General features: G+C 44.3%; 1 protein-coding gene and 1 pseudogene across 1 annotated transcript; one reads left to right on the top strand and one right to left on the bottom strand.

Moving 5' to 3' along the window:
* Positions 1–14,235: 14,235 nt before the first annotated feature.
* Positions 14,236–787,443, top strand: MOXD1 (monooxygenase DBH like 1). The gene is made up of 12 exons (XM_086925392.1): positions 14,236–14,672; positions 410,037–410,183; positions 445,834–446,001; positions 446,267–446,350; positions 627,543–627,722; positions 664,860–664,962; positions 668,162–668,328; positions 676,368–676,559; positions 680,500–680,559; positions 690,106–690,248; positions 718,113–718,281; positions 787,158–787,443. The coding sequence occupies exons 1-12, from the start codon at positions 14,382–14,384 to the stop codon at positions 787,335–787,337; spliced, it is 1,884 nt and encodes a 627-aa protein (XP_086781518.1). The 5' UTR covers positions 14,236–14,381; the 3' UTR covers positions 787,338–787,443.
* On the bottom strand, positions 332,700–334,414 carry LOC147708804 (18S ribosomal RNA; annotated as a pseudogene).
* Positions 787,444–942,436: the final 154,993 nt, after the last annotated feature.

The following is a 942,436-nucleotide window of genomic DNA, read 5'->3' as shown; positions in this document are numbered from 1 at the left end:
GTGCGATTTAAGCGGAAATCTAAGGGCAATGGGCAGCCCTAGTAAGGTGTATGCCAGAAAGCAAGGGAGCGGAATGTCAAAGTGGTCGTCAATATCATCTAATACTTGTGCCCAGTATCCAGAAATTTGAAGGCACTCCCATAAAAGATGAACAAGTGTGCCTAGTGAGCTACAGGCTCTCCAGCACGGGGGGCTTCAGGTAAGGTTGCCGGTAAGGAGTCTTTGCGGGGTCAGATACCAATAGGTAGCGATTTTTATGGCTGTGTGTGGTGAGGACTGGTAATATACGCCTTCCAACTCTTTGGCCTATAACACTCTTCCAAGTTCCTTTTCCCAATTCCTTTGGCCTGGAGATTTATCTGTCCTAGGGGGACACATGAGCAAGCAGTAAAGCTCCGAAATTAAGCGAGAGTCTGAGTGTTTGATTTGGTGGGTGCAAAAGTGCTCTGTCTCAGGGAGATTCTGTTGTGTGCGTGAATCTTCAAACGTCAAAGGGAAATTTTTGTCGAAGCAGTGGCCAATGGACCTGCACCCCTCACGTGCCCATTGGTTTTAAATCTCCGTCGCCATCCCTGGTGTAAATTCTAGATCGTTGACTATGGGCGTTAGCGGCGATGAGAATGTCGTTATTGCTCTAGTCGTAGCCCACCTATTACAAGTTCTCAGTGGGGTTTGTGTGATCATCAAAAGATAAAGATTGGAGGGGCTCATTCCCTTGCGGAGGAAAGGGATTCCCCACAAGGGTTGGCTAGCTATGGTTCTGTCCATGAAAAGCTAGTGCTTTTCGGATATTGGTTGTGACCATTAAACCAAGGCTCTCAACTGCGCTGCCCAGTAGTAGTGCTGCATACTTGGGACTGCCAAGCTTCCCTCTCTCTGCGTCCTATAGCATAGTTCCCTGTGTAGTCTGAACCTCTTATCTCGCCATATGAAATGCTTGAGATCCCACTACATGGACGGATCCCTCCTGGGGGCGGTTCCAACGGGAGAGTCATTGGTAGGATTGTCATGTTAAGCGGCCTAGCCATGATACTGTGTTATTATTATTATTATTATTATCGATTTATTAAGCGCGGTTGCTGCCCAGGGGCGTCCAAGCGCTGAGTTTAGACAGAGACGAGACGGAACACAGGAGGAACTAAAAGGGCTTCCATCGTCACAATCATTCTCGGATTTGCTGAAGTAATGCCATGTAGTTCAGTGAGGTAGTGCGTTGTATGCTTGCTGTGATTTGGATACCTAAGTAGGGTATGGCTTCTTGGGACCACAGTAATTGGTAGTCTTGCTGCAGTGCTGCTACCGTGGCTTTAGGGAGAGACCGGTTAAGGGCCTGAGATTTGTGAACGTTGATTTTGAATCCTGCCGCATGCGAAAAGTGCTCCAGCTCTACCATAAAGGTAGATATAGACACCCAGGGGTTTTCCAGGGTTACCACTACGATGTCTGCGTATAAGCTAATCTTGTGCTCCTCCACTCCAACAGTCACCCCAGTTATCAGGGGGTTGCTATGGACCTTGTTGGCCATAGGTTTCATGTAAAAGGCAAAGATAAGCGTCCTGCCCTGCTGTATAAGAAAAGGGGTAGATGTATAGCCATTCACTCGGACTGTCGCTGTTGGTTTACTGTAGCTGCTGAGCACCCAGCCCAGGAACCTCTCTGGGACACCGAAGTCTCTCAACGTTGCCTGTAAATAGGGCCAATGTACTCTATCAAACGTTTTGTCAGCATCGATGGAGAGAATCATGCGCTCTGTGCTGAAACGCCGTGCTTTGTCAACGATGTGGAGGAGGCGCTTTGTGTTATCTGTGCACTGTTGATTGGGTACGAGCCCGCTTCGTCAGGGTCGATCATTTCTGATAGGATGGGAGAGAGGCAGTGTGCAAGGACCCCTGTGAACAGTTTGAGATTAACATTAAGGAGGATATTGGTCTGTAAGACACATGCTGCCATTTGTCCTTGCCAAGCTTGTGTATCACATCTACCGACGCCTCTAGCATCGTTGAAGGGAGGGGGGAATATGTCTCAATTTCATTGTATAACCTTGTGAGTATCAGAGCTAGTGTGGAGCAGAAGGTTTCATAAAAGAGAGACAGGAAGCCACCTGGGCCTTGGGGACTTAAGCGTTTTCTGTCTAGAGATAGCGGAAATCACTTCCTCCAGCCTGATTGGGGATTTGAGAGACTCAGCCTGTTCAGACATAATTTGCAGGTATTGAGCTGAGGTGTTAGGGGGTAGGCGTTGTGCTCCATATAATTCCGCATAATATTGACAGAATGTCTCAGCCATGCCCCTATCTGTGTTCTGCTCCTGCCCTTGTGGGTTAACCACCGATGGGAATCTGGAGGTCTGCCTCTGTGCCCTAAGCCTTTCGGCCAGCAATCTCCCACATCTGTCCCTCCTGAGTAGAAGGTATGCCTCAGACGTAGCATGGCATACTCCACCCTAAATAGATCTAGTCCTGCCAACTGAGCCAGAGCCACCTCGAGATGTCTCCAGATCCTAGGGGTGCCCGTTCTCTGGTGTATTTGCTCCACCTCCTGTACTTCCTGTGTGAGTTGGTCTCTTTTTTCTCTACAGTGTTTGTTGTCCGATGTAGCAATAGCAATCAGCCCCCCCCCCCCCGATAACTGCCTTCTGGCCATCCCAAAGGATTACTATTGCATTGGGTTCACTTCTAGATAGTTTATTGCTCTTGTGATTTGCTACACCACTTCTGGGTGATAGAGCATTGTTTCTCTCAGGTGCCAGGTATGGAGCGGGGATGAGTATCAGTAAGGGCCAGCGTCAGGCTAATTGCTGAGTAATCTGATAGTGAGTGAGCTAATATGTCCAGAATCATAACTGTTGCAGATTCAAGAAAGTAATCTATCCTGGCGTAGGTTTTGTGGCAGTGTGAGTAAAATGTGTATTCTCTGTCTGTATGGTGAAAGGTTCTCCAGACATCTGTTAATCCTGTCAGTGTCCGCTTTCCCTCTGTTGTGAGAACCCCTGATTGTCCCTGTTGTTGAGCTGATCTATCCGCGTCATTGTCAAAGGTGAGATTAAGGCTCCCCCCAGCCCCCCCACCCCCATAAGCAGCATCCTGTCTGTTGATTTAGACATCTTGGATATCGCCTTATTTAACACCTTGGCTGCTAGAGGTTTTCCCCTCCTGTGCTGCAAACCAAGATTTACCATTGCTCTTGACGAGCTCAGCTCGTCATAAGCACAGCTCCACTGTGCCTCATGACGAGCTGAGCTCGTCATGAGCCGGGAAGGGGTTAAAAACCCCTCATACCCCTAATTTGGCAGATACACTGAGCCTATGTTTAAAGCATTGGAACCTAGCTGGAAAGTGTAGGCCAGTAATATTCCCTTAATTTCTGCTTGTTTGGGTCCCATCCATCCTGTGAATTTTAGGAAATAAGAATGGCTACCCCGCTGTTTTCGTGGTATCAGACGAGAAAAGCTGGTGAGAAAATGCCTTTGAATGCTGCTTATGTGTGTCTCATGGCAGGAGATGTGTCTCCTGAAGGAGGCATACATGTGCTGCTGTGTTTCAAGATAGGACAGAATGGCGCGTCTTTTAACTGGATCATTCAGGCCTTTTTCAGTGAGTCTACTCTCAAATGCAGGATCATATGGTCAGTTTACCCAGATAGCAGTGTAGGCCTGGGACGTGGAGTGAAACCAACAGAGGAGTTTGTTGTTTAATTGGGAGGCTGCCTAAACCTAGTATTACTTCTACAGGGCTGCGTGCCGGATGTATCATATATGTCTGAGTTGGGAGTAGGATTGTGTAACCCCATAACTATACAACTAACAGATAACAATAACTGGAGATGTCTCTAAAGGTCCTGGGTGTCTAGACCCATGAGCAGGGACGGGAGATGTCAGCAGGACCCATCCTCTGCCTGTCCCGCCCGGGCCCCGATTGCTAGCAGGGCAGGTGGTAGCAGACAAGCAGATCCCGGTTGTCATTCGAGTCCCCCATGAAGTGCTTTAAAAGTGGTGCCCTCTCTATTCTAGGAGGCTGGTATCTTCTTCCAGTGTGGCTAGTACTTCTCTTCTTTCTTTGGCTATTGTCTGGGTGAAGGCGAGTTGGTAAGCGACCTGCTTTTTGCCATTTCTGGCTCCTTAGAGATCTATCTTTTTGTCGGACGATATGTTAGCTTCCTGATTCTCCTCTGTGATATTCAGTCGCTGTCGAGTCTCCTCTTAGGGCACGAATCTGGTTAATTTCTCTTTTCCCAGTGGAATATCAACTGGAAAGGATGACCCCAGGACTATGGGACTACGATGAACCGCAAGTGGGCTGTTATTGGTTGTAACTCTCTCCTTTTTTGCAAAGCGAATGCCGCTAGATCTTGATATAAGGTAGGGTGGTATCCTCGGAATTCGATGGGGTGGTTGTCTCTCGCCTGGAGGAGAAGCCTTTCTTTCAGCTGAAAGTTGTAGATGTCTGCTGGTGGGAACCGAGGAGAAGGTCTCTTCAGGCCCCTTTGGTGCGTGCAGTCTAGCTTTATTTTTTGGGTCCGGCGGGCCCCTAGGATTGAGCAAAAGAATTCTTGCACGAATGAAGACATTTCTAGTCCCTCCGCTCCCTGTGGAATAGCTTGGATTCGAATGTTCTGTCTAAGGTCAATATGCTGATCTTGTAATTGGATGATCTCTTGTCGAAGTAGCTTTATCTCCTCATCCTGGAGCAGTCCTGTGCCACCAATGTGTCACCTATTGCGTCCAGATCCTTGCGGACTTTTCTAATTTCTTGTGCGATCTCTTTTTTCATAGTTTGCAGGTCCTCTTTTAAGGAGACAAATAGTCTCTAGGAAAGAACGTGTGATGGGGGCCTCCACGTCCCAGGGCCCGTGTCTGGTAAGGTCTCCAGAGGAGGAGGCGGAGTCTCTGTGCTAGAGGAGGCGTCTTGAGGAGGAGATCCTTGACTGAGCGCTCTTTTTTCCCCTGTGCCGGATGCCATCTTATAAAGCGTAGAATTTGTCCCATATGCTGAGGAGTTTTGTCCTCTTAGCTAATGCTGTGTGCGGAGAGATTTTCTCTCAGCTCGTTCATTGGGTCATTCTTGACCTGCCACTCGCTGGGAGCCCCTGTACTTGATTCCGTTTGTAGAGACCAGCAGGAAGGAGCCACTACCGAAGGTTAAGTGTTTTAGGCTAGTCTCTGCTCTGGCCTCTCATGTTTGCAGTTCAGTTGGGGACGTCCACGCAAGATTTTGCATTTTTCAACCCAATAGAGGGTAAGGAGTGTGTCTCCTGGCAGCTTCGAAGGGGTCTGGGCCATGGGCGTAGGAAGTGTGGGGAATGCGGGGGATATGTCCCCCCCCAGATTTTGGAGTGGGGGGACAAGGGTTTGGGGGACGAGAGGGACAAAAGAATTTTCCCTCTCCCTTCTGTTATTCAGCAGGGCCATTAGCACGCGAAAACGCTACCAAATGGCCCTGCACTTGACCTGCCTGGAGTCAGAGGCCACCCGCCCTCTGCCCTTTGTTATGCTGCAGGAAGGTTCGGAGGCCTGGGAAGAGCAGAGAAGGGGAAAAAAACTCTCTTTTCCTTTATGCCCATTTCTGTGTTTGTCTCGCTCCTCCTCAAGTTATGATTTCAAAAGCTCTTATTACTCTCTCTTACATCTCCTTTTCTTCATTTGTTTCTCTGTGAAATGGATCCAAAATAGGCGGACACTGGCTGGATATTTCCTCATTTACTGACCGTTTTATAATTCCAAAGAAAAACCTCGGGACGGAGAGAAAAAAAAATGAAATACCTAAATTAAGCAATACAGAGTGGTCAGCAGACAGGCCAGATTGTTATTTACACCCACACACATTAGAACCACTTTACAGAGTTTGCCAGTGAAAGCGCTACTTTCTTTTTTTCTTCTTTCTTTGAACAACATTGTTTTCCCACGGGAAATGCACAATTTCTAAAGGGACTGTAATACCTGGTTGATGAGTGGAGTGAAAATGTTTAATATGATCGTTTTCAACTGTCTAATTATTTTAGCTTATAAAATGTGTACTGCAGCTCTGTGTTCGGGGATGTAATTTTTTTTTTTTACCGAACTGCTTACATTTTGAAAGGATATAAGAGATGGACATTGAAACGGGTCCCTTCCTGGTCCTGTAGCCATGTCCTGAATTTTCAGGCAAAATCACTTACTGATTTCTGAATAATGAGTTTAAAACTGTTACGGTAACCATGTTGTTCCTGAATACATTTTCCATGATTTGCTTATTCTTGCATTCCTTATGAGTGGTTTTTTTTTTCAGGGTGTTATTCATTTTTTTCAGGCAGCATTTTACTGTTGTCTAATGCATAATTCGAATTTAGTTGCAGCACAATTGACTTGTAGCTGAAGGCAGTGCAAGTTTCTCTCAGTGGGGCACTATGGTGTTAAGTGTGGGAGAGGATGTGGCACTCTGACGAGAGCTGCTGAATTCGGAACTGGAGCACCATTTTCAGCCTTCATGACCAGTCCACCAGACCGCATTCCTGACAGAGCTCATTCCGATGCTACACCTTAGAAGGCCTGATAGACCTTAGAAGCCCTGGTGTCTTAGCACCCGCAGGTGGACCCCAACGGTGGCAAGTGTGAGTTAACCTGGAAGGCCTGTCCACCACAATCCATACTGCAGTTCACCTCCAGTCTTGCGAGCAGGCATACAAAGAAGCACACCCTAAATCGACAGTGACCGTCACTGAAGTCACAAGATCCTTGAGGCCAGTCCACCACACCCATTGGTACCTCCATTGGCCTTTTTCAGCAGTAGTGGTGCAACTTACCAGGAGTTGGCAATGTAGGATTTGCATGCACATCAAACTTAGGGGGTGATTATAATGAAGGTGGAACCGCCACGTCACCCCGTCAATGGCGGTCCCACTGCCATCGGTGACTGCATCAACGCCAACCATATCACAATGGCGGGTGCTTTCCTGGCGGTCGGAAAGACCAACCGCCATGCACCCTACTGGCTCCTTGAGCCCGCCAGTGCGGTGGAGGGGCTCTTGGTTCCTACAATGCTGGTCGTGCCTACCAGGCACCACAGTAGGGCTTACGATACCCCTTACCCGCCAACTATCAATGGCAGTTCACCCGCCATGGAAAAGTTGACGGAAAGGGACATTGGAGGCCCATAGCTGGCCCCTTTCCCCTCAGCCCCCAGACATGGGACCTGACAGAGCGTCTGCCTCCCCCCTTCTGCTCCAAAACCACAGAGATAATCTGCGGCGTACCCCAAGGCTCATTCCTTAGCCCAACGCTGTTCAACGTCTACATGGCACCACTCGCCCACGTCGCCTGACAGCACGACTTAAACATCATCTCATACGCCGACGACACCCAACTGATACTCTCGCTCACCAAGGACCTCCACACTGCCAAAACCAACCTCCATAAAGGAATGAAGGCTGTCGCCGACTGGATGAGGGACAGCTGACTGAAGCTGAACTCGGACAAGACAGAGATCCACATCTTCGGCTCAACCCTATCTACCTAGGACGACTCCTGGTGGCCAACAGCACTAGGAGCACCCACCAACCATTCACGAAACCTAGAGATCATCCTCAACCCCACACTCTCCATGACAAAGCAGGTCAACTCCGTCTCCTCCACCTGCTTCAACACCCTCCCCATGCTTCGCAGGATCTTCAAGTGGATCCCCACCGAAACTAGGAGGACGGTCACCCAAGCCCTCGTCAGCAGTAGACTGGGCTATGGCAACGCACTCTACGAAGGAGCCCCGGCCAAACTCCTGTCACAACTGCAACACATCCAGAATGCCTCCGCACGACTAATCGTCAACGTACCCCGCCGCAGCCACATCACACCCCACCTGAAAGACCTGCACTGGCTCCCCATCAACAAGAGGAGAACCTTCAAGCTCGTCACCCATGCACACAAGGCACTGCACGACACCGGACCGGCGTACCTCAACAGATGACTCGGCTTCTACACCCCCGCCCGCCAGCTCCGCTCTGCAGACCACGCCCTCGCCATCGTCCCCCGCACCCGAAGAGAGACCAGATCATTCTCCCACCTCGTCACCAAGACATGGAACACCCTCCCCATCGGCCTACGACAAACCGAAGATCTTCTAACCTTCAAGAGACTCCTCAAGACCTGGCTCTTCGAACAGTAGCACCCTCCCCCCCCCCCCCACCCCCACCCCCAAGCGCCTTGAGACCCTCACAGGTATGTAGTGCGCTTTACAAATGCTATGACTGATTGATTGACATATCAGTTTTTACATTGCGGCAGATGATGCAGCCAGCAGCACCTGCTACAACGTAAAAGATAGGCACTGAGAACGCCATAGTGGCGGTTGCATTGTAATGCCTATCGTCGGGCCGCCATCTTGAAGGCCAGCGGTCCCATTCCCCGATTCGATGGCAGACGGACTGGAGTCCGCCTGCCTTCGTAATCCGCCCCCAAGTTTGCAAACTTCATGGTCTCTGCTTCATGCACAAACACTTTTAACATGTGGAGCCTTCTTTCGGGCCATTGGAGTTATGCAGCAATGGAGGCCAAAATTATGTTGCAGTGTTGACTAAATGATGCAACAATAAAAATGCTGCAGCGTAATGTGGTGCATTTTATGATACTTTATTATTTTAACATATTTATACATACTAACAACCTCTGCAAAGCTTTTGCCTCATTAGTACCTGTGTAACATACAAATGCAGCACAGGGAAAGGTGACCAGTCAACCTTTGCAAAAGGCCCTACACTTCACAGCCACATAAGTCCCATTTCTTTTAGTAATTTTTTGACTGTTTGAGCTACAAAATTGTTTTGGGTCAAATCGTTAGATTATGCAGCAGATGATGTATTATGCGGCAAATATGTTACAGCCATAGTTAAGTGGAATTTTTTTTTCCACTTAACTTAATTTTGCCCCAGTATTGTAGTTGATCAATTTAGAAGTTCCCCAAACCCAAAAGTCGAGTTTGGGCACAATTTGCATTTTAAAAGCAGTCCTACAACACAGGGCTACTTTTAAACTGACCTCAGGCTTCAGCAGTGCACACAAACATCAGAAGTTATAACTGCCTTTGATCATGAGCTCGAATCTCTCCCAAATCATCTGTTCCTTATTGTTGGGGGCGATGTTAACACCACCTTTGAACCTCTCGGCCTAGAAGACCAAATCTTAACTGAAGAAGAGATAGTAAGTGGGGTATCCCGCAGCTAGAGCGTCCGGCAATTACCAGATGGACAGAGGTGGCTATCCAAATGAAGGCCCTATGTTTAGCTAGAGGACTTAGAGCAACAAATGGACGAACCCCCTCGGATCGACAGGGAAGCAAAACGTTTGATAACGGTAGATCCTGTAGCCGAATAGATTACATCCTAGTGGATGTTAGATTATGGCATAGGTTGACTGACATGGAAGTTAAAACCCAACTGGAGAGGGACCATAATCCTCTTTGTATGGGCCTTAAAGCAATTGGAGGATCAAGAAAAACAAGTCAAGGGGGAGCCATAACCACCCTAGATATTGTAACTTCGAATAATCACCGTCACATCAAATGGGGTAGATTAATAGAGAACGTAGAGAGACTAGAGGAGCTTAAAAAAGTTGTGTTAGAAGAAATAGCTGAGATTAATCGACACATTAACAAGCGAAATTTCTCTGAAATTATGCTTGAAGCCCATACGACTTTTTTTATCAAGCTCCAGGAGTTCTTTAAGAAGGAGAAGAAACCAGGAAACCCCCAAAATATAAAGCCCAAATCAGGATGGTATGATAAGTCTTGTAGAGAAGGCCGCCAGAATCTTAGCATAGAACTTAAAAATAAGAATATCCTAGGGGTGAGAAAAGCGAGGGACACCTATAGGAAAGCTCAAAGAGAGGCTAAGAAAAATTGGGATGAGGCCCTCTGGCGGGACATGAAATCCGCATGTGATGCAAAGAACCAGAGCCAATTTTGGGCTCTGGTCAAATGGGATAGAGGAGGGGTGGCCCAACCCCCACAAAACAATGTGGCCCAAAATCAATGGGTTGAATTTTTTAGGCCCCAATATGCATGTGCGCCAACTGAAGGGGAATATTCTTTACCCCCTACAGTTTTCTATCAAAGCCAGCTTTTTACTACAAAAGATGTTAGCTTAGTGCTGGACTGCGTGATAAGGGGTCGTGCTCCAGGAATGGACGCCATACCAGCAGATGTGTTCCTAAGTGACCGTCCAACATGGTGCCAGTACTTTGAGTGGTTAGCAAACTCAGTGGCCAGAGGTGCTCCCATACCGACCTCCTGGAAGGGAGCAGAAATCCTCCCAGTTTATATAAAAGGGAAATAAATCATTACCCAGTAACTACAGACCAATTAGTCTTATAGACTCTGCACAAAAAAATAATAGGTCGTATGATTCAAAATAAACTATAAACCTGGATCGATGAAAATGACATTCTATCCCCTTACCAAGCCGGGTTTCACCCTTGTACAAGTTCAGTAGACCAGGTCTTTTTTTTCATAGCCCTTTATTGGAGGAACGTGATGCTTACTAAAGGAACCCTCTACGTGTATTCGTAGATCTAAAATCAGCTTTCGATCTAGTTTCCCGTTCCAAGCTCTGGGGGGTACTTGCTGAAGCCGGGATGGCCCCGGAACTATTGACGCTACTCGTCCGTTTGCATGAGAACAATTACGCTAGAATCAGGTGGGGTGCTCAGGGCGAGGTGACCGACACAATCCCAGTAGAACGAGGGGTTCGGCAGGGGTTTGTCTTGGCACCGACACTGTTTTCCATCTATATTAACGGTATTGTAAAACATCTAAGCTGTACGCCCACTGATGCACCGATTCTGGCTGGAGAGCGTGTGCCTGTTCTCATGTTTGCGGACGACACGCTCATAGTTTCCCGTACACCTAGTGGGCTACAGAAAGCAGTAAATGCCTTCGGAGAGTTCTGCAAAGCACATGGACTAAAATAAATACATCCAAAACCAAGTTCATGTGCTTAAATCTGCGGAACACCTACAGGGGCTCAATAAACTTTAATGGTATCCCCCTAGAACAAGTTGAGGCATTCACATACCTAGGAATAAACCTCCAATGTAACCTGACCTGGAAAAACCATATTGATATGGCTGTCCTAAAGTTCCATCAACTGGCAGGAGTAGTGGCTCTCAAATATAAAGCCTCACAGACAAAGCCCATTACCTCTGCCCTTGAAATATACAACATGAAAGACATCAGTGCCTCTCTATATGGTTAGGAACTTTGAGGTTTCTCCAATCTAAATAAATTAACATTGGCAGAAAATAGTTTTTTTCGAAGGCTGATTGGGGTCCCCCAAAGTACCCCTACTGTGGCATTGGCGTATGACTTAGGTAGGAAACATATCAAGGACCTGGCACAATTACGTCCGCTACTTTACTGGAGACGTCTTATGACCACTCCTGAACTTGTGCACTTTGCAACTGCCCTAAAGGATATTATTAGGGCAGGTCGATTTCACTTGATTGTGTGGCTAAAAGAAATAAAAGGGCTGCTTACTAAGCTGGAACTAGATCATTTGTGGAATTCATCCAATGTTGAAAGTTTCCCTTCAAAGGTCACATTAAAGAACATGTACTGGGAAATGGTATGGATGTCCACCCAATGTAAAGGCTCGAACACAAACTTAACAGGACGCTATTTAAACATTAAATCTGTACCATCCTGTGAGCCCTACTGGGACATTATCGAAAAACCATTCGATAGAAAACTGTATTTTCAGTTTAGAATCGGGACGCTACCTACAAAGGCGTTCACTCGAAAATGGTCGATAAACCAGGATGATAAATGTCCCCACTGTAAAGATCTGCTAGAGACCACGGCCCATATACTGTTTGTCTGTCCCTTGTACGTTAATCCTCGACGTAAATGGATAAAACCAGCTTGCCAAAATTTAGGAACACGCAGGTGCATAGAGGTGTTAAGAATATTAGAATCTGATTGTACCCCCTTTCTGGCGATTGCTGTGGCAACATTTCTAGGTTGGTCATGGACCCTACGCACCCGCACTTTACAACAGCTAGCTATTGTTCAATGAAATTATTGATATGGCTGATTGTATGATTCTATGTAGTCAATCTTTTAAATGACAGCATTATGTTTAATGAGTTTTTTTTTAAATAAGTGAAATGTTCTTAATTCTTCTGTAGTATTTATTGTATAGGGAATATTGTAAGATTGCTTTTATGACTGCTGTTGAATAAAGTTTTGAAATTGATACAGCCATAGTTAAGTGGATTTTTTTTTCCACTTAACTTAATTTTGCCCCAGTATTGTAGTTGATCAATTTATAAGTTCCCCAAACCCAAAAGTCGAGTTTGGGCACAATTTGCATTTTAAAAGCAGTCCTACAACACAGGGCTGCTTTTAAACTGACCTCAGGCTTCAGCAGTGCACACATGCAAACGCAGAAAGGGCTGCTGGCCTCTTATCTGCCATGCCCAGGCCCGGACTGGCCGTTGCGGGCACCGGGCAATCCCCCGGTCGGCCGCATGGGTGGGGGCCGGTTTTGGGCCCCAGGGGGCCGTTTTTGCTACAGGGCCGTTTTTTGCAGCATAGCTGCAAAAACGGCCCTGTAACAAAATCGGCCGAAACCGGCCCTGGAAAAGAGCACGGTCGCACCCCAATCCCCCCCCCTGGGAGGAGGTGGAGGCCGGCCGAGCACTTTGCCAGGGCCGGTTTCGGTTCCCAGTCCGGCCCTGGCCATGCCCTAATATATTCCAGGGACTTAAAGGTCGTTTTTAATCGCCCTGCCCTATTATGAACTAGGGCCTTATAGGAGAGGTCATGCCAATCCTAGTAGTACCCTAACCCATAGTGCACCCTAGTGTATGTAGGTGTTTTCACAGTATCTTTAAGTGTCTCTTTCAGAATAGCACTGGCCCTGCGCCTGTTCAGGCCGAGGCCAGGGTCAGTCAGAGTCAGGTACCACCAGTACCAGTCAGCAACATGTTGGGGAGTGCCCAGGGCACAGGATGGCTTTGCAACACTAAAGAAGCACACACTCAGAATTTAAAACATAACACCATGGTTGGGGGTTCTCTTTAATAATAAGAATTGATTTCTATCCTAATGAACCCATTTCCAACATTAGGATAAGGAAATACTGGGGAAAAATCCTAATGTTCTAATCTATACCTTGAAGTTTTCATGCAGCTCTTTGATGACGGTTAATAGCTCACTGTTCAATGTTAGGATTTTAACTTATAAACTGCAAATACCAACAGAATCTCTCAGACAAAGGCAGTAACTCACTTACCAATTTACATGATATGCATTTTGTGATCTGCGTGGTACACATTCTTTGCAACATGCATATTAACCCACTGTGACTACCTTACCAAGAGTCCAAACTTCCACTAGACAAACCTTCGATCTCTCTCAATAAAGAACATTAATCACCAAAGTTATCTTCACATTTTTATTGTTTCCTGAAAATTGCTGGAGACCAGGAATGCAGCAGCAGGTACTTTTCAAATCATAATGCACTTGCAAACACGACGCCCCCACCATAAGTCAGCCACCTATGTTTGCTTGGTGCATCAAGATGATTCATATACATTTTTTTTAACATTTGGTCTGATTACTATATGAATGTAAATAACAATAAAGCATAAATGAAAATTGTTAAACATGCCTGCTTTTCTTAATATTTCACTTCGAAAGTATGCGATTGTATTTGTTTAACGGGCGGTGATTTGTATAGGGTCACTGGAAAGTCCACAAGGTTGTCCCTGTCCCCCCCAGAATTTTAGTGTCTCCTACGCCCCTGGTCTGGGCCTCGAGGAATGTGAGTGAAAGCACACTTGTTCTCTGCTCTGGCTGCTGAGTATGTGGCCAGAATCCTCCTTCTTAGGGATAAATTTCAGCTCCTCTTTCACAAAACGCGTTCTTATTTAAAGAGGGGAAAAGTCACTTGTCAGTAGGAGAGCAACACTTCAATGGGAAAGCACTAGCAGTGGCACTTCTCTCTGACAAAGAGGCAGAGTGAGAGCCGCACTTCCCTATTTCCGTGTAAGTCACTGGGCCGGATCCACCAAACGAGGCTAATGGGCTATGTGGTGGCACGGATGGAGCGTGGCACTCCACAGAGCCGCGTGGGAGGAGGCTGCTGGCACTCGGATGCACGGGGAGGCTAACTCGAGGTGAGAATGTAATGCTGTCATCCCGTTCGTGCTCCGGCACGTTCCTTGAGTTGAGCCTTGTGCGCGAGGAGAGATGACACCATCATCAATCTATCTATGTCCCAGAGCCTTGGGCAGGGCTGCCGCCTGGCACACGCCCCTCGCCCAGCCCCGCGCGCCCGCCGTGCTCCTGCCAGAGGGGTGGAGAGAGCTGTCCTCTCCTCACAGTGAGCGTGCGGACTCAGGAGGCTGCAGAGCGCGGGATGTCGGCTTCGGGCTCGGCGCTGCGGCCGCGACATGCGCTGTCTCTTCTTCACCTGGCCGCGCTGTTCTGGCCGGCTGCCCAGGGGCTGGCGCCTCTCGGGCACGGCGCAGTGCTGGACCCCCAGGGACGCTTCCAGATGCGCTGGGGCCGGCACGGGGACCGTATCTCCTTCCTGCTGGAGGTGCAGACCCTGGGCTATGTGGGCTTTGGGCTGTCTACCACGGGGGCCATGGCTTCCTCGGACTTGGTGATCGGAGGTGTGCGGCAGGACGGCAAGCCCTACCTGCAGGTAAGAGCACAGTGCGGACTCCGCGCCTTGCAAAGCGCTGGGATCCATGGGACGCCCTCTGGAGAAGCAAGATTGAGACCTGCCGGTTTCACGTGTCCCCTGGAGCTTTCAATCGTGCACTGGGACAAATGCACCTTGTTTTACCCTGTCTTTTAGTACAGGGGGAGGGGGCGCATTTCCATGCTTGCATTAGTTCCACCACCCTCGCCACTGTATGATTCAAAGCATAGCTTGCTGAAACGTCCGAAACCTCTAGACCTAACTTTCCTTCTGCAGCCAGTTATATATTTAGGATAAAGACTCCCTTCTTTTACGCCATAACGTACGCTTTCTTTTACTCTCCACCGTTGACGTGTTTATTGCTGCAATCCAGGGCATCTAGAAATAAACTTTTGTTACCTACTTCTGCTGAACAGTTCTGTTTCTTTGGTACTACCGGGCGCATGAACCCTAAATCCAGGAAAGATATGACTGTTCATTGATGTTTTAAAGCGGTTGAAATTTTTGAGAGTGACGTGAAACGGACAGGGTCGTTTAGGGGCAACAATGAGTATCGCACTCTGAAAATGAGACTTACATGACTATTGTGAAATGTTGCTGATGCTGCACTTTCACATATGGAGTCGCCTGATTGGATAGTGACATGATGCCTTCTGATGTAGCTACGTTGCGCCTTCTCACTTTTGTACCTATGTTCTGTTAATCGGAAACAGTTTAATTTACACTAGATTGCCTCCCAAGCATAACGGAGTCCCGTCCATCCAATAGCAACCTAACGCAGTATGTATGTACCATAGAATGGGCCTTCCATTGATGATGTGTGAATGGAGCTTCTTCAAGATAGATATGATGTGATTTTGCCACACGTCGTATACTCCCCTGTCCCCCAAAACACGTTCGCGTGCACACGGTTTGTCCTTCAGTCATACATAGGTGTTTTTTTGTTATAGTACGTACCTAGCCCGAGAGCGCCAGCAGTGACCTCCTGTTCAATTAATGTTTTAAAGGGTCACAAAAGACGTAATAATTTTGAGAAGTCCTGTCGTTTCGTTCCTCGATTACGTTTTGAATTCGCGCCTTTGCCGTTGGACTCCTCTTTCTGTCGGGGTCGCTCTGTTACAGATGCCAATGCACCAGGCGTGCTTGGCGAATCTTTTAAGAACTATAGAACAGATATTTCTGGAGCAATGTATTGTAATTAATCGCGCCTCGCAGCACTGACTCTCCCTAGAAGCGCCAACCAGTCCCCGTCGGCAACGGCCAGCAGCTGCCCTCCATGAGGAGTTGGATGCTTTCAGTGCAATTACGCACTTTGAAATTAAAGGGAATTTAAAAAACGCCAAGTTATAACGCTGCTAAAGAAGTGCTGCAGATGCAAGAAAAAAGCGCCTGCAGAGCGAGTTTCATTAAGGACAAAAAACACACGGGTGAAGCCGGACGAGAACCCGCCCCATAATCTCCGGATTCTCAAAATGTATTTGTCTAAGCGTGGGCACTGAAGGCGAGAGTGGGACGCCGGGCGCTCCTACGCCTGTTTTGTGAAACTGCGTGGTACACGGAAATTCCCAAAAGGCGCTTTTTGGTCGCAACGTTAGCTTAGTCTCTAAATGCAATAACATCTCCATGTGATGGGTCTCTGAGCTTTTCAGAGGGAATCTCGAAGCAGTAACGTAACGTAAAATGATGGTGCCCCCTGTAGAAGATGATGAGGGGCCCCGAGTCTCCCATGTCTCACAGACAATAATTGGCCTCGGGGTGACGGGTTGGGGGCCCCTTGGAGGGCCCCAGGCTCTCTGCCCCCTAGGGGCTCCAGGGGCCGTAACCGTTACACTCCTCTCTGGAACTGTATCCTATAAGGAATGAAATACTCTGGAGCCCAGCCTCAGCAGCATTTTAAGTACCATTTTAATTACTCTTAGATGCCTTCTTACAATTGCCCCAAAAACATCAAAAAGATTAGGGAAATGAGAGTTCATTGACAATAAGTACAAATAAGAAGGACTGCGGCCGCTTTGTATTTTTACCAGTGCTTAGTGGGCTCAAAAAGGAGGGACGTGCCCCTCTAAAAGGGGGACGTGGCATTTGAGTGTAACTTAGAGGCTTTTTGTAGAAACTTAGCCAATGTAACCAAAGCCGTGACTTAAAACATGTAAACAAAAATTCTGTGAGTCACACAAAAGGCCACCTGATCAGAATTCGAATGTCACTCTTTGGGTTTTCTATTATTGCATCCAGAGAGAACACAATAATGAACATGCACCTAAAACAAGTCAGACCTATTGCCTATGCCAATGCTTATTAGTAGTAACAACAAGGACCTTCCTGTGAATAATTTAGATTGAAAATGTTTCATTTCTGAAAAGGACAGTGACCGTCAAGAGTGTCTTTATCACTTCTTTGCTCCCTTCCACACCACTTTCATCTGCAGTCTTTCCGTCTTTTAGACCCACCCTTTTTTAGTCCCATAATTCTGAATTCGTCCTCCTCCATGCCTCTTTCATCTTCAGCACTGTCGTTTCACTCTCTCTTCTTTTGCACATACTCCCTTTAATCTCACCCTCCTAATCAGACACCCGCACACTCATGACCCACTCACTCACCTGTAGGCATTGCATTTTCTTTTCCTTTGATGCATTCAATATTTTGACAGCTGTGTACTTCTTTCACATACTTTACCGTTGATTCACAGTTTCAGTTGGCACATATGTGGCCTGCACAGTTTGCACGCTGCAGAGAAGCCAAGGAATGGATGTGCTTATTATTATTATTTTTTTTTGGGATGTGCTTTTTTTGTCTGAACATTTTTAAGGCCCACTAACCAGCACTGTGAGAAACTCACACTGGCTTTAGCTCCAGAGCTCTCATTAATGCCCAGTCATACATCCCAACTCAAACTCACCCAGACACTCTCAGGTAGCTTCTAAATACGTCGATCACCAAGAGATTTGCGGACATTTCACAGTGGGGCAAACACCAACACACTCTTGACTCCGGTTTGGCCCTCGGTGACTGCTGTATTTGTTTTACGGAGGTTGTACCCACTCCCCTCTTCCTATGGACATTTCTCCACCTCTAACTGCAGCACTGTTTAATTATGCTCTTCACTGCAGGTAACAAAATGTCAAGACGAAGTGACGCCCAGTGCAGGTAAGAGCAGTGGGCGGGGGAGGGAGTCAGCAGATGACAACAAGGGAAAATAAAAAAAGAAAACCACTTACCTTGCCCTCGTCGTCGTCTGTCGACTCCCCTCGCCCCACTGCTCATTCCTGTGCCGGCTGTCGCTGGTCAGATGCCAAGAAAATGCAGCACAAAGCCCTCATACCTTCACCATCCATCCCCAGCATCAGGGATAACAGAACCACTTGCACCCATGATCTCTTCTTCATTTCCTATATAGTGATTCACAATGGGTGAGGACGGTATGTAACTGTTACCACGCATCTTTTACCACGCATACCATTACCACGCATACCTTTACAACGCAGGATCGTTTACAACGCATACCTTTACAAGACAAGACATTACAACGCAGATACTATTACAACGCATGCCATTACAACGTAAGTATAAGTATAGGTAAGTATATCATTTAATTTAACCTTTTAGGGTTCAGGACTGGGTTGGGTTTTGGGGTACAGGGGTATTTTTAGGGTTCAGGGCTGGGTTTGGCTTTTGGGGTACAGGGGTATTTTTAGGGTTCAGGGCTGGGTTTGGGTTTAGGGGTACAGGGATATTTTTAGGGTTCCGGGCTGGGTTTGGGTTTTGGGGTATAGGGGTATTTTTAGGGTTCAGGGCTGGGTTTGGGTTTTGGGGTACAGGGGTATTTTTAGGGTTCAGGGCTGGGTTTGAGTTTTGGGGTACGGGGGTATTTTTAGGGTTCAGGGCTGGGTTTGCGTTTTGGGGTACAGGGGTATTTTTAGGGTTCAGGGCTGGGTTTGGGTTTTGGGGTATAGGGGTATTTTTAGGGTTCAGGGGTACAGGGGTATTTTTAGGGTTCAGGGCTGGGTTTGGGTTTAGGGGTACAGGGGTATTTTTAGGGTTCAGGGCTGGGTTTGGGTTTTGGGGTACAGTGGTATTTTTAGGGTTTAGGGCTGGGTTTGGGTTTTGGGGTACAGGGGTATTTTTAGGGTTCAGAGCTGGGTTTGGGTTTAGGGGTACAGGGGTATTTTTAACATATATATTTACAAATTATTAAATAAAAATTAATATAATCAATTACAATATTTAATAATAAAATATTTAATAATTAATTAAAATATTTCAATAATTATTATTTACATTATTTATTAATATTATATACTTACCTATACTTACGTTGTAATGGTATGCGTTGTAATAGTACCTGCGTTGTAGTGTAATGTGTTGTAAAGGTATTCGTTGTAAAAGGTCCTGCGTTGTAAAAAATGCGTGGTAATGGTATGCGTGCTAAAAGTATGCGTGGTAACATCATATATCCGGTGAGGCCACTCATCAGTGTAATGCGTAAATTGAAATTGCAGTATGGATGTGGTATTGCTCTTCATTTGATGTGAAGCAGCGCGGTCATGGCATAGACAGGCTGGGGTAGGTAAGATGGTTTGTGATCAGTTTTGTCCCAGTATTTTACTGTTTTTGGCACTGTAATTTTTTGACTCAAAATTTGTAGGCTAATTTGCTGTAATATTGTTGTTTGCAAAAGAGAATTTAGCCATAAATGAAACCTGGGGTAGCAACTAGTAATGTCAGTTTTAGATGTGCAAACTATACATTTCTGCACAGAAGTTACCTCACGTACTCAAAAATGTACCCCAATCATTCAGATAGTTTGGCTAGGAGTAGTGATTTTCTTCATATGATTTTGACGTGCCCTGTGGTGAGTGTCCTGAGACATGGTTGTGATGTAGTGGGAAGGATAGTTCAGAGAACATGGAAACATTGCATAGTGGCACTCCACCCCGAGCCAAAAAGGGGAAATATGGAGTACAAATTTGTGTCTTTATCAATATTATTAACAAATTGAGCGATTGGCACAATTTAACTGCAGAACTGCACTCCCTCTTTGAAGCATTTGTTTTTTAATTTAGCAGTTTTATATTTCACAAACATTGCCCAAGGGCATCGGAGCACATTATATGAGCATCAGTTGCATTACAGAAGGTAAGATTACATTTTTAGGTACTGACAGATTAAGTGTTTTGCCCAGAATCACAGGATGTTGAGCAATGCTGGGACTCAAACTTGGTCCACAGTTCTAAAGTCAGCAGTTGTAACGCCACTTCCTGTTGGCAGAAGAATTACGAACTGGCAATTGATGTAGCTATCATTAGAGCAGCAGGTATAATGCACCAGACCCCAAAGGGGTGTTGGCCCGCCTGTCCCCAATTAATTGCTGTTCTTGGCTTAAAAATGTGGGGACGAGGGTCAATTCTTCACTGGCATTAGGACCAATGGCACCCTTTCTACTTCACTGAATGGTATGCGTGAGAACAGATGAAAAGTGAATAAGGCTTTGAAAGTTTGGTTAGAGATTGGTATGACCTTTTATTCCTCGCGCGCATTGCTGTGCTGGGCACTTTTAAAACTTGTGTTGTGTATTGGGTGTATTTAGGACACTTTTTAACGCGCTGCACGCGAGTGCTCAGTTTTGTCTCTTGCTATCATTTGGGCGCTCGCCACTGCTGCTACCTGGGAATTAGGTAGGCTTACCCGCATTTTAATCGGTTTTCACCCGCATTTGACGGGACTCAGTTAGAGGGGATCCGGGCTGTTGTGGTCCCGACCGCCATCTTGGGTGGGTGCTTGTGCTTGGGCCACCTTCAGGCGCCATATTGCTCGGTCTAGTGGCTCTAATCGCCGGAAGACCGCGCAGCGTTATTGTATAAATTAGCATGAATGAACAGGCGCGCAGCGGATGCGCGCAGCGGAAGCGCCGTAGATGCGCCGGAGGTGCGCCAGAGGTAAGCCCGTTTGCGCCCGTTCGCGTCCCGGGCGCTCCCGGTGCGTACACCTCGGCTATCCCTCGTGTGGCAGATCTTTTAGTGGATCCCCAGGTTCCGCTCATGCCTAACAATGCCGGTAAACATAGTACCTTGCCCCTTCCTCCTTCCACAGTTCTTTCGTGTGGACTACTGAATGTCCGATCGCTTGTAAAGCATCACGCTGAAATTGCTCTTCTGATAGACTCCTTACATTTAGATATACTTTTTGTTACTGAGACCTGGACTAAGGTAGATTGTGGGGTCGAACTTGGGTGGGCCTGTCCTCCGTGTTACCTTATAAAACATGCTCCTCGAACATCTGGCAGAGGGGGGTGGAATAGGCTATATTCACAAAGACACAATTTCTCTCACGCAGCTGAGGAATAAAGAGGTTTTGGGGCTCGAGCTAATGGGATTTTCCATCACGGCCCAGGGAGGCACTCTGGTAACGGGTCTTTTATGTTACAGACCGCCCGCTTCAACCACCACGGCCCTTCAACCATTGATTGATCTGATTTACGATCTGTCGAATTCCCACACTAGATTCATAGTGTTAGGTGATTTTAACCTTTGGCCGTCTGGACCCCAAGATCTGGCGTATAGAGAACTTTGCCAAGCATGTAGTAATATACAACTATCACAGTTGGTTATGTCATCTACTCATCTTAAAGGAAATACTTTAGATCTTGTATTTGCCAATGAGGATCTAGTCACAATTGGAGAGATCGTGGATCAATGTTGGACTGATCATGCACTAGTGCCAATATCTATCTCACTGCCTGACTCCCCAAGGACAGGCGACCCCGGCGTCGCTAAGATCAGTAGGCAATGGTCTCGCCTTTTGAAACATCCAAATAGACCTTCACTGTTGCCTATACCTTTTACGGTGAAGGATAGTGTGGATGAGAGCTACTCGGCCCTTTGCCAGCAGATCTCGACATCTCTGGATGAGCTGGCTCCACTAAGGAAAATGAGGGATAGACCCAGAGGAACCAACGCCTGGTTCACTGAAGACCTTGGACAGCATAAACTTCACTGTAAACAGGCGGAGCGACTTTGGAGGAGAGAATATAAAGAATCAGATAAAGTAGCATACAAAGTAGCCTTGCCCTTGTTGGCTACAGCTTGCAGCTTCGTCCCATTGGAGATTTTTGACTTACAAAAAAGAGGTGAAGTCCCAATGTAGAAATCTTCACAGTGATTTTGTCCAGTGGCTCCCCGACTACTATCCCTCCTCCTCAGGCAAAGACTGCAGCCTTGCCCCGATTAACTTTACCTTCTCTGACATTCTTTCATAACATTTCTTCTAAGTTCAAAGGAAATGTCGACTGGGCCCAATCCACCTCTTGTATCCGACTTGTGTTTCACTACAGTATGCCATATTTTTCAACTTTGGCCCAGTCTAACAAGACTATGGATATCATGAGTGATATTATCAGTGATATCATAAATGATGTCATAGAATATGTCATGAGGGATGTAAAATGTGAGGTCATGAGCAGTGCTTGGTGGGGCGGTGAATTTGTGTTATTTTAGTTCAGAACGTGAGTATTGTCATGGACATATTCACTTAACTATATAGTTGCTTTATAGTTTTTATTTTCAGTTAATATATATATGTATAGATACATAGATATGGGTATGTGTGTATTTGTGTTTGTGTATATATGCATATACATATATGTGTACGTATATATTCACTGAAAAATAAAGGTTAAAGTGTAGTTATACATAAATAAAATAGGGAGATTTTTTACTTGTATTAAAAAAAAACCTTGGAAATTACTGTGGGACTGGTGAGTCCCCCCCCAAAAAAGGTGCCCACAAAGGCAGGGTAGTTTGGGTACCCTTACCATTCCCCCTTATAAGTTATTTTAAAAATTGCTTTAGGATACAAGGGCTGAGTCCCCTTGTCCTGTAATGGTATGCTGCAACATTTTCTAATCATGTGCCACCAGTCAATCAGAGTCCTTGGGACCACATGAACACTGGATTCCACTGAACCAGGATGACTTTCAGGGGAAAAAAGTCCTTGTAACCAATCAGATTGCTTTATATTTGAATATGTGGTCCAGCAGGTCTACTTCAGAAACAACTGTCCAGTTATTTCTAATTTTGAACCATAATTTCTCAAAAACGATTGAAAAGATTTCCACCAAATCACAAAAAGTATGCTCTGAGGGTAAAAGTCTAGCTATTTCCAATATTTGGCGTAAGTCTGTTCAGCCGTTTTTACTGTATCATTGTCTAGAATTCCCTATAGAAATTGCATGGGGATAAAAGTGTTTTCGGACCCCTCCTTTTCCTAGTCCCTGCTTGTCAGATTATCTCACAACGTCCTAGTAAGGAGCTGTCAGGATTTTTTTTTAACTTTCTTGAAAATTCATCAAAGTGCACCAAAGGTATTAGCAAAACAAAAAAACGCCCTTCCTATGAACTCTCTGACCTACTTCTAACTACTTAGTGACAAATAGCAAAATCACTTGCGGGACAAAGGGCCTGATACTTTAAGGCATTTGTGCCTGTAAACAAACACACTTATGGGGTTTCCCCACTGCACAATTTCTTCGTGTGTTCAGTTCCATATTGGTAAAAAGACAGTGTCTAATAGTTGACAAGACTTTTTCAGGAGTACACCTTTAAAGGTTTGTGAAATCCAAAAGGAGTAGGTTAAGTGGAGAAAAAAATTTCTGCACCTACTTTTACATTTGTTTTTTTTAAATGGGCCCTCCAAAAATTCTAGAGATTAGATGAGTGCAAATTGAGATTCCAGGCTGTTTATCTGGCAGGAGAGATCCTATGAATGGTTCTTTTTTTACTCAAAAGGCATTGGCAAAACTAAACTTGTTGTTTTTATGCTAATGTCATGGTGCATAAAACTGCTATGTGGTGCTTAAAAGAGAACTTGCGAGAGTTTTATGCTTGATTCTATTGTGCACATTATGTAGGAGATTTCTACACCTTAATGTACATGTGATTTCCTTTTCTACATTGTTGAGCATTAGAAAATGCCATAGTCTCACAATTTTCATAACACTTCAGCCATCCCACAACAATACTTCCAAGGCAAGACACATTCTGTTTATCTGATTATGGAACTTGGATACCCATCACAGTATAGTCCGCTGGCCGGTAGCCATAAACACAGCAATTACAGCCAAAGGGTAAACACAGCCAACTACAGAAGATAAAATACCAGTCAGTGAAAAAAATGTACTAGTCTGGGCATCCGGCCATTTCTCTGTGGCGTAGGAAAGTCGCATCATCTTGTCAATCGTTGTAGCAAATATTGCCCGTCATCCCTGGGACGACAGGAGTCAGATTAATGTAAGATCACTGAATGCCAAAAACCTCCTTTAAGATTTTGAATCACAGTGGGTAACAATGGGAAGCAGTCAAGGTGAAATCTTGAAAGCTGATGTCATTGAGGTGCAGAGAACGCTTGAATAAAGCACAGCAAATTTGTTGGCCGGTCAGTGCTATGGCTTTTGAAAAGGTGGAAAACATTTTGGCAATAAAGGTACATCTGCACAGTAAAATAATGCCGCACAGTAAGGTTCAACAGTAAAAATGTGGACAGTTTGGATTCCCATGGTAAGAAGGTTGGCAGGGGGGGCCTTAGGCATGTGCAAGCTGTGCATCTGCACAGGGCCCAAAAACCCCAGGGACCACCACGCCAATATATATCCTTAATATAATAATCCTCTGAGGATGGATACATATTTGCATGGCGGCCCCTGGCAGGGATTTGTTCCACTTCCAAACACCCTGACCCCCCCCCCTCTTCTCTGGCCTACGCGCTGTGCCCCACTCGGACCCCCTCTTCCGGGGCCCCCTACCTACACTTCCTGCCCAGGGCCGCCATGAGCTTAGAGCGGCCCCTGAGGTTGGGCACTGCATGCATTAACGTTAAGAGATCAGAGCTACGAAATATAGGGGAGTCGTGCAATGCGATTTGTAGTCTGCTGGGCAAAATAAGAGAATTCTTGTGAACATTTCTGATAGTTCTTTATAGGTAGATGTGATTCTCTGCAATTTTTTTCTTGCATGTTGGTTTGTGCTTCAAATGCATGTAAATATCTCCCACAGCAATGGCAGGCAGATGGCAGGCAGAAAGGTCACGGCTGTCAGAGTGTAAGATCACAATTTTTTTGGTATTCACAAACTGCTTATTTAATTTTACTAGCAGTAAATACTCTGTAATAGGGGTGGTGAACTCACACATAAAAGCAGAAGACAGGCCCACCTTTTTATGTGTGGTGTCTCTGCAGTCATATCATTACTATTAGTAAAATAAACGTGTAGTTTGTGAATACCCCAAAAATTGTGAACTTACACAAAAGTGTAGGTTTACCTTTGTGAATCAGGCCCTTAGAAAGGAGGAAACCGAGAGTAGAGGTCTTCGGAGTTGCAATGTTACCCTAGGGCTGGCAAAGAATGTCTCCAAAGAGTCCCACATTGCATTTAGCACATATTTCATGCTGGTCCCAGGTGGACAATGAGCACCTCAGCAAAGCTGAGTCACAAAGTGGAAAGCTCCATTAATGTCTTGAACTCTTCTCTCTCTCTCTCTACGTATGGTAGATGTTGATGATAGCTAACACTTTCTGAAACAGTTGTCTTTGGTTGAACCGGGCAGCAGATTAAGCTGCTGATCTCTGAAATGCTACACTTTTCAGGCAGTGGTACTTGCATAAGTATACTACTAGCTAGACTTTGGTTCCTCTGAGTAAATAAGACAGGAGTTAGCACACAGGGAAGGTTACATCTTTCTCCACACAAGTTTTCAGCAAACATTCCCCTCCCATTGCTATGAGACTGGTCCCGACCCATGTAGGGAAAAGCAATTCTGCCTATCACTGGTGCAATCCTTCTCTAGGAGGGTGTAGAGCAGGTATCTCAAACAAGTAGCTCGTGAGCAACTAGTAGCTCTCCAGCTACCTGTAAGAAGCTCTCCTGTATGCAGCCAAACCTCCTACATTATAACATTTTGCTTGGTTGAAAAACAAAATGTGCATCTCAAAATTCAAAAGTGTGTGTATCTTTTAAGAATGATGTTTGGATAAAAATGGTTGTATTTCCAATATATATATATACATTATGTTTAAAGCTGATATGTGAGTGTTAAATCATGAGGCATTGGGGAGACTTATTATAAATATTATTACCTTGGTGTCATGGGCATTACAGCTACAGCTGATATGTATTAATCATGCAGAAGCAGTTCAAATTGATAAACTCTTTTTTAGATTACTGATTGCAACCCTGCCTCATGCACAGAAGTGATCACTGCTGGTAATCTTGCATGGAGCGGCCATTAATGCAATCTTGTTTGTTGGGATCAGTATTATCAAACTAAAAGTATTAGTAGCTCCGGGCTTGATAAACAATGCCGGTCGGACCTACCGCCTGACTGCCGTTGCCGTGTTCTGATTACAACTGCCAAGTCCATGAAAGTTTCCCCTGCCATATTACGAAGCAACCGCTGCTACCATGGAGTTCTCATCTATGGCAGCGCACATACCCTCAAATATGTTGCTGCAGATACATGCAAACTTATAGGAAATGTGAATTGTACACACATGCATGACATATGTGGGGATATGCTTTGTGCACCAAGTACCCCTTTGCTGGAGTGTGGCGACCCGTGCACAGTACAGTCAATGGGAATTCATGCCACCTACATACTTATCTGTATTATTGTGCCCACAGGGTGTACTCTATGGGGTTCAGCTGCTGTGTTTCAGAGGGGGCCTGGACAAAGGGATCCATGCCAGAGATTGTCAAGGAGAAGCTGATTTGGGTGAATATGAACCCTAAATCCATCGTTCCCAACGACTCGAGGCAGGCGGTCGGACCGCAATGGTCGGGTCATCGGAAACCCACATTGTAATCCAGATGGTGGTCCGAGATCCCTGTACTGCCCTATAAATGTTGTTCTTCTCCGACCATCATCTCGGCGGTCAGAGAAAGGTTGTCGGATTCATCGATCTTTCAGCAGTCGGTCGAAGTACAGGAGGAATGCATCGTAATCCACTGGTTAGACAGACTGCTTCTGATGAGACAGTGGTGGTTGGACCGCCTCCGACAAGACCGCAGAACCCAGTCCGACCGGCATCGTAATCAGGCCCTCTGTATGATTTTCTTTGAACTTAAGAGTTCTCATTACTCATTGGTGTAGAGCTTCCACTGGAAGTCTAGCCGAACATATTACTCTAACTCACTTTGCTAGAATATATACCCAAGTCAGTTGCTGGTGAAGGGATCCAACCTGGCCCTCAGGATGGGAACCGTGTATTTTTTGGAAGAGATCCAGTAAGGTTCATGCAAATCTTAGTCTGACTGCAGTTTAGATTCTTGGAATGGAGTTTTTCCACAACTTTTTAAATTACTTGATTTCTTTGACATTGGCCATCTCAACATATTTCTGTGGCCAGTGGGTCTACACAGACAGTTCTTCTGCTAACCAGATAATTGTTGCTTAGCCTAAGTTCTTTACCGGCAAAACATTAAAGGAGTTAGCGCTCAAACCCTAACAAAGGAACATGGCATCAAAGCAAATTAAAAGTGAATTTCCCATAATAAGTAAAATACACTACTGAGATGTTTGAAAGACGTCTGTTTATGACAATAAAATTAACTGATAAAAGCATACAAATAACAAAATATTAGCAGAAAAAATATATAAACATAATGTATTCAGCTAATAAAATAAAGTTAAAAAAAATTGGTTATTTATTTATTTTCAAGACAACAAAAAAGTTTAAACCAACAGACAAAAACTGGTAGAGTTGCAAATGTAAAAGTTACATATACATGTTTTCCATTAAAAGAAAGAGCAGAGTCATTAACAGGTGGAGGACACACAATATGTCTCAACCATGCTTGATCATATCAGCGGGGTCGACAGGGGTTCAGAATCTTCCTCTGAAACTTTATCCAGTCTCTCAAATCCTTATTCACTTTTTCAACTATTCTCACTCTTACCGTTCATAATTCTTTTGCTGACAACCGTTTTTTAAAGTTATGACACAATTTTTTAAAGGCTGGCTGCCTTCCTGCAGCTAATGCAAGGTAGTCTGTCTTTTTGTTCATAATATTGACAATGCCATAGTTTTGTTCCCAATTTTCCACTTTTTGGCTTCGGGTGGACCCTCAATATGCAATGTTTCACTGCTATCTAAACTATCGTTCCAACTACACACAGCTGGGACACAATCTTGTCCCAGCACACCCTCTTTACAGGACACACCCACATCATATGAAAAAAATAATTGCTCCCAGCAATGGACACAGAAAAATGAACAACTGGAGTAAGTGATGTTCAACATGGAAATTTGCAGTGTCCGTACCTAATATTGGCATTCATAGTAGCTATTTTAATTTAGCCTAATGTACCACCACTATGAGTTTAACAACTGAGCCCCATGACAAATTCAATTTACAATTCTTGTATTGCACTCCATTTCACCAAGTGACACAATTTAACAATGTGCTTTAATGTAATGTTTGTTTGAAACAGACCCATTTAATTCTTCCTCTTTAAGGCAATTGTAAGATTCAATTACAATAAATCTCATCATGAATAAGCCAATATGGGCTGTCCCTTTCACATCAAGACTTAGTCAGGGCATCCATACCTATCTGCATATCAACTTTATTTTTTCCATGAACATTTTTTTTAAATTTAGTATCAATTTAAAAATAAATGTTTTGTTTAACTGCCATACTTATCAACCAAATTTTATACAACTATTGTTCAAATTCTATTTACAAATTATATTCTCATACTGTCATTAGCCATTAACATACTTCTCTTCTCATTTCTGCTCATTCAGGAAGATGACTGCTGGTTAGTTCAAAATATCATCACAACTTGGGACTCTTCCTTTGTATAAACAGTATACACCGCATAAACTATTATTGTATATGTACATTGCGAGCTGTATTTCTTATATAACACTGTGACAGTCAGTCTATGCAGTGTGGTGAATCATATTTTTCAATAATAATCATCACATTTACATTTCCTAAAATACTAACTCTCCACAGGCAATTACACTGCATTCTCTTGGGCATGAACCGCTACCACAAAACTCAGTGTTTGCTCACATTCTTATTTAAAAAAAAAAAATATATATATATATATATAAGTCAAACTGCAATCTTATGGCCTGGGCTCTGATATGTCTATAAATTAATAAAGGACCAGCAAACATGTAATTATTGTCAATGACTTCAAAAGAACATGATCCAACCTAAAAGGTAATTTAAATATTGCTTACGAGTCTCACTTGAAGAAAGTCGCTTCTTACTAGATAGGTGATAGGAGAAAGCCCAAAAAGGCTTGTCATAAATTACCATTTTGCTATTAAAGTTGTACTGATCCTTTATCATCATATGAAAAGCTACCCTTACACACATTATCACAAATTCACCCTTACATTTATATTTAAAAATGTAAAAACATTTTCTGTAATTTAAGGTCAAAATCAAGTTCATTTGGCCCATTTGTAAGGAGGGTTTAAAACACTTGAAAAAGGCAGCTGCCATTTTGTGCCTAAGAGAAGCCCTTTAAGCCTGGGAGTGAGACTCGGCTTTTCTGATCGTCATATTTGCCTGCTTTCTTTGATACCTCTCGCGGCCCCCGCTTCGCGGGAGCCGCTCGTAGAGGCGAACTCAGCCCGTCTTATTGCTGCTTTCAGGGGAGGTGAGTTGACACCTGGGAGGCGAACAGTAACATCGGAGGCGCCCCACGGGACTGCGAGGACCAGCCTGCATTGCGGCGCTTCATCAGCCGCAGCTGATCCTCTTCCTGACAACGCCCGACTGCCTGGATAAACCCCCCTGCATCGCCCTTACTGACTGGTGCCCTTTAAGCCTGGGAGTGAGACTCGGCTTTTCTGATCGTCATATTTGCCTGCTTTCTTTGCTACCTCTCGCGGCCCCCGCTTCGCGGGAGCCGCTTGTAGAGGCGAACTCAGCCTGTCTTATTGCTGCTTTCAGGGGAGGTGAGTTGACACCTGGGAGGCGAACAGTAACATCGGAGGTGCCCCACGGGACTGCGAGGACCAGCCTGCATTGCGGCGCTTCATCAGCCGCAGCTGGTCCTCTTCCCGACAACGCCCGACTGCCTGGATAAACCCCCCTTCATCGCCCTTACTGACTGGTGCCCTTTAAGCCTGGGAGTGGGACTCGGCTTTTCTGATCGTCATATTTGCCTGCTTTCTTTGCTACCTCCGCGGCCCCCGCTTCGCGGGAGCCGCTTGTAGAGGCGAACTCAGCCCGTCTTATTGCTGCTTTCAGGGGAGGTGAGTTGACACCTGGGAGGCGAACAGTAACATCGGAGGTGCCCCACGGGACTGGTCCTCTTCCCGACAACGCCCGACTGCTACTTAAGTCACTTCCTCTCCGCGCACGGGGAACGCGCACGGGCTAAGCCCGGGCAAAGGGCGGGCCGTTTGAGGCCGTTAGAGGTCGGTTGTGACCGGACCGGGCCACCTCCCTTTCAACCTTTTTCCAGGAATTTACTGCTTCTTATCGTGCCCAAGGATGACTACGATGGAAACAAGGAGCAAAAGTACACAAGCGGCTACTGGAGCCAATAAAGGTACTTTGGACAATTATTTTGTTAAAGCGGGGTCACTATTGATCGACGAAATTACAATACTTGAAAGGCGCATTTCCCAAGAAATTGACTGGGTGAGAAGGTCTTCTATGGGCACCCTTGCACAAGCCAAGACCCCAACCAACATACCCAATTGTACTGAGCCAATTGGCACTAGCAATGGGGCAACTAGGAACAGCGAGCACACTATGGATTTAGACTTGAGCATCTCTAGCTCACACACTAGTCTAAAGGAAGTAAGTGACTTTGATGACCTGAGCCTGTTAAACCTCCCACTAGTCCAACCCCAGCAAGCCCAAATTTCCAACTCCGACCACGACTTAGTAGACACAAATTATAGACTTACGCTGCAGGGGCTAAGGGAGGGAGCAGTACCTAAAGTGAAAAATAGGGAACAGAAAAGTGGTGGGAGGAAGAAAAAAACAACAAAGAAAAACCCCAACCCGAAGATAAATAGTCATGAACCAAGCATAGCGGGGACTACGCCTAGTGAGGGAGCCGAGGCAATCCTACCAGAGCCTCAGACTGCTGTGTCTTTAGAACATACCACTATTAATCCCCATGACACCTCGGGCGAAGATATTACTTTGGCCGACATAGGATCACTTTTGAGAACCTTATTGTGCCCTCTAGAAGCATGGCTTATTAAAATGGAAGCCAGGCTAGTGAACATTGAGAAATTTACGGCCCTATTAGCTGATAATCCCAAAACTGACAGTAAAATAGAGGACAAGGGCGGCAGACCAGGGATAGTTACTAAGACTAATACTAAGAGCGGTGCCCCAGCCAACAGCAAGACGGGGAAAAGAACAGGTCCTTTAATACAGCAGGACAAACCAACTGCCCCCTCAAATAAGACCATGCAATCTAGTACTAGCATACCAACTCCCAACCACCCACAGGTCCCCCCTCCCAAAACCACTTCTAATCAGCCTAAGGCTAACATTCCTGCCTCTAGCCTACCTAAAAAAACAGTCACACTGACAGATAAGGCTCTAGTGAACAAAAAAAAGCCAAGAGTAGTGAACTTGCCGCTGGAGGCCAGCCAGTACACAGTAATCTTAGCGGGGGTGCCAGAGTTAAAAACAACGCTGATAGGATCCACTGCCTCTCTCAAGAACAAGGCGTTGGACTGGCTATCCAAGTATAGACCTCTACCGCAGGGTATAACTAGTGATGTCCTTATGGTAAGAAGGGTCCCATGAGTGGGCACTACTAGAAAAACTATCAAAGGAGATTGTGTCCTGGTTAGCTTCAGAGACCCAATGACTGTTTCTCATATCTGTGGCTGGCATTATGAGGATCAGGGAACCAACATTCAGTCCCTACCTCTATCCTTTTTCTATCCCCGGCTGCCGTATACCTATGAGGAAGAGGGATGGGGGAGCCCCCCTGAGGCAGGTGGGAGAGGAGATTTTTACTATCCAAGTCGCCACCAACAGGTGTATTATCCCCCAAACACCGAAGAAGAGGGATGGGAAATTTGTCAAAGAGGGGGAGGCGGTTGGAGGAGAAGAAAGAGAGTTGATTTTCGCCACCCCAGATTCCAACACCATACATATCCCCCTCTGTCCAATAGGTACAGTTACTTGGACATGATAGATTGACAGTCCAGGCAGAATGTCACCGGGGATAACTTGTATCTTAGGGAGGGTGCGGAGACAGATTTTATTCTCCCTGGACATACATCTGCCCCAATGTTAGATTTGGGCCAGTCTGTCGAGAAAAATCGAACTAATGCAGAAACCCCCCCTACAAACTCTGAGACAAGGGTACCTAGGGATACTAGGCCCCCTAGTGGTGATCGGACTCCCGTGGTAACATGTGTGGCCAATTCAAGCAACAACGTTATGCCCCCAAAACTGGTCCCGATCTCAAAACCAATTTTGGAAAAGGTGATGGACAGAGTTTCTGAATGATGCAGAATACTCCTACCCAGTCAAGAGATCAGGGATTGATCCATCACCGTTATTTAGCTCACTGCACCATCCCAGCTCAGAACCTGGCTATATGCAAATTAGTCTGTTCCTGTCCCAGTGCATGATGGGAACAGGGCAAACCAAACTACCAAGCCAATTCTTATACTGGGAAGGAGACAAGGTTCCGGGGACCGGTTTCTGGCATTTCTGCCGTCGTCGGCCCGGCTTGCTTGAATACTGATGGTGCAATGAGCTAGGGACTCACGTCTGAGTATACCCTCCCACACTTAGTGTGGATAAAATCAATTTTGGAAAAGGTGATGGACAGAGTTTCTGAATGATGCAGAATACTCCTACCCAGTCAAGAGATCAGGGCTTGATCCATCACCGTTTTTTAGCTCACTGCACCATCCCAGCTCAGAACCTGGCTATATGCAAATTAGTCTGTTCCTGTCCCAGTGCATGATGGGAACAGGGCAAACCAAACTACCAAGCCAATTCTTATACTGGGAAGGAGACAAGCTTCCGGGGACCGGTTTCTGGCATTTCAGCCGTCGTCGGCCCGGCTTGCTTGAATCCTGATGGTGCAATGAGCTAGGGACTCACGTCTGAGTATACCCTCCCACACTTAGTGTGGATAAAATCAATTTTGGAAAAGGTAATGGACAGAGTTTCTGAATGATGCAGAATACTCCTACCCAGTCAAGAGATCAGGGCTTGATCCATCACCGTTTTTTAGCTCACTGCACCATCCCAGTTCAGAACCTGGCTATATGCAAATTAGTCTGTTCCTGTCCCAGTGCATGATGGGAACAGGGCAAACCAAACTACCAAGCCAATTCTTATACTGGGAAGGAGACAAGCTTCCGGGGACCGGTTTCTGGCATTTCAGCCGTCGTCGGCCCGGCTTGCTTGAATCATGATGGTGCAATGAGCTAGGGACTCATGTCTGAGTATACCCTCCCACACTTAGGGGCCGATTATGATCGCGGACGGACTTGCGTCCGTCCGCGATCACTGAGGAGGAGGGGACGTCCGCATGGGCTGGGGAGTCCCCTCCTGTGCGATTAGGATGTGACCGCCACCCTGGCGGTCACATCCTCTATTTTTAACATTGCGGCGGGTGAGGCTTCAAGCTGCACCCGCGGCAATGTTAAAAATGCAGTCATTGGATTTGCATGCAGAAAGAGGCAGGCACCTTGCGGTGCCTGCCGCTTTCTGCATACAAATGCAGGGGGGTACCATAGGTACCCCCCATGTGCACCCCCCAGCCCCCTTCACCTAGGGGGCCCGCAACGGGCCCCCGCAGTGAAGTTACACATGCTTTTCCACAGCGGAAAAGCCGCTGTGGAAAAGCATGTTTTACATCCCATCCTAATCTGCCTGACGGTGTCTGAGAGACCCCGTCACCAGATTAGAGCTTTTCCGTCGCGGTTGTAAGCCAACCGCGGCAGAAAAGTTGCGGACGGAAACCAGGACCCACCAGCCATCCTAATGTGGCGGTGGGTCTTTGGTCAGTCCGCTGCGGTTTTTCCGCATCCTCTGGGCCGCCGGTGGCTTCCGCCGGCCCCGAGGATGAGGAAAAACCGCAATCCTAATGAGCCCCTTAGTGTGGATAAAATCAATTTTGGAAAAGGTGATGGACAGAGTTTCTGAATGATGCAGAATACTCCTACCCAGTCAAGAGATCAGGGCTTGATCCATCACCGTTTTTTAGCTCACTGCACCATCCCAGCTCAGAACCTGGCTATATGCAAATTAGTCTGTTCCTGTCCCAGTGCATGATGGGAACAGGGCAAACCAAACTACCAAGCCAATTCTTATACTGGGAAGGAGACAAGCTTCCGGGGACCGGTTTCTGGCATTGCAGCCGTCGTCGGCCCGGCTTGCTTGAATCCTGATGGTGCAATGAGCTAGGGACTCACGTCCGATCTCAAAACCACCACTCCTGAAGCTAATTTCGTGGAATGTGGCTGGCCTAGGCAATAAGCTAGATCTACAGGAATGGACTGCTTTTGTGGATACCGGGGATGTATGTATGTTCCAGGAGACCTGGGCGAGGGAAGAATATTCCCGACGGGGTTACCTGGCATTTTCCATTCCCGCAAAGTGGGTGGGAAGGGGCCGCCCTTCTGGCGAACTCACAACGTGGGTGGCGACCCACTTGGGCTGTCAGGCAGTACGTCTTCCCCTGGCATCTGAGGACATACTAGGGGTTTTGTTGAAATGGCCTAACTCAGCCAGACTTGCTGTGATAAATGTCTTTTCAAGGACGGTCAACATTACACGTGAATCACCCACCATTGAGGAATTATCGGCTTACCTCAGTGAAATTCCGAGGGGCACCCCATTTTTGGTTGGTGGGGATTTGAATTCACATTTTGAGCCCCTAGCAGGCCTCTTGGATGGTTTTTCCATGGAAGAGGATGGAAGGTGGGCGGTTCCCCCCGCAGTGGCACCTCCTCCCAGAGCTTGGACACCTCTAGCCTTACAGATTACTGCCCTAACCCTTAAACATGTAGTTAGAGCCTGCAATGGGCGTATCAAATCTGATATACCGAGCAGACACACTTACAATAGAGTGGGAAGGGAGTCCCGCTTCGACTACGTCCTTGTACAACTTTCTGAATGGTCGCATATCATTCATTTTAGGGTAGTAGAAAGAGCTGACAGCGACCACAATGCTCTAGAACTAGATTTTGCCCACCCTGGTATGGAGGTCAGTGATCAAAGTATGGCGGCGACCAAACCTGAGCTTCTCCTTGAAAACAACAGAAGGAGAATTAGGTGGGAAAAACTAGTTGCTAGCCGAGAGAAGCTCCCAAAGCTCTATGCTGGAATAATTCCAATCTTGGAAAAAGTGGGTGCCTTAACCGATGAAATCTGCAATGAGGACACTCACAAATTAATATATTTGGCTCACGAGGATCTTATTAGGACCGTGGCGGATGATCTCTTTACCAAAGTCCAATGTAAAAGGGGGGGACCACATTGCAAGTCCTCATGGTACAATGCCGCATGCCGTAAGGCAAAGGGAGAACTCCTCTTATGTATTAAGGAGGGCAAAGGCAGATGGGAGATACAGGCGAGTAGACGGGCATATAAGAAACTGGTTGCCCAGGCCAAGATTGAATGGGAGGAGGGCCAGTGGGAGGAACTCTCTAGCTCCCTAGCTACCAGGGATTATCGCAAGTTTTGGCAAATTGTCAATGGGGGCTCTGGCCACTTACTTTCAGCAATTGAACCAAATATTGCAGCAGGGGTGTGGCAGGCGCACTTTCAGTCGCTCTACACCTCTGATGTTAGGGACACTTATAATCCACTCCCAAGTGCGCCCATCCATTGTAGGGGCGACTTGTTTACACTAAAGGAGGTGCGAGCAGCCATTGCGGGACTGGCATCTGGTAAGGCCCCTGGATTGGACGGTCTCCCAGGTGACCTGTTTAAACAGGAGCCTGATGTTTGGGCCCCCTATCTTGTCACAATATTTAATGCTGTCTTGTTGGGCATGGAGATTCCTAGTACTTGGCTGGGGGCAGAGGTGGTTCCTATATTTAAGAAGGGCTCGCCTCTGCTCCCAGCCAACTACAGGCCCATCAGCTTAATAGAGGTGCCCCAGAAGCTTTTTGGCAGGCTTGTGTTGGATCGCCTTCAGGCCTGGTTGGAAGAAACTGACACTTTTAGTCCTTACCAGGCAGGATTTAGAAAGTGGGTGTCCACAATAGATCAGATTTTCCGCTTAAACCTCATCTATTGGAGGACGGCGCTATTCGAGGGGGCAGCTTGTACACGGTTTTCGTGGACGTGTGAGCCGCCTTCGACTTGGTGCCTAGAATGAAACTGTGGAGTGTGCTTGCTGAGATGGGGGTTCCACCTGATATCCTTGAAATTCTACAGAGACTGCATAGGAACAACTTTGCGCGTGTCAGGTGTGGAAGAAAAGGCGAATTAACAGATAGATTCCCCGTTGGCAGAGGGGTGAGACAGGGCTGTGTGCTTGCACCGACCCTGTTCTGCCTCTTTGTCAACGGGGTAATCGCCCACCTGAATGGGATTGAACACACCGATGCCCCCAAATTGAATGGCAGCAGGGTGCCCGCAATCATGTTTGCGGACGACACCCTGCTGCTGTCCAAAACCCCAATGGGGATTCAGCGAATTCTTGACTCTTTCTTGGTATTCTGTACGGAGAGGGGCTTAGAGATCAATGCTCTAAAAACTAAATTTATGATACTAAATCCCACCCCAAAGACACGTTCAAATCCATTGCTTGGTCCATCACGACTAGAGAGGGTTTCTACATTTGAATATCTAGGTGTAACCTTAAATGAGAACATGACATGGGGGGCACATCAGACCAAGGACAACTTGAAATTGGTGCAGATCGCCGGAGGTATAACAAGGATGATGACTAAATCAACACATCGTCCACTGGGCCCAGTCATCCAGATTTACAAAGCCCAGGCCCGGGGTGCTGTAACCTACGGGGATGAACTCTGGGGTCACACTTCAGCCCTAAACTTGATGACAACCGAAAATAAATTCATTAGACAATTGGTTGCACTTCCATCAAGCACGCCGCTGCTCCCCTTGAGGCTAGATATAGGACTTAGACCAATTATAGAGGAACTAGGTCTTAAACCTTTAACATTTTTGCGAAAGCTATGGAGTAGCGAGGAACTTATCAAGTACAGGTCTGAGCTCAAGGTGTTTCTAAACCAACCAAAGGCCATGCAGATTCCTTGGCTAAAATACACAAAATCATCGTGTGAGAGTCTAGGGTTCCCAGAACTATGGACTGACCCAGCTAACGCATCTGCCAGGATACCACGCAAAGTTCTGTCGAAGGCTTATTATGACCTAAAACTTACCATTGCTCTAGACAGCAAGCGTGAGGGTTCACTGACAACTCTATTCATCCAAAGTAAAGACTCCTACTGCCTGGAGAAGGTTCTGGATGGGATGACCCCTGTGTTGACCAGGAAGCTATTTCTCCAGTGGAGATACAGTACATTGCCCCTTAGGTCTTTCACCAGCTCCTGGACAACGCCACCAACTACAAAGCAACGCCCGGCATGTGCTCTCGCTGTGGAAAATGACTTACATGTGGTTCTATTTTGTAAGGCCTACCAAGTCATCAGAAAATACTGGCTTGTCCCCCTTATCAGAAACTTTGGTTGCAGACAGTTCTCCCCATGTACAGAATTCTAAAAACTGATGTTTCACCTCCAACTGTCTTTGCAATGGCGAAATACCTCACAGCCATGTGGTTTATCCGCACCCGCATCTTGAAAGCGGAGCTGGGACCTTAACAATTTCATTACATTTTATTTTATTTTATTTCATTCATCTTGCTCAACTTATTGCTGATGGACTATTTTTATATTGCCATGCCCAATTTTTAAACCAATGTTTTAAATGAATGTGATTATTTGTATATCTTTGATGGTCTAACTGATCGAAATAAAGATTGAAACTTGAAAAGCTACCCTTACACACATTATCACACATTCACCCTTACATTTATATTTAAAAATGTAGAAACATTTTCTGTAATTTAAGGTCAAAATCAAGTTCACTTGGCCCATTTGTAAGGAGGGTTTAAAACACTTGATAAAGGCAGCTGCCATTTTGTGCCTAAGAGAAGTCCGCATAACAATGTGAATCCTGTGTCTTAAATTAATTTGTCAAAGAATACTGCACACGTTGAAATACCACTTTCATAGTACATGTGAGCCTGATTGATGTAATAGTAATCGTCATCAAAAGTGTTAATCACTTGTTCATTGATGTTTATAAGTCGTCAATCATGTATTCATTGATCTTTATATGTCCTCCTGCTGTGAATTACTCTTTATCAATCAATCACAAAATGTATAGAGCGCTCTACTCACCCGTGAGGGTCTCAAGGCGCTGGGAGGGGGGTTGCCGCTACTGCTCGAAGAGCCAGATCTTGAGGTGCTTCCTGAAGGCGAGATGGTCCTGGGTCAGTCGTAGGTGCGTGGGTATAAAAGACCTAAACCCATCACCCATGTTGCCATATTGGTATACGTGGTTTATTCCTTTGCAGGGTAAAAATCAAGATCATGGAAGAGTGGGCAGTGATTCTTCTTAGATATGTAACTTCTTGACATTCGTCACATATTTTATCAGATAATAAAAAATTGTCTATTCTACTGTACGAGCCGTGTGGTGCTGAAAAACATGAATACACCTTTCCCTATCTGTAATATTCTCTCCAGGCATCTACATTGTTCAGCTTATTGAACAAGGAAGATAATTATAGCAAGACTTTATCTTAGGGTCCTACCTGCGAGATAGCTCTATCTAACATACCAGACAACACACAATTAAAATTCCCTGCCTATATCAAGAAGGTATCCAGTTAAATTGACCACCATCAACCAACACAAACTAATGTCATGTAGAAGGATATAGTCTTCATATTTGCTGCATCTATTTTAAGAAAACACACATACCCTCCTTCTAAAACACTACAGACTATGATCTATCTTGCATCCTGTGCTGAGACCCCTTCAATACTCTACATGGTAACCACTATTAATCCAGATGACCACCTCTCTAGGAAGGTAAGCATGCGAGTAAGAACAAGAAATAAGCAATTTTTGCCATATGAGCACATTCTAGAAAACTAAATGGGTTTCTGCAGAAAATATATTCCACCAACCTGTGATCTACGGAATGAGAGGGCTCTGTTTCTTGACATAAACATTTATACCTCACATGTCACAGTTAAAAACGTAAGGTATGCATTAATTAATAACATACACAATAAACCTGCAAGTGGGTGGCCACTGCTGTGGTCCAAATTTCCCGTTCCTTCCAATAATCAAATCTCCCACCATTGCATCTTAGCGGATCACTGACATAATATCGAGGGACAGAATATCGACCATCAAGAATATCGTTGAAAAAATATCGACAGACAAAATATCGAGTTCCTATCTACAAACAGGTAAGTACAAAAATATCGAGTTAAAAATATCGTTTACTAAAATATAGTTTTTAAAAATATCGACTTTACTAAAAACAATGTTAAATTAAATTAATATTAAAAATTAATTACTAAAATATACTTAAATTAACTTATAATAATTAAATAATTAATGAAAGTTAAATTATTTTTTTAATTCATATTTGTTAAAACATATATATATAGTAACAAAATATAATTAAATAATAGCCAATATTATTGACGTACAATAACAAAAGTGTAAAAATGACTATTCCCACTCCAAAGAGTGCAAGCGTAGGGAAAGCGTTGGATAGCGTAGGGGTTAAAATTACTATTCCCACTCCAGTGGGTGCAACAGTAGGCAAAGCGTTGGATAGCGTAGGGGTAAAAATTAATATTCCCACTCCAGTGGGTGCAACAGTAGGGAAAGCGTTGGATAGCGTAAGGGTAAAAATTACTATTCCCACTCCAAAGAGTGCAACAGTAGGGAAAGCGTTGGATAGCGTGAGGGTAAAAATTACTATTCCCACTCCAAAGAGTGCAACAATAGGGAAATCGTTGGATAGCGTAGGTGTTAAAATTACTATTCCCACTCCAGTGAGTGCAACAGTAGGGAAAGCGTTGGATAGCGTAGGGGTTAAAATTACTATTCCCACTCCAGTGGGTGCAACAGTATGGAAAACGTTGGATAGCGTAGAGGTAAAATTTACTATTCCCACTCCAGTGGGTGCAACAGTAGGGAAAGCGTTGGATAGCGTAGGGGTAAAAATTACTACTCCCACTCCAGTGGGTGCAACAGTAGGGAAAGCGTTGGATAGCGTAGGGGTTAAAATTACTATTCCCACTCCAGTGTGTTCAACAGTAGGGAAAGCGTTGGATAGCGTAGGGGTTAAAATTACTATTCCCACACCAGTGGGTACAACAGTAGGGAAAGCGTTGCATAGCATAGGGGTTAAAATTACTATTCCCACTCCAAAGAATGCAACAGTAGGGAAAGCATTGGATACCGTAGGGGTAAAAATTACTATTCCCACCCCGTGGGTGCAACAGTAGGGAAAGCGTTGGATAGCGTAGGGGTTAAAATTATTATTCCCACTCCAAAGAGTGCAACAGTAGGGAAAGCGTTGGATAGCGTAGGGGTTAAAATTACTATTCCCACTCCAGTGTGTTCAACAGTAGGGAAAGCGTTGGATAGCGTAGGGGTTAAAATTACTATTCCCACTCCAGTGGGTACAACAGTAGGGAAAGCGTTGCATAGCATAGGGGTTAAAATTACTATTCCCACTCCAAAGAATGCAACAGTAGGGAAAGCGTTGGATAGCGTAGGGGTAAAAATTACTATTCCCACTCCAGTGGGTGCAACAGTAGGGAAAGAGTTGGATAGCGTAGGGGTTAAAATTACTATTCCCACTTCAAAGAGTGCAACAGTAGGGAAAGCGTTAGATAGCGTAGGGGTTAAAATTACTATTCCCACTCCAAAGAGTGCAACAGTTTGGAAAGCGTTGGATAGCGTAGGGGTTAAAATTACTATTCCCACTCCAGAGAATACAACATTAAGGAAAGTAAATACTTCATATATTATTTAAAAATTTAAAAATGAATATCTATTAATAATTAATTTAAAATATTTAAAATTGTTATATAATATAATTATGAATATATTAAAATTACTAATTAACAATAATTATTTCAATTGATCACCTATTAATACAAATTAATTAAAAACTAACAATTAATTATTTAATAATTAAAAATTATTTAACAATTATTTCCAATTAAATAAATTTGAATACATTTAATTATTTAAATAATTATTAATAAATTACTTCCCACCCTATTCCCCTATAAACCCACAACCCGCTACAGAAAATAAATTATAAAAATTAACATAATTAACAATGAATCAATTAAATGACATTAATTGGCAAATACATTTTTTATAATTACCCATAAATACTTAATTAATAATTACTTCTAAATAAATACCAATAAATAATTTTACATATTTAATTAATTATAATTTTATTACTTCCACCCAATTCCCCTATAAACCCACAACCCGCTACAGAAAATAAATTAGTAAAATTTACATAATTACTAATTAATCAATTAATTAAAATTAATTACCAATTAAAATTCAATTAATTAAGAAATATAAACTAATTAACAATTAATTAAAAATTACTATCAATAAATAAATTTACATATTTAATTAATTATAAATAAATTACTTCCCACCCTATTCCCCTATAAACCCACAACCCACTACAGAATTAAATTACGCAATAATTATAAAAACAAAATTAATTAATTAAAATTAATTATAACATAAAAACACACTTTTCACACATATTATAACATAAAAATACACTATAAAAAATTAGATATTATTAAAAAATCGATATTTTTAACTATCTATATTATATAGTTCGATATTTTAACTTTCTATATTTTTAACAGTCGATATTACATCACTTACCTTAAAAACGATATTTTGGTTATCTATATTCTGTCCTGTCGATATTTTGTCCAGTCTATATTTACAACTCGATATTATGTCCAATCGATATTTTGGACTCAATATTATGTCTGTGCACCCATCTTAGCACATATTTTTCTGCAAAGCCTTAAAAGTAATTTTAAAAATCATTCTCGCCCTGCATACAGATCATAGAAGCAACCCTCCGAAAAGATTGGGCCTCTTCTCACAAGCATGAAATAGACTAAAGCTAAAAAAGACAAGCAAGAGATTGGTTCACTGGCCCAATAGCTAACTAATATCCCCACTCAAGACAAACCAATCCAGTTAAAATACATAAATAACAGCAGAGTGCAGATTTCATGTTCCATAGAGGTGCTACTGTTCTCTCATAAAGTGCACCCCTTGGACCAAGGAGGTGCACACAGCAGACGTTTATTTTCACCCCGCCCACATCCTTAGGAGGCCAGAAGGCACCGCCGCTTCACCATACCATGCTGTAGATTGTGAATCTTCAAACTCAACCTCCTGGAGCGACCCAATTTCGGGGCCTCCCAAGCTTATCCCTTTTTTGGAGCTGTAGTGCTCTCTCCTGTTTCTTCACAGATTGCTCTACCCAGGCTAGCCATTGTCTCCTACACCTCCTCCACATCTTCAGGATACTGCTGCCCTAGGGAACAACTACAGACCTTGGGCCACATTACTTTGGTGCCTCAGTTCCTTACACTACCATTGTGGGCTGCTGTCAGTCAATACACTCAAACATCTATCTCCGGTGCCAAAACCAGTCCACACTGTTACTGTATGTTACACTGAGTGAAGTGCTTAATTTGTAAAAGAATAAGTGCTAGTTCTTAAAGTTTGTCCAGGATAATGCTATTTAAGATTTGGGAGCTTAATACCAAGACTGCATAGTCCTGATTACTCCGCATGCCTCTTTAATCCATCACTAGTCACTCCCTGCCTTTTTATTTTACCTTTGTAGACTCTTTTTCATCCTTGTTGTTCTTCATCACTGTTTTTCTGACTGTCTCTCCCTTCTTCTTTCCCATTTTGTATTTCTCTCTCTTGCTCTTGAACAAAGGTTGTTGAGCAAAATTAAGTATTGGTCTCCAGAAATGAGTGCCAATGGGGCCCACCTGCAAACACCAGCTCAAATTTAGCACTAGTTACATGCCAGATCTTGGCACATCGCCATTATTTTGCCTGGCCAAACGTGCACAAAGGTACTGGGGAGTCCTCTCTGACACACCAATTTTTCACTTCAGTCGCCAATAGTAGAAGTGCAACCAACAATGGCAGAAAGATAAATGCTCCTCCTTGCTGAAGATGAAAACAGAGTGACTTGATGGCAACTCAGTACTAGGCTACAACAAGGATATAGAGGGGTTTCACACAGATTTGACTTTTCCCTGACCATCAGCCGTTCCCCCCAGAATTGCCTTTCTTAATAAAACTTATAAAAAAAGTAATAAACATTTATCAAGATGACATCGTCTCTATACATATTTACACAATGTACAAATACATTAATTGCATTCATTTAGCCACTTTCTTACAACAGCCACCGTCGCCTGTAATCTATATTCTTTCCCCTTAGCTATTATCTTGTGAAAAGTCTTCGAATTATTAATTTTGTCAAATTATTTTGGTGGTCACATCTAAATCACTGTCACCTTAGTAATAAAATAATCTATTCTAAACTATAGAAATCAAATAGATCAGATACTAGGCAAGGAAATGCTACCATTCTTCATAGAATTAAAACAGAAACTGAAAATAAAATGTATTAACCATCTCGTACTTCATCATAACATGTCAATCAGCCAACATAAAAAAATAACTCCATTTGCACAAGCAATAATTCTTACCAATATGTGTATATTGTTATACCTGGCACCTTGGCGTGAGTCTCCCTTCCACTTTTTGCTGATGTGCCTCCGATGTTTTGCTGGTTTTCCGATACTCAGGGCACTGCGCCACGGCTGACCCGTGCCGCAGTGCAAGTGCTCCCTACTGTAAATTATACATGCGATTGGTATCCATGATTGGTTCATTGGATTTACTGTTAGTCCCTAGTAAAGTGCACTAGGAGTGCCGGGGCTTGTAGATGCCAATACTGCTGGTGGGCCTGCAGCGCTGGTTGCGCCACCCACCGAAGCAGCCGTAAAGATGTGTCTGGGAACTGCGACCGCAGAACCTGCGTGCAGTCTCGTACTGTCACGCTAGCTGGGCAAGTGCCCCCACTTGCCAGCCCCCAAACCTTCCCTTGACTACATATTAGTCACCCCTATGGTAGGCCTGCGGGCAGGGTGCGTTGTAGGTGTAAGGTAGGACAAGCCCTGATGTGTGTGGCATGTCCTAGTAGTGACTTACAACCAAAACCGTATTTCACTATTGAAGGCTACCTGCTCCATTAGGCCAGACTGAGCTGCTGGAGTTATTACACCCTATAAGCCCAGCAGGCTCAAGGAGCATAGTAGCGCGTCGTGTTTAGTATGCCTGAACTCAGGATGATAAAATATTTCTTTTAGTAAAGTTTATTTTAGTATCCTGGGTTTGCAAATGCTACTTTTAGAAAGTTAGCCTTTGCTTGCCTAACCATTTCAGCCCGCCTCTGCTGGTATGTGTATCTGACTGTCTGGGACGTGTGAGTGACAGGGCTGGGAGGATGACAGGTGGTGAATGCGCAGATTACACCTTAGTGGGAGGTAGGAGTGGCTCTTGACTCTGGATCTTGCTGTGCTCTGCCACCACAATGCTGGCTCCACCCTCCTGGGGAGCGTCGGATGATTCAGCCGACACCTGGCCCAGGAAGGGCGAAGCCCCCATCAACAAGGTACTCTGGCTGCCCCTGTCCGCACAATGCTGGCTCCACCTCCTGTGGGGCGTCTGATGCGCCTGCCCCTCACACTGAAAGCAGAAGCCGGAGTACACCCGCCAGGGTACTCGAGGACTGAGAGTGGCTATGCAAAGGCCCCCCTGGCCTGCGAGAACAAAAGAAATGCCATATAAAATAAGGAGCCCTGCTCCTTGAAAATTAGATCCTGTTTGGGCTACAGAAGGAACTCTGCCCGACGAGAAGGACCGGGAAGGAGAAGGAAGAGTGCTGTCTCTTGCCTGTGTCTGGTGCCTTGCTGCCGAAGGAGAGGAAAAAGGAAAGACTACGAAAAGACTTTTGCTTTACAAGACTTTGTGCCGAACTCTGCTAAAAGATCTCCAAGGGCTTGAAACTGAACTTGCCCCCTGACCAGCGCCCCAGGACCAGTGGGCGCTACACCCTGAAGAAAGCAACTGCGTGTACTGCTCCTCGTGGCAGTACCGACGGAGGAATCTCCTCCAAGGCAACGACATCCACCTGACCACCGTGACCGGGGCCCAGAGCAACAGCGAGAGCAAAGTGAGGACCAGCCGCCGCTGGCCCGAACACCGTGACCGCAACTGCACCGGGAGCCCGAGAGCAAAGCGAAGGAGGACCCGTCTGGTCCGAGCTCTCGAGTTGACTGCGCAACGAGCAGCCAATCCACTTGCAAAGACGGACAGCCGCCCTGTGAGAGTCCCCTAGGTCGGTACCTTGCCCGACAGCTCAGCTGTGAGCGCACAGCTGCACCGGCACTTGGCTGGGTACGTCCTGCACTTGAGGACCGTACTGCCACTTGCCGCCACCACGCAACCGCCGCCTCCAGGGTCGGAGCGGACGACGAGGAAAGGACCCTGCCGCCACAGAACACCGCTGCCCCGGATGACCCGTGAACTGCTCGGCTGAGAGCCGCAACGAACAGCGACCCCGGGAAGGCAACGCGACGTGGGACAGATCCCCTGGGAGCCGCCTGCTCCACAAGAACTTTGTTGAACTGGGCACAAGGCCCTAAAGAACTCTTATTGCTAGAACGAACTGTGGCAACTTGAACTAAGTAACTTGGAACCGCTATTTGAAAGTCTGATAACTGTATTCATAAGCCTGCTTGAAGTCTATATAAAGATATATATATATTTTTACAGAATACAGACTGGTCTCATTGTGGTGGGTTGGTTGTGACGGTGTAATATGGCAAGTGTTTAACCCTATGTGCCCCAAAGATTAGCCTACGACTGCTTAAGCCACACTACCTAGAGGGTAAGCAGAGGTTGTCTGGAAGGTAACCCTCAGCCCTGACGAGGAAGAGAGAGTCCCTGCTTGTGGCTAGTGTTGCACTGCGCCAACTAGAGCCTCCCCCTTCCTACATTGGACGCAGCGGTGAGGATTTTTCGAATTTACACTTGCGGTATCTATACCTTAGCTTCCGACCATTGCACAGTGATTTCAGTCCAGTTACTTAGCCACAGACTTTGCTTTTCGCTGAAAGAAGATTCCGAGTGTGAGAACCATGCCGGGCACGAAGAGCCTGGATGGAGCGGAGTCCACGACCTCTGAGGTGTTGGAGGTGGAGTGGGACGCCGCAAAGCTGGACAAATACTCAAAGACGGAGCTGAAGTTTTTCTGTAAGAAACTCAAAGTTCCGCACGCTGGTTGCAAGAATAAGCCAGAATTCTACAAGGCCCTGAAAGCCTGGATAGAGTCCAGAAAGGCCCCGGAGGATCAAGATGCCCTCGCGGAGCAAGATGCGACTGAAGAGCAGAATGCACCTATGGATCTGGTGGATCTCGAAAGGCAAGACAGCGTGCACAGCTTTGGTAAAGGCCCGTCGCCAGAGGAGCTGGCAGACAGGAAGGAAACAAGGAATCATGAAAGAAAGCTGGCAGAATTGAAAATCCAACTGGAGTTGGAAACCAAAAGAATGGCACTGGAAGAGCGAAAGCACCAAATGGATTATGAAGTGAAAATGAGGGAGATAAGTCTCAAGGAGAGAGACTTGGATCGTCCTCCCTCTGGTGGCAGCACATCGCCAGTGCAGGTAGAGTCAAGAGTGCACATCCCGAAGGACGTAGTTAAGGAGTTCTTTAAGGGGGATGACATAGGACAGTGGTTTAGGGCATACGAGGTAGCCATGTCCTCCCAACGGGTCCCTGACAAGGATTGGGGAGCGGGGTTGTGGGGAAGGTTCCTTAGCGAAGGGCGAGATACCTTGCTAGAGTTGCCCGTTGAGAAACAGAGATCCTATTCCCACATGAAAGAAGCTTTAATGCGCAGGTACGGGCTTACCCCTGAAATGTATAGACAGAAGTTTAGGGGATGTACTAAGCGGCCTGGGAATACGTATGTGGAGTATGTGACTTATTTTTGCAGAGCACTGGATGGTTGGGTGAAGGGTAGCAAAGTGAATGATTTTCAAGGTCTCTTTGATTTAATTGCATGGGAGCACTTGTCTGATCACTGTTTTCCTGAGTTACGCCAACACCTGATCGATAGCAAGCTGTCCAACCCGAGGAAGCTTGCTGAGGAGGCGGACCGCTGGCTCAGCACCAGGGTCCACAAGGGTCCCGTGGGAGACTCCGCCAAGAGTGGGCAGGGTCCCCAGCAGAAGAGTGGGGGGGACAAGGGGGGAAAACAGAAAGGGTTCCAAAAAGGCCCCCAAAGTAGTTCCCAGGGGAACCAGCAGCAAGGTTCTCAGCCTCCCCCACCCCCAAAGCAGAATGGGGCCCCGACAGGTAAACCTGTTCCAAAGGGGCCCTTCAATTGTTACAAATGTGGCGAGCCTGGGCACATATCCAGTGACCCCAAGTGTCGCCTGTTTGGAAAACCCGCACCCACTGGTGCTCCGCCCCGTCAAGTGACTAGTGTTCACTTAGGAGAAGAAGTGATGGTCCCGGGGGGTGGAGATCCCGTTCAGATGACCCTAGTCTCGCTAGGAGACAGTGAGATGATCCCTACGAACTACCTGCCCTCTAACACTAAGAAATATGTGCAGATGGTGATCATCAATGGCAAGGAAGCTGAGGCTCTTCGAGACACAGGAGCCAGTGTGACTGCAGGGGGGTCTCTGGTACTCTGCAGGTTTGTGTGAGAAAAACCATGCCTGTTGACTGTTTGCTAGGGAATGACTTGGAGCACTCCCCTTGGGAAAAGGTGGAGAAAACGACTCACCTGCGGATGGTGGGTCTGCCTGACTGGGCGTGCGTGACCACCCGGTCAATGACAGCCAGTAGGGGTGATCAAGAGGTCCTGGGGCCTGAAGGAGAGGCCCAGGAACCGGCCTTAGGGAGAGGGCGCAGGGGGCGCGGGAAACCGGCCCCTGAGGTTCCCATGGTCCAGGAGGAAGCAGACCTTGAGGGGGATGCCCTGGAGCCTACAGGGGAACAGATCGCCGACCTGGGGGACCTGCCTGAGCTGACCCATTGGCAGCAAGAAGGAGGACCCTCCAGGGAGGAATTCTGCAAGGAGCAGAAGGAATGCCCCTCTCTCATGGATATGCGGCAGCAGGCTGCAGACCAGGCCAATGGTGTTCAGGCCAAAACACATTACGTGTACTGGGAGAACGACCTCCTGTATTCAGAGCCTAAGGCTGCTGAACCTGGGTCAGCCCGTGTGCTGGTGGTACCCCAGAAGTTCAGAGCCTTCCTACTGGGTCTGGCTCATGATGTGCCTTTAGCAGGACATTTGGGGATGGACAAGACCTATGACAGGCTTGTCACCCACTTTTACTGGCCCCAAATGCATAAGAGTTCAGACGCTCATTGCAGAACCTGTCCGACTTGCCAGGCAAGTGGGAAGACCGGAGGGAAGAAGAAGGCTCCCCTCCAACCCTTCCCTGTGGTCGGTACGCCATTCCAGCGAGTGGGTATTGACATTGTTGGGCCTCTGGACCCCAAGACAGCCATGGGCAACAGGTTCATCCTGGTCTTGGTGGACCATGCCACCCGGTACCCTGAAGCCATCCCTCTGAGGACAGTGACGGCCCCCGTGGTGGGACGTGCACTGATGGGAATTTTCTCACGAGTGGGATTCCCTCTAGAGGTGGTGAGCGACAGGGGGACCAACTTCATATCCAAGTATATGAAGTCCCTTTGGCAAGAGTGTGGCGTAACGTATAAGTTCACCACGCCTTACCATCCCCAAGGTAACGGGTTGGTTGAGAGATTCAACCGAACCCTGAAGGGCATGATCATGGGCCTAGAAGGTCCGATGAGGCGTATGTGGGACGTCCTCTTACCATGCCTACTCTTTGCATATCGCGAGGTACCCCAGAAGTCCCTAGGGTTCAGCCCCTTTGAGCTAGTGTACGGTCACCCCGTGAGAGGACCACTGAGTTTGGTAAAGGAAGGCTGGGAGCAATCTCCCAGGAAACCTCCCCAGAATGTATATAGCTACATGCTGGCCTTCAGAAACCAGACCAGGCGCTTCAGACAACTTGCCGAGGCAAATCTGGAAGCCAGCCAGGAAGAGATGAAGCGGTGGTACGACCAGAATGCCACTCTGGTCGAGCTTCAGCCTGGACAAGAGGTGTATGTCCTGGCCCCAGTGGAGCCCTGTGCCCTTCAGGATAAGTGGACAGGCCCATTCGAGGTTGTGGAGCGCAAGAGCCCCGTGACATACTTGGTGGACATGAAGACGCCCAGGAACCCTTTGCGGGTCCTACAAGTCAACCGCCTCAAGCCACACTTGCGAAGGTCCGAAGTGGGCATGTTGTTGGCAACTGATGACGGAATGGAGGAGGAGTCGGAGCCTCTCCCTGACCTCTTAGTGGCCTGTGAGAAAGACAGGTCAGTGGATGGAGTTAACCTCTCACCCACCCTGACCCCCGAACGACGGGAAGACTGCCGCCAGTTGCTGGGGCAGTTTCCAGATCTGTTCTCCCTGGTTCTGAGTGTCACAGATTGGTGCGTCCATGATGTGGACACTGGAGACAGCTTACCTGTGAAGCATAAGGCTTACAGGGTGACTGACAGGGTCCGGGCCTGCATCAAGGAGGAGGTCTCCAAGATGCTTGCCCTGGGGGTGATTGAGTCTTCCAGCAGTCCTTGGTCCAGCCCCGTGGTTTTGGTTCCGAAGGCTGCTGCGCCGGGAGCCACACCAGAACTCCGGTTCTGTGTGGACTACAGAGGACTCAATTCAGTCACGAAGACTGACGCGCACCCCATCCCCAGAGCGGATGAGCTCATTGATCGGCTAGGGGCTGCTCGGTTCCTCAGTACGTTTGATTTGACGTCTGGGTACTGGCAGATCGCCTTGACCGATGGGGCAAAGGAGAGGTCGGCATTCTCTACACCAGATGGGCATTTCCAGTTCCGGGTTATGCCATTTGGAATGAAGAATGCCCCTGTCACCTTTCAGAGATTGGTCAACCAGGTGTTGGCTGGGCTGGACGAGTTCAGTGCCGCGGTGTTCAGTGGCACCTGGCCAGAACACCTGCGACACCTCTGGGAAGTGTTGATGGCTCTGCGCAGAGCAGGCCTCACAATCATGGCAAGCAAGTGCCAGATTGGGCAGGGTTCAGTGGTGTACTTGGGACACCAAGTTGGGAGTGGCAAGGTAGCACCCTTGCAGCCCAAAATTGAGACCATCCTGGCTTGGGAACCCCCCAAGACCCAGACTGCAGTGAGAGCCTTCCTGGGGCTCACTGGGTATTACAGGAGGTTTGTCAAGGGCTATGGCACGATCGTGACCCCCTTGACAGAGCTGACTTCGAAGAAGCAGCCCTGTCAGAAGGCTTTTGACACCCTGAAGACTGCCATGTGCACGGCGCCCGTGCTCCTGGCTCCTGATTTCTTCAAGGAATTCATAGTGCAAACAGACGCTTCAGAGCATGGTGTAGGGGCCGTTCTTTCACAGATGACTGAGGAGGGCTTTGACCAACCCGTAGCCTTCATAAGTAGGAGGTTACTTCCACGGGAAAGTAGGTGGAGTGCAATAGAGCGTGAAGCATTTGCTGTGGTCTGGGCGCTGAAGAAGCTAAGACCCTACTTGTTTGGGTCTCACTTCCGAGTTCAGACGGACCACAGGCCCCTCAGATGGTTGATGCAAATGAGGGGTGAGAACCCGAAACTGTTGAGGTGGTCCATTTCTCTACAGAGTATGGAGTTTACGGTGGAACACCGCCCTGGCACCGATCACGCCAACGCTGACGGTCTGTCCAGATTTTTCCGCCTTAGTGATGTGGAACTCCCTGGGGAAGGGTAGTTCCCCCCACATTTCAGCTGGAGGGGACACATGTTAGACCTGGCACCTTGGCGTGAGTCTCCCTTCCACTTTTTGCTGATGTGCCTCCGATGTTTTGCTGGTTTTCTGATACTCAGGGCACTGCGCCACGGCTGACCCGTGCCGCAGTGCAAGTGCTCCCTACTGTAAATTATGCATGCAATTGGTATCCATGATTGGTTCATTGGATTTACTGTTAGTCCCTAGTAAAGTGCACTAGGAGTGCCGGGGCTTGTAGATGCCAATACTGCTGGTGGGCCTGCAGCGCTGGTTGCGCCACCCACCGAAGCAGCCGTAAAGATGTGTCTGGGAACTGCGACCGCAGAACCCGCGTGCGGTCTCGTACTGTCACGCTAGCTGGGCAAGTGCCCCCACTTGCCAGCCCCCGAACCTTCCCTTGACTACATATTAGTCACCCCTATGGTAGGCCTGCGGGCAGGGTGCGTTGTAGGTGTAAGGTAGGACAAGCCCTGATGTGTGTGGCATGTCCTAGTAGTGACTTACAACCAAAACCGTATTTCACTATTGAAGGCTACCTGCTCCATTAGGCCAGACTGAGCTGCTGGAGTTATTACACCCTATAAGCCCAGCAGGCTCAAGGAGCATAGTAGCGCGTCGTGTTTAGTATGCCTGAACTCAGGATGATAAAATATTTCTTTTAGTAAAGTTTATTTTAGTATCCTGGGTTTGCAAATGCTACTTTTAGAAAGTTAGCCTTTGCTTGCCTAACCATTTCAGCCCGCCTCTGCTGGTATGTGTATCTGACTGTCTGGGACGTGTGAGTGACAGGGCTGGGAGGATGACAGGTGGTGAATGCGCCGATTACACCTTAGTGGGAGGTAGGAGTGGCTCTTGACTCTGGATCTTGCTGTGCTCTGCCACCACAATGCTGGCTCCACCCTCCTGGGGAGCGTCGGATGATTCAGCCGACACCTGGCCCAGGAAGGGCGAAGCCCCCATCAACAAGGTACTCTGGCTGCCCCTGTCCGCACAATGCTGGCTCCACCTCCTGTGGGGCGTCTGATGCGCCTGCCCCTCACACTGAAAGCAGAAGCCGGAGTACACCCGCCAGGGTACTCGAGGACTGAGAGTGGCTATGCAAAGGACCCCCTGGCCTGCGAGAACAAAAGAAATGCCATATAAAATAAGGAGCCCTGCTCCTTGAAAATTAGATCCTGTTTGGGCTACAGAAGGAACTCTGCCCGACGAGAAGGACCGGGAAGGACAAGGAAGAGTGCTGTCTCTTGCCTGTGTCTGGTGCCTTGCTGCCGAAGGAGAGGAAAAAGGAAAGACTACGAAAAGACTTTTGCTTTACAAGACTTTGTGCCGAACTCTGCTAAAAGATCTCCAAGGGCTTGAAACTGAACTTGCCCCCTGACCAGCGCCCCAGGACCAGTGGGCGCTACACCCTGAAGAAAGCAACTGCGTGTACTGCTCCTCGTGGCAGTACCGATGGAGGAATCTCCTCCAAGGCAACGACATCCACCTGACCACCGTGACCGGGGCCCAGAGCAACAGCGAGAGCAAAGAGAGGACCAGCCGCCGCTGGCCCAAACACCGTGACCGCAACTGCACCGGGAGCCCGAGAGCAAAGCGAAGGAGGACCCGTCCGGTCCGAGCTCTCGAGTTGACTGCGCAACGAGCAGCCAATCCACTTGCAAAGACGGACAGCCGCCCTGTGAGAGTCCCCTAGGTCGGTACCTTGCCCGACAGCTCAGCTGTGAGCGCACAGCTGCACCGGCACTTGGCTGGGTACGTCCTGCACTTGAGGACCGTACTGCCACTTGCCGCCACCACGCAACCGCCGCCTCCAGGGTCGGAGTGGACGACGAGGAAAGGACCCTGCCGCCACAGAACACCGCTGCCCCGGATGACCCGTGAACTGCTCGGCTGAGAGCCGCAACGAACAGCGACCCCGGGAAGGCAACGCGACGTGGGACAGATCCCCTGGGAGCCGCCTGCTCCACAAGAACTTTGTTGAACTGGGCAGAAGGCCCTAAAGAACTCTTATTGCTAGAACGAACTGTGGCAACTTGAACTAAGTAACTTGGAACCGCTATTTGAAAGTCTGATAACTGTACTCAGAAGCCTGCTTGAAGTCTATATAAAGATATATATATATTTTTACAGAATACAGTCTGGTCTCATTGTGTGGTGGGTTGGTTGTGACGGTGTAATATGGCAAGTGTTTAACCCTATGTGCCCCAAAGATTAGCCTACGACTGCTTAAGCCACACTACCTAGAGGGTAAGCAGAGGTTGTCTGGAAGGTAACCCTCAGCCCTGACGAGGAAGAGAGAGTCCCTGCTTGTCGCTAGTGTTGCACTGCGCCAACTAGAGCCTCCCCCTTCCTACATATATCATATTCATATATGGCCCCCGTTTGGGTGGTGTATAATGCTCTCCAACTACATAAACCTGGACTTGCATTAACCATAATTGAAATAGTCCTTTCACTTACTCTATTGAAATGTATATGACGAGGAGCCCTTCAATTAAAAAATATTGAGTCTGTAGAGCATATATGATTATAGTAATAGATCCTTGTGATATGCCCGTCAGGTAAATGTTTCCATTCTATTATTGTGCATTGTGTTTTAGGTTATAAGCATTGCCTCCAAAGCATATCTTTGCTACATTGCACAAGCAAGACAACAGCACAGAGCTCTGTCTACTCAGATTAGCCTGTTGCTGCGGTCATCCCTTGCACCGGCACACAAACAGCTGCTCCTGTCATGTGCATCCAGGCATCATGGGGCAGAGATGAGTGTGCACTATCTAGCATTGCATTTGTACTGTAGGCATACCCAATTAATACACATTTCCATGAGTACACACTCTCAGCAGGATCCCATGCACAGGTTACGTGCTGCACACTGCATAATCAAAAAGGCAATGCATCTTCTCTTGAGAAATGAACACATTTGCCTTGTTCATACCGGCTTCCAGATAGAGTAAGGGGCATATTTACAAGCCATTAATGCTCCATGTGTCACTTTTTGTGAAGCACTGGTGGCGCAGTGTGGTGCTCCATATTTACAAGGACATGTAAAGTCATCCTGCATTGCTTTTTGTGTCCTTGTAAATACGACCCCTTTTCACGCAGCACTTATCATGAAAGGGGCGTTCATGGGTGTTATTGTGGATGTTCCCCACCACAACCATTGAGTCTTCCACATTCCCAGATTTACAACATTTTGTGAACCTGAGAATGCGTCAGTATCCTACGCGTAGGTAGGCACAACAACAAGAAGTACTTTTATTTCTTCTCGTCTTTTCCTCTTTTTAATAGGGCTGCATTCTGAAGCACACATAGAAAGACGAAAACACCTCTGGTGATTGTTTTTGTGCAGGAAAGTGTTCCTTCCCACACAACAACAATCATCCCCGCAACGCAGCCCCCGTTGCACCATGTGCAAGGGGGCCTGCCTTGGCACAATTGTTTGCCAGCGCAGGGGAGATCTGAGGGATACGTCATATTGTTGTAAATATGACCCATCTCTTTTCTTTGAAAGTATCAGCAAGGCGGAGCCAAATGGCTTGTGGCACCATGCTGCATTACTTCATTGTAAATATGGCCCTTCGTTTTTTGACGCAACGCCTAGTCTGGCTAGCTTAGTAGAGTGAACTTGCTTCAAAACCCAAGAGTGTTTGCGCAAATCCACCAGACTAAATCCTCCTTGTTGCAAAATTATACTAGAAGCGTTTTTTTGCTGTAAGAGTAGGCCACCTTTCCAATTCAAAGCACCTTTTTTGAACTGGATAGAAAATATCATACAGCATGTTGTGTCACTTTGTGCTGGCACAAAGTCTTACTAAATCTGAACCTTAGTGTCTTCCCAGAAAACCAACATTAAATAAGGATCTGAATAAAATCCTTGCCAGTCTCAATTTTAATATGGTAACAATGTCATGGGGTTACACATAGGTGAATGGCAACAACAATTCCTCATGTTCCTAAAATAAAATTAGCTCACACATTCCATTAGATGTGTGTTGTGTGTTCGTGATGTGGATTTTTATTGTGTTATGGTTGTATTTTTGTTATGGGTTGTTGTGATTGGATGATATAATATTCTGTTGTGTTACCCTGATGTTGCATCGTATTGGTATCTTATTGGCCTCCAAGATGGGTATATCCTGTCTTCATCTATTGATGCACTCACAGATTCGCCTCATCCACCCATGCAGTCGCTCATGCAACCATTTGTTCACACAGTTCTCATTCAGCAATACCTCTATGCACTGAAAACTATTAATTAACCAAATATTCAATCAATTATTCATCCAGCTATACACTCTCACATTCATTCAGGTGTTTACACATTCTCAGCTTGATCCACTGAAACATACACAAACTTGCCAATGTTAAAAAAAATAACGAATTAAATAGAGATAGTTATTAATAATAATAATAATAATAATAATAATAATAAGAATAATACTAATTACATTTGTAAAGCGCCTGGTTACACCGAGGCCAGTGTGTCCCCGCGCTGCGGAGCAAAGACAACAACAATCAACAGACAGCTCAGCAGAACAGATTAGAGGGCAGGGAACAAGTGCGTTTTAAGACCCTTCAGAAAGGTGGATTCCGAACACTCCAGCCGGAGTGTCTGAGGAAGCGAGTTCCCCAGGTGAGCTGCCAGATAGCAGAACAAGCGGCCACCCATTTTAGCTCTTCGGATTTTAGGAACAAGCACCTTCCCTTTCCCAGTAGACCTTAAGAGTCAAGACGGAAGATAGGGGATTAAGAAGTCATGCAGGTACCTTGGCCCCTTTTTCTGTAGAAACTGGTGGCTCACGCACAAGGCCTTGAACTTTACTCTTCCCCTAATAGGGAGCCAATGTAAAGATGCCAACGCACCAGAGGCAGAGGCCTTTTTCGGGAGCATAGCAACTAGCCTTGCTGCTGCATTTTGAATGGACTGCAAACGTTGCAAACATTTAACATTAGCGCCCAGATACAGCAGATTACCGTAATCAAGTAGTGAGGTTACCAAAGCGTGCACAAGGATTTTCCTAGATGACGTAGGTAGGGTGTCCAAGGTTTTCCGTAGTCCCCTCAAGATACCAAAACAGGCGCCTGCCACCCACCTGGTGTGGTAGTCGAAGGACAACTCATTGTCCACCCAAATCCCGAGATTCTTAGCTTGCACGCACGGGGTCGGAGTGGCGGCCCAATGACTGTGGCTACCATGCCGAGGACCATACTGATGGAACCTTCCCTATTACTAATACCTCGGTCTTGCTGCCGTTCAATTTTAGGCAATTATTTGCCATCCAGACAGCCAGTTCTTGAAGGCAGGATACAAAAGTGGAGGCAGCATCCGACCGGGCTTGGGTCAGAGAGACCACCAGATGGGTATCGTCGGCATAGGACAAGACATTAATCCCAAAAGTGATAGCGATCTTAGCCAGAGGGGCAACGTAAAGGTTAAACAAAGTAGGGCTCAAAATGGACCCCTGAGGCACCCCCTGGGCCAACTTAATACTCTTAGAGTAATGGCTACCTTGCATGACTTGAAAGCTCCGCCCAGATAGAAAAGTTTCCAGCCACTTTAATGCTCTGCCACCTACACCTCCGCTCTCTAGATCGTGCAGTAAGGTATGATGGGCGACAGTGTCAAAAGCGACACTTAAATCTAAAATAATTAAGGCTGCTGTTTACCTCTCGTCCACAAGCTTCCGGATAATCTCAGTGGAGTAGAGCAGAGCTGATTCAGTAGAATGGAGAGCTCGGAAGCCAGATTGCGAGGGATGGAGAAGGTTGTTAGCAATATGAGCTGTCAATTGGGAGTTTACAATCTTTTCTGCTATGTTGCCAAAATACGGAAGTAGAGAAATGGGGCGCAGGTTATCCAGCTGGTCGATGCCAATGTTCGGCTTCTTCTGTAAAGGAAGAACCACAGCCTCCTTCCAGCTTTTCGGGACCATTCCTGAGATAAATGACAACTCCACCAGATGTCTGATGTGAGGCTCCATTACGTCAATACTACCTCTAAGCAGCCTAAGGGTTGCTGGGTCCCTGGGGGAGTCTGATCTAATGCTAATGGCAATATTTTTAAGAGTATCCTGTGGAGGCACAGTTAGTTCAAACAGGCCCTGTGCTTCAGGAGCACCCATGGATTGCTTTCCCCCACTTATTCCAGCCCGAGCGGAGGCATGGAAAGAGGAGGAGATCTTCTCGACCTTCTCTGCAAAATATTCAGCCACTCAATTGCATGTCTCAACAGAGCTAATAATAGGCTCTGCAATGGATGCCAGGGAGGCGATTTCCTTAAAGATCTTAAACAGCTCTTTAGTAGAATTTTCCGCTATTTGAATCCTACCGTTAAAGTAAGCAGACTTTGTCTTCCTAATGAGCCGATGGTAGCTCTTTAGGCAGATTTTATATTCTGCTTCCAGGTTCGCTGAGAAATTTTTCCTCCAGCACCTCTCTAGATGATTGCAGGACGATTTAGCGGTCCGTAATTCCTCACTAAACCAGGGTGCGGTTTCCAATCTGTTAATAGAAGGTTTAATAGACCAAGATGCGGTACAATCCAGAGCCTCAATTCTTCGGCTCCCAAGATCTTTACATACTTCGTGGCCAGAGGGGGGCCCCTTTTTTGAAAGGCCAGGTCAAAAGCTCCTTGTGAGAAGCTCGCCCACCTTCTTCTTTTCAGACCGGGTTTGGCTTTCTCCTGTAGTTTGGAACGGGGCAATTTTACTCTAAATGTAATCAGAAAATGGTCTGACCACAACACCGGGAGCGGAGGCTCTAATTCCAGCGCATCTCAGTTAGCAAAGATAGGGTCAAGTAAATGACCCAACTTATGGGTAGGGAGTACAGATTTTAGAAATAGTTGCAGAACTTCCAATTCCTGGCACAACTCTTGTGCCCCTGGGCTAGTAGCATCGTCAAAGTGCAGATTGAAATCGCCTAGCTGCAGTAGTTTTTCATACTGCAGAGCAGGCTGGACAAGATAATCAGTGAGGCTTGGTGTAAACCTCGAGTGAGGTCCCGGGGGTTTGTACACCAAAGCCCCTTCACAACATGGTTAGTGGCAGTGCAGATTGTAAAAAAAACCTGCCTCGCTATCGACTATGTCAGCAGGGGTGAGAGAGCATCGAATGTCATGCTTGTAAATAATTGCAATGCCCCCTCCCCGCCCCAACTGTCTATCGATTCTCGATATCCCATAACCATTTGGGAGGGCCTCCAAAATTTCAGGTGCAGAGTCACCGTCCAGCCATGTCTCCGTAAGGGATATGGCGTCGATTTTACTTTCCGATAAAAGATCGTATAGCTCCAGTCTGTGCTTCCTCAAGGATCTACAATTAATTAGGGATAGCCTAAGTGAAAGACCTCCCTCCCCCATACCTGTTCGTGCGGTCAGCCAGAACGAATAGTGGCTACATTGCCAACTCCCACCATCCAGCCTAATACTATGTTTGCACTTATCCATCAGGCTGGGGCAGAGGGCCCGAAGCCTTCGGGGACTATAGTGGTGCCTCGATTTTGGACCGGCAGGGGTTCTGGCCCCTAACCCTGGACGGGCGCAGATGGGCTTGCCTTTGGCGCGCCTTCGGCACGCCGCCGGTGCGCCCGCTGTGCCCGTCTGCTGCGCGGCCGCCGAGGCATGTTGAATATAAGGAGGTGCCCTCCCGGCAACTAGACTGGCTTTGTCTATGTTTGTTTTCTTTGGCACTGCTGAGAAGCTGAAAAGCATTTACAAAATGTTTACATTTTTTTCTGCCCGGCATGATTTTTTAATAATCCCCCAATGTGAATTTGAAAAAGGAAGATATTTGAGAGGCTAATGCCTAGGGAAAAAGGCATTCATTATAAATAATCAAAACATTTTAAGCTTGAAGTTACAGATACCTTACTGATCATTAATTTTAATTAACACTTTTCTTTCTGCCCTGGATTCCTCTGTGTGTCTGCATGTAGTTGCTGTTCTCTTTAAAGCTATTCATTAACATGTGACGTGGCGCCTGAGCTGAAGATTGATGACTACGCCTGTAGGAGTTATTGTATAAATACAAAATATACCAGTGAAATGTATGCTTGTCATGGAGGAAGAACATTGGTGGGAAATCTTATGTGAATTTTTGACAGTACAGGTGCATATTTAATAGATTTAATTAAGACACACTACAAGTCTAAAATGTTGTTAACTTTGTTGTTGATCTCTTAAACGTGCCACCTGCAACTGCCAGTGCAAAAAGGACAGCTTGCCCGTTGCTACTCGATTTCCACAATTAGGAGGAAAGGAGCATTCTTTCTTGCTTCCTATGAACTCTGTAACTAAAGCAATTAAGATTATTTTTTTTGTGACCATCCGTGACATTCTGTACATGAATTGTATTAGCAGCACTTTTCTTATATTATTTTTACACTAAAACCATTACAAATACATCTACCATTAAAGAGTTTAAGGGTCTCCTACCTTTGTTTATTACTGAGCTACAGTCCAACAAAGGTGTTCCATTTCATTGTGTGCTTGTGTAGCAAAGGGGTGTACGTGGTTGCAGTTCCTACAGAAGTAATATGCCTTGTATTAGCTGAGAGTGGGGAACATCTGTTGCTGCATATCTAGAATGACCAACGCGCTGTAGGTATAGGGCCTCATTATGAGTTGGGTGATCACGTCCAAAGTGATAACTCGGGGTGAAATAATTCAAGTCCCCATTACAAGTGTGTCAAGGTCAGTGTCATCTTAAGAATTTTAGTGGCACCGGACAAAACATAATTTTGGGGCCACTGTTTGGGAAAACTTGGAATCTTATTACCAAGTTTCCTGCTAATTTAAGCCAAATTCTAATAAATTACATTTTAGTCTTTGTTGAAAAACGTCTTTCCTTGTACCTCAAAATCTTTAAGATGGCACAGATAGAGAGAGAGTCAGACGTAAAGTCAAGCAGACAAGATTAGATAACGAACTACAATAAAAGAGGTGAACAAGACAGAAAGTTCACTTTCCCAGAAGGGCCATTGTAAGGTGAGGCCTTGGGCAATTGGGCACTTGACCCATGCCTTAAAAATCTCTGGTCCAGGCCAATAATCATTCGGTTTGTAAACCCAGACCTGATAATCCCAGTTGTAGAGACAATGGGTCTGTAAAACTTGCTATAAAGCAGAAGCTCCTGGCAGCAACATTGCACAGTACACACCATCATCCAGCAGCAGTCGGGGGAGCATATATCTCTCCTCCACCCTCTATAGAGGATTCATCAAAAACACCAAAGTTATTGGCAAAACAAAAGACACTCTCCCTATAACTAGACCCTAACTATAACTACCTACTGGCTACTTGATTTTTTCCAGTAAAAAAAAATATATATATATATATATATTTTTCCGTTGGTTCCTGCACTTGCTTGTTATACACCAGAATGAAGGGCGCGTTGTCACAGGGATTTTGCAGGAAAATCCAATCAATTGCAACAATCCTTAGACAAGAAAAACAACGCCATGTGTGATTTAAACTATGTTTTATTGGTCAAACCGCCATCGGACGCGTTTCAACTGATCCCAGCCTTGCTCACCAATGCCGAGGTAGCCTTTCCGGCAATCTTTTAACCGGCACCAATTTCAAATGTGAAACTACAAGTGAGTGAACATAGACAACAGACCCGTAGTCCGCCACCCCGGGGCTTTTCTTAAATATTTGCGGGGGACACAGCCCCTGCAGATCCGGGGACTGACACCCCCGGGGTGTGTTTTTTTAATGTGTGGGGGGCCTGCAAGGCCCTCCAAGCCCCGGGGACCGGCCACCCCGGGGCTTTTCTTAAATATTTGCAGGAGCACATGGCCCCCCATATGCCCCAGGGGCCACCACCTCCCCGGGGCACTAAGTATGTTAATTGGGGGGTCTGTAACAGACCCCCAAGCCCCCGGGACCCCGACCCCCGGCTGTGTACACGTATGGAGGTGGGCCGCATGGCCTCCCTCCTGTAGCCCTTGATGGCCCTTGGGACCACCACTTCCCAGCACCGGCTCCTGCAGTGTCCAGGGGTGCCCACGCCGGGACATTGCTGTTTGCAATGACAGGGCAGGAGCCACGTGGCTCCCGCCCTGTCATTGCAAACTGCTTTGCTTCATTGAAGCGAGAACAGGGAAACCTGCTCTCGCTTCAATAAACCAAAACAGGATTGCTTTTCCATAAGGGGAGCTGCATGCCATCAGCTCCCCTTATGGAAAAGCAATGTTGTCTTCCGCAGGAGGAGGAGAGCCGGTGGGACCGTGGGGGAATTGGGGTCCCCCCATGGTCCCCAACGGATAGGGCTGGTCCCAGGGGATGGGGTCCCCAGGGCCAGAAGTGGCCCGGAAGGGGGGTCACGCAGCCCCCCTCCCCTACAAATATATATTTTTTTAAAAGGTAGGCCGGCCCAGGGGATGGGATCCCCAGGGCCTTAATTGGCCTGAGGAGGGGGGCCACGCGGTCCCCGATGAAAAATAAATTAAAAAGCAATGTCCAGGCCCCGGGGGATGGGGTCCCCGGGGCCAGATAAATAAATAAAAATAAAAAAGGCCGGCCCGGGGGATTTGGTCCCTGGGGCCAATAGAGGCCTCAGGAGGGGGGTCACACAGCCCCCCTCCATTAAAAAAATAAGTAAATGTGGCCATGCCCCGTGGGATGCAGTCCCCTGGGCTGGATTGGCCACAGGGGGGGCCCACACGGCCCCTGCCCGTTGCGATTTTTCTATTTTTTTAAAAGGGGTCCGGCCCTGGGGGATGGGGGCCCCAGGGCCCAAAAAAAGCAAAAAAAAGGGGACCACACAGCCCCCCTTCTAAAAAAAAAGAAATTAAAAAAAACCGTCATGGTGCCGGAGGCACCCTGTGGCAAGTTTTAAGTTAAGGAATTAATTCCCCATCACCCCTGAGAGTCCCTGGGGACCAACTAGCCCGCCAGGTACCTCCAGTAAGCACCACAGACCTGCGCTGCAGAGAGGTGGTCCAGGCCATTCCCCTTTTTACACCTCTCTGCAATGCAGCTCTTTGGAGCTTACTGGAGGTACCTGGTGGGCTAGTTGGACCCCAGGGACCCTCAGGATTTAAGGGGACTTTATCCCCCATCTTAAAATGAGACATGGGCGTGTTTCCACAGTGGTGAAGGGCAGGGGTGGGCCTGAGGTGATATGTGTGCAAACACTCCCTGTGGTGCATTTGAAGTTGGGGAATTAATGTGCCTTCAATCCTGAGGGTCCCTGGGGACCAACTAGCTCACTAGGTACCTCTAGTAAGTGCCACAGACCTGCATTGCAGAGAGGTGGTCCAGGCCACGCCCCTTTTAACACCTCTCTGCAACGCAGCTCTGTGGCACTTACTGGAGGTACCTGATGGGCTATTTGAACCCTAGGGACCTTCAGGATTCAAGGGGACTTTATTCCCCAACTAGAAACGCGCCACGGGCGGGTTTTCACAGTGGTGAAGGGAGGGGGCGGGACCTGGGGTGATACGTGATCAAAGACACACCTTGTGGCGCATTTTTAGTTGAGGAATTCATTCCCCTTCAATCTTGAGGGCCACTGGGGGCCAAGTAGCCATCAGGTACCTCCAGTAAGCACCACAGCCCTGCGTTGCAGAGTGGTGGTCCAGGCTATGCCCCTTTTTACACCGCTCTGCAACGCTGCTCTGTGGCACTTACTGGAGGTACCTTGCGGGCTAATTGGACCCCAGGGACCCTCAGGATTCAAGGGGACTTTAGCTCCCAACTTAAAATGCTCGACGGTCAGGTTTGCACAGTGGTGAAAGGAGGGGGTGGGACCTGAGGTGACATATGTGCAAACACGCCCTCTGGTGTGTTTTAAGTTGGGGAATTATTTCCCCTTCAATCCTGAGGGTCCCTGGGGGAAAACTAGCCCACCAGGTACCTCCAATAAGCACCACAGGGCTGCTTTGCAGAGTGGTGGTCCAGGCCATGCCCCTTTTTACACCTCTCTGCAACACAGCTCTGTGGCACTTACTGGAGGTACCTGGTGGGCTAGTTGGACCCCAGGGACCCTCAGGATTCAAGGGGACTTTATCCCAGAACTTTAAACATGCCAAGGGGCGTGTTCGCACAGCGGTGAAAGGAGGGGGCGGGACCTGTGGTGACATGTGTACAAACACGCCCTCTGGTGTGTTTTAAGTTAGGAAATGATTTCCCCTTCAATCCTGAGGGTCTCTAGGGGCCAACTAGCCCACAAGTTACCTCCAGTAAGCAGCGCAGGGCTGCGTTGTAGAGAGGTGGTCCAGGCCATGCCCCTTTTTACATCTCTCTGCAATGTAGCTCTGTGGCGCTTACTGGAGGTACCTGGTGGGCTAGTTGGACCCCAGGGACCCCCAGGATTCAAGGGAACTTTATCCTGCAACTTTAAACGTGCCACGGGGCGTGTTCGCACAGTGGTGAAGGGAGGGGGTGGGGCATGATTTGAAATTTGTGCAATCACACCATGTGGCGCCTTTTAAGTTGAGGCACTAATTCCCTTTCAATTATGAGCCAAGGAGCGCGTTTGTAGAGTGGTGGGGGAAGTGGGCGTGGCCTGGTACGAGTACTTACCAGTGCTGCTATGTGGGACTGACTGGAGGCAATACTTTGGGAAATTGACCCCAAGGATGTCCTTGGGGGCCAACTACCCCTCTTGTTACATCCAGTAAGTCCCACACAGTGGGGTTGATAAGACGTCTTTGGAGGCCATGGCCCCCTTTCGCTACCACTTTGTAAACATGCCTCATGGCAGAGTACGGGATGGGGATGAAATCCAAATTAGTCCTGAGGGAGTTTTGGGGCCAAGAATCCCTCCTGGTACCTCCTGTAAGTCCTACGCAGCGGAATTCCTGAGCATTGGGTGGTTGCCCTTTACCATTTCTCCACCACTCTGCAAATGCGACTACTAGTTAAAATAGCATATTTCTGCACCTCTGACTTAGAGGTAGTTTTAATCCCCCTGCCCTATTATGTACTAGAGCTTTACAGAGGAAGTCATGCTAATCACAGGGGTACCCCAACACATAGTGTTCTCTAGTGTATGTAGGTGTTTTCACTATATTCTAAGTGTCTTTTAGCATAGCACTGGCTCTAGGCCTGGTTAGTCAGAGTCAGTTACCACCAGTACCCGTCTGAAAAAGTTTTGGGCACAGGATGATTTTGCAACAAGGCCTCTTTCTGCTCCTCTGTTGGTTATTTCTGCACATGTCTTGCTGCTTCCTGCACTTTCCTTCGTCTTTGTGGAGTTCTCTTGCTTCTTTCTGAATTTCTTTGGCTTCTTTCTGTGCGATTTTTCTTCTTTCTTCAAATGTCCTATCTCTGTAGGCAGAGTTAGAAACTAGCATTTAAAAAACCTTTGAGATTAACTTAAAAAACCATAGGTTTCAGGCATGTTATAGTTAGAAATTAGCACTTAAAAACCTTTGAAATTCACAGAAAAAAACATAGGTTTTAGGCATGTTATGGTACGAAATTAGCATTTAAAAAAACATAGAAATTCACTAAAAAAAACCATAGGTTTTAGGGAAAGATATAGTTAGTTGGACATTACACTCGTACAAAACCAGAAAACTTCCCCCGTTATAGTTAGTTCAGTTAACTATATCTCGTGCTCCCGCAATGGACTGCTGATGACGTCAAATATTACATCACTCATGACATGGTCAGTGACATCACTGATGACATCACTGATGACATCATCCATGTGATAATTTGATGCATCTTCTCATACCCTAATATAACCTTTGATACACCCACTCTAAATTACAGACTGCCATTCTAAAAACCATAGATACTCTAACACCAATAACTGCATACCCACTCACTGATTCTTAGATTTACACACACATCTACTCACTCATCTGTACAGTCACTCATACTTATGGTCAGGAATATCATGTGCACTCATACACCTATATAGAAACTCACACATAGAGGTACTCACACACCTATTCAGTCATGAAAATAACTCGCACATCTATGCCTAGAGTCACACACACCCCACCCACACAAACACTCATAAAGATACTCAGACAACCAATCAATAACCCATGTAGATACAAATGTAGCTATTCACAAACCCATGCAGCCGCTTACACACCAACAGACAAACGGATACAGACATTCACACAGTTTAGTCACTAACCCATGCATCCAGTAAGATACGTTTAATCACTCACTTATAGAGTCAGTCACGCACCTGCTAAATCATCCATTCAGACACTTCTATACCCACTCATTCTTCAATACGCCTTTCCCTCTATATATTAAACATATTTAAACTTTTCAGAAACACATAGTCACTGGATGATATCATCAGTGAAGTCATTTGAGATGTCATCAGTGATGTCATGAGTGATGGCACTGACCATGTCATGAGTGATGTAAGACGTGACGTTATCAGCAGTGCATTGCAGGGGCGCAAGTTATAGTTAGCTGAACAAACTATAAGGGGGGAATTTCTCTGGTTTTGTACAAGTTAAATGTCCAACTAACTATAACTTTCCCTAAAACCTATGTTTTTTTCAGTGAATATATATTTCCAGGCGAGCTCTAACCCGTTCCAGGCGAGCTCTTACCCGTCCAAACTGGTTTTCAAAGTCTTGAAGGAGCTCACAGTGAACAGACTTCCTATTACGGAGATCTGTTCCCTCGCCCACTGTGAGTTGTTAGCCAGCTTCTTTGTGGAAAAAGTAAATGCCATCTACCGCTCTTTTCCCAAAGCTGACCCTGACAGTACGACCTTGACATTGCGTACTTCTCAGTGCTTGGCCTCTTTCTCTATACCATCGGAGCAGGAGTTTAATCTCCTAGCAGCCAAGGTCAAGTCTGGCTCACCGGATGACCCTTTGAGACCTGCCCAGTTTATGGACTCGGCGTCCGTTTGCCTTCCTCCTATCCGCCATCTGGTGGAACAATCCCTTACCATCGGTTCAGTTCCACCTAGTTGGAAGGCTGCCTGCGTCATGCCCATCATAAAGAAGCCTGGATTGGATCCGTTGAAGCCGGAGAGTTATCGACCCATCTCTCTCCTTCCCTGGGTGGCAAAGATTACAGAGGCCCATGTTAATAACATCTTAACAAACCATCTGGAATCTGCACATCTACTAGATCCTACACAGAATGGTTTTAGATCTGGACATAGTACAGAGACGGCACTTCTATTCATGGTCGAACATCTCCGCTCTGTACTAGATGCAGGTCAAACGGCGGCACTGGTCCTCCTGGACCTCAGTGCCGCCTTTGACACTGTATCTCACACCATTCTTATTCGAAGGCTTGGTGAGGCTGGTATTTCAGGCAGGGCGTTGGATTGGTTTCAATCGTCCCTTTCGGAACGATCCTTTCAGGTTGTAGTGCCACCGTTCAGATCCAAGTCCCATGCCATCGCTCAAGGAGTCCCGCAGGGCTCGGCGTTGAGCCCCACTCTCTTCAACCTCTACGTTCAACCTTTGGCGGAGGTTGCGAAGAGCTGGGGTCTCACTATGGTATGGTAACAGTTGTGCCTGTTATAGACCAATCTCCCTTCTTGACTCATCAGTAAAAATTTTAGGACGTGTTGTGCTGGCAAGACTTCAAAGCTGGGCAGAGGAAAACGACATTATTAGTGATTTGCAATTTGGTTTTCAAAAAGGGATTGGCACAATTGAGCAAGGTTTAAACCTAATGCTTTTGCAGCATAAATATATAAGGATTAAATCTGAACGCTTATATTTTACTTTTGTCGACCTTTCATCAGCGTTCGACTGTGTATCACACTCTAAACTGTGGGGCATAATGAAAAGTTTGGGAGTGGATAATAACATCATCTGTTTCTTGAGGGAACTCTACAGTGGAGCCACAGCTTCTGTTCGTTATGGCAGGGGAGGAGAATGCTCCAGACAATTTAGTGTAGGTCGCGGAGTGCGGCAAGGTTGCGTATTGGCACCTTTTTTATTTCTTCTTTATATAAATGGGCTCGAGCGTCACCTGCTGCAAGAGTGTAGGGATATGCCCAGGGTGGGGAGGAGGGAAATCCCTGCGCTCATGTATGCGGATGACGCAGTACTCATGGCACGCACTCCTTGCGCTCTGCAAAAACTAGTAGTCAGTTTCGAGAAATTTATGCTGAACCTGGACCTACTAGTAAACTGCAGTAAGATCCTTACAATGAATTGTGGCCTTAAGCCAGGTAAACTGATGAAGCGTATGTTTTTAAACAATGTGCCACTAGATAACACCTCAACCTTTTCTTATTTGGGCATTTTATTCCATGAGTCAGGTTCCTGGACAAGTGCAATTAAGGCTAGAACTCTTTTATTTATGAAAACGATCATGGCCTTACAGAACTTCGTTAGAAAACTGGGCAGGAAACCGATAAAAGAAATGTTAACCATCTATAAAGCTACATGCTTGTCTGTGGCTATGTATGGCTCAGGTTTGTGGGGATATGCAAATGTTGATCAAATCCAGCTGGTAGAGAACAAATTCTTGAGGGGAGTTCTAGCAGTTCCACAGTGTGCAGCCACATTCAATTGTCACGCTGAACTTGGCCAACCTTACATAACGGACATTATCAGAATTCAACCTATCCTACTGTGGCATAGGGTATGGACTACTAATGAATGCGTTATGAACCGGGCCCTGATACGTGACACCCTCAGCTTGGACCACGTGGACAGAATGGAATGGCTGGGTTATGTAAAGCACTTTCTAACCGAGATTGGATTACATTCATATTTTTCGGACCCAACCTCAATGGATACCATTTCCAGGAAGACACTAAAAACCATCTGTCTGGACCACCTGGTGGATAAGAGGAAGAGAGTGGAAATTTTGAAACCCTCAGTACACTCTCATCTTCCTACTCTCTGTGAGACTAACACTGTACAGCCATATTTATCCCTGTCCATGACTAACTATGATCGTTTTCTTTTAATTCGTTTTAGATTTTGTATATTTTTTAGATTAGTGTCTTTTCCATGCATGAACTCATGGAACCACATTTTGCCCACCTGTTTGTGTGATGGTACGTCACAACAATCTGATATTCACATCCTTTTTTTCTGCAAATTTTATAGTGCCATACGTAGGAAAATCATTGTCCCTTTTTTAAAAAACATGAATTTAACCAGATGTCGCCCAGCTTTTCTAGAAGTACAGAAAATGGACACGATTTTAACTGTTACTGTGATTTTAAATTATTTAAAAAGTGTTTTTAAATTTAGGAAACAAATGCTAATTGAAATAGCTTAGACCTCCTACTGATCTACCTCACTGCACCAATAATCATGAGATGTAATTATTGTAACTATTGTAATCAATGTTTTTGCTTTATGTCTGTAACTTTTATGGTTACTTGTTTTTAACCGAATAAAGTTTATTGAACTGAACTGAACACTATGGTATCATACGCCGATGATACCCAGTTGGCGGTGGCTCTTAACGGGGACTCTAACCAACTAGCGTCGAACTTTGCGGATGGTTTGAGGGCCGTTGCTAGTTGGCTTACGTCCAATTGTTTACGACTCAACGCCCTCAAAACTGAGGTGATGGTGCTGGGGAAACATCCTGATCGGTGGGGTGCTAGCTGGTGGCCTAAGGAGCTGGGACCTCCCCCAAAACCTGTCTCCGAACTCAAAAATCTTGGCGTCTGGTTGGATTCCAAACTAACTTTCTCGTTCCACACTAAGAAGGTGGCATCCATGTGCTTCGGCATTTTGCGTGGCTTGAGGCCTATCCTCAAATTTTTTGATGCCCCCATCCGCCAGATGGTGATCCAAGCCAGTGTAATATCGAGGCTCGATTACGCAAGCTCACTGCTCTTGGGCGCCAACCAGGCGGAAGTCTTGCGACTTCAACGGGTGCAGAACGCGACAGCTAGAGCCCTGGTGGGCCTGCCACGCTTCTGCTCAGCCTGTAGCACAATCTTCAATCTGCACTGGCTGCCAGTAATCAGGCGCATAGAGTTCAAGGCCCTCTGCTTTGCGTTCAAAATTCTTAAATCTGACACCCCTATCATCCTTCAGCACCTTTTGTCTTTGTACACCCCTTCGCGCAGTCTTCGTTCTGCTGGCCAAAATCTGGCACTTGTCCCCCGATTTCAAAAATGTAGATTGGGTGGCCGATCGTTTACGGTCTTGGCCTCTAAACTATGGAACGCACTTCCTGCCTACATTCGCTGTTTGGATGACCTTCTTGCTTTTAGGAAAGCTGTCAAAACCCATCTCTTTCCTCTGTCTTATTAATCACTCCCTACTTTTTCTGTGTCATTAGTTATGTTACCTTTTCCAGTTACAGCGCCGGGACGCCCCTTAGCTGGGGCAGCTGTGCGCTCAAAAATCCAAATAACATAACAGCGCCGGGACGCCCCTTAGCTGGGGCAGCTGTGCGCTCAAAAATCCAAATAACATAACATATATATATATATATATATATTTATACAGCAACAGCAGTATTTCAGGGCTCCGCATTCCATCGACCCAGAGAGACCACACGAATCCAAAACGTAAATGAAGGCACAGGGTTTATTAAAGTCTAGTCCAACAAAATCTGACGCGTTTCAGGCATCCGCCCTTGCTCACAGACAGTCAGTTAGTGCGGCATTCACATTTAAGTACCCAGAGCTTCACAGTTTTTTTCAATGTGTCAATTAACATTTTTTTCATTGGCATTTTTTTCTTTTTTTCAAACACTACACCATGTGATCATGGGAAGGAAGGACATACTCCATTGTAAGTACTACAAAGTCTGTTTTCCAAACATACATGTTAACAGTTAATCTCCACTACACATTAGATGGTTAAAATCCATAATATATAAAAAATGAATTAGTTAAAATCCATTATTCATAACAATATATTCAATGGCCAATAAATGCGACAAAGTAAATACATTTCGACGCAAATAAAATGATTGCTTATAATGCAAGCAGACCCAAGCGAAGAGAGCCTTGTTGACATACATTCAAAGAGAAACTGAATAATTCATTTAAATAAAACCCACACACTGTGCAAACTGCGCAATCATGTGCAAATATGCAAGTAAACATCCTGATAAAGTGCAAGTGCGACGTGCAATTTGTATTATCAGCATTATAAAGTGTCAAAGTGCCATTCTGTGCAAAAATTGCATAAATGTAAATAATTGGATAAAATCCAATATGAATGGGTTACATATATATATATATATGCAAAAAAGAGATTCTCCAAGTCTGGAATCCCCGACCCTTCAAGGCGGCCTCACAGAGAATGGGCTCGGAGTAACCCATCAAAGACACCAACAAGTGTAACACAAAGAGTGAGGCCCACTGCTGGAGAAAGAGGTTTTTAATCAGGCAGTTAGCAGCGCAGCATTCTTCCAAATACTAACTTTTTGGCCGGAGCCTTGATCACAGCTGGAAGTCTTGACACATAATTAGCAAGTCCGTGTGTGCCTGCTTTTAAAGAAATATCCATCGCCTGACAGTGCATAAAAAATATAAGTCCCGCAATGCACTGCAACCACATAGTAAGCCATTATTTTGAAAGTTAGTAATCTTTCTTTCACCATCATTACGGAATTAATGTTCTTACGTGCAATGCCATTGTCTTGGTGTGGGATTATTCATCAAAGTTGTCAGGCAATTTTTAGCAGTTAAAACAATGTATATATATATCCATACTAATATAATAAAGAGAGAGCCCAAACCTTTGAGGCGGGTAATCTCAGGAACCACAGCACCAATCACAACACCCAATACAGCGTTGGAAAGGGCAGTTGCAGCAGAAGAACATAGGATATGCAGACGCCCACCATATACATTTAAAAGGTTAAAGAACCGTGCCAGCAAAGTAGTCCCTTGTGGGCGTGTCTGCATTGTGCTGTGGGCGTGTGGTGGGGGCGTGACAAACGCTGGGGGCGTGTGGTACGTTCCGCCCTTCATGCCATGTCTCAAATTGTGTGCTAATCCCACCCTGCTCCCTTTAAATATCCCTGTACCCCATAATCACAACCCACCCTTACTCCTTAAAATACCCCAACACCCTTAAACACTAACCCATCTTAACCCTATAAATATACCCTGTACCCCAAAACCCAAACCTATCCCTAAACCCTAAAAATACCCCTGTACCCCAAAACTCAAACCTAGCCCTGAACACTATAAATACCCCTGTACCTCAAAACCCAAACCTACCCCTTAACCCTAAAAATACCCCTGTACCCCAAAACCCAAACCTAGCCCTGAACCCTAAAAATACCACTGTACCCCCAAACCTACCCCTGAACCCTAAAATACCACTGTACCCCAAAACCCAAACCTAGCCCTGAACCCTTAAAATACCCCTGTACCCCAAAACCCAAACCTCCCCCTGAACCCTAAAAATACCCCTGTACCCCAAAACTCAAACCTAGCCCTGAACCCTAAATATAGCCCTGTACCCCAAAACCAAAACCTACCCTGAACCCTAAAATACCTCTGTACCCCAAAACCCAAACCTAGTTCTGAACCCTAAAAAGACCCCCATACCCCAAAACCCAAACCTAGCCCTGAACCCTTAAAATACCCCTGAACCCCAAAACCCATACCTATCCCTAAACCCTAAAACTACCACTGTACCCCATAACCCAAAACTATATCTGAACCCTTAAAATACCCAAACACCCCAAAACATATACCTCAGTACTCCAAAACATATACCCTTATACCCATACCTACCATATCCAAACATTTTTAAAAAAACATGCTTTTACCATTCATGCATTTACAACGAATTTTGTTGTAAATGTATGCGTGGTAAAAGCATATAAAATGTAATGCCATGCGTTATAATGGCATTGCGGAGTCATGGTACTTTCGTAATGAAAGTATGCGGAGGGATAGTATGCGGAAAGAAAGTTGCGGAATAATGGGTGTTTACATTGGTGGCACAGTGGCCCACATCTCCAGCAACATACTCATATTTTTCACCACCCATTTCAAAAATGCACAGGTCTCTCTCATTGATGGCCAGCACCGACATACACTTTTAGACACACCTCCTGCCACAAGTTCTAGAATTGCGAACTTTAGAGCTGGGGAGCTACGTTCGAATCTCGGCATCAGCTCAACATCCTGTGATTCCAGGCAAATTGCTTTGTCTCCCGTGCCTACCACAAATGATTGTGTTCTTCTGTGATGTAAATTGTGCTCCTGCCATTTTGTCGAGTTTGCGCTGTATAATATTGCATGGAAAAATAAAGTAGGGAAGCTCAAGCTCACACACTACTGAACGCGCACTCTTAAGTGCATCAGCAGTGCACTGTGAATCGAAGCGTTTCACATTCCTGTCACAGATAAGAAATGCTATCTAAACGAAATCCTACAAAACAATATACTACTGGCTGGCAGCAAGTCATACCCGGACAACGTCGGGACGGGCTGCTAATATATATATATATATATATATATTCACTGAAAAAACCATAGGTTATAGACCATATATAGTTAGAAATTTGCATTTAAAAAACCATTGAAATTCAATGAAAAAACCATAGGTTATAGACCATATATAGTTAGGAATTCGCATTTACAAAACCTTATTTTACTCGCACAAAACCATTGAAATTCCATATATAGTTAGTTGCACTAACTATATATCGCGCACCCGCAATCCACTGCTGATGATGTCACATATTACATCATTCATGACATGGTCAGTGACATCACTGATGACATCACTGATGACATCTCAAATGACATGACTGATGACATCACTGATGACAACATCCAGTGACTGTATGTTTCTGTAAAGTTAAAATATCTCTTACATATTGAAGAATGAGTGGATGTATAAGTGTCTGGATGAAGGATTTAGTAGGTGCATGACTGACTGTATGAGTGAGTGATTAAATGTGTCTCACTGAGTGCATGGGTTAGTGACTAAACTGTCTTAATTTGTGCATCATTATGTCTGTTGTTCTGTAAACTGTTGCATGTGTTGATAAGTAGCTATATGAGTAACTATATGGGTTATTGATTGGTTGCCAAGTATTTGTATGGGAGACTGTGTGTGTTTGTGGGTGGCTGGGAGGTGTATGACTCTGTGCATAGATGTGTGAGCAGTTGATTCACTAGATGTATGGTTTCAAAAGTGCATGTGGAAACAGCTGTATGGGCGGTTGACTGTGTGCATGAGTGTATTGGTGAGTGAATGGATATCTCAGTGCTACATGTCAAAGTAAGTACATATGTAAAGCACAGTACATGTGAGAGTTGACATATATAAATAACTGTGCATAAGAGCCAGTGAATGTGTGAGTGGCTGTATGGATCATTGTGAACTTGTATCAGGGATTGTATAAGAGAGTAAATATGTGTTAGTATATGTTTGAATAAGTAAAGTTTGTCTAACTGTATAGTTGAGGAAATGGAGGTGTGATTGATTCTTTGCATGACTGACTAGGTGTGTGAGTAACTCCATGGATGAGTGACAGTCTGTGAGTGTCTGTTTACACTGATTGTATCTAAGGTTATATTAGAGTCTGAAGAGGTTCATCGTATTATCACATGAATGATATCATCAGTGATATGATCAGTAATGTCAAATGAGATGTCATCAGTGATGTCATCAGTCATGTCATTTGAGATGTCATCAGTGATGTCATCAGTGATGTCACTGACCATGTCATGAATGATGTAATATGTGACATCATCAGCAGTGGATTGCGGGTGCGCGATATATAGTTAGTGCAACTAACTATATATGGAATTTCAATGGTTTTGTGCGAGTAAAATAAGGTTTTGTAAATGCGAATTCCTAACTATATATGGTCTATAACCTATGGTTTTTTCATTGAATTTCAATGGTTTTTTAAATGCAAATTTCTAACTATATATGGTCTATAACCTATGGTTTTTTCAGTGAATTTCATTGGTTTTTTAAAAGCTAACATCTGTAGCTGTAAAATGTATTATTCTTTAAATCCCAAAATATATATAGATATTTATTGATAATTTTTTTTAAATATTTTTTTCTTCGCTTCTAGTTCGCGAACCGGGAAGCTTTCCGTTAGCTCATCTTGATGCCGCGATCTAGTCCGCGAACCGGTCAACGTTACGTTAGCGGAACAGTGACGCGTCGCGGAAGCGCGACATATCACGTTATCGCGTAATGCGTCTAATGACGCGTCGCGTTAGCGCTCCCGGAAGTGCTCCGGACCGCGAACCGGAAGCGATCTGGGACGCGGCGCGCGCCGCGTAACGTAAGCGGAACAGGTCATGTGACTTGTTTATCAAACTTCTCATTGGTTCATTTCACTTTTGGTTTCCAAATGATGTATGACTAGGTCATGTGACCTAAAAATAACACTTTTCATTGGCTCAGAACTTTTGTTTTCCCCAAATCATGTAAACCCCTCCTTATTTCCTCACTCTGACTTTCATCTTGGTGAGAGAAAGACCATTTATCTGAAGATCCACAATGGCTTCCATTCTTGCTGCAGCTGGTGCACCCCCACCACCACCTCCACCTCCTCATAAGAAGAGAGGACCACCTAGTCAAATTATGACTAACAGAGAGGAGGAAGATGAGGAAGAAGAAGAAGAGGAGAGAGAGGAACAACAATTTGTTGATGAGTTGCCCCGGGTTTCTAAACGAAAATCCAGTTTCATCTGGCAGTTTTTCACCATCCCTCCTGGAACAAAGAAAGTGAATGCAAAATATGTCACCTGCCTCATCTGTGACCACAGATTGTCGAGAGGCACAGAAAAGAAGTACAGTATGGGGAACTATACAATGCATCGTCACATGAGCAGGTGGCATCCCTTGAACTACAGCCGGGCTGAGTTAAGGGATCTTGTAGACAATCCGACGGCAACTCCTGTGGCAAGATCTACATCTACATTGTCTTTGACGGGAAGAGAGGCACAAGAGACTGTGCCAAACATCCAACCTAACTTCCAGCACATAAAGTTATCTTGTGTTTACTGTGGTGATATGCTGTCATATGGCAACATGAGTATCAACCTCATGAACATTGCATATGAAAATCATAAATGCCCTAATGCACCCAAAAAGTAATTTTCTTTTTTTTGCTCCAGTTGAGCCGTTTTGAAAGCCTGTTTTTTGTTGTCTCCCCTCCATAAAAAAAACAAAAAAAACATAAAACAGTTTTAAAAATACAAAAAAATCAAAAAATGTTCAAAAAATAAAAAAAAAATATAAAACAACAAAAACAAAAAAAAACAGTTCTTTTCAGAACTACCTCCCCTTTCAAACAAAATTGCTAGAATGTTTATCACTCTGGCAAGCTCTATTTCTTTTGGTTCGCTTCAAGTTCGCTGACCGGTTCGCGAACTTTAAGCGAACTAAAAAAATATTTTTTTTAAAAAAAGAAGAGTTAGTATAAGGGAAGTAATCAGAGAATAATGTAAAAAGAAAGACAGCTAGAGAGAGTAAATGAGAGATAGTGTCAATGACATCATCAGCAGTGCATTGTGGGTAAAAAGAGTGGAAAACATTTACCTTATAATTCTTGTTACCTTTTTTAAATATTTTTTCATACTTTCAATCTGTAAAACAAAGAACAAACATTTCAAAAAATATTAAAACATGTATTTAAAAATTAGAAAAGACAAGGGAAAAGGTTCAAAAACAAACAGTTTTTCAACAACTTTGACATTTACAGAAGTCTCTGCTTCTCTACGTCCCCTACACAATCCTAAAGATATATATTCGAAAGAAACTGTATCTTGATGATGCTGAACTGAGGCCTATTTTGGAACATGATGTTTTTCTTGCACTGCTAATGTCTCACAATAGTGATGCAATAGCAGCGCAAAAAAGATGTAAAGCCATAATAAAATTGTGTCTAACATTGTAAATGATTGTTTTAGGATGCAAATAAGATGTGTGCTTTCAAGAGCTTTCTTTGAGGTGAGGCCTCTTTTTTTTATAAAAAAAAAAACACTACCCAGAAGTACAGCACTCTAAGCATTAAAATTGATATTTACAGAACTCAGCTTACCCATATGTACCACACATTTCTAAATGTATATCATAAGGACAAAAAGCATAACATTAATTATACATGTTAAATGGTTTATTTTTGCTGTTCTCAGAATGTATCAAATTTCACTTAAATCAGTGACTTGAAGGTATTCATCATGTAACAGCAGGGAAAAAAAAACACAATCAAAATGACTGTGTTTAAAAAACCCATACAACCTAAGAAATCTGATTTCAAAACTTCTTAAAATTAACTTACTTTCAATGACGTCAAACGATCTCCTATAAACAGCATCCACTCTGTTGTGCTTTAAATATTTTCAGCCCGCCACTTTCTGAAAGAAAACCTCCATCGATACGTGAAATATGTTACATAGAAAAAAAACTTCTCTCATTATATCACATGTTTCCACTAGGCCAAATCATGTTGCCGCGATTCGCAAGTCTTGTAATTCTTCCAATCAAATCCCGACATTTTCTATTTTCGCAACTTTCAAAAATAAAATATTTGAGATTATTTTCACAATCCTGGACTACTAATATCTTACTCTTCTTTGTCACTCATGTTCTCCTTTTCCTATGACACTGATACTGCTTACTATGAAGCAGACTTACTTGCATCAGGTTTATATAGTTGGATTTTTAATCGAGACAGCATTGCAGACTTACATTCCCTCTACTTAAAATTTTGGTTTTAAAAACACCAGGTAAGAATTTTTAAGGTCAAACGGCAATTTTTTTTTGAAAGTTACAACAGAATCATTACAGAATGACCAGCCGTTTCCAGACTTTAAGTAAGCTGTATAATGTCCTGATGTTGTTGATGGACCATCGTGATAGATAATTGCTACAGTAACAAAAGTCCTCCCTGATATTGACAGCTGAGAAGCCACAAAATGTTTTATTAAAGTTGACAATTTTGATCCATCAGGCCTACATCGTTGCATCATTAAAATGACATACTGGCCATATCTACGTATAAATAATGTTGACATCATATCACATTTACATTGCCTACACTCCATGTTGTGATCCGCTGCATTTACTAGCTTATTAAAGGACACTGATTTACTGTCTGGCAAAGTTAAATATATAAATCTTTCTGAGTCTACACTAGTAGTACTTGATACCATACAGTTCTCGCAGTCATGCTGCCATTGATAAGAAAGCCCAAACAGTTGATCTACATCTACACCCTCAACTTGCAATATATCAAGCATATACATTAAAAACTCCTGACAATCTTGCTGATTATTTTCAGAGAAGTCTGTTTGACCTGAACATTCATCTAAAAGATAACGAACTTCAGACACACTTTCTACTTTTGTTCGATCACTGCTACATTTCTCGAAAACAGAATTCAACAAACAGCATAAAATTTGTTCTGAATTCAACAGAATCTGTTCTTTTAAACTCTCTAGTGAAAAGAGAACATTAACCACTACATTTGCATAGCAGTTGACACCAGAACTGTTTTCAAATTGAAAACCAACAACATCTTCAACAGAATCCACTTTCTTTCTGCTAACAATTTTCGGTTCATTGACTTTTGGTCTTTTTGCAACAACCTCCCTACTATTAATGCTATTTCTACGTTTCCGGCATACCACACGTTTCTCAAACAAAGGATATTGAGGCAAATGTGGCGCATACTCTCTTCTTAACCTATTGTATTCCTTAACACAATCTAGATCCGCACAAATGTTTGTGACATCACAGTCAATCAAGTACAATCCCGATAAAGTTCTAACTCGTGACAATGCCACATATGCCATACCCTCCTTGAACACTGAACTGCCAATATTCACCAATGCACAGTCTACACTTAAACCTTGCGATTTATGGATTGTCACCGCATATGCCAAGCAAACAGGAAACTGTTTACGGCGAACATATAAATCTTTAACAAGCAAAAACCTAGCAGAACAACGACCAATTTGCTGTACTTCCTCAATGCCATCAAATTTAATTCTTAAAAATTCTATTCCATCTCTATTTCTGTATTTCTCAAAATCAACAACATTACCCATTGATCCATTTACCAGACCTCTTTCTACATGTAAATTCCGTCTCAAAATGATTCGGCAATTTAAACACACATTCAGAGTCTTTTCAAAACCCGCTGTCTTAGATATAGTCTTCTCTAATGAATCCAATTTTGATTTCAAATTATCTGACAAAATAATTGTTGATCCCATATGCTCTAATTTGTCGATAGCTTCCAGTTTCACAATGTCTTGCTTTTCTAAATTCAACATTTTGTTGTTGAAGATGGCACATTCTGCAAGAGTTGGCATGAGACATATCCCGGATTTCTTCTCAGTAATTTTCTGAAAAATATTCTCAGGCACAATCTCTTGTTTGGGATACAAATTTGACAGTAACCGTGCATTTAAAGCTTCTTTCCCATGCTCGGTCACTTTTCCAATTCTAATATCTTGTAGAATATTCTTGTAATCTTCATCCTTTGCCTGACGCATATTTTGATGCAGTTCTGCATAATTGAAGTTTAACCATATATTGACGTTGCCAATGCTCCCTAGGCACTTCCTGGTATCTTCATGCGTGAGTATTTTGAACACAGGTTGACCTTTTACTGGTGTCAGCTGTAGAAGATCTCCGAAAACAATAATGTGTTTCCCACCAAATAAGACATCATATTCAGTTTTAAGTACTTCTTGCATTCTCAAATGCACAAAGGCAAGCATGACATTGGAAACCATGCTTACTTCGTCAATGATAAGTAGTTTCATTTTCCTCAAAACTCTTGAAACTTCACAGCAAGCATCTCCAGATAACTTGTTGTATTGTAATTTGTTGTCATGCTCCACCGGCAGCATCAATAGACGATGCAAAGTAATACCTTTAATATTATGTGCTGCCAGTCCAGTAGGAGCGGTGACAACACAAGACAGCGATGACTCAGTCCTTTCCTGCAAATAACAAGAGATTGCTTTAATGAGGAAACTTTTTCCAGTTCCCGCTTCTCCACTCACGTACAGTCGGACAGGCTTCAACGACGTACACGAGCACTCTTTCTTCTCATGACTTAATCCGTGCTCAATTTCCTTGGTAACTTCATCATATATTTTCCTCTGCTCAACGTTGAGTTGTTTTTCCAAGTCTTGTAAGTTAACTGAATCCTCCTGAGCATGTGCCATGGCTCTTTCTACTTCATTCATAGCAGTGGCAGCTTCATTTTCGATAATAGGTCCTCCAAGTGGATCTTGACTCAATGAAACAGAACTCTGACTGTCCTGAGAACTGTCTCTGGCAATCTCGGCTGCAATCGTTGCTTCCTGCTCAATTTCCAAAGTTAGCATTTCTTGATATTTAGAAAAAGCAGGACATTCTATGGACTCCTTGGCTGCATTGAAAGAGTCTTCGTAACAGAGGAAATCTCCAAGCAGTTCCTCTTCTGCACGCCAAGGCTTGAAAAGTTGCAAAAGTGCTAAATAGAAAAACTCCTTTTTTTCTGGAGATTCGCCACTTAATTTTCGATGGTTTACTAATTGGCATTTTCTTTGCTTGACCAGGCATCCCTCACTTCCAATTACAGCATACACTCCTTTCTCAATATCTTCTTTGATGTTCCTCTTGAATATATAATTTTGGAGAACCTCATATAGACAAACATTCTCAAGGTGACTGCTTCGATTTGGATAATATGTATCCAACATGTTGGTCTTCAAAATGTCGGTACTGTTTGGTTCCTTTTCTGCCAAATACTCAATTTCCCGAACAGGTTTTAGAACTCGATTTCGCGTTGCAGCAAGACCAAGACTCGCCCAAACGAGACTCCTGGATTTGGCATAGAGACTTGCTGAAGACAATCGATCAGAACATTCGTAAGCTCCGATTTCTCGATGCGACAACATCTTCAGACTGAAACTGTACAACTTCTTGCTGAGGCTCTTTTCATGGGAAATGTCCTCCCACATATCCTTCAGTTCGGTCTTTTCTTTTTTGGTGATGTAAGATGTCACATACCGAGCCACAGCCATACAGTTGTCAGCCACAAACTGTATATCCATGTTGGCATTCCACATGGACAAAATCACTGGGTTGTAGTCATTGATGTACTTGGACTCTTCGTTCCTTTTCAAATTGTATGTATTCTTGGGTGATTTCCTCGTCACATTATGTCGCAGCGAAGACATCAAACTGTTCACTCTTCCTTTAGAAATCACCGGTCGTGGAAAGTTGAAACGACATTTGGTGTAGAACTTGTCCTTGTTTCTGAATTTACGACGACAGTACTTTCCACAACGATGGCTTTGGAAACGTAGAACTTGTTCTCTTAGACTTTTCTTCTCCGTTGCGTTTGGAACAGCACACGTAGAATACTGTTCGATGAAATTCATCACTAAGTCATCCGGATCTGTTCCAAATTTAGGTGCATCCTTGATCCACAGCAACATATGTATATGAGGGGCACCTCTTGCTTGATACTCCTTTCTCCAGAAGAAATCCAACACCTCTCCAAGAGGTGGATTCTTTTTATTTGTAATGAAAGACATCATAGCTTCAAATCTATGATTGAAGTACCTGCATACATTCACAGGATCCAAAGAACACAGTTCTCCAGGTGTCTTGAATTCAATGTTTTCAATATTTCCATTTGCCTCTCGTAGAAATTCAAGTAAGTCATCCCAGCCATACTCGGCACAGCTCAGAGTGAGGAACCATGTCGGAGTTCCTAAGTTCCTCAGCATACATTTTAAATCACCATGACGACGGTACCAGTACTCATTAGTACCACGCTGACACGCCATGAGATTAATTAAGTGAGAATCCAAAATACTGTCTTGGACATTGACTTTATGCATAAAGTCACTTGCCGAGATGTTTCGCATCTGTATACCACTTTTTAAGATGTGGTTCACTGCATATGAAAGTCCAGACAGATCGCTTTCAAACAGGAGATGAAACAAATAGGGAATGCATTGCCGAAACCTAGGATCTTCTGCATACAATCGTAAAGTCCGGTATTCAGACGCAGGAATTTCACGAGGTCGCTCATCATATCTTCCTCCTTGACCTGTGGGAAATAGCTGTGGGAAACACCGAGCTTCCAAACTTTCCTCCCAAACACTAATGGGACTCCCTTTGGCTTGTTTCATTTGAAACAACTCAATAGCATTCCCCATGACTTCCTTGGAATGCAAAGGATGAACACTATAATGTTCATATATTTCTTCACTTTTAGAGGCCTCTACTTTCTCAATTTGGCCAGCACACAAATCGCTATCCTCTTCATCACTTACTTCCTCTTCTGCAACATATACATTCTTATAGTACTTATTATTTTTCTTCAAATACACTGTTGCCTTTTTGACTTTCCTAACATCCACTAAATCTTGCCATATTTTCTTATTCTTTGTCGGAACCCCATTAACCAAGATAACCAGAGGTTCCTCTTCCACTTTTTCTATTCCAATTGTGTTAATGTTTTTGTTTAAATCTAGAGGCAAATAAACAACTCTTCCCTTTAATCCTCTCTGTAAATCTGCTGGAGGCAACTTCCCTGTCTTTGGCTCCATTCTTACAATAGCCTGAAAGGGATGGATACTTTGAATCAAAATAGATTCATAAGTATTTAAATCCTTCAATTCAGAAGGAATCTCAACCAATTCCAGATTATTATGAACTGCCCTAGCAGGCATCTGGTTTTGGTTTAATTTATTACAACAATAAGTACACACACGTTGATCCGATCCCAAATCAAAATAATTTTCTACCATCAAGTATGTGGCTAAATCCTTCCATTCACTATTATTTTCCCTTTCACTTTTTGCATATAAATCCACTACCTTAGTCTGATTCTTATAATAAGTGCGTCGACAACATACACAAGTGAAATTAGGCCTCCCACTTGATTTCATCTGAAACGTGGCAATTTCCTTCTGAAAATTATCTGTACTGGAAACCTGTACATTATCTACCACATTACCCTCTACTTCAGGGTCAATTTGAACATTCTCATCTTTACTACCAAAGTAACAAAATTCAATTTCTTCACAAAGATTCTTCACATCTATTTCAGAACCATGCAAAAGAGCAGCGCATAACTGTTTAAGCATAATTGCTGGACTCTTAGCATAATACAACATTCTCACTAATTTTCTCACTTTATTATGATGCACTGCTAGCATCCTGAAATGATGAAAAACACTCTGGCATACTCTCCTGGAAAGACAAGCCAGTGAATGACCACGCAAACCTGTCATTTGTCTCACTCTGCAAGGATCTAAATCTTGCAACAACTTCATTTTCTGCTTCAAACTTTTCTTATTAAATGTCCGTATAAAATCACAAAGCAAATTGATGGAAACCTGTCGCACACTGCAAATAGAACTACACTTCCAAATGTACACAGGACCCTTAGGACGTCTTCCTAAAACCTCATCACTTAGCGCCTCTTCTGTCTCTGTTGTCACAAGTTGTTCTTTTACAACTGGACAACCATCCTTCACTTCATAAGCTCGACCACTGATGTCAACTGCATGCACCAAATCATTATCCTGAAAATAAGTCTCCTCATTAAAAAATGCCTCAGAACTTGAACTATGCATCCATTCTCCAGAAAAAACTTCACAAAAGTTAGTACGATTTACTACTCTCTTCCATCTACTTTTTGTTTTGAAATCAGAAATTACCTTGCTTAGTTTCCTAATTCTATTGATTACCAAAATAAACAACTTTCGCTTGATTTCAAAAGCATGATCAATAATTTTCTCTACATTTTTCTTCTTCCTATAAAATGCCGCTTTCTGTTGGCCTTTCTTTTTAATATTTTTCAATAAATTAACTAATATCCTATTACGGAACATTCGTTGTCGAATGTCCCTAAACTGTTGTTTCCTTCTACTATCATGCACAGAGTTATCTCTTCCTCTACCAGTAACATTTGTGATGTGTCTCTCCTTTCCATTTAAATTACTTTTCTTTTTGTGAACAGACACATTTTTTTGAGCAAAATTTTTTTTACTACAAATATTTCTTAAGAATGATTTCGTGCTCTTACCCGGACCTTTCTTGGTGTTTTGACAAGTATTTGGGGAAGAGGACTGCTGCAATAAAACATCATCCTGCTGTCTTTGACGTTTTCTAGCCTTTCGTATTCGACTTCTGGAAGGCATTTTCCAAACTATGAAAGAATCTGCAGTTGAATCTGTGAAAAAATATAATATAAAATGTTATTAACCACTATTACCAAACAGTAAATAAATAACAGTCATCTAAAACTTAATGCCGTACTAATTATTTAACATAGCAAATATTTTCCACCAGCACTGCATCACAAAAATGACACTCAATGGTACAAAACAGGCATACAACACTCATAAATCACTCCCTAATATTTTAAATCATTAATTCAGGATGACGATAAGATGTAGCCTATCTAAAGGTTTGTTTAGGCCCAGATCTTTGGACTGGGGTGAATGTGTGTCATTGATCCACATTCAGTCCATCACCTGTTTTGTTTATTTGAGGTGAAGCCAACACATGGTTGCAGATAAGATTTTCACTGAAAAAAAACCAAGGTAAAAAAACATGTGAAGGCCTACCAATGAAGTAAATCATTAAATGAAAACCAATACATTTCTGGAAATATGCACTACTAGTGCTTCATAAGATGTTTTGGGTCATATTTATAAGTTATTTGAGTATCTAGTATGCTATTTTACATTCTTCATGGTGCAAATTTATTGTAAATACGCTCCCACCTGCGGTTGGCAAATTTAGATTTTGATTATGGGAGTTAGATAGGCATGTTAATAATTTCCCAAAAATGGTATATAACCCCAAACAACCTTTGAAGCAAATGCTCTTAGCCATGTTATCCACCTCCCATTGGATAACATGGCTAAGAAGTGCTTGCAAATGTGATAATAAAAGGCCTGCAATGCATGAATATCGCAGAAAAATCAGCGATATTCATGCATTTTCCAGCAAATGCTCTTAGCCATGTTATCCACTTCCTATTAAATAACATGGCTAAGAACTGCTCAGGGCCCCATGAGGAACGCTTTCCATTTAAAAAGGGAAAAATAACATCAAAGACACTAAAATGCCTTCTAAATATGAACCCAAACAACCTATGAAGCAATGTGAAAAAAACGGCCGCAATGCATGAATATAGCAGAAAAATCAGCGATATTCATGCATTTTCCAGCAAATGCTCTTAGCCATGTTATCCACTTCCTATTAAATAACATGGCTAAGAACTGCTCAGGGCCCCATGAGGAACGCTTTCCATTTAAAAAGGGAAAAATAACATCAAAGACACTAAAATGCCTTCTAAATATGAACCCAAACAACCTATGAAGCAATGTGAAAAAAACGGCCGCAATGCATGAATATAGCAGAAAAAATCAGCGATATTCATGCATTTTCCAGCAAATGCTCTTAGCCATGTTATCCACTTCCTATTAAATAACATGGCTAAGAACTGCTCAGGGCCCCATGAGGAACGCTTTCCATTTAAAAAGGGAAAAATAACATCAAAGACACTAAAATGCCTTCTAAATATGAACCCAAACAACCTATGAAGCAATGTGAAAAAAAACGGCCACAATGCATGAATATAGCAGAAAAATCAGCGATATTCATGCATTTTCCAGCAAATGCTCTTAGCCATGTTATCCACTTCCTATTAAATAACATGGCTAAGAACTGCTCAGGGCCCCATGAGGAACGCTTTCCATTTAAAAAGGGAAAAATAACTTCAAAGACACTAAAATGCCTTCTAAATATGACCCCAAACAACCTATGAAGCTCTAACAGTACATATCCTGAAATTTAATTCATTTCAAAATTCGTTTTTAAACACAGCATATAAATCAATTGTATACCTGCATTCATGAAGAAATAACTAAAAATGTCCTTGAGACACATGAAAGTGTTTTCTGGAATGCCCTAGCACCATTTTTGGGACACTATTAACATGGCTAGGTAACTCCCATAATCAAAATCTAAATTTGCCAAGCACAAGTGGGACTGTATTTACAAGACACTTGCCCCATGAGGAACACTTTACATTTTAAAAGGCGAACACAACATCTTAGACACTCAAATACCTTATAAATATGGCCCAAAACAACCTATGAAGCTCTAGCAGTACATATCCAGAAATGTAATTGATTTCTTAAATCGTTTTTAAAAGCAACATATCTGTTTCAGCTTACATAACAGACCATGAAATGGCCTCCATGTATTACAATATCTTGTGTTACTGCATGCCAGAATGTTACACCAAATATGCAATTATAATTTCTCTATGAAACTAATTCTATTAGTATATCACTAGAGACAAAACCACATTTTAAAAACACAGCTTTCTTCATCATTTTCTCCTTAAATCATACTATTCTCTATCTAAATTAAATAAATCTTTTCTCACCTTAGCAAATATTTTTTGAGTTTTGAAAACAGTCTCAGAAATACACCAAATTGTCTTCAGCAGAAGAAAAAGGATGCACTCCAAAGGCTGCAGCTATTGAAAGCACAGAAATACAGATATTCTTTTCACATATCTCTCATATTAGCCAATCATACCTCTTCCCTCACTTTTTTCAAATCAAAACCCTTCCCCCCTCTGCCCTGTCTGCCTTGTTTCCATAGCAACCACCTCCTGGAAGACCTCTCATGTTTGCAAATTCACACAACAATGTTTCAATTGAACTCTGAACTCTCAGTGCTCCTGCGTATCCAGTGCAATCTTTCATTAATTGTTTCTTCCTTGACCATTCAAATTACATCTTTCAAAGAACACATCCATGCACCCTAACTTTCTGTTTTCAGAAATGGAAATGCACCAATCACTGCTAATGAATCATTAGCATAGTAAAACCACAGTTTTTTTTCTTTAGAAACTCCTACTGTTTCAACTGCCCTTTCATTACCACACTTCATCTGACTGCAGAACAACCTTCTTCCACCATGTTTAACGTCTGGATTGTTGGACATAGTTACATCCACTGGGCTCAAAGGTATGCTGAGAGCAGAAATTTACACAACCTCAATTTACAAGATGTGGAAATTAACTGGTTGGGCCAAAGAGGATTAAAATGTCACCAATTGATTCCATTGGTGAAAACCTTTATGCATTTGCCAAAACCTGACCTGTTAATAGTGCACTGTGGAGGTAATGATTTGGGCACTTTGACAGGGGTAGGTCTGGAAATGCTTTTAAAGGACACCTTGGAGCAATTAATGGCACTTTTTCCTCAAACTGCCTTGGTATATTCCAATATATGCCAAAGACAGAAATGGAGGTGGTCCAACCAATTTTGTCCACAAATTGAGAAAGCGAGGAAGCATGTAAACAAATCTGTTTCAGCTTACATGAGAGACCATGGAATGGGCTCTCTGTACAACAATAACTTGCGTTACTACATGCAAGATATCTACAGAGGAGATGGAGTTCACTTCTCAGATGAGGGCAACAGAATTTTCATTCTGAATTTAAGACTGTGCATTGGTACCTACTTATAAGTACCTAAATGTACCATAAACCCAAAAGCTCTTCTCAGAGCTACCCTACATCTGATCACTCACAATTATTATTTTTCTCTAACTTTTTTCACTAATTTTCCACAAAATTCGCTCCCCGGAGCGCTACCCGGTTCGCTAACCGAAAGCTAACCTCGCGGAATTTTTTAAAAAAAAGTTTTTTTTTTCCGCACATATAAGCCTCCTCAGCCACGCTCAGAAAACCTAGGGGGTCAAGATAAGTCTACCATGACCCCTTCTACCCATTCTAAACATTATTTGCCCTCCATCTTGTATCTTAATGCGAACGAAACACAAAATGGTGGACTCCCGTGACGCTTAAGGTTCGCTAACCGGGCAGCTTCCCGGAAAGCGGTCCTAAAAAAAGGCGGGAAAGTAATTTACAGAAAAACGACTAGAGACACTCTCACCAAATATAGATTAGCTCATACTACATAACAATCCCTTCCATTCTCACAAATTTCATTGAAATTCCATTTAGCCATTTAGCCTGTAGACCTCTCCAAGTACCGTGAGGTAAATTACTTCACAAAACACATCTGAATTGTTGGAATTGACAACCAATGAAAATGTTACTTTCATTTTCTACTTTTATTACCTGACATTTGATTGGTTATATACCTGTATATATATAAAGGGAGAGAAGGAAACACAGCCATTTTGACTACTACTTCTTGTTGTACCTCCTATTTAAAAAGCTTCAAAAAACTTCAACTTCTTTGTGAAGGTAAGTTATAATTTAATATATTGTGCACTATGACTTAATATAGTAGACTTTTTCTGCTAGATATACACTATCCCTCTGTAGTAGTAATGTATTTAGATAGACTTCTCTGTTATAGTTATCAATGGAGTAAGGCTTGTCTTGGTTAAATCACATACACTTTTTTATAGTCCTATTTCCACTCTCATACTATACACTGCCAAAAGATAAATTCACTGATAAAAACTGCCTATCTAAAATTAATCCCAACAGTGCCCTATCTCTACTAATATATATTTTCTTATTCAAAATTTCAGGCAAAATGGAAGGCGAACAACAAGTTTCATTTTCGATTGAACTGAAAGAGAGCAGCCAAGACAAACTTGATGACTTTATGGATGACAGTAGAGACCACGAACTTCTACAATGTGTTGAAGCAGTAGACAACTTGCTTCAAAATGAAAAACAATTACACCCTATAATAAATTATGACATTTCTGACAATGAAATGTTAGAAAATTTAATAAAGTATGAAACACAATCATAATAAAAAAAATAAATAAACAAAGAAAACAAAAAAAAACAAGAAAAACAACAAACAATTAACATACAGTATTAGAAAAGTCTTTCATTCTTTTATCCATAAAGTTCGCTGCCCAGAAAGCTATCCGGTTCGCGAACTTGGCGCTTACCACGCAAAAAAAAATTTTTTTTTTTGGACCCTCCTAGGCCCTTTTAAAACCTCCACATAAAACCTAGGGGGTCAACGAGGATCTACTATGCCCCCTTATGGTAATTTCCCCCTTTGTTTTGGCCTCCTCTTGTCTCTCGATCCTACCGAGAGACAAGATGGCGGCCGCTCCGGACTGTTTAGAATGTTGACAGACACCGGAGGGCCAATCAGCTTCTCATCGCAAAGTTCCGTTACGCGAAAGGTTCGCTAACCGGATAGCTACCCGGAGCGCTGTTACAGATATATATCTTGATTTAAACGTTAATTTCTCAAAATCCACTGAAGCACATATATTGAGACCTAGCAAAGGCACATCGGGCTAACAGTCCCTACAATTTTGCCAAGTTTCGTGAAAATCCATTCAGCCGTTCGGGCTAAAAGTGAGTCCAACCGCCCTATGGAAAATAACATGGGAAAAACGCGCCTTTTTGACTTTCCTAACATCCACTAAATCTTGCCATATTTTCTTATTCTTTGTCGGAACCCCATTAACCAAGATAACCAGAGGTTCCTCTTCCACTTTTTCTATTCCAATTGTGTTAATGTTTTTGTTTAAATCTAGAGGCAAATAAACAACTCTTCCCTTTAATCCTCTCTGTAAATCTGCTGGAGGCAACTTCCCTGTCTTTGGCTCCATTCTTACAATAGCCTGAAAGGGATGGATACTTTGAATCAAAATAGATTCATAAGTATTTAAATCCTTCAATTCAGAAGGAATCTCAACCAATTCCAGATTATTATGAACTGCCCTAGCATGCATCTGGTTTTGGTTTAATTTATTACAACAATAAGTACACACACGTTGATCCGATCCCAAATCAAAATAATTTTCTACCATCAAGTATGTGGCTAAATCCTTCCATTCACTATTATTTTCCCTTTCACTTTTTGCATATAAATCCACTACCTTAGTCTGATTCTTATAATAAGTGCGTCGACAACATACACAAGTGAAATTAGGCCTCTCACTTGATTTCATCTGAAACGTGGCAATTTCCTTCTGAAAATTATCTGTACTGGAAACCTGTACATTATCTACCACATTACCCTCTACTTCAGGGTCAATTTGAACATTCTCATCTTTACTACCAAAGTAACAAAATTCAATTTCTTCACAAAGATTCTTCACATCTATTTCAGAACCATGCAAAAGAGCAGCACATAACTGTTTAAGCATAATTGCTGGACTCTTAGCATAATACAACATTCTCACTAATTTTCTCACTTTATTATGATGCACTGCTAGCATCCTGAAATGATGAAAAACACTCTGGCATACTCTCCTGGAAAGACAAGCCAATGAATGACCACGCAAACCTGTCATTTGTCTCACTCTGCAAGGATCTAAATCTTGCAACAACTTCATTTTCTGCTTCAAACTTTTCTTATTAAATGTCCGTATAAAATCACAAAGCAAATTGATGGAAACCTGTCGCACACTGCAAATAGAACTACACTTCCAAATGTACACAGGACCCTTAGGACGTCTTCCTAAAACCTCATCACTTAGCGCCTCTTCTGTCTCTGTTGTCACAAGTTGTTCTTTTACAACTGGACAACCATCCTTCACTTCATAAGCTCGACCACTGATGTCAACTGCATGCACCAAATCATTATCCTGAAAATAAGTCTCCTCATTAAAAAATGCCTCAGAACTTGAACTATGCATCCATTCTCCAGAAAAAACTTCACAAAAGTTAGTACGATTTACTACTCTCTTCCATCTACTTTTTGTTTTGAAATCAGAAATTACCTTGCTTAGTTTCCTAATTCTATTGATTACCAAAATAAACAACTTTCGCTTGATTTCAAAAGCATGATCAATAATTTTCTCTACATTTTTCTTCTTCCTATAAAATGCCGCTTTCTGTTGGCCTTTCTTTTTAATATTTTTCAATAAATTAACTAATATCCTATTACGGAACATTCGTTGTCGAATGTCCCTAAACTGTTGTTTCCTTCTACTATCATGCACAGAGTTATCTCTTCCTCTACCAGTAACATTTGTGATGTGTCTCTCCTTTCCATTTAAATTACTTTTCTTTTTGTGAACAGACACATTTTTTTGAGCAAAATTTTTTTTACTACAAATATTTCTTAAGAATGATTTCGTGCTCTTACCCGGACCTTTCTTGGTGTTTTGACAAGTATTTGGGGAAGAGGACTGCTGCAATAAAACATCATCCTGCTGTCTTTGACGTTTTCTAGCCTTTCGTATTCGACTTCTGGAAGGCATTTTCCAAACTATGAAAGAATCTGCAGTTGAATCTGTGAAAAAATATAATATAAAATGTTATTAACCACTATTACCAAACAGTAAATAAATAACAGTCATCTAAAACTTAATGCCGTACTAATTATTTAACATAGCAAATATTTTCCACCAGCACTGCATCACAAAAATGACACTCAATGGTACAAAACAGGCATACAACACTCATAAATCACTCCCTAATATTTTAAATCATTAATTCAGGATGACGATAAGATGTAGCCTATCTAAAGGTTTGTTTAGGCCCAGATCTTTGGACTGGGGTGAATGTGTGTCATTGATCCACATTCAGTCCATCACCTGTTTTGTTTATTTGAGGTGAAGCCAACACATGGTTGCAGATAAGATTTTCACTGAAAAAAAACCAAGGTAAAAAAACATGTGAAGGCCTACCAATGAAGTAAATCATTAAATGAAAACCAATACATTTCTGGAAATATGCACTACTAGTGCTTCATAAGATGTTTTGGGTCATATTTATAAGTTATTTGAGTATCTAGTATGCTATTTTACATTCTTCATGGTGCAAATTTATTGTAAATACGCTCCCACCTGCGGTTGGCAAATTTAGATTTTGATTATGGGAGTTAGATAGGCATGTTAATAATTTCCCAAAAATGGTATATAACCCCAAACAACCTTTGAAGCAAATGCTCTTAGCCATGTTATCCACCTCCCATTGGATAACATGGCTAAGAAGTGCTTGCAAATGTGATAATAAAAGGCCTGCAATGCATGAATATCGTAGAAAAATCAGCGATATTCATGCATTTTCCAGCAAATGCTCTTAGCCATGTTATCCACTTCCTATTAAATAACATGGCTAAGAACTGCTCAGGGCCCCATGAGGAACGCTTTCCATTTAAAAAGGGAAAAATAACATCAAAGACACTAAAATGCCTTCTAAATATGAACCCAAACAACCTATGAAGCAATGTGAAAAAAACGGCCGCAATGCATGAATATAGCAGAAAAATCAGCGATATTCATGCATTTTCCAGCAAATGCTCTTAGCCATGTTATCCACTTCCTATTAAATAACATGGCTAAGAACTGCTCAGGGCCCCATGAGGAACGCTTTCCATTTAAAAAGGGAAAAATAACATCAAAGACACTAAAATGCCTTCTAAATATGAACCCAAACAACCTATGAAGCAATGTGAAAAAAACGGCCGCAATGCATGAATATAGCAGAAAAAATCAGCGATATTCATGCATTTTCCAGCAAATGCTCTTAGCCATGTTATCCACTTCCTATTAAATAACATGGCTAAGAACTGCTCAGGGCCCCATGAGGAACGCTTTCCATTTAAAAAGGGAAAAATAACATCAAAGACACTAAAATGCCTTCTAAATATGAACCCAAACAACCTATGAAGCAATGTGAAAAAAAACGGCCACAATGCATGAATATAGCAGAAAAATCAGCGATATTCATGCATTTTCCAGCAAATGCTCTTAGCCATGTTATCCACTTCCTATTAAATAACATGGCTAAGAACTGCTCAGGGCCCCATGAGGAACGCTTTCCATTTAAAAAGGGAAAAATAACTTCAAAGACACTAAAATGCCTTCTAAATATGACCCCAAACAACCTATGAAGCTCTAACAGTACATATCCTGAAATTTAATTCATTTCAAAATTCGTTTTTAAACACAGCATATAAATCAATTGTATACCTGCATTCATGAAGAAATAACTAAAAATGTCCTTGAGACACATGAAAGTGTTTTCTGGAATGCCCTAGCACCATTTTTGGGACACTATTAACATGGCTAGGTAACTCCCATAATCAAAATCTAAATTTGCCAAGCACAAGTGGGACTGTATTTACAAGACACTTGCCCCATGAGGAACACTTTACATTTTAAAAGGCGAACACAACATCTTAGACACTCAAATACCTTATAAATATGGCCCAAAACAACCTATGAAGCTCTAGCAGTACATATCCAGAAATGTAATTGATTTCTTAAATCGTTTTTAAAAGCAACATATCTGTTTCAGCTTACATAACAGACCATGAAATGGCCTCCATGTATTACAATATCTTGTGTTACTGCATGCCAGAATGTTACACCAAATATGCAATTATAATTTCTCTATGAAACTAATTCTATTAGTATATCACTAGAGACAAAACCACATTTTAAAAACACAGCTTTCTTCATCATTTTCTCCTTAAATCATACTATTCTCTATCTAAATTAAATAAATCTTTTCTCACCTTAGCAAATATTTTTTGAGTTTTGAAAACAGTCTCAGAAATACACCAAATTGTCTTCAGCAGAAGAAAAAGGATGCACTCCAAAGGCTGCAGCTATTGAAAGCACAGAAATACAGATATTCTTTTCACATATCTCTCATATTAGCCAATCATACCTCTTCCCTCACTTTTTTCAAATCAAAACCCTTCCCCCCTCTGCCCTGTCTGCCTTGTTTCCATAGCAACCACCTCCTGGAAGACCTCTCATGTTTGCAAATTCACACAACAATGTTTCAATTGAACTCTGAACTCTCAGTGCTCCTGCGTATCCAGTGCAATCTTTCATTAATTGTTTCTTCCTTGACCATTCAAATTACATCTTTCAAAGAACACATCCATGCACCCTAACTTTCTGTTTTCAGAAATGGAAATGCACCAATCACTGCTAATGAATCATTAGCATAGTAAAACCACAGTTTTTTTTCTTTAGAAACTCCTACTGTTTCAACTGCCCTTTCATTACCACACTTCATCTGACTGCAGAACAACCTTCTTCCACCATGTTTAACGTCTGGATTGTTGGACATAGTTACATCCACTGGGCTCAAAGGTATGCTGAGAGCAGAAATTTACACAACCTCAATTTACAAGATGTGGAAATTAACTGGTTGGGCCAAAGAGGATTAAAATGTCACCAATTGATTCCATTGGTGAAAACCTTTATGCATTTGCCAAAACCTGACCTGTTAATAGTGCACTGTGGAGGTAATGATTTGGGCACTTTGACAGGGGTAGGTCTGGAAATGCTTTTAAAGGACACCTTGGAGCAATTAATGGCACTTTTTCCTCAAACTGCCTTGGTATATTCCAATATATGCCAAAGACAGAAATGGAGGTGGTCCAACCAATTTTGTCCACAAATTGAGAAAGCGAGGAAGCATGTAAACAAATCTGTTTCAGCTTACATGAGAGACCATGGAATGGGCTCTCTGTACAACAATAACTTGCGTTACTACATGCAAGATATCTACAGAGGAGATGGAGTTCACTTCTCAGATGAGGGCAACAGAATTTTCATTCTGAATTTAAGACTGTGCATTGGTACCTACTTATAAGTACCTAAATGTACCATAAACCCAAAAGCTCTTCTCAGAGCTACCCTACATCTGATCACTCACAATTATTATTTTTCTCTAACTTTTTTCACTAATTTTCCACAAAATTCGCTCCCCGGAGCGCTACCCGGTTCGCTAACCGAAAGCTAACCTCGCGGAATTTTTTAAAAAAAAGTTTTTTTTTTCCGCACATATAAGCCTCCTCAGCCACGCTCAGAAAACCTAGGGGGTCAAGATAAGTCTACCATGACCCCTTCTACCCATTCTAAACATTATTTGCCCTCCATCTTGTATCTTAATGCGAACGAAACACAAAATGGTGGACTCCCGTGACGCTTAAGGTTCGCTAACCGGGCAGCTTCCCGGAAAGCGGTCCTAAAAAAAGGCGGGAAAGTAATTTACAGAAAAACGACTAGAGACACTCTCACCAAATATAGATTAGCTCATACTACATAACAATCCCTTCCATTCTCACAAATTTCATTGAAATTCCATTTAGCCATTTAGCCTGTAGACCTCTCCAAGTACCGTGAGGTAAATTACTTCACAAAACACATCTGAATTGTTGGAATTGACAACCAATGAAAATGTTACTTTCATTTTCTACTTTTATTACCTGACATTTGATTGGTTATATACCTGTATATATATAAAGGGAGAGAAGGAAACACAGCCATTTTGACTACTACTTCTTGTTGTACCTCCTATTTAAAAAGCTTCAAAAAACTTCAACTTCTTTGTGAAGGTAAGTTATAATTTAATATATTGTGCACTATGACTTAATATAGTAGACTTTTTCTGCTAGATATACACTATCCCTCTGTAGTAGTAATGTATTTAGATAGACTTCTCTGTTATAGTTATCAATGGAGTAAGGCTTGTCTTGGTTAAATCACATACACTTTTTTATAGTCCTATTTCCACTCTCATACTATACACTGCCAAAAGATAAATTCACTGATAAAAACTGCCTATCTAAAATTAATCCCAACAGTGCCCTATCTCTACTAATATATATTTTCTTATTCAAAATTTCAGGCAAAATGGAAGGCGAACAACAAGTTTCATTTTCGATTGAACTGAAAGAGAGCAGCCAAGACAAACTTGATGACTTTATGGATGACAGTAGAGACCACGAACTTCTACAATGTGTTGAAGCAGTAGACAACTTGCTTCAAAATGAAAAACAATTACACCCTATAATAAATTATGACATTTCTGACAATGAAATGTTAGAAAATTTAATAAAGTATGAAACACAATCATAATAAAAAAAATAAATAAACAAAGAAAACAAAAAAAAACAAGAAAAACAACAAACAATTAACATACAGTATTAGAAAAGTCTTTCATTCTTTTATCCATAAAGTTCGCTGCCCAGAAAGCTATCCGGTTCGCGAACTTGGCGCTTACCACGCAAAAAAAAATTTTTTTTTTTGGACCCTCCTAGGCCCTTTTAAAACCTCCACATAAAACCTAGGGGGTCAACGAGGATCTACTATGCCCCCTTATGGTAATTTCCCCCTTTGTTTTGGCCTCCTCTTGTCTCTCGATCCTACCGAGAGACAAGATGGCGGCCGCTCCGGACTGTTTAGAATGTTGACAGACACCGGAGGGCCAATCAGCTTCTCATCGCAAAGTTCCGTTACGCGAAAGGTTCGCTAACCGGATAGCTACCCGGAGCGCTGTTACAGATATATATCTTGATTTAAACGTTAATTTCTCAAAATCCACTGAAGCACATATATTGAGACCTAGCAAAGGCACATCGGGCTAACAGTCCCTACAATTTTGCCAAGTTTCGTGAAAATCCATTCAGCCGTTCGGGCTAAAAGTGAGTCCAACCGCCCTATGGAAAATAACATGGGAAAAACGCGTTTTGGGACCCCCCTTTTTTCTCGGCCCCCCCTTGACGAACCCCCCCCAAATTTCCAGGATCTGCTCAGAAACAAAATGTGCCATTTTCCTGAAAATTTCAGCCAATTCCGTCCACAAACGCCAAAGTTATTAGGCATAGAATTTTCAAAAGTCCCATAGAGAAAAAATCCTAACTATATATACCTACTGGCTATCGCCAGTAGGTAATATATATATATATATATATATATATATATATATATATATATATATATATATATATATATTTATATATATATATATATATATATATATATATATATATATATATATATATATATATATATATATATATATATATATATATATATATATATATATATATATATATATATATATATATATATATATCCACCATCAAAGTAAAATACTCTGCACTCTCCCAGATTGGATTTATAGATAAAGGTTTATTTCGAGGCTATTACCAGTTCCCACCTACGTGTTTCAACCGACAGGTCTTAGTCACTGTGTTCAACAATAGTGCTACTTCAATGTCTCACTTAAATACCGCAATCCCTATTAGCACATTATGATGCATCATGAGTATGGTAGTTTGAGACACTATATACATATTGTTACTCATAACAATTAATATGTGTTATCAGGCAAACAAACTTTAAGTAAAAATGTAATATAATGAAAATATACCATTGCATTCATGTATGTGTGCCATCATAAGTATCATGAATTTTTACTTGAATTTTTACATATTGCATTGTCATAGATTATACATTTAAAAGTTTAATCTGGATTAGATGTCACTAACAGGATAGTCCGGTCGAATGGTCATTTTTAAGAGACTCTATTGTGACATTGGGCAAATCATTCATTTGCTGGCTTAGTGTCCATTTTTGAACGTTCATAGGTATTTGACCCTTTGAGGTCTCCTAATTTAGGGAATTAGTGCCCTTATAAAGTTAAGTATTACTTTCTGATGGTCTTCATTTAATATGTATGTTCATGGCGATCATTCCCCCATACGTCTTATATTACTTATTTCCTCTTCATTGTTGTCTCTCATACACATCACGGATTGTTGTGCACTCATTTCATTATTAGATCTCACTCTGTCATCCAAACGTGCGCCTTTTGTTCTTTTCTGACCCTGATTTGTTATAGATGTATCTACAGTTCCTCATCCCCGTTCAACCCCATCGGGATTTTGGTCCTGAATCTGATGATTAGCCTTGATTCCAGGCGTCTCAACGTGAGGGTTCTATTCCCACCTCTTTCTTTGATTGGTATAGTCGCCAAGCCACTATAGTTTATATCCAGCCATGTTTTGTTTTCATGCGTGATCATATGCTTTACTACGGCATAAGTCTTATCTTTGTTTTGTATGGCCTGTATGTGTTCAAGGATATGTTTACTTAATGGACAGATCGCGCTTCCAATGTATTGTTTCCCGCAATGGCTCTCTAGCAGGTAATATAAGCCTGAAGGGAAATCCCTGGAAGCAGACCATATGATTCCTTACACCACTCTTTCAGTCTTTCATCACACAGTCATGTCACAGCAGTTTTTGTACTAAGTATTATGTCAAACTTAATTGTAGCGCTTGCAAAGTTTTTATTTATATAAAAAGGTTATCTTAGCAATTAAAATTTCGGTAACATTTCCGAAAGGACATACATAAAAATATATTGACATTAAAAATGATTTACATACATTTACAATATTACATATCCGTTCATATCATTGGAAAGAAATACATTGAAAAGAAATACATCACACATATTCTTGTACCAGCAAAAATATTGTTCCCAAGACAAAGAGAAAAAGAGAAAATACTCCCCACTCCTAATAGTGACCACTATTCTCTCCCCTGTTCTTTAAGCAATGCTAATGCTCTATTTCATAATTCTTACGATCCAATAGTCCTCAATATCTTGTACAGGAAACCTAGTACAGGAGTTACCTTGTATCAATGGTTTCCCAGGCTTTATTTGGATTCTTTCTGTGACAAAAGGCATCAAAGCGTTTTGGTGGCTTGGGCCAATAGATATGGTGCCACCATCTTCAGGACACTGTTTCATACGGGGATACTTCTTACAATCGGCTCAAATATTTCTTGCCAAGAGGTGACCGTGCTCAAGTGTAGCATGCCACGTGCACTTGCACTTTGGAACAGTAGGATGATTTTCCGGCTAAAAATGGTTCTATATCTTATAGTAGGATTTCTGTATAGATGAAATAAGAATTTTTCCTCCTTCCCTCTAATTGGAAGCCACACTGGTTGGTTGTATCCTCTTTATGGTTATTTATAGTTGCCCCATGGGTCTCCTTTAGTGATAGTCGGAGTGTTCATAGGACTTATTAAGGGAGCTCTGACGGTTGGCAGGTTTTTTCGTAGCGTATAGTTTGCCTCGTTACTGGTGGTTCAGGTGCAAATTCTCGTCAGCGTTCAAAGCCTGCTCCTCGGTCACTCCTCATTCTTCGATTGCAGGTAAACCACATAGGTGGTTTTACATGTTATAATGTTATTAATACTGAATATTGTGCCTTCGGGTCCTTGATAGATTTCATAGTTCTTCCACAGGCTTTACATTGGCTGCATTTCTTAAATCCTTTTTGTATTTCTTGCAGCCATGTGTTAGGTTGTTTTATTTAAAAGTGGCTTCTGACCAATTTGTCAGACAGTGATGGCGCTTTCCTGTAGGTTAGTTGTGGATGGTTTCCTAATTCTTTTCCAATATCTGGGTCTTTAGTTAGGATGTTCCAATACTTTTTTTTAAGGTTTTACGATTTTTATAGCTCTCTTTGCTGTAAGTTAGTACCATTCTTATAGGTTCTTTAGGTTGTTCTTCCACATTCTGATCTTTTTTATTTATCAGTGTTTCAGCTCTGGTCTGACTTCTTGCTTTTAACTAACCTTGTTTTACGTCATTAAACTGTTAGCCTCTTTTTAGGATATGTTTTGTGGTGTCTTTAAATTGTTTATTCATCTCTTTGGTGTTTGAACAGTTACGTTTCATTCGGATGAATTCCTCATTCGGGATGTTTCTCTTTAATGTTTCTGGCTGGAAGCTTTTTCCATTCAACACGCTGTTTGTTGCTGTGCTTTTCCTATGCACTGTCATTTCAATTTGGTCGTCTTTGACATATACTATTGTATCCAAAAATACAATTTCACTGGCACTGATCATATGAGTAAATTTGAGACCAACCTCATTGTTATTGAGCACATCAAAAAACTCTTGGAAGTCCTAATCCGTACCATTCAAAATTAGAAAGAGGTCATCTATGAAACGTAGCCAAAGTACCACCTCGGCTATGTGATGGTCACTCTCCTATCTCCAAGCTACGATCTTTTTCCACCCACCCATTACCAGGTTGGCGTAGCTTGGAGAGAACGAAACTCTCATGGCAATGCCACAGCATTGGGAGTAGTAGGTCTTATTGAAGAGGAAGATATTGATCCTTAAACATAGTTCTATCATTTCTATGACCATCTCAAAGTGTTGCAGCAGTTCTATAGGCTTTTGTTTAAAAAAATATTTGATTCCTTTAAAGCCTACATCATGATTGATAGACGTATAAAGTGACACTACGTCAATGGTTACCAGCCGGTAACCCTTGTTCCATCCAGTGTTCATGAGTATTCTCAAGAAGTCCTGGTGTCCTTGATATACGATGTCAGTGTTGGTACTAATGCAGCTAAAAAGTAATCTACATATGTGGAGATATTCTCATATAGCGATCCACAGCTCGAGATGATTGGTCTTCCTGGTGGCTTACTTAGGGTTTTATGTACCTTCGGAAGGAAATAAATAGTTGGTATGATCGAGTCATTATTAGTAAGAAATTGTACTTCCTGATCGTTTAGTAAACCTTGATCATGCCAGTTTTTTAGAATCTTATTTAGATCCATGACCAGGTCATTTATTGTATTTTTTCTGAGCCTCTCATAGTTGTTGGTATCATTAAGTTGTCGCATGGCTTCCATTACATACTCTTCTTTTTCCATTATCAATATGTTCCCACCTTTGTCGGCGGGTTTCATCTCTATTGAGCTGTTGTACTTAAGTTATTCTAAAGAAATGCGTTCTTTCTTGTTCACATTTTCTTTCTTTACTCCATGCTTAGCATTACTCATTTTTTCCAAATCCATAATTACTAAATCATAAAAGGAATCTATACTGTTCCCCAGATGCAATGTGGGACAGAATTTAGATTTATTTTTGAATTTGGTAATCTGTTGTTTATCTGTCCTGTGGCCCTTGTCATGTAGAATTTGTGTGTCTGTAATATTCTCATCATCAATTTCATTCACTAAGCTATATGCTGTCCGTAAACCAGAAATTTCTGCAATCATCAGTTGTTGTGTCTGACCTTCAGTAGCTGTTTCTGATGTTTCAATTGACATTCCACTTTGTCTTTCTTGCTTGTTACAAAATTCGGCCAGTTTAAGTTTACGAACATATTTGTAGAGGTCTATTTTTGTTTCTACCATATCAAAATGCTTCTCTGGACAAAATGTTAGTCCTTTCTTCAGTCGACTCTCCTCGGCTCGTGTCAGTACATGTTTTTAAAGATTGTTGTTGAGATACAGATCTGTCAGTTCTGTTTTTTCTAGGTTTTTGTTACCAGATTGCGAAGATGGTATACTTTTTTTTTTCTTGAGCTTCTTCTTGTTTTCCATCGCTTGTTTTTGTTACTTGCTGCCCTTTCCCTCTTGCTCTTCGACTGGGGGTTCCTCGGCCTCTCCCTCTTCCTCTGCCTCTTGGTAGGTGGTGAAAAATGTTTCACCGTCGTTGCACCACACACCTTGGGTGCCTCCTGTACACGGTGGTGAGCTGCGTTACACGACCGGAATACAGTCAGCAATAAATCCGTGTCAGCCGAGACAAGCAGGAGCACACTCAAAACAAGTCCGTGAAAAAAATTATTTATTTCATTACTAGACCACCATTTTAAAGTGAAAAGTGCAAGTGAAAGAAGAAATGGAAAACATAGAAGACGGCATAATATATGCTCTATGCTATAGTTTCATGGCGGCCATCTTAACATATAATGCTGTATAATTAAAAGAATGAGTCCATGGTGTTGTCTTACTCGTTACGTTATACATAGAGCAAAACACATAATGTCCCAATTTTAACAATAAATAAATACATCAGAATAGTGTTTTTAGAAAAAGAGAAGCATGAGTTTACTACTCTTCTCATTTGTATGGATTTGTACTCCCTTTTCTATATTATTTAATAGCGACAGTATTGTGTGTGCAAATATTTTTCTTTTTAAATGTGTATTTGCACCACAGTTTCTGAAGAAATGGGACTATTATACCAAACCATTGAGTGGGCTTGATTAAATGTGGAACGGAGGAGGCAAAGTTCATCTTCATATTAATATTGCTATACATTGCTATACATTGTCAGAATGGAGCACCCAGTAGTTTTTCTATCTTGATTCCTATCTCTAAAATCTATCTGGCAAGTGAATGAATGTTACCCCTAATTTCAACCCTAAGAGGAATACACAATATAAAATATAAATGATAAAATAAGCAGCCAAGTTTCATTAGATTCACATATACAGTGTAGATACTTAAAATAACAGAAACACAGCATTCTCCATTATTTCACCTCGATAATCCATACAGGATGTACCATTATAGAGCTTCCCTAGTTGGAAAAATAAATAATTACAAAGGATTATTAAAAAGGAGAAACTACATATAGACCCTGTAGTCATAAATGATACTGATGTGCATAGCCATGTATACCAGTGCTTAGGATTTATTCCAAATGGCCCATAACTACTCATCGCTATTCAGGCCCTGAGGGGACATTGTGCCCATTTCGATGATATACCAACCTTGACTTCACAGCTACATACTCTTCAAGCAGGGACACACCCACCACCCCTGACCTCCCATCCCCTACCCACAACCCCACTATCCCAATTCAGCACTCAATCACAGACACAGATCGCTCCCCCTCATACACCGCTCTTTCCCCCGCCACTTCTACCAACTTGCGGACCTCCACACATACCTTCAACACTCCTATCACAACTACAGCGGGCAGTAACACCCCGCTCGCCGCTGACAACACAGCTCCCACCCATAACACACCTGATTTAAACCATAACGCCGCTGACAGCACAGCTCCCACCCATAACACACCTCACTTAGCCCAGCAACAGAATAACACGCACTCCAACAATTTCCCTCCTTTATCCCCCCCCTTCCTCAGTCCTCATTACCCTCTAACCAACGTCGCAGAACATACCCCCTCTCTTAATTTAACTCCACCTCCCTTCAACAGGACCATCTCCAATCTCACTTCCCCTCCTACTCTCAGCCCCCATTACCCTCCCTACACACCCACCATGGCTACCAGTCTCCCAGCCTACACCTTGACCCACCCACCCACCACCAATGCCATCAACCATAACGCCAACTTCCTCCCTACCTCATCCACACCCCTCCCGCCCAAAACTCATCACCTCCCTAACTCCATCCCGCACACCAACACAACGCAGACCTGCTCGAACACCAGCCCTCCCTCCCACCTGCACACAAAATCCCTGGTCAAACATTCACCCCTGACTGCCACTCCCACCACCTACCCTACGATGGAATACATCACGGCCACCCTCACTCAGATCAAAGAAGACATTCACGCCATCAAAGAACTACTCTCCACACACCCCACACACCCCCCACCCACCCCCCACCCACCTCCTCCCCCCCTACCAACCTGTCCCCTACTCCGCCGGCGGACTCCCACCCTCATCACGCCCCACACCTGGCGTCAATCCCTGCTCATAGGCGCTACTGCCCCCGTCCCCCGCATCGCCCCTGCAAACCCTCACACACCTACACCCCCGCCAAACTTGTCTCCCACCCATCCGACCAACTCTCGCACTCAGCTATCCCCCAATCTGACCTCAATCCCAGCTCGTAATCGCAACAACCGCCCTCACCGCACCCACAACTCTTCTTCTGACCTCGACACACTCACCCTTCTCCGCTCCTATGACCCAGCCCCCCAAATTGACACAAGCACCCCACACTGCAACATTCCCACGATACACCCAAATCCCCTTAGACCACCCACACTAAACAGCAGATTCTCCATCCCCCATAATCTTAGAAAAGTCCCTCTCTCGATAGAACCAGCTACCACCCTCTACACACCCCGTCTCAAATGCATTCTTCTCAACTGCAGATCGGCCACGAAACATTCCGCAGCCATTGCTGAACTCCTCCTATCGCGGGACCTTGACCTAATCATCCTGACTGAAACGTGGCTAACTGAATCTTTGACACCCATAATGGACATTCTGGTTCCTCCCAACTACCACATTATCAGGCTCAACAGAACAGGCCAAATAGGTGGTGGAATCGCATGCATATACAGGGACAACCTCTCTGCTCAGAAAGTCAATTCCACATCCCTACCATCCCCAACATCCTGGGAATACATCTGCCTTGACATTATTAGTGAGGGCAAACCGATATGCTTTCATCACAGCATCTATCACCCACCCAGGGACAACCTCACCTTTTCCCAACAAATCATGGATATGATCTCAACGAATTCCGGACGGCAGCTCACCCAAATATACCTTGGTGACTTCAACCTCCACTGGAATGACCGCAACGAAGCGGTGGTAAATAGTCTTAAAAGTTTCCTCGATGCCCTTAACCTCACCCAAATTTGCAACAGCCCGACACACGAGAAAGGTTCTACCCTAGACCTGATCATCTCCAAAGAGGACTCTATCCAACTCGAATCCATCTAACCCTGTGACTGCTCAGATCATCATATCATCACATTCTTTATCAATGAAAAAGTCAAAGTCAACCCGGCTCAACTCCCCAAGCCTAAAGTCTGGAAAAGAGACGCGAAAAAGCTCAACCCAGGCTCTTTGCCCCCTAACAGTTGCAATCTCCTACTCCCACCTTCAGGCGCCACGGACGTCCAAACTCTGACTGACCACTATCTCAATGCTATGACCTCCATAATTAATGAGGCTGCACCTATGCAGCTAAAAAGAGTCTCTACTAAAACCTCCAAACCATGGTACGACGGGAGTCTCAACGAGGATAGAAGAGACATGCGAATGGCAGAACGGACCTGGAGATCAGCTCCCTCCGCAATGCACCTAAAAGATCTGAAGAAAAAGAGAAACGCCTACTTCAGGAAAATAAAACGCTCAAAATTGGACTTCTTCAGCCTCCAACTCGACCAAGCAAAAAAACGCCTGAGAAAACTGTTTGAGCTAATCAAGTCACAATCCAAGGAGCAACCACAACCACTCAACACTGGGCGTGAGGCACCCTCCTGTGAAGACTTCGCTGCTTTCTTTACCCAAAAAACTGACAAAATAAAAAGCGATCTCCTCACTGACGCAAGCCTCTACTCCAAACCCCAATGCCTAGCACCCACTGAACCAAAAAACAATGCTACATGGTCAACCTTTGGCACATACTCGGAAGAAGAAATTGGCAAATTACTCAGCACCCTGAAACCATCCAATCACCTCACGGACCCCCTCCCTGCCTGCGCAGTAAAAGACTTTACCCCTTTGCTTCTCCCTCTCTGGACTAAAATCATCATCAGCTCTCTCCAACAAGGAAGCATACCTGACTCCCTCAAAATTGGTCAGGTCACACCTCTACTAAAGAAACCAACAGCCGACCCCTCTGATCTCAATAATTACCGTCCCATCACCAATATCCCCACTCTCGCCAAACTGCTGGAAAAATGCGCACAACTACAATTGACTAAACACATTGAGCAATTCGATCTCCTCAACCCTCACCAGTCAGGCTTCCATGCCGGACACAGCACAGAAACTGCTATGACTCACATAATTGATGATGCACTTCAAATACTAGACCAAAACGACACCTGCCTCCTCATTCTTCTTGACCTCTGCTCAGCATTCGACACCGTTAAACATGAGAATCTACTAGAACTACTAAACACAAGAATGGGCCTATCTGGAACTGTCCTCAAGTGGTTCACTTCCTTTCTTCACAACAGGTCGCAGCAATTCAAGAGCAACAACCGGATGTCCTCGCCAATACCTGTAACGCTAGGCATCCCCCAAGGATCCTCTCTATCCCCAACTTTGTTCAACCTAGTCATGGAACCTCTCACCACCTTGCTACAAGCATCCAATGTACACTTCCACATGTACGCCGATGACACTCAACTTTACCTCAAATTACAATCACCCAATGACATCCTGCTCCTGAACTCAACAATCAGATACACCCAATCCTGGCTTGCCGACAATCACCTCAAACTCAATGCCCTGAAAACAGAGTTCCTTCTGATCTCACCCCCAGCGAAGATATCCACCACTCAACATTGGCTTAAAAACCTAACCGCACTCAATGTCCAACCCACCATCGTGGACTCAGCAAAATCTTTAGGCATAACACTCGACACCAATCTCAGCATGCAGCAACATATCAGCAAGGCAACAAAGGGAGCGAACTTCCAGATCAATACTCTGAGGAAACTTAAACCCTACCTTCCAGCCAAAGACTTCCAAACTGCAGTACAAGCACTAGTCATCCCACGAATTGAATACGGCAGCACCGCCCTCTGCGGACTCCCCCTAACTACAACCGCACCACTAAAAGCGTCTCTAAATGCTGCAGCGAGACTCATCACTGGGTCAAAAAAGCACTCCCACATTACCCCTGACTTGAAATCCCTGAATTGGCTGCCTTTTGAAGCCAGAATACATCTGAAAATCGCCTGCATGACACACAAGGCGGTACACCTAAACTCACCCGGCTACCTTGCTCAGAAACTGACAATCTCTGGGGGAATTAGAAACACAAGAGGCCCAAACAATCTTCTGCTGAAACCTCGAAGATTCCGGAAGGAAAAAACATACAAGCGCTCCTTCTCGGGAATGGCGCCTAGAATTTGGAACTCACTCCCTCCCGAAACCAGGCTTATATCCTCCACTACACTCTTTAAAAAATAAGTAAAAGCTATCCTCATGGCTAAATACACTTGAACTACTTTCTCGAATCATATTAACACCCTGCACCGATCTGAACTACATGTTTGACCCCTTTACTTATCTGTTTGAGTTGTCTTATTATTGTCTTATTATTCATACTCTCTTATTATTCATATTATTGTCTTATTATTCATATTGTCTTATTATTCATATGATTGGCTTTGCACTCATTTATTTGTACTATTTGTACTGGGTGATATATTGATGTACTTGTCTGACTATGTTCCCTCATGTACCCTTCTATGTAAAGCGCTCTGATATCTGCAAAGATCTTGTTCGCGCTATATAAAACTTTAAAATAAATAAATAAATAAATATATCTGGACTCTAGAGCACGTAGTCTTCTAACCCTGTCCTCCCTCTCTCACTTTTAGGTGTTTGGTCCAAGCAGTAAAATTTTAGAAGATCACGTTTACTTGAATTACATTCTTCAAAGTGACGAGCCACTGAATAGGCTTTATCCCTTTTAGTTATCGCCCGCATATGTTCATGTACTCACTTCTTTGCTGCATTTATAGTGCTACCAATATATTTTTTCATGCAAGGACACTCTAAACAGTACACAGTAAATTCTGATTTGCAATTCAGTAGTGTGTTAATGCTTCTCATGGTTTTTGCACTTTTACCAGGTATCTCATAAGATGTATTTTTGCGATTATATTTACATGCCTTGCATTTCATGCAGGGAAAGAACCCATTTACTGGTTCTTTATATCTAGCTGTAGATTCATAGTGGCTAGAAAACAATAAGTCCTTGATGGATTTCAACCTTCTGTATGTTATTAATGGCTGTGTTGAAATTTGATTTCTGAGGATGTTGTCAGTTTTAAGAATATGCCAATTCTTACGGAACATTTGTACTATTTTTGCAGACTGCATATTAAAGCATGTAATCATACGTGTTGATTTAGATTGTTTCGTGACAGTACCCTTTCTGATAGTTTTAACAGCCAGAAGATCTCTTCTGGTCGTTTTCTCTACTTTCTTGATTGCAATATCTAGAGAACCATCTGTATAGCCTCTTGCCTTAAAACGTACGCATGCCTCCCTTTTTGCTATGAACAGTTTTGCTTCATGCGCAGAAGTTCTCCATAAGGAATATTATGAATCATGCTTTTTGGGTGGAAACCTTTGACATGAAGCTAAGCGTTCCAGGCAGTCGGTTTTCTGTAAAGTCGTGTTAAAATCCCCAAGTTCTTAAGATGAACTTCTAGATCTAAATAGAAGACCTGAGTGCTGCTTATATGGCCGCTGAATACTAAATTGAGGTAATTGGTGTTGAGAAATGTTATAAATTCCTCAGCCGAGAAGTATGAGCTCTTCCATACAATGAAAAGGTCATCGATGTAACGGGTCCAAAATACCCCTTTGTCCATCCACCTCTCTGGTACCTCTCTCCAGGCCACGTGCTCCTCCCACTAGCCAACGAAAAGATTTGCATAGCTGGGAGCGAAGCACATGCCCATCGCTGTACCACACTGTTGTTTATATAGCGGACCTCCAAAAATAAATATATTATTTTCTAAGCACAAGGCTAACATTTTCAGAAGCATTTCATTATGGTTTTGGTACTAGGTGGCGCCTATTTAGGAACCACTTGACAGATGTTATACCTTGACTATGATTAATACAAGTGTACAAGCTAGTAATGTCGAGTGTGATAAGCAACATATCTGGTTCCCATTTTACGCCCTCAAGCGTTCTCAAGAAATCCTGAGTGTCCCCAATATATAAACTCAGGTTCTTAACCCAAGCCGTAAGAAATAAGTCCAGATAAATAGAACAGTTCTCAAGAAGACTATTTATGGATGCAACTATTGGTCTTTCAGGGGGCCACAGTAGGTCTTTATGAACCTTGTGGAGGTGATAAAACATGGGTAATGTAGGGTATTCACATATCAAATTCTTAAATGTCCGGCATTCCATCATCTCTCCATTCTCACAGGTTCTGATGGAAGGTTTCAACACAGTTCGAGTACTCTCTCCAAGTGGTTGGTAGATAACACTCGCAGTATTCCAATTGATTGAGAGCCTCCCTAATGTATTGTTCCTTCGAAAAGAACAAAATGTTACCTCCTTTGTCAGACAGTTGTACTACTATTGAGTTATCATGTTTCAGACTTTGAATGGCTTGCCCTTGTTTTGCAGTGATGTTAAAATGCCTATCTGTATCAGCTTTTTCAAGTCCTGTATTATAGCATCATTAAAGACATCAATGGCATCAAATGGCGTCTGTGGGCACATTCTAGATTTGTGTTTCAGCCCTTTTCGTTTCAGTCCACTGTTGCCACTGACCTGCTCCGTTCCTGCATAGGGTGAGTTAGATTCTATTCCCCTCCATCATAAGGGTCATGTACATGTTTCGATGTTTCTAAGCCTTGGAGCAGTCTTAATGATTCTGAATCATTGCCAGTAAGAATGTCAATTTGAGACATAGTTGATGTTTCAGTCTCTCCTGTTTTTTTGGGATGTAGTAGATTTATTTTTTGAAGCTTTAGTTTACGAATAGACTTAAACAGGTCTATCCTAGTTTCAACATAATTAAAGTCGGATGTTGGGCAGAATGTAAGTCCCAATTAGAGTACTTTAAGTTCTTCTTCATTTAAAATCCGATCCGATCCGATAAGTTGATGACAGTTTTTTATATTATCTCTTGCCCCTGTTGCCTTTGCTGCGGGTCAACCTGGATGTTGAAACCTCTTCGTCCTCTCTTGCCATGTCTTGTCAATACTGAGGGGGTCTAGTAATGATATAAATACATTTTTTCACGGACCTGTTTTGCGTGTGCTCCTGCTTGTGTCGGCTGACACCGATTTATTGCTGACTGTGTTCCGGATATATATATATATATATATATATATATATATATATAAATTCGAAAAGTTTCGCCAACTTTGGAAAAGCCCACAAACAGGTAAACTTTGCCGCTTTTGTTTATTAAAGGTTGCCGTGTACAGGAAACAAGAGTTACAGCCTGCATAAACAATTGTCCAAAGGTCAGTCCGACGCGTTTCATGCTCTGCCGCATTTCATCAGGGACTTTGGTTTCTGAACATGCTGAAAGCATTGCGTGTTTTAAGCACTTTCATTACATCACAAGTCCCCGCCTCAGTGGGCGTGTCCACGTAGTGAATCCTGGTACTTGCAGTGCCTTATTTCCACAGTGGGCTGCTTGCTTTCACTCGTCCATTTATCCGATGTGTTACCCCAGTGGGTTGAGGCATGTGCTCATTCCTCGTACCGGCATCTCGCAACCTTTAATTTGGCTCCTGTTCCTCACGCCGCCTCACCATCTGGCGCTGCAGCAGGTCCGTTTTTCCAAACAGCGGGGCTCCTCCGCGACCCGGGCGTGGCCGCCAACATAAATTCGAAAAGTTTCGCCAACTTTGGAAAAGCCCACAAACAGGTAAACTTTGCCGCTTTTGTTTATTAAAGGTTGCCGTGTACAGGAAACAAGAGTTACAGCCTGCATAAACAATTGTCCAAAGGTCAGTCCGACGCGTTTCATGCTCTGCCGCATTTCATCAGGGACTTTGGTTTCTGAACATGCTGAAAGCATTGCGTGTTTTAAGCACTTTCATTACATCACAAGTCCCCGCCTCAGTGGGCGTGTCCACGTAGTGAATCCTGGTACTTGCAGTGCCTTATTTCCACAGTGGGCTGCTTGCTTTCACTCGTCCATTTATCCGATGTGTTACCCCAGTGGGTTGAGGCATGTGCTCATTCCTCGTACCGGCATCTCGCAACCTTTAATTTGGCTCCTGTTCCTCACGCCGCCTCACCATCTGGCGCTGCAGCAGGTCCGTTTTTCCAAACAGCGGGGCTCCTCCGCGACCCGGGCGTGGCCGCCAACATAAATTCGAAAAGTTTCGCCAACTTTGGAAAAGCCCACAAACAGGTAAACTTTGCCGCTTTTGTTTATTAAAGGTTGCCGTGTACAGGAAACAAGAGTTACAGCCTGCATAAACAATTGTCCAAAGGTCAGTCCGACGCGTTTCATGCTCTGCCGCATTTCATCAGGGACTTTGGTTTCTGAACATGCTGAAAGCATTGCGTGTTTTAAGCACTTTCATTACATCACAAGTCCCCGCCTCAGTGGGCGTGTCCACGTAGTGAATCCTGGTACTTGCAGTGCCTTATTTCCACAGTGGGCTGCTTGCTTTCACTCGTCCATTTATCCGATGTGTTACCCCAGTGGGTTGAGGCATGTGCTCATTCCTCGTACCGGCATCTCGCAACCTTTAATTTGGCTCCTGTTCCTCACGCCGCCTCACCATCTGGCGCTGCAGCAGGTCCGTTTTTCCAAACAGCGGGGCTCCTCCGCGACCCGGGCGTGGCCGCCAACATAAATTCGAAAAGTTTCGCCAGTTTATGCGGCGTGAGGAACAGGAGCCAAATTAAAGGTTGCGAGATGCCGGTACGAGGAATGAGCACATGCCTCAACCCACTGGGGTAACACATCGGATAAATGGACGAGTGAAAGCAAGCAGCCCACTGTGGAAATAAGGCACTGCAAGTACCAGGATTCACTACGTGGACACGCCCACTGAGGCGGGGACTTGTGATGTAATGAAAGTGCTTAAAACACGCAATGCTTTCAGCATGTTCAGAAACCAAAGTCCCTGATGAAATGCGGCAGAGCATGAAACTCGTCAGACTGACCTTTGGACAATTGTTTATGCAGGCTGTAACTCTTGTTTCCTGTACACAGCAACCTTTAATAAACAAAAGCGGCAAAGTTTACCTGTTTGTGGGCTTTTCCAAAGTTGGCGAAACTTTTCGAATTTATGTTGGCGGCCACGCCCGGGTCGCGGAGGAGCCCTGCTGTTTGGAAAAACGGACCTGCTGCAGCGCCAGATGGTGAGGCAGCGTGAGGAACAGGAGCCAAATTAAAGGTTGCGAGATGCCGGTACGAGGAATGAGCACATGCCTCAACCCACTGGGGTAACACATCGGATAAATGGACGAGTGAAAGCAAGCAGCCCACTGTGGAAATAAGGCACTGCAAGTACCAGGATTCACTACGTGGACACGCCCACTGAGGCGGGGACTTGTGATGTAATGAAAGTGCTTAAAACACGCAATGCTTTCAGCATGTTCAGAAACCAAAGTCCCTGATGAAATGCGGCAGAGCATGAAACGCGTCGGACTGACCTTTGGACAATTGTTTATGCAGGCTGTAACTCTTGTTTCCTGTACACGGCAACCTTTAATAAACAAAAGCGGCAAAGTTTACCTGTTTGTGGGCTTTTCCAAAGTTGGCGAAACTTTTCGAATTTATGTTGGCGGCCACGCCCGGGTCGCGGAGGAGCCCCGCTGTTTGGAAAAACGGACCTGCTGCAGCGCCAGATGGTGAGGCGGCGTGAGGAACAGGAGCCAAATTAAAGGTTGCGAGATGCCGGTACGAGGAATGAGCACATGCCTCAACCCACTGGGGTAACACATCGGATAAATGGACGAGTGAAAGCAAGCAGCCCACTGTGGAAATAAGGCACTGCAAGTACCAGGATTCACTACGTGGACACGCCCACTGAGGCGGGGACTTGTGATGTAATGAAAGTGCTTAAAACACGCAATGCTTTCAGCATGTTCAGAAACCAAAGTCCCTGATGAAATGCGGCAGAGCATGAAACACGTCGGACTGACCTTTGGACAATTGTTTATGCAGGCTGTAACTCTTGTTTCCTGTACACGGCAACCTTTAATAAACAAAAGCGGCAAAGTTTACCTGTTTGTGGGCTTTTCCAAAGTTGGCGAAACTTTTCGAATTTATATTGGCGGCCACGCCCGGGTCGCGGAGGAGCCCCGCTGTTTGGAAAAACGGACCTGCTGCAGCGCCAGATGGTGAGGCGGCGTGAGGAACAGGAGCCAAATTAAAGGTTGCGAGATGCCGGTACGAGGAATGAGCACATGCCTCAACCCACTGGGGTAACACATCGGATAAATGGACGAGTGAAAGCAAGCAGCCCACTGTGGAAATAAGGCACTGCAAGTACCAGGATTCACTACGTGGACACGCCCACTGAGGCGGGGACTTGTGATGTAATGAAAGTGCTTAAAACACGCAATGCTTTCAGCATGTTCAGAAACCAAAGTCCCTGATGAAATGCGGCAGAGCATGAAACTCGTCAGACTGACCTTTGGACAATTGTTTATGCAGGCTGTAACTCTTGTTTCCTGTACACAGCAACCTTTAATAAACAAAAGCGGCAAAGTTTACCTGTTTGTGGGCTTTTCCAAAGTTGGCGAAACTTTTCGAATTTATGTTGGCGGCCACGCCCGGGTCGCGGAGGAGCCCCGCTGTTTGGAAAAACGGACCTGCTGCAGCGCCAGATGGTGAGGCAGCGTGAGGAACAGGAGCCAAATTAAAGGTTGCGAGATGCCGGTACGAGGAATGAGCACATGCCTCAACCCACTGGGGTAACACATCGGATAAATGGACGAGTGAAAGCAAGCAGCCCACTGTGGAAATAAGGCACTGCAAGTACCAGGATTCACTACGTGGACACGCCCACTGAGGCGGGGACTTGTGATGTAATGAAAGTGCTTAAAACACGCAATGCTTTCAGCATGTTCAGAAACCAAAGTCCCTGATGAAATGCGGCAGAGCATGAAACGCGTCGGACTGACCTTTGGACAATTGTTTATGCAGGCTGTAACTCTTGTTTCCTGTACACGGCAACCTTTAATAAACAAAAGCGGCAAAGTTTACCTGTTTGTGGGCTTTTCCAAAGTTGGCGAAACTTTTCGAATTTATGTTGGCGGCCACGCCCGGGTCGCGGAGGAGCCCCGCTGTTTGGAAAAACGGACCTGCTGCAGCGCCAGATGGTGAGGCGGCGTGAGGAACAGGAGCCAAATTAAAGGTTGCGAGATGCCGGTACGAGGAATGAGCACATGCCTCAACCCACTGGGGTAACACATCGGATAAATGGACGAGTGAAAGCAAGCAGCCCACTGTGGAAATAAGGCACTGCAAGTACCAGGATTCACTACGTGGACACGCCCACTGAGGCGGGGACTTGTGATGTAATGAAAGTGCTTAAAACACGCAATGCTTTCAGCATGTTCAGAAACCAAAGTCCCTGATGAAATGCGGCAGAGCATGAAACGCGTCGGACTGACCTTTGGACAATTGTTTATGCAGGCTGTAACTCTTGTTTCCTGTACACGGCAACCTTTAATGAACAAAAGCGGCAAAGTTTACCTGTTTGTGGGCTTTTCCAAAGTTGGCGAAACTTTTCGAATTTATGTTGGCGGCCACGCCCGGGTCGCGGAGGAGCCCCGCTGTTTGGAAAAACGGACCTGCTGCAGCGCCAGATGGTGAGGCGGCGTGAGGAACAGGAGCCAAATTAAAGGTTGCGAGATGCCGGTACGAGGAATGAGCACATGCCTCAACCCACTGGGGTAACACATCGGATAAATGGACGAGTGAAAGCAAGCAGCCCACTGTGGAAATAAGGCACTGCAAGTACCAGGATTCACTACGTGGACACGCCCACTGAGGCGGGGACTTGTGATGTAATGAAAGTGCTTAAAACACGCAATGCTTTCAGCATGTTCAGAAACCAAAGTCCCTGATGAAATGCGGCAGAGCATGAAACACGTCGGACTGACCTTTGGACAATTGTTTATGCAGGCTGTAACTCTTGTTTCCTGTACACGGCAACCTTTAATAAACAAAAGCGGCAAAGTTTACCTGTTTGTGGGCTTTTCCAAAGTTGGCGAAACTTTTCGAATTTATGTTGGCGGCCACGCCCGGGTCGCGGAGGAGCCCCGCTGTTTGGAAAAACGGACCTGCTGCAGCGCCAGATGGTGAGGCGGCGTGAGGAACAGGAGCCAAATTAAAGGTTGCGAGATGCCGGTACGAGGAATGAGCACATGCCTCAACCCACTGGGGTAACACATCGGATAAATGGACGAGTGAAAGCAAGCAGCCCACTGTGGAAATAAGGCACTGCAAGTACCAGGATTCACTACGTGGACACGCCCACTGAGGCGGGGACTTGTGATGTAATGAAAGTGCTTAAAACACGCAATGCTTTCAGCATGTTCAGAAACCAAAGTCCCTGATGAAATGCGGCAGAGCATGAAACGCGTCGGACTGACCTTTGGACAATTGTTTATGCAGGCTGTAACTCTTGTTTCCTGTACACGGCAACCTTTAATAAACAAAAGCGGCAAAGTTTACCTGTTTGTGGGCTTTTCCAAAGTTGGCGAAACTTTTCGAATTTATGTTGGCGGCCACGCCCGGGTCGCGGAGGAGCCCCGCTGTTTGGAAAAACGGACCTGCTGCAGCGCCAGATGGTGAGGCGGCGTGAGGAACAGGAGCCAAATTAAAGGTTGCGAGATGCCGGTACGAGGAATGAGCACATGCCTCAACCCACTGGGGTAACACATCGGATAAATGGACGAGTGAAAGCAAGCAGCCCACTGTGGAAATAAGGCACTGCAAGTACCAGGATTCACTACGTGGACACGCCCACTGAGGCGGGGACTTGTGATGTAATGAAAGTGCTTAAAACACGCAATGCTTTCAGCATGTTCAGAAACCAAAGTCCCTGATGAAATGCGGCAGAGCATGAAACGCGTCGGACTGACCTTTGGACAATTGTTTATGCAGGCTGTAACTCTTGTTTCCTGTACACGGCAACCTTTAATAAACAAAAGCGGCAAAGTTTACCTGTTTGTGGGCTTTTCCAAAGTTGGCGAAACTTTTCGAATTTATATATATATATATATATATATATATGCTTTCTTTTATCAGCATTTACATTTTTCCTTGCCGTTGTGCGTACATTATCATCTTCTCATTGCTTTCTTTATTGGGATCTTCTATTTCAAGCAATGCAACTTAATGTTTACTGGTGCTGTACTCAGATCTCTTGCACCCGAATATCTGACAATCATTTGATTGTGATCTTCATTTTTTGCTCTTGCTTTTGTGTAACTTGCTAACAAACCCTAGATTGTCACATCATTACTTACCCCCTTCTTTCCACTCTTCATTTCCTTGACAGTTCTGAACTCTACCCTTCTGTCTGCTCTAAAAATAATTCAAAAGACCTTTGTTTCCCTTTACACTCTGTGGTATTCTTTTCACATCCAGCTCTGAGGGAAAGAAGGCGCACAAACATCATACTTGGGATGGAGATTACTTTCATTTAGTTATACATTGAAATATTTAATTACAATAAAAAATAAGGCCAGCCTTCCATTTTTATTGCCCTTGAATTCACAATGTGACTGAATCGAGCATACATCCTCCCAGTGCATTATGTGATTTGTTCTTTATTTTGAACACTCGCAATTAAAAAAAGTGTTACTTTTTGATTAATTTAGGATTTATTTTTAACATTGAGACATGAAAATGGAAAGCACATTTTATTGAAAAGAAAGTAAAGCGCGCTTATTTACTGGCATAAACATGTGATGATAACCATTGTATTAAGTGTGTGAGTTATGGTTTGCATAACAGGTGTGGCAACAATGTTTGGCGGTGTGTTTTTTCAGGTTTGTTTCTTAAAGATAACTGCACTTTTTTTATGACTCTTGCAGTGAAGTTCAGAGGTCCTTTAACCCGTTCCGTGCTCCTGTCGGCCAACTACCTACCCAATGCTGCTGTCGGCCAACGGCCGACGGAGCCCCGCCCACCCTTTATAACGCCCGCACCGCAGCGGAAGAAACGCTGCGGTTAAGGCGTTAAATACATATTAAGCCATTATGACTAAAGTTATCCACTGTGAATTTCTTTTTCGTTTTTTTAATGTTATATGACATCCAAATTCTAAAGGGTGGAGCCATGGGAATAATATATGGATATTAACACCTGGAAGCTCACAACAGTGCATACTTCAGTAATTCGTGTTTGTGGGAACAGAGGGCTTGATTGGGCTGCTTCAGAAAGCAGGACAGGTTCCACTCAGAGAAGAAAACAACATGAATCAGCAACGGAGGAGCGTGGTGCACCTCCATTGAAGGGAGAAGTGACGGAAGTCCCAATAAAGAGCAACTCTTGACTATGCTAATTATTCATTTCTATCCTGCGAGCTGAATGAATGCACTTAGAGAGTGTGTCTTAGGAGGTGAGTTGAGCACCTTGCAGTGGTCGAAGTGCATTAAGAAAAGCAGTGGCCGCTGAAACAGATAAATACAGCGGGGGAGGAGATGGGAAGAACGCGGGGGAGCGCACGAAGGGGGTTTAATAATATTTTTCTTTAAAAAACACTTATCTGGTGCTGCTGGCCACCCCACTCTCCTTTGCTGCCAGTTCCTTGTCCCAGCAGTTCCTGGGACAGCATCACAACTCCCCATCCGATCCCCGCACTGCTCTCAAGCATGGGAGCAGTGTGGGGATTGGCCCGAAAGGACTAGAACAACGCTTGCTCAGGCACATGGAGCCCCGCCCACCCTTTAGAACGCCCACACAGCGGCGGAAAGACCGCCGCGGTTAAGGCGTTAAATACATATTAAGCCATTATGACCAAAGCTATCCACTGTGAATTTCTTTTTCGTTTTTTTAACGTTATACGACATCCACATTCTAAAGGGTGGAGCCATGGGAATAATATATGGATATTAACGCCTGGAAGCTCCCAACAGTGCATACTTCAGTAATTCGTGCTTGTGGGAACAGAGGGCTCGATTGGGCTGCTAAAGAAAGCAGGACAGGTTCCACTCAGAGACGAAAAAACATGAATCAGCAACGGAGGAGCGTGGTGCACCTCCATTGAAGGGAGAAGTGATGGAAGTCCCAATAAAGAGCAACTCTTGCCTATGCTCATTATTCATTTGTATCCTGCGAGCTGAATGGATGCACTTAGAGAGTGTGTCTTAGGAGGTGAGTTGAGCACCTTGCAGTGGTCGAAGTGCATTAAGAAAAGCAGTGGCCGCTGAAACAGATAAATACCGCGGGGGAGAAGATGGGAAGAACGCGGGGGAGCGCACGATGGGGGTTTAATAATTTATTTCTTTAAAAAAATACTTATCTGGTGCTGCTGGCCACCCCACTCTCCTCTGCTGCCAGTTCCTTGTCCCAGCAGTTCCTGAGACAGCATCACAACTCCCCATCCGATCGCCGCACTGCACTCAAGCATGAGAGCAGTGTGGGGATTGGCCCGAGAGGACTAGAATAACGCTTGCTCAGGCACACTGAGTCTGTGCTGTTTCTCCAACCTGGCTGTGAAAACTTAGAAAACCTAAGTGAGCATGTCAGTTTGGTCGGCGTGAGATAGCTGGTCAAACTGGCATGTGCACTTAGCTTTTCTGCCCCATTGCCCGGACCACCCCTCTCTGCACACGTTGGCTCAACCAGCAGCTGAAAAATAAAACAACAGTAAAATATTGTTTTATTTGTCAGCTGCTGGCTCTGAGCAAGTGAGGCGATGATCCTTTGCCATTGTGGAGAAGCTGCACCTGAAAAAAAAGTATGGGTACTTTGATGCTACATGCAAGGTCAGTGAGTGTAGGGGCAGGGTCAAAGGTGTGGCTGAAAAAAAACAAATAGTTTTTCAGAGGTCTGTGTGTAACCAGAGAGGCAAATAATGAAATCTTGGTTGGTGCAGTGGACAATTGTGACGTTTATTTTCAGTGCTACAGGGCCATGCCTGTGACATCAAGCACTGTGAATGAGTGTCATTATTTTAAACTTGCATTGCACAGACGATATGGTATACTGCTACAAAATGCACAAAAAGGTTTAAGTTAAGTTGGTGCTTACAAAATATAGATTTTAGCATTACCCAGACTATACGTAATGTAATCTTTTTCACATAACTGTCCCTTCACCACCTCGTCAGGGGTAGTAATCACTATATAATTGCAATTAAAAGTACGCACTTAACAGGTAAGTTGTTAACTCTTTGCACTACCTCTCAAAAAGAATAAATCATATTCATCACAAAGCTTCAAGTGATGCAATCACTTAAAGTCAGTACTGGCTCCCAAGCATTGTTTACACCAGCAGATTACCCTTGGCATTTTCAGATGAACTCGATGTACACATTTGCATTTCTTTCAGGCAAGTAGGTACCCTGACAGGATGGCTCCTTCAGATGTCTTCAGCTGTGTGCCTGGCTTTGGGTTCACAGCACAGGAGACTCACTGAATGACATCCCAGCTGAAGCATTTAAACTATCTGATTTAACCTTCCTGGGACGGTTGTCTTTTTACAAAAAGTAGGGGAACTGTTTTTCATTAATCTAAACGTATTGACACATCGTGCCCCATCTATCCCTCCCACTTTGACATCTGACGCTAGGACAACTTAGCAAAAGGCTCAACTTATCTCAGTGTGTGGTGGCTCAGTCGGGGCACTTGGAGAGCAAAGTGGCTGCCCAAGGCCAAGAGCAGGACATGCGTAGCGAATCGACTTTTAAATGGTGTGTGTGGTGGCAAGCAAAAGACCACACTTGGGGTCCAATTGCTGAACTTCTGCCACCTGCTGTTCACCACAGGGGGAGACTGGGTACATAATCAGGGCATGGGCAGTATTTACCCAGCAGCAAAACTGAAATGATCTGTGACATGTAGAACAAGAGGTCCTCATAGCAGGTAATCACATGGTACTGAAGTGTAATATCCAAATGTGTGAGAGGTCCTAAAATGCACAATCTGTTTTGGTAAACTACACATGCGTTTAACACCTTCAATGCTAAAGGTATTCTCCCCCGGTGCTGCATTCCCTGATTTACCATTGTTCATGACGAGCTCAGCTCGTCATGAGCACAGCTCAACCGTGCCTCATGACGAGCTGAGCTCGTCATGAGCATCGAAGGGGTTAATGGACAGCACTGGTTACCTGGTGGGTGCTGCTGGGTCCTCCAAATCAACTGTCCAGTACTAAGAGTAGGTAACCTTAGTGCATAGTTGTAGGCAACAGCTGTTTCACTGAACTCCTACGCAGGTAACGATGGGCAAAAGCCAAAGATGCAAGGAAGACTCCACAGGTTAAATCCCAACTAAGGTGGGAAAAACAGTTGCAGAGATGGGTCACATAGCTTACCAGAAACTGCTGCTCAGGAGATAAGCTGAATTCTTTACAATTGGCCATTGGAGCCACAAGAGACCTTTTGGAATGAAAAATAGACTGACCATTGAATTGCGCCTTCCATGGGGTAATCACAAACGAATGTCAGAGCGGGAGGTAAAAATGTAAAAAGTTTTATCACACCAAACTTCAACCACTGGGGACCTAAAAATACACCAATGCCAGCTACTGAATACAAGCACTAGTTCCTAGAGCAATGGACCAAGAGGGTCACAGAAGAAGAAATAACATTAAGGTAATTGGCCTTTTGGAGAATATTGAAGGCACCTCCATGATTGCTTACCTTGAGGACTGGATACAAGATGTGTTCGCATCGGAGGGCCTCTCCGAGTTCTGTGCTCTTGAACGGGCACACGTGATTCTATCATGCCCTCCTTGGCAGGGTGGACCATCCTAATCCAGTAGTGGCTTCTCTATTGCCTTTTAGGGATCAAGACTTCATTCTCCATGAGGCACACACAAAGGGCTCCATCATTGTAGAGAACATGAAGATTTCAGTATTACCAGATTTTATGACAAATGTGCAGAAGAAACAGGACTCATATACAGCTCTAAAGAGGTGGCATGAGTTGGGCTTTCAATATGCAGTAATCTACCTAGCCAAACACGGATACTATTTCTCAACAGGAAGTATTGGCTGAGTTGCTGAAGTGCAGGTCAGGTGCCCCAGCCCCCCCCAAAATATGGAAGGAAGTAGCTCACTCTGCTGTTCATGTTGCTACACATATGGAACTCCTCTCTTGGTTTGGGCACCTTCCCTGATTTTAAGATACGACCTAACATTTCCGAGAAATGTACAGGGCAATTTGTAGTTAATAGGGTGTGTATCTCTGCAGACGTCCTTGAGACTTGCAGATCATAGGTCTCTTTGGCCGAGGTCAGTGGCACAGTATTTTGCAAAAGAATGTCTTTCATTCTGTTTAAAGTATGAATTCGTATAGAAGAGATGTTCAGTGAAGGCCATAACCGCGACTTCCGGTCTGTCTTGGTTTTTTGGAAACAATACTTGCATACAGCAAGTGACCCTGGCAGACACAGTTACGAGATAGGCTAAACCTGGCAACATGCCACAGCAGCTGTGATCATTCAACATAATGTAACTTCCATTAGAAAGTTGCCTAAAAATCAGATCAATCACTGCAGCTGGTGAACCTTGCAGGTGGCAGGATAAATTGCTAGAGGAACCATCACAGGCCCGTGAAAATTAATACCCTGACAAAGAAGAGAACCGCTTAGTGCGTTTTCACAATTTTTACCACTAAGAAACACTTCTTTCCCTCAACTCCAACATTTGTGTGTGTATGGTAATTCCCAGGATGTCTTGATGTATTATTCACCCAACCTTTCATATATGCCTGCCGGTATATGTTTTAAGCAATACTGAAAATGGAAAATTGTAACAGGCAGAGTGATTGTTCCGTGTATTATCCATTCATTGGCTGGCCTTTCAGCTATAGTAAATGGCAATCTTTCCAGTTTTTCATTGCTCAGCACCGTATAGCCTGCTCCCCTCTGTGCCAGTTTGATCTGTTTATCAGTGAGATTGAATTCTGAAAACAGTGACGTGGTATTGATTAAACGCCAAGGCACATAGCCTGATCAAAGGTTTTGTAACGTCCAGCCTAATAGCATTATAGAAAGTAATTGCGACTGACCATGTTGCAACATGACCAAGTCCTGTTCCATTATGTCTATGGCAGAGGATACTATGTTGTCCAAAGAATATATCCTGGATGACAGGGTTGTTAACCCATTGTCAACTACAGAGAGAGATTTCTCTAAATTAATACGATCAATTTCTCGTATTCGTTCTGAAGTCTCTGCTTGTGTAATCTTCCATGATTCATTATACAGAGCATAGATACCGGCGTATATAAAATGTTTATGACTAGGTTTAGTAGGTCCTTGTAAGAAGTCCCTCAGATCAGCGCCATCTTTGAGTAACGAAAATTGTTGTTTTACTTCCTTTAGTGTAGACTTGTGTAGCCATTCAAGGCACAGTTTCACTACACTGTATGTTGTTACTATTCCTGGATGCTGTCTCTGAACATATCTTGGATCTGGCCTGGTGAATGTGAACCCTTGTTCACATAGGAATCTATCTTGACAGTTGTTTGTGTCTGTGGCCCAGATTAACCATTTTTTCCAATCTGGATCTATTCTGTTGTGAAGCAAAATAGTATATACGTCGACCTCCCCCTCTGGAGTGTTACTGCTATCAGGTGTAGGTGTAGGTATTGACAGATTGTTTAAATCTTTTATCGTGGCTAACCCAAGACAAGATATCTGTTGGACACTGTCATTCAAAAACATTATTTGCTATGAAATGATGCAGGCTCTAAATAAGGCTTCCAATCCCTGCACCTGCCAGTCTGTTGTGCCCCAGATAGTTTTTATCTCATTGTTGTCTTTCCAAAAGTCGAAACCTAATGAAGACAGCTGAGCATAAAAGGCCGCAGAATACATTTGCTTGGTATTTGTCAACATACTTTTCGTTCCTGTCCTATGAACATTTTTAAAGTTAAATGATTCTGGATTTGAAACATTAAAACCTGAAAAGTATGGAAATTTGCCATAAAATGTTTTTGAGCTACCCTTTGTGGCGTTGGACAATATTCCCATTGGTTATATTTCAATACACTACTAGGATTTGCAGATTTGGGCAAGAAATGATGACCATAATGATTATAACAATACATTTGTTCATAATCTGATGAAATTTCTAAGTGTTCATGATTTGTAAATACAGCAGACATTTCTAAGTCTGACATCATATTATTAACAGTCTCGAAGTCTCAATCATCAGAAAAGGTACAAGATGAAACAAAGTCATTTAAGGAAATCTTGAACTGGTGTGGAATCTTCAACAGCTCTGCCGGACCGAAAATGTCATAATCAGTTCTGTCCCTAGCTATACCACCAGGTATAGGAACGGCTGTGATGTTCACTGATAACAAGTCTCTTTGTTCATGATGAGATGATTTGTGTGGCTTGAGGAGTGAGTTGATGTTCTTACTTGCTGTGTCCTTTTTAACATATCTTCCATGTATCAGCATTCCCAAAGTTATTACAAGAGTTAACCAGAGTAGAAGAAATTGTATATCCAACACAATCCAAAGATCAATCCATGGTGGGACCACATAAGTCTTTTCCAGACGATGAAAAAGTTTTGTTGCTTATTCTTTAAAAGTTCTTTTTACTGGCGTTGTTTCAGGTTCGCTGGGATCCGCGGAAAACGTATCAAAGTTAATGAAATAGCCAGAGGCCATTCTGTCAATTGTAGGGATTGCATCAGGATTCGTTGAAATCGCCGGAACCACTTGATCACTTGTTACATTTGTATAGTCAGATGTTATTTCATTGTGGACAGGCGTTTCTTGACAAACTGTTATTTGGGTCTCAAGAGGTACTAGTTCCATTGTTTTGTTGCATAGTCCTTCTTATCACACTGCAGATTCTTCAAAGGTGATCAGTCTCTCAGTTTGAACCTCTTGGACAGTAACCAGATTAGGGCATCTGCTACATCTTTGGAGTCCACTTGGCCTACTGCTTACGATCGTCCACATGATGTGGTTTTACCAGGTCGATGGACACGAACCTGTTCTCCCTTTTAACAGCAAGGGGCAGCAGTAATATTGTTCTTGATCTGTTGATTGCTAGGACAGGTACTGGTTGTTTGTAAGAAGGCCCAAATTCCTTCTTGTCCGCGATCTTTTCTCTGACTAGATTCCCTATCTTTAGAATCCAGACAGGTCTTGCTGGGATGGTCGGTTTCTCTTCAGTGGTTGTTGGCTTCAGGAACACATTACTTTGGGTTTTTCTTATTTAATTTAAGTCCTGCTAAACAGCCAACCAATCTTTGATATCAAAGGGTTTTTGTTCTACCACTGAAGTCTAACAATCGAGATCCAAAATAACCATTCTTGTTCCAGAAAGGATTTCATATAGAGTAATTCCCCCTAGAGACCTTCTTGGAAGATTATTAAGACTACGTTGGACACTTATTAGATGTTTGACCCACCCATCACCCGAACCTAATACCCTAGCTGTTATAGATTGCTTTATTTCCTGTTTTTTTCTCTCCACTACCAAATTTCCCTCAGGATGGAATGTACTAGAGTACTGCAATGCAACGCCCAATTCGGCAATGGCCTCCTTGTAAGCTCGAGAGCTAAACGCAGGACACTGGTCAGAATGTAGCGTGCAGTGTGCGTATGTGTCGATAAAGACTCGCAAATCTTTTATAACAGTTTGAGCGTCAGCCGAGCGCTGAGGCCACATCCAAATAAATCTATCCTAATATTTGTGGGACTGCATCTGTCCATAGCGACGTCTGCGTGTACATAGTCTAATGTTGTCTAACAATGGTGTCTGTATTGGGCTGGCTACACTGTATTCAGGTATCTGGCGGCGTTCCCTGCTGCAATCTCTGTTGTAGTTATGGCAATTAATTGCAAATGTGTGAATGTGGGCATTAATCCCCGGCCACTAGTACGTCTCTTTCAATTCTAGTATAGACTTAGAGATTCCTTGCTGTATCAGACCCTCTCCCAAATGTGCTTCGTGTATCAAAGCTACTCTATGTTTCCTGTTTGGAATCACTCTATCCCCCACTCCAGTAATTCGAGCAAAAGGAACGGAGTTTGCGTCAATTATGTATGAGCATTTGAGTGGATAGTTTTGAGGTAACTCTGCACCGCTGCCTTTGCTTGTCGTATTGACAGCTAGCAATATTTTGCCGTCTATTTTCGTTTTTGAACGAGTGATTGCAGCTACAGAAGCCATTTGCACAGCTGCCTTTGCGGCTTCATCAGCCAATGAATTCCCTGCAACGTGAACGCCATCACGCTGATGACTCAGTATCACGTGAGCCTTTTTTAGTTCTTGTTGTAACTGAACTACTTGTTCCCAAAGCAATTTATGCTTAATTGTGCCACCTTTTGCATCTTTGTAACCGATTTGAATCCAGTTCTACAAGTATTCATTGTAAGATTGAACACAATAATACGAATCGCACACTATGAGTGTGGGGAATTCGCGATCTCTATTTTCAAGCACCATCTTGAATGCTTGTAGTTCTGCTCGCTGAGCTGTACAATCTCCTAGAGAATGCGTTTTAGTGACCATTGGTCGGAATTTACCATCGCACCAGCGACCTTTAACAATGGCGCACGCAGCACTATAACCTTGTCTACCCCCTTAGCGGGTTGGGCTGATCCGTCAGTATAAATTATACATTCATACTGCTCTAGAGGCAGAATCCCAGTAGGCAGAGGACATTCTTGTTCATACTGTAGGAATGCTTGTGTTTTCAAATAAGGGTCAAAAAACGTATTCAACGTCTGTTGCAGCAAGAGAATTAACCCATTGTATCTATCCCTGCTCTCTCTTTTGCTACTGCAGTTTGAACCACTGTCAGAATTTTTTCTGTTGAAGTGAATTTAATTTCTGCTTGTGTATAAAAATGTGATTTGTAAACTATTGGTACTTTTTCTCTGTAATTAAAGGTTAAGTATGTGAATCTGCATTGTCCTGGAATGATTCGGAAGTTGAGTATATTTACTTACCTGTGTTTGTAAATGTTTTGTCGCTAACATGTCTGTTTGCAATGAACGCAAAATTTCAGTGTGTTTTTGAGTCCAATTAACTGTTTTGAAATCAGGTTTGATTAATTCGTAGAGAGGTTTAACCCTTTCTGCGTAGTTTAGAATGTAAATTCTTCCAAAATTCAGGAAACCTAGAATCAACTGAAAGTTTTGCAACGTTTTTGGAGGTTGGAGCAGCGCACATTTCTCTAGAAAGTTTGCTGCCAGGCTTTTGCCTTCACTTGAAAGTTCATATCCTAGGAAAAGGACGTTTAAATGGGCAATTCTCGATTTCTTGAAATAGAATTGGTACCCTTTAAAGGCGAAGCCCAATATTATGGTGTTCACCCTGTTCGAGTGTCTATCCAAGTCATCGTCTGTTAGATAGATGTCATCGACATATGATAATGCATTATCATCATAGGTTTGTAGTAACTCTGTTACTCTGGCTGAAAATAACCCTGGACTATAATTGAGAAAGCGGTCAAGTGCCTACTTTCTGATGCAATGTTTTGACAGAAGAAACCGTTAGAAATATCTAATGTGGTTTTGTATTTTCTACGCACAATGTTATTCATTAGTGCTGTACTGTGTGTATTTTGTACAGCAAAGGTTTTGAAATAAGAGTTTAGATTTCTGTAATCCAAAACTAGATGATATGTATTGTCTGGTTTGAAGACAGGAAACAAAGAATTGTTCATTGACGAGGTACATGTTTCAATCACCCCTTGGTATTCAAGTTGATCTAAGATCTCCCAGACTTGTTTTTTAGCTTCTTGCTTAACTGGATACTGCCTTTGTGCAGTCGGTTGATTTTTTAATTCGATTTTATAGTGAGGAGAATCCTCATCCCATCCTACGTGATTTTTATATAATGCCGGAGCCTGGGCTACTTCCCATTTCCTGGCATAGGTATATTTTAAATGAATTGGAATGTGGTTGGAGAAAGCTTGCATAATGATTTCTCCACCATGTGGGCACTCCCTGACAATTTCAGGTGGCCAGTCTTGTTCAGCTAGAAGAATGTCATAATCCTGAGAGAGTCACTCCCAAAAGAGTGCTCTTATTTTTCTAGTCATGTCCCCCTCCATCCAGAGTGTTACTTCGTATAACTTATGTGGGTGACTAACCCTGGTATCTGCAGTTTCAAATTGGATGTGCTCATTCAAGTCCACTGTCTCCAGATGATCCTTCAAGTTCTTGCGAGCTATGGTGACTTCTGCTGCGCTGTCCAACATTGTTTGAGCCCGTTCTTGAGTTGTGCCCTCAAGATCCTCGGCATGTTTGATTTTTAGAACTGCTACATTCTTTTTGGTGAATTGAGTTTTCTTATTTTTCTGAACGTGTTGATCGTCTTTGGACTTCACGCGTTCTTCCTTGTGTTCTGAACGTCCTCTTCTTTCAAATTTCTGTGACGAAGTCTGAAAGGTTTTCTCAAATTATCCCTTTTCTTGAGTTATACCTCCTTTCAGAGGGCTCCTTTTGAGGAGACCTACCTCGGGTTTGGGAACGCTTCTCTTTAGAAGTTTGTTTAGTGTTCTCCCACTTTTTTTAGGAGGAGTAGGAGTGTTTTTAAGAAAGACCTTTTCAGGACTTTCTGACAGTTGAGGTTTAACTGGTTTCCCACCCAAGCTGTCTCTGCCTAATTCTTCCTTGGATTTTTCAATTATTCTGGCCAGTTCACGTGGTTGCTCAGTTACATCAAATGTTCTTAGCTTTTGGCGGATCGCCACGGATGCTGCTTCACCTTTAATATTAGCATATATTATTGTTGAGAACTGTTTGAAATCTTTCAGCAGTTTCATACCTAGATTTAGTGCAGGCTCTGCCCCGTATTCATTTTGAATCTGTTTCAGGATGTCTGGTATTACCACCATAGATTGAACACCATGTGTTTCAATGTAGATGGCAGCAAAGACTGTACCTCTAGTGTCGCAGTCCTCCAGGTGTGGTGCGCTCCCCATTGGTAAACAGATTGTCAGGAAATACTGCCTCGATTTGAGTAATTTTTTGAGCTATCCAGAATGGAATTTGTTCCCGTTTTGTGGGTAATTTACCAACGGATGAATGTAGAGTCGGTGGTGTAATTTGTTTTCCCTTTAGTAAGGGGTGTGTTGTGGAATCCTTATTGCCGTTTGGACCGTGAAGTCCGCATGACATATTGAACCAATATTCTGTAGATTTTGATTAGCTCTTTGAGTTGAACAAAGAATTCCTCATCTGACATTTCTTCAATGGCAGGATGTGGTGTATAGCTTACTAATACCGGCGATGTTGCTCCTGGTCTACCTAGTGGACCGAGCCTGGTAATGTGATGTATATGTTTTAGGGCGCCTTTAAACCAGAGCGCATGCTCTTGGTATGTTATTGGAATTTCAATGTCCTTGAAAGGAATGTATTCTTCTGGTGGTTCATCTTCTTTGTAGAAGTAAAATACTTTTGTTACTGATTTTGCTTCAGGGAAGACTATCCATGAATAGAATACCTCTGTCTGATGATATTCATGTGCCTCTATCAAAAACTACCCTACCACCTCTTGCGGATAGGCCATTTTCTATACATTTTATAGTGGGGGTTTTCCTTAAAGTTTTTGGAATGCATATAGCATCCTTGTTGTTTTCTGTAAAGTTTAAAGCTTGTACGGCGTCATCGCCTGCAGCTCCACAGGCCTTGGTATTATTATCGAGGGACATTTTGTTGACTGAAAGTTTGCAAAGCAACTTTCAAGGAAACAAAGATAAGGTGCACAATATTTTGGAAGAAACCAAAAACTAATATATAGGATTTTCGTCCTACTCAGTTATGGCGGATATTATCCCTTTACCCACTCCAGACGTCTATTGGAGTATTACAGAAAAAAGGGGTCTCTGAGAAAAGCACGACTGAGTAACTTTAGTATCTAGCGTTAAATTAGTGCCTTACCAAATGTTGGGCACAATGTAGTGTAGTTCCTATATTCCCAATAGGCTCTGCACGTTGGAAAAATGTATCCTATAGATTTGACGTAGGAATGAGTTCAACTAGGTCTCTATCGAATATACTAAACTTAATTGTGTGTGCCAGCTAACTCAGAGGTCACAAGAAACTTTCTTGAATACACAAGAAAGGATTAGGTTCTGACAACCGCATTAACATGACAACTTTGTTTCCCAAGAATAAGAATATATCTCTCGGAGTCGCGGAAACAATAGATGAGTATTTCACTCAGTCAATCGGGCATGCTTAATTTCTACAGAGTTGCAGAGAAATAGTGAGACAGGCGTTTTCAATAAAAAGGGTTTACTGAACAGTCTTCTTTCTCATGCAAGAGAGGTGAACTGCTACAATCGTTATGCAGACTGCAAAGTATAATGCGTACAGCGTAAATAGTAAAATAAAATAATACTGTAAGAGCATTGTTTGGTTTCTAGGCCATACAAAAATACATACATTAATACCATTGACTAAAATACTCAACTGGTGCTTCTAAAATACACCTACCACAATGTACTTAACCTAAGTCTAGTACGAGGGAAGAAGTAAGTATTGTGTAGCATAGGTTTTGTTTTTGCCGAGAATCTACCAAAGTTTCTCTCGGTTCTAATCAGCTCCATGCCTTGTTAGAATGAAGGAGGTCTGGTATCTCTGTCTCGGCACTCGATTTCCCAACACCCTGCAAGAGGAGCCGGAAACACTGGAGCTGGATACTCTGCAGGAGAAGGGCAGCTTCCTGATCAGTGCGTCAGCTGGAGAGTCGGCTTCCTTCTGCACCTGCTGTAGCGAGCTGCGTCCGGCAAGTAGGTCTTCAAACTGCTCCGAACCACCGTATCTTGCTAGAGCAAGTGAAGCTATATTTATACCTTGAAGGTGTTTAGGAATGCCATAGTTTGACGTAAAGTTGGGCATATGAACGTCAGGAAAGAACCCCTAGGAAATAGTTGTTCTTTGTAAAGTAACTGAGTTCTTGGACAAATCAATATTCAAGCAAGGGGAAGTCCCTGACTGCATAAGCTGGTTTTCCAAGAAGTCGTTGTGACGTTTGGTACGGGTGGAAGTAGCCATGCCTGTATTTGGGTAGCATGGGCTATGCCTAAATAAGGGCTTGTTTTCTATGCCTATATAAGGGCATTGTGAATTGTACCTGTATAAGGGCATGAATCAGGAAAATTCACTCGGAGCTTAAAACGCCACACAACAATATAGAGGAAAACAGGCATAACATTTATGACATTCCTGGTATAGGTTCTATGCTAAATAGTCACTAAATTGTCACTAACATAGAATATGTTTTTGATTCATCTTGTTTATCAGACATATGTATTATACATTTACAAAATGAAAGCACATGCCAGAAATGTGCATTTGATAAAATATCAATTGATACCTTGTTTCATGTTCAATAACACATGTCTTTAACCTGAAGTGAAAAAGGGATCTCTGTGCTGGAAGACATATTCCTTAAAACACAACAATGTTTATTTTTATGTTTATGACATTTTTATTGCGCACAACTACCGTGGGGTGTCTCGGCTCATGTAGGACTTCCTGGGACAGAAAACAACCAGATGATCATTGATTAAATAACCAGGTTTTCAGAAGTTTGCGGAAGATGATGAGAGTGGGGCTGGTTTTGATAAACAGAGGGAGAGAATTCCATAGCCTGGGGGTAGCTACTAGGAACCGTCTGTCTCCCCAGGTAGCGGTTCTGGTACTTGGGACGGGGAGAAGATGGGTGCAGGATGAGCGAAGTGATCTTTTTGGAGCGTAGATCCGAAAAGCTTCCTTAAGAAACCTGGGTCCTGAGTCATGGATTGCCTTATAGGCGATACAGAGTGCCTTAAATTTTATGTGACTCTTGACCCTTAGCCAATGCAAGTGATGTATGGCCGAAGAGGTGGGGCGGTGACCAGGGATGCCGAGCAAAATTCTGGCTGCAGCGTTTTGGACTGATTGCAGTTTGGTTAAAACCTGTTCTTGTGTATTGAGGAAGAGAGCGTTGCCATAATCCATCTTGGAAAAAACAAGGGTGGTGATCAGTGTTTTTCTTGCAGCTGGAGGGAGATATGGCAAGAGCTTTTTGATCTTCCTCAGCGTGTAGAAGGAGGATGCGACCACTGCATTCACATGGTGCTTGAAAACCAGCTTGTCATCGAACATGACACCGAGGTTTCTGACCTTGGCAACAGGAGTGGGAGGAGAACCCATTTCAGTGGGCCACCAAATGGAGGACCATACAGGTGAAAGGTTGCCAAAGGTCATCACCTCGGTCTTGTCCGAATTTAATTTCAAGCAGTTACTTGACATCCATGAGCTAATGGCCGACATCCCCTCCTGCAATCTTGCAGCAACGGCTGGTCCATCCTTATGTACCGCCAACACCAGTTGGGTGTCAACAGCATAGGTGGTTAAGCGCAGCCCGTGTGCTTTGATAACCCTTGCTAAATCCGCCACATATATATTGAAAAATGTGGGGCTTAGCGAGGAGCCCTGTGGCACCCCACACGGAAGGGTGAAGGAAGGCAAGTAGAAAGTGCCCAGTTTCACCGCCTGCGTACGGTTAGCCAGAAATGAAGCGATAAGGTGATCAATGATGGTGGCCTTGATTGTAACATTACTTAAAAAAGACAAGGATGAGGAATAGGTGGCTTTTATAGACCACAATCTATACTTAATGTGGATTACAAGGTACTTAGCAAGATTCTGGTAAATAAATTGCACCCTAAACTTCGTGAGTTGATCCACTCTGACCAATTGCAGTTTGTTTTTCCACTTATGTGACCCACATAAGAAGACTAGTGAAGCCTTTCATTTCCCTCTGATAGATTATCCTAAGGCCTTAGCCCTCTTAACGGATTTTGAAAAGTTCTTTGTTCTTTGGAGATTCTTTATATGAAAGGGAAAAACTGGGGGTTCGCTAGCATGGGGAGCTAGTCCAGAGAAGAGAGGTTACCCAATAAAAAAGATTCAATATACAACTTTAAGGGTCTACTTGCCACAAGGGATGCTTACGATATTCAGACTTAAATGGCTGTGTAATGGCTGCTATGACACACAGACTACATACTGGTTGAGGAAGGGCGAGGTGCAATAAACAATAAGCTATGGATAAGATGCCTTGGTCGGACGACCTACCCATAGAATTTTATGTAGCCTATGTAGACAACTTGTCTCCCAAACAAAGCTGTATAATGAAGCTAGGACCTTGGTCTCCTTCTCATCAACGATGTTAGAAGCATTGAATGTTATATAACTTAAAAAGGACAAGGTGAGAAAGAGGCGGCTTCTTATAGGCCATTGTCTATACTTAATGTGGATTACAAGGTACTCAGCAAAATTATGGTAAATACTTGCACCCTAAAATTTGTGGTTTGATCCATCCTGATCAATCACAGTTTGTTCTTACATGTAGTACGGGGCCACATAAGAAGACTAGTGAAGCTATAACATTTTCACTTGATGGATCATCTGATGCCTTAGCAACCTCCAAAGATATTGAAAAGGCCTTAGACTCTCTTCATCTCCCAGTTTCTCTATATGGTCATGGGAAGCATGGGGCCAGGCAGTGATTGCCTAAATTAGACTCAATTGTCTTACACTAGCTCAACGGCCCGCATTATGGCTTTGAGGGTCATTTTGTACATACACTCGATTGACGGGGCACAAGTCAGTGTTGCCCACTCTTGCTAGTGTTGTTTGCTATAGCAGTTGAACCGCTGACTTTGATGATCACAGTCTTCTAATTCATAAATCACCTTTGTATATGTCTTTATATATGATAGACATGTTGTTATATTTACTTTAAAAGCACTCTGATGTAGCAGGCTCCTTTTAGGCTCTTGAGTACTTTTACTAAGGGTAACTGGAAGAGTTTACATGGATGGGGGAGAGGCGACTGACCACTGTGGTGTGGTTACTGTTTGAGAGTGGTAGAACAGTGGAGTTCAAGGAAATATCAGCAAATATGGGATCCCATCACAGCATTTCTTGTTGCATGGAGCACTAGCAGTTAAAATACATAGTTGGTGGAAAGGAGTCACTTCTTAAACGACATATGCTCGATTGATGGTAAACACAAAGCAATAGCCTTTTTTTTTAAATAAAGCACAGAATGTGCAATCCAAGTGTGAGTTGACAACAGGGATGATCACTAGGCCGAGGACAGGGGGATACCATTTAATGATGGTGATTGGGTTACCATTTTAAAATATAACCCTCGTACTTCCAGGAATTCCAGATTTTAATTAATTCAGTACTATTACCTACACAGCGTGTCACCTCTAAAAGGCTCAACATCATGTTCCCTTATGAGCACACAGCATGCCCAAGATTTGACATAGAGGGAGCTGACTTTTATCACATAGTGTCGGGTTCAATCTTGTAGTTGGTAATGCACCTTACACGGGACTATCACCAAAACCCCAGTGACCTGTCTCCTTGGTCTCTTTCTGAGGATTAAGGCGAACACTGTCACATACAGATTTGTAAACTTGGCATTAATATTAGCTTGCCGATAATAATGAATGAGCTGGGAAGCCCCAGATGAACCTACTCTGTGAGACTGGGTTAAAAAAATTACTGAATGGAGTGTAACGAAAGGGGAAGTGACACTGAGTTTGAGGAAACCGGAGTATGGGAGTTGGTATCACAGGCATGCCCATCTATGGATAGTAAAGGGCAGATTCTTTCCTCTCCCCACAGCAATAATATTGGGTAACAATGAAAACAAAAAGTAGGCAATAAACACTTTTTTAGTATAATTGAATTGAGAAAGGCTCTTACAAAACGTAAATTACCACTGTTACAAGGTTACATCATCCCAACTAATATGTAATCCTTCTTCAGGAATGCTATAGTGCAGTGGTTCTGAACCTGTGGTCTGGGGACCGCTGGGGGGTCCACAAAGCCTACTCAAGGGCTCAGCGACTGCTTGGAAAATGCAATCATATTAATATATTAATAGTGTATAAAAAAAAGAAGCAAAATGTAAAGTTTAAGCATTCTGTAAATGAGAAGAAATTAGAAATTGCAGGTTAAAAATTAGGGGCTTAATTTTGATGGCGGTTGGACAAGCGTCCAACCGCCATCACAGCGGGTTGAAAACCAACGAACATGAAGTAGGCGGTTCCACCTGCCCCATAAAGATGCAACCGCCAAGTAGGCAGACGGAAACATCCCCTTTTCCATTGCCTTTTGTACTGCCGCCTTTTTGCAGTGGCAAAGCACATGTGTGCCAGGCACCATGTTGCGCTTGATACATGGGGCATAGATGTTTGGGGGTGCACCACAGGTGCCCGCCGGGCCTCATAGCGGAGGCCCAGAGTGGACGGGGGTCCTGCTAGGAGCCCTTAAAGTCCTTTTCTGGAAGCCTTTTGGATCGCCATGGAAAAGCAGTTGAAAAGGTACATTGTTATCCCTATGGCGGTCTATGTGCAGGCACAGCTGCCATTGTAAGGAATACGATTCAACCGACGTTCTCCCGGGGGGCTCCTAGGGCCCTTCGTAAGTGTCGGTCGGTCCCTCAGACCGATGCTGTCTGACCAATCGCATCCTAATTCCGCGGTCAGACCGATGTGATGATTGTCTGTCGGACCGGCCAAGACGTCCTGTCGTGGTGGTCCGACCGCCATCCTAATCAGGCCCTAAATTAGAATCCTCATATTGAATTGGGGGAACAGAGCATGTGCATTAAACAGATTATAGTATAGATCATTTAGTGGCCTAAATTTAATTTAGAAAAGTTCCAATCCTTATTAAAGCAAATTTTTCTTTGTTAACTGAATAAAATATTTTAGCATTTGTGTATTTGTTTGATAAATGCTTGTTTCTGTATTTTTTGTGTTTGTTTTCGCGATTCAAATCATCGGAAATGTTCAGTCTGGGGTCCCCGCTTCCATGAATGACTCGGGGGGAAGGGTTCCCAGATTCCAATAATAATTCAGTCGAGGTCCCCGGATTCCAGCCCACAGAAGTGGTTTTGTCTTCTGGAGCTATTAAGGCAAATATTTTAAGCAATACAGCTGTATTTTTGATGACACAATACCTGAGGAATCTGAAAACTCCGGATCTTTTACAGTATTTCTCGATTGATAATTTCCCATTTTTTGATTGCTACTGCATAGCTATAAGTTGTAACAGACCAATGTTGCAATAAATGTATTATTGGTGGTATATGTTGGAGTAATGAAAACTAAATACAGTATATAAAAAAATTACTACATCCATATTCTATAAAAACATATCCATCCATAGGCTGCGACCCGCTATTGTGAATGGCCGCCAGCTGAGCACAGAAGGGTTTTCTCTCAGGACCTGACAGGTCTCTGGCCAGACCTGGTACCTAGCCCTCTGTGGTCAGCCAATCCCACTCTATGCAGACTTTGTCTGATTGCTAGAGGCAGCCAACCTCCCGTGGGGCCAAACTCCCCCTGCACATGCAGTTTACAAGTTAAACCCAATTCCAGTATTTCGATATTCGTGCATATCTGTCAAATTATGCAAACGGTATTAGCAAATTATCATCACAAGTAAGGCCAATGCCCTCCATGTGTTTTTTTTAGTTCAGCTGCTTAACTGTGGTGCACTAGTATGAACCCAATCCTGCAAGTTATGCAGGCAAAGCTACTCTGACTCTATCTCACGGTACTGAAATCATGCTGGGTTCCGATACTAAGATGGTTGACGCCTTGATGATAAAACTCTATAATTGTATTTTCCGGTTACTGATTTACGACTCGCCAGCTCAAATGTGCCTACAGTGCGGTCTCTTTAAACAATTTATGGCCAAGAAATCTGCATATATTAAGTTGTGCCACAAGTTCGGAGCTACAAATTCCAACCTATTGAATGGAGTATTATGGGATGAGCTAAAAGAATCTGGAGGTAAGTATGCCCGTGCCTGGTCCATGGAGATTTTTCTGGATGACCTGCACATCTGAGAGGCATGGTCTTTGGGAATCAGCCAAACTGAATTTTTACAAAGTGGTCAGCACCTACACCGTCTTGTTAGTAGACTTCTTGACAAGGAAACGTTGGGCCACCGGTCTCACGCCTGGAGGGTGCAAGCATCTTACTACTTATTAGGACGGCAAATGTATTTGGAATTGAACTAGTCAAGGCATATTAAGAGCTGTTTAATGGCCTTTCATATGGGGGCCTTCCCAACATTGGATTATTACCTTAAGTGGCAATTGCGACCTCCAAACCCTCTCTGTAGGTTATGGTGGAAGGCCGAAAAAACTGTAATTTATGTAATTAGCCTGTGTCCCGTGTTACTAGAAGAGTGCAGGCGGCTTCTACTGGCAGAGGTTAACAATTTGAAAGTTCAAACATGTAGGCAAGTCATAATTGCTACCTTGAATCCGAAAAACAGCACATTAGAAAAATTCATGCTATACTCATGTCCATGCTCAAGTCCCAAGATATAAAAGCTAAATGTTGGGCTTCCCTTTCATCTGTTTCCCTTCTCAGATATATCTTTGTGGTTTTTAAGATTGGTCTAGATCATGGGTACTCTCAAACATTTGCCCAGGGGCCACAAAGTACAGTCTGTGGTGTGACCGAGGGCTGCACTGATGCCAGCAGGGTGGCGGTAGGGGGCCTGGGTGGGTCAGGGATTGTGTAAGGAGATCTAAAAAAAATTTAAATAAATGGGGAAGCATTAATTTGCAGGTTAATAAATGCTTGCCTGTTTATTAAAAAAATATTCTGAATGTTAGTGCTCAGTAACTAAACAGCAGCTTATAAAGGGGGCCGCATATAAAGGTCAAGAGGTCCACAAGTGGCCCTGGGCCGTACTTTGAGTATCACTGCTCTAGATGTTATTTTTGTTGGAAATGCTTACATCTCAGTACTTGTATATTTAGGATCCAACAGAAAGTGTCTTCCCCCTCTTGTAATTTGTTTGGGATGATATTTAATATGTGGTTATCTTCTTTTGTGATAAGTAACGCCTATTGGCATTTCCTGTATGGTATACTTTATGGACACTTGCCTGTATTACCTTCATTTCATGTCCTGAGTAGAAATCGTAAGTCGAATGAACGTTAATGCTTAATGCACTTCTGTTAACATATATCACTGAATGTTGTAGAATGTATTTTAAGATCGATTTTATAACAAAAGTTGTCATGTTTTAGTAAACTTTTGTAAAGATTTTAATTAATCACGCAATACATTTTGAAAAGAATTCTTTTTATCAAATTAAGTTTTTTTTATCCCTCTTTAATTTTAACTCTCTTCTTTGTCAGAGTTGTCAGATCTGCACAGAATTGTCAAAGGCCCTCTAAATTATTGAGAAATTAACATTTATTTCCCCTCTTTTTACCCCGCCTCTTGAGGAGCTGCATGCAACTCAAAGTATCAGAAATATGTTTAAAAATATCAAGAGTGCGACAAATTTCAGGAAGATCCATAATATGGCACTACATTAAGTAACAAATTAAAGATTCTATGAGCCTTCCTTCCTAGACCTTTGCCTCAAGCTGAGTGGATCCCATTGAAACCTGAAATCCATGCAATGGTGTTAATCTGCTATCAGCATGCAAAAATTCATTCAGTTTCATTAAAGCATGCCAAAGGTACAAGCGAGTTATGAAGGTTAAGCTAAACATGCTAAGTGTCTGCCAAGCATTATGATTATTGTCAACCTGTGCCAAAGTTATTAGCAACTCATTGATTTATGGAATCCCCCCCTTGTTTAATCTGTATCAAACCTGAGATGTCTCCATTATGCTTAACCTGCTATTATTAGTCATATTTCATGCAGATTCATTAAACTGCCCCAAAGCAATTAGTAGATGAAATGTTTAAGCATGAACCATTACTTCACACAACGGGTTATACTTGTACACATTTTAGAAGCAATATTTAAGTTACAGTTCTTGAAAATTCATATATAACTGCATTTCTCACCCAATTATAGTTTTGAACTGGGTTATGGTATCTCTAGCTTTTTAAGTAGTTTCTCCTTTTCAGTGGTACTTTTCAGCACTTGGATGATGAGCTGATGTTTTGTCAGCATTAAGGCTCTTTAAGATTCTTTATTTTTCATAGTTTCAACTTTTACCTCTATGGTGGACTTTTGGATAAGGTTTCCAATTATGTCATGCGCTGTTTGAACAACAATCACCATATATTTGGCCTCTTAACTTGGTTCTGAGTCTCAATTGCATTTTTCGTAAGTGGTGGGTTTGCCTATTGGAGAAAAGTCCATCAATATTTTTTGGCATTTGTGTGGGTGAGTTCATTCAGTTATTTTATTGTGGGTATTCCTAGTTAAGGTGGTGATAAACGTTGGAAAGCTTTGACTTGTATATTAATGATGTCATTAAAGATTGCCAATCATCAGTAGACATCCTCTTATCTAACACACCATAAGGTCCATGTTTTTGCAATTTCTTTTAATTACCTTAAAATTGTTTATTTGGTTTATCAAAGAACATTTAAAAACGCTAAAAATATTTGTAACTTTTTGAAAGTTTAGAAAATGCCACACATACAAATCTAGACACTTTGGCCCTGATTACGATGTCGGTCAGAGTTGCCTCGACCCACATCGCTGTGGATGGGGAATCGACAGACCTAAGGCCTTCGGTTCCGTAACCGCAATTAGGATGCTACTGCACATGGTTCAGTTGCAAACTTCCATTTTTCAATGGGAGCTTTTGCAGCAGGATGAAAACGCCCACATACAAGCTCCCATTGAAAAATGTAAGTTTTTAAACATCCCTGTACCATGTGGCAGACACCTTATGGTGCTGGGATCTGAAGTGGAGGGCCGGGAGGAAGTGGGGCCCAAATGGGGGGCCCCAAAAGACACTTCACAACAGCAGTTCTATGTCGAAAAGGCCGACATGGAACTGCTTTGGAAAGTGCCATCATAATCCCGATGCGGAAATGCTGTCCTTAAGTGATTATAGGGTATATTAGCAAGAACCTCGTTAAAATTATCACAGTTTTAGCGGCAGGAAACTGCCGCTAAAACTGCGATAATGGGCTTGCTAATATGCGTTATAGAATTCCTGCAAAAATGCGCATATTAGCAAGACAATGCTCAATTAATTTGAGAAATACCATAGCCATTCTGAGCATAAACCCCTAAAAAGTATCAACTTAGAATGGGTATGATTCAGCCTAGATGGACTAGATAAGGAATTATTTTGGGACTGTAAGCTATAAGTAAGGGTTTAGGAGATCTCGCTTTAGCAGACAATCCTAACTAATTTTCACTATTTTGTTCTTTGCCTTCTTTAGTTATCTCCAAATTCAGATTTAAATCACTCTTAAATAAGTCTATTGTATTCATCCACAATCTATGTGCAGATTCTTCATTGCTTCCCTCAGAATATCTTGTGACTGTCACTAACAGATGATTTTACTTTTGTTGCAAGTTACCTTCAACCAGTATGAGTTTTTGTGACTGTTTGGGCAGATTTGTTTAAAACACTTTTTGATACACTAGTTATGTTATGTTGTGCTATGTTATGTTATATTAAGTTATGCTATGCTATATGTAAGGCGAGGTCAAGTTAAACGTTTGTAATGGGCGAACATTCACCAGGAGGGGTCTTGGCGATTGTTGGAAATTGGGTTTCTGGTTGGCAAATGTATGCCCCCTGTCCAAGCAGGCACCACAATACTAGTCAGGGTAAGTCAGATGCACGCCATAAATTAACCTGTCCTCACCCTCTGGTCGCTTTGCTCAGAGCAGTCAAGCTTAACTTAGGAGGCAATGTGTAAAGTATTTGTGCATCACTTCGAACAGTAACACAGTAAAAACACCACAAGAAAACAACTCCACATCAGGTTAGACAAATAGATATGCTTTTTATAAATAAAACAAGTTAAAAACAAAAAAAATCCAATAAGTAGAAGTTAAGATATTATTTGTTAAAGATTAAATGTAAAAATAGCACGCTGAACAAAGTACCTTGATCCTGGTCGCAACAGTGAGATGCGGGTGCAGCCGAGCGATGCATCGGTTCTCTTCACGCAGTGGTAGTAATGCGCCAGTTCTAAAGACGAAGCGCCGAGCCGAGAGGCTTTGGTTCTGTAAAGAATGTGCCAGTTTTCTCCACGCAGATGAGAGAATACATTGATCTACCCACACTGGAGCGGCAGCGATGTGTTGGTTTCCGATGTGTTGGTTCTTTAAGGCGATGCACTGGTTCTGAGAGCAATGCACCAATTCTGCTCCTGCAACAGCGATGATGCGTCAATTCTGCTATAGGCAGATAGGAGATGCATCTTTTCAACTGGATCAAGCACCTGGTTTCACTTCCAATAGCTCAGGCACAGAAGAAGGCGGTGAGACTTTGATATCTCAGAATCTCAAAAACAGTAGGTTAGCCAACTAGCACTTGGAGATCACTCTGGGTTCAAGCAGACTCTAGTTCTTTCTCAGCAGGGTCAGAGGGAAGCCGGCAGCACTGCAGAAAAGCAGTTCTTCCAGAGCATACGTTCCTTCACAGGTCCATCAGTGCCTGATTTGGTGGAGTCAAAGACCCAGTACTTATAGTCAGTTATGCTTTTGGCATGGGGGTGACTTCAAAAAGGCTCTTTGAAGTGTACAGAGGTCCTTTCTTCCTATCCATGGCTCCAGACTCACTACAAGGATGTAATCAGCCATTTGTATGAGGATAGGACACTGCCTATTCAGGTGTAAGTATCAACTCCTCCCTCCTATCTTGTCCAAGATGCAGATGGGCACTCAGTCACATCTACCCTTCCATTGTGTGGCTTTCTGAAGGGAATGCACAACGTACATCTGTCACCCACACCAGGCGTGTATTAGAGACAGACTGCAGGCACACAGAGCTTTAAGAGAAGAGCAATGCCAACTTTTTAAAATTCCTGTGCTCTCCATGCAACTGGAGTCAAGCTATCCTGACTGATGAGGGCTGAAAGCCCAAAACTGGTCCTAGGATGCTTGTTTCCAGTCCAGGGAGGACCTGGCCTGAAAGTTGAGGCTGGACTGTTTCCATTGGGAGCAGGGTCAAGACTGATTTCCATATGGCTGGGTCCACACGGGAATGGCATGGTGAGCAAAAAAACAATGGGTTTAGGCCCAGATCTCTGTACTGGGGTGAATGTATGACATTGTTCTGCATTCTGTCCATCAATTGTTGTTTTTGCATTGCTGGCTTAGCGGTGTATGAACACAAAGGCTTCTCCCTTAGAACATATTGCAGCATTGTGGCACTATTAAAATACGGCCAATTCAGCCAACAAAGCCAACTCTGTACTCCAACCAGGAAGAAACCCTACATACAAAGGGTGTAGAAGACTGTTATACTCAACATGATTTGCCAGCATGATAAACATTGCCTTTTTCCAGGACTTGGCCAGGCAAAGGAGTTGGAAAACAGGCATTAGTTAGTTAGATCTTCATGGGTCCAGCAAGTGTTTTTCATTAAAAGGGTAACACAAACCAGTTTACAACCGTTAGGAAATCATTATGATGCAAATGAAGCACTGAGAAGAAACCTAGGCTTGGTATGTTGCAAGAACAGGAGGTTTCGGTGCAGTTTAGCAGGAAGGATATCTGCTCAGGATCTGGAGGATCTGCTATTGTTGATGAGTAAGGAGAAATCTTCTGTAAATGTAGGAGAAAAACAGCACAAAAGCCTAGTTGGATTAAAAAGAGGCATAACCAAAGAGGTCAAATGATCTGATTGGCTCTATTTAGTGTCACAGTACAAGAAATGGTGGCCATCCAGTCTTACAGTTCATTTAAGATGATACCCTCTCTCACTCTTTTTGAAAATGAACAATAATCTTACATTCACAGGGTTTCATCATATATCCATGTCTGGTCACAGCATGACTAGCCTACTCAGACAAGTGCTCACCATTTGAAAATCCTTAAAATTTAGTTATGGTCCAACCATCAGGGCCAACTTCCTTTGATGGATCCCTTACCTCGAGCCTTTATTGAGTTGATTGATTGTTGACCCAGTTTATAAAGAGCGTGATGCTTCTTTCCCATGTTAGTAGCTTAATAATTTGTGCTTAGCATCCATGATGAGTTGTTCAGTGCACTCCTTTAACAGTGCTAAAATCTACGGGGCAGATTTATGTTAACTGGCGCATCCCCAGGGATGCGCCAGTTAACATGCACCACAGTGCGCCACAGCTCCGCCAGCCATGGTGCGCCGCATTGAAGAACTGTGTTTATTAAGTAAACCTGGAAGACCTCTGTCCGGCTGGACATGTCCTTCTGAAAATATAGAAGCGATTTCGTCTATATTTATTTGTTTTGTTGTATCACATAAGCATGGGACCACTGTTGTTTCCATAAAACTGTTCCCCGAGGTCCCTGTTTGACTTGATTGGGGTCCCTTGTTGTTTAAGAATTGCATTTATAATGCGGCGCACCATGGTGCAAAAACGGCACAGATGCGTGACGCATCTGTGCCGGAAATGTGGCGCATTGATGGAATTGCGTCGCAAGCGCGACGCAGCTCCAGCAAGGCTCGAGGGTGCCCCATTTTAACAATGCTGCGTCAAGACCTACGCCTGCTTCAAGCAGGCGCAGGCTTTTGATGCAGCATTGGCTTAAAAGTAACTGAGTGAAATCTCATAGATTTCACTCAGCCACTTTTGCGAGGCGCACCTGCCCCGGAACGCCCACCCTGCGCCGGAACGCCCACAAGCGGCGCAGGGCTTTACAACGTGACGCATCTGCCTAGATGCGTCACGCTGTAAATCGTTCGTAGGGATGCGCCACGTTTACGCCGCCTTGCGTGACGCAACAGCGGCGTAAACGTGGCGCAAGGGCCTCATAAATCTGCCCCTACGTATGCCCAAGTTGTAAATGGTTGAAAAAAATTCCTGTGCCATCCTTTATCATTCTCATATTGAAATAAAACTGGTAGTTAAGAATTAACTTTCCATGCTAGTCAAGCCTAGATGTTGTGAAACTCAGTGTTTGTACCGAATATTATTGCATTGTCACTGACAGCTTGCAGTCCATCATCTTGACATTGTAGTCATCACTCATTATTAGTATACAATTGTGGAATTCAGTCATTCCCAAACTCATTCTACCTTCCAATTTTCAAGAATAACTTTGTTATCCACAGATGGAGGGATATAAATATTCGCTACAAATAAACAGATATGTACTTTAAAGCTGGCAAAGGTATCGATTTCTAGCACTGAGCAATATTTTTCTTCCACTTCAAGTCTGGTAGCAGAGGTAAACAGCCCAAGCAAGACTGCTACTGGTAGGTTACCATATGCTCGACTTTGGTCTACTTTTGAAGTACACTGCATGTGTTCAGCTATAGAGAGGACAGGAGTAAAGGTTCTTGCAGCATTGCAATTTCTTTTTATTTATATCAGAATGTCAAATCTACATGAGTTATGCACTATGAAGGACAAATTCCAAGATAAAATCATGTCATGATGAAGCCCATCCTATGAGCTAGAATTTTGACATTCAGAACTGCTCTCAGCGATAAATGTTCTTGGTCATGGACATGATTCTGAGTTTAGGCAGTGGGGTTTCTCCTATTTCTGAGACTTCAGTTGTCATCACATTCAACTTGTCTCTTCAAGCCAGCTTAATTGTTTAACAGAGGATAGCGTATAAAGTGGAGTATGCAAGCAGGAATGGTTCAGCCCTCAATGTAAGATCTAAGACAATTATGCATATCTGTCTCCTGAAGGCAATGTGACTATTCCCCTGGTGGTAGTTTTTACAGAGATATACATAAATCGGTATTTGTATAATGTATATGGGATAAAGCACCACCTGGCGTACATCATAAGAATATTGCAAGTCATTGAGAAGTTCCATAACCATATAAAGGAATTGGGCCAAAGGCCAAGTTTCTTTATCAAATTGTGGTACTCCAAGGTAAAATGTAAATGTAAATTGATACTTGTATAGCGCACTACTCACCCGCAAGGGTCTGAAGGCGCTTGTACGAATAACGCTGTGGAACCCATCCTGACTTTCCCTGTGAGGCGTCCACTCCTGGGCACCCCCAAGGTGGAGGCCAGGCATCCTTAGTGTTGTGGGGATTAAGCAAGCTATTGCCCAGAGTTGCAGAGTGGGACTCTATGATTGGAATAGGCACAGAGGCGAGAATTATCAGGTCCATGGAATTTTGAGCCCAAGACCCACCAAGGCGGGGAATTGAACCGTGGTCCCGGGCTAGACCTCTGCATCAGGGTCTGCCGCTCTAATCATTGAGCCACACTTCTCCACAGGTGACTTGTAATATCCTTATCATGTATGCCACTGGGTACTTTATCCCATATAATAAATGGTCACCTTTCCCACAAACCACTTAAAACCTTGGTGCATACCTCTTTAATGTGAAGGAGCAAGCATGTTTGCAAACATGAATAAAAATCAAACCTCTAGTACAAAGATAAAGACATCAAAAACCTGTTAGATATTTGTTGCAACAGATATTAGAAACAGTCCAATACAATTTCATTTAAAAACAGAACGTGTAGAAACATGAAGAACAATTTTAGCTTTCTATCTAAGGAGTGCAAAAAATAAATATTCTCTTTCTGCTAGTCATTGTAAGCTATCAAAATAGAGCAGAGTAAAGAAAAGCAATGTCTGTTTGTACTTGAAACATCTGCTTTATTTATGCTACGTGACTGTGCAGGCCCACTATGTGTGTATTTGCTCATCTGTGTTTATACTAAAATGACTAAAGTGTTGCTATCAAAAAAAGAAATTATGGTCTATGACCTAACCTGCCTTTCACCTTGGCTGCTGGCTCTGGCAGCAGACATTGTGACGTCTGAACTCAACTGTAATAACCTTATAATAGTTGGCTTCTGACTTCTTTATAATCAGTGACTTGGTGCATCACAAGTCGCTGAATATAAAGAAATTTGTGACTGTCATTTATACAAAGATTACAGAATCCCATGTATTATAACATCATAACCGTGGCTATCTATCAAACTGAGACTCAGGGACCTTAACGCCTTCCATGCTCATGACGGAATGGTTCCTTCATGAGCACAATTGCAAGTGTGCTCATGATGGAACCATTCCGTCCTGAGCACACTTGCAAAAAAACCCTCTGCTGTAAGCAGTCGAGGGATTTCCAATTGTTTTTGCCTTGTGAGGTGGGGAAGAACTTCCCCAACCTCCCAAAGCACGGTTTTTGTTCTCCTTGTGATGACGATTGCGCACATGGTGCGCTGTTGTCATTACAACGAAAACAAAACTGAAACTTAGTTTGAGTTTCAAAGTTTCGGTGCTTGTGGGGCTATCTTAGCCCCCCCAAGCACCGAAACACATGGGAGAGGTATCGTGGGAAAGGGGAGAATCTCCCCTTTCCAATGGCTCCCTTTCCTAGTGGATCCCTGGTTAGGGATCGCCCCAGGAGGGCGATTTCCAAGCAGGGATCCACCCATTGACACCAGGGAGGGAGCAGCAGCCCCTTGGGCAAGAGCCTTTGCTCCCCCACTAAACGTTTGCCACAGACAGTCTTTCTGCCCCACCTGTGGTGCAAAGGGGGGTCATAGCAAGCCACTGCCCCCACCCCAACCCCCCAAAAAACGCTACAATCTTTCTGCCCCCACTGGGAGACAGACTGGACAATAGCCCCTTATCTGCCCCTCGGAGGGCAGAAAGGCCACTAAACACCAGGAATTTTTCCCCCCAAAGTTCGGAGTGGGGCTGCCCAGAATGGGCATGCCAATGCTCCCACCTCCCAAAAAAATTTCCACAGTCCACTAGGCACCATGGATTACGTTTTTTATACATAGGGGTGGGGGCTGCCCAGAATGGGCATGCCAATACCCCCTCCCCACAAAAATTGCTCCAGTATTTCTGACCCCGTGGAGGCATATGAGGACAATAGCCCCTTACCTGCCCCCTTGGAGGCAGAAAGCCCACTAGGCACCAGGGGTAAATTCTTTTCAAAATTCAAGGGTGGGGGTTGCCCAGAATGGGTATATCAATGCCCCCACCCCCCAAAAAAGATTCCAAAGCCTTTCTCCCCCCCACCAGGAGGCATATGGGGGCAGTAGTCCCTAATCTTCCTCCAATGGGGGCAGAAAACCCACTATGCACCAGGGATTTTTTTCCCCCAGAGTTTGGGGTGAGGGCTGCCTAGAATAGGCATGCCAATGCCCTTACCCCCCAAACCTTTGCCACAGTCTAGCTGCCCCCCCCCAGGAGGCAGAGGGTGGTGGTAGCCCCTCATCTGCCCCACCGGGGGTGGGGCGCAAAAAGCCCCCTAGGCACCAGGGATCATTTTTTTAAAACAGAGGGGGGTTCCCAGAATGGGCATGCCAATGTCCCCACCCCCAAAAAGCACCTTATATCCTCCCTCGGGGGGGGGGGGGCAGAAAGCCCACTAGGCCCCAGTGTTTTATTTTTTTTAACAATTCAGGATTGAGGGCTGCCCAGAATGGGTATGCCAATGCCCCCACCCCTAACAAAGATGCCACAGTCTTTCTGACCTCCCAGGAGGTAGATTAGGGCAATAGTCCCTGATCTGACCCCTGGGAGGGGCAGAGAACCCACTAGGTGCCAGCAAATATGAGGGATTTCTTATGTAGTGGGGGGGCTGCCCAGAATGGGCATCCCAATGTCCGCCCCCCCCCCCCAAAAAACACAGTCTTTCTGCATCTGCGTTTTTAGTCCCGCGCTCGGTAGCCATCAGGGAAACCTACCAAACCCAGACTTTTCTGAAAACTAGACACCTGGGGGAGTTCAGGAAGATATGGCTTGCATGGATCACCAAGTACTTTCCTACCCAGAATCCCCGGCAAACCTTAAATTTAGCTAAACAAATCACATTTTCCTCACATTTCTGGCTGGAATCACTTCGCCAGCACAAATGTCCCACCACTCAGTGCTTCCATCAGTCTCCTGAGTAAAATTATACCTCAATTGTGTTGTGTGGGTGGGCCAAGTTCCTGCGACTGGGAAAGGCCAAAAACATTGGGATTGAGGATATAGCACCGCAAACTCTAAGCGCTATATATTTTGTTTAGAATACGTTTTTATGCGATTCTGCATTGGACACTCACACAAGTGAGGTATCATTTTTATCAGGAGACCAAGGGAAAAGCTGTGTGGTAGGACATTTTTGCCAGTGCGGGGATCCCACATAAAAATATAAGGAAAATGTGATTTTTCTAGTTACATTTGCGGTTTGCAGGGATTCTGGGTAGGAAAACATTTGGGAATCCATGCAAGCCATACCTCCCTGTAATCCCCCGGGTGGCTAGTTTTCAGAAATGTGTGGGTTTGGTAGGTTTCCTCCAATGGCCACCTAGCACGGGATCCACACATAAATATGTAGAAAATGTGATTTTGTTCAGCTAAAGTTGAGGTTTGCAGGGGATTCTGTGTAGTAAAACATTGGGGGTCCACGCAAGCCATAACTTCCTGGAATTCCCTGGGTGTCTAGTTTTCAGAAATGTGCTGGTTTGGTAGGTTTCCCTAGATGGATGCCGAGCCTGGGGACAAAAACCCAGGTGACCCTCTTTGCAAAACCAGGTTGTTTTGTGGTAGGTAATTGTGATGTCTCCACAATACGTTTTGGGCCCTTCCCTGCTGCAGACACTTGGTCCTCCTACATGAGTGAGCTACCATTTTTATCAGAACACTTTGGGGAATGCAAGGTGGGTGGAATTTTGTGAATCCATGCAGATTCCAGAGCTTTCATCACAGAAATGTGAGGAAAATGTGTTTTTTTCTCAAAGTTTGATGTTTGCAAGGGATTCTGGGTAATAGAACCTGGGGAGAGCCAGACAAGTCACCCCATCCTGGATTCCTCTGGGTGTCTAGTTTTAAAGCATGTATAAGTTTGCTAGGTTTCCCTAGGTGCCTGTAGAGCTAGCGTTCAACATCCACTTCTAGGCGCTTTGCACAAAAAGGGTCAGTTTTCACTGTAAAAATGTGGTGTGTCCATGTTTTGTTTTGGGCTGTTTCCTGTCCTGGGCACTAGGCCTACTTGCACAAGTGTGGTACCATTTTTATTGAAAGACTTTGGGGAATGCAGGGTGAGTGGAATCTTTTGGATCCACGCGGATTCCAGAACTTCCCATCACAGAAATGTGAGGAAAATTAGCTTTTTTTACAATGTTTGAGGTTTGCAAGGGATTCTGGGTAACAGAACTTGTTGGGAGCCAGACAAGTTACCCCATCCTGGATTCCCCTGGGTGTATAGTTTTTAAAAATGTATAAGTTTGGTAGTTTTCCCTAAGTGCCGGGAGAGCTAGAGTCAAAAATCTACTGCAAGGCACTTTGCAAAAAGGGTCAGTTTTCACTGTAAAAATGTGGTGTATCAACGTTGTGTTTTGGGCCGTTTCTTGTCACAGGCTCTAGACTTACCTACACAAGTGAGGATCCACTTTTATTGGAAGGCTATGGGGAATGCTGGGTGGGTGGAATTTTGGGGACCCACGCCGATTCCAGAACTTTCCATCACAGAAATCTTAGGATGTGTTTTTTTTACAAAATGTTTGAGGTTTGCAAGGGATTCTGGGTAACAGAATCTGGGGAGAGCCAGACAAGCCACCCCATCCTGCTTTCCACTGGGTGTCTTGTTTTATAAAATGTATAGGGCTGCTAGGTTTTTGTAGGTGCCGGCAGAGCTAGGCTTCAAAATCTACAGCTAGGCACTTTGCAAAGAAGGGTCAGTTCTCACTGTAAAAATGTGGTATGTCCATTTTGGCCTGTTTCCTGTTGCGGGCACTAGGTCTACCCACACAAGTGAGGTAACATTTTTGTTGGAAGACTTAGGAAAACACAGAATTGTAGAAGATTGACTTTTGATGCATTTCTGCCTTCCGAATGTAAGACAATGAACAAAAAAGAAGTCACTTTGAAATATGTCCTTTAATTCACATGCCAGTATGGCTACCCACAATTTTGGAGATGTGCAAATAGCTACTGTTTCTAAACTCTATATTTTGTTTTCATTTCAGAAATACATAGGTGTCTTTCATACTGATGCTTCACTATTTATATTTTGCCAAATGAATTGCTATATACCCAGTACACAATAAAAAATCATTGCAAGAAGCTGCTCAGTTATTGGCTCTGATGTCCTCGGGTTCTTGGTGAAGGTACAAGTCTTATATATCCCCACAACCATAAGGGACCAGCAAATGTAACTGTACATTGCTTTAAAAAATCTGTCATACTTAGAAGAAGTTATAGGTGAAAACGTTGGCACAAATGGCTGCTTTTTCAACTCATTTTCAATTTTTCCTATTTTCAACTGTTAGTTTCTATAAGAAAACTTTCAAAGATCTACACAAATGACCCCTTGCGGAATTAAGAATTTTGTCTCACTTGTAGAAATGTATAGCTTTCCAGGATCCATTATTGCTTTCATACCCGTTTTTATCATTAACTGGAAGGAGGTTGAAAGCACAAAAATAGGCTATGTCCCAGTAAAATGCCAAATCTGTGTAAAACTTTTTGGTTTTCTGACAAAAGTCTGTCAGTCCCTGAAAGCTGGGAAGATGGTGATTTCAGTACCACATATCCTTTGTTGATACCCTTTGTTGGGAAAAAAACAGACGCATTCATCTGCAGCACTTCTTTCCCATTTTTACCCCCAAAAACAAAATTTAGCTGTATTTTGGCTAATTTCTAGGTCTACTCCAATGGAATCAACAAACCCTGAGTACCTTTAAAATTCCAATGATGTTGGAAGAAAATACGCAATTTTGGCGTGGATACCTTATGGGGTCAAAAAGTTACCAGGGTCTAAACACAACCTACTCCAAATAGCCAAAAAAGTCCTAGCACAGGGGGGAATATGCCTAGCAGGGAAGGGGTTTATGTCGTTCACATAGGGACGTAATACTCATCACCATGCCTAACTGATTGAATGACAGCATCCACCACCTGACTGAGAGACCAATTTATAAGTCGGTCAACGGCCCGTTGTTCCACCACGCAGGCAGAGAGAGCATGACAAAAATGTTGTGCACTTGCCTGCAGGAGCAGGATACGAGCAGTGCATAATCCGAGTTGCACAAGACCAGTCCCTGCCGGGTGCGGAAAGTGGTTTTTGCATGCAGGAATCAGGAGGTGGAACACTAGCCTAGAAATCGTTAGTCTGCCACCTGAATAGGAAGTATTGACATGATTGCTCCATCGAAAAGGCTGAGGAACTACGCACTGATCCCTTTGTGAGCTTGGAAGAGAGAGCAGTCACACTTCTCTGCCTGTGCCCTATCTATTCCCTTGTAGCTGTGCACTTTAGAAATGGCCTGGTGAGCCTAGAGAACTTAACATGACATCCCATTGCAGAACCAGGAGCAATAGTACTCTATTGAGAACAGAAGTGCTCCTTTAACTCATATTTGCGCTATCCTAGTACAGCTGCCTTTTCTTTCTGATGTGATTGCACAGCATTTAGAACTGACTCATTTTTTGATTCAGTATATTAGCCTTTTTTTAATTTCACATTAGTTAATGGAATTAGGGTACTAAATACTTCTGTTAAAATGTAAAAAATTGTCATTTGTCTTCCCCATTTAAATTTAGGCACAGTGTCTCCAAAATTAGATGCGTAATGTGAAAAATTTAGGGGCCATATTTTGCAAAGTGCTGCAGCTGCATGAAAAGAAAGTGACTTTCCCATACTTTGCATAGTGGACCTTGCCCTTGCAAAAGAGCTAATCCTTTGTCTGTGTTCCTGCTCTATATTACAGATGCAGGTGCAGAGGCAAAGAGGCCATCAGAAAGAGCAAAGACTATGCGCCATATAAAGTTGGCACACAGTCAGTGCACCCTGTAAGTACCCATATTTAAAGGGTGTTTGGGGGTTCCCAGGAACGCTCCATTTTTACCTGTGCTGCAGTCGCTCAGTGGTATAATAATGTGCTTTAGTTTATCAACTAACCCCTTTATAAAAGGATGAATCAGGATGATAAGTGAAAACATAACAAATAATTTCGATTGCATGAACAAGCAAAAGGCCTCTGTAGAGATATGGGGATTAGAGGAACAGATCGAATGCATTACAGTTTTGACAAAAAGATTTTTGTATGAAGGAAAAACCATTTAATTTAAGGCAAAGTGAGTCTCTTGTGGGTTTCCGTATGCAAATTCCCCAACCTGATATGACTCTAAAGATCACCTGCCCATTTTGTGCTGTTACTTGAGCCGAAGCAACACCTGGGGCTGGGTTGCAGTGCGGGAGGCAAGGATGAGAATGAGGGGAACTCTAAAAGAGCACATGACATCATTTTAGTATCTGGGGGTACAATTCTGCTGATCAAATGGAATCAATCAAGGTTCACCTCAGGGGTGGAACATATGGGGATCAGAGTGTGAAAGAGGGTCCAGGATCTACAAGTATCAGGAGTCAAGACAGAACCTCTAGAACAGTGGTGCCTGGCAACTCTGAGAGTGGTGGGGTGGGCAAAGGGTGGGTGGGTGCATTCATGCACTACATGCAAGGTGCTATGAAATAAAATAAAATAAAAAGCCACTTACCCTGAATGCTGCATGATGACAAGTCTTCCTTGCTCCAGTCCTCTTCTTCTCTTGACCAGGCTCCAGCACAGGCCCCAGGCAAACTCCCTTAACCGATCCTGCACTGCTCCCATACTGTTAACCAAGAAAACACAAGACGATGATGGGCGGAGCGCTGAAACTTTTCAGACACTCACACCCAGTCCCAGATCTGGGTTGCATCCATCATCATTCTTTAGCTCACTTTGCCACCCTAGTTAAGACACAGCTATATGCATATCAGTGTTGACCCTCTACCTCATGGGAATAGTCCAGCTGGAGCTGTCAAGCCATGTCTTCCCTGGATCGGAAACAGGCATCCTGGGACCAGTTTCGGGCTAACAGCCCTCATCAGCCAGGCTAACTTTAATCCAGTGGCAAACTGTTAAACAGCACAAGAGAAGCACCAGGATTGGTCGGGGTGGCCTTTTTTTTTGGCACTCCCGAGGAGACTGAAGGCCTGTGCTTGCTCTTAACCCAGCTGTCAAAGACAGCTGAGTTGAGAGGTTTAAAGTATTCATGTCGGGCTGGCCATCGCAAAACAGCCAGACAAAGAGACATGGATGGCAGTCCACCACAATTATTAATGCCGCTATTATTGTTAGTTCAGGAAAAAGTTTTAACCTGAGCTCAACTCCTGGTAGCTATGGTACAGATCAGGAATGCCTAAACTAAGAAAATGTATAACGTTTTTAAAAGTAGAAAAAAATGTTAAAAAGTAGAAAACACAGCACAATAAAAACTCCACTCCAATATATAAAAACTAGCAGCCCGTCCCGACCTTGTCCGGGAACATTCAGGCTTCCCCTACCCCCGCCTGCCCTGACTCCCGGCTGCCCCAGTGTTCGTTGCGTTCACCTGTCTTTGTCGTGGGGTCTACTACCAAGTAGATTCTGACAGTGAATGGGAAGACAGATGAGGTGGTGATTGTTATGCCCCCGAGACTCTGACTTTCGCCTCTGTGCTCCATAAAGACACACATGCATCTATTCATTATTAAAGCGTGTTGCAGTAACCCAAATGGTAGCAGGAGTATCTGTGCATCCCAACATCTCGTCCCCCTCCTGGCCCTACATACTACAGCGTGTTGCAGTACCCCCAAATGGTAGCAGGAGTATCTGTGCATCTTGTGAACTTTCCTCAGCCGATCCCCGTCCCCCACCTGGCCCGACACCCGCCTGCCCCGACATTGTGCCCGGAGGCTTACCTGATCCGCCGCTCCTCAGTTTACCGCTCCTCGCCTCTCTGCTCCTCTCCGTGGCCCGACACCCGCCTGCCCCGACATTGTCCCCGGAGGCTTACCTGATCCGCCGCTCCTCAGTTTACCGCTCCTCGCCTCCCTGCTCTTCACCGCCTGTCCGCCGCCGCTCCTCCCCCGCGCCATGTCCGCCTCTCTGCTGCTCACACCGCCGCTGGCCTGTCCGCTGCTCGTCAGGTCACGGCTCCTCCCCCGCGCCATGTCCGTCGCTCCTCGGACGCCGCTCCTCCCAGTGCTCCTGACGTGGGCACGCACGTCACGGCAGGCGCTACTTTGGAGGGACTACTTTTTTTTAATATAAATTTTCTAAATAACGTTTTTTTTTTAAATTTATATAGCCAATGTCCTTCTACTTGCCCTGACGTTTTCAAACATGTATTGGGTGTTTGGATTGGTGGTGTACTTTTCGAGTTTACCTGGCTCAAAGGACACTGTTCTCTCTTTATAATAGTAGTGTAGATATAAAATATAAAACAACAAAAATCCAATCAGGTGAACTGAAGATATGATTCTTGGAGTGTTGTAGAGTGGAGTAGTATGGAGTGCAGTATCGTAGTGTGGAGTGTTGTGAGGTGCAATGAAATGGTGTAGAAAGGAGTAGTGTCATAGAGTGGAGTGGTGTAGGGTGGAGTAGAGAGGAGTGGTGTAGAGTCGAGTAAAGTGGTATGGAATATCGTTAAGTAGAGTGGTGTAAAATGGAGTAGAGTGAAGTGTCATAGAGTTGAGTGCCATAGTGTGGTGTGGAGTGGCATTGAGTAGAGTAAAGTGTTGTATACTGGAGTGGAGTGGAGAAATGTGTTGTAGAGTGGAGTGATGTAGAGTGTAGTGGCATAGAATGGAGGGACATTGAGTGGAGGGTCATAGAGTGGAGGGTTGTCGAGTGACAGAGTGGAGCGGAGAAGAGTGGCGTGAAGTGGAGTATAGTGTTGAGCGGAGTGGGATAGAGTGGCAGTGGCATAGAGAGGAGTGGCATAGAGTGGAATTGCATAGAATAGAGTACAGTGATATAGAGTGAATGTCACCGAGTGGTGTGGAATAGAGTGGGGGGTCATAGAGTGGAGGGTAGTAGAGTACCATAGACTGGAGTGGAGAAAAGTGACGTAGAGCGTAGTAAAGTTGCATAGAGGGGGGTGCTGTAGAGTGGCATAGTGTGCAATAGGTGGAGTGGCATAGAGTGAAATGTTGTAGAGTGGAGTGGCGTAGAGTGTATTAGTGTGTCATGGAGTGGAGGGGAGTAGAGTGGCATAGAGTAGAGTAAAGCATTGTACAATGGTGTGGAGCAAAGTGTCCTAGAGTAAAGTGGCATAGACTGGAGTATGCCCGGTGTAATAGTGCACTGCCATTACAGGCAACACATTTTCAATTGAAATTACCATTACATTTGCACAGACATGCAGTTTTAATGAGAAAACTATATAGAGCACAAACGATAATGTGTAGAATTCGGGATCACCTAGAGTATTGAATTGTTTTGATCATATTAAAATGTTTGTTTCCACCACACTTTAAAATTACGAAAAAGGTGGTTCATTTTTCCTTTCCTAATTCTGATATATTCTGAAATATTTGTACAGTTTATTTACTGGTGTTGAAATGTTGTTTTGTGCTAGAAAAAAACACTACATCCCACAGCCTTTCACATTGCAAGTTTAAAACAACATTTAAAGGCCTGTTTATTGCTCATTTACTTCTGAACTCCAGCATGGTAATTTTAGGTATGCTTCAGCACACCCACTCACCTACTTCCAGTGCTTATGGCACGTTTGTGAAATTGAGGAAGAGTATTCTTCATGTTATGCTATTAGTAAGAAAAATCAACAAGCTTGTAGATAGAACAGAAATCCAAGATTGATGATAAAAGTGGCAAAGACAAGTAGAATCATCAGTCAAGCAGAAAGACAGAGAGGGAGGAACCTCTTCCAAGAAATACAGCACATTTACTTCTCCCTGAACTAGCTTTCAGTGGCGACAGTTGAAAACATGCACTTTCGTGGAGTGCCTCATGAAAAAACAGAAACATTGTTCAATGAAAGCAAGCACTCGTTGAAGAATGCACGCAGCCAGTCAGACAGCTTTTAGCATGTCCCTACTATGTCTGTGTAACCAGACAGCTGTGCTGTCTGAAAGGCTTCGACCTAATCATGTAGCTACTCAACTTCAATTTCTTTCTACAGTTGTGTTGGCACAATGCCCCCACATTAGAATTCATTACGATGAAGAATTCATTTCTCTTCATGTTACTACTGATTCGAGCTGAAGACTTTAAAAATCTGATTTACATAAAACTGATTCTAACATTTGCAACAAATTACTACTTTTTGGGTTGGCTTTGTTTTGCACCATGGATTCCACTTTTAGGTTTCATGTCTGCAACCATACTACCTCTTTCATATGAAGCAGCAATGCACCAAAGATTTAAGCAGTTTATTGTATGGTGATAACATGAACATGTATTAGAAGGAATAAAACGCCCTCTGTTGTGCATTAAAGGAGTTCTGTGATCATATAAAGGAACTGAGTATTTGGCCTTTTTCTTCTATGTCCCCACAGAACTCCTTGGAGAATTTCAATATTCTTACCATGTATGGCAGAGTAATTTATTCCATATATAATTTAAATAAAATTAAATCGATATCACTAACACATCCCCAGCCATCCATTCGAAGCCAACTCATATTAAAGGGCCTTCAGAGCAAGCAGCGTTGGATTTATTTTAATATTTTTCTCAATTTGGACTATGGCTTCAGATGTGTACTATGAAGAATGCTGCAACATATCTGTGGTACAAAAGGGGGTGGTGATGGATGGAGCATCTGAATCAATCAAAAACTCACACCCAGTAAAAAGATCTGGGTTTAATCCATCACCGTTCTTTAGCCCACTCTGCCACCCCAGTTCAGACATGAGTATATGCAAATCAGTCTGACCCTGTGCCTCATGGGAACAGTCCAGCCCGAACTGCCAAGCCATGTCTTCCCTGGACCGGAAACAAGCTTCCGAGGACCGGTTTCTGGAATTCAAGCCGTCTTCAGCCCAGCTTGCTTGAATCCAGTGGCAAAGTGAGCAAGGGACTCACGTCTAAGCATACCCTGCCACACTTATGGCGGCCAAAAGCGGTACAAAAGGGGTGGTGATGGACGGAGCATCTGAATCAATCAAACACTCACACCCAGTCAAAAGATCTGGGTTTAATCCATCACCGTTCTTTAGCCCACTCTGCCACCCCAGTTCAGACATGGCTATATGCAAATCAGTCTGACCCTGTGCCTCATGGGAACAGTCCAGCCCGAACTGCCAAGCCATGTCTTCCCTGGACCGGAAACCGCAATCCTAATGAGGCCCTAAGTTAGGAGGTTTTATTCCTTCCGGCCTTTGTGGCAAAGCTTTGCAATGTTCTCTGCGGCTTCATTGTTTCCAATGATTCTTGTACTTGTGCAGTGAGGCTTCTCAGTGCCTCGCGCTGTTTGTCATTGGTTCCAATAAAGCTTGCAGCTGTGTGGTGCTTTGCATCGCTCAGCATCAGTTCTGATGAGTCTTGTAGTTGTGCTGTGCTTTGCGTTACTCTGTGTTGGTTCCAAGGAACCTGTGCTGCTCTGTAGCGAGGTTTTGTGGGTATTCGCATTGCTTCGTGCCAGATTTGATTGCACCTTCAGTTAGGCCCAGAGGAGTTCTCCCTGATGAAAGTCAAGGTCTCAGCACCTGGAAAGACACCTCTAGAGGATCAGGAACTCACTCCAGCAGGGCGCAGGCAACCACAGGTGAAGGTCCAGTGCAATAGGTCAGTAGGGCAGTTGCAGGGAGGCCTTAGGAGCTTGTTGTGTCCCTGTGCTTCAGAACAGAACATCCTGCCAACACCTGTTCACCTTTTGTGGCAGTATCTGGGAGAAATACACAAGGGCCAACTGCCAACTACACCCAGTCATGTGACTCAGGACATAGGGTGCAGGTACCAAATGGTTAGGACAATAAAATAACAATTTTCTAAAAGTGGCATATTTAAAATTGTGAATTAAATCTGACCTTAGCATAAAGAGGTGTTTTAAATTACAATTTCTTAAACACGAAACATGAGATTTTTACCTGCCCCCCAAAAAAATCCTTCACTTATTAAATGTAAAAAGATATACCAATTTTATCCGATTGGCCTTACAGTAAGTTTTTCACTGCCAGGACATGGGAAATTTAGATGTATGTGTTCAACCTTCAAAGTACACTGCACCCTGCCCTGAGAAAGGGTAATTCTACGTTTCCTTTCGGGTGTGGTCACCTCAAATGTGGACACAGGCCACCGACGCAACACTTCACTGAGCGACAAGGAACAATGATATGAGAAAAAAAAGATCACATTTGAAGGGGCATTTTATTTGTTAACTCTTAAGTACATCAGAAAATGCATTAATTAATTAGCATGACCAAGGAAACGTTGAAAGTCTGACTTCAATCCGTCAGGATTAAAAACACAAGTTCACATTTGTTATGTGCAAGAGCCTAAAAACAGGCTTGAATTAGGACCTGTAAAACGGTATAATTGAAATCAGTAAGACATTCAAAAGGCACAGAATACATTCTATGAAAACATAGTGCCTAAAAATGTGCTTTTCTGAAGAGAATTATCCATGCAAGTTTAACATTCCAAAGAGACCCAAGGAGCGAAAGGACTGGGGTCTTTTAAAAGGCACAATTGAAATTAGTTTAGAGAATGCAGAACACAATCTATAAAAATCAAGTGTCTTGAGCCGACCTAACCAGGGAAGCTAGCCACACAAGGCCTCATCACTCAAAGAAACCTGAAATGCAAGGAATTGGGTGTGAATGGAAAATTTGAGTATAGTCCGAGATCAAAAAAAGCAGAAATGTTATCTAGCTTGGGAGTTTTACCACCTGAGAGAGAGGCATTGATGTCCCAAGTCAGATATACGGCTAGCCGGAGAACCCAACGCCTGTGAAAGTCACCGCAGTAGAGTTCTGACTTCAAATTTGATGGTTGGGTCTGATATACCTAAAAATGCGAAACCAGGCTCCTATGATGACGCCCTTGCTTAAGCACTTTTGGTGCAAGTGGTTTAACCGCATGTGTCCCAGGACATCGGAAAGATGGCCTAACCACATGCGTCCTAGGACATCGGAAAGGGTTAGGTGTCCCCATGGTTGGTTGGCCATGCTTGACAGCAGAACATAAACAAAGAACATTTTGTCCTGTACATATCTCTAAAAATATATGTGAGAGCGGAACTTACGACAGGTACTGCTATTGCGAGAGGTTGCGGCTTTTACTTCGTGCAAGCTATGTTTCAAAATAATATTTCAGCAATAATTCAAGATGTACCAACTTGTACCAGATGGTCTGGCCTACGTATGTGTGTGGGTTGGTCTGATAGCTGTGGACAGTTACTGTACTTTGTGATGGCTCAATCTACCTCGTTCTTTTCAGTGCAACAGAAACGCATGCTTTAAAATCAGCTGTTTCAGGCCTTCCGTAGGAGTGACTTATATGTAGTACAAATTAAGGTTTAGGTCTGGCACATGGGTTATTTTACCAGGTTGAAATGGAAGTTTAAAACTGCACACAGGCTGCGATGGCAGGTCTGAGATGTATTTTAAAAAGTTATTTTAGAGTGTGGCACATTGATTGCTGCAGGCCTACTAGTAGCATTTAATTTACAGTCCCTGGGTGCATGTATCAATACTTTACTAGGGGCTTACAAGTAAATTAAATGTGCCAACTGTATGTAAGCCAATTTTAGCATGTTATGAGGAGTGAGCAGGAGCTCTTAAGCATTGATTAGCAGTGGTAAAATGTGAAGAGTCCTTAAAACCACCAAATCAGAGGAGGGAGGGCAAAAGGTTTTGGGGAAAAAACGTGCCACAGATGTCAGGTCTAACACTGAGTCTTTGCAAGTCTACTGTAGTGGTAATCATCTTTACAAAAATGCTGTGCATGAATCTGAGAGCAATTTTAATTGTATGGATTATTGCAACTGTAACTTTAATATTTTGGAGAAAGGTTTTAGGGAGATGTGGATGAGACATACAATGACAAAATATTTTAAATAAAGGGACCTTATTGTTTATTACGACCATGGCAGCAATATGAGAACAGATGGATTGCCTTGCAGTTGGAGAAGCTGGTTATTGATTGCAGCCTTGCTGTTTGGTGTTTAAGTAGATCAGCACTTGAGGAAAGTAACTAACCCCTAAGGTGGCACATGGGATGTGTTAATTGGGTCCATTCTGCATTCCTGAGACAAGTGGATAGCTCAGGGTTATTGAGGGAAGAGTTATGTGAGTTCAGATTCAAGATCATGCAAAAGCACACCCACTTAGGTAAGGTTTATCTGCACACTAAAGTTAGAAATGGAAGATACAGGTGTAACTGTTACCGAAAGTGTGGGAATAAGCAGGATTCACTTAAAAGTGGAGGATGAAAAGAAGGCTACAATAAATATATTTACCGACAATTTTGTGAAACAAACAACTTTCTATCTGAATGAAGACTATTATCTGAATCAAAGGAGCTATGGAAGTTGAACAGAGAGGGAAGAGAATAGTATGGGACACCGATGATAAGGTTTTTTCAGTACTACAGCTGCGATCCTGAGAATTTGAGCACTGAGAAGATCTTAGTTGACAGCAAGGTATGGTAGGGAAGGATCTTGCAGATGCTGAAGAAATGACTAGAGATGAGGAAGCAATCGAGGAGACTAAGCTGAAACAGTGCATGGAGCTGTAAAATGGAATTCTCACATTCCTTGATGAGATGTACGTGATAGAAGACTTAGGGCATGATTTCAATCTTGGCAGACGGGTTACTCTGTCACAACAGTGACCGATATCACGTCTTCCAAAATATAACTCCAATAGGATATAATGGAATTTATATTTCGACGGACAGGATATCTGACACCATTGTGACAGAGTAACCCATCCGCCAAGATCTAAATTAGGCTTTTAGGAAGGGTAGGATAAGAGGTTTGAGGCTTTGAAGTACTGTGGATTATATCTGTGGATTATATGCATTCAATCATTTAAGATTGTTACGTCCAATGCTTAAGCCGCAGGCTGCTGTGCAACGTCAAAATGTGATAGTACAGTCAGGAATTATATCATGGTGATGAGGGAGAAGGAACAAGAGAGGCAGAGGATTTAGCTATCAGTGATAAAATAGTGTTAGGGAGTGGTTCCAGGGAGATTAAGGCCTGAGGCACATCAAAAGGCGGGGCCTGAAATTATAATTACACCAGGATGAAGAGTAGATATTTCGGATAGACCCTTCGATCAGGAGATTGGAAAATCACTGGACTAAAGAGTGAATTGAGTGAATCATATGTGCATTTAAGGAGAAACAGAGAGATCGATGAGTCAGAAATAGTTGGCAGTGAAGTCTTTGTAGATCGAACAAAAGAGAAATTTGCAAATAGGAGCACTTTTTGAGAGGAGCTTTCTATAGCACGAACTCGACCCGAAGGTATCAGAGCACTTTACATGAGCACCAGTTGCTTTACAGATGGACACATTCACTTTGTTACACGGGTAGATGGGTAATTTGCCCAGGATCACCGAATGTTGAGTGTCCCTGTCGAGACTCGCACCCTGTTCCCGTGCTTCAAAGTCAATTGCTCTAGCCCTTCGGCCACTTATGGAGGAGATGTGGCCTAACAGATAAAGCTACTGTCTTTGGAACGTTGGGAATCAGACTAGAATGTTGGCCTTGGCTAAGCATCCTGGGATTATGGTCAAATCACGAAATCTCCCTCTGCCAAAAGTGTAACATAGTTTTGTTTTGCTATAAAGCGCTCTAATGCCTCTAGGCCAAGTTGCCACTATTAAAAAAAAAACTGGACAACAGGCCCGGACTGGCTACCGGGCATTTTGGCATTCTGCAGAGCTGGGGGCTGATTTTGTTGATGGGGACCTGCGTGTGCAAAACAAAATTTGTTTTGCATTGTTGATTTCGAAGCACACGTAGGTCTCCATCTACGAAATTAGCCCCCACCGCAGTGACATCAGCCCCCAGCTCGGCAGATTGCCAAAATGCCCTGTAGCCAGGCCGGTCCTGCTGGACAATAAATGCTTGTCATTGCAAAGAGTGCATATTACTGCTAATTACAGAAATGCATGAAAAAGCAGTTCCAAGGGCAACCCTAGTAGGATAATGCATGGCAGGTTCAAGATATGAAAATGTAGAGGAAGGCTTTCTTGAGCAAGACATAATCATTTCTCCCTCTTTCAAATCCAATGTAAATGTTTCAGGGTGAAGGAAATATGTTGTTTTCCTCTCATTTCAGTCCTTGGCTGGACTAAACAATTCAGTTTTAAAGTTGATCTTATGCTGGAGACTCTTTTATACTCCTCGATGGAACTCGGCAGCAAACAAAGGAGACATTCACGGCATCTCTTTTCTATCCCTGTGTTCTGACAAGAGCTTCTCAGAACATCCAAGCTCTGCTAATGGAAATCAAATAATTGTAACAGAATGTTACGAGGCTAAAAATAACCATTTATAGTCATCACCTTACATGTTCTCTGTATTGTAAAAAAGAAGCAGAATGAACTCAATCATCTGGAATAAAAGGCACTTTACTAGACCATTCTCTGTGACTTCACAGTGAAATCTACCAGCGTCGTAAAGTGCTTGATCAAGCGAGGAATGGGAACTTCATGGTTAATACACTATGCATATTACACTATGCAGACCCTCCAGAATTTCGCGATTTTGCGATTTCGCGGTTTGCCGCAAAATCAGCACTGGTCTATAGGCCAGATGTAGGTGGCCAAATACCGGTCGGTAATGGACGATTTCGGCCGTTACCGACCGGTATTTGGAGTTTGAGATGTAGGGGGTCTAAATATTACGATTCAGTAAATTTACCGAATCCTAAAATACTGATTCGGTAAATTTACCAAATCGGTAAATCTAGATGTAGGTGGCACTGAAAACAGTGCCACAGGCCCTTAAGAATTCGTTATTTACCACAAAATAATATTTTGTGGTAAATAACGAATTCCAGTGTACATGCACATCTGTGCATGTACACCTGTGCCATGTGGCACACATACATGCCCTACGGGCATGTATGTGTGTCATATGGCACACAAGACAGAATCAGGGGTGCAACAGGGTGTCAAAGTGACACCATGTCCCTATTGACAATTCGGTAATTTTACCAAATCGGTATTTACCGATTCGGTAATTGCCACTGATTCCTATGGGCCTCAGTAATTACCGAATGTTAACGATTCGGTAAATGTTACCGAATATTTACATACATGGCATTTACAGATTTGTAAATACCGAATCGGTAAAATTCTGTATTTACAAATCGGTAAATGCCATTTACCTACATCTGGCCCTATATGCGATACTAATATTTTGACTTTAACAATTGAACTTTAAACTGTACATTCTCCAGGTGTATTAGTACATGTCTTGCACCCATTCATGTAATCTTTCACACCCATTCATATAATTGGAGGGGGTAGTGGTGTACCTTCTCTCCTGAAAACTTTGACGCATATTTACTAAGAAGTAACGGAGTGCGGAGTTAGCTTTCCTGACTTAATGCCGCATTTTGCCACTTCCGATACACAGGACTGCACCACATTAACAACAATATGGCACAGCCCAGCGTTTCTCCATGCGCTGGCTCTAAATTTAGCAGCCTAGTGCCAACGCAGACGTCCACCTTTGCACCATAGTGCAAGGGTGTCTGCATTGGGTGGAATATTGTTTATGTGCAGAAATGTCTCCCTTCCTGTACATAAACAATCTTTAACTGGCGTTTTGTAACTTCTATGTGTGCTGCTTAATGCAGCACACATAGGAATTGCAAAGCGTCCTTTTAAAAAAAAGAAAAAATGATTGTTGATGTGCAGGAAGTTGTCCCAATCAATGGCGTTTTGCTGATTCTAAGTGTGCTGCACATGGAAACAGTAAAAACAATGCCTCTTTTGGCCAGGTTAAGACCAGGTTTTCCCTGGTCTTAATTTTGGCGCTGCCTCGTATTTATGCCACCCTTGTAAATAGGGGGCAGCATCAAAATCAATGGGTGTTGCAGTGGGACACCCACTGCAACACCCATTGCCCACCCCTTTCATGCTTAGTGTAGCGTGAAAGGGGGACTTATTTACAAGGCAGAATTAAGCTGTGTTTAGTGGCTTAATGCTGCCTTGTAAATAAGGCGAAGCCACTACGACGTCCTGAAAAGTGACGTTGTGGTGACGATAGGGACTTGTAAATATGCCCCTTTGTTCTTCCATTGGCCAACCAGGCAATGCTTTGTTTTATTCTTTTATTGGCTATTAGTGTATGGATTATCTGCTAAAGTGTGGTTTGAAAGTCAGAAGAGGCAAAAAGGGGTTCACTTTACTCTTGCTTTTAAATGCGAAACAAAAAAAAAGTTTGCAGTGACTTACTCATGACTTAATCCTGAATTCCCAGAGTAACACAAATGCACTGAAGTTCATTAGTACTAGTATAGTAATTATTGCCTAAGCCTACACCAAAGTAAGTAAATCAGGCCCCTAGTTTATGTTATTATTTTTAGTTGTTAAAGGATTTTATGTTGGGGTTTTTGTATTTTTCCACGTTAAATATATTTTAAGGACTTCATTTTTGGTATTTTACTTTTTGACATGCATGTATTTCTGTATTATAGCTTTGATATTATGGCCAAAAATCATGAAGTTAATCGTGGTAAGTACCTGTAATATCGGTTTAATAAAGTATAAGTAAAATAATCACCACATTAAATCTAAAACCAGTTCAGTTCTTTCTTCCTAAAGTTAATAGAGCTTTTTTTTGGTACTTTTTTTTACTGTCTCTTCAGTAACCCTGGGCGTAGTTCGCGTAGTAGCGCTACGCATAGCTATGCTAAGTGCACTTCGCACAACGCGAGCTACGCGTAGCTACATGAACTGCTTAGTGCACTGTGCAAAATGCTGTTCGCACTGATTGCACAGTGCCGGATGCTTGTCCGCACTGTGCAATCAGTGCAAACCGCATCTTGCACAAATCGAGTAGATTTCTACTTGAGTGGCAGCTTTCTCAACGCGGACTGGTAGTTTCTCATTGCGAGCGGTTGCGAGCATACATGACCATTCGCAATGAGAAACCTGACCTCCCAGCGTTGAGAATCTCGCTGGGAGGTTTACTTTCCACGCTCGCAATCGGCAATTTGATGTTGCTGATCGCAAACGAGGAAAAATTCTCGCCGGGATGTCATTTTGCTTGCTCACAGTCTCCAACTTGACGTTGAGGACCGCGAGCAAGCAAAAAATGACTGCTGCACTACGCTACATGTGTTTGCACTGTGCTACTTGCAATTCGCGTATTGCGAAGTAGCACAAACTTTGCAAAGTACGCAAGCTTAGCATAGTACTTCGCCCAGGGTTACTCTACAGTCATTGCAGAGTCCATCAATTCTGGATAAAGAACAACACTGTAATGGGACTAATTTGCCCCCTTTTATGCACCAACCATCACTGTTTATTTTATAGTATACACCTTACATTTCAGAAATTAGGGTTTAATGTATGTTCACATAGTCCCTGACAGAGTGTATGGCAATAGGATTTCATAACTCGGGCAGCAATACTTATTTTTCTGCTGAATTCTCTTTTATCTCCCGTTTTTCTCCAGATGAGAATTTACCAAGAATTGGCCCAATACACAATCAAAATAATATCCTCCTTTAAGAAGTTGATATTTATTCCAAATGAATTCTTAAATACAGCCAATAGTATCTATCAAGCATGCATCAGGGGCATACATCTTTTATCTCTTTAAATATAGACTTTCAATAGTGGAATTTTTGGAAAACGTAGCACATATTGCTACATTTTCACATTTTATATCAGATGAATCTTGGCTCAGTTGTCCATTTTGAGTACCTTACAATTGTTTTCGACAAAGTCATGTTTAGGCAAGTACAAAATAAGGGCCATTAACGTGATTATACTGATTGTACTATAGCGACACCACAATATCATGGTAGGAGAAAATTGAGGACATAATATAGAGGGACAAAATATCAAAGGGTAAGTGCATACACCGAAGTATAGATCTACTATGCATAACTCCACATCTACATAGCTTTAAGATATATGAACAGCATAGGTGCATATATGTGATGGAGTTAGGAATAGAAAATCTAGACATATGTACTTGTCAATGTTTTATTTCTCAATATTGAGTTTAATCAATAATGTGGATTTGATATTCAGGGTACACAACCACAAAACTAGCGATTGACATGCAGGCTGATATACATTCTAAACTCTACACATTTCTTTATAACCTGTTTTATTGGGTGTAGACAGCACATGTATTTCATAAGGGAATGTGGTTTACAATATAACAAAGGGTTTGTCTTTCCAAAATCCTGCACTTTGAATTCAAACCGAGCTGCTGTGGTCACATTTGAAAGGTATGCCATGATAGCTTTTCTTATGGTGTTAACTCAAACTTGTGAAAAAAGCATGACTAAGCTCTACTTTTTTGCGTCCTCAATAATAAACTTTTCTTTGTTGAAGTTGCCTTTTTGTGTGAAGCATTAAATGAAATGTTTAAATAATAAAACCACTTTACCATTGCTGTAATCTTAACCTTATTGAATGCATTTGAAACCATTCCGACGAAAGTACAATACAACTGCTTTATACTAGATGCTCAATAAAAGGTCTGGAAGTGCTACATTTCACATTATCTTTTTTTAAATAGAAATATAGAACAAGCCCTTTGTAGACTTGGCACACTCATGCAAAATTAAAAATGGATTAGATTGCATCGAGAAAGCGTCATGCAGCAGCGATTCTGAGGAGACTGCAGGCTGCGATGCGACTTCTGATATGGGGGATGAATAGCACTCCATCAGTTCTGCCCACTGGACCATAACTGGGCTGGAAGTGGCACCTTCAGGCTCACTTCCAAAGGTCCAGGACAGGGGGGACACAACTTGGGAGGGGGGCAAGACTCACAATGGGTAGAGTCCATGTGCTGGGTTCAAGGTGGTTGGAGCCTTTTCGATCCCTGAGGCTCTGAACAGGAGACCAGCTAACTAGCCCTTGGAGGCACTCTGGTTGTCCTGCATTCAACTTGCAGGCCCAGTTGTTCACATTCAGGCAGCAGGATAGCAGAGTACCAGTACTTCTTGCAGAGCAGCACAGCGGTCCTGCAGAGTCCTTCCCATGTCCAGATGTAGAATGAAGAGTTGGGTTTGAGAGTCCATATTAACTATTGGTGCCCGCTTTGCAGTAGAGGAAGGTTCTGGAGGTTTCCACCCCCTCGGGTGGTTGGAATTGCCTGCCTCCTTGCCCTGGCTCCAGCTTTGTGACTGTGTGACTGCTGGGCAGAGTGTTTGTGATGTGCAAGTGTGGTACTTGACAGCTCCTCCCCCTCATCACATCAGGGATGGCCCATCCTGCTAACACCTATTGACCTTTGTCTCACTGTCTGGGAGAAATACACACATACCAACTGCCAGCTACTCATAGTCATGTGACCTAGGATTTAGTCACCAAATGGTTAGACAAGAAAATGCCAACTTTCTAAAAATGGCATTTTCAGAATTGTGACTTAAAATCCAACTTCACCATTAAAGAGGTTTTTAAATGACAATTCTTTACACGCAAACTTCTTACGAGCTCCCAATTTAAAGTTACCACTTACTTAAGCCAATGGTCTCCCAAGGGAGAGGTAGGCCTTGCAATAGTGAAAAACAAATTTAAGAGTTTTTAACTACCAGGACATGTAAAAGTTAAAAGTACATGTTGAACTTTTTATATACACTGCACCTTGCCCTCTGGCTATATAGAGCCTACCGTAGGGGTGACATATGTATTAAAAAAGAAGGTTTAGGCCTGGCAGAGATTGTATTTTGCCAGGCCGTAAAGGGCAGTTAAAACTTGTACACACAGGCTGTAATGGCAGGCCTGAGACGAGTTTAAAGGGATACTTAAGTGGATAGCACAATAAGTGCTGCAGGACCCCTAGTGGCATTTAATTTACAGGCCTTAGGTATATATGGTGCCACTTTTTAGAGAAAATTGTATTTTATTGATTTTACACTGAAACAGGAACAAAAACAGACAGTGCAAGGGATCTGCTCCACATACATCTTTTCCTCAAAGAATTGAAAGAGGTTATGTCAATCATTATCATGAAGCAATACAAGCAATCTTGGAGTGAGGTCCTGGCCAACATGGCAGATAATGCAATGAAACTGAGCCAAAAAGTAAATTTTGAACTGAGGAATCTCAGATTGACATCTTCTACAATAGCGCCAACCCTATTCAACCTCTTCATGGCCGACCTTTCTACAAAACTTAACGCCAACAACTCGCACGCTCCAAAACTAGGGGGCAAAAAGCTTTCCTGCCTATTCTACGCCGACGACCCGGTGCTGATCAGTCGGACCCAGATTGGGCTACAGCAGCTCCTCAGCAGCTCCTCAACATCACTGCGGAACACTCCAAAGATAATAAACTCTGTATCAACTACAGTAAAACAAAAATCATGTCCCTTATTTATCGCAAGCAAAAATCACCATTCAGATGGTACTTGGACTCGAACAAATTGGAAACCAAAACCAAATATTGTTACCTGGGAGTGATAATAGACGAAAGGGGTAGCTTCAAACCACAACTGGAGGAGATCAAGAGGAGAGGCCTAATGATAGCAGCATCACTTAGGAACCTCAAAAACAAAATCGTTGGCCCAAACCTTGCTCCGCTCCTACAAGTGATCCAAGCCAAGCTGACTCCATCTATCACATATGGAAGTGAAGCAATGAGAGGAAGGGATTCGGGAACCCTGAATATAGTAGTCTCAAAAGCAATGCGGATCATGTTCGGTCTTCCGAAATACACCTCACTGGCGCAGATCCGCCTAGAATTTGGGTTGGCCAAAGAAGAACTGGCACACAAGGGAACTTACCTTAAGACCTGGCACAAGATAAGCAGAGGAGAAGAAAATACCCTTAACGCACTCCTCTGGAAAGATCTACAAAGTAAAAATGACTGTCCAGCAAGACAGTTCCTGGAGGATGCCATCAATCATCTTGGGGCAAGGCAGCTGTGGGATCTCCAAGGGAGCCCGTCAGGTTTAAAAAAAGTTATTAACAAAATCATCAAGAAAGAATCCCTCCTGCAAGACAAAGCCTCATTAGCCAGGAGAGCACACGGCTGGCTGACTGTGCAAACATACAACAAACTTACTCCTCAGGCGTACCTGGTGAACAGTTTCTCCAAAACAACAAAAGAATCTTTTTTAAAACTACGACTAGGAGTGATACCAGCAGCGGGCCACATGGCCCCGTGGCTGCGACCATCAAAACCAGCAAAATGCCGCCAGTGCGGAATGCACAAGGAAAATATCACACACCTCATATCCATCTGCAAAGAGCTGCAGCAAGACCGGAAGAACCTACTGAGACCCTTATTTTTAAACAAAGGAACAAGGTCCTGCAGAGAAGCAGATTTGAGCTGCTTTAGAGGAGACGATGTGCAAATGGCCTGCCGACTGGTAAAATATCTAGGATTGGCAGAAACCAGGCTCAAAACGACGAGAGCCTAAGCGGACACTGGCATCACCTATACAACATCATCCGCCTCCAGTAGTTTCCCCAAGAAGCACGAACACTCTGGGAGAAGCCGGTCCGAAGGGGAGCGGAGGATATAGAACAACCCACTTGCCGAAAGCAAGCGCTCGGACATATGCACAATTTTTTATCTAAAACAGAAATTTACCTGTACTTAATGCTGGATGATCATTGTCCCATTTTTAATGGTATTAGACCGACCTTTTTAACCGTTTTCCTTTAACTGATCATTTTCTTTTACTACTAATAGCTATTTGTAATGGTTTTTATTAACTGTACAATAAAGCATTTACCTTACAATAGTGGTCTACATACATTCAGTACAATGCTTCCGAGCCACGCTGGAAGCTCAAGTCAGCACTTTCTTGAAACTTAACTACCTCTCCCACAGGATAACATTGGGTTACCTTATTACATGATATAAGTGTTAATGTTTGTGTAGGATAAGGGAGGAATGTCATTTTTAGTGTCTGATGAATTATAATTTGAAACTCTCTTCAATCGTAATTCTGAATTTAGGTCACAATTCTGAAAATACCACTTTTAGACAGTTGGAATTTTCTTGTCCTAACCAGCCTGTTTCCTGGGACATGACTAGGAGTAGTTGGCAGTTGGCCTGTGTTTATTCCTACCAGACAGCCACCCAGTGGAGGGCTTGGGTGGTGGCAAGATGGCCATCCTGACTTAACGAGAGGTGTGAAACTGACACCTGTTACACTTGCACTACAAAAACACTACCTCACTAACACACAAGAACTTCACACCAGACTGTTGTGACTGGAGGAAATTCTTGGCACCCCTGTTGGGGGACAATTCTAGAATCTTCTCCCACTTCAAAGGTAGCACCAGGTATAAGAAATGAACCATCAGACCCACTCTTCTGATAACTTCTAGACCTCAGGAAGAAGGACTGCCTTGCTGCCCTGCTGCTCTAAGGACTACCCTGCTGCAAGAAGGACTGCCCTGCTTCCCCGTTTCCTGAAGGCGAAAGATTGGACCTGCTCCTTGAAGCCAGAACCACCAGAATGACTCCAAGGTCTAGCTGACTGGCCTCCTGCTCCGAGTTGTAGGAACAAAACAAACACCAGAGATCTGTCCTTCATCTCCTCAAACTCAACTGGAACTGCCTATGCCCTGCTGCTGGCCTCTATTGTAGTGGGTCCTGATTCCCGAGTGGTGCAACCCTCCCAGTCCTGGCCTCCTGGCTGGCATCAGAGAGTTCTCCTCCTGGCCCACCTATGGATTCCGTCAGCTCCAACACAGCATGACTCATCTCTAAGCAGTAAAGATACCGGACCTTGCATCGCAGCACCTCACATCCCCTCATTGGCATCCTCATTGGAACCGATGCAGCACGATGCAACTCATTGCAGGGCCTTGCATAGCAGCTTTTGCAGCTCCTCATTGAGAGTAACGCAGGGCGACACAACGCTCCTCAAGGACATAAGATACAATTCTCAGTGGGACTAACCTGGTCCCTGTATACAGCCCGCACTCCATCGTGGTTCACTTGAACTTCTGACTTTGTCCCAGTCAAGCCTGAGCAGATAACTGCATCAGGCGATTTGTGCTTTAAGTTCCATACTTACCGTAGCACTTTCAAATGGCATTATATTGATTGGATTTTCATCGCTTTGATTTCAAATAATTTATTAGATTTTAATCTATTTTTCTAAATTGTTGTGGAATTTTTCTTGTGCTATGTTTTCACTGTATTACTGTTTAAGCCCTGCATACTACTTTACTCATTACCTTTAGGTTAAGCCTGACTTCTTTTATGTCAAGCTACCAGAGGGGTAAGCAGAAGTTAATTTTGTGACTTTTGTGGTTCACCCTGACACTGATTGTGGCTGTTGCCTGAGAAGAGCTCACTCCTCCTAAACCAGCAACTCAATTTCTCACAGTGCGGTTATAGTTAGGTATTGTAATAACATTTTCCTTTATGTCAAAAAAAAATCCTAGAAATTAACTGAAAAGTACAATGGTTAAGGTGACATTATACTGAGGTATAATACGATTTTACCTTATGTTAAAAAGAAAATCTGAAATTCACTGACTAATTAAACTGTAAATAGATGTTATTGTTAGGTATGGTAATAAGGTTTTAGCTTACGTAACTAAAACCAACAAATTCACTGAAAAATGTAAGGTTCAAATAATGGTATAAGTAGGTGTTGAAATGAGGTCACACCTAATGTTTAAAAAAACAAAAACACAGAAATGACACCAGTTATAGTTTACTGAGCTAACTACAGGTGGTAACCCCGCCTTGCCCTGCTTATGACCTCACATATTAATCACTCAATACCGAGGCGACCTGAGTTTTACTGTGAGGTAGACCACTGTGTTTTTGCATGGTCAGGAACAGGTTAGAAATCTGGAAGATGGACATTCAACACCTGTAGGAGACAAGCAATGTAGACATTTTTTCAATCTGCATTAATAGTACACTGCCTGGGTATTTCCAAATAGTGTGCATGTGTGGTAAAATAGTGGGCATGTATGTTGAAAGAGTGTGATCTGTTAAGGACCCTTGTCAATTTGTAGACCAGCTAACTTACTCTTAGTAAGGCAACACCAGCTTGTCTCAGAGCTCTGTATTGTTGGTGCTTAGAAAGTCTTAACTTTAAAGCAGGTACAGTTTGACATAGAACTAGTGTTTTGGATTTGCCAGGAACAGGTTAGAAATTTGAAAGATAGACATTCTGGGCGTCATTACGATGTCGGTCGGAACCTTAACTGCCTGACTCCTTGACTGATTCAGTTCCGACCCAATCACGGTTGGCGGTTTTGCCCGACCAATTATGATGCTTCTGAACACTGTTGGGGAAAATGGGTGTCTGCGGAAAACCTTGCACCTTGTGGTGGGCACCGCATGGTGCCTGCCACACTATGCATGGTTCTACAGAGGGGTCCCTTTGGTACCCCTTGGACCCCAACCCAGAGGTCTCAGGATGAAAGGGGGGCCTGCTAGGGGCCCCCAAATTCAGTTCTGACAGCCTTTTCTGTGTTGGACCGAATGATTTGGAAAGGCTGTTTGAATCCGACATTGTAATCGGTCGGTCAGAAATGCTGGCCTTTGAGCTGTACGAATCGTCTCTGACCGACTCTGATTCTCCTAATGCTGGTCAGAACTGAATCAGAATTCTCCTTTCAACTGCGAGCATTAAAAGAGGTTGGCCAGAATTGTTTCCGACCGAGTCAGGCGGATGGGTTCCAGCATTGGTTTTGGACCGACTGATTTGGAAAGACTGTTGGAATCTGACATCGTAATCGGTCGGTCAGAAATGCTGGCCTTTGAGCTGTACGAATCGTCTCTGACCGACTCTGATTCTCCTAATGCTGGTCAGAACTGAATCAGAATTCTCCTTTCAACTGCGAGCATTAAAAGAGGTTGGCCGGAATTGCTTCCGACCGAGTCAGGCGGACGGGTTCCAGCATTGGTTTTGGACCGACTGATTTGGAAAGGCTGTTGGAATCCGACATCGTAATCGGTCGGTCAGAAATGCTGGCCTTTGAGCTGTACGAATCGTCTCTGGCCGACTCTGATTCTCCTAATGCTGGTCAGAACTGAATCAGAATTCTCCTTTCAACTGCGAGCATTAAAAGAGGTTGGCCGCAATTGTTTCCGACCGAGTCAGGCGGATGGGTTCCAGCATTGGTTTATGGGAATCTGACTGTCGCTCTGAGGCTTTCCGACAGACATCTTAATGAGGCTTTCTGTATCCATAAGAGACATGCAATGTAGAAATGTTCTAATTTGCATTAATAGTTCATTGACAGGGACTTTACAAATAATGTACATGTATGGTGAAAGAGGGTGGTCAGTTATGGACCCTTGTCAATTTTTTGGATTAGTTAAATCACTGTTAGTAAGGTAACATCAGCTTGTTTCATAGCTCTGTATAGTTGGTGCTTAGGAAGTATTAACTGTAAAACAGGTACAGTTTGTCATAGAACTAGTTGGACTGAGAGCACAAGGGGGAACATCCTTTACAACGCAGATTTTACTCCGCAGTACCCTTTCAACGAGTCTTTTACAACGCAAGTCGTAACCACGACTTGCGCTGGTGGGCGCTACAGGACAAGGAATAATTTAATTTACTATCCAACACCTTCCCTACTGTACGCAGGCTGGTGTTGGAATAGTACAATAATAAATTCCTAAGTCCGCACCCCTACAATGCAAGTCGTGGTAACAACTTGCGTTGTAAAAAACGTGTTGTAACGGTACGCATGGTAAAAACATGCATCGTAACGTCGTACATCCCTTGTCAAGGCCCTGGTGAAATTTTTTGCATTCAGATTTACTAATTTTGCATCATTCCCAATTTGGTTTACACTTATTTGGTTTTCTTCTTGTCTGGTGACACTTTTTTGTTGAATTTTCACAGGAGACTTCCTCGAGCACAAAACATTTTACTGAAATTCAACTTATGTGTGCAACTGCAAAAAGATATTTTTTTTGCTCAAACCAGTCTGCTGCTAGTATCCCATGTGACTTTGTATGTAACATTTTCGCATAAAGGACCAATAAAATACATGCTATATAATATTTTGTGACAAAAAAAATCCACAATTTCACCATGCACGTTTATTGAATGCCTCAAGGCGATTGTACTTCAATGTGGGTGCTTTAAGGTGTTGTTTACTCTATTTGAATCAATCAATCAGGTGACTTGTTAAGCGTGACTACTCACTCATAAGGGTCTCAAGGTGCTTGGGTGGGGGCGGTGGGCGGAGGGGGGACTGCTGATCTGTCGATGTGGTTCAGTCGAAGAGCCAGGTCATGAGGTCCTTCCTGAATTGAGGCAGTGACGGTGATTGCCTGAGGTGGAGAGGCAGGGTGTTCCAAGTCCTTGCTGTGAGGTAGGAGAAAAATCTTCCTCCTGCCATGGTCTTGCGGATATGTGGGGCGGCGGCCAAGGCAAGTTGGGTGGAGCACAGGTCTCTGGTAGGTGCGTGGAATATGTGGCAGTCGTTGAGGTACGCAGGTCCCGCATTGTGTAGGGCTTTGTTTGCATGAGGTTGATTATTTTGCTGACTGGAAGCCAGTGGAGGTCTCTCAAGTGGCCAGTAATGTGGCTGCGGAGGGGGATATTTAGCAATAATTCTAGCGGAGGCCTTCTGAATGTTCTGTAGTTTCTTGAGGAGTTTCTGGCTGATGCCAGTTTAGAGTGCGTTGTCGCAGTTGAGTCTAGTGCTGATGAGTGCGTGGGTGAGGATCTACTTGAAGATCTTTCACCCTGCGCCGCTCATCGCTGTGTCACTTCTTACTTGCACGGTCTACCTTGTGTGTCACGATCACTAATGTAAGCAAAGTGTTTTCAGGTTACACTTAAAGTCAGTGTAAACAGTGCTGATAAAACTGTTTTACAACACTTGCTTTAAATATATAGTGCCTCTGGCACATCCTTTAACCATGGAGTCTCCCTTGTCGGTCCTTTTAGCAACTATATGTGCATGCTTATCTAATAGCCTAATTGAATATCACCTGTTGAGACATTGTTCTTGTTACATACGTTCATCACCCAGGTCTCAACTGGCTATACGGGTACACTCCTGTCATTTGGTCTCTGCAGTGACATTGAAGCAACACAGCAGGATATAAAGAGGGCACATCAGAATCTGAAAAGACCCTTAGTCGACACGCAAGCTTTTGAGCTGTCTCCTTAAGTTGATCACAACATCTGGGAATAAAGGAGAGGGTCTATTTAATGAAAATACTGTTTATACCATTTTTTATTTTGATTGTGGGGTGTGGGCACAACTTTAATGCTGTCTCACCTTCAAAAAGAAAACCAAGCCAGTGTGGTCCTTCCATGGCAATTAGTGAAGTCATTATAGTTAGCTGTGTACTGGTGTCCTGGATTTGCTGAGGTAGGCCTGTTTTCTCACGAAATTTCTCTGCATGGTTCAGGCATGTCCCCAGAATGTAGATGGTACAAAGGAAGGAAAGGTTTCATTTAATTTGGCGCAGGATTAATTATTAGCCCTTATCAGAAAGAAATGTAGGTAGTGAGAGAGCGCAATTTGAATGCAAAGTATATCGTAGCCATATCTAGACGTATATGTCATAAACGTAGGAATGAAACGCACATTGTAATGTTAAGTTGGCGATTATAGCATAAAAGCCAACGAATGTGATAACATGGTATAGGAAATGTAAATGTATTTACATGTTAAAATGCAGTAGATTTAGAAGGCCCGTATACATGATGGGTAATGTAGAAATGCTTAGGAAATATAGAACGTGCACAGTAGAATTCATATACGTGTGTAACTTTAAACGGAGAAACGTGGATGAATGTATAAGGAACTTACATGACGATGTAACCAAGGAGAGTGCATAAGTTATACTCTACGCAATCGTATTCTATGTAGTATATATCCGATGTGAAATGTATTCAAGTATAACTAAGTCAATTTGCTAAAGTACGAATATATAAATGTATGCCAAAGGTTATACTGTGTAGAGGGTTTCTGTAGGAATGTTGGAAGAGTTTAGGTCATTTGTGTTTGTAACCTAACTGGTCAAGAGTTCGCAGGAGCATAGTCAAATGTATGTAATTTAGAGGGCTTGTAAAAGTCGTAAATAGCTTGATGTGGACGTGAGAGCCGAGAAGTCTAGCACTTGTTAGATTTAAGGTGACAATGCCGGACGGAGCTTATTGCTTGAACGTGAGGAGAGACACTTTGAATGTGGACTATGTTTTGACAAGACCATTCACAGGACCTAGCAGGGTCAAGCTAAGAGACATAGAGTTAAAGCCTTGTCTAAATTCGTATGATACTCGATCTGAAAGAATCAATAAAAGTCGACGATGAGATGATGAAGATGACATCTAAGAAAAAGGTCAACTTAACGAACGACGCAAGGAGTGGACCAATGGAAGAAGCAGGAAGTTGACATCATCGGGGAAAGTCCGTGGTGGGCGTCAAGGGGCGTTCCACCCACACGGTGATTGTGTATTTTAGGGACAGCACCCCGGGGAGGAGAGCAGAGCAATTAGCATTAGGCTAAGGCGAGAGCGAAGACAAGGGTAGATGCCTTGAGCAGATGTGCTGAGACATCAGAGCGCAAGGGAGCAGTAGGCCGAGGACCCTTAGAGAGCGGATGGGTAGGCAGATAGGGTACTGTTTCTGAAACTTAAGATTTCCTTTAGAGGCTAAAGAGAGTTTGAACTTCTTTGGGAGTCAAACTGCTGACACCTTTTTAGGGAAGAAACTTGCGAAGTAGGGTTGTCACATAGCATAGAGTAGGGACAGATTAACTTGATGATTTTTATCTTACTGCAGATGACGCAGAAGGAACCACTTCACACCGAAGCATGAGATTCTGATATTGTAACTGATTTTGTATTTTGTATACTTTGAGATTTTATCCTGAGTGGATTGTATTGCATTCAAAATTACTTCATATAAAACTCTTAAAACTTTATCAGTTGTAAGTGGTTCTTCAGAGTGGCGTCAGTTAATGGGGTTTGTCTAACCAATGCGGGGGTGGTCCTTTCCTCAATGACAGATACGAGCGGTCCAAAACAGATGAATGGGATTCTTTATTAAATTTATCATAATCATAAATTGATATCAAAATCTCATTCCCCGCAGTTGGTAGCAGAGTAATGATGGTTATCTTCTTGAGGAAGACGACCTAGGCCAGGTTAGTTTACCCCAAGGTCCCTAGTCATCGTCGACCAGAAGAAGAATTGCAGCCGAAGACGGTGCTGATGGTGCGTCGAGAGAAAAGCAGCAGAGTCGGTCGAGAGTGAGTATAAGGGTCATGCGTTGTAAGATTGCGGTGTTTTATGTTGTTCCTGTGTTGTAATGTCAAGCGGAGTTGAATGCCTGTAGTGTGATTGGGGGAAGGTTGTGAGCGCGCGCAACCGGATGAAATCTTATGTCCAGAGGACTTAAGTGGTTCGGGTGTATCGAACACCCAGAGTAATTTGTCTACCATTGAAAGGGGGTCATGAGGTACCATTGATTTCCCGACAGACCGATGATAGGGGGAGCGTATGTGTGAGTGAATGAGTAGCGGACGCTGGTCGTACGTTTACTGTGTGTAAGTAACCTATCAGTTGAGGCAAGTGTCCGACCGTAAGAGGGAAGACGCTGTGCCAGTTGAGGTAGCAATTACAGTTAGACTGTGGCCGTACAGTCAGAGAAAAGTGATCGCTTGGACGGAAGTAGTCATTTTTCAATGTATGAATGAAAACGCATGTGAAATCGTGAGACGAGTTGAGGTACGAGAGAAGCTGCTGAAGAGAGAAGTGACGTCAGCGTAGAGCCGTGCTGAGATTGGTCAGTTAGCATAGAACTGTGCTGGGATAGGCTGATTAGCGAGAGTCGTACAGGGATTGGTGGTTGTTATCAAGACGCAAATAAGTAAGAAATATCATACGTGATCAAAATGAAGTGTTTCAAGGGTTTAGGAAAAATCTTTAAAAGAAAAAGGAGAAATTTATATGTCGGAGAAGAAGCTCCACCAGAAGGCACACCAGCATATCATATGGCAGTAAATGTAGGCTTACACTCGATATTATGGATTTCCGAGTGGCACAGGCTAACTGAAGGGCAAAAAGAACTGGCGTTTCCAAGATTTGGAACGTTTAAATTAGAAGTGTTGAACCAACTGAAGGCGACGATGCTTTCAATGAGACCTTTACCGAGGCCAACACAATTTGAAGCTCTTGGTGTGTGGTTTAGAACAGCACACGAAAGGGGCGTAAAGAGGCGACAAGAAAGAGTGAGAAGATCGGTAAAAGCAGTGCAGGATGCTAAATGGGACGACGAAGCTAAGAAATGGAGGGTACAAAAGATAGAAGCGGACAAACTGTTCACCATGATAGAGGCTACGGGAGAAAGGAAACCTCTAGAACAAGAAGATGAGGAAAGCGAGTCGGAGGAGGATCTGATAGAGAGGCTATTGACAGACAGACCACCTCCATACAGCGGGGAACTTGCGAGTCCCATATTACCGCAAACGGACGGAGCTAGGTGGGGGGAGTATAAGTCGATCCCGGTAACAGAGTGGGACGCTAATAAGACTGAGGAAATACCCCAAACTAGTTCTGAACAGAGAGTAGTGGGAAGATTTGTGGTCCAGAAGGTGCCGGAGACGCAATGCGCTAGGTCATACCAAATGCCGGACGCTTTGCAGGTCCCGGTCACCATAGGCCCTATTGTGTCAATCTATAACCCAGAAGGGGTCCAGCAGGAGGAACAGGCACGATGGGACAATGAAAGAGCAGAAGAGGAGAATAGGAATGCCACAATGAATCCCCACAGGCAAATACGAGCACCAATAAGTCGGAGTACCCCATTAGATTCCGCAACGGGTCCCAGGGTAGAACAGGGAGGTCGAAGAGGACCAATGGATTTGAGGGGTCCTAAACCGAAAACCCATAAGGAATTAAGGGAATACCTGAGAGAATGGGACGCTGCCGAAGAGGCTCGGAATAAAAGTTTGGAAACGGGATCCGAGTGGAGAGAGCAGGATAACAGGATTCTCTCTCATTGTGGAGCTGGCGAAAGCAGCCCCGAGTGGGAGAGAGGAAGCCAAGAGAGCAGAAGAGATACTTATCCTGCTGATAACAGCAATAGGCTAATGTGCGAAGACAGAAGTGCAGGGTGTGGCGAAGTGCCTCGCGTCACCTTCAGTGAAGGGGAACGTAGGACACAGGAGTACCAGAATACCTTTAGGTGCACACACCATGCCCCAGGTGAGAATGTGAGACATTGGAGTCACGGAAACATGGAGAGTCGCGAAGCGTCTCGACATGCATCCGGTGATAGTGGACGGAGTCAGGAGAACATAGGAAGTCGCGAAACGTCTCGCCATCCATCCGGTGATCGCGAAAGAGATCACGGGAACATGGAGGGTCGTGACGGACCCTATCGTTTATTAAGCGACACCAGACAGCAAGAGAGTTATAGGGGGTTAGAGCAGAACGGTGGATCCTATCTCACATCTGGAGAAACCAAGCCTAAAAATCGGAACGTAGGGTTGGGGGACGGAGCCTTATTCCACCATACCCCACGTGGAGATGGAAAGGCTTGGGATCTAGAAGGGTGGGAACGAAGAGATGGAAGGAAGACTCCTCATAACTCACCTGTGCTCAGGCGTAGGGCGCATAGTGGAGGTGAGAGGGATATGAGAGAAGAACATAGAACTGAAATGCTGAAAGCGGAAATAAAAGCAAAACGGCTTGACGTAATGAGTTTGAAGGCAGATCTGGATGAATTGATTGATGGTACAGTGCCATTAGAGAGATTAGCCTCGTATACACCAGATGAGATACTGTTCCTATCCAAAGATATTACTCGGAGGGCGAGGTCAGCTCATGAGAACCTATCTAATTTAGCAAACAGGTACATGGTAGACCTGTCACGAACTAAGGCTTTACAGAGTAACCATAGGCTAACTTGCACGGATCAGGATTTGGATGATCGCAGAACGATCGCGCTGAAAGTACACATAAGGGAATTGATCGTAAGTATCAGAATATGGAGAGATCTAGATAGATGGGAGGAAAGATGGTCCAGAAAGGGCTCTGTCAGACGGAGTGTGCTTGAGGAGTCCCAGGACGCAGGCTTGATGCGAATGGAAGCCTTCCCTTTGCGAGAAATCGCGAATGGAAGCTACGTTCATGTGCCTTGGAGTAGGGGGGATTTGGCGGCATTCACCAATTCCTTCCCAAAGCTTAGGGATAATCCCGTCGAGTGGTATAAGCAGGTAGAAAGATTCGTGAAGATCTCGAAGGTACTGTGGATCGATTTGAACACACTGTTCGATATCGTAGTACCCGGAGATTTGTGGACGGCGTGCAAGCTCAGTGTTGAATGGCCTACTTGCGAGCCTCCGAGAGATACCCGGACGAATGGTCCATCAGTCAGAGTCATGGAAAAATACGAGAGAGTAATAACATGGCTAAAAGAGAAAGTGCCGGTGCAAGACATAGACTGGGTAAAGATAGATCGAACTACTCAGGAGCCGAACGAGACAGTTCATGAGTTCTATGAGAGATTACTGAAAGCATTCAAGCAGTACAGCGGGTTAGATGTGATGGATCCCAAGGACATAGGACAGTTTGTTTCGAAGTTTGTCCTCGGATTAAGACCAGAAATATGTCTAATGATCCAGCAGCATCTGATCTGTTGGCAGAACAAGCCTTTGGATGAAATTCTGAGGTATGTAAGGTACTGTAGTGACGAGATAGACTCTAAGGCAAAGAAACTTAAAGAAAAGTTAATGCTAGTGCAAATGCAAGCTGCTGGAAAGGATAAACCGCGGCAGCAGGGAACAGGAACGCAGGCAAAGAAACAGAATAATCAGAGCAGAGACGAGGAAGAAAGACAGAGACCGAGAATGGATATCGCGACACTGAAAAAGACAACAAGATGCCATCAGTGTAATGAGGTGGGACACTGGCGACGCGAGTGTCCTTACAATGTTGAGTCAGGGGATCTTGAGCAGGAGGAGGAAGAGGTTCAGAACAACGTGGTTAAGGGAGCCACAGTCCCGAAGGGCAAGTTTGTCAAAGGGGGGACTCAGACTCCTCGAGCCCCGTTTCCTCAACCACCTCGCATCTCAAACGGAGGGAAAACCTACAGACAGATGCCATTGTTTGTAGGAGGAGAGGAATGCTACTACGTTGATCCTCTTACAGGGCAGCGGGCGAATAGGGAGGAAGACTGTACTCTAGGAGCCGCTTTGGAAGTAGATCAGAGAGGACCATACGTAGAGGCGGAAATAGCGTGATGTCCTACAACCTTTTTGGTGGATACAGGGGCCACTCGATCCACGTTAAGATCTGCGGTGGTCCCGGGTCTGCCAATATCAGGAGAAACGGTTCAGGTGGTAGGAGTCGCGAACAAAAGGATGACAAATCCCTTGACCGAACCAGTGTCAGTAAGGATAGGGAATTACAGTGACGAACATCAGTTTGTGATCTGCGATTCTAGTCCTGTGTGCTTACTAGGGAGAGATTTGCTGTGTAAACTGAATTGCACGATACATTGCACACCTGAGGGAGTAGAAGTGCAGACCAATGATGAGGACGCTGATTTTAAAGTTGTAAACTCAAAAGAGTGTGTGGAACTTTATCCTACCTTAACAGTGGAGGAGCTTCCACAAGACTTGAGAGAGAAAGTCTCAGCGGAGGTATGGGATTTTACTGGGGAAGAAATAGGATTGATCAAAGGAGTGGAACCGGTAAAAATCTTGGTAAGACCCCATGCTGAGTATCCAAGAACACCACAGTATAAGCTAACGCCAGAGACAATTGCAGGGATCAAGCCTGTGATCGAATCCATGATTAAGCAGGGAATACTGAAAGAGATCGTGGGTAGTCCATGTAACTCCCCGATCATGGGTTTGCAGAAACCTAGTGGAAAATACAGAATAGTGCAGGATCTTCGAAAGATTAATAACATTGTTGTCTCATGTTGTCCAGTGGTACCGAATCCATCAGTCATATTGTTTCAGATACCGTTCCAAGCTGAATGGTTTACCGTGATAGATTTGTGCCAGGCTTTCTTTTCGATACCGTTAGACGAAGAGAGCCAGTATCTTTTCGCTTTCAAGCTGGAAGATCGCGTTTTAACATGGTGTCGTATCCCTCAGGGGTACACAGAAAGCCCGTCGATCTTTAACCAGTTATTGAAACGAAATCTTGAGAGTCTAGTACTGCCCAAGAAGTCAGTTCTGGTCCAGTACATAGACGACCTCCTCGTTGCGTCAGAAACTGAGGAAGCTTGCAGAGAAGACACCATCACCTTGTTAAATCACTTGGCCGAGAACGGACACAAGGTGTCTCCAAGCAAATTGCAATATTGTAAGACTGAGGTGCAATACTTGGGCCACAGGATTGAAAAGGGAAAGCGGAAGGTGTCTCCAGACAGAATAGAGGCGATTATGAAAATGAACGCGCCTACGACACAAAGAGAAGTCAGGATGTTTCTAGGCATGGTCGGTTATTGTCGACAGTGGATAGCAAACTTTTCACTGAAGGCTAAACCATTATTACAACTGACGCACAAAGGAGTAAGTGATCCGGTACCATGGGACAAAGATTGTTTGATGGCGTTTTTGCAGCTGAGGGAGGACTTATGTCGTGCCCCGGCTTTAGGAATGCCAGATTACACTAAACCTTTTTTGCTTTACTGCTGCGAGAGAGAGGGATGCGCTTTAGCGGTATTAGCACAGGTCCATGGAGATGCGCGCAGGCCAGTGGCGTACTTTTCGGCTACATTAGATCCAGTAGCCGCAGCGTTGCCCGGATGTCTCAAATCCGTAGCTGCAACGGGTGTCAGCATTGAACGATCTGAAAGCGTAGTTATGGGACATCAGTTAGAAGTGTATGTACCACATTCTGTAGAACTGTTAATGACCAGGACTAAGACTCAGCATCTGACGAATAGCAGGCTCACACGCTACGAGCAGGTCATACTGGCTGCCGAGAATGTGACCCTAAAGAGATGCTCTGTCTTGAATCCTGCAACCTTGATGCCACTTCCGAATGAAGTGGACGATGAAAATTGTACAGAGCATGACTGCCTCGATGTGACTGAACTATGTACCAAACCGAGACCTGATATCGTAGATGAGCCATTGACAGACCCAGACGAAATTTTCTTCGTTGATGGTTCATGCGTAAGAAACGATGTCGGTCAGCTGAGAGCAGCTTATGCAGTATGCACGATTACCAGAGTTATAGAAGCCGCTTGCCTGGAAGGAGTACACTCCGCACAGGTAGCTGAAATTGTGGCTTTGACTCGTGCTTGTCTAGCAGGCGACAGACTTCGAGTCACTATATACACCGATAGCCAGTATGGTTTCGGCGTAGTTCATGATTACGGGCAGTTATGGTCTCAAAGAGGTTATATGACCTCCTCGGGTTCTCCTATTAGGAATGGAGAATTCGTGAAACTACTGTTAGAGGCTTTGCAAAAACCTATGGCCATAGCTGTGGTCAAATGTGTAGCACATACAAAAAATATGGACTTTGTATCACTAGGAAACAAATACGCAGATGAAGTAGCGCGTTACTGCGCAGAGCAGGGATATTCTCACACTGATGCCAGAGTGGGGGGAATCCAGGAGAGAACTGAATTGACCATGTTGTTAGACACTGTGGATACGTGGGATGAATTGAGAGCTGTACAGGAAAATGCACCAAATGATGAGAAAAAGAGCTGGGAAACAGCAGGGTGTGAAAAAAGTGAGATGAATTTCTGGGTTTCTGCCGATGGAAGGGCAGTATTACCAAATGAGCTTGTTAGTCCAATGGCAAGGAAATTGCATGGATCAGCACACATATGGAGAGATGCTATGGTGAGAGTATTCAGACAAACGTGGTTCAATCCTAAGTTTAGAGTAGCGGCAGAAGCAGTGTGTCAGCGATGTACGATCTGTCAGCAACTAAATGTGGGAAAGAGAACACCAGTTACCTTGAGTCACATAGGAAGGTCGGGGGGGCCTTTCAATCGGATGCAGATTGACTTCATAGAAATGCCTCCATGCAACAGACTCAGATACGTGTTAGTGATTGTCTGCATATTTTCTAGATGGGTTGAGGCTTACCCTACACGTAGGTGCGATACACTTACAGTAGCAAAATTGTTACTTAGAGAGTTGATACCGAGGTTTGGGGTGCCATCCTCTTTGGAATCGGACAGAGGAACTCATTTCAATAGCGAAGTGGTGAAGATGCTGTGTTCAGCTTTGAATATCGATCAGAAGTTACACTGCAGCTATCGACCAGAAGCTTCAGGGATCGTAGAGCAAATTAACAGTACTATCAAGTCCAGACTGGCTAAAGTTTGTTCATCGACATCCCTGAGTTGGCCAGACGCACTTCCAGTAGTTCTTATGAGCATACGTAGCACACCTGATAGAAGAACAGGCCTCTCTCCACATGAAGTGCTAATGGGGAGAGCTATGAGATTGCCATCGGTTCCGACTGCAGCGCTAGTGAACATCACAGACGATTTGATCTTGGACTACTGCAAGGGACTATCTGATGCCGTTAATTCTGTGTCCCTCCAGGTCCAGGCTGCAGAGGTTCCATCAGTACAAGATTTGTGCCACGACCTGAGTCCAGGAGACTGGGTCCTGGTGAAGAAGCATGTCAGGAAGAACTGCTTAGACGTGCGTTGGCGAGGACCGTTTCAAGTCATACTTGTAACGAATACCGCAGTGAAGTGTGGAGGTCTGCCAAACTGGATACATGCCTCACACACCCGGAGAGTGCCAACACCTCCAGAAGACACAGCTCCTCTCTCGGATGAGAATCCGGCGGGAAGCGGAGAAGCCATAGAGGGGGAAAGCCAAGCTGTGGAGGTGATCGAAGAAGCTGAAACTGTGTTGGATCAGGGCGACGAAGGTCAGGACACTAGTGGGACCGAAGTCGCCTCAGGAGAAGAAAGTAATTGGGAGTCCGACACAGATATCGAGCAAACTGAGAGTGACCAAGAGACGGGTCCTGGAACAAGGAGCGGAAAGACGGAAAGCAACGAAGCCAGTTGGCCGGAGAGAAGGAAAAGGCCAAGTTCGGAAAGGAAAAAGGAAAGAACTCTTGCCCCGATCGCTGAAGAATCGGATCAGGAGGAAGAGACGACAGATTCAGGAACTGAGAGTCCACGAAGATCGAGAAGGGTACGTGTGCCCTGCAGAAGGTACGCCACCCCAGAGTGGACTTATCTAGCAGATGTATTGGGGACAGAAATCTGGGAGAGTGAAGAGCGTGAAAGTAATCGATCTCGATCCATTTGTGGCAGTGGAGATATGGATGTTGGCGCCTGGACTCGAGACTGAGGGGTTACTGACTTTCACACTTCCCATACCCCCACGTCTGAGTAAAATCCAAGATTTAGTGCTAAAAAGATTACAATTTCCAACAGTTGGTCAGCAAATGTCAGAGGAAGAAGAAAAAGTTATTCGCTTTGAACTGTTAATAATTGTTGTGAAAGCTGCAGGTCCGAAAATAATTGTTGATGCATAAAAGACTTTGTACGTATGTTATAAAGAAGAAGATAACCTAGCGCCGAGTGGAAAGAAGAATAAACTTAGGGATTACATTTAGAGGACGGAGAAGGGCTAGGGTTGTCTGCTGCTAAGAAGAGAAAAAGACATTGTGGTGAAAAAGATACCTGTTGATAAAAAGCACTTTAAAGACTGTGAAAGCAAACAAGCAACCAAAGACTGGAAAGAGAATTTTCGCTAGAGAACGAGGTACGCTGTTTTGATAACATGGAGAACGGCAACCCAAACAGAAAAGCTAGATGTATAGTAGGTACACTTATAGCAATAGTGATATTTCTCATAATCATAGTAGTAACGATATCTTACATGACAGGACATGAGAATGATAAAAGAATAGCAAATGTAAAAACTGTAACGACTTTGAAACCTGCTCTCGTGGGAAAGAAGGAGGAGAGCAATGTTATACGTGAAAAGGCTTTACTTACAGATGAAGCTCGTAGATTACACATAGATGAGTCACAGGGAAACTTTAGGTCAAATGCATATGCTAAATTATTGTACGAATATATCGATGCCATGGAGGCCAAAGATTGCTACGTTTGTATGCAATTGCCGGCTTCTGTAGACGAAGGCATTAGATATCACCATCTCCCATTGACTTATGGGATAACCTGTAGTTTACTGCTTAGTATATTTTATGGTAGAGAAGGATTTGAGTACTACTTTTCAAATTATGATTCGGTACTGCCCGAAGTTCCGAATTATAAGCAAATGAATAAGTGGGACTACTACAAAAAGGAAGATAGACTGGCTAAATTCTTTCTTCCTTGGGATACATTAGATACCTCGTATGCACGTAGAAATAATCTGACTTGTAAAGTTTCAGAGGTAGAGAAAAGGTTTATAGCAGAAGTAGATGATCGATGCAGACGGCAGAAGATTCTAAAAATGTCAGGACAATGGAAAACAGATTGGACCGAAGAAGAGAAGGCACATAAAAAGAAAGGTAGCAATGGTCCAATAGCATTGGATAGAACGCAGAAAGGAAAGTTATGTTTAGCTCGAAGCAAAACGTATTATGAGAGTGAATTTGTAGGTGAAGTTAGTTGCGAGCACTCTTTTAAACTAGAGTACTACACGAAAGATTTTATGAAAGGAATGCAAGCTATTCCGAATGTGTATTTTGTATGTGGGAGAAATGCCTATGTAAAACTGCCTGACAATTGGTATGGTTCGTGTTACTTGGCAATTGTCTTCCCCAAAATATATCATGCAAAGGATTTAGCGATCATAGAAGGAAAGGCTTCGAGGAGAACGAAAAGGGAAGTAGGAGATGCAGAAGTAGTAGGAGATGTATTTGGAGCGATGTTTCCATTGTTAGGTTTGATTCTTAACGATGTTAAGATTAGAAGGTTAGCAACAGTCGTGGATAGGTTGTCTGCCAGTACTGCAAGATCATTGATGTTAGTAGAAGGTGAGATGCAGTCGATTAGAGCAATGGTTTTACAGAACAGGCTTGCTTTAGATGTGATATTAGCAAAAGAAGGCGGAGTTTGTAAAGCTTTGAAGGTTCAGGAATGTTGTACATATATTCCTGATAATTCAAAACCACTTGAGAAAGTCATACAGAACATTACACAGATTCATCAAGAAATTGAAGATTTATCAAAAGTAAATGTTTGGGAAAAAGTAGGAAATGGAGTGGGAAAGGTTGGAAGTTGGTTTGCTAATCTAGGCAAAGGTATAGTTTGGTATATTTTAAAGCCTGTATTAATAGTATTAATTTGTATAATTACATTATTGGGATTAGTAAAATTGTATAAATGGTATAGGTCGAACCAGTTACAAAGATCGATGAGAGACCAAGAAAGGAGACTAGCTGTTTTACAAGATCAACAGTATAAAAGTCTGAGAACACTTGAATCGATAAAAAGAGGAACTGATGTAACTAGTTCGGTATAAGAGATGTATTCAAATTGCTTTTAGTGATGACTCCTAAAAGTCATCAAAGGGGGGAACTGAGAGAGCGCAATTTGAATGCAAAGTATATCGTAGCCATATCTAGACGTATATGTCATAAACGTAGGAATGAAACGCACATTGTAATGTTAAGTTGGCGATTATAGCATAAAAGCCAACGAATGTGATAACATGGTATAGGAAATGTAAATGTATTTACATGTTAAAATGCAGTAGATTTAGAAGGCCCGTATACATGATGGGTAATGTAGAAATGCTTAGGAAATATAGAACGTGCACAGTAGAATTCATATACGTGTGTAACTTTAAACGGAGAAACGTGGATGAATGTATAAGGAACTTACATGACGATGTAACCAAGGAGAGTGCATAAGTTATACTCTACGCAATCGTATTCTATGTAGTATATATCCGATGTGAAATGTATTCAAGTATAACTAAGTCAATTTGCTAAAGTACGAATATATAAATGTATGCCAAAGGTTATACTGTGTAGAGGGTTTCTGTAGGAATGTTGGAAGAGTTTAGGTCATTTGTGTTTGTAACCTAACTGGTCAAGAGTTCGCAGGAGCATAGTCAAATGTATGTAATTTAGAGGGCTTGTAAAAGTCGTAAATAGCTTGATGTGGACGTGAGAGCCGAGAAGTCTAGTACTTGTTAGATTTAAGGTGACAATGCCGGACGGAGCTTATTGCTTGAACGTGAGGAGAGACACTTTGAATGTGGACTATGTTTTGACAAGACCATTCACAGGACCTAGCAGGGTCAAGCTAAGAGACATAGAGTTAAAGCCTTGTCTAAATTCGTATGATACTCGATCTGAAAGAATCAATAAAAGTCGACGATGAGATGATGAAGATGACATCTAAGAAAAAGGTCAACTTAACGAACGACGCAAGGAGTGGACCAATGGAAGAAGCAGGAAGTTGACATCATCGGGGAAAGTCCGTGGTGGGCGTCAAGGGGCGTTCCACCCACACGGTGATTGTGTATTTTAGGGACAGCACCCCGGGGAGGAGAGCAGAGCAATTAGCATTAGGCTAAGGCGAGAGCGAAGACAAGGGTAGATGCCTTGAGCAGATGTGCTGAGACATCAGAGCGCAAGGGAGCAGTAGGCCGAGGACCCTTAGAGAGCGGATGGGTAGGCAGATAGGGTTCTGCTTCTGAAACTTTAGAGGCTAAAGAGAGTTTGAACTTCTTTGGGAGTCAAACTGCTGACACCTTTTTAGGGAAGAAACTTGCGAAGTAGGGTTGTCACATAGCATAGAGTAGGGACAGATTAACTTGATGATTTTTATCTTACTGCAGATGACGCAGAAGGAACCACTTCACACCGAAGCATGAGATTCTGATATTGTAACTGATTTTGTATTTTGTATACTTTGAGATTTTATCCTGAGTGGATTGTATTGCATTCAAAATTACTTCATATAAAACTCTTAAAACTTTATCAGTTGTAAGTGGTTCTTCAGAGTGGCGTCAGTTAATGGGGTTTGTCTAACCAATGCGGGGGTGGTCCTTTCCTCAATGACAGATACGAGCGGTCCAAAACAGATGAATGGGATTCTTTATTAAATTTATCATAATCATAAATTGATATCAAAATCTCATTCCCCGCAGTAGCACAGATAATACTGTGTTAACGTTGCTTTTAATTCCCTTTAGTACCTACTGTCTGTCTTTCCTACGATTGTATGTACTGTTAATTAAGTCTTTCTACGCTCCTTAAGTCGATGAAAAATTATAGTCCTACTTTTATGTTTGTGGACTGTCCTGGTTTTTGCTTTAGTAAATTCGCACACCCTACGCATGCTGTTAGGGGCCAGTACCGTTCTTGCATGGATTCACATTTCCATGATTCCGGCGGTGCCTGGCTTGTATCATTAGGCTGCCACATCTTGAGGCAAGATGTATATTAATTTTTAAAGCTTAGAAAAAGAAGTTATGATTCAGAAGATCCCCCCAGAGCAAACAAAATTGCATATGTAATTACTACTCAGGAAAACAGCACTAGACGCGCTTATTTGGATCTCTCTGGTACGCGCCAATTAGGTCATGTACAGTTTTGAAAAAGTCCAATTTCTCGGTATTAAATGTACTTTGCATTGCCTAAGAATATGCCATTGTCCTCATCTCGTCGTCACATTTTAAACCATGCCCATCCTCGATCTGGACTGTAGAATCAATCTGCCACTGGCTGGGTGCATGAGCAAACTAGCAGTGAATGCATTCACCGAGTTCATGCAGCTTTCAGGGCTGCAAAATCTTCAAAACCTTCAGGAAATGAATGGTGTGCCACTGATGTGCACTGAACCAAGACACATTTTTAGATGCCACGCGAACGATGATAAATATGTATTTACATAAACAATGCCAATAAGAAAAAAAAAAGCAAGCCCGGTATGGTGGAAGCGAATGCACTTTGTAGTGGGGTCCCTGGAATAATTGAAAGTGCGAAAGTCTGAGCCGGCAGTAAAGGCCAAAAGTGTTTTTGTGCCTGACAGTGCAGCAACATTATCATTTCTTCGACCTCGCGCGTGCAGTCTCGAGGGAGGGAGGGAATGGAAAGCAGCAGTGCGGAAGCAGATCAGATGGGAAAAGGTGGGCTGATCTGCTGCACATTTGCGGGAGGTCTGGATGGCGGCCATCATAAGAAAATGGCATACACCAAATAGATGCTGGTAGACTTGGTTCTCGTTTTTTCCCTTTGGAGAAGAGAAAAGTGCCCTTGTTGTTTTTCGTACATTTTCATCTATGTCTGTCTCCTAATAGAACGTCGATGCTTTCCTGTCATAATTCTAAAAGTAGTCTCGATAAAGGCTGACATCTATGCCTTTTCATGTGTTTGGCATGGCTTAGCTAAAAAAAAAAAAATAACTGCTGACCTAGCTGAAAAGTAGTCTAGTTTTGTATTAGGGATTTTCCCCCAGATGCATCAAGCATCCATTTTGCAATTCCTTATTAGCGAATAATAAGGAATCGCTAATAAGGAATAGCAAAATGCTCTGCAAGAAGAAATCACTTTAAAAATAGTGATTTCTTAAAATTCCTTAATTGCGACTCGCAAATTGCGAGTCGCAATTAAGGAATACCTCCCCATTCATTCCTGTTGGCCCAGAGGCCCATAGGAATGAATGGGAAGACATTCTCAATTTGCGAATTGCAATTAGCGAATCGCAAAATGAGAATGTGATTTCAAGGGTTCAGGGGTGTCCAAAGGACACCCTGTTGCACCCCTGAAATTGATCTGTGCACATATGTTGCACACAGGGCATGTGTGTGCGCAACATGAAACTTTGAAAAATGCACTTTAGTGCATTTTTCAAAGTATTTGCGAATTACCATGAAGTTGAACTTCATGGTAATTTGCAAGCCCTATTAGCGAAATCGCTATTTTTTAAACTTTAATGCATTGCATGTAAGGAATCTGGATTTGAGATTCCTTAATTGCAAGTAATCGCAATTTAGCGAATTCTTAATTTGCGATTTTTGCATTTGGGATGATGCATCCCAAATGCAAAAATACTGGTCGCAAAGGGGCAGATTCTGAGAATCTGCCCCTTTGCGAGCGGTTTTTAGCTTCATGCATCTGGGCCTTTATGTCTTCTTAGGAAACTCGACACAAATAATATTCAATATCCATACCCTTCTCATGTTAAATTCTTCCAATTTAATGTTAGATTTTTATATTAACGGCCGTACTCATTCTCATTCACTTCAGCAGGGTTTAATTTGTAAATAAATAAATGCAGGGGCTAACATTAGTTTTGGTTCCTACTGTTGACTCTACTGAATGCCAGGTTTGCCAAATACCAAACCTGCCTACCATTAATTTGAGCTCATACCTTTCTTCCACCATACATAATTTCCTGTCTCTTTATCTTTCTCCTACAAATTCTTTTTATTCTCTGCTTTATCTATTCTTTTGTACAAGCTGTCCTAACTTTCTCTTGCACCTTTATGTTAAAATCCGTTTTCAACCCTTTACTTGTCATCATCATAATAACTTTATTGCGACACTTTACAGTCATAAAAGCACAGAAGTTAAAAAGAACAGTGCAGGTTTATACAAAAGTAACCTCAATTCAGGCGGTTTGCATTGGAAACTACAGTACATCAAAAATATTCCGAAACTTTTCTTAAATTTAAAACGGCATTTATTTTTAAAATTGAGATAAATTAATATAAAATACATTAAAAAAGTTATTTAAACATTTTATAGGAATTAAGTAATAAACACTCCAGAATTAATAATGCTAAATAGCACAGTCCTGGATCTAAATATCAATTTCTAATAGAAACCTTTGTTTCAGCCACATAGCCTGGAGGAATTTACAGCCAGATTCATCATTGTCCCGTTTTGCAAGTCCTTAATAGCGATTATTAAGGAACCGCTATTAAGGACTTGCAAAATGGGATACATGTAGGAATCGCAAAATAAATTGCGATTCCTACAGCTTCCTTATTTGCGATTAGCAAATTGCTAATCGCAAATAAGGAATAACTCCCCATTCATTCCTAATCGCAAATAAGGATGCGATTTCAAGGGTGCCAGGGGTGTCCAAAGGACACCCTGTAGCACCCCTGAAATGAAAATGTAGACTGATGTTGCGCACACACATGTCCAAAGGACATGTGTGTGTGTAACGTGCAACTTAGAAAAAAGCATTTAAATGCATTTTTCTAAGTTTTCGCTATTTACCACGAGGTTTGACTTCGTGGTAATAGCGGTCCTAAATTGCGAATTCGCAATTTTTAAATGTTTCATGAATAGCATTTAAGGAATCTCTAATAGAGATTCCTTAAATGCTAATCCTCGCAAATTTGCGAATTCTTTATTAGCGATTTTTGCATTTGGGATTATGAATCCCAAATGCAAAAATTGCACTCGCAAAGGGACAGATTTTCAGAATCTGGCCCTTTTGCGAGCGCTTTTCGCTTGATGAATCTGGCTGTTATGGATTACAATGACAAATAATGGATTCATATCAGATTTTAAAATTCTGAGTAGTGCAAAACAATCCCTTATGCCCAAATTCCTGCACAGCTGTACAATCCATTTGCTCCTGGCCTGTTTATAAGCCGGGCAGAAGCAAACTACAGGGATTTCGGTTTCCTCTTCCATGTGGCACCCAGGGCATAAATATGGTGGTTGAATGACGATCCATCGTCCACAATATCATTGCGGCAATTACATCGCAAAGGCAGTCACACCAGCAATTTTCTCATCGCATGTTGTTGCGACGCAAATGCGGCCATGTAATTGGATCGCGTGTCACATTGGCAACTTTACATCGCGCGACATGACAACGCGATGTTTGAGCCTATCCCCTGATTAATTTCCAAATTATGCACCCTTTTCGCCAAGCGGAGCTGAAAATGATGGTGAAATGTTAGCTGCTTTGTTTAACCACCGCGCCGAGCGAAGTTACAGAAACCCAGCCCCGTGCAGATCGTTTCTGCAATGTGCTTTTTATGTTAGTTTCTGTAGCGATACCTTATGATTAGCCTTCTTTCTTTCCAAGGAGCGCGTCTTTGTATTAGAAAAATCCTCAGGCAAATATAATTAAACAGCATGGCCATTAATCTCTTGGACAGATATGTGTCAACATCCATGATAATGTGCATAGGCCAACTGGAGCAAAGGCAGATACAGCTCGCAGAGAACATCCTTTCTGGAACTGCTCGATCTTAATGTTTTTACTGTGTCAGCAGAACAATGGGAGATTGAGTTTCTCTCTAACTCTAATAAAAAATGGGAGCACTAAACATGGTTTTCAAATTCAAATCGAGAATAACAATATTGCTCTGACATAGAAGCCATTTTTTAAGCAGTAATAAATACATTGGATTTATTCTGCATTCCTAGCTTTCTGGTCCTCTGTACTGTTTAGGGTGGGGTGGGGTACAGGGCGCGGCGGCAGAGGGGCGGGGGCCTCTGTTTCACTCGTTTTTTGTGGCCTTCTGCCCTCTGTTTCCCTCGTTTTTTGTGGCCTTCTGCCCTGTTTCACTCGTTTTCTCCTTGTTTTTGGTGGCCTTCTGCCCTGTTTCACTCGTTTTCCCTTGTTTTTCGTGCCCTTCTGCCCTCTGTTTCTCTTGTTTATCGTGCCCTTCTGCCCTCTGTTTCCCTCTTTTTTCGTGCCCTTCTGCCCTCTGTTTTCCTCGTTTTTCGGTGAACAACCTTTACAACGAAACTTTTACAACGCACTACCATTACAACGCGGTCATTACAACGCAAACCATTACAACGCATTGCGCTTCGGGGCGCTCTAGAATTGGGAATAATTTAAATTTTCTATCCAACACCTTCCCTAGTGTCCACGGGGACTAGAGTTGGAATAGAAAATTAAACTTTTCACTATCCAGCACCTCTAAGCGCTATGCGTTGTAAAGGTATGCAATGTAAAAACCGCGTTGTAAAGGCAGGCGTTGTAATAGCCTGCGTTGTAACGTCATACATCCTCGTTTTTCGTGCCCTTCTGCCCTTTGTTTCCCTCATTTTTTGTGGCCTTCTGCCCTCTGTTTCATTTGTTTTCCCCTTGTTTTTCGTGCCATTCTGCCCTCTGTTTCCTTCGTTTTTCATGTTTCCCTCGTTTTTCGTGCCCTTCTGCCCTCAGTTTCCCTCGATTTCTGTGGCCTTCTGCCCTCTGTTTGGGTGTCCAGGTCCTGAGTATATGTGTAAGCGGGTCACCGCAGGTGCACATGGGAAACTGTAACCTTCAAAAAAACTTCTCTGTTTTCAAGCTTATAACAAGCAAATTTGACCAATATTGTCATGTGTTCTAGCTGGGTCTTGGTACTAACTAAGCTTTTACCACTCGAATTATAGCACACAATCGAGATGAAGCCACATACAAGTACATAATAAAAGCTGGAGTCTTCAGCCATCGATTAGAGTATGGCGGCTTGTCCGTAGGTCCACTAGAAGAACAGAGGGATACTTGGAGGTCTCCTTCAGGCAGGTGGCGATGTCTGTGCCATCAGCAGAGCAGCCACTGTAGCTGCACCCAGCACGTTTGAAGTCACTTAAACGTTCCTAGGAGGCCACCATGTTTAATGTGCCTCACAGAGCGTTAGAGAAGCATCCAGGCGCTAACCACCCAGCTGCTCAGATTGGAGACTCCTCTCAGACCCGCCAGGTGTCGACCCTCGGATGCTATGTGACAACGTATTAGCTGCACTTTGTGGCACTAGACTTTACTGGGATTTCCTGTTCTCGGTTGCTGAAGGACAAATATAGACATGTAAACATGGTGTCCTGTTATCTGGAAGGCACTGCCAACACAGGCAAACTCAAAGGTGAAAATATTTAGCAAATCAGATCCTTCCCCAGAGGTGAATTCATTTATAAATATTTATAAAGAGGGAAATGTACATTTGAGGCATCTGTCAACTTGATGACAATCTTAGGTGTGCATACATAGGTGTATCTGAGAGACAGGCTCCTTTAGGGCATTTGCTAGTATAGCTTCTAAGAATGTGAAAGCCAGATCCTGGATAATAATGTAGTACATGGACAGAATGTCTGGGCACATCCCTCACTGTACCCCTGATAGTTACTGTATTCAAAAGGGCCTGAAACTTCTGACTGGGTGGGTCTTGGATCCCAGTGAACACTCACATAAGCATCACTAGGCGTTTCGGTTGTTTCATTGCATGCGTCGCATCTCAGACCGTTTCTGTTCTGCATTTTTTTTAAAGTTGTCTAAGCCCGTCTCAGCCTGGTAATTGCATGCATTGTAATGGCATAATTTTTTTTAATTGCCTTGTTGATGCGTCGCATCTCAGACCGTTTCTGTTCTGCATTTTTATAGAGTTGGGCATGTAAGTGACATTGTAATGGCATCAGTTTTTAAAGTTGTCTCAGCCCGTCTCATCCCGTTAATTGCATGCATTGTAATGGCATCATTTTTTAAAGTTGTCTCAGCCCGTTAATGGCATGCACTGTTTCTGTTCTGACAAGGAAATGCCCATTTTCTATTGCGTTGTAATGGCATCTTAACATCGCATGCGTTGCAATTGCATGCGATGTTAATGCCATCGCGCAGTTGTAGCATGCGGACTAAAAGGCTGCGATGTCAACGACCCTGCAATGTAAAAGTTGCGGTGCGATAGCACCCGATTTATGTACATCGATGTAATGGGTGTTTCTCATAAATGACAAGTCTTAGGCAGCCAGTTATTTGTTGTTGCAAACAGTGGAAGGGTCCCATATCTGACTTGGAGGAAAAGCCTCCGGGTAAACGAGGGGTATATTGTGTCCAGGACCTGTTCAAATGAGTAATGTAATTTAAAATCGAAAAACCCATAGGTCAAGCTTGAAGAGCTAACCATATGGTACAAAGTTGACAATTTATAGACTTTCAGCTCTTTAAATAACATTTTTTTGTAATAGCTAAGCACGCCTCCTCCGGTGAAGCCCATAGCTCCTCCCTACCAATGGCAGTGAAGGAGTCTCTCACAAAAGCAAGCCATTTTTTTTCCACAACTCCTGGTGACATTAGGAGTGCCCTGAGTTCATCCCTGTAATGGCTCAATTCTACTGTACGCCATAGCCAAAGCCAATATAGCAATGGTCGGCTAGGTGGAGTACACCTAGCTGGCTTTCAAACCCAGGATAATATGTTTTGGAAACTATTTTACTTGTTATCTCCAATACGGGGATAACACTGGCATATATTTTATTAAGTGATTCCTCAGATTGTTTTAACTTGGTCCATCTAATCCGTCTCCCTCCCTCTACAATCTCGAGACTCTCTTGTGGTGCCTCGTCGCTGGGTCCTCTAGAAGCCCTCCACTGGAAGTCCCAGACCATGACTATAGGATTGTGGTCGCTCTCGCATCTTTCTTCTACAGCAAAGTCAACCACCTTATGCCATAATTCTACACTAATTAAGATATAGTCAATGACCGTGGTCTGGCCTGGCCGTTTAAAGGTTGGATGCCAAGGATTGTCACCAAGGAAACGGCCATTACAGGCCCTCAATGGAAAAACTCAAAGTGAGAGAGATTAACTGGAGGACTAACGGAGTCCATCGTTTGGTTGGATACATATTGGGGGGGGGATTGACCAAGTAGAATCTTCTTCAGCAGTGATTGGGTGTATAACACCGCTTAATGGTTCAAAATGACAGTTAAAATTACCACATATTATGAGATTTGGGTTTCCCACCAACCTATGTAAGACGTTTAACAAGCTCTCAATCGTTGGGTATGCCCCACCATACTGGACCTGGCGGGAATAGACACTAACAATAGCAAATTTCTGGTCATTCTTATTAGAGAGAAGGATGCAGGTTATATCTGGGGAGTGTGTCTCAACTTGTTTAATTTTACATCCCATGTGTGAGGCCACCCATATACAAAGGCCCCCGGACGGTCTCCCGAGGGGACCCTTGACAGCCCCCTCACAGTAGGCCTCATAGCCTGCCCAAAACTGTGGACCTACCACCCAGGTTTCCTGGAACACACATACTTCGTGGGAGTCGATATATTCCCCCCAATCTGCTTGGTCAAGTTTAGAGACAAGCCCCGCGATATTCCAAGATAATATTCTTGAGCCACCAGTGGTTAGTTGTACAGGTGCCCCCCACCCCGTTCCCTCGCTTAACAGATTACCTACAACAGTGCGTACTGTGTTTCTATAAATATTCTTTGTAGTACACGGTTCAGAGGTAATCCCTCGATTATTATGTTCAGCCGTAATTAGTGGGGTTTCAACACCCTGGGGGAAAGCTATTTCATTGTTGGTACTTATTGTCTGTAGAGACATAATTTCACATAAATCGACCCCATTTTGACCCAGTTTTGATGGTATTACTTTGCCACCACCCATTAATGACACCAGTCTAGATGGCTCATCTGTATTTTGACATGTTTGTGCATTGATAGTTTCCTTTTTTTCCATAGTTAACGATTGGTCAGTGCCGGCCGTAATCAGTCAGTCCACTGAGTCTAAGGCACTAAATCTATTATAAAGGGGGATAGCTGGTGATCAAGTGTCATTTTCCATAGTTGGCCCAATAAACCTCCCATCCAAATGTGCCCTTCTATTATCCCCATACTCTAGGTTCCCATGGTTCAGCTGAATTGCTGATGGTGTATAAAAGTAACCCAGGTCCCTTGCCTGTATGTGAGTTTGTGAATTTACAGATACACCCCCACAGACATGCGAAGCAGCCCTTGGATCGTTGAAATTGATAACAATACAATCCCCTTGGATGTTTTTCTGCTTGGTTCCTACTCAGGTCATCATTCTTACAAATAAGATTCTAGCCTGTGCCTGGGGGGGGGAGTGGTCTTTTTGTATTTAACCAGTGTATGGCTTTATTTTTTAACTGGTCATGAGTTTCGGAGCACCCTTGCCTTAGTTCTGGGACGCCAGTCAGAACGGTAACATAGGGGTTACACTCAGGGGGAAGATGTAGATGATGGCGAACATTTTCAACATCGTGGGCTTTCCTCAATCCCCCACCCCTTGGCTCTACAGCCATCAATTTTCCTTTATCGGTTGTTTCTGGCCTCTTAGCATTATTCGGGACTTGTTGAGGGCACACCTGCAGTTGCTAGTGAGTTGATGCCTGTGTGACCCGGAACCACCCTACCTCCTCCCTCCCTCAAAAGATCGGTGCCCTGTACATCAACCACTAAATTGCTCTTAACGGTATTATCGAGAGTACTAAGTGAAGATTCAAGCTGCGAGAGCCTGTTCTCAATTATCGACAGTCTTGTTAACAGTGGTTTTAAAGATGCATCTATTAGAGCATCCATTTTTTACCAATATTGCTCATCAATGTTCAAGAGTTCGGTGGTCCTCTCTTCTATGTTCTCAACATTTACCACTGGGGGTGCTGGAGATGAAGCCTCCACTTCAGTGACCACATCTAGGCTTTTATCTGGTTTACTCCGCTTAGATGCCTTAGAATTCTTAACGCTCTTCCCCTTCTGTTGGGCTCCTCTTCTCTCCCTTTTGGAGGTTACCCCCTGTGCATCCTGCTTGGAATTAACAGGTTGGTTGTGGACCAAAGCAGTGCATAAAACAATGTTTTTAGGAACATTTGCCAGTAACTCACCACGGTCCAATGAGGGATTTAGAACCTCTCTCTCAGTAATATTATGCAAGGTATCATTTCGGTTTGGACTTGAAGTCAACAGCTGCGAAGCTGGAAAAAGGGGGGGGGATGGAACATTCAGCGGTGAGCGAGCATTGGATATCCCCCCAATGACAACCTCTTTGATAATGTAGGATGAAAGGAGAGTCTATGTTCAGTGATCGCTATCTCGTGGGCTAAAACGGATGATGCCCTTGTAATGAACTGGTCCAATGTTCCTGCCACATAGCCCAGTCCAGGGTTTTTCTTTGTCCGTCCCTCGCATGTTGCCATTACCCAACGCGATAGTGTACTAGTTACAAGAGCAATCAAGAAGTGTAACCAAAAATCACTTACTGGCAGTCCATGGTGGCGATTCTGTTGAAGAACTTAGGGAGAGGGCCCTGCCCAGCCTCTTGCAGTCTCGAACGGGCGAAGCGGGAGCGGCGAGATGTGATAAAGTGTGTGGCAGCCTCAGGTGTGTCCAATCTCCAACAGCGGCCCCCTGGGACTTTGAGTCCTTTGCACCAACTTAGCAGCCTCCTTGCAGCGCGACGCGGCTCCCGCGAAGCGGAAGCGGCGAGCTGTAATAAAGAGTGTGGTAGCCTCAGGAGTGTCCAAACTCCAACAGCTGCCCATTGGGACTTTGAGTCCTTTGCACCAACTTAGCAGCCTCCTTGCAGCGCGACGCAGCTCCCCTTTACTTGTTGTGGACAAAAGTCTGATGATTACAAATAGGGGCCTGATTTAGAGTTTGACGGACGGGTTACTCCATCACAAACTTGACGGATATCCCACCCTCTGTATTACAAATTCAAATGGATATAATGCACTTATAATATGGCGGACTGGATATCCGTCAAATGTGTCACTCAGTAATCCATCCGCCCAACTCTAAACTAGGCTCTAAGTCCTGGTACTCAAAAATGAATGTAATAAATTAATAAGTGCATATAATCTCAAAACTGCATTGCATGCCATTTTCAGAAGGTCTCCAGGCGAGCAATGGTTAATGGGCCCAACCGAGGAAGGTTGAGGCTCGACTTATTATATATTCTGAGCAATGGGACCAAGTACCTCATCTGTAATAACATAGTCGAGCATTTCAAGTCTTCCTGGGAGGGCAGGTGTGGATACACAATAGTGAAAAAGGGCTCACAGCTTAAAATGTAAGCAGCAGCAGTAATGAATCATAATGAAAGCAGGATATGAAATTGACAACATTTTGTAATATCAGCAGTTGAAACAACAGAGACTGCCAAGTAAGTGACCACTGCAGAAATGATATGTTGGAGAAAGTCAACATTACTCATTCCAACTCTAAGTCTGTAGTCTGCATAGGTAGAACTGGTACAGCTACCATATGCTATTTCTAGTTTCATTATTCTGAAACGAAAAAAATAGGGAAAGAGTAGAAGGGAAGGACAGGGAACCCGGCTATAAAGTTCAGGGCCGGACTGGCCATAGCGGGCATCGGGCAATTCCCCGGTGCACCGCATAGGTGGTTGCTGGTTTCTGGTGGCAGTTTTTGTTACAGGGCCGTTTTGTAGCATAGCTGCAACATTGGCCCTCTAACAAAATCGTCTAGGAACCTGCCCCGGAAAAGAGCTAGGCGGCACCTCCAATCCCCCCGAGTGGGGAGGGGGGCCGGCCGAGCACTTTGCCAGGGCTGGGTGTGGTTCCCAGTCCGGCCCTGATCAAGTTGGTACAAATCATTCGCCAATAATACATACTTTGGATATGACTCAGTGCAGAACTGCAATATGCAAAGTTTCGTAGTGCAAACTATTAACTGAAGAGAGGCAAGATTGTATCCATCTGATCTGTGAGTGCCCTTTTTAAAATGTATTCGGACTCTGTTACTGAAGAAATCCTTCAATGACAGGGGCATTTGAACTTGCAGATCACCCAATATTAATGGCTGCTAAGGCAATTCCCCTCCTGTGCTGGGAATTGCCATTTTGCTGGTGTCATGACGAGCTCAGCTCGTCATGAGCACAGCTCCAGGCTACCTCATGACGAGCTGAGCTCGTCATGAGCATGGAAGGAGTTAAAGGTTTAGACTCAACAGATTCTCAATTGAACTGTAAGATGACATTCTTGATACTATATACAAAGACAACACGCCCCAAAGAATCCCTGGACTACACTTAAAACTTTAAGCTAACTGTACAAATGCACTTTATATTGAGTACTGATGTGATGGCAATATTGCTAACAACTTTTATGATACTTTCTATTTTAGTTTGTTTTATGTGATATGAAATTGTCTTTTAAATAATTTAAATGCTGGTTAATTAACTTAATCTCTTTTTTAGGATATTGTTATGGTTTCTATTAACTTAAACAATAACGCATACATTTGAATTTATTGACTGAAGATAATCATATAGTCAACCAAAACATCAACAGAGGTACATTCTTTTATACAAAGAATGACAACGGTTTGTTTGAAAGGTATCTTTAAGTTCAGAGGGGTTTGGATTTTTTGGCGGAATGATACAAAACTATCAGCTTCACCACTACCTACCGGAGCTGGAAGAAGCATGGAACCTAGGGCCAGATTCATCAAACAAAAATCCACTCGCGAAGGGCCAGATTCTTAGAATCTGGCCCTTTGCGAGCGGTATTTTTGCATTTGGGATGCATCATCCCAAATGCAAAAATCGCAATTTTAGAAATCGCTAAATTGCGATTATTTGCATTTAAGGAATCTCAATTTGAGATTCCTTAAATGCAATGCATGAAAGTGTTTAAATAGCAAATTCGCTAATAGGGCACGCAAATTACCATGAAGTACAACTTCGTGGTAATTTGCAAAAACTTTGAAAAATGCACTAGAGTGCATTTTTCAAAGTTATATGTCCTACACATGTGTGCGCACACACATGCCCTAAGAGCATGTGTGTGCGCAACATATGTGCACATATCAATTTCAGGGGTGCAACAGGGTGTCCTTTGGACACCCCTGCACCCTTGAAATCGCAATCTCAATTTGCGAATCGTAACTTGAGATTGTCTTCCCATTCATTCCTACGGGCCTCTAGACCCATATGAATGAATGGGGAGGTGTTCCTTAATTGCGAGTCGCAATTAAGGAATTCTAAGAAATCGCAATTTTTTAAGTGATTTCTTGATGCAGTCCATTTTGCAATTCCATAATAGCGATTTGGTATTTTTCGCTATTAAGGGGTATCAAATTGGTTTGTTGATGCATCTGAGGGTTAGCATATAGTATATCACCATTGCTCCTAGAAGTACAAAGTAGAACCCACCATTTCTTGAAGGAGACAAATGATCAATTTCCATTCTTTACTCCCAAGGTTAGTAACAAATCAATTAGGGATTAAACCTTTTTTATATGGTAAGGGAAAAATGGATAAGCATAGATACCCAAAGCAAAAGTCAAGAAGTCAAGCACAAAAGTAATTCCTGTGAGAGTGTGGAACAGAAACTGAATAATATACAATAAAGGTCCAATTTTAGTAGACCTGTATAACATATGATCTATGGTACTTTGATCTGTACCGCATATCTAACATATGTTTGAGTTAGTATGTCCCCGTTTCTGTAGACGTGAGGGTATCCAGTATGTATTGTGTAGTATCCATAAACGAGATTGAAGCAAGGTTATGGTGATATTAGCATTGAAAAAAGCATTCCAGATTGCCTTCCAGATTGGGTCTGTAAAATGACTAATATGTGTGGTACGAATATATGGTTCCCATTTGGTTTGTAATTGCTGAATAGGTGACAATTTAGGTGGTTCCAAAAACGTATATATTCTTGAGGCCTGATTACCACTCTTGCTAAAGTTGCCAGTAGAGAAGGGAGGTCAAGTAGATACGGTTTGGTCAGTTTCCTGAGTACCCCTTAAAGTTTGGGGAAATAATAAAACTCCAAGTCCCTTAAAGAGAATTTCTCTCTCAAGGTGTAGTAGAGTATGGGATCTTCCCATGAGCCTAAAACACTGATAAAGTGAATCCAAGCCCTTGCCCAGTTCTCCCAAAATAGAGATTTGTTTCAAATTGGTATCTTTTTATTGTGCCATAATGATGTCAAGGTTGATGCATACTTTCAGTTTTTCAGTGTTTTATCTAAGTATTTTAGCATGTTTGTCAAGAATTATTGTTTGCGAATGTTGTAGGTTAAGGCGTGAAGTTTGGTGTATGAGGGTTAAACTATGAGTAATATGGTCAAGTGATTGAGATTCTGCCTGTAGCCACAGTGGATAAATTTGGCAATAGTTTGAGAACCACCAAGAGCCATGGCAAGATATAAAAGACTCATGATATCAACAGAAGCCTGGTAAGTTAAGGCCGCCTTTGTGGTTATTAATTATAAGTGCATTATAGTCTATTCCAGCTCTCTTGCCCTTCCAAAGGAATTCAGTGATATATTTGTCAGCGGTCTTAAAGACGTTTGATGAGAGAAATACTGTCAACATACTAGATAAAAAGTAAATCAAAGGAGCAATCATCATCTTGATTACTTCATCTCTGCTCCACCACATAATGAATTTGGGTGACCAGAAGAGCAAAAGAGTTCTCTTCTCAGATAGTAGCCTATTTTCGTTGAGTGAACTAATGTCCCAAGTATTTAATCTAAGTGGATTGCCATTTTATCCCTGACGTTCCTACGATTTTGAGGGAGCAGTAACAGTTCAAGGGAAAGACTTCTGTCTTATCCTTGTTGACGGTGCGGCCTAATACTAATAATCATTGTTCAATTTCCGGTAGGATGAGCGGAATGGCCTGTCAGCTTCTTCAGTAAATATTAAAACATCATCTGCATAAACTGCAACTAGGTGTCTACCTTTGTGAAAGCAAATGCATATAATGTTGACATTAGATAAAAGGCTTATGAGTAGAGGTTCTGTCATCAGTAAAAATGGGTGAGAGAGGTGGTCATTGACTCTCACTTTTGCTTCCAAGTTTGTTTACAGTGCCATAATCATCCGAATATAGTCAACATCCAGACAATATTTCTCTAGAACAACACATAAGAAGGTCCATGATACCTCAATACCTCCAAATCGAGAGCCCTAGCCGCTACTGGGGAGGGTATTGTTTTACCTTTGTCTAATATGTGGCAGAATATGCTGATGTTATCAGTGGCCAGTCTCCCTTTTGAGAACGTCAGTTCCAGCTGCATGACTAAGATTCTACATGACTTTCTCAAGGCGGGAGGTGAAGATTTTTTTATATATTTTGCAGTCGACATTGAGAACGGATATGGGCCTGAAATTTTTAATGTCTAAGTGGTTATTCCTTTCCCTACAAATAACTATGATGGTGGCAGCAGTAGGTCTCGAGTCGTATTATCAATTTGTCCATAAAGACTTTGTAAAATTTCCCTGAGTATCCATCTGGACCAAGGGCCTTTCCCACTTTAAGACTGTGGATGACACCATATAGACCTGGTTCTCCCAAAATGAAATGTAGGGCCCTTCATGCATTGCATAATTCACAGGCACACACACACACACACACCCGCACACACGCACACACACACACACACACACACCAGTGCATGTATACAGTCAACCAAATGCTGCGCAATCCTTTATCCGCCATGTCCTCTACTGCTCCTAGGCACATATGCATCCAGCACGTGCATTCACCATGCACGCATTGCACAGTACTGTATCCTTCATGTACTGTGCACTCATAGACACACATATATCCAGCACATGCATTCACCATGCATGTACTGTACAGTATTACATCTTTCATGTGTAGTACCACTCATACACATGCATACATTCAGCACATGGATTCACCATGCACACAGTGCACAGCAATGCATTATCTCTGTATTTTACCAGGAAAAAATATACCCAGCACAGATACACTACTTCTGCGCTGCACAGCACATCAGAACCAACTGATGTAGTCCAATGGTGAGTTAAGCATAACACAGCAAAATTTTGAAAATGCGAGACCCTATATGTTTCACTCGAGTGACAGGTTAAAAAGGACCTATTCACTTCTATGGATCACAACATGGTGTGCTGCCACCATCGTGCTGCTTACCTTCTGGTGAAGGCAGTAGCCTTCGATCACTATAAGGGTGGAGTTTTGGGTGCTCTCCTGGTCCAACAAGACCTCAATCTAAGAGAATGGCCAATGTCCTGGCACACACACACAATCTGTGCTTGCCTATGACAGTAAAAATCAGCAATAGGTACCAAGAAATCAGTACAGTAGTGCACTCAGGGCAGGGCTGCACAATTATTCCCATTGTTAGACCCGGCATACTTTCTGTGGTTCGCCCCTAACTTTTTGCCTTCAGACCTCCAATTTTTGCTGAATTCGTTTTTGCTGGCCTTAGGACTCTGCACACTTTACCACTGCTAACCATTGCTAAGGTGCTTGTGCTCTCTTCTTAAAACATGGTAACTTTGGCTAATCAATTTTTGGCATATTTAATTCACTTACAAGTTCCTAGTAAAGTGTTCTACATATGTCCATGGCCTGTAAATCAAATGTTACTAGTGGGCCTGCAGCACTGATTGTGCCACCCACTTAAGTAGCCCTTTAACCATGCCTCAGGCCTGCCATTGCAGAGGCTGTGTGTACAGTTTTAACCTGCTTTGTTGACCTGGCAAAATAAGCCTTTTGCCAGGCCCAACCCTTCCTTTTTAATACATATACGTCACCTCTAAGTTAGGTCCTGGACAGCCCGAAGGGCAGGGTGCAGTGTATTTTAAAAGTTGGTCATGTACTTTTAAGTTTTACAAGTTCTGGTAGGGAAAAACTCTTAAAGTAATTTTCACTACTGTAAGGGCTTTCTCTCCCGTAGGATTACATTGGAGTTGCCTCATTACATTTTATAAGTGTAATTTACAAATGGGAAGAGGTATCTGGTTCATGTTTGATGTCTTTGGATCCTAATATAAAATCCTAACTTATGGTAAAGGTTCGGAAAATGCCACTTTTAGAAAGTTTTACAAAAAGGGGGTGGTGATGAACAGAGTGTCTGAGTTAAACAGACCACTCTTACCCAGTCCAAAGATCAGGGCTTGATCCATCACCGTTATTTATCTCACTGCCCCATCCCAGCTCAGAACCTGGCTATATGCAAATCAGTCTGTCCCTGGCCCAGTGCATCATGGGAACAGGGCAGACTAAACTACCAAGCCAATTCTTCACCAGAAAGGAGACAAGCTACCGGGGACCGGTTTCTGGCATTTCAGCCTTCTTCGGCCCGGCTTGCTTGAATCCTGATGGAGCAGTGAGAAAGGGACTCATGTCTGAGTATACCCTGCCACACCTATAGTGGCCAAAAACGATTTACAAAAAGGGGGTGGTGATGAACAGAGTGTCTGAGTTAAACAGACCACTCTTACCCAGTCCAAAGATCAGGGCTTGATCCATCACCGTTATTTATCTCACTGCCCCATCCCAGCTCAGAACCTGGCTATATGCAAATCAGTCTGTCCCTGGCCCAGTGCATCATGGGAACAGGGCAGACTAAACTACCAAGCCAATTCTTCACCAGAAAGGAGACAAGCTACCGGGGACCGGTTTCTGGCATTTCAGCCTTCTTCGGCCCGGCTTGCTTGAATCCTGATGGAGCAGTGAGAAAGGGACTCATGTCTGAGTATACCCTGCCACACCTATAGTGGCCAAAAACGATTTACAAAAAGGGGGTGGTGATGAACAGAGTGTCTGAGTTAAACAGACCACTCTTACCCAGTCCAAAGATCAGGGCTTGATCCATCACCGTTATTTATCTCACTGCCCCATCCCAGCTCAGAACCTGGCTATATGCAAATCAGTCTGTCCCTGGCCCAGTGCATCATGGGAACAGGGCAGACTAAACTACCAAGCCAATTCTTCACCAGAAAGGAGACAAGCTACCGGGGACCGGTTTCTGGCATTTCAGCCTTCTTCGGCCCGGCTTGCTTGAATCCTGATGGAGCAGTGAGAAAGGGACTCATGTCTGAGTATACCCTGCCACACCTATAGTGGCCAAAAATGATTTACAAAAAGGGGGTGGTGATGAACAGAGTGTCTGAGTTAAACAGACCACTCTTACCCAGTCCAAAGATCAGGGCTTGATCCATCACCGTTATTTATCTCACTGCCCCATCCCAGCTCAGAACCTGGCTATATGCAAATCAGTCTGTCCCTGGCCCAGTGCATCATGGGAACAGGGCAGACTAAACTACCAAGCCAATTCTTCACCAGAAAGGAGACAAGCTACCGGGGACCGGTTTCTGGCATTTCAGCCTTCTTCGGCCCGGCTTGCTTGAATCCTGATGGAGCAGTGAGAAAGGGACTCATGTCTGAGTATACCCTGCCACACCTATAGTGGCCAAAAACGATTTACAAAAAGGGGGTGGTGATGAACAGAGTGTCTGAGTTAAACAGACCACTCTTACCCAGTCCAAAGATCAGGGCTTGATCCATCACCATTATTTATCTCACTGCCCCATCCCAGCTCAGAACCTGGCTATATGCAAATCAGTCTGTCCCTGGCCCAGTGCATCATGGGAACAGGGCAGACTAAACTACCAAGCCAATTCTTCACCAGAAAGGAGACAAGCTACCGGGGACCGGTTTCTGGCATTTCAGCCTTCTTCGGCCCGGCTTGCTTGAATCCTGATGGAGCAGTGAGAAAGGGACTCATGTCTGAGTATACCCTGCCACACCTATAGTGGCCAAAAACGATTTACAAAAAGGGGGTGGTGATGAACAGAGTGTCTGAGTTAAACAGACCACTCTTACCCAGTCCAAAGATCAGGGCTTGATCCATCACCGTTATTTATCTCACTGCCCCATCCCAGCTCAGAACCTGGCTATATGCAAATCAGTCTGTCCCTGGCCCAGTGCATCATGGGAACAGGGCAGACTAAACTACCAAGCCAATTCTTCACCAGAAAGGAGACAAGCTACCGGGGACCGGTTTCTGGCATTTCAGCCTTCTTCGGCCCGGCTTGCTTGAATCCTGATGGAGCAGTGAGAAAGGGACTCATGTCTGAGTATACCCTGCCACACCTATAGTGGCCAAAAACGATTTACAAAAAGGGGGTGGTGATGAACAGAGTGTCTGAGTTAAACAGACCACTCTTACCCAGTCCAAAGATCAGGGCTTGATCCATCACCATTATTTATCTCACTGCCCCATCCCAGCTCAGAACCTGGCTATATGCAAATCAGTCTGTCCCTGGCCCAGTGCATCATGGGAACAGGGCAGACTAAACTACCAAGCCAATTCTTCACCAGAAAGGAGACAAGCTACCGGGGACCGGTTTCTGGCATTTCAGCCTTCTTCGGCCCGGCTTGCTTGAATCCTGATGGAGCAGTGAGAAAGGGACTCATGTCTGAGTATACCCTGCCACACCTACAGTGGCCAAAAATGATTTACAAAAAGGGGGTGGTGATGAACAGAGTGTCTGAGTTAAACAAACCACTCTTACCCAGTCCAAAGATCAGGGCTTGATCCATCACCGTTATTTATCTCACTGCCCCATCCCAGCTCAGAACCTGGCTATATGCAAATCAGTCTGTCCCTGGCCCAGTGCATCATGGGAACAGGGCAGACTAAACTACCAAGCCAATTCTTCACCAGAAAGGAGACAAGCTACCGGGGACCGGTTTCTGGCATTTCAGCCTTCTTCGGCCCGGCTTGCTTGAATTCAAGCAAACCGGGCCGAAGACGGCTGTAATGCCAGAAACCGGTCCCCGGGAGCTTGTTTCCTTCCCAGTGTAAGAATTGGCTTCTGTAGTTTGGTTTGTCCTGTTCCCATCATGCACTGGGACAGGAACAGACCAATTTGCATACAGCCAGGTTCTGAAACTGGGATGGTGCAGTGAGCTAAAAAACGGTGTTGGATCTAGCCCTGATCTTTTGACTGGGTGAGAGCTTTCTGCTTAATTCAGAGACTCTGTCCCTCACCACCCCCTTTTTGTAAATATTTTTGTCCACCCTAAGCGTGGAAGGGTATTCTCAGATGTGAGACCCTTGCTCATTGCACCATCAGGATTCAAGCAAACCGGGCCGAAGACGGCTGTAATGCCAGAAACCGGTCCCCGGGAGCTTGTTTCCTTCCCAGTGTAAGAATTGGCTTCTGTAGTTTGGTTTGTCCTGTTCCCATCATGCACTGGGACAGGAACAGACCAATTTGCATACAGCCAGGTTCTGAAACTGGGATGGTGCAGTGAGCTAAAAAACGGTGTTGGATCTAGCCCTGATCTTTTGACTGGGTGAGAGCTTTCTGCTTAATTCAGGGACTCTGTCCCTCACCACCCCCTTTTTGTAAATACTTTTAGAAAGTTGGCATTTTCTTGCATATTCATTTGGTGCCTGCAGCTTGTCTCTGGTCACATGACTGGGTGTAGTTGGCAGTTGAGCTTTATGTATTCCTCCTAGACAGCCAAACACAATAGGAGCTTAGGTTTGACGAGATGGCCTATCACTGGCAGCCTAGAGCCAGGGCAGGGAAAGCAAGGCATTGGCCCACTTCAAGGGCATGCCTCTAGAAGTATCTCCCCACTTCAAATGGACAACTGTGCATAAACAAAATGGACATCAGACACTTCCATTTCAGTAAATGTCTGAACCTGTGGATTTTCTGCCAGGAAGAAGGACTGCTATGCGGCTGAAAAGACTGCCACTCTCCTGTGCTGCTCCAAAGGAACTGTTGCCCTGCTGACCTGCTGTCTTCTACCCTCTTGCCTGGGTTAGAAGGTTTGGGCTGCATCTCTTGAACCCAGATCCCTGAGTTGCCCTATGGGCTAGTTGGCGGCCTCCTGATCTGAAGCCCTACTCCTGGACTCTGCTATCTGTGAGTCTACCCTGCGAAGTGGTGCCACCCAGTCCTGGGCCATTGGAAGTGGGCTTAAGGTGCTTTGCCAGCCTCTGTGGACCTAGCAGAACTGACATATCTCTTCTACTTTGCTGTGCAGTCCCGAGCATAACTGATATATCTCTGCTGCTTCATGGATTGGACCATGACTCATCCTCAGCGCAGGTCCTCACATCTCTCATCAACGACAACCTCGACGATGATGACAGACTCAGCATCGCTGCCTTGCAGCTCTTCGGAACTGACACATTGCGCCAACTGCGTGCCGCATCCTTGACGCTGGACTTCACATTGTAACTCACCATTGACAGGATCCTCAATGTCGATGCAACAGGACTTCACACCGTGAAGCCCCGCCACATCTAGGAACAGACGGATCACCTCGGCTGTGCAATGCATCTTTGACGTGAATCCACGCTTCACTCCTCAACCCCGATTTTAGGGGACTTTGTTCATCAGGCCTAACTGGGTCCCTGTAGCCGGCCTGCGCTCCATCACAGTCTGCCACAACATATGACTTTTTTCCAGTCCTTTGCAGCCAGATATCCACAGTTGGCAATCTGTACTGTTTGGGCCTTATTTTGAACTAAAACTTTAAAATTGAAAGTCTTTGGTTCTACTGATTTGTTTCTTTCCGGTTTGGTCTTGTTTTATTTTTTAAAGAAAGCCCTATTTTTCTAACTTGGTGTGGGATCCTTCTTGTCGTGGTGTTTTCATTCTTTTACTGTTTGAAGTGTTGTACAAATACTTTACACATTGCCCCTAAGTTAAGACTGACTGCTCTGTGCAAGGTTACCAGGGGGTTGAGCAAAGATTAATTCCGAGATCATACGTGCCTTACCGTGAGTAGGGTTGTGGGTGCTTCTTCACCAGGACTGACGCCACCAATCAACCAGTAACCCAATTTCTAACAGCCATGCAGAGGACTTGTGCATCCCAACACCCATTATGTCCTGATCAATGGTTCTCCAACTGTGCAAGAGCCACTATCCCTATGTGAATGGTTGGAAATTGTACATGTGCTGAATTAGCCACAAAATAAATATTTTTCTTATTTTCCCAGGAGAAATACTAAGGCCCTGGTTCATGAGTTAGGTGCAGTGGAAATTAGCACATGCCACTGTAAACAGTGCATGACTTTGACGAATCGTCTGATCACAAGCCAAATACTGCATGTGATATTTTGCACAAGTGAAATGTTATGCATGTGGTAAATGCCACCCAATTTCAAGTAGGAGAGGTGTTAGAACTGGGGGTCTCTAGTTGGCTGAGGTAGGTACCTTAGTCCAAATAGGGACCCTTGATTATAAGTCAGGGAAAGGAAGGACACCTTCTCAGATAGCCCCTGCTCACCCCCTCGGTAGCTTGGCATGAGTAGCCAGGCTTATCTCCAAGGCAAATGTGTAAAGTATTTGCAACCACGCTCTCAGCAACCCACTGATGACACCAAAAAGGGACTCCGAATGAGTTTCATAAAAACATTATATGTTTTTAAAAATAAAGATATATGATGAGATCACACGATAAAAATCTAACCTATGCGTATTGCTAATATTTCACCTTGCTGGTTATTAGGCCAGCAAGCCCTTGCAGGTTCTTGCAGTATTAATGAGCAATTCTCGATGATCCAATGCAGTCCTAATGCAATGCTATGTAGTTCGTAATGCAAGAATCCGGCACTTCATAATGTAAAAATAATGCAGTTCATAATGCAACAATCAGGCAGTTCGTAATGCCAAAATAATGCAATTCGTCATGCAACAATCAGGTAGTTCGGAATGCATTAATAATGCAATTCATAATGTAACATCAGGCAGTCCATAATGCAAAACAAAGTGCAATTCGTAATGCAATAATCAGGCAGTTCGTATTGCCAAAATAATGCAATTCGTAATGCAAAAATAATGTACTCCGGCATCGATCGCGGTACTATGGTCGGTCTCTATGTCACTTTTACGGACTCGCGGTTAGCTACAGTCAAATATGCCCCTAACACGGTTATGATGGAAAACAAAGGGCAGCTCCACACGCCGGCCTTGGTATTGCCACTACTCTGCAAGTACGGGTGCGTAACGGACTGAGCGGAGGCTTGCACTGCAAAGAGGGGAAAGGCTGAGAGCGTTTCTCTCGTAGCCCGCACCCCAAACTAGGTGGTGAGACACGCACCCTCACTGAGCGTTACCTGGGGGTACGATCTCACTCTCCTCACAGCTTGGGCCTCTGATGTGACTTTGTTGATCTTGGGCAGTGGAACTCAGAGCCCCGATGGTGATGGTTCGAGGTCTCTCTTTGGCAAAGGCAGGCTCGGGTCGGCGGCGGTGAATTCTCACAGCTCCTCTGGGGATGCCGGTCCGGGCCGATGGCAATGACGATCGCAGCACTGCTGGACACGTTGTCGATTGAAGCAGAGGAGTGCTCCGGGTCACAGAGTCACAGGGCAATTTCTCACGAAGGTCTCAGGCTGCAACACGGGACACGTACACAGTGTCGCTGAGACTCCCTTGAGCTCCAGGTGCACACGATCACAGGGCAATCCTCACATAGGTCTCAGGCTGCACGAAACACAAACACACAGCGTCGCTGAGACTCACTTGGACTCCGGGTGCACACAATCACAGGGCAATACTCATGAAGATCTCAGGCTGCACGAAGCACACGCACACAGCGTCGCTGAGACTCACTTGGACTCCGGGTGCGCACGATCACAGGGCAATCCTCACAAAGGTCTCAGGCTGCACGACGCACACGCACACAGCGTCACTGAGATTTACTTGGACTCCTGGTGTACACAGTCATGCGGTGTGTCTCAGGCTGCAAAAAGCACATGCACACAGCGTCGCTGAGACACACTTGAGCTCCAGGTGTACACAATAACAGGTCAATCCTCATGAAGGTCTCTGGCTGTACGAGGCACACGAACACAGCGTCGCTGAGATTCACTTGGACTCCAGGTGTACACGATCACGGGGCAGTCTCAGGCTGTAAAACGCACACAGTGTCACTGAGACTCACTTGGAAACTTTTATGTTCCTGAATTTCCACAACAGGGAAACAGCTCACATGGATACATGTTACTTCGGGACACAGCACACATCAAAGTCCTTTCAAGCAGGGGAAAACAGCACACAGCAAAGTCCCTTAGCCTCTCCTTAGTCAGATCAGCAAACTGCAGGCCAGCCAAGAACACACAGTAAGGGTCAGTCCTTCTCCTCAGCTGTTCTTCCATTGGAAGAGTTTCCTCTTGACCACAAAGTAGTTGTCAATACTTTTCAGTCTTGATCAATCCAACGTTTAGGGGTTTCAGCTCTCATAGTTATACCACTAAATGTCTTTGAAGTCTTTTTGTTCAGGGGGGCACTGACCCCTGTACAAACCAGTTCTGGGTGCCTCCCTGCCAGTGACACATTATTCCTTTGATATTGGTGGCCTGGATCCTCAATCACTCAGCAGGAGATGGGGCCATTGTTTTATGACAGCAGCCCAGGCCTCTTCACCTCCAGGGGCTAATCATCCCCCCTACACTCCAGATGCAAGTCAGCCCGTTGCTGTCTCACCTCCTCCCCTGAGTCAAGACATTCCCCGTATCCTATCACATTTAAACCCAGACAGTCAATCCTCAACCAGACAGAGACACAGAGAATTGTTAAAACAAAGAAACCAGACCCTTCTAAAAGCGTGGTTTCTAAACGCACAATTCAAAAACCACCTTCACAAAAATATGTGTTATTAAATTGTGAGTTCAGGCACAGTAAACTGCACCTCTCCATCGTAAATCTATGGTAATATAGGCTGGAAGCATATTACACAGCCTCCCCCATTCTGTCCTATGGGCAAGATCGCCTTGCAACAGTTAAAAATAAATTTGGCAGTATTTCACTGTCAGGACATGATACACACCTTAGTACATGTCCTACCTTTCACATACACTGCACCCTGCCCAGGGGGGTACCTTGAGCCTAGTATAGGGGTGTCTGATGTGCATAAAAAAGGGAAGGGTAAGGCCTGGCAAGTGGGTGCACTTGTCAGGACAACAAGGCAGTTTAACAAACTGCTCGCAGGCACTGCAGTGGCAGGCCTGAGTTCTATCTTTAGGGCTACTTGTGTGCATGGCACAATGTCAAGTCAAGTCAAAAGATTTATATAGCGTGCTACATACCCATAGGGTCTCAAGGCGCTTGAGGAGGGGTGGGGAATTACTTGTCGAATATCCAAGTTTTAAGTTGCTTTCTGTATGCTAGGTTGTTCTGAGTAAGGCGAAGGTGAGTAGGAAGAGAGTTCCAAGTTTTAGCTGCCAGGTAGGAGAAGGATCTGCCTCCCATGGTGGTTTTGTTGATGCGAGGTACAGTTGCAAGAGCTTGGTTGGAGGATCGTAGCTGACGGGAGGGGGTGTAGAAGGACAGTCGTGTGTTGAGGCATTCAGGTCCAAGTTCGTAAAGTGCTATGTGTGCGTGGGTTAGGAGGCGGAAAGTAATCCTCTTATTTACGGGGAGCCAGTGGAGGGTTTTCAGATGACCAGAGATGTGTTCTTTACGTGGGATGTCTAGTATGAGCCTGGCAGATGCGTTCTGTATGCGTTGGAGTTTTTTCTGGAGTTTTGCGGTAGTACCGGCGTAGAGGGTGTTTCCGTAGTCCAGGCGGCTAGTGACCAGTGCATGGGTGACCGTTTTACGAGTTTCGGTGGGGATCCAGCGAAATGTTTTTTTGAGCATGCGAAGAATGTTGAAACAGGATGATGAAACGGCGTTGACTTGTCTGGTCATCGAGAGTGAGGAGTCCAGGATGACGCCCAGGTTCCGTGCGTGGTCTGTCGGGATGGGTGCCTTTCCAAGGGCCTCTGGCCACCAAGAGTCATCCCAGGCGGAGGGGGAGGTGCCTAAGATGAGGACTTCTGTTTTGTCGGAGTTCAGTTTCAGACGGCTGTGCTTCATCCACTCGGCTACTTCTTTCATTCCTTCGTGTAAGTTGGTTTTGGCGGTGTTAGGGTCTTTGGTGAGTGAGAGGATCAGTTGAGTGTCGTCAGCATAGGAGATGATGTTGAGGTTGTGTTGGCGAGCGATGGTCGCAAGGGGGCTCATGCATACGTTGAAGAGGGTGGGGCTGAGAGAAGATGGCCTCTGACTTGAATGGTGGGAGGCGGACTCTCTGGGTTCTTCCGGTGAGGAACGAAGTGATCCATTCCAGTGCTTTTCCTTGGATTCCGACGTTTCTGAGGCGCTGTAGAAGGGTGTTATGACAGACTGTGTCGAAGGCAGCAGAGAGGTCGAGGAGGATGAGGGCGACTGTGTCTCCGTTGTCCAGTAGAGATCGAATGTCGTCAGTTGCAGCGATGAGTGCGGTCTCAGTGCTGTGTTTGGCTCGGAAGCCGGACTGTGAGGAGTCGAGGGATTTGTTGGTTTCGAGGAAGGCGGCGAGTTGATTGTTGACAGCTTTCTCGATGACTTTGGCAGGGAATGGAAGAAGCGAGATGGGGCGGTAGTTTTTGAGTTCGGTGGGGTCCGCTGTGGGTTTTTTCAGAAGGGCGCTGAGTTCTGCGTGTTTCCAGCTTTCCGGGAAGGTGGCGGAGTTGAAGGAGCAGTTGATGACATCTCGGAGGTGTGGTGCTATGATGGAGTCTGCTTTGTTGAAGATGTGATGGGGGCATGGGTCAGTTGGGGATCCTGAGTGGATGGAGTTCATCAGGCGGATGGTGTCCTCAGTGGAGATTGGGTTCCAGTCGTTGAGGGTGTTCAGGGGGGGTGAAGGTCCTGCAGAAGGTTGGGTGGGTTGGTCTCCGGGTCGGTTGTCGAAGCTGTTGTGGATGTCTGCGATTTTGTTGTAGAAGAAGGAAGCTAGGGAGTCGCATAGGGCTTGTGAAGGGGTGATGTCGTTGGAGTTGGTTGATGGGTTGGTGAATTCTTTGACGATGTTGAATAGTTCCTTACTGTTGTGGGCGTTGTTGTCTAGTCGGTCTTTGAATGTGGCTTTCTTGGCAGACCGGATAAGTAGGTGGTGTATGCGGGTGGCGTTTTTGGAGGCGTCCCTGGTGCTGGTGTTTGGGTCTTTTTTCCAGGCCTTCTCGAGGGAGCGACAGAGTTTCTTCGATTTCTTAAGATCATCGTTGATCTTAATCAATAAGATCAATAAGTGCTGCAGGCCCACTAGTAGCATTTGCATTAGCAGCCCTGGCACACATAGTGCACTTTACTAGGGACTTTACTAGTAAGGCAAACATACCAATCATGGACAACCAATTACTGTTACACTTTACACAGGGAGCACTTGCACTTTGACACTGATCAGCAGTGGCAAAGTGCCCAAAGCATCTAAGTTGCCACCACCATGTCAGAGAAAAGGTCTGGGGAAGAAAAAAAGTTTAGGGAACTGTAGCTAAAAAGGGCAAAGCCCAACAAGAGGTCATTAAAAATCAGTGGAAAATACCAACTTAAAATACCTTCAGTCAAAGCAGGTTTTAAAAAATCCGGCCAACGTAAGGAATGAAATAAAAGCACTAAAACATGTTTTTAAACCAAGACCAACACAGTAATTAAAAAAGACACATGAGTTGTTTGATTTGAAAAAAGTAAAATTTCACACACATCTGCTCATAGGGTCAGACCTACAAAAACAGCCATGGACAGGTGAATCTTTCACAGGTTGGCTGCAGAAGCTCGCACTTTCATTTTGCAGCCCACCACCATGACTGCAACACGGCTGGACCACTATATCATGCTATGCCAGATCCATGTTCTGCTACAACAAACTCTGTAGAATGAGGATGGAAATCATGCACCAATCATTGATTGCAAATGGAGGAGCTAAACTGAATATGAGCCATCATTGACAGAGTAAGACTGGAACCCATAAACAAGAGTCAGCTTGAGATCTAGTGGATACACGGGCTCAATATGGGCACCATACAAAACACATTTTCATCACTATGGATATCCTGGAGCTAAAACATAGTTATCCACTGGCTTTCCCCTTTTCTGAATGTTCTAATAGTAGAATTGGTGAGCGTCATTTCTCCGTTCTTTAGCAAAGTACTGTGCTAAGCGATGGATGCTTTACAGAGAGTGAGCAAGCAGCATATACAGTTCCCCTGGACGCCCATGCTGATTTCTTTTTTTTTTAATACATATTTTATTAGGCATCATGGTTTGCAAGCAAGAATTACAGCACATTATTACTTTTAACATTGTGCATACATCGGAAGACTATTCTTGCCTGTAGACATATACATCATGAAATAACTCAACATTATGTACGTATTTTAATAGGCAATGACAATTCTTGAACTTACAAACAAACTTCTGTTCAATTAAATGGCATCATTACATTTTTAAAGGAGCTTTGATCCCTTCCCTTAAACTCCCTGCCACAGTATTCCCTCCCAAAAACATACCCTTAACTTTGGCCGCATTAAAATAATCTGTCCTGTCCCACAATGTTGTCAAACGGGGCGAGAGTCCCGGCATGGGGAGGGTGCGAGGGGGGGAGGGGAAGGGGGGGACAAAAAAGGGGGGAGGAAGGGGAGGGGAATAGGCACATATTTGCGCTCTGTGATATAGTTATGAATCAAGCACTACATACTACATGTAGGGTCATGTGGTGCGTCCTGAAAATCTTCAGCCCCCTCACCCGCCTCTGATCTAAACTGTTCTATCAGTTGGGCCCAGTCCAAGGAGATTGGCTTTTTTCTCAGTTCTCTATATTCTTCACTCTGTAGCGCCTCCCTTTCACAGCGGTGGCCCATTTAAGTACCTCCTCCCTCCATCTACCCTCACGCGGAGCTGTGCAGGATTTCCAGCGTTGTGTAACTAGCCTTTTAGCAAGCATCACGGCCAGTCCCACAAAATGGTGCAACAAAGTTGCTTTTCTTGGAATAAGGAAGAGGCCCTAAAGACAGGCTTCAAAGTGGCCTAAGGGGAACATTTGGTAAACCGGTCGAGACCCTGGGTGACCTCGGACCAAGACACTCTCGAAGAGGGGCAAGCCCATAACATATGAATGAAGTCCGCATCCGGGCGTGAACGTTTTAGGACAGTCTGAGGAAGCGGTAGGGCACATTTTCTGTATTGCCAATTGCATGAAGTAGGCCCTATGTAATATCCACAGCTGTATTGTCTTTAGTCAGAAATTACGGGAGACCGGCTTGGGATGTTCTAGTACCAGTGCCCCTTCTCTGTCGTTCAGTTCCCTGGCTAATGCCACTTCCCACTTTTGAGGAAGGGCCAGTGGGGGGGTGCACAGATGTTCTATTAAACCCCAATATAAACACCTGACCAGGTGGCTCCCGTGACCCATGATGTGGACAGCCCGCAGCAATTGAAAGGTAGGGGGTTCCCTTTGGTCCACCAACCAATACTTTCGAATAAACTGCATAACAGCCACATGTGTCAGAAATAAGGTGTCCGGGACTGCATTAGTGCGTACAAACTCAACATTGGGCACCAGACTACCATCCAAAAATAAATCCCCTACCTTCTCTGTACTGGCCTGTGTCCAGCTCCGAATTCTGGCAGTTGACAACACTCCACGCCTGGTGGGCAGGCCACATAGTGGAATATTCGGAACATAAGAAATATGGATTTTGGTATATTTTAATGCCTGCTTCTAGTTATGTAGGGCAGTATATAGGAGAAAAGGAGGATCTCTCACCCTATCAGCTTCGGGGCATAACAGTGCCTGTAGTGTTCCCAACTGCAGACATTCAGGAGAATAACCTATTTCGAATAGATTGAGGTCTGCCAACCAATACGCCAGCCATTGCAGCTGGCCAACGATGCAATACGCCCTAAAATCAGGGGCCGCCACACCTCCCACAGAACTTGGCCACTGCATTCTGGCCAAATCGACTCTATGGCGGCCTGTTCCCCAAAGCAATGATGTCAATAATATGTCAAGCGTTCTAAAAATCCATGCCGGGAGGATACCCGGGAGATTCCCAAAATGATATAAGAGTCTGGGCAACATGACCATTCTAGACCCTGCCAGATGGCCAACTATTGTTAACGGCAAGGTAGTCCAGAACGCCACCTGAGAGCGGAGCGAGGTAATAGTCCTGGTCACATTTCCATCTATAGTGTCAGTGCTTGTCCTATAGATGTGTATTCCAGGATTCTTGAATGTAGTGGGCTCTAATCTAAACTGTAATTGGCCAAACTGCAGACTGGGCCTGTTAAAAGTGTCATAAAAGGAGTATGCCACAGACTTTGAGGCGTTAAGACATAAGCCAGACACCTCACTGAACTTTGAGAATAATGTGGTCATGGGAGGCATGTCCACTCTTTGACTATTGGGATGCCATATGGGGCCATAGTGAGATAAAGAAGTTGCGCCAGAGGATCCAACGCACAAACAACAGGGGCACCCTGATGTGTCCCGCGGAATATTTGATATGCTGAGGAGATGGTGGCACCCATCTTAGAACGAGCCATGGGATCTGTATAAAACAGTTTCAGCCATTGGTAGAATTCCGGGTGTAATCCAAACTTGGTCAGTACGGCCAACATATACGGCCAACTCAGGGTATCAAATGGTTAACGTATGTCTAAATATAAACATCTTGCTTGCCTAATTAGTGTTGATGTTGCATATATCAGGTCGTGTAGACAGTGTATGTTTAAGGAGGTACTGCATTTGAGGATAAACCCACACTGATCTGTATGTATCAGTTTGGGGAGCAGGGGAAGTAGTCTCAATGCTAAAAGCTTGCTGAGTATTTTATATTCAGTATTGAGAATTGATAGTGGTCTATAGGATGTAAGGTCAGTCGGGGGCTTGTCGGGTTTCAATAAGGAAGTCACTATTGCCTCCCTGGTCGTGGGAGGCAGTATGCCCTCTGTAAGGGAAGTGGTATAAAGTTGCAATAACTTCGGGATTAATGTCGCCGCATAAGTGGAAAAGAATTCATTGGGGAGCCCATCTGAACCAGGGGTCTTATTACGGGCCAATACCCTTATAGCACTACGGATCTCTGCTGAAGTGCTCGGGGCTGCCAATTCCTCCGCTGTTGAATCTGAAATGGTGGGAAGGCCTATAGTTCCAAGAAAAAGTGCAGTTGCATCCATTGTGTCAAGGGGAGGAGCCATGTAAAGACTTGTGTAAAATTCTTGAAATGTTCTATTTATGTCATCTTGAAAAGTAATCAAATGACAGTGGGTAGCGTTAAGTGCCAGAATTGGTGTAGGAGATGTTTGTGGTTTAATCAATAATGTAATGGCCCAATCCACTTCCGCATGTGTGCGTAGTGTATAAGCATTCAAGTCAATTGTTCTTAATTGTTGTAAGAGTTCAGCATGTTTTATCCTAGCCTCCCGTAGGTCTCCGGCTCCCTCTGTGTCAGTCTGACCAGCCAGTTCTAATACCTGCAAATTATCTTCTATTTCCGTTATGTTTCTGGTTACCTTCTGTCTTGCTCCTACCAAGGACCCATAGAGACTTTCAGCACCATCACTCTAAAAGCCTCCCCTTTCAGTGATCTAGTCGTGGCAGTGCCCTCATTCTCATCAAAGTATGTGGTGATGGTATTGTGCTAATGTAGAGCAAAACAGTTGATCTTCCAAGTACAGGGGCTGTAACCACCACGTCGGAATAGGTGTGGGAATACGATCCCAGCCTAGTGTCAATTCTATGGGATTATGGTCAGATATGGTCTTACCCAGATCTATTTGATCACTAGGAATAAGACCTGTGTACAAACGAAATGGTCCAAATGAGTGTGCAAGTTGTGTGGGTGGGAATAAAAGGAAAATTCCCGCATAATAACATGTTGTGATCTCCAAACGTCAAATATACCCCACCGCTGCGCCCATCGAGTCAGATTGGCGACCTGTGTGGTAGCGTTAGTGCCCGGTAGGGGAGGGTGAGACCGGTCGAGGCATACATCAAACACTGCATTCAAATCTCCACCCAAGGGTATGATGTCCAATCTGAGAGAGCATGCAACACTGGATAGGAAAGCATCTTGGTCTACATCTGGAGCATAGATCGATCCTAACACAACTTGTTTGCCATCTAGGGCTCCACGGAGAAGCACATATCTACCTTGCTCATCAATTCTGCTCTCGGCGAGGGAGAAGGGAACCCCGGCCCGTAACCAAATTGCAGCGCCCTTGAGAAGGTGGAATACGCCATTGCATTAAGCTGGCCTCTCCAGCGTCTCTGTAATTTACACATTTTGGATGGTATTAAGTGTGTCTCATGGAGGTAAACTATTTGGGCTTTACGTCGGTGTAACTGCGCTACCATTCTATGACATTTGTGAATTGCCCCCATCCCCCGAACGTTCCAGGAAATAACAATATACGTTTTGGCAACCAACATCATTTAAAAGATATAGGGCCAGATGTAGGTATCCAAATACCGGTCAGAAACGGCCAAAAATACGGTTTTCGTCCGTTTCCGATCGGTATTTGGATATTGAGATGAAGGGGCATGTTAAATTACAGAATCGGTAATTTTACGAATTTGTAATTTTTCCGATTTGGTAAAATACCGAATTGGTAAAATTACTGATTCTGTAATTCAACATGTAGGTAGCACTGTAATCAGTGCTACAAGGGTTTAAGAATTCGTTATTTACCACCAACTAGAAGTTGGTGGTAAATAATGAAAACCCTTAAAAAAAAAATTTTTTTGCTTTGAAAAACGTGCCATGCTGCAGACATACATGCCCTAAGGGTATGTATGTCAGCAACATGTGCACCCATGCACAATTGAGGGGTGCAACAGGATGTCAAAGTGACACCCTGTCCCCCTTGCAAATTCAGTAATTTTACTGAATCGGTATTTACCGATTCGGTTTTGGCATTGATTCCTATGGGCCTCAAGGCCCATAGGAATCAATGGCAATTACCGAATCAGTAAATACCGATTCAGTAATTACCGATTCATTCCGATTCGGTAATTTCAAAAGTGAAATTACCTACATCCCATTTACCTACTCTTAAATACCGAATCGGTATGATTCGGTATTTAAGAGTAGGTAAATCGAGATTACCTACATCTGGCCCATAGTAACAAAAGCTCTGCCAACCCATCCCCTGCCCCCGGACCACCACCCCACAAATTGTAAACGGACACTGTGGCAACATTCTAATCAATACAACCTTATCCCAATACTGAGTCCAACTATTCAACTTCGCTCGACCAAACTGTGCAATGAAACTTAACATAGTTCACTGTAAACAACTGCTTTAGCTTGTGGGGGTAAGCTGTGTACATTTGTGATAAGTGGATCTCATCCATCAATCACCCTCTCTACACCCTTCTAATGCTCTATCCATACCATAGTGTAACATGTGCTGGCTAGAGACTAATTAACATTATGTACAGACAGGATGTAGGGGATACATACAACATCAGAGTTACATGAGGAGGAACCTCCCCAACATGTAAATTATTGGGTCAGCCCAATGGATCATTACTTAGCTGCATAGTTTTTGATGGGAACAATGCCACACTCCCTTCTGAGTCTGAGTCAGAGTACACCTCTTCAGAAGGACTGGTGCAGATAGGTGGACGGACAGTCTGCAAGGCAGTGACGGACCGGAGGGCCTCTTTTCTACCCTCCATAACCAGTTGGCGAGGTGGGGGAGGCCTCAGGGCACCCAGACGGCACTGAGTCTGGGAAGTTCCTGTCCAACCAGTCCCATGCACTATCCGGCGTGTCGAAGAACAAGGAACAATGGTTGTGAATGATTTTCAGTTTGCTGGGAAAAGCAACGCGAATGCGAGGCCCGCTTTGCAGACCCACGCCTATACCTCCATAAACGAGAAGCACTTACATTGTACCACTAGCATATCATTCAGAACAATGCAAATTCAAGCATTGTCGACCTGCTGTGAACCATTTTCCCTCGCCGCTTGTAACACATGGTCTCGATCCCTATAATTCAAAATCCTTGCCAATATCAGTCTGGGATTTGTTGCTGTAATAGGTCGACGTGTGGGAACCCGGTGGGTACGCTCCACAGTGAAATGCGTGGGCAGGCCTATAGGAGCCACACTGGATTTCAGCCACTCTTCCTTGTAGATTATTGGATTAGGGCCCTCTGGAAGACCCACAATTCGGAGGTTGTTACACCAGGCCCGGCCTTCTGCATGATCCGAGGGGGCTTGCAAGGCTTTGATTTGGTGGCGCATGTGTTTCAACTGCTCATCATGTTCTTTCAACTGGGGCACTACTGTGTCTAGGGTTTGCACCGTGGTCTTGACTTAATCAGTAAATTTCCTGTGGTCGTCATTGAGCAGATTAAGCTCAACCAAAATCCTTCCCAACTGGTTTTCGATTGCAGATCCGGGGTCTCAAATTTCTTGCAGGATCATGTTCAGCTTATCAACTGGGGAAGTGGATGTGGCCCCCTCTTCCACCCGCTAAGAGCACCCAGACTAGGTCTCTGAAGGGGGGAGGAGTGGGATCCAGCCCTGCCAGACCTCAAAGCCGTTTTGGTCTTCCCTCTGCCCATGTTTATAGGCACCTGAGCCGGGTATGTGTTACGTATCCAAACTGAGGTATCCAATGCCACTCAAATCAGTGTGCACATCAAGTATTGGGCATAGGTACAAATGAAATCAAGACCCAGAAAAGCAGCTGAGTGGCGACCGCAATGGCGCCCAGTACCCCTCCAAGGTCGCAACCTGCGACAGCGCTAAGGGCGACGCCATTCTCAGAGCAGTGCAGGCCCTTATGTATTTGGGATACGGGTGCCAAGGAGTGCTGCACCCGGTGGTGGGTGGCTGGGTATCTGTGTGGCTGTACCAAAGTGTTCAGCTGTATTGAAGCACCCCAGAGATATATAGCAGGTCACAAACAAGACCGCCAGTAAAGCAATCTCGGCAAGAACACAGGGCCCAAGGAGATCGTTTCCAGGATGAACCAGTGCAGGGCTACATTCAATAAAAGACCCGGGAGGCCGTCTCCCATGCAAGCTGGTCCTGCATTAGTAGGGAGGCTGGAGGAGAGTGAGAGACTATTCTCCGATCACTCTGCAGCTCCACCCCAACCACAAAAATAGGGTTGCCTTATGCACTCCAGTGTTACAGGTGCCTTCCAACATTCGGCAGGTCTCACAACTCACAGCTGCCCAATACAATGCCTCCCGAACTGCCGGATCTGCACCGGCACGCCAAGGCCAAAATTTGGGGTCGTGTGTGCAGATGCATGCTTTCCACAGCCACCGAAGCCCGCTCAGGCTACAGGAGAGCATGCAGTGTTCAAGGCCACTCCCACTGCACAGGCACCGCCTCGCAGTCAAGATCCTTTGCAGGCCGTATTACAGACAGCAGTCCAAAACGGTACCCAGCAGTACCCTCTCCACAGTCTCCAGGCCTGTCCGAGTTCGCGATGCCACAGGCAGCCGGTAACAAAGGGCGAGGTAACAGATGAATGAACGGATTGAGTGCCCTGGAGCTCGTCACTTAAGCGACCACCATCTTGGGCTGCAAGACACGCCCCCCTGGATACCAACACCGATAATGCCAGCAAAGCAAACATCTATGCTACGGCAGACGATCAGTTAACTGCACTCATTTATACCTCAGTGCCTCATGTAGGCAGTGACCACTGTGCTGAAACAATAAAATGAATCACACTATTTATGTGTACTTGTTGTGTGATGTGCATCTGTATATACTTAGCCTCTGTGTTAGGTGCTGTTGAGAAAACTACAATGTAATGATCCTGAAGCAACATTAGTCATACTTGGCAGAGGAATCAGCCCTTCATCAAGATTACAATACATTATGATTGTGAATCTCAGTTAACCCTGGGCGTAATTCGCTGAGTTGCACTACGCAAAGCTATGCGAGGTGAAAAAAAAACTCTGACGCACTACGCAGAGATCCACGAGCGGTGGAGTACAGTAGAAAAATGCCGTTCGCGGTGATTGCACAGTGCCGGATCCTTGTCGCCCCTGTGCATTCATTGCGAACAGCACCGTGCACAGTGCAAGCTTACCTTTTCTGCCGCTCGAGTAGGTTTTTACTTGAGCTCCAGCTTTCTCAACGCGAACTGGCAGTTTCTCAACGCGAGCAGTCGCGAGCATACGTGACCATTCGCAATGGGAAATCTGACCCCACCACGTTGAGAAGTCTCGCCGCGAGGTCTATTTTTCACTCTCGCGCTCACCAACTTGATGTTGGCAATCGCGAACAAGAAAAAAACTCACCGGGAGATGGATTTTCCTTGCTCGCGCTCGCCAACTTGACGTTGGTGAACGTAAGCAAGGAAAAAAACTATGCTCCGCTAAGCGAAGCAGAGTTTTTCAGAACTCCGCAAGCTCAACGTAACGTGGAGTGCGGGAAACTCCGCGAGTGGAGCAGAGTTCACCGCCCAGGGTTAATCTCAATACATGTCATCAGTACTATTAGAGTGTTGTTAGCCCCTGTGACATCACATACATGGATCACAGTTAATATTTATAACAAATTAAATTGATCACTCCCCAATCATGATGATTCTCAGCCAAGTCAACTTTTTAACAAATATATGTACTTCGGTTAGAACGCTCGTCTCTCACCATGGATTCCTCCCACCTCGAGACATTCTTTAATGTTTTTCACTCCAGACATGTGGATGGTCATAATTGTTTACTCCAACTGTTTGAGGTAGATCTGAGGTGGAGAACTACCTCCAGTTGCCATGCTTTAGTACATGTGTTTGGCAACTCACACATGTAACATTTCAAAATTTGGAATCTGAGCTGAGGGTTCAACCCTCTGGTAGCTTGGCACAAAGCAGTCAGGCTTAACCTAGAGGCAATGTGTAAAGCATTTGTGCAGCATTTCAAATAGTAATAAAGTGATAACACAACACAAGAAAATCCCACATCAATTTAGAAAACATAGAGTGAAAATGAATACATTATTTGATACCAAAACAACAAAAATCCAATCAGAATAGCTAAAGATGTGCAATGTTAAAGATTTAAGTAGAAAAAGTGCATAAAATCACAAAGCTCCAGCTGTGATTATCTGGTCCAGATAGACAGAGACAATTTCACCAGTTCAGGGTTGACTGCAATGGAGGGCGGGCGGGTTGCAGGGCCCAAGTTTGGCTCGCTAGACAAAGTAGTATAAATACTTGTGTGGGGTATGCATGGAATTGCTTTGTGAGGCTTCATGTCATCAGGTGTCAGTTCTGAGGGGCTGCGACAGCCATGATGTGAGGTACTGCATTGGGTCTTTCCAAGCTACATTGGTTTTGATGAAGCTGTGTGGTGAGGCTTTGCAAGGCTTTGCGTCAAGTTGTGACAGTTTCAATGAAGCTGGCAGCTGAGCTGTGAGGCTTGGCAAGGCTTTGCATTGCTTGGCTTTGATTCTGTTAAGGCTGGCAGCTGTGCGACGAGGTTCTGAAGGACTCTGCATTGCTCGGCGTCCCTTCCAATGAAGCATGTACTGTGAGGCGAGCCATTTTTGGGGATTTGCATCACTTCGGATTTGGTGAAGACCACAGCTGGGATGGCAAAGCTCTTCTATCACCACTTCCAAGTGTTCAGGAATGGAGGGCCACCACTTGGGGGTTAGGACTCACAACAGGCAGAGTCCAGGTGCAGGCTTGAAGAGAGTTGGAGCCTTTTCTGTCCTTGAGGCTCTAATTAGGGGCCAGCCAACTAGTCCTTGGAGTCCCTCTGGTGGTCCTGGGTTCAAGAAGCAGGCCCATTCCTTATCACACAGGCAGCAGGCAGCAGAGTAGCCGGTCGGCAGAGTAGCAATCCTTTTTGCAGCAGAGCAGTACTGCACTCCTTCTGAGCCACAGGTTCAGAGGTGTACTGTAGAGTTGGGTTTGAGGGTTCGTTATTTAGCATTGGTGCCAGCTTAGAAGTAAGGAATATTTCTAGAAGGTCCCACCACTAGAGTGCTTTAAATTTCCTTCCTCCCTGCCCTGACCCCAGCTTGTCTAAGAATTGCAAGCACATTCTCCAGTCGATACTGTTTGTAAGTGTGCTGGGGAGTCTTTGTGATGCGCAAGTGTGGTAGGTGAAATCTCCGCCACCCTATGAAGTCAGAGAAAGCCCATTGTGTTGAACCCTATTCCTCTTTTGTCTCTCTTTCTGGCAGAAATACACAAAAAACAACTGCCAGCTACACCTAATCATGGGACCCAGGATACAGGCTGCAGGCACCAAATAGTTCGGACATGAAAAGGACAACTTTCTTAAAGTGGCTTTTTCAAAATTGTGACTTAAAATCAGACTTTACCATTAAAGAGGGCTTTAGATTACAATTCTTTAGCCACTAAACTCGAAATTCATACTTGCTCCCAATTGAAAGTTATTAATTATTGAATGTAACAAGGTAACACAATGTTATCCAATTGGAGAGTTAGGTCTTGTATCCGTGAAGAATGAGTTTTAGAGTTTTTCACAACCAGGACATGTAAAAGATAAACTGCATGTCCAATGTTTTTAAATACACTGCACCCTGCCCTATGGGCTGTTTAGAGGCTACCCTAGGGGGACTTATATGTATTAAAAAAGAAAGTTTAGCCCTGGCTAAAGGTTTATTTTGTCAGATCGAAATGACAGTTTAAAACTACACACACAGACTGCAATGGCAGACCTGAGGCATGTTTAGAAGGCTATCTAAAATTAGTGCTGCAGGTCCAGTGGTAGCGGTTAATTTATGGTCCCTCAGTACGGGTAGGGGCTTACAAGTAAATTAAATACGTAAATCAGTCTGTGCGAATTCTACCATGTTTAAGGAAGATAGCAAACACACTTTAGCACTGTTTACCTGTGGTTAGCAGTGGTAAAGTGTGCAGCGTCCTACGGCCAGAAAGATTCTTGTTGAAGAAATAGGGGTGATTTATAACATCCCAAGAGGCTTTGAGATCCCTGAATTTTGCAGCAGCAAGTAAACCCTCCCATGCTTTTGTGCTAATTTCCCGCCTCCTTGCTTCAAGGGCCAACTTATAGGACTTCCTGGCTTGCCTATTATCCTCAATGTTTCTGGGAGTGGTCTTGATTGACAGTCTTAGGTTCTTAGAGGTGACAGAGCAGGCATGATTAAACCATCGAGGTTCAATGGGGGTTTTCTTGGAGTGATCATGCTAGCCATTGATTTATACAATCATTAAAACAATCCAGAATTGACTGTGGCTCAGTTACCTTAGAAAGATAGCACATCACATCTTCTCTCCTGTCATTTACAAGGTCACTCAAAACGTTTCCTGGTACAAATGTTTCCATTTAATGCAAATTCCCTTATTTTTGCTGTTTTGTAAAATGGCAGGACAGACAAAATAATCCAGTTGTGTTACTTTTAGCCCAAAGTGCCTGTAGATGCGTCAAAAGGTCCAAGTGGCAACTGGACCTTAGAAAAACAAGCGATGCGTCATTCCTGTGACCCTGGGGAGGCGATGCGACAATATCGCTGAATGCTGTGTAAGGGGAGCATTGCGATACCTTGTGTGGATTCCGGCGCGCAGCTTCTCCGGTAGGATGTGTCTGGCACAGGCATGATGCTACAATCTTCGGGCTGCAACGAGCTTCGGTGCTGCGGCAATGCGCTGTGCATCATTGATCCTCTTCTGCCGTGGGTCCTCGATTCGATGGCGCTGGACTCTGCAACGATGTTCGCAGCGATGGGATGTTATCCGCAAGCAAGCGGTGCAATGGTTCTCACAGCGACGGCAGGCTCTGCGACGATATTCGCAGTGACAGGAATCTTCCCGCACAGTGGCGATGCACTCCGCAAGCGAACAATGCGTCGGTTCTTGCAGCGGCAATAGGTGCTGCGACGATCTTTGCGGCGACGGGAATTTTGTCGCACTGTCGACAATGCGCTCCACAAGCGAGCGATGCGTGCAAATTGTAGATCTTCTTCTTTTCTTCTTTTCCAGCTCCCCAAACAGAAGGAAACAACCTCCAGAGGCCCCACAAATGAATCAAGCTCTCCAGGCAGGTCAGAACTCACAAAGCAGAGTTCAGGGGGAAGCTGGGGGTGAAGTCCTTTTGTTCCTGGGACTTCTTAACAGGAGGTCAGCTCTCCTCAGGCCCTTGGAGATGTCTTCAAGCAAGGGGACACAGCAACAGCAAAGTCCTTCCCCTGTCCTTGGCAGAAAAGCAACTGCAGGTCAGCCTTACAGCAGGTCAGTCCTTCTTCTTCAGTCTTCCAGCTTTCTCCTTGGCAGAGGTTCCTTCTTGATTCCAGGATGATCTAACATTCTGGGGTCTGGGTATAGTGATAGTGATAGTGATAGGGAATTTCTATAGCGCACTATCACTCCGAGGAGCATCTTGGCGCTTTTATGGCTTGTGTATTCCCGGTGGTGGGAGATGTAATGACCCACAGAGGCGTTTGAATCCTAAACCAGGGCTTTGCAGGTTGAGCCTGTGAAGTTGTAGATCCAGGTTTTGATGGCTTTCCTGAATTTACTCTCACAGGAGATTTCACAAATTTGGTGAGGGAGTTTATTCCATGCTTTAGAACCTCTTACCGCTAGAGATTTCCCTCCTCTCGTAGCGAGCCGGAACTTTGGGATGACCATCAGGTTGGCCGTTGCAGATCTCAGTTGACGGCCAGGGTAATAACGATTGAAATTTTTGGACAAGTATGTTGGGCCTCGTTTATGGAATGCTCTGAAGGTAATTATCAATACTTTAAACAGGATCCGCTTTTGTATGGGGAGCCAGTGAAGAGTATCAAGTGCTGCGGATGCCGAGGTCTTTCTTGGCATTTTAAGCACTAATCTTGTTGCGGCATGTTGTACCATTTGCAACTTATGTAGGGCTGCTTTGTTAACCCCAACATAAAGACTGTTACAATAATCCAACCTGGATATAATTAATGCAACCGCTACCGTTTTCCTGGATGATAGGGGGAGAAAATCAAAAAAAATTCTAAGACCCTTTATTACATTAAAGCAATAGCCTGCCACTTCACTTGTCTGTTGCTTAAAGGACAATGCCTCGTCGAATTTAATTCCTAAATTTCGGGCACTCTTTATAATGCTCGGCGGGGCTTCCGCATTAGATGGCCAGCAGGTCTGGGGCGAAAACAGATTGTTTTTCCCAAAGGGTAGAATTTCGGTCTTTGCGGTGTTACATCTCAAATGGTTGGTATTCATCCACTCAAAAGTGGCTTTCAAACAGTCTCTAAGGGAACGTTCAGCAATTGCCGCATCCTCATCTAGAATTCGGACTAGTTGAGTGTCATCGGCATATGCTATTGAACTTATAGCAAAAGAGGAGATGAGCTTCATTAATGGGACCATGTAGAGATTAAATAGGATGGGGCTTAGACTGGAGCCCTGAGGTACCCCAGACTGGACTTCCCTTTCCTCCGAACAGTATTGCCCTAACATGGTGATCTGCTTTCTTTGTCTCAGAAAGTTAGTAAACCATTTCAACACGGTGCCCACTATGCCTACACTTCTTAGGCGATGAATCAGAATGTCGTGGGACACCGTGTCGAAGGCTGCAGATAGGTCTAATAGGATCCGGACTGCTCTTTTGCCCTGATCCAAAGCAGCTCTGATTGTTTCCGTAGAAAAGAGGAGGGCAGATTCTGTTGAATGATGGGAACGGAAGCCAGCTTGGTTTGGATGGAGAAGATTATTGTCCTCTAGATATGCTGTGAGTTGTTTGTTGATGCATGTCTCTGCAAGTTTGCATAGTGCTGGAAGAAGTGATATGGGCCGGAGATTTGACAATACTGTTGGGTCTTGAATGGCTTTTTTTGGAGAGGTCTAACCGCTGCCACCTTCCAGCATGTGGGAATATCTCCTGTTTGTAATGAGGAATTTAATATGGAATTGATCATTGGATTAACCTCATCTTTTATAGCTTTAAGTAGCAGTGGAGGACAGGGATCAAGTGGGGAACCTGAATTAAGTCTTAAGATGGCTTGGAAGGACTCAGATGGGCTGATCATGGCAAAGCTTTCCCATGTTATGATTCCCAGTGTTTCCTTTGGAGCTATAGGGCAAGCTGTATCTAATTCTTTCTGATTGATCTGTGGGAACTCTTTTGTGAAATTTATGATTTTCTGTTCAAAATATTCAGCGATTGTATCACAGAGAGATTGGGATGGTGGGTGTAGGAGAGTAGGGTCTGCAATCCTATGATCACCCAGATTTTTTGCTTTTGTTTCACTGGTTTACGACTTTCTCGGGCTGTCGGCCTGCCAATCAGACCCACAGCCTAGCTGTTCTTTCGCTAAATTGATGTGTACCGCAGGTGCATTACCCAATTGGAACTGGGCCACCTTGTCAGACCCTGTAACTCAGGGCATCGGTGTACCCAGGGCCTACCAGGGGCTGAAGCATGTATTATGCCACCCCTGGATGGCCATCTAAATCTGACACAACTGGCTGCGCGACAGCTGGGGCAACGTGGCGTACTCGCCCGTTGCTTTAGGTATAGTATCCCTATATCTAACCCTAAAATGGACACCCGAGTTCCTATCAGTCACTCCTATGGCAGGCCTTGACAATCCTGAAGGCAGAGTGCGTGGAATCGTGTGAATTGGGCTCTGGCACGAGCTGAGCCCGGTTGCAGCTTGCGGAACCAAGACCCAATGGCTGTTCCATGATAATGCGTACCATATAGGTAACTTCGGTATCGCGTTATCAAGACATGTCGAGTAAGGTGTCATAGGAATCGGGATGCTGACCCCTCACCAATGCTGGCGACGAGGTTAGCATTCCGCCCTTCTAGAGGGACGCGACATGTACGTAACTGGGAACCCCGGTTAAAGTTAACTGAAGCCTCAGCTCCACAAAATGGATGCTGCCACCACAGACACGAGTCTGACCTCCTGCTGCTGGGAGTCCTTCCAGCGAGGAGAGCTTGGACAAAGGGTTTCCTGTCCGGGGCGGTGTTCACACCATCCCAGACAGGGTTTTGTGTATCCCGGGTAGGCAGGGCTTTACAAGAAGGTGACTGCGGAGTGGCACCCCGGTGCTCACTACGCATCTGCCGGCTAGAACCAGTTCCAGGGGCACCAGCCCCTGACCTGGGGAAAGTCCGGCAGGGGAGAGGGGTGTAACTACCCCCCTTCCTGGTCCCACCCCTAGGGCAGGACCTAGTCACGTACCCACCCCTTTCTTTAGGATAAAGGCAGGAGCGGGGACCCTTCCGAATTAGATAATCTTTGAATCAAGAATACTTTCTACGAAAGGACCTCTCGACTCTTCTCAAGATTTCTCCCTTGTGGCTAAGGAGTAGTCACCCTGCATCCGCAGGCACCATCTAAGAACTCTGCGATTTGCTGCAAGTCCTTCCTCAGGAATCCGACTGCCCAGCTCGACTCGAACCGGCTTCCCTGGCACCTCTGACCTCTACCCACATCGTCAGCTCAGTTGAGATCCGTGGGTGCGACGAGACCTCGAGGGACCGGCCATCATCAAAACCTGCACGATTTCTTAAACCAGCACGACCGCCGAGGGATCCTCTGGTGAGTGCTTTGGGGTCCGAGAAGCCCCGACCCTGAGCAGCTCCAGCACCGAAGTGCAGCCTCCCAGCATCTCCACGATCTGCGTGGGGCCCTTCTGCTCTTTTTTGTTCAGCACGTTGTCTGGTCACTAGCCGCTGGCTTGCGACCTTCTTGACGACACCCGACAACCAACGCTGCTGGTCTGGTTGCTCCAGACTGGCCTTTGCTCCCTTCTGAGAGAGGAGCACCCCGGACCCTCCTGGTCCACTCAAGACGCCATTTTAGGTCCACCACGTGGCCCTGAATTTGCCAAGGCTTGTTGCCCCAATCCTGGGCCCAGCGACGCCGACAGCATCAATCTTCGTGGGACAGCTCGCACCTCCATCCTGGTCGCCGACAACGCCTCCTGGTCCGTGAGACTGCAGAGCCTAGCGCCGCCCACTCACCTAGTCGAGGTGACGATCATCCGGTGCCCTCCTGGTACCCTCTGACTACTGGCTAGTAGTACGAACTTGGTCCCCTCTGCTTTCAGGTGTCATCCATCTCTGATCCAGGCTTGGATCTCTACGAACTATTTCCACTGGTCGCCGGCCAGCAACTCCTTCCTTCCGGCTCCTGGCTCGTCAGCGAAGACTCTCGACGTCTGTAAAGACTTGTGCAGCCGCAGCCCTTGGGCTAGGTAACTTCGGCATTTCGGTGCCCGCATAGCCTCCTTAGTTAAGGGTCCTGAGTCCCTATCGCTTCCGACTTGCCTTATCGGGTCCGCCCGAGACCACTAAACTTTCCGTGCCCTCGGGCACTTGTATTGATTGTGCACTTGAAGTATTTTCCTAAGAGTTTCGTTGTGTGCTTAGTACCCTGTCCTCATAAAGAGTACAGGGCTGTTATGATTCTAATAAATACACTGTTTATTTTCATAACACTTATGTGGTGTCCTTTCACTTGGTGTTCAAGGGGTATGTGATGGTATAACAGCTAGCTTAACACGCCCTCTAGAGTTTAGCCCGAAGACTGCTCGTATCCACGCTACTAGGATAGCTGGTCTAAGGTTGACTTACAACCAATTACCATAAGGGTCGTTTGGACTGATGCATAGTGATCACTAGAATAGTGAGCACTGCATATCAGGCCAACTTCTCACAGTGGGATTTCCTGAGATAATATTTTGGGTTTTCTAAAACCGTTGACAATTTGGAATATCTCTTTTTGATTACTATTAGTCGACTCAATCAGATTTGTATAATAATTTGTTTTAGAAAGCTTGATAGAGATATGGTAGTTCCTCCTAGCCTTTTTATAGTTTTCCAGATCATCACTCTTATAATGGCGTCGCCATTTACGTTCTAAGAGTCTCACTTCTCCTAGTGTTACTTTTAGAGAGTTGGTATACCAAGGAGCAGATTTTTACCTTTGTATACCAATTTTTCCTTGTTTCTCTGAAGGCAGAGAGGCCTTTGCCTTGTCCAAACCAGTTCTGGTCAGTCCTGGAGCACTTTATTTACCTGACTTCTTCCTTCCTTTGAGAGAGAGGGGCAGAGTCGTCAGCCGCCCAGGAGGGGGTGGAGCCAGCATTGTAGAAGGCAGGCACAGCCCTATTCAGGCCCAGGTGCTATCCCCTCCCACCACTCAAGGTGCAGATGGAGCTATTCAGCCCTGGGCTGACCCAGTCAGCCTCATGGAGCCACCCCAGCCCCTGTCGCACACAAACCAGGCAGTCAATTCACAAACAGGCAACGGCACACAAAAAGGTCAGACAAGAAAACAGCCACTTTCTAAAAGTGCTGTTTTCAAACACGGGATTTAAAAAACATCCTTCCTAAAAGATGGGTTATTAAATTCTGAGTTCAGGGATACCAGATTTTAATTTTCTATCTTGCTCCTATAATAAGATATGTGGGTAAACATCATACACAGCGTTCCATATTCTACCTTATGGGCAAGATAGCCTTTCAATAGTGAAAAACGAAAATGGCTGTAATTCACTATCAGAGCATGTCACCCACACCAGTACATGCTCTACCATTCACATACACTGTACCCTGCCCAGGGGGGTACCTTGGGCCTTCCATAGGGGTGTCCAATATGTACAGAAAGGGAAGGGTTAGGCCTGGCCAGTGTGGACACTGGTCAAATCAGCATGGCAGTTAGCAACTGCACACAGGCACTGTGGTGGCAGGCCTGAGACACAATTTTAGGGCTACTTATGTGGGTGGCACAATCAGTGCTGCAGGCCCACTAGTAACATTTGAATCACCAGCCCTGGCACACTCAGTACACTTTACTAGGTACCTACTGGTAAAACAAATACGACAATCTGGGATAACCAATCACAATAACAATTTACCTAGGGAGCACTTGCACTTTGACACTGATCAGCAGTGGCAGAGTGCCAAAAGCATCTAAACCAGCAAAAACTAAATCCAGCACAGCGTCAAAAATACAGGAGGTAGAGGCAAAAAGTCAGGGGAACCACGCCAAAGATGCAAGGTCTAACAGACAGCATTTAGATAGATTAAAATCACCCCATCAGATAATAGTCACCCTATCAGGGCTGTTCCCTAAAAATCAGAGCTAAAGCTATCTAGTTCCCAAATCAATAAGACTGGATAGTTAGCAAAGAAGGTAAAATAGAAATTTATCAGCCGGAAGGTGGGGTATCAAGGAAAGCTTATTAACAAAATTTGATAGCAGGGTGTAGACTGCAGCTCAACAGTTGTAACTTTAGACAAATTAAGAGACATAAGCTCACCCAGCCCACCCTTTGGTTTCCCAGAGAAAGAAGGTGCAGCTGGAACACAGAAGGACTGGAAGCCACTTACATAATAGTTCTTTAGAGACAATGTATCTTGGCAGCACACCACAATGGCCTGATTAACAATTTCTAGACAGTCTTTATTGCCCAGTTTCTTGTTGATCCCAGCTACATTCCGTGAAAGAAACTATAAGCCGCCTGGCCTGACTAACTTGGAATGTATAATGGTGTCAGATTACGAGGCCCCAGTAGAGTAAAGTTCACCCAAGGCCACAGGGGTGTGGGTGGAAACTAATAGTGGAGCAAGTTAGTCATTGTCTGAGAGGCCAGAAAGTGGTGCAAAACAATTCTCGTGCACATATGAATCTGATGGTAACTGGACACAACAACCTCCTGCCTGGACACCCCACTAGTTTGCCTTGATGGAAATACAGGGTGATAGAAGAAACCAAGGGGGAGTGCACAAATCTAAGCATGGCCAGTAGCTAAATAAGAAAAGCAATGAAGTAGGGAGTTAACCAGCCAGGGTCTTCTAAACTTTATGACAACACAACCTCCAAGGATAGACTTGGGGGCATGCCCTTCTGATCCAACCCTTTGAGCCACGCAAATGTTGTCCACCAAGTCCTTTCTCCAGCCTGATTTATATACGAGCCACTGGGCGACTCTCTGGTTTAGCACTTGACAGTCTTTAGGGGGGCCTTTGCTCGAGGGGAAAAGCCTCTGAGGTTTATAACCTATGGTTTACAGGTGAAACCGATTGGTGACCGTGCGCGGTAGAAGTGATTTTAACATAACATAATATAACAGGTGGGGGTAGTTGCAGGTGGGCGGTGAAAGTAAATCCAAAAGCTTCATGTCCCCAAGATATCACTTTTATGCTGTTGTACGCTAAGGTTTTAGCCTTGAACGGTGTTGCCATGAATAAAATGTGTGAATGGTTGGCTTGGACATCTGGGCATTGGATGGCTAGTAGCACAGGGGACCGATGTGGTACTTGATGCATTGAGTATAAGTGCAGGGTGGGCATTGGGTTGCGTGGGCGGATTGGAGTGAGTCTGTTGAGAGTTGAGAGGATTGTGGTTGTTGCTTCAGTAAAATTTTCACCCCCTCAATTTATAATCCAATTCCTTATAATAATAACAACTTTTTACTCAGTATTAACCTCTCCCATGGATATATTCTGACAACTTTCTTATAATATGTGCAGGAGATATTGACACAGTAGTGAATTTTGGTACTTGGCTTAGTAACCACGACTCATATCTGAAATGTACTCGCACCATTGGAGTAACAACAAAAGCAGTTCCTGATTTACAAATCACACCAACTGAAGAGGGGATACAAACACAAGTGTATCAAAAACCAACAAGCAGGAATAGTCTCCTCAGACTTGATAGTTTCAACCCACATACTTATAGTGAACACTTACCCTATGTCAACACCTTGGCATACATCAGAACTGTTCTACCACATCAAAAAATAAATGAACAAGCACTTGAACTATCTGACATATTACATGCCAAATAATATCCTGAGCGAATGATTAGGCAGTCCTTGAAATAGCATGCAGCAGCAACAGGGATGCATTTTTAGAATCATATGCCAAACCAGAAGCAGGAAGGATAGCTTGTGTTCCACTTTCTCACTTTTATCGAATAATGTACAACAAGTGAGCTCCAGACAATAAAGAGTATTCAAGGCCACTGGCATCTCTTGGGATTCGAACCTGTTCTCTTACAAGAGTCAGAACATCAAGGATATGGTGGTACATACATGACTCACTTGGAAGAAACCACCAGAACACCCTGATATCCCCCTATGTGGTCTACCTCCAGTAATGGGACACTACTCCTGTAGAAGATGCTCTATATGCCCATATATACAGGCACCCATAGATGTAGATCGAGGGACAACGGGACAGCGGTAGATAAAAAAAAAGCACAGTAATTGTATTACTGCTGACGTCATCTACATGGTGTCATGTCCTTGTAATCTCTGGTGAATAGGAATGACCACAAGGAAAGTTAGGACTGATATACTCGAACACCGGAGTAATAGGTGTAGACGCAGCACTACAATGTATGGTTGGACGGTGGATTCCCCATTTTGTTTATTGACATTTAGTATTATGCTTCAGTAGTCTCATGGTAATTTAACAGTAGAGATGCGCCATGGCTCTCTCCATAATTTATATTTCTGGCACGCACAGTGTATACAAGGATTCCTTTCCACTGTGTTTACCAGAGGCGCATGTCAGCTATTTCCAGTGTCAGATGCTTGACGTGCATGACACACATGACATTGCACACATAATGATGTCACATGCTGCGCTCCTCGGAGGAAGTAGTGTGTTTTCTCCCCTTTAAGCCAATCTCCCGGTCTGCCAGCAAGATTCCGATGTGACGAACACTCAGTAGAGTTCACCCCGAGTCTACACTTGATGAAGTAAATAATTCTATCCTGTTTCATATAAAGATAGTTCGAAGTGTCTCTATTTCAGGAGACATGGGCTTGCGATCCCATCTTCCTCCCAGGCTACTTAAATTTTTCCATTCCAGCGATTAGAGGTGCCAGGGGTCGACCTATGGGAGGTTTAACAGTTTGGGTCAAACGAGGTTTACAAATTAAAGTGAAAGTGCTGGACTTGGGTTGCAAGGATATCCAATTGCTAAGAATGGCATCGGATAAGTGGGGTGCGATAGACATATACAACATTTATGCTAGGGGTACTAATAACAGGAGCTCCCTCACCCTAGGGGCCCTGTCCACTTCGAATCACAGTCCCTGGGAAACAGAGTGGTAGTGGCTAGTGATCTTAATAGGACCTTCGAACCGTTGGATAACACGGAAAATCCATTAGGGCAAGAGGAAGATGTCCAATGGGGTGTCCCGACTCTAAACCTAACTCCGGTCAAACGGTGGACGAAGGATATATTGCTATTAAATGCAATGTGCCTGGAATACGGGTTGAGGGCTCTTAATGGAAGGACAAAGAGTGACCAGGGAGATGTTTGTACATTCGACAATGGCCACAACAAAAGTAGAATAGACTATGTCATTTGTAGCCTCAATTTATGGCAGGGGATATGCGATACGGAAATAAAGGGAAGATTGGAAAGCGATCACAATCCCCTTTGTGTCACCCACACTTGGTGGACGGCCATGCCAGGCAGTTCACAACCTCGTGGTGGAGTATTACCTGTTATGGCCAATGACATGCGTAGAGTCAAATGGCCAAATGTGCTGGCGAATGTAGCATCTATGGACTATATAAGTTCCGAGGTGGATGCTGCAATCGCCGCCATGGAGATAGCAAGCTCCGTAATTCCTGGGTCTAGCGTAATCACAGCCATACATGACAAGTTTTTCTCCCTTTTAAAACCACACTTCATGAGATCGTCCAAGGCAAATAGGAAAGTCCCACCCAAACCGGCTAGGTGGTTCAATAAACAGTGTAGGGCAGCTAGATTAAAACTGGGTAGAGCAATTAGAAGCAGGGATAGGGCTATGATTGGTGTAGCCAGGAAACACTATAAAGTTAGTGTTCGCCTTGCTAAGAAAAAATGGGATGAAGAGTATTGGGATGAATTGCTGGAGGCCTCAGGGGCAAGGGATTCCAGGCTTTTCTGGAAAGTTGTGAAGTGGGGTAGAGGTGGCACCCCAAATAAACCAGATAACAACGTTGACGAGGCATCCTGGGTGGAGTATTTTAAACCCCAGTACGCTGAGATTAGGGAGGCCGTGGCTCTAGAAGCAATTCCAGTAGTATTCTGTACGGAAAGTTTGTTTTCCCCTAAAGAAGTAGAATTGGTAATTTGCTCCTTACAAGGGGGAAGGGCACCGGGTTTAGATGGGATACCCTCTAACATATTCAAAAACGATAAAGTACGGTGGGCCAGGTATGTGACCCTACTGGGAAATGCAATAGCAAAAGGGGCTGTAATCCCAGAAATATGGAAGGGAGCAATAATTATACCCATCTACAAGAAAGGTGATCGGTCACTCCCGGCCAATTATAGGCCAATAAGTTTGATTGCCACTGTCCCAAAAGTGGTAGGGAAGATGGTGGCAAACAAACAGATGTACTGGGTAGAGGAGAACAATGCTCTTTCCCCTTACCAGGCAGGTTTCAGGCGAGTAACCAGTACGGTAGACCAAATATTCCGTTTCACTATGTTGAGGTGGGGGACGGTGCTCCTTGGCGAAGGCAGCCTATACGTCACTTTTGTCGACTTGCGGGCTGCCTTCGACCTGGTCCCAAGTAGCAAGCTCTGGACAGTTTTGAATGGAATGGGGGTACCGCCTGAGTTGCTCACTCTGATAATGAGGCTTCACGAGTGCAACTTTGCCAAAGTCCAATGGGGGCTGAATGGGGAATCCACTGTCGACTTCCCGGTTGAACGGGGGGTACGACAGGGATGTGCAATGGCACCCTTGCTCTTCTCACTATTTATTGATGGAATTGTGGGTAGAATGTTGGACGCAAGCGTGGATGCACCTTCGCTAGCGGGCATCAGGGTCCCGATCCTGATGTTCGCTGACGATACCCTAATTGCGTTCAAAACCCCGGCTGGACTGCAGCGTGCTCTAAATATATTTGATGTTTTTTGTGGGGAGCATGGCCTTGAAGTTAATGTTGGCAAGACCAAGCTGATGGCCTTCTCTCAAAGGCGTAGACCCCGACCAAGGATATCTCTGAACAACATTGAGCTCGAGGTAGTAAGTGTCTTTACCTATCTTGGGGTTGAGATATCTAGTAAGCCAGGTTGGTCCCACCATATAGAAAAGGCGGTACTGAGGCACCAGCAGATTGCAGGGGCACTTCGGGTGGAGCAAGCAAAATCAAAAACCAAGCCTATAAAACCGGTTCTTCTAGTCTATGATGCCAAAGATATAGGGTCAGCCCTATATGGGGCAGAAGTGTGGGGTTTCGAGAGGTTCCCTACTCTACAAACATCAGAGAATAGGTTTCTTAGGGGAATTACGGGTCTCCCGCAGAGTGCGCCATTAATCCCGCTCGGTCTTGATCTAGGGAGGAGATCTGTTAGTGACCGAGCTCGATTAAGGCCTATTCTCTATTGGAGACGGCTATGGACAACCCCAGAGATTCAACACTATGCCGACGGGTTTCTAGCACTGATTAAAGCAGATACCTTCCATAAAATATCATGGTTGAAGAAACTCAGGGTCGTTCTGGGTGAGCTTGGCCTCCATAATCTTTGGGATAATCCATCTGGGGAAGTATTCCCAAGTAAAAACACCATTAAGAGCCTTTATTGGGATTACATAGAAGAAAGACTTTGGAGGAGTACAAAATCTGAAACAATGGGGGGAAGATTTTTGGAAATTAAAATGAGACCTGTATTAGAACAATATTGGGACAGTATTACTGTCCCAATGGACAGGAAGTTATTTTTTCAGTTAAGGTCGGGTTCCCTTCCCCTGAGATCCTTGACGGGTAGGTGGCGGAGCTCGAGTACCTCATGCTGTCCGGTGTGTGGAGTAACTAATGAAAGCGTAGGCCACTTTTTATTTTTGTGCGAGGCCTATGCTATCCCAAGGAGAGTATGGTTGGCCTAAGTTTGTAGAAACCTTGGGGCATCTAGTGGTGTTGAGGGGCTAAGAATCATCTGTACCTCCACTGACCATTGTGCTGGGAACAGCAAAGTACTTGGGGTGGGCATGGTCCATTAGGCAGAGGGGTTTATCTGCTAATATGAATTGATATTGTTATATAAATTTTAAATTACATTTTTCTTTTCCTTTTTCTGTTAAAGCTTGCACAATTGTTTTAAATGTATTTATATGTATGAAATATGGATTTTAATTTACATGTATTTTTAATTGTATGTTTGTGCTTTTATGAGTATATATCTCGAATAAAGATTTACAACAACAACAATATAAAGATATTTTCTACCGAACAACCGGTTCATACTAACCCACCTACCTTTATGGATTATATGTTGGGTCACATTGTGTGACTACAGGACATGTCAGGGCCTCCATGAGGGGCTATATATCTAAAATATGGTAACACTGTAAAATTATGTGTGATTCATATTTATTTAAGAAATTGAAAGAGATGCACATGTATGTGCAATTTCAATTTTTAACTTGCATTGTTCTACACACGTTTGTTATCTTTTGCATTGTTTCACAATAACCACAAGTGCTGCATGGAATTGCTGTGCTGAGCCTCTTCCTTATGTGGCATCAAACAACTTATACCTGTCAATTGACGCTGTAGCCCAGGAACCATGACAGAATCCTGGCAGTTTTTTCATGTGTTAGATATGTCTTTCTCCCTTTATCTTTCAGGGTCTATGCTACTGACAACTGTGGCACCTCTCCAGGGAGTACCAGGCTCTTCATAAACTTAGAGTTCTTGATTGTGAATGATTGTGGTTGAGAGTTGCTATACTGAGGGATCTCAGTCCTAAATAAGGCTGCAAAAACTCTACAGGACCATAAGAAAGGCAAAAATATGTCTATTCCAGGGACTTGGAAGCAGTGACATCCCCTATAGTCCCTGGTATTCTGTCTTTAATACCACACAGGAAAATATCACTGACTAAATCATAGAGGATGGGTTTCATTGCAAGGGATTTTTAGTTTTGCAACCAGATCCCTGCCCTAATCAAGAGGTGGGCAGATAATGACCACCTACCCATCCGCCCCATAACAAACTGCCGACTGAGATGACACTATGATGAAGCATGACACATAGGTTGGCGGATGAGGATCTGTTTTAAATTTTTATAATTATTCTAGACGTTCACACTCCTGTTGGTAGGTTCCTTCATATAGGCAATTGTTTGAGAACCTTCCAATAGACTATTCCTCTGTCCCAATTTTACAATCATGAACATTTTCAAATACAGAAAAATATCCATAATTTATATTTAGCTTTGCTTCACAAATGAAGGCTTACCTACCCCCAGTTTACCAGTTTCTTCAATAATTTCTCTTTTTGCTGATAACAGAAACTGAGCCACACTCTACTAATGAAAAATAAGCTCTCTTTTGTTAAGAAATTGTGCAGATGTTTTTGGTTGTGAACAATTGAAAAGGAGTTAAACTTTTACAATTATTTCATTGTGAGTGCTGTTCTGATGATTTCTGCCCAAAATCGTAAGTTTTATCAGCTCTTCATTTTCCGGTGGGTCAACAAGACATGCTGCACCAATAGAGAATAAATAATTAAAAAGTCATGGAAGGAGTCCGTGCTCTCTCCTCAAAGCAATTCCCACAGTGTGGAGGAGGCGGGAAGTAAAGCCATGTCTCTCTCTCACTGCGAGCATACCTCTGATGTTTATCACTGCCCGTCCTCAGGGGCAGGTTGTGGCCAAGTGATGCAGCTACAGGAGAAAGCGCGCGCTCATGCCTCCATGAAGGTTTGACTGAAGACACGCAGAGGCACGCTATGATTTGCAGCTTATTAGAGCCAATAGCAAGGTGTAATTTTTCATAATAAAGTAGCAAGGGTACAACAAAACCAACACGACAGGCGAATGTGCTTGCGTTTCAGTTTTTCACAGCAACTCTGAGGCATTTTCACAATAATTGGAAAAGCTTGTCATTAAGCCAAGAAGACTAACGGCACACTTCGTCACTTTAGAAACGCAGGGATGCACCATATTTACTAGAATACCGGGCAGCCCTGCGTTTCTCCCTAAGTTGCCGCCAAATTTAGCTGCCTAGCGCCAATGCAGGCCCCCTTGCACCATAGTGCAAGAGTGCCTGTGTTGAGGGGAAGATAGTTTATGGGCAGGAATGTCCCCCTTCCTGCACATAAACAATCTTTAAATGCCGTTTTGTAACCTCTAGTGTGCTACTTCATGCAGCAAACATAGAAGCTGCAAAAAAGCATTTTTTTAAATGATTGTTTATGTGCAGGAAGGGAGACCTTCCTGCACATAAACAATTATTGGCTTTTTGCTCTTTCTAGTGCGCTGCACAATGCAGCACACATGCAAACAGCAAAAACAAGGAGAAATAAAGCATTTCTCCTGTTTAAGACTAGGTTTTCCCTGTTCTTAATTTTGGCGCTGTCTCCTATTGACACTGCGCCTGTAAATAGGAGGTAGCGTCAAAATCAATGGGTGTTGCAGTGAAACATCCACCACAACACCCATTGCCCACCCCTTTCACGCTAAATGTAGCTTGAAAGGGGATCTTATTTACAAGGCGGTGTTAAGCCACGTTAAGTCGCTTAACGCTGACTTGTACATAAGGCGAAGCTCCTATCGCCACCACACGTCACTAAAAGTGACATTGTGGTGGCAATAGGGGCTGGTAAATATGCCCCTCAATATAAGTACGGGGCTTCGCAGGACTTTACAAATATTTTGGAAAATTTGTGAATCATGAAATCATTATATATGTTTATAAATATTGAATAAACACATAGGGTCTGAGTTACAAGAAACTGACGCATCTGCATAGATGCATCAGTTTTCTTGCGCCAGTGCCAAATGTCCTTGCACCAACATGGATGCGCTGTATTTACAATATAGTGCTCCATGGGGTGCAAGGATTAACAGATGTGTCAGAAATGTGGATGCACCTTTTGGCCCAAAAGTGACGTATTGCTGGAGTTGCTCGTGAAAGTCACGCAACTCCAGCAATGCGCCACAACAGATATGTGAGTCCCATTCAAAAAGCCCTGCATCAATCCTTATGCCTGGTCTGAGGAGGCGAGGAGGCGTACGGATTTTGACGCAGGGACAGCGTAGAGTGATGCACTGAAATGTTGTAAATTTCATTGTGTCAGTTCTACATGGCTTTTTGTGTGGGAACGCCCACCCTGCATACATTATACCTGATGCAGGTATAATGTGACACAGGGCTTTACAACATGATGCATCTCCCTAGATGCGTCACGTTGTAAATTAGCCCCATTGTTTACGCAACCGATGGGTCACAAGAGTGACACAACGGTGGTGCAAAAGTGTAAAAGTGTTGCAAAAGGCATGTAAATCTGCCCCAGACGACCTAATTATAGGCCTGGGTCAAATTATCTTTACGCTGGCACAATCTGACGTAAATTCTGACATTTCCTGTCCCCCTTGCTAGGCTAAATGGAAATTGCACCATTATACGATATGCAATTTTCCTTGAGTTCGTGGAAAAATCAAATTGCAGGAGCGTCATGACTATTCACGACCAGAATAACATTTTCAAATTGGAATAATTCAATTATTGTGTGAATCAAATAAGTTTGACGAGAACGTTTTTTCTGTGGTAATTCCTTGATTTTTGTTGCAGGTAATTTCTGCCTTATTTCTAGGACATATTTTGAGCCTTTGATTGATGTGTGATTCTTATGGTCTTTTTCATTATTACAAAATGGCACTAAAAATAACTTGCTTGATTTGGTATTGCATAATTTTGCTTAATTACTCCGCTAATAATGAAATAATACATTCCTTGATTCTTAATACCGATCCGAATGTCGCAAACCCAGCCTGACACTTTCTCAATTGCTAATGTAATGAGCAGAAAAGTAAAAAAAGTTCCGTAGAAGGTGGTAATCAAGGTAAGGAAATATTTCAAAATCGCAGGCCGCACTGCACATTAAAAGGACAAGTTACAGACTAACATTCTGAGAAAAGCCAAGCTTTTCATTTTTCATGCTTTCCAATAGGCAGCAGAAATATGCACTCAAAATAAAAAGTACACCATATATATTAGCAACATTTAAATGTAAATAGGATAAACCTAGTACCACAAAGAAGTGTGCAACAGACTGAAGGTTAGTTGGGAGGGGGGAGCACGGAATAGGTGGAACTATACGTAGCCTTCTTTCTTTGCAGGCTGTGAGGCTGAAAGCCGGTTTGGAAGTAGGGAGTAATCTTTGACCAAGATCTTTTGCAAAATACTGCCATAATGAGATTGCCACATCACTGGAGATCAAGCAGAATTGTATAGTATACTAGACATAAAATAGTTCATCAGATCATTTAGTGTAGTTCAGAAATTTCACATCAAGGCAGTTTGAATATAGGACTGAAGTAATAACTACTGTTGGACTGGCCTTTGGGGCAGTCAGGCAGTAATGAATGGTTAGCTGTTGCTTATGCTAAGCAAAGTTGGCAGTAAGATAGAGTGCTAGTCTTGCTTGTTATAAGCATGCTGATTTAAACAAGATTACACATTGATGCAGAGCCACAAAGAGGCGTCGGCTAGAGAACATCAACATTTGGCCCTGGGACATGATCTGCAATGTAGATCCAATTATTATGCACTCTATAATGAGCATGCTTCCCAAGAAACAAATCGTATCGTTCTCCCCCGCAGGGCCACGCTCGGCCATGTCTATGCTACTTTTCCCATCACAAGGTGGACGGGCATTTGCCTTAGACAGCATCACACAGAACTACCGGGAGCCGGGGGATCCGGCTGATACCTGGTAGGGCTAGTTGAAATGTGTCTAGAACTGCCATGTACCCGCAGATTACGCTTTGTTGGAAGGGCGATGCCTTGTAGTTTGGTCTATGTGGGAAACACTTAAAGGGGCAGTGAAATAGAAGAGGACCCAGGGATAGAATGATTCAGCGTTATATTCTTGGCCCTTGCATTGTTTTGGGATGTGAGTTTGACCTGTGTGGGAATCAACCATAGTTTATCGTGTTAATGGAAGGAAGATGTATTCTTGTCCTAGACCAGAGTAGACCTAAGTGTGTGTAACTTACAAGTCTAAAAGAAATGGATACGTTGTGGTGGTTAAATCACAAAAGGATATTTAGAAAGTGGGGCTTTATGTTTTCTCCGTGGTGTTGCCTTGCTTTCCACTTTAAAAAATATATATTATTCATTAACTTGGAGGATTGTTTGATAAGGGCCTTACTTTCCATGTCAGCCTCAGTCTGTGCGGCTTCCAGTGATAGCCCTGCCTGCTGGAGCTAGTTTGCGCCCCTGGCAGAGCCTCACACACTGTTGCACGGTCGGCGGGGCTCTCTGCAGCAGCTGGCTGCTCTGCCCTTCGCAGTCTATTCCGTTTCACACGCCTGCCTTTCAGCCCGCTTCCCGTTTCTGACGTACCCCTTTCCTAGGAGACTAGGAGATATGCCATATCTGGGCTGCCAGGACCGAGCAGGGAGTGTTTCGAAGCATTTCTTATTATTACATCACGGTTTGTGTGGGAGAATGTCAGATTTCTCAATTGTTTCTCTCTAATGCGTCTGTAATTGGACAGAGGAACAACACTTTTTATTTATTAAATAGAAACACTTTTTTTTCATTTAAATGCCTGATAGTGGGACACTTTTCTCTATTGTTTTTATCTAGTTTTAAGAATCACCACAGTTAGTGCTGGTTGCCGCCGCCGTCGTATGTTCAATCAAACGGAAATGCCAGTGTTTATGCGCTGAAGTGACATAACTGAACTAGGTTAACATGGATAATTGTTTGACTTGTTTTTCACAACATGTAAATTACTTTGTGCAAGTTAACTGCAAATGGTGATCTCGAGACTGCACTTCAAGAAATAGTTGGCACCATCAGAAGGTAAACAAGGAGGCAGTGTCCTGAGCCCTCGCTGTGCAGCAGCACTGCACTCCCAGGTGCTTCCTGGGGCATGGAGCATGCTCATCAGGGGGCTGGCACGACACAGGCTGGCAGGCAGTGCACCAAGTCTGCACTGTGTACCATGCTCCACCCGTGCACTGGCCCCCCGCCGGCCACAAGGAGGCAGTGTACGGTGTCACCACCGTTCCCCGGCAGGGATACGAGCTGGCAGGGTGCGATCTGTCTTTTATTTTATTTTATTTCATTTATGCGTTTTTATATAGCGCAGACTTTACCCAAAGGCGTCAGAGCGCTTCACAGTAGGGTGGGCTCCGACTCCTCTGTGCACGTCAACAGGGTGGTCGCTACCTCGTGGGGACGTGCTGGTATCCAGGACTCTGTCTCCCCCCTGCGCTTAGCAATGACTCCGCAGGCGCCGGCTCCTCTCCACCGGCCACACGCACGAGTAACGAGTAACGAGTAAAAACGAAACTGAAACATACAAGCCACGCGACGTGAGCTGTCTACGATAGAAGCTCACACGTGCGACCAAATCCCAAGGCGCGCGTCGACGCGCGCGACCCAATCCCAAGGCACGCGTAGGAATCCGACTCTGCCATGCTTCTCAATGCTGAGCGTGGCCATCTCTTGTCTCCACTCGTTGTTGGCTGAGCCGACGGCTATAGTCTCGGGGCGAGAGCGCGCTTTGCGCTTTCGCCAGGGCGAGACCTAATGAATGTGTCTGCCCTCCAATACCTTTGGGTCAAGTGCTCTATAAGCACCTGTGTTCATAATTAAGTGCCAACCGAATTGCTTTATAAATCATACATTCACGCCCAGTCAAGAGATTTGGGTTAAATCCATTGTTCTTTTACTCACCATGCCACCCTCGTTTAGACCCAGCCATATGCAAATCGGCCTTGACCCTGCTCCTCAGTTCAGCCCGAACTGCCATACCAGGTCTTCCCCTAGACGGAAAACAAGCACCCTGGGACAGGTTTTGGGGTATTACCCCCTCATCAGCCAGGCTAGCCTGAATCCAGTAGCACAGAGAGCAAGGGACCCACGTCTGGGCATACCCATCCCATTTAGGGTGTAAAGTTAACCGGAAAACACTAGCTCAAATTAATACCTGGATTTCCCCTAAATAATCACTTTTAGCAATCTGCTTCACTAAGGAGGGCCACTTTTATTTTAGTGCCCGGCCTATTTGATGTCCCAGTCCGACCCTGGTAATCTAAGTATTTTGAGTTCCTACAGTAATTAATGATGTCTGTTGCAAAGTCATTCTGTGCCCCGGGCACCCCCCAACGTTTTTCTGACTGGTACAGTGGTAACTGACTCTGACTAACCCTATACTCTGACTAACTAGGCACAGGGCCAGTGCTATGCTGAAATAGACACTTAGAATTCAGTGAAAATACCTACATACTCTAGGGTACACTAAGGGTTGGGGTATCCCTGTGATTGGTATGACCTACCTGTAGAGCCCTAGTACATATTAGGGCAGGGGGGTGAAACTACCTATCAGTCCCTAGTGTAATAATAGGGCATGTCAGTTTAGAGGCCAGCAGCCCTTTCTGCACTTGCTAGTGTGCACAGCTGAAGCCTGAGATCTTTTTTTAAAGTGGCTGTGTGCTACAGGACGCTGTTAAAAAGTACATTGTGCCCAAACTCGACTTTTGTGTTTGGGGCACTTAAAAATGGTTAACCTACAATGTTTGGGCATATTAGGTACCCCCAGTGTCTCCCCTAGGTGTCCCAGTGGTGGGGTGGTCAGGTATCTATAAGGTGGACCCTCATAAAATGAGTTTTATATGCCCTGAGTAAAGTGAAATTGCACATTTCACTCACCACATTGTGATAAAGTGCTGCCCAAAATCGACTTTGGTGGTAGGAGCACTGTGGAGGGAGGATCTGCAATACTTTTACATATTCAGAACCCCTAAAGTCTCCCCTAGGTGTCCTGTGGTGGAGGTCCTATATATATGTAGAGTACTTATAAAATATGTTTTTGTAATCCCTGGTGCTGAAAAATTGGCTCAAGTCACTTCTCCCATTGCAAATCCCATGCCATAGGTTAACATTGGAAAAGGTTATTAGTTAATAACTGGACAAAGAAAAGTCGTACAACTAGGATTAACACCTTGGCTGCTCGAGACATTCTTCCCCTGTGCTGGTCCACAATAGAAACGGGTGTGGTCAAGAAGCACCCGAGAACTGTGCCTCATGACGAGCTGAGCTCGTCATGAGCACCGAAGGGGTTAAAGGACTCAGTAGAACGGTAATGATAACAAAGTTATAAGATTCCTTTTGTCTGTAAGTCAAAATTCAACCCTGCACTGCTCTGCCCTGATTGGTCAGAGTTAAATGGGTGAGCCTGGCTGCTTTGAAGAGGTGATTAATGACCCCTGGGGATAGAAACCCTCCAGGGGAGGAGAGGCTGCTGGACATAAGAATGCCAGAGCCAGGAGGAGGGTCAGTAAATAATGCTCTTCAAGGGAAGGGGAAGAAAAGCAAAATACATCAGTTTCATTTCCTCAAGGCAGATGCTAGGCTTAAGAAAGGAATGAGCAGATGCAAGGGGGAGAGACTATGGAGATTAGCCATCCTAGGGGTGGGTTTAGCCGGCTCTTCTCTCACTGCTGAAAATTCTGACATATTGAATTTTGAAAGAATAGTGGTGTCTGGGTTAGCACTTTGCCACACTCTGCTGGAAGTGGTTGGACCTTTGAGGCGAACCCTACAGCTCATTGTACAGGAGTGCCATCCTGCTTGACCCCAGAAAACACTGAATAAGTATCTTAGAGGGGCGGTGCCTCTCAGATCTGCTGCTTAAAACTTAAGAAAGCAAGACGGGCCATGCTGGAAGTCTTATGTGCATTTCCTAAGGCCTGCACTCTGCACACAACTTTTTGACCACTTGAAACTACAGCCCTGTGGATCAAACCTGCTTCATAGGAACTAAAGAGTGTTCGGAGTCAAGATGGCGCTTTGTCAGAAACCGTAGTGCACATGCAAGATCAGAGCTCCCAATGGCTGATACAGAGTGTACCGACAACCCCAGTGAAATGGTGCTGAGGCTCAAAGCATACTGAGACAAAATAGAGGAGAGGAGATGCTAGAAGAGAAAGTGGTAAAGCCGGTTTATAATCACATTTTTACCCTTGGTTCGGTGATTGGCTTGGACGTTCTCCGTTATATGCTGAAGACGATCCCCAAGGCACAAAAGTGAATTGATGCTAGAGCCTACCTTGCGGGGCGCACCAAGACCGGGTGCGATGCAGATATGGCTCAGAAGATCGCTGTGTTGTCGGCAACCGCTGCGGCTCGAGCGAGAGCTGCAAGATTGGCACAGCGGGAGATTGCTGAGCGGACTGTTGGGAGCAGCAGAGGAAATGTGGGGAAGGCTGCTTCGGTTGCAGGGACGCCGAAGCGTGGAGGGGCTACGGCCCGGAAGGGAAGCGCGACCGGCCCATCAGTGGCGGATCTGCTGCGAGGGCTCCGGGACTGCTTCCGGATCAGGAAGGGAAGCGCCAGGCAGAAACCCCCGACGAGCAGAGGACCACGGAGCTAACTGCCACTTTAGCTGGGCTGGTGCGGAACGAAGCTCCCGGAGTGGGGGAAACGCAACCAGATGGAGTCGCTGCCTCTGGCAACCTCGAGGCACTGACTTCAACGACATCCAAAAAGCACAATGGAGTGCTATCAACCCCTGCTTCCTGCACAAGTGCTCCTCACGAAGCAGACATTAGTATAAACAAAGGGTTGTATTCTCCTCCTTCTCTAACGATTGCAGAGAGTGATACTGGCATAGGAGATGATGGGGGTGTGACTAAATTGGCTGATAGTAACGATCAGGTGCAGATTTTACAAAAGCCGGCGTCTGCTCCTCAAATACCTCAATCTGTGGTGGCGGACCTTAATACAGTAATAAGTACTAGCAGTACTAAAGTGGCTGATTTGAAAAAAACGAAAATGGAGAACATTGATGTTAATGCAGACTTTGAGAAAGACCCTGGTGTTTTTTTCTCTTTTTCTGATGAGGCAGAGTGGTCTGATGATACCACGTCATGTCTGACAGATGAGATTGTTAGCGTTGAGAAAGCAGAAGCTCTTAGTGTCAGACCCAAAACGGCTTTGAAGAGGAAAAAGAAACATCACCGGGGGGACAGATCTTGCCTGGGACTATACCCCGACCAATCAACTCACTAGTCCCTCTTGCCTGGCAAATCTGACACAACAATCTGCTCACCCGGCCCTCGTAGATCCACCGGCTCCAACCCTTGACACTGTTCTTCAAGCTATTGCATCACATCTTGAAGAGACCTCGCAGGATGGGCGTTAGGCACAGGCAGCCCTACGTAAGGTAGAAGGTGTGGTGCGAAAGCTAACTAAAACTTGCAGTACTTTTGGGGCCCGACTGACTGAGCTGGAATCTAGGATGTTATCTAATGAATCAGAGCTCACAATGAATCAAGAAAGAGTAGAATCCCATGAATCTGAGCTGGCGGACGTCAGATGGAAACTGGAGGAGTTTGAAAACCATCAGCGTAGAAATAACCTACGCATCTTGGGGGTCCCTGAGACAGTGGAGGGGGGAGATATACGCTTATTTGTGGTTAATCTCCTTCATGACTCTCTGACCGAGCTTTTGGGCTGGAATTGGGATGTGGAGGTTCAGCAAGCCCACCGTATGACATTTAATTTGAAATTGCTGACGAAACCAGGGGCCTACCCCCGAGCTATCCTTGTATTTTTTGGCAATTTCCTGCTCCGACAGATGATTTTTGAGAAGGCCAGGCCTGAGGCTTAGCGCATTAGCAATGGGGTCTCCTATTTTGTGCGCCCCGACTTTTGCCATTCTACCGTCGAAAGACGGTGGAGGCTACGCCAGTTAATTAAGCCGCTTCAAGACGAAAAGGCACAGGCCTATCTTTACAATCCTGCACGGCTTAAGGTAATTTACGGGGGCTAAACAAAATTTTTCCTTTCTGAAATAAAAGCTAAAGAATACATCGATGGGCTAAATTAAGCTATTTTTGCAGAAATATGTGCAATGTGAAGGGATTAAGAATGAAATGAATAAGTACCTAAAATACTAAGTGGTTGTTCTCATACAGAAAAATATTACAGCCCGGCATTAGAATATATGATATGAATAATTCTGTATTTGTATGTATATAAGGGAAATTTTTAGATCGGGCTCTGATCATGTGTTTCATGTTCATCACAACCAGACTCTCATACTGTCTGTACGCCTCACAATGGGTGTGGGGGTGGGAGGAGGGAAGGGTGGGGGAATGGTGGTGGGAGGGCAGGGGGTAAAAGCACACAAAAAAAACAACTTCAATTTGAAAACGGAAATAATTACTGATATATTTAATTGTGCAATATTAATAAAAAACTAGCAAAAGGATCAAGATGTTCGCAAAAAACTGTCACAATGCTGGGAATACAGGCGCTCAAGAAATTAAATAACAAAATATAATGGGGAAAATAACGATATGTTCGTGGAATGTGGCAGGGCCTAATGATAGAAATAAATCGCCCGTCTGAGCGAAATAACTAAACAAAATTCTGCTGATATAATCTGTCTCCAAGAGACTCACTTGCCCTGGGATAAGAAAGATCTACTAAAAATTAGTGGTTATAATCTGTTGGCCTGCACCACCCAAACATCGAGTATCCGTGGCATAGCTATCTTAGCCAAAAATCTCCTTAGGTTAAGCAACACGTAAGGCAGCGGACACTCAAGGGAGGTGGGTTATTATAGAGTTGGCTCTGGGTATAACTGTTTGCTCAGTTTATGGCTCAAACAAGGATGACCCTCTTATTTTTGCAAATCCAGAGCTGGAACTTTCCTCCTGGTCAGGATCGCTTGTATTTTGCGGCAACCTTAATATTTCGTTGGGGTCTGCATTTAGAAAACAGAGCCAACAAAGGTATTCAGGCTGCAAACCAAGAGTATTTAGTGCTATCAGTCAGCTTAGAGATAGCTATGACCTTGTGGACATCCGACCTGGGGTACACATATTTTTCACATTCCCACAATAAATACGTTAGAATTGATGAAATATTAGTAACAAGGGACCTGTCTAATCAAGCAAAAGTCTTTAACTGTCAGAAAATAATTTCTGATCACAATGCCTTAATTCTCACAATTGATTTAATTAGTTTTACCAGACAACAATCGAACTGGACATTCAATAGGAAACTCTTGGTTAATAGAGATTATATAAACTTCATAACTACTTGGGCTCAAGGATATTTCGACACAAATCAATTCAGTGTTTCTAGGGGGGTGGTATGGGACTGCTTTAAAGCTACCCTTAGGGGGGAGACAATTAGTTATGTGGCTAGAATAAAAAAGCCACATGACAATGAAAACCGCCTACGGATGCTAGAACTAGCCAGAGCAGAGGAAGAACATGTCGCATTAATAACTTGTGGGGAGGACGGGAAACATACAATGCGCCGAATGCTACTATTAAAAACAGATCTAAACAGTGGGCTGACCCAGAAAGCTGCAGAAACCTATCGAGTACACCAAAGTAATATTTATGAGAATGGGGAGAGGGTTGGAAAACAACTTGCTCTGCGTACTCAACAGAACATTTCTTACAATGTGATTACATCTATTAAGACAGATGGCCACGAACATACAAAACCAGGGGATATAGTTGAAGTGTTTCAACAATTTTATCAAAAACTTTATCAAAAGGATAGTATAGCTGACGTGGATGAAATAAAAAAGATTTTAAGGGAATTTACAACTAATACAGGATGGAGTAGGGCCATAGATACTATAACGAGAGAAGACCTGGAGAAAGAAATTACTATTACAGAGCTACAAATTGCTCTATCCAGCCTTGCTTCAGGGAAAGCAGCAGGCCCCGATAAAATCCCTTTAGAGAACTGATACTGCCTTTCCTATTGGATTTATTTGTTGGGGTACAATGGAGTGGCATTCCGCCTGAGTCGTGGAAAGAAACAAATATAATTATCTTTCCTAAAAAGGGTAAACCCGCTGATCTTCCATTATCATACCGCCCAATCTCATTGATTAATTCTGATTCAAAGCTAAATGCTAAGATCTGGGCTAATCGACTGGGGAGGGTTATCGAACATCTGGTCTCCCCTCACAGCATGGCTTTATTCCCGGCAAGGGCACTACGGACCATACTCGAACAGTTATCTCACTCTTCAACATCATGTCTGGGACGGGGGGCCATATGTCGATGATCCTTTTAGATGCTGAGAAAGCCTTTGACCGCGTGTTGTGGGAGTTTCCGTGGGGCGTATTGGAGTTTAACAACCTTGGGCCTAGCCTTGTTAAGTCAATTAGAGCAATGTACCAAGAACCAACAGCTAAGCTTCAAGCAATGGGTATTGAATCCAGCGCAATTAGGATATCGAAAGGAACAAGGCAAGGCTGCCCCTGCTCCCCGATATTGTTCGCTTTGTACATAAATCCCTTGATTTTGAAACTTCTATAGAGCCAAGTAATAAAACCTGTTACTGTTGGTATATATGAAAGAAAAATATTAGCTTACGCTGACGTGGCAGTATTAACACCAAAACCGTCTGAAGCAATTACAGAAATAGAGGTTATCACACAGACATATGGTCACTACTCTGGATACTCCCTTAATAAGGACAAAACAATCATATTATGCACCGATAATATTGACTATGTTGATTCCAAAAAAAGCAGAAACAGCTGTATATCAGGGGTATGTATAAGTCCAAAGGTCCAAAATATGTGTAAACTTAATTATGAAAATCTAATGAACACCATAATAAAGATCTAGCACGAGTTAATAGCTTACACTTGTCAATCATCGGTAGGGGGAACTTTTAAAAAATTTGGATTTGGTCTTTCAATGTCAATAGCATTTCCTCATACGTTAAACCTAAAATGGTGCAGACCTGTTTTACCTCACACAAGCCAGACATCATCCTTTTGCAGGATACCCACCTTTCTACTCTGGAACCCAAAAGGTTGAAAATGGAGCGAGTGGTAAATGTTTTTTTCTCAGCATATGACCATCCAAACAAACGTCATCCTCTATTGAACCTTTTACTGAATATTGGAAAAGAGGAGTAGCAAAACACCTTCACAAACACTAGAAGATCATGACATTAGGTACTTGGTCTGATGCTGAAAAACAAAACTCCCCATTCAGAACCGGATACTGGCAGTAGGCTCAGCCTCTGTCCCTAATATAAATAAATGCACCTTTCTTTCCAGGATCAGTAGAATGTGCATGGACATGGGCCATGCACAACTTCTTACTGGATAGTAGAATGTGCATGGACATGGGCCATGCACAACTCCTTACTGGATAATATTGTAATATATCCACTGATCTAAACCTGGATATAGTAGGGACACCTGATTTGAGCAACAATTAGGATAGGCACATGATTAAATCTCTGATCATAAACTCTTGGACTCATGGCATTTACAACATTCCACAGCCAGGCAATACACATACTTTTCATTCCCACAGAGAATTGAAACACAGATTGACTTATTTCTTGTGACTACTGCTTTGATACCAAAGACAATGGGCTGCAGCATCGAGGTGGCCAGACAGCCTGACCATGCTCCAATTACAATTGCTTCTGGACCTCCAGGTCCTCACCCCACGGCACACACTCGGAAGATGAATACTTTTCATTACTGACAACAGTTTGCGAAGAAACAACTTTGCTCCCAAGTACAAGATCTTCTGGCCTTGAGCGCTGATTCAATGCCTCTTCACAGAGTTTATGGACCATTGAGAAACCTTGTATTAGGAGCTTAATGATACAAAGGCTCAGCTATCCAAAAACTGCAGGCACAAACCCAGAGAGAAACACTGGAAAAAGAAATCCTGGACCGGAATGTGTTTTATAAATCATTACCCATTGATGAAAAACTATGCAAACTCACCAAGAAAAAGTATGAAGTGAACACTATGTTTTTCTAGTCAGCAGATGGCTTTTTTGGATATGTGTAACGGTAAGCTTTTTAACTAATTTATGTTTTTAATGTAAGATGAAGGGGTTGTAGGAGCTTAATGATACAAAGGCTCAGCTATCCAAAAACTGCAGGCACAAACCCAGAGAGAAACACTGGAAAAAGAAATCCTGGACCGGAATGTGTTTTATAAATCATTACCCATTGATGAAAAACTATGCAAACTCACCAAGAAAAAGTATGAAGTGAACACTATGTTTTTCTAGTCAGCAGATGGCTTTTTTGGATATGTGTAACGGTAAGCTTTTTAACTAATTTATGTTTTTAATGTAAGATGAAGGGGTTGTAGGAGAACTGGGTAGGAAGAGTTTTATCTTTTATTTTATGATATTTGGTTGGATTGAATTTTAAATTTAATTATTTCAAAAATAATATTTTAGAAGAACTTTAATGATTTTTTTATATTTTTATGATTTATTGTGTACTTTGATGATTTTCATCTTTAAAATGTAAGTATTAGCATATTTATATTTCCTTTACAAACACCACTTGCTAGTAAATACAAATCATGTCTAATACAACATTAAGCGCAAGTGGTCTAATCATAGCTACTAGATTACAGGGAACTGAAATGGCTTGTGCATAGGCCTCACAATCACAAACTAGGCAAAAGAGAGAGGTTTAAGGTGGGAGTGGGGTGGGGGAGTGGGAAGGGAAGAGGGGGAGGGAATAAAGTAACACCCAAAAAGAATAAAATGTGAAAGAAATCAAATCTAATCTTGCTGATCTGCGACACTGCGTCTGACACATATTCATTATCTCAAAATCCCTCCTTACTGAAAACATACAAGTGTATATAAAATAATCACATTTTAAACCACAGGGATATAAACTTTACAAATATACATCTGAAACCAAGAGTAAAGGTGTCACCAAGACATGGTGTAAACCAGAAAGCCTAAAACTACATGTACATATTATCCATAACTTTAATAAGGATCTGTCGCTCACTTGTATATCCAATTCCTCTTCCTAGTTTAAACCTTTTGAGAAATTCATTTCCAGATTGATAATGTACCTTGACTCCATTCCTCATCTGGCTATAAGTAAAAACCTTAACTTACGTGCCACTGTATGTTTCTCATGGAAGTTGCATGCTACTGGGAACAAACAGTTCCTGTTTGGTACAGCTCTAAGGTGTCCAATACTTCTGTCCTAAACTGATGGATAGTACTCCGTATATAACTCAATTTACATGGACACACTAGCACATAGAGCACGTAATCTAATTTACATGTGTAAAAATTTTAAATATTCACTATTTTATTTGAATATGAAACACTATAAAAGACCACATTGCTGCTATGTTTGCAGGTTTTGCAATTACTACAACATTGGAAACCTTTGATTTTGGTTCCCATGATCTTCACTGTTGGTCACATTTTATTTCACTAGTTTGTCCATCAAAGAAGTTCTTCTTCTATAAGTAATACTCAGTTTAGGTACCAATACATTTCTAAATAAAGTTATCAGATAACCGTATGTGCCAATAATTTCTCTTCATAATTTGTTGTATTTCTTTAGATTGACTATCAAAAGTAGTGATAAACCTTGGTGTTTCCTCTGTCTTGCCATAGCTGTTGGAAAGATATATTAATTCCTTCCAATCCTTAGGAGCGAGCCTAGTCTTAGCCTTACTAAGAAACACAAATGATTACATTCTAGCTTAGAATCTATGGCTCATCTTCAGTTGTTCATGCTCAAAATCCTTGGTAATTCTGCAATTTCGGTTAATGTGCAATAGTTTTCTCTATTGTCTTCCGTTTCCTTACAGAACAGACTTGTATTTAAAGTATTTCCTGTGACACTGTTTTTCAAATCCAGGAAGTAAAAAAATTCACTTCTGATATTGCATGTGAACCTTAAGTTATAAGTATTGATATTCATAACCCTGACAAACTCAGTTTGCAAAGCTCTAGAGTCTGTCATCTCCCAGATGAAAAAAGATCAAGATTGTATCTTATCCAGGTCACATTGTGCGAATTGTATTCTCCACGTTGGTCTCCAAGACCACCTGCTCCTCCCACTAGATCATCACCAAACCGGTATAGCTGTGGGTGAAGCAGATGCCCATAGCAGTCCCATTACTCCAGATACAAATTATCATGAAACAGAAATTGTTTTTGTGGAGGCAGAATGAAATCATAAACAACAGTATCTCCATGTGTAATTCACATGCTAAAGACCTAGAATGTAAAACATGTTTACCTGCTTGTTCACAAATGAAGTGATCACTGCTTGTATAAAGTGTACATACATCTATAGTTGATGTATAAAAAATCTCTAATATCTTTAGCATATGAAGGTAATTCCTCCACAAAAGGGTATAGGAAAAAGTCCACATACGTTGATGTATTCTCTCAGTTAGTCAGTCAAAATTATTTATTCAGCTGTATGCCAGCCATAAAAGAGAACATCTTAAAAACATTTCACGTGATAAAAATGCAAATAAATCAATAGCAATAACAGTTAGAGGTAGCCCGGTGTCAGTCTCTTGTGGCGAGCTGGTCACTGATAAGTGTAAAGCTAAAACATATCAGCATTTTAGTCTGATTAATACCGGGCACAGGGTTTAACATCCATGAACAAAAACCATATAAGTGTTGAAATCAATTTACCAAGATAAGTAATATCATATTATATTTCCACATAAATAGTCTTAAGTCTGTAGGCATGCAACTATAAACAAAGGTGCACAGTGATCATTTTCCAACAATATTCTGATGCCTGACAGCTGAGGAAATATACTTATACACCATGATACAAATGAATTAATCATTTAAAAGTTGTAAATGATGTAGCGCAGCCAGAGACTTTCGAATATTTAAAAATAGTAAAAGTGATTTAAAAAAGGCACGTCTTATTTTCACATAAAGTTTGCAAAAAAACATAAAATGCAAGGTGCTCTAAACTAACTTTGAGTCACAAGGACACACATCCAAGTTAGCATCACAGTACGCATTACATGGATATGACACTAATAAGTGGGAGGTGCCCATCCCAAATCCTATCAGGTAAAACATTTTAGCATGACTAAAGTAGAAAGGGAGATAGGGCGCAATACCTGAAGTATAGACTAACAGAGAATGATCAACAACCCTTATTTTTTCTCTCTCTGGGTTATCTCTAGCCTGATATAAATGGGTTGAACATCTTTTTTCATCCTTATTTTAGATATTTTGACTATATTTCCAGGGCTTTTAAGACAGTCTGAAAATCCCAGGTTCTCAAGCTGGTCACTAATGTAAGTAATCCAAGGGATTTTTAAAAAATGATACAATTTCAAACAATCTAAGATAAGTGCACAATTTAAGGCTGCTTCCCCTTTTGCCAAGATGTCAATCCAAAGCAATAACGGAGTTAGTTGTATGCGAAATGACAGCAGAGTCACAACAAGTTCTTTATGGCAAATTGTCGCAGCTGCACTTTTGGATACCGTCAAGAGTCACTTCATGAAAGTGTTTTCTGCCCTCTGCAGGCCCTTAATATTACTTGAGCTCCAGACTCCGGCCCCATACAGAGTAACAGCACACATACAGGCTTTATAAATGTAGATAATGGCTTTGATGGGCCTAGAGTCTAACCTTTTGGTAAATCTAAAGATGGCCTCCACATTTTGATTAAAGCCCCTAATCTTAGCCACAACTAAGTGGCACCAAGAACTTTTTTGAGTGAACAAAATCCCTAAGTAGAAAAATGTCGGCACATACAACAATTTTTCATTTTTATATAGCAGGTCTTTAAAGTCTTCGGTGATTTGCCCACCACCATAATATGTGATTTTGCTACATTAGTTTTTAGGCCAAGATTGTTCATTAAATAATTAAAACTAGTCAAAAGCCTCTGAAGCCCCACTCCGGTTCTGGACATCAATACACAGTTGCCGCATATAAGAGCGCTGGTAAAGACCTATACCTACCAGTGGGGCATCCACATTCCCTTTTTTGATTTGGATTTCTATGTCAATTATATCTAAACAAAATAAAAATGAAGCATGTATTCTCTAAGGAACTACATTTGGATTAAATTATAGGTCTCCCAGGTGGATTGATGCTATCCTTATGAACGTTGGGCAACAGGTAAAGGATAGGAGGAGTAGGGTGATCACCCTTCAGAAATCAATACTCCTCATGTTCAATAAGGCATTGATTACACCGTTCTCCTATTAGTTGAGTGTATCCCTTGCATGCAGCTAAATACTGTTGCCTTGTGCTAACCACGTACCAATCTTTGTCAGAAAGTTGGTGATAGACCTCTCTCGAATACATATTCTTAGGTGACACCAAAACATTGCTACCTTTGTCAGAAGGACTTGTCACAGTACAGTGGTCATTTTTCAATGCTCTCAGTTTCTGCCATTGGGTCCAGCTCATGTTACCATTCACTCTACATTGTTTCCTGCATCATTTTGTCCCCCCCATCTGGAAGACATCAATTGCATCTGTGGAGGAAGGAAGGACAAAGGTAGTTTTCATTTGAAAGCCACTTGGGCTGCATCTATATAAAACCACATCACAATCATTACAAATAGTGAGATCTCTAGTGTCAAAGTCAGACTCCATGGACAGTTCAATCAATGTGGTTGAAGAGTCAGCATCTCCTACTGCAAGTGTAGTGTAGGGTTCCGTGCCACATCTGGGTACATCTTCTGTCTTTCTGGATCTTTCCTGCATGAAATCAAAATACTTTCTTAATTTCAATTTGCAAATATATGTAATTAAATCAATGCTTACATCTGTATTATCATTCCATTTACTTGGGTAAAAAGATAGACCTAAACCCAGAACCTCCAACTCATGCCCTGCTGAACATCTATTGGAGAGATTCATTACCATTAGAATATTTATCATTTTCTGACCTTGCAGCCCGTTATTTGCACTCCAACTGGGCCTTTGTTTCCTTCTTTGTCCACCTCTCATGGTTTTCCTTGTCCTCTTTCAACTTCACCTCTTGTGTGACCTCTCTTATGTTTCACTTTAGAGCTCTCCTATATATTTGTTTTCATGTTTTATATTTGGCATACATTATATCATTTGAATATCATTTTAAATCATATAACATTTGGTTTGATATTATAAATTAATATTTTGACATAATTATCACAATTTTTATGCTGTTTAAGATTTGTTAAAAATGGAAGTTATTGTTTCTAGTTCCATTTCTCAATTTTGGTATAGATTGGAGTGGAAATTGTAAATCTACTCCTCTAGAGGCCCAGCACTTTCCCCAGCATTTCTTAGTTTTTAGTGGGAATAGTAAACCTACCCCTCTCAAAGTCCAGCACTTTCCAAAACATAGCTTAAATTGCGGTGGGAATAGTAAACCTCAAAGTCCATCCCTTTGCCCAATCTGGCTTACGTTGGAGAGAGAACAGTAAATATACCCCACTCAAAGTCAACACTTTCCCCAATATAGCTTCTGTTAAAGTGAGAATGGTAAATATAACCCTTATGAAGTCCAACTCTTTTCCCGATGGGGTTAGTTTCATATGGAAATAGTAAATGTGTAATTGAATTTCATTTCAAATCATGACATATTGCTTGGTAACATAAGGTTTGTTATTACAGTAGAAGCTATTTTTTTAATACAGTATTATATTTTTTATACATTTTAGCATGGTTTATTTAGTATTTTTTAAACACATTTTATTAAATATTTACAAAACTATTCATTGTTACGAACATTTTGTTTTACATTTTTTCACATATTATACTATTCTGTGTACAATCTTTTCATATAGAGAAGACATTTGTAACAAAAAATCTTTTTAGTTTGGCTATTTACACTTATATGTTTGATTTTATGTTTTACTAACATTTAACTTTTTTAAATGGATACATTTTTATGAACATAAGATGCACTTTTATGAATTTTACAACATTTTTAGGTGACACTAAGGTAAATATAAGCTACACATTTTTTTATTTTTTTTCTAACGAGTTTTAGTTTATATATATTCATTTAGTGCCCATTTTATACTCTGCTGTCTTTCTACTTCATTTTGAGTTGTTCAATCTTCTGTATAGACATGGTTGACTGTTACGGGTCTCCAGATGATGTAAGATTATTTCTAAGTCCTTTTTGAGGCTTAAGTAAGGGGGGAATATGTGTAGGATTTGTATAGTTAATATTAGTTAGTGTTTTGTGGTTGTTGATTAGCAAGCATTGAACCATAAAAGTGCAGAATACAAATATTAAAAACATTGAAAAATGCAAATGTGCCTGTTTAAATAAAAATCAGAGCAAATCAATTGAATAAAATGTGTTTACGAAATATTACATCCATTGCTACCTAGACATATTCTCGCTGAGACAAAGCTAACATGTTAGGTTGTTGTTTTAGTTATGGTAGTCTAGTGTGGTAGCTCTTATCTTATTTTGTATGTTTTCATATATTTTTAAAATGTATTATATGTACACATTTTTAGAGTTAAATATATTGTTAGAGTTGTTATTATTTATTTTACCATGGTTATGCAGTAGTTTGATTTGTGTGGGTGGGTTTCATTTGGGTCCTAGATTTTCCCCTTTTTAATACACAATTTTTTATTTAAAGGAAATAGGTTTGGATGTACAATAACCAATATTTCTAATTTCCTCTATTTTTCATAATTTGTGGGGATTAAGTTTCTCTGTTTTTGTGGATTATTTTTTTAGGGTAAGTTTACCTTTATGGACTTTAGCTAAAACAAATTAAGTTACATTTTATTTTTTATACATGTAAAATGTTTATGTGTTTTAAAGTTCTTTCTTTGATTATATTATACCATATTGTTAGACAAAAGATCTGGACATTCATATATAGCTCTGGGCTGAAACTCCCACCAACATCAATACCCCTTGATTTTACTCATATAACAACGCTCTACTGTTTGAGGAAGCGTACTCATATAATATGATACAACTTCAAATACAAAGCTTCCACAAATCCAGTTCACAATAAAATATGCAAAAATCCATGTTAGAAATTCTGCTAATCCAAATGTTGTGTATCTTCTTCACTCTATTATCCAAGAATTCTTTCTAATATTTTTTCTATCATTCCATTAGTTTGAAATTAACACAAACATCAACCAGAATGTGTTTTGCAGAAACCAGTTTTACTAGGGCAATATGCAGACTTCCATTGTTAACTAAATGTGTGTATCTTGTGGTACAGCGGAAATTAGGTAATTCTTTACTTTGAATCATATTTCCTGAATTTCTCTATTCTATTTTAGCAGGAAATACATATCTAGTGGAATTGTAGAGGTCGCTTTTAAGTTCCAACATTAGCTTTCATTTACAGCACAAATTTGAATCTCCTGAATTTAGTAGGTAGCTTGTAAGACACTAAAGCATGGGACTTTTGTGAGCTACCTAATGAATTCTGGGATACCATTTGTGGAATCTCTTATTCAAACTTGCATCATATTATATTATCACTAAGTTATAGAAGGTTATATTAGAATGTTTTGGTCATTGTATTTATTTTTGGCTCTTTGCATTCTGGGTTGTTATTTTAAAAGTTGCAATTTGTGTGGTGTACTGGTTATTTAATTATTTGTCTATTTTTTATTTATAAATATTTATTTCAGCAATTTCTTTAGTCTAACTGAATTTTGTAAGTTAAGTATATATTTTTGACTCATTAGTAATATTGCTTTATTACTATTTAGGCCTACATATATTTTTAAATTGTTGTTGTTGCAAGTTATATTATGTTTAGTTTGGTATTTCAGATTTTTTTTAGAATAATGCTCTTGCTATGGAATCTAGGTAAGGTATGCCTTGATTGTTAGCAAATATTTGGACTTTGCATTGCAATATTTTGTGCATTTCATTAGTTTGCTTTGATATTTTAGGTTTTATTTTGGTTAGAGATGTTCTAGTATGAGCTTTTGTTAGGTTTGTTCTAGTAGTTCAGTGTAGGGTGGTTTTGTCCTTATGTCCCTCATAAGGAATTGTGCTACGCTTTCCACTGAGGTCCTGAGCAAAACAACTACTCCAAGTATGCTCTCTCTCTTTATGACTCTTTGATGGTCACTCACTATTTGAAGCAGCCCTGGCCTCTTGAATGAATATTAGCTCTGCTGAGATATCGCATGGGGCTTCTTCACTTAAGAGTCTTTTGGTACAGTGGACTCGGATAGGGCTCGGAACTTTTGTGCCGTTTGTGCTGGACGGCTTCCGAGTCACTAGTTCATGTTATTTGTATATGTCTTTAATTTGCAGCTGCTTGGAAATACCTGCCGAAACCAATGTTCAGCTGTCTGTCTAGCAGAGCATGTGTAAATGTAGTGGATGTTTGCCTAAAAGGCGATTCCGGGCAACTGACATTCTACTTTCTCAAGTACATGAAAATTTGCCACTAAAGAAATGAACAGGTGTATGTAAATATTTCTCTGAACGTTGAAGATTGACTTCTTATTCCCTGCCCAATGTGATGAATCCTTTATCCCAACTTGGAATTGTTTGCACTGTAGCACTTTATCATTTGTGAATGCCTTTCCATTAGCCTGCACAATGAATTCCACTAATATGTCACTAACAATATGGACCTTTGTGTAACAGCTACTTCGAACGATGAAAATTGGCTTGTTCTTCCATGTTTAACGTCATGAATAGCATAGTCCAGCAGCGTTCATTTTTGGCGCTAAACCCTGTCTGCCAATGTTCCTAGATAAGGTTTAGCATAAAAAACCATGGGTGGTTGCATGGGAACGCTCATGTACCACCCATATAACACCCCTGTGATGCACAGCAATGCAAAGCAGCTTTTTGAGGTGCTTTGTATTACTTTTCCGTGCAAATACCAATTTGCGTTGGTTTGATAATCCCAAAACAGGTTTAGATTCGGGTTTGCACTAAAAAAGTAATGCTAACATGATGCTAAACCTTTGAGAATCTTGGCTGAAGTGTGTATAACTTCAGTGGTGTTCTTGTCAACGTTGCAGCAGGTGCAGTGGTCCCGTGGCCCTAAGCTTGTAGGAGTCTAAGGCACATCCAGCCCCATCCCTTGGCCCGCCTCAAGGCTATTCCCCCGGGCGGGCACTCTCGTGCCCCTCACTGCCTGTGAGCACTGTACTCCGAACGTTTCAAACTCAAAAGGAACTGCTTTATGAAAAGCTTCCTAAAGGACTTGAAATTCACGAGCACCTCTGAACACAAAAATGCAATAAAAAGCTGAGAAAAAGAATACGAGAAAGACTAGGAGGAGACAGAGCAAGAAATGGGAAAAGGAGAGATCAAAAAAAAAGAAGAGGAGAGGTGAATAAGAAACTGCGGGAACAAATATCAAATAAAGGGTAACAGAAAGGGCAAGAAATGGCAAGTAACGTGAAGATCAAGAAAACAGTTGAAACACTTGTAAAGGATGGGAGATAACAGGAGCTAGAGAATGCACAACCGAAAGAACAAAGCTTGAAAAGTGGAACAGGAATTAATAAACTCAAATAAAAGAAAGATAATTCAACCAAAATGTATAGAAGGATGAAAGTTGGAAGGAGAGTCGTCATCTGAAAAGGATACAGATCTTCAAAGCTATATGGAGTAGCAAGCCAAAGGTCTAAGAAAGAGAAAAAAAAAAACAGCAGAAACATAGAAAGGTTTTGTATGTTGTAAGGGGGTGTATGCGGAAACTATGGGGCATATCATCAAGGGCATTATCACTGCTTTAGCGGCACTTTTTGCCATTAAAGCGGCGATAATCTTAGTGCCCTATCAGCAAGGTCATGCTATCGCGTGAATCCTTGCCTTAGCGCCCTTACCCTCAACGCCGAGCTTTGCATCTCTAATGAGATGCAAAGTGGGCGTTCCTTGCCAAAATAACTGGAGAAATGTTGCTAACCAACATTTCTCCAATTATCAAGCTGCACGCTAACATGCATAGCGATAAGAAAAGTAGTGCTAACCGCGGTTATCGCTACTTTCCTTACGCCTGCTTGCAGTCTGACTTAGCTATGATATCCAATGGAAGGTGGATATCATGGCTGAGTCTGCACCAGCCCTATAATCAAGCTATCGCCATAATTTGTGCGATTATAGCTGGATTTCCAGCTATAATCGCACATATGGCAGCTTGCGCCTGGAATTTTATCGCTGCTGAGATAAGCGTTGCTGATAGCACGCTATCTCAGTGATAAAATGCAGCGTTAGCCGGCAAAAATTATCCTCGCGCTGAGCAATAATTATCGCCGGACCTTGCTGATATGCCCCTTTATCTATTGCAGGTCTATGATGAATCTGCATGCCACTCCTTTTAATTCTGATCATGTAGTTAACTGATGAATATGCCAGCAGCCAGGATCTCTGCGTAGAGAGATGGTCTCCGGTTCTAATTCTACGGAAATCATACAGCATCAGTGCACTCACAGAGCAAGCCATCCATCGGTAAAAAAAACAACAAAAACACGTGCTTGTCAAAATTTGCATTCCTGTAGCACTGAAAATTGCGAAAAAGTGTGGATTAAGAAAATTTGGCAACAATGTATATTACTTTACTAAAGCACTGCAAATATTGGACACAAATGTGCACCGCTGCCTACTTGTTGAGAACAGGTAAAATGCATTACTGTACCATTGTGAAGGCTCTGCAGCATTGGCATGCTTTAGTGCCCTAGTGGGGTCCTGAAAGAGGTAATTCCTCTCTCTAGCAAAAATTACATCATCGTCTGTGGGCAGTTATCTGTGGGCACATAGAAATGCCTTTAAAATTCATGCTAAAAGAAGAGTCAAACTTTAATGTATGGTTTATAAAACACCTATACACATAAATACATAAATATGTGTAGTTCAAGGCAATATAAAAAGTGACACACACTTTTAAAAGTAGTAGGTCAAAAACATAATTCTTCTCAGGCTGTGTGAACTATAAAATATGCAGTAATGTCAAGTAGGTAAGCGGTTTGCATAGCCATATCTGTGACATTTTTTATACCTATTTTTTCTAGCGTGTCCAAAACAAGATTAAACATTTTATGAAACTGCTAGCCCTGTTTCATGTCCTTAAAGTTAAAACATTCCTTCAGTGCCAATGAGCAAGATCTGATGCTAAAACTTATAAAGGATGGATGTATAAATATGGATTGGTCAATTACAAAGCCATGACAGCAGCAAAATACATGGGCAGTGATTCCTTCTAATAATACAACAAACACTGGCAAAGCCAATAGGTCTGGCGATAGCCGCCAGCCTTTTGACAATTCCTATTTTGATCTCTAAAAGTTTTTGCAAAACATATTGTTAGGGGAGCTGACGGGCCCGAATCAATCTGAAAAAAAAAGAAATTGGCCAAAGGCAAAAACATTTCTTTGATCTCAAAAATTCACAAATTACCATAGAAGTCCCTGGCACTGAAAGGAACTACATTGTGTGTGGATGTGCTTTTTGTGAAAGGCAACATGCCGTAACTCACAGTGAACTTAGTCATTGACTGAAGAGGGCTGACCCATTGCCCCATGATGTACGCTGGGTAAAAAAAATTTTTTTTTCGACACAACAAGAGACAAATGGAGGAATTCTGTCTGAAAATTCATATAACTATGTTATACACATAATTCAAGTAAAATCAAAACGTCTTGGCTAACACCAGACCTAAAAAAGCCAATTGTTCTGAAATTGGCTGTCAGCATTTTGCCTTTGCAAATTGTTTTCATAATGTTCTTGTGACTTGTAAAGACCAAGGGCCCTTATTTACCCTACCCTACATCAAAACAAAAGGGCAGGAATGTGCAGAATCTATGTGATTCCTGTCCTTTTCCCCTGCGCTGGCCCACCATGGGCTGCCATGTGCCAATGCAGGCACCCTTGCACCATGGCGCAAGGGTGCCTGCATTGTGGGTTCCTGCACAAAAACAATCATAAGAGGTTTTTTCCTCTCTCTATGTGTGCGAAATAGGGAAAACGGGAAGAAATACAGGTATTTCTCCTTGTTGTGCCTCCCTAACGCCTCCCCTGGGGAGGCATACATTTTGGCACTGCCTCAGAGTTACGATTTCTCATAAGCCTGGGGCAGTGTCAAAAAGCCATGGATGTTGCTGGGAATATCCACAGCAACACCCATGGAACACCCCTTTCAAGCAGTGTCTGCATGAAAGGGGCACATATTTACCAGGCCATGAAAAGCCGTGCAAAATGGCTTTACGCGGACTTGTAAATATGCCGGGCACATTGTGCCTCTGGAACGCCAAGAAAGTGGCATTCTGGTGCTGCCAGGGGCCTCATAAATGAGGCTCCAAGAGAGAGCTTGCAACAAAAGGTAGATAGAGGTACGTGCAAAGACAGACACATAGTGAGCTAGATAGCTTTGCAAAAACAGATATAGGGCCTGAATACGATCTTCGCAAATGAGATACTCCGTCACAAAGGTGAAAGATATCCCATCCACCAAATTACAATCCCATTATATCCTCTGAAACTTGTAAGTTGGTGGATGAGATATCTGTCACGTTTGTGACAGAGTATCCCATCCACCAAGATCGTAATCAGTCCTTGAAATAGATTTGCAAAACAGTATATAGGGCTGAAAAGATATATTAGAGATAGGTAGAGCCGAACAGATCAATTAGAGGTAGATAGAATTGGTAAAATACATATAGATAGGGTGGCTAAGATAAACAGATATATAGATAAACTGACAGATAGGTATGGTTGCTAAGACAAGCAAATAGATAGATAGATAGATAGATAGATAGATAGATAGATAGATAGATAGATAGATAGATAGATAGATAGATAGATAGATAGATAGATAGATAGTTGATAGAGCAGCGAAGATAGATAGATAAATGGGTAGACAGATATTTAGATAGATAGCTAGGTAGGCAGACAGCCTTGCGTTGGACTGGCCCTAAGTACATCTCATCAAAAATCCATAAGTACATCCCCCACCGTATTTTAAGACCTATGCACATGAACTACTTCAAGTCCCAGATTTTAGACGCAAAAGAACAGGAGTCTCACGCTTCTCAATATTAGGACCCAAATTCTGAGATGCTCTTCCACCCCCATTGAGACTCGAGTCAGATCTCTTTCGCTTTAGGAAGATGTTGAAGACCTGGCTCTTTACTCAAGCCTTCAGATAGACCTGGACCATCCTTACCGGTAACTCCTTTTGGAAAGTAAGTCCTCCAGCGCCAAGAAACCTGCTGGTGAATGAGCGCTATAAGAGTTCTTATTAATATAACATAACATATCATATAAGCATAACAAGCTGGCTAAATTAGTTTACAAGTATAATTGTAGACTTCAATTAAAATACATACCTGCATGACACACGTGTACAATTATAAATGCACTTAATTGCGTGCATATTCAAAAGAGGACTACTTTATGATCATGAAGAACATTTTCAAACGGAGACAGTCTGGTATCCTGAGGATTATCAGAAGTCAGATAAAGAAAGGCCACTAGAAAGGAATTTACAATAGCATTATCAGTAGAAAGGAACTGATTCGGCTGAAATGTGCACTTATGTTCACATCTGGCAGTATCCTTTGCTCACATCACATTGTAAAAGCAAAAGCAACACTGAACAATAAAGTGAAAACGAAACACTGGCACTTATTATGAAAGAGCAAAACGCAGTCACTTAGTGGCTGAAGCTGGCTAGCCCGCTGCCCTATTCTGTAGTGGATGGAAGCAAAATATGAAGGACACAATAAGAGACCAATGGATGAAGAGAGCAGGCTGAACGCCCCTCTAGATAAGTATATTATACATATTATTTGAGTAAAATCAAAAGTTCTTAGCTAAGAGCTAAACAAGCATTTGCAAAGCCAATAAGTCTGGCGTTGTCCACCATTCTGTTGTCAATTCTTGTTTTTTCTTGTATGGCTTTTGCAAAACTCTATTGTTTGGGAAACTACTGGGCATTTGCCAATTTAAAAAAAAAACATTGACCAAAGGCTAAATAAAAATGTTGTCCCGGCCACTGAAGGGAACTACTTTGTGTGTGGAGGTGCTCTTTTTACTAAGAGCAACATGCCTTAACTAGCAGTGACATAAGGCAATGGCTGAAGGGTGTGACAAGTCGCCCCTTGATGCTTAGTAAGTGGATTGGAGAAAAATGTGAATTGCACAACCACAGACAAATTGATGAAGGGTGGCTGAAAATTACAATAAGTAAGCTATGTCATACACATCAAAAGGTCATTTTGGCTACCACATACCTAAAAAAGAGCCAAACTTTATGCCATCAGCTGCCAGCCTCTTGCATTTGGGGAAAGAAAGAAAGAAAGAAAGAAAGAAAGAAAGAAAGAAAGAAAGAAAGAAAGAAAGAAAGAAAGAAAATATGACAGAAAGAAAGAAAGAAAGAAAGAAAATATGACAGAAAGAAAGAAAGAAAGAAAGAAAGAAAGAAAGAAAGAAAGAAAGAAAATATGACAGAAAGAAAAAAGGACAGAAGGAATAGAAGCCAGAAAGAAAGACAAAGGGAGAAAATGAAAGAAAACAAAAGAGAGAAAAAGAAAGCTTGAAAGAGGGAAAGAAAGACAAAAGGCAAGAAAAAAGGGAAGAACACATATAAGAAGAAAAAAAGGATTGACATTAAGAGAGAAGAAATGAAAGAAAGCAGGAATGAGAGAAACAAAGAAGGCAAGAGAGAAATAAAGCAAGTATCAAGGAAAGCAGAAATGAATGAAAAAAAACAAGAAAGAAGGACAGAAGTAATGGAAGAATTTAAAAATGAAGCACGAAAGAAGGAAAGAATTAATGAAAGAATGAAAGACAAACCAGAAACCAAGAAAGAAGAAAAGAAGAAATTAAATAAAAAAACAAAAATGAAAGTAGGAAGAGGGAAAATAAGCAATAAACAAGGAAATAATGAATGAGAGAAAGAATGAAAAATGAAAAAAAGGAATCAAGGAATGGAAAGAAGGAACGAAAGAGTAAAAAAAGGAAAGTGTGAATGATATGCCAACAGACCAATTGATAGATAGATAGATAGATAGATAGATAGATAGATAGATAGAAAGATAGATAGATAGTTGGTAGAGCAGTGAAGATAGATAGATAAATGGGTAGACATATAATTAGATAGATAGCTAGGTAGGTAGACAGACCAACATGTTCATAGACAGGTAGATAGACAAACAAACAGTTAAATAGATAAACATGTAGGTAGACAGATACACAGCTTTAATATGTAATATAATAGTTAAATGTCTATACAAGCGAGGCATATGAGAGCACTGAATGCAAACTAGAAGGACATATAAGCATAACAAGCTGGCTAAATTAGCTTACAAGTATAATTGTAGCCTTCAATTAAAATACATACCTGCATGACACACGTGTGTAGTGATAAATGAACTTCATTGTGTGCATAATTAAAAAGACAACAACTTTATAAAGAACATTTTCAAATGGACACAGTCTGGTATCCTGGGAACATCAGAAGTCAAATCAAGAAAGGCCACTCAAAAGGAATTTACAACAGCATTATCAGGAGACAGGAACTGATTAGGCTGAAATGTGTACTTATGCTTACATCTGGTAGCATCCCTTGCTCACGACACATTGTAAACACAAAAGCAACACTGAACAATAAAGTGAAAACAAAACACTGGCACTGAAAGGAATTAAGTTGTGGATGTGCTCCTTATGAAAGAGCAAAACACAGTCACTAAGTGGCTGAAGTAGGCTGACCCGCTGACCTATTCTGTAGTGGATGGAAGTAAAATGTGAAGGACACAACAAAAGACAAAAGGATGAAGAGAGCAGGGTGAAAGCCCCTTTAAGTGAGTACATAATACATATTATTTGAGTAAAAGCAAACGTTCTTAGCTTAGAGCTAAACCTGCATTTGCAAAGCCAATAGCTATGGTGTCGTCAACCAATTCTTTTGTCAATTCTTGTTTTGTCTTGTATGGCTTCTGCAAAACTCTATTGTTTGGGAAACTGCTGGACATTTGTCAAATAAAAAAAATAAAAACATTGACCAAAGGCAACAATGTTTTTGGGTCTCAAAAAGCACATAATCTCATAGTGATCCCTGGCACTGATGGAAACTACTTTGTGTGTGGAGGTGCTCTTTGTGTAAGAGCAACATGCCTTAACTTGCAGTGACATAAGGCAATTAGTGAAGTGAGTGACCAGTTTCCCCTTGATGCTTGGTAAAGTGGATTGGAGAAAAATGTGAATGGCATATCCACAGACAAATCGATGAAGGGTGGGTGAAAATTACAATAAGTAAGCTATGTCATACACATTGTTTTAGTAAAATCAAAAGGTCATTTTGGCTAACACATACCTAAAAAAGCCAAACTTTATGCTGTCAGCTGCCAGCCTCTTGCGTCTGGGGAAAGAAAAAAAGAAAGAAAGAAAGAAAGAAAGAAGGAATGGAAGTCAGAAAGAAAAACAAATAAAGGAAATTAAGGAAAACAAAATGAAGAAAAAGAAAGTGTGAAAAAGGGAAAGAAAGACAGAAGGTAAGAGAAAAAGGAAGAAGAAATATAAGAAGGAATGACATTAAGAAAGAAGAAATAAAAGAAAGAAAGAAGGATAGAGATAGAGAAAGAAAGAAGGCATGAGAGAAAGAAAGCAAGAATGAAGGAAAACAGAAATGGATAAAAAAACAAGAAAGAATGAAAGAAGTAATGGAAGAATTAAAAAAATGAAGCACAAAATAAGGAAAGAATTAATGAAAGAATGAAAGAAAAACCAGAAACCAAGAAAGAAGAAATGAAATAAAAAAATGTAAAAAGAAAGAAGGAAACAGGAAAAATAACCAAGAAACCGGGAAAGAACGAATGAGAAAGAATGAAAAATGAAAAAAAGAAAAAGCATTGAATGAAAGAATGAAAGAAAAAAGGAAACCAGGAATGGAAAGAAGTAACGAAAGAGTAAAAAAAGGAAAAATGGATTGACATGCCAACAGTCCAATTGATGAAGTAAGCTAGTTGAAAGCCCATTGAAAGAAGTAAATTGTACATATATAAAAAAATGTTTTTAAATCAAAAGGTATTGGCTAATACCGGACCTAAAATAGCTATTAGTTGAATGGCACACATATTGTAAATGTAAATGTAAATGTATGTATACTTGTAAAGCGCACTATCACCTGACAGGCATCCTGGCACTGTATACTGCTGTGGAACCCATCCTGGCTTTCCCTGTGAGATGCTCCCTACTGGGCACCCCCAAGGTGAAACCAGGCATCCCAGCGCTTAAGGGCCATTGTGGAGATTAAGCAAGCTATTGCCCAGAGTTGCAGAGTGGGGACCCATGATTAGAGTAGGCACCGAGGCAAGAATTATCGAGTCCGTGGACATTGAGCCCAAGACCCTGACGCGTCGGGAATTGAACCCTGTTCCCGGCCAGTCCTCTGCATCAGGGTCTGCCGCTCTAACCATTGAGCCAAACTTCTCCACTTCTCAACTATTTCCATTGTTGTCTTATCTAACCCACAACAAATAGGCCAAATCTGAGTATTGTGAAGTTTCATATCATTCCAGTTGCTAGTGCTGCCAGCACATAAGGTTGGGTTTCATTTTGGTCATAAGGGTTCAGTAAAGTGACAATTTGCTTTATTCTAGAACATGTTGAGTAGTCTAGAGTGAAACAGCAAAGAAACTAATGTTTACTCACAGTGGTCATAAAGTGAGTACTACAAATTGCAAGGTGCAGATGGTTAGACATTTTCAAGAGTTCAAGTGATTTAGTTATGGCCAGCGGCAGCCGACGCAATGAAGAGGTAGTGGGCGGGTTAAGGGGGCAAAGGAGAACGCGGGAGGGGAGCGTGCAAGGGGGTTTAATAATAAACACATTTTAAAAAACTCTTACCTGGAGCTGCAGCTGCCCCCCTCATCATGCCTTGATGATCTCTTCCTGGTCCCAGGCTATCAGCATACATTGGGACAGACTTCTTGTGCAATTCCCTCGCTGCTCTCATGTTAGGAGGGCACCATGAGGATTGGTCTGAGCGAGCTGAAATGAAGCTCCGTTCAGACCAGAGAGTCTATGGATGTTCTCCAGCCAGCTGTTCAATGCAGCCAGGCTGGAGAAACCTAAGTGCATGTGTGTTTGGCCGGCCTGAGACAGCCGGCCAAGCACCCATGCCCACCCAGAGAGTGTACATAGCACTCCTCCTCCCCCTGCCATGCCTCAGCCCCGTCCCTCACTGAATGCACTGGCTCAGAGCCGGCAGATGAAAAATAACATGATTTAGGTAATTATTTTATTTTCCACCTACTGGCTCAGAACCAGTGGGGTGACACTCCTCTGCCACTGCGGAGGAGCAACCCCTGGTCATGGCTATAAATTTGGTTTGTTTTAATTGTTTACCACACCAGACTTCATCCTATTAAAATGACCTAAGTGAGCTCTGCTGTGCCATCTTTTAATTATGCTAGAAACTAAAGATGCAACCTACTTGCTATGCAGTCTGATTTATTAGGTTGAATTCCAAGCGGATTTAAGTTTAGGATGAGGATGAGGGGAGAGTAAAATGCCATTGGAACAGGCTACAAGTGCTGTTTTTAACATCCTAATCAGTGGTGCTGGGAAGACTAAGCAGCCATATCGTAACACCAGGATACATTTTGCTGTAATGATGGGCCTGTTAGGTTGTTAGTTTCAACAGAGTGCATGTCAGCTTACGTGCACATTTTCTTCATTTTATCTTTTTGCTTTGAAAAAGATCTGTTGTTATTAACCCAGAGGCCCACATATTTATAGGAATCAGCAATCTTTATTATTTGGCTGTTTATGTACCATCCAATCTTTTAATTTTTTGGCTTCCAAAGTACTGGACCTTCAATTTCTCATACTTTACCGTCAGATGATTTTTGGAACAATATGATTCAAATTACTTAAGAGCATGTGAAGTCCAATGCCAGACTGATGGAAAATCATGGTGTCATCCTCACACATTATTATCTGAATTGATCTCCCTCCAGTTTTTTGCAGGGCTTGCTCTTTTTTGAGCAGATTCTTTCTGATTGTAGCGTCTTCCCCAGCCCGGGAGTATGCAAATCAAGATGCAGCAGACGGATCTCTGCAACAGACGTTTTTATTCTTCAACATACAATTACACTCTGTATGCACTGCATCATAACTTTCAGAACCACATTTTAACACCTCCCAGCAGACTACGTAATTCCTTTTTAAAGTCCATGCATAGTATTAAATACAATACATCTCCCCCTTTGCTAAATAATAAGTGCAGCCAAAATTAGCATCATATTTCCTCAATGAGACCCTGAAGGTGGTATGAGGTAGTTGAGGTGCACCTTGATTCGTGATCTCAAGTGCTGCTGAACATTGAGATAGGTGTTTAAAGTGTGACGAGTCCTGTAAGATGGATGAGGTACAGTCACCATGTGTCCTTTGCATGTTACAACTCTCAAAGGGTTGCTAGCAAATGATATATCCTTTTTCCACTTCCGTTTCTGTTTGACCAGTAAGCAGTCCCCTTTATTGAAGACTATTTCCTTGGTGTGTCGGTGATGATGAGCCTATGTTTTCATTTTGCACATTTGAGAAGTGTCCTTGACACAAACCTTATCGCCATTCATCAATTGGTACGCTGTCCATTGTGGTAGCTTGGTTCCAAAGGCTCTCCCAAATAACATGGTGGCAGGACTCTCAGCAGTTGTGGCGTGAGAAGTTGATGAATAAGCATGAAGGGCTTAGCAAATGGATTGGTTTAAAATCAATCTCCTTCATCAATGCTTATTGAAAGGTCTCCCTCCGTTTCAATGGAGTGTGCATGCCATTCTGACAGCTGCTCATATGTATGCGGACCTAAGCGCCCCACTAGGCCCTGAAGGGGAATTATGGGGAAGTATGGGGTGATTTTACCCATGAACTAGAAAACCCTAATTAGATATTTAAAGGCTCCCATGATAAGGACTCAAAGGCCTTCTCAAGATCTAAAATGAGGGCAATGCAGCAAGGATTGATACATTACATGGAAGGGTAGTCTAATATTATTAGACGTGTTGCATTCTGGTACAAATATATTTTGGTCAGGGTGAATAAGGGCACAAAGTACACTCAAGTATTAATGAACAAAGATTTTGTCAAGTATTTTATAATCGGTGCCCGATGAGGCCACTGAGCAATTGGAGTAGAGGCAGGTTGCTGTATCAGGCTTTGGCATAGATACTAGAAGAGACTAGTAGAGGGAGGCTGCCTGAGAACCGATCATGGTATTCAGTTGGAAACCCATCTTCTAGCTCGGAGGTCTTATTAGGAGCTAGGTCTTGTATTGCTACCTTTACCTTAGCCACAGTAATGAGTTTCTCTAACTCCTCTTGTAGCAAAGCATTAATGGTGGGCAGCGGTAGGGGTGATGGGAAACGTCTTATTGTGCCAGGGAGTGGCATGGAAAGTGCCCTGTATATCTCATTATAGTCTGAACTAAATTCCTTGAAATGTAGCTAATTTGGATCTCAAAGTTGGGTCTGCGGCAGGGGCAATTTATGTGATGGAGGAAATTTCTTTTCTGTCAGGTCAACCATGCGAGTATTCAACATTTTGTTTGTCCCCCTTAGCGTGAATGCGGGCTGTGTGTTCTGTGGAATTGTAAAAGTGGAAGCGTTGTACTAAGGCAGGTTGTTGTTTCTTGGCATCAATCAGGGTGTGGTGCATCCTCTCATCAAGAAGGGGTGGTTATTCAATGCGGACACTGCCTCATTCACATCTCAGAGGGCCCTGGTCAATTCCCTGTGATCCCCAGCTGTGTTTTGAATTCAGAAGCCCCTAGAAACCACTTTAAAGGAATCCCATTCAACAGCACAGCTAATGGCTGTGCCATGATTTTCCTGAAAGTACTTTTCTATGTGGGTTAAATGGGTATCACAAAATACCGGGTCATCTAGTGTATCTTTGGGTAACCTCCAGGTAGAAAGTGGTGTGTGAGCTCCCACTCGATGTCCACTACATATGCAGCATGGTCTGATATCACACGGCCCAGGTAGTCTGAGTGGAGAAGACGTGGGACTAAGTCCTATAAATATTATGTGAGGCTGAATAATATGAATAAAGGCATAGGTGTGGGTTACAGGCTCTACACACACCGAGAAGGGACCCCTTGTGGGCCCCTTCAGAGAACTGCATGGAGTGTTGATGAGCTGGGCCATGAAGAAGTTGGGGGTGCAAATGGTCAAGGGAAGTATCGAGTAGATTGTTATAATCGCTACCTAGTATCAATGGGGTACCTAACCATTGAGTTCCGACTCTTGATAGAGTTGTCCAGAAGGTAATTTGCTCTGAATTCGGTGCATAGATAAATCTTTCTAGGATGGGCTCACCATCCAACTGGCCCTCCAAAAAACATATCTACCTTGCTTATCAATGACTATGTTTTGGGTTTGAAAAAGCATACCTGGGTGTATCCAGAGCAGTGCACACTGGGCTTATGGGGAATGTGTTGTATCATGAACTGTACCTCCCCATCGCTTACTCAGGTGCTGGAGTTCATCGCTAGTGGGATGTGTTTCCTGCAGGAAATTAATCTATGTGTCTTTTAATGTAAGCATATACTAAGTAACGGCGGTGTGCTGAATGTATCCCCTGTACATTTAGTGTGAGAAATCATTTGGTGCATTTAGTGGCAAAGCGAATTATCAGATATGTTTGGAAAGGAAGGGGGATGGTGGTACACTTACCATTTGTTCGGGCTCACAAGAAGGGGGATCATGTGTCGCTTGTGCAATCGACATAAAAACCACAGGTAACAAAAAACAAATCCCTAAATAAAACCAGAGCCTAATCAGCAGTGAGCCAGTACATGAAACAGGGATGTTGGTGCAGTGCCGCTAAAGTTCGAGAAGTAGCAGAAAAGAGGCTTCAGTCGTGCAATCCAAGTCATGGTAGAGGTGGGAAGTAAGGGGGTCCACAGGTGCGTCGACTTGTGGAGATCTATTCTGTGCTTATGCTTACTTTACACGATCACTGTTGTTTCCTTATGCGCTGTCCTGCTACCAAACCAGCAGTTTACTGTTTGGTGATTCTTCTGACCTTGCAGCCTTCAGCATTTTCTCTAAACTGAGTGTCTGTCTCAACATATGTCTCCTAAAGGAATTTGACAGACAGCCATCAATGACTCTGAGGCACATGGCTTCTTCATCATTAAAGTTACAGATCTTACAGTGTTTGATAAGTGCATCAAGTCTCTCAAAACCTCATCCACAGTTTCACCAATGTGTTGTCATGCTTGGTTATAGATATACAATTCACAGTTGACATTCAGCATCGGATTGAACTTGGCTTCCAACGCTTCTTTTATCTTTTGGTACAATATTGAATCAGATTTTGCTTAGCACTTCTTTCGCTCTATAATCAGAATTTTTTAAGAAATATTTAATTAATTTCTCATCGTCCTCTTCTGATAGACCATCTATAAAGTAATCGAATGTTTCAATCCAAGCAGTCCACCTGGCACTGATGTTCTGTTTCTTCACTGTGTCAAATGGTGATGATGGCTTCAGAAATGTAACTACATCTCACTCCTGTCACCATTGGGATCATGCACAGCAGGAGCAGCAAACTCTCCATGCAACATCCCCACAGCTTGGGTCGGGTCATTTTGTCTGATTTTAAGATCGTATAGCTTTTAACTCGCATGTGCCGGGAAGTATGTTTCTTCTTTCGTGCCTGGTTGTCACTTCCTTTAGCATTTATTTCATATTGATGATGGCTCTGTGTTATGGCGCAATGCAGTATCTCTTCTTTCAGCCTCACCAGTGGGTTCTGGTGGACTTTTTAAATGCGCTCCTCTGCAGGGCCTTCAACTTCTTCGATGACTGTGTATGAGCTGGAGCAGGGCTTTGACTCCACATATGCAAACCGCAGACAGCTTTGCATAATGTGGGGCACACATGACACACACCAGCAGTTTGTTGTACCTTTACAAATTCTCAGGGAGAGCAGCCTTGTTTATTTGTGGCACATATCCTACTCATCACCAGTTGTTGGGTGTTCCCCAGAACGGGAGCATGCATATGAATGCAACACACATGGAGCTCTGTAACACACGTCTTTTTTCATCAATATATGATCACACTGTGTACGCATTGCCTCATAACTTTGATAACCACACCTTAACACCTCACAGCAGACTACACAATTACTGCTTTGAGTCCTCCCAGATTCGCGAGGGTCCTAGCATGCATTATATCAAAGACACTACACTGATATTGGTAACATAGAAGTTAAAAAGTAGTGGTGGTAAGACTGCCATATTTAAGGCCTCTTGTTAATGGAGTCATTTTTGTCAGTGACTTGGCGTTGCCCAGTTTTACTTTGACTTATATAACTGTGTATAATGCTTGGGTGGTGTTTAATAATTCATATGAAATTCCCCATCTTGTAAGTTTAAGCCAGAGTACATTTTGGTCTATTTCACAAAAGCAGTTTGGAAGTCAATAAACCAGGCATATAGAATTGCTACAGAAAGTAATTGTTGCTTGCTAGCATTGATAGAATCGTGATATTCTCAGAAGTGCCATAATTGTCTCTGAAGCCTGTTTGGTTCAGTGAGATCAGCTCCTGTTCATCTGCCTAGGTTTTAAGATCATTTAGGAGTAGGCTGGCATACTGTTTTGCATTTATACCCAATAAGGCAATCATACTGCAATTGGCTGGGCCAATAAATTAACCTTTTTTAGCAGTAGACTCAGGATTGAGCCATGCCAGAATGGCAGATTCAGCCCGGTGGAGAAACAGGCATTATAAAATTGATTAAGCCACTATGTCCCTTAGTCGACTTCTAATTTAAATAATTTAGCTGATATGCCATTTGGGCTGGATGCCCTGTCGGCGCTAGTATTCCTGATACTATTAGCAACCGCTTGTCTTGTGCACCAAGGTGCTGGTATTGTTGCCTCTTTCATGATGCTGTTACTATTAGTTGACAGGTCTTTTCTTTTAGGTCATATAGAGATGAGACATGCACTTTGCTTTCAATTGCTGATATGCTGTTTCCCAGAGGTCTTATGTGTGCATTCAAATGAATATTTATGTGTTCAGAATTTCCTGCAGTCTCTAGATTGTCAGATGGCCAATAGTGATACCCATTCTTGGTCTTTTTGCGCTCGCTTTGCCTCCTATATCTCTTTTTCTATGTAATCCTCATTAATGCTATAGACTTCTAAAGTCTTGGGATTGTTGTTGTTTTGCTTTGTGTTACCCCTTAGTTTGCTTGGTTCTCTCTTTATACACTTGAAGTGCTGCGGTAAACCAGATTTTATCACTTTTTTGTTTGCCTTTCCCGATTATGTCAGGAACTTTGTTGATATTTTACTCAAGTATATATGATGTTACCGCAATCTATATTAAGAAATGTTTGCAGTGAGTGCCTACCTGAAATACAGGCGGTGTTTTTGCACTAGTGTATAAAAGTGTTGAATTCAATCAAAGTTTCCATCTGTTCGTCGATGCATCATTTCTCCACACCTCTAGGTTCTCAGTGCTTATTTCCCATTTTACCCTTTCTATTCTATGCATACCTGCAAATTCATCTAAATCTATTTTTTTGCCATTATCAGGTATGTTGATAGGTATTTCAATGCTCTGAATGGAGTGATTGTGTAGTGTCAATGAATGGTCACAGACACAGGAAGCTTGTGAATAGGTTTATTCGGCTCAAGAGCAGCACAGCGACAGGAACATAGTGCAGCATCCAACTGACAAACTGTCAGCATTCCACTCCCAGCCTCAGAACTCCCAACACTCAGGGTTCCAACTACCATTGCCATAAGGGCACAAACACAGAATACTACATAATCCTCATTTCTGCAAACAAAAGAAAGAAAAGAAAAGGATAAAGAAACACACAGAGAAGACTGAGAAACAAAGGAGAAACGAAAGAAGGAAAGAAAACTAGACAAAACACAAAACAAGGTAAACGCTAAACATAGCATAGCAGGAAAGAAAAGTTGAACTATCTGAACCTGGCAGGAATCCTGGGTACTCTCAAACTCCTGCGAAGTGTGGGCGACAAATTATCTTTACAACAACTGTTGCCAGAGTTGGTGGTTTCAGAGGAGGCATTTTTAACTTTGACAACCTTACAGACATTCCACCAATGGTTGTTGTTAACTCGCACAGCATTGCCACACACCTTGTTGACAACAACCGGTTCAGAGATTTTACTCCTGCCTTTGGTGACATGATCAGGATTCTTAATGCGAACAACATCACCAGCACAGAAACTATGAGACACCACCCTTTTCCTCTCATCAAATTGACTTTTCTGCCTAGCCTGTGCTCGGATAACATTTTCCCTCACAAAACCATCAATGCCATCTATGACATTCATCTTGACCCACTTGGACATCCAACCTGGACAAATCTTAGTCGACGGTTTCCTCCCTCTTAAAAGCTCGAATGGGGAGAAACCAGTGGAAGAATGTGCGGTCGTACGGTAAAACCATAACATGGAGCGAACAGCATTTTCGAGCACACATTTACTGGCAATGGCCCACTGCACACAGTTATTCAACACACAGTTCATTCTCTCGACAAGACCATTGGCCTGGGGATGGTACAAAGAACTCTTCTTGTGAGAGACGCCACATTGACTGAGAAAACACTCGAAATCAGAACTAACAAATTGTACCCCATTGTCGGTCATGACACATGAAGGAAAACCCTCTCTGAGAAAAATATCTTTCAGGAAAAGAATGACATTTGCCGAGGAAGGCTCATTGATGAAACGAACCTCAGGCCATTTAGAATAATAATCAATGGCCACGATTGCATATCGTGAGGTGGGTGGTAAGAGGTTAAAAGGACCGACCAGGTCAATTCCAATTTTTTCCCAAGCTCTTTCTGGAAGTTGAACCGGTTCCAGGGGGGGCGTCCTCACTTTAAGACTTTTGTCGGAATAGTTGCATATAACACAACCATCAATCATTGAATCTACACACGCATCCATTTGTGGCCACCAAAACACATCACGCAACCTGCGTTTGGTGAAAGTTTTCCCTAAGTGACCTTCATGCGCACCATCCATAAGCCGTTCCCTCAAACTCTCCGGAGGAATCAGCCTACCACATCGCAAAAGAATACCATCCTCTACAGTGAGCTCATCGGCAACCTTAACATACGTCTGAAACGGTCCAGAGACATACTTCTCCCTCGGCCAACCAGACTTCAAAAATTCAATGACACGAGTAAGAACAACATCCTTTGCCAATTCTCCTCTCCATTCAGTTTCATTCACAGCACACATGCCCTCTAAGTCTAGCGCCGCTACAAAACAATCCTCCTGATCGTCTTCCCTCTCAACCTCAGAGTCGTTACCAGAGATGGGAAAACGTGAGAAGTAGTCTGCCCTGACATTTTTTGCTCCTGGCAAATAGGCAATGTCAAAATTATACTGAAGTAGCTTTGTCGACAATCTTGCAATCCTAGGGGTGTGTTCCTTTTCACCAGACAAAATTGAGACCAAAGGACTATGATCCGTGCGTATGGTGAAATGACTGCCCCAGAGAAAAGAATTGAACTTTCTGACTGCCCACCAGCAGGCCAACAACTCTTTCTCGATGACCGAGAAATTAATTTCTGCCCCACGCAAAACTCTTGACGCATAAGCTATGGTGTTGTCAACCTGACCATTCTTCTGGGTGAGCACAGCCCCTAGACCAAACCCGCTAGCATCAACAGTCACCACACATTCCTTATTGGGGTCAAAAGCTCTAAGAACACTGTCACTCACAAGTTGAGACTTGATCCATCGAAAAATTTCATCACAGTTCTCATTCCACACAAAAGGTACATTTTTCTTGAGCATGTTGGTTAAAGGTTGAATCTTAGACGCGTAGTCTTTGATGAATCTAGAGTAAAATTCACTCAAACCTATAAAGGATTTTAAACCAAATTTATCCAGGGGAGGAGAGGCATCAACAATGGCCTTTACTAACCCTGGACGTGGTTCAACCCCATTGTATGAGACTACATGACCAAGGAATTCCATTTTCTCTTTGAGGAAAACGCATTTCTCTCTCTTAAGGTCAACACCTTTACTTTGCATAATGCCTAACACTCGACTTAAAGAAACATCATGTTCCCCTTTGCTTTGCCCAAAAATTAAGACATCGTCTTGGAAAACGATCACTCCGGGAGTGTCCTTGAACATTTGACTCATTAACCTCTGAAAAACTGCTGCCGCAGAGGCAAGACCAAATGGCATTCTACAGTATTGAAAGCTGCCAAAAGGCGAAACGAAAGCAGTTAAATGCCTAGAGGACTCGCTCAACACCACCTGGTGATATGCAGATGCTAGATCCAACTTGGTGAACCATCTAGCACCCCTGGTAAGAGACAATAAATCGGTGATCTTAGGTAAAGGGTGCGAGTCAACCCAGATGTTTCTGTTAAGGCTGCGTAAGTCGACACAGACACGCAAATCTCCATTCCTTTTCCTAGCAACAACAAGGGGAGACAACCACAACGATGACTCGATAGGTTCGATAATTCCCTTTTTGCACAAATCCATAAGTTCCTTTTCAAGACTCTCTCTGACACTAAAAGGGACACCCCTTACCTTATGCTTGACAGGAATGGCTCCCTCTTTTACTCTGATTTCGAGTTTGAAATCCTTAATCGTTCCAAGCCCTTTACTGAAGACAGAAGGAAACTTATTGGCCAAACCTACAACATAGTCATCAGTTTCTACAACTGCTAAACTCTATAAAATAAAACCATCCTCTTCCATCCCAACCTGTTCTTTTGCACCTGGTCTTAATACTAACCGAAACAATCCGCCATGGAACCAACCCAAAATGTTAAGACCCTTGATAGCCACATAAATTTTCCCCAAAATTTTCCTCCCCCTGAACTGAATAACATCTTCAAAATACCCATCCAATGCTATTCTGCGCCCCTCAAAGGATACAGGAGCTCTGTCGGGAGGTTCTAGTTTCCTTCCTGGCCAAGTCTCATTAAAAAGCTCTTGGGTGATCATAGTGACCCTTGTACCTGAATCTACTAATAAAGAAATGATTTTATCACCTACACCAAAATTTTCATAAGGATCAACACAATCCGAAGGATCTCCAACAATGACACCATCATCACGCACAGCTATGACCATGTCTTTGTCGACTTTGGTAGGCACATCAACGGGATTCTCCCCCTCACGAACCGCAACAACCATATCCCTAAGGTCATCTTGGATGGTACTAATGTGATCTTGCCCCCTGCTGGTGTTTTCATAGCATTCTGCAACACTTCCTACCCCAGTAGCGTTAACTTGACTCTGAGACCTATTGACAAAACACATATTTCCCTGCCTTGAATTTTGGCAAATTTTTGCAAAATGACCATACTTCCCACAGGTGCGACAAGTAGCACTCCTAGCCGGACAGAACTTATTATCCTTATTATGGGAAGGATTCCCACATCTATAACAAATGTCAAGTCTAGAAAACAAATTTCTTTTGTTGCGTTGTGGATTGGGAGGAAAGTTCTGCTCAAAAGGTTGTTGACCAGGACTAGTTCTGGTTTCTCTGTTCTCCTCGGACCTCACAATGGAGACTGACTCTTCGTTCTTTCTTTCAAGTTCTTTAACCTCTTTCTTCGATAATTCAATACTTTTGGCTGTGCGGATCATTTCTTCCAGAGTAGGATTCCCTAACGTAAGCAACTTCTGTTGGATCGACTTGTCAGTGCACTTGCAGATGTACTGATCCCTAATCAATTGTTCTCTGAATCCTTCAAACTCGCACTCTGCGCTCAATTGTCTCAGAATGGAAACATAGGTTTCCACATCGCCTGGGAGTTGGTCCCTTTTGAAAAACTTATGTCTGATCACAACGAGACTTGGTTTTACGTCAAACCTCAATTCCAATTTCATCCTTGTCTCAACATACTCATCGATATCATCTTCGTTGTTTCTCGCAATAGGAGGTAAGTGTTTAAAGATTTCCCTCCCTTCGAAACCCAAAGAATGCAAAAGAAGACACTTCTTCCTTTCTGCGCGATATCTAGAAGCGCCTATGGCACCTAGATAGGTCCCGAAGGCGTCAAACCACTTCCTCCAAATTATCGGTGGATTCCCTGGTGTCTCCAGGAAAGGAGGTGGAGGCGAAACTGACTGCATTGCGAGAAAACGAAATTGAGTGAAAAAGAAAAAAAAAACAAGTTTGTGATGTCGCTGTGCCAATTGAAAAACAATGTTTTTCTATGAACGTTCTGAGAACCAGATGGCTTGGGAAGATACACTGGTTGCAGGCTAGTAATGTAGCAAAACTGAAAGCAGCAGTAAATGCTCGTTTTACTTTTATTGATTTCCTTTTGATTCTACTCGCTGTTCGTTTAACAGTAGAGCGTTATGGAGGAGAACGTTTTTTTTTAATAGATCCTTGCCCCACAGCGTGTAGCACACAACAGTATTTGTAGTTTAATCGTGAATTGGTTTGCCAACCAGTCTTATTTGTTTAGTCAAAATGGCCGCTGCGTGCGTGGTCCCGCGTTGCCAACCACAGACGTCACTGTCGAAATGGCCGACAGGTCGTAAGCAACGTGCCTAACGCTGCCAACCACACGCTCCACTCAGCGCCAACCACGACCGTTGCGCAGCAGCTCTCCGCCCCCAGATGGATGCGCAGAGCGAGAAACCAAAACGGAACACTTATCTGGCAATGTCCGTCGTCCTGCGCTCCGCTCAGGACAGATTCCTTCCGTGGGGTTCAGCTCTTCTCCCAAAACGCGATTCCTCCTCCTCGCCGGCGCTGAGACACTCCGACCTTCTCTCTCGATTCAGCAAAATTTACGAGGTGAGACTGCAGGTCCGTTTCATGCTCTTGAGCATCGTCGCTATCATTTCTGTAGTGTCAATGAATGGTCACAGACACAGGAAGCTTGTGAATAGGTTTATTCGTCTCAAGAGCAGCACAGCGACAGGAACATAGTGCAGCATCCAACTGACAAACTGTCAGCATTCCATTCCCAGCCTCAGAACTCCCAACACTCAGGGTTCCAACTACCAGTGCCATAAGGGCACAAACACAGAATACTACAGATTGCTGTCAAAGTTTTCCAGTACTTCAAAGTCCTTTATATTTTTTAATAGAAGGAGACCTGCAGGGGGATAGTCATCATGTTTGCACTAAGAATAGAGATTCTGGTGAAATTGTCTGGTTTATCTGAGGGATGCCTGCCATTAGTGCAGTGTACTCCTGGATTGTATTGGAAAGTTCTGAAATCATTTGCTTTGACTTATTTTTTTGATTTGAGGTTAAGCAAGCTGGAATGCGTTGACGGAATCTTGAACTTTAATGTCATCATTGCATGGGCTTCCAGTAAATAGGTGCTGTTCGACCTGTCATCCTTGGTGTTGTATCCCCAGCCTTTTTACCTCTATCTCTTGTATTTTTTACTGAATTCTGGACGTTGTTTTTGCTGGTTTGTGTACCCTGGGCACTTTACCTCTGCTAATCAGTGCTACATTGCAAGTGCTCCCTGTATAAATTGGGATTCGAATTGGTTATCCATGATTGGCATATTTGATTTACTGGTAAGTCCCTAGTAAAGGGCACTAGATGTGCCCATGGCCTGTAAATCAAAAGCTACGAGTGGGCCTGCAGCACTGATTGTGCCACCCACAGGAGTAGTCCTGCAAACAAGTCTCATGCCTGCCACTGCAGTGTCTATGAGTGCAGTTTTAAACTGCCTTACTAATTGGGCAAGCGCACCCACTTATCAGGCCCAACCTTCAATTTTTCTACATGTGAGGCACCCCTAAAGAAGACCCATGGTAGCCCCTTGGGCATGGCGCAGTGTATGTGAAAGGTGCGACATATACTGGTGTGTTTTGCATGTCCTGATAGTACTATATGTCCAATGTTGTGTTTCACTATTGTAAGGGCTCTCTCTCCCATAGATTATGATTGGAGCAGCCTTGTAACATTTTACAAGTATAACTTTTAATTGGGAAAAGATAGCTATTTGGAGTTTGGGTTTCCTGAACTCATAATGTAAAAATACATCTTTTAGTGAAGCTGTTTTTTAAATTGTGTGTTTAAAAATACCACTTTTAAAAAGTGTTATACAACAACATAGGGCAACGCAATCTTCCCTACGAAACTTGGTAAACTAGTTAAATCACATAAATGTTCCCTAAGGATTTATTTATCAATGTATCGGTCTCCAATGGCCAACAGGGTCCGGGAGACCATCCTCAAGACTCAGGGTACAATGTGCAATTAATTGTGTATTTACTGACATGAACATAACTGTCAGTTAATGATAATGGAACCAAAATATCTAGTCAGCCTATCTACAGAAAAAAACCCTAAATGTGAAAAAAATCACTACCAAGTGCATAACTCTGTAACTAAAAACACTAGAGAGTGCCAATAAATAAATAAATAAATAAATAAAATGCATTCTGTGTCAAAACAAGCACTACCAATATCACAATACCTGGCTTTTAACAACACAATGACTCCATACAAAATGCGGCTCTACTGTATGTAACGTGCTACAAAATAAAATAAAAACCAGAGCTACAGTCACTTATAGGACAACAATCACGAAGTACGTGCACCCTCAGCTGGGCAAGTGCTCATAAGTCTTACCTAATTCCAATTGGTCATAGGGGCCTAACTATTCCACAATGTGCCAAAGTCGAAATAAGCACCCTGAGAATATCTTTGTCAGATTAGTATCCGAAAAATATTAATATGATGAAGTACTTACTAGAACTCCATTTCAAGGTATCCGGGTAAACACTCCGATCCTTCCCAACGGTTTCACAACAAAGTAGCAGAAACAACACACATTTGAAAAACACACCCATAGCAGATCACGTGAGTATTACAGATCACGTGAATATTCATAAATCATGTTGCCCATATTAGACGGTCTCGCCACCATATAGGTGCAACAGAAGACCAAAGTAAAAGAATATCACATGTCACATGTGGGCATGCAGACAATTTTTACTATAATTGAATTGTATGGATACATACGCATGGTCCATATATACACACAAAGATTAGTGAAATATATGTGTGTGTGGCCTGAATCTACACATCGACTTGTTGTATATACCGAATACAAAATCAGAATGCCCTACTCCGCGCAGGTAACGTTCGCCATGTATTGATGCTATAAAATTCAATATATGGTACAAAATCTACAAAACATTTACAATCTATCAACCCAGCCGGGTGATATCATTTTCAACAAAGGGGTAAAGAATCTCACTAAAGCCGAAATCCATTCTTAATCACAAAATGGCCCAATATAAAGAGCCAAAATACAGAACTTACACTGTATCACACATTATGAGAATCCTATTACCTCAAGACAATCCAGCAATCAGTATTCCCTCAAAGTATGGCAGTGTTTGCCACTCAATATATTGATTTAAACCTTTCTCCATTGTTCTAGCAATCCAGATCCATTTCATTTCCTTGATTGTAGATAGACCATTCACATACTGCCTGCGCCTTGATCCCCTTACCATCCCCAAAACAAACCATTTTATTTCATTAGGGGCATGAGCCAAGTTTACATAATAATCCACAAGAGGTGCATTTGCCACTTTACATCGTATACGTGACTGATGTTGAATTATACGTTTTTTAACTTCTTGTTAAAGAGGATTGGATGCTTTCTGTCTTGAAACCATGAGCCTTTCTTACATTTTTCTACAGTTTATAGTAGTTGTCCATATCTTTGATACAGTCTTAGTTTTATAGCTCCTCTGTTGCATGATGAACTGTGATTTGCATAGTTTCTGAATAATCATCTCAGGGGACAGCGTGTCTTGAGTTTTCTTAGTCACAGCGGTATTTGTGAATGCGTGGCATGTGGCTTAACCCTGCTAGTGGATTATCTACCATTCGGTGGAGCAATTAATGCTACACCCTTTTTTGCACCCTCTTATTTTTTAGAGGGACAGAATAAAACCTTTGCATGTGAGTTTTAGGGCTGGTAGTCTCATTGCTATGGATCTGCAAATTCAGGGCTTGAATTGGATCTTGGTGGAACTGGTCCCACCGTCTCTTTCTTGATGGTCTTCCCAAATGCCAACTTGGAGGTCAGGCTGCTTCTTTTTACATGTTGGCTGGGAACTGGTGGGAAGACTGTAGCAGTCCTGCAGCATCTGCCAGGATCTTTTGCCTGTGTTGTTGGCATCAGAGGCAGAAACAGCTTTCAGAGGTAGCCCTGCCAAGACTCCAACTGTCCAAATTACGATGTGCCTTTCTGTCAAGGCAACTCTGTCAGGGAAACCTGCAAGCTCGAGTAGGCAGAATCGAAGAAAAAGCGTGAAAATTCAAAATCTTTCAGGTTACCACCACCGATTCTGTCTTAAAGCTATTGTTCAGGTCCTTCTTCTGCGGGTGCTACTTGACCACAATGCTCAGCCATGCCGTCATCGCTGCAATCTGAGGTAGGCCTTTGTGGTGGGTGCGGTTGTACATTTAATGGTTTGTGTATGTTGTTGGTGTGCAATGCTATGCGCTGAAAATATGGGCAGTATATGTTACCTACATATACATCTTGACAGATATACAACATATATGTGTATTGTGATTAAAATAAGTGATACTAACCTGTCTCCACACCACCATGGCCTCACTTCATCAGGACTCCACCGCCATTGCATCGCCAACATGGCGCAAACCGACTGGTGGATGTCAAAGCCACAGCTCTTTCCACATTATTACACTGGTATGACGTCGATGGAGTACTGTTAGCCAGCAGAAAAGAACACCACTGTGGCGGTCTCACTTTGATTGCCACAACATCTATATACAGTGGGCAGACTGCCGTCAATTTGATGGAGTAGTCCCGTAAAGATCAAAATAAGGTCCTAAATCTTTGTGTCTCAGATTTAAAACCAAGGTTGGGGACAGAACTCCTGCCTTCCTTGTTACTTATTAATTGCTTTTGCCATTGCGGGTCAGATAGAAGGTCAGGAGATGTACTTAAAGTTGCTGGAATGGTTGTGAGTGAAGAATCAGGGGTAGCAATTTTTAAACTTTGTGCACTGGACTTAGGAGTTGATTTCTTATACTGCACCCATCAGTTTTGTGTAGTTTTATTTGATGCTCTCTTGCACAAATAGTTTGTGTTTTTTTCTTATTTTTTTTAATTTTTTAAGCTCTTTGCATTTATTTCAAAGCACAAGTTCAAAACCAAAGGGACTTTTATGACTTGTACACCTTAGCATTGCCTTTAGATCATTGCATTTTTGACCTTGTATCTTGGTCATTGCCTGAGAGTCAGTGATTTGAGATACAGTTGTTATTATTTCATCAACTATGGTTGCGCAGTTCGTAGGTTTGGGATGCTTTTGTTGAAGCCTTTCCCAATTGTTTGGCGATTGCTTGAATAGTAAGATGGAGGATTTGACCCCATGTTGTCATGGTCATCCCTGTGTTCTTTGTTGTTTTAAATTTGTTATTTGTACATACATTTTCATTGATGTGTAATTGAGGAGGCAATTTGATGTTTGGGCAGTTGGCAAAGCTCCCTGTTTTAGATCTTCTTTCAGTGTTTGCTGTAAGAATGGTGGAGTTTGGAGTTTATCCAGGAAATTTATTTATTTATTTTGAAAGATTTATACAGAGCGAACAAGACTCTTACGGGTATCAGAGGGCTTTACAAGGTAAGTGTCTTATTTTACATAGTACAGTTAAATGACATAGGGTTCAATGCAGGTTGATGATAGAATACAAGTCATATTGAGGCTACATAGTTAGAAGGTACAAAACAAAACATTCCCATTATATCCAGCATAATATAGATATAATAGCTAAGATATCTGGATGGCCAGTAGGTATTACAAGGTTTCATATAAGAGATACGTTGGGTCGTCTAATATCAATAATCCATGCTCAGGTGAATTTAACCATGAGAAGCGATTTCAATTCTTTTTTGAAGGATGCAGTAGATGGGTTAAGTCTGATTTCTGGGGGTAGAGCATTCCAGATACTGGACGCTATCCCTGAAATGGTTTGGTTATATGTTGTCTTCTTATTGAATCTTTGAGGTTTCATTAGCAGGTTTTTAGCACTTCTTGAAGATCTGACCCCACAGGAGGGCACCAGTTTCTGTGCCAGATAGCTGGATGTATTGTGATGAATGGCTTTATGTGTCATGCGTTCTATTTTCAAATGAATTCTGGCTTCATAAGGTAGCCAATTAAGGGATTTTAGGTCAGGAGATTTGTGGGAGCTTCTTTTTGCGCCAATGATGAGTCTTGCTGCGGCATTTATTGATGCTCTTAGAGGGGCCATTGCAGCTTTGGGCAGGCGGCATAGAGAGACACTCTCGTAATCCACTCTTGGGATGACTAGAGCGTGTACTGCCAGCTTGAAGTCCTTCTCCGTCAGGAAAGGTTTCAGCTTTCTCAACGTATTTATCTGAAAGTTTGCCCCTTTTGTTGCGTGGCTGATGTGTTTTTGCATATTAAGGTTCCTGTCAAGTGTTATTCCCAGCGATTTTCCTGAGTCCACGATGATAGGTTGGAAGTTGAGTGCAGTAATGTGTTTGATCCAGTCTTGCATTATGGGCACTTGGGCGGGAAGAGCGATTAGGAGGAATTCGGTTTTGAGGGGATTTAATTTTAGAAGGTTTTCTTCAAGCCAAGTCTGAGTTTTTCCAAGAGTTGTGTTGAGCGATTTGAGGTCTTCGATGGTATGGATCTTAAGGTATAGTTGTGTGTCATCAGCGTACAAGTGATATTGCACGTTAGAAGCATCAATAATTTCGGTGAGTGGTTCCATAAAAAGATTGAACAGTGTCGGAGATAGTGAAGACCTTTGTGGGACTCCTAAGGTGACTGGGACGGGATTGGACAGGGAGTGGTTGACCTTGAATCGTTGTGATCTGTTTTGGAGGAACGTGGTAAACCAATTTAGTACCGATCTGGATAACCCCATTCTATGTTTCAGAAGATCTATTACGTTGTCGTGTTTGACTGTATCAAATGCTGAGGAAAGATCAAGCAAGATGAGTGAGCAGGCTCCATTCTGGTCTAGGATTTGTAGAGCATCATCAATTATATGGGTCATGGCTGATTCTGTGCTGTGACCAGTACGGAAACCTGATTGGTATTTGTTCAGTAGGTCAAAATTATCAATATGACTTATCAGTTGGAGGTGTACACATTTTTCTAAGAGCTTGGCCAAGGTAGGGATGTTGGATATAGGGCGGTAATTGTTTAAGTCTGCAGGATCAGCCATGGGTTTCTTTAGAATGGGGGATACCTGCCCGGCTTTGAGGGAGTCCGGGATGCAACCTTGTCTTAACACCTTGGCTGCTAGAGGTTTTCCCCCCGGTGCTGTACTCACAGAGTTACCATTGTTCATGACGAGCTCAGCTCATCATCAGCACAGCTCAACCGTGCCTCATGACGAGCTGAGCTCGTCATTAGCATCGGAGGGGTTAAAGAGTTATTTATGATCTTGGTCCAGAGCGGTAGTAGCAGCGGGGTGAAGTCTTTTACTGCATTTGCTCGGTGAGGGTCGGTGAAGTGATTGGCAGGGTTCCGGGCAGTAAGCACTTTGCAAACAGATTCTTCATTGTGGGTATTAAAAGATGACCAAGAGGCATTATTGTTTAGGATGAACTTTGACGAGATTTGATGTGGTGCAATTGGAAGGGATGGTGATAGGTTTGTATGTAAGAAAGAGTGTGCGATTAGATCATTGAGAAGGTCCTTCTTAATGTTGTCAGTCTTCTGAGTGAAGAAGGAAGCTGTATCTTCACAGTTGGGTTGTGGATGTAAATTATCTTGGGGGCGGAGAGGTGCATCCTTAGATTGAGTTTTGATTAACCCGGAAAGATTTTGGGGACTATTTTTTGCCAGGTCCAATTGATGGCTAAAGATGTCTGCTTTAGTGCGCTTAATCTTTCTTTAGTATGTGTTTCTCTTCTTTCTAAGTGTCTTGAGATGATTGGCGGATGGGGCTGATCTCCATGTGCCTTCAGCTGTTCTTAGGGATTGTGTGCCGTCGCTGAGTATTCCATTAATGCAAGGCTTTGAATCTTTTGTGGAGACTCTCTTTAGTTGAAGGGGAGCTACCTCATTTAGTATCAAGTTAATTGACTTGAATTAGTGATTGGTGAGATCATGAACTTCAGATATCCCTTCAGGGTGAAGAAGTAGGTTATAGCTGGAAGTTTTGATTAGGTTAGGGTCAATGTTTTTCAAATTCACCTTTCATGCTTTATGTCTTGTGGGTTGAACTAAGTTAAGTTTCACTGTTTCATTGACGAAGAAGGTGTTAATATGATGATCGCACCAGTCACAAGGATGTATTGTATATAACTGAATGGAGTCAACTTTAGAAATTACTAAATCCAGGATTGATCCTTTATCTTGTGTAGCACTGTTACAAATTTGGGTGAGGTCAAGGTCATAAAGGAAGTTTTTGAGACTATTGACCACTGCATCATTAGGGTCATTCCATTGGAGATTAAGGTCTCCGAAAAATATTTAGGGATTTAGATGTCCGGTATTAGAGGAGACAATATCGATGAAATGTTCGGTAAAGGTGAGGTTATCACCTGGTGGATGATAGAGGGTATGTAACGAGCATACTGGTTTGTCATTACTAGTGATATCGAGGCATAAGTATTCACAAGAAGGGAATACAGGGTTTAAGGATCTGTTTACTGCAATATTATTACTGTGTGTGCAGGCGATACCACCCCCTGTCTTATCAATTCTATCCAGTCTGATGATGTCATAGTTTGGGGGTACTAGTATGCCAATGATGGGTGTGGAGGATACCTTTAGCCAAGTTTCTGTTAAAATTAGCAAGTCCGGCTCTTGTGTGAGAATGAGTTCAGCTATGTCAGCTGCGTGTCTTGAGGCCGATCTACAGTTTAGGAGTGTACACTTCAGATGGGGCGTGCTGTGTGATGTATTGGGTTCCTGAATGAGGGGAACTTGTCTAAGGTTATTTTTGATGATGCCTCTAGGGTTGTGTTTAGTGGTCCTGTGAGTGTTAGAGGTAATAGTTGGGATTGGTGCCATATTGGGCGGGTGTTCTGGAAACAGAGTGTTGTGATTCCGGTGAGAGTGTTCATAGGATTGGAGTAGAGAGAGTAACTCTTTCTCCGAAAGCGGATTAGTACTCCGGATTGGGCGGGTTGATTTATTGTGAGAAGGAATTGATTTCCACCTGGGGGCTAAAAATTTTGAAGTGACTACTGAATGGGTCCAGTGCCGGTAAGATTTAGTCTGACGTGTAGATCTGGAGTTCCAAGGTTGACTCAGAAGAAGCTCAGATAAAACTTGTAATTCTTCTTTGACTTGCCGTAACAAGAGTATGATCTTGTCAAATCTAGAGTTGGGTGAGGGTGCAAGCAAAAATGGAAGATGTATTTTGGGTGTGGGAGGTGTGTTTAAGTCATGTGGGTTGGAGGAGGGAGGCGCGTCTTCTAAGTTGTTGTGAGGCGTCATATCTGGTTCCCTCTCCAGATCGGTGAGGGGTGAACTGGAATAGGGATGGACATGTGAGGCATAGAGGGGTGCGGTGGGGATGTGGTCATGGGAGTGTTGGTTTTGCAGGGGATAGTGTTGACAAGCAGGGAAACATCTACATTCCCAGGGAGGATGCTGAGTCTGATAAGGGTGTATAAGGTGGTGCAGTAGTGAGGGGGGAGTGTCTCATGGGGGACTGTAATAGGGTGGGTAGCTGAATTGTAGCTAATGGTCGTGATATCAATATGGTGGTGTGTGAGTCTGTGATGGGTGTACATACTGGTGCAGTAGGAAGGGGGAGTGTCCTATGAGTGAGTCGAGTGGGAAGGAGGGGAGCGTAGATTTTGGATGTAGATAAAGGTCTGGAAAGGTTGTGTGATGGTGGAAGGAGTTGCCTGTGAAGGGTTTGGGGTTTTGTCACTTGTCCTTTGGTAATGGGAAAGAGGTTATCTAGCAGGTTTAGGCTGCGGTCTGTGGATTGCACGAGAAGGGTTCCTTTATTATAGATGGTGATGGTTGCCTTCGCTTTAAAAATTTGGGAGTGGGAGATCGAGATAATGAGACCATGAGCGGTTTTCCTAGTGGAGAATATCATAAATATAGCTAGGAATGCTTTCCTCCATTGTGCTCTTCGTTTAGTGTAAAAGATGATATCCGTAGCTATATGCCCTTTGTTTGTTGAGAAGTAGGGATCAGAGATAGGTGTTTCAGGGTGTAGTTTAATCAAATTGTGTTTAAAGCGTTTGGATGCTTTTCTTGAGAGTTTGGGGGTAGATGATGGTGTAGGTATGTGTGCCTGTGAGCTCCATAATGGGACAAGTACTGTTAATACGTGATATGGCGTTATGGGGCGATGTGTGTATGTGGTTCGTAAGGGGGGTCAGTGCTATGCGATGGTGGTGGGCTAGGGCAGAGAGGAGGATGTGAAGGAGGTTGGTGGTGGAACTGTGGTGGGGCTAGGGTTTGGGCCGGGTGAGAGAAGGGGTTAGTATTAGTAGCATAGTAGGTGCATCATGGTAGGCGACTGAAGGGTTGAGGGATGGGAGGCAGAAAAAAAACCATTAAGACCTGAATAGGTAGAAAAGAAAAGGCAATCAGTAAGGGTTGACTGATTCCTAACATCACAGGGCTAGTTGTGCATGACAAAACTACAATTCTATGGTCTAATTCAATGATTTCCAAAGCCATTGTTTGCAGAAGATCAATTTGAACTTCCATTTTATATGAGTGTTGAGGCAGGGTGGCTATGATTAGCTCAAATGTTTTGTTTATTTTGTGCCATTGCAGGTAATGATTCTGATAGACGGGTAAGACTGGTGACTTACATGCATGCAGTGGTTTGTAATTTATTTTTGCAGTGCTGTAAAATTTGGCCTTTGGTAGAAATTTGAATGCCTCTCCAGCCAGATCATGAGAAAAGAGAGAATGTTTTTGGGATGGATGAATGTAGCGTTGGTATGTGAAACAACCTCTTTCCTGTGATTGGGATTTTCCCTCAATATGCCTAGATGGCCCTGTACATGTGTTTGAACTCAGATTTACAAGCAATGTCCAGTTCAGGAGTTGGACAAATATGTTTGTCCTGTCAACACAGCAATCATTCCAGAGACTTTTTTTTAGTTCATCTGCTAGTTGTTTTCTATTTACATTGTGCTTTCCCACCAATTCCTTGGGTGTTTTCACTATTAATGCTTACATCTCAGCGGTAGGCCATTTTCAAACTGGTCTGGGTGAATGGGCTAGTTATTGTGTCTGCTGTTCAGTGACATGTTGTTACTCACTGATAGCAACTGTGACAGGACTTCTCCTGATGGCGTTCTGATTCCACCTTTTAAACCTTGTCCAGAGCTACCCATAACCTAAATATGAGTTCCACATTTCATTCTCTTGATGGTAGAATTATAGTTTCTCAGTTTACTCATCATTTATTTTGTGACCAGCCAATCTCCCTCGTAGTGCTATAATCTTCATTGTGCTAATGCGCATATTGTCTATGGAGCAGTGGTAGCAGCAGAGGGTATTGGATGGACTGAGGAGACTCAGGGCTTAGTTATTGATGGCATTTCACTTAATTTCTGTTTAATGAGGCGTCTAATGAACATTGGGATGTAGAATCAACAGGACCTGTAGGAGTGTAAGGCCGAGAGCATTGTAAGGAGGATGGGTCTCAAGCTCACACCCAGGGTATGCAGTATTCATTGCTGTATTTAGCAGGACTCGTAAACTGTGGCTGTAGGCTGTGGAAGTAAGCAGTGGACTATAACTCAGGGCTCTAGGATCAGTGCTCTGGATGGCACAGGTCTTTCTTGTTGCAATGCAATGCTATTGTGATTGATGCATACCTGCCAATTCACACAGTGCCACAGTGTGACACACAATATCGGCTCCCGTCACGCGATCACCCAGTGAGGAGCCAATATTCCACGGTGGCAGAGAAAACCAGCTGAAAATCACTGTAAATAGTGGTTTTCCAGCTTATTACCCGAGGCTTTGAACTACTGACGTCCATTTAAGGGGGTGTTTTCACCAGCTATGGCTGCTGCAGGTAATAGTGGTGGGGCCGACTGGGGTGGGATTTCGAGAGACGATCACAAGGGAAAAGTAAATAAATAATACATTTTCCCTTGTGGTCAAATCTCGAAATCCCTCGCAGCCAGCCCAACCGCTCTTACCTGCAGAGGCTGCAGCTGATGAAAACACCCCAGCCACCAGCCTCCGCAAGCTTTTTTGTTTGTGGGAGGAGGGGGTTAGGGACAGAGTGGGGTTCAAAAGTGCCTCTTAGATACATCTAGGCATCAGCCCCCCCCTCCAAGGCTTCACCCCCCTACTCACAAAGTGAGATTTTTGTTCAAGTTGGCAGGTGTGTTGATTTGTTTGTCAAAAAAGAATTGAAGGAGTACCCCCTGGAGGCACCTCAATGCCTCCACCAGAGAGATGGAGGTGCACAAAGGAAAGAAAAGGACAGATTCATCATTTGTTAGAAGACCTCTCAATCACCAACCTAGTTGGTGACATGCTTCATCATTGGGGTCCCACCCGGATAGCAGAGTGCCATCCGAGTGTGCTGTGACACCTGCCTACAGTGGAGCGGGTTAATTTTTGGATTTTTTTTGTAGGTGAAAAAAAGAGGTGATTAAAAGTTGTCCAGTTTTATACTCACTACAAAAATCTCTTTATTCCGGAGTAAATGGGCAACATTAAAAATATTAGTGGGACACCATGCCAAGTTAGGTTGGCCTGTAGTGTCACAAGTTAAGTTTTGAGATAAAATTGGTCTACATGTTTCAACCTCTTCAGTAACTGTAAGGTTTTCGTCAGGACCAGTAATGGTAGCCCGGGCGCTATACACTCGCTAAGGTGTACCCTACCCTTGACTACGTGAAAACCCCACTTAATACTCACAGTGGTGGTAAATGGTTCTTTTCCGGGTTCCTAGAATAGAAAAACCTGAAAAGGCAAAAAAAAATTGCAAAGTGTAATACATTAAATACAGAGCGTGTTGAAAGTGCTCCTCTTGGTCGACATCCAAAGCTGTGTTGTGTTAAGATACCGGTGGATGTGATTGCATGGCTCACAGTTGGTCATGCCGGGGTGCCATTCATGTAGTAGAGGCACCATAGGGCTTCCAAAAATGCCCGTGATTTTATATGACAACCCGCCCAATGCTGTGTGTCTGTGCACTCATACCACACTCACAGATTCCTTCATAGAACTTGTTAGTCAGTTATAAAAAGTGCTGTTTAAAGGGCAGTGAAAGTCGCCCCCCAATTACTCCTGAGCACACATTCGAGATTAGTCTTCAAATTGTGGGTGTCTAAGCTTGAACTATCGTAATGAGAGCGTGACTAAAACATTGCAGATCAGCATACTTTTTCAGAAGGGCATATATTCCAGCACAACGCATTCGGGCAAACAACCAAAAGTGTATTTATAGGGATAGCGGTGAGGGCGTGACGCTTACTTGAAGCGCTAAAATAGCATGCTTCATGGGCGTCGGGGTTGCAAATACAAGATCCTGCAACAATCTAAGTCGGAAAATAAAAGAAATGATTAGATCAAAAAGGGTTGGTCTAAGCGGTGCCCACCCGCTACGGAATGTTAACTTACTTGTGGTGAATCAGTGTTGGCTGTTTCGCCTATCAATCAGACCTCCTCGGTGCACTGTGTGATAATACCGGAGGCTCCGATGTGTAGTTAAGTAGCTGGCATTTCCGTGTTTTGGGGGGGGCGTTCCCGCATGTGGTGCCTCAATGGGCGTGCTAAACGGCGTAACGCAACGTGAATGGGCGTTGCGGGGCGTAGTTGTCCACCGTTGATTTGTTTGTCTACATGTGCCTCAAAAGATGCAGTTTTGCCTATACTTTCCAATTTACAACTATGTTTATCATATCCATTTAATACCAATATGATAGACTTAGTGTATAATGTAAACATTTGCCACAACCTTCACTAAACACTCTCTATCTTACACTGCCAGAAAACCTTCAAAAATCTACATCTGGTTAAGAACGTCACTGGTTGGGGGTGTGACCAAGCGACCGACCAAGATGGCCACGCGATATTAAAGCTCCACCAGCCAACACAGCAAAGCTGCTATATCCCCCACATTCTTTGCAGTAGTCACCCCGACGCGATACTGTTGCATGGCTGATGTCCTGCAGCACACAGAGACCTGCGAAGGACACGGTGCAGTGCCTCTGTCATGCCGATCTGATAACCAGCAAAAGAAGGGTTGAGCAAATGGCGGCTGCTGCCAGATCCTTCGACCGTGGGTTTGAGGAGGAGTGGTGTAGCACAGCGGGTGAGGCCTGCATGGTGAGGGGACTCTTGGCGGCAGTGAGTACACAGGGTGCGGGTTTGAGTCTACTTCCTCACTCTCCCCCCTTTGCGCTATTACTGCTTGAGCGGGGCATGGCCTCCTCTGGCTGCCCCCGGAGCACAGCTCGCGCTCCTGCCTCTTCCCTAAGGGCCCGCGGGAAAGCCTGAAAGGTGGCCATCTGGTCATCATGGGGCGTGGAGCAGGGTAGAAGCTAGGGGCGGCTTGTCGCTTCCTGTGCCCTGCGGTCTCCCGCCATACCTCCGCCACCTCATCACCTCTATTAACACGGCCTGTGCCCGCCCAGCGCTTCATCTAGCAGCTTCCCGCTGCAGGAACTCCCCCCCCAGTTCAGCAGCGTGGTTTGCCATCATAGCGTGGACCGCCTGTGCAGCAAGACCGGGGCTGCACTCCACCGACAGCGCCCCTCAACTAGCTTGCTTCTGACTCCTGCCTGCCCCCCTGGAGTGCCTTAAATTCCCTGCACGTGAATTCTGAATCCCAACATTGCACCTCCTCTGAGCGGAGGGCCCGGTGCTCCCGCCTTCAAAGTTCATGCAGTTGCGCCCCAAAAGTGGAGCCTGACCGGCCCCCGGCACACCTCTGCAGAGGACCCATCACCCCTTTGTGCCATCTCCAGGACCTGATCTCTGTGCTGACTCTACAAGGTGTGATTAACGTGCTCACTCCCTGTGGTGCTCCGAGGGGGTGACTAGCGCCTGCCGCGCTGTAACTTGCCATCCTATGCACAGGTGACATCGCCCCTCACATTTCCATTCCCTGGCCTGGAACTTTCCCCACTCCACATCCCTTATTTGGGTCGCTTCTCTGCGGCCCGTCTCATCTCACTGTGCTACAGCATGGGCAGCAGGGATCCCAAACAGAAGACCCTTCCCTTTGAGAAACTACTGAAGAAGGTTGCCAAAGACAGTTCCACCATGGCGGAGAGTGGGCAGGGCTCAGACCGTGCTGACGATCCTTCCACTCCATCAACTTTATTACTCGAAGAGATGAGAGCGGGTTTTCAGGCACTAGATGGGTGGTTTGACGCTTTCGACAAGAATCTTGAGACCTTAGGGGCCAAACTCCAAGTCCATGACAGATGCCTGGACTTTGCAGAGGCACATATCTCTGATATCAAAGATGGCACTGCACAATCCGTTAAAAGGCTGGAATGGGTGGTGTGTATCCTTAAAAAGGTAGCTATTAAAAACGAAGACCTCTAAGCGCAAAGTCAGCGCAATAACCTCCGCATCCTGGGAGTGCCGTAATCCACCGCCACTGGCCGCCTTGACCTATTTGTCGAGACTCTATTGTCGGACATGTTTGGGAAAGAGTCCTTTACCCCCGGATTCATGGTGGAGTGCACATTTCACAATTACTAAATGGCTCAGTTGGGAACTGTTGAGGGCCCCTCCAGTTTGTCCTTGATGTCCTGGAACGTCCGGGGTCTCAAAGATAATCGTACAAGGTGACAGGTCATTCATTATTTACTTCAGCACAATGTGGACATTGCTTTTCAGCAAGAGATGCATTTGCCTAAATCTGACCCTGCGCACTTTGCTTCAGGCTGGGGCGCACACAGATATTTAGCCAAATGTACTAATTACGCCAGAGGCATGGCTATTCTCATACAATAGAGGGTTCCCTTCAGTCCCTGATTGGTCATCAGTGATGGTGAGGGTAGATACACCATCGTAGTAGGGTCACTATTGGGTCATAGTGTGGCTTTGATGGGCATCTACGCCCCGAACACCGACTCCCCGGAATTTTTTAATTGCCTACACCACCAGCTCTCCAACCTAGATCTGATCTTGCAACTGGTGGATGGGGACTTTAATCTACTCCTTAACCCCAAATTGAATAGCACTGCCAACTCCCCTGACACCAAACCTCGTGCGCGCCGTGCTCTCCTTGACCTTTGCGACCAATTTTCTCTCCTCGATATTTGGCACAGGCGTAACCCTTTTCTCACTGGCTTCACACATTATACGGGCCAACATAACACATGGATTAGACATAACACTTGATCATTGGCTACTCTCCCCTGTTGTCTCCTCCTGGTACCATTCACTGACGACACTCCCTAGAACATACTCTGACCACTCCCCTGTCCAACTCCTTTTTCGGGTTCCGCAACCTGACGGGTTTTTTTAGGCAATGGCGCTTCCCTAATTGCGCCCTCCTCTATGATCTTTCCCAGAATTAAGTGCACAAAGCCATTGAAGACTATTTTACCATCAACACCAGCTCGGTTGACACTTGGGCAGCTTTGTGGGAGGGATTTAAGGCATACATTAGGGGAGTATGCGTTGCCAAGCTTGCGGGAGTGCACAGGGCTCTCCGAACGACACTTGCACGATTAGAGCAAGATCTCACAGACTTCAACAATGAGATGCAACATGCTCCCTGCCAGGGCTCAGTAGGTCGGCATTTGGCTCTCCTCACTGAGTATAGAGATGAATCTGATTGTGAGATACTCTTTTGGGCAAATATCAACCCGCTCAGCGATGTGGCGAGGGTCAACGTCCAGGACAAGTCCTGGCTCAGATACTTCGGCCTCCATACAGTAAAGCCTACGTCACTGAGCTACCTTCTTCCACTAACCTAGTACTCACCACCACCACAGATATTTGTGATGAATTCTTGGCTTATTTTACTTCTCTCTACACCTCTAAACTTGGGCGGGATCCTACGGCACTGGATCACCCTAGTTTATCTAGAAAAAGGCATGCAGGATTTTCTGGCGGAACTAATCTCCGAGGCTGATGTGCTCAAAGCCATCTATTCTCTCCGAGGTTAGTCTGTACCTGGGCTGGATGGCTTTACTGGAGAATTCTACAAGGCCTATAAAGACTTGTTAGAACCGCAACTGATCGAAGTAAACGCTGAAGCCCTGGAGAAACAGATTCTACCCCCCACACTCCGCAAAGCGGTTGTCATATTTCTCCCCAAGCCTGGCAAGGACCTGTCCCTCTGTGGATCCTATAGACCTCTGTCCCTACTCAATTTGTATGACAAAGTTCTCGCTAAAATTATCGCCAATCGCTTATCCCAATTGATGGAATTCATTATTTCCCCAGCTCAATCCGGCTTCGTCCCCCCACTGTACGACCTCTTTGAATCTTAGGACACTGTTTTCGGTCCTCCTCAGAACTAGCCCAGGGGTTACCGCCACTGCAATCCTTCTCGACACTGAGAAGGCCTTTGATACTTTGGAGTGGCCTTTTTTCGTGTCTATCATGCGCCGCATGGGTATGCCGGTCAGATTCATAGTTACTACGGCACTGCTCTACAGCTGCCCCACGGCGAGACTTCACCTGAATGGCACGCTATCCCGACCTTTCCTTCTCTCCCGCGGCACATGCCAGGGATGTCCTCTGTCGCCTCTATTATTTATTCTTGCCATGGACCCTTTAATCCGTCACTTTCAGGAGAGGCACCTGCAGATAGGTCTCCAATTTAACACTGGTCCCCTTCTGGTCTTACTATATGCGGATGACACATTCCTGTACGTTCGAGTACCACAAGCGAGAAATTGCTATCAACTGGGGTCGCAAGGCAGTCCACACCTTGCAAAGTTGGTTGAATAGTCTTTCCTACTGTAACAACAATAGTGAAGCATATTCCAATACATTGCCCTGCTCCTCACGTCCCAAGGATATTTGGGGACCATAAAGGTCCTATGTGTAATCCCTTTGAAATGCCTCTGACTCACTGTTGGAGTTGGGCATTGTCCCTGCTGGGGTTGGTTAGGCAGTTTCATGAACCGCTAATGATTAGTGCCCACTGCAATTCCCTGTCCTGTAGAGGTGGGTTCCCTTACACTGTGTGGTCTCTCCTGTGGTAGAGGAGCCTGGATAGGGTTGTGAAACCCGCTACTGGATGGTGAATTGATATATGCAGGGGGACACTGGGGAGGCCATAGAGATTGTGTCTTCCTTCTAATCTTAAACTACCTAACTGTTACTATTCTCCTTATCGATACAAGCAGTGACAGAATATGTATTGCTATTTTTTGTCCCACTGTATCTTTTTTGATTATAATGTCAAAACAGTGAACACCTATGATCACATTGCTGTGATATGTTAAAATGATAAATAAAGTTTGAAAACAAAAAGAACGTCACTGCTCAACCAGTGACAGGATCCATTACCGTTCAACTTCAGAACACTCTATTCACTCCTAATAAAGATCTGAGTGCACATGAAAGCACAAATTACAGTGTCTAAAATTATCCCAATGGTTCACCTCATTTCCTGCTTCACAAATGTAAACTCTATTCACATAGTTTAATTCTCTGCTCCATCGGTCAGTTCCTTCTGGAAATTCCCAAAAACAAATGATCTGCTTTCAGGGATAGAGCATTTCTGATAGCTTTAGAGAGGGGAGATGGAACAAACTTCCCACTGGACTGCATGCAAAATCCTCTCCAACTGCATTTAGGAGCACATTAAAATCATTTATTTTGATTAAATAAATTAGGTTCTTTTATCTTTGTCTTGTTCGTGCCTCTCTGGTTTTGTTATTATTCTACGGGACTGAGAATCCTTGTTGGTTGTGCGGGATACAATCATAAATAATATAACATAAAACCTAAAGAGAAATGTTAAGAGTAATGATTCCCTTATAGCGTGCTTTTTTCCCAGTGTCTTAGTATGATTTTACTCAACTGTTTCAAGATAGGGTGTTGTGTTTCATTTTAAGTGTCATAGGTTTTGTAGTATGTTGTATTTAGTCAGGCATCATGTATCATGAAAAATAAAACTTTTATTGATATTATCGGTAATCCTGGCAATTATATTGCAGGAGAATTCACCCAAAAAGGCATTTGTTGCACCTTTTCTTGGCTTTGCATAATGTTTTACATATCATTTTACAGTTTACTAACTTCATGAAAATGGCAGTTTTAAAACATTACTTTAAAAAGTTGGACAATTTCACTTCACAATTTTTGAAAATAGGTTGTATTATGTTTCAGACCGAAATTAGATTACGTTGATCCATCGCATGTGACTGCAGGGAAGAAGTATTACAATTAATTTAGATACCCTGTTTATTAACTTTAGAAGAAAAGATGATCGAGCTTTCTTCATATTTATACACTTCAGGATATCCATGTCAGTCATTGCGAATCTCAGAACACGTTTCAGAATGATTTATACATACCAATGGAATATTGTCTTTTGCCTTGTTTGGCTTAATTACACATGTTGAAAACCCCACAGAGTGAGCTACTCTGCAAAATGGCGATCTTACCCATTTAAAAGATGATATTCAGCAGGCATCCAGAATGCTAATCATTATCACTGGTCCAGCTTTCTCATAATTAGACAGTGGATGCGCTCTGGGGCAGTAGTGGTGGGCATGGAGATGGGGGTGTTTAAAAAGAAAAGGAAAGCAAACATCACTCACTCGCAGGCCGTCCGCGGCCTCTATTCTGTCCTCTTCTGTCACACAAGCTCCCAGACTCACCTAACCAATCACAACACTGCTGTCACCCTCATGACAGCAGCGTTGTGATTGGTCCGAGTGGCCTGGTTAGGCGCTCAGTCAAGAAGTGGGAGCCTGTTCAAAACAGCCGGGTTGGAGAACATGCCTAGTACGCATGACCGTTATGCCGTCCCAAGACGGCCAGCCAAAGTGCCATTGGCAAATAGTTGCACCAACCACTTCTTCCCCTGCTGGCTGTGACGACATCCAAGCCCCACTCAGCCCCACAACTGGCTTCAACATGTAAAAATAAAATTATAATAACATTGTGATATCATTTTTTCCCCCTTTTTTGCACTGCTGAAAAGCAGTGGGGTGACGCTCCTCCACCTTAGCGGAGGAGCTGCCTAGAGAGCATATTGTTATTGTCCCTGAACACTTTTCCAGAAGAAGTTAATTTTGAAAGAGATCAAAATGCGAGATACCCACATTCTCTAAAATTTCCAAGGATCAATGTCTGTTCAATGGGAATGTCTGGTGATCCTCTGTTGTAGAAATGTTGTAGTGCTTTCCTATTCATTCTTTTTATACCCAAAAGGTCCCAGAAGCTAACTATCAGTCACAGCCGGCAAGACTCAAGGGTGGGGGGGGGGGGCGTGGGATCGGGGTCGGGCATGGGTGATTAATTTAAAATAACATTTAAAAAAAGTTAACTTACCTTCGTCTGTCTGGTGCTGCATTTTCGTGGCTCCTGCTTCTGGTCGCCTGCCTCCGGTAGGAACAGGAAGCAGGCCGCCTCCCTCCCATAGGCCAATCACAACGCTACAATGGCAGCGTTGTGATTGGTCGGGATTCCGACATGCCAGGCGCCTATGGGGAGACCATTTTCTCCATGTAGGCTGCATGCAGCCTGCATAGAGAAAAGGCATAGTGCGCACACCTGGTGTGGTCGGCCCCAGAAGGCCGACCATGCAGCCAGCACCAGGGCCAGACTGAGAACTGAAACGGGCCTTAAAAACTGCTCAGCCGGAGGGGTGCGGCCGAGCTGTTTGAAAGGGCCGGTTTCAGCCAATTTTGTTACAGGGGCTGATATTGCAGGTCCCAGCTAACAAAACCGGCCCCCAGGGGGCCAAAACTGGCCCCCATCCTAGCGACCCACCAGGGAAAAGCCCGGTGCCCGCTACGGCCAGTCCGGCCCTGGTCAGCGCCCTCAGCAGTGGGCAAGCCACTCCTCCCCTGCCCTAGCGCAGGAACGCCCACCCCAACCAAACCCTTCTGCTTTCTCATAGTGTGAGAAGCAGAAACATAAAATGGTAGTTTTACCATCTTTAGTTTCTGCTACTCGTACTGCGGGAAAGCAGTCGGGGGATGCTCCTCTGCCCTAGTGGAGGAGCCGCCCCTGCTAACCATACAAATGATCCTTTATGCTACGGTCAGAACTATGACATCTGAGTATGTTGCATGCATACCGTCGCTTATGTTCCAATGCTAAATATTCAGTGGCGCTAGGCTGGCTATATTTTCCAGGGCTGGACTGGCCTATGGGGCAATCAGGAAGTATTCACTTTGGCTGTTCTGACAGGTCATTGTGTGGGCCAGCTTTTGCTGTTTGTTGGCCTATGTTATGGTTTGTTGGGCAGATTATTACTGTTGATTTCCCTGATAGTAAAACAAACATTGCCTGTATCAAACTCAAATCCATCCAGTCCTTCATACCTTGCAAGATACTTGCACAGCATGTCTTCCCAAGTTCAAAACTGCACCAATTGCAAACATGGGCCACATTTTTAGCCATCTTTTTCAGTAAAGGGGACCACTGGTATTTTGGTGCCCGGACCTATTATCTGTTCCAGTCCGACCGTGGTAATCTCTAAACATGGCGGGAAGTGCTTAGCCACCGCTGACCTGGTGAGAAGTCAGGCCACCATGCAAGCTCTAAATGTGAATGCTAACCTTTTTACAATCCCTTAGTTTACAGCATTATGCAAACCAAACATACACAAACTTAAGATACTGACAAAAATGCATCTTTAAAGCAAAAGTTAAATAGATTTTGAAATCATAAAAGAACCCAGGGAAATGAGTTAAAATAATATTAAAACACAACAAGATGAATCGCCCGTGCTCACAGAATGTGGGGAGAATAAAAGTAATACTAAACAGCAAATACAACAAATTCATGCAAATTGATTGTGCTACGTCAACCAATCAGTGTAAAAGGCCTGTCATCATGTAATAAACTGAAGAACATTAAATCACGATGACTGAAACCGGTCCTCAGTGCATTAATGAATGCAGGCGCGCTCTCATTAGATTGGCTGCAACTCTACAAGCCAATTTCAGTCAATCGCAGCACGGTTTAGAATTTCAGCAAACCCATTTGCCCACTTGTAAACTTTGAAAATAACCGTCAATAACCGGTGTTTTACAAATGTTGCATTAATTTCTTCACCTTCCATTCATTTTGCTTCATATTCCCCCTGCAGGGTGTGAAAGTCTTTGGCAGACTGCCCTAGACAGTGAAAAATGTTACAAATCCTTCAAATTCTGACATAGATGGCAAGTGTCTCCATACATATAGCGTGTGACGCATTCGAAGTGGTCTAGCATTATAAAAAAACAGCACTTTGCTCTCTGGGACTTATTACTGTTTAGAAGTGTGGAATGAATTATCTGCTCTTAGAAAGTGCTGTTGGGTAAAAATCATTGGCAGGCTGAAAATGCTCAGAAGGAATTGAGGTACTTTGCTTGACAGTGAGCCTGGCTCTCAAAGGCATTTGTGGTCATAAATCTATGTAACATGGGAAAATGAGTATAGACTGTTCACAAATATTACCTTGAACTTGTAAGTTGCTTTACTCCCGTGCAATACTACCCAAAATAAATCGACTTCCAGATGGGAGAAGAAATAGAATGCCATCAAACATTATGAGGGTGTGGTTGAAGGAAGTTTGGAGGAAATCATGAATAGAAAAGATGCAGCTATTCAACATTAAGTAAAACGCTTTGAGGGAGATTGACAACCGACCGAAGCCGACCCCCCCCCCCCCCCCTCCCAGAGGCTGTGCTGCGCGACACAATGGGAGCAGGAGAGCGCCATATCTTCAGAGATATGGGTCTCTCCTCCCCTTTCTCTTGCATTGGTGCTGATTACAGCTGCTGTGCGCCAAGCACACACCTTAGCGCTATTGCGCTAGGGTGTGTGCATTAGACTAGCTGATGCCCAGACACAATGCAAAGTATTTCCTACTTTGTATGGGTGCTGCACAGTGCAGTTTGCATGCGAAGTCGGAAAAGGAAGGAGAAATTAAAGCATTTCTCCTTCCTTGCGCCTACTTGAAAAGGGCGCAGTTTTCTCACGTTAAACCTAATCTACTTTATTTAGTAAATTGTGTTAAGCGTGGGAAACCTTTGGTGGTTGCATGACACCGCCCATGCTCCACCCTTTGCATGCCCTTATGGGGCAAAGTAATGCGATGCAGCGCTATGCGCTACTTGGTATTAGTTTTCCTTTATTTCCAGCGCTGAGCAAGTTTAGCACTGGAGAGTAAATAGGGAAAGATTTTGCTCTAATCTGCGTCACTTTTGTGACGCAAACACAAAACTAAATCTTAGTAAATCTCCCCCTTTGAAACCTGAAACTGGTGCAGCTTCCCACTCGATCCTGAAGAAATATTTGTGACTATGCAGGCGATAAATCCACACCTATGCATAGAAGTACTTTTATCCACTAATGCAGTTTTACAGATATTTTGTGATTTAGTCCAACTGACTCTTACATAAACACTACAATCCTTTTTACATCTTATGCTTTTTTTATTATCTGGTTATAAGGCTAAATAGTACCCTGACTTGAAAGCGTATAAATAATATGTATGTTTTTAAGTCATTTACCATAATCAATTTAAAAAGGAAGATAACTTGTTTAAGTGACAAAAATACGATGGCGTAAGACAGAGATAACTGTTTATTGACAATTCAGTACATACAAATAGCAAAACAACCACATTAAGGTAAGGCCATGATTAAGGCAGCTAGTCAGAATGCTGCACCAGCACATTGCAACAGAAACTACTCATTACAAAATTACAGCTATTGAAAGACTCTGTGTTGATCTATCAGCACTCGCCATTAGACGAATGAATGATGGAAGCTCAACTGCATCAGCAAGTTGTCTTTTTCAAATTATTGTTTTGCCAATTCCATGTGACAGCCTTTGAGGCAAAGGTTAGAAGGATGGGAATCTAGTAGGAGCTGTACATATCCATTTGATTCCACTAGAGCTGTAGGTGTTTTTGTGTTGTATGCTGCAGAAAGGCCTTGAGTAATGTTGCTATCTTGCCTCTCACACAAACTCTTAAAATGAACTGATGCTGGAACTTTGAATCAAGAATCATCTTTATTTCGACTAAATAATGACTATAAAAGCACATACAAAGGAATAATCAACAAAGACTATACAATATAAAATATTAAAACTTCTGTTCACAGATAAACCACCTAATTCGTATCAGGGCGATAAGATGCTAAAAAGGTTAAATAAAAACGCAGGTTAAAACAGCAGGGAATTACGTAATTTTGCAGCATTCATTAAAAATAATCCCAATCTAAAACAAACGTCCTGAGATAACAGTCACTGTAAATAAAAAAGTGCAGGTTCACACTTTTTGATCTTTGCTTTCCGAAGTGCTGGGATTAGCAAGTCCCTAGACAAGCCTCTGTAATACCTACAGAAGTGCAGTAGGGTTTTATCAGATTGTTGCAGGGATTCTTCCCAAGAACAGAACTATGCGTAGGATTACGGGACCTTAGTGTGCAGGAACTGAGTCATCCTACCTACCACCTTAATATCCATCAGCCCAGGACCAACTAGCTTTAGTGTCTCACTAGCCCTCCTACTCACTCATAGAGAAACAAGAGATTAGACATGCCAGAAAACAACACTCCTGAATCTCTTAGGATATGCAGTTGCAAGACACACCCTTTTGCTCGCACTCTTGTACCTGTCCACAATAAGATCTGACAGAGATATGAAACAGTTTAAAATATTTATTTCAACTATCGTGCTCTAAAATGCAGTATGCGTGCTACAATGAGGAGAAAAACGCATAACACAAATACATTCAACATAGCAGCTAGTCCATATATCATAAAGGAGATGTCAAAATGAAGAGACAATAGAGCCTAAACTCCCTCCCTGTACTAAGAAGCAATATTATTATATATCAGAAGATCTCTGGGTTTTGTGTGCAGACCCCATACCTCAGACTATAGATGAAAGTTCTAGGTCATTTGTGCTGTCTCGCTCTTCTCCCTGGATAGGTCCCTTTCCAAGTGCCTGCTCCTCATGCATGTTTCTCCATAATATCAAAGTACGAGTTCCAAACAATAGCTACATTGGTATGTTTTGTCTAGTTGCTAGGGTCTGATCAGAACAGAATAACAAGGGGTATTGTTGTTCGACCTTGCACATCATGTTCAGACTAATCCCAGGAACAGGGAGAAAGCGAACGCAACAGACATTTCTCATGTGAAAAGACCCAAGAAAGTCTTTGGAAAAATAGTCATGTAGTAACATGCGCAAAGCTGCGCACTGTCTACAGAGCTCATGCTAACTTAGAGAAAAAGGCAATGACCTATGGGTCATGATTATTAATCGTTGAGTCAACAACAGATGGTGGAGACATCATACTGACCCGGGTAAAAAGCACAGTTTCCACCTAACAGAATCCAATGAAATCTGGTAAGGAGAGACCGCCCGAGGGTACTTAACCTACTCTAAGTATGGTTCAATCCCAGGACACGTTTGAATCAGCACATATTTATTATAGTAGTCAGAGGTGGATAAGGCTATTTCCCTTACCCTAGATCGTTTCGACTGGAAGATTTCCTTAACTAACCTCTTATCCTCCTTTCTAATGGATGTAGGGTTGGCAAAGAGTCTGCGTCTTGCAAGACTGGAAATGTTATTCTGTATAGAGTGTATCCAGGGCAGCGAAGGGCCCAAGGCACACACCAGACAAACCTCCATTACATCTCTGCTAAGGGTGGCCTGTGCATTACACCAGATAGAACACCAAAGCAACAGAGGAGATAATTTAATATAGTGGTCAGAATAATCTAAACCAAGATCAGTCATGTACCTTAAAATTACGACTACTGGGGGGAACATCTAAAAGCTTACACAGCACACTGTTTTCTTATGACTGCAGGTCATAGGGAAACAGGTCCATATTTGAACAGCCCCAAATACAGCACCATATGTCAAAACAGGCACACATCTACATTTGTAGATCTTAATAAGCAGATGGATAGGCGTGTTTACAATACACGCTGAAACTTTAAAAATCGACCCAGTACCAGCCACGCACAAGGTCCAACTCCAATTTTCTTCAAAGGTGATGCCTAAATATGGAAAGGATCACACTCTCTTCATTCACTTTGCTTTAATGCGGATTGTACAAGTCTTCAAATTCCTGGTGCCACAAACCATTATAAAGACCCTCCATATCATCAACAAAGCCATCAAGAAGGGTCTTAAGTCCAATGGAGGTTCTAGCCAATACAACTGTATATATATATATATATATATATATATATATATTACCTACTGGCGAGTCGCCAGTAGGTATATATAGTTAGGATTTTTTGTCTATGGAACTTTTGAAAATTCTATGTCTAATAACTTTGGCGTTTGTGGACGGAATCGGCTGAAATTTTCAGGAAAATGGCATATTTTGTTTCTGAGCAGCCCCTAAAAATTTGGGGGGGTTTCGTCAAGGGGGGGCCGAGAAAAAAGGGGGGTCCCAAAACGCGTTTTTCCCATGTTAATTTCCATAGGGCCTTTGGCCTCACTTTTAGCTCGAACGGCTGAATGGATTTGCACGAAACTTGGCAAAATTGTAGGGACTGTTAGCCCGATGTGCCTTTGCTAGGTCTCAATATATGTGCTCCAGTGGATTTGAGAAATTAACGTTCAAAACAAGATATATATCTGTAACAGCGCTCCGGGCTGCGCTCCGGTCCGCTTACTTTTCGCGAAACGGAACTTTGCGATGCGAAGCTGATTGGCTCCCCGGTGTCTGTCAACATTCTAAACAGTCCGGAGCGGCCGCCATCTTATCTCTCGGTAGGATCGAGAGAGAAGAAGAGGTGAAAAACGAAGGGGGAATTTAATGAAAGGGGGCAAGGTATACCCCTCTTGACCCCCTAGGAATGTTGTTGGGGTTATTAAAGGGCCCCGTGGGGAAAATAAAAAAATATATATTTTTCACGGTAGAAGCGCTTCCCGGGCCGCGAACTGGGCTGCAAACTGGGCCGCAAACTGGTAGCGAAACGTGAATTCGCCATTTTGTGCTTCGTTTTAATTAAATTACTAGGTATAAGGGGGTGCGGGAGACGTATCCTAATCCCTTATGTTTTCTGAGGGTGGCTGAGGAGGCTCATACATGTTGATATATGTCTTCCAGCGGCTGTGCGTGCGCCATCTTGTCTCTCGGTAGGATCGAGAGAGAAGAAGAGGTGAAAAACGAAGGGGGAATTTAATGAAAGGGGGCAAGGTATTCCCCTCTTGACCCCCTAGGAATGATGTTGGGGTTATTAAAGGGTCCCGTGGGGAAAAAAAATGATTTTTCACGGTAGAAGCGCTTCCCGGGCCGCAAACTGGTAGCGAAACGGGAATTCGCCATTTTGTGTTTCGTATTAATTAAATTACTAGGTATAAGGGGGTGCGGGAGACGTATCCTGATCCCTTATGTTTTCTGAGGGTGGCTGAGGAGGCTCATATATGTTGATACATGTCTTCCAGCGGCTGTGCGTGAGCTTTTTTTTTTTTTTGCTGCGTGACGTCTGTTAACGTTCGAATCGATGGAAATCAGGAAGTGTTGACCGCCAATTTGTCAGTGCGATAAAATATTTTGTTATAAATGAATCCTTATTGATAAACATTGTCTGCGCCATCTTGCCTTTTTTCCAATGCCGAAATTTTGTCGTGCACGGCAGCCATTTTAGATGCCGGGCCGGTCCCAGGCTATCACCTAGCCCTGCGGATGTAGTTTATGGCCCCAGCTGTAGAGAATCCAGACATGCCAACCCTCCCGATTCAGGTGTGAGACTACTGATTTCAGTGCTAGTCTCCCGCCTCCCGATTTCTGCAAGCAAAAACCCGGGGGCATATTACCAACAACTAGCGATAATTTTTGTCTCTAACTTGTTTAGAGACAAAAATTATCGCCGCACATCGGCGATTTTTATCGCAGATAAACCTTGCTATTAGCAAGGTTTATCGCAAATGCGATAAAAAATGGCCGCAATGCATGAATATCGCTGAAAAGTCAGCGATATTCATGCATTATCGAGCAAATGCTCTTAGCCATGTTATCCACCTCCCATTGGATAACATGGCTAAGAACTGCTCAGGGCAGGTGTTAGCTTTTGGAGATATTCGCGCTTAGCGCGAATATCTCCAAAAGTTGGTAATAGGAGATAGCGATGTTAGGGACTGTTTCCAGTCGCTAACATCTTGGCACGCCCACTTTGCATGTCATTAGTGATAAATATCACTGACATGCAAAGCGGGGCCCAAGATGGTCGCTATCTCCTTTTAGCTGTCTCTAACTGGTGTTAGCGACAGCTTGGTAATAGGGAGATAATTTTATCTCCGCTTTCTTGGCTTTTAAAGCCAAAAAAGCGGAGATAAACCCCCCTTGATAATATGCCCCACGATTCCTCGGGGGTTTCAGCTGACAGGGCTTGGTATTGTGTTACGTGGTAATTCTTCCAGGAAACGTCAGAGGGTCGATGCAGGGGTTCTAGAAGGGGTGATAAACCTTAAGCCTCATGAACAAGCGCATGGTCTTTTAAAGATCTGTGAAGTACTTGGGGCGGCGGTGTGTGTGTGCCCTCTTTCAGGAGCGGGCGGGGGGGGGGGGGGGGGCACTGCCAGCAACTTGCCAGGCCAGGCAGTGTTTAACACTTGCATCAATTAATTATTAATTAATTATTATTAATGCATCACCCTTTCTCTGCCTGCTATTGCGGTCCATGCTTCGGAAAGGTAAGAAAAAGAACGTGCATTTGAGTTTGAAATGTCCGATCCTGAAGCAGTACACTTGCAAAGCCCACACATGACAATAACCCGATTCAAGGCCCCTTTCACCCGATTTTTTAAAAATATATAGCACTCCAACAAAGTAGGATTATAAAACTTTATTAACTTTTAAATATAACGAACGCAACAAAAACTGTAAATACATTTAAACATTTTTTAACAAAAAAAAGCAACAATGGTCAGAAGCTGTCTTTTGTGCGAATAGTCCCAAGGCAGCACAACGTGCTGAGTTCTGGACGGCACCCAGGTGATGTCACCTGGGTGCCGCACTGGTTTTTGGTTTCCTACAATGCAGCTCAGAAAAACAGCGTGGGGCGTCCCGGGTGGTGTGGGGGGAGGCCTCGTCAGTAGCGGTCTGTTGTGCGAATAGTCCCAAGGCAGCAGAACGCGCTGAGATGTGGATGGCACCCAGGTGATGTCCAGTAAACTGCCGCACTGGTTTTGGTATCCTACAATGCTGCTCCGAAAATTGGCGTGGGGCGGCCCGGGGGGGGCGTGAGGGAGGCGGCGTGAACGGGCCTCCCCAGGTGGCGGCCATCCAGCTGAGTTGCGCCCGCTCTTGCGGCTACAGTGTCTCGCTCACCATGTAGTTGACTTCCGCCCACTCTTGCAGTGCAGCGATAGGCGGCTGCCACAGGACTCTTAAAATGGCGGACGGCTCTTCGGTTTTGGGCCTGGTCCACTAAAATGGCCCTGGGACACCTTGGAACTCGGACGCTTGCCTGCTAGGGCTTGGGCTCCATTCTCGAAAGCGTCCCCTCAGCCGTGAAGATTCTACAAAAGTCTTGGGGGCCCTCGACTCCTGCAGGCTTCTGGTGGGGAGCGGCTGCCATGATTGCTCGCAGAATGACCACGACGGAGCCACGAGATGGTGGTGCTCTCATGCTGACGCCAGCTTCAGTCTGAATCATCCAGAAACAAGGTGGGGCTTTCATGGTTTGGGGAAAAAAAATGTTCTAAACCAATGAAAAGTGTTATTTTTAGGTCATATGACCAAGCCATCCATCTTTAGGAAACCAAAAGTAAAATGAACCAATGAAAAGTTTTATAAACAAGTCACATGATCTGTTATGCGGCATAGGGCTACAAAAAGCGTAGAAAATCCGTTGGCACGTGAGGCGTCGTCAGTAGCGGACCGATGTGCGAATAGGCCGAAGGCAGCACAACGCGCCAAGATCCGGATGGCACCGAGTTAGTGTCCAGCAAGTTGCTGCACTGGTGTGGCCATCCTACAATGCTGCGCCGAAAATCGGCGTGGGGTGCCCCGTTGGCTTATGAGGTGATGTCAGTAGTGGACCGATGTGTGAATAGGTCGGAACCAGCACAAGGCGCCAAGATCCGAATGGCAAGTCCTGGATGTTGAGTGCCATAGTTGAGAGTTCTGAGCAGTGCTTGTAAGACTGTCTGAAGCTTATTTGCACCTGCTGCAGCTTCACTATTGCCCTGGTGTGGCCAAAGGTCGCACATGACATAGGCGGCCGGCTCCCGAGGTCCGGCGGAACTTTTTTCCTTTTCCTTTTTGCTTCTTGTCCCACAATCCGTTTCATCTGAAGACACAACCAGGTCCCTGAATGTGTGCAGGGGGACGCTATTGATTGAATGAAAATGGCGGCTTGACACAAAGCTGACTCAAGCGTTGCTGTTGATGCTATACAGACAAAAATTGGTTTTCAGTTTGTACATTCTTCAGGATTTTTTTTTCCATCCAAGGCTGATTGAGAGTTTGTAGAAAAATGGCTTCAGATTTTCCACATATTACTCTTCAACATTCTTCCTAAATGTAACAATGTGAGACTCACTAGGAGAACGGCTGTTTATCTTTCCTTTCAAAATGCTGCCAACAATATTTTCTGAATGGAAGACACCATCTTGTAGCATAAAGGGCCGAAAGGGGTTCTGGTCTGGCCGATGGTTGGTGGAGACATTTTGACTATATCTTGGACCTGCCCGGCCTCGCCCAAAATGGCGCCGGTATAAATGGGACTCGTAACTCCTTGTTGTGTACTGGTTGAACAACCTTGATATCACGAGATATGAATGCAGTTTTGATGCTCATTGCGGGCGGGGACGAGAATTGATTGAATATTTCGACATCCCTATTGATATTAAGTTCTGATGTGTTATTGATTACTGTACTATTGAAAGTTCGAATTAACGTCATCCATGGTACTTGCACGCAAATGTATATCTAGATAACTTTTTTGTAAGTGGCCCTGTCGTATTTTAATTACAAAATGTACGTCCACCGATTCCGCAACTGTTAGACACCTTAGTTCTTGCAACCTAATGGCTCGCTCGTTACGTTCCTCTATAATGTAAATGTCTCCTCATCATATACGATTTCAGTTTGCTCCGTGGCCGGCCCACGTGGTTATAGGCCCGTATTTGTATACTGACATTTTCACAATAAAGGTTTTTAAAACAAAACATGGTAGTAGTATTTACATTGGTAAAGTTTTTACTTTTAGTCACTGTTTTCGAATCAGTAAAAGGCAAGTGAAATAAAGCAGTCCAATTACATGACGGATAAAAGGTATAATATGTAGGAACGCAGTAAAGATAAATGGTCAAGGGCAGTTGTGTTTTCCACTCCTGCAACATAAAGTGATCGATAAGAATCTGATAATCAGGCGTATCGGCGACTAAGACAGCAGGCCGAGTCTCTTTTACTCAACGGCTCCGTCATGGAACGAAGAAACGCCCTTTTTCTCGAAAAAGGAATATATTTTACTTGCAGGACAGTTGTAAATTTTCCGGGAAAGTACATTAGCCTGGAATATTATAACATATATGTTTTTTAAAAAAAAGTTCGAAATCAATAAAAAGCGTATTTTTTAGGTCATATGACCAAGCTTTTCATTATTAAAATAACAAAAGTAAAATGAACCAATAACAAGTTTTATTAACAAGTCACATGACCTGTTATGCTTACGTTACGCGCTGCGCGCCGCGCCCCGGATCACTTCCGGGTGCGCTAACGCGGCGTGTCATATAACCCATTACGCGACAACGTAGGTCAAGAATATAGTCAAAATGTCTCCACCAACCAGCGTTCGGAACACAACCCCTTTCAGCAGTCCAAAAAGTTCTGTAAAATGACAACAGAGGGGACAGGCAACAAGAACCATCAGTCAAAGAGGGGAGGGCAAGTTCTTCTCTACCGGGTCATGTTGGGGTGCTACCGGAACTGATCGAATTGGTAGTCTACAGTGTTTCTGGATGTTTCAGACTAAAGCTGGCGTCAGCATGAGAGCACTACCATCTCGTAGGTCCGTCGTGGCCATTCCACGAGTAAACATGGCAGCCGCTCCCCACCAGAAGCCTGCGGGAGTCGGGGGCCCCCAAGACTTTTGTAGAATCTTCACGGCTGAGGGGACGCTTTCGAGAATGGGACCCAAGCCCTATCAGGGAAGCGTCCGAGTTCCAAGGTGTCCCAGGGCCATTTTAGTGGACCACGCCCAAATCTGAAGAGCCGGCCGCCATTTTGAGAGTCCTGTGGCAGTCGCTTATCGTTGCATCGCAAGAGCGGGAGCAACTCAACTACATGGTGAGCGAGACGCTGTAGTCGCAAGAGCGGGCGGTAAACAGCTGAATGGCGGAAGAGGCACAGTGTAGCAAAAGCGGCCGGAATGGCAACTAAAACGGTAAAGGGGCGCCCCACTACAGCGTGTCTTCAGGTCAAACGGATTGTGGGACAAGGTCCAGAATAGAAGAGTCATCAAAAGGCAAAAAGTTCCGCCGGACCCCGGGAGCCGGCCGCCTATGTCGGGGGCGATCTCAGGCTAAACCGGTGCTATAAGACTTGGGGAGGGGGTCGGAGCCAAGCGTCTTCTCCGAGTCCGTGCCATCACACCGCCCCTCGGGGGCCTCCGTCAAGCGGTTTAGGGAGGTACCATATCACATTGTTTTCAAATGCAGTCAGGTCCACAAATGACACTCACTTACTTTGAGAATAGTGAAGCTGCAGTAGGTGGAAATAAGCTTCAGACAGTGTTACAAGCGCTGCTCAGAACTCTGAACTATGGCACCCAACATCCAGAACTTATGCCATTTGAGAATGGCAGTGACATTGAAGCAACTCAGGGACCAAAACCATTAACGTACTTTCACGTATGAAAATCTTACTTGGGGAGGGGGCAGGAGCGAAGCGCCCCCTCCCAGTCCGCGCCACCACACCGTATGTTGAAAATCTGAAGCCATCATTCTACAAACTCAACCAACCTTGGATGGAAAAATATAGAAAAATGTACAAACTGAAAACCAGTTTTGGTCTGCATAGCATCAGTAGCAACGCTTGCTATCAGAGTGCATGAGTTTCATGCTCGATCGATTGAGCTAGCCGGATCGGGCAATAAAAAGTATAAAATAGTTATGTAAATAGTTATTTAATAAAATGTTTTACCCTGTTTCTTTGCTGGTGTGTTGTATATATTTTTAATATTTGCATAGGGTTTGTCGTTTTTTTGGGCGGGGTGGGTGACGGAGCCAAGCTGTCTTGCAGCCCTCATGGTGTGGAGCTCAGTTCATCTCACTATTTTCGTATTTCTCATGAAGGGTTGTTCCTAATATTTCTATTTTAGCGAGGTCAAAAAGAGATCCAATTAGTGGCCTACTGATTTTGCTCGATTAATTTTATTTTTTTACACGATTTTTCACGCTTTTTCACTATCTGCAAAGACTAAACAGAGTATTGCGACTTTGTGCTTGTTTGTAAATAGAGAATGAACCAAAGAGAATCAATTGTAAAACAGTAAATGCTTGGATAACAATCAATCAAATGGAGAGACAAGCAGGCACGACGGATTACAACGGGGGTAAAGGCCTGCGTTAACTACTCTTCACTATCTGCAAAGAGAGAGTACTACTAAGAGAAAAGAGGGGAGGGGGGCAGCGTTCAAAGCACATCAGCGTGCATAAACACGAAAAAGTTTTTACCTATCACGTACTTGACATTTTACAGCTTTTGATATTTGCTATTAAAAAACCAATGAAATTCACTGAAAAAACCATAGGTTATAGGCCATATATAGTTAGGAATTTGCATTTACAAAACCTTGAAAATTCACTGAAAAAACCATTGGTTATAGACCATATATAGTTAGGGATTAGCCTTTTCAAAACCTTATTTTACTCACACAAAACCATTGAAATTTCATATATAGTTAGTTCCACTATCTATATATCGCGCACCCGCAATCCACTGCTGATGATGTCACATATTACATCATTCATGACATGGTTAGTGACATCACTGATGACATCACTGATGACATCTCAAATGACATCACTGATGACATCACTGATGACATCTCAAATGACATCACTGATAAAATCACTGATAACATCTCATTTGACATGACTGATCACATCACTGATGATATCATTCATGTGATAATACCATGAACCTCTTCAGACTCTAATATAACCTTAGATACAATCAGTGTAAACAGACAGTCACAGACTGTCACTCATCCATGGAGTTACTCACACACCTAGTCAGTTATGCAAAAAATCAATCACACCTCCATTTTCTCAACTATACAGTTATACACACCTTACTTATTCAAACATATACTAACACATATTTACTTTACTCTCTTATACAATCCCTGATACATGTTCACAATGATCCATACAGCCACTCACACATTCACTGGCTCTTATGCACAGCTATTTATATATGTCAACTCTCACATGTACTGTGTTTTACATATGTACTTACTTTGACATGTAGCACTGAGATATCCATTCACTCACTAATACACTCATGCACAGTCAACCGCCCATACAGCTGTTTCCACATGCACTTTTGAACCCATACATATAGTGAATCAACTGCTCACACATCTATGCACAGAGTCACACACCTCCCAGCCACCCATACACACACACTCAGTTTCCCATACAAATACTTGGACAACCAATGAATAACCCATACAGTTACTCATATAGCTACTGATCAACATATGCAGCAGTTTGTAGAACAACAGATATAATGATGCACAAATTAAAACAGTTTAGTCACTAACCCATGCACTCAGTGAGACCCATTTAATCACTCACTCATACAGTCAGTCATGCACCTACTAAATCCTTCATCCAGACACTTATACATCCACTCATTCTTCAATATGTAAGACATATTTTAACTTTACAGAAACATACAGTCACTGGATGTTGTCATCAGTGATGTCATCAGTGATGTCATTTGAGATGTCATCAGTGATGTCATCAGTGATGTCACTAAACATGTCATGAATGATGTAATATGTGACATCATCAGCAGTGGATTGCGGGTGCACGATATATAGTTAGTGGAACTAACTATATATGAAATTTCAATGGTTTTGTGTGAGTAAAATAAGGTTTTGAAAAGGCTAATCCCTAACTATATATGGTCTATAACCAATGGTTTTTTCAGTGAATTTTCAAGGTTTTGTAAATGCAAATTCCTAACTATATATGGCCTATAACCTATGGTTTTTTCAGTGAATATATATATATATATATATATATATATATATATATATATATATATATATATATATATATATATATATATATATATATATATATATATATATATATATATATATATATATTGTGCATTCCGCCGTCTCACCTAGCTCCGAAGTAACACCCAGCCAGGGTAAGCACCACTCGGACACGGACCAGTAAAGTTACTTTTCTTATTTATTCAGTGCAGAAAAAAGTCCATGATGTTTCGGCTTCCACGAGCCTTGTTCACATATATATATGTGTGTGTGTGTGCATATATATATATATGTGTGTGTATATATATATATATATTCACTGAAAAAACCCTAGGTTTTACACACGTTATAGTTAGGAAGTAGCATTTAAAAAACCTATGAAATTCACTGAAAAAACCATAGGTTTGACACCAGTTATAGTTAGCTGGAAATTTTACTGACATAAAACCAATGAAATTCCACGTTATAGTTAGTTGGACTCACTATAACTTGCGCTTGTAATGCACTGCTGATGACATTACATATTACATCACTCATGACATGGTCAGTGACATCACTCATGACATCACTGATGACAGACCTCCTTTAAGTGTAATCTAACCCTTAAAACACATATTGGAAAATAGAAATTAACATTTTCAAAAAAATGGAGATACCCATACCAGTTACAACAACCAATTCAGTAATTCCACCATCTATATACACATTCTCTCATTCACCAACAGTTCTATATAGTCACTCATACATGTACTCACTCATCATATGTAGTGATACACCTATACATCCTGTTACACACCGACAATCATCCAAAAGTTACTCACACACATACTCACACATGCAAATAAACTATTGAACATCCATTTATTTGCATATAAAACTATACACACACTACCACGTTACTTCTAAAGAAACTTATACATACTTACTCTCTTAAACAATCACTTATAGAAACACATACTTATTTAAACAGGAACTCTTTCTATCTCTTAGTCTCACATATACTGACTTATATATATCAATACTCACATATACTAAATTAAAACATATCTCGTTACTGATAAAGACACTAGTGAGGCAGGCATTCACTCACTAACACACACATATACACACTCATCCACCCATACAGTCCTGCACATATGCTGTCTTCAAAAAACATAGAAACAGTGAGTCAGTCATTGATGGATGTATATGATAAGTAACACCCCCACCAAACCATAGAGACACTCATACTGATACTAAAAAAACATCTAATAACCCATATACACACACATGTAGGTACTCATCAACCCATGCAGCCACTTATTCACAAAGTGAAACACTGATACATATATTTAAATATTTAAACATTACTCGCTAATATATGTATTCACTAAGATACACTTAATAAGCCAGTTATCCAATCATTTCTTTTTGAAAAAAACATTCATTAAGACAATAATGTAAACATTTATTCTTCCCTCGACCTTTACATATACATATATAAAACATATTTATTTTTTAGTAAGACACACATTCACTGGATGGTGTCATAAGTGATGTCACTGACCATGTCATGAGTGATGTAATATGTAATGTCATCAGCAGTGCATTACACGCGCAAGTTATAGTGAGTCCAACTAACTATGACGTGGAATTTCATTGGTTTTATGTCAGTAAAATTTCCAGCTAACTATAACTGGTGTCAAACCTATGGTTTTTTCAGTGAATTTCATAGGTTTTTTAAATGCTACTTCCTAACTATAACGTGTGTAAAACCTATGGTTTTTTCAGTGAATTTCATAGGTTTTTTGAATGCTAGTTCCTAAGTATGAAATCACGTTCGTAACTACATAGTGTCACCGCCTACACGTCCTAAGAAGTGCATGTAAAGTCATGTGACTTGAAAACAACACTTACAATTGGTTCTTAGTAGATCCTGTTCTGGAATTTACACGAAGCACTCCACCCACTTTCCTCACAATCTTTTCTACTCTCAAGAGACAACAACGTCGAGCATCTTCCAGAAAACTTTGCTGAAATGGCTGCCCTTTCGCATTCATCTTCCGAATCTGAAGGAAATGAGCGACCACCGTTAAGAAGAAAAAAGGAATCTTTCATTTGGCAATTTTTTACTTATCCTGAAGATCAAAAGAAAGTGAATGCGCCAAAAGTAACCTGCACGATATGCAATTCGGAGCTCTCAAGGGGAAATCCAAATAGAAAATATTCCTTTTCTATACACACCATGCTGCGGCATGTTAAACAAAGGCACCCTGAGCATTATGCAAAAGCATCGACAAGAGCCCTGGCCACGCTATTACCATCAGAGGTGGCCAGCACATCTTCTGGTGGACGACCTGTATCTCCATCGAGTGCTGAGATGGACTTGAGACCATATCTTGCGAAGGTGCACATGAAATGCAACGAGTGTGGAGAAATTCTTTTGTATGGAGAGCAGAGCCTCGTTCTTATTAAACTCAAAATTGAATGCCCCAAGAAAAGATAAATTTCTTCACTTCATTTTCATAGTATTACATACTGAAAAATGTAGTAGCAACTTTAAGAAATCGAAAGCATCATAACACTTGTTTCCAAAAAAAAAAAAAAAAAAGTTCTTTTCAGAACTAACTCTTTCCACCAAAACATGCTCCAAGAGCATATTATGAAATGTGTTTTCGCCGCTTTATTTTAGTGCGAGACCGGGTGCGCGCACCCTCCTATCGCGTACAGGACCTGACACTTGCATGTGAAGTCATGTGACTTCAAAACAACACTTCTAATTGGTTCTTGGTAGTTTCTATTCTGGAATTTACACGCAGCACTCCACCCACTTCCATCACTTTCTTTTCTACTCTCAAGAGAGAACAACGTCGAACATCTTCCCGAAGACTTCGCTACAATGGCTACCGTTCCGCATTCATCTTCCGAATCTGAAGGAAATGAGCGACCACCTTTGACAAGAAAAACGGAGGCCACGCTATTACCATCAGAAATAATCAGCACATCTTCCGGTGGATCACCTGTATCTCCATCGAGTGCTGAAGTGGACTTGAAACCATATCTGGCGAACGTGCACATAAAATGCAAGAACTGTGGAAAACTTCTTGTATACGGAGAGCAAAGCTTTATTCTAATTAAACACAAAATTGAGAGTCATAAATGCTCCATGAAAAGTTACATTTCTTCACTTTATTTGGATAGTATGACATACTGAAAAATGTCGTAGCAACTTTAAGAAATCAAAAGCATCATAACACTTGTTTCCCAAAAAAAAAAAAAAAAAAAAATTCTTTTCAGAACTAACTCTTTGTACCAAAACAAGCTTCAAGAGCATATTACCTGATATTTTCTCGCCGCTTTCTTTTAGTGCGCGACCGGGTGCGTGCACCCACCTATCGCGTACAGGCGTCGAGACACGCATGTGCAGTCATGTGACTTTAAAACAACACTTCCAATTGGTTCTTACTAGTTTCTATTCTGCAATTTACACGGAACACTCCACACACTTCCCTGGAAAACCAGTTTATCGAAAAACTTTTAAAGCCTCCCCTTATGAAACATTCGACATAGTTCACATAGCAGTGTAGTAAATAGCACTAGATACACTCCGTCCCTTAATTACAAGAGACTTATTGCTATGTGAGAACAACTTTTGTTTTCACGCGATAATGTGAAATGCTGAGCCTGTTACAGAATTTTCTTTCACATATATGTTACTATTCTCCTTCGAGCACTAACACCGTAGAAAATACCACCAATAGCGGTGATATTTTTTACACCGAGAACGGGCGATTTGTATCGCTTAGAGCCCTACAATTATAAAGTTTTATTTCCTAAGTCTCTGATCTCCAACTGTGCAACGTGGCTCCCCTGTGTGTCGTAATAAGGTCCATAAACAAAAACTACAGGGCCAGCATTATAAACATGCACAGAACCACAAAACGACAAGAGCCACCATGTTGATATATATCCTTAATATAATAAACCTCTGAGAATAAATACATATTTCCGTGGCACCCCATAACAGAAATGTGGCGTCCTCTGACTCTGCTCCATTACCAAACACCCTAACCCCCCGCCCCCCTCACTCTTCACTAAACTCCGCACTCCATCCCACCCGGACCCCCTATTACAAACCCCCAACCTACCCTCCCTGCCCAAACCCACCATGAACCTCAAACCGCCCCTGGAAAACTTATAAGACACAGGATTACTAAAACTCAAAGAATAGGCAACAGGCAGATAATGTAAATAGTACATAAAGACACATATTTTTTCCATAATACTATTGAAAAACATGTTCTATTTTTTATAAATCTATCATGCATCTGACCCTCTAGAACTGCTTTCAAAACGTGAACTATAAACCTCTACTTTTCATTTTCAAACCATACACTTTCAATTACATTATTTTTTTTTCACAATTCATGTAATGTTACACACCTTTTCTAAAATACACCAGTCCCTGTTATTTATAAGGATTTATTTTCAGTCTTCATCAGTGACACTTTCTTAACATATAATGGAAATAACTGTAACTTTTTAAACGACAATGCTAACGCGGTAAAAATAACCCTTCATTTGCTTTCCTTTAAGAATGCAGACTATCTACCCCACGCATGCGTTTCTTGATCTTTGTATTTGGCAGCGAATACCGACCTTGAATCGGAAGACATGAACAAGAGCGCCATTGTCACATTTAAAACTGAACGTTGCATCTGCTCACACACATATCTTTCACTTAGCTAACATTCACAGAAAACAGCATTGATGTAAAAAAAAATTGACCTTGCTTTACAACTTCCTCAAATTACTCCCTTATTTTTTAACGCATCCTCCAGTTCAAGAAAAGCTACTTTTTTGATAACTACTAAGCAATATATAAGTGACTAGACTCCTAGAAATTTATCAAGTCATTCTGCTCCTCTCCACTGCATAGCCGGCGACCTAATTCTGTGGAGTTGCTATACAACCGGCAGTGCTGCGCCGTTTCCTTTACCATCTTGGGAAATTCAAAATGGATGTCCCTCCTGCCTTCGCAAACGAGCCGGACCACTTAGAACTATTTCGACAGAGAATGCTTCTGTACTACGGCACCTTACCACTCTCAACTTTGAATACTTCATATCGATTATCATTTCGATATTCGTATATCACCTGTGTGCAGCCTGTATTTCATTGCCTGAGCTGTGATTTCACGTGGGCCCTGGATTTATGTCTCTGCAATTTGGTACCTCCTGAAGCGAATTACAATCACCTCATGAATCCGTTAATTGATCATGAACAGCTTTGTTACAACAGAGGGTTTATGGCCTTTGCAGCAATACAAGGAGTTCTGGGTCATTGGAATATATTCGCAGCGGCGCAAGATTTCCTAACAGAGAGCTACATCAAAAACCCACCGAGCTGCCCTATGATGGTAAAAGACGCTCTAATAATGACAGATCATGAATGCTGCTTTCCTCTTCTCAATTGGATGGCTGACATGTTTTCAGATGATAACAGTGATTTCCTGTTAGAAGCACTTGCTGCATACTTTGCCTACACAATGGACGGTTAACTCTTTCCTAATAGAGAACTACATCGAAAACCCACCGAGCTGCCCTCTGATGGTAAAAGAGGCTCCGATTTTAACAGATCATGAGTACTGCTTTACTCTTTTCCATTGGATGGCTGACATACTTTCAAATGATAAAAGTGATTTCCTGTTACAAGCAGAAGCTACCTATTTTGCCTAAACAATGCTTCAATAACTCTTATACAAACCATTGACGTCCTCATTTCCTTTTGCTTCCCTATATTCTTCACGTTCTTTTCCATATTTTCTTTTGAAGAACAGACCTATTGGCTTTACTAACAGTGGACATTATGATTTCGTGTTGTTTAAATTTTGATCTTTTATGTGGACTACATTTGTTTCTTCAGCTACTCGATTTTCAACTTTATTTTTTTACAGTCTAATCTCAACAATTCTATTGCATATCTTATGTAAGGTTATTTCAAACGTACTCGATGCAAAACTCGCTAATATATGCTACATGTACCCTAATTAATGTGTAAATTTTAAACGAGTTTTTTATAACTGTAAACGCCATTTCGCATCTCAACTGCTTATTTCCGCCTCACACGCCTCTGCTCCTTTAATTTTCTATAAAATTATTAATTTAAAATACTTTACAGAAAAATATGTTCTTTCAACAATATTTCCATTGTTACTTGTGCTGTATTTCAAATGCAATACTGCAACCTTCAAAAGATATATCAATACAGTAGTTCTCCTCAATACTGATTTGCGCACCATCCAACAGATTACATACATGCACCTCTCGCCATTTTGTCGCTTTTGGCGCCTTTTTTTCCCCGTACACAGTAACATAACACAAACTTGATAGTGCTTCGCATGTAGACAGCTGATTGATAAAGTAATGATGTATAACCACTTGCATTTTCATATATCGTTCCCTAACTGAAAGGCCAGAGACCTTCTTCCATTTATTAAAATATGATATACTTCCTTATAAGAGTGTACAATGTTTTTTCCAACTATATTCATTTTTCTTCAACTATAGCGTTTGTATTCCATGTACTACTGACAATACCAATTACTGTGTTTTTTGCAATTTCTGTACTCATATTACGTAATGATTTGCCTTTAAAACAGTACATTTCTAAATAAACATTTCAAATATTCACGGTTTCTCTTTTAATCCATAATCTCAACTGAAATGATTTCATATTGAAAAACTATTCATGGGTTCCACATAACCTTAACTGTAGACACTGAGGACCTTATTTATGAAGACCTTCCGCCGCCGGTGCCTCATTTTTTAAAATGGGAAAAAGTGACGCACCGGTGGCGCAAGGCCTTCATAAATAAAGTCCTGAATGTTTTCTTTTCTCGACCTCACTTACTGATACTAGAACCTGCAAGCCAATTACGGCCCGTGAACTCTTTCTTAGTAGGTCGCGCACCGTACAGACAGTTATACCACTGTTAAAAATCTTTTTTTACTGTTACCAAGCACCGCCACAGTTCCGCTTCACTCAGACTTAATCACTGCTCCCACGCTTCTACAGGCCAAACGCTATGTTGTATTTCTCTCCTTATCACACTTTCATCTCCACAATAACAAACAGTTCTCCGCCTGCCACCACAGAACAGAGTGCAGATGCAGAGGCACCAAAGAGTGAACCCATCACCAACTGCCATCTCCGGCTGTTTCCATGGTTACACCTCATTCTGCACCTTGCTGAAAGCACAGGTCAAAAGTTCATGTCTCAACGTTCTACAACAAACTAAGAAGACTATTTTCCCTCCAGAAACAACTGCCAATCCACAGCTCTGTTACATGTCTTGTTTTTTCACACCCAATAGTACTTTTCGTTTAACATAAACATTAACATGCAACATACTGTTCAATCTCCACTTATTACAATCAACCAATCATTTTTATTTTTTTAACCACACCCAGCCTCTTCCTTTTTCTTTATTTAGAATTTCAACTTCTAACTCCCATTCCACTTCCAGAACCGATCGGAGGACGACTACAAATCCCTTGAAAATGAAGGTCTGGCTAATAGGACACAGTTATATTCACTGGAGTGAAAAATATGCAGTAAGCAGACGAATTTGCAACCTCGGCTTACCAAATGTACACATAACATGGATTGGCAAAAGAGGATTGAAATGTCACCAATTGATTCCATTGGTGAAAACTTTTATGCATCTCCCAGAACCAGACCTTATAATTGTGCACTGTGGTGGGAACGATCTAGGCACAATCACTGGGGTAGGTCTGGAAATGCTTCTAAAAGACACCTTTCGACAATTGATGACACTTTTTCCTTGATCTGCCTTGGTATATTCCAATATATGCCAAAGACAGAAATGGAATTGGTCCAATCAACATTGTGCACAATTTGAGAAAGCAAGGAGACATGTAAATAAATCTGTTTCTGCGTTCCTCAGAGATTATAGCATGGGTTCTATTTACCACAACAACTTGCGATACCACATGCAAGACGTCTATAGGAGAGACGGTGTTCATTTCACGAATGAGGGAAACAGAATCTTCCTCTGCAACATCAGGCTCTGCATCGGTACTTACTTATAAATGCAGAAAACACTAATTTAACACAAGGGCTCTTTTCAGAGCCACCTTATATCTAACCACTCAAACTTCTGATTTATCTCCATTTTCACACTCTTGTAAATAGGTGTGCGCGACCGGGTGCGCGCACCCCGTATTTTTTTTCGGGAAAAAATTATATCTTTTTGCGTTTAACGCTCTTACTGCACACCCCGAGAAAAGCTACGCAGCAAAACAATCTCTACCTTCTCCCCTTTCCATGTTTCAACGCTTTGAAATGAACAATATATTTACTCGCAGTGACAAAATGGCGAACAAAACTTCCTGATTTCCTTCGAATCGAACGTTAACAGACGTCACGCAGCAAAAAAAAATTCCGCGTGCGCGCCTATAGATATATAATTGACTTTAACTTTAATTTTCTCAACAACTACTGAACAGATTTACACCATTCCGAAAAAAGCGTAATCTGCGAACCGGACTCTACAGTTTTGCCAAATTTCTTATAAATCCATTCAGCCGTTCGACCTGTAGCCAAGTCTAAAGGTCCTATGGAAAATAACATGTAGAAAACACGTTTTGGGACCCCCCTTATATCTCAGCCCCCACTTGACCAATCCCCCCAAACTTTCAGGGAAGGAGCGCAGCGGACCGAGCCATCTTCTATGAGAAATTCGCTAAGATTCTTCAACCAGGGCCAAAGTTATTCCAAATAGAATGTTGAGGATTTCCTATGGAAAACAATCTTAACTATAACTACCTACTGGCGACCGCCAGTAGGTAATATATATATATATATTACCTACTGGCGGTCGCCAGTAGGTAGTTATAGTTAATATATATATATATATTACCTACTGGCGGTCGCCAGTAGGTAGTTATAGTTAAGATTGTTTTCCATAGGAAATCCTCAACATTCTATTTGGAATAACTTTGGCCCTGGTTGAAGAATCTTAGCGAATTTCTCATAGAAGATGGCTCGGTCCGCTGCGCTCCTTCCCTGAAAGTTTGGGGGGATTGGTCAAGTGGGGGCTGAGATATAAGGGGGGTCCCAAAACGTGTTTTCTACATGTTATTTTCCATAGGACCTTTAGACTTGGCTACAGGTCGAACGGCTGAATGGATTTATAAGAAATTTGGCAAAACTGAATATATATATATATTCACTGAAAAAAGGTTACAGAAACGTTATAGTTAGGCTAACATTTCCCTTGTACAAAACCTGCGAAATTCCGCTGTTATAGTAAGCAAGCTAACTATAACTTGCGCCTCTGCAATGCACTGCTTATGAACTCACAAATTACATCATTCATGACATGGACAGTGACATCACTCATGACATTGCTAAGGACATCTCAAAGAAGACACTGATGGCATCATCTGGTGACTGTGAGTGTTTTAAAAAACTTTGAGTGCTAAATTATATACCAAGGTTTATTGGTGAATCAGTAGGTGTATGAGTGATTCATTGGTTGCATGACTGACTGTATAAGTAAGTGATTAGGTGTCTCAGTGAATGTATGGGTTAGTGACTAGGTTGTGTAAATGTCTGTATCAGACTGTCAGTTGGTGTCTAATTGGCTCTATACTTTTGTGAGTGGGTATGTGATTGGCTGTATGGGTAATTGATCGGTTGTCTGAGTACCTGTATGGGTGTCTGAGAGTCTGTGTGGGTGGGTGAGGGGGGGGGGTGACTACCTGTATAGATGAGGGAGTTGGCGGGTTAGTCGTTGTGTGGGTTACTGAGTGTGTGTGTGAGGGGTTATGTGGGTGAATGAGTGTGTGTATGGCAGTGGCTGTGAGTGAGTACATGTGTCAGTGGTATATGGGTGAGTAACTGGGTATGTGAAAAGCAGTATAGGCGAGTGATAGGCTATGTGAGTGACTGTATGGGTGAGGGAGTGAGTGATTGTGAGCAGGTTTGTGTTTGTGTAACTGTATGGATGAGTAAGGATTTGTGTGATCGACTGTATGATTGAGTGAGTAAGTATTTGAGTAGCTCTTTGGGTGACTGAGTATGAGTGGCTGTATGAGTATATGAGTCGATATGTCTGAGGTTGTATTAGTGAGTTGGTGTGTGAGTGGCTGCATGGGTGAGTGAGTGGATGTGTATGTTTATCTATGAATCAGTGAGTGGCTGTGCAAATACGAGTATATGTGTGTGATTGGGTTTGAGAATGGAAATGTGGTAGTTGAAGTAGTTGTATGAATTATTATATGGAGGTGTGATTGTCTGCATGAGATATTCTGTGGATGATGTCATCAGTGATGTCATTTGAGATATCATCAGCGATGTCATGAGTGATGTAATATGTTAGGTCATAAGCCGGGCATTGCAGGGGCATGAGTTATAGTTAGCTCACTGACTATAACGGCTGAATTTCTCTGGTTTCGTACAAGTGAAATGTTACAACAGAGCTAACTATACCTTGCGCCCCCCCCAGTATGAACTGCTTATGACCTCACATATTACATCACTCATGATGTGTTCAATGACATAATGTATGACATCACTGATGACATCTCAAATGACATAATTGATGACATCACTGATTACATTATCAAGTGAGTATGTTAGTTTGTTTTATAGTTTACATAGTGGTGGGTAGCTACCATATCACTTTTCTACCTAACTTTGTGCAGACTGTGTCCAGCTAATGGGGGTGTTTACAAAACCCATATGTCCTAATGCATCATAGGTGTGTGGAGGTATTGAACATGAAAATAATTCTTTGTATTGAACAGTAACTCTGTGTGCTGGTGACAGTGGAGGACTTCTTTTGGGCATGTTCCACACAGGTTTTTTGGTTCTGCAGATAAAGCTTCCCACAGGGCAAAGATTCTGCGTACTAGATACTTAGGGGTTAAATACGATCTCGGTCGGAAAGCATTACGACCGAATCAGTCTTTAAATGATTTCCAACTGAATCAGATCCGGGTAGTCCAAGCAACCAATTACGCTGCATCAGTAATATTCCGGATGCGATTAGGTTGGAATCCTATTGAATTCAATGAGGGCCTGTGTTCCAAACTAATACACAGAATCCCATTGAAGAATGGGGTGGCTGGGAAAAATAGTGTACCCTGTGGTGGGAAGCCTTTGGTGCCTGCCACACTGTGCATGGTTGCAGAAGGGGGTTCCTTGGGTACCCCACGGGCTCGATTCGGAAGGCCCCGGGTGAAAGGGGGCCCGCTACAAGCCCCCAAAGCCAGATTCTTACAGCCAATCTGTTTGGGAACAACCGATTTGGAAGGGCTGTCAGAATTTGTCATTGTAATCGCTCATTCGGAAAGCTTCTTTCCGTTCAGAAACACGACCTGTAGAAACACATGTTTTGGCTCTGAACGATTCGGACTTTCTAAATGACATTTGGTTCGGATTCAGAACCGATTCGGAAGTCGGAACATCCTAATTGGTAATTCTGAATGGTTTCCGAATCAGTCAGAAACAAGCCTTCCAAATCCGATTCGGAAAACCCAAATCCGATTCGGAGGCCTTCCGAACGGCATCGTAATCAATCCCTTAGTATTGTAAGCATCCTTGAGTTATTAGACACGTCTCAACATGACAATTTCCATATAACATAGAAGACTGTGTGCACCAGGTACTAACCTATGTAGATATGCTTCTTTTCCTTCAGAAGATTGGATATCTGTTAAGTTTGCACTACAGTATGAAGGCTGAAGTTAGTATAATCTCTAACACCTTGAGAACGCAGCTATTTTAAGCAAATAGGGTCTTTTTTCGCAAGCGCTGCATACAGTGCACACTGTTTTTAATAGATACTTTTTAATACTCTATGGTGTGTTTCTCACAAGAGTTTCACTGTTGCAAACAGTGTTGTATAGTGTAAGCTCTGCCCATAGAATAAACGCTGTTTACAGTGCCCACTTTTCAACTCATATCAACTTCATTTCTCAATGTAGGTTCAGTGACTGTGAGTGGTTTAACTCTTTGTTGTTAATGTTGCAAGCTATTCATTTTGGAACAGACGGTGACTACCTGGGGAAGGGGCTTTGCCTGAACAGTTGTCTACATATTGAATAGTGTGTGAAATGAGGATTTCACATATATCTGTGGTTAATTGTCAATGTCAAGTAGTCTAAGAGTTAAGTGTATGGTATATGGTCCATGTTGCACATAACACCTGCCTGCTACAGTTAAGAGAGTTGTATCTGTGATGGCATATTATTCTGAACTATTTTGTACTTACTTTCAGGCCTCTAATACCATATTAGTTTATGGAGAAACGTGTAAATAAGAAGCTTGGATGATGTCATCAGTGATGCCATCAATGATTTCATTTGAGATGTCATCAGTGATGTCATAAATGATATCATAGAATGTGTCATGAGTGATGTAATGTGAGAGGTCAAAGCAGTGGATCGTGGGGATGAAAGTCATAGTTAGCTCTGCTAACTATAACTGGTGAATTGATGTGTTTTGTTCAGTTCAAAATGTTAATGTTTTCTCTGACGTATTCACCTTATTATAATGTTACTTTAACGTTTGTTTATTTCAGTGAATTTGTAATACTTGTTTAAAAACAAAACCTACCAATAATGTTACTTTGAACTTTGTTTTTTTCAGTGAATTTTCAGGTTATATTTAACATAAAGTAATATTTTATTACCGTATGTAAAGCAAACCCCCTACTGCGCATGGAAATTGTGCATATTCAGCGGGGGCTGTCCATAGGCAAACTCCAACAGGCAGCCAACCCTGCAATGTGCACGCCTTTGGCTGTGCACAGCAGGGGGTTGGCTACAGGCCTGGCCTGTGGCCATTCCCCCTGAAGGCAGCGTACCCCACACTGCACACAGCTTTGTGTCACGTGCAGTATGGTATGGGCAAGTTTGCCTGTGTTGCAGAAAGGACCTGCTTCCAACACCCCGCTCACAGACTTTGGCTGTGTGCAGCTGGGGATAGTCACAGGGTTTTCCCTACCTTCAGGCCCTGCATTCAAACCCCCAGCAGGCAGCCAACCCAACCCCGCGCACACATTTTGGCAGCCGCAGCATAGGACTGGCCTTTGAGTCCCAGGGAACCTATACCCTGTGGCCAACAACTATATATTAAGGGCAGGTGGGCGTGAAGCCACTCCCAACCCTTAAATGGCACTGGGTATCCCATCCCATTGGGTCAAATACAATTAACAGGGAAGGAGGGTGTACATCTCCCCTTGCCTAGCCCTAATAGGCTCAGGGGACCACAACTCCCAGGGCCAAATACTATAAAAATTGGGAGGGGAGTCATGCGGTCACCCACCCCAAGACTGCATCCCAAATGACAAATTCTAAGGGAAGGGGGCATTCAGCACCGCTCCTCCAGCTTTATTAGGTCCCGGGGACTCCCTCCCCTGGGACAAACCAATGAAAAAGGGGGCAGGACAGTGTGGCCACTCTCCCCAAGCCTTCATATGCCCTGAGGACCCATTACCTGGGACTATTTATTGTTGGATGACGGAGGGGGGTTTCATGGCTCCTTCTCCAAGCTTATCAGGGCCCTGAAGGTCCCTGAACTGTATTGGTTTTTTTTAAAAGGGGATAGGGCAGGGTGGCCTTTCTCCCTGAGCCTCAATCGGCCCTGGAGACCCCAGCACTGTATTAAAGAGGACAGCAGGCCCATGGCAGAGTCTTGGCGTCAGCGCACAAAGGGCCCAGGATTTTAACTTACTTCACAGGAAGAGCTCAACGGATGTCAGCCAAGGGTCCGGGATCTTGAGTGAACCTCTTGGGGATCAGGAACTCACTCCATCAGAGGCCAGAAAAGCTCAGCAGGTCCAGTTACAGGTCCAGGCAGGTTCAGTGCAGCAAGTCAGCTGGACAGTTGCAAGGAGGCCTCTGAAACTTGCTGTGTCCCTCTAGATCACACAGAAGATCAGCCAACTGACTCTTGACGTCTCTCAGGCTAGCCTGGGAGGAAGGAACCAGGTTGAATCAATCCTCAAGCAGCAGGGCAGTCCTCTGTTAGCAGAAAAGTGCTCCGCAAACAAATGATGGACGGAATGCTGAATAAATCATACATTCACCCTCAGTCAAGCGATCTGGGTTAAATCTGTTATTCTTTTGCTCACCATGCCACCCCATTTTAGACCCAGCTATATGCAAATCACTCTTGACCCTGTGCCTCTTGACCCTGTGCCTCATGGGAACAGTTCAGACCGAACTGCCAAGCCAGGTCCTCCCTGGACCGGAAATAAGCATCCTGGGACCGGTTTTTGGGTGTTACCCTTCATCAGCCAGGATAGCTTGAAATCAGTGGCACAGTGAGCAAGGGACCCACGTCTGGGCATACCCATCCCACTTAGAGTGAAAAGTGCTACGCAAACAAATGATGGACAGAATGCTGACTAAATAATACATTCACCCCCAGTAAAGATATCTGGGTGAAATCCATTGTTCTTTTGCTCACCATGCTACCCCAGTTTAGACCCAGCCATATGCATATCAGTCTTGATCCTGTGCCTCATGGGGACCGTCCAGACCGATTTGCCAAGCCAGATCCTCCCTGGACCGGAAACAAGCATCCCGAGACCGATTTCTGGGTAATGTCTACAGTTCCAGGAGTGTACTGATTAGTGGCTATGTAGTCAAGTATTTATACCTCGTTCCAGCCTTTGAAGTTGGCGAAATTCCATTACTACTCGCACATCTGGTTCTTCCCTTGCCCAGTCAAGGTTCCAAGAAGTCTGGGATGACAAAAGACAGGGGAAGCCTGATGTCAGATTCCTTGGTGTGTGCTGGATGCAAGCCCTTTGGCACTGCTCCACCCCAGCTATCCTAGCATGATGGCCCATCCTTCCAACACATAGTCCCTTTTGTGTCACTGTCTGGTAAGAATACACAACCTCAACAACAGAGCAATACACAATCATGTGACCCAGAATACTGGCAGAAGGCACACATGATTAGAACAAGAAATTGGCAACTTTATAAAAGTGGCATTTCCAGAACTGTGACTCAAAATCTGACTTTACCCTTAATGAGGATTTTAAATTCAGAAGCATTTGAGTCTAAACAGCATATCTCTATTTTCTCCCAATCCAAAGTTAGCACTTAGTAAATGTAATCAGTTGAGCCAGTGGTAATCAATGGGAGAGATAGGTCATACAGTGAAAAATTAATGTAAGTGTTTTTCACTCCCAGGACATGTAAAATATGAACCCACATGTCCTACTTTTAAATGACAATGCTCCCTGCCCTATGAACATTTAGGGACTTCCTTAGGGTTGACGTATATATATTAAAAAAGAATGTTTAGGCCAGGGAAAAGGTTTATTTTATGAGTTATAAATGGCAGTTAAGAACTGCATTGTAGGCTGCAGTGGCAGGCCTAACACATGTTTTAAAAGGCTGCATTAGTTGGTGGCACAATGAGTGCTGTAGACCCACTTGCAGCATACTGTTTACAGGCCCTGGGTGCATGTAATATCACTTTACTAGGGACCTACAAGTAAATTACATGTGCCAATTGAGTATAAGCCACTTCTTCCATGTTTAAAGGAGAGCGGACAAGCACTTTACCACTGGTTAGCAGCGAAAGGTGCACAGACTTCTAATGCCAGCAAAACTAAATGAGCAAAAATGGAGAAGGAAGGCAAACAGTTTGGGGAAGACCACCTTAAGGCTGACATGTCTAATAGAGACACATTTGTTTATGGCCAATAACTTTGGCAAATGTAAACACCACCAAGACAAAATTGTTCACATGAAGACCCAAGGTGTTCAGGTTGTGTTTCCTGAGGCTCAAGTGTTAGGGCCATTCTATGCTTGACTTATAGTCCAATGAGATCTTACAAAATCCACAAAGTACTAGAAACTATAAAATCGATATATGGAGCCCATCCCATCTGGGGTGATACACAGCAAGGGCCCTGCATGCAACCAGTGTCTCTTCCGTCCCAGAGATGGATGCCTCATCAGGATGAAACATGCAACCAGCCCTGCTTCGTGCCTCCACCCGACTGATTCACCCTGCCCTACTTTATGCCCCCTGACCGACAGACCTAGCCCTTAGATCCAATTGTTATCTCATAGTTAGTGATCTGACTTTCTGACTGCCCTTACGTACATTATTCCAAATTGCAAGAGGCTATTCACCTTGGAGGCCTGCTGCAGAAATTAGCACAGCTCAGCACGAGATATAAACAACCCCCCTGGGTTTTCAAGGAACCAGGATTCCCTTGTGGCTCTGTCTTCTTCGCATTCAGGCTGTGACGGGCCACTCTTTGGTCACTCTAAATCTTGCTGAATGGGTTCGGTTGTGGGAAGGCCAGGAGGCAGGACCTTTGAGTGGTACCAGTCCAGGGAGGTCTGTGAATCAGTCATGCGTCGTGAACATGGGTTCCATCTCTGGAGGGCTGACTGCCACATTGCCCCCCTCCTGGATGGTCCAGGGTAACTCGCACCACAAAAAGATAAGGGACGAAATGCTGAATATTGTCAAACATTCACTCCAGTCACTGATTTGGGCCTAAATCCATCACTTTGTTTGCTCGCTATGCCATTCCAATTTGGACCTAGCCACATGCAAATCAGGCTTGACCCTGATCCCCATGGGAACTGTCAATCCCGAACAGCCAGACCTGGTCCTCCCTGGACCTGGAAACAAGCCTCATCAGCCAGGCTAGCTTGAAACCGGTGGCGTCAGTCGCCCCAGTCCTTCAAGTGCCGATCGGGTTCTTCCAGATGGAGGAGCCTGCTCAATGGCTGGTCCTTGCTCAAGTGTACTCGGCAATTATTCTGGACAGGGTACGCAAGAGAATGGCCAGTCACTGTGCCCTGGGTTCCACTTGGATGGCAGTTGAAGGTTCAGACTCAAACCAGCAGTCACTCGGGCTGCTCTGCCGTTAATGGTCCTTCTGTATGTTCACTTACGGAAAACTTGTTACGACTTTTACTTCCTTTAGATAGTCAAGGTTGATCGTCTTCTCAGTGCCATGCTAGGGGCATTGCCAACCCTGGTAGAGCTGATCCAACAACCTCACTTAACTGTCCATTTAGTAGTAGTGACGGGCGGTATGTATGAAGGGCAGTGACCCGCACTTGCTGGTAATTCCTCGTTCATGGAAAATAATTCCAATTCCCAATCTCTATCATGAACAGGTAGATACATACTGCTGTTTTGAACATATGGTGCAAATGGAGCCCTAGAGATCAAAAGATATCACAGACTTGTTATTGCTCGATATCATGCGGCTGAAAGTCACTTGTCCCTTTAAGAAGTTTAACACTGACCAAAGGGGTTCACTTAACTAGTTATCATAGAAGAATGTTGTTCATTGTCACCATTAATTAAATCACTTCACCAAATAAGAATGTCCATGCACCACCACTCACAGAATTGAGAAAGAATTATAAATCAGTCAGTCCTTTATGTGTTCTGGCAGGTGAGGTTTGCTGTGTCAAGTCAACTTAAGCTGCAAGTTCCACACCTGATGTCGCCCTTCTGTCAATTCCTTTAATGTTCAGCTTTGCAGCCATACTTCCCCTGGACCCAAAGAATTTGTTTACCCAAAATCTGCTTGGCGGTTCATGGGAATAACGCCCTGGATTGCTAGCCATCATAGTTTATGGTCGGACCTACTACAGTAGCTGATCATCTTAGAACCTCTGATTTTTGTTCTTGATTAACGAAAACATTCTTGGCAAATGCTTGCACTTTGCTTCATCTTTTGCCAGTCCAAGAATTTCATCTCCAGCAGCACAATATGAACGCCCATGTTTGTCCCTCTTAATTGATTTGAAATTCAGAAAACCAACAAAATAAAACTGTATGCCTATTTCATTAATTCTAGCTGAAGTATTCAGGTAACTGTCCTGCTTTGAATACTCTAATGATTTCAAAGTAAATGCTCTGTCATGAGCATCAAGGTTGTAGCCAAGAGGCAAGGGCGGAGACAGGCAGTAATTTGTCTCTCATTAGACTGATAGCTCAATCCCAAGCTCCAACTACTAATTTCTTAACTGCAACAACTTTAATATAACCTATTGGAGCTGTAATTATTGTAGCTACTGGCACCAGATGTTACCCACCAAAGGATACTCATTAATGGATTTCAAGTATTCTTACAGAACCTCAAAAGAGTCCTATTGTTTTTGTTGTCTCTACCGCCCCAAGTTGGGAGTGCGTAAATAGTATACCTGCTTCCTTCCTTGGATGTGGTAGCCATTTCTCTGGCTCCCTCCTGAATCAAACTTGACTCCCTTTTCCCATGGTCACAATGGTAGGCAAAGAAAGTACCATGCAAAGTTGATAGGGTCCGACTGTATTCTCTCTGTCACAGGAATGTGTGATTGGCTTGAGGTTATCTAGAGCCACCAAAGCAGTGGGGCAAGCCCAGATTGTCTTGCTGTGATAAATTAATGATTCTCTGGAGGTCTGCGTTTGTTGGCGGCTATTAGCTCTAGACTTACCACAGTTATCCAAGTAACAGAAAACGCAACCAAAAGAACCTTAACTGATTTAATGAGCCATTTGCAGTTTCACTGTACCATCCATATGTATTTAGACGTTTGTGGCATAATCTTTGAAACAGCATGTTGCCTGCAGGATCAACCAGGTAGCGGCACCTGTTGGACAGGAGGAGGATCCACATGCCTGGCCCCGACATAAGGGAAAGGCAGGCTGTGGTGCAGCCCGAGCAAGATGTAGTGCTTCCGGCATGGGTGGTGGGATGCCACACAAAACAGGCACTCCTAGCTGTTGTGGAATATGTGTTGGGTGGAGAAGGGTAATGATATGGCATGCAGAGATCACACTACCACGCACCATCCGGTACCAGAGCTACCTGATCCCATGTCCTCCCAATGGTCCGATACTGGTAGGGAGTGAAGCTGCTGACGGCTTAGCCTTCACCCGGCAGGGCATGGAGGGCCTCTGTGAAAGTCAGACCTTTGAGTCAGACAGATCCAGGCGGGGCGGAAGCTCTCTACTTGACACCACAGCTGAGGTTGAATACATAGTCCATCCCTAAATGGACCATCAGAGTATGTTGCTGGCAGGACCCCCCCTCAAGCAGTCCACCCTGCATGGCAATGTCAGGTTTATACCCCTGGCTGTTCTCTAGGAAGGCAGGCTTGGAGGAAAAGTCTATCAGACAGGGCTGGAAAGCAGATGTGGAACCAGGCCCCTGGGACAGAACAGCCTGGGTACTTGCAGCACTCAGGGAGAAAAACCAGATGGCAAGGGGGCCCTAGTACTTTGAGCCTAGTAACCCAGAAAATGATTACATGCTCCAGATTACACAGTAGGCCAGGGAATGGAGGCCAGGTCCTTCCATCCGCAGGCCAGCAGGAGCTCTGACCCAGATCCTGGTCGGAGCTTCTTAACCCATACAAGTAGGGGAGAAATCCCCAGGAGTGCATGGCCCCTTCGAGAGCACTGTGTGACCTGGAGCGCTGGAGAATGAGCCCAGAATTTCCACCCCAGGGACATCTAGGGCTCTGACCTAGGGCTCAGTCAGAGCTTATTAACCAAAATAGGAAGGGGAGGCATTACCAGCCCTGTCCGAGGCACTTTGAGGGACATCAAGCCAGAGAAAGGAGCCTAGGGCTGGGGTCATCTAACTCTGGGCCAGCCAGAGATGTGATCCAGGACCCAATCACAGTTATTTAACCCATGCAGGCAGAGGAGGCCTTCTTGGGCCTGCATGAGCCAGTCAGGGCTCTTTGAGGCACATCAGTCCGGAGAACCGAGCCCAGGTCCAGGAGCTTCCGCCATTTTATCCAGGACCCAGTTAGAGCTTTTAACCTGGATATGAAGAAGACAACCCTGTTCCATCTTCATGTGACACAATGGGACAGAAAAGGGAAGCTCCCAGCCCTGGGCCAGCCAGAGCTCCTACTGAGGACATGGTCAACGCTTCTTAACCTGGGCAGACAGGGGAGACCTCCCTGGGCCTGCAGGCCCTTGTCCTGGGCACTTTTCAATGTATGGGACCTAGATAATTGAGCCGGGGATGTGTCCTTTCATCACAGGGGGGTCTGGTCAGAGGTTCTCCATTGCGCCAAAGCAGGACCCTATCCTGGACACTTTGTGACACAGTGTTCCAGAGAATGGAGCCCAGGGATGGAGGCTTCCAGCCCCGGGACAGTTGAAGCTCTGTCCTAAGGCCTGGTCAGAGCTTGTTCACCTGGCTAAGTAGGGGATCCCCCCGGGCCTATTGGATGCCTTCCCAGGCACGTTGCAACACAGCTGACTGGCGCATGAACACCAGGTCTGGGGGTCCTTCCCTTTGGCCCGCAAGAGCGCTACTCATTCATGTAATCTATGCACACTGAGTGATAGAGGGAGGAAAGTTATAAGAATGAATCTGGCCTCCCAGAGGCCTAATTGGGCTTGAAGCTTTAAATGAACCCGCATTGAGACTCAGGTGAAGCAAATTACATGTTTTGTTTATTTATTTTAAATCCAAAATGTCACCAGTGACATTGGTATTACACATTTTGCAACACCCATATATTCGTAGTAATTAAGCTCTAATTATAATTTTGCACAGCTCTAGTAACAGGCTAAAAGTTGGTACACAATGATATATGCCAGTATCTTTTAGTGTAAACAGAGCAAAGGGCACGTTGTGTGTCACTTAGTGCCACCTGCTCTACACTAATTGCTATATGACAAATGTGCCAGTTTAATGCAAAATATCTTTAATAGGATAAAAATTACTATGCACAGACTTGTACTCTTATTACCCTTTGGTTGTTAAAGAACACATTCCTTTCATTGTGTGAGCTGCTGTAATAGAGCATGATTACAAACTATCATAACACACAAAAGTAATTTATCAGAAAGTGAATTACAGAGGAGACAGCTGTTTAATAAAATGCCAGTGTGAAAATGAATGACCAATCTATGCAGCCAAGTAAAAATAAAAAATAAACGCTAGATACTTGTTTGATGAACTTAAATTCTGGGACAATAAAAACATAATAAGTTAAATGTATTTTTCAGAAACCCATGAATAAAGAACTGATAGGTGCTTTGTCAATAATTTTAATAGTAGCATTACAAATCCATACAGATTTTAAGATTAACACTGCATATTTCACAGGTGATTTACAGGAGAAGAGCATCAATGCAGTGATGGAGCCTATTGCTCAAACAGTTTGAAAAACGTCAGGGTGTTCTTCCCAGTGGCAGCTGGCACAGATCGGGTGGTGAGGCAGCAGGGGCGAGGGTGGAATGTAAAAAAAAAAGAATCAATAACATACCTCATCGCCTCCCCCACTCTCGTCTGTGTCAGGACTCTGCCGAACAGGACCAGGAAGCACCCATGCTCCCCAGATCAATCACAGCGCTGCAATGCATCGTTGTGATTGGTAAGCACCCAGGCTCTCCTGACCAATCACAATGCAGCATTGTGATTGGTCTGAGTGCTGTGGTTCAGCGCTCAGATGGAGCCCGGGGGCCTGGGCATGTTCTCCACGCATACTGTAATGCAGCCTGCAGGGAGAACATGCTAAGTGCGCATGACTGTTTGGCTGGCCCCAAAGGGCTGGCCAAACAGACATTTCGCACTTTGAGTTGGCAAACCACTCCTTCCCTGCCCTGCTCTGAGAGTAGAGCAGCCCTGCCCGCCCGAAAAGCAGCACGGAAACAGAACAATTTAATAACTTTGAGTGATTATCATTTACTGTTTCCATTATTTACACTGCTTAAAAACAGTGGGGCAACGCTATGGTTCTTCGACAATTTTGAGGTTTTTTTTATTTCAATTTTACAACAAGGACTGTGGAACTACCTGGTGAACACATTGACGTACAATGATCTGGTAGTCGAAGGAAAAGCATAACTTCTTATTATAATCAGCATTTGACACATTTAAACGCAAAATTGATCACCGAATAGGTAACCTATTTTCAATTTCTTTCAGAAGACTTAGTTAAGCCAAGATTTGGCATGGACTTAAAAACAATTCCATAGAAAAACTGATGAACTACTCTTCGTATTAATTTAAAACAGACCGGAGTAAATGCATGGAATGGCCTCTTTGGGAGCACAAAGCTAACCCAATAACCACAAATCACTGGATTAACTACTAACATTATGTTATGGAGAAACATGCTACTCACTGAAAAACACTTTAGGGCCTCATCAAGGGTAAGATCCATATAAATGCAGTTATGTTTAAATTCTGTAGGTTGCTATATTGTCTGTTTTCCTGTCTCCAAAGATTGATGCCAATGTTACATTTATTATTGATGTTGAGAAGTTCTATGGAGAAGCAAACTCATTAACTGGTACTGTCACAACTGGTCCTTGGCCGAGATGAATAACCATCTGTGCTCATGGTGGGATATTTACCACCAGTAAAGTATGTTAAACAAATAAGCTGACATACACCTTGACCTTATCCTGTGGACTTTGTGATAGCATGGGTGCTGTTACAAATCACACCCATTAGAGGCATGGCAAGGGATTGTCATATTTGGTAATACATTCCTTTGACAAGACATCATCAAAATCTGACCTCACCCTTTGCATTAATATTCTTCTTACTGAAAGCTTCAAGATAATAGTATATTGAGTGAAACTGGTGTTTGTTTGTAAGATATTTTAGAGTGATATATTGATCACTTTTGATCATCTAATGACACAGGAAGTGACATCACTGGTTTTCTGCACAAACCCATATTTAAAAGAAGATGCCATGCAAGAAGACTTCATTTCCTATCATCCACCTGCACACAAAGTGACATGACGGTGTTTCCCACGGTCCATCCACAAAGGAAGTGACATCACAGGTTTCCCACAAAGCCATATTTAAATTAAGCCAAGCAATAGGACTTTAATTATTCCCCATTCTCCAAATACATAGGATGTGACATCACTGAATTTCCCACCACCCAGCTGCAAGTGAATTGAAATAACTTCCTGCCTTATCTCTACCTTAGTACATTTTTCAGAGCGTCCCATCCCCTAGCCGTCCCCAGTAAACGGTGAACACAGGCAAGGGTATTGACTGTTTGGGCTTGTTAGTTGACAGAAGGCACCTTGGCTAGAACCCATGTTCCACTGAAGCTTACAAGGTAAGATCATGTCATATGCCTCCCCCAGCACCCATACTGCCAATCCTCACAACCATATCCAGATCTAGATCACACAGGCACTCACCTAGCATATGCACCACACATAAATCCAACCTTGTACACATCCCACTAACTACCACACACACTCAAACTACAGAACTCACATTCCAACTCATTAACACTCTCTAGTACTCCCTCCATGTACCAGGCATCAAAGTTCTCATCACATATCACAAGTATGGCACCTTCTTTATCACAGAAACATGGTTAACCACAACATCCTCACATATTGTAGGCATTCTTCTTCCCACAATCTACAGCATCCATCATGTGGGAAGGGAGGGTACATTGCTGTATCCATAAGTTCCCCTGGTCCTGCACCCTACGCAAGCAAGTTGCACTCAACACCACAGAGCTGTGACATGCCATTTCCCACTCACATTATCCAGACCTGGATACCCAGTGTCCACCTTAAAATAGATATAAAATGATGTGTGGGAAAAGATCAAACTATTTTCTTGTAGCAAAAACAATAAATTAGTCCTTTCTTCCAAGAGAGTATGCTAGAAGGGGCTTTGTAACAATAGCAAAACTTTCCTGTGCAAGCAATCCCTTAAGTGTAGTGGAACGTACTTCCCAGAGGACACACTTAAAAAGGTTTTGTAACAATAGCCTCACTTCATGTACCAGCAATCACTTATGTTTAGTGGAATGTGGCGAAAACACGGCGGCTCTGTCTGGGAGATGTGCACTCAATGCTGCAGCATGTCCTCTGGTAAGTGCCTTCCTCTACATTTAAGTGTTTGCTTGAACAGGAATGTTTGGCTATCGTTATAAAGCCCCCTCTAGCGTGCTCTCTTTGAAGGAATGACTTTAGCCATTTTAGGCTCTTTTGGTGACACGTAGTGCAGAGCATTATTAGGAGGTTTTACCCCGCCCGGCTGGGTGGTTTCCCCAGTTTGTGGCCTCACACAACATTGCGGTCTACCTTATGCCCATGTCCTGATGATGCCCGACTCTGTGGGCCCAAATGCTTCGACCTCATGAATTGGAGAAGTCGGAATGATTGAAAATCTCACGGATACCACTTTTGGGACTGTGTGGAGGTTGGACGTATCCCTCCTCTGTTTGTACTGGACTATCTCCCATATGTATTGCACATTTTTTGTTTTTTTGCAACCGTCATTACATTGTATGGGTAGGATGTTATTAGAAATTATTGATGATTGCTGTGTTTTTGTTATATGTTTTGATTATATTTCTTATGCATTTTCAATCCATACTAATATTATAAAGAGAGAGCCCAAACCTTTGAGGCGGGTAATCTCAGGAACCACAGCACCAATCACAACACCCAATACCGCGTTGGAAAGGGCAGTTGAAGCAGAAGGACATAGGCTATGCAGACGCCCACCATATACATTTAAAATGTAAAAGAACCGTGCCAGCAAAGTAGTCCCATGTGGGTGTGTCTTATTTGTGCTGTGGGCGTGTGCTGGGGCGTGACAAATGCTGGGGGCGTGTGGTACGTTCCGCCCTTCATGCCATGTCTCATATCGTGTGCTAATCCCACCCTGTTCCCTTTAAATACCCCTGCACCCCATAATCATAACCCACCCTTACTCCTTAAAATACCCCAACACCCTTAAACACTAACCCATCTTAACGCTATAAATATACCCTGTGTGAGAAGTTGGCCCGATATGCAGTGCTCACTATTCTAGTGATCACTATGCATCAGTCCAAACGACCCTTATGGTGATTGGTCGTAAGTCCACCTTAGACCAGCTATCCTAGTAGCGTGGATACGAGCAGTCTTCGGGCTAAACTCTAGAGGGCGTGTTAAGACAGCTGTTATACCATCACATACCCCTTGAACACCAAGTGAAAGGACACCACACAAGTGTTATGAAAATAAACAGTGTATTTATTAGAATCACAACAGCCCTGTACTCTTTATGAGGACAGGGTACTAAGCACACAACGAAACTCTTGGGAAAATACTTCAAGTGCACAAACAATACAAGTGCCCGAGGGCACGGAAAGTTTAGTGGTCTCGGGCGGACCCGATAAGGCAAGTCGGAGGCGGTGGGGACTCGGGACCCTTAAATAAGGAGGTTATGCAGGCACCGAAATGCCGAAGTTACCTAGCCCAAGGGCTGCGGCTGCACAAGTCTTTACAGACGTCGGGAGTCCTCGCTGACGAACCAGGAGCCGGAAGGAAGGAGTTGCTGGCCGGCGACCAGTGGAGATAGTTCGTAGAGATCCAAGCCTGGATCAGAGATGGATGACACCTGAAAGCAGAGGGGACCAAGTTCGTACTACTAGCCAGTAGTCAGAGGGTACCAGGAGGGCACCGGATGGCTGTCACCTCGACTAGGTGAGTGGGCGACGCTAGGCTCTGCAGTCTCACGGACCAGGAGGCGTTGTCGGCGACCAGGATGGAGGTGCGAGCTGTCCCACGAAGGTTGATGCTGTCGGCGTCGCTAAGCCCAGGATTGGGGCAACAAGCCTTGGCAAATTTCAGGGCCACGTGGTGGGCCTAAAATGGCGTCTGGAGTGGACCAGGAGGGTCCGGGGTGCTCCTCTCGCAGAAGGGAGCAAAGGCCGGTCTGGAGCAACCAGACCAGCAGCGTTGGTTGTCGGATGTCGTCAAGGAGGTCACAAGCCAGCGGCTAGTAACCAGACAACGTGCTGAGCGGCAAAAGCAGAAGGGCCCCACGCAGATCGTGGAGATACTGGGAGGCTACACTTCGGTGCTGGAGCTGCTCAGGGTCGGGGCTTCTCGGACCCCAGAGCACTCACCAGAAGATCCCTCGGCGGTCGTGCTGGTTTAAGAATCGCGCAGGTTTTGATGATGGCCGGTCCCTCGAGGTCTCGTCGCACCCACGGATCTCAGCTGAGCTGACGATGTGGGTAGAGGTCGGAGGTGCCAGGGAAGCCGGTTCTCGTCGAGCTGGGCAGTCGGATTCCTGAGGAAGGACTTGCAGCAAACCGCAGAGTTCTTAGATGGTGCCTGCGGATGCAGGGTGACTACTCCTGAGCCACAAGGGAGAAATCTTGAGAAGAGTCTTGAATGTCCTTTCGTAGAAAGTAGTTCTTGATTCAAAGATGATCTGATTTGGAAAGGTCCCCGCTCCTGCCTTTATCCTAAAGAAAGGGGTGGGTATGTGACTAGGTCCTGCCCTAGGGGTGGGACCAGGAAGGGGGGTAGTTACACCCTTCTCCCATGCCGGGCTTTCCCCAGGTCAGGGGCTGGTGTGCCCCTGGAACTGGTTCTAGCCGGCAGATGCGTAGTGAGCACCGGGGTGCCACTCCGCAGTCACCTTCCTGTAAAGCCCTGCCTACCCAGGATACACAAAACCCTGTCTGGGATGGTGCGAACACCGCCCCGGACAGGAAACCCTTTGTCCAAGCTCTCCTCGCTGGAAGGACTCCCAGCAGCAGGAGGTCAGACTCGTGTCTGGGGTGGCAGCATCCATTTTGTGGAGCTGAGGCTTCGTTTAACTTTAACCGGGGTTCACAGTTACATACATGTCATTCCCCTCTAGAAGGGTGGAATGCTAACCCCGTCGCCAGCATTGGTGAGGGGTCAGCATCCCGATTCGTATGACACCTTACTCGACATGTCTTGATAATTCGATACCGAAGTTACCAATATGGTACGCGTTATCATGGAACAGCCATTGGGTCTTGGTTCCGCAAGCTGCAACCGGGCCCGGCTCGTGCCAGAGCCCAATTCACACGATTCCATGCACTCTGCCTTCAGGATTGTCAAGGCCTGCTATAGGAGTGACTGATAGGAACTCGGGTGTCCATTTTAAGGTTAGATATAGGGATGCTATACCTAAAGCAACGGGCGAGTACGCCATGTTGCCCCAGCTGTCGCGCAGCCAGTTGTGTCAGATTTAGATAGCCATCCAGGGGTGGCATAATACATGCTTCAGCCCCTGGTAGGCCCTGGGTACACCTAGGCCCTGAGTTACAGGGTCTGATAAGGTGGCCCAGTACCAATCGGAAATGTACCTAAGGTACATGGAATCCATTTTAGAGAGAGAGCAGTAGGCCTGGGGTCCTGAATGGCAGGGCCCCAGGTCAACTAAGTCGGAAAACCAGCAAAACACCAGGAAAAAAGTTGGGGGTAACCATAGTCAGGTATCTACCTTCCTACACAACCCCCCCCCCCCCCCCCCCCAAACGAAAGGAGATAAGGCTATCCTTGACCAGGTAAGCCTATATTGCCTGAGTGGCCATATGAGGTGGTACATGCACTGGCATGGTTACCCCCTGTATCATGGTCCACTAAGCAACCCCTCACCCTAAGGGTATTTGAGGGTCTCCACCATAGGGAATCACTACCTGTGGTGTGCTTTGGCAAAGTAAAAGGCTGGTGTGGGAATGGAGTACTGAAGTGAGACTCCACTACTGTTGGGCTCAACTTCCTCCAATCACTATCCACCATATGTGCCTTTCTTTCCAGTACTGAGTTGCTATGAGCTCTCAGGGTCAACCTCTGGCTACCTAAAGCTGGAGGCTGAGTACCTCTGTTTGGCTTACTGGAGGGACAGGTCAGGTTTGGGGGTTTTAGGCCCCAGGTTTGGCTGTGCCCAGCAGTGTCCAGCTGTGGGAGTTCCCTGACTAAGTTTAAGGGGGATCCCTCAGGAGTTTGTTTTATTTTCACTTGGCTAGGGCTACTAGCTTCAGTGATCCTAATCTGCTGATTGGAGATTTTTGGACAGGGGGCCCTTTGGGGTCCACCACTGGCCTCCCTGACCTCTACAGCCCTGGGCTGACTGAGGCAGGGTAGAGAGGGGCAGGTTACCTGCTCCAGACTGGGTCCCACCTTGGAAGGGTCCACTGACATCAGGGGCTCTGCCAGGCTAGGCCTGACTACCTCTGGGGCAGTTCCTTCACAAGGGGTCAGATCAGTTCCCTGAGGAGGCTGATCCTTTCCTAGAGTCTGGTGGGAGGGAGATTTCTCTTCCTCCTCAATGCTCTCTGTCTGAGTGGAGTGATCCATTGTTTCAGGCTTCACAACCTCACTATCTGTTTGAGTAGAGGCTGAGACCATTACAGCCTTGCCAACCTTTTCAGGAGGGCACTCAGTTTGTGTTTGGGTTGTGACTGTCACAGCCCTCCTATCCTGTCCAGGAAAGTCTGTCTGAGCCTGGGCAGTGGCTACCACTGCTCTTCCAACCTTTTCAGGGAGGACTGGTGCTTGGACTGGGGCTGTAGCTATTACTGCCCCACTAACCTTTCTGGGTAGGCCTATCATCCTGGAGTGAGTTTCTTGCTCCACCTCAGCCCATGCTGAGAGTTCCAGGTCATTCCCCAGTAAGCAATCTACAGGTAGGTTATCTGTCACTGCCACTCTCATGGGCCCTGTGACATTACCCCAACTGAGCTTGACTACTGCCATGGGATGCCTTCTTCTCACTCCATGAACATCTGTCACCTGATAAAGAAAACCAGGGGTGAGTTGAGCAGAGGGGACCAGATGGTCAATCACCATGGTGATACTGGCCCCTGTGTCTCTGTATGCCTCAACTTTCTGACCATTGATAAAGGGCTCTTGTCTATACTTTCCCAAAATGTGGGAACCAGTAGTGAAGTTGGCAAACCCCATGCCAGTCTCACAGACAAGAGTGTTGTTAGGGGACCTGGCTAGGCCATAGTCCTCCTGGTTTCCCAAAGTAATGCCCACTACATTCTTGGGGGCACTCCCACCACCTGGGGGATTACCACTAGTGGTAACAGGAGGTCTGGGAGTATTACCTGGGGGTTTGGTCTCCTTATTGTTGTTGGCCTTGGGACAACTGTTGTCACTTTTGTAATGGCCTACCTTGTTGCAGGTATGACAATAAGGTTTCTTTTGGGTTTTGGGAGAAGTTGGGGACCCACCCTTTTCAGAGGAATTTTGGGGCCCTGTGGTTTGATCAGAAGATTTATTCCCACCCTTCTCTTGAGGCTTGGTTGATTCCTTCTTTTGGTCACCACCCTGGTTCTTAGGCCTGACCCTGGTTCTGACCCATTTGTCTGCCCTCTTACCCAATTCTTGTGGAGAGGTCAGATCAGAGTCTACCAGTTCAAGTCAAGTCAAAACAAACTTTATTTGGTTTGTTACAACCATAAAAGTACAATTTACCTCTTATCTTACTAAAACAGGGAAAATAAAAACAACAGTAAATACATAGCACAACGGTATCAATAAACATATTACATCTTAAAATACATATACTTTGACTATCGTTTTTAAAACCGGAATGTTATCACAATTAATTTAAATGAGACGCTCAAATCATATCTATACATCATCTTCTTAATCATACAGCACTATTTTAATCACTAATTGTTTCACGTTTATTTGATGTCAAGGGCTTATATTATTAGATCTTACTCTGTGCAGCTGAGGAATACCTTAACTTTTTTCATATATTTCCCCAAGGCACAGGCTATATCTAAGTTCTCCATTTCCATCAACAATTTAGCAGCTTGCATCCTATTTACAATATTATAATTTTTAAAAATCGGACGTAAAATCTCCTTTCGTAAATCTAAAAACCACATACAATCTAATAAAATGTGTATAATATTACAGGCAGTACCTAAAGTGCAAGTGCAGATCCCATTACAACTTATCATTTGATTTCGGGCTCCATTATTCGCGTAGCATGGGTTTATTCCGATTCTCATTTTTAGGACTTCCCGCCTTAAGTTATGACTTGGTAACCGGTCCACATACGGAAAGTGTTGGTCAAGCTCCCAGGCAGATGTCATGTGGGCTACTGAGCTTTTTTGTGAGAGGTACTCCCGGTCATAAGTGCGGGACATATCCGTGCCTTGGAGCCTTAGCTCTCTTTTTCCTGTTATTATATGATCTTGTAGTGGGCAGACCTTCAGAACGAGCACCCTGTATGCATTCCTTATTGATGCTCTAGCCTCCTTTGCCCAGGGTAGGTCGCTCTTTGTAATTTCCTCTTTGGCCCACTGGGAGATTTTGAGGAGCTCATCTGTTCCCAATCGCTGCCAGAATCGTACAAGGGCCATACAGGCGGTTATCGCCCACGAGGTAATTCCCAACTCAAGTCTAACCGCCTGTACCATAGAAGATTTAGGCAGTACAAATAGGCTTTTTAATATATTACCCTCCTCTCTATCCCAGGGGGTCTTACTGCTTAAATAAATGACTTCAGCTCCGTACAAGAATTGAGGGGGCACCATTGCTTGATAGGCTTTCAGGACCGGTCTGTCCGACATTTCTCCGTATATATTGTTGAATCTTTTTAGACCTTTCACGGAAGCCAATGCCCTCATTTTTAGTGCTTGTAAATGAGTATGCCATTTCAGGGTACCAGAAAACCACATTCCCAGGTATCTATATTCAGATGCCCTCTCGAGTAATACTGTGCCCAGGTACCAAGAGAACTTTGTTTTTCTCCTACCAAAACAAACAATTTTTGTTTTCTCCATATTTACTACTAGTTTTTTGGTAGTACAGTATTCTTTGAATCGATTTAATTTTCTTTGGAGCCCAATCTCCGTCTGGTCCATGATTACCAGATCGTCAGCATATAGGAGGCATGATATCTGGTTTCCTCCCAGTTTTGGGTTTGCCCCTCTAACCTCTCTCAGCTTTTGAGGCAGGTCTGCTAAGAACAGGGAGAATAGTAGGGGGGCAAGTACACAACCCTGCCTTAAACCGTTCCCAATTGGGATTCTCTTTGTCAATCCTCCCTCCTTATCCAGGATTATCTGTGCCCAGTTTCCTGTATGCAGTTCTTGGATTATGGCTAGCAGATCACCCAGTATTTCATAGCCAACCAGTGATGTCCACAGCTGCACCCGGTCCACCAGATCGAAAGCTGCACGGAAGTCCACGAAACAGGCGAATAATTTTCCCCCCTGATCGATCGACTTCCGTGCAATGGACCAAAGAGCGAAACAGTGGTCAACAGTTGAGTGGCCTTCTTTGAACCCTCCCTGTTCTGGTGGTATTATCTGTTTGTTATCCACCCAGTCCTTTAGTATACCCAAAATTACTTTTGAAAAGACCTTTTCTCCTATATCCAATAGGTTTATTAGGCGATAGTTTTTTGGGGAGTTTACGTCTCCTTTCTTATGTATTGGCCTGACGATTGCCCCTTTCCAATTATCTGGGAACTTGCCTGTATTTAGGATCTCTTGAAACATATTAGAAAAAAACTCCGCCCACCAATCTACATTCGTTTTTATTATAATTGCTGGTAAATTATCAGGTCCTGCAGCCCGTGTTAGATTTAGCCTTTTTATTATACTTCTAATGGCATCTGGGGAGAAGTGTGCTTTAATTTCTTCCCTTATTCTAGGCCAATCATTGGCCGTTCTCCCCTCCCTCTCTGGCCATATGCCATAAATTTCTTTCAGGTATGTCACCCACTTGTCCTCTGGGACCGAGCAGTGTGGGGTTCCTGAGGCTTTCCCCGTACATTCCTGAATTAACTTCCAAAAACCTCTCACATTCTTTTCTTCAATTGTCTCAAGTAAATTCCCCCAACATTTGTCCTTAAATGTCCTTTTTTTATCTCTAATGGTGGCCTTATATTTTATTTTTAGTTTCTTAAGTTCTATTACCGCTTCATCACTATAATAAGCTCTTAGATATCTCTCCTGTTTTCTAATAGTGGCCTTGACCTTACGACATTCATCATCGAACCAATGGGAGGTACTATCGGGGTATGGTTTCATATTATTTACTACTTTACGATTACCGTGTTTTAATTTTAACCTGAGGCATTCCACCATATCCCTTATTGTATTCTCATACCATATTATGCCCTCCACTGGTGCTAGATTATCTAAATTCACCGTTAGCTGGTGTGCACTCAGTTTTTTTTATATATTCATCGGTAATTCTCGTAGTAAGTCGTTTGGGGTATTCCACCTCTACTTGAAGCACTTTTTGTCTATGTGGGGAACTGCGTACCTGGAGTTCTACCTGTAGAGGGTAATGATCACTACCCTCAAGCCTAAGAATTGCAAATTGTTTGATTAAATAAAAGTTCCAGGCCTGAATGAATGCATAATCTATTGGGCACATTTGTTGTCCTATCTTAAAAGTACGATTTGCTGGCCGGTCTGCTTCCTTCCTTCCATTTACGCAGACCATACCTATGGCCCCCAGCAGTTGCCCAAGCTCATCGTCTTGAGTGGAGATCTCACAATGGGGAAAATGTGCGAGCTCTATTTTATATACTCCCAACATATCCCTCAACCAGGAGTCCGTTTTGATGGGATTTAGTCTATGATTAAAGTCCCCCAATAATATTAGTACATCTCTTGGATAGCAATCACATAGGTACTCCAGGTCTGATTTTAAACAATCTAGATCAGTCTTATATTCGTTTGATTTCTCTTTCTGTATGTACACATTTATAATACATAGGTTTTCACCCCCCAGCATGTTGTTTACGGTACACACTCTACTACCCAACGCCCATTTGCACTTAAGTTCGAGGGGTTCCATATCTTTAACTATCCTTGTTGAGATCAGCGTCATTTGGCCACCTGACGGTCTACCTGATTGGTTCTTTTTTGCTGGCTTTACATGGTGAGTGAAGCCTTCCGTAACAGGGGTTTCGTCGCACAGCCATGTTTCCTGGAGGCATACAATATCATTTTTCTTCAAGATGTTTTTGAAATCTTTCTGTGCTTTTATTCTATTGTATCCATTTACATTCCAGGACAGAATGGCAAGGCTGTGCAACGACCCTTCTTCCTAATCAATGTTACTCATATAGCTGTCTTCCTCACCATTCATATAGGCCAATTCTCTATATCTATTCCCCGCAAGGACATCTTCCACGTTCCACCTCTGATCTTTTGGTTTTATCGTAATTTCAAGGGCATCTTTCTTGCCTCTCCCCAGGCTAATCATCTTTATTTGTCTTTCATCTAGTGTTGCGTGGTTCCTAAGGAAAGAGTTCCCTGTCTTATTCAGTAACACCTCTTCCCTTTTTACTATTCGAATTCCTTCCCAACGCATCTCAGACTCTGCCTTTTCTATTGCATCTTTTATTAGGGCTGAGTGGAGTAGAACCTTTGTTATTTCCTTCCCCTTGCTATTCACCATGAACCCAACTTCTTTTAAATCTGCGGTGCTGACATATCTTAGGCTGGGACACATTGCAAAAGATGATAGGAGCTGTGAACGATTTAAAGGGTTTAATTTCCTTGTTCTTTTCCCCCCCTTTTCCTGTCCTAATGGCTCTACAAACACCCAGTTATCTGTAGGGAGTTCTAGCTGTCGGTGTTGTAGTAATCCCTCTGACCTCTCTTCCCTGTTATGCCTACTTACTTCTTCTCTGTCTCTAGCTCTGTCCCCCATCACCTGGTTTAGGTTTGTGGGCCCCCCATCTACAGGTATGTCCATCCCCCAACCTACTACTGAGTTCTCCTTTACCCCTGGTTGGGTCCTCCTGGTAGCCTTTTCACCATTTCCCAATCTCTTCCTACTTATCCTCCTGCTTGGATCGGCTGAATTATTGCTACTTGCTCCTGTTTCTGCAAAATTTAGTTTCTTAACTCCTTGCCTTAGTTCCTTATCCTTTAACTTATAGACTGGCGTGGCCCCCTTCTCTTGCTCCTGGTGCTTTTCGGGGTTGCTGTTAACTGGGGCCTTTTTCCCCCTCCTTTGCTTTGTTGTTATTTGCTTTCTATAGCTCCTTTCCCCATACCTTTTTATTATCATTGGGCGATAGGATATGTATTCTGTGGGTGCATCCTCTGAATGGCTACTCTCCCTTCTCGCTACATCCCCACTATCCACTATAATCTCTTCCTGATCTTCTACTGGTCTTACTAAGGCGGGCATCAAATTTTTAATCTGTACCAATTCTCCAAGAATATCCTTATATTGGTCACCTTGTCTTTTTATAATGTCGTTATTTAGGACTGAGACTTCTAAAATGCCCTGCAAGGTCTTTTGGAGCATCAACATAACTTCAAGCATGGATAGGCTAGTAGATCCAGTCACCTCTAAATTGCATAGGGGCCCGTCTGTAGCATTTAATCCGCTAACAATTGGGCTCTTTAGTCTTTGTTGTCCATTGACACTGATTTCCCGCTCAGCAGAATTCTCTTCACCCAAGTGGTTGCTACTGTCTCTTTTATCCTCGTTCACCACCTCTGCTCCTGTGACCTGGGTGAATAATGACTGCCACAACCTTGGTGAGGAAGACAATCGAGGTTCCAATGGTATCTCAGCGATATTGAAGACTGACTGGTTCAGGGGTTCCAAGCTAGTTTCTGCCGAGTCTTCGATGGTTTGCGGGGTCTCTAATACACTTGACTCCTTACGTACTGTCTCTTTCCCTTTAAAATGTTTCCCGATAAAATCCTTAATGGTTTTTGATACCGCCGACCCCCCATTTGCGCCAGCTGACTTAGAGGATGCAAGTGCTGGCAAAGGAGTTAAACTCGGGGGTGAGATTTCTCCATTAGTCATTACTCTGCTGCCGGTTGGTGGTGTTTTTGCGTTCTCCAGACTTTTTGATGCATTTGCCACGTCCACCGTTCCGGATTTGTTTCCTGCTTTTTTAGGGTTTTTCAGGGCCTTACGTGGTTTTGTTTTCCCTAAGGCCATTTGTTTTCAAATTCTTCTTTGCTACGTAGCCGGGGGTACAAGGGAGCTTGGATGTACAGCAAGGCTTCTGTCTCTTGTGTATAGGCAACTACCCTCTCCCCCAGATTGCTTCCCTTAATTATTTAATTTTGGGCAGAATGTTCAAGTTTAGGAAGACTTGCCTCCTTCACTTACCTCTGTTTCTGTGGACCCGCACTCCTTCCTCCCCTCACCACATGAAATCCGGGCACCTCAGCAGCTTCAATATCAGTATTCTCTCCTGGTAAATTGAGACTTTCCTTCTGCCACCATCCGCCTCTTAAATGTATGCTCTTAGCGGCTTCTCTCCGAATACTACAGACTCGGAGTTAACATGCCCACTCTCTTCCCCTCGTTGATAGCACTTTCCTTTGGCGCTTCCTGTGCTGCGTCGCTGTCAGCGCGCCGGGTCCAGAGTCTGTGGACCCCCGATGGGGGGTGCGGGCGCCGCGCCCCCTCTGTTCCTTACAGAGCGGCAAAAGCGCAGATTCAATATTTGCCGCGTTTTCCAAAGAGGGTTCTGTTTTCATGCAACAGGCGGCGGTTGCGACGGCCGAAAAAGCAGTCGGCGTTCGAGGCGTTCCTGGCGATGCGCTTACTCGGTCAACCGGAAGCCGAGCGACGAGCGCCGAGGAGTTCCGATGTGGGCGGTCCGTTGGGAGTGCTGCAGTCGGGTACAGAAACAGAGGTCAGTCTACCAGTTGTTGGTGAAATAACTGGTTCTGACAATTACTTAAGATTTGCTCTCTCATAATTAGATTGTACAATCCTTTAAAATCAGTAACCTTACTTCCCAGTAGCCAGCCTTCAAAAGCCTTAGTGGCACAATCAACAAAGTCAGTCCAATCCTGAGACTGAGTTTTCTGGGTATCTCTGAACATCAACCTGTACTGTTCAGTGGTTAAACCAAACCCATCAACCAGTGTATTCTTCAGGACTTGGTAATTGTTAGCATCCTCAACTCTTGTAGTGAGGAGCTTATCTCTACCTTTACCTTCAAAGGAGAGCCACAAGATAGCTGCCCACTGACTCTGGGGGACACACTGTACCGTGCAGGCCTGCTCCAAAGCAGTAATCCATTTGTGGATGTCGTCCCCTTGCTTAAAGGGGGGCACTATCTTACTCAGGTGTCTAGTGTCTAAACTCCTGTTTTCCCGTGGGGGAATGCTGCCACCAGTGGGATTGGTCCCACTCAATTCTTGCTCTCTAGCAAAGGCGAGTCTTTCTTTGGCCAGGGCAAGTTCTTCCCTTTCGATCCGCATATTGACTTCCCGCTCCTTCGCTTCGTACACTCTCCTCTGAGGGGATGTCATCCCTCTTCGAGCAGAGCCTCGAGAGCCATTGGTACGAGCGGATCTGTTAGAGCCTCTCGACAGAGACCTAACTCGTCCGTTCCCAATGTTAAGATGGCCTGAGAGTACCATTCTCGTGCCGGCTTAAGTTGTCCTTAGTTAGCTGGCTAACTACTACTGGACCTTTGTCTGCCTCGTCCTCAGATGTCTCTGGCTCCTCATCCTCCTCTTCACCTTCTGCCGAGAGATGGATAAGGTCAGGGTCACCTGCGGTTCCCTCGAGGGGGGGCATACTCTCTTCTGGATGAGAAGGGTCGGTGTTACCCGCCCTCCTAGCATCATAGGTCTCCAAGTGACCAATCAGAAACGGAGTTGTAGGGTTTGCACCCTGTTTTAGCTTCCGAGATGTACAGAGTTGTCGCATCTCTTGAAAGCTAAGTGCAGCATATCTGGAGGTGACCTGTGGAAGGTCGACTGACACAAGGAGAGACTCAGAGTTTCCTCCTTTGTCTGACATGCTGCTTCTAGTGTGGTGTAAGTGATGCACCTACCTACACTATATGTTTACCTACTGATCCCTTGCTAAGAGTTGTAGCCAAGGTGTGCTAAGCCTTGAGGAGCTACAACAGCTGGTTCAGTAGAACTCAGAGTATTCTAAGCTAAGTTATATGTACCTGGATTACTTATGCGATCTTTCACAAGATATTCTTAGGATACGCGTAGTAAAACAACAGCAATCTCAAATCCCAACCGCTGCTCACCAATGTGAGAAGTTGGCCCAATATGCAGTGCTCACTATTCTAGTGATCACTATGCATCAGTCCAAACGACCCTTATGGTGATTGGTTGTAAGTCCACCTTAGACCAGCTATCCTAGTAGCGTGGATACGAGCAGTCTTCGGGCTAAACTCTGGAGGGCGTGTTAAGACAGCTGTTATACCATCACATACCCCTTGAACACCAAGTGAAAGGACACCACACAAGTGTTATGAAAATAAACAGTGTATTTATTAGAATCACAACAGCCCTGTACTCTTTATGAGGACAGGGTACTAAGCACACATCGAAACTCTTAGGAAAATACTTCAAGTGCACAAGCAATACAAGTGCCCGAGGGCACGGAAAGTTTAGTGGTCTCGGGCGGACCCGATAAGGCAAGTCGGAGGCGGTGGGGACTCGGGACCCTTAAATAAGGAGGTTATGCAGGCACCAAAATGCCGAAGTTACCTAGCCCAAGGGCTGCGGCTGCACAAGTCTTTACAGACGTCGGGAGTCCTCGCTGACGAACCAGGAGCCGGAAGGAAGGAGTTGCTGGCCGGCGACCAGTGGAGATAGTTCGTAGAGATCCAAGCCTGGATCAGAGATGGATGACACCTGAAAGCAGAGGGGACCAAGTTCGTACTACTAGCCAGTAGTCAGAGGGTACCAGGAGGGCACCGGTTGGCCGTCACCTCGACTAGGTGAGTGGGCGACGCTAGGCTCTGCAGTCTCACGGACCAGGAGGCGTTGTCGGCGACCAGGATGGAGGTGCGAGCTGTCCCACGAAGGTTGATGCTGTAGGCGTCGCTAAGCCCAGGATTGGGGCAACAAGCCTTGGCAAATTTCAGGGCCATGTGGTGGGCCTAAAATGGCGTCTGGAGTGGACCAGGAGGGTCCGGGGTGCTCCTCTCGCAGAAGGGAGCAAAGGCCGGTCTGGAGCAACCAGACCAGCAGCGTTGGTTGTCGGATGTCGTCAAGGAGGTCACAAGCCAGCGGCTAGTAACCAGACAACGTGCTGAGTGGCAAAAGCAGAAGGGCCCCACGCAGATCGTGGAGATGCTGGGAGGCTACACTTCGGTGCTGGAGCTGCTCAGGGTCGGGGCTTCTCGGACCCCAGAGCACTCACCAGAGGATCCCTCGGCGGTCGTGCTGGTTTAAGAATCGCGCAGGTTTTGATGATGGCCGGTCCCTCGAGGTCTCGTCGCACCCACGGATCTCAGCTGAGCTGACGATGTGGGTAGAGGTCGGAGGTGCCAGGGAAGCCGGTTCTCGTCGAGCTGGGCAGTCGGATTCCTGAGGAAGGACTTGCAGCAAACCGCAGAGTTCTTAGATGGTGCCTGCGGATGCAGGGTGACTACTCCTTAGCCACAAGGGAGAAATCTTGAGAAGAGTCTTGAATGTCCTTTCGTAGAAAGTAGTTCTTGATTCAAAGATGATCTGATTTGGAAGGGTCCCTGCTCCTGCCTTTATCCTAAAGAAAGGGGTGGGTACGTGACTAGGTCCTGCCCTAGGGGTGGGACCAGGAAGGGGGGTAGTTACACCCTTCTCCCATGCCGGGCTTTCCCCAGGTCAGGGGCTGGTGTGCCCCTGGAACTGGTTCTAGCCGGCAGATGCGTAGTGAGCACCGGGGTGCCACTCCGCAGTCACCTTCCTGTAAAGCCCTGCCTACCCAGGATACACAAAACCCTGTCTGGGATGGTGCGAACACCGCCCCGGACAGGAAACCCTTTGTCCAAGCTCTCCTCGCTGGAAGGACTCCCAGCAGCAGGAGGTCAGACTCGTGTCTGGGGTGGCAGCATCCATTTTGTGGAGCTGAGGCTTCGTTTAACTTTAACCGGGGTTCACAGTTACATACATGTCGTGTCCCTCTAGAAGGGTGGAATGCTAACCCCGTCGCCAGAGTTGGTGAGGGGTCAGCATCCCGATTCGTATGACACCTTACTCGACATGTCTTGATAATGCGATACAGAAGTTACCAATATGGTACGCGTTATCATGGAACAGCCATTGGGTCTTGGTTCCGCAAGCTGCAACCGTGCCAGAGCCCAATTCACACGATTACATGCACTCTGCATTCAGGATTGTCAAGGCCTGCCATAGGAGTGACTGATAGGAACTCGGGTGTCCATTTTAAGGTTAGATATAGGGATACTATACCTAAAGCAACGGGCGAGTACGCCATGTTGCCCCAGCTGTCGCGCAGCCAGTTGTGTCAGATTTAGATAGCCATCCAGGGGTGGCATAATACATGCTTCAGCCCCTGGTAGGCCATGGGTACACCTAGGCCCTGAGTTACAGGGTCTGATAAGGTGGCCCAGTACCAATCGGAAATGTACCTAAGGTACATGGAATCCATTTTAGAGAGAGAGCAGTAGGCCTGGGGTCCTGAATGGCAGGGCCCCAGGTCAACTAAGTCGGAAAACCAGCAAAACACCAGGAAAAAAGTTGGGGGTAACCATAGTCGGGTATCTACCTTCCTACACCCTGTACCCCAAAACCCAAACCTAACCCTAAAAATACCCCTGTACCCCAAAACCCAAACCTAGCCCTGAACTCTATAAATACCCCTGTACCTCAAAACCCAAACCTACCCCTGAACCCTAGAAATACCCCTGTATCCCAAAACTCAAACCTAGCCCTGAACGCTAAAAATACCACTGTACCTCAAAACCCAAACCTACCCCTGAACCCTAAAATACCCCTGTACTCCAAAACCCAAACCTAGCCCTGAACCCTTAAAATAACCCTGTACCCCAAAACCCAAACCTACCCCTGAACCCTAAAAATACCCCTGTAGCCCAAAACCCAAACCTAGCCCTGAACCCTAAAAATAACCCTGTACCCCAAAACCCAAACCTAGCCCTGAACCCTTAAAATACCCCTGTACACTAAAACCCAAACCTACCCCCTGAACCCTAAAAATACCCCAAAACTCAAACCTAGCCCTGAACCCTAAAAATACCCCTATACCCCAAAACCCATACCTATACCTAAACCCTAAAACTACCCCTGTACCCCATAACCCAAAACTATATCTGAACCATTAAAATACCCAAACACCCCAAAACATGTACCTCAGTACCCCAAAACATATACCCCTATAACCATACTTACCTTATCCAAACATTTAAAAAACACATGCTTTTACCATTTATGCATTTACAACAAATTTCGTTGGAAATGTACACGTGGTAAAGCATATAAAATGTAATGCCATGCGTTATAATGGCATTGCGGAGTCATGGTACTTTCGTAATGAAAGTATGCAGAGTAATGGTATGCGGAAAGAAAGGTGCGCAATAATGGGTGTTTACCCTCCCCCGATACGTACATTGGTGGCATTGCGGCCCACATCTCCAGCAACATACTGAGCCAGGTCTGTACTGTTTCTGTCTTGGTTTTGGCAAATAACAGTAATTCTGTCTTAGTTGTGTTGTGCTTCAGGTAGACACTGCGAATAAACCACTGGAGTTGGCCCTAATCACCCCAGTACATATGGGAAAAGAAATTTGAAAATAGACATTAAAATGATGTGTGGGAAAAGATCAAACTAGTTTCCTGTATGAAAAACAATCAATTTGTCCCTAAATGTGGTTACCTAGTCCCCAGACTTGTAATTTTGATAATTTAAAGCACTCACAAACCTACCCCAGGTTGACTTTCACAACAAAACTTTATATTTTACTAGCAGCCTGTCCCGACGTTGCCCGGGTATGAATTGCTGCCGGCCAGTAGTATATTGTTTTGTAGGATTTCGTTTTGATAGCATTTCTTATCTGTGACAGGCCTGTGAAACGCTCCGATTCACAGTGCACTGCTGATGCACTTAAGAGTGAGCGTTCAGTAGTGTGTAAACTCAAGTTTCCCTACTTTATTTTTCCTTGCAATATTATACAGCGCGGACTCGACAACATGGCATGAGCACAATTTACATTACAGAAGAACACATTCATTTGTGGTCGGCACGGGGAGACAAAGCGATTTGCCTGGAATCACAGGATGTTGAGCTGATGCCGAGATTCGAACAAAGCTGCCCAGCTCTAAAGTTCGCAATTCTAGAACTTGTGGCGGGATGTGTGTCTAAAAGTGTATGTCGGTGCTGGCCATCAATGAGAGAGACCTGTGCATTTTTCAAATGGGTGGTGAAAAAATATGAGTAAGTTGCTGGAGATGTGGGCCGCCGTGCCACCAATGTACTTACCGGGGGAGGGTACACACCCATTAATCCGCAACTTTCTTTCCGCATACCATCACTCCGCATACTTTCATTACAAAAGTACCATGACTCCGCAATGCCATTATAACGCATGGCATTACATTTTATATGCTTTTACCACGCATACATTTACAATGAAATTCGTTGTAAATGCATGAATGATAAAAGCATGTTTTTTTAATGTTTGGATAAGGTAAGTATGGATATAGGGGTATATGTTTTGGGGTACTGAGGTATATGTTTTGGGGTGTTTGGGTATTTTAAGGGTTCAGATATAGTTTTGGGTTATGGGTACAGGGGTAGTTTTAGGGTTTAGGGATAGTTATGCGTTTTGGGGTACAGCGGAATTTTTATGGTTCAGGGCTAGGTTTGGGTTTTGGGGTACAGGGTTATTTTTAGGGTTCAGGGGTACAGGGGTATTTTTAGGGTTCAAGGGTATGTTTGGGTTCTGGGGTACAGGGGTATTTTAAGGTTTCAGGGTGTCATGACCCCGCTGCATAGTCCCACTGTCGGCAAGGTCAAGAAACGAAAATGCCTGAACCAGAGATCATTTAATAAATATCCACACTGGTTACGTCAAGGACCTACCTGGAAGACCACTCTGAAATCCATACTTCAACTGAATAAATCGACGAGAGAGCAGCGTTTCCTCAGCGCGCCTGAATTCTAGTGCGCACCTTCAGAGTTTCAGAGCAGTTTTGTCCAGGAAAGTATTCAGAACTATTTCTAGAGTTACACTCGAGTCTTGTGGTAATTTGTTCTTTTCACGAATTCATCATCAGAGTCCTTTGGTCGTCAGAGAACTGTATTTGTCAAGTACTGGAGATAGTGCTAAGTCGAGGATATGAAATATGCTTAATCATTTGGAGGAACGCCTTCTGTGAAGAGAAGGTTTCCAATCTTCAGAACCAAGTAAGACTTTCAGTTTATAACTGAATACTGCGTCATCTCATCATTCTGTGAGGATTTCAGAGACTGAGTTTCAACTGTCAAGAGACTTTCCTAATCCTCTTGCCTCAAGGAATTAAGTGCACTGAAGCACATATAGACTTGGTGTTCAATTTAAGACTGCTCAACCTTTCGTGAGAATCGAATTTATAATTTCAACCTTCCTGTCGCGAAAGCGAGAAAGAACCTTTTTCCAACTGCATTCTTCAGTTCTTGAGCGGGAGCTGAAGCTCTTACAACTGATCAAAGAAAAGCTCAGGCAAACATAGAGTGGGGCAAAGTCATTGGTGAAAAAGGGTAAGGAGAGTAATATCTAAAGAATAATTAGAGTCAGAATCTTATAGTTTGAGAATAGAGTTACATTATTGTCATTGTTACAGGTATTGCCAGAAGAGAATAACCGAAGAAAGACGAGTCTGGTTGATACCATCACCATTGAAGTCTCTCTTGTTTGTCTTCCACTTCCCCTTTCCCTTCTGATTGAATTCGGGAGATTAGTGTTTCAATCTCTGTCTCCTGTGTTTGGTCAGGGGGTATTGGGGACTAGCGTCTGTTCCTGGGGAGGTCGCATTTGGTGTTCTGACAGATTGAAGTGCCCAGATGCCTCTTTCTGAGGTGCACAGACCTCTCCCCGAGCAGACATGGCTGAAGGTTTAGATGTCAAGGCTTTGGCCACAGTCCTTGATAGTATGCAAAAACAATTAAATAATTCATTGGAAGACAATAAGAATCTCAGGGCAGAGATAGAAAGAACTAGTCAAGAAAATTTGCAAATAAAATTAAGATTAGATGAGTTGTTAGATGCAGGTCCAAGTTTTAAGTCATTGACAAGTCAAATTAGTAGCTCATCACCCTCAGATATCTCAACTCAAGTAATTCATGCAGTTTCACCCATCATTCCATTAGCCTCTCCTGAGAGATTTAGCGGGGACCCTCAGAAAGCCCAAATCTTTCTCACACAATGTTCCTTACATTTTTTGTGCAGGCCCGTAATTTTTGCTAAGGATCAATCAAAGGTGGCTTTCATTCTGTCGTATCTGACTGGTGACACAGCTGCGTGGTCCATGTCTCTAGTTACTAAGGACGACCCCATTTTGTACAAGTTTGAGGAATTTAAAGTGGAGTTTCTGAGAATCTTCGATAGACGTTCAGCGTCACAAGCTACAGATAACGAATTACTCGATCTAAAACAAGGCAATAGAGACTTGGTGGCATATTTAGCCCAATTCAATAAATTGAATGTGGAGACTCAATGGCCGGAAGCGAAGAGAGCTGCCATCTTTTATCGAGGGTTAAAAGATGAACTCAAGGACGCTCTAGCGCAGATTCCAAAAAGACCCACAGAAGTTTCCGAGCTTATTGATTTAGTTTTACAAATGGATCATAGGCTCAACGAGCGGAAGAGTGAAAAGAGAAGAGATTTTCGTCTTCCTCCACCTCGATTCGATCGCATGAAAACTGAGAGTCAAAGGGTCAACGAAAGTTCTCAGTCAGAGGAGCCCATGCAAATTGGATCTATCAGGGGGCCTTTATCCAAAGAAGAAAAAGAAAGAAGAAGAGCCGGGCAATTGTGTTTATACTGTGGATTATCGGGCCACTATGTCAAAGACTGTCCAAAGAGGCCAAAGATGTCGCAGCAGGTAAAAGATCGGCTTCACCTGTAGTCGGAGCTGCACAGGTGGAAGCAGAACCAAAGTCAGCTTCTAATTCTCAACAGATTGTTAATACACTTCAATCCTCTGCTCCTCATTTAGTAGTTTCATTTACCATCGAGTTTCGGAATTCCAAGATTAGTGAAGTCACTGTGATGATTGACTCGGGGGCAACGGGCAATTTTTGTGACATTAAGTATGCGCAACGGATTGGGATTCAATTCATTCGGAAGAAAGTTGTAGAGCCGGTGAGAGCAGTGGACGGAACAAATTTATCATCTGGCCCAATCACTCATGAAACTGAGAAGATTCAATTAACTGGGTTGAGGGGTCACACTGAAACCTTAATTTTTAACCTTATCGATGCTCCTCAATTTCAGCTTATATTGGGTCTTCCGTGGTTAACGGAGCACAATCCACGCATTGATTGGGAGAAGAGAACAGTGGATATGGACTCCTTTTTTTGCAAGGAGAATTGTTTTTCTGAATCCCCCTCGGTAGAAGATGACTCCCCAGCACGAAAATTGGCCGATCATCCAGCTTTAATTTGTTCAATTGAAACCCAAGAGATTCCAGCGGAATACCGGGATTTATCTGCAGTTTTTGATAAGAGAGAGGCGGAAAAACTTCCTCCTCATCGCCCGTATGATTGCAAGATAGAAATTGAACCGGGAGCTGTGCTTCCGTGTAGTCGCATCTACGCATTGACAGAAGATGAGAACAAGTACTTAAAGACATATCTGGAGCAATATTTAGAGAATGGATTCATTCGGCCATCCAAGTCGCCTGTCTCTTCACCCTTATTTTTCATTCCAAAGAAGAATGGTGAATTGAGAATCTGTATTGATTATAGAGCGCTCAATCAGGTGACAGTTAAAAATAGATATCCTCTCCCACTTATTTCTGTGCTCCTGGACCAAGTAAAAGATGCCCAAATCTACACCAAATTAGACTTGCGTGGAGCATATCATTTAATCAGAGTTGCTGCTGGGGATGAATGGAAAACCGCTTTTCGAACTCGACATGGATTATTTGAGTATCAGGTGATGCCATACGGTTTATGTAATGCCCCAGCAGCTTTTCAACATTTTGTGAATGACATCCTACAAGAATTTCTGGACAGAATAGCTGTGGTCTACATTGACGACATATTAATTTTTTCCAAAAATGTTCATGAACACATTTCCCATGTCAGATCAATTCTTGTTCGACTACTTGAAAATCATCTCTTTGTAAAACTGGAGAAATGTGCCTTCCATGTGGAAGAAGTGGAGTTCCTTGGATTTGTATTATCTCCCAAAGGAGTCAGCATGGATGTGTCCAAGGTCAAGGCAGTGCAAGACTGGCCTTCCCCTTCAAGTGTGAAAGAAATTCAGAGTTTTATTGGTTTCTCCAATTTTTATCGGAGATTCATTCCAGACTTTTCTCATAAGGTTAGCCCCATTACACGCTTATTGAGAAAAGGAGTTAAGTTTGAGTGGGATGAGAAAGCGGAAACAGCCTTCCAATTTTTAAAGAGATCCTTCACTCAGGCTCCCATTCTATTGCATCCCAGGCCTGAAGAACCATTTTTTGTGGAGGCTGACGCCTCAGATGTTGCCATAGGAGGGATTTTATCTCAACGCCATCCGTCTACAGGTCAGTTGCACCCCGTGGCTTATTACTCTCGGAAATTGACTCCTCCTGAATGTAACTATTCCATCTCGGACAAGGAATTGTTAGCTGTTAAGGCGGCCTTTCTTGAGTGGAGACATTATTTACTTGGCGCAGCTCACAAGGTTACTGTCTACACAGATCACCGTAATCTGCAATTTTTAAAGTCAGCAAAGACATTGACAGCACGTCAGCTTCGTTGGTCTCTGTTCTTCGCGGATTACAACTTTGTTATCACTTTCAGACCAGGTACCAGTAATGTAAAAGCAGATGCGCTTTCCAGAATTGACTCTAATTCCAGAGATGTTAATCCAAATGATCAATCGATCATTCCGGAGGAGAAAATTGTTGCCATTTCCATTACAACAGATTTCACCGAAGAGATACAGAAGGCGTTATCTTCAGATGAAATGGAGATGTGGTCCAAAGAAGACTCCAATAGAGATATTCGAAAAGGATTGCCTTATCATCAGAATAGCCTCTATCTTCCTACGAAGGAGTTACAGGAAAAGGCTTTGAAGTTTTGCCATGATGGAGCCTTAGCTGGTCACAAGGGAATCCAGAAAACCATAGAGTTAATTGAAAGAAATTTTTGGTGGCCGGAAATGAGATCACAGATACGACAGTATGTTACCACCTGCGAGCGATGCTTGAGAGGCAAAACTGATCGAAGGGCACCTTTGGGACAGTTAATGCCCTTACCAACCCCCCCTCATCCATGGCATACGGTGTCCATGGACCTTATTGTAGATCTCTCAATGAGTCAAGGGTTGAATACGATATAAGTGATGGTGGACACTTTTTCTAAAATGGCCCATTTTGTCGCCCTAAAAGGTATCCCTTCAGCTCCTCAGTTGGCTCAAATATTTACTCAGCATATCGTCAGACTGCATGGCATTCCTCAAGTCATAGTCACAGATCGAGGGTCACAATTTGTTTCCCACTTTTGGAAGGCCTTCACCAAAAGATTGGGAATAGACGCTCGTTTCTCGACCAGTTTCCACCCAGAAACTGATGGACAAACCGAGAGAGTCAATCAAGAGTTAGAACAATATTTGCGACTTTATTTGATGAATCAGGAGGGAGGATGGTCAGATCTAGTTTGGTCAGCTGAATTTGCCTACAATAATGCTCAACACTCCTCCACCGGGTTTTCCCCCTTTTACTTGAACTATGGTAGACATCCTAGTTTTATTCTGAGTAGGGAAGAGGCTCCAGTTCCAGCAGTTGAGGGTTTTGTAGAAAAGATGCAGGATTCCCTGAGTCAAGCCAAAGAAAATCTCGAAAAAGCCAAGAACAGTTATAAGGCACAGGCTGATAAGAAGAGAAGAAAAAATTCCCCCTTCAGAACAGGAGACCAGGTTTGGCTATCCACCAAACACCTTAGGTTAAAAGAAAACCGCAAGTTTCAACCCAGATTTATCGGACCCTTTAAGGTAGAAAAAATGATCAACCCAGTCTCAGTTAAAATACACTTGCCATCATATTTGAAGGTTCACCCAGTCTTCCACGTATCTTTGATAAAGAAGGGTCCACAGCACTTAAGAATGCAATCCACACCTAAACCTATAGAAGTAGATTCTGTAGATGAGTTTGAGGTACATAAAATTTTAGATTCTCAAATCAGAAAAGGTAAATTGCATTATTTGATCAGTTGGAAGGGTTTTGGCTCTGAAGAGAACTCTTGGGAGCCGTTTGACAACGTTCATGCTCCTAGACTTGTGCGAGAGTTTCATCAGTCAAATCCAAACAAGCCGAGAATGAAGGGACGCCTTTTGGTGGGGAGTACTGTCATGACCCCGCTGCATAGTCCCACTGTCGGCAAGGTCAAGAAACGAAAATGCCTGAACCAGAGATCATTTAATAAATATCCACACTGGTTACGTCAAGGACCTACCTGGAAGACCACTCTGAAATCCATTCTCAGGGTTTTAAATCTGTCTTCAGTTGCGCCAGCTATGCCACGGCAAGAAGACAAAGGTTCTCGCTCTAGTCTTCCAGAGCGCGAGATCAGTAACATCGAGTTGGCGCATGCGCGCCCAGGTAACTGCGCACTTCAACTGAATAAATCGACGAGAGAGCAGCGTTTCCTCAGCGCGCCTGAATTCTAGTGCGCACCTTCAGAGTTTCAGAGCAGTTTTGTCCAGGAAAGTATTCAGAACTATTTCTAGAGTTACACTCGAGTCTTGTGGTAATTTGTTCTTTTCACGAATTCATCTTCAGAGTCCTTTGGTCGTCAGAGAACTGTATTTGTCAAGTACTGGAGATAGTGCGAAGTCGAGGATATGAAATATGCTTAATCATTTGGAGGAACGCCTTCTGTGAAGAGAAGGTTTCCAATCTTCAGAACCAAGTAAGACTTTCAGTTTATAACTGAATACTGCGTCATCTCATCATTCTGTGAGGATTTCAGTGACTGAGTTTCAACTGTCAAGAGACTTTCCTAATCCTCTTGCCTCAGGAATTAAGTGCACTGAAGCACATATAGACTTGGTGTTCAATTTAAGACTGCTCAACCTTTCGTGAGAATCGAATTTATAATTTCAACCTTCCTGTCGCGAAAGCGAGAAAGAACCTTTTTCCAACTGCATTCTTCAGTTCTTGAGCGGGAGCTGAAGCTCTTACAACTGATCAAAGAAAAGCTCAGGCAAACATAGAGTGGGGCAAAGTCATTGGTGAAAAAGGGTAAGGAGAGTAATATCTAAAGAATAATTAGAGTCAGAATCTTATAGTTTGAGAATAGAGTTACATTATTGTCATTGTTACAGGTATTGCCAGAAGAGAATAACCGAAGAAAGACGAGTCTGGTTGATACCATCACCATTGAAGTCTCTCTTGTTTGTCTTCCACTTCCCCTTTCCCTTCTGATTGAATTCGGGAGATTAGTGTTTCAATCTCTGTCTCCTGTGTTTGGTCAGGGGGTATTGGGGACTAGCGTCTGTTCCTGGGGAGGTCGCATTTTGTGTTCTGACACAGGGCTAGGTTCGGGTTTTAGGGTACAGGGGTATTTTAGGGTTCAGGGGTAGGTTTGGGTTTTGGGGTACAGTGATATTTTTAGGGTTGAGGGCTAGGTTTTGGTTTTGGGGTACAGGGGTATATAAGGGTTTAGGGATAGGTTTGGGTTTTGGGTTACTAGGTATATTTATAGGGTTAAAATGGGTTAGTGTTTAAGGGTGTTGGGGTATTTTAAGGAGTAACGGTGGGTTATGATTATGGGGTGCAGGGGTATTTAAAGGGAGCAGGGTGGGATTAGCACACGATATGAGACACGGCATGAAGGGCGGAACGTACCACACGCCCCCAGCATTTGTCACGCCCCCAGCACAACGCAGACACACCCACAAGGGACTACTTTGCTGGCACGTTCTTTTACCTTTTAAATGTATATGGTGGGCGTCTGCATAGCCTATGTCCTTCTGCTGCAACTGCCCTTTCCAACGATGTATTGGGTGTTGTGATTGGTGCTGTGATTTCTGAGATTACCCGCGTCAAAGGTTTGGGCTCTCTCTTTATTATATTAGTATAGATTGGACAACGACCCCCAGCAGTCAGTCTCCCTGCAACTCCTTCCGCCTCTTTCTCCTGGAATCCAACAAACTTCATTCCAGTAGTAGAAACTTGAGCTTGCCTAGGAACCTTTCTGCCAAGGATTCTTAGAACACAGCAAAGAGAACATAACACTCTCTTCTAAAGAAAAAGCAAACCTTTTTTTCCAGAAAGAATCTTCATCACGTCTGTTCAGGCCCCAGTGCTCTGGCATCTGAATGATGGTGACACATTGCTCTGTGGCCTCCCAGACTCCACATTGCCACCACCAAAGGGCCTACTGCATGCTCAGCACATCTCACCTGGGCTGGTAGAAATATGAGCACATCATCCCTATTCTTATGGAACTCCTTTGACTCTTCATGTCAGTCCACCCCTTCTTCAAGACCAGCTTCATCATTTACAAAGCTGGCAGGATTTGCACCCCATTTACCTTCCAGATAAGCTCACCATCTCTGTATTTTCTTGTCACACTTGCTGTCAGGACACCCTCAAACTTCATAATAAGAAGTGTAAAAAATAAAGAAGGAGCTAGCATCTCCGTATCCATCAGGCCGCCCCAATGCTGCTCTATTTTTGGAAAGTGGTGAAGACGAACCTCTTCAAAGAACACTGCATCACAATTCATTAACTGTGCAAAAACCAGCTCCTTCTCCTATGCCTCATTGACTTTATGCTTGTCTTTGACCCTATAAAGTGCTCCACTACCTTTTAGCTAGCTTCATGCTATAGAAGTATCATCTAGAAATGTAATACATTAAGACATCAAGTTTCTTGGAAATCTATGCCACTTAGACAGACTTCCAGGACCTAACAACTAAAAATGCTTGTGAGACATAATTGTAGAAGACCCTATTCATGTAGAGTATCCTACAAACACTGAAATGCGTTGTAGGCACACTCTTGACAGATGGGAGCCATTTTAAAAACACGGCTCAGGGGTACAATGTGCTCACTGAGAAGCTTACCTATTCTATCTTCACCTTGTTACTCAAAAGCGAGTCATAATTTTCCACGAAGTGTTGAAAGGGTTGGCAACCATTTGTGAAAAATAGCATCTTCCACTGTAGCAAGACAGAGTAGAAATCTAATAGCATTGGCAGTGCTTGCTGTTCATCATCTGACGCCATTAGCACATCATACCAGATGTTGAAGATAGAAATGCAGGATCACTCTTTGAAATGAAACATGAAACAAGACTACCTACTCATTAAACTTTTAAAGACCCCCACTCATACCAACTCATTGAATAACGAAGAGGGATGTTGACTCTAGGGTGGGTGCAATCTTCTAATATGAGATCCTGTGTAGGTTTATTTTCAAACAAGTTTATGTTCCTGTCTAGAGTAGGGTTTTCCAAAGATAAAACTAGAAATACTGGGCCCGATTCACAGAACTAACTTAAGACAAAATCCTAAACTTACTACCATTTTGGTATTCACAGAAGGCACTTACTCATTTTGGTATTCACAGAAGGCACTTACTCATTTCGGTATTCACAGAAGTTAGGAGTCCTAACTTTACTGCTAATAATCTGAGAAAAATCTCAATTTTAAGACTTTCGGTATTCACAGAAGGCATTTAGGAGTCCTAAAGTTAGGACTCCTAACTTCTGTGAATAACGAAATGAGTAAGTGCCTTCTGTGAATACCAAAATGAGTAAGTGCCTTCTGTGAATACCAAAATGGTAGTAAGTTTAGGATTTTGTCTTAAGTTAGTTCTGTGAATCGGGCCCTAAGTTTTTAACGGACAATGATATTGTTGTCTGCGATGAATCCGATCACAGTTCACTAAGCTGAATGCACACCAGTGGATAAAACAATAAAACACATGTAAAAAAAAGCCACGAATCCCACATTATTGAGGTTTCTGGTACAGGTTTTGTTATCGTGCTCCAAAATGCACAACCGGCTCCATACCACACCCTTACCACTCTCCTGCTGGTCGGTTGTGACACATTTGCTACACTTCGTTTTTGTGTGAGACTTGGATTTTTCACAGTCTCTAGGACTTCAGTGATAATAGCATTAATGGCAGAACCACGGATGGAGACAAAACATTTTTGGGAGGGTGAGGATGATTTCCAGGGCAGGTGTTTGCACTGGAGACTTTGATAGAGATATTACTTGACTGGAGGGCGACACTCTCCGAATGAGATTGTGTTCACGGTCCTGGTCCCCATACAAATGTGAAAATACACCCACAAGGGACTCTTCCTTCAGGGTGAAGCTAGCATGAAACTAATGACTACACAATCATCTGCCCTAAAAATAAACCGTGAAAATGTTCGACATGTTAAAAACACTTTTAATATATTTTAGGAATAATCCTGCCTGTCAGATTGTCATTTGAAGGGGATAACAGTGAGACCCAAGGGAGTAAGGCAGGGCCCTGCAGCTCCTGCGGTGCAGTCAGAGGCCCCAGCGCTTTAGGGGCCCCTCCACCCTTCAAGGGTGGATTATTTTGCCTACAGCAAATAAATATATGTGAGATATGCGAGACTAAAGGACCCCTCTTCAAATTCTGCAGGGTCCCTCACCATTTTACGTTATGCCACAGGTGAAACCGTCGCACAACATTGTAGTTCTTTCATTCTAGAAATAACTACTGTTTCACCTTCTTCAGTAAACCATAATTTTTTCTGAATGTAAATTTTTTCGGGATGTTTCAAGTCTTATGTGTGTATTATGACCGCTAATGTAACTACACTCCTTTGCAGGTGCGTGGTTTCATTATTTATCCATTTAGGTCTTTATAAAATATACTAATGCTTTTCTCTGGAAGTTCCACCTACAAAGGTAAATATCAATCAATCTTTTCATCACTTGTTCAGAACTAAAATACAGTTACAACAGAATTTTTGTATTCAACCTGAACAAATATGTTACTGAATTGTTACCAGCATTGCAATTTGGTTAATTTATTTTGCGAAATCAATTATATTTTACCACTGACCTCGCCACAAGTCATTCTAAATTAATAAATGTAACTTCAAAATTAGTGAAAAAAAGAGCTTTGAATGGCTAAACTATCAGCCCTCAGTGATATTGACACTTATAAGGAGTCACAGAATTTAGGAGCGTGCATGTACATATAAAACTTCTTCAAACCCCTATCAGCCTTAAAGCAAAGTGTTGCCTTATCTTTGTATTTCATCCTCATGCTGAAGACAGAGTCCACAATGATCCTCTCCAGACGTTGTTCCGAGATTGACAGGTGACATTATCATATCGAACCACTTCTGCACAATATGATTGTCCACAGCGAGAGAGTGTCCAAATCTGACCTTCATCTGGTGGATAAGCATCGCTGAGAAGCACTCGTATTCACGGCACATATTCTGTTGGTTAATGCCACTGTGAAATCCAAAGCCTTGCATTTCATTACCTTAAATGCTGGAAGTGACTGGTGATTATAAGGCAATTAGCTTGGTGAAATTACGTAAATGCCTTGTCTTGCAAATTGCACTGCTTTCTCAATCTGACTTTTAAATATGCAATGCGAGGGACAGAATGTCTCTTTAGAATGATGCCGAGAGCCCCTGTCACCCGTGCTGTCTCTTTGTCCATAATCACCCACACCTAACCTCACAGGTGTATTTGTAAAGCGCACGTTCATCTTGGTGCTGAATAATAGGCCCCTCATTTATGAAAATTGACGCATCACTGGGAAAAAAAAGCAATGTGTCACTTTTCATTGCGCCCTCCTTTTGACACCAATGATGCGACCAGGGCCGGACTGCCTACCGGGTGTTTTGGCATGCTGCAGAGCTGGGGGCTGATGGGGACTTGCCTGTGCTGAACGAAATTCGTTTTACTTTGTTTTTTTCGAAGCACACGCAGGTCTCCATTAACGAAATTAGCCCCCACCGCAGTGACATCAGCCCCCAGCTCTGCAGCATGCCAAAACGCCCGGTAGCCAGTCCGGCCCTGCATGTGTCATATTTACAGTATGCCGAATCATGTTGCAAGGAGTTACAGATAGGTCAGTATTTCTGACTTATCTGTAGGCGCAAAAATTATGCATTGTTGCAGTGTGTCACAAAAGTGACGGAACTCCAGCAATGGGTCATTACACATGGGCAAGTCCCAAGTTAAATGAGCCTGCATCAGTCTCACGCATGCCATGAGGCAGGCGTAAGATATTGACGCATTTGCGTCCTAGAAGTGGTGCAGTGAAATCTGGTAGATTTCAATGCGTCACTTCTACGACCTTTTCTTGCGTCAGAACACTCCCCCTTCATACATTTTACCTGGTGCAGGTATAATGTGGCGCAGGGGTTTACAATGTGACACATCTGCCTAAATGCGTCACTTTGTAAATATGACGCAAAGTGGCACATTTTTTACACCGCTGGTGCGTCACAAAAAGTGATGCACCAGCGGGGCAAAAGTGACGTAAGGGCCCATAAAAAAAAACCCATATGTTCATGGTTGCCCAAGTCAATGTTACTCATTTTATCAACCTTAGAAAGGATGGGAGTCTGAGTGGACCCACCGGGCTTTGAGCACAGGCCCTTGGAGTGGGGGCATTAGTCCACTGAGCCGCCAGACCATAACCCTTCGGGATCAGCCCGGTGCTCCTCTCCCGGCTAGTTCTGTCCTGTTCTCTGTTATTTAAAATATTTTTCCAATATTTCTCTTCTTAAGTGCTCTGTAGTTACTAAGTGGCACTAGGTAGCTCTCAATCCTATATTTTAAAGTTGCAATCGATAGAAACGCGTTATCAAACTCGTGCAAATTCAGATACGGCCATTAAGAGCCTCTTTGGTCCATTCAGATACCCTTTTGGCATTAAACAAGGCACATACCTGCTGTGTGTTTTTTGTCATGTTATGTTAGTAGGATTGTTTAAGTGTACATATCACCTTAACAAGGATAGTGGGGTGGTACCAAAGTACTGGACTAACCGGAGAGACAAATAGGAACAGGACATTTTTTAGACAATCCAGGTATTGAGTTACTTTTTAAATTCCTGGCTAGAGCTGACAGAACGTAGTGTGAGAGATAGTGGGTTCCAATGTGTATCTGCCAGGTTTCTGTCAGACGAATTGTCACCATGATACTCAATAAATGCATTTTGTCTCAACCCTTCACATCTGGGATGACGCCCCTCCGAGGACCATTGGCTGGCCCTCGGAATGAATCAGTGCTATTTTGAAATTCACAGCCTTTCATGACATTTCTTCTTTTTCAATATAATGTCAGGATCTGACAGGCGATTATGAGATTATGCAAATATACTTTCACAAAGATGGTACTGCTTGTTCAATATGACTGGAGATCAGTGCTAATGAAAGAAGGATTGAATGCAAGAAAAATAGGCCTTTTTAGTTTTTTCAGTTCCTGTTATTCATAATGTATATTACACATATTCAGAATGCACTTAATGGTTTTAATTAGTTTTGTTGTTTACCATTATTAGTGTGCATGGTTTATTGATGACTTGAAGCATCATTTGAAAGATAAATATTATTTTTATGTGTGCTTTAATTTGGCACATTGTGTCTTTCGGCACTTGACTCCTATATGTTCCATTATTTCTTTGAAAAACAGAGTGCAAAAGAACACGTGGGTTTCTATGACCAATACTGTTATATGAGCTATACTATTTTGTATGTGGTCAGACTAAATTCCCTCAGATGTGTGTGATGGTAATCACTAAGTACTGTTTATGTGAAGCTCATGTCCAAAACGTTATACAGCCTATACGATCTTTGATATGAGTGTGGTATTATTACTTATTAATGAACTGACTTATGAATATTGTAGTAAATTGGGTTATTATTTGAGAGGGGTGAGAGCCCCACTCAAGTAACACATGCAATCCTTGTCAGAATGAATCTCAAAATAGATGGCCATTAGAGCTTCACGATGGCAGGAGATGTGGGCAGACATTGCTGACATGAAAAACCTGCTTGCAGTCACAAAGAGACAAAGGATGGTTTTATTCCAGCACAAAGAGCCTAAAACCTCTGGATATTCACCTGGAGTCCAGTTTTCGCCGTTTGTAGGTTGGAGGAGTGTACTCTGACCCCAATCAAGGGTCCAGAACCTGGGTAGACAACTCTTGGGGGGTGACAGGGCAGGCAGCTTCAGAAATCAGGACGGGGATGGCAACAGCCCTCTGGCTACCCTTTAGAGTTCATGAGGGCTGAGTACACCCCCAGACCCTCTTGCTCAGAAGAGGAACACTCTTCCCAACATCCAAGAAACGTTTGCCTCCATATCTGGAAGAGCACACTTCAAAACACAGGAGAACCATTAACAGTCATATGAACCTGGACACTAGAAAATACCCCATTTGGTTTATGCAGGAAAATTACAACTTTCTAAAAGTTTCATTTTCCGAATAGTAGCTTAAAATCTGACTTTACATTGAAGAGGATTTTAAATTACTATTCAGATAAGCTGAGTAAGTATCTATCTGCTCCCAAACTGAAGTTATCACTTATTAAGTGTAATAAGGTAACCCAGTGTTAGTCTATGGAAGTGGTAGCCTAGCTACAGTCAAACACCACTTAAGGAGTTTTCGCTATCAGGATATGTAGAACTTAAGTACACATGTCCTACTTTTTAAATACTATCCCCCCTGACCTATGATCCTTTAGTACCTAACTTTGCGTGACTTATAAGTAACAACAGGCATTTGCAATGCAATAGGTCTAGCATTTGCGAGAGTTATTGGCATTGTACATTATATTGCCTTTTATTTATGTTTTAAAATCCAACACATAAATAAAAGGCATTGTCATTTACAATGCCAAAAGTTCAAACTGTTGCAAATGTGAAACCTATTGCATTGCAAATTCTTGTTTACCATGACCTCTGTCCCCTCTCCATTTCTGGACCTTCTCCTCCTCTCACCCATCTCTCCTTCACCATTATCTCATCACTCCTCCTTTCACCTCCTATCCCCTTCTGGTCTTTCCCTCCACCACTTCCCTCCTTTTCCAGTCGTCCTTCCTCTCTCCCTCTATTACTCTTCCTTCTGTTCAGCTTTTTATCTCTTTCCATGCTACACTCACCTTCTCTCACCCTTTTTCCCGGCCCTCTCTCCCCCACAGTACTGTAGCACCTGCCTGAACAGGATATAATGATTCTGCCATTCAACAAGCTTCAAAGCTTTAAGAGTAATCTGTTTTTGGAGACTTTTCTAGTGGCGTTGTTATTAAAATTAAACTGAGAGCACTGGTTCGAATACAGGGTTGAGGACATTTTTAATATAAATTTGACTAAACTCACTTTCACGTACTAGACGAAAGCACTGGACAAACTTTAAAATATATGAGCCCTGTGTGGTGTTCCGTCTCAATGGGCGCCATTTCCCCATGGAGAAATTAAACCTGACAGCTGTGCACTCGTGGCCAAAGTCAGTTGTAACAGCCATGTTGGTTTTCACTCTGCATCAGGAGTTACAAATGTGCGGTCCTTAGGCGGGCCTCCTAATGCGAATCTCCTACTGCCCCAGCATAAACAGTTGTTGCCCTTGCCGACCGCTCTTCTTTATGTAGGATGGCGTTTGAGACCGGGTGACACAGCTGCTCCGGCCTCCCCTGATGAGTCGTGGGAGTGGGAGAAGGGGGTGTCATGAGAGTCCTGGGACACAGCAGCGTTGGAAGGCATAGAGCAGCCCACTACTATGAAAATGAAAGCGATGTAAGTCGCACGGTCTAAAGTAACAAATGAATGATTGTAAAGTAGTTTGTGGTGAGCTGTTGTGAGAAGTTGGCCTGATATGTAGTGTTTCCAAATCTGGAACCACTTGGTATCAGTCCAAACAAACCCCAAAGATGTCTGGTTGTAAGTCAACCTTGTTAGACAAGCTATCCTAGTGGTAGCATGGACTAAGCAGCCTTAAAGGCTTAACTTAAGAGGTCGTGTTAAGCAAGCTGTTTTACCACATACAATCCTGTAATCAAATGAAAGGACACCACACAAGTATATATTATAAAAATATATGTATTTATTTCTAAATTACTCCCCAGTACTCTTTATGAGGAAAGGGGCACAAGCGTTAAATCAAAAGCACAGTATAACATACAAAGTTGCACAATTTTGGATAAGGGCCGGTGGCCACTTAAACCATATACTAAAAAAGTGGTATAAGAGATACCAATCGAACAGTGGTTAGGCCTAGGGCCTAGAGATTCGCTGGGAGCAGTCAGGACTAGCAATGCTGAAGTCGGGAGTAGCCCACGGAACTCGGGTGCAGCACGGAAAGTGCGGCTTGCACCAATGCAATGTCAATGGTGCGTAAAAGTTACACAAAGTGAGTTAAAAGATACTTCAGCTGAACCTAGAGGAACAAAACTTTAGACACAGACCCTAGAGGTGTGTACCAGTGTAGGAACACTGGCGTTGCAATGTTACCTCACCCACAGGCCGTGGGTGCACAGGGTCGAAGTGGCGTCGGGTTTTGACACGCAGGCTCTTGGTGCTTGAAGCTGTTGCAGCTGCAGGCGATGTGAAGCAGAAGTGTCCGGTGCGATCCAAGGGTGGATCGAAGTAGAAAAGTACCTGAAAGCAGAGGGGACAGAGTCTGGGTCACTCAGCAGTGACCAGGGTGGAACCAGGACGGAACCAGGCAATGTCGGGCGCAATCAGGTGGTTGTTGATAGGCTTCTCTCCGCTGTCACGTGGGCTCTGGGGCATCTGCGACGTCCAGGAGCAGGTCACGATCTGTCCCACGTAGGCTCTCGCCGTCAGCACCGTCGGCTTCAAGATTGCAGCAAACAGCACTTGGCAAAAGCAATCCACGCGGAACCGGGAGATTGCTTATCACTCGAACCAGGAGGGTCAGAGTGGGGGCTCCTTTTCACAGGAGCTGGTGCACATCTGGAGCAACCAGAAAAACAAGTCGTATTCAAAGTTTCGTCGGCACAGGGGCCACAAGCCAGCTGGCAAGTGACAGGGCCAACGCGTCGAGCTGCCACAAGCAGAAGGGCCCCACGCAGCACTCGTCAAGTGTGGAGGGGGTAGCTTTGGTGCAAGTGTAGCTCGGGGTGGGGGCTTCTCAAACCCTGGTGCACAGCTTCGAGGATCACTCGTGGGCTGCACGGTCAGCGTCTTGTGGCCTTTTCAAGATGGCGTGCCCCACGCTTCCGGTCGCCTCCACTGGTCTCAGCTCTGCAGGGACTGTGGATTGGGCTGGGAGAAGGCAGGCAAGCTTGATCTCGTCGATCTCTGTTGCTCGAGTTCCGGCGGGAACTGCAACAAAGCAAGGGTCGAGGGCTGGATGGTGCCTGTTTGCACAGGGTGGTCACTCCTTGACCACAAGGGAGATTCTTCAGGCTTCTATGTCGAATAGAATGTCGAAGGGTCCAGAATTCGTTTCTTATGTTTCTTCAGGATGATCTGAGTTGCATTGGCACTGCTCCCACTCTTATTTGAATCTGGTGGGCTGGACATTCTGCTAGGTCCCCTCCTATGGGTGGGACCCAGGAAGGGGGTGGTTACACCCCTTTCCTTTGATCCAGGCCGCGCTGGGACTGGGGCTGGAAGGCCCCAGAACCGGTTTGGCCGGATTATGCAAGGGGCAGCCTTGTGCTCCCCAGGCAGTGTCTGGTTTCTTTGAAACCTCCCTGCTGCAATCCACTATCTCCTGTCTGGGGTGGTTTAACACCGCCCTGCGACAGGAAACCCTTTGTCCAGGCCACCATTTGCTGAGTTTCGGTCAGCAGCAGGAGGCCAGACCCGTGTCTGTGGCAGGGGCATCCATTTTGTGGATCTGAGGCTCATTTTAAATCAACCGCGTTTCAGTAAAGTAACATGTCTTATCCCTCTAGAAGGGTAGAATGCTACCCCCATCGCCAGAACTGGCGAGGGGGTAGTATTCCAATTCGTATGACACCTTACACGACATGTTTTGATAAAGCCAAACCAAAGTTGCTATATAACCGCGAGGATTATAAGGCGCTTAAGAGTATATGGTATGGCATTATCCCGGATCAGCTTAGGGAGTTGTTCCCGACAGCTGCAGACAGGCTCAGCTCATGCCAGAGCTCCATCTCACATAAAACCACGCACTCTGCCTCCAGGATTGATGAGGCCTTCCATAGGAGTGGCTTACAGGCTATATATGTGTCCAGATATAGGTTTAGATATAGGTATACTATATCTAAGCAAGGGGTGTTTACACCCACTTGCCCCAGCTGAGTGATCAGCCAGTTGTGTCAATTTAAGAACCAGCCAGGGGTGGCAAAAGCTATGCTTCAGCCCCTGGTAGGCCTTGGTGGCACCTATGCCCTGAGCACCTATAGTGCATGGTACAGGGGCTGACAAGGAGTCCATTTCCAATTGTGGTATGTGCCTATAGCACATGTATTATAAATTTAGAGAGAGAACAGCAGGCTGGGGGTCTGATTAGCAGGCCCACAGCCTCAGTAAGTCGAAAACCAGTGAAGCAAAAAGCAAAAATTGGGGTGACCATAGGATAGCAGACCCTACTCTCCTACAGCTGTGCAGAAAACAAAAGCGCAGCCGCCATTTTAAGTACCCAGCACTTCCCTCCTATGAAAGTGAAAGTGCAGTGTGTGCGCCATTCATAAGTAAGAAATTAATGTTTGTGAATTGCACAGCATGAGGTGGAAACGGCGTGGCTAAAACAACACAGACAAGTTGAGTCCAAAAGCACTGCGGGATGGTTAAAAGAGTGCGGGGTGTGCACTGTTCAAAAGTAAGAAATTAATGTTTGCGGATGGCACGGCATGAGGAGGAAACGGTAGGGTTAAAACAATACAGACAAGTTGAGCGCAAAATCACTGTGTTGTGGTAATAAATGCAAATGAAACGCACTCCATGAGGAGTTACGCAAATAATAATAGAAAAAAGTGCTTACCCACTAATTCGGGCACCTCGCTCCGAATGAAAGTAAAAAAATAAATAAATAAACAGAGCGTGGTGTCCACATGCAACTTAGAACATCGCGCTTCACAGCCAGAATGGCAAAAAGAAAGTTCTTTCCCACTAATTAAAGGAGACATTATCACACCGCAAGTAATGGATCCAGTCTGGGTGGGCGGGGCCAAAAGTGGACAGGGCGGTAACAAGGAGTGACTAAAAAGCCTCCTTCACAATAGAAAGCCAGGGTTTAGCCTAAGCTATGATGCAAGCCAATGGGAATAAGGGGCGGGGCTTCAAGTCCCCTTCGGAAAGTGTATCGATAACAATTAGCCCTCGCAGAGCGAGGAGCGCATGCGCGCTCTAGCGCTAGGTCTGGGAGACCTGAAAAGGAAGATTTCAGCCTGGCAAAAGGTTTATTTTGACAGGTCGAGATAGCAGTTTTAAACCACACTACAAGCTGCAGTAGCAGGCCTGAAACATGTTTTACAGTGCTAATTTAGTAGGTGGCACAATAAGTTCTAAAGCTCACTTGCAGCATATAATGAACAGGTCCTTGGCAATTAGAATGATAATGTTTGTGATGATAATCATATTTTTGATTTGAGTAATTCTGCCCCCATTGATAAAGACAATTGTTCCATTCATGAGGGAGGTGTCAAAAGTTTGAGTTCAATGGAAAGGGACCTCAACATGGAGAATGCTCCTCCTGGGTACTCTGATGCTATTGCCGAAAGGGTCAAAGTCCTGCTTCGTGCAAGAGTACCATCTTGAAAACTAATGCAAGGATTTTAAATAAATGTTGATGAAGAATGGAGCTGTGTCATGTCCTAAATCTTTTAAATGTATTGCATGTGATAGCAAAATGTATATTTATTATCTGTATGCCCTTATCCTTCTCATCGCCCCTTTTCTCCCTTCCCATCCTTTCCTATAGTTGGCATATCCTAGAACGTTTGAGATGTTCGCTGGTGATCATTATGTGTAACGTTATTCAGAGACTAGCCTTTGATGAGACCTAAAGCATTAAATGATCCTTTATCAAAATACTTCCTCTCTGTGTCTTATCTGAATGCGACACTTGGCTCTTTAAGTACTTAGCTCATCGGAGGTCCCAGAGCCGCTTGGCTCCAGGTCTTTATTGTACAGCCTCCATGCCTCCAGTCCACCTATTGATGAGCACAACTCTCACTGCTACTCAGCGGCCATCATGTGGCAGACCTAATGGAGTGAGCCAGGCCTCCAGTCTGTCCCAGCATTTCCCTCAGGGCCTACCTCAAATATACAAATGCGTGTCTCAACATCATAATCAGGCAGGACTTTGTTGTGGGTCAACACTGTTTTGGAGCAGGCCCAGTGTCAGGCAGACTCTCCATCCTCAGTGGAATTAGGTGCTCTGCTAGATTTCCTGCACCTGCAGGTACCCTGCACCTGCCATTTTGAGTAGCAGCGGCATCATATACCTCAATCCTCCCTCTCAAGGCTCTCCAAGTCACTGAAACTGCATGCCAGTCAACGATCATCATCTGCTGATTCCCTGTTGTCTCTAGACCCCTTTAATCACAGTTGACTGCTTATGTGCCCTGCACTGCATGAAGGAGAGCAGAGTATGTCTTACTTGCCCGCCATCTTGGCCAAGACTTCTTGTTATGTTATGTTATGTTATATGTTTATTTGTAGCGAGCGCTGTTAGTCGAAACTGTCCTGGCGCGATTTTTGTTGTTCATGAAGAGCTGCAAAGTCATCTTTGACAGTCACTAATATCCTCATTACGAGTGGCCTGCTAATCCGAGGTGTCCCATTTTGGGAATGATTATGAGTGGTCGAGTAAATTTGGACCCCAGCAAATGCATCTGGTTGCGCAGGGATCACTATTATAAGTTGTGTGTTGTTTATCACACCCAGTATTTACCCAGTGCCATAAAGTCTGTCTGCACTTGATTGGATTTGAGCACCTCAAATCTTCCAGAACTCAGAAAGTAAAAAAAAGACCCAAAAACAACAACAAGCAGCTTTGGTGCAGTGAGAACCATAATTTGCACGCCGTGCCCATTTTCTGGTCAAACATGGAATGGGCTATATTTATCTCTCCTGATAAATTCCAAACCCCTTGGCATCCGATTTTATTGGATGAGATAATTTTCCCATCCGGCTGCAACAATTATTGGAATGAACTTTGAATTTGCACCGAGGGGTCGGCAGACATTGCAGCCCGCCACTGAAGCCTCGGAGGGAAGTGAAGCAGCTTTGGGCCATCGAGCACAGACAGTGCAGAGAGACGCTGGCACTGGATCCGTGCTGAAGGTGTGATTGCTCCGAGACAGTGGCAGAGAGACGGGGCTTGAGCAGCCACAGGGCATTTAAAACAGCGAAAACCCACCACCCTGCAACGAACTGACAGCACGCTGCACTCTGGGACTGGTAGTCCCCAATACAGATGCGAGCTGGACTAATCCGCTGCAGGTGAGCCCTCCACCACTAGGAGGGAGGAGCATAAATGAAATGTTGAGTGGGCGTTTTTGCAGCATAAGGAATATGGCGTTTTGATGAAGGCACACGCCGAAACCGGTCGATGCCTAGAGTTCCTGATTAAAATTGCAAGCAAACAGCCCCTGGTGTCCCGTGTATGCTTCTTGACAAAGGACGTTTTTGAATTTATATTCACCGCGGTTCCAGTAACACGGTCAGGGGACCCTCTCTACAAGCGGCTGCAACAATTATTGGAATGAACTTTGAATTTGCACCGAGGGGTCGGCAGACATTGCAGCCCGCCACTGAAGCCTCGGAGGGAAGTGAAGCAGCTTTGGGACATCGAGCACAGACAGTGCAGAGAGACGCTGGCACTGGATCCGTGCTGAAGGTGTGATTCCTCCGAGACAGTGGCAGAGAGACGGGGCTTGAGCAGCCACAGGGCATTTAAAACAGCGAAAATCCACCACCCTGCAACGAACTGACAGCACGCTGCACTCTGGGACTGGTAGTCCCCAATACAGATGCGAGCTGGACTAATCCGCTACAGGTGAGCCCTCCACCACTAGGAGGGAGAAGCATAAATGAAATGTTTAGTGGGCGTTTTTGCAGCATAAGGACTATGGCGTTTTGATGAAGGCACACGCCGAAACCGGTCGATGCCTAGAGTTCCTGATTAAAATTGCAAGCAAACAGCCCCTGGTGTCCCGTGTATGCTTCTTGCTTCTTAACAAAGGAAGTTTTTGAATTTATATATTTGTCTGGCCCTCAAATCAGTCCTCAAAATTGGATGATATCGAGGAAACTTGCAGCGCAATATAGCAGTAGAAATGATTTGCGACCAAAACGAGAGAAATACTTTACCCACTGGAGGGTTCAAATATACAAAAATGTGACAGTCGCTGGTAAATCACAGGTCCCAGAAGGCAATCGTAAAAGGAAGTGATTTCCATAATTGGGGCTGAACCTTCGGAAGGAGGCAAATGAAAAACATTGTAAAGCTCACCTGTGAAACACGAACGATTGGTTTTGGCGCAGTGAAACACAGCAGAGGAAAATGGTTTGTGACCAAAACGGGAGAAATGCATTACCCACTAGAGGGTTAAAAATATAAAAATGTGACAGTCGTTGGTAAACCACAGGTCCCAGAAGGCAATTGTAAAAGGAAGTGACTTCCATAATTGGGGCGGAACTTCGGAAGGAGGCAAATGAAAAACTTTGTAATGCTCACCTGTAAGACACGAACGATTGATTTTTGGAGCAGGCACACCTGGGAAGAAGTTTCTAGTTGAAACGAAACATGTTGGTGCAGATGCCGTGTCCCGTTTGTTTCTGCACGCAATAAAGCATTGAAGGTGCAGATGCCGTGTCCCGTTTGTTTCTGCACGCAATAAAGCATTGAAGGCAAGTCTGTGTGCGACTCACTTATCTCTTTGAGGGAGATTGTTGTTGGAATATATATATATATATATATATATATATATATATATATATATATATATATATATATATATATATATATATATATATATATATATATATATATATATATATATATATATATATATATATATATATATATATATATGTTTTAAAAAATAAAATTGTGTTTTTTATAACCTAAATTAATTCTTTTATAATTTTAAGTATGTTTTAGTTATTTTTTTAATATTTCATTGATTTTATATTACTTTTAAGATATTTAAAAAAATCGATATTTTGACTAACTATTTTTTAAAACAATATTTTTGATTCGATATTTTTGTACTTACCTGTTTGTAGATAGGAATTCGATATTTTTGTATTCGATATTTTATCCTCGATATTTTTGTAAGTCTATATTTTTGAAATCGATATTATGTTAGTGATCCTTTCAGTCCAAAAGTAAGATATGCCCATGGACGCCACTGGTTAAGACGCTCATTTTTACAGTTTGGACCCAGATCTCGGAAAAGTTCCCCTTCAGTATAAAACCTATTATTTAGAGCGCTTCGGAACAGCAAATTTACAGTATGAAGCGCATGAAAACAAGGCCTTTGACTAGGCACGCATGAAACGTTTGGAGTGCTAATCATAGTTAATGTGAGGTCCAAGCCAAATGGTTCAAGTTTCATTTCTTTCTGCTGTCGCTCCTGCATGCCCCGACTACGCTGTGACTGGCAGCTAGAAACGAATGCCTCAGAAGAGCGGCAAATCCTCCTTCTTCTGTGCTCCCCTACCCCTCCCCCCCCCCCTCCCCTTTCCCCAAGGAAGGACGTGACTCACGCGAGCCTCTGATCAGGGAAGAAATTCAATCAGTTATGCTTGGGCATACCTAGAGTCTCACAACCTCCGGTGAAGAGGCGTAATCCACAATAGCCAGTGGTAGCCGGGGGTTGTAGAAATGTGAGCCGAGTAAAATAAGCCGCTGTGGACTCAGATATGAAACCAAGAAAACACATGGGGGGTATAACACTTGAATTCTCCCAGACAAATGCTACAACAGCTGTGCCAGATGCGTAAGGAAACCCGCCATAGGGAATCCGCTAAAGCCAGTGGGATACAGTGCAAAAGTATCAGTGTCGGCAAAACAATACCGGAGCACCAGTCTCTGTCGCATTAAATGCTAGAAGAAAGGAGGCAAGAGGCCCGTACTTTCCTGGCCCCACAGCTATGGTTGATGGAACGTTTTAAATGTGCAGAGAAGTTTAAGATCCATTTCCACAATTACCTGCTGCTAATGAAAAAAAATGTTTTTGATTTAAACGTACACGAGAAACATAATCTAGTTTACTTCCGTGTCTTTTGGCACAGTAAAAAAAGGAGATCTAAAAAGTCCCTGTACCGCACGACAATATAAATTAAAGTAGTCTGGTTTAGGTAGTTACTAGCCTTTTTCAATGTTTAATTTCCATGCACCCTACTACAAACCCTTTGTGGTATTGCTGATACTGATACCCATAATAAGTTCATGTTTACCCACAACAGCAACTTCATTACAGCCAGAGCCAGACCAGTAGACAAAAATAAGATGCATCTTTATTGAATGTTTTTCCACTTATTTTGGAAAAATGGAAGATTAAATCCGGTTTTCTTGCCTCTTTGGTGCTGCACAGAACATTTTAGAAATTATTTTTAAGGAATTCTGATTAAATTGGTGGTTCCTACAATGTTTCCATTGGCACTTTGCAGTTTTTTGTTGTTCACGAAGAGCAGCAAAGTCATCTTTGACAGTCACTAATATCCTCATTACGAGTGGCCTGCTAATCCGAGGTGTCCCATTTTGTGAATGATTATGAGAGGTCCCATAAATTTGCACCCCAGCAAATGCATCTGGTTGCGCAGGGATCACTATTATAAGTTGTGTGTTGTTTATCACACCCAGTAATTACCCAGTGCCATAAAGTCTGTCTGCACTTGATTGAATTTGAGCACCTCAAATCTTCCAGAACTCAGAAAGTAAAAAAAAGACCCAAAAACAACCACAAGCAGCTTTTCGTGCAGTGAGAACCATAATATGCACGCCGTGGCCCATTTTCTGGTCAAACATGGAATGGGCTATATTTATCTTTCCTGATAAATTCCAAACCCCTTGACATCCGATTTTATCGGATGAAATAATTATCCCATCCGAACATGGGAAACTCATAGATAAACCCTTTGGCCTTTCTTGGTACACCCGGTATTCCCTGGTGCAGTGATCCTGCATGAAATTTTACACACATGTCCACCTTCTAAAACAGGTGCCATACTTACCCAGAAATATATCCGGAATCACAGGTTTACATGCAGAAATCAGTGCTGTACCAGTACCACCGAGTTCTGCATGTTGTTTCGCTTTACATTTAGCCTCCGAGAGGCTTCTGATTTCTTGGTAATATTGACTTAGAACAGCGCTGAATACTTGGTGACTCCGGTCCAGGTGTAAGACCCTTTTTTGCAGCCGCAAACAGCAGAACCTCCAGTTTGGGGACGCAAAAAAGGGCAATAGCATGTACAAATGCTATTTTGCGAGTCAGTGATTTGCAAAATAGCATTGCGACTGACGCTATTAGGAAGGGGCATCCCTTCCTAATAGCGAGTCAACATGCTATGTACTAGTTTGCGGCATTTGCGGCCGCTAAACACTCACAGTTTACCACACACTGCTGTATTTTGTACCACCTGCATTTATAGAAAGAAGGGCTTCATTGGGAACTACCAGTAAAATGTTTTACCGTAGTCCAGGTGGCTCTTAATGGAACTTGGATTAGAATTCTCCTGGACCTCAATGGTAACCATTGGAACACTTTCTTGAGCAACGCGTGGCAGCTAAACAGGTACCACAGACAGGCCGAACATGCTCTTTCTTGGAGAGATTGTCATCAGTCATGAAACCAAGATTTTTAAGGACCCTCCTGGGTCATGATGCAGGGCCCAGCTCAAGAGGTCACCAATCTAAGCGTTTCAAACAACATAATCTCAGTGTTGTCTCCATTACACTGTAGACAATTGTGTGTCATCCAAGTGGCTATTTTACTCATGCAGTCCATAAATCAGATTTTCACATTATCTGGATTTTGCCCCAGTGAAATAATTAATTGGGTATCATCTTTATAAGATTTGATATCAAAGCGGCATGATTTGACAGCCTGTACCTTCGACGAGGACTGCTGCATAACACCATCACGTAGGACTTACTATACTTTGTCCTTATTTTTAGTAGGCATTTCTATTATTGTGGTGGGGTGAATATTTCTGACAGTCTCTGCCAAATATCCACGTGACCCTCATTTTTTGAATAAATGTAAGTAGGATATGAACACTATCCTAAACATTGACACTCTAGAGGGGAAGTTCTAGAATTGGAGTAGACATTTTATGAAAAAGGTCAAATGAGACCTTGGAAGGTAGAGTGGTGATTGGGGCTATTGGGTACTGGGATTGGGCAAGAGGAGAACAACTTTTTAAAGAAATGTTATCCAGATAAGATTGTGTAAAGAAATCTGCACTAGGATATCTAAGAATTATTCCACCTGCTGTAAGAATGTATGCATTACAACTCAACGCAGTTCAGATCAAATTATAAGCAACTCAGTGTTTCATCCTTTCAAGTGTGATAACTTGTGCACCATTGAGTTGGCACACATTAACATCTCTTAATAAAGCCTCAGTGTACCCTTTTCTGTGTCACAAACTTTATAAATCATCATTGTAGCTGACCTCTTCTACTTGTGCCTGCCGTTAATGCACTTGCTGCTGACAATATTTTGTTATTAATCCAAAGACACCCACGGTTCTCTCGGAGTCAATAAAAAAAATCCCACAGTATGGGGAGCCAAATTGTGAGAAATTGGGTTGTTTGATGACTGGGGGTCTGACCCCTGGTCAAGCAACAACCACAATCATTTGCAGGGTGAACCACGAAAATTCACAAAATGAACCTGTGCTTAACCATGGGTAGCTTTAGCTTGGCACAAAAAACAGTCTGGCTTAATTTAGAGGCAATGTATAAGGCATTTATGTAGCACACAAACATCTATAAAGTGAAAATGCAACACAGGAAAGATCCCAAACCAATATAGAAACATAAAATACATTATTTGACACTAAAAGAATAAAAATCCAATCTGTAGAACAGAAGTTATGATGTTATTAAAAATACATTGAAAACCCCCCCACATAAAAGCATAAAGCACCAGCTGGGGAATTCTGGTCGCGCAGGACTGGGATAAAGTTAAAAGTTCAGGCTGACCATGAAGGAGCACAGGTTGGATACTGTCCCTGATTAGTCTCACTGAAGTTCTGTCTTCTCAAGTTTTGTGCCAAGTGTCCCGGTTGCATTGGAGAGGGTTGCGAGGAGCAAAGGGTGAAGTCGGCGTGGTGCGAAGAGCAGGCCGGGCATTGTAGAAGAGCAGGCTGGAGCTTCGCAATGGCTGTCCCCCCAGGGTGTCTATGCTGCTGTGCAAAGAGACTGGTTGGCAATGGTCTGTACTGGATGTTGGTGCAAGCGGCATGGTTCCGATGCAAATGGGCCAGATCGCATTTGTGAAGAGCTTAAAAGCTTGACTTCAAAAGCACAGGAGCCACACCAAGGGCCAGGACCTGAAAGGCACCACCTAGGGGTCAGGAACTCACTGGGGATGGGTCAAGGTGCTGTGGGGGAGCCTGTTATGTCCCTGAGGCTCAGATCAGGAGGCCAGCTGATTATTCCTTTGAGTCACTCTGGGGTCTAGATGAAGTTGCAGGTCCAGTTCTTCCCTTCTTCTCTAGACAAGAGGACAGCAGGTCAGCACATCAGGGCATCAATACCAAAAAAATCCCTGTACCCTAGATTCGGATTAGTATTCATCTAATGAGGCATATCACTGTGCTGGAAGTTATACAATTTGATTCCTAAGCACCCGGCTACTAGAACTTTGAGTTAAGCGTTTACCTTCAAATGCCAATCCTCCCAAAACAAATTATTGTTTCTTTGAACATAAAAACAAGGGGGGAGAATCCAGAACTGCTTTTCAACTCTACACGACCACCAGTGACTGCTCAACTGACACAGTACGCAGTCCCACACTTAAAACGAAACAGACATAAAAAATGTGTGGTGAGGAGAAAGGCACCTCACGGGAGAACACCCTCGGGCCTTTTGGCAGATGTTTACCAATTTCTTGCCCCTTTCTCATCATCGGTCGCCTTACCTCCTCAAAATAAAGTGTCCAAAAACAGAACCATACGTGTTGTGTGCAAACAGACAGGTGCAAGACAAAACCATCCAAGGAATCACTCCTTGATATGATACAGAAAAAGTGATTAAAATCAGCAGTCACACCAAAGTTACAAATTTATTATTAGTTATGGTGTGTACCGGTGAATTAAAAAGGCTGGTAGCTTAATATCGCATACCAATACCCATAGCCAACATGTTTCACTGCCCTACAAACTTATTGGCAGCACATCAGGGCAACAGTTTTTCTAAAGCAGCAGTCCAGTAGAGGGCCAGTCCTCGTATCATCACAGCAGGCCTTTTTGCTGGCAGGACATCCACAGGTCCAGAGGTGTACTGAACAGTTGGTGCCTCAGGTCCTTCTGTTATACAATGGTGCCCTGGTTCTGTAAGGTGGGAGAAGCTTAACTAGGGGCTCTAAAGTAATGTATTTTCTGACATCTGCGATGGGGGCTATTACTGACGAAATAACTATGGAAGAGGTGTTAGGGTTAGGAGCTATTTCCCCAAGTGCCATCGAGGATTGTGAAACTGTGGATCTCATAAGGGTATCTGGAACTATTAGTACAGGTCTCAGTACTACCCCATTATTAGTTGGTAATACTTTCACTGTAGAAGCCAATATACACCAACTCTTGGAACAGGTGGCCCACTGCTCCTTCCAGTATGAGACGAAAGGCAATAGAGGGCCATGGGATCGAAACAATGAATGTTTGGTGGCCTAGGCTGAGATGGTGTATCAAACAAAAACCTGGATACTAAAATCAGTAAACTCTTTGAAAAACTTGAAACATTTGTTAATAAATCATTTGCTATTCATAATGAGAGGCTTGCCAAATAGGAAACATTTTTACCTGCATAACTACTCCCGGTCGCCCTCATTTGGGGCCATTAACAACCACAGAAGAACAAACAACAACAAGATCGATGCATATATCAGATCAATGTTTGTACTGAGTTTCCCACAGCCAGGTAGGGTTGTGAGGGGTAAGAAGACCTACACTGGGGGTTGACTTTGGAGGGCACACAAGGTTTATTCAAAGGGAAGGCACAGAGTACAGTGTTACTGCCCATGAAAATGTGGATAATTCACACAATAATGGTTTGTTAGTTTCATCATTTGGTGATCAAAAGAAAGCCAGAGGGGAAGGGCTTTGTGTTCTGGATGGGTTGGAGTGCTACCCCAAGCAATTGGTTAGACTTATTGCAAGCAGCCTCCCATCACCTTTTGTGTGTTTCATGTACAGCTCTACGTGGCATTGGTATGCCCAGATGCGGTTCTGTGCCACTGTGTCTAGAACCAAGTTGTACCTTGCTGATTAGCCCATGAGTAGGGAAAATTCAGTTCTAGGTTGCTTCTGTTCTGGTCCAGAGAGGGCCAGGCTTGGCAGTTCGGGCTTGACTGTTCCCATGTGGAGCAGGGTCAAGACCGATTTGAATACCGCTGGGTCCAAACTGAGGGGACATGGTGAGCAATAGAACAATGGGTTGGAGTGCTTCCCGAGCAATTGCCAGTGGTTAGACATATTGCAAATAGCCTCCCACCACCTTCTGTGTGTTTCCTGGTGGAGGTAAGACTGTTCAGAAAGATATAATTGACCTACCACTTGCAGCACCCCATATGTGGTTGTATTAGCTAAAGCTCCACCTTTGAAATTTGGATCTTCAGAGATTCTCTCTCAGAAAAATAAAGTTATACATTGGATTGAAGGGTTACTGGGTCACATACCCTTTTTTCTACGAAAGCATTAATATGGTTATAAGAGTTTCCTGGATTGGCAAGGACCCTAAACCACGATGTGCAACTGCGTAATTGTAAACTTTAATAATGCTCATGTTACTGGTCACTTGCTAGTAGAATTCAGTGTTAAACAGAGTCATGTCTCTGGTATTATGCCTTTACTTTGGGTTTGTTGCAGTCATTTTGACCAAGAAAATCTGTTCCACCCTACGCACAGCTACTCAAAGTAATAACGTGACCTTTAATGTCCCAGCTAGAAATAACTTTAAAGTTTTGAGCAATTTAGATGCTAGCGAATGTGTGTCCACTTCATCGTCCAATAATAGGGACACTATAATGAGAGAGGGAGGTAGTAAGGTGCCCCGCCCTTAACCTTATAGATTCTGTAATAGAATATAGCTGATTCTGTAACAGAATATAGCAGGACTCATGACTCAGAAAGGAGACCATAGCTGGTTAACTTAATTGTTTTTTAAATATTATTATATTTCTTCAAGAAACATGGGAGGTCAGTAACAGCGTACTCGTGCATGGGTGTCGTGGCTTTTCAGTTCCAGCAACTGGTCCGCTTATTGGTAGACACAAGTTAGGTTTGTAAGTCCTGATTGCTATAAGTCTTAGTTATAAAGTCCAACAGTTGGACACTGGTTCACCCAATTTGCTTATCTGCTGTAAAAGGCCTATAGTGACCATGGCACCAAAAGGGCTACACCTACCTTTACAGGCAGGAGACAGTTCACAGTGATTTTATTTATTTATTTATTTATTTATGGGCTTGTAGCGCGCAGGCATCACACCCGAAGGTGTATCTCCGCGCGGAGCTGTGAGGTAAACAGGTCGAGCAAAGCACCTCCTAGAATAGTACTGTCTTTAGGTGTTTCCTGAAAGCTGAGTGACTCGAGCATTCTCTAAGGGAGAGGGGGAGGTTGTTCCAAAGACGTGGGCCCATGATGGAGAGGGCACGGCCTCCCTGTCTGGTCTTGTAATGTCTGGGAACCTGAAGTAACAGTTGGTTACTGGACCTAAGATTGCGGGAAGGACGATGGTACACAAATTTATCTGCCAAGTAGTGGGGTCCCAGATTGTGTAGACTCTTGTGTATCACACAGCAGATCTTAAATTCCACCCGTTTCCGGATGGGAAGCCAGTGAAGGGCCTTAAGGAGGGGGAGGGACGGCGTTCTAGGGGGGGTGTTAGTTACCAGCCGTGCCGCGGTGTTCTGCACCACCTGCAGTTTATTGAGCACTCCTGCATTGGCTGCTAAGAATAGGCCATTGCAATAGTCCAGGCGACTCAGAACGAGGGCCTGGACCAGGGTCTTCCGTGTATTATCTGGTAGAAGGGGGAACACTTTCCGAAGGAGGCTGATAATGTGGAAGCAGGACCCTGCCGTAGTGCTGGCATGATGGAAAAGGGTAAGGTCATGATCTATACGAACCCCCAGGTTTTTTACTACCTGTTTCGGGAGCGGGGCCTGACCCAGGCTGGAGGGCCACCAGTCGGTGATTGTTTATATATTGGTGCCTTCAGTCTTGGCATTACAAATTTTAAAGTATGAAGTTCTTTGGCATTACCGGACTGATACCAACCCTTTAAATGCTTAATTTTCATGGGTACATACTTTGGTACCTGTGGTGTATCCGATTGCAGAATGATATCCACAAGTGACCAGGGTCAGAGACTTAAATGAAAGAATATCTGACCACACACTTTTCATACAAAACTGATTAATAATTGTTCTGATGCTTTAATGGTTTGTCTTGATGACAGAGAGACAAAAATGTATTTAGCTCTTCTAAGGAGATTAGTCAGGTAGTTTGGGCTTTACGTACCACTATGGGGACATTATTATCTGTATCATATAGCTGGCTTGACCATCCATGTTCGAAGACCCATTGTGGACCTATTACGGAGTTGAAAGAGCCCTCTAGGTATAGAGCAAGAGTAGCATCTTGTTGTGTTGCCTACAAATTAGCTTTTACACAATGGAAAACGTCCTTGAGGGAGGAGACTTGGGAAGACTGGACCATTGCAAGTCCTTGTAGTTATAACTGTACATTTTGGGAGAAATGTAAATCGTCCCCTGTTCAAGCCTGATCCAGGTTATCTTCCACCACAGCAACTTTTGCCTGAAGTCTGTGTTAGACATTTCGAGACTATCTATAAAACTCTGGGCAAAGGCCTTTCAGAAAATGGTAAATGTAAATGTAAATGTATAGGCATTTATATAGCGCACTACTTACCCGGAGGGTCCCAAGGCGCTTCGACCGCTGCGAAACCCTTCCTGGCTTCCCTGAGAGATGGTCCCTTAATGGGTATCTCCAGGGTGAGACCAGGCATCCCCGGCGGTCTGGTGGGGCCGATAGTGAAGATGAGGCAAGCTAATGCCCAGAGTTGCTGAGTGTGATCGCTGATCAGAGTGGGCACCGAGGCGAGAGAATTATCGAGTCCGCTGACCCTGGTCCAGAAACCTGCCGCGCCGGGATTCGAACCCTGGTCCCGGGCCGTCCTCTGCTCTCGGGTCTGCCGCCTCTAACCAGTGAGCCACACTACTTCACTTAGCTCTTCCTTATTGCCGCCCTCTTGTAATTTCTACCTTAATTTTTCAATCTGAGGAGGTTTGAAATTCTATGGATGGGTTGTCCAAAAATAAAGCCCAAACCGTGATGGGGTCCCGTTGGGAGTCCAATATCCCACTTTGGGCTTCCATTATTACTAATTACAGCTACTGAACATAGTATTCAAGCAGAGTGGGCTAACTCATTTATTATATCAGTCAATAAAAAGGGCTCTCAAGGTGATGCATGGTGTTATTTGTCTTATAAATTCTGTTGTCAATGTAAATGGGAATGTGATTCTTGAAAAGTTAAAATCATGAGTTAGGGAACACAGAGTTCTGTCTGAAGCACAGTATGGTTTCCGTAATGCTAGAAGGATATTGGACCAATGCTTAAACGTATACATTTTAATTATCTAATATAATGTGGCCAAAGAAGGGGCAATACATTTGGCCTTTATGGACCTAAGCTCTGCATTTGACATGGTTAATAGAGACAAGTTGTTGTCCATCATGCTGGAAATCGGAATAGAAAATAACATTGTTTTCTTCCTGATGGATTTACATTCCAACCTTTCAGCTTCTATACGATAAAGGGAAAAAGGGGAATGCAATGTGCACTTCCTACTAAAGAGGTGGGGGGGGGTCAGACAGTGCTGCATCATGGTTGTTTTTTTTCTTCACTTTATGTGTTAACAAACTGCAGCAAATATTGATAGATGGTGAATGAGATATACTCATCATTGGTGCATGATCCATGCCTGCCGGGATTCCTCTTTGCAGATAATGCTGTCTGGTTTCCAGAACAGCTCAAGGTTTGCAGACGCTGAAAGATACAATTTTTGAATGGCATGGATAGTTTGGGATCTGAGCACTAACATTAACAAGTCACACACCACAGTAATAGGGCCTAGAGCTCCTATGAGCTGAACACAATGGATCACGGGAAGTGTTATCAATAGGGTGAATACTTTCCCGTATTTAAGAATCCTATTCTCTTAGTAGGTTGCCCTTCATTAAAACTCTGAAGGATGCTTTCGCTAGAAGTATAACTTACATTTTCAATTTTGCTACAAGATTGAAGGGTAAAGGTTTCGCAGCGGTGTAATGGGGATTTACGAGGCAAATTGTGCACCGAGAAGCCTGTGCAGATAAGAGCGGTGTTTCTCGACAGAGGACGACGAGGGAAAATGAAATAAATATTTAATTAATTTTACCTCGACGTCGTCTGTCCAATCTCCCCCTACTCTGCCCCAGCGCTCTCACCTGCATGGGCGCTCCTGAAATCGGGCTGCTATGGCTGCGTATGGATATGAGGTGTGGCGGAACTGTAATGTCACTGACCTTCAGTTCAATGTAAATAAGTTCCTCAACCAATTAGTATCCCTCCCCATAAGCACAGCCACTTATATTGTCCACGAAGGCTTGGAGCAAGATTATGATCTTTCTCGCAGAAGCCTGAGTTAGAAGATCCCAATAGGATGGTCATTAAAGAGTGTTTGGATCTCATTCATGCTTCCTGAATACCTTGGCTCAGATACGTATTGACAAGTTTTTGAAAGTTACGGCGTCCTGATCTGTTCTATAACCCAGAGGGTATAACTAAAGGAAATAAAGACTGGGTCAAAAATACTTTTACGTTATTAAACCGGGAAGAACACTTGTTGAAACCCCCTGTCAGGTCGCCATAATGCTAAAGACTACCACGCTAATTGAACCATACTTATTATTATAAAACGTGTCTGTTACCTATCGGTTTCCTCTGACTCGTTTTAAAACTGAATATATTTTATACAAGCCAAGGGGCTGGTCAACAAATGAGAGATGGGGTCCCTGTCAATGGGATTATTCATCTATAAAGGATGTGCAGCACTTTGTCCTGATCTCCTCTTTTTATATGTATTTGTGAAAGTGCTTTTTAATACCTGTATGGTTGGACTAGAATTTTAAGACACGCCAGACTAGCATTGTTGTCCTTGCAGTTGTTGGACGAGGTCATTATCTGCTTGATGTTGCTTGCTTTTCAATCGGTGCCCTTAGATAAAGGAATAGAGGGGTTCCTTTAAAAGCCTCTTGCGCCGTTGGTGCCTCACTTTTAATATGGGAAAAAGTGACCTACTGGCAGTGCAAGTGGCTTGTAAATAAGCCCCATAAAGTTTTTAGATTGATGAATTGCATGTATTGACTTCTATCGTTTTAACTTGTTTTAAACGGTATAAAGGTATCCCAATTTGAACATATGCTTAAAGAACAGAAAGGTGCTTAGGGTGGAGGCACCGTGGAGGTGCTAAGTGGTACAGCGAAATGCGCACTACAATAAAAAAAAAGCAGATGTAATGGCCACTTTAGCTAGAAATCCTTATATCCGCACCGACTCATTTTGAATTCAGGGGCATACTGTGTGCCCTGCATATGTGCCCATGGCTAAAAGCATCGAAGGTTCGATCAATGGCGTAATTTATAAAGGGTCCTCATCAGGACCAGGTACTAGTAGCAACCTATTAACCCCTTCCACGCGGGGCTAATTCCCCGTGGTGCGGAGGAGGGGGGCCGCGGTACTCATGAGAAGCCCAGCTCACCATCCTGCACAGCGGAGCTGTGCTCATGACGAGCTGAGCTCGTCATGACTCCGCCCAGTCCTGTGGTACGCCCGCACAGGAGGGGAATTAGCCCCGCGTGGGCGTTCAGCAGCAGTTATGACGAGCTCAGCTTGTCATGAGCACAGCTCCACTGTGCCTCATAAGCGCCAAAGGGGTTAACAATGATAGTGTATCTACTAAAACAAATAGGACAGTCCCAAAAACTCATTGAGAACTCAGGGGGAGATTTACCAAATCTCCACACAACGCAGCTCAGTCCCCCATGGGGCTGCATTGCATTGCATGACAGGGAGGTAGCAGGAGATATGGCTCTCTCCTCCCCTGTCCCTTGCATAAGCGCTGATTACTGCGGCTGTGCCCCACCAACACATCTTAGTGCCATAGCGCTAGGGTGTGTGTGTGTGTGAGTATTGCATAGGTTTTGTTCAGGAAGGATACCCTTCCTGTGCAAAATACTATGCCTAGACATGAGGGAAAGCTTTTCCCTCTGTGTATGTGTGCTGTACAGCACAGTACACTTGGACAGTGGGAAAAGGAAGGAAAAATTAAAGCATTTCTCCTTCCTTGCCCCTAGTTGAAAAGGGTTCAGATTTCTCATGCTGAACCCAATCTACTGTATTTGGTAAATTGGGTTTAGCATGAGAAACTTTGGGTGGTTGCATGGGACCATCCATGCACCACCCTTGGCATGCCCCCATGGTGCAAAGTATGGCGAAGTAGCGCTACGTGCTGCTTCGCATTACTTTTACGTTTTTCCCGCACAAAACAAGTTTAGCGCTAGAAAGTAAATTAGGAAACAATTATTTTGCACCTTTTTGCGTCACTTTTCTGACGCAAACATGGCGCAAAATCGTGGTAAACCTCCCCTTTTGAGTTCACAAATTACTTCATCAACCACCAAAGAATAATTCCTAAAGGGATTACTGATTGAATCCACATCTATGAACTAAAAGCGATCACTCGTTCCAAAAGCATGGGCGGCTTTAGAGCAGTGCGACCGGTGCAGCCGCACTGGGAGCTGACCTGGAGGTGGGGGGGGGGCTGACCTCAGGTGGAGAGCAATAACTTACAATTTAAAAGCAGCTAATGCCAAGTTCCCTGTGCATTGAGATTTCAGGCAGTAATAAGAATGTCAAGATAACTCTTGTGAATAATGTTCCTTCTAGACAGAGAGTTCGGAGTTTTGTCAAGTGGCAGTTTTGACTCCTCAAAAAGTAGAGCAGGGGGTTAATATGCCTGCTGCAAAGAACAGATCTGTATTTGAAGTGGATAGCTGGGTGGATTAGTAAAGCCAGCCTTTTAAAACAAATATAATGTGTGTGAGACAGGGTTTAGGAGCGTTGAGTGGCCCTTTTGCTGGGAGATAGGGGGGGAATCTAAGGAGTGGTGGGGGGGGGGGCGAAAAAAGATTTCCGCACTGGTGCTAAAGCCAGCCCTGTCCAAAAGCTTCACATAACGTCGTGTTCCATCTGAATGTCAACGGGATTTTGTTTTCAGTCTGAAGGTTAGAATATGAGAAGCCTGTTCACAGATTGGTTCAGCTACGTGACACAAATCAAATATATTCCATTAAATGTGTGTTAATATTGATACCTGCCACTAACAGCCTTTACCACAAATCAATATTTTGTACCAAATGGACAATATAAAACTGTATGAATTGTTCTTCATGAGGCTGTCTTTTAATAAGATAACTCAGGGTGTCATATGCGATCTACCGACAGTCATGTGTTACATGCAGGTTATGTATGCAGATCCAGGCAGAGGTGATTCAGGCTTTCACTCTCCATTAACAACTATATTCAGTATCATTAAGGTTGGTAATACTAACAAATAATAATAAAAAAAGGTTTGAGTTCATTCTTTTGCAAAACACTCACTCCAGGTGCACTTCAACAAAATAGTATTTGTCCATAAGGGGTGTTTAATGGCTTCAATTGCCCTTTCCACCTTTTCTGAATGTTTATTGCCCTGTGGACTTCGTAGAGACATTTTGCAGTTCATCTGCTACAACCCAACTGCATTCTTTCATTGGCTTGACAATCCATATGCTCAAGCCCAGAAGCATCATGGTTATTATTGTCATGCTTGGGATAATACATTTCCTAATATTTTTCGTCAGTCAACTACTGAATATGTCACTGAATTTGGACCCAGTAGTGCCTTTTTGACGGTATTTTCATTTGCACAGCATAATACACCAATATGTGTTTTGAAACAATCTGATTTTCTAGGTAAAATTACCCAAGATGCCCCACCAGAAGTACCTAAGAAGCTAAATGTTATTTGAATATGTGGCGCCCTAAGAGAGAGACAGAGAGAGAGAGAGACAGAGAAAGATGTCTAGATTGAAGAACTATTGGTGATGTGATGGTAGATGTTGTTGCTAAAAGCCTAAAAGCAAGAGGGGGGGGTTGCGATAATCCAAACGTTGAGTGTTGGAATATTGTAGTTCAAGGAGGTTTTATTTTTTGCATATACAGGTCTACTATATTCCATAGTTTCTGAGATGTCTGGCTAGCATAGACATTGTTAGCGTGTGTGTTATCTACACTTCTCGTTAAGCAGACCCACAGTCACCATATGTGATAAGAGAGGTTTTGGAACAATTTTCGTTCTCATAGGATGCATTTAATTTCTATCATTAATAGGAGGCATATGGCTGATTGGTTTAGTTTCAAGGTAGCAGAATGGGCCCAGGGGCCTAAGGTGGCTGTGTGGAAATTTAAGGCGATATCGATGTTGAAGATTGCATTTACGGTGTTCTGAATTTCGATCCAGATATTGTGGAGCTTACCGCAATTGAATAGCATATGGAGGAGGGTACATGGGGAGTTTTGGCAGTTCCAGAAAATGTCTTATTCCCAAAACCCTACTTTGGAGAGTTTTTCAGGAGTCCAGTAGGCTCTGTGTAATGTCTACCTTTTTTACCTTTCCAGAGAAATTCAGAAATATGGTGTCTATGTTATTAAAGAAGGTGTTTGATAGTTGTAAGGGGATCATGGACGACATAACATTTATTGGAGGGGAAATCATCATTTTAATTCCTTCCATGTGACCCCTTCATGCCATAACTTTTAGTGATCATGCTGTCAGAATATATTTGATTCTCTTTAGGCGATAGTCCTCATTTGTTTTCCTTGTGCCTTCTAGGTTACTTTTAAAGTAGAGGCCTAGGTGTTTGATCTGCGAGGATTCCCAGTGTAGTCTGGCGTTGTTCACAACGGAAGAGAGAGTTATGTTATTCAAAGGGAAAACTCTGGTCTTCTCAAGATTTAGGTAACAGCCTGAAACTTTAGTGTAGGAATTGATTTCAGACAGGATAGCCAGGATAGCAGTATCGGCTTCTTGTTAAAATATGAGTATATTGTCAGCATTGGTGGAGATTCTGTAGGGAGTGTGTCCACTAGAGATGCCTTTTATAAGTGTGTTTGCTCTGATGGAGACAAAGAGGGCAACCTTTTCTAGTTCTTTGAGCCAAGTATATTTTTTGGATCGGATCCCATTTACTCTGATATGGGCCAAGGGTTAAGCATATAGAGCAAATATTTGGCAAATGAAGCTATCTCCGATGTTAACGTTGCTTGGGACAGCCTCCTGGAAAGGCCAGGAGATCTTATTAAAGGCCATCTCTGCAACCAGAGCTATGGCCGTTATAGGTGATGCTAATAATTTAGCTTTTCAGTGATGTGGCAGAAAAGTCTAACATTGTCAGAGGCATGTCTACCTTTGATGAACTATGATTTAGGGATGGGAGAGTACTTTCTAGTATGGGTGCTGAGATTTTGCATATATTTTACAGTCCAGGTTTAGGAGAGAAATGGGTTGTTTTTGACCTCTGGAAGGTTCTTCCCCTCTTTGTGATTTCCGGTAATGTTGGCTTCAGAGGTTGTGCCTGTGGTTTTATCTGATTTACCAAAGTGAATGAAATGGGTATTTGGTTTATTTTGGCAGGTTTTGTAAACGCTGTCTGCGGACCCATCTGCCCCTGATGCCTTGCCTAGCCCAAGCGAGAGAAGGGTTGGTTGAGAAAAATGTGGTTAGATTCTGAGAGGTTGTTGTCATTTTGTTAGGATTGTTAAGGTCGTTATATAACTCTCTAAAGGTGTTAGCTATTTCTGTAGGGTCAATGATAGTTGTTCCAGATTTATTTCCAATATATGGGATATATTTTAAGCTCTTTTTAATAATGTTAATAATTTGCTAGTGGTTTGCCTGCCATATTTGAATCTTTGAAGTTTGCTGTGTTGGACCTAGGTGTGCGCCCTGCTACATGAAAATATTGCTATAGTCTTATTTCAGTGTCTTAGGTTGTTGCAGAATGTCCTGATTTTTGTTAATAGAGAATTTCTTCTCTAGTTATGTAATTGAATGTTCTATTTCATTATTTCATTTGTTAGTGCATTTATTTATGTTGGACATAATGTTAAAGAGTTCTCCCATGATGGCAATCTTCAGAGCATCTCATATGGTTTCTTTAGAGTTTTGATTGGAGTCATTTTCAATGAAAAAGTTATCCATAGAGTTTTTTATTTTGTCAATGAGTGACTTTAACCCCTTGCATGCTGGTGACTGCTCCCGTCCGTCATGGCATACAGTGCTCGTGTGCTAATGACAGCCGGGAACCGTCACGTACACGCCCGCGATCGGAATGTGCCGCACAGGAGCGGAATTCCGACCGCAGGTAAGGGGTTAAGAACCACTTCTTTGAATCTTCATTAATTCCTCCTAGGGTGTTTGTGATCGATTTGTAAATCCACTGAGATGCAATCATGATCTGATTGGTTCAATTGCTGAAGCAACAGCAGCTGGAGTCAGTAGGTGGTTGTCAGAATGTAGTCTATTTTTGATAGCATGTTGTGAGTAGAATGTGATGTCCCTTCCAGTTGGGATTTGGAGGTGCAAAATGTCACCTGCGTGTTCTTGACCCAATGTTTACTTCAACTCCTGGACCCACGGGAACTATCACCTTTATTTTAAAATGACTAACCTCTAAAAGTAGTGACTTTTCATTAACTATGAATTGCTAGAAATCTCAGAGTGTTTGGAGAAAGTTGAGGAGCTGGGTCGTGGGTGGCCAATGAAAGGAAATATTTGTGCGCATTAAATTATGAATTAACATGGTCTCTTACTTTGATGGATTATTTTTATTTAGAGCCTGGTGCTGTCACATGTTAAAACCTTTATTTTTAAAATATGTAGTATTGACCATCACCACCTGGTCCACTTCCTAATTTGTGTAAAGAAGTATTGTATGATAACATAATTTTAACCAATGAGTGTTTATGCACTAAAAAAGCTTTGAAAAACAAAGGTTAAACTAATGTTATCATTAGGTGTTGAACTGAGACAATGACTAAAGGACCCAAAAAAACACTAAAATGTTTTTTTTTTTTATTTCGTAGGCAAAGTGGCCAACAGGAACTTATGTTTGGATTCTTCATTTATTTAATACTGGCTTGTGATTTCAATTCTAAGCTGGGTGCTTTAACATCATTGTCATCGCCAACTTCCTCTCTTTTCTTATGTGAGCACAGCTTTGACGGCTCAGAGATGGACTCTAGGGGTGCCTTTTATTTACTTACCTGGTGTTACATGATCTAGAGAGTGCCATGAACAATTCATTGTCACTCAGAGTTCCAAAAATAAGGGGTAGGGATCCTGTTGTGCAGTTGTATATAAAAGTACCCCTGCTGTTATTCTGGGAAGCTTTATGGAGGTAAACGTCTGTATTAGGGATTTGCTCATTGGATGATAGGCAACAGGTTGGACCATAATAAGTCTTGATTTGATAAGGCAGGGGGAGAGGAAGAAGAAGAGGGGGACAGTAGCAACTAAAACAGGTTCAATGGCAGGACCCACCTCAGCAACAACCCGTGCAACTCAGGAGCTCCCTATCGAAGAAAAACTAATTGTCAATCTTCCCCCAGAACCCTCACAGAAGCTAAAACAACGGCATTGTTGAGGACTGGGTTTTATTAGCACCCCGACAATTGTCATATTTAAAACTAACTGTCAACGACATAACTTTTTTCATAAAATATGATCACAAGCTTTCTCCTCATATAGATCAGAACCAAAAACAACAGAGTCAGGGTTACTCAACCCCTCCACCTTTACCCCGAGCTCAAGCATAGTAACTAATGCCCTCTTAACATTTGAAAAACTGTCCCAAAAGACGTGAATAAGAGTAAGAAATCCAAGCATTTTCAGAATCTTCTTAACACAGAATCCTTAGCTGTCCAATGATACTAGTATTGTAATAAAACAGGCTGACAAAGGAGAGGCCATTGTTATCTTGTCTGCCAGTGACTACAAGACAGAATACATATGTCAACTGTCAAGTCAGCAGTACTACAGACCAATTACAGAAGACCTGATTCACCAACTTCTTACACACATTACTAGTGAAGCTTCATGTGCTGAAATCCGGGGGGGGGGGCTTTCTAGGAATTAATCTGCCTTCCTGATAAATAAGAACCATATAACCCCTTACTTCTACATCCTGCCGAAGATTCATAAAGGTACCATGCCACCACCAGGAAGACCCATCGTTTCTGGAATAAGGTCCCTCTTAGAGCCCCTTTCAAATTTCTGTGACCATTTTTTACAACGGTTGGTCCAGAAAACACTGTCTTTCGTACAAGACACAAGAGACATACTACACTTAAATGAGAGCACTAACAACAATAGACGAAAGATAGAATTCCCTGTCACCCTTGATGTAGATGCTTTATATACCAACATTCCCCAGATGGCTACGCTCAAGGTTATCAAAAACATATTGAGGGCCAACAATTGCACCTCTCCAACGCCAATCAGCTTCATTATGGAGTATGCTACACTACACCTCACAGAAAATGTCTTTCAATATGAGGACAAACCTTTTCACCAGACCCAAGGGACTAGTATGGGCAGTACCTTTGCCCTAAGTTTGCCACGTTTATACATGTCTGATTTTGAAAGGAAACACGATTTTCCGCATGGACTACCCCAAAGTCAGCCCCTCCGCCAAAACCTCAGCAGGAGGCCCAACCCCGTCTGAACAGCAGCCTCTGACCTTGCACAGCATTGATCTGCCGCTGGACTTGCACACAATCCTCCATGGGTTTCATTCCACAAAGAATGTCTACCAACATTTTTATTTTTTTTAATTATGGGACTGTTAAGCAACTCAGAAAATTGGGTAGTATGAGTTAACATGTGGACAAGGAATGTTCTACTTCTGTAGTCTTCTCCCTCTTTAACTTATTGTAACCCATTAAAAATATATGTTAAGCCTCAAAGTACTAAAAACCAATACCTCTCCTCACATTTTTAATCTGCTGGTTGCATACCTGCATTAAAATCTCAATGCTCATTTACATAACCTGCTCCTCAAGAAAGGATTTAAATTAAACAGCTCCAATTCCAACAAAATGGCATCCAGGAGTGTCCCAATTTTGTATTTAATATAAAATATTAGCACTGTAGTTCTTTTTTAGATCTCTGTGATGAAATTGCAGTTGATCAGTAGGGAGTTACCCGATGGACTCCTGCTGGTGTTGGAAGTAGGTTTCAATATGCATGTCAGACATTTTTACTGACATGGATGAGAAAGATTTTTGAAATCAACCATAATGTTTATGACAGAAGGAAATCCCTCATATCTTCATTTACTGCAGTATCCTCCATAGGAAATCCTTTCAGATTTAGGCTTTACTTTCATCAAAATGGTGTTCAGGTGTTCCACATTTTTGTCACAAATACAAAGTGTTAATGCAACTCTTGTCCATTAGATTTCTGTGGTGAAGCTGCAGTAGAGCAATTAGGAATTAACTGACAAACTGCTGCTATTGTTGGAAGTATGTTTCACTCAGACTTTGTTTCTGACATTGATATAAAAGATATTTGAGAAGTTATAGAAAATGTGTTTATATTTAGCGTTTTAGAGCACAAACCATAATTTCGATGACAAAAAGAAACCACAAATTTTGGTCTTTAACTTCAACATCCTCTGTAGGAAATGCTTTTAGATTTCTAGCTTTAATTCCTTCAAGATGGTGTTCAGGTGGGACACTTGTTTGTCATAAATATAGAATGTTAGTGTTAGCGGTGAAACTACAGTAAGGCTCTGGTGTTAGAAATTGGTGGCATAATTAAAAGCCCCATAAGCTACCAGAGCATCACTTTTTCTGACTCTCCAGTGGCGTTGCACCATTCCTCATATTTACAGGGTGCTGCTAAGCCACTTAATGTGGCTTAATGCCAGCTTGCAAATAAGGTCCATGCCACAGCAGTCTGCTGCGGCAAAGGGGCGGGCAAGAGGAGATGCTGTGGGCGTTCCACTGAACACCTTTTGCTTTTTGATGCTTCCCCAGATTTACAAGGTTGGGCCAGTGCCAAAAACTAAGGCCACCTAATACCTAATCTTAGGATGGCGGTACAAGGGGAAATTATTAATTTCCCCTCATGTTTTGCTCTTTCTACAGCACACATAGAAAGAGCAAATCAACATTACTGATTGTTTATGGGCAGGAAGGTGTCCCTTCCTGCATGTAAACAATTGCCCCTGCACTGCAGGTACCCTTGCAACATGGCTGAAGGGTGCCTGCATTGGAACAAGGCAGCTTTTATAGCACTAGGGGAAACTCAGGGGTGTGTCTTGTGTCTACATTTTGAAAATGTAGGAGCGCGGCATTGCCAAATTTGCCAAAACACCACACTCAGGCATTTTCTTGCAAATATACCCCTTGGTCTCTAATTGGCAGAGGTATGCAGCCTGTCCAAGTAGGGTCCTTATTCCTATTCAGGGTAAGTCACAACACACCCTTAAGTATCATGTTCTTACCATCTGGTAGTATGGCACAGAGCAAGCAGGTATAACTTATGAGGCAATGTGTGAAGAATTTGTACAACACTTAAACCAGTAACACAAGAAAACACCACAAAAAGACTAAACTCCAGGTTAGAAAAATAGATTATGATTTTATAAATAAAACAAGACAACAACAACATAAATCAAACTACTAGAAGTAGAGATATGTTTTTTTTAAGATTACATGCAAAATATAGTGCTTAGAAGCATTTAGCACCCAAAGTGTTAATTGGTTACACTGGACGGGGACACAGTCAAGAGTTCAGGCCAACCGCGATGGAGCTTGGGCCGGATACAGTACCTATGCGGCCCCTGGAGCAAAAGTACCTTGATCCTGGTCGCAAGAGTGAGGTGTGTCATTGATCCCCACTCAGGTGAGGTGTTGCTCTGAATTCCTCCATGCAACTGCAGTGATGCATAGGGTCCATGAACGAAGCATTGGTTCCACAGTGCGCCCGCTCTGTACGTGATGTGTTGGGTTTTTCCACGCTGAAGAGGCGATGAGTCGATCTTCCCCATGCAATAGTGGTGATGCATCGGTTCTGAAGCGGTGGATTTGAGTGTGATGTGGCACTTCCGAGTGTGATGTGCCAGTCCAGTTCCCGCACCAGCAGCAATACGTTGGTTCTGCTCTTGCAGCGTAGGATTTGTTGGTTCCACTGGGGCAAATTCCTAGGTCTATTTCCAAGTGTACAGGACTGGGGTGGCACCACTTGGCAGGACACATTCACAAGCAGATGAGCCCAAGGGTTGGCCAAACAGCTAGGGTGCTCAACCTCGGACCTGGGGAACTGGGTTTGAGTCTCGGTTATGACACCAAAACCTCCTGTGATTCTGGGCAAATCACTTATTCTCCCCGTACCTAAAATGAATGTGTGTCCTCATGTAACGTAACTGGTGCTATATAAAGCGCTTTGATACGTGATTCGGTTCGGGTCTAGTTATCGCTATATAAAACTCTGAAGAATAAAAAGGGTTAGAAACGGAAGGGTTCTAAGTCTTTTGTGTCCCTAAGACTTAGGAACGGGTGGCAAGCAAGCTAGCCCTTGAACCCACTCTAGGTTCAAGTGATGCATGTCCAGTCCTTCTCACCCAGGCAGGGAAACAGCAGCTAGCAGTTAAGCTCAGAAAGGTAGGGACACAGCAAGGCAAAGTTCAGCGAAGCAGCACTCCAGCAGAGTGGCACTCCTTTCACCAGCACAGCAGTCCTTCTTCCTGGCAGAGTAGTTACAGGAGTATATTGAGTTGGTAGTGTAAGGGGTCCAGTACTTAAACCCAGTTGTTCCTTTGAAGTGAGGGAAACTTCAAAGAAAAGCTTTGAAGTGCCCAAGGTCCCTCCCCTTCCTGCCCTGGCTTCAGACTTACTACAGTATTACGCAGCTCTTTGTGTGGGGACAGACACTGCCCTTTCGGGTACAATTGTCAGCTGCTCTTTCCTATTCAGCCCAGGAAGACCCATCAGCTTGGTGATGGGCCATAAGGAAGTGAATGTCCAATCAGGCACACTTAAGCTCCCTTTGTCCGTGGCTGTCTAGAGGGAATGCACAAAGACCAGCAGACACCCATCCCAGACATGTATTGGAGCCAGGAAAAAGGCACAGAATGGTTTAAAGAAAATGCCCACTGTCTAAAAGTGGCATTTTTAGACATGCAACTTAAAGTCCAACTTCATCATGAGTTGTGATTTTAATTGTGAGACAAGGGACACCAAATTCAGAATGTCTACAATGTCCCAATTGGAAATTACACATACACATGTAATAAGAGAATCCCAATGTTAACCAATGGGATTGATAGGCCTTGAAGTAGTGAAAAATAAATTGGTGAGTTTTTCACTACCAGGACATGTTAAGCTTACAAGGACACGTTCTACCTTTTAAGCACATCGCATCCTGCCCTCTGGGTTATGTAGGGCCGACCCAAGGAGTGACTTGTATGTATGAAAAAGGAAGGATTCGGCCTTGCAATGTTGAAATGGCAGTGTAAACTGCACATATAGGCTCTGCAATGGAAGGCCTGAGTCATGGTTAAAGGGCTACTTCAGTGGGTGGCAAATGAGTGCTACATGCCCACTAGTAGCATTTAATTTACAGACCTGGGGCACTTGTAGTGCACTTTACTCAAGACTTATAAGAAAATCAAATATGCCAATTAGGTATGAGCCAATGTTTCCATGTTTTCGGGAGAGATCACAAGCACTTTAGCACTGGGTAGCAATAGTAAAGTACTCAAAGTCCTAAAGCCAACAAAAACAAGATCAGAAAAATAAATGAGGAGTTAGACAAAAAGTTGGAGGGAAGACCACCCCAAGGCTGTGGTTTAACAGCCGTGGAAGTAACTGACAGGCTGCTGCTGAAATTGGAAATAGATGTTTCACTCATCATACTGGCCTTTTTTTCTGACATTGATGAGGAAACTAATTTCAGCTTTTTAGAACATGTGTCCTCATTTTAACTTCCGAGAGCATAAACCATCATTTTTTAGACTGAAAGAAACCCCTCATTTTGTTCAGTAACTGCAGTACCCTATGTAGGAAATTCTTTCAGTTTTATAGCTTAGATTCCATCAAGATTATGTTTAGCTGTGACACACTTTTCTCACAAATACAAAATGTTGGCACTCTAGTTGTTCATTAGAACACTATGGTGAAGCTGCAGTAGAATGATGAGGAATCAAGTGGCAGGCTGTTGCTGGTGTTGGAAGTACCTGTTTCCCTCAGCATAGCAAACTTTTTTTTGACATTAACAAATAGGATGTTTGACAATTTATAGGATATGTGTCCTCATTTTAGCATCCTTGAGCACTAAACATAATTTCTATGACAAAAAGAAACATCCTCAGTTTGTTAATTTACAGCAGTATCCTCTGTAGATAATGCTTTCAGTTTCAGTTTTACAGCTTTGATTCAATTAAGGTGGCAGTCAGATGTGCCACATATTTGGCATAAATACAGAATGTTAGTGCTCAAATTCTTCATTGGAAATCTGTGGTGAAGCTACAGTACAACAATGGGGAATCAAATGACAGTCTGCTTCTCTTTTTGGAAACACATGTTTTACTCCCAATACTAGGGGGTGCCAATTCTCACTCCCCAACTTGGGAGCCATGTGTGAAAAAACCTCCACCATGCAGCAGTTGGCAGAGTTTGCCTGGAACTCTTTGTTACAAGATTAGCATGGAGTGGCCAAAACACAGAGAACTACGCCGGCCGAGCAGAATTTATCAACCACTCTTAAATGTATTCGTTGTATATGTTTTTGTCACTCTATTCTGGTTCTGGGGCTTTACATATGGGACATGGTGGAAATGTAAGGTCTTTCTCTGAATATTCTAAAATTCACAGAACACAGTGTGCAGTGGATAGATTGTTTTGATGCACTGGTGTCTCACGTTCTAAAGTGATGTTTGCATTTGGTTGCTAGTTGGAAGCTTGTGTTGTACCTCACAAAAAGGATGCTTGCAGGTATGCCTCTGCTGAGGTCCTGTTGTCATTCCACCCCTCCTTCTTTTGCAGATTGTAGTTGCACATGCTGATCATTTGCTTACAAATGCGCAACGTCTTCTATGTTATTTATGTTGTGTGTCCTATTTCATGGGTACTTTGTTGTTTTAAAGAATTACTTGTGATATGACTAAATGATATGTGGTGCTTGTCTGTCTTGCACATCCATTTTCACCTGCACACCGCATGCAAGCTATTTGTTCAGTGAAGGTGTTTTTTACATTTCTTTTACAAATCTAATTATATTAATAAATATCTACTGTTAATACAGATACACATAAAGTGACAGTGTAAGGTAGGAAATTTACAGCAGAATTCTGCTGTGCAGGTGGCATCAGAAATATTGTTCTAAAATGTCAAAATTACAAGGAATTTCCTACCATGCTTCTGGCCTACGGATAGAATATTTACAAAGGCCTTTTTCTGATGTCGGTTGCACATGTCCCACTTGAACAGTAGGTCTTGAACATGCTGTGTATGAGTTGTAGTACTTTTTTAACACAAGATCCCTATGGTCACCTTTCATTAATAAGCATAAATGATCTCATAGAGCCCTGCATGGCAACACTTGACTGTCCGCTCCTCCACCAGGCAACACAAATATTGTGGATCAACAGACTGAGCTGCAGGCCAAAAAATGCACTCAAAATGAATTTCGATAAATAATACAAACACACTGGGTGACGTCTTCCTGTCACAACTCTCACATCAAAGAGAGCTACAGGCAGCTCCGGCCCGTGCAGGTAAGAGCGGTGGGGCCAGAATTCAAGAGATGATGACAATAATTAATTTTACCTCGTCATCGTCCCTCGAAATCCCCTCCACCCGGTCACACTGCCCCACAGCTCTCACCTGCATGTGCCGCGGCTGGCTACAGGTCAACATAGGAGACAAACATAAGGAAATGCCGATATTCAATGAGTTATGGGTAGAACACTAATGACGTCTGTGCGACAATGCAATCACATAATTTTAAAAAATGACACACGTTTAATCCTGACTTTGAGGATGATATTATGCTTAGACTCAATCTGGACACAGATGGTGTCTGTTTGCACTGCTCTTCTCTTTACCAGATACATGGTTTCTCTTTTCTGCTAGTATTTCATGGCCATAATGTGTACTTTAATAACAGTTCTTAGTTTGTTGTTCTGTAAAACTGAGCACAGTGCATGAATGTGAACTCATTGCTATTTACACTATTACTTGATCTTGTTGAAAAGTGGTCCTTCATCAAATTTTTACTTTCTCAGTGTTTTTAAGGGTAAACATCCTTTACAACAAAACTTTTACAACGCACCACCATTACGACGCAACCATTACAACGCAAACCATTACAACGCATTGCGCTGGGGGGCGCTCTAGGATAGGGAATAGGTTTAATGTACTATCCAACACCTTCCCTACTATCCACGGGGACTGGAGTTGGAATAGTAAATTAAACTATTCACTCTCCAGCGCCCCAAGGCACTATGCGTTGTAAAGGCATGCGTTGTAAAAAACGTGTTGTAAAGGCATGCGTGGGAAAAGCATGCGTTGTAACGTCATACATCTGTTTTTAAGGTTTCTCTTTGATACCGGTCCAAGTAAATTTGCTGATAGAAATTGGTATTAGAGTGACATCTTCATCAAAATATAGGCTTTAGTTTGACAGTCACTTAACTTATGATATTGGCTAAGGATTGCTAGAAAAATTGTATCCAATTGCCCCTTAAACAGTTACTGCTTAAACAAAAACAGAAACAGTCTCTCATTGTGGCTATATGTTCTGCCCACGACAAGCATAACTTTCAACTCAAATAGAATTTATGATTATGTGCAGTAGTTCTACCATTGTACTGATACACATATTGGGCCGATTGCAGCAAAGGATTTTGACCATTCTGTGTTCATGGAAAAATGTGTTCATGCATGTGGCCCATTAATCTTTGTAAATCAGGTTTAAAGCAGCTTGTGATCGCTGTCAATGCCATTTCCTACATTTTATCTGTGGAATTCTCAAAAAAGTGCTTGGAAGTCCAAACAATGTACACATTTTAGGTGTAAATATGGGCGTGGCAAGGACGAGTTGCTAGAAAATAAAGAATATTTATTGTCAGTGGAAGGAAGCAAGGAAAATGAAGAGGGGGTACAGGGAAATGCATACAAATATGCATGTACAGACAGGCAACTTGGTTGCCACACAGTAAAGTTAAACCTACATCTACAACAGTAGGACTACCCCCTTGAAAGGCTCATATTTACTTCTGCCATGCCTTGAGGTAAGTTGCATAACAAATATGGCCAATTAAGGTGCTGCATGGAATCCCCTAGAAATCAACGGAGCAATGGAATAACACTACTACTTTTGAGCCCAACAGCTAAAAAGAATAAAAAGAATAAATAAAAAAGACAAATAAATGTATACACTACAGACAATTCATTAAAACATTGTAAAAATGTTAACAGAAATTAAGAATTAAATTAAATGAAATACATTCTGAAAAAATAGTGATATAATTTTCAACATTGCTAACACCTATACTAAATTACTCTGTAGATGTGTAAACATAACATTTGTAAATACATAGAAAACTATAAATATGTAACTTGTTAATGAATTATACAAAAACACCAGTCATCTCACATTTAGCACTAGTCTATACAAATGCAAATATATATCATAACATATTTTATGTCTAAGAAACAGAAACACATGGAATGTACCTTAGCACAACCGTAGCTTATGACTGGCTCCAGAGCCCAGAGAGTCGGCTATATTAATATGCTTCCAATTGTGAAGCATGCCAGGTGTGTATTATTTCCTTCAGGTGATGCCTGGTTGCTTGTTACTTTTTCAAATTCTACTTAGATCCATATTTTGCATATTAACATCTAAAAATGCCTTTAAAGTTACCACAGTATTATTTTTCAGTCAAATGTTCACCCTTACCTCTTTTAAAGGAGATGCAGAACTGTCTGCCCCGAATGGCTGAATTGCATTTAGGAAGATATTTCCTACATATATACGCCTGTGTTTGTAGTGGTCTTCACCCATGGATTGACCTTTCTGCAATGGGCCAGTGTGTTTATCTGAAAATATTTATTCATGTTTTCCCCCGCCATTCGATTTATATGAAAGGATCAGAAGTACAAATGGGAACTACTTGAGGAAAACTTGAATTGGTTAAATGCATTCTCAGAGCAGATCAAATTAATATGAAATATGAGCTCCCTAAAGATCTACACAGGATCGGCCCGTACAGGCGAGAGAGGTGGGGCTGGGTTGGGGGATTCGACAGACGATCACGAGAGGAAATTAAATAAATAATTAACTCACCCTCGTCATCGTCTGTCGAAATCCCCCCACCCCCCCTCCTTCCTGGCTGCACCGCTCTTACCTGGCACGACGTGTATCATTTTGCATACAAACTCGTATGAACAGGGAACCAGTTCCTACACTCATGAAGAACTCAGGGTAAACAGTAAAGCCACAAAAGTAAACTGAAAATCGTCACTTACATGAATATTTTGCTTTTTCAATAGGGATTGATGGGAATCTGATTAGGACCCACTGGTCACACAAGAAGATAGACAATCCGGCTGCATTTAATATGTGCCATATTGTCTTGATTACATATTTTTCATGTAAATTCATATGAAAAGGAGAACCAGGTCTTCAAATTATTTGAATTGAACTCTCTTCCAAATTCTTTCTCATCCTTGGATTTGAAGAACTGCCCTGTAACAAAGGTATGAAGAAAATAAATGAGTTTTGCAAAGCTTATGAGACAAGAGACCACACTTTTGTTCATGAGTGGCTGACTTGAGAGCAGGCCTAGCCTGAGAGGTGACCAACAAAAAAGAGCGTCCACCTATCCAAACTGTCCAGAATATTAACAATGTACGCTGTGTTGTAGTGGAGACAGCATGACAGAGTGTAGAAGGAGGAAAGAAAGGTCAAGTAGCTTTCGGGAGGCAGACTCTGCAAAGCCTTATGACAGAGACAAAGGGACTTAAAAAGACATTGTTTGCGCATGGGGACAGTAGAGGGTAGAAAGATGGACATAGACACTTGGGGCCTATTGTACAAAACAAATCCGCAGCAAGGCTCTGCCAGACATTTTGCTGCACTGAGCTGCATCATTTTAAAAGTACAAGGATCCGTTGTGCTAACAACAATACCATGCATCCGTGTGCTTTCCCTTGCGCTGGTGCACAATTGGCTGGCATGCACCGCGCAGTCACCCTTGTGTCATGCTGAAAGTGTTTTTGCTTTGCGGGGATGATTGTTTTTATGCAGGAAAGGAAACCATGCTGCAAAACAACAATCATTGATGGCATTTTCCTCTTTCTATGCATGCTGCAGAATGCAGCAAGCATAGATAGAGGAAAAAGCAAGGAGAAATAAAAGTTTTTCTCCTCGTTGGACCACTCCTATGTCTTCCCTGTGGAGGCATATGATCCTGACGTATTCTCAGCTTTAGAAGACTTTATATATCTGCGAATATGTCAGGTTCCATGGATGTTGCAATCGAACACCCACAACAACAACCATGAAACGCCCCTTTAATGCAGAGTAATGCAAGAAAGGGGACCATATTTGCAAGGTATGAAAAGGCACACAGTGTGACCTTATGTGGCCTTGTTAATATAGGCAGGCACACTGCCCCGCCGGTGCATCGCAAAAAGTGATGCACCAGTGGTGCAATGGCCTTTGTAAATGAGGCCCTTACTTTCCTACTAAGCCGAAGCTGGAGCTTTTTGGATAAGCTGCTGCTTGTGGAAAAGGTAGCTGGGCAGATCTAGGAGCACATCATCACAATAATCTTACTTGGATTAGCTTGAACCAGAGCTCTCCTTGAGGACCTGGGGAATAGTAGAAGGAATATCCTGATCATCTTTAGCACAAAATACACATGGAGGAGAGTATTATTAGGAGCCTCAAACATAAGTTTATTGTCAGGGAAGGAGAGAGTTTGACAGTCTTGTCGAAGGGCATAGAACTGACTGTGTCATTTTATCTTGAAAGAGATCAGGGCATAGCTGTTGAACAGGGATAACAGAAGTAGAGGCAGCATCTGCAAGAGCAAGTTTACGGTACATTGAAAAAGCCTCTCTTAAGGATTTTTGGCCGACACATAGCTCTCATTAAAGTAATTGGTTCAGGTTATCCTGACCAATTGTTTGAAAGTCAGATCATGAGATAACTACACAGGATATTATGTTTCTCGTTTCATAGCTTTATGATAATTGAAAGCAGTCGTTTGGAGACACAACAGAACAAAATGGCTTAATGTGCATTTACCAGAGGGCATTCAGCAGCAGTGTTCTGTGACATCAATAAACATAGTATCAATAACAGAACTTATTTAGGGTAAACTAAGGCATGAAGAGCAGGAGCAGTGAGTGCCAGGGGTGCGAATTCCTAAAACTGAGTTTATTTCAAGAGTTCTCTAAAGCGCGAGCATGACCCAAAGGTATAGGAGGGTTGTACAGAGAAACCCCAAAAGCCTGGTGGTTCAAGAGCTGTGGTTAGAGCCCAGGTTAAAAACTGGTGTAAGTTAAGAATCTGTGTAGTAAATTCCTCTTAGCTTTTTTTCCTTTGAACTGTTCGTCGAACATCTAGTGGAAGACAGTCCACATTCTCCTTGCGACATGGAGCGCCGTACAGTAAATATGAAGCATCCATGGTGTCACTAGGAGGGCGCATACTGAAGACCACACAGTGCAACAAAGAAAGGCTGCCCTGGTGTGCACATTGACAAATGCTTCATTGAATTCCTAGAGGAATAGAGTGATAGGAGAGGCAATCTGCTGGAACAGTTAGGAAGGTTGTTGATTTCAAGAAGTAACAGACGTTGAGGCCATCAGGTTAATATGATATGTGTTATTCTAACAAAGTTTAAGTTCTCAACTTCAAGTCCTGTCAATCTCAGACATCCCCCCCCCCCATAATCGTGTTTGGATATCAAGTTATAATATTAAAAAGTCCTGAGAGGGAACGTGATGAATTCCTACAACTAATGAATAGTCTCACATATATTTCCTGGAATACCGCCCTGTTCTTAAAACGTGTTCCTTTTGCAAACACGCTAATAATCTCTTGACAGATGCTTAAAGCATGCAAGTAATTCGATTTGTCACATTGCTTAAGTGGATGAAATGTAAGAATGTATTTTACAGACGCGAATGAATAACATTAACTGGTCTCTATTTTCACAGGACTGTTTCACTCACAGGAGTCGAGAAGTGAAGATGGACCCTCACCAAGATTATCGGCTGGAGTATGCCACGGAGAACAGCACGCACACAGTCCTTGCATTTAGCAGAGATCTAAACACCTGTGACAAAAATGATAAACTGATAACAGTAAGTATGCTTGAGATGCATACGTTCAAAGTCTGACAAGAACGTTTCAAGTGTTTTACTATATAATATATTTGACTTTCAAACAGACAGTTTCTAGACCCTAGATACTCTTGACAAACATATATTGTGTAACCATGCAGACTTAGAGCAGGCTTTCTCCTTTCTGTCTGCAATTTGCTGATCTCTCAGTGGCTTTTCTTCCAATTCTTGCATTTGTCTTTCCCAAGGAACATTTCGGTCTGAACATGTTTTGATTTCTATAAATTGTATCTTTCCCTGCTGATGCCATAAACTTTCATTGCAGTTCATGAGAGACTATTTTTCTCCTTTGTGTCTCTCCCCACTACTCTCCCGTCTTCTGTGGGCCTTTTTCTCTCTTTATACATTAGTAGACCCCAATCCCCAATCGTGGAGAAGTGTGGCTCACTGGTTAGAGCGGCAGATCTAAAGCAGACATCAGAACCGGGACCAGGGTTCAAGTCCCGACGCGGCAGGGTCTTGGGCTCAATGTCCGCGGACTCAATAATTCTCACCTCGGCGCCTACTCTAATCATGGGTCCCACGCTGCAACTCTGGGCAATAGCTTGCTTAATCTCCACAATGGCCCCTACAACAGTGGGATGCCTGGCTTCACCTTGGGGGTGCCCAGGAGGGGCAACTCACAGGGAGAGCCAGAAAGGGTTCCACAGCGTTATACAGCGCCGAGAAGGCAGCTGTGCGCTTTACAAAATACACTACATTACTACATCCCCGGTGTCTACTTGTCTCCTCCAGCTTACTCCTGCTCTCCATGCTTTATCAGCAGGTGACCATCGGTAATAGATTTGAAACCTTTGTGTGTGCAAGCAAGGCATTCATCTTTGAATGTTTTTATTATTTTGTTGAAAGAAAAACATCATTCAAAGATGGCTGCTACTTGTCACATAGCCATCACGGAATGATTTTTCCTAAAAGGATAGAAAAGGAAAACTATTTCAAGATGGCAACTCTGCAGGTGAACAAATATACATCAGCTAGAGAGTAACCCCGGTTGATGAACTCCGCTCTGCTTGCGGAGTTTGTGGAGTTTTCCACACTCCGCCCTACGCGGAGCTCGCCGAGTTCTTAAAAACTTTGCTTTTGCGCAGCGGAGTTTTTTTCCAAGTTGGCGAGTGCGAGCGAGGAAAATCCACCTCCCAGGGCTATTTTTCCTCATTCACGATCGTCAACATCATGTTGGCAAGCGCAAGCTTGTAAAATAAACCTCCTGATGAGAATTCTCAACGCGGGTGTGGGTCAGGTTTCTCATTGCCGGTGGTCATGTATGCTTGCGACTGCTCGTGTTGAGAAACTGCCCGTTCGCATTGAGAAAGATGCCGCTCGGGTAAAAATCTACTCGAGCCGCAGAAAGTGAAGCAGCGCTCACTTACGCTATGCATGGTGCTGTTTGCGATGATTGCACAGTGGGGACAAGCATCTGAAAATCACAGCTAACTGCATTTTTCTACCGCACTACATCACTTGCGGAGCTTCGCGTAGAGCGGCACAGATTTTTGTAGCGCAACTCCGCAAACTCTGCCCAGGGTTATTAGACAGGTCCCTGCAGTGGACGCTTTAGTCCACTGAGCCACCAGACCAAACTTTTATTTTGAGGCTTATATTGGGACAGTGCCAGAATATTTGAGAATGGTTGATGTATTTCTATTGAGTTAAGAGCAGCATTTCTTATCACGGCTGTTGTACTGACAATATTCAGCATGGCTGATTTTCAGAGCACAGTTACAAGTTGCTGGCGCGTAGTTACATGTGTTAAAAACATATACGTAAGGGAAAAAGCAGGTAAGGGGAGAGATTCACGGAAGAGGGGATAGGAGATGGGGAGGTAGACAAAGAATGAAAGAGGGAAAGAGGTGGGGGAGGGTGAAAGAAACACAACCAGGAGACGAGGAAAAACAGTGTCCAACATCCGGTGTGCTGTGATCCCAGTAGAAATTGTGTCATTCCCACACTTCCGCGGTGTGTGGATCCCTTTACACTGTGGACTCTCTCTGAGGGGTCTCTGAGACTCCAGGGCATACATACTGGATCCCTCCCCAACAAGGGGAGATAGAGTGCTTTGGTAAGGGATGCCATTCCTACATCTCCATTGTGTGTGGCTCCCTTGATGCTGTAGACTCTCTCAGAGGGGTCTCTGAGACTCTGGGGTATAGATGCTGGATCCCTCTGCAATAAGGGGAGAAGGAGTGCTTTGGTAAAGGGCACATGCTTACAATAGTTAGAGTTGCAAAAGTCCAATACAGAAGAAACAAGTCCCCAGGAGAGGAAAGAGGGAAAGGGGACAAGGGTGCTTGGAAGAACCAGTTGCGTTACATAAGGACTTTGGATTACATGAGTTACATACGAGATACAAACAGAAAAAATTGCAAATGAACAAGTTTTAAAGTCATTCAAGGAGGAGATATAAACAGGACAAAATTGCAAATGTAGAAGTTGTAAAGTCCCTCAAGAAAGAGATGCAAACAGAAAACTCTAAAATCACATAGGAATGTAGTAAGTAAAGGTCTACTACATATACTAGTGGTTAGAGTTCTATATATACAAATAGTAAGTTCACTCAGCATTACATTTAAACAGTGATTAGGCTTGGACAAATATATATTACATATGTACATATATTTATATTTATGAGTTACAGAAGCAAGGCTCAGTCATAGGGGAAAAGGCAGGCAAAGGGAGATACATTCAGGGGAGAGAGGAAAGGAATAAGGGAGGGAGAAAAAGTGAGGGAGGGAAGAGGTAGGGCCCCCTGCCCTGACCCACCGCAGTGCAAGGCCCGCTCCTCGAACCTACCTGGGCCAGGTCCATAAAGCCACCATCTTGAGTGCTACATGCTGCAGGTAAGATCATTCCAGGGAGCACGCTTCGCTGGGATATGGTCCCCAGAGCCGTCGCTTTCTGATCGGAATATGTTGCGCTGCATGAGAAATGTTTTATGTGGCTTCAGGAGTCGTCAGGGCCAGCCGACATGATGGAGGCTTAACAGAGCTTAAAGAGACGCCGCCATCTTCTTCATCACGTCAAGCCATGCCACATTTAACAAGGGTCCATATACCACCATATACTGCGATCCCAGGGGCCTGCTCTTCGCTGAGGCTTGGCAATCCTCCCACTTGCGCTCCACACTCACCACCTCCTGCTGCGTGTGTCCCAGGAGGTGAGCACAGGGGGCACTACAGCACGTTACCGGCCGCATTGGCCCGCATCACCCGGTCAGCGGTGTCTGCCCCAACACCGTAGTCAGTTCTGTGCTCTCTACTCAGGAAGGGCCTCACCACAGAATCCGCCCACCTGAGCCCCCGGGCCGTTCTCTGTAGTTCTGTACCTGCCAACAGCTCCTTGTTCTCCCTCACTTCTGCACAGATGTCTGTGCGCTCACCTCTTCGATGTCCGCCTGCATATCATTATGCAGGGAGATCGAGACTTCCTTTTGTCTCCAGCGGGCCTCGTGCTGCTGCTACACGGACCCTCATGTATCTGCGTCACCATCTATGGCATCACAGAGCACCTCACTCGGCCACTGGGTGCTAACTCATAGCTCCCCATGCGCCATACTTGCAGACTAACTGACAGGGACGTCGCGGCTCAAATCTCTGGGATGCAATATCGAAAAAAGCCGACTTTCGGCTTCAGGTGAGCCGCCTGCATTCCAGTTGCGGAATCACTGTTCTGGATGGGACAATAGCATGGCAGAACACTGCCCAGGAAGCCGGTGAGACGGTTCACTATGGAGTATTAGCCATAACAATGGTCTTTTCCCTCCTACTACAAAAAAAGGTCCAGCACTGACCTATTAGCTGCCTTATCTGTAGACTGTCAAAATAGCCTTCACAGATGATTCTGCACTGTTCATTCGAAAAAGCTAGATGTGCATTTATAAAATCATTCACCTAGTATATCTTCACATGGTTAACTATTTTCAACAAATAATCTACATATGAGTGTTGTGTTTGTGAGAAGTGGGTGTGGTAGGGAGGGATGAAGGTTGGGGAAACATTAAGCTGTTTGCTTTGAAGTGAATGGTGAGCAAGCATTTGTGCATTCAGAGTACAGAGGTGGAGTTGCCTCAGACAGGTGTGTCCCCTTTTTGTTCAAATCTGTTTTTATTGTGAACACAGCGATAAGCCTACAACCCCTTATCGGGGCCGGCCGCGCAGAGAAAAGTCAGTAGGAGTAATTAACCAGGGGAGGTGGAATCCTTAACACAGCGCCCTGCCTACAACCCCCGGGGGGGGCCAGCTGCGTGGCTTAAGGGAGAATATAGCAAGAGGTGGCCATGTGCTGGCAATGTGTCGTTGTACGGGGGAGGCGCGTATGAGAAGGAGAGCAGTGGTGTCACATTTTCAAAGGCCCAACAGGGACCAAACTGCCCCAAAGGGGGGCGGAAGCCGGAGTGGCAAGCAAGAAAGAAGAAAAAGTCAGAAGAGGGAGAGCAGTGGTGAGGTGGAGAGGGGCCAGGGAGGTGTATCTGCGGTCACCTACAAGAGGTGTAAAACGCAAACCAGCACTGGGGGAAGCGACTATGAGCCTAGCCTGCTTGGATCAGCAGGGATGAGGGCGTCCTCGAACAATTGCAGAGCGCGGAGCCTGGGAGGCATGTGGCGGGCATAGCTGATGGAGCACTGGTGACGCACGAGAGGTTCCCACACTGCCTTGAATCGTACCCCCCTTGATTGTATCCGCGCCATGAGCAGCTCCATGGTCAGGACCTGCCAGAGGCGCACGAACCAGGAAGCTATCGGCGGTGCCTCAGCCCGCTTCCAGTACAGAGCAATGAGTTGCTTGGCAGCGCCTAACATGTGAAGGGTGAGGATCCAGTCGCTGCGCGCGAGTGCTTTAAGTGTGGGGGGTCGAATGCCCAGCAGGAGTGTGCAAACCTCTTCAGGGAGGGGAAAACCCAACACCTTCTTAATGTGACTGAGGACCTCCTTCCAAAAGACAGCCAGGGCAGGGCACGACCACCAGATGTGTATGAAGTCACCAGTCGCAGTGCCACACCTCCAGCACAGCGGTGAGGAGGCGGGGAACATTTTGCTGAGTCGCAGGGGGGTGTAATACCATTGCGTTAGCATCTTGTACGCGTTTTCCCTCTGCAGGATGCTGCGGTAGGTTTTGGGGATGTCATTCCAGAGCCTAGACCATTGAGATGGCGTGATTTCAGTGCCAGTCGCCGTCTGCCACTGCCTCTGGTAGGGATGTGCGGGCGGAGTGGAAGGGTGCTGCAGGATGTTGTAAATCTGGGAGATGAGTCGTTTCAGTCCCCCGAGGGAGCGTGCCAACTTCTCAAATGGAGTATACGCCCTGGAAGCAGCCTGATACATGTTGTCTCCCGAGATCCAGTGGTGCAGCTGCGCATACTGTAAGCTGGCGGTTAAAGGGAGGCTAAATTCTTCCCTGCAGTCCAGCCATGATTTAGGCGACCCACCAAGAAAGAGATCCCCTGCAACCCTGCAATCTCCTTGTGTCCAGCTCTCGAAAGCTCGGGTTCGGGCAGCAGGGGGAAAGTGCGGGTTACCTGCAATGGGGGTATGCGGAGAGGGGAACGTGGTTAAACCCTTGGACACTGCCACTCGGTCCCATACCTCAAGCACCGTCCTCGTGGGGACTGCCATATATGCGCTTCTGGAACGCGCCACCCGTGGTAACCAAGGCAGGTCCCATATGGTGCGCCCCGTGACCACTCGGTCCATGTGGAACCAGTGTTTGTCGCTTTCGCGTGCACCCCATTCGATCACGAACCGGAGGTGTGCCGCCCAATAGTAGTGGAGGAGATTCGGGCAGGCGAGGCCACCCCTGTCTCTCGGTTCCATGAGGACTTTCTGCGAAAACCGGGGCCGCTTACCTCCCCATATGAAGGACGTGAGGTCGCGTTGGAGGTTCCTGATGCAGTGGATCGGGACCGGAGTGGGGAGGCACTGGAAAACATAGAGAATGCGGGGGAGGACCGACAACTTGACCGCATTGAGCCGCCCCAGCCAGGATTTCATCAAGGGTTTCCATTTCCGCAGGTCCGCCAGGACTTCCTTGCGGCAAGAGGCCCAGTTTCTGGAGGACCACGAGTCGAGGTGGGGCGTGATGTCCAGACCCAGGTATTTAATGTGGTCATCCGCCCAACGGTAGGGCGTGACCCCCTTCAGGAAGGAGACCTCCTCTTCAGGGAAGGTGAGGTTAAGTGCCCAAGATTTGGTATGGTTAATTTTAAGGCCGGACGCCTGCTCAAACAGTGAGAGGGCTTTGTGCACCGCTGGGAGGGAGACCCGAGGGTTCGTAAGAGTAAGAATCAGATCGTCCGCGAATAACGCTACCTTGTTGGTGCGTCCCCCGTGGGGGATGCCATGAATGTCAGGAGCGCGCCTAATCAGCTCCGCCAGCGGCTCAACCGCTAGAGCGAACAGGAGCGGCGAGAGCGGGCATCCCTGCCGTGTTCCCCTGTGAATCGAAAGCGGCGATGTCAGTTGGCCGTTGACCCGAATTCTGGCCTGTGGCCCGAGGTAAGGGGCCATGCACCTGGAAATCATGTTAGGGCCAAGACCTAGTTTCTTGAGAACCGCCCGTAGGAAGGTCCAGTCGACCCGGTCGAAGGCCTTTTCTGCGTCCAGTGAGAGGAGGCAGGCCGGGATTTTCCAATGGTGCACCTTTCCCACCAAGTGCCCCAGCCTGCGAACGTTGTCGGCTCCCTGGCGATCTCGAATAAATCCCACCTGGTCCGGGTTCACCAATCCCGGCATGTGTGGGTCCAGCGGTTTGGCCAGGATCTTAGTGTAAATCTTGAGATCGGTGTTAAGGAGGGCGATGGGGCGATAGGAGGCACAGAGGTCGGGATCCTTCCCAGGCTTGGGGATCAGGGCAATTTCCGCCAGACCCATATCGGGGGACGGGCCAGAGGCGTCAGAGAAGGAGCCGTAGAGCCGCAGCAGATGCGGGCGGAGCTGGGTCAGGAACAGGCGATAGAAGGCCAACGGCAGGCCGTCCGGCCCCGGGGTTTTCCCCATAGGGAGGTCCTTGACAGCTTCCGTTATTTCCTCCTCCAGCAGAGGACCCACCAACGAGGCTGCACACGCCGGGGACAGTGGAGACCCCTCGAAGTCCGCGAGGACGGCCTTCCGTGCCTCCGCAGAGGTGGGCTCCTCAGCATACAGAGAGGAGTAGTAATCGACAAATGCAGCCTGCTTGGCCTTCTCAGAGGTGACACTGGTGCCATCCTGCCGCTTGACATTGGCGATGTGGGCCCTAGCGGCACGAGCCCGCAGCCTGCCGGCCAGTAGGCGACCAACCTTGTCCCCTCCCTCGTAATACCGCTGCTTGAGCGCTAGCAGGGAGTGCTCCGCCTTGTTGGTGCGCAGTGTGCGGAGTTGCCCCCTGAGATTGGCAAGAGTCCTCTTTGATGCCCGCGAAGGGGAGTCCCGGTCCCGGGCCTCCGCCAGTTTGATCTCGGCAGCCAGGTCGGTTTCCATCTTGAACGCTTCCTTCCTCCGTGCCACCGCCAGGGAGGTGATGTGGCCCGAATGGTGGCCTTGAAGGCATCCCAGACCGTGTGGAAGGGCAGGTCGGGGGTGTCGTTAACGGCGAAATACGAGTCTATGGCGTCACGGATGCTGGCGACGTCGTCCGGATCCCGAAGGACCCTCGGCGGGAGCACCCACCTGCGTTCACGAGTGGCGCGGGCCAGGGGATCCTGAAGCAAGAGCTCCACGTGAGCGTGGTCCGACAGGGAAATGTCGGATATAGCGGCAGCTAAGGAGTCTCGGGCCAATTCAAGGGAGGTGAAGAGATAGTCGATCCGGGAGTACGTCCGATGGGAGTGTGAGTAGAAGGAGTAGTCTCGGGCCCCTGGGTTGTGGTAGCGCCACACATCCATGAGTCCCAGGTCGGTAAGTTGCGTTCTAAGGGTAGAGGACATCGCTCCCGCACCGTTAAGGGGGGCTCCCGCACGGTCTAACTCTGGGTCCCAAACAAGATTGAAATCTCCGCCCAGGATCACATTGGTGTCGCCCGATGGGAACTGATCCCGCAGAAGTGCCTGGAGGTATTTGTCCTGCAACTGGTTGGGCGCATACACACATCCTAGAGTGAGCTGTGCACAGCCCGTCTGTACCGTGGCTCGGAGGAACCGCCCGTCAGCGCTCTTGAAGGGTTTCACGGATCCCCGCCTAATGCCAGCCCTGCAGAGGATTGCCACCCCCGCTGTCTTGGTGTCAGAGGATGCCCAGAATTGTGTGGGGTATCTAGGGTGCGCCATGCGTTTGATGTCCCCCCTGAGAAGGTGTGTCTCCTGGAGGAGGATAATGTCAGGGGAGTGGTGTAGGAGGTAGCACCATATTTGCTTCCGCTTGTTGGGGGAGTTGAGCCCTTTGACGTTGAGGGAGAGGACCTTCAGGGGTGTAGGAATGTTCGCTGTCATAGCACTAAGGGGGAGTGAAGTCGCGCAGGACCCAGCGTAGCAGACCCCCCCGCAGAGAGGACAGCGGCAGCCTCATTTCGCCTCCAGCGCGCCAACCCCCGCAGGACCCACCATGCCACCCCTCCGCAAGCGCAGGAAGAGAGTAGTAAGAGAGGGCAGTGTGAGAGAGAAGTAGGAAGAGTAAAGAGAGAAAAAAGAGAAGAGGCGCAGAGAAGAAACAGAACCAAAACAGGCCAACAGGGCCAGTGCACATTGTCCCAGGTACCGGACATCCTCTACCCGAGGGTTTGGATGAACTCAGGAATGTCACTTCCTACGGGACAAAGGGAGGGGGCAGAGATTTGGGAAGGTGAAATGGAGTCAAGTCGTCTCAGAGTCCGTGCACCCCGCTGCCTCAAGGTAGTCCGGGGGTGTGTCGAGCCGTGGGGTGTACATAGTCCATGCAGGTGCCTATAGGGCGCTGGGGCTCACTGGTGTGGCACATGGCCTGGTAGAGGCAAGGGGTGTCGTCCATTCCTTTTGACCCCCACTAGTGAGAGGCGGGGGGGCCCACCCCCAGGAACAGTGGGGTTAAGTCACCATAGTGAATGAGGACAGACCAGAGTGCCCAGAGGGCAAGCGTGTGTTCAGGGCAGCTTGAGTCACAATAGCAATGGTCAGCGGCCTTCCGGGGTCGAGGGGCGATCCCCACCTTCAGAGCCAGAGGCGATAGGCTGGGAGGCCTGCTCCTCGCGATCGCCCTCAAGGGAGCGGATGTGCGCAATGATGTCCTGCTTGGTCTGCGAGGTAGAGAGTGCGTCCACCGGAGGGGACCGTCGACGTTTGCGCACAATGGACCATTCTGAACGTGGAGGTGCCTTCTCCGAGTGGGGAGGGCGAGTTGGACTGTGGTCTGGGGATTCCGGCATGCCTAGCAGTTGTGCCGCTTCTCGATAGGACCTGAGGGCCCTGCGCTTGCCCTCCCACCTGAAGATGAGTGCAAAAGGATGGCCCCACTGGTATGAGATGTTGAGGGTCCGGAGCCTCTCTGTGACCGGGCGGAAGACCTTCCGTCTATGGAGTGTGGTGGGGGCTAAGTCCTGGAAAATCTGGATCTTGTGGCCCTCATACCGCTGGTCCTGGTTGTCCCTAGCCGCCCTCAAAATGGCCTCCTTCTCAGTGAAGTAATGGAGTCTGGTGACGATGTCGGGCAGGAGGCCCGCTTTACCTCCCGCTCCAAAGACTCGGTGTGCGCGGTCGAGGCGCGGCGGGGGGGCGTCTTCCTCGCCCCACACCGCTTGCAGGAGTAGGGCCACGTAGGCCATGGTATCAGTCCCCTCTTCTCCGAGTGGCACACCCCGAATGCGGAGGTTGTTGCGGCGTCCCCTGTTTTCCAGGTCTTCCTGCTTGATCTGGAGCTGGATATGTTGCTCTTCAAGGGTCGCCACTCTCTGCCAGATCTGCTCTAGGTCCTCGGTGCGGGAGTCTACCGTCTTTTCCAGGCCGTCGACCCGGTCGCCAAGATCGGTGACTTCCCTGCGTAGTTCTTTGACGCATGTATGGACCTCCGTCCTGAGGGACCCAATCTCAGTCTTTAGATCAGCCATGAAGGAGGACATGAAGGCCTGCGTTACCGGTGGAGAGTTGGCTGGCGGTGGGAGTTTCCCCCCCGATGACGATGGGGGGCCCCCGGAGGATGATGGCGAGCCCGCCTTGCCCCACATGGAAGCCACTGATGCTCCTCTGGTCGTCGTGGACGGGGGGTCCGGCTTGTTCCCCTTGCCGCGGGTCATAGTCCACTCAGGGCGTCGAGGGGCAGCGGGAGGCTGGGTCAGTCACTGCACACAACCCCTGGTCGGTGGTGGGGGATAATCTGGGGGAGGCTGCGTCGGCGCCTCTGTGATCCAGCCGCCCGGGACCCACGGTCAGGGGCTCAAGGCCACGAGGCAGGAGATGGCGGTGCGCTCGCTGACAGAACGCGGGACGCACTCAAGCAGTAGTAGGCCAGTAGTAGTCCAGGATGTGAAGGGGCCGCTGGAGCAGGGGCAAGCGGCGCAGCCAGGGGGGCAAGGTAGCGTGTAGGCCGGAGAGGCGTCAGGGAGGCGATGGCAGCAGGTGCTTCACAGCAGGCCGGGCTTGGGGCCCGCAGACGGAGGGCCTCCGATGGTTCGTGATGTGGCGCAGCCTCCCGGTCCCGCCTGGGTCAGGATCCACCCCCAGCGCGGCGCCCAGCTGGCCGTGTCCAAAGGGGTCCCCCCGGGGCGTCCCAGCTGCAAGAGGCCCAGGAGCAGGGGAAGAAGATGTGGGTCCCTGTAGGCGCGCAGCAGGGCCGTCAAGTCTGTAGCGCACCAAGCTCGGCAGGGCCGGGCTGCAGCGGAGAGGCGGCCAGGGGGTGAGGCCTGCAGTGCTGGGGCCCACCAAGGCGCAGGTCCTACCGACACGCAGCGTCGGGCCTTCTCCCCAGATCACCGCCCACGAGTCCAGGACAGCAGGGAGCACTCTGGCAGGGGTCTTCTGAACGCTGGAGCCAGTCCCCCACCAAGAGGGTAAAATGGCGGGCAGGTCCGCAGCCGGGCCTCGCTGGCGTCGGGCCCCTCTGGGAGATGGCAGGGAGGGGAGGGCGGCGCGCTGCAGCTCACCGGATGAGTCCAACGATGGGCGAGGGAGCCGTGGCCAGGGCTCGTGGGCAGGGGCTGGGTCTCCGGCAACCCCTCCGGGCCGGGCCTGGTGTTCCCGCCCAAGCCGGGGGCTCGCGTAGACGCGGCGTCCAGGCCGCTGCTTTGTGCCCCGCTGGTGGCAGCCCGGCACCGGTAGCTCCGGCATGTCTCCGCTGGCGTCAGGCAGGTTCCGCTGAGGAGGTGGAGCTGCAGGAGGGGTCAGGGGTGCATCGGAGCCTCACCCGAACCGCAGTGTCGGTCTTCTCCGTGGGGGCCGGTCCAGGCGGTTCGGCAGCAGGCCCCGCTGCAAGATGGCGGCCAGCGGCCGATCACAGGGGCCCCGGAGCTTAGTGCAGTGACCGCGTGTGTTCTCGCAGCCGCAGCTCACCACCAGAAAGGGACACCAGCAGGGTCGGCGGTGCACAGGGGGTCTCCAGGAGCGGATGCCCCCCGGAAACTACGCTAAAACAGGCTGAATAGAGCAGCGGGGCGACGGAGCTCGCTCGAGACACGTCTGCTCACATCGCTGTCTCGGCCACGCCCCCCGTGTCCCCTTTTTGGAATTGAGGAGCGGTGGAGGGTACCTTAGTGGAATGGATGAAAGGACTTTTATCAATGGCACATTGGTTACTTAAGGGTACAGAAGGTACCAAAAGGGAATTATGGGTGCATAAGAAAAATTTAAGTGAGATTTAAAGTGTGATGTAGAAAATAACATGAGAGAAATCAGGTTACTGTGTGGGGGTAGTGGAGGATACAGGAGTGAAATAGGGAGCTCCTTAGGGATTGGGTAACAAATTACTGCTGGAGTAGCATGGTAGGTAACTGAGGGTGATATTGAGATAGCAAAGGGAAAGCCTTAGATTAAAAATTGGTTCCAGAGTGCAATGTCAATGTGTAGAAATACAGGTGAGAAAGAGTCTGAGCGGAGGTAGACGCAGCTCTCCCTTGAGAATGGAAGAGAGATTTTCTCTAGATCTTGAGCAGCAATAGAGTACAGGACACTTGAGATGGGATGGAAAAGAGAGCATGAGGGGAAGGCAGAAGAGAATGTACCTGCATGCGATGGAGGAGAGAGGTTATCTAAAGGCTATGGAAGATAGACTACATCAGATTTGAACGTAAATATTAGCTTGAGAGAACACTTTGCTTTGAAATAATTGTGTTATTAATAAATTATTGGTAATGCATAGATCTTAATGCTTCCCTTAGCTTGCAAAAAAAGTGTCACAAATAAGACATAGTAATGTCACACATATGCAAACTAAGAAAGTAGCAGCTCAGCCACTTCTGGGAAAAACATCTTTATTTAGGAGAGGCAGAACCATCACTTTTCAGCCAGGTTGTTGCACTTGTAGTAGAACAATGCCTTTACTTACATGTAGCCAAGTTGTAGGTGCAGTGGCACAGCCATAGAAATGTGCTACAGTCCACGTAAAAGATACCACCAGTATTGCTCACTTGAATTGTTGTACATTTATTGTGGGAGAAAGTGGGTAATTAGTTAAAATGGGTGGCAGCCCGCTTTAAGTCATAACAGCAACATTTCTTACTAGGTCCCATCAGGTCTCAATAATTTAAACTTGTGCTCAATCCTTCGTAGCTGTAACACAGAGCAGACAGACTTAGCTTAGGAGAAATGTGTAAAGTCTTTATCACTACCAAAAAAAGTAAAAATTAGGAAACAAAACACAATAAAAATCCTGCTTTAATTAATTTAAATAGAGTAAAATATGGAGAGCAAATAGACACCACAATGACAAAAATACGATGTAGAGAATCGGAGATATGATTTTTCAAAGGTTTTAGATGTTGCAAGCACAAAAAAGCACAAAGCTCCAACCGCGGATATCTAGTGCTAGACCAGGTCAAAGTGAAAAAATAAGCCAACAGCAATGGAGAGCAGTTTGGATACTGGGACCAAGTTCGGTCCAGTGGAAAGTTTTACCTTTTGACTTAGAAACCTTTTTGGGAGATGAAGATCCTCAACCTCTGAAGGCAGCAGGCTGTGGTTCAGAAGGGTTCCACAAGGTCAGCTGGCCTCGAATGGGAGAAATTTAAACTTATTGCCCAGGGAATGTTTCCGTTGGCCGGATATTTTCAGCATTTTCTCCCTGTGTGGATCTCTGCCTTCGGAATAAGAAACATTTTTGGAAGTCCAACATCTTTCAGTGGAGCAAACCACCAAGTGAATATGACTGGCAAAGCGAGGTCGACAGCTGCGGCTTGGTGGCAGTCCTATGGTAGCCTCTGTTTCATTTGGCAAAAAATCCTTGGGAAAGTTTCTAAGGGCCTGATTATCTTGGTGGCTGGGATACTCTATCAAAGAGGTGAGAGATATCCTATTCGCTGTATTACAAGTTCCATTATTTCCTATGAAACTGGTAATACAGAAGATGGGATAGAGTGTCTCATCTGCCAAGATCATAATCAGGGTCAAAGTCTCAGCTTTTGTGTTTACACAGGAGAAGTACACTTTGACACTTATCGAAGGACGCCAGGACCTTAAGGATACTACTTGATTGTCAGAACTCAGTTCAAGAGAGGCATCAGCAGGGTCAAGGGCAAGTCAAGTTGGATCTCGTCAGCTGGCATCTTCAAGGAGGTAGGTTTCTTTCAGCTTTTTGTGATACTGTAGCCAGCTAGCCCTTGGACCCTACTATTTAGTCTTGTGTTCAAGTGGGAGCAGTTTTAATTTGAATTTGAATTTAAAAATATTTGTATAGCGCGCGTTTACCTAGCGGTTTCATGGCGCTGCTTGGTCAATACAACTTCAAGAGCAGGCACAGAGTTGAATCAAGATGAGAAGGCCTGTGAGAACAGAAAAGTTTTCAGTCTCTCACGAAACTCCATGTAAGATGCTGATGTTCGAATGGAGAGGGGTAAGGAGTTCCAAAAGGATGGGGCAAGGACAGAAAACTTACAGCCTCCTGTCCTGCTTTTCTTAAATCGGGGTACCACTAAAAGAGATAGGGAGGAGGAACGTAATTGCCTACTAGGAATGTAATAGTGAATGTTAGATTTGATAAAAGCTGGAGCTGTCCCGGCAAGAGCCTGGAAGGTCACGCATCCAAGCTTAAACAGGGCTCTTTCTTTGATAGGGAGCCAATGTAAAGAACAAAGAAACGGGGTAATGTGCTGGGATCTAGGTAACCTAAGGACCAAGTGGGCAGGTTGGTTCTGCACTAGCTGGAGCCGGCGAAGGGCGTAACTGGGAATGCCATTGTACAGTGCGTTACCATAGTCAAGGCGAGAGAGAACCATCGCCATGACAATAAGTTTAAGGGCTGAAAAAGAGAAAAAGCGTGAAATCTTGCGAATGGTACGCAACACAAAAAAACAAGAAGAGACCACCGTGCTAACGTGCGAGTGAAGAGTAAGGTGTTGATTGAGAGTGATCCCCAAAGGTTTGACAGAAGAAGAGAGAAGAGGAGAAGAACCAAGCGAAAACCCTTTGGGTTTCTCTCCACAGGTTACAGTAGCTGCAGTCCTCTTGCGGAAGTCAGGGTTCAGCAGGTGCAGTCCTTCTTCTGTCCTCCACAGATCTGGCAGGGTTCTGAAGAAGGTAGCCAACTGTGCCACTTTTATGCCTGTCACTATCTTATGGGTGTGGGTGCCTCTCTAACCAAAAGCAAAATAGTTCCCAAAGGCAACTTACTCACTTTGACATAATTTTCTGGAGGGTTGGCCAACATGGCAGAATCATTCTTCCCTTGGTCAGAACTCGGGGTACACCCCTGAGGTATGTCAAGGGAAATGTGGTACTTCCCATGCAAAACCAGTAGTGGGACAGGTTTTCCCAGCACTGGGATTGGTGCCACTCTGGCTACTTACACAGGCCTATGTGTGAGGTACATCTGCCTGTGATAGGGTCTGCCCCTTTGAAGCTTGTACAGTTGATCCCCCAAACATATTGTTCTATATTGTTAGAAATTGGGTTTCTCGTGGGCTAGGGTATGCACCTGAGCCAGGCAGAACCTATCACTCTAGTCAGGGTAAGGGAGTTACACTTTCAAGATAACCCCTGCTCACCCCCTTGGTCGCTTGGCAGAGCAGTCAGGCTTCTCCCAGAGGCAATGTGTAGAGCATGTGCTCAAGACACACACACCAGTGGCACACTAGGCATGCCTCAAAAATAGACTCCAGACAAGGGTATATAAAAAATATCCTTTGTAATATACACAAAACACATTAGACCACAATCACATAAATCATTTTTCCGAAAGCAATTATAACAATACATAGGTCTTACAACACTTTGCCAATTAAGCATTGGTCATAATATTACAGGCCATGGATCACTTTGCCAGTTAGGCCATCGTCATAACGCAATATTTAGGGCAATAAGGCAAATATTTAAAACTTGCCCATGTTAAGAAAAACATAATTGCTGCACAAAATATGTAGATCCTACAAATCAAATTGTACTTTAACCTAACAGGTTTTTCACTGTAATTCCAGTGAAACCAGAAGCCCAGTGCACCAGTGATCCTGGGTGGCCGTATACCACAAGCTCGATGGGGGCTTCCCCAGCACATGGTCAACTTCCCAGCAGAGGCCTCCATTGAGGTTTCACTCTGCACACCATTCAACTTTTGAAGTGCCCCCAAGTTTTATAATATTGCAGCTGCCTGCGATGGAGCAGCGCAGTCAAGGGCTGTCCGGGGCTTCAATGTCCTACTACAAGTAGGAAACATGGGAGGCCTCGCTGAGCCCTCCACTCCTGACTCAGCATCCGCATGGCTGCCTGTGAGACTGCGATGCAGAAAGAGTGAGCACTGGGGGCCCGACCCCGGGTGAGGGGCGTTCGCTGATCCTGAGCCCTCACAGGGCACAGGTCCCACCTTGCTGCTGGTGGCCCTCCATTTCCGCTCGCAGTGGGATGTCAGCAGAGCTCCTCCACCTCCTCGGGCTCCCAGCATCAATTTCTTGCCGGTGGCTGAACGGACGGGCCTACAGTGAAAAACAGGCACGCTGGGGCTTCGCTCGCATGACCGAGCCGTTTCCTTTTCTCTTCATTTGTAGGCTCCAGAAACTGAATATATTGTTAGATCTCCTGGGTGTCTGATATTAGTGAAGCCCTGCAGAGGTGCAACTTTAAGAATTTCCTTTCATGGTCGACCAGACAGCAACGTCAGTCCGCGTTTGACAGATCAGCCAGTGCATTTAACTAGAACCGCTAGGTTAAGTCATAAAGTGGATAATAAATGTGCCACACAAAGTCTTTTTTCATCTTGCCCCCTTCATGCCAGAGGGTTCTTCATTCCCAGAGATGAGCATTCTGCAAACAAACCAACTGGGCACAGGAATTTGTGGTCCACTATGGCGCTGTTGTGGTCTTAGAATGCAGACATCCAGCAACAATTCTCTAACCAAAAGCGATATAGTTCCCAAGGGCACCTTACTCACTTTGACATAATTTTCTGGAGGGTTGGCCAACATGGCAGAATCGGTGGGCCCGATTCACAGAATGAACTTAAGACTCAATCCTAAACTTACTACTGTTTTGGTATTCACAGATTGCACTTACTACTTTTGGTATTCACAGAATGAACTTACTACTTTTTGCATTCACAGAATGCACTTACTACTTTTCGTATTCACAGAATGAACTTACTCATTTCCGTATTCAAAGAAGTTAGGACTCCTAACTTTAGGACTCTTAAATGCCTTGTGTGAATACCAAAAGTCTTAAAATTAGGATTTTTCTTAATTTTGTAGTAGTAAAGTTAAGACTCCTAACTTTAGGACTCCTAAATGCCTTCTGTGAATACCGAAAGTCTTAAAATTAGGATTTTTCTCAATTTAGTACCGGTAGTAGTAAAGTTAGGACTCCTAACAGTTGTTCAATGCTAAATGTCAAGATGGGATATACATTAACATTCTAAAAAATTGACCTATGGTGTTGGGCAGCGATATTAGCCACAATGCTCACTTCTGTTTTTAAAGGCATCAAACTACCTAGTCATGTAACGCTGGTAAGTGCAAACTGCTAACTGTGCTATGTCCATCAGCTAAACTGTTTTGAAAAAATCATAGTGATTGAGCAAGAATCCTGGAAGGAAGCAAATAATATCTTGCTCTTTACACAACTAGGTATCCATAAAAACCTCAGTTCTACTCCTGGACGAATATGCCTTTACCGACCAGCAAAAAAGCCCAAAATTCTCCTGCACTTTTTTGTTAGTTCACTGATTTCTCATTTTCTTTTGATCTTATTGATGGCCAGGGCCGGCTTTAGGGCAGTGCGACTGGTGCGGCCGCACTGGACACTGAACTGTGGAGGGGGGCGCTGCGACCTCAGGGGGGCGCTGTGCCTCGCTATATCATGATAGGAGAGATAAGGTGCACTTTTGCAGGTGGCAGTGAGAGATGCCAAGGAGGTGGTCATGGGATGCAGGGGCGTCAAAAGTGATTGTCGCACCGGCTGCCACCAGGGCTAAAAGCAGCCCTGTTGATGGCAATATTCTATGGAAAAAATCACACCTATTTGACAATTTCATAGGTAGAATCAATATTTTAATGACATTTTATTCAAAGGCTTGGGTACATATCATAAACAGTGCATATTTCTGTGTGCTTGCACTGTATAAAGTGCATTAATTTAAAACAATATTCCTCCAATTTAGCACATAAATTGAGAAAGCACATTTTGGAAACAAATAGAGGCAAACCTTGCTCACTGTTTCTGAACAGTGCTAACAGAAAATCAAGCTCTAACTTGCAGAAATAATGGGTTAATTGAATGAACTTCAAGCAGTGCAAGTACATAAAACAGGTGCTCAGCTCAGTGCTGAGACAGCACAGCTGCTCAAGATATGGTCCTTGGGCTTACCCGCTGAATGCCGGAATAGTATCCTCCACTCTTGAATCTTTAATCTTGCCAAAGTGACACAGTAATCCTAATATTATTTTCAATATTTGCTACACATATTATTTGACAATCTTTAGCTATGGGACATGACTGCAGTATGCTACAGTGTATGCTAGACATTCTGAATGCCTATGTGCTTAACACCAAACGCCAGAGAATCGGAATGGTGTGGAGCATGCATGCTTAGCGGTGCCTGCAGGATATACATAGCGGGGGAATTTCCCTGAGAAACAGTAATTCGCGATATTGATGCGACTTATTGCGCATTTTTATTCGGGAGAAGGTAGGCCTGCAACCAGTCTTTCCAGTGAAATATCTTGAAAGTTAGGAAGAAACAGTATATACATTCAAGTGTCATAGAATTTTTTGTGGCTGCATTTATACATCTTTTAAAACGCCCCTAGAGACACATCGCTTCTAGTCATTTGAGGATACAGACCATGACTGATCATTAATAGCCCTCGTCCTGATAAGGCTCGTATTTATTGGGCTGAAACGCGTCGACACTTCTGAGAAGACACATTCCAAAATGTTTATGTTGCATAAGTAGATATGACAAGGAGTTTCCAAAATTAGATAGGTTAAAATAATATATACCAACTTGGCTCCTTTCTTTGGTAGATCTCGGTCCATAGGAATGCTTGTCTTTACTTCAGTAAAGCATCCTTTTTGTTAAAATGTTGGGCTATAATAGATAAAAAGATTTGAATATTGATGTCAGTGTGTTAATGTATATATTGTGAATATATATATTTTTTGTAACGATTATAAATGTGGTGTATATATATATATGTGTTTATTTTTGTACATATATGTGATCCTTTGAGTAACAGAAATAATGAATTTTTGTCTATGACAAAATAGAATAGTAAATATAAAATGAATAATAAATGTATATAAAAGAATTATTCAGTACTGCAGATCTTCTCCCTGCATCTTTGTCAACTGCTCGCGGAACCCGCTGCTCGGGTCCCGCTTCGTGTGGGGCTGTCAGCGCGGCTGAGGAGACAGTCTTTCAAGGAGTCAGCCTCTCATTGCTAAGACATTGCTAGTGGGAGCAAGGCTGCAAGCATGTTGTGGGCGCAGGACTACAAGTCCCAGGAGCGCCCGCAACCCCCAATTGCCACCACCTGGGACGCTCTCCCTGCAGGCTCCTCCCCATCAGCCCCACGGTAAAAGCAGTCATCGCTGTTTCACTGGTGGATCACTTTAATCTTGCTCTATCTCCACGCCGGGACTGTGTGTGCTGCAGATCTTCTCCCCGCATCTTTGTCAACTGCTCGCGGAACCCGCTGTGCGGGTCCCGCTTCGTGTGGGGCTGTCAGCGCGGCTGAGGAGACAGTCTTTCAAGGAGTCAGCCTCTCATTGCTGGGACATTGCTAGTGGGAGCAGGGCTGCGAGCGTGTTGTGGGCTCAGGACTACAAGTCCCAGGAGCGCCCGCAACTACCAATTGCCACCACCTGGGACGCTCTCCCTGCAGGCTCCTCCCCTTTTTACTCTGACTGTATATTTTCAACAGCCGTGCCCCGCAGCGCGGGAGCAACCGGGAGAAGCTGGGACAAGGGCGGGACCGTCTGTGGCCGTCGAGGGCCGGAGTAGGCCGGGCTGGGCCTACTCTCTTTCGCCTGCATTCCTTTGATTTTTCATGGACTTTGATAAGGGTATTGGGCATGCCATCACCGGCTATGGAAGGAACACCAGCGAAGGTGGGGGGAGTTAGAAATGGGACTCTGGATAACTATTTTACACGGGCACAGGGTGATGGGGATAAAGAAACCTCCTTGGCGGAGCGCAGGGCGGAGCGCCGCCGCTCTATTGAGAATATGAAAAATAGGCCTCTTAGTGATATTATTCCTTATCCTATCTCTCAAGAGGGAGGCTCCTTTAACATTAGCCAGGATCTATTATCCCAAGAAGGCGTCCCTCTTCTACTGCGGAATGGTATTCCTAACCTTTGCTTATCTATTGAGCAGACCTCTGGTGTCACCCTCCCCCCCCCCGCAGTCCCAGCAGTATGGCTTAGTCACTCAAACGCCCTCTGTAGTTAAAATAAGGAAAACTAAGCCGAAGCAAATAGTTGTGGCAGAGGTGCATGGCCCACCACCGAACAAGCGTAGAAGGAAGTTGAGGGGAGGGCAGGGCAAGACCAAAATCCCCCATTCCGATTTCGGAAAAGTCCCTAAGCTCCCTTCCATTTCTGATGGGATAATATTGGATGTGCATAAAGCGTCTCCTGTTAAGGGTACTAATAGCACTGATCCTGTTAGCGTCCCAGGGGATAATCCACCTAATATATCACCCCCCGTTACCTCTATAGGGAATATAGAATTTTTACTTAGATCACTGCTTCTGCCCATCAGTGAGAGCTTGAAGAAAGTGGAGATCAGACTCACTATCTTGGAGGCAACTATAAGTAGCCTGAAAACCTCGGCTATTAAACAGGGCAGACCCCTTGAGTCTAATCCCCTTCCTAAATGTCCCCCCAACACTCAAAACCTTTCAGTAAATGCGGGACCTCCCTTGGTTATTGCTGCTCCCCCCCTTCCGCAACCTCTCATGGCCAACTTAGCCCCAACACCATTTAGCAAAGCCAATACTCCATCTCTACAACCAGTAGGCCCAGTTCCCCCTGTGACTACCTTTGGGGCTATACCTAATGATAGCATTACTCCCCCACTCCCTGAGAAACCTGCCCCCAGACCACGGAGACCCGACTTGCCGCCTGAGGCTAATAGCTTTACGGTAGTTATGGCGGGTGCTCCTCCTCTTGAAGTGGGCAAAGGTGAGAACTTCCACTCACTTAAAAGAAAAATTATCAAATGGTTGAACTGGAACAGACCCCTTCCGGCCCATCTCAACAACGAAATTATCATGGTGAGAAGGGTACCCTGGCTGGGGAAAACTAGAAAATCAATAATAGGGGACTGTATCATGGTGAGTTTTCGAGATCCTAGGACAGTTTCACACATATGTGCTGGGTCAAACAGATCTCCTGACTCTACCATACAGACTCTGCCAGTGTCCTTTTTCTTCCCCCTTATCCATATGCACCATGATTTAGCACAAGGCAATTGGACGAGGGTTGAACGGAGAGCTAGATATCGGGGGTATGCTGCACGACCGGTTTACCGACCTCCGGAGACACCTTTTTATGACTACAACCGATTTATTTGTCTCAATGGACTGGACGGGGTTGATTGACTGCCCTCAGCCCTTGATTCAAACCCAGTCACTTTTGACAATGGTCTTGGTGTAACATCTGATTCAAACCCAGTCACTTCTGACAATGGTCTTGGTGTAACATCTGGCATCAGTTCTCCTCCTATTCCCACTCTTGTAACCCCCCCACTGTTGCTCCGGTGTACCCATCCTTCCAGGGAATGGGAACCAATATTATTAATAACCCAGTTGCTTAGCAGTTAATTCACTAAACAGGGAAACTGTTAGCATAATGTTCTGGAATGTGGCAGGGTCTCAGGTCCAAATTATCGAATCCCATCTGGTTAAAAACAATAGAAGAGATTGGGATTCTTTGTCTACAGGAAACTTGGACCTTAGAACCCCTCCATCTTCCAGGCTATAAAACACTGTTTACACCTGCAGTAGAGGTTCACCACGGTAGGGCTAAAGGGGGACTGACGACGTTTATATCTAACTCCTTAAACTGCAAGAAGATCCACTTTTCTTCCCACAACCCATATTATCAGCTAGTGCGGATCGATGCAAGTAAGGAACTGTGCCTTTTAATTATACATTTTTATAACAATATCCCTCCTGCTGACCTGGAACCGACTCTTAAGATGCTAGGTAATGATCCAGGTAAAGAAACAGATAAAAATGCTAGGGATGTTTGGGTCATTTGGGGAGTGATTTTAACTGTACTATATGTAAAAAAAAGCCAGAAAGGAGTATGTGGGCTTATGTTGGACCCGGAAACTGACTTAACACACTTTAAACATCCCATCTTTGGAGATCTATTAAATGAGATTCTTCACTCTGAAGATCTAAGGTACGCAAATGAAATTGGTCAAATAGAGCTCCCCTTTGCCCCTACGTTTAATGGCAGGGGTGTTTTGTCTATAATAGATTTTGTAATAACTTCCGTTAGGCACAGACATATGGTCAAAAGGTGTTGGACTCTTGATACCCCACTTAGCGATCACTACCCGATAATCATGGAGATCATAAATCCCTTTCAGGCAGTGGCTATAGAGGGGAGATCTGTGCAGAACATCTCTGATATTAGTATGGCAAAACAAAATGGCTACGCATTAAAGTCGGACAGGGTGGTCCCAAGTGATTTTCTGCGTAACCTGGTAACCGAATGCTTGCCTAGCTTCTTGACCATTCTGGAAGAAAGTGCGACTAGTCAGGAGATCCTTAAACAGTTTGAGGTTGTTGCTTCTCAAATTAAGGGTAACCTCTGGGTGGCTTCTAAATCATGTAAGGAAAAGACGAGAAAATGGTTTGACCTCACTTGTACAAAGGCCCACTCTGAGTTTAAGAGAGCTTTACATGCTGTCCCCCGTAATCCCTTAAGGGTTAGGGTGGCGCGGAAATCTTATCAGAATGCATTGAAAAGAAGGACGTTGGTAATTAAAACTGAAGCCTGGGAGAAGCTCTGTGAGGCCTCATTGAGAAAGGATGTTTGTGCTTTTTGGAAAGCAGTAAATGCCCTCTTCTTTGATTCAGGAAAAGCATGTATTGAAATTGCCATTACCGAGGACTCTTGGGTGGGCCATTATTCCAGCCTGTATAGTACCTCAACTGACGAGTAGATTCCTCCGTTGCAATTACCAATACTTAATCAGGGGGAAATGAGAGCAAATGGCTTGAAATTAAAATTTACCCTAAAAGAAATAACTGAGAGCCTCAAAGCAACACGGGGCGGTAAAGCCCCAGGTCCAGATGGCATACCTCGAGACCTGTTTAAAAATAATATCGATCTATGGGGCCCACTCTTAGTGCAACTTTTTAATGCATCCTTAAAGATGAGCCTACTTCCATCATGGTTTATGTCTGTTATTGTTACAATTTTTAAAAAAGGGGACAGGCAAAACCCTATGTGCTATCGCCCCATCTCCCTATTGGACAGCACTGTAAAGATATTAGGAAGAGTAATACTAGGTAGGCTACAAAAATGGTCGGAAGACAACTCTATAATCAGTGACCTTCAATACGGGTTCCAAAAGGGGCAGGGGACAGTAGATCAGGGCCTAAACTTATTTATCCTCCAGCAGAAATACACCAAGGTACGACGTGAGCCCATTTATTTCACCTTCGTTGACTTGACGTCAGCGTTTGACTGTGTCTCACATAGCAAATTATGGGACATTATGGAATCTCTTGGTGTAGAAGGAAATATAGTCGCCTTTCTTAAGGACTTGTATTCGGGTGCCATCGCAACAGTGCGTTATGGTAAAAAAGGTGAATGCACTAGATCTTTTGATATTGGACGTGGGGTACGCCAGGGTTGCGTTTTAGCACCTTTCCTATTCCTGGTCTATATAAATGGAATAGAGAACGCCCTAGTGGAAACAACTTGTGATATGCCTAGGGTAGCTAAAAGACCAATTCCTGCGTTACTATGCGCAGACGATGCGGTCTTAATGGCTCGCACCCCGGTGGCTCTGCAATGTCTTGTAACATCTTTTAATGCATTCATGACTAAATGGATTTGAAAATTAACTGCTCCAAGACATTCTCTATGAACTGTGGCCCTGGAGCTAGCAGAAGAAGGAGGCGGATGTTTATTAATGCAACCCCTACAGACTATACTGCCACCTTTTCTTACCTTGGCATTTTATTTCACGAAGCAGGGAACTGGATAGAAGCGATAAAAGTAAGGAAAGCCCTGTTCTGCAAATCTATCACTGCCCTTAAAAATTTCGGAAAAAAGATGGGGAAAAAAACAACTGTAGAACTTTTGAAAATTTACAATGCCACCAGTGTTTCTATTGCGGTCTAGGGTGCGGGATTGTGGGGGTATGAAAATGTCAAATCTATACAAGTGGCCGAAAACACATTCCTGAGACACATCTTAGCTGTACCTGAGAGTGCCTCTAGTTACATCTGTCATACGGAACTGGGCCAATGTTATATTGAAGACATAATTAGAATCCAACCAATACTGCTGTGGCATAGGGCCTGGACTAGTGATGCATGTGAACTAAACCGTGCTATCCTAACTGATGGACTAAGTTTGGATTATGCTGGGAGGATAAGGTGGTTCACATACATTAGGGACTTCCTTGGAGGTGTTGGCTGTATGGGCTACTATGACAATCCCTTGTCCATGTGTAACATCACGAGAAAGGCACTAAAAACAAAATGTATGAAACACCTGGAAAAACGTAGAATGACAGTGGAACATGAGAAGAAAACTGTCTTAGCCCATCTACCTGTATCAACACAAGGGAAAATCCAACCATACTAAACCCTTTCTTTGACAGAATTTTTGCGGTTCATTTTGACCCGATTTAGGTTAGGCATCCTCTTTAGGGCCCTAATGTTTCCCGCAATGAATTGTTGGTCCTGTAATCTCACTTAATGCCCATGTGATGACCAATCGGAACAGTCTGACATCCATATCACTTTTTTCTGTAAATATTATACGTTACCCAGGAAAAGATTGATTATTCCAATTCTAAGGGAAATGGGTGTGAGACGTTGTAGGGTTGCCTTCCTGGAACTTCAGAAATTAGATGTTATTTTTAATGTTGCCTGCATCTCGGAATTTTTTAGCAATGTTTTTAGATTACGTAAATCAATTTGCACTTAAATTTAATCCATGTTTAACCTGTATTTTTGTTCCTGTTTGTACTATGTATTGAGTTTGACACGGTATTATCATGAACAGTTTTTTATGTACTTTTATGGTTATTATTCTTTTAACCGAATAAAGTCAAATTGAATTGAATTGAGTAACAGAAATAATGAATTTTTGCCTATGACAAAATATAATAGCGAATATAAAATGAATAATAAATGTATATACAAGAATTATTCAGTACTTCTTTTGTCATTTAGTTTGGGTTCGGATGAACACAAAGTTTAGATTTGTTTTGGTTATGATATAATTCACATAGGAAGGGATAATTTATTTTTTCTCAGTCCTGGGAAATAGATTGATGGCTATTATTTCCTATGCATCATTTTGCTTGTTTAATATGTCCTTAACAGAGCATTGAATGACAATATCAATAAACCTAAAATACTAATCTTCAGGTAACATTGTTCCTTGCCAACTGGCACCTAACCAGTTCGAAATTAGAAAAGGTGAATGCAGAACTATCCATGGCAAATATTTGATAGAGAATTCAAAGTCAAACCCCTACAGCTGTATTCAAAATTTAAGTATCTTTACAGAAAGCAAAATAGAAGTTAGTCTGATTCAAATAACACCAAAATTATATACAATTGTGAGAGGTCATAACATAGGAGAACTAGCCAGAACCGAAATATTGTTGAGCAAAGAACTATTATAAATTCACTCAGTGGTTACTTCAATGAAGAGTCTAAATATACTCCAAGAAGTATAATCAGAGAACAGTCTGACATATAAACATACTATTGTGGAGTCTACTTTGTGAATATGAGCCTTGAAAATAATTTTACTTGTGTGGCACATCTCACAGTGAATGGCTTCCTTCTCAGGCAGCACAAATCAATACATTTTATTTAGTTCAAGAAAACAGCACTGTAACGTCAATCCCATTTCGGCCTTTTTATGAAAAGGAAAAACACAGAAGTGAAACGTGCACATGGGAACTTATTCATGAAATTTGAAAAAAACACGTTTTCTTCAGCAACTTTAACGTGGATTTCACTGCAACCAGGCTGAAACCCAGTAATGTAGAATTGCTGCCTAGTGATGTTAATTTAAACACACATAAAAAACAGTTTTTACTTGTTAATAAAAACTGTCTCTCAGTAACTACTCTATCCAGCCTTTGATTGAATAATACAAAGGCTAAGGTTAAAACAGTGTAATCATAGGGTGCACCCGTATGGTTTCCTACCTTAGAGGAAAACTACTGACCTCTTGGAATGTTTGAACTTCCATTAGCAGGGCAACTAGTGCACCTTCCCGTTGTCTGTCATTCATTGGCCCCAGATCAGCCAGTCCTAGTCCACCCAGCCACCTGGCTAGCGACTGTAGCTTGCCCACCAGAAAATATCATTTAAAACTGGGGGCTCCAAGTCCATCCATCTCTGTGAACCATTGCAGGGTGGTAAGTGATACTCTATGTCTGCCACTATTCTTAATCAAGTCCCTTAGCAATATGTCAGCCCGTTTAAACCAGGTTCATGAAGTGTTAGAGCATGAGTGGGAGCATGTTATGTTATGTTTCTAGAGCGCACAGCTACTCAATATAATGTCCCCACGCCTAAAGACAAAGAGGACCAAAAATGCAGTGGGAGTCAAGAGAGAGAAAATGAGAAACCCGAAGAAGACGGAAAGTGATTATATTGTTTGTTGAAACAACTAGTGCCACTTGCACTTGAAAGGAGCGACCGCCTTTGCGGACTCGAAGATATTTAGGGGTGACCACTAGATGGTGATTGGCAGATCTGAGAGATCTGCCAGGTACATAGAAAGAGACTCTTCTAAAGAAGTATTTTGCTCCTATACCGTGCAGGGCCTTAAAGGCTAGGACTAGAGCTTTGAAGCGGATTCTACTGCGCACCGGTAACCAGCGCAGATTCTTAAGGTAGCGGATAAATAAATAAATAAATAAATAAGTAAGTAAGAACTCCAGGAGGTCCAAATAGAGGACATAGGCATAGTCCCACATTGAGATGATGAGGGCCTGAATAACTATTTTTCTATGCCCGGTATGTAATTGAAATAAAAACCTCCGGAGAATCTTCAGGAGGCCAAAACAAGTCCCAACTGCTGACTGAACCTGAGGTACCATCGAGAGGGCGTCATCCATTTTTGCTCCCAACTTCTTTACAGTCCTGACCGCAGCCTGGGGAGGAGAAATGCCTTGAGGCCAACTTTGTTTCCAGACGTCCAATGAGGGGGAGCTGAAAAAAATGATTTCAGACTTATCTGTATTACATTTCAGATGGTTATGTTTGAACCAGACAAACGTTTCTTTCAGGCCCTTCCTGCAGGTGAACAGCAATTGAGTGTCATCGGCGTACGATATTATTGTGACCTCGTTCTCTTCATCCAAGGTAGCCAGGGGGCCCATGTACAGATTAAAAAGTATTGGGCTCAAAATAGATCCCTGTGGCACACCCACACTCAAAGTCATCACACTGGCCGAAAAGGGAGGTGACCAGACCTCCTGGTTTCTACCCTCTAAGAAGGAAGCAAGCCACTTCAACGCCGGGCCCTTAAACCCACACTTCCTCAATCTCTGCAGGAGGTGACCGTGGGGCATGGTGTCAAACGCCTCAGACAGGTCCAAGAGCACCAGGACCGCTTTGCCACCTGCGTCCATGGTCTCCTTGATGGATTCAGATACCTCCAAAAATGCCGTCTCAGTACTGAGATTCTGCCTGAAGCGGGACTGGCTCGGATGAAACAGATTGTTAGCCTCTGCAAAATTGGAGATTACTGTGTGGACGTATTTTTCAACTGTTTTTGCAAAAAAAGACAGAAGAGAAATGGGTCTATAGTTAGTAAAGACCATGAGATCTGACATGTTTTTTTCAATTAAGGGATTATTTTCACACTCTTCCATCCTACTGGGACCAGTCCGCTAAGGAGGGACGTGTTCAAAACACGGTTTAGAGTGGGGTTCAAAATCTCTGCCATGGAAGCCAAAAATTTGGCCAGGCATGGATCTGCAGCCGAGCCAGATTTCAGACCCTTCATTATTGCCAGGGATGTCACTAGGTCATAGGCGGAAAGATGTAGAGGGAGAGCCTTTCTTCCAGGTACTGGGGGACAGCCCATTGAGTGGCCAGCACATCTTTCATGTCTGGGCCATCAAACAAGGATTGTATAGTTACTATCTTTTTGTAAAAAAAATTGGCTAAGTTCCCAATCCACTCGTCAGAGGGGGAGGCAAACCTGGTTGCAGCCTTAGGTGAAGAGAAACTTTTGACAATGTCAAATATCTCTCTGCTTTTATTTCCTGCAGAATCAATCTTTAAAGCAAGGAAGCTCTTCTTAGCTGCCTGCATCTTTTGTGGTAGCCTCTTAAAGCTTCTTTATAGCTCTTTTAATTTTCCGCCTTAAAATCCTTCCTCCAAGCTCTTTTCTGATGTTTACAGTCCTTTCTACACAGTAAGGTGTCATTAAACCAGGGAGCTGAGGATCTGAGTATTCGAGTGGGGCACGGGATAGGAGGGGCAAGGGACAAAGTACCTTGTGCGATTTATTTTACCAGAGCTTCAGCAAGATCTATGTCGCCAGTGAGCATAGGCGGATGAAGGTCTTCTTCGTATTTAATAGCATCTGGTGTGATCTTATAAAAAGGTCTGGAGGTGGAAGATGGCTGCTTAACCTGAGCCCATGCTTGCTTTATCACTTTAGGAAACCTAAAGCTGATCAGAAAGTGATCTGACCAGAGTTGGGGTAGGGGGGCTCTGTCTGTATTAAGCAATTTGCAAAAACCTGATCAACAGTATGGCCTTCCTAATGCATGGGGACAAATATATATATGGCACAATATTGAGTGCACCCAAGGATTCCAACAAGGAGAAAGACTCTGAGGTGTCTTGTCGATCCATGTGTGTGTTAAAAAAAAAAGTGTTTAAATCTAAGGGCCATAGTAGCGATAACCTCGCCAATAGACTTAAAAAATCCTTCATGCCCTGGGGGTCTGTACACAAGGGCTCCCGCAAGGCAATGATGTAGGGACAAAGTGGCCTGAAAACAAACATTCCGCCCCTTCGATTTCCTCCATGGTAATACAAGTAATGGCAATGTCCGCTTTAATGATAATGGCATCAGTATTTAGGATAAGGTGATCCTCGCCATAATAAGCAACTGCATAGACTCTATATTGTCACAGAGGCCTCTCAACATACCTCCTAAATGCCTTCATGGATGTCTTCTTCCCTAGGGCAAATCCATCCCGAGGTATTTGAAAGTGACTGTGTCCCATTTAGTTCCTGCTCATAACACTAGTGGTGGGATGTGTTAGGACTAAATCAGTTGATTAACTCACTGAGAATGTTGTAGTTGAGATTAAGCATGGACTGGTTTCTGTAGGAGGAGACATCCAGTGTCTCCTTCCCAGGGTTAGGAACAGGTAGTATTAGTGCCTTCCTGGTGGTCACCAGCAGGGTGTCTTTTTCATAGACCTGTCGATTCATGTAGTGGGTGTTTTGGGAATACAACTGATAAAAATCAGCAGGCAGTCCATCGGTTCCCGTCTAATTATTACTCATTAGGTAGGGCCTTTAGGGCTGCCTTGACTTCATTGTCAGTAATGCATTCACCCGAGTCTATCTGGCAGCTTCCTGTATAGTAGGCAGTGCCAGCCTTTCCAGAAATGAACTGTCCATCCACCTTGACACCTTCTGCAGGGCCAATGTGGTGTACGCCCTGAGAGTAAAGGTGAAGTGAAGGTGCTCCTTAGTAGCTGTGTGTCAGCACCTTTCCACACATACAGCATCCTAAGAGGGCTCCCACCTCTGTGCCCTCTCCTGTAAGGCTCAAATGACTCTTCCTGCAGCAGTTTTCTCTGAATCAAGCGACTTCCATACCCCACTGTCTGTCAAATTCAGTGACCTCGGACCACCACCTTGAAAGCCCTACACTCAGTGCCCCACAAGTCTGTGGTGTGCTCATTGCAAGCAAAATAATCACAGATAATGTCTCCAAATGAGTTCCTGAATACGGGGTCCTGCAGAAAATGCATCAGTAATTTCCACATTAGTATTGAAGCTATCCCTCAACCCCAGAGCAGGTACAACAGTAGTGGTTGTGGTCTGACAGGGTGTGGCAGAGGTATTCTGCATTCCTGATCATGGCTGTGAGTCTAAAGGAATACAGGATCACATTGAGTCAGACTGCATGCTATACAAGGGAATGATAGGAGTAGTCCAGGCGGTCCCCATTGTGCAGTCTCCAAGCATCACCCACTCCGCAGTGTGAAGTCCAAGCCTCGAAGTCATGTGCCAGTTGAGCGGTAGTTGAGTGTGGAAGTGGAAGAGAGAAGTGGTCTGTATCTAGGAGCACCACACAATTGAGTTCCCAACACGTACCCATGGTAGTTGCAACCCATCAGATAGCATCATGTTAGAGAGGTGAGACATACTAATTGCCCTATGTTTGGTATGTAAATGCTGCCCAAAAGTACATGGAACACATCTAGTCATGTTTTCACTAGTACATAACAGTCCTCTCTGTCTACATATGTAGTTGTCGACTCAAACAGTATTTCAGCCCGTATCCCATTAAGGTGCCCCTGGCATGGGATGAGAAACCTGTAGCATATACCTGTCCCTGTCAATTTGGCAATTTTGTGACCTACTAGATGTGTTTCCTGCAAGAAGGCCACATTTAATCTCCACCGTTTGAGGTATGCTGGGACTTTATGTCTTTTTGGACAGCATATTCATAAACCCTTTCATTCCACATGAGGCAAGTAGTTATTTGTGTTGTGAGCCATGTTATTTAGATTATGTTAGCCCTTCATGTGGTCAGTGGGGGAAGTCCCACTCCTACCATTCTCACATAGTGCAGTCATCTATGTGTGTGTTTAATGATTTGCTGCCCAATGAGCAGCCACTACAGAGTCTCAGTTGCCACACTGTTTGGGCCAGGCATAAACAAAACAATGATCTCCAACTACCTCTCACATGTGGAGAAAAAAGATGGAAATTCACTCAGTTATGCTATTCCGACTAAAGAGTATTGTCTTTTCTACCATATTGCTTTCAAACATGGAAGGGGAGGGTAGGCGAAGGCCATGCACATAGTGCAGTTCCCTCTGCTAACCACCCAGATCCATATCCAAAGCACAATGGCTTCGTCCACCCCTCCATATGTGTATGCGTCACATCAATACTTGCCCACTGTCAGTGTAGCCGTCTGTGCCCCCATCTCATTACTGTCATTCATAAGGCATCTGCTGTTCTCAGCATCAGCTGTGGGAGTCCTTGGGTTTCCCCCCGGGGTGTTTGAGTCGCAGTCGCTTTGTGAGTTCTCAGAAGCGTGTGCAAGAGAGGGTTGTGTCTCCAGGGTTCTGAAAGCCTTCAAGTTTTCCACTGTTGAAGCTCTTTCCAACTAAACCTGCTGCTTCATGTGACTTATCAGGCATGCTATCATTGTCACGGTTTCTTAGAAGGTGGTGACTGGGACCCAATTGCACTATACACACCCACTCTCTGCATTTCTAGCCAGTCCCATGTAGCATCAAGAGTGTCAAAGAACAACATTCCCTTTGAAGTGGATGGCAACAGCAGAATATATTTTATTCCAGAATCCTGTAGCCCACTTTTGACCACCAGGAATGATGCTCTCTTGCACTGTACTTCCAGCCTAGAATCTGGGAAGATGGCTTCTTGGGATTTGTCCACTTGCAGATATCCAGGTGTGCGAGCCTGTTGTAGGATCAGGTCCTTGACCCTGTAGTGATGTAAACAATTTAACATCATTCAAGCTGGCCCACCATGTTGGGGGCCCTTAGTCAGTACTCTGTGTGTGCATTCCAATGCAAAGAATTTGAATAGACCCTGCAGTGCCACCTCTGAGGATTACAGTGTCTCCAGATAATCAAGGCTGTCCCTTCCACCCCTGCCAAGTCCACTATCCTGATGGTATTTCTCTTGTTAACGTGCACTGCGTCTTCAGCTCTCTTGTCCAGTAGGTTTATCCTGCACATCAGGATCTCCATCTGATACTGTAGTGTTAACACTGTGGGTGTTTTTCATCCAATGTGTGACAGTTTCTTGTGCTCCTCATAAAGCAGTCCAAGATCAATGGAGACATTATCTATTTTAGCCTCCAAGGTGTCTTCTGTGGAGTTGACTGCTGTCAGAAATTGATCAAGTTTATAGTTCAGTGACATTTGTGGTGCTCCTTTCTCCTCATCATTTGTGTCCAGCTCCTCTGAGTCCTCTTTACCCTTCCCTGATTTAGCACTCTAGCCCCACCTTTCATTGGGTGGCTCCTGCCCATATTCACCACCGTTTGGGGGTCTGAAGGGCTCCTCACACAGATTCTAGGCCACTGCTGTACCTGGTGGGGTCTGTGTCCAGGATTGGTAGTGTTCCCATCTCCCTCACACTGTAGTTCAGTACCCGGATGTTGGTTGATTCCCCTGTCCTTAGTAGGGGAGCAAGTCCCCAGGAAGGAAGCCACAATGAATGCCAGGCGTGTGTCCCTTCCAGGATGCGGTATCACATCCATGATGGGCTTGCACAGGCTCAACAGGGATGGTTCAGTGCAGCAGTGTCATCCCCGTCCTGTTGTCAACAGAGCTGGTGTCTAGTTTGGCCGAGCAGCAGGGCACTCAAGATGGTTGCTGCTCCCGCCATAGTCAAACATGAGTCAACCATTTCTTTGTTGAGGGTGGCTTTGCTGAGGTGGAACCCATGCCAAGTTCCCAGCACGTCTAAGTCCTCCCCCATGCAGTGGGGGCAGATAGGTCTGGTTCCAGGTCTAACAGGTTGATGCAGTGGTCTGCTTGGTTTAGGCAACAGCTCTCTCTACGCTCCACACAGCGGTGCTGGACAGTTGTGAGCTCATTGCACGACCGTGCCCAGTGAATGCTCACTGGGCCCACCCAGACTGTAGCTGCAGGCCACACTATGCAGCTTCGGCTTCTCTATGTTTGTAGGGGCTACCCGGTGTCTGCTGCAGCTCTCTCATTAGTGCTTTCATCAGTGTCACAGGGACTTACCCACGTTCCCCAGGTTTTTGGTGTTTCATTCTGCATCGCACAGAAGCACAAGCCTTTGACAGCATCAGTAGTAGACACACAGCAGCTGTGTCCCACTTCCGTTCTTGGCAGCAGACTTCAGGAGCAGGTTAGAGCTTGTTCCACTCCGCTGCACACAAAGCAAGTAGTTGTATCTATCGAGAGAACCCCTGTGTGCCAGGATGAATATGGATTATGGGCAGTGGCTCAGGATATTTCTTGAACATGACCATCTTGCACACTGGCTGGCCACGCCCCCTGCTTTTGGTATAACCTTAGAATGGAAAGTCACAATCAGCAGAACTAGCCCAAATAAGTTCAGTTATTATGCATATAGTAAATTCCCTATTGACCAAAGAGGGCAATCCTATGACTATCATTGCTGCCATGGCCACTGGCTAGTCGTACTTGATATTTATACTCAGCTCTATGACCCTGCTATACATTTTCTGTAGTGTTAAAGCGTAGAGCATGATTGTATCAATCAACTCCAAAACAAGGCTTACTTAGGGATACTAAGCAACGATAGGATACACAATGACTATTTGCACTTACATAAATGTAAACTTAACCTGAGGCAATGCAAACTGCTAAACTGCCCCAGAAATGTAGAAAATTATGCGCATTAGATTCACACAAATTTATTTTGTGGAAGTTCAAGATGCTTGGCAGGGAATACCTCTCACAAGCTACATATGTAATCTATGTAAAATAGAAATTGAATAATCTGAGTCGATAATTTGCCACTACCGCAGGATTTCACATCTGAAGTGAAAGAACCAGATGCACAAAAGGATGTTGTGACTGCAAACCCCGAGATTCACAGAATCACTGGTTTTATTGCTGTAAAATCCCTTTCACTAATGTACATAAACTATTTTGCAAGTCATAAACCATTTTCTGATTCATAAAATGGGTTCTACATGCCATACCAAATCGCAAATAAGTAAAAGGGCTTTAATTGCTGTTTGATATCTTTCGTCACAATGGTTTGCAACTTGAATTTCAGTCACAAACCATGGACCAGTCATGGACTTCCAAACAAAGTGACAACTAATCTGCATTGAGGGAGGGGCGCCCTTGGGATCCCTTCACTTTGGGAAGCAGAGTGTCGACCTCTGGTCGATCGGGCAATGGTCTGCAGGACAATTGCTTGATCCTCCTTAAAACTTATTTTAAAGCAGCACTAGGTCCTTTAGGGAACATGGGCTGCTTCAAAAAAGATTTCAGTTATAGAATGCAATCACAGGGATGGTAATCTGCTGTCTGTTACAGGCCACCATCCATGTGATTGCAGCCAGCCCAAGGGGGCTGCAAATTGTGACCTGCCCAATGAATAATAATAAGGCAGGTCATTCTGTGACCTCCTTTGATTTGTTATTTTATGAACTATTAGATCATAGGTCGGTTCACAAAATCAGATTCTATTTTTAAAAAGTTGGTGCACAATTTACAACCACTTTTTGCAAATGGAATCCTAGTAGATCAGAAAAAAGGGCTTTAGTGATTTGTTCATTATTAATGTTAATTTTGTTTGCACCTATGCCAAAAAAATGTAATTCTGATAATGCTATGTTATTGATTTGTTTCAAATTTATGATAATGTTCTTGAATGATACAGATTATTTAATTGGATTGTTTATGTGGTTTGTGTGAACTGATATAAAAAATAAAAAAAAATAAAAACAAAAAAATAACTTCTTTCTTTAGTGAATATTTAAGTGGTGAGTGCCCCATTCATGTTGTACATAAAACACAAATGTTAATTTAATAGTATAATTTTAAAACATTGATTAAATATCACATTTGGAATGTGCTGCAAAGTTAGAAAATATGCTGTGTACATTTTATTAGCAATCTGCTAATTTCATAGCCTACAAAATCTGACAGCAACCTGTTGCCATTTTCTCAATATTTTGTTTTGCAGTTATTTTCCATGATTTTGATATAATATCAGTTTTTATGATTCATTCTGTAAGCTAAATGCATAAGGAAATTCAAGTTTCAAGTTCAAAGTTTATTAAAATTGATTGAGACATTCACTAATGTCAATAATAAAATTACATCAGTCTATAATTTCAGTAACATTCATCAATATAAATAACCTCTAAAATATTTATAGAAAACTCCTCAAAATGTAAATAGATTGTAACAGACACATTCATTTGGTAGAAATTAAATCAATTTGATAACATTCTGCCTTCGTGTTATATTAATTGTAAAATTGAATGGATTTTAAAAAATCCCTTAGGTCCTGCAAGAGCTGGGCAAATGATGAGTACATGGTATAAGTCTTGTGTACCCCATGGCATTTTTCACACAGAAAATGGTTATTACCCTAAACTGCCCATTTTCCTACATACGCTTTCAGTGGTAAGTAGCCAGTCAGTGGTAAGAAGTTAACAAAATCTTCTTACATTATTTTTCAAAGCAAAAGATAAGTATAGTTGAGCTGCTTAAACAATATGATATTGCTAAAAGATATATACATTACAACGTTCCAACAGTGTTCACTATCAAGTTTAAAACCAATTCTAGGGATAGCATTTTTAAGAATGAATTGAAGTACTAAAGAAGCATAGCTGGAGAAGATCAACTCTACACTCAAGTTTTTCTAAAGAAAAGTCAAGATTAACTAAGCAAGTATTGTTCACTCTTTGCAAATTAAAATATTTCCTGGCTGAGCAAATCGCTTAGCGAACCATTTGGAGCATAAAGAAACTCTTTTTCTTCAGCTGAATGATGTTCTAGCAATTTTTTGTTTTGACTAACTGATTCTTAGATGACATTGTGCTAAAACTATCAATTTAATAATGTAGTATGGCAGTGTTTTACTCTATAACTCTAAATGGTATTTTCTTTTTACAGGAGAGCACAGTTAGAGTGATTTGGGCCTATCATTCAGACGACGTTGGTGCAGAAGGTGCAAAATATCATGGATCAAATCGTGGGAGGAAAAGTCTACGTTTGTTAAACCCACAGAATGCAAATTCTGTATTGCCAGACATGCCTTATTTTAACCTCACAAATAATGACGTAAGTTACAATTTATCCAAGTTCATGTATTGTAAGGTCTTTCTGCTTCTGTTTACTTAATTTGTCTCATTTTCACATGTCAGAACTTAAAGAAGCTTTAAAGTATTTTCCCTTTTGCAGTACCACAGATCCAACTCAACTATCTAGTTTTATATGAGCAAACAGGTATTAATTTGAAACCCATTGCAATACTTATGTGTCTTCTAATCCTTTCAAATCCACCCAAATATTTTAATTGTGCCTTTTTTTATTTCCTTCAAGACAGGTGCCTATCCCATACAAAGACACTACATATTGGTGTCAGATGTTCAAGATGCCTGCCCTGAACAAAAAACATCATGTTGTAAAGGTATGGGAGACAGTGCCTAAAGCAATTTATTAGAGTTATGAGGTCTACAAAAGCAACATGAAATGATTGTCATTAAGCAGTGAAGCAACTATTTGTTTATGGATTTAAGCAGCATTTCCTGACAAACAAGCCATGACCGGAATGTTGCTGTATAACTGAAGTTAAGTGCCTTGTTAGTTGAAAGTCAGAAGAAAAAAGGTATCCAACGGCAGATGCTTCATCTAAATCCGTTGCTATGAAATAATGGGCTGCCTGTTGCTTTTTGCTCTCTAGCGCAATCAAATACAATTATACTTAAAAAGAAGACAACTTCTGTAAAATGCATTGATTCCTCGCTGTAGTACTAATGAAGAAGAACGCATATTAGGTCTAAAAGAGCGTGTTAGAACTCATGTGAACTTAAATGAAGTGCAATGAATGCACTAATCTATTCGTGTTTGAATTTACCTCCATTACCCCTAACGACCACTAGTGCTAGGGTTCTATTGCAAATGCAACTATTCACCATAGAATTGTGGGCAGTGTTTGGTTATGTTACGGTTTTCAGGCAGTCAAAGAGCTGAGCATTAAAGTAATGGGGGCTGGTGACGAGGAAGAGTAGCCGCTTTCAGAAATCTGGTGGTTAATAAATAAAAACAACAAGCACAGGCTAATGGACAATAGAGCACCTAATTAAAAAAAAGTGGAAAAGTCCATTGATTCATACACCTATACTAATGAAATGTCACAATTAGTGACTTTAGGGCACATGCATCAAGCATTTTTGCCTTTGCGAACAGGCTGATTCTGCGTATCGGCCAGTTTGCGAGTGCAAAAAATGCTTTTCAGATGCAGCAAACCCCAATTCGCGATTTGGTAACCTGTTACCAAATCTCAAAATGGGTTTGCGCTTTTGAATATGGAAGGGGCGTGTTTAGGGCGTCCCTTCCAAATACCGAATCCTAACTGTATGCATGAATGTTTGTGACCGGGAATGCGGTCGCAAAACATTTGCATATTACCACCAACTTCAAGTAGGTGGTAACCCATTCGCAAATGGGAAGGGGTACCAAGGGACCCCTTCCCCTTTGTAAATGGTTGTAAAAGCATTTTTAAGAGCAGGCAGTGGTCATAAAAAAATTAAAAGAAGACTTTTCATTTTACTTTTTGTAAAGCATTTCGTTTTCCTTCAAGGAAAAAGGGCTGCTTTACAAAAAAAGATTGCTTTATTTAAAAGCAATCCCAGACATGGTGGTCTCCAGACCTCAGCAGGCCACCATCCCCGTGACTTTTGTGATTCCTAGGGGGTCGTAAATTGCAATCTACCTCATTAATATTAATGAAGTAGAGCTATTTGTGACCCCCTAGGAATCGTAATCTGAAACTCTGTGAGTTTCATGCATTGCAAATTGCGATGACCTAATTGCGATTCTCAGGAATTCACAATTAAGTATTTGCAGTTTACAATTTTGATGCATGTATCCCTAAGATTCAACTTATTTAACTTCCACACTAATTCAGTTATACCTTTGCAAAACTAAAATGTGAAAAAACCTCTACTAACTACACACAACCAACAAATAACAGTTCATCGAATGCTGGTTAATCTACATCCACATGAAAAGGTTCTCGATGAACAAAGCTCTATAGTTCCATAAAAATGATTGAAAGGATTACAAAAGTGCCGAGGGTGTAGCGTAGCATAGCATAGTATAGCATAACTAAACATAGCATAACTCTCTGGTTGATATAGTGCAGAGGGCAATCAAGAAATTAGAGTACTCTTTTCTGGGCACACCCCGCATCGTTCAGGCTATTGTAAAGAAGGCTAACACAGAATAGCTAATAAGATGTTTAATTTTCATTGAACAGCTAATCAATTGTGAACTTTCCAAAGAATGAGCACTGAAATACGTAAAGGGCAGCAACTGCATTATTTGTTTTGAAGAACTTCAAAACTGAAGCTAGGCTTTGCAAAGTTTGTGGATGTCGAATTCAAAAACTGTAACGTTTATTTTAAAACTTCACAACTTGGAGAAATTAAAAAATACAGATTAAAACTCATGCAAAATATAGTTTTTTTTAGAAAAAAGGAAACACAAAACTTACTGTTGTTCCACAAGACATCCAAAAATAAATAATAAAGAATCAACAAACGTGTCACAAAATTCGGTTGGGCGATATCCTACCAGTACTTAAAGTTTGGTAAATGTCAAGCACTTCACAACTTTGTTAAGTTACAAATCTTGGCAACTTTGCAAAATTTTCTAGGTGGAATTGTGATTTCATATATTTCTTATTGAAAACCTGTGGCATGTCAATTTATGGCACTTGAGAGTTTAAGTAAAATATAGAACAGATTTTTTAAAGAACTCGTTCACTAAGAGTTTTGTTGCTGATAACAGTGTTTTTATTGTTACAAACAGAAGTCACTGTGGATGGGCAGATGAGGGCTTCCTCCAAAACCTCAACTCTGAACACAAAATATGAGTAGTACTATACTGTTCTATACCATGAAGCTGTCATTTGTGGCAGATTTTCCAACTAAGTCACCAGAAGGCCTACACACCATCGACCTGGAAATTGGTGAAGGCAACTCACGGTGACATATGTACGTCATATTTTATTGACCTCAGAAAGATGAAAGGTTGAGTGCTACCCTGACTACCCATGGCATAAACATATTAGTCCACCAAGGCACAACACCAGCTAAATCACACATCCTTTTTTGTCCATTTAGGCTATTTTATACACTATTTTATACACTGAGAAATAGCTCATTATTTACTCATGCTAGCGAAATAAATATGTTCTAAACACTTTTCAGCCACCAAAAATCCCTTTGTCTGAACTGCAAAGGGAATGTACAGCTCATTCTGAAAATTATAATATCCAGTTTCTTAATTATAACCAGGCTTCAAAAACCTATTATGATCCTCTGATAATTAATCCCTCTTGAGAAAGGCTGTCTTTCCAAGCAGTAAGCTTAATTAAAAAAATGAATACAGATCTCAAATAGGAGGGAGGCTGCGTTCCTTTAATGTCTTTTAAGAAGTACAAGCTAGTAAGCCTTCTTTTGGAATGCTTTGATGCCACGAAGACCCTGTGTGACAAAACAAAGACCCCCTGTTCCAGATTAAGCAATGACTTGTCACAAAGGAAGCTGCCCCTCAGAGCCTCACAGCTCTTTCCAGCACATGGTGCAGACAGAAACTCCCCTTTTTCTCTGAATGTAACTAGAATATCGAAGACCAAAATATCATCAGTCAAGTATGTCTTGTTTTTCTATACTTAACGCCACATCCACGTATCTACATATATATATATATATATATTCATTCACTAAAAAAACAAAGGTTAAAGGGACGTTATAATTAGGCCGAGGTGATGTTCGCTCATCCAAAACAGTGAAAATCAGCATTTACAGTTATCTGAACTAACTATAACTTACACCCCCGCAATGCACTGCTTATGACCTCACATGTTACATCACTCATGACATAGTTAGTGACATCACTGATGACATCTCAAATGACATCACTGATGACATCACTGATGACATCATCCAATACTTCTGAGTGTTTTCCAAAGGTTTTTGAGTTTTAAACGTATATATTATGGTACCACAAAAGTTGAATTAGTATATTTTGTGCACTACTAATGAGTAATGAGTGATTCTTTTTTTAACATAGTTTATGTGAGTCGCTGTATGACTGTGTGTATTTGTGTGAGAGTGGGTGTCTGGGTGACTGTATAAGTGTGTGAGTGGCTATATAGGCGTATAAGTGGATGTCTGATTAGCTGTGTGGGTGAGTTAGAGACTGTGTGAGTGGCTGTATTGGTGAGTCAGAGGATGTGCCAATGGCTGTATGGGTGGGTGAGTGGGTATGTCAGTGCCTGTATGGGCGAGTGAGTGGGTGTCTGAATGGCTGTATGAATGAGTGACTGTGTGTGGGTGTTTGGTTTAGTGATTTAATGTGTGAGTGGCTGTACATAAGAGTGAGCATCTGTTGGATTGGCTATATGGGTGAGTGAGTGGCTGTGTAAGCTGTTGTATGGATGTGTGAATGGGTATGTAAGTGGTTGTGTGGGTGTGTGAGGCAGTGTGTGCGTATTTGTATGCATGAATGGCTCTGTTGAGGTACTGTATGGGTGAATGAGTGGGTGTGTGAGAAGCTGTATAGGTGAATAACTGGGTGTGTCAGTAACTGTATGGGTGAGTGTATGACTGTGTAAATGGCTGACTGGGTGAGTGACTGGTTGTATAAGTGAGTGAGTGGGTGTGTGAGTGGTTCTATGGATAAGTGAGTGGTTATGTAAGCACTTGTATGATCTGTGAATGTTTATGTGAGTGGTTGTGTGTGTGTGTGACTGGGCATATGAAAGGTTGTTTGGGATGTGAATGGGCGTGTGAGTGGTCCTGTAGAAGATGCTCATTTGAACTGTCATCTGTGATGTCACTAACCATGTCTTGCGTGATAATATATTTGAGTTTATAAGCAGTGCATTGCAGGGGCATAAGATGTAGTTAGCTTAGATAACTATAACCGCTGAATTTCACTGGTTTTGTATTAGTGAAATCTGAGCCTAACTGTAATGTCTCTGTAACCTTTGAGTTTTCCAGTGAATTTCTAGTTCTTTATTATACTATTTCCTAACTACAACATCCCTGTAACCTTTGTTTTTTAGTGATTTTGTTAGATTTTTTAAATGTTATTCCTAACTGTAACCACTAACCATTGACACTGAATGTATGACTGAGTGCATGAGTGGCTCAATGGGTGTATGAGTTTCTGAGTAGGTTTGTAAGTGGATGTGAGAGAGTATGTGTGGGTCTTTAAGTTGGTATATGAGTGTCTGACTAAATTTGTGATTGGATTTGTGATTCTCTGAGAGGGCCTGTGAGTCGGTGTGTGTGTCTCTGAGTTGATCTGTGAGTGAGTGAGAGAGAGTATGAGTGATTCTGTAAAAGAGTGTATGGCTTCCTTCTGGTCGTTTCTGACCTTTTGCCTGCCTCTTGCAGCTCTATTTTGGCCTCAGTTTTGCCTCTTTCTGCTCCTTTTGACTTTTTTTCTGCCTCTTTCTGAATCTCCTTCACCTTTTTCTTGCCTCTTTCTGCTTGTTGCTGACCTTTATTTTGCCTGTTTCTGATCTATATTCTGCCTCTTTCTGCTCACTCCTGGCGTTAATTTTACCTCTTTCTTCTAGTTCAGATCTCTATTTTGCCTCTTTCTGATTGTTTCTGACCTTTATTTTGCCTCTTCCTGCTCGTTTCTGATGTCTTTTTTGTCTCTTTCTGCTCATTGTTTGCTTCATTTTGCCTCTTTCTACTCCTATATTTCTATAGGAAAGGGTGGCCTCGAGGTTCTCTCCCCGGGCCGATTTAAGCCGCAGGGATCCCAACTTCCAGGGCTCAGTCATGTCTCCTGGGTGCCCCTAGGGCACCCAGTGGGCAATGCGGCAGCGGGGAGAGTCTCAAGGTACCAGCCTGCTACCCGCCTCAGGCAGGAGCAGACATTGCTCCTTCAGATGGGGGGCTATAGAAAGGCGGCTCTCTGTCTGTCAGAGCAATGTTTTAATTTGTTTCCCTGTCGCATATTTGCATGCAGGGAAACAGATGAAAACTACGCTTTCTGAAAGCCCGAGTTGTTTGATAGCTGCGGCTTGCAGAAAGCAGAGTTATGTATGCTATTGCTTGATGAGAGCTGTCAGTTCCCACCAAGGAAAGCAAACAGCTACCTCCCGAGGGTGGGCACCTCTGGAGGTAGCAGGAGATGGCCCTGGGGAGTGGTGGTCCTCAGGGCCATCTATGGTTCCTTCCTAAACTTAGCTCCGGGGATGTGGCTGGCCCCAGGGCTGGAGGTCTGTGATGGACACCCTAAATTAATTTATTTTAGCCCCGATGATGGAGTGGTACCCAGGGCTGTGGGGGGCCATGTGACCCTCACATTCATTTTATATGTTTAGCCCTGGGGAAGTGACAGTCCCCAGGGCCGGGGTGGTCCCAGGGGGCCTGCTTACATACATATTTGTAGGTGCTCTGGGGAAGTGGCAGTCCCTGGGGTGCGGGGGCCCAACAGGCCCACCCACATATATTTGAAGTGTGATGGGGAGGTGGTATTCCCTAGGGCCTCAGGGGGGAACTTGACTCGTATTACTTTATAAACATTTGCCCCAGGGAGGTAACTGTCCCGGGGTATGGAGCGTGCTTCGCGCTGCATGGGCATCCCCTGCTTATATAAAAAGCAATGCCGTGTGGAGGTGGCGGTCCCCGGTGCTTTCGTAAGCTCCTGGAGGGGTGCTCGGTGCCCCCCTCCTATTTTTATGCTATTCTGCAGGACCTGCTCCACCTGGGCGGCTATTTAAAAGCTAGCGCAGAAGCCTGTGCTTCTTTTTTGCATTTTTCCAGTGAATTAATGAATAGTGCAAATATACTGCATTTTTCTTTTTAAATGCTGTTAAGCCGTGGTGTAGTCCCAGGGAGACCCCCAAGATCAAGGATTGGGGTCAGGGTATTCCTACCCTGCTCCCTTTTCTTTTTTTAACATTTATTGATGGCTGCCAAAACTTCCTGGTTTAAGTGTAGGTAGTAAATCAGAGCTCCGCATTTCCCTGCATGAGCTCGTAATTTTTTACAAACTCATTGTGGCCACAGATATCACTAACTGTATTTTCCAAAATTTCTCAATAACTACTGAACGGATTTACACTAAATAACAAAAAGCACAACCTGGGCAACCAAATCTACCTTTCTGCCAAGTTTGGTGTAATTGCATCCATTGGTTCAGGCAGCAGGTGTATCTAAAGGCTCTATGGAAATTAGCCATATATATAGATATATATGTCTATATATACATATATATATATATTGCCACTTGACCTCAAAGAATAAGGATGACGACGCCCTGTCTTCTACCAAAAATGTACTTAATTGTTCGCCTGCACAGCAGGTTTTCTCACTAACAAGTTAATTCAGTTTTTCAACCATTTTAAGCATTCTTTCAAAGTATGTCACATGAAAACTGCCGCAGTGTTAAAAGTGAAGACAGATAGGTAGTTTTTTCTGGATATTAGTACGATGCATTGAAATTGCAATAATCACAGTTGCAAAAATCTTTGTTACAATTTCCTCATCTTAAAAATGAATTTTAAACGATTAGCAGCCACATGAGAATATTATCAATTTGTCATTTCTTGTAAAACATTTTAAAACCGATTATTTCATTTTATCCCAAGTGGACATTATAACGTAAGTAAATAGGTTAAAATATGCTTATGTCAAGTTTACAAATTATTAACATACAAATGCATGTACAAATATTTGAGTCCTGCCCAAGTGAGTATTTTAACTCATGCAAGGCGCAGAATTTGCATAATCCATTCCTAAATGCCTATAATTCAAGTCTCTCAAACAGAGAGAAGAAAATAAAAGGTCAATTCTCTTGTAAAACAGACTTCGCAGTCTATGTGCTTCAGTGCCCATGTGTCCTGAAGTATGTGGGCAGCACTATCTTACCTTTGCATAAAATACTTCTTCAGCACTTGAGAGCCACAACAAATGGTGATAAGTCCTATCCAGTGACATGAGATTTTGAGCAATATCATGGCAAAAACCACACACCAAACATAAGGGGTCGGAACCGGGAAAAGAAACTGAGAAGATTAGAATTGTGTGATATTATTGAACTTACCACTAAAGACCCGAAAGGCCTTAACATGGAAAAGGATTTCCATGCACACCTGTACAAATTGTAGTGCAATGCTTCCCTCTATTCCCTGTGGTTTTAACTGTTTGTATGTTTTGTTGAGTTATAATTTTTGCACGAGCATTTTTTTCAGACAGACCGTTATGGACAATTGAATTGAATGCTACCATTTGGTCCACGGGGGCAGGATACAATTAGGAATGGATTGTGCAGATTCCGCGCCTTGCATGAGTTAAAATGCCCACTTGGGCAGGACACAAATATTTGTATATGCATTTGTATGTTGATAATTTGTAAAATTTACATATGCATCTGTTAACCAATTTAATTACGTTATAATGTCCACTTGGGATATAATGCAATAATCAGTTTTAAAATGTTTTACAAGAGATGATAAATTGATCATATTCTCATGTGGCTGCTAATAGTTAGAAATTAATTTTTAAGATGATGAAATTGTAACAAACATTCTTGCAACTCTGAATATTGCAATTTCAATGCATCTTACTAATATCCAGAAAAAAATACCAGTCTGTCTTCACTTTTAACACTACAGTCTTTTTCACGTGACACATTTTGAAGAGATGTTTAAAATTGTTGAAAAACGTTATTAACTTGTTGGTGAGCAAGCCTGCTGTGCAGGCGAAACGCGTCCAACAAAAACCGACAATTAAATACATTTTTGGTCGAAGACACAGCATCGTCAGCCTTATTCTTTGAGGTCGAGTGGCAATAGAATCTGGACCATGCTTGGGTGGTCCAGCACGACGATGTGCACTCTGCTCTGGAGAAGCGGCTGGACACACACAAGCAGTTTACGAAGATATTTATAGATATATGTATGTATTTATGTATGTATGTATACATATACATATCAAAGACATTTGTAGAGCGCACTACTTACCCGTAGGGTCTCAAGGCGCTTGGGGGGGGGGGGGGGTGCCGTTACTGCTCGAACAGCCAGGTCTTGAGCTTCTTCCTGAAGGAGAGGTGGTCTTGGGTCAGGCCCAGGTCGGGAGGGAGGGAGTTCCAGGTCTTGGCGGCCAGGTAGGAGAAGGACCTTCCTCCTGTTGTCGCTCTTCGGATGCGGGGGACGGCGGCGAGGGCGTGGCTGGCTGATCGGAGGTGGCGTTTGGGAGCGTAGAAGTTGATGCGGTTGTTGAGGTAGCTCGGGCCTTGATCGTGTAGGGCTTTGTGTGCGTGGGTGAGGAGACGGAAGGTGATTCTTTTGTTGACGGGGACCAATGCAGGTCTCTCAGATGTCCGGAGATGTGGCTGTTTCGTGGGATGTCGAGGATGAGTCTGGCTGAGGCGTTCTGGATCCGCTGGAGTCTCCTCTGGAGCTTGGCGGTGGTTCCGGCGTAGAGGGCGTTGCCGTAGTCCAGTCGCCTGGTGACGAGAGCCTGGGCGACAGTCTTCCTGGTCTCGGTGGGGATCCACCGGAAGATCCACCGGAAGATCTTCCGTAGCATGCGCAGGATGTTGAAGCACGACGAGGAGACGGCGTTGACTTGTCTGGTCATGGAGAGGGAGGAGTCCAGGATGAAGCCCAGGTTGCGTGCGTGATTCGTCGGTTTGGGTGCGGTGCCCAGGGCGGGGGGCCACCAGGAGTCGTCCCAGGCGGAGGGCGAGGAGCCTAGGATGAGGACCTCCGTCTTGTCTGAGTTCAGTTTCAGGCGGCTGGTCGTCATCCACTCGGCTACATCTTTCATCCCTTCGTGAAGGTAGGCTCTGGCGGCGGCGGGTTTGTTGGTCAGGGAGAGGATCAGCTGGGTGTCGTCAGCGTAGGAGATGATGTTGAGGTTGTGTTGGCGTGCGATGGCCGTGAGGGGGCTCATGTAGACGTTGAAGAGGGTGGGGCTCAGCGAGGATCCTTGAGGGACGCCGCAGATGACTTTGGTGGCCTCTGACTTGTACGGTGGTAGACGGACTCTCTGTGTTCTTCCGTCGAGGAAGGAGATGATCCATTCCAGTGCCTTCTCCTGGATTCCGACGTTGCTGAGGCGCTGCACTAGGGTGCGGTGGCAGACAGTGTCGAATGCCGCGGAGAGGTCTAGGAGGATGAGGGCCGCTGTTTCTCCGTTGTCCATCAGGGCTCGGATGTCATCGGTGGCAGCGATGAGGGCGGTCTCGGTGCTGTGGTTGGCTCGGAAGCCAGACTGTGAGGGGTCGAGGGATCCATTAGTCTCGAGGAAGGCGGCCAGCTGTTTGTTGACGGTCTTCTCGATGACTTTGGCTGGAAACTGGAGGAGCGAGATGGGGCGGTAATTCTTGAGTTCGGTGGGGTCCGCTGTTGGTTTCTTGAGTAGAGCACTGAGTTCGGCGTGTTTCCATCTCTCCGGGAAGGTGGCGGTGTCGAAGGATGTTGTTGATGATGTCCCGCAGGTGGGGTGCGATGAAAGCGTCGGCCTTGTTGAAGACGTGGTGGGGGCAGGGGTCGGTCGGAGATCCGGAGTGGCTGGAGTTCATCATGCGGACGGTGTCTTCGGTGCTGATCGGAGTCCAGGCGCAGAGGGTGGTGGTGGGCGGCGTTGCTGCGGTCGTGGCGTGCGTCGGTTGAATGCTGAAGCTGTTGTGTATGTCCGCGATCTTGTTGTGGAAGTAGGAGGCAAAGGAGTTGCAGAGGTCTTGCGATGGGGTGATGTTGTTGTTTCCGGCGTTGGGGTTGGAGAGCTCTTTCACGATGTTGAAGAGTTCCTTGCAGTTGTGTGCGTTGTTGTCCAGCCGGTCCTTGAATGCAGTTTTCTTGGTGGCGCGGATCAGTTGGTGGTGCTTCCGGGTGGCAAGCTTGAGGGTGGTCATGTTGTCCGGTGTTTGTTCCCTTCTCCAGACTTTTCTCGAGGGCTCTGCAGTTCTTCTTGGAGCTCTTGAGTTCGTCGGTGAACCATGGGGCTTTCTTGCTGCCGGGTCTGCTGGGCGGGGTCCTCAGAGGGGCGAGTTCGTCCGCGCAGTTGGGGTTCGCTGAGCTGGCAGGAGGGTGCTGGCTCAGGGAAGCGGCGAGCTGGTCGGCTGTGATCTTGTTCCAGCTTCTTCGGGCAACCTGTTGCTGGTGGTGGTGGATCGTCGTTCTTCTGAAGGTGAAGTGGACGCAGCTGTGGTCCGTCCAGTGGAGTCCTGTGGCGTGGCTGAAGGTGATGTCTTTGCTGGATGAGAAGACGGCGTTGAGTGTGTGTCCGGCGAGGTGGGTGGGGGTGGACACCAGCTGCCTGAGTCCGAGGTTGGCGAGGTTGTCGAGCAGGTTGATGGTGTTGCGGTCGCTGTTGTTCTCCAGGTGGAAGTTGAGGTCCCCCAGGAGGATGTAGTCAGCGGAGGGGAGGGCATGCGGGCTGACAAAGTCAGCGATGTCCTCGCTGAATTGTGTGCGTGGTCCCGGGGGTCGGTAGATCAGGGTGCCTCTGAGGGTAGTCTTCGGGTCGGTGTGGATCTGGAAGTGCAGGTGTTCGGCGGTGGTCAGGGTGTCGTCGGTGTTGGTCGTGATGCGGATGGTGTCCCGGTGGATGATGGCGATGCCTCCTCCCATCTGGTTGGCGGTGTGGTCTCTCCGGGTGATCTTGTAGCCCTCTGGGATGGCGATGGCGATGTCGGGCGCTGAAGAGGCGTTCATCCAGGTTTCCGTGAGGAAGGCAACGTCAGGGGCTGTGGTATCGAGGAGGTTCCAGAGTTCGATGGCGTGTTTGTGGACGGAGCGGGTGTTGAGCAGGATGCACTTGAGGTGGTTGCTGCTGGTGTTCGGTTTGGCGGGTGCTGGTGCGCGGCAGGTCCGGATGCAGGTGAACTTGCAGGCGTGGCAGCTGAAGGGTCCGTGGGTGCGCCTCGGGGTTGCTCGGTAGCATCCTGGGATTCGGCCGGAGTTGAGCGCATTGAGGGTGGCGGCGGTGTACGTCAGGCTGGTGGGCAGGGGTCCTCGAGGGCCAGGGGTCCTGGCACTGGGCGCGGTCCAGGCGCGGACGGGCGCAGACGGGCTTACCTTTGGCGCACCTTCGGCGCACAATCGGCACGCGAAGTGCGAGGGAAGGCGGAGCAGCTGGGAGGCGGGAGCGGGGAGGGTACAGAAGAAAAAGGGGCGTGGTCAGCGGTGGTTGCGGGAAGCGGGGAGCGAGAGTCAGGCGGCAATACAGAAAGAAAAAAGACAATTACACAGTGTAAATACAATACCAAGGGGCAAACAAGCACTTCAGGCAGGGGGTGACACAGAGAACAACGGCAGCAGGATCGGCGAGCACAGCGAGGCCACGCCGCTCGGTGGAAGGGGGCATGGTCACACGGAGGCAGCCGGGCAGCGAGGCAGGCAGGCGGGGAACGCACGCAGCAGCTGGTGGCCGTGCGGCGCGGGGGGTGTCCTAAACTAGGACACACTCACCTGTGTCACACGGGCGCCATATATGGCCAAGTGCGAGGGAGGGCGGAGCAGCTGGGAGGCGGGAGCGGGGAGGGTACAGAAGAAAAAGGGGCGTGGTCAGCGGTGGTGGCGGGAAGCGGGGAGCGAGAGTCAGGCGGCAATACAGAAAGAAAAAAGACAATTACACAGTGCAAATACAATACCAAGGGGCAAACAAGCACTTCAGGCAGGGGGGACACAGAGAACAACGGCAGCAGGATCGGCGAGCACAGCGAGGCCACGCCGCTCGGTGGAATGGGGCGTGGTCACACGGAGGCAGCCGGGCAGCGAGGCAGGCAGGCGGGGAACGCACGCAGCAGCTGGTGGCCCTGCGGCGCGGGGGGAGTCCTAAACTAGGACACACTCACCTGTGTCGCACGGTCGCCATATATGGCGAAGTGCGAGGGAGGGCGGAGCAGCTGGGAGGCGGGAGCGGGGAGGGTACAGAAGAAAAAGGGGCATGGTCAGCGGTGGTGGCGGGAAGCGGGGAGCGAGAGTCAGGCGGCAATACAGAAAGAAAAAAGACAATTACACAGTGCAAATACAATACCAAGGGGCAAACAAGCACTTCAGGCAGGGGGGACACAGAACAATGGCAGCAGGATCGGCGAGCACAGCGAGGCCACGCCGCTCGGTGGAAGGGGGCGTGGTCACATGGAGGCAGCCGGGCAGCGAGGCAGGCAGGCGGGGAACGCACGTAGCAGCTGGTGGCCGTGCGGCGCGGGATGTGTCCTAAACTAGGACACACCCACCTGTGTCGCACGGTCGCCATATATGGCCAAGTGCGCGGGAGGGCGGAGCAGCTGGGAGGCGGGAGCGGGGAGGGTACAGAAGAAAAAGGGGCGTGGTCAGCGGTGGTGGCGGGAAGCGGGGAGCGAGAGTCAGGCGGCAATACAGAAAGAAAAAAGACAATTACACAGTGCAAATACAATACCAAGGGGCAAACAAGCACTTCAGGCAGGGGGGACACACATATATATATATATATATATGTGGAGTTAAGAACAGAAAATCTTTCCTCATTGCACTTGCCTCCACAATATTCGATTCTAACCTTTAATACTTTAATATTTCAGTCACAATATCATGTCCATTTGATATGGTTTCCATGATATTCCAAGCTACTACCGTAACAGGTCATGGACGCCAATTAGGGGTAGCCATGAGTTGCAGATTGTACCCATGGCTTGTCCTTCTGTATCCTTGGCTGTGCCCATAATCTCAAGGGGATAAGAAGTCAGTGACAGTAACAAAAAGTAAACATGAATCTGAGAGCCCTTGTTTACTTTCTGTGATAAACTGACTTCTATTTATTAGTGGCTTTTCATTGTTTTAGTTCCTTTGTGGAATCACACCATGCAAGCTAAGACAAATACAAAGATATTTACCTTCTTTTAGTGACAGCACCTCCTTTCGATTATTACAGTGACTTCATGTATTATTATTATTATCAATATTATTATCATTGTTACACTTAATGTAAATGAACTTCCTTTAAGTGTCTATTACTGTTACTGGCTGCAGTTCCCTTTTTCTAAAGCTAACTTATTGTCACTGATGGCAAACAATGGCATTAATTAATTCTGGCACAGAAGCAATCAAACATTGAATCAATCTGGCACTGTTCTTATCATTGCTTGAGCTGCTAGGTTAGCATTTATGAAAAATGATGGTACTATAATTGTGCGATAGGAGGAGGGTGTTGCTTGGGAGCCATTGATGGCAGACAGCGAGTTGCCAATTGGGTTTTGCAACATTACATTTTTAGGGAAAGAACATAGGCTCTGGGTACCTTGTTGGCCGGAACCCAGGGTGCACTCAGTCAAAGCACATCAACACTAGGCAAAAAGTTAGGGCAACCATGCAAAGAGAGGCACTTTCCTACACAATGCCCCCCCCCCCAAACAAAAGAGGATGAGACTAACCTTTCTCTAGAGAGTCTTCATTGTCTAAGTGGAAGAACATGGAAAGTCTATCTGCATTGGCATGGGCAGTCCCAGGTCTGTGTTCTGCTGTACAGTCCATTCCCTGTAGTGAGATGGACCACCCCAAAGGTTTGGGATTTTCACCTCCTGCTTTTAAAAGCAACAGGCTGGTCTTGGCCTTCATCACTGGTCTGGGATAGGACCGCTCCTATCCCTAGTGCAGAGGCATTAGTCTGCACAATGAGCTGCTTGGTATAGTCTGGAGCTTTGAGATTTGGTGCTGAGCACATTGCCTCTTTCGGGGTGTCAAAAGCCTTTTGACAGCTAACTGGCTAGTTTAACTGTTTGGGCATTTTCCTAGAGGTGAGCTCTGTGAGGGATACCACAATGGATCCCTGCACCTCCACAAACCTCCTATAGTACCCAGTCAAGCCAAAGAATGCCCTGACTTGGGTCTGGGTGATTGGAGCCTCCGAGGATGGCCTGGATCTTGGGTTGTAAAGGTTGCATTTGACCTCAACCAACAAGGTCGCCCAAGTATACAACTGTTCCCTGCCCTATCTGGCATTTGGATGCCTTGATAGTTTGGCCTGCAGTTTTCAGGGCTTTTTGAACCTTCCCCAGGTCGATCAGGTGATCCTGCCAGGCGGAGCTAAAGACAGCAATATCATCAAGATAGGCTGCTCGAAAGGTTTTTAATCCAGCAAGGACTTGGTTCAGCCACCTTTGGAAGGCAACAGGGGCATTGTTTAGACCAAAAGGCATAGCAATGAACTTATAATGACCATCAGGTGTGGAGAACGCTGTTTTCTCCTTGGCTGTAGGTGCAATGCCAATCAGCTAGCACCCTGCAGTTAAGTTAAAGGTATTTAGAAGTTTATCTGCACTCAATTTATCTATCAATTCATCAGCCCTTGGGACAGGGTGAGCATCTGTCTTAGTGACAGTGTTGAGCCCTCTATAGTCCACGCAGAACCTCATTTCTCTCTTTCCACCTTGTGAATGAGGTGAATGAGGTTTGGGGACTAGAACCACTGGGCTGGCCAAGAGGCTCTCAGAGGGCTCAATAAACCATTACTCCGGCATCTTGTTGACTTCAGCATTGATGCTTTCCTGGACTTGATCAGACTGTCGATAGATTTTGATTTTGACAGGTACACTGTCTCCAGTGTCCCCATCATGGGTACACCAGTTTTTCTGAGCAGGGGACAAGGAAAACAGCCTAGCATACTGCTGTAAGACTTGCTTACAGTCAGCCTGCTGTTGGGCAGTGAGGGTGCCTGAGTAGACAGCTCCATCCACTGACTCATATTTGGGGCTGTAAGAGAGGAGGTATGGGCGAGGTTCACTCTCTGTCTCCTGATCGCTAACCATCAGCATGGTTATGTCAGCCCTGTCATGGAAAAGCTTTAGGCGATTCACATGGATCACTCTTTTGGGGGTCCTGCTTGTATGCAGGTCTACCAAATAGGTGACCTCGCTTTTATTCTCTAAGATAGGGTAAGGGCCACTCCATTTGTCTTGGAGAGTCCCTACTTGGTGCCACTGGCTCCAGAACCCAAAACTTTTGCCCTGGTTGGAACCCCATCAGTGTAGCTTTATGGCCATACCAGTGCTTCTGGAGCTCCTGGCTGGCCTCAAGATTTTTTGGAAGCTTTTTCCATGTACATTCTGGAGTTTAGGCCGAGTACATAGTCCACACTATCCTATTTGGGTTCTTGGAGAGGCTTCTCCTAACCATCTTTAACAAGACAAGGTGGTCCCCTAACAGGGTGGCCAAACAGAATTTCAAAGAGGGAAAACCCTACTCCCTTCTGAGGCGCCTCTCTGTAGGCAAAAAGCAGGCATGGCAAGAGGACATCTCATCTCCTTTTGATATTTTCAGGGAACCCCATGATCATGCATTGCAATGTATTTTGAACCTTTCAACAAGACCATTGGTTTGTGGGTGATAGGGTGTAGTAAACATATACTGCACTCCACACTTTCCACGTGTGTTTGAGATATGTAGACAGTAAGTTTGACCCTCTGTGGCCTTGGCTACTGCAGGAGCTGTATTAGTCCTAAGGGAAATCGACACACTCAGGATTCCTGGTGGCATGATCAACTACCACCAGAATAGATTTGTTTCCTGATGCTGGGGGAGGTTCTAATGGACCACTATGTACACTTCTACCCCTTTGAAGGGGACCCCAACCACTGGTAGTGGAATTAAGGGGGCCTTTGGGTGCCCACCTGTATTGCCACTGGCTTGACAGGAGTGACAGGAGCTGACAAACTTTTACTTTTTGGGACATCTGAGGCCATTAAAAGTGGCTGACTAGCATTTCCCAAGTCTTGGTCTGACCAAGATGCCCAACTAGGGGGATGTCATGAGCCAAATTGAGTAGGAACTCCCTATACATTTGAGGCACTACCACCCTCCTAGTGGTACCAGGGTTGGGGTCTCTGGCCTCAGTGTACAGGAGTCCCTCCTCCCAATAGGTTCGGTTGGTACCACTGACATCTCCCTTTTCCTGTGCAGCAGCTTGCTGCCTCAGCCTTTCAAGAGTTAGACAGGTCTGCTGTTCAATGTACAGCGGTTTCCTGGAGGATCTTCCTGGGCCTAAGAGCTCAACCTGGTAAGGGTCAAGTTCTATGGGCTCAGTTCCCTCTGGGACTTCCAAGTCCTCTCCCTGAGGAGAGGGGTCTTGAGTCTTTTGCTGTTCAGAAGCTGGGTTTCCAGTCTTTCTATGTTTTCTCTTGGAAGTTTGGGCCATTATTTTAGGCTCAAACACTTCTTTTTCACCCTGCTTTTGGTTCTGTGCTCTTGTCTTGACACACACAATCTCAGGGATGTCCAACATTGCTGCATGGGTTTTTAATTCAACCTATGCCCGTGCCAAGGTTTCCAGGTAATTTCCAAGCATACAGGCAGCTGGAAGCTATGGAGAGACCACTATCTGTTTCAGGCCCCGCCCTCCAGTCTAATGTCACCATAGCCATGGAATGGTTAGAAGTAACACTGTCAGCGTTCATGACTGGGTAAGATTTCCCAATCAGGTTTCGCTCCGGGGAAACCAGTGTGACTCTCACCATAGTGACATTGGAACCTGTCTCTCTCAGGGCTTCTATCCTAGTGCCATTTATCCAGTGATATTGTAAATACTTCTTTAATTTGGGTGGCCACACAGCTAAAGTGGAAAACTCAACTTCACCCTCCGTGGCTAGAACTGCTTCAGTGTAAACCCCGATTTGCTCTGGGCACACTGTTGATCCCAACTGGAGACTAGCCACACAAGTACTTACAGGAGGAGGACTAGGGGTAAGTAGCATCTCCAGTCAAGTGTCCCAACTTCATACAGTTGAAACACTACGCCTTTTGGGGATCAAAGTTTTTCTCTTTGTACCTACTTTTGGACTGGGAAGAGTTTTGGGACCTACCCTCCTATGCAGGTTTTTGGGGCACTTGTGAAGACAGTGTTTTTATCTTTGAGATTCCCACCCCCTTTTCCCTGGGGGAGTTTTGTAATCCCCTTTCTTTTGGGTACCCACAGTGGTTGTTTTGGTTACCCTAGTCTTGACCCAGTAGTCTTCATTCTTTCCCAATTCTTGGGGAGAAATTAGACCTAAGTCTACCAGGTGTTGATGTAACTTTTCGTGCATGCAATTACTCAAATATGTTCTTTCATAAACAGATTATAAAGGCCATTAAAATCAAGCACATTGTTTCCAGTGAACCATCCCTATAGTGTCTTAACTGAGTAGTCAACAAAGTTAATCCAGGATTGGTTTTGTGAGCCCCCCTGAATCTAATCCTATATTCCTCAGTTGAGAGTCCCAAGCCATAAATCAGAGCTTTCTTCATGAGGTCATAAGACCCACCATCTGCCTGTCAGATTATCACCCAACTTGACCCACACTGCAGAAGCGAGGAGATGCCCAATCCGCTACCCCCACTCGGACTGTAGTTTGCCAAGATTTCAACAGCAAAATCTACAGACCGAGCACAGGGAGAGGGTGGGAAAAAACAAAAGAGAGGGAAAGACCAATGGACCCAGGTCGACCTCGTCACCCTCAGGACTCGCTACTGCTAAATCTTGATAAACTGTAGAGAGAAAGAAAAGAAACACAAGATATCATAAGAACAGCCCCAATGTCATTTCTCTCTGCACATACATACACATATAGTCTGGCAATTCAACCCCCTCCCTCTGCTTACCAGTACTGTACAAACGAATTGCCTTTAACGAGTCACCGGGATGGAAAACTGGCACAATCGTACTGCCTTGGTCCTCAGTTCCAGAAATGAAAAGTTCGAATTCCCTCTTAATCCATAAATAGGGGAAAAAGTCACTAGACCAAAAAACCCCTAGAATGTACCGCTACTTCTTCTCAGTAGGGGACAAAAAAACCGATTGTGGCCACAACAAGAAAATCAAAGAAAAAAGAAAAAGAAGACAACCGGAGACGCTTGAATCTTCACCTCCGTGAAAGCGTCCAAACCTTCCTACATCGAGGACGATAGATCCCAAAAACACCCGGAAATAAGTATTCCGGTTATTCAAGTCCCGAGCCTGCACCCAGCCGCGCACAGCCGGTAACATAGTGGAATAAAGGTCGTGTCCAAACCCTGAATCCTCACCAAAGTAACCCAGGAAGAAGGTAAGTCCAAAAAGCAGTCCACAAATCCTCTTCAGTCTGTCTTGCAGAACAAAGCCTCGCTCTACCTCAAAGATCCTTGTAAACTCCGTGAAAAACGTATCAGCAACTGCCAGGAAGTGCACCAAGACGGGGACCCAAACACTGGTAGAAATAATGCGACTAGAGTAGAAACCAAGCAAAGAGTCCATACTCTAGCATGTATTTAAAGCGGGGCCAATTGCATGTGCAGAGAGAGAGGACAGAGAAAGAGGAAAAACAAGATCCCTGCCTAATTCCCAACAGTACCTCCCCTCAAAGGCCTCCCAACCGGACGAGGCTTTGTAGGATGTCGTAAATGGAACAACCTCACCAAGCGAGGAGCATGAACCCCACACGCAGGCTCCCAGGTGCGATCCTCAGGCGGATACCCCTTCCAATCAATCAAATACATCAATCTCCCACCCCTTCTTCAGGAATCAATGATAGCATTCACTTCAAACTCTTCTACCCCATCTACCAAGAGAGGAGGAGGGGGGGCAAGGTCTGGGTAATATCTGTGTACGGTTTCAACAAAGAAGTGTGAAAAACAGGATGAACACGATACTCATCAGGCAAACCCAATTTCATTGCCACAGGATTCACCACTTTTATAATAGGAAAGGGACCCACATACCGGGGCTGCAATTTACGAGACCCTTCGACTCTCAAATTTTTAGTGGATAACCACACCTGATCTCCAATCCCATATATAGGGGCCAAAACCCTATGTTTATCTGCCTGCTTCTTCATGTCCTCCTTTGCCTTTAACAGATGTTCATGTGCCTTGTTCCATATCTGAGCCAACGTTAAACCCAAAGCGTTCACTGCTGGTACATGTCCTGAGGGTTGGAAGGGGATGGCTCTTGGATGGAACCCCATCGAACAAAAGAAAGGAGACATTCCCACTGCCATATGAACACTGTTATTATATGCGAATTCCGCCAATGGGAGAGCCACCACCCAACTACATGTCAAAGACGTTAAAAGACACCTCAGATACTGCTCCATGGTTTGTTTGGTGCGCTCAGTTTGCCCATCCGACTGCGGATGTAAGCGGATGATAAGCACAGTTCCATCCGTAACGCAGCACACAACTCAGTCCAGAAATGAGATATAAACTGGGCCCCCCGGGCGGACACTATAGCAGATGGCAAGCCATGTAACCGCACCACTGAAGACACAAATATCAGAGCTAACTCACTAGCTGTAGGCAACTTAGGCAAAGGAACAAAATGTGCCATCTTTGTAAAGGAATCTCCCACAACCAGTATGACGGTAAACCCTGATTCAAGCGGTAGATCAGTCACAAAGTCCATACTTATCGTATGCCACGGAGCAGGGGGTACTGGTAGGGGCTGCAATAACCCAGAAGGTTTAGTGTGTGTTGGTTTACTAACCACACATACAGGACAGGATGAAACATATGTCTGGACATCATGTGCTAAAGTATCCCACCAAAACCATCATTCCTTGGTCTTATTCATACCCGGATGGCCCACAAGCGATGAAGTATGACACCACTCTAACACCGTATCCCGGAGCTCAGGAGGAATAAACAAACATTCGTTGTAATACAACAACCCATTTCTCAAAGAGAACAACGGCAGAGATAACCATGGGGTAAGGTCTAAAGATCCCAGTTTCTGCTGTACCAGATTCAAGAAATTCTCTGTTGAAACACTGCCTATGATTCTGTCTTGTGCTATGAAGGACCCCATCTCCTTCTCCCCCCCCCAATTCTGCCTGATTCACATGTATCCGGGACAAAGCATCTGACTTCAACTGCTGAGCTGCAGGTCTATAAGTGATAATAAAATCAAATTCATTGAAGAAGGATACCCAACGCATTTGTCGCGGGGTCAAGGCTCGAGCAGAACGGAAAAACTCGAGATTTTTGTGATCCGTAAAGATCGTGATCGAATGCCGAGCCCCCCACAAATGATGTCTCCACTCTTCAAAAGATAACTTAATAGCCAACAGCTCCCGCTCAGCTACTGTATAATTACGTTCGGCTGGCAATAAGGTTTTCGAAAAAAAGGCGACAGGGTGCATAAATCCAGTATCCACATCCCTCTGTGACAACACCCCCCCTACAGCACATAAGGAAGCATCAGCCTCAACAGAAAAAGGTAGGGCAGGGTCAGGATGAACAAGCACAGGGGCCGCGGTAAACCTTTCGCTCAACAGATCCAAAGCCATCTGCGCCGAATCAGACCAGACAAACAGCACTCCCTTTCTCAGTAAGACAGTCAGGGGAGCTACGATGTCCGAAAAGTGCGAGATAAACCTCCGGTAAAAATTGGCGAACCCAAGCAAGACCTGAATATCTCGAACACAGGTAGAAGACGGCCAAGATGTTATGGCCTCGATCTTATGAGGATCCATCTTGATCCCCTCAGCTGAAACAATAAATCCCAGAAACTCTACACTCGACGTGTGGAAACTGCATTTTTTCAGTCTTACAAGTAGCTGATGTTCTTTCAGTTTCCGTAAGACCTGACCCACATGCGCCTCATGCTCCCCAACAGTGTTAGAAAATATTAGGATATCGTCAATGTAGACAATGACGCTCAAAACCAAGTATTCCCTTAACACCTCGTTTATGAAGAATGAAAAGCAGCCGGAGCATTACAGAGCCCAAAAGGCATGACGCAGTATTCATAAAGACCAAACTTTGTCCGGAAGGCAGTTTTCCACTCATTGCCTTCGCAGACATGAATAAGATGGTATGCGCCCCTAAGATCTAATTTTGTAAAAACCGTTGCATGCTTCAATTGATCAAGTAACACAGGTATCAAGGGAAGAGGGTACTTGTTCCTAATAGTACCCTTATTGAGCGCCCTGTAGTCCACACATGCCCGAAGACCTCCCTCCTTCTTTGGTATAAAAAAGATAGCTGAGGACACCAGGGAAGAGGAGGGACAGATAAACTCCTTGGCCAACATCTCTTCGATATAACTTTTAAGATGTTGTTCTTCTGGCCCAGATAAGGCAAAGATACAACAGCATGGTAATGTAACGCCAGGCACCAAATCAATCCGACAATCAAAAGATCGATGTGGAGGGAGTTCATTAGCTTTTCCCTTGTCAAACACTTCGCTACACTCAGAATAGGAATCGGGAACCCTTCTTGTGTCACCACCACACTCACCGGTCCCCACTGCACAAGTCAAGGGTGTAATCCAATCCATGGCAACCTTATAACAACTCTGTAAACAGTGTGCAGAGTCAAGGGTCACAGTCCGCCTACTCCAATCAATTCTAGGATTATGGGTCTGTAGCCAGGGTACTCCCAAGACTACCCCAAAAGAGGGAGCATCAATCAAGTCAAACCCAATGAATTCCGAGTGCCTGTTGTCACATAACATACACAATGGTTCAGTTTGACGGGTAATCGTCCCAGAGGACAACTCAGTACCATCTATAGCTCTCACGGGTTCTGGCTGTTCTTTATAGACCCAGGGAACACTCAATTTCTCTGCTAACTTTATATCCATAAAGTTGCCAGTGGCACCAGAATCTAATAGCGCAGAAACAGGAGCTCTGTGACTATTCGATATAACCAGACAAACGGTAATAGTAAAATGTCTCGGCACCCTCTTAACTATACCGGATATCTGGTAAGACATAACCTTCCTTGAATCCAACAACTCCCTTGATTCATCTCAATCTGGATTTCGAGCCAAACACAGCACCGAAACCGCCCTCATTGCTACGACCGACGACATCCGAGCACTCCTGGACAACGGTGAAACAGTGGCCCTCATCCTACTCGACCTGTCCGCCGCTTTCGACACTGTCTGCCACAGCACCCTCATAAATCAACTCAGCAACATCGGCATTCAAGGAACAGCCTTGGACTGGATCATCTCATTCCTCGCTGGGAGAACTCAAAGATTCCGACTTCCCCCATTCTACTCAGAGGCCACCGAAGTCTTCTGCGGCGTACCTCAAGGATCCTCACTCAGTCCCACCCTCTTCAACGTCTACATGAGTCCTCTCGCCTCCATCGCGCGTCAACACAACCTCAACATCATCTCTTATGCCGACGACACCCAGCTAATCCTCTCCCTCACCAAAGACCCCAACACCGCCAAAACCAATCTTCACGAAGGCATGAAGGAAGTAGCCGAATGGATGAAACATAGCCGCCTAAAACTCAACTCAGACAAAACGGAGGTACTCATCCTAGGTTCTTCCCCCTCAGCTTGGGACGACTCCTGGTGGCCCTCCACGCTGGGCGCAGCACCCACACCCACAGACCATGCACGCAACCTTGGCTTCATCCTAGACTCCTCTCTCTCGATGTCCAGACAAGTCAACGCCGTCTCGTCCTCCTGCTTCAACGTACTTCGCATTCTCAAAAAGATCTTCCGGTGGATCCCTCTCGAAACTAGAAAGACTGTCACCCACGCACTGGTCACGAGTCGACTGGATTATGGGAACACACTCTACGCCGGAATCACAGCAAAATTACAGAAAAAACTCCAGCGCATCCAAAACGTGTCAGCGAGACTCATATTAGACATCCCGCGCCAAGATCACATCACCAGACATCTAAAAGATCTCCACTGGCTTCCCGTTAACAAAATAATTACTTTCCGCCTTCTCACCCACGCACACAAAGCCCTCTACAATCTAGGACCCAAATGCCTCAACACTCGACTGTCCTTCTACAAACCCACCCGCCAACTTAGATCGTCCAATCATGCCCTCGCCGCAGTCCCGCGCATCCGGAAATCCACCATGGGTGGCAGATCCTTCTCCTTCCTGGCGGCCAAGACATGGAACTCACTCCCCACTCACCTCCGCCTTACTGAGAACCACATCTCCTTCAGAAAAGAACTTAAAACCTGGCTTTTCGACAAACAATGAACCCCCTCCCCCAGCGCCTTGAGACCCTATGGGTGAGTAGCGCGCTTTGCAAATGCCAGAACTTGAACTTGAACATAATGGTCGCCTTGACCACAATATAAACACAAATTCTTGGCTCGCCGTCTTCCTTTTTCCTCACTGGACAAGGGACCCCTCACCCCACCAATCTCCATTGGTTCAGGCGTTTGTTTCTGTTCAATAAGCCCCTTCGCTTCACTTCTCACTGGTACCACTCGGGATACCTGAAAACGGGTTCTTTCACCCCTCCTTTCCAGTAATCTATGATTCAGTTTTACCACCAGATCACTGAATTCCACGCAGTCTTCGGGGGGATTAACCACCTGTGACACCACATCCTTTAGCTCCTCACACAAGCCCTGGTAAAACAAAGATGTTCTCTTGTCTGTAGGCCAATGAGTCTCAGAAACCAAGCGGTTGAAAGTAGACACATAAGTTAACAAATCCTGTTTCCCTTGCCTTAATTTCAACAGTTCAGCATCACTGGCTTGCATAAATGCATGTTTAGCAAAAAGACAACGCATTTGCTCTTTAAAGGCCAAAAAATTATATAATGCAGGGTAATCATTATCCACCAAAGGGACAGCCCATGTAGCAGCAGTCCCTGCTAAATATGAAATGACGAACGCCACTTTAGCGGAGTCATCCGGAAATGCAGTGGGACGACACAAAGTGTAGATGACACTGGTTCATAAACACAGCGTATTTATTGGGATCTCCTGTGAATCTCTCCGGTACTGCCAAAGGAACAGGAACAGGGGTAGTAACGTTTATTGTAGTCAGGGGTGGACCACTAGTTCCAGAACCCCTGTCGTATTGAAAAGTCGCGTAATACTACAGGTTTGCCAGACCCCCAACCCTGTTCTATTGTCCTCACAGTACTTAATTCCTGCCTTAAACCATGATTCTCTTGCTTCAGATCTTGCACCTGACCCCCATTACTTCCTGCATGGTAGGGACTCTATCCTCCTGACTATCCCCCTCCACATCCATCCTCACTCAGGCAGTGTAAGTATTTGTGGGCTTGGTTTTCTGTCACCCAACTTGACCCACACTGCAGAAGCGAGGAGATGCCCAATTCGCTAGCCCCACTGGACCGTAGTTCGCCAAGATTTCAACAGCGAAATCTACAGACCTAGCACAGGGAGAGGGTGGAATAAACAAAAGAGAGGGAAAGACCAATGGACCCAGGTCGACCTCGTCACCCTCAGGACTCGCTACTGCTAAATCTTGATAAACTGTAGAGAGAAAGAAAAGAAACACAAGAGATCATAAGAACAGCCCCAATGTCATTTCTCTCTGCACATACATACACATATAGTCTGGCAATTCAACCCCCTCCCTCTGCTTACCAGTACTGTACAAACGAATTGCCTTTAACGAGTCACCGGGATGGAAAACTGGCACAATCGTACTGCCTTGGTCCTCAGTTCCAGAAATGAAAAGTTTGAATTCCCTCTTAATCCATAAATAGGAGAAAAAGTCACCAGACCAAAAAACCCCTAGAATGTACCGCTACTTCTTCTCAGTAGGGGAAAAAAAAACGATTGTGGCCACAACAAGAAAATCGAAGAAAAAAGAAAAAGAAGGCAACCGGAGACGCTTGAATCTTCACCTCCGTGAAAGCGTCCAAACCTTCCTACAACGAGGACGATAGATCCCAAAAACACCCGGAAATAAGTATTCCAGTTATCCAAGTCCCGAGCCTGCACCCAGCCGCGGATGTATGTCAGTACAACGTGGTTGTTTTCAACGCGGTACTTTACATCGCAGATTTTACAACGCAAGTCGTTACAACGACTTGCGTTGGAGGGTGCGGATTTCGAGATCTTGTAATTTTATATTCCAACACCAGTCCCCGTAACAGTAGGGAAGGTGTTGGAATATAAAATTACAAGATTCCTTATCCCACAGCGCCATCCAGCGCAAGTCGTAGTAACGACTTGTGTTGTAAAAGACGCATCGTAACAGCACTGCGGGGTAACATCCGCGTTGTAAAGGATGTTCCCCCCCAGCCGCGCACAGCCGGTAACAAAGTGGGATAAAGGTCGTGTCCAAACCCTGAATCCTCACCAAAATAACCCAGGAAGAAGGTAAGTCCAAAAAGCAGTCCACAAATCCTCTTCAGTCTGTCTTGCAGAACGAAGCCTCGCTCTGCCTCAAAGATCCTTGTAGACTTCGTGAAAAACGTTTCAGCAACTGCCAGGAAGTGCACCAAGACGGGGACCCAAACACTGGTAGAAATAATGCGACTAGAGTAGAAACCAAGCAAAGAGTCCATACTCTAGCATGTATTTAAAGCACTGGGACTGGAAAGGGGGACGGATGGAGAGGGGGCGGGGCCAATTGCATGTGCAGAGAGAGAGGACAGAGAAAGAGGAAAAACAAGATCCCTGCCTAATTCCCAACACTGCCCTGTAAGGGTCAGGAGTCTGTCCCTGTAGTTACCAGTGAACAGTTCCCAAAAGAGGTCCCCCCTGTGTGACTTGCCTCACTTTCCTCATTGCACAAGCCCTCTCAAAAGCTATGAACCATTTGGTGATGACATTCCCATCCTCAAATTCGGGGACATTCCCTTTGGGGATTTTGGGATCATAAAACTCCTCTTTGTCCCAATTTAGAATGTTGCTGCCAACATTGATGGGAGCTAAACCCATCTCTGCTCTTTCTTTTCACAGAACCAGGTGTCTGGTCTCTAGATCTAACCTTTTGGTCAACCTCACTAAGAAGTAGACCTCCTAATTGAGGATGTCCTCAATGGACTCAGAAGTACCTGACCCACCTGTGTTGGATCTAGGTACTGTGAGCTGTATTCTTGGAGTTAGGGGCACAGGCACCCTGTTCTTCCTAGGACATGAGGTGGGTTGGAAGGTATCCTCATCCCCTCCATCCTCTTTCCCATCTGACAGGTCCTCACCTTGCTCAGGTGGATGGCCCTTAGCATACCCTGCCAACAGCTCCTGGATCCTTTATTGGAGGGATGGGACCCCATTGCAATATTTTTAAGTTTGCATAGAGACCTTAGCTCCTTAAATGCTAAATGGAGATAAAGGGTGAGGTTGAGCTTCTCAACCATATTCCTATGTCATCAGTGTTGTTATCACTAACATTTGGGTTCTAGTTAAGAGACATTTTGAAAATAAATTCTAATCCATTTTACCCCAAACTATAGTGAGCTTTTATTTTTCTAATACTCTAAATGTTCTTAATCAAGGCCCTAACAAGAGTTTTAGTAATTTGGAAAAAAATTGTAAATCCAAAAATCATAATTCTAAAGACAATTTAAGAGTTCTTTTGTGTAATCAGGTATTGACCAAGTCAGTCGAACAAATGCAAATTTGTATATTCCGACGCCGATCTACCAATGTAGGAAGCTGGCTCTGTATATACAATACCAAAGAAAGCAATATTGTGCATAGAGTCCAGTGAAACCCCAAAGGTAGAGAGAGATTGAAGTCAATAGTACCTTGCTCTCCATTTGTGGTAGTGTGAGCAAGCAGAAAGGCCTTATTAGAGGGTAATTTTTACACTCAGCCCCAGTTGCAGATCTGGGTTGAATCCATAATCGTTCTTTAGCTCACTTCACCACCCCAGTCCAGACCCAGCCATATGCAAATCAGTCTTGACCTTATTCCTCATGGTTTTGGGGTGACACTCCTCATTAGCCAGTCTAGCTTGAATTCAGTGGTAAAGTGAGCAAGGGACCCACGTCTGGGCATACCCTGCCAATTTAGGGTGAACAAAGCAAACACAAAGAGATGATGGACAGAGCACTGAAACTTTCCAGACATTCACCCCCCCAGTTTCAGATCTGGGTTGAATCCATCATCGTTCTTTAGCTCACTTCGCCACCCCAGTTCTGACCCAGCCATATGCAAATCAGCCTTGACCCTATTCCTCATGGGAACAGTCAAGCCCGGTCTTCCATGTACTGGAAACAAGCATCCTGGGACCGTTTTTGGGGTAACACCCCTCATCAGCCAGTCTGGCTTGAATCCAGTGGCAAAGTGACCCACGTCTGGGCATACCCCGCCAACTTAGGGCGAACAAAGCAAACACAAGGAGATGATGGTCAGACAGCTGAAACTCTCAAGAGACTCACCCACCAGTCACGGATCTGGATTGAATTCATCATTGTTCTTGAGCTCACTTTGCCACCCCAGTTCAGACCCAGCCATAAACAAATCAGTCTTATCCCTGTTCCTCATAGGAACAGTCCAGCCCAAACTGCCATTCCAAGTCTTCCCTGGACAGGAAACAAGCATCCTGGGACCGGTTTCAGGGTAACACCCCTCATCTGCCAGGCTAGCTTGAATCCAGAGCAAAATGAGCAAGGGACCGAAGGCGGAGTATACCCTTTCAACTAAGGGCGAACAAAGCAAACACAAGGCGATGATGGACTGGGTACTGAAACCTTTCAGAGACTCACCCCCGTCCGAGATCTGGTTTTAATCCATCATTGTTCTTTAGCGCACTCTGCCACCCCACTTCAGACCCAGCCATATGCAAATCAGTGTTGACCCTGTTCCTCATGGGAACAGTCCAGCCCAAACTGTCAAGCCTGGTCTTCCGTTGTCCAGAAACAAGCATGCTGGGACCGGTATTCAGTAACACCCCTCATCAGCCAGGCTAGCTTGAATCCAGTGACAAAGTGAACAAGGGACCCACATCTGGGCACACTCCGCTAACTTAGGTTGAACAAAACAAACACAAGGAAATGGTGGATGGAGCACTGAAACTTTTCAGCCACTCACCCCAGTCACAGATCTGATTTGAATCTTTCATTTAATCTCCTAAGTGGCATTATGAGCACAGATATTTAAGAAAGCAGGGAGTGCAGATAGCCCTGATGTAGGAGACACATCCTTTACAAAGTGAGGTAGAGAAGCTGAGCCGGAGGTGGTTGGGGCAGATATTTACGACCTCCATTTCGGTATATGCCAGACGTGTGCTAATGTGGGTAAGAGCAAGAGTCCCCTTTGAACCTTTTCACACATTGATAGATGAGGATGGTCGATATGTATTATTGACTGGAAGACTGTTTGGTCAAGATATCACCCCTGCAGCTTGTATGCCCCCAACCAGGGCCAGATACCTGTTCTCCATAGTCTCTCAGCTCCCATCAGTGAATCAAAAACCGTGGACATGTTGTTTGGGAGAGATTTTAGTTGTATGGCTGATGTTACCCTGGGTCGCTCACTCCCCCTACTATCAAGGGCTCAGGCCCACCACAGTGCAGTGGGGTTCTGTGACTGGATGGGGCACATCAGGAATTGGGGGATCTTGAAGATCGATTACACAGACTAGACATCGCACAGGGAACAGAAGCTGCTGACTCTGAAAGTCTGCGGGTGGTGCACACACTTTATAGTGAAGAGCTCGAGCAGCTTAGATGTCATAATTATAAAGATTATCTCACAAAAGTACAAGAGGAGGAGGGGCAGCCTGGTCATTTGTTGGCGTGGCTGGTTAGACCGGAGACCTGTGGGTCCCCGATCACTTTTGTCAAATCCGGGGCTGGTGGGTCCGTTTATAATCATGAGGCAATTAATGCTCTGTTCCACAACTATTACAAGGACCTAAATCACACATCACCACCTGCCACATCAGTGGTCCTGAGAGTTTTTTTGAATGAATTACAGCTGCGGTGCAGGATCGTCAGGCGAGAGAAACACTAGGAGGACTTGTGATGGTACAAAAGTTTCACGTGGCTATTAAAAGCATGGCCATTGGTAAAATTCAAGGCCCAGGTGGTCTCCCTGCAGAATTCTACTCTGTGTATGCCTTGAGCCTGCCCCCCCCCCTTGCTGGAGACTCTTTATGCGGAGTCTTTGAGGCTTGGGCTGCTACCCGAGTCTACACAGGATGCGGTAATGAGCCCGCTACCCAAGACAGATGCGCAGGGGGCCCGTGCAGCGGACTTCCGACCACTCTCCATGCTTAGCATGGATGTTAAACCACTTCACCTGCTTCCATACATGCCTACCCTAATCCATACTGATTAGAAGTGGTTTATCCCATTTTGTAATACCTCATTTAATCTGCGCAGATTATATTCTGTGCTGTACCACCAGGGGGTGCAGCTTCTTCCGCAACCAGCCTTTTTTGTTGATTGATCTGGAAATGGCTTTCGACACACTACGGTGGGACTACCGGTTCAAGGTCATGGGAAGCATGGTCTTGGAGATGGTTGGGTGAGGTGGGTGAAGTTGCTTTATGAAAACCCCACAGTGCGTGTTATGACTGGTAAAATGGTGTCCTCACAATACTGGATTTTATGTGGCACCAGACAGGGCTGTACTTTAGCGCCACTCTTGTTCGCTTTAGCGATTAAGGCTCTTGCCGTGTTGGTTAGACAGGGAGGTGATGGTGTGGGACTCACTGTGGGAGGACATGAACTTATCATCTCTTTATACGCTGACAACCACCTGTTTTTTTATGGATGCTATGGTGGGTTCTGCTACTCCACTGCATCTCATAGGGAGATTTGAATACCTATCGGGTTTGAGGGTTAACAGAAACAAGACCTATTTGTCCCCCATGTCCCCTGCACTAAGTCACCCCCGGGCCTCCCAGCAGATCTTAACTGGCTCCCTTGAGGACCTGCAAAAGGGTAACCTCTGGAGGACTCCTAGGTCCCTTAGATCCTGTGTCACTTTCTGGTGTTCTTTACGACTGCTGTTTATGGCTAGGATCTCACTGTCTGAGATGGTTCTGCTACCACGTCTACAATTTTTTTTATTAACCTCCCAACCACAATGCCTGCCTGTTGGTTTCTTCAATTAGAATTTGTATTGCGGAATCTTATATGTGATAAGGGGCAGCGGAGTGTATCTTTAAAAACACTACAAGTCCCCATGATGGAGTACGACCTGGGAGTGCCAAACTTCGAGCTATACATTCTGGCCTCTCAGATACAGTGGGATGTGCAGTGGCTTGGGGGATTGGGACTGGAGGAGGCGGTTTGGCGAAGTCTGGGACTCGTCCCACCTTATTGTTGGCCAAACTGCTCAATATTTTGACACCCAAGGGAGTTAGGTCCTTGACGGGACAGGGGCCGGCTGGACCTTTTGCAATCAGAGAAAAACAACGAATTGCCCGCCCCTCCTTATTTATTGTAACGAAATTAATCAAACAAAGATCAAACTACTACTTACTTTCGTTCGATCAGGTACCTTGATTTGTACCACAAGATTTTTATTTTTAACAAAATTTCAAACGTGCTTTTGACAGAAAAAAGGGGGTACACCTTATCATGTAGCGCTTATGTGTACATTTCATACATTTACATACATTAAATATAAAGCAAAGTAATTGTTCACACAAAATTGAAAAAGAAAAACATCCAACAAATATTCAAATAATAAACATTACAATTAACATTTACAGACAGACATCAATTTCATGACTTATCATAAGACAACGTCAAAACTCAGGAACATTGAGAACTATTTCATTAATCCTAATGTGTACTCAATATAATACTCTGTTCCCTTTGAAATGCCGACGCGTTTCGAGTTGGGGCCAAAAGGTTTCCAAACTCTCATCAGGGCCTTATGAATAATCTGTATGGGATGTAAAGGATAATGACCTATAGTTAAAAATCTGAGAGCCTTGTCTCTCCTTATATTCGAAAAATTATTGCATGCCAAAATGTACCTGTGTTCTTTAGAAGAGAAGCAGTGTATTCTCAAGCTTCTTGACTGGGGAAAGATGGGGGTGGGGGCATGTGGTATTTAGTCCACCCGTGTGGCCATGTTTAACTGCTGCTGCTCCTAGATTAAAAACACGGCTGTCACTATCAGTTTTCGTTTATGCACTGGGAGACTATAAACTAGTTGTCACTGTTAGTCCAGGGAATAACGTACCTCATTATTTTTATGGAGTCCTGTGTGTTAATTTTCTGTAAAAACAGATATGTATCAAGCTCAGTCGGCATTTATATGTAGCACAAAGTTTGTTACATAACTTGGCAAGGGCGGTTATTGAGTAGCACAAAGTTTGTTATGTGGCTTGACGAGGGCTTCATACCTTTTTTTATTCATGGTCTCCATGACGCACTTGATCGCTGTTTAGTAGCTCTCTGATGAGTATACATGGATGGCAGTCCAGGTTGTATACGCTGTGCGCTGGTTATAAATGAAACGCGAGGAAGAAAAATTACTATCTCGCATGGGGAATGAAGCTCTGAAATTGGTAAATGGTAATCGGACGTGTGCTTACTTATTAGTTAGTCCTTGCCGAGCTTGCAGTCATCCGCTCGCGCTAGAAGTCGGGAGCCGTCTGATTGAGTGAAAAAGCTGCGGGTTCCATTTTAGAATAGAATTATGGGTGCAAATGGAGCCCTCAAGGATTCTGGGAGATGTAGTTGTTTAGGTTAGTGGAAAGAACCACCTTGGTTTTCGTGAGCGCGACTGAATATGGGTATCAGTTAAAATGCAGAGGCAGCAGCCACATTGCCGGGCACATTTATCAGGAATTGTTAAAGATCCAATGATCCAGTATGCAGATGCTATCACACTCTAGCTAATTCAGACATACTATTAAACCCAGTTAGGGTAGAGTTAAATTTTAAGATAAGGTATGCTTCCTTCTGCAGCAACACCTTGTCAATATCAAGAGGGCACTGTGTATTGTTTATCGTGAACAGTACAGACCATTTAAAGTCGTTGTCAGTATGTGATTTTTCAATGAAGTGCTCGACCATAGGGGCGGTGAGTACTTTCCTTTTTAGGCGAGATTTATGCTGGCCTATGCGTGCATTGACCTATTGGTTCGTTTTCCCGATATAGATCTTATCACACGGGCAAATGATTACGTAAACTACGTAAGCATTTGATGTAGCGGTTCTATAGCTCACTGTCTTGGATGACCCGCAACCCTTTATTAAAGCTACGCAAATGGTGGGAAACAGTGTTGGACAGGGAGCAGAATTCTGGCATAACTTAAGGAGGTCTAGCGAAATAGGAAGTTGAAATACACTTAGTTTAATTATTTGCACATGACCTACATGACACTCCATAGACTCCAAGTTGCTTATGACGGTGAAGTTTGTGACTGCCCGAGGTGTAAATATAGAGATGCTGACTTTGCAACCATGACCTAAGACTGCACCGAATTGCACCGGTTCTGGGATGAGGTATTGGCAGTGGTGGGTACAACTTAGGTGTGCATTTGGCTCCTTGGTTTAGGTTTGTGTGCTGGGGCTTTTTTTCCACTACCACCTAAACGGAAGGGGGGAAACAGGGTTATTGATTTTTCCTTGGTCCTGGACAGAAGGAGGATAGCAATGGCCTAGAGTTCCATTGGTGGGCCCATGGTGGGGATCTGGACCAAGATGTGACTCATTGCGCTGGGGCAGAGGAACACGTTTTGAATAAGGAGGAGTTGAGGGAGCTGAAATGGCGTCACATCGCATAGCAGTGGGAGGAGGTACTGGGGGCAGAGGAACACCCAAGGCGTGATCATAGTTGTGAGGAGGAGAGTCAAGACGGGAACTAGTCAGATGGGGAGTGCATTCCTGCAGTTGGGGAGTCTAGTATGAGGGAAGGCCCCTGTTGAAAAGCCTGAGAACAGGAAAGATACTGGGGCAGAGAATTGGTGCACCTCTGCATCTGAGCGGGGCGTGAGCGGTATCTGCCCCTTAGTCTCCTCTATTCTTATATATGATAAGCTTGAAATAGCCCCTTAGCCAGTGGCTTGGAGGGGAGGGACCCCAGACTCCCACTCCCCATATGCAGAGTTCCCCATACTGTTGCTGGATTATTGCAATCCTTGGACCACCCTGCACAAGTTGGTGGATTGCTGTTTTTGTTATGTATCAAATAGGATGCATCCCCTCAGAGGCTCCTTCCCTGGCTGGGTTGGATTATTTTAAAAGTCGTAAAATACATAAAGACTAGCTAATGCATTGCATTGCTACAACTAACTCTGGTTGCTCTACAGGCACTGAATATTGCTATTACCCTATGCACCATGTCATTAGTTCCTCGGCAAAAGGTGTTAGTAAGTTTGGTTGTATAAGATTTGGCCTGTGTGTGCCTCTTATTAGTATATTACGCTGTACTCAAAATGGTGTCACATGCAATGCTGCAATTTTGTTTGTCTAACTGCTATTATATCAAATACCAATAAAAATATGTTTTAAAAAAACAACTGTGCAATAGTGTTCATCTGCATTTGTATGTGAGCAATACCCCTACTGGGGCAATAAAGGGTTTTGTTAGTGTAGGATCATGGAATGTCGCGTTGGTGAGAAGATTGAATCCCGAGTTGTTTTCTGAAGGCTATCTGATTAGATTCTTTGGTGACCTTTTCAGCAAGTTTCTTCCAGGGACTGATCCTGCTTCCAAAATGCCCATCTTGTTCCAGAGGATTTGGAAATCTGAGGTGTGTAGAGAAGAGATTGGTAATTAGAGAATTCTGTAAATTTGACTATAGGATCTGTTGATAGATGCGTGTCTGATGGTGATGAATTTGATGGTGATTAGAAAAGGGTTGGCATATGTTCTCCTCTTTGCTACACTCATTTAAATCCTTTTCATTTAGGTGATCAACTTGTATGTGGTGCTACATGCAGCAGACTGTAGTAGTCCAGTTTGGGTTTATCAACAGGCCTTGATGGGCAAGAGGAGGGTGGTTCACTGTGTCAGTGATCAGGCACTGGAGTCACTATGACAATATGTATGTTGTCTGGAAATTCAGTATTTTGAACTTGGGTACATTTTATAGTAGTATTACTTAGGGCATGATGTAATAAAGAAGGATCACAAACATTGGGTACTAGTTATGCCCCGACTTTTTTGTGACCTGTTTGTAATTATGTTTTGGAACCTAAGCACTAATAAGCCACATTGCTGAATATCCATTAATTGATCACAGAATGCCCTGCCTAATGAATATTAATTAGGCAGCTAGCTATTTAAAATCCCTTGTAATTGTCTATGAGAACAGGGATGGTGGCCTGCAAGGAACAGCACACCACTATCTTTGCCTTCCTTAGTGATCCTTAATGGTACCAGTGCTAATTTAAAAAAAACATTACCCCTATGGGAAGAAATTGGGGTGCAAGCTTTGTTCCCCTGTACCATAGCCATCTTACCAAGACCGAGGCTGTACAACACCATTCTCAAAGGAGAAAATGTCCAACAAGGATGATTCTACCTTGTACATGAGATCTTACCTCCTTAGAGGTGTTAGTAACTTTTCAATGATTTGCAACAATTGTGATTACAAACCATTATTACATCTCATTGAGAATCGCCATTCGGAAAGCTCATTTTAAGCCCATTTTATTGCCTCCTTCTAATTGCTGTTACGCTTGAAACACAAACCATTGTTATGATTCAGAAAGGCTTTTTGGAATTGAAAATGGGTTTTATTGTATATGAAAATTCTATTTTGCGGTTGCAAACAATGTGATTATGCAAATCAAAGAGTTTTTAGCTTTAAAAGGGTATTGTACATCCGGCACTCAGATCCACCTGGAGGAAGATGCGACACCCACTGAACCAGATAAGAGTTGCAAGAATTTATTTTGTGAAATAAAAAGCACCAATTTTTACAACATACAGATTTTAATGCTTACCACTGCAAAATTTGTTTGTCCAGACATGTTTCCTATACTAAATTCTGGCATGTTTGATCTGCAAAAGTATACATTCAGGTGTCATAGTTTACTGGGTGTAATAAAGTAAGCGTAACTTATAAGTCCGGCCCTGCGTAAATAGATGTTTGTGTAGGGGTCCGAATTCTATGGTCCACTGATATTGGGAGCCTAGGAGGAATTCTGAGTTTGTCATTGTGTAGCCTTGGAGGGTACTACTTGCAATCCCCTATGTCGCAATGAAAGAATAGAGAGAGTATTAAGGCTTGTTTTCCGTTGTTAGCAGTTATCTGAGGTAGCTTGGGTGATCTCCAATTCTTCAATTGGTGTGCTTGCTGTGCCCATGTTCCCAAGTGGATATTGTGTTGTAAGTAAATCCAGAGATTGCTTCCTTCATTGGGGTACTAATTTATTGTTGTAAAGGAGGCATGATAAAACTAAAAAGAGAACTGTAGAGATTGGACACAGTTCTTTACAAAGTAGGTAGGAGGTGATTTTGTTTGATGAAGTTTTGAGGTCTGTTTTTTTGATAATTTGAATTGTTTTGTCAACTGATACATAATAGAATGTGAATGTAGCAACTTTATCACAAGTATTGGAATTATTTGATGTTGAGGAGATTTGCTTTGGTATTGGTTTGCTTGATATAATGTCGTGTTGGGAATTGCTTTGGAGAGTAATAGGCTGAAGGAGTTCAAATAGTTTACATTTTAGTTGTTGAAGTACTTTTTGAAATTGTCAGACATTTTCCCCAAATAAAATCAGGCTCCCCCTAGATCCAGGCCCCCCCACACTTCCTACACAAAGCAGGAAACGTGATCTTCCCTACCATCTTGGAAATTGTAAATCTGTCCATTTCCACCGGATCGGTCACCCTCCATGGAAGCACGCCATGGTTAATATTTACTGAAAAAAAACAGCCTAGATCCAGATGACTTAAATAACTATCGTCCCATCTCGCTGCTTCCAGCGATCATTAAACTTCTAGAAAAACATGTGAACTCTACTCTCTCTGACTTCCTAGAAACCCATGACCTCCTGCATTCCACCCATACTGGGTTCCGACCTGGCTCTTCTTGAGGTGGTCGAGGACACTAAATGAATCCTTGACCAAGGAGGAGCAGTTGCCATCATCCCCTTTGACTTAAACTCAGCTTTCGACATAGTCAATTTTACGATCCTAGTAGAGAGATTCAGGAGGCTAGGGATTCTAGGTGAGGTGATCACCTAGATACAATCCTATCTAGGCAATAAAACCTTCTAGGTCTTCTCAGGGGACTCAACGTACAGGAGACAAGCGCTCAGCTGCGGAGTCCCGCAAGGATCCTCGCAGAGCCCCACACTATTTAATGTACACATGCGGCCACTCGCTGATATCATCTTGCCTCACAGGATCCAAATTGTCAACTACGCTGATGACATGCAGCTGGTGATCACACTCAATGGTCCCCGTAACTTCCCCTCCGACTTTGAAACATGTCTGGAGAAAGTGGCTTCCTGGATAGAACACTCACAAATCAAACTTCATAAAACAGAACTTATGCTCCTGGGTACAAACCCCTGCATTGACCTCGAACAAATATGGCCCAAGTGCCTGCCCCCCCCCCCAACCCCCAAGACAAAGATTAAAAGTTTGGGCATCTGGTCAGACAACTCTTGCAAGTTTGACCATCAAGCAGTGAGGGTGACAGAGACCTGCTTTGGCACACTTAGACTACTTCGGTAGGTTTTCCCTTTCCTTCAAATGGCTACAAAAGGAATTCTGATACAGGCCTTGGTCCTATCGTGACTGGACTATGGCAACTCTCTTTACTTAGGAGCTCCCAAAGCAACGATAAGGAAGCTCCAAGTCACACAGAACTGTGCCGCCAGGATGTTGCTCGGGATCCCAAAAACTCTCAGCCAGCTCTGAAGACCCCACACTGTCTGCCAATCTCCGAAAGATTAAAATTCAAGGCTTGCTTCATGGCTCATATGACCATGTGGGGAACTGGCCCTGCCATCAACAGCTCCCTCATCACCTCCTATTGCCCCAAGAAATGCCTACGATTGGCTAAACTCTCAACCTTGCAGATATCCCCAAAATCAGTAGGGTAAGAAGTGGAGGAAGATTCTTTTCTTATAATGTGGCAAGACTCTGGAACACACTGCCCCACACCTTGGCGCTGAATCCCACCACTTCCTGTTTCGTAAACTTCTTAACCCCATGGCTGCTAAGGCAATTCCCCTCCTGTGCTGGGAAATTGCTATTTTCATTGTTTTATGACGAGCTGGGCTCGTCATCAGTGTATGAGGAGGCTACACCATGACGAGCCCAGCTCGTCATGAGTGTGGAAGGGGTTAAAACCTAGTTATTTCAACAATCCACCCTATAATCCCACTCTTTTCCCCTCTGTCTAGTGGCTAGTACTGGCATGCCCTAGGGTAGCTATGTGCTCTACAAATGTTAAATGATAAAAAGGTTGGTGCAATATTTGGTACTGCCTGTGACATAAGGGTGGATTTATATTGTTTGGCGTATGGAAGCTGAAGATGGATTTCTGTCAGTGTAGTTTCATTTGTTTACCCCAGATACTCCCAGGAGTGACAGTGTTTCACTCTACACAAGCTGATCGATTGATTGATTGATAGATGATTTTTTCAAGGAGCTCGCAACTGTTTAGTGTCATTACTATAGGGTTTTCATAATGTTATGTCTTCCTTTAGTTATATACTCTCTGCCTAGAATCAAAGCCTTTTAAAGTGAAATTGGCTGCAGATACATTTCCATTCAGATAGTGTAGATTATCTGACTTTTTGTCAGGTTAGCCCATTTCAAATTCATGTTGCTACTATCAGAAAAATTGATGACACATTGCACTTAACTAATTGAAGCACTAAAGTCCTTTTTTATCTGAAGAAGCTTCTAGAACCATTGACTTTCTGAGAAAACATTTGTATGTTTTTTTCCATCTCTTCACTGCTTCCTGAAGAAGGTCAGTTGGGAATATTCAGGCTTTTCAAGCAAGCACTTTGCCTAGGGCAAGCTACAAATTAATGAACCATGCGTTCCTGTGCATCTTTCAGCTTACAATGAAACAAGGTTAAAATGTTTAGAGATAAGTGGCAGTGCAGCACACAGTTACTGTTGATAAATGAGACAATTGGAAATAGATTGATTCTGTCCATCTTTGTATGATACATACAAAGAGGGACCGATCCACAAAGGTAAACTTTATGAATTGGGCCCTTAGACTTCAGGTCTAAACTAAGACTTCAGATCTAAACTCAGGGCATGTTTCACAAAGGTATTTGTACACTTTAGAGTAAGCCTATTTTTTGGGGAATTCACAAAGGAAGTTTATGAATAGTATCTTTATGAGTGCGGAGCAGAGACTGCATACATCAAAATATAGGCAGTTGTAAAATTCCTTTGTGAAGTCCAAAAAAAACGTAACTTTACATGAAAGTGTAAATTTATCTTTGTGAATCTGGGCCTTAGACTTCAGGGGCCGTATTACACATTATCACTGTTTGTGCCCGACACAGCTTTCAAAAGGTGCTCCCAGCGCAAACAGTGATTATTGTGCCCCCTCATGGTGTATGTGCTGCCCCCAAGGCAGCCGCAAACTCACACTGCCCCCAGGGCAGCACATTCATGTTAAAACACAGAGCAGCCGCTCCATGTTTTCACAGTGCAGGCGGCATCTGCTTGCACTTCCAAAGGGTTTTAGAGATCCCTTTGCAGGCGCGTGCAGTCAACGACGGCACCCGCCTGCAAGTGGATGTATGGTGGGGGTCCATGGGACCCCATTTACCCCTGCGCGCCTGCATCTGTAATATGGTGATATGGTGTGAGTGCAGAGTCAAAGGAATTCCCTCATTTGCACAGGGCACGCCCCTGTGCAAATGAGGGTACACCCTCTGTTGAAAGCGCTGGCTCTTTATGTGCCCCAGCTCTATCGGTATTATTGAAGGCGACATACAAACATTTGCATCCCCTTCTATAATGCAAAAGTGCCCCCGAAGTGCGCAAAGATGGCACAAAGGCCCAATGTGCCCCTGGGGCACCATCTGTAATAGGGCACCAGGTCTAAGTTTAGCTTTATCAATCTGGACCAGAAATCTTAAGACTTCAACTCATGCCAATTAGATTCAAATCAACTCACTTATGACAACAGACTTATATACAGGTTTTTCATCAAATACAGATTCATGAGGTTTCCTATAGAGAGTTCCTAGCTCAACAAACATAAGAATGATACATCTCATTATAATTGTCACAAACCACTTTTCTCTAAGCGCCAAGTTTGACAGTGTGGCAGCAATGAAGTAATTGGCCGTTCAGGGGCGACATTTGCTCAAACACCTGAACAATATCAGAAAAAATATTAGCATAAATTACATTTGTCAAAACCTACCTTTTTATCTGCCTATTTGAAGGAGAAACTCATTTGTGAATGGACCCATTTCCCGTCGCACGTTTGGATTTATTTATGCATATGTCTGAGTGTTGGACAGGCCACATGAAGGGCCGCTCTCCCCCGGCCCAACCAGGCCCGAGGCCGGTCACGCAAGTACCACACACCACCATTGCACGTCCTCCGTCCCCCCAGGGACCCCTGCCCTCGAGCATGTCGACCTCGTGGGTCCGATCCACTGCCGGCCCACGCGCCCATCCTGGGGCGCCATCTTGGACACTCCACCACGAGGCCGCCTGGCCCCCGATCGACCTCAACCCTGGGCCTGGCCCGGCCTCAGACACCCCGGCACCACCATCCACCCAGGAGGTGAGCGGGCTACTTGGCAAGTCAATGGGAGAAAGAGGTGTCGATGGCTCTCCCCCGCCAAGTGCCGCTCGCCCATCGCCTCCCCGGGCGCTGGCTCCACCCCCCTGCTGGGTGTCTGGACTCCCTCATCCCGGACCTCCCGACCTCCAAGTGCGAGGGTCCGGACATCAAAGCACACCAGCCCTATAACTGGGGCAGCTCCAGAGCAGGAAGGCAGTTGTATCTTGGAGTCGAGAGACGCAAAGAGGAACTCATCCTAGACGGACTACTGGCGCTGCCGTAGCTCTGTCTTGTGCACCATCGTCCTGCCTGCCGGCGCTGCCGCAACCTTCGCAACCTTCATATCCTTCATCGTCGTCGGGACCTGCTGGCGTGGCCGCGGACCGTTTGTAACCGTCATCTTCACCGGGACCTGCTGGCTCCGCCGCGGACCGTCGTTTCCTTTGTCTATCTCGGGACCTGCTGGCTCCGCCGCGGCCCGATCATCTAGAACGCCGAGCTCGAGGATTGAGAGCTATATCCATCTTTTGGTAACAAGACTGTCCCGCTACCCCTTTTCCCAAACCAGAGACCAGAATCGAGGGGACCCCTGAGTCCAGACCTCCTTGTATCATTTCATCGTAACTTAAATAATTGCCTATAAAGTCTCGTTGAACTTTAACCTTGTGTGGTGTCCGTCTGTGGGGGGGAAGTTACTTGTCTGTACGATCGCTGGAGACGGCTCTCTCCGGAGACCTCTCCCCTTATTCTCGGCCGACCCTCCCGGTCCGTCTAACATTGGTGGCAGCGGTGGGATCCGAATCACCGCATAAACGTACAGAGAGTAGCTCACCCCACGACGAAATCACAATGACAACTAAAGAAAGCGGATCAACCGAGAAGTTCCAGATGGAGAAATTGGATGAGTACAGCCATCGTGAACTAAAACAATTCTGCATCGAACTAGGTATCGCTACCACCGGACTAAGTACCAAAGACGATTTTAAGCATGCCCTAGAATCTTGGGCAGAAACCGGGGCTGCCGGAACCCCCGATCAAAGCACCGCAGCAAAAACCACCACGGCCCCTGAAGAGCGAAGAACGGGTCTCTCGCAAGACGAGATCCAGGAAAGAGAAAAAACCCGACTACACGAGCTGGAAATGGCCCGACTCAAAATGGACGTTGAACTTAAGTTGGCCGAACAAAAAATCAACTTAGAGCACCTGCGTCACTCTCCGAGAGGAAAGAGAGGAGAAACAGAGTCAAAGGGAGCTCGAGGAAAAGAAACTGACGTACGAACACGAGCGGAACCTAGCTGAGATCAACCTACGCAAGCAGAATAAAGGAGTAGGGGTGCCCGAGCAACCCCACACCCCAGGGGCAACAGAGAAAAAGGTACACATCCCCAAGGATGTCGTCCGAGAATACTTCCGAGAGGACGACATCCAGCAATGGTTTAAGGCCTATGAAATCGCTATGACTGCACACCGGATCGATAGAAGCGATTGGGGAGCCGGTCTATGGGGGAGATTCCTCAATGAGGGCCGCGATGCCCTGCTACAGCTCCCGGACCACCAGATGACCTCCTATGACCATATGAAAGCTGCACTCCTCACCCGCTATGGCCTCACACCCGAGATGTACCGTCAGAGGTTCCGAGACTGCACCCGCATCCCGGGTACAACTTGGGTGGACTATGTCAACTACTTTAGCCGAGCCTTCGAGGGCTGGATCAAAGGAAGCAACGTCACAACCTACGAACAACTGTTCAATCTTATGGTATGGGAGCATCTGTCGAACAATTGCTTCATTGAACTCCGCCAGCACCTCCTCGACAGCAAGTTAACGGATCCCCGGCAGCTCGCAGCCGAAGCTGACCGGTGGGAGATCACCAGAGTGGGCCGGAATGGGTCCTATGAACAGAACCGGAACAACAATGGTCAGCACCGACCCAGAGGAGGAGGAGGGGGCCAAGGACGCAGAAGAGACAACGGCCCGGTCGCCCCCGCTACCAACACCACCCCCCCGGCCAACCGGGGCAGCACCCCGGCACGACCGGGATACCGAGCCAATGTTACGTGCCATCGATGCCAACGAGTCGGCCACTACGCAAACGACCCAAGCTGCCCCCAGTACCAGAGCCCAAGGCCCCGCCAAGTAGCCGCTGCTGCTCTAGGGGAGGAACAGATCACAGAGGAACAAGAGGAATATGAACAAGAGCATCAAGAATGGGAGCCAGCCGCCATGGCTCTAGCATGCTTAGGGGGGAAAGACATGATCCCGCGGGTCCCCCTACCCGCTAACACCCAGAAGTACAGCCAGTGGGTGAGCATCAATGGACGCCGGGCCGAAGCCCTCCGTGACACCGGGGCCAGTGTAACAGCCGTCCGCTGTCACCTGGTGACTCCAGAACAGTATCTACCGAACATTCTCTGCCCTGTACGTTCAGCCGATAACTCAGAAAGTCTGTGTCGGATGGCCTGCGTCCCCTTCGAATGGGGAGGGGTCTCCGGCATGTTGAAAGTAACGGTCCGAGACGATGCCCCCGTAGACTGCCTCCTGGGGAATGACCTTGAAAGCTCTCCGTGGGCAGCCGTAGAACGAAGAGAACACCTGGGGATGTTAGGCGTCCCGGACTGGGCGTGCGTCACCACCCGGTCCATGGCCGCCCGTGCCAACCACCACCCAGAAGAACCCGAATGGCCGGCGCCACCGCCTCCGGTCGCCCCAGCCGAAACCACCGACCGTGACGTCCCCCCCGAACCAGCTCAACCTTCCGACCTCGCTAACCTCGACCAGTGGCCTCAAGAGGGGGGCCCACGCAAGAACAATTTCGCCAAGAACAGAAGACCTGTCCCTCCCTCGAGGGACTCCGCCAGCAAGCGCTCGCCCAAAGCGCAGGGGATACCTCCGGAACTCACTGGGTCTACTGGGACAATGATCTGCTGTACAGTGAGCAAAGAATCGCAGAGCTGGGGGCCAGCCGAGTCCTAGTGGTACCACTCCGTTTTAGAGACTTTCTGCTAAACCTGGCCCACGATGTCCCCCTGGCAGGACACCTGGGACAAGATAAAACCTACAGTCGCCTAGTGACCCACTTCTTCTGGCCCAAAATGAGGAACGATGTACACCAGCATTGCCGATCTTGCCCCACGTGCCAAGCCAGTGGAAAGAGCGGCCGCAAACTAAAGGCCCCCCTGCAACCTTTTCCCGTGGTCACCACCCCGTTCGAGAGGGTCGGGATAGACATCGTGGGGCCCCTGGACCCGCGCACAAAACAAGGCCATCGATTCATCTTGGTGCTAGTGGACCACGCCACCCGCTACCCTGAGGCTGTTCCCCTGCGGACTGTGACAGCCCCGGTAGTCGGCCGGGCTCTGATGGGGATCTTCTCCCGTGTGGGCTTCCCCCGAGAAGTCGTCAGCGACAGAGGCACGAACTTTATTTCTAAATATATGAAATCCCTCTGGCAACAGTGCGGGGTTACCTACCGATTCACGACCCCCTATCACCCTCAAGGGAACGGACTCGTTGAGCGGTTCAATCGCACGCTAAAAGGGATGATCGGGGGGTTGGAAGAGCCCCTCCGTCGCCAGTGGGATGTGCTGCTGCCGTGCCTCCTCTTCGCCTATCGGGAGGTCCCCCAGAAATCCCTGGGCTTCAGCCCGTTTGAACTGCTATATGGACACCCAGTGCGGGGGCCGCTCAGCCTAGTCAAAGAAGGCTGGGAGATGCCTCCGCTAAAGAACCCTCCAGATGTCTTCCGGTACCTCCTAACCCTCCGCAACCAGACCCGGCGGTTCAGGGAGCTGGCAAAAGCTAACCTAGAGGCCAGTCAAGAGGACATGAAAAAGTGGTATGACCGGAATGCCTCATCCATTGAATTTGAACCTGGCCAACAGGTATGGGTGATGTCCCCCACCGAGCCGTGCGCCCTGCAAGACAAATGGACGGGGCCCTTCAAAGTAGTCGAGCGCAAGGGCCCTGCCACCTATCTCATCGACATGGAATCTTCCCGGAACCCCCTCCGGGTCCTCCACGCTAACAGACTGAAGCCCCACTTTGTGCGTACAGAACTCAGCCTCCTGATGGCCACAGACAATGGGGCTGAAGAAGACTCCGAGCCCCTCCCTGACCTCCTACGGACTCGGGAGCAAGACGGCTCCGTGGATGGGGTCCGACTCTCGGAGGCCCTCACCAGAGAGCAACGCCAGGAGTGTCGAGTCCTCCTGTCACAGTTCGCCAGCCTGTTCTCCCTCACCCCAGGTGTCACTTCCTGGTGTGTGCACGATGTGGACACGGGGGACAGCCCCCCTATCCGCCACCGGGCCTACCGCGTGCCAGATCGGGTACGGGCCTGCATCCAGGAAGAAGTAGCCAAGATGCTCACGCTCGGGGTCATCGAGCCCTCAGACAGCCCCTGGGCCAGCCCTGTAGTACTGGTCCCCAAAGCAGCTGCCCCCGGCACCACACCAGAACTCCGGTTCTGCGTCGACTACCGGGGCTTGAATGCGGTCACCAGAACAGACGCACATCCCATCCCCCGGGCAGATGAACTAATCGACCGCATGGGAGCTGCCCGCTACCTCAGTATCTTCGACCTGACGGCGGGCTACTGGCAAATCGGCCTCACACCCCGGGCGCAAGAACGTTCTGCCTTTTCCACCCCCGATGGCCATTACCATTTCACAGTCATGCCCTTCGGCATGAAGAATGCCCCAGCAACATTCCAACGGCTCGTCAATCAGGTCCTGGCGGGGCTCGAAGGATTCAGCGCCGCCTACCTAGACGACATCGCTGTATACAGCCACCATTGGTCCGAGCACCTCCACCACCTCCGAGCAGTGCTACAAGCCCTTCAGCGAGCTGGCCTCACGATCAAGGCCAGCAAGTGTCAAATTGGGCAAGGGTCTGTAACCTACCTCGGGCACCAGGTGGGAAGCGGCCTGGTGGCCCCTCTGCAGCTAAAAATTGCCGCCATCCAGTCCTGGCAGCCCCCCATCACTCAGACCGAGGTACGAGCCTTCCTGGGCCTCACGGGCTATTACCGAAGGTTCGTGAAAGACTATGGTACTATAGTGGGGCCCCTCACAGAACTCACGTCAAAAAATCAGCCCAAGAAAGTCAACTGGACCCCAGAGTGTCAAGCTGCATTTGAACAATTGAAAGCCGCCATGTGTTCCGTCCCTGTGCTCCAGGCCCCCGACTACAGCCGGGAGTTCGTCGTCCAGACGGATGCCTCCGACCATGGCATTGGGGCAGTCCTGTCTCAAGTGAACACCGAAGGCCTTGATCAACCGGTGGCCTTCATCAGCCGGCGGCTCCTACCACGGGAACAACGCTGGAGCACCATAGAGAGGGAGGCCTTCGCTGTGGTGTGGGCCCTCAAGAAGCTCCGGCCCTACCTTTTTGGCACACACTTTCGGGTACAGACCGACCACCGACCCCTGCAGTGGCTGATGCAGATGCGGGGGGAAAACCCGAAGTTACTACGCTGGTCCATCTCCCTACAAGGTATGGACTTCACAGTTGAACACCGGCCTGGGCCAGATCACGCCAACGCGGATGGCCTGTCCCGGTTCTTCCGCCTCGACGAGGAGAGTCCCCAAGAGGATGGGTAACTCTCCCCGCCTTCAGCTGGGGGGGACGCATGTTGGACAGGCCACATGAAGGGCCGCTCTCCCCCGGCCCAACCAGGCCCGAGGCCGGTCACGCAAGTACCACACACCACCATTGCACGTCCTCCGTCCCCCCAGGGACCCCTGCCCTCGAGCATGTCGACCTCGTGGGTCCGATCCACTGCCGGCCCACGCGCCCATCCTGGGGCGCCATCTTGGACACTCCACCACGAGGCCGCCTGGCCCCCGATCGACCTCAACCCTGGGCCTGGCCCGGCCTCAGACACCCCGGCACCACCATCCACCCAGGAGGTGAGCGGGCTACTTGGCAAGTCAATGGGAGAAAGAGGTGTCGATGGCTCTCCCCCGCCAAGTGCCGCTCGCCCATCGCCTCCCCGGGCGCTGGCTCCACCCCCCTGCTGGGTGTCTGGACTCCCTCATCCCGGACCTCCCGACCTCCAAGTGCGAGGGTCCGGACATCAAAGCACACCAGCCCTATAACTGGGGCAGCTCCAGAGCAGGAAGGCAGTTGTATCTTGGAGTCGAGAGACGCAAAGAGGAACTCATCCTAGACGGACTACTGGCGCTGCCGTAGCTCTGTCTTGTGCACCATCGTCCTGCCTGCCGGCGCTGCCGCAACCTTCGCAACCTTCATATCCTTCATCGTCGTCGGGACCTGCTGGCGTGGCCGCGGACCGTTTGTAACCGTCATCTTCACCGGGACCTGCTGGCTCCGCCGCGGACCGTCGTTTCCTTCGTCCATCTCGGGACCTGCTGGCTCCGCCGCGGCCCGATCATCTAGAACGCCGAGCTCGAGGATTGAGAGCTATATCCATCTTTTGGTAACAAGACTGTCCCGCTACCCCTTTTCCCAAACCAGAGACCAGAATCGAGGGGACCCCTGAGTCCAGACCTCCTTGTATCATTTCATCGTAACTTAAAGAATTGCCTATAAAGTCTCGTTGAACTTTAACCTTGTGTGGTGTCCGTCTGTGGGGGGGAAGTTACTTGTCTGTACGATCGCTGGAGACGGCTCTCTCCGGAGACCTCTCCCCTTATTCTCGGCCGACCCTCCCGGTCCGTCTAACACTGAGCGTGTGTAAAGTATATATACAGAGCTGCACAGTTCATACTACCTCAAGTCTATTTTTGGCCATTTATAACTGTGTCCCTGTTGACTAATTTAGTGCCACAATATACATAGAACTCTGGGACACAGCTGAATTTGTTCACCTGTTTTATGCGTCCTTAATGCACTTTCCTACTGCAGAAGGCACTGCAGAAGCCTGTGTAGCCCCTTATGTAATCATCTTAGCAGTGTTATCTCTGCGTTGGCACGATCCAAAGGGATTCTAGGAATCCCCATGAAGGCGGGTGCCTGGACTACATCTTTTAATAAAATCTGTTATATAATGTGGGCTTAGATGCTGCAAACAACTATTGCGTATGGTGTACTGTGGTGTTTACAAATGTGTGTTTTACACTGCAGTCACTTATAGGGCATGTTTCGGCTCATGATTTGCAAAAAAAATAAATTGTCAGGAAGTCGGAGGAACTATGTAGAAGTTTTTTTCTATTTTGGGTTACCTATCTATAAGGAAAAAAAACATAAAAGCTCTTTAATATTTATTACTGCGTGTATGCAGCACACTCTGTCATTTGTTTTGTCTCTAGGAGTCAATGAGTGTTGATATTTACCCAATAACAGTTGCCGCTGTGTAGTTACAGTTAGGTCAGACTTTTCATGGGAAGAGTGTTATGGTTTTGATAATAACTTGGACGTAATTTGACAAATCTTCATATCATGTTCCCAAAAAAGTTTATCCACCTCAATTCCTGCTTGTATGATGTCATCAATGATGTCATTTGAGATGTCATCAGAGATGTCCTCGTTTATGTCATTTAACATGTCATGCGTGATGTGATATGTGAGGTCATAAATAGTGCGTGGTGGGAAAAGCAAGAGATAGCCCACTGAATCACAACTGGCAAATTACTGTGTTTTTTTGTTTTTCAAATGCTTGTTTTTAATAACCCTGGGCGTAGTTCGCGTAGTAGCGCTACGCGAACTATGCGAAGTGCACTCTGCACTACGCAAGCTATGCATAGCTACGCGAACTACATAGTGCACTGTACAAAATGCTGTTCGCACTGATTGCACAGTGCCGGATGCTTGTACACACTGTGCAATCAGTGCAAACCACATCTTGCACAGTGCAAGGGGTCGTTTTCTGCAGCTCGAGTAGATTTCATCTCGAGCGGCCGCTTTCTCAACGTGGACTGGTAGTTTCTCATTGCGAGCGGTCGCAAGCATACACGACCACTCGCAATGAGAAACCTGACCTCCCCGCGTTGAGAATCTGGCCAGGAGATGTATTTTTCACGCTCGCGATCCGCAACTTGATGTTGCTGATCGCGAACGAGGAAAAAGTCTTGCCGGGATGTCATTTTGGCTGCTCGTGGTCACCAACTTGACATTGAGGACTGCGAGCAAGCAAAAAATGACCTCTATGCGTGTTTGCACTGTGCTACGTGCAATTCGCATAGTGCAAAGTAGTGCACGCTATGCGACCATAGCGTAGTACTTCATCCAGGGTTAGTTTTTAATTCATTTCAACACCCAACAATAATGTTAATCGTTTTTTTCACTGAAAAAAATGATGATTAAAGTGATGTTATATCTAGGTGTTGAAATGAGACAAGATCTGACTTTACAAAGCCCAAAAAATGCTGAAATATGACACTTATAGTTTAGTCAACTAACTCTAACTTGCACCCCATATTGCACTGCTTTTGACCTCACATATTACATCACTCAAAACAAACTTACCCAAACCGCCACATGTTCTCATCCCCCATCCCTATCAAACCTTTTTTTCTTTAAATTGTTTTTGGGGACTGCCATTTTTATTGATAATCTAAAGAATGCTGTTCATTATATCCAACAAGTGATGTAATCAGTTATGTTGTTTAACATTTCATGAGTGATGTAATATGTGAGGTCATAAACACTGCATAATGGGGATACAAGCTATAGATTTTGACTAAACTCTCATTGCCATATTTCCATGTTTTGGAGATTTTTTAACTTTACAATGATCTAATTTCAACATCTAACTATAAAATCACTTTAACCTTTGTTTTTTTAGTGAAATTCTAGGTTTTGTGATCATAACCTAAATAGTCCTAGTGCCCAACACGCTTCTATTTCAATTTCAAAGTATTTTATTTAATATTTTTTTGTACAAAACTATAAAAGTTCATGGAACAAAATATATTTCAAGCTTTCAGTTAAAATACATGATACAATATACGCCAGTTAAAACAAAAAAAATGTCATATTGTTAAAATCCAGATATTGCACGTTAAGGAGAGCATCATTCGGGGGATTACTTATACAGTTCTAGGTGTCCAGACATTTTCTATACTTCATTGAGCTTTTTAAAAAGCCGGCCACATGGGGTATGCAATCAGGTTTTAACAATTGTAAATAAAGTAGTGCAGGGCGTGCTTGTACAAATTTCAGTCTTTTTAAAATAGGTTTAAGATAAAAAGCCCTGGGGAATTCATAATATTTACAAAGAAACATAAAGTGCAGCAGATCCTGTGGAGACAGATTGTCGCAGCCACAGTGTGCTAACACTGTCCCTCTATGACACCCCCTTGGGACTGCTATTAAAAGGTGAAACAAATTAAACCTAAACCTAATTAATAAAAAAACGCTCATAGGCTGGTAGTGGCCAAAGTAGATATGGTTCCACACCAGGCGAGGTTTTGAGCATCATATGGAGACGCACATTGGGCTTCAACAGGCCCTTTTCCTGCCTTTCCGTTATTTTGCGTGCAACGAAAGACTGTTTAATATATGCTATGTCTTTTCTAGTGATTCCTTCCGGTTTTAAAAACAAATCCAAGCGTCCCTCCTTACCAAAACTAGTTTTAAGGTATTTCGTCCAAGGAATTTTGGTCATACAATCTAGGCTCAATATCTCTCTTAAGAGGCTATGAGTTAGACCAAGCTGTTTCTTGAGCCAGCATTGTAGCCAAAAGGTAAGGGGTCGCAAGGACAGGGTGTCACTGATAAAAGGCATGCCAGTCTCTTCATGCACAGACATATTCGATGTCCCCTGTGGGACACACAAGAGCTGTTTTAGGATTTTTTTTTCGACCACCTGGAGACCCTCTAGGTTGCAGTATCCCCATATGGCTGAGATACCCGCCACCCCCTCTCAACACACTCCCCAAGAATGGGAAACCGGAAACGGTTCTGAACTTTTGGAAGACGGGAGGGAGTGACCCTCCCGGCCGTATTTATTAAAATATGAAACAAAATTAAAACATTAAAATAACAGTTTCATATTAATGTACAATTTCATTTCCACATTGCGATGTTTGGCTAACCTTAACATATTCTCTAATACAAAGGTTCTCCTAGCCGAACTAACATCCTACCAAACGTTTAACTTGAAATTGTACATCCTAACGTTTAAGGGCCAACGGCAAGGTCGTAACCGGTGTCAAGATCCCTAAACCAGACATATCACCCTCACTTGTGAGGGTCGACCGCACAGAGGCGTACCTCAAGTGCATTTACCAATTTCCCTTGACTTGACGGGGGCCCCAATAAACTCGACGCCATTTAAAGGTCGTCCGAGGACTCGTGTGAGGTATCTAGAAGGTAGCGTAGACCCCCTCCCAAACCCCACACAACTTACCACATCTGCCGTCGCAGATGTCCCGGCCCCGGGAAATTCCCCAGGAGGGGGCTGTAACCCCTCCTACCCAGGAAGGGGCCTTGACCGCCTTTCCTTTCCTTTCGGCGGCCCATCCTTAGAAGGGACCGCCTCCCCGTTGAGGGGCCAATGGCCACCTCCCTCGAGCGCTCCCATCCGTAATGGGTGACGCCCACCCCTAGGGATCTTCCAATTACTGCTCACCGATCATGACCTTACCGCCCGACCAAAATAAATACGACAATTCTAACTAAATTACTAAATGACTAAATTACTAAAAGACAGTAACAATTACAACTTTATTAAAAGGCATGATTACTGATCAACACTAGTGCATAATTACTTTATTTGCAAAACATATTACAATACGACCATTCTTTATTGCATAATCAAAGTTATCACGATAGTCATCACAACCTGCAAAAATTAGTGTTACCACATCAAACTTTATTCAAAACCACTTGCTGTCCTCAGGGGCTGGTGGGTGGGTCAAAATTGGCTCTTCGTTCCGTCTCGAGCTCACGTGCAGCGAGGAGGTGCAGCTTCAGAGCACAGGAACAAGAGGATGCTTTCTTGGCTTGTTGCTCCTTTTATCCGTCTTCAGGGCGGGCGTAAACCCGCCCCTGCCTGCCCCAAAGGGCGTGGCCGGCCGCGTCAGTGTCTAGGCCAGCCCACTCCAGGGCGGGAAAAAGCGCGCCCCGGCTACGCCGCTTCGGGCATACCAGCCGAGACTCGCCTCCCGCCCAAGATGGCTTCCCGGGGGGATCGTGGTACTCCGCCATACGTTCGGGGGGACCGAATGGTCGCCCCTTTCCATATGGCTGAGATACCCGCCACCCCCTCTCAACACACTCCCCAAGAATGGGAAACCGGAAACGGTTCTGAACTTTTGGAAGACGGGAGGGAGTGACCCTCCCGGCCGTATTTATTAAAATATGAAACAAAATTAAAACATTAAAATAACAGTTTCATATTAATGTACAATTTCATTTCCACATTGCGATGTTTGGCTAACCTTAACATATTCTCTAATACAAAGGTTCTCCTAGCCGAACTAACATCCTACCAAACGTTTAACTTGAAATTGTACATCCTAACGTTTAAGGGCCAACGGCAAGGTCGTAACCGGTGTCAAGATCCCTAAACCAGACATATCACCCTCACTTGTGAGGGTCGACCGCACAGAGGCGTACCTCAAGTGCATTTACCAATTTCCCTTGACTTGACGGGGGCCCCAATAAACTCGACGCCATTTAAAGGTCGTCCGAGGACTCGTGTGAGGTATCTAGAAGGTAGCGTAGACCCCCTCCCAAACCCCACACAACTTACCACATCTGCCGTCGCAGATGTCCCGGCCCCGGGAAATTCCCCAGGAGGGGGCTGTAACCCCTCCTACCCAGGAAGGGGCCTTGACCGCCTTTCCTTTCCTTTCGGCGGCCCATCCTTAGAAGGGACCGCCTCCCCGTTGAGGGGCCAATGGCCACCTCCCTCGAGCGCTCCCATCCGTAATGGGTGACGCCCACCCCTAGGGATCTTCCAATTACTGCTCACCGATCATGACCTTACCGCCACAGGCCGGATAGTTGACCGGCTATCCGGACCCCCCACAACACTCCTGCCTAAAGGTCATGTCATAAAGTCCTTAGCCAAGCTATCAGGTCTCCTATGAGTAACTCGTTCCCCACCCGGGACAAATGGACACCATCCCCTAAATACATACTGTCCCCTTTAATACAACCATGCGAAATAGAATGCAGTGTATTTGAACGGAACAATCTACTCATTTTATTATTAATTTTCCTTACTGAATGATTCAGAGCTGAAACCGAGAGAGCCCCCCGCCACACTTTTCGTGGGATCATATGGGACCATGCAATTGTGCACCCTGGAACTCTTCTCGCTAACCAACTTACAGTGGAAAGCATCGCCTCAAGAAGAAGTCGTCTACCAGTGGTCACCAAATCGTTGCCCCCAAGGTGTACTATGACTATAGACGGCGGTGACCTCGTCCGCCCTAACAAACCCTCAAAAAATGATTGAAACTGGTCAATACAGAGCCCGCCCCTTCCGTAGAAGGACACACTGTACCCGTATTCCCCAGCCACGTGAATCATGTCACCTGCTTTGAATACGTCCGCGGCACGCCTCACGTATGAGTGGCCCACAACCCACACCTCCTTTTTCACAGCCGGTGATGTCTGACCGCTGGCCCGGTGTTGGGTCGACTGCACAGTCCGCCCCGCCTCGTAGGCTTGCGCAACTGAAACCAAACAAAAACAAGAAGCGTGAGTACATCATTACAGCTTCACAACATGTGCAACCGCACATACCTTTTATAACAATTCGAGGACCAACGCCCCACACGTTTTACTTGATCGACATTCAGACCCCTGGCTGTAGCCTCGGTAGCAGCCCCTATCCGAAAGGAATGGGTCCCAAACTCGCCGGGGTTCATGCCCGCGGCAGAAATCGACATCGCAAGCACCCGCTGAAACTGAAACCTCGTCAGTGGGGTGGCGTCAGCGTGTCTCAACAAGGTCCCCCCCCATGATGCCACCCTTTGCGCTAAATATTCCTCAACGCAACCCACCGGGCACATGGACGACCCGGGAATCCTTTGTATCATTATGCAGTCCCCCATCGAACCCTGATCGGTCTTGGACTTGACAAATGAGACAGTCATTGTCTCCCCCCTGACCTGAACGTGCTCTCGGCACAGTCCCCCCATGGTATCCTGCTTGTTCCTTGCCACTAGTTCGCTTACCCGCATAGCCCCATGGAATGCTAGCACAAAAGCGGCTCGGAATAACACTGCTTCATACTGGGATGAACACGTTGCAGGAAGTACAGATAACAACAAAGCCAAGCTATCCAGACCTATCGGGCGCCTTTCATCTACTCTGCGACCCTCAAGGCGTTGCCACCCACGTAGCGCTTTTTGCACAACGAAAGACGCAGTCGGGTCCTGGATCCCATGAGCCCTCGCCATAAAGGAAATGGCGGCCCGATGCCTCTGGGCCATAGCCACTGATTTGCCTGCCTGATGTAAGGACAGCAGAAAATCCACTACTAGTTCTTCCTGGCCCCAAAGCTCCCTCCTAGCATCCCCCACAAAGGCCCAGTAGGATCGGAACGCCCCTTGGTATGCCTTCCTCGTCCTGGGTGCTAAACTCTCTCCCACGAGGTTCTGTAATTCGGGGCACCGAGAGACCAGAGAGCTTCGGGGAAGGGTGCCGCCACCGGGTACGCTGTGGGCAGAGAACCCCAGAAGGCCTGCACACGAAAACGAGAAAGCGCATCAGCCGCTTTATTCATTACCCCTGGCACATGTCTTGCTTTGAATAGTACGTTCAACTGCATACACAATAACACAATTTCTTTGAGCAATCTCAGAATCCATTTGCATCGTGCTGCCTGGCTGTTGATACACTCAACCACGGTCATGTTATCAGACCAAAACACCACAGAGTGATCTCTGAACCCTTCGGGCCAAGTTTTCAGGGCCACAAGAATGGGAAAAAGTTCCAAACAGGCAATGTTACTTGTCAGTCCACACTCATGCCACCATAACGGCCATTTTTGAGCCGACCATCGTGTGCCGAATATGGCACCAAAACCAGTGCTCCCTGCCGAATCTGTCCACAGCCCCAGCTCCTCGGAGGACACCGCCGGTTTGTTCCAGACAATTCGACCATTGAAATCCGCCAGAAATGCCAACCAAATGCGCATGTCCTGACGAACCTCTGCCGATAACCGTGTGCGATGATGACCCTCCTTCAGGCCGACCATGGCTTGAGCGATCGAGCGGGAAAAGGGGCGGGCCATCGGCATGACTCTCAGGGCAAAATTCAGCTGTCCCACCAATTGTTGCAACTGATGCAGCCTGACCTTGGACTCGCTAATACAAGCTTCCAGGGCAGCCCTGAATCTTATCACCTTCTCTTTAGGTAATCTAAAACAACCTTCCACAGAGTCGAGTTCGATCCCCAGGAACTCGAGGCAAGTCGAGGGACCCACAGTCTTACCTGGTGCCAATGGCACACCGAAATGCTTCATTAAAGTACAAAATTCATTCAAAGCCTGTCCACATTCCGGACCCCCGGCCGCCCCCAGAAACAAAAAATCATCGAGATAGTGCATGACATGCTGTAAACCCGTCTTCTTTGTGAAGACCCATTGCAGAAAACAACTGAACTGTTCAAAATATGCACAAGAAATAGAGCAACCCATTGGCATACATCTATCCATGTAATACTGACCCTGAAACATGAAACCAAGGAGACGCTGATCGTCTGGGTGTACCGGGAGCAACCGGAACGCTGACTCAATATCTGACTTTGCCATCAGCGCCCCGGGCCCTAGGCGATTCAACATGGCCACGGCCTCATCGAAAGATGCGTACCGCACCGAACACACATCCGGGTCTATTGCATCATTTACGGACAGACCACGTGGGGCTGATAAATTATGTATCAGTCGGAACTCACCCGGGTCCTTCTTAGGGACCACCCCCAAAGGAGAACAAACAAAGTTAGCACACGGTGGCTCATCAAATGGACCGGCGACTCGACCTCGAGTAACCTCTTTCCCAATCTTTTCCTGTACCACGGTCGTATGTTGCAAGACCGATATTTGATTTTTACATTTTCTTACACCCCGAAACTCCCCCACTGGGATGCGGAAACCATATGAAAACCCGTTCCTCAACACCCCAGCGGAAGCGTGATCCGGGTATTCGCTGAGCCAAGGAATCATTGCCATGGTATCAACCGGAGTAGGTAAAGGCGCCCCTCGGACTATTTTAGACCTGTTTGGCGCCTCCTCTCCCCCCGTTATCACCCGTTTTGGCTCTGCACATGGACTCCGGATGGGATGGCTGCCCACACCCTCCACATTCGTGACGGAATTTACATGACCCCTGGGGCCTCGTACATTTACCTCTGTTGAAGTTCCAACAAATCCCCCTTTTACCTGTGTTGCCGTTCGGCCTCGAGTTGTATTCGTTACCTGTACCCGATCGAAAGGGGGTCCCAGCATATTGGCGGGAAGATTCACCCCCGCTACTCCCTACTAATGGTATTTTTAACATACCAGTACTCTCCATTTTTGACCACGAAACAGAATCGTAACAATCCCAAGTTAAGTTTTTATCGTGTTCCTTTGCTTTTCTAAAAATATTATCGTAACAGAACCACTGATTGCCCCCATATGATACGGAATATTCCATGATCCGTGTCTGGTATATCGGCAATTCGGACAGCAACTCGGGTCTACGTTCGCCCATGATGGAGGTAAAAATTCCCCACGCCTTCCCCCAAGTGCCAATGTTTTCATCAACTTTAAAGGCGGCCATCTTTGCGCGCCAAACACTTGGATGCATGAGCTCCTTTTGGCTCTTAACATGCTCCATCTCATAATGATCGGTAAGCAACGAGAAGATGTTTATATACTCATTTGCCCATATCTTTTCCTTAATAGCCAGAGGGACATGTTGACCCAACTTTTCCCTTCGTGAAGGTGCAGACTCATCCCTCGCAATCGGCAATGGGCGCTTACCTGAACCGAAAGCTGTATCTGCGGCTGGACCTGTTCCTGGTGGTTTTTCTACTGCCGCAGCCGGCGTGATAACTGGCGATGATGCCTTCGCCGCCTCCCTCGTTTCACGTAGTTGCTTCATCAACACCCGTGCGTCGTCAGCCGTGGCGCCCTCGCTTTCTTTCCCCAACCACGCTGCTAATTGTGCTGCCAGCTCGGGCGGCATATCCCCCCCGGACACGGGGGTGATCACCACGGGAATCGGATTCCCCTCTGCCGGCACCGGAGTTGGCTCTTCGAGTGGGGCACAGGGAACCGGGATGTCCCCCCCAGCTGCTCCCCTTCTGGGCCTCTTGCCTTTTCCTCCCGGAGCTGCTCCTGCCAAAGGTCGTTTCGGTCCCCCTTCCCCGTCTCTATCCGCCATCCGTTTCTTCAGATCGGTAACTTCTTTCATGAGTATACGCAGCATCAGGTCGGTAGTCATTCGCTTTCCGACTTTCTTAGGCATTCTCCGACAGAGTATCTGTAAGACAAAAGAAAGATTACCACACTCAAAATTGGCTCTTCGTTCCGTCTCGAGCTCACGTGCAGCGAGGAGGTGCAGCTTCAGAGCACAGGAACAAGAGGATGCTTTCTTGGCTTGTTGCTCCTTTTATCCGTCTTCAGGGCGGGCGTAAACCCGCCCCTGCCTGCCCCAAAGGGCGTGGCCGGCCGCGTCAGTGTCTAGGCCAGCCCACTCCAGGGCGGGAAAAAGCGCGCCCCGGCTACGCCGCTTCGGGCATACCAGCCGAGACTCGCCTCCGCCCAAGTTGGCTTCCCGGGGGGATCGTGGTACTCCGCCATACGAATGGTCGCCCCTTTCCATAGTTCACTTCCATAGCTAGCTATCGAGACGCTCTTTGCACGATAAACCTTCAACATAGCCACCACTGGTCTATCAAAATCAAATCAAAATCAAAGAGCGCTGCGTTAGCCCTAATAACTTCTTCCCTTTTCTTATTCAAAAGTGAGGCCCAGTTCAGCTGATGATCCAGAAAAATGCCCAGGTAGGAAAAAGAGGTACATGTAGGCACCCTGGTGCAATTAACCCTAAATGAGTACTGTTTTTTTTCTCCTTTCCCCACCTGCATCACATAGGATTTTGTATTGTTTATGGATAGGTCGCGGCTAGCCATGAACCCGTGAAAGGCGTCGAGTATAGTTTGTAGCCCTTTCGGAGTGCGGGCTAGAAGCACGGCATCGTCAGCATACAGCAGAACGGGCAATCCCCGACGTCTCACATAGGGGTAGTCCACCCCCGTGTCAACCAGTGTTTCTTCAAGGTCATTTATATAAAGGTTAAAAAGAAAGGGGGCCAGGATGCACCCTTGCCTGACACCCCGGCTAGTACTAACATTTCTTGTTACCTTGAGATCCATGGTGTATCTAACGTTTGTCTTTGTGTCTCTGTGTAGATCTTTTAGGAAGTTCACCAGGTGTTGCTCTACCCCCATGGCCTCCATGGACTGCCACAGCTTTCCCCGGTTGACACAGTCGGAAGCCGAGGAAAGGTCCATGAAGGCCATGTAGATAGTCCCAGGATGTGAAAGGGTGTACTTACCCAAGATCAAATAGAAGTTTAGGATTATATCTGCCAAGTGTTTAGATTGTTGATGTGTGACATTCCCAAGATTATAGTCTACCTATGAGTAACATTCTGCTGCCAAATATGTGCTATTTTGAGTGGCATTTTCATGAAAGTAAAATCAAGCAATGAAGTCCATGTAAAGCCATAAATATCAGAATTTGCTCTTTTTTGATGAATGGGAAGCTCTATCAAGGCCTTAACACTGATGCAAGACCCCCAAAATGGAAGGTCACTAAATTAAGTGGTAGTTAATGTACTTGCTGGAAAAATCGGAGTGCACTCTACTCAAAGGTTTGGCTTAAAATAGCATAGAGGTGAAATGTGCTAGTTGCAAAGTTCAATAGGTCACAGGTTTGTGTTTTATGCTTTCAGCTAAGCAGATTACTGCTTCTGCTTCAGAGATTCATGGGTTACCTGTAGGTCACAAGTAATAATCTTAGAAATGTAGCTCACTGAGTTATGAAATTGGCATGAAAGAGGTGCATGTTAACTGAAGGGGATAGGTATTAGTGGGAAAGTCTGTGACCCACATGTCCACTTATTCTTAAATTCTGAAGTGAGTGGTTGACACCCAACCCCATTGTATGGCCAGGAGAGGCTACCAGGAAGAAAATAATTCCTTGCAGACTAACATACAAGTCCTGCTTTGGTGTGCTCTGCATCACCAGCAATCAAGCACCCTGAACTGCAGTGCAAGACAATCCCAGCCAGGGTGCTCAGGGTGTGCAGTGCCACATGTCTGGGCAGGGCCACAGTAAGAGACAAACTATCTCCAAAACTTTAGAACATATCTTGGTGTAGTCCTCTGAACTGGAATGGATTTTCCATGACTGGAGTTGCAGTGACTTCTGGGAGGTGAAGGGAATTCATATGACTGCAGAGTTCTTGATCTGCTTTCAGTGATCAGCAACATTTTCATTAATCTGCCCTGTGACTTGCCGTAAGAGCCCCTTCAACTGACTGTAAGAAATTGTGTTTCTGGTGGAGGAGGGAAAACCCTACTGAAGCAGCAACCACAATCCTTGTTAGGACGAAGTTAGAATTAAACCCCAAATAAATCAGCTCCATGGTTGTTTGGTACAGAACAATCAGGCTTAATTAAAAGCACTGTGAAAAGTATTTGTGCACCACTTCAAACAGTAACAAAATGAAAACACACCTCAAAAAGGATCCCACACCAGGTTAGAAGAATAGAGTAGATTTTAATAAATAAAACAAGACCAAAATAACAAACATCCAATTAGTAGATCCGGCGATATGCAATTTTAAAGATTTCAATAAAAATAGCATGAAAAAGCACGAAGTGCCAACCGTGAATATCTGGTCCAGTCACACTGGGACCAAGTCGCAAGTTCAAGCTGACCGCGATGGAGCGTGGGCCAGCTACAGGGAACCAGTTGGCCCACTGACCAAGAGTACCTTAAAGCCTGGTTGCAGGAATTGGTGGGGGATCTGCTTATAGGAAGCATCGCATTGATGTGGCGATGCATCATTCAGATTCCTGCAAGGCTGCAGTGTGAGGACCTACGTTTTCGATGCAGTTCTTATCAACATGGCCAACTGGATGAAGAACAACTGCCTTCAGACAGACATGATGGAAGTACTGACTTTTGACAACAGTAGCAAACACATAGAATGACTCCTGGTGCCATCATACCATGGACGCACACCCACTCCCTACTATGGAAACTTCAGACCTTACATAATGCCACAGCCAGACTCATCCTCAGACTTCCTCGAAAACCCCACATCTAACCTAACCCCAGGCAACTCCACTGGCTCCCTGTACAGAAGAGATGCCAATTCAAGCTGCTAATGTACGCACACAAGGCTCTACACAATCAAGGACCCACCTACATTAACCACTATCTGAACTTTCACCAACTGTCGAGAAGATTACACTCCATCTCCCTCTCATTTGCCCATACTTCCTGCATCTACTGAAGCAGGAGTGGAGGATGCTCCTTCTCAACACATTGCAGGAAGGACCTGGAACTGCCTCTACACGCAGCTCTGGACCATCAACTCACTGTCAGAATTCTGAATGGCACTCAGACCTGGCTGTTTGAAAAAGCCTCTGAAACTTCCAAGCACATGGATACTCTTTTGGGTGATTAGCTGCACTTCATAAAACATGATTGATTGATTGATTGATTGATTGACTGATGACGACTTGTGATCAAAGTCCAGCGTCAAAGATGTGACACACAGTTGAGGCAATGCCTTGGCTCTGAGGAGGTGTGAGGCTGTGATGCCAGAACCTCTGTTGTTGTCGAGACTAATATTGATGAGAGATTTGCCATGCAAGGACCTGCGTCAATAAAGCTTCCCATAGCGGCAGTTCCAATGCAGGCTGCAGGGTCAATTTGGAGTCCTTGCCTTGGGAGAAGCCTATGCAGCAGAGGCTTTGTGGCTGTTCTGCTCTGAATTGTGCTGCATAGCAGAAGCAATGTGTCAGTTCTGCTGGGCCCACAGATGGGCTGGCAGACCACTATCAGGCCCAAGTCCAAGGGTCTTGGACTGGGGTGGCACCACTTGGCAGGGTAGGACTCACAGACAGCAGAGTTCAGCTGCTGGATACAAGGTTGTTCCAGTCTTCTGTCCCAGAAGCTGTAGTCAGGACATCAGCCATTAGCCCTTAGAGTCGCTTTGAGGACCTAAGTTCTACAGAGGCAGGTCTAGTCCTTCTCACCCAGGCAAGAGGGCAGCAAGCAACAGGTCAGGACAGCGGTCCTTCAGAACAGCAGTCCAGCAGAGTGGCAACCTTTTAGCAGGACAGGAGTCTTTTTTTCTGGCAGAGTATTCACAGGTCCAGAAGTGTACCAAAGAGTTGGTGCTTGAGGTCCAATATTTATATCTAGTTCTGCCATTGAAGTGGCGAAGGCTTCTGGAGGTTTCCCTTTGAAGTCCACAGGCACCCTTCCTTCCCTGCCCTGGCTCCACACTAACTATATGGGTATGCAACCCTTTGTGTGGAGGCAGGACACAATGTATTCATGTGTAAGTAGGGCTGTTCCCAGCTACACCATCCTTTCCGGCCTGTGATGGCCCATCCAGGCATCCCTAAGCTCTCTATTGTGCATGATTGTCTAGGAGGACTACTCAAAGCTCAACTGTGAGGTACACCCAGTCATGTGACCCAGTAGCTGGCTACAGACACCAAATGGCACAGGAAGGAAAATGCCAAAGTGACATTTTCAAAATTGTTATTTAAAATCCAGCTACTATAAGAGAGGATTTTTCATTATCATTCCAAACATTCAAAACATGAATTGGTTACCTCTTCCAATTTAGAAATTAAAGCGTGTTAAATGTAATAAGGTTACTCCAACATTATTCTATGGGAGAGGTACGCCTTCCAGTAACGAAAAATGAATGTACGAGTTTTTCACTACCAGGACATGTAGAACTTAAAATTACATGCCCTACCTTTTAAATACAGTACACTGTGCCCTCCGGGCTGTCCAGGGCCTACCCTAGAGTTGACTTATATGTATTAAAAAGGAAGGTTTAAGACTGGCAAAAGGTTTATTTTGCCAGGTCAAAGTGGCAGTTTTAAACACACTACACTCACGGGCTGTAATGGCAGACCTGATACATGTGCAAGGGGCTACCTAAGTGGGTGGGTCTATAAGTGCTACAGGCCCACATGTAGCAGTACAAATACAGGCCCTGGATACAAGTAGTGCCAATTTAATAGGATTTATAAGTAAATTAAATATCCCTATCAAGGGTAAGCCAATGTTACCATGTTTGAAGGAGTGAGACAATGCACTTTAGCACTAGGGAGCAGCCCTAAGGCCAGTTAAAACAGATTAGCAAAAATGGAAGAGGAATCCTAAACCTTTGGGGGAACGCCACCCTAAGGCTGGCAGGTCTAACACTGGCCATCTGCAGTGCAGTCTGGTCTTCTCTTCTCCCACGCTTTGCCAGCTTTTTGTCTTTCACTGTGTCTTCTCTGCTGCCCATACTTCTGTTTTCTGTCTCCAAATGTCTTCTTTCCTCTTCCCCCTGCTTCCTGAAATTAATTTACATTGTAGTGGTGGACGGGTAAGTGCCTGTGAGCTAAATAAATCTGCTGAGTATGATGGCTTTGACACTAGAAGCATCTTGCTTGTCATGCATGTCCTTTAATTATGCATGACTAAGCCTTTTAATGCGGTGTTGCGGACATGAGCATTAAAATGCAATATGAAAAGCTCTAATGAGTTGTAATTGGCAGCACTGCCCACTACAAAGTTTTCATACTAAATTGTGACGTTTTTGAACACTAGGGAGCTGTTGAATGACTCAGAAAATGAAAAAGGTGGATACACATATGTGGAAAGTGGATGCTGTACTTTTGAGGACATCTTGTTCTTTAACAATTTTAGTCCCTTTAAAAATACATTATGCCCCAAATTATTAAAAACCCATACCTCAACTCACATTATTAACCTGCTAGTTTGAGTTGTATACCTGCATTAACATCTGAATGCTTATTTAGTTCAATTTGCTCCTCAAGTTTTAGCATTATGGTTGTTCTTTAGAGCCCTGTGGTAAAGCTGCTGTTGATCATTGGGGGATTAACTGTCAAACTGCCGCTGGTAGTACATGTTTCATTCTGCATCTCAGAATATTATACTGACATGATCGAGGAAGATAACTGTGAACTCATGGAAAATGTGCCATGAGTTTAGCATTCCAGACACTACCTATAACTTTAAGGGACTCTTTTCTAAACCTAAAACAAAGTAATCTGATGTTCTATATAATTCTGATTGTGAGAAGGGATGTATGTAAATTATGGATTCAAGCCTTCCCACCTTCTTGGCATGGTTGGAAAAGTTTAGTTATCTTATTTAGAAGATTGATAGGTGGAAAAACAAGAGAAAAGATGGTGGTGACTTTTTAGATATGTTGAATATTTAATATATTGACCCGTTTAATGAAACATCTTCTTAAATCAGTTAGGCTAGGAAGTAAGTCGTACCTGAGGTAGCCTATTAATTTTGCTTAAAGAAGAGTCTAATATTTTTATCGCGTGGGCCTCCAGAATCCGGAATGGTGCTTATTACTGATTAGAGATGATATAAAGACACCAAAAATTAGAAGGAAAAAAAGGACACATGGTCACCTAGATCCTTTTCACCAGCATACTCGGCTGTGGCAATGCACTCTACATTTGCATCTCCAACCAACTCACGCAAAGGCTCCAAACCACCGAAAAAAACAGCCGCCAGACTTATCCTAGACATCTTCAGATACACTCAAAGTGAGTGATAGTTTCCGCTCCGCTGGCGGAAATTTGCAGAATTTTCACCACTCTGCGTCTTGCTTGTACCCAGAGTTCTGGACAAATTCTGTCAGCCATCATATGATGGAGCTTTGTCTTGCATATAGCTTGAAAATGGAAAGTTGGGGAGCACAAGCGAGATTTGGGGTTCCATTAGCATGATTTTCAGTCCCTAGGAGAACACCAGGCAAGATTTCTCCAATGCAGGAGGTTGTGACTGTTCACTGCCTGAAATCTACTGTTTAAATGAAAATCCACTTGTGCAGCAGCCACATCAATTAGAGAAGCTGCATAATCTGACACGCCACATGGCGCCATTTGTACTGATTTTTCAGAGCGGAAAGAGCTACTGGCCAAAATAACAACGTGAGCAGCACAACTTGCCTATTTATATCTGTTTGCTCAATTCCACAGAATCTCACTGAGGTTTCTTGTAACGTTGTAGAATTCACATGGTGAAACTCCCTCATTTCCACCCAGGTCTACTGGTTATGCAGCAGATACAAGCTGCTCATCCATGCCTACAAAGCCCTCCATAACCCAGGACCAGATTTCCTCAACAACCAACTCTAACTCCACCAACATTCCAGACAGCTAAGCTCCACTACTCTCTCCTTCCCACAAATTCCCTGCATTGGCAGAAGCAAGACAGGGGGACACGCTTTCTCCTTCATCTCCACCAAAAACTGGAACACACTTCCTTTACATCTCAGGACTGCAATGCAATGCAAGATAGATAACTATTGGTATCCTGGAGGAGGATGAATATCATTATATGAAAGTGGATTTTCGTCTGCTTCCCACATTCTATCATTTACCCAAAATCCATAGTAACTTGACTAAACCACCAGGACGACCTATTGTGTCCATTAAAGGAAGCCTTTTGAAAAAGCATCCATGTATGCAGATAATTTTCTTTCTGATGGTGAGAGACTTGAGTTCCTTCATTTAGGACACAACAGATTTTATACAGCGGATCCAGAATATACACTGGGAATCAGACTTTCTAATAATCACCTTGGACATTACAAGCCTTTATAGTTGTATTGCACATTGCCATGGCCTGTCGTCTCTTGAAAATGTTCTTAAAACAAGATCAATAAAATTTCAGGCTCACAGTAGAATGCTACTCGAGATTGTTGAATTTTGCCTGAACAACAATATTTTTCTGTTTGGTGAGCAACTATACCTATAGATCCAGGGAACTGCAATGGGCATGTGCTTCACCCCCAGCTATGCAAATCTTTTCATAGGCTGGAGGGAGAAGCACGTGGCCTGGGCAGAGGAAAATGAAAGGTGGGCCAATAAGATAGACTTATGGGTGAGATATATCGATGATTTTTTCATCATCTGGAGACGCACTTCTGCAGAAGCTGAGGAATATATTTAGATCTTGAATAACAACTAACTGAATTTAAGGTTTACAAGCAACTTCAGCAGCAAAGAGGTAGCTTTTCTAGATCTCTTAAGTTTTTGTGGCAAAAGACAGAATATGCACAGAACTGTATAGGAAGCTAATGGCAGGCAATACTGTATTACATTCACAAAGCCAGCACCCACGCAGTTTGATTCACAGCATCCCCTATGGAGAATTACTGAGACTTAAAAGAAACTGTTCACTTGCAGATGAATTTTCTAAAGCAGCAAGTGAATCACTCAGTAGGTTTAGAAAGAGAGGGTATAAGAAACATTTATTACACAATGCTGATGTCAAGGAACAATCGAAAGAGAGAAAGGAGCTACTTACCTACAAACCATCTACAGCATCTGACTCTGAAGATGATGCATCAGTATGTAGGTTGATTATTGGCTTTTCAGCTGAGTCACACAAGGTAGGAGGTCTTGTCCAGCTGAATTGGAAAGTTCTGCGGACAGATAGTGTGATTGGACGACTATTGCCAAGCAGACCAGATATCACCTGCAGGACAAATTCTTCACTAAAAGATATTTTAGTTCAAAGCCATTTAACAGAAGAGACAGCAGCTAGGAGAACACCTATCACATGGTCCTATCACTGCACTACCTGCAAGGCATGCAAAAATAGTATCAAGGTAAAGGATTATTCAGTTCCAGGAAAGAAACTCAAACAAAATATCAGTAAATTTCTCAATTGTAACACCAATTTTGTGGTGTATTGTCTGGTTTGTGAGTAAAAACGCCTAGGACATCAGCATAATTAAGTGACCAAATTAATTTAAGCCAGCAGGTGTGAAGAATAAACAGAAACTAAAATTGTATACAATATATAAATTTAATAAGTATTGATTAAAAATCATTTAGACAGGCAAACTATATGATGGGGCTAAAAATACAATTCATTAAAACCAAACAAGAATGTCATACTACACTGCAATTCCTCAAAATCATACATATAGTGCAAAAACAATACATTTATATACTTAAATGACATAAAAAATACAATCATAAAGCAACTCGACGCGCGTTTCGGCAGAAAACCGCCTTCTTCAGGAGTCTCTGCTGATAATCTAGAGAAGCAATTATAAAGAAAAAAGATATATGTCACACAAGACTAGATATTTTTCACATATTTAACATACTTGTTTAACAGATTCTAAAAACTGCTAGCTTCACTACAATCTTCCAACAAATGAGTATATATTCTGCATCGCGACTACGTCTAAACTCACACCTTCTAGAATTAAACATTATACTATTTTGGTCACCTCATGTCAATTGATTGACAGATATTCACAGAACTACATTGTACAGTACTCATCCGTATTAACATGCTGTTATTAACATATATATATTTTTACATTATAGAAAACTTCATAAATACATATAGCCAGAGCCACTTGATTAAATGCTAATGCCTGATCAGTGATAGAACCTTTGTATGGGCATATTAGATGGAATAGGGAAAAAGGGAATACTTTGAACACATAATGGTAAAGAGACCAGTAATGAGATGTGAGGTGAATATTTTACCTGATGACATATATTGCTTACTTTGGTGTATCTTCTCTAACGGCTTTATTCAACTAGAGAGGTTTCAGACTGATGGCTTTATTACGTAGGCGAGAGATCAGATTGGTGACTCGCCCATATATCTTTCCTACTAGGAGCCAAGTATTACCTTATATTGTACAGATAGCGTCCTATTTTTCACTTGATTTTCAATCGTGAACCTCAAACGGGTAGTTCTGAGGTGCGGGCGATGATCAATGGGTCATTTGATATTATCCCGGTACTCTGATGATACAAACAAGACAACAACATAGGGTAAGATGTATGCCTAGCTGTCTAAATAACTTAAAATTGTTGACTCACTGAAAATGAATCATTGTATAGAGGAGGGAATTACAAAGAAAAAGGGGGGAATTACCTCTAAAAATCTAAAGAGAAAGCTTCGTGAATGGCCGTGGTTACTGATGCTGCCAGGTAAGACACTTGATTTGTAGCTGTGAATTCGAAAAGAAGGGAATGTAATCGGTAATCGTAGAGAATAGTGACCAGACTGAAAGAGGCGACTGATATCTACTGATCTTTGCTTTATGGTGGGAAAAGCATATACCTACCTCTCGATTTCGCAAGGAAGATCTTATTGGGGGGTTCTGAAAACGTAATTGGTACAGCTCGGTGTTTCCGAAAATGGCGGAACCTGGAAGCCTGCAAAGATATGAGAATGGTTTCTAGGGTGATAGAATAACCAGGATTGTCAATTTATAAAAAGTTGCGGATGTTACAAAAAGCGACTTTCTGTTTTAGGCAAGTAAACAATAGCTAGGGACTAATGGTGTCCGCTAGTTGTGCAAAAAGTGAGCACATACCTTTCAATTTATAGCAAGTGGCAGATGTTACATAAGGCGACTTTCTGTTTTAGGCAAGTAAACAGTGGCTAGGGGCTAGTGGTGTCCACAAGTAGTGGAAAAAAGTGAACACATACCTTTCGTGTTTCTAAAGAATTTATTTTAAGGATTCTTGATCATGGCAGTCAATATTCGGCGTACGGGAGATGGCGATAATGATGACGCTAAAGGAAATATAAACAGAACGGTTTCAGAGTGGTGCGCTCTGTATTTATCTAGTTATTAATATTAACAAGGGTGGGTTTTCTGGGTGATAAACCAGCAGAGTACGGGATCCCTCAAACTAAATGCGGTAGTTCTTACCTTGTTCAGACGATAAATCAGACGGACAGCAAGATGGTGCTGCTCCAATCGGACGTAGACCGTTGCATCGGGTTCTTTAGCCGTGAAAGTAAAACCAGTTCAAATGGGCTTGTATTTAAAGCCCCAATATTGTCGCGAACCAAACGAGTAGGTGGTAAACAGAGATGAAGGACTGTTTAGCCACGGCATGTAAATATATCGGACCGTTTCAAAATGGCGTATCGAATCGTGACTACCATGTTGAATTTAGTTAAGAAAGTGAATCATAATGATGCTTTCATTTAGAGATAACAATCTAAATTCACATTATGCATAGCTAGACGATGTGTGTACGCAGCCAAGTGTAAAGGCACGATAATACACTAAAGTTCCGTAGTCGTCTTCCAGAAAGGGACTCATTTCAAGATGGCGCCCCATTTAGCTGTCAATGTTCAGTACCTTGGCCGGATATTTACAAATAGACCGAGATACAAATGATACGAGCCAATGGACTGACTCGGTAATTGGTTGCTATATGGACAAAGAGTTATCCCGATATTTGTAATGTCCAAGGGATAAGTCGTGTCTATTTTAAAAGGGGTAGAAATAGCTGAAGAAGACATTTCCAACTTTTAATCAATATATTAAAGCGTTACATAGATCGTTACACAGATAGATATATGCTATGTTGTTAAACAAATACTGTGAAGTTAGCAACTATTAAAGATGGATAATAAAGTCTAGGGATGATTAATTAAATATACCTCATACCCTGTGGGTCGGCATATTAAGGCGTCAATAGGTCGGTATGTAAAGGTGCCAAAATGTACATAGATACATACAACCCCAGTTCATCCGCGAAACACGCAACCGACAATACTGGGGACAAGGGACATAATTCCTATCTTCAACTTGTCTTCAAAAAACATCGATTCATCCACAGAATCGCTATTATCTAAAGGGTTATCCTATGTTCCGCATTCGCAAGTCAATGTTTTTGAGCTCCAAAAAGATATCATTTCCTTTTTTTGCAAAATTAGGTTAAAGAAATATTTTTCTATGCAAACAGATACTAATGAAAATCCCCAAGAAACTAGACAACTCTCGTTACCATCTACCTTCAATCCATCATTAGACCAATTAGGTCCTGAGGTTGCGACTTTCGAGTTGGTGGTCCTTCAACAACTCGAAAGAGCCCTTCGTTATATACCTAAACCTATATATAACCTCAGTCGAGAAGAATCAGTTTCCCTTAATAATCTTAGGCATGACAATACCCTAATTGTCAAAAGCTGTGACAAAGGGGGCGGTATTGTCCTTATGGATACGGAAAAATATGAACAAAAAATGAGGTCTATGCTTTCTGACCTAACCACCTATTCCCCTGTTAGAAGTAATCCAATAATTTCTGTTTCCAACAAAATCCGACACCTAACTACTTCAGCACTCGCCAATGGAGATATCAGCCAAAAAGAATTTGAATTTTTGAACCACCATCAGTCTAAAACAGCATGTATTCATGGCATGCCAAAGATTCATAAGAGTACAATCGACCCACCCTGCAGACCTATTGTGTCCACAATAGGTACAAACACAGAGCCCCTTTCTAAATTTATTGATTCAGTCCTACGACCTCATATACCGAAGATTACTTCGTATATTAAAGATACAAGCGCTATGATATCCAAAGTTGAATATTTGCCCTTTGACCCCAACAAAGATCTGTTAGTAACTATGGACGTCGAGGCATTATATAGCAATATACCCCAAAAGGAGGCTATTCTTGCAACCAGTTGGTTCATAGATACTTTTAACATTGATTGTCCAAAAGCCTTTATCCTGAATCTTTTACATATTGTTCTCACTGAGAATATTGTAGAATTCGGCAACACTCTTTATCGCCAAATTAGAGGCGTTAGCATGGGAGCCTCTGTTGCCCCATCTATCGCCAATATCTATATGGCAGCTTTCGAATCTAGGGTCATCCACAATGAAATAGCCCCCTTTTATGAGTCCATTTCCCATTGGTCCAGATACATTGACGACATCTTTTTTATCTGGACCAATGGGGAAGAGACTCTTCGTGAATTTTTAGAGTGGATCAATTTAGCTGATGATAACCTTAGATTCACAGCACAATACAACAACAACCAGATTGAATTTTTGGACATAATTATAAAACACTGGAATGACAAACTTATTGTGGATCTTTTCGTAAAATCAACTGCTAGGAATACTCTTCTCCATTTCAAGAGTTTCCACCCTCGATGCCAGAGAGAAAGTATACCCTTCTCCCAATTCCTTCGGGTCAGAAGGAACTGTTCAACCTTAGCTGACTTTGATATCCAAGCGAACAATATGCGACAAAAATTTCTGAATAGAGGCTACCCTCATAGGTTAGTCAGAGACTCATACAAGAGAGCTAGATTTTATGACAGAGACTCCCTCCTCAGACCTAAACCCGCCAATACAAACACACAGCTAGTTTGCATCACGAAACACTCTACCCTTGACAACACGGTACGACACATTGTAAACTCCAACTGGCACATTTTAAATTCGAACCCAACTAACTGTAAACTTGATAAACCAATGTTCGCCCATCGTAGGAATAAAAATCTTAAGGATCTGATTGTGCACTCCCGCTTCACCAACAATAGCGTTTGTTTAGAATTTGTCCAAAGATCTCTTACAAACAATTTTCCGGTCAGAGGCACAGTTAAATGCTCATCCTGCAAGTCCTGCAATAATATCATCACGGGAGAATCCTTTGAACACAATGGCTGCCTAGTTAGCGCCAAAGACATGTGGAACTGCAAAACAGCTAATTGCATATATTTTATCAGGTGTCCCTGTCTTCTGGGCTATGTGGGTGAAACATCTAGACCCATACAGACCAGGCTTACTGAACATCGGTCTGCCATTCGTACAAACAAAACTCTGGCACCCCTTGTCAAACATTTTGCAGAGAAACAACATGGACCCGATGACTTTAAATGGCGTATTCTAGAAAAGATTAGACTCCCTGACAACAAAGGTGGCGACAAAGTCAGACGAAAAAGAGAAGTCTATTGGATTTTTGCCATGGGCACCTTCAAAAGAGGACTAAATGCTGAGATACTGTGGGAGAACGCTATCACTTAAATTAGCAACCAACTACAGATAAACGACTATTCAGGGTTACCAGTACTTCTAACCCCTCTCAACTACTGGTAACTCATATGTCCCCCTTAAGTGACCCACTCTGTTGAATGACGACTACCTATTATATAATGCATCAGCCTGACTCTTTCACGACACAAACCATAACCCCTGCTAACTGCTAACTGTATATGTATATTTAGTCAGTATGTATCTATGTACATTTTGGCACCTTTACATACCGACCTATTGGCGCCTTAATATGCCGACCCACAGGGTATGAGGTATATTTAATTAATCATCCCTAGACTTTATTATCCATCTTTAATAGTTGCTAACTTCACAGTATTTGTTTAACAACATAGCATAGATCTATCTGTGTAACGATCTATATAACGCTTTAATATATTGATTAAAAGTTGGAAATGTCTTCTTCAGCTATTTCTACCCCTTTTAAAATAGACACGACTTATCCCTTGGACATTACAAATATCGGGATAACTCTTTGTCCATATAGCAACCAATTACCGAGTCAGTCCATCGGCTCGTATCATTTGTATCTCGGTCTATTTGTAAATATCCGGCCAAGGTAATGAACATTGACAGCTAAATGGGGTGCCATCTTGAAATGAGTCCCTTTCTGGAAGACGACTACGGAACTTTTGTGTATTATCGTGCCTTTACACTTGGCTGCGTACACACATCGTCTAGCTATGCATCATGTGAATTTAGATTGTTATCTCTAAATGAAAGCATCATTATGATTCACTTTCTTAACTAAATTCATCATGGTAGTCACGATTCGATACGCCATTTTGAAACGGTCCGATATATTTACATGCCGTGGCTAAACAGTCCTTCATCTCTGTTTACCACCTACTCGTTTGGTTCGCGCCAATATTGGGGCTTTAAATACAAGCCCATTTGAACTTGTTTTACTTTCACGGCTAAAGAACCCGATGCAACGGTCTATGTCCGATTGGAGCAGCACCATCTTGCTGTCCGTCTGATTTATCGTCTGAACAAGGTAAGAACTACCGCATTTAGTTTGAGGGATCCCGTACTCTGCTGGTTTATCACCCAGAAAACCCACCCTTGTTAATATTAATAACTAGATAAATACAGAGCGCACCACTCTGAAACCGTTCTGTTTATATTTCCTTTAGCGTCATCATTATCGCCATCTCCCGTACGCCGAATATTGACTGCCATGATCAAGAATCCTTAAAATAAATTCTTTAGAAACACGAAAGGTATGTGTTCACTTTTTTCCACTACTTGTGGACACCACTAGCCCCTAGCCACTGTTTACTTGCCTAAAACAGAAAGTCGCCTTATGTAACATCTGCCACTTGCTATAAATTGAAAGGTATGTGCTCACTTTTTGCACAACTAGCGGACACCATTAGTCCCTAGCTATTGTTTACTTGCCTAAAACAGAAAGTCGCTTTTTGTAACATCCGCAACTTTTTATAAATTGACAATCCTGGTTATTCTATCACCCTAGAAACCATTCTCATATCTTTGCAGGCTTCCGGGTTCCGCCATTTTCGGAAACACCGAGCTGTACCAATTACGTTTTCAGAACCCCCCTATAAGATCTTCCTTGCGAAATCGAGAGGTAGGTATATGCTTTTCCCACCATAAAGCAAAGATCAGTAGATATCAGTCACCTCTTTCAGTCTGGTCACTATTCTCTACGATTACTGATTACAGTCCCTTCTTTTCGAATTCACAGCTACAAATCAAGTGTCTTACCTGGCAGCATCAGTAACCACGGCCATTCACGAAGCTTTCTCTTTAGATTTTTAGAGGTAATTCCCCCCTTTTTCTTTGTAATTCCCTCCTCTATACAATGATTCATTTTCAGTGAGTCAACAATTTTAAGTTATTTAGACAGCTAGGCATACATCTTACCCTATGTTGTTGTCTTGTTTGTATCATCAGAGTACCGGGATAATATCAAATGACCCATTGATCATCGCCCGCACCTCAGAACTACCCGTTTGAGGTTCACGATTGAAAATCAAGTGAAAAATAGGACGCTATCTGTACAATATAAGGTAATACTTGGCTCCTAGTAGGAAAGATATATGGGCGAGTCACCAATCTGATCTCTCGCCTACGTAATAAAGCCATCAGTCTGAAACCTCTCTAGTTGAATAAAGCCGTTAGAGAAGATACACCAAAGTAAGCAATATATGTCATCAGGTAAAATATTCAACTCACATCTCATTACTGGTCTCTTTACCATTATGTGTTCAAAGTATTCCCTTTTTCCCTATTCCATCTAATATGCCCATACAAAGGTTCTATCACTGATCAGGCATTAGCATTTAATCAAGTGGCTCTGGCTATATGTATTTATGAAGTTTTCTATAATGTAAAAATATATATATGTTAATAACAGCATGTTAATACGGATAAGTACTGTATAATGTAGTTCTGTGAATATCTGTCAATCAATTGACATGAGGTGACCAAAATTGTATAATGTTTAATTCTAGAAGGTGTGAGTTTAGACGTAGTCGCGATGCAGAATATATACTCATTTGTTGGAAGATTGTAGTGAAGCTAGCAGTTTTTAGAATCTGTTAAACAAGTATGTTAAATATGTGAAAAATATCTAGTCTTGTGTGACATATATCTTTTTTCTTTATAATTGCTTCTTTAGATTATCAGCAGAGACTCCTGAAGAAGGCGGTTTTCTGCCGAAACGCGCATCGAGTTGCTTTATGATTGTATTTTTTATGTCATTTAAGTATATAAATGTATTGTTTTTGCACTATATGTATGATTTTGAGGAATTGCAGTGTAGTATGACATTCTTGTTTGGTTTTAATGAATTGTATTTTTAGCCCCATCATATAGTTTGCCTGTCTATATGATTTTTAATCAATACTTATTAAATTTATATATTGTATACAATTTTAGTTTTTGTTTATTCTTCACACCTGCTGGCTTAAATTAATTTGGTCACTTAATTATGCTGATGTCCTAGGCGTTTTTACTCACATAGGTGTTTACCCTGCCCTAGGAATCCAGATTGGTACCCAGGGGGTCCTTGTTTTTCTCACATGTATTGTCTGGTTTGCCCACGTGGTCTCCAATATTTTGGGAGTTACAATCCATCCTGCGAAGAAACGTATATTGGAGCACACACGGGCAATCACAATTCTTGACAATTCTTATCCAGTGGCCAGACACTTTGCCGAAGCCGATAACTCCAGAAGTGACAAGTTACGCTATTTCTGTCTGGATCAGGTCCCAGTGAAAGAGAGGGGAGGATATAAGGGCCAAATTGTTTTGACAGCTAGAGGCAAGAAATATAATTGAGCTTCGAACACGTACTGTCTAGGGGCTCAACAGTGAGGAGGAACTCTGGTCATTTGTGGGTTGAAAACATGTAGCTGACCATTTGCCCATCAAGGGCACAATTTGTTTGTAGGTCTTTCTTTTACCCATATATATTCCTGTGAAATGTGTTTTCTTGTTAGGCCAAAATCAGTTGCCCATCATACAATGGGGACTGTAAGGACAAATTCATCTGATGATAAAATGATGCAATGATGGAATTGAGGGCGTAATTTGTCCTCAGGTCTTACTCTCACACATATGTGTTTTTCGTAAAAAGTGTTATTTCATGAATTGTCTCTCTATTACAGTGGGGACGGTAAACACAATTTTATTTGATTGATGCGACTGTCAACCATTGGTGCAAAAAGGCCCATACAGGGCGCAATTCTGTATGCTGATTTAGACCAATATTGAAAATAGTGCAACAGTGTAATTGGGTCTAAGGTTTGTTTGACCTTGAAGTATGGAATTATGATTTATAATAATGAATTTTCAAGTTGCCACATCAGTAATGCTCTAAAATATAGGTGGTGGTCCCCGGGGCTGTGGGGGGCTGCATGCCCCCCGTTGTTCAATTTTCAGGCCCTGGGGAGGTGGTGGTCCACGGGGAACCATGGGAGGGAGTGGGACGCCCGATGCATTTTTTGTCATCTGGGCCATGAGATATAGGCTGTGCATATTTTGATATTTTATTGGATTGCGCCTTTGTCGCTTTGTCCTTCCCCATGATGACCGGCCAGTTGTGTCGCGCGATATCCTGTATGACCAACATCCCTGTCTGGGTAATGCCTGAAGTATCCCTCCTCGATGACTTCAACCCCACCAAGGGTTCAGCTCCCTTGTGCGGGGAACTTGCTGTTAGCCCCTCTGTTCTTCACCAGAGTTTCCCTCCAGGACTCCCGCAAGGGGCATCAGCACCCCAAGGCCCCCCAGACCCGCACCTCCAGAGACGGTCAATTTCTCAGCATAGTCTTAGTTCTGTCCTCTGGCATTAGGTATCCCCTCTTGGGCTCTGGTGTGTGTGAAACTTCATTATTATCCCAAGGCCCTTGTCCTCAGCTGCACATATCTTCCTCAAACCCCGGCTTGCCCAAACTTCTCTCGCCACTGATTGCCTCCGTCTGCCATTCAGGCAGAACTGACCAGCCTGCTTGTGGCCTCTCAGACCAGGCTTCCGGGGGGGGTCTCCCTTCAGCTCCCCACTGCTCTAACCTCATCTGCCCAGGGGTCCTAGGGTGTCGCCTCACTCCTCGGGGGGTTTATAACAGTGAGCATCCCAAACTACCCTTGAGGGCTTGGGTAAATATAAATGGAAAGGTAAAAGGTGCCTTCAAGGGAATTTATTCTAAAATTATATTTAGGTAAATCTGAAATAGTCAGGGAAACAAATTAATGGTCTCAAGGTTTGAGCAATCAATACCAGTATCTTTTGAAACACATAAATTACATACAGTGCAGATTAATTTCAAACAACAAACAAATACAAAGAACAAAACAGAAGCAAAAATGAAGAAAAGCTGAACGGGTGTATATGAAAATATTGAGTTTATCATCAAGTAAGCAAGGCAAAAAATATTTATATACAAATATGAAAACAGGCCTACAGGGATATCAGTAGTAAATTAATATATAACACTGTAGGTACTGCTGACACCTTTCCTTAAAATCAAATTAATAGATCAATTAATGGTAGGAGAAGGCGATGGTCGACGTTTCGGTCTCTTATGTGTCCATCTGTGAGACCATCTTCAGGACTGTATAATTTATATTTGTACTGTCATATGATAACATGAAACAAAAAATATTTACAGTTACCTAATAATCTAGACTCTAAATATTCAAATATTACACCCGATCTTAAACTAAAATATAACAAACACATTAGAAAAACACAAAATTAATACAATCTTTATGCATCTCATCAGTACAGGTGCAAATCATATCAGAAGAAACAATCAAAGAAGTTCATTAAAAGCGACTCTATTTGGAAATGGTACATATCAATTGTGATCATTCCAGCAACTATTGATGATTCCACACGTTAACACACCAATTTTAAGTGTAGGAAAGTCACTTACTTTCAAATCATAATAATGTATCCTCTAATACACACACATAAATGTTGAAATGAAAATGAAACACTAGATGGCTTTATTCATAGTCAAATGCACATGTCAGAACCTATATGATATAGAATAATCTTGATAAGTGACCTAGTCAACAGATCTGAAACCATGCTAAAAACTCAAAGAGAAAATCCTAACTTAATCAGTTTTCTCAAGAGTGACAAACAATGTGGCCCTATGATTGCAACTGTTAGGCTGTGGTAGAGGCTCAGAATTTCTAAATTACAGGGACTTAGATTAATTGTCTACCATGAATTAAAATTAATGGATATGTTGCTATATCTTAATGACAAAACTCTCTTTTGGCTTTTCCCAATTATGCCTTTTGGGTATCCTCTTAGTTCTAACTTAGTTGTTTATTTGCCTGCCTGTAGTTTGTAATCAGATAGGCTGCTGCAATTTCGGCATATCCAGAGGAATTGTCCGTACGGGAGATTCTCCCATAAGGTACGAGGGTGGTAACTTTTGAAATGCAGTAAGTTGTTTTTCGTCGTTGGCTTATAATAAGTTTTGGTCTCCAAATGGTCACCCTGTCAGTTAATGGTGACATCCAGGAATGTAATTGACTCCAAAGAGTGCTCATGTCTAAATTTAGGATTTTGATCACACGTGTTGACCCATGCGAAGAAGTTGAGTAAAAGATTTTCCTCCCCCTGCTGAATCATAAACACATCATCAATATAGCGTTGCCATAAGATGATATTGGTCGAGAATGGATTCGTACACATACAGGCCTGCCACCGAGGGGGCAAATGTGCTGCCCATCGAAGTGCCCGTTACTTGGAGGTAGATGTTGCCCTCATATTCAAAACAGTTCCTCTTTAATGCCAAAGCGGCGCAGTCACCCACAAAAAGCACAAGTTGTCTCAAAATCCGAAATAGGCCCATCATTCAATCCACGAGTACCTATTTGAAAGATACTAAGAGTTTTCTACATTTACTCAGAACGACCAAAATGCCCGCTGACCCCTGTTTTCTTGTAACTATGGACATTGAAAGCCTCTACACCTGCATCCCGCAGGATGATACCATCAGGGTGTTGAGGGAGGCTCTGTACAGAGCCCCATGGGATTTTGAGACAACTCGTGCTTTTGTAGGTAATGTAGGACAAGAGAATTACATTATGTTGTACTGCACTGAGAAAACAAGAGGCAAACAGCACTAGTATGTCTTCTATGTTCATGCTTAAAAAACGTCACATGATCACGTGCACTGTGGGCGGAGTTTGTATGAATTTAAAATACCACATTTGCTGTCAAAACTTTGTGTGAGCAAGAGCACGGCTGTGCTCGAAACGCGTCGCAGCAGAGCGGGGGAACAATAAAATTACCTTCCTGCCTGGTTCCAAGAGGTCCGTCTCCTTCATTTCCAGAAAATGGTTGTTTGGAGGATTGTTGCTGTATATATATATATATATATAGCACACGGGTTTTCACGCTTACTTCTAGCGCAGAAATCTAGCCCACCAGTCGGACATCGAGGAAACAGCTTTTATTTCACCAGGAAAAGCATTACCGGTTTCGACCTCTGCAGGTCTTAATCATATGCGTCCTCGGAGAGCAGGTGAGCAGGGTTTAAGTGCATTTCAGTTTAACAAAGAGCAAAGAAGGACTTGCAACCGGGTTTCAGAGCAGAATGTTTAAATAGTTTTCATTTTCCCACATTACAAATGTCACAAACCTCAGGATAGTGTATGACCTTTCTCTACCATTTTCAGGCAACAGTGCAGATATTTAACTCATGCTTGAATGTCATTCCTTCGGTTTAATTGAGAGCATTTCCAGGACTAAAATGTCCATCATCCACTGCAAATGTTCATAAAATGCCCCAACAAGTCGCTTCTTTTCAGTTCTTGCATTAGTTTTTTTGATTTCCACTTTTAATTCCTTTTGTCCACACTGCTCTTCCCAGTACCCACTGTTTCAATAAACAGTGTGGCGTCCTGATGATTTATTAGTTCCTCGAGTCCGATATATATATATATATATATATATATATATATATATATGAATCCACAAATTGCCCTAAGCATCCTGGAAGGCACTCGACAGTTCTCTCCCCTCCGGGCTGTAAGTTGGCATACCTTTCCGCCTCCTTTCAATAATTGATTGTGCCCGACGCGTTTCGGGGTTTGGAGCACCCCTTCCTCATGGGCTTGCAACAAATGACACTCGGTAACAGCATTACTTGCATTTCCGGCACGTTTTTATTGTTTTCATCAAGCCCCCCAGTGGGCGTGTGTTGCCTGTTAAGTCTCACTGGCGTCATCTGGGACTTGTAGTCCGTAATGCTGTAGGTTCGTTCATCCTTTCAGTAAGGTCGAGTATTCTTTTGTTATTTTGTGCAGTCCTTTAAATACCTTGAGTAGGCTAGGGTGCGGTCGAGTATGCTAGTAAATAACGAGTCCTGTGCTCCAAGTGTTCTATTAGTTAGAATCTCGAGCCTTGTGCTGACCGGTGAAGCCGTTTTTCCCAGCGCACAATGGTGCCTTCCACACGGCCGGGCCGCCGTGCAAAATATGAATCCACAAATTGCCCTAAGCATCCTGGAAGGCACTCGACAGTTCTCTCCCCTCCGGGCTGTAAGTTGGCATACCTTTCCGCCTCCTTTCAATAATTGATTGTGCCAGAGGCGTTTCGGGGTTTGGAGCACCCCTTCCTCATGGGCTTGCAACAAATGACACTCGGTAACAGCATTACTTGCATTTCCGGCACGTTTTTATTGTTTTCATCAAGCCCCCCAGTGGGCGTGTGTTGCCTGTTAGGTCTCACTGGCGTCATCTGGGACTTGTAGTCCGTAATGCTGTAGGTTCGTTCATCCTTTCAGTAAGGTCGAGTATTCTTTTGTCATAAATGTGCCGGAAATGCAAGTAATGCTGTTACCGAGTGTCATTTGTTGCAAGCCCATGAGGAAGGGGTGCTCCAAACCCCGAAACGCGTCGGGCACAATCAATTATTGTAAGGAGGCGGAAAGGTATGCCAACTTACAGCCCGGAGGGGAGAGAACTGTCGAGTGCCTTCCAGGATGCTTAGGGCAATTTGTGGATTCATATTTTACACGGCGGCCCGGCCGTGTGGAAGGCACCATTGTGCGCTGGGAAAAAAGGCTTCACCGGTCAGCACAAGGCTCGAGATTCTAACTAATAGAACACTTGGAGCACAGGACTCGTTATTTACTAGCATACTCGACCGCACCCTAGCCTACTCAAGGTATTTAAAGGACTGCACAAAATAACAAAAGAATACTCGACCTTACTGAAAGGATGAACGAACCTACAGCATTACGGACTACAAGTCCCAGATGACGCCAGTGAGACTTAACAGGCAACACACGCCCACTGGGGGGCTTGATGAAAACAATAAAAACGTGCCGGAAATCCAAGTAATGCTGTTACCGAGTGTCATTTATTGCAAGCCCATGAGGAAGGGGTGCTCCAAACCCCGAAACGCGTCGGGCACAATCAATTATTGAAAGGAGGCGGAAAGATATGCCAACTTACAGCCCGGAGGGGAGAGAACTGTCGAGTGCCTTCCAGGATGCTTAGGGCAATTTGTGGATTCATATTTTGCACAGCGGCCCGGCCGTGTGGAAGGCACCATTGTGCGCTGGGAAAAAAGGCTTCACCGGTCAGCACAAGGCTCGAGATTCTAACTAATAGAACACTTGGAGCACAGGACTCGTTATTTACTAGCATACTCGACCGCACCCTAGCCTACTCAAGGTATTTAAAGGACTGCACAAAATAACAAAAGAATACTCGACCTTACTGAAAGGATGAACGAACCTATAGCATTACGGACTACAAGTCCCAGATGACGCCAGTGAGACTTAACAGGCAACATACGCCCACTGGGGGGCTTGATGAAAACAATAAAAACTTGCCGGAAATGCAAGTAATGCTGTTACCGAGTGTCATTTGTTGCAAGCCCATGAGGAAGGGGTGCTCCAAACCCCGAAACGCGTCGGGCACAATCAATTATTGAAAGGAGGCGGAAAGGTATGCCAACTTACAGCCCGGAGGGGAGAGAACTGTCGAGTGCCTTCCAGGATGCTTAGGGCAATTTGTGGATTCATATTTTGCACGGCGGCCCGGCCGTGTGGAAGGCACCATTGTGCGCTGGGAAAAAAGGCTTCACCGGTCAGCACAAGGCTCGAGATTCTAACTAATAGAACACTTGGAGCACAGGACTCGTTATTTACTAGCATACTCGACCGCACCCTAGCCTACTCAAGGTATTTAAAGGACTGCACAAAATAACAAAAGAATACTCGACCTTACGGAAAGGATGATCGAACCTACAGCATTACGGACTACAAGTCCCAGATGATGCCAGTGAGACTTAACAGGCAACACACGCCCACTGGGGGGCTTGATGAAAACAATAAAAACGTGCCGGAAATGCAAGTAATGCTGTTACCGAGTGTCATTTGTTGCAAGCCCATGAGGAAGGGGTGCTCCAAACCCCGAAACGCGTCGGGCACAATCAATTATTGAAAGGAGGCGGAAAGGTATGCCAACTTACAGCCCGGAGGGGAGAGAACTGTCGAGTGCCTTCCAGGATGCTTAGGGCAATTTGTGGATTCATATTTTGCACGGCGGCCCGGCCGTGTGGAAGGCACCTTTGTGCGCTGGGAAAAAAGGCTTCACCGGTCAGCACAAGGCTCGAGATTCTAACTAATAGAACACTTGGAGCACAGGACTCGTTATTTACTAGCATACTCGACCGCACCCTAGCCTACTCAAGGTATTTAAAGGACTGCACAAAATAACAAAAGAATACTCCACCTTACTGAAAGGATGAACGAACCTACAGCATTACGGACTACAAGTCCCAGATGACGCCAGTGAGACTTAACAGGCAACACACGCCCACTGGGGGGCTTGATGAAAACAATAAAAACGTGCCGGAAATGCAAGTAATGCTGTTACTGAGTGTCATTTGTTGCAAGCCCATGAGGAAGGGGTGCTCCAAACCCCAAAACGCGTCGGGCACAATCAATTATTGAAAGGAGGCGGAAAGGTATGCCAACTTACAGCCCGGAGGGGAGAGAACTGTCGAGTGCCTTCCAGGATGCTTAGGGCAATTTGTGGATTCATATTTTGCACGGCGGCCCGGCCGTGTGGAAGGCACCATTGTGCGCTGGGAAAAAAGGCTTCACCGGTCAGCACAAGGCTCGAGATTCTAACTAATAGAACACTTGGAGCACAGGACTCGTTATTTACTAGCATACTCGACCGCACCCTAGCCTACTTAAGGTATTTAAAGGACTGCACAAAATAACAAAAGAATACTCGACCTTACTGAAAGGATGAACGAACCTACAGAATTACGGACTACAAGTCCCAGATGACGCCAGTGAGACTTAACAGGCAACACACGCCCAATGGGGGGCTTGATGAAAACAATAAAAACGTGCCGGAAATGCAAGTAATGCTGTTACCGAGTGTCATTTGTTGCAAGCCCATGAGGAAGGGGTGCTCCAAACCCCGAAACGCGTCGGGCACAATCAATTATTGAAAGGAGGCGGAAAGGTATGCCAACTTACAGCCCGGAGGGGAGAGAACTGTCGAGTGCCTTCCAGGATGCTTAGGGCAATTTGTGGATTTGTATTTTGCACGGCGGCCCGGCCGTGTGGAAGGCACCATTGTGTGCTGGGAAAAAAGGCTTCACCGGTCAGCACAAGGCTCGAGATTCTAACTAATAGAACACTTGGAGCACAGGACTCGTTATTTACCAGCATACTCGACCGCACCCTAGCCTACTCAAGGTATTTAAAGGACTGCACAAAATAACAAAAGAATACTCGACCTTACTGAAAGGATGAACGAACCTACAGCATTACCGACTACAAGTCCCAGATGACGCCAGTGAGACTTAACAGGCAACACACGCCCACTGGGGGGCTTGATGAAAACAATAAAAACGTGCCGGAAATGCAAGTAATGCTGTTACCGAGTGTCATTTGTTGCAAGCCCATGAGGAAGGGGTGCTCCAAACCCCGAAACGCGTCGGGCACAATCAATTATTGAAAGGAGGCGGAAAGGTATGCCAACTTACAGCCCGGAGGGGAGAGAACTGTCGAGTGCCTTCCAGGATGCTTAGGGCAATTTGTGGATTCATATATATATATATATATATATATATATATATATATATATATATATATATATATATATATATATATATATATATATATATATATATATATATATATATACATATATATATATATTTTTTTTTTCGCTGAAAAAACAGTAAGTTTCAGATATGTTATAGTTAGGAATTAGCATTTAAAAAACCTTAGAAATTCGCTGAACAAACCATAGGTTTCAGGGCTGTTATAGTTAGCTGGACATTTCACTCATACAAAACCATTGAAATTCCTGCAGTAAGCGCCACAGAGCTGCATTGCAGAGAGGTGTAAAAAAGGGCATGGCCTGGACCACCTCTGTGCAACGCAGCCGGTGGCGCTTACTGGACGCACCTGGTGGACTAGTTGGACCCCATGGTCCCTCAGGATTGAAGGGGAATTATTTCCCCATCTTAAAACCCACCACAGGGCGTGTTTGCACAAGTCACCTCAGGCCCTATCCCCTCCCTTCATCACTGAGTAAACGCGCCCTGTGTCCATTTTAATTTGGGAGATTAAGTCCCCTTGAATCCTGAGTGTCCCTAGGGTCCAAGTAGCCCACTAGGTATCTCTAGTAAGTGCCACAGAGCTGCGTTGCAGAGAGGTGTAAAAAGAGGCACGGCCTGGGCCACCTCTCTGAAACACAGCGCAGTATCACTTACTGGAAGCACCTGGTGGGCTAGTTGGTACCCTGGGGCTCTCAGGAGTGAAGGGGAATTATTTCCCAACTTAAAATGCGCCACAGGGCGTGTTTTCACATCTCACCTCAGGCCCATCCCCTCCCTTCACCACTGTGTACACGCACCCTGTGTCTGTTTTAATTTGGGAGATTAAGTCCCCTTGAATCCTGAGCGTCCTTCGGGTCCAAGTAGCCCACTAGGTACCTCCAGTAAGCGCCACAGAGCTGTGTTGCAGAGATGTGTAAAAAGGGGCACGGCCTGGGCCACCTCTCTGAAACACAGCACAGTGGCGCTTACTGGAGGCACCTGGTGGGCTAGTTAGCCCCCTGGGGCGCTCAGGATTGAAGGGGAATTATTTCCACCAACTTAAAAAGCGCAACAGGGCGTGTTTTCACACGTCACCTCAGGCCCCATACCCTCCCTTCGCCACTGTGTAAACGCGCCCTGTGGCCGTGTTAAGTTCGGAGATTAAGTCCCCTTGAATCCTCAGGGTCCCTAGGGTCAAACTAGCCCACTAGGTACCTCCAGCAAGCGCCGTTGCAGAGAGGTGTAAAAACGGGCACAGCCTGCACCACCTCGCTGCAACGCAGCACCATGTCACTTACTGGAAGCACCTGGTGGAATAGTTGGCCCCCAGGAGCTCTCAGGATTGAAGGGGATTTATTTCCCCTACTTAAAATATGCCACAGGGCTTGTTTGCACACTTCACCTCAGGCCCCGTCCCCTACCTTCACCATTGTGTAAATGCACCCTGTGGCCGTTTTAAGTTGGGAGATTAGGTCCCCTTGAATCCTAAGGGTTCCTACGGTCAAACTAGCCCACTAGGTAACTCCAGTAAGCGCCACAGAGCTGCGTTGCAGTAAGGTGTAAAAAAGGGGCGTGGTCTCTGAACACCTGTCTGAAACGCAGCTCCCTGGCGCAAACTGGAGATACCTGGTGGAACCCTCCGTATTGAAGGGAAATTAATTCACCAACTTACAACTCGCCAGGGGGCGCGTTTGCACGATGGTAAAGGAAGGGGGCGGGGCCTGAGGTGACATGTGTGCAAACACGCCCTGTGGCGCATTTTAAGTTGGGGAATTAATTCCTCTTCAATCCTGAGGGTCCTTTAGGGCCAACTAGCCCAGCAGGTACCTCCAGTATGTGCCAGGGAGCTGCGTTGCAGAGAGGAGCTCAGAGGCGACGCCCCTTTTTATACAACACTCTGTTTTAGAGGGGGGCTTTGTGGCCCCCTTCCTTTACTGTTTATTGGGCCCTGGGGACACCAACCCCCATAGCCTGACCCCAAATTGTACATTTTTTACATTTTTAATCAGGAAGGGGGCCCGGCCAATTAATCTTTAATATTTTTACCAAGGAGGGAGGCTGCGTGGCCCCCCTCCTGAGGCTTCTTTTAGCCCCAGGGACCCCATCCCCCAGGGCTTTAGCTCATTTTTTTTTACATTTTTGGTGGAGGGGGGCCGCGTGGCCCCCCTCCCAGGCCACTTATGGCCCCAGGGACCCCATCCCCAGGGCATGCCACCTAATTTTAATAATTTTACCAAGGAGGGGGGCTGGGTGGCCCCCTTCCTGAGGCTTCTTTTAGCCCCGGGGACCCCATTCCCTGCCGCTCTGCCTCATTTTTTTCTGTTTTCGGGGCCACTTCTGGTCCTTTGAGCCCCCCCACCCATGCATATTGAAGCCCCAGGGGGCGGCGCTACCTGGGGCTGGGTGGGGCTGTGAGCCCCCTCACATAATTTATAAAGCCCCGGGGGTGGCAGTCGCCAGTGCCCCCATTCACATAACAATATTGCCTCCAGGACTTGGCCCCCCGGGGGCTAATCACCAACGAAGCACGGGCTCCTGCGCTTCATGTTTTTTTTATCAGCAGGGTCTACGCACCCTGGCGTGTCTTGCCATTTATAAAAAAAAACCCTGCCCCCTTTTTGCGTTTTGCGTGTTTTTCTTCTGTTATCTTGTGCCTCGGTTCTACCGAGGCATAAGATGGCTGCCAACACTTCCTGGTTTGGAGTGTTGAGAGCCAATAAGCATACAGCTTGTCATCGGGAGGGTGCGCGGATTCTGCGCTGCAATAGATATATATGATTTTGTCAGCAACTACTGAACAGATTTACACCATTTAACAAAAAGGCATGACTCTGAACCAAGGGCTACCTTTTTGCCACATTTGGTGTGATTCCAGTTCGGGCTGTAGCTGCGGCTAAAGGTTCCTACAGGAAATTGCATGGGGAAAACACGTTTTGGGACCCCCCTATTTTCTCAGCCCCCGCTTGACGAATCACCATGAAACTTTCAGGATAGGAAAGGACTGGATCAGGCCATAAGATTTGAAAAATTTGCAAAGATTCGTCAATCGGCGCCGAAGTTATTAGGAATAGAATGTTGCAGATTTCCTATGGAAAATAGGTCCTAACAATAACTTTAAATTTAAATATTTAAATTTAAATATAACTATAAATTTAAACTTTCGAGAGAACTAAAATAAGTCAATTCTAGTCTGTACAAAATTAAAATTAGTGGTGGGACAGAAAGACAAACCTAGTACAAGGAGTTCGATTTCCTCTTTGGAAAGAACTCGCTGTGAGAGGTTGATGACCGTCATTATTGAGCATTCTTGCCCCTTGTCACCATTTCCACTGGGGCTCCTGCATTGTTTCCTGCTCTTCTGTTTTGCTTGTTTGTTCCTCTTATTTTTCCTCTGCCGCCTCGCCCTCTGCCTCTCAGACCACTCCGATCTGGCAACTATACTGGATGCATGTTAGAGAGTAGATTTAGTTACTCAGAATCAGCTGTTGCACCCAGTGAAGGAATCTACTGAATCTGAAGTATTGAGGTTCATTGCGACCTACTCAGGGCAATCACAAGATATTCGCCAGATACTACAAAAACATTGGCATGTCTTGTTGACAGATAGCAATTTGAGGAAACATCTGAGTAGTTGTCCTCAGATTACTTTTAAAAGAAACAGGACTTTGAGAGATGAATTGTGCCCCAACTCAATAACCAGTAAGAGTAAAAACAACTTGTCTTCCCGCCCAGGGTTTCGATGCCGCAGGAACTGCAAGGCTTGCAGTAATAGCAGTGATTGTACAATGCTATCTATCGTGAGTATTGATAGAGAATGGGAAATCAAAAAAACCCTGACATGCAACACAACACATTGTGTATACGCATTATTTGCCCGTGCAATAAAGCGTACATAGGTAGCACAATTAATCATGCTAAAAAACGGGTGTTGGAACATGTTAGGGCGATTAGACACCACAACGGCCAATACCCGGTTGCTAGACATTTCTTTGACAATCACTTTCAGAATGAGAAACTTCTAAGAATGTTTGTAATTGATACAGTACCTGAGAATGTACGGAGAGGCAATAGAGTCCTGACTTTAAGACAATTAGAGTCAATATATATTGTGGAGTTGGAAACCATGACTCCATTGGGGTTACATTTGAGTGAAGAATTAGCAGTCCACTTGCATGATTAAATGAAATACTGTAATTTGAAGATTTGAAATGAATTTTGGTTGTAATGTTTTCCATCAGATTTTAATCAATTTTATATTTTTTATTTTTTATAGGTATGGGTTAATCATTTTATTGGGCTGTTCATCGATGAGATGGTGAAAATGTTATTATCTATAGTTGCCTACTAGGGCTTGGCTTTGGTGGATGTGGTAGTACCAGTCATGTCTCAGTATAATGGAATGCCCACTGGGCAAGAGTTGTCTGTTTTGACTGTCTCACTAATTTGCGCATGCATTTCATGCAGCGGTCTGGTTACCAGGGAAACAGCCGTTACAATGAAATATTACATACAATGTTTGCCATGAAGATATCTTAATTTTGATGCATTGAATCATTATTTTGTTGCGTTAATGTTCACAAACTCTCCCTATTGCCCACTTGGGCATAATCAACATGTTTGGTGGCAAAATGAGTGTCTCTCCTATTTATTAGGAGACATCGCTTTTCTAACGATTGCCACAATATTGTATTTAATGAAATGTCAAGGAGGTATCTTGGCGTTATACTATTTGTAAACTCACAGAGAGTTAGTGATCAACAATACAAATCTGTAGCATGCCGGAACTGCCATGTGCTGCTAAGTTGAATGTACTTTCACGTAAATTAATTTTTGCATTCTAAACATGTGCCTTTTTTGGGGAACTGGTTGTGTCAATTTATAATACAATATTAGAGCTAGAACAGAAGACGTTATTAGCCACTGAGACCTTTTTGTATTGTATAAAACTTTACTAAGACACCATGCAAAGATGGCACCCATAATATTGCACTTGGGTGGTATCAGTCCTCTTCCTATTAGACTGAACTTTGAGTATATATGATGTTATGTTACTCAGTGTTTCAAGCGTGATCAAGTCGAAAGCTGAAACGCGTTGTGTCTTTTCTGCAGCAATAAATTGGATTTTCTTCTGCGACACTCCAAGGTGTCCGTTTATCTCTCTGTGGATTGGAAAATGTAGGGGTTCCGGTACCAAGTGAAAGGACCGCCCCGCAGGACAGCCTCTGCTTTTTTACCGGGATCTGCTGGGAATATATATATCGATTATGATGTAAATTCTACGCTTCTTTGCACTTTATTTATTGATGATTCGGCATACTACGTTTACACTAGATTTTAAAAGATAAAAACTGTCTTCAGGTAGCACTTGCACTTTCTAGGGAAATACAGATACACATAGGTATCATGTATGTTTTTTACATTTTGGCATTACTGTAATTTATTAGTCTGATTACCAGCAGGGTTCAGGTTGTTACTGCTCCAATAAGTTTGAGGTAAATTGAAAGTATTCAATTAGGATAAATCAGCCAGTATTTAATAGTAACTTTGCGATTTTGCACATGCAAATATTATAACTATGGTTTTAAATCTATATTAATACATGGTTTTATTGTAGAGTTGGCATCACTATTTATGATATATAAATTATAATATGTATGTAATTACTTTCATATGCATATATTTATTTATTTATTTATTTATTTATGATACAGCATCTAAAAGGTATTTTACTGAGATATGGATGATGTTTTGTGTGTACTAGATGACCCATGGTAAAAAACAGACTACATGCAATAGGATATGCCAAAGTGGTGAATAGTATTTTTACTGTGGTCACTAATCACGTGGTGTAGCAATAAAATTTAAAAATGGCGAACTGCATTCAATGTATATGTGATCAAGGACAGGTGAAGTCTGAAACGCGTCATTTAGGATTAAAATAACATCTGAGCCATACCTTCCTGTGGTCCGTGTCTCTCTAACCCATTGAGGTGCAAGCTGGAGAGACGATTGTTGTTGATATACATATATATAGATTACCCACTGGCGGTCGCCAGTAGGTAGTTATACTTAGAACCTTGTTTCTATTCAAAAATCGTTTTTTTTTTACCAATATCTTTGGATCCGTTTTTCAAAACTAATGGGGCCCTCCAGTCTGCTCCTGTCTTGAAAGGTTAGGGGTTATTCCTCAAGCAGGGACCGAGAAACAAGGGGGCCCCAAACCTGTTTTCCTCAATGTTAATTTCCGTAGGAAAAATTAGAACAGGCTACAGCCTGAACTGCTGAACGGAATTACACCAAATTTGGAAAAAAGGTAGCTCTTGGTCCAGAAAGCGACCTTCTTTTAAATGGTGTAAATCCGTTTGGTAGTTCCTGAGAAATTAAAAAAGGAAAACTTTCGATATCTGAGTACCAAGGTGGAGTCACGACTCCTCCCGAGCACGAGCTTCATTCTAATTGGCTGCCAACACTGAAAACCTGGAAGTGTTGGTAGCCATCATGTGACTCTGTAACTGAGTCACAAGAAATCAGTGAAAAAAAGGCCCAAGAAATTATTAATATTTTTAAATAATCGTCAGAATTCGTGCTGGGTGCGTAAATACTGCTGAGATGCTGAGAATATTTTAAAAAAAACGAAGTGGAGGCTCCTGTGTTTCGTTATCTGTGAGCCCCCGGGTGGGCCAAGTCCCGGTGGCAATGCCAAATTATATAGGGGGCCCGTGGAGGCCCCGTGGATCACCACCTCCCCAGGGCTTGTTTTAATAAGATGCAGGGGGCCTCTCAGGACCCCAAAGCCCTTGGGACCCCCACCTCCCAGAGGCTTTATTGAAATAGGCGCTGGTGCAAGCAGCTCCTCGTGGACTCACGGTCCACCACCTGCAAGAGTTAAAATCTCCATTAAGAAATGTGTGTGGGGGGCCTCACTGACCCCCCCAAGCCCAGGGAACCACCACCTCCCCATGGCTTTAGAAACATTGGACGGGGGCCATGTGCCCCCCCCCCCTCCTCCTGGAGCCCTTGATGGCCCTAGAGACCGTCACCCCCCAGGGCAAGCTCCTGAAATGTCCCGGGGGGCCCACCCCAGGGACATTGCCATAGCAAACTCTGCTTTGCTACATTGACGTGAGAGCAGGAAAAGCTGCACTTGCTATAATGAAGCAAAGCAGATTTCTTTTGAGCAAGGGTTACTGCATGTAAGCAGCTCCCATTGCTCAAAGCAATACGGGCTCCCGCAGGAGGCTGGGAGCCGGCAGGACCGTGGGGGCATTGGTGCTCCCCCCACAGTCCCCAACAGTAAGGCCAGGCCACGGGCATGGGGTTCCAGGGGCCAAAAGTGGCCTAGGAAGGTGTGGCCCCCCTTCCCAATGAATACATTTAAAAAAGAAGGCCTGGGTCCGAAATTGGCCTCAGGAGGGGGACCAAGTGGCCCCATTCCCATTTTTGTTTTTTTAATAGGGGGCAGGCCCTGGTGGATGGGGTCCCCAGGGTCCCCAAAAAAGTAAAAGAAGGGGGGCCAAACAGCCCCCCTTCTAAAAAATAAAAAAGATGAAAAAGCTGGCTTCACGCGAAAATATGGTTTAAAAATATTTGTATATCTGGACAGTTGGGTACAAGGGACACTCACAGACGTCTCTCAAAACCTAAAATGGAGTTTTCAACTTGGCCCAGGGAGTTTTCTGCCTTTGGCCATCTCACTCTCGCAGGAGTCTGACTCCCACAGGAAAGAGTGCCCTTATTGGCTGATAGCAACATGAGAAAATTGCAAGCAGCCATTTCTGGACTCAGGGTTTTAGTCCCCTGCCCTATAGTTATAGAAAAGAATATATAGCGGGCAGGGTAGGGATACCATGCCGCCCCAAACCTCATGAGGGGGACCCAAAAGGTCCTCTTCTGGGGCTAAAATGTAGAAAATAGCAGTTGTTGCCATGATCCAGCAGGACTCCCACAATATTGAACAAAAATAAAAAAACAAAATGGCAGCCCGGGGCCGCATTCTTTCATTGAGGGAAGGGGGAGCTGTTTTTGGATGTGGTGACCCCTCCCCTGGTATCTAATTTATTTAACAGGGTGGGTAGGTTGTGCGGTCCCCCTCACTGAGCCATTTCTGGCCCGGGGACCCCATTCCCAGGGGCTCTAGGCATTTGTTAAAGGGAAGGGGACATGCGCCTAGCCCCCAGGAGCCAATTTAAATAATTAACGGAGGGGACCAAGCATACCCCCTCCCCTAGCCACATTTGACCCTGGGGACCCCATCTCTGTGGCCCAATGGATTTAATAAGGTGAGGTGCAATGCACGCCCCTTCCCCAAGCCTTCAAAAAGCCCTGAGGACCCCTTCCCCCAGGTCTTCTACTCAGGTTAGAAGGACGGGGGCAGCAGAGCTGCTCGTGGGGCTACTCCAAGTGGGTGGGAGCTTTAAAAATATACCAGCTGGCTGGAAGAAGATTTCAGATCTGTTGCCCTGCGCACACTGATGTGGACAGGGGAAACAGATCAACAGATTGCCCCTGCCCTGAAGGAGCAGAATAAACAGCTGCTCCATGTTGGTAGGAGCTATCCCAGCTCCTGCAGCATGCAGGGAGCCGGATGGGGCCACGGGGCCCGGGGGCTCCCATGCCCCCCTAAAAATGTTGATTGTGGGAGCCCCGGATGGGCAGCAGGGCACCCACTTATATTATTAAAAGGCCATGGAGATGGAGGTCACTATAATAGGCAAGAGGAAGAGGAGGGGGTCATGCAGCACCCCTCCAATTTAAAATAATAAAAAAGGGCTCTGGGGGATTTGTTGCCCAGGGTCTAATGAGACTCAGGGAGAAGGGATCACACGGCTCCCCTCATCTTTAAAATACACAAAGCACAGATTCTAATGAGGTTAAGGAGGGGAGGCACTTGGCTCCTCTCCTCTTCAAAATACACAAGACCCCGGGGGAAAGGGTCCAAAAGGCCTAATGAGGGTCAAGGAGAGAGGGGCCATGTGGAGTTCCTCTCCTTTAAAAAGAAATAGGCCTCGAGGATGGGTTCACCAGGGCCCAGTGAGGCTCAGGGTAGGGGGCCATGGGATCTCTCACCCCCTTTAAAATAAATATGGCCCTGGGGGTGAGAGACGTCCAGGGCCTAAAGAAACTGGGGTAGGGGAGGTCACACAGGCCCTCTCACATTTAAAAGCAAATGGGGTCCCTGGGGCCTGAGAAAGCTCTGGGAGGGGGCTGAAAAGGCCCCTCCCTGTGAAAAAAATATAGCCCTGGAGGATGGGCTCGCCAGGTCCTAATGAGGATAGGGGGAGGGGCTATGCAGCCCCCACCCCTTGAATAAAAATACAGACCTAGGGGATTGGGTCTCCAGGGCCTTTTAAGGGTGGGTAGGGGGAACCACACAGTTGCAACACAGGTTTTGTGGCCAAACCCACACCACGTGTGGCAAAAGGCCCTGAGCAGTGTGAGGTTGGCTGCTTCCATGTGAGTTGGCAAGGTCCTGTTTCCAACACCCTGATATGCATGGTCTACAGCCGTGCACAATGTGGGTTCTCTGCCTGTGGAACGTTTGCTGCAGGCCTGACCATAGACACAGAGTTGGCTTTGCATATCGTAAGAAAATACCATAGAATTTCACACAAAAAATGAAAGTTCATGCTACGTTATAGTTAAGTGTCATAAAAAGATCTGTTTTCATTTAAAAAGGCCTTAGAAATTCACAGAAAAAAACAAAGGTAGTGCTATAGTGAAGGTAATTTTGTCAGTGTTAACGTTAACATTTTCAACAAAAAAACAACAGAAATTCACCAGTTATAGTTAGCTGCACAAACTATAACTTGCATTACCACCATGCACTGCTAACTTCATTCATCACATGTGCTATGACATAATTTATGCCATCACTGATGACATCTCAAAATGACATAATTGATGACATCACTGATGACATTTTCTAAGAATAGTTTTCCAACATATTGTTCTATAAATTGCTATTGCTCTACATGTAGCATACTTCACATTAATAATCAACCGCAGACACATGGGAAATCCTCATGGTGTTCAATCTGTAACAGAGAAAGCCGAAATAGGGAATGCCATTTCCAAAACAAGTGTCATATTACAGTCAGATTTTTTCTGTATCCAACCCCTGACACTCATCAAACCTAACTATAAGAAATTAATTTGATATCAGTAAAAAACTGAATACTGTAAAGAGTGTTTAGTCTATGGAGAGAGTTTACTCAATATCACACTGTTTGTAAACAGTGGGACTCTCATGAGTAATACACCACAGAGTATTCAATAGAATCTACCAAGAACAGTGTACATTCCATGCCACATTTCTCAAAAAAGACACTTTGAGCTAGAAATAACAAATTTTGAACACAACTGCAATCCGAACTGCTGGACGGAATTACACCAAATTTGGCAGAAAGTTAGCTATTGGTCTTGGTCTAGAAAGCACGCTTTTTATAATTTGGTGTAAATTTGCTCAGTAATTTTAGAGATAATAATCCAAAACCAAACTTGTATATCTAGGGACACGGACCCTCAGTGGATCCTCTTCGGATCGTCTGTGGATTTGGGGATCCATGCCCCAACAGCAATGCTGTGATTGGCTGGCCGTAACCTGAGAAAAAATTTGCGGCCGCCATTTTGTTCATTGGGACTCAGTTCCCAGTGGGTAATATAAAATAAAAAACTGATGGAAGAGACAAGAGTAGAGGTAACCCGACCCCATGGGTCTAATGGAGGAATCTGTGAGGGACCCCTCATAGGCAAAATCTTTTTTGCCCATGCCCTAAGGTGACTGTAGCTCGTGCTCTCGCCATGCACTGCTAATTACCCGACATATTACAACACTCATGACATCTTTGACAACATTATTGATAATATCCCAGTAACATTTGCTGTAATATTATTGTAGAGAAAACTGTGCATGGCAATGGCAGGGGTGCGAGTAATAGTTACCCTAGGGCATAAGCTATACTTACTGCAGCTAACCATAACTATTTACTGCGGAATTTCTCTAACCATAACTATAACTGCTGAATGTCTATGGTGTTGTACAATTGGATTTAGAACTTAACTATAACGTCCCTGTAACCTTTGATTTTTAAGTGAATATATATTTTGGGTTAAATATTAAAATGCAGTTGACAATAACCAGAAGAAGAACAATTTTCTATGTGGTTGCCTTGTGGTCTGTTTCACTGCACAAAGCAAAATGTTATTGTTAGAGTGATCGGCCGGGTACATGCAGCTAGTAGTATGGGATAAGTGGCAATGCATAGGTTCCTCTCACTTCTTAGTTAAATGCAAACCACTGCAGCAGCTTACCCACCACCCTCATTCTCTGAATGCATCATTATGCTTATCCTTTTCCTTGATAATCCAACACTGATGTTTCATTTTTGAATTGCACAGTCCATCACTTCTACAAGAATATTCAATACTTCTTCAGTTTTGCGGTTTAGCCCTGCACCCAAGGTGGACAATGACAGAAGACTGGAGATGTGGAATACATCTGTATACAGTATAATGTTTCTTTTCGAACTATAACTATATTTGTACTGTGTAGGTCCTCCTTATTTTGCACTTTTCAAGCGTAAGTAAGTAAACGATTTGAAAAGTTGGGCATCTAGGAGCCGAAGGACTGTTTGCATTCGGTAACTGAACTGTCATCTTCCTTCTACAAATGATGTGATGTGCTCATCAACTTGATGAATGTTGTGTTTATCTATCTCTCACCTTTCTCCATACCCATACATTCATGAAACCCCTAACTCTCTTGTCCCAGGTTGTGTGTGACCGGTGGAGGTATATGTTAATTTCTACCATAAACTAATCCTACACTTGCCGCGACAGATGTGGCTAAAGCAATACCAACTGTTACAGGAGGTGGTTATCAAAATGCACTCATTTTCCCAACCCCTCACACACACACACAAGCATGAAATGAACTTCGTAGAGCAGAGACTTAATTACAGCAATGTTTTTACACAATCTATGCACTATGGACTCAACTGAAGTAACTTTCTTCTGCATCCTGACTCCTGTGACTTGAGGGCTTTATTATACTTACTTTAGTACATAAGGCAGCACTATGTTGTTTGTTTTTGTTTTGTCATGGAGGTCTCAGTCTTGGATTGTCCACTCACTCTGCGTTTTCTTTTATTCTTGTTACTTGTGGTGCATAATAATGCTTTGGAAATGTCAACTCACCAGCATCATTCACACTAGGAAGAACCTTGTTTCCTGTGATGTATTCTTACCCCCACAACCAGCTTTAAGTAGGCCCTTTGGAAAATCATGAAGTGAGATATGGGACAATTGTGAGAGGTGGCAGAAAGAAGTCCTTAGGGAGGAGTGATTGTTGTTTTGGTGTATGTTGACATACCACATTAGCGGATACTTGTTGCAGAGGGTGGGGAAATGTCAGTGAGTAAGTACAATACACCTAATATTGATTGAAAGATGAATGCATCATAGTCTGATAATGCCATAAAGGGTTGGAAGTTTGTGTGGTCATAGTCAGTTTTGTGTTTTGGTCCTGTGATATACACTGTAAGGGTCTTGCTTTGTGATGCCACAGGCGGAGAGGACAGCCTGTTGCCACTACATTAGTAGTGCTTCCTGTTTAATTAGCGGTTTATCTTACACTAACTAGTAATGAAAAGATAGATACTTAAGTAAAAAACTAACCCCATTTATTACAAAATGTAACTCTCACCCTTACCTCCTCCTTATTGAAGAAATCTGAAATGCAACCAGTACCCTAGCCTCATTCTCTAATTGTCCTTACCACTCTTTCCTTCCACACCAAGCTCACCCCACACTCAAAAGTCCAACCTCTCTGTCCTAAACTGTTTCTCCCCTCCCCTCCCAAAACAACGGTCACACCTCTTCCTTCTGTATAAAAGTTAGGCCTTCATAGCCTCCAGTCTCTCTGAAAGGTCTTTCTGGATCTTTTTCATGTCCTACGCAATTTTTGTGAGGACAGTAGATGTTGGTGTTGCTACATGATGAGTGGCTGATAACCTCAGCTGCCTTCTGTGGTGGCACTAATGTTCATGGGGTCGGACCGGCTGGCGGCCAAGTCAGAGGTGGGTGCAGCTGCTGCCTCCTTCTCAAGGACCACCAGCAGATACTCTGCCACTGTTGCCTCCATTTACTGAAGGCACATTCAAGTGTCTGTCTCCTGCTAATAGCAAGCCTCTGGTGTTAGTTATCCAGCAGGACCAAGATTTTACCCTATAAATTCTTCATTCAATGCAGCAGCAGTTCTCAATATAAATTAATCCATGACTACCACCATAATAAAAAATAGATTTTTTTCAAACCAAATTATGTTGTAATGATTTCAAGAGGTGCCACCTAAAGTGTATTACAGCTAATAATATAATACTTTTTTAGCTTACAAATATAAATAACATATTACCATTGAAATGGCACATTAAATTCATGCTACACAATTTCCTTGACTATATATGTGTAACATTAATTATGCCATTGTGGCTGGACAGCATGTATTTGCCTTGGAAGAGCTAATTGCATGTTATCCTACATTCCAATGGACCAGCTCTCATCCTAGGCCCCCCTGGGGTCAACAGTGAGTCACACTACAGCCCACACCCCAAATATAATTCTACATAAGTTTTCTTTTTGTCAATGGCGCAAAGAAGCATACAGTAAGGTAGGTATAATTACGGGGCTCGGGCTAGGTAAAGGTTTGGCTATACACTTGGGTGTCAGCCTAATCAAGTACGAGCAGGTTTAGTTGCATGGTTAATTGAAGGTAGAAGATAAAACAGTAATGGAAGCCATGAAAAGTAGTCAATTGGGCAGAAACTGTGGAAAAATATAGCACATGCTGAGATGGAATTACATTTTGTGGGCTTGCTGGGACAGAAATAGGTCGCAAGTAAGTGGACAGTGGGCTCCAATTCAACAGAGGATAAGACAGTAACATGGGAGATTGGATAATTTATAAAAGAATTCCAATCCTAACTGGACTTGAAAGAAAGGAAGGAATACCTTAACAAATGCAGTAGTAGTCATTAAGAGTTGAACGTTCCTCACCACTTCTTCCTGTCATCACTTCTTCCTCTTCCACAGGAGATTAGTGGTCTTCTCTGCCCAGGAGTCTGTAGTTCTAGACAAAAACCTAACACACATATTTATATGTATGTAACCATTTGCACAAGTAACACAAACTCCAAAAACAATTGCTCGCTCTATGAAATCAGGTGATTGGTTGAGGGGGTGGAATCCCCACTCAAGCAACAACCACAATCATTCTCTGGGTGAACCACACAAGTCAATAAATTAACCTGTGGAGCTTGGCACAAAGCAGTCAGACTTAACTTAGGGACAAAGAGTAAAGCATTTATGCAGCACATACACATTAATAAAGTGAAAACAGAGCACAATACAAATATCAAACTGATTGAGAAAAATAGAGTACATTTTAATTAATTAAATGATACATGAGCAAAAAAAATCCAATCAGTAAAACCAGAGATATTCAGTTTCAAAGATTTATTTGAATATAGGACCAAAAAGTAAAAAGTACCACTCATGGTCCTCTGGTCATGCTAGATTTGGGGGAAATCACAAGTTCAGGCTGACTGCAATGGAGCATGGACCAGATAAAGGGACCAGGTTACCCCCACTGTAAAAGTCACCTTCTTAAAGTCTGTTGCGAACAATTCCATTTCTGGGGGAGGAGACCCTGAGGAGCAGGGAGAGCATTGCATTTGGTCACTGTTCTAGAGCAGACCCGGCATTGAGGATAGTCTTCACTGTAGCATGAAGATCTAGCAGCGCTGCAGTCGTTGCTGGAGCTTCACATTGGTGATCACCACCAACTCTCTATGCAGTAGTGTGAGGTCCAAATGTCGGGTTGCCAGTCGTCACTGGCGGTTGCTGTAGTGTGATTAATTGGTTTCACATAGCTTTGTGTTGGTGATCATAATGGTCGGCAGAGCCATGGCGTGAACTGGCCCATTAGCGGTCACGTAGAACCCAAAACTTCAGAATTTTTTCTTTACTTCAAGAGGAGTGACCTCTGGTAGCTACCAAAGGTCTGGGACTGGGGAGTTACCTCTTAGGGATCAAGGACTCACTCTAGCAGAGCGGAGGCCAGCAGGGCTCAGACAGGTCCATTTGCAGGTCCAGGCAGATCCAGTTACAGCTCGTCAGCTAGGCAGTTGCAGGGAGGTCTCTGGAGCTCAGAACAGAATGTCAGACAATTGACCCTTGGAGTCACACAGCTAGCCTGGGATAAAGGAAGCTTCCTACTCAGAGCACAGTGCAGGCTACAAGCAGCAGGACAGTCCTCTAGGGGGTGAGGCAGGCCTCAAGCAGCAGAGCAGTCCTCTGGGGAACAAGGCTGGCCTCAAGCAGTAGGGCAGTAAATCCTATGGAAAACAAGGCAGGCCTGAAGCAGCAATGCTGTCTTCTGGGGAACAAGGCAGTCCACAAGCAGCAGTACAGTTCTCTGGGTAACAGGGTAGTCTGTCATAAATTTAAATGTTAACCAGGTAAAGGGTTTTCCACAATCATTAGATGAGTTTCAGAAAGTAAAGTTCTATACTAGATTGGCCAGGTCTATCTCCTTCAACTGCCTCCTCAGGAATGTGGCTGCCCAATATTCCAGCCTCCTTAACGTCAAAGGAATCTTGGCAGAGCACGCCTGTTACATATAACATGCTCATCATAATTGATTCTCATATCCAAATTCACTTGAACTTTTTCTTATACACTCTTGCAGATATGTGCTAATCTCTAATAGTTACCAGTACTGGGTTCACATAATTCATTGTATATACATGTAGAAATCATTCACCTATATTTGCCCTGTAACGCACTCTGATCCTCGCAAGGGTCTTGTTCGCGCTATACAAAACCATCCCCCAAAATATATACAGTCTTTCTTCTGTAATGTGCAGAGGTCCAGGAGTGTACTGAAGAGTGCCTCTGGAAGTCCAATATTTATAACTGGTGTAAGCCTTTGAAGTTGGAGGATTCCCTATTTTACCCCACATCTAGAGAGTTCATCCCTTCCCCTGTAAAGGCTCCACTTTAAAATGTACGTGGGGCTGGGGAGTGCTGTACCCCAACCATTTAGGCAGAACATCCCATCATGCCTACACCCAGTCCCCTTTCTTTCAATGGCTGGCAGGAATACACAAAACCCAACAACAGAGCCTTTCCCAATCATGTGACCCAGGATACTAACAGAAGGCTCAAAATGGGGCAGAAAAATAAACACTTTCTAAAAAGTGACATTCTCAGATTTGTGACTTAAAATCCATCTTTTCCATTAATAATTTTAAATTACAATGCATTTGAGTAGGGGTGGGAGATAAATTCTCCTCCACCAGTGGAGTTCGTTGAGATTTGCCGAAACATTCCATCAAAACTCCCCCAACCGCGGCAGAGTTTTTTCTCACAAGAGGGTCACAATCTTAAATTGGCAGGTAAAAATGTTAATCCCCTAGCATGATTTTCCGACACTAGAACTGCAACGTGCAAGATTTTCTCAACACGGGCAGTCACAACTGTTCATGGAGAAAGCTGCCTCTTGCAGTAAGAAAGCTGCCACTAAATCTACTCTGACAGCAGCAAAGAAGCAGTACCCTCTGGTGCACCACATGGTGCTGCTTGTGCTGATTTATCAGCGTGGAACAAGCCCCTGCCGCTAAAAATCATCCTGATGTTTCGATTCCACCCGCTATCAGAACTCCGCGACATCTCGCAGAGTATTTAGGTAACTTTGCGTGTTTCGCCCACCCATGAATTTGAGCCTAAACAGCATATCCCAATCAAAAGCTATCACTTATTAAATGCAATATGATAACTCCAGGTTAGTCAATAGAAAAGAGAGGCCTGCAATAGTGAAAACTGTCTTTAGGCGTTTTTCACTTCTGGAACATGTAAAACATAAACCCACATTTCTTCCAGTTTTAATAGTGGTGATGGGGTTCTCAGGGCCTGGAGAGGCTTGGCGATAGGGGCCACATGCCTGTTCAACTTTCAATATATGCATTGGCCCTGGGTCTGTGAGACCTTTAGAGGCTCGCTGAAGAGTGGCTGAATGCCCCTCTCCTATTTCAATAAATCTGTTTTCCCTGGGGGATGCGGCCCTTGGGGCCTTTGGAGGTTCAGGGGTGGCTATGCAGCTCACTCCCTATTCAAGTCCCTGGGGCCTTAAGAGGCTTGCCTAGAGGTATTCCATATGAGCCCCCCTCCTCAAATCAATATATATGTTTTGACCTCTGCGTGGCAGCCAACATTTTTCCCCCCAATGTTTTGGAAAATCTTTTTTTTAAATGTTGGCCCCAGTGTGGGTCCCTCTGGTCTATGGGGAACAGGGTATACCTCCCTGCCCCTTATATCTTTTTTCGCATATTTTCAGGACTGGTGACTAAATTCCTGAGTCCTGTCATGGCCTCCGCAGCATTTTGTTCATGTTGCGGATAGGAAATCGGAGCACTCTCCCCCATGGGAGTGAGATGGCCCAAGGGAAAAAAGCTGCTTTGGACAATCAGAACACTTTATGTTTTGAAGCTATGCTTGAGGACTAATGTGAGGGTCCCTCGAACCAGCTGTTTAGATATACAAATACATATGATCTTAATTTGTCAAAAACTACTGAACAGATTTACATCAAAGCACAAAAACCCATTTTCTGGACCAAGAGCTATCTTTCTGCCAAATTTGATGTAATTTTGTTCAACAGATTTTGAGGTATCACATTCCCAAAAACCTTATGAAAAATGCATGGAGATTTTTCATTTAGGGAAGCCCTGTTTTGTCAGCCCTACTTGACGAATCACCCTGAAACTTTCCAGGTAGGAGCTAAACGAAAAGGAACTCTTTTTTTAAAGCTTTGTGAAGATTTCCCAAGCCTTAATATTTTATTTTTCATTTCAATAATCTTTTTTTGGTTTGAAAAAACCATAAAAGATACAAGATAGCAACATGTAAACATTCTAAAACATTCTAAATTATCACAAATGCAGTAATCCCTTCTTTAAGCAATCATTAAAATCATTTTTGGGTATCATTTAATGTGAAAACCAAATTCAGTAAAAGCGATTGAAATACACTAGAAAGATTAGATATTTTGCAAGTCTGTTCAATTGAGACTGAGGATTTCAAACTTCCAGGTGAGAAATAAAGTTCACTATTGCTAGAACATGTAGTTTGAGACAACCAAAAATATCTCTTCATTGCAAGAGTTTGAGGTATGTTTAAAATACAAGTGCTAGAAGGTGCAGAAGTTCATGTTACTCCTGGATGTATCTCATGACCCATGAGAAAACAGTTTAAATGCTATAAAGTGCCAGAATATCTATAGTTTCTAGTTACTCGACGGTAGCCTCTATATGAATAGGCGGTAACCACTAAGAACTATTAAGGTGCAAATAAATACAATTGCTAAAACATTTTCCTTTAGAACAAAGCATATGGCTTCTAGATAATTCGTATAATCTCTGTCCGCGAGATGAAAGTGCAAGTCGTATAACGTGCAAGGGATGTAGAGTAAATCCTAATTATTGCAGAGCACCCTCTATTCAATTAGTAGGTAACTGCTAAAAAGCTTGTAGGGTGCAAGTAGATACATATAACAATCTCATGTCAGAATATTACATTAGAATTTCATACCTTTTTTTGTTGTTACTAAATTAACAGCAAATAAAAATCTACTAACACTAAAAACTATTTTCTGGGTAGTGTCAGTCTTTAAAACTGTTGTCCTATCAGAACATGATCTGATTCCCAGGTTCCGACATATTGGCTTTATCCATTTTCGCCTTGGACAAAAAACATTATGTGGGAGTCATCTTCTGGTGAGTTAGATTGACACAAACGACAGCCATTGTCATTGGACTCACCATTTTCACAACCCCATTTGGCTCTGTTGGAGTACACTTGTAAGGAACTTCATATATAATATTTTTGCGAGTTGGGGATGGACTTCGTCCAGATACGGCTCGAAGAGCGGAAAAGGCTTTGATAAAAGAAACTGATGCATCAACCGACTAATTGCAGAACTATTGGAGACACTCTTTTGCTTGTACACCCAAAATGTGCTTTTCAGTATCTTTTTTGCGGACGGTGTTCTTAAAGGAGGGATTTCCAAAAGGTGGTGAGCCTTAGTTTGCAGAACCATATGCATACATGTTTGACCGATGGAAGACAGACCGCTTGATCGAGTCTTAGTATCTCTTCTAATCCTTCTCTATACCTAGCTAACTCTGGAGTGCTCCATAGGCGCACCCAGAATAACAAGGGTCATAAAATTGCTTGATGGTCTAAGCACTTTAAATTCAGATCAATGATAATAGGGATCATGGGTATTCTTACAGGAGGCATAGTAACATCCTCAGAAACATATTTTCTACCCCTGCAAACGTGTTCCTGCAAGAAACCCCCCTGAGTTCTGCACCAGATTGTGCCCTATATTTGTATGCTTCAAGTGCAGGGGATACAACTTTAGTAATGCTATTCTTTTGTTTTTTTAGTATTGGTGCAGAGTTCTGGATCAGAATGGTCCTGTTTTTATGCAAATGTGGGGACCACATCAGTTTTGTATCTAATATATTACCTATATAATTAAAATTCGGCACATACTCTACCCTCTTTTCCAGGATGGTAATATCTTTCTTGAATGATTTGTGGTTTAACTGCCATAAATTTAGTGTTATTGTAGCACAATAGTCACTAAATGAATTCAATAGATTTTGAAGGCTCTTCAGGGTTTGTGAAATTAGAATAAAATCATCAGCAAATAATAGGGCTGGAACAGTGACCCCACATAACTTCGGAGAATCGTGACTTCACCCCAAAAGATATCTCGGGGCGTCATTTACAAATAGTGAGAAGAGTGTGGGAGCCAGCACACAGCCCTGACTTACACCCCTCCTTATAGGGATTGCTTCAGTTAATTCACCCCTTGGAACCCACCTTAATTTCGGATAATTCTCTTCATGTAGTCTTGTTATCTGAGCAAGAAGATCCTCGGGTACACCTTGTGTTTTTAAAGAGTTCCAAAGCAAATTTCTGGGAATAAGGTCAAAAGCAGCCTTCAAGTCCATAAAAGCGATGTACAAGTGCCCTTTCTTTAAAATAGTATATTTCCAACCAATACAAAGAAGTCTAAAAACCTGATCAATTCGACTTGTTCTAGCTCTAAAACGAGCCTGGTACTGTGTCAAAATGTTGTTTCCCTCTAACCAATCATTAAGTTTTGATAAAAGCTGTCTTGTATAGATCTTTTGTAGGGTGTCAATAAGGCTTATGGGACGCTCTCACTTTTTAAAAATTTTAATAATTTTGACCCCCTTCCAGGACTCTGGTAGTGGGGCTCCTGCCACCACAGCAATGGAAAGGCGGTTGATATATGGCCCCCAAATAGCTTCATCATGTATCAGCAGATCTCCTGGAATTTTTATTGGGGCCTGGTGCTTTCTTGGGCTTGACAGCATCTATTTCTGCCAACATTTCCTCTAGACTAAAAGCAAGGGTAGAATTTTGTGCCATTTTGGGAGATGCAGGGGTGATTTGTGTGGTTCTATGAAAAATATGAACTGTTTCACTAGTAAGCTCGGCATAGAGCTTCGTAAAATGATACACCGAAGTATTTAGATCCATAAAAAGATTCAAACTGTTTCTTCCTTTTTTATTTCTTTTTCTTATTAGGCTCCAAAAAGCCACATGGTCTTTAATTGTAGCTGCTGTAATCAACACGGACCATAGATGGTCATCCCTGTTACTCTTCGTTTGGTTTAGTAACCTTTTATACCTTGCCCTTTTATCTCTCAGTGCCTCTGTGTTATTAGATTTTTGCTGCTAATAACAGCTCCAACGTTGCTTTACGACATTCGCTATTATACCACTGGTTAGAGCAACTAGTGATCTCTGTTTTCCCCATCTTGTTATCTCTAGGTGCTTTTGTCAAGATCAATTTTAATTTATCTATACTGATTTGATGTATATTCACAATGGGGATTTCTGCCTAGGGCAATTCAATGTAAGGAAGAGTAAACTCTGAAAAAGTGTTGTATATGTTTGTCATGGTCTCAACTTTGTCCACTATTGATGGCCATTTAAAAGATCTCCGATTATTACTGACTATGGGTTGAATTGAAGATGAATCGTTTGTATTAATTCTGCTGCTTAAGGGCTCAAAGAGAGTACCTTCTATTGTTAGATATAACGGGAGATGGTCACTGTTGTTTATAACATCAATTTTGATATCATACGTGCTGGACCAGTCAAAACTACTCTTAGTAGATCCCCTGATGAATGTAGAAGCACTCGGTCTGTCAGATGGCAAACTTCCATTGCAGGCCCTTGGTCCCTGTTCGGCAACTAGCTGGATGAGATATGAGGTGGCTACTGTGCAAGGCACTGCAGATCTAACTTCTAACAATGGTATATTGTTTTCCATATCCTCTTCTTCACAGATATTATCCAGTCCCACTATAGGGTTCACATTTTCTATTAAAATCACTGCCTACGATTATTATGGCCCCTGGATCAATTGTGCTGAAAAACTTTTCAATCTGCTCTACCACTTGGGATTCCTTGCTAGAGGGACAGACAGGCACATGCATCAAGCGATTTGGGACTCGCAAACGGTGCGAATCGCAAAATTCGGCCGTTTGCGATTCCCAAATCACTATTTGGGATGCATCAACCTAAAAGTGAAAAAATCGCTATATTAGCGATTTTTTTCAAGTGCGATTGCTTTTAAGGAATCGCAATTTTGCGATTCCTTAAAAGCAATGCATGAAACTTAAAAAAATTGCGATTTCGCAATTAGAGAGAGAAAATTACCATGAGGTTGGACCTCATGGTAATTTTGCGAAAAGTTAGAAATATGCAATTTTGTTCATATTTTTAACTTTCATGTTGTGCACACACATGCCCTTAGGGCATGTGTGTACACAACATATGTGCATTGTTTTATTTCAGGGGTGCAACAGGGTGTCCTTTGGACACCCCTGCACCCTTGAAATCGCAATCTCAATTTGCGATTAGCTAATTGCGAATCGCAAATTGAGATTGTCTTCCCATTCATTCCTATGGGCCTCTAGGCCCATAGGAATGAATGGGAAGGGATTCCTTAATTGCGATTCGCAAAATGCTAATCGCAAATAAGGAATTCTAAGGAATCGCTATTTATTTAGCGATTTCTTGATGCATAGCCATTTGCGATTCCTTATTTGCGATTCCTTAAAAATCGCAATTAAGGAATCGCAAATGCCGAGATTGATGCATGCTAGTGTTGGTCTGTTATAGATGTTTAATATGTATATTTCTGTTTTGTCTTTGGATAATACCTTTATGCCTAGTATATCTTGTGAAGGGATGTCCAACTCTGATGTTTCTGCGCCTAGAGTGATTTTAATCCATGTGACAAGGCCACCAGAAGGTCTACCTCTAACTGAAGGTGTTGCACAAGTGCTAAATGTTTTTTACCCAAGTTATGTGGAGTTTCAAGTAACCAGCTTTCTTGTAACAGGCAGATTTCGTTCTAAATCTTTCAATTTCCTTTTCAGGCCCACTATGTTCCTGGATACCAATCGTAGTTGGGAAGGCAGTATCAGTTCTCTCCGCAGCTGGGTATTACCTTGATCAAAGTTAGTCCCTTTTTCTCCCTCATCTATGTATGTGGCATTAAGAGGGGGTGTTGGTGGATTTATCCTATAAAAAGAAGGGGATCCCTCACTTTGATTAAGTGAGAGAGGCGGCATTGGCTGTCAATCGACTGCCTCCTAGTTTTTATACGGGGCCTCAGAGTTAGAAAGTTGTCTGCAATTGACAAAGTTATAGTTGCTTTCTTTTGGTGTTTCGCTAGGGTTATGTGATCTAAATGTCACCGGACTGCAATTGTGTGATCCGGTTCTCAGATCAAGTGCAATTAACCCATCAGCTATATCTTTTGTTCTTAATGTGAGTAATATATTGTCATAGGGTGAGTTTTTACTAGATAAGCAATCCACCTCCAGTAGGTCTGAGTGTATTACCGGTAAACAATCACATTTATGACAAATCCAATGTGTAACTTTGTTTTTCAATGGCTTCTCATCCTCCCTATATGAGGAGAGGGTGAGCTTTGGAATATTAGTCTCCAACCAGTTTTCCTAATTGTGGAATTGGTCAGCCTGTATTTCGCATGGTTACTGGATGTGTCGCTCATATGGGGTGCAGCTTGGTAATCCTGGTCCTCCCCATACTTTGCCAATTTGCAACTCTGCCTGTTGTTACTTTGTGCATTTATATAGGTGGTATCCTTCTGGTCTCCTGACCTCCATGTGGTCGCGTTCTGTAATCCAACCCCTCTGGAAGTGCGAAACAATCTATTATCACAACCATGTTCATCTCCATAAATATTACATGGAAAGACTGGTTTTGGGCCTTCTCTTTGTTTGCCCCTACCTTCATTGGGTCACAGGGTCTCTGTTTATTTATTTCTATGGAACAAGATGCAGACTGCTTTTTTGCACAGTTCGAACAGAGTTCAGCCAACCTACGGGTATCATGGGGACTGGTTAAATTACATATGATTACCTTAAGGTTGGTGACCTCTTTGGTTAGTAAGTCTTCTCTAGCCAAAAGGTCTTCTATTAATTGCGAACTTTGATTAATTAATGGACTATTTGCCTGCATTACCAGTCCTTTTAAAGAGTCTTTCAGTTCCATAGATGTTCCATATGTGTGATCAATGTATTGTGGTTTTGTGTTTATCTTGGGAGATAATGGCAATCAGTCAGGGACTCTACACCTTTCTCAGATTCTTTTATCTCAGCCAGCAAATAACTGTTAGGCTCCTGGTAAAAAGTATGATGACTCTAGCTGATATTCTCTTGTTGAGGGGTGAGAGTGTCTGAAATGCAGGGCTGGTGCTCAATTATAACTTTTGTCTGACCCTTTGTGATAGTGCTCTCTGCCTGGGGATTTGTTGAACGTTTATTGTAAAAGGCAGTCATTTTTTTATTTTTTCTTGTTAATTGATTTACATTTGCTAATTAGCATCGATTGAACCTCTTCAGTCAAATTATCGATTTCATCTACGGAGCAGTTTTCTGCTGCACTCTCTTATTTTTGAGGATTTGCCCTCAGTGGCCTTTCGTTTTCCCATTATAGCGATTGAATTGAATGGTGTGGATAGGTGTAAGCTACCCTTTCCCAATGATCTAATAATGTCTGCTCTTAGATATTACTTCTGTATTTAGCTTATTCTTAATACAACAACAAGATTTACAAGAAGTGCTTTACAATAAAAGTACCAATACTTTTTGTTCAGCTAGCCTAGTTTGCACCTACAGTATGTTAATTTGCACCAATAGACTACCATATCACCTCAACCTTAATAACCCCAAAGCATTATCACAACACAAAATGGATATCTGAATGGTACAGTTTGATACTTGTCCAAAGGCCTTGCTTCACACTTTCAGCAGTATAGTTATTGTCCCAGAAAGTTATTTGTTTGTTGGTTACTAAAAGACACATAAAGTTTCTTCTAGAATTTAGGGATAAAGTTTAAACGTCTTACCCAAGTTGAATGCTGATCCTAACGGCAAATGAAAAGGGGGGCAGCTTTGCCCTGCCTCTTCCTGTCAATGACGGGCAAGGGCAGCTCCCCCTTTGCCTGTGCTCTGTCCGGGTGCGGCCCACGCATGGCCTATGCCGGGGGGTTGCGGCAGCACTTTATGTGCAAAGTTGGTTCTGGCGCCTCCCCCTTGCAAACGGCACCGGGTTGAGACTGCATTGCACCCTGGTATTCCCCACCAGGGTGTTCTGTGCCTAGGGAGATATGGGCAGCTGCTGGTAATGATGCACCCTGGGACTATGGTCCCACCAGGATTTGTTTGATCCAGGCATTGCTCCAAAACAGCAGCGGGGAGAAGAAAAACCGCAGCAGCGTCCCGCCCCGCGGGGGGGGGGGGGGGGTGAGGCAGCGCTTTATGTGGCAAGTTGGTTCTAGCGCCACCCCCTCGCTACGTCACAGGATTGAGGCTGCATTGCACCCTGGGACTGGTAGTTCCCACCACGGTGTTCTGTGCTTAGGGAGATATTGGCAGCAGCTGGTAATGGTGCACCCTGGGACTATGGTCTCACCAGGGTTTGTTGGATCCAGGCAATTTCCCCCAAACAGCAGCAAGAAGAAGAAAAACCGCAGCAGCATCCCACGCTGCGGAGGTGAGGCAGCACTTTATGCGCAAAATTGGTTCTGGCACCTCCCCCTCGCTAGCGGCACCGGGTTGAGGCTGTGGTGCACCCTGGGACTGGTAGTTCCCACCCGGGTGTTCTGCGCTTAGGGAGATATGGGCAGCTGCTGGTAATGGTGCACCCTGGGACTACGGTCCCACCAGGGTGTGTTGGATCCGGGCAATGCCCCCAAACAGCAGCGAGGAGAAGAAAAACTGCAGCAGCGTCTTAGCCCCTTCGCTGCTGGCCCTTTTCCGCCGCTGTGCGGTAAACAAATGAACAGGGGTGGGCCATGACGAACCCCAGCCGTCATCAGCACACGAGCACCGTAGTGCATGACGGCTGGGGTTCATCACCAGCATACAAGGGGTTAATATATATTGTTGCAAGAAACTAACGGATGGAGAGAATACCCAGCCTCTAGGGTCGGGGTTTTTGTGGAGGATGCCAAAGCATGAAAAATTCGAAAGACACCCCACGTTCATATAGGATAAGGAATGAGCCATACCAGCCAAACAATCTGCAGCAAGTATTTTAATCAAGCAGAATCCACAGACGCATTTCAACCCTATACAGGTATTGAAAACATGACTTCCGTGGTGATTCAATACATTTTTTAAGTATGACAGCATCACAAACAGTGATGAAAGACTTTAAAAATACGTATAGGATTTCGGACTCACAGACCGGGTTCTACCACCACCTACTAGGGAGATCAACCTCCAAAACAAAGATAAATTCATCATGCAGATGGAATTTCTAGAGGAAAAGGTGATGACCCAGCTGGAGCGCCTGAAAAGAGATGTGACGCATTGGAGGAGCATACCGTTTTCCTTGATGGGAACAGCGGCCTCTTTAAAATTATGACATTGCAGCGCATGCTATATGTCCTACAAAATACCCCATGCAAGATACCAGTCAAGTTTTTGGAAAAAGTGGATAGTGAGTTGAGGAGGCTCCTCTGGAATGGGGAGGCTCAAAGATAGCACTAACTAAACTCTAGAGAAGTGTTTATGAAGGAGGCCTGGCAGTTCCATACTTCCAAAAATATTATTGGGCCTTACAGATTGCAAAAATTAATGATTGGCTCTTTGCAGACAGAGATGAGCCGGCATACAAGGTGTGTATCACTTAGTGATAGGACAGAGGGGATACCCAGGAGTACTACAAAGGAAAACTACAGAAAAATGAATGCCCCCGCATTCACAAGCAGTGATACGAGTATGGAAAGGAGCCACTAATTCCTAGGCTGGGACAATGGGTTAACAGGCTTGCGATTAATCATGCACTAATTCTTTTAATTTGTAAAATCGATGTACCAAGTGTGAAGTGAAACTATAAGTAATTTATTTCCAAATGAAGAGAAAACAACTAGCGACATAGTATGTTTTCTGTTGTAGTGGCACTAGGTAATCACATGATTTTAAAAGACTCAATAGGTATTTTGAAAATGGCGGTTCCCTTTAAATTATCCAGGCTTCTTTGACGCTGAAACGCATTATGGGGATATAAAATAAAATATCTTTCTACAACAAGAACTTGTGCATGGATGTCTAACTAGGAGACGAGTTGAGACGCTGTGGTAAAATATTTGGCTGGCGGCGTGAACCCATGGATCCACCCCACACTTGGTTGGAGCACCTCTTGCTAAATGGCGTATTTTAGTGAGTTTTCTGGAAACAGGAAAGCACCTGAGCTCCCCACAGCGAGACAGATCCTGCCAGTTTGGAGCTGCAGTTTGAGGTGTCGGAAGATGCATATTCATTGGGACACTGTTCCAGGTAGAAGAAGTGGATAAGGGAGAGGGGCACTTGGAAAGAAGTACAGAGTAAGAGTCTTTAATGCAGAAATTTGAATATAAGATAAATGTATAACTTAACATGTTGGCCGAGGAAATGCACAGCAGAGAAGAATGAGTGAGAAAGGCATTCAAAGATGATGACAGCGTGGGATCCCAGTTCAAGCATTAATGCTTACAGTGGAAGACACCGCACAGATTTAGCAGCTAAATTAAAGAAACTGGAAAAAATGACTTGTATTGAGTTAGCTGAATGGTGGGAGGGCAAGTCTCTCCAAAGATATTCATAAGTAGCCAGAATATCTAGAGGATTGCAAATTCTCCTGGCTCAGGGTTTTGAAAATGTGTCTCCAGAGATGCTTTAAAAATGGGCACACAGCAATATGGAGGCGTCAGTAAGGCTGGTACAAATTCTTGTCAAAATGCAGAAATCGACGGACAAAGCATCATGCAAGAAATTTAATTATTCAATGCTGAATTAGCTGTGTTACCAGAACAGATTAAGATCAATACTTTCAAAGCAGAAATGTAAGAGGCATTGATAAACAAGAGAGCATTACAGTGAATCGCAAGGAGCAGAAATTCATGTGTGACAAAAATTATTATGAGTGGGGGCAGATATTTACTTTTGCTTGAAGATCTGATACAATCAGACAACAGAGATTGTCAGAAAACAAAAAAACATAGTCAGGAAAAAAATCAATGCGATTTAACATCAGCATCTGCAGCCAGCCCCATTTGTTATGTCGGAGACTGAAACAGATCATGGTGAGCTGTGTGGAAGACATGATGTTTCCTCTGTCGTCAGTGAGCTTAATTGTTTACATGCCGACAGACTCCAAAATCTAGGACCATGAATAAAAAATCAGGAAAGAAAAGGAGGAACAGAAAAAGGTGCCTCATCAAGTGCACCACAACAACAACAATAGTAATAAGATTGAAACCACTGACATCAATGATACCAACAAGGGTCGATACAAACCTAACTATATCAGACTGCGGTAATTCTTAATTGAAAAAAGATTGTGATTGGCTAGAAACACAACCAGTCAGAGTAAACAGGAGGTTAATTCCCTTACTCATCATATTAAGTGAGAATCTGTAAGGGGAAGGTATATTTGTGAGAAGTTCTAACATCTTCATAGGTGTCCTTTCATTTGCTGTTTGGGATCGCTGAGCAGTTGGATCCTGTACATCAAGAGGGGAAGGAGGAGAGAGAAGAAGAGGAGGAAGTACTGGTAGCAGATAATGAACAGGATAGCAGGAAGAAGACGCTTTGTGAGTCGGTGGTCTTGTGGTTTTTTGCACTGGCACTGGGGAAGAAGAAAGTTAATGCTCAACTGGTTATTTGCAACCTGAGCCAACAGGTAATTTCAAGAGGTGTCAGGGATCAATATTCATTTGCGACCACTGTAATGAAAAAGCATCTGGTGTCCATGCACTCCTCCAGATTGGGACATGCTCCAAAGAAGGCGGCAAAAATAGTGGAAGAGTTGGCTGTGAAAGGTTTATCTGTGGGAAGTTATGTCACCTGAGCCACACCTTCCACTTAGGCAGCTTCAGCACCCTCAGCAACTAAATCAGATGTATTTTCTGTCCCTTCTACTGATACCCATGCACAGGTTGAGGCAAGACAGGGACATACTAGAGCAGTATGGAAATACTGCAACTTACTGCCTCCTATGTCACAAAGTGATAGTGGTGGGTGACAGATATTAGGCAAAATGTTATTAGCCACGCCTGCCCTCCCCAAAATCCTTAGTTTTTCCCCCTTCCCTTGCATTTGTTGTTTGCTACTTTTAATTGTGCTTTTGTTTGGTTGAAAACATTTTAAAGACATTTAACGAATCAGAAAAGATAAAAGAAATGGCTCTTTTCAGAACCACCAAAATATTTCAAGTAATACAGAGCTGATACCAATTATAAACCTATTTTTTACAGGTAACTTACATATGTCACTGCAGAGTAAATAGCAAGGAAAGGTAAGTTGAAGGAAAGTTTGACATTTAAAATAGTAGTACTTGTACATTATCAACATAAATATATGGGTATATCCCCATTTATATCAGGATTTTCAGAAGTAACAAAATGTTACTGAAGCCATCACTTAGCGGCTTATTACAATGGCGGACGGACTTCAGTCCATCCGCCATTTTTTTGTATTTGGGACTGCCTGCCTATAAGGTGGCAGTCTCCCAGTAGGAATTACAATGCAACCGCCACCTAGGCAGTCGCATTGCCTATGTTTTGCATTGTGGCGGGGGCTGCAGTCAGCAATTAAAAAAAAGAAAATTTACATTTCCCTGCACTACATGGCAGTCACAATGCCTGCCATTTGGCTACAGGATATGTAGGGTGGACCATCGGTGGCCCCCAGGTCCCTTGTCTGGGGGACAAGGAGTAAGCGAGGCCCACTACTGGCCTCCAAAGTCCTTTTTTTCCTGCCTGTTTAAGGCAGGTTAACGACTATGAACAGTCAGGAGGAAAGGGACATCGTAATCCACTACGGTGGTGCCTGGTAGGCACCGCCACTATTGTAGGGACTACGAGCCCCTCTGCCGCACCGGTGGGCTCAAGGAGCCCATCGGATGTGTTGTGGCTGGTCTTTACAACCACCACACATCTGCCCACCATCATAATATGGCGGGCAGTAAAGTTGGTTACGATGGCTGGCAGACCGCCACCGACAGCCTGTCGGTGGCAGTCTCTCCACCATCATAATCGGGCCTTTATTACTTGAACAGGTGAAGATGATCAAAATATTGTGGTTGCCATGAAACACTGGGGAAAAACCAGTTTTAAGTTCACTGCATCTCATGTGTTTCCCCTCCGTGGATGAAAAATACTTTCTTTGGATTCCTTCTCCTGCTATAAATTCTGTTTTGTTCTAAATGCCTTTTATCTCGACAAGTGCACTTATGTAATGAGGAGGATCTCCACATTCTTCCCCAAATCTTGTGCTAACACGTTTCGACCTCTGTGAGGATTGGGAATACATATGCTTTTAAGTGGAGGGCATCATCAGGGCGTCAACTTGAATCTTGACCATACACGATCCCGATGCATGGGTGAGCTGCTATGCATAGGGCTTGAATTTACCAAGCAGAGAACCCCCTTCAACAAAAAAAACTCATTATCAAAGAGTCATTTGGATGGTAATAGGAAAAGATTTGCATCAGAAATGCAAACTGTTGAAAAACTCAGAGGGGAAACACATGAGATGTGGTGAACTGAAAATAATTTGAACACTGTAGCTCCAGAAGAGACTCCAGCGGATCCAAAACGCCTCAGCCAGACTCATCCTCGACATCCCACGATCCAGCCACATCTCCGGACATCTGAGAGACCTTCACTGGCTTCCCATCAACAAGAGAATCACCTTCCGCCTCCTCACCCACGCACACAAAGCCCTACACGACCTAGGCCCGAGCTACCTCAACAGCCGAGTCAACTTCTACGCTCCCAAACGCCACCTCCGATCAGCCAACCACGCCCTCGCCGCCGTCCCCAGCATCCGAAGAGCGACTACAGGAGGAAGGTCCTTCTCCTACCTGGCCGCCAAGACCTGGAACTCCCTCCCATCCGACCTGCGCCTGACCCAAGACCACCTCTCCTTCAGGAAGAAGCTGAAGACCTGGCTGTTCGAGCAGTAGCGGCACCCCCCCTCCCCAGCGCCTTGAGACCCTACGGGTATGTAGCGCGCTCTATAAATGTCATTGATTGATTGATTGATTGACTGTACATCTTCACATTTCTCATGAGAACTTTGTCCTGCACATCTAACTTGGGCTTCTATTGGAATTCTATAGCACATATTAGCAAACCTATTATCGCCGTTTCAGCAACAGTTTCCTGCCTCTAAAACGGCTATAATTTTTTTACGAGGTTCTTGCTAATATTCCCCATAATTCCCTTGTTGTCTTTCAGGAAATGTTTGGAAGATTAGCATTTGCTTCAAGTAGAAAGGTATATAAGTTGTCCCAGAGGTATTCAACACAGTTTAAAGTTTCTGTTCATACATTCTAGTCTACATTTCTTCAAAAGCAATATTCATTGATTCTTCTCTGATATGCTACAATATTGATCAAGGTATGTTTTAGATTTCTGTCATTGCTTTGCACCTCTTCACAAAATATTCAGTAGGTATGTTAGTAACCACAGTTCCAGTTCGCATCACATGATCAATTGCATAAAAAGTAACAGCCAGTTCCCTTCCATACAATACTATGTAAGTAATATGTTGGCTAAAGTGTGGGTTCTCAGAATCAAATCTTGTAACTCAGTATTCAGAAGAAGAAATTTGAACAGGCCAATCATCATACCATCCTTCCTTTTCAGAGGGAACTAAATGTGGTAAACATCTGGGTCCTAGTGTTAGATATAACTGGATGTCCTCTAGCTTGTCTCATTTGATAGAGCTCTAAAACATCACCAACCCTACCTCTAGAATTTAGTGGACTCATACTGTAATGCTAATATATTTGTTCAGGGTATTCAATATTGATCTTTTCAAATTGCACAATTATTTGTGTATGTGTAGATGGGAAGTAAGTAGCAGAGGTAAAGTAACAAACCTTTACATTTTTATAGTGATATTGTTTTTATTAAGGTATGATGTGGCTTTTTGAACTTTGTCAAAACTTATTAATTCTTGCCAACTAGTTTTTCCTTCTGTAGGCCCTCCATTGATTAATACAAGTAAAGGTTCTTCTAATTTGTGTTCTACTTCAAAAGTCTGCGAGTTTTTATGGAAATCCAATGAAAGGAAAACCACTTTTCCTTTCAGTGAATTTACTAAGTTATGAGGTTGACATTTGCAAGATTATGTTTGCATTCCAATAATGTTTTGAAAAGGATGTATAGTTTGGATTAAAATACTATCATATAAATTAAGTGTCCTTAGTTCTGATGGTATTTGAGAATTTTCCAAATTGGTATGAATTGTATGTGACGGCATGAAGTTATGGTGAAGTTTTCCTAGGCAGTAAATGCATACAATCTGATAATAACAAACATCACATAGTTTTTTTCCTAATTCAAAATATAGTTATATTTTTCATTGCTAGTCTGTCTTCATTTTGTGTTTTTCTGAAGAAGATCAATCATTTTTGGGTGTTTCTTCATAATAGGTTCTTCTGCGGCAAATGCATATTTTCTGTGGTATTTCATAAATGGTTTCTTGAAATGACAGAATATCCATTTTATAAATCTGCAATCTGAGTAATAGATTTTGTGATGGACTGTAAGTGTAGACAACATCTGAACAGTTATAATTTCCGCGAGGTGCATCAAGAATTTGATTATATATAGTCTGTAATAGAATTTCAGTTGGATGTAAGTGAAGTAGAGCATATTTAAGTTGTTCCAATTCTATTACTGTTACTTTCACAGGGTATAATGTGCGTACCAGTTTTCTCATAGTGGAATGATGTGTGAAGAGCATTTTAATATGAGGGAAAGTTGAGTTATACATCTCGTTTTGAAGGCATCCTAAGGAATGTCATTGTAGGCTTGTAATGTTCCTCGGTGGGTGATTGTCCAAATTGTGTAGTAATTTTAATTTCTTTTGGATTTTTGATTGCTTAAATATCGGAAATATCCTCAGTTTAGGAATGGAAATATTTTTTATGTTGCACACTGAAGTGCAATTCCACACATAAACTGTTTTTTTCTCCTTTTGTCCTCAAAACCTTCTTCAGATACTCATTATATTTTTCCTCTATGCCTACTACAGTATAATGTGATACTACATAATAAAGTCCTTAATATGTCACAGATAGAACCCAATTAATGTACTGATGGTAAGTCTCTTGATGAAAGTATGGTTCCGTGCTGGATGTATGTCTCCAATTTCCTCAATAAATATTGTAATGGTTTATTGTTGTTAGTTGGTTGTTACGTAGCCTATGTATTTTATTGTTTTCAATAGTACGTACCAGTCTTTTGCTGCGATTCATAATATCAATGAACAATTTTCTTGTTACAATGAAAGCTTTCTCAACATTGTGATGAACATATTGTTTCTGTATGAGTTTGTCAGTCTGTTTTCTTTCAAAGGTATTGTTTTGTACTGAATTAGCAAGTACATACATTTAAATAGTTTTCATATAATATACCTAATGGTGTCCTTTCATGTTCAACTGTGTAATGTGATGTTATTTCCTTTTTTGTTTTGCCTAGATTGTTAGTTATTATAGCTTGTGTTGAGAACCTTTTTGTCACTAACATACTTCTTATCAATAATATTGTCATCAGAAACAGGCAGATTTGTTGTAATAGGCTTAACAGTACTCTTTTTCTTCAGTTCATATTTTCATTTTTCTGTGTGATCAGTTTGTGCCTTATCACTCTTGAATATAATTTCATTTTTATTTTTTCACAGTAATGTTTTTATTTATTTATTGGATTTGTATTGCGCATGGCTGCCCCAGCGACGGGGCGTCCCAGCGCAGACCACAAACTCCCAGACGAGAACCCGATGTAAAAAGCATTAAGCCAGAAAGAGCCAGGTCTTAATGGCCTTCCGGAACGCAAAATGATTTTTAATTGCTCTGATGGACACTGGGAGCGAGTTCCAAAGTTGCGCGGCTAGGCAGCGGAAGGAACGGCCACCCGCTCTGGCTTTCCAAACACGTGGGGTGCATACCAGCGCTAAGGTGGAAGATCTTAAAGGACGTTATGGTGCATAGAACTCTAGCAGACCCCTCAGTCCGGCCGGTGCCTGAGGTAATAAGATCTTATGCGCCAAACAAAGCGTCTTAAATTGGATACGCTTTTCTATCGACAACCAGTGAAGTTTCTGCAGTACATGGGAGACCGAGCAAAGAGTCAGAGTCAGAGTCAAAAATAATTTATTCGATTAATTTAAAATCATAAAAGTATACTACACATACATATATACACAAATCATCGATTCAATTCATTATAGAGCAATTGCTGGGAAGTCATAATTTAAGAACAAGTAAGAAACAGTTAAATAGAAAACAATTAAAAAACATTAAAAAGCTTCATGTTTTCGTAACCTCTCATATTAACAGAAGTTATCTATAATTTCATTTTACAGGGTTACCTAATTCCTTATAATCCAAAATCGACTACTCTTGACGAATAAAATTATACTAAACTTGTGTACATTCCATCATTGGAGTTCTCAACAGTCTATTCCGTCTAGCAACTATATACGTTACCAAAAAGTTTGCAACCCCAAACATCACTATAGGGGACACCATAAGTTGTAAGAACCTCAAAGCAGGTTTCACCTGCTTAAATCCCTTGTCCCTCAGAAGTGGTATAATATATTTCTTTCTGCCCTCTACAAAAAACTGGCAGAAAAATACTAAATGTATCAAGTCTTGGTCCGAAAAGCTGTCACATTTACATGGATCATTTTCCCTTGGGGTACACCATTTCGTATATTCACCCAGTAAAAGATGCACCTGATTAAAACGAAATTTCGTCAAAAGCCATCGGTGGTAGGGTCTGTTCACGATTGTCAAGTAGGGTTGTATTGTCATAGTAGATATCAATGAATAATGTGCCCTTACTGTTGGTTTCTCAATTTCCTGGGTAGAGGTTTCTGCTATTCGTGAAGTGAACTTTTACCCAGGAAATATCATCTTTGCTCAGGCTTTCGGGATTATAATAAAGTTCAGGCCGACCCAGTTGTGTAGCAGTAGCTTTAATGTGTGTCAGCCATTGTATATCTTTTGCTCTGTCTCGCCCCATACAATCACTAATAATTTTATGGTTTAATGTTAAACTTGGGTTCAGCCATATTTTCATCCAAAGGAGTAATGGGGCCATTTTAAGTGTGTCCTCAATATAGCCTATCCCAAGTTCTGTATGTACTGCAAAGGATGGGGTAGAGTGTGGTAAGCCCAATAGTAGACGCAGGAATTTGTTCTCTTCTTTCTGTATTAGGGTAGGATCTTTAAAACCCCATATCGCGGCACCATACCTTGCTAGAGCCAATGTTTTAGCTCTATGCAAGGTCAGTATAGCTTCTATGGGTTTCCCTCCCAACCTTTTCGCAAAACCCAGTATGGCAGCCGACGATCTTCGCACTGCCATCGCTTTATTTGCAATCTGGGATGTCCAGGAGCCCATGTCATCGAATATTACTCCTAGATAGGTGAATATTTTGACCTTACGCCATTACAGTGTAGGGTTTTCGTATTTTTCTTCCCTTTCCCCAGTGACATGACATGTGATTTTTCCATGTTCACTACCAGATCTAACTTCTGCATAAAAGCCCCAAAAGAATCGAGGAGCTGCTGTAAGCCATTTGGGGTTCTAGAAATTAGGACCGTATCATCGGCATATAACAGTACAGGTAGTGGAGTCCCTCCCATCCTGGGTATATCTGGGGTAACTGAAGATAAGGTTTTGTTCAGTGAGTTGATATACAAGGAGAACAGCATGGGGGCCAGAATGCACCCCTGGCGCACACCTCTGACTGATCTAAACCCAGCAGTACATTTCCCGTCCGATGTCATACGCACTGATGCTCTCAGGTCTCTATGTAGGTATGCTAAAAAGTTTACAAGAGCCCGGTCCATACCCAGCTCCAAAAGCATTGTCCACAGCCTCGACCTATTTACTAGGTCGAAGGCTGTGGACAGGTCCATAAAAGCCAAATGGATCGACCCCCTGGAGGCAACAGTATATTTACTGAAGGTCAGGTACAAATTAAGGCACTGATCCTCCGTGCCTCTCCCAGTTCTATATCCGTATTGGGCATTACACAAAATTTCATTTTCTTTTTCCCACTTGCAAATTTTTTCTAGGATGACTTTACCTAATATGTTGAAAGACGAGTCAATCAATGATATCGGTCTGTAGCACCTTGGGTCTCCCCTTTGGCCTTTTTTAAAGATGGGAATTATGATGGAGTAAGACCAGGAGGAAGGTATACTAGAATTGTCCATACATGCTAAATTAAAAACATTTGCAAGGACTACAGACCATATGTGGGAATGTGCCTTATACATATCTGCAGGGACCCCGTCCGGGCCAGGGGTCTTGCCACCCGCAGTGTCTTCTATGGCTTTTTGCACATCCTTCACCGAAAATCTCAGCGGGATCTCTGAGATCGTAGGTTCTGTAGGGGTGAATGGATGTATAGCGATGTTACTGCCATAGATAGTCTCGAAATGGTCCAGCCATTGCTTCTCTGTAATGTTAACCTCCATCACCTCATTTTCCCTACCATTAAACAGAGGCGTGTTCACTATGGACCAGAACTTTGCACTATCCCTCAGGGTTGATCTATCATAGAGTGACTCCCAGGCCTTTGCCTAAATTTCTTTCTTATGTGCCTCAACCGTTATTTTATACATCTTCCTCAGTCTAGTTACTTCTACGGTGTCACGCGGTGTACTTTTCAGAGCGTCTAGCAGGGTTTTATGGGCCTTTGAGCACTCCGCATTAAACCACCCGTGCATTTTGCGAGGCTTATGGTTTGGTTTACACGTAAGTGACTGTGCTGCATTTTTACATATTATTTCAAAGGCATTTTTGATATTCCCTCCAACAGTCAGTGGGTCTCTACAAATACTTATTTCTGTTCCCACTTTTCCACATAGTTCGTTAAAAAAGTCATCAGGAATAATTTTAGACCATTTAACCCATCTACCCTGGTCATGGGCCCAAACTTTTATAGGATAATTAGGTTGGGTTCCATTATTTATTATGGTTGGGTTGCTGTTGCTTAATTCCATAATTACCGGGTTGTGGTCGCTAAATGTCGACTGTAGTGCATTATAGAAGATAGCATTCTTAAGCATGCTAGGTGACACAAAAATAAAATCTATTATTGTTTTACTGCCCCTCGCACTATATGTTGCCACTCTATCTTTGGGGTTTACAAATTCTGGTTCTGAAAGATCAATATCTATCAGAAGTTCTTCTAGGGCACCCCTTTTTGCCGAGTGTTCAAAGTGCCAATGGGCCAAATAATCATCCTCCAAGCAAGCTCCATACTGACAATTCAACTCGCATAAGTGTGTGTTAAAATCGCCCAAAAGTATAAAATGAACAAGAGTAGATTGACCCTTTTTATACTCATTTAAAAATTTAGTCAGCATTACAATATTATCGCTGCCATGTGTACCGTCTATAGCATTATACAAATTTACATATAGAATTTTTTCTCCGGTGCACATGGATACTTCCAAGACTAAACAGGTAGGGGAATTTGCATTTAATACTTTCATCGTCCCCATATGACTCACTGAGATTAAGAACCCTAGCCCTCCCTTATTTCTACCTATGTGTGACTCTTGGGCTGGTAAGAAATGGGATGCATAACCTTCTACCCAGAAATTACATTCAGTGTCCCAAGTTTCCTGAAACGCAATCACATCATACTGTTTTATAGTCTCTAACCATAATTTATCTTCCCTTTTAGATCGGAGACCAGCAATGTTCCAAGTCATTATTTTCAGGTTTCTCCCTTCTGTCGGCAAGTTTTTGGGGGTTGCACAAAACTGTTCCTCCTCCCTCTCTTGGTATGACAGTCAGTTGTTCTCATCAAGATCTGATAGGGCTGCAAATCTATTTATCAGTTCTAGGTTAGTAACAGTATCCACAGTATGTTTATTGGTGTAATTCATTTGGAAACTTGGCGGCTGTGTTGCCCAGGTAGCTAGGCGGGTGTTATGTCTTGGGATGCTTGTTCCTGCATTCGTATTCTGCAGGAGAGTTTGTTGCTGTGGACGGGGATAGAAGAAACCCAGCGGGACTGCTCGAATTTGTCCCGGTGTTATGTTAGTCGCATCCAGAATAGCCTATTACAAACGTGAGGTTTGTTGAAGTTTATTATGACACAGTCACCAGGGAAACATTTTCCTGTGGATCCCAGCCAAGCGACTCTTCTTGCCGTGCTTATAAATGATGAAACATCCCTTGGTCCTGAGCAGTTTGTGTCGCTCCATCTCTTTATTTTTTCCATTAGGGTGGCCTGGGTTTCTATCTCTCCTGGTTTGAGTATCGGGACATTGACCAATACAGCCACAAAAGGAGTAGCCTCTGGTGGTAAATTGGCCAAAGGTTTTGGACGTTGTCCATTTCCAAGGCCTTGGCTAGTTCCTTTAGGTAGACCCTCTTCATTGGGGTTAACTCTTTTATTGTACTGGGGTTTAGACGTATTCTGGAGTGGTATATGTGATACTTTGTCAGATGTTTTGGTTTTAGTTATAATGTCCAGAATAGGTATTTGAGGTAAAGGGGACAAATGTGAGATTATTGGGTCACTGTTTTTTGTCACTTCCATTGGTTGAGCTTGTTGAATTTGAGTCTGCTGTGGCTCCAAGGATAAATGCTCCGTGACCTTTTTGATTAACAGTGTATTCATTCTATCACATCTGTCCAATATATCAGAGACACAGTCTTTTAGCGTTTCCACGATATCATTGGAGATCTTAATCAATGTTGTTTCAATGGTGTCTGTTAGGTCCCTTTCAATCATTTCCTTTATCGTGCTTTCAAACTTAGATGGAGGTTACTGTGGTTTTGTTTTATGTCTATTTCTCTGAGATTGGATTTTATGGTTTTTTCCAATTCTTCTGGCCTTTTGCATATTTTGTACTTCCCCCTCCAGAGTTTGGTCATGCTCATTTACATCTGTGTCTGCTTTGGGGTTATCTTGACATATTATATTTTGGTGCTCATGTACAATATCATTTGCAGTAACAATGTTAATCTTGGGTTCTAGAGGTATCGGTTGTCTCAGGGGTATAGGAGACTCTATAGGGTCTAAGGATGCACTATCCAGCCCGAGTTCCCGTTCTTTCTCCACAATTTCTTTATTTAGCTTCCCCACCGCTGATGTTAGATAAGTCATGATATTTTCAGAAGCATTAGATTTTCGTGCAATTTTAACTTTACTAGTGCCCCCTGTAATTGAGGTCTGTAGCTTTCTCTTACCCATTCTGGCGGCACAGGTTTTAGGGACGTGGCCTGTCCTGTCCTCTGTCGTCCCGTGACGGCCACAGACAGCCCGCCCTCTGCCCGGGCTCTGCCTGGCGATTCCCGCGCGCGTCCGCGACGCGGAGAAAGCTGCTGCCTTTTGTGCGCCTCCAGGCGCAGGAAACAGGAAGTGGGCAATGTTGTACCGGGGCAGGCTGGGAACTGTGGTCCGCCCCGCTCTGCGGCCGTGCGAAGTGGACTGCTCGGCGGCGGGTGCGACCACAGCGTCAGGGACCCGGCGGCGCAGCGGTGTCCTGGTAGGTCTGTGCGGCGGCCCCGCCTTGTGTCTGCAAGCGCTTGTTGCTCCCCCGCTCCACAGTGGGAGCTGCTGCCTTTTGTGCGCCTCCAGGCGCAGGAAACAGGAAGTGGGCGATGTTGTACCGGGGCAGGCTGGGAACTGTGGTCCGCCCCGCTCTGCGGCCGTGCGATGTGGACTGCTCGCCGGCGGGGCGACCACAGCGTCAGGGACCCAGCGGCGCAGCGGTGTCCTGGTAGGTCTGTGCGGCGGCCCCTCCTTGTGTCTGCAAGCGCTTGTTGCTCCCCATGCAGCATGTAGTTTTATTAAAATAAGTAATTCTATGATTGTTGGGGCTTACCGTTCCAGTCCAATGCCCGGTAATTATCCTCCTTGTGTCTGTCAGTCCGCCTCTTCCCCATCTGTTTTATTTGCTGGGTAATTCATGGTCTGTATCCTGGTTTATATCCAGTAGTCTGTGTCCATTATCATAACCCTGGCCTCTTCAGAGCCTCAGTCACAGATCTCCACCCCCAGTCAGCTGTCAGGACGCTGAAATGCTACAGGAGGGGTGCAGGGGCTGCAGGGGGCAAATAGGGGATATGGCGTGGCTAATTGCAAGACAGGAAGACAGAAGGCAGGATGCCCCACACAGGGCCACTGGGAGCCACTAGGAACCACAAACGCGGCACACAGTGCGGTACTGTACTGTACTCCGGGTCACGGGAGCACAGTGGGAACTACCCGGAGCCACTGAAGGAACCACTGCAGTACTTGACGTACAATTCCACGGTCTCGTGAATCAGAACGAGTCAGAGCAAGGGCCGACCGACTAAACGGGAAATGCCCGGAAGACTGCCCGTGACTCCCCTCTCCGCTGCCTCGCCGCTCCGCTCCGCTCAAACCGTAGAGCCGGACCCACCGTGCTCCCCGGCCCCGGGACCCGCCGATGCAGGTAGTGAGGCGATGGCAAGCGGGTAGACCTCCAGACCTCTAGGCCTCAGCGTGGGTATGGCGGCACAGCAGCGGCACAGGGGCACAGAGGCAGCGGCAGCTTCTGAAAACCACGGACAGGGCAGCAAACCAATCAGGCGTCTGGTCAGAATGGCAGTCTGGTGTTTTCTCACTCGAGTCTCTCTCTGCTCTCTAGCGCCACCAAGTGTTGCCCAAAGAGACCGAGCAAGTGTACGGGAGGGCCAACAGCATGCGGGCAGCAGCATTCTGTGCCCTCTGCAGACGCTTGACGCTAGCCTTATTCGCGCCTAAATATAGGCAGTTCCCATAATCCAATCTAGACAAGATAGTCGCCTGAAGGATGATTGGCAGACTTTCGGGGGGGAAAAACCCAACAACGGTTTCAAGCCCCTCAGAATACCAAAACAAGTCAAAGTCACTGCTTTGGATTGGGTGTCGAATGTTAGGCCACTGTCAAACCAAATGCCTAGATTTCTCACTGTCTCCTTGGGCAAGGGGGAAGGTTTCAAACGGTCGGGCCAATAACTCTCAGACCACAACCCCCGATCTTTCCCAAACAGCAGGATCTCTGACTTGCTAGCATTAAGCTGCAAGCAGTTCACTGCCATCCAGTCCGCAATCACAGCAAGATCCTCCTTAAACGTAATCAAGTTTATAACGCTTTTTTTGGAAAAGGCGATCACTAGCTGGGTGTCATCAGCATATGATACCAGTGCCAAGCCCCTTTCCTTCGCCAACACAGCCAGAGGCTGGACATAAATGTTAAACAGCAGGGGACTTAACACTGAACCTTGCGGTACGCCCTGGCGTAAGGCGAACTCTTGCGACTGGAAAGGGGGAACATGGACTTGGAAGGACCTACCTTCCAAAAAAGACCGAAGCCACTCCAAAGCCAAGTCTCTGATGCCAATTTCCTGCAGGAGTTGTAAGAGTATTGCATGGGAGACAGTGTCAAAAGCGGCACTTAGGTCCAAAAGGACCAAGCCGCGGAGTCTCCGACATCCAGGTTCGCCCGAATGGCCTCCGTGACAACCAATAACGCAGACTCAGTGCTATGTCGGGCACGGAAGCCATGTTGGGATGAGTCAAGATGTCATTCGGCTCCAGAAACCTGGATAGTATGGAATTCACATGCAATTCTTCTACCTTCCCCAGGAATGGCAGTTGGGAGATTGGGCGATAGTTAGCTGGCTCTGCGGGATGCAGCAAGGTTTTTTTTTTAAGCAAAGGAATAACCTTGGCATGTTTCCAGGCCCTAGGGACAGACGCTGAGGCCAAAGAAAGGTTGACCAGATTGAAATTCAGCGGAACAAGAAGCGAATGGAATTGGCGGAAGTGAGCAGGCGTGTGTGGATCCGCTGGTGAACCAGATTTAATCTTTGAGCAGAGTGCCTCAAACTCCAGCTGAGTCAGTGGAGAAAAAGAAGACAAGGTGTTCACCCCCATGGAACCCAAAGTCCCTGGGTCCCCCCCGCCTGGGGGTAGCATATTCCAAATTTCTAGGAAATCTGTTGATGACAAAAAAGGAAACAGAAACTATTGTTGATATTATTAGTTTGAAATAAACACTCCCCTTGTTGTAGTATACATTAACCATTAGCAATTGGACTTGCTACCACTGCTATGTTATATTATTTACCTCTCACACTTCCAAATAATTTGCAGCAAAAGCCTATTTTTTAAGGATTTTCCAAAATGTATGTCTGGAAATCCAGTAAGGTTGTATTCCAAGAGCCACCAGAGGTATTTAGTAGTATTGGGTTGTGTTTGTAGCCTACTTATTGTTCTAATCCAATAAGACTGTGCATTACTTGTTGTTTGTTTTATTTATCTATGTTCCTAATTGACTTTTTATCACTCTATGTGTGTATTAGACCTGGCCCGTGTTTGTGATGTAGTTAGATGAATTAACGAATGAGAGAAATGTTAAGTACTGTATTTCACTTTTAATATATGTTTTTATTGGTTGACATTATCATATGATCAGAAATGTGTATGTCAATGGAATAAGTAAAGTGTGAAGGAGCTAACCATAAAAAACATGCACAAAGGGGATTATTAGTACCTACCCATAATAGTAGGTCTAGAGGGGAAACATATGGATACAAATAAATACCATGGTTGTAGAAAGTGCACAACTGAACCCATTGTCCTGCTTAAGCCGGCCTTAGAAAATAAAGTAAAATACAATTAAATGCACTGCAGTGCACTGTATGTAATTGTGATCATAGAGGCTGTAGAGTCTCCGTGGGCAAAGGTATCAAGGCAACACATATCTGAATCGGATATACACATTATAACAGATTGGTACACAATGCACAGTGCTGTCAACATATATTCACAAAAAGTATGTGTCAATTAATCAGCAAAAACATAAAGTACAGTTAATCATGCCCAAGTTGGCAATGGATAGTAGAAGTTCCAAAGTTGTGTGGTTCACGTCACAGTGTGCACAAACTCGAAATTAACAACTGAAAGGATCAAGCAAGAGTCAGCTACATAAGTAGTGAAAGCTGTGCCCGCAGCACAGTTAGGTGCAAGAATTCTTCACACATTAAAGAAAAGGGATGTACTCCACAGAATGTCACTGTGCAGACTGAGGTCCATATGTAATGATACAGTCCATGCAAATACTGTAAATAAACATCCCCAGGCTAACTCAAGGGCATAAAATGTCAACATATGATGTTGTCAGATAATGGCACCCAAAGTGCAAAACATAAACCTAACCAAATAAAGTGTAATATTCTTATCTGAAGTGCATCAACACCGTGACTTGTAATGACGAATAGTGTAGGGGGACCCATACGTTCTATAGTGTGCATGTCCAGGAGTACACCTTCCTTTCCTCCTGTAAGAGAAATACACAGAGGATAAAACCAATTAAAGAATATAACTACACCATCACAGAGGCAGAGGTCACATGGCTAATACAAAACACAGCGAGTAACAATCGGAGTGGCAACAGAACATGATCAGTCATTGTGAAGATGTATTTTGAGTTCCTCGTCCTGATTCAGACCTCGAGGATGAGGGGTTTCAAGCTCTGTAATGAGTTGGGATTCTCTTTTCTTCATTCTGATTCATTTTATGACACTCCAGTGCATGCCATCCCCTCAACGCTACTCCAATCTAAAGCTATTCCACTGTCCACAACTTCACTCTAGGACACCACAGTCTATGCTATTCTACTCCATGCAACTCCACTGTATGCCACTTCAATGTACTCCACTGACCTCTATGCTATTCTTTTGTAAGCCACTACACTTCACACCACTCCACTGTACGGTACTCCACTATGCACCACATCACTTTTTAGCAATCCACTGTACACTATTACACTGTACATAACTTCAATCCATGGCACCACACTCACACCACCCTACTCGAGAACTATCCACTCTACCATAATACACTCTATGCCAGTGGTTCCCAAAGTTTTGGCTCCTGAAGACCCCCATTGAGTCAGCACTGGAAGCCGGGGACCCCCAAGCAATCTGTATGATTTAAATTTCAAACATTAAAACAGTAATTCGAAAAAAAATAAACACAGGTGTGCACACAATACAAATAGTCGAATTACTAAGGATTTTAGTATTTTATATTGAAAGAATCTACAAAAAACTTTATAGGGAAGGTTGGTGCTGCATCTCCATGACTAACTTTTAAATGGTTGGTTTTATTTCACAGTATGAGGCTCCTGCTCCTGCCAGGGCCAGACTGGAAACCCAAGCAGCCCTGGCAAATGTTTTCAGACCAGTCCCCACAGGGTGCACACCAAGTGCAGTGAGTGAGTCGAACCACTACAAAGGGGACTTTGGGAGGCTCTCCCCCAAGACAATTTAGGAAATAATAGTGCATTCTACAACACATTTATCATTATTAATTGAATTTTATTAGCTTTTAAAGAACAGTAAATGATGACCTTACTATGCACCAGGATAGGATAATCTTTGTTCGGGTTCTTCAATGATTCCCTTTTTATCACACTCCATCTCTCATCTCTCCATAGTTCCTCTGTCACATGTATTTTCTTTCTTTTTTTAGTATCTCTCATACCCTTGTAGGATGTCAGAGCACTTTACAACACACACACATATATGGCAGATTTACAAGCCCCTTGCGCAACCGATGCGTGACAAAAAGTGACGCTCCGGTGGCGCATTTCAGTGCCCCATATTTATAAGGACAGGAAAAGCCACCCTGTGTGACTTTTCCTGTTCTTGTAAATATGGCCCCTTTGCACACAGCACTTTGCGTGAAAGGTGCGTTTCATGGGTTTTGCTGTGAGTGTTCCCAAGCAACACCCATGAAACCAGACACATTTCCAGATTTACGAGAAATCGTTAATCTGGAAATGTGTCTGAATGCTACACCTCCCCAAGGGAGGAGTAGGGAGGTGCAACAAGAAGAAATGTATTCATTTCTCCTTGTTGTTTAGGAAGATGAAATCCCCTCTAGTGATTTTTTATGTGCAGAAAGGGAATCCTACCTGAACATAAACAATCTCCCGACAACGCAGGCATCCTTGTACCATCGTAAAAGGGTGCCTGTGCCGGTGTACGCAGCAGTTTGTGCACCAGCGCAGGGAGAGCACTGAGAGGCAACATACTATGGTAAATATGTTGCATCTCTGTGCTTTGAAAGTGACTAAGTGGGGCGCAGCCAAATTGCTTGCACCACTCACTGAGTAAATTTCCTTGTAAATCTGCTCCATAGAGACAATGAATCGTACATGTAATTACATAAGTCAAAGGCGACTACAAGTTGTAGGATTCACATGTCATTCATATTGGTAGGCATAACACAGTGTTTAGCATTGACTTTAACAATGAAACTTTATTTCCATTCAAATAAACCTTTTTAGCAGCATCAGGATAATTAAAGACTGGGAAAAACTTAAGTTACTATCTTGTACCATGCAGTTTACAAACACATTTTGATGCCAGTTTATACGTCTCTGTGCTAGATCACGATTGTCACTTATAAAGTGCACAGCAACTAAAGAATCTCTGTGACAAAAGCAGTAACCCACTGTTCTATTCAGATCAAGCACAGTGTTTTAAAAAGAAAATGCAGGAACACTTTCTTTTCAAGAGGCATATTAACCCTCTGTGCTACACTAAGTAAGTCAAGCTGCGACTGGACAAAACTCATCTCTCTCCAGCAGGAACATTAATCACTGGTGTTATCTTGACACTTTTATTGTCGCTCGAAAACTTCTAATTATACTTGGAACTTTGCAGTGCTTTTAAAACTGCTGCCTGAGGACCCCCTGGGGATGTGTCACGGACCCCTAGGGGTCCGCGGACCCCAGTTTGGGAAACCTTGCTCTATGCTATTCCATTGTACAACACTCTACTCTACGCTGCTCTACTATGTGCTATTCCACTCTATGTCACTACACTGTAGTCCAGTAACACTCATTGTTATTCCACTCTATATCACTCTACTGTATGATACTCCACAGTATGGCACTCCATTCTACAGCACTACATTCTAAGCTATATCACCGTACGCCATTCCACTTCACAACACTCCACTCTACCTCACTCCACGGTATGCTATTACACTGTGCCCTACTACAGTCTACCCACCTACACTGTACCGGGCTCCACTCCACAACACTCCACTCTACGCCATTAGACTGTATGCCACTACTCTCCACACCCCTCCAGCCTATGCTATTCCACTGTATCTCACTCCTCTGTATTCCACTCTACTCTGTGCTACTCCACTGTACTCCATCATACTCTATGCCTCCCTACTCTATGCTATAACACTCTACACCTCCGCACTCATTGCCACTCCACTCTACCCAACTCCAGTGTATACTCTTACACTGTAGGCCACTCCATTGTAAGCCACTCTACTCTATGCTTCTCCACTGTCTGCCACTCTACTCTAACACACTACAGTGTACCCCACTGTACTACTCAACTGAGTAACACTCCAGTCTAAGCTACTTCGCTGTACACTACTTCACTATACACCAGTACATTCTACACTATTCCACTGTACACAACTCCACTGTACGTCACTTCACGCCATTACACCTTATGACACTCCACTCTATAGCACTTTAATTTACACTATTTCAATGTATTCCACTCCACTGTCCACCACTGCGCAGCGTTCGCGCCCCATCCGCGCCGAATGTGCGCCAAAGGTAAGTCCGTCTACGCCCGTCCGCGCCTGGACCGCGCCCAGCGCCAGAGCCCCTGGTCCTCGTAATGCCCACCCCTCCCGCATTACTTACGATGCCTCCTCCCTCCCAGCCCTTAACCCTGGCCGCTCCCCCATCTGCGTCCAAGCCGCTCCTGGACACACCCATGGACCCTTTTCCTGCTACTCCTGCAAGTTCGACTGCACCAAGAACAACTCCTCATCTACGAACACACAACAGATATCCAATCCCAACCACCTACAATGCATCCTGCTCAACACCCGCTCGGTCCACAGACACGCCATTGACCTCTGGAATCTACTTGACACCATCTCTCCGGACGTCGCCTTCCTAACAGAAACATGGATGAATGCCTCTTCAGCCCCAGACATCACCATTGCCATCCCGGAAGGCTATAAGATCATTCGCAAGGACCGCTCCGGCCACACAGGAGGAGGCATCGCTATCGTCCATAAGAAATCCATCCGCATCTCTACCAGCTCAGACGTCAATCTCGCCAACTCTGAACACCTTCACTTCCAGATCCACATCGACCCCAAGACCACACTCAGAGGCACCCTCCTTTACAGGCCACCAGGACCCCGCGCACAATTTAGTGAAGACATCACGGACTTCATCACTCCACGCGCGCTCCCCTCTGAGGACTACATCCTTTTGGGAGACCTCAACTTTCACCTTGAAAAGAACAACGACCACAACTCCACCACCCTTTTGGACAACCTCGGCAACCTCGGACTTAAACAACTTGTCACTACCCCCACCCACATCGCAGGTCACACACTCGACCCTATCTTCACCTCCAGCAAGCATGTTTCCTTCAGCCACACCACAGCTCTCCTTTGGACTGACCACAGCTGCGTTCACTTCACCTACAACAAACCCACACCCAACAACAACCCCCAACCCACTCTGCAAAGAAACTGAAACAAAATCACCATCGACCAGATCTCCTCATCGCTTCTTCAAAAGCCCCCCACCCACTCCTCAAACCCAGACCAAGCAGCCACCAACCTCACCCAATGGCTATCCAACAGCGCTGACACCCTAGCACCACTGAAAAAACGACAAATCAAACTAGGCAGCAAGAAGGCCTCCTGGTTCAACGATGATCTTAAGAAATCTAAGAAACTCTGTCGCTCCCTCGAGAAGGCCTGGAAAAAAGACCCAACCACCAGCACCAAGGACACCTTCAAAAACGCCACCCGCATACACCACCAACTAATCCGAAATGCCAAGAAAACAGCCTTCAAGGACCGTCTAGATAACAACGCCCACAACAGCAAGGAATTATTCAACATCGTCAAGGAATTTACCAACCCCTCAGTCAACTCCAACGACATCACCCCCTCTCAAGCCCTCTGCGACTCCCTAGCCTCATTCTTCCACAACAAAATTGCAGACATCCACAGCAGCTTCGACAACCAACCCGAAGACCAACCCACCCACTCCCCTGCAGGACCCCCACCCCCCTGAACATCCTCAATGACTGGAAGCCAATCTCCACTGAGGACACCATCCGTCTGATGAACTCTATCCACTCAGGATCCCCCACAGACCCTTGCCCTCACCACATCTTTAACAAAGCAGACTCAATTATTGCACCGCACCTCCGAGACGTCATCAACTGCTCCCTCAACTCCGCAACCTTCCCGGAAAGCTGGAAACATGCCGAACTCAGCGCCCTCCTGAAGAAACCCACAGCTGACCCCACCGAACTCAAAAACTATCGCCCTATCTCACTCCTCCCATTCCCGGCCAAAGTCATCGAGAAAGCTGTCAACAACCAGCTCGCCGCATTCCTCGAAACCAACAAATCCCTCGACTCCTCACAGTCCGGCTTCCGAGCCAAGCACAGCAACAAAACCGCCCTCATCGCAGCAACAGACGACATTCGAACTCTACTGGACAATGGAGACACAGTCGCCCTCATCCTCCTCGACCTCTCCGCAGCCTTCGACACAGTCTGCCATAGCACCCTTCTACAGCGCCTCAAAAACATCGGAATCCAAGGAAAAGCACTGGAATGGATCACCTCGTTCCTCTCCGGAAGAACCCAGAGAGTCCGCCTTCCACCATTCAAGTCAGAGGCCACTGAAGTCATCTGCGGCGTACCTCAAGGGTCCTCACTCAGTCCCACCCTCTTCAACGTTTACATGAGCCCCCTCGCGGCCATCGCACGCCAACATAACCTCAACATCATCTCCTACGCCGACGACACTCAACTGATCCTATCACTCACCAGAGACCCTAACACGGCCAAAACCAACCTACACGAAGGAATGAAAGAAGTAGCCGAATGGATGAAGCACAGCCGTCTGAAACTGAACTCAGACAAAACAGAAGTCCTCATCTTAGGTACCTCCCACTCCGCCTGGGACGACTCTTGGTGGCCAGAGGCCCTTGGAAAAGCACCCATCCCGACGGACCACGCACGGAACCTGGGCGTCATCCTGGATTCCTCACTCTCGATGAACAGACAAGTCAACGCCGTCTCTTCATCTTGCTTCAACATTCTTCGCATGCTCAAAAAAACATTTCGCTGGATCCCTACCGAAACTGGAAAAACAGTCACCCACGCTCTGGTCACGAGCCGACTGGACTACGGAAACACCCTCTACGCCGGCACCACCGCAAAACTCCAGAAAAAACTACAACGCATCCAGAACGCCTCAGCCAGGCTCATATTAGACATCCCGCGTAAAGAACACATCTCTGATCACCTGAAAAACCTCCACTGGCTCCCCGTCAATAAGAGGATCACTTTCCGGCTCCTAACCCACGCACACAAAGCACTCTACGAAATCGGACCGAATGCCTCAACACACGACTATCCTTCTACACCCCCTCCCGCCAGCTACGATCCTCCAACCAAGCCCTTGCCACTGTACCTCGCATCAACAAAACCACCATGGGAGGTAGATCCTTCTCCTACCTAGCAGCTAAAACTTGGAACTCACTTCCCACTCACCTTCGCCTTACTCAGAACCAGCTAGCATTCAGAAAGCAACTCAAAACGTGGATATTTGACAAGTAACTCCCCACCCTTCTACAAGCGCCTTGAGACCCTCTGGGTATGTAGCGCGCTATATAAATCTTTTGACTTGACTTGACTTGACTATGTCACTCTTCTCCCATTACATTCTACTCCTCTCCACTCTATGCCACTCCAGTGTACGCAACTGAACTGTACAGCACTCCACTATATGCTGCTCTACTCTACGACAATGCACTGTATGCTATTACACTGTACATCACTCCATTCTATACCACTCCACTCTCCAGAACTCCACTCCAATCCACTCTACTCTACTACACTCTATCTTATTCTATTTCACAACATTCTATTCAATGGCATTGTACTATATGCCATTGCACTATTTGCCACTACACTCTATTTCTGTACACTGTACGCCAATAACAGTCAACATTATTCCATCCTACACCACTCCCAATACACAGTCCCTGGAACCACTCTGGAACAGTCCACAGTATACTCTACTCCAGTCCACACTATTCCAGTGTATTACACTACAGTGTACCTCACTGCACTCAACACCACTCCACTCTATAACACTCAACTGTACGCCACTCCACTCTGTGCAACTCCACTGAACACCACTTTACTCTATGCTACTCTACTCTACAGCACTCCACTCTAACACACCCCAGTTTATGCCACTGCACTTTACTCCACTATATGCTATTTTATTCTATGCTGCTCAACTGTTGGACACTCCAGCCTACACCACTCCACTATGCACTACTAGAGTATACACCAATACACTCCACATTAATTCACTGTAGTCAACACCATTGTACGGCACTCCATTCCACTCTAGGATAACTCCACTCTACAGCACTCTAATATACACTATTCCACTGTATGCACTGCACTATAACTCCAACGTACTCCACTCTATGACACTGCACTCTAAGCCACTCCAATCAATGCCACTCCAGTCTATGCCAATGCACTGTACACCACTTCAGTATATGCCACCCATTCTCTGACAATCCGCTATACTGTACTACATTCTACACTATTCCACTGTATGACACTTTGTATGGCACCCTACTGTTTGCTATTCCACCATATGTTACTCTGATCCACATCACTAGACTGTACGCCAGTAATACTCAATGTTATTACACTCTAAGCCACTCCCCTGTACTCTTCTCCACTGTATGACACTCCATTTTAGAACACTCCATTCTAACCACTCCACAGCATGCTATTACACTGTACGCCAATACAGTCTACCCCACTACACTTTACTCTGCTGCACTCTACAAAACTTCCCTGCATGGTGTTCTACTCTACAATACGCCACCAGACAGTTCTAGAACACTCCACTGTATGCCGCTTTACTCCATGCCACTTCACTGTACTCCAATCAACTCTATGCCATTTCACTATACGCCAACTTACTGTAACCCCACTCTACTTTATGCCACTCCACTCTACTCTATGCCACTCCAGTTTATGCCACTCCACTCTAAGCCACTATACTCTACACTATTCCACCCTATCCTAATCCCATTTATGCTATTCCATTCTATTCTATCCCACTGCATGCAACTCCAATTGCGCCACTTCCCTCTACGCTATTAAACTCCACGCCACTACATCTATGCCATTCCACTCTATGCCACTCCAGTATATGTCATTTCAATCTATGTCACTACACTTTACGACACTGTACTGTATGACACACCACTATACACTCTTGCATTCTATGTTACTCCACTCCATGACACTCCACTTTACACTATTTTACTGTATGTCACTACACTGTACCTCACTCCAATGTACACCACTCCATTCTACACCACTACACTCTATCTTACTCCATTGTAAGCTCTTTCATTCTATCACACTCCACTCTTTGCCACTTCACTCTACTCTATTTTACTGTACACCACTCCACTCTACAACACTCCACTGTATGCTATTTAACTCTACTCCCCTCCACTGTACTACACTACACTGTGCAACACTCCAGTCTATGCCACTCTACTGTATGCCATTCTACTATAAGCTAATTCACTGTACGCCACTCTACTCTAACGTATGCAGTGTATGCCAATGCACTTTACACCACTCCACTGTACACTATTCCAATATATACTGCTCAACTGTATGACATGCCAGTATAAGCCACTTCATTGTATGATATTACAATATACATGTCTCCACTATTCCACTGTACTCAACTCCATTGTATGACATTCCACTCTGTTATTACACTCTATGCAACTCCACTTGATGCCACTCAACTCTACCCCACTCCACTCTATGCCACTCTAATCTATGCCTCTCCATTCTATGCCACTCCAGTCTATGCTACTGCACTGTATGCCACTCCAATCTGTGACAATCCTCTGTACCCTATTACACTATACATCAGTCAATTCTTTGCCACTCCACTCTACCCTATTACACTCCACCCTTTTCCACTGACTCCATTGTAGACCATTATACTGTGCGCTATTCCACTATATACCATTCCACTCAATGTCACTATAGTGTACACCAGTAAAACGTAACGTTATTCTACTCTACACCATTCCACCATACTCCACTCTACTGTATTGCTCTCCACTTATTGACACTCCAATGTACTCTATTCTACTGTATACCAGTGCACTCTATGCCACTCAACTCTGCAACGTTCCACTCAAGAATATTCGAATTTACATCACAAACCTATACATCCCAGGATGCTTGTTTGGGGTCCAGGACAGACATGTCCTGGCAGTTCGGCCTGGACTGTTCGCATGGGAAGCGGGTCCAAACTGGGGTGGCGTGGGGAGCAGAGAAATTATGGATTAAACCCAGATCTGTGACTCGGGGTGAATGTTTGATATTTTTAGTGTTCTGCCCATCATTTGTTCTTTTTTGTCTTGTTTTGCAAGACAGATTTGGCAGGTGTTTCTGTGTGCTCAGCATTATTAATAGGAGTATGAACTAGTGATATATGTTTTAGAGGTAGGCATCATGTACCCTATATACGCTAGTAGTGGAAGAGTTTTGGCCTTTTGTATGTGTATTTACAAAATAAATACAGCAAGGACTACTGTGGTAGTTCCACAGAAAATCTAGGTGATACTGCAGTACCATAACAACCATTAAATAAAATGTTTACACATTATTCTTCATGAATTACATATACTTTAGGATGGCTCTTGAAAAAGGCTTTGGTTTCATGTTAAAAATGTGCTGCTAGATATGTACAAGCCATTTTTTTTGATGGACAGAAACATTGTTGCCATGTGTTGTGAATGGACAGCATCTGTACAATACAGCAGTGGGTTAGGAAAATGAATATTCAAGTGTTAAACTGATGGCATCCTAAGATCTTTAAAGAATGCTGACACAGTCTTGTTCACGTGTCTTGACATTTGAAAAACCAAAATGTGTTTTTGTAAGCATACTCATTAAACACTCAAAAGTGGTTTTCATCTCTGCTTCAATTGCAACACCAGTTAGGGGACCTATATCATTTCCTCAACAATGGGTGATCCTCAACTGTTGATGTTCACAAGCACTAACAGATATTGGTATTCAAGAGGTCAATAGATCTCATGCCTCTTTCACCAATCCATGTGATATATACTTCTTTTAAACCAAAATCAGTTTCAAAACCGCATCTTTTAGCATACTCCCTGGCTGGAAAAGCGAAAATGTTTCTAACAACCCAAACAAATACCATGTTTGTTTCACACTCACATAAAGCTTTAAGAAACACTCACCTTTGAAACAGACATATATATATATCCTGGGGTTGGCGAACCCCCAATGGGATACTAAAAATAACATTTCACACATTTGAAACAAACACAATAATTGGTTTTCCTTTTTGTTGGACTGCTAACATAGCCCAGTAATAACTAAAGAAGCACACATACTGAGAAATAAACTATACTGCATATATATATAATATATCACACAGTACTTACACCATTGACACACAGGTTTCTGGTCACATGATAATGTCAACCAATACAAACATTATATTAGACATGAAATGCAGCACATTTGTCTCATTCCTTATTTCATCTCAATACATCACAAACATGGGTTGCCTCTAGTACACACATTCAGTGATCAGATGAAAGCAAAGACAAATAGAAACATAGACAAGCAATACAATCAACAAGATACACATAATCTATTTGGACTATAAGATTAAGAGGGCTACAAACAGCCTACTACTACCTAATTACCCTACTACATCCATAACCACTGTGGTGACTGTTGGAATACACCCTAACTGGCTTTCCAGACATAAATATTGTAATAAGTATTAAAACTTTGACATTTGCCGCACATAATTTGTAAATACTAGAGGTAAATAATTCTACATAGTAGTGGTAGCAAGACAAATTGCTAATTTATACAACAACAAGGGAAGTGTTTAATTCAACATAATAATATTAACAACACTTCTATTTCTTTTCATCAACAGGTTTCCTAGAAATTTTGATAACGCCTACCAAACATTACAGTGAAAAAATAAAAAATACAATTTTACCCAAGAGAGATAAAGCACAAACAGATAACACAGAAAAAAGGAAATATGTATGGAATATGCATGAAAGAAAAAGAGTACTGGTAAGCCTGTTGCAAAATGTCTGCCTGTTTCTGGTTACCATATTATTGATAAGAAGCCTGTTATTGACAAAAAGGTTTTAAGCACATTATATATGTCCGCTGACCATAACAGCAAAATAAAAAAGGAGCATTTCATCACATTACACAGTTGTACAAGAAGGGACAGAATTAGGAATATTATATCAAAACAATGTAAAATATATGTACTTGCTGATTTATTGTGAAAAAGTCAATTTGCAAGGAAAAACACAGACAAACTCATACAGAAACAATATGTTCATCACATTGTTGAGAAAGCTTTCATGGAAAAAGGAAATTGTTCATTGCTATTATGAATCGCATGAAAAGCCTGGAATGTTTAATTGGAAGCTATAAAATGCATAAGCTTCATGACAAAGAACTAACAACAATAAACTTTTGCAATATTTTCAGAGGAAATCTAGCATGAAACCATTTCTTTATCAAGAGATTTACCATCAATACACTAATTTAATCCTATCTGTGGCATTCAAAGGAAGTTGTTATGAAGTGTTACAGGGTACTCTGTAGGCAAAGAAAACACTGAATTAAAAGCAAGTCTATCTGAAGACGATTTTAAAAGCAAAAGAACAAAGAAAAACTCTTTAAGAGTGAAATTGCACTTCCAAGTGCAATATTGAAAATATTTCCCTTCAGAAACTGAGGATATTTCTGATGCTTTAAAATGCCTTCAAGAAAATTAGATGTGCAATTCAACTTTGCTACATAATAAATTGGTCTTCACAAATAATTCCACTATAAAAAAGAGGACAAAAACCTTCTACCCACAATACATCTTGTCAAAGGGCCAACAATATAATTGTAACAACCTAATTATGCTCTACTTCACGCAAATTCAATTGATGGTAACTCTATTACAGACTACATGCAATCAAAATATTTTGATTCAGTTTGTGAAAATTATAACTAACCAGATGTTGTCTACACTCACAGTCCATTACAAATACCTTTACTGAACTTAGAGAGTTATAAAAATGGATATTCTGTAATTTTGAGAAATTATTTTGGAAATACCAAATAAAATATGCATTTGCTGTAGAAGATTGAATTACAAAAAATCACAAAAAGGACTGGTCTTCTTGAAAAAACACAAAATAAAGACAGAGTAGCATGGAGAAAATTTGCTATTTTTCTCATTGAGGATGAAAGAGATGTTATTAATGTTTATCATATAGTGAACAACTATATGAACATTAATGTATACACACTCTACACTCTAGAGATGCAAAGGGTGATGCTCATGAAGTGGGCATTCAGTTAGTATCTAGAAACCCACACGTATTTTCTACTGGGATAAGAGTATAGTATGAAGATGATCCTGTATACATTTCTGCTTCCAAATACTGAGAAACAAGATTATATTCAGACGACCCATGCTTTTGCAAAGATATTCATTACATTTTCACTCTATTGTATGAAAGGAAGCTGCCTGTTTCTTCTTATGCTGTTGCTCATGATGTGTTCTGAAACTGTGCTTACTAACATAACTGCTAAAAAATGTTTATGGAAAAGTGCAAAACAATGATGAAAATCTAGAATATAACTTGATCAATATTATGCATTTCAGTGAGGAACCAAAGAATATTGGTGTCAAAGACATAGATAATTAAAACGTATGCTCATAAACATACAGCTTCCTACTTGGTTTTTGTCTTTAAGCTGTGCTGAATACCTATGGGGCAATTTATATATATTTCTACTTGAAGCAAATGCTAATCTTCCAGACAGTTCCTCAAAGACAACAGGTGGATTATATGCTTTATATCCTGCAAATGTTAATAGATTATGCATAACTATTTAACTAACAAGAATAATAATCCTCTTGAAAAAGTACTTGTTTTCTTTTGGGGAGAAGAGTAGCAAGCAAGAGGTGCACCACATACTCATAAGCTTTTGTGGACTAAAGATGCACCTAAATTTGGAAATGACTCAGATGAATCTGTTCTACTTTTTATTGAACAATATGTCACTTTTGAGATCCCTCATAAACTAGAAAGTAGCAGTAGCCTCATTAACAACGCTTAGTTACCCAAATGGGTCTGCAGTTGTACAACTTGAAAGGGTATTACTTGTTGCAGTATCACACAATAATTCTTAATTAATTTGCTTCTCTTCTGATATCTCTTGTTTGAGTATTTCTAAGTATGTATGAAATTGTGGCAGTGAAGATGTCATTTTGTATGCATGAAAATCTGTTTCATATGAGTCAAATGGTTATATAATGTCTTCTTGGTGTTAAGGTATAAATAGCTGTAAAAGTGTCAAGAAGTAGAATGGATGAGTTTGAAATTTCAATTTGTCAAGTTCAGAACGACCCAGAAAATATTGAAGTACTAGTATCGAAATCTAAATGCATAGCAACATAAAATACACAAGCAAATTCAGCAGTCTGTAGATCATGGACTTACTTCAAATGAACATGGATTATGTCAATGTAGTCATTTTAAACCTACATTGCAATATATTGCAGGCCAAGCGGAAAGTGGGTAAAGCTTCTTCATCAAAGTGATAACTGCTTACATATATAAAGCTCTCTTTACAAAATGATCATGTGTAGTTACTGCTCCAAATGGTTTAGCAGAACATAACATAAAACGTCTATTGTTACTACCTGTGCAGCGTGATAATACATTGGAATATTTAAAATTAAATAGTGATACATGTCAAGAACTCTGTAGCATTTTAACAAATTCCAAGTTTTGATTATAGATGAGGTCAGCATAGTCTCCAACTTCATGATGGCTTTTGTTCACTTACGATGCAAGGAGTGCAAAGGATATCTTGTGATTCTCTATTGAGGGAAATATGCAATTGTATGACTTGATACAAATTACATCTGTAAACAGTGAGCTCATTTTCAGTGAATACAACAAATTATGAAGTATGTATACTACTTATCTCAGAGAATATCCAAGATGTTGCACACCAATGTCAAAGAATCTCTGAAAGAACCTTGTTATGTTATGTTATGTTATCTGACACACAGCTAATCACCTGTGAGGGTATTTGAGTGGTGAGTAGGGCAGGCCTGAGGGGGGAGGAGGACATCATGCCTAATTTGTCTGGAATAGCCATGTCTTGAGGTTCCTCCAGAAGTCTATGAGGGAGGGATAGGTTTTGAAGTGTTTCATCAGATTGTTCCAGGTCTTGGCTGCGAGGTATGAGAAGGAACATCCTCCACTTCTGGTTTTCTTGATGTGAGGGAGGTGTGCTCTTGCTTGGGACATAGATTGAAGGTGTCAGGTGGGTTGGTAGAAGTTGGGGAGGTAAGTTGGCACAATGCTGTTGAGAGCTTTGTAGATGTGGGTGAGTTGCCTGCACTTATATCTTTCCTGGGACTGGGAGCCAGTGGAGATTGTTGATGTGTAGAGAGATTTGGTTATTTCATGGGATGTTCAGGATGAGTCTGGCACCGTTCTGCATGGTCTGGATACAGGGGGTGGGGTTTCCTAGGACATTTCCGTAATGACATCAACTATTGTTAAAACCCTGGTGACCGTTCATCTGGTGTTTAGTGTGATCCACTTGAAAATCTTGTGTAGCATTCACAGGATATGAAAGAATGATGAGGAGATGGCGTTGATCAGTCTGCTCATGTAGAGTTTCATGTACAGAATGATCCTGAGGTTTTTGGTTTGGGCAGCAGGGGTGGGTGGGGCGACAAGTTTGGTGAGCCACCAAAAGGCATCCGGGGCGGAGTTGTGGTTGCCAAAGATTATGACTTTGTAATTTTCTGTGTTGAGCTGGAGGCAGTTGTTTTTTATCCAAGCAACACTGTTGCTCATGAAGTTGGTGAAGTTTTCTCTGACTGTGCTATTTAAGTCAGTAGGGGAGAGGATGAGCTGTGTGTCTTCAGTGTAGGATACTATGTTGATGCAGTGTGCTCTGACGATGTCTGTGTGGGGTGTCATGTAGACTTTGCAAAGTGTTGGGCTGAGAGACAATTCATGAGGGACTCCGCAAATGAGTTTATTGGGTCCTGAGGTGTAGAGGCAAAGTCTAACTCCTTGAGTTCTGTCTGTGAGGAAGGAAGATATCCACTTGAGGGCCAGTCCACCAATACTCAAGTGCTGAAGCTTTCTGATGAGTGACTTGTGGGCGAACATATTGAAAGCTGCGGAGAGGGTGAGGAGGATGAGTGTGGCCATTTCTCCTCTGTCGAGGATGTTTCTGATGTTATTTGTGGCCACAGTGAGAGCCATCTCTGTACGCTGGCTGGTGCAAAAGTCTGAATGAGAACTGTTTAGGAGTTGAAGGAATTCTAGGGGGTCTGGGAGATGGCTTTCTCCATTACATTATCTGGAAAAGGCAGGAGGAGATGAGTCTATAGTTGTTGAGGATGTTGGGGTCCCCTGTTGGTTTCTACAATAAAGTATTGACTTCTGCATTTTTCTAGCAAGACAGGAAGGTGGTAGTGGTTATGAAAGTGTTGATGATAGCGGTTGGCACAGGGTGTGGATGGTTCTTCCAAGGTTGTACATGTAGGGGGGGGAATGGGATTGATAGAGCACATGAGTGGATGGTATTCATCAGGGCGGTGGTTTCTTTGAGAGGGGCTTCCAGTTGCTTAGCTGTTGCTTGGAGATAAAAGAGGTGTCGGGCTGGTTGGGGGAGATCCTATCGATATGCTGTGGGTCAAATGTGTTGTAGATTTTGACAATCTTCTGTTCAAAGAAGCTTGAGACGTCATTGCAGAGTGCTTGGGATAGGATGATGTTATTGTTGGCAGTTGCAGGATTGGAGAACTCCTTGCAGATGGTGAAGAGTTCTTTGCTGTTATTTGCGGTGGCAGTGAGCCTGAGAGTTAGGGCCTTTTCTTGCATCTCATAGTTGTTGGGCGTAGAGGTTGAGGGCGGCTTTGTATGTGTATCTTGCGTTGGTGTTTTTGTTGAGTCTCCATTTTCTCTCAAGTTGTTTGTGGTGGTGCTTGGACTCCCTAGGGTAATTTGTTTACCAGCTGGGCTGTTTGTTGTTTTTGTAGGTCAGGTTTCTGGTGAGAGCGGTGAGGTTGATGCAAACTGTGAGCCCTTGATTGAATAGCTTGGTGTCAACGTTGCAGTTCCCAATATGGTTGGGTGGCATTCATCTAGGGTCTTGGTCCAGTTTTCTTTGGATATTTTGCCCCAGTGTCTTGAAGGCGCTTTGGGTTTTTCTGGTGGAGTGACATGATGGGCAGGTATCTTGAAATACATGATGTAGGGGTCGGACCATGTGAGTGGGGTTATGGGAATGGTGGTGATTGTGTTTGGAGGAGAAAATAGAGTTGAGGGTGTTTCCTCCTGTGTTGGTGGGTCCTTGGATGAGCTGGGTGAGTGTGAGGTTACTGAAGCTGTCAAGGAGGGCCATTTAGGTCTGTGGCGTGTTCCAGGTGAACATTGAGGCTCCTGAAGATGATGTAGTTGGTTAATCTGATGAAAAGGGAAGAGATGAAGTCTGCAATGTGGTTGCATAATTCCACTCGGGGACCCAGGGGATGTTAGGTAAGGTTTCTCCTTAGGGGTAGCATTGTAGTCCGTTTGTATTTTGAAGTGGAGGTGTTCCATGAGGTTGGTGTCCAAATTTGTGGAGGTGTTGCTGACAATCGTGTTTTGTAGATGATCGTGAGTCCTCCACCTGGTATGGGGGTTTGGTCCTGGTGTATAATTTTGTAGGCAGGTGGGATGGCTACAGTGATGTCCGGGTTGAAGGCTGGGTTGAGCCATGTTTTGTTCAGGAAGAGAAGGTCAGTTGTGTTGCTGTTGAGGAGGTCCCAGATTTCAGTGGAGTGTTTTCTGAGGGACTGGTCATTGAAGAGCATGGCAGACAGTTGGTGTGGGGGTGATGGTGTACATCAGTTGTTTGGACCTGGTGGTATCAGTGTCTGAGTTGTTGCAGGTGAAATCGCAACAGGTGCAGAAGAAGGGTCCTACAATGGTGCTGAGGATGCAAAACATCAGCTTGTTTGCTGGTGTGTTTTGTTGAGATCGTGGAGGATGGTGGAGGAGTAGTGGTGGTGTTCAGTGACTTTGGTGGTGGCTGATGCTGTGGTGTTGCATTGGATGGTTGTAGGGCCAGGGTTCCTGGTGCTGGGCATGGTTCAAGTGCAAATGGGCACAGATAGGTTTGCAGCACATTTGGCACACCAGTGGGACACCCATTGCGCATGACCGCTGTGCAGTCACACTGCAGCATGCATAAAGTAGGTCCTAGGTTGGGCCATGATTCTGTTGGTAGGAAAAACAGTGAGTGGGAATAACCCAGGCAACATAGGTGTCACTTGGTCAAAGGGCAGTAACTGGATCATGCTAGAACAAGCAGGAACTGGAGGCCAACGGCAAGTGGCAAGCTAGGGGCCCAGGTGCCGACTAATGTGCTTGTGTTATGGCCTGCATTAAGTAGGTCCTGGGGTGAGCGAGGCTTCTGTTGGCAGGAAGTAAGGTGAGTGGGATAAAACCACGTGGGAAAACCCAGGCAGCAGCTGTGTCATTTGGTCAAAAGGCAGCACCTTGCTCAGGTTGGAACAAGTAGGAACTGGAGGCCACTGAGAAGAGACAAGCAAGGTAATAAAAAACTTCATAACATGAAAATAACAGGATATCAGTTTATTAAATAATGTCATTGTAAATCTACTTCTGTACTTTACTTACCATCTGTGAAAGAACAACTATACCAACTGGCTCATCATCCTTTTTCCAACATTTTGACTACTCTTCATGCTCTAATTATCACACACAAGCAAGTGTTAAATATATGCTTGATATGTGCATAGGTGCTGTTCAGTTCTCAATTAATCAAAAGCAAAATGCTCAGAAATTCTGTATGGTTGTTCTACAAAAAATTGCAACTGAAAAGCAGCCTAATATTGGCATTTTTGGTGTAAGCTACTTTTGGGAATGTGAATGTTTAAAATGCTTGAATTAAACATCTTTAATAATAGATTTCTATGTCTACCAATCCCAGATTGTAATATTACAAATCAAATTTTTGTCCAAACTGTAGATCACAATTAGTGTCTTCGCTTCGTTTAACTATGGTAACAAAAATTCAATGTTCATGATTCAAATGTGCTCTATGGATAACCGAAAAATCAGTAACTTGATTTCTAACTTCACAGCTACACAAATGTCATTTACCAGTCAAACTTTTATTTGTATGCCATTATATTCCATCAAGGAGAAACAACAGTTTCAGGCCACTAACACAATATATTTTTAAAAAAAACACAGGGTGGGCAGAATGTTTGATGAAATTTAAGCACAGGCTGCCCAAAACTCTGCAACACTCTTACCTACTAATTCTACATATAAAATTCTGTCTTCCACTACAACACTTTAAAGAAAGGTAGAAAGGTATTGTAGAGTAGCAGTTACATCATTCAGCGCCTATATCCTCATGTGGCCTGGTTGATCATATTTGAAGGAATCTGCTCAGAATTATTATGACTCTTTACATGACATTTATGAATATCATTGATTAGATGAGGAAACAGTTGGCCATGCACATTATTTATGGATATTTTCACAATCCAAAATATTTGTTTATTTTCCCAGTATTTCTAGATGATCTTCATCAGTTGAGGTCCTAAGTGATGACAGAAACACAGAAAGACCTGAAATAAAAGTTGATATACCTATATATTTGTGCTCATAAAGTACAAATACTTCTATGTCATATGTAAAGATTACCCTCTACTTACCTTTCTTTTCTACATACTCTGCAGTTATGTATGTAGGTTACCTGTAAACAATATGGCTATTAGTGGTATCAGCTCTGTAGTACTTGAACTTTTTGTGTAGTTCTGACAAGAACTGTTTTTCCTTCTTTTCTGACTAATAGGTCAACAGACCCAACCAAACAAAATCATGATTGAAAGTAGCAATAGACACATGCAAGGGAGGGGGAAACAATCTAAGGATTTTTAAGAGTGCATTCATGGCAAATAACATATTGCCTAACTAAATTGACATCTCTCTCACCCGCCACTATCACTTTGTGGCACAGAAGGCAGTATGTTTTAGTAATTCCATACAGATCCTATACGTCCTTGTCTTGCCTCAACCTGTGCACAGGCAAAACACTGCCAGCAGAAGAGACAAAACAGCAGCTGATATAGTGGTTGATGGTGCTGGTGGTTTGGAAGCTGCTGAAGCGAAAGAAGCGGCAGAGGCAACTTGACTTCCCACAGATAAAGATTACTCAGACAACTCTTTCACTCTTTTTACTTATTTCTTTAAGCCTGTCCTCTTCTTGAGGTGGCATGGAAACCAAGTGCCTCTTTATTCCAGTGGTTACAAAATATTTCTGCCAGGTGCCTCTAGAAATGACCATACAGTAAAGGTTGCAAGTAACCAGGGGAGAATTATCTTTCTTCTCCCCCGGTGGCAGCCTACAAAACTGTCGGACCACGACTCAAGAAGACTCTTCTTCCTGTTGTCCAATTCAGCCTCTACTGGAAGCACTTTCTCCTCTTGTCCCTCCTGATGTCCAGGATCCTGCTGTTCAGCCATCCCAAACAGCAAATGACAGTATGAAGATGTTAGAGCTTCTTAAGTGCGCACCTTCTCCTTGGAGATTTTCGCTCCAAATGATGAGTAAGGGATATAGACTTCCAGTTTATTATGATTGATTGTTTTTCCAGCCACTCTCATTATTTTTTACAATCAAGAACTACTGTGGTTCTACTTCAGTAATTGCTAGTTCGAACCACAGTACAGATGAAATTTAAAAAGAAATTGAATTCCCTTAACTTTATAAGACACAAACATTGAAAGATCAATATTGCACACCAATATCTTCAATATAACAACATATGCAGATTTGAAACACACACACACATTTAAAAAGGAAATTAAACTTTTGTTTGGGCTATGTACCTAGCCCAAAACTACCAAATTAGTAGTACATTACCACATCAGCTGCCTACTTGATTAACATAACAATTTCAAAGGTACTTTACCTCCCACTTTATAGTATAACATTATGTCACTATAGAAATCATATACTTTATGCAAACAAAAAAAGATATTATAACTTACCAAGTATTTCATGTACATTAATAATGTAGAAAATATACAAACATGCATCATTATATCTATTTAAACCATTGAAATTCCATGAAAAAAACAAAGGTTAAGGAGAAGTTATAGTTGGGAGACCATATTTTATTCTTTCTATTCAACCAAAACGTAAAATACACAAACATTAGGAATTCTAAAATCATAGATAAAAGTTAAAATAATAAATGTTGCACCACCTGCAAATTACAACACTCATAGTCCTAACTTACATTTATAATGTATGTACCACCTTCAACTAACTATAAGTAGCGCACCTCTGTATACAGTCGGCTGACCTCGTTCCCCAGATTATTCAAACTATATCACATGCCTTCTCTATGCACTGGTAATAGCCCTAGTTATTACATAACTTATAACATGTGCAATCATGTGAAACCATAGCATTCTTGACAGCACTTACAACATCTTCAATTACATAATTTTTGACAACACAGTGCATGGCAGAGGTTTGAGTTAAAATTATTGCAGTCTGGTGAGTGGTAGAGTGGCTAGTTATAGTTAGTTTGTCTGGCTGTAAAAAAAGTTATAACTTTAACTGTAGAATTGTTTTAATTTGTAAAGTTTGAGCTGGTTTGTATAGGGAATTATTTTTTCCTATAACTAGGCTTTAACGTTTGTTTTTTCATTGAATTTTAATGGTTTTAAAAGGTTTAATAAAAACGTGTTTCAGATCATAGAGTGTTTGTGAGTGGAGAGTTGCTATGTGGCGTGTTGGACAATACAGTGGAGGAGAGTGCTGTAAAGCCTATTGTCATAGAGTGGAGCATTGTAGATTGGAATAAAGTAGAGTAGAGCAGAGTGTAGTGATGTATCAGACTGTGTAGTAAAGTTTTATACAGTGTAGTGGGCCGGTGTCTCAAATAGTGGAGTTAAGTTTATAAACTAGAGCAGCAAGCTGTACTGTGGATTGGCATGTCGAACTTTAGAGTAGGGTGTCGTTGACTGTCATAGAGTAGAGTAGAGCATTTTCAACTAGTGTAGGGTGAAGAAGAGCATTGTAGAATGAAATATCATCAAGTAGAGTATCATAGAGGACAGCGGAGTAGATTGTCATTGAGTGGAGTGCTGTGTTAAATAGTGGAGTAGCATATCTCATAAAGAAATTGAGTGGTGTGTTGTCAAGTGTCATAGAGTGCAGTACAGAGGCCTAGAATGGATGGGCATAGAGTATAATACAGTGGGGTAGAGTGGAGTTGCATACCATAGAATAGAATGTCCGACAGTGGATGGGCATTGATCAGAGTATTGTACAGTGGCATAGAAAGGAATAACCTATAATAGAGAAGAGTATAGGGGAATGGCATACACTGGAGTGGGTTGGTGTAGAGTAAAGTGTCATAGAGTGGAGTGGCATATCATAGACTACAGTGGCGTGCATTCGAGTGGAGTTGTGCATCATACAGGCAATTAAAGTACCATAAATTGGAGTACCCTGTTGCACAGAAGAGTGGTGTGGTTTGTCATGCAGTTTTGGAAAGTGATGTAGACTACAGTAGATGAGAGTAGCATACAGTCTAGTTGAGTTTTGTACAGTGGAGTGGTGTATAGTACAGTGTTGGAATACAGTGCTATAGAGTACAATGGAATAAAGGGGCATAAAGTTGAGTGGAGTACAGTGGAGTAGACTGGAGTAACTGTGTCATAGAGTAGAGTGAAGTTAAGAGGGTGCAATGACTTGCAAAGAGATGCTTACAGTGTTGTATAGTAGACTAGAGTATTGTAGAGCAGCAAAGCGTAGAGTAGATTGTAGTAGAGTGACATACAGTGTAGTATAGTGTTATACAACAGGGTTTAAGGGTATAGATGGTAGAGGATTCAGAAAGTGGCGTATAGTGTTGTAGAGTTGAGCTGGATAGAGTACAGTAGTGTGTCAAACAGTGGAGATGCATAGAGTGGATTGTTGTGTAGTGGTGTAGAGTGAGGTAATGTCTTATACAGTGGAGCAGAATTAAGTGGAGTGGAGTAACATAGTGTGGATTAAAGTACAATATAGTGTATAGGTGTGTCGTAGAGTAGAGTGGCATGGAGTGTAGTGGTGTAGCATAGGGAGTAAATGGTTATAAATTGGAGTGGGGTCTCATACAGTGGAGAGGAGTGCTATGGTTTATAGAAAAGCGTTGAATAGTGGAATAGAGTGTAGTATAGAGTTGTTCGGTGGAGTGTATTGGGACAGAATAGCTTAGAATGTTATAGGTTTCCATAAGTGTGATAGACTTCTATCGAGTGGAGTTATATAGAGTGGAGGAGAGTGTCATACAGTGCAGTGGCATAGAGTTGAGTGGTGTACTCTAGTGGTGTAGAGTGGATTACTGTAAAGTGGGGTAGCATACAGTGAAATAGTGTACAGTGGAATACAGTAAAATGGAGTGTAGATGAGTGGTGTGGCATAGACTGGAATAGTGTAGGGTGGAATGCTTTACAGTGGAGTAGCATTGAGTGGAGAAGGGTACAGTGGGGGGTGACGTTCACTGAAGTGACATAGGGTAGAGGTGTGGAAACTGTTAGAAACTGGAGTGCCGCCTCATACAGTAATGTAATGTAAATTGATACTTGTATAGCGCACTACTCACCCGCAAGGGTCTCAAGGCGCTTGTACAAATACCGCTGTGGAACCCATCCTGGCTTTCCCTGTGAGGTGTCCACTCCTGGGCACCCCCAAGGTGGAGGCCAGGCATCCTTAGCGTTGTGGGGGCCGTTGTGGAGATTAAGCAAGCTATTGCCTAGAGTTTGAGAGTGGGACTCCATGATTGGAATAGGCACCGAGGCGAGAATTATCAAGTCCGTGGAATTTTGAGCCCAAGACCCACCGAGGCGGGGAATTGAACCCTGGTCCTGGGCCAGACCTCTGCATCAGGGTCTGCCGCTCTAACCATTGAGCCACACTTCTCCACTCTGCCGCTCTAACCATTGAGCCACACTTCTCCACAGTAGAGTAGAGAACTGTATTTTGCAGTGTTGGAAACTGTTGTAGAGTGTTGCACAATAGAGTATATAGGCACAGAGTCAAGCACAAATTTGGACAGTGGAGTGTACTGGAATAGAGTGCATTAGAGTCTAATAGAGCAGCATCGATTGTAGAGTTTTGTAGAGTGGAGGAGAGTGCACTGGAGGGGTGTAGATTAGAGTAACATACAATGGCTGGCATAATTTGGAATAGTTTAGAGTAGAGCGTCATAGAGTGGAATAGCATATTGTGGAGAAGTGCACAGTGGAGTGGCATTCAATTGCAGTAGCGCAGACTGCAGTGGCATACTGTGGAGAGGCATAGAGTGTAAGAATATATAGTGTAGGTGCATACAGTGGAATGCTATACAGTGAAATGGTGTGGACTGGAATGGTGTATTGTGGGGTGGGATAGATTTTAATTGCAGTGTGCGTATAGTCACATAGGGTAGAGTGGGATACTATACAACAGAGTGGCAAAGACTAAACTTGTGTACAGTGTAATAGCGTAGAGTGATGTGGCGTAGTGTGGAATAGTGTAGAGTGGAGTACCATGGAGTGGTGTAGAGCAGAGGAGTGTAGAGTGTAATAGCATACAGTGGAATAGTGTAGAGTGGAGTGTTGTAAAGTGGACTGGTGTGGACTGGGGTGGCATACATCAAAATGGGGTAGAGTTGAATAGTATATAATGGAGTGGCATACAGTGAAGTTGCATCCAATGGACTAACGTAGAATGCAGTGATATGGAGATGAATGGTGTACACGAGTTGCATACAGTGGAGCTGCATATAGTGGAGTGGGCTCATTGACATAATATCGACCCCCATAATATCGACCCACACAATTAGAGTCATTAATATTATGTTCAAAAATATCAAATACCAATCCCCAAAATTAAAATTACACAAATATCCTTAAAACAAATCATCTTAAAAAATATCGACTACAAAAATATAGACTACAAAATTATCGTACACAAAATTATTGGAAAATTCAACATAACATATACTTCAACAAAAATATCAACATACACAATATCGAAAAAAGAAACATCACTAAAATACATCTTAACTCACAATAAAAATAACATTTAAACATAATAAAATATATTTTACCCTTCGAAAAAACCTGGAAAAAACACACATTTTCAACATCAAAAGATACATAAAAAAATTAATTAACAACCGCAAAAACCAAATTACTTTCTAATAAACTAAAACAAGCATATTTTAAAAAATACACAAAATCTAATACCCAAAATAAATATTAGCACCATCAAATATAAACAAACATATATACCATGTAATAAAAAAAGTATATAACATATAAAAAAAACACATTTTAACTATATTGTAATATATAATAAAACACACTTTTAAATAAATACATATAGCTTAAAGTAAATAAAATTATAACTGCCAAAAAGACTACACAGACCCTATTCTAACCAATAAAATTAAACTATAACAAGTAAAACCAATAGAAAGCTGCAACTAATTAACCTAACACTATAAAAGTAACCAATTAGTTAACCTAAATTTACCTCAAAATTGACAACATTGGAGAAGGACGAAACTCCAGATTGAAGATGTGTGGCATCCTGGTTCTCTGTGTCTGTGCTTCATGACATAGCTGCGGTGATGTCATGAGGCACTAGAATCACCTGCACATCTCATGGAATGTTATGCTTTGTTCAGCAGGCAGTTACAACCAGGCTTGGATGCTGACTGGATGTTCACCTGTGGATGGGATCTTTATTCTTAATAAACCACTACTTATAATCATCATCTTGTGGATGTCTATTTTACATTTGGCGACGAGGATGGGATTTACAAGAAGAAGAAAAGATCTCAACACCTAGCTTGAAAGGTTTGGGAGCGGTACTTGTACAGAAGTTTGAGGGCACTGAGAGGGTCATTCTTTTCTTGTCAAGGAGTTTGAAGGGAGCTGAAACTCGATACTCCGTGATTGAGCGTGAAGCCCTCGCTGTTTACTGGTCGGTCAAGAAGCTCAAAAATTTGTTATGGGGAACTACCTTTGAGGTTAGGACGGATCACAAGCCGCTTTGTGAAATTTTAAAGAAAAAGGGTATTGATGCAGTGTCAGGTAGGATCACGAAATGGGTTGTTGGTTTACAAGATTATGATTTTGATGTAAAATACCTACCTGGAGTGGAAAATAAAGTGGCAGATGCTTTGTCTCGCCTTGTTCCTGTTTGTGAGGCTGATGGTAAGGATGATTTGGATGATGATGATGATGAAATGGTTTGTGTTGTTGAGGAAGCTATTATTGATAAAGAAAGGTGGTTGAGGATGGTTCAAGAAGATTTGATTCTTGTGGAAGTACTTAATCTATTAATGACTGGGTGGAAGGTTAAACCGAAGCCTAATGAAGGGATTGAGAAATTTTGGCATGTCAAAGATCAGCTCTCAGAACAAGATGGCTTACTTTTTAGGGGCACTAGGTTAGTTCCACCTGTAGCTCTTCGGAATGAGCTTATGTCTTTAGCACATATAGGACATCTAGGAGTTTCAAAAACCAAGGAGATTTTGAGGAGATCTTATTGGTGGCCAAATATGGATTTGGAAGTGGAACGTAAGGTTAGAGATTGCATTGACTGTGCTCTTAGTGAAAGAGTAGCGAAACCCAAGGTTCAGCCCATGGTAATTAGAGACAGACCGAATGCACCATGGGAAGAGGTCGGTTTGGATATTTTGGGGCCCATAGTTTCAGGTGGTTGTGAGTGGTATGTTCTTGTCCTTGTTGATTTCTTTTCCAGATGGCCAGAAATTGCCATTACTCGTGGGATTGAGACTAAAAATGTGGTGGCATTTTTGGCCAAACTGTTCGCAAGAGAAGGCATTCCTAACACCATTCTCACTGATAATGGTCCTCAGTTAGTATCTAAGGACATGGAACAATTCCTCTTAGAACATGGTATCAAACACAAAAAATCATCCCTATACCACCCAGAAACCAACGGTACAGTTGAGAGATTCAACCGGGTTCTTAAAGAAACCATTAGGATGGCTAAGTCTGCTGGCACGGATTGGAGGGAAGATGTCTTTAAGAAAGTTAAGGTTTATAGGATATCTCCCCATGCTGTTACTGGGAAGACCCCCTTTGAACTTTTTAGGGGACGTACTCCTAATACACTTGTGGTACCCGCATGGGTCAATGACTTACAGCCATGTCCTCATGATGTCAGGGATGATTGGAGGGTGCGTGAATCTTCTAGGATTGAGAATAGAAAAAGAATTTTTGATGCAAGGAATTCTGTAAAACTCACTCCTGTCAAGGTGGGCGATTGGGTACTTATTAAAAATCCCTGCAAAAACAATAAGGCCCTTTCTGCTACTTTTAAAAAACCTATCCGTGTCATCAAGGTTTTTAAGAACGCCATCAAAACTGCAGACCATCGAGTTTGGAATTTGAACAGGGTGGTGGTGGTTAGTAATGATATTGTGGAAGCGTCTTGTAGTCGTAATTCTCAAACTAGTGATCAATCTTCCTCACTTCCTCGGAAGTCTGCAAGGGTTTGTCATTCTCCTGAGTATTTAAAGGACTACATAACTGTATGATTTATGTTTTCATTTTAACTTATTGCTCTTTGTAATTTTGTTCCTCTTGTTAGAAGGGAGATGTGTGGCATCCTGGTTCTCTGTGTCTGTGCTTCATGACATAGCTGCGGTGATGTCATGAGGCACTAGAATCACCTGCACATCTCATGGAATGTTATGCTTTGTTCAGCAGGCAGTTACAACCAGGCTTGGATGCTGACTGGATGTTCACCTGTGGATGGGATCTTTATTCTTAATAAACCACTACTTATAATCATCATCTTGTGGATGTCTATTTTACAAGACTCAACAAAAGAAAATCTACATATAGTTCAACACCTTAAGCCTCTCATTCAAAACTTTTAAAATAACAAAAGCACCCTATCTTAACTTAAAAATAATTAAACATATAAACCTACTTAACCAAAGCATTTTTTTCTATTGATATTTTATAGTCTAAACTTTATCAAAAGTCTACACTATATAGGAATTTCCCATACATCATTTGTTCCCAAAAAGATTATGAAAATCAACATTAACAAAAATCAAGTAAGTATATTTCCTAATTATTTGTAAAACATAACTGAATAAAGTTTAAAAAAATCCTAAACCCCATCAAATGTTTTTCAGATATAGAACTACTACCCCAATATACAGTCACACAAAGATGAACAATTCATACTTTATGATAATAGTCATAAAAAAGAATTCTCATCTTTGCCACCAACATCAATATCCAAAAATTAAAACAATCTTAAACATGGATAATGAATGGCACATTTAAAGTCTGTCCTAAGCCATCCTATCATCTTTACGCTATTAATGGCGAATACCAAGAAACCAGCATCCCTTTCATGTACACCCCACTTCCCAACAAACAAAGTACAACCTATATAGAACTACTAACAATAATTAAACATCAAACAGAAAATGTCTTCCCCCCAAAAAATAAGAATAGATTTCGAGCAAGCAATGACCCAAGCAATTTTAAAAATGTATCCACTTTCAGCAATACAAGGATGATATTACTGTGTTTAATAAAATGTATTGAAGCATCTCCAAAAATCAACACTAGGGGGCTAATTATGATTACTAGACCTTGGCAAAGCACTACCCTACGCTCGCGTAGTTTGCGAAGTTTCCGCTGCTTCACACTATACGAATTGCACGTAGCACAGTGCAATCACGCGTAGCTTAGCGTAGTGCTGCGGACATTTTTTGCTTGCTTGCGGTCCTCAACGTCAAGTTAGCGACAATGAGCAAGCAAAATGACATCCCGGCGGAACTTTTTCCTCGTTTGCGATCAGCAACATCAAGTTGCCGATCGCAAGCATGAAAAATAAACCTCCCAGCGAGATTCTCAATGCGGGGAGGTCAGGTTTCTCATTGCGAATGGTCGTGTATGCTCGCGGCCGCTCGCGATGAGAAACTACCAGTCCGCGTTGAGAAAGTACCCGCTCGAGTAAAAATCTACTCGAGTGGCAGAAAACTACAGCTCGCACTGTGCAAGATGCCGTTTTTAATGATTGCACAGTGCCGGATGTTGTCCGCACTGGGCAATCATTGAAAACAGCATTTTGCACAGTGCGAACAGGCTACTACACAGTTCACGTAGTGCTACACGTAGCTCGCGTAGTGCGAAGTGCACTTTGCGTAGCTTCGCATAGCTCTACTTCGCGAACTACGCCCAGCCCTAATGATTACTTCCAATCGACAATGACTCAGTACTTTGACCAACCTACACCCGGTCTGTGATTTCGACCGCCTCATTAGGATGCGACCGAACACTGTTCGGTCGCATTCCTATATTTTACTATGGGAGCATACATTATGGCCTTAAACCTGCTGCAATACATGCTCCCATAGTGAATCCATTTCCCTCAAGCTGCCTGCCACAAGTTAAAGGGACCAACAGGGGGTCACCATACGTGCCAGCTCGGCCTCCAACGAGAGGCAGTGCGTCAAAGGGGGCCCTGCTGGTGAGCTCCAAACACGTTTCCCGACATGGTTTCCATTTTGGACAGACTGGCTTTGAAACCACATTGGAAACCATGATCATAAACTCAAAGGTCGAATGACCTGCCCTGGAGATTACTTGCCAATATACGACTGGTGGATGGGCTCTCCGAACCCATCAGAAGCCAGCTGTAGTGACCGGCTGGTTTCCTTTCCGACTGCCTCCAACATAATGAGGTGGTCAGAAAGGAAACTGAGTAGCCTATTATGAAGCGCCCCTAAAGGCTTTGACCACAGGTCAGAGCCTTTACGGGCTTGTGGTATTCACCTAGGTTACTGCTTTGTTCTTTATCTAGTTAATGTGTGTAACTCATGGAGGCAGCTCTAGAATGTGGAATGTACTTGGTGCCTAGATACCAAGTACTGTAGTGTCAGTTGCTTCTGTGTATCCTGTGGGTAGAATGCTTCTGTAGTATGATCTGGAAATAAAGAAGAACATGTTTCATCATCCTGTGTACTTCTTCACACTGGCGACGAGGATGTCTCTCTTGACTGACAATGGTGTACAACTGGTGTTGAGAAAAATGGAGGACTTTCTAGCCAAGAAGGGAATTGTTCGTAAACAGTGCTCTCTCTATCCCCAAGAATGTAATAGGATGGTTGAGCGATTCAACCGTGTATTTATAAGAATCTATTCAGTCAGCTTAGGAACAAGGTCGGTACTGGAAAGCCACAATATTTGAGAAGGTTATGGCTTACCGATTGACTCCTCACTCTACCACTGAAAAAATTCCTTTTGAGTTGTTTAGGGGACGTACACCTAATACCAATTTGTTTCAATCTTGGATGAGAGGGAATGGGGCTGACATTAGTGTTCCTGAGGATCTTCAGTGGTGTTCTCTCCATGATCTAAAGTCTGCAAAAAGTAAAGCCAACTTTGCTCTCAGACATGCTGTTGCAAACACTAGAGTTAAAGTAGGTGATTGTGTGAGAGTAAGATTTCCACAGAAGTCTGGAGGTACATAGTTCTATACAATTATTCCTTAATGTAGTGAAATTTGATGATGGGCACATTTGGAATCTTGGTAGGATTGCTCTTGTACGTCTTTCTGTTTCTTCCGATTCTCATTTCATTCTCAACTCAATTCTTCCAAGTGTATTTCTCCTCTGCGTAGGAGTACCCGCACATGGGCAACTGAGTATATCAGCCATTGTTTATATGTTTGTGTCTGGGGGGTGGTGTGTGGTATTCACCTATAATACTAATTTGTATGTACCCCTTGTTATTTATCTAGTTAATGTGTGTCACTCATGGGGGCACCTCTAGAGTGTGGAATGTACTTGGTGCCTATCTACCAAGTACTCTAGTATCAGTCGCTGCTGTGTATCCTGTGGGTAGGACGCTTCTATTGTATGATCTGGAAATAAAGAAGAACATCTTTCATCATCTTGCCTAGCTGTGTGCTTCTTCTCACGGCTGTATCGTAATCGGCCTAAGTGTAGTATATGCAACAATCAGCAAATTTGTATACCAAATAAAAAAACGAATAGCCCTAGCCTATGTACCCACAACAGAGGTAGCAATCTACTACTATTTACTCATAGAAAGTCAATTTTTACCAAGCCAACAAAGCGAAACTAACACCCTTCCCGACTATTTTGAAGATACCTTGGTAGAGAGACAACATAGATCAGACACCGAAGACAACCCAAATTCCACATCCCCACGAGGAATGTCTATGAAAGCACCTTAGCACAAAAAGCTAAAATTAATAACACAGTGGGAGGATGATGTAATGCCTTCCAAGCCACACTAGGAAGAACACAACCAACTCTCCACAAACTAATCATATATATAAAACAAGGACAAAGCTACCAAAAATTAAGGCCAAAACAATCTTTAACTAAAATAGGTTTACTTTATGACGCCTCATTACAAAGGAGACAATTGTAAACTAAAGCTGCTGGTCTTTCTTGCTGGCCTTTGACGTGCTCGGAGAGCCCATCAGCCAATGGGAATCCAGCCTGTCATCTCAAGGGTAGGCATTTCCACCCTTGAGATTACAATTTTGGGTTTCGACAGCCTTTCCATGCCACCTTTCTGACACAGAAAGGCTGTCAGAACTCAACTTTGGTGGCCCACTGCAGGGCCGCTTTGGGTGCATGGCCCCTTATTGGAGCCGAGGGGGCACCCCTGTTGATCACTGCAACCCGTGGAAGGCACCTTGAGGAGTACAGGGATGAACTGCACCTCCCTTTTCTCGTTGAGAGCATGTGTGATGGCTGGTTTCCAGCCGTAATACGAACTCCCACTGAGTAAAGTGCAATGCGACTGAACCGTGTTCCGTCATATTTTAATGAGACGGTCGGGACCACTGACTGGGTGTCGGTTGGTCCCAGGACCGAGTCGGTGCTGGGCGGAAGGAATTCCGCCTGACATCGAAATGAGGCCCTTAATGCTTTGGCACGAGTATAAAAAGTAAACAAGAGCAAAAGACTGAAGGACAAAAAGTGATGTCTACACGTTAAAATAAGTTATGTTTTGGATGTGGATTTTCATTTCTACACAAAGGTACATATCTCACCTTTGGACAGATATGTAAAGGCTGTGGAAAAGAGAACCATTTTCTGATGGTTTGTAAAGTGAAGGAAAACGTAAGTGCGTCATGGCGCAAAGACAAAATGGCCTCAAGAACGTTGCAGAGGCAACGTGAGAGGCACCCCCACTAGATCAATCAGCGACATCATTTGAGGAAAATTGACACTGAGCGAAGTAGATCATCATCTAAATCATCGTCAAACATTTTATCTGCCTCAATATTCAGTGAAAGTGACAAAGATGGTTGCGCCATGTCGATGTTTACCACTGAAAAAATATTTGCATGTTGGACTTGCTGCATGTGAGAAAAAATATTAGTCAAAGAAAAGTCAACATGCCAAAGCAACAAAGTTATTTGAACATTTTCTGAAAATGACACTAAAAATAAATAATTGCATGATAACTTACATCATCAACAGTGGTGCATTGATAAAAGTAATGCTTGAAGACAAATACAATGAATTATCTCCATTGCCTGAACTTACACGATCGAAAACCAAAGTCTACTCCTTAGCTGCATCGATGCCTGTAAAAAGTCAAGGTTCATTTGTTGTGATACTGAAACTCAAGAAAACTAAGGTGCGAGCACCAATCCATGAGCTTCAAGGAACAGAGGCAAGTGCATGTCTACTTAGTTTCAGTACTGCTGCTGATATGGGACTGATTTCTGTGAGGTACAATATGAATGCTTGAAACAGTCCGTCAATTTCCTTCATTATTTCATGGTTTGGGAAAGCTTAATACTATGAAAGGAAAGTTACTTATTTATGATGATGTTTGTCATGTTACTAAGCATAATAGATGAGTTACTTTTCATTTACAAGAAGCTGTTGAAAAAGAACTTGAGTCATTGTTTAAGCATGACATTATTGAGCACTCAATCGGTCTGTTGGCAATGTGTTTATCTCATAGTGGAAGTGCTCAAAAAGGACAGTGAAGGAGCTGTACTCGTATGCATTGATTTGTGCCAAGCAAACAACGCAATTAAACGAGAAGGACATCCAGATCCATATATTGCTGACATGATGACGCAATTAAATGGTGGCAAGGTCTTCTCTTGCCTTGATTTATATAAAGGTTATCATCAATTGGAACTTCAAGAAGATTGAAGGAATGTTACATCCTTTTCTACACATGTTGGTCTGTTTCGATATAAGAAACTCAGTTTTGGTGTGTCACCGGCTGCAGAACATTTCCAAGACATCATTTGACGTGTCATAGAGCCAGTTGACAATGAATTTAATTATAGCAATGACATATTGAATTTCAAAGCTACACAGAAGGAGCATAATAAAGCTCTCACCCAAGTATGTCATTTACTGACTGGTGCAGGCCTGTCTTTGAATGCAGACAAGTGTGAGTTTTAAAGTTAAAATTACATGGCCTATCTTTTCAGATGGAGGTAAGACATCTTATCCTGCCAAAGTACAAGCCCTATCAACTGCTGATTCACCACAAGATGTTTCTATGATACTAATTTCTTGACATGGCCAGGTGCTGTTGAAGACACATATGAGACTCTGCTACCATAAGTGCCCCCTTCTCTTTCAAGAGTTAACAAACAAAAATGTTTCATTCAAGTGGTCACAAGAATGTGAGAGAAATTTCCAAAAAATCAAATAAACTATTGAAACTGCTACTGAAAAATGGCCTATTTCAATCCAGACCTCTCATCAGTGATTGAGAATACCAAAAGTACAAAGGTAGTAAAAATAAACTTTCTATAACTCAGGAAGGAGTGAGTTATACTGTAAGAGTTGAGAATCATAATTCCAGGGAATTTGAGACAGAAAATAATTGAAGTGTCTCACGAAGGGTATCATGGTATTCTTGCCACCAAGAGAGCTCTCCGAGATCGAGTTTGGTTTCAATATTTAGATCAGAGGGTTGAAAAGGAACTCAAGGCCTGTCATCTCTGTGCTGCCATTCTACAAACATTACTCAACATACTCTTACTATGTAAGAACTCGCTAAGCATGCATGGGAGAGAATAGCTATCACTTTCTTTGGTCCACTCGACAATGGACATCATCTGATGGTAACTGTGGATGAGTACTCACGTCTTCCTTTAACAGAGGATCTCTCTTCCTCAACTCATTAGCAAACCATTGAGAGACTTCATGACATCTTTGGAATATTGGTCGTTCCAGCCATTTTAAAGACTAATTATGGCCTGCCGTTCAACAATTCAAGGATTTCCTGGAGCCTCGAAACATCGAGAGGACACCTTTGTGGCACCAGACAAGCTGACTAATTGAGTGTTTTATGGGTACGCTAAAAAGCAGTACAGCATGCAACTCTTGAGAGGCTCAGTTTGAAAACTGTTTGGAATTCCACCAAACGGCCCTATCGTTCAATACCTCACTCAACTACAGACAAAAGTCCTGCTACTTTGGGAGAGCAATATCAACCAAGTTACCTCTATGGACCAACAAAATGGAAGGATGTGAGTGTACAACTCGGATGAAGGACTAGGGGGCATATTATCAAGGACTGCTGTTAAAATTATCGCCGTTTTATCGGCAGGAAACTGCAGATAAAACGGCGATAATGGGCTTGCTAATACATCCTTGTTAATTCCCATAGAAGCCCACGTTAACACAAGAACATGGGCTTCTATGGGAATTAACAAGGGCGTATTATCAAGCCCATTATCGCCGTTTTATCGACAGTTTCCTGCCGATAAAACTGCGATAATGTTAACACCGGTTCTTGATAATTTGACCCTTAGTTAATAAGAAAAAGATGAAAGTGTATGCCGATGGAAGGCAACATGTAACGAACTTTGAAATAAAGATAGATTTAGTGATTGCCCTCCGTAAGCTATGACATAGGTGTCAGAGCACAGTGCCATGAAAGCCTGTTTTAGTATGTTGAGTTCCCAGTTACACACAGCAGAATAAAGAAGGGTAATATTAAGCTCCATGTGTGGCGTAGTCCTTGGAGGGTACCCAGCATGGAGAAGAAGCAACACACAGCATATCATCACATATGTATTAAATGCATCCATCTCTGTCATCGCACCAGAGAGCTTCACTTGTTCCCCCAAATGGGACGATCTCTGTAATGCTGGGACGTTTCAAAAACAAACAAAAAAACACATTTAATAGAACAAAGATTAATCCCTGAGGTTCTGCAGCAGGAGCTGTTCAGGGCAGTCTGGTGCATGTACTGGAAAAATGTGTGTGTAAGCATTTCCAAGTTGTCAGACGCTTTTCAAATGCATTTATTTTTCATTCTAATATCAGTGATCAATGTACTTAGGGAACAAAAATATAAAAAAGTCAGAAAAAATATCGCTGTAATGTGGCCAGCACTGGTCACATCAATTGCTTTTTTTGTAATAAGGGGTTGGTGCGAGCCAACAAGGACAATGGGAGAATGGTGGCATAAATAAACGGAACAGCAGGGAGAAAGCTGGAAGGGTCAGAAAGATGATGGACTGCAGTAGGGGAAGTAACACAGGGGGCAGCAGGAGGAGGGTTGGTGGGGTCAGCAACCCCACAGAGATCTGGGTAGTGCAGGAAATGGCAGCGTGAAGACAGACAGTGGAAGGAGGGCAGGAGGGAGCAAGCATCATAGAAGTTCAATGCTACTCACCTTAAAAGCGCTTCAACACGCAATCAGGGGTAGCAAACGCTACATAAATGCAAACCTTTTTCCCTCTGCTTTTGCTCCACTATCCTTCTCAATTCAAATAAGTGACTAACATATCCACCTCTTAATTCACTTTCATATTTTACTATACTAATTCACCACTAATCTTTTATAGGTTCTAGAGTAGCGTGCTACTCGCTGAAAAAGCTCTTCAACATCCAATCAGGGGTAGCAAGCGCTATATACATGCAAACCTTTTTCCCTCTTTTATCTCTCCACTATCCTTCACAATCCAAATAACTGACTAACATATCCACCACTCAAATTACTTTCATATTTCACTCTACTAATTCACCACTAATCCTTTATGAGTTCCAGAGTAGCATGCTACTTGCCGAAAAAGCACTGCGACGTCTCACCAGGGGTAGTAAGCGCTATATAAATGCAATTACAATACAATTGTGGTGATGACGGACAGCGACAGGAGGAGGGATGAGGGGGATGGACCAAGCAAGAACGTGAAATGTAGGAGATGAACTGCAAACCCATGCACTGTTATTGTGTCATTTACCTAAAGTTAAAAAAAAAGTCACCTCCAAAATAAGAGCTGAGGGACACTCAACAAGGAACACAAGAAGAGAAAAGGAACAGAAAATGAAACTAGCAGGTGCGGACCAATGAGAAGCAAAGAAATAAGTGTGGTAATGAAACATATTGGTAATTTATCAAGCTCTAAGCTCTTTTTAAGTTTATTTGTTTAACAAAAGATCTCACAAGAGACAGTGCATCTGCTGTCTCAGGTTCGACTGAAAACCCATCTCATACAATAGTTTATACTTCATTAATATTGCAATAAAGTAAAAAAACAAATGATATACATTCATTGACTTTTTTTGCCCATGATATATTTGTATTCAAAATATTATGGTCCCATTATATTTTGAGATGATATTAGGTGGATCATCACAGGTGTATTCAGCAGATAGACGAAAGTAGAAGTGGAAAACCCTCTTTAACTCCTGCAGCCTTGGATCAGAAACAAACATACGCAGGAGAAGCATGCACTGGATTCCATCCAAATCTGCAGCAGTGTACTGAACAGTTGAAAATGAGGCGAGTTCTGAAAGAACAGCCTGTGCACTCCTAAGTGCTTGCAGTTCCAGGCCTAAGCACCTGGCTTCCAGTGCAGTACAGCCCCCTTGAATAAGAGTGTGGCTAATGAGGAGAAAGGAAGGGTTAGGAGTTCGGGTATATAGCATGCAAGCAGAGGTGCTTGTGATAAAATTGAACTTTTCATCACAGCGCAGTGTAGTGTCTTGCATGACAATGACCTTGTTCATAACAATGCAATGTCGGATCTGGCATGGCAAAGGTGCTGTACCTGCCACGAAAACCTGGATTCTCACAGTACTGCCAATGGTTTTGAACCCACCAAGCCTATGCCAAGAGTTTCCTTACAGTGGTGCTTTAAAAAGTGGAATAGTTTGGTGTTTTACTACATAACACTGTGTACATTCCCATGCGATGTGGTTTCAGACTTGGCAGTGGTGCTGTACTGGTGTGGGCAACGCGGGGTTTAGCTTGGCACTGTTATTTTGCGTAGCCTCACAATGTAGCTACCCACATGGCAATTGTGTTTTACATACTAAAGCAATGTAGAATTGCTGTAGAATTTGCAATGATAATGTGTGTTTTTCTCAAGGTAAGCTATAGTATTAAAGCAGTACATTTAACCTAATAAAGAATTATAATGTATGATGCCTGAGCCTGTAAAAAGAATAGCCTTCACCAGGCACTTCATCAAGAACAATAACCCTTGTGTCCTGAAAAGCCCCTGAATCACAATGAGCTTTTGATTGTCACAATTAATAACACAAAACAATGCTGAGCATCAGTTATCCCCCTTGACCAGCTGGCGCATTGAGAAGTACCCTGGCATACAGCAACCCTGAAAAGCTGGCGTTCATGTCAACAGCACACAATGTTTTGATGGACTGGCACAGGAATAGTGATGTGATGGGTATTACGTCCTCGCCCAGAAACTTGTGTTATTTATTTTGGAGTGAGATTTTGTACCACACTTTTCGTGGGCTACAGTGTATCTGGAAGGTTGGGCCTCCCATGTGGCACACATGTTTGCCCATGGTGAACCTATTTGTTTAAGACTTCCACATTATTTCTTTTAGGCAAGTAGATAATTTTCAGCTTTCCAGAGATATAGCCCTAATGTTCTCTGGCACACCAGACTCTGAAGTATTGGACTGGTTACATTAGACTCCATTAAGACTAGCTTCAAAGACTAGATTCAAAACGAATGTTGTTGCGCACACTGCATCCCCAAATGTGATGCAGTGCACGCAACACAATTTGTTTTATTTATTTATATGTTTACTTACCTGTAATCCTCCATAATCCATAGATTACTACGCCCCAGCCTGCTCCTCCCTCTCCCCACATCACGGCCCGCAGCTACTCCCACCACCGATCGCTACTGCATCTCTTAGACTCAAACCTTTATCTCTCAAACTACTCAACACCTCTCTCAAACTTACTCCATGTTTTATGCCATCCACCGTAAACTACTACCCATTACTGAACACTGGTTAAGTTCTCAAACTGACATTACCACTGGGTTCACGGGCGCGACTACCAATTGGGGTATTCAGCTTCCTCATTAATACGCTTCACTGTCTCTGGTTCCTTGACATTGCGTGCCTCACAGTGATGGGTATCCCCGGAACTCTTCATAATTTTGCTACTGATCTATCTTGTAGCAAAATTTGTACACATAACTTTCAATGTACCCTAGATGATCAAAAAAAATACTTTAGGAAAATGACATCTCAATCTCACAGCCAAATAGTTTTCATCTGTCATGGCTACTGCTACAAACTGTCCCCTTGGCAAAACGGGAGGCTAATTGATAGTGTAAGTCCAATTTCTTCATACAGACATAATATTCACTTAGCACATGAGCCTCTTCAACTTGTTAATTCTGAGAGATTCTCCAAGACCCCTTGCCCCTAAGAGCCTGAACAATGTAATAATACATAATTTTTCCTCAGCACTCAAAGAGGTCTCAAATATAGGGGCATGAAACCTTTAATTTACTTTCCCCACTTTCGAGTTGGTTCTCTGGGCGAAGTGGGAAAAACGGGGGAGATGTCACAGTCTGCATATTATGATTTGATTAACTTGCAACCCGTGAAAGCAAGTTTCAACAGTTGGTATATGTCACCATTCTATCACCACAAGAAGACATGTAGCTAACAACAAAAGAAACTCTGATGTGCAAAATGTATCTGAAAATAAAACCTCTTTGCTACCGATGTCTGAAAAGACACTAAAAGTATCCTGTCCTACTGCAACTCAGCTTAACTCCGCATCCCATAATACTTATAAACTAAAGGTTACTGTGGGGATGACAGGAGACATGTAGAGTAAATTAAGTGGCTTACTGAAGAGCAAGCATCCGTGTCTACATCCAACTCCTGTTCCTTCTCAGTCTATTCCCACTCCCGAATCCCCACGCCCTAAGGCAACTGGAATTCCAAACACCACTTTTCTTCCCCCTTACAACAATAAATGCAATAAGTTAACAGAATTAAATAAATACCAATGCAGTGTAACTACATTGCTTATTACATTGGAATACCATAGTTCATGTTCAATAATGGTTACATTAGATTCACCCTGCCGATAGTTCCTTCAGCTTCCCAGGCATAACAATTACCCTTCCAGAGTTAAGAATCAAGCTCATAGATTTACCAGAACTTGTTTCCAGCACACTCCCAATTTTGATCAGTTGCTTCCTCCACACCATCACTTGGCACATCATTTTCACTCGCCATTCGATTCCGGTAGTCACAATCGGAACAGGACTTCCCATATCACCCTCATCCCATAACCAGTTTTTCATTTGGAACAGTATAATTCCTTCCAGCCTGATTCAAAGACATTATTTTATTGAATCTAGACAACAACCAAAAATGCCACACTTTACCATCACTAGGTTTGACAGAACGTGAATACACTTCCATTACTTGCAAAAGTTTTGTAAACTTACTACATGCCTTGCTTGTTTTGAGCACCATCTTTACTCGGACTCAGTCTCCCCTTTCTAGGCTGGCCTCCTTAATGCCACGTTTCCTGCGATAATAACCGTATAAATCCTATGCGCTTCCACAGAGCTACCCTTTACAACAGAAGGAGACCATGTACTTGAGAGTTCTTAATGAATTGATTTCTTGTAGCTATTAGTATTGGAGTAATTCTGTAAGTCCAAATAAGTTTGTATAGTTTGAATTCCCATTACAACAACAATATTGGCAGCCTCAATAGTCCCCATTATCACTCTGTTGAAGTTCTCTACAATACCATTCACCTCAGGGTAATATATTGAAGTGTGTTTAGGATTAACTCTATTTCTTATGAGAAATTGTTCACATATTCCAGCTGTGAACGGAGGACCATTATAAATTAATAGTGACTTGGAGGTCCCTTTGCTTAAGAACTCTCTCTCAAGGTAAGAAGCAACCTTTGCAAAATCAACCTTGGTTTGAATATCAATTTCATGCCATTTAAAATACATGTCTAACAGGAAAAGAATGTACCTCGGTATCCCTGTGGAGTCAAGAATAGGACCAAGGATATCTGTAGCCAACATCTCCCATGAATTACCGGGACATTGAATAAGGCCCAATGGAAGCCTTTAACACTGACTGAGATTTGTGTTAATAAATGCACTTCTCACAAGATCTTACCAATCTCTCCATACCAGAATCTATCACGGCCGACAAATACAAGGATTTCTCACTTGTTTCGATTTTACTATGGCCATGTGTCCTACATGCCTATTACACCGAATTGTCTACCTGAGGAGGTTAGGAGGTACTACCCCATGTTCCTTCAAGACAAATCCTTTATCGAATAGCTCATACATAAGCTCCCAAAACCTCTTACATTCGTCTTTTAGCCTACTTTTTCTAGGCTAGTCATGTATAACATACCTCTTCACCCCACAAAAACCTCAGCCGCTTCTGTATCCCACTTTCCAGTGTTCCTTGATGAAAGCATTATAATCATCATTCACCACCACTAAACAGTATGTGCCCTAATCACTTAAACTAGCTTCCAGTAAGGACAGTTTTGACCTACTCAAGTAATCTGCTGCACTATTTTTATTGCCTGGAAAATACTCAGGGGCAGATTTACAAGAAAGTGACGCATTTGTAGAGATGTGTCACTTTCTCTGTGCCAGCCTGCGACACCCTTGCATCACCATGAATGCACCATATTTAGAATATGGTGCACAATGCCCCAAGGATTGACAGATGCATCAGAAATTCTGACGCATCCATTGGGGCAAAAGTCACACATTGCTGGAGTCATGTCGCAAGCACAACGCAATGCAAGCAATGCCTTTTGAGGCCTATTCCCACTACATAGCGTCATTCCTTATACTGCTTCAGGCAGGCGTAAGGTTTTGACACAGTCGCGTCCTAGAAGTGACGCAGTGAAATCTTGTAGATTTCACTGCGTCAATTTTACAAGGCTTTCCTGCGTGGGAATTCCCACTCTGCATATATTATACCTGACGCAGGTATATTGTGATGTAGGGCTTTACAACGTGACGACTCCCTAGATGCGTCACGTTGTAAATTTGCCACATTTTTTACGCGGCTGCTGCATCACAAAAGTGACGCAACGGCGGGGCAAAAGTGTTACAAGGGGCTTGTAAATCTGCCCCTCAATGTCATATGTATAGTCCATAAGCTTTAAGGACATTCTGGCAATGTAGGGAGTAGGTATATTGGTACCTTCTGGAATCAAAACTTTAATCAGTGACCTAGGATCAATGGATCAATGCACAATGTGAATTTTGTACCCCACAGATTCTGTCTAAGTTTCTCCATAGCCCATACACATGCCAGCATTTCACACTTTATCACATAATATTTCTCTTCTGTAGGTGGAAAAGACCGAGAGGCAAATTCCATAGTGTACTCTAAACCTTTCTCTGAAATCTGTGATAGAAACTCCCCAGGTCCTTTCCTACTTCCATCCATAGTAAATATGCTTCAGGAAGATAAATCAGAACCTTGTAAAGAAGCAAAAGTGCAAATCTTCCTTTTTATACTCTCAAAATCCATTTGCAAATCCACTCTCCACACAAATTCTTGGCAATCCTTGAATACCTATCTTAAACCAAACCTCTTCTCTGCAAAGTTCCTCACAAAGTTGGAGTAAAACTCCAGCATACCTATGAAGGATTTTACTTCATTCTTCCAAGTAGGTGCAGGGGCATCACTTATGAACTCAATAATTTCCTACTCAGGAGAAAGTCTGACTGTCCCAAGTACATAACATAATTCATTACAAATTTACATTTCCTCCATTCAGCAGTCATCCCTTCATTACCCACCCTCCTCAAAACAGTCCTCAAAGTCGATCATGCTCTAACGTATCTCTCCCCATGACCAATATGTCATCCTGAAAATAAGTTATTCCCTTAAGAGCCTTAAACATATTATACATGGATCTTTGGAAAACAGCTGCCACTGAAGTCAAGCAAACCAGCACGCATCCAAATGGGGTAATAAAGTCAGTAGCATTCTTACCAGCAGGTTTGAACAGTATCTGAATATATGCAGAAGTCAAATTGATTGCAGAAACCAGTTTCATGCCCTTGGTCTCAGGCAGCAATCTATTAATGCTTGACAAATTAAACTTATCTACCACAATGTTTTTTGTTCAGATCACTCAGATCTATGCATAATCTTGTTTTTCCATTAGCTTTCCTAGTGACTACGATGTGTACCAGCTATTCTGCACACTCCAGAGCAGCAATGATTCCATAACGCTCCAGTTTCTACTGTTCATTAGCAGCTTTCTCTCTCACACTTAACGGGATACTCCTTTTTTTGTGACTAACTGATTAGACATCCTCCTTAAGTATGATTTAATGGGAGAATCCTTTGAGTTTCCACAATGCACCCAAAAATACATTAGGAAATGTACCTTCCCTGTTACTGTTTTCGAATCAATTGACAACAGTGACTGTTCCTTACTGTTCAGATCCAAGATAATACAAAAGGCTTTTGTCTATTCAAACCTAAGATCGAAGGTCCTCTTTCTGCCACATACAACTTTCCCACTGTTCTCCTAAGCTTAAGTTCAAAGCTCAAGTTTCTATATTCTATCATGGTAATCTTTCCCCTGTGGAGGTCAGAGGATGAATATCTAAAGGAAACACATAAGCCCCTAAAACATTAGCAAATTTGTCTTCCAAAACGATCTTGTCAACAACAGTATAAGGTGGTCCAGAATCCACTACAAATAGTATTTCTGCATCTCCAATTTACATCTGGCATGCAAGTTTGTCTTTAGCTTTACGGTCTAAGCGTAGTATGGGGCATCAAGGCTTAAGCTTCCTTCATCTTCCATTGCTACATCAGACTGCCCAGAACCAGACTCCAATGGTAAATACTTTACATTTTGATTTGTAAATTTTTTCCTACACACTTTATCAAAGTGGCCCATCACCTCACAATAAGAGCGTTTCAACCAACTAGCAGGACAGTCTTTATTTCTTTCCAAGTATTCCTTGTAACCATATCTGTAACATCTAGGACATTTGCTGTTACCCAACTTATTATTCTGACCATGTGCGGTTTAAACCTTTGGTTTCCAATTCTAATTTCCACTCTTAGAAGGGCATCCTAAGCCCTTACAAACAATTCCAGGTTCCTTTCCAGAAGAAGAATTGTTGATAATTGCTTTAGCACATCACTTTGACATTACTGCATTTTTCACTATAGCTACAACCTCTTTGTGTGAAGACTCTTCAGTCACCGTTAGCCTCTCTTGACTGTTAAGATTGTTGATGTCCCTAATGATCTGGTCTCTAATAAGCTCTTCCTGTAAGGCTCCAAATTTACATGAAACAGCTAACATCTTAGGTGCAAATACATAGAGTCCTCCACAGTATCATAACTATCTTGCTTACGCTGAAAAATTGCACCTATCTATAGCTGCACTTACAGTCAGTTGATACTAATTGTCCATGTCTGCTCCAGCATGTTTTAAAACATCAATTTAACCCTCGGTTATAATTTTCTTTTCCATTTAGCCATGGAGGCACAAACCGTCTGGACCAAGACTATGTAGCAAAGCTGTATTTTTCTGCAGTGTAATGAAGTCCTTAGTACCTTCTTCTTCTATAGCTGATATGTCATTGAAGACGTAATCCTTCCATTCTGGCCATTTCATCTGCCGCTCACATTGAAATGGAAGAAAAGGTAGCAGGAGTTTGAGTTTAATGGTTTGGTCACTCATCACTGTAAGTAGAACAATTGCAGTGATTATAGTTTAGCCAGTCAGGAATAGTAATATTAAGATGTGTGGGTGCAGAAGTTAACATGCTTCACCAGATAGACTTGGTGTCACTGTAAGAAACAGAAAGGAAGCTTTACGGATGTGTTTGCATCACAAGATTTTGTTCAGGGAAAAGCGCTCCATGTGTTACACAAAGTAATACGCTTCATAAAGGTTTGTGTATCACTGCGTCGCGGCCCAATCGAAGACAACTGCGACTTAAGAGCATGCAGTGTGACCTCACAAGAGGAGGTCCCAATGCATTTGCAGAATGGCAACGGATGTGCTCGGTCACAGGAGCTCTAGACAGGTGCTAGCGGACCAAGGTGTCACGTAGCCAGTACAGTGCAAGGATATGTGCGATCACAGGAGCTTACTTTCTGTGCTCCTGGCCCAAGGTGGTCCATAGTCTGTATTGAAATTTATAATTTATGGGAAAACAGCACATACAGGCTCAGGTCACTGGAATACATCCCAGTTCTTGAACCGTCACATTCAGCAGTTCTGCAGACTCTGCTTACTATCACCACCAGAACAACAGGTAGGCCAATTTGATCTGCCAGATGCAAGAGAACCAACCATGACCGGTGGAACACAGCACGAAGCAGGTAAGTCACTCGCCAGCAACTTGTAGGGATGACAGGACACATGCTCATTAAATTATATGGTTTACTAGAGGGCCAGCGTCCACATCTACATCCAATTCCCATTCCTTTCCAAGTGCGAGTCTATTCACAACTGCCTGTTCCCCTACTCTAGATTCCCTGGTCCCTATGTAATTCCGGACATCTCAGTTACAAATATATCCTGTATCTTTCTAAAGAATCATAGACTGCAGTTTCCTGAGTTTGCAGTTGTTTCCAAGCTATAAAAATTAAAATCTAATTCAATTTGCACATGTGTGTGATAACATGAGAACATAAGTCAACATGGGAAGAATGTTTCTCTAGAACAATGGAGCAGAAATAGTATTTTCTCACTAATTCATTAACATAAGGTCTAGTTTCGTCAAACTTCCCAACTGCAAGACTCCTGATTGATCGTTATAGAGTTTAAGAGGGAGATCTTGTATTATCTCTCTTCACAGAAGCTACATTCAGACTGTAAATACCTAGGTTTTCCTTCCTATGCTTCATGTTCCTAGACTTCATGAGTTCACCATTCCTGTGCACGCTTGATGTCGCTTGACTTCGAGTTCCACACTCTTCTGCATGCAGCTGTACTGGGGTGACATCTCTTGATTTCAAAACATGCACTCCTATGCATATGACATCACTGTGTGCATATTTTGCGCATGACCAGGAATGCCTCAGAAATGATGAATCTGCACCAAAGTCTGAGAGTGTTCAGGTAACACCACATACTCTACTTGTGCAATAATATTAACAAACAGCTGTAAGAGTGCTGATTATATTATTGCATGAATAAACATGTGACAGGGAGACAAAGAGGCTTCTTTAAAAGCTGGTCAAAATAAGCACAATAGGGTCCTCAGCTGCTTCATTAAGAAGATCCACACTAAATACATAGTACACTTAATCGTAAATTGCATTTGTGGATAAGCAATTTTTCTCCAAAGTTTTGATATCTTACAGGCCTATATCAGCAGGAGACAAGGTTCCCTGTAGTGCTAGCTGCCTAAAGTACTACATGAGGGTTCAGGTGTCATGTAATAAAAAATAAAAAAAAAAATGGGTCATCTTGAGATCCATCTCCAGTCTTTGCCAAGATTACGATCTTCAGAGAATATGAATCCAAATATAAAAGATGAGGTTTAATATGTGATGCCTCAGCCTCATAGACAGATTCCACCTGGACAGATGTTATCATCCTGTTCGATTTGAAATCATAATACTTCTTACATTCTATTACATCATAGCATCCTCAGAAAGAAATTATCCACTCCTTAATAAAGGGAACAGCTAACATGACACCACAACTGATCTCTCATCTACTGTCATGATTGAAATGTTTTGCAAAACACATACAGCCCAGCAGTGGCAGAAGACTGCTTGCTCATAGCAAGGGTATTTTGTTTTCCCTTGCCCACTGTTGTCAACTATTCACATTATCCAGAGTCCCTAAGGCATTACAATAAGTCTGAATTGGATTAATCCAAACTTAATATGTAATAGGTGTAAGTGAGCAGCAGGGGAAGTTGAGGAGGTTGAGGTGGAATTAACGAGCAAGAATGGCTCAGTTTAAAGAAGGAAAAGACTGCAGGGCCAGTTTGATCCCCATTCAATCCTGGAATGCCCCTGCGATGGTTGTTCTCCTCAAACCTTTATACACTTGGTTTTATCCTGCAAATTTGATCATTTTCTGTGCAAAAGGTATCTAACACCAGTTCTGAAAACCAGAGTGTTTCGGCAATTCCGGACAGCCTTTTTACATCCACAGTTATTAAAAGGCTATGCTGTGATGTTGGCTGCCTCTTCTTATTTAACAGGTGCTTTATTCTGGAATAAAATTATGAATCCCTAATAATCCTATCTGCTATATTCTGATCCAATTTTTTATAGATTGCATTTTCTTCATTTTGCGGTGCTCTCTTTTTAAGTGCTAGAGTATGTGATCTGAGGTAAATATGGTTACATGTATGTTTTAAAGTTTTTAATGTATTTATGTGGTTTTCCATGTTTTTATCTTTTATGATTATGAGGTATAATCAAGTAAAGATTCTTTCAATCAATGAGAAGGGAAAGACAATAAATATGTCTTTGTGGCTGAAATGATATGGGAAATAATGAAAAACAATTATGGCCCGATGTAGGTAATCCCAGATTACCGATTCTTAAATACCGAATCATACTGATTCGGTATTTAGTAACTGGCAATTGGGATGCAGGTAATTTTACCGATTTAATTACCGAATCGGTATGATTTGGTAATTACCGAATCAGTATTTACCGATTCGGTAATTGCCATTCATTCCTATGGGCCTGGAGGCCCATAGGAATGAATGTCAATTACTGAATCGGTAAATACCGATTGGGTAATTGGGGGAAACATAGAAGGGTGGCAGGGTGTCACTTTGGCACCCTGTTGCACCCCTCAATTGTGCATGGGTGCACATATTGCAGATATACATGCCCTTTAGGGCATGTATGTCTGCAACATGGCACTGTTTTAAAAGCAAAAAAAATGCTTTTTAAAGGGTTTTCATTATTTACCACCAACTTCTAGATGGTGGTAAATAACGAATTCTTAAACCCCTGTATCACTAATTACAGTGCTACCTACATGTCAAGGTACAGATTCGATAATTTTACAGAATCTGTATTTTACCGAATCTGTAAAGTTACCGATTCGGTAAAATGACCGAATCTGTATCTTGACATGCCCCTACATCCCAAACTCCAAATACCGGTCGGTAACGGCCGAAATTGGCCGTTACCGACCGGTATTTGCCTTCCTACATCTGGCCCTTCGCGAGGAGTTTTTGCTCATACCGACTTCAACTCTTTTTTTTATTTATTAAACTTTCCTGTTCAAAGTTCATCTTTATCAGAGCGATATCAGCGTAATAATTTGCATTAGTTTTATAATTTCAGTTAGTCGCAATTCATTAGGAATAATTTAGAGTTGGCCTAATTGTATAGAGGAACTACACACATCTTTGTAGGATTGTCAAAGGAAACATTCCCTGGCTTGGTGATTCAGGTATATAAAGAGCAACCTTCCTTCCTCCTAAGAGTTGAAGGATATTTTGCCTTTTGTTTCTGTTGAGGTTATATCACTAAGTTACTTCAAACAGCTCTTTCGGTTTACCAAGCAATTTCCTTAAATCCTTGTGAAAATCTTTTTTCAAAAGACGGATTTAGAATGCCAAGACTGTAACAATTGGATAATCCGCAAAGAAAATCCACAGCGTTAAGTTTCAAAGCCAACCACAAATGCCACAATATGAAAATTGCCAGTATTTGTGGCTACAAATAGAAAAGCAGGCAGAAGACAAGAGAAGACATTCTGAAAAGTAATTGTGTTGCATCCCCGAAAAGTTGATTTGCTGCATGAGGGTGATACATCTCCTGTAGTTGTCCTCTAGACCCTGGGGGTCTGATTTTCGATTCCAGTCTCCATTTCGTGTGGTAACACCCCTTATTTTGAAAGTAGGCATCTCTTTTACCTAACATTAATTCCCATTAATCAGATTTGTTTAATTTTTTTAATAATGTACAGCAAAACATGCAAATCCAAAAACGTATCTCTTAGATAAACCACATATATTTACATTTTTGATTAATGCACAGCAAAATATGGAGGTCCATGCACGTATTACTAGAGTATTCATATGTAAATCTCGTGAAGTTAATACATATACGCAGGGGCATAGCTTAGTGAGATTCGGCCTAAGTGAATCTCAAATTTCCCTACTAAAAAATGTATGGGCTGCAGGGTGGAGTAAAGAGATGACCAGAATTTGGGATGGACTGTTTCCACCATGAGCAGAACCAGTACTGAATTTCCTTAAGTGGGCTTATATATAAAGTGGCACAGTAAGTGAAAACAAAACCAATGCATTGGAATGCTACCTGAGCAATTGCCACCGGTTACATTATGTGCAAGCATTAATCCTATCAATTTTTGGGTGTTTGATTGTGAGTAGTATATCTGAAAAGTTGAGACTGGTGCACTTTTCAAGCCCATTACTGACAATGTGTGTGAATTCCAAAACAGGGTACATTAGCACCCATTCAATGAATACTTCTATAGGTCTAAGTTTACTACATGTTGTGTAAAGTTGTCACTATATACATTTAAGATCACGATACAAAAAATGAAAAAGTTAAAACTTTTTGGTGAAATGAGAACGATAAGCAAAAATGAAGCAGACATAGCATATCCAAGTCAGGACCCTCAGACTCAACTACCAAAACAAGAATGCTTTTGAAGGGTGTCACATCCCAACCACTCCTGCTGAAGCTCTGCACCTGCCCACCCTACCTGGGCTTGATAGCTCTCCCTGGCAGTTCATCTCTACGGTCACATACAACACAATGGCCTGGAGTCACTGATTTGAGATCAATTGTTTCAAATGTTTCTTCACTGTGTGCACTATTCTTCATCTCTGTTGCGAGAGATCTTGATTGTAAAATGTTCAAATCTCTGCATATGGCAGGGCTCCATGTTTCTAGCCCTCGTCTTTCACAAATCATTTTATCAAGTGACTGATTGCTCCATGTACTAAGATCGAGTTGCAAAAAGAGAAAGGCAGGCAGGCAAATTAAAAGAGCAAGCTAAGCCAGATCTGAGCCATGAGTCTGGTTGGCTCCAGTAGTTGATGCATCAGCCGAATAATGAAAGCATTTGGGATTCATATCGCGCAGCAACCATAATGTAAACGCATGATACAATCTCATCAAATAAATGTTAAAAAGTGTATTTCTTTAACATATGAATGCATTTCACCTTAGAACATCGGTTTCTATCACTGCATTGAAAGACATTTATGAAAAGTGATAGTTTTTAAAAACATTGCTGGCTCATCCCAATGTTATTAGTGAACTAAGAAGCAAGTCAGTAATCATGTAAACCCTGAATGTAGCCTAGATCCTTATTGTAGTTGGGGCAACATTATATTTGATTACATCAAAGATGAGGTGGTTACATATCGCAAACCCTGAAGTATTTAAAAGTGCACTCATATGTGATAATAAAGAAAAAAAGGGGTTTTTGAAATACAATATTTGTCTAGGATCATACAATCTGGACAAACAGGAAACCAGATTATCTGGTTTAAAATGTTTAAATTCGGCCACCAGATGGGTATCTATTTCTGTCCATCTCTCACATTTACATAAAAAGTCACTCTTTTGTCTTTCATTCTTGGCTCAGGAGGAGGTAAACCAACACTGAGATAACAGACCTGACAAGAGTCCCCAGACACAACTATCAAGCCTAGAATGGATGTATTTAGGGGTGTCTCACACCAAATGCCCCTTGAAGCTATGCCCCTTAAAGCTTTTCTTTTCCCTAAGATATGTTTCTTTTACCGTTGGGTACTCCAAAGCTGCATAGGGCATGAGTGTCGGCAGGTAAGCAAAGAATAAACCCCTCTTCATGAAACCATGTCAAATCAGTGCATTTCTCTAAGACTGAAATCACTGGCTCTCACTTGAAACCAATGTCTCCCTTTATGTGCTGCCTTTTTAGCCTGTGCTGGTAGGTTTCACCGAGACCAGTTCATTTCGCCATTATATATGACTCTTTACGCTGATTCACATATCATAGGATTTCCATGAACTTATAACACTCTTTTTTATTTAGTTTTGTTAATGTCCAGAACCATCAGTCCGTGTGCTTATAGATATGTGTTTACACCTATGCACCAAATGACTCCCCGGGATATTACGTTGTGGACAAGCAAATTTTGCAGTACCAAAAGTGGAAATTTTGCAGCACACAATTGTGTCTTTTGAAGCACTTTATTTGGCCCAGTCTTCTTCCTGCAGAACTCAAAAAAGGACCTATACTTGGTTTACCTGCCCAAAACCTCAAAACAAGTACTCAGGCTCCACACTCAACCATATTATGCAGAGCACAGGACCCACTTGCTACGACTGACAGAAGAGGATCTTTAAACAAATGTCCCCTCAAATATGTATGTCAGAAGCAGTAGCAGACTTGTTGGGCAATAGACTCGGCAGAAGGGAGCAGCTGTAAAATCACTGGCAGCCTTTCCATCCTCTATCCTTCGGAGCTGATACCCAACATATGTTTAGAAGGTTGTGGGAGACATACTTGAGGAGCTATTGAGTGAGGATGGTGAATACTAGTAGAGAGAAAGCTTGGACATCCTTTTAACTTACTGGGTGAGCTGCGGCTTCGGCAAGGATATAATGCATGTCAACACAAAGGACGTGGGGGTTCAGCTGGTGGTGGGCTGAAAGTACACCAGTCATCACAATGTTCACAAATATTGACATTGCACAACCAGTGGTTATCAGATTAATCAGTGGTTGTTAATTGAAGCCTTTCAAAAATTGCTTAGCAAGGGTGACACCTCAAAGTTCAAGCTGGGAAAATGGTGTTGTGCCTCTAGCTGAGTAATAATAGGAGTACGTGTTTACATTATGTTAATGTAGTGTGTTTTATAGGTTACCAAGTGGGCTGGACACCAACCTTCTCTAACTATTCACGTGACATTGTTTGCTCATTGTACTAAAGATATTGACCACTGATGCCAAGTGACTCTCCCTTTTACTACTATTCGCCTTTGCCTTTTCTTTCCAGAGAGCGTACTCAAAAGTAATATTTTATCTTTCATATGAGCCAAGATGGCTCCCTAGTATGACTATGTTTTAATTAGACTTTGCTTGAACTCATGGCCAAGGCTCCAGTGTGGGAGGTGGACCGAAGCATAATTGCTGATGGAAATATTCATCTATCCACCTTCTACTGTGTTGTGAGCAAGGTATTTTAAGCATGTTTGCTGGTAAGCATGCTGCCAGCTTTGTGGCCGGAATCATGTCAGGCTGAAAACATCTTCAGACATTTATGAAACATCTTTGTTATTTTTAGGGATGCACTTAAACATTTTTAATTGAGTTTTTTCTTTAGTGGCCAAACATTATTGATGGGTAGCTGCCAACATGTAGGGATTTATCTTTGCCTCTAAATTATTTAAGTCTGCCTGCATGAATGACTTGTTTGTTTTGAGTGGCAGCCCTTCAAAGTATTCTCTGTGTGGGTATGAATCACCTGGTGGGTGATTAACCCTGATTGGTTCTTGACAGGGCGCTGTTTCTTGACAGGGCGCTGATGGAGCATTTTCAGACCTATCATGTCCTTTATGAAAAAATAATGAACGAAATAAGCAGATTCTGTACTTTCTGCATATATGGAAGATGCTTTTTAGGGAGTCTGGTGTAAAAGAAATTGCAATAGCCAAGTCTAGAAATCACAAATGCTAATGTCAAGGCAATTCTGCAAGGAGTTTGAAGAAGGGAAGTTTTCCCTGTAGTCTAAGAAATGTCATTTTTTACAGTCAATGTTTATTTCTAGGTTATGCACCTATATCACTGGTAAGGGTGGAAATCCTACGGAAGTGAACCAGGTGAATCGTCACTGGACCTCTGAACAATGTATTTATTTTCTGACCACGATGACATAGCCAATTGGCATACACCTGGGGCTAGATGTATTTTAGATAGGGAGACTTTTATTTTTAATTGTTCGAGAAAATCCTGATTGGGCTGCTAAAAGCCAATACTAAAGGACCAGGATAACGTTCTAAAATGGCACTGCAGATGCCCCATCTCTCCTACAAACATTTCACTTGCTCAAAGCAGATGAAAGGTGCAGGCAGGTTTTGGTAATAGTCTGAAAATGAGGAATTGCTGCAGAAAATAAGTGAACATACATTCTTGAAGTAATTCCCTACTCTGGAAAGTCTTCTTAGGATACAACTCAGAATGAGGAGTTATTTCTGCACTTTTAGAAATACCAATCTACATGGTATTGGTAATTTTAGTGTGGGAACTTTGCATCTGTATACATGGGCATTTCAGAATGAAGTACTTAGCTACTTGATAGCAGTTTCCAGTACCCTCGTCCAGCTTCAGGTAGACAGTGAAATCATGGAAATCATGATGGGCTTGCAGAATGTTGGCCAGAGGGATAATTTTCAGGAGTATAAGGAAAAGTGACAGTCTTTGGGGAACACCACTGATGATAGAGGTAGTTTTGTGAGTTTTCAAAAGAAGGTAGAAGTTTCGTAACTGCTTCTTCTTGAACTATGAAAATTTCGCAGAAAGTGATTTTGTAAAGATGTCTTTCTCAATCTTCGTTGCTGGGTGAAGGATTGATTATGAGATACTTGTTGAGTAGTATTGTATTTGTTGCAGGACAGTTTACATACACTTCTCAGAGAAGCAAGATGATTTGTAGACATTTTGGGGCACAGTCATGGTAGAGCCACCACACATATTTAGAGGAGATTACAGGCTATGCAATGCAGAATTAAAAGTATGATTTTTAGGTATTCCAGAGACATCTTTTGCAGTCTCACTAATTTATTGTAATCTCAAAAAGAGTGCATTTTTAGCAATACTATATGCAGAGTGGGGTTTGGGTCAGCTTACGCCAGCCACTGCTCTGTTGGAGTGTCATTCATACTTTAGTTTAGCCCACAGCACAGCAGTCATAAAGTGGGAAACTGGATCAGCCCCCTTCAGACATTTATTGGTTTGAATGTGTGAGCCTAAAGGACAGCCATCAGCTGTGTGGCTTGCGCCACAGTGTGAGTGATAGCATTGTGAATCCTTAGTCTCTCCCGCATCTGGTAGGGACGGACACTGACAAGCAAAAATGTTCACATCAATCAGCTCTGCACTTCTTGTTAGGGCTTCAATGGGCTCACAGTGACTGTGCCCTCTTTGTTACCGTGATTCATTGACTTCTGTGCACATTCAACAACCAGAAGCTCATCTAATATGCTTGCATAAAGTCTTTTTTCCAATGTTGAGCACCCAGCAGCTCCTCAAATATGTCTGCCAGTCTTTTAATTTCTTCCAACAGTGAGCATCAACACTATTATTACCAATACTACCTCGGTCACCACTTTAACCACCACCACCCACATCACCAATATCACTACCACCTGCCTCTTAATACTATCTCCATCCTCACCACTCTCATTGGCATTGCTATCATATGTACTACCACTGTCAAATACTTGTCACTACAACTGCACTGCTACCTCCACCATCACCAACTGCACCAAAACCATCACCATTAGTATTACTATCCCCACCATCAACCCTATCACCACAACCACTATGACCAACATATCCACCAACTCTACTACCACTACTATCACCACCACAACTGCAACCCCTACCAGGATCACTGTGCCACTGGAACCAAGCTACACCTGGCTGAAGAGCCTTAATATCTACGAAACCAACACTAGGATGTTTGCATTCCGGTTAAGGGAGGATCTGGCCAGGCAGTTCTAGCTGAACTGTTTCCATGAGAATCAGGGTCAAGACTGATATGCATATTGCTTGGTCCAAACTGAGGTAGCACAGTGGATGACAAGTGATGGATTGTGATGCAGCCTAAGCGATTTCCAGTGGCTGAGATTAAAGCAAGCATTCCATCCATCACCTTATTGTTTTTACCCCTACTATCATCAGCGTCACCACTATAATTAACATCATATCCACTATTAGTTATACACCATATCTGTTACCTTCATCACTATCATCATCTCCACTATCACTTCATCACTAATAATACCATTGTCATCCCTACTGACACCCTCAACAATGACACTAAGATCACCAGTACTATCACTACCAGCATCTCCCCAATTACCACTATCACCACTCTTATCACCACCACCATTACTATCACCAACTTCACTTATGCTATTAACATCACCACCATATAACCTTTGGCCTGTTGTCTCATTAGAACAAATCCACTTATGTTCAAGAGCCCCCTCTTTCTAATTTTAAGAATGTTACTATTCATCCAGCCATTTACCTTGAAAGCTGGCATAGCTAGCACATTTTGGAGATACAACAATTTCTTGTGGAATCAAATTAATGCTTGACAACAAACTATTTATTTTTCAATTGGTCACAGGGAATTATCATTTAATATATTTGTGTTGGGACTTTATTATTGCAATTTGACTACAGCGTTCAACAATAAGTGTGCCAAGGGGTTGGGTTATTATTGAGTTAATAAAATATGCCTCCTGTAAACCACTTTAAACTTTGAAGAGAATATTGCAGAACTTGCAAACTCATTTTCCTCTCCATTGTGAAATAATGAATATTCACATCATGGAAAACAAATTTCTCTCTTTGTCAGATAAGCTACTTGTGTCTATGGTAAATGACGTAGGGTGTGGTTACGTGTTTAGGCAGTGCGGCCGCCACCACCATGCTCCTGCACCACTGAGTCTCACTACCACCCATCCACCAAGTTACAACTTAAAAGTGGTTCAGTGGGAGGGCAGCATGGCAATCCTACAGGTTGCCTTCTTCAAAGTCATGGCATCATGGCAGAAAGGAAAGTGGTAAAATGCTTGACGGGACTGCGGCAGTCCTACCAAGCATATTGCGGCCTCAAGGCCACCACTCCAATGCCATGGAACAGCAGTTTCTTAGCGCCCGCAGCATTCCCAAGTCATAATGGGGTGGTCGACAGCCTGTGCAGTGATGGCTGGACTTTAAGCGCCGTGCCACCACGAGTCTGGTGGTCCTCAGACTGCCAGACTTGTAATTAGGCTTCTCGTGTTTTAATTTCATATATTTGAGGCCAGACTATCTGTACAAGGCATTGGGGTTTTCCCCGGGAGGATAGAAGAGGGTGCTGGTGCTTTTGTCACTGGGGACCGGTTTTGTAGCAGTTCAACAGTCTATATGTAACAGTATATGCAACAGTTTTCACACAACAATAAAAGAGCCAGGATAATTCTGGTGATTAATGTTCCTTGCTGGAAAATAGATTTGAGGTTTGTCTAATGGCGGTTTTGATTCATCTAACATAGCACAGAGAGTCAATATGCCAAAGAGCGTGTACTATGTAGATCACAGACCAGTATTTTATGTGAATAGCTCAGTGGGTTACTGCTTTTGTCACAGAGAACCTTTTGTTACTGTGCAGTTCATAGGTTACAATCGCAATCGAGGTTAAAAATTCTGTTTATTTCCCCAGTTTTTTATTATCGTAATTTTTATTTAAAAGGGTTTGTTTGGGCAGAAATCAATTCTTATTAGTAAAGTCAACCATCACCACTGTGTTACATTCTGAATCCTGTGTTTGTGCTTCCCCAGACCAAGGACTCTTAAAACATGCCTACGAGTATGCATGGCATGTGAATTTTACACCCTGTAGTTCTCGTTGTGCTATGTAAAATTTTCTATACACTGATTTACACAAATATGATTCATGCTCTGACACCCTGCACTGGTGTAAGAGTTGCTATAAAAAAAGGAAATACATGTGAGAGAGGGGCTGTGGAGAGATGAGAGGCACTGTTGGAGGGTGATAGTGAGGGAATCATTGACTCGTCTTCCATGTTTGGTGGCCTGACCAGTTGACTTGGGTATCCTTAATGTTAGTTCAATTTCCACTAAGTTCACCAGATGGATCAACTCCCTGGTTATTTACCCTTTGAGGGCAAACCTTTGGTGGAAATGTATGTGCACGTTTAATGCATAAATACACAGGCCAAATGAAATATAAATATCAGGATACAACATTTCTGCTCTGAAAAAGTTCCATAAAAATCAATCATGAAAAGAAGTATGTTTATTTCAAGGTTTTCAGGCCTTACCAAACAGTGGAACTTTTGACCATGTTGCCACAAGAATATCATAAATGCAATCTAATTGGTGCATAACGTTGAAAAGAAATGCATATGGAGCCCCCGTACTAATTCAAGGTGTAACAGTCTGGCACATGCTGTTCACCTTTCCTTTAACTGTAAACCAAAATCCTGATACAATATAACTGGACAAAATACACAGGGCCTGATTCACAAAGGTGAAATTACACTTTTATGCAGTGCCTCTACACATAAAAGGATAGGTCTGCTCTATATTTTTATGTGCAGAGTTCTCCACCCCAACTGTGGACTCTCTGTCATCATAAAATTACTATTGTTAAAATTAAATTTGTAGCTTGTGAATATCATGAAAATAGTAAACTTACACAAAAGTATATGATTACCTTTGTGAACCAGGCCAACAGATGCTAGATATATAACCTACAATGCAAGTGTAACACACAAAGGGCCAGATGTATGACTGTTTTTTTGCGGTCGCAAACGGGAAAGCGGCTCATTTGCGACCATAAAAAATTGTGGTGTTATGTACAAACGCTATTTTGCAAGTCGGTGACTTTCAAAATAGCATTTGCGAGTCGCTATTCGGAAGGGGCATGCCAAGGGCGGCCCTTCCTAATAGCGAGTCCAAATGGTATTACCATTGTTTTGCAACCGCATTTGGAGTTACAAATCACTCGCAGTTTACCACCTACTTCAAGTAGTTGGTAAGTTCCTTAAAAACGTGAAGGTGTCCCCAGGGGACCCCTTAGCCTTTGTGAATGTATATTAAACCACTGCCTGCTCTTAAAAAATGAAACAGAAACGTTTCATCTTTGTTTTTTAAATGCACCCAGTTTTCCTTTAAGAAAAACGGGCTGCATATTAAAAAAAACCTGCTTTATTTAAAAAGCAGTCACAGACGTGGTAGTCTGCTGACCCTAGCAGGCCACTATCCCTGCGAGTCCTGGCCCTTCCCAATGGGTCAAAAAATGTGACCTGCCTCAGGAATATTGATGAGGTAGTTCATTTGCGACCACATTAGTAATCACAGTGTCTTAGACACTGTTGTACATTCCATTTTGCGAGTCGCAAACCAACAAACCAACGCAATTTGCGACTCACAAAATGGAAGGGTCGCACATCTGGCCCAAAATGTTGTAGTATTATTTCAATACAGCTTACTTGTTACAAATAATTGTAATATTATATGCTGATATTATGCCATTACAGCTCTGTGTAAATTGTATTTTTCTCTAGGTAGAGCCAGTAATACAACAAGGCCATGAAAATCTGGTGCACCATATTTTGCTGTATGAGTGCGGTCAGACCCTGAATGAAACACTGCTGGACTATGGTCATGAGTGCTACCACCCAAATATGCCAGATGCCTTCCTTTACTGTGAAACAGTGTTATTTGCCTGGGCCATTGGAGGAGAGGTAGGACTCACATGTTTAATTTTAATTTCAAAATAATTATGTTGTATGTTCAACACTATCATTTGTCTAACTATCAATACTTCACAACTATTTTCAAAAACTGAAATTACATGATGCAACTAGACGCGTCTGGTGCAGGTAAGAGCGGTGAGCCGGTAGGGCATGGTGGGGGTGGGCCGGGCGGGGGGAAGTCAGTAGATGACAGAATAGGGAAACAATTTTTTTTTTTAAACTTACCTTGAGAGTCGGAGATGCAGCAAGCACAAGATAAGTGGTTTTCTTTTTTTAAATTTTATTTTCCCTATTCTGTGGTCTGTTAACTCACCCCCCACACTCCTGCACTCTTACCTGCAATGCCAGCGACTGTTTTCCACACTGAATCTAAATCCATTTTATGAGTGTACGCAGTACTAACTAAAATAAAGGTTAACTTTCAATTTCTGTGGTGCATGCAGACGTTCTTTCCAAAACCATCTTTTCCATATTGCATATTTTTGGTTACGTACATTGTCTTGGAATATATCTTTTAGATGTGAGGCTCTCCAAAACCACTACAAAACCTTATACATTAATGCTAATGCTCTATATTATACAAGACACTGGATCCATTCCAATAAAATCTAAACTTATTTTCTTGTCATTATCAACTCCTATGTACAGCAAAACTAAAGGTGGAAAACAATGCTATTAGGTCATTTATCAATAATACCTTGTAGACCCATTTGAAGAGATATTGGATATTGGATGTTTCCTATGCTGACACTACATGGGCCAAAACTTTGTAGGCATATTAGTAAAGCACAGTGTTAGGGAAGTGTGTTTCTCATCAAGTAATTACTGTTCTAGACAAGCTTAAAATCAATCTGGGTTTTGCAAGGGCTTCCGCCATGCCGAAAATTTAAGATGACACGTCATCTTTGAGAAAGTTGAAGCCTGTGTTCTGGACTTTGTTGATCTAACTGCAGTCTTTTGGAAGCTAATTCTCCCTCTGCAAAATCATGTGGGCTTCAAAGGAAAAGTTCTCAGTTGTTCCAGATTTTTTCAAATCAACCCTAAAGAGCTAGTGAGGCTAGGTGTTTTCACTTCGGATCCAATATCTATTGTGGTGTTCCTAAAAATTAAATCCTGGCTACTACTTTGCTAACTTTACAAATGGAACCACTAAGTGGCCTTATTTGATTATGTTTGCATTCTGAAAACTTGCCTTTCCAATCTTCTCAGCTCAACTTTATAAACCTTAACCCTGGCAAATTGAACTGCATTTTTTTCACAGGGGAAATTGAGATACCTTCAGAAGAGCCACCATATAAGTTTGCTGAGTGGCCACCACGTTTAATGGGGCCACTCTGCAAAGTCTCTGGTTCCTCAAAGAAAAACTTCTTAAAGGGTTTTTTTCTTTTGAAAATCAAAAAATAAATGTCTATTGGGAACTTTTCTCTTTTCACCTTTTACTTTCCGGTTTGGGACAACCATGCTTTCACTGGCATCCCCAAACAGGAAAGAAGTACACCAGAATGTCTGACTTTTCTAGTACTGACAGTCTAAGGTACTTTAACCAATTTCCAAATGTCATTTGGCAAGTCAGGGAGAGTTCGCTAATGCAAACATGGCGATGCACCTCACTCTAAATAGACTGGGTAGACTGAGTTTTGCTTACAGGGTACTCCAAGATGTTTGTGACAGAATCTAAATGTAAATACTACCCTAATATTTAAATTGTCAGGATGAGACAGGGTGAGTGAGGCAAAGGGGGGGGGGAATGACTGACTGGACATCTGCAATACTTTGAAAGTTTTAGTTGTGGTAGAGGAGTGATGGCAAGAAGGTTGGTCGGGTGGGTTGCAGGATACAATTATTAACGTTTATAAAACATGGCATTTAGCGGCTGATGGTGGTGAGGTCATGTTAAGTGTGGTCCCCCATGACTCCTCAAAACAATGTATATGTGTAACTGTGAATACATTGGATATTTTTCACCTTTGAGCACTAAGTGACATTGGAGACATCTCAAGCTATACACTTGTTGTCTGTTTGATGTAACCCATAACCCCTCAGTCAAAAACACCCCTCTTATTCACAATTAGCCATCTATAACTATATATATATATAAGGAAAACTGTTCATGTTATGGGTTTTCACATATACATTAAGAGAGAGGGGAGACCGTTTGCATTCCAGCACTTAAGAGGAAGCAGATCACCTATCCTTTACCATAACTAGATATCACTGGATATTGTTGAATTCTCGATATCATATAATGACTTTATAGTCAATATGATATTATTGCTGTAGATGCAGGTAATGGGTATCATATTTGCTCCACCCTTGCTAACCTTTTTTGGTAATTTGGAAGAGCAGGTAGCACAGTCACCATCCCTTTGACAACAGCATTGCCTACTTCGATACTTGCAGAGATCCTTAGTTATATCCCTCTGGTGCTGCATGGAGGTGAAAATCTTTTTAATGAATATCGGAGTATTCACAACAAAAAAAAACTTAATTTGAGATGAACACTCTTAATGGGCAGGATTTAAATGATATATTTCACCATTGAAATCAGAAAAAAACAAGCAGCACAATATTATTCATGCATCAAAAATGGACCGCAGCAAACAGTACACTAAGCAGATAAAGTGTGCATTAGGTAAGTGGTCAATTTCATATCGAGAAAATCATGAGAGAATCAACTGTTGATAAGGTGCTGTATGTCATACCCTTCAAAGTAATCAGTTTATTGAAAGTGAAAAGCTTCCTGACGTCATTGTGAAGGACGGCTGAAATAAGGTAACATTACAAAACCTATGAAACACTTGTAACACACACTAAACGTCATCAGGAAAGTATATATTGTGGTTATAAACACTTATATTGAACAGATAGGATCATTATGATTAATACTTAAAATGGGTTAGCCAATTTTAGACATTGTCATAAAGCCAGCTATGATTGCTAAACTGTTCAGGCGGACAGAACGAAACAGTCCCTTGGAGGTTGCTAGCCAAACCAATCCCCCCCCCCCCCCATGCCTTCTGTCTCAGTACAGTCATCTTTATCACCTGAGAAGGTCAAAGAAGGAGACACTGCTTCTAAAATAGTGTAGGCTGTACATTTATTGGAGGATTGCCTTGTTAAAATTAAGGATATCCTACTAGCAGAACTTTCTCCTATTATAGACTGCCTGACAGCCATTGATCAAGGACTGAATGATGTAAAGCAATTCCAGACTCTAGCTACTCAAGTCTTAAGGGTGGTCCCTAGGGCTAGCCAGTAACAGATTCCTCGTTGATGTCCCCCATCTGTCATAGGGTTTGCGGTACTTGCCAGTACCAATTCGGATAGCCATCAACCAGTCCCTCTAATCCCATTTTCAACCGGAGTTGCAACTGACCGTAACCTCTGTCCACCTCAAGGTTAAAACGTGAGCCATCATGTGGGGTCAGAAAGTTGCAAAGTTACTTCCTTAGGAAAGACTGGGGCTAGTGGACATCCCAAAAGTTAAAACCATCCTGTGATCACTCTTCCACCTGCATCTTGCCCTTACGTGACAATATGAGCTTGAGTCCCCTCTCTGCGTGAGGACCAGAGGGAATCTTATGAAGAACTCACCAATACAACTCTGAACTGGCTCACACAGTATAAGGAAGACTTTTCCTTTTTTTCTGGCAAATATGATCCTACTGACTTGTAGTGTGGGATGGATTGGACCAGGGCCGGTGGACACGGTAAGTGACTGTGTCATCATTAGTTTTAGATCTATCACTGATAGTGCAAACCATACTCTTTGGTGTACTGAGCAAACAGATAGCCGGTTTCGAGTAGTGATTTAATGCCATTAGGCTATTTTTATGAACCAATCTACTATTCCTGGCTGGACGCTACTTTGCAGAAACAAGGAGTCTGTTTACCATTTGTATCTGGTTGTGTCACACACCTTCTTTTAAGTGATCATGATGTATACAGAGTCACAATCTCAAACTGTTTTGATGTTCTAGCAGGTGTGGACAGTCTCACCTGTGATATCTGTGATTCCCATATGTTCACATTTAATGTCAGCATAATAGAGAATAGTATTGGAGGTACTTTTTATCAGGGTGTTGGGAGGGTACAGCAGGGTGATGTTAATCATTGTGATTACAAAGTAAAGTGTGCCAAAACAATTGGGTCCCGGACTAGGCTTGAATATATTAGTATCCCAAGAAGAGCAGAAACAGGGCTACTAGCCACTAATCACACCACAGAGTTGTCTGGGTATGAGCATAAAATAGCCACCACAGGGTCAGAAAAGCAAAATCAATGAGAACATCCTAGTCAAAAGTTAATACCAAAGCATCAATGTGGTCTCACTAACAGAATGGGGGATAGACATGCTAGGGATAGTGCTACTCTACCCACTCTTGTTAAAATAAGAGAGGACTGGGGCATGCCACCCTGTCCAGGCAATGATGGGCATCCTGGCGTAAGTAACACATCTACCCCTACTAAGCTAGGTTTATGGAACATAGCAGGGCTAGTTTACAAACAAAACTCCCTATATTGGTGTCGATTTATAGGCATGTATGACCTTTGTCTCTTTCAATAGACTTGGTATTTAAAACCTGTGTTTCATACGGGCTTTGTTAACCTCAACCAGGAAACTTTAACAACGGGAAAAGGCAGGCCCTTCGGGAGACTTATGATATGGGTTAGTACTGTGTTTACTTGTGCGGCTAAGGAGATTAAGATGGGTTAGTCTGATATTCTGTGTACTAGTTTGACATTTCCTCAGAATGTAGTTTCCAACATTTACAATGTGTATAGCAGATCGGCTGGGAATAAAGCTGAATCCCCAGTTATAGAGTTACTGAACTCCCTATTAGCAACACTACTGGTTGGGGCATTAAAAATCATGGGAAAGGACATTTTTTGTCAATTTCTAACCACTTGATGCTAATAGTGAAACTTTCACCCATGAGGAATATAGAGTGTGATCAATACCAGAATTAGTAACAGCCCCATTAAGAAATGGTCCCCCGGGCACTTCAATTAAATTCACAAACATTTTATTAAGATCTACGAACCTGTAACAGCAGACCTATTTCATATAGGGAGGGAAATCACACCTCCAACCACATCCAAGGTACTAGTCTTATTGACTATATACTGGTGGATGTAAGGATGTCATCAAACTTAATTGGCATGGCCACAATACTCCACCAAGATAGTGATCACAATGCTCTAATCCTTGCTTGTGAGATGTCTGCTCGCATTAGCCAAGCTAAATGCATTGAGCTATTTGATAGAAGGCTGCGACTGACTAATAATCGGTACAGAGTTAAGTGGAGTGCCATGACTCGGTCCATAGAGCTAGTTGGGGCAATTTATAAACATGTTGCTGAAAGCAATAGGGGTTTGCTTCTCTTCAATCTGGTACGAGACCAAATGGAAACCTTAGAAAGGATTAGCAACATACATAATTAGATGTACAGGCCGGAGGTAGGAAATTCTCCCTCCTGATATAATAAAGAATGCAACCAGGGCTGCATTCACTAATGCAATAAAGCAGCAAGATATGATGCTGATAATAGTTATGAGGGTGGTGTACAAAAACACTGTCAAAAAAGCTAACAGAGCTTGAGGGTGTAGGAAATGGGAAGGATTGTTGGCTGTGACCAAAGGTGGAGACCGTCGATCCTTTTGCAATATTTTGTCCATGGGGAGTCGAGATGGGTATTTCTCCACCAAGAATCATCCTGCAGCCCCATAATGGGTTTCCCACTTTTCCTGCTTGCATTCTACATGGCAGATTTTAACATCCATTAAGTGGTCTACTAGGCCCAAAAGTAGCAAGAACAATTGGTGTGAGTGAATGTGTGGAGATCCCCCTTATTTCAACCCTGGAAATAAGTAATGCAATTAAGAAGATCATACTTAATAAATCACCAGGGCTAGATAAGATCTTTAGTGACTTGTATGTAGATGAGATTGATATTTGGAGCCTTTACTTCAAGTTGTATTTTAATGCCATCATGAAAGGAGCACCTAGCCCTGTATCTTGGGATGCGGCACAAATAATACAGATTTACTAAAAAAGGTTTCTTAATCGCTCCAGACAAACTATAGCCCTATAAGCCTTATAGATAGCTCCCAAAAGTTGTTATAGAAATATTTTCGATAGGCTGCAAGAGTGGATGACTCTAAATGAGATATTGACCCCTTGCAAGCTGGTTTCCGAGAATGCACTACCACTATAGATCAAGTGTTTCGACTCCTAATTTTATTTTGGGAAGCAGTGGTTCAAGGGGATGGTTATCTCTATCTGGTCTTAGTAGAGCTATGGTCTGCATTTGACCTAGTGCCTAGAGCCAAACACTAGCAGGTGCTAGAAAATGTAAAGGTTCACAACTATCACTTGGATATTATTATTTGACTCCACAAACACAATTATGCACAGGTCAGTCGTGGCCAACAGGGCAAATTGACTGACCCACTCCATGTTAATAGATGGGTTAGTGAGGGTTGTGTTCTTGCCCCCTCTTTATTTACATTATTTATCAATAACCTGGTAGCCCACCTGACCATTGTGAGAAGAATGCCCAAGTATGGCAAGCACTAAGGTCCCTGTACTTATAGTTGCAGATGATACGTTTTTACTCTCTAAATAACCAATAAAGTTGCAAAAAAATTCTAGTTTGCTTTTATTGCTTCTGCAGACAGAGGGGCTTGGGAATTAATTAGGGACAACTAAGTACATGGTATTAAATCCCTGCCATTTCACAAGATCTAATCCCACATTGAAGGGGACCCATTTAGTGCATGTGCATACCTTCCAATATCTAGGGATCAGACTAACAGAGCACCTCGACTGGCACACTGACATTGCACAGCGTAGGATTAAACTCGAACAATCCACTGGAGGAATGTTGAAAATGCATCGAGGCAATCAATTCCACCCTATTTTCCTGGCACTTCAAATGTTAATCCATCAGGCCATAGGAGCAGCTCTACATGGTGCGGAGCTATGGGGCCACCAGAATGTGACTGCCCTGGTGGCAGTTGAAAATCAATATCTGTGCCAACTGATGGGTCTCTTTATTATTACCACCTTGCTCCTCTCAGGCTAGAGATAGGTCTCAGACCAATCTACTATGGGATTGGAGTGAGACCTAGCCTGTATTGGAGAAGGATCTGGGCCACCCCTGAGTTATGCTCCTAAAGACAGGTCCTAGAAGAAGTTCTCCCCAACTCAGGATCAGGTAACATTCTCTGGATTAACTATGCAAAAGAGCAACTCATAATGATCAGGAATGAGAGAATAAGGGCTGCCCCCAGAGAGGTCTGTGTGACCACTAAACTATCCATTAAGAGTAATTACTGGCTGTACAAAAAGAGAATCATGCAGGGGCAGTCTAAATTAGATTCTCTAAAGGACACCTTCATTATGATGAAGGATGAATGTAAAGAAGAGCAGTTTTTATATGAGATTGAAGCTGAAACTGCTAGTTCTTTTTCCATTTTCAATATGGAACCCTACCGCATCTATCATTTACTGCTCTGCGGGCACACCACTTAAAGACAGTAGACTGACTCAGTCCCTTCCTGTGGAGTGTCCAAGGAAAGAGTTAAGAATGCCTTATCTTTCTGCCCATATGCCTTATCTCTCTGCCCAGCCTACTTGAAAAAATGGATTATACCAATGTCCTGAAATTTAGGTGTTAGGTTGACACTAAGCATGGGCGAATTTTGCGAATCTCGCGTTTGCGAATTTTGCGGATTTGCGAACTCGCAATCCGCAAAATCCGCGAATTCTCACGAATTTGCGGGGTTTTTTTTTGTGTTTGCACGGGTTTCTGCCAGTTAGCGAGGGTTTTGTACACTTTCGCAAATTGCGAACTTACCTGTCGGGTCGCAAGTTTCGCGAACTTGTTGTTTCTACGTGTCCAGCCTGTTTGGGACACTCTTCTTCATCACTGCCACTCTCTGTCACCACTGCCACTCTCTGACTACTCATGCCACCCTCTGGCCCACCCATGCCACCCTCTGTTTCATCACAGCACCCTCTGGTTGTCCAGTCAGTGTACATTCTTGTGGCAACGCAAGCACACCTTCCCTGCCTCAAGTGACCTGAATTAATTTGGGGCTGATTAATGTGTCACAGAATATTTTTTTAGCTGGCACCTGCTTCCTTAGTGCTTCCTGATTAGTGATCTTTTGCACTTGCTAAGTGCTTTCATTGTATCAAAATTAGTTACAACACCTGCCCTGCCCCAACTGACAATAATGAATTAGGGGCTGATTAATGGATTTGAACTTCCAGCCTGGCTCCTGCTTGTCTCTCTTAGCTGTAATTCAGGACCTTTGTGGCATATGTGTAACTATTCTGAGGTTCAGAGCAGGGTCACATAATAGTTGCAACTGGCAACTGAACTCTGGAGGGGCCCCTCAGGAAGCACTACAGGAAATGGCTACTAATGATGAGCCTGAACTTTTGAACCTGGTAAGTAGTTTCAGTTTTGCTAAAATCGTTTTTCTGCAATTTTGCACTTATTCGCGGGGCGCGAAGTTGTACTGGGAAGCCGCGAACTCACGCGAACAGTGCGAGCAGTGCGAGCAAAATCCGCTGCTCGCGGATTTGCGGATTTTGCGGGAGATTCGCGAATCTCGCGGATTGCGAATTTACCGAAAATCCGCAAAATCCGCGAGCGAAACGGATTTTCCGCCCATGCTTAGTTGACACAAAGAGGTATTAATAATTTTGAAATCTGACACCAGGCAATGCATAGTCTTTACAGTACCTCTGTATTTGCTGTTGATGTGGAGAATAAGGCTGAAGCTGAGGATCCAGCAAATAGAACCAGGCACTACTGAAGTAATGCATGTGCACTAAACGTTTTATTTTATCAAGTCTTACAGCATTTTATTAAAACAAGGGTACAAATCAAGATTCTAGTAGTATTATAATGAAATCTGCACAAATCTTATATTTGTCATAATGAGATAAAACTTTTAATATATGAATTTTATCGTATTATTAAGAAAATATTTGTTATATTTTTGCTTTATCTGTTGTAGACTTTATCAATTTAGGGCCAGAGTACGATGTGGTTTGGAAGGCCTACTAATGGCATTTGCTCTGTCCGAATCAGTGGTGTAACGAAACTTGAGGGGGCTCCAATGCAAAGCACATGGAGGGGGCCCTCCCGGCAGCCCAGCCCACCACCTTCCACTTTGCCCTACCACCCAAAAATCTGGTATATTTTAATTTGAAACCTCCGACATTTAATGAAATGCCTCTATATTGCCTTGACTCAAAGCTCTAATGATAAAGTGGGAAACACTCTTAACAATACTGTCAAGAGCAGATTATTTAACTGAGGCAGTAATCAGAACAATGCCAAGGAGTCATCCTATTGTCTCAGGAACTGCCTGTAGCTGAAGAACGAAAATCAACTATGAAGGGTCTGAAATAGAATTGACATTAATGGACAATAACTTGAAACTCTGAAAGACAAACTCAAACCTGCAATTCCATAAAAACTTAACTGACAATATACATGAGAAGTACACAAGATATAAATCTGTATCCTGCGAAAGTCAAGTGAAAAAGACTGAAGAATTATATGCATGCCACACACTAGCGACTGTCAAGAGTTGTGCATGATAATAACGTGAACTGAGGAAGCAACTTCAATTCCTACCATCATGTCTTTATTAGTAAGCATTACAAAACAGACAGGCAAACAAAGCTGAGGATGAAAACTGTTTGGATGCTTCAGATCATTGATGCAGATGTTTGTCTGAATTTATCATTTCTGTAGTGTAAAAAATGCTAAATACAAGATTTAAGGCACACTTCTTACAAACAAGTGCAAGCAACACCATAAATAACACTGCATGTACAATAAAAACAAACCATATCTGCAAGTACCTAATGACAGAATCTAGTTGGTAAAGCAAAAGAAAAGTGCAAGTAACTCCAAAGTGCATAATAAAGCAATCACCAGTCCAGCAATATAAAAAAATCAAGCTTGATTTGTAAAACAATCAAACTTTCTTCCATCAAGGTAAAAATGCTTTCAAAGCGCATGATAAAAACAAGTCCATCAGAATGCAAAAATGAAGCGAGGTTAGTCAAACAATAATACGTTTGGTGTCTGCATAAAGGAACATATATTTCAAAGCAACTGGTAAACAATAACAACTACAGCACCATACAATAATCAAACCGGTTTGGACTAACAGTTCCCTTTTTGAAGGCTCAAATATTTCAAAGTGACTGGCAAATCAGTAACAAGTGCAGCAGGCACAAGCATACAAAAATCAAACCACTTTGATCAACAAATGCCCTTTTGGTTTGTGCAAGAAGGTGCAAATATTTCAAAGTGACTGGTAAATCAATAACAAGTACAGCAAGCAGCAGCATATCTAAATCAAACCTCTTTAATAAAACTAATTCCCCTTTTGTTTGTGCATGAAGGCATACATATTTCAAAGTACCTGGTAAAGCAATACAATTTAGCAGCGTAAACATCAAACCCCTCCAGTCAAACAATGCCCCTTTCATTTGTGCATAAAGGTGCCAGAGCCCATTTTGCTCATGCCTTAAAACGTCTCTGGATGGCATCTGCCTTTAATAGTTGCAGCAATCTCTCATCCAGTAATGGCAGCTTAAGAGCCGGCCATTGTGACCTGGGGAAACTAAAGAAGGCCCTGGCAAGAGGTGATCCCAGGGATATGGCGCGGCAAACATGATACGTGGCAGAGCACCCTGGCATGAAACAGGAGCTGTGCATTTACTGCTTGTGAAAGGAAGTGTGAGGGAAGATAACAGTCCATCACAAAATGGTGGGCATGTAAATGGAAGTAACAGGGTGGCCAGAGACAGTCCTGCAGGCAAATGGGCACCGAAACCCACACACCTAAATAATTTGAAAAGATTTCTTTCAGCCCCTCACTTTGGTTCGCAACTTAGAAAAACAAAGGCATGTACATTTTGGTTAGAAGCAACCAAAGCTGCTCAAGCGGCAAATGAATTCAAACAAATAGTAGCTAGTTGTAAGCTCGCTTTTAAAATATGCGCACACATCTTTTTTTCCAATACACTCTATTCCAATTTAACATCTCTCCGTCTGAGCAAGTCTATATTGAAGTGTTTTAGGATGTTCAGAGTAATGCTGTAGATGATAACGTGGTTAGTTCAAAGTAAAGATTCCGATCACCTTCCTTTCTCTTTTGCTGATGAATGCAATAGAATTTTAGAAGGGAGTAAAGCAAACTATATTAAGGGGTTGGTTATGCAGAGTGATGGACACATCCTTTTTTCTACAGAGAGGCTATTGTGAAGATGAATCCCTGATCTTCAAAAATGGAGATGAATATTGCACATCCGGTGAACAATTAACATCAATACTGGGAGCAGCAAGAGACTTATGTGCCCTCACATCATACACACTGTTGTCTACAAAAAATATAAATTTTCGAACAACTCAATATTTTCAACATAGTTGGCAATTCTGTATTAGCATAGCAGTGTGCTTAAAAAAATAAACGTCCATATTCGACTCTGTGAGCTTTTACTCATGCTTCAAAACATGGGAAGTATTATATAATGTCCAGAGATAGACATATCTATACTATGGAGATCAAATAGGTGTGGCGCTGGGGGTGGCACTGTGCCCATTCACAGATTGGCTTTGCCCCGTGCTTCCCCAGTGGCCATCTCCGACCTAAGCCTCAGATAATAAATCAGGGAAGCGAGAACAAAAGTCCTAAGTTGGCTGGGGGATTGAAACTAGGGGCGCAAATAGACCAAAACTTCAGGGAGGGCTACCACCCCCAGCCAGGGCTGGCTCTAGCACTGGTCGCACATGCTGTTAGTCTTTTTTGGTGCCCCCTCTCCCATTTCCTCCTTCTCCATGAATTCCCTCACTATCACTCACCAACAATGCACCTCATCTCACTATTGTACCTTTCTTACAAACATTTCATTTTTTTATAGCGCTTCTCACACTTAGTTCTGTGATCTGAATGGTACATGTTCTTTGTAGCAGGCACTTTAACTCTCTGTGTTTTGTGGGTGGCAGGAGTGCCCATGTGAGAGCATGAAGAGCAGTGCAACAGTATGAGAGTAGGGTAAGAGGCGTTACTGCAGGGTGAGTGAGGTGACCATATGAATTTGGGTGCGGATCTAAGTGCAGAGTGGGACGAAAGAATGCACGATTGTTTGAGTGAGATTGTAGATTGAACAATGAGGGGGACAGGTGAGTGAAGGTTGAGTAGTGTCCTTGTGTGACTGCAGGGTGAGGTACAGAGTGAACAGCGCAAGTGCATTATGAGTACAGAGTGATCACTGTGAGTGCAGGGTGAGCGAGTGAAGGGTGTGAGTGCATGGTGATCAATGTGAGTGCATTGTGATCGCTGTGAGTGTAGGGTAAACGTAAAAGTGAAGGGCAAGAATGAGGAGTGAGTTATCTGAATGCAGAGTGTATTCCCAGACACTTGAAGTAACTCAGCATATTATTGACGACGGCATAGGGTTTCAAATATAAGTTAAACTATTGCTATTTTGGTATTAATAGGGATTGAGGGTGTAGGAAATAAATAATGTGCTGATTCCGCAACAAACTTCCAGTCTTATGATTAGGGTTGCCAGCACATTTTTTTGATGTCCCAGACTAATTTATCTGTGCATACCTCGAACACCAAATATAACTAGAAAGCACTTTTAACTGTGTTCTAGGGCTGCCTGAATGATCCATGAGTGATAATTAAAGAGAACAAAGATAGAAAAGTCACATTACAAATTAATATATACTTTTTGTATTCATAACCAGGGTACAAGTCCTAAACAAAGAAGGGGGGGGCGCTAACCTAGTTAATCAGTATGCAAGTGATATCATGGCATGTAAGATCACAGTGCATGACATCATGGTGTGTGACATCACAGGAAGTGGCATCATAAGAAGTGACATCAGATCTTAAGCCTTCACATATATGTCTATCATGAGTAGATTAAATCACATTTCCAGGATACAGGGAATCCCTCCTGATTTCGGCAGAAGATTTGCACATTTGTAAGCTACACATAAAACAGTGATGCCTTTTGTCAGTGTAAACATCCTCTACCCATAGTGCTTTACAAAAAAACAATTGTGATATTTAAGTTAATACAGCACCTCCTCAGGGGTAGTAAGCACTACATAAATACTATTTATTTTATGTAAATACTGGGAAAGACCAACACATCTGACATTCTTACAGCGCATGCCTCTTCCCTAAACAGAGCCTGAGAAAAGTGAAAAGCTGCCTCTTTTAACTATGTGCGAAGTGCTAAAAAGGTGTGAGCCTTTGTTTCCCCTCTGCTGAATTTACCTCTAGGTGTGATGCTACTGACTCCTGCAAACATGAGACTCCAACAAAAGGAGTTCTGATGACCCCTCAGATTTGGCCTTTGGTATAAGCGCAGCAGGAGTCTGAACTAAGAAATCCCCATCCCCGCCTGATCGTTATTGCGATCGAAAGCAGACAACAATGTGCAAGCACTGCTGAATGTGTCCTGGTGTTTGCAAATTACACTGGGACTCGTTTAGCATATTTTTCTTGAGGTGCCCAACTTCTTGGCAGGGTGAACGTTGTCCACCCTGTGAAAATAGTGGCTGTACGCTGTCCACCCACGTTATCCCCAACTTGTGCCCTGTTTATAACAGTGTCAACACAAGGTCTTTCCAGGCTCTTTAAACAATGCATCACTAGCATTTTTCTTTTGGCAACACTACTTTATATTCCTTTTCATGAAATGCATTCTCACACTACAGCAGTAAATGTACATTTTAAATGTAAGGAATAGGCAGAGTCGGGGCCCAGGGGGGACTGGAACCAGAAAAAAACGAAACCTCTGTAACAAGTTTACAAAGTATGTAACTATGCAAATAAAAATATGCAAATGGTCTCTGGCTGAGAGGCAGTTGCCTTCAACCCCCTTGCTGCTGGGCCTGGAAGCTAAGGTCACCTGCTCCCACCGCAACTACCATTTAATGTATGAGGGAGGACTGTTATGAGGCATTTCAACTGGTGCAACCAATGCCAAGAGAAGTGAAGTGTTGTCTGTATGCGCTACAGACAGCTCTGATGGAGCCCCTAGAGGCTGCTATGGGGCCTATATTACGTTTTGATCCCGGCCCTATGATGCATCCCACCCCAACCTCTGAGACTCTTCGCTCCTCCGGCACTCACCTGATGCCTGGCTTGCAGCTTCATAACGTGCAGCAGAAGACAGGGCAAGGCTTGCCAGGGGCTAGCAATAATTAAATTATGGCCGGGGGTTGCACAGTCCCTCTGTCGTCTCCGGTGATGCCTCACCTCCTCACGCGCACTTTTAATTGCGCGATGCGTATGACAATGGTTAACAAACTCCACACAGACGCGGAGACCTGTGCGCTCTGTGCACCATTTAATTTATTAAAGAGGCTGCAGCGAGGTATCTATGGTGAGCGTAAAGTAAGAGCTGGATGCATGGCAGTGGAGGGGGCCCCTGGAGCGTGGGGGCCCCTTCGCAATGCAGGGGCTACGGGGGCCTCTGCTGCAGTCACCCTGCACCTGTCTCTGCTGCACTGGATCCCTGTCTCTGCTGCTGTCACCCCGCACCTGTCTCTGCTGCACTAGACCTCTGTCTCTGCTGCAGCCACCCTGCACCTGTCTCTGCTGCACTAGAACCCTGTCTCTGCTGCAGTCACCTAACCCTTGTCTCTGCTGCACTACACCCTTGTCTCTGCTGCACTGGACCCCTATCTCTGCTGCAGTCACCCCATCCCTGTCTCTGCTGCTCTGGACCCCTATCTCTGCTGCAGTCACCCCATCCCTGTCTCTGCTGCTCTGGACCCCTATCTCTGCTGCACTGGACCTCTGTCTTTGCTGCAGTCACCCCACCCCTGTCTATGCTGCTCTGGACCCCTATCTCTGCTGCACTGTTTCTGCTGCAGTCATCCCACCCCTGTCTCTGCTGCACTGGACTCCCTGTCTCTGCAGCACTGGCCCCCTGTCTCTACTGGCCTGGACCCCTGTCTGTGCTGCACTGGACCCTTGTATCTGCTGTAGTCTCTTTTCAATTGTCTCTGGTGCACTGGACCCCTGTCTCTGATGCAGTCAGCCTGCACCTGTCTCAGCCTGCACCTGTCTCTGCTGCACTGGACCCGTGTCTCTGCTGCAGTCCTCCCACACATGTCAATGTGTAATCCCGACTTCCCAACTTCACCAAACTTCGTGATCCTAAGCAAATATTTTATTTCACCATTCCTCTTGGTGATTATGATATGCACTGCAAAAGAACATTCTTGTGTTTTATTTAATGGAATATAATTTTGCTCCATCTAAATACAAATATAGGCCACTTACAGAGTGTGCACGAGAAGCCTCCTCTCCAGGCATTAGACTTCTGTGACTGCTGCAGGACGAGTGAGACAGAGGATCCTGGACTGTAGCAGCAGCCAAGGGGCCGAGCACAGGTTCCTCATGTGCACAAAGGTCAAAGAAGTCGAAATACTTATGACTTCCTACAGCCTGCTTTGGGTAGCAATAAAGTCAGGAATGGGAAGCTGTGCCAAGATCCCAGCCAGCACCAAATGTGTCATAACAGGGTGTCAGTATATCTATGACAATCTCTCCTTTTCTGGTCCTGGGAGGCCCTAGCAGTACCCACTACCCAGCCGCTGCAAACTCACAGCTGAACCCGGAATCACACCGTAGCACTAATTTATTAAAGATGTTGCATCAAGGTATCTATGGTGAGCGTAAAGTAAGTGCTGGCTGCGCAGCCTCGGAGGGGGCCCCTGGAGCGAGGGGCCCCTCTGCAAAGCCGGGGCGCAGGGGCCTGTGTTACACCCTAGGTCCAAATCAGATCGGAAACGTATATTTCTGACCTAATCAGAAAGGTTTTCGACTGACTGATTACAATGTGAGTTAGGCTTTAGGAATATCATAATCCAAACCTGATGGCATTTGGAATGACCAAGTTGTACGGAGCAGACTTGTACGTCTCTACGAGCCACATTGCCGAACGACCGATTACGATGCTGGATTCGGAGAGCCGTTGCAAATTGTGCCGTCCGACTTGAACTGCCTGTCAAAATCAGACTTTGGGGGCCTGTAGCAGGCCCCCCATACCCCAGAGCCCTCCCAGTCGGGCCTGTGGGGGTATCCATGGGTCCCCCTTACTAGCCATGCACAGTGTGGCAGGCACAAAAGGGGTGTCCGCCACAGAGTGCCCGATTTTCCCCAGCCACCTCTTTCTTATATGGGAGCCTATGCATTTGGTCGTAGCATAGGCTCCCATTGAGTTCAATGGGAAACCAACTGAATCATATCTGGAAGCATCCGGATACATTGGAATTGGTCGGTTGGACTCTCCCGATCTGGATCAGTCAGGAACCATTCCCAAACTGATTTGGTTGGAATGATTTCCAAACCGCATTGTACGCGGGCCTTTAGTCTGTGTTTTTTTATCATATTAATTGATGGCAACTTGCTAAAATAAAGATTTATGATAGATATGTACAAAGATTTAGGAATTGTAACTCTATTTTGTGTTGTATGTGCTAAAGCGCACCTACTCTACTCTCCATATTCATGGAATTATGATAATTAAGGAAAATAGATCAAGAAATGCAATATGTTGTAGACTTGGGTGGAGCATTTTTTTTTTTTTTACAATTCCACACGAGTGACCCAAAAAACACATGGTGGCCTGCAAGGCTATGTAAAAGGCTGATCCAAATTCATTACAAGCACACAGCTGCACAAGATTATTATACATGTAACATTGCCTAGACAGATAGATTAACATCTAAAACGTAATGTAATTAAAAAAAACAATACATCCACTCATTCGTTTTTCAAATCATTTAAAGCTTCCCCCTTCAGGTTCACTCAGTAGAGAGACTCATGTTGGACAAGTGGTAAACATTACATATTATATCTTCTGGTGTATCAGAAAGCGAGAGAACACACTAGGTTGTCCCTGCCTGTTTTTTGTATTGTGGCCTTGCAGAATTTGTTTTCACCCAAATCTTAAAAACGGACCACAGTGAAAATTACAAGCGAGGCAACATTTGAGGTTAGGTCATTCTTCACTGACCATGCTAATTGCCAAGAATTGTAATGGGGCAGAATTAACAAACCTCTTCCTACTGTGAAAATAATTAATGTCAGACCCTACGAATGCTCATATATAACTGTCAGAAGATTTGTCATTCATGTGCCTATTATACATGCTACTTGTCAATGAAATGAGAAAAGAATAAGAGTAATGATTTAACCAAATATTTGAAATTGAAAAACTGTGATCGTGTGGAATAAAAGCAGTTTAAAGCACAAACATTTTCACGCTGGTCAGGAAAAGAATCCAGTTAGTTATTAGATTAGGCTAGGAGAAAATATAATAGGATTTTAAAAATTCATATGTGTTGCTGAACCAAGTGCATTGCAATCATGAAAAGCCACATTAAGATTGCAAAAAACTAAACTATGCCAATGGAAAAAAAAACAATTGTACTATTAATTCCAGGAAATGGTTACGTGCAACAATATTTGCAAAACTAATAACTCCTGTGGAGGAAACAATGGTGTAAAGCACTGCAAGACAGGTTGAGGCAAGGAAGTACAAGAGGGTTAACAACCTTAGTGAGTTATGGGGGGCAGCCACACATTCACATTATATCTGACTCTTATTGGAATAACAATTTGATGTTAGGCAAAACATCTCCCTACAAATACTCGACTAATGTAATAATTTAGAAAACTCAACGTATATACCACATTCGCCCTCTAAAGGTCATATGGCCCGATTCACAGAACTAACTTTAGACAAAATCCTAAACTTACTACCATTTTTGTATTCACAGAAGGCACTTACTCCCTTTGGAACTTTAGGACTCCTAAATGCCTTCTGTGAATACCGAAAGTCTTAAAATTTAGATTTTTATCAGTTTATTAGTGGTAAAGTTAGGACTTCTAACTTTAGGACTCCTAAATGCCTTCTGTGAATAACAAAAGTCTTAAAATTAGGATTTTTCTCAGTTTAGTAGTAGTAAAGTTAGGACTCCTAACTTTAAGACTCCTAAATGCCTTCTGTGAATACCGAAAGTCTTAAAATTCGGATTTTTCTCAGTTTAGTAGTAGTAAAGTTATTGGAATTCACTAAATTAAAGTGGGCCTAATAAACACTCACTCTACTCATATACACATCACAAAATCAAGGACAAAATTGGCAAAAGAAATGCCACATATAATGTCTCAGTACATGTCTGAACTTTGTATAATTTTGCAGGCAAATGTTTCACAGAAATAACAATCACGTAAAAGAAAGGACAAGAAAAAGAGATTTAATGATTGAAAGTAATCTGCAGAAAAAACGAAGGCCCTTATTACGTTGGCGGTCAGTCAGACACCTGACCGCCATCACAGCAGGCAGTAGACCACCCTACAATGAGTCGGCAGTCCCATCTTCCGAATTAGGATGAGGCCGCTGTGCAGATGATCAGAGAGCGTATAATTTTCTGCTGAAGCCTTTGCTGTGGCCCATGAAAGGGCCACAGCACAAGCTGCAGTAGAACAAAAGCATGTTGTCACATCTATGCATCATGTGCCAGGCACCATGTAGGTCCTGGGATACGGTGCATGGATGTGTGGTGGGGCAATACATGTTCCACAGGGCCACTTGGCAGTGGCCCACGGAGAACAGGGGCCCTGCTTGCGGCCCTCAAAGGCTGTTTCCGTCTGCTTTTTCAGGATGTTTGGACCGCTTCAGATGGCAAAACCATATGGTTACATCCCTTGGGGTACAAGGTTCAAGCTCTGGCATACTCTAAACAAAGTTGCAGAGCACAATCACGCTATCTGCTCTTCAAATGGAAGCTGTTAACTGAGTGAGGGCATCTCTGCACCATATTTTTTTAGTAGTTTTATATAGCACAATAACTGCCCAATCGCATTGAAATGTTTTTTTAGCACCAGATTACATTACAAAAGGGCAGATTAATATTTTTTCTGCGCAGGAAGATTAAGTGATTTGCCCATAATCCCAGGATGTTAAACAGACAGCTGGTCTCGAACCTGGTTCCCCAATTCCAGGGTTAGTAACATTAGCCCTTAGGCCACATCCCCTCCATTTATCTAATCAAATAAATGCTCCATAGGTACAAACTCTCTCATATAGACCAGCTTCTGACTGTCTCTCACCTGCAGATTATTACATATGCGCTGTTCATCTAATTAATTATAGTTGTGTCTAAACTGGGGTGGCGAAGTGAGCTTAAGAATGGTGATGGATTCAACCCAGATCTGTGACTGGAGGTGAGTGTTTGAAAAGTTTCATTACTCCATCCATCATCTCCTTGTGTTTGCTTTTTCACCCTAAATTGGCAGATGTGCCCAGTTGTGGGTCTCTTGCTCACTTTTCCACTGGATTCAAGCTAGCCTGGCTGATCAGGGCTGTTAGCCCGAAACCGGTCCCAGAATGCTTGTTTCCGGTCCAGGGAAGACATGGTTTAGCAATTCGGGCTGGACTGTTCCCATGAGGCACAAGGCCAAGACTGATTTGCATATAGCTGTGTCTGAACTGGGGTGGAGAAGTGACCTAGAAAATGATGATGGATTCACCCCAGATCTGTGACTTGGGGTGAGTGTCTCAAAAGTTTCAGCACTCCGTCCATCATCTCCTTGTGTTTGCTTCGTTCGCCCTAAGTTGGCAGGGTATGGCCAGACGCAGGTCCCTTGTTCACTTTGCCACTGGATTCAAGCTAGCCTGGCTGATAAGGGCTGTTAACCTGAAACCGGTCCCAGGATGCTTGTTTTCGGGCCAGGGAAGACCTGGCTTTGCAATTTGGGCTGGACTGTTCCCATGAGGCACAGGTTCAAGACTGATTTGTATATAGCTGTGTCTGAACTGGGGTGCCGAAGTAAGCTAAAGAATGATGATGGATTCAACCCAGATCTGTGACTGGAGTGAGTGTCTGAAAAGTTTCAGCACTTCGTCCATCATCTCCTTGTATTTGCTTCATCTAATTAAGTGGGACTAGAAGTATCACCAAGTGGCATACAGCATGGGACTGTGACACGCAGATGTTAATGAAAGCTGAAAAGCCGGTAAAATCCCCCTCACTACATGGATGCACATGAACAGCACTACCTCTACAGCATACTATCAGATAACATAAAGTGCACCCTCAGTAGAAGTGTTTAAGAAATCCATCCATGTAGTGTATTGTATATGTGTACTCTGGACTAATGGACTCTGTGGAAATGATGTAATCATATATGTATGTCTGGCTGTGGTAATGTACTTGATGACGCAATGGGTACAGTTAGTTAACGGTTGCACTCTGAAAAATAAAGACATGCACTATAGAGATCCACGTGTGGCATAGTCATTTGCAATCTACCAGGTTGGGGAGGATGCTACTACTGGCGACAAGTTAGAGAATCTGCAACCTGAAGTAACAAGAGTGCTCCCCCTCAGAGTTTGCCGCTGTCCAGGAAACAGCTTATGCATGCCACGCTTTCCACAGTTGAAGTGAAGCAGTCAACAGTTGCCGGATGTGGAGTCAAAGTGTCACTCCGGCCAGTACAGGGCATTCAAGGAAGGCAAAGGCCCTACGGAAAGTTCAGTCGTAGTCAGCATAGAACCTGCTGGTAAGGCTGAAAGAAGAGGTACTGTGCCACAATATAACACAGAGCTGCATGCGAACAGTACGATATTGCTAAAGGCAGCAATGTCCAGGTACAGAGAAGCACAGAAGGACACAATAGCCAAGTGCAGAAAAGTGCATCAAGGAAAGCAGAGGCATTTAGACAGGGAGAACATAATTGTACTCAGTTCAAAGTAAATTTTTCAAGATTTGAGAAGCTCCAATGGGTGCAGAAACGAGTGTCAAATATGGTGCCACCACCTTTCTGAAACTGCCTCTCCCATTCGATACTGCCAACAAATTGAATATTGGATGCCAGAGAGTTCCAGAAATCCTCTGGCCACGGCCACAAGAACAAGCAGCAACATCAAGTGAGGCAAGTGGAAGCTAAACAAAGTCAATGGTCATCAAATTCATCCTCCATAGGTTCTTCAACGTCATTGTCTAGTGACAGTGAAGAAGATGGCTGTGCGATGATGGTGTTCACTGGTGAACATTGGGAGACCTGTTGCTCAACAGCATCATTGTATTGCCTTTCATTTGCAGGAATCTGTTTAGAAAGACTTGGAGGCCCTGTTGAAGCATTTTATTGAATGTTCTACTGGTGTCACCCATAGTGGTATTGCCCTAAAATGACAGTGGAGGTACTGTGCACATCTGTGTTGACCTTCGCCAAGCTAACAAGGCAATTGAGAGAGAATGACATCCAGTTTCACACTCTGCAGATATGAAAACACAGCTAAACTGTGCAAAGTCTTTTCTTGTCTCGATCTGAACAAGGGTTACCATCAACTCAAATTGGGGGATAACTGCAGGTACATTGCTACCTTTTTAACCCATATTAATTTGTTCAGATACAAAAGACTACGTTTTCAGGTGTCGTCATCTGCAGAAATCTTTCAAGATGTCATTCACCGCATAATACAGTCATCACTCTTGTTTTTAATTACAGGTATGATATATTGGTATTTGGGGCAATCGAAAAGAACATGACAAAGCCCTTACCCGAGTATGCCGCTTGCTGACTGATGCCGGTCTTACTTTGAATGCAGAAAAGTTTGGCTTTCACCAAACAAAAATCAAGTTCTTTGGGCAAATCTTCTCTGATAAGGTGAAGACATCAGATCCGGCTAAAGTGCAAGTCTTGTTGTCACTACATCACCACAAGATGTAACAATGCTGCGATCCTTGCATGGCTGGTTACTGTTCTAGGTATATCCATGACTTTGCCACAGTCAGTGCCCAGTTGAGAGACTTGCCAAAAAGAATGCCTTGCTCAAGTGGTTATTGAATGTATCCCAAGATTTCAGAAAATCAAACATGCAATTGGGAACACTACAAAACTTCACACTGAGATTTTACTGGATGCCAATTCAGTGGGGTTGGGTGCGATCCTTGCCCATCACAAAGAGCATGACCATGCTCAAAGGCACATGAGGCTTATGCGAGCCAGAGTCTGTCACAGATCAAGTTTGCTTATTGATAACCTTAGAAAAAAAGTCTAAATATTAAATGGGCTTGTGAAAGCCTTCATATGTTGCTCCATGGAAAACATTTCATCCTTGTCACCGACCACCAAGTTCTATTCATCATTTTTGGGAACCTGAAATCCAAAATGCCCCCTTGCATCGAGAGGTGGGGGCTGCGATTGAACGAATATGATTACACTCCTGTGCATAGGCCGGGAAAAGATAATAATACTGCTAACTATTTTTCATGAGTGCCAGTACAGTGTCAGAGTACAATGTCTAAGGCAGCTGAAGCCTACTTTAACTTCATAGTCAAGTGCATACCTGCAGCTCTTTCAGTGGAGCTAATTCTTGCTGCTGCAAATACAGAACGGGATCTGTGTGTTCGCAAAGACATTATTACTCAGCAGTCATGGAAGAAACACATTTGACCTCTTACGGATGACTTTTATTACCAAAAGTTTAATGATGTGAGCGAAGAAGGTTCTGTGACTCAAGAAGGTCTCATATTATGTGGTATAGAATTGTCATTCCAGAAAGCTTGTGATCATAAGTAATTAAACTAGCCCTTGAGGGTCATCGTCAAATTGTTGCCACCAAGATGATTACATTTTAACAAAGTTTTTGCTCATCATAGACAATACAAAGCATACTACAGCATTGAAAATCTGCATACAAAATAAAAATATCAGTTTCCCATCCATATAACACATCATATTTCCATAAATTAGTTTTCAAATTCTCTGTCATTCCGTCGTAAAAATAGGCAATCCAATAAAATATGGTAGTTAGTAGATTTCACCTTCAACCCATAATTAAAAACACTGTCATTCTCATTTAAAAATATGGTCATCTCTACAGATGAAGGATGAATACAAATTCTGAATCTAAAAAAATCTTGCCTTATTTGATGCTTCTACACAAAACGGAGCATACAGGGGTTATTGATCAGGTCACCTCCCACTCAGTAACTTATAAACCCAAAAAAGACCTGATCAATTATAAACATTTATCTTTTTGGAGAACAGGAGCAGCTTAGAACATTAAACTTTGCTCACGGGACAGACTCAATGTCATTCACCTCCAGGTCCAATTGTTCAATTTTCAATATTCGTCAATACCCCATATTATATTTCATCTTGTGAGCATCAAGAGAAAAAATGGAAAAATGAGTGAAAGATAAGAAAGCACTTCACGTAAGCATCACCAAGGGAGCTGCTGGTTGGTACTCACCAGTTTGCCCACGTTATCATCATCGATGACTTTCCTGACTATAAAGAAAGAAAAAATGTGTCCAAGTTTCTAAGAGGTGAAGAAAAGCAAAGAAAGAAAAACAGTGATATGTGTACAGATGCACTATTTAAGCTAGTGTCATTCATTACTCAATGGACCAAATAGTGAAGAAAAGAGATTGACTTCTCTGTATTAAAATGAGGTATACCTCACTTGCGAAAACATATATTTTATCCGGTGCAGTTAGTATCCTCAAATTAAAAGAAAGGAATGTATTTGGCCATTTTAAAGACGAAAGGCCAACATGTTTTGTTGCCTATTTATTTTACCAAGTGGTTGCTGTCATGTCTCGTATCTGCAACACACCATTATGAGGATCCTGCACCTTTTGGTCACGCATCCCACTGATGCCTGCGGTCATCAAATATCAACCGCTCAAGCGGGCAACCTCAACTACGTCCTGGTTAGCCAAGGAATTTAAATAAGGGCATTATAAGCTAAAATACCATGAATCCCAAAGTTGTGTTACGGATTTCTCAGTTAACATGTACCTATAGTCCCTATCTCTAAAGTTTATTTCCATTTTTAAGTGCAATTAATTTTTGGGAATTTTACAGGCAGTGAAATGATCTGAGAGCAGAAGGAAAAAGGATCTTCTATATCTACAACAGGCTCTTTTAGCTTCACAGCCCACTTTTTGTTTTAAGACTTTATATTTTCGTTTCAATTAGTACATTAATAACAGTGTACCAATAACAATCCAGGTGAGTTAAGTAGCATCTCAGATCACCATTAAAACAGGAGCATTGACATACATTCACCTTGCATAGCTATTAGGCTTTGATATCTTGCGCATCTGTCCCAGTTCTTTCTCTCTCCTCCCCAAACCTTACTAGGCGTTTAATCCATGTTTGTAGGTCCTCCCCTTCATCCTCATCCCTCCTGCACTGGTGGAGCCTCACAGCCCACTTTAATTCACTTTTCATGATCTCACCTCTACAGTACGATGCTATCACCTGCACTATAAGTCTATTCAAAAATCTCAATTGGCCCGCTTGGAGAGACAGACCCAGGATTTCAGGGCGGTCTCCAAACTTATGGTTTGAAGCATAGCTGGTTTAGGTAATATCAATATGATTTTCAAATACTGCCCTTCTAATCTTTCTCAGTTCTGAATGCCAATCAAAAATAGAATTTCAGATCTGTACATGAACTTAGTCTGAACCATTGTTTTGAAAGCAATTAACACTGGCCCTATATCAGGCCTTCCACACTCCTTCCTACATTTACCAAGCCCTTTATGTTCTAGAGCGCATTAACTTTTATAATTTCACAATGTGTTCTCCAACTTAGATTGGAGTAAATATGCATACTGAGCTATTGGGACACATTCACCTCATCAGTTTTTTTCTTTCCTAGTTACCACTTAGAGGAATTTTTCTTGTACCGAAGCACCAATATTTTAATATTTTTGTTTTCTCAATTTTAACCTCCAGTCTTTTATCTACACAGAAACAAGTGAATGTATCTAATTTTTCTCTCGAGGCCAATTTGAGTCCTGTCCATGATTATTAGGTCATCAGTATAAGCCAGACAAGACACATGTCGGCCACCCATCTTAGTTGAAAACAAGATAGTTGCTATGAGAAATTGGGTTGTTTGTTGAGGGTATGTGTGAGACCTTCTCAAGCAGCAGCCACAATCCATGTCAGGGTAAACCACAAAAAGTGACCACATTTAAACTGTGCTTATCCCTCTGGTAGCTTGACACAAAAGCAGTCTTGCTTAACATACAGGCAATACGTAAAGTATTTGTGCAGCACTCAAAAAGCAATAAAATGAGAACACAACACCATATAAATCCAACACCAATTTTGAAAAATAGAATAAAATGTAATAGGTTGTTTCAGACCAAACTTACAAAAACCCGTCAGTAGAACTTGAGATATGCAATTTTAAAGATTTTAGATCAAAGCAGCGCCAAAAGGTGCAAAGTGCCACCTTAGGTTATCTCGTTGTTAAGGTTCGGGACAACGTTACAAGTTCAGACCTATCACAATGGAGTTTAGGTCGGGCACAGGACCAAGTCTGGCCCACTGAGAATTCTACCTTATGTCCTTGGTGCACAGTCTGCACAGCATAGGGGAACAAGGTTTTGCTTTGTCCAGTGCTGGTTCCAGGGAAGCTGTGCGACTGAGCTTTCCGGGGTTTTGTAACCATCGGTGTCCCACTTTGAAGTGGGAGAAGCTTTGGGAGTTTCCCCCTACAGAGGTTTCCTGGAATTTCCTGCAACCCTACCTTGACATCAGATTTCCAGGGAGCACAATAGGCTAGTTTAAATTTCTTTGGGTGTGTTGAAGCAGCCCCATTGAAGTGCATTTGTGATAGGTGACAACTTCACCCCCATCCTGCCAAAGATTACTCATCCTGCCAGCTTCCAAACCCACTATTATGACACTGTCTGTGAGGAATAAACAAAGGCCAACTCTTAACTACACGTAATCATTTGACCAAGGAACCAGGTACATGCACCAAATGGCTAGGACATGGAAATAGCAACATCTCCAAAAGTGGCATTTTCAGAATTGTATTATAAAATATGACTTTAGCATTGCATTAAAGAGAGGTTTACATTACAATCCATCAGCCACCAAACATGAGTTTCCTGCCTGCTCCCAATAAAAAGTTATCATGGATTAAATGTAATAATGTGACCTAATGCTATTGTATGATAGAGATAGGCCATGCAATAATAAAAAATTACATTGAGAGTTTTCACTTCCAAAACTTTTTATACACAATGTACCCTTTGTTATTGGCTGTTTAGGGCCTACCCTAGGGGTAATGTATATGATTGAGGCCTGGAAAAAGATTGATTTTCCAGATCAAAATGGCAGTTTAAGCTGCACACAGAGGCTGCAATGGTAGGGGGCATATGACATATTTTCAAAAGGCTTCAAGAGTAGATGGTACAATCAGTACCGCAGACCCACTATTAGCATTCAAATTGCAAGCCTTAGGTACCTGTATTACCCCTTTAGTAGGGAAATACAAGTAAATCAAATGTATCAATTGGTGAAAGTCAACTTCATCATGTTTGAAGGAGAGAGAACAAGCACTTTAAGCTCTGATTAGCAGTTTTAAAGTGTGCAGAGTACTAAGACCAACAAGAAGAAATTCAGTAAAACAGGAGAAGTGAAGGCAAAATGTTTGAGGGAAGACCATCTCTATGTCTGACAGGTCTAACAGTTCCTTCTAAAACCTTAGGTAAATCCCTTAAGTAAAGTGCAAATAGTGTTGATGCCAACGAATAGCCTTGTTGTAGGCCATTTTTTATCTCTGTATTTTCTGAGAAACTACCATCTGTATCCAATTCCACTCTTCCATGTGTAGGATTCCTTCAGGATCCCTAACTACCTTCTTTAAATCCCAACCTTTTCTAGATTGTTCCACAGAATCTCACTATTTACTAAGTCAAATGCCTCCCTGGAGTCTACAAAGAAACAAAATAAGTTCCTCTTACAATCAATTACCTTCCTGCCAAATGACCACAAGCTACAACATTGGTCAATTGTAAAGTGCCCTTACTTAAACACCCTCCTGTTCAATTGGGATCAGAGCAGTCTCATCAGCCCATTCCTTAAATTCTACAAACTTTTGCCCCATATCCACAAAGCTGATTGATCTATAATTCTTGGTTCTTTTTATGAATAGATTTAAAGATTGCACTCTTCAATTTTTCAGGCACCACTTCTGTTAAAGTTATTCCTATTTATAGCCTATGCAGGCTCTCACCCCCCCACCAATATTTACTTTTATTGCTATCACTGGGAAGTTATCCAATGCTGCCTTTCTTGTTGGAGAGAGACCCTTTGCTTGCAACAACCTTTGTGTATTTAATGGTAATTCTTTTTAAGAGCTCCTTATCCACTTCATAGGTACCTCCTGAAGATGCTGTACAGCCATTTGCGTAGGTGTCTTCAGGTTGATTTATCCATGCTTCTTCCGATACCATGAAATCTATTTCATTTCATTTTCAATTTTGGGTTATAATACACCCTTTTTTCTCTCTTCATGTATTTATAACCTATCCATAATCCATGTAATTCCCTGTCCACATATTCTTCCTAAACTCAATTTACCTTGCCTCTCAAGCATCCTTAGCTTACCCTATAGTTTTTACAATCCAAGTGAACCGCGTTCTTTAAATTAATTGCCTTTTGAATTTCTTTATGGTCGTCTTATAGATCTTCCTACGTTCAGTTGTTATACATTTGATAACCTCTGTAAGTAGCCCATTGTAAGAATTCACTACCTCTGAGTTCTTTAATTTCTGTTCTTCCACTTTACACTATACTTAAAGTTTTCCAAGCAGATCCATATCTCTTTCCACTATTCTAATAGTTAACTTTCTTGGGCAACTAAGATCTGCTATCAGGAACTTGTCCCTTTCCCCAGCAGACCTAACCTCAAAACATGATTTCAGGAGCCGCTGATCACTTCCATCTACTATTTTTTTTAAAGTTTAAGTTTATTGAAGAAAAAATTGAAAAAACAAAGGAAAAATGTCATATATAGAAAGAGATATAACATAATAAGATATATAATCTTCATCAATAACAATTTATGGAAGGGGAAAAGGAAGAGGTAAACAGGGAGGGGGGAGTAAGGGGGAAGAGAAACAAGGGAAGCAAAAAACAATAAGTATTACATCATCAAAATTAGTCATAATACCGGAGTCTAAAATTATGAGCATTGAAATAATAGGATTAGAAAAAGAATAAATGTATAAACTAACTGTAATTGAAACAATACAGCGAAAGGAGTAACCATGAGTATAAATATGAGAAAAGCAAAAAGACACAATTACATCAAGGAGGTTTCCGAACTTCATCAGAAATGTAAACTAGCTTAATGTTGGTGGATGCAATGCAGGTTAAATAGGAGGATAAATGGGAGCCATAAAATTATCTTTTGATGGAAAGAGAAAGAGGAGTAACATAGTTAGTGTCCAGTCTATGATAAAAGCAAACAGCATTCCACCATGCGTTGAAAGTGACTTTATCTGCCTGCTTCCAGTTAGAAGTAGTCAAATGTAAAGCTATTGCTAATAATAAATCAACTAATTTGGAAATGGAAGGTGACGTAACCCAGGCCGGTGATAAAGAACATAAGAAAATGTTAGTATGTGAGAAAGAGATTTGGGTTTGAAAGATTTTGTTAATTTGAGATCAGACCAAGCCCCAGAAACGAGAAATGGGAGGACATTCAAAAAACATGTGCTTTAGGTCAGCTTCTACACAAGGTCAAGACCAGCATACGAGAGTTGAATCAGGAGAAATAGATGCCAACTTTGCAGGAGTAAATAAAATGCTTTTATAAATAAAGTATACCGTTTGAGAAGTGTTAGCAGCTCTGGATGTTTTGTGAACTTTTAGCCATAGCTTATCCCAAAGGGAGATAGGCCAACATTCGGCTAAGTCTTTTTCCCAAGCCAATTCAGCTTTCCCCTTGTCTCTAGTCGGAGTGAAAAATAAACATTTATATAAAGAAGAAGCCGATGCGGAGGGTGATAGTAAAGGAAACATTTTAGAGCACTTGGATGAAGGCGTGGAAATAACCGGTCGAGAATGTAGATATTGGGAGAGAGAAGAGCAAAGTAAGGCATATTTAGCCTTACAAGAGGATGGTAATGCAAATTTTGATTGTAAATCCAAAAAGAATATGGAGACGTTAATAATGAATAGTTGGGAGATCCAAAGCAACCCCTTGAGTCTCCATGCTTTCCAATAAATTGTGTGATCATTAATACGTAACGACTTATTATACCAAATGGGTTGTTGATCTAACGAAGAAGAGAAAGGATAAGAAGAAGGAAGGACAGGTGCAAGGATTTTACGTGCATGGGAGATGACTGGTGTGCGAAAAAGAGAGTTGTTGTTAGTAAATGCAAGCAATTCTTTAAATTCAAAAGGAGATAAAAAAAAGTCTATATTCAATCAAATAAGAGGATGAATATGTTGATCCTCAGATAGCCAGCAAGAAGATTGTTTTAGAGAAAAGGAACAATGATATGATTTAAAATCAGGAAATGTAAGGCCTCAAGATGATTTATCTGCTTTTAGGGCAGACAAAGCAATCTGAGAAGGTTTATTCTTCCACAGGAATTTGGTTGAAAGAGAGTCAATTTTCTTAAAATAGAAAGCAGGAATGTGAACTGGAATCATAGAAAGAATATAAAGAATCAAAGGAGAAAGCATCATCTTGATAGAATCTAAACGTCCCAACCAAGAGCGGAAAAGTGGGTGCCAGCGATCAACAGAATCTGATAGAGTCTTTATAATATTATCAAAACGTATATTTAACGTGTCTGAGATGGTGAAGGAGAACCATAAGCACAAATATTTAATCTTAGAGGTTTGCCAGGAAAAGCCTGTTTGTATAAAATCTTGTTTAAGGCTGAGAACATTAGGAGGCAAGACCTCACACTTATCTGAGTTGAGAGGATATCCAGATAATCGAGGGAAAATATCAACTTGAGATAAAAAAGAAGGAATGGAGGTAGTTGGATTGGAACAGTACACAAGTATATCGTCCGGAACAAATGGACATTTAACATGAGAGGATTCAAGTTGGAAGCCAGTAATCTTTTATCCAATCAAATTTTAGTTAAAAAGGGTTCTAAGGTTAGTATAAACAAAAGAGGAGAGAGGGTGCACTCCTCTAGAGAGTGAAAAATATAATATTAACAACAAAAGTCACAATGGAACAATATACAAACTACATTGGGGAGAAGTAGAGAACAAACATCATGACATAACATCACTTGGGAATGTAGAAAAATAATTATGCCCGAAGGATACGATATCTGGACGTGACTTTGAAGAAATAGTAGGAGTAAGTTCTGTGGAGGCATGTCTACAGGTCTTCTCGGTACCCCCACCAGAGACATTAAGCAGTATATGTAAGGGTATTAAATCTGGTTCCCCTCGAGTCCCAGCTCCGCCTAGGGTGCTGGGCGAGAGCCTCACGGTACTGGAGCCGTATATTAGGCATGTGCTCCAGGTCTCCTTTGCCTCCGCTAGACTCCCGGAGGATTGGAAAAAAGCGATTGTTCTCCCCATCAAAAAGAAATCTAATGTCAGCCATGAAACACTTGAAAATCTAAGACCAATCTCCTTACTACCGTATCTAGCCAAGGTGGCGGAGAAAGTGGCTAACAGTCAGTTAATGTCACATCTGGAGAAGAACAACCTCCTACACCCCTCTCAGTCTGGCTTCAGGCCGGGCTACTCTACAGAGACGGCCCTTCTGAGAGCAACTGAGACCTTGCGACAAGGGGCAGATGCTGGACACACCATGGCACTGATCATGCTGGACCTCAGTGCGGCGTTTGACACTGTAGCACATTCCATCTTGCTACAGTGTCTAAACAAAGCAGGTGTCACTGAATCCGCACTGGGCTGGCTGAAGGCGTTTCTTACAGACCGTAGCTTTCAGGTCCAGCGGGGCTCTTTTACATCAGATATGATAGCCTCAGAACAAGGGGTGCCTCAGGGCTCGGCCCTGAGCCCCACCTTGTTCAACTTATATATGGCCCCCCTAGCAAATGTGCTGCAAACGTACGGTGTAGAATTAGTCTCATACGCCGATGACACCCAGCTGCTGATTTCCTTGTCCCAAGCCCCAACAATTGCGGCAGCAAACTTCAAGGCCTGCATGCAGGACCTAGCAGGATGGATGAATTCTCACTGCTTGAAGCTTAACGGCTCCAAGACGGAGGTACTGGTAATCGGAGGGAATGACTCGAGCTGGACGGTTGATTGGTGGCCATCTTGCCTGGGCCCTATGCCCACTCCCTGTAAAGAGGCAAAAAATCTAGGGATATGGGTCGATCCCAAACTATCCTATGAAGGCCATATTCATAGACTAGTGGGAACATGCTTTGGAGTGCTAAAACTCTCAATCGCACCCTAGATCTACTTCCGGTGGAGGCCAGATGGACCATGACTCAAGCTTTGGTAACCTCCCATATGGATTACGGAAATGTGTTATTCCTAGGTACCACTGAAAAAAGATTGGGGCGTCTGCAAGTCCTCCAAAATACAGCAGCACGTTTGGTCCTAAAACTCCCCAAAAGAGCAGCATCTAAACCCTCTCTTGCAGCTCAACACTGGCTGCCGATCAGGAAGAGAGTCATGTTTAAAGCACTGTTAATGTGCCACAGGATCATATGGCACAAGGCTCCGCGTTATCTCCAGGACCTTGTCCAAATTTATGAGCCAAATAGAGCACTTCGCTCAAAGGGAACAGGCCTACTGAGGACTCGTGTAAAAAAAGCTAAACTGGGAGGCCGCTCTTTCAGAGTGCTAGCAGCCAACAACTGGAACCGACTCCCGGTTGGCCTTAGGCTACTAGAAACAGAGGCTAACTTTAGAAAACTCCTAAAAACACACCTCTACAATCTATAGAGCGGGGCCTACCTATCTCACGTAACTTTTCTCTTCTCCATAGCGCGGGGACACGCCGAGATGGAGTCACCAGGCACTTTATAAACCTCTTTATTATTATTATTATTATTATTATTATTATTATTATTATTATTATTATTATTAGGATGCCCATAGCATCATTTCTGCAAGAATCCAGAAATTGTTGAAGTATCGCTGGATCTTCATAATTCATCGTCTTGTTGTTATAAGTCACTTTAAAGAGGCAAGGGTGGAATAGGCCATAACAAGCATTCAAAGATCGGAGAGCAGGCCTCATCTCCAGAAATTTCTATCGACGATCTACAGTGCTTTTGGCGTAATCCTGTGCAAAGAAAAGATTAGAACCATTCCAAGTAATCTTCCCTTTCTGCCTGGCAGCTTGAAGAACTTTAAGTGGATCAGTATATTCTAAAAAGTACAAGATGATACCTCTAGGTTTTGTTGCAGTAGAGGAGGAAGTAGAGGAAAAAGGAGTTGGACCTAACCGGTGCACTCGTTGAATGTTCAAAGCTGGAGAATTTGGGAGACCAAGAAGCGTAGGCAAAAATGATTGAAGAAAGGATATGGTATTCGATCCCTCAAGGCCTTCCACGAGTCCGTAGATGCGTAGGTTGTTACCCCTATTTCGATTTTCCAAGTTTTCAACTTGTTGCTTAAGATATTGAATTTCTCTGGGCATACATGGAACTTGGTTAGTGATAACTTGAATTGAAGTGAATTTCTTCTCAAGATTCTCTACTTTTTGTTCAGTGTGTGACCATTTATTTTCAAGGTTTTGAAGACTTGAATTTGTTTCTGCCATGTAAGGTTTAAGGTAACGAATTCCCTCAAGTAGGAACTCCATAGAGATAGAAGAGGAGGTATTCGTAGGAGATGGAGAATTCATTTTGACTCTTTTCCCTGTTGTAGAAGTAGAAGAAGAGGTTAATTTAGAAGAAGAAATTTTTGAATTTGGGAGAGAGCTATGTGGAGAGGCATTTTTTTGTGTTAGGAACGTCATTAGCTGCATCTTCCATATTGTCTTGCAAAACACTGAATGGATTAATGTCCTCCAAAGACACGTTGGACTTATTTATTTGTGGTGAATTTCTGTTGTAGTGTGACATTGCCCTTAAGATATAGAAGATCTTGGTTATTAAAACGTATATAGAAAAAGCTGTGTTAAAGTTCCCATATATGGTAGTCAAAAACCAGCATACTACTGAAATGAGTCCAATATTAACCGCATGAAGACAAGATATTACTTTGTTGAAGAGGAAAACAGTATCCTACACTGTATTGTTAGGGTAACAAAATAGAACAATATAGAACAAACTGGTGGTCATTCCTCAGATATGAAAAAATCTTCTTCCTCCAATTACCACAGAATGCACAAGTCAAAATTCAGCGTGATGTGGCATAAAATGAAAAATAGGTGGTGAAGAAATGCTGCATTAGGTACATCAAAATGACGATTTTTCCTCAGCCATGAGCTACAAAACAGCAAAAAAGAGACTGAAGAATGGACAATCTCTGACCCCGTTTATTGGTAATGACAACATTCTAAACTTGAGGTGTTTTCCTGATGGAAAGCCTGTTTTTTACAGGATGTTGTGAGGCAAAATATGCGCAGGGAACACAGGGGATCACTGAAGCATTCAAATAACGGCTGTTCTTCAGGTGCAATCTGCCGATGGTCAGAATGTGAAATATAGGTGGCAAAGAAATGATGCGATATCCACATCAAAGTGGCGGTTATTCCTCAGCTGTGAAATACCAAACAACAAAGAGTCTCTGAAAAATGAAAAACCTCTTACCCTATTTATTGGTAATGAGGACATTTCTATCTTGAGGCTTTTCCAATCTTGAGGCGTTTTCCTGATAGAGCCCTTTGTTTACAAGGGAACGCGAGGTAAATTGAGCGTAGGGAGCCGCTCTTCAGGCGCGATCCGCTGATGAGGAGATTGTAAAATATGGCATGTTCCTCTTGCTTCGCTTACCAAAAAGCGCTCCTGTGAGACTGTGAGCGTTCTACTGCTGACTGTTGCAGTTTCTAGAACCGGGGGGCTGTTCGCAACACCTGGAAAGCTCTCGTGACTACGTTCTGACGGAGCTCTCCAAAACTGTGGCCATTTCCTCTGGCACCTTAGCCACGCCCCTACTGCCATCTACTATAAGTACTCGGAATTCGGCAACTAAACAGAAATACCATATTGGGACAAATATGTAATTAATCAGACATTTTTGTGCTCCTACCTGGAAGGTTTGGGATGATTGTGCGTTTGCTGGGAAAAGCCCATTCACACACAAAAATCCTAGAGTTTACATCACCTTTAGCCATAACATATCTAACTTCGTTCAACTAGTGACCGGATATACTGCTTTTGAGATATTATAATGATCACCAACAGAGGGTTCTGGCCCATATTCAGGCTAGACCAGGCTAGACTAGGCTAGACCAATCTACAAAAACTAGCAACAACACGCATGCCAATACTGATACAAGATCAACAAATTACTTCCTCAAATCACACGGACAAATTGTGATTGAAAAGAAAAATAATGTATTTATTCTTTGGTTTCCAGAGGAATTTGTGGTTCCAATTTTGTGAAGCAATCTTATTTGTTTGCACAATAGTCTATTAATCAATTTTCAATTTACCACAGAAAATAACATAACACATATTTCATATAGTGTATATATTCAAATATTTTGGACAACACTAGACATTGAAAGGACAACAAATGTATGTTAAATAAACAACAATAAGGCAAGCTAAGGTTCAAAACAAAATTCTCATACAACATAAAGGAATTACTTAAATGCAACGAAAACAAGGGGGGAGAGAAAAAGAACAGAACAGAAGGGTTGGAGAGTATTTTTGAGAAATACATGTCCTACTTTTTCAACTCAATCCTAGTCTAAACTTTGGCCAAACAGTGTAATATTTAGTTAACCCAAGTAGTTTCTTCAGTAAATTGTAAAACAATTTTTTGAACATAAGTGCATAAAAGAGTTAGCCTGATAATAAATGCATGTTCACTCGTTTGGTCGATAAACGGGGTCAACGCATTTTGAACCCATACGTACTCTAAGGGGGGTTCTTCTCAGGACCTGGAACCAAAACAAAGCTTCAGCAAGATTGTCCAATCTTTAGACCAAACATCAAAATTTCTTGGTGAAACCATATGGGAATTGGCTTCAAGCGCTCGGTTTTGGTGATAATTGGCAATTCAGTTATGTTCGAAGTGGTGGGAAACACTCTGTACTTTTGCAGATAAAAAGAGGAAAACTCTGTATTTGAAGCAAGGCTTGTGGTATATGGTTGTTGTGGTTTGCTCTGGCACAAGGTTGTGTTTAAGTCCTTAAATCGCTCTACTAGGGAAACGGCATTTCAAGGTGTTTACTCCACATGACTCATGCTTTCAGTCCGGTGTCTTCTCTGGAGCATAGTGTAGCTAATTATACAGGATATTATTCCGATCACTTCTTGCATTTAATTGTCAATTTATCAACATTATCTCAGTGCGATTATCATACATACAATTTAGCATATCGTCTAAACGACAATTCACTTCAAACTCATTATATGATCTCCCCCCTCCATGCATTTACACACTCACAACAATAAGATATTATATCTGGGTTGAATCATGATAGAGATCTACTTTGCATATCTGTAACCAGCTACATATTGAGGGGAGTTGCTTTACACCCAGGAGTGGCCCGTGCAGCTAAGAGCGATGGAGCCTAGTTGGGGCAGGTTTTGACAAACCATGAGGGAATAATAAATAAATAATTATTTTTACCTCGTCGTAGTATGGCGAAACCCCCAACCCCAGCCCCACCACTCTTACCTGCGTAGGCTGCAGCTGTTTACACAACTCACTATCATTGCTGATACTAAAGTGAACAATCCTATGGATGGACGCACAAAAGGGTTTTCTCGTGCCTTCTTATTTGTTGTCTCTATGGGAGGTTTTCAAGCATCTCATCGACAATTGTGCTTTGACTCTCCTTCTGAGTTTCACAGTACTGGGGCCATGGTATAAGCACATGCAATTTTACCATTAGATGCTGAAAATTCACCACAGTACTGTGCAGTTACAGGTTAATCCCCAGGAAATAAGGAATTACTCTGTGGAACTGATTACTCAGATCGTAAAACAAACAGGAATTTCCAATTCAATGGGTTTTAATATTGTAAATGTAATACCTGCTCTGAGCAGGTGGTAAATGTATGCAGTGATCTCTCATTGGGATGGGGGTGTGAGCGAGGGGGTTGGGGGAGTACAGGTCGGAAAGGATGGCTGTTTTCCAGCAGGGAGCATTGTATGCACCATGTGAAGAAGTAAAAAAAAAGGTCAACAGGTGTGGTTGCTGCTGCACCAAAGTCTCATGCATGTTTACCTTGAGGAATTACTACAGGGTAAAATTAGAGATGGCTTTACCATTTCTAGTCAAACTGGGTGTGTGGAACAACTAACCTACTTCAAATCAGGTAGAGCAAAATTCCATGCTGTAATTCCGTTATGCCAGACTCATAATGAGTACCTTTGAACATTTGAGGATTGGCACCATCTATACCTATAGTTTTTAGTTATTGATTCCTTGATATCAAAATTCTTTCTTTTGGCTAGAAACCCTGACAACTGTAAGAGCTGTTTTTTAGTACAAAGGGTTATTATTAGGTTTTCAAAAACAAAGCAAAACAAAACAAAGAAAAGGTAAACAATTATCATACAGGTTTGTAGCAAGAAACATAATGTTGAGACAACATGTGCAGAGTAAGAGCTGTTTTTAACGAGCATTTTCTTCTTTTTACTTCAATGCTCATTCCCTAGATTTTAAAATGTAATAATTGGATTGTGAATGCCCTATATACATGTGTTCCTTTTTTTAAGGAATGAAACACAATATGTGAATGGTATACTGATATAAATATGTCTCCTGAGATGCATAGGTCTTCATCAGTTTCTGTAAAATCAAGACAGAACTGTGAAAAATAAGGGCTCCACTGATCAATTTTCAGAGGTAAAATTACAGGAATATGAAGAAATCATGCAGTGCTTTCATGCCATCATGGAGGCTTCACATTCAAAGCCTTCTGTTCTCACCATATAGAAGTTTTCTCTTCTATCTTTTTCAAATTTAAATAACTTCAGAATGAAATATTCAAAAACTGATGTTTTATACTCACACACTGCAGGTGGTATTAATTGATCAACTTATTATTCTTGTTTAACAAAAAACTCAAACTTGAATGCAGTAATACATCTTTAAAGCACAATTGTATATCTCATTGCCAGGGTTTTACATATCCTCCTCATGTTGGTCTATCCATTGGTTCATCAACAGATCCAAAGTATGTCCTTATGGAAGTGCATTACGATAATCCAACATTTCAGGAAGGTAAGTGCATATACAGAAACTATGTATAGTGGTATCATAACCATCGGACGTTGAAGCCAATGAAGTAAACTTGATTTTGGGTCTTGAAAACTGAAATCTGTTGTTTAAAAAAAATAATTAAAAGTAATAGAAGACCTATAAGTATTTTTGTCATAGTAATATGCTTGCCGCCTCTGTTGTCCAAATAATGGGCAGCTGCATAGATTTATTCATGTAGCTCTCCTTTTAGCACTTTTTGACATTATTATGTACTGCACTACAATTTGACTTTGTTTAATAGTATAGGTACATTTTGCCTATATCTTACTGAAAGAACGTGATTTTTTTGGCAAGAAAGGTACAAAGGTACAATTTGGTAAAATTTAGTTCGGTATAAACATAGTTTTTGTCTGCCAAAGTGCTTCACTGTAGGTCATGTATCCCGAGGGCCCATTATGACGTCCTCACTACCCCACCCCCTTTCTCTCCATCCCCTTAGTTACCAATACTATGGGCATTGGTAACTCTGGAGGAGGTGGAGATACCAAAGATTGCAAGTGGGATCCTCAGGGTTTACCCTGAAAATAAGTAATTACTCTCCCAATTCCAGAGCAGTTGTATTCACTAGCTGGAACACCACAGGTATGGAGAGTTCCTGCGGATCTCAAAATACTCAAGAGGTTGAAAACATATGTTGCTGGCCTTATCAGGATTGCAGTGCACTTATTCAGTGTAGATTACACAAAATATGCCTTTGCTAATTAGCAAGGACACATATGACACTGCTAATAATAGAATGCAAAGGGCAACTCATGCCCGTTTATACACATATAAATGCAAGAGGGCAACCAGGCTCAATCCATCTAATCTTGCCCTTAGCACAACATACTCTTAAAGTCTGGTTAAAAGTCACTTATAAAACATATAAACTTGAATGGGGAATTTAGACACTCTGCGCCGAAAGCAAGGGCACTAAATTGATTTAAGAATAACTAGCATCATACGTGATGAATCTTCCATTATTGAATATTCCACATTTCAGGCCTCAATTTACTAGACTTTAGCCTAAAGTGGATGGTTTCACTATGAGAATGAATTCCATTATGTTCAGTCAAGTGCAAGAGCAACTATGATATTAGCTGGGATTGCTGGTGAACTTGCCACTGTTATGTTAAAGCTTTGGTACTCTCTGACTTGGCTCTATTCCCAATTAACAGGAAGCCAGACACTTATTGGTAAGACGGCATGGTGATTACCTGTTCTTCACAGCCATGTGTAGTCAGTCTGTAACGCCCATGTACATGCTGCACATGCCTAAGCCCTGTTCCTCTGACTGATTGGCATTGTGATAGTGGTGACACAGTCGGTTTCTTGACTACTTGGGCTGCTTCAGGGCAGGTCTCTAAGGATGCTGACCATAGAGTTTGAATACTTGTCCCAAACCTACCCTTGACCAGAATCTTGACCATTGTTAGATTGTAATTGGAGAATGTTTAGACCCATTAATGTATCTAAAGACAATAGGACATTTTTAATGGAGCTGGGCAACTGAGGATAAGCAACTGTTTCCAGAACAATCTGGGTGAAAAGCTTTAAAATGTAAAGAAACAAAAATGAACCACCAAGGAGGGTAAATCAACTATAGTAGTAAGAGAGTGGAGATAGGCCAAAACTGACACTATGCCGTGCTATTGAAATGGATCTCAATGACGATTCAGTAGAGCGACATTCTGAATGCGCACAACAAAATAAAGAAAACATCTGCTCTATGCCATTTGTCTGACCTTGATGGACCTTAATGTACCCACTTGTAGACACTACAATGTTACTGTGGACGTTCTTGAAAGGGGCTGATGGAGGCAAAAGGACCAGAGCCCTGATAACAATGTCTTTATCAGCCAGTATATGGTAGCCATGCCTCATTGCTGCGAGAACTAACTCAGCACCTCACTGAGACCGGACAAAAGGTAGAAATTGTCAGTGGACTCAACTTACCCCTGCAGTTGTTTTACCAGTGCCCTGGTTGGTTAAGAAAGGTTAGAGATAAACACTGAAATTCATTAGCATCAAGTGCATCCATATATGTTTTTGTTTTCTAAGGGAATGGAAACCGCAGCTTTGGGCACTGCTGTAAGAAGATTCTGAGAAAGGAGGAATCAAGAAACCACTTTTGTAGATGTTATCAGTATGTGATGACATACCTAGGGGAGACTGAGGGCCTTATTTACAAGAAAGTGGAAACCCTTTTGCCACACTGCAGCAATTTCAAAGCACAGGGATGCGTCATATTTACAAAAATATGATGCATCCCTGGGATTTCCCCTTTGCTGGCACACAGTTGGATGCCGTGCACCAACGTAGGCCCCTTTGCTCCATGGTGCAAGGATGCCTGCACTGGCGGGAGATATTTTTGTGCAGGAAGGAACACCTTCCTGCACAAGAACAAACTCAAGGTGTTTTCCTCTTCCTATGTGTGCTGTAGAATGCAGCACACATAGAAAGAGGAAAGAACAAGGAGAAATGTGAATATTTCTCCTTGTTGCGCCTCGCTGCGCCTCCCCTGGAGTGGCATAACATTCTGACGCATTTCCAGGTTTACGATTTCTCGTGAATCTGGAAATGCAGCAGAATACATGGGTTTTGCTTGGGTACACCCATAGCAACACCCATGCACGCCCCTTTCACATAAAGTGTTGCGTGAGTAGGGGCCATATTTATAAGGACACGAAAAGCCATGCAGGGTATCTTTACCTGTCCTTGTAAATATGGGGCAGCACGTTGCGCCACTGGTGCATCACAAAAAGTGATGCACTGGCAGCGCAAGGGGTTTGTAAATATGCTCCAGAGTGTTTTCTGACCTGAAATAATTGCTGCATGGCCCATGCTTAGTGACAGCAGTCCCATCTAACAGTGGTAGTGATAATGTGATGCGTCATTGTGCTGCACGAATTAATTGCACCTATCAGAGCAGGGTTTTGGCTTCAGGAGATAGGTGGGTCACCACCAAAATGTACTGGACTGTTTGATATTGTTGTCTCACAGGGATCCTCACTTCAGTATGTGTGAAAGAGAGCCTCTGTCCCAGCTACAGCACAGTGTGGTCTCTGTCTCTCACTCCCATCAAATGTGTAAACCGGTCTAATGAGCTCCTTCCGGTTGGCTATTATTGGCATCCTGTATGTATTACGTCAGTGCGCGTCATGGTGTTCTCTATTCACAGGATTGACTGACAGCTCTGGACTTCGATTGTTTTACACCCCACATTTGAGAAAACACGACGCTGGGGTCCTAGAGACAGGTGTGTGGGTTAGCCTCCATCATATGATCCCGCCAGGCATGCCTTCTTTCCTCTCTGAAGGTCACTGCACGATGGAGTGCCTGGAAGAGGTAGGTGCATGCATGTAAAGCAATAGATTCACTTTTGATTGGTACATGGTGTTCAAGAAAACGTGAAAGCTAGCTGGGCATGTTTCATGGCTGGTTTGAATAAGTACACCTTGTTCGAATGCTTAAAAGGACAAACAAAAGCAAACAAAGAAAATAATTCTTCGACTCGATCTCGACATTTACAGAACGCTTAGTGACTGAAATTTAATAATATGAGGGCAAAACAAATGTAATGTGCCTCCGCATTGGCTGTAAAATATCCTTCAGAATTTAGTGCTACTTTGCTTTAGTTATCGTCAGTTCTTCTTAAGGCCTGCCATGTGAGGCTCATCAGCAAATATATTTATTTATTCCTTTGCTCCCACCATTATGTCAATCATCAGTGCATTATTTGTAATCTCAGCAGTCATAGAGGACTCCGAACATTTTATTAAAGGAGATTATGGCTGACACCAGCCAATTTTGCATCCTCTCTTTCTTCAGCACGCTCTTCCAAATGGAGGTAAGGCAGCAACCAGAGAAGAGCTTCATGCATTTGAGGCCTGATTCACAAAGTGCATTTTGTAGAGCATAAAGTAGTACTACAGAATGCAGTTCACAAACCCATGGCCGGAGACCTCCCCATTGCCTCTCTTTTCTTTTATTTGTGGAGCTCTCTTCCACAGTGGTGGAGATCTCCAAATACATAATTGTTTTACTTTGTAGTAAATATGGGAGGGACCTAGGGCTTGGTGTTAAAATGGAGACTAGTTACTGAAAATGACTGCAGTTAAGGGAAATTTAAGGCGGCTTAGGGATGGGCATCCTAATACAAATCCACATCATTGATGTCATGAATGATATGATAGAACATGTCATGAGTGTTGTCATATGTCAGGTCATAAGCAGTGCATGGTAGGGGCACAAGTATAGATAGCTCTGCTGACTATAACTTGTGAATTTCTGTGTTTTATTTTAGTTCTAATGGTTAATGTTGTCACTGATAAATTCACCTAACAATAACATTACTGTTCAGTGAATTTCTAAGGTTTTCTTTTAAACAAAGCATTTCTTTTTATCACACCTAACTATAATGTTACTTTAACCTTTGAATTGTTCAGTGAATTCAAGGATTTCTAAATGTAAAGTAATATTTAATTACCATATGTAAAACGAACCCTGCGTTCAATCCTCGTAAAGGCAGCCAACCCCATGAATGCAGCCAACCCCACACTGCGCAGGGCTTTCAGTCATGCACAGGAGAGATTCACCGCATGCAACCATTCCCAAGTTGTGTACGGCCTGGTTCCGAACCTATTATGGCCCTGGGAACCCCATCCCCCAAGGCCATCTATATTAAAAAAAGGGGACACAGGCTGTGTGGCCCCTCTCCCTGAGCCCTCCTACCCAAGGGCCATTACTACAAATAAAGGGAAGGGGGCCAAACTATTCCCCTCCTTGAGCCTTATTAGGCCCTAGGGAACCCATGTCCCAAATCCACTCATTTCAATAAAGGGGGAGGGGGCCCATGCGTCCCCACTCGCCAATCCTTTTTTTTTTTACAATCAATCAATCATTTATAGAGCGCGCTACTCACCCGAGAGGGTCTCAAGGCGCTGGAAGGAGAAAAGGGGGGGATGCTGCTGTTCGAGAGCCCGCTGCTGCTACTGCTCAAAGAGCCAGGTCTTGAGGTGTTTCCTGAAGGTGAGATGGTCCTGGGTCATTCGTAGGTGTGTGGGGAGGGAGTTCCCTGTCTTGGCTGCTAGGTAGGAGAATGATCTTTCTCCGGTGGTGGTTCTGTGAATCCGTGGGACGGTGGCGAGGGCGAGGTTTATATAGCGTGAACCTGACCGAAATCGGGTATCAGAGCGCCTTACATAGCACCTGTTGCATTACATGAGGACACATTCATTTTTGTTAGGTACGGGTAGATTAAGTGACATGCCCGGAATCATAGGATGTTCCGCGTCATTGCCAAAACTCGAACCCAGTTTCCCAGAGTCGAGGTCGACCACCCTAGCCGTTAGGATAACTCCTCTCCCCAATCCTTGTTAGGCTCTGAGGACCCCATCCCCTAGGACCATTCTAAAAAAAAGGGGAGGGAGTCAAGTTGCCACTCTCCATGAGCTGTGTTAGGCCCTAGGGACCCATCCTTCAGGGTCACTCCTTTACATAAATGGGAAGGGGCCCATGTGCCCCCCTGAGTCTTGTTAGGCCCTGTGGACCCCATCTCCCAGGACCATTCATTTACATACAGGTGAGGGGAGCCTCACGGCTCCCTTCCATGAGGATTCTTAGGACCTGAAACCCCCCATCACCCTGGGCTGTTTCTACCCCACCCCCCAGGGTTGTTTCTAAAACTTAATGGGAGCCGGGGCTGCACATACCCAGCCACTATCAGCCTCACCCCCAGGGCACACATGTTTTAAAGGTGGGTGGCATAGTGCCCACCCAGGGCACACACTATATACTTATTGGGGGCTGCAGGGGGAGCCACAGGGCCACAAGGCCCCAGCCAGCTCTTTGCATGCAGTGAGAACCAGTATTGCTCCTGTCCACAGGGAGCAGCTGCTAATGCTGCTCCCTCCAAGCAGGAACAATATTTTGATCTATTTCCTTGCATGCTTCAGTGCGGGCAGGAAAACTCATCAAAAATCAGCACACAGCGGGCGGAAGCGTTTTCAGAGCTCCAGACAACTAGAGTCAGGCTTCCTCTTTGCTCCCGCTTGGTAGGAGTTTTGAAAATGCCCCGCCCATCCAAGCGAGAGCAAACACAGGTTTCCTGCCCATGCTGGTGTGGGCTGGTCAACCCCTATGTCTCAGGGGTGGGCTCCCCAGGACATTGCTTGTGAGCTGGGCCGGAAGATGGGGTCCCCGGGCCAATTAATGGCTCAGGGAGGTGGTCAGCTCAGCCCTCATCCCCATTTTGTAAAATGTCAGCCCCAGATGTGGGCTCCCTGGGGTCTTTAGAGGGACCAAGGGAGGGGGAACCGCTTGGCCCTGCTCCCCATATAAACTAATTCCAACCCCAGACGCTGGCTCACTGGGGCCTCTGGATGCTCAGGAAGGGGGGGGGGCTTGTGGTTCACCTCCCCATATAAATTAATTTGGACTATGGGGTTGGGCTTCCCAGGGCCTCTGGAGGCTCAGGCCCCCCCCTTGCCCCAGCATGCGCATTTTGGCCCTGGGGTTGGGCTTCCTTTGTACTCATATGGCTTGGGGATGGGGCCCATGCAGCCCCCTCCTCTTTATAAATGCAGCCCTGGGGATAGGCTCCCTGGGTGTATATACCTAATAAATGAGGCTCTGCCGCAATTGTTTTTGGATCCCTTTTTGACAATTTTTCTTTGCTTTTGCCCCGTGGAGAGTCCCTCTGTGCCCCTTCAATGGAATTTAGGGTGTCAGTGTAACCATATCCTGTCCCCTTATATATCTATATTTTTTCAGCACAGGGGGATTAAGTCCCTGAGTCCTATAATGGCTACTAGTAACATTTCCCTCATATTGGCAGGCAATCAGAGCACTCACTCCCGCAGAGTCTGGCCTAAGGGAAATGAAGCTTCCTGGGCCAATCAGAATACTCCATTTTTAAATTGGCTCTCATGCAAAAGTCACTCGAGCCTCTCATGGTCCCAACCCTCCAGTAATTCTTTTTTATCCTTAATTTATCAAAAACTACAGAATTAATTTACACCAAATTGCAAACATCACAATCTGTGGACCAAGATCTAGCTTCATGCCAAATTTTCTGTAATTCCGTTCAGTAGTTTTCGGGGTAGCCTCTCTTAAGTCTTCTATGGAAATTGTATGGTTATTTTGTGTTTTACAACCCCTTTTTTTCTTGGCCCTCACTTAATGGTCACCTCGCAACTTTCCATGCACAAACTAGTTAAAACTAACACCTTTTTGGAAAGTTTCATGGAGATTCATAACATTGTGACAAGGATATAAGAAGAAAGAAAAAGCACTTTTCATATACAAATACAATCCTGACTATAACGACCTAATGGCGTCTGCCACTAGGTAATATATATACATCTATGCATGGCACATGAAATTGACTACGATGCAGTGTGTACATAAATACTTGAAATTGACACCTACCTTTCTATGTATAAGCCTACAGGGGCACCAGTACACATGTGCCTAACTCGTGAATCCATCCATATTGTTATGTTTTGTGGGTAGCTTCCCGAACACTGAGAACTGTATGCGAGGGGAAACATCCATTACAATGCAGTCATTACAATGCACTGCTTTTACAACGCAACTGATACAACGCAACTGCCTTTACATCGCATGCCATTACAGTGCATGTCACTACAACACATGCCATTACAAAGCATACCATTACAACGTGTTCCAGGTCAACACATTATAAGATAAGTAATGGAGATTTTTTAGTTTTAGGGTGGGTATTGGATTTGGGGTAGATGGGAATTGTAATTTTTACCCCAATGCTATCCAACAATTTCCCTACTGTTGCAATGGAGTGGGAATAGTAATTGTTATCCCTACACTATCCAACACTTACCCTAATGTTGCCCTAAAAGAATTATGCGTTGTGTTGGTATGCATTGTTATGGTACGCGTAGTAATGGAATGCATTATTATGGTAGTTTTTAAAAAGCGTGGTAATGGCATGCGTTGTAAAATCATGCGATGTAATGGTAGCTGCAATGTAAAAACTGCATTGTAAAAGCATGCATTGTAATTGTTTGCATTGTAAAGTCATATATTCGTATGCAAGGCCCTACAACATGAAGGTATGCTGAATTTAAGCGTATGTACTGTGACAGCATTTTATTCTATCATGATTTTCTACGTACTTATTGACACATGTATATAATTTAATCTTTATGTCTATGGTATCACATGTGAATATGAAACACAAAAGCAAAATGGCACTGACTATGTTGACAAAGGCAACTTGTTGCCCAAACACATCCTGAGAATATTATAATTGTATGTACACGCATTCTGAATGCCCAACGTCCTTTTGGAGTTGCAATAATATACATGAATGATTATCTTTTGTACTTTTGTATGCATTCCCCCAGATTTTTGCCTTCACTAACAATTATTTTTTACTGATCTCATCTCTGTTGGCTTTAGGACTCTGGACAATCTACTCCTGCTACCAGTGATATATTGTTTGTGCTCTTCCTTCCAAACATGTTAAAATTTGTACACCACTATTAAGCACATTTGATTTATGTATAACTCCATATTAAATGGTATTATATGTATCCAGGGCCTGTAAATCAAATGCTATAAGTGGGCTGCACCTCATTGTGCACCCACTAGTATTGTAAAATCTGACTCAGGCCTTCCACTGTAGCCTGTAGTGCAGTTTCAGCTACCATGTCCACCTGGCAAGGACATCTTTTTGCCATGCCTAAACCTTCCTTTTTAAATATTTATAAATCATCCTTTAAGGTATTCCCTAACACCACATAGGCAGGGTGCATGATATTTAAAAAGTTGGACATGTGCACTTACGTTTTACGTGTTCCATTGTGGAGAAGCCCTCAAAGTCTTTTTTCACTGTGGCAAGGCTAGCCTTCCTGATATATGTTATTACATTTAATGAGTGATAAATTCAGTATGGAACCAGCTAGAAAAAATACTTCCTCAACTGATTTAGTTGTAATTTTAAAAGGTGTTTAAGGGTGAGGTTGGATTTGAAATTACTATTTTGAAAAATCCCACATTTAGAAAGTTTACATTTTCCTGCCTAAAACCAATACTCTTTTTTTACCAGTATGTGGGGTCACATGACTGTTAATAGCATTCCTGTGGTGTGATGTGTATTTCTTTCAGAAATTTGACAAAGGGCTTTGGGTGTGGGAAAGGTGTTCCTCTCCTATGCAGTACAGCCTGTGGGCTAGACCCTGCTCTTTCCTAAGATTCAAAGAGAGGCCTAAGGGCTGTACCCAGTCCTTCCCTGACTTCAGAGGATACTTGCGCTGTCACTGGCACATGCAGCTCACACCTGCACCTGCCTGCCCTTTGCTCCACTAGACAAACTGCAGCCAAACCCAGGGGAAAGAGAAGCACTAACCAGAACCAGTTTTAGGGTTAGACATTCCTCACCCACAGGCTGGTGCATGGCATAAAAGTGGCAATCCCTGAACCTCTCATCAGAACACTTCTGGACCTCGCGAGATTCAGAAGAAGGATTGCTTTATTATCAGAAGAAGGAAAACTGGACAAGATTGCCTTGAAATCAGGACTGTGGAAGTGACTCCTAGGGTCAGTTGATGTACCTCCTCTTGAAGCTGCTTTCCAGCTCATCGGGCCAAACTAGACCCTTCTGCTGGATTCTGTGGGAGTGAGTCCTACCTCCCAAGTGCTGTCTTCAAGGTCATAGAGCCGTAGATGTAGTCAGAGTATGCTTCTCTGTGTCTAATTGCAGGTTCCATCAGATCCATTGTGAAGCAACGCAGAGCCTCACTGCACAGCTGAAACCTTAACTGGATCAATACAAAGCTCTACTGGATCTGACGCTGAGTAATGAAGTGCTCAGCAGAGTCCACTTGTGCACTGAAAGCTTCATTGGATCAGACAGAAAGCACGCAATATCCTACAGAGCTATACAATACAGATTCCTTTTGAAAAAAGTTGATCCCATCCGAAGGGAGCAAAGCACCGGAAGCTGCCCGCTTGCACCTGGATGAATGACCATAGGGTCCTTGGGGCTACCCCAGACATCACCAACATTTTTTCTATTGCAGATGCCCCTGGTGGGCACCAGGGAACCCACAGGAAAAATATTTGCTAACTTACGCCGGCACCCTCCATGGGGCTGGCTGTTGAGCTGGCAGCGGCCACAGGGGTCATTTAGGGTCCCCCTCAGCCCACAACTTAGATAAAAAAAAATAAAAAAAATGTGGATGCCCTGTGTGGGCAGTGGGGCACACATGGTAAAAATTAAATGTCCATCTCCCGCCAACACCCACAACAGATGCGTGCTGGGGAGTCGACAGGGGCTGCGGGGTGTGGGTATCCCAGGTGGGACTTGGGCACCCAAAACATTTAAAAAAACAAAGAAAAGAATAACAAATTATTGGCAGGATCTCTCACTTTTTATTCACTGATCCAGGCAAGGAATTCCACATATTGGCCTATGAGGGCTTTTACTACTATTTACTACTATTTTTTGTTCATGTATTCCTGGTGGTGCCCCCAGAAGGGGCAGGGTTACCACCAAGAATTTTTTTAATATTCTGGAGGGCTGCAGGGAGCACAGAAGCTCCATAGCAATATCAAAAAAAAGAACACAGTAAATCTCCTGGGTCATTGAATCCATGACCCTAGAAGAGCTTACCATATATTTTTAAAGCACTCCTGGTGAGGCATGACGTGGAGAAATATCTTAATTTCTCCTAATTCTTTCCAATTCATACGTGTGCTGCATGCTGCATTCTGCAGCACACATCAAAAGAGGAAAATACCTCTCAGGATTGTTTTTATGGAGGAAGGTGTCCCTTCCTACACAAAAACAATCCTGCCTACAAGGCAGGCATGCTTGCACCATGATGCTAGGGTGCTTGTGTTGGTGCTAGATAGCCAAAAGTGCACCAGCGCTCGAAAAGAACAGGAATATGCCCTATGATGTTAATTACAGCAAACTCCTGCCATTTCCTTTGCATGCAGCGCAGGAAGGGGGCTTGCTGATTTGCACTGTGTGAAAAAATGATAAATACGGGCCTGAATCACATATGATTTTTTTTAGCACATTTGTTATTGTCAGATGCCCAAAAGCATTGGTCACCTAGACCCAGAATGGACAACAGAGGAGGTAGCAGGTTATAAGTAAGTGCCACAATAATCAAAAGAGGTATTATGATGTCAGTAATATGTCTCAGGAGAATAGTTTTGATATGAGTAATAGGCTCTTATAGAAAATGAAGTGCAGGGTTGTTTCTAACTATTGATGGTCATACTATATACTATAAGGGTATTCATTATTCTTGTTGAGAGATGCTGTAACTCACCCTAAAGTTTTGCTTTGAACCAGTGTGATTACTCGCTAAACAATTTCTTTTCCCAAACAGGCCCTGGGAAGCGAGAGGCCGAGTGGGATCCACGTGTTTGCTGTTTTGCTGCATGCCCACCTTGCAGGGGAAGCAATCATGACGCGCCATTTTCGAAACGGAGAAGAACAAAAGATGCTTGCCTTTGACAGCGAGTTTGATTTCAACTTCCAGGAGTTCCAACATTTAGCAGAGGAACGGACAATATTGCCTGTAGGAATCTTTATTTCATTATATATTTCGCTAAAACTGATGCTAGAATTCTTATTTCTGATAGAGCTCCGTTAGTCTTTAACCCCTTCAGTGCTCATGACGAGCTGAGCTCGTCATGAGGCACTGTGCTCGTGTGCTCATGACGAGCTGAGCTTGTCATGACCACACCCATTTATATTGGTCCTCAGCACAGAAGAAAAATATGTCAAACAGCGATGGTGTTAAGAAATTCAAACTATGCTCTTTTTAAAATCATTTAAAAATAATTCATGGTATTTAATTAAAAAAATTGATTATGCTAACATCCTCGTAATTGTTTTCTAGTTGAAGTGACTTCAATATCATACACAAATTCGTGCAGTGGCTGCATTGGCCCACTGATCCAGCAGACCTGGCTACTAAACCGAACTACCTCCCTTCCCATATGTCAGAAATCGCAGGATCCTTGTGAGAAATCCTGCTTGCCTTAATGAATGAGCAACCTCTGATTTCAATATAACAATTTCCAATTTCAACCCAAGAAGTTTTGTGAAAACTATTTGATAATGTCTTTTTCTACTTTTGTAAAGGTTCAGATATTGGATGTGGACTCTTTTGATTTAGTTAGCCCCTGAAGCTAGGTGATTGCAACTTTAGTTTACTGCCAAGTTGGCACACACGTTGTAGGGATTCTCTTTAAAATCACCCTTAGGTTTGCTTTGAGCATGTACTCAAAGATATTTATTTTGTCCAGGCATTTACTCAGCAACATTTTAAAGAGTATGTGTGATCAAAAGACCATGTAAATTAGATAAAGGTTAAAAAGCTTGATTGCAAAATTCTCTTCCAACTTATGTTATTCGTTTTTTTGGTAGCTTAAATCTTAGGGAGCCAATGTAAGCATTTAAACTTATTTCGATATGTCTGCTTAAAGCCCACTGCAAGCCTTATCAGCCTTAGGGCGGTCTTCCCCCATGCTTTTTTGCCTTTATCCTCCATTTTTACTGATCTTGTTTTAGCTTGACCTAGGACTCTGAGCATTTTACCACTGCTGACCAGTGCCAAAGTGCATGTGTTCACTCCTTAAAACATAATATTATTGGCTTTACCCTAACTGGCATATATCATTTACTTATAAGTCCCTAGTAAAGTGGCACTCCATGTACCCAGGGCCTGTAAATTAAATGCTACTAGTGGGCCTGCAGCACTAATGTTGCCACCAACTTAAGTAGCCCTTTACACATGCCTCAGGCTTGCCACTGCTGAGCCTAGATGTGCAGTTTAAACTGCTGATCGTCCCCCAGTGTTACAGACCTTTCCTACTGAAGTTGGCTCATGACATACCCCTGGCAGGATATTGAGGGCAAGACAAGACCTTCATCAGGCTTGTGCCCACTTCTATTGGCCCAGGATAAAGAGGGCCTCGGGTGCATTCTGTTGGTCCTGTCCCATCTGGCAGGCCAGCGAGAAGTCAGGGAAAAGTTAAAAGCTCCCCTGGTCCTATGACCTGTCATTGGCACTCCCTTTGAGAGGGTAGGCATACAACTCCCACAACCAGTAATCCAATTTCTTTCAAGTATCATTTTGGGAAACTAGAAAATGCCACTTTTGTGTGTAAATGAATATTCACATTCAGATGTGTAAAGACATGTACATCCTGTCCCCATTGTCCTGGTTTCCTATGGCTGCCCTGGTTTTACACCTCTATCTTTGTAAAAGCTGTGAAACACACTTATTCGCAAACTACATTCTGTAGTACGTAAAATAGTACTTCAGTATTAGTACTTAATACAAAATGCAATTCACACATCTACAAGTGTAAATCTCAACCTCCCATGGGGTCTATTTATATGTGAATAAATATACTCATATAAATTCACTCATAGGCTTTGTAGTGTATTTACTACGTTTGGCTATTCACCATTTCCGAGTGTAAATGTACTTAACAGCATAAGCTTACATGTCTGCACCCTCTGAATCAGCCTTATTAGTGTAAAGTTACTACAGACAAAAATTACCCTGGATTAAGTCCAGTGCCACACATGGCCAACCACTACACTGCAAAACCCTCTCATAGAAAATGGAATAGGAACTTAAGATAAAAAAACCCATAGCGAATAAGTTTAAGATTAATTAGTTTATCCAAACTTAAAAAATATATATTAATGTAATCTCATGTTAGAAAATTGCATATAAATGAAAATAAATGTTAATTTATGATAAAATATTTTAATAACATTTTATAATTCAAAAATAAATGTAACTAATGAAGAAAGTTACATGAATTTTAAAATTATTTCTATTAATGACCTGTTGTTATTTTTAAAAACATAATAGTAAAAACAAACATATTAATTTAGGTGGGATTTGTTTTCGAACGTTTTAACTTAATTTAAATTTAAATTATATAAATTAATTACATATTTGTTCAAAATTAGTCTAATAGAGTAAAGTTACTGTTACTTACTTTTCCTTTGTAAGCAGCTTTCTCCACCACCAGGACAGTGGTTAGATCAATGTATTTTATCACTGTGGGTCTCTATTAAGTCCCTGTCTCCATTATTTTCCATGGGAGGATGTTGCAGTACCAGTGGCTGGCCATGAATGGTGTTGGAATTACTTCTGCTCCTTTTTGGCAGTAGTAACTTATACTCTAAGGTTCGGCTCCTTCAACTGTTACAGGGAGCAAAGATATGTAAATCTACACTTTTGAGTAACTTTAAAAAAATGAATAGACAAAAGTAATAAAGTTACTGAAAAGTATAAGAGTAAAGATACAGGTGTTGCTTCCTCCCAAGGAGAGTTACCTTTGTGATTAACACCATATGTATCTGTAACATTGGCTGTTTCCTTATAGCCCACCCAATAACTGCCCTCTGTAAACACTGATCTGTTTATTACCTCTTAAATTCACAAACTGTTTATTGGGGTTTTTTTCTTCTCCTTTCATGCCACTAGGTTTTGTAATCAGCTTACCATGGCAGTATGTCTGCTATTGTGCCATCCAAACAGCTGAAAAGTGTGTTGGTTTGGTCAGTGTAAGCCTCAAACTAGTACCAGGACTAGTTTGAAGAGATAGCAGTGAGCTCCATAAATATGAATCCCAGCCATCATTATCACCTTTGGAGTAAATTACCACTGGTGAAGCATATGTCATCCTGATGTACATTGTATTTCCCCCTGCATTTTGCTGGCAGACTTTATGCTGATTTCATATTCCTTCAGTGATGTACTTCAACTCTGTCTATATGATTTTCTGTTTTCACCACTGTGATGTAGTCTATGGATGTAGTCTATGGATCTGCTGAAGATTTCAATGAATTTAGAATCTGATGTGCCTGTTAATCTTAAGTGTTGCCACTTCTAGTAGCCTTATAGCCCATTGTAGTTGGGCTATTACGGCCATTAAAGGTCCACTCTCTTGTTAAAGGCTCTCGCCTTCAGCTCAGACATTTACTGTTGGAGTGGGCCTTTAATAGCCATGTAGCCCACTATGGTAGGCTATAAGGCTATTTTAACTCCCCAAGAAAAGGGAAGTGATGCTTAACCAACAGTGGCATACACTGCATTGACGAAAACAAATAACATATGTCTTAGAAGTAAAATGAAAATGTACTAACTCATTTAATGTCTTATGATGGGTCCAGCGGCCCTTCACTCCTCGAACCTTTGTTTCACCTCATTATCACAGGTTCTAATCCTGATGGGTCCACTCAGATTTTCAACCTCCCAAAATTGATAAAATCAGTGCCACTTAGTTAGGCAGCAATAAACATCTGTTATTCAGCACCAAGATGACCTCAGGGATAAGCAGGAGCTATACAAACATCCAGCACTTAACGACTCCTGTAGCATGATCCTACTGTTTGAGGCAATATCTAAAAACTATACATTTCTTTTAAAATTAAAATAATATACTTAATGTGTGTCCCGATTTATAGCCTTTATATTTTCTTTGCAGGGTGACAACCTAATAACTGAATGTCGGTACAACACTAAAGGTCGAACCTCCATGACATGGGTAAGATTGAGACATTTATTTTGAGAAATGATTGGCATTTTGCATTTTCCAATTAATAAAATATTTCAAGGATTCCCCACCCACCTGGGAGCATTTATACAATTACTCCCTAAAGGAAAAATGATACAGGCATGGACACCATTTAGGTATTGCCAGGGGTCACAGCTGTGAACTCTGACTTGCTCTTTGTGTCCCCGACACTGCCTCTGGGACCCGTAACCTGAGAGATCACAAAGGCAGTTTCCAAAACTGGAGTACAACATGGCATATGAGCCTTGTTTGTTTTTCTTGTTTTCCCAAAACTGGGGTGTTTTAATTTATTTATTTGTGTCCTCAGTGTCTCTAGGAGGGATTTTTAGGGGACACACAAGGTGGTCACAGATAAAACTGGTGGGGCCACCTACAACGTGCAATCATGAGGATTGTGCACATGTGCGTATAATATATATAGGGATCCCGGTTTTATGGTATTTATTTTTTGGACATTTCCGTCTGTATTTATCCATATTTATTTTTTGCTGATTTTATCTGTATTTATCCATATTTATTTTGGGTTTTGTGGAAAAATGAAGCTAAAATTTGTATATTTCCACATTTATCTAACCTATAAATATGCCCTTATTCTTGAATGCCTGCTAGGTTTCAATTCTGTGAACATACTCAGAATATTCATCAATGTAATTATATGAAAATATGCACATTTCTGTATCAACCTTGTGCATATCTACAACTGTTAAAGTCTCTTTACTAAAATACCTTTCTTTTTTAACCCCCTTACATATCAATCCACACAGCTATTGGCCTGACAGTCATGCCAGACAGAATTTAGAATTACTCAAAAAGCAACCCAATTTCCATCTTTATCCACGTTTAAAAATAAATACAGACAAGAAAATAAATGTTTTCGGTCTGTATTTATCTGTAAAATCTGTAAGAACGGAAAACAAGGAGCCTTAAATATATATATAATAATTGTATATCGATAAAATAATGTTGCGGTTTCTAAAGCAGATGCAAGTTACAAACCTATATTTTTGTACCATATCTATCTATCTATCTATTTATCTAGCTATCTATCAATTTATCTATGCACACTGACATATTATTCTTGGAAGTTAATCAAGCAAAAACAAAGATTAGAAAGATCTTAAAAAAAAAAGAACCGGCATATCTTGGAATATGATCAACATCGAAGGAAATATATATGCCCGAATCCAAGAATAACTATATGAAAACAATATCTTTGGGTCATATTTTAAAGCAAAGTTTTTTAAACTCAGAAATTGGAAGTGATTGTTGAATGGAAAGTGGAAAAGTTTTAACCAAATGTAACACGTGCAAAGCTGGCAGTATGGACAAAATCGAAAAAGCTATAAACCCTTTAAGAGGACATGCAATCACTATATGGGACATGATAACTTGTAACACAGAGGGCATGATTCCCAAAGGTAAAATTAAACCAAAAGTCTAACTTAGACCAAAAGTCGAACTTTACTACTTTTCGATATTCACAAAAGTAAGTTACGACTAGTAACTTTACTAACAGTAAAGTTACTATTAGTAAAGTTACTAGTATTAACTTACCTTTGTGATTACCAAAAATTAGTCAATTCAGACTTCTGTCTAACTGTACTTACTAAGTATAAGTTTATTACTTTTTGGTATTCACAAAGGTAAGTTACTAGTAGTATAATTACACTATACAAGTCGTAAAGGTATTAGTAGGAATTTATCTTTGGGAATACCAAAAAGTAGTAATGATGGCCTAACTTTAACTTTGTTAATCAGGCCTATAATATTTAATATAAGTAAAAATGTGGAAAGCTGTATGTTGGAAGTATGATTAAAAAAACGACATATAAGAGCAATTGAAAACGGGTAACAAAGTAGACCCTATGGGTAATCACTGTATGCAACACCATCAAGGCTCATTAGAGGGATTCTCATTTCATGGAATTAGACATATAAAAGTGCCTCCCCATGGAGGAGACAGTGGGAAGGAGTTAGGAAGGCAAGAGTCACAAACTGATTCTAACCCTGGGCACTGAAATACCCTGGGGGCAAAACACAGATGCTGAACTTTATGTGCACCTATAAATTATGGAATGGTGCTAAAATGAGGAGATTTCTGATCTGTTGAAAGGGATTGTAAACTGGAATGCGCACTATTTGACTTAAACAAATGTGCATTCTTATTAGGAAAGCACTGGGGACTTTATCTCAACATGAAACAGCGTAATATGAGCATGGGATCAAATCTATCCCCCTTAAATTATCCTCCATACTTATATTACTTTATGGACATCTCAAATATCTTGTAGTCATATTAGATGCTGTGCATCAATTAGTATATTGGGAGTGAATGCACTATGCACTTTATTTCATTGACAACATAAATGCATTAGGATCGAATACCCTCCTCCTGTTATAGAAAAATGATGCTCTCTATCTCTTTTTCAAATAATGCAATAGGAGTATGAAATCTTTTTCTCTTCATGGTGACCTCTCTTTGCAGTTATTTTAAGTCTGCTGTAATATTTAACACATTTGGAAGGAATGCACCACACTCTTTATTTCCTTGCTGAACAGTGCAAGGAATGGCCTTTTATCTCAGGGAAAACATATGGACATTATTACAATTTTGGAAAAATAGTGCAATGAAAGTATGACATTTCTCTACATTTCTGATAGATTTAATGCAATGTAGGCCTGCTGAGGGGTATAAATAAAATGTTTACAACACTCTAAAGGAAATGATGGGTGCGTTTACAATGGACATAAAAATATCCCCTCCTTTTAGGACAACAAATGCACTTAATTTTTTTCCCGGAAATTTCCATAAAGGAAATTCGAGTTTTTGGTTCAGAAATTGTGTACAACACATTTGGAGGGATAATATTTCCTAGTGAGTGTACTGAGTCTTAGTCTTGAGTGCAAAGAAGATTAAGCATTTTAAGACAAAAAGGAGAGTATCGCTCTCTTTTCATGGATATGTGCAATTTAATTTATCTCCACTAAAAAATTACATGCACTTTTGAGAAAACTAATGCAACAAAGTGAATATATTAGGGTTCTTGTATTATATTGTATTTTAAGAGAACAACTGGATTTTGTATTTTGGGTTGGGAATAGAAAAATATATAAGGAATCTTGAATTTTAAGAATGGCCAACAAAGGGCAGAATTGCAAAAGCATATGTCTCGACAGCGGAATGAAGAAATGATATAGTGTATCACAATCAGGATTGAATATACACAATGTGGGAAACAGGGAATATGAATTTGCATTGTGTACATTTTTAACCTGTTGATATGTGTAAATGAAATGTATAGGTAGGATATGCTGGAAAATGGATACCAAGCAATCCCATGAATGTGAAGGCGTGAGCATTGTAGTCATAAGGGTCCATGGAAAGGGATGAAGGACAAACAATGTTTGCTAGTACAAAATAGTGCCACAGTAATCGTGTTGGCTTTAATTTTCCCCTTTCGACCATTGTTTTACTTTGAATACATTTTGAAATATTCCTGCACTATAAATTGATGGGCTTCTGGTTCCTCTGTCTGTGCCGCCATAGTCACTGAGGAGGAGAGATTGCATGACGAATCACCTCAAAATTTTCCATGCACACATTAGGCGAAAAAGAGCACCTTTTTGTAAAGTTTCATGAAGATTCAAGTTATAAGTTATATATATATATATATATATATATATATATATATATATATATATATATATATATATATATATATATATATATATATATATATATATATATATATATATATATATATATATATATATATATATATATATATTGACAGGACTCAGAAACCCCAAAGCTCCCGGGTTTCGAACAATGAGAGCACTCAAAGCAGATGTAGCGTAGGTCAGCCAAGCTTTATTCGATAAACCTCTCGATAGTCAGCTAGCAAACGCGTTTCGGCGTTTCCGCCTTCGTCAGTGTAACTGACATTATTTACACATCAATTTAAATCAAGTGACAACGTGGTCGTCATTGGTCACGTGTCAGTTCATTGACATAAACATAAACGAAGGTACCTTTAAACAATGCATTCTCTATTTTTGCGGCGGCCATCTTTGAATATGCAATCCTATATATTACATATGTACAAATAAACGCAAACTCAAACAAATGATAATTGAATCACTATCTTGTCCATTCTAGCATTTAGAAACGAAACATTTCATTAATGTAGATGCTCTATCAGATTTTTAACCCATCAATTTAGACGGCCAGTGTGCCGCTTGTACCAACATGTGCGAGTTTCACTCAAATTTATCGTGAAGGTCGTCTATGTTCACATGGTTTTAGCGTCACCATATTTTGCATCGCAGTTATCATATTTACATTTACAGCCCTGAATGGGCATGTGCATTCATTTACATTATATACATTCTAGCCTTGAATAGGCATTTCATCAATGACCAAATCTGATCAACTGATAAATGACTGCATATGTATTAATCAACACATTAGGAAATAATATGCTCGACATTAATGGTACAGCATCCTACTCTGTTTTAAGGAAACTATATACAAATTTACATTACTGGTTCTTCAACAAAGAGAAAAGGAGACAACAGGAGGGATGCTTAGATGTGTGTCCACATCTCTTCTTCATTGTTCATCCCTCCCGGGGTCTTGGTCTGTAACTGGATAATGAATCTTGATTCCAGTGTTCTCAGCTTTTTTACCCAATTGCCCCCTCTTTCTGTTCTAACCAACTGATCTAGGATGTAATAGGTCAGAAGATTGCTATTGCTATCATGTTCCTGTTCAAAATGACGGGCTACTGGGTAGTTAGGGTCCTTGGATGTAATCGCCCGCATGTGTTCTAAGACCCGGAGTTTGGTTTGTTTGACCGTGCTCCCTACATACCTCTTCCCACAGGGACATGTTAAACAATAGACTGTGTAGTCGGAATTGCAATTCAACAACTTAGTTATTCTTCCTTTCCTCTTTTGACCAGGTATGTAATACTCTTTGACTTTCTGTGAATTCTTACAGGCCTTACACTTCATGCAAGGATAGAAGCCAGAAACAGGTGGTTTAGTTTTTCTTTTTTGTTCAAAGTGGCTATTTACAAGATGGTCTTTGAAAGATTTCCCCTTTCTGTAGGTTATTAAGGGGTGATCAGATAGAGACTTCCCTATTATTGGATCTGTTTTTAAAATCTTCCAGTTCTTCCGCATTACATTGAAGACTTCTGGAGACTTTTCAGAGAAGTCAGTAATAAGCCTGATTTTGTCATCTTTAGGTTTGGATCGATCAATTAATAGATCCTTTCTTTCGACCAAATTGCTCCTCAGCTCTGCTTGCGTGAGAATTCCTTTCCCATAGCCTCTTGCAGAAAATCTCATTTTGGACTGTTCCCTAGAACTTACAAACTCCTTGGTGGTCGAGCAATTGCGTTTCATTCGCAAGAACTCTCCCAGGGGGATGTTATTAATCACACTTCGGGGATGATAGCTGCGTGAGTGTAGTATGGTGTTACCTGCCGTGGGTTTTCTAAACATGGCGGTTTGTATTTTCTTATCTTCCACGTAGACCCGTAGGTCTAAGTAGAACACCTCACTTCGACTAATGCTGCTTGTGAAGCTGAGATTTAGACTATTCTTGTTCAAATCTGAGATGTACTCCTCAGCCTCATTCTGTGAACCCCGCCACACCAGGAACAAATCGTCGATGTAGCGGGTCCAGAGAACAATATTGTTCATCCACCGTTCGTTAGTCCCTGCCCAGGCCACGTGCTTCTCCCACCAGCCCACGAAGAGATTCGCGTAGCTGGGGGCGAAGCACGTGCCCATCGCAGTCCCCTGCAGTTGCAAGTACAATTTTCCTGCAAACAGAAAGATATTGTTACGAAGACAGAAGTCCGTAAGTTCTAATAGCATATGGTTATGGCTTCGGTACTTGATGGGTCTTAATTCAAGGAAGCTTTTCATTGCCATCAGGCCATCCTCATGTTTGATTGACGTATACAGGCTGGCAATGTCCAGAGTTATCAGGAACCAATCTTCTTCCCAAACCACATCCTGTATGATCCGCAGAAAGTCCTTCGTATCCTTCAGATACGAACTGAGATCCTTCACGAAAGGAGCAATGAAGCTGTCGATATAGCTTGAAGTTCTTTCTAGTAGGCTGTCCTTGGCAGACACAATCGGTCTGCCTGGGGGCCAAATTTTACTTTTATGCACCTTAGGCAGGTGATAGAAGGTCGCAATTTGTGGGTGGTCGCATTTCAGATTCTTCCAGTCTTTGAGATCCAGGATACCTTTATCCTTCCAGTTGTTAATAAGGTCATTGAACGCTTTCACACTTTCAATATATTTTGTGCGTTTGATCTCCACATAATGTTCTTTGTTATTCAGTTGGGATAGGGCCTCATCCTCATATTGTTCTCGTTTTAAGATTACAATGTTACCCCCTTTATCACTGGGTTTGATGATTATACTATTGTCATCTTTCAAATTTTGAATCGTTGCCCATTCCTCCTTGGTCAAATTCTTCTTACTGGTATTGAAGCCTTCCGATTGGAGATGCTTAAGTTCCTCAATGACCATCTCCTGGAACGTATCTATTCCGTCATGTGGTGTTCTCGGATTAGTTCTTGATTTTATGATCATATCACTCTTGCAACCTTGTTGAGTAATGCCACAGTCTTCCAGAGTCTGTGTAGGTTGAGCCTCCCAATCCTGAGAACTGCTGGTCCCAATGAGTGTTTGTGCTACCGCAATTGCCTCAAGGTCTTGTCCTGTCATCATTGAGAGCGGATCTTCTCCTTCAGTAGTAATGATATCAGGTGCTTTCGGGTTCAAAGTATGGATTTTGTGTAGTTTAAGTTTTCTGACAAATCTAAAAAGATCTATCCTGGTTTGTGTGTAACTAAATGCCGGAGTCGGGCAAAAGGTAAGTCCAAGTTTTAATAGTTCTTCTTCTTTTGGAGTGAGTATCCTGTCCGAGAGATTGATGATGGTATTCTCCTTTGTAAAAAAAATAAAAAAAAATAAAAAATATATATATATATATATATATGATTGAGAGGCCTGTGCCACTGGAGCACTATGAAAAGGGACACTTCGGTGGCGCAGGCCTCTTTTAAAAGAGGCCCTAAATATTTTGGTTGGTTGGTCCTCACAATATCCATAAGTTGTTTACACAGCATAGCTTCCGCTACATTGCCCATGAATAAGTCCAGCTATAATTACTATCAAATTGCCTATCTTGGCCTGGGAAAATGGCAGCAAAATAAATTGAAGTAATCCTCTGCTTGCGTTTGAAAATCCAAATTATTGGTGAATACTATTTTTTGAAAATTTGGTAAAAATGTAACCTATAAAAGTGTGCTACCTAAGCCTAAACTGGGTTAGAACTAGTTGTCTACTCAATACGCATTACTTTCTGGAAGTTAGTGACCATGCCCTCCATAGGACAATGCTGTTGGTCCTGACAGGGGGATGAGACCTCATCCGAATAGTGGAGTGGTTCAGGAGAGACCGAGAGAAGCGTTGATTAAAAAAGGGTAAGCCATTTTGGGTTCAGGGATTCTGGTAGTCTTTACATAATGGATGTTCTGCAAAAGAAGGTGAGCGTAGAGTAAGAAAGAAGAAAGGATTCGACAGAGAAAATTCTCATGTCACCTAGAGCCTCCATGGACCTGGGTAGACTACACCTGAAGAGATAAGGCATACTGGACAAAAGAAGACTTAGAATCTCCTGAATGTTCCTGACTCCCTGTGACAGGAACTGCTCTCTAAAGATAAGGTGACTGAATTCATGATTGCTTGTTCCAACTAAACAAAAGAGCAGAGAAGCTCCTTACTCAACTGGGCTCACCTGATGAGAGAAACAGACCCCCTGGCTGAAGAGAGACCCAGTGCCTAGAAGCCTGTCTGAGGGCAGCAGAAGAAACCAGGAGGAAATGTCTCAGCACTTTACATAAACATGGTACTTAGTTGTTTTTTGGAGGACTGGAACAAGGTGCTGAGGCTTGACCAGGAAGGACAACAATAAGGTGGGTGTGGAAATCAGTGTGCAGCTTTTAACTGTACTAAAAATGGGTTTTGCAGAACATTCCAAACATGGTATCTGACTTCACAGAGCCCTGTCTGGCTAAAGATTCCAGCCTTGCTCTGCTGGAAGTTTTGAGAAGCAAAAAGGTGCCTAAGTTCAATGTTTTTTGGAGAACATTCCTATAGTTGATGACTTATTTGTGATCTAATATGTTATGAATTGTGTAGATTTGCAAATTTAAAACTACTATGGATGCTATAATTTCTTGATTTTTAACACAATTGTTTTTGCCTAGTTGTTGCACCAGTTCACTTATATAAGTCAGATGGTTTGGAGCTTCTAGGATCTCAGTCACAGCACACAACAGGAGTGTATCCTCTCACCTCAGGCTAACAGCCTTAGTCACTAGAGGCTAAAAGCATGGTTTTAACCAATTCCTATCTATCTGTTTTCATGGAAATCTCCAAGTCACCTTTTGTGTCTATGGTTAGACTCAGCCAACTTCCTCTCATCATGTAGAACATCCTTTTCTGAACTCTCCTTTTCTGAAAACAGAGCAAGCACCCTCAGACCAATTAAAACATTGAAAGATGTCTTGCAAGCTGGGAATATCTTCATTTTATAATCACTTATATGACATGCATAGTTTCATGATATAGACATTTCAACTAAGGACCTCGTTACGATGTCCAAACACCAAGACCGACTTGGAAGCGGGACCGACCGATTCGCAGTCAGCGGTTCAGTCCAACCGATTACGATGCGACCGAACACTGTTTGGTCGGATTCCCATTGACTCGTATGGGAAACCGTATTCTGCCTGACAACACAGACTCCTATGGGGAAATGGGGGGTGTGCGGAAAACTCTGCACTCTGTGGCAGCACAGAGTGCAGAGTTTTCCGCACACCCCCCATGGTGCCTGCCCCACAGTGCAGGTTTTTACAGGGCAGTACCTTAGGTACCACCTCGGCCAAAAAAGTAGGCCGCAGAATGAAGGGCACCCTGCTAGTAGCCCCAAAAGTCACTTTTCCCAACAGCCTTTTCATGTCAGACAGGCCATCTTGGAAAGGCTGTTGAAAACGGACATCGAAATCACTCGGTCGGTAACGCAGTCCCTAGAACTTTACGACCGACCGACAAATATTCTCAGAGAGCCAGTCGGAACTGATTCGGAAAGACAGTGCGGTTTACAACCCGACTGCGAACAGCGTAATTGGTCTGTCGGATTGTAAACCAACCGAGTGGGTCGGAAGGGTTCAGGCACGGTCTAGGGGAATCCGAATGTCGGGAGGTGGCTTTCCACCTGCCATCGTAATGAGTCAACTTTTAAAAATCATTTCATCAAGCGTTATGATTTTTTTACTGGTGTGTAGCATTTTTTTTAAATGTCCTTACTGATTTCCAAAGTGCATGTCTTAATGTGACATATTTGCCTGTTTAAAAAAAAAATGAGGACAGTGATTTCTATTTCATGGATTCTAACCAACACCATTTTCTAATTTCCAGGGTGGACTGAGCACGAGAGATGAAATGTGCCTCTCCTACTTAATGTATTACCCACGAATAAACCTAGCACGCTGTGAAAGTATCCCCGAGATAACAGAACAACTTCAGTTTATTGGAGTGAAAACAATATATAAACCAGTCGTGTAAGTAACAGAAGCATGAAGCATTACGCTTAAATGTATGTAGTGCAGTTGTGTCTTCAGTAGCTGGCTTTCCTAGTAGCTGGCTTTCTTAGTATGCTTTTTTGCATTATGGATTTGGCACAAAGCAAGTGAGCTTGTTTATCAAATACAAAGACGTACATTGACAAATGGGCATGGAGAAACGTGCTAGTGCAATATAATGGTTTAGAACATTTAAGAAGGAGCACAGGTGCAGTCCTATGTAGCTCTAAGAGCAGTAAGATATTTGACACACCTAGCGTCCACAGCATGATAGACTGTGCTGCCTCAGCGCAGAGACAGGCACTTGTGTCTATACACCTGGAGCGTGTAAACTTAGGGGCTTATTTATGAGAGCCCTGCATCACTTTTGCACCTCGCAAAGTGGTACATGCATGACATAGGGCTCTCAAGTCGATTTATGAAACACAACACCCATGAATTTTGATACTGCCCTAGATTTACAAAATGATGTAGACCTGGAGAAGCACCAAACCTGTACGCCTCCCTAGGTGAGGCGTAACGAGGAGGAATATGTTTATTTCTTCTTCTTATTTCCTCTTTCATTGTGTGCTGCATTCTGCAGGACACATACAAAGAGGAAAACGCCTCTTAGGATTGCTTTTTTGCAGGAAGATGTCCCTTTCTACACAAAAACAATTTTGCATGCAAAGAAGGCACCCTTGCACCATGGTACAAGGGTATCTACATTTGCCTTAGGTTGCCGAAACGGCACCAGTGCAGGGATAAAGGACAGTAATGCACCGTTTTGTATAAATATGGTGCATTCATGGCCTTTTACTGTGGTGTAGTGCAGCACAGCACAGTCCCTTGCTGTGTTGCCCTAAGCTAAAATCCCATAAATGAGGCTTTTAAAATGATATGTCTTCAAGTTAGGGCATTCTTTTCGACAGCAAAGATCAGAGTCAGAAACAGGAAAACCCTACTGTATCCTCGATGTACTTTCTAAAAATCAGGCTCTAACTTAGAGAAATTCTGGGTTTAAGGAATTCACTGTACACACTGCAGGCGAATTAAAACAAGGGCTCAGCTTGGATATGGTGTAGGAATAACAGGCACGAAGATGGTTGCTCAGATTCTATGATAGTGGAAAATAAGAGAGGGAGGCAGAGAATAGCATTGAAAGTTGTGCCAGATCATGTTACTAATGAATCTTAAAATGGAATGCCAGGTATGTCTGTCTTTATAATTGCTCTAATAATATTAATTTATTGCACACAATTAGAACTTAATTGGTACTTTAAAATAACCTACTAGCAAACTCAAAATAATGTGAGGCTGAGTTAAATACTATGCAATGTTTAAGATTTTGCCTTGCAGCTTGTATGTAGCTGATTGGAGTGGAGGCATAACTCACTGAGACATAGTACCAGAATTACAATTTATGGCCTGTAAGTAGCTCAAGAAATTCTGAAAGAAATACGTGACCTACATATTACATTATCCAACTGACCTTCCTGCTTGATGAATCAAACTGGTCATCAGAGATTACAAATAGACCACTCCAGCAAATGTGTTAAATCCCAGAGGTGTCATCCTACATTTTTACGATGAAAAAGCTGGATACACATAGATCTGTACAAGAATAGCCAGGTAAGAGTTGGGAGGGGGGCCAGATGTATGGCTGCTGGTATGGGCATCTGTGTATATAAGGATACAGTAGCAGACAGCGCTGTGCAGAAGATGGTAGGTGTCACTGAGCACACCATTCAGCAAGGGGTGGGTGTGTCACGTGGTATCATGCCCAATTGAGTGTGTTGTGGCAGATGGTGGAGTTCTACTATTGAAAATAATTCAACTACCACCTGACCCTCAATGGCGGTTGCACACTTAACTTCCCTAAGTTACATTTCTCCAACTCTATCCTTCTGTTGCTCATGGGAGGCTAAAGGAACTATCAATAAATGTTTGTTGCCAAATTGTCCTCAAAACACTAGTAGTGGCTAATTGGCTAGGTAGGATGTTCATACCTTTGGAGTGGAAGTCCCAAATAAGGCGGAATACTGAATGAGCCACAGGGGGGGCTTTCCAAATGTGTGCCATGTTTTCCCTACCCAATTTGAAGCGGGTGGAATCACCTTTATTATATTCTGTCCTAGCCCGAACCTTGGGAGATGCCTTGCTCATCACATTTAACAGGTAATACAGCTTGTATGTGAGCAATAAAGTAGTACCGAGAGCTTTACAATCAGGTAAATTTCCAATTTCTTTAGTTTAGTTTGTAAATAACCAAAATTGCTTAGGCATAATTCATTGACTCTGCTCCTCATGACTTAGCCTAGTTTTGCTCCTAAGCTAAATTCCCAATTTGTGGGAACCTTCTTACCACTTCCAACACTGGCCCTTTACATTTGCATCCTTGTTTCATATGTGAATCTATGGTAGTAATATTCTAGAACAGGGTGTAAGAATCAGTGGTAAAGAGAATACACGTTACAGCCTAATCAACTATCATAAATTAGAACCAAAAACACATTTGGTTTGATAAATACATGTCTGCTGTAAGTTTAAATCATACATCTTGCTCTGCTAAAATGACTCAGTAGGTATTTTAGTGAAAAGCAGGAAATATTTATTACAGTGTGATATGCTTGCAGCCTAGAAAAAGACATTTAGGGCCTGATTTGGATGTCGGCCAGAAAGCCTCCGACCTTTTCGACCAACATCTAAGATTAAACTTCGACCGCTGTATTACGGAATTGGCGGTTGGAGTTTAAACTGGCTGGGTAATCGACTGCGTTCTGACAGGCTCAGGGAGTCAACGGGCCAGTCGAAGCGTCTCATAATCTCTAACGAACAACGGGGCATATTACCAACAACTAGCGATAATTTTTGTCTCTAACTTGTTTAGAGACAAACATTATAGCCGCACATCGGCGATTTTTATCGCAGATAAACCTTGTTATTAGCAAGGTTTATCGCAAATGCGATAAAAAACGGCCGCAATGCATGAATATCGCTGAAAAGTCAGCGATATTCATGCATTATCGAGCAAATGCTCTTAGCCATGTTATCCACCTCCCATTGGATAACATGGCTAAGAACTGCTCAGGGCAGGTGTTAGCTTTTGGAGATATTCGCGCTTAGCGCGAATATCTCCAAAAGTTGGTAATAGGAGATAGCGATGTTAGGGACTGTTTCCAGTCGCTAACATCTTGGCACGCCCACTTTGCATGTCATTAGTGATAAATATCACTGACATGCAAAGCGGGGCCCAAGTTGGTCGCTATCTCCTATTAGCTGTCGCTAACTGGTGTTAGCGACAGCTTGTTAATAGGGAGATAATTTTATCTCTGCTTTCTTGGCTTTTAAAGCCAAAAAAGCAGAGATAAACCCCCTTGATAATATGCCCCAACGTTTCCTCGTTGGGATTATGATGGTACTTTCCGACAGCAGTTCCATGTTGGCCTTTCTGACAACGAACTGCTGTTGAAAAGTGCCTTTGTTCCCCCCGGCCCTCTGGTTGTGGCCCTGGGAGGCAGCTTTGGTGCCTCCCTTCACATCCCTGCACTGTGTGCCACACAGTGCAAGGATGTGCAAAAACGTCAATCTTTCAATGCGAGCTTGCGCTACAGGTGCTTTCAGCCTGCCGCACAAGCTCCCATTGAAAAATTGAAGTTTGTGACCGCACCTATGGTCGGTGGTTCCCTCACCGAAACGGTGCCCGCCCGACATCGTAATGTGGTCCTTAGTTGGGACTGAGGTTGGAACTGGCGATATTGTGCAGCATGTGAGCGAGCCTGTAGGGGTTGTGTTTTTTTCTTTGTGGTCACTCAAATTGTTAACACAGTCCTGCAGAGAGAGGGTACACTTTTAGAATAAGAGTTTGGGCCAAAGAGACGTTGCACTGATGCAACCGAAAAGCAAGACAAATCCAATTTGTAGCACTTTCTCTGTTTCGTAAAAGGAAACGGAAACGGAGCAAACAGTTTGCACCATAATAATATTCAGTCACACTTTTTATTGTTTACATCCTAAAAAGTTGGTTCTGTGTTTGAGACACAATCATTCTTAGGACTACAAATAGAGCAACATCATGATGTGTTACTTTTTACGGAGGTTTCTTCCTTAACTACTCATTGACACAGTTAAAAGTAGCATTTTTTGCACAGGGTTTTAAAATATGTTCTTCCATTTTTGCCCTGGTTGAAAATGCTTCCTGTTATATCGACTGGTTGCAAATTCAGTTTGATGCACAGTACACTAGCAGCAAAATGGTACCGAATTTTTCAGAGGAAAACACACAAGATGATGGACGGAATGTTGCACAATGGCAAAACATTCACCCCTAGTCACAGATCTGGGTTTAATCCATCGTTATTTTGCTCACCAAGCCACCCCAGTTCAGACATGGCCATATGAAAATCAGTCTTGACCCTGTGCCTCATGGGAACAGTCCAGCCCGAATTGCCAAGCCATGTCTTGCCTGGACCCGAATCAAGCATCCTAGGACCGGTTTCTGGCTATCAGCCGTCTTCAGCCAGGATAGCTTGACTCCAGTGGCGTAATGAGCACGGGACCCACGTCTGGGCATACCCTTCCCACATAGGGTGAAGAGCAAAACACACAAGATGATGGACGGAATGTTGCACAATGGCAAAACAATTTTTCAGAGGGTCATTTTCGATTGTGGCACATGAAACGATAAAGTTAAGTTTGTAATACATGGAATGAGAGATGGGAAATCACAGAATCTCATTATAGGCTTCTGTATAAATTGTTTGTCCACTAGTCTAGTTTGGTGAAATTCACGAATTTCACTGTTCAAAATTTAGCAAAAATCACAGTTTTGTTTACCGTCAGCCTCATGTTTTTTTTCATGTGTGTTCTAGTATGGTCCTTTCTGTGCAAAACCTAGAGAACTGGATAAGGGAACCTGTATTTTTGCAATACAGTTCTGTGACGGAAAAGTGTGTATATTTTTTTCCGCAAATTTACAGAGGTTTTCTATGCACAATGGCATTGCAAAGCCAAAGAACACTGGCCATTTTCTGCATAGTATTTCTTAATTAATCAATTTTTATGAGGAAAAAATATATATATATATAGCACAAATTGACACTAGTACACACATTTTGACAGTTTTCAACTTTACACACCACTCTGTTAAATGACCAAAATACCCTCTATATTTTCGTGCGATTGCCACTGTAAGATTCAGACTGGTACCAAAAGTAGTCCTGGCAAAAATATTCAAACCAGCCCCTACTTCCTTCTGCTCTCCTTCAATTCATTCTCATTCTCTGTTTCTGTCTCTCTCTTTCTCCTTCACTCGCTCTCTCTCTCTCCTTATGCTCTCATTATACCTGCTGCCATAAGATGGAGCTGAACTCAGTGGCATCCATTTAGTTTAGAAAAACAGTCTCCAATGTTTTCAGTCCTTTGAATTGGGTAAAATTGCCATTCAGGTCTTGACCAGTAGTACTGCATTGCAGGAGTACACTCAGGCAGTGCGAACCTATGCTACAAAATGGGCCTCCATTAATCCATACATACCAGCATTGGATGTCAATTCACCAAAAGGCCAGGGCTATTGAAACCCAAATTCTGGAACAGGAGAGCCACAGGAAGGAGGAGTAAGAGGGACAGGCACGCCAACATTTGGGCCACGCTCAACAGCAGTACCAAAAGATGGGGCTGGAAGAGGCTAAGTATGCATGGCTAGCCTCTCAGAGCAGGCTCTATCGATGGGGAGATACGTCTGGGAAATTATCACACCCTTTGTGTCAGAACGATCTGATGCCAATTCATGTTTTCGCGATTTGTGACAATCATGCCACGATGTTCACCAAACCAAGTGCGGTGGCCAATAGTTTTGCAGGGTTTTTGTTGGGCCCTGTACGCAAATAGGGACATATTGACTGACGCACAGGTCTCACATTTTTTTAGATGATCTACCCCTGAAGACTTTGTCAGCTGCTGCTAGGGTGTCGCTAGAGACCTCCTTTACAGTTGAAGTACTGTCTACAGTAGTGTCAGAGCCGCACCCGGGAATAGCCCCAGGCCCGAATGGGTTTCCCAGCAAGTTCCTTTAGAGCATATATGCCGCTGCTGGGCAGTCATTACCTGGACATAAGTCATTAGCTGGAATTGCACATGCCCCCGGACTGGCGACATGCTGAGATAGTGGTGTTTCCTAAGCTAGGGCACCCCCCAGAGCTTCATTCCTCATATCATCCAATCTTTCTCTTATATATAGAGGCCAAGCTGTTGGCAAACACCATAGCTAATAGATTGTTGCTCACATGGCTGACCTGGTGCATCCGGCCAGCTTCATGCCCCATCGCGCTATGCATCACAGCATCCTTGGGGCTCAAAACGCAATAGCAACCGTGGATCGCCTGGGATGTCAAGCAGCCTTACTCTTAGAAGATATAGATAAGGCATTTGACTCCGTTATTTGGACATACCTATTTGCACTTCTGTGGCGACATAATATGGGCTCTCGCTTACTTTCATACATTCACTTGCTATGTACAGACCTCATTGAATCTGTGTGTGTATGGCAGACTCGGTCTCCTCCCCCTTCCCATCAGATGCCCCCATCCCCTCTTTATTTGCTTAGACCATGGAGCCATTGGCTGTATGGGTAAGAATTGATGCCTTAGTCTCAGACCTCATTGTGCTGTATGTCGATAATGTCCTGTTCTTCCTCACAGACCCGTGCACATCAGTCCCCAGGATCCTACGAATAATGCAGGTGTTTGGGGAAACATCAGGATTATACATGAACATCTGCAAGTCATTATTATGGCTGCTTCGGGGGGGTCGCCCGTCGATAGCATGGGTCCGGTGGACTTGTCTGTAGCAGTGGATGGTCTGCAGTACCTGGGTGTCTTTTGTTCATTCAGTCGATTTCCTGGGACCACAATCTGACTACTCTGACAGAATGTGTGAGTACTGAGGTTAGATCACGGTCTCATTTGCCCTTGTCCCTCTATAGCCAATCCGCCATCTTCAAGATGGTATACCTTCCCTGCCTCCTTTATCAACTGCTGAATCACCCCTATCCGATTTCTCTTTCGTGGTTTCGGCAGATCAGTGAGATACTGGGTCAGTGTGGAGCCTCCCAGGTGGCTCTACGAACATACTTTCATTCTGCATACTGTGGAGGCATTGCAACTGCAGACGTTTAGTCTTGCCATGCAGCCTCACACCTACAGGTGCTTAACAAATGGTGGTAAAGCCCCAGAGATGGCTCTGCATATGCAGTTGAATGCTGCATGATGGGAGAACTATCCCTTTACGAGTATCTATATAGTAGATCAGATGTGAGATCCCTCCACATGGCAGCAAGAGTGTTGATCCTGGTATGGTTGCAATCTTTTCTCAGGAATGGTTGGTGGGGTCGCCTTAGGTGGAGATTTTGTGGCAGAACAGACCAAGTCTCCAAATGGCAGGTCTGCAGGCTTTCAGGGATAGGATTACATTGCAATTTCTTCTTTAGGAGACATGATACGCAGCCTTATCCCTAAATCTTCCCAGGAACTTCAATCCAAATTCTCAATGTCCTGCAGCCAATACCTACAATTCCATCACACCGTAATCCCATATATCAACAGTCTGTTAGCCCTTCCAGATTTTAGCCTGTTAGAGGGTAAACTCCTAATGGGAGACCTTGGTGGCCATCAAATAACAAAAATCTACCAATCTCATCACAAATAGGGTTATCACATTAGATGCCCTTTGGGCGGCGTGGCAGAGGAATATGGAGCAAATTGATGACGATGATTGGTCGTGGCATAGGAGTCCGTGTGGAGGGCTGCAATATCCTCTTGCCTGCAACTGATTCAACTTAAATATTTACATTGTGCCTACTTTACTCAACGTAAGCTGTGGGGAATGGGTCTTGTTAATTCCCCCGTTTGTCGGCAGTGTGGTGAAGGAGATGACACCTTCTTACATACAGTGTCGGCCTGTAGAACTCTTGTTCGTTTCTGGAGGGGGGTTGTGGCATGCCTGGCTGAGGTTCTGGGTTGGGATCTCCCATGTCCCCAAAACTACTATTATTACATAGCATTGAAGGGATAGGTGGCAACAGATACAAAGGTCACTGGCTATTTCTCGGTCTTACGCTTGCTAATCGAGACATCGCAAGACTTTGGAAGGCCAAGACTCAGGCCTTGCTGGGAGTTTGGAAGAAGGGTATGGATTTCTGTATGGGCCGAGAGGTACCTGTATTTCAAGTGGCCACAGAAACATCCCAAAATCTGGCAGCGGAGGGCAGACTGCTGTGGCTTGACTCTTGAGCCTATTACCCTGTGGACATGCATATAGAGTCTGAAATTCAACAATGTGGCATGGACATATATGCTGCTTCATAACTCAAGTATACGGCGGACTGTGGTGTAGTGTAGTTCCTATTTTCCCTATAGGCCCTGCGCATTGAAATAACATAAACAGCAGTGTAGACGTAGGAGTGCGGTCTCCTCGGTCTCTACTGACTATGTTAGACCTAATTGGGTTTGTACCAGCTAGCTCAGAGGTCATTGGAAACTTTTTTGACTGAATAGGAAGTGATCAGCTTCCCTGGCTCAGACAAGAAGGGATTCAGTTTTCCAACAACCGCATTAACATGACAACTTTGCTCCTCAGAATAAGAGTCAATCTCTATAGTCGTGTGAAACAATAGACAGCTATTTCACTCAGTCAGTTGTGCAAAATTACTTTCACCTGGATGCAGAGAATAGAGACAGGCGTTTTCAATAAAAAGGTATTATTTATTGAACAGTCTTTCTTCTCATGCAAGAGAAATGAGTTGCCACAATTGTAAGACTTGTTATTATAAAAAGTGCGTACAGTAAAAGGAGTATTGCGAAATAATACTGTAAAAGCATTGATATGAGTTCTTAGCCATATGATAGTTAAAATGAGTAAAATATATACATTCATATATACATTTGGCTAACGTCCTCAATTGGTGCTTCTAACTACGCCTACCCCAGTGTACCTGACCTAAGCCTAATACGTGGGAGGGAGTAAGGAAGTAGCAGTTTAAGTTAAGTTGGTTTTGCCAAGGGTTTGCTTCAAGAATTCTCTCTAAGGGTTTAGTCAGCACCGTACCTCTGGAATAGAATGTTGGAGGTCTGGTATCTCCTCTCAGGACTCGATATTCCAGTTACCCGCAAGGGTAGGCTGGAAACGCCGGAGCTGTATTTTCTCGGCAGGAGAAAAGACAGCGTCTCTCTCAGCGCGTCAAGGAGGAGGAGGGGCAGCGTCTGTGGGCTTCTCGCATCTGCTGGGCTCTGCAAGGGACAGCTGTTCTGCTCCTGTATTCACCACCACCATCGCTGTGTTTGCTTAAGGCAACGTTGGTATCATTTATACCTGAAAGGTGCCGAGTTTGACGTAAGTTTTTGGACATAAGACGTCAATAAAGATGTCACTAAGAACAGGTCGTTCTTACAGTGCTCATTAGAGTTCTATTACTAATCAAAACAAAGCAAGCGGGGCTTTCCCAGGTTGCTGGGGGTTTTATCTGTTGAAAGAACTCGGTGTGTTGTCTAGGAATCTAAGGAAGTGGCTTCTGCTGTGTCATGTACTGTAATGAGCTGCAGAGACGAGTTACTGAAATATGGCTCTGATCATTTATGCCATTATAGGGATATCAATTGATTATAGCCGTATAGGGGCATGATGTCACAATATTGATCGGGGTCCTAGATAGAACACAACAGTGGGCTGTGGGCTGTGGGCTGGGTAGACACGGGGGGCACTGGAGGATTAAAGAGTACATAGTTAAGTCATTGATTTGTATTTTTCTTCTTTTCATTGCATTACTGCTTGGTCAAAGCATAGGAAGTAATGCCAAGTCAATGATTGAGAGATGCATTGTATATGAGTCCAGTTCCCCTGGGCCATACTGTAGCAGGAAATCTAATAAAATGTGCTTTGAAAAAATAAAAAGACTGAGGTAGAGGAAGCGACATCACTCGCCCTTTGACCTTCAATTTTACTCACACAGACTAGCTTACACAGACATATTCACTCACACTCATCTGCAAGCTCTCACACAATATACATTTAAAATAATTTTTCTTTTTTTTACCTCAACTGCCAGGGAAGATCATACTCCAGCTAATTGTACTTCAGTTTTCATTACACTAATATTGAAGAATGCTTCATTATTCACTGTTAGTGTAATAAAAAATTGAGAAAAAAACAAGGGAAATAGAGCCCCAACCAAACACTAAAAGGTTAAGTTACCAGTGTGTTCCTCCCACTGATTTTCCCACCTTTGATGCCAGGGGTAACAGAAGCAGTGCCAGGGGTCGCAAAGGGGCACGCCAGGGGTCACAAATGTGACCCCTGGAGACCCCTAAAGTCCATGAAAGTCTATAGACCCAATTACTGCTAAGCACACCCAATTTTTTAAGCCAAAAATCACTTTCTTTCAGCTGTGTTCTTTAGCTGTTTGCTGCCTAAAATTGCTTTGCTTCAAAAGAAGTCAAAGGGTAAATAAATTCCCTGATTTTCTATCTAAAATCTCCTACTTTCCTGTCCAAATGCAGAGTTCATCTGAATTGAAGCCCCTGGAGGAGTCAGTGATTCTTATAGGCATGTGTGTTAAATAGAGCACAAATGCCATGCCCCATGCCTCGTTTTTCAGTAACCCATGAGGTGTACAATGATAACTGGTGGGATAGCTCAGTGAGTTACACCCTTGTAATTGATGTTGGCATGAGGTTATTAAATTCTGGGGCACATTTTTGTAAATAGTGACGCAGGGCGGTACACAGTGTTGAATTCTGTAGCATACATAAAAAGAGGAAAATGCCTCCATGGATTGTACCTTCCTGCACAAAAACAACCCTGCCTACAACACAGGCACCCTTGCATCATGGTACGTGGCTGCCTACATTGGTGCTGGGCTGCTGAAATGGTGCCAGTGCAGGGGGAAAGAACAGGAATGCACTGTATTGCTAAAATACGGTGCATTCCTCCAATTTTCACAGTGGCACAGGCCAGCGCTACAAGTGACTTGCTGCACTGCCATGCGCCACTATACTCATAAATGTACCCCATAGAAAGAGGAAAAAACAAGGAGAAATAAAGATATTTCGCATTGTTATTCCTCATCTAGGGAGGCACAACTTTTTGCCACATTTCCAGGTTTACCAAGTATTGTAAATCTGGGAATACGTCAAAAACCATGGGATTTGTATAGGACTAGCCACCACATTGCCCATGGAATACCACATTTACGAAAAGTAAGGTAACACAGAAATTTGCTCTGCATTGCCTTACTACAGATTTAGGTAACCATTCAAAGACACGCAATGTGACTTCATACATCTTACTTACAGTCCTGCCAAGCGTCACGCAACACGTGTGACGCCCACGCATTTCAGTGCGGTGATCCGCATCACCGCACTGAAATGAAATGTCACGCATCATGCTGCCAGGCGAGCCAACGGCGCCGGTCACTGTGCCCTTCAGTCACCGTGGCTCTCTCTCTGCTGCTCGAGGTGCTGCCTGTGTCCCAAACAGTTAACAGCACAGACTCCCTGCGCAGCTCTCAGCCGGTGCTAAAATGTATTGAGTACTGCACCGTTCTGTCTGCCAGGAGAGCTGATGACAGCAGGGGGCAGGCCCGGGCTGCCTGCCCTAGTCCGAAGTGCAGCCAATGATGAGCACCAACGTATCACCAGGTAGGCCGGGTCCGATCATTAAATCCGGATGTGCGGTACTCCCCCGTCACGTCCGGCGGCCGCCAGGAACACAGGAAGTTAGTCGGCGCAATGGAATCTGAGCGAGTGTTGTGTATGCATGCGCGTGTTAATTCTCGCGCATGTATTTCTTTTCAATTGTACCTCGTGCATTTGTTATTCTTTGATTGCATGTGTCTCGCTACACGGCACGATATGTTATCGTGCCGTTCCACGCTGTACAGTTACTGTTAGGACAGTTGCTGCTGACTGTCCGGAGCCTTCAGGTGTGTTGCTGGAAGTGCTTCTTTATCCACAATTAAACTTACTTTATTTATCAACAATTTCCTTGGTCTTTGACTCTACAATTTGGCGACGAGGGACGGAGCATTTACGGACCATTTAGAAGCATTTCCTGGCTTAATTTATATTTAAAACTCATTTCCTATGAGCATCGAAAATTTACATTCACGTCTTTGAATGCTGATGATGTTTCCGTAATCTACAAAGTGAACGAAGATCAACAAAGTGAGGTTTGGAATTCCTTTACTCACCTTTTCTTCGTACTTCGACACGTCTCTTCTTCAGTTCTCTGCTTTGCGCTGTGTGCGTGAATATCGTCTTCGTGATTACCGTGCTGACGTATAGATGATTTTGGGCTGAAGTGATTGGTTTATTCCAATTAGGACGCTACTCTTCCGTTTTTTTTCTTTAACGAAAAGAAAAGAGGTGACTTCATTTTCTTCCGGTTTGTTTACAAACTGCGAGGTGAAAACGAAAAGAAAAGAGGTGACTTCATTTTTCTTCCGGTTTGATTACAAAATACGACGTGAAAGGGAAAAGTGATCCACACCTTCAAGGGTCGTGTGACTGTTTATTTTTCTACGATGAACAGTCATCCTCTTGTTCTATTGTGTTCCTGACAAGTACTGTGTTCCTTCATTGACAGTACTCATTAAGTGCTCGTGAATATATTTGACACATCGTTTTTTTAAAATTTATTTATTTAACCGAGTGTTACATAGTAATTTCTTTTACTATTTACTTGTTTAATTAACCTTATATACAGACCATTAATACTAAGTGTAATTTTAGTTTCACATTTTCTTCATTATGTGTGCGCAGGGTTACACTCTTTCTCCACCACAAAGTTATTGGTCAGCAGGTGGTTCTCCTTGTATGCCTTGGATTGAATGGAAAGCTTATTTTTTAAACTATATTGAAACTTTAGATGCCAATGGGAAGATGAAAGCTCCAGAAAAGAAAGGTATTTTCTTACATTGCTTAGGACCTGAAGGATTAAAAGCTTTTAATCAATTGCCCATATCACAAGCTAGCGGTGATATGAATGTTTTTGATAAGGCTGTATATGATTTTGACAAATATTGTTCTCCTAAAGTATGTATAGGAATCTCCAGATATAATTTTTTTCAGAGGAAACAGTTAAGTGAAGAATCTGTAGACAATTTTGTGTCTTCTCTAAAAACTTTAGCTTTAGACTGTAAATTTGGAAATTTACAAGAAGATCTTATTAGAGATCAAGTTGTTATGCACTCAAGTAATGAAACCATACAAGAAAGATTATGGATCAACGGTGATGAAAATTTAGATTTTGTTGTATCCATTGTAAGAAAAGCAGAACTTTCCTGTAGGAGTGCGCAACAGGTCAAAGGCAAAGAAGTTTCTGTTAGTAAAGATATTGTTTCAAAGATTAATTCTAAATATGATAATAAGAATAAGGATTTTTCAAAAAAGAAACAAACATTTTCCTCTAAAGGGAATTCTGAGGAGTTCAAAGGTAACTTAAAGTGTTTCAGATGCAACAGCAAATCACATTTGGCAAATAACAAAATTTGTCCTGGTTTAAAACAGAAATGTTCAAATTGTGGTTTAATGGGACATTTTACTTTTGCTTGCAGAAGGGGTAAAGTTAACCAAAAGGAGAAATGTATTGAGCAAAGTGACAATAGTGATGATGAAACTTTCGCAAATGACTCTAACAACTGTTCTTTTGTGTTAAATGTAAAAGAGTCTGTGATTTTGAAAGTAAATGATACTGGGATTAAGAAAAAGCCATTATGTGATATGGTTATTGGAGGTGTAAAAATCAACATGTATGCTGATTCGGGTTCACCTTATTCTATTGAGTGTGAATCTGTCTGAAAAAAATTATTTGTGCATAGATTAGGTAGTCACTTGGAGAAAAGTGATATCAATCCTGAAGGGTACTCTGGTGGAAGGATAAACATTTTGGGATTCAGAACATTAGTTTTCAGATTCAAAAACAGAAAGTGTATTGCAAAGTTGTATGTTTCAAAAAAAGGCCCTTCAGTGCTTAGCTGGTTTGACCAGGGCAAATTAGATATCATATTGAATCCTAATAGTCCCAATCCTGTAATGTTGGTTGATGAACAAAATGGAATTTCTAATTTGATGTTGAATACGTTTCCTAATGTTTTTTCAAAAGGCATTGGGAGGTTAACCAATTTTAAACATGAAATTCGCTTAAAAGAAAATGCTTGTCCTAAAGTACACAAAGCTCGAAATATTCCTTTTGCTGTTAGAGAGGAAGTAAAGAATGAATTAGATGCTTTAGTGGAAGGTGGCATAATAGAAAGAATTGAATCGTCTGAATGGGTTTCGCCCATAGTGGTTGCCAGACGAGCCAATGGCAAGGTCAGACTCTGTATTGACCTTCGCCATCTCAACAATAATATTGTTGTAGATCAATTTCCCCTTCCCCGCATTTCTGAAATGTTATCGGTTGTTGGTGGTTCAAATTTCTTTTCAACCATTGACTTATCTGCTGCTTACCACCAGATAGAGCTTAATGAGAAAAGTAAAGACCTAACTGCATTTATCACACCATTTGGGTGCTTCAGATTTAACAGGATGCCTTTTGGTTTGGCGTCTGCAGCAGCAATTTTTCAGAGGGTTATGCAGGACATTCTAAAGGATTGCAAAAATGCCATCTGTTTCCAAGATGACATTTTGGTCTTTAATGATGACAAGGATAAGCACATTGCTGCTCTGGAAGAGGTGTTAGGTGCACTCAATGTACATGGTCTTACCATTAAGTATGAGAAATGTAAATTTGGTGTTCATTCTGTTAATTATTTAGGCCATGAACTATGTGAAGAAGGTATCAAACCAAAATCTTCTCTTTTAGAAGCCATTGAGTCTGCGCCTCATCCTCAGTCTAAGGATGATGTAAGATCCTTTTTAGGACTAGTTGAGTTTTATGCCAGATATGTACCTGATTTTTCATGTAGAACATTTAATATCAGACAGTTGATTAAGAATAGAGTTGCTTGTGAATGGACAGATGAGTGTGAGAAGGAATTTTGTGATGTGAAGAGTGCTATTTGTTCTGCGAATGCACTTTCTTGTTTTGATCCTTCTTTACAAATTATTATTACCACTGATGCTAGTTCAAAAGGGCTTGGGGCTGTATTTACTCAAAGAACTAAGGAAGGAAAGGAAGTCATTATTGCACATGCCTCCAGAGCTCTTACTCCTGCTGAGGAAAAGTATTCCACAATAGAAAGGGAGACTTTAGCGTGCATTTGGGCTTTGGAACACTTCAGAGTGTTTGTTTGGGGTAAGGAGTGTATATTGAGGAGTGTAAACACTAAAGAGAAGCTCTCCCGCCTAGGGAGAGGGCGCCCCTATGCACAACTGAGGGAGGACCAAGGGGTCTGGATCAATTCATCCAATGTATCCAATGAAAGTGTTCACAGCGGAGATATTTACATATATCCAGTTTTATTGGGATATCATGTTTTGGGTATTTTCAGTTGTATAATGCATTTCAAGATTGGTAATCCAAAACAACATGCATGATTCCAGGTATGTTCATAGTCACACAGCCCAATGCATTTCGGGCGGAGCCCGTCGTCAGGGGGTTACTCTATAACAACAAAAAACAGAATGGCTCGCTATAATTGCGTAGCAGAAAACTAAATGATACTGACAATATAAAAACGAAGAACACACGGTGTGTATAACATGATGAAAAGTGAGCAAGCAAAGAAAAAAGAATAGGGGTATCTGAGTTACGTTCTAAACACCAAGAATTGAATACACCCGGTGAAAAAAGACGGACCTGTGCTCTCGAGGGATGACAGCCTTCACCCTAACGTGATCTTTTAGAAGACGAAGCTGCACCGTAACTACAAACCGAATGGATTTCCCCGTGAATGCACTGCCAAATGATTAAAACGCTCGAATGATACTGCACAGCAGGGCAGGGTAGCGTACTTACTCGTGTGACCGGCGTCAGCGGACTACGCGGAGTTCCGTGAGGTAGACGAGACAGTGTGCGGAGTTAGCAGAACAAGTAGCGAGAGGTGAACAGGAAAGAAGGACTAGAGTAAAGCAAAACGGCCCAAGGGATCAGGATAGAAGAAACGCGTGAGCGCCATCTTGTAACAGGCAAAACTAACAAACAATATACAATATAGATGAAAGAAAAAACATAAGGAAAAATGACACATGAGAAATAACGTGAGAGCAATGATGCATACAAGAAAAATCTAGTTCACAATTAAAGGTAGCACAAAAATTCAATGCGGTCGTTAAGCCCCAAGGGGGCCATCGTGGACAGATATCGGATCCAGAAATTTTCCCTTCTCAGGAGTAAGTTCTTATTATTCAAGGTGATGGGTACTTGTTCAAGTATCTGGTATTTCAGTTGGGCTACTGAATGTCTATTTTCCAAAAAGTGAGTGGCAACTGTAGATTTTAAGTTCCCAGTGCGAATATTGCTCTTATGTTCTAAGATCCTCGTGCGGATCTTGCGTTCCGTGTGTCCCACATAGCATTTGCCGCAAGGGCATTTCAAAACATATATGACATTCTTGCTGTTACATGTGGCGTTGACTCTCAGTTTAATGGTGTTGCCTTTCATGGGGTGGTTAATCAGGTTCCCTAGGATACAGTTATTGCAATTGCTGCAATTGTGGCAGGGTTTGAGACCAGAGTATGTGACATTAGATTTGGGTGTACTGGTGTTGTTCAAAAGTTCTTTTAGATTTTTGCCCCTGGTGAATGCGAAGATGGGTGTTTCTGCGAATAGACCCTTGAAGTCAGCTTCCATTGTTAGTATGGGCCAATGTTTACGGATGATTTTCTGAAATTGAGCAGATGCTTTAGAGTGCTTGGATACAACTACTAGCCGGTCGGGGGGTGTCTTCTGTTTAGGAAGTAGCAACGAGGCTCTGGTGCATTTCTCACTTCTCTGTATGGCCAAATCTAGTATCGGGGTGGGATATCCCCGAGCTCTCAACCTTTCTAGGACTGTTTGGATTTGAATCTTGCTTTCCTCGGGTTTAGAAACAATACGTTTAACTCGCAGAATCTGGGCATAAGGTAGATTGTTTTTTAATCCCATGCGATGGAAGCTCTGGTAGTGTAATGTCGAGTTTCTGTCGGTAGGTTTTCTGAAGATGGAAGTGGACCAGTCACCCAGTTCTCTTGATATTTTAACGTCCAAATAATGGACGCAGGATGAGCTGTAATCCCATGTAAATTGTATCCTTGGTGTAACCTGGTTCCAGGTGTTGAGGAAGGTGACCAGAGTTTCGCCTGTGCCAGTCCATAAAAGAAAAATGTCATCAATGTACCGGAGGTATAACCGGCTGTGTTCTTGCCAATCAGATTTGTTTAGGATGTGGGTTTCTTCGAATATTCGCATGAAGATGTTGGCGTAGCAAGGAGCTGCCGAGTTTCCCATGGCCGTGCCATTGAGCTGTAGGAACCATTTGTCAAAGATGGTAAAGTAGCTGTGATATAGTGTGAATAAGGTGAGTTCCATCAAGAATATTTTTAGATCCTGGTCAAGGTCTGATTGAGCCAATGTGTTTTCAACAGCTTCTATCCCTTCGTCATGTGGGATTGAAGTATATAAGGAACTGACATCCACAGTACACATGATGAGGTTAGACTCTTTGAGTAGATTCATGATGGGTTCCAATTTGAGTAAGAAATCTGTAGTATCTTTTACAAAAGAAGCTGATGTGGAGACGAATGGTTGGAAGTATTTGTCCAAGAATTTCCCTACATTCTCATGGATGCTTGTTCTCGTCGACACAATCGGTCGGAAGGGCGGATTAGTGGGATGTTTGTGGAGTTTAGGTAACATGTACAGTGTCGGAGGCTTGGGATTAATTGGTATGAGATACCTCTTCGTTCTCTCATTGATGAGGGAAAATTTCTGGATCCGATATCTGTCCACAATGGCCCCCTTGGGGCTTAACGACCGCATTGAATTTTTGTGCTACCTTTAATTGTGAACTAGATTTTTCTTGTATGCATCATTGCTCTCACGTTATTTCTCATGTGTCATTTTTCCTTATGTTTTTTCTTTCATCTATATTGTATATTGTTTGTTAGTTTTGCCTGTTACAAGATGGCGCTCACGCGTTTCTTCTATCCTGATCCCTTGGGCCGTTTTGCTTTACTCTAGTCCTTCTTTCCTGTTCACCTCTCGCTACTTGTTCTGCTAACTCCGCACACTGTCTCGTCTACCTCACGGAACTCCGCGTAGTCCGCTGACGCCGGTCACACGAGTAAGTACGCTACCCTGCCCTGCTGTGCAGTATCATTCGAGCGTTTTAATCATTTGGCAGTGCATTCACGGGGAAATCCATTCGGTTTGTAGTTACGGTGCAGCTTCGTCTTTTAAAAGATCACGTTAGGGTGAAGGCTGTCATCCCTCGAGAGCACAGGTCCGTCTTTTTTCACCGGGTGTATTCAATTCTTGGTGTTTAGAACGTAACTCAGATACCCCTATTCTTTTTTCTTTGCTTGCTCACTTTTCATCATGTTATACACACCGTGTGTTTTTCGTTTTTATATTGTCAGTATCATTTAGTTTTCTGCTACGCAATTATAGCGAGCCATTCTGTTTTTTGTTGTTATAGAGTAACCCCCTGACGACGGGCTCCGCCCGAAATGCATTGGGCTGTGTGACTATGAACATACCTGGAATCATGCATGTTGTTTTGGATTACCAATCTTGAAATGCATTATACAACTGAAAATACCCAAAACATGATATCCCAATAAAACTGGATATATGTAAATATCTCCGCTGTGAACACTTTCATTGGATACATTGGATGAATTGATCCAGACCCCTTGGTCCTCCCTCAGTTGTGCATAGGGGCGCCCTCTCCCTAGGCGGGAGAGCTTCTCTTTAGTGTTTACCTTCCAACACTGACTGGCCAGACAGTGTTTCCCCGTTGCACACTACAAATTTTTAAAAGAAATTACCATCTTGGATTACATCAGCTGTGCGAGATCCTTTCATTTATATATTGAGGAGTGATCATAAACCCTTAGTACGTCTTCTCACTACTGAAGGGATGCTGAGAGCTTCAGCCCGCATTGCACGCATGTCCATGCGCTTACAGGATTTTATTTATGATATACAATATGTACCTGGAAGGGAAAATGTTTCTGCTGATTTTTTGTCAAGGATGCCTTTACCCATTCAAGAAGATTTGCACAATGAGTGGGATGATTTTCAGATTGCTATGATTCATGATGAGGGTCCCATTTCTATTGATCAGACTCTATGGAAGGAGAAATTTGAGGATGATGAGATTTTGAAGAATGTGGCAAGTTACATCACTGGTGTTTGGCCTGATAAGAAGTATCTTAGTTCAGGGTTGAAGAGTTTCTGGGAGGTGAGATCAGAACTTTCATATTGTGACAATGTCATTAAAAGAGGTGAACGTATTGTTCCACCGGTGGGTGTGAGAAAGGTCATAGTTTTACAGGGTCATGAAGGTCATAGTGGCATGGTCAGAACTAAGCAACAAGTTAAGCATTTATTTTAGTGGCCAGGCATGGATGTGTTTATTGAACGCTTAGTTAGGAATTGTGTTATTTGCGCGAATTCTGATAAGTCCTTGGTTACTCATAAACCCAATATGGGTGTGCATACTATTCCTGACAATCCATGGGAAACTATTGCTATGGACATTATGGGTCCCATTGGTTGTGATTCTAAGTACATCATTGCGGCGTGTTAATTCTCGCGCTTGTATTTCTTTTCAATTGTACCTCGTGCATTTGTTATTCTTTGATTGCATGTGTCTCGCTACACGGCACGATATGTTATCGTGCCGTTCCACGCTGTACAGTTACTGTTAGGACAGTTGCTGCTGACTGTCCGGAGCCTTCAGGTGTGTTGCTGGGAGTGCTTCTTTATCCACAATTAAACTTACTTTATTTATCAACAATTTCCGTGGTCTTTGACTCTACAGCGAGCGTGCAGGCTGCCTCAGTTGCTCACACTCACAGACTCTCATCATGGCTGTTGGCACCAGGTCGGCCGGGCCGGCCCCAGGGGGGGTCCGTCCCAACTGAGAGGTAGAGGCTGGCTGCAGAGCTCACTGGTTTGCGGGCGGCAGGTGCACCGGAATCATGGTGCTCGGCTGGCTGGCAGCACTACAGATCGCACCTTCAGTCTGTTGCAGTGGGGCTAAAATATCTATGGCTGCCCCCTGCCGGTAAATAATTATTTCCGACCCGGGGGCCGGTCGAGGGATAGTGCTGGAGCCTGTGTCTGACGGGAGGTACAGGCAGTGTGAGGCTGCTGCTCCTGCTCATTGCAGCTGTACAGGTCTCTGCAGTACGAATGGGCCCCTTTTCTGTCTTGGTATACAGAGACTCGAGCCTTTAAAAAAATGGAGTATAAGTCGAGACAACACACTCAGAGAATCAAAGAGCAGGACCACTAATGTCAGTCATGCGCAACAATTAAAAGTGCGCAATAAGTTGTGACCAGTAAAAAACAGATTGGAGCAGGTGCCTCTGTGGAAGGAAGGTAGGCCCAAGAGAAGCGGGTAGTTCAGAGCGTTGCTGGGATTTTTGGAACAGCAACTTACACTGAGCAAGCTAAGGCTGAGTGAGAGCAGGTGCGTAGCTGTTTGCCAAAAATGTTTTCATTTTTCATGACTGATATTTAAAGGCAAGGTGACATTTTTCAACAACTGTGTGAAAATGGTGCTTCATCTGTATTTGCAAGGCGGCCTCTATAGAGCAAAAGGACTCAAAATTAACGTTTTCCGATCAAAACAAACAGTGCAATTGGGGGTTGCTGGAGCACGGACAGGGAGAGAGGGATAATGACAGAGAGGAAAGGGCTAGAGAGTGAGCGCATGAGAGAGGAGAGGGATAAAAAGAGACAGGAGAGGGATAAAAGGATAGGAGAGGGATGAAAGGATAGAGAGGAGAGGGATAGAGAGAGAGAGAGCATGCAAGGGGGAGGGCAACAAAGACAGAGGAGAGGTCTAGAGATGAGCGCGTGAGAGAGGAGCGGGATAAAAAGAGACAGAGAGACAGGAGAGGGATAAGAGGATAGAGAGGAGAGGTATAGCGAGAGCGAGTGTGTGAGAGAGGGGAGAGGGATCAAAAGAGAGGAGCAGGATAAAGAGAGAGGAGAGGAATAAAGAGAGCGATAAAGAGAGGGAGAGAGCGAGGGGCGGGATAAAGACAGGAGAGGGATAGAGAGCGTGTGAGAGAGAGGAGAGAGATAAAAAGAGAGAGAGGAGAGGGAGAGATAGAGCGAGAGCGTCGTGGTCACACACAGAGGAAAGATTGCATTGTGAGATATAGTTGCCGTAGTAGTTTATTCAAAAGTTTATTCAAAAGACTGACGTGTTTCGATTGGAACACTCTTTGTGGTGTTATTTCTGATATTTACATGTGTTGATCATCTTCATTGCCTAATTTTGTCCGCAAGAAAGTGTCACTCATAGTCGTTGAAATGTCACTCATAATTACACTGAAATTATGAAAATGTCACACATGGTAATCTGAAACCTTGGCAGCTATGTACTTACAGGCTTGTGTCCTGAATTTACCACTTTGCCTGGTGCAAACATGATGCAAGCCTCTCATAAATATGCCCCTACTTTTTTGTTCTGTAGTAATACCAGTAATTATTTATAGGGCAAAGAAAGGGCAAAACAGCAGCTTCAAACGCTATATGAGACACATGGGTTAGAAAGAAGATGAACGCAACAAAATGTATTGCTTAACTTTTCTGTCACAGTTGCCTCATCCTGCAGTATAAGTGAATTCTTAAATTAAAGAATTCTTTTTACCCTGACGGACCGGAATGTTTTCAATGCACTTGGCTTTTCTTGTGCCCTAGGCAGAACAGTCATTTTTAAAAGGCATTATTCAAGCTTGCTCATTGTGACTCAATTCAAGCATGTTTCTTGTGTTACTGGAAGAATGTTGGAGGCTCAATTTCAGTGCTTCAAAGTATTTTCAAGAACATGAAGGACATTTTTCTATAATATATTTCTTTTCCTGGAAGCTACAGTATCAAATGACTCTTTATCCGAAGATATTTGTCTCAGCCACACTGACACATTCCAAATGGCAGGTTCATAGATTTTTTTATATTGTGCGAAAATCATCTATAGCTGTTACATAAAAAAACACCTTTGAGCCTCTTATGCTTATTAATTTGTTAAAGGATGAGCAACGAATGAAACAAGAACAACATTAATCTGCATTTGACAGCTGAATCTATTCTTATTGTGTCACAAGAAAATTAAAAAAATTGTCTTCCCATGGAATGTTTCCTTTAAAGTTAATTTCCATTAACATAGGTGCTTGCATTGGTGTGTAAACTGTTGGACGAAATATGGATTACATAAAATGAAAATCTTAAATGCTCACCAGTTTTGTTCAGATTGTTCAGATTGCTGGAAGATGTGCTACACATTTTGAATACATTTTGGACAAATATGATTGGATTCCTGGTTAACTTTTGCCAGGTGAAAGTTATTGAGCAGACTGGTCTGAGGCTGTATCATGATCCTGTTTTATGTGCTGTGCTGTTGCAAGGGCGCAGAAGGGATCTGTGCAAAAAAGGCATCATGATACTACTCCAGAGGTAAAATACTGTGTTGGTGCTTTTGGCTTCTTGCCAAAGAAAATGGTTTATCAGGAGTGGGGTTCCGCTAACACATAGTATTCAGGCTCCTTCTTCTTTGCTCCTTGCAATGGAACTTTCTAGGTGCCTGTGGAATTACAGGAGTTAGGATCAATTATTATTTAACAACCACGGTGTAACCCATTTGGCTACACAGTAAAACTCTGAGTTGAAGATGGGATTACGTATGAATTTAGTGTAAATTCAAAACCATGCTGATATTCACAAGGATGAGGAATATATTGTAAAAACACAATATTGCTACAGGCAAGGCATAATGATGAATGAAGTTTAGCCTTAGCAACATAAAACATACAAAAGATTCAGTAATCATGATACATAGTATCAAAAAAAGGATTAGATGATCAGTATATGATTTGTGGTTCTCTTGCCATGCATGAGGAAAATCTAAGTCTCCTAATCTAAATCTACTCTAAATAATACTGGTTGGGGAACCCCTAATTAGATCCATGAACTGAGAACGTTGTCAGCATAGCAGAACCTCATTAGAAATTATCTAAAGGAAAGGAATATGGTATAGAATGAGGCCACAGAACAGAAATATTGCCAAGAGGGCTGTACCTCTCAAAGTCTAAAAGGGAATCTGACTCTAGCTAAAGTGTGATTTCCAATTTAACCCCCAAAAAGAATATTCAAGAAACCTGTGTCTCATTATGTTCCACCTTCACACAGTAAAACTGGGGCAACTACTCTTGAAACTCCTTTTCTTTGGTCGGCACATCAGAACATCCCTGGATTCCTCCTGTCTCCCAATTATGTACAAACAGAAGCCCTCTCTTTATTCGTTAAGGCTTCTCGTCCTTGGGAAAAGTACTCCTCCCAAACCTCACTATCTCTTTCACACAATGCGCCTTTTTCTTAATCGTAGGATCACACAACTGCAAGCTGTAGAGAAGGGAAAAGCCCAGCATGCAAAGTAAACCTTCACATTGAAGGTTAAACGTTAAAAAATCCAAATGCTTAGGGTCTTTGGTCATGTTAACATAGCAAGCATCTCAATACATGTTTACATGCATGATTATAAATACATATACAATAAAATACATATGCAGAGTACAGTTAAAATGAATACATGATTATATAGGAGTTAACAATGTTATTCAAACCACACAAATGCAGATATATATATGAGGATTGAAATTCGATGTTACTGTAATGAAAACATTACTTTTAGACACAGATATATTTTTCAAGATTACACTGTGAATGCACATTCTGTAGTGTTAGTGCACCACTTTACATTAATAAAGTTTATATCACATCACATGATGTCATGTGCAAAAATGTATGTATATGTATGTACAGCCTGGTCAAACATGAAAGGGTGCAGCCAAAATTATGCTGCTGCTGTCCCCCCTCTGGTGCTGAATCAAATTAACACAAATTACAGTCAGATCATATCAGATGGACCATTTAAAACTTTGTGGTCTAGAGCATCTTTTGTCTAGAGATGTCCAGATGTTTTATGTCATCATAATACTTACTTTGACTCTCCTTGAACTCTACCTCCACTCTCTTCCTCTTCAATCTGACTAACTTGTGCATACTTATATCTCTTAAAGATCATAGAAATATCACAAAAAGGGCGATTATCAAAAGATGTTTCAAAATGGCATCCAGAATTCCATTTCCCAAGTTTCCAAACCACTTGCCTATTAAAGCAAATATACTTCCAATAGTTGCCCAAGCACCTTTCACTTCTAACACTGTCAAATCTTTTGTAAACCCAGATATATTCTGAATATATTTCTCTAGATCCTTATTTTCTTATGGGATGTAAGTACAGCATTGTTGAGCCTTTAACATCTGCAGACTCCACCCTCTTTTGTGAGTAAAAGGTCTAGTGCAAGTACGTTTTGCAAAACCTTAGACCTTGTCACAACCATCTCAGTATTTAGAAGTAATAAAGAATTTGCAGCACTGGTAGCCAAATTACCCACAATGGTAGGCAGCTTTCTGATATTCAGACCATTCAGAATTACTCCTACAGACAGGATTATGGGGTCAAAAATATCTCCTACTATGTCCTCTGCACTAGCACCTCGTTTAGTTCTAGGTCACATTTCCCAACAGGTTCATTAAAATATTCCACATGGTAAATCTTTGGGAAAACTATACCAAGATAACATGTATCATGCCATCCACTGGCCAATTTAAAATATGCATGCTGTCCACAAATAAAGTACACTCCAGGAATCATAGGATCCCATTCCTCCAAGAAAAGATAAACCATCCACCTCACATCTAAAATAGGTTCACATTCAGGGCCATTTCATGGTCAGACCACTTTCCGGTTCACTTCTCCTGGCTCATTAACAAAACCCGTGTGGTACCCACACTTAAGACTGAGGAACGCCCTAGAAGAATTAATATTCCGGATCTAGTGGAGGCCCTCACCCACTCCACCCCAATGAAAGCACATAACTTGGATGAAGCTGTAGACAACTTCTCATCCTGGATAGACTCCTCCATTAAGTCACTACCAAAAAGCAAAGGTAAAAACAACCATAGGATCACCCCCACTTCCCCCTGGTATACTGAGCAACTAAAAATTTTAAAAACAGGATGTAAGGCGCTAGAGCGAGTATGGAGAAAGAACTATTGTCCCACTGCGAAAACGGAACTTCGCGCAGCCCAAAAAAGTTACTACGCAGCGATTAAAACAGCTAAAGGGGAATTCTACGCGTCTAGAATTCAAAAAGCTAAAAACAACAGTCGAGAAATCTTCTCTATAGTTAAAAGCTTTACTGCCCCGGTAGCAGAGAAGACGGCTATTCTGCCCTCCACAGACTGGTGCGAACAACTATCTACTTTCTTCATCGAGAAAATTCAAAAAAATTCAAGACAGTCTGAATAACCCTGACCAACCACTTGCCCCGCAATTGGATCTAGCCTTAAATTGCCAACCTCTTCCACCTTCACGTCCCCTAATATCAAGGGTTAAAGCAGAAATGACCAAATTCACTTAGGTGGAAAGTATAGATATTATGGCCATATTAAAAAATCTGAAGTCAGGGTCACCTATAGATCCTTGCCCTGCAAGGGTCCTGAATGGAATAGCTGAAGTAATTACCCCCATGGTCACCGCCCTGGTTAATGAATCCCTAACTTCAGGAACTGTGCCCACCAAGTGGAAACAAGCCAAACTTCTCCCTCTGATAAAAAACCCTCTGCTGATTCATCGATCACCTCCAACTACAGGCCCATATCACTCCTACCAGCCCTTGCCAAAGTCTGCGAAAAGGCGGCATTCCGGCAACTTGAGAGATTTATGGAATCCTCTGAAGCTCTTCATCCGGCCCAATCAGGGTTCCGCACCTCTTTCAGTACTGAAACTGCATTGGTGGAAATGGCTGAGGCCATTAGGGAATGCCTTGACGGAGGCGGCAGAGCGGCCCTTATTCTTTTGGACCTCTCTGCCGCGTTCGACACGGTGCCCCACCTCCAGCTCTTATCTAGGCTGGAGGACATAGGCATCTCGGGCACGGTTTTAGATTGGATCAGGTCTTTCCTATCTGACCGTACCCAACAGAATTGGTTACCCCCATATCACTCCTCTAATGGAAGGGTAGAAACTGGAGTACCCCAGGGGTCGACCTTAAGTCCCCTTTTATTTAATATTTATTTAACTCCTCTGATCCAGCTGGCAGAGAGCTGGAGTGCCAAGATAATGGCCTACGCCGACGACACCCAGCTTCTCTTCACCTGGAAAAAGGAGAACTTGTGCACCTCTGGAGTACGCTAATGCCTATCCTCTGTATTTGCCTGGCTAGCTAAATCATGCCTCAAATGCAACGAGGATAAAACAGAAATTCTGCTCTACGGCCAATTCCCCATTGACTTTAAGGAGTCTATTTGGCCCTGTGAATCAAGATGCCCAACGGGAGAGAGTGGGATTGCCAAGAACCTGGGTATTTTGTTCGGATCCGACTTATGGTTCCGCGACCAGATCTCGCGCTTGGCGGGGACGTGTTTTGGAACCCTGACCACTCTTCGCAAATTCTTTCCCCTCCTTCCACAAATGGCCAAAGAAACGGTAGCCAGAGCTCTGGTACTCTCCCGTCTGGACTACTCAAACGCCCTTTATATAGGGGCTCCTGACTATATGATCAGAAAGTTACAGGTAGTCCAGAATGCTACGGTGAGACTCATTTTCAACATCCCTAGGAGACTCTGCGTTCGCAAACAGTTGAAGGAGCTTCACTGGCTTCCTGTGGCACAAAGAGTGCGCTTTAAAACTTTGGTCATCGTCTATAAAGCCCTCAATGGACCGTGCCCTTCCTATCTAGCCAAAAGATTCACACTCTACCTCCTGACCCGTCAGTTGCGATCTACCTCCAAAAAGCAGGTGGTCGTCCCCAGATTTTGAAGAGTCCGCCTGGGTGGACAATCCCTAACGGTAAAGGGAGCTCAAATGTGGAACGCCCTGCCAGACGCTCTTAGACACGCTCCCAATCTGACCAATTTTAAAAAACTGCTTAAAACTCACCTCTTTCAAGTTCATGAATAGCATACTCCTTTTTCCATTCTGATCCAGTTTCTTCCCTGCGCCAGGACAGTCTTGACTATCAGAGCGCGTTATAAATCCACATATAACATAACATAACATAACAGGGCTGGCTAAGAACGGAAACCAGCCTTGCAATTAACTCGGATAAGCCGTGGGGGCAGGGGGTGTTGGGACGGGTGCTGGTGGGAAACAACGCTACTGCTTTTGGTACAGGAGGCGATATTGCAGCACTGCTGCAAAACCGCCACCCTGTACCAAAAACTGCCCCCACCGGTCCAAAACCGGCCCCACCCTTCCGGCCCACGATGAAAACCACCAATGCCCATTACAGCTAGTCCGACCCTGTTCCCATCACTCTTCCATAAAAATAACTGGTTCAAATTACTCTGATCAATGTGTATACAGAGCTTTCCCTTATGTTGCCTATCTAAAGTCTAGGAAGGCAAAATGTGCTTCACTTGATGTTCAATTTCTTCACTACTCCACATGTGGTGCCTCTAAAGATCTTTATCAGTTTCAGATTTTGACTCTAGATCTCTCCTTTTGTATTCCACTAGATTCAAGAATTACTTCTCCACTTCTGACAGCAAAACATACATCAGTAGTGGTCAAGTGATGGACAGAAGAAAGGCTATATTGCTTTGTTAATCATCATATGTTTCTTTCTTAATTTTCTTTCCATTTAGAACGTGGCCTTTTCTTATCAAGAGTCCGAAAAGATATAACAATCTAACATTTGTGGAGGCAATGAACACCTACCAATGGTCTAAAAAGAAAGGAATGTCATTTAACGAGCGAATCCTTCGTGTGCCAGTAAATGTGAGATGCTCAAAGCATGAGAGTGAAGAGTGGTCGGTAAGTTTGTATTCAATTCAGATTTATTTAAAAATAGAGATACTAGTGTCCTCAATGGCATCAGTAGTATTCAAGTGATACTCTTAGGAGGCTGATCTTATAGATAACTGCATCTGTGACAAATAAAGTTTGAGTAAGAAGTTCAATAAGACTCACAGGAAGCATTTTTGCATTTCAAGTTCCAGGATTTCTAACTTGCATTTTATACTTGAATCCAGATTATTCAGCTGTGGCTGCACTTAAAAAAATATCAATACCTCTATGATGTAATATTTGCTTTTTTTTAAATCTTAATTTGATTCTGGTGCCTACTGTTATTCAGAGTTCATCTGTTGCATCACACTAATAGGTTACAGTAAGGCAAACTCCCTAGTCCTGATCCATATGGTCATTCCAGGGCTTCAGCCAATTCAGTATTCATACACCATAATTCTTCAGTAATTTTTTCAAAGAACACTTTCAAGTTAGTTTATTCAGACAGCCACACATTAAACATACTAAATATATCATCAGTCATAAAATAAGCTAGTTTGTGTACATGACCTCTATAAGTAATAATTAAATGAATAAATGAATGCTGTAACACTGTTCCCTGGGAGTTGCTGTGCTCCCAAAATGGTCCTACTGCTGTTCTTGTAATAAGGTGGTTGGACCACTGGTGTGGTGGTCCCCGACCACCACTCCACCTCCACCTCGGGATGGACCACCAAAATTGTAATCAGGACCTAATTGCAACCGTAGAATCATGTGAGTTTAAACACCCACCCGGCAGTGTTCTAACAAGAAAGCATTTTTCTTGCATCAAATAACACTGAATTAAAATATTATTTTCCTTACAAACTGCTAACATCAACAAGTTTAGTGAGGATAGTGGAAAATCCCGAGAGTTCTCTAAAGGTTTTGAAGCAGGCAAATAGACAGACCTTTGCATTACAACTGGCGGAAAATGAAATGCATTAGCAGTGGTCTTTGGTTAGGTTTGTAAATCTCTCTCTCATCAGTGGACCAAATCATGAGTTATTCTGGATAGATACTGAATTTTAAAGAAATATGGGCTTAATTCATTTCATGAGAAGAGGTATGCAAAAATACCTTGAGACAGGAGAATGCCATTGCGATTTAGAGATTAGCTTGTGAAATATAGTTTACCCTGCTACTAGGTTTTCAAGTTTTATTTTAGTGAAATAAGAAGATAAAACAGATACATCAAATTTGTCATGGTTATTTCAGCTTCAACAAGAGGCGTATCCAAATATTTCAATAAAATAGCAGAGTATTCATACACTATTAGATAAGCCAGTTGAATTTGCAATACAATAGAAATAGACCTCCAATTCATTTATCAGACCTTTCTTACCCTTAGTGTCTTTTATATTATGTTATAAAAACATCATGTAAATAAATTACGCAATCCGATACAATCTTTTTCATCATTATAATTTTAATAATGCATCTAATCATAAATATATCTAGAAAGTGCATCTATGCATAAGTCCCAACCTTGAGTATCTTATACTTAAAGTGCAAATGTGCATACCTGCATATATAGCATATGTAATTCTTAAAGTGCAAAGATAAAAAATTTAGCAGCTATCGATACCATATGATTATATCCTATAAAGTGCTTGTGTGCATTTTAGGGAATAAAATATTTATTGTTATGGGAGAAGGTCCGGACATGCAGTTCCAGATCTTTATCATAAATTGCTAGGAAGCGGCAAACCTTTTAAGGCCCCCCACCCTGCTAGCAATTGCTTCCACAAAGTTTTTGAGTTTGAATCATTAAGTTTGCCATTCCTGATAAGTTGGTGTTCTTTTAGTCCTCCAATCCTGGAGGATCAAGGAGCGAGCCACTAAAGACATTAATAGTTATGAATACATCAGCACCTTTTCTCATGAATTGGCATTGCCTCTGGGTGTTAAGCACAAATAGTGCTACCCCTACATCAGGATGTATCTGTATATTTAGCCCCCTGCTCAAGGCTTCAAACACTTGTTCCCAAAACATTTTTATTCCAGGGCAGGTAAAAGAAATATGGAGCCAGTCTCTGCTTCAAAACAATGATCTTCCATCTCTGGATACATCTTTGACAGGGCTCAAGGGGTATAATATGCCATCCAGCGAGCTAAAAAATACATTATCTTGGAATGTGCAGGTCTTATAGCTGAATTTACAAATTTTGAAATCATCTGTCATTCTATTTCTGAAAAAAATACACTGGGTAGTCAAGGATATCTTCTCCAGAAATGAATTTTCAGGAGCCATTCCATTTGACTCCTTAATAGCCAATATCAATTTCCTATCCCTTTCATTCTAATATTAAAAAGAGGAGTTGGTGTTGGTGAAGAGATGGAGCTCGTTGGTATATATATATATATATATATATATATATATATATATATATATATATATATATATATATATATATATATATATATATATATATATATATACATATATATATATATACATATATATATATATATATATATATATATATATATATATATATATATATATATATATATATATATATATATATATACATATTTTTAAACAATGCGGGATCTGCAGATATCCAAAATAAAACAGCTTACAACGATCGCTGAATCTTCCTTGGATGTTCTGCCAGATAAATTGCCTAAGAAGCATTTCTAGTTCCTTAAAATATACCATTAATTTTAATCGGAATATTAGAAAAGAGAAAAATCAATAAAGGTAAAATAGACATCTTGATCAGTGCTATACGCTCTATCAATGTAAGAGGGAGAAATGTCCATCTGTTCAACAATTCCTTGATTTTACTCAACGTTGGTTCGTAGTTCAGTCTATAAAGTTCTTCATAAAGGTTTGTCACTCTAACCCCTAGATAGCAAATTGGTTGATTATGCATTGGCTGTTACTGAAGATTTAGAGGGAATACGCTATGCTGGGCATTAAATACAAGCATTTCTGTCTTGCTATGATTGATCTTATATCCCCCTATTGCTTGAATAAAATGAAATACTACCAATAATTCTTCAAGGTTTTGTCTTTCTGGCCTGAGATAGTGTAGTATATCATCCTAGAATAGCTTTAGTTTAAACATTCCAAGAATTGGTAGCTCCACGCCCCTATTATCAGTTTAATGGTTCAAGCGCAGAACGACCGCAACCGCTGCATCTGTGGCCTTCTGAGCACTATATCCAGAGTTTTGGAATGGGACTAGAAGTGTGGCTGCTGCAGTCCACGGTGGTGGACAATGTATTTCCATATATATTGATGCCTGGGAGTACATTTCGAATGCAAATGACTCGAAGGCACAAATATGCATGATATATATTAAAAAATGCCACCTACCCATTGCCAGAGTCCAGACAATACGTGCACAGTTCTGGTAATAGGTACATGGTACCAAAACATTTACCTGTATTTCGCCAAAGATGGGGTCGCATTCCTCTGGGTTGAAGATGCTCCTCTGTAGAGGGAGGCTGGAGAAAGGGATCAACATCAAACCCAGCTGGAAAGAACTGGAAAGGGGAAAGTATTTAACCCAAATCCTTCCTTTCCTCTGACCTATTGGTGGCGGTACGACCACTGCGGTTGGCTTGTCTGAAAGTCAACTTGTAATATGGACATCCGTGTTGCACCTCTGTACTGCCCAATGGAGGCTGCTTTCCCCTGACCTCGACTCCGGCTGGCTGTACAATACACGGTCTTCGCACAGCCCATCTGTCCTACTCATAATACGGCGGATGGCTCACTGCTGTCGGACTGCTACCGCAGAGACAACGATCCACAGACCACCGAACTCTTCAAAAGATCTTTAGAACTTTTTAATGAGATCAGAAAAGGCTATTGTGATATCTACCTTAAGAACTGTCAATTTGCAAAGTACATTACAATTGTTGAAGACCCCACTCATTGTATTTACGAAGGTAAAAAAAAAGGTTTACTGATTGGTTAATAAAAACCTTGTCAAAGGTGGAAAAGAAATGAGGAGCAATACACTCAGCAATTATAAAAACTAAGAAATCTTTACTCACAGACATCTTAAAATCATGTAAATATGAAATCCAAAGGTAAAAAGCAAATTACAAATAATAATAGAGTCAATCAAGCAATCAGGTGTTTGTTAAGTGTGACTACTCACCCGTAAGGGTCTCAAGGAACTGGTGGTTGGGGGTGCAGGTTCCGGTCCATCAAGGAGGGGTCAGTTGAAGAGCCAGGTTTTGAGGTTTCTTACGAAGATGGAAAGCGATGTTGTCTGTCTGAGGTGGAGCGGAAGGGCGATCCAGCCTTTGGCCGCGAGGTAGGAGACGGAGCGGCCTCCTGATCTGGTTTATCTGGTGCGTGGGACCATGGTGTAGGAGAGTGTGGCTGATCGTAGGGTCCTTTGGGGTGTGTGGAATTTGAGTCGGCTGCTCAGGTAAGCTGGTCCGGTGTCGTGGAGGGCTTTGTGTGCATGGGTGATCATCTTGATTGTGACTCTTGCCTCGATGGGGAGCCAGTGGAGTGTGCGCAGGTGCTGGGAGATGTGGCAGTGTTTTGGCAGGTTGATGAACAGTCTTGTTGCGGGGTTCTGGATGTTCTGTAGCTTGCGGTGAGGTTTTTGTTGATTCCGGCGTAGAGTGGGTTGTCATAGTCCAGTCTGCTGGTGACCAGGGCGTGAGTGACGGTCTTTCTGTGTTCTAGGGGGATCTATTTGAGGGTCTTGCGTATTAGATGGACGGTGTGGAAGCAGGAGGCCGAGACTGAGTTGATCTGGCAGTCCATTTTGAGCTCGGAGTCCAGGATGATTCCCAGGTTGCACGCGTGGTCCCTGGTGGTGGGTGGGTTTTCGAGGGCGGGGCCACCAGGTGTCGTTCCAGGTGTTGGGATTTGGGCCCATAATGAGTACTTCTGTCTTGTTAGTGTTTAGTTGTAGGCAGCTATTCTTCATCCATTTGGTGACGGCTTCCTTGCCTTCTCGAAAGTTGTGTCTGGCGGTGTTGGGTTCATTGGATAGGGAGAGGATGAGTTGGGTGTTGTCTGCGTATGACACAATGTTGAGTCCATAGGTTCTGACGATGGGGGCGAGCAGAGCCATGTAGACGTTGAAGAGCGTCTGGCTAAGGCAGGAGCCTTGAGGGACTCCACAGGTGGTTGGTGTAGGGTCCGAGAGGAAGGGGAGAGTCTGACCCACTGTGTTCTGCCGTTGAGGAAGGAGATGATCCAGTCGAGGGCCTTGTCCTGGATCCCTGAGTCATGGAGTCTGCTTATCAGGGTGCGGTGTGAGACTGTGTCAAATGCCGCTGAAAGGTTGAGTAGGATGAAGGCTACTGTTTCTCCTTTGTCCAGTAGGGTACGGATGTCATCTGTTGCAGCGAGTAGGGTGGTTTCCATACTGTGGTTTTCCCTGAAGCCGAATTGCGAGGATTCAAGAATGTTGTGCTCATCAATAAAAGTGGCGAATTGGTTGTTGATGGCTTTCTTGATGACTTTCACCAGGAACGCAAGCAGGGAGATGGGTCTGTAGTTTCTGAGGTCGGTGGGTCAGCCGAGGGTTTCTTCAGGAGGGGGTTGACTTTGGCGTGTTTCCAGTCGTCGGGGAACGAGGTGGCTGCCAGGGAGCGGTTGATGGTGTGGCTGAGCATGGGTGCCATGTGAAGTCATTGTAGGCTCAACTAAGAGTTTTCAAACAGTACCTAAAAGTGTTCTCTCTTACTGGTCATTACATGACTCCTATTATATTTTTTCATTCCCAACTTGAGGAATTCTTAGCTGCCCTAAACAAAAACGGCAACCACATAACACATGACTTATCATGTCTTTACAATAGAAGCAGAGACTACAAGTTGAAGAAACAGCTCCCACTGCCTCTCAATTCATATACTGGAAGGAACAAACATAGAAGAATAACAAAACTGTTTCTAATGTGCCTCCCCAATTGGGCATATAAGAATGGAGTACTAAGGAATGAAGTTTAGCTATCACCAATACGCCTTGTGTTTTGTTTAACGTAAACATCCGCAAGTATTTCTATTGAGATTGCACAGTTACTTTCCCAAGCCTCGAAGGCATGAATAGAGCATACTTTACCTCATAAGTTTTCAAAGCTCGGGAGTGAAAGACCTGTCTGGATATTGTTGGTTTAGGGAGAATCAACTCATTTAAGGTACCCGAGGGCTGTAAGTTCACTTTGCTCCATGCAAAGTCTGCTTCAATAAGTGCTGTTTGATGAATGAGTTTTGAGCTCCTACTGAGGCTGACTTCAAATTCAGTTCATTTCAATAACACAAAGCACATTTCAATCCACAAGGAAGACAAAATGTTTACATCCAAAATCATAAAGGTTTATTAAAAGATTTGCAATGTTACAAACTTCATTCATCAGGATTAACTGTAATTCTACATTCAATACATCAACGCATTAGTCAAAATATAATCAAAACAATTCCAAATCATAGGAGGAATGACAAACTATTATAAAGTTGGCCTAAATAGACTGGAGCCAATCCATTCTCCCATAAAGGGGAACTCCCTACACTGCTAATCTAGGGAAAAGATAGATAAATTATAAAAGTGGGATCTTGCCAGAAAGCCTCTGAAAGGCTGTACAAGGCATCTTCTTTAATTGAGTGAATTGAGTGAATTATGGAATCTGACTCTAAAGGAAGCGAAAGGATTCTTAATCTAAAGGCAGGCAGAAAGGAATCTAAATCTTCAGTGTGGGAGAAGGGTGAGTCTGAAGGGAATCTGAATGCAAACACTGCCAACACATTCTTAAAACAACTGGATTCTAACATTATCAGTAACATGTCATTTCTCAAGCGTACAACCAATCAAGTGAAGACAGAAAAGATACAGTTTCTTTTCTTTTTTGTATTAAATATTTTTATTGTCAATAAGGGAGCTTTATTACAACTTATTTTTAAGTGTCTTATAATTTATAAAAAAATATCAATACAAGTACATTACAAAACACATATATAAACATACGTAGGACATACAATTGAAAATAATAATAATAAACTTAAGGCTAGCATCTAAATTCCAAATTCCGGAAGGCTCCTCTCCCAATTACATTCTACTCAGTCCCCCTATCTAGTCTATCAATGTTACGTATCTAATAATAGGCTACCCCATATAGAATCAAATTTAATCAGGGAGAGAGCTCCTCTTGCCCGAGCTAGGGCTTTCTCCATTTAATAAGTTTCCTTCACTGTAGCCCACCATTCAATGACAGAAGGATGTTTAGGAGATATTCAGGCCCTGACTATGGTAAGTTGGGCAGCAACCAATAAGATTGTGATAAGACGTCTCAATCTATGGCTTTTTTCTTTATATCTCAACATGATTTCCATGACTGTAGGAGGGGGACTCTGTCCCCAAACGTAGCCTCATAGCATGGCTTATCTTCTGCCAAAATGTTTCTAGCTCTGGACAAGTGGCAAACATGTGTATTATGTTTGGAGCATACAACACACATTTTGGGCATTTATTTCGGTCCCCTCCTTGACCCCCTTGAGCCCAGCTAGCAATCTTCTCTGGGCTGAAATAGAGCATACAAAGTGCAGGGAACTGCTGTAATCTTAAACTAACAGAATGGATTGATCCGTCTATAGTTCCTAGTGCCTGATTAATGATTATAGGAGTAATATGTATCCCCAGGTTCCTACTACATCATCCGGCTAGCTTTTCACAACCATTCTGTCTAAACTTGCCAAGAAATTGATGCATGATACTAATTGCTGATTTCGGCTTCTTCCCATGGTCGCACTCCCACAGGTCAGAAATAGATACTGCTGTTGAGGCTAGATGTTTCAGAAAATAGTCCCTGATCTGAAGATATTTAAAAAACATATGACCAGGGAGATTGAAAAGGAGCTGTAGGTTTTCAAATGTACTAAAGCCGTTGTGATCATCCAAATGCCCCAGACAATTAATCCCATACTCAGCCCACCATCTGCTAATTGTATCCTGAAATACCTCTGGAAGCATGGGATTGCCCCGTAATGGAAGTTTGTCATGGAAAAGCGACAAAGCACATTTAGTAAGAATTGCTCGCCATATGTGTACGCTGTCCCTGATGGTCTTAAACTGAACCCGTTTGAAATAATTAGGGTCATTGGCTTTGTATAGAAACATTCAACAGGCAGACCCCAAGACCAAGCAATGACAAAAAATTGGGTTTCAGGATCCAGGAGACTGCGAAGACGCCCCACAAATGCTGCCCAGTAATACATTTTAAAATCCAAAAATCTAACCTGCCCTGGTTAAACGGAAGCTTCAATAATTCTATTGGCCGTTGTGCTTTTTTATACCCCCCAAAAAACTGCCTAACAACCCTTCTAGCTTCCTGAAAAAGGAGTACAGAAACTTTGGGAGTACTTTCATTTTTATAATCTTGCACCACCCGCTATACCAACTGGGAGCTTATGCCAGCTTTTCAATCGTTTAGTTGTAGCTTCCAACAAGGGTTCATATTTTATTGTAGGTATACGTTCTATCTGCGACGTAATATGTACCCCTAGGTACGTGACTACAGGGCAAACACCCACTGTAGTTCTGTCAGGCAGGTAGTTGAGAAGCACTTGTGTCTTATTGACATTTAACTTGTAGCCTGAAAAAGGCCAAATGCACTCGCTTCATCTTCAATAAGATTTATTACATTTACAGGTTCGGTAGTGAAGACAGCTATGTCATCTGCATAGGCAGTGACTTTAAGCTGACTTAATCCTGATGTCAGCAGTACGATTTGTGAATTGGAATGCAGTGCCCGAAAAAATGGCTCAATATAAAGAGCAAATAGCAAAGGAGAGAGGGGCATCCCTGCCTGGTACCACTTAATATTGGAAAAGGTGTTGATTGTAAGCTAGCATAGAGTAGTTTGGCTTGAGGTTTACTACACAAAACTTGTATCTATTGGCTAAATCTCCCTTTCAAACCAAATGCTGCAAGTGTAGCCCATGAATAGTCTCAAACAACCTGGTCAAAATATTTTTTGCCATCTAAAAGGACCATGCCCAGACTCACTGCTGACTTCCTAGCTAGATCAAAAGCCCCCACTGCAGTTATGACATGAGCAGTAGTATCTCTACCCTGGATGAAGCCATGCTTCTGACTGGATACCAATCCGGGCATTATAGGGGCAAGTCAAGTAGCCAAAATTTTACCAAAAATGTTTGTGTCTGAGTTAATGGGAGAAATTGTTTGGTAAGAACCACATTCCTCTGGTGGCTTGTCCTTTTTTTTGTAAAAAAAAGACTATATTTGTCATATACCCAGATTCAGGGACCCTATCGCTAGACCTTATATATTGTATAACCTCCCCCAGAGGTGGGGCAATGATGCTCTTGAAAGCTATGTAAAACTCGGCTGATATGGAATCCTAACCAGCAGCCTTCCCAGAGGGTAGGCTAGATATTGTCTCTGTTATTTCTCTGACCTTGAGATATTGCTGCAAACCTTTCTCATCTGGCAGTGTAGTTTGTGCATACAATCTTTGATAAAGCTTAGAGAATTGCTCAACTATGGCCTATGGGTGTGTATGCAAAACCATTTGTCCCTTTTATAGCCTTTATCTGAGTTTTAGCTCTGTTGTCTGCTACCTGATGGGCAAGCACCTGCCCAATTTGATCGCCATATTCATATTTTAGGGACCAGTGCTTATAATAGCTCACAGCACCTCGCTCCCTTAACGGCCTACTCCTTGCATCTAATAGGGAGATAGCAAACAAAAGGAGATGATGAACGGAGTGCTGAAACGTTTTAGACACTCAACCCCAGTCACAGATCTGGGTTAGTCTATCATCATTATTTAGCTCACTTCGCCACCTCAGTTCAGATCCAGCTATATGCAAATCAGTCTTGACCCTGTGCCTCATGGGAACAGTCCAGCCCGAACTGCCAAGCCAGGTCTTCCCTGAACGGGAAACAAGAATCCTGGGACCGGTTTCTGGGTAAAACTCTTAATCTGCCAGGCTAGCTTGAATCCAGTGGCAAAGTGAGCAAGGGACCCATGCCTGGGCATACCCTGCCAACTTGGGGAGAACAAAGCAATCACAAGTAGATGATGAATGGAGTGCTGAAACTTTTCCGACAGTCACCCCAGTCATAGATTTGGGTTGAATCCATCATCATTCTTTAGCTCACTTCGCCACCTCAGTTCAGACCCAGCTATATGCAAATCAGTCTTGACCCTGTGCCTCATGGGAACAGCCCAGCCCGAACTGCCAAGCCAGGTTTTCCCTGAACCGGAAACAAGCATCCTGGGCCCGGTTTCTGGGTAACACCCTTCATCAGCCGCACTAGATTGAATCTAGTGGCAAAATGAGCAAGAGACCCACGTCTGGGCATACCCTGCCAACGTAGGGCGAGCAAAGCAAACACAAGGAGATGATGAATGAAGACCTGAAACTTTTCAGACACTCACCCCCAGTCACAGATCTGGGTAGAATCCATCATCATTATTTAGCTCAGTTTGCCACCTCAGATCGGATCCATCTAAATGCAAATCAGTCTTGACCCTCTGCCTCATGGGAACAGTCCAGCCCGAACTGCCAAGCCAGGTCTTCCCTGAACCGGAAACAAGCATCCTGGGACCGGTTTCTGGGTAACACCCTTCATCAGCCGGACTAGATTGAATCCAGTGGCAAAATGAGCAAGAGACCCACGTCTGGGAATACCCTGCCAACTTCGGGCGAACAAAGCAAACACAAGTAGATAATGAATGTAGTGCTGAAACTTTTCCGACAGTCACCCCCAGTCACAGATCTGGGTTGAATCCATCTTCACTGTTTAGCTCACTTTGCCACCTCAGTTCAGTCCCAGCTATATGCAAATCAGTCTTGACCCTGTGCCTCATGGGAACAGTCCAGCCCGAACTGCCAAGCCAGGTTTTCCCTGAACCGGAAACAAGCATCCTGGATCTGGTTTCTGGATAACACCCTTCATCAGTCAGGCTAGCTTGAATCCAGTGGCAAATTGAGCAAGGGACCCACGTCTGGGCATATTGTGCCAACTTAGGGCAAACAAAGCAAATACAAGGAGATGATGAACGGAGTGCTGAAACTTTTCAGACACTCACCCTCAGTCACAGATCTCGGTTGAATGCATCATCATTCTTTAGCTTACTTCGCCACCTCAGTTCAGACCCAGCAATATGCAAATCAGCCTTGACCCTGTGCCTCAGGGAAACAGTCCATCCCGAACTGCCAAGCCAGGTATTCCTTGAACCGGAAACAAGTATCCTGGGACCGATTTCTTCGTAACACCTTTCATCAGCCAGGCAAGCTTGAACCCAGTGGCAAAGTGAGCAGGGGACCCACGTCTGGGCATACCCTGCCAACTTAGGGCAAACAAAGCAAACACAAGGAGATGATGAACGGAGTGCTGAAACTTTTCAGACACTCACTCCCAGTCACATATCTGGGTTAAATCCATCATCATTCTTTAACTCACTTCGCCACCTCAGTTCAGATCCAGCTATATTCAAATCAGTCTTGACCCTGTGCCTCAGGGGAACAGTCCAGCCCGAAATGCCAAGCCAGGTGTTCCCTGAACTGGAAATAAGCATCCTGGGACTGGTTTCTGGGTAACACCCCTCATCAGGGAGGCTAGGTTGAATCCAGTGGCAAAGTGAGCAAGGGATCCACGTCTGGGCATACCCTGCCAACTTAGGGCAAACAAAGCAAACACAAGGAGATGATGAACGGAGTGCTGAAACTTTTCAGACACTCACCCCCAGTCACAGATCTCAGTTGAATCCATCATCATTCTTTAGTTCACTTTGCCACCTCAGTTCAGACCCAGCTATATGACAATCAGTCTTGGCCCTGTGCCTCATGGGAATAGTCCAGCCCGAACTGCCAAGCCAGGCATTCCCTGAACCGGAAACAAGTATCCTGGGACCTATTTCTTGGTAACACCTTTCATCAGCCAGGCTAGCTTGAACCCAGTGGCAAAGTGAGCAGGGGACCCACGTCTGGGCATACCCTGCCAACTTAGGGCAAACAAAGCAAACACAAGATGATGAACGGAGTGCTGAAACTTTTCTGACACTCACCCCCAATCACATATCTTGGTTAAATCCATCATCATTCTTTAACTCACTTCGCCACCTCAGTTCAGACCCAGCTATATGCAAATCAGTCTTGACCTGTGCCTAATGGGAACAGTCCAGCCGGAAATGCCAAGCCAGGTGTTCCCGGAACTGGAAACAAGCATCCTGGGACCGGTTTCTGGGTAACACCCCATATCCGCCAGGCTAGGTTGAATCCAGTGGCAAAGTGACCAAGGGACCCACGTCTGGGCATACCCTGCCAACTTAGGGCGAACAAAGCAAACACAAGATGTTTAACGGAGAGCTGAAACTTTTCAGACACTCACCCCCAGTCACAGATCTCAGTTGAATCCATCATCATTCTTTGGCTCACTTCGCCACCTCCGTTCAGACCCAGATATATGCAAATCAGTCTTGACCCTGTGCCTCATGGGAACAGTCCAGCCCGAACTGCCAAGCCAGGTATTCTCTTAACCGGAAACAAGCATCCTGGGCCCGGTTTCTGGGTAACACCCTTCATCAGCCGGAATAGATTGAATCCACCGTGCCAACTTAGGGCGAACAAAGCAAACACAAGGAGATGATGAATGGAGACCTGAAACTTTTCCGACAGTCACCCCCAGTCACAGATCTGGGCTGAATCCATCATCATTATTTAGCGCACTTTGCCACATCAGTTCAGACCCAGCTATATGTAACTCAGTCTTGACCCTGTGCCTCATGGGAACAGTCCAGCACAAACTGCCCAACCAGGTCTTCCCTGAACCAGAAACAAGCATCCTGGTACCGGTTTCTGGGTAACACCCTTTATCAGCCAGGTTAGCTTGAATCCAGAGGCAAAGTGAGCACAGGGCCCATGTCTGGGCATACCCTGCCAATTTAGGGCACACAAAGCAAACACAAGGAGATGAACGAAGTGCTGAAACTTTTCAGACACTCACCAGGGTCCGTTGCTCTCCATGCCACTTGAGGCAAGCTATCCTGGCTGATGAGGGCTGAAAGCCCGAAACCGGTCCTAGGATGCTTGTTTCCAGTCCAGGGAGGACCTGGCCTGGCTGTTCGGGCTGGACTGTTACCATTGGGAACCAGGTCAAGACTGATTTGCATAAGGCTGGGTCCAAACTAGAATGACATGATGAACAAAAAACGAATCATTTAGCCCCAGATCTCTGTACTGGAATGAATGCATGACATTGTTCTGCATTCTGTCCATCAATTGTTCTTTTTGCATTTACCCACTGAAGTAGCTTTACTTCATGAAATTGTGTTATGTTGGTGGGTACCATACAATTCAGAAGATTTCTTCCAAACCTTTTTGGGCTTAGATCTCCCTTTCTTTTTCACAGAATATAAACTAGATGAACTGGATCCAAATAGGGCCTCCGTTGCTAGTTTGTCAGTCACCTGGGATGGAGCCAGCTTAGAGCGTGTCGAATTGGTTAATGCGGAGTAACATTTCATCTGGCACTCACCTTGTATCTCCTGTGACCCTTCACTGATTTAAGGTGAATTCTGTAGCGCTGACTGTGCTGAGTAGTCAGTATTAGTAGTAAATGCACCAGCATCCACGTTATCCCCTTCATATCCAACCAACTCTTTAGATGCTGACTTCTCCCCCCTGGACCCTGTGCTAATTTCCCCCTGTTCTTCACAGCCACTACAGCCGGTTTTACTTACAACATTGGTCCCAATCTCAGGCAGCGATTCAAGTAAATACATTGTATCCTTGGTTTGTTCCACCTTATGCAGACAGCTTATTGACCCCGGACAGTTTAGGTCCCGCACAGGACCTGTCGGCCTGACATATTGGCACTCATTTTGGCTGTCACCCAAATTTACTTGCCCCACTGGTATAGCCTCCAACAGAACTTCAACACTTCTATCCCCCTCTGACCGCTCTGATAACTCGCCAGCTGTAAACAAGTCCACAGCTTCGCCAGACCGCAGTGGCTTACCTTCTCTTGAGGTACCTCTTGGAGCGTTCGTCCTCTGGGCTGTCATCGATGATTCCTCGGCTCCTACCACCACCGAGCTTCCTCCCAGGTTTACAGGAAGGCGAGCCATGCATGCCCCTCTCACCACAGTCTTCGGCGGGGCCATGTCTCTGCCCAGCAAGAAAGCCAGACCATGGCCAGTCTCAACCAGTGGACAGCCGAGTAGTATTGGGCGATTTACCAGCGATCAACCTGGGGCGCAAGCAACAGTCATCCGGCAATGGCCGCAACCAGCATCTTTCCACAATCTCAGCAAGGTAAGTTCCCTCGAATGTGTTCAATATCCGTATCAGTATCTTCTCACCATATCTATTTATTTGAATTTATTTCTAAAGTTTTATGTAGTGCGACCCAGACCCCAGAGGGTATCAGAGCGCTTTACATTTAGGATTGTTGCGCTACAGGTTACATCACTTGCAAGAGCATAGTAAGGTACAGTAAACAAAAACAATGTTGCGAGAATTCGTAGGAGTGAGGGGAGAAAGGAGCCATAGCAGGGAGACGAGGAGGACTGTGTCCAATTTCCGGCTGGGTAGGTGGCGGTCGATGGGGAAACCAGGGCCAATCTTCTCTATAGCTGTCTAGCAGCTCCACCGGCATCAGCCATGTTGCTCAGGTCTCGGCGTTCAGGAAAACAGTTTTGATTTGATAAGTTTGAAAAGTTTTATATAGTGCTGGCTAGACCCGGAGGTATCGGAGTGCTTTACCAGGGGATCGTTGCGTTACAAGTTACATCAGTTACAAGAGCATAGTAAGGTACAATAAACAAAAAGCGTTCAGGGAAAATAGTTTAGAATGGATACATAGATTACAGTTGAGTAGCGGAAGAACATGTCCCCACTAGAGGGCAGAGGTAAAAGAAAAGGGGCAGGGAGTAAAAAGCCATCCAGAGAAGGAGCTGGGGACTGCCATTTAAGCTGCTGAGGAAATGAAGGCAGAGTCGACTGCCATTTTAAGGTCAGGCACGTCATGTCCAGGCCTCTGTAGCTCCCTGTGTAGGCCATGGTAAAGCCCTGCTAAGGCCCACCTAGGAACAGATGTGGTGGCTGTTAGAGCATGCAGCGGTTGGAGACAGAGTCAGAACCATCACAGGGGGTGCCCCAGCGCCTCAAGCTCTGAAATTGGGCCAGGTGAACGGGGACCAGCATGGGTCGGGAGCTCACAGGCCTGGACGGCACAGCCCCTCACCCAGGCTGAGCAGCAGTCACTCCCGGTGACCCCGTAAAGAGCTGCCAGGCACTGTTCCCAAGAGTCAGGTCAGGTAGTAAGCAGAGGGGGTGAAGGACTCACCAGAATAAGTTGCCAGAACTCTGGGCAGGTCCAGAGCGATGAGTTGCGATCAGGGCTAGAGACCAGAGAGACAACCTCCAACATCCAATGCAACATCGGATATAACAGGAAGCACAGAGCCCCCCCCCCTGCTGGCACCTGGCAAGCGTTGATCCCTCGGAGGCAACGGGAAGGGCTCATCAGCAGCACACTTGTTGCCGGGCTCCAGGCAGGTCGCAGGGGGCTCAGGACCAGAGCGATGAGTTGCGATCAGCGCTAGAGACCAGAGAGACAACCTCCAACATCCATTGCAACGTTGGATATAACAGGAAGCACAGACCACCACCCCCCCCCCCGCTGGCACCTGGCAAGCGTTGATCCCTCGGAGGCAGTGGGAACGGGAAGGGCCCATCAGCATCGCACTTGTTGCCGGGCTCCAGGCAGGTCCTAGGGGGCTCAGGACACCAGCTTTCTTGTCCGCCATCTTCCTAGCAAAGATACAGTTTCAATCTCATCAAAACATACAAAACATTCTCTCAAACAAGCTTAAAACTAACAGAAAAGACATACAGGCTGCTTGCACTTGCAGGTGCAGCTAAAAGACTGCAATTCAATTAAGAAATTCCATTACAATCTCAAAGAACAAAACATTTGTTTCTACATGAGAAACAAGGAAAGCTTTACACATCAAGTAGAAAATAAAAGTTCATGTTTCACAAACCAAAGTCGCAACTAAAATGAGCCATTTTAAAAATACAGGCCTACATTCACTAGAGTTAGTTGAAGGGTGGACTCTCAGTACATTTTCTAGTCAGACCCCCCAGGATATAGCGGCATGAATTAGCAAATTTAGCGGCACAAAAATGAAAATTTAGCGGCACAAATATGGAAATTTAGCGGCAATTTGCGGCATTTTATGTGGCCATTTTTCCTACAACAAACACAAATATCTTACTTTTTTTTAGTTATTTAACAACATGAAGCCCACGCACACACCCCCACACACATCTTCTATCATCTCTCTCCTTTCTACCCGCTCTCGTGCCCTCTTCTCTCTTCCCCTTCTGTTTCCTCACTCCCTCATCTTCGACCGCTCTCTTCCTCTCTTTCTCCCTGTCCTCTCTCTCCATTCTCTCTCCCACATTTCTGTCTGTCTCCCTCTTTCGCTTTTCTCTATCTCTTTCTTATCACCCCCTTTCTCCCCTCCCTCCACACTCTCCCCCTCTCTCGCCCGCCTCTCTTTCCTTCATGTCCCCTTCCTATCACCCACACCTTCTCTTTGCTTCTTCGCTCTCCCCATTTTCCAACTCCTCTCTCCTCCTTATCCTCTTTCCTTCCCCTGCCTTACCTTCACCTCGGCTGTGCTTATCTCCTGCTTCTCTCTCGCTGCTCTCCCACCTCTCTTTCCCAATTATCTCTCTCGCTTTCTCTCCCACTCCTTTTTTCTCTCTCCTTACCCTGTCCCTCACTGACCTCTCTCCTTCTCACTCTCACTGATCTTTCTCACTACCCTTTCTTTCCCTCTCTCTCCCTCATTCACCTCTATCCCTTCCTCTCTTTCTCACATCACTCTCTCGCTCTCTGATTCTCTTTCCTCTCTCTTCCCTTCTTTCTCCTCACCCCGTCCTCCATATGTCGCACCCCATCTCCTTCTGTTTCTTTTTCCTTTCTCTCTCTCCCTCTCTCTGATTCCGTTTCCTCTTTCTCTCCCTCCACTCTCCTTTTCCTCACTACCTCCTAGCTCTGTATCTCTTACCCTCTCTCTCTCCTCAATTCCCCTTGTTCCCCTCACCCATCCTCTCCCTCCCTTCTCTCATTCTCACCCCCTCTCCCGCTCTCTCTGTTTACCTTTCCTCTCTCCCTCCACTCTTTCCCCTCACTTCGCCCTCTCCCATTTTGTATCTCATACCCTCTCTCTTTATCCTCACTTCCTTCTTTTCCCCTCTCCCCTCCCCACCCCGCTCTGTAACTCACCCCCTCTTCTTGTTTCTCTTTCCTGTGTCTCTCCCTCCATTCTCTCTCCTCACCTCTCCCTGTTTTGTATCTCGTAACCCCCCCCCCTTTCCATATGACAACTACTGCCTATCCCTCCCCCGGGTGCTACAAACTGCTTGCCAATGCTTAATGTTTCCAGCCTCATTTGCCACCCCTTACAAATGAGCTCCCAATATCACTCCTCCGATTGCCTCGCTTCTGAAATGGAAAAAAAAAACAAAAGCAGCTGTTCTGCCGTTCGAAGCCATCCTGGGTTTATTTAGGCGCTTCCATTACAACCTGGACGTGGACGCGCTGCTCGGAGCCGGAAGCTCGCCTGTTGGGCCAACAAAGGCTTTGTCTGCTCCCAGCAGGCGAGACGAGCAGCCGCGTTCATTATCACCCGCAGCATTTTTAAGAATCCTCCATCAGGCCCCCTAATATCCGGCTGCAAAAGAGGGTGCAGTTAAAACCCTTGCTCACAGTTAAATCACTACCGTACCTCATGCCTGCCTGAGAGCCTGCCGTGGTGCACCACGCGATCATGTGATGCATCTTTGCGACCTAGTCAGACCCCCCTCGACCTCCTCGCTCCTTCTCGCCGCGAAATCTAAGGCGGAAACGGCGGAAACGGCAAATTTCGCGGGCTTTTGCCCAAATATCGCGGCACTTCCACAGATCGGCCGATTTCGCGATTTTTTTGCAAATCGCGAAATCACGAGAAGCTGGAGGGTCTGTCTAGTTACTTGTTAATGTTGATATGCGTACAAAACATTTTATTATTAAAATGCCCATGAGGGTTTCCCACTAAACAGCCTTTAATGTACCATCACACTGATTCCTTTACAATATTGTCACACTGTAGTCATAGCATATTGGGTTGAATATGACCCTAATCTGGTGATGAGTTGTTAAATGGAAGGATTGAACATGTCTCCAAATTCATGGACTGAGACCTTTCAATCCAATGGTCCAATTTAAATGTAAAAGGAATGTGGTCATAAAGTAGAGATTCATTTTACCATATCCACTAACAAAAGGGAGTAGACGGTTAGAGCTTTAATGCGGTTTTTAGACCTGGCCCTTTTTGCAGGTTTATCCCAAACTTTTTGCATTTGCCTCCTATTCTTCTGACCCTGTTTTTGTTGGCTATATGGGTCTGGGAACTTTACCATTGCTGATCAGTGCTAAAGGGTATATGCTCTCTGTATAACCTGTGAATATGATTGGTTATCCCTGATTGCCATGTTTGATTTACAGGTAAGTCCCTAGTAAAGGGCACTGAGTGTGAAGGGGCCTGTAAATCAAATGCTACTAGTGGGCTTGCAGCACCGGTTGTGCCACCCACATGAGGAGTCCTGTAAATGTATCTCAGACCTGCCACTGTAGTGTCTGCGTGCACAGTTTTAAACTGCCATGTTGAACTGGCAAGTGGGTGAACTTGCCAGACGCTACGTTCCCTTTTCTTACATGTAAGGCACCCCTATGGTAGGCCCAAGGTATTCCCATGGGCAGGGTGCCATGTATGTAAAAGGTAGGACATTTACTGGTGTGTGTGACATGTCCTGATAGTGAAATACTGTGTATTTATTTTTTTACATTTGAAAGTCTGTTTGTTCCCTAGACTATCATTGAGGCTATGCTCTAAAATTTTACATGTGTAGCTTTTAATTGGGACAAGATGGAAAATTGGAGTTTATGCTCTCTGAACTCAATTTATTAGGGCACCTTTTATTAAAGGTGATTTTTAAATTGTGTGTTTGAAAACGCCACTTTTAGAAAGTGGAAAACCAAGGCCGTGGAAAACCACAACCTGCTTGAAGCACAGCTAAAGACAATAATGTCTCTTCAAGTTTAAACGCTTTTCAAAAAAATGTTATGCAGAAAGTCATTTATAACACAAGCTCAGTACACAACTCTGATGCGAGTTAATGCTACTCTGATATATTCAATGAATTTTACAATTTTTTGATATCCATACTGCATTGAACATTTTTTGCTTCATCACTAATATGGTACAAGCAAACGAAAATCAATCTGTTTCCAAATTACAAAAAACAGTATTAAACAGTTCAAAAATCAATCCCAATGCATTTCGGGTTTATGTTAAACCCTTCGTCAGGGGATGTATGATAAAGTAATAGCAATAAATGATGAATTTATCTTGATGTCCTCCGTCCAGAGCTACAACAAAAAATCAAAGGAATATCTAATGAGACACTGGTCCAACATCATACATGAACAGTATTAGGATTTGCACTCAGGAAGGGTTTTGGGGTAGAGGGAGGGGTAGTGTAATACAATCTACTGTGCATGAACCGAGACTAAGACCTCTGTGAAAAAACTTGTGAAAAAACGGCACCATGAAGGGCGTTTAGTGAAGTAATGTGTGTGACAGTTAAACTCTCTCCATTACCGCAACCCGAGGTGACTTTGTGCATATGGAAAATTATAACAGCCAAAGCCGCTTACCCCAACGTGCACCTCGAAATTCCAATTCCTTCAATGCAAGTCTGACTGGAATTAAAAAGATGCCTGATACTTAGACAATGACCGCACCATAAATTGAACAATATAAAAACATGCCCACCGCCCTGGTGTCTCAATTATTACCCGTACATGAAGCCGAACCTCACATTGACCACACAGCAGTTTGAACGAAATATGTCAGTGCTGTGCAAAACAATAATGGTGAATCTTCCGTCAGTCCTCCCGCAACAATGTGGCATGACTACAGTGGTACAAGTACCTATTTCAAACCTTCAAATACTCACCGAGTTCGAAACCATGAATGAACGTCCATATTCGTGATAAGACTCCATCAACGTACGCAAGGTACGCAAATGACGTTGTGCAGCGCTACTGGTGTCTTTAAAGGGCCCGACTGAATGAAGAAGAAGCCAATAAAACTGAGAAAAAACGACCATGTTACCTCCGTGAAAACGTTATTATATCGAATCCGCGCTTCACAAACACAACTACTGTTGCTTATGAATGTTATGCCCCGCTATCCACAACTATGACAACGATCCATAATTTTGAGCCAGCTGTCATAACACTGTGACAGAAAGCTATACGGGCTGCCCTTAGAAATAAACGACTTTCAAGCTCATCCTATATTGACTCCCTTCCAATTCCTGAAAAAATTTGTTAAGTCATCGGTGTATGCCCTAAGGGCCAGATGTAGGTAAATACTATTTACCGATTCTTAAATACTGAATTTTACCGATTCGGTATTTAAGAATAGGTAAATAGTATGTAGGTAATCATTTGGTAAATTTTACAGAATCGGTAAAATTCGGTAAATACTGAATCGGTATTTACTGATTCGGTAATTCCCATTCATTCCTATGGGCCTGGGGGCCCATAGGAATGAATGGGAAGCCATTCACTATTACCGATTCGGTAAATACCGAATCTGTAATAGGGGGAACATTCTCAAGGGTGGCAGGGTGTCACATTGACACCCTGTTGCACCCCTGAATAGTGCATGGGTGCTCATGTGCCACACATACATGCCCTAAGGGCATGTATGTCTGCCACATGGCACCATTGAAAAAGCACAAATTTGCTTTTTCAAAGGTTTTCAATATTTACCACCAACTTTTATTTGGTGGTAAATACCGAATCCTTAACTGTGTAATGCACTAATTTGAGTGCTCCCTACATTTCAGATCCGGTAATTTACCGATTCAGTATTTTAAGGAATCAGTAATTTACCGATTCCTTAAATTTACCGATTTGGTAAATTACCTAATCTAAAATGTAGCCACCTACATCTCAATAGCATAATACCGGTCGGTAACGACCGAAATTCGGTAATTTCGGCCTTTACCGACCTGTATTAGGATACCTACATCTGCCCCTTATTCTCCTGCCTAATTTATGTAGTAGTGTCCACTAAGAATAAAACTCAATGCATTATCAAAGAGTAACGGGAAGATAAAAAGAGGGATAATAAGTGCAAATCCTGTACAATGTGAACACTTGGTAGCAAATCATGATGTATTAAACAAATAAATGTATCTAATGAACCTCTTCATAAGAGACATAATAACTCATAATGATCATTGAGCCCCCCGGGGATCACTGTACCTAAATATTAAATCCAATGGGTCTCCCTATGTGCTAGAGCTGTGTTTATTTCAATCCCTGGGGTCGTGTGAATTTGTTCAAGAATAATAAATCTTAACTGGGGAATTGTCTGTGAAGCGTTTACCCAGTGTGCTGCCAATGATGTATTTGTGTTTTTGTTGTTAATCCTACTTTTGTGTTCTACAAATATATATAAATTAGGTAGGAGACTAAGTGCATACACCGATGAATTAACACATTTTTTCATGAATTGGAAGGGAGTCAAAATAGGATGAGCATGGCCGTGAAGGTCGTTTATTTCTAAGGGGCGCCCGTATAGCTTTCTGTCTCAGTTTTATGACAGCTGGCTCAAAATTATGGACCGTTGTCATAGTTGTAGATAGCAGGGCATAACATTCATAAGCATCAGTAGTTGTGTTTGTCAAGAGTGGATTCGGTATAATAAAGTTTTCACTGAGGTAGCATGGTCGTCCTTTCTCAGTTTTATTAGCTTCTTCTTCATTCAGTCGGGCCCTATAAAGACACCAGTAGCGCGGCACAACGTCATTTGCGTACCTTGCGTACATTGATGGCGTCTTATCACAAATATGGACGTTCATTCATGGTTTCGAACTCGGTGAGTCTTTGAAGGTTTGAAATAGGTACTTGTACCACTGTAGTCATGCCACATTGTTGCGGGAGGACTGACGGGATATTCATCATTATTGTTTTGCAGAGCAATGACGTATTTCGTTCAAACTGTTGTGTGGTCAATGTGAGGCTCAGCTTCATATACGGGTAAGAATTGAGTCACAAGGGAGGTGGGCATGTTTTTGATTGTTCAATTTATGGCGCGGTCATTGTCTAAGTACCAGGCGTCTTTTTAATTCCAGCCAGACTAGCATTGAAGGAATTGGAATTTCGAGGTGCACATTGGGGTAAGCAGCTTTGGCTGTTATAATTTTCCATATGCACAAAGTCACCTCAGGTTGCGGTAATGTAGAGAGTTTAACTGTCTCACACGTTACTTCACTAAACGCCCTTCATGGTGCAGGTTTTTCACAGAGGTCTTAGTCTTGGTTCATACACAGTAGATTGTATGACACTACCCCTCCCTCAACCCCAAAACCCTTATTGTGTGCAAATCCTAATACTGTTCATGTATGATGTTGAACCAGTGTCTCATTGGATATTCCTTTGATTTTTTGTTGTAGCTCTGGACGGAGGACATCAAGATAAATTAATCATTTATTGCTATTACTTTATCATACATCCCCTGACGAAGGGTTTATCATAAACCCGATAAGCATTGGGATTGATTTTTTAACGGTTTAATACTGTTTTTTGTAAATTGGAAATAGATTGATTTTCTTTGCTTGTACCATATTAGTGATGAAGCAAAAAATGTTCAATGCAGTATGGATATCGAAAAATTGTAAAATTCATTGAATATATCAGAGTGGCATTAACTCGCATCAGAGTTGTTTACTGAGTTTGTGTTATAAATGACTTTCTGCATAAGAATCTTTTGAAAAGCGTTTAACCTTGGAAACATTATTGTCTTTAGCTGTGCTTCACGCAGACTGTGGTCTTCCACGGCCTTGGTTTTACACAGTCATATCTGAGAGGGACATAGGGCTAAATCCCATAGCGTGAAGGCACGCCAAACAGCGGCATAAAATTGAGTACATAATCTTTATAATTTGAATAATCTAACAGAGTTCACGGTGTGCCGGCCCACTCTCTGAAATAGTACTTTTAGAAAGTGGGCATTTTCTTGCTATACCATTCTGTGTGCCTCTGACTGTTTGTGTATTCAGTGCCTGTTTTTGGAGTGACAGGAGCTGGGGATGTTCATTCACTCTAGACGGTCACAGGGGGGTTGAGTTGTGTCCTGCCTTGCCTGGGCGACTCATCGCTAGGCTGAAGAGACCTGGTCTGCACTGATAGTGGTAGTAGGAGTTTCACTAGCATCTGAATAGGCTGTGTCTCCTTTGTAAAATGCTCTCTCCACCCCCTGTGGTCATGCTGGACCAGGGAGGACAGACCTGGTTTGGACTGACCTCTGAGACGCTGCCACAAAGAGAACAAAGACAAAATGGGGGTATATATATTGGACCTAAAACCCCAAGACTTTAGATAACTTCAAGAAACAAGAGGACCCCACCAAGAAGAAGAGTGGAAGGACTGTGTGAGGAGCGCTGTCTTTTCTATGTGAGGGGTGGGTTGGCCTGCAGTTGCTGCTTCTGTATTTGGAGTGGGAGAAATGGCTGTCTCTTTTTTCTTTACTGTGGTATCCTGCTTGAGAAGAACCTCCAAGGGCTTGTGTGCTGAGCTCCTGTTGGAAGACTCAGGGATATAAAAGACTTCAGGAAAGATCCTTGTTGGGTCTAAAAGGAACCTGCCTGGAAGGAGGGTTGGAGAACTTTGTGAAGAGTGCTGCCCCTAATGTGTGTGGGGTGGGATGGCCTGCAGTTGCTGCTCCTGTCTGGAGCAGGAGAAGGACTGTACTGTTCTTCCCCCTTTTATGTTTAAGAATGGGAGGAGCACTTTATCTTACCCAGCACGTGGTGAGAGCTTGTTTTCCCAACAGAAGATCAGCATATGGTGGACACTGATCTCTGCTCCTGGCTTTCCTGCATGGTTGTGCCCTGGTTTCTTGTCTCCTGTGCAGGGTTGGCACTATCAGCTGCCCTTTTTGTTTGATGGCCAGGGAGGGGAGGGCTTCCATGAATGTAGAGTGCTCCCTATTGCAGCCGAGTGGTAGTGGAATTGAGGAGGGCTGTACCGAGGCACCCACTCCGTTTCAAGCCATAGTGGGCCACAGCAACATCTTGGAAACCCCACCAGGAGGGCTAAAACCAAAGAAAAGGGCGATGCTACCAATGCCATCCAGCCTTTTCTGCACAGAGCTTCACTAGGGCTGAGAGAGTCACTATGGCCCCTGGGGAAGCTGCCACTGACATCACGCAGCCTTGCCCCATTCACCGGGAATCCTGGAACCCCCAACGCAGGAGCCAATACTGCTGCTGAGAGGTGCGAGTGTCCTACGCTTCTTCGCGGGCAGCTGCACATTGCTTTAAGTGGCAGGCAGGAGACCGGGGAAGGTCTCCCTGCTTGTTTCACAATGTGGGTGTGCCCACATCCTGTCCTGGGGCATTCTCGTGATTGTGTTGGGGTCGCAGCTGAACCGCAGGGATGCAGGCAGCTGCCTTGGCTGACCCTCAGCAATAAGATGTCCAAACAGGCCCGCCTGCTTGAGTTGGCAGTACATACCGGTGGGAAGGTGCTGAGGGGCCAGGAGACGCTGCCTTTCCGGTCCATAGGGGCCAGGATTAAGATACACATGGGTGCTTCCTCAGCACCAGGCAAATTACCATAATTCCTGTGATAGGTGTGCAGGTGTACCTATCACCAAAATGTTGAGAAACCTACTGAATAGTACTTAATAGGAGCACAGGAGTGAGGTGCCCGATCACCTGAGGATGAGGTTGTAGTATACCTATGGTTATTCATGTACAGTGAAATGTGCTAATGTATGGATTTTATTCCTAATGCAACAGACTGCAGGTAATTACCTAATGTTATGAATGGGAATCCCAGTTTTATGGTATTATCTTAACATTTCTATCTGTATTTATCCATATTTCGTTTTTGGCCATCTTATTTGTATTTATACATATTTATTTTGTATTTTGAGAACAAATGGAGTCATAAAATAGTATTTTGTCCTCGGCTTCCTCTGTTACCTCGCAAGCAGTGAATAGAGGCAGAATTGTAACAAGCAACTTCAACACTGCCGAAACGGTCATAGAATTGAAAAAGTAAAGGGTGTGTTCGTAGAAGCAATCACAGGCAGACCCTGAGGAAGTGGCAGAACCCAGGAAGGGTTGGAGGGCGTGGCCAGCAGCAAGGACAGCGAAGCGAGCACAACTGTCAAGATCGGTGCACAAAAGGCAATGTGTAAATGACAACAAGATTAAGGCACGCAAGGAGTGTACGTGCAGCTGCTCGGAGCTTACTTTTTAAAAAAGGTGGGACATACACCAACCTTTAGCCATTTAGAGGCTACGATTTGGAAATGACACATACAAAAGCCAATCCAAAGCGTGGGAGAAGTCAGACGCCATCAAGAACAGACAACAGATCATGCTGCAGCTCAAGCGCTATAGGCTCGACCTAAACATGTATGCTCTTGAAACAAGAGATGTGAGCAAAAGTACAAAGAAAATATACACTGTCTCGCCATACTCCTGCAAACCTTCTGTCATGCCAAAGTGGTAACATTTTATAATTTTGCAATAATGTAGCATCTCACACGAAATCACTGAGGTATGTAGAAATGCCACTAAATGCTAAACAACTGTGTCAAAGCTAAATCTGCACTAATTGTGAAACTCAAGGCACGTTTTTTCAATCATGCAGGAAAATCAAATGAACTATAAACATCAAATACGAAGAGTGTTTGGTTTAGGAGACATTCCACTTGCGGTGGAGAGCTTTCAACATGACTATAGCATTGCTTCCCTTTTTAATTAGCACCTCGGAAAGTCCCTTTCACCTCACCTTTTCAGGCATGCATGTCTCAACAACGAATTAAGTATTGTTTTTGTGAACCAGTAAAAATGCCCGGAAAGTGGGATTTCCAGAATGAGTATTGTGCCAGTAATTATTTCAGATCATGTGTTTATCAAGGTGTGTATTCGCAGGTGGCAAGCCTTTCCTAACAAAGGCAGGGACATAATAATACACTAAAATGATGTGCAACATCCTCCGGTATTAATTTAATCCTACTTGAGGTTGTATTTACGCAAGGAATAGACCATGACCTACTTCATCTCAAAGCCAGCAATCATGTGCTTGAACTATAGGCCGGTCAGTGGGTAAAAAACAGAATGCAGCTTGCATCAGCCCATTCCTCCCTTTAGCGCCGCCTTAAAAAGAACTAACAAGCAACCATGAAATCGGGGAGAGCGGCCAGAGTTGTCGACATCGGAGCAGGGGAACGACGTTCGAGTCTCTGCCGAAGCTCAACATACTATGATTCCGGGCCAATCACCTAAACTCCCTGTAAATGAATGTGCTTAACTGGTTCTCCAGAAAAGCTACTTTGTTGATGATGAAGTGCGGGCACCGGAAACCACCGGCTCAAATTAGGCACTGGGCGCTGTTGTGTGAATTAAATTGTTCATTTATAACCTGATAGTTATCTCCTCCAAGAGCTAGATACTGCTGGAAAACATGTAAACATTTTATTGATAGAAGGCCTTGAAGTTAATAAGTCGTGTCACTGAGCAAACTGTGGATCGCTCTTCAAATGCTGAGCTATAAGACTAATGGCACAATTATGAGACAAACGAAGCAGTATGGGTGTCTTACTTCTCAAACACAGAGGGCTGTTCTGCATCTGGATTTATCAGGTGTGGGAACACCAGGTCCGATATTACTGTTCATATGAGTCATCAAGTCAAATCGAATGTAAATGGGGAAGGTGCTAATTGCAGCCTGGCCCACTCCCGACTCTCTCCTATAGCTCAGAGGGAGTATGGAAGGGCCACTCCTGCTGGCACCGGCCTACCTTGCCCTTGACTTCCTTGTCTCAACCACCTGCAACGATCTCCCTCTCCAGTGCTGCCTTTGTAAAATAATGAGTGCCGGCGCCCTGCTCAGAAGTCTTATATACAAGGAACAATATCCCAACCGGTATTAATTTGCAGACAATTAATAAGGATATCTATACAGTATTATCCAGACAGAAAAAGGAGATTCAGTTTGATTCTTATATGTGCTCAAGGCATCATTTTTATAAACATTCTGAGAGGTATAGGACAATCGTAATTAACAGTTAATATCAACACTGCAATTATTAAGTAATACGTGACAGCCCAAGGTTGTACAAGGTGCACGAGTGCAAAGGTGAGTGACACTACGGCGACACAAGTGACAGTGAAAGCAGCGTGGACGGCGCAAGGAATATAGTGAGCAATTATGTACAGTGAATAAAATAAAAACAACAGAGTGGTTTCAGAATGGTTCCAGAAGATTGTTATTCATTTTTCATTTCTGGCGAAAACCACTGTGCGAAAGGCGTCTAGAATCTCGCTAGAGAGTCAATTGTCCTATACCTCTCAGAATGTTTATAAAAATGATGCCTTGAGCACATATAAGAATCAAACTGAGTCTCCTTTTTCTGTCTGGATAATACTGTATAGATATCCTTATAAATTGTCTGCAAATTAATACCGGTTGGGATATTGTTCCTTGTATATAATTCTCTACCCCAATCCCAACAAGGTTGATGGGTCTACACTCCTGTTGTCTTTTACAAAACTGCTCATAAGTCAGCGGCTGGCACTATTGAATATCAGTGCCTGAAAACCAAGGCTGCGTAGTCCTCAGTACACCCCAGGCCTCTTTAATCCACTGCCAGATACTGCCTGCCCCTTTATTTCTCTCTTGCAGGTTCCTGCTTCCTTCCTTGGTAATGTTCATTCCAACTTTCTGTCCCTCCTTTGTACCTATGTGTGTTTTCCCCTCTCTTGCTATTAGGAAATGTCTGACAAGTTAAAATAAGTGGTCAAAAATGAGTGCTGGTGACCCCCACAGGCAACCACTGGCTCAAATAAAGCACTACTCCTCTCCCACTTGACACCTACTCAAATCAGGTGGTAAATGGGAGCTGAAAAAAGAATGTTCTTTACCACAGTGTGCATGTTATTCCCCATTCTGAACTAACTGCCCATAATCAGTAATTCCAGACCCAGCAATTTTACCCGCGCCACCAGACTCCTATTTAGTTACTGTTAAGCAGCTCTGCGACTGTTTGTTAAAATTCACACAAATCCATTTCATATATGAATGATTAATATAAGATTCAGAACTCAAATGTGTCTAGCTAAGCTCTGCTTGCACATTTGTTAGACATATTTCTTCCTCTTACACACAAAAGATGACAGAAGGAATGGCAATAGTTCGGGCAGCATTCCAACCCATCATTCTGTTGTCCACCATGCTGCCTCAGATTAGATCCAGCTATATGCAAACCAGTCCTGGTCATGTTCTAGTGGGAGCAATCCAGCCTGAACTTCCAAGCCAGGTCCTCTCTGAACCGGACACATGCAACCCAAGACCGGCTTTGCCCTTATTGGGGCTCTTCAGTTGGGTAGCTTGATCCCAGTGGCACAGTGAGCTGGGGGGTCACGTCTCACCATAACCTGGGTCACTTAATGTGTTCCATCAAACACACAAAAGGTGTTTGGAGGATACTTGCAATAAGCCAAATCAGGCTTCTTCCTGCTCCAAAAAGAACAGTCCATCCTAAACTACTAAAACAGGTCCTCAACAAATACCAAGACCAGTTTTAACCTAATTGGCCCTTTTCAGTTGGGTGCAGCTTGCTTCCAGTGGCACAGTGAACAAGTGACCCATGTCTGGGAGGAACCTTGGCCACTTAGAACATTACACCAACCACACAAAAAGTGACTGGAGGAAGGATAATAGGTCAAACTACCAGCAAGTACTAGATTTCCAATCCCATCGATTTTATTTTTTGGCCACTATGCCTCCTCAGATTAGACCCAGCCATATGCAAATCAGTCTTGGTCCTGCTCCAATAGGAACAGTTTAGCCTGAACTACCAAACCAGATCCTCTCTGAGCCGAAACATAAGTAACCCAAGACCACTTAAGGCCTGAATGTGCCTCTTCTGTCTTGTTTAGCCTGGATCCAGTAGCACAGTGTGCAAGGGACTCAAGTCTGGACATGCCCCTGGCCACTTAAAGTGTTACATCAAACACACACTCCGTTTCCAGGAAGAAGTAACTTTCAGCAGGTTCATATGCCTCCCGAGCATCGCTGCGATTTTCACATGACAGCTGCTTATTGTCATGACTCTAAGCAGTGTCTCACTGAGCATGTTATTCATCTAAGTGCTTACCATTTAAAAAAGGTATCATTTTCTGCCATACCAGCCTAATTTTTTCTAATTACAGGTATTGTGGTTCTCGGGTTGCACATGCAAATAAAAGCTCTTCTTACACTCACACCAGCGCCGGAACGCCCCTTTGCTGGGGCAGCTGTCACGCTCTACAAGTCAAGATAACAATAACACCACACAATCATTCAAACCTATTAAAATTAAATCTCAAACGTTCTCATAATGAGTATGACAAACAGGCGCATAACATTCATTGGTGCAGCAGGTGCAGTGGCACCGGGGGCCCAGATGCCTGTGAGGGACAAACTGAACTCTGATTACTGGTATATCTTGCAATTCAAACAGCAAACAGGGGGGCAATTTCCTTCCTTGTGCTAGGACCTATAACACACTAGCTGTGCTACTGATGGCAAAGGGGTATTCCCGGTAAAGCTATATTTGCCAGGGGAGATCACTTTGCTTTGCCCTAAATAGTCTGCTGGAAAATACCATGTTGGAAAATAGAATACCTTTTTTTACCAAATGCAGATCCGCACTGTTGGATTTGGCCCTTTTTTAGCTAAAGTTCCTTAAACTTTTGCCTTCCTCCTAGACCTTTTTCTGCCCTTATGTTGCTGACTTAGATGCTTTGGGCACTTTGTCACTGCTAATCAGGGTCAAAGTGCAAATGCTCCCTGTATAAAGTGTTATGGTGATTGGTTGTCCATAATTGGTATGTTTGCCTCACGAGTAAAGTCTCTAGTAAAGTGCACTATGTGTGCCAGGGCTGGTAATGCAAATGCTACTAGTGGGCCTGCAGCGCTAATTGTGCCACCCACACAAGTAGCCCTAAGAAGAGATCTCAGACCTGCCACTGCAGTGCCTGCGTGCAGTTTGTTAACTGCCTTGTTGTCCTGGCATGTGCACCCACTTGCCAAGCCTTACCTTCCATTTTTATGCACATCAGACACCCCTATAGTAGGCCCAAGTTACCCCCCTGGGCAGGGTGCAGTGTATGTGACAGGTAGGACATGTACGGAGGTGTGTACCATGTCCTAACAGTGAAATACTGCCAAATTCGTTTTTCACTGTTGCAACGCCATCTTGCCCATAGGACAGAATGGGAAATGCTGTGTCCCATGTTGCCTGCATATCTTCACATAGGCATAAGATGGATAGATGGAGTTTAGTGGAGAAGTGTGGAGATGGAGTTTAGTGGATAAGTGTGGCTCAATGGTTAGAGCGGCAGACCCTGATGCAGAGGTCTAGCCCGGGACCAGGGTTCAATTCCCCGCCTCGGCGGGTCTTGGGCTCAAAAATTCCACGGACCTGATAATTCTCGCCTCGGTGCCTATTCCAATCATGGAGTCCCACTCTGCAACTCTGGGCAATAGCTTGCTTAATCTCCACAACGGCCCCCACAACGCTAAGAATGCCTGGCCTCCACCTTGGGGGTGCCCAGGAGTGGATGCCCCACAGGGAAAGCCAGGATGGGTTCCACAGCGGTATTCGTACAAGCGCCTTGAGACCCTTGCTGGTGAGTAGTGCGCTATACAAGTATCAATTTACATTTATATTTTACATTTAGTGTGCCTGAACTCAGAATTTAATAACATATCGTTTTGTGAAGATGGTTTTTGGATTGTGTGTTTAGAAACCACGCTTTTAGAAGTGGCTGGTTTCTTGTCTTAAACCATCCTGTGTGCCTCTGCCTGGTTGTATATTGCCTGCCTGGGTTTGGATGTGACAGGATCTGGGAAGTGTCCTGACCCCAGGGAGGAGTAGCTGAGACAGCAACAGGCTGGCCTGCATTTGATGCGGGGAAAGAGTAGTCCCCTGGATGTGAAGATGGTATTGTTGTTGCCACCAGAGGATGGCTCCACCTCCTGCTGAGCGTCTGGGCCCCAGACCCTGACCATTAATGGAGGAGGGTGTGCACTGGCAGGAAGACACCCAGGTCGGGTTTGGACCAAGGTCAGAGCCCCCTAAACACAAAAACTTCAAAGGCATTTAGGGGTATAAATGTAAGAGCTGAAATCCCTGAACTGAAGTCTGAAATCCATACTGAAAATGGATTGAAAGGAACCTCTGCCAAAGAAGAACAGCTGAAGAGACTGAAGAGAAGGACTGCCCTTGCTGTGTGTTCTGGGGCTGGCCTGCAGTTTGCTGATTTGACCAAGGAGAGACAAGGGACTTTGCTGTGTAATGTGTCCCCCTGCTTGAGAGGACTTTTCTGTGTGCTGTGTCTTGAAGTAACTTGTCTCCAAGGGCCCGAGGAGAGCTGGTCCCCTGTTGTGGAAACTCAGGAACATAAAAGTTTCCAAGTGTGTCTCAGCGACGCTGCGTGTGTGTGCTTTTTCCACGCCTGAGACTGCCATGTGGTCTGTGGTGCTGTTTACGAGATGCCCACGTGACCGCATTGCCCCCACAGCTTGAAACATCATCCACGCTACTGCCTTGCTGTTTGTGGCCCGAGCCATCATCGTAACTGAGGCTGTGAGTAAAGATCGCCGCTGCTGGCCCGAGCCGCAACGTGCTAAAGGCTTACTTGAAACTAAGGACTGTGTCTCAGCGATGCTGTGTGCGTGTGCTTTTGCGAGCCTGAGACTGCTGTGTAGTCCGTTTTGCTGTTTACTAGGTACCCCATGACCGCATTGCCCCCGCAGCATGAAACATCGTACCATCTGCTGCATTGCTGTTTGTGGCTCAAGCTGTCATCGTAACTGAGGCTGTGAGTAAGGAATCTGCCCAAGATCGTCAACGAAGGAGAAGGCTGCGCTGTAACTCGTCCGGCTACAGCGTCGCCTAGCAACAGTGCTGCAACGCGATCACCCAGCAGGATGTCCGATGAGCGGAGAGAGAGAGCGAGGCAGCGCACCCCCTCAGGAAAGGCTTGGACTCTGGTCGGGAGCCGCCAGCGTGTGTGGCCTGGGGAGGCGTGCAAGAGGAGTACAGGAGTGCTCCGAGCTCTCTCCCGCAGCACTGCATTAGACGCGCTGAGTCCCGGAGTGGCCTGTACCTGCCCAGCGGTAGTGGGGCTACCCCTTTAAGCTCACGACTGTTGTCTCTGCTGTTGGGGACTAGTAAGGACCGAGTTGACCACGCAGATTGGCTTACTGCATTATTATTGCATTACGAACTGCCTGATTCTTACATTACGAATCGCCTTATTATTGCATTAGGAACTGCCTCATTCTTGCACTACGAACCACATTTTTATTGCATTGCGAGCTGCCTGATTCTTGCATTACGAACCGCATTATTATTGTATTAAGGACTGTCTTATTACTAAATTACAAACTGCATCACGAACTGCATGGCATTGCATTAGGACTGCATTAGAGATCGTGAATTGCTCATTAATACCACAAGAACCTACAAGTGATTGTTGGCCTAATGACCGGCCAAGTGAAATATTAGGAATACGCATATTTTGGATTTCCATTGTTGGTCTCATCATATTCATTTTTATGAAGATACTGCTATTTTTATGAAACCAGTGTGGTGTTATCACTGTGCTACTAGGAGTACTTTACACATTTTCTTTGAGATATGCAGGGCTGCTCGTGCCAAGCTACCAGGGGGTGAGCAGTGGTTATCAAAGAGTGTATCCCTCCTTACTCCTGCCTAGAAGCAAGGGTCCCAATTTGAACTAAGGTACCTACCTCAGCCAACTAGAGACCCCCAGTTCTAACACACACCTGGTAAAGTCATGGCAGGAGAGGGGCTGGGGCAGAGGGCGGAGCTACATTTTAACCAATGCCTCCAGTGGAGAAGTGTGGTTCAATGGTTAGAGCGGCAGACCCTGATGCAGAGGTCTAGCCCGGGATCAGGGTTCAATTCCCCGCCTCGGCGGGTCTTGGGCTCAAAATTCCACGGACCTGATAATTCTCGCCTCGGTGCCTATTCCAATCATGGAGTCCCACTCTGCAACTCTGGGCAATAGCTTGCTTAATCTCCACAATGGCCCCCACAACGCTAAGGATACCTGGCCTCCACCTTGGGGTGCCCAGGAGTGGACGCCTCACAGGGAAAGCCAGGATGGGTTCCACAGCGGTATTCATACAAGCGCCTTGAGACCCTTGTTGGTGAGTAGTGCGCTATACAAGTATCAATTTACATCCCTGTCCTACGAGAGAAGCAGAAAACTCTACCCTAAGCCAGGGCAGGCGCTGCTCTCAACCAACATGCTTATATTGAAGCCCCCCATCCCTTCCCCAAGTAGACTCACACTGCCCCATGCTGACATTTACCAGCTGTCTGGAGCAGATTTTCAGTATCTAATAAGAAAGTACAAACTTTAGGATACACAATTTGGACAAGTGTAATCACAAAGCAGACATAACACAAAAAAGGGAAAAGTGCCAAAAATAATTAATAAATGTAATTTTAAGATTTATAACATAGGAGACATGACCAGCAAGCAGCTTCCTCTGAGGAATGTTTATGAAATTGGCACAAATTTTAATTTAAACATTTGAATACATTAACATTCATTTTTCTACCTTGCAATCCCGAAAATGGAAGATTTGTTTTTTTTGTGCTCGATACGATTTTATCTTCGCTTTACTTTAGCTCTGCTTTAGTTTTAATGACATTTTATCTTTACGTAGCAAGCACTTTGGAAGGTTCTTCTGAATAAGTCCTTCTTTAGTGGTTCATGATTTTCCTTGCTTTAATCGCAGAATTAAATTATTATCTTTTTACGAATGTGTTGAGCTTTAGTAATAATCCACCGCTCTCTGATTTGTAGAGCATTTCTCTGCTTTGCTTTGTGCAAAAAAATTGCTTTCTGGATGTCTACACTCACTCTAAACTGCACTGAGTCGTAGAGAACACAGGAACCACATTCCGGCACTGCCAGGACCATTACCTAATTTGTGATTTCGTAAAAAGATTTACTCCATTTGTAGCCCAGACGTGAATCTGGTTACAAGATATATATCTGAATATTGTTTTCAAGTGCTAACACCACCTCCTACTAGTAAGTTTGATAAATGCAAGCCTGGAAGCCGATAAGAACCTAACCCTTGAACTTTTTAATGTTCAGCACCCTTGAGTCAACAAAAAAATAGAAATGAACCTCATCCTCACCCTTGAGTCAACAAAAAAAATAGAAATTAACCTCATCCTCAAACGAAGAAACCTACTAAAATGTATAACTGTGAACCTTGAATATGGTCGGCATTTCGTTTCAGGGGATGAGGGGTGTTTTGCGGGATATAGACAGCAGACGAAATTTGATATTCATTGCCGCATGTCCAACTGCAACCCTCCTAACAGAGCTCGAGTCGGGGTACCACGTGGGTGGACGGCGTCCTCCCACTTATTTTACCGGGGGGACGTCGTCCCCCCTGCTAAACAGCCGGACTTCACTCTTTGGCCTCTCTGGGACGAGGAGCTCGGCACCTTTCGTGGCGTCACTTCCTGTTGTGACGTCACTTCCGGTGACAGCGTCCCCCTCACTGCTTTTTTTAGGACTTGTGCCCTGCCTCCTAACCTTACATGATGCCGTAAAGGTTGCCATAGCATTGAACCAGCATGCAAAACAGGTACTGTATGAACGGGCACCAGCATCACAAGCTTACCTCACTGACCAAACTCATACAGTAAGTGAAATAAAGGGCAGTTTGAGATTTAGAGCCTAATGTGGTATTCTAAATCCAAAGGGGATACAGGTAGGTGAGGTGGGGGACAGACCCTCACTGCTGTATCAGTGCCCGTCTGTCAATGACGATGTGTGCTAGGGTGAGTGTAAGAGCTGCGGTGTATTCTGAGCCCTGGCAGTGTATGCTGGAGGGAGATGGGGGCAGGACTGGGCTCAGAATGTCGGGCACAAGCCTGCCGGAGAATCCCCTGTCTTTTCCCAGAACACCCGTCTGCCGCGAGAGTATCTTGGAAGGTGATCTATCCTCTTTTCTACAGGCCCTGGGAGTTCCACAGTTTGCACTCAGTCCCCTCAGTCAGCTGCAAGAGGCCCCTCAATTTACCACTGCAGACTTACGCTTGCACTACCTTAGTCCGCTCCAATACATACTCATCTGCCCCTCATAGCCTCTTAGACACTACGGGGCAGATTCACAAGCCCCTTGCACCACTTTTGCGTCACTTTTCCCATGTTAAAAGTGACACAAAAGTGGCGCAAGGGGCTTGTAAATCTGCCCCTACATAACTACCATCAGCCAGCCTAAGAGAACCGCAAATAAACGTCAGCAATTATAGTCTAAGATAGAGACACCCAGAAGCCCACCCCGACAGCCTCCGGACTCGTGAGACCTCCACCTTGTGTTCTTACAGCCTATCACCTTGCCATGAAATGCACCTCAAATTGCTTTCAGACACTCTCCCCTAAACATAAGGGGCCTCATTTATGAGGCTGTGCGTCACTTTTACGCTGCCGGTGCGTCACTTTTTATGACGCACAAGTGGCATAAAAATGCACCTTGTTGCGCCATATTTACAAAGTGACACATCTAGGTATATGCGCCACTTTGTAAACTCCTGCGCCACATTATACCTGCGCCAGGTATAATGCATGCAAGGGGGGCGTTTTGACGCAAGAAAGGGTAATGGAAGTGACGCAGTGAAATCTATAAGATTTCAATGCGCCATTTCTTGGCTGCTAATGCGTCAAAATCTTACGCCTGCTTCATGGCAGGCGTAAGACTGACGCAGGCACTAACAACATGGGACTTGCCCACGTGAAAGTACACATTGCTGTAGTTGCGTCACTTTTGTGACACACTCCAGCAATGCGTCACTTTTGCACCTACAGATACGTCAGAAATACTGACGTATCTGTAACTCCTTGCGACATGATGCGCCATATTATAAATATGACGCATCAATCATGTCGCAAGGAGTGCGCACTGAGAAGTGACGCATCGCTGCTTTCACGCAGTGATGCGTCATTTCTTATAAATGAGGCCCAAGATATCTGCAAAACACCTCAGTTAGCCCTCAGACCCTCCCTGTGCAACCCAGGAAACCACCAGTCCCATTTCTATGTAACCTCTATTTTTCCTCCAGAGCCACGCTCCCAATCCTCATAAGGCACCGAACACCTACAATCAGCCTCCCTGACCTGCGAGCATCCAGGCCCCAGCATCCATCGAGCACCCCAGGCCCTTCGTTGCTCTGCAGCTCCTAGTGGGCCACTTTTGCTCCAAGCCAAATTTGGACTTTAAGTCTTGACCAAACACACACAGAACACATATATGTGCCCATACACATATTTGGATTTGCTTTTATGCCATTTTTTGCCAAATCCATACAGTCTAGTAGCAATGCTAACGTGTCTTCTGTGTAGTACAGTCTGTAACCTGTATGTCACAAGTTCCATTTGTAGTTAGATGTCTGAGTAGGTTTCTGCAGTCATTATTAAGTTCCTCGAGTAACCTGCAAGCCACATGGTTCAAACCCGAGGAATCGTTCACTAGGCTATGTGTCTGTTGTAAACATCTGGATGTAGTCAGTGTGATATATGTTAAAATCCCTGAAAAGCGTCATTCTTCCACACATTTATACATTTAATGCCATCAGAGTGGGAATAAAGTATAGCGCCCACACCGCCATCGCTCGCTCCACATGCACCCAATACATTTACAACCAAGAAGACTCGTGAGACATAATTGTGGGAAAAACGGTGGTGCAGGTTTATTTGCATGCAATAGCAGATAGGTGGGTCATCTTACAGGCGATCCAAGACGGCAGCCCCTCGCTGACCCGCCTGCCTAATTAGCCAATTTGCACGGTAAGTCGATGCTCTTGACGGTGCAATACTTTAATGGTTATCTTGTTTACTCCCGCCCCCCCTGTCGGGGCGGAGCGATGAGGCACACCCCCGGTCTGTTTAGGCCCCCCGACCGCCCGAAGGGCTAACGGGGCGCCAACGTTGTTTCCTGGAACCCCCTCGGCTCCAGGTTCTTGGCTCGGGCACCCCTACTGTGCCAGGCAGAGGTATTGCTGTCTCCTTCTGCCGCAGAGGTACCCTTACTGTCCATCTGCTTCCAGATCGCCCTGTACTCCGCCACAGCTCTGGATGAGGCCCCCGACGATGACAGAGCCCCCCACCACCTAGCCACCTTATACTTTATACCTAGCACCTTCTTATCAAACGCACCCCGCTGCCGCTAACGCTTCCTGTGAGTCAAGGAGAAACACATCCATACCCATCCCAGACAAGTGAACCCCATCCTTTTCATAGTAACCCACAGTCCTGTCCTGTATTAGTGCATGCCTAATAAATCCCAGACCCCTCTTTTCCATGAATTTTTGCATAGCCCTGTTCACCCTTCTCCTGCCCTGCTCGATGGCAAGGGGTGACCGTGCTCCCCTCCATGTCCTGCGTGGGACAATTTCTGACCATACCAATTCCGTGGTTCCCAACTCGTTCGTTATCGCCGTGAATTCCCGCTGCATGGCATCCACTAAGGCTCGCCTCCCCATGGTTACCAGGTCGTTACCACCCAGATGTATCACTAGAATGTTGGGCGGCCCCCCCAAGGCTGCCACACCCTGCATCAGTCTGCGCTTCAGCTGACCCCACTTCATTCCAGGTGACCCCATCCATACTATCCGAGTCTTTGCAAAGGTCAACTCCCATTTCCTGTATGCCGCCCATTGTTCGAGTCTGGAAACGTACGAATGCCCCATCACCCACACGCAGCCGTCGACTGTAAGAAAAGACACCGTTGGTATTATACTTTTATTCAAAACTCACTGCACAGCAAATGAAATCAAATGATAGCACACCAGAATTGATTTGCAAAAAATTCAAGGTTCAAAGGGGAAACTGATCAGAATCGGCATTGCATTGAACGAGCAAATGGTCTCACCCCTTTATTAAGCCACCCATCCATTAGCTAACATCCTTGCCCGCCCGGGTCGGATAATAAAATGCCAACATTCACATTCTTATGCCCCTATATTCACGGGCGTACATATCTTTGGTAACATGCTGATGACCATCTCCCCACTCTTTTGACCACTTCTTCGCCCAGACCCGCCCTGTATGCTGCTGTGGCTGCACCTATTCTGAAAGAATGGCTGGAAATTTTTTTGCCATCCCCAGCAGCTGCCAACCCAGCCTTTGCCAATACTTTCTCCATCACCCTTTCAAATTGAAACTTAGTTAGTGGCATGCCGTCTGCGTGGATCAGGAAAGGTCCAGCCAGCAGAGGTCTAATTTTCAAGTACTCCCGAACCAAAGACACCGGGCAATATCTGGGGTCCTCGAACGCATGTAATGTTATGGCCACTCCTTTCCCAGCCTGATCAGTCTTGGATTTGCGCAACCATAGGACCAGAGAATCCCTGGCATTCACGTCTAACATGTCCAGTGCTCTCCCAGACCTGTCGTTTTTGGACCTTACCACCAGCTCACTGGCCCTAGGACCGCCCGCCACCTTACATGCTCGCCCTGCATTGGCCACCTCCTAAAGGGGGCGGCACCCTGACCGTCGCGCTGATGACGTTTTGCTCGCGAGGCATGTGTCACTAGGACGCTGTCTCGCGTTATCTCCCCTTCGCGTCGCGCGGCCAGCGGCAAAGTGCTAATACATTTCCATTTCTAGAATATGCCTCACAAATAGTTTTCATTTGGACTGAAATAGGGTTACGCTTAAATGCACAATAGTATTAACACAATTCGATTAACACGAAGTTGAAACAAAGACATTAATGCTGTGGAAACTTCACGTATTTTAATATTGGTCAATGTAGGTCGCAAGTTCAAAATGACTGGTGCTGCCTGCAGCCATCTTTCCAGCATGTAATTATTTTCTTGTCTTTGGAGTTAGAGTAACTGTGGAACTGGAAGATTTGCTGCGCCATGAGGTAAACGGAACTGGTGAGAGCAGGAGCCTGAGCAAGTAATTTAAAACTCATTGATAGTTACTGCTGCTGTTTAGTTAGTCTATTTGGGAGGAACGGATGTCGAGGGTGTTTGTAGCATGCCTGGTTGAATGCTTTTCTGCATTTAGGAATATCTGCGAGAGCCAGGGACGCGTGACGCAGGCCCGTGAAGCCACGGCGGCACAGTAGGGCCCGGACCTCCATGGGCCTCTAACCCTTCGAAGCCCAAGGCCAAAGAATATCTGGAAGAAATGGGAGAGTCGGGGGCTCCTCATCACATTCTACAGGAGGGGGGGGGGGGGGGCATCATTTTGTTTTACCACACTGACATGAACACATGTGCAGGTTTAAATATGTGTGTAAGTGATAGTGTGTGAGCATGACTATCCTGTGGAACGTATCACACATTAGTCATCATTAATGTAAAGTTTGTCATAATCATTTCTTCTGTCATAAAATTCATTAGATGAAATCTCTGCTCTATCACCCCTCACTGAGATCTACTTCTGTACCTGTCCTCCAAATTTAGGGATCGTTTTTAACCAGGGATTGCCTTAGAAACGTAAATCAGCTAAACTGATGATGTCATGCTGTCTTTGCACACACAACCCTGAGATAAACATTGCCTTTGATTTGATCTGCGTGTCATAAAACCGTTACCCATCCCTGGATATCTTCCAGGTTAGACTGAGTAAGCATCCACCACAACAGCCTTCCCAAATACGCCAGCCTCGAAGCCAGGTCATTCATTATTTTTTAGCACCCGATGTTTGTCCCACAATGTAAAATCATTTCGAACTGCAGCATGTGCATCACAAGTGGCTGCTGCTTCTTTCTGTTGCTCGAATAGAAAGAAGTTCTACTCGATAGGTAGCTTCTTTAACACTAACTGAAGGTGGTAGCAACTATCCTCGACTGCTCGTTTTGAGAAATCTTGCTGGAAGGTGATCTAGCATTGGGGCAGCGTTTTTCACAACTCCACATGCTCCGAGGAGTGTGGAAACCTCCACAAACTCTGTATACCTTAGTATGTAGACTTGGAAGAAGTTAGTTACTCCATGGTCCTTCCTCCTTCTTTACAGTGCATGATGGGCTTCATGGGATGGGAATCCGCATGGCTGCCAGTCGCCCACTGACACAGCTGTCGAGTGCAAAACGTTTGAATGAAAATTATTTTAGACAGAGGCTACCATGCTGATGTCCTGCACTACCCTAACTTACACCAGCTGCTTCACCATAGCTGAAGTGATTGAATTTGTTTTGCAAATTCGCACACTCTACAGTGTGTAGGAAGCTGGCTCTGTCTATACTATTACAAAAAACACAAGGAATCTGGTGGTCAAAAGTGAATAGCAGAACTAAGATACAAGAGGAAATGCAACTACTGATCATTCGCCTTTCTGAAAAATGTGTTAAATTAATAAAGTTTCTTCAATTGAATAAACCCTTTGTAACCTAGGGAAGTGGCTTTTGGATTTCCATCAACTGCCCTTCGTGGCCAGTGTCATCAGGAGGTGACTCTGTGAACTAAGTATATCATGCAAAAGCCGAAAACCAGGGGGGCGTGGCTAGCAGCCAAGCATGGCGGCCGCATAGTGTGAGAGCTCCCGAGGGCACTGCAGCCTTTCACAATATCCGACACATCTATCCGCCGACTAGCGCGCCTGAAGCGGCTGCGTTCGAGTCCGGGACACAAGCGGTGTCACCGGTCCGAGTTTCGGAAAAATCCGAGCACCGGAGCCTGAGCTGCATCGTGTGGCGAGTTGGGGCCTACGACCAGGGGTGAAGCACCGGCCTGGCGTACAATCTGGACCCCGGCGGAAGTGCGGCGGAGCCGGCCGGAACAGTGAACACGCCCCGGTGCGCCTCGGAAAGACTGGACCAAGCTCATAGCCTCTGGCGGAATCCTCCGATAGAAATCGGGCTGCCGCGAGCACCAAGCAAGACCAGACCAGCACGAAGGTCAGTGTACCACAGACCTGGGCCGCGCGGCACGGAGACAGCACCCTACAACGAGGGCCCCCCCCCCCCGACAGTGACCATAACAAGCGCAGCAACACTGCAGGGGGCAAAGGCGGACGCCGCATAGGGCCGAGGGAGCAGTGGGTGGACCAGAACAAAAGCCAGGTGGACGGTGCCCCGGGGGGACGGCGCAACACCAGCCTCATACGCGGGGCCACAGGGGACAACCCCCAGGCCCGCTACCAGCAGCGTCGACACAGCAGGAGTACCCCAGCCCGCGACGGCCGGTCCTGTGCACGAGGCACGGAGCAGTGTGGAACATCGAGGGGGAAACACAGTGCCCGCTCCACCCCGAGAAAAAGCGACCGAAAGCAGAAACAAGACTTGTAAACTTGTAAACTTGCAGATTTATATAGCGCGAATTGTTGCCCGGAGGCGTCCAAGCGCTGAGAAAGCCACAAACCTACTGATAGGCAAAGGAGGGGGACAGGCAGTTAGTAAGAGGATGTGAACAGAAAAGTCTTTAATTGCTTGCGAAATACTGTGAGGTTAGGGTTGGCTCTGAGATGGAGTGGGAGAGTGTTCCAAGTCTTGGACGCGTTATATGCGAACGTCCTTCCGCCAGATCTAGATCTTTTTATTCTTGGCACCACTGCCAAGAAGGTCTGGCTGGAACGAAGACTTCGGTTTGGGATGTAATGGGTGACCAGATCACGGGTGATACTAGGGCCCATATTCCAGAAGGCTTGATGGGCTATACATAGTGCCTTGAACAAAACTCTCTGCCGAATTGGTAGCCAATGAAGGCTAGTCAGTCCAGCCCTCACTGAGTGTCTACGGGGGATTTTGAGCAGAAGACGCGCTGCGCAGTTCTGTACAATCTGCAGCCTGCGTAGAGTATATTCTGGGGCGCCGAGGTAGAGTACATTATTAAAATCAAGGCGTGATTGTATGAGACCTTGAATGGCTACCTGTACAAGATACACATCAGCGGCTCCAAGGCTCTCACACCATCATCTAGTGAGACCCACTGCTGCCAGGCGGCTTCCGATTATCAGGAACTTAAATCGACCCACGGGCAGCGGTCACCAGGGGCGTATCGTTGGCACTCGCAGGGCCCAGCACCATGGCGGGAAAAGGCCTTAGGAGCGGATCCACGCAAGCCAAACTAGATAAATTCGCGTATGGACACCAAGGGCAACAGCAAACTACAGGACGACCCTCCACGGGCCCTGCCCAGGAAGCAGAAAAAACGACTAAAATTACACTAGAGGACATCATGAAAACGCTCTCAGAAGTTAAAACCACGGTGGGCGCCATCTCCTCAGAAGTATCTCTGCTGCGAGCGGACTTTCACAAAATGGCGGAGAGGGTATCGCAGGTGGAAGTGGTCACGAAATCGCTCGTAGAAGACACCTCAGAGCTCCATTTGGCCATGGAAAAGATGCAAAAAGTCACCAAACTCCTGCATGACAAGCTGGACGATCAGGAAGGGCGTTCACGCCGCAACAACGTTCGTATCCTTGGGCTTCCAGAGACAGAGGGGAAGGGGGCCATGGACCTATATGTTGAAGACCTCATCAGGAACAAGCACCAGCCCAAGGGCCTGTCACACTTCTTTTCGGTGGAGAGGGCGCACAGAGTCCCAGGAGGCCCGCCCAAGACGGGCGCGAATCCGAGACCGGTGCTAGCCCGGCTCTTCAACTTCAGAGACAGGGACGCAATACTGCAGGCGGCGAGGACTTCACCACCAGTGCGGATTCAAAATGCCACCTTGGCGTTTTTCCCAGACTACACGGCAGAGGTGGCCAGGCGTCGCAAGTCCTTTACGGAGGTTAAGAAGGCACTGCGCGATAGAGAACTGCCGTATTCTATGATGTTCCCAGCTAAACTGCGGATAGTGGCCGAGGGGAAGACCTGGTTTTTTGACACGCCAGAGGTGGCTCAAGAATGGCTGGAGGGCTGGCGACCAGCGGGGCGAAGGCAACGCTCACAGCAAGACCGGCAGCGACACCGTGCTGACCAGACACCGTCCAATCACTCCCCCCACCGACCACACCAGGGAGGCGAAACAGAAATTGAATCGGACCTTGAGAGGGATCCTTTGGACTCTGGACAAGTGGCTCCGGTGTGACATTTAACTGCTTTCTTTTTCGAGACTGTGTGGGCCGCGGGACCGTGGCTCGGACGTAGCTGAGTAGGGTGGGCACAGGCGGTGCCTGGAGGGGACTCACCAACCCTACGAGCAAGTAAGATGTATAGGGAGGGGCTGAAGCACTCTGCACAGTTGGGGAAGCGGGCGGGAGTTTGTCCGTGGAGCAGGGTAGCAGGGAGGGGGGAAGGGTTTGAAGTTTATTTGTTGAAATGTTTACACTTGTTTGTAGTCATCGTTCACCACCTACACAACAGTATCACCCTGGCATTAACACGTCTCCTACACAGCTCGACACTAGTCGACGCATGGGCTGTGCCGCAGCACACGTGGTGTGCAAGACTCCTTCGCCAGCCTGATGGCCAGACCACCTAATCACACGCCCGCCGAGGGCTCCTCCGCGGCCGGGCAGATTCCTCCACTGCGCATAATGACATGGAATGTACGGGGCCTGGGTGACAAAATCAAGAGAGGCCTGGTCCTTCAAGCAGTGAAGCAGCAAAACCCGGATGTGGTCCTCCTACAGGAAACCCACCTTACGGGTTCCACCTGCAAAGCCCTAGACAGACGTGGGTACACAATGGCAGTACACGCCGACTTCACTACTGGCTCCAGGGGTACGGGCATACTGGTGAGAAGATCTTCCCCCCTTTTAGTGTCCAGCCACGTGGCAGACGACCAGGGTCGCTATGCCGCAATCCACGGCCAATGGGAGGGCAAGGCCCTGAATGTGGTTTCAGTATATATTCCCCCAGCCCTACACTCGGTGGCCCTACCAGCACTAGGCAAATTCCTTCTTGGTCTCCCTGATGGCGACATGATTGTTGGGGGGGACTTCAACGCAGTCATGGATCCACTCAAGGACACTTACCCCACCAGGTCAAGACCACGAGGTGCTACACCACTGTCAGACTTTACAGAAGCCCTAGGCCTTGTAGACCTCGGGCGGGAACTACACACAGAGGCCACCCACTACACTTACTACTCAGCGGTACACAACAGCTTGTCTCGTATAGACTACTTCATGACACTGGGGTTGGGACTGGATATGGTGGAGAGGGTGGACACACTGCCCAGAGGGGTCTCGGATCACTCCCCAATCGTCTTATCACTGACCACCGGAGGGAAACGGAATGCACGTCTATACCCAATCTACCCCAATTTTCTGAAAATCCCCAAGATTCGCAAGAAACTCAAACTGGCGACCTCACTATACTTTACTGAGAACACGGGCACAGTAGAATCGCCATCCATCCTATGGGAGGCGTACAAAACTGTCCTCAGGGGGGCGGCCATTGCGGCGATCACGGGACACAAAAGGGACTCACGGAAGGAACTCACAGACCTGGAACTTGCACTAGATACGGCCAATAACGCTCATATGACAGACCCCTCTCCGACCGCGACACACACACTCATGCTACGGCAGCAACAATACCTAGCCCACCTCAAAACAACAGAGAAGGGATACATCGCGAACACTCGACATAGGATCTATGATGTGGGCGACAAAGCGGGACGTATGCTAGCGTGGCTGGACAAGCGAGGGAATGGAGTGAGGGGTATCCATAGGCTCAACACGAGGGATGGGCGGACACTGGTACACCCGGAGGCCATAGTAGGCGAACTAGCTAGACACTATCAGGAAATCTATACACCGGGACGGAGGGTCACCCGGCAAATGGCAATGGCAACACTCGCAGACATTACCATCCCCAGCATTGCACAAGAAGATAGTGACGCCCTAGAACTAGATCCGACGGGGGAGGAAATCCAGCTAGCGATCATGGCGCTGCAGTCAGGTAAAGCACTGGGCCCTAATGGGATACCGGTGGAGTGGTATAAGTCCGTGGCCGCAGACCTTAGTGCCCCGTTGCTGGACATGTATTTGGAGAGCAGAGACAGACTAGAACTGCCGCTAGATCAACGCACAGCAACGATTGTAGCAATACCTAAGCCCGGAAAACCACCGACAGAATGCACCTCGTACCGCCCGATATCATTACTGAACATCGAGGCCAAAATACTAGCTAAGCTTCTGGCCACCCGCCTGCTGCCCCATCTCAGTACTCTGATCCACCCTGACCAATCGGGCTTCATGCCCCACCGGAGCACGGCGTTAAATCTTAGACGAGTCCACGGAGTGTTGGCCCGTGCACACCTCCTCACAGAGCAGGCGGTAATCCTCTCCCTCGACGCCAAAATGGCGTTCGACTTAGTAGAATGGGAATACCTGTTCACGGTACTGGAACGCATGGGTTTTGGGCCAAAATATATACGATGGATACGGCTGCTTTACACAAACCCCGTAGCACAAGTGGTGGCCAATGGCCACACGTCGCCGAGATTCCCACTGGGCAGGGGAACCAGACAAGGCTGCCCCCTGTCCCCCCTACTCTTCGCGCTAGTTCTTGAACCCTTGGCCATCCAGATTAGAGCGACACCTCGATTCGCGGGCATCAAGTGGGAGGAGGGGTGGGAGGACAAAGTCTCGCTATACGCGGACGATATGCTCATATACATGACCTCGCCCGAGACCGGCATCCCAGCCCTACTTGACCTTTGTGACACACACGGGCGCTCATCGGGTTACACACTTAACTGGTCGAAATCCACCGTCTACACTCTAAAAGGCCCAGAGCCAAGATTGCAGGGGAACTATCCAACGCTTACGACGTCAACCTCTTTCAAGTACCTGGGTATTGTTATCGCGAGCGGGGACACAGAGTTTTTCGTGAACAACCTGAAACCACCCATAGATCGCCTGCGAGCGGACGTCAGGCACTGGGCAGCCCTCCCCCTGACCCTACTGGGCAGGGCGGCATTGTACAAGATGATGGCCCTCCCAAGACTTCTTTACGTACTGGAGAACACTCCTCACATGGTACCACAGCGCTACTTCCAACAAATTGTGGCGCTGGTCACGGTCCTGCTATGGGGCACAGGCCCGGCGCGCATAGCATATGACAAGCTGGTGAAGAGCTGGTACGAAGGTGGCATAGCGCTCCCCAACATCCAGCTATATTATTGGGCGGCCCAACTCAAGATTATAAACTACTGGATCCACGCCCCGAGGGAAGACCCAGCCTACCGGGCAGACTGGTCGCAACTTGGGACGGATGGTATGCTGTCCGTGCTGTACAACAAGTCACAACTAAAGGAACTGATCGGTCCGACTAAGCACACGGCGGCGCTGTGGCACATGGCGCAGGCCCGTCTGGGATGGGCAGGCCGACTCACTAAAATGACGCCCTTATGGGACACTAAAGCATTGGGGAACCTGAGAAACTGTAAGGGGTTCGAGCGGTGGGACGCAATAGGCATCTCTACGATAGGAGACCTCTGGGACAATGACTCAGTATTACCATTTCCACACCTACAACAGCAGTACAACCTCGGACCCACAGAAACGTTTAGGTACGTCCAGGTTAGGCATGCATTACTACAGGCAATCCCTGCCGGCACCACACTACCAGACTCCTCCCCCTTAGAAGATAGAATACTGACCGATTTCATGCTCCAAAGCGCCACCTCCCTTACATACAAAAAGCTGATCAACAATCTCAAAGACCCGACACTAAAACTCAAAGGGAAATGGGAGGAGGAACTAGGTGAGACAGACGAATTTGAATGGAATGAGGCCCTGGCCTCTCCGAAGGAGGTAGGAATCTCTAGTAAGCTCAGACTGGTGCAGCTTAAAATCTTACACCGTATCTATTACACCAGAACACTGCTGCACAAAATACAAAGAGCACCACACCCCTTCTGTTTGCGAGGCTGCGGGGAGGAAGGGAAACTGTTCCACACGCTATGGGAATGCCCACACATACGCGAATTCTGGAGGCAGGTACTACGATCCATTTCCCAGGCCCTTAAACTCTCCATTCTACCCGAACCACGTAAATGCCTTCTAAACATCTGGGACCCAAATGACCTGGGTAGGTATGAACTGATTTGGGCGTCGCTGGCATTAACAGTAGCTAAACGGGATATAGCACAGAAATGGGGTGCGCCCGAACTGCCCACCGCCAGTAGATGGGCTAAAAACATGGACATCCTCATGGTGACAGAGAGAGCGGTTTATGTGCTTCGAGCGGCGCCCCGGAAATGGAACAAGGTATGGGCGGCATGGAACATGTACAGAGGGGAACTTTGTGAGCCCTTGCCAGAGGGTGAGGACTCAGACTCTGAAGGAGAGGAGGAGTAACTGAACAGTTGCGGGGTGAAGACCTCGGACTTGTGGCACGACGGAGTGGACGGCAATGCACTGGCCATTAATGCAATACGAATAACAGCACAGGGTATTACGAACTGTGGGGAACGTGCAGGGGATACGATGACACATGGTTGGGGGGGTATGTGGGGTAGTTAGTTTATATAAGTTACGTGATGAAAACAAAAAAACAAAAAAAATTGTACTCATCACTGCAGTTGAGGGAAAGGTTAACAAGGGAGCGCACTTTACGACCGAATGTCATATGTTGAAAGCTTAAGAGAGACCCATGATACAGCAGACACCATGTCTTCTTTGCGAGAATGTAACCTGTCAGTTATTACGCAGATAAATTGTGCACAATGCAAGGTTACCAACCAGATGTATGCAATTGTTTAACCACTATTCCTTCCTAACAATAAAGTAAAAAAAAAAAAAAAAGCCGAAAACCAGTAGTTCAAAAGTATGTACCTGAAAAGCCTACAGTCCCAGAGTCACCTCCTGGTTTAATGGGGTGCTGTGACAGGGAAGCTGGAATTCCAGATGATGACACTGGCCACGAAGGGCAGTTTATGGAAATCCAATAGCCACTTCCCTAGGTTACAGAGGGTTTACTCAATTGAAGAAACTTTATTATTTTAACACATTTGTCAGAAAGGCGCATGATCAGTAGTTGCTTTTCCTCTTGTATCTTAGTTCAGCTATTCCCTTTTAACCACCAGATTCCTTGTGTTTTTTGTAATATTGAGGTTTTGGGGATTGAATCTGTTGTGGGTCGGTGAACATGTTCCCTTGGACCCTTTTTCACTTGTGGAATCAAGTTCTGTCTATACTATGCCAACATGAGGTATAGTGTCCACAGAGTCCTGTGGAACCCCAAAGGTAGGCAGAGGTAAAAGTAGAAAGCACCATACTCTCTAATTGTGGTTTGGTGGGAGAGCAGTAAGGCTTTATCAGATGGTAGTGTTAAGCATTTGTTGTACACACTCAGAGAGCAAATGATGTCACACAATCAAAGACTGAACTCAGACCAATTTGTATCAAAAATATTATTGTTATTGTATTTCTTAGAACCAAGCCAAGGCTGGTGCAGATCCGTGAAATAAATGCTTTGCAAAATTGTATACAATGTGTCACAATTGAGTGCAGCTTCAAATGCAGTTGAATGAATTACAGGTAAGTCACTGTTTTGAAATTACTTTTCAGTTACTTTTCAGATCACTATGTACGGTACTTTGTAGATTACTTCTCAGATTACTTTTGCTAATCACTGATATGCCTAGATATCATACTGAGACTTTTCCTAGACAAAAGGTAAGTAATTCACTTTTAGTACAAAGACAGTTTTTGAATGTTCCATACAAACCAACTCCACACAGAACAATTTTCAAGGAAAAATGGTCAATGTATTCCTGTGGAGAAAAATGAAGTCAAAGGTGTACAGGTAAGTACAAGTTTGTGGGAGTTGGTATTCTGGGGTTATAACCAGGGTTCCCCCAGGATCTGGAATGCACTCTCAAAGCACCCTCAGTAGCATTAGGGTGGCTGGGTGCAAAGTGCTGATGCCCAATGTTAAACAATAGGGAATAGGGGGCTTCTGGTTGGTGGCTGCTCATGAACAGGCCACGAGGTTGTGAGAGCAAAGGTCCTGGTGTTAGGCTCAGGGCAAAGGGGGATCCGAGTTAACACTCAAAGTACACCCGCAGAGGTGTAAGGATGGCCGGGTGCAGGATGCTGGTTTGGCTTCGGTGCCCTGTTGTTTTCAATGGGGATTCTCCTGTTGCAACAAAGAATGCAGGCTCTGGGACAAAGTTCTACTGGAGGAGACCACTGGTTGGAGAGGTAAGTTGGGATGCCTGGGGATGCTGGGACACAGTCAAGGCCGTGGGACACCACTCAAGGCCGTGGGACTTCGGGTGCAGGGGTGTGTTTAGGCGTCAGCTTTTCTTACCAGCTCCGATCACGGTCGGGGGTGCTCAAGAAAGTAACTGCAGGCACCATTTGGAGGGTCGAGTCAGGTCAGAGATCACCAGATCTCAGGTCAGGATCACCGGGGAGACCTCCTTGTGGTGTTGGTCCACTCAAACTCAGGCCGTAGGCATCGGGTGCAGAGTGGTGCAGACTCACGGTTTAGGCTGGGGCCAGAGTCTGTAGGTGAGCAAATCAGGTGCTCACGAGAAACAAAGTGTTTGGTTTTGGAAGGCAGGGCAGGTCCTGCGAGTTCGATAGGTCGCTGGCTGCAGGACACACACTGGGATTTCGCTGGGCAAGTTTGAGGTGGGGACTCCTTTTCTTAATTCAGCACAGGTTCTTCGGTCCTTCTTCTTCTCTTCTTCTTTGTCGGTTCTTGTCTGAGGAGACAAGGTTCAGGGTTGCATCTGAATACTAGATTTCAGGGCATTACAGGTAGGTCAAAGTTGGGACCAATGGATCCCTTCCTTGGGGTGGGTACACCCTGTATTATGCCACCCTTCAGTGGGAGTGGGGCATATGCTGCACTCTTGTTGGCTGGGTCCCCCAACCTGCAAGAAGACGGGGAATGAGAGTTGTGCTTCACCTCGCCTCCCCACGTGAGGGGTAGGGTTGGCAAAGGTGGCCACAACTCCATTCCTCACTTGGTTTTCTGATTCTCCAACCCAAAGCGGGGGTCAGAACCAGTGGGGGCCAGTTGCTGGAAGCAGCAAAGTCCTGAGGCAGCTCACAAGGATGGCAACATTTTGAAGCTTCCCCTTTGTGGACCCTGCACCTCCTGGGGGAGGAGGCTTGGCATCATGTCCCAGATCCATGAGAGCAGCAGGCTCTCATCCCAGGGTTCCAGAAACATGTCTGGTGGTGGCAGCTGGCGAGCAGCCACTCAGCCTGTACACCAGTGTTAGGCTATTTTTCAGGGGGCATCTCTAAGATGCCCTCTGAGTGCATTTTTCAATAAATCCCACACTGGCATCAGTGTGGGTTAAATGTGCTGAGAAGTTTGATACCAAAGTTCCCAGTTTTCAGTAAAGCCATTACGATGCTGTGGAGCTCGTAATGACAAACCCCCAGCACCATATTCTCCTAATGGCATTACTGCACTTACAATGTCTAAGAATTGGCTTAGGCACTGTAGGGGTGGAGGGCTCATGCAACTGTGCCCTCACCACTGGTATAGTGCTCCTAGCTAGAGGGGTGGCTGACCTATGCCGGGAAAGTAGGTTGTAGGCATGGCACACAGGGATGTGTTCTTATAATCAAATGAGGGAAAGAGAAGCTGAGATTCATTCGGCTTCCATCCGATAAGCAAGTAATCAAAAGGAGAATGAATCACTCGTCCTGTTATAGCCAGGGTTTTTACCGTCCTTAAAAAACTTCATTTATGTGAAAGACATAAGTGCGGAATATCTTGGTTTTCTGCAAGGATTGTTATGTGAAAAGCATCATCATCAGGTTTTTGTCATGCTTTCCTCCACCTGGAGGAAGAGCAACTGGTATTTACAGTAGTGATCAGAGATGGTGAGGGTGGAAGTGAAGTATGTTTAAAATTACCTCCATCTTTCAAGGCTAGTTTTTATTGTGTTGATGATGGGATAAAGCTAAAAAGGGAGCTGGTGTGGATAGAAGAGTCACTTTTCTATAGCACCTTCTTAAAAACATGATTTGTCGACATGTTTCAACTCTTGTGTGCCCAGTTGGGTGGTTGGGCTTTCTTCAGGACCAAGTGGTTACACGTTTACTGTTTCATAATGTGGGTAGGTAAGTGATGCACTTACCCTTCTTCTTTCGTGTGCTCCATATGCCATGCCCCCGGGCACGACAGATGGAGTTAGCACAAGTCGCTGGGAAGACGTCTCAGAGAGACAGCCTTTCTCCGCCCGTCCCCCGACGGAGCTGACTTGCCACATAAAAGAGTTACAATTACAACTCCCTTACAACCAATATTAAGCGCACGTAAGAAGAAGGATAAGTGCAGATTGGTCTGAGTGCTGTGGTTCGGTGTTCAGATGGGGACTGGGGGCTGGGCATGTTCCCTAACAGGCGGTGTAATGCAGCCTGGTAGGGAACATGCTTAGTGCCAACAACTGTTTGGCAGGGCCAGGAAGTCTGGCCAAGCAGTCATGCTCACTTAGAGTGTGCAAACCACTCATCCCCTTTGTGCCTCCAGCCCCACCCTAAGCCAGTCCCGAACCTGTGAGAAATATAATGATAATAACTACATTATTATCATATATTTTTTCTGCTCAGAAAGCCGTGGGGCGACGTTCCCCCGCCCTAGCGGAGGAGCCGCCCCTGGTGAGCATAGCTTCATTTCTCCTGTACATCTAAACTTTTCAGCAAACAAAACTTAACTTGTATGTATGGATTGTAGCCAACATCCGCTGCACTTCTGCCTACAGATGTTAAGAGTTTTCTTTCCGGCATCTTGCGCTCTCTTTACTGATGGTTTCTATGCAAGTATATATGTGCCACTGGAAGAGTGTCCTCAACTTTGGCACTGATTACAAACTGCTTGCTAAATTAAGACCTATATGTAAACCACTGTTTATGCAAGGATCGAAATTATGAGTTTGAAGGTATTTAGCTCATCTATTAAGTATCAGATGCATTAAATACTGCAACATTCATTAACTTTAGTCAGGTCAAGCCTGCCAAAATTTAACAGGGAAAAGCATTGTTATTTACCGTACCATTCTAATTTTGGGGCCAGGTGTACGAAGCATTTTACTGATCACAAATGGCCCATCAGGCCGCTTGAGACCGGTAAAATGTTTTTTTTGCCAAGTTCCAACCCTATTTTGCAAGTCGGTAACCTATTACTGACTTGCAAACTAGTGTTTGCGAGTCGCTATGAGGAATTGTCCTATTAAAGGCGTCCCTTACTAATAGTGAGTGGTGCTGGCTTGTAGGAAAGTTCAGTGACTGGGAATGTGGTTGCAAAACATTTGCAGTTACCATCAACTTCAAGTTGGTGGTAATCCATTCACAAATGGGAAGGGGTCCCAAAGCAATGTGGTCGCAGATATTTTTTAAGAGCAGTCAGTGGTCCTCAGGCAGTGGTCTCAAGCACCACTGCCTTCTCTTAAAAACTGAAAAGGTAGCTATTCATTTTTATGTTTGAAATGCATTGTGTTGTCCTTTAAGGAAAATAGGCTGCATTACAAAATGAAATATTGTTTTATTAAACAAGCATTTGCAATGCAATAGGTCTCGCATTTACGCGAGACCTATTGCATTGCAAATGGTAGGCATCATGACAACGGCAGGGAGGGCGGAAGGCATGGACAATTGGAGGGATGGCGGGCGGTGGGGAGAAGGCATGAACAACGGGAGTGTGGGGGATTAGGCACGGACAACAGGAGGGAGGGCGTGGGGGAGGGGGGAGTAAAGAAGACACTAAAGCAGTATGAGAACCTCATTAAAGAAAATAGTGCTCACAGTCTAAAGAACACGTACCATGTAACAACTGGAGTAAAGGGGCCAGTCACCATGGGAGGTGACAATTGAAGAGGAGGCGGTACTAAGGAGGAACTAGCAAGCCTATTGACGAATCAGAAGCCAGCATTTAGGACAGACAATGACACAAGGCAATAGCAAATATGGGCGGAGAGTAGGCGGAGCTTCTAGTCACCTACTCCACTACAATATGTCTCGCACTGGCTCTAAGCTCGACTTAAAAAGCAATCACAGACATGGTGAACTGCTGACCCGAGCAGGCCACCATCCCTGTGATTATAGCAGACACAAAGGGTCCCAAATCGCGACCTGCCTCAGGAGTATTGATGAAGCAGGTTCATTTGAGAGCCACTGTGAATTGTTAACAGTGACAAACACACTATTGTGCATCGCAGTTTGCGATTTCCTAACAGCAAATCATGAAAATGTGCTATTAGAAAATTACAAACACGCAATTTCGTTCATCTGGCACATGGTGCTTTAAACAACAAAATCTGCACTTACCCTTCTCCTTACGTGTGCTTCATCTGCCATGCCCCCGGGCACGACAGGTGGAGTTAGCACAAGTCGCTGGGAAGACGTCTCAGTGAGATAGTCTTTCTCCGCCCGTCCCCCGACTGAGCTGAATTGCCACATAAAAGAGTTAAAGGTACTCACCTACCATTCTATCCATACGGAGCTGTAGAGGGAACAAAAAATAACTGGTCCCACTCCTCTCAATTAGTCGAATACACACAAGACCTGTTCCCTCAGGCTTTCCAATTCACAAATATGGACGTAAAATTTTTATATTTATCTACGTTGGTCACTCCTCACTTTTTACAAGGTAGTGTCCCACCACTTTATTTTCCTTCTTTTAATAAAATTGTATTTTTATTAAATGACGGTCATAACCCATCAAATATTAAAGATGGGAAACAACGGTATATATACCCCCAAAAAAACCACCAATAAATGTGTTTCATTTTTCAAAAATGTGAAAAAAGCATAATGGCACCTCACGTGCTCACCACCAGTTGAGCTTGCTGATTGGAACTCACCAGCTATGCTCACTTTTATCATTGTCGGTAACCATTTTGCTAAAACTTCTAAGTGTTCCAAAAAAAGAGTGCTCAAATGATTAAAAAAAACACACCCTATGTGCTTTGCGACTACCAAAACCAAACAAGACACAATACAGTATAAAACTGAAATAAGACGCACAGATTACCAGTTTTATTCTTTTCTTGTACGTTATTCAGAGATTTAAAACAAGCTGCATATATGTAGACCACTTCCTTTCTTAGCCGACATGTTTCATTGCCATTCAATCTTACAGGCAATTTCGTCAGGGCCAGGTCATTCGTTGCTATTATCGGACACTGGTGCAATTTTCTTTAAATTATATAAGGGAGCCAAAGTCAGTCGTATCAGCTCCCCTTATTATTAGGGGCCTCCAGCCGTAAGATCCTCCTTTCATGGGCATACCCTGAACTAGGTTTCGCCCGTCTTCCCTCAGGGTGCCTCGTCTTACCCTCGGTCCCGACCAACGTAGATAAATATAAAAATTCTACGTCCATCTTTGTGAATTGAAAAACCTGAGGGAACAACTCACCTACAACCAGTTATTGTGCTATTAAGCGTGCGTAAGAAGAAGGGTAAGTGCATTACTTACCTAGGCATGTTACGAAACAGTAAGCGTGCAACCACTTGGTCCTGAAGAAAGCCCAATGACCTGACTGGTCACACAAGGGCTGAAACATGTCGACCACTCACGTTTTTTAAGCAGGTGCTATTAAACAGTGACTTCTATTCACGCACCATCTCCCTTTTTAACTTTACCCCATCATCAACACGATAAAAACCAGCCTTGACAGATGGACGTAATTTTAAACGCACTTAACTTTCACCCTCACCATCCCTTATCACAACTGTGAATACCAGTTGGTCTCCCTCCAGGTGGAGGATAGCATAACAAAGACCTGATGATGATGCTTTTCACATAACAATCCTTGCAGAAAACCAACATATACCGCACTTACGGCTTTCACATGAATGAGGGTTTATTATAATCAATCAATCAATCAATCAAAGCATTTATATAGCGCACTACTCACCCAGAGGGTCTCAAGGCGCTCGGGTAGGGGGGGGATCCGCTACTGCTCGAACAGCCAGGTCTTGAGTTGCTTCCTGAAGGTGAGGTGGTCCTGGGTCAGGCGGAGGTGGGTCAGAGGGAGTTCCATGTCTTGGCAGCGAGGTAGGAGAAGGACCGTCCTCCTGTGGTGGCTCTTCGGATGCGGGGGACGGCGGCGAGGACGTGGCCGGTCGATCGAAGCTGGCGTTTGGGAGCATAGAAGTTGAGGCGGCTGTTGAGGTATCCTGGTCCTTGTTTGTGTAGGGCTTTGTGAGCGTGGGTGAGGAGACGGAAGGTGATTCTCTTGTTGACCGGGAGCCAGTGCAGGTTTCTCAGGTGTTCGGAGATGTGGCTGCGACGGGGGATGTCCAGGATGAGTCGTGCTGAGGCGTTCTGGATCCGCTGGAGTCTCTTCTGGAGTTTGGCGGTGGTTCCTGCATAGAGGGAGTTTCCGTAGTCCAGACGGCTGGTAACGAGGGCCTAGGTGACCGTATTCCTGGTCTCGGTGGGGATCCACCGGAAAATCTTACGTAGCATGCGCAGGATGTTGAAGCACAACGAGGAGACGGCGTTGACTTGTCTGGTCATGGAGAGGGAGGAGTCCAGGATGAAGCCTAGGTTGCGTGCGTGGTCTGTTGGTTTGGGTGCGTTGCCTAGGGCGGGGGGCCACCAGGAGTCGTCCCAGGCGGAGGGTGAGGATCCCAGGATGAGGACTTCCGTCTTGTCCGAGTTCAGTTTCAGGCGACTGTTCTTCATCCATTCGGCTACCTCTTTCATCCTTTCGTGAAGGTTGGCTCTGGCGGTGGCGGGGTCGTTGGTGAGGGAGAGGATCAGCTGGGTGTCGGCGGCGTAGGAGATGATGTTGAGGTTGTGCTGGCGTGCGATGTCTGCGAGGGGGCTCATGTAGACGTTGAAGAGGGTTGGACTGAGCGAGGAGCCTTGAGGAACGCCGCAGATGACTTCGGTGGCTTCAGATCTGAACGGGGGGAGGCGAACTCTCTGTGTCCTTCCGGCGAGGAAGGAGATGATCCACTCCAGTCCCTTCTCCTGGATTCCGACGTTGCTGAGTCGCTGCACTAGTGTACGGTGGCAGACAGTGTCGAAGGCCGCAGAGAGGTCTAGGAGGATGAGGGCTGCTGTTTCTCCGTTGTCAAGCAGTGCTCGGATGTCATCGGTGGCTGCGATCAGGGCGGTCTCGGTGCTGTGGTTGGCTCGGAAGCCAGACTGCGAGAGGTCGAGGGATCCGTTTGTCTCGAGGAAGGTGGCCAGCTGCTTATAAAGACGGTAAAAACCCTAGTCCCTGGCTATAAACAGGATGGGTGATTCATTCTCCTTTGATTACATGCTACATGTGAGCCATGTTGACTGTTCAATTTGTTCTGCACCAAAACACACAGCCTGCAAAGTGAGTCCCTTGCTCACTGCATCATCAGGATTCAAGCAAGCCAGGCCGAAGACGGCTGTAATGCCAGAAACCGGTCCCCGGAAGCTTGTTTCCTTTCCAGTAAAAGAATTGGCTTGGTAGTTTGGTCTGCCCTGTTCCCATGATGCACTGGGCCAGGGACAGACTGATTTGCATGTAGCCATGTTCTGAGCTGGGATGGTGCAGTGAGCTAAAAAACGGTGATGGATTAAGCCCTGATCTGTTGACTGGGTACGAGTATTCTGCTTAATTCAGATGCTCTGTCCATCACCACCCCCTTTTTCTGAATCGTTTTGTCCACCATAAGCGTGGTAGGGTATGCTCAGACATGAGTCCCTTGCTCACTGCATCATCAGGATTCAAGCAAGCCGGGCCGAAGACGGCTGTGATGCCAGAAACCGGTCCCCGGAAGCTTGTTTCCTTTCCAGTAAAAGATTTGGCTTGGTAGTTTGGTCTGCCCTGTTCCCATGATGCACTGGGCCAGGGATAGACTGATTTGCATGTAGCCAGGTTCTGAGCTGGGATGGTGCAATGAGCTAAAAAACGGTGATGGATTAAGCCCTGATCTATAGACTGGGTACGAGTATTCTGCTTAATTCAGATGCTCTGTCCATCACCACCCCCTTTTTCTGAATCGTTTTGTCCACCATAAGCATGGTAGGGTATGCTCAGACATGAGTCCCTTGCTCACTGCATCATCAGGATTCAAGCAAGCCGGGCCGAAGACGGCTGTAATGCCAGAAACCGGTCCCCGGAAGCTTGTTTCCTTTCCAGTAAAAGAATTGGCTTGGTAGTTTGGTCTGCCCTGTTCCCATGATGCACTGGGTCAGGGACAGACTGATTTGCATGTAGCCAGGTTCTGAGCTGGGATGGTGCAGTGAGCTAAAAAACGGTGATGGATTAAGCCCTGATCTGTTGACTGGGTACGAGTATTCTGCTTAATTCAGATGCTCTGTCCATCACCACCCCCTTTTTCTGAATCGTTTTGTCCACCATAAGCGTGGTAGGGTATGCTCAGACATGAGTCCCTTGCTCACTGCATGATCAGGATTCAAGCAAGCCGGGCCGAAGACGGCTGTAATGCCAGAAACCGGTCCTCGGAAGCTTGTTTCCTTTCCAGTAAAAGAATTGGCTTGGTAGTTTGGTCTGCCCTGTTCCCATGATGCACTGGGCCGGGGACAGACTGATTTGCATGTAGCCAGGTTCTGAGCTGGGATGGTGCAGTGAGCTAAAATACGGTGATGGATTAAGCCCTGATCTGTTGACTGGGTACGAGTATTCTGCTTAATTCAGATGCTCTATCCATCACCACCCCCTTTTTCTGAATCGTTTTGTCCACCATAAGCATGGTAGGGTATGCTCAGACATGAGTCCCTTGCTCACTGCATCATCAGGATTCAAGCAAGCCGGGCCGAAGACGGCTGTAATGCCAGAAACCGGTCCCCGGAAGCTTGTTTCCTTTCCAGTAAAAGAATTGGCTTGGTAGTTTGGTCTGCCCTGTTCCCATGATGCACTGGGCCAGGGACAGACTGATTTGCATGTAGCCAGGTTCTGAGCTGGGATGGTGCAGTGAGCTAAAAAACGGTGATGGATTAAACCCTGATCTGTTGACTGAGTACGAGTATTCTGCTTAATTGAGATGCTCTGTCCATCACCACCCCCTTTTTCTGAATCGTTTTGTCCACCATAAGCGTGGTAGGGTATGCTCAGACATGAGTCCCTTGCTCACTGCATCATCAGGATTCAAGCAAGCCGGGCCGAAGACGGCTGTAATGCCAGAAACAGGCCCCCTGAAGCTTGTTTCCTTTCCAGTAAAAGAATTGGCTTGGCAGTTTGGTCTGCCCTATTCCCCTAATGCACTGGGCCAGGGACAGACTGATTTGCATGTAGCCAGGTTCTGAGCTGGGATGGTGCAGTGACGTAAAAAACGGTGATGGATTAAGCCCTGATCTGTTGACTGGGTACGAGTATTCTGCTTAATTCAGATGCTCTGTCCATCACCACCCCCTTTTTCTGAAGCATTCCGAGGATAGGCACTGCAGGGTGAGGGCAGAATTTATATTGTAAGTCAGCCATTGTTTTATCTTAGCTTACTTCACCGAGCTGTTGCTGGTAGCAAAACTTAAAATTCCCCCTATGTTTTCTCACCGACTACAAAGTCTGGGTGGACCAGTTATGAGAGTAACCAAAGGAAAGCGTGAGCATCAGTAGCGGCTGTTAGGGAATAAGGGTGGAGAGGCGGGGAGGGGGTGTGCAGTGGAACAAAATTAAAATTAAAAAAATACCACTTACATCGTCCACCTGCCATGTCGCTCCTCCACATCTCCTGAACCAGGAAGCACCCAAGCTCCCCATAGCCAATCACAACGCTTCACTACAGCGTTGTGATCGGTCTGAGTGCCATTGTTCGATGCTCAGATGGGGACTGGGGGCCTGGGCATGTTCCCTATCAGGCTGTGTAATGCAGCCTGGTAGGAAACATGCTTAGTGCGCATGACTGTTTGGCCGGGCCAGGAAGGCCGGCCAAGCAGTCATGCTCACTTGGCGTTTGCAAACCACTCATCCCCTTTGTGCCTCTAGCCCGCCCTTACCCAGCCCCAAACCTGCGAAAAATAAAACAATAATAACTATACTATTATCATGTTATTTTTCATGCTCAAAGATCCGTGGGGCGACGCTCCTCTGCCTTAGCAGAGGAGCCCCCCCTGGTGAGCATGGATCCATTTCTCCTGTACTTCTAATATTTTCTGCAAACAAAATTTAACTGGTCTGTATGGATTACAGCCAACATCCACTGCGCTTCTGCCTACGGGAAACAACCATCTCAACGCATGTGTTACGACGCATACATTGACATCTCGTGCACTTACAACACACGCAACGTTACGAGGCGTGCGTTGTCTACGCACGCCATTACGTTGCATGAGCTTTCAGAACACATGCATTTCCAATGCATGGCATGTAATTGACGTGCGCCGAGATGGGTTACGCGGGGCGTCGAGACGGGCTCCGGGGGACAAAGACGACAGGGAGACAACACTGGAACAACGACAAAGAGACAGGTAAGGAGGCCGCTTGTACTTGGCTTAGGGCTAGTTGCAGTATAGGTACTGTTTTAGGCTTGGCGATTAGGGCTTTGGGCTACTAGTCGAATAGTTGCTGTTTTGGGGTTGTGTTAAGGCTACTAGGGCTACTAGGAGAATTGGTGCTGTTTTGGGGTTGTGTTAGGGCTACTAGGGCTACTAGGAGAATAGGTGCTGATTTGGGGTTGCGTTAGGGCTACTAGGGCTACGGGGAGAATAGGTTCTGTTTTGAGGTTGCGTTAGGGCTACTAGGGGAATAGGTGCTGTTTTGGGATGGCGTTAGGGCTTAGGGCTTCTTGTAGTATAGGCGCTGTTATGGGGTTGTGTTAGGGTTTAGGGCAAATTGCAGTATAGGTAATGTTTTTGCCTTTTGGGATTAGGGCTTAGGGCTGAGGTCGTAGTGTACGCTTGCTTTACTTTTTAGGGCGTAGGGTTTAGGGAAGTGTTTGCATCCTATATTGTAGGGAACTGTTTTCTGTTTAAAGGATTAGTGTTTAGGGTCGGTTAAGGGAATTGCGCATACGGGTAAAAATTGCAATGTAAAAGCATGTGGGGTGTCTGAATGCGATGTAAATGTATCGCGCATGCATTGCTATATAAATGCGATGTAATGGTATGCGTTGTGATTACTCGCGATCTAAGGGGACATGCGATGTAACAATTGCGATCTTATGGCACACAATGTAAGTGTTTGCGATGTATCATCATACATCCCTGCATACATATGTTAAGAGTTTTTATACCGGCATCTTGCAGTCTCCTTACTGATGGGATCTATGCAAGTATATTTGTGCTACTGGAAGAGTGTCCTCAACTTTGGTACTGATTACAAGCTGCTCGCTAAATTCTGACCTATATGTAAACCACTGTTTATGCATAGATTGGAATTACAAGTTTGAAGGTATTTAACTCATCTACTAAGCATTGGATGCATTAAATACTGCAACATTGATTACATTTCCGCAGGTCAAGCCCGCCGAAATTTAACTGGGAAAAACATAGGTATTACCAGTATCATTCGGATTTTTGGCCTGATGTACAAAGCATTTTACCACTCACAAATGACTCATAAGGCCTCTAGAGACCAGTAAAATGCTTTTTGCCATGTACCAACCCTATTTTGCAAGTCGATAATCTATTACTGACTCGCAAACCAGTGTTTGTGAGTCGCTATTAGAAACGGACGTGTTAACAGCGTCCCTTCCTAAAGTGAGTTGCGCTAGCATGTAGGAAAGTTCTGTGACCGGGAATGCGGTTTAAAAACATTCACAGTCACTACCAACTTCAAGACGACACCAAGTAGGAGAAGTTCATTAAGGAAAATAGTGCTCACAGTCTAAATAAAACGTACCATGTAACAACCGAAGTAAAGGGGCCAGTAGCCATACGAGGTGACAAATGAAGGGGAGGCGGTACTACGGAGGAACTAACAAGCCAATTGAAGAATCAGAAGCCAGCATTTAGGACAGACAATGACACAAGGCAATAGCAAATATGGGCAGAGAGTGGGCGGAGCTTCTAGTCATCTACTCCTCTACAATAAGTTTTGCACTGGCTCTAGGCTCGACCTAAAAAGCAATCACATACATGGTGAACTGCTGACCCCAGCAGGCTTCCATCCCTGTGATTGTAGTATTCACAATAGTTCACTAATTGTGACCTACCTCATGAATATTGATGAGGCAGGCTCATTTGAGAGCCACTGTGAATTGTTAACAGTGACAAACACACTATTGTGCATTGCAGTTTGCGATTTTCTAATAGCGAATCAGTAAAATGTGTTATTAGGAAATCGCAAACAAGCAATTTCGTACATCTGGCCCATGGTGCTTTAAACACCAAAACCTGCATGGTATTCCCCAGTAAAATGTGATAGGTGCTACTTATCGCACCCAATAAATAACGAACCCCAGGGTATCATTATTTATCAGGTGCGGTAAATAGCATGTTTACTTGTAGTCAGGCCCTTTGTCTGTTTTTTACATAAACAGACTATGAAACTGATTTGATGGCTGAGCATCTCTTTTACAACCCCTCCCCAACATTCTAGATTTATCCTCTTTTCTAAACTCATCTAACTCTAATCCTCGTCTGCTCACATAGCTTATTTTCTGACATCACACAACCCACCTGAGTGAACAGGTTGCCATCCATACCCCTGCACCTCAAGCCTGCTCATCCAATATTCCACACACTTTTTCTCCTCTTTCTGCAGTCCTACCGAGTTCTCTTGAGATCTGATTTTGTCTGTACCCTATTCCACACTGTGCACATCTTCAGAGGGGTCCAGGCAACCTTTTCCCTCGTGATCTTTTTGTGAACTTTTACACTCAGGTCCGGCTGGCACAGGTAAGAGCGGTGGGCAGGGCGGGTGTGGTTGAGGGAAGTGGACAGATGATAGGTAAAATTAATTAAAAGCATACATAAAACCACTCACCTTGCGCTCGCTGCATCGCTCCACCGCTCTTACCTGTGCAGGTCGCGCTTGCTTACACTTCAGAGAGTACCCACACTAGAAATTCTAGTATAAGGGTACACATGTTTCCAATTGATTCAAGAACTGTCGTACATTATTACAACAAACCTTATACACATGCAGTTCCTAGTGACCTACCCAAAAAAGTCCTCAAGCTTCAAATGAGTGGGGGTGAAAAGGAACTAATGGCTTAAGAGTCTTGGCTTGGATAGAGGGGCAATGGGCATGTGGCACAAATGATGTATGTAATTCTTGGTAGTTTACCCAATGTCTGATGAGCAAGATTTACTTCGGTAAAAAATTATGGTGGAGGTATAAGTGAGATGCAAATCACACTGGTTTTGGTATAGTTCACGTGTTCTAGTGGTATTAGTATATTTGGTGAATATTGATTTTATTACTGATTGTCTTTTTTAAATTGAACATTATGGAATAGAGCATGGATTTTCACGAATCATACAGTAAAGAGTTTGAACACGCACTGCCTGGTTGTTTGAGTGCTGAGAAGGTTGTACCGTGCCATGGAGATGTCACTTTCTGGCCTTAGGAGTGTTTAAGAAATGTCTATATTAAAGCGTTCTCTAAAGTTAGGGAACGTCGCTCTGGGCGCGGTTCTGGTGGGTCGCATTTTCACATTATTATCAAAACATATACCAGTCATTTGGGCATTGTAAATCGTATTTAACCATTTATTTATTCATGCAATAAAAAAATGCAATGAAAAAAAAATGTTTCTTTGACTTCTTTCGACATTAAAGTTTCATACTTATGCAATTTCTTTTACTGGTCCCAATGCAATTTGGGTTCCACGAGCCCTTCATCAGGGAAAATCTCCCGCGTTCCCGGTGATGTGCATGTTCGGAATACTGGGTTGTAAGATTTTGTTAGAAACATGAGGTGGTCTATATATAAATAGAGGTTCTGTTTTATTCTAGCCCTGAGGAAGTCTTGGGGCAAGATACCTGTTCGACGAAACACGTTCGATAATAAAAACTAGACAAGTGACATCACTGATTTCCGAATTCTGAATGTGGAGGACTAATTTTGGGAAGGGGTATGTTCTGCGTGTGCTTAAGGAATGTTTGTTGTTGTAATATGACACCTTAGGGTGTATTGTGGGTGTGGAGTGATCAAATTCCCATTAAGAACCGCACTATGAGGAGGTTTCTGACAATTCAATTATTATGGGGTACAATTCAATTGTTATAGGGTGCAATTCAATTGTTATGGGGTATGTAAGTGAGTTCCCTTTCACACTAAGTCTTTAGAATCTTGTGGGACAATACAACTCCAATTTGTCTCCTGCTCTTTGCATTAATAATTTACATGTGTTTCTCCTGTCCATTGCTCTGATACCATTTGTGCCATATCAGCTCTATGTAAGCCACAAAAAAAATAGGCCTTTGGAATGGTAAAAAGTCATGCTCCAGAAGAAGAATGCTCCCTTTCGACTCTGTTGTGAGGTTTTTGATCTTGGCTATATAGGGATTGACTCCTAGGCCAAACGGACTTCTTTTTCATGCAACACAGTACAGCTGTCGTATTTCCTGTACTGCGCTGCATCAATGGGAGACAGCAGAACAGCACCATATCTACTAACATATGGAACTCTTGTTATTATCCCCCAGTTGCAGCATCGTATTATCCTATAGGGTACTCTGACGGTGCCAGAGAGCTAGTCTGACCAGTCAGCTTGTCGGCCATTTTCTGGCCTTATGTGGGTCTGTTTTATGGCTTGGTGCGCTGATTTTTTCTTATTGATTAACCAGATATTACCACAAACATTTCCTGCAACAAGCACAGATATATTCAGTCTTCAGTATCCTTCAGCACACCTATACACTGTGGGGCAGATTTACAACAACTGGCGCATCCCTGCATATCAGCAGGGGTGCGCCAGTTATTGTGCACCGCAGCTCCGCCACCCTGGATGCGCCGCATTTAGAATGCGGCGCACCATGGGGCAAAAACGGCACAGATGCGTCACGCATCTGTGCCGTAAAAGCGGCGCATTGCTGGAGTGGCGTCACAAGCGCGACGCAGCTCCAGCAATGCTTTGGGGGGCCCTATCTCCACAATGCTGTGTCAATCCTTACTCCTAATTCAAACAGGCGCAGGGTTTTGACGCAGCGTGGGCCCAAAAGTGACTGAGTGAAATCTTGTAGATTTCACTTAGCCACTTTTGGAAGGTGTTCCTGCGCCGGAACGCCCCCCCCGCGATGGAACGCCTCCTTCTGGCGCAGGGCTTTACAACGTGACGCATCTGGCAGATGCGTCACGTTGTAAATACCCCGCAGCATGGTGCATCTTTTGCGCCACCACTGCGTCACCAAAAGTGACACAACGGCGGCGTAAAAGAGGCGCAAGGGGCTTGTAAATCTGTCCCAACGAGGCTTATTTATAAACCCCTTGCCCCGCCGGTGCGCTACCTTTTCCCATTTTAAAAGTGATGCACCGGTGGCGCAAGGGACTTGTAAATTAGCCCCTGTGTCTTTGGAATTCAAAAGCTTCAAGCTTTGCAAATGTGGGCTATTATTTTTTATCTATCTGATTTGCTAATGAGGCTGTTTTTATGTTGGTGCCTGGGACTATTTTCTGAACCATCCGAACTTGGTAGGCTGTCTTGTGCCACGCACACACCCTTGTACTATAAAGTAAGGGTGTGTGTATGTCGTTCAGCATAGACTTTGTACTGAAAAGCTAACTTCCGAGTACAATATACTGTGCATTTTACACATGCAAAGTTATAACGTTTTTGGGAAGAATATTTTTTCAAAAGATTTGCCTTCCTCGAAGAGCAGTCAAACTTTGGTGCAGCGCGTTGGCTACTGTTTTTTTTTTTAGTAGATAGGGCTTTGTGTCAAAATTCATGGCTAGTTGATTGAGAATGTAATGCATCTCTCTTGGGATGCCAACTTGATGCAAAGTAGAGAGAAATATATACTATGCGTTACTTTAGAGCTACTTTCCAGCTCAAATCTTGATTTGGCTTTGTTTTGTTTCTGTCACTTTTTGTGACACTCCACCCATGCAGCACCTTGGTAAATCTGGTGATGCTGCCCTGGCCAGGTCTCAATAAAAGCTGCAGAACCTGCAACGTGAAGAATGGCATTTACAGTCGAACCCCCTCAATCCTTCGATTATCTCTTGATCTGCATGTTAGTAATATGTTTGTTTTTAATTTTTCTCCACAGCACCAAGACGTATTGGTATATATACATCTTATCTGCAGTGTTCCAACCACTGGTCCACAGTCTTGATAGTCTTTACTTGTCCTCCTCAATTTCCTATGTTGTCCTCTCACAGGCTGCAGGGGCAGCATGTGCCAATCCAAGGTGGGGGGCTAGATATATATATATATATATATATATATATATATATATATATATATATATATATATATATATATATATATATATATATATATATATATATATATATATATATATATATATATGTATATATATATATATATATATATATATATATATATATATATATATATATATATATATATATATATATATATAAATATATATATATATATATATTTATATTTATATATATATATATATATATTACCTGTCGCCAGTAGGTATATATAGTTAGGACCTAATTACCATAGGAAATCCCCAACATTCTATTGGAAATAACTTTGGCGCCGATTGAGGAATCTGCGTGTAATTTTCCTTAAATTTGCTCACCTACGCTCCTTCCCTGAAAGCTTTGGGGGGATTCATCAAGCGGGGCCCGAGAAAAAAGGGGGGTCCCAAAACGTGTTTTCCCCATGTTAATTTCCATGGGACCTTTAGACACGGCTGCAGCCCGAACAGCTGAATGGAATTGCACCAAACTTGGAAAAATGGTAGGGCCTGGTATGCAGATGTGCCTTTTCTTTATTTGGTAAAAATCCCTACAGTAGTTGTTGAGAAAATTGAATTTGAGCAAATTATATATCTATACGCGCTCAACATTCTATTGGTAATAACTTTGGCGCCAATTGAGGAATCTGCGTGTAATTTTTCAGAATTTTGGCCAGCCCCGCTCTGCTCCTTCCCTGAACGTTTCGGGGGGATTCGTCAAGCGGGGGCTGAAAGGGGGTCCCAAAACGTGTTTTCCCCACGTTAATTTCCATAGGGACCTTTAGACACGTCTACAGCCCGAACGGCTGAATGGAATTACACCAAACTTGGCAAACTGGTAGGGCCTGGTATGCACATGTGCCTTTGCTATGTTTGGTGAGAATCCCTCCAGTAGTTCCTTGAGAAAATTGAATTTGAAATTTTTCAAATGGCATTTTCTATGGGACCTTTAGACACGGCTACAGCCCGAACGACTGAACGGAATTACACCAAACTTGGCAAAATGGTAGGGACAGGTATGCAGTAGTGCCTTTTCTATATTTGGTGAAAATCCCTCCAGTAGTTGTTGGGAAAATTGAATTTGAGCAAATTATATATCTATATGCGTTCACCGTACGCACACCTTACGCGTACGGTACGCGTACGTGCGTGCACCCTTACGTGCACGAGCGAGTTTCTGATTGGCTGGCAGTCGACTGTCAACATTCCAAACTGTCCAAACCATGAAGTGTTGGCCACCATCTTGTTTTTCAGGAGAACTGAGGCACAAGAGAGCCCAAAACAAGAGTGGAAAACACCAAAAGGGGGCAGGGTAGAGACCCCCAACCCTCTAGCCCTTCTCAGGGGGTCCCAGAAGGACCCCCAAGGGCAAAAAAAAATCCAAAAAAAATCAAGGGGCCTGAGAAGGGCTAGGGGGTCAGGGGGTCTCTACCCAGCCCCCTTTTTGCGTTTTCCACTCTTGTTTTGTGCTCTCTTGTGCCTCACTTCTCCTGAGAAACAAGATGGCTGGTCAGGTGGTCCCAGAAGGATAATAACATATATAAACGTTATCCGCTAATAGAATTAGCATTTACAAAACCTTTAAAATGTAATGAAAACAAATATAGGTTTCACGCCTGATATAGTTAGGAATTAGCATTAAAAAAAACATGCAAATTCACTGAAAAAACCATAGGTTTCAGGCCTTATATAGTTAGGAATTAGCATTTAAAAAACCTTGCAAATTCGCTTAAAAAAACATAGGTTTCAGGCCTTATATAGTTAGGAATTAGCATTTTAAAAACCTTGCAAATTCACTTAAAAAACATAGGTTTCAGGCCTTATATAGTTAGGAATTAGCATTTAAAAAACCATTGAAATTGCTCCTATATAGTTAGTTGTACTAACTATATTTCGCGCACCCGCAATCCACTGCTGATGATGTCGATTGATTGATTGATTAGCTTTATTCGATTTCAGTAAAAAAATCATTAAAGCAACAGCAGTACATAAATATACACCAATGCATTAATACATTAATACATTTCATTTCATAAAAAAATTAGCGTCTATTAAGAATAGATTAAATCAATAGGATAAATCAGCTAAGCAACAGGAAGAGTGAACAAATTAATTAAAAACAGCGGAGAGGTAGCCACTCAGTGCAGGAATTAGCATTTAAAAAAACATTGAAATTGCTCCTATATAGTTAGTTGTACTAACTATATTTCGCGCACCCGCAATCCACTGTTGATGATGTTACATATTACATCATTCATGACATGGTCAGTGACATCACTGATGACATCACTGATGACATCTCAAATGACATCACTGATGACATCACGGATGACATCTCATTTGACATCACTGATCACATCACTGATGATATCATTCATGTGATAATACGATGCACCTCCTCACACTCTAATATAAGCTTTGATACACCCAGTGTTAAATACAGACTACCATTCTTGAAACCATTGACACACCAATACCAGTTACTACATACGCACTCACTGATTCCTAGGTCTACACACACATTCACTCATTCACCCATAGAATCACTCATACATACAGTCACTCATCAATACAACACTATCATATGCACTCATACACCTATACAGACACTCACACACTGCCACTCATCCATGGAGTTACTCACACACCTAGTCAGTCATGCAAAGAATCAATCACACTTCCATTTCCTCAACTATGCAGTTATACACACAACACCTTACTTATTCAAACATATACTAACACATACTTACTCTCTAATACAATCACTGATACAAATACACAATGATCCATACAGCCACTCGCACATTCACTGGCCTCATGTATAGTCATTTATATATGCCAACTCTCACATGCACTGTGTTTTACATATGTACTTACTTGGACATGTAGCACCGAGATATCCATTCACTCACCAACACACCCATGCACACAGTCAACCGCCCATACAGCTGTTTCCACATGCACTCTAATAGTATTTGTCATTTTATTTTTCTTCTGACTGCTGCATTTCAGCAGTCAGCAGAGGAACCACCCCTGACTGGCTGCTGTGGTTATTTCTACGCCTATTGATTCATATATTTTGCGCGAGTCTCTGATGCGGCCGGAGATGCCAATGCACTGTCATCACTTGCTTTTCACTGTACATGTATTGTTTATACGCCAGGTCTCTAACAATGATATCACGCATCTCTATACTGTTCTCTTCTTCAGCCCACTGACAGCTTTCTGGTAGAGCAGCGCTTAATAAAAATAGAAATGAAAAAAAAATACATTAATAAATTAAGTAATTCTTATTTCAAGTGCTCAAGGTATGAAGTAAAGCATGCATGCGTTGTACTCACACAAGGCCCGAGAAGAACAAGCCCTCACAGTATCTTGTGTTGTCTTTTTAATATTGAAGTTCATCTGCTTGTTAATTCTAAAATTAGGGAGGCGATTTCCTCCCTCGCGTCGGAATATTAAGCAATGAATCAGTTTTCTGTCTGATATCTCGGATTCTGACTAGATGAATGAACAGACTCTGTCCATCTCACTCTATAAATATGCGTCTCTTTGCAGATTCAAGGGATGCTGGTTTCGCCTCCGGACGTCAAGCCCTATGAACAAGAAGCGGTAGTGTGCCCGTCTTCATCGACGCTGTCCTCGCCCTCCGGTTCATGTCACAAGCTCTCTGTTGATCTGATTCTCACTATATGCATTACAGTGACTACCACTGGGTGGAATTTCCTCTTTCTGTAATTAATATATTGTCTTTCACGACAGAGTGTTCTTTATTACATGCGAGTTGTGATATGATTGCACTGATGCTCTTAAATACTTTTTTTTTAATAAACGAAAAAAATGACTTGCCTGGCCCAAAACAAGGTTTTGTATAAAAAATGTTTCAGTTCTACAATAGCTGCTTTTGTCACAGACCAATTACCATACCAAGTTTCCTGTCTTAAAGACAGATGGCCACATTCTGAACCATGAGTAATTTGCCACTCTTCTAAAGCTGTTCATTTTTTGTGTGAATATAGAATGGCCATTATTGGAGTGAGGGGGCACATTACACTCTTTAACTGAGTCAAGAAATGACAGTACAGATACTCAGGAGACGAAGATCACGGGCTGGGTGTATTACAAAAACACTTTACACCTCGAGGGAGTCATTACTGAAATCTTTTTAAAAAATCACGCGCCCAGTGAGCTGAGTTCTGGGCTCAGGATGTGCCAAAGGTCACACGCTGTTGTAAGAGCCCATTGGAAAGCATGCTTCGTGCTGGAAACCACGGTTCACGGAATCTGCTGGAGGTGCAGTGGGCCGAAGATATGGATGAAGGCAGTGCCTTTCACACGGACCCAAAAGGCATTGTTGTGTAGGCCGGGGATGTGAGAGCAAGGCAAACCTGAAGGTCACGCCCGGTATCTAAAGCCCAGAGGCATGGGCTAAGCACGGGTACTCATAGTACGTCCGCCCCGGCAAGCCTTCCTCAGCGGCCCGCGGACCTTGCAGACATTGTACCTGTGTTTTAAAAAAATGTTTTTAAGTGTCAGCAAACACCGCGGCAGCAGCGCGGACCCAGAGACACTCTGCTCTATGGGGGCCAGGCGATTCACAACAAAGCCTCATTAACAAGTAAATGGTCTTTTAAAGACCTGTGAAGAACTCGGGTGAGGCTGTGCATGTGCCTGGGAAGCTAGGGTGAGGTGACAGAAGGAGACAGACAGAGGGAGACGGGGGGGGGAGGGAGACAGAGGGAGGGAGACAGGGAGGCAGACAGAGACAGACAGAGGGAGACAGAGAGAGTGGGAGAGAGAGAGGGAGAGAGAGGGAGACAGAGAGGGAGACAGAGGAATGGAGACAGAGAGGGAGACAGAGGTAGAGAGACAGAGGGAGGGAGACAGAGGGATGGAGACAGAGGGAAGGAGACAGAGGGAGACAGAGGGCAACAGACAGAGGGAGACAGACAGAGGGAGACAGGCAGGGGGAGGGAGACAGGGAGCCAGAGGGAGGAGGGCGACAGAGGGAGGGAGACAGACAGAGGGAGGGAGGGAGACAGATAGAGGGATACAGAGGGAGGAAGACAGACAGACGAAGATAGACGGAGACAGACAGAGGGAGGGAGAGGGTGGAAGACAGAGGGATGGAGTCCGGGGGAGACAGAGGGAGGGAGAGGTTGACAGAGAGAGGGAGACGGACAGAGGGAGACAGAGGAAGAAAGACAGAGGGAGACAGTGGGAGGGAGACAGAGGGAGGGAGACAGAGACAGACAGAGGGAGACAGCGAGAGACAGAGGGAGAAACAGAGAGAGGAAGACTGAGGGAGGGAGACAGTGGGAGGGAGACAGAGGGACAGAGACAGAGGGTGACAGAGAGAGGGAGGCAGAGGGCAACAGACGGAAGGAGACAGAGGTAGAAAGACACAGGGTGGAGACAGACAGAGGGAGAAAGAGGGGGACAGCCAGAGGGAGGAGGGTGACAGAGGGAATGTGACATATAGAGGAAGACAGAGGGAGGGAGACAGACAGAGACAGACAGAGGGAGACAGAGGGAGGGAGACGGAGGGAGAGAGAGGGAAACCATTAGCCGCTAAGGTCTTGTCCAATGATTGCAGGAGTCCAGGGAATAGCGGAAAGGACACGCCATGCAGTCAACAGTGAAGGTTGACCCCTCAGAATAGGGTGACCGGGCAGCCCGAATTTGCTCGGGCGGTCGCAGTTTTTCACCAGCTGTCCAGGCAGATAATAGGAAATTTAGCTCATGTCTCGGTTTTTAAAGAGGGTCGACTGAAACGGCGGGAGGTGCTTTTTATGTTTTACACAGCAGGGATATTTAGCAATTGTTTCAAGAAAACAATTTAATTAGAAGGGAAACTAGTGTGTTTTAAAATTGCATTATATGTATGTTCTTACTGCCAGTACTTTATTTCTCTGCTGAGGAGCTTTCATTCTGTGCGCTCTCTTTAAGTACAATTGTAGTCCTTCTTCTTTTGTAAAATTTCCCGGTTTTCAACTTTAAATGTTTGGTCACCCTACCTCAGAATTGCTTGATTACTACCGCTAATTGTACAAAAATAATACTTACTCTCAAAAGAATAGGCGTTTTACTGGCCCCACGTAAGTCCAATGCAATTGCAACCTGCATAAGGACAGATGTTGTGTCAAGGGAGAGGTGAGAGGGGGTCTCAGGCTGCCTGGAACAGCCGAAGGAGGAGGCGGTGTGGGGAGGTAAGAGGCATATGCAAATGGAAGGAGGTGTAAGTGTCTGCAGTGGAGTTACAATAACATCACTGGAGGTGATTGATGAAGCAGCCCTGCTCACAGCCTCAGTGGAAGACAAGGCAGAATCACCAAAAGAAGAGTGTGCCCTTTTGTTTTTACTTTTGCTGTACAGGTCATGCGGCGGCCGACTCATAGGCATTGGTTACTCTCACTTGAAGGAATTGTGTTATTCCTTTCTAGGTGTGGCTCAGCAGCCAGAGCGACTGACTCAGGAACAGGGGATTCTTGGTTCGATTCACTGCTTCGGCAGCAGCTCAGCTCAGAACCACGTGACTCTGGGCAATAGCTGACTTAATCGCCCCAATGGCCCCCATCGTCTTGAAATCCTAAAGGGGGTGATAGGCTCTCGCTTTGCACATAGGACTTATGATTATTGATTGTTATACAGATTCCTGACTCCATAAATCTATACCATTGCTTCTTTCATTGCTTGCCTGGATTTGCAGTTCCAACACCACATCAGTCATTCATGTCGGAGTGCTCAATGTCTTACATGTTTAGGTGATTTAAAACTGTATGGACCATTAAATCTCATGTATCGCTGCTGACTGCTCCTGCCATCTGCATCAGTAAACTTACTGGACAGTATAGCTGAACCCAAGGGCAGCCTCTGCTTTTCCCCTGCATTGCTGTCTACTTTCATTGTCTGCTTTCCTGGCTGTACCTTCCACTCCTATTACATCTACTTCAGCTGCAACTTTCCTGAAGGCAGGAGGTGTTCAGTGTCTGCAGTCTGTGGCTATCCTTCACCCTCACGCAGGAATCCTATCTGCTACAAAAGCTTCTGGCATCAATATGCTTTCATAATCTGACATCCTTACAGGTTGTGGTGAAGGTCACTACATGCATTCTGAGTTGAGAAGGTACAGTTCAGGTTTGGCCCACTGCACGCATACACCCTGCACAGGGAGAGAGGTTGACTTGTTTGAGGCAGTAGCTCCATGGCAAACTAAATTTGTATCAAATTGATAATAGAGCACAAAGTATTGTGTTAGGATTTACTTTCAAGTACAAACTAACCCTAGAGTAATCCAAAGTAACGCTAGACACTACTTTGCACTACTTTACGTCACGGTTTGTGCCTTGAGTGGTACATGGGCATTCCTATGCAACCAACTTTGTGTTTTTTACACAATTCCCGACACACATCTCTATCTACTAACATTGGGAGGCATGGATTAGTTTAAAATAACTACTATTCCTTGAGGCAGGTGTAAAAAAGTTTGTGAAAGGCAACCTTAAGTGCGTCAGGTCTAGAGAAGTAAGCAATAGCACTATATGTTGGTAAATATGAGGCTCCTCTGTTCTCTTTCTTTCACACAACACAGCACAGCAACTTTGGTTACTGCACTGCATTGCATGTAAACTTAGTAAATCTTCTGCCAATTCAAATATAATGCACTTCTATGGATGGAACAGTAGCTGTGTCAATTCCCTGGGGAATTTGGGGGCATCTTACCAACAAGTAGTGATATTTATCGCTAAATAGTCTTAGCAACGTTTTTTTTATCGCTACCTATCACTGGATATGTTAGCGGAGAAAACATGCTATTAGCAACGTTTTTCTCCATTGTGCTAAAATATCCAACGATAGAGGCAAAATGCGTGAATATCGCTTAGAATACAGTGATATTCACGCATTAGCGACAAAATGCTCTTAGCCATGTTATCCACCTCCCATTGGATAACATGGCTAAGAACTGGTCTGGGCAGGTGTTAGTATTTGGAGATATTCGCGCTTAGCGCGAATATTTCCAATGCTACGCCTGCCTTGCTAATAGGCGATAGCAACGTTAGCGACTGCTTTCAGCCGCTAACTGGTTGGGTACGCCCACTTTGCATGTCATTAGCGATAAACATCGCTGACATGCAAAGCGGGCCCCAAACACCTCGCTATCGCCTAAAAGCTGTTGCTAACATCACTTAGCAACAGCTTGCTAACAGGGCGATAGAATTATCGCCGCTTAGTGGCCGAAAACGGCCGCTAAATCGGCGATAATAGCCTATCGCCCCCCCCCCCTTGGTAATATGCCCCTTGGTACTCCAAAATTGAGCCTGGTCAACAAATCAATACATTCAATAATATGTGGAGCACACAAGGCTCCACAAAAAGGGCAGAGAATATTTTAGTCAAACCATGAAGATTTATTAAATGTCAATGGGTTATGGAAGGTAAAAAACAGGTTAGCAGCAATTTATTATCAGAAATTGTATGCTTCCATTAATAAGCAATCAAAATAGATCAAATCTTACGAAGCAGAGGACGAACTAGCATGGGATCACCTCAACGGGAAGGACTAAGGAAAAGTCAGTCCTCTCTTTGAGAGGGCACTCAAAAATCTCCTGTTCTTTTCTGAAAATATAATCGCTAACATTACGCAACCACACAAAAGACTGTCTAATCATGTTAAAGCAAAATTATACAATTATATACTCATTAGCTCCCAAGGTTTTGCATACTATTTGCTGCATCCTTCAAACTTATGCCATCTGTAACAAGATACATGGACTAGCTTGCATACTGCTGGAGTCTGTTGAATGTGGTATTCACGAAAAACAACATCCAACAACGATAACAAAGAAAAGAAAATATTTCTTCACATGGGAAAAATGGACAACGAACATAGGGGCATATTATCAAGGGGGTTTATCTCTGCTTTTTTGGCTTTAAAAGCCAAGAAAGCGGAGATAAAATTATCTCCCTATTACCTAGCTGTCGCTAACACCAGTTAGCGACAGCTAGTAGGAGATAGCGACCATCTTGGGCCCCACTTTGCATGTCAGTGATATTTATCACTAATGAGATGCAAAGTGGGCGTGCCAAGATGTTAGAGACTGAAAACAGTCGCTAACATCGCTATCTCCTATTACCAACTTTTGGAGATATTCGCGCTAAGCGGGAATATCTCCAAAAGCTAACACCTGCCCTGAGCAGTTCTTAGCCATGTTATCCAATGGGAGGTGGATAACATGGCTAAGAGCATTTGCTCGATAATGCATGAATATCGCTGACTTTTCAGCGGTATTCATGCATTTCGGCCGTTTTTTATCGCATTTGCGATAAACCTTGTTAATAGCAAGGTTTATCTGCGATAAAAATCGCCGATGTGCGGCGATAATTTTTGTCTCTAAACAAGTTAGAGACTAAAATTATCGCTAGTTGTTGGTAATATGCCCCATTGTTTTCAATAGCATTTAAACTTCCCTAAAAATAAAATGTTGACATCAGTAAACAAAGATGAAAACCCATTTTGAAATTAAATCCTACAAGTAATATAGTAAAATTAAATGTGAATAAACATAACTTCTCTCTACAAATAGTATTAGTGTGGCTATGCGGTAAAGTCATAGTGTGTGTGCGTGGATGTGTGTGTATATGTGACTTTCTCACATGAAATCCCAACCTGCTTTCAGCCAGTATTGGGTTCCTCAAAGAGGTACTATTTGAGTCCAAAGGGGAATGGCCACATGACCCTTTTTATTTCCCTCACCTTATTATGAACTGTGATTCAGTGCCGAGTGATAATGCGTATAATGTTACCTGAACATCAGTTTCTCTGCTGTCTTCCCCTCTAAGGAGTTCATTGTCAATGTGAAAGTCCATCTAAAATACCAATTATCTCTTTCCAATTCAGAAGATATTGGAAACCGTTTCTCTGAGTTTTTACTATGCCAAAGCCCTCTTAACCTCTTGTGTTATCCCTATTCACTGCTAACTTGTATGGCCGGTGTTAGAGTTGAGTTTTAATAGAAAGAAATACAATTCTGGATGGCGTGCTGGTACTACTAATTCCAATCCTACACTTCTGGTGAAGGAAATCAGTACTACCAGCATAACTACCAGCATTACCATCATCACTACTACGACCAGCAAAATCAATACAATGACAATTACCACTACCTCGTCTGTCATTATCACCAACAGCATTGCCACCACCACCATTACTAGCATCACTGCCGCCATTATCACCAACAATGCTGCCACCATCACCAACATCATTATCACCAACGTTACTACCACTGCAGAAACAACGAGTTAGGATTAGTGATCTGTAGCCCGGCACCAGTCCCCGCGGGTTTAGTAATACTTTAATTTTATCAGAAAGAGGTACACCTTCAAATCTTGTCCTAGTTCATTCCTCCACTTATTATATCTCCAAGTTTATCATAAATTCACAGTATTCCATGGATTTATCGTTTTCCGAAATCTTTTTATTCAAATAAAGTTCATAAGCACAGCCAAAACATGCTTAAAGGAAGTTCCCTGCTCCTCAGGATTTATAGAATGAAGAATGGAACCATTAATAAATCTCCAAATTTATATTTTCACGATTGACAAAATGTCCATATTCCTATACGGTGCTTTACAGTGTATTAATGATAAAGAATAAGATATAATAAGTGAAGGAATCAACTAGAACAATATGTGAAGGTGTTCCTCATCCTTCTGATGAAATTGAAGTATTAACATCACCACTGATACGACCAAACCCAATATCTCTGGCTTTAGTGACCTAAGATGCAAATGCAGTCATGGGTAATTGCTGCTTATCAAAACTGGGACCACTGCGTTGTTAATGCATGTTTATGTTGCAATATTATTACATTTATATAACACGTTCATCAACTGAGCACAGTGAATATGAAAAGGATGTGAGTTTCAAAACCTAGAAGTGCAGGGTGGTGGGTATAGGAGAAACAGAATTGAGAACATGGGGGGCTGGGAGAGGCAAGAACGACTCACAGACATTGGAAGGCAGAGCAGAGGCCATGCAAGAGCATTTGATAATCCATAGAAGAAGGAAGACAAAGGAAGCTGTTGAGGGGATGCAAAAGCAGGGGAGGAATAAACAAAAGCAGGATGACTGAAGAGAACCCAGTTGCTAAATGTAAGGGCCGACTTTAGCACTGGTGGCGCCCAGTACAACCATGTGTGTTGCTGTCCTCCAATGACCACCTCTGCCACAAATGTCCACGCTAACACCCTTTAACAGTGTCCCTCATGTATCCATAACCACTCTCTCTCAGATACATTTAATTTGTTTTATAGCGCCACTCATACCACTGTAACATGTCAGAGCACTTTACATCATACGACAAACATAAGACAGGACTACGAGGTGAAAAGTCACATCATACATACTTGTTGGCAGAATATAGTTTGAGTGTTTGGTCTAAAGAAGCCCAAAATCAGAATTTAAAATGTACCATCAAGGTTGAGGGTTTTCTTTATTAATAACAATCGGTTTCCACCCAAAGGAACCCTTTTTGCAACAAAAGGATAATAAAAAAGGGGAATTAATTATAACGCTCTAATCTATTCCTTGCAGTTTGCATGCAACTCTTTGATGCCTGTTAATAGCTCACTGTTTTATATTAGGATTTTTCGCCTATAAACTGCAAATTACAAAAGGATCTCTGGAACACAAGCAGTAACCCACAAAGACCTATTTAGTGAGTGTGCCAACTCGTGGACGTGTGCAGCCTGCAGTCATTACAGGACCCTATAGCTTAAACCTTAGCTCAGGGGATGGTCGGTAACGTAAAACTACTCCACGCATTGCAGCAATTCATTAAGGGGAATCGACCTGTGTTGGCAGGGGGAGTCCTCTGAGGTGCCTTTATGCCACCAAAAAAGGTGATCCTTCTTTACTAACAACCCGGATTAGCTAATGGCAGGGGGCTTTTCTCTAATGAGGTGTTATCCTTGCGGGTCGTAGTGGTGCTAATCTCCTTCCTGTGGGAGCTTGGATCACTTGTTTAAAAACAGTGGGACTGCCAGACCCCAAGATGACTGCCACAGTGTTCCCTACTACTTTGTGTTAATCCTTGAGAAAAAAAACGACTTCGTACACATCCCCTACCCGGCCCACCCTTCAAGATACCAAATCTGTGAACCTGTCTCTGACCTTGGAGACCTAGCTTCTTGGTCGATGCCAGGTGGAGCTACTTGATAGCTATAAAGGAGATGGGCTGAGGACTACCCTTCAGCTGTCACTTACCCAGCCGGACATTGGGCAGACCTTACTTCGTCTCTCTGTCGTATTTTCCCTCATACCCTTGACTCCACTCACTTTCTCCTTTATGCTCCATTTATGCCTACTCTTTGCTCTCTAATTATTTTCTCTTTGAGACCTAGCCGCTTGACTGTAGCCCGATGGAGCTACCTGTTAGCTGTAGAGGAGATGGGCTGTGGACTTCCCCCTCAGCCGTCACCTACCCAGTCAGACTTTGGGCAGACTCTGCTTCATCTCTCCATCCATCCTATCTACATCCTATTTCCCTCCTACACCTTACCCCACCCCTTACCCTTCTAAGCTCTTGAAATGTTCTCTTGTAACTGATGTAACTTGTAATTGGTGTAAGTTTGTGGAACCTTATGTAAAGCGCTCTGATACCTCCGGGTCAAGCCAGCGCTATATAAAACAAAACAAAAAAAACAAAAAAAAAAGTACATTATATGCACTTTGTGATCTACATGGGACACGTCCGAGACAGCAGACATATAAACCCTCTACTCTGATGAGTTCAAACATCCGCTAGACAAAACTCCAAACTCTCCAGGAAGAAAATTTATCACCAGAGTTATCTTGACATTTTTTTTGTCGCCTGAAAATTGCTGAAGGCAAAGAATGTGCCAGGAGGTGCTTTTAAAGCCATGATATTTGATATTTGATATTTGATATTTGAGGGGGTATTTCTAAAGCGCAGCGTTCGCTCCGATGGGAGCATCTTGGCGCTGAAATTCCTGGTGGAGGATCGAAAACCAATCATGGAAACAGTTTGAGTTTAGATGGCTGCCTTGGTGTAGTCATCCGTAAGGTTAAAAATCCAAGTTTTCAGCAGTTTTCTGAAAGGTTTTTCGTGAGTTTGTTGTCTCAGATTCTTGGGCATGAGGTTCCAGGCTTTAGTGGCCAGGAAGCTTAAGGTTTTTCCGCCCTTTGTGTTCAGGTTGTACCTAGCGGGGAGGATGAGGTTGTCCTGGGACGAGCGAAGGGATCGACTCGGGTTGTAGTGGGGGAAGCGTCTGGTGAGGTATTTGGGGCCGGATAAGTTAAAAGCCCGAAAAGCAACAATCAACATTTTAAAAAATATTCTTTTATGCAGAGGGAGCCAATGCAGGGATCTTAGAGCTGCGGAAATAGATGATCTTCTGGGCGGTTTCAAAACCAGTCGGGCAGCAGTGTGAAGAACACTTTGAAGTTTGGTCAGTGTAGTCTTTTTTGCTCCCGCAAGGAGACCGTTACAGTAGTCCAAGCGTGAGATTATAAGGGCTACTGTTACAGTTTTTCTGGAATCAAGTGGAAGAAAGTCGAAAAACTTTTTTAAAGATTTTATAATTCCGAAGCATCGGCCGGCTACAGTCCTGACGTGCTGGTCGAATGATAGGTCTGAGTCGAATAGGACACCAAGATTCCTTGCTGTTGTTACGGTCTGGGGGGGGGCGGCTGAGTCTTCCGGCCACCAGAGGGCTGGGCAGAAGATGGTGTTTCTTCCAATGGGGAGGATCTCCGTTTTGCTGGAGTTGCATTTGAGATGGTTGGTATCCATCCATTGGAAGACCGCAGTCAAACAGTTTTTGAGGTTGAGTTCTGCCTTAGTTGAGTTATCCTCTAATGGTACGATGAGCTGCGTGTCATCGGCATACGAGGTTACAGGTATGCCGAATGACTCAATCAGGGATAAGAGTGGGATGAGGTAGATATTGAAAAGGAGGGGACTGAGGTACCCCAGAGGAAACCCTCTTTTCTTTGGAGTGGAAAGGGCCGAGACCGGCAGTTTGGAACCTGTCAGTAAGAAATGATTCTATCCAGGATAGAGCGATTTCCGAAATCCCTATGTCCGTCAATCTGCTGATCAGGATGGAGTGGGAAATGGTGTCAAACGCCGCGGTCAGGTCGAGAAGAATGAGAATGGCCTTCTTCTTCTGGTCTTGCAGCATCTTTATTGAGTCTGACAGTTCAATCAGAGTTATTTCGGTCGAGTGCTTGGGGCGAAAACCAGATTGTTGCGGATGGAGTATATTATGAGTTTCCAGATATTGTTTGAGTTCTCTATAAACCATCTGTTCGGTTATTTTTTCCAAAGCCGGGAGGAGTGAGATCGGGCGAAGATTGGTGAGGTCAGACGGGCATTTGTTGGCCTTTTTCATGAGAGGTTTGACTATACCCTTTTTCCACAAGCGGGGGACGGATCCAGTGCGAAGCGATGAGTTAACTATATCGTTAATGATTGGGTTCACCACGTCGATGAGTTGGTGAAGGATTTTGGGGGGACAAGGGTCAGAGGGAGAACCGGATTTGCACGCCAAGATGACTTCTCTGGTTTGAGTCAAGGTGACAGGGGAGAAATTCTTAAGGCTACCAGTTAGGGATTCTAGTTGGAAGGGGGAGAGTGTACCTTGAGTTGTTTGAGCAGGGGGGAAGTTTTTTTGAATGGAGTCGATTTTTTCCTCAAAATAGTCTGCTATTTTGTTGCAAAAATCTTGGGATGGGGGAATTTCAGGTTGTAGAGCTTTGGGCTGGGTGAACGATTTCACTATTGAGAACAGCGTTTTTTGTTTCTGACTAGACTCCTTAATAGCGTTGACATAGAAGTTTTTTTTGGCGGATTTGATGTTAGAGAGATAGTTTTTCCTTAGTTGGATGTATGAGAGACGGTCATCAATGTCATATGTTCTGCGCCATTTACGCTCTGCTTTTCTACACAGTAGATGAGAAGTAGCAAGGTCAGAGGTGAACCAAGGGGCATTGGTTTTGGTATATTTATGAGTTTTGCGGGGGCGCTTGGTGGGATTCCGAGTTCTAATTTCTTGTGAAATCCAATTATGGAAAAGATTTGCATCGAGTTCGACGCCACCGGATAAGGAGGGGGTCTGAGATTGGGGGATAGGATTAAGGGTGAGATTTTCTTGAACCTTTTTCCAGTTGACGGGGTTGTCACAATGAGGATTAGTTTTACTGGAGATTTGAGGGCGTATGTGATTGATGTGGAATGGGATCAGGCTATGGTCTGTACAAATATGGGGAACCGGGGGTAAGGTAGTTAGGAGGGGAAAGTTGATGCAGACACCGTCGAGGGTATGTCCTAGTGAGTGGGTAGGCAATATGACACTTTGCTGAAGGTTGAATATTTCTAGGGTCTGTAGAAAGTTGTTGGTTTGTGGGTCGGATTTGGACTCTAGGTGTAGGTTAAAATCCCCTAGAAGGGTGAAATGTGGGTATCTGAGTAGGAAGTGTCCCAGAGAGTCGCTCAGTGTGTCGAGAAACTTAGAGGCATTACCCGGTGGGCGGTAGATTAGACCGCCTGAGAAGGATACGGATTCATTGAGTTTAATTGAGAAACCTAGGCCTTCAGTGTCTCTTAGGGGGTCTAAATTAAACGTGTGACAAGTGAAGGTATTTTTCAGTATAATGGCAACTCCACCGCCTCTCCCTTTCAGCCTGTCTTGTCTGAAGAAGGAAAAACCCTGGGGGAGGGCAATGGCTAAATCCGGATTGCTGTCTTCTGTAAGCCAGGTTTCTGTTATCTGGAGACAGTCGAGATCAGAGTCACGGATGAGGTCATGTATGTCTTGGCTATGCTTACACATAGAGCGGGCATTAATCAGACCACCTTTAAATGGCGGCTGGGATTCCTTGGGGAGGGATAAGGGAGTGAGTGCGTGGGCTGGATTTTTGATGGAGGACCAACGGCAGTGTTTGCCGCTGAAAGAGCCGGGAAGTATCGACATATCAAGTTTGCAGGAGCAGTAGTTAGTACCACGTAGTAGGTGAAGGTCGCTGGGAAGATAGTTGATGTGCAAAGTGGTCTGGGCAGAGTTTCCTGCGCCTGTCGCGGTCTTGGCGCGGACGGGCGCAGACGGGCTTGCCCTAGGCGCGCCTTTGGCGCGCAAACGGCGCTCCCGCTGCGCTCGTCCGCTGCGCTTCCTATGCATGCACATTTCTAGTTCTGGGGGGCGTGGCCTATAGTGGGCGTGGTCGGCGAGCACGCCTGGGCTGATGGCGGCCGCTCAACAAAAGAGGATAGCGCGACAGCGTTCAGATCGGCTGTGTGCTAGATGAAGGTTTGCTGTAGGCACAGATTACTTTATAAAATAGCAGAGTAACAAACTAAGTGACACCAAACAAATGTTTAAAAACACGAGAATTGCAAATGTTTTCGTACCTCTAGCTCCCGGCTTCCGCCTTAGGACTGGGCCAAGGAATTATGCAGAACGCTAGTGGTCAGCGTTTAAGTAGGCGGGTCGGGGGGGTGTGGCCTGTAGTGGGCGTGGTCGGCGAGCACGCCTGGGCTGATGGCGGCTGCTCAACAAAAGAGGATAGCGCGACAGCGTTCAGATCGGCTGTGTGCTAGATGAAGGTTTGCTGTTGGCACAGATTACTTTTTAAAATAGCAGAGTAACAAACTAAGTGACACCACACAAATGTTTAAAAACACGAGAATTGCAAATGTTTTCGTACCTCCAGCTCCCGGCTTCCGCCTCAGGACTGGGTCAAGGAATTATGCAGAACGCTAGTGGTCATTGTTTAAGTAGGCGGGTGGGGGGGTGTGGCCTGTAGTGGGCGTGGTCGGCGAGCACGCCTGGGCTGATGGCGGCTGCTCAACAAAAGAGGATAGCGCGACAGCGTTCAGATCGGCTGTGTGCTAGAGGAAGGTTTGCTGTTGGCACAGATTACTTTTTAAAATAGCAGAGTAACAAACTAAGTGACACCACACAAATGTTTAAAAACACGAGAATTGCAAATGTTTTCGTACCTCCAGCTCCCGGCTTCCGCCTCAGGACTGGGTCAAGGAATTATCTACTTGCAAACAGGGTGGCCTTACATTAAGTCAGCGCCTGGTGCAGTGGCACCCGTCACACCGCCCTAGAGCTGGCACTGCTCAATGTAATAAATACCGAAGATGGTATCAAATGAAGGGGGAAGACCAACCGAAAAGGATGATCAGTTGCCAAGGATTGAAAAGATGTAAAAGCAGATTGGTGGTAAGAAAAGGAGAAGGACGTGATCTTTACAGCTTCAGACTTATTGAAGGTCTTAGGTGAGGGCAATTGAAGAAGAGTGATGGTAGGGAAATGTAAGAATTAGATATCACATCAAGGATGTGGCCAGGGGAGAGAGTTAACATGAAGGGAGAATCTGATACAAATGGAAAATGAAACATACAAACGGAGGAAAGAAGATAGTTTGTCTTTTTATAGAGTTAAGGCGGCAGAAATTAAGTAACATCTGTAGTTACACAGCAGACAGAGTTAAAGCATAAAGGTAGGAAAGCAAACATCAAATTGTAAACCTTTTGAAATCTTTGGAATGGGAGTGACAATAGGTTAAAAGAGGAGATAAGAGAGGCTAAAGAGATATTGTACTTAGGAAATAGGAGATGGCCAAGTCAAAGCTATGAGGAGAGCAAAGAAACAATGAAGGAGAAAAGATCAGTCGAGGAGACTACAAAAGTATCAGAAAGGTTAAGAAGAAAAGCTAGAGACTGGGTTGAGGAGAGCTAAGTGTATGTAGAAGACTTAAGAGGTAATTTATAAAATGCCAAAATGTTCCCAAATCGACTCAGGTACTGGAACCACTCTCTCCCCAGCCGGTCCAGCCATTTTCTCTGAGTTCCAAGTACATATGGGAATATGTCATGGCAGCACAGAGACAGGGATCTTTGCTACCAATAGAACCCCGTTTTAGGACAAGGGCCCAAAGCACTAAGGGGTGAGTAGCTACACATAGGAGTGACAGCTAAGAGGACGTGGAATCCCCCTGACACTGACCCGGTTATGGTGGTTTGTGACAAGGATGCTTAGAGAACCAAGGCAGCATGGCTATGGCAGAACTTGGACAAGAAAACTAAGGCAGGACAGGGTTTGTAGTGGTAGTGGTGCGTTCTCGAACTCAGCTGCAGCCCAGGTTGAGTGACGTGAGACACAGAAAACTTAGGGGCAGACTGAAGGGGTATTCCATCCAGGATCCCTGACCAGAGGGGCAGATTTACTTGGATGGGTAGCCCTGACACAACGTTTTGAGGTGGTCTGTAATGGACAGGTAACTGGTTGGCTATAGAGAGGATGGAGGAGGAAAGGGCACCCCTTCTGTCACAAGAAGAGCAACAGCAAAAGTCCACAATGATCAGGGCATTATAGACTGTTTTTGGGCCAACAGGGTGCTTGCAGGATGGTGTAGCAAATGCATTATTTCTGAATAGCAGTGGTGGTGGTACAGGGATGGGGCCAAGGACCTGCGACAGATGGACCACTAGCTTGGACTTTAGAGGAAGATCCACACACAATTCAACATGTGTATGATGCAAGGGGATGGGCTTTGTAGTCTAGACGATGATGAAACCGACTGCTATGAGTCAGAAAAAGGAGATATGCACTGTCCGGGCTGGACAGGAAGGTGAGAACTGTGGGCTACAGAAGAAGGACGTGACTTCAACCAATGCAGTCAGATTCTGTATATACGATGGAGGTCTCAGGGAGGCAGAGGTTGACTTGTACTAGTCTGTCGAGGAACAATGAGGAGTCACCTAAGTGATAGCTGTCCATGGGATAAACAGATGAGAGCTGAGTGGTAGGGGATAAGCAACACTTGAGGTCAAAGGGCCAAAGGTGGATTTGAGAACACCCAGATTATGAGTATGAGGGCAATTGATGCATGGGGATGCAGGTACAAAAACGTTTTAATTTAATTTGTTCAACCCTTACCTCACACGAGTGGATTCTGAATCTGCGCCATGTTCTTCTCCTGGCAAATGGATCTTTGCCACTATTTTAGAATGGTGTTATGGACGTAGGGGTCCCGGACTTAAAGGAACAAATTATGTGCAATAAAAGGAAAAAGCATAGCATAGATGAGAAACGAAGGAAGAAACAAATCCAAAGTGCGATGTTTTTATTCACAAAGCACTTGTATCAACCTTTTCAATGGTTATACAATATGTATCAAAGACAAATTTTTGTACTTTGTCAAAATATTTCGTGCCCACATAGGAAAGGGAAGAGGGAAGTGCTGTGAGGGAGTTCAGTGAAAATAGGTGAAGATTAACACAGTATTCATTTCTTATACACCATTGGCCAATATTCATATATACAATCCTGAGATGGTCCCCCTAAATCGGAGCCACACGAAAGATCGGCACATGTCACTGCAATTTTTATATAACCAAAGTCCTAAAAAGCTGTACAAATCCTGCTGGCGATAGGAGTTGGTAAGGTAGGCGAAGGAAGTCTACGTTTCGACCCTATAACATGTAGGTTTAGTTGCCCTTACAGCGCGGGTCTTCTTCAGGACTGGGGGGCGGTGGGCTGACCTCCTTTAAAGAAGAACATGTTGGCGGGCGTCTGGTCTGATCCAACCGACCTCGTAATGATCTGGGGGCCCGAACGGAATAAGGTTAGGTTGTATTCTGATATGTTGTTAAAAAAGGAGAAGAGACCACATCACGAGTCAAGGCACCACCAGCGATTTACCTCGTGGTTCGGGAATCGATGTCCGAAAAAGTTAATGATTTCGGAGGTCCGTATCTATCCAACTTGTTTTGAGCAACAGGCGTAGCGTTGCGAAGTCTCGAGGCAGTTAATACTCGCGTCGTAGCACTCCTTGAGGAGCCGACACTGCTTATATATCCTTGGACCATACTATGGAGAACCAAATTCGACTATATAATGATATGGTATGATCATTTGTTTTTCAGTTGATACTTGTTTCGCATTGATATAGTGAAACGGTCATCTTAGCCAGCAATTATCCTGCATGGTGAAGGAAGTGACCCAATTAGAGTCACCCGGGTCACTCGCGACCACCTCTCAGCCTTCCACACAATTGAAGAGTCGATCAGACAGTAGAGAATACAAATCAAAGAGATTTTATTTCAGGTACACTTGAGTGGAGTCTGGTCTGACCACCCTCCTCATATTGCTGCAGAGGGACTGACTTCCGCAGGCATAGTGATACATGAAATACCTTTCATAACCAATAAATACACGCCCACACTGGAAATTTCCAGTTGGTAGCTGGTGAACAAAGGAGGTGCAGAAGGATGGGTTTAAGTCCTGAGACTGGGTACATGCTATCTCAGCACCAAGGTCACTCTGCCTGTTCCCGCCGCTCTAAAGGTAGGAGCAGGCCTATCTAATGGGAAAGGTATGTACTAGCAAAGACAGTGTATTCATTAGCACAGCGAAGCTCAACGAAAACGATCACAGCCGCTTTCAGTTAGAGCAGACACAGCGAGAGAGAGTGATAGAAGTCCATTTCGATCATGGCTCAAAATGGCGCTGGTTATAAAATGGTGCCGCAAATGCTAATTTAATCATACAATGCATAGAGAATTTGCTTAAAACATTTCTATTCCAACAATGACTCATCCTTAAAAACTTTACTTTGCTACGCATTTATTTTCATTGGAGCTTTCGTGTTTACAAGCGACTGTACCGAGTGTTAGGTTGATTTGCGTTAATTTCTAACAATCTCTTAACACTTATCATATAACTATATCTTTCACTTGATGGCATGTACTGCGTTTCAGCATGGAGTTTAGGCAACTTTTGCTCTCTCTCCTTCTGATTTATTTTTTTACTTTCTTCCTCTTATCTTAAAGGTTGCACTTTGGATATTTTCTCATGATGGATTGCATTTATATACTCATCACCAAAAACATATATTCTATGATGAGTTTCATACAAGAACATGTCATCACTTCCATCCAATTCATCGGTACAGCATGCTTCCATAGAGTTGCACTTATACTTATGAAGTTTGTCTCTGTTTTCCTCACATTTTTTATTGTTATGTATTTATATATGATTTAACAACCTTGAAAAAGTCATTTTGTGATTAAACACGTGTTGGCTCTTATCCAATATTGAATATAGTGAAGGATGTCTGTTTCAAAACTAAGGGGCATATTCTCAAGGACTTATCGGTGAGTTATCTGCAGTTTATCGCAGCCAAAGTGGTGATAAATATATCGCCCCATTCACAAGCTGGTGCTAACAGCGGATATCACCAGTTTACCTGCGCTAGTATCCGCTAAAAATATTGCCACAGATGAGCCCAGCAACTATCGCTAATGAGATGCAGAGTAGGCGTTCCTGTGCCAAAAACCGCAACAACACCACTCCCCAACATTCTCAATGACAAGCCCGATCGGCGATAAGAAAACAAAACATGTGATCAGGCACGTTAGCAGCAGGAAACTAACGCCTGCTCTGACCTGGTGGTGCAAAGTCGGACCACAACCTGTACCACAAAAGGGATACCAGCCACAGGCACATATGAAGAACAACAGATGCCATGGAGCCAACGATCAAGTAGCACGGACACCGAAGAGGGCCACAATACCCTCCGCTACCACCCCCAGGACTCCTCCAGGCACCCCCATCCTGGACAAAGATATGTTTGTTCGACTTCACAAAATCATGAACAAAACAATTCGTCTGATGTCGCACAAATACAACAAGTACCATGCATGTGTTATCACAAAAAGGAGAATCACTCATTTATCTTCGAATTACCAAACAACAACTTTGAAGATTCATGGTGGGTATCCTCTGGACAATCTGTAGGTCACAGCCTGCAAGACAAAAATCCAGATAAGAAGGTGTGACATGCGCTCATCAAAGGACAGATAGAGGGAGCGAAAGAGAGAGAGAGATAGAGAGAGAGAGAAAGAGAAGGAGAGAGAGAGAGAAAGACGGAAAGAGAGGGAGAAAGAGAGAGAGAAAGAGAGGGAGAGAGAAACACAGTGAAAAGAAAAGAGGGATAGGGAGAGAGAGTGCCAACACTGTGCACCCAGGCCTCACTGCTCACCTGCTGGCACCGGTGTGTCTCCAACCACTTGCCGGTATGCACTTCAGTTCACAAGGTCCCTCATCTGAAACAGAGTTCAGATCTATCAATGGCAGAGTACATACAATTACACATGCCATCATCGTTTGTCCGCCCCTGCGCACCCAGGATTCCTCACCCCAGCCCCTCCCTCCGCCAGCGGTGACTGCCTGCCCCTGTGAACCCATGCTTCTGCACCCTTGCCCCTCCAGCCGCCCAGAGGTGACTGTCTGTCCCTGCGCACCCAGGCTGCTGCACACCAGCCCCTCCCGTCGCCCTGTGTTGATTAACTGCCCCTACGCACCCAGGCTGCTGCACACCAGCCCCTCCTGCTGCCCAGCGGTGACTGCCCGCTCCTGAGCACCCAGGCTGCTGCAACCCATCCCCTCCAAGCACCCAGCGGTGACTGCCCTCACCTGTACACCCAGGCCTCACTGCTCACCTTCCGCCACCGGGGTGTCTCCAGGAGGGCCAACCACGTGCCAGTGTAAGCCCTAATCCCGGGGCACGCAAACATGTCTCCCTCCACATCATGCAGCCCCCCTCCATGGGCCACCAGGTCTCACACTTGATTCTAGTTCTTGATTTCGCTATGACAGAGATCATATCAGTGTACACAGCATCATCACAGGTTGCACACCCACTCAGCCCTTTAGGTACCTCTAACTCTGTGACCCCTGAGGCAACGCCACGTGGTGGTAGGCCAGCACTGCCCCGTGGCTCAGGCTTACACTGCAGTCCAGCAGGGCTTACACTAATCCACATCAGTCCGGACCGCCAGGACAGGGCATCATCGCAGGCTGCACACCCGCTCAGCACTTAAGTAGGTCTGGGTGTAGGACTATGCTACGCTTGTGTAATTTGCGTGGTTTGCGCAACTACGTGTAACGCAAATTGAACGTAGCACAGTGCAAAAACGCGTAGTGTAGCGGGCATTTTTTGCTTGGTCACGGTCCTCAACGTCAATTTTGCGACCGCGAGTGAGCAAAATAACATCTTGGTGAGACATTTTTACCTCGTTCGCAATCAGCAACATCAAGTTGCCGATCACGAGCATGGAAAATAAACCTCCTGGTGAGATTCGCAAGGCAGGGAGGTCATGTTTCTCATTGCGAGTGGTCGCGTATGCTCACGACCGCTTGCAATGAGACACTACCAGTCCGCTTTGAGAAAGCTGCAGCTCGAGTACAAATCTACTCCAGCAGCAGAAAAGGACCGCTTGCACTGTGCAAGATGCGGTTTGCTCTGATTTCACAGTGCGGACAAGCATCCTGTACTGTGCAATCAGTGGGAATAGCATTTTGCACAGTGCACTACACAGTTCGCGTAGCTACTCGAGGCTTGCGTAGTGCGAAGTGCACTTCACGTAGATACGCAAATCAGTACTACGCGAACTACACCCGGGGTTACAATTAAGGTGCCCCTACCTCAGTGCACAAAAAGGTACCTTCCCGTGGCGGTATGCCTGTGCCAGATGCAGTGTATCCGTTGCCACCAAGCCTGTGCCCGCAAGTCATGGACCCTCTATGATTGAGTATCGTGGTGCGGACGCCATCATGTCACCTTCTGCCATGGGAATGTGATGTGGCAAGGCTCTAGGCACTCATGTATAAATAATACCCACACTGATACACCAATATAGACAGTGGAAATGGTGTCAAGCACGTGCAGCAGACCCTTTTTATTGGCAGGGTCTCATGTCCTGTGACGCGTGTGGTGGATGGGTGTGGTGTGGGTATAAACCAGCCATGAGGGAGTGGCTTTGGCATGCTGACAACTAGACCTGTGATCAGCATTTCACTACAGGGAAGACCTGGGACATGTAGTGTTATCATCCCCCCTGTGAGCATAAGCGGAGTGAGCTGACCTGGCATATGCCAGTCCAGCATAAGGGTGTGCACAATGACCCCAGGGCTCTGGGCGTGGTTCCATACTAGTCTGGGCAAGGAAGTAACTAACGCATGTGTCTCTGTTGTAGTTTTGGCGCCACCCGGTCCGCAATCGTCAATGTTTCACCCTGTGACCAAAGTCCAGCGACATGAGCAACATGGACATAAGGGGGAATCAATGACCCTACATTCATCCATACTGCCACACTAGAAAGATCATAGGCATGACACATCTGTGTGAATATGAATGTTTAATCCACAGTCAGTGGAGTGTTGCAGCTGGAGCAGTACAGGGCCATGCAAACCCCACTTCACATTGTTGGCCCGTGGAGGGCCAGCCAGAGTCCTTCAGGGAATGACAAGTCCAACGGAAGAGGAATAATTCAGTCCATAATCTGAATGCTGTGTCATTTGTGACCAAACGGAATATGGAAGTTCATGTCGATGAGTGTCGCAGAGTGTATCGGGGGACAGTGGAAGGTGGATAGTGGAAGGTGATGATGCAGATGGCAGAACCAAGCAGAAACCGGCCATATGGCGGAGATGAATGCTACTGCGTCTTTCTTACCACAAAGGTCGGCTCATCCTCATCTTCCTCCTCTGCTGTTTCATGTGCCTCACATGTGGGTGGTGGGGTTCTGTCTCCTGCACTGTGTGGCAGTAATACCTCAGGGGCCGTAGGTAAATGTCTGCCGCACTGTGTGGCACTGACACTTCAGGGGCAGAGATGTGGATGTAGTGGTAGCAGCAGCAGTCATCAGCGCCAGGCCTTGTGACATCAATACCATGAGGATGGTTTTTAGAGTATTGAGGAACCCAGCTACCTCTCGCTGGTGTGCAGTCGTGGCAGCCGCTCTTTCCGCCTGCATCCGCTCCATGGTCTCCATTATCCTCCGCATGTGCCCCAACTCCAGAGTGACATTGCTAGAGCCACTCTGATTGGAAAGTTGTTCTTGTCTCTGAGTCAGGACTTCAGCGAAGTCAGCCATGATCCGTTGGAAAGCATGGAGTGGACTGTGGATACCTGTTAGGGACTGTGATTGGTCCCTGATGGGACTTAGACAACCACGTATGGCATCTAGTTTGGCAGCCATGCGGTTGAATCCCACACGCACCTGTTTAGCCAGCTTCTCCTGGCCCCCCAACACACAGCATTGGAGGGTCATGTGTTCTTCGTGGGGGTCCTGGGAGGCAGCCATGGTGGCAGGTGCTGCCTGGTGTGTGGTCTGTGCAGGGGTTGGGGTCTCATCGATGCAGCTGGGCTGCCTCGCTCCTGGAGGTGGGCTGCGGAGGCTGTCAAGGAACTCTTGGAGGGCATCTGGGTCGTAGGTGTGGTGGTCCTTTTCGTCATCAGAGAAGAGAGGTTCGGTCTGCTCTGCAGGAGGTGTTGGTTTTCCCTCTGCAATGTGAAGGGGAGATGCAGTTTAACATTATGTTCACATGTATGTTGTCACATTATACATATTTACATACAGACTGCATGTACATTGTGACTGTTTGGGAGGAGCTACCTATTTGATGCGGGACAGTGAACATTTCGACAACATCACGGATGTGTGTTTGTACTTGTACATTTCAACTCACATTTCCCTGCTATACCAAATGTGATTGGCCAGTTTCCATACACAAGCGGCACCAGTTGTTTACTTTGTTCTGTTGTGGACGTGTTGCAGCGTGTACCACATTGTTGTCAATGTTGATGTGCTCTGCATGTTATGTGTGTATGCTGCATTTTGGGGGGAGTCACCCCTGCAGCTCTGATTTTGCTGCCTCTTCTTCCTTTCATGTGGTGTGCCTTTGACTTCTGTGTTTATACAGTGCTGAGATGTTGCATATTGCATACTTGGGTACATTGGTCTATTGGTGGGAGTTGGGAGTCTGTGGCATGGTTTGTCTGCAGATATGCTCTACTTTATTGTGCATGTGTGTCATTGTGCCCATCTCCCTTTCTCCCCCCGAGGTCCCTGGTTGTTACTTACTATGGTGCTGTTGTGTCAGGTCATGTTGAGTAGTGTCTGGTCCCCCAACTCCTGCCACTGTCTCCCCACTGTTGGCTGTAGACACCATTTTCTCCATCTCGTCCAGCTTCTCCTGTGGCGCTGGACTACCACTTCCAGTCTGCATTGCTACTTCCTGGTTGTTGGCGCGTACCTGCTAGGTTTTGCGCTTCACATCATTTCAGCGCCTCTTGATCTCTTCCATTGTCCTCCTCAGCACTCCGACTGCATTCATCTTGTCCACGATGGACTGCCATATTCCATTTTTTTATGCCAATGACACAGTGGAGGTGACGAACAGTAGTAGTTGGTGTTCTACCACCTCGGTTATTGGGATCCTGTTTTCCTGCGACTGAACTGCTTCTTCCTACCATTCTAGTCCTTGCCCTTCCCTGACCCTGAGGTCCCAGGCTGGTCCTCCGGGGGGCTTGTGGAGTTCTGGTTGTCCTCTGTACAAGCTCCCGCAACCTCCATTGTGCTTCGCTGTTGTTTGGCTTTTGTTTGTATTTTTTTCTACTTTTATAGTGATTTTTCCAACCTGACATGTGTAAATTGCTGGCCGGGTGTAGCTTATCGCAGATTTTTTTTATCGCGGATAGGCCCCTCGCATTTTTTTCCGCGTTCGGGTTTACATTTTTATCGCCATCCCGGTGACTTTATCGGGGACATTTGACGCGTTATCGTGAGACTATTGGATGGTACCGCCATGTTGTGAATACAAGTTTAACACAGCGTTATTTTCCCGCGATAGACTGCGATGTTCAGAGTTGCGTTAAGCTAATTTTGCGATAATTGCCACACTTTCTTGAAAATATCCCCCTAAATGTACAGAAGATTACAGAACTTCTCTTTCATCAATAAAACTATAACGTTGAAGCAGGACAACGAATCTTTATTCTATTGACTTGGATGTCATGGTATTTCTTGATGTGTGCTGAGTAAACCGATAATACCATGCTATGTTTCAAACATCATGCAAATTCAGATCAGGTTTTTGCTCTGTTAAAATAGTATTACCCACTAGGTGGCAGAAACACACCACATATCAAACGCATCCCTATACAAGCAAAGCTGCACTTCGTACAAGCACATTTCTGTGGGAAAAGAGTGAATTGTGAAGGACCGTGTCATGATTACTTACTGGTACTCTTCGTTGCTTTAAGTTCCAGTTGTTCTTGTCTTAGTCCTAAATTAGATGACAGAAAGCCTCACCCAGAGACAGATAGGGCTACCATATATGCAGTGGTGGCTTGCGAACTTTGGGGCATATTATCAAGCACGGAGTTAAAATTCTCGCTGCTTTAGCGGCAGAAAACTGCTGCTAAAGCGGCGATAATGGGCTTGATAATATGCCCTTGGGAATTCCAATAGAAGCCAATGTTGACACCAAAACATGGGCTTCTATTGGAACTCCCAAGGGCATATTGTCAAGCCCATTATCACCGCTTTAGCGGCAGTTTTCTGCCGCTAAAGCGGCTATAATTTTAAGTCCGTTTCTTGATAATATGCCCATTTGAAAGTGGTATGGAATAAGATTAAATCATGAAATTAGTTGAGCAAACAAGCAGGCACAACTGCCCTTAGATGTGTTCAGAGGGTTTCTGCCTTGTTTATTGTTCACCCACAAAGGTGGCTGGGCCCAATGGGAGGGAGGGTAGGCAGGGCCAAACTAGAGAAATCCAAAAAATGTGCCTATGCCTCCAATTCACAGTAATTCAAACACTGAATGTATGAAAATAAACCATAAGTTTATTAGTTTATCCCGACAAAACTTTTTGTCATTGAATCAATACATAAGTTGCACAATTTGCTTTTTAAAGAGCAGACAAAGAGAAAACCATCAACTTCCTTTCTAGCCGTATGGAAATCAGTCAGACAATGTGTATATATTTACAGTGAGAAAATTCAAAGCAAAAACATTGCACTAAATCGTACGTTCATGGACATTAATGAATCAAAAAAACTTTTCAACAAACAGATAAACACTTAACAGTTTGAGAAACATAAATGCAAGAAAGTATAAGAGCAGGGGTGAATATTTCAAACAGAACACCTCCTAGCTCATAAACTGGATTCGTTAGTGTGAATGATCAAATAAAGCCCATTTTGTATATATGACTAACAAAAGCCATTGGTGTGGAGACAAATGCCTGAAGTCAAATGCCGACGCGTTTCAAATCCTGCTAATTATTTACAGGATTTTCATCAGGGCGGGAGTCTAGTCCATGGAAACTGTTTTACAAAGAAAATAAATGAAGAGTTTGTTTTAGCAAACTTCATACTAACGCCATATTACTATAATGCAAAATAAAACCGCAAAGTGTTGCGGCATACCTTGAGAATGGTAGCCTGTGTGGCTTCTATTTTGGAAATAGCGGTTTATGGCAGGCGGGTCTGGGCTGAAACAAGAGCAAAGCTGGTATCACCAATTTGAAAATGACACAACGCACGCTAAAGGTAATGTAGCGGAAAAGCTAATTTTACCTTGGGTCTTTAGAACCTTTAGTCAGAATGGCCGGTGGCAGAGATATTTTTCAGATTAAAATCGCTGTGGGGACAGAAATGAAAAATAGCGATAATTTGAGTAGTTGTGCCAGCGCGGTGAAAAGACGGGCACAGAAGCGTCGCCGCTCCAATGGGAACACTTACTTTTTGAATAGTTCAACACGGGCGCAGGGATCGGACCGGTGTTGCTGTGGAACGCTGTCCGTTCTATGGAATAAAAGGGAGAAGGAGGCTAGCTACGGTGTGCTGAATCACACAGTTATTAACTGTAGGCTAACACTCAATGACAGGTGAAGAGCGGGTCAATCGCTTACCAAAAGTCGCCGCGAAGGGCTCTGCTATGACTGCATCCTGAGTTCAACCGGCACACAAAGAGTTTAGTTGTCCAAGGCACTGCCGGTGCTAGTGGCAATAAAAGCATGTGTGCGCTGACACCCAATGGGATGAGTCGCGGGTACTGATGCATTATGGGAGTTGAAGTCCGGGAATAGAGTCAAGCTCGATTGATTTCACTGAGAGTATTTAGACCCTTATTCACGCTATCAAATCGCAATATGAGGTATGCCTCCTTGCGCAACAGCATAGTTTCAACATCAGGGTAGCGTTTGGAGTCCAGCCACACAAGTGGTGTCCATTTAAAATCGTTTTCAGTGTGCTGATTATTTACAAAGTGTTCGACCATTGGTGCAGTCATTACTCGTTTCTTTATTCGAGATCGGTGTTGCGTGATGCGGGCATTGATAGCTTGACTTGTTTTGCCAATGTAGACCTTGTCACAAGGACAGACCACTGCATAAACGATATTTTTTGTTTTACAGTTTGTAAATGCATCATGTGTCCATTTGATGCCATGATTAGTGAAGGTGTCCCCTTCAATTGTGGAAGAACATGAAACACAGTTACCACATTTGTGGTGCCCACTGATTGGTTTGAGGTTCCACTGTGATATGAGGTCACTCTTGGGCGGCGGAATGTGGGTATCTGCTTTTATGAGATGCTGTCCAATACTTGTGTTCTTTCTCATTGCAAAGATCGGTTTGGGCAGAGGGTGCTCAATTGTTTCCAACAAGTGCCAATTGTTTCGAATGATATTTTTAAATTGGTTCGTGTGTTGCCCGAAGGTAGTAACACAAACCAATTGATCTGATTGCTTCTTTTCTTTTACCTGTAGGAGTGTCTCCCTAGGGGTAAACTTGGCCCTGTTTTTTGCATGTTTTAACATTTTTTTGGGGTATCCTCTAGCAGCCATCTCATTACAGAATCTTGTTGCGTGTGATTCAAAGTCCTGTAAACTAGTACAGTTACGTCTTATTCGAAGCAGTTGCCCATAAGGTAGATTATCCTTAAGGCTTTGTGGGTGTGAGCTGGTATAGTGCAGGATTGTATTCCTGTCGGTTGGCTTTTTGTGCAAAGATGCCGTCAGTCTAGATGCACTGGTACCTACTAGGACGTCCAGGAAAGTCATTTCTTTAGAACTTGAGTTCATCGTGAACTTGATGTCTTGGTGTCTTGAATTAAGCCAAGCATGGAATTGATCAAGTTCAATCTGGCTCCCCTGCCACAGGAGCCAGACGTCGTCTATGTATCTCAGCCAATGAGTCATGTGGTGTAAAAAGGGATTGTCCTTATAGATGAATCGTTCCTCATATTGGGACATGTAAAGCACCGCCAGCTCCGGCGCATAAGGACAGCCCATGGCTGTCCCCTTGATTTGTATATAAAAATCACTCTCAAATCTGAAATAGTTGTTCCGAAGAGTTAGTTCAGCCAATTCCACAATGAATGCAGTTGGAACCCGGTGGGGTCTCTCACGTTTTTCCAGGTATAATTCAATAACCTCTAAAGCCTCGTCTTGAGGTATTTGTGTGTAAAGAGAAGCGACATCTAGTGTCACCATCAGTTCCGTTGCCTCATTGAATGAGTGTCCCTCAATTCGGTTAATGAAATCAGTCGTGTCTCTAAGATGAGATTTTACTTGCTCTATGCATGGTTTCAGGAAAAAATCGATATATTGAGATATCGGTTCGAGCACTGAGTCGCATCCGGACACAATGGGTCTCCCCGGGGGTGTCTGCTCATTCTTATGGATCTTGGGTAAGAAGTAAAGAATTGGCGTTCTGGGTGACTTTTTGTTTAAATATTCATGCTCTTTTGGTCCTAAGAAGCCTTCATCCAAGGCTCTTTGAGTTATTTGTGCTATTTTGCCCCGAATCATAAGGACAGGATCCTCTTTAGATGGTCTATACCAATCCCTATTATTTACATGCTGTTGTCCTTCGGTCAGATACATGGGGCGGGGCCATAAGACCACCGCACCCCCCTTGTCCGCCTGTTTTATGATGATCGATGTGTCAGATTTTAAGTCAGTAATTGCCTTTTGGGTGTCTTTGCCGATGTTATTTTTGACAAAACTGCTTTTTTTCTCAAGCTTTGTGAGGGAGGACAGAACTGCTTGTTCAAAAGCAATAATTTGTTTGGGAATGTTTGTCATTGGAGTAAACCTTGATTTAACCCTTAGTCCAGTGGTTTCCTGTGAGGACCTCATTTCGGTACCAGCGAAATAGGCTTTCAGCCTCAATTTGCGACAAAAATCAAGTGCCTCAAGTTTTAATTTGGTAAAATCAGTCCTCTTTGTTGGGACAAATTTGAGGCCCAAGTCAAGAAGCATTTCTTCATTCCTATTCAATACTTTGTCAGAGAGGTTCACAATAGTGGATGAGTCTAATTGTTGTAATTCTTGTTGCGAGTGCGCATTTGCCATGGTTGCTTGAAGCGCGGCCGTGTTTGGCCGCCCCTGGCCAAAAAAGGAATTGATCCCCTACCCGCGCCTCGTGTTTTGGAATTAGATTGTCTAGAATCAGAAGAAGAGTCGGAGGAAGTGGTATCTGAGAATGTAATGAATTTGTTTCTAGATCTCCCTTGAAATGTGTTTAAGGCCCCTCTCGATTCACCTGAGGTGTAAAAATCTTCCCTGAGAAATGGGTCAGGAAGAGAAGGAGATTGAGGAGTTAATCAAAAATATTAATGACACCCAAACCACGAGTGATGCAAAGACACTTTTAGAAAAAATAGAAAAAGAGATTGCATCATTCAAAGATTACTCGCTCAACATTAAAACAACCCAATTTGATAAAGATTCTAAATCTTTCAGACTTGAACAAGTGTACCCATTTCTCAGGGAAGATTTTTACACCTCAGGTGAATCGAGAGGGGCCTTAAACACATTTCAAGGGAGATCTAGAAACAAATTCATTACATTCTCAGATACCACTTCCTCCGACTCTTCTTCTGATTCTAGACAATCTAATTCCAAAACACGAGGCGCGGGTAGGGGATCAACTCCTTTTTTGGCCAGGGGCGGCCAAACACGGCCGCCCTTCAAGCAACCATGGCAAATGCGCACTCGCAACAAGAATTACAACAATTAGACTCATCCACTATTGTGAACCTCTCTGACAAAGTATTGAATAGGAATGAAGAAATGCTTCTTGACTTGGGCCTCAAATTTGTCCCAACAAAGAGGACTGATTTTACCAAATTAAAACTTGAGGCACTTGATTTTTGTCGCAAATTGAGGCTGAAAGCCTATTTCGCTGGTACCGAAATGACGTCCTCACAGGAAACCACTGGACTAAGGGTTAAATCAAGGTTTACTCCAATGACAAACATTCCCAAACAAATTATTGCTTTTGAACAAGCAGTTCTGTCCTCCCTCACAAAGCTTGAGAAAAAAAGCAGTTTTGTCAAAAATAACATTGGCAAAGACACCCAAAAGGCAATTACTGACTTAAAATCTGACACATCGATCATCATAAAACAGGCGGACAAGGGGGGTGCGGTGGTCTTATGGCCCCGCCCCATGTATCTGACCGAAGGACAACAGCATGTAAATAATAGGGATTGGTATAGACCATCTAAAGAGGATCCTGTCCTTATGATTCGGGGCAAAATAGCACAAATAACTCAAAGAGCCTTGGATGAAGGCTTCTTAGGACCAAAAGAGCATGAATATTTAAACAAAAAGTCACCCAGAACGCCAATTCTTTACTTCTTACCCAAGATCCATAAGAATGAGCAGACACCCCCGGGGAGACCCATTGTGTCCGGATGCGACTCAGTGCTCGAACCGATATCTAAATATATCGATTTTTTCCTGAAACCATGCATAGAGCAAGTAAAATCTCATCTTAGAGACACGACTGATTTCATTAACCGAATTGAGGGACACTCATTCAATGAGGCAACGGAACTGATGGTGACACTAGATGTCGCTTCTCTTTACACACAAATACCTCAAGACGAGGCTTTAGAGGTTATTGAATTATACCTGGAAAAACGTGAGAGACCCCACCGGGTTCCAACTGCATTCATTGTGGAATTGGCTGAACTAACTCTTCGGAACAACTATTTCAGATTTGAGAGTGATTTTTATATACAAATCAAGGGGACAGCCATGGGCTGTCCTTATGCGCCGGAGCTGGCGGTGCTTTACATGTCCCAATATGAGGAACGATTCATCTATAAGGACAATCCCTTTTTACACCACATGACTCATTGGCTGAGATACATAGACGACGTCTGGCTCCTGTGGCAGGGGAGCCAGATTGAACTTGATCAATTCCATGCTTGGCTTAATTCAAGACACCAAGACATCAAGTTCACGATGAACTCAAGTTCTAAAGAAATGACTTTCCTGGACGTCCTAGTAGGTACCAGTGCATCTAGACTGACGGCATCTTTGCACAAAAAGCCAACCGACAGGAATACAATCCTGCACTATACCAGCTCACACCCACAAAGCCTTAAGGATAATCTACCTTATGGGCAACTGCTTCGAATAAGACGTAACTGTACTAGTTTACAGGACTTTGAATCACACGCAACAAGATTCTGTAATGAGATGGCTGCTAGAGGATACCCCAAAAAATTGTTAAAACATGCAAAAAACAGGGCCAAGTTTACCCCTAGGGAGACCCTCCTACAGGTAAAAGAAAAGAAGCAATCAGATCAATTGGTTTGTGTTACTACCTTCGGGCAACACACGAACCAATTTAAAAATATCATTCGAAACAATTGGCACTTGTTGGAAACAATTGAGCACCCTCTGCCCAAACCGATCTTTGCAATGAGAAAGAACACAAGTATTGGACAGCATCTCATAAAAGCAGATACCCACATTCCGCCGCCCAAGAGTGACCTCATATCACAGTGGAACCTCAAACCAATCAGTGGGCACCACAAATGTGGTAACTGTGTTTCATGTTCTTCCACAATTGAAGGGGACACCTTCACTAATCATGGCATCAAATGGACACATTATGCATTTACAAACTGTAAAACAAAAAATATCGTTTATGCAGTGGTCTGTCCTTGTGACAAGGTCTACATTGGCAAAACAAGTCAAGCTATCAATGCCCGCATCACGCAACACCGATCTCGAATAAAGAAACGAGTAATGACTGCACCAATGGTCGAACACTTTGTAAATAATCAGCACACTGAAAACGATTTTAAATGGACACCACTTGTGTGGCTGGACTCCAAACGCTACCCTGATGTTGAAACTATGCTGTTGCGCAAGGAGGCATACCTCATATTGCGATTTGATAGCGTGAATAAGGGTCTAAATACTCTCAGTGAAATCAATCGAGCTTGACTCTATTCCCGGACTTCAACTCCCATAATGCATCAGTACCCGCGACTCATCCCATTGGGTGTCAGCGCACACATGCTTTTATTGCCACTAGCACCGGCAGTGCCTTGGACAACTAAACTCTTTGTGTGCCGGTTGAACTCAGGATGCAGTCATAGCAGAGCCCTTCGCGGCGACTTTTGGTAAGCGATTGACCCGCTCTTCACCTGTCATTGAGTGTTAGCCTACAGTTAATAACTGTGTGATTCAGCACACCGTAGCTAGCCTCCTTCTCCCTTTTATTCCATAGAACGGACAGCGTTCCACAGCAACACCGGTCCGATCCCTGCGCCCGTGTTGAACTATTCAAAAAGTAAGTGTTCCCATTGGAGCGGCGACGCTTCTGTGCCCGTCTTTTCACCGCGCTGGCACAACTACTCAAATTATCGCTATTTTTCATTTCTGTCCCCACAGCGATTTTAATCTGAAAAATATCTCTGCCACCGGCCATTCTGACTAAAGGTTCTAAAGACCCAAGGTAAAATTAGCTTTTCCGCTACATTACCTTTAGCGTGCGTTGTGTCATTTTCAAATTGGTGACACCAGCTTTGCTCTTGTTTCAGCCCAGACCCGCCTGCCATAAACCGCTATTTCCAAAATAGAAGCCACACAGGCTACCATTCTCAAGGTATGCCGCAACACGTTGCGGTTTTATTTTGCATTATAGTAATATGGCGTTAGTATGAAGTTTGCTAAAACAAACTCTTCATTTATTTTCTTTGTAAAACAGTTTCCATGGACTAGACTCCCGCCCTGATGAAAATCCTGTAAATAATTAGCAGGATTTGAAACGCGTCGGCATTTGACTTCAGGCATTTGTCTCCACACCAATGGCTTTTGTTAGTCATATATACAAAATGGGCTTTATTTGATCATTCACACTAACGAATCCAGTTTATGAGCTAGGAGGTGTTCTGTTTGAAATATTCACCCCTGCTCTTATACTTTCTTGCATTTATGTTTCTCAAACTGTTAAGTGTTTATCTGTTTGTTGAAAAGTTTTTTTGATTCATTAATGTCCATGAACGTACGATTTAGTGCAATGTTTTTGCTTTGAATTTTCTCACTGTAAATATATACACATTGTCTGACTGATTTCCATACGGCTAGAAATGAAGTTGATGGTTTTCTCTTTGTCTGCTCTTTAAAAAGCAAATTGTGCAACTTATGTATTGATTCAATGACAAAAAGTTTTGTCGGGATAAACTAATAAACTTTTGGTTTATTTTCATACATTCAGTGTTTGAATTACTGTGAATTGGAGGCATAGGCACATTTTTTGGATTTCTCTTGTTTATTGTTCAGCATTGTAAAAGAATTGGCAAAATTCACGTGTCTTTACCTGGCTAAGTAAACTTTAAATACCAGGTCTCATCGCTTTGTCGGTGATTCACTACAAGCCAGGCAGGAAAATTGGGTGAAAGCAAAATTTCATGCAACGCTGTAAAATGGATGCATTTTTCTCACTGGCTTGAAAGATGGGTACAGACTTCAGTCAAACTCCAGTGGAGTTGACTCAATGCTCATAGGCAAAACAAGTATAGGGAAGAGATGGAAAGTCTCTGAGGGGCAGACTTACAAGAACTGGCACATCTCTGCATATCAGCAGAGATGCGCCAGTTAACTTGCGTGACTGAAAAAAAGCCTTGTGCCACCATGATGCGTTGCATTTACAATGCAGCGCACCATAGCGCAAGGATAGACAGATGCGTGACGCATCTTTTGGCTTAAAGGCAGCACATTGCTGGAGTCGTATCGTTAGCACGACGCAAATCCAGCAATGGTCAGGAATGCCTATTCCCATCATGCTGCGTCACTTCTCACGCTTGCTTTAAACAGCACAAGGTTTTGATGAAGTGGCGTCGTAAAAGTAAATCAGTGAAATCTTGTAGATTTCACTGCATCACCTTTACAAGGCTTCCTTGCGACGGAACGCCCACCCTACATACATTATACCTGACGCAGGTATAATGTAGCACAGGGCTTTACAACGTGACACATCTCCCTAGAAGCGTCGCGTTGTAAATATTTTGCATCGTCGCGGGATGTTTACGACGCCGCTGTGTCATAGAAGTAGCGCAACAGCGGCGTAAAGTTGTCACAATGGGCTTGTAAATCTGCCCCTCAGACCTCAAAGTCACATTCATCCCACATAGGAATAACACAAAACGCTGTATGAATCAGCTGTCACATGGAGACTTATTCTCATGCACACAGTATTGAAAATTTTCATTTCACTGAGTAAAAAGTCAGCCCATCAAAGTCGTCATGCAGTCTGGCAGGGAACGTAAGGGAGGGCACATGCTTAAAACATCTAATAATTTGATCAATACAAAAGTAACATGAGTTTATACATTGCATAAGTGTATGGTACAAGTGTTTTTCATGTAACCACCGTTGTCTCCCGTCTGATGCCATCTTGGGGTTGGCACGCCAAACAAGGCTTTATACCAAATGTCTGGATCGGGTTTGGCCTGGGGTGATTGATCTGGCTCCAAAATGGAGACCGTTACACGAAATGCACTCGCTGTCCTTCAGTCTCCTTCATGCAGTTTTTGAATACCATAGATCTCTCCATGCCAACAGAGCACAGCCGGAAGTGAGCCAACTCACAATTATGGGAGGCCAATATTTGACCGGCTTCTCGAGCAGCCTGTCACTTCCAGATGTGCCATCTTGTAAAGGGCCAGTCTGTTTTTCCGGTCCTGTGGGCGGTGGTGTGATTAATAAAAAAACACTGGCCCTTCTAAACTAACCAATCTGGCAATGCGGTAGTTCCTGATAGGCCAGTCCAACACCGTTGAAGGCAGAGTCATACAGGAGACACACAAAGGCAAACCGCAGTGCACTAACCCACCAATATATCTCACTATGACGGAAAAACATTACTGCAATTTAATTCACACACATATCTCTGCTGCAGAAGTTTTTAACCTGCGGGGATTAAAACATGTCCAGCTCTGTAAACGGACTTTCCACCATTTGCAATAATTGCATTTACCCACTGAGTTTTATGTCAGGAGTTTGAAATAGCAACAGCAAACAGCAAGCTCTACTGAATCTTTGCAGCCGGAATAAAAACCTCTGAACTATCTCACCGAATTAAAGCCAAGGATCTGTCGAATTGGGATTAAAATCACAATCTATGCATGCCTGGGACTCTGGGAGTGAAATCCTGTTTGAAAACATAATGTAGAAAAGCTGGAGAAAGAACCTGAACACGATTGCCTGCTTTTTAAGAAAAAGCAAATAATCGCTGGCAGAGAGCACCTTGGAATAGGGGTTTTAGGTTTACATTTTTTAGGTTACAATATTCCTGCTTTCTAGGCATGCCATTAACTGTTAAACTAATATACGGTAGCGACGCTATGTATAATAAAGAACATAATGGAAACGTGAATTAATTTAAACACATGCTGCAGTGTTCAGGTTGCTTTTCACGTGAAAAAATCGAGTTTCAAGAACATAGCCACTTAATTTACAGCCACTATTTTAATATTTTCGTGCGTTTGGCAATGAAATAGAAGAACTCCAGAGAGCGAGAGAGAAGACAGGCAGAAAGTCAGCAAGACATTAAACGACACTGCCAGACAACTGCTAGCCACAGGGCCACAATACCTATAAAAACAAGCACTGGCAAAGCCAATAGGTCTGGCCACTGCCATTGCCTTTTGTACAGAATGGAAATTGCTGACTTTGGCAATGATTTGTAGCCATGCTGTAAAGCAGCGTGCTGCTGTTCAGCACAGCTCAAAATAATAATAAAAAGGACTATGATGCATCCAGTGCAAAGCACTTTTAATTTAGAAAAAATGTGTATGGGCCTTCGCTCCATCGTAGCACTTTTGAAAATTAGTTTTAGCGACATTGCAAAGGCATGAACTATTAACTTTGCCAATGGTTTGTGTCTTGCTGAATTAAACACATAATTCAAACAGCACTCTGTTGGAACTTGCACTTTCTGACTGGATAAGGAAATGCCCTACCCAGGCAGAAATTACCAGTCCTTTCAGGGGCTGGTGAGTACACAAACTGTATACCCTGTGCTCTCCCTTGGGTACCTTGGCAATGAGCAGTCCGGCTTACCACAGAGGCAATGAGTATAGCACTGGCACAGCACTCACTCATGATAAATACCTTTGTATTCAACACACATAATAATCAACACAACATGGCACATCATGTAGTTCTGGGTATAAATCCCATTTGGAATTATCGCTAGCAATACTAGGCCCAGCTGTGTTCAAATGACATCAATAATATGAACACTTGGGAAAGATCCTAATCTCCAGCACCCTTATGTTATGTTATGTTATTTATTATTTGTTAAGCGCACATACGCCCGGAGGCTTCTTGGCGCTGGAGAGAATCAAACATAACAGTACATAAAAGACACAAATCACTATTTACAGTAAGCCTGTGAAAAAAGAATAGTTTTGAATGCTTTCCTAAAGGTAAGGAGGTCCCTACTGTGTCGCAGGGTCAGGGGGAGTGAGTTCCACAATGAAGCAGCCAAAAATTGAAAACTGCTACCTCCCTGACGTTTCCTTTTGAAGCGAGGGACCTCAAGTAGGTCTTTGTGGGTAGATCTCAGGCTGCGCAGAGGTTGATATTTACGCAGCAGTTGTCTAAGAAACATGGGACCCTTGCCCTCCAAAGCCTTGAACACAATACAGCCCACCTTAAATGTTGCTCTCTGTTCCACAGGCAGCCAGTGCAAGGTCTCCAGTCCATGTCTAATCGATTCCCACTTCGGGACTTTACAAATAAGTCTCGCAGCTTGATTTTGCAGGTATTGCAATCTTTTCAGTTGGCCAATAGGAGCCCCCAGATAGAGGCCATTTGAGAAATTGATATGAGACAGGACTAGAGCACTAACTGTCTGAATTAAGGCCAGACCTGTGAGGAGATGTGCTATTTTCTTGATCTTCCTCAGTTGGAAAAACCCCGAGGAGACCACTGTACCGATTTGATTTTCCAAGGAGAGGTCCTCACTGAGAGTCACTCCCAGACTTTTTATTGTACGGGATTTCTTTGGAGGCGAGCCCATGTCCGATGGCCAAAAACAAGGGCTCCAACTGATCTCACTCTTCCCAGGTAGAATGAGCTCCGTTTTTCCCGGATTTAACTTAAGGTGGTTTAGAGACATCCACCTTTGGATAAAGGACATAGTTGCACGAAACTCCTCGGCCGCATTCTGTGCGTTTAGTACAAAAACCAGCTGCAGGTCGTCTGCATAATTATATACATCAACCTTAAACTGTCGGAGGGAAAACAGAAGAGGCCGCATATACAAATTAAATAATAAAGGGGACAAGGAAGATCCTTGGGGAACCCCACAGAAAGAAATGTTTTTAGGCGCTGTAAAAGAACCCAGTCGAACCGACTGGGTACGTTCTGAAATAAAGGACCTGAGCCAAGCCAAGGCCGAGTCTCGAAGTCCGGCCTGTTCGACACGATTGACCAAGATGGTATAGTCAACCGTGTCGAACGCGGCAGACAGGTCCAATAACACCAAGGCCTGGTGCAGGTCCCTGTCAGCATTAGACCTCAAGGTGTTCTGAACGGCCAATATCACTGCCTCAGTAGAATGACCAGGCCGGAAACCTGCCTGGTTAGGTTGTAATAGCCAGAGGCTTCCACAAAACTTGATAGGCAATTGGTCACATGGGCCTCCAATATTTTGGATAGATAAGGCAGTAGCGATATTGGCCTGTAGTTTGAGAGGTCAGAGGAGTCGATACCAGGTTTCTTATGTGGTGCAACACGTTGTCCACCTCAGGCCCACCGTAGCAAGTCTTATAATTTAATACCACACAGTTAGAGGGTGCGGCTGGGGTCACAACTATATCAAACATATGTACATACACAAAATTACATCACCTTTTAGCAGCACTTTATTCCGAGGCTGCGCAGGGAGAAAACAATGTCAAACGTAATGCTTTTCTGGCAAGAAATCAACGTATAAAGCAAACCGCCATCCAGTGTCGTGAATCACAGGTGGTTCCCCACTATCAATCCCACATTCACACATACACTCACTCTGCACAGCTATGCGGTGCAACAGATATCTGACAAGCCCGTACGGAAGGCTCGCACACATTCGCACTCAGCACCATAATGCAGTGCTACTGATACCCAGTAGGTCTATTGGTTACATACTGCAGACCCTGTGGCCCCAAGCTTCCCTCCACTGTCCAACTCACCCCAACTATCCTACACCCATAGATTGGTGACAATCCATCCACTCCTCTCCCAAGCACTAGGCCACTCATGGCTGAAGTCACTCTTAGCCAGGGTCCCAGGAAGCAGGTGGGGGTAGGCGACAAGGTCAATTAGGAGGCAGTCAGCAAAAGTGATTTTGCAGCCACTCGAGAAGTTCACCCCTTAGGATGCTGTGCAAATACGGACCGAGGGCAATAGATGGTCACACCAAAGTAGTCCCCAAGGGCCTTCCAGCACCAGCCCAGTTCTGGGGGTCACACAGTCTCTTGGCCTGTCTCCGATAGCCCAGTCAATCACTCTCTTCATCTAATCTTGAGCTGGGCAATTCTACCTGTCAACACAGTGTCATCGGGGAAGGCTGTGTGAGGAGAGGGAACAATTTGTTCAGCATGTGAAGGTGGGCAGAATCGGAAGCCATAGTCATGGAGGAAGTTTGAATGCACACAAGTGGGAGTGGTCACCCCGGTCTATATGTAGTGGGAAGCATTATGTGGAAATTGATGGGTTTGCACTTGTATGTTGGAGGAAAGGGAAGCAGCTGAGGCTTTTTCTTTATTGAGCACAGTTCAAGGAGTTCTCTGGTACACATTGAGGTTTTTGTTTATGTATAGTTATGAGGATGCTAATGGGGGATTTATTTGATAAAATGTGGATACACCGAGTGATTTGATTGTTGATTAATCGAATGGAGGGGGTTAGGAGTTGATTTAATATTACGCTGAGTGAAATTTTTGCATTAAGGGACAACAGAAATTGTGTTGACAGTGTATGTTCACATTGAGCAAAATAACAAATGGTTGTTTTTCAATTAATTTTTGTAAATACCCCTGGTGAAGGGCTATCGAGCCCGAAATGCATTGGGTTTAATGCGAAGATGACTATTCAGCATGAATGATTTATTACCTACATGCTAGAGAAAAAGGCTTGGAGAGGCATATCTTTAGCATTTGAAGCTACGGGAAAACATGAAGCCTTGCATGTGGATTGAGAAAGTCACAAATAAATGTTTGCTGGAATTAAGGAGTAAAAGGGAATACAATGAATTATTAAAATTCTAAATGGAGTCCGTTGAGTGTTGAAGGATATTGCTGTGTGATTGGGAATGGGGTGCTAATGCTCGCTAGTTTTTGGGGACACAGGGCTGAGTGCTATGTTGACTCTTCAGTTTTATCTGCACCAAGGCAGGCAGCCTACAATGGCAGTGTGCGTGACCTTGGTGAGGGGACCCTAGGGTGCAACAATTCATGCTGCTACCCTTGGGGTCCCCCTTCAGTGGCATTGCCCTAGGTACCAGGGGTACCAATTTCTAGGGACTAACAAGGGGCACTGAAGTTGTACCAATAGTGGCATCGTTTTAGAGAAAGAACACTGGTACTGGGGGCCTGGTTAGTGGGTCCCAGTACTCTTCAGTCAAAGTAGAATCAAAAGCCAGGCAACATGTGTGTGGAGTTACTTACTCCCTCCCCAGTCCACAGGCCAGGACACTCAGACAAACCTGGGGCAGTCTTCCTAGTCTGTAAGGGGAGGAAGAGTAACATAACTGGTTGGAATGTTGTAGGGTCTACTCTGCCTTACATCCTTCTGTCTAGGTAAGTCCATTCAGGGAGCTGACCTACCTCAACAGTTTCAGGACTCGGTTTGGAATGCCCTTTATTTATCTCTTTAGTATCTTGACCCAATCTTTTTAGTTTGGGATCACAGATGTCCTTCTCTACAAATTCTAACTTAGCCAGGGCAACATCTAGCTTAACCAATGAGGCTACCCAAAGTTTGAGTAATCTCACCAGGACCAACAGGGTCAAGGGGCCAAACTTGCTATTTGACATGGGGTCAGGCCACCAAGTCAAGGACAGTGCAGCCACAAAGGCTAACACCCAGCAGAGGCCACTGACAGCAGTCAGTGCCCAGAACCACACCTGTGATTGCCTTTGTGCTGCTTTAGAATGGGGGAACACAACATCCTCTAGTGAACCCCTTCTTCCCCCCTCCTTTCTGTCAGCTGAGGAGCCACCATCTCAAGCTGAACAGCTATCTGAGGAATCAGGACTTCTTATGGGGCAGGTGGATTTTGGCCCGTGCCAACTTTGGAGTTCTCCAAAATTGGTGTAGAATAATATTAATAATAATAATAATAATAAAACAAATTTGTAAAGCGCGCTACTCACCCGCTAGGGTCTCAAGGTGCTGGGGGGTGTCGCTACTGCTCGAACAGCCAGGTCGGGGGAATAACAAGTATCTACTTGCACCTACATGGGTGAACCACTTACGAACTTTCAGTAATTCTTCGAACTTCAGGCACTTCACATACCAGAGTGCTTAGGGGCGACCCGGAGAAGGGGCTAGCGGTGTGCGGTCCATTTCTGTTTTTTCTACATAAGGGCTCCCATGAGCCTCCCAAGCTGACGAGCTTCTGGACGACGCACCTGCGTGCTGGGCAACAAGGCCCGTGATGGTTATGAGGCGCACTTCTCTTTCACCCCTATTGACTTTCTCTACTGATGAGGGAAGATATCCAGAAACTCGGGCCATGTCCCGGGTCCAGAGATTGGGGGAATAACAAGTATCTACTTGCACCTACATGGGTGAACCACTTACGAACTTTCAGTAATTCTTCGAACTTCAGGCACTTCACATACCAGAGTGCTTAGGGGCGACCCGGAGGAGGGGCTAGCGGTGTGCGGTCCATTTCTGTTTTTTCTACATAAGGGCTCCCATGAGCCTCCCAAGCTGACGAGCTTCTGGACGACGCACCTGCGTGCTGGGCAACAAGGCCCGTGATGGTTACGAGGCGGCCTTCTCTTCCACCCCTATTGACTTTCTCTACTGATGAGGGAAGATATCCCGAAATTCGGGCCATGTCCCGGGTCTAGAGATCGGGGGAATAACAAGTATATACTTGCTCCTACATGGGTGAACCACTTACGAACTTTCAGTAATTCTTCGAACTTCAGGCACTTCACTTACCAGAGTGCTTAGGGGCGACCCGGTGGAGGGGCTAGCGGTGTCTGGTCCATTTCTGTTTTTTCTACATAAGGGCTCCCATGAGCCTCCCAATCTGACGAGCTTCTGGACGACGCACCTGCGTGCTGGGCAACAAGGCCCGTGATGGTTTCGAGGCAGCCTTCTCTTCCACCCCTATTGACTTTCTCTACTGATGAGGGAAGATATCCAGAAACTCGGGCCATGTCCCGGGTCCAGAGATTGGGGGAATAGCAAGTATCTACTTGCACCTACATGGGTGAACCACTTACGAACTTTCAGTAATTCTTCGAACTTCAGGCACTTCACATACCAGAGTGCTTAGGGGCGACCCGGAGGAGGGGCTAGCGGTGTGCGGTCCATTTCTGTTTTTTCTACATAAGGGCTCCCATGAGCCTCCCAAGCTGACGAGCTTCTGGACGACGCACCTGCGTGCTGGGCAACAAGGCCCGTGATGGTTACGAGGCGGCCTTCTCTTCCACCCCTATTGACTTTCTCTACTGATGAGGGAAGATATCCCGAAACTTGGGCCATGTCCCGGGTCTAGAGATCGGGGGGATAACAAGTATCTACTTGCACCTACATGGGTGAACCACTTACAAACTTTCAGTAATTCTTCGAACTTCAGGCATTTCACATACCAGAGTGCTTAGGGGTGACCCGGAGGAGGGGCTAGCGGTGTGCGGTCCATTTCTGTTTTTTTTTAGCCAGGTCTTGAGTTGTTTCCTGAAGGAGAGATGGTCCTGGGTCAGCCGTAGGTGGGTGGGGTGGGAGTTCCGCGTCTTGGCCGCCAGGTGGGAGAAGGATCGTCCTCCGGCGGTGGATTTGTGAATTCGTGGGACGTCGGCGAGGGCGAGGCTGGCGGATTGGAGCTGGCGGGTGGGTGTGTAGAATGTGAGGCGGCTGTTGAGGTATTTCGGGCCCATGTCGTGGAGAGCCTTGTGTGCATGGGTGAGGAGTCTGAACGTGATCCTCTTCCTGACGGGGAGCCAGTGCACGTCTTTCAGATGGGCAGAGATGTGGCTGTGACGAGGGATGTCCAGGATGAGTCGTGCAGAAGCGTTCTGTATGCGCTGGAGTCTTTTCTGGAGTTTGGCTGTGGTTCCAGCGTAGAGGGTGTTCCCATAGTCCAGTCGACTGGTGACGAGGGCCTGGGTGACCGTCTTCCTGGTTTCGGTGGGGATCCAACGGAAGGTCTTTCGGAGCATCCGCAGGGTGTTGAAGCAGGATGATGAGACGGCGTTGACTTGTTTGGTCATCGTGAGGGAGGAGTCCAGGATGATGCCCAGGTTGCGTGTATGGTCTATTGGCTGGGGTGCGGTGCCCAGGGCAGTTGGCCACGGGGAGTCGTCCCAGGAAGAAGGGGATGGTCCCAGGATGAGGACTTCTGTCTTGTCTGAGTTCCGTTTCAGACGGCTGAGCTTCATCCATTCTGCAACGTCTTTCATTTCTTCCTGGAGGCTGGCTCTGGCGGTGACGGGGTCGTTGGTGAGGGAGAGGATCAGCTGGGTGTCGTCGGCGTAGGAGATGATGTTGAGGTTGTGTTGGCGTGCGATGGCTGCGAGAGGGCTCATATAGACATTGAATAGGGTGGGGCTGAGTGAGGATCCTTGCGAAGCGCCGCAGATGACTTCGGTGGCCGCGGATCGGAACGGGGGGAGGCGGACTCTCTGGGTTCTTCCGGCGAGGAACGAGATGATCCACTCCAGGGCCGCTCCTTCGATTCCGGTGTTGCTGAGGCGCTGTATCAGGGTGCGGTGGCATACAGTGTCGAAGGCTGCTGAGAGGTCTAGGCGGATGAAGGCAGCAGTTTCCCCATTGTCGAGCAGGGACCTAATGTCGTCAGTAGCTGCGATGAGAGCGGCCTCGGTGCTGTGGTTTGCTCGGAAGGCGGACTGTGAGAAGTCGAGGGATCCGTTTGTCTGTAGGAAGGCGGAGAGTTGTTTGTTGACGGTCTTCTTGATGACTTTGGCTGGAAAAGGGAAGAGCGAGATGGGGCAGAAGTTCTTGAAGTCTGTGGGGTCCGCGGTGGGTTTCTTCAGGAGGGCGCTCAGCTCGGCATGTTTCCAGCTCTCCGGGAAGGTGGCAGATGCGAAGGAGCTGTTGGGGTGCGATGATGGAGTCGGCTTTGTTGAAGATGTGGTGTGGGCAGGGGTCAGTTGGGGAGCCGGAGTGGATGGTGTTGATCAGGCGGGTGGTGTCTTCAGTGCTGACAGGAGTTCAGGTGCAGAGGGTGGTGGTGGGGGGCGTTGGTTCGGTGGTTGGGTGTGTGGTCTGTGCGCCGAAGCTGTTGTGTATGTCGGCGATCTTGCGGTGGAAGAACGAGGTGAGTGAGTCGCAGAGGTCTTGCAAGGGTGTGATGATGTTGTTGTTAGAGGCGCTGGGGTTGGAGAGCTCTTTAACGATGCTGAAGAGTTCCTTGCTGTTGTGGGTATTGTTGTCCAGGCGTTCTTTGAATGTTGTCCTTTTGGTGGTGCGGATCAGCTGGTGGTGTTTGCGGGTGGCGTTCTTGAGGGGAGTCATGTTTTCTGTTGTCTGGTCGTGGTGCCAGGCTTTCTCGAGGGTGCAGCAGATTTTCTTAGAGTTTTTGAGGTCGTTGGTGAACCACGAGGCTTTCCTGCTGCCGGGTCTGCTGGGAGGGTTCTTCAGTGGTGCGAGGTCATCGGCGCAGTTGGTGAGCCACTGTGTGAGGTTGCGGGTTGCTTCTCTGAGGTTTGTTGCATGGGTGGGTGGGTTCTGGCTGAGGGCGGTGGTGAGCTGGTAGGCGGTGATCTTGCTCCAGCTTCTGCGGGCAACCTGTTGCGGGTGGTGGTGGGTCGTGGTTCTCCTGAAGTTGAAGTGGACGCAGCTGTGATCTGTCCAGTGTAGTCTGGTGGAGTGGCTGAAGGAGATGTGCTTGCTGGAGGAGAAGATGGGGTCAATCATGTGGCCAGCATAGTGGGTGGGGGTGTTCACCAGTTGCTTGAGTCCGAGGTTGGCAAGGTTGTCTAGCAGGGCGGCGGTGTTACAATCCTTGATGTTCTCCAGGTGGAAGTTGAGGTCCCCTAGGAGGATGTAGTCTGAGGAGGTGAGGGCATGCGGGCTGACGAAGTCTGCAATGGTTTCGCTGAAGCTTGTGCGTGGTCCCGGGGGTCTGTAGATGAGAGTGCCTCTGAGGGTGGTCTTGGGGTCGGTGTGTATCTGGAAGGGAAGGTGCTCGGCTGCAGTGAGGGTGTCGTCGGAGTTGGTCGTGATGCGGATGGTGTTTCTGTGGACGATGGCGATGCCTCCTCCGGTTTGGTTGACGCGGTCCCTCCAGGTGATCTTGTAGCCATCCGGATGGCTATGGCGATGTCGGGGCTGAGGAGGCATTCATCCAGGTTTCTGTGAGGAAGGCGACGTCTGGTGATGTTGTGTCAAGGATTTTCCAGAGTTCGACGGCGTGCCTGTGGACGGAGCAGGTGTTGAGCAGGATGCACTTGAGGTGATTGTTGCTGGTGTTTGGCATGGAGTTGCGGTGCAGGTTCGGAGGCAGGTGAATTTGCAGACTTGGCAGGTGAAGGGTCCGTGGGTGCGTTTCGGGATGGCTTGGTAGCAGGCGGGGTTCCGACCGGTGTTGAGAATGTGGAGGGTGGCGGCGTTGGAAGTCCGTCGGGTGGGCCGGCCTCGTCGAGGGCCAGGGGTCCTGGCGCTGGGCGCAGTCCAGGCGCAGGCGGGCTTGCCTTTGGCGCGCCTTTGGCGCACAATCGGCACGCCTGCTGCGCGTGAACGCTGCGCGTACGCGTGTACTCCGCAATCAGTGGTGAAGTGGGAGGGAGGAGCAGCTGGAAGGCTGGAGCGGGGTGGCGAATGGGAGGGTTACTGAAGGGAAAAAGGGGCGGGGCCGCAGGGGAGCAGCCGCAGGGAGCGGGGGGGGGTGAAACGAGCGGGAAAAACAGTCCTAAGGGCGGCGAAAAATAACAGCTGATACCAGGGGCGTCAGCAGGGCACAAGTACAGAGTCAGTCACAACATATGCACAACAATACAGTGAGATAAACGGGGGCAACAACAGGGCAAAAGAACATAATCAGGCATGAAAAAAAGACAAGATACAGAAAAGAAAACACCTCTGGGGCAGCGGCGAACTCGCAGTGGCAGCGGGGGAGACCAGGCGCACTCAGAGGGAGCCGCGCGGTGCGAGGAGCGATCGGCCCTGGGGACAGGGTCAGAATCTCCTTGGCTCACTGGAACTGGGGCTAACAGTTGACCTTCTTACCTACAATTTATCTTCTTCTCTTTCTTTTGGGGCTTACCTGCATTTGCTGCAGGTTCAGCCCTCGCCGAATCCTTGGGTGAGGACTTATAATGAACCAGCCCCTTAATTTGGCTCAGACTAACCTCTGGTTGGTAATTTCCCATGCAACATTCAAGGGGGAGGTCTTTGCTGACTACCCCCTTCTCCAACTACGGGACTAGCTATTTATAGGGGCAGTACAGCCACAGGTCTAACAGTGACCTCCCCAAGGATAGCCCTTACTCTTCTTGTCTCACCTGGGATATACTAGTTGAGAGTACCAACCTGTCATGAACAACAGTGTGACTGGCACAGGTATCTCTCAGGGCAGTGGCATGGATTACATTCACCAGTAGGTGGTGGAAGGTTTATTCCACTCTGGAATCTCCGACTCACATTTTGGGCTTATTTTCCATTTGAAGGCTAAGAGGACTTCAGCATCTGAGGAACCACTCTCAAAGGCTACAGTGGAAACCCCTGGGGTTTGTAGTTGATCTCTAGATGGCAGGATGAGAGTAAGCGGCAGAGTACGGTTGAAAAATGCCATTCACAGTGATTGAACAGTGCCGGATACTTGTCCGCACTGTGCAATCATTGCGAACAGGACCATGCACAGCACAAGTTTACCTTTTTTGCAGCTTGAGTAGATTTTTACACGAGCTGCAGCTTTCTCAATGCAAACAGGCAGTTTCTCAACGAGAACGGTTGCGATAATACGCAACCACTCGAAATGAGAAGCCTGACCCACCCCCAAGTTGCGAAATCTCACGGGAGGTTTATTTTCCACAATCGCACTCGCCAACTTGATGTTGGTGAGCGTGAAAGAGGAAAAATCTCTCCGGGAGGCGGATTTTCATCGGTCGCGCTCGCCAACTTGACGTTGGTGAACGCAAGCGAGCAAAAAACCTCTACTCTGCTGTGTGAAGCACAGTTTTTCGGAACTCCGTGAGCTCCGCATAACGCAGAGAACGGTAAACTCCACAAACTCTGTGAGTGGAGCGAAGTTCACCGCCCAGGGTTACACGAGAGAGGCTTTCATGATTGTCAAGTCTTTGGGCTGCAGGCAGGTTTTCATGCCACAATCGAGTCCAAGCTCTCTGTTCTTGGGTAAGTTGCTCTTCTTTGTCCTTGGTCTTCTTGTGTCCATGGAAGCTGAAATGCAGGGGCGCCACCTAATTACAAAATTTAGGGGCATTAAAGTGAGTGCCATGTATATGCTGATGGGAAACCTATCTATTGGGTGACTACACCCTCTAAATGCTCACCCCACATGCGGAGTGGGCCTGCCCTTGACCCTGATAGACTATTTTCCCAATCTTTAATCAATCAATCAATCAAAGCATTTATATAGCGCACTACTCACCCAGAGGGTCTCAAGGCGCTAGGGGAGGGGGGCTGCTACTGCTCGAACAGCCAGGTCTTGAGTTGCTTCCTGAAGGCGAGGTGGTCCTGGGTCAGGCGGAGGTGGGTCGGGAGGGAGTTCCATGTCTTGGCGGCGAGGTAGGAGAAGGACCGTCCCCCTGTGGTGGCTCTTCGGATGCGGGGGACGGTGGCGAGGGCATGGCCGGTCGATCGAAGCTGGCGTTTGGGAGCGTAGTAGTTGAGGCGGCTGGTGAGGTATCCTGGGCCTTGGTTGTGTAGGGCTTTGTGTGCATGGGTGAGGAGTCGGAAGGTGATTCTCTTGGTGACCGGGAGCCAGTGCTTGGAAAGATGGTGGAAAGTGAGCTGGGGGAGTACCACATCTTCTGCCCTGCCTTAGGGATGGTGCAGGTTAACTGGGGACCCTTATTTTTTTTAAAACATATTTATTAATATTTTATCACCATACAGACCAAAATATATATCACATTACCTATACCCATAAAATATATCTCCATACTTTCTCCCAACGAATCCCGTGGTTCCCCCCCCTCCAGGTTCAGTTGGTGTTACTGGGGACCCTTATCTAACTAATTTTCATGTCTGCATTCCTACTGAAAGTGGGGTCCGGACATGGGGTTGCCATTTGCTGCTAGAAGGAGAGGCTTGGGTTGGAGTTCAAAAGCAGTATCGCCTTTAAAGCTTCTCACCCTGGAAAGCTGTTCCTTCCTGCCGGAGGTGCAAAGCACCTCGACCAGTGCAGGCATTGATTCTGTCACCGGAGAGTAAAGGCTCTCAACCTATGTGTCCAGAAACAAGTCTAGTAGTGGCGGGCAGGTGCAGATGAGTCAGGAAAAGACTAGAAGTTGGTAGGTTTCAGGAGAACCTTCTAAAGGAACCTCTGGGTGCAATTTATTGATAAATCTGAAATTGGAATCAGTGCAAGTTGATTAAGATGAGATGTTAAGTTCCAAAGATACAATAATACAGTGAAACCATAATGGAGCTGGGGAACTCATATTTACGCGTGCCCAGCCCATGTGCTCTTTATGTCCTGCCTATTCACTAACAATATCCAAGTATCGACAGGGATATTGCAGGATTATATCTGCTCATGCAGCTTTGTCCTTACAGGGGATATAAAGGCCGGTGTTTTATCTATATCTCATGCAATGGGGATAGAGGTTGGCCTCATTACCATTTTAAGGGAATTGCACAGTAACACTACAGCACAAGTCAGGTATAACATTGAGGGTGGATGCACTGACTCTTTCCAATGCAAAAGTGAGGTACGCCAAGGTTGTATCCTGGCGCCTTTTTTATTCTCCCTATATATTAATAACCTCGAGCAGTACCTTTTACAGTTGGGTTCTGATTGTCCCCGAGTAGGATCACGTCATGTTCTCGTGTTACTTTACGCAGATGACGCGGTCCTCCTCGGGCGCACTCCAAAGAGTTTACAGATTTTAATTGATGGTTTTGTTTCTTTTATGGGCTCATTAGACCTTTCTGTTAATCTGAGTGAATCCTATGTTTTATCTGTCGGTAAAAAACCTTCTAATAAATGTACCTTCATGATAGGAAGTCATAAGATGGAGAAGGTCAAATCTTTCTCATATCTGGGCTTACTATTTGACGGGTTATTAAAATTTGATGCCCTGATAGAGGATCTTTGCCGTAAAATGAATGCCACCAATGGGGCACTAGCAGGTTATGGCCGAAGACTGGGGAGGTGGTGCCACGAACAGGTGATGATCCTGTACAACTCAATGTGCTGCTCTAAAGTTATTTATGGGGCAGAGGTGTGGGGTTTGTAAATACCTGCCAACTGCAGCGGGAGGAGAACAAACATCTACGCTCCGTCCTGAAAGCCCCACACAGTTTAGCAGCTGAAATAGCACACAGGGAGCTAGGGATACCCTACCTTGAAGATTTGATAAAGGTTAGGCCAATCTTAGCCTGGCTTAAAACCTGGATAAACCCAGAGGCGAGCCTAAGCAGGGAAAAATTGAAGGACTGCTTGGGCAGAGATAAATGGTCGCGAATCCCGTGGCTCATTTATGTAAAGTCTGTACTGGTTACCCTGGGCCTAGGGAATCTCTTCACCGATCCAACAGTGATCATCCCCCAGCATAAGACAATTGTTAAAAAAGCGTTTTTTGCACATAAAGCCGCACAGAGAACTGAACAAGAAAGGGCTAAAACCACGGTGTGTGCATATAACCTGGTAAAGACCTCAGAAGGAATGGAACCTTACCTATATTTAATAAATAATGCACAGGAAAGGTTTTTAATGAACCGTTTTAGGCTCAATTTTTTACCATATTTATTTGGATCATCATTAGGGTATTCATCCACTATTGAGCAGAAGGGAACCTGTGGCTGCGACAATAGGTCTCCGCAGGATTCCCTTCATTTTGTATTGCTATGTCCATTTTATGCTGAACCCAGGCGTACATTCCTGGTAGACGTCCTGAAAAAATCTAACATAAAACGTGCTAAAGAGGCTTTGATTTTTTTACAACAGGCGTCGGACCCTCTAACACTGTGCTGTGTTATTAATTTTTATTAAAGTAGCTGTTCGATTAAGAGCAACTAGAGGGGGGGAATTGTGAGACTTTCGTGATTGTTTTTATTTTTAAATAACTATAATGTTTTATTCATTGGGCCTTTGCTGTTGTATTTACACTAGGTCTCATGTTAATTTGGTGGTTTGTTTTTTAAAAAGAAATGAACTGAATGTATACTGTATGTTTGTACTTTTATGGTGATTTTTAATCATTGAATAAAGAATCCAATGATCTCATGCAGTGTCTGTGTGTAAGGCACACAGGGCTGTGTGCCATGTTTACGCCTAGGTTTTGTATGCACCAATGCAAGCATTCTGCAATGGCAGAGTGCATGTTCTTGATGAGAGGATCCTAGGGCAGCAGATTTTGTGCTGCTACCCTTGAGGTCCCTCTTCAGTGCCAATGCCCTAGGCTCCAGGGGTACAATTTACTAGGGATTTAAAAGGGTACTGAGGTTGTACCAACTGTGGCATACTATTAGGGGAAAAACTCTGGTACTAGGGGCCTGTTTAGCAGGGGCCCAGTGCTCTTCAGTCAAAAGCCCAGCAAACAGTAGAGGGGCACTGCAACAACAACCCAGTTTCCTACAAGCGTGTCACAACTTCCACCTATATCTGGGGGGACAGCATTTTGAAGTCATCGCTGACCATAATCCACAGGCCCCCCTTCTTGCGGAGAATTCCTGACACCCCTCTCCTCCCATTGAAAGATAAGGCCCTATTCATTCAATGAGCTGTACTGTCCAGGAGTCAACAACCCAGCTGACTCTTTATCTCGAAACTCTCAGGAGCAGCTGAGTGGTGGCCGATTTGAGAAAGATCAAGGAGCTGAAGGGTTGGTACAGACGATCGTCCATGAAGTGTGCTAAGAGCATTGTCCATTGCTGGATTCCAGCTTATCAAAAGCTAGAGCAGCACTCTCAAAGAAACAATGGAGGAATATTCTGGAAGGTCTCTAACATCATAGGACCAGGCAACAATGACTCAACTCTGGATGTCCAGGGATAAACTGAGTGCCAGTGGGGAAGTGCTACTACTGTGGTGCTGGTGCATTGTGATGCCCCGTTGACTGTGGGGAAGAATGGTTGACTTGGCACACCAGAGTCATCAAAGGGTAGCAAAAACAAAGGCACAGCTATGCAACATGGTGTGTTTTCCCAGAATGGACACACTGGTTGATGAGATGGTGTGGGATTCTATATTCACCGGCGGAGAACCGCAGCCTGCCCCAGTCATTACAGAGCAGCCTTTCTTAGACATTGCTAGGAAACACATAGGGGTTATGCCCAAATTACCCTCCTATACATGAGCAAAATACATCAAAAGATGTGGGGAAAATAACAAGTAGTACAGAGGGATCAATTCAATATTTTATTCTCATACAGGGATAGATAATAACCCTGATGTTTCAACTTTTTTTGAACAATTTTATACATAAATCACAATAACATATATATGTATCCAAAGAATGGGGCACAAAAGAAAATGAAAAAGTCAAAAAAAGACTATACAACAATAAACAACCCTAATTTGCATTCATCCTATATACATACAATATACAAAATATATATATACATCACATCTACAATATCTACAAATTATATACAAAACATATATACCCTAAAATATAAGACACTATCACCGTGTGCACTTTTACATCAAAGTGCTACACTTCTAGGAAGACTTGCACAGCGCCAAAAAGTATACCACTCCTAACAAATTATTTCTAAGGCGCTTATATTGGAATATAAACCAATTTAGGGCCCGATGTAGGTGGCAAATACCGGTCGGAAACGGCCGAATTCGGCCGCTTCCGACCGGTATTTGGCATCTTGAGATGTAGGGGGCCAGATTTTACAGATTTTGTAAATTTACCGTATCGGTAAATTTACAGAATCTGTAAAATACCGAATCGGTATTTTTACCGATTCGGTAATTCCCAGATGTAGGTGGGAGTCTTCTGAGTCCCAAAGGCCCTACAAATTCGGTATTTTACCACCCAATCCAATTGGGTGTTAAAATACCAAATTCAGGTGTGCATGCACATGTGTGCATGCACACCTAGCCATGTGACAGACAGACATGCCCTTAGGGCATGTCTGTGTGCCACATGGCGCACATGCCTATTTTTGGGGTGCCAGAGGGTGTCAAAGTGACACCCCCTGCACCCCTGCAAAATTCGGTATTTACCGATTCTGTAATTACAGAATCGGTATTGCCCATTGATTCCTATGGGCTTTAAGGCCCATAGGAATCAATGGGCAATACCGATTCGGTATTTACAGATTCGGTAAATACCGAATCTTAACGATTCGGTATTTACAGAATCTGTAATACCTACATCTCCCCCCTTCATATTTAACGACTCTTAAATACTGAATCGGTAAAATTCGGTATTTAAGAGTCTGTAAATATGAATTACCTACATCTGGCCCTTAATCTTTAGTACGGACTCCTTCATAGAATGTCCCTTAGACATTTGTCACATCTCAGTATGGACTTTGGCAGCTTCCCTGGTGGGAGGCTCTTTGTGGTGCTGATCGACAGCCACACCAATTGCCCAGGGTGGAACTGGTAAAGTCCTCCATGTTTCCTAAAGTCAAGCCCGTACTAGAAATGGTCTTTGGTACATTTGAACTACCTGATGAAAACAAGATGGACAATGGGCCTCCATTCGAAGGGTAAGAATTCCAGAAGTAGATAAAATATTGCAAAGTGACTCTACAGTGGCCCCATGCTAACGAGGAAGTGGAACGGTTTATACGCACTCTGAACCAAGCCTTAGGCATAGTAGTGGAGTAAGGTGAAAGTGGGAAATGCAGTCTTCACAGATTCTTACATTCATACGGACAGACTCCGCACAATACCATGAACTGTGCACCCATGAGTTTACTGATTCAACGGACTACCCCAGACAGCATCTCCTCTGGCCTAAGCTGGCGGTTCTTGATGTGCAAGCTGCACAAGAGAAAAGACAGAAAATCAACAAGCAAGCCAGTAGAGCCAAGCATGCGGCTGCCCCAACCCTGTCTGTGAGCGACCGGTTATTATGAAAGAGCGCCATGCAGAGTGGAACAGTCATTGAGATGCAAGGGACCATGGTCACTGTGAAAAGGAGGCAATCGACTGTGGTAAGCAACTTATCCTGGTTCAAGCAAGTGACTCCCTCTGTTGCATAGCAACAGGAAACACTGGAGACCCGATATTTGGAGATAGCCAAAGAAGAGCTATTCTTAATTTGCACTGTGATCTTATTAATTCCATCTTGATTTAACCCACACCCTTTAAAAAACTATAGCACTAAGAAAAAAAGACTTTCTTCAAAACACATTTATTGACTCAAAAGGGAATGCAGATCGGTGAACTATGTACAGCCCTGCATAGTGAATACTCTCCTAAAGGGCAAAAGAGGAGAACATCCTAAGTGATCGACATGTAGTGTCCATCCCTGAAGAGCTTGTTCTGTTCAGGATGAGCTCTCCATTGAGTCACACCCAGGCTGCAAAATACAAAGCCCTGCAAAAAAAAACACCTACCCGACTATGCTCAATTGAATGCAAAATATGCCTTGTGTTACTCAGCCTCCATGCCAGACACTCACTGAAGTAAGATTGATGTTAAACTGTGCACAATGCCTGTTAACAGTTTCTGTACCACTAGATACTAAATTAAGCTATTAGGAAGAGAGGGCAGAGCCCTGTAGCCTATGAAGAGAAACCGCTGTTGTGTATATGGCTGGGGAGAAAGAAGATTTATAGTCCGAATTAGATTTTGGCGGAGAGGGTAATCAGCCGCAACAGTGACGGAATACCCTCTCCCTCAATTTTTCAGCTTGCTCACCCAATTTAGGGGTGGGCAGACAACTAGGTTCACTACGATGAAGCAACATGTATTCTATTAGTGTTTAGTCTTCCTCTGGCGAACTGAGGGAGTAGGGACTGTTGGAAGTAAGTAATCCGACCAACCTCCCTATCTAGAGTGGGCTGTCGGATGACTTTTTTTTTACTGGCCGTCACCACTAGTTATATCCTGGTTTTCATGGACAGTAAAAAGGACAGTAAAAAAAGAAAAAAGATCCCCACACCATGGGTGAAAACATTCATTGTGGAAGGATTATTAGCTGTATATTTTTCAAAAACAAACACCTGCTTTGGGAGTTAATTTTTGAAAAATACAAAGCTTTGGAGAAGTTTGACAGTTTGTTCTTGTGTTTGAGAGAGCCATTCGTTAAACGTGTCCTACCTACATTGACAGGAACCTTTATGACAGTGGTTCTTGCCAATATATAAAGATTTCCCCTGAGTACTCAGACATCTCTAAATTTGGCGGGCAAGGTAAAGGCATGGTGGCAGACATAATAACCTCTGCCACCCTGTCTAACTTTATTCATACCACCAAATGTTAAATCCGGCCTTTAAGCTTCAACCATATCTTTGATCTTTTCTCTTTTTATCAGAAACTCCATCAGGCCTTCCCAATAACCATATCTTTTCCCTCACCCCAGGCATCACCTGAACATACAAGGCACACACACACACCAAGCAATGTCTTGATTAAGTGCCTGGAGGAGGAATTCTGAAGAGAGGGAGGATGACAAGAGACTGGAATGAGAAAGACTAGGAATCGGAGTAAAGATGGTTTCTTGTATGTAATTGGGGCATTGCCCCCTCATTTGTCTTGCTCATTCCAGTACTGACATACGTGAGGATATGCCAGCCAGGCAACCCAACTCCAATACCCAAATATGACCAGAACTAGAATGAAATGCAAATACAAGTTATTAAACAGATCAAATTACAACTAAACATTACTCAAAACCCAAGATCCAAAAGAATCTACTTGAGACTCCAGTATATCAAGAGGTTAATGTGCGAGTTTAAGGCAAGTGGCAGCTCTTCAAATCTCTTGAAATAGAACCCCAGCAGGTTCTGTAAATGAGACTGCCATGCCACAATTAGAGCAGCCATAAACATCAGTCAGGCCACTTTTCCCAATGTGAAATATCTCTGAATGATTATGAACCTCATTCACTTACTTAGGGTAGTTGTAGTGGGCTCCTTTTCCTGACCCCAACTCCCATTAGTTACAAAGAGGTAAACAGAAGATTGGTACTCCCGAGTCTTATCTAGGTGAGTGAGCAGAGCCTTGAAGTAATCCGAGACTGTAGTGCTTAAAGTAGACTGTGTCCCTCTGGATCTCAGACACGTTAAAAAAAAAGAACATGGACCCTACTTTCACATCCTTAACCTTACTGGTAAATACCACTGATCGATTATTGAACAATTAATGTAAAAATCATTAAGGTATTCCATGTGATTGATTTAGCTCCTGTTTATATTTCACGTGTTACTTAATAGTGCACAAATTTACTGGTCAGTGGCACACTATAGGGATCACAAAAATGTAATTTACATGATTAAGCGGTAGCCTTGATTACATAGACCATGCCCCTTTTAGAAACGCATGTCTTTTTACATCACACTTACTGAGACTGCCATAGTTGCAGAGAGAACTGATGCCTCAATAGACATCTCCTATTGACCTTAAAAGTTAAAAGAGCATGGAATATACCAATAGGTATCCTTACAGTGAATGAACTTGAAGAATGGTGAGAAAGTGTACATTCTGTTCATATACCACTAACCACCAAATGTTCTTGACACTCAGAAACAGCTCAACAGTGCATTATTTTTCTGTTTTGTAATAGCTCAAAGCTTGTTCATCTGCAGGAGGGGATAGCTGACGGCTGCAGAAAAATCTGCTGAGTTATGTGATTTTTCCCTGGAAATTCTCTGATTGGGTCTTTTCTGATTTCTGTTTGAAACTAATGAGGCAAAGACAAGAAGTCTAAAATTAAGAAGGCCAAAAGTGGTAAATTTGTTAGGAACATGTTTAGTCTCTTCCTTTCAAGGATGACCGTACCCACTGTGATCTTTTTGTTTCCTAACTCACCTGTTTCAAGTATAACTAATGGTGTCTTGAACCTATATGAATCCTGTGCATGTTTCTTGTGGCAGAGTTGCTGGTCTGAAGTGTACCGAGCTCTCTGCAGAGCTGCAGATGAATAAGAACTAGATTATTTTCCATGTCTGCATTCTGTCCTATTTGTGAGCAGTGACATTATTTTTGGTCTATCAACTGGAGGCACTGTTGAGATAAATGGAATCAGTTCAGACGGATTCTCCAAGTCACTGTCCAGGGGCCGATTTTGTTTCTCCAAGGCCACCTGGGAAGCTCCAGAGGGGATTGCGTTTCCTGGAGTCAGCACTAACCGAGGGACAGACGGTGTAACCCTGAGACATGAGACTGATTTCTTGCTCTCTCCATCTAACTATTGAGAAAGCAGCCTTCAAGATCGGATAAGATTGAAATCGCAGAGGTTTCTCCTTTGCTTTGTTATGATGTATTAATCAATCAGCAGTCTGTATAGCAAGCTGGGATTAAAGACAATGGGTAACCTATTTAACATACATACCAAGGTGCAGCCAAAACATTTGCCTGCTTTCGAAATAATGATGAAAAGGGTCTGATTGAAGGGTTACTCTATGGAACAATACGCCCCCTCTATTTGAACAGCCTAAAATAGAAAATAGACGGAAGTGAATCACTAGTACAGCCAAGCACATCAAAATTACTTATACCAATTGTTTCTCCCAGCAACCTAATTGAGAGGTCTAAAAGATTAGTAGGTAACTCATTGTCCACCGCTGTATTTTCACAGACAATGTAATATGCAATGGCATTGATCATTTTTAGGGTGAAGTTGAAAAAGTCGAGTTTCCTGGAGAGTTTACCCTTACCATGAAAAATCATGTTTTAGAACAAGTGTGCAAACATATATTTCAAAATTTGAAAGATTATGGGGCCAGAGCACATGACAATCTGCAGGATATTGAACCAGGGTTGCCAACCTTCAAGTGATGGCACCATGTCTATTGATGCATTTAGTATCCACAAATGGGAAGATAACATTTTTTGTATTGATTGCTAGTTTCAAATGCTAGAAGTTCCTGGGTTTAACGCTACACAGCCTGTGTCTCATATACACACACCTTGGACTAATGCAGAGACAATACAGATGAATGGTATATCTACACATAAAGATACTAAAGATAGCACAGTTGACAATAGGCAACTTAGATCAGATGTGTTCCATCATCTTGCCTGCAGAAATATAGAAAAAATGAGAGAGGACCAACAGGTAGTGAAGTGACATAACGTAACATTAAAAAAAAGGAGAGAGGGGGAGGAGCCAAGATGGCGACCGGAGCAGACGTGTAGGCTCCTGGCTCCGCCAGCCCTTGAGCACCGCATTGATATCCTGCCTAGCATCCTGATATATTTTAGCGGTGGTACGACCAGGAAGTTGTGCTGACTTTGCCCGTGTTACTCCGAGATCTCTGCTCGTCCGGTGCTCGGAGATAAATGTGAAACCGTCCTGCTGCCTTGGACCCCTGCGTGAACCGCTGCCCGCCGCCGGACCTCGATGGATCGGTGGCGGCCGGGCTGCCCGTGTGTTACCGGAGCCTGGGGAGTGTTGCCTTCTGTACGGGACACGGACCGGATTACACTGTCTGCCATGGATTGTCGCACACCGAGATTGTAGTGCGCTTGTGAGGAAGGGACGTACTGTACGAGCGGTCTCTTTGTTCGGTCCTGGGGGCGTGCTGCTTAGACCCCATTGCTGTGCTTGCCTGAAATCGGCGGATTGCTCCTTTGCCCCGACTATCTATCTGATCCGAGGCGGCTCCTTGCAGAGGACGCTTGACTGCAGTTGGCCTTGGCAGCATCAGAGGCTCGGATTGTAGCTCATTCATGCCGCACCCGCCCCAGCTTTCACATCGGACTATCGGCAGGATGGATGTGTCTGATGATTCGCAGCATGGGGAAGATCGCCCACCCTCGCCCTGGGACTGCAGTACCCTATCTGAGCTGGGGGTCGGATTGCATGTACCCTCTCATGATCTTGAGACAGGGGGACCGCAGTCTGCACTGTCCTATGGGGCTATCTTGGCAGCCCTTTGTGAACTGCGATCAGCTTTGAAAAATGGCTCCCGTATGCTAGGTGAGAAGCTCGATGAAACTGTGTTTGATCTGGGGTGGGAGCGGAGGGTCTGTTCCCAGCAACGCTTGGATTTTCCTTTGTTGATGCTTGAAGGGGCTACAGTGTTTCCACGTGCTCACAGTGACGAAGAGACTGGTGTTGACTGTACTGGCGCCTGCGGACGGCCGTCCGCCAGCTCTACCTGTGCTACTTTGTTTCCCCCTCCGGGGACTGAGTTTTTGTTTCCGCTGCCAGTACTATTGACTCGGGTGCCTGCTAAGCTACTTCTGGCCCCCTCGAAGGCTCCTTCTTTGTGGCCTCCGTTCTCTCCACTGTGGAGCCTGTGCCACCAGGATATCCCGGAGGCTCTTTTTATTGAGATCAACGGACTTCTTGGTGATTGGCGACGTCCATTTTGTGTTCACGAGTCTCCCCCTTCCTCTTGGCGACCATTTTGTTTCTTTATTTCAGAGGGGGTTGGCTTTCCTCGAAGGGTGTGTTTAGGGGGGCATCCGAGATCGGGCCAGGGCTAGGCGGTTTCCTCCGTAGTATTGATTCACTGACTGGCGGAGATTGGGTTGGGACTGTTTCATATATCAATCGGATGAATCGGATGCACAATAAGAGATGACTCTCCCCATTTGTAATTGTATTTGTTATTTGCTGCTGTACTGGTGATACTTGGGGTGGAGGATGTATGTGTGGCCGGGGTGACCGGGAGCATATAGAACTTGCCCTCCTCTCGGTTCATTCGTGATTCTCTTTTTTCCTTTCCTCCTTTCTTTCTGGCTGTATTTCGGGTACTCTTTTTTGGGCGACAGGCACACTGCAAGGGGGGGGGGTAGGCCGTAGCCTCTGCATGCGTGTAGGGTGGGGGGATGGGGGGGGGGCTTTTGTTGGTCTTTGGTTCTATGGGCCTTATTTTTCTTCTCCTATGTTCTTGCTATTCACTTTTCTTTTTCTTTGGATCGGTGGGGTGGTTAGGTGGAGGGGGGGTGATGATCGGCATGTGAAATGATTAATGGTTGCTTGTCCTTTTGTATTGCTTCATGCCGCTATATTGCCTATGTTTTTGCCTGCTTATTTACTGCTGATGGGTGTTGCCCGTTCCCGCTCCTTGATGGTTATTTGGTCCCTGATCCTTCTTAGTCACTATTCTTTATAGTATATTATTAAAAAAAAACTTTTTAAAATTAACCTTCATACCTCCTGTTTCCCGGCAGTTCTCCTAGGTTCAGTGTAACTTGGACTGTTTGCTACCTTGTACTGTGATACTGCTGGGACCCGTCTACTTGCAACTTTACTTCAATGTTTTCGAGGCCGGCCGGATGGTTGTAGGCCCGTATTTGTTTTGCCTTTTTTAACAATAAAGGTTTTAAAAAATTTAAAAAAAAAAAAAAAAAAAGGAGAGAAACGTTGGTGGGACCATACATGATGAAATACAATAAATGTCAACATTAATTTTAACATTTTACAAATGATTGTGCCAAGAAAGAAAGTAGACTGGAATAAAATGACACAAGTCAAGTAGACTAGGGTCGAAACAATCCATGCCTATTATGTCTGAGTATATAAATTGTTTTGGCACATAGTGACATGGATCTCGGGAGGGAGGAGTGGCAAGTGCATTACTTAGCTATTTTGTTCAAAGATTACAAAGATTAATGATCCAGGGTCATATGTAGGTAATTTGTGTTTTGTGATGCTCAAATTGCGATTTTTTGGGAATCGCAATTAGAGAATCTCAAAATAAAATGTAGGTAGGATTAGCAATTTTTTTTGCAAATCCCTATTATTCCTTATTTGCGAATCGCAATTTGAGTTTCTCAAATAAGGAATACCTTCTCATTCATTCCTATGGGCTAGAAGGCACATAGGAATGAATTGGAAGACATTCTCAAGTTCAAATGGAGAATGCAATTTCAGGGTTGCAAGGGTGTCAATAGGACACCCTTTTGCACCGCTGAAATCAACATTTGTGCACATGTGGCCCACATACATGCCCTAAGAGCATGTATGTGACCCACATGGCACTTTGAAAAATGCCAAAAAGTGAATTTTTCATAGAAATTGCAAATTACCTGAAGTTGGTGGTATTTTGCGACTCCTTAAGCAAAAATTCACACAACTTGGGTGCTTCCTACTTTGCATTTAAGGAATCGCTATTTGTGATTCCTTAAATGCAATTGCAAAATAAGGAATCGCAAATTTTGCGATTCCTTAATTTGCATGCGGGTTTTTTTTTGCTACATAGCACACTGCCCTAATTGCAATCGAAAATGCTCAAATTCTGCGAATTTCAGCATTTGCAAGCGCAAATAGGCTTCCTACATATGGCCCTCAATACCTAGTTGAACTGCAAAACCATTGATGGAATTACTGGCCACAGCACAGTTTTATTCTGACAAGCATGATAATGATGAAATTCGAAAGGATAAATACTCACTGTTTTAATACAATACATCACTGATGTGTTACTATGTTGCAACACTGAAAATGATTGTATTGAGGGTACTATTAAATTATTGAAGTTATTAGATACCAATGGACATAATTTACAATTTGCTCAAAAAGAGGTTTCCCATTTCAGTCACCTCTTGTCAAGGGGTGAGGAAGACAGCTAAAATAGCATTCAGATTAAATGAGAACACCCAAGTTCCCAACACACAACAACAAGTCAGATCCTTCTTGGGCATGGCTGGTTATTGCAGACAAAGGATTCTGAACAGTTTCCCTCATTTCCAAACCCCTTTCAAGAGTTGATCCTGTACAATGGTCACAGGAACATCAGATTGCATTTGAGCACATTAGAAGAGCATTATGTGCACCAGCTCTGGGGATTCTGGATTATGACGAAAAGAATACCATTTGTATATAAGTGAAAGAGAAGGATGCTACCTTGCTGTTCTTACTCAGCAACATAGGTATCATAAAAGACCATGTGCATATTTTTCTGTGGTGTTTGACCCCGTAGCTAGAGGTCTTCCAAATTGTTTGAGAGTTACAGCAGCTGCTGTAGTATCATTATAACAGGTGTAAACTTTGATATTAGGAAATGCATGTCATGCACACATTCAACATGCTGCTGATCTGCTTTTTTAACAAAACAAAAACATAGCCTTTAGCTAATGTTCAATTGTCACACTATGAGTTACAATTGTATGGCCCAAATATTATTTTGCATTGATGCACCACCTTCAACCCAGCCACCCTTTTGCCTCTGATAAGGAGACAAATGCTATCTCACATGATGGTGTCCTCATATCGAAGAACAGATTAAAAGGCTAAATTGGTTGTTCCCTTTCAGGAAAGAGATGGGGATCTATGGGTAGATAGGTCCTTTATCACATTTCCAAACAGACATACTATTGCTGCATATGCTGTTGCCAAAGTAAAAACTGTTGCTGAAGATTGTAAAATTGTGTAATTGTTGAATGCTTTCCAAAGAAAATGGCCATTATAAAGTGTAGTGCTCATTAGAGAATCATTGCTAATATTGGTAAAGATAATGCTTTTGCAGACTACACTGTAAAACAAACCCCAGGAACTGCAGAAGTCAGCACCCTCACAGGAGATACAGGAATGGCAAAAGGAAAGAATATTATTAACCTCTTAGCCGAGGTGCAAATTTGGTCGTGGCGAGAGCGGGCTAGGGGGTGGGTATGGCGCTCCACGCCATCATAAGTCACCGGCGGTGTGTGCTCATAATGGCGCTGAGCCGCCATGACCCCGCCCACTCACTAATTGGCACGCACAGGCGGGAAATTAGTGCTGCACAGGCGGAGCGTGGGCAGAGCGGCAGTTGATGACAGCTCCACGCCATCCTGAGCACACGCCGCCCATGGCTCATGACGGCGTGGAGCTGTCATGAGCATGGAAAGGGTTAAATGATTTTGGGTTGGACCTGGTGAAAGAATAAGATTGCCTGATGCAATGGTTGAAAATATGCAAAAACAATGAAGTGCACCTAAACCTCAATCTTCTTTATGGAGCTTAACTACTTTGGCTCATAAGACAAACCAATTAATGTTTTATCTCAATATATTTATTTTGTTTTTTTCTTTTGTTTTTTAAATCTATTTTATATTTTTACACGGATAAAAAACATGATCATCCCATAGATCAGATTCTTTCAAAAACATTTCAAATAAACGAACAAATTGTGCTATACACCAAAGACATCACAAAATTGTGTTTTACATCTGTGAAAAAAACTATACACAAAGTGATAAATGAACATAAATCATCAGCATAAAAATGTTTCAATTTTTAAGAATATCTCTTTCTTTTAATAATGGATTTTAATCATGAATAGCCGACTCAAATTCCACACACCCTAAAGGACCCTGTGATCAGCCCAGCTCTCCTACGCCGTTGCCCCACACACCAGGAAAACCAGATCGGGAGGCTGCTCCTTCTCCTTACTTGCGGCTGGGGCCTGGAACGCCCTTTCGCTCCACCACAGAGAGACAACATCACTCCCCATCTTCGGAAGAGACATCAGGACCTGGCTCTTCAACGGACCACCTCCTTGATTTACTTGAACATGCGTCCCCCTAACCCCCAGCGCCTTGAGACCCTTACGGAAGACTAGTCACTCTTAGCAAACGCTTGATTGATTGATTGAATAACAGCAGGGTTTGGGACAATGGGGAATCTGGGGATCACTATATCATTAATAATTAATCATTCTCAAATCTCGGATCATCCACCAAGATACCCCATCAGCTTTGCACACAGGGAGAACGAGAGTGTTACATGGGTTTGAATCTATTCTGATAATGACCTGACTCACCAAATTATATATCATAGGCTCAATTTCTTCCTCTGCTTCCTGTGATAATTCAAATTGGGTATTTTGTGGTAATTATAGGCCCGATTCACAGAACTAATTTAAGACAAAATCCTAAACTTACTACCATTTTGCTATTCACAGAAGGCACTTACTCATTTTGGTATTCACAGAAGTTAGGAGTCCTAACTTTAGGACTCCTAAATGCCTCCTGTGAATACCGAAAGTCTTAAAGTTAGGATTTTTCTCAGTTTAGGAGTCCTAAAGTTAGGAGTCCTAACTTTACTACCCCTTTTAAAAAATATATATATTAGTTTTTTCCCATTTTATGCAAGGAATATATAGTCATCTTATACAAACACAAATAAGTAATGTCAAAAGACATGAGATAAATACCAATACAAATAGGGCAGCAAAAGCATGCAAAAAAGAGAAGGGAACAGCATTTTATACCAAGAAACAAAAATTATAAACTTTTATACTTCAATCCAGTCAGTGACAGCGGCCCAAATCTTAGCTCCCATTGGGCTCTTCCTTCTCCTCTTGGTCTTATATTTCCAAATTATACATAGCAAATAATCTTGCCCGCCAGCTCGCAAATGACGGGGGATCGCGGTTAATCCAATCCTTCGTAATACATGCACTCACCACTGCCATACAAATAAACAAAAAAGATGTAATTGCTTTGGATCTTGTATGAACCCCAGAGACTGAATTAACACCAATCAGCACCAATTCCCCAGTTATACACACTGGTGATCCCATTATTAAAGCTAAGAAGTGTTCAATAGACAAAAATAGATCCGCTAATTTGGGGCATGAAAAGAACATGTGAGCTGCATCAGCAGCAAATAAACCACATCTGTTGCATTTAGTCCCCGCTGATGTCCCCCATTTAGAGATCTTTCTTGGGGTATAATACCAATCATAAATAGCCATGTAGTGTTGAACACGCATGCTCCCGGTCATCAAAACTTGATTAGCCAATCTAAAAGATTCATTAATATTAATTCCCTCTTGATTTAACTTCGTAACCCACTTCTGTTGACATTGTTCAACGTCATCTGGAAGTACCTCAATCAAATAGAAGTAGAATTGGCCGATGGGCTTTTTTTTTCCCATTCTCTCAATTAGAGGAAAATTTCTCAGTTGATGTTCTAGACCCGGGCCTAACGTGCTCATGTAGCTACGAATTTGGAGGTATTTGATGAATTCATGCTTTGGCAGGCCATTTTTTGCTTGTAACTTAAAGATGGATGCCAACTGTCCATCAGCACATAAGTCTCCTAGCATAGAATTCCCTTTGCGTGCCATCTACAAGAAATTGGATCTCGAAAAATCTACGAATGAGGTATATGCATTTAAATTCGACAAACCCAGATGCCGCTTAACCAAACGCCAAACGGAATATGCGGCTTTAAGAATTTTGAATTTAGTTTTTTTAAATAACTTGGTTCTGATACTTTTACCAAACAGCCATTGGCCTCCTCCCCCAGCCCAAGTTTGTATATTGAAGGTCTGTGGCAAGCCAAGATCTTGGCCCTACCACCCACAGCGAAAGGACTAATAAATTGCAAAACTGCTGCCTAGTAGTAAAACAAAAAATAAGGCATACCCCAACCACCACGATTTTTAGGCAGTACCATCTTTTTGCAGGCCCTTCTCTGCCACCTATAACCCACAAGAATCTACAGCTAATCCTCTCTAACCTCTTAAAACAAGAAGCTGGAAATTCGAGTGGGATAGTTCTGAACATATAAAGAAATTTGGGTAATACTAACATTTTAAAAACGTTAGACCTTCCCTGGAAAGATAAGTGCAAATGGTCTAATCTCTCCAACATTGGGTTCACTTTAGTGAGTGCAGGATTCACATTTATCTCAGGGATCTTATTGATTGGTGAGGAAATTTTGATTCCCAAATAAGTGACTTCTGGGACAGTTGTTATATTATCAGGAGGTTCACCACCTATGAATAAAATCTGTGTTTTAGAGATGTTAAGCTTATACCCCGAAAAGAGCCCAAATTTAGATGCCAATCCATCAATTGCAGGTAATGCGGAGACAATGTCGCTGGTAACAACGACAATGTCATCTGCATATGCCAGAGCTCTATAATCAATATCCCGCAGTTGGACTGGTTTAATATCAATGGATTGAATTAACTTGGACAAAAAAAAAATCAATGTATGAAGCAAATAATAAAGGAGAACACGGGCATCCTTGTTGTGTACCACAGCTAATTGCGAACAACCCCGATTCTCTACCAGCAATCCGTATACAAGCAACTGGGAGCAAATATAATGACTTCAACGCTTGGAGCATCACAGGTCCAAAGCCCTTCAATCTTAAAACCTCCCACATGTATGACCAGGAAACCCTGTTGAATGCCTTCTCGGCATCCAACACGGTTTTTCCGATTGTCAACTGAGTTGCTTCTGCCCAATCCACAAACGATATCAGACGCCGAACATGATCTGCAGTATCACGCACAGGGATAAACCCATGCTGCTATTTTGAGACCAATGATACATCCACTCTCTGCTGTACGATTTCGTCCTCCATCAAGGAAATTCTCCCCTCCGCTTCTCCAATCCTTGCCTGACTGCACCTTGCATTCGCAGGCCTTCTGCTTTTGTCTGCTTCAGGTGTAACATACTAGCCTGATAAACAGTGGCCAGAGTAACATCATTCTCTATTTGATCACCAGGACAGGCGGTTCCTCCATGTAAATCGACAGGCCCCCCTCTGCTGCCACTGAACCCCTCAAGTTGTGGTAAAAGACTATGGTCCAGAATAGGAGACACATCATTACATATTAAGGCCATGGACGGTGCATTGGATAGTTCCTTTGTTTCCTTTACCTTTCGAACGGTGCTTCTTTCCCCAGAAATTAACATACTATTTTACTCTTCATCCAGTGGGGCAGAGCTAGTCAGGCTTCTGTCATCAGCCCAATCACCTTCAACACTCTCAATCTCCGAGGTATTAGACACATCTGACATAGAGTAAAAATTTCCGCCTGAGTCCCCAGAGTCGGCCTCAATAGTCGAGTCTCTGCTAAAAGTTTCACTACGAGTCGCAGTCCCTTGATATGATTCATCAGAACTCACATTAGCAACTGTCGATAGTGGGGCTCTTAAAGGGTTAGTTTGGTCATCGGTTAAAGTCCCAGACGCCAGCAGGGGAGACGCGGCTTTATTTACAGCAAGATCTAATTTCTCTTGCACAGAAATGCTGCCCACCTCAACTTCCCCCATAATTTCCACAGCGTCTTGTTTTTTTTAACAGAAAGGATGCATTAAGTCTTAACAGGGGCACAGGTGAATTTATTCACCCGCTACACTCAATACTTGTTCTGTAGCCGGCGCTTTGTTTTTGCCAGGCGCTTTTTTTTTTAAATCCCAGGAATTTTTACTTGGCCCCACTGACATCAGTAAACCGAGCAGCTCCCGGGGTGAGAGTCGGGTCCTCATGCGAGACACCGGATGCTTCCGGACCTTCAGGACCTTCAGGCACGTCCATGCCTCACAAGCCTGCATTTTGCGCTATAACATCTTGACCCCTGCCAGGACCAGAAGCAGGAACTGTTACAGCGGCCGCTGCATGAGTCTTCGGCCCCTTAGCAATGGCGTTGGCGTTCTTGGGACCCATTGCAGTTGTCCTGCTCCAGCCTGGGTTTTCAAGAGGGCCCCACAACTGTGTCTGCCAAACCACCGCCACAGCTCTCTCCTCTCGAGTCCAGGAACCGGCTGCACCTCCACTACGCCGAAAAAAACGATGAGCCACAGAATGCCAGGTATACCGACGTCCTTCAAGATAAAAAATGTATCAGAAGCCACAGCATTCCGTACACGTAGAACAGCGTTCGGCAACGTTTAGCAAAAGTGCTCCGCTTTCACATATCCTCGCCAGCAACCAGGGGTGTAGAGGGACATGTATCGGAGAGCACTCGTAGCCTGCCTCACTCGGACATGGCCGTGTCCGCCAACTTGCCTCCCCTAACTTTACTACTCCTAAACCGAGAAAATCCTAACTTTAAGACTTTAGGTATTCACAAAAGGCATTTAGGAGTCCTACAGTTAGGACTCCTAACGTCTATGAATACCGAAATGAGTAAGTGCCTTCAGTGAATACCAAAATGGTAGTAAGTTTAGGATTTTGTCTTAAGTTAGTTCTGTGAATCAGGCCTTATGCTCCTACCTTCAACCTTAAAAAGGGGGTGGGGTCGCACACCACTCACTCACCAGCGGGATCGCCCCTAAGGACTATGGTCAGTGTAGTTTTGTATTCCGCAATGTATCTTTCTTCGCCATCCCTGGACACGTGTTTCGGGGTATTTACCCCTCATCAGCAGGGAATAGGCCATCTTCTTATCTTCTGGGGTTGCCGGTGGCTGCCAAATATTGCCAGGTCTAGTACCACACGGGTGCGCGGGTGCGGGGTCCCAGGCTCGTCAGCCCGCTTAAATATTTCAAAAAGGGGGTGGGGTCGCACACCACTCACTCACCAGCGGGATCGCCCCTAAGGACTATGGTCAGTGTAGTTTTGTATTCCGCGATGTATCTTTCTTCGCCATCCCTGGACACGTGTTTCGGGGTATTTACCCCTCATCAGCAGGGAATAGGCCATCTTCTTATCTTCTGGGGTTGCCGGTGGCTGCCAAATATTGCCAGGTCTAGTACCACACGGGCGCGCGGGTGCGGGGTCCCAGGCTCGTCAGCCCGCTTAAATATTTCAAAAAGGGGGTGGGGTCGCACACAACTCACTCACCAGCGGGATCGCCCCTAAGGACTATGGTCAGTGTAGTTTTGTATTCCGCGATGTATCTTTCTTCGCCATCCCTGGACACATGTTTCGGGGTATTTACCCATCATCAGCAGGGAATAGGCCACCGGCAACACCAGAAGATAAGAAGAAGATTTTGAAATATTTAAGCGGGCTGACGAGCCTGGGACCTCGCACCCGCGCGCCCATTTGGTACTAGACCTGGCAATATTTGGCAGCCACCGGCAACCCCAGAAGATAAGAAGATGGCCTATTCCCTGATGATGAGGGGTAAATACCCCGAAACACGTGTCCAGGGATGGCGAAGAAAGATACATCGCGGAATACAAAACTACACTGACCATAGTCCTTAGGGGCGATCCCGCTGGTGAGTGAGTGGTGTGCGACCCCACCCCCTTTTTGAAATATTTAAGCGGGCTGACGAGCCTGGGACCCCGCACCCGCGCGCCCGTGTGGTAGTAGACCTGGCAATATTTGGCAGCCACCGGCAACCCCAGAAGATAAGAAGATGGCCTATTCCCTGCTGATGAGGGGTAAATACCCCGAAACACGTGTCCAGGGATGGCGAAGAAAGATACATCGCGGAATACAAAACTACACTGACCATAGTCCTTAGGAGCGATCCCGCTGGTGAGTGAGTGGTGTGCGACCCCACCCCCTTTTTGAAATATTTAAGCGGGCTGACGAGCCTGGGACCCCGCACCCGCGCGCCCGTGTGGTACTAGACCTGGCAATATTTGGCAGCCACCGGCAACCCCAGAAGATAAGAAGATGGCCTATTCCCTGCTGATGAGGGGTAAATACCCCGAAACACGTGTCCAGGGATGGCGAAGAAAGATACATCGCGGAATACAAAACTACACTGACCATAGTCCTTAGGGGCGATCCCGCTGGTGAGTGAGTGGTGTGCGACCCCACCCCCTTTTTGAAATATTTAAGCGGGCTGACGAGCCTGGGACCCCGCACCCGCGCGCCCGTGTGATACTAGACCTGGCAATAATTGGCAGCCACCGGCAACCCCAGAAGATAAGAAGATGGCCTAGTCCCTGCTGATGAGGGGTAAATACCCCGAAACACGTGTCCAGGGATGGCGAAGAAAGATACATCGCGGAATACAAAACTACACTGACCATAGTCCTTAGGGGCGATCCCGCTGGTGAGTGAGTGGTGTGCGACCCCACCCCCTTTTTGAAATATTTAAGCGGGCTGACCAGCCTGGGACCCCGCACCTGCGCACCCGTGTGGTACTAGACCTGGCAATATTTGGCAGCCACCGGCAACCCCAGAAGATAAGAAGATGGCCTATTCCCTGCTGATGAGGGGTAAATACCCCGAAACATGTGTCCAGGGATGGCGAAGAAAGATACATCGCGGAATACAAAACTACACTGACCATAGTCCTTAGGGGCGATCCCGCTGGTGAGTGAGTGGTGTGCGACCCCACCCCCTTTTTGAAATATTTAAGCGGGCTGATGAGCCTGGGACCCCGCACCCGTGCGCCTGTGTGGTACTAGACCTGGCAATATTTGGCAGCCACCGGCAACCCCAGAAGATAAGAAGATGGCCTATTCCCTGCTGATGAGGGGTAAATACCCCGAAACACGTGTCCAGGGATGGCGAAGAAAGATACATCGCGGAATACAAAACTACACTGACCATAGTCCTTAGGGGCGATCCCGCTGGTGAGTGAGTGGTGTGCGACCCCACCCCCTTTTTGAAATATTTAAGCGGGCTGACGAGCCTGGGACCCCCCACCAGCGCGCCCGTGTGGTACTAGACCTGGCAATATTTGGCAGCCACCGGCAACCCCAGAAGATAAGAAGATGGCCTATTCCCTGCTGATGAGGGGTAAATACCCCGAAACACGTGTCCAGGGATGGCGAAGAAAGATACATCGCGGAATACAAAACTACACTGACGATAGTCCTTAGGGGCGATCCCGCTGGTGAGTTAGTGGTGTGCGACCCCACCCCCTTTTTGAAATATTTAAGCGGGCTGACGAGCCTGGGACCCCGCACCCGCGCGCCCGTGTGGTACTAGACCTGGCAATATTTGGCAGCCACCGGCAACCCCAGAAGATAAGAAGATGGCCTATTCCCTGCTGATGAGGGGTAAATACCCCGAAACACGTGTCCAGGGATGGCGAAGAAAGATACATCGCGGAATACAAAACTACACTGACCATAGTCCTTAGGGGCGATCCCGCTGGTGAGTGAGTGGTGTGCGACCCCACCCCCTTTTTAAAATATTTAAGCGGGCTGACGAGCCTGGGACCCCGCACCCACAAGCCCGTGTGGTACTAGACCTGGCAATATTTGGCAGCCACCGGCAACCCCAGAAGATAAGAAGATGGCCTATTCCCTGCTGATGAGGGGTAAATACCCCGAAACACGTGTCCAGGGATGGCGAAGAAAGATACATTGCTGAATACAAAACTACACTGACCATAGTCCTTAGGGGCGATCCCGCTGGTGAGTGAGTGGTGTGCGACCTCACCCCCTTTTTGAAATATTTAAGCGGGCTGACGAGCCTGGGACCCCGCACCCGCGCGCCCGTGTGGTACTAGACCTGGCAATATTTGACAGCCACCGGCAACCCCAGAAGATAAGAAGATGGCCTATTCCCTGCTGATGAGGGGTAAATACCCCGAAACACGTGTCGAGGGATGGCGAAGAAAGATACATCGCGGAATACAAAACTACACTGACCATAGTCCTTAGGGGCGATCCCGCTGGTGAGTGAGTGGTGTGCGACCCCACCCCCTTTTTGAAATATTTAAGCGGGCTGACGAGCCTGGGACCCCGCACCCGCAAGCCCGTGTGGTACTAGACCTGGCAATATTTGGCAGCCACTGGCAACCCCAGAAGATAAGAACATGGCCTATTCCCTGCTGATGAGGGGTAGATACCCCGAAACACGTGTCCAGGGATGGCGAAGAAAGATACATCGCGGAATACAAAACTACACTGACCATAGTCCTTAGGGGCGATCCCGCTGGTGAGTGAGTGGTGTGCGACCCCACCCCCTTTTTGAAACATTTAAGCGGGCTGACGAGCCTGGGACCCCGCACCCGCGCGCCCGTGTGGTACTAGACCTGGCAATATTTGGCAGCCACCGGCAACCCCAGAAGATAAGAAGATGGCCTATTCCCTGCTGATGAGGGGTAAATACCCCGAAACACGTGTCCAGGGATGGCGAAGAAAGATACATCGCGGAATACAAAACTACACTGACCATAGTCCTTAGGGGCAATCCCGCTGGTGAGTGAGTGGTGTGCGACCCCACCCCCTTTTTGAAATATTTAAGCGGGCTGACGAGCCTGGGACCCCGCACCCGCGCGCCCGTGTGGTACTAGACCTGGCAATATTTGGCAGCCACCAGCAACCCCAGAAGATAAGAAGATGGCCTATTCCCTGCTGATGAGGGGTATATACCCCGAAACACGTGTCCAGGGATGGCGAAGAAAGATACATCGCGGAATACAAAACTACACTGACCATAGTCCTTAGGGGCGATCCCGCTGGTGAGTGAGTGGTGTGTGACCCCACCCCCTTTTTGAAATATTTAAGCGGGCTGACGAGCCTGGGACCCCGCACCCGCGCGCCCGTGTGGTACTAGACCTGGCAATATTTGGCAGCCACCGGCAACCCCAGTAGATAAGAAGATGGCCTATTCCCTGCTGATGAGGGGTAAATACCCCGAAACACGTGTCCAGGGATGGCGAAGAAAGATACATCGCGGAATACAAAACTACACTGACCATAGTCCTTAGGGGCGATCCCGCTGGTGAGTGAGTGGTGTGCGACCCCACCCCCTTTTTGAAATATTTAAGCGGGCTGACGAGCCTGGGACCCCGCACCCGCGCGCCCGTGTGGTACTAGACCTGGCAATAATTGGCAGCCACCGGCAACCCCAGAAGATAAGAAGATGGCCTATTCCCTGCTGATGAGGGGTAAATACCCCGAAACACGTGTCCAGGGATGGCGAAGAAAGATACATCGCGGAATACAAAACTACACTGACCATAGTCCTTAGGGGCGATCCCGCTGGTGAGTGAGTGGTGTGCGACCCCACCCCCTTTTTGAAATATTTAAGCGGGCTGACGAGCCTGGGACCCCGCACCCGCGCGCCCGTGTGGTACTAGACCTGGCAATATTTGGCAGCCACCGGCAACCCCAGAAGATAAGAAGATGGCCTATTCCCTGCTGATGAGGGGTAAATACCCCGAAACACGTGTCCAGGGATGGCGAAGAAAGATACATCGCAGAATACAAAACTACACTGACCATAGTCCTTAGGGGCGATCCCGCTGGTGAGTGAGTGGTGTGCGACCCCACCCCCTTTTTTAAATATTTAAGCGGGCTGACGAGCCTGGGACCCCGCACCCACAAGCCCGTGTGGTACTAGACCTGGCAATATTTGGCAGCCACCGGCAACCCCAGAAGATAAGAAGATGGCCTATTCCCTGCTGATGAGGGGTAAATACCCCGAAACACGTGTCCAGGGATGGCGAAGAAAGATACATCGCGGAATACAAAACTACACTGACGATAGTCCTTAGGGGCGATCCCGCTGGTGAGTGAGTGGTGTGCGACCCCACCCCCTTTTTGAAATATTTAAGCAGGCTGTTGAGCCTGGGACCCCGCACCCGCGCGCCCGTGTGGTACTAGACCTGGCAATATTTGACAGTCACCGGCAACCCCAGAAGATAAGAAGATGGCCTATTCCCTGCTGATGAGGGGTAAATACCCCGAAACACGTGTCGAGGGATGGCGAAGAAAGATACATCGCGGAATACAAAACTACACTGACCATAGTCCTTAGGGGCAATCCCGCTGGTGAGTGAGTGGTGTGCGACCCCACCCCCTTTTTGAAATATTTAAGCGGGCTTACGAGCCTGGGACCCCGCACCCGCAAGCCCGTGTGGTACTAGACCTGGCAATATTTGGCAGCCACTGGCAACCCCAGAAGATAAGAAGATGGCCTATTCCCTGCTGATGAGGGGTAAATACCCCGAAACACGTGTCCAGGGATGGCGAAGAAAGATACATCGCGGAATACAAAACTACACTGACCATAGTCCTTAGGGGCGATCCCGCTGGTGAGTGAGTGGTATGCGACCCCACCCCCTTTTTGAAATATTTAAGCGGGCTGACGAGCCTGGGACCCCGCACCCGCGCGCCTGTGTGGTACTAGACCTGGCAATATTTGGCAGCCACCGGCAACCCCAGAAGATAAGAAGATGGCCTATTCCCTGCTGATGAGGGGTAAATACCCCGAAACACGTGTCCAGGGATGGCGAAGAAAGATACATCGCGGAATACAAAACTACACTGACCATAGTCCTTAGGGGCGATCCCGCTGGTGAGTGAGTGGTGTGCGACCCCACCCCCTTTTTAAAATATTTAAGCGGGCTGACGAGCCTGGGACCCCGCACCCACAAGCCCGTGTGGTACTAGACCTGGCAATATTTGGCAGCCACCGGCAACCCCAGAAGATAAGAAGATGGCCTATTCCCTGCTGATGAGGGGTAAATACCCCGAAACACGTGTCCAGGGATGGCGAAGAAAGATACATTGCTGAATACAAAACTACACTGACCATAGTCCTTAGGGGCGATCCCGCTGGTGAGTGAGTGGTGTGCGACCTCACCCCCTTTTTGAAATATTTAAGCGGGCTGACGAGCCTGGGACCCCGCACCCGCGCGCCCGTGTGGTACTAGACCTGGCAATATTTGACAGCCACCGGCAACCCCAGAAGATAAGAAGATGGCCTATTCCCTGCTGATGAGGGGTAAATACCCCGAAACACGTGTCGAGGGATGGCGAAGAAAGATACATCGCGGAATACAAAACTACACTGACCATAGTCCTTAGGGGCGATCCCGCTGGTGAGTGAGTGGTGTGCGACCCCACCCCCTTTTTGAAATATTTAAGCGGGCTGACGAGCCTGGGACCCCGCACCCGCAAGCCCGTGTGGTACTAGACCTGGCAATATTTGGCAGCCACTGGCAACCCCAGAAGATAAGAACATGGCCTATTCCCTGCTGATGAGGGGTAGATACCCCGAAACACGTGTCCAGGGATGGCGAAGAAAGATACATCGCGGAATACAAAACTACACTGACCATAGTCCTTAGGGGCGATCCCGCTGGTGAGTGAGTGGTGTGCGACCCCACCCCCTTTTTGAAACATTTAAGCGGGCTGACGAGCCTGGGACCCCGCACCCGCGCGCCCGTGTGGTACTAGACCTGGCAATATTTGGCAGCCACCGGCAACCCCAGAAGATAAGAAGATGGCCTATTCCCTGCTGATGAGGGGTAAATACCCCGAAACACGTGTCCAGGGATGGCGAAGAAAGATACATCGCGGAATACAAAACTACACTGACCATAGTCCTTAGGGGCAATCCCGCTGGTGAGTGAGTGGTGTGCGACCCCACCCCCTTTTTGAAATATTTAAGCGGGCTGACGAGCCTGGGACCCCGCACCCGCGCGCCCGTGTGGTACTAGACCTGGCAATATTTGGCAGCCACCAGCAACCCCAGAAGATAAGAAGATGGCCTATTCCCTGCTGATGAGGGGTATATACCCCGAAACACGTGTCCAGGGATGGCGAAGAAAGATACATCGCGGAATACAAAACTACACTGACCATAGTCCTTAGGGGCGATCCCGCTGGTGAGTGAGTGGTGTGTGACCCCACCCCCTTTTTGAAATATTTAAGCGGGCTGACGAGCCTGGGACCCCGCACCCGCGCGCCCGTGTGGTACTAGACCTGGCAATATTTGGCAGCCACCGGCAACCCCAGTAGATAAGAAGATGGCCTATTCCCTGCTGATGAGGGGTAAATACCCCGAAACACGTGTCCAGGGATGGCGAAGAAAGATACATCGCGGAATACAAAACTACACTGACCATAGTCCTTAGGGGCGATCCCGCTGGTGAGTGAGTGGTGTGCGACCCCACCCCCTTTTTGAAATATTTAAGCGGGCTGACGAGCCTGGGACCCCGCACCCGCGCGCCCGTGTGGTACTAGACCTGGCAATAATTGGCAGCCACCGGCAACCCCAGAAGATAAGAAGATGGCCTATTCCCTGCTGATGAGGGGTAAATACCCCGAAACACGTGTCCAGGGATGGCGAAGAAAGATACATCGCGGAATACAAAACTACACTGACCATAGTCCTTAGGGGCGATCCCGCTGGTGAGTGAGTGGTGTGCGACCCCACCCCCTTTTTGAAATATTTAAGCGGGCTGACGAGCCTGGGACCCCGCACCCGCGCGCCCGTGTGGTACTAGACCTGGCAATATTTGGCAGCCACCGGCAACCCCAGAAGATAAGAAGATGGCCTATTCCCTGCTGATGAGGGGTAAATACCCCGAAACACGTGTCCAGGGATGGCGAAGAAAGATACATCGCAGAATACAAAACTACACTGACCATAGTCCTTAGGGGCGATCCCGCTGGTGAGTGAGTGGTGTGCGACCCCACCCCCTTTTTTAAATATTTAAGCGGGCTGACGAGCCTGGGACCCCGCACCCACAAGCCCGTGTGGTACTAGACCTGGCAATATTTGGCAGCCACCGGCAACCCCAGAAGATAAGAAGATGGCCTATTCCCTGCTGATGAGGGGTAAATACCCCGAAACACGTGTCCAGGGATGGCGAAGAAAGATACATCGCGGAATACAAAACTACACTGACGATAGTCCTTAGGGGCGATCCCGCTGGTGAGTGAGTGGTGTGCGACCCCACCCCCTTTTTGAAATATTTAAGCAGGCTGTTGAGCCTGGGACCCCGCACCCGCGCGCCCGTGTGGTACTAGACCTGGCAATATTTGACAGTCACCGGCAACCCCAGAAGATAAGAAGATGGCCTATTCCCTGCTGATGAGGGGTAAATACCCCGAAACACGTGTCGAGGGATGGCGAAGAAAGATACATCGCGGAATACAAAACTACACTGACCATAGTCCTTAGGGGCAATCCCGCTGGTGAGTGAGTGGTGTGCGACCCCACCCCCTTTTTGAAATATTTAAGCGGGCTTACGAGCCTGGGACCCCGCACCCGCAAGCCCGTGTGGTACTAGACCTGGCAATATTTGGCAGCCACTGGCAACCCCAGAAGATAAGAAGATGGCCTATTCCCTGCTGATGAGGGGTAAATACCCCGAAACACGTGTCCAGGGATGGCGAAGAAAGATACATCGCGGAATACAAAACTACACTGACCATAGTCCTTAGGGGCGATCCCGCTGGTGAGTGAGTGGTATGCGACCCCACCCCCTTTTTGAAATATTTAAGCGGGCTGACGAGCCTGGGACCCCGCACCCGCGCGCCTGTGTGGTACTAGACCTGGCAATATTTGGCAGCCACCGGCAACCCCAGAAGATAAGAAGATGGCCTATTCCCTGCTGATGAGGGGTAAATACCCCGAAACACATGTCGAGGGATGGCGAAGAAAGATACATCGCGGAATACAAAACTACACTGACCATAGTCCTTAGGAGCGATCCCGCTGGTGAGTGAGTGGTGTGCGACCCCACCCCCTTTTTGAAATATTTAAGCGGGCTGACGAGCCTGGGACCCCGCACCCGCGCGCCCGTGTGGTACTAGACCTGGCAATATTTGGCAGCCACCGGCAACCCCAGAAGATAAGAAGATGGCCTATTCCCTGCTGATGAGGGGTAAATACCCCGAAACACGTGTCCAGGGATGGCGAAGAAAGATACATCGCGGAATACAAAACTACACTGACCATAGTCCTTAGGGGCGATCCCGCTGGTGAGTGAGTGGTGTGCGACCCCACCCCCTTTTTGAAATATTTAAGCGGGCTGACGAGCCTGGGACCCCGCACCCGCGCGCCGGTGTGATACTAGACCTGGCAATAATTGGCAGCCACCGGCAACCCCAGAAGATAAGAAGATGGCCTAGTCCCTGCTGATGAGGGGTAAATACCCCGAAACACGTGTCCAGGGATGGCGAAGAAAGATACATCGCGGAATACAAAACTACACTGACCATAGTCCTTAGGGGCGATCCCGCTGGTGAGTGAGTGGTGTGCGACCCCACCCCCTTTTTGAAATATTTAAGCGGGCTGACCAGCCTGGGACCCCGCACCAGCGCGCCCGTGTGGTACTAGACCTGGCAATATTTGGCAGCCACCGGCAACCCCAGAAGATAAGAAGATGGCCTATTCCCTGCGGATGAGGGGTAAATACCCCGAAACATGTGTCCAGGGATGGTGAAGAAAGATACATCGCGGAATACAAAACTACACTGACCATAGTCCTTAGGGGCGATCCCGCTGGTGAGTGAGTGGTGTGCGAACCCACCCCCTTTTTGAAATATTTATGCGGGCTGACGAGCCTGGGACCCCACACCCGTGCGCCTGTGTGGTACTAGACCTGGCAATATTTGGCAGCCACCGGCAACCCCAGAAGATAAGAAGATGGCCTATTCCCTGCTGATGAGGGGTAAATACCCCGAAACACGTGTCCAGGGATGGCGAAGAAAGATACATCGCGGAATACAAAACTACACTGACCATAGTCCTTAGGGGCGATCCTGCTGGTGAGTGAGTGGTGTGCGACCCCACCCCCTTTTTGAAATATTTAAGCGGGCTGACGAGCCTGGGACCCCCCACCAGCGCGCCCGTGTGGTACTAGACCTGGCAATATTTGGCAGCCACCGGCAACCCCAGAAGATAAGAAGATGGCCTATTCCCTGCTGATGAGGGGTAAATACCCCGAAACACGTGTCCAGGGATGGCGAAGAAAGATACATTGCGGAATACAAAACTACACTGACGATAGTCCTTAGGGGCGATCCCGCTGGTGAGTGAGTGGTGTGCGACCCCACCCCCTTTTTGAAATATTTAAGCGGGCTGACGAGCCTGGGACCCCGCACCCGCGCGCCCGTGTGGTAGTAGACCTGGCAATATTTGGCAGCCACCGGCAACCCCAGAAGATAAGAAGATGGCCTATTCCCTGCTGATGAGGGGTAAATACCCCGAAACACGTGTCCAGGGATGGCGAAGAAAGATACATCGCGGAATACAAAACTACACTGACCATAGTCCTTAGGGGCGATCCCGCTGGTGAGTGAGTGGTGTGCGACCCCACCCCCTTTTTTAAATATTTAAGCGGGCTGACGAGCCTGGGACCCCGCACCCACAAGCCCGTGTGGTACTAGACCTGGCAATATTTGGCAGCCACCGGCAACCCCAGAAGATAAGAAGATGGCCTATTCCCTGCTGATGAGGGGTAAATACCCCGAAACACGTGTCCAGGGATGGCGAAGAAAGATACATTGCTGAATACAAAACTACACTGACCATAGTCCTTAGGGGCGATCCCGCTGGTGAGTGAGTGGTGTGCGACCCCACCCCCTTTTTGAAATATTTAAGCGGCTGACGAGCCTGGGACCCCGCACCCGCGCGCCCGTGTGGTACTAGACCTGGCAATATTTGGCAGCCACCGGCAACCCCAGAAGATAAGAAGATGGCCTATTCCCTGCTGATGAGGGGTAAATACCCTGAAACACGTGTCCAGGGATGGCGAAGAAAGATACATCGCGGAAAACAAAACTACACTGACCATAGTCCTTAGGGGCGATCCCGCTGGTGAGTGAGTGGTGTGCGACCTCACCCCCTTTTTGAAATATTTAAGCGGGCTGACGAGCCTGGGACCCCGCACCCGCGCGCCCGTGTGGTACTAGACCTGGCAATATTTGACAGCCACCGGCAACCCCAGAAGATAAGAAGATGGCCTATTCCCTGCTGATGAGGGGTAAATACCCCGAAACACGTGTCGAGGGATGGCGAAGAAAGATACATCGCGGAATACAAAACTACACTGACCATAGTCCTTAGGGGCGATCCCGCTGGTGAGTGAGTGGTGTGCGACCCCACCCCCTTTTTGAAATATTTAAGCGGGCTGACGAGCCTGGGACCCCGCACCCGCGCGCCCGTGTGGTACTAGACCTGGCAATATTTGGCAGCCACTGGCAACCCCAGAAGATAAGAAGATGGCCTATTCCCTGCTGATGAGGGGTAAATACCCCGAAACACGTGTCCAGGGATGGCGAGAAAGATACATCGCGGAATACAAAACTACACTGACCATAGCCCTTAGGGGCGATCCCGCTGGTGAGTGAGTGGTGTGCGACCCCACCCCCTTTTTGAAATATTTAAGCGGGCTGACGAGCCTGGGACCCCGCACCCGCGCGCCCGTGTGGTACTAGACCTGGCAATATTTGGCAGCCACCGGCAACCCCAGAAGATAAGAAGATGGCCTATTCCCTGCTGATGAGGGGTAAATACCCCGAAACACGTGTCCAGGGATGGCGAAGAAAGATGCATCGCGGAATACAAAACTACACTGACCATAGTCCTTAGGGGCAATCCCGCTGGTGAGTGAGTGGTGTGCGACCCCACCCCCTTTTTGAAATATTTAAGCGGGCTGACGAGCCTGGGACCCCGCACCCGCGCGCCCGTGTGGTACTAGACCTGGCAATATTTGGCAGCCACCGGCAACCCCAGAAGATAAGAAGATGGCCTATTCCCTGCTGATGAGGGGTAAATACCCCGAAACACGTGTCCAGGGATGGCGAAGAAAGATACATCGCGGAATACAAAACTACACTGACCATAGTCCTTAGGGGCGATCCCGCTGGTGAGTGAGTGGTGTGTGACCCCACCCCCTTTTTGAAATATTTAAGCGGGCTGACGAGCCTGGGACCCCGCACCCGCGCGCCCGTGTGGTACTAGACCTGGCAATATTTGGCAGCCACCGGCAACCCCAGTAGATAAGAAGATGGCCTATTCCCTGCTGATGAGGGGTAAATACCCCGAAACACGTGTCCAGGGATGGCGAAGAAAGATAAATCGCGGAATACAAAACTACACTGACCATAGTCCTTAGGGGCGATCCCGCTGGTGAGTGAGTGGTGTGCGACCCCACCCCCTTTTTGAAATATTTAAGCGGGCTGACGAGCCTGGGACCCCGCACCCGCGCGCCCGTGTGGTACTAGACCTGGCAATAATTGGCAGCCACCGGCAACCCCAGAAGATAAGAAGATGGCCTATTCCCTGCTGATGAGGGGTAAATACCCCGAAACACGTGTCCAGGGATGGCGAAGAAAGATACATCGCGGAATACAAAACTACACTGACCATAGTCCTTAGGGGCGATCCCGCTGGTGAGTGAGTGGTGTGCGACCCCACCCCCTTTTTGAAATATTTAAGCGGGCTGACGAGCCTGGGACCCCGCACCCGCGCGCCCGTGTGGTACTAGACCTGGCAATATTTGGCAGCCACCGGCAACCCCAGAAGATAAGAAGATGGCCTATTCCCTGCTGATGAGGGGTAAATACCCCGAAACACGTGTCCAGGGATGGCGAAGAAAGATACATCGCGGAATACAAAACTACACTGACCATAGTCCTTAGGGGCGATCCCGCTGGTGAGTGAGTGGTGTGCGACCCCACCCCCTTTTTTAAATATTTAAGCGGGCTGACGAGCCTGGGACCCCGCACCCACAAGCCTGTGTGGTACTAGACCTGGCAATATTTGGCAGCCACCGGCAACCCCAGAAGATAAGAAGATGGCCTATTCCCTGCTGATGAGGGGTAAATACCCCGAAACACGTGTCCAGGGATGGCGAAGAAAGATACATCGCGGAATACAAAACTACACTGACGATAGTCCTTAGGGGCGATCCCGCTGGTGAGTGAGTGGTGTGCGACCCCACCCCCTTTTTGAAATATTTAAGCAGGCTGTTGAGCCTGGGACCCCGCACCCGCGCGCCCGTGTGGTACTAGACCTGGCAATATTTGACAGTTACCGGCAACCCCAGAAGATAAGAAGATGGCCTATTCCCTGCTGATGAGGGGTAAATACCCCGAAATACGTGTCGAGGGATGGCGAAGAAAGATACATCGCGGAATACAAAACTACACTGACCATAGTCCTTAGGGGCAATCCCGCTGGTGAGTGAGTGGTGTGCGACCCCACCCCCTTTTTGAAATATTTAAGCGGGCTGGCGAGCCTGGGACCCCGCACCCGCAAGCCCGTGTGGTACTAGACCTGGCAATATGTGGCAGCCACTGGCAACCCCAGAAGATAAGAAGATGGCCTATTCCCTGCTGATGAGGGGTAAATACCCCGAAACACGTGTCCAGGGATGGCGAAGAAAGATACATCGCGGAATACAAAACTACACTGACCATAGTCCTTAGGGGCGATCCCGCTGGTGAGTGAGTGGTATGCGACCCCACCCCCTTTTTGAAATATTTAAGCGGGCTGACGAGCCTGGGACCCCGCACCCGCGCGCCTGTGTGGTACTAGACCTGGCAATATTTGGCAGCCACCGGCAACCCCAGAAGATAAGAAGATGGCCTATTCCCTGCTGATGAGGGGTAAATACCCCGAAACACGTGTCCAGGGATGGCGAAGAAAGATACATCGCGGAATACAAAACTACACTGACCATAGTCCTTAGGGGCGATCCCGCTGGTGAGTGAGTGGTGTGCGACCCCACCCCCTTTTTGAAATATTTAAGCGGGCTGACGAGCCTGGGAACCCGCACCCGCGCGCCCGTGTGGTACTAGACCTGGCAATAATTGGCAGCCACCGGCAACCCCAGAAGATAAGAAGATGGCCTAGTCCCTGCTGATGAGGGGTAAATACCCCGAAACACGTGTCCAGGGATGGCGAAGAAAGATACATCGCGGAATACAAAACTACACTGACCATAGTCCTTAGGGGTGATCCCGCTGGTGAGTGAGTGGTGTGCGACCCCACCCCCTTTTTTGAAATATTTAAGGCTGCTGACGAGCCTGGGACCCCGCACCCGCGCGCCCGTGTGGTACTAGACCTGGCAATATTTGGCAGCCACCGGCAACCCCAGAAGATAAGAAGATGGCCTATTCCCTGCTGATGAGGGGTAAATACCCCGAAACACGTGTCCAGGGATGGCGAAGAAAGATACATCGCGGAATACAAAACTACACTGACCATAGTCCTTAGGGGCGATCCCGCTGGTGAGTGAGTGGTGTGCGACCCCACCCCCTTTTAGAAATATTTAAGCGGGCTGACGAGCCTGGGACCCCGCACCCGCGCGCCTGTGTGGTACTAGACCTGGCAATATTTGGCAGCCACCGGCAACCCCAGAAGATAAGAAGATGGCCTATTCCCTGCTGATGAGGGGTAAATACCCCGAAACACGTGTCCAGGGATGGCGAAGAAAGATACATCGCGGAATACAAAACTACACTGACCATAGTCCTTAGGGGCGATCCCGCTGGTGAGTGAGTGTTGTGCGACCCCACCCCCTTTTTGAAATATTTAAGCGGGCTGACGAGCCTGGGACCCCCCACCCGCGCACCCGTGTGGTACTAGACCTGGCAATATTTGGCAGCCACCGGCAACCCCAGAAGATAAGAAGATGGCCTATTCCCTGCTGATGAGGGGTAAATACCCCGAAACACGTGTCCAGGGATGGCGAAGAAAGATACATCGCGGAATACAAAACTACACTGACCATAGTCCTTAGGGGCGATCCCGCTGGTGAGTGAGTGGTGTGCGACCCCACCCCCTTTTTGAAATATTTAAGCGGGCTGACGAGCCTGGGACCCCGCACCCGCGCGCCCGTGTGGTACTAGACCTGGCAATATTTGGCAGCCACCGGCAACCCCAGAAGATAAGAAGATGGCCTATTCCCTGCTGATGAGGGGTAAATACCCCGAAACACGTGTCCAGGGATGGCGAAGAAAGATACATCGCGGAATACAAAACTACACTGACCATAGTCCTTAAGGGCGATCCCGCTGGTGAGTGAGTGGTGTGCGACCCCATCCCCTTATTGAAATATTTAAGCGGGCTGACGAGCCTGGGACCCCACACCCGTGTGCCCGTGTGGTACTAGACCTGGCAATATTTGGCAGCCACCGGCAACCCCAGAAGATAAGAAGATGGCCTATTCCCTGCTGATGAGGAGTAAATACCCCGAAACACGTGTCCAGGGATGGCGAAGAAAGATACATCGCGGAATACAAAACTACACTGACCATAGTCCTTAGGGGCGATCCCGCTGGTGAGTGAGTGGTGTGCGACCCCACCCCCTTTTTGAAATATTTAAGCGGGCTGACGAGCCTGGGACCCCGCACCCGCGCGCCCGTGTGGTACTAGACCTGGCAATATTTGGCAGCCACCGGCAACCCCAGAAGATAAGAAGATGGCCTATTCCCTGCTGATGAGGGGTAAATACCCCGAAACACGTGTCCAGGGATGGCGAAGAAAGATACATCGCGGAATACAAAACTACACTGACCATAGTCCTTAGGGGCGATCCCGCTGGTGAGTGAGTGGTGTGCGACCCCACCCCCTTTTTGAAATATTTAAGCGGGCTGACGAGCCTGGGACCCCGCACCCGCGCGCCCGTGTGGTACTAGACCTGGCAATATTTGGCAGCCACCGGCAACCCCAGAAGATAAGAAGATGGCCTATTCCCTGCTGATGAGGGGTAAATACCCCGAAACACGTGTCCAGGGATGGCGAAGAAAGATACATCGCGGAATACAAAACTACACTGACCATAGTCCTTAGGGGCGATCCCGCTGGTGAGTGAGTGGTGTGCGACCCCACCCCCTTTTTGAAATATTTAAGCGGGCTGACGAGCCTGGGACCCCGCACCCGCGCGCCTGTGTGGTACTAGACCTGGCAATATTTGACAGCCACCGGCAACCCCAGAAGATAAGAAGATGGCCTATTCCCTGCTGATGAGGGGTAAATACCCCGAAACACGTGACGAGGGATGGCGAAGAAAGATACATTGCGGAATACAAAACTACACTGACCATAGTCCTTAGGGGCGATCCCGCTGGTGAGTGAGTGGTGTGCGACTCCACCCCCTTTTTGAAATATTTAAGCGGGCTGACGAGCCTGGGACCCCGCACCCGCAAGCCCGTGTGGTACTAGACCTGGCAATATTTGGCAGCCACCGGCAACCCCAGAAGATAAGAAGATGGCCTATTCCCTGCTGATGAGGGGTAAATACCCCGAAACACGTGTCCAGGGATGGCGAAGAAAGATACATCGCGGAATACAAAACTACACTGACCATAGTCCTTAGGGGCGATCCCACTGGCGAGTGAGTGGTGTGCGACCCCACCCCCTTTTTGAAATATTTAAGCGGGCTGACGAGCCTGGGACCCCGCACCCGCGCGCCCATGTGGTACAAGACCTGGCAATATTTGGCAGCCACCGGCAACCCCAGAAGATAAGAAGATGGCCTATTCCCTGCTGATGAGGGGTAAATACCCCGAAACACGTGTCCAGGGATGGCGAAGAAAGATACATCGCGGAATACAAAACTACACTGACCATAGTCCTTAGGGGCGATCCCGCTGGTGAGTGAGTGGTGTGCGACCCCACCCCCTTTTTGAAATACTTAAGCGGGCTGACGAGCCTGGGACCCCGCACCCGCGCGCCCGTGTGGTACTAGACCTGGCAATATTTGGCAGCCACCGGCAACCCCAGAAGATAAGAAGATGGCCTATTCCCTGCTGATGAGGGGTAAATACCCCGAAACACGTGTCCAGGGATGGCGAAGAAAGATACATCGCGGAATACAAAACTACACTGACCATAGTCCTTAAGGGCGATCCCGCTGGTGAGTGAGTGGTGTGCGACCCCACCCCCTTATTGAAATATTTAAGCGGGCTGACGAGCCTGGGACCCCACACCCGTGCGCCCGTGTGGTACTAGACCTGGCAATATTTGGCAGCCACCGGCAACCCCAGAAGATAAGAAGATGGCCTATTCCCTGCTGATGAGGAGTAAATACCCCGAAACACGTGTCCAGGGATGGCGAAGAAAGATACATCGCGGAATACAAAACTACACTGACCATAGTCCTTAGGGGCGATCCCGCTGGTGAGTGAGTGGTGTGCGACCCCACCCCCTTTTTGAAATATTTAAGCGGGCTGACGAGCCTGGGACCCCGCACCCGCGCGCCCGTGTGGTACTAGACCTGGCAATATTTGGCAGCCACCGGCAACCCCAGAAGATAAGAAGATGGCCTATTCCCTGCTGATGAGGGGTAAATACCCCGAAACACGTGTCCAGGGATGGCGAAGAAAGATACATCGCGGAATACAAAACTACACTGACCATAGTCCTTAGGGGCGATCCCGCTGGTGAGTGAGTGGTGTGCGACCCCACCCCCTTTTTGAAATATTTAAGCGGGCTGACGAGCCTGGGACCCCGCACCCGCGCGCCCGTGTGGTACTAGACCTGGCAATATTTGGCAGCCACCGGCAACCCCAGAAGATAAGAAGATGGCCTATTCCCTGCTGATGAGGGGTAAATACCCCGAAACACGTGTCCAGGGATGGCGAAGAAAGATACATCGCGGAATACAAAACTACACTGACCATAGTCCTTAGGGGCGATCCCGCTGGTGAGTGAGTGGTGTGCGACCCCACCCCCTTTTTGAAATATTTAAGCGGGCTGACGAGCCTGGGACCCCGCACCCGCGCGCCTGTGTGGTACTAGACCTGGCAATATTTGACAGCCACCGGCAACCCCAGAAGATAAGAAGATGGCCTATTCCCTGCTGATGAGGGGTAAATACCCCGAAACACGTGACGAGGGATGGCGAAGAAAGATACATTGCGGAATACAAAACTACACTGACCATAGTCCTTAGGGGCGATCCCGCTGGTGAGTGAGTGGTGTGCGACTCCACCCCCTTTTTGAAATATTTAAGCGGGCTGACGAGCCTGGGACCCCGCACCCGCAAGCCCGTGTGGTACTAGACCTGGCAATATTTGGCAGCCACCGGCAACCCCAGAAGATAAGAAGATGGCCTATTCCCTGCTGATGAGGGGTAAATACCCCGAAACACGTGTCCAGGGATGGCGAAGAAAGATACATCGCGGAATACAAAACTACACTGACCATAGTCCTTAGGGGCGATCCCACTGGCGAGTGAGTGGTGTGCGACCCCACCCCCTTTTTGAAATATTTAAGCGGGCTGACGAGCCTGGGACCCCGCACCCGCGCGCCCATGTGGTACAAGACCTGGCAATATTTGGCAGCCACCGGCAACCCCAGAAGATAAGAAGATGGCCTATTCCCTGCTGATGAGGGGTAAATACCCCGAAACACGTGTCCAGGGATGGCGAAGAAAGATACATCGCGGAATACAAAACTACACTGACCATAGTCCTTAGGGGCGATCCCGCTGGTGAGTGAGTGGTGTGCGACCCCACCCCCTTTTTGAAATACTTAAGCGGGCTGACGAGCCTGGGACCCCGCACCCGCGCGCCCGTGTGGTACTAGACCTGGCAATATTTGGCAGCCACCGGCAACCCCAGAAGATAAGAAGATGGCCTATTCCCTGCTGATGAGGGGTAAATACCCCGAAACACGTGTCCAGGGATGGCGAAGAAAGATACATCGCGGAATACAAAACTACACTGACCATAGTCCTTAAGGGCGATCCCGCTGGTGAGTGAGTGGTGTGCGACCCCACCCCCTTATTGAAATATTTAAGCGGGCTGACGAGCCTGGGACCCCACACCCGTGCGCCCGTGTGGTACTAGACCTGGCAATATTTGGCAGCCACCGGCAACCCCAGAAGATAAGAAGATGGCCTATTCCCTGCTGATGAGGAGTAAATACCCCGAAACACGTGTCCAGGGATGGCGAAGAAAGATACATCGCGGAATACAAAACTACACTGACCATAGTCCTTAGGGGCGATCCCGCTGGTGAGTGAGTGGTGTGCGACCCCACCCCCTTTTTGAAATATTTAAGCGGGCTGACAAGCCTGGGACCCCGCACCCGCGCGCCCGTGTGGTACTAGACCTGGCAATATTTGTCAGCCACCGGCAACCCCAGAAGATAAGAAGATGGCCTATTCCCTGCTGATGAGGGGTAAATACCCCGAAACACGTGTCCAGGAATGGCGAAGAAAGATACATCGCGGAATACAAAACTACACTGACCATAGTCCTTAGGGGCGATCCCGCTGGTGAGTGAGTGGTGTGCGACCCCACCCCCTTTTTGAAAAATTTAAGCGGGCTGACGAGCCTGGGACCCCGCACCCGCGCGCCCGTGTGGTACTAGACCTGGCAATATTTGGCAGCCACCGGCAACCCCAGAAGGTAAGAAGATGGCCTATTCCCTGCTGATGAGGGGTAAATACCCCGAAACACGTGTCCAGGGATGGCGAAGAAAGATACATCGCGGAATACAAAACTACACTGACCATAGTCCTTAGGGGCAATCCCGCTGGTGAGTGAGTGGTGTGCGACCCCACCCCCTTTTTGAAATATTTAAGCGGGCTGACGAGCCTGGGACCCCGCACCCGCGCGCCTGTGTGGTACTAGGCCTGGCAATATTTGGCAGCCACCGGCAACCCCAGAAGATAAGAAGACGGCCTATTCCCTGCTGATGAGGGGTAGATACCCCGAAACACGTGTCCAGGGATGGCGAAGAAAGATACATCGCGGAATACAAAACTACACTGACCATAGTCCTTAGGGGCGATCCCGCTGGTGAGTGAGTGGTGTGCGACCCCACCCCCTTTTTGAAATATTTAAGCGGGCTGACGAGCCTGGGACCCCGCACCCGCGCGCCCGTGTGGTACTAGACCTGGCAATATTTGGCAGCCACCGGCAACCCCAGAAGATAAGAAGATGGCCTATTCCCTGCTGATGAGGGGTAAATACCCCGAAACACGTGTCCAGGGATGGCGAAGAAAGATACATCGCGGAATACAAAACTACACTGACCATAGTCCTTAGGGGCGATCCCGCTGGTGAGTGAGTGGTGTGCGACCCCACCCCCTTTTTGAAATATTTAAGCGGGCTGACGAGCCTGGGACCCCGCACCCGCGCGCCCATGTGGTACTAGACCTGGCAATATTTGGCAGCCACCGGCAACCCCAGAAGATAAGAAGATGGCCTATTCCCTGCTGATGAGGGGTAAATACCCCGAAACACGTGTCCAGGGATGGCGAAGAAAGATACATCGCGGAATACAAAACTACACTGACCATAGTCCTTAGGGGCGATCCCGCTGGTGAGTGAGTGGTGTGCGACCCCACCCCCTTTTTGAAATATTTAAGCGGGCTGACGAGCCTGGGACCCCGCACCCGCGCACCCGTGTGGTACTAGACCTGGCAATATTTGGCAGCCACCGGCAACCCCAGAAGATAAGAAGATGGCCTATTCCCTGCTGATGAGGGGTAAATACCCCGAAACACGTGTCCAGGGATGGCGAAGAAAGATACATCGCGGAATACAAAACTACACTGACCATAGTCCTTAGGGGCGATCCCGCTGGTGAGTGAGTGGTGTGCGACCCCACCCCCTTTTTGAAATATTTAAGCGGGCTGACGAGCCTGGGACCCCGCACCCGCGCGCCCGTGTGGTACTAGACCTGGCAATATTTGGCAGCCACCGGCAACCCCAGAAGATAAGAAGATGGCCTATTCCCTGCTGATGAGGGGTAAATACCCCGAAACACGTGTCCAGGGATGGCGAAGAAAGATACATCGCGGAATACAAAACTACACTGACCATAGTCCTTAGGGGCGATCCCGCTGGTGAGTGAGTGGTGTGCGACCCCACCCCCTTTTTGAAATATTTAAGCGGGCTGACGAGCCTGGGACCCCGCACCCGCGCGCCCATGTGGTACTAGACCTGGCAATATTTGGCAGCCACCGGCAACCCCAGAAGATAAGAAGATGGCCTATTCCCTGCTGATGAGGGGTAAATACCCCGAAACACGTGTCCAGGGATGGCGAAGAAAGATACATCGCGGAATACAAAACTACACTGACCATAGTCCTTAGGGGCGATCCCGCTGGTGAGTGAGTGGTGTGCGACCCCACCCCCTTTTTGAAATATTTAAGCGGGCTGACGAGCCTGGGACCCCGCACCCGCGCACCCGTGTGGTACTAGACCTGGCAATATTTGGCAGCCACCGGCAACCCCAGAAGATAAGAAGATGGCCTATTCCCTGCTGATGAGGGGTAAATACCCCGAAACACGTGTCCAGGGATGGCGAAGAAAGATACATCGCGGAATACAAAACTACACTGACCATAGTCCTTAGGGGCGATCCTGCTGGTGAGTGAGTGGTGTGCGACCCCACCCCCTTTTTGAAATATTTAAGCAGGCTGACGAGCCTGGGACCCCGCACCCGCGCGCCCGTGTGGTACTAGACCTTGCAATATTTGGCAGCCACCGGCAACTCCAGAAGGTAAGAAGATGGCCTATTCCCTGCTGATGAGGGGTAAATACCCCGAAACACATGTCCAGGGATGGCGAAGAAAGATACATCGCGGAATACAAAACTACACTGACCATAGTCCTTAGGGGCGATCCCGCTGGTGAGTGAGTGGTGTGCGACCCCACCCCCTTTTTGAAATATTTAAGCGGGCTGACGAGCCTGGGACCCCGCACCCGCGTGCCCGTGTGGTACTAGACCTGGCAATATTTGGCAGCCACCGGCAACCCCAGAAGATAAGAAGATGGCCTATTCCCTGCTGATGAGGGGTAGATACCCCGAAACACGTGTCCAGGGATGGCGAAGAAAGATACATCGCGGAATACAAAACTACACTGACCATAGTCCTTAGGGGCAATCCCGCTGGTGAGTGAGTGGTGTGCGACCCCACCCCCTTTTTGAAATATTTAAGCGGGCTGACGAGCCTGGGACCCCGCACCCGCGCGCCCGTGTGGTACTAGACCTGGCAATATTTGGCAGCCACCGGCAACCCCAGAAGATAAGAAGATGGCCTATTCCCTGCTGATGAGGGGTAAATACCCCGAAACACGTGTCCAGGGATGGTGAAGAAAGATACATCGCGGAATACAAAACTACACTGACCATAGTCCTTAGGGGCGATCCCGCTGGTGAGTGAGTGGTGTGCGACCCCACCCCCTTTTTGAAATATTTAAGCGGGCTGACGAGCCTGGGACCCCGCACCCGCGCGCCCATGTGGTACAAGACCTGGCAATATTTGGCAGCCACCGGCAACCCCAGAAGATAAGAAGATGGCCTATTCCCTGCTGATGAGGGGTAAATACCCCGAAACACGTGTCCAGGGATGGCGAAGAAAGATACATCGCGGAATACAAAACTACACTGACCATAGTCCTTAGGGGCGATCCCGCTGGTGAGTGAGTGGTGTGCGACCCCACCCCCTTTTTGAAATACTTAAGCGGGCTGACGAGCCTGGGACCCCGCACCCGCGCGCCCGTGTGGTACTAGACCTGGCAATATTTGGCAGCCACCGGCAACCCCAGAAGATAAGAAGATGGCCTATTCCCTGCTGATGAGGAGTAAATACCCCGAAACACGTGTCCAGGGATGGCGAAGAAAGATACATCGCGGAATACAAAACTACACTGACCATAGTCCTTAGGGGCGATCCCGCTGGTGAGTGAGTGGTGTGCGACCCCACCCCCTTTTTGAAATATTTAAGCGGGCTGACAAGCCTGGGACCCCGCACCCGCGCGCCCGTGTGGTACTAGACCTGGCAATATTTGTCAGCCACCGGCAACCCCAGAAGATAAGAAGATGGCCTATTCCCTGCTGATGAGGGGTAAATACCCCGAAACACGTGTCCAGGAATGGCGAAGAAAGATACATCGCGGAATACAAAACTACACTGACCATAGTCCTTAGGGGCGATCCCGCTGGTGAGTGAGTGGTGTGCGACCCCACCCCCTTTTTGAAAAATTTAAGCGGGCTGACGAGCCTGGGACCCCGCACCCGCGAGCCCGTGTGGTACTAGACCTGGCAATATTTGGCAGCCACCGGCAACCCCAGAAGGTAAGAAGATGGCCTATTCCCTGCTGATGAGGGGTAAATACCCCGAAACACGTGTCCAGGGATGGCGAAGAAAGATACATCGCGGAATACAAAACTACACTGACCATAGTCCTTAGGGGCAATCCCGCTGGTGAGTGAGTGGTGTGCGACCCCACCCCCTTTTTGAAATATTTAAGCGGGCTGACGAGCCTGGGACCCCGCACCCGCGCGCCCGTGTGGTACTAGGCCTGGCAATATTTGGCAGCCACCGGCAACCCCAGAAGATAAGAAGATGGCCTATTCCCTGCTGATGAGGGGTAGATACCCCGAAACACGTGTCCAGGGATGGCGAAGAAAGATACATCGCGGAATACAAAACTACACTGACCATAGTCCTTAGGGGCGATCCTGCTGGTGAGTGAGTGGTGTGCGACCCCACCCCCTTTTTGAAATATTTAAGCGGGCTGACGAGCCTGGGACCCCGCACCCGCGCGCCCGTGTGGTACTAGACCTGGCAATATTTGGCAGCCACCGGCAACCCCAGAAGATAAGAAGATGGCCTATTCCCTGCTGATGAGGGGTAAATACCCCGAAACACGTGTCCAGGGATGGCGAAGAAAGATACATCGCGGAATACAAAACTACACTGACCATAGTCCTTAGGGGCGATCCCGCTGGTGAGTGAGTGGTGTGCGACCCCACCCCCTTTTTGAAATATTTAAGCGGGCTGACGAGCCTGGGACCCCGCACCCGCGCGCCCATGTGGTACTAGACCTGGCAATATTTGGCAGCCACCGGCAACCCCAGAAGATAAGAAGATGGCCTATTCCCTGCTGATGAGGGGTAAATACCCCGAAACACGTGTCCAGGGATGGCGAAGAAAGATACATCGCGGAATACAAAACTACACTGACCATAGTCCTTAGGGGCGATCCCGCTGGTGAGTGAGTGGTGTGCGACCCCACCCCATTTTTGAAATATTTAAGCGGGCTGACGAGCCTGGGACTAAGCATGAGCGAATTTTGCGGATCTCGCGTTCGCGAATTTTGCGGATTTGCGGATTCGCAATCCGCAAAATCCGCGAATTCCCGCGAATTTGCGGATTTTTTTTTTTTTTGTGTTCGCCCGTGTTTCTGCCAGTTCGCGAGGGTTTTGTACACTTTCGCAAATTGCGAACTTACCTGTCGGGTCGCAAGTTTCGCGAACTTGTTGTTTCTACGTGTCCAGCCTGTTTGGGACACTCTTCTTCATCACTGCCACTCTCTGTCACCACTGCCACTCTCTGACTACTCATGCCACCCTCTGGCCCACCCATGCCACCCTCTGTTTCATCACCACACCCTCTGGTTGTCCAGTGTACATTATTTTCGGCAAAGCAAAGCACACCTTCCCTGCCTCAAGTGACCTGAATTAATTTGGGGCTGATTCATGTGTCACAGAATATTTTTTTAGCTGGCACCTGCTTCCTTAGTGCGCCCTGATTAGTGATCTTTTGCACTTGCTAAGTGCTTTCATTGTTGCAAAATTAGTTACAACACCTGCCCTGCCCCAACTGACAATAATGAATTAGGGGCTGATTAATGGATTTTAACTTCCAGCCTGGCTCCTGCTTGTCTCCCTTAGCTGTAATTCAGGACCTTTGTGGCATATGTGTAACTATTCTGAGGTTCAGAGCAGGGTCACATACTAGTTTCAACTGGCAACTGAACTCTGGAGGGGCCCCTCAGGAAGCACTCCATGAAATGGCTACTAATGATGAGCCTGAACTTTTGAACCTGGTAAGTAGTTACTTTCAGTTTTGCTAAGATCGTATTTCTGCAATTTTGCACTTATTCGCGGGGCGCGAACTCACGCGAACAGTGCGAGCAGTGCGAGCAAAATCCGCTGCTCGCGGATTTGCGGATTTTGCGGGAAATTCGCAAATCTCGCGGATTGCGGATTTCCCGAAAATCCGCAAAATCCGCGAGCGGAACGGATTTTCCGCCCACGCCTACCTGGGACCCCGCACCCGCGCACCCGTGTGGTACTAGACCTGGCAATATTTGGCAGCCACCGGCAACCCCAGAAGATAAGAAGATGGCCTATTCCCTGCTGATGAGGGGTAAATACCCCGAAACACGTGTCCAGGGATGGCGAAGAAAGATACATCGCGGAATACAAAACTACACTGACCATAGTCCTTAGGGGCGATCCTGCTGGTGAGTGAGTGGTGTGCGACCCCACCCCCTTTTTGAAATATTTAAGCAGGCTGACGAGCCTGGGACCCCGCACCCGCGCGCCCGTGTGGTACTAGACCTGGCAATATTTGGCAGCCACCGGCAACTCCAGAAGGTAAGAAGATGGCCTATTCCCTGCTGATGAGGGGTAAATACCCCGAAACACGTGTCCAGGGATGGCGAAGAAAGATACATCGCGGAATACAAAACTACACTGACCATAGTCCTTAGGGGCGATCCCGCTGGTGAGTGAGTGGTGTGCGACCCCACCCCCTTTTTGAAATATTTAAGCGGGCTGACGAGCCTGGGACCCCGCACCCGCGTGCCCGTGTGGTACTAGACCTGGCAATATTTGGCAGCCACCGGCAACCCCAGAAGATAAGAAGATGGCCTATTCCCTGCTGATGAGGGGTAGATACCCCGAAACACGTGTCCAGGGATGGCGAAGAAAGATACATCGCGGAATACAAAACTACACTGACCATAGTCCTTAGGGGCAATCCCGCTGGTGAGTGAGTGGTGTGCGACCCCACCCCCTTTTTGAAATATTTAAGCGGGCTGACGAGCCTGGGACCCCGCACCCGCGCGCCCGTGTGGTACTAGACCTGGCAATATTTGGCAGCCACCGGCAACCCCAGAAGATAAGAAGATGGCCTATTCCCTGCTGATGAGGGGTAAATACCCCGAAACACGTGTCCAGGGATGGTGAAGAAAGATACATCGCGGAATACAAAACTACACTGACCATAGTCCTTAGGGGCGATCCCGCTGGTGAGTGAGTGGTGTGCGACCCCACCCCCTTTTTGAAATATTTAAGCGGGCTGACGAGCCTGGGACCCCGCACCCGCGCGCCCATGTGGTACAAGACCTGGCAATATTTGGCAGCCACCGGCAACCCCAGAAGATAAGAAGATGGCCTATTCCCTGCTGATGAGGGGTAAATACCCCGAAACACGTGTCCAGGGATGGCGAAGAAAGATACATCGCGGAATACAAAACTACACTGACCATAGTCCTTAGGGGCGATCCCGCTGGTGAGTGAGTGGTGTGCGACCCCACCCCCTTTTTGAAATACTTAAGCGGGCTGACGAGCCTGGGACCCCGCACCCGCGCGCCCGTGTGGTACTAGACCTGGCAATATTTGGCAGCCACCGGCAACCCCAGAAGATAAGAAGATGGCCTATTCCCTGCTGATGAGGGGTAAATACCCCGAAACACGTGTCCAGGGATGGCGAAGAAAGATACATCGCGGAATACAAAACTACACTGACCATAGTCCTTAAGGGCGATCCCGCTGGTGAGTGAGTGGTGTGCGACCCCACCCCCTTATTGAAATATTTAAGCGGGCTGACGAGCCTGGGACCCCACACCCGTGCGCCCGTGTGGTACTAGACCTGGCAATATTTGGCAGCCACCGGCAACCCCAGAAGATAAGAAGATGGCCTATTCCCTGCTGATGAGGAGTAAATACCCCGAAACACGTGTCCAGGGATGGCGAAGAAAGATACATCGCGGAATACAAAACTACACTGACCATAGTCCTTAGGGGCGATCCCGCTGGTGAGTGAGTGGTGTGCGACCCCACCCCCTTTTTGAAATATTTAAGCGGGCTGACAAGCCTGGGACCCCGCACCCGCGCGCCCGTGTGGTACTAGACCTGGCAATATTTGTCAGCCACCGGCAACCCCAGAAGATAAGAAGATGGCCTATTCCCTGCTGATGAGGGGTAAATACCCCGAAACACGTGTCCAGGAATGGCGAAGAAAGATACATCGCGGAATACAAAACTACACTGACCATAGTCCTTAGGGGCGATCCCGCTGGTGAGTGAGTGGTGTGCGACCCCACCCCCTTTTTGAAAAATTTAAGCGGGCTGACGAGCCTGGGACCCCGCACCCGCGCGCCCGTGTGGTACTAGACCTGGCAATATTTGGCAGCCACCGGCAACCCCAGAAGGTAAGAAGATGGCCTATTCTCTGCTGATGAGGGGTAAATACCCCGAAACACGTGTCCAGGGATGGCGAAGAAAGATACATCGCGGAATACAAAACTACACTGACCATAGTCCTTAGGGGCAATCCCGCTGGTGAGTGAGTGGTGTGCGACCCCACCCCCTTTTTGAAATATTTAAGCGGGCTGACGAGCCTGGGACCCCGCACCCGCGCGCCCGTGTGGTACTAGGCCTGGCAATATTTGGCAGCCACCGGCAACCCCAGAAGATAAGAAGATGGCCTATTCCCTGCTGATGAGGGGTAGATACCCCGAAACATGTGTCCAGGGATGGCGAAGAAAGATACATCGCGGAATACAAAACTACACTGACCATAGTCCTTAGGGGCGATCCCGCTGGTGAGTGAGTGGTGTGCGACCCCACCCCCTTTTTGAAATATTTAAGCGGGCTGACGAGCCTGGGACCCCGCACCCGCGCGCCCGTGTGGTACTAGACCTGGCAATATTTGGCAGCCACCGGCAACCCCAGAAGATAAGAAGATGGCCTATTCCCTGCTGATGAGGGGTAAATACCCCTAAACACATGTCCAGGGATGGCGAAGAAAGATACATCGCGGAATACAAAACTACCCTGACCATAGTCCTTAGGGGCGATCCCGCTGGTGAGTGAGTGGTGTGCGACCCCACCCCCTTTTTGAAATATTTAAGCGGGCTGACGAGCCTGGGACCCCGCACCCGCGCGCCCATGTGGTACTAGACCTGGCAATATTTGGCAGCCACCGGCAACCCCAGAAGATAAGAAGATGGCCTATTCCCTGCTGATGAGGGGTAAATACCCCGAAACACGTGTCCAGGGATGGCGAAGAAAGATACATCGCGGAATACAAAACTACACTGACCATAGTCCTTAGGGGCGATCCCGCTGGTGAGTGAGTGGTGTGCGACCCCACCCCCTTTTTGAAATATTTAAGCGGGCTGACGAGCCTGGGACCCCGCACCCGCGCACCCGTGTGGTACTAGACCTGGCAATATTTGGCAGCCACCGGCAAACCCAGAAGATAAGAAGATGGCCTATTCCCTGCTGATGAGGGGTAAATACCCCGAAACACGTGTCCAGGGATGGCGAAGAAAGATACATCGCGGAATACAAAACTACACTGACCATAGTCCTTAGGGGCGATCCTGCTGGTGAGTGAGTGGTGTGCGACCCCACCCCCTTTTTGAAATATTTCAGCAGGCTGACGAGCCTGGGACCCCGCACCCGCGCGCCCGTGTGGTACTAGACCTGGCAATATTTGGCAGCCACCGGCAACTCCAGAAGGTAAGAAGATGGCCTATTCCCTGCTGATGAGGGGTAAATACCCCGAAACACGTGTCCAGGGATGGCGAAGAAAGATACATCGCGGAATACAAAACTACACTGACCATAGTCCTTAGGGGCGATCCCGCTGGTGAGTGAGTGGTGTGCGACCCCACCCCCTTTTTGAAATATTTAAGCGGGCTGACGAGCCTGGGACCCCGCACCCGCGTGCCCGTGTGGTACTAGACCTGGCAATATTTGGCAGCCACCGGCAACCCCAGAAGATAAGAAGATGGCCTATTCCCTGCTGATGAGGGGTAGATACCCCGAAACACGTGTCCAGGGATGGCGAAGAAAGATACATCGCGGAATACAAAACTACACTGACCATAGTCCTTAGGGGCAATCCCGCTGGTGAGTGAGTGGTGTGCGACCCCACCCCCTTTTTGAAATATTTAAGCGGGCTGACGAGCCTGGGACCCCGCACCCGCGCGCCCATGTGGTACTAGACCTGGCAATATTTGGCAGCCACCGGCAACCCCAGAAGATAAGAAGATGGCCTATTCCCTGCTGATGAGGGGTAAATACCCCGAAACACGTGTCCAGGGATGGTGAAGAAAGATACATCGCGGAATACAAAACTACACTGACCATAGTCCTTAGGGGCGATCCCGCTGGTGAGTGAGTGGTGTGCGACCCCACCCCCTTTTTGAGATACCTTCAACCTTACATGTACTGGCTAGGCACTGTGCAACTTCCTAATATCTCCACCCTTCATCATCCAGAGTCCACTCGTCACCATATTGTGCAAATCTTCAGGTATCTTATTTAATTAAGGAGAGGTCACACTCTGCTCCACTCATTACAATGATCACTTTACATCAGTATCTCTGGCTTGTATGACCACATCCTTAGCTGCTCAATGCACTATAAAATTCTACCCGACAAATACATTTTTTTTAAATAAATAAACAATAAGTGGTAATGGCATCCACTGTCAAAACATACATGTAAAACATGCGTGGTTGTAGGCCTGTGACGTCTTTACCTGTGTTGTTCTGTCGTACAACCTTGTACTCCTTCTTTAGCGAGTTATGCTGTGTTAGATAGAGTTAGATAAACCTGCAAGACAATCTTATATCTGCAGATGAATATACCAAAAACATCAAGCCCAAACTTAGCAACCTCATATCTGTGTGCTCACAACATGATTGGGATGTTACAGTAATTAGAAAATGTACTAGGCATTTTTTACTACAAATCATGAGTACCAGTATGATGATAAACAACGGAAACGATCCAGGACATAATACACAAATTAGCATAAATACTAGATAGGCCTAGCCATATTTCATTATAAATCCCTACCCTTAAACTATATACCTTACCCAAGTATGTCTGGAGTAATGCATATGGCTGTATTTGTGTACTAAGCTCATATTATTCCAAGCCATGTATAGTTTCCCTGTCATCAGGTCAGTAGTCTGGACTAAATCATTCAGAATGTCCCCTTAGTAACCAGTCTGTGTCTGTAACCCCCCCTGCCTACCCCCAACACCCACATTGATACCTTACATTCCTTTATCACTAATGATATATTGTGGGGCATTGAGGCATCAATTGTGCTCGGTTTCTGCTTTGCTACAAAAATTTGCAAACAATTCCCCTTTATAGAATCATACTGAAGCCACGGATGGTAGAGTTACTTTTTTCTTCCTTCTTTTTAAGGCAGTTCACTAAAAGGTCTTCTTTAACTTGCAACTGAAGTTACAACGCATGTATCAAAAAAAGGGAAAGTTTTTCTTCTCTCCAAGCTTCAATGGTATTAGAACCATGAAATCTCTCAATAGACAACTTTGAAATTAAACACATATGTCTTAGTATTGCCATTAAGTTAGTTTGATTTCTAGATCTATGCCTATTAGACCAATTATCTAATATTAAATGCAGTCTTAGGTTCAATTCACATAAATCAGGCCCATCTTGTATGTAACATACATTATTATTATTAATATATGAAGGACCTGCCACACGTCAGTGCATGTATGCTGGTGGAAAGATAACTGGATTGATCATTTTTGCCATGGCTGCTTTCAGTTCCCAGGCTAGCACTGATTGGTAAATTCATGTGGGGCCCCCAAAATGAAGACCAGAACTCGGCAGCATCATGACCAACAGAGCCAGATGGTGAATGAAGTGGACAGTAGACTCGAATACTGAACCTGACTTTATAAACCAATTACGGACCCAAAATGTCTCTTGTTACTGCATTTCAATATTTTGAGTCATGATTGGTTAAAGCAATGCTTATTGGATCACATAACATAACGTTTGCACAGGAATTTGAACCGATACCTTGTGTAAAAAATTGCACTGATCAACAGGAAATAATTTTTTGGGTTGTTGCAGTTTTCACTTTGTGCAAATTTTGGGGCATATTTACTAGGACGGCGATAAATAAATGCAAAGCATGCTTAGGGCTTGTTTATTTATCGCCCTCTATCGCAGGAATTTATCGCCCTGGAAACGTGTTATTAACAACGCGTTACTCCAGGGCGATAATATTCCAGGGAAATGGGCCAACATTGCTGGAAAACCAGCGATGTTGCACCCAAAACAGAGATTGCCTTGGTGATACGGCCCTGTGGTCGTATCACCATAATCCACCTCCCAGGTTAGCTATGCCTTAGTCAGGAATTTAACAGTCGTTAAATTCCTGCGTTAAGGCAGAGTTAACAGGATTAAAAATATTGCTACACGTCGTTGAAGATATCACGGAGCTTTGGTGGCGATATTTTCCCATGGTATTTTGTTAGGCACGCCTCCTTTGCATCTCAACGAGGCGTGTACAAAACGGGAGCTGAGTCAAGGAAACACGCGCTAGCTTGTCCTTGCAAATAATGCTATATAATTATCATCAATTTTCGCACGACAACGGACGCTAAAACGGCAATAATTATATCCGCAGTCCTTGGTGATATGCCCCTTTGTTTTTCCACTAGTCTGTGGGTGCATTTGCTGGAGCAAACTCTCCCATTGGTTTGCAATTATAATAAGGGGAGAGACACAACTAAGGGTTAGAGGGGGGACAGTAAGTAGGATACACAAGGGATGGGTACAGAGGAAAATCTAAAAGGAGAGACAACATGGAGGAGACAGAGGATAAAAGAGAGAAAGAGAGGCACGGCAACAGACAAGAAGAGGAAGAGAGTGAAGTAGAGGCAGCAATACGAAAGGAGGGTAGAGAAAAAAAGAGGCACAGTAACAAATAATAAATAGGGAGACATGCAAGCAGAAATAAGGAAAGAGGACACACGAGAGAAAGAAGAAAGATGGGCATAGGGGGAGCAGAGGTGGAGAGATAAATACAGAAAGAGGCATTTAGGAAGGGGATGAAGGCAAGAGGGGACGGAAGGAAAGCAAAGGGGTGTATAGGGGCCAGAAATAATATATGAAGGAGAGAAAGAGGGTAGAGTGGTTGAGAAGAAACAAGTTGGAAAGAGTGGTAATGACTGGAGAGGCATTAGTCAGAAAGAAACGGTTAGGAATAAGCAGAGAAAGGGTGAGAGAACACAAGGGGGCAAAATTGGCGAATGAAAGAAGTAGATGGAAGATTAGGGGAAGAAACGTGAAATTAAGGAAGAGAAAAGATGACATTGTGAGCAAGAGTTGAGAATGTGATATAAAGCTTTTATTCTATGTTGGCGAAGAGAAAAAAGCATATAGAGATGAGTTCTAGAGGAAAGAGTGATACAAGAGGGGTAATGAAACAGAGACTGAGAAAAAAAGTGATCGTAATAATAATAAAACCAAAAAACGTGTTAGGAGAAGTGGAAAGAGTTAGAGGTAGTTGAGCAGATAGGGAGCGGGAGACATCTTAAGGTGATGTAGAGCAGATGAATGTGATATACACAAAAACAACTTTTTGTGCTAGAAAGGTGTCTAAAGGTTACACAAATAGCATCAAGGGGGCATTCCCTGGGTGATACATTGGCGTTTACATGCAATCACCCATAGATTTGAGGCAAAGCCCTATCGACTAGAAATTTGACATGAGGCTTTGTGCCAAAAAACTACAACTTCTTCAGATTAGTGAAATTAAGGAGAAAAGTTGTTTTTCTGAAAATGTTTCCACCTTTGCTTCTGTGCTGCACTGTCAAGCACACATGCACAGTGTGGAAAGAATTGAGGTATGCTTGGGAATGGTATCCTTTAGTACACAACCTATAGTAGACATCACACACACATATGGGCCGGGATGCCCGCCACCCCTCCCAACACCAAATCCCCATGGGAGGAGACAGACACAGGTTTAAACTTTTGGAGGGCGGGGGGGCCTCACGAGCCCCCCGTACATATTTATTAAAATATGAAACAAAATGTAAAACTTTAAACTAAAACGTTTCATGAATCATGTACAAATTCAACTTCAATTACATTTTGATGAAGACAGGTTTTTGGCTAACCTTAACAAATCTCTAATACAAAGGATTCCTAGCCGAGTCTAGCATCCTGAAAATGCATTACATTTTAGAATTTGTACAACCTAGCATTAAGGGCCAACGGCAAGGTCTTTTTAACCCGTGTCAGATCCCTATCACCAACTTCTCGCCCTCACGGTGTGAGTGGCGCATGCACAGAGGACTTTACCCTCGCAGCCAACTGTAACTTCCCTTGTCGTGGGGGCCCCCTTTCACTCGATGCCATCTTAAGGTCGTCCGAGTTCCCGTGCGAGGTATCCGTAAGAAGGACAGCGTGGACTCCCCCCCTTCCCCACACTCTCTTCCGCCGGAGGGGATATCCGGCCCCCGGGATATTCGTGGGAGGGGCATATAGCCGTCTCCCCCTGGGAGGGACCTATGGCCGTCTCCCCCTGGGCGACCCATCCGTAGTGGGTGCCACCCCCCCGTGGGAGGAGCCAATGGCCACCTCCTCCCGGGCGCGCCCATCCATAATGGGTGGCGCCCCCCCTAGGGACCTTGAAATCACTGCTCACCGATCATGACCTTACCGCCACAGGCCGGATAGTTGACCGACTAACCGCCCCCCACACCTCCTAAAGGTCATGCCTCCTCAAGCCCACTAGCCAAGCTACGAAGTCACCTATGAGTAAGTCATTCCCAGCCCTGGACAGATGCACACCATCATTCAAATAATAGTGATCCCCCCTAATACACCCATGGGGAATGCTTTGGAGATGAGCGGAGCGAAACAGTTTCTCAATCTTGTTGTTGACCCTCTTTACCGAGTGGTTCAACGCTGACATAGACAAACCCCCCGCCATATTCTCCTGGGAATCATGTGGGACCAGGTGATCGTACACCCAGGGAGCCTCTTGGCCAACCAGCTAACTGCAGACAATATGTGCTCAACTAGCACCCGTCTTCCCAGGCTCACCAAGTCATTGCCTCCCACATGCACTATGATTACAGATGGCGGTGACCTGTGCCGCCCTAAAAGTTCCTCCACAAAATTTAGCAATTGGTCAATACAGAGGCCTCCCTCCCCATGGAAGGTCACTCTGAACCCATATTCCTCAGATGCGTGGATCGCGTCACCGGCTTTGAATATGTCCCCGGCACGCCTCACGTATGAGTGGCCCACGACCCAGACCACTTGATCTCCATTCGGTGATCCCTTCCCGCTGGTCAGCTGGTGTTGGGCCGATCCCAATTTCCGCCCCGCGTAACAGGCTTGCGAAACTGTAATCCAAACAAAAGACAACAAGCGTGAGTGCATTTCATCAGTCTTTTACAACATGTGCAGGCGCACATACCTCTTGAAACAATTCGAGGACCAACGGCCTAACTGTTTCACCTCCTCTGTCTGCAGACCCCGAACCATAGCTTCTGTAGTGGCCCCTATTCTCAATGAGTGGGTCCCAAAATCACACGGGTTCAAGCCCGCCGCTGCAATCGTAATTGCCAGCACCCTCCGAAATTGAAATCTTGTCAACGGGGTGCCGTCCTCGTGTCTAAGCAGGGCCTCCACATGCCCTACTGGACAACCGGGGTTCCCCCGAGCGCGCTTCAACACCACACTACTCCCCAACGCCTCCTGGTCTGTTTTTGGCCTGGCTATCGAGATCAGCAGAGAATCGCCCCTTACTTGAACGTGATCCCTGCGTAGACCTCCCTCGACATCCTTCTTATTCCCTGCCACTAGTTCACTTACCCGCATGGCCCCATAGAAGGCCAATACGAAAGCTGAACGGAACAGTATTACCTCACTGGGCGAGGAGCATGTCTCAACCAGTTTCGCCAGTAATGTGGACAATCTATCCAACCCAATCGGGTGCCTGTTATCCTGTCTGCGACCTTCCAGGTGCTGCTAGCCGCGGAGAGCCTTCCTGACTAAGAAGGAGTTCGTCGGGTCCCGTATCTCGTGGAGCTGTGCCATAAATGATATGGCGGCCCTATACCTGTTGGCGGTTGCCGCCGACCGGCCTTCCCTATGAAGTGCCACCAGAAATTGGAGCAAGGACTCTTCCCGCCCCCATCTATGCTCCCCTACCGGCCCCAGAAAGGCGCAGTATGAGCGGAACGCTCCTTCGTAGGCTTTCCTCGTCCTGGGCGCTAAACTGGCTGCCACGAGGTCTTGTAGTCCGGGGCACCGATCTGCCATAGTGCTTCGGGGAAAGGTGCCGCCACTAGTTCCGCTGTGGGTAGATAACCCCTGAAAGCCTGCAGGTTTGAATGAGAGAGTGCATCAGCTGCATTATTCAGTACACCCGGCACATGCCTTGCGCTGAACTGTACATTCAATCTCATGCATCGCAATACAATCTCTTTCAACAGTCGTAACATCCATTTGCAGCGTGCAGCCCGGTGATTAATGCACTTGACCACTGTCATGTTATCTGACCAAAACACTACTGAGCGGTCCTTAAAGTCTTAGTCATCAGAGCCACCCAGATGGGGAATAGCTCCAAGAAACCAATGTTACCTGTTAGGCCGCTTGTGTGCCACCACGCCTGCCATGATTGAGCCGACCACGCTCCCCGCCGAGTCGGTCCACAATCCTAGTTCCCCGACGAGGCTGGGGGTTTGTTCCACACCACTCGACCGCTGAAATCCTCCAGAAATGCCAACCAAATAAGCATGTCCTGGCGAACCTCTGCCGACAGTCTAGTGCGGTGGTGTCCCTCTTTAAGGCCCACCATAGCCTGTGCTATGGAACGAGAGAAAGGGCGAGCCATCGGCATCACTCTGAAGGCAAAGTTAAGCTGACCCACTGTCTGTTGCAACTGGTGTAGGGTCACCTTCTCTTTTCGGAGACATTGTACCAGGGAAGCCCTAAACTTGGCCACCTTCTCAATCGGCAGACGGAAACACCCCTCCTCCGAGTCTAGTTCTATACCCAGAAACTCGAGTGAGGTAGATGGCCCCACCGTCTTACCTGGCGCCAATGGGACCCCAAAACCCTGCATGAGCATGCAGAAGCTTTGCACTGCCTGCGCACAGTCCTGAGTGCCCGCTGGGCCCAGAAAGAGGAAATCATCCAAATAGTGCATCACCTGTCTATGCCCTGTGGCCTCTGTGAACACCCATTCCAAAAAGGAGCTAAACATCTCAAAGTAGGCACATGAAATCGAACAACCCATGGGCATGCATTTATCCATGTACAATTTCCCCTGAAACTTGAATCCCAGCAGGCGCTGGTCTTGAGGGTGTACCGGGAGTAACCTGAATGCAGATTCAATGTCTGATTTCGCTAACAATGCACCGGGGCCCAGGCGATTCAACAGTACGACTGCATCATCGAACGATGCATACTTCACTGAACATACCTCAGGGTCAATAGCTTCATTTACTGAGGCCCCCCTAGGGGCCGATAGATTGTGGATGAGTCTATACTCCCCCGGGTCTTTCTTCGGAACCACTCCTAAAGGGGAACACACAAATTCCGCAACTGGTGGGCCGCCAAATGGTCCTGCCACTCGCCCCAAGCTAACCTCCTTCGCTATCTTTTTGGCGGCCACCGCTGGGTTGTGTTGAATAGACAGCTGGTTTTTACAGGAAGGGCTCCCCCGAAAATTGCCCGCTGGGATTCCTGAAGCCATATAAAAAGCCATCCCTCAAAGTCCCGGCGGACGCATGATTAGGGTATCGGTTCAGCCAAGGGGTCAAAGCCAAGATATCTACGGGCGAAGATGTTTGCTTCCGAGGCACCGCATCAATCCTGCTTGGATCCCCCCTTTCCTCCCGCGCCATTGGCTTTGGATCGGCAACTGGTTTCCGGGTGTGAGGAATTCCCACAGCCCGAGCATGCGTGCCGGAACCTACATGTTCCCTGAGGCCTGTTACAAGTTCCTTTGTTAAATCCCCAACAAACCCCTCGCTTGCATCCATTCCCGCTAGACCTGGGCTGGGAATCCCCCCCTGCGCTCGCCCGAAAGGGCTGTGATGGCTTCAGATGGAATCCCCCAGAGCCACTCGTGCTTGGCACCGAAGTACCCGCCGGTCCTGGCAAGAGCTGAGCATGCCATGACACTGTATCCAAACAATCCCATGTCAAGGCCTGGTTAAACTCTTTTGCTTTTCTAAAGGCAACATCATAACCCTTCCATTCATTTCCCCCATACATCGCATGGAAATTCATGATCCTGTTCTGATAACATGCCAGGTCAGTCAACACTTCTGGTTTACACTCCCCGATAATTGCCGCGAAGATAGAACAGGCCCTGACCCAGTTCACCATGGTCTCATCGACCCTGAATTCCGCCATCTTGGCCCGCCATACACTGGGGTGCCAGAGATCTTTCTGGGTCTTTGCATATTCTAACTCCTGATGGTCGGTCAAAAGTGAAAACATGTTAATGTACTTGTCTCCCCACACCATCTCTTTTGTAACCATGGGAATATGTTGAGATAAACTTTCCCGCCTTGAGGGCACCGGGCCCTCCCCCACCAATGCCAACGCTCTCTTACCGGCTTCAGCCGAACTCCCAGCTGTGTCCGTTGTCTTCTCCCGACCGTCAGACGTGACCCCCGTCGCCATCTGCGGGGAAATAGAAGGTACATTTGCTGCCCCGGCATCCCTTGACTGCCGCAGCTGTTCAATAATTAATCTGGCTTCCTCGGCTGGGTCTCCCGCAGCCGCTGATCCCCCTGCTCCCTTCTTTAGCCAGGGTAATACCGCTGCTAACTGAAGTGCTAATTCTGGGGGCATCTGGTCATCCCCCAGTGGCGTGATAACCACGGGAATTGGCAATCCCCCATCCGGTCCTGGTACCGGGCTGGCCCCCGGCGCAACGGGAATGTCCGCAACGGGACTCGGTGGAGTTACTACTGGGACTGGGGCCTCGCTGGGACCTGCCCTCCCCTTCCTTTCCTTACCCTTATCCCCTGGGGTGACGTTCGGCAATGCCGGTCCTATGACCTTTTTAGGCCGTCCCGAGGGGGCATTCTGGGCCTCCACCTGTTTCCAGATGGCCGCTAGGCCACGACCGAGCTGGTCAACTTTACCCAACTTTCGGTCCATCACCAACGTGCGCAGCATTCTTTCCATCTCGGAACTCTTTCCGGATTTCTTGCCAGGCATGTCTTCGATCACTCCGTCCGACTTGACTCGCAAAGGTGACTCGATCTCCCACACGCCTTGGTACTGAAAGAGAAAGACAAGGATTACAAGTTCTCAAAAAAGTGCAGCTTGTTCCCTTGAGGGCTCACGAGCGACAAGTGGTGCAGCCTTCAGAGCACAGGAACAAGAGGAAGCTTTGTTGGATTCCCGCGCTATTTATCCATCTGCGGGAGGGCGGAGGCCCGCCTCAAGTACGCCCATCCGTGCACGGACTTCCGGGTGGGTGTCTAGGCCAACCTCTTCTGGCCGGGATGGGCGTGCTACGGCTATGCCGCTTCAGGCATACCAGCCGGAACACGCCCCCTGCCCACAATGGTTTCCCGGGGGATCGGGGCACCCATCCATACGTTCGGGGGGACCGAGTGGTCTCCCCTTTCCATATTTGCACTTCATTTTTTATGTGTGAGTGGTGCTAATCAGCCTGACAGTGTGGCAGCGCTTGGGAAGAGAGCAGTAGCACCATATCTTGATAGATAGGATGGTGTCCAGATCTTTCCCTCTATTCACCTACAACATTGTTATTGTAATATGAGTGATCACCCCTCTGGCTGATAACAAATGCGTGGTCCATCCAACAGTGTTGATGTAATGTGTTTGAGGAGATACATTGATTTTGTGCTTCAACAATGTAGGTGCAATGTGCCTGACGAAATGCACTTATGGTGACCCTATAGTAGTACAGCAAGAAGAGGGAAAGAAACCTTAGATCGTGCAAATTCTAAATATAAAATAATTTGAGCAGCCGATGTAAACAGTACTTGCATGCACGTTACAACATCTAGAAACCATTAAGTTACGCAGTGTGTGCTTTACAAACAAAAATGCGCTCAGTGATACGTTGCGAAAGGCAGTGGAGGAGAGGCCAAAAGAGTCCTGTCCGGAAGCACAGTACATGAAGCTGAATTGCAGGTAGGGACTTCTAGAAGGAGAGGTCACAATTTTTGATTGTGGAAAGAGATCAGGAGTAAGAGATCACAATTTGCAACCAGAGAGAGAAACTACGAGCAGTGCCATAGGGTCACAGTGAGACTAGAGAGGGGGGATTTCCGGATATTTACAGAAAATATGTATTAAGTAAGATGTCTATGGCATTTCGGAATTCATGCAATGTTTCATCTTCTTCCCATCTTCTGGGGGTTCATTCTGTGGGGCAGATTTACAAGCCCCTTGCAACAACTTTACGACGCCGTTGCGTCACTTCTGGGACGCAGCGGCGTCGTAAACAATGCGCCACATTGCAACGTATTTACAACATGAAGCCTTTAGTGAGATGTGTCACGTTGTAAAGCCCTGCACTACAATATACTTGCGTCAAGTGGGCGTTCCGACTTAAGGAAGCCCCGGAAAAGTGACGCCGTGAAATCTGCAAGATTTCACTGAGTCTCTATTATGACACCACTGCGTCAAAACACTAACCCTGCTTGAAGCAGGCATAAGGAGTGACGCAGCATGATAGGAATAGGCATTCCTGATCATTGCTGGAGTTGGGTCGTGATTGCGCACGGCACCAGCAATTCGCTGTCCTTAAGCCAAAAGATGGGTCACGCATCTGTCTATCCTTGCGCCACTGTGCCCTGCATTGTAAATATAATACATCCATGGTGGCACAAGTTTTTTTTATGTGTCGCAAATTAACTGGCGCATCTCTGCTAATATGCAGAGATGTGCCAGTTCTTGTAAATCTGCCCCTGTGTATTCAGTGCCTTTTCAGTGATGGCATATTTTCTAGCATGCATACATGCCAACTCTCGCGATTCAGTTGGAAGACTACTGATTGCAAGGTTAGTCTCCTGTCTCCCGATTCCTAGATACAAAAGCCTGATTCCTCAGCGGGGAGCAGCCAATAGGGACTGGTCTTATGTGACTCGGAGTATGCACTGCTTGTATCCTGCTGCTGTAGACCAGTATACAACATTTTGTCACTCTCTCTCTGCCTTCTGTATTGTTTTCTCTGTGCTCCTGACAGGTAAGGAAACAAGTATATTTACATTTCTGATATCGGATCCTGCAGTAGCACATTTGCAAGTTTCACACATCAGCCAATTGACCAGATTCAGGCCTCAATAGAAGCCAATGGGAGAAATACAGTCTCCCGATTATTTTTTCAAAATCTTCCACTTTTCTCTTCTAAAACATTGACATGTATAAATAAGTATAGTGGGCTCTGGCACTCGCACCACCCTCTCTTGGTATCAATTTACTGTGTACTAAAAGAGGAACAAAAAGGAACTCAAAAATACACATTAAAAGTTTGCCCAGTAGGTGGCACTACAGAATTAGAAGTCAGCGTACTACACCGAAGATTTTGTTTCATGTAAAAACAATTTAGGTGCCAGCTTTCCAGCAGCGTCAAATCTTTTGGGGTTAACACGTCATTTTCATAAATGCCTTTACCAACTAAGGCTGGCTGTCAATAGATTTATTTACCTTCTTGTGATTTTTGACAATTTAATTTATAGTTGTATTATGGATGATTTTCCACATAGTATTTCAGGATGACTATTCGATAACACCCGTGAAATGTTTTACAGTTTAGGGCCTAGAGATTTTAAAATATTTCTAGTTGCTGCGTGCCGGATAACATCTTGTAGCGGGCCTGATGTGGTCCACGGGCCGTATTTTGTAGATCAGGATGACTGTATTCATAGGCCTTTTACCCACTGACACCAGATAGGGTCAAGAGAGGGAAGGCTTACGTTGTGGTCAAAAGATCTTCATGTTGTGCCCTCTCTTCGTCAGGGGGTGGTCCTATGACATGAAGTCTGTCTTGTATCTCCTGGAGGACAGTGTGACATCCAGAATCTGTTTGTAAGAGCTGGCGACACATACATGCCCACATCTTAGAAAAGGGAAGAGGGAGATTTTAAAAAATAGTCAGGAGAATGTATTTTTCTCCATTGACCTCTATTGAGGTCTGAATCAGTTCTCTTGACATGCATGGGACCCGCAAGAATGCTGCTGCAGGATCGGATAATCGAAATAAAAACATACATTTTTTTCCTTACAAGTCAGGAACACAGAGAAAGCACTCTGGCATAAAGAGAGAGTGGGACAAAAATGTTGTGCACTCTCCTGCAGGAGCAGGTAACTGGCAGTACATACATCAAATCTCACAAGAACAGTTCCTGTTGGCTGAAGCCCGCAGAGGAATCGGGGGGCATATTACCAGGCAATAGTGATAATTATCGCTATTGCTTGGTTAGAGACAAACATTTATCGCCGACCTGCGGCGATTTTTATCGCAGATAAACCTTGGTATTACCAAGGTTTATCGCAAATGCGATAAAAATCGGCCGCAATGCATGAATATCGCTGAAAAGTCAGCGATATTCATGCATTACGGAGCTAATGCTCTTAGCCATGTTATCCACCTCCCATTGGATAACATGGCTAAGAACTGCTCAGGGCAGGTGTTAGCTTTTGGAGATATTCGCTCTTAGCGCGAATATCCCTAAAAGTTGGTAATAGGAGATAGCGATGTTAGCGACTGTTTCCAGTCGCTAACATCTTGGCACGCCCACTTTGCATGTCATTAGTGATAAATTTCATTACAAGACAGGAGGCTACATTATGCATTAATCTTTTTAATGCAGCTCACAGCCGCTTACATCACAAAGGTTAAGAATAGAACTAAATGACATAACAGTGTCCATAAAAGGCGTGTGTTAGATAAATCAGCCTCTTTTAAATGCGGCTCACAACAGATAAGTAACTCTCTTACAATCCTTACTAATTGTTATGCCAGTTTGCCATCTACTCATTTAATGACAACATACTATTATCTTGATATGTTTACTACCTTTACTCGAATTGCTTACTGCTATTATTTGTACTTTATTTCCTTGATTAACACATGAAAGTGCTTATTTCCATGTTTTACTCTGCCTTCGTGGTATGACTTGTTCCCCACCTCCCCCTCGATCGCTGCCACTCCCCGCGATCCCCCCCCTTCACCCCCTCGACTTCCAATCTATGGTTGTCTATGGTTTCCCTCTCCTACGCGGACCCCCTCCTTCTCGCTCCCGCTCCTAGTACCTCAAAAACTTATTTATTTACCGCCGCTCAAACGATTTATTTATTTACCGCTGCTCTCCTCTGCTGTTACACTCGCGCCCCTCGCAAGCCACCTCAAGCTTTCTGATTTTCGGAACAAACGCCATCTCTGAGTCCCTCCGACGCGAGGCTGAGGAATGAACCTTGGCAACGGCGGCGCGACGCCGTATGCCTTCTAAGGTCCATTCCTCACCCACTATGCATCAATTGCTCGAGCGCTTCGGTTATTTTACCGATTGCGCTACGATCAGCTGTTCCTCCACTGCAAGCCCTTCGATCGCATTTTCGACCTGTTAATCTACCTAACCCCCCCCAAACTCCTTACAAATACACTAAATAGACTTCCCTTTACAAAGTTTGATATTTTCAACCATAAAAAAAAAAAAAAAAAGAGGGAAGGAGTTATTTTACTATAATCGTTTCATAGTTTATGTTTATACACTTCCTAATTTATTTAATAACTTGTTAATTTACCTACCTGCCATGTCTGATTTAGAATCAGATGACGCTATGGCAAGCTCCCCAAACCACAACAGTGATAATTTTAAATCTTTCCTTCAAAAGGAAATGAGGACCTGTATACTAAATACTTTCCACGAGCTTATGTCTAATAAAAGGTCCCTCCTACCCGATGTAGATACTTCTGATCTAGAAGCTGAACACTCTAAGGCTAGCAAAAAAAGCAAACACTGTCTAAGCACTGACGGAGGTCGCACTACCTCATCTGAAATGGGAGGTCCAAGCACCTCCAAAAGCATGGGAGGTCTAAGCACCTCAAAAGGCATGGGAGGTCCAAGCACCTCAAAAGGCTCGGGAGGCCCAAGCGCCCCAAAAGGTAATGTTGTCTCGAGTGCCTTCGGCAACACAACTACTCTCAGTGCTCCCCTCAATTCTAGCTCGGAGGAAGATGAATTCTTCATGGATCCTGAGGACGAATTCGTCCTGGACCTTGATGAGAAAGATACCGATGAATGGGACCTTAACGCTCTCTCAGAAACATACTCCTCCCTCTCGTCAAAGGACGCAATCCTTGACCCTCTTGGTGGGGAAATGTTCTCCCCTGAAAACATCTCCCACCCTAACAGCAAAAAGTGGTACCCCCACGACCACGTAGCTAAGTTCGTCACCAAGTGGCTGAGAAACTCTCTTCAAAGAGAATCTCGCAACACCATGAGATCCGAGTGCCCCCGTCCATTCATTGAGGGGAAAGTCTGCCAAACCCCCAATTTAGACCCCAACTTAATCAAGTTCCTATTTAAACTAAGCAAGGACCCAAGAAAAGGTCTAGAAAGAGCCCTTAAAACATGCCAAGACTACCTTCTTGACCTTCTGGGTCCCCTTTCCAGAATCCTAGACCTCGCTGAGGAATCACATATCTCCAACACACCCCTAGACATTAACCTGATTAAAGGTTGGAGCCAGAGAGCCATTGTACTACTGGGTAATGCCAACTCCTCCCTCAATACTGAAAGGAGAAAATCTGTCCTCATCAGAATCAACCCTAAACTCGGGGACCTGGCAGAGAAAGAGCCAACAACTAAACCTAATGGCCTCCTCTTTGGACAAGATATGATCAAAACCCTTGGCAAGTACGTGGCGACCTTTACAGCCTTAGACAAAGCCCAAAACAACATGAAGCGTGTTTTTGGCCAGGCCGGTGGAAGAGGCCGTTCTTCCGGCCGTGGTAATTTCCGGCCCTTCACCTATGGAAGAGGAAGAGGTTCATTCGGTAGAGGTAGAGGCTTCTACCCCTCCAACTCCAGACAGTACTTCCCACAAAGAGGAAGAGGCTCACGCGGAAGAGGCTTTCCCGCTCGTGGTGCTCCCAACAACACCACTTCAAGTAAGTTCACCGCTTTCCTCTTCCCCTCCAAAAGTCGGCGGCAGACTAAAACTTTTCCTTCATGTTTGGGAATCCCTGACCCAAGATCCATGGGTTCTAGAAACAGTTCAGGGCTTCAAAATAGACTTTACAGAGATTCCTTCCCAATCTACCACTCCCAACCCTATGACTCTTTCTCCGGAGCATCTAGAAATCGTCAAAGAAGAGGTTTCCTCTATGTTAAAGAAGGGCGCAATAATAGAGGTCCCTTGGTCTCAAAAAAATTTCGTGAGTACCCTTTTCCTAGTCAAAAAGAAAGACAAGGGCTGGCGCCCAGTAATAAACCTTCGAGAGGTAAACAAGTACCTCGTCTAACGTCATTTCAAGATGGAGGGCATCCATCTGCTCAGAGACCTTCTTCTCCATGGAGATTGGCTAGTCAAATTGGACTTAAAAGACGCCTATTTTACCATTCCCATGGCAATAGAACATCAGTCCTTTCTCCAATTCATCTGGGACAATCGCCTTTTTCAATTTCAGGCCCTCCCTTTCGGTCTCTCCTCCGCCCCTTGGTGTTTCACCAAGATCATGAGAACGATAGTCTCCATCCTAAGAGCCAGGGGTATCCGTCTCATCATTTATCTAGATGACATACTAATAATGTCCCAATCTCACTCTCAAATTCTAGAAGACTTGCAAACCTCTATGAACCTCATAGAAAGTCTTGGATTCATTATAAACAGGGAAAAATCAATCCTTCTACCCTCCAAATCTCTGGAGTTCCTCGGCTTCACCGTGGATACTTCGACCTGTCTTCTCTTACTCCCCAAGAAGAAGATTGCCAAAATTCGGAAAGAAATCAGATTTGTCCTCAAACATCACTCCTTATCCCTGAGAGAACTAGCCAGACTCCTTGGTCTACTCTCTTCCTCGATACAAGCTATCTTCCCTGGCCCCCTCAACTACCGTGCTCTTCAGAGAGTAAAAGCCAAAGCTCTCAGATCTGGACTTTGGTATGGAGACCAAGTCTCTCTAGACGAAGAAGCCAAACTGGAACTCTCCTGGTGGCTGGACAATTTGGACGCCTGGAATGGAAGAGCTATATTTGGTTCATCTCCAGACTTCGTTCTAGAGTCAGGCGCCAGCCTTCACGGTTGGGGTGCTCGTCTTCTCGACCAGGACACTGGTGGTATATGGACCCCTTCGGAATCTTTCCACCACATAAATTTCTTAGAATTGACAGCCGGGCTCTATGCTCTGATGAGCTTCAGACAATCTCTCCAAGGCAGATCCGTCCTCCTGAAGATGGACAATGTCTCCGCAGTCTCGTATATCAACCGCCTTGGCGGTACGAAATCTGCCGACCTTTCGGACCTAGCCAAGAAACTCTGGATGTTCTGTCTGGAACACAAGATTTCCCTGAGGGCCGAATACCTCCCCGGAAAATCCAATCTCTCCGCAGACTGGAACTCGAGGTTCCTAGTAGACTTCAGCGATTGGAAACTCAATCCAACCATTTTCAATTCCCTGTCCGACCTTTGGGGCCCCTTCGATGTGGACCTTTTCGCGAGACGCTTGTCCTCCCAACTTCCACAGTATTTCAGTTGGATGCCAGACCCGGGTGCTCTCGCTGTCAACGCTTTTCTCCAACCTTGGGCCCCTCTCAGACCCCACGCCTTTCCCCCCTTTGCCATGATTCAGAGGGTTCTTCAGAAAGTGAGACAAGAACAGTGCTCCCTGGTCCTGATAACTCCTTTCTGGCCGTCTCAAGCATGGTTCCCCACAGCCTTGGAACTCTCTTACGACATTCCTCTCCTAATCCCGGCCTCTCAAGGTCTCCTCCTAAACGCAAACGGAGAAGATCACCACCTGGTTCTTTCAGGGAGCCTGAACCTTCTTGCTTGGAAAGTGTCAGGCAATCTAACCAATTGTCTGGACTTTCGTCATCTGCTCTTACACTCCTCGGAGAATCTTGGGCACCTGGAACACACTACAGGTATAATAACATCTGGAGAAAATGGTCTAGTTGGTGCTTGGAAAGGGACTTGGATCCCGTGGAAGCTCCTATTGTTAATATAGTCAATTTCCTCGTGGAACTTTTCGACAGTGGCCTCTCTTATAGATCCATTAACTGTTATAGGTCTGCCATTTCCGCAGGTCACTCTATTGTCAACGGTAAAACGGTAGGTAAAAACCCTATTGTTTGTAGGGTCCTTAAAAGTATCAGACTTAAAAGACCCCCCAGACCTAAATATCAATCTGTTTGGGATGTTAAATTGTTACTTGACCTTTTTTGCTCCTGGCCTGATAATTCCCTTCTTAACAGGAAATGTCTTTCAATTAAACTTGCCTCTCTCCTTTGTTTAATATCCTGTCGCAGAGTTTCAGATGTTAAAGCCTTGGACATCTCCAATAGATGTTATGAGATGTTCGGTGTTAAATTTGAAATTTTTAGGAGAACTAAGACCATGTCTGATTCTATCTTCTATCCACGTTTTGATTTTTGTAAAAAGCTCTGTGTGGTTGATTGCATGAAGGAATATGATTCCAGGATGTCTAATCTTCGACCCCCCGATGCAAATCAACTCCTCGTTTCCTACGTTAAACCCTTTAAACCCATCTCATCCTCCTCTATCGCAAGGTGGGTTAAATTGGCTATGAATTTCGCTGGTATTGACCTTTCAAAATTTCAAGCTCATTCACTAAGAAGTGCAATGGCCAGCAAATCATACTGGTCAGGTGGTAAGTTGGATACTATCCTTAAAGCTGCTGATTGGTCTAATGCCTCTACCTTCGCTCATCATTATTGTAAACCAATTGAACATGTTTCTGATGTTGTGATTCAGGGCTACCAACATGCATAATGTAGCCTCCTGTCTTGTAATGAAATTGCGATTCTCCTATTAACATGACCAGAGAATCTGGATTTCATTAAAGACACGGAGGCTAACATTATCCCTCCCGTCCCTCCCTTGAGGGATATTTGAAGGATATTGAGGATTATCTTGGTTTACTATGTTTTGAATGTTTCATACCTTTAACCTTGCTTTTCTTTGCTTCTGAAGGTTTCCTTGTGCATTTCTTGACTTGCCTTATTTTCTTTCAGACAATTCGAATTGATGACCCGTATGGATTTTACAAGTTTCAAGTATACTCCTTCAAGTTTCAAGATCTGTTCTTCGTTCAAGCATTCTAAAAGAGGCTGATTTATCTTGGCACACGCCTTTTATGGACACTGTTATGTCATTTAGTTCTATTCTTAACCTTTGTGATGTAAGCGGCTGTGAGCTGCATTAAAAAGATTATTGCATAATGTTAGCCTCCGTGTCTTTAATGAAATCCAGATTCTCTGGTCATGTTAATAGGAGAATCGCAATTTCTCTGACATGCAAAGCAGGGCCCAAGATGGTCGCTATCTCCTACTAGCTGTCGCTAACTGGTGTTAGCGACAGCTAGGTAATAGGGAGATAATTTTATCTCCGCTTTCTTGGCTTTTAAAGCCAAAAAAGCGGAGATAAACCCCCTTGATAATATGCCCCCCGGGTGCTCGGATGAATGAATCAGAAGGCGGGAGACTAGCCTTGAAATCAGTAGCCTCTTGCCTGATTCGGGAGGGTTGGCATGTATGAGACAGGAGCCTGCATTTATAGCCGATCAGCAGAGGTGAAGAGACGACTCTAATGAATTCCGGTGGGAATCCTGAGTTCACTGAAGGTCCGGCTGAGGGGACTGACAGCTCTGCTTTGGCAGGATAAACCATCCCCATTGTTCCATGATCTTGATGTCATAATGCGCTGTTGTCCCCATGCAAAACCCAGTGTATTCATTGTTGGGGCCACTAAGTAGCAGTCAAAGCTGGCAAGCCACTAAAGATGATGATGGATGGCTGTCCAAAGGCAATGGCCACTTAGGAAAATGCTGGAGTGATGACAGGGATAATGAATGGCTTAATCATGGCTGTTGTGCGATGACACGGATGAAAGGCACCAACGGCTGAACTCCCAATGATTTACTTTTTTCAGCCCTGTAGGAAGCTGGCTCTGTATATACAATACCAAAATGAGGTATAGTCGGCACAGAGTCCAGTGGAACCCCAAAGGTAGGCAGAGGTTAAAGTAGATCGCACCTTTCTCTCTATTTGTAATAGTGTGGGTGATCAGTAAGGCTTTATCAGAGGGTAGTGTTAAGCATTTGTTGTACACACTCAGGCAGCAATGATGTCACACACTCAAAGACTGAACTCAGACCAATTTGTTTGTACAAACATATTATTTAGTTATTTTATTTCTAGACCCAAGTCAAGTCTGGTGCAGGTACGTGAAATAAATGCTTTGCAAAATAGAAAGCAATGTTTTACAGTTAAATGCAGGTTCAAAAGCAATCGATTGAATTACTGGTAAGTCAATGTTACGAAATTGCTTTTCCGTTACTTTACAGATTACTTTGTATGTTACTTTTTAGATTACTTTTTAATAAACTTTTTTAATCAGTGTGATATGCCTAGATATCACGGGAAACATCCTTTATAACGCAACCATTACATCGCTCTACACTCACAACGCAGTCATTACATCGCATCATCATTTACAACGCATGTCACTACAACGCAAGCATTACAACGCATGACACTACATCGCATGACACTACATCGCATGTCACTACAAAGCATGCTTTACAACGCAAGCCATTACAACGCATAGTACCCCTACACTATCCAAACTTACCCTACTGTTGCACCCCCTGGAGTTAGAATGGTAATTTTTACCCCTACACTGTCTAACACATACCCTACTGTTGCACCCCCTGGAGTTAGAATAGTAATTTGTACCCCTACACTATCCAACACTTACCCTACTGTTGCACACCCTGGTGTTCGAATATTAATTTTTACCCCTATACTATTCAGTACTTACTTAACATGCAAGGTATGCATTGTAATGGTATGCGTTGTAAAGGTATAATGCGATGTAATGGAATGCGTTGTTAAGGTAGTTTCTAAAAAAGCGATGTAGTGTCATGCGATGTAATGAAGTGCATTGTAAAAGATGTTACGATGTAAAAATTGCGTTGTAAAGGCATGCGTTGTAAAGGTATGCGTTATAACATCATACATTCAGATATCACACTGAGACATTTTCTGGAGAAAAGGTAAACAAATCAGTTTTTGTACCTTTGCAGTTTTTCAGTGTTTCATACAAACCAACTCCACACTTAAAATAATTTTCAATGAAAAGCAGTCAATGCAATCCTATGGAAGGAAATTAAGTTAACGGTTTGCCGGTAAGTTCTTATTTGTGGGAATTGGTATTCTGAGATTAGAACCAGGGTTCCCCCAGGCACAAGGATGCACTCAGAACACCCTCAGTAGCACTAGGCTGGCCGGGTGCAGAGTGCTGATGGCCAATGTTATCCAATGGGGGATAGGGGGCCTCCGGTTGGTGGCTGGTCACGACCAGGATGGGGGAGCAAAGCGCCTGGTGTAATGTTCAGGGCAAGGGGGGATTGGAGTTAGCAACCAAAGTACACCCGCAACCGAGCAGTGGGCAGGTGGGTGTAGGGCGATGTTTTGGAATTGGGTGCCCCGTTGTTTTCAATGGGAGTTGCCGGTTTTGGATTTTGGCTGCAGGCTCGGTCCAGGAAGACATCCGGGAGGAACCAACAGCAGGGGAGGTAAGTTGGAGGGCTTGGGGACATAGGTGCACCTCAGGTACTCTTCTCAAGGGTGCGGAACGGCCAAATGCAGGGGTGTCTTGAGGTTGGATTTCAAGTTACCAGGCCACTTGCGTTTCTGGGGTCTTCGTGCAGAGGCTACAGGTGATGTCGGGGAGTCCTGGAGGGTTTTAACCATGGTGGACTCGGACTCTGGAGTGCTGGGGGACCTCGCTGGGACTGGTGGGCTACCCGGATTCGAGCCATAGGCGTCAGGTGCAGTGGTGCTTCCATGCATCGGGTTTCTTTGTCCTCAGCATGCTCTTAGTCTTTCTGGGCTGTTTCTTTGGAACAGAGCTTCTCTTCACAGGATATCCGGTCTTTGTTGAAGGCAGTCAGTCCTCCCAGGGGTACTGGAGGTTGCTGGCTGCAAGACAAGGTGACTTTTGGTGCAGGGTCTCAAACAACTGCAAACGGGCTGGGAGGGCTGGGACCAAGTTGGTTCTTCTCTGAAGTCTCCTCTGCTGGGCGTCTTCATGGAGGAGTGGACACAATCCCTAACCTGATTGGAGAGTGCTTGCTGTTCAAAAGCCAGAATTTCCACATGCATCGCTGCTGTCAAGTGCGCATCCCGGACCTCCCCGCTCCCACTTTAGGCCAAGAAAGGACACCGTCTGAGATAGCCCTGCTGATACCCTTAGTAGCTTGACACAAGCAGCCAGGCTTATCTCCATGGCACGAGTGTTCAGTATGTGCAACCACGCCCACAGCAATCCCAATAATGTCACCACAAATGGACTCCACACTAGTTTGTATAAAACGAGTATACTTTATATAAAAAGATATACAAAATGACCACACAATATAACTCCCACATATATACACTAGGTAATATTGTTTCCGGTGGGTTGGCCGGTCCTAATCCTAAAACCACCGCTTCTAACCAACAGTTACGCTGACTTTTAACAGTTTTCAACAGGTTAGGTACATCGAATCACTAGATTCACACATGTTGCAAAATACTAGGAATACTGTTCTACTTAACAATGGGTTCCTGTACCGTACCACATTGAAACAATGCAATGTGTAGCGTCAAGATCATGTACTGAGTCAACACAAGATAATGCAACTCGGTTCGCTACCATCATGCCCTGTTCAAGGAAGGAATACAGCAATGTGTCATGCTGCAATTACACACAGTAAATTGATACTTGGATAGCGCACTACTAACCCGCAAGGGTCTCAAAGCACTTGTACGAATACCACTGTGGAACCCGTCCTGGCTTTCCCTGTGAGGCGTCCACTCCTGGGCACCCCCAGGGTGAAGGCCTGGCATCCCTAGCATTGTGGGGGATGTTGTGGAGATTAACCAAGCTATTGCCCAGAGTTGCAGAGTGGGACTCTATGATTAGAATAGGCACCGAGGCGAGAATTATCAGGTCCATGGAATTTTGAGCCCAAGACCCACCGAGGTGGGGAATTGAACCCTGGTCCCGGGCTAGACCTCTGCATCAGGGTCTCCGGCTCTAACCATTGAGCCACACTTCTCCACTATACAGTGCGATAGAAAAGTACAGATTTACTCTTTTTAACATATAACATTTGTTTATCATCGACTGCCAAGTGTCAATAAAATTTGTAAAAAAATGCACAAGGCTCCGTCTCCCTACGTTGGGCAGTCCTGTGGTTTATGTAAAGTCCCGGGATACGTGGAAATAATGTATTTAAACAGTTCCAGGCAGGATTCTCGTATTTTACGTGATCCTGACCCGGAAGCTGCACACTGAGAGCAGGGAGGCCGTAATGAATTATTCGGGTAAGTGGCATAAGCGCGATACTCTGTATGAGCTGTCCATTAGACGGTAGCTATAGATGAATCATCACCACTATTTGCTAATATTACTGTTGTTATGTCATGCCAAGCACACCTGGTGCCGACTTAGCAATGGGGACGGGCTTTACGATGTGGTAGGTCTCGCGGTTAGCAAAGCCGGCATTAGTGATTGATTAATCAAGGGAGCAGAGCGGGGTTGCTTACTCCCGCTGTGCAACATTTGCCTATACTTAGCAAGAGTGAGTTATAGAAAAGTGACTCTCACGGGGTAGAATAATGATAATATTAAGCTGAGTAATTGCCAAGCAGGCGGTAGTCGTGCAAAGAATGTTAAGGACATCTGTAGTGAACTGGGGGCGAGGAGGTCGTTTGGCATGCAATGACATAACACCTCGTTCGTTTCAGCCAGCCCTGCAGGGCGTATAATGATAACGAGGTACCCCACCAAATTAAAATTTGCAGGGAACGGCAAGATTGTAGCTATGCGTGCCATTACCCGACATTGTGGATAAAACACAAAGTCCTTATTAAGCAATAGGACCACACGCAGCCTTTCTCAAAGGGGCTTGCTTTCCCGATAAAGTACATTTTCCCAAGTGACATGGGATTAAGAGAAACAAGGGGCATGATTATTGTGTATTAATGATACAACAGAGAAGGGTACACCATACTTATATTACTTGTACACTTTTATTTTATGTGTACCGTACTATCAACAACTTCCCCTAATATTAAAAAATCTCTATCTCTGGGTTGCATGACTACCAATACGATCACGCGAAACCCATTCATAACCAAATTTCAAAAATATTGAATAAGCCTTTTAAAGTGTTCACATCAAATATAGACTAAGGGATAGGAATCTATTTAGTCAGGTTTTCTTTACATTTTGGCAATACTATAAACACGAGGCAAATAATAACATTGTCCATTTGTAGGTGGTTAATTGAAAGGTGAGAACAGGCGGACGGTTATGACCCTATGACTGGGCTTAAAGTACCCTCAATACTGCATATCAACTTAAAGCTCAGCTATCCAAGCACGCTAGCAGTACTGGCCTCGTCCAATAATTTTAATTGGTTAGTTCTGGCAACTTGGAATTTTAATTCTTGGGTATAATAGCTATTACACAGTGAAATATTGAATATGTACTATTAATTTTTTCACAGCACACTATAAATATATTTCATCAACGGTGGCTCCAGTGTACATATATGCACTGTGAATACCTTGCATTTTGAGGTAATAATTTCTAAACATTTTTTATCTACTCAATAGACTTTCACAACTTAGAATTGCTACAAATGAATTAAGCACAATAAGTAGATATGTTTTGCATTTTTCTTTGTTCACTAATGGTCGGTTCCATTGAGAAGGTCATCATTTGCCTCTAATCTCATGGTTTTAATTCCTATGATTTTAAGAAACAGAAGTGGGTGACATAATGCATTCTAAGCCCCACCTCTGACGTATTTAGGTATGTAGATGAACTGTTAAACGTTTTGATGTGAGACAGTGGACTACACTATGTAGACAATTAACTTGTGTAGAACTATGATTATGTCATACTAAATAGTACGCGTTTAAATTTTGCTTGTGGTCACTTTAAATATGTGCAATGTTTTCCCACAAAGGAACAAAAAAGACATAATGCTTGTTAATTATTCTCTCAATGTCAATTTTTTTTAAACAATGCTAATTTTTTAAAACATGTAATTAAGTGCATGTTTTTTGCTATCTAGAAAAACTGTACTGAAGAAGGTGTTAACCAAATACCGAAACGCTGCGTCGACAACTGTTTTTAATTAAATGTTTTTATGATATATGTACGAAATGGTATTGTATTGAATAAATTCTGCTTTTATACACATGATTTGTTAATGTAATTTTTAAACTTGTTAATTTGTATGTGAATTGTAAATGCTTTTTGACATTGTAGCATTACTGGTTCCGTGTGGGTTTAGGACATTTGACTACCAGCAATTTCGAATAGTCTGTGTCACATCCTTACAGGATTCAACTGTTTTTTAGGGACTTTTTGGTTTCAAGTATTTTCCCCTGTCCCTGACTGGACCAAAAGGGGACCTCCCTCTTTTTCTTTACTTAACATCTATACTTGCACACTGATTAGCAGTGGCAAGTACCTACAGCATCTAACTTCACAGCTCTCTGTCAGGAAAACGGTCTAGGGGAAACGTAAAAAGTTTAAGTGAACTCTAGCCAACAAGGCCTAGTCCAACACCTGCTATCTTCAAGATGGCGGGCACTGAAGAGTGGGCTTCACCTCGCCTAGCACCAACTGAGGGGTGGGGTTGAAAGAGATGGGCACACCTTCTGTGCTGTGCTAATTTTGTCTGCCTCTCTTCCCGCCGAAATGGAAGGGAGACAGGAAGGGGGCCTTCTCCTGATATCAGGAGAGGCTGTGGGTCCCATTACAAAGGCGGCAAGGCCTTTGAAGCTCCTGTGCCACAGATGGCTCTTACTTCCCTGAGGGAGGTGTGACTACCTCCGCCCAGGAAAGGTTTTGTTTTTGGGCTCAGAGAGTGAAGGCTCCCACCCCAGGGGTCCAGAAACATGACTTTTGGTGGCAGGCTGGTGTGTACCAGTCAGCTAACCAACCAGAGGCTGGTCATTTTTCAGGGGACATCTCTAAGAGGCCCTCTGAGTGCATTAGTCATGAAATCCTACACTGGTGTCAGTGTCGGTTTAATGTGCTGAGAAGTTTGATACCAAACTTCCAAGTTTTCTGTAAAGCCATTATGGTGCTGTGAAGTTCGTAATGACAAGCTCCCAGCACAATATACTCTTAATGGCATTACTGCACTTACAATGTCTAAGAATTAGTCTAGACACTGTAGGGGTACAGGGCATATGCACCTGTACCCTCACCACTGGTATACTGCACCCAGCTAGAGGGGTGGCTGACCTATGCCAGGGCAGTGGGTTGTAGGCATGGCACACAAGGATGTGTGCCATGTTGGCTCTTCACTTTGTTCTGCACCAAAACACGCAACCTGCACTCACAGTGTGTGTGTGTGTGTGTGTGCCACAGTGCTCTTGGTACCCATGGTACCTTTTACAAGGGACTGACATGCGACCAGAGAGGTGCCAATCGGGGATACAAGATACAGTTTTGGGGAAAGAACACAGGCCCTGTTATGTTATGTTATGTTATGTTATGTTATGTTATGTTATGTTATGTTATGTTATGTTATGTTAAGGGGTGCTTGAAAAGCGCACTGTCACCGTGGGTTTCCTGGCGCTGGTCGGATGCAGAGGGGACAGAGGAACTTAGCTGGATTGAGGGAAGAGCCATGTTTTTAAGGATTTACGGAAAAGAATAAGAGAATTAGAGGTTTTAACAGAGAAAGGAAAGGAGATCCTGAGTTTAGGGGCCAGGTATGCAAATCTCCGGCCTCCAGATCTGCAGAGTTTGATAGGGGGGACGACCAGGAGGTGAAGGTGAGAAGATCTCAGATTGCGTGATGGACAGTAGGGCCTGATGAGGGATTTCAGAAAGGCGGGACAAGAACCAGATAAAGATTTGAAGGTGAGGCAGCCGGTCTTAAAGGCTGCCCTCGAAATGACAGGGAGCCAGTGCATTTTGGAGAGGAGGGGTTTGGCAGATTTCCATTTCGGAATCCCGAAGGCCAATCTCGCTGCTTGGTTTTGAACAAATTGCAGTCTGGAGAGAGATGATTTAGGCAGACCGTGGTAGATAGAGTTCGAAAAATCCAAGCGGGAGAGGACGAGGGCCATGATGACTTGCAGAAGGGCTTCAGGAGTAAGGAGATAAGCCACCTTCCTGATCCTGCGCAGCTGGTACATGCAGGAGGAGACCACCGTCCCCACCTGGGGCCCAAGAGATAGGCCGGAGTCGATAGTGACCCCGAGACTTTTCACCGTGGCCACGGGGGTGGGAGGGGGGCCAAGTTCTGCCGGCCATAAGTGCGGACCCCAGTGGGTAGAGCTCCTGCCAGGGAGAAGGAGCTCCGTCTTTCCGTGGTTCAGTTTAAGTTGGTTTTGACACATCCACTGGAGGATGTGGGACATAGCTGCCTGTAAATTGGGGATAGCAGAAGGGGAGTTGAGAGGAAAGATGAGTTGCAGGTCGTCCGCGTAGTTGAAGACGGTGACGTCCCACTGCCTCAGAGAAAAAAGAAGGGGTCGAAGATAGAGGTTAAAGAGAAGAGGGGATAAGGAGGAGCCCTGGGGGACCCCACAGGGCGAGTGCTCCTTAGGTGCCCTGAAAGTGCCCAGGCTGAGGGTCTGAGACCTCCCGGTCAGGAAGGATTTGACCCATGCCAGTGCCAGGCCCTGGATGCCAGCCTGCTCGACACGGTGGAGGAGGATGTTGTGATCCACCGTGTTGAAAGCGGCTGACATATCTAATAATACCAAGGCCTGGGGGGTACCCTTGTCAGCGCCGTCTCTCAAGGCATCCGACACGACCAGGATCACACTCTCCGTAGAGTGGCCGGGTCAAAAGCCGGCCTGGTTGGCCTCGAGAAAGTTGGAGCTCTCGATGAACTGTGAGAGACAGGCGGTGACGTGGGCTTCCAAGATTTTAGAGAAGAAGGGCAAGAAGGAGATGGGATGATAGTTCGCCGGAACGGCGGGATCAGCTCCAGGCTTCTTCAATAGAGGCACCAAAACGGCCTCCTTGAAGGAGCTGGGCACCGTACCGGAGGAGAGAGAGGAGTTCAGCAAGGGAAGGATGCAGTTGGGTAAAGAATGGCAGATGTCCCGAAGTATGGAAGGGGGACAACAGTCGTCTGGAGATCCAGACTTAATGCGGATGGCCAGTGTGGCCAAGGATGCGGGATCTAAAGGAGGGAACTGTGTGAAAGAAAGGGCATTGTGAGGGGGAGAGACAGATCCAGCGCCAGGGGGGGTGACCGGGATAGTGTCCTTAATCAAAACAATTTTCTGAATAAAAAAAGTACTTAGCGCAATACAAGATTCCTGTGTGGGGTCCTGAGTCGGCAGCGTCCTGGGGTCGGAGGTGAATTCGATGAGAACTTTAAAAATCTCTTTAGACTTGCAAGGGGTTAATAAGATTCTTTCTGAGGCTTAAGCTTTTTTAGCTGCAGAGATGGCTGTTTTGTACTTGTTGCAGGCGGCCACATAGACGTCTCTGCTTGACGAGCAATAGTCTCTCCTCCACTTGCGCTCTAATTGGCGGAGTTCCAATTGTAGGGTTTTAAGTTGGGGGGTAAACCATTTGTGGGAGTTGCTGTGTCGGGATCGGGGGAACTTAGTTAGGGGGCAAAGATATCGCTGGCTGTCGTAAGCCAGTCAGAAATATGACCATAAAGCTCGTTGGTACCGATATCATTGGGAAGCAGGGGGCGGGTTTGTGACAAGTGAGATAACAATTTAGAGGAATCGGCGGCCCTCCACTTACGGGCGGTACCGCCCTCCCGCGGGGGGATCCTGATCTGGCCGACAGCCGAAATTGTGGTGTCAATCAGAAAATGATCAGACCACACACAAGGTGTTATGAGCGGACAGGAGGACTTGACCCCGTGGACCCAGATGTGGTCAAGGATGTGGCCACCACTATGAGTGACCTAACTAATTGAGTGAAGTTCAAGCTCGAAATAGCTTCGAACAGTTCGGAGGCATGGGGACCAGCGTCCTTGTGCTGGAACCAGTAATTGAAGTCACCGACAATAGCAATGCTGGGGGAGGAAGTGGCGAGATTAGTCAGCTGTTCGATGAAAGATGAGGGGAAGGAAGGCATGGGGTGAGGGGGGCGGTAGAGTACCATAAGGGTAATTGCACCCACCTCAGTCCCAAGACTGAGAACCAGGTTGTCCACTTCAGGGAGAGTCATGGAAGCGGAGGCGATAATCTTTAGATTCTTACGTATTACCGCTGCCACCCCTCCCCCGGGGCGGCCCCCCGGACGGTTGGTGTTCAACAGATAGTAATCTGGGGGTAACGCTGCCAGGATATCGGGAAGGGAATCGTCGGTAAGCCAGGTCTCAGATAGTAGGAGAACGTCTGGCCTCTCAGTCATGAGTAGATGAAAGATGTTGGCTTGATGTCTGACCAGAGAGTGAGTATTTAGGTATAGTACACGGATCTGCGACTCGGCAAGAGCAGGTGCAATAGGAGGTAAAGCCGGCCCCAAATGGGGGGGGGGGGGAGTTTCCTGCAATTCCAAGTGACGAGATCCGAGTCCAGGTATCGAGTGATAGGGGGCTAGCAGAGGTTTGTAAACTCATAAGAACAGAGGGAGAGTAAAAAATAGCAGTAGCAGCATTCCTGGCCCCTGGGCCCGTCCGGCCGCGGACGGGCGCAGACGGGCTGGACTTAGGCGCGACTTCGGCGCCCTGACGGCATGCCCGCTGCGCTCGTCCGCTGCGCTCCCTGTAAGGGGGCGCCATTTTATATGCTGAGGTCGTGAGGGGCCGAGCGCTGCACCGCTCGCCTACTCACCCTCCTCACCCAAGATGGCGGCCAACAGCGCGTCCCGGCGGGAATTAATCTCCTGCGAGGATGGCTGTAAAAGATATGGCAGCGGACAGCAGAAGCGGGGAATGATACAGCCCGGCGCGCAGTGAAAATGAACCCTGCACAACAAAAAGGTTAGACATGCACAAATGTATTTAAAATAGTTAAAATCATGCACGAAGGGCGCAGAGCACAGCCCGAGTCGGGCGAGTGGCTAGAATCCCACTGGCCGGCTCGTAGCATCCAATCAATTGTAGGTCGTAACAAAATGGTTTTTATAGGCTGAGGTCGTGAGGGGCCGAGCGCTGCACCGCTCGCCTACTCACCCTCCTCACCCAAGATGGCGGCCAACAGTGCGCCCCGGCGGGAATTAATCTCCTGCGAGGACGGCTGTAGAAGATATGGCAGCGGACAGCAGAAGCGGGGAATGATACTGCCCGGCGCGCAGTGAAAATGAACCCTGCAAAACAAAAAGGTTAGACATGTTGGGCGAGTTGGGCAAGTGGCTAGAATCCCACTGGCCGGCTCGTAGCATCCAATCCAATGATTGACAGGGTCCCAGGGCACATCAAGTCAAAGTGCATCAATAGTCTGGCAAAAAGTGTGTGGGGGGTGTTACTGCAACAGAAACCCAGCCCCCTACAAGCCCTCCCTGGCATCTCTTTTTACAGCATGTAATAATCTTTTAGCACTTGCTTTGATAGTTTTGATTTATTTCCACTCTCGATGAGTTTCAGGCGTGGCGAAAGGTGTTCTCCCTGAAGGATGGGAAATGAAGAAGCAGAGAGGAGAATTCTTTTGGGCAGACGCTGTCCTCCAGATTTGGGAGGTGAAAGAGGAGAAACTGCGTACTTATCTGCTGCCGATATCAGGAGCTTCCAATATGGAAGTAGCATGGACTGGAAGGTTCACCCCAGCCAGGGACAGAAAGAAACTGAGGGGCATATTATCAAGAAACGACGTTAACATTATTGCCGCTTTAGCGGCAGAAAACTACTGCTAAAGCGGCGATAATGGGCTTGATAATACGCCCGTGTGAATTCCCATAGAAGCCCATGTTCTGGTGTGAACATGAGCTTCTATGGGAATTCTCTACGGAGTATTTTCAAGGCGTTTCTTGATAATATGCCCCTGAGAGTCTTATTTATGAGAGGCGTGTGCCGCCGAAGCGTCACTTTTTATGATGCTCCGGTGGTACAAGCTTCCTAATCAAATATATGAAGTGACGCTAAGCCACCCTGCATGACTTTGCATGGCCTCATAGATTGGAGTAAGATAAAGTAGCTCAAGTCAGTGCATTGCCTTACTCAAGGTGGTGTTCCATGGACGTCACAGTGGGTGTTCCCACGTAACTTCTAAGGTATCCTCTCAACAAAAGGGGAATAGTCAAGAGAAGAGGAAAAGGTTCATTCATACTTCCAGGGCACTCAGAGGTGGGAAGAGGAAAAACTTTTTTATTTTATTTATAACCCTTGCCCACTCTAGTAGTGACATGCTTCATCATTGGGTCAACCCTGACACCTAAAGGTCAGGGTGGGCTCGACGATATTCCAGGGAGCATTAGAAGACAATTTGGTTTTAGTGTTTACATCAAGATAAAAATCACTAATCACCCCGGGCATCCCTTTATTAACGGGGTTGAGCAGAGATAGCAAAACAAATAAATATATATATGAAAAGGGCAATGCAGATGTTGTATCCTATGACCCTAAAATAAATGCACCCCAGCTAGTCCTCTGAGGTATTTTATTTATAACCCTTGCCCACTCTAGTAGTGACATGCTTCATCATTGGGTCAACCCTGACACCTAAAGGTCAGGGTGGGCTCGACGATATTCGAGGGAGCATTAGAAGACAATTTGGTTTTAGTGTTTACATCAAGATAAAAATCACTAATCACCCCGGGCATCCCTTTCTTAACGGGGTTGAGCAGAGATAGCAAAACAAATATATATATATATGAAAAGGGCAATGCAGATGTTGTATCCTATGACCCTAAAATAAATGCACCCCAGCTAGTCCTCTGAGGTTTCCTCTAAGCCTACTTGTTAGAAGTGTACCCACGTAACACCAATAGATTTTGACCCTGCCCCAAATTTACTTAATCATATAATCTGGGGCAACGCCAAATCCTTACGCCTCCCCAGAGAAGGCCTAACAAGAAGACATATTTTTATTTCTCCTAGTTTTTCCTCTTTCCATGTGTGCTGCATTCCGTAGCAGACATAGGAAGAGGAAAAGGCCTCTTGGGATTGTTTTTGTGTGGAAAGGTGCCCCTTCCTGCACAAAAACAATCCTACCTACAACGGAGGCACACTTGCACAATTGTGCAAGGTTGGCTACGTTGGCACCAGGCATCACATTGTGCACCAGCACAGGAGGAAAAGACAGGAATGCATCATATTTCCCTAATATGGTGCATTCCTGCACTTTCACATTGACGTAGGGCAGTGAAACAAGAAGACTTGTGGTGCTGCCCCACCGCAGTTCCTCATAAATGAGGTCTCAAAAGTGCTAACGCTAAGAGCAGTCCACATGGGTGCAAGGGCTAAAGACTGTGAAACATAAACGTTTAGGATACAGGCAAGTAACACCAAATAGCCTTAAACACACAATTCCTGAAGATATGTTACAGATATGAGGAAAGATGAAGAAAGTACTTAACATGGCCGCCGAGCAGCAAAGAATGATGCCTAACCGGTTTATAGGCTGGCTTCTGTGCAGATTGATTGGTTATTGGATGTTCTACTATGACATATGTGGTAATTGAAAGAATTGGACTTTGTAGTTTTTTTCTGGACATTTCTGTGGTTTCCTGTATGTGTTTTTACATGGCTGCTGTTAAATAAAACAAAGTGGAGAATCCATAATCTGAAGCCTCCAGTCCTGATATAGAATGAAATGACAGCCTGCTGCTACTGTTGGAAGTACATGTTTCAGTCAGCATTATAGACTTTTATTCTGACATTGATTAAGAAGATATTTGAGGTTTTAAAGGAAAATATTTATCTATTTTGCCAGTCTAGAGAACTAACCGTAATTTCAATGACCAAATGAGATGCCCCATTTCTTTCCTTTCTAATGAAAATGGTTTCAGTTTTACAGTTTTGATTCCATCAAGATGACGTTCAGTTGTATCACACTTTTGTCATAAATACAGAACATTAGCACTCTAGTTGTCCATTAGAAGACTTTGGTGAAGCTACCGTAGAACCACATGGAATGAGCTGACAGGCAGCTTCTGGTGTTGGAAGTATGTTTCAATTAGCATACCAGACTTTCTTTCTTACAGTGTTGAAGAAGATATTTGAGAATTGAATGGAAATATGTCTTCATTTTAGGTAACTTGAGCACTAACCATAATTTCCAATTGTAGTGCTCTAGTAGTTCATTAGAACACTGTGGTGAATCTGCATAAGAATACTGGAGAATCAGCTGACAGAGCCTATGGACATTCCCACCTGTACACGGTCAAAGATCTTGCTCAGTGGGGCATTAGCTGCCTGCAGTGGGATTGGCTGTAAGGCCAGGCAGGATACCTGCCCTGAAGCCTACTCTCTCCGCACAATGGCAAAGCCTATGAGCAGTGAGGAAAGAGTTGTCCTTGGTTGGGTTGGGAGTAGGGCATGCCCAGATGCCGGGCCCTGCTTCCAATGTCCCAATATCTGGATGCCTGACCAAAAGCTGTGCTCACTGTGGGAGTTGACTGAACATGATTAAAAAAACTGTAATTTGCTGGAATAAAACAAAGGTTCCAGTGACATTATGTTTGGCTATAGTAATATGAATGCACATAACCTCCTCTTAAATTCATACTCCCACAGGCAACTATTGCTTGTATATCAGTATATCGTAATCACCAATATATTTCTCTATCAAGTTGAAAGTGGTACATTGTCTTCTGCATTGAGCATTAATTGTTGAAGAATTGTTAAAGAATTGCTCTGCTCTATCACCCGAATCCTACATCCTTTTAATCAATGGTGCCCATCATTCACAAAGGCGAGTTCATGTAATTTAACTTATCCCATCATATGTCGACTTTCCGCCTCAATAACTCTTACCTGTGCCAGCCGCCACTGAACACAACCAAATCAGGATTTGCATTGGAAATTAAAATCGAACATAACATTTTGAGCTGGGTTTGTGTCACTTTTGTAATAGAAACCCAGTGCAAAGTGTTAGCATATTGGGCTCCGTAGAGGAATATGTCTCATAATGGGCCAGATGTCTGTACGTTTCGCATAGCCATTTCCGAATCAACCTTCTATCTGAATTGCTATTAGAAAATCGCTAATAGTAATGTATGAACGTTCACTTTCCACAATTTGTGATTCAGTAGGAGTCTCATTTTCTATTTCGTGATTCTCTAATAGGGAATCTCACAATTTGTGTCTCAGTATTAGGAAATCACAGATAAGAAAATTGACTTTTTGGGAACAAAGTGATTACATCACTATGAGGAAATGTTAAAATGCATGCCCCTCCTAGTGCTCTGTAACACAGAGAACATGAATGCTGTTGCAGGAGTAAATCAGTGGACACTTGTGAGAATCTCTGGCTGCAAACAACTTTAAATATGTCCAGGGATGAGTCAGACAAAGCCATTGCAGCTAGAAAGTGCAAGCTTAAGTTTTGGGAGAAGGAGCTGAAGATATCACTTAGGACTGTGTTGGCCATAATGAGGAGCTTTTTGCTAATAACTCTCTCACTGTGCCAGAATCATCAAAAAATTACATCTGAAACAACATCTTGGAGAAAAGAAATTTCTCTGTTGTGACGCAACATGCCATCCCAGAAATTGAAAAAGGATGCTTTGACTTAAGACTGTGTACAAAAGAGAAGGTAGTAAGTCACTGGGCAGAAGCACATGGGACAGGTGGAGGACTATCTCAGTAGCCACCACCAACACCCCTAGGAACCATGATTGTGGCAGCAATTCAGCTGGAAAGTGTTGTTGGGGTGTCCAACAAAGATACCTCTAATCCATCATCTAAATTGGAAGGTAAGAGTTCATAGGATTTTCATTAAATCATGATAGGATAAGGAATACAGATATTTCATTAATGTACATCAGAAAGGTCCTTCAATTTTAGTGGTTGTTTGAACTTTCAAAAACATTATGGGAGTTGCAATAAAAATTATCATTAATTTATCATATGTAGAGAAACACATATTCCTGAGTGACTGAACTTTCCAAGTCTCCTCAGTGAATGCCTCCTCCACACGACATGCCCTTACGTCAGGGGTTCCTCAAGGCTCAATCTTAAGTCTAGCCTCATTCAATATCTACGTGAAAACCTCTGAATGACCTGGTCGAAAGCTTTGGCGTGACCTTACATTCCTACGGGAATTACACAGAAATCATTTTCTTTTTCTTCTGCTCAGGACAGTAACTCTGAGGCCTAGACTTCTCTCAGTCTGGGGTTGCCGCATGGATGAACACAAATTCTCTGAAACTTAATGCGGAAAAGACCGAGATACTGGTGCTGAGAAAGCACCCATTTACCCTATGGGGCCCACTGCACTGGCCTCAAAACATGGGCGCTCATCCTGAGCCAGCACAAAGGTGAACAACCTTGGCTTGCTGCAGGATGAAAAGCTGTCCATGAACCCTCAGGTTGTACAGGTGGCTACTACCGGTTTTGCCATCCTGAAGTGACTGTGGAAAATACTTCAGATTCTTCCATCTTCAGCCCAAAGGACAGCCACTCAGGCACTTATCCTATCTAGATTGGACAGTAGCAATGTTCTCTATATAGGAACGGATAAATCCTCCTAAAAAAGACTGCAAGTAGTCCAAAATGTTTTGCAGCCAAGCTGCTCTACAGACAACCCCAACAAAGTGCGTCGGCCTCCTCTCTCGAGAGACTTGCACTGGCTTAAGGTGGAGGAACGGATCCAAAAATAGCCCTATGCTTTCTGCACAGAGCTAGATCAGGATCTGGCCTCGAATACCTCCACAGAATGGTGAGAGGTTATCTATCGGCTCACATTCTACTCTCCAGCAATCTCTCTTATGCACGGTTCTGAGAGAGAAACAGACTTGTATGGGATGCCGGTCCTTTGCCTACCAGGGCCCTAAGCTATGGAATGACCTTCCACAAATCCTGAGAATCTGTATCTCACTGGCTTCTTTTTGGAAACAGTTGATGTTGGACTTGGCCCTTTTCGGCTAATGTGCCTAAACTTTTTGCCTTCCCACTCGACCTTTTTACTGACATGGTGTTGCCAACTTAGATGCTTTGGGCACTTTGCCACTGCTGATCAGTGTCGAAGTGCAAGTGCTCCCTGTGTAAAGTGTAATGGTAATTGATGGTCCATGATTGGTATGTTTGCCTTACTAATAATGTCCCTAGTAAAGTGCACTATGTGTGCCAGGGCTGGTAATGCAAATGCTACTAGTGGGCCTGAAGCACTAATTTTGCCCCCCACACAAGTAGCCCTAAAGAGAGATCTCATGCCTGCCACTGCAGTGCATGTGTGCAGTTTGTTAAACTGCCTTGTTGTCCTGACAAGTGCACCCACTTGCCAGGCCTCACCCTTCCCTTTTTATGCACTTCAGACACCCCTATGGTAGGCCAAAGGTACCCCCCTGGGCAGGGTGCAGTGTATGTGAAAGGTAAGACATGTACTAAGGTGTGTACCATGTCCTGAGAGTGAAAAATTGCCATATTTGTTTTTCACTGTTGCAAGGCCATCTTGCCCATAGGACAGGATAGGGGAGGCTGTGTAATATGCTTCCAGCCTATCTTACGGGAGGCTTAGGATGGAGAGGTGAAGTTTAGAGTGCCCTAACTCACAATTTAATGACACATCTTTTTGTGAAGGTGGTTTTTGAATTGTTTTTTTAATAACCATGCTGTTAGAAGTGGCTGGTATCTTTGTTCTAACATTTCTGTTTGTCTCTGCATTGTTGTGGATTGACTGTCTGGATTTGAATGTGATAGGACCTGGGAAATGTCTTGACGCAGGAGAGGAGGTGAGACATCAGTGGGCTGACCTGCATTTGGAGTGTAGGGGGAGAAGTAGCTTCTGGAGGTGAGGAGGCCTGGGCTGCTGCCATAAAACAAGGGCTCCATCCCTTGCTGAGTGATTGGGGATCCAGACCTCCACTATCTAAGGAAAAAGGTGTCACTGGCAGGGAGACACCCTGAACTGGTTTCGACAGGGGTCAGTGCCCCCTTGAACACAAAGGCCTCAAAGACATTTAGGGTGTTTAACTATGAGAGCTGAAACCCCTGGACTTTGGACTGATCAAGACTAAAAAGGATTTAAACTAATTTGCTGCCAAGAAGAACCTCTGCCAAAGGAAGAACAGCTGAAGAGAAGGACTGACCCTTGCTGTGTGTTCTGGGGCTGGCCTGCAGTTTGCTGATTTAACTAAGGCGAGGCTAAGAGACTTTGCTGTGTGCTGTGTCCCCCTTCTTGAAACAACTTTGCTGTTTGCTGTGTCCCTAAGTAACATGTCTCCAAGGGCCCGAGTAGAGCTGGCTCCCTGTGGTGGAAACTCAGGAACATAAAAGTTTCCAAGTGTGTCTCAGTGACACTGTGTAGGAACTGCCCCATGATCATGTGCACCCGGAGTCCAATTGAGTCTCAGCGACACTGTGTGCATCCTGGGACCTAGGACCTCGTGCAGCCTGGGACCTTCATGAGGATTGCCCTTTGATCATGTGCACCCAGAACTCAAGTAAGTCTCAGCGACGCTGTGTGTTTGTGCCCTGTTGCAGCCTGAGACGTTTGTGAGAAATTGCCTGTGACTGTGTGTCCCAGAGCAGTCTTGTTCTCTGCTTCGATTGACAGCGTGTCCAGAAGTGCTGCGATCGTCATTGCCATCGACCCGGAACTGCATTCCCAGAGAAGCTGTGGGAATTCACCGCCGCCGGCACGAGCCTGCCTTTCCCAAAGAGAAACATCGAACCATCACCTTCGGGGGTCCGAGTTCCACTGCCCAAGATCAACGAAGTCGCATTGGAGCCCCAAGGCGCGAGGAGAGTGAGATCGTACCCCCCAGGTAACGCTCAGCGAGCGTGAGTGTGTCACCGCCTGGGGCGGGGTGCAGGCTACGAGAGAAACTCTCTCAACCTTTCCCATCTTTGCAGCATGAGCCTCCGCTCAAGGTCGTATCACAGCCCGTACTAGCGAGGATTGGCAGTATCAGGGCTGGAGTGTGGAGCTGCACTTTGTTTTGCATCATAACAGTGTTGGGGGCATATTTTGGCAGTAGCTGACCGCAAGTCAGTAAGAGTGTCATAGAGACCGCCCAGAGCACCTCAATCGGTGCTGGAGTACATTATTTTTGCATTACAAACTGCCTGATTGTTGCATTCTGAATTGCATTATTTTGGCATTACGAACTGCCTGATTGTTGCATTAAGAACTGCATTATTTTTACATTACAAAGTGCCTGATTCTTGCATTTCGAAGTGCCTGATTCATGCATTACGAACTGCATAGCATTGCATTAGGACTGCATTGGACCATCGAGAATTGCTCTTTTTTTTTTTTGTCGCAAGACATTTATTGACACCAAAAAAAAAGTTACACTGCGTCACGCCAACAACCCGGAGGCAGGCCGCTATGAAGGAAAACATCACATAAAAAGCATTAAACCATAAGGAGTGGCATAACCAAGTGGGAAGCATGATTCACTGAAGAAACACATGATATAGTAAGGACATGTACACAAGCAGTGCAACATTAGCACGGTCAGTGGTCTCACATTTTGTCAGCGCCGTAAACAACCAGACAGATCTCCAGTTAATAGTGCTGCCTCGTAACCCTGTAGAGAACAACAGGCCTTAGCCTGCTGAAACGGCAGTTTGAAGAAATATGTCTACGGACACTGTTTTCGCCCATCCCACCCCAACAAACAACGAAGAAGAAGAACAACGAACATTGATGCAGGTCTGTAATATCGATCACACATCACTTCACGCATACATTGGGTCGTGCGCTCTTGTGCTGGGCAACTGTAAAAGGGACATCAACCAGTGGCAGGGGCAGTGGCGGGGTGGCTGCCAGGTCTCGTCCGCCAGCATGGGGGGGGGGGAGGTGGAAGGAGGAATAGGGTGAAACACAGGGTCGTGTGGCCTCAGAGGGGGTGGAAATGACTAGACAGTTCAATATTGGAGATTCCAGAGGGTAGTAGTCGTGAAGCGTACCTCAGCCCCAGATCAAATCTGCACAGGCAGAAACCACCAGGTCATCGACAGCACGTACACATCCTCAAACCTCTACCCCATATCATCTGAAATGCACACGTCAGGCGAGCTTCCGGAAGCATCCGAGCCCGCACACTCCCTAGTCCATTGCAGGAAGGGCTCCCAGATGTCATTAGGTCTGGAAGCGGTGGGCATCGTCTCCCAGTAATGAGTGAGCTGTGCATGACCATACGTCACATCTTTAACCCACGCGGTGAACGATGGCAGCGCTCTCCGGCCCCAATGGAGTGACACTTGTCGCTTGGCGTAGAGGAGCAGCAGCGCATGTAATTTCCTATCACAGGGTTCTGTGTCTTTGACATAGCCCAACAAGCCCAGAAGCGGAGAAGGTATATCAGTCCTGTGCAGGATTTGGTTAATGGCAGTGAATATGTCCGACCAGTACTCGTCTAATCTAGGGCAGCTCCACGCCACATGAAGGAAGGACGCATCCTCCCCACCACATTTCCAACAAGATGCATCAGTTCGGATGCCCATGCGGTGCAGCAGTACCGGTGTGCGATAGTATCGGTGCAGGAACTTAAAATGGACTAGCCGCAACCGATAATTCGGAGACAACGCCGTGAGTTGCTTACAACAGTATTCCCATATTTCATCTGTCAAAGGGTCGACCAGCTCAGCCGCCCAAGCCTGCCTGGCCGTAGGTACAGTGATCGGGGCCTGCTCCTGCATGCAATTGTATAGTCTAGACACCAGTTTTTTGGGGGAGGGTCTCGAGAGCAGATTTTGAAGGGCATCGAGTGTCGGCGGTTCCTCCGGGAACTGGGGCCACAGCTTTTTACAAGATTCCCTAAGAGAGTGGTATAGAAGCGCGTCAGCAAAGGATTCCGGTTGGTCGGCCTCACAAGCGCCCAGCTCCCCGAAATTATCATCAGGATATACATCCGCAAAGGTGTGCAAGCGCTTCCCACGAATTGTGAGAGTGTCACCTCTGGCACACAAGCAAGGTAACATCGGGTTTCCCCGCAGGGGGATAGCTGGCGCATAGAGTAAGGAAAGCCCCGCTCTATTTTGCAGTTCACGCCAGGACCAGCGAATCATTTCTACAGTGTCCACGTCTTTCGAAGGGCGCAAGACTTTACCATAGAGCGCCACCCGCAGCGGCGACGGGGCTACAGCGGCCAGCTCCACCGCCACTTGTGGCTGGTAAGGAGTGGGGAAGACCCAGAAATGTAAAAATTGCGCCTGCGCACATAGGGAATATAACTTCAAATCAGGCGCTCCAAGACCACCCTGCCTTAGTGGGAGCGTGAGTAGGCCCCAGGAAGCCCTCGCCTGCCCTCCGGCCCACACCAGATTCAGAAGCAGAGATCGGACGCGCGCGTGAAAGTGCGCCGTCATTGGCAGCGGAATATTGACAAAAAGATATAAAAATTTGAGGAGAACCACCATTTTGGCCAGCGCTATCCTCGCAACCAGGGAAAGAGGAAGTTTGTTCCAGACCGCTACCAAAATCCTGAACAAGTAAGGCCACTCCAAGGAGTCAAATGCTTTGGTGGCGTCGAGGAACACCACCGCAGCCTGAACAGAGGGGTGCAGATAGTGTTGGATAGAGAAGATGGTCCTGAGGTTGTGCGACGTGGCACGGCCAGGGATAAACCCGGACTGGTCAGGGAGTGCGATGATCGGCAACATTGGCTGCAGTTTGTCTGCGATGACCTTGGCATACATTTTTGCATCCACATTAATCAGGGAAAGGGGTCGATAGGAGTCCAGGAACAGTTTGCTTTTGTCAGGCTTCAACAGTGTGATGATTAAGGCTTCTCGCATGGAGTCTGGGAGGGAGTTTAGTTCAAGGGCCTCTACAAACACAGAGTGCAGTTTCGGCGCCAGCTCCTCTGCGTATGTTTTGTAAAAGGTCGTTGTCAAGCCGTCAGGGCCAGGGGCTTTGTTGGCCGGCATGCTTTTGATTACCTGGACAATGTCTTGAACGGTTACTGGGAGGTCCATGTACTGACTGTGGTGATCATTAAACCAAACTAGGGCAATAGAATTCAGGAATCTTTCCAGGGATGCAGGGGCAATGGGTTGTCTGGAAGTGTATAGGGATGTGTAGAATTCGGTGAAGGCGTGTAGTATTGCTTCTTGGCCCATAACCAGGGATCCCTCGCTGTTGTGAATAGTATGTATGTAATGCGACTGTGTACGAGGAGCTATCAACCTAGCCAGGGTTCTACTGGGTCTGTCCCCCTCTCCGTATCTGCGGGCCTCAGCCTGTCTTCCCAGGAACTTTACCTCTCGTTGCGCCTCCTCATTAAAGGCAAGCAGCTTGGTTTTTAAGCTGCCAGCAAGCTCCAAAGTCGGGTCCTGGCAGAAGGCCAGATCTAGATCTTTCAACTCCCTTTCCATCCCGGCTAGCGTCTGACGGATGGTGCGCAGCACCCCCGCCTGTCTCGCTATGCACTGGCCCCGGATAACCGCTTTGAAGGCGTCCCACACAATGGCCTCCGAGGAAGCCGAGCCCTCATTCTCTTTGACAATATCCGCTCGGATTTTCTCAGTGAACACCAGATCTGGGGGAGGGTGAGGGGGCAGGAACCATGTGAACGCTCTATGTATGGTGTCGGGTATGCGCAACTCCAACATGCATGGGGCGTGATCTGAGAGTGATCTAGCTTGGATGTCGGCTCTCGTCACCCACGTCGCCACCTCAGGCGACACCAGCCAGAAGTCTAGGCGGGACCAAGCAGAGTGATGGCATGTAAAACAAGTTCCCACCTTCTCCTTCGGATGTCTAACCCTCCACACATCCAACAGCAATCCCTCCCCCATCACATCCAGGACGGCCTGACGCGCTCTAGCATGTGTGGGCCTACTCGCACCTCTCGGGTCCATGTCATCATCCAACACAACATTAAAATCACCTCCTACAATAATCGAGTGGCAGTCTAGCAATGCAATTTGTGCCCAGACGCTTCTAAAGAAGTCCGGATCATCTACATTTGGACCATAAATGGCAGACAGTATTATCGGTCGCCCCTGCAAGGAACCATATAGTATAACATACCGCCCATCTTTATCTAGCACACAAGTGTGTTCCCGCCAATCCAACCCTCTGCGTACAAGTATAGCCACCCCTCTTGCATAGTTAGAATAAATGGCGGAATATACATTTGACCACCTCGAATGCTTCAACCTGGGCGAAGGGGTTGTATTAAGGTGAGTGTCCTGCAGAAAACAGATGTCCACATTATGTCTAGTCAGCATACTATGCATCAATTGGGCTTTCTTATAATCCCCAAGGCCACGAATGTTCCAGGTCCATAGTTTAACCCCCCCCCATGCCGGAAGTGTCGTAGAAGCAGCAGGGTTCCAGTCAGGCTTTCCCCCCCCCGGACCCCTAAGTGCTGCACAAGTCACACACATCGACCTCCTGCGCAAAGAGGAAGATATAGAACAGTTCACAGTGCACCATTTCGTAACTAGAAACAACAACTCTCTGAACACCCCCCACCTCCCCCCTCCCTCACCAACCCCCCAATCAGGTTGTGACATATCCCTTAGAAAGACACGCAAAGCGTGATGAAAAACCAACATCAAAAACTGTGTGAGACACCCCATGGGGGCGTGGTGCTCCTGGCGTACACCCCTGTGTTAACAGGGTGGCTGCATGTGGGTGGATAGCTCCTGAACCCGGAGGGTACCCCCACCCCAGGGTCGACCAACATCTCCCCAGCAATACCTATACAGGTTACAGGGCCTTAGTAGCGGCAGAAGTGCAGGAGGATACACACCAGTTCCTATCACATGCCATAGTCAATGCCTGCACAACAATAGGGGGTGCTAGGAGCATCCGAGCTCCGATGTGAGGCGTGAGGCAACCCAGCAGTCACAGCACAGTACTTACATCCGCAGTTCAATTAGTCATTATCACTGAGTTGCGCAGAGTTATCCTCCAACCTGGGCGATTTCCGTCTCGCCCCCGGACCGTTGATGTGTTTGGCAAACTTGAGCGCGGACTGCGCATCCGTGAAGAAGTGTGTGGCGTTGTCATGTATCACCTTCAGTTTCGCCGGATATAACAGTGAGTATTGCACACCAGCTTGCACCAATAGCCTTTTAGCCGGTATGAATTCCTTGCGGGCCGCTTGCACCAGGGGGGTAAAGTCTGGAAAAAAGGAGATGTTGTTTCCTTTGTGCGTGATCTTACCCTTTTCCCTGGCCAGACGCAAGATGAGGTCTCTGTCCTGGAAATTGAGCAGTTTAGCAAGGATAGGACGAGGCGGTGCACCCACCGGTGGTTTCTTGCCAAGTGACCTATGCGCCCTTTCGACCGTGAAGACTGACGAGAGGGCCGGGTCAAAGAGTTCGTGCAGTAGGTCCGTCACAAACACCTCCATCTTGCCAGTGTTCGCCGTCTCAGGGATTCCCGTAATTCGGACGTTAGACCTACGGGAACGCGCTTCCAAATCGTCCGACTTTGCTCGTAGGGTTTCCAGTTCTCTCTCAAGATTCGTGATATGTTGCTTGGTCTGCTGTTGGAATTCGCAGCATTCAGTTTGCCTGTTCTCTAAGCAGTCCAGTCTGGTTTCATGGGTGTCCACTTTGGTCTTCACCGATTCCAGCTGTGAGGACATGGCATCTAGTTTGGTGTCGATGCTTTTCAGGCTTGACCTCACCTCCATTATTAGCGCCCCAAAGTCAATGTCTGCCGGAGCTCCTTGTGACGACGACTCGCCCCCATCCGTCTCGGTCGCAGATTGTTTAGGCGGGCGTTTGTTCTCGAAGCTGATCTTGGGCTGCCTAGCTTCATTTTTCCCCATGTTTGCGGCAATGGTGTGGCACTCGACAGGCTGCCCAAACCCCGCCGTCACGCAGGTACTATGCGTAGTGTCCGGTGGGGTGCAGTATCAGTAGGAACAGTGTCCTGAGGTGTATATGACCAGGTTGATCCCCAAAATGTCAAGCGTGCAGCTCCTCAGGGTACCCTCCGCCAGCAGTGTGTAGCCCAGAATGCTCCCAGATCACAAGATGGCGGGATCACCAATCGCACAGCACGACCTCGCAGCAGCGAGCGAGGCCCACTTAACTGTGTGGACTAGGGGTAGGGGCTCCGATCCAGACAGCAGGGCGCCGCGGGCCAAAGGAGTGTGAGCTTAGGCTTGGTTCATAAGGCCAGAACGCCCGCCCTGTCCATAGATCATGCACGCGGGGGGCAGTGGTAGGAATCCGCCCCCCCCACAAATCCTCTCCGCTCCTCACTCTCCTTCGTCATCATAAGTAGATTCGGGCCGCTTCCACCGAGCAGATCACCAGCAGCTTCGAGCAGCGTGTTCCCGCCCCAGCAAAACGGCCGATCCGATCCAGGAGTCTCAGCAAAGGCCACCGCCCAGGGGGGGATCGTCAGGCCTCCCTCGCCCGCTGGACCAGCCGCGCACCGATGTTAGGTTCCCGCGTCCCGTCTTGTCGGATCTCCAGAGGCCTCACAAGCCGCGCCCTGTATTAGGCCGTGGCGTCCAGTTTCCGGCTCCGCAGCCGCGGGTCCCAGAAGGCGCGCAGATCGGCCGATCCGCCAACGGCGATACCTCCGCAACCCGGCAATTTATGTGCTTCAAACTTCGGTGGCAGGATTCGATGGGTGTCTGTTGCCGACTCCCGGACAGAGCAGGGGCCCCCAGGGCTCCGGAGCAGGATTAATGAAGGATTAGAAGGTGCAGCCGGCGGAGCTCACTCACAGAGCGGCCATTTCGCTGCCTGGCTAGCCACGCCCCCCTCGAGAATTGCTCATTAATATTGCAAGAACCTACAAGGGCTTGAGGGCCTAATAACTGGCAAGGTGAAATATTACAAATAAGCATATGTTGGATTTTTATCATGTATATCTTTTTTTTTTATAAACACATAATTGTTTTTTATGAAACTTGTGTGAAGTCCATATGTGGTGTTATCACTGTTTTACCTAGAACGTGGTTGCAAATATTTTACACATTTGCCTTGGAGATAAGCCTGGATGCTTGTGTCAAGCTACTGAGGGGGTTAGCAAGAGCAATCTGAGAAGGTGTCCTTCCTTTCCCTGACTTAGAAGCAGAGGGCCCTATTTGGACTAAGGTACCTACCTAAGCCAACCAGAGACCCCCAGTTCTAACAGTTGAAGACCTGGATGTTTTGAGTAAATGGGCTCTAATCACGCCCTATCTATCTCCAAGCATCGGGAAACCCAGTGTGGGTAGCTGCTTGCACTATACAAGATTTAATAATAATTATAATAATAACACATGTAAAACAGTTTTCTCTCAAAAATATTGTCAATAAACATAGTCAATAATGGGAGAAGTACAATTAGAGTTACATAAATCTATACGTTTCTTGTAAAAAAGAAACAGTATACTAAAGTATAACCATATATTTTTCTTAGATGTATAACAACAGATAGAGTGTGATACAGAGCAAGATGGTACTGATGAAAGTCCTTGTGAAATTGAGCAATCCACAGACGTACCTGCCACAAATACAGAGCAAGTAACAACCAGAAGAAGACCTACAGTGTCACCACTCCCTGAGTTTCCAGATTTAGGAGTTGAACTACTCCCAGCCACAGAAAGTACTGCAACACCTTTGAGGGACAGACAGATGTGTTGCAAGCTTTTCCAGAGGAATCGTAATGCCACAGCTTCTCGTAATGCTGGCCTCCTTGCTGCGGAAAATGCTTCATCAACATCTCAATTGTTTGGAGAGTTAGAGGCCTCCAAGCACTCTTCACTGCCCCAATTGCTCGATGGGCAAGAGAGTTTTAGAAAAACAGTTGACAGTGGTCAGATCATGATGAATAACAACTTTGCAAGACTCATTGAATCTATAGCTAAACTTGTTACAACAAAGTAACAGGACCACTCAACACAAAGGCATAGATATAACTAGCACATTGTGAGGTTTGGTACATTAGGCCAATCTATCAACTGTCTGGCACAGTCTACTAGCAGTTTATCTAGGTGCACTGTTAACATTCAAACACAGATGTGTCACTGTTGTAGTGATGCAGCCTGTTGCTTAGTGCAGGTTACATCTTCCTTAGAAAACATTCCAACCAGTGCAGAATCAGGGCCGTCACAGGTATGGTTAGGGGATAGTCCTTTCATAAGCATTGCACTTCATAGCATGTTTGCTTAACGATAAATACAAAAGAATTGTAAAAAAAGTTGTTCCTGATGTATATTTCTTGATCTTTCAACACAAAATGATAATGAATCCCAAATATAAGGAATAATTTTATTTAAACCATCCTCAAACATGTGGCATTGTTTTCATTTAAAATATTTCCTTTTTACTTAATTAGAAATAATTAGTAGTGATCTCAGCATGACGTGCTCTACCCTCATTAGCACAAGAGTCATCCTCTTGGTGTTGTATTTGTGGTATTCTATTCTCATGATCAGAATCTGATTCAATCTCCACTTTGTGTAGACCCCTATTAATAGCAAGATTCTGAAGCATTGCATGTGTTGCTGTGATTTTTCACCCTGTTTGGAGTCAGTACTGGAGGATTCCACCAATCTTGCGCAGACACCTGAAGTGTCCTTTAGGATGCCTAATGTCCTCTCATTGACAGAGCATATAGTATTGTGAGCATGGTTGTATCTCCATCCACTATTTGGACTTGGATTAAGGCGGCAAGATCCAAGGCTGTAATGCATATGCACTGTCTCCTAAAATGTTACTAAAACTGAAATTAGTATGGCTTTTTAGTTTGAATGCTATACTGGGTACCAAATATTTAATTTGGGCTTACCAATTAAAACATTGTAACCAAATTCGCATCGAGACAGCCTTTTGTGGTAGAACAAAAATGAGTGCTGCCTGGAAATCAAGCTACAAGGTCTGGTATTATAAAGGATGCTAGAATGTGGACCTAGAGAATCTCTAGGGTCATCCCTTGTTGGGCACACTTTGCCATTATCTTTCTAAAAAGAAAAGATTTCCATTCTGTTGGTTTGTTGTTAATCAGCAAAATGTATTAATTGTTAACGTATTTTGTTAGTTTTCCATGATCTTTCTACTTTTTGACACGTTTAAAGTACAGGCAATGTCATTTTGTCTTATCATATCCAATACATTTCGGGCATTATGAGGTCATGCCCTTCATCAGGGAAATAGACACTGTAAGAACGAAAATGGGGTAACATTTACTGATCTCAAAAAACAAAAAACATACATAGATTTCATCACAGTTAAAATAGTGCATCACAGTTAAAATAGTGCATACAGGTCAAACGTGCAATGTGGTCGTGTGGGAGTGGTATACAAGCAAGGGATTGGTATGCGTGCAAGGATGAAGGAACGCAGTTACTTACATGCCTTTCTCCATGTAAGTTTCAAATCTGAAAGGAATGGGGAGGATACTGTTAGACTGTATCGCGGAGATTAAACAAAGGTAGAAAAAACGGAGGGTTTGTACGCGAGTCAAAAAGACCACGTGTGTATCTCATCGAAACTAACCTGGTGGAAGTGTAAGTCCGGTTCGATGTTTGTTGTTCTTTTCGCCGTAGCGGTTCAACGTAGCGGCGGCTGCCAAAGGGTCAGTCCGCGCTTTTCTTATTTTGAAAAAATAGCGGTCATGTGGGGTATCACGTGATACTAGCTAGTGAAAAAAGATTACAGCATTATGAAGCTCTTGTCAGGCGATTATATTAAGCAGTGTTCCAATCATGATGGGAACTACTAGGAGAAAATGCTATGGTGATATTTCTGATACATACGAAAAAATAATAAAATTAAAAAAATTACAATGAAAAAATGTCGAAAAAACGATAATAGGGGCCACAAACTTATGGGGTCCTAGTACCAAGGTCGACACAGTGAACGGTTGTGCTATAGGAGGTGGCTAGGGGTAGTGGTGGAAAGTGAGGTATGTGTGTACATATGTCGGATATTATGGAACCTACAACAGTATACACAAGCAGCAGTCTGCAGAGCAAATATTTTAAAGGTAACACGAGAATTCAATTCTTTCATTGAGACCCATTGGTTTTTGGGTAAACAATTTGTAAATCCAGTAATTCTCTCTTCTGAGTAAAAATTTCGTATTGTCTCTTCCCTCTATCTTCTGGATAGTCTCAAGAATGATGTATTTGATTTGGGAAGCATTGTGTTGCGCTTCTACAAAATGTGATGATAGAGCTGATTTGGTGTTCTTCAGACGAATGTTAGATTTGTGTTCAATTAAGCGTGTCTTGATGCGACGCTCTGTTTTGCCCACGTACATTTTCCCACATGGGCATCTGATTCCGTATATCAGGTTGGACGATTCACAGGTGCCATTTACTTTTAATTTGATAGGGTAACCTTGTGTGGGATGGCATATTTCGTTGCCTCTAATGATATTGTTGCAACTGCCACAATTCAAACAGGGTTTGGTGCCTGAGTATGTGGTGATGTCAGGAAGTTTGTTCCGGAGGATTTCCCCCAAGTTCTTAGCTCTGGTGAATGCAAAGATGGGTGTAGAGCTGAAAGATTGTTTAAAATCCGGTTCCATATTCAAAACTGACCAGTGTTTCAGAATGGATTGTTTGTATTTTTTACTTGCAGTAGAGTACTTGGATACAGCTACAATCCGTGTTTGCTCAGTTTTTTCTTTTGGAGTTAAGAGTTTGGATCTATCCATATTGTCAATTCTGGTTCTCCTTTCTTCCAATAATGTTAGTGGGTAGCCTCTCGAGGTGAATTTCTTGGTCATTTGTTTGAGTCTGATTTTCAGCGTTTGTTCATCCGAACTGATTTGTTTAACTCTGGCCATTTGTGAAAATGGTAAGTTTTTTATGAGGTTTGGTTCATGGAAACTTGTGAATAGAAGCATATTGTTTCTATCGGTTGGTTTTGTGTATAGATCCGTTTTGAATCCTTCAGGGGAAATTGTTATCTTGACATCTAGAAAATTGACCTCAGTGTCCGATATGTCCCATGTTAAATGGATCCTTTGGTCAATGTCATTAAATTTCTTCAATTGTGTGTTTAGGGCTTCCTTAGTGTTAGTCCAAATGAGGAAAAGGTCGTCAATATACCTTACTATCATTTTGAGATTATCTGTCTAATCTCAAAATGATAGTAAGGTATATTGACACACAATTGAAGAAATGTAATGACATTGACCAAAGGATCCAATTCACAAGTTTCCATGAACCAAACCTCATCAAAAACTTACCATTTTCACAAATGGCCAGAGTTAAACGAATCAGTTCGGATGAACAAACGCTGAAAATCAGACTCAAACAAATGACCAAGAAATTCACCTCGAGAGGCTACCCACTAACATTATTGGAAGAAAGCAGAACCAGAATTGACAATATGGATAGATCCAAACTCTTAACTCCAAAAGAAAAAACTGAGCAAACACGGATTGTAGCTGTATCCAAGTACTCTACTGCAAGTAAAAAATACAAACAATCCATTCTGAAACACTGGTCAATTTTGAATATGGAACCGGATTTTAAACAATCTTTCAGCTCTACACCCATCTTTGCATTCACCAGAGCTAAGAACTTGGGGGAAATCCTCCGGAACAAACTTCCTGACATCACCACATACTCAGGCACCAAACCCTGTTTGAATTGTGGCAGTTGCAACAATATCATTAGAGGCAACGAAATATGCCATCCCACACAAGGTTACCCTATCAAATTAAAAGTAAATGGCACCTGTGAATCGTCCAACCTGATATACGGAATCAGATGCCCATGTGGGAAAATGTACGTGGGCAAAACAGAGCGTCGCATCAAGACACGCTTAATTGAACACAAATCTAACATTCGTCTGAAGAACACCAAATCAGCTCTATCATCACATTTTGTAGAAGCGCAACACAATGCTTCCCAAATCAAATACATCATTCTTGAGACTATCCAGAAGATAGAGGGAAGAGACAATACGAAATTTTTACTCAGAAGAGAGAATTACTGGATTTACAAATTGTTTACCCAAAAACCAATGGGTCTCAATGAAAGAATTGAATTCTCGTGTTACCTTTAAAATATTTGCTCTGCAGACTGCTGCTTGTGTATACTGTTGTAGTTTCCATAATATCCGACATATGTACACACATACCTCACTTTCCACCACTACCCCTAGCCACCTCCTATAGCACAACCGTTCACTGTGTCGACCTTGGTACTAGGACCCCATAAGTTCGTGGCCCCTATGATCGTTTTTTCGACATTTTTTCATTGTAATTTTTTTAATTTTATTATTTTTTCGTATGTATCAGAAATATCACCATAGCATTTTCTCCTAGTAGTTCCCACCATGATTGGAACACTGCTTAATATAATCGCCTGACAAGAGCTTCATAATGCTGTAGTCTTTTTTCACTAGCTAGTATCACGTGATACCCCACATGACCGCTATTTTTTCAAAATAAGAAAAGCGCGGACTGACCCTTTGGCAGCCGCAGCTACGTTGAACCGCTACGGCGAAAAGAACAACAAACATCGAACCGGACTTACACTTCCACCAGGTTAGTTTCGATGAGATACACACGCGGTCTTTTTGACTCGCGTACAAACCCTCTGTTTTTTCTACCTTTGTTTAATCTCCGCGATACAGTCTAACAGTATCCTCCCCATTCCTTTCAGATTTGAAACTTACATGGAGAAAGGCATGTAAGTAACTGTGTTCCTTCATCCTTGCACGCATACCAATCCCTTGCTTGTATACCACTCCCACACGACCACATTGCACGTTTGACCTGTATGCACTATTTTAACTGTGATGCACTATTTTAACTGTGATGAAATCTATGTATGTTTTTTGTTTTTTGAGATCAGTAAATGTTACCCCATTTTCGTTCTTACAGTGTCTATTTCCCTGATGAAGGGCATGACCTCATAATGCCCGAAATGCATTGGATATGATAAGACAAAATGACATTGCCTGTACTTTAAACGTGTCAAAAAGTAGAAAGATCATGGAAAACTAACAAAATACGTTAACAATTAATAAATTTTGCTGATTAACAACAAACCAACAGAATGGAAATTTTTTCTTTTTAGAAAGATAATGGCAAAGTGTGCCCAACAAGGGATGACCCTAGAGATTCTCTAGGTCCACATTCTAACATTTACTTACCCGACGCCACTGGACCCCTGGCGCCACCTTGTGGAGCACCTATAAAAAAACTAACAACTCTTCAATCCAAAAGGAACTTTTGTTACATATAACCAGCTGTGCATCCATCCATTTCTAAATTGTATTATAAAGGATGCATCACACACATTTTGCGGTCTTGAAAAATAAATTCTTCAGTAGATGATGGACATATAGCAATATGTTTACCATCAACACACCCTTACGAAAATGTGTCAGATGATAAACCTATATGTTTGCATGCTATAAGTCCTGTTGAAATTCATGAAAAAATGTACTCATTAATTTTGGACAGCATAACATAGAGAAAACGATGGACAAAATGTGTCAGTGCACTTTGAGACATTCCCCCTGCTACAACTATTACTCCCTGGTAACTTCCAGACCCTCAAAGACAGTACCCGCACATGCAGTGGAAGAGCATTGCTTCTATCTGTGGGGTCTACAGGTGTAGAAATAAATCAGCAATTCATTCTAAAATGACCTGACTACTGAGCCTGTATTTCTCAAATATCTCCTCCTCACAGCCTGACCTTAGCCCTAAAAATCCTCTCACTTCTCCTCCTCTGCATACCAGCCACAATTCTCATCCTCCTTGTCAAAACATACTATGCTGTCATTGTGAAAGGGTCTGAAGCATTTTGGGCTAGTTTATATAGATTGCACCTAATAAGCACCAGATTGAAATTGGTGGCGATTGCATTTATGCTTTATACATGCACATTGCAAATCACAATTTAGAGAACCCAATTTGAGATTCCTTATTTGGAAGTGCAAAAATAGCAATTTCCAGAAGGAAGGAATCGCAATTTGGCCTGACCAAATTGCATTTTGTTCATTCTGAAAGGGATTTTTTAATTTGCAAATAGCGATTTAGACAATTTGTGAATGCAAAAACCTTTCGTACATCTAACCCATAGTTACTAATTTGAGGCATGCACAGTTAATAAGTAGTGCAATTTCATTTGCAAAGTGGGCAATGCCCTCTTTTCTGCACATGTGCCCAGGCACAGAATGGTATATATGGAGTTATGTACAATGATTCCTAATAAGTAGCAGTAAACTGCATCAAATGATTTGTAATTCGTAATTTCTTATTAGAAATGTTCTGACATGGATTCAGTAGAAGTAGTTGCAATTTGTACATTGACTTCTTCTGAATTCATTGGTATTTTTTGAACCAACGTATGTATTAATATGTTGGTTTACAAAACACTAATTATAGTGGGTCGCTATTCAACCTACCTCATCCACATGCATGTAGTAAGTACAAATTGAGATCCACTACAATTGGTTAGAGTCACACAATGTCTGTGATGGATCACTGACAAAATATCAAAGGTCAAAAAATCGACCTACAAAAATACTGAAGCAAAAATATCGATATCAACAATATCGACATCATATCTACAACATGGTAAGCACAAAAATATCGATAAAACAATATCGATGTCAAAAATATTGTTATTAAAAATATTGTTTTTTTCAGTTGAAAAAAAATATGTAAAATAAACTTATTAATACCTAAACATAAAATAAACATAATTAAACATATTTCATAATGTTTAAAATAATAAGTTATATATAAAGTGTAATGAAACATTAATTACACATATACATATAATAAATATGATATAAAGTTAGTTAATAATCAGTTTAAATAATTATTTTAATAACTTATAAATTATTTAAAAATATTATAAATTACAAATACATCTATACACATAAAACAATTACATAAATAAAAATGTAATAAATATGTATAACACATTTTTAAAAAATGATTTACTTTTCAAAATGTTAACATTTATTATGTACTACATTAACTAAAATAATACAAAAAATATTATATAGCAGAGGGCAGTAAAGATAATGTTGGATAGCGTAGGGCTTAAAATGACTATTCCCACTCCAGAGAGTGCAACAGTAGGGAAAGTGTTGGATAGCTTGGAGGTTAAAATTACTATTCCCACTCCAGAGAGTGCAACAGTAGGGAAAGAGTGGGATAGCGTAGGGGTATAAATTACTAATACCACTCCAGAGAGTGCAACGGTAGTGAAAGCATTGGATAGCGGGAGGGTAAAAATTACTATTTCTACTCCAGGGAGTGCAACAGTAGGGAAAGCGTTGGATAGCGTAGGGGTATAAATTACTATTCCCGCTCCAGAAAGGGCAACAGTAGTGAAAGTGTTGGATAGAGTAGAGGTTAAAATGGGGATACTCACAATTAAGTGGCAGAGCGTGTTGTTAGCCTCCTGGGCTTAGCGACACGCACCGCCACTTTGGAAACGCAAGGTTGCACCATATTTACAAGAATGTGGTGTAGCCTTGCGTTTCCTCTGGCTATGGCGCTAAGTTTAATAACTTAGCGCCAACGCAGTCACCCTTTCACCATAGTTCAGGGGTGTCTGTCTGCGTGCAGGGGAGGATTGGTTATGTGTAGGAAGGTGTCCCTTCCTGCACATAAACAATCCTAAAATGCCATTTTGTAACTTTCATGTATGCTGCTTCATGCAGCACACATGGAAGTTACAAAATGGCTTTTTAACCCCTTCATGCTCATGACGGAACGGTTCAGTCATGAGCATCGGTCAAGCTGTGCTCATGACGGAACCGTTCCGTCATGACCACACCCATTTTCATTAGGGCCCAGCACCGGCGGTGAATCTGCACCGCACGGATGAGGTTAAGAAAAGGTTTGTATATGTACAGGACCTTCCTGTACATAAACTAACCATGGCTTTTCGCTTTTTCCATGTGTGTTGCACAAGGCAGCACACATGGAAAAAGCAAAAACGAGGAGAAATAATGCATTTCTAATCATTTTGCCAACCTAAGACCAGGATTTTCCTGGTCTTAATTTTGGTGCTGCCTCCTATGTACGCCATCCTTGTACATAGGGGGCAGCGTAAAATACAATGGGTGTTGCGGTGGAACGCCCACTGCACAACGCCCACTGCACTCCCCTTTCACGCTAAACATAGCATAAAAGGGTGCCTTATGTACAAGCAGCGTTAAGCCACTGGCACAGTTAAGCCACGTTAGGTGGCTTAATGCTGCCTTGTACTTAAGACAAGGACCCTATCGCCATGGAAACGTCACAAAAAGTGGCGTTCCCGTGGTGATAGGGGCTTGCACATATGCCTCTGAGTTCTTTCAGAAAGCACATCTCGTTCCTTCCCTTAATAAACTTTTTTTTCTGAATGGGAAATGAAGAGTGCACACAACTTGTTCTGTAAGGCAGCGGGCACCGAACACTTCCGTGTTTTGGGTGGTTTCAAGGCGGTGGTGCTATTAGCCCAGACCACTTTGTCAGGTTCAAGGTTTTCAAGCTCCTGTTATATACGTCAGAAGATTTAGCATCCGTGTACTAAATGCAAACATTAGACTTTCTCTATCCTGTGTAACAGGATTCCCCCGTTAGGGGGAGAGCTGCTGGCATTTTGCCATAGGCTGTGAGCCCATTCCAGTGCAGCTACCGCCGCTTCCTCGTTCGTGGTGTGTTTATCCCCTCTGTCTGGGTAAATACAGCTGATCGACAGGAATCACACTGTTGATTCTAGCTCTTGCCTGCATGCACTGTACAGCAAGACTGTCTGCAGCAGGTTTGTGTGACTTATTTTAACTGACCACGCCCTCATATAGCACAGTACACGTTTGCCTTAAGGCTAGAGTGACCAGGTGTTCCGGAATTGCCCGGACCTTCCCGGGTTTCCAACAGTTAATCCGGCAGATTTCGGTAACATTGACTGATGTTTACCCGTTTTTTTGATAGGGTAAACTGAACATAGTAAGAGGCGCTTTTTTGGGTGTTCCAAAGCAAAGCTAGTAAGCAGCTGTTATGGGTAAGCAATTTAATTAACAGGTATGATGCTGGTTTTCAAACTTACATTTTATTTATTTACTTAGTACTTCTTCTGTGTTCCTATGAGGATGAGGGTTGTTATTCCTTGCCACTTTATTGAAGTAAATGTGTAGTTCTTCATCTATTTTTGCGAAATGTCCCGGTTTTTGGGTCGCACGATTTGGCCACCCTACTTAAGGCAGACAAAACAGGTGCAGCCCAGGCAGCAGAAGCCGTACGTGCATCACTCACATAGACTAGTAAAACTAAACGAGAAGATAACAGTGCACAGTAGATACTTTTTCCAGTGCTGCTGCTTTTTGCAATGATTTTTAAATCGTATTTTGTGACTTTAAACTAAATAGCGCACTCCTCTGCCATGCAAATCTTTAGCTACAGCGGTGCAAATAGCCACTTTCAGTCTGAGAAAAAAAAATTCAGACAGTGTCAATTTAAAATAAAACCTTTACCTAGCATTAATAAAAGCCCACAAAAGCACAAATGGCAAAAAGGGAACGAAGACAGTAAGTATATTTTCTTCGTATTGTAACCGTTCAAATCACTACACTTTCAACAAGACAAAAATGAGCCGATTCAACACAATCACGCACAAATATATCGTACTGTATTCTGTAGTTACCAATTTAGAGGTTTCAGGTGTACAGTACTGGTCATAAGACCCTCATTTCCGAACCCTCATAAGACTGTAATTTCAGAATCCTCATACCACTCTAATTCTCGTAGGACCATCATTTAAGTACCTCACGGTAAAGAGATTCAGGAGAAATCAAGGAAGCAAAAATAGAGGCTGCAGTTCAATGTTTAAATTGTAACAAAATATAAGTGATGTTGCCCACATTTTTCTTATTTACAACAAGGGGTGGTGAGGGACAGAGTCTCTGAATTAAGCAGAAAGCTCTCACCCAGTCAAGAGATCAGGGCTAGATCCAACACCGTTTTTTAGCTCACTGCACCATCCCAGTTTCAGAACCTGGCTGTATGCAAATTAGTCTGTTCCTGTCCCAGTGCATGATGGGAACAGGGCAAACCAAACTACAAAAGCCAATTCTTACACTGGGAAGGAAACAAGCTCCCAGGGACCGGTTTCTGGCATTACAGCCGTCTTCGGCCCGGTTTGCTTGAATCCTGATGGTGCAATGAGCAAGGGTCTCACATCTGAGAATACCCTTCCACGCTTAGGGTGGACAAAAATATTTACAACAAGGGGTGGTGAGGGACAGAGTCTCTGAATTAAGCAGAAAGCTCTCACCCAGTCAAGAGATCAGGGCTAGATCCAGCACCGTTTTTTAGCTCACTGCACCATCCCAGTTTCAGAACCTGGCTGTATGCAAATTAGTCTGTTCCTGTCCCAGTGCATGATGGGAACAGGGCACCACCCCCTTTTCTGAATCGTTTTTGGCCACTATAGGTGTGGCAGGGTATACTCAGACATGAGTCCCTTTCTCACTGCTCCATCAGGATTCAAGCAAGCCGGGCCGAAGAGGCTGAAATGCCAGAAACCGGTCCCCGGTAGCTTGTCTCCTTTCTGGTAAAGAATTGGCTTGGTAGTTTAGTCTGCCCTGTTCCCATGATGCACTGGGCCAGGGACAGACTGATTTGCATATAGCCATGTTCTGAGCTGGGATGGGGCAGTGAGATAAATAACGGTGATGGATCAAGCCCTGATCTTTGGACTGGGTAAGAGTGGTCTGCTCAATTCAGACACTCTGTTTATCACCACCCCCTTTTCTGAATCGCCCACATTTTTCTTAGCAGGACATCGACCTCTGCGACTGCTGGGGCAGCCCGCTTCCTCCACTGGTACTGCCCACTACCCTGTGGATGTCACCCACTGTTACTGATGCTAGTTCAAAGCAAAAGGAATGACTCTTGAACTATTTATGTGGAGGAGAACAAATGCCTGCCTCAAACAGGACTTTGCTAACAAGCCCATATATTTTAGGTTGCATCTGTGGAGGGGTGGAAGGAGTTACCTTCAGATTTTTTTAAAAACAAAATAGGGTCAAATAGTGATTTTTAAAGCACAATTTTCACTGGGACAGTAATGAAATATCCCAATAACTTGGGGGCATATTACCAACAACTAGCGATAATTATCGCTATGTTGGCTTAGCGGCAATATTTTTATCGCCGAGCTGCAGCGATTTTTATCGCTTAGGAACCTTGCTATTATCAAGGTTTATCTCCTAAGAGATAAAAATCGTCCGAAATACATGAATATCGCTGAAAAGTCAGCGATATTCATGCATTACCGAGCTAATGCTCTTAGCCATGTTATCCACCTACCATTGGATGACATGGCTAAGAACTGCTCAGGGGCAGGTGTTAGCTTTTGGAGATATTCGCGCTTAGCGCGAATATCTCCAAAAGTTGGTAACAGGAGATAGCAATGTTAGAGACTGTTCCCAGTTGCTAACATCTTGGCACGCCCACTTTGCATGTCATTAGTGATAAATTTCACTGACATGCAAAGCGAGGCCCAAGATGGTCGCTATCTACTACTAACTGTTGCTAACTGGTGTTAGCGACAGCTAAGTAATAGGGAGATAATTTTATCTCCGCTTTCTTGGCTTTTAAAGCCAAAAAAGCGGAGATAAACCCCCTTGATAATATGCCCCTTGGTGTTAGCAGAGGCAAACCTTAATTTCCCCTGGAGAAATTGGAACCTAGCCTCCTCAATTTTTTTTTTAAATGATAGCAGTGGACCTTTCACCACATTTTGCTTAAAAATTGCGAACACTTTTACAAGCAGAATTATCACAATATGCAATTTCATATGGCCTGTCCTTTATCAACATGCTTATAATATCTTTCGCAGCTTAGTTTTTCCATTCTACCTCGTCCATGTGGAATATGAGGATCTGCCCAGAAGAGCAGTGTGGAGATGTCAAAAGTTAAGCAACTCTCCCTCTTACATGCAATAGGCACAAGTGCTAGACAAACCGTCAGGAATATATAGTAACGCTACCACTAAATTACATAAAATTTACAGGATGAAAGACTACAAACATAGCACCATTCATAAACACCCATGCCACAACCAACAGTGTGTGGTCTGTTAATTATGCAACTGGGCAGTGGGGACCGGCCCAGTAAGTTCTTGGGACAGTAACCCAGACAGAGCTTACATTGGAGAAAGTTGCCTCCATTTGTGCATAAGACATAAGAGCCAATAGCAGCAACAGTTTGCATTCTCAGGCTTGAAATCCTATACATGGGGCAGATTTACTCCTTTCTCATGCAACACAATGGAGCAACCAAAGTTGCTGTGCTGCATTCCATTAGTGCTTAAGCAAGGCAATTATCTATCTATCTATCTATCTATCTATCTATCTATCTATCTATCTATCTATCTATCTATCTATCTATCTATCTATCTATCTATGCAGAAACAACACCGAACACCCTCCGGTCTACACAGACAGGCAAAGAAGGAGACAGACCACAGGATCTGGCTAGATGATATTATTTATTCAGGTGATATCAGCAATATATAACCTACTGGTCATCGCCAGTAGATAGTTATAGTTAGAACCTAGTTTCCATAGGAATTCCGCAACATTCTATTTGGAATAACTTTGGCGCCGGTGGACGAATCTTCACAAATTTCTCCAAGAAAATGGCCTGCTCCGCTCCTTCCCTGAAAGGTTGGGGGTGATTCGTGAGGCAGGAGCCGAGAAAAAAGGGAGGTCCCAAAACGTGTTTTCCCCATGCAATTTTCCATAGGACCTTTAGCCAGGGCTACAGCCCGAACGGCTGAACTGAATTACACCAAATTTGACAAAAAGGTAGAGTTCGGTTCGCAGATCAGGCTTTTTGTTAAATGGTGTAAATCCGTTCAGTAGTTACTGAGAAACTCCTTAGTAAAATTATAAATATATCTATAGGCGCTTACCGTACGCATACCGTACGCGTACAAGTCCGCGTACCGTACGCGTACCTTTCCGAGCACGAGTTGCATGCTGATTGGCTGTCAACTGTCTGTCAACACTCCAAACCAAAAAGTGTTGGCAGCCATCTTGTTCCTTGGTAGACTGAGGCAAAAGAAAGCAGAAAAACAAACATGTAGAACGCAAAAAGGGGGCAGGGTAGAAACACCCTGACCTCCTAGGCCTGCTCAGGGGGTCCCACAAGGACCCCCAAGGCCAGAAAAAAATAATTTCTTTTAGACAAAAATCGCGGGGTACGCGTACGTATGCGTACCTTTCTGAGCATGAGCTGCATGCTGATTGGCTGTCAACTGTCTGTCAACACTCCAAACAAGAAAGTGTTGGCAGCCATCTTGTGCCTCGGTAGACTGAGGCACAAGATAGCTGCATAGTGAAAAAGAAGGGTGGGGGCCCCAATCCCCCCCACACTGCTCTGGGGACCGACCCCCAGGGCAAAGCAACGCAGCCCCCTGGCGCATACTGGAGGCTCCTGGTGGGCTAGTTGACCCCCAGGGACCTCCAGTATGCAAAGGGAATTAGATCCCCGTCTGAAAAATCACCAGGGGGCTCAGTTGCAGAGAGGTGTAAAATGGGGCGTGGCCTCATTACACCTCTCTGCAATGCAGCCCCCTGGCACATACTGGAGATTCCAGGTGGGCTAGTGGGCCCCATGGACCCCCAGTATGCATGGGGAATTAGTTCCCCCTCTGCAAACACGCCAGGCGGCTGCAATGCAGTGAGGTGTAAAAAGGGGCGTGGCCTCATTACACCTCTCTGCAATGCAGTTCTCTGGCGCATACTGGAGGTTCCTGGTGGGCTAGTTGGCCCCTATGGACCCCCAGTATGCAAGGAGAATTAGTTACCCCTGTGCAAACGCGCCTGGGGGCTGCGTTGCAGAGAGTTGTAAAAAGGGCCATGGCTTCATTACACCTCTCTGCAATGCAGCGTCCTGGCGCATACTGGAGATTCCTGGTGGGCTAGTTGGCCCCCAGGGACCCCCAGTATGCAAGGGGAATTAGTACCCCCATGCAAACGCGCACGGTGGCTGCATTGCAGAGAGGTGTAAAAAGGGGCGTGGCCTCATTACACCTCTCTGCAACGCATTCCTGGTGCATACTGGAGGTTCCTGGTGGGCTAGTTGGCCTCCAGGGACCCCCAGTATCCAAGGGGACTTAATCCCCCAACTTAGAACACTCTACATGGTGTATTTGCACAGTGGTGAGGGTAGGGGGCAGGGCTTGAGGTGATGTGAGTGCAAACATGCCCTGAGGCGCGTTTTAAGTTGGGGAATTAATTCCTGTTCAACCCAGAGGTCCCTTAGCGGGCAACTAGTCCAACAGGTATCTCCAGTAAGCGCCACGGAGCTGTGTTACAGAGTGTTGTAAAAAGGAGGCGTGCCCTTTGAACACCTCTCTGCAACACAGCTGCCTGGCGCATACTGGAGGTACCAGGTGGGCTAGTTGGCTCACAGGGGACCTCAGGATTGAAGAGGAATTAATTCCCCAATCTAGCTCACTACTACTCCTGAAAAGTAAATTTAACTGTACTTACCAGTAACATGAATTTCCTTCCATAGGATATCATTGCCTGATATATAAAATATATATTAATTAAAAAAATATTAAATAAAAAAAAATACAATTTCAATATTTGTAAAAACATTTTTTTTCAATTTATATTAAAAATATGTAATGTAATTAAAACATTTTTTATAGTTAGCTGGACATTTCACTCTTACAAAACCATTGAAATTACCCTGTTATAGTTAGTTTAGCTAACTATAACTCGCGCGCCCGCAATGCACTGCTGATGACGTCACATATTACATCACTCATGACATGGTCAGTGATATCACTCATGACATCACTGCTGACATCTCAAATGACATCACTGATGACCTCACTGATGACATCATCCTTGTGAAAGAGTGGCAGACCACCTCTAAGCCTAATATAACCCTTGATACACACATTCAAAATAGAAACTAACATTTTCCAAAAAATGGCGATACCAATACCAGTTAGAACAACATATTCAGTAATTCCAAAATCTACATACACATCCAGTCATTCACTAACAGTTCTATATAGGCACTCATACATGTACTCACTCATCGTATGTACTCATACACCTATAGATCTTATTACACACCGGCATCTATAGAGTTACTCACACACTTACTCACACATGCAAATAAACATCCACTTACTTGCATATACAGCTATACACCCACTACTACACTTACTTCTACAGAATCGTACACATACTCTCTTAAACAATCACTTACAGAAACACATACTTATTTATACAGGAACTCTTACAATCTCTCGCTCTCACATATATTCACTTATATACATCAATACTCACATATACTAGTTTAAAACATATGTAATTACTCATAAAGATAGTATTGAGACAGTGATTCACTCACTAACACACCCATACACACACTCATCCACCCATGCAGTCCTGCACACATGCTGTCTTCAAAACACATACAAACAGTGAGTCACCCCTTCATGCATCTATGCGGTAAGTAATACCCCCACCAAACCATACAGACACTCATACTGATATTCTAAAACCAACTAATAACCCATATCGACACTCATGTAGCTAGTCATCAACCCATGCAGCCACTTATACACAAAGTGAGACACTGATAGAGATATTTACATATTTAAACATTACTCACTAATACATGTATTCACTAAGATACACTTAATAAGTCAGTTATACAATCATTTTCTTTAAAAAAACATACATTTTTACACATTTACTCTTCCATCGACCTTTAGATATACATATATAAAACATATTTATTTTTCAGAAAGACACACATTCACTGGATGATGTCA

The sequence above is a fragment of the Lissotriton vulgaris genome, chromosome 6, assembly GCF_964263255.1.
Source record: "Lissotriton vulgaris chromosome 6, aLisVul1.2, whole genome shotgun sequence".
Taxonomy (NCBI): domain Eukaryota; kingdom Metazoa; phylum Chordata; class Amphibia; order Caudata; family Salamandridae; genus Lissotriton; species Lissotriton vulgaris.
The sequence above is the reverse complement of the archived record's forward strand: the minus strand, read 5'-3'. Positions and strand labels throughout refer to the sequence as shown.

What these genes read in the sequence shown, in the direction of transcription:
- MOXD1 (XM_086925392.1), top strand. Translation starts at nt 14,382, where the DNA reads ATGTCGGCTTCGGGCTCGGCGCTGCGGCCGCGACATGCGCTGTCTCTT. An exon ending in TAATCCAACATTTCAGGAAG is followed by an intron (nt 664,963 to 668,161) that starts GTAAGTGCATAT and finishes CTCTATTCACAG; the next exon opens with GATTGACTGACAGCTCTGGA. An exon ending in CGATGGAGTGCCTGGAAGAG is followed by an intron (nt 668,329 to 676,367) that starts GTAGGTGCATGC and finishes TTTCCCAAACAG; the next exon opens with GCCCTGGGAAGCGAGAGGCC.